The sequence below is a fragment of the Pimephales promelas genome, chromosome 11 (genome assembly GCF_988280905.1).
Source record: "Pimephales promelas chromosome 11, fPimPro1.hap1.1, whole genome shotgun sequence".
Classification (NCBI taxonomy): Eukaryota; Metazoa; Chordata; class Actinopteri; order Cypriniformes; family Leuciscidae; genus Pimephales; species Pimephales promelas.
Genome location: NC_142779.1, coordinates 18840138 through 19993570, shown reverse-complemented (window position 1 = coordinate 19993570; position 1153433 = coordinate 18840138). Strand labels below are relative to the sequence as shown.

Sequence of the window (1153433 nt, the reverse complement as noted above, 5' to 3'; positions counted from 1 at the left end):
AAAATTTCGAATTTTGTATAGCACGTAATGGAAAAACATCATATGGGTTGGAAATTACACAAGGGTTAGTAAATTACAGAATTTTCATTTTTGGGTAAACTAATCCTTTAATGGCCTGACCTACTTTCCAACCCTTCTGTAAGTTGTCTAAAAACTGCATGTCACCAGTTTAACTTCAAAATAAGCTTTTACAGAGAGAAATTATTGCCGGATGCGGATGGGCTGTGATGAATGATGACTCCGCACTTGTTTGATGAGCTTTAGCTCATCAGACACGCCTCACCAATCAGCGAATTAAAACCATCCAAACAGCTGGCTCATCCTGCAGATTAAATCCAGATCATAATTAGGGATGGAGATGGAGGGGATGCATCATAATACATGAAGTATGGATGCATTCCTGATCTTTTTTTTTTTTCTTTTTTTTTTTGCTGGTGTTTTTCTGGATTTTGTAAATCAAGTCTTAGCAAAAGTTCTTCTTCTATTTCAGCTACATTTAGGCCATTTTTGACAGAGAGATTGTTGTTAAAGGAACACTCCGACTTTTTGGGACTTTAGTTTACAATCATGTGTGTTCGTTGTATTGTAAAGAGCTGCGACAATAAACAGGAAAGATCGGGTAATACCATGATTTTTCATAGAATTCCAACCAAAAACGCATCCTGACTAATAAATATCACAGAACATGAATAAAGAATTATTATTACAGTAATCGATATATTTTAAATGCACTTTATTACAGCTGAACCAAATATATTTAACAGCATATAATACAGTAAAGATAATTGCATTAAAATAGGCTAGAATAAGGGGAAAGTAATAGCACAAGGCAAATGGTTTTTGCTCAATGAACCCACAGTAGCCTACCCGTACTGCACTGTTTCTCAAAAAAAAAAAAAAAAAAAAAAAGTCTTTTGGGCTCTCAAGTTCGTTATTTCAAATGTAGGTGCGCGGTATATGCGTGCTCATAATGGAAGCGACACAGTCGTGATGTGATGTGCTCATTTTTTCCAAGCACGTCCACGCCGGATCGAGATAAAAAACATATAAACCTTTTAGGAATCCATGGAGCCTGGGAACAACTGCAATTGTAGTGATCATCCTATTCACATAATTGTGTCACTAATGTTACATTAGATATGGCTAATGGTTCTGTTACAGTAGGCTAGTTATCTAAAAACATATAATGGAACTCTTACCACAGACGCAGGTGATCCACTCTGTCCTGTCTGTGCCATCGATGGGATGGCCGTATCATTCAGCACACATTTCATGGTCCTCAGTGAAATGTACTGCGAAAAATGATGGTCCTTGATGATCTCTTCAGGTGTGTTTGGATGTAATGCAGCTCTTTACAATGCAACGAACACCCATGATTGTAAACTATGCTTTTACTATCTAGTAATTGCTGACTCTATTACTCCAACTCTAAACAAACTCTCTGCTCCTCACTACTGTGCATCTCAAGTTCTGCGGTAATCACTCGGGCCCAAGTAGCAGTGCTTCGCCTTCTATATTTATACGGTTAAAAGATGACTGTCTCATATGACCTTGTTATTTGTACACTCTGTGACTATACAAATTACAACATTTAAATAGGAAAATGTTTGTGTTATTTTGTCACTTATTTGGGATTAGTATGCTAGCTGTAGCCATTTGCATCCAGTCTTTGTGCTAAGCTAGGCTAGCAGCAGGTGCATCAGAAACAATTACAGCACGCACGGAGATGAAAAAGGTACGTATGGACTTATCTAACTCTGGGGGATATGGTGAATAAGCTAAAGTCTAGAAAAGTCGGAGTGTTCCTTTAATAACTACCACAATTTAACCAAATTCACCATATTTATAATCTTATTTTAAAACAGCAAAACCAATTGATTCAATTAATTAACATTTTTTGGGATCGACAAAAGCACTTAATTACAGGTATGAGTCTCTAAATTTCCCGTTCACACAGCAACTTGCAGTAGGCCTAGCGTCTAAAATACTGTATTTCCTTAATAGTAACCATATTGACATTGACTAAAGAAATGTCACAGTGATGTTATATCTGGATGGATAGCAGACCATTTGATTCACACATAGAACACAAAACTCTTGGGAGAACAGTGACTGGATCTAAACCCTTAAGAAGTTACCGAAATGACACTTAAAAGCATGCAACACACACGTTTGTACAGCGCATCTCTCTCGCACTGTATGACGTCACGTGACAGACAACTATAGTTGTCCAGTCCGGTTCCTTTCACAGCACGGGTTTTAAGAGAATGTGGTTATGAGTCATGAAAATTTACGGGAGTGAGTTCGTTTATAGAATGCGGATGTCACTTCTGTAAATAATTGAACTGTGTGTGAACATAATTGTTTGCACTCAAATACACAACTGAAAACCCTTTTTTGCTATAAAGTAGCCTTTATCCAAATAGCCCTTAATATACAGTGTCTACCTTCAGGCATCAATATTTTTACATTGCTATATTGTCACAGGAAAAGCTTATTTGTTTATTATTGTATTACTGAGAACCTGACAGCCCCTTTCCGCCATACAAGTGTTTTGAGAGTTATGAGTTTGCCCACAAAATAAAGTGACGGCCAGTCAACTTATATAAGATTCTTGCAATATTTTCTCTAAAATCACTGGCGAAATAAGAGTGGACAAATTATAATGATGCTGTTAAAGTTTGTTAGCTCAAACTTCATTTAGTAGCCTCAAAGTACACACTAATCCCATTGTGTATCTATCAAGACAGCATTTTAAATGAATCACTTGGCTGAGGAACTTGCTGAAGCTCGTTTAGTGTGTAAAGCCACTTCCTACTGCAACATTTGGAAAGAAATGACTGATGTTTTACAGCAGATCAATCTGACTTTCTCTTTGACTCTTCGGCGCCTCCCCAGTTCGTAGATCCCTCAGGGAGAGAAAAATGGAGTTCACAGATGCAGTATTGCAGAAATATAAATACATTTATGGATTTTTAAAAAAACAACAACCAGTAAGCACTGACATCATTTACAAAAAAAAGGTGGTGTGGTGTGAACAGGTTTTAACAGATATGACGGAGAGAAGCTTCCCTATGATTTTGCAATATAAACAGTTGAATTATTTAAAAGGAAAGAGCAAGCAGCAGTGCCAAAATCATCCCATATATTTCTCATAACAATAAGCAATTAATTCCACCTTCGAGAACAACATAACCCTGAAGATGATGCAATTGCCAGTAAAATGTCCATGCTAAAATTAGGCTTCTATTATTTGTGAAGAGAATAGAGCCCAAATTGAGTTTGGAATATGGAGAACTTCAGAGAGATGCAAATCAAATTCACTCAAAGATGCCTTTCAATTTCATGTGGCCTAATGTCTATGATTACGCATTGTGTGAACATGCTCACACCCTCTGTACAATGTTTCAGCCACTATATTTAACATTACAGATAGACAGAAAAATAGAAAGACACTTAAAGTGAGGTCCAACAACCACATTGGGAATCGGGATTTTTTTTTTCCTAAAACAAAACAAAAAATAAATCTGCAGTATATTTAAAAATTCCACACTTTCAAAATGTCTGTCCAGGTAATATTATTTTGTTTTGAAACTTATATATATGTATATATATATATATATATAAAAAATTCAGAAGGTATACAAGTTTGCACCTCACTGTATGTGGATCCATTATATTAGCTTTTTTTCATTTTTCAAAATGTCTTGTTTTATGCAAAGCATCTGCCAAACTTGGGAGAGTTTGGAGACAAGGTCACGTCATTGGACTGACCCCTCTTGCAGAGCATTGAGCAGTTTCATAACAAGGTGTCTGGATTTTGCATTTTAAACATCCTCTGGACTTGTAACATCTCCTTTGCTAAAGTCTCTCTCATTTTATATGCAGTGTACAAAGACAAGAAGAGAGAAGACTGACTGAAGAGATTGGGTTTTTCTGCATGCAGTACTTATGGTTAGGAAAATAAAGGTTGAAAAGAATAAACAGGTATATTTTCCTTTATGCACCCAATTCTACAGCCCTCTCTGACAGGTAAACATATACATACACAAAAACTATAGACACAGAAAAAAAAATGTCTCGGGTCTCGACTCTAACCCTTGTTCCTCGAGAAGGGAACGAGACACTGCATCATCGTCGTGATGACACTTTGGGGAAACTCTGGAGTGAGCAGCAGGCCTCATCCTCTGAGCCCCACAGAGTAAACGTACAACCAAATGGTGCTTTCCTGCAGTCTCCTGGTGGAAGGAGCCCTGGAGCTGGGTAGGGTCTCAACAACATCTGCTGAGAGGCCAGCCTCTCGGTACCTAGCCCCCTCAGGGGCCAGACCCAGAGGTCCCACAGCTTTGGCCGGGGGTGAAATGTTGTGCCCCCTGCCTGCGACAGCAGATCCCTCCACAGAGAAACCTGCCATGAGAGGCCGTCCAACAGTGCTACAATGTCCGAGAACCATATCCCCAGGTTGGCCAGTGGGGTGCTACTAAAAGTAGGCTGATCCCCTTCCGACGGACTCGCTCCAAGAATCCCGGGAGCAGAGCAATTGGGGGAAATGCCTTGGCCACATCTGCATCATGGTGTCCAGCCCCAGCGGGGCTTGATGCCTGAAAGAGACCCACAGTGGACAGTGGGACGTCTCTTGAGACGCGAACAGATCCACTTCCGAATCTCACGCACATGGGGGTGGAGTCGCCACTCCCCGGGCCTCAGCCCCTGCCTCGACAGAATGTCTGCTCCCTGATTTTGGTCCCCGGGGACATGCATCGCTCTGAGATACAACAGTTTCCCCTGGGATCTGGTGTGCCAGTCTGCATAGAGGAACCAAGGTTTCCTCCATATGACGAGGGAACGAAGGCAACGAAGGCATCTGCATGTTCCCCTGATCAAACTCAGGAACTTCATGGCACATGGAAGGATGGAAATATGGAAGTAAGCGTCCTTCAGATCGATCTTGACGAACCAGTCCTCGAACTGGATCTGACTCACGATGGCTGGAATAGTGAGCATCCTGAACCTGATTCTCCTCAGAGATCGATTCAGGTGCCTGAGATCTATTATAGGACGCAACCCCAGAGGAACATATTCTATGGCCTCCTTGACCAACAGGGACTGGACTTCATGTTCCATGACCCGAACCTGCTCTGGGCCGACCACAGTCCAGACCACCCCATTGAACTTTGGGAGTGGGGAACTGAACTGTAGTCTGTAACCCAGCTCTAAAGTATGCAGGGCCCACGCAGATATATCCGGAAGGCATGACCATGCGTGAGATCTTCTAAGGCAGGGGTTCTCAAACTCGGTCCTAGAGGGCCACTGTCCTGCAGAGTTTAGCTCCAACCCTGATAGGTGTGCTCAGGTGTGTTTAGCTCCAAACACACCTGAGGAAGCTAATTAAGGTCTTCAAGATCACTAGAAAGTCACAGGTAGGTTTGTTTGATCAGGGTTGGAGCTAAACTCTGTAGGACAGTGGCCCTCCAGGGCAGAGTTTGAGAACCCCTGTTCTAAGGGAACCGGCCTCTCGAGGCTGGCCTCGGGTGTTAACCAAGACTCGTTCCCGACCCCCTGAAGCGCCTGACCGGCAGGGAGCAGTCAAGGACGATATTCGGTGTGCGGACACGTTCGCTGCCCAGCCACAGGGCTTATTAGAGGAGGCAGCATGCGAGCGCGGGAAATCAGTCGAGGCCCGAAGCGTGGACGACGGAAACACAGCACTGATTTCCCGAGAGCTTTAGGAGGGAGGCAAAATAATGTATTGTAACCAGTATGTATATCTCACTACCTGAGAAAGACAACGAAAGGTGGAAAACAATCCCTCAATCCAAGATGATTCGGGGTGAGAAAAGTACACTTAAGAGGAAAGCAAGAAATATGAGCAAACCAAAATCCATGAATCTAATGTCAATCAAACTGATCAACAGATGTCAGTTATCCTGCTGTCATGAAAGCACTCTGAAGGGAGAAAGATGCAACAGTTTCAAGTATGCCACTTTATTTTCAAAGCAGAAATAAATTAATATTACAGCTGATAAGATTTTCAATGTAAACAAAGGTAAATCCAGTATTGCTTCTTGAGTTAATTAAAAGTATGTATCTTTGTGTGTTGTTAAAAAAACAAACATGGAAATATGTACATGATCCTGTTGATAGTCCCTGATTAGATAAACAAATAAATTAATTACCCAGTTTTCGCTGCAAAAACAAAAAAACTGCTGCAAAAAGCATTGCAATTTCAAGAAAAAAACATCAACAAAATCCAGTTTGAGAACTGTCAGCATCTAAATATGCTAATAATTGGGGAATGACATTTTTGTTAAGGAAACTGAAAAGTTATTTTTATTCATTTTAACCATATACAATGGTAATTTAGACCAAGAACCTTCTTGAATTGTATTGCAGCAGTGAAAGAACTCACTGTTATTTTAAAACAATAAGATGATAATTTCCACCTCACTGTCTCCATATTATGGCAAATATGGTCCCACTGTGACACTCAAGTTGATGCCAGGTCTCTGTCTCCACCATTTGCTTGTTTTGTCCCTCTTGTCACAGTAAGGCTTTAGTTAGTCAGTCTCTACGGGGTGTTAATACACTAGTCTTTTTGTCCTCTCTGTTATCATGAATACCACCAGAAGCTCACCCTACTGAAAAAAAAAAAAAAAAACAATAGAAACCATTACAGAATTCATAATGGTTTTAATGGTTCTACAGGGAAATGTATTGATTTTAATGGAAACTGTAATGGTCCTATAGGTCTCTATTGGTAATTTGCTTTCTTCTATTGGTGGCATGTTTTGTATTTTTCTCTGTATTGGTTTTAATTGAAACTGTGATGGTCCTAGTAAGTCTCTATTGGTAATTTACTTTCTTCTATTGGTGGTATATGTTTTCTATTGGATACCATTAGGGACCAATAGAACACCTTTGAAAATTATAGGTTACATGTTGGTATCTACTGGACACCATTATAAACCATTAGGACTCCAATAAATTTAGTGTTTCCTTTGGTTTGATAATAATGATTTAATGTAGGCTACACATGATTAATAGGCTAGATACAGTTTTTAAAACTGGTCATAGCCATTGGTCAAAACATTGGTCCCATGTGATTTCAGGTTTAACAGCTCTTGTCGGGAGTGATCAGGTCAAAACCTGACCCACACACAGGTTGTCCTAACCATTAAATATATTCAAATCTTGACCAATACAAATTTGTAATGGAAACCATTAAATATGTTCAAATCATGACCAATACAAATTTGTAATGGAAACCATTAAATATATACAAATCATGACCAATACATGTTTGTAATGGAAACCATTACAAATCAGAACCAATACAAACTGTAATGGAAACCATTAAATATCATTACCAATACAAATTTGTAATGGAAACCTATACAAACCAATACATCCTAATAGAATATGGCCCAAAACACACTACGTAATGGACACCATTTTGTAATGTTTTTAATGGTTAATGGCTGATGGTTTGGAATGGTTTTGTAGTGGAAACCATTACCATTTCTGTAATGGTTTCTATTGTTGTTTTTTTTCAGCAGGGCAGTAAGGTCAGATTTTGAATGTGCATTTGGGTCTAAGATGCAGACATCTGAATCAGCTCTTTAAAATGATGGAAATGTACTCAAATACACTGCGCAGGCACACACACTGAATATATGTCCTTAACACTCGTTTCAATAATATGATCAATTACTTGTCACAATCAATAGTAAATGTGCACAAACATATATTGTAAACGAAATTTAGTTTAATGCCTAATTTGAATAGCATGATGCAAGTTCTGCAAGCTTTTATTTTTAAATGTGTAAATTTATGCATTAAAAAGATGTTTTAATTTCAGTGCTATTTCAGAACTTTTTCAGTGCACAGGAAAATAGCGCAACTGTTTAGGAGAACCATGTCTGAAATACAAAGTCGTGCTTGTGAAAGTAACATTATCAGGAGAGAGTCTCACAGCCCGTACTAAGTTGCTAAACTATTCTCATTGATGCCCTTGCTGAATCTGAATGACGGCTTTCATTTCCCCCAGCATTCGGAGGCACACAGCGCAGAGCTGCGATTGAGTTGTTCACTTCTCCTCCAGTGAATTCTACCTCACGGAACGTAGAGGATCTGTAATGCTGAAGAAAATTTGCATATCAAACATGCCTAGTCACTCAAGGGAGGACATCAAATCCTCCAGTGCTCATTCTCATGTTTGTTTGCGAGTTGATAGTCAAAGCTGTTTGGGTCTAATGCTAAAAGTGAATGCATTATTAGCTGCACTGCTAATGTGGTGTGTATATTATTGACTGGTGCTGATCTTTGGGGTGTTGATTCTAGAATTATTTCCAAAGGAAGATGTCAACAAATATTTTACATCTGTAAAAATCCATCCAAATTGCACTAGTAACTGATAGTGATCAAAATAGTATGGTACTACTGATGGGGATCATAAAACAAATATGGATTCTGATTAAGTATTATGCTTAATTAAGTTCTTATTTTGTAACCCTCTTACCCAGGGACGTGCACAGGGGGGTTGCTGTTATTATTAATTGTCATAAGTATAAGGAGGAAAGGAATGAAAAACTGGTTGAGAAAAGAAAAAATTAGATTTGAAATGAAGGAACTATTAAAAATGAATTCAGGTCGTGTAGGGTATAAAGCCATAATTGTCTTTTTGAGTAAAACAGGTCTTAGTAGAAGGATATAAGTTTAGTTGTCTTAGAAAGTTGTATTTAATGATAATGTATGACTATTAATAATGTTATTAGATATTTCTAAAAGTTATTTATTGGTTTTATTATGGTTTTATGTATGTATATATTTATTTCAAGGGTAGTGAGGAAAGGCTATTTTGATCCACACTCCATATCAGAAGGTGGCGGTAAAGCACACTTAAAAGTTGTTTGCCAACCGCCAATAAAAGAAAATAAGGAGAAGAAGAAGAAGAAGAAGAAGAAGAAGAAGAAGAAGAAGAAGAAGAAGAAGAAGAAGAAGAAGAAGAAGAGGACTGAATAAGAGACATTTATATGATAAATTGTCCTTGGATTTGGTGAGTAGCTACACATTTTAAAATGTGTAAACATTCAAAAATGTGATCGTGTACTGGTGTTAATTTGAGAGAGAGTGATTTCTGTGTCCGTATGAAATGCTGATACTGATAAGCTCTGACGTTAATGAGTAAAATGGTTAATGTGTTTATGAGTTTGTAATGTTCATATTTCATTGTTGATCATATTGATCTAGTGATTTTGTTTAAGTTGCATAATGTTATCTAAGCTGTCGAATTACGATGGAAAAGTTGCTGTTAAATGCTGAACAGGATAACAAGTGTTACTGTTTTTTGTGTGTTAGACTAATAGCCGTGAATGTGTTTTAAACTAAATGCTGCCTGTTGCACATGCAGGTCAGGTCTTTATTCTACACTGGAACTGCGTTCATTTCAGCGTTATGATCTAAGATGGCGACGAGCCTTCCCAGCGAGATGAAGTCGATTGATGTGAGAATCCAACACCTGTGGAATTCGGTAGGAATGTTCTGATTGCCTGTTAGTTTTGACTGAGCTTAATGGGCTATATGCACGCATAAGTTCCGCATTTGACGCAAGGATGCTCAACAGCAGTGTTGTAGTACTCGGGACTCGGACTCGTCTCGGACTCGGTCTCGAGACCATATTTTAATGGTCTTGGTCTTGTCATGGACTCGTGTCCATTTGGACTCGGAATTGACTCGTACTCAAGCATTTTTTTTTTTAGGACTCGGAATTATTCCCGAGTCCACTTGAGTTCAATTAAAAATATTTTTAATGATTATTAATGTATGTTAATAAAATATTTCTTTAAATTGATTGACACGCCCAGTGATTGGTGATTTTCTAGTGCGCAACTGCGCACGACAAATTGTAATAAAATTACTTTTAACACCACCTACTATGTGGCCTTTTTACCCTAAACTGATCATTTTTTTTTAAACTAAGTAAATTCAGTAAAAAAAAAAAAAAGGATTTCTCTAAGTAAATAAAAGTAAATTAGGTAATCAACCCTCACTGGTCTCGGTCTCGACTCGGACTCGACGCTCTATGGACTCGGTCTTGACTCGGACTCGACTCTCTCTGGTCTCGGTGTCGACTCGGACTCGAGTGAGGTGGTCTCGACTACAACACTGCTCAACAGTTTCCGGTTGGGGAGATTAAACCGGAGGAAAACGGGATTATGGCAGAGTCTTCAAAATTTACTGTCCACCCATCTTTGAAACGAATACGTTTAGATGTAATTTTAATATATAGTTATGTTTATTTAATATAATTTTAACAACGAGGGGTGTCTGTTGTATCTGTTTTTGTGACTAACATTTCTTTAGTATAACCATGGAGTATAAAATTCAATATAATTTCTCGGTATTGCATTGGACTCTACAATCGGCGGAAGTTATCGAGCATCCTTAAACCTTCACCGGAAATACCGCCGTGCATAGAGCCCATTTTGGAAAGACTGCTCAGAGTATTTTGTTTTCCTGTACAAAAAGATCTCTGGAACTGTTGAATCACTTTTCCGCGATTCAAAGGATCTGGACTTTCTGAAATGAATCAATGAATCGGATCTTTTGAATCAAATTTGTCTAAACCAATTTGAAGTAAACTTTTCCAACTCAACCTTTTGAACTGAACAGGTCAAACGAGTTTTTTGAACGGATTCATTTGAATCATTTTCTTCTGAACTTTTGTTTTTGCATTTTGTTCATTCTTTTATTTGTTTTTGAATGTGATTTAGTGAATTGTCCAATTTTTTCAATTGCGATCATTTATCAATGTTTATGGGGTTGAATTTATGTAGTATTCAACTGAGTGAACAAACAAACGAGTCAACTGCAAGTGTTCAATAATTGTGAATTGAAGTGAATTCCTATTGCTGGGTTTACATTGAACAAAAACAACAATTTGACAATTTGTTCTTTTTCTTTCTTTTGAACATAAACATTTACTCCAGTCACTCATTTAAATATAAAGATTTTCTTTATTATTTAAACAGTGTTGTCTTTATTATATCTCCATAGTCGAACCTACTGGCCTATAGTTAATACTAGTAACAAGTGCAATATTATTTGACACGTGTGCTACATGTATACATTGTATCTTAATTTTAATCAATCTTTCATCAACTGGAGCCCACCTCTGAACAAACTCAGTGTGTAGGCTACTTGCTTCTATATAAATCTTGAAATGTCTGCTTTTAAACAAAACAATTTAAAAGGAAAATAAATAGTCTAGTTCTCTGCTTATGTAATCATGTGCATTTCACTACTGCGAACTTGCGAAGATCTCGAATCAGCATCGTCAACTTCATCTCTGCTGCCGACCCTGACGCAGAAAACACTAGTTTATTATAAACACTTAAATGTCTCATGCTGTCACGGTTGGTAAATCCTATGTCTGCTTCTTGTCTCGTGTTTCTGTTGTTGTATGTGTGTGCGCTGATTAGAGGGGTGTGGCCGCTCATCAGCGCTCGTCAGCAATCACTCATTCCTCATGACCAGCTGCAGTCTATCAATTCATGTGTATATATATTCTCATCAACTTCTCATCTCCCTTGTCAGATTGTTGTTTGTGGTTTCTGGTGTGTGTTTCAAGTGTCGTTCAGTCTTGTGCTTCTCCTGTTCCGGTTCTTGTCCTGTGGATTATCTGGATTTCTGTTCATTGTTGGATTCACTTCACCACCTCCACGCTTCACTTGTCACATCTGACCATTTATTCCCTGCATCACTAACCTGTTTGTCAGGATTTTGGACTGCCTATTTGTGTCCTCAATTAATAAAGAGTTAAACTGCATTTGCTTCCATCTGATCTATCATGACACATGCATGATCATTACTTTGCTGGTTTTTCGTGGCAAGCTCTGTGTGTGTGTACTTAAAGGGTTAGTTCACCCAAAAATGAAAATTATGTCATTAAAGACCTCCATTCATCCTCGGAACACAGTTTAAGATATTTTAGATTTAGTCCGAGAACTTTCTGAACCTTTGAAAATGTATGTACGATATACTGTCCTTGTCCAGAAAGGAAATACAGACAACATCAGAAGTAGTCCATGTGACATCAATGGGTTAGTTAGAATGTTTTGAAACATTGAAAATACATTTTGGTCCAAAAATAATAAAAACTATGACTATATTCAGCATTGTATTCTCTTCTGGTTTCTGTTGTCAAGCCGCGATCAGTGACGCTAATGGTAGCGAGGGAAAGTGACGGTCGCCCAGCCAATCATTGCATTCATTCCAAATGGAAAGAGTAGCTGTGTTTATTGCAGCCCTGAGAGGACTAGACATTTTAGATGTGTATTGGTATATAAAATCAGTTTAAAGGGGTGGTATAATGCCCTTTTCACAAGATGTAAAATAAGTCTTTGATGTCTCCAGAGTGTTTATGTGAAGTTTCAGCTTAAAATATCCCATAGATATTGTTATATAGCGTGTTAAAATTGTCAAGTTTTGTGACTGTCCCTTTAAATGCAAATGAGTTGCTACTCCCAGCACAGGGGGCGGAGCTACAACAATTTGTGTCCTTTTACCTCATACAGGTATGCACTGAAAATGTCAATGTTTATGTTCAAACTGGAGTCAGGCAATGATGGAGAGACTCAAGAAGAAATGACATAATGTACAATGCAACAGGACATTTCTGAATGGTTAGTTGATGAATTTAGGTAGCTTATGTGTAGTTATCTTCTAGTCATTGATTAGCATATTCTGTCATGATAATCTATAAGTCACATCCCTGAGGAAGGGGTTTATGTAAAATTTAAGGTTGGTGATGTCACTAACCAGTGAGGAATGTCGCATAGTCCCTATACCAGCCGTTTTGTTGTAGTCCTTAAAAATCTATTTCTTTAAAAGCAAATATCTTCTTGTGCTTTGAACTTCCTTAAGCTTTGTAACTTTGCAGATGTTGTTTATGCTCAAACAGCAACATTACACACTAACTAAAATGAAAAAAGTGAAATCATAATCAACCACCCCCTTGAGCATATTTGGGGAAAAGTTTTTTAGAAACAAATTGCCTACCCTCCCTTTAAGTGTATATTTCTAATTTATTTTGATGTGTAGTTGGCATTGTACTCTCCAAGGTTCAGGAAGCTATCCTCTGTAAATGTGCTGTACACAAGCTAACTTTTTTGTCATACTGCTCAGGAACAGTGTTATAATTCAAACTCATTGCTAATTTTATTTGTTTTTTAATGGCCAAACAAATTGTTTTGCTTTCGCATCCACACAATGAGTTTCCTTAACTAATAATTGTGTGGATTATTTGTATCTATACACACAGGAGAACTTCACAAAAGATTTCCACAATTAATTTTTAGTTAGTAATTTGCATAAGAAACCATGTCCAAATTTGAGCTTTCTGCACATATATCATGTGTGTTTAATAATAAAGTGTTTATCAGGTAGGGTAGTAGGAAGGGCTTTATTCTTCCAAAAAGCATTCATTTAATAATTTTAATAAATATAATCATTATCCCTCTATGTTATTATTGCATATTGTTTAATGTACAAAACCTAGGTGCAGATAGTATATACTATTATATATAATTATAAATAGCATCTAAGTACTACTATTTACACTTATTGCAAAGAAATTACTGCTATTTTTATATAGTGTAAATAGAATCTATATCGCTATTTTCACTTATAGCATATCACAAAGAAAATGCTGCTATTTTCACTTTGTGTAAAAGGAATCTATTGCTACTTGTACTACTTGTGCTGCTAACTTCCCTGAGGTTAATATACAGACCAATGGGGTTAACAACCATAATGGACCTATAAAAAGGCGACTGAGATGTTTAACTTGCGGTATCTAAAGTGATTTACATCTGTACATTTTAAAGTACATATTCCACTGATTATGGAATAAACAATTCATCAAATGATGGTCAAATGATAGCATATATAAAGATACGTGGGGATAATGAGCACACATTTGGCATTGTAAAGAGACAATTCAAATGATGGACTCACAGTAGTGGAGTGTTGCAATGCAGTCCAAATAAAAGATCACCCAAACACGACAGTATGCTGAATGTTTCACTTGGAACTTAAACAATCCGAAAATTGTGCCGTTACTTGATTTGAATAATTATTTTAGTGAATCAAACCCTAAAAAAACAACACAGACACCACATGCACAATTTTGACCATGCACTTTTTACCAATGCTTTCACCTCACTAACGTAGCCTTTTCAGTGTACTTTAAGAGCAACCTTCAAGCCTGATCCATTCTGTCCCTCTTAATGCGCCAAAAACACAACCTCATCATGTGTGACAAGCCTGTTTCTGCCTCAACCCAACTTTGCTGCCCTTCATAAATAATTAAAGATCTAATCTGTGATATTTCCAAAGGTCAGCAGCACAACAAAGTGACAAAAAATGCCAGCTCCCCCATTTCTCTCAACGTTTACACTTTCTTTACTACTTCCGGCCTGAACCTTTTAAGATTTCCAGGAGAAAGAAAGAGAATTTTTTTTTGTGAGCCAGCAACTATTGAACTCTCGGGGTTGACCTTCATTCCATTTTAAAGCTTTGTAGATAAAGCCAAAAAAAAAAAAAATAGAAAAAAGAAAAATGCTTACAAATTTTTAGTCTGCTCTGTCACCCCACGACCTCAGTTTAGCTAAATGCTAAAGAACAAAGGTCACTAAAGCTTTCCTGCATGCCAAAATACTTAAATGTATTATTTAAATACATTTGAATATAAATATGAGCTAGCTAACCTTGATTGGTCTCCTTGATGCATTATCTATAAGGTTCCACAAATCTCCAGACACAGGAGGACTATGCTATCTTCCACACAGCTCAGGAAGTTACTTTCAGAATTAAAGATGCCAGCAAAGACATTCCTAATCCGTGAGGTATTAACTGTCCAATACCATTATTCACATCACGGATGCAGCAACACGAAATTTTCAGAGTTATTAAAAGTTAATCCTAATGTATGATTTTAACGTGTGTGTTGTTTCACTAGCGAGATCTACACTGTAATTAGCACAGTTATCAAGTCTGTGTCCGCAGACTGAGTTATATAAATGAGGCTTGCTGAATGAAATGTTTAGTGTCCTAGAGATTTATTCAAATGTTCAAAGCTGACAGTGAGCTTAATCATTACAGCGTGCTCTTGCGGAATGAATTTTCTCTGCAAATAGGGTTTTATCTTGCCTTTTGGACGGAAATGTCAGAGAAACACACAGAAGGTATTCTTTAGCCTGGAAAACATAATCCCTGAGTTCCTTTGTTCCCTGTATCGCGTCGGAACAGGAGAGGAACGCTGGCTAACTGAAAAAGAGTTACATCCTCGCTGTCAAGTAAACAACTGAATTGAGTATCTAGCATGTTTTTGCTACCAATATCATATTGCCTGTCATGTTCTCTGACATTCTTAGAGTTACTGACTTGGAGAATAAGTTTATATTCATGATCAAAGCCAATTCTCCCTTAAAGCTGGTAAGCATGATGCATTTATGAAAAGTGTGGATGTGTCAGGACTTGCATTCCGCGGTCAGCCTGACAGTGCGGGTATAAAGCAGAAGCGAGTGCACACACATATGCTGGATGGTGTCCAGTTTTTCGCAAAGGTACAGCAAGGATGGCGACAGGACAAGACGTCTCCCTTCCATCCTCAGGGAATGAAGGTTACCATACGTAACAGACATTCCCTTTCATTTGGGAACTCCTACATCTTGTTGGAGTAGTTTCCAACGAATTTAGCATCCCGATTTTAGCATCCCTGCACTGGTTGCCGGTTTGTTTTAGGGTTGATTTTAAAATTCTTTTATATGTCTATAAGTGCCTAGACAACCTTGCTCCCCTCTATCTATCTGAGCTCTTAGAGCAATTCAATCCTTCCAGAGATGTTAGGTTAGGTACACAGAAACCTTTATCTATACCACGGTACAGGTTAAAACACAGAGGCCATCGTGCCTTTGCCACTGCGGGCCCGACATTATGGAATAGCTTGCCTATTCATGTTTGTTCCACGAATTACCTGTCAGTTTTCAAATCACGCATGAAAACACACTTCTATTCAATTGCTTTTAATAACGTGCAATCTGTATTTTTTTTATTGTTCCAACATGACATCATGACTTTTGCGTAAACATACACGCCACTTTCGAGTCAGGTGGCGTGTTATCTCTACGCATTTTGCGCCATCCGCGTGTATGTCTACGCCATTAACGTCCGCGTCATTCCGCGTGTCTGTACACGCAGTCAAATCTCCAGTCATAAATGCCATTAACCCCAGTGACGGTTATATTTAGGGACGGGGTTGAGGTAAGTCATATATTTACATAACGTTAATTCAGCGGCGTTCATAAACACGCTGAAAGGCGATTATGCGTCTTGATAGCACGCCAAAAATGGAAATCCGAATTGGCGTGGCATACACACGCTACTTCATGAGATCAGTCTGATTGTTCGGTCTGTTGTGTGATAATATGTTGCTTTGTAAAGCACATTGGTCAGCTTGTCTGTATAAATGGTGCTATATAAATAAATTTTGATTTGACTTGACTTGGGGGGCCAGCGGGCAAACTGAATTGCATAGCCAAGCCGGATGGTACGGATGAGCCAGTGGGACGGCCTCGGAAGAGCTAGCCAGGTTTCGAGAGAACGTGCTAATGAGCCAACCTGGGCCACCGGCGTACCCACGGAGGGGAAGCGAGCTGAAAGGCAGGGGCCGGACTCTGGAGGCATTGCTGCGGCCGAGAGAGGGGTCTGGGTGTGCGGGGTAACACCTACCTGCTTTCACTGAGGGGCAGGGAGTCCTGGCTTCCGCGCCTCCTTGCCCTGCGAAAGATGAGAGTGATGAGGCCGTAGCGGCGTCACTGACATGTGAGTGCTCAGAGAGGGGGAAAGGAGTGGCAAGGCATGGGAGCGTCGCTCACTGCAGTCTGCACCTCTTGTGACCCAGAGATGAAAAAAATTGCATTATTGAAAATGTGGGTACCACTGGACTCCAGGGAGCCAGCGGCGGAACAGAAAATGAACAAAGATTCTGCACCCGGCCCTCCTCTGGGGGGAAGGAAAGGTGGGTACACCATCTCCCGGAGAGCAACTTCCTCCAACTCTGTGTCGCCCGTCTCAAGGCTGTTGAGACAGGTGGCGCCGTCTTCCCCCAAAAGCTCATCACAGTAAGGGCCGGTTCACATATCGCGTCTTTTGCGCGCTCAAGTTCGTTATTTCAAATGTAGGCGCACGGTATGCGCGCTCATAATGGAAGCGGTGCGGTCCGCTCGTTTTTTCCATGCGTCCGCGCCGCGTCGAGATAAAAACATCTCAACTTTTCAGAATACAGCAAGCGCACCATACGCACACAATGGGTCATGTGACAAGAACCAACTGAAGCGCAACCGCCCTGGCGCTTTGCAAAATGGAGAATGTGGCGCGCCCAGCGTTTTATACGAGTTTTTAGGCGCTATATGTGAATCCGGCCTAAAGCTGGCTGTGACATCTATTCCACAGGGGACTTATCCACCCTTGGCAATAAACAGATTGAGGAGAAACCACGAGTGACTCGGTAACACATTGAGTCAAGCTCTTGGTCTCCTCAACCTGCTTCTGAACTGTGGAGAGCCGCTGGGCACAGAGAAAGCGAACTTTGGCAATGTCTTGCACCTCTGCAAGGTTTAGCCATGGGAAGGCTTTTGGATCGCCAGTGTGGACATCGTCTGACCGAGGGCCAGTGCTGTGACTTAAATCATTTTCTCGGTCAGTCACAATGCACAGCTCAACCCCAACTCAGAACTACCCTTGTGTACTGTGTGTTTTGGCCTCACACAGATTTGTAGTGGGGAAGAGGTGGTCTGCCATTAGCAAAGCCACCCTACCACCAAGGGTAGTGAGAGAGGAAAAAACTCTCAGCAGATTTTGGCATGTTTGGCTTTTCACATTGGCATCAATATGCTTCCATACTGTTAAAGTTTATTTCCGGGCAGGGCGAGGCGATTACGCGTCGCACTGCACCCCCAGAGTAGCCCAGGAAGTAAATCTGATTCAGCATGAGTAGACACCCCATTACAGTGGGAACTCAGCATCATCATTTAGAGTGTAACAGCCCTCTCTCTGAAGCAGCGATCGACATCTGACCCTCCCCCGGAGCCCCGAATGACATGGCTGGTCCCTCATGAGAAGGACCCGAAATTCCACCCGAAAGCTGCTAGGCATGCAAAACAGTGAGCATGGCCATAACCTTAATGACACACAGCACGCTCAACCCCTCATGAGAAAGGCAAGACCAACAACGTGCTGACGTGGTCATGCTCTCATAAGAAAGCATAAACCATCCAGGATCACAGCCTCAGCATGTTTGCGATGTGCTAGAGGAGTGAGGGGTCCGAGGAGGTGGTCTCTGTAATCCTCAGATCACTAATGCTATTAACCAAAGTAGCCTTTTTCCTGTGGCCACCAGAAGAGGAACTAGATCGGGGAGTAGGAAAAGGGACTCCACCTCGTTTGAGGCACTTGAGTCTTGACCGTGCATCTAGAGCGTCGAATGAAGCGTGCTGGGTTGCCGTGACAAACCGCGCTGTTAGCCGGCAGCTCAACAGCACACGGCACACTGAGTGGCTCAAGCCTTTACGAGAAAGGGTAGACGAACAACGTGCCGACGTGGTCATGCTCTCATGAGAGAACACGAACCCAGGCTCAACCTACTTAAGCCCAGGCACGTGAAACAGTGATCATGGCCGTCAAATGAGGACACGAATTGACCGTATCCAGAAACACGCAGGTGTAACGTCATCCTGAAAGGATGAAGGACGTGATCTTCACCCGTGTTGCTCTTTTCACAGAAACGCTCTCTTATTGTGCTGAAGCACATGGATAAATGCGGCAACACAGTGGGGAAACTGCAAGACTACTGTGTGCACTCAACCGAATACCAGCTGTGACAACAGCTCTTTGAAAAAAGGCAGATCACGTGAAGCAGCACCTGGTACCTGGTTTCTTGAAATGTACCTGGTACCTTAAATTTGTAATCCTACAGTACCAAATGGGTTGCTGTTTTGTGTTGCTGTTATATGCAGTTTTACAAAAAGTTTTACAGTTTTTCAAAAAGTGGTCACATTAAGTTACATTTATTTATTGACACAAATGAACATAAAAGTCGGATTTTTATTTATAATCGCTAAATGGACTGACCCAGTTCTCGAGCTCATCTCACTGACTCAATCTAGTTGCAACGTTGGCCAGCTCACTGAAAGTAAAAGAGATTAGTGAGTAACATAATTTTAAGTTTGTTCCTTGCACAAAGCTATCGTGTGTCTTCAGAAGACTTGGAATATAAAGCACATCATAATGCTGAGAAGTTACCCACAATCTTAGTTCTGCTCTGCAATTATGATGACAATTCGTCAGAGCACTGGCTAAGGTTAAACTCTGAGATTTAGTTCATGACTCTGAGGTTCAAAGCCAAAGGAGGGAAATATTGCCTGAGAGGATAGAAACATTCATCCTGAATGTTTACTATTTACTTCTCTCCAGTCCAGGATGTGCCTTATCTCTGGCTACAGCAAAGCAATGCGTGTGTAGGTAAATTTAACGTGTGTCTGGGTAAGCGTGTGAATATGCAAACTCATCATCAATGTGTGCTACTAACACCTCTGCTCATGTGTGACGTCCTCTCTCTGCCCTCTCCTTGTGTTCTGCTGGCAGGGTTGATTATGCCGCTTGTCCTTTTAACCCTGCGGCTTTGAGTTAGTGTCATCCTGGGTCTCTCATTAGACTTTTTTTTCCATTAAACATTCATGATCTGCGTTTCCACGTCAACAATGCACAAAGGTCACTGAAGAATCATAACTTGGGATGGTTATGGTTTTTGCATCGCACATAAACTGTAGCACTAGCGTACTTTATTTCTCAAATAAAATCTTTGCCTTCCACCAGCTGCGGCTGCCTCTCTGAGCTTTCATAAACCAGGAAAAATCATTGGGCTGCCACGTAGTAACTGGGCTGAGACTGTCAGAGGTGAACGAAATGCAATTTCTATAGGTAAAATGAAAATTGGATGGTTCTTTCCATCTCCCATATGTGTCAAGGATCCAACTTTAATATATTTTCAGTATCCTTGAATGATTGTTTGCTTCCTGCGACTGCTCACGGTTCTCTGCTGCTGCATGGTTGTAATTATTTATTACTCATTGTATCATCATTATGTCTCTGCATGTTGTTTAAACATTCTATTACATTCACTTGGTACAAGCCAATGCTGCTACAGCCATTCTGCCTGTGTGAAATAAAACTTTTTTTTTTTAAAGCACTTGTTTTGCAAATTACCCTCAATAAAGCGTTTGTTGCCTCCTAAATTTGACTAAATCTACAGAGACTACACTGAGTTACAAAAAAAGCTGAGAAAAGCACTTGGTATGGTCTCAGAATAAACAGATACATTAAAAGAGAAGCGTTCATGACTGCACACATTTTATTAACTATAAGAACTTTAACATCCCAGGGGTTGAGCAAAACATTAAAAAATTAAAAAAGTAACTAATGTTTTATTTATTTATTTATTTATTTTTAGTGTTGTTGTTTTAACATGGCTTGATTAATTTCTGCAAATTATGAAATAGCTTCTAGAGACTTTTTTTAACACTGGTGTAAGACTTTCCACTTGAAACTAGGAAAATCCATTATTTAAAAAAAAAACATTTAAAGAAAATTAATTGGTTGCATTTTTTATAAATTTTTAAGCATTGTCTTAGCTTTATTTTGATTCAGTTTCGGTTTTAAGTTAAAGATGAAGTACTAAATTTAACATTTAACAAGCATTAATTGTTTCTCATGTGGACATTTGTAAAAAAAAAAAATAATAATAATTTGCATGGCACCTGATAAAACTCATGCATTCGGACGGCGAATTATTCGGGGTGGAGGAGTTTTGAGATCCTACAAACGCGGGAACACACAGCTCACGTGGTCAGTCATATGATAAGTAGAATGTGCTTCAAATAATAAGAATAAGTTAAAATATAAGGAAAAAAATAACCTAATATGTGATTATTTAAATCTCCTGTTTAATAAAACGCATTATAATTAAAATGGTTTTCGGTCTTGCCTTTTATCTCAAATTGTGAAAATTAGCGGAAATAATGTATTTTATAAAGTATTTTTGCTGTCATTTTAAATGTTTACAAGCTTTTCTCCTCTTTCATCTTTGAATGGTGATGAAATATTGTTCTTGTAAATATTTTCCAGCATTTCAATTATAAAAGTGTAAGCTAGATCTTTAAAATGCATCCAAATTACAGTGAAGCGCAACGTGGTGCTCGGCAGTGGTCAAAAAGGATTTTAATTGATTTAAGGATTTTAAGGATTTAATTTTTTTTATTGATCTCTTGTAAACTCAGTGATGAGGAATGTCAGACAGTGATTAAATTACCACATGACCTTGGTGTTTCACAAAAAAAAAAACAGTAGTTAATTCAGCCGGTGAATTTTACACGGATGGTGGGAGAAAAAAATTGACATTCTGGATTCTGACAGCAATGAAATCACTGACTAGCCCCTGTAAATGTTGAAAATACCTTTCGACCCCATGAGGAACAATTACCATCCGAATATGGCTTCATTTTCATCTAAAGCCCTATTCAGATGGGAATTAGAGAAATCTTTATTTTTCACAGGCCTACTTGGGGATTTAAATCCTGTCTGAATCTGCAATGTGTTTTTCTCACACAACCCGTGTAAAAATTCCATGGCAAATTAACTACTGTTTTAAAGCAAACTCAACAATCCTGTGAGAAGTCTAATCCCGCCAGAATGCAAATTGCCGATATCGTATTGTACAAATGCTTCTACACAAGTGTTTTTCGACTTAACCTGAGCTACCCTTTGCAGCACATCATTCACATGCCTTAATTTCAATATGGATGGTATTTGACAAAAAAAAATGGAATTATAAAATAAATAGAACCAAATTGTGTAAACTGCAAATACCGCCCATTTTAATACCAGTGTCAGGTAAGATATTTGTCTAGATTTCACTGCTCACTTATGAGGGGTTGTTACAACATCCAAAGGAATTTTATTAAAACTGGGATGGTACATTAGCCCACATCTTCTGTGATGGGTTGAAATATTAACTTTATGGAAAATCAACATAACAGCTTTTCTTGTCTTCTCATCACTGGACATGAAAGATTGCAGAGGGATATTACTGAACTAATGCCCCTTGTCCTGCTTGGATAGTCATCAAAACTCTAAAGGCTAAAGATCTAATTAGCCCGAGCAGCACTAAGGACACTGTTCCTACCAACAATCCAGAGCCGCCACATAACATACAGCCAATTACACACCTGCCGGATAAGGATGGTAATCAGGTTGTCATGGTTGCTGAAGTAGCTAAATTGTTTCTGACTTTTGGTGTTATGGAAATGAGGGTCTCTCAAAGACACTCACTTACTTTAGGCCACTGGACTCAACTGGCACTGTTTCAAGGGCATCAATGACCCCCAGACATTCAGCCGGGAATTTGAATAATCCCAACCGTTGAGTGCTGAATTTGGCCATTATAAAGCCATTAAAATGATAAAAGAAAGGAAAGTGACTTTTTTTGCTTTGTGGCACACACACTTTCAAATGCTTTTGCTAGGTGTAACCGACCAACAAAAACAGTTATCCTGAAACATACATCAGGACCAATGACCTTAAAATGAGAGCTGTTATTTGCTGCATCAAGTACTTCCTGTCTAGCTCATATTCACAGCAGCCGTGAAGAGCAGTTAAGGCTAATAAACCAATACTAGAGCTCTAAAAAGCTTTTAAATCGTATTCATTTGTCGTGTCTGTTACACAACCACTCACAAATGACTGCTTTCAGAGGCAGCCACTGGGTCTTTTGAATCACATAGCGTATTTACTGCTGTGCTTCGCTCTGTTCATTTTCTCTGGGTTATTTCCCACAGGAGCCCACCAAGGGGTTTCAGGGTACTGCAGCAAACAAATAGAGGTCAAAGAAGACCCCACAGTAACTAGTAAAAACTCATCTATTATGACTCATGTCGAGCCTCATGTTAACAGTGTTCTTAGTACCTGAGCTGAATTTCAATTTATACTATATTTGTTTATTTCACAAAACTTTTTTTTCAAATTTAAATTGCGTCTTGCCTTCACAAAAATGCCATTTTTACAGCGACCCAGACTTACATTGTCCAGAAACAATGTTCCAGCAGGAGAATGGTCTCTGCACCCACTGATGGTCCTACTGCTGTGGGAGACATTCGGCAGAGCTCAGGTAGACCTGTTTGCGTCCCAAGAAAACGCTCACTGTCCAAAGTTTTTCTCCAAGAGCAGGGATGTGCTGGGCCACGTCTGGCCCTGCTGCCCGCTCTTTGCTTTTCCCCCTGTCTCACTCCTGCCGCGGGTATTGGAACGAATCAGGGAAGACGGATGCTCAATGCTGCTTGTGGCTCCGCTCTGGAGAAACCAGGCTTGGTTCCCAGTTCTTATGCAGGTGACAAGCACTGCCACATGTACAATTCCGACGAGGAAAGACCTCCTCTCTCAGACTAAGGGCTCGATTTGGCATCCTCATCCGGAGCTGTGGTCCCTGCATGCATGTGCCATCAACGGGTACCCACAAACCTCCTGGAGGGAGTGTGATCATGATCACGCAGGCTATAGCACCGTCTACTAGACAACTCTTTTCCTCAAAATGGTCTGTGTTTTCAGGCTGGTGCAAAGCCCAAGGCTTTTCACCCCTAGACTGCTGGGTAACGGAAGTTCCCATCCACGCTCAAAGTTTATGTGGCGCCCATAGTAGCGTTTACAAATCCTGCAACTGGCCAGTCACTGGGGAAGAACAAACTGGTCATCCGCTTCCTTAAAGGAGCTAAGAGGCTAAATCCTCCCAGACCACTCTCAGTCCCCATGTGGGACCTTTCCACGTTTTTGGAAGCCATGAAAGGTGCCCCGTTCGAGCCAATCCACTTGTCGGACATGAAACATCTGTCATTCAAGACAGTGTTTCTTATGGCTCTTGCTAGTGCTCTCAGTAAGTGCGACGTGTATGGAATTTGGGCCAAATGACTCGAAAGTTATACTCAAACCAATACAAGGATACGTGCCTAAATATCTCAACGCACCATTCGAGGCTCAGTTTATTTCCCTTTCTGCCCTGCCAGTTTACAATGAGGAAAAGGATGCAAGCTTTTCTCACACATGTGTGCTGCGTATCTTTACCGTGCCTGCAACATGGTTTGGTTTGCTTCGGCGGAAAAAATAAATAAATAAATAACGACTTTGTTCAGCTATTTATTTTCTTCTATGTGAGCCTCTGAGTTCACGTTGTGTAACAGCACAGCATTTCGTCAGAACGTAGGCTCACTATTGGCCAGCATCACACTCTTGATAGTGAGCGGCCAATAGTGAGCCTACATTCTGATGTAGCGCTGCACTGTTACACTACGTGAACTCACTTTGAGGCCCACATAAGAAAACGAATAAGTGAATGAATTTGTTATTTCCGTGTGTTTTTTGCACACAAAAAGTATTTTTGTTGCTCGTCAAATTAAATTATTAGTGCTATTATACTTTAAGTCGGATTTAGATGACAGCAAAACTATTTCAAATGTAAAAAAGGTAAATTAGTGAGCACCATTAAACATCAAATATGGGCCAATAAAAGCCACAACAATTTCACCACAACTGGAAACCTCCAGCTTCCAGCCCTGATTCTTAACCACTATACAACCACTCCAAACACGGTGAGAGTAAATGACAATGCTTTAACCGCATGTGTGTTGAAGTTCACTAGAACTGCTTCCATTCTTTTCAAGTGGAGTGCTAACCTTTTCTCCTTTCAAACAACGCCTGTGTGTTGATGGAGCACCTGATTCGAAATGAAAATGATAATGGTGATGGTCAACATCTCTGACACCTCATGCCAATTTAGAAGGCGAGAGTTCGTTGTGTGTTGGAGTTGACACAATGCTGTCGCTCAATCCAGTAACCCCAGGCTTTAAGACTGTCACCCGTCTCCCCACCGCATCTCACCTCTGATGATCTGTCCAAACTGATCCCCATTCAGTCCCCTGTGCCTGAGCTGTCTTGTTATCTGTCACAACCTGCCTTTCCATCAGTGAACTCACAAAGTGCAACACAACACAAACAGGTTTTTGCACTTGGGGTTTTAGCACTTTTTGGTGTTTGAAAAGGCTGACCTTGCTGAAACTATTATTATTTTAAATTTCCTTACAAAACAATAAATCTTTTGTTTAAGCTGACGTTTGAGTATCAATTTGATGTATAGCGACTCAATTTGAATGTCTCTTCTTAGGTGACTGAAAAGAGTCCAGAAGTTGTTAGACTCCACAACTTATCACATTATAATAAAATTTGACATACTGTACTGTACACCATTCAAATGTTTGGGGTCAGTAAGATTATTATTATAATTTTTAAAGAAACCACTTTTTATTAAACAAAGACACATTAAGTTTATCTGAACGTAATAACTTTCACAAAAATATTAAAGAGCCCCTATCATAGCATTTGAAATATTCCTATTTTTGTTTTAGGAGTTCCCAAAAACAGTTAAACGTGCATGCAAGGATAAAAAAAAAACACTTTATTTGTCTTATAATATGCATTTATTTTTAACTGATTTGCTCAACGACTCCCAAATGATTCGTTCAACGATTCATTTTCCCAAACACCCCCTTTGAGTGATGCGAATCCTGCGGCGATTGGTCAAATGACCCAGTTGTTGGTAAACCGTAGGCAGAGACTGTCGGCAACGGAGCGCCCATAACCAGGATTATAGCTCGTCAAGTGTTGAAAATTGTATATAGTGTTTGAACAAACGTGTCAGAAAAAAAGTGCACTTTCCACACGGTTCCTTACTCAAGAGCAAGAGCAAAAGCAAGCTTTCCCGGTGAAACTCACATTGCAGGGGCTTTTGAGGGGCAGTGCTTATTATATAGAGCGAAGTCATATTTGGCTAAGTCGTTTAGGAGGTAATTGCCATTTTTCAATGACTGTCTGGTGAATATCAAAAACAAAACTAACTTTACCCCGCTTAGAAACTGCGCGGAGTGTACACAACACAAAATATAACTATATTGTGCATGCTACAGAAAACATAACAGCAAACATTATTAATATTACTTACAGATTGTGATTCGGAGGAGGACGAACCTGATCCATATACACTGGATACTGAGCCCTCCTTCAGGAACAACTGGCTTGCGAATGATTCGTCATTAAAATGATGAGAACACAAGGTTCGGGCTATACTGTTGTGGTATCATTGCAATTTCAAAGATGAACTCTGACCACAGATTCTTCACATGCTCGTCCCTGGACAATGGAAACAAGTGGCTGAACTGTCTTTGCAATGTAGAACACAGCGTCTTCTCGACATGATGCGATTCAGCTGAAGTATTTGAATGTGTTCTAGACGTCACTTCAAGTCTGCGCGCGCAGTTGTTGGGAGCGGCCAATGACCTATCTACGTCACGATGTAACAGCTAATGAATCGTTTCAAAAACAATTCATTTCATAGACTCAGAGTCGACTCTCACTTTTGAAAGACAATGACTTTATATACGGTGCACTTTCAGATATAAATCTTTGCAGGATGTTTTCATTCCCTTAGAGCTATATTCCACACTACATGAACAGTCCTGAACAAAAATCCATGATAGGTGCTCTTTAAGCAGCACAACTTTTTAACATTGATAAGAAATCAAAATGATTTCTCAAGAACACTGATGGCAAAACTGAATTTTCAGCAGCCATTATACTCTGTTGCACTGTTTAATATAACAGTTGCACTGTAATAATATTTCGCAATATTACAGTTTACTGTATTTTTGATCAAATAAATTGCAGCCCTGGTGAGCATAGGAGACAGTATGCCAGTTATGAATCAGTGAAAAATGTGGTGATGCACAGTGTATTATGAGGAAATTAAAGTGTTCTTTGACCTTTGATCCATGTAAACCTGTTGTACGAGACCTCCAAAAAATAGGTACCTTTAAAATAGAAAAATAAACTCTCCACAAAAGTAAACACATTAATATTTAAACAGCTTAAAGTGGTTATTTTCTATGAGTGTTTGATATGGTGAAAAGTCTTAACTGTACTCATTTGTTATATTGATCATATGTGATGCTGAACAAGACAAGGCCATTAACTTTCCTCAGTTCTGAGAGCTTTTCCTGCATTGATTGTTCTGTGTGGGTCTCTGTGGGACTGACACCACATAAAACACAGCTCTGAAGGAGAGTCTGCTTGTTCAGATGCACACTAGGACAAAGATTAAACGAGATCGGGTACCTCAGGGTGACCTACTGGCACTTCTTTTGGATCAGCATTGTTATGCATGGATAAAGCTCGAATAAATATGAACTACTTCGATTGATCGTAACCATGAATAGACTTGGGTCCATTTTGTGGTCCATTTTTTTCCCTTTGTCAAAAAAATTTAATGCAAAAACCACAAAGACTTGGTGACGGTCTATGCAGTATCTTAGATACAGATTTCCCATTCAAACATCTCTTTAGCTTTGAAAAGGCTATATATGCATTTCTCCAAGATCTCCAGACCAAACAGATCCAAATCAATGCAAATGGCTCATTTCTGCCAAAAAGCAGAAATTCTCAAGGCATCACCTGCTCCCACTCACTCAGTTACATTAATGTGATTATTATTGTATATGTCATTTGGATGCATCGTAAAGGAACACTTCACCCAAAAATCTAAATTGTGTCATTACCAAACCCATATGACTTTCTTTTTTCAGTGGAACTCGAAGGAAGAACCCTTTACGAATGTGTCATACATAGGCCTATAATTTATGTTTGTGGATTCCAGCTACATATTGAGTTACATAATTTTCTTAAGCTCAGCCTCCAAAGGCCTACTCACATGCCACTCACAGTCACAGTCTAAATAGTATACACCAAATGGCAAGAGATGCCTGAAATCGACAGTTTCCGGGATGTATTATTTATTGGATTTTTGGCAAGTAGTCAAATGTCTTTCTACTGTTTCAGACAAAGCCAAGCAGCAAACTAGCTCTATGAAATATTAATAATTATATTCTTGATATAATTGATTATGACTATTTGGATCATTTAATCGGATTAATTTTAATGTACGTAGCTACAACAGATTCCTCGGTTCATCCCGTGAACACTCAATATTGGTTAATAATTAATTAATAGAAATGTACATTTCCAGGACATGGGAAATGTCTTTCTTAAGTACTACTAAGGGCTATGATTAGTGACTCCAGATATGGGCTTGAGACACAGAAATCTTGGCATGTGAAATGAAAAAGATTTTAACTAGATTAAACATTTAAACTACTCTAACATACACATCCATACATTAATACAGTTTACCAAGGGAAGACATTATAGGATTTGTTTGATGTTCAGCAGTTTAGTTCTAACACTCCCTTCTTAAAAAGGGGTAAGGATACTTGCTGTATCAAATAATGAGACTAAGTTTGATAATCGCATGTCTCTTCCATTTGCATTAAACTGTCCTGATGCAATTTGTTGAGGCTCCAGTTGATTTTTGCTGATGTGGTCTTAATGAGAGCAGCAGTAGTCAGAAGATCTTTGGTGAATGGAAAGACAAGGCCGCAGCCTGGTGCAAGTTGGGTTACTTGGGGGACTTCTAGTTCCGCCTCATCTTCATGTTAGGACTTCTAAAGAGAGTCAGAGAGCAAAAGGTCAAGAGGACCAGAGAGGGCAAGCGAAGAGCTAAAAGAAAGCTGATCTTGTAAGAGAGAGATGATCTTGATGATCAGTAATTTTAAAGCGTGAAGACATCGCACTCTCTGGAGGTGTGTGAGCCAATGTGAAGCTGCCCTTTTGGAGGGAGTTTTTCACGACTCATTGTATTCTAGTAGGGCATTTAATTGTTTAATTTCATTGGATGTTTACGGAAACAATCTACAAGCGTCCCCTTCATGCACATACTCAAAGCTTGTGACCCAGTCACAAATTAATAAGTGCAAGTCGCCCCGGTACACACACAGACCGAGAGAGAGAGAGAAGGTGCAATCTCACGAATCTGAGTTTTGCAGACGCATGATTGCGAGTCCATGTTCTTCGAATGGGTGGAGTCAGGGCCAGCGTTGGAGGAAAGAAGGTAGGACCTTTTGAGTTGTGTATTTTCAAAATCTAGTGGCCATTTTGCAAATCCCCATACCCTACCTTTAAATATAATGATTAATTTGTGCGTTTCTGATTGGTCCAGACGCTACATTCACATGGGTTTGCCATAGGTCCATGTTGCCCTATCTGAATAAGCCCCAGTATTTGCCCTAAACAGGTTTGTTCATGCATGGTTTCCAAACCCAGGCCCACACATCAAGCCCATATCATACCTACATTGGCCCACAATTAAATGTTGGCTAGGGATAAATTCAACATTTAAACTGTGATTGTTCAGCATGAATAATCTTGGCATTCTCTTGGCAAGAATAAGCTGCAGAACAGATTATGTCAATAATAGTCAAAATGAAAATTTGCTGACCTGCTTACATGTTCAATTAAATCAGCCATCTCTGTCCATATTTTTTAACATTTGTGAGATTTGTCCATCTTTTCAGTAGCATGACTCCCTAGTTCTATGCTGGTTTCAGAGGAACAGAATGGGCTGTTCAATTTTTTTATTTTTTTATTTTTTTTTTATTTTTTAACATGTGCTCTGGAATTTGTCAACGGTAATCTAATCTTGGTCAGAAAATGTTTCTTCGTGGTTCGGTCTGCCTTATGTGTTTTAAAAGGATTTCCATTAGCTTCAGGTGAAACGCACCCAAAATATTTATGACGGAAACCACACTTTTTCAGAGAAAACAGAAACTAGAGCTTGGATGCAAATGTTCAGTTGAAAGTGGGGGAATATCTAGCTGGATAGGAGACAGATATGATTTTACATCAAGGACAGGTCTCACAGGCAAAGCTTAATCCACTGCCTTTTTGATCTATATTTTTAAACTAGTGAACAAACACAGTTGTTGGAATAACATGATGGTGAAACAGAGCCACTGAGACTTCCATGTCTTACATTCTAATCCAGTATTACACAGTAGGCCTACACCAGACACCAGACTGATGAAATTGTTAGAAAGGGTTGATGTGATGTTCTTTGACACCTCTTTGTTGAGATGATAAATGACAAGATATGCAAATGAGGACTGGCTTTCAGTAAACATCCTTGCTTTCAAAGGCATTTGTGAGAAAGATAAGGAGCAGAACGACATTATCTGATTATTCCACATGATTTGCTATCAAAAAACTGAATCCCATTCATGTTTTTGCTCGTTGCTGCAGAATTTTCAAAGCCAACAGATTCCCTATTAATGCATTCTCATTTCATTCTCATTAATAATCACAATTCTGATTATGATGCTGAATTGAAAAAGAACCACATAATTGAACATGCAAGGACTAAAACTACAAGAACCACAAAGCAAATTAAAAATAAATGTATGCATGAAAACAGTTTCTTCAACAGTTAAACAATTACAACTTGGGTTCAGTTTTGTGCCGATTAGCCTATACCCCACATATTAAGAGACAGAGAAAACAAAAAGCCACCAAATCCAATACAGATATTTTCTCTGTTTATGACCATTTAAAAATATTCCACAATATTCTTTATAGTTAAGTGCCTCATAATGAGTTTTCACAAAAATACAAAATACTGAAAAGCCTGAATGTGAATAAAAAATGACTTATCACAATAAAAAAAGTTATCACAAATTTTGTGTATAATATTTTTGCTAATTATTTTGAGATGCTTATGTATTTTATATTGATCTGAATGTATAGGTACTAGTCAGAATTGTTCATTTAGAATTTAGTGACATAAATGGATGGTGTTTTTTTTGCGAGCAGGACGAGGTTGAGGGCTGTATGCTCATTAGTGATCATGCCACCGGCCTCACGCCGTCCTCCAACGGCCCTCGACCTTGCCCTGCCCGCCACAGTGAGTATAAAATAATAAAAATAAAGAAGCCCTTTTTCAGGGAGAAAATGGTATCCATTTTTAACAAAAGTTGATGACCTTCAGTTCATGACCTTCATACTTATTTCAGCAAAATCTTCTAAATCTCCTCAAACGACTTCTGTCACACTTATGACCGTGCAGCACCTAATCTTCTATTTCTCTATCGCATTTTCCCCCATCTCTTTTAAGACACCTTCCTGGCAGACTGAAACGTTGATCCACCCTGTCTACAGCCCCACTGGCCTCTGCAAACAGCCATCTATCTCCTGAAACCCATGTGTACACTCTGTCTGCCAACAGTAATACATTACTACCAGTCATTGAGGTGAGTTTCCTGGAGTCCATACATCAATACTCTGATGGCAGGCACCATCACAAGACTGTTGTTCCAGAGAAGAGCAGTCTTCCAATCCCAATAGTTAATAGATGGCAGCAGCCTTGGATGGACTACAGGAAGATGCATCAGAGCTCAGCATTACTCACTAGACCCCAGCAAATATGTCGTGTAATGCAGGCCATGAAGGAAGCAGGCAGTCATGACAAATAGTTTCTGTTTTTAGTAAAAAAGGTATTTGGAGAGTGAAAAAAAAAAAACAAACACTGATGAAGAGGGGATTTACTGGGGTAAAATCGGACATGACAAAGATCTTTAGAGTCAAAATATAAGGGTGAAACAAGAATAGATAGAAATTAGCATAAAGTAAAGTTTCAAGTAGTTTCTTTTTTTTAAAACTACATGCTATGTTGAGATTTAAACTCAGTTCACACTAAGCTGTTCCACTAGATTATCCAATCTTACACTTATTAAGGTTTTTTTTTGTCATGGTCACCAAACTGAGACAGTATTGTGAATGGTTTCCCCTCAAAATAAAAATGGCATATGAACTTTCTATGAACTTTCTGTCTACAAATACATGTGTGTATGTTTAAAAATACATTGGCTCCTATACATTGGCGCTCAAACTCAGTAAGGTTTTTTTTTCCCACTGCAACATATGAGATGACTTTAAATCTCATTAACAACCAAATTTCTTATAGACCTATGGATCCTATAAACCTAAAGAGATGATTGATAAAAGTTTTGTACATCTAAAACATGCAATGTTTTACTATATTTTTAAGTTTGTTTACCCAACAGAAAAAAAGTAAAAAAATGTATTGCGACTTTTTTTCTCGCAATTGAGTATACATCTTGCAATTCCAACTTTTTTACCTCAGAATTGCATGATATGAAGTCGCAGTTGCGAGTTATAAAGTCTGAATTGTGAGATATAAACTCAAGAAAAAAGGCAGTCTTTTTTTCCTCAGAATCGAACTTTATAACTTGCAATTTTGAGTTTATATCTTGCAATTCTGAGGAAAAAAGTCAGAATTGGGAGATGTAAACTTGTAATTGTGAGATAAAAAGTCACAATTATCTTTTTAGATGTTTTATTTCGGCAGAAACAATTAAGCTTCCATAGTCTTCTAGATGTATACACTCTACTTAAACACTGTGAATATTAATGAAATCACACTGGGCCAAAAGACAGAAGCAAACCTTAACTATTCTGTGATGTTTAGCTGCACTGCATGGCTTTCATAATCTGGGGTAGGGAATGAAAACTTCGAACTATTTTTATCTATACAGTAACAGACACAGGCATCAAAGCATGGCTGCATGCCTTAACATAGACGTTTAACCAAACTGAGACTGACTTGCCGCAGAAGCAGGTTGGAGGAGATAAAACAGCAATGCAAGGAACAGAGGGATGGAGAAGATGCTGACTGACTGACAGAGAGAGAAGAAAAAGATATAAGAGAGAGACAGAAAGAAAAGAACGAGGCAGCGAGAGAAACAGTGAGAGGAAACGACTCAGGATATTGCCTGAAACTTTCATTAGTCAAGGCAGGTTTTTTCCCCGAATAATAAACGCCTGCTTCATCATAATTGAGTCGTGTGCTTTGGAGATCTTAATTAGAGCTGCTGGGAAGGAAACAGCAGCTAAGAGACTTTTCTGACCCTCTGACCACGTAAAGAGCTGTGAGACGATAAGCCCTCTATTCACTTCCACTCTCGTTTATTTCATTTGTTCCACATTTCCTATCTCATTCTTAACGTCTCGTAATTCTTCCTTCTCCGTCTTTCACAATTTTCAGCTGGTTTTGCTTCAGGAGCTAGATTATATGGTGAACATCAAGGCGATTCAACACTGTAAAAATAAAAATCCTTTAAATTAAAAACTGACCTGTATTCATATATTAATTAGCCTGACTATGTCAGACTTCCTACTTCTGCTAATTTCATTTCGCTTCTGTAGTCAGTCTGAGATAGCAGCCTATCTTTCAGTTTTCCAGCGGCCTTCAGACGGCCGGCCAATCAACGAACAGTGGACGGGCTGAGAGCCGTGACGTAGACGCTAAGCGCCGAGAAATCGAATGGGAAACGAGACACGGAATGCAATTCGCTCTGTTATGGAGAACATTGGGGTTTTTCAAACTGAAGCCAGAAAAAGAAGAGTGTTTGATAAACCTTTTAAATGGAGGTGATGTGGCCCTGCTCCCGACTGGTTTTGGGAAAAGTTTAATTTATCACTTGTTATCGTTAGCTACGTCTGTCTACGAAGCAAAGTTAAGTAGCAGAGTCTGGTATTACCAGGCTATATATTTATACAGGAAACACTTTTGAAAAACTCAAGCAAGTTTGTCTTTATAGGTTAATGTGGTACACTGTAAAAAATGATTTTTTGACCTTGTAAATAAAGGTAGCATGATTTAAGTAAATTTTACAAACAAATCATATTTATTCTTTTTACTTAAAAATGTCACGTTTAATTCAATATGGTACTTGAGGCTTCTTTTTAATTTATTGTGCTTAAATACATAAATAAATTCAACTGGAACTGCCCAAGTAATATTTACTAGTGTTTTGTCATCTAATGAACTAATGCAAAAAAATGACGAACGCAAGTAAAACTTACTCCAAGAAGCCAGGCAATCCAAGCGCATGCGCATTGATTTCTTGGTACAGAATCAGATTCAGAAGTGGCGCGAAGAAGAAAGCAACGGGAACTTTTCTTGAAGACTGATGTGATTTTTACACGGTAAGTTATGAAATATTTGTTTATTTGGTCGATTTAGTTACATTTGCAGAACATCTGCAGCTGGTGGTTAGTAAAGCGTTAAGTTAACTGTTAACATAGCCTAGTTGACAGAGTTGAGTTTTTGCATAACTTAAACATCCGTTATTAGCAAACGCCATCTCTGTGTCGAAAACAATTGTCTTGTATTTTACATATAGGTTGTTAATAAACACGTTAATATACGGAGACGTTTGATGTAGGCTACAGTGAATTTTAAAATGAACTTTGCCCCCGCGTCGAGACAAATGGCGTCCAAGGGTGTGTGTTTATTCATCTGTGTGAATAAATAATCGTGACCTTGCGTGTTATCAGAATTATAAATGAAAGTTTAAATTAAAATTGGACATGATGTAATTTAGGCCTGCAGCCTTGGAAGTCGCGGTTAACGTTACGAGCCTGGAATGATAACTCACCCGTGCCCAGCATGAAATTAACTTTAAATGTGACGGAGAACTGTTAATCCCCCATTAATTCACATCAATAGACTGCTTTGTTTTATCGATAAAATAGATAAGCATATGATGATAATCAAGTTAAAGAAGAGATTATATTGAACCTATAACGTTACAATTAACAATGCTGTCTTGAACATTTATGTTGATGCTTAGGCTAACGTTACTTGAATGCAGTTGTTCCAAAACAAATAACTGTTCATATTTCAAATCGATAAGATCAGTATATTTATTCAAAATTGGTAAAACATATATTTCTTACATTAACATTTCTAATGTTTTCACAGATTGCACTCACTATTCAAGCTCCATGCAAGGTAAGTTGGCAATAAATCTTACACCCTACAACACTGATTAACCTTGCAGTATGACACAGATTTCAATAGATTTTTTGGCTATAGCCACACACATATACATGGTTTGTGTGTGTGTGTGTGTGTGTATATATATATATATACAGTATATCACTTCAAAAGATACAGTAAACACAGGTCTAGCAGCACTACATATTCATATGTTTCATATTTTAAAATTGAAACATATGTTAAAATACATAATTAAATCTTAAAGGGATAGTTCACTTTGAAATTAATTTTTGATATGTTTTAGCTTACCTCAAGGCAGGGCATCCAAGATGTAGGTGTCTTTGTTTACACAGTATTTTCAATTTTGCCATTTTTCGGTCAAACCGGTGTTGTCTGTCAGTCATATAATAGAGGTATAGGGGGTCCACCTCAAAGAGCATGCACAGAGAAGTCCAGATTAAACATGATTTAATGACTCGTAAATGTAAGTACACATTGGACACGAAACGAGCGGTTTGTGTGAGATAACGAACAGTATTTATATAGTTTTTACCTCTTGTAACCACAGCCACAAAGCGCCCGCGCCTTCAGATCACTTGGACGTGGCTGTGGTTACAAGAGGTAAAAAAATTATAGAAATACTGTTCATTTTCTCACACAAACCGCTCGTTTCGTGTCTTAGGCCATCAGTGTGTACTTACATTTACGAGTAATTAAATCATGTTTAATTTGGACTTCTCTGTGCATGCTCTTTGACGTGGTGACTTTAAATCCTCCATTATATGACATAAATATCAAAATTGAAAATACTGTGGAAACAAAGACAGCTACACCTTGGATGCCCTTGAAGTAAGATAAAACATATCAAAAATTAATTTCAAAGTGAACTATCCCTTTAACCTCCACTGTAATGAAGGGTGAATGAAGGGTGGGGATGCTGGCATAAAAATTCGAAGTTTACTAGATTCACTCTGCCAGGTAAATTTATATATTGCACATCTGATATCCTGCTGCTTGCTGATTTTATAGATATGCAGTTGTATGTAGATGGAAGTGTACACTGTTCATGTTTGCTCTTACTTTTGTTTTTAAAAGCAAATTGAAGATAAGAGAGATGCTGTGATTCGCTGCCTTCTTTCCTACCTTGGAGAGTCATCTGAAGAACTCATTGAAGTCTACCAGGTACATTAATGCATAAATTAAAATTGTTTTGATTTTATAGATGTACAGTCCTGCAAAAGTCTAAGGCACATTACTATTTTCATGCCCATAATTTTTTTTTTCTTTTATATCTTTGTGCTGTAGTTTGTCAACTCAAAAGGTTCTACATAGCATGAACATGGTTATTTAGCATGTAATCACAGGAGAAGCACTTTAAGTCCTATATAGCACCAAATCTTGGTGCTTCAGTGGTCATTTTAATACCCCCTTTTCAACAGAATGAACCGGGTATTAGTTCAGAGCTAGTGCTTTTGCCGGTTTGGAGAGGGAACGACTGACAAGCTTTCGATGAACTGGTTTGCCTTTCCACAGGCTAGAGCCACCACAGAGCCAGGTCTTACGTCACCGTCATCATCTTTCCCAACAACGCTAGCACGACAGCGACAAACACACCAAGCTTGTTCAGTTATGAAAGCATTTTAAAGGCTATGCCACTTTAGATTTTTTACACAAGTGCCTTAACCTTGTTACAGTACTGTAGCTTCGTAGGTAGTTTAGGTGTCTTGCAGACAGTTCCTCTGTACTTTGTCTGTCTTGATTTAATGATGGTGAGACCAAATCTGTATGGGGCACTTATCACATAAAATTAAAGAGAACATGCAACTTGGTGTACATTATTGTAATCATTTTGCTCTTATTTGTGTTTTTGACAGGATGTAAGCAGAGACATGATTAAAGATAACATCACCAATCATGTTATGAAGATCATTGTACTGGGCAACACTGCAGGCCAACATCGCTGATGTCATCGTCGTCATTGAGGGAACTGAGGTGCTGTTGGGATGTAAGAATCTCACAAATGCGTGCCTTCTGCTCATGGGCTTCATTTACGCCCTGAACTTAAGCTATCCACCAAAGCTGAGAAACACATTTGAAGTCTTTCAAAAAATCTTTCTTGGGCTGGATGCTTTAAAGTTTTCTCCAAAAGTTAGCTCTTTGCATAGAAAACAGAAGCAGAGTTTTATTTCAATGCTGTATGTGAGATCAGTTAAGCATCTTGCATAAAATGTTTGGTCTGTTATGACCTACACAAAGACATTAAAACATCTGTGATGGTTTAAAGATGCTGAACAATTTTGGTCGTATTTTTTGGCCAATAGCAGATAATCTTGATGTGTCCATTTCTTTTTTGTGCACTTGTTTTTCGAGAATTTAATTAAAATAAAACTGTAAAACAGAAAAAAATGTCTTGTTTTTTTTTTATTATTATTATTGAAAATATAATTTGTATTACTAATGGTAAGTAATGTTTACGTAATATTTAAAGTAAAGGTTACTCAAGATAAATAAAAAAATATATAACTAGGACTCTCATGTAAATTTCACAAAAAAAATCTCAATAGATTTATAAGCTTTACTTAAGTAAAATTTACAGACAAAGAGTCAATAAAACTTATTTGGAAAACCCAAGTAAATTTAACTTAAACATTTCTAATTAAGGCTGCTAGTAAATGTTTGTAAATTTTACTAGCCTTTTCTGAGTGAGATTTGTTAGCAAGGTTTTTTCAAGTAAATTCTACTCCAAATTTTTTACAGTGTATTAGGGTTGAATTTCAATAGTTTCATGCTCTTGGCTGCAATAATTCACACACATATACAATGTTTCGTATATAATGTTACATAAAAAAATAAATAAATAAACTATTTTAAATTTCCAAGTGATTTAGGCATAACAACATTATAATATACAGTATGATACGTAAGATTGGCAAAAAATGACATTTAACAATTTTATAAATTATTGTTTCATATATTAACTTTAAATGAGCATATTACAGAAAAGATAACCTCAAGGAACAATAGGGAGAAATTAGCTAGCAATGTCTACTATTGGCCAATGGAAAGCTGCCATCCGAACCATGGTGTGCACCAAACAAGCGGAATGAGGCCCACCACTTCAGGGGGTCTCGGCCCACTTCCAAACAAACTCTGGTTTAGATCCCAGTAGCGCTGAACTATGTTTACTACGTCAACAGCATCAAAGACTGTCACAGAAGACAACAAAGGGTTGGAAAAAGTAGTTAGTCATTCACAGAAAGCTCTCAAATTTCATCAAAACTATCTTAATTTGTGTCCCAAAGATGAACGAAGGTCTCACGGATTTGGAACGACATGAGGGTGAGTAAATAATGACAGAAATGAACTAACACTTGAAAATTTGACAAGCCTATTTAATTTGCAATCTATGCCTGATTTAATTATTTGAATGTTATTGTTTGCATTTACCGTTGTTTTGTTCCTGCAATCAAAAACAGACCTATGACTCAATTTGGGTCGTGACCCCACTAGTGGCTTTCAGCACCCCTCTCACCATCTGTTTTCCCCTCTCTGACAGACAGAGGGTGCTTTCTTTCCCGCCCCTCCCTCATCGCCACTGACAGCTCTGAGGAATGTTATGTGGCTGCTGCCACCCCCTGGAGCTCACCTGTCCAATTCAAGGTTAGATAAACAGTCATGACCTTACCACACATATCACAACTCCTCAGGGATGGTTCCATATACTACACATGCATTTACTTGCGACCTAAATATCACTGTATTTTAATTATCTATTCTGAAGACCTGTTTATTTAGAACTGTACCATGGTGTCTTGGCCTGCCGCGATTATTTATTATTGATAATCATGGTCATTCGCAATTATTTGAAATAACAGCAATAATTTTTGTCCAATATAAATTTCAACCACATTTTGTCAAAGAGTACAAAAAAAAAAAAACACAAAGAAAGTCAAAGGTCTTCCTTCATATGAAATTAAGGTTTCTGTGTATTATTAGAATCTGCAAATATTACACTATATCATTATATTATATCATTTTCACAGCATTAAAGTCAATCATATGGGCATATTTTATTATATTATTTACTATTATATTCAAGTTCAAGTAAAAACATGACAAAACAAAAACATTAATTTGACAAACAAAACAGAATTAATTAATTGTATGATAATTAAAAGTCATAATTGTGACACACCACCAATAAAACTATTGTACCACAAATGTTGCTAGTTTCAGTCAAATGAGGTCTGGTACAAAAAAAAAAAAAAAAAAAAAAAAAAAAATTCTACGCACAAGCATGAATGGATCAAGCTTTAAAAATTCAATCACTATGTAATTTTCTAAATAAAACACATGGTTTTAAGAGAGATTAAAAGGTAGAAATCTTGCCTAAGTCTAATGTGTTTGACGAAAGATTTACACTAAAATATATATTTGTTCAAATTCAACTATCCTGTAACTGAAAATAATATGCAATAGATCCATGATCAGCCAAATTACTTATAAAAGTACAGTTTTAAAGCTATTTTTTTTCCCTGCAGGGCAAAAAGAAAAATTAAATGCAATATTACACAAATGTATCTACATTTCCGTACCATTTAATTTGCCCCCACATTGCTTGAGGAGGCCGTCTAGAAAATCAGGTCAGATCCAGCTGATGAAAAAATTATGTGATTTAATGGCCCCTGAGGGTCAACACAAATATAGCACTGCATTAACTCTGGCCCCTCCTAGGACAGAGCAGCAAGGACATCACCCATAAACATCAAGAGCAAGACATGACACAGACAATGCAGATAGTGAAATGACAACGAATAAAATTACATTATGCCATTCATTTCAGGCCACATTTTCAATTTCTTTATGCGTATCTTAAATGTTCATTTCATTTTTTGATTAAGTGCAGCTCTCAAATTATTCTGTATAAAAACCCCTATTAATTAAGAGAGTACTTTCATTTCCATGACTGCTTTTATAACTACTTTTTGCTCTTGAACATTCAAGTAAAAAGGTCAGACTTACCTCTTTGATTTGACCACTAGGTGGAGGAGAAACTCTTTGGAGCAGGTGCGCTCACCTTTCTTTTCCTGTGAATTTACTGTAATCTCATTTTACCATCACAACAAAGAAATGCAAAGAATGCACTACAAAATCTGGAAGGAAACACAACATGAATCACAATCAATTGAAATAGAAAATTATATATTCTCATTCAAGATGAAAAGGAATGTATAAGCCATTCTTTCATTTCAACCTTTTCAAGAAGCTTTGTACACATATGTATGTATGTATGGATGTATGGGTGGAGAGGTAAGCAGAACTAGCAGATTTTATTAAATTGTAGGCTACTTAACTTGAAATATTTAAGTGCACCAATTCATACATTTAACTACTGTAATCTCAATGTTAACACTTATTAGTATACACCTAGTTAGCTTTAACAAGCTAGTTTGCTTACATACTAATTTGTTAACTTGTTAATAATAGTATATTACACAGTATCACTTCCTGTATGAGAGCAGCAATATAAAGGTTTTGTATTTTTCCGCTGCGCGTCGGCCGGTTTACGCCTCGCCGTCGTCCATTAAAACCTGACAATGGACACCTCGTCGGGCATTAACCCTTACGTATTTGCTCTCAAATCCACTGCATGCACACCAACATTCACGGAAATTCTTCTAAATTAGCATAACAAAACATTAATGGCTACTAAATCTCCCACTTAATATTAATCTTGCACAAAAAACAACAACATTATTTTACACTTAAATTTAGCATTTACTCTCCCTTTCAAAGCATACTGGGAAATAGACACCATGCCGTTTCAGGTAAACTTAAGTTCGTCTAGATTAAAATAAACAATTTCATAAAACTCAAAACAATGAAACAATTCAGTTTACTTAAAATATATCAGTTCTGTGAACTTGAAAGACAAAGGGGTGCACTAAATACTCATAAAAGTTAATTTGGCTGAACTAATTAGTTTATTTTAAGTTTGTCCTACTCAAACCAATTCATTATTTTGAGCGTTAGGGTTTACAGTAGTGCTCTGTATCTTCCACCGGATGGGAGTCATGTGAAGAATTTTCATTTATTCATCATTTATTATTATGATTATTTATTCATTCATGGCTGATAAACTGAGGAGATTGATCATTTTATAAGCAGTATGTGCGATTTTATTAAGTTTGTTTTTGAAAGGGGTTAAAATTGTGTAGAAACAGATTGAGCAGTACAGTAGGGTGGATTGAATTATGCTTTTGTAAAGTAGTAGCAGAAGATGAGGGGCAACAGAGAGGGCTTTCAGTTTGCTTATTACATGTAGTCTTTATATAAATAAATAAAGCACTACAGGAGTAACTCTCCCACTGTTTTCCATAAAGAACAGATTTTCGGTACATATGTACTGCCTTCTGAACTTTATTTGCATAGTCATTAGCAAAATAAGTGGCTACCACAAACACAAACACACCAAGACATGTAGTCATGTTAAATGAGGTCAAGAGAGTTCTATGCAAGCTTTCCTCAAGCATAAATGTGATAATTTTCTATTATTTTTATCTTTACTGCCAGGAATGGTTTGGTTAGCAGGCAGACTTGTGGCTCAGCCGGTATTCTTGTAAAACTATCAAAAAGATTATATCAATGCATCTGGAGAGAGATAGATCTTTTGTATTCTTTGTTATTTACAGTGGGTCTTAAAAGTAACTGCATTGAAAATCTGGGATTTACAATCGAATGTAGATGTGGAAATAAGCAGCAAGTTTTAGGATTGTGATAAGAATTTGAAATAATATAACATAAAATGAAGAAATACTTAAGATTATGCATTGTTTCAAGGTCACTACTCATCACCAAATTTGTGACTGTCCATTTGAACTATTATGTACATAATGCAAGTGTTCATTATTGTATACGCTTATTAATTGGTTTCCAATTATGCTAGATAACATTATCATCAGGCTTTACATTAACCTGTGAAGTTCATATCTGCTGTTATTAAAGCAAAAGGGGACATACCAAAAATAAATACTTAAATAAATTACTTTCAAATTAATACATTTTTCCAATTCAAAGTATGGCTCAAATTGTTAGTCTAGTTATAGAACTTGTCATTAAAATTTAAAATTTAGCCTAGTTATCTATTTTCCCCTAAACAGTTCATACATTTTTTGTGTGCGTTAGCATCTCTGAAAGATTTATCTTATTAAATAACAGTTAACGTTACCTTCAGAAAAAAAGGACAGTGTGGGTAGTAACATTGCCTGGGTTTGATCTGTGATGATTTCAGACTGAAATTCCATGGTAGGCTACTTTAAATTATAACATATCGCACGATTACTCTGGATATGTATTGTGGTATATTAGCTACCCCAAAGTACTAAAAAAATAAATAAAACAAGTGCTGTCAGTGTTTTAATAGGCTAGTTTTAATGTGTTGTAGGGCTACTTGTTACCATCACATGTTGCACGTGCAGGATCCTCTTAATTACTGACAAAAACGATATACATTTGAAGATTTGGGGCCTTTCTCAATCTGTTTTCTTTGTCTGTAAGTGTCCTTGTGAAACGCCATCTTTTGTGGCCCAAGTACTGTCCCAATACATCGGTTCACTTTTAAAAAAACTTTTGCTGATAAATTAGAATGTTATTCTAATTTAGAATGTTATCCCCATTTTTCTTTTACTTTTTTTTCTTTTTTCTTTTTTTTTAATTTTTCTCCATATAATGCTCAGCTCAAATGGTCGCCTTGCAGCCCGGAACACTACAAAGTCGTGAGTCGTGGTTTGAAGTCGCGATTTACGAGCGTACGTTACGAACGATTCCGACAGTTTTGCCCATAGTATGGTTTTGCCAACCACAAAGGACAAATACGCTAAAAAGCGATTGTGGTGACCATAGACATATATATATATACGACCAGGACGGCCGAGGGACGTGATAGAAAGTCGCGAGGCCGGTGGTGTGCTGAGCAGCACCTGTGGAGCACACCGGTCTCACATCTCTCACAGAGCGGAGGCATAAAAGCGACGGAGTGGATGATCGAGAGTAGCCTGGTTCAACCAGACTCTAGTTCATTTCATTTCCAAATGAAATTGAGCGGAAGTGCGTAGGAGGGCGCAGCCATGCTAGATCGAGAGAGGAACAGGCCTACTTTTTTGTGTTTTATTTTTTTAATTTTTATTTATTTTATTTTTTTTGCGAGGGGCTGCTGGCCAGTATTTATGTTTTATGTGTGTAGCCAGCAGTTCCTTGAGGGACTGGTATTTTGTTATTTGGTATTTTGCAGGTATTTTGTTTGATTATTTCATTTAAATAAAGTTTTATTTTTTGATTGTTATCCGGTTCCTGCCTCCTTCTTCCCTGAACCTTGCTACAACGATTAATTCAAGAATCAGTCATTGGTAACTTAGTTCTGATTAAGAACTGCATAAGTTCTATTTCTACCACAGAAAGAAATGAGAAAAGTAGTACTAGTATGCTGTTTCGACAGACACGAGATTGCTAAAAAAAGAAAAGAAAAAAAGAACCGATTCAAAAGATTGATTCTATGATTCATTCGCGAAACGGCCAGCGTGATTTCTGTTTGTAAACAATCACATGACAGAAACTCATGACTTAATTGATGGAATATCGTCAGGGAAAACATTTCTCAGGTTAGTGTATTGTACGGTCATAAGCCTACGATATTCTCTCTAGGTAAAAACTGATTTATTAGTAACATCACTGTACGCACGAGGAACACTGTTTGATATTGAAAATAGCTTGATAAACCCAGCGTTCACCTAACACTAGCAGTATTTTGAAATGAAATAAAAATAATCCCCTTTAATAAGATATTTAAATACCAAAGATGTTAAATACATGAGGTGATAACAAACGTTATAAAACAACAATCTGATAAGACATTAGAAGGTCTAGAGGGAGAGTACCTGCCATGCAAATATGAGATAAATAATGAGTGCTAATATTAATAAAGCTAATGATGCTTGACAGATCTAGGCTGGCACAGCTCCCTTAGCAAGTCACAGGCAGTGGATTGGGAAGCTCAGTTGATGTGGTGAAATGAGGGATAGAGGTGGACATAGGGGACAGTTCAGGGTTTATTGAGAGGGAGAGCGCAGGACAGGGAATCTGTGGTTAATTAGCAGTGACAGTTCCACGGTTAGTCTTGCATTAGCTCAGACAGCTGCAGGCTGCTACCAGTGCCACATGTCGCCACTCTCATTCTCTCTTCAGTTCCATCTAGATAGATATGTTTTGCCCATTCACTCACTCAGGTGTTTGTTTCTCTTCTCCCCTATGCAAGAACACAACCCCATTGAAAATGCAAGGGAATGAAATTATGGCTTTAGAATTCTTCATTTGTGTAATCACAATGACTTCTTGTTCAGTGGAAGACTTCCCACATTCTGCTGAATGTAGTTGGAGTGATAAATATGCAGAGGGCAGCAAAAATAAATTCAAAGATAGCTAGAGGCCATGAAGAAAAGTGTAGACTTCTGTTTTGAGGCCTAAACTGCAATCTATGAATCTTGTATAAAGAATGTAATGGAACATAAAAAAATACTTTGTGCTTAATATACCATATTGATAAAAATCAAACCACATGCAGACCACCTCAGTGTTGTTATTGTTAACTAAAACTATTTTTCCTTATTTAATATAAATAAACTAAATATAACAATAACTGAAATGATACGTACATTTAATTATTAAAACTCAAATTAAAAAATACATATCAATTAAAGTGCCATCAAATCAAATTATAAACAACTAATGCAAATGTAAAAAAGATCAAAACAAAAATCTAAAAATAAAAGTGAACATTTTGATAAATACAATAATAGTAGCCTATAATACAGTACTAAAATAACACTGCATGGTACACCTTATAAAAATGGACCATATGTTACCCATTGTATCTGAACAAAACAATTGTAGCCTACTATACTAAATATATGAAGGTGGTGGAAAATAAAGTGCATTTTTTCATAGTAGTGTTTTATCACAGTTAGAACGTTTTTTTTTTTGTTTTTTTTTTCAAATACATCTTGTGAGCTATAATTACAATAATGTAGACAAATGTTTGCTTCAGTTTTTAAACACTGTAATACAGTCACATTGATGCAACTATACGATGAGCCGTCTATGACTATGTGGTCAGTATTAAGGATGGCTGGTTATAATTAAAAAAGCACCACAATTTGAATGCATTGATACAATGACATTGCCTCGTTTCTGGGGGGGGGGGTCTTAGTAGTGAAGTTAGTGAAAACTATTTAAAGTAAACTAGTTTCAAGCTGTTAGATAATAGACATCATTTGCATATTGTGTAACATGTTTCACCTTGCAGTGTGTTGTTTAACCACTGACAACTTGGTTTTAGTTACTGCAGCAGTTTTACTTTTGCTTTTAATTTAGCCTACTGTAACTGCCTCTGAGTTTGAATACCATCGTGTCTTCTTCACTGTACAAAGCTGCCGGCTGGAGCTCTTCCATAAGCTGTCAAAGGGAGCGCCCAGTCCCGTCGCGTCGTTCTTCTGATGTTTGTGAATACTTCCTGGTCCAAAGTTGTGTGTACTCAAATCAAAGTCGTTTGAGCATGAAGTCGGATGGTGAACTCACAGCAGGGAATTGCACTTCAACGGACACACACACACTTCTCTAAACTGAGGAACAGAGAAGCTCAATAGTATAGGCTAATTTATTATTCAGCGTTGACGGTTAGCAAACATGATGCGAACAGATGAACATTATCCACGCAACGGAACCCTGAAGTCTCATTGTGATCAGAAACAACAGGAAAACAACAGTTTGAAGAATGGCTATTACAGAAATGAAAAGGTATGTCAAACTGCATCACTCAATTCATCGTAAAAGAAGTTAAAGTGTTCTTTTAAAAAATAAAGTTAAATGGGTACCAGGTATAATATTTAAGAATGTTGATTTTACAGACAACGCTGTTAGTTTTCTAACATGTTCAAGGGTTTAACTTATCATGGAATTTGAATTGGGACTGGCAGCCAGGTCCGATTCATTTCATCGAATCGGTTCGTTTAATTTATTTCAGAAGAACGATTCACCAATTCATTTTAGTCCTCACTAAAATATGCTTAAAGTTCATGGGCGCTTCTGGTAAATGGCAAATAAATGTTTACTCTTATGTAAATTAGAATAGTAACCATATAGTTTAACTGTTAAAATTGTGTAACTAACCTAACCACAGGCAAAAAACTTCTGGTGGCTTCTCTCTTAAAGGGATAGTTCACCAAAAAATTTAAATTATGTCATCATTTAGGCTACTCGCCCTCAAGTTCCTCCACACCTCATTCATATAACGTAGGTGTGACACATGTTTGAATTTCTTTCTTCTGCTAACACAAATGTAGATATTTTGAAGAATATTGGTAACAAAACCTTTATGGGACACCACTGACTGGAGGGAAAAATACTATGCAAGTCAAAGGGCCCCAACAACTGTTTGGTTACAGACATTCTTCAAAATATCTTCCTTTGTGTTCAGAGGAAGAGAAAACCTCATACAGGTTTGGAACTTTAGTGTGAGTAAAGGATGACTGCATTTTCATTTTTGAGTGAACTATCCCTTTTAAGAGAGAAGCCACCATGGTTTTGCCTGTGATTACTAACAATTTTTACTAAAAACAAACTATGGTATTTGTCATTAAAAGTTAATAATTGTGTAAAAGCACACTTAGAAATTACATTTATTATTGACTTAATTTGACTGTTCAGTTATTGTTGTACATCTTTGAATATCATTTGTCTGCTAAATTAAAGTGCCATTAAAACAATAGTAACTATATTATATTGTTTTGTTAACCTGTGATGTTGTAGGTGCATAAAAATGGCACGGCAAACGGTTTTCATCGGCCTCCAGGTAGGGGTGAAGATTCATTCGAGGAGGCCCCCATGTATGTGGCTGTCCTGACATACATGGGCTATGGAATTGTCATCCTGTTTGGCTATTTCAGAGACTTACTAAGAGCTATTGGATTAGAAAAATGCCACCAGGCCCAGGAGAGAGAAGAGCAAAGGGTAGGTTTGCTTGTCTAATACATTTTGCACAGTAACCACAATGTAGAATTTGTTGTCTTGGTCTAGTTTTCATACACAAAGGGAAGAAAATCTTTAATATTATTATTATATTTAGCATAACCTCATTTAGGCTAAACCTTATACTGAGTTGCTAGGACTTATTTTAGGATTAGAATAACATCTTTCTGTGTCTAAAGGGCAAATTTTTTGAGAGTTGCATACATAACATTAAAAAAAATAACTGCTGCACAAAGATGAGTATAGGCAATACAAATTATTCTCAAACATAAAGTGTTTTCTTTCATGTCATTTGATTTACACACTGTTCACTATGGAAAATCTCCATGATATGTGTGAGGTGATGCTGGGGAGGTTAATGACGCATTTAAACCCTGGAGGACAGTGACTTCATTATTTTCGCTCTCAGTCTGTCCGTTGAGAAAAGATGCCTCTTTTGTTGACATTTCTCACTCAAAGCTTGTGGTATTAGATTAGATGTGATTATTAAAGGCATAAATTGAGTTTTTTTTTAAAATTTTGTTGGCAAGATCATGAAAACTGTAAGCTTTCAGAGGGAGTCACACTTTTAGTTAAACAGTGTTATATTGGTATGAGTGAACACATTGGGAATATTTTGTTCTGTGCTTGCCATGTTTTCCATGATCAGCGTGAATCACTCCAGCCAAATTGGCACTGTCTAAATCTTATAAGATAGCTGTAATATTTAAAGTGTACAAATACAAATCAGTAAGGAGTGCAACAGACATTTCCGTGTAGGAATGCTGCAGCACCACCTTTTCCCATCAATATCCACTGAAAATAAATAAATGAACCGGAAAGAACAGCTTTCTGCACATTTCTTAGTGTGCTTGATATGTTGGCCCATACCCCATTAGCATTTAAGAGCAAAATTTACATAATCTCACAGCATTTCCATTCTCCCTTTTCCTGTTTAACAGAGGTTTCTATATTGTCGTTTGAGTCGCACACCTCAAAGCTTCAAACTGTGTGCTTTGTGTTAAATGAGAACAAACAGAAATGGCTCTAAGAATCATTAAGAGTGCAGTTTTTGTTTGAGTTTTCTTGGTGTCTGAACAGAATGCTTTGAATGTGTGATCTAAAACACCGGGCGGAGATCTGACAACCTCCTCAGTGACCAGAAAAACTTGAGTGGCAGTCAAAAGCTTATGCAAACTTGTAAAACTTGTAAAAGTCAGACTGCAGTTTTTTGCGGCTTTGTTATTTTCTGCTGTCTTAACTATATGCTTAGCTAGGATTCTTAACAATTCAAAGTAGGTTTAATAAAGGAAGCACAATGAAGAGTCTGCATAGCCTCTTCTTTGTTCTTTGGCAGAGTTTACTTAATGACAAGATGTGGGTGAGTCTCTCGGGATTCTGATACTCACAGAGCAGATGGTTTTGAAACATTCACTCGGTTGTAACTACCCACATGTAAACAGAGTCTTTTTATGGCTGATCTTGAGTCACCTGTCCCTCTTCTTTTTCAATGAATAGAGCTTATTGTGGAAGGGAGGGAAGCATGAAATACTGATGTTATGTTGTGTTAAAAGTGCTTCTGGTTGTTATGTTGTAATTGATTTCTTGTATTACAGGACTTTGTTCCACTTTACCAAGATTTTGAAAACTTCTACACCCGGAACATGTACATGAGAGTCAGAGACAACTGGAACCGGCCCATATGCAGTTTACCCGGTCCGGTTTTTGATCTCATGGAAAGGGTATCGGATGATTACAATTGGACTTTTAGGTAAATCTATGCCTTGCATAAAAAAAAAGCCTTATAACTGTTGAAAAATGCTGGATGTTCATGGTACAAGGTGTTGATTGTCAAGTCTTAAGCCAAGTTCACACTACAGGATTTTAAGCCCGATTTATGCCCGATTTGCAAATCGTTGAGCTCGCCGGTCAGGGTGTTATCGCGTGCAAATCGCGGGGGATTAGCGGACAATGAACGCTTGCCAATCTGTTAGTATGAAAGAGCCAACAACGTCGCCGAGCCCAAAAAAAATGCTAGATATCCAGAGCCGTCGCGCGACTCAATCTCAGTGATGTCATGATTACAGCCAATCATAGCAAGTAACGCATGGGTTAAGGACACCAGGTAAATCTTAGTTTTTATATCTATTTTTTTGTGCATTTTTTTCTCAGAGCAGATCGTTGCGCAAACAGTGTGCAGCAACAGTGTTTCTGTCTGATGTCCATTTTCACGTGCTGTGTTTTCTTCTTCGCTGGGTATAGGCGCACGTGCTGTTTCGCGTCATTTCTGGTTCGTTTTATTGCTGGTTTTTCATGACAAAACGTGGTTTGTAGACAAGATAGAATCGTTGGGTGACAGAGTTGTTGTCAACTCGTTATTTATTTGATTATTTTCATGATTTAGACCGTACCATAGTACTGAAACAGCTCTCATTAGAGCCAAAAATGATTTGCTCTTATCATCCGATCGTTGTTGTATCTCTATGTAGTGCGTTGTCAACTCGTGTAGTGAGTTACCTCCTGTTGTGGATCAATCACGTTGTGTTGTGTGGTGTGAACAGCTCAACAACTTGAACACTCCTGATTTCACTGAGAGCAAGTCATGTAATGTGATCAGCCCGACGTTTTAAAATCATGTAGTGTGATCTAGGCTTTACTAACTAGCTTAACCAGCAAAACTGGTTTACCAAATTCACCAGAAAGCCGATGAATTATTTGGACCGCACCAGCACTAACCAACATAAACCTGTTTTTTCATTCATACAATATGGTATTTTAATCCAGAAATAAATATATTCAAATATGATATTATAGTCCTACCGTTCAAACGTTTTTTTGTTGTTGTTTTTTTTTAAGAAATTAATGTTTTTATTCAGCAAAAATGCATTAAATTGATGAAAAGGGACAGACAAAAACTTTTAAGCCGTTACAAGAAAAACAAATAAATGGTGTTCTTTTAAACTTTCAGTTTGTCAAAGAATCCTGAAAAAAAAAATGCATCTGTTTTCAACAATGACAATATTAAGAAATGTCTTTTGAGCTGCAAATCAGCATATTAGAATGATTTGTGAAGGATCATGTGACCCTGAAAATGGTAATGGCTGGTGAAAATTCAGCGTTCACATCACATTTAATGTATATTAAAATAGAAAACACTTATTTGAAATTGTAATAATATTTCTAAATATTACTCCTTTTTTACTGTATTTTGGATCAGATAAATGTATTGATGAGTATAAGAGACTTCTTTTAAAAACATCAACATTTTAATAAATTAATAAAATTAAAGAAAAATATTAAGTTACAGTTATATGTTTTTGGACCTTTTTTCTTATTTTGTTCTGTAATTTCAGCTCATGATATTTATTGTTTCTTTCAATGGCCACCCTAACTTGAACTGCTGCTTTTATATTGCACAAAGTTGTTTTATATTATACCCACTGATTAGTTCTACCCTAGAACAAGAATGATTTATGTACAGGCTAGTCAGGATAAATCAATATCAATAACCATTTGGTTGATGTGTTTCTTCTCTGTCAGGTTAACAGGGAAAACCATTGAGAACGTCATAAACATGGGCTCCTACAACTATCTGGGTTTCGCTGAAAACAATGTTGACTTCCTGAAAACTGTAGCAGAGGTGACCAGAGAGTACGGGGTGGGCGTCTGCAGCACAAGACAGGAACTAGGTATTTGTGTGGTTACACTACAAACTAAATGTATCTCAGAAACGACACCTTTCTTTAGGGTCTTTATCTAAAGTTTGTTACATACTTTGTCTAAAATTCCTCAATGGTTGTGAAAAACAACACACTTTTTACCTCCTCAAAAACAGCTTTGTTTATAGCAACCAGTTTCGGTGCATATCTCTTTAAATGATAATGAGCAACTGCTCACTGCACCCCTCTCTTCCATGGGGTGTGTCGACACAAGACACATAAAGTGCTGCCTTTGCAGACGGTATACATGCTAATACGGGACAGTCTGTCAGCGGTCATGGGCAGAGCATGAGCAATATGACATCTAATGCTCAGAAAATCCAAACGGCTTGATTATTGAGACTTTATGAATCCATTATGAATGGATTACCACACAGTGCAAAGACACATTTATATGCAAACACCATATAAAAGGGAATTTTGCATCCTATGACCCCTATGAACAAGCATGGTAGGTTGTTTAGCAACTTTTATGGTTTAGTAAATGCCACTATAAACCCATTAAAAGCATTTTTTTCCATTTGTTATCTGACCTGCTTTGAGCAGTGAGAATTCCTCCTTCACCACTAGATTTATTAAAAGGCCCAACCCGTTTTGAATTTGCAACGTAAGTTGATGATTGACTGACCTGTTTCATATCTCCCTCTACAGGTTTATTACATACAGTATGTTATGATAAATCAAATGACTCATAATGATCTTTCTATATTCCCTCGCTGACATTTTTTACAAATGTCATGTAGATTGTGTAGGTTATAAACGGGCTTGTTTGCACTAAGGCTAAGAGGTGAAATGGTTATCTGTACCACAGTGATGGAAAATACTCTTTATTTTTGGAGGTCTTCTACTATAGGTTTACATTCATCTACACTCAAATAAGGTCAAATAACACTTACATTTTCTCATATTATTCATTATACATCACCTAATTTCTCAAAGACTGCGCCAACTAGAGTTTCACTACAGAACTTTGTATTTGCAATGAACACATTTTTTTTTTTAAATGTTGCAGACATTTTACATTCACAAATTCCTATATTACACACTGCATGAAAGGTAACATTTGAAAAAGCATTTAAAATGGTCATTTCCAGGCTTGAAAAAGTCTGTAGTGAATATAGATTTGTAAATATTTATGCTAAATTCTATTTAATTGGTTGTAAAATTTAGTGATCACAAACTATTCTTTCATGGTAAACCCTTGATGGAGGTTTAGAGTTTAGGCCTGTTCACAATTGTACACGATTGTAAATGCTTTGGTTAAACCGATGTTCTGGCATCTGGTTATTCTGGTTTGTTACATATGTGACATTTTTCTTAGCTTCTTGATGACTGTCGCTACCTGTTCTGACAATCACATGAGCACAGTTGGGTTAAGTACACATTGCAGTTAAACTGGAATTCGTTGTCACTGTTTAATTTCACTTCCTCTGTGTTACTGCTTTTCTGTTTTTCTCCTTTTACATACACTCTTACACAGTATAATGCACATCCCTCTTAATAATATAATTTTTCATCAGATAATTAATATCCGTAGAAGTAGATAAAGTTAGTAATCTGAGATATTTTATCTTTGGGCCTATGCAGTGAATGTACTACTCTGGTGAATCTGAGCCAAATATCAGAAACAGACACGAAAAGAACACGTGATCATGAGTCATTGGAGTATTTGTGTGTAAAGCCCTTTTCGTATCATTCATTATTCATTTGAGGGATTCATTTCATTCTTTCTGCATCTCTCAGAGTCGTTGATTTGGGATATAGTATAAATATATAGTATAAGTATAAATATTCAGAAAACTTGTTTTACTAAGTGTTTAAAGGGATTGACTAATTAAAGAATTAGTAAATTCTTAGTAAAGTAGTAAATCACAGAATTACTACCCTTAAATTTGTACTGGAATGTGGCATTGTATGTATCTCCCAAGTGACATTTTATTACTATTTTACTCATAATTTATGTGATGTTATATAATGTTTGATTTTGTTTCACTATAACGTGGTCACGCTTGACAGGATGTTTTAGTTCTAACTGCAGGATCAATAAGGCCTGTGTTAGTTTTTGCTGACAGGTTTTGAGACTTCTACATCAATCATTTACAGAAATTCTGCCTAGAGTGTCTCTGTGTCTTTAGAATTCAGTATTGTGTGTGTGTGTGTGTGTGTGTGTGTGTGTGTGTGTGTGTGTGTGTGTGTGTGTGTGTGTGTGTGTGTGTGAGAGAGTTTCAGTCACCATGGACTATTTAAATGTAAGAGTTAACATTAAGTTACAGTTGTCAAACACTAATATCACTGAAGAACATTGCACTTATAGAGGAGTCGACAACATAATGGGTTATTTAAGTGTCACATTTATTGTTATGAGAGCTAAATGTTTCACCATGGTGATGCAGTCATTGTACAACCAGTGGGTGGCAAATGTTGTTTGATGCACTAATTTTTTCTTATGAGACAAAAGTTGTCTTTCTCCAGTGCGCTTAAGGGGCTCATAAACCAGAATTTTTCATTGAGCTATATCCTTTTTTGTCTTATTGGAGCTACTTGAAATATCTATTTTCTATTTTATTTTTGAAAATCATTTAGTTTGAATGGAGCCCACAACAGTTCATAGCACCATGTGTTTAAAGGAATTGTTCAAATTTTAAACAAGTTCAGTTTTAGGTGTGCTTTCGATTACTACAGAAATAATTTGTTTTCAAAAACAAGCAAAAATAGCTTTTGCAATAGAAGTCTATGAAAAAAATAATGTGGAGCTTGAAATAACAGCTGTAATCAAAATTATTCAACCCTCATTGCAAATCAGGCTTTTACAGACTTACAGAAAAAATATACAGACTTTCAGCGGTTTGCAATGAACACATCAAACGATTAAAATTGCTCAACACAACAACATTTTCCCCAAATTCAACTGAAAAATACAACTTTTAACCCTTTCACATGTACGATCCCACCAGTTTGATCAGTCTTGGTTGGTCCCTGGAGCATACGATCACACCGGTGTGATTAGAACGGTTAGTGCATCACGTCAGCAACTGCTAAATTCAAACTTGCTCTCGCGCGTTGGCTGGTGTTGAGCCAGAGATGGACACACTCAGTGCTATCAACCACATAATGTTTATTTTTGGTTTCAGACATTTAAATACACATAAGTACTAGCAAAACAATGATTTTGAGTTTGTAAAATACACACTTATGTCTATGGAAGCGGCAATAATAATCCTTTCAATTATAATAAGATGACACGTTTTATTCATATCAGATACACATTGGGTAAGTAGCTTAACATTTGACCCTATTCTTCTCCCAGTTCACCAGTCACTTACTTTCATGTACTTCGTGAGAAGTGGAGGAGTTGACGTTGTAAATCCAACAGATCCGATTGTCTGTTTGTAAAACAAACTAAAATGACGCCGCCCATTGTGCATACAGCTCAAATAACGGGATCATTATAAAGATGTTTAAACAACAAAACCCATCTACTTGCACATATTTGACAATTGTAATATCAGTGTTTCATGATATAGTTAATACATTTGTGAATATTTTTAATAAAAAAGGAAAAATTACATAAAAGCAAATCCTCATTCATTCAGCGCTGTGTTGTGGTTGTGCTGTGTCACGTGACAAGCAATGACGCGTCACCATGGAAACATTAAAGTGGCAAGTTCTAAGTAACGGTCGCCTTGAAAAACTCACGCTGGGGGGTCAGTTAGAATATTTTAAAGTTACATGTGAAAGGGTTAATAAGTTCTGCAGTCTCAAAATTATTAAAATTAACCCCTGAATAGGATCCTCAAAACAGCGCACATCTACAAAACAGGTGTTGTCTCAAGCACACCTGGTCCAACTAATGAAGCCCTTGATTAGTTGCATCAGGTGTGCTTGAGACAACATATGTTTTGTCTGAAGCTTGGGTGTCATTTGGACCTTCCAAAAGGACAATTATCCCAAGCATACCTCAATTTCCAACAAGGCTTGGTTGCAGAAGAAGACCTGGGGCCATCACAGTCATCTGAATTGAACTCCAAAGAAAATCTCTGGTGGGATTTGAATAAGGCTCTTGCAGCAGCACTCAAACCCAAGAATATTACTGAACTGGAAGCCATTGCTCATGAGGAATGTGCTTAGAGAAGGTCTTAACAGCAAAATTCTGTTCCACCAAGTACTAAAGATCCATGCCATGAAGGGGTTAAATAATTTTGAGACTGCAGAAGTCATTAAAAGTTGCATTTTCAGTTGAAGTTTGGAAGACCACTTGAAACATTTGCTGTGTTGAGCTATTTTGTTTGATTTGTTCATTGCAAACTGTTAAAAGTGCAATGGAGAATATGTTATGCTTTGCCCTTCGTGTATGTACAGTATTATTCTGGTGCAGTTCCTTGACCCATAAACGTTCACTGTAAGTTCATTTGTATTTAAGAGCTTCACTTGTATTTAACCCTAAACGTCTTTACTGCTTTCAGAGCTGTTCCCATCCATTTAAATTAAATTAGGTTAAGGTTGAGAACTTGCTGTTTTATGGGCAGTTGCTGCTTGTGTATACACTCCCAGCAGGTGAATGAGATCTATATGGGTCTCGCTCTCATTTCTCACTTGATTAGACTACTACAATACTCCAGTTACAAGTCAAGACCCCTATGTGTTTCTTGTGTATTGAGCGAGCTTCTCAGTTATTACACTGAAGTGCAGTTTAGCCACCCTGGACCTGATTTAGGTTTAATCAAACTCATCACGCTTCAGCTGCTGCTCTGCGAGGGAATGATCAGTGGTCCGGTGTAATCAATTGTGTTTTAGGGTACAAAGCTCTCCAAAGGAATCATGTAAAAGGACGGGTATTTATTCACAGACCAACACTGAGTGTTGTGCATTCACTCTTGACTGCTGTCTTATTTGGTAGGAAATATCTTTAGCCTGAATTTCTTGCTTTAAAGCTGATAAACAGACCTTTATGGTCTTTTTGCCACTTTGGTGTGTGAGAGGGGTCCATGGTAGCAGAAAATAATGGGAGCCAGACTCCAATTGCCCACATGAGTATAGTGGTGTTTTTAAATTCTTTAATGTGTATGTGTACATGGCAGTGCATTTAGATTTGAATGAAAAATGTCATTTACTTTCTAAAAAAATTCCAGAACTTTTAATTAAGTTATTTTAATTGAATTTTAATTAAGGCCGCAAACAGGATGCCTAAAAATCTAGACGCACCCTAGCGGCGGCAAAAATTATTTCACAACTAGTGTGGTCTAACATCTCTCCATAGTCGTTTTAGCTGGAAAAACCAAACTCTGGTCAGGCCAATCACATCGTGTATAGAGTCGGCGGGTGGGCTTAACATAATGAAGACAGAGTTGCGACGGTTCACCGCTACTTGAAAACAAAGAATGGCTGCTGCTGGCGAACAACTGTCTTGATTTGGCTTTGACCGCTACTATGGATGATTTGAACTGAAGCTTTTCTTTGAAACCAGAACAAAAAAAAACAAAAAACGGCACTTGAGTCACTAAAAAAAAAAAAAAAAAAAAACCTGTGTTCAAAGTTTTGCCAAATGCATACGGTAAAAGTTAGGTAAAAATATCAACTTGCTCCGCTGATGGGAAAAAGCATGGGACTCGGCCGTCACCTTCTTCGTTGCTCTGATGTTGATCGGTTGTGAATTTGAAAGACAACCGTTTATCCCGCCCCTCCGATTGAGCCCTGTCAATGATGAGTTCCCAGACCTAACATCTTGATGTAGGTCTGGCATACCAGGCTAGATGCAACCTGTTATTGGAATTTAAATTTAAGGAAGTTCAACTAAATTGCTGTAAGTGTAGTTGTTAGTTAATAATATATTTTGTGTGAAACACACAAGCATAATTATACAGACAACATATGGGGTATTTCCAGAAACATTAGATGGTATTGATATATTAGTCAGTATTCCTCTTCCTTTTACGCCTATTCAGATTCCATTTGGACCACCTGAAAGGTGTGCCCAATTGAATTCAAATTCCAACTAATGAGTTTAAAGGGATAGTTTAAAGTGAGTCAGATTCTGAGTTTTTCCTTGTACTGGTGTAAAACCTTCTAACTAATCAAGGCCTGTTTATTACTTCAAAAGACATTCTGCAGTAGTATGTAATATATATATATATATATATATATATCCAATATGTATATGTATAATACATATGAGGCACATTTTTATTTCATAGTATCAGATATTTTGATTGTTTTTGTCTTAACATCATGATAGTATAGTTGAGTATTTGTTTAGTATGTTTGTTTCCCCTATGCTGGTACTCTCTGAGCCTTTAAAACTAGTAAAACTGAAGAACACATGCTGAAATTTCTGAAATGTTTTCCTCTAAAGTGTTAGAATGCCTAATCTTACTGGGAAAAACTGTGGCCTAATAAATTCTAAAATTGTATGTCTGTGGATTTAATTTTTTTATTATTGATGTAATGTTATATTCAAGGGACATAGATGAGAGCAGACTTCTACTGTTGTTCTTTTGTCCTGTCAGAATGCTTTTAACACTTCTTGTTGTTTGTGGTCCTGAATACCTTCTGTAGTGGACATGGAGAGTTGTTGGCTTGTATTTTATTTGTTCAGATCCTCCAGTTATTGATAATCGCAAGCAGAGTCAGTCTCTCAGTTTTTTCTTCACTTCCTCTGGTCTTGTGGTTAAAGAAAGTGGTCAGCACATGTGTTGCTGACATGTTGAGCTGTGGTGCACTGGCCTGTGACATTTTCTGTTCCCATTTATTGTACAAAGAGACAAGTCACCAAGGAGAATTTTGTGAACTAGTTTTCATAAAAGTGTTTGCTTATACTTTTCATTATCTTTTTTATAGGCAACTTCATCATCCATGAGAAACTGGAGCGACATGTGGCTGAGTTCTTGGGCGTGGAGTCTGCCATGGCGTTTGGAATGGGTTTCGCCACCAATTCCATGAACATTCCAGCTCTAGTCGGAAAGGTCAGCATTTAAAAATTAATCCTTAACGGTGCCTCTTTATTTTTTACATCTGTGTTAAATAACTCAATTTTATCTGCTGAAGTGAGTTCACAAGTGTTGTATATTAATCTATTATCTCTGGGCGCCTGCTATTAATTGCCACAATAAAGAGTTTTTCACGCACTACAGAATAACCCAATGAACCAGCACACTAAACAAACCCTTTGTTAAAAATGACGCTCAATCAGATAAACAAGCACAGTTAGAACTGACACTGTTTGTTTAGGGCATCTCATTAGGGGTTGTTTATACTGGGCCCAATGATGTGGTTGTCATAACCAAATCAGATGAGAAGACTCAGGATCTGGATGTGATCCAGAAGGCTGGGGGACTTTCTTAAGGATTTTGCTGTGGGGGATGTTCTTCCCTTAAGAAAGTCCTCATAATGTATGTTGATGTCTTGAGGTATTAGTAAAGCAGTGAATTCAACAACTTATCCCTTCTGGAGGAGGTGTCAGTTCAAGGCGTCTCAAGTTAAAGAGGAGATGACAGCAACCATTGTTGAATCAGGCCAGGCTCTTGTGGTATTGAGAATTTGTCATCCAGTTCACAACAAAAGATCTGAATGTTAAAAAGTTCAATTCATTTGAACAAAACCATATTTTCCTAAGCTTAATTTCAATGAACTGCTTCTCATAGTTGGTAAAGCTGGCGACAGCTAGCAACACCAAGGCTGGGGTTCGATTCCCAGCAAACACGCTCAGTGATAGAATGCCCTGTAATGGTAGCCTGGTTAAAACCAGACCATTCTCAGTTGTAACTGAGATATGGTCTAGCAAAGCGTCCTCGACAAACCATTTCCAGAGGGGCGTCACCAACGGACATCGCGGGTAGACCTAAAACCAATCAGAGCGATGAATGAGATGACGTTTGCTGAGCGGCGGAGAAACATCTCCGAGTGTTCTGCTTTTCTCAGTTTTTAACAAAAAGGAAACGTTCAAATCGCTTAAAAACAGATGCGATAGCTGATTCGAGCGAGTGATGTTCGACTGCGGCGTCCATCTTTTTAATCTAGGCTACAAAATCTGCTTCAAAATCCCACCGCTGTCATCATCGTGTAAATCACGCCCCAACGTTTCTGATTGGTGCCGCGATTTCTGCGGACTGGAAATGGGCTTGAATGAACTTTTTGCCAGACTAACTTTCAAAGCAAATCTAAATTTGCCGGAAGTTGTCTGGGTTTTCCCAGGCTACTGTAATGGTCCATTCACACACAATGCATGTTTGCATTCTACTGTGCTCTTGATCACCTCTTGGGGATTGTTTCACCTAGTCCTAAAACATAGTTGAAAAAGTGACAAGAATACTTTTGTGTGCAAAAATAGCGACATTATTCAACAATCTCTTCTCCTCCACATCGTTCTCCTACTTTGTTGACGTAGTGTAAACAGTGCATCGATTCTGGGTTCTACGTCAGAACGTAGGCTCACCATTGGCCAACGACACATGCATGTGATGCTGACGTAGGAGCTAGCCAGGAATGAGCCGACATTCTGACGTAGAACCAGTACTTTCTTAGGTAAGTATACATAAGTGAACGTACTGTAAAATAAAGTACAACCCTTTTATTTTTGCTCTTTATATTATTGTATGCTATTTAGTATGACTTTCTGTAAAACAGTGTTTTAACTCTAAACAGAGTTTTAAAAGGTGCTATATAAATAACACTTGACTGTTTGTGATCGCGTTTTGTATGACCTTCACATTATTATTTCACACTACAACATGTTATTGATGGATTCCTGCTTTAGATTCCTGCTTCGTAATGTGTTCAGAGCCATGCAGTAACATATGCCTTGTTTCCAGGGCTGTCTGATCCTGAGCGATGAGCTAAATCACACGTCCCTTATCCTGGGAGCTAGGTTGTCGGCCGCAACCATTCGAGTTTTCAAACATAACAGTAAGTACATATGACATTTAAATATCACGGTCACAGTGTCTTCAGTTATCAACACAAGTTGCTTAAGGTTCAACATTCTGAGTTGATCACCTTCACAGTTTGGGATGGTTAGCCGAATAAGTTTAAGCATTAGCCTGCAGTGAGGCATATTTAGGGTTTTAAAATGGCTGTGCTTTAGGGAATCCATTGTAGTTAATGGTATTCTTGTGTAGCTACTGGATGACTGGTGTCCATCTTTCTCCAGAGGATGGAATACATGATGCATGAAGAACAAAAGCTTGAATGTACTCTCACAGTGCCATGTAATTCTTGGTTGTAGGTCTCCTTAAGGTGAACCTTGGAGACTCTAAATGCCACTGGCTGACCTGAAAATGGTCTTGATAAAAGTGACAGAGGAGACCCGACTGCATCGCACTTTATAAGTGGTTCAGGTTCAGAACTATAGAAGGTCACTTGAGGTCAACTTGGAATCTCAGAGATCTGATTTCATTGAGAGTGTATGATGTAACATGGGCGGATAGACCAACGCTACTTTGTGTTATCGAAGGGTAACGTCCCCTTTTGGAGGAAAACAAACGGATTCCCCTGAGAACAGAACTCGCTGTAGATCTGCAAAGTTTCTTGATAGCAAAAATGGCACAAACTTAAAGAAGCTATACAGGGTTACAGAGGTGTCCTTTTGAAATGGTCGAAAACTGGATTAATGACCCCACGCAGTGGCCAAATATGGACTATTCTTCAGACATCTACCACTATCTCATGGAATCACCAAGTAGCCTTTTTTTCATTAACACACTCACGGTATGACGATGAGGCCATGCCACTTATCATATTTAACTATTTAAGCTATTGACATAGTTTTGTTGTCGACTAGCTATACTAGTTAGAAAGATGAAGCTGCTAGCAGCTAACGTTACGTGATTAGCTCTCACTAGGCTCAGACATGATAAATATATCTATATATAGAAAGCTTTAAATGTCTTTAAACGAAACAATTCAAAACAAAAAGAAATAGGCTACTCTCTGATTACGTAATCGAATGCAATGTGGATTTCTAGGCGTTCACGGAGATCGCTATCAAATATGTTAAATGATGGGGATCACTGTCAAATCTGTCCCTTGGAAAAGTAACGTTGCACTGATTGAAAAAGGAACTACATTACATTACCAAATTTTCAGTAGTAACACGTTACACAACTTTTTAATTGAAAAAGTAGTTATGTTACTGTTACCTGTTACTTCATAATGTGTTACACACAACACTGCTAGGCACGCTAAATTGGCTGTTAACTGATTTTACTGTTGAAATAGTGGCAGGCATGTTATGACTTTTCGACGACAACTGCTCTTGGCTACAGTGCATGTAACAACACGAACGGCAGTAGATCAAGTCTTCTAGGCTAGATAGGATAGCGTAATGTCACAACATCCGTTTTGATTACCCTATACATACATACCTTGGCCCTATACATATTTTGCCGTACATTGTAAACCTTTTTACAACTTCCTAGCACTTTCTAGAGTAGACACAAGCAGAAACAAGCTAAGTCCACTTTAGTCCTAGCCTGCCACTATTTCAACAGCATAGTATAGCTTAGTCACTAGCTTAAATCAAGTTAGATATGATCCAAGTGACATGGCCTCGTCGTCTAGTTTGCTATACTCTGAGTGTTAATGACAAACAAAAAAATAGGCTACCTACTTGAGGATTTCTGCGAAATAGTGGTAACGTTAGATTTCTGAATAGTCCATGTTTTGCCACCGCGTGGGGTCATTATTCCAGTTTTCGATCATTTCAAAGGGACACCTCTAACCCCGTATTCACTAGCTATCAAGCCATTTTTGATATAAAAAAAATGAGCAGATCTAGAGCGAGTTCTCAGGGGAATCCGTTTGTTTTCCCCCAAAAAAGGGCGTTACCCTTCAATGACACAAAAGTAGCGTTGGTTTACATGATGAGTTAATGATAAACATTTACTTTGAAGGAAATGAAATGCATTAATTGTATGATAATCCAAACCTGTTTAGCAAACATTTGCATAGACTGGCGTAAAATGGTATGATTCTCTGTTGATACCTGTACTCCTGCAGAATAAATGTTGTCAATGCAGAACAATGAATGTATCGCGAGCATTTTGACTTTTAGGACATGTTTGTTGACAAATATCTACGACACTAACGCTAGCATTGCCATTTTGATTCTTTATCCGTCATCTTCTGAGGATTGCGCAATGGTTAGAAGTTGGAAAATTCCACATCCAACTTGATGTGAAAAAAACAGCATAAATTCTGCAGGAAGGTAGATATTATTTATCTCTGCTCATTTGCACATTTGAATGCAAACAGACTCAATTTGTTCAAATGCTCAGAATGTGCTTTTGACATTGGAAATACTGTCATTGTCATATTGAATAAACTAGTGATAACTAAACATACAAGTAAACAAAGATTTAGCCAAACATAGTTTGACATTTATCCCTCCATGCCTTGTTTCATCTAGTACTACGTTTCAATTACTACTTGTCAGTTCTTCTTCTTATTGTTGTTCTTAACCTGAAACCTTTGGCAGATCCTTTTATGTGAGTGTAGTGTTTCAGGACTGCATGGATAGTGAAAGCAGGCCGCGTCCACATTGGCCTTCACTGGCCTAAATACGTTCACCTGTTTGAAATGAGGCCACTTTGATAAGAGACATTCTTTTCTTTGGGCTTTGCGTCACTTTTTATTCATAGAGACTGTAGAGAAAGCAGGAAGTTTTTAGAGTAAGAGAGATGATGAAAGAGATCAGTATGAGACACAGGCTAGACTCAAACCTTTGATTTTGCAGTTCAACTCTGCCATCTGTTGGCTAGTTTGTAGTGTAGCCATGTCTGGTTATCTTAACTGGGTTTTTTGTTTGTTTGTTTTTGTGTGTGTGTGTGGGGGGGGGGGGGGGGGCAGTCACACATTTGAACTTATAGATACAGATACAGTCACACATTTAAACTTAAAAATAAAACACACAATAAAATATGACCAGCCAATATGCCGTTAGAGCTTTGTTTTACATAAAATCGTTATTTATTTCCCTTTTCTTTCCATGTTTCAGCCTTTTCCAAGCCCTCCCCTAGGATACAATTATTGGAAAGTCTTTTTTTTTTTTTTTTGTTGCAGTAAGATGCAATTTAGCCTTGGTTAATGTTTATGCCAAAATAAATCAGTTCATTGAACTCAAGCAATTCTCCTTGATCCATAAACACCCTCACACTCCCCAAAGCAAATTAGGCTTATTTTGTTGAGGTTGGTCACTTATTTTGGGTTTTATTTTGCCAGACCCTTGCCTGCTTTTTTTTCTAGCAAGGTCTGGTAACACTGCCAGATTGTGTCTCAGTAATTGGACACATTTTTTTCCTTTCCTTTCTTTATGCCTTACAATAGCTTGAATGTAACTCTACATCCTTACCTCAATTAAGGAGAATGTTAATGTTCTATGAATATGCTAATTAGCCCCACATCCACTCACTCACACCAGCTCAGAGATCCACTCATTGATGGTCACACGTTGACAATGCATTTGTCTACAAGGCAGTTTGTGAGACACCAGCGATTTCAAACCCCGTTTTTAAGACTGTCTTTTGTTTACTTAATACCTGATTGTGTCATAATGTGCCTGCTTTGTGCTTGGTTGCAGACATGCAGAGTCTAGAAAAGCTGCTGAAGGAAGCGATTTGCTCAGGGCAACCCCGAACCCATCGCTCTTGGAAGAAGATTCTCATTATGGTAGAGGGCATCTACAGGTGAATGTTTACAATCAATCATATTCACATATTCATTTACATACAATCATATTCACTCCAGCCTTAATGTAAGCAGCTACATCAAATGAAAGAGGATGCAACTGCAAATTAATAAAATACCTTTCCTACGAAATTATAGCTCAAATTGCTTTACAAAGTAGCAGAAAGTAAATTAAATGATGAAAAAAAAATAAAAATCTGTTGTTGGAAAACAGCTACAATGTTTTGGATTTCTGGCACCTACTTTGGCTGCAGTGGAGATAATGAAATTGTCTATGCCTCTTTAACACCGTTGTGATCTGTAATGTCACGCATTTGGACACTGCCTGTTTGATTGTTGGTTTATTGAGGCCAAAGTCTTTCCAGCCTCGTGAGCATTGATAACCCTTGTTGTAAGGTCATTTATTGCATAAATCTGTGCTCAGTGGGATGTGACGTGAACACTGAACGTTCATAAACTTAATATGAAATTCACACATGATTATAGAAGATTTTAAACGACTCACAAACTTGCAACCAGATCAAAACATTTACAGTGCCTAGTGCCGTATCTGAGACAGGTGTGATTTTTCAGGACATCTATTTCAGTAATATCTGCCAAGTAGTAGAGACGTGTTACTGTATAGTAGTTTTGATGGTAGGTACTAAGTATTTTAAATGTAAGTTAATGGATTATGAAAAAAAAAAAAAAATGTATATGAATTTTTTATGTGTATCTATTTATCAGTTTTAATTATAATATTTAATATTATATGCACTATAATAATACAGTTTAAATATTTTAATAATTAATTATTTCTACATATTTGCCTATTTCAGTGATCTGACTTCTAACTTTTCTTGCACACATTTTAACTGAAATCTTTGTCCTTTTCTTTCAGTATGGAAGGCTCTCTTGTCAGGCTGCCAGAGATCTTAGCACTAAAGAAGAAGTACAAGGCTTATCTGTACCTCGACGAGGCCCATAGCATCGGGGCTGTGGGTCCCACAGGTCGGGGAGTTACAGAACATTTTGGAGTGGACCCCAATGAAGTGGACGTTCTGATGGGCACCTTCACTAAGAGCTTCGGGGCTGCTGGCGGATACATAGCTGGCAAAAAGGTAGGCATTATGTAATACATTACTATCAAGTGCCTTTTAACAAAGCATTTCCTGAGGCACGAAACCAGGCCAATGTTTTACAGAAATTCAGCCCGTTGAGCTACTGTTTGTCATTTGGTGACGCTCGTGGTACAGAAATGCACAATGCACCAGCATGCACACCACCCTCCCTTCCTGTTTTTTTTTCAAGCGCACACACATGTTTTCATTTCATGATGTGAAACTACATATGTTACCCAAATGTCACTGACGCTCCTGCCACAACACCACCTCTCTCATCTCATTACTCCATTAAAAAAGACCACTTCACTTCATAACCACATCACGGACATGGCAGTTGATTATAAAAGACTGAAAATGAAAAAGACTGCAGGTTTTTTAAATTACACATACTTTGGAGAACAGAGTGAGGGGAGAAGAGAGAGAGAGAGAGAGACCCCACAAGTGCTTTAATATTAAGTGTGTTATTAATAAGGTGAGACTGTCGACCAGCTCTATTTTGTGGGTCTAATCAAAATTGCAGGTTTTCATAGAATGCTTCCTAACATCTGTCTATTATGTATACTACCTTTCAAAAGTTTGGGGTTGGTGATATGTTTAAAGTGTCTAATGCTCGCCAAGGCTATATTTATTGGATCAAAAAAACTTTTACATCCTGAAATATAATTGCCATTTTTAAAAACAAGCTGTTCTATTTGAAATTGTTTATATTTTAAAACATTATTATTTAACTGTTTTTTAGCAGCCATTACTCCAGACTTAATTGTCACATGATCCTTCAGAAATCATTTTGATTTAGTGCTCAAGAAACATTTCTATTTACCATCAGTTTTGAAGACATTTGTGTGGCTTAATATTTTTGTGGAAACTGAAATGTGGAAAAAATCAAAAGCTCAAAAGAACAGCATTAATTTGAAATGGCAATTTTCTGTAACATTTTAAATGTATTTACTGTTACTTTTGATTCATTGAATGCATCCTTGCAGAATAAAAGTGTTGATTTATTTTAAAAGAAATACATTTTTGAACGGTATCAATCAAACTTTTGAACGGTAGTGTATAAAGAAGTAGTTTTTCTGATTTTCACATCTGCACACACTGACTAAATGTGTTGTTTATTTTAAAAAAGTAAATACAATTTTGATTAATATTACCTTGGACTATATAAAATATAAAATCGTTCTAAAATTTGAAATTTTTCTACGATTTGTCTCAGTTGTGTTGCTGGTCGACGGACCTTTTTAGTCATGCCTGTCAACTTGTCAAAGAAAACTTCTGTTCCCCTTCACATAGGTTTACTTTTTTGCTTTAATAAGGTAAATCTGCTCTCAGCAGTACTAAGGACACTGTACACAAGCACAGAGGGAGGTACACAAAGAGAGCTGCCAAATGGCTCCAGCCAGTCCCTCGCTCCACAGATGTGGGTGGATTTCGGACACGTTCTCTTAACTGACTTATCTTATGCTGTTACCACAAAGCTCCCAGGACCTAAAGCACTGCAAATTTTGCACTCTAAGTGGAAGCAGATGTTTGCTTCGCAGATATTCCCCCTAAAAACCCCTTCGCCCACGTCCTCAAAGTAGAGGACACATCTGGATGCAGAGACCCGTGTGCACTGCGAGGTGCGTCCCCCTCCCCTCACTCCTCCACAGTGGATAGAGATGTCTGAGGACAGAGATTAAGAGCTCGATACTGGCCCCGGCTTCTGCTCAGAAGCATTTTTATTGGATGCAGGACAGAAGGGGCACAATCTCCAAAGCTGATTGTTTGTGAAAGCTATAAACGTCTTTGTATGCCTCACTGCCTCAAGCAGTTAGTGCTGTATTAGTCACAAACAGACACATTTGAGAATTTTGAGAAGCTGTCATTATCACTGGATGATCAGTGTCTTAGGTGTGTGTTTTCATCTCCCTCTAGTGGTGTAGTTCGGACAGCACAGTGTTTCAGGTCATTTTAAAGGGACAGTTCATCTAAAAATTAACATCAAGTCATCCTCAGGCCATCCAAGATGTAGATGTCTTTTTTTCTTTAGCAGAAGCGTAAAGAAGATTTTTTAGCTGAAACCGTGGTCCTTGGTGACTCATATAATGTAAGTCAATGGCTTCCGTCACTTTAAGAGTCTAAAAACAATTTACAAGCAATATAAAATAATACCTGCTCCTGACGATACATTGTGGTCTTTTGAAGCAGTGGATTACAGGTAATAATGTTTTAAATATTGTTCAGTTTTTTGCACATACCGATCGTTTTGCTGCTAAGACCTCAATGATTTTTTTTTTTTTTTTGCTTGTATTTGTTTGTTTTCTTTTACTCTCAGAGTGATGGTAGCCATTAACTCGCATTATATGAATCAACGAGGACCATGATTTCAGATAAATTATTTGTTCTACTGAAGAAAAAAAGACTTACATCTTGGATGTCCTGAGGGTGAATTAATCTGAGGGTGTACTATCCCTTTAAGGGACATTTAAATTCAAATTTTTTAAAGGTTCGCCTCTTCTGAAGAAATCTGAGGTTAAAAAAATCTTGCACAAGCCCGCAATACATTTCTCACGGATGATCTGCTAGGTGTTCAAGAGTTTGAACTTACAAATCTGTCTTTAACCATACTGCTACTTGTGAAACATTGACACTGAGAGTAGACCATTGAATAGTTCAAATGGAAGCTGATATTTTTATCATAACTTATCACCCTTATGTAAATATGAAATTTCCTTATTCATTTTGATATATTTTATTTTTTAATGAATTTTGATGATTGATAATTCAATTCAATTATGTTTCAGTAATAATTTATTATATTTCTAGCCCAGTATTAAATTAATTCGTCTGTGAACCACAAAAGAGGGTTTTAGGCAAAATGTCTGACATAAATATGAGTAAATGATGAAAATGTTTATTTTGGGCTGAAGTGTTCCTTTAATAATGGACATTTTGTGTTTTTCTGCAGGAGTTGGTGGATTATTTGCGGGCTCATTCTCACAGTGCAGTGTACGCTACAGCCATGTCCCCACCTGTCGTGGAGCAGATCATCAGGGCAATTAAATGCATCATGGGAGTCGATGGCACAACAGAAGGTTAGTAATAAAGCCTTGCAAAGACCCTGAAACAATACTTAGACATTAAATTGTTAAAGAGACTGTCCAGATTTGTGTGTGTGTGTGTGTGTGTGTGTCCAGAAGTCACATTACAGATGCACCACTTTACACTTGATGTGTCAGAGGACATTGAGACCCACAATTCAAACCTGTCAGTCATTGTAATATCAGAAGACACTGAAATTCTCTACCCAACATTCTCCTTAAACATGGGGAATCCAATGGGAAAGAGATTCACATGGATTTAATAACCAAATAAAATGTATTTCACCACAGCGTATAACTCATGTAAAACAGATCTCAATAAAGCAATGGGACCGGCTTAAATAGTCCTGCAGACCTTTAGTCAAGGAAAGTTCACATATTTCCAGGTATTAAGAGTCCGCAGAATGGCACCAGATGTTATAAGGCTTTTTCCCAAGCTGCCTTCTGTTTTTGATATGCGTTAATCCATATATTTATGTTTTTAGAGAAGACATTGTGTTTCATTTTAGTTTCACTGTAGTTCACACCATGAGAGAAAAGACTCAAACCACGATTAAGTACAGTAAACCGTAGTTCAAATACAACAACAAAAAAGCAAAATTGTGAAATATTATTACAAATTAAAATAACTATTTGGGTTACATTTTATTTTAAGGTGACGTAGTTACATTGTACTTACTCAAATAAGCACTGAGTAATATTAATTAACTACATGTGTTTACTATATAGTTACAATTAGGGTTAGGGTTTGGTTTTAATTTGTAATTATGCATACTTTACAGTTATTACTATGGTAAGTAAGTATGTCACCTTAACATAAAGTGGTTCCCTATTTTCTATTTTAAAATGTAAATTATTTAAGCTACAGTACTTTTTCTGCAGCCATTACTCCAGTCTTCAGTGTCACATCTTTTTTTAACTGACCCCAAACTTGTCAAATCATGATGTCATATCACAACCAGTGTCTGTAGAAATTTTGTGTATTCAAAGTCTAGTGTGACCATGGCTTTAGAATCATGCATATGGTTTATTTATAAAAAAATAGTACTCCTCTAAATCAGAGACTTTCTTTTTAAATAGATTACGTTTGAATCCATATAACTATTTTAATTAAAACTCCCCTGCTTCAATTGACCAAGTGGTTCTAGTCCAAACGTGTCCAAAGAGAATCTTTCTAGGCTTTTTTTTTTAATTGTTGAACACTGTGATGTATATATCAGACTTGGACAAGCTGCCCATGGGTGTCATAACTGGCATGATATGCAATTCTGTGGAGGGTGAGTCACACTGTTCGGAAAGTTCGAAAAATGCTCCATATCGCTCTGAATTTACAACACAATAGGCTGCAGCAGACCTGAACGATACCGTGTCCATGACTAAGTGTTTGGTTGGAGCTTCACCTGCTCTTTCTAGCGTCTGCCAGTATTGAGTGTTTCAGCTGAAGAGTTTCTAATGTAATGAATGTTAACAGCGGTTGTATTCGTTCCACTGACATGCGGTCTTTTGAGCTTGGCTTTACAGCACACCTCCTTTTGAAATACCTGCCAGTCGGTTCACAGGTAATTATATGCAAACATGCTGTTGTTTTCCAAAAGCTCAGGCCCTGGTGCCAAAGAAAGCTGGAGGCGGACCTGGCCAGCGCTCAGAACTGCATGATTCACTCCATTAAAGATGGAGGAGAGAAAAAGTTGTAGACTGAACTGAACATGACAGAGAGTGAAAAGTATTGATGTTCATTGAGCTACTGATGTGTCTCAAATCGCATTAAGTTGTTAGAATTATATCTTTGTGGTTCGAACCACCAAAGTTCGGATTACTAGTCCGGAGTGGTAACCGCTAATCTACTGACAACCACATGGTACCATGCGGATCTGAATCTGTGCTTCTTATTTTACCCCAAGTCTCCAATTGTGTGCCAAATCCATTGTATCCTATATACAAGCCAAGAGTGTCTTGGCAAATAATGAAATTTGTCTACCATTCAGCCTAACAAAACAAAACCAGCTGGTACTGTTTTTCAAATCGACTCACTCCACAGTCCACACACACACACATTAAGAGGCGTTTTCAAAAGAATACAGAAATTAGCCTCAAAATGTAATGAAAACTTATAAAGTCCATAAGACAGTTTCACTGTTTTCTTCCTGTTGTTGTTTGTTACTATGTTTTTGGATCATTTTATGAATGGGTCTGCTCTGTCTCAACTAACTACTTAATGGTCTTAATGAGGGGCTATTAAAAGAGCGATCCTGGGATTTGAACGGCAGAGCAGATGATGTCATTTCCTGCCTCCTTCTTTGGGCCCCTTCCATAGTCTTTTAAATACAATCAGTCTATGTCCTAAAGGGAACTAAACTCTTCTTGATTATACCTGCAGAAATAAGGGTGAAATATATATGTTCCAGTAGCCTAAGAAAGAGAAAGTTAAGGTATTGCTAAGACTGTTTTGTAAGAGCCGTAACTGCTGGTGGTATGGCTTTATGCCACTACATTATGTTGCAATTCTTTGGCCATTTTCCCAGTGTTTTCAACTATATTCAAGTAGAAAAACTATGAAACTTTTTTAAGCAAACAGCGAAGTAAAAAAAAAGAAAACTGGAAAAGAAGTTGGCTAATCTTTGTGCCAGCTGTTTTAGGACTAGTTTGTAGACATATTTGTTCTATGGTTTGCAGACTCTGCCTGACATGGTCTGTTTGGTCTGTTCGTGCTACCGCAGAGTGGGCGCAGACTCTCTGAGTGCTACAAATTGCCGTAACAACAATTCAGTGTATTTTCAAACAATTCTCAGTTATACAAAATATCATAAATAAGATCAAATCATAGCCACGGGACAGATAATTAAACATGATATTTTACTGTTTTACTAGTAGTCTATATGTTGTATTTATATGGAGATGAGTGGCCAGTTGCATAAACAGATTTTCTCACTGACATAAAACTGTGAATCTGAAAAGTAATTTGCTAGTTGCTCAGATTAGTTTTTAAGACCCAATTGGCACTTTTACACCAGCATGTCGAATAGTTCTTAGAACGTTACGTAACGGTTCCAGTTATATTTCCATTTGAGCTTAGTCGCCACTCAGGATTGGTCTCTCTCTCTCTGTTGCCTGGCTACCAGTTTCTCTGTAGTTGGCCATGCGGTCAATTTGAGCTGAGTAAACACGTTAATAGTAAAATTAAAAGAAATATCTGGTCATCCTCCATAACGTAAACGTAAGAAAATGAACCTATATCTGTACCAGCTGGGCTGGATTGGCACAGAATGAAATGGTTAAGCAATGAGAATGGTTCAGCACATCTTTACTTAGGATTGTCGAAAGGAGAGAAATCGGTCCAAAAATCGCCCCTAATGTGTGGTGTGTGACGGGTTAGAGTAGAGATTTTGTTGAAATGTAAACATTGGTTAGAAATGTCTAAAAATCATTTACTGTTGAACAATACAATTCTTGATTATGTCAGTATATAATGTTGCTCAGCCACTCGATTATAGTTTAAATAAATATAGTTCATAGTCCTGTGTTGGTTTCATAGTATTTCTTATTTGACCACTGCAATTGTTTTATGTAACACATTACAATAATGTCTCATTCGTTAACATTAGTTAATGTATTAACTTACATAAACTAACAATGAGCAATAGCAATACTACAGTGTTTAATAATATTTAAAGGGACACCAGGCAGGAATGCTGTTTTTGTGAAACAGCGACCCCTAGAGTAACTGTGGAGTACTTGTTTTTAAATTTACTGTCGTAAATACCACTCACGGAGAGCGTGACATGTTACATAGTATACAGCAGTTCATTGTGTTTAATTTGTCGTTTAATAAGATCTAATATATGTTGTTAGTGGTGAGAATTTTCACGTGATTAAATACATGTCCCCATGAACTTTAATGGTCCAGGGGAAGAACTTTTGCCATGTGTGTGTCACAGGTTCTGGGTTCTAATCCCAACTAATAGTATAGTTTATTTTCCTCATCAAAACCGATTGTTTATTAGTGGCTGTATTTCAAACAGGGACATGTTTTTTGTGCATTGGGTTTTGTGATTTCACCGTAATGAGTCTCTCAGTCCACACTACTGCGTTTTCGTTTAAAAACGAAGAATTAAAACGAAAACGATCTCCGTCCACTCTAGCGTTTTACCTGCGTATTAGAATTTATCTCCGTCCACACTAAAACGACTGAAAACGTGGATCACGTGACCATTCACCAACACTGGGCATGCGCGCGCCGGTGTAAACAGTGGTTGGCGAATCAGGGAAAGATACGTCATGACTGATGACACCCAATCATAGAGCCGAGCGTGAGCCTCTGCGTCATCGTTTGTAAACTCCTCCGTTTTGTCTCGTCCACACTAAAACGCCCTCTGAAAATTCAAAACGCAGCTGCAGCGTTTCTAAACTTCTCCGTTTTAGGTCTTCGTTTTTCCCGTTTTAGTCTGGACGGGAGGTGCAAACGTAGCAAAAGGTCTCCGTTTTTAAACGAAAACGCAGTAGTGTGGACGGGGCCTGAGTGCGTGTCCGTTTAAACAGTGCGCGTCACAACAGACCACTGAATCACTGAAACTGATCGTAACGGCAACGAGCACTTTGGTCACTTGATTTTAAAAACAACACATTTCAGATCGCCTCTTATTTAACAAATGAATGAAATGAATGCTCTACTAGAGTTACCTGGAGATGTTTTATTTGTTTGTATTGGTACAACCGTGCTGCGAGATGTTTCAATGGGGATATATCACACCCGCGCGTATGCTCGTTCTGACTCCTGCTCTTTCTCTGTTCCTCCGACAATGCTTTCCTAGCTTTCTATATCTTATATGCCATGACGATAGTGTGACAAACTCCATCCCTCTCGACCTTGTTCCTGGATATGTGCAGTGTTTCCGTAAAGGAATATGTTACATCGCGAGAGCTGATATCACGCGATACTTCCTGATGCTGAGGCCGGCGGCTCGCCGCACTGAAGTTGCAATTGAATTGCAAGCACCAGGGGGGAAAGTTATATAACCATTTCAATAACTCTGAAGCTGTTAAATTAAGCTAAAATAACTGCATAGTGTCCCTTAAACACTGATTTAAACTGTTATTTAATATGAAAAATACAGTCGTAATGTATTAGTAGACATTAAAAAATTAATATGAAATAAGATTAATAAATGTTGTATTGTTCATCATTGGTTCATGTTAACTAATGAGACCTTATTGTAAAGTGTTTTTTTTTTTTTACAAGGACAAACATATTAGTAATCGGTCTATAAATAAATATAGGACATCTACTGTAACCGATACTTTTTATTGCCTCATCCCTCTTATCCGTAGTACACTCCATTCAAATACAGTCCCAGTGGAGAATTAAGATTATTTGCACTTTGAGATTATTTGCACTTTTCCTTTTGACCTACAGTTGCTCTGTTGTAAATCATGACCTTTACTTTATTGTAGACTCCCATTTATGTCTCTCCTTTTCCAATGAAAGCTAACAAATTCTCCTCGATGACGGCTCTGTCTGTATCTCCCCCGCAGGCCAGCGAAGAGTTCGGCAGCTGGCTGAGAACACGCGCTACCTCAGATCTCGACTGAAGGATATGGGCTTCATCGTTTACGGCAACCAGGACTCTCCAGTGGTACCGCTCCTGCTCTATCTACCTGGGAAAGTTGGGTAAGCAGCTCCCCAAGCCAGTAACCTGTTTGGATTACAGATTCTAGCAGCGTTCAATTCACACAATTCACACAGTTTACACAACAGCACCTCCAGGCTCGCATTTACACGAACCCCATTTAGTCCATTTGCGAACTCTCAGCTTTGATCGGCGGACCAGCGAGAAGCGAAACATTACATCTCTTTGTGAGCTTTTTTTCGCGTCTGTGCATCTTCTTTGTGATTTAAGAACAGTTTCCACCGTCTGGACACTACAGTAATCCTCCTTTGAACTTGTGAACCTGCCCACATTTCGGGCTGCCAATAAAACAACAATGCAAGGCTTACATGGGTTACAAAGGTGATAGCTTTGAATGCCATGTGAAAAATGTACTGACTGCTTGAGGACACCCCAACAAAAGCTGCAGTCATCTTCACTGGTCATTCCAAAGAAGGCGATGTGGTCTTTTCAAGAAGACGTTGGATCATAGCCATCTTGGATGGTCTGGTTGATCCATGAATCAGTGGTGAGGAAAAAAAACAAGAGAGGCAGAAAGAAAACATGACATGCGAGAGGCTCATCACCGCACAGGCGTTTCAGACTCCTCCAAAGATAACAGCTTCCTGGCACACCAACAAAGGCCACGGCAGCTGTGAGGCCTTTTAAATCCAGCATTCACTCTCCGTCGCCGCTCTGTTCTCTCGATGCTGTCGTCTCTGCTGACAAAGTGGAGGCTTTTTCCTCCTCCTCTCGCTCTCAATCTTTTCCTCCTCCATTATACCTTTCCCTTTGCCTTTCTCTCCTTGTCAATCCATTTCTTTTTCTCCCTCTTGGCTAATGCAAATGACAGTCCAGCTGTGTGGTTTACAATGGATTTCCCTTCACTCAAAGGGTGAGGAAAGGTAGCAGACAGTGCAAACTCTGAATGAAAATCTCGACAGCTTTACTCTGCATAATGTTTCTACTTTGAGTATTAGATGTGCTAAAAAAAAAATAACTTGTCCATGACCATGACCATGTGATATCTAATCACGGCCTTGGTTTGTAATTGGAAACTTAAGTGCGTAAAAGGTTTTGAGGAAACAAGCGATAGAAATGCATCTTCTTCTTTCAGGGTTAGTGTGAACACCTTCAATACCATTAATCGTGACATTATATTGCACTAAGCTGAAGTTATATATGCAAGATGAAAACCCGTAGTGACAAGCCAAAATGTTGCTCATCTTCTGCTCAAAGGGCGTTCTCACGGGCCATGTTGGAGAGGAAGATTGGTGTTGTAGTTGTAGGCTTCCCGGCTACACCCATTACAGAAGCCAGAGCTCGCTTCTGTGTGTCTGCCGCCCATACCAAAGAAATGCTCGACAAGGTAATAAACTACACCACCCAACATATTACAGACTTATCTATCTCTATTTTGGTATTCTTTATTGATTTTTTTTTTTCTTACTGACACTTAGACTTACTTTACAGTGTTAGTGTTACACAAGACAAGTAAAATGAAAACAGGTGTTCCAAAAAGACGAATCGAAAATTTTCATTTAAAAAGCTAAAACATTTAGTGTATTTCAAATATTTCTATATGAAGATATTGATATACATTTTCTGTGTGATACATTAAAGGAGTAGTTCACTTTAAATTAAATTATCAGCAAAAGTTTTTTTTTTTTTTTTTTACTCACCCCCATGTCATCCGAGATGTCCATGTCATTCTTTCTTCAGTCGAAAAGAAATTAAGGTTTTTGATGAAAACATTCCAGGATTTTTCTCCATATAATGGACTTTACTGGGCACCAAACGGTTCAAGGTCCAAAAGACAGTTTCAGTGCAAACTGCAAACTGTTCAAAGGGCTTTAAACGATTCCAGATAATAAATAAGGGTTTTATCAAGCAAAACAATCGCTCATTTAAAAAAAAAAAAAAAAAGTTTACGTTATATACACTCAAATGGTCGCCTTGCTCTGTTCTGTGATGCGCGTTCGTGCCTCTCCTGTCCGAACTCATTTATCAGAATGAACAAATCTTTTTTCGTGTCGTTTGGTTCATTCAACGAACGAAATGAACAAGTTGACTCTGGAAAAGATTCGTTAATTTTTGATGAACGAGTTCGAATAGGAGAGTTACGAACGCGCATCACAGAACAGAGCAAGACGAACATTTGAGCTTATAATACTTAAACTTCGTTATTATTATTTTTTTAAATGAGCGATCGTTTCGCTTGATAAGACCCTTATTCATCGTCTGAAATCGTTTAAACCCCTTTGAACAGTTTTGCACTGAAACTGTCTTTTGGACCTTGAACCGTTTGATTCCCATTGAAGTCCGTCCATTATATGGAGAAAAATCCTGGAATGTTTTCAACAAAAACCTTAATTTCTTTTCGACTGAAGAAAGAATGACATGGATATCTTGGATGGTAAATGGACTGAAGTTTTTTAAAAGTGAACTACTCCTTTAACGGATAATTATTTTCATGTTATGATTTTTGGATGATATTAAAGTTCTGTACTCTTTTGTTTAAATAACTGAAAGATACAAAACTAAGGCCTGGTTTCACAGACCTAAATAGAGTCGTAAATTGCTTAGCAAATGTTTTAATTCCAAATTCAAAGCACCTTTAATGCCTCAAACATGCCACCTAAAATTACCACAGAAACGAAATAATTATTTTGGGATATGTTCCCGACAAGAAACTTGAACATAGCAATGTCAAAATATCTCACATAGCCTGACTGAATAGCCTAATCTCTATCCAGGTTATCCAGAGCCTTGATGAACTTGGAGACTACATCAGGGTGAAGTTCTCTCGTCATAGACTTTCTCATCGGCCAGTGCTGTACGATGAAACAGACTTTGAGCTAGACAGCTGATCATTCACTCTCATCATTGTGAATGTGTTGGCACCAAGGTCACCTCAGTGTAAAAGAAAAAAAGTCTTTTCGCCCCCAAAAAATGTGCAGTGTTTTCAATAGCTTTTAAAATTCTCCCTCCTGTGAAGCATGGACATTTATGTGTATATACTGTAAAATGATATTTAATTGTTTTTTTAACTGCTGTTGCCCAGTTTTGTGAAATTTGTTAAGGGATTGTTTTTTCTCAGGGGATTGTGGGAAAAAGGGAGGGGCTGCGACGGCTGTGAACATGTATCAAAAGCTGCTCTAAGTATATCAAACAATTAACTCCCTTAACACTGACCTACATCAAAACTCTAGCTGCGGATAAGAAACCCCTTGAAGTGGCCCCATTTTTTTTATCCTGCTGCTAAGATGGACTGATGAAAGACCTTCATTCTGTGTTGGTTTGTGTGTTTGTGTGATCCACAAGTACATTGATTGAAAGAGATTGAACTAGGCTGGGCGTTGTAGACCCAGTGTAGCTCATTCACAGTCATTAAACATTCATGCGTTGCATCTTGCAGGTCCTTCTAATTTAAACTGTTAGGCATTTATTTGTTATGTGCGCGAAACTACTTCTGATTATAAAATAATAATAAAAAAGAAACATTTATGGACTGATTGTACTTGTAAATTAAAAGTTTGCTTGGAAAGTTGGAAAGAATTCAATGTCATTGTTTGTATATTTCAGATACAGGATTTTTTTCACTCACATTGAAACATTTAGTTTGATCATAACTAGGATTCAGAGCCATAGAATCAGTTCTAATTCAGAAATGCTTTCACTTCATAAACACCGCACCCGCGTGCGGTGCAAGAAGTGTAGGCTGATTTCTGAGGTAATGACTCTTATGAATCGGTTCTTTTTAATGAATAATAAACCTACAATCTAACTCTTGATTCTCGAATGAACACCTTTTGAATCAGTAAATCAGTATCAAATATCGCTTCCGATGTAGTCCGATCAATTCCCAAAACTATTCTCCGTCAAATTTGAACCATTAAAGAACCATAATCATTGAGGAATCGGGCTCAGAACATCTCTATAGAAACTGTATTTACCACAGTAAACACCAAAGCATATAGTAATTACCTCTTTGACTTGTTTGCTGCAAAACTAACAAAAAGTACTGTCTGCACATGTTTTAAATGTTTAATTGTTACATTTGAAAGAGACCCAAACGTGCCGTCTGAATGCTGGAGCTCAACATGCCAACTATGTTGCACACAGGCCAATATTCACATAAAACTAGCAATTAGTACAGAGATACACATTCCGCAGGTGTGGGGTAACCGCTTGATTAATGCTGGGAGGAATCAAGACAGATAGTAAATGCTGCAGACAGATGAGGTCTAGTCTGCACTTGTTTTATTCATGTTTGAAACAATGTTTGTTATTTCAAGAATACCAACACCATAGTGATGGAGGTGAGAAATTTGTGGGAACTCATGCACTAGACGCATCAGACAATGCATGTTTTTGTTCTCTTTCAGAGACTCAATTGTAGTTGCACTGGAAAACAATCACAAATAGATGGAAAACAACATTAACAACAAAGTTATGAGTGATGGCTAAGACATCCTCTATTTCTTTAGAAATTAACTTAATTAAGGGACAATTTTAGCCCTGTGGAATTGATTTTTAGAGCCTTTTTTACCTCTTATAAGGGTGTTTTTTTCTCTCTTTGTCTTATAGAAACTAGGGATGTGAAAGCGGATAACCACTTTCTAAATCCAAATTTTTATATCATTTTTGAGAGCCTGATTATAAAAACAAAAGTACATAAATGTTCTCATTACAATTTTATGGAACTTATATGACAGACTTGTGCAGCACATTTTGCACTTAACTGTATTTTGCCTTTTTTTCCCCAATCATATTTCAAACAATTCAAAACCATCACGGCGAACAGTGTGAATCTGAAGTGTCTCAGCTGAAGGAAATAATCCATTATTTATTGGCTTTAATGCCAATGCTTATTCTTTTCAAGCATATAACAATAAAATTTAAAAAAAGAATATATCAGCCGAGACCGATATGGTGGCCAATATATCGAGCATCCCTAAAAACTACCTTTCAAAAGTTGTGAAATATTGAAAATATTTATTATTTTCAATGGTGAAAACTGTTCTGCTTTTATCAGAATTTTTTGATGAATAGAAAGTTCAAATGAAACAGCATTTATTAAAAGTCTTTACTGTCACCTTTGGTCAAATGCATATGATTTAAAGAAGTAGTTCACTTTTTTTTTTTTTAAATGCTGATAATTTACTCACCCCCATGTCGTCTTAGATATCCATGTCTTTCTTTCTTCAGTCGAAAAGAAATTAAGGTTTTTGATGAAAACATTCCAGGATTTTTCTCCATATAATGGACTTCAATGGGAACCAAATGGTTCAAGGTCCAAAAGACACTTTCAGTGCAAACTGCAAACTGTTCAAAGGGCTTTAAATGATTCCAGACGATTCATTTCATAGAATAAAAAACTCAAAATTGTCATATACGTACATATATATATATATATATATATATATATATATATATATATATATATATATTCAGTATATATCACCTTTTGTACCTAATAAACTCAAAATTGCAACAATTGAGATTAACCTTATGTTTTTCCCATTTTATTTACATTAGATAATGCAAATCTATCAGAGGTATATTGTGATGTATTCATTTTTTTCAAGTTTGTGTTTTTACCACATTCAGAGATAGAAATCAATTCATATTAGCTACACATCTAACTAGTCTGGCAGGTAAAAGAAAGCCATGACTATAAGCCTAGATAGAATATTCGGAAATACATCTCCAAAACATTTTGTAACTTGTGAAGAAATCCTTGTTGAGAATTACAGCATCCTGTCTTTAGCATTGTCTTTGAGGTGCCGTGGTGTTAGTGGTAAAAGATCAGGCCAACAACTGAAAAGTTTGAACCTCGCAAAGGACGACCATCACTTCTGCGAGGTACGTAAACCCAGATTAATTTATTACCTTTGATTGCTGACATTAGGGAATTGTAACACCCCAACATTGAAAAAAGTCCTTGTTGTTTATAGGAAAATCAAGGATGGACACACATTTCAACAGAAGAGCACAAATACACATGCACACACAAGAGGACGGGCCTCTCTCCATCAGTTTACCCCCACCCTGTGTGTCAGAGGGTCTAGCCGGTCTGGAGAACAGATGTCAAGTCTCCTTCCATCTCCTTTGCTACCAACACAGCAATGTGCTGCTCCAAGAAAACATCTGTCTAAGTATGGATGGACCATCAGCAAAAGGGGCCCCCGCGAGCTGGCTCATCGGCCCTTTGAAACTGCAAGACTGCGTTCCACTAACTGCAAAGGTATTCCAGTGTGTCCATGACTGTAGATTCCTCTTAGTCCAAATGAGAGCATATGTGTTCTAGACAAACGAAATCAGGTTATTTTGAAATGTTACTGAGATGTGAAGTATAAAATAATTGTTTAGCTCTGCGTACCCTGCAGAGTTCTGGGCTTAATCAGAAGGTTGACAGTCCAAACAAACATCTTTCAAGGTTCAGCTGAAAACCTGATGCCTTGGACCCCTTTGAACCAACCAATACACAAGTTCTGGACAAGAGCTAAAGCATTTGTCGCACTTTTTGATGTGTGCTCTCAGACGACCCATGAAGAACAAACAAATGCAAATCATGGCACACCTCGTCCTCGCATTCCTGAAAGTGTGAAATTTGGAGGAGGGAAATAGACCCTTATATTGTTACATCACCTTTCAGCTTGCCTTAGAATCTATGATAAGATCATTAGCACTATAATCACTCAAACAAAGGAAGGTCTACAAACTATTAATCACTTTTAATTAGTGTTTGAAATCAAATCAATCACTCTGAAGTAAGACTTGAGTCTTGTTTTGTTCCAATTAGCTTGTTCAACATTTTCGCGAAATGATTTATTCGCAAAAAAAAAAAAATCCTAATTTAACTTTGTATTTAGTTTCCATTTTTGTATTTATTTATAAGAAGGTCAAGCTCTCTGATCACCATTTTAAAAGATAGGGATTTTTTTTTCATATATGATATGGTTTCACCAAAAAAAGAGCAAAAAATAATAATAATAATTTCTCATACGATTTTAGCTATATATGTTACATAATCTTAAACATGCTGCAAATATTTCAAATCAATCTATTTTTCCATTACCACTGTATTCACAACATATCAGCATAGGACAGATAAAGGCATTTTGTAAGTGTTCTGCTGAGTGCACTGGTGGGACATGAAGGGTTAATTCGGTGGGGAGGGGAGGTGACAGCAAACCAAAAGAAGAGGGGGATATAAAAACACCAAAGGCTTCGTGGGCACGAGTCTGACTGTGTTTGTGCTGAACTAAAGATTCGAAACGACAGAAGGGAACACACACATACACACACAAACACACTAGTCTTGAACTGTGGTGTCGTGTGTTATTTGACAGCGCGCTTTTACGCAGAAGGTGTGTGTGTGTGGATACTCTTGCGCAAGAGCGGCTCATACACCCTCCGGAGGACAGAGCTCACATGAGTTAGTCAGAGGAGGAACTTTGGATCTTTATCACACTGAAGATGGGCTTATAGTGAACTGCACTTCATCCCTGAGGACACACTGGCGTTTGGAGAGGATGACAGCACGTTGCGCAACGCACCGGAGCGCAACAATGTACCCAAACCACAAGTTTTATATTAGACGGACCACGAGAATTGAAATTTGATAGATTTGTTTGAGCTGGAGACTTTTTTCTCTGTTTAATTATTATTATTTTCAAAGATAAGAATGCTGCGGGGTCTCAGACTTGTTCTTGTGGCAGTGCATCCTGATTTACCTGCTCACAAGTAAAACTCCACTTTTTCCTCAATGAAGAAGTAAAAGGTCTTCTCTCTACACATAATATTCTCCTTTTGCATTTAATGCTAATGTTAAAAGAAGAGTAAATACCTCAATGGAATGGTACACAGCTTTGAAGTTTGTGGGGCTTATTTCTCTGTTTCCTAAAAGTAATTCACGTTCTTTTTGGACATCAGGATTATACCATTAAGGCGAGGAACTATAGATCTCTCGTTGATCTGATCTTTTTTTTTTTTTTCAAACGTGGAGTGGTTGGGATCATTTCTAGCTGGTTACTCTTTTTCCCGTGAGTATTGCTGCTCTGGACCCCGAGGTGGCTCCGCAGTGGTGTGGCGGCTCCTCGTCCGCGGCGGATCCGGAGCTCGGAGTGTCTGCAGCGGCAGGAGGCGGCAGCGGAAGCCCGGCAGCGGTGGCAGCGCAGGGTCTTAAGAGAGCTCGAGTGAAAAGGATGGTGCGGCTGGCGGCGGAGCTGCTGTTGCTGTTGGGACTCCTTCTTCTGACGTTACACATCACGGTGTTGCGGAGCAGCCCGCTGCAGCACGGGAATGACACTGTGAGCTCGGAGCAGGACGCGCGAGTGGCGGAGGTAAATTCTATTTGTGTAACGCGTGACATGCCCAGTTCATTTTTCACTCTAAGATCAAAAGGAATTATATTTTTGGCATTTAGAAAATTAAGTCCATTTGTGGAAGTGGGACCATAAAGCTGTTTTTTTTAATCATCCATAATTTATGTTTGCTCATTTATTTGGTTTAATTTTTATTATTTTGACATTTATTTAATGAGAATTTGTGGTGGAAATTTCATTAAAGTCACAATGCATAAAAATAAATCAATATATATATATATATATATATATATATATATATATATATATATATATATATATATATATACATACACACACATTGTGATAAAACTTCAACCTTAACATTATTATTTGCGATGTTGCACAGATTCATGCATTATTTTGTATATTTTTCAGGTAGCTTTCACATAGCATATTCAGATTGAGCTGGGACACAGCCAGGGTCAGAGATGGTCTCTTTCCTCCAGTTAACAAGCTGCAGGCTATCATTTATCACCACTGGTCCATCAGTGTCACCCAAGCATCCTGTTAATATGTTCTTGCTGTGCATTTGCCAAGATAAAAAAAGAGTATAGTACAATCAGACCAGGAAAGCCAAATACATTCAACACATTGGTGCACGGGGCCATTAAAAGAGAGCAGGGTGACTTTCAGGGCCACGGAAAACATTCTCAGTTTAGACTGTCCTTTAGTGCCGTTAGCCGAGATTAAACCTGGCTTTAATGAGTCTGTGCAGATTTCAGCTAAAAGTGTTCTGCCATCTGTTTACGGAGCAAGTGCAGCGCTCCCAGAGACCAGACCTTGGGGTCAAAAAGGGTTTGAGATCAACGGGGCTTTGTTGGGTGCATTAAAAACCCTGCGGCTTTCTTTTTGATGTATTTTTAGCATGACACCAAGATGCCTTTGTCAGTCTGCAAACGTTGGCATAACACCATGATGAACGTGTGTTTAGGTGGCTCTCTTGTATAGGAACAGCAGCAATGTGATTCAGGTGAACAGTTAAATGATGAAACAGCCAAAAGTTTGTATTTCAACAGTCGGTTCAGTCAGTGGCTAAAGGAAGTGAATGAATCCCGGGTGAGTCTTTACCGTTTAGCCCTGGAGGTCAAGTCTGTGGTTTTGTGTGCAGAGTCTTGGGACACGTTTATGACATACTCGGCTGTTGGAAATATGTCTGGAATGTACATAGAATGTGTCAAACGTAACCAGGTTTGAGAGGGGTTGAGGGCAGTAGAGTTTGGTGATGACAAAAACGCTTTAATGGCAGCTTCTGGTCTCAAATGAACACAGTATGAGAAACACCAGCACCTGCTATTTTTTTTTTTTTTTAACATTCCATAGCCTGAGAGGACAGCATCAATTATTTATAATTTCTTTATGATTTAATCTATATGATTCGCAATGTTATATAGTCAGAAATGTATGAATTTGATAAAGAATGAAGAACATAATTACCAGATATGAATTAAATGAATATCATGCTGTCCCAGTTATAAAACTATAGAAATTTTATAATTAATACATTAATATCTAATATTTCTCACGACTCAGTGAGATCCGGTAAGACCAAGAGTGATTTTTTTTTATTAATTATTTTTTATTATTTTTTTTATTTTATTTTTTTTTAAGAATGTATCTTACATATAAATTAGGGCTGGGCAACGATTAATCGCGATTAATCGCATCCAAAATAAAAGTTTGTGTTTACATAATATATGTGTGTGTACTGTGTATAATTATTTTGTATATAAAAATTCACACACGTACATGTGTATATTTAAGAAAAAAAATGTTAATAATATAAATATTTGATATATTAATATTTAATATAAATTATGTATAAATATATATTCATGCAAATATTTCTTAAATATATACATGCATGTGTGTGTATATTTTTTATACATATCTTTATGTGTCTTTATGTGTATATCTTTTATTTTGGATGCGATTAATTGCGATTAATCGTTTCCCAGCCCTAAATATATATTACCTTATTTCCATTGTTTATCACGCTCAAGCAAGTACAAAAAAAACCCTGCAGGTTCCACAAGACCAATTACTGTCGAAAATATGAAAAGAATTCTTAATATCTTTGCTAACCACACAAATTTATCTTGTTGACTTAAAAAAAGATATCAATTATCTGATTTTTTATGTAGTCTATTGCTAATGAGGAAAATTCCTAATTAGTGGTCCTAATATTCACTGGTCAGTGAAGGTTTTAAAATGGACAATCCTTATTATTTTACATTCTGGTCCCTGCCAAACTTCAATATTTGGTTATGTAATAGTCCAGACTTCAAGAAGTTGTGTATTTTCCTCATAAAGTCGGAAAAGCAAATATAGGTGTTGCATTGAAAGCCTTTTGCACTTTGTGTTTAGCCTTCATTTCCTGTCCAGTCTCTTGGGAAGACCCCCTGAGAGGATCCCAATTGAAATGGTGTCATGCTCCTTAAGCAAAGGGAATGAAGAGGAAGCGGGAGGTGGAAGTAGTCCGAAATGTAATGGGGGCGTCTGTATGTCACCCTTGTGTGTGTTTTCATAGTCAGAGGCCCATACGGTTTGAAGAATGGTAATGTCTTTGTAGGAACTGTAATAATGTTACAGAACATGTATTGAATTATTAGTATTAAAACATTTCAATATCCAGGATTTTGAATTGTAGTCTTTTAAATAGTCTATTTTTCTGCCAAAACATGATGATATTACATCCCTTCAAACCATTAGCACCATGCTATTAGATGCCGCGTATTGTTCATTATTTAGCACTCGCATACCAATGTTGTTTTGGTAAGTTCAACGAATCAGTTCATTTGAGTGAGCCAGTTCAACGAACCAGTTTGGAAAATCTGTTCACTGATTCTCATTATTGAAGTGTTAGCAGTCTGTAGTATTGGCTAGCTAACTACTTTTTTCGAAAGGACGCCACTTAGTAGCTTGGAAAACAACTGTTTTAGAGTAGCTTCCCCAAAACGGTTGGACTTTTTCCCCTTTTTCCTGAAGCGAAATGCATTCTACATAGAGTGCTCTTTGCACTTAGGCAGTCAAACAAAATGGCTTGAGTGAAAGAGGGAGGAGAGAAAAAGACAAAAGATTGATGGTGGCCTTTGATCGTATTGTCTAGCTCAGTATGCATGATTACAAGCTACTTATAGCTGTCCAATTGTGGAGTAATTGCCCCCTCTGTGTGTATGTGACAGCGAACACATGCCTTGGCATTCGAACAGGAAAACAATTACAACCCTCTTTGACAGGGAAAAGCATATTTTTTTCTGTCAGCCAGAAAGGCGCACAACAATTTTGCAATATGGGCTTCGTTTTTATATCTGTTTCAGCTGCTCGAGAGTACAACAGTGCAGGACTGTAGCCAGAAACCCTCTCTTGATCCAAGGAAAGACAGGAGCCAGGCCATCCGCCGTTGGCGTTTCCTTAAAAATTACTAAAGAATATCTTTTTTACATTTCATAAAAACAGATGGTTGAAACATAACAGCAGTTATTAGGTCAATATTATTGATCTGTGCTCACTACAACACTGCTGCCAATTAAAAAAAAATACAGAAAAAAATAAGATTTTGTCTTATTTTGATTTGCTTGTGTTGTTTTAAACATGTAGGGAAACAAAACAGATTTTTTCGGGAATCTCCACATACATTTAAAAGTTTGGAGTCAGTAAGAATCCATGTGATAAAAACAAAATTTTGTAATATATATATATATATATATATGTACTCTAAAAATGCTGGGTTGTTTTAACCCAATTTTGGGTCAAATATGGACAAACATGTAATTTAAAAATGTAACCCAATGGCTGGGTTTGTCCATATTTGAAACCCAGCATTTTTTAGACCACATATATATATATATATATATATATATATATATATATATATATATATATGAAGAGTTCAGATGCAAAAGCCTCTAAATGCCATTTGAAATTTTCTTCTTTAATGATGATTTTTATCAAACTTGTATATTTAAGTTCAGTAATTTCACTTAAATGGCAATTATAATTACCTATTAATTGTTATTTAAGTGAAATTACTGAACTTAAATATACAAGTTTGATAAAAATCATCATTAAAGAAGAAAATTTCAAATGGCATTTAGAGGCTTTTGCATCTGAACTCTTCATATATATATATATATACTTTTATTCAGCAAGGACACATCCAAATGATTCAAATTGACAGTAACAAATAAATTATGTTCTTTTGAACTTCCTGTTCATCAAATAATCCTGAAAGATTTATCGGGGGGTTCACTAAAATATTAAGCAGCACAACTGTTTTCAACACTAATAATAATTCTAATAAATGTTTCTTGACCAGCAAATATTAGAATGTTTTATGAAGGATCATCTGACACTAAAGACTAAAGTAATTCAGTATTGCCATCACGGAAGTAATTACATTTTAAAATAATTAAAATACAGTATTTTTTATAATATTAGTGTTTTATATTTTTATTTTTATCTAGTAAAAATAGTAATATTTTACTCTGCATGTTATCAAATTATTGCAGCATTCATCGCATTTATTTGATAAAACATATCATTAAAAAATCTTTCTAACCCCGAACTATGTATACTTTTTTTTTTTTTTGGTATTCCACTGAAAGAAAAACAACAACCACCGCAACAATATTGGGAACAGCATTAAAAATAGCAAATAATGATAATCAATAATGATAATAATGAAATAATAGATTGTTTTCCCAGCCCATTCAAGTTGGCTAATCTTTTTTATGGCGCTTTTTGTGAACTGTCCCTCCTGTTGCTTTAAGTGATGGGCGGGCCATTGTTATAGTACTCTCATAATATTCACAGAAGTCTCTAGTGTGTGTGTGTGTGTGTTTATGTTATGGGGTGATAAGGAGCAATGTAGCACCTGTGGGTAATTAGGCCATTTAGGTGAGGTGAGATTGAGTGAATTGAGGTCTCTAATCTCTGTCAGTATAAACAAACAGTGCTGGGCTGAGCTGGATGAAACCAGTATTGTTTCCCTTGATCTCAGTCTTCAAGGTCTCTTTCGTGAGCATATGGCTGGCTAAAACGGTGTTAAAAGACGTCTAGGTTGCAATCGCACATTTCAGGTGGGAAGAAAAAGATGTTCATGTTCAGTTTACCATTTTTAAAGCATTTCTGATCTTTTCTGGCATAAAGTCCTCAATTTCCCTGCTTATTAATTTCCTGCTGATCAGATTCATTGAACAAACCATGCTGGAGAAACCATAGCTGGTTTGTGACTAGTCTAAGGTGGTCGACGACCAGCACTAACCAGGTTGATCAGTCCATAAACCAGCTGATAGTTGAGTTTACCAAATATCTAGAGCAGCGAATGATCAAAGATGACCTTGAACACTACTCCATTTATCAACCACTGTCAACACAATCTTGTGGCAATTTGTAATTATTTTAAATTTTGGTGAATTGGTGGCTAATGATCTGCTTATGTCCCAGTGGTGGTTATATTTAGTGGTGGGTTTAGGGCAGGACCATCATACTTACTTAAAAAAAGTGTTTTTTGGTACCATTCACATCATACAAATTTATATGAAATCGCCACTTCATAAAGAGTTGAAGTGTTTTCCCATGAGATTGCCACTGACCACTTCAGCTGGCAGTGACCTCTGATTAAGAAGTGAATTGACCTGTGCCATTTTAACCAGTGAATAATGAATCTAATGATGTTGAGCACTTTTAACCACTCTCATCTGTATTTATACCAGGACGCCCTTCCCTTGATGGGAAGTTACACAATGTAAATATACTTCTACTGCGTCTCCCGAGGTCAGGGCAAAAACAAGCAGATAATTGAGATGAATTTTTGAATGTGTGACAACGAAGAGTCAAGAATTATTTACAGAGGGATGATTCACTCCGAATGGCTTCCTTAAATCATTTTTGGAAAAAAAAAAAAAAGGCAAAAATGTTGAAGTCCTTTAGTGTCTGTGGGCCAACTGATGGGTCATAAAAAATTGGGTCACAGCCGCAGGTTTGTTCTGATAGTGGACCGCAGGAAAAAAAATATGCTAAATATGCAACTAATCATATATAGTTAGCATGATAAAATAAATAGACTTATTAACGTTCAAAAAGGGGTCTTGAAGAAAAAAAAAACCATTGAGAACTATTCATCTCATATTTCAATGTTTCTCTTATTGTTTCATACAGAATAATGTCAATGCAGATAGCAGCTCCTCTGTTCAGAAGGGGCAGGTTGACAGACAGTCCCGAGTGGCTCATATTCCAGCGTCTCAGCCTTGGGCTCAGAGTCATGGGACAGGGGGCAGCCTGCAGAGAGATGGCCCGGGAGCTTTTCTGCTGGACCTGCAGAACTTTCCTGATCTTTCCAAAGCTGATATAAATGGGCAGAACCCCAACATACAGGTAGGAAGATGCTGAAATTCAATGCGTTTTCCTTAGATTTAATGAATCGCTTTGCAATGTTGCAATGACACATTAGTCATCTATAAATGACTTGTGTGAAGTCAATGTGAATGAAAATTGATACGATATATTCTCTTATTTAAAGGAGTAGTTCACTTTTGAAAAAAAAACCTTTTGCTTATAATTTACTCACCCTCATGTCATCTAAGATATCCATGTCTTTCTTGCTTCAGTCGAATAGAAATTAAGGTTTTTGATGAAAATATTCCAGCATTTTTCTCCATATAATGGACTTCAGTGGGAACCAAACAGTTCCAGGTCCAAAAGACACTTTCAGTACACACTGCAAACTGTTCAAAGGGCTTTAAACGATTCCAGACGATGAATAAGGCTCTTATCAAGCGAAACGATTGCTCATTTAATAAATAAATAAATAACAAAGTTTAAGTTTTATAAGCTCAAATGGTCGCCTTGCTCTGTTCTGTGACGCACGTTCGTGACTCGACTGTCCGAACTCGTTCATCAAAATGAATTAATCTTTTTCCGAGTCATTCGGTTCATTCAACGAACGAAACGAACAAATTGACTCAGAAAAAGATTCGTTCATTTTGATGAACGAGTTTGAACAGGAAAGTCACGAACGTGTATTGCAGTTCATGCGCATTTGAGCTTATAAAACTTAAACTTTGTTAATTTTTTTTTTTATCCTTTCGCTTGATAAGACCCTTATTCATCGTCTGGAATCGTTTAAAGCCCTATGAACAGTTTGCAGTTTGTACTGAAAGTGTCGTTTTGAACCTTGAACTGTTTGGTTCCCATTGAAGTCCATTATATGGAGAAAATCCTGGAATGTTTTCATCAAAAACCTTAATTTCTTTTCGACTGAAGAAAGAAAGAAATGGACATCTTGGATGACATGAGGGTGAGTAAATTATCAGCAAAAGTTTTTTGAAAAGTGAACTACTCCTTTAACGCATTTTTGCATCTCAAATAAATTTTTAAGCAAGTAAACATTTTAAGCAAGTTTATTTGTATTAGACAAAATAATGATTAATAAAATGACAGTTTTTTTTTGCTGTGCACAAACACAAAGACTTTTAAAGGAGACAAGGCTGACCAAGCACATAAAGTGAAATCTTGGCAAAGTAACAGAAAGCCCTGATGCACATCAGCACTTCTTTTCAAAAATAGAGCCTTTAGGTCCCCCCCTTTCTCTCTCTCTCTTTCTCACACTAATACACACACACACAACCTCTAACATTCACCTAGCAGATTCTCAGTAACCACATACACCTGCACAGCACCAGCCGCCGACTAATCCACCATGGACTCGATCCACATCAGAAGGAAAAACATGTGAGTCTTGAGCAAGAATGGCAGAAAGGATAAAGTGTATCGATGTCTTAAGATGGCAGTGAATGTGTGTGTGTGAGAGAAAGAGTCTCAAGGGGGGTGTGTGGGCATGGGTATCTTTGATCCAAAGCATCATCTGGCTTTCATGGTCATAAGGAGGCTGAGAGGCCCTTTGAACTTGATGTTTAGGTGGAGAGAGCGAGAGAAAGAGAGGCTAGAGAGGGGAAGCCCACCCCCTACCCCAATCTGGGAGGCACATGTGTTACTTGTGGGGTGTTTGGGTGAAATGAGGGGGGGGGTGTCACTGCAGAATGGCAGCCTCTCAGAGCGAGTCATGGAGCATGACCATGACCTAAGTCAACGTCCATCTGGACCTCCACAACATCACACCACCCCTCACTGTTTGAAGTTCCACAAAGCCTCTCTCCCTACAACAAACACCCTTGATCTGTATGATTATTCTCAACATGTGCAAGTAAACATTAGACTCGCAATAAAAGGGACCGATACAGACTGCAGTGTTTGATTTAGTTTTACAGCACAGCATGAATGTCTCGTACAAAAGGAAACTGTTGGAGTTATGATGGCACTACCATAGTTGATGACAATATATTTAAACAAAAAATCTTTTTAGGTTACCATAGAAGTGGTGGACAGCCTGGAAGGTTCTGAGCCAGAGAAGGGAATACGCAAAGAAAACAAGGCTGGCTGGGTGGCTCCTAACTGGAGGAACTGGTGGCAGCGTTCATCTTCCACGTCCTCAGCTTCCACCCCAAAAGGACCCGACGAACAGGATTATGAGAGCAACACGGAGGACAGCAACTTCCTCAAACCGCTGGGAGACTGGGAGCGAAGAGCGTCTGCAGGCACGGGAAGCAGAACACAGACAGAATACGGTACGTTCCAGGGGAGTGTTATGAGTTATTGTCCTAATGAAAGGCTCTGCGAAGCTTAAATATGGCTCTGCCGTGAGGTGACGGAATCTGTAATTTGCACGTCAGATGATTTACGCCGTCACTATAACAAGGACAGCGCTGCTTATGGGGTTTGTGATTGTGGATTGCTTCCTGTGACAGATGGATTCCTGCAACAGACTGTCTCTGTGACAGAACACACTCCTGAACATCAAAGGAGGAAAGAGAGAATCCAGAGCATCTGTTCCTTCAGTCCAATATAGCTCTCTATCTGTCTTTTTTGGTAAAGTGGAGCTAAATGAGCGAAAGTGTGTTACTGTCGGAGACCTGTCAAATACATTCTTACCCTGTCACCACAGATCAATGGGTTAGGGTAAAATCAATCTGAAGCTAAAAATTGTCCGTATAAATTTTCCTCATGACACACACGGTCTCATTCCTGAGGGTTTGCCATAACTAGCGTTGATTGGCTTATTCGTTTCCATTAGCGGTGTGTGTAGGGAACTGTGGCTCATGTGGGTTTCAGACATGTTGTTGCCTGTGAGTTGGCCCGCAATCAACTGTGACCATGCGGTTTGACGGCGCTGAGAGTAATGTTGTCTTTTTAAGACCAGAGCTCTTTGTTTTTCTCTCATCAGGGGGAGTGGATATAGATTGTGGTTGCTTGGTTGGTTTGTGCATGTGTGTGTGACTGTATACACACTACCAGAAAAGTTCGAATTATGTAATGACCAAAAGAAAACGTTAAACAAATCAAAACGTTCTTAGAATTTAGCTTTTTCAAAGCCACTCTTGGCTTGGCTGTTTTTCCTTCAGTTTAGAGTATAAACTTTGTTCATTATTAAATGATTTTGCATATAAATACAATGCATTTATATACAAAACTAAAATTATTATTTATTAAATAATGAATTTCTCTTTACAAACCTATAATAATAAACTTAAACATACATTAAAAAAATAAATAAATTCCACCTTTGTTTTGACATCCTTTTGACGTATGTTTAGACTGTCAGTCAAAATCCGATTTTGTGCATATCCGATTGAAATCCGATCAGATTTAGCAAGTGTGAACGGCCAAAAATTGCATGAAATGCGATTTTTACAAATACGTTTGAGCTACATTCATCTGTGATTTGAAATCCTATTCAAATCGCATTTCTAGAAATCTGTTCGAGTCTGAACGCTCGGATTTCACGTTTTTTGTGACTTTGTCACGCCATTTAAACTTCAGACTTTGTTATAGGAGACATGCTGAAGTCGCTTCAGCAACAAGGGTTGTGTTGTTGCAAAGACGAGCAGAAAATAACAATACAGTCATTGTCATGTTGTAAATAAGACAACATCTGAATTGTAAACCCGTCCATGTTGAAGTTGTTGTATTTGGTGTATCCCTTCCAACTCAACGTCATTGCAATTGAAACCAATGCAGATATTCCACACATGCCACTGGACACACACATCAGATATGAACAGTTGCGAACTTGCGATACACAATGTGGACTGTCATTCGATCCACAAATCCTCAAATAATCAGATTTGTACTGACAGTGTGCACATAGCCATAGTGTCTGACTGTAAACGCCCATTGTGAGGATATAAAAACTGTATTAAAGGCCATAAAATTGTAATGTCAGAAAAAGACATTAGAATACTCCACCTCGATACTTCAGTAACTGTTTTGGTCGGAATCAGAAATTTAAGAGTAGTTCTTGTACTTTGTTTAAAAAGTATGTCTAAGTATGCAGACTTGGCTCCTTCTTTCACCCACTCCCATGTGTATCAGCCAATTAGAGAGGTATGCTAATGGTATAGGCCAGCAGACCGACTTTAAGCGCCTCAGGTATTTGAAACATACGGTCTGAATCAGATCTGCTCAGTGGGACAGGAGTACAGCACGACCTGTGCTTGAAGTCATAACACTCAAGTGTCAGTGAATTTGACTGTTTTCTTGACTCTATTACAGACTACATAGATGGGGAAGGTGACTGGAGTGGTTGGTCACCATGCAGTGTGTCTTGTGGAAATGGCAACCAGAAGCGAACCAGGTCGTGTGGCTATGCCTGCACGGCCACAGAGTCACGGACGTGCGACATGCCCAGCTGCCCCGGTAAGACGGCCTTACCTTGGACTATCCTTTATTCAAGAAAACTCCTGTACCTAGATTACAGATATGCAGCCAAAGGACAATCTTAAACATTAATGGCACTTTCTTATGTACAGGGATTGAAGACGCTTTCAAGACAGCAGCGACAGAAGTCAGTCTGCTTGCTGGCACTGAAGAATTTAATGCAACAGAGCTCTTCGGTGTTGGTGAGTTATTTTGTAATTTAACATCACCTGGGTAACCGATCGCAAATAAAACCAATGCCCCAAGTGAGCAAAACAAGCTCCTAGCTCTATTATTTTACTTTACTTTTTATTTAAACAGAGAGATGGCATTAGGGAAGACAGAAATACAACTTAGCTTTTTATACATAATTTAAACCTACCAGCTTATTGTCCTAAATGTAGGAAAATATGGAAGCTTGTTTCAGCCACAGAATAAACATTTTAAAAGATAGTTTGCGACTTTTTATCTCAGAATTGTGGTTATAAAGTAAGAATTGCATGATATAAAGTTGCAATTGCATGTTATAAATTCAGAATTGTGAGATGTACACTTGGAATTACGTGTTATAAAGAATTGCGAGAAATAAACTTGCACTTCTGACTTTTTCTTGCAATTGGAAGTTTATATCTCGCAAGTCTGACTTTTTTTTCTCAGAATTGTGAGATATAGTCTCAGTTGCGAGTTATAGGCTAAATCCGATTCTGAGGGGAAAAAAAGACTTTCACAATTCTGACTTTATAACAAGTAATTACGCCTCTATATCATGCAATTCTGACTTTATATGTCCCAATTGGGTGTTATAAAGTCAGAAGTCTTTAATTGAGAAAAAAGTCAGAATTGCATGTTCAATTGTTGCAATTGCGACTTTTATCTCACAATTCAAGACTTTATAACAGAATTGCGAGTTGTAAACAATTGTTATTTTTTATTCTGTGGCAAAAACAATTAACAAATTACAAAATTAACAAAGAAACAATTTCTTGAATTGTTTAATCTAATGATAAAGAACAAACTCATAATACTCAATTTGTTGGGAATCAATCAAAACTATACAGTGCAATTAGTGTGATTTGTTTACAGTAGTTCATAATAGTAGTAGTTAACTTAAAATAAACTCTTAAAGGGATAGTTCACTTTGAAATGAATTTTTGATATGATTTAGCTTACCTCAAGGGTATCCAAGATCTAGGTGTCTTTGTTTCCACAGTATTTTCAATTTTGATATTTTTAGGTCAAACCGTTCTTGTCTATCAGTCATATAATGCAGGTATGGGGGTCCACCTCAAAGAGCATGCACAGAGAAGACCAAATTAAACATGATTTAATGACTCATAAATGTAAGTACACATTGATGGCCTAAGACAAGAAACGAGCGGTTTGTGTAAGAAAACTAACAGTATTTATATCGTTTTTACCTCTTGTAACCACAGCCACGTCCAAGTGATCTGAGGCCGCGGGCGCTTCGGTCTGCGTAAGCGCTGGAAAGCGCCGGAAATGAAATCTTGCGCTGTTGCGGAAAAAAATCAACGCTGTCTGTTGATATATCGAAATCGTCTTCCATTGCGATTTCCGGTAAATATGTTGAGATCTTCACAGTGAAGGGTAACACTTCTGAAATCTCTGTGTAAACAATGAGTGACGCTCATTGAGATATCACTTCTGGCGCTTGCGGAGACCAAAGCGACCACGCCCTCAGAACACTTGGACGTGGCTGTGGTTACATGAGGTAAAAACAGTATAAACACTGTTCATTTTCTCACACAAACCGCTCGTTTCGTGTCTTAGGCCATCAATGTGTACTTACATATACGAGTCATTAAATCATGTTTAATTTGGACTTCTCTGTGCATGCTCTTTGAGGTGGACCCCATATACCTCAGACAAGAATGGTTTGACCTAAAAATATCAAAATTGAAAATACTTTAGAAACAAAGACACCTACATCTTGGATGCCCTTGAAGTAAGCTAAAACATATCAAAAAAGTATTTCGAAGTGAACTATGCCTTTAAGATTGATTCATTTATGAATCGGACCAGTCTCTTGAATTTTTGTCTGTTTAATTAAATAAAACTATACAGTGCAACTGTTGGAGTAAGTTGAAACCCACTATTTACATTTTAAGGTGTATTCAGGCAATTTCTCAAAAAAATAAAATCCTGGCGTCACCACCACAATGAATTTTGGGGTAGGGCAGGCTGTGAAAGATCCATCTGTTTTGTCCTTCATTGCCCGGAAAATGACGGACGCATTTCTAGGCCACATTTAAAAAAGGGCCTTCGAAATTTTTCTTTATCGTGCCGCTGTGATGCAATCGGCCTTCGGCCAAGGATGCATCCATCGTTCTTAGCCATCAATAATAGATATTAGAGATATGAAAAATGTTAGACACACATTTAAACATTACTTTAACTTTGTAATCCTGATTTTAATGTTGGCCCTCAGATACAGACAGTTGCGAGCGTTGGATGAACTGCAGGAGCGAGTTCCTCAAGAAATACATGAGCAAAGTGGCCAACGACCTACCCAGCTGCCCTTGCTTTTACCCAACCGAAGTGGCCTACAGCACCGCAGACGTCCACGACGCCGCAACAAGGCGCAACTTCCGTTGGAAGGACGCCAGCGGGCCGAAAGAGAAGCTGGAGATCTACAAACCCACTGCTCGCTATTGCATCCGCTCCATGCTCACGCTGGAATCCACCACGCTGGCGGCCCAACACTGCTGCTACGACGACAGCATGAAGCTCATCACCCGGGGCAAAGGGGCAGGTACGCCCAACCTCATAAGCACGGAGTTCTCCGCTGACCTGCATTACAAAGTGGACATCCTACCATGGATCATCTGCAAGGGCGACTGGAGCCGCTACAACCAGGCTCGTCCACCCAATAACGGGCAGAAATGTGCAGAGAACCCCCAGGATGAGGACTACTACAAACAGTTTGAGGAGGCCAGGGAGTTTTGAGCAGAGAAGCTGCTATGCTCCTTCTAAAACAGAAGCAGAACTCGTGTTGTGTGTTTGAACAGGACTTGCTATGAGAACAGACAGCACTGTCTACAACAAGCACAGAAGATCTATATACAGTATGTTTGCCCTCAGAACCTCTTTTCATAGTGTTTTCGTGGGAAGAATAATACCAAGTAACTCATCATGGTTCTCTCCAGATTGTTTATCTATATTACTTGGGGTTTCTCAACATATTTGCCATTCTGTCTGAATTTTTATTAGGAGTAAAAGGGAAAAGCTAAACGGAAGTCACATCAGGAATCACCCCACCAATAGGTCGGTTTTGCATGCTTATTTTATGTCCTACATGCAGTTGGAAAGCCTTTCCTCAGGATTCTTGGACATAGTCAAGGATATTGGATACAATATTCAGGTTTCTGTGTAAACATGCATATATTTGTCTAGTTGTATCAGCAGAATTTCTATATCATGTCCTGTTGCATCACTTTTTTTTGCTAAAAAGAAAATCAAAAACCTGCATAATCCTTGCAAAGTATTTATTGAGTCATAGTTATGTGTCAATGGTATGGGTTTGTGCATATAGATGTATGGATACATTTTGAGTGCTAAATAAATAGGCCATGTCACATTAAACATCAGCACCACTAAATGACTCTCAATGTCTTAAATCTGCAGGAGATGATTCCATAGGAATTACTGAGGTCGAAGGGTCTTACAACTTCTGTTACAGTCAAATGAGGTCCGTCCTCGGATATTAAACACTTTAAGCCATTCCACAAGACTCCTATTAGCTCCATCCTGAAACAGGCCTAAGCTCTGCTTTTGATGTCTGATGCTAAAGACTCTTCCCCCTCTTCCACTCTCAAAGTCTTTTTTTGCAAGCTTGCTCTTATTCTCGAATTCCTCAGTAATTTATCTGACTATGATCATGCAATCACATTCTTCGGCCCAATGCTGAAACATCACAGCATCCCTTCACTTTGTTTTTTGCTAGACCAATCCCAGGCCAACATATGACCTCTGCAGTGACATAATGCCAAACATGTAGACACTTTGCTTTAATTCAAATGGTTACTTGTAACTGTCTATATGAGAAAACAGGACTCAATATTTTCACTGGCCAATTTTATATATATATACTTTTTTTTATACACCAAATAATAAAAATGCAATATAGAACAACTTTCAATAGGCTTGGGTCGGTAAGATTTCATGTTTTTGAAAGAAGTCTTTTATAATACGGCTGCTTTTATTTGATCAAAAATACAGTAAAAACAGCAATTTGGAGTAACACTTTACTTCTGTCATGGTGTAGTGTGGAATGAAGACAGGCCAAAGCTGACGCAAAGCTCCAATACAAAACATTTTCTCAAAAACTCCAAACATGTACAAGGAAGACTGGCAGACAAGCACAGACTGAAACAGAGAGAACTAACTACAGATACAAAATGAACACTAACAAGGTGACACAGATGATCAGGACGATGAACAGGTGGATGATTGAGGGAGTGAGTTCAGGTGTGGAGACAAGAGGATGCTGGGAAGTGTAGTGAAGATGACGAAGACAGAATGGTGCAGACGAAGACTGTGACAGAACACCCCCCTTTACAAAGGTGCGACCTCGCGCCGTAGAACATCAATGGGGTGGGGGGTGGGTGCCCTGGAGGCTGATGAGGGCATGGCTGAATTAGAGCAGGAAGGGCGTGAGCAGGCTGAGGGCGTGACCAGGGCGGAGCAGGACGAGGCGGAACAAGCTGAGGGCGTGACCAAGACGGAGCAGGACGTGGGCGTGGTGGAGCAGGCTGAGGGTGTGACCAGGGCGGAGCAGGATGTGGAAGAGCAGGCTGAGGGCGTGGCCAGGGCGGAGCACGACGTGGCGCAGCAGGCTGTGGGCGTGACCAGGGTGGAGCAGGCTGAGAGCGGTGAAGACCCTTCAGGCGGCCACGGCGGTGAAGACCCTTCAGGCGGCCGTGGCTGTGCCATAGTGGGACGAGACTCTGGCGGGGCGGTCTCGGCGGGACGAAACTCTGGCAGGGCGGTCTCGGGCGTTGGAGTGGGGCTGGTGACGTCATCGACAGTGAAAGCGAAATCGACACCCACTCCACAAATTGGGCAAAGCTTCCTTGAGGTGGTTCCCCAGACAACTGCGCTAGAGTGGTGTTGTTCAGTCCCACACGTAGAAATGTGCAGAGGCGGTAGGGTTGGGTACCGAAACTCGGTTCCAATAGGGAACCGGTTCTGACGTAAACGGTATAACCAGACCGAATAAGAATGAAAACTTCGGTGCCTGATTTCGATTCCTGAGTATGGCATGAGGCGCACACACGCAGTCTCTCGCTGTCTCCCTCTCCCTCTTCGACGTTATTGAAGCACTGTCTGATCTGTCTTGCACGCGCGCTCTTGCTCGCTCACTCTAGATTCCGGGAGATTTGAACTAATTTGCGATCATCCGGGAGCCGTTATCAATATGCGGGAGACTCCCGGAACGTCTGCTGGATAGTGAGGAGATTAAACACACGTGAAATGAACACGTGAAAAGTTTGGCTGCATTTCACGTGGAAAATTACGCGTCAGAAAGAATAACGATTGTCTATGGATATAGAATCACCATTCGCGCCGCGTTGACGCTCACGTCGTCATATTGGCGCGCGCATCATCTGCTCCTCAGAGTTCTCGGTCGAAAAAGGAAGCTTGTCGGCAGCGCGAGATATTTGGCAGCGAATGCAGCGTCTCTTTCCCTATTCAGAGAACATGGGTTACACCAGGCGCGTCGTTAGACATGGGCATTCAGGGCTTCAGCCCCGGGTGTTTTTTTTTATAGCCCCGGATCTCAAAAAAAAATAAAAAATAATATTGATCATTGTTATGAAATTTTAATAATTTTGTATTTATTTAAAAAAATTACCCGGTATTTTAATCTATCCTTCGGAATAGTGTATTAAAGACGATTAAAATGTTCAAGCAGATCAAATTTACTATGGTTACTACACAGCAGGCTTGAGTTTAGCGCACCAGAGGAGAGAGAGAGAGAGTGCCTGAAAGAGCAATCGGTTAACTTACAGCTTTAGGGCTTGACTGTCATTGTTGTTTGTGGCTTCATTAGACACTTTTTAAAAAGGAAAATAAGGAGTCATGAACGATACGAGGCCGATGAGAGGCAAGACTTATCTAATTTACTGGCGCCGTTCCCTCATCAAAGCTCAGGTCGGTGAAAAGGCTCTTCAGCAAAGCCTGGTCGTCTAATTTAACGTTACTTAAGTTAGCCCTGTAAGTTACTCATTGTAGTTTTAATGCAGAACATGTACGTGGGACCGTCCTTACTATTTCGCCAAAACAAGCTAATCCATTTTGTGAGTCATCATAATCCGTTTCTCGTTAAGAAGATGAACTAGACAGAATTTATTCATCTGATTTGGCTAAGATTGGATAAGATAGGATTTTCCCCAATTGGTATTATCGAAGAAAATACTAATTATCTTTAGGAATCCTATCTTGCTTCCTCCTATCCAGAGCCGGCCCGAGCCTTTTGGGGGCCCTAAGCAGAATTTGATTTGGGGGCCCCTCCCACGACGCGGAGTCACCTGTGTTTGACGATTATTGACACAAATGTCACGCAATAATGATACATTATAAATGAATACACTTAGGTTATGTATTAGGCTACAACAAAATTAATACTTAATAAAAAGAAGATGCCTACTTAAATAAAAAAAAGTTTTAACAGTCTTAAAACTGTCTCAAAACATATAAAAGAAATTATTTGCTAAAATTATGACAAAACTGAGAAACATAACAACAAGCCTATTGTTAAAAAAAAACTAAAAAATATTTGGCCTACTATCTCAACTGTCTCAATGTAACTGTCCTCAAAAGCTTTATAATTATTATTATCGTAAGAGACTTTGCTAGATATTACATGACATATTCCAACAAAGTCTGTTACTATAATACCGGTAATGATGTTCTGGCGCTCGTTGTATGTGTGTATGCAATGTGTTTTTCCCCTCGGGGCTTGCCGTAGATGGGTCGTGCGCAGGCTGGGCACTTGGTAGGCTACTGGAGTGTTGCGGGTTTTTGGAGGTCTGATGTGTGGTATAATAAAGTGGAGAAGAGTTCAAACTGCTATGTTTATTATTTATTCAAACTGCTGCCCTTACACCTTGAAGGTTAAGTTCCTGCGGGCTGTTTTCTCCAATACCGATACCGTGACTATAAGCGCAGTTGCGCACAAATTGTCTATGCACGCGCGAGGTGGATCTAGACTAGAGGAAGGATTATGCGCATGACTTAAACGCAGGCAGACACAGCAACAGTTGTAACTTGTATAGGCAGGTATATTGATCATTAAATCAGAGTTTTGTTGTCTTGAATGATTCATTCAGTAATTTTCATTCATTCATTGATTTATGTCACTTAAGTAATCTAAAAAAAAAAAAAAATTTAAAATAACCCCGAAAGCGGCCGCTTAGTTGAGAAGTTCGCTTATGCCTCGGGCCGGCTCTGAACTCAACAGACTCAGTGGCTCAGTTGATAAAGCGTTGAGCTTTAATCAAGAAGACCTGAGTTTAATTCCCATTCTTGCTTACGTTAAATTGTTGTGATTATATCAAACAAAGTGGCCAAAACAACATTTCTTCAACCCGGTATCGTGACAAGACGTGAAATAATCACTTTGGTTCACTTTTGAAAACGCGTAGATGTCACGGTTTAAACCCCCTCAAACGTGAAACTTACACTTAAACTGAAACTTACCTATTGGTTTTCATTAAACTGAGAAAAATGGAATTGTGTTTTATTGACGATCACTGAGAAATGGTCTAATATTTAAAGGGTTAGTTCACCCAAAAATGAAAATTAAGTCATTAATTACTCACCCCCATGCTGTACCAACCCCGTAAGACCTTCGTTCGTCTTCGGAACACAAATGAAGATATTTTTGATTAAATTTGAGAGCAGCTGTATAACTACCACATTGGCTGCCTAAGGGACTGCCTCTTGACGGCCCAGAAAGTCAATGAAGAAAATGTTTAAATATCCTAAGTGACTACCGTGGCTCAACTATATGTTTATCAAGCGACGCGAATACTTTTTGTGCGAAAAAACAAACAAAAATAACGAGTTTATTCGACTATTTCTTTTCTTCCTTGTAGGCCAGAAACGAGACTTCCTTAGATTTCCACGACGCATGCGCGAGAATTGCGATCTGAAGTAGTGTTTTGTGAAGTAGTATTCGCGTCGCTTGATAAACATATAGTTGAGCCACGGTAGTCACTTGGGATATTTAAACATTTTCTTCATTGACTTTCTGGGCTGTCAAGAGACAGTCCCTTAGGCAGCCAATGTGGTAGTTATACAGCTCTCAAATTTAATCAAAAATATCTTCATTTGTGTTCCGAAGACGAACGAAGGTCTTACGGGGTTGGTACAGCACGGGGGTGAGTAATTAATGACTTAATTTTCATTTTTGGGTGAACTAACCCTTTAAAATGCAAAAAAACATTTATTATTTTTAAGATGAAAAGGATTCATTTGCCTCGATCCACGCTGAAAAAACGTCTAAATGTCACATTTTTAATGAAGCAGCCTAAATAGTCCACTTTGGAAAATGTGTATGCTATTTTAAAAATCTCAATATCTCAGCTCTGGAAGGGTCTAGAGCCTCCATTTTGCACTCAGGTCTAAGTCTCATGGTCCTCTATCAGAATCCAGAGTTTTGGGAAGATTGGAGAAACTTAATTTTTCACCCGAAAAAAAAAAAACGGAAGGGGTACTGTCGTTTTTTTTTTCTTTTTTTTTTTTTCCGGCCGAATTTTTGATTTTCGATATCTCAGCTCTGGAATGGGCTAGAGCCTCCATTTTTGCACTCAGGTCTAAGTCTCATGGCCCTCTATCAGAATCCAGAGTTTTGGGAAGATTGGAGAAACTTAATTTTTCGCCCGAAAAAAAAACAAAAAACGTAAGGGGTACCACTGTCGTTTTTTTTTTCGGGCTGAATTTTTGAGTTTCGATATCTCAGCTGTGGAAGGGGCTAGAGCCTCAATTTTTGCACTCAGGTTAAGTCTCATGGCCCTCTATCAGAATCCAGAGTTTTGGGAAGATTGGAAAACTTAATTTTTCGCCCGAAAAAAAAACCGGAAGGGGTACTGTCGGTTTTTTTTTTCTTTTTTTTTTTCGGGCCGAATTTTTGAGTTTCGATATCTCAGCTCTGGAATGGGCTAGAGCCTCCATTTTTGCACTCAGGTCTGAGTCTCATGGCCCTCTATCAGAATCCAGAGTTTTGGGAAGATTGGAGAAACTTAATTTTTCGCACGAAAAAAAAAACAAAACGTAAGGGGTACGACTGTCGGTTTTTTTTTTCGGGCCGAATTTTTTAGTTTTGATATCTCAGCTCTGGAAGGGGCTAGAGCCTCCATTTTTGCACTCAGGTCTAAGTCTCATGGCCCTCTATCAGAATCCAGAGTTGTGTGAAGATTGGAGAAACTTAATTTTTCGCCTGAAAAAAAAACGGAAGGGGTACTGTCGTTTTTTTTTTTCTTTTTTCTTTTTTCCGGCCGAATTTTTGATTTTCGATATCTCAGCTCTGGAATGGGCTAGAGCCTCCATTTTTGCACTCAGGTCTAAGTCTCATGGCCCTCTATCAGAATCCAGAGTTTTGGGAAGATTGGAAAAACTTAATTTTTCGCCCGAAAAAAAACAAAAAACGTAAGGGGTACCACTGTCGTTTTTTTTTTCGGGCCGAATTTTTTAGTTTTGATATCTCAGCTATGGAAGGGGCTAGAGCCTCCATTTTTGCACTCAGGTCTAAGTCTCATGGCCCTCTATCAGAATCCAGAGTTTTGGGAAGATTGGAGAAACGTAATTTTTCGCCCGAAAAAAAAAACGTAAGGGGTACCACTGTCGTTTTTTTTTTCGGGCCGAATTTTTTCGTTTCGATATCTCAGCTCTGGAAGGGGCTAGAGCCTCCATGTTTGCACTCACGTCTAAGTCTCATGGCCCCTCTATCAGAATCCAGAGTTTTGGGAAGATTGGAAAAACTTAATTTTTCGCCCGAAAAAAAAAAACGTAAGGGGTACCACTGTCGTTTTTTTTTCGGGCCGAACTTTTGAGTTTCGATATCTCAGCTCTGGAATGGGCTAGAGCCTCCATTTTTGCACTCAGGTCTAAGTCTCGTTGCCCTCTATCAGAATCCAGAGTTTTGGGAAGATTGGAGAAACTTAATTTTTCGCCCGAAAAAAAAAACGTTAGGGGTACCACTGTCGTTTTTTTTTTCGGGCCGAATTTTTGAGTTTCGATATCTCAGCTCTGGAAGGGGCTAGAGCCTCCATGTTTGCACTCAGGTCTAAGTCTCATGGCCCTCTATCAGAATCCAGAGTTTTGGGAAGATTGGAGAAACTTAATTTTTCGCCCGAAAAAAAAACGTAAGGGGTACCACTGTCGTTTTTTTTTCGGGCCGAATTTTTGAGTTTCGATATCTCAGCTCTGGAAGGGGCTAGAGCCTCAATTTTTGCACTCAGGTCTAAGTCTCGTGGCCTTCTATCAGAATCCAAAGTTTTGGGAAGATTGGAGAAACTTAATTTTTCGCCCGAAAAAAAAAACGTAAGGGGTACCACTGTCGTTTTTTTTTTTCGGGCCGAATTTTTGAGTTTCGATATCTCAGCTCTGGAATGGGCTAGAGCCTCCATTTTTGCACTCAGGTCTAAGTCTCATGGCCCTCTATCAGAATCCAGAGTTTTGGGAAGATTGGAGAAACTTAATTTTTCGCCCGAAAAAAAAAAACGGAAGGGGTACTGTCGCTTTTTTTTTCGTTTTTTTTTTTTTTTTGGGCCGAATTTTTGAGTTTCGATATCTCAGCTCTGGAATGGGCTAGAGCCTCCATTTTTGCACTCAGGTCTAAGTCTCATGGCCCTCTATCAGAATCCAGAGTTTTGGGAAGATTGGAGAAACTTAATTTTTCGCCCGAAAAAAAACAAGAACGTAAGGGGTACCACTGTCGTTTTTTTTTCGGGCCGAATTTTTGAGTTTTGATATCTCAGCTCTGGAAGGGGCTAGAGCCTCCATTTTTGCACTCAGGTCTAAGTCTCATGGCCCTCTATCAGAATCCAGAGTTTTGGGAAGATTGGAGAAACTTAATTTTTCGCCCGAAAAAAAAACGTAAGGGGTACCACTGTCGTTTTTTTTTTCGGGCCGCATTTTTTAGTTTTGATATCTCAGCTCTGGAAGGGGCTAGAGCCTCCATTTTTGCACTCAGGTCTAAGTCTCATGGCCCTCTATCAGAATCCAGAGTTTTGGGAAGATTGGAGAAACTTAATTTTTCGCCCGAAAAAACAAACGTAAGGGGTACCACTGTCGTTTTTTTTTCGGGCCGAATTTTTGAGTTTTGATATCTCAGCTCTGGAAGGGGCTAGAGCCTCCATTTTTGCACTCAGGTCTAAGTCTCATGGCCCTCTATCAGAATCCAGAGTTTTGGGAAGATTGGAGAAACTTAATTTTTCGCCCGAAAAAAAAAACGTAAGGGGTACCACTGTCGTTTTTTTTTTCGGGCTGAATTTTTGAGTTTCAATATCTCAGCTCTGGAAGGGGCTAGAGCCTCCATTTTTGCACTCAGGTCTAAGTCTCATGGCCCTCTATCAGAATCCAGAGTTTTGGGAAGATTGGAGAAACTTAATTTTTCGCCCGAAAAAAAAAACGTAAGGGGTACCACTGTCGTTTTTTTTTTCGGGCCGAATTTTTGAGTTTCGATATCTCAGCTCTGGAATGGGCTAGAGCCTCCATTTTTGCACTCAGGTCTAAGTCTCATGGCCCTCTATCAGAATCCAGAGTTTTGGGAAGATTGGAGAAACTTAATTTTTCGCCCGAAAAAAAACTAAAACATAAGGGGTACCACTGTCGTTTTTTTTTTCGGGCCGAATTTTTGAGTTTTGATATCTCAGCTCTGGAAGGGGCTAGAGCCTCCATTTTTGCACTCAGGTCTAAGTCTCATGGCCCTCTATCAGAATCCAGAGTTTTGGGAAGATTGGAGAAACGTAATTTTTCGCCCGAAAAAAAAACGTAAGGGGTACCACTGTCGTTTTTTTTTTCGGGCCGAATTTTTGAGTTTCGATATCTCAGCTCTGGAAGGGGCTAGAGCCTCAATTTTTGCACTCAGGTCTAAGTCTCATGGCCTTCTATCAGAATCCAGAGTTTTGGGAAGATTGGAGAAACTTAATTTTTCGCCCGAAAAAAAAAAACGTAAGGGGTACTGTCGCTTTTTTTTTCGTTTTTTTTTTTTTTTGGGCCGAATTTTTGAGTTTCGATATCTCAGCTCTGGAATGGGCTAGAGCCTCCATTTTTGCACTCAGGTCTAAGTCTCATGGCCCTCTATCAGAATCCGGAGTTTTGGGAAGATTGGAGAAACTTAATTTTTCGCCCGAAAAAAAAAAATGGAAGGGGTACTGTCGTTTTTTTTTTTCGTTTTTTTTTTTTTTTTTTGGGCCGAATTTTTGAGTTTCGATATCTCAGCTCTGGAATGGGCTAGAGCCTCCATTTTTGCACTCAGGTCTAAGTCTTATGGCCCTCTATCAGAATCCAGAGTTTTGGGAAGATTGGAGAAACTTAATTTTTCGCCCGAAAAAAAACTAAAACATAAGGGGTACCACTGTCGTTTTTTTTTTCGGGCCGAATTTTTGAGTTTTGATATCTCAGCTCTGGAAGGGGATAGAGCCTCCATTTTTGCACTCAGGTCTAAGTCTCATGGCCCTCTATCAGAATCCAGAGTTTTGGGAAGATTGGAGAAACTTAATTTTTCGCCCCAAAAAAAAAAAACGTAAGGGGTACCACTGTCGTGTTTTTTTTTCGGGCCGAATTTTTTAGTTTTGATATCTCAGCTTTGGAAGGGGCTAGAGCCTCCATGTTTGCACTCAGGTCTAAGTCTCATGGCCCTCTATCAGAATCCAGAGTTTTGGGAAGATTGGAGAAACTTAATTTTTCGCCCGAAAAAAAAACGTAAGGGGTACCACTGTCGTTTTTTTTTTCGGGCCGAATTTTTGAGTTTCGATATCTCAGCTCTGGAAGGGGCTAGAGCCTCCATTTTTGCACTCAGGTCTAAGTCTCATGGCCCTCTATCAGAATCCAGAGTTTTGGGAAGATTGGAGAAACGTAATTTTTCGCCCGAAAAAAAAAACGTAAGGGGTACCACTGTCGTTTTTTTTTTCGGGCCGAATTTTTTCGTTTCGATATCTCAGCTCTGGAAGGGGCTAGAGCCTCCATGTTTGCACTCACGTCTAAGTCTCATGGCCCCTCTATCAGAATCCAGAGTTTTGGGAAGATTGGAAAAACTTAATTTTTCGCCCGAAAAAAAAAAACGTAAGGGGTACCACTGTCGTTTTTTTTTCGGGCCGAACTTTTGAGTTTCGATATCTCAGCTCTGGAATGGGCTAGAGCCTCCATTTTTGCACTCAGGTCTAAGTCTCGTTGCCCTCTATCAGAATCCAGAGTTTTGGGAAGATTGGAGAAACTTAATTTTTCGCCCGAAAAAAAAAACGTTAGGGGTACCACTGTCGTTTTTTTTTTCGGGCCGAATTTTTGAGTTTCGATATCTCAGCTCTGGAAGGGGCTAGAGCCTCCATGTTTGCACTCAGGTCTAAGTCTCATGGCCCTCTATCAGAATCCAGAGTTTTGGGAAGATTGGAGAAACTTAATTTTTCGCCCGAAAAAAAAACGTAAGGGGTACCACTGTCGTTTTTTTTTCGGGCCGAATTTTTGAGTTTCGATATCTCAGCTCTGGAAGGGGCTAGAGCCTCAATTTTTGCACTCAGGTCTAAGTCTCGTGGCCTTCTATCAGAATCCAGAGTTTTGGGAAGATTGGAGAAACTTAATTTTTCGCCCGAAAAAAAAAACGTAAGGGGTACCACTGTCGTTTTTTTTTTTCGGGCCGAATTTTTGAGTTTCGATATCTCAGCTCTGGAATGGGCTAGAGCCTCCATTTTTGCACTCAGGTCTAAGTCTCATGGCCCTCTATCAGAATCCAGAGTTTTGGGAAGATTGGAGAAACTTAATTTTTCGCCCGAAAAAAAAAAACGGAAGGGGTACTGTCGCTTTTTTTTTCGTTTTTTTTTTTTTTTGGGCCGAATTTTTGAGTTTCGATATCTCAGCTCTGGAATGGGCTAGAGCCTCCATTTTTGCACTCAGGTCTAAGTCTCATGGCCCTCTATCAGAATCCAGAGTTTTGGGAAGATTGGAGAAACTTAATTTTTCGCCCGAAAAAAAACAAGAACGTAAGGGGTACCACTGTCGTTTTTTTTTCGGGCCGAATTTTTGAGTTTTGATATCTCAGCTCTGGAAGGGGCTAGAGCCTCCATTTTTGCACTCAGGTCTAAGTCTCATGGCCCTCTATCAGAATCCAGAGTTTTGGGAAGATTGGAGAAACGTAATTTTTCGCCCGAAAAAAAAACGTAAGGGGTACCACTGTCGTTTTTTTTTTCGGGCCGCATTTTTTAGTTTTGATATCTCAGCTCTGGAAGGGGCTAGAGCCTCCATTTTTGCACTCAGGTCTAAGTCTCATGGCCCTCTATCAGAATCCAGAGTTTTGGGAAGATTGGAGAAACTTAATTTTTCGCCCGAAAAAACAAACGTAAGGGGTACCACTGTCGTTTTTTTTTCGGGCCGAATTTTTGAGTTTTGATATCTCAGCTCTGGAAGGGGCTAGAGCCTCCATTTTTGCACTCAGGTCTAAGTCTCATGGCCCTTTATCAGAATCCAGAGTTTTGGGAAGATTGGAGAAACTTAATTTTTCGCCCGAAAAAAAAAACGTAAGGGGTACCACTGTCGTTTTTTTTTTCGGGCTGAATTTTTGAGTTTCGATATCTCAGCTCTGGAAGGGGCTAGAGCCTCCATTTTTGCACTCAGGTCTAAGTCTCATGGCCCTCTATCAGAATCCAGAGTTTTGGGAAGATTGGAGAAACTTAATTTTTCGCCTGAAAAAAAAAACGTAAGGGGTACCACTGTCGTTTTTTTTTTTCGGGCCGAATTTTTGAGTTTCGATATCTCAGCTCTGGAATGGGCTAGAGCCTCCATTTTTGCACTCAGGTCTAAGTCTCATGGCCCTCTATCAGAATCCAGAGTTTTGGGAAGATTGGAGAAACTTAATTTTTCGCCCGAAAAAAAACTAAAACATAAGGGGTACCACTGTCGTTTTTTTTTTCGGGCCGAATTTTTGAGTTTTGATATCTCAGCTCTGGAAGGGGCTAGAGCCTCCATTTTTGCACTCAGGTCTAAGTCTCATGGCCCTCTATCAGAATCCAGAGTTTTGGGAAGATTGGAGAAACTTAATTTTTCGCCCCAAAAAAAAAAAAACGTAAGGGGTACCACTGTCGTGTTTTTTTTTCGGGCCGAATTTTTTAGTTTTGATATCTCAGCTTTGGAAGGGGCTAGAGCCTCCATGTTTGCACTCAGGTCTAAGTCTCATGGCCCTCTATCAGAATCCAGAGTTTTGGGAAGATTGGAGAAACTTAATTTTTCGCCCGAAAAAAAAACGTAAGGGGTACCACTGTCGTTTTTTTTTTCGGGCCGAATTTTTGAGTTTCGATATCTCAGCTCTGGAAGGGGCTAGAGCCTCCATTTTTGCACTCAGGTCTAAGTCTCATGGCCCTCTATCAGAATCCAGAGTTTTGGGAAGATTGGAGAAACGTAATTTTTCGCCCGAAAAAAAAAACGTAAGGGGTACCACTGTCGTTTTTTTTTTCGGGCCGAATTTTTGAGTTTCGATATCTCAGCTCTGGAAGGGGCTAGAGCCTCAATTTTTGCACTCAGGTCTAAGTCTCATGGCCTTCTATCAGAATCCAGAGTTTTGGGAAGATTGGAGAAACTTAATTTTTCGCCCGAAAAAAAAAAACGTAAGGGGTACTGTCGCTTTTTTTTTCGTTTTTTTTTTTTTTTGGGCCGAATTTTTGAGTTTCGATATCTCAGCTCTGGAATGGGCTAGAGCCTCCATTTTTGCACTCAGGTCTAAGTCTCATGGCCCTCTATCAGAATCCGGAGTTTTGGGAAGATTGGAGAAACTTAATTTTTCGCCCGAAAAAAAAAAATGGAAGGGGTACTGTCGTTTTTTTTTTTCGTTTTTTTTTTTTTTTTGGGCCGAATTTTTGAGTTTCGATATCTCAGCTCTGGAATGGGCTAGAGCCTCCATTTTTGCACTCAGGTCTAAGTCTTATGGCCCTCTATCAGAATCCAGAGTTTTGGGAAGATTGGAGAAACTTAATTTTTCGCCCGAAAAAAAAACGTAAGGGGTACCACTGTCGTTTTTTTTTTCGGGCCGAATTTTTGAGTTTCGATATCTCAGCTCTGGAAGGGGCTAGAGCCTCCATTTTTGCACTCAGGTCTAAGTCTCATGGCCCTCTATCAGAATCCAGAGTTTTGGGAAGATTGGAGAAACGTAATTTTTCGCCCGAAAAAAAAAACCGTAAGGGGTACCACTGTCGTTTTTTTTTCGGGCCGAATTTTTGAGTTTCGATATCTCAGCTCTGGAAGGGGCTAGAGCCTCCATTTTTGCACTCAGGTCTAAGTCTCATGGCCCTCTATCAGAATCCAGAGTTTTGGGAAGATTGGAGAAACTTAATTTTTCGCCCGAAAAAAAAAATGGAAGGGGTACTGTCGTTTTTTTTTTTTTTTTTTTTTTTTTTTTTTGGGCCGAATTTTGAGTTTCGATATCTCAGCTCTGGAATGGGCTAGAGCCTCCATTTTTGCACACAGGTCTAAGTCTCATGGCCCTCTATCAGAATCCAGAGTTTTGGGAAGATTGGAGAAACTTAATTTTTCGCCCAAAAAAAAAACCTAAGGGGTACCACTGTCGTTTTTTTTCGGGCCGAATTTTTGAGTTTCGATATCTCAGCTCTGGAAGGGGCTAGAGCCTCCATTTTTGCACTCATGTCTAAGTCTCATGGCCCCCTATCAGAATCCAGAGTTTTGGGAAGTTTGGAGAAACATAATTTTTCGCTCGGAAAAAAAAACGTAAGGGGTACCACTGTCGTTTTTTTTTTCGGGCCGAATTTTTGAGTTTCGATATCTCAGCTCTGGAAGGGGCTAGAGCCTCAATTTTTGCACTCAGGTCTAAGTCTCATGGCCCTCTATCAGAATCCAGAGTTTTGGGAAGATTGGAGAAGCTTAATTTTTCGCCCGAAAAAAAAAACGTCAGGGGTACCACTGTCGTTTTTTTTTCGGGCCGAATTTTTGAGTTTCGATATCTCAGCTCTGGAAGGGGCTAGAGCCTCCATTTTTGCACTCAGGTCTAAGTCTCATGGCCCTCTATCAGAATCCAGAGTTTTGGGAAGATTGGAGAAACTTAATTTTTCGCCCCCCAAAAAAAAACGAAAGGGGTACCACTGTCGTTTTTTTTACGGGCCGAATTTTTGAGTTTCGATATCTCAGCTCTGGAAGGGGCTAGAGCCTCCATTTTTGCACTCAGGTCTAAGTCTCATGGCCCTCTATCAGAATCCAGAGTTTTGGGAAGATTGGAGAATTTTAATTTTTCGCCCGAAAAAAAAAACGTAAGGGGTACCACTGTCGTTTTTTTTTCGGGCTGAATTTTTGAGTTTCGATATCTCAGCTCTGGAAGGGGCTAGAGCCTCCATTTTTGCACTCAGGTCTAAGTCTCATGGCCCTCTATCAGAATCCAGAGTTTTGGGAAGATTGGAGAAACTTAATTTTTCGCCCGAAAAAAAAAACGTAAGGGGTACCACTGTCGTTTTTTTTTCGGGCTGAATATTTGAGTTTCGATATCTCAGCTCTGGAAGGGGCTAGAGCCTCCATTTTTGCACTCAGGTCTAAGTCTCATCGCCCTCTATCAGAATCCAGAGTTTTGGGAAGATTGGAGAAACTTAATTTTTCGCCCGAAAAAAAAAACGTAAGGGGTACCACTGTCGTTTTTTTTTTCGGGCCGAATTTTTGAGTTTCGATATCTCAGCTCTGGAAGGGGCTAGAGCCTCCATTTTTGCACTCAGGTCTAAGTCTCATGGCCCTCTATCAGAATCCAGAGTTTTGGGAAGATTGGAGAAACTTAATTTTTCACCCGAAAAAAAAAAAACATAAGGGGTACCACTGTCGTTTTTTTTTTCGGGCCGAATTTTTGAGTTTCGATATCTCAGCTCTGGAAGGGGCAAGAGCCTCAATTTTGCAATCAGGTCTAAGTCTCATGGCCCTCTATCAGAATCCAGAGTTTTGGGAAGATTGGAGAAACTTAATTTTTCGCCCGAAAAAAAAAACGTAAGGGGTACCACTGTCGTTTTTTTTTCGGGCCGAATTTTTGAGTTTCGATATCTCAGCTCTGGAAGGGGCTAGAGCCTCCATTTTTGCACTCAGGTCTAAGTCTCATGGCCCTCTATCAGAATCCAGAGTTTTGGGAAGATTGGAGAAACTTAATTTTTCACCCGAAAAAAAAAAAACATAAGGGGTACCACTGTCGTTTTTTTTTTCGGGCCGAATTTTTGAGTTTCGATATCTCAGCTCTGGAAGGGGCAAGAGCCTCAATTTTGCAATCAGGTCTAAGTCTCTTGGCCCTCTATCAGAATCCAGAGTTTTGGGAAGATTGGAGAAACTTAATTTTTTCGCCCAAAAAAAAAACGTAAGGGGTACCACTGTCGTTTTTTTTACGGGCCGAATTTTTGAGTTTCGATATCTCAGCTCTGGAATGGGCTAGAGCCTCCATTTTTGCACTCAGGTCTAAGTCTCATGGCCCTCTATCAGAATCCAGAGTTTTGGGAAGATTGGAGAAACTTAATTTTTCGCCTGAAAAAAAAAAACGTAAGGGGTACCACTTTCGTTTTTTTTTTCGGGCCGAATTTTTGAGTTTCGATATCTCAGCTCTGGAATGGGCTAGAGCCTCCATTTTTGCACTCAGGTCTAAGTCTCATGGCCCTCTATCAGAATCCAGAGTTTTGGGAAGATTGGAGAAACTTAATTTTTCGCCCGAAAAAAAAAAATTGAAGGGGTACTGTCGTTTTTTTTTTTTTTTTTTTTTTTTTTGGGCCGAATTTTTGAGTTTCGATATCTCAGCTCTGGAATGGGCTAGAGCCTCCATTTTTGCACACAGGTCTAAGTCTCATGGCCCTCTATCAGAATCCAGAGTTTTGGGAAGATTGGAGAAACTTAATTTTTCGCCCAAAAAAAAAAACCTAAGGGGTACCACTGTCGTTTTTTTTCGGGCCGAATTTTTGAGTTTCGATATCTCAGCTCTGGAAGGGGCTAGAGCCTCCATTTTTGCACTCATGTCTAAGTCTCATGGCCCCCTATCAGAATCCAGAGTTTTGGGAAGATTGGAGAAACATAATTTTTCGCTCGGAAAAAAAAACGTAAGGGGTACCACTGTCGTTTTTTTTTTCGGGCCGAATTTTTGAGTTTCAATATCTCAGCTCTGGAAGGGGCTAGAGCCTCAATTTTTGCACTCAGGTCTAAGTCTCATAGCCTGGCTGCGCCCGCCTACGCACTTCCGCTCAATTTCATTTTCCTTCAGTACTGCCTCTGGGACCGCTCCATATCCTTAGGTTTCCAGAAATCAATTTTTTGTAGGACCAATCAGCGAATAGAGGGAGTGGCTGAGAACGATGACGTTGATGTAGTGCGTCAGTTTGAGTGCAGTAATGGCAGCGGAGAAAGACGTGAGAAAAGCTATTCGGTCCGTTGTTGGAAAAGAAAGTGCCGAATATACAGAATTTAAAGCCGGATTGTTGTCGTCTCACCTCTTGTTGCACAACGGAGGACCAAGTGAAGGAGGCAGAAAGGTTGGAAGTTTGTGCTGGGCAGCTCGTGCACAATGACCGTGACATTTTGGACTTTAGCCTGGTGTTCGCGGTGTTCGGAAGCCCCGAGTCCTGGCTGCTAAACTATTGTTGAAGATCCGCTCAGGAGTCATGTCAGTCGCTCAGATTCCCAACAGTAAATTTACTGATTCTTGTGATGAATAGAACATTTTGAGCCCCTTTGTGTACTCGTACAGGAGGTTGGTGTGTCAATTTTACATGTTGTAAATCATACAAATTGGTTGTGATTTAAAAAAAAAATTGTCATAAATAAAAATTTGAAAACCCATACTTTGGAGACTATATTTGATTTTCAGTTTTAGATGTCAATGGTTAATTTGTTTTAATAAAAAAAAACAACTAAATGCCATATAAAAATGTACAAACACATACTTTGAAGACCATAATTAAGGTAATTAAGAAACAAAAATACGTAATATGAAAAATTGTTGTTTATTACACATCTGCAGACAGACTGATCATTCACTGTAACTTACAGCATTGACTGAATAATCACTGTCCTTCATGTCAAATATACATTTCGAATTAATAATTGTTCCTAGATTAACAAAACCTGCAGCTCTCGTTGACTGAAATCCTATTGTAAATTTAATCCTCTGATCATTCGGAGTTCGGACTTGTTTATTCTTTTTACTGTCTATGGTTGTATCCAGCCGTTTCGGCGCATGACATACGTCACTCACGACCACACATTAGCGATTGGCTATGGCAGATCGTGAGTGACTCTGGGCAGATCCAATAGATTTGAACTTTAATAGTGAACCCGCCTACAAGGAAGGAAACGTTTCTCAATTGAGGGAGGCCAGACTCTCTGTACAAATGAAATGTATGTACGAGAGTCTGGTAGAACCAGGCTATAAGTCTCATGGCCCTCTATCAGAATCCAGAGTTTTGGGAAGATTGGAGAAGCTTAATTTTTCGCCCGAAAAAAAAAAACGTAAGGGGTACCACTGTCGTTTTTTTTTCGGGCCGAATTTTTGAGTTTCGATATCTCAGCTCTGGAAGGGGCTAGAGCCTCAATTTTTGCACTCAGGTCTAAGTCTCATGGCCCTCTATCAGAATCCAGAGTTTTGGGAAGATTGGAGAAACTTAATTTTTCGCCCGAAAAAAAAAAACGTAAGGGGTACCACTGTCGTTTTTTTTCGGGCTGAATTTTTGAGTTTCGATATCTCAGCTCTGGAAGGGGCTAGAGCCTCCATTTTTGCACTCAGGTCTAAGTCTCATGGCCCTCTATCAGAATCCAGAGTTTTGGGAAGATTGGAGAAACTTAATTTTTCGCCCGAAAAAAAAAACGTAAGGGGTACCACTGTCGTTTTTTTTTCGGGCTGAATTTTTGAGTTTCGATATCTCAGCTCTGGAAGGGGCTAGAGCCTCCATTTTTGCACTCAGGTCTAAGTCTCATCGCCCTCTATCAGAATCCAGAGTTTTGGGAAGATTGGAGAAACTTAATTTTTCGCCCGAAAAAAAAAAACGTAAGGGGTACCACTGTCGTTTTTTTTTTCGGGCCGAATTTTTGAGTTTCGATATCTCAGCTCTGGAAGGGGCTAGAGCCTCCATTTTTGCACTCAGGTCTAAGTCTCATGGCCCTCTATCAGAATCCAGAGTTTTGGGAAGATTGGAGAAACTTAATTTTTCACCCGAAAAAAAAAAAACATAAGGGGTACCACTGTCGTTTTTTTTTTCGGGCTGAATTTTTGAGTTTCGATATCTCAGCTCTGGAAGGGGCTAGAGCCTCCATTTTTGCACTCAGGTCTAAGTCTCATGGCCCTCTATCAGAATCCAGAGTTTTGGGAAGATTGGAGAAACTTAATTTTTCGCCTGAAAAAAAAAAACGTAAGGGGTACCACTGTCGTTTTTTTTTTCAGGCCGCATTTTTGAGTTTCGATATCTCAGCTCTGGAAGGGGCAAGAGCCTCCATTTTTGCACTCAGGTCTAAGTCTCATGGCCCTCTATCGGAATCAAGAGTTTTGGGTAGATTGGAGAAACTGAATTTTTCGCCCGAAAAAAAAAACGTAAGGGGTACCACTGTCGTTTTTTTTTCGGGCTGAATTTTTGAGTTTCGATATCTCAGCTCTGGAAGGGGCTAGAGCCTCCATTTTTGCACTCAGGTCTAAGTCTCATCGCCCTCTATCAGAATCCAGAGTTTTGGGAAGATTGGAGAAACTTAATTTTTCGCCCAAAAAAAAAAAACGTAAGGGGTACCACTGTCGTTTTTTTTTTCGGGCTGAATTTTTGAGTTTCGATATCTCAGCTCTGGAAGGGGCTAGAGCCTCCATTTTTGCACTCAGGTCTAAGTCTCATGGCCCTCTATCAGAATCCAGAGTTTTGGGAAGATTGGAGAAACTTAATTTTTCGCCCAAAAAAAAAACCTAAGGGGTACCACTGTCGTTTTTTTTTTCGGGCCGAATTTTTGAATTTCGATATCTCAGCTCTGGAAGGGGCTAGAGCCTCCATTTTTGCACTCATGTCTAAGTCTCATGGCCCCCTATCAGAATCCAGAGTTTTGGGAAGATTGGAGAAACATAATTTTTCGCTCGGAAAAAAAAAACGTAAGGGGTACCACTGTCGTTTTTTTTTTCGGGCCGAATTTTTGAGTTTCGATATCTCAGCTCTGGAAGGGGCTAGAGCCTCAATTTTTGCACTCAGGTCTAAGTCTCATGGCCCTCTATCAGAATCCAGGGTTTTGGGAAGATAGGAGAAACTTAATTTTTCACCCGAAAAAAAAAACAAACGTAAGGGGTACCACTGTCGTTGTTTTTTTTCGGGCCGAATTTTTGAGTTTCGATATCTCAGCTTTGGAAGGGGCTAGAGCCTCCATTTTTGCACTCATGTCTAAGTCTCATGGCCCCCTATCAGAATCCAGAGTTTTGGGAAGATTGGAGAAACATAATTTTTCGCTCGGAAAAAAAAACGTAAGGGGTACCACTGTCGTTTTTTTTTTTCGGGCCGAATTTTTGAGTTTCGATATCTCAGCTTTGGAAGGGGCTAGAGCCTCCATTTTTGCACTCAGGTCTAAGTCTCATGGCCCTCTATCAGAATCCAGAGTTTTGGGAAGATTGGAGAAATTTAATTTTTCGCCCGAAAAAAAAAAACGTAAGGGGTACCACTGTCGTTTTTTTTTCGGGCCGAATTTTTGAGTTTCGATATCTCAGCTCTGGAAGGGGCTAGAGCCTCCATTTTTGCACTCAGGTCTAAGTCTCATGGCCCTCTATCAGAATCCAGAGTTTTGGGAAGATTGGAGAAACTTAATTTTTCGCCCGAAAAAAAAAACGTAAGGGGTACCACTGTGGGGTTTTTTTTCGGGCCGAATTTTTGAGTTTCGATATCTCAGCTCTGGAAGGGGCTAGAGCCTCAATTTTTGCACTCAGGTCTAAGTCTCATGACCCCCTATCAGAATCCAGAGTTTTGGGAAGATTGGAGAAACATAATTTTTCGCTCGGAAAAAAAAACTTAAGGGGTACCACTGTCGTTTTTTTTTTCGCGCCGAATTTTTGAGTTTCAAAATCTCAGCTCTGGAAGGGGCTAGAGCCTCAATTTTTGCACTCAGGTCTAAGTCTCATGGCCCTCTATCAGAATCTAGAGTTTTGGGAAGATTGGAGAAACTTAATTTTTCGCCCGAAAAAAAAAAACGTAAGGGGTACCACTGTCGTTTTTTTTTTCGGGCTGAATTTTTGAGTTTCGATATCTCAGCTCTGGAAGGGGCTAGAGCCTCCATTTTTGCACTCAGGACTAAGTCTCATCGCCCTCTATCAGAATCCAGAGTTTTGGGAAGATTGGAGAAACTTAATTTTTCGCCCGAAAAAAAAAACGTAAGGGGTACCACTGTCGTTTTTTTTTCGGGCCGAATTTTTGAGTTTCGATATCTCAGCTCTGGAAGGGGCTAGAGCCTCAATTTTTGCACTCAGGTCTAAGTCTCATGACCCCCTATCAGAATCCAGAGTTTTGGGAAGATTGGAGAAACATAATTTTTCGCTCGGAAAAAAAAACTTAAGGGGTACCACTGTCGTTTTTTTTTTCGCGCCGAATTTTTGAGTTTCGATATCTCAGCTCTGGAAGGGGCTAGAGCCTCAATTTTTGCACTCAGGTCTAAGTCTCATGGCCCTCTATCAGAATCTAGAGTTTTGGGAAGATTGGAGAAACTTAATTTTTCGCCCGAAAAAAAAAAACGTAAGGGGTACCACTGTCGTTTTTTTTTTCGGGCTGAATTTTTGAGTTTCGATATCTCAGCTCTGGAAGGGGCTAGAGCCTCCATTTTTGCACTCAGGACTAAGTCTCATCGCCCTCTATCAGAATCCAGAGTTTTGGGAAGATTGGAGAAACTTAATTTTTCGCCCGAAAAAAAAAACGTAAGGGGTACCACTGTCGTTTTTTTTTCGGGCCGAATTTTTGAGTTTCGATATCTCAGCTCTGGAAGGGGCTAGAGCCTCAATTTTTGCACTCAGGTCTAAGTCTCATGACCCCCTATCAGAATCCAGAGTTTTGGGAAGATTGGAGAAACATAATTTTTCGCTCGGAAAAAAAAAACGTAAGGGGTACCACTGTCGTTTTTTTTTTCGGGCCGAATTTTTGAGTTTCGATATCTCAGCTCTGGAAGGGGCTAGAGCCTCAATTTTTGCACTCAGGTCTAAGTCTCTTGGCCCTCTATCAGAATCCAGAGTTTTGGGAAGATTGGAGAAACTTAATTTTTCGCCCAAAAAAAACGTAAGGGGTACCACTGTCGTTTTTTTTACGGGCCGAATTTTTGAGTTTCGATATCTCAGCTCTGGAAGGGGCTAGAGCCTCAATTTTTGCACTCAGGTCTAAGTCTCATGACCCCCTATCAGAATCCAGAGTTTTGGGAAGATTGGAGAAACATAATTTTTCGCTCGAAAAAAAACGTAAGGGGTACCACTGTCGTTTTTTTTTTCGCGCCGAATTTTTGAGTTTCGATATCTCAGCTCTGGAAGGGGCTAGAGCCTCAATTTTTGCACTCAGGTCTAAGTCTCATGGTCCTCTATCAGAATCCAGAGTTTTGGGAAGATTGGAGAAACTTAATTTTTCGCCCGAAAAAAAAAAAACGTAAGGGGTACCACTGTCGTTTTTTTTCGGGCTGAATTTTTGAGTTTCGATATCTCAGCTCTGGAAGGGGCTAGAGCCTCCATTTTTGCACTCAGGACTAAGTCTCATCGCCCTCTATCAGAATCCAGAGTTTTGGGAAGATTGGAGAAACTTAATTTTTCGCCCGAAAAAAAAACGTAAGGGGTACCACTGTCGTTTTTTTTTCGGCCCGAATTTTTGAGTTTCGATATCTCAGCTCTTGAAGGGGCTAGAGCCTCAATTTTTGCACTCAGGTCTAAGTCTCATGACCCCCTATCAGAATCCAGAGTTTTGGGAAGATTGGAGAAACATAATTTTTCGCTCGGAAAAAAAAAACGTAAGGGGTACCACTGTCGTTTTTTTTTTCGGGCCGAATTTTTGAGTTTCGATATCTCAGCTCTGGAAGGGGCTAGAGCCTCAATTTTTGCACTCAGGTCTAAGTCTCATGGCCCTCTATCAGAATCCAGAGTTTTGGGAAGATTGGAGAAACTTAATTTTTCGCCCGAAAAAAAAAAACGTAAGGGGTACCACTGTCGTTTTTTTTACGGGCCGAATTTTTGAGTTTCGATATCTCAGCTCTGGAAGGGGCTAGAGCCTCCATTTTTGCACTCAGGTCTAAGTCTCATGGCCCTCTATCAGAATCCAGAGTTTTGGGAAGATTGGAGAAACTTAATTTTTCGCCCGAAAAAAAAAACGTAAGGGGTACCACTGTCGTTTTTTTTTCGGGCTGAATTTTTGAGTTTCGATATCTCAGCTCTGGAAGGGGCTAGAGCCTCCATTTTTGCACTCAGGACTAAGTCTCATCGCCCTCTATCAGAATCCAGAGTTTTGGGAAGATTGGAGAAACTTAATTTTTCGCCCGAAAAAAAAAACGTAAGGGGTACCACTGTCGTTTTTTTTTCGGGCTGAATTTTTGAGTTTCGATATCTCAGCTCTGGAAGGGGCTAGAGCCTCCATTTTTGCACTCAGGTCTAAGTCTCATCGCCCTCTATCAGAATCCAGAGTTTTGGGAAGATTGGAGAAACGTAATTTTTCGCCCGAAAAAAAAAAAACGTAAGGGGTACCACTGTCGTTTTTTTTTCGGGCTGAATTTTTGAGTTTCGATATCTCAGCTCTGGAAGGGGCTAGAGCCTCCATTTTTGCACTCAGGTCTAAGTCTCATGGCCCTCTATCAGAATCCAGAGTTTTGGGAAGATTGGAGAAACTTAATTTTTCGCCCCGAAAAAAAAAAACGTAAGGGGTACCACTGTCGTTTTTTTTACGGGCCGAATTTTTGAGTTTCGATATCTCAGCTCTGGAAGGGGCTAGAGCCTCCATTTTTGCACTCAGGTCTAAGTCTCATGGCCCTCTATCAGAATCCAGAGTTTTGGGAAGATTGGAGAAACTTAATTTTTCACCCGAAAAAAAAAAACATAAGGGGTACCACTGTCGTTTTTTTTTTCGGGCCGAATTTTTGAGTTTCGATATCTCAGCTCTGGAAGGGGCAAGAGCCTCAGTTTTGCAATCAGGTCTAAGTCTCATGGCCCTCTATCAGAATCCAGAGTTTTGGGAAGATTGGAGAAACTTAATTTTTCGCCTGAAAAAAAAAACGTAAGGGGTACCACTGTCGTTTTTTTTTTTCGGGCCGAATTTTTGAGTTTCGATATCTCAGCTCTGGAAGGGGCTAGAGCCTCAATTTTTGCACTCAGGTCTAAGTCTCATGGCCCTCTATCAGAATCCAGAGTTTTGGGAAGATTGGAGAAACTTAATTTTTCGCCCGAAAAAAAAAAACGTAAGGGGTACCACTGTCGTTTTTTTTACGGGCCGAATTTTTGAGTTTCGATATCTCAGCTCTGGAAGGGGCTAGAGCCTCCATTTTTGCACTCAGGTCTAAGTCTCATGGCCCTCTATCAGAATCCAGAGTTTTGGGAAGATTGGAGAAACTTAATTTTTCGCCCGAAAAAAAAAACGTAAGGGGTACCACTGTCGTTTTTTTTTCGGGCTGAATTTTTGAGTTTCGATATCTCAGCTCTGGAAGGGGCTAGAGCCTCCATTTTTGCACTCAGGACTAAGTCTCATCGCCCTCTATCAGAATCCAGAGTTTTGGGAAGATTGGAGAAACTTAATTTTTCGCCCGAAAAAAAAAAACGTAAGGGGTACCACTGTCGTTTTTTTTTCGGGCTGAATTTTTGAGTTTCGATATCTCAGCTCTGGAAGGGGCTAGAGCCTCCATTTTTGCACTCAGGTCTAAGTCTCATCGCCCTCTATCAGAATCCAGAGTTTTGGGAAGATTGGAGAAACGTAATTTTTCGCCCGAAAAAAAAAAAACGTAAGGGGTACCACTGTCGTTTTTTTTTCGGGCTGAATTTTTGAGTTTCGATATCTCAGCTCTGGAAGGGGCTAGAGCCTCCATTTTTGCACTCAGGTCTAAGTCTCATGGCCCTCTATCAGAATCCAGAGTTTTGGGAAGATTGGAGAAACTTAATTTTTCGCCCCGAAAAAAAAAAACGTAAGGGGTACCACTGTCGTTTTTTTTACGGGCCGAATTTTTGAGTTTCGATATCTCAGCTCTGGAAGGGGCTAGAGCCTCCATTTTTGCACTCAGGTCTAAGTCTCATGGCCCTCTATCAGAATCCAGAGTTTTGGGAAGATTGGAGAAACTTAATTTTTCGCCCCGAAAAAAAAAAAACGTAAGGGGTACCACTGTCGTTTTTTTTACGGGCCGAATTTTTGAGTTTCTATATCTCAGCTCTGGAAGGGGCTAGAGCCTCCATTTTGCACTCAGGTCTAAGTCTCATGGCCCTCTATCAGAATCCAGGGTTTTGGGAAGATAGGAGAAACTTAATTTTTCACCCGAAAAAAAAACAAACATAAGGGGTACCACTGTCGTTGTTTTTTTTCGGGCCGAATTTTTGAGTTTCGATATCTCAGCTTTGGAAGGGGCTAGAGCCTCCATTTTTGCACTCATGTCTAAGTCTCATGCCCCCCTATCAGAATCCAGAGTTTTGGGAAGATTGGAGAAACATAATTTTTCGCTCGGAAAAAAAAAACGTAAGGGGTACCACTGTCGTTTTTTTTTTTCGGGCCGAATTTTTGAGTTTCGATATCTCAGCTCTGGAAGGGGCTAGAGCCTCCATTTTTGCACTCAGGTCTAAGTCTCATGGCCCTCTATCAGAATCCAGAGTTTTGGGAAGATTGGAGAAATTTAATTTTTCGCCCGAAAAAAAACAACGTAAGGGGTACCACTGTCGTTTTTTTTTCGGGCCGAATTTTTGAGTTTCGATATCTCAGCTCTGGAAGGGGCTAGAGCCTCCATTTTTGCACTCAGGTCTAAGTCTCATGGCCCTCTATCAGAATCCAGAGTTTTGGGAAGATTGGAGAAACTTAATTTTTCGCCCGAAAAAAAAAACGTAAGGGGTACCACTGTGGGGTTTTTTTTCGGGCCGAATTTTTGATTTTCGATATCTCAGCTCTGGAAGGGGCTAGAGCCTCCATTTTTGCACTCAGGTCTAAGTCTCTTGGCCCTCTATCAGAATCCAGAGTTTTGGGAAGATTGGAGAAACTTAATTTTTCGCCCAAAAAAAAAAACGTAAGGGGTACCACTGTCGTTTTTTTTACGGGCCGAATTTTTGAGTTTCGATATCTCAGCTCTGGAAGGGGCTAGAGCCTCAATTTTTGCACTCAGGTCTAAGTCTCATGACCCCCTATCAGAATCCAGAGTTTTGGGAAGATTGGAGAAACATAATTTTTCGCTCGGAAAAAAAAACGTAAGGGGTACCACTGTCGTTTTTTTTTTCGCGCCGAATTTTTGAGTTTCGATATCTCCGCTCTGGAAGGGGCTAGAGCCTCAATTTTTGCACTCAGGTCTAAGTCTCATGGCCCTCTATCAGAATCCAGAGTTTTGGGAAGATTGGAGAAACGTAATTTTTCGCCCGAAAAAAAAAAACGTAAGGGGTACCACTGTCGTTTTTTTTTTTCGGGCTGAATTTTTGAGTTTCGATATCTCAGCTCTGGAAGGGGCTAGAGCCTCCATTTTTGCACTCAGGACTAAGTCTCATCGCCCTCTATCAGAATCCAGAGTTTTGGGAAGATTGGAGAAACATAATTTTTCGCTCGGAAAAAAAAAACGTAAGGGGTACCACTGTCGTTTTTTTTTCGGGCCGAATTTTTGAGTTTCGATATCTCAGCTCTGGAAGGGGCTAGAGCCTCAATTTTTGCACTCAGGTCTAAGTCTCATGGCCCTCTATCAGAATCCAGAGTTTTGGGAAGATTGGAGAAACTTAATTTTTCGCCCGAAAAAAAAAAACGTAAGGGGTACCACTGTCGTTTTTTTTACGGGCCGAATTTTTTAGTTTTGATATCTCAGCTCTGGAAGGGGCTAGAGCCTCCATGTTTGCACTCAGGTCTAAGTCTCATGGCCCTCTATCAGAATCCAGAGTTTTGGGAAGATTGGAGAAACTTAATTTTTCGCCCGAAAAAAAAAACGTAAGGGGTACCACTGTCGTTTTTTTTTCGGGCCGAATTTTTGAGTTTCGATATCTCAGCTCTGGAAGGGGCTAGAGCCTAAATTTTTGCACTCAGGTCTAAGTCTCATGGCCCTCTATCAGAATCCAGAGTTTTGGGAAGATTGGAGAAACTTAATTTTTCGCCCGAAAAAAAAAACGTAAGGGGTACCACTGTCGTTTTTTTTTTTGGGCCGAATTTTTAAGTTTTGATATCTCAGCTCTGGAAGGGGCTAGAGCCTCCATTTTTGCACTCAGGTCTAAGTCTCATGGCCCTCTATCAGAATCCAGAGTTTTGGGAAGATTGGAGAAACTTAATTTTTCGCCCGAAAAAAAAAACGTAAGGGGTACCACTGTCGTTTTTTTTTCGGGCCGAATTTTTGAGTTTCGATATCTCAGCTCTGGAAGGGGCTAGAGCCTAAATTTTTGCACTCAGGTCTAAGTCTCATGGCCCTCTATCAGAATCCAGAGTTTTGGGAAGATTGGAGAAACTTAATTTTTCGACCGAAAAAAAAAAACGTAAGGGGTACCACTGTCGTTTTTTTTTCGGGCCGAATTTTTGAGTTTCGATATCTCAGCTCTGGAAGGGGCTAGAGCCTCAATTTTTGCACTCAGGTCTAAGTCTCATGGCCCTCTATCAGAATCCAGAGTTTTGGGAAGATTGGAGAAACTTAATTTTTCGCCCAAAAAAAAACCTAAGGGGTACAACTGTCGTTTTCAAAAATTCGGCCCGAAAAAAAAAACGACAGTGGTACCCCTTACGTTTTTTTTTTTCGGGCGAAAAAATAAGTTTCTCCAGTCTTCCCAAAACTCTGGATTCTGATAGAGGGCCATGAGACTTAGACCTGAGTGCAAAAATGGAGGCTCTAGCCCCTTCCAGAGCTGAGATATCGAAACTCAAAAATTCGGTCCGAAAAAAAAAACGACAGTGGTACCCCTTACGTTTTTTTTTCGGGCGAAAAAATAAGTTTCTCCAATCTTCCCAAAACTCTGGATTCTGATAGAGGGCCATGAGACTTAGACCTGAGTGCAAAAATGGAGGCTCTAGTCCCTTCCAGAGCTGAGATATCGAATCTCAAAAATTCGGTCCGTAAAAAAAAAACGACAGTGGTACCCCTTACGTTTTTTTTTTCGGGCGAAAAAATAAGTTTCTCCAATCTTCCCAAAACTCTGGATTCTGATAGAGGGCCATGAGACTTAGACCTGAGGGCAAAAATGGAGGCTCTAGCCCCTTCCAGAGCTGAGATATCGAAACTCAATAATTCGGCCCGAAAAAAAAACGACAGTGGTACCCCTTAAGTTTTTTTTTTCGGGCGAAAAAATAAGTTTCTGCAATCTTCCCAAAACTCTGGATTCTGATAGAGGGCCATGAGACTTAGACCTGAGTGCAAAAATTGAGGCTCTAGCCCCTTCCAGAGCTTAGATATCGAAACTCAATAATTCGGCCAGTAAAAAAAAACGACAGTGGTACCCCTTACGTTTTTTTTTTTCGGGCGAAAAATTAAGTTTCTCCAATCTTCCCAAAACTCTGGATTCTGATAGAGGGCCATGAGACTTAGACCTGAGTGCAAAAATTGAGGCTCTAGCCCCTTCCAGAGCTGAGATATCGAAACTCAAAAATTCGGCCCGTAAAAAAAACGACAGTGGTACCCCTTAGGTTTTTTTTTTCGGGCGAAAAAATAAGTTTATCCAATCTTCCCAAAACTCTGGATTCTGATAGAGGGCCATGAGACTTAGACCTGAGTGCAAAAATGGAGGCTCTAGCCCCTTCCAGAGCTGAGATATCGAAACTCAATAATTCGGCCCGTAAAAAAAACGACAGTGGTACCCCTTACGTTTTTTTTTTCGGGCGAAAAAATAAGTTCATCCAATCTTCCCAAAACTCTGGATTCTGATAGAGGGCCATGAGACTTAGACCTGAGTGCAAAAATGGAGGCTCTAGCCCCTTCCAGAGCTGAGATATCGAAACTCAATAATTCGGCCCGTTAAAAAAAACGACAGTGGTACCCCTTACGGTTTTTTTTTTTCGGGCGAAAAATTATGTTTCTCCAATCTTCCCAAAACTCTGGATTCTGATAGAGGGCCATGAGACTTAGACCTGAATGCAAAAATGGAGGCTCTAGCCCCTTCCAGAGCTGAGATATCGAAACTCAAAAATTCGGCCCGAAAAAAAAAACGACAGTGTTACCCCTTTTGTTTTTTTTCATTTTTGGGCGAAAAATTAAGTTTCTCCAATCTTCTCAAAACTCTGGATTATGATAGAGGGCTGTGAAACTTTGACCTGAGTGCAAAAATGGAGGCTCTAGACCCTTCCAGAGCTGAGATATCAAAATTCTAAATTTCGACCCGAAAAAAAAACGACAGTGTTACCCCTTTCGTTTTTTTTCATTTTCGGGCGAAAAATTAAGTTTCTCCAATCTTCTCAAAACTCTGGATTATGATAGAGGGCCACGAGACTTTGACCTGAGTGCAAAAATGGAGGCTCTAGACCCTTCCAGAGCTGAGATATCAAAATTCAAAATTTCGACCCGAAAAAAAAAAACGACAGTGTTACCCCTTTTGTTTTTTTTCATTTTTGGGCGAAAAATTAAGTTTCTCCAATCTTCTCAAAACTCTGGATTATGATAGAGGGCCACGAGACTTTGGCCTGAGTGCAAAAATGGAGGCTCTAGACCCTTCCAGAGCTGAGATATCAAAATTCAAAATTTCGACCCGAAAAAAAAACGACAGTGTTACCCCTTTCGTTTTTTTTCATTTTTGGGCGAAAAATTAAGTTTCTCCAATCTTCTCAAAACTCTGGATTATGATAGAGGGCCACGAGACTTTGACCTGAGTGCAAAAATGGAGGCTCTAGACCCTTCCAGAGCTGAGATATCAAAATTCAAAAATTTCGACCCGAAAAAAAAAACGACAGTGTTACCCCTTTTGTTTTTTTCATTTTTGGGCGAAAAATTAAGTTTCTCCAATCTTCTCAAAACTCTGGATTATGATAGAGGGCTGTGAAACTTTGACCTGAGTGCAAAAATGGAGGCTCTAGACCCTTCCAGAGCTGAGATATCAAAATTCTAAATTTCGACCCGAAAAAAAAACGACAGTGTTACCCCTTTTGTTTTTTTTCATTTTTGGGCGAAAAATTAAGTTTCTCCAATCTTCTCAAAACTCTGGATTATGATAGAGGGCTGTGAAACTTTGACCTGAGTGCAAAAATGGAGGCTCTAGACCCTTCCAGAGCTGAGATATCAAAATTCAAAATTTCGACCCGAAAAAAAAACGACAGTGTTACCCCTTTCGTTTTTTTTTCATTTTTGGGCGAAAAATTAAGTTTCTCCAATCTTCTCAAAACTCTGGATTATGATAGAGGGCCACGAGACTTTGACCTGAGTGCAAAAATGGAGGCTCTAGACCCTTCCAGAGCTGAGATATCAAAATTCAAAATTTCGACCCGAAAAAAAAAACGACAGTGTTACCCCTTTTGTTTTTTTTTCATTTTTGGGCGAAAAATTAAGTTTCTCCAATCTTCTCAAAACTCTGGATTATGATAGAGGGCTGTGAGACTTTGACCTGAGTGCAAAAATGGAGGCTCTAGACCCTTCCAGAGCTGAGATATCAAAATTCAAAATTTCGACCCGAAAAAAAAACGACAGTGTTACCCCTTTTGTTTTTTTTCATTTTTGGGCGAAAAATTAAGTTTCTCCAATCTTCTCAAAACTCTGGATTATGATAGAGGGCCACGAGACTTTGACCTGAGTGCAAAAATATGGAGGCTCAAGACCCTTCCAGAGCTGAGATATCAAAATTTAAAATTTCGACCCGAAAAAAAAACGACAGTGTTACCCCTTTTGTTTTTTTTCATTTTTGGGCGAAAAATTAAGTTTCTCCAATCTTCTCAAAACTCTGGATTATGATAGAGGGCTGTGAAACTTTGACCTGAGTGCAAAAATGGAGGCTCTAGACCCTTCCAGAGCTGAGATATCAAAATTCAAAAATTTCGACCCGAAAAAAAAACGACAGTGTTACCCCTTTCGTTTTTTTTTTCATTTTTGGGCGAAAAATTAAGTTTCTCCAATCTTCTCAAAACTCTGGATTATGATAGAGGGCTGTGAAACTTTGACCTGAGTGCAAAAATGGAGGCTCTAGACCCTTCCAGAGCTGAGATATCAAAATTCAAAATTTCGACCCGAAAAAAAAACGACAGTGTTACCCCTTTTGTTTTTTTCATTTTTGGGCGAAAAATTAAGTTTCTCCAATCTTCTCAAAACTCTGGATTATGATAGAGGGCTGTGAAACTTTGACCTGAGTGCAAAAATGGAGGCTCTAGACCCTTCCAGAGCTGAGATATCAAAATTCTAAATTTCGACCCGAAAAAAAAACGACAGTGTTACCCCTTTTGTTTTTTTTCATTTTTGGGCGAAAAATTAAGTTTCTCCAATCTTCTCAAAACTCTGGATTATGATAGAGGGCTGTGAAACTTTGACCTGAGTGCAAAAATGGAGGCTCTAGACCCTTCCAGAGCTGAGATATCAAAATTCAAAATTTCGACCCGAAAAAAAAACGACAGTGTTACCCCTTTCGTTTTTTTTTCATTTTTGGGCGAAAAATTAAGTTTCTCCAATCTTCTCAAAACTCTGGATTATGATAGAGGGCCACGAGACTTTGACCTGAGTGCAAAAATGGAGGCTCTAGACCCTTCCAGAGCTGAGATATCAAAATTCAAAATTTCGACCCGAAAAAAAAACGACAGTGTTACCCCTTTTGTTTTTTTTTCATTTTTGGGCGAAAAATTAAGTTTCTCCAATCTTCTCAAAACTCTGGATTATGATAGAGGGCTGTGAGACTTTGACCTGAGTGCAAAAATGGAGGCTCTAGACCCTTCCAGAGCTGAGATATCAAAATTCAAAATTTCGACCCGAAAAAAAAACGACAGTGTTACCCCTTTTGTTTTTTTTCATTTTTGGGCGAAAAATTAAGTTTCTCCAATCTTCTCAAAACTCTGGATTATGATAGAGGGCCACGAGACTTTGACCTGAGTGCAAAAATGGAGGCTCTAGACCCTTCCAGAGCTGAGATATCAAAATTCAAAATTTCGACCCGAAAAAAAAACGACAGTGTTGCCCCTTTCGTTTTTTTTTCATTTTTGGGCGAAAAATTAAGTTTCTCCAATCTTCTCAAAACTCTGGATTATGATAGAGGGCTGTGAAACTTTGACCTGAGTGCAAAAATGGAGGCTCTAGACCCTTCCAGAGCTGAGATATCAAAATTCAAAATTTCGACCCGAAAAAAAAACGACAGTGTTACCCCTTTCGTTTTTTTTCATTTTCGGGCGAAAAATTAAGTTTCTCCAATCTTCTCAAAACTCTGGATTATGATAGAGGGCCACGAGACTTTGACCTGAGTGCAAAAATGGAGGCTCTAGACCCTTCCAGAGCTGAGATATCAAAATTCAAAATTTCGACCCGAAAAAAAAAAACGACAGTGTTACCCCTTTTGTTTTTTTTCATTTTTGGGCGAAAAATTAAGTTTCTCCAATCTTCTCAAAACTCTGGATTATGATAGAGGGCCACGAGACTTTGGCCTGAGTGCAAAAATGGAGGCTCTAGACCCTTCCAGAGCTGAGATATCAAAATTCAAAATTTCGACCCGAAAAAAAAACGACAGTGTTACCCCTTTCGTTTTTTTTCATTTTTGGGCGAAAAATTAAGTTTCTCCAATCTTCTCAAAACTCTGGATTATGATAGAGGGCCACGAGACTTTGACCTGACTGCAAAAATGGAGGCTCTAGACCCTTCCAGAGCTGAGATATCAAAATTCAAAATTTCGACCCGAAAAAAAAACGACAGTGTTACCCCTTTTGTTTTTTTTCATTTTTGGGCGAAAAATTAAGTTTCTCCAATCTTCTCAAAACTCTGGATTATGATAGAGGGCTGTGAAACTTTGACCTGAGTGCAAAAATGGAGGCTCTAGACCCTTCCAGAGCTGAGATATCAAAATTCAAAAATTTCGACCCGAAAAAAAAACGACAGTGTTACCCCTTTCGTTTTTTTTTTCATTTTTGGGCGAAAAATTAAGTTTCTCCAATCTTCTCAAAACTCTGGATTATGATAGAGGGCTGTGAAACTTTGACCTGAGTGCAAAAATGGAGGCTCTAGACCCTTCCAGAGCTGAGATATCAAAATTCAAAATTTCGACCCGAAAAAAAAAACGACAGTGTTACCCCTTTTGTTTTTTTCATTTTTGGGCGAAAAATTAAGTTTCTCCAATCTTCTCAAAACTCTGGATTATGATAGAGGGCTGTGAAACTTTGACCTGAGTGCAAAAATGGAGGCTCTAGACCCTTCCAGAGCTGAGATATCAAAATTCTAAATTTCGACCCGAAAAAAAAACGACAGTGTTACCCCTTTCGTTTTTTTTTCATTTTTGGGCGAAAAATTAAGTTTCTCCAATCTTCTCAAAACTCTGGATTATGATAGAGGGCCACGAGACTTTGACCTGAGTGCAAAAATGGAGGCTCTAGACCCTTCCAGAGCTGAGATATCAAAATTCAAAATTTCGACCCGAAAAAAAAACGACAGTGTTACCCCTTTTGTTTTTTTTTCATTTTTGGGCGAAAAATTAAGTTTCTCCAATCTTCTCAAAACTCTGGATTATGATAGAGGGCTGTGAGACTTTGACCTGAGTGCAAAAATGGAGGCTCTAGACCCTTCCAGAGCTGAGATATCAAAATTCAAAATTTCGACCCGAAAAAAAAACGACAGTGTTACCCCTTTTGTTTTTTTTCATTTTTGGGCGAAAAATTAAGTTTCTCCAATCTTCTCAAAACTCTGGATTATGATAGAGGGCCACGAGACTTTGACCTGAGTGCAAAAATGGAGGCTCTAGACCCTTCCAGAGCTGAGATATCAAAATTCAAAATTTCGACCCGAAAAAAAAACGACAGTGTTACCCCTTTCGTTTTTTTTTCATTTTTGGGCGAAAAATTAAGTTTCTCCAATCTTCTCAAAACTCTGGATTATGATAGAGGGCCACGAGACTTTGACCTGAGTGCAAAAATGGAGGCTCTAGACCCTTCCAGAGCTGAGATATCAAAATTCAAAATTTCGACCCAAAAAAAAAAACGACAGTGTTACCCCTTTTGTTTTTTTTCATTTTTGGGCGAAAAATTAAGTTTCTCCAATCTTCTCAAAACTCTGGATTATGATAGAGGGCCACGAGACTTTGACCTGAGTGCAAAAATGGAGGCTCTAGACCCTTCCAGAGCTGAGATATCAAAATTCAAAATTTCGACCCGAAAAAAAAACGACATTGTTACCCCTTTTGTTTTTTTTCATTTTTGGGCGAAAAATTAAGTTTCTCCAATCTTCTCAAAACTCTGGATTATGATAGAGGGCCACGAGACTTTGACCTGAGTGCAAAAATGGAGGCTCTAGACCCTTCCAGAGCTGAGATATCAAAATTCAAAATTTCGACCCGAAAAAAAAACGACAGTGTTACCCCTTTTGTTTTTTTTTCATTTTTGGGCGAAAAATTAAGTTTCTCCAATCTTCTCAAAACTCTGGATTATGATAGAGGGCTGTAAAACTTTGACCTGAGTGCAAAAATGGAGAATCTAGACCCTTCCAGAGCTGAGATATCAAAATTCAAAATTTCGACCCGAAAAAAAACGACAGTGTTACCCCTTTTGTTTTATTTCATTTTTGGGCGAAAAATTAAGTTTCTCCAATCTTCTCAAAACTCTGGATTATGATAGAGGGCTGTGAAACTTTGACCTGAGTGCAAAAATGGAGGCTCTAGACCCTTCCAGAGCTGAGATATCAAAATTCAAAATTTCGACCCGAAAAAAAACCGACAGTGTTACCCCTTTTGTTTGTTTTTTCATTTTTGGGCGAAAAATTAAGTTTCTCCAATCTTCTCAAAACTCTGGATTATGATAGAGGGCTGTGAAACTTTGACCTGAGTGCAAAAATGGAGGCTCTAGACCCTTCCAGAGCTGAGATATCAAAATTCAAAATTTCGACCCGAAAAAAAAAAACGACAGTGTTACCCCTTTTGTTTTTTTTCATTTTTGGGCGAAAAATTAAGTTTCTCCAATCTTCTCAAAACTCTGGATTATGATAGAGGGCTGTGAAACTTTGACCTGAGTGCAAAAATGGAGGCTCTAGACCCTTCCAGAGCTGAGATATCAAAATTCAAAATTTCGACCCGAAAAAAAAAAACGACAGTGTTACCCCTTTTGTTTTTTTTTTTCATTTTTGGGCGAAAAATTAAGTTTCTCCAATCTTCTCAAAACTCTGGATTATGATAGAGGGCTGTGAAACTTTGACCTGAGTGCAAAAATGGAGGCTCTAGACCCTTCCAGAGCTGAGATATCAAAATTCAAAATTTCGACCCGAAAAAAAAAACGACAGTGTTACCCCTTTTGTTTTTTTTTTTCATTTTTGGGCGAAAAATTAAGTTTCTCCAATCTTCTCAAAACTCTGGATTATGATAGAGGGCTGTGAAACTTTGACCTGAGTGCAAAAATGGAGGCTCTAGACCCTTCCAGAGCTGAGATATCAAAATTCAAAATTTCGACCCGAAAAAAAAACGACAGTGTTACCCCTTTTGTTTTTTTCATTTTTGGGCGAAAAATTAAGTTTCTCCAATCTTCTCAAAACTCTGGATTATGATAGAGGGCTGTGAAACTTTGACCTGAGTGCAAAAATGGAGGCTCTAGACCCTTCCAGAGCTGAGATATCAAAATTCAAAATTTCGACCCGAAAAAAAAAACGACAGTGTTACCCCTTTTGTTTTTTTTTCATTTTTGGGCGAAAAATTAAGTTTCTCCAATCTTCTCAAAACTCTGGATTATGATAGAGGGCTGTGAAACTTTGACCTGAGTGCAAAAATGGAGGCTCTAGACCCTTCCAGAGCTGAGATATCAAAATTCAAAATTTCGACCCGAAAAAAAAAACGACAGTGTTACCACTTTTGTTTTGTTTTTTCATTTTTGGGCGAAAAATTAAGTTTCTCCAATCTTCTCAAAACTCTGGATTATGATAGAGGGCTGTGAAACTTTGACCTGAGTGCAAAAATGGAGGCTCTAGACCCTTCCAGAGCTGAGATATCAAAATTCAAAATTTCGACCCGAAAAAAAAAAACGACAGTGTTACCCCTTTTGTTTTTTTTCATTTTTGGGCGAAAAATTAAGTTTCTCCAATCTTCTCAAAACTCTGGATTATGATAGAGGGCTGTGAAACTTTGACCTGAGTGCAAAAATGGAGGCTCTAGACCCTTCCAGAGCTGAGATATCAAAATTCAAAATTTCGACCTGAAAAAAAAAACGACAGTGTTACCACTTTTGTTTTTTTTTTTCATTTTTGGGCGAAAAATTAAGTTTCTCCAATCTTCTCAAAACTCTGGATTATGATAGAGGGCTGTGAAACTTTGACCTGAGTGCAAAAATGGAGGCTCTAGACCCTTCCAGAGCTGAGATATCAAAATTCAAAATTTCGACCCGAAAAAAAAAACGACAGTGTTACCCCTTTTGTTTTTTTCATTTTTGGGCGAAAAATTAAGTTTCTCCAATCTTCTCAAAACTCTGGATTATGATAGAGGGCTGTGAAACTTTGACCTGAGTGCAAAAATGGAGGCTCTAGACCCTTCCAGAGCTGAGATATCAAATTTCAAAATTTCGACCCGAAAAAAAAACGACAGTGTTACCCCTTTTGTTTTTTTTTGATTTTTGGGCGAAAAATTAAGTTTCTCCAATCTTCTCAAAACTCTGGATTATGATAGAGGGCTGTGAAACTTTGACCTGAGTGCAAAAATGGAGGCTCTAGACCCTTCCAGAGCTGAGATATCAAAATTCAAAATTTCGACCCGAAAAAAAAAACGACAGTGTTACCCCTTTCGTTTTTTTTTTTCATTTTTGGGCGAAAAATTAAGTTTCTCCAATCTTCTCAAAACTCTGGATTATGATAGAGGGCCACGAGACTTTGACCTGAGTGCAAAAATGGAGGCTCTAGACCCTTCCAGAGCTGAGATATCAAAATTCAAAATTTCGACCCGAAAAAAAAACGACAGTGTTACCCCTTTTGTTTTTTTTTTCATTTTTGGGCGAAAAATTAAGTTTCTCCAATCTTCTCAAAACTCTGGATTATGATAGAGGGCTGTGAGACTTTGACCTGAGTGCAAAAATGGAGGCTCTAGACCCTTCCAGAGCTGAGATATCAAAATTCAAAATTTCGACCCGAAAAAAAAACGACAGTGTTACCCCTTTTGTTTTTTTTTCATTTTTGGGCGAAAAATTAAGTTTCTCCAATCTTCTCAAAACTCTGGATTATGATAGAGGGCCACGAGACTTTGACCTGAGTGCAAAAATGGAGGCTCTAGACCCTTCCAGAGCTGAGATATCAAAATTTAAAATTTCGACCCGAAAAAAAAACGACAGTGTTACCCCTTTTGTTTTTTTTCATTTTTGGGCGAAAAATTAAGTTTCTCCAATCTTCTCAAAACTCTGGATTATGATAGAGGGCTGTGAGACTTTGACCTGAGTGCAAAAATGGAGGCTCTAGACCCTTCCAGAGCTGAGATATCAAAATTCAAAATTTCGACCCGAAAAAAAAACGACAGTGTTACCCCTTTTGTTTTTTTTTTGTTTTTGGGCGAAAAATTAAGTTTCTCCAATCTTCTCAAAACTCTGGATTATGATAGAGGGCCACGAGACTTTGACCTGAGTGCAAAAATGGAGGCTCTAGACCCTTCCAGAGCTGAGATATCAAAATTCAAAATTTCGACCCGAAAAAAAAAACGACAGTGTTACCCCTTTTGTTTTTTTTCATTTTTGGGCGAAAAATTAAGTTTCTCCAATCTTCTCAAAACTCTGGATTATGATAGAGGGCTGTAAAACTTTGACATGAGTGCAAAAATTGAGGCTCTAGACCCTTCCAGAGCTGAGATATCAAAATTCAAAATTTCGACCCGAAAAAAAAACGACAGTGTTACCCCTTTTGTTTTATTTCATTTTTGGGCGAAAAATTAAGTTTCTCCAATCTTCTCAAAACTCTGGATTATGATAGAGGGCTGTGAAACTTTGACCTGAGTGCAAAAATGGAGGCTCTAGACCCTTCCAGAGCTGAGATATCAAAATTCAAAATTTCGACCCGAAAAAAAAACGACAGTGTTACCCCTTTTGTTTTTTTTTTCATTTTTGGGCGAAAAATTAAGTTTCTCCAATCTTCTCAAAACTCTGGATTATGATAGAGGGCTGTGAAACTTTGACCTGAGTGCAAAAATGGAGGCTCTAGACCCTTCCAGAGCTGAGATATCAAAATTCAAAATTTCGACCCGAAAAAAAAACGACAGTGTTACCCCTTTTGTTTTTTTTCATTTTTGGGCGAAAAATTAAGTTTCTCCAATCTTCTCAAAACTCTGGATTATGATAGAGGGCTGTGAAACTTTGACCTGAGTACAAAAATGGAGGCTCTAGACCCTTCCAGAGCTGAGATATCAAAATTCAAAATTTCGACCCGAAAAAAAAACGACAGTGTTACCCCTTTTGTTTTTTTTTCATTTTTGGGCGAAAAATTAAGTTTCTCCAATCTTCTCAAAACGCTGGATTATGATAGAGGGCTGTGAAACTTTGACCTGAGTGCAAAAATGGAGGCTCTAGACCCTTCCAGAGCTGAGATATCAAAATTCAAAATTTCGACCCGAAAAAAAAACGACAGTGTTACCCCTTTTGTTTTTTTCATTTTTGGGCGAAAAATTAAGTTTCTCCAATCTTCTCAAAACTCTGGATTATGATAGAGGGCTGTGAGACTTTGACCTGAGTGCAAAAATGGAGGCTCTAGACCCTTCCAGAGCTGAGATATCAAAATTCAAAATTTCGACCCGAAAAAAAAACGACAGTGTTACCCCTTTTGTTTTTTTTTCATTTTTGGGCGAAAAATTAAGTTTCTCCAATCTTCTCAAAACTCTGGATTATGATAGAGGGCCACGAGACTTTGACCTGAGTGCAAAAATGGAGGCTCTAGACCCTTCCAGAGCTGAGATATCAAAATTCTAAATTTCGACCCGAAAAAAAAACGACAGTGTTACCCCTTTCGTTTTTTTTTCATTTTTGGGCGAAAAATTAAGTTTCTCCAATCTTCTCAAAACTCTGGATTATGATAGAGGGCCACGAGACTTTGACCTGAGTGCAAAAATGGAGGCTCTAGACCCTTCCAGAGCTGAGATATCAAAATTCAAAATTTCGACCCGAAAAAAAAACGACAGTGTTACCCCTTTTGTTTTTTTCATTTTTGGGCGAAAAATTAAGTTTCTCCAATCTTCTCAAAACTCTGGATTATGATAGAGGGCCACGAGACTTTGACCTGAGTGCAAAAATGGAGGCTCTAGACCCTTCCAGAGCTGAGATATCAAAATTCAAAATTTCGACCCGAAAAAAAAACGACAGTGTTACCCCTTTTGTTTTTTTTTCATTTTTGGGCGAAAAATTAAGTTTCTCCAATCTTCTCAAAACTCTGGATTATGATAGAGGGCTGTAAAACTTTGACCTGAGTGCAAAAATGGAGAATCTAGACCCTTCCAGAGCTGAGATATCAAAATTCAAAATTTCGACCCGAAAAAAAACGACAGTATTACTTACCCCTTTTGTTTTATTTCATTTTTGGGCGAAAAATTAAGTTTCTCCAATCTTCTCAAAACTCTGGATTATGATAGAGGGCTGTGAAACTTTGACCTGAGTGCAAAAATGGAGGCTCTAGACCCTTCCAGAGCTGAGATATCAAAATTCAAAATTTCGACCCGAAAAAAAACCGACAGTGTTACCCCTTTTGTTTTTTTTTTCATTTTTGGGCGAAAAATTAAGTTTCTCCAATCTTCTCAAAACTCTGGATTATGATAGAGGGCTGTGAAACTTTGACCTGAGTGCAAAAATGGAGGCTCTAGACCCTTCCAGAGCTGAGATATCAAAATTCAAAATTTCGACCCGAAAAAAAAAACGACAGTGTTACCCCTTTTGTTTTTTTTCATTTTTGGGCGAAAAATTAAGTTTCTCCAATCTTCTCAAAACTCTGGATTATGATAGAGGGCTGTGAAACTTTGACCTGAGTGCAAAAATGGAGGCTCTAGACCCTTCCAGAGCTGAGATATCAAAATTCAAAATTTCGACCCGAAAAAAAAAACGACAGTGTTACCCCTTTCGTTTTTTTTCATTTTCGGGCGAAAAAATTAAGTTTCTCCAATCTTCTCAAAACTCTGGATTATGATAGAGGGCCACGAGACTTTGACCTGAGTGCAAAAATGGAGGCTCTAGACCCTTCCAGAGCTGAGATATCAAAATTCAAAATTTCGACCCGAAAAAAAAACGACAGTGTTACCCCTTTCGTTTTTTTTTCATTTTCGGGCGAAAAATTAAGTTTCTCCAATCTTCTCAAAACTCTGGATTATGATAGAGGGCCACGAGACTTTGGCCTGAGTGCAAAAATGGAGGCTCTAGACCCTTCCAGAGCTGAGATATCAAAATTCAAAATTTCGACCCGAAAAAAAAACGACAGTGTTACCCCTTTTGTTTTTTTTCATTTTTGGGCGAAAAATTAAGTTTCTCCAATCTTCTCAAAACTCTGGATTATGATAGAGGGCTGTAAAACTTTGACATGAGTGCAAAAATTGAGGCTCTAGACCCTTCCAGAGCTGAGATATCAAAATTCAAAATTTCGACCCGAAAAAAAAACGACAGTGTTACCCCTTTTGTTTTATTTCATTTTTGGGCGAAAAATTAAGTTTCTCCAATCTTCTCAAAACTCTGGATTATGATAGAGGGCTGTGAAACTTTGACCTGAGTGCAAAAATGGAGGCTCTAGACCCTTCCAGAGCTGAGATATCAAAATTCAAAATTTCGACCCGAAAAAAAAACGACAGTGTTACCCCTTTTGTTTTTTTTTTCATTTTTGGGCGAAAAATTAAGTTTCTCCAATCTTCTCAAAACTCTGGATTATGATAGAGGGCTGTGAAACTTTGACCTGAGTGCAAAAATGGAGGCTCTAGACCCTTCCAGAGCTGAGATATCAAAATTCAAAATTTCGACCCGAAAAAAAAACGACAGTGTTACCCCTTTTGTTTTTTTTCATTTTTGGGCGAAAAATTAAGTTTCTCCAATCTTCTCAAAACTCTGGATTATGATAGAGGGCTGTGAAACTTTGACCTGAGTACAAAAATGGAGGCTCTAGACCCTTCCAGAGCTGAGATATCAAAATTCAAAATTTCGACCCGAAAAAAAAACGACAGTGTTACCCCTTTTGTTTTTTTTTCATTTTTGGGCGAAAAATTAAGTTTCTCCAATCTTCTCAAAACGCTGGATTATGATAGAGGGCTGTGAAACTTTGACCTGAGTGCAAAAATGGAGGCTCTAGACCCTTCCAGAGCTGAGATATCAAAATTCAAAATTTCGACCCGAAAAAAAAACGACAGTGTTACCCCTTTTGTTTTTTTCATTTTTGGGCGAAAAATTAAGTTTCTCCAATCTTCTCAAAACTCTGGATTATGATAGAGGGCTGTGAGACTTTGACCTGAGTGCAAAAATGGAGGCTCTAGACCCTTCCAGAGCTGAGATATCAAAATTCAAAATTTCGACCCGAAAAAAAAACGACAGTGTTACCCCTTTTGTTTTTTTTTCATTTTTGGGCGAAAAATTAAGTTTCTCCAATCTTCTCAAAACTCTGGATTATGATAGAGGGCCACGAGACTTTGACCTGAGTGCAAAAATGGAGGCTCTAGACCCTTCCAGAGCTGAGATATCAAAATTCTAAATTTCGACCCGAAAAAAAAACGACAGTGTTACCCCTTTCGTTTTTTTTTCATTTTTGGGCGAAAAATTAAGTTTCTCCAATCTTCTCAAAACTCTGGATTATGATAGAGGGCCACGAGACTTTGACCTGAGTGCAAAAATGGAGGCTCTAGACCCTTCCAGAGCTGAGATATCAAAATTCAAAATTTCGACCCGAAAAAAAAAACGACAGTGTTACCCCTTTTGTTTTTTTCATTTTTGGGCGAAAAATTAAGTTTCTCCAATCTTCTCAAAACTCTGGATTATGATAGAGGGCCACGAGACTTTGACCTGAGTGCAAAAATGGAGGCTCTAGACCCTTCCAGAGCTGAGATATCAAAATTCAAAATTTCGACCCGAAAAAAAAACGACAGTGTTACCCCTTTTGTTTTTTTTTCATTTTTGGGCGAAAAATTAAGTTTCTCCAATCTTCTCAAAACTCTGGATTATGATAGAGGGCTGTAAAACTTTGACCTGAGTGCAAAAATGGAGAATCTAGACCCTTCCAGAGCTGAGATATCAAAATTCAAAATTTCGACCCGAAAAAAAACGACAGTATTACTTACCCCTTTTGTTTTATTTCATTTTTGGGCGAAAAATTAAGTTTCTCCAATCTTCTCAAAACTCTGGATTATGATAGAGGGCTGTGAAACTTTGACCTGAGTGCAAAAATGGAGGCTCTAGACCCTTCCAGAGCTGAGATATCAAAATTCAAAATTTCGACCCGAAAAAAAACCGACAGTGTTACCCCTTTTGTTTTTTTTTTCATTTTTGGGCGAAAAATTAAGTTTCTCCAATCTTCTCAAAACTCTGGATTATGATAGAGGGCTGTGAAACTTTGACCTGAGTGCAAAAATGGAGGCTCTAGACCCTTCCAGAGCTGAGATATCAAAATTCAAAATTTCGACCCGAAAAAAAAAACGACAGTGTTACCCCTTTTGTTTTTTTTCATTTTTGGGCGAAAAATTAAGTTTCTCCAATCTTCTCAAAACTCTGGATTATGATAGAGGGCTGTGAAACTTTGACCTGAGTGCAAAAATGGAGGCTCTAGACCCTTCCAGAGCTGAGATATCAAAATTCAAAATTTCGACCCGAAAAAAAAAACGACAGTGTTACCCCTTTCGTTTTTTTTCATTTTCGGGCGAAAAAATTAAGTTTCTCCAATCTTCTCAAAACTCTGGATTATGATAGAGGGCCACGAGACTTTGACCTGAGTGCAAAAATGGAGGCTCTAGACCCTTCCAGAGCTGAGATATCAAAATTCAAAATTTCGACCCGAAAAAAAAACGACAGTGTTACCCCTTTCGTTTTTTTTTCATTTTCGGGCGAAAAATTAAGTTTCTCCAATCTTCTCAAAACTCTGGATTATGATAGAGGGCCACGAGACTTTGGCCTGAGTGCAAAAATGGAGGCTCTAGACCCTTCCAGAGCTGAGATATCAAAATTCAAAATTTCGACCCGAAAAAAAAACGACAGTGTTACCCCTTTTGTTTTTTTTCATTTTTGGGCGAAAAATTAAGTTTCTCCAATCTTCTCAAAACTCTGGATTATGATAGAGGGCTGTAAAACTTTGACCTGAGTGCAAAAATGGAGGCTCTAGACCCTTCCAGAGCTGAGATATCAAAATTCAAAATTTCGACCCGAAAAAAAACGACAGTGTTACCCCTTTTGTTTTATTTCATTTTTGGGCGAAAAATTAAGTTTCTCCAATCTTCTCAAAACTCTGGATTATGATAGAGGGCTGTGAAACTTTGACCTGAGTGCAAAAATGGAGGCTCTAGACCCTTCCAGAGCTGAGATATCAAAATTCAAAATTTCGACCCGAAAAAAAAACGACAGTGTTACCCCTTTTGTTTTTTTTTTCATTTTTGGGCGAAAAATTAAGTTTCTCCAATCTTCTCAAAACTCTGGATTATGATAGAGGGCTGTGAAACTTTGACCTGAGTGCAAAAATGGAGGCTCTAGACCCTTCCAGAGCTGAGATATCAAAATTCAAAATTTCGACCCGAAAAAAAAACGACAGTGTTACCCCTTTTGTTTTTTTTTTGTTTTTGGGCGAAAAATTAAGTTTCTCCAATCTTCTCAAAACTCTGGATTATGATAGAGGGCTGTGAAACTTTGACCTGAGTGCAAAAATGGAGGCTCTAGACCCTTCCAGAGCTGAGATATCAAAATTCAAAATTTCGACCCGAAAAAAAAACGACAGTGTTACCCCTTTTGTTTTTTTTTCATTTTTGGGCGAAAAATTAAGTTTCTCCAATCTTCTCAAAACTCTGGATTATGATAGAGGGCTGTAAAACTTTGACCTGAGTGCAAAAATGGAGAATCTAGACCCTTCCAGAGCTGAGATATCAAAATTCAAAATTTCGACCCGAAAAAAAACGACAGTGTTACTTACCCCTTTTGTTTTATTTCATTTTTGGGCGAAAAATTAAGTTTCTCCAATCTTCTCAAAACTCTGGATTATGATAGAGGGCCACGAGACTTTGACCTGAGTGCAAAAATGGAGGCTCTAGACCCTTCCAGAGCTGAGATATCAAAATTCAAAATTTTGACCCGAAAAAAAAACGACAGTGTTACCCCTTTTGTTTTTTTTTTCATTTTTGGGCGAAAAATTAAGTTTCTCCAATCTTCTCAAAACTCTGGATTATGATAGAGGGCTGTAAAACTTTGACCTGAGTGCAAAAATGGAGAATCTAGACCCTTCCAGAGCTGAGATATCAAAATTCAAAATTTCGACCCGAAAAAAAACGACAGTGTTACTTACCCCTTTTGTTTTATTTCATTTTTGGGCGAAAAATTAAGTTTCTCCAATCTTCTCAAAACTCTGGATTATGATAGAGGGCTGTAAAACTTTGACCTGAGTGCAAAAATGGAGGCTCCAGACCCTTCCAGAGCTGAGATATCAAAATTCAAAATTTCGACCCGAAAAAAAAACGACAGTGTTACCCCTTTTGTTTTTTTTCATTTTTGGGCGAAAAATTAAGTTTCTCCAATCTTCTCAAAACTCTGGATTATGATAGAGGGCTGTGAAACTTTGACCTGAGTGCAAAAATGGAGGCTCTAGACCCTTCCAGAGCTGAGATATCAAAATTCAAAATTTCGACCCGAAAAAAAAAACGACAGTGTTACCCCTTTCGTTTTTTTTCATTTTCGGGCGAAAAAATTAAGTTTCTCCAATCTTCTCAAAACTCTGGATTATGATAGAGGGCCACGAGACTTTGACCTGAGTGCAAAAATGGAGGCTCTAGACCCTTCCAGAGCTGAGATATCAAAATTCAAAATTTCGACCCGAAAAAAAAACGACAGTGTTACCCCTTTCGTTTTTTTTTCATTTTCGGGCGAAAAATTAAGTTTCTCCAATCTTCTCAAAACTCTGGATTATGATAGAGGGCCACGAGACTTTGGCCTGAGTGCAAAAATGGAGGCTCTAGACCCTTCCAGAGCTGAGATATCAAAATTCAAAATTTCGACCCGAAAAAAAACGACAGTGTTACCCCTTTTGTTTTATTTCATTTTTGGGCGAAAAATTAAGTTTCTCCAATCTTCTCAAAACTCTGGATTATGATAGAGGGCTGTGAAACTTTGACCTGAGTGCAAAAATGGAGGCTCTAGACCCTTCCAGAGCTGAGATATCAAAATTCAAAATTTCGACCCGAAAAAAAAAACGACAGTGTTACCCCTTTTGTTTTTTTTCATTTTTGGGCGAAAAATTAAGTTTCTCCAATCTTCTCAAAACTCTGGATTATGATAGAGGGCTGTGAAACTTTGACCTGAGTGCAAAAATGGAGGCTCTAGACCCTTCCAGAGCTGAGATATCAAAATTCAAAATTTCGACCCGAAAAAAAAAACGACAGTGTTACCCCTTTCGTTTTTTTTCATTTTCGGGCGAAAAAATTAAGTTTCTCCAATCTTCTCAAAACTCTGGATTATGATAGAGGGCCACGAGACTTTGACCTGAGTGCAAAAATGGAGGCTCTAGACCCTTCCAGAGCTGAGATATCAAAATTCAAAATTTCGACCCGAAAAAAAAACGACAGTGTTACCCCTTTCGTTTTTTTTTCATTTTCGGGCGAAAAATTAAGTTTCTCCAATCTTCTCAAAACTCTGGATTATGATAGAGGGCCACGAGACTTTGGCCTGAGTGCAAAAATGGAGGCTCTAGACCCTTCCAGAGCTGAGATATCAAAATTCAAAATTTCGACCCGAAAAAAAAACGACAGTGTTACCCCTTTTGTTTTTTTTTCATTTTTGGGCGAAAAATTAAGTTTCTCCAATCTTCTCAAAACTCTGGATTATGATAGAGGGCTGTAAAACTTTGACCTGAGTGCAAAAATGGAGGCTCTAGACCCTTCCAGAGCTGAGATATCAAAATTCAAAATTTCGACCCGAAAAAAAACGACAGTGTTACCCCTTTTGTTTTATTTCATTTTTGGGCGAAAAATTAAGTTTCTCCAATCTTCTCAAAACTCTGGATTATGATAGAGGGCTGTGAAACTTTGACCTGAGTGCAAAAATGGAGGCTCTAGACCCTTCCAGAGCTGAGATATCAAAATTCAAAATTTCGACCCGAAAAAAAAACGACAGTGTTACCCCTTTTGTTTTTTTCATTTTTGGGCGAAAAATTAAGTTTCTCCAATCTTCTCAAAACTCTGGATTATGATAGAGGGCTGTGAAACTTTGACCTGAGTGCAAAAATGGAGGCTCTAGACCCTTCCAGAGCTGAGATATCAAAATTCAAAATTTCGACCCGAAAAAAAAACGACAGTGTTACCCCTTTTGTTTTTTTTTTGTTTTTGGGCGAAAAATTAAGTTTCTCCAATCTTCTCAAAACTCTGGATTATGATAGAGGGCTGTGAAACTTTGACCTGAGTGCAAAAATGGAGGCTCTAGACCCTTCCAGAGCTGAGATATCAAAATTCAAAATTTCGACCCGAAAAAAAAACGACAGTGTTACCCCTTTTGTTTTTTTTTCATTTTTGGGCGAAAAATTAAGTTTCTCCAATCTTCTCAAAACTCTGGATTATGATAGAGGGCTGTAAAACTTTGACCTGAGTGCAAAAATGGAGAATCTAGACCCTTCCAGAGCTGAGATATCAAAATTCAAAATTTCGACCCGAAAAAAAACGACAGTGTTACTTACCCCTTTTGTTTTATTTCATTTTTGGGCGAAAAATTAAGTTTCTCCAATCTTCTCAAAACTCTGGATTATGATAGAGGGCCACGAGACTTTGACCTGAGTGCAAAAATGGAGGCTCTAGACCCTTCCAGAGCTGAGATATCAAAATTCAAAATTTCGACCCGAAAAAAAAACGACAGTGTTACCCCTTTTGTTTTTTTTTCATTTTTGGGCGAAAAATTAAGTTTCTCCAATCTTCTCAAAACTCTGGATTATGATAGAGGGCTGTAAAACTTTGACCTGAGTGCAAAAATGGAGAATCTAGACCCTTCCAGAGCTGAGATATCAAAATTCAAAATTTCGACCCGAAAAAAAACGACAGTGTTACTTACCCCTTTTGTTTTATTTCATTTTTGGGCGAAAAATTAAGTTTCTCCAATCTTCTCAAAACTCTGGATTATGATAGAGGGCTGTGAAACTTTGACCTGAGTGCAAAAATGGAGGCTCTAGACCCTTCCAGAGCTGAGATATCAAAATTCAAAATTTCGACCCGAAAAAAAAACGACAGTGTTACCCCTTTTGTTTTTTTCATTTTTGGGCGAAAAATTAAGTTTCTCCAATCTTCTCAAAACTCTGGATTATGCTAGAGGGCTGTGAAACTTTGACCTGAGTGCAAAAATGGAGGCTCTAGACCCTTCCAGAGCTGAGATATCAAAATTCAAAATTTCGACCCGAAAAAAAAACGACAGTGTTACCCCTTTTGTTTTTTTTTTGTTTTTGGGCGAAAAATTAAGTTTCTCCAATCTTCTCAAAACTCTGGATTATGATAGAGGGCTGTGAAACTTTGACCTGAGTGCAAAAATGGAGGCTCTAGACCCTTCCAGAGCTGAGATATCAAAATTCAAAATTTCGACCCGAAAAAAAAACGACAGTGTTACCCCTTTTGTTTTTTTTTCATTTTTGGGCGAAAAATTAAGTTTCTCCAATCTTCTCAAAACTCTGGATTATGATAGAGGGCTGTAAAACTTTGACCTGAGTGCAAAAATGGAGAATCTAGACCCTTCCAGAGCTGAGATATCAAAATTCAAAATTTCGACCCGAAAAAAAACGACAGTGTTACTTACCCCTTTTGTTTTATTTCATTTTTGGGCGAAAAATTAAGTTTCTCCAATCTTCTCAAAACTCTGGATTATGATAGAGGGCCACGAGACTTTGACCTGAGTGCAAAAATGGAGGCTCTAGACCCTTCCAGAGCTGAGATATCAAAATTCAAAATTTCGACCCGAAAAAAAAACGACAGTGTTACCCCTTTTGTTTTTTTTTCATTTTTGGGCGAAAAATTAAGTTTCTCCAATCTTCTCAAAACTCTGGATTATGATAGAGGGCTGTAAAACTTTGACCTGAGTGCAAAAATGGAGAATCTAGACCCTTCCAGAGCTGAGATATCAAAATTCAAAATTTCGACCCGAAAAAAAACGACAGTGTTACTTACCCCTTTTGTTTTATTTCATTTTTGGGCGAAAAATTAAGTTTCTCCAATCTTCTCAAAACTCTGGATTATGATAGAGGGCTGTGAAACTTTGACCTGAGTGCAAAAATGGAGGCTCTAGACCCTTCCAGAGCTGAGATATCAAAATTCAAAATTTCGACCCGAAAAAAAACCGACAGTGTTACCCCTTTTGTTTTTTTTTTCATTTTTGGGCGAAAAATTAAGTTTCTCCAATCTTCTCAAAACTCTGGATTATGATAGAGGGCTGTGAAACTTTGACCTGAGTGCAAAAATGGAGGCTCTAGACCCTTCCAGAGCTGAGATATCAAAATTCAAAATTTCGACCCGAAAAAAAAAACGACAGTGTTACCCCTTTTGTTTTTTTTTTGTTTTTGGGCGAAAAATTAAGTTTCTCCAATCTTCTCAAAACTCTGGATTATGATAGAGGGCTGTGAAACTTTGACCTGAGTGCAAAAATGGAGGCTCTAGACCCTTCCAGAGCTGAGATATCAAAATTCAAAATTTCGACCCGAAAAAAAAAACGACAGTGTTACCCCTTTTGTTTTTTTTTCATTTTTGGGCGAAAAATTAAGTTTCTCCAATCTTCTCAAAACTCTGGATTATGATAGAGGGCTGTAAAACTTTGACCTGAGTGCAAAAATGGAGAATCTAGACCCTTCCAGAGCTGAGATATCAAAATTCAAAATTTCGACCCGAAAAAAAACGACAGTGTTACTTACCCCTTTTGTTTTATTTCATTTTTGGGCGAAAAATTAAGTTTCTCCAATCTTCTCAAAACTCTGGATTATGATAGAGGGCTGTAAAACTTTGACCTGAGTGCAAAAATGGAGGCTCTAGACCCTTCCAGAGCTGAGATATCAAAATTCAAAATTTCGACCCGAAAAAAAACGACAGTGTTACCCCTTTTGTTTTATTTCATTTTTGGGCGAAAAATTAAGTTTCTCCAATCTTCTCAAAACTCTGGATTATGATAGAGGGCTGTGAAACTTTGACCTGAGTGCAAAAATGGAGGCTCTAGACCCTTCCAGAGCTGAGATATCAAAATTCAAAATTTCGACCCGAAAAAAAAACGACAGTGTTACCCCTTTTGTTTTTTTTTTCATTTTTGGGCGAAAAATTAAGTTTCTCCAATCTTCTCAAAACTCTGGATTATGATAGAGGGCTGTGAAACTTTGACCTGAGTGCAAAAATGGAGGCTCTAGACCCTTCCAGAGCTGAGATATCAAAATTCAAAATTTCGACCCGAAAAAAAAACGACAGTGTTACCCCTTTTGTTTTTTTTTTGTTTTTGGGCGAAAAATTAAGTTTCTCCAATCTTCTCAAAACTCTGGATTATGATAGAGGGCTGTGAAACTTTGACCTGAGTGCAAAAATGGAGGCTCTAGACCCTTCCAGAGCTGAGATATCAAAATTCAAAATTTCGACCCGAAAAAAAAAACGACAGTGTTACCCCTTTTGTTTTTTTTCATTTTTGGGCGAAAAATTAAGTTTCTCCAATCTTCTCAAAACTCTGGATTATGATAGAGGGCTGTGAAACTTTGACCTGAGTGCAAAAATGGAGGCTCTAGACCCTTCCAGAGCTGAGATATCAAAATTCAAAATTTCAACCCGAAAAAAAAACGACAGTGTTACCCCTTTTGTTTTTTTCATTTTTGGGCGAAAAATTAAGTTTCTCCAATCTTCTCAAAACTCTGGATTATGATAGAGGGCTGTGAAACTTTGACCTGAGTGCAAAAATGGAGGCTCTAGACCCTTCCAGAGCTGAGATATCAAAATTCAAAATTTCAACCCGAAAAAAAAAACGACAGTGTTACCCCTTTTGTTTTTTTTCATTTTTGGGCAAAAAATTAAGTTTCTCCAATCTTCTCAAAACTCTGGATTATGATAGAGGGCTGTGAAACTTTGACCTGAGTGCAAAAATGGAGGCTCTAGACCCTTCCAGAGCTGAGATATCAAAATTCAAAATTTCGACCCGAAAAAAAAACGACAGTGTTACCCCTTTTGTTTTTTTCATTTTTGGGCGAAAAATTAAGTTTCTCCAATCTTCTCAAAACTCTGGATTATGATAGAGGGCTGTGAAACTTTGACCTGAGTGCAAAAATGGAGGCTCTAGACCCTTCCAGAGCTGAGATATCAAAATTCAAAATTTCGACCCGAAAAAAAAAACGACAGTGTTACCCCTTTTGTTTTTTTTTCATTTTTGGGCGAAAAATTAAGTTTCTCCAATCTTCTCAAAACTCCGGATTATGATAGAGGGCTGTGAAACTTTGACCTGAGTGCAAAAATGGAGGCTCTAGACCCTTCCAGAGCTGAGATATCAAAATTCAAAATTTCGACCCGAAAAAAAAACGACAGTGTTACCCCTTTTGTTTTATTTCATTTTTGGGCGAAAAATTAAGTTTCTCCAATCTTCTCAAAACTCTGGATTATGATAGAGGGCTGTGAAACTTTGACCTGAGTGCAAAAATGGAGGCTCTAGACCCTTCCAGAGCTGAGATATCAAAATTCAAAATTTCGACCCGAAAAAAAAACGACAGTGTTACCCCTTTTGTTTTTTTCATTTTTGGGCGAAAAATTAAGTTTCTCCAATCTTCTCAAAACTCTGGATTATGATAGAGGGCTGTGAAACTTTGACCTGAGTGCAAAAATGGAGGCTCTAGACCCTTCCAGAGCTGAGATATCAAAATTCAAAATTTCGACCCGAAAAAAAAACGACAGTGTTACCCCTTTTGTTTTTTTTCATTTTTGGGCGAAAAATTAAGTTTCTCCAATCTTCTCAAAACTCTGGATTATGATAGAGGGCTGTGAAACTTTGACCTGAGTGCAAAAATGGAGGCTCTAGACCCTTCCAGAGCTGAGATATCAAAATTCAAAATTTCGACCCGAAAAAAAAAACGACAGTGTTACCCCTTTTGTTTTTTTCATTTTTGGGCAAAGAATTAAGTTTCTCCAATCTTCTCAAAACTCTGGATTATGATAGAGGGCTGTGAAACTTTGACCTGAGTGCAAAAATGGAGGCTCTAGACCCTTCCAGAGCTGAGATATCAAAATTCAAAATTTCGACCCGAAAAAAAAACGACAGTGTTACCCCTTTTGTTTTTTTTCATTTTTGGGCGAAAAATTAAGTTTCTCCAATCTTCTCAAAACTCTGGATTATGATAGAGGGCTGTGAAACTTTGACCTGAGTGCAAAAATGGAGGCTCTAGACCCTTCCAGAGCTGAGATATCAAAATTCAAAATTTCGACCCGAAAAAAAACGACAGTGTTACCCCTTTTGTTCTTTTCATTTTTGGGCGAAAAATTAAGTTTCTCCAATCTTCTCAAAACTCTGGATTATGATAGAGGGCTGTGAAACTTTGACCTGAGTGCAAATATGGAGGCTCTAGACCCTTCCAGAGCTGAGATATCAAAATTCAAAATTTCGACCCGAAAAAAAAAACGACAGTGTTACCCCTTTTGTTTTTTTTCATTTTTGGGCGAAAAATTAAGTTTCTCCAATCTTCTCAAAACTCTGGATTATGATAGAGGGCCACGAGACTTTGACCTGAGTGCAAAAATGGAGGCTCTAGACCCTTCCAGAGCTGAGATATCAAAATTCAAAATTTCGACCCGAAAAAAAAACGACAGTGTTACCCCTTTTGTTTTTTTTTTTCATTTTTGGGCGAAAAATTAAGTTTCTCCAATCTTCTCAAAACTCTGGATTATGATAGAGGGCTGTGAAACTTTGACCTGAGTGCAAAAATGGAGGCTCTAGACCCTTCCAGAGCTGAGATATCAAAATTCAAAATTTCGACCCGAAAAAAAAAACGACAGTGTTACCCCTTTTGTTTTTTTCATTTTTGGGCAAAAATTAAGTTTCTCCAATCTTCTCAAAACTCTGGATTATGATAGAGGGCTGTGAAACTTTGACCTGAGTGCAAAAATGGAGGCTCTAGACCCTTCCAGAGCTGAGATATCAAAATTCAAAATTTCGACCCGAAAAAAAAACGACAGTGTTACCCCTTTTGTTTTTTTTCATTTTTGGGCGAAAAATTAAGTTTCTCCAATCTTCTCAAAACTCTGGATTATGATAGAGGGCTGTGAAACTTTGACCTGAGTGCAAAAATGGAGGCTCTAGACCCTTCCAGAGCTGAGATATCAAAATTCAAAATTTCGACCCGAAAAAAAAAACGACAGTGTTACCCCTTTTGGTTTTTTTTTCATTTTTGGGCGAAAAATTAAGTTTCTCCAATCTTCTCAAAACTCTGGATTATGATAGAGGGCTGTGAAACTTTGACCTGAGTGCAAAAATGGAGGCTCTAGACCCTTCTTTGACCTGAGTGCAAAAATGGAGGCTCTAGACCCTTCCAGAGCTGAGATATCAAAATTCAAAATTTCGACCCGAAAAAAAAAACGACAGTGTTACCCCTTTTGTTTTTTTCATTTTTGGGCAAAAAATTAAGTTTCTCCAATCTTCTCAAAACTCTGGATTATGATAGAGGGCTGTGAAACTTTGACCTGAGTGCAAAAATGGAGGCTCTAGACCCTTCCAGAGCTGAGATATCAAAATTCAAAATTTCGACCCGAAAAAAAAACGACAGTGTTACCCCTTTTGTTTTTTTTCATTTTTGGGCGAAAAATTAAGTTTCTCCAATCTTCTCAAAACTCTGGATTATGATAGAGGGCTGTGAAACTTTGACCTGAGTGCAAAAATGGAGGCTCTAGACCCTTCCAGAGCTGAGATATCAAAATTCAAAATTTCGACCCGAAAAAAAAAACGACAGTGTTACCCCTTTTGTTTTTTTTTTCATTTTTGGGCGAAAAATTAAGTTTCTCCAATCTTCTCAAAACTCTGGATTATGATAGAGGGCTGTGAAACTTTGACCTGAGTGCAAAAATGGAGGCTCTAGACCCTTCCAGAGCTGAGATATCAAAATTCAAAATTTCGACCCGAAAAAAAAACGACAGTGTTACCCCTTTTGTTTTTTTTCATTTTTGGGCGAAAAATTAAGTTTCTCCAATCTTCTCAAAACTCTGCATTATGATAGAGGGCTGTGAAACTTTGACCTGAGTGCAAAAATGGAGGCTCTAGACCCTTCCAGAGCTGAGATATCAAAATTCAAAATTTCGACCCGAAAAAAAAACGACAGTGTTACCCCTTTTGTTTTTTTCATTTTTGGGCGAAAAATTAAGTTTCTCCAATCTTCTCAAAACTCTGGATTATGATAGAGGGCTGTGAAACTTTGACCTGAGTGCAAAAATGGAGGCTCTAGACCCTTCCAGAGCTGAGATATCAAAATTCAAAATTTCGACCCGAAAATAAAACGACAGTGTTACCCCTTTTGTTTTTTTCATTTTTGGGCAAAAAATTAAGTTTCTCCAATCTTCTCAAAACTCTGGAATATGATAGAGGGCTGTGAAACTTTGACCTGAGTGCAAAAATGGAGGCTCTAGACCCTTCCAGAGCTGAGATATCAAAATTCAAAATTTCGACCCGAAAAAAAAAACGACAGTGTTACCCCTTTTGTTTTTTTTCATTTTTGGGCGAAAAATTAAGTTTCTCCAATCTTCTCAAAACTCTGGATTATGATAGAGGGCTGTGAAACTTTGACCTGAGTGCAAAAATGGAGGCTCTAGACCCTTCCAGAGCTGAGATATCAAAATTCAAAATTTCGACCCGAAAAAAAAACGACAGTGTTACCCCTTTTGTTTTTTTTTTCATTTTTGGGCGAAAAATTAAGTTTCTCCAATCTTCTCAAAACTCTGGATTATGATAGAGGGCTGTGAAACTTTGACCTGAGTGCAAAAATGGAGGCTCTAGACCCTTCCAGAGCTGAGATATCAAAATTCAAAATTTCGACCCGAAAAAAAAACGACAGTGTTACCCCTTTTGTTTTTTTTCATTTTTGGGCGAAAAATTAAGTTTCTCCAATCTTCTCAAAACTCTGGATTATGATAGAGGGCTGTGAAACTTTGACCTGAGTGCAAAAATGGAGGCTCTAGACCCTTCCAGAGCTGAGATATCAAAATTCAAAATTTCGACCCGAAAAAAAAACCGACAGTGTTACCCCTTTTGTTTTTTTCATTTTTGGGCAAAAAATTAAGTTTCTCCAATCTTCTCAAAACTCTGGATTATGATAGAGGGCTGTGAAACTTTGACCTGAGTGCAAAAATGGAGGCTCTAGACCCTTCCAGAGCTGAGATATCAAAATTCAAAATTTCGACCCGAAAAAAAAACGACAGTGTTACCCCTTTTGTTTTTTTCATTTTTGGGCGAAAAATTAAGTTTCTCCAATCTTCTCAAAACTCTGGATTATGATAGAGGGCTGTGAAACTTTGACCTGAGTGCAAAAATGGAGGCTCTAGACCCTTCCAGAGCTGAGATATCAAAATTCAAAATTTCGACCCGAAAATAAAACGACAGTGTTACCCCTTTTGTTTTTTTCATTTTTGGGCAAAAAATTAAGTTTCTCCAATCTTCTCAAAACTCTGGATTATGATAGAGGGCTGTGAAACTTTGACCTGAGTGCAAAAATGGAGGCTCTAGACCCTTCCAGAGCTGAGATATCAAAATTCAAAATTTCGACCCGAAAAAAAAAACGACAGTGTTACCCCTTTTGTTTTTTTTCATTTTTGGGCGAAAAATTAAGTTTCTCCAATCTTCTCAAAACTCTGGATTATGATAGAGGGCTGTGAAACTTTGACCTGAGTGCAAAAATGGAGGCTCTAGACCCTTCCAGAGCTGAGATATCAAAATTCAAAATTTCGACCCGAAAAAAAAACGACAGTGTTACCCCTTTTGTTTTTTTTTTCATTTTTGGGCGAAAAATTAAGTTTCTCCAATCTTCTCAAAACTCTGGATTATGATAGAGGGCTGTGAAACTTTGACCTGAGTGCAAAAATGGAGGCTCTAGACCCTTCCAGAGCTGAGATATCAAAATTCAAAATTTCGACCCGAAAAAAAAACGACAGTGTTACCCCTTTTGTTTTTTTTCATTTTTGGGCGAAAAATTAAGTTTCTCCAATCTTCTCAAAACTCTGGATTATGATAGAGGGCTGTGAAACTTTGACCTGAGTGCAAAAATGGAGGCTCTAGACCCTTCCAGAGCTGAGATATCAAAATTCAAAATTTCGACCCGAAAAAAAAACCGACAGTGTTACCCCTTTTGTTTTTTTCATTTTTGGGCAAAAAATTAAGTTTCTCCAATCTTCTCAAAACTCTGGATTATGATAGAGGGCTGTGAAACTTTGACCTGAGTGCAAAAATGGAGGCTCTAGACCCTTCCAGAGCTGAGATATCAAAATTCAAAATTTCGACCCGAAAAAAAAAACGACAGTGTTACCCCTTTTGTTTTTTTTCATTTTTGGGCGAAAAATTAAGTTTCTCCAATCTTCTCAAAACTCTGGATTATGATAGAGGGCTGTGAAACTTTGACCTGAGTGCAAAAATGGAGGCTCTAGACCCTTCCAGAGCTGAGATATCAAAATTCAAAATTTCGACCCGAAAAAAAAAACGACAGTGTTACCCCTTTTGTTTTTTTCATTTTTGGGCAAAAAATTAAGTTTCTCCAATCTTCTCAAAACTCTGGATTATGATAGAGGGCTGTGAAACTTTGACCTGAGTGCAAAAATGGAGGCTCTAGACCCTTCCAGAGCTGAGATATCAAAATTCAAAATTTCGACCCGAAAAAAAAACGACAGTGTTACCCCTTTTGTTTTTTTTTTCATTTTTGGGCGAAAAATTAAGTTTCTCCAATCTTCTCAAAACTCTGGATTATGATAGAGGGCTGTGAAACTTTGACCTGAGTGCAAAAATGGAGGCTCTAGACCCTTCCAGAGCTGAGATATCAAAATTCAAAATTTCGACCCGAAAAAAAAACGACAGTGTTACCCCTTTTGTTTTTTTTTTCATTTTTGGGCGAAAAATTAAGTTTCTCCAATCTTCTCAAAACTCTGGATTATGATAGAGGGCTGTGAAACTTTGACCTGAGTGCAAAAATGGAGGCTCTAGACCCTTCCAGAGCTGAGATATCAAAATTCAAAATTTCGACCCGAAAAAAAAAACGACAGTGTTACCCCTTTTGTTTTTTTCATTTTTGGGCGAAAAATTAAGTTTCTCCAATCTTCTCAAAACTCTGGATTATGATAGAGGGCTGTGAAACTTTGACCTGAGTGCAAAAATGGAGGCTCTAGACCCTTCCAGAGCTGAGATATCAAAATTCAAAATTTCGACCCGAAAAAAAAACGACAGTGTTACCCCTTTTGTTTTTTTTCATTTTTGGGCGAAAAATTAAGTTTCTCCAATCTTCTCAAAACTCTGGATTATGATAGAGGGCTGTGAAACTTTGACCTGAGTGCAAAAATGGAGGCTCTAGACCCTTACAGAGCTGAGATATCAAAATTCAAAATTTCGACGCGAAAAAAAAAACGACAGTGTTACCCCTTTTGTTTTTTTTCATTTTTGGGCAAAAAATTAAGTTTCTCCAATCTTCTCAAAACTCTGGATTATGATAGAGGGCTGTGAAACTTTGACCTGAGTGCAAAAATGGAGGCTCTAGACCCTTCCAGAGCTGAGATATCAAAATTCAAAATTTCGACCCGAAAAAAAAACGACAGTGTTACCCCTTTTGTTTTTTTTTCATTTTTGGGCGAAAAATTAAGTTTCTCCAATCTTGTCAAAACTCTGGATTATGATAGAGGGCTGTGAAACTTTGACCTGAGTGCAAAAATGGAGGCTCTAGACCCTTCCAGAGCTGAGATATCAAAATTCAAAATTTCGACCCGAAAAAAAAAACGACAGTGTTACCCCTTTTGTTTTTTTCATTTTTGGGCAAAAAATTAAGTTTCTCCAATCTTCTCAAAACTCTGGATTATGATAGAGGGCTGTGAAACTTTGACCTGAGTGCAAAAATGGAGGCTCTAGACCCTTCCAGAGCTGAGATATCAAAATTCAAAATTTCGACCCGAAAAAAAAACGACAGTGTTACCCCTTTTGTTTTTTTTCATTTTTGGGCGAAAAATTAAGTTTCTCCAATCTTCTCAAAACTCTGGATTATGATAGAGGGCTGTGAAACTTTGACCTGAGTGCAAAAATGGAGGCTCTAGACCCTTCCAGAGCTGAGATATCAAAATTCAAAATTTCGACCCGAAAAAAAAACGACAGTGTTACCCCTTTTGTTTTTTTTTTTCATTTTTGGGCGAAAAATTAAGTTTCTCCAATCTTCTCAAAACTCTGGATTATGATAGAGGGCTGTGAAACTTTGACCTGAGTGCAAAAATGGAGGCTCTAGACCCTTCCAGAGCTGAGATATCAAAATTCAAAATTTCGACCCGAAAAAAAAACGACAGTGTTACCCCTTTTGTTTTTTTCATTTTTGGGCGAAAAATTAAGTTTCTCCAATCTTCTCAAAACTCTGGATTATGATAGAGGGCTGTGAAACTTTGACCTGAGTGCAAAAATGGAGGCTCTAGACCCTTCCAGAGCTGAGATATCAAAATTCAAAATTTCGACCCGAAAAAAAAACGACAGTGTTACCCCTTTTGTTTTTTTCATTTTTGGGCGAAAAATTAAGTTTCTCCAATCTTCTCAAAACTCTGGATTATGATAGAGGGCTGTGAAACTTTGACCTGAGTGCAAAAATGGAGGCTCTAGACCCTTCCAGAGCTGAGATATCAAAATTCAAAATTTCGACCCGAAAAAAAAAACGACAGTGTTACCCCTTTTGTTTTTTTTCATTTTTGGGCGAAAAATTAAGTTTCTCCAATCTTCTCAAAACTCTGGATTATGATAGAGGGCTGTGAAACTTTGACCTGAGTGCAAAAATGGAGGCTCTAGACCCTTCCAGAGCTGAGATATCAAAATTCAAAATTTCGACCCGAAAAAAAAACGACAGTGTTACCCCTTTTGTTTTTTTTTTCATTTTTGGGCGAAAAATTAAGTTTCTCCAATCTTCTCAAAACTCTGGATTATGATAGAGGGCTGTGAAACTTTGACCTGAGTGCAAAAATGGAGGCTCTAGACCCTTCCAGAGCTGAGATATCAAAATTCAAAATTTCGACCCGAAAAAAAAACGACAGTGTTACCCCTTTTGTTTTTTTTCATTTTTGGGCGAAAAATTAAGTTTCTCCAATCTTCTCAAAACTCTGGATTATGATAGAGGGCTGTGAAACTTTGACCTGAGTGCAAAAATGGAGGCTCTAGACCCTTCCAGAGCTGAGATATCAAAATTCAAAATTTCGACCCGAAAAAAAAACGACAGTGTTACCCCTTTTGTTTTTTTCATTTTTGGGCGAAAAATTAAGTTTCTCCAATCTTCTCAAAACTCTGGATTATGATAGAGGGCTGTGAAACTTTGACCTGAGTGCAAAAATGGAGGCTCTAGACCCTTCCAGAGCTGAGATATCAAAATTCAAAATTTCGACCCGAAAAAAAAAACGACAGTGTTACCCCTTTTGTTTTTTTCATTTTTGGGCGAAAAATTAAGTTTCTCCAATCTTCTCAAAACTCTGGATTATGATAGAGGGCTGTGAAACTTTGACCTGAGTGCAAAAATGGAGGCTCTAGACCCTTCCAGAGCTGAGATATCAAAATTCAAAATTTCGACCCGAAAAAAAAACGACAGTGTTACCCCTTTTGTTTTTTTTCATTTTTGGGCGAAAAATTAAGTTTCTCCAATCTTCTCAAAACTCTGGATTATGATAGAGGGCTGTGAAACTTTGACCTGAGTGCAAAAATGGAGGCTCTAGACCCTTACAGAGCTGAGATATCAAAATTCAAAATTTCGACCCGAAAAAAAAAACGACAGTGTTACCCCTTTTGTTTTTTTCATTTTTGGGCAAAAAATTAAGTTTCTCCAATCTTCTCAAAACTCTGGATTATGATAGAGGGCTGTGAAACTTTGACCTGAGTGCAAAAATGGAGGCTCTAGACCCTTCCAGAGCTGAGATATCAAAATTCAAAATTTCGACCCGAAAAAAAAAACGACAGTGTTACCCCTTTTGTTTTTTTTCATTTTTGGGCGAAAAATTAAGTTTCTCCAATCTTCTCAAAATTCTGGATTATGATAGAGGGCTGTGAAACTTTGACCTGAGTGCAAAAATGGAGGCTCTAGACCCTTCCAGAGCTGAGATATCAAAATTCAAAATTTCGACCCGAAAAAAAAACCGACAGTGTTACCCCTTTTGTTTTTTTCATTTTTGGGCAAAAAATTAAGTTTCTCCAATCTTCTCAAAACTCTGGATTATGATAGAGGGCTGTGAAACTTTGACCTGAGTGCAAAAATGGAGGCTCTAGACCCTTCCAGAGCTGAGATATCAAAATTCAAAATTTCGACCCGAAAAAAAAACGACAGTGTTACCCCTTTTGTTTTTTTTTCATTTTTGGGCGAAAAATTAAGTTTCTCCAATCTTCTCAAAACTCTGGATTATGATAGAGGGCTGTGAAACTTTGACCTGAGTGCAAAAAAGGAGGCTCTAGACCCTTCCAGAGCTGAGATATCAAAATTCAAAATTTCGACCCGAAAAAAAAAACGACAGTGTTACCCCTTTTGTTTTTTTTCATTTTTGGGCGAAAAATTAAGTTTCTCCAATCTTCTCAAAACTCTGGATTATGATAGAGGGCTGTGAAACTTTGACCTGAGTGCAAAAATGGAGGCTCTAGACCCTTCCAGAGCTGAGATATCAAAATTCAAAATTTCGACCCGAAAAAAAAACGACAGTGTTACCCCTTTTGTTTTTTTCATTTTTGGGCGAAAAATTAAGTTTCTCCAATCTTCTCAAAACTCTGGATTATGATAGAGGGCTGTGAAACTTTGACCTGAGTGCAAAAATGGAGGCTCTAGACCCTTCCAGAGCTGAGATATCAAAATTCAAAATTTCGACCCGAAAAAAAAACGACAGTGTTACTTACCCCTTTTGTTTTTTTCATTTTTGGGCGAAAAATTAAGTTTCTCCAATCTTCTCAAAACTCTGGATTATGATAGAGGGCTGTGAAACTTTGACCTGAGTGCAAAAATGGAGGCTCTAGACCCTTCCAGAGCTGAGATATCAAAATTCAAAATTTCGACCCGAAAAAAAAACGACAGTGTTACCCCTTTTGTTTTTTTTTCATTTTTGGGCGAAAAATTAAGTTTCTCCAATCTTCTCAAAACTCTGGATTATGATAGAGGGCTGTGAAACTTTGACCTGAGTGCAAAAATGGAGGCTCTAGACCCTTCCAGAGCTGAGATATCAAAATTCAAAATTTCGACCCGAAAAAAAAACGACAGTGTTACCCCTTTCGTTTTTTTTCATTTTTGGGCGAAAAATTAAGTTTCTCCAATCTTCTCAAAACTCTGGATTATGATAGAGGGCTGTGAAACTTTGACCTGAGTGCAAAAATGGAGGCTCTAGACCCTTCCAGAGCTGAGATATCAAAATTCAAAATTTCGACCCGAAAAAAAAACGACAGTGTTACCCCTTTCGTTTTTTTTCATTTTTGGGCGAAAAATTAAGTTTCTCCAATCTTCTCAAAACTCTGGATTATGATAGAGGGCTGTGAAACTTTGACCTGAGTGCAAAAATGGAGGCTCTAGACCCTTCCAGAGCTGAGATATCAAAATTCAAAATTTCGACCCGAAAAAAAAAACGACAGTGTTACCCCTTTTGTTTTTTTCATTTTTGGGCGAAAAATTAAGTTTCTCCAATCTTCTCAAAACTCTGGATTATGATAGAGGGCTGTGAGACTTTGACCTGAGTGCAAAAATGGAGGCTCTAGACCCTTCCAGAGCTGAGATATCAAAATTCAAAAATTCGACCCGAAAAAAAAACGACAGTGTTACCCCTTTCGTTTTTTTTTTCATTTTTGGGCGAAAAATTAAGTTTCTCCAATCTTCTCAAAACTCTGGATTATGATAGAGGGCCACGAGACTTTGACCTGAGTGCAAAAATGGAGGCTCTAGACCCTTCCAGAGCTGAGATATCAAAATTCAAAATTTCGACCCGAAAAAAAAACGACAGTGTTACCCCTTTTGTTTTTTTTTCATTTTTGGGCGAAAAATTAAGTTTCTCCAATCTTCTCAAAACTCTGGATTATGATAGAGGGCTGTGAAACTTTGACCTGAGTGCAAAAATGGAGGCTCTAGACCCTTCCAGAGCTGAGATATCAAAATTCAAAATTTCGACCCGACAGTGTTAAAAACGACAGTGTTACCCCTTTCGTTTTTTTTCATTTTCGGGCGAAAAAATTAAGTTTCTCCAATCTTCTCAAAACTCTGGATTATGATAGAGGGCCACGAGACTTTGACCTGAGTGCAAAAATGGAGGCTCTAGACCCTTCCAGAGCTGAGATATCAAAATTCAAAATTTCGACCCGAAAAAAAAACGACAGTGTTACCCCTTTCGTTTTTTTTTTCATTTTCGGGCGAAAAATTAAGTTTCTCCAATCTTCTCAAAACTCTGGATTATGATAGAGGGCTGTGAAACTTTGACCTGAGTGCAAAAATGGAGGCTCTAGACCCTTCCAGAGCTGAGATATCAAAATTCAAAATTTCGACCCGAAAAAAAAACGACAGTGTTACCCCTTTTGTTTTTTTTTTCATTTTTGGGCGAAAAATTAAGTTTCTCCAATCTTCTCAAAACTCTGGATTATGATAGAGGGCTGTGAAACTTTGACCTGAGTGCAAAAATGGAGGCTCTAGACCCTTCCAGAGCTGAGATATCAAAATTCAAAATTTCGACCCGAAAAAAAAACGACAGTGTTACCCCTTTTGTTTTTTTTTCATTTTTGGGCGAAAAATTAAGTTTCTCCAATCTTCTCAAAACTCTGGATTATGATAGAGGGCTGTAAAACTTTGACCTGAGTGCAAAAATGGAGGCTCTAGACCCTTCCAGAGCTGAGATATCAAAATTCAAAATTTCGACCCGAAAAAAAAACGACAGTGTTACCCCTTTTGTTTTTTTTTGATTTTTGGGCGAAAAATTAAGTTTCTCCAATCTTCTCAAAACTCTGGATTATGATAGAGGGCTGTGAAACTTTGACCTGAGTGCAAAAATGGAGGCTCTAGACCCTTCCAGAGCTGAGATATCAAAATTCAAAATTTCGACCCGAAAAAAAAACGACAGTGTTACCCCTTTTGTTTTTTTTCATTTTTGGGCGAAAAATTAAGTTTCTCCAATCTTCTCAAAACTCTGGATTATGATAGAGGGCTGTGAGACTTTGACCTGAGTGCAAAAATGGAGGCTCTAGACCCTTCCAGAGCTGAGATATCAAAATTCAAAATTCCGACCCGAAAAAAAAACGACAGTGTTACCCCTTTTGTTTTTTTTTTGTTTTTGGGCGAAAAATTAAGTTTCTCCAATCTTCTCAAAACTCTGGATTATGATAGAGGGCCACGAGACTTTGACCTGAGTGCAAAAATGGAGGCTCTAGACCCTTCCAGAGCTGAGATATCAAAATTCAAAATTTCGACCCGAAAAAAAAACGACAGTGTTACCCCTTTTGTTTTTTTCATTTTTGGGCGAAAAATTAAGTTTCTCCAATCTTCTCAAAACTCTGGATTATGATAGAGGGCCACGAGACTTTGACCTGAGTGCAAAAATGGAGGCTCTAGACCCTTCCAGAGCTGAGATATCAAAATTCAAAATTTCGACCCGAAAAAAAAAAACGACAGTGTTACCCCTTTTGTTTTTTTTCATTTTTGGGCGAAAAATTAAGTTTCTCCAATCTTCTCAAAACTCTGGATTATGATAGAGGGCTGTGAAACTTTGACCTGAGTGCAAAAATGGAGGCTCTAGACCCTTCCAGAGCTGAGATATCAAAATTCAAAATTTCGACCCGAAAAAAAAAACGACAGTGTTACCCCTTTTGTTTTTTTCATTTTTGGGCAAAAAATTAAGTTTCTCCAATCTTCTCAAAACTCTGGATTATGATAGAGGGCTGTGAAACTTTGACCTGAGTGCAAAAATGGAGGCTCTAGACCCTTCCAGAGCTGAGATATCAAAATTCAAAATTTCGACCCGAAAAAAAAACGACAGTGTTACCCCTTTTGTTTTTTTTCATTTTTGGGCGAAAAATTAAGTTTCTCCAATCTTCTCAAAACTCTGGATTATGATAGAGGGCTGTGAAACTTTGACCTGAGTGCAAAAATGGAGGCTCTAGACCCTTCCAGAGCTGAGATATCAAAATTCAAAATTTCGACCCGAAAAAAAAAACGACAGTGTTACCCCTTTTGTTTTTTTTTTCATTTTTGGGCGAAAAATTAAGTTTCTCCAATCTTCTCAAAACTCTGGATTATGATAGAGGGCTGTGAAACTTTGACCTGAGTGCAAAAATGGAGGCTCTAGACCCTTCCAGAGCTGAGATATCAAAATTCAAAATTTCGACCCGAAAAAAAAACGACAGTGTTACCCCTTTTGTTTTTTTTCATTTTTGGGCGAAAAATTAAGTTTCTCCAATCTTCTCAAAACTCTGGATTATGATAGAGGGCTGTGAAACTATGACCTGAGTGCAAAAATGGAGGCTCTAGACCCTTCCAGAGCTGAGATATCAAAATTCAAAATTTCGACCCGAAAAAAAAACGACAGTGTTACCCCTTTTGTTTTTTTCATTTTTGGGCGAAATATTAAGTTTCTCCAATCTTCTCACAACTCTGGATTATGATAGAGGGCTGTGAAACTTTGACCTGAGTGCAAAAATGGAGGCTCTAGACCCTTCCAGAGCTGAGATATCAAAATTCAAAATTTCGACCCGAAAAAAAAAACGAGAGTGTTACCCCTTTTGTTTTTTTCATTTTTGGGCGAAAAATTAAGTTTCTCCAATCTTCTCAAAACTCTGGATTATGATAGAGGGCTGTGAAACTTTGACCTGAGTGCAAAAATGGAGGCTCTAGACCCTTCCAGAGCTGAGATATCAAAATTCAAAATTTCGACCCGAAAAAAAAACGACAGTGTTACCCCTTTCGTTTTTTTTTTCATTTTTGGGCGAAAAATTAAGTTTCTCCAATCTTCTCAAAACTCTGGATTATGATAGAGGGCCACGAGACTTTGACCTGAGTGCAAAAATGGAGGCTCTAGACCCTTCCAGAGCTGAGATATCAAAATTCAAAATTTCGACCCGAAAAAAAACGACAGTGTTACCCCTTTTGTTTTTTTTTTGTTTTTGGGCGAAAAATTAAGTTTCTCCAATCTTCTCAAAACTCTGGATTATGATAGAGGGCTGTGAGACTTTGACCTGAGTGCAAAAATGGAGGCTCTAGACCCTTCCAGAGCTGAGATATCAAAATTCAAAATTTCGACCCGAAAAAAAAACGACAGTGTTACCCCTTTTGTTTTTTTTTCATTTTTGGGCGAAAAATTAAGTTTCTCCAATCTTCTCAAAACTCTGGATTATGATAGAGGGCCACGAGACTTTGACCTGAGTGCAAAAATGGAGGCTCTAGACCCTTCCAGAGCTGAGATATCAAAATTTAAAATTTCGACCCGAAAAAAAAACGACAGTGTTACCCCTTTTGTTTTTTTTTCATTTTTGGGCGAAAAATTAAGTTTCTCCAATCTTCTCAAAACTCTGGATTATGATAGAGGGCTGTGAGACTTTGACCTGAGTGCAAAAATGGAGGCTCTAGACCCTTCCAGAGCTGAGATATCAAAATTCAAAATTTCTACCCGAAAAAAAAACGACAGTGTTACCCCTTTTGTTTTTTTTTTGTTTTTGGGCGAAAAATTAAGTTTCTCCAATCTTCTCAAAACTCTGGATTATGATAGAGGGCTGTGAAACTTTGACCTGAGTGCAAAAATGGAGGCTCTAGACCCTTCCAGAGCTGAGATATCAAAATTCAAAATTTCGACCCGAAAAAAAAACGACAGTGTTACCCCTTTTGTTTTATTTCATTTTTGGGCGAAAAATTACGTTTCTCCAATCTTCTCAAAACTCTGGATTATGATAGAGGGCTGTGAAACTTTGACCTGAGTGCAAAAATGGAGGCTCTAGACCCTTCCAGAGCTGAGATATCAAAATTCAAAATTTCGACCCGAAAAAAAACCGACAGTGTTACCCCTTTTGTTTTTTTTTTCATTTTTGGGCGAAAAATTAAGTTTCTCCAATCTTCTCAAAACTCTGGATTATGATAGAGGGCTGTGAGACTTTGACCTGAGTGCAAAAATGGAGGCTCTAGACCCTTCCAGAGCTGAGATATCAAAATTCAAAATTTCTACCCGAAAAAAAAACGACAGTGTTACCCCTTTTGTTTTTTTTTTGTTTTTGGGCGAAAAATTAAGTTTCTCCAATCTTCTCAAAACTCTGGATTATGATAGAGGGCTGTGAAACTTTGACCTGAGTGCAAAAATGGAGGCTCTAGACCCTTCCAGAGCTGAGATATCAAAATTCAAAATTTCGACCCGAAAAAAAAACGACAGTGTTACCCCTTTTGTTTTATTTCATTTTTGGGCGAAAAATTACGTTTCTCCAATCTTCTCAAAACTCTGGATTATGATAGAGGGCTGTGAAACTTTGACCTGAGTGCAAAAATGGAGGCTCTAGACCCTTCCAGAGCTGAGATATCAAAATTCAAAATTTCGACCCGAAAAAAAAAACGACAGTGTTACCCCTTTTGTTTTTTTTCATTTTTGGGCGAAAAATTAAGTTTCTCCAATCTTCTCAAAACTCTGGATTATGATAGAGGGCTGTGAAACTTTGACCTGAGTGCAAAAATGGAGGCTCTAGACCCTTCCAGAGCTGAGATATCAAAATTCAAAATTTCGACCCGAAAAAAAAAACGACAGTGTTACCCCTTTTGTTTTTTTTCATTTTTGGGCGAAAAATTAAGTTTCTCCAATCTTCTCAAAACTCTGGATTATGATAGAGGGCTGTGAAACTTTGACCTGAGTGCAAAAATGGAGGCTCTAGACCCTTCCAGAGCTGAGATATCAAAATTCAAAATTTCGACCCGAAAAAAAAACGACAGTGTTACCCCTTTTGTTTTTTTCATTTTTGGGCGAAAAATTAAGTTTCTCCAATCTTCTCAAAACTCTGGATTATGATAGAGGGCTGTGAAACTTTGACCTGAGTGCAAAAATGGAGGCTCTAGACCCTTCCAGAGCTGAGATATCAAAATTCAAAATTTCGACCCGAAAAAAAAACCGACAGTGTTACCCCTTTTGTTTTTTTTCATTTTTGGGCGAAAAATTAAGTTTCTCCAATCTTCTCAAAACTCTGGATTATGATAGAGGGCTGTGAAACTTTGACCTGAGTGCAAAAATGGAGGCTCTAGACCCTTCCAGAGCTGAGATATCAAAATTCAAAATTTCGACCCGAAAAAAAAACGACAGTGTTACCCCTTTTGTTTTTTTCATTTTTGGGCGAAAAATTAAGTTTCTCCAATCTTCTCAAAACTCTGGATTATGATAGAGGGCTGTGAAACTTTGACCTGAGTGCAAAAATGGAGGCTCTAGACCCTTCCAGAGCTGAGATATCAAAATTCAAAATTTCGACCCGAAAAAAAAACGACAGTGTTACCCCTTTTGTTTTTTTCATTTTTGGGCGAAAAATTAAGTTTCTCCAATCTTCTCAAAACTCTGGATTATGATAGAGGGCTGTGAAACTTTGACCTGAGTGCAAAAATGGAGGCTCTAGACCCTTCCAGAGCTGAGATATCAAAATTCAAAATTTCGACCCAAAAAAAAAAACGACAGTGTTACCCCTTTCGTTTTTTTTCATTTTTGGGCGAAAAATTAAGTTTCGCCAATCTTCTCAAAACTCTGGATTATGATAGAGGGCTGTGAAACTTTGACCTGAGTGCAAAAATGGAGGCTCTAGACCCTTCCAGAGCTGAGATATCAAAATTCAAAATTTCGACCCGAAAAAAAAAACGACAGTGTTACCCCTTTTGTTTTTTTCATTTTTGGGCAAAAAATTAAGTTTCTCCAATCTTCTCAAAACTCTGGATTATGATAGAGGGCTGTGAAACTTTGACCTGAGTGCAAAAATGGAGGCTCTAGACCCTTCCAGAGCTGAGATATCAAAATTCAAAATTTCGACCCGAAAAAAAAACGACAGTGTTACCCCTTTTGTTTTTTTTCATTTTTGGGCGAAAAATTAAGTTTCTCCAATCTTCTCAAAACTCTGGATTATGATAGAGGGCTGTGAAACTTTGACCTGAGTGCAAAAATGGAGGCTCTAGACCCTTCCAGAGCTGAGATATCAAAATTCAAAATTTCGACCCGAAAAAAAAAACGACAGTGTTACTACCCCTTTTGTTTTTTTCATTTTTGGGCAAAAAATTAAGTTTCTCCAATCTTCTCAAAACTCTGGATTATGATAGAGGGCTGTGAAACTTTGACCTGAGTGCAAAAATGGAGGCTCTAGACCCTTCCAGAGCTGAGATATCAAAATTCAAAATTTCGACCCGAAAAAAAAACGACAGTGTTACCCCTTTTGTTTTTTTTCATTTTTGGGTGAAAAATTAAGTTTCTCCAATTTTCTCAAAACTCTGGATTATGATAGAGGGCTGTGAAACTTTGACCTGAGTGCAAAAATGGAGGCTCTAGACCCTTCCAGAGCTGAGATATCAAAATTCAAAATTTCGACCCGAAAAAAAAACGACAGTGTTACCCCTTTTGTTTTTTTTCATTTTTGGGCGAAAAATTAAGTTTCTCCAATCTTCTCAAAACTCTGGATTATGATAGAGGGCTGTGAAACTTTGACCTGAGTGCAAAAATGGAGGCTCTAGACCCTTCCAGAGCTGAGATATCAAAATTCAAAATTTCGACCCGAAAAAAAAAACGACAGTGTTACCCCTTTTGTTTTTTTTCATTTTTGGGCGAAAAATTAAGTTTCTCCAATCTTCTCAAAACTCTGGATTATGATAGAGGGCTGTGAAACTTTGACCTGAGTGCAAAAATGGAGGCTCTAGACCCTTCCAGAGCTGAGATATCAAAATTCAAAATTTCGACCCGAAAAAAAAAAACGACAGTGTTACCCCTTTTGTTTTTTTTTCATTTTTGGGCGAAAAATTAAGTTTCTCCAATCTTCTCAAAACTCTGGATTATGATAGAGGGCTGTGAAACTTTGACCTGAGTGCAAAAATGGAGGCTCTAGACCCTTCCAGAGCTGAGATATCAAAATTCAAAATTTCGACCCGAAAAAAAAACGACAGTGTTACCCCTTTCGTTTTTTTTTTCATTTTCGGGCGAAAAATTAAGTTTCTCCAATCTTCTCAAAACTCTGGATTATGATAGAGGGCCACGAGACTTTGGCCTGAGTGCAAAAATGGAGGCTCTAGACCCTTCCAGAGCTGAGATATCAAAATTCAAAATTTCGACCCGAAAAAAAAACGACAGTGTTACCCCTTTTGTTTTTTTTCATTTTTGGGCGAAAAATTAAGTTTCTCCAATCTTCTCAAAACTCTGGATTATGATAGAGGGCTGTAAAACTTTGACCTGAGTGCAAAAATGGAGGCTCTAGACCCTTCCAGAGCTGAGATATCAAAATTCAAAATTTCGACCCGAAAAAAAACGACAGTGTTACCCCTTTTGTTTTATTTCATTTTTGGGCGAAAAATTAAGTTTCTCCAATCTTCTCAAAACTCTGGATTATGATAGAGGGCTGTGAAACTTTGACCTGAGTGCAAAAATGGAGGCTCTAGACCCTTCCAGAGCTGAGATATCAAAATTCAAAATTTCGACCCGAAAAAAAAACGACAGTGTTACCCCTTTTGTTTTTTTCATTTTTGGGCGAAAAATTAAGTTTCTCCAATCTTCTCAAAACTCTGGATTATGATAGAGGGCTGTGAAACTTTGACCTGAGTGCAAAAATGGAGGCTCTAGACCCTTCCAGAGCTGAGATATAAAAATTCAAAATTTCGACCCGAAAAAAAAACGACAGTGTTACCCCTTTTGTTTTTTTCATTTTTGGGCGAAAAATTAAGTTTCTCCAATCTTCTCAAAACTCTGGATTATGATAGAGGGCTGTGAAACTTTGACCTGAGTGCAAAAATGGAGGCTCTAGACCCTTCCAGAGCTGAGATATCAAAATTCAAAATTTCGACCCGAAAAAAAAACGACAGTGTTACCCCTTTTGTTTTTTTTCATTTTTGGGCGAAAAATTAAGTTTCTCCAATCTTCTCAAAACTCTGGATTATGATAGAGGGCTGTGAAACTTTGACCTGAGTGCAAAAATGGAGGCTCTAGACCCTTACAGAGCTGAGATATCAAAATTCAAAATTTCGACCCGAAAAAAAAAACGACAGTGTTACCCCTTTTGTTTTTTTCATTTTTGGGCAAAAAATTAAGTTTCTCCAATCTTCTCAAAACTCTGGATTATGACAGAGGGCTGTGAAACTTTGACCTGAGTGCAAAAATTGAGGCTCTAGACCCTTCCAGAGCTGAGATATCAAAATTCAAAATTTCGACCCGAAAAAAAAACGACAGTGTTACCCCTTTTGTTTTTTTTCATTTTTGGGTGAAAAATTAAGTTTCTCCAATCTTCTCAAAACTCTGGATTATGATAGAGGGCTGTGAAACTTTGACCTGAGTGCAAAAATGGAGGCTCTAGACCCTTCCAGAGCTGAGATATCAAAATTCAAAATTTCCACCCGAAAAAAAAAACGACAGTGTTACCCCTTTTGTTTTTTTCATTTTTGGGCAAAAAATTAAGTTTCTCCAATCTTCTCAAAACTCTGGATTATGATAGAGGGCTGTGAAACTTTGACCTGAGTGCAAAAATGGAGGCTCTAGACCCTTCCAGAGCTGAGATATCAAAATTCAAAATTTCGACCCGAAAAAAAAACGACAGTGTTACCCCTTTTGTTTTTTTTTCATTTTTGGGCGAAAAATTAAGTTTCTCCAATCTTCTCAAAACTCTGGATTATGATAGAGGGCTGTGAAACTTTGACCTGAGTGCAAAAATGGAGGCTCTAGACCCTTCCAGAGCTGAGATATCAAAATTCAAAATTTCGACCCGAAAAAAAACGACAGTGTTACCCCTTTTGTTTTATTTCATTTTTGGGCGAAAAATTAAGTTTCTCCAATCTTCTCAAAACTCTGGATTATGATAGAGGGCTGTGAAACTTTGACCTGAGTGCAAAAATGGAGGCTCTAGACCCTTCCAGAGCTGAGATATCAAAATTCAAAATTTCGACCCGAAAAAAAAACGACAGTGTTACCCCTTTTGTTTTTTTCATTTTTGGGCGAAAAATTAAGTTTCTCCAATCTTCTCAAAACTCTGGATTATGATAGAGGGCTGTGAAACTTTGACCTGAGTGCAAAAATGGAGGCTCTAGACCCTTCCAGAGCTGAGATATCAAAATTCAAAATTTCGACCCGAAAAAAAAACGACAGTGTTACCCCTTTTGTTTTTTTCATTTTTGGGCGAAAAATTAAGTTTCTCCAATCTTCTCAAAACTCTGGATTATGATAGAGGGCTGTGAAACTTTGACCTGAGTGCAAAAATGGAGGCTCTAGACCCTTCCAGAGCTGAGATATCAAAATTCAAAATTTCGACCCGAAAAAAAAAACGACAGTGTTACCCCTTTTGTTTTTTTTCATTTTTGGGCGAAAAATTAAGTTTCTCCAATCTTCTCAAAACTCTGGATTATGATAGAGGGCTGTGAAACTTTGACCTGAGTGCAAAAATGGAGGCTCTAGACCCTTCCAGAGCTGAGATATCAAAATTCAAAATTTCGACCCGAAAAAAAAAACGACAGTGTTACCCCTTTTGTTTTTTTTCATTTTTGGGCGAAAAATTAAGTTTCTCCAATCTTCTCAAAACTCTGGATTATGATAGAGGGCTGTGAAACTTTGACCTGAGTGCAAAAATGGAGGCTCTAGACCCTTCCAGAGCTGAGATATCAAAATTCAAAATTTCGACCCGAAAAAAAAAACGACAGTGTTACCCCTTTTGTTTTTTTCATTTTTGGGCAAAAAATTAAGTTTCTCCAATCTTCTCAAAACTCTGGATTATGATAGAGGGCTGTGAAACTTTGACCTGAGTGCAAAAATGGAGGCTCTAGACCCTTCCAGAGCTGAGATATCAAAATTCAAAATTTCGACCCGAAAAAAAAACGACAGTGTTACCCCTTTTGTTTTTTTTTTTCATTTTTGGGCGAAAAATTAAGTTTCTCCAATCTTCTCAAAACTCTGGATTATGATAGAGGGCTGTGAAACTTTGACCTGAGTGCAAAAATGGAGGCTCTAGACCCTTCCAGAGCTGAGATATCAAAATTCAAAATTTCGACCCGAAAAAAAAACGACAGTGTTACCCCTTTTGTTTTTTTTCATTTTTGGGCGAAAAATTAAGTTTCTCCAATCTTCTCAAAACTCTGGATTATGATAGAGGGCTGTGAAACTTTGACCTGAGTGCAAAAATGGAGGCTCTAGACCCTTCCAGAGCTGAGATATCAAAATTCAAAATTTCGACCCGAAAAAAAAACGACAGTGTTACCCCTTTTGTTTTTTTCATTTTTGGGTGAAAAATTAAGTTTCTCCAATCTTCTCAAAACTCTGGATTATGATAGAGGGCTGTGAAACTTTGACCTGAGTGCAAAAATGGAGGCTCTAGACCCTTCCAGAGCTGAGATATCAAAATTCAAAATTTCGACCCGAAAAAAAAACGACAGTGTTACCCCTTTTGTTTTTTTCATTTTTGGGCGAAAAATTAAGTTTCTCCAATCTTCTCAAAACTCTGGATTATGATAGAGGGCTGTGAAACTTTGACCTGAGTGCAAAAATGGAGGCTCTAGACCCTTCCAGAGCTGAGATATCAAAATTCAAAATTTCGACCCGAAAAAAAAACGACAGTGTTACCCCTTTTGTTTTTTTTCATTTTTGGGCGAAAAATTAAGTTTCTCCAATCTTCTCAAAACTCTGGATTATGATAGAGGGCTGTGAAACTTTGACCTGAGTGCAAAAATGGAGGCTCTAGACCCTTCCAGAGCTGAGATATCAAAATTCAAAATTTCGACCCGAAAAAAAACGACAGTGTTACCCCTTTTGTTTTTTTTTCATTTTTGGGCGAAAAATTAAGTTTCTCCAATCTTCTCAAAACTCTGGATTATGATAGAGGGCTGTGAAACTTTGACCTGAGTGCAAAAATGGAGGCTCTAGACCCTTCCAGAGCTGAGATATCAAAATTCAAAATTTCGACCCGAAAAAAAAAACGACAGTGTTACCCCTTTTGTTTTTTTTCATTTTTGGGCGAAAAATTAAGTTTCTCCAATCTTCTCAAAACTCTGGATTATGATAGAGGGCTGTGAAACTTTGACCTGAGTGCAAAAATGGAGGCTCTAGACCCTTCCAGAGCTGAGATATCAAAATTCAAAATTTCGACCCGAAAAAAAAACGACAGTGTTACCCCTTTTGTTTTTTTCATTTTTGGGCGAAAAATTAAGTTTCTCCAATCTTCTCAAAACTCTGGATTATGATAGAGGGCTGTGAAACTTTGACCTGAGTGCAAAAATGGAGGCTCTAGACCCTTCCAGAGCTGAGATATAAAAATTCAAAATTTCGACCCGAAAAAAAAACGACAGTGTTACCCCTTTTGTTTTTTTCATTTTTGGGCGAAAAATTAAGTTTCTCCAATCTTCTCAAAACTCTGGATTATGATAGAGGGCTGTGAAACTTTGACCTGAGTGCAAAAATGGAGGCTCTAGACCCTTCCAGAGCTGAGATATCAAAATTCAAAATTTCGACCCGAAAAAAAAACGACAGTGTTACCCCTTTTGTTTTTTTTCATTTTTGGGCGAAAAATTAAGTTTCTCCAATCTTCTCAAAACTCTGGATTATGATAGAGGGCTGTGAAACTTTGACCTGAGTGCAAAAATGGAGGCTCTAGACCCTTACAGAGCTGAGATATCAAAATTCAAAATTTCGACCCGAAAAAAAAAACGACAGTGTTACCCCTTTTGTTTTTTTCATTTTTGGGCAAAAAATTAAGTTTCTCCAATCTTCTCAAAACTCTGGATTATGATAGAGGGCTGTGAAACTTTGACCTGAGTGCAAAAATTGAGGCTCTAGACCCTTCCAGAGCTGAGATATCAAAATTCAAAATTTCGACCCGAAAAAAAAACGACAGTGTTACCCCTTTTGTTTTTTTTCATTTTTGGGCGAAAAATTAAGTTTCTCCAATCTTCTCAAAACTCTGGATTATGATAGAGGGCTGTGAAACTTTGACCTGAGTGCAAAAATGGAGGCTCTAGACCCTTCCAGAGCTGAGATATCAAAATTCAAAATTTCCACCCGAAAAAAAAACCGACAGTGTTACCCCTTTTGTTTTTTTCATTTTTGGGCAAAAAATTAAGTTTCTCCAATCTTCTCAAAACTCTGGATTATGATAGAGGGCTGTGAAACTTTGACCTGAGTGCAAAAATGGAGGCTCTAGACCCTTCCAGAGCTGAGATATCAAAATTCAAAATTTCGACCCGAAAAAAAAAACGACAGTGTTACCCCTTTTGTTTTTTTTTCATTTTTGGGCGAAAAATTAAGTTTCTCCAATCTTCTCAAAACTCTGGATTATGATAGAGGGCTGTGAAACTTTGACCTGAGTGCAAAAATGGAGGCTCTAGACCCTTCCAGAGCTGAGATATCAAAATTCAAAATTTCGACCCGAAAAAAAAAACGACAGTGTTACCCCTTTTGTTTTTTTTTTCATTTTTGGGCGAAAAATTAAGTTTCTCCAATCTTCTCAAAACTCTGGATTATGATAGAGGGCTGTGAAACTTTGACCTGAGTGCAAAAATGGAGGCTCTAGACCCTTCCAGAGCTGAGATATCAAAATTCAAAATTTCGACCCGAAAAAAAAAACGACAGTGTTACCCCTTTTGTTTTTTTTTTCATTTTTGGGCGAAAAATTAAGTTTCTCCAATCTTCTCAAAACTCTGGATTATGATAGAGGACTGTGAAACTTTGACCTGAGTGCAAAAATGGAGGCTCTAGACCCTTCCAGAGCTGAGATATCAAAATTCAAAATTTCGACCCGAAAAAAAAACGACAGTGTTACCCCTTTTGTTTTTTTCATTTTTGGGCGAAAAATTAAGTTTCTCCAATCTTCTCAAAACTCTGGATTATGATAGAGGGCTGTGAAACTTTGACCTGAGTGCAAAAATCGAGGCTCTAGACCCTTCCAGAGCTGAGATATCAAAATTCAAAATTTCGACCCGAAAAAAAAACGACAGTGTTACCCCTTTCGTTTTTTTTCATTTTTGGGCGAAAAATTAAGTTTCTCCAATCTTCTCAAAACTCTGGATTATGATAGAGGGCTGTGAAACTTTGACCTGAGTGCAAAAATGGAGGCTCTAGACCCTTCCAGAGCTGAGATATCAAAATTCAAAATTTCGACCCGAAAAAAAAACGACAGTGTTACCCCTTTCGTTTTTTTTCATTTTTGGGCGAAAAATTAAGTTTCTCCAATCTTCTCAAAACTCTGGATTATGATAGAGGGCTGTGAAACTTTGACCTGAGTGCAAAAAAGGAGGCTCTAGACCCTTCCAGAGCTGAGATATCAAAATTCAAAATTTCGACCCGAAAAAAAAAACGACAGTGTTACCCCTTTTGTTTTTTTTCATTTTTGGGCGAAAAATTAAGTTTCTCCAATCTTCTCAAAACTCTGGATTATGATAGAGGGCTGTGAAACTTTGACCTGAGTGCAAAAATGGAGGCTCTAGACCCTTCCAGAGCTGAGATATCAAAATTCAAAATTTCGACCCGAAAAAAAAACGACAGTGTTACCCCTTTCGTTTTTTTTCATTTTTGGGCGAAAAATTAAGTTTCTCCAATCTTCTCAAAACTCTGGATTATGATAGAGGGCTGTGAAACTTTGACCTGAGTGCAAAAATGGAGGCTCTAGACCCTTCCAGAGCTGAGATATCAAAATTCAAAATTTCGACCCGAAAAAAAAACGACAGTGTTACCCCTTTTGTTTTTTTCATTTTTGGGTGAAAAATTAAGTTTCTCCAATCTTCTCAAAACTCTGGATTATGATAGAGGGCTGTGAAACTTTGACCTGAGTGCAAAAATGGAGGCTCTAGACCCTTCCAGAGCTGAGATATCAAAATTCAAAATTTCGACCCGAAAAAAAAACGACAGTGTTACCCCTTTTGTTTTTTTCATTTTTGGGCGAAAAATTAAGTTTCTCCAATCTTCTCAAAACTCTGGATTATGATAGAGGGCTGTGAAACTTTGACCTGAGTGCAAAAATGGAGGCTCTAGACCCTTCCAGAGCTGAGATATCAAAATTCAAAATTTCGACCCGAAAAAAAAACGACAGTGTTACCCCTTTTGTTTTTTTTCATTTTTGGGCGAAAAATTAAGTTTCTCCAATCTTCTCAAAACTCTGGATTATGATAGAGGGCTGTGAAACTTTGACCTGAGTGCAAAAATGGAGGCTCTAGACCCTTCCAGAGCTGAGATATCAAAATTCAAAATTTCGACCCGAAAAAAAACGACAGTGTTACCCCTTTTGTTTTTTTTTCATTTTTGGGCGAAAAATTAAGTTTCTCCAATCTTCTCAAAACTCTGGATTATGATAGAGGGCTGTGAAACTTTGACCTGAGTGCAAAAATGGAGGCTCTAGACCCTTCCAGAGCTGAGATATCAAAATTCAAAATTTCGACCCGAAAAAAAAAACGACAGTGTTACCCCTTTTGTTTTTTTTCATTTTTGGGCGAAAAATTAAGTTTCTCCAATCTTCTCAAAACTCTGGATTATGATAGAGGGCTGTGAAACTTTGACCTGAGTGCAAAAATGGAGGCTCTAGACCCTTCCAGAGCTGAGATATCAAAATTCAAAATTTCGACCCGAAAAAAAAACGACAGTGTTACCCCTTTTGTTTTTTTCATTTTTGGGCGAAAAATTAAGTTTCTCCAATCTTCTCAAAACTCTGGATTATGATAGAGGGCTGTGAAACTTTGACCTGAGTGCAAAAATGGAGGCTCTAGACCCTTCCAGAGCTGAGATATAAAAATTCAAAATTTCGACCCGAAAAAAAAACGACAGTGTTACCCCTTTTGTTTTTTTCATTTTTGGGTGAAAAATTAAGTTTCTCCAATCTTCTCAAAACTCTGGATTATGATAGAGGGCTGTGAAACTTTGACCTGAGTGCAAAAATGGAGGCTCTAGACCCTTCCAGAGCTGAGATATCAAAATTCAAAATTTCGACCCGAAAAAAAAACGACAGTGTTACCCCTTTTGTTTTTTTTCATTTTTGGGCGAAAAATTAAGTTTCTCCAATCTTCTCAAAACTCTGGATTATGATAGAGGGCTGTGAAACTTTGACCTGAGTGCAAAAATGGAGGCTCTAGACCCTTACAGAGCTGAGATATCAAAATTCAAAATTTCGACCCGAAAAAAAAAACGACAGTGTTACCCCTTTTGTTTTTTTCATTTTTGGGCAAAAAATTAAGTTTCTCCAATCTTCTCAAAACTCTGGATTATGATAGAGGGCTGTGAAACTTTGACCTGAGTGCAAAAATTGAGGCTCTAGACCCTTCCAGAGCTGAGATATCAAAATTCAAAATTTCGACCCGAAAAAAAAACGACAGTGTTACCCCTTTTGTTTTTTTTCATTTTTGGGCGAAAAATTAAGTTTCTCCAATCTTCTCAAAACTCTGGATTATGATAGAGGGCTGTGAAACTTTGACCTGAGTGCAAAAATGGAGGCTCTAGACCCTTCCAGAGCTGAGATATCAAAATTCAAAATTTCCACCCGAAAAAAAAACCGACAGTGTTACCCCTTTTGTTTTTTTCATTTTTGGGCAAAAAATTAAGTTTCTCCAATCTTCTCAAAACTCTGGATTATGATAGAGGGCTGTGAAACTTTGACCTGAGTGCAAAAATGGAGGCTCTAGACCCTTCCAGAGCTGAGATATCAAAATTCAAAATTTCGACCCGAAAAAAAAAACGACAGTGTTACCCCTTTTGTTTTTTTTTCATTTTTGGGCGAAAAATTAAGTTTCTCCAATCTTCTCAAAACTCTGGATTATGATAGAGGGCTGTGAAACTTTGACCTGAGTGCAAAAATGGAGGCTCTAGACCCTTCCAGAGCTGAGATATCAAAATTCAAAATTTCGACCCGAAAAAAAAAACGACAGTGTTACCCCTTTTGTTTTTTTTTTCATTTTTTGGGCGAAAAATTAAGTTTCTCCAATCTTCTCAAAACTCTGGATTATGATAGAGGGCTGTGAAACTTTGACCTGAGTGCAAAAATGGAGGCTCTAGACCCTTCCAGAGCTGAGATATCAAAATTCAAAATTTCGACCCGAAAAAAAAAACGACAGTGTTACCCCTTTTGTTTTTTTTTTCATTTTTGGGCGAAAAATTAAGTTTCTCCAATCTTCTCAAAACTCTGGATTATGATAGAGGGCTGTGAAACTTTGACCTGAGTGCAAAAATGGAGGCTCTAGACCCTTCCAGAGCTGAGATATCAAAATTCAAAATTTCGACCCGAAAAAAAAACGACAGTGTTACCCCTTTTGTTTTTTTCATTTTTGGGCGAAAAATTAAGTTTCTCCAATCTTCTCAAAACTCTGGATTATGATAGAGGGCTGTGAAACTTTGACCTGAGTGCAAAAATCGAGGCTCTAGACCCTTCCAGAGCTGAGATATCAAAATTCAAAATTTCGACCCGAAAAAAAAACGACAGTGTTACCCCTTTCGTTTTTTTTCATTTTTGGGCGAAAAATTAAGTTTCTCCAATCTTCTCAAAACTCTGGATTATGATAGAGGGCTGTGAAACTTTGACCTGAGTGCAAAAATGGAGGCTCTAGACCCTTCCAGAGCTGAGATATCAAAATTCAAAATTTCGACCCGAAAAAAAAACGACAGTGTTACCCCTTTCGTTTTTTTTCATTTTTGGGCGAAAAATTAAGTTTCTCCAATCTTCTCAAAACTCTGGATTATGATAGAGGGCTGTGAAACTTTGACCTGAGTGCAAAAAAGGAGGCTCTAGACCCTTCCAGAGCTGAGATATCAAAATTCAAAATTTCGACCCGAAAAAAAAAACGACAGTGTTACCCCTTTTGTTTTTTTTCATTTTTGGGCGAAAAATTAAGTTTCTCCAATCTTCTCAAAACTCTGGATTATGATAGAGGGCTGTGAAACTTTGACCTGAGTGCAAAAATGGAGGCTCTAGACCCTTCCAGAGCTGAGATATCAAAATTCAAAATTTCGACCCGAAAAAAAAACGACAGTGTTACCCCTTTCGTTTTTTTTCATTTTTGGGCGAAAAATTAAGTTTCTCCAATCTTCTCAAAACTCTGGATTATGATAGAGGGCTGTGAAACTTTGACCTGAGTGCAAAAATGGAGGCTCTAGACCCTTCCAGAGCTGAGATATCAAAATTCAAAATTTCGACCCGAAAAAAAAACGACAGTGTTACCCCTTTCGTTTTTTTTCATTTTTGGGCGAAAAATTAAGTTTCTCCAATCTTCTCAAAACTCTGGATTATGATAGAGGGCTGTGAAACTTTGACCTGAGTGCAAAAATGGAGGCTCTAGACCCTTCCAGAGCTGAGATATCAAAATTCAAAATTTCGACCCGAAAAAAAAACGACAGTGTTACCCCTTTCGTTTTTTTTCATTTTCGGGCGAAAAATTAAGTTTCTCCAATCTTCTCAAAACTCTGGATTATGATAGAGGGCCATGAGACTTTGACCTGAGTGCAAAAATGGAGGCTCTAGACCCTTCCAGAGCTGAGATATCAAAATTCAAAATTTCGACCCGAAAAAAAAAACGACAGTGTTACCCCTTTTGTTTTTTTTTTTTGTTTTTGGGCGAAAAATTAAGTTTCTCCAATCTTCTCAAAACTCTGGATTATGATAGAGGGCCACGAGACTTTGGCCTGAGTGCAAAAATGGAGGCTCTAGACCCTTCCAGAGCTGAGATATCAAAATTCAAAATTTCGACCCGAAAAAAAAAACGACAGTGTTACCCCTTTCGTTTTTTTTCATTTTTGGGCGAAAAATTAAGTTTCTCCAATCTTCTCAAAACTCTGGATTATGATAGAGGGCCACGAGACTTTGACCTGAGTGCAAAAATGGAGGCTCTAGACCCTTCCAGAGCTGAGATATCAAAATTCAAAATTTCGACCCGAAAAAAAAACGACAGTGTTACCCCTTTTGTTTTTTTTTCATTTTTGGGCGAAAAATTAAGTTTCTCCAATCTTCTCAAAACTCTGGATTATGATAGAGGGCTGTGAAACTTTGACCTGAGTGCAAAAATGGAGGCTCTAGACCCTTCCAGAGCTGAGATATCAAAATTCAAAATTTCGACCCGAAAAAAAAACGACAGTGTTACCCCTTTTGTTTTTTTTTTGTTTTTGGGCGAAAAATTAAGTTTCTCCAATCTTCTCAAAACTCTGGATTATGATAGAGGGCTGTGAAACTTTGACCTGAGTGCAAAAATGGAGGCTCTAGACCCTTCCAGAGCTGAGATATCAAAATTCAAAATTTCGACCCGAAAAAAAAACGACAGTGTTACCCCTTTTGTTTTTTTCATTTTTGGGCGAAAAATTAAGTTTCTCCAATCTTCTCAAAACTCTGGATTGTGATAGAGGGCTGTGAAACTTTGACCTGAGTGCAAAAATGGAGGCTCTAGACCCTTCCAGAGCTGAGATATCAAAATTCAAAATTTCGACCCGAAAAAAAAAACGACAGTGTTACCCCTTTTGTTTTTTTTCATTTTTGGGCAAAAATTTAAGTTTCTCCAATCTTCTCAAAACTCTGGATTATGATAGAGGGCTGTGAAACTTTGACCTGAGTGCAAAAATGGAGGCTCTAGACCCTTCCAGAGCTGAGATATCAAAATTCAAAATTTCGACCCGAAAAAAAAACGACAGTGTTACCCCTTTTGTTTTTTTCATTTTTGGGCGAAAAATTAAGTTTCTCCAATCTTCTCAAAACTCTGGATTATGATAGAGGGCTGTGAAACTTTGACCTGAGTGCAAAAATCGAGGCTCTAGACCCTTCCAGAGCTGAGATATCAAAATTCAAAATTTCGACCCGAAAAAAAAACGACAGTGTTACCCCTTTTGTTTTTTTTTCATTTTTGGGCGAAAAATTAAGTTTCTCCAATCTTCTCAAAACTCTGGATTATGATAGAGGGCTGTGAAACTTTGACCTGAGTGCAAAAATGGAGGCTCTAGACCCTTCCAGAGCTGAGATATCAAAATTCAAAATTTCGACCCGAAAAAAAAACGACAGTGTTACCCCTTTCGTTTTTTTTCATTTTTGGGCGAAAAATTAAGTTTCTCCAATCTTCTCAAAACTCTGGATTATGATAGAGGGCTGTGAAACTTTGACCTGAGTGCAAAAATGGAGGCTCTAGACCCTTCCAGAGCTGAGATATCAAAATTCAAAATTTCGACCCGAAAAAAAAACGACAGTGTTCCCCTTTCGTTTTTTTTCATTTTTGGGCGAAAAATTAAGTTTCTCCAATCTTCTCAAAACTCTGGATTATGATAGAGGGCTGTGAAACTTTGACCTGAGTGCAAAAATGGAGGCTCTAGACCCTTCCAGAGCTGAGATATCAAAATTCAAAATTTCGACCCGAAAAAAAAAACGACAGTGTTACCCCTTTTGTTTTTTTCATTTTTGGGCGAAAAATTAAGTTTCTCCAATCTTCTCAAAACTCTGGATTATGATAGAGGGCTGTGAAACTTTGACCTGAGTGCAAAAATGGAGGCTCTAGACCCTTCCAGAGCTGAGATATCAAAATTCAAAATTTCGACCCGAAAAAAAAACGACAGTGTTACCCCTTTTGTTTTTTTTCATTTTTGGGCGAAAAATTAAGTTTCTCCAATCTTCTCAAAACTCTGGATTATGATAGAGGGCTGTGAAACTTTGACCTGAGTGCAAAAATGGAGGCTCTAGACCCTTCCAGAGCTGAGATATCAAAATTCAAAATTTCGACCCGAAAAAAAACGACAGTGTTACCCCTTTTGTTTTGTTTTTCATTTTTGGGCGAAAAATTAAGTTTCTCCAATCTTCTCAAAACTCTGGATTATGATAGAGGGCTGTGAAACTTTGACCTGAGTGCAAAAATGGAGGCTCTAGACCCTTCCAGAGCTGAGATATCAAAATTCAAAATTTCGACCCGAAAAAAAAAACGACAGTGTTACCCCTTTTGTTTTTTTTCATTTTTGGGCGAAAAATTAAGTTTCTCCAATCTTCTCAAAACTCTGGATTATGATAGAGGGCTGTGAAACTTTGACCTGAGTGCAAAAATGGAGGCTCTAGACCCTTCCAGAGCTGAGATATCAAAATTCAAAATTTCGACCCGAAAAAAAAACGACAGTGTTACCCCTTTTGTTTTTTTCATTTTTGGGCGAAAAATTAAGTTTCTCCAATCTTCTCAAAACTCTGGATTATGATAGAGGGCTGTGAAACTTTGACCTGAGTGCAAAAATGGAGGCTCTAGACCCTTCCAGAGCTGAGATATCAAAATTCAAAATTTCGACCCGAAAAAAAAACGACAGTGTTACCCCTTTTGTTTTTTTCATTTTTGGGCGAAAAATTAAGTTTCTCCAATCTTCTCAAAACTCTGGATTATGATAGAGGGCTGTGAAACTTTGACCTGAGTGCAAAAATGGAGGCTCTAGACCCTTCCAGAGCTGAGATATCAAAATTCAAAATTTCGACCCGAAAAAAAAACGACAGTGTTACCCCTTTTGTTTTTTTTCATTTTTGGGCGAAAAATTAAGTTTCTCCAATCTTCTCAAAACTCTGGATTATGATAGAGGGCTGTGAAACTTTGACCTGAGTGCAAAAATGGAGGCTCTAGACCCTTACAGAGCTGAGATATCAAAATTCAAAATTTCGACCCGAAAAAAAAAACGACAGTGTTACCCCTTTTGTTTTTTTCATTTTTGGGCAAAAAATTAAGTTTCTCCAATCTTCTCAAAACTCTGGATTATGATAGAGGGCTGTGAAACTTTGACCTGAGTGCAAAAATTGAGGCTCTAGACCCTTCCAGAGCTGAGATATCAAAATTCAAAATTTCGACCCGAAAAAAAAACGACAGTGTTACCCCTTTTGTTTTTTTTCATTTTTGGGCGAAAAATTAAGTTTCTCCAATCTTCTCAAAACTCTGGATTATGATAGAGGGCTGTGAAACTTTGACCTGAGTGCAAAAATGGAGGCTCTAGACCCTTCCAGAGCTGAGATATCAAAATTCAAAATTTCCACCCGAAAAAAAAACCGACAGTGTTACCCCTTTTGTTTTTTTCATTTTTGGGCAAAAAATTAAGTTTCTCCAATCTTCTCAAAACTCTGGATTATGATAGAGGGCTGTGAAACTTTGACCTGAGTGCAAAAATGGAGGCTCTAGACCCTTCCAGAGCTGAGATATCAAAATTCAAAATTTCGACCCGAAAAAAAAAACGACAGTGTTACCCCTTTTGTTTTTTTTTCATTTTTGGGCGAAAAATTAAGTTTCTCCAATCTTCTCAAAACTCTGGATTATGATAGAGGGCTGTGAAACTTTGACCTGAGTGCAAAAATGGAGGCTCTAGACCCTTCCAGAGCTGAGATATCAAAATTCAAAATTTCGACCCGAAAAAAAAAACGACAGTGTTACCCCTTTTGTTTTTTTTTTCATTTTTGGGCGAAAAATTAAGTTTCTCCAATCTTCTCAAAACTCTGGATTATGATAGAGGGCTGTGAAACTTTGACCTGAGTGCAAAAATGGAGGCTCTAGACCCTTCCAGAGCTGAGATATCAAAATTCAAAATTTCGACCCGAAAAAAAAACGACAGTGTTACCCCTTTTGTTTTTTTCATTTTTGCGCGAAAAATTAAGTTTCTCCAATCTTCTCAAAACTCTGGATTATGATAGAGGGCTGTGAAACTTTGACCTGAGTGCAAAAATGGAGGCTCTAGACCCTTCCAGAGCTGAGATATCAAAATTCAAAATTTCGACCCGAAAAAAAAACGACAGTGTTACCCCTTTTGTTTTTTTCATTTTTGGGCGAAAAATTAAGTTTCTCCAATCTTCTCAAAACTCTGGATTACGATAGAGGGCTGTGAAACTTTGACCTGAGTGCAAAAATGGAGGCTCTAGACCCTTCCAGAGCTGAGATATCAAAATTCAAAATTTCGACCCGAAAAAAAAACGACAGTGTTACCCCTTTTGTTTTTTTTCATTTTTGGGCGAAAAATTAAGTTTCTCCAATCTTCTCAAAACTCTGGATTATGATAGAGGGCTGTGAAACTTTGACCTGAGTGCAAAAATGGAGGCTCTAGACCCTTCCAGAGCTGAGATATCAAAATTCAAAATTTCGACCCGAAAAAAAAACGACAGTGTTACCCCTTTCGTTTTTTTCATTTTTGGGCGAAAAATTAAGTTTCTCCAATCTTCTCAAAACTCTGGATTATGATAGAGGGCTGTGAAACTTTGACCTGAGTGCAAAAATGGAGGCTCTAGACCCTTCCAGAGCTGAGATATCAAAATTCAAAATTTCGACCCGAAAAAAAAACGACAGTGTTACCCCTTTCGTTTTTTTCATTTTTGGGCGAAAAATTAAGTTTCTCCAATCTTATCAAAACTCTGGATTATGATAGAGGGCTGTGAAACTTTGACCTGAGTGCAAAAATGGAGGCTCTAGACCCTTCCAGAGCTGAGATATCAAAATTCAAAATTTCGACCCGAAAAAAAAAAACGACAGTGTTACCCCTTTTGTTTTTTTTCATTTTTGGGCGAAAAATTAAGTTTCTCCAATCTTCTCAAAACTCTGGATTATGATAGAGGGCTGTGAAACTTTGACCTGAGTGCAAAAATGGAGGCTCTAGACCCTTCCAGAGCTGAGATATCAAAATTCAAAATTTCGACCCGAAAAAAAAACGACAGTGTTACCCCTTTTGTTTTTTTTCATTTTTGGGCGAAAAATTAAGTTTCTCCAATCTTCTCAAAACTCTGGATTATGATAGAGGGCTGTGAAACTTTGACCTGAGTGCAAAAATGGAGGCTCTAGACCCTTCCAGAGCTGAGATATCAAAATTCAAAATTTCGACCCGAAAAAAAAAACAACAGTGTTACCCCTTTTGTTTTTTTCATTTTTGGGCAAAAAATTAAGTTTCTCCAATCTTCTCAAAACTCTGGATTATGATAGAGGGCTGTGAAACTTTGACCTGAGTGCAAAAATTGAGGCTCTAGACCCTTCCAGAGCTGAGATATCAAAATTCAAAATTTCGACCCGAAAAAAAAACGACAGTGTTACCCCTTTTGTTTTTTTTTCATTTTTGGGCGAAAAATTAAGTTTCTCCAATCTTCTCAAAACTCTGGATTATGATAGAGGGCTGTGAAACTTTGACCTGAGTGCAAAAATGGAGGCTCTAGACCCTTCCAGAGCTGAGATATCAAAATTCAAAATTTCCACCCGAAAAAAAAACCGACAGTGTTACCCCTTATGTTTTTTTCATTTTTGGGCAAAAAATTAAGTTTCTCCAATCTTCTCAAAACTCTGGATTATGATAGAGGGCTGTGAAACTTTGACCTGAGTGCAAAAATGGAGGCTCTAGACCCTTCCAGAGCTGAGATATCAAAATTCAAAATTTCGACCCGAAAAAAAAAACGACAGTGTTACCCCTTTTGTTTTTTTTCATTTTTGGGCGAAAAATTAAGTTTCTCCAATCTTCTCAAAACTCTGGATTATGATAGAGGGCTGTGAAACTTTGACCTGAGTGCAAAAATGGAGGCTCTAGACCCTTCCAGAGCTGAGATATCAAAATTCAAAATTTCGACCCGAAAAAAAAAAACGACAGTGTTACCCCTTTTGTTTTTGTTTTTCATTTTTGGGCGAAAAATTAAGTTTCTCCAATCTTCTCAAAACTCTGGATTATGATAGAGGGCTGTGAAACTTTGACCTGAGTGCAAAAATGGAGGCTCTAGACCCTTCCAGAGCTGAGATATCAAAATTCAAAATTTCGACCCGAAAAAAAAACGACAGTGTTACCCCTTTTGTTTTTTTTTCATTTTTGGGCGAAAAATTAAGTTTCTCCAATCTTCTCAAAACTCTGGATTATGATAGAGGGCTGTGAAACTTTGACCTGAGTGCAAAAATGGAGGCTCTAGACCCTTCCAGAGCTGAGATATCAAAATTCAAAATTTCGACCCGAAAAAAAAAACGACAGTGTTACCCCTTTTGTTTTTTTCATTTTTGCGCGAAAAATTAAGTTTCTCCAATCTTCTCAAAACTCTGGTTTATGATAGAGGGCTGTGAAACTTTGACCTGAGTGCAAAAATGGAGGCTCTAGACCCTTCCAGAGCTGAGATATCAAAATTCAAAATTTCGACCCGAAAAAAAAACGACAGTGTTACCCCTTTTGTTTTTTTCATTTTTGGGCGAAAAATTAAGTTTCTCCAATCTTCTCAAAACTCTGGATTATGATAGAGGGCTGTGAAACTTTGACCTGAGTGCAAAAATCGAGGCTCTAGACCCTTCCAGAGCTGAGATATCAAAATTCAAAATTTCGACCCGAAAAAAAAACGACAGTGTTACCCCTTTTGTTTTTTTTCATTTTTGGGCGAAAAATTAAGTTTCTCCAATCTTCTCAAAACTCTGGATTATGATAGAGGGCTGTGAAACTTTGACCTGAGCGCAAAAATGGAGGCTCTAGACCCTTCCAGAGCTGAGATATCAAAATTCAAAATTTCGACCCGAAAAAAAAACGACAGTGTTACCCCTTTCGTTTTTTTTCATTTTTGGGCGAAAAATTAAGTTTCTCCAATCTTCTCAAAACTCTGGATTATGATAGAGGGCTGTGAAACTTTGACCTGAGTGCAAAAATGGAGGCTCTAGACCCTTCCAGAGCTGAGATATCAAAATTCAAAATTTCGACCCGAAAAAAAAACGACAGTGTTACCCCTTTCGTTTTTTTTTCATTTTTGGGCGAAAAATTAAGTTTCTCCAATCTTCTCAAAACTCTGGATTATGATAGAGGGCTGTGAAACTTTGACCTGAGTGCAAAAATGGAGGCTCTAGACCCTTCCAGAGCTGAGATATCAAAATTCAAAATTTCGACCCGAAAAAAAAAACGACAGTGTTACCCCTTTTGTTTTTTTTCATTTTTGGGCGAAACATTAAGTTTCTCCAATCTTCTCAAAACTCTGGATTATGATAGAGGGCTGTGAAACTTTGACCTGAGTGCAAAAATGGAGGCTCTAGACCCTTCCAGAGCTGAGATATCAAAATTCAAAATTTCGACCCGAAAAAAAAAACGACAGTGTTACCCCTTTCGTTTTTTTTCATTTTTGGGCGAAAAATTAAGTTTCTCCAATCTTCTCAAAACTCTGGATTATGATAGAGGGCTGTGAAACTTTGACCTGAGTGCAAAAATGGAGGCTCTAGACCCTTCCAGAGCTGAGATATCAAAATTCAAAATTTCGACCCGAAAAAAAAACGACAGTGTTACCCCTTTCGTTTTTTTTCATTTTTGGGCGAAAAATTAAGTTTCTCCAATCTTCTCAAAACTCTGGATTATGATAGAGGGCTGTGAAATTTTGACCTATGTGCAAAAATGGAGGCTCTAGACCCTTCCAGAGCTGAGATATCAAAATTCAAAATTTCGACCCGAAAAAAAAACGACAGTGTTACCCCTTTCGTTTTTTTTCATTTTCGGGCGAAAAATTAAGTTTCTCCAATCTTCTCAAAACTCTGGATTATGATAGAGGGCCACGAGACTTTGACCTGAGTGCAAAAATGGAGGCTCTAGACCCTTCCAGAGCTGAGATATCAAAATTCAAAATTTCGACCCGAAAAAAAAAACGACAGTGTTACCCCTTTTGTTTTTTTTTTTGTTTTTGGGCGAAAAATTAAGTTTCTCCAATCTTCTCAAAACTCTGGATTATGATAGAGGGCCACGAGACTTTGGCCTGAGTGCAAAAATGGAGGCTCTAGACCCTTCCAGAGCTGAGATATCAAAATTCAAAATTTCGACCCGAAAAAAAAAACGACAGTGTTACCCCTTTCGTTTTTTTTCATTTTTGGGCGAAAAATTAAGTTTCTCCAATCTTCTCAAAACTCTGGATTATGATAGAGGGCCACGAGACTTTGACCTGAGTGCAAAAATGGAGGCTCTAGACCCTTCCAGAGCTGAGATATCAAAATTCAAAATTTCGACCCGAAAAAAAAACCGACAGTGTTACCCCTTTTGTTTTTTTCATTTTTGGGCGAAAAATTAAGTTTCTCCAATCTTCTCAAAACTCTGGATTATGATAGAGGGCTGTGAGACTTCGACCTGAGTGCAAAAATGGAGGCTCTAGACCCTTCCAGAGCTGAGATATCAAAATTCAAAATTTCGACCCGAAAAAAAAAACGACAGTGTTACCCCTTTTGTTTTTTTTTTCATTTTTGGGCGAAAAATTAAGTTTCTCCAATCTTCTCAAAACTCTGGATTATGATAGAGGGCCACGAGACTTTGACCTGAGTGCAAAAATGGAGGCTCTAGACCCTTCCAGAGCTGAGATATCAAAATTCAAAATTTCGACCCGAAAAAAAAAACGACAGTGTTACCCCTTTCGGTTTTTTTTTTTCATTTTTGGGCGAAAAATTAAGTTTCTCCAATCTTCTCAAAACTCTGGATTATGATAGAGGGCCACGAGAATTTGACCTGAGTGCAAAAATGGAGGCTCTAGACCCTTCCAGAGCTGAGATATCAAAATTCAAAATTTCGACCCGAAAAAAAAACGACAGTGTTACCCCTTTTGTTTTTTTTCATTTTTGGGCAAAAAATTAAGTTTCTCCAATCTTCTCAAAACTCTGGATTATGATAGAGGGCTGTGAAACTTTGACCTGAGTGCAAAAATGGAGGCTCTAGACCCTTCCAGAGCTGAGATATCAAAATTCAAAATTTCGACCCGAAAAAAAAACGACAGTGTTACCCCTTTTGTTTTTTTCATTTTTGGGCGAAAAATTAAGTTTCTCCAATCTTCTCAAAACTCTGGATTATGATAGAGGGCTGTGAAACTTTGACCTGAGTGCAAAAATGGAGGCTCTAGACCCTTCCAGAGCTGAGATATCAAAATTCAAAATTTCGACCCGAAAAAAAACGACAGTGTTACCCCTTTTGTTTTATTTCATTTTTGGGCGAAAAATTAAGTTTCTCCAATCTTCTCAAAACTCTGGATTATGATAGAGGGCTGTGAAACTTTGACCTGAGTGCAAAAATGGAGGCTCTAGACCCTTCCAGAGCTGAGATATCAAAATTCAAAATTTCGACCCGAAAAAAAAACGACAGTGTTACCCCTTTTGTTTTTTTCATTTTTGGGCGAAAAATTAAGTTTCTCCAATCTTCTCAAAACTCTGGATTATGATAGAGGGCTGTGAAACTTTGACCTGAGTGCAAAAATGGAGGCTCTAGACCCTTCCAGAGCTGAGATATCAAAATTCAAAATTTCGACCCGAAAAAAAAACGACAGTGTTACCCCTTTTGTTTTTTTCATTTTTGGGCGAAAAATTAAGTTTCTCCAATCTTCTCAAAACTCTGGATTATGATAGAGGGCTGTGAAACTTTGACCTGAGTGCAAAAATGGAGGCTCTAGACCCTTCCAGAGCTGAGATATCAAAATTCAAAATTTCGACCCGAAAAAAAAAACGACAGTGTTACCCCTTTTGTTTTTTTTCATTTTTGGGCGAAAAATTAAGTTTCTCCAATCTTCTCAAAACTCTGGATTATGATAGAGGGCTGTGAAACTTTGACCTGAGTGCAAAAATGGAGGCTCTAGACCCTTCCAGAGCTGAGATATCAAAATTCAAAATTTCGACCCGAAAAAAAAAACGACAGTGTTACCCCTTTTGTTTTTTTTCATTTTTGGGCGAAAAATTAAGTTTCTCCAATCTTCTCAAAACTCTGGATTATGATAGAGGGCTGTGAAACTTTGACCTGAGTGCAAAAATGGAGGCTCTAGACCCTTCCAGAGCTGAGATATCAAAATTCAAAATTTCGACCCGAAAAAAAAAACGACAGTGTTACCCCTTTTGTTTTTTTCATTTTTGGGCAAAAAATTAAGTTTCTCCAATCTTCTCAAAACTCTGGATTATGATAGAGGGCTGTGAAACTTTGACCTGAGTGCAAAAATCGAGGCTCTAGACCCTTCCAGAGCTGAGATATCAAAATTCAAAATTTCGACCCGAAAAAAAAACGACAGTGTTACCCCTTTTGTTTTTTTTCATTTTTGGGCGAAAAATTAAGTTTCTCCAATCTTCTCAAAACTCTGGATTATGATAGAGGGCTGTGAAACTTTGACCTGAGTGCAAAAATGGAGGCTCTAGACCCTTCCAGAGCTGAGATATCAAAATTCAAAATTTCGACCCGAAAAAAAAACGACAGTGTTACCCCTTTCGTTTTTTTTCATTTTTGGGCGAAAAATTAAGTTTCTCCAATCTTCTCAAAACTCTGGATTATGATAGAGGGCTGTGAAACTTTGACCTGAGTGCAAAAATGGAGGCTCTAGACCCTTCCAGAGCTGAGATATCAAAATTCAAAATTTCGACCCGAAAAAAAAACGACAGTGTTACCCCTTTCGTTTTTTTTCATTTTTGGGCGAAAAATTAAGTTTCTCCAATCTTCTCAAAACTCTGGATTATGATAGAGGGCTGTGAAACTTTGACCTGAGTGCAAAAATGGAGGCTCTAGACCCTTCCAGAGCTGAGATATCAAAATTCAAAATTTCGACCCGAAAAAAAAAACGACAGTGTTACCCCTTTTGTTTTTTTTCATTTTTGGGCGAAACATTAAGTTTCTCCAATCTTCTCAAAACTCTGGATTATGATAGAGGGCTGTGAAACTTTGACCTGAGTGCAAAAATGGAGGCTCTAGACCCTTCCAGAGCTGAGATATCAAAATTCAAAATTTCGACCCGAAAAAAAAACGACAGTGTTACCCCTTTCGTTTTTTTTCATTTTTGGGCGAAAAATTAAGTTTCTCCAATCTTCTCAAAACTCTGGATTATGATAGAGGGCTGTGAAACTTTGACCTGAGTGCAAAAATGGAGGCTCTAGACCCTTCCAGAGCTGAGATATCAAAATTCAAAATTTCGACCCGAAAAAAAAACGACAGTGTTACCCCTTTCGTTTTTTTTCATTTTTGGGCGAAAAATTAAGTTTCTCCAATCTTCTCAAAACTCTGGATTATGATAGAGGGCTGTGAAACTTTGACCTGAGTGCAAAAATGGAGGCTCTAGACCCTTCCAGAGCTGAGATATCAAAATTCAAAATTTCGACCCGAAAAAAAAACGACAGTGTTACCCCTTTCGTTTTTTTTCATTTTCGGGCGAAAAATTCAGTTTCTCCAATCTTCTCAAAACTCTGGATTATGATAGAGGGCCACGAGACTTTGACCTGAGTGCAAAAATGGAGGCTCTAGACCCTTCCAGAGCTGAGATATCAAAATTCAAAATTTCGACCCGAAAAAAAAAACGACAGTGTTACCCCTTTTGTTTTTTTTTTTTGTTTTTGGGCGAAAAATTAAGTTTCTCCAATCTTCTCAAAACTCTGGATTATGATAGAGGGCCACGAGACTTTGGCCTGAGTGCAAAAATGGAGGCTCTAGACCCTTCCAGAGCTGAGATATCAAAATTCAAAATTTCGACCCGAAAAAAAAAACGACAGTGTTACCCCTTTCGTTTTTTTTCATTTTTGGGCGAAAAATTAAGTTTCTCCAATCTTCTCAAAACTCTGGATTATGATAGAGGGCTGTGAGACTTTGACCTGAGTGCAAAAATGGAGGCTCTAGACCCTTCCAGAGCTGAGATATCAAAATTCAAAATTTCGACCCGAAAAAAAAAACGACAGTGTTACCCCTTTTGTTTTTTTTTCATTTTTGGGCGAAAAATTAAGTTTCTCCAATCTTCTCAAAACTCTGGATTATGATAGAGGGCCACGAGACTTTGACCTGAGTGCAAAAATGGAGGCTCTAGACCCTTCCAGAGCTGAGATATCAAAATTCAAAATTTCGACCCGAAAAAAAAAACGACAGTGTTACCCCTTTCGTTTTTTTTTTTCATTTTTGGGCGAAAAATTAAGTTTCTCCAATCTTCTCAAAACTCTGGATTATGATAGAGGGCCACGAGAATTTGACCTGAGTGCAAAAATGGAGGCTCTAGACCCTTCCAGAGCTGAGATATCAAAATTCAAAATTTCGACCCGAAAAAAAAACGACAGTGTTACCCCTTTTGTTTTTTTTCATTTTTGGGCAAAAAATTAAGTTTCTCCAATCTTCTCAAAACTCTGGATTATGATAGAGGGCTGTGAAACTTTGACCTGAGTGCAAAAATGGAGGCTCTAGACCCTTCCAGAGCTGAGATATCAAAATTCAAAATTTCGACCCGAAAAAAAAACGACAGTGTTACCCCTTTTGTTTTTTTCATTTTTGGGCGAAAAATTAAGTTTCTCCAATCTTCTCAAAACTCTGGATTATGATAGAGGGCTGTGAAACTTTGACCTGAGTGCAAAAATGGAGGCTCTAGACCCTTCCAGAGCTGAGATATCAAAATTCAAAATTTCGACCCGAAAAAAAACGACAGTGTTACCCCTTTTGTTTTATTTCATTTTTGGGCGAAAAATTAAGTTTCTCCAATCTTCTCAAAACTCTGGATTATGATAGAGGGCTGTGAAACTTTGACCTGAGTGCAAAAATGGAGGCTCTAGACCCTTCCAGAGCTGAGATATCAAAATTCAAAATTTCGACCCGAAAAAAAAACGACAGTGTTACCCCTTTTGTTTTTTTCATTTTTGGGCGAAAAATTAAGTTTCTCCAATCTTCTCAAAACTCTGGATTATGATAGAGGGCTGTGAAACTTTGACCTGAGTGCAAAAATGGAGGCTCTAGACCCTTCCAGAGCTGAGATATCAAAATTCAAAATTTCGACCCGAAAAAAAAACGACAGTGTTACCCCTTTTGTTTTTTTCATTTTTGGGCGAAAAATTAAGTTTCTCCAATCTTCTCAAAACTCTGGATTATGATAGAGGGCTGTGAAACTTTGACCTGAGTGCAAAAATGGAGGCTCTAGACCCTTCCAGAGCTGAGATATCAAAATTCAAAATTTCGACCCGAAAAAAAAAACGACAGTGTTACCCCTTTTGTTTTTTTTCATTTTTGGGCGAAAAATTAAGTTTCTCCAATCTTCTCAAAACTCTGGATTATGATAGAGGGCTGTGAAACTTTGACCTGAGTGCAAAAATGGAGGCTCTAGACCCTTCCAGAGCTGAGATATCAAAATTCAAAATTTCGACCCGAAAAAAAAAACGACAGTGTTACCCCTTTTGTTTTTTTTCATTTTTGGGCGAAAAATTAAGTTTCTCCAATCTTCTCAAAACTCTGGATTATGATAGAGGGCTGTGAAACTTTGACCTGAGTGCAAAAATGGAGGCTCTAGACCCTTCCAGAGCTGAGATATCAAAATTCAAAATTTCGACCCGAAAAAAAAAACGACAGTGTTACCCCTTTTGTTTTTTTCATTTTTGGGCAAAAAATTAAGTTTCTCCAATCTTCTCAAAACTCTGGATTATGATAGAGGGCTGTGAAACTTTGACCTGAGTGCAAAAATGGAGGCTCTAGACCCTTCCAGAGCTGAGATATCAAAATTCAAAATTTCGACCCGAAAAAAAAACGACAGTGTTACCCCTTTTGTTTTTTTTCATTTTTGGGCGAAAAATTAAGTTTCTCCAATCTTCTCAAAACTCTGGATTATGATAGAGGGCTGTGAAACTTTGACCTGAGTGCAAAAATGGAGGCTCTAGACCCTTCCAGAGCTGAGATATCAAAATTCAAAATTTCGACCCGAAAAAAAACGACAGTGTTACCCCTTTTGTTTTTTTCATTTTTGGGCGAAAAATTAAGTTTCTCCAATCTTCTCAAAACTCTGGATTATGATAGAGGGCTGTGAAACTTTGACCTGAGTGCAAAAATGGAGGCTCTAGACCCTTCCAGAGCTGAGATATCAAAATTCAAAATTTCGACCCGAAAAAAAAACGACAGTGTTACCCCTTTTGTTTTTTTCATTTTTGGGCGAAAAATTAAGTTTCTCCAATCTTCTCAAAACTCTGGATTATGATAGAGGGCTGTGAAACTTTGACCTGAGTGCAAAAATGGAGGCTCTAGACCCTTCCAGAGCTGAGATATCAAAATTCAAAATTTCGACCCGAAAAAAAAACGACAGTGTTACTTACCCCTTTTGTTTTTTTTCATTTTTGGGCGAAAAATTAAGTTTCTCCAATCTTCTCAAAACTCTGGATTATGATAGAGGGCTGTGAAACTTTGACCTGAGTGCAAAAATGGAGGCTCTAGACCCTTCCAGAGCTGAGATATCAAAATTCAAAATTTCGACCCGAAAAAAAAACGACAGTGTTACCCCTTTCGTTTTTTTTCATTTTTGGGCGAAAAATTAAGTTTCTCCAATCTTCTCAAAACTCTGGATTATGATAGAGGGCTGTGAAACTTTGACCTGAGTGCAAAAATGGAGGCTCAAGACCCTTCCAGAGCTGAGATATCAAAATTCAAAATTTCGACCCGAAAAAAAAACGACAGTGTTACCCCTTTCGTTTTTTTCATTTTTGGGCGAAAAATTAAGTTTCTCCAATCTTCTCAAAACTCTGGATTATGATAGAGGGCTGTGAAACTTTGACCTGAGTGCAAAAATGGAGGCTCTAGACCCTTCCAGAGCTGAGATATCAAAATTCAAAATTTCGACCCGAAAAAAAAAACGACAGTGTTACCCCTTTTGTTTTTTTTCATTTTTGGGCGAAAAATTAAGTTTCTCCAATCTTCTCAAAACTCTGGATTATGATAGAGGGCTGTGAAACTTTGACCTGAGTGCAAAAATGGAGGCTCTAGACCCTTCCAGAGCTGAGATATCAAAATTCAAAATTTCGACCAGAAAAAAAAAACGACAGTGTTACCCCTTTCGTTTTTTTTCATTTTTGGGCGAAAAATTAAGTTTCTCCAATCTTCTCAAAACTCTGGATTATGATAGAGGGCTGTGAAACTTTGACCTGAGTGCAAAAATGGAGGCTCTAGACCCTTCCAGAGCTGAGATATCAAAATTCAAAATTTCGACCCGAAAAAAAAACGACAGTGTTACCCCTTTCGTTTTTTTTCATTTTTGGGCGAAAAATTAAGTTTCTCCAATCTTCTCAAAACTCTGGATTATGATAGAGGGCTGTGAAACTTTGACCTGAGTGCAAAAATGGAGGCTCTAGACCCTTCCAGAGCTGAGATATCAAAATTCAAAATTTCGACCCGAAAAAAAAACGACAGTGTTACCCCTTTCGTTTTTTTTCATTTTCGGGCGAAAAATTAAGTTTCTCCAATCTTCTCAAAACTCTGGATTATGATAGAGGGCCACGAGACTTTGACCTGAGTGCAAAAATGGAGGCTCTAGACCCTTCCAGAGCTGAGATATCAAAATTCAAAATTTCGACCCGAAAAAAAAAACGACAGTGTTACCCCTTTCGTTTTTTTTTCATTTTTGGGCGAAAAATTACGTTTCTCCAATCTTCTCAAAACTCTGGATTATGATAGAGGGCCACGAGACTTTGACCTGAGTGCAAAAATGGAGGCTCTAGACCCTTCCAGAGCTGAGATATCAAAATTCAAAATTTCGACCCGAAAAAAAAACGACAGTGTTACCCCTTTTGTTTTTTTCATTTTTGGGCGAAAAATTAAGTTTCTCCAATCTTCTCAAAACTCTGGATTATGATAGAGGGCTGTGAGACTTTGACCTGAGTGCAAAAATGGAGGCTCTAGACCCTTCCAGAGCTGAGATATCAAAATTCAAAATTTCGACCCGAAAAAAAAACGACAGTGTTACCCCTTTTGTTTTTTTTCATTTTTGGGCGAAAAATTAAGTTTCTCCAATCTTCTCAAAACTCTGGATTATGATAGAGGGCCACGAGACTTTGACCTGAGTGCAAAAATGGAGGCTCTAGACCCTTCCAGAGCTGAGATATCAAAATTCAAAATTTCGACCCGAAAAAAAAACGACAGTGTTACCCCTTTCGTTTTTTTTTTCATTTTTGGGCGAAAAATTAAGTTTCTCCAATCTTCTCAAAACTCTGGATTATGATAGAGGGCCACGAGACTTTGACCTGAGTGCAAAAATGGAGGCTCTAGACCCTTCCAGAGCTGAGATATCAAAATTCAAAATTTCGACCCGAAAAAAAAACGACAGTGTTACCCCTTTTGTTTTTTTTCATTTTTGGGCGAAAAATTAAGTTTCTCCAATCTTCTCAAAACTCTGGATTATGATAGAGGGCTGTGAAACTTTGACCTGAGTGCAAAAATGGAGGCTCTAGACCCTTCCAGAGCTGAGATATCAAAATTCAAAATTTCGACCCGAAAAAAAAACGACAGTGTTACCCCTTTTGTTTTTTTTCATTTTTGGGCGAAAAATTAAGTTTCTCCAATCTTCTCAAAACTCTGGATTATGATAGAGGGCTGTGAAACTTTGACCTGAGTGCAAAAATGGAGGCTCTAGACCCTTACAGAGCTGAGATATCAAAATTCAAAATTTCGACCCGAAAAAAAAAACGACAGTGTTACCCCTTTTGTTTTTTTCATTTTTGGGCAAAAAATTAAGTTTCTCCAATCTTCTCAAAACTCTGGATTATGATAGAGGGCTGTGAAACTTTGACCTGAGTGCAAAAATTGAGGCTCTAGACCCTTCCAGAGCTGAGATATCAAAATTCAAAATTTCGACCCGAAAAAAAAACGACAGTGTTACCCCTTTTGTTTTTTTTCATTTTTGGGCGAAAAATTAAGTTTCTCCAATCTTCTCAAAACTCTGGATTATGATAGAGGGCTGTGAAACTTTGACCTGAGTGCAAAAATGGAGGCTCTAGACCCTTCCAGAGCTGAGATATCAAAATTCAAAATTTCCACCCGAAAAAAAAACCGACAGTGTTACCCCTTTTGTTTTTTTCATTTTTGGGCAAAAAATTAAGTTTCTCCAATCTTCTCAAAACTCTGGATTATGATAGAGGGCTGTGAAACTTTGACCTGAGTGCAAAAATGGAGGCTCTAGACCCTTCCAGAGCTGAGATATCAAAATTCAAAATTTCGACCCGAAAAAAAAAACGACAGTGTTACCCCTTTTGTTTTTTTTCATTTTTGGGCGAAAAATTAAGTTTCTCCAATCTTCTCAAAACTCTGGATTATGATAGAGGGCTGTGAAACTTTGACCTGAGTGCAAAAATGGAGGCTCTAGACCCTTCCAGAGCTGAGATATCAAAATTCAAAATTTCGACCCGAAAAAAAAAACGACAGTGTTACCCCTTTTGTTTTTTTTTTCATTTTTGGGCGAAAAATTAAGTTTCTCCAATCTTCTCAAAACTCTGGATTATGATAGAGGGCTGTGAAACTTTGACCTGAGTGCAAAAATGGAGGCTCTAGACCCTTCCAGAGCTGAGATATCAAAATTCAAAATTTCGACCCGAAAAAAAAACGACAGTGTTACCCCTTTTGTTTTTTTTTCATTTTTGGGTGAAAATTTAAGTTTCTCCAATCTTCTCAAAACTCTGGATTATGATAGAGGGCTGTGAAACTTTGACCTGAGTGCAAAAATGGAGGCTCTAGACCCTTCCAGAGCTGAGATATCAAAATTCAAAATTTCGACCCGAAAAAAAAAACGACAGTGTTACCCCTTTTGTTTTTTTCATTTTTGCGCGAAAAATTAAGTTTCTCCAATCTTCTCAAAACTCTGGATTATGATAGAGGGCTGTGAAACTTTGACCTGAGTGCAAAAATGGAGGCTCTAGACCCTTCCAGAGCTGAGATATCAAAATTCAAAATTTCGACCCGAAAAAAAAACGACAGTGTTACCCCTTTTGTTTTTTTCATTTTTGGGCGAAAAATTAAGTTTCTCCAATCTTCTCAAAACTCTGGATTATGATAGAGGGCTGTGAAACTTTGACCTGAGTGCAAAAATGGAGGCTCTAGACCCTTCCAGAGCTGAGATATCAAAATTCAAAATTTCGACCCGAAAAAAAAACGACAGTGTTACCCCTTTTGTTTTTTTTTCATTTTTGGGCGAAAAATTAAGTTTCTCCAATCTTCTCAAAACTCTGGATTATGATAGAGGGCTGTGAAACTTTGACCTGAGTGCAAAAATGGAGGCTCTAGACCCTTCCAGAGCTGAGATATCAAAATTCAAAATTTCGACCCGAAAAAAAAACGACAGTGTTACCCCTTTCGTTTTTTTTCATTTTTGGGCGAAAAATTAAGTTTCTCCAATCTTCTCAAAACTCTGGATTATGATAGAGGGCTGTGAAACTTTGACCTGAGTGCAAAAATGGAGGCTCTAGACCCTTCCAGAGCTGAGATATCAAAATTCAAAATTTCGACCCGAAAAAAAAAACGACAGTGTTACCCCTTTTGTTTTTTTTCATTTTTGGGCGAAAAATTAAGTTTCTCCAATCTTCTCAAAACTCTGGATTATGATAGAGGGCTGTGAGACTTTGACCTGAGTGCAAAAATGGAGGCTCTAGACCCTTCCAGAGCTGAGATATCAAAATTCAAAATTTCGACCCGAAAAAAAAACGACAGTGTTACCCCTTTTGTTTTTTTTCATTTTTGGGCGAAAAATTAAGTTTCTCCAATCTTCTCAAAACTCTGGATTATGATAGAGGGCCACGAGACTTTGACCTGAGTGCAAAAATGGAGGCTCTAGACCCTTCCAGAGCTGAGATATCAAAATTCAAAATTTCGACCCGAAAAAAAAACGACAGTGTTACCCCTTTCGTTTTTTTTTTCATTTTTGGGCGAAAAATTAAGTTTCTCCAATCTTCTCAAAACTCTGGATTATGATAGAGGGCTGTGAAACTTTGACCTGAGTGCAAAAATGGAGGCTCTAGACCCTTCCAGAGCTGAGATATCAAAATTCAAAATTTCGACCCGAAAAAAAAACGACAGTGTTACCCCTTTCGTTTTTTTTCATTTTTGGGCGAAAAATTAAGTTTCTCCAATCTTCTCAAAACTCTGGATTATGATAGAGGGCTGTGAAACTTTGACCTGAGTGCAAAAATGGAGGCTCAAGACCCTTCCAGAGCTGAGATATCAAAATTCAAAATTTCGACCCGAAAAAAAAACGACAGTGTTACCCCTTTCGTTTTTTTCATTTTTGGGCGAAAAATTAAGTTTCTCCAATCTTCTCAAAACTCTGGATTATGATAGAGGGCTGTGAAACTTTGACCTGAGTGCAAAAATGGAGGCTCTAGACCCTTCCAGAGCTGAGATATCAAAATTCAAAATTTCGACCCGAAAAAAAAAACGACAGTGTTACCCCTTTTGTTTTTTTTCATTTTTGGGCGAAAAATTAAGTTTCTCCAATCTTCTCAAAACTCTGGATTATGATAGAGGGCTGTGAAACTTTGACCTGAGTGCAAAAATGGAGGCTCTAGACCCTTCCAGAGCTGAGATATCAAAATTCAAAATTTCGACCAGAAAAAAAAAACGACAGTGTTACCCCTTTCGTTTTTTTTCATTTTTGGGCGAAAAATTAAGTTTCTCCAATCTTCTCAAAACTCTGGATTATGATAGAGGGCTGTGAAACTTTGACCTGAGTGCAAAAATGGAGGCTCTAGACCCTTCCAGAGCTGAGATATCAAAATTCAAAATTTCGACCCGAAAAAAAAACGACAGTGTTACCCCTTTCGTTTTTTTTTTCATTTTTGGGCGAAAAATTAAGTTTCTCCAATCTTCTCAAAACTCTGGATTATGATAGAGGGCTGTGAAACTTTGACCTGAGTGCAAAAATGGAGGCTCTAGACCCTTCCAGAGCTGAGATATCAAAATTCAAAATTTCGACCCGAAAAAAAAACGACAGTGTTACCCCTTTCGTTTTTTTTCATTTTCGGGCGAAAAATTAAGTTTCTCCAATCTTCTCAAAACTCTGGATTATGATAGAGGGCCACGAGACTTTGACCTGAGTGCAAAAATGGAGGCTCTAGACCCTTCCAGAGCTGAGATATCAAAATTCAAAATTTCGACCCGAAAAAAAAAACGACAGTGTTACCCCTTTCGTTTTTTTTCATTTTTGGGCGAAAAATTACGTTTCTCCAATCTTCTCAAAACTCTGGATTATGATAGAGGGCCACGAGACTTTGACCTGAGTGCAAAAATGGAGGCTCTAGACCCTTCCAGAGCTGAGATATCAAAATTCAAAATTTCGACCCGAAAAAAAAACGACAGTGTTACCCCTTTTGTTTTTTTCATTTTTGGGCGAAAAATTAAGTTTCTCCAATCTTCTCAAAACTCTGGATTATGATAGAGGGCTGTGAGACTTTGACCTGAGTGCAAAAATGGAGGCTCTAGACCCTTCCAGAGCTGAGATATCAAAATTCAAAATTTCGACCCGAAAAAAAAACGACAGTGTTACCCCTTTTGTTTTTTTTCATTTTTGGGCGAAAAATTAAGTTTCTCCAATCTTCTCAAAACTCTGGATTATGATAGAGGGCCACGAGACTTTGACCTGAGTGCAAAAATGGAGGCTCTAGACCCTTCCAGAGCTGAGATATCAAAATTCAAAATTTCGACCCGAAAAAAAAACGACAGTGTTACCCCTTTCGTTTTTTTTTTCATTTTTGGGCGAAAAATTAAGTTTCTCCAATCTTCTCAAAACTCTGGATTATGATAGAGGGCCACGAGACTTTGACCTGAGTGCAAAAATGGAGGCTCTAGACCCTTCCAGAGCTGAGATATCAAAATTCAAAATTTCGACCCGAAAAAAAAACGACAGTGTTACCCCTTTTGTTTTTTTTCATTTTTGGGCGAAAAATTAAGTTTCTCCAATCTTCTCAAAACTCTGGATTATGATAGAGGGCTGTGAAACTTTGACCTGAGTGCAAAAATGGAGGCTCTAGACCCTTCCAGAGCTGAGATATCAAAATTCAAAATTTCGACCCGAAAAAAAAACGACAGTGTTACCCCTTTTGTTTTTTTTCATTTTTGGGCGAAAAATTAAGTTTCTCCAATCTTCTCAAAACTCTGGATTATGATAGAGGGCTGTGAAACTTTGACCTGAGTGCAAAAATGGAGGCTCTAGACCCTTACAGAGCTGAGATATCAAAATTCAAAATTTCGACCCGAAAAAAAAAACGACAGTGTTACCCCTTTTGTTTTTTTCATTTTTGGGCAAAAAATTAAGTTTCTCCAATCTTCTCAAAACTCTGGATTATGATAGAGGGCTGTGAAACTTTGACCTGAGTGCAAAAATTGAGGCTCTAGACCCTTCCAGAGCTGAGATATCAAAATTCAAAATTTCGACCCGAAAAAAAAACGACAGTGTTACCCCTTTTGTTTTTTTTCATTTTTGGGCGAAAAATTAAGTTTCTCCAATCTTCTCAAAACTCTGGATTATGATAGAGGGCTGTGAAACTTTGACCTGAGTGCAAAAATGGAGGCTCTAGACCCTTCCAGAGCTGAGATATCAAAATTCAAAATTTCCACCCGAAAAAAAAACCGACAGTGTTACCCCTTTTGTTTTTTTCATTTTTGGGCAAAAAATTAAGTTTCTCCAATCTTCTCAAAACTCTGGATTATGATAGAGGGCTGTGAAACTTTGACCTGAGTGCAAAAATGGAGGCTCTAGACCCTTCCAGAGCTGAGATATCAAAATTCAAAATTTCGACCCGAAAAAAAAAACGACAGTGTTACCCCTTTTGTTTTTTTTCATTTTTGGGCGAAAAATTAAGTTTCTCCAATCTTCTCAAAACTCTGGATTATGATAGAGGGCTGTGAAACTTTGACCTGAGTGCAAAAATGGAGGCTCTAGACCCTTCCAGAGCTGAGATATCAAAATTCAAAATTTCGACCCGAAAAAAAAAACGACAGTGTTACCCCTTTTGTTTTTTTTTTCATTTTTGGGCGAAAAATTAAGTTTCTCCAATCTTCTCAAAACTCTGGATTATGATAGAGGGCTGTGAAACTTTGACCTGAGTGCAAAAATGGAGGCTCTAGACCCTTCCAGAGCTGAGATATCAAAATTCAAAATTTCGAACCGAAAAAAAAAACGACAGTGTTACCCCTTTTGTTTTTTTTTTCATTTTTGGGTGAAAATTTAAGTTTCTCCAATCTTCTCAAAACTCTGGATTATGATAGAGGGCTGTGAAACTTTGACCTGAGTGCAAAAATGGAGGCTCTAGACCCTTCCAGAGCTGAGATATCAAAATTCAAAATTTCGACCCGAAAAAAAAAACGACAGTGTTACCCCTTTTGTTTTTTTCATTTTTGCGCGAAAAATTAAGTTTCTCCAATCTTCTCAAAACTCTGGATTATGATAGAGGGCTGTGAAACTTTGACCTGAGTGCAAAAATGGAGGCTCTAGACCCTTCCAGAGCTGAGATATCAAAATTCAAAATTTCGACCCGAAAAAAAAACGACAGTGTTACCCCTTTTGTTTTTTTCATTTTTGGGCGAAAAATTAAGTTTCTCCAATCTTCTCAAAACTCTGGATTATGATAGAGGGCTGTGAAACTTTGACCTGAGTGCAAAAATGGAGGCTCTAGACCCTTCCAGAGCTGAGATATCAAAATTCAAAATTTCGACCCGAAAAAAAAACGACAGTGTTACCCCTTTTGTTTTTTTTTCATTTTTGGGCGAAAAATTAAGTTTCTCCAATCTTCTCAAAACTCTGGATTATGATAGAGGGCTGTGAAACTTTGACCTGAGTGCAAAAATGGAGGCTCTAGACCCTTCCAGAGCTGAGATATCAAAATTCAAAATTTCGACCCGAAAAAAAAACGACAGTGTTACCCCTTTCGTTTTTTTTCATTTTTGGGCGAAAAATTAAGTTTCTCCAATCTTCTCAAAACTCTGGATTATGATAGAGGGCTGTGAAACTTTGACCTGAGTGCAAAAATGGAGGCTCTAGACCCTTCCAGAGCTGAGATATCAAAATTCAAAATTTCGACCCGAAAAAAAAACGACAGTGTTACCCCTTTCGTTTTTTTCATTTTTGGGCGAAAAATTAAGTTTCTCCAATCTTCTCAAAACTCTGGATTATGATAGAGGGCTGTGAAACTTTGACCTGAGTGCAAAAATGGAGGCTCTAGACCCTTCCAGAGCTGAGATATCAAAATTCAAAATTTCGACCCGAAAAAAAAAACGACAGTGTTACCCCTTTTGTTTTTTTTCGTTTTTGGGCGAAAAATTAAGTTTCTCCAATCTTCTCAAAACTCTGGATTATGATAGAGGGCTGTGAAACTTTGACCTGAGTGCAAAAATGGAGGCTCTAGACCCTTCCAGAGCTGAGATATCAAAATTCAAAATTTCGACCCGAAAAAAAAAACGACAGTGTTACCCCTTTCGTTTTTTTTCATTTTTGGGCGAAAAATTAAGTTTCTCCAATCTTCTCAAAACTCTGGATTATGATAGAGGGCTGTGAAACTTTGACCTGAGTGCAAAAATGGAGGCTCTAGACCCTTCCAGAGCTGAGATATCAAAATTCAAAATTTCGACCCGAAAAAAAAACGACAGTGTTACCCCTTTCGTTTTTTTTCATTTTTGGGCGAAAAATTAAGTTTCTCCAATCTTCTCAAAACTCTGGATTATGATAGAGGGCTGTGAAACTTTGACCTGAGTGCAAAAATGGAGGCTCTAGACCCTTCCAGAGCTGAGATATCAAAATTCAAAATTTCGACCCGAAAAAAAAACGACAGTGTTACCCCTTTCGTTTTTTTTCATTTTCGGGCGAAAAATTAAGTTTCTCCAATCTTCTCAAAACTCTGGATTATGATAGAGGGCCACGAGACTTTGACCTGAGTGCAAAAATGGAGGCTCTAGACCCTTCCAGAGCTGAGATATCAAAATTCAAAATTTCGACCCGAAAAAAAAACGACAGTGTTACCCCTTTTGTTTTTTTTCATTTTTGGGCGAAAAATTAAGTTTCTCCAATCTTCTCAAAACTCTGGATTATGATAGAGGGCTGTGAAACTTTGACCTGAGTGCAAAAATGGAGGCTCTAGACCCTTACAGAGCTGAGATATCAAAATTCAAAATTTCGACCCGAAAAAAAAAACGACAGTGTTACCCCTTTTGTTTTTTTCATTTTTGGGCAAAAAATTAAGTTTCTCCAATCTTCTCAAAACTCTGGATTATGATAGAGGGCTGTGAAACTTTGACCTGAGTGCAAAAATTGAGGCTCTAGACCCTTCCAGAGCTGAGATATCAAAATTCAAAATTTCGACCCGAAAAAAAAACGACAGTGTTACCCCTTTTGTTTTTTTTCATTTTTGGGCGAAAAATTAAGTTTCTCCAATCTTCTCAAAACTCTGGATTATGATAGAGGGCTGTGAAACTTTGACCTGAGTGCAAAAATGGAGGCTCTAGACCCTTCCAGAGCTGAGATATCAAAATTCAAAATTTCCACCCGAAAAAAAAACCGACAGTGTTACCCCTTTTGTTTTTTTCATTTTTGGGCAAAAAATTAAGTTTCTCCAATCTTCTCAAAACTCTGGATTATGATAGAGGGCTGTGAAACTTTGACCTGAGTGCAAAAATGGAGGCTCTAGACCCTTCCAGAGCTGAGATATCAAAATTCAAAATTTCGACCCGAAAAAAAAAAACGACAGTGTTACCCCTTTTGTTTTTTTTTCATTTTTGGGCGAAAAATTAAGTTTCTCCAATCTTCTCAAAACTCTGGATTATGATAGAGGGCTGTGAAACTTTGACCTGAGTGCAAAAATGGAGGCTCTAGACCCTTCCAGAGCTGAGATATCAAAATTCAAAATTTCGACCCGAAAAAAAAAACGACAGTGTTACCCCTTTTGTTTTTTTTTTCATTTTTGGGCGAAAAATTAAGTTTCTCCAATCTTCTCAAAACTCTGGATTATGATAGAGGGCTGTGAAACTTTGACCTGAGTGCAAAAATGGAGGCTCTAGACCCTTCCAGAGCTGAGATATCAAAATTCAAAATTTCGACCCGAAAAAAAAAACGACAGTGTTACCCCTTTTGTTTTTTTTTTCATTTTTGGGCGAAAAATTAAGTTTCTCCAATCTTCTCAAAACTCTGGATTATGATAGAGGGCTGTGAAACTTTGACCTGAGTGCAAAAATGGAGGCTCTAGACCCTTCCAGAGCTGAGATATCAAAATTCAAAATTTCGACCCGAAAAAAAAACGACAGTGTTACCCCTTTTGTTTTTTTCATTTTTGGGCGAAAAATTAAGTTTCTCCAATCTTCTCAAAACTCTGGATTATGATAGAGGGCTGTGAAACTTTGACCTGAGTGCAAAAATCGAGGCTCTAGACCCTTCCAGAGCTGAGATATCAAAATTCAAAATTTCGACCCGAAAAAAAAACGACAGTGTTACCCCTTTCGTTTTTTTTCATTTTTGGGCGAAAAATTAAGTTTCTCCAATCTTCTCAAAACTCTGGATTATGATAGAGGGCTGTGAAACTTTGACCTGAGTGCAAAAATGGAGGCTCTAGACCCTTCCAGAGCTGAGATATCAAAATTCAAAATTTCGACCCGAAAAAAAAACGACAGTGTTACCCCTTTCGTTTTTTTTCATTTTTGGGCGAAAAATTAAGTTTCTCCAATCTTCTCAAAACTCTGGATTATGATAGAGGGCTGTGAAACTTTGACCTGAGTGCAAAAAAGGAGGCTCTAGACCCTTCCAGAGCTGAGATATCAAAATTCAAAATTTCGACCCGAAAAAAAAAACGACAGTGTTACCCCTTTTGTTTTTTTTCATTTTTGGGCGAAAAATTAAGTTTCTCCAATCTTCTCAAAACTCTGGATTATGATAGAGGGCTGTGAAACTTTGACCTGAGTGCAAAAATGGAGGCTCTAGACCCTTCCAGAGCTGAGATATCAAAATTCAAAATTTCGACCCGAAAAAAAAACGACAGTGTTACCCCTTTCGTTTTTTTTCATTTTTGGGCGAAAAATTAAGTTTCTCCAATCTTCTCAAAACTCTGGATTATGATAGAGGGCTGTGAAACTTTGACCTGAGTGCAAAAATGGAGGCTCTAGACCCTTCCAGAGCTGAGATATCAAAATTCAAAATTTCGACCCGAAAAAAAAACGACAGTGTTACCCCTTTCGTTTTTTTTCATTTTTGGGCGAAAAATTAAGTTTCTCCAATCTTCTCAAAACTCTGGATTATGATAGAGGGCTGTGAAACTTTGACCTGAGTGCAAAAATGGAGGCTCTAGACCCTTCCAGAGCTGAGATATCAAAATTCAAAATTTCGACCCGAAAAAAAAACGACAGTGTTACCCCTTTCGTTTTTTTTCATTTTCGGGCGAAAAATTAAGTTTCTCCAATCTTCTCAAAACTCTGGATTATGATAGAGGGCCATGAGACTTTGACCTGAGTGCAAAAATGGAGGCTCTAGACCCTTCCAGAGCTGAGATATCAAAATTCAAAATTTCGACCCGAAAAAAAAAAAGACAGTGTTACCCCTTTTGTTTTTTTTTTTTGTTTTTGGGCGAAAAATTAAGTTTCTCCAATCTTCTCAAAACTCTGGATTATGATAGAGGGCCACGAGACTTTGGCCTGAGTGCAAAAATGGAGGCTCTAGACCCTTCCAGAGCTGAGATATCAAAATTCAAAATTTCGACCCGAAAAAAAAAACGACAGTGTTACCCCTTTCGTTTTTTTTCATTTTTGGGCGAAAAATTAAGTTTCTCCAATCTTCTCAAAACTCTGGATTATGATAGAGGGCCACGAGACTTTGACCTGAGTGCAAAAATGGAGGCTCTAGACCCTTCCAGAGCTGAGATATCAAAATTCAAAATTTCGACCCGAAAAAAAAACGACAGTGTTACCCCTTTTGTTTTTTTTTCATTTTTGGGCGAAAAATTAAGTTTCTCCAATCTTCTCAAAACTCTGGATTATGATAGAGGGCTGTGAAACTTTGACCTGAGTGCAAAAATGGAGGCTCTAGACCCTTCCAGAGCTGAGATATCAAAATTCAAAATTTCGACCCGAAAAAAAAACGACAGTGTTACCCCTTTTGTTTTTTTTTTGTTTTTGGGCGAAAAATTAAGTTTCTCCAATCTTCTCAAAACTCTGGATTATGATAGAGGGCTGTGAAACTTTGACCTGAGTGCAAAAATGGAGGCTCTAGACCCTTCCAGAGCTGAGATATCAAAATTCAAAATTTCGACCCGAAAAAAAAACGACAGTGTTACCCCTTTTGTTTTTTTCATTTTTGGGCGAAAAATTAAGTTTCTCCAATCTTCTCAAAACTCTGGATTGTGATAGAGGGCTGTGAAACTTTGACCTGAGTGCAAAAATGGAGGCTCTAGACCCTTCCAGAGCTGAGATATCAAAATTCAAAATTTCGACCCGAAAAAAAAAACGACAGTGTTACCCCTTTTGTTTTTTTTCATTTTTGGGCAAAAATTTAAGTTTCTCCAATCTTCTCAAAACTCTGGATTATGATAGAGGGCTGTGAAACTTTGACCTGAGTGCAAAAATGGAGGCTCTAGACCCTTCCAGAGCTGAGATATCAAAATTCAAAATTTCGACCCGAAAAAAAAACGACAGTGTTACCCCTTTTGTTTTTTTCATTTTTGGGCGAAAAATTAAGTTTCTCCAATCTTCTCAAAACTCTGGATTATGATAGAGGGCTGTGAAACTTTGACCTGAGTGCAAAAATCGAGGCTCTAGACCCTTCCAGAGCTGAGATATCAAAATTCAAAATTTCGACCCGAAAAAAAAACGACAGTGTTACCCCTTTTGTTTTTTTTTCATTTTTGGGCGAAAAATTAAGTTTCTCCAATCTTCTCAAAACTCTGGATTATGATAGAGGGCTGTGAAACTTTGACCTGAGTGCAAAAATGGAGGCTCTAGACCCTTCCAGAGCTGAGATATCAAAATTCAAAATTTCGACCCGAAAAAAAAACGACAGTGTTACCCCTTTCGTTTTTTTTCATTTTTGGGCGAAAAATTAAGTTTCTCCAATCTTCTCAAAACTCTGGATTATGATAGAGGGCTGTGAAACTTTGACCTGAGTGCAAAAATGGAGGCTCTAGACCCTTCCAGAGCTGAGATATCAAAATTCAAAATTTCGACCCGAAAAAAAAACGACAGTGTTCCCCTTTCGTTTTTTTTCATTTTTGGGCGAAAAATTAAGTTTCTCCAATCTTCTCAAAACTCTGGATTATGATAGAGGGCTGTGAAACTTTGACCTGAGTGCAAAAATGGAGGCTCTAGACCCTTCCAGAGCTGAGATATCAAAATTCAAAATTTCGACCCGAAAAAAAAAACGACAGTGTTACCCCTTTTGTTTTTTTCATTTTTGGGCGAAAAATTAAGTTTCTCCAATCTTCTCAAAACTCTGGATTATGATAGAGGGCTGTGAAACTTTGACCTGAGTGCAAAAATGGAGGCTCTAGACCCTTCCAGAGCTGAGATATCAAAATTCAAAATTTCGACCCGAAAAAAAAACGACAGTGTTACCCCTTTTGTTTTTTTTCATTTTTGGGCGAAAAATTAAGTTTCTCCAATCTTCTCAAAACTCTGGATTATGATAGAGGGCTGTGAAACTTTGACCTGAGTGCAAAAATGGAGGCTCTAGACCCTTCCAGAGCTGAGATATCAAAATTCAAAATTTCGACCCGAAAAAAAACGACAGTGTTACCCCTTTTGTTTTGTTTTTCATTTTTGGGCGAAAAATTAAGTTTCTCCAATCTTCTCAAAACTCTGGATTATGATAGAGGGCTGTGAAACTTTGACCTGAGTGCAAAAATGGAGGCTCTAGACCCTTCCAGAGCTGAGATATCAAAATTCAAAATTTCGACCCGAAAAAAAAAACGACAGTGTTACCCCTTTTGTTTTTTTTCATTTTTGGGCGAAAAATTAAGTTTCTCCAATCTTCTCAAAACTCTGGATTATGATAGAGGGCTGTGAAACTTTGACCTGAGTGCAAAAATGGAGGCTCTAGACCCTTCCAGAGCTGAGATATCAAAATTCAAAATTTCGACCCGAAAAAAAAACGACAGTGTTACCCCTTTTGTTTTTTTCATTTTTGGGCGAAAAATTAAGTTTCTCCAATCTTCTCAAAACTCTGGATTATGATAGAGGGCTGTGAAACTTTGACCTGAGTGCAAAAATGGAGGCTCTAGACCCTTCCAGAGCTGAGATATCAAAATTCAAAATTTCGACCCGAAAAAAAAACGACAGTGTTACCCCTTTTGTTTTTTTCATTTTTGGGCGAAAAATTAAGTTTCTCCAATCTTCTCAAAACTCTGGATTATGATAGAGGGCTGTGAAACTTTGACCTGAGTGCAAAAATGGAGGCTCTAGACCCTTCCAGAGCTGAGATATCAAAATTCAAAATTTCGACCCGAAAAAAAAACGACAGTGTTACCCCTTTTGTTTTTTTTCATTTTTGGGCGAAAAATTAAGTTTCTCCAATCTTCTCAAAACTCTGGATTATGATAGAGGGCTGTGAAACTTTGACCTGAGTGCAAAAATGGAGGCTCTAGACCCTTACAGAGCTGAGATATCAAAATTCAAAATTTCGACCCGAAAAAAAAAACGACAGTGTTACCCCTTTTGTTTTTTTCATTTTTGGGCAAAAAATTAAGTTTCTCCAATCTTCTCAAAACTCTGGATTATGATAGAGGGCTGTGAAACTTTGACCTGAGTGCAAAAATTGAGGCTCTAGACCCTTCCAGAGCTGAGATATCAAAATTCAAAATTTCGACCCGAAAAAAAAACGACAGTGTTACCCCTTTTGTTTTTTTTCATTTTTGGGCGAAAAATTAAGTTTCTCCAATCTTCTCAAAACTCTGGATTATGATAGAGGGCTGTGAAACTTTGACCTGAGTGCAAAAATGGAGGCTCTAGACCCTTCCAGAGCTGAGATATCAAAATTCAAAATTTCCACCCGAAAAAAAAACCGACAGTGTTACCCCTTTTGTTTTTTTCATTTTTGGGCAAAAAATTAAGTTTCTCCAATCTTCTCAAAACTCTGGATTATGATAGAGGGCTGTGAAACTTTGACCTGAGTGCAAAAATGGAGGCTCTAGACCCTTCCAGAGCTGAGATATCAAAATTCAAAATTTCGACCCGAAAAAAAAAACGACAGTGTTACCCCTTTTGTTTTTTTTTCATTTTTGGGCGAAAAATTAAGTTTCTCCAATCTTCTCAAAACTCTGGATTATGATAGAGGGCTGTGAAACTTTGACCTGAGTGCAAAAATGGAGGCTCTAGACCCTTCCAGAGCTGAGATATCAAAATTCAAAATTTCGACCCGAAAAAAAAAACGACAGTGTTACCCCTTTTGTTTTTTTTTTCATTTTTGGGCGAAAAATTAAGTTTCTCCAATCTTCTCAAAACTCTGGATTATGATAGAGGGCTGTGAAACTTTGACCTGAGTGCAAAAATGGAGGCTCTAGACCCTTCCAGAGCTGAGATATCAAAATTCAAAATTTCGACCCGAAAAAAAAACGACAGTGTTACCCCTTTTGTTTTTTTCATTTTTGCGCGAAAAATTAAGTTTCTCCAATCTTCTCAAAACTCTGGATTATGATAGAGGGCTGTGAAACTTTGACCTGAGTGCAAAAATGGAGGCTCTAGACCCTTCCAGAGCTGAGATATCAAAATTCAAAATTTCGACCCGAAAAAAAAACGACAGTGTTACCCCTTTTGTTTTTTTCATTTTTGGGCGAAAAATTAAGTTTCTCCAATCTTCTCAAAACTCTGGATTACGATAGAGGGCTGTGAAACTTTGACCTGAGTGCAAAAATGGAGGCTCTAGACCCTTCCAGAGCTGAGATATCAAAATTCAAAATTTCGACCCGAAAAAAAAACGACAGTGTTACCCCTTTTGTTTTTTTTCATTTTTGGGCGAAAAATTAAGTTTCTCCAATCTTCTCAAAACTCTGGATTATGATAGAGGGCTGTGAAACTTTGACCTGAGTGCAAAAATGGAGGCTCTAGACCCTTCCAGAGCTGAGATATCAAAATTCAAAATTTCGACCCGAAAAAAAAACGACAGTGTTACCCCTTTCGTTTTTTTCATTTTTGGGCGAAAAATTAAGTTTCTCCAATCTTCTCAAAACTCTGGATTATGATAGAGGGCTGTGAAACTTTGACCTGAGTGCAAAAATGGAGGCTCTAGACCCTTCCAGAGCTGAGATATCAAAATTCAAAATTTCGACCCGAAAAAAAAACGACAGTGTTACCCCTTTCGTTTTTTTCATTTTTGGGCGAAAAATTAAGTTTCTCCAATCTTATCAAAACTCTGGATTATGATAGAGGGCTGTGAAACTTTGACCTGAGTGCAAAAATGGAGGCTCTAGACCCTTCCAGAGCTGAGATATCAAAATTCAAAATTTCGACCCGAAAAAAAAAAACGACAGTGTTACCCCTTTTGTTTTTTTTCATTTTTGGGCGAAAAATTAAGTTTCTCCAATCTTCTCAAAACTCTGGATTATGATAGAGGGCTGTGAAACTTTGACCTGAGTGCAAAAATGGAGGCTCTAGACCCTTCCAGAGCTGAGATATCAAAATTCAAAATTTCGACCCGAAAAAAAAACGACAGTGTTACCCCTTTTGTTTTTTTTCATTTTTGGGCGAAAAATTAAGTTTCTCCAATCTTCTCAAAACTCTGGATTATGATAGAGGGCTGTGAAACTTTGACCTGAGTGCAAAAATGGAGGCTCTAGACCCTTCCAGAGCTGAGATATCAAAATTCAAAATTTCGACCCGAAAAAAAAAACAACAGTGTTACCCCTTTTGTTTTTTTCATTTTTGGGCAAAAAATTAAGTTTCTCCAATCTTCTCAAAACTCTGGATTATGATAGAGGGCTGTGAAACTTTGACCTGAGTGCAAAAATTGAGGCTCTAGACCCTTCCAGAGCTGAGATATCAAAATTCAAAATTTCGACCCGAAAAAAAAACGACAGTGTTACCCCTTTTGTTTTTTTTTCATTTTTGGGCGAAAAATTAAGTTTCTCCAATCTTCTCAAAACTCTGGATTATGATAGAGGGCTGTGAAACTTTGACCTGAGTGCAAAAATGGAGGCTCTAGACCCTTCCAGAGCTGAGATATCAAAATTCAAAATTTCCACCCGAAAAAAAAACCGACAGTGTTACCCCTTATGTTTTTTTCATTTTTGGGCAAAAAATTAAGTTTCTCCAATCTTCTCAAAACTCTGGATTATGATAGAGGGCTGTGAAACTTTGACCTGAGTGCAAAAATGGAGGCTCTAGACCCTTCCAGAGCTGAGATATCAAAATTCAAAATTTCGACCCGAAAAAAAAAACGACAGTGTTACCCCTTTTGTTTTTTTTCATTTTTGGGCGAAAAATTAAGTTTCTCCAATCTTCTCAAAACTCTGGATTATGATAGAGGGCTGTGAAACTTTGACCTGAGTGCAAAAATGGAGGCTCTAGACCCTTCCAGAGCTGAGATATCAAAATTCAAAATTTCGACCCGAAAAAAAAAAACGACAGTGTTACCCCTTTTGTTTTTGTTTTTCATTTTTGGGCGAAAAATTAAGTTTCTCCAATCTTCTCAAAACTCTGGATTATGATAGAGGGCTGTGAAACTTTGACCTGAGTGCAAAAATGGAGGCTCTAGACCCTTCCAGAGCTGAGATATCAAAATTCAAAATTTCGACCCGAAAAAAAAACGACAGTGTTACCCCTTTTGTTTTTTTTTCATTTTTGGGCGAAAAATTAAGTTTCTCCAATCTTCTCAAAACTCTGGATTATGATAGAGGGCTGTGAAACTTTGACCTGAGTGCAAAAATGGAGGCTCTAGACCCTTCCAGAGCTGAGATATCAAAATTCAAAATTTCGACCCGAAAAAAAAAACGACAGTGTTACCCCTTTTGTTTTTTTCATTTTTGCGCGAAAAATTAAGTTTCTCCAATCTTCTCAAAACTCTGGTTTATGATAGAGGGCTGTGAAACTTTGACCTGAGTGCAAAAATGGAGGCTCTAGACCCTTCCAGAGCTGAGATATCAAAATTCAAAATTTCGACCCGAAAAAAAAACGACAGTGTTACCCCTTTTGTTTTTTTCATTTTTGGGCGAAAAATTAAGTTTCTCCAATCTTCTCAAAACTCTGGATTATGATAGAGGGCTGTGAAACTTTGACCTGAGTGCAAAAATCGAGGCTCTAGACCCTTCCAGAGCTGAGATATCAAAATTCAAAATTTCGACCCGAAAAAAAAACGACAGTGTTACCCCTTTTGTTTTTTTTCATTTTTGGGCGAAAAATTAAGTTTCTCCAATCTTCTCAAAACTCTGGATTATGATAGAGGGCTGTGAAACTTTGACCTGAGCGCAAAAATGGAGGCTCTAGACCCTTCCAGAGCTGAGATATCAAAATTCAAAATTTCGACCCGAAAAAAAAACGACAGTGTTACCCCTTTCGTTTTTTTTCATTTTTGGGCGAAAAATTAAGTTTCTCCAATCTTCTCAAAACTCTGGATTATGATAGAGGGCTGTGAAACTTTGACCTGAGTGCAAAAATGGAGGCTCTAGACCCTTCCAGAGCTGAGATATCAAAATTCAAAATTTCGACCCGAAAAAAAAACGACAGTGTTACCCCTTTCGTTTTTTTTTCATTTTTGGGCGAAAAATTAAGTTTCTCCAATCTTCTCAAAACTCTGGATTATGATAGAGGGCTGTGAAACTTTGACCTGAGTGCAAAAATGGAGGCTCTAGACCCTTCCAGAGCTGAGATATCAAAATTCAAAATTTCGACCCGAAAAAAAAAACGACAGTGTTACCCCTTTTGTTTTTTTTCATTTTTGGGCGAAACATTAAGTTTCTCCAATCTTCTCAAAACTCTGGATTATGATAGAGGGCTGTGAAACTTTGACCTGAGTGCAAAAATGGAGGCTCTAGACCCTTCCAGAGCTGAGATATCAAAATTCAAAATTTCGACCCGAAAAAAAAAACGACAGTGTTACCCCTTTCGTTTTTTTTCATTTTTGGGCGAAAAATTAAGTTTCTCCAATCTTCTCAAAACTCTGGATTATGATAGAGGGCTGTGAAACTTTGACCTGAGTGCAAAAATGGAGGCTCTAGACCCTTCCAGAGCTGAGATATCAAAATTCAAAATTTCGACCCGAAAAAAAAACGACAGTGTTACCCCTTTCGTTTTTTTTCATTTTTGGGCGAAAAATTAAGTTTCTCCAATCTTCTCAAAACTCTGGATTATGATAGAGGGCTGTGAAATTTTGACCTATGTGCAAAAATGGAGGCTCTAGACCCTTCCAGAGCTGAGATATCAAAATTCAAAATTTCGACCCGAAAAAAAAACGACAGTGTTACCCCTTTCGTTTTTTTTCATTTTCGGGCGAAAAATTAAGTTTCTCCAATCTTCTCAAAACTCTGGATTATGATAGAGGGCCACGAGACTTTGACCTGAGTGCAAAAATGGAGGCTCTAGACCCTTCCAGAGCTGAGATATCAAAATTCAAAATTTCGACCCGAAAAAAAAAACGACAGTGTTACCCCTTTTGTTTTTTTTTTTGTTTTTGGGCGAAAAATTAAGTTTCTCCAATCTTCTCAAAACTCTGGATTATGATAGAGGGCCACGAGACTTTGGCCTGAGTGCAAAAATGGAGGCTCTAGACCCTTCCAGAGCTGAGATATCAAAATTCAAAATTTCGACCCGAAAAAAAAAACGACAGTGTTACCCCTTTCGTTTTTTTTCATTTTTGGGCGAAAAATTAAGTTTCTCCAATCTTCTCAAAACTCTGGATTATGATAGAGGGCCACGAGACTTTGACCTGAGTGCAAAAATGGAGGCTCTAGACCCTTCCAGAGCTGAGATATCAAAATTCAAAATTTCGACCCGAAAAAAAAACCGACAGTGTTACCCCTTTTGTTTTTTTCATTTTTGGGCGAAAAATTAAGTTTCTCCAATCTTCTCAAAACTCTGGATTATGATAGAGGGCTGTGAGACTTTGACCTGAGTGCAAAAATGGAGGCTCTAGACCCTTCCAGAGCTGAGATATCAAAATTCAAAATTTCGACCCGAAAAAAAAAACGACAGTGTTACCCCTTTTGTTTTTTTTTTCATTTTTGGGCGAAAAATTAAGTTTCTCCAATCTTCTCAAAACTCTGGATTATGATAGAGGGCCACGAGACTTTGACCTGAGTGCAAAAATGGAGGCTCTAGACCCTTCCAGAGCTGAGATATCAAAATTCAAAATTTCGACCCGAAAAAAAAAACGACAGTGTTACCCCTTTCGGTTTTTTTTTTTCATTTTTGGGCGAAAAATTAAGTTTCTCCAATCTTCTCAAAACTCTGGATTATGATAGAGGGCCACGAGAATTTGACCTGAGTGCAAAAATGGAGGCTCTAGACCCTTCCAGAGCTGAGATATCAAAATTCAAAATTTCGACCCGAAAAAAAAACGACAGTGTTACCCCTTTTGTTTTTTTTCATTTTTGGGCAAAAAATTAAGTTTCTCCAATCTTCTCAAAACTCTGGATTATGATAGAGGGCTGTGAAACTTTGACCTGAGTGCAAAAATGGAGGCTCTAGACCCTTCCAGAGCTGAGATATCAAAATTCAAAATTTCGACCCGAAAAAAAAACGACAGTGTTACCCCTTTTGTTTTTTTCATTTTTGGGCGAAAAATTAAGTTTCTCCAATCTTCTCAAAACTCTGGATTATGATAGAGGGCTGTGAAACTTTGACCTGAGTGCAAAAATGGAGGCTCTAGACCCTTCCAGAGCTGAGATATCAAAATTCAAAATTTCGACCCGAAAAAAAACGACAGTGTTACCCCTTTTGTTTTATTTCATTTTTGGGCGAAAAATTAAGTTTCTCCAATCTTCTCAAAACTCTGGATTATGATAGAGGGCTGTGAAACTTTGACCTGAGTGCAAAAATGGAGGCTCTAGACCCTTCCAGAGCTGAGATATCAAAATTCAAAATTTCGACCCGAAAAAAAAACGACAGTGTTACCCCTTTTGTTTTTTTCATTTTTGGGCGAAAAATTAAGTTTCTCCAATCTTCTCAAAACTCTGGATTATGATAGAGGGCTGTGAAACTTTGACCTGAGTGCAAAAATGGAGGCTCTAGACCCTTCCAGAGCTGAGATATCAAAATTCAAAATTTCGACCCGAAAAAAAAACGACAGTGTTACCCCTTTTGTTTTTTTCATTTTTGGGCGAAAAATTAAGTTTCTCCAATCTTCTCAAAACTCTGGATTATGATAGAGGGCTGTGAAACTTTGACCTGAGTGCAAAAATGGAGGCTCTAGACCCTTCCAGAGCTGAGATATCAAAATTCAAAATTTCGACCCGAAAAAAAAAACGACAGTGTTACCCCTTTTGTTTTTTTTCATTTTTGGGCGAAAAATTAAGTTTCTCCAATCTTCTCAAAACTCTGGATTATGATAGAGGGCTGTGAAACTTTGACCTGAGTGCAAAAATGGAGGCTCTAGACCCTTCCAGAGCTGAGATATCAAAATTCAAAATTTCGACCCGAAAAAAAAAACGACAGTGTTACCCCTTTTGTTTTTTTTCATTTTTGGGCGAAAAATTAAGTTTCTCCAATCTTCTCAAAACTCTGGATTATGATAGAGGGCTGTGAAACTTTGACCTGAGTGCAAAAATGGAGGCTCTAGACCCTTCCAGAGCTGAGATATCAAAATTCAAAATTTCGACCCGAAAAAAAAAACGACAGTGTTACCCCTTTTGTTTTTTTCATTTTTGGGCAAAAAATTAAGTTTCTCCAATCTTCTCAAAACTCTGGATTATGATAGAGGGCTGTGAAACTTTGACCTGAGTGCAAAAATCGAGGCTCTAGACCCTTCCAGAGCTGAGATATCAAAATTCAAAATTTCGACCCGAAAAAAAAACGACAGTGTTACCCCTTTTGTTTTTTTTCATTTTTGGGCGAAAAATTAAGTTTCTCCAATCTTCTCAAAACTCTGGATTATGATAGAGGGCTGTGAAACTTTGACCTGAGTGCAAAAATGGAGGCTCTAGACCCTTCCAGAGCTGAGATATCAAAATTCAAAATTTCGACCCGAAAAAAAAACGACAGTGTTACCCCTTTCGTTTTTTTTCATTTTTGGGCGAAAAATTAAGTTTCTCCAATCTTCTCAAAACTCTGGATTATGATAGAGGGCTGTGAAACTTTGACCTGAGTGCAAAAATGGAGGCTCTAGACCCTTCCAGAGCTGAGATATCAAAATTCAAAATTTCGACCCGAAAAAAAAACGACAGTGTTACCCCTTTCGTTTTTTTTCATTTTTGGGCGAAAAATTAAGTTTCTCCAATCTTCTCAAAACTCTGGATTATGATAGAGGGCTGTGAAACTTTGACCTGAGTGCAAAAATGGAGGCTCTAGACCCTTCCAGAGCTGAGATATCAAAATTCAAAATTTCGACCCGAAAAAAAAAACGACAGTGTTACCCCTTTTGTTTTTTTTCATTTTTGGGCGAAACATTAAGTTTCTCCAATCTTCTCAAAACTCTGGATTATGATAGAGGGCTGTGAAACTTTGACCTGAGTGCAAAAATGGAGGCTCTAGACCCTTCCAGAGCTGAGATATCAAAATTCAAAATTTCGACCCGAAAAAAAAACGACAGTGTTACCCCTTTCGTTTTTTTTCATTTTTGGGCGAAAAATTAAGTTTCTCCAATCTTCTCAAAACTCTGGATTATGATAGAGGGCTGTGAAACTTTGACCTGAGTGCAAAAATGGAGGCTCTAGACCCTTCCAGAGCTGAGATATCAAAATTCAAAATTTCGACCCGAAAAAAAAACGACAGTGTTACCCCTTTCGTTTTTTTTCATTTTTGGGCGAAAAATTAAGTTTCTCCAATCTTCTCAAAACTCTGGATTATGATAGAGGGCTGTGAAACTTTGACCTGAGTGCAAAAATGGAGGCTCTAGACCCTTCCAGAGCTGAGATATCAAAATTCAAAATTTCGACCCGAAAAAAAAACGACAGTGTTACCCCTTTCGTTTTTTTTCATTTTCGGGCGAAAAATTCAGTTTCTCCAATCTTCTCAAAACTCTGGATTATGATAGAGGGCCACGAGACTTTGACCTGAGTGCAAAAATGGAGGCTCTAGACCCTTCCAGAGCTGAGATATCAAAATTCAAAATTTCGACCCGAAAAAAAAAACGACAGTGTTACCCCTTTTGTTTTTTTTTTTTGTTTTTGGGCGAAAAATTAAGTTTCTCCAATCTTCTCAAAACTCTGGATTATGATAGAGGGCCACGAGACTTTGGCCTGAGTGCAAAAATGGAGGCTCTAGACCCTTCCAGAGCTGAGATATCAAAATTCAAAATTTCGACCCGAAAAAAAAAACGACAGTGTTACCCCTTTCGTTTTTTTTCATTTTTGGGCGAAAAATTAAGTTTCTCCAATCTTCTCAAAACTCTGGATTATGATAGAGGGCTGTGAGACTTTGACCTGAGTGCAAAAATGGAGGCTCTAGACCCTTCCAGAGCTGAGATATCAAAATTCAAAATTTCGACCCGAAAAAAAAAACGACAGTGTTACCCCTTTTGTTTTTTTTTCATTTTTGGGCGAAAAATTAAGTTTCTCCAATCTTCTCAAAACTCTGGATTATGATAGAGGGCCACGAGACTTTGACCTGAGTGCAAAAATGGAGGCTCTAGACCCTTCCAGAGCTGAGATATCAAAATTCAAAATTTCGACCCGAAAAAAAAAACGACAGTGTTACCCCTTTCGTTTTTTTTTTTCATTTTTGGGCGAAAAATTAAGTTTCTCCAATCTTCTCAAAACTCTGGATTATGATAGAGGGCCACGAGAATTTGACCTGAGTGCAAAAATGGAGGCTCTAGACCCTTCCAGAGCTGAGATATCAAAATTCAAAATTTCGACCCGAAAAAAAAACGACAGTGTTACCCCTTTTGTTTTTTTTCATTTTTGGGCAAAAAATTAAGTTTCTCCAATCTTCTCAAAACTCTGGATTATGATAGAGGGCTGTGAAACTTTGACCTGAGTGCAAAAATGGAGGCTCTAGACCCTTCCAGAGCTGAGATATCAAAATTCAAAATTTCGACCCGAAAAAAAAACGACAGTGTTACCCCTTTTGTTTTTTTCATTTTTGGGCGAAAAATTAAGTTTCTCCAATCTTCTCAAAACTCTGGATTATGATAGAGGGCTGTGAAACTTTGACCTGAGTGCAAAAATGGAGGCTCTAGACCCTTCCAGAGCTGAGATATCAAAATTCAAAATTTCGACCCGAAAAAAAACGACAGTGTTACCCCTTTTGTTTTATTTCATTTTTGGGCGAAAAATTAAGTTTCTCCAATCTTCTCAAAACTCTGGATTATGATAGAGGGCTGTGAAACTTTGACCTGAGTGCAAAAATGGAGGCTCTAGACCCTTCCAGAGCTGAGATATCAAAATTCAAAATTTCGACCCGAAAAAAAAACGACAGTGTTACCCCTTTTGTTTTTTTCATTTTTGGGCGAAAAATTAAGTTTCTCCAATCTTCTCAAAACTCTGGATTATGATAGAGGGCTGTGAAACTTTGACCTGAGTGCAAAAATGGAGGCTCTAGACCCTTCCAGAGCTGAGATATCAAAATTCAAAATTTCGACCCGAAAAAAAAACGACAGTGTTACCCCTTTTGTTTTTTTCATTTTTGGGCGAAAAATTAAGTTTCTCCAATCTTCTCAAAACTCTGGATTATGATAGAGGGCTGTGAAACTTTGACCTGAGTGCAAAAATGGAGGCTCTAGACCCTTCCAGAGCTGAGATATCAAAATTCAAAATTTCGACCCGAAAAAAAAAACGACAGTGTTACCCCTTTTGTTTTTTTTTCATTTTTGGGCGAAAAATTAAGTTTCTCCAATCTTCTCAAAACTCTGGATTATGATAGAGGGCTGTGAAACTTTGACCTGAGTGCAAAAATGGAGGCTCTAGACCCTTCCAGAGCTGAGATATCAAAATTCAAAATTTCGACCCGAAAAAAAAAACGACAGTGTTACCCCTTTTGTTTTTTTTCATTTTTGGGCGAAAAATTAAGTTTCTCCAATCTTCTCAAAACTCTGGATTATGATAGAGGGCTGTGAAACTTTGACCTGAGTGCAAAAATGGAGGCTCTAGACCCTTCCAGAGCTGAGATATCAAAATTCAAAATTTCGACCCGAAAAAAAAAACGACAGTGTTACCCCTTTTGTTTTTTTCATTTTTGGGCAAAAAATTAAGTTTCTCCAATCTTCTCAAAACTCTGGATTATGATAGAGGGCTGTGAAACTTTGACCTGAGTGCAAAAATGGAGGCTCTAGACCCTTCCAGAGCTGAGATATCAAAATTCAAAATTTCGACCCGAAAAAAAAACGACAGTGTTACCCCTTTTGTTTTTTTTCATTTTTGGGCGAAAAATTAAGTTTCTCCAATCTTCTCAAAACTCTGGATTATGATAGAGGGCTGTGAAACTTTGACCTGAGTGCAAAAATGGAGGCTCTAGACCCTTCCAGAGCTGAGATATCAAAATTCAAAATTTCGACCCGAAAAAAAAACGACAGTGTTACCCCTTTTGTTTTTTTTTTCATTTTTGGGCGAAAAATTAAGTTTCTCCAATCTTCTCAAAACTCTGGATTATGATAGAGGGCTGTGAAACTTTGACCTGAGTGCAAAAATGGAGGCTCTAGACCCTTCCAGAGCTGAGATATCAAAATTCAAAATTTCGACCCGAAAAAAAAACGACAGTGTTACCCCTTTTGTTTTTTTTCATTTTTGGGCGAAAAATTAAGTTTCTCCAATCTTCTCAAAACTCTGGATTATGATAGAGGGCTGTGAAACTTTGACCTGAGTGCAAAAATGGAGGCTCTAGACCCTTCCAGAGCTGAGATATCAAAATTCAAAATTTCGACCCGAAAAAAAACGACAGTGTTACCCCTTTTGTTTTTTTCATTTTTGGGCGAAAAATTAAGTTTCTCCAATCTTCTCAAAACTCTGGATTATGATAGAGGGCTGTGAAACTTTGACCTGAGTGCAAAAATGGAGGCTCTAGACCCTTCCAGAGCTGAGATATCAAAATTCAAAATTTCGACCCGAAAAAAAAACGACAGTGTTACCCCTTTTGTTTTTTTCATTTTTGGGCGAAAAATTAAGTTTCTCCAATCTTCTCAAAACTCTGGATTATGATAGAGGGCTGTGAAACTTTGACCTGAGTGCAAAAATGGAGGCTCTAGACCCTTCCAGAGCTGAGATATCAAAATTCAAAATTTCGACCCGAAAAAAAAACGACAGTGTTACTTACCCCTTTTGTTTTTTTTCATTTTTGGGCAAAAAATTAAGTTTCTCCAATCTTCTCAAAACTCTGGATTATGATAGAGGGCTGTGAAACTTTGACCTGAGTGCAAAAATGGAGGCTCTAGACCCTTCCAGAGCTGAGATATCAAAATTCAAAATTTCGACCCGAAAAAAAACGACAGTGTTACCTTTTGTTTTTTTTTTCATTTTTGGGCGAAAAATTAAGTTTCTCCAATCTTCTCAAAACTCTGGATTATGATAGAGGGCTGTGAAACTTTGACCTGAGTGCAAAAATGGAGGCTCTAGACCCTTCCAGAGCTGAGATATCAAAATTCAAAATTTCGACCCGAAAAAAAAAACGACAGTGTTACCCCTTTTGTTTTTTTTAATTTTTGGGCGAAAAATTAAGTTTCTCCAATCTTCTCAAAACTCTGGATTATGATAGAGGGCTGTGAAACTTTGACCTGAGTACAAAAATGGAGGCTCTAGACCCTTCCAGAGCTGAGATATCAAAATTCAAAATTTCGACCCGAAAAAAAAACGACAGTGTTACCCCTTTTGTTTTTTTCATTTTTGGGCGAAAAATTAAGTTTCTCCAATCTTCTCAAAACTCTGGATTATGATAGAGGGCTGTGAAACTTTGACCTGAGTGCAAAAATGGAGGCTCTAGACCCTTCCAGAGCTGAGATATCAAAATTCAAAATTTCGACCCGAAAAAAAAACGACAGTGTTACCCCTTTTGTTTTTTTCATTTTTGGGCGAAAAATTAAGTTTCTCCAATCTTCTCAAAACTCTGGATTATGATAGAGGGCTGTGAAACTTTGACCTGAGTGCAAAAATGGAGGCTCTAGACCCTTCCAGAGCTGAGATATCAAAATTCAAAATTTCGACCCGAAAAAAAAACGACAGTGTTACCCCTTTTGTTTTTTTTCATTTTTGGGCGAAAAATTAAGTTTCTCCAATCTTCTCAAAACTCTGGATTATGATAGAGGGCTGTGAAACTTTGACCTGAGTGCAAAAATGGAGGCTCTAGACCCTTACAGAGCTGAGATATCAAAATTCAAAATTTCGACCCGAAAAAAAAAACGACAGTGTTACCCCTTTTGTTTTTTTCATTTTTGGGCGAAAAATTAAGTTTCTCCAATCTTCTCAAAACTCTGGATTATGATAGAGGGCTGTGAAACTTTGACCTGAGTGCAAAAATTGAGGCTCTAGACCCTTCCAGAGCTGAGATATCAAAATTCAAAATTTCGACCCGAAAAAAAAACGACAGTGTTACCCCTTTTGTTTTTTTTCATTTTTGGGCGAAAAATTAAGTTTCTCCAATCTTCTCAAAACTCTGGATTATGATAGAGGGCTGTGAAACTTTGACCTGAGTGCAAAAATGGAGGCTCTAGACCCTTCCAGAGCTGAGATATCAAAATTCAAAATTTCCACCCGAAAAAAAAACCGACAGTGTTACCCCTTTTGTTTTTTTCATTTTTGGGCAAAAAATTAAGTTTCTCCAATCTTCTCAAAACTCTGGATTATGATAGAGGGCTGTGAAACTTTGACCTGAGTGCAAAAATGGAGGCTCTAGACCCTTCCAGAGCTGAGATATCAAAATTCAAAATTTCGACCCGAAAAAAAAAACGACAGTGTTACCCCTTTTGTTTTTTTTCATTTTTGGGCGAAAAATTAAGTTTCTCCAATCTTCTCAAAACTCTGGATTATGATAGAGGGCTGTGAAACTTTGACCTGAGTGCAAAAATGGAGGCTCTAGACCCTTCCAGAGCTGAGATATCAAAATTCAAAATTTCGACCCGAAAAAAAAAACGACAGTGTTACCCCTTTTGTTTTTTTTTTCATTTTTGGGCGAAAAATTAAGTTTCTCCAATCTTCTCAAAACTCTGGATTATGATAGAGGGCTGTGAAACTTTGACCTGAGTGCAAAAATGGAGGCTCTAGACCCTTCCAGAGCTGAGATATCAAAATTCAAAATTTCGACCCGAAAAAAAAACGACAGTGTTACCCCTTTTGTTTTTTTTTCATTTTTGGGCGAAAAATTAAGTTTCTCCAATCTTCTCAAAACTCTGGATTATGATAGAGGGCTGTGAAACTTTGACCTGAGTGCAAAAATGGAGGCTCTAGACCCTTCCAGAGCTGAGATATCAAAATTCAAAATTTCGACCCGAAAAAAAAACGACAGTGTTACCCCTTTTGTTTTTTTCATTTTTGGGCGAAAAATTAAGTTTCTCCAATCTTCTCAAAACTCTGGATTATGATAGAGGGCTGTGAAACTTTGACCTGAGTGCAAAAATGGAGGCTCTAGACCCTTCCAGAGCTGAGATATCAAAATTCAAAATTTCGACCCGAAAAAAAAACGACAGTGTTACCCCTTTTGTTTTTTTTCATTTTTGGGCGAAAAATTAAGTTTCTCCAATCTTCTCAAAACTCTGGATTATGATAGAGGGCTGTGAAACTTTGACCTGAGTGCAAAAATGGAGGCTCTAGACCCTTCCAGAGCTGAGATATCAAAATTCAAAATTTCGACCCGAAAAAAAAACGACAGTGTTACCCCTTTCGTTTTTTTTCATTTTTGGGCGAAAAATTAAGTTTCTCCAATCTTCTCAAAACTCTGGATTATGATAGAGGGCTGTGAAACTTTGACCTGAGTGCAAAAATGGAGGCTCAAGACCCTTCCAGAGCTGAGATATCAAAATTCAAAATTTCGACCCGAAAAAAAAACGACAGTGTTACCCCTTTCGTTTTTTTCATTTTTGGGCGAAAAATTAAGTTTCTCCAATCTTCTCAAAACTCTGGATTATGATAGAGGGCTGTGAAACTTTGACCTGAGTGCAAAAATGGAGGCTCTAGACCCTTCCAGAGCTGAGATATCAAAATTCAAAATTTCGACCCGAAAAAAAAAACGACAGTGTTACCCCTTTTGTTTTTTTTCATTTTTGGGCGAAAAATTAAGTTTCTCCAATCTTCTCAAAACTCTGGATTATGATAGAGGGCTGTGAAACTTTGACCTGAGTGCAAAAATGGAGGCTCTAGACCCTTCCAGAGCTGAGATATCAAAATTCAAAATTTCGACCAGAAAAAAAAAACGACAGTGTTACCCCTTTCGTTTTTTTTCATTTTTGGGCGAAAAATTAAGTTTCTCCAATCTTCTCAAAACTCTGGATTATGATAGAGGGCTGTGAAACTTTGACCTGAGTGCAAAAATGGAGGCTCTAGACCCTTCCAGAGCTGAGATATCAAAATTCAAAATTTCGACCCGAAAAAAAAACGACAGTGTTACCCCTTTCGTTTTTTTTCATTTTTGGGCGAAAAATTAAGTTTCTCCAATCTTCTCAAAACTCTGGATTATGATAGAGGGCTGTGAAACTTTGACCTGAGTGCAAAAATGGAGGCTCTAGACCCTTCCAGAGCTGAGATATCAAAATTCAAAATTTCGACCCGAAAAAAAAACGACAGTGTTACCCCTTTCGTTTTTTTTCATTTTCGGGCGAAAAATTAAGTTTCTCCAATCTTCTCAAAACTCTGGATTATGATAGAGGGCCACGAGACTTTGACCTGAGTGCAAAAATGGAGGCTCTAGACCCTTCCAGAGCTGAGATATCAAAATTCAAAATTTCGACCCGAAAAAAAAAACGACAGTGTTACCCCTTTCGTTTTTTTTTCATTTTTGGGCGAAAAATTACGTTTCTCCAATCTTCTCAAAACTCTGGATTATGATAGAGGGCCACGAGACTTTGACCTGAGTGCAAAAATGGAGGCTCTAGACCCTTCCAGAGCTGAGATATCAAAATTCAAAATTTCGACCCGAAAAAAAAACGACAGTGTTACCCCTTTTGTTTTTTTCATTTTTGGGCGAAAAATTAAGTTTCTCCAATCTTCTCAAAACTCTGGATTATGATAGAGGGCTGTGAGACTTTGACCTGAGTGCAAAAATGGAGGCTCTAGACCCTTCCAGAGCTGAGATATCAAAATTCAAAATTTCGACCCGAAAAAAAAACGACAGTGTTACCCCTTTTGTTTTTTTTCATTTTTGGGCGAAAAATTAAGTTTCTCCAATCTTCTCAAAACTCTGGATTATGATAGAGGGCCACGAGACTTTGACCTGAGTGCAAAAATGGAGGCTCTAGACCCTTCCAGAGCTGAGATATCAAAATTCAAAATTTCGACCCGAAAAAAAAACGACAGTGTTACCCCTTTCGTTTTTTTTTTCATTTTTGGGCGAAAAATTAAGTTTCTCCAATCTTCTCAAAACTCTGGATTATGATAGAGGGCCACGAGACTTTGACCTGAGTGCAAAAATGGAGGCTCTAGACCCTTCCAGAGCTGAGATATCAAAATTCAAAATTTCGACCCGAAAAAAAAACGACAGTGTTACCCCTTTTGTTTTTTTTCATTTTTGGGCGAAAAATTAAGTTTCTCCAATCTTCTCAAAACTCTGGATTATGATAGAGGGCTGTGAAACTTTGACCTGAGTGCAAAAATGGAGGCTCTAGACCCTTCCAGAGCTGAGATATCAAAATTCAAAATTTCGACCCGAAAAAAAAACGACAGTGTTACCCCTTTTGTTTTTTTTCATTTTTGGGCGAAAAATTAAGTTTCTCCAATCTTCTCAAAACTCTGGATTATGATAGAGGGCTGTGAAACTTTGACCTGAGTGCAAAAATGGAGGCTCTAGACCCTTACAGAGCTGAGATATCAAAATTCAAAATTTCGACCCGAAAAAAAAAACGACAGTGTTACCCCTTTTGTTTTTTTCATTTTTGGGCAAAAAATTAAGTTTCTCCAATCTTCTCAAAACTCTGGATTATGATAGAGGGCTGTGAAACTTTGACCTGAGTGCAAAAATTGAGGCTCTAGACCCTTCCAGAGCTGAGATATCAAAATTCAAAATTTCGACCCGAAAAAAAAACGACAGTGTTACCCCTTTTGTTTTTTTTCATTTTTGGGCGAAAAATTAAGTTTCTCCAATCTTCTCAAAACTCTGGATTATGATAGAGGGCTGTGAAACTTTGACCTGAGTGCAAAAATGGAGGCTCTAGACCCTTCCAGAGCTGAGATATCAAAATTCAAAATTTCCACCCGAAAAAAAAACCGACAGTGTTACCCCTTTTGTTTTTTTCATTTTTGGGCAAAAAATTAAGTTTCTCCAATCTTCTCAAAACTCTGGATTATGATAGAGGGCTGTGAAACTTTGACCTGAGTGCAAAAATGGAGGCTCTAGACCCTTCCAGAGCTGAGATATCAAAATTCAAAATTTCGACCCGAAAAAAAAAACGACAGTGTTACCCCTTTTGTTTTTTTTCATTTTTGGGCGAAAAATTAAGTTTCTCCAATCTTCTCAAAACTCTGGATTATGATAGAGGGCTGTGAAACTTTGACCTGAGTGCAAAAATGGAGGCTCTAGACCCTTCCAGAGCTGAGATATCAAAATTCAAAATTTCGACCCGAAAAAAAAAACGACAGTGTTACCCCTTTTGTTTTTTTTTTCATTTTTGGGCGAAAAATTAAGTTTCTCCAATCTTCTCAAAACTCTGGATTATGATAGAGGGCTGTGAAACTTTGACCTGAGTGCAAAAATGGAGGCTCTAGACCCTTCCAGAGCTGAGATATCAAAATTCAAAATTTCGACCCGAAAAAAAAACGACAGTGTTACCCCTTTTGTTTTTTTTTCATTTTTGGGTGAAAATTTAAGTTTCTCCAATCTTCTCAAAACTCTGGATTATGATAGAGGGCTGTGAAACTTTGACCTGAGTGCAAAAATGGAGGCTCTAGACCCTTCCAGAGCTGAGATATCAAAATTCAAAATTTCGACCCGAAAAAAAAAACGACAGTGTTACCCCTTTTGTTTTTTTCATTTTTGCGCGAAAAATTAAGTTTCTCCAATCTTCTCAAAACTCTGGATTATGATAGAGGGCTGTGAAACTTTGACCTGAGTGCAAAAATGGAGGCTCTAGACCCTTCCAGAGCTGAGATATCAAAATTCAAAATTTCGACCCGAAAAAAAAACGACAGTGTTACCCCTTTTGTTTTTTTCATTTTTGGGCGAAAAATTAAGTTTCTCCAATCTTCTCAAAACTCTGGATTATGATAGAGGGCTGTGAAACTTTGACCTGAGTGCAAAAATGGAGGCTCTAGACCCTTCCAGAGCTGAGATATCAAAATTCAAAATTTCGACCCGAAAAAAAAACGACAGTGTTACCCCTTTTGTTTTTTTTTCATTTTTGGGCGAAAAATTAAGTTTCTCCAATCTTCTCAAAACTCTGGATTATGATAGAGGGCTGTGAAACTTTGACCTGAGTGCAAAAATGGAGGCTCTAGACCCTTCCAGAGCTGAGATATCAAAATTCAAAATTTCGACCCGAAAAAAAAACGACAGTGTTACCCCTTTCGTTTTTTTTCATTTTTGGGCGAAAAATTAAGTTTCTCCAATCTTCTCAAAACTCTGGATTATGATAGAGGGCTGTGAAACTTTGACCTGAGTGCAAAAATGGAGGCTCTAGACCCTTCCAGAGCTGAGATATCAAAATTCAAAATTTCGACCCGAAAAAAAAAACGACAGTGTTACCCCTTTTGTTTTTTTTCATTTTTGGGCGAAAAATTAAGTTTCTCCAATCTTCTCAAAACTCTGGATTATGATAGAGGGCTGTGAGACTTTGACCTGAGTGCAAAAATGGAGGCTCTAGACCCTTCCAGAGCTGAGATATCAAAATTCAAAATTTCGACCCGAAAAAAAAACGACAGTGTTACCCCTTTTGTTTTTTTTCATTTTTGGGCGAAAAATTAAGTTTCTCCAATCTTCTCAAAACTCTGGATTATGATAGAGGGCCACGAGACTTTGACCTGAGTGCAAAAATGGAGGCTCTAGACCCTTCCAGAGCTGAGATATCAAAATTCAAAATTTCGACCCGAAAAAAAAACGACAGTGTTACCCCTTTCGTTTTTTTTTTCATTTTTGGGCGAAAAATTAAGTTTCTCCAATCTTCTCAAAACTCTGGATTATGATAGAGGGCTGTGAAACTTTGACCTGAGTGCAAAAATGGAGGCTCTAGACCCTTCCAGAGCTGAGATATCAAAATTCAAAATTTCGACCCGAAAAAAAAACGACAGTGTTACCCCTTTCGTTTTTTTTCATTTTTGGGCGAAAAATTAAGTTTCTCCAATCTTCTCAAAACTCTGGATTATGATAGAGGGCTGTGAAACTTTGACCTGAGTGCAAAAATGGAGGCTCAAGACCCTTCCAGAGCTGAGATATCAAAATTCAAAATTTCGACCCGAAAAAAAAACGACAGTGTTACCCCTTTCGTTTTTTTCATTTTTGGGCGAAAAATTAAGTTTCTCCAATCTTCTCAAAACTCTGGATTATGATAGAGGGCTGTGAAACTTTGACCTGAGTGCAAAAATGGAGGCTCTAGACCCTTCCAGAGCTGAGATATCAAAATTCAAAATTTCGACCCGAAAAAAAAAACGACAGTGTTACCCCTTTTGTTTTTTTTCATTTTTGGGCGAAAAATTAAGTTTCTCCAATCTTCTCAAAACTCTGGATTATGATAGAGGGCTGTGAAACTTTGACCTGAGTGCAAAAATGGAGGCTCTAGACCCTTCCAGAGCTGAGATATCAAAATTCAAAATTTCGACCAGAAAAAAAAAACGACAGTGTTACCCCTTTCGTTTTTTTTCATTTTTGGGCGAAAAATTAAGTTTCTCCAATCTTCTCAAAACTCTGGATTATGATAGAGGGCTGTGAAACTTTGACCTGAGTGCAAAAATGGAGGCTCTAGACCCTTCCAGAGCTGAGATATCAAAATTCAAAATTTCGACCCGAAAAAAAAACGACAGTGTTACCCCTTTCGTTTTTTTTTTCATTTTTGGGCGAAAAATTAAGTTTCTCCAATCTTCTCAAAACTCTGGATTATGATAGAGGGCTGTGAAACTTTGACCTGAGTGCAAAAATGGAGGCTCTAGACCCTTCCAGAGCTGAGATATCAAAATTCAAAATTTCGACCCGAAAAAAAAACGACAGTGTTACCCCTTTCGTTTTTTTTCATTTTCGGGCGAAAAATTAAGTTTCTCCAATCTTCTCAAAACTCTGGATTATGATAGAGGGCCACGAGACTTTGACCTGAGTGCAAAAATGGAGGCTCTAGACCCTTCCAGAGCTGAGATATCAAAATTCAAAATTTCGACCCGAAAAAAAAAACGACAGTGTTACCCCTTTCGTTTTTTTTCATTTTTGGGCGAAAAATTACGTTTCTCCAATCTTCTCAAAACTCTGGATTATGATAGAGGGCCACGAGACTTTGACCTGAGTGCAAAAATGGAGGCTCTAGACCCTTCCAGAGCTGAGATATCAAAATTCAAAATTTCGACCCGAAAAAAAAACGACAGTGTTACCCCTTTTGTTTTTTTCATTTTTGGGCGAAAAATTAAGTTTCTCCAATCTTCTCAAAACTCTGGATTATGATAGAGGGCTGTGAGACTTTGACCTGAGTGCAAAAATGGAGGCTCTAGACCCTTCCAGAGCTGAGATATCAAAATTCAAAATTTCGACCCGAAAAAAAAACGACAGTGTTACCCCTTTTGTTTTTTTTCATTTTTGGGCGAAAAATTAAGTTTCTCCAATCTTCTCAAAACTCTGGATTATGATAGAGGGCCACGAGACTTTGACCTGAGTGCAAAAATGGAGGCTCTAGACCCTTCCAGAGCTGAGATATCAAAATTCAAAATTTCGACCCGAAAAAAAAACGACAGTGTTACCCCTTTCGTTTTTTTTTTCATTTTTGGGCGAAAAATTAAGTTTCTCCAATCTTCTCAAAACTCTGGATTATGATAGAGGGCCACGAGACTTTGACCTGAGTGCAAAAATGGAGGCTCTAGACCCTTCCAGAGCTGAGATATCAAAATTCAAAATTTCGACCCGAAAAAAAAACGACAGTGTTACCCCTTTTGTTTTTTTTCATTTTTGGGCGAAAAATTAAGTTTCTCCAATCTTCTCAAAACTCTGGATTATGATAGAGGGCTGTGAAACTTTGACCTGAGTGCAAAAATGGAGGCTCTAGACCCTTCCAGAGCTGAGATATCAAAATTCAAAATTTCGACCCGAAAAAAAAACGACAGTGTTACCCCTTTTGTTTTTTTTCATTTTTGGGCGAAAAATTAAGTTTCTCCAATCTTCTCAAAACTCTGGATTATGATAGAGGGCTGTGAAACTTTGACCTGAGTGCAAAAATGGAGGCTCTAGACCCTTACAGAGCTGAGATATCAAAATTCAAAATTTCGACCCGAAAAAAAAAACGACAGTGTTACCCCTTTTGTTTTTTTCATTTTTGGGCAAAAAATTAAGTTTCTCCAATCTTCTCAAAACTCTGGATTATGATAGAGGGCTGTGAAACTTTGACCTGAGTGCAAAAATTGAGGCTCTAGACCCTTCCAGAGCTGAGATATCAAAATTCAAAATTTCGACCCGAAAAAAAAACGACAGTGTTACCCCTTTTGTTTTTTTTCATTTTTGGGCGAAAAATTAAGTTTCTCCAATCTTCTCAAAACTCTGGATTATGATAGAGGGCTGTGAAACTTTGACCTGAGTGCAAAAATGGAGGCTCTAGACCCTTCCAGAGCTGAGATATCAAAATTCAAAATTTCCACCCGAAAAAAAAACCGACAGTGTTACCCCTTTTGTTTTTTTCATTTTTGGGCAAAAAATTAAGTTTCTCCAATCTTCTCAAAACTCTGGATTATGATAGAGGGCTGTGAAACTTTGACCTGAGTGCAAAAATGGAGGCTCTAGACCCTTCCAGAGCTGAGATATCAAAATTCAAAATTTCGACCCGAAAAAAAAAACGACAGTGTTACCCCTTTTGTTTTTTTTCATTTTTGGGCGAAAAATTAAGTTTCTCCAATCTTCTCAAAACTCTGGATTATGATAGAGGGCTGTGAAACTTTGACCTGAGTGCAAAAATGGAGGCTCTAGACCCTTCCAGAGCTGAGATATCAAAATTCAAAATTTCGACCCGAAAAAAAAAACGACAGTGTTACCCCTTTTGTTTTTTTTTTCATTTTTGGGCGAAAAATTAAGTTTCTCCAATCTTCTCAAAACTCTGGATTATGATAGAGGGCTGTGAAACTTTGACCTGAGTGCAAAAATGGAGGCTCTAGACCCTTCCAGAGCTGAGATATCAAAATTCAAAATTTCGAACCGAAAAAAAAAACGACAGTGTTACCCCTTTTGTTTTTTTTTTCATTTTTGGGTGAAAATTTAAGTTTCTCCAATCTTCTCAAAACTCTGGATTATGATAGAGGGCTGTGAAACTTTGACCTGAGTGCAAAAATGGAGGCTCTAGACCCTTCCAGAGCTGAGATATCAAAATTCAAAATTTCGACCCGAAAAAAAAAACGACAGTGTTACCCCTTTTGTTTTTTTCATTTTTGCGCGAAAAATTAAGTTTCTCCAATCTTCTCAAAACTCTGGATTATGATAGAGGGCTGTGAAACTTTGACCTGAGTGCAAAAATGGAGGCTCTAGACCCTTCCAGAGCTGAGATATCAAAATTCAAAATTTCGACCCGAAAAAAAAACGACAGTGTTACCCCTTTTGTTTTTTTCATTTTTGGGCGAAAAATTAAGTTTCTCCAATCTTCTCAAAACTCTGGATTATGATAGAGGGCTGTGAAACTTTGACCTGAGTGCAAAAATGGAGGCTCTAGACCCTTCCAGAGCTGAGATATCAAAATTCAAAATTTCGACCCGAAAAAAAAACGACAGTGTTACCCCTTTTGTTTTTTTTTCATTTTTGGGCGAAAAATTAAGTTTCTCCAATCTTCTCAAAACTCTGGATTATGATAGAGGGCTGTGAAACTTTGACCTGAGTGCAAAAATGGAGGCTCTAGACCCTTCCAGAGCTGAGATATCAAAATTCAAAATTTCGACCCGAAAAAAAAACGACAGTGTTACCCCTTTCGTTTTTTTTCATTTTTGGGCGAAAAATTAAGTTTCTCCAATCTTCTCAAAACTCTGGATTATGATAGAGGGCTGTGAAACTTTGACCTGAGTGCAAAAATGGAGGCTCTAGACCCTTCCAGAGCTGAGATATCAAAATTCAAAATTTCGACCCGAAAAAAAAACGACAGTGTTACCCCTTTCGTTTTTTTCATTTTTGGGCGAAAAATTAAGTTTCTCCAATCTTCTCAAAACTCTGGATTATGATAGAGGGCTGTGAAACTTTGACCTGAGTGCAAAAATGGAGGCTCTAGACCCTTCCAGAGCTGAGATATCAAAATTCAAAATTTCGACCCGAAAAAAAAAACGACAGTGTTACCCCTTTTGTTTTTTTTCGTTTTTGGGCGAAAAATTAAGTTTCTCCAATCTTCTCAAAACTCTGGATTATGATAGAGGGCTGTGAAACTTTGACCTGAGTGCAAAAATGGAGGCTCTAGACCCTTCCAGAGCTGAGATATCAAAATTCAAAATTTCGACCCGAAAAAAAAAACGACAGTGTTACCCCTTTCGTTTTTTTTCATTTTTGGGCGAAAAATTAAGTTTCTCCAATCTTCTCAAAACTCTGGATTATGATAGAGGGCTGTGAAACTTTGACCTGAGTGCAAAAATGGAGGCTCTAGACCCTTCCAGAGCTGAGATATCAAAATTCAAAATTTCGACCCGAAAAAAAAACGACAGTGTTACCCCTTTCGTTTTTTTTCATTTTTGGGCGAAAAATTAAGTTTCTCCAATCTTCTCAAAACTCTGGATTATGATAGAGGGCTGTGAAACTTTGACCTGAGTGCAAAAATGGAGGCTCTAGACCCTTCCAGAGCTGAGATATCAAAATTCAAAATTTCGACCCGAAAAAAAAACGACAGTGTTACCCCTTTCGTTTTTTTTCATTTTCGGGCGAAAAATTAAGTTTCTCCAATCTTCTCAAAACTCTGGATTATGATAGAGGGCCACGAGACTTTGACCTGAGTGCAAAAATGGAGGCTCTAGACCCTTCCAGAGCTGAGATATCAAAATTCAAAATTTCGACCCGAAAAAAAAAACGACAGTGTTACCCCTTTTGTTTTTTTTTTTTGTTTTTGGGCGAAAAATTAAGTTTCTCCAATCTTCTCAAAACTCTGGATTATGATAGAGGGCCACGAGACTTTGGCCTGAGTGCAAAAATGGAGGCTCTAGACCCTTCCAGAGCTGAGATATCAAAATTCAAAATTTCGACCCGAAAAAAAAAACGACAGTGTTACCCCTTTCGTTTTTTTTCATTTTTGGGCGAAAAATTACGTTTCTCCAATCTTCTCAAAACTCTGGATTATGATAGAGGGCCACGAGACTTTGACCTGAGTGCAAAAATGGAGGCTCTAGACCCTTCCAGAGCTGAGATATCAAAATTCAAAATTTCGACCCGAAAAAAAAACGACAGTGTTACCCCTTTTGTTTTTTTCATTTTTGGGCGAAAAATTAAGTTTCTCCAATCTTCTCAAAACTCTGGATTATGATAGAGGGCTGTGAGACTTTGACCTGAGTGCAAAAATGGAGGCTCTAGACCCTTCCAGAGCTGAGATATCAAAATTCAAAATTTCGACCCGAAAAAAAAACGACAGTGTTACCCCTTTTGTTTTTTTTCATTTTTGGGCGAAAAATTAAGTTTCTCCAATCTTCTCAAAACTCTGGATTATGATAGAGGGCCACGAGACTTTGACCTGAGTGCAAAAATGGAGGCTCTAGACCCTTCCAGAGCTGAGATATCAAAATTCAAAATTTCGACCCGAAAAAAAAACGACAGTGTTACCCCTTTCGTTTTTTTTTTCATTTTTGGGCGAAAAATTAAGTTTCTCCAATCTTCTCAAAACTCTGGATTATGATAGAGGGCCACGAGACTTTGACCTGAGTGCAAAAATGGAGGCTCTAGACCCTTCCAGAGCTGAGATATCAAAATTCAAAATTTCGACCCGAAAAAAAAACGACAGTGTTACCCCTTTTGTTTTTTTTCATTTTTGGGCGAAAAATGAAGTTTCTCCAATCTTCTCAAAACTCTGGATTATGATAGAGGGCTGTAAAACTTTGACCTGAGTGCAAAAATGGAGAATCTAGACCCTTCCAGAGCTGAGATATCAAAATTCAAAATTTCGACCCGAAAAAAAACGACAGTGTTACTTACCCCTTTTGTTTTATTTCATTTTTGGGCGAAAAATTAAGTTTCTCCAATCTTCTCAAAACTCTGGATTATGATAGAGGGCTGTGAAACTTTGACCTGAGTGCAAAAATGGAGGCTCTAGACCCTTCCAGAGCTGAGATATCAAAATTCAAAATTTCGACCCGAAAAAAAACCGACAGTGTTACCCCTTTTGTTTTTTTTTTCATTTTTGGGCGAAAAATTAAGTTTCTCCAATCTTCTCAAAACTCTGGATTATGATAGAGGGCTGTGAAACTTTGACCTGAGTGCAAAAATGGAGGTTCTAGACCCTTCCAGAGCTGAGATATCAAAATTCAAAATTTCGACCCGAAAAAAAAACGACAGTGTTACCCCTTTTGTTTTTTTTCATTTTTGGGCGAAAAATTAAGTTTCTCCAATCTTCTCAAAACTCTGGATTATGATAGAGGGCTGTGAAACTTTGACCTGAGTGCAAAAATGGAGGCTCTAGACCCTTCCAGAGCTGAGATATCAAAATTCAAAATTTCGACCCGAAAAAAAAAACGACAGTGTTACCCCTTTTGTTTTTTTCATTTTTGGGCAAAAAATTAAGTTTCTCCAATCTTCTCAAAACTCTGGATTATGATAGAGGGCCACGAGACTTTGACCTGAGTGCAAAAATGGAGGCTCTAGACCCTTCCAGAGCTGAGATATCAAAATTCAAAATTTCGACCCGAAAAAAAAACGACAGTGTTACCCCTTTTGTTTTTTTTCATTTTTGGGCGAAAAATTAAGTTTCTCCAATCTTCTCAAAACTCTGGATTATGATAGAGGGCTGTAAAACTTTGACCTGAGTGCAAAAATGGAGAATCTAGACCCTTCCAGAGCTGAGATATCAAAATTCAAAATTTCGACCCGAAAAAAAACGACAGTGTTACTTACCCCTTTTGTTTTATTTCATTTTTGGGCGAAAAATTAAGTTTCTCCAATCTTCTCAAAACTCTGGATTATGATAGAGGGCTGTGAAACTTTGACCTGAGTGCAAAAATGGAGGCTCTAGAACCTTCCAGAGCTGAGATATCAAAATTCAAAATTTCGACCCGAAAAAAAACCGACAGTGTTACCCCTTTTGTTTTTTTTTTCATTTTTGGGCGAAAAATTAAGTTTCTCCAATCTTCTCAAAACTCTGGATTATGATAGAGGGCTGTGAAACTTTGACCTGAGTGCAAAAATGGAGGCTCTAGACCCTTCCAGAGCTGAGATATCAAAATTCAAAATTTCGACCCGAAAAAAAAAACGACAGTGTTACCCCTTTTGTTTTTTTTCATTTTTGGGCGAAAAATTAAGTTTCTCCAATCTTCTCAAAACTCTGGATTATGATAGAGGGCTGTGAAACTTTGACCTGAGTGCAAAAATGGAGGCTCTAGACCCTTCCAGAGCTGAGATATCAAAATTCAAAATTTCGACCCGAAAAAAAAACGACAGTGTTACCCCTTTCGTTTTTTTTTTCATTTTCGGGCGAAAAAATTAAGTTTCTCCAATCTTCTCAAAACTCTGGATTATGATAGAGGGCCACGAGACTTTGACCTGAGTGCAAAAATGGAGGCTCTAGACCCTTCCAGAGCTGAGATATCAAAATTCAAAATTTCGACCCGAAAAAAAAACGACAGTGTTACCCCTTTCGTTTTTTTTTTTCATTTTCGGGCGAAAAATTAAGTTTCTCCAATCTTCTCAAAACTCTGGATTATGATAGAGGGCCACGAGACTTTGGCCTGAGTGCAAAAATGGAGGCTCTAGACCCTTCCAGAGCTGAGATATCAAAATTCAAAATTTCGACCCGAAAAAAAAACGACAGTGTTACCCCTTTTGTTTTTTTTCATTTTTGGGCGAAAAATTAAGTTTCTCCAATCTTCTCAAAACTCTGGATTATGATAGAGGGCTGTGAAACTTTGACCTGAGTGCAAAAATGGAGGCTCTAGACCCTTCCAGAGCTGAGATATCAAAATTCAAAATTTCGACCCGAAAAAAAAAACGACAGTGTTACCCCTTTTGTTTTTTTTTTCATTTTTGGGCGAAAAATTAAGTTTCTCCAATCTTCTCAAAACTCTGGATTATGATAGAGGGCTGTGAAACTTTGACCTGAGTGCAAAAATGGAGGCTCTAGACCCTTCCAGAGCTGAGATATCAAAATTCAAAATTTCGACCCGAAAAAAAAACGACAGTGTTACCCCTTTTGTTTTTTTCATTTTTGGGCGAAAAATTAAGTTTCTCCAATCTTCTCAAAACTCTGGATTATGATAGAGGGCTGTGAAACTTTGACCTGAGTGCAAAAATGGAGGCTCTAGACCCTTCCAGAGCTGAGATATCAAAATTAAAAATTTCGACCCGAAAAAAAAAACGACAGTGTTACCCCTTTTGTTTTTTTTCATTTTTGGGCGAAAAATTAAGTTTCTCCAATCTTCTCAAAACTCTGGATTATGATAGAGGGCTGTGAAACTTTGACCTGAGTGCAAAAATGGAGGCTCTAGACCCTTCCAGAGCTGAGATATCAAAATTAAAAATTTCGACCCGAAAAAAAAAACGACAGTGTTACCCCTTTTGTTTTTTTTCATTTTTGGGCGAAAAATTAAGTTTCTCCAATCTTCTCAAAACTCTGGATTATGATAGAGGGCTGTGAAACTTTGACCTGAGTGCAAAAATGGAGGCTCTAGACCCTTCCAGAGCTGAGATATCAAAATTCAAAATTTCGACCCGAAAAAAAAACGACAGTGTTACCCCTTTCGTTTTTTTTCATTTTTGGGCGAAAAATTAAGTTTCTCCAATCTTCTCAAAACTCTGGATTATGATAGAGGGCTGTGAAACTTTGACCTGAGTGCAAAAATGGAGGCTCTAGACCCTTCCAGAGCTGAGATATCAAAATTCAAAATTTCGACCCGAAAAAAAAACGACAGTGTTACCCCTTTCGTTTTTTTTCATTTTCGGGCGAAAAATTAAGTTTCTCCAATCTTCTCAAAACTCTGGATTATGATAGAGGGCCACGAGACTTTGACCTGAGTGCAAAAATGGAGGCTCTAGACCCTTCCAGAGCTGAGATATCAAAATTCAAAATTTCGACCCGAAAAAAAAAACGACAGTGTTACCCCTTTTGTTTTTTTTTTTTTGTTTTTGGGCGAAAAATTAAGTTTCTCCAATCTTCTCAAAACTCTGGATTATGATAGAGGGCCACGAGACTTTGGCCTGAGTGCAAAAATGGAGGCTCTAGACCCTTCCAGAGCTGAGATATCAAAATTCAAAATTTCGACCCGAAAAAAAAAACGACAGTGTTACCCCTTTCGTTTTTTTTCATTTTTGGGCGAAAAATTACGTTTCTCCAATCTTCTCAAAACTCTGGATTATGATAGAGGGCCACGAGACTTTGACCTGAGTGCAAAAATGGAGGCTCTAGACCCTTCCAGAGCTGAGATATCAAAATTCAAAATTTCGACCCGAAAAAAAAACGACAGTGTTACCCCTTTTGTTTTTTTCATTTTTGGGCGAAAAATTAAGTTTCTCCAATCTTCTCAAAACTCTGGATTATGATAGAGGGCTGTGAGACTTTGACCTGAGTGCAAAAATGGAGGCTCTAGACCCTTCCAGAGCTGAGATATCAAAATTCAAAATTTCGACCCGAAAAAAAAACGACAGTGTTACCCCTTTTGTTTTTTTTCATTTTTGGGCGAAAAATTAAGTTTCTCCAATCTTCTCAAAACTCTGGATTATGATAGAGGGCCACGAGACTTTGACCTGAGTGCAAAAATGGAGGCTCTAGACCCTTCCAGAGCTGAGATATCAAAATTCAAAATTTCGACCCGAAAAAAAAACGACAGTGTTACCCCTTTCGTTTTTTTTTTTCATTTTTGGGCGAAAAATTAAGTTTCTCCAATCTTCTCAAAACTCTGGATTATGATAGAGGGCCACGAGACTTTGACCTGAGTGCAAAAATGGAGGCTCTAGACCCTTCCAGAGCTGAGATATCAAAATTCAAAATTTCGACCCGAAAAAAAAACGACAGTGTTACCCCTTTTGTTTTTTTTCATTTTTGGGCGAAAAATTAAGTTTCTCCAATCTTCTCAAAACTCTGGATTATGATAGAGGGCCACGAGACTTTGACCTGAGTGCAAAAATGGAGGCTCTAGACCCTTCCAGAGCTGAGATATCAAAATTCAAAATTTCGACCCGAAAAAAAAAACGACAGTGTTACCCCTTTTGTTTTTTTTCATTTTTGGGCGAAAAATTAAGTTTCTCCAATCTTCTCAAAACTCTGGATTATGATAGAGGGCTGTGAAACTTTGACCTGAGTGCAAAAATGGAGGCTCTAGACCCTTCCAGAGCTGAGATATCAAAATTCAAAATTTCGACCCGAAAAAAAAAACGACAGTGTTACCCCTTTTGTTTTTTTTTTCATTTTTGGGCGAAAAATTAAGTTTCTCCAATCTTCTCAAAACTCTGGATTATGATAGAGGGCTGTGAAACTTTGACCTGAGTGCAAAAATGGAGGCTCTAGACCCTTCCAGAGCTGAGATATCAAAATTCAAAATTTCGACCCGAAAAAAAAACGACAGTGTTACCCCTTTTGTTTTTTTCATTTTTGGGCGAAAAATTAAGTTTCTCCAATCTTCTCAAAACTCTGGATTATGATAGAGGGCTGTGAAACTTTGACCTGAGTGCAAAAATGGAGGCTCTAGACCCTTCCAGAGCTGAGATATCAAAATTAAAAATTTCGACCCGAAAAAAAAAACGACAGTGTTACCCCTTTTGTTTTTTTTCATTTTTGGGCGAAAAATTAAGTTTCTCCAATCTTCTCAAAACTCTGGATTATGATAGAGGGCTGTGAAACTTTGACCTGAGTGCAAAAATGGAGGCTCTAGACCCTTCCAGAGCTGAGATATCAAAATTAAAAATTTCGACCCGAAAAAAAAAACGACAGTGTTACCCCTTTTGTTTTTTTTCATTTTTGGGCGAAAAATTAAGTTTCTCCAATCTTCTCAAAACTCTGGATTATGATAGAGGGCTGTGAAACTTTGACCTGAGTGCAAAAATGGAGGCTCTAGACCCTTCCAGAGCTGAGATATCAAAATTCAAAATTTCGACCCGAAAAAAAAACGACAGTGTTACCCCTTTCGTTTTTTTTCATTTTTGGGCGAAAAATTAAGTTTCTCCAATCTTCTCAAAACTCTGGATTATGATAGAGGGCTGTGAAACTTTGACCTGAGTGCAAAAATGGAGGCTCTAGACCCTTCCAGAGCTGAGATATCAAAATTCAAAATTTCGACCCGAAAAAAAAACGACAGTGTTACCCCTTTCGTTTTTTTTCATTTTCGGGCGAAAAATTAAGTTTCTCCAATCTTCTCAAAACTCTGGATTATGATAGAGGGCCACGAGACTTTGACCTGAGTGCAAAAATGGAGGCTCTAGACCCTTCCAGAGCTGAGATATCAAAATTCAAAATTTCGACCCGAAAAAAAAAACGACAGTGTTACCCCTTTTGTTTTTTTTTTTTGTTTTTGGGCGAAAAATTAAGTTTCTCCAATCTTCTCAAAACTCTGGATTATGATAGAGGGCCACGAGACTTTGGCCTGAGTGCAAAAATGGAGGCTCTAGACCCTTCCAGAGCTGAGATATCAAAATTCAAAATTTCGACCCGAAAAAAAAAACGACAGTGTTACCCCTTTCGTTTTTTTTCATTTTTGGGCGAAAAATTACGTTTCTCCAATCTTCTCAAAACTCTGGATTATGATAGAGGGCCACGAGACTTTGACCTGAGTGCAAAAATGGAGGCTCTAGACCCTTCCAGAGCTGAGATATCAAAATTCAAAATTTCGACCCGAAAAAAAAACGACAGTGTTACCCCTTTTGTTTTTTTCATTTTTGGGCGAAAAATTAAGTTTCTCCAATCTTCTCAAAACTCTGGATTATGATAGAGGGCTGTGAGACTTTGACCTGAGTGCAAAAATGGAGGCTCTAGACCCTTCCAGAGCTGAGATATCAAAATTCAAAATTTCGACCCGAAAAAAAAACGACAGTGTTACCCCTTTTGTTTTTTTTCATTTTTGGGCGAAAAATTAAGTTTCTCCAATCTTCTCAAAACTCTGGATTATGATAGAGGGCCACGAGACTTTGACCTGAGTGCAAAAATGGAGGCTCTAGACCCTTCCAGAGCTGAGATATCAAAATTCAAAATTTCGACCCGAAAAAAAAACGACAGTGTTACCCCTTTCGTTTTTTTTTTTCATTTTTGGGCGAAAAATTAAGTTTCTCCAATCTTCTCAAAACTCTGGATTATGATAGAGGGCCACGAGACTTTGACCTGAGTGCAAAAATGGAGGCTCTAGACCCTTCCAGAGCTGAGATATCAAAATTCAAAATTTCGACCCGAAAAAAAAACGACAGTGTTACCCCTTTTGTTTTTTTTCATTTTTGGGCGAAAAATTAAGTTTCTCCAATCTTCTCAAAACTCTGGATTATGATAGAGGGCCACGAGACTTTGACCTGAGTGCAAAAATGGAGGCTCTAGACCCTTCCAGAGCTGAGATATCAAAATTCAAAATTTCGACCCGAAAAAAAAACGACAGTGTTACCCCTTTTGTTTTTTTCATTTTTGGGCGAAAAATTAAGTTTCTCCAATCTTCTCAAAACTCTGGATTATGATAGAGGGCCACGAGACTTTGACCTGAGTGCAAAAATGGAGGCTCTAGACCCTTCCAGAGCTGAGATATCAAAATTCAAAATTTCGACCCGAAAAAAAAACGACAGTGTTACCCCTTTTGTTTTTTTTCATTTTTGGGCGAAAAATGAAGTTTCTCCAATCTTCTCAAAACTCTGGATTATGATAGAGGGCTGTAAAACTTTGACCTGAGTGCAAAAATGGAGAATCTAGACCCTTCCAGAGCTGAGATATCAAAATTCAAAATTTCGACCCGAAAAAAAACGACAGTGTTACTTACCCCTTTTGTTTTATTTCATTTTTGGGCGAAAAATTAAGTTTCTCCAATCTTCTCAAAACTCTGGATTATGATAGAGGGCTGTGAAACTTTGACCTGAGTGCAAAAATGGAGGCTCTAGACCCTTCCAGAGCTGAGATATCAAAATTCAAAATTTCGACCCGAAAAAAAACCGACAGTGTTACCCCTTTTGTTTTTTTTTTCATTTTTGGGCGAAAAATTAAGTTTCTCCAATCTTCTCAAAACTCTGGATTATGATAGAGGGCTGTGAAACTTTGACCTGAGTGCAAAAATGGAGGTTCTAGACCCTTCCAGAGCTGAGATATCAAAATTCAAAATTTCGACCCGAAAAAAAAACGACAGTGTTACCCCTTTTGTTTTTTTTCATTTTTGGGCGAAAAATTAAGTTTCTCCAATCTTCTCAAAACTCTGGATTATGATAGAGGGCTGTGAAACTTTGACCTGAGTGCAAAAATGGAGGCTCTAGACCCTTCCAGAGCTGAGATATCAAAATTCAAAATTTCGACCCGAAAAAAAAAACGACAGTGTTACCCCTTTTGTTTTTTTCATTTTTGGGCAAAAAATTAAGTTTCTCCAATCTTCTCAAAACTCTGGATTATGATAGAGGGCCACGAGACTTTGACCTGAGTGCAAAAATGGAGGCTCTAGACCCTTCCAGAGCTGAGATATCAAAATTCAAAATTTCGACCCGAAAAAAAAACGACAGTGTTACCCCTTTTGTTTTTTTTTCATTTTTGGGCGAAAAATTAAGTTTCTCCAATCTTCTCAAAACTCTGGATTATGATAGAGGGCTGTAAAACTTTGACCTGAGTGCAAAAATGGAGAATCTAGACCCTTCCAGAGCTGAGATATCAAAATTCAAAATTTCGACCCGAAAAAAAACGACAGTGTTACTTACCCCTTTTGTTTTATTTCATTTTTGGGCGAAAAATTAAGTTTCTCCAATCTTCTCAAAACTCTGGATTATGATAGAGGGCTGTGAAACTTTGACCTGAGTGCAAAAATGGAGGCTCTAGACCCTTCCAGAGCTGAGATATCAAAATTCAAAATTTCGACCCGAAAAAAAACCGACAGTGTTACCCCTTTTGTTTTTTTTTTTCATTTTTGGGCGAAAAATTAAGTTTCTCCAATCTTCTCAAAACTCTGGATTATGATAGAGGGCTGTGAAACTTTGACCTGAGTGCAAAAATGGAGGCTCTAGACCCTTCCAGAGCTGAGATATCAAAATTCAAAATTTCGACCCGAAAAAAAAAACGACAGTGTTACCCCTTTTGTTTTTTTTCATTTTTGGGCGAAAAATTAAGTTTCTCCAATCTTCTCAAAACTCTGGATTATGATAGAGGGCTGTGAAACTTTGACCTGAGTGCAAAAATGGAGGCTCTAGACCCTTCCAGAGCTGAGATATCAAAATTCAAAATTTCGACCCGAAAAAAAAACGACAGTGTTACCCCTTTCGTTTTTTTTTTCATTTTCGGGCGAAAAAATTAAGTTTCTCCAATCTTCTCAAAACTCTGGATTATGATAGAGGGCCACGAGACTTTGACCTGAGTGCAAAAATGGAGGCTCTAGACCCTTCCAGAGCTGAGATATCAAAATTCAAAATTTCGACCCGAAAAAAAAACGACAGTGTTACCCCTTTCGTTTTTTTTTTCATTTTCGGGCGAAAAATTAAGTTTCTCCAATCTTCTCAAAACTCTGGATTATGATAGAGGGCCACGAGACTTTGGCCTGAGTGCAAAAATGGAGGCTCTAGACCCTTCCAGAGCTGAGATATCAAAATTCAAAATTTCGACCCGAAAAAAAAACGACAGTGTTACCCCTTTTGTTTTTTTTCATTTTTGGGCGAAAAATTAAGTTTCTCCAATCTTCTCAAAACTCTGGATTATGATAGAGGGCTGTGAAACTTTGACCTGAGTGCAAAAATGGAGGCTCTAGACCCTTCCAGAGCTGAGATATCAAAATTCAAAATTTCGACCCGAAAAAAAAACGACAGTGTTACCCCTTTTGTTTTTTTTTTCATTTTTGGGCGAAAAATTAAGTTTCTCCAATCTTCTCAAAACTCTGGATTATGATAGAGGGCTGTGAAACTTTGACCTGAGTGCAAAAATGGAGGCTCTAGACCCTTCCAGAGCTGAGATATCAAAATTCAAAATTTCGACCCGAAAAAAAAACGACAGTGTTACCCCTTTTGTTTTTTTCATTTTTGGGCGAAAAATTAAGTTTCTCCAATCTTCTCAAAACTCTGGATTATGATAGAGGGCTGTGAAACTTTGACCTGAGTGCAAAAATGGAGGCTCTAGACCCTTCCAGAGCTGAGATATCAAAATTAAAAATTTCGACCCGAAAAAAAAAACGACAGTGTTACCCCTTTTGTTTTTTTTCATTTTTGGGCGAAAAATTAAGTTTCTCCAATCTTCTCAAAACTCTGGATTATGATAGAGGGCTGTGAAACTTTGACCTGAGTGCAAAAATGGAGGCTCTAGACCCTTCCAGAGCTGAGATATCAAAATTCAAAATTTCGACCCGAAAAAAAAACGACAGTGTTACCCCTTTTGTTTTTTTCATTTTTGGGCGAAAAATTAAGTTTCTCCAATCTTCTCAAAACTCTGGATTATGATAGAGGGCTGTGAAACTTTGACCTGAGTGCAAAAATGGAGGCTCTAGACCCTTCCAGAGCTGAGATATCAAAATTCAAAATTTCGACCCGAAAAAAAAACGACAGTGTTACCCCTTTTGTTTTTTTCATTTTTGGGCGAAAAATTAAGTTTCTCCAATCTTCTCAAAACTCTGGATTATGATAGAGGGCTGTGAAACTTTGACCTGAGTGCAAAAATGGAGGCTCTAGACCCTTCCAGAGCTGAGATATCAAAATTCAAAATTTCGACCCGAAAAAAAAAACGACAGTGTTACCCCTTTTGTTTTTTTTCATTTTTGGGCGAAAAATTAAGTTTCTCCAATCTTCTCAAAACTCTGGATTATGATAGAGGGCTGTAAAACTTTGACCTGAGTGCAAAAATGGAGGCTCTAGACCCTTCCAGAGCTGAGATATCAAAATTCAAAATTTCGACCCGAAAAAAAACGACAGTGTTACCCCTTTTGTTTTATTTCATTTTTGGGCGAAAAATTAAGTTTCTCCAATCTTCTCAAAACTCTGGATTATGATAGAGGGCTGTGAAACTTTGACCTGAGTGCAAAAATGGAGGCTCTAGACCCTTCCAGAGCTGAGATATCAAAATTCAAAATTTCGACCCGAAAAAAAAACGACAGTGTTACCCCTTTTGTTTTTTTTCATTTTTGGGCGAAAAATTAAGTTTCTCCAATCTTCTCAAAACTCTGGATTATGATAGAGGGCTGTGAAACTTTGACCTGAGTGCAAAAATGGAGGCTCTAGACCCTTCCAGAGCTGAGATATCAAAATTCAAAATTTCGACCCGAAAAAAAAACGACAGTGTTACCCCTTTTGTTTTTTTCATTTTTGGGCGAAAAATTAAGTTTCTCCAATCTTCTCAAAACTCTGGATTATGATAGAGGGCTCTGAAACTTTGACCTGAGTGCAAAAATGGAGGCTCTAGACCCTTCCAGAGCTGAGATATCAAAATTCAAAATTTCGACCCGAAAAAAAAACCGACAGTGTTACCCCTTTTGTTTTTTTCATTTTTGGGCAAAAAATTAAGTTTCTCCAATCTTCTCAAAACTCTGGATTATGATAGAGGGCTGTGAAACTTTGACCTGAGTGCAAAAATGGAGGCTCTAGACCCTTCCAGAGCTGAGATATCAAAATTCAAAATTTCGACCCGAAAAAAAACGACAGTGTTACCCCTTTTGTTTTTTTTTGTTTTTGGGCGAAAAATTAAGTTTCTCCAATCTTCTCAAAACTCTGGATTATGATAGAGGGCTGTGAAACTTTGACCTGAGTGCAAAAATGGAGGCTCTAGACCCTTCCAGAGCTGAGATATCAAAATTCAAAATTTCGACCCGAAAAAAAAACGACAGTGTTACCCCTTTTGTTTTTTTCATTTTTGGGCGAAAAATTAAGTTTCTCCAATCTTCTCAAAACTCTGGATTATGATAGAGGGCTGTGAAACTTTGACCTGAGTGCAAAAATGGAGGCTCTAGACCCTTCCAGAGCTGAGATATCAAAATTCAAAATTTCGACCCGAAAAAAAAACGACAGTGTTACCCCTTTTGTTTTTTTTCATTTTTGGGCGAAAAATTAAGTTTCTCCAATCTTCTCAAAACTCTGGATTATGATAGAGGGCTGTGAAACTTTGACCTGAGTGCAAAAATGGAGGCTCTAGACCCTTCCAGAGCTGAGATATCAAAATTCAAAATTTCGACCCGAAAAAAAAACGACAGTGTTACCCCTTTCGTTTTTTTTTCATTTTTGGGCGAAAAATTAAGTTTCTCCAATCTTCTCAAAACTCTGGATTATGATAGAGGGCTGTGAAACTTTGACCTGAGTGCAAAAATGGAGGCTCTAGACCCTTCCAGAGCTGAGATATCAAAATTCAAAATTTCGACCCGAAAAAAAAACGACAGTGTTACCCCTTTCGTTTTTTTTTCATTTTTGGGCGAAAAATTAAGTTTCTCCAATCTTCTCAAAACTCTGGATTATGATAGAGGGCTGTGAAACTTTGACCTGAGTGCAAAAATGGAGGCTCTAGACCCTTCCAGAGCTGAGATATCAAAATTCAAAATTTCGACCCGAAAAAAAAACGACAGTGTTACCCCTTTCGTTTTTTTTCATTTTTGGGCGAAAAATTAAGTTTCTCCAATCTTCTCAAAACTCTGGATTATGATAGAGGGCTGTGAAACTTTGACCTGAGTGCAAAAATGGAGGCTCTAGACCCTTCCAGAGCTGAGATATCAAAATTCAAAATTTCGACCCGAAAAAAAAACGACAGTGTTACCCCTTTCGTTTTTTTTCATTTTCGGGCGAAAAATTAAGTTTCTCCAATCTTCTCAAAACTCTGGATTATGATAGAGGGCCACGAGACTTTGACCTGAGTGCAAAAATGGAGGCTCTAGACCCTTCCAGAGCTGAGATATCAAAATTCAAAATTTCGACCCGAAAAAAAAAACGACAGTGTTACCCCTTTTGTTTTTTTTTTGTTTTTTGGGCGAAAAATTAAGTTTCTCCAATCTTCTCAAAACTCTGGATTATGATAGAGGGCCACGAGACTTTGGCCTGAGTGCAAAAATGGAGGCTCTAGACCCTTCCAGAGCTGAGATATCAAAATTCAAAATTTCGACCCGAAAAAAAAAACCACAGTGTTACCCCTTTCGTTTTTTTTCATTTTTGGGCGAAAAATTAAGTTTCTCCAATCTTCTCAAAACTCTGGATTATGATAGAGGGCCACGACACTTTGACCTGAGTGCAAAAATGGAGGCTCTAGACCCTTCCAGAGCTGAGATATCAAAATTCAAAATTTCGACCCGAAAAAAAAAACGACAGTGTTACCCCTTTTGTTTTTTTTCATTTTTGGGCGAAAAATTAAGTTTCTCCAATCTTCTCAAAACTCTGGATTATGATAGAGGGCTGTGAAACTTTGACCTGAGTGCAAAAATGGAGGCTCTAGACCCTTCCAGAGCTGAGATATCAAAATTCAAAATTTCGACCCGAAAAAAAAACGACAGTGTTACCCCTTTTGTTTTTGTTTTTCATTTTTGGGCGAAAAATTAAGTTTCTCCAATCTTCTCAAAACTCTGGATTATGATAGAGGGCTGTGAAACTTTGACCTGAGTGCAAAAATGGAGGCTCTAGACCCTTCCAGAGCTGTGATATCAAAATTCAAAATTTCGACCCGAAAAAAAAAACGACAGTGTTACCCCTTTTGTTTTTTTTTTCATTTTTGGGCGAAAAATTAAGTTTCTCCAATCTTCTCAAAACTCTGGATTATGACAGAGGGCCACGAGACTTTGACCTGAGTGCAAAAATGGAGGCTCTAGACCCTTCCAGAGCTGAGATATCAAAATTCAAAATTTCGACCCGAAAAAAAAAAACGACAGTGTTACCCCTTTTGTTTTTTTTTCATTTTTGGGCGAAAAATTAAGTTTCTCCAATCTTCTCAAAACTCTGGATTATGATAGAGGGCCACGAGACTTTGACCTGAGTGCAAAAATGGAGGCTCTAGACCCTTCCAGAGCTGAGATATCAAAATTCAAAATTTCGACCCGAAAAAAAAAACGACAGTGTTACCCCTTTTGTTTTTTTTCATTTTTGGGCGAAAAATTAAGTTTCTCCAATCTTCTCAAAACTCTGGATTATGATAGAGGGCTGTGAAACTTTGACCTGAGTGCAAAAATGGAGGCTCTAGACCCTTCCAGAGCTGAGATATCAAAATTCAAAATTTCGACCCGAAAAAAAAACGACAGTGTTACTTACCCCTTTCGTTTTTTTTTTTTCATTTTTGGGCGAAAAATTAAGTTTCTCCAATCTTCTCAAAACTCTGGATTATGATAGAGGGCTGTAAAACTTTGACCTGAGTGCAAAAATGGAGGCTCTAGACCCTTCCAGAGCTGAGATATCAAAATTCAAAATTTCGACCCGAAAAAAAAAAACGACAGTGTTACCCCTTTCGTTTTTTTTTTTTTCATTTTTGGGCGAAAAATTAAGTTTCTCCAATCTTCTCAAAACTCTGGATTATGATAGAGGGCTGTGAAACTTTGACCTGAGTGCAAAAATGGAGGCTCTAGACCCTTCCAGAGCTGAGATATCAAAATTTCGACCCGAAAAAAAAACGACAGTGTTACCCCTTTCGTTTTTTTTCATTTTCGGGCGAAAAATTAAGTTTCTCCAATCTTCTCAAAACTCTGGATTATGATAGAGGGCCACGAGACTTTGACCTGAGTGCAAAAATGGAGGCTCTAGCCCCTTCCAGAGCTGAGATATGGAGGCTCTAGATGGAGGCTCTGAGTGCAAAAATGGAGGCTCTAGACCCTTCCAGAGCTGAGATATCAAAATTCAAAATTTCGACCCGAAAAAAAAACGACAGTGTTACCCCTTTTGTTTTTTTTTTTGTTTTTGGGCGAAAAATTAAGTTTCTCCAATCTTCCCAAAACTATGGATTCTGATAGAGGGCCATGAGACTTAGACTTGAGTGCAAAAATGGAGGCTCTAGCCCCTTCCAGAGCTGAGATATCGAAACTCAAAAATTCAGCCCGAAAAAAAAAACGACAGTGGTACCCCTTACGTTTTTTTTTTTCGGGCGAAAAATTAAGTTTCTCCAATCTTCCCAAAACTCTGGATTCTGATAGAGGGCCATGAGACTTAGACCTGAGTGCAAAAATGGAGGCTCTAGCCCCTTCCAGAGCTGAGATATCGAAACTCAAAAATTCAGCCCGAAAAAAAAACGACAGTGGTACCCCTTACGTTTTTTTTTTTTCGGGCGAAAAATTAAGTTTCTCCAATCTTCCCAAAACTCTGGATTCTGATAGAGGGCGATGAGACTTAGACCTGAGTGCAAAAATGGAGGCTCTAGCCCCTTCCAGAGCGGAGATATCGAAACTCAAAAATTCAGCCCGAAAAAAAAACGACAGTGGTACCCCTTACGTTTTTTTTTTGGGCAAAAAATTAAGTTTCTCCAATCTTCCCAAAACTCTGGATTCTGATAGAGGGCCATGAGACTTAGACCTGAGTGCAAAAATGGAGGCTCTAGCCCCTTCCAGAGCTGAGATATCGAAACTCAAAAATTCGGCCCGAAAAAAATACGACAGTGGTACCCCTTACGTTTTTTTTTTTCGGACGAAAAATTAAGTTTCTCCAATCTTCCCAAAACTCTGGATTCTGATAGAGGGCCATGAGACTTAGACCTGAGTGCAAAAATGGAGGCTCTAGCCCCTTCCAGAGCTGAGATATCGAAACTCAAAAATTCAGCCCGAAAAAAAAAACGACAGTGGTACCCCTTACGTTTTTTTTTTTGGGCGAAAAATTAAGTTTCTCCAATCTTCCCAAAACTCTGGATTCTGATAGAGGGCGATGAGACTTAGACCTGAGTGCAAAAATGGAGGCTCTAGCCCCTTCCAGAGCTGAGATATCGAAACTCAAAAATTCGGCCCGTAAAAAAAACGACAGTGGTACCCCTTACGTTTTTTTTTTTCGGGCGAAAAATTAAGTTTCTCCAATCTTCCCAAAACTCTGGATTCTGATAGAGGGCGATGAGACTTAGTCCTGAGTGCAAAAATGGAGGCTCTAGCCCCTTCCAGAGCTGAGATATCGAAACTCAAAAATTCAGCCCGAAAAAAAAACGACAGTGGTACCCCTTACGTTTTTTTTTTTTCGGGCGAAAAATTAAGTTTCTCCAATCTTCCCAAAACTCTGGATTCTGATAGAGGGCCATGAGACTTAGACCTGAGTGCAAAAATTGAGGCTCTAGCCCCTTCCAGAGCTGAGATATCGAAACTCAAAAATTCGGCCCGAAATAAAAAACGACAGTGGTACCCCTTACGTTTTTTTTTTCGAGCGAAAAATTATGTTTCTCCAATCTTCCCAAAACTCTGGATTCTGATAGGGGGCCATGAGACTTAGACATGAGTGCAAAAATTGAGGCTCTAGCCCCTTCCAGAGCTGAGATATCGAAACTCAAAAATTCGGCCTGAAAAAAAAACGACAGTGGTACCCCTTACGTTTTTTTTTTTTCGGGCGAAAAATTACGTTTCTCCAATCTTCCCAAAACTCTGGATTCTGATAGAGGGCCATGAGACTTAGACCTGAGTGCAAAAATTGAGGCTCTAGCCCCTTCCAGAGCTGAGATATCGAAACTCAAAAATTCGGCCCGAAAAAAAAAACGGCAGTGGTACCCCTTACGTTTTTTTTTTCAGAGCGAAAAATTATGTTTCTCCAATCTTCCCAAAACTCTGGATTCTGATAGGGGGCCATGAGACTTAGACATGAGTGCAAAAATGGAGGCTCTAGCCCCTTCCAGAGCTGAGATATCGAAACTCAAAAATTCGGCCCGAAAAAAAAACGACAGTGGTACCCCTTAGGTTTTTTTTTTGGGCGAAAAATTAAGTTTCTCCAATCTTCCCAAAACTCTGGATTCTGATAGAGGGCCATGAGACTTAGACCTGAGTGCAAAAATGGAGGCTCTAGCCCCTTCCAGAGCTGAGATATCGAAACTCAAAAATTCGGCCTGAAAAAAAAACGACAGTGGTACCCCTTACGTTTTTTTTTTTTGCGGGCGAAAAATTACGTTTCTCCAATCTTCCCAAAACTCTGGATTCTGATAGAGGGCCATGAGACTTAGACCTGAGTGCAAAAATTGAGGCTCTAGCCCCTTCCAGAGCTGAGATATCGAAACTCAAAAATTCGGCCCGAAAAAAAAAAACGGCAGTGGTACCCCTTATGTTTTTTTTTTCAGAGCGAAAAATTATGTTTCTCCAATCTTCCCAAAACTCTGGATTCTGATAGGGGGCCATGAGACTTAGACATGAGTGCAAAAATGGAGGCTCTAGCCCCTTCCAGAGCTGAGATATCGAAACTCAAAAATTCGGCCCGAAAAAAAAACGACAGTGGTACCCCTTAGGTTTTTTTTTTGGGCGAAAAATTAAGTTTCTCCAATCTTCCCAAAACTCTGGATTCTGATAGAGGGCGATGAGACTTAGACCTGAGTGCAAAAATGGAGGCTCTAGCCCCTTCCAGAGCTGAGATATCGAAACTCAAAAATTCGGCCCGTAAAAAAAACGACAGTGGTACCCCTTACGTTTTTTTTTTTCGGGCGAAAAATTAAGTTTCTCCAATCTTCCCAAAACTCTGGATTCTGATAGAGGGCGATGAGACTTAGTCCTGAGTGCAAAAATGGAGGCTCTAGCCCCTTCCAGAGCTGAGATATCGAAACTCAAAAATTCAGCCCGAAAAAAAAACGACAGTGGTACCCCTTACGTTTTTTTTTTTTCGGGCGAAAAATTAAGTTTCTCCAATCTTCCCAAAACTCTGGATTCTGATAGAGGGCCATGAGACTTAGACCTGAGTGCAAAAATTGAGGCTCTAGCCCCTTCCAGAGCTGAGATATCGAAACTCAAAAATTCGGCCCGAAATAAAAAACGACAGTGGTACCCCTTACGTTTTTTTTTTCGAGCGAAAAATTATGTTTCTCCAATCTTCCCAAAACTCTGGATTCTGATAGGGGGCCATGAGACTTAGACATGAGTGCAAAAATTGAGGCTCTAGCCCCTTCCAGAGCTGAGATATCGAAACTCAAAAATTCGGCCTGAAAAAAAAACGACAGTGGTACCCCTTACGTTTTTTTTTTTTCGGGCGAAAAATTACGTTTCTCCAATCTTCCCAAAACTCTGGATTCTGATAGAGGGCCATGAGACTTAGACCTGAGTGCAAAAATTGAGGCTCTAGCCCCTTCCAGAGCTGAGATATCGAAACTCAAAAATTCGGCCCGAAAAAAAAAAACGGCAGTGGTACCCCTTACGTTTTTTTTTTCAGAGCGAAAAATTATGTTTCTCCAATCTTCCCAAAACTCTGGATTCTGATAGGGGGCCATGAGACTTAGACATGAGTGCAAAAATGGAGGCTCTAGCCCCTTCCAGAGCTGAGATATCGAAACTCAAAAATTCGGCCCGAAAAAAAAACGACAGTGGTACCCCTTAGGTTTTTTTTTTGGGCGAAAAATTAAGTTTCTCCAATCTTCCCAAAACTCTGGATTCTGATAGAGGGCCATGAGACTTAGACCTGAGTGCAAAAATGGAGGCTCTAGCCCCTTCCAGAGCTGAGATATCGAAACTCAAAAATTCGGCCTGAAAAAAAAACGACAGTGGTACCCCTTACGTTTTTTTTTTTTGCGGGCGAAAAATTACGTTTCTCCAATCTTCCCAAAACTCTGGATTCTGATAGAGGGCCATGAGACTTAGACCTGAGTGCAAAAATTGAGGCTCTAGCCCCTTCCAGAGCTGAGATATCGAAACTCAAAAATTCGGCCCGAAAAAAAAAAACGGCAGTGGTACCCCTTATGTTTTTTTTTTCAGAGCGAAAAATTATGTTTCTCCAATCTTCCCAAAACTCTGGATTCTGATAGGGGGCCATGAGACTTAGACATGAGTGCAAAAATGGAGGCTCTAGCCCCTTCCAGAGCTGAGATATCGAAACTCAAAAATTCGGCCCGAAAAAAAAACGACAGTGGTACCCCTTAGGTTTTTTTTTTGGGCGAAAAATTAAGTTTCTCCAATCTTCCCAAAACTCTGGATTCTGATAGAGGGCCATGAGACTTAGACCTGAGTGCAAAAATGGAGGCTCTAGCCCCTTCCAGAGCTGAGATATCGAAACTCAAAAATTCGGCCCGAAAAAAAAAACGACAGTGGTACCCCTTACGTTTTGTTTTTTTTTTTCGGGCGAAAAATTAAGTTTCTCCAATCTTCCCAAAACTCTGGATTCTGATAGAGGGCCATGAGACTTAGACTTGAGTGCAAAAATGGAGGCTCTAGCCCCTTCCAGAGCTGAGATATCGAAACTAAAAAATTCGGCCCGAAAAAAAAAACGACAGTGGTACCCCTTACGTTTTTTTTTTTTTTTTCGGGTGAAAAATTAAGTTTCTCCTATCTTCCCAAAACTCTGGATTCTGATAGAGGGCCATGAGACTTAGACCTGAGTGCAAAAATGGAGGCTCTAGCCCCTTCCAGAGCTGAGATATCGAAACTCAAAAATTCGGCCCGAAAAAAAAAAACCACAGTGGTACCCCTTACGTTTTTTTTTTCGGGCGAAAAATTAAGTTTCTCCAATCTTCCCAAAACTCTGGATTCTGATAGAGGGCCATGAGACTTAGACCTGAGTGCAAAAATGGAGGCTCTAGCCCCTTCCAGAGCTGAGATATCGAAACTCAAAAATTCGGCCCGAAAAAAAAAACGACAGTGGTACCCTTTACGTTTTTTTTTTTCGGGCGAAAAATTAAATTTCTCCAATCTTCCCAAAACTCTGGATTCTGATAGAGGGCCATGAGACTTAGACCTGAGTGCAAAAATGGAGGCTCTAGCCCCTTCCAGAGCTGAGATATCGAAACTCAAAAATTCGGCCCGAAAAAAAAAAACGACAGTGGTACCCCTTACGTTGTTTTTTTCCGAGCGAAAAATTATGTTTCTCCAATCTTCCCAAAACTCTGGATTCTGATAGGGGGCCATGAGACTTAGACATGAGTGCAAAAATTGAGGCTCTAGCCCCTTCCAGAGCTGAGATATCGAAACTCAAAAATTCGGCCCGAAAAAAAAAACGACAGTGGTACCCCTTACGTTTTTTTTTTGGGCGAAAAATTAAGTTTCTCCAATCTTCCCAAAACTCTGGATTCTGATAGAGGGCCAAGAGACTTAGACCTGAGTGCAAAAATGGAGGCTCTAGCCCCTTCCAGAGCTGAGATATCGAAACTCAAAAATTCGGCCCGAAAAAAAAACCCACAGTGGTACCCCTTACGTTTTTTTTTTTCGGGCGAAAAATTAAATTTCTCCAATCTTCCCAAAACTCTGGATTCTGATAGAGGGCCATGAGACTTAGACCTGAGTGCAAAAATGGAGGCTCTAGCCCCTTCCAGAGCTGAGATATCGAAACTCAAAAATTCGGCCCGAAAAAAAAACGACAGTGGTACCCCTTACGTTTTTTTTTTTCGGGCGAAAAATTAAATTTCTCCAATCTTCCCAAAATTTTGGATTCTGATAGAGGGCCATGAGACTTAGACCTGAGTGCAAAAATGGAGGCTCTAGCCCCTTCCAGAGCTGAGATATCGAAACTCAAAAATTCGGCCAGAAAAAAAAACGACAGTGGTACCCCTTACGTTGTTTTTTTTTTCGGGCGAAAAATTAAATTTCTCCAATCTTCCCAAAACTCTGGATTCTGATAGAGGGCCATGAGACTTAGACCTGAGTGCAAAAATGGAGGCTCTAGCCCCTTCCAGAGCTGAGATATCGAAACTCAAAAAATCGGCCCGAAAAAAAACAACAACAGTGGTACCCCTTACGTTTTTTTTTTTTTTCGGGTGAAAAATTAAGTTTCTCCTATCTTCCCAAAACCCTGGATTCTGATAGAGGGCCATGAGACTTAGACCTGAGTGCAAAAATGGAGGCTCTAGCCCCTTCCAGAGCTGAGATATCAAAACTCAAAAATTCGGCCCGAAAAAAAAACGACAGTGGTACCCCTTACGTTTTGTTTTTTTTTTTCGGGCGAAAAATTAAAATTCTCCAATCTTCCCAAAACCCTGGATTCTGATAGAGGGCCATGAGACTTAGACCTGAGTGCAAAAATGGAGGCTCTAGCCCCTTCCAGAGCTGAGATATCGAAACTCAAAAATTCGGCCCGAAAAAAAAACGACAGTGGTACCCCTTACGTTTTTTTTTTCGGGCGAAAAATTAAGTTTCTCCAATCCTCCCAAAACTCTGGATTCTGATAGAGGGCCATGAGACTTAGACCTGAGTGCAAAAATTGAGGCTCTAGCCCCTTCCAGAGCTGAGATATCGAAACTCAAAAATTCGGCCCGAAAAAAAAAACGACAGTGGTACCACTTACGTTTTTTTTTTTCGAGCGAAAAATTATGTTTCTCCAATCTTCCCAAAACTCTGGATTCTGATAGGGGGCCATGAGACTTAGACATGAGTGCAAAAATGGAGGCTCTAGCCCCTTCCAGAGCTGAGATATCGAAATTCAAAAATTCGGCCCGAAAAAAAAACGACAGTGGTACCCCTTAGGTTTTTTTTTGGGCGAAAAATTAAGTTTCTCCAATCTTCCCAAAACTCTGGATTCTGATAGAGGGCCATGAGACTTAGACCTGAGTGCAAAAATGGAGGCTCTAGCCCCTTCCAGAGCTGAGATATCGAAACTCAAAAATTCGGCCCGAAAAAAAAACGACAGTGGTACCCCTTACGTTTTTTTTTTTCGGGCGAAAAATTAATTTTCTCCAATCTTCCCAAAACTCTGGATTCTGGTAGAGGGCCATGAGACTTACACCTGAGTGCAAAAATGGACGTTCTAGCCCCTTCCAGAGCTGAGATATCGAAACTCAAAAATTCGGCCCGAAAAAAAAAACGACAGTGGTACCCCTTACGTTTTGTTTTGTTTTTTCGGGCGAAAAATTAAGTTTCTCCAATCTTCCCAAAACTCTGGATTCTGATAGAGGGCCATGAGACTTAGACCTGAGTGCAAAAATTGAGGCTCTAGCCCCTTCCAGAGCTGAGATATCGAAACTCAAAAATTCGGCCCGAAAAAAAAAAACGACAGTGGTACCCCTTACGTTTTTTTTTTTTCCGAGCGAAAAATGATGTTTCTCCAATCTTCCCAAAACTCTGGATTCTGATAGGGGGCCATGAGACTTAGACATGAGTGCAAAAATGGAGGCTCTAGCCCCTTCCAGAGCTGAGATATCGAAACTCAAAAATTCGGCCCGAAAAAAAAACGACAGTGGTACCCCTTAGGTTTTTTTTTTGGGCGAAAAATTACGTTTCTCCAATCTTCCCAAAACTCTGGATTCTGATAGAGGGCCATGAGACTTAGACCTGAGTGCAAAAATGGAGGCTCTAGCCCCTTCCAGAGCTGAGATATCGAAACTCAAAAATTCGGCCCGAAAAAAAAAAACGACAGTGGTACCCCTTACGTTTTTTTTTTTTCGGGCGAAAAATTAATTTTCTCCAATCTTCCCAAAACTCTGGATTCTGATAGAGGGCAATGAGACTTACACCTGAGTGCAAAAATGGACGTTCTAGCCCCTTCCAGAGCTGAGATATCGAAACTCAAAAATTCGGCCCGAAAAAAACAACAACAGTGGTACCCCTTACGTTTTGTTTGTTTTTTTCGGGCGAAAAATTAAGTTTCTCCAATCTTCCCAAAACTCTGGATTCTGATAGAGGGCCATGAGACTTAGACTTGAGTGCAAAAATGGAGGCTCTAGCCCCTTCCAGAGCTGAGATATCGAAACTCAAAAATTCGGCCCGAAAAAAAAAAACGACAGTGGTACCCCTTACGTTTTTTTTTTTTTTCGGGTGAAAAATTAAGTTTCTCCAATCTTCCCAAAACTCTGGATTCTGATAGAGGGCCATGAGACTTAGACCTGAGTGCAAAAATGGAGGCTCTAGCCCCTTCCAGAGCTGAGATATCGAAACTCAAAAATTCAGCCCGAAAAAAAAAAACGACAGTGGTACCCCTTACGTTTTTTTTTTTTTCGGGCGAAAAATTAAGTTTCTCCAATCTTCCCAAAACTCTGGATTCTGATAGAGGGCCATGAGACTTAGACCTGAGTGCAAAAATGGAGGCTCTAGCCCCTTCCAGAGCTGAGATATCGAAACTCAAAAATTCAGCCCGAAAAAAAAACGACAGTGGTACCCCTTACGTTTTTTTTTTTTTCGGGCGAAAAATTAAGTTTCTCCAATCTTCCCAAAACTCTGGATTCTGATAGAGGGCGATGAGACTTAGACCTGAGTGCAAAAATGGAGGCTCTAGCCCCTTCCAGAGCTGAGATATCGAAACTCAAAAATTCAGCCCGAAAAAAAAACGACAGTGGTACCCCTTACGTTTTTTTTTTCGGGCGAAAAATTAAGTTTCTCCAATCTTCCCAAAACTCTGGATTCTGATAGAGGGCCATGAGACTTAGACCTGAGTGCAAAAATGGAGGCTCTAGCCCCTTCCAGAGCTGAGATATCGAAACTCAAAAATTCGGCCCGAAAAAAAAAACGACAGTGGTACCCCTTACGTTTCTTTTTTTTCGGGCGAAAAATTAAGTTTCTCCAATCTTCCCAAAACTCTGGATTCTGATAGAGGGCCATGAGACTTAGACCTGAGTGCAAAAATGGAGGCTCTAGCCGAACAGGATTCATTTGCCTCGATCCACGCTGAAAAAAACGTCTAAATGACACATTTTTAATGAAGCAGCCTAAATAGTCCACTTTGGAAAATGTGTAGATGTCACGGTTTAACCCCCTCAAACGTGAAACTTACACGTTTGCGTTAACACGCTCCATTGGAGAGATATCCGGATGTTTATTTGCCTCTGCCATAACGACCTATTGGTTTTCAATGGTTTTTAATGAAGCAGCCTAATGAGTAAAATGTCTGTATTTTTCCAGCGTCCTCCCAGCTCCTTGTTTAAGCAAAAGGTACGCTAAAAACAACGTATTACATCGACGTTAAACCACGTTAACCGTGTTAACCATAACCTTTTAAATACTCGACCTAGTTCCATTGCTTAGCAACGGGAAGAAACTCCTGTAACTTCAGTGCCCAACCCGTATCACGACAGGACGTGAAATAATCACGTTGGTCCACTTTGGAAAACGTGTAGATGTCACGGTTTAGTTTAAACTCAAAACCATAAATAGGGCTATACTGCTTTATTTTTCCAACAAATAAAACCCTGTCCAAAACACTCTTGAACTCAACAGATGCAATGGCTCAGTTGATAAAGCGTTGAGCTTTAATCAAGAAGACCTGAGTTCAATTCCCAAACTTGCGTTAATTTGTTGTGATTATATCAAACAGAAGAGGCCTAAACAATATTTCTTCAACCCGGTATCGTGACAAGACGTGAAATAATCACTTTGGTTCACTTTTGAAAACGCGTAGATGTCACGGTTTAAACCCCATCAAACGTGAAACTAACACTTAACTGAAACTTACCTATTGGTTTTCATTAAACTGAGAAAAATGGAAAAGATTTAAAAAAAAAAAAAGATTTATACGGCTTTTAATCGGCGTTTTTTTTTTAATAAAACATACACTGAAAATGGAGAATTAACATCGCAGTCATGTGATTTAGTCAGCTTGATTAACATTATTACAATATATTACTATTTAACACAGATTTTATTTGCTAATTACATAAACTATAAGCTCAATTCATTAGTATAAATATATATTTAGTATATATTTATAAATATATATTTAGTATAACATTTTTAAGTATATATATTTGTATGGTCCTCGAATGTGTTCAAATATTTCACCAGTATCAGCCTTTTCACAATTTATCACTCTGCTTGTCTGTGTTTGCCCAACTTGCAGTATTAAGTAAGTCATTGGTGTCTTCATGAGTGAACAATTTAACTTTAATTTAACAGATTAGTGCCAAAAAAATTGATTATCTAACCTTAGAAAGAAACAAGTTGCTGAAACCAATCTTTAATGCTAATATATAAATTGCTCATTTTCGTCTGGACACAAAAAGATTGCACTGGTGTTTGATTGAAATTCATCTAGGCTATGCAAAATAATCCTTGAAAGATTTCTCATTAAGGCAATTCCTGTTAGGAATATGGATTGTGTATTGTCAACAATAAGCAGAAACATTCTGCATTTGCATCCAAGCGTGGATCATTCATTTCAACATTTATCCTCATTCTCATATTTAAGAATCTGTCATCTTTTATGCTACTGCCAGTGCCCACTGACATACTTTTAAAGCTATTGCTATACCATTTTTTACTACCTTGTACGCTAAAATGCACACATGTAGGTCTGAGAAATCCAAATTTTTGAATTTTTGAACTGTGTGGTAATGTGGGCTGGTATGGTTACAGTGCCAGGGATGCCAGTCTGCCGCTGCATATAGGCCTGCAATATGCATTATTCTCTGTATCGAATCATGCTATCTTATTCCCCACCCCAGCCCCTGATGTTTCGGGTTCAGCCCCTGATGTTTTTGAAACCTAGAAATGCCCCTGGGTTACACAGAGGCGTTCTCTTTCATATGTTTACTCAAAGCTGCGGATAATACGCAGTGGGAACGAAATATCAAACTGGCTAAGAGCTTAACTAGTAGGCTAAATGACAAGATAACTTACATGACTAGTTAAAGCAGACAAAATATGGGAACCTGTTGCCATGTCGATATTATATTACCCTGGTAGTAATCTCTATTAATCTCCAGTATAATTACATTGTTTGATATAATATTGTTTTATTTGATATGTAAATATTAACTTTTATTTTATATTGGTTTATTTATTATTACCATATGTTACTTGTATTTATAAGTTCATATTGTGTCCAGTTTGGCCCTGTAAATAAAGGGGTATTATTATTTTTTTTGACAAAGTGTGTGCCGTTTCGTTTTCTTAAGTACCATTTCAAGAACCGTTTAGGCACCGGAACCGTTTAAAAAATACCGAGTAGGTACTGGTATCGGATAAAACCCAACCGATACCCAACCCTAAGAGGCAGTCATCTGGGAAACTGGTTTGAGGTACCAAATCCAGGAAAACCTCAAGAGGTGTTCCTCAAGAGAGCTGTTTCCCTGCTCAAGGCACATTAGTCTTACTGCAGGGAAATCCATGTTTGGCCGGTTCTTCTGTCACGGTGTAGTGTGGAATGAAGACAGGCTGAGGCTGAGGCAAAGCTGCAATACAAAACATTTACTCAAAAACTCCAAACAGGTACAAGGAAGACTGGCAGAAGATTACACTCACTATCCATGAAACATAATCAAGAACCGACAAACACAGACTGAAACAGAGAGAACTAAATACAGATACAAAATGAACACTAACAAGGTGACACAGATGATCAGGACGATGAACAGGTGGATGATTGAGGGAGTGTTCAGGTGTGGAGACAAGAGGATGCTGGGAAGTGTAGTGAAGATGACGAAGACAGAATGGTGCAGACGAAGACTGTGACAACTACAATGTTCATTAGTTAACATGAATGTATTAATTAACCATGAGCAATACATTGTTACAGCATTTATTAATCTTTGTTAATGTTAGGTAATAAAAATACAGCTGTTCATTGTTTGTTCATGTTAGTTCACGTAGTATTAACTAATGTTAATAAATACAACCTTTGATTTTGATAACGTATTAGTAAATGTTGAAATTAATATTAACTAAGATTAATTAATGCTTTAGAAGTTTTGTTCATTCCTAGTTCATGTTGTGAAGAGTTTCCGTAATAGTTATATTTATGTGTAATATATATACGGTAATGTTTTTATATATATTGTTGGAAATCATATGGGTATAGTGAAACTAAATTCATTAACACACATAGAAAATGATGCAGAATGTGTCAATAGTACCTAGCAGGTGTTGTTGAATGTTGATGCATATTTGCAATGAGTCAAATGATTGTACATAACAACCCAAACAGGTCAAACTTCATGACAGCAGCCCACACAGCAGGTGACACTGAGCGCAACCACGTCCTGAGCTCCACAAGATGAGATCAGCAGGATGCAGATCAAGAACGTCTGCTGTTAGTATTAAGTGAATTCTCCTGGTCTTCTCCCATCTCACCTTCAGAGTGAAGGCTAAGCTTACAGCATGGAGCTGGATAAGCAGCAGTGATCTTTATTGAATCAGACCGTCTGCTTCAGAGGCCCCTCGACATCAAAGCAAACAGCCTGCTTTATTTTAAAACATCAGGCCTGTGTTAGAGCAGTGGCAGATCCTGCCCCATACCAACTCTATCTCTCACACACAATCCACATGTCCTCTGAGAACTTCCATTTACAGCTCCACTGTGCTTCTGACTTACAAACAGCTGTAGAGAGTGGCAGACTTCTGCATTCCCAGAAGGTATTTACTGCCATCTCCTTGCTTACAAATTATAGGCATCATTTTAAACACTTAACAACCAAAGACAAGATAATGCACCAGTCATTACTGCTGTATATTGATCTTTAGTCCCAAACAGGGACTAGATCACTTCACAATTGCAAAGAAAAACAAATAGCTTAAAATTCAGGCCTGTGTCCTTCTTGTTTGGAAATTGTCTTTGTAGTTTACCTGAAGCAGAATCCATGTAACACAATATTTTGAGAAATGACAAATGATTGTATCTTAATTTCTCTCAAGAATGTACATTGTACATTGACCATGTTAACACTGAATAAACATATTTTTAAAAATGCAGAGAGTTGGAAACGCACTACAGTAAATAGTACATTAAATACATTAATCTCCTACATTTTGGACGGAAGGACGGACGCTCTATTATGTTCATATTTACAATAATTTGCAATTGATATATTTACAATGAGTCCTAAAGCTTCCTAAAGGTCATAAAGTAATAAAAAGTAAAGAATAATAATACAAATAAATAAAAGTATTTTATTCTACTGTATAAAATCAAATATACTCTATTCAACATTATATAATATTTTCACAGCATACACAGAGCCATGAATAATTCATGAAGTTGCATACATAAAAGCATAATGTTTTAAGTCATTTAAGTCAGTTATGAGTCATTCTTTTGTTTTTGGATCTTTTCAATGAATCGACTTGATCTAGCTCAGAAAGCCAGTCTCAATGATTCATTCACAAATCATCAAACTGATTTAGTCTGATTTAACATTTTGAATAAAGACTATAGAGAACATCAGTCTGTTCATCACACAAAATTATTCCTTCACTTATATATATATATATATATATATATACACACTCACCTAAAGGATTACTAAGAACACCTGTTCAATTTCTCATTAATGCAATTATCTAATCAACCAATCACATAGCAGTTGCTTCAATGCATTTAGGGGTGTGGTTCTGGTCAAGACAATCTCCTGAACTCCAAACTAAACGTCAGAATGGGAAAGAAAGGTGATTTAAGCAATTTTGAGCGTGGCATGGTTGTTGGTGCCAGATGGGCCGGTCTGAGTATTTCACAATCTGCTCACTTACAGAGGAGAATGGGCCGACTGATTCAAGCTGATAGAAGAGCAACTTTGACTGAAATAACCACTCGTAACAACCAAGGTATGCAGCAAAGCATTAGTGAAGCAACAACACGCACAACCTTGAGGTATACCACTAATCTCCACTACAAATACAAAAAGAGGCTACAATTTGCAAGAGCTCACCAAAATTGGACAGTTGAAGACTGGAAGAATGTTGCCTGGTCTGATGAGTTTCGATCTCTGTTGAGACATTCAGATGGTAGAGTCAGAATTTGGCGTAAACAGAATGAGAACATGGATCCATCATGCCTTGTTACCACTGTGCAGGCTGGTGTTGGTGGTGTAATGGTGTGGGGGATGTTTTCTTGGCACACTTTAGGCACCTTAGTGCTAATTGGCCATCATTTAAATGCCATGGCCTACCTGAGCATTGTTCCGGACCACGTCCATCCTCTGATGGCTAATTTTAGCAGGATAATGGAACATGGTTTCTTGAACATGACCATGAGTTCACTGTACTAAAATGGCCCCCACAGTCACCAGATCTCAACCCAATAGAGCATCTTTGAGATGTGGTGGAACGGGAGCTTTGTGTCCTGGATGTGCATCCCACAAATCTCCATCAACTGCAAGATGCTATTCTATCAATATGGGCCAACATTTATAAAGAATGTTTTCAGCACCTTGTTGAATCAATGCCACGTAGAATTAAGGCTGTTCTGAAGGCGAAAGGGGGTCAAACACAGTTTTAGAATGGTGTTCCTAATAATGCATTAGGTGAGTATATATATATATATATATATTTTAAATTATTTGTATATTTTTATTTTATTTTTAAAGCTAAAAAGCCAAAAGTAATTTTATGATTGCAGAGAAAGAAAAAAAACCCAAACAAAAACACACAAGAAAACGGCCCAAAATTTTGCAATGATGCAGAACCACTATTTGGTTTTAAGGATTCCCACAGTGCAGCTGGCCAACCGTCTTCTCATGTTGTTCACCATCCTCCAATGAGAGGTGTAGAGTTGTGGTTTCAAGCGAGGCTGTTTTTAGACCAAATCCTATTCGCTTTTGCACTCTTTTTCTCAGCGCTGGTACTTTATGGGTGGTGTAGCACATTTCAGGAAGTGTCTGGCCCGCAAGGGCTGCGGCTGCTTGGCTGGCTTAATTAGAAGGAAGCCTGTGCTGCGTGGAACCTGGAATAGATGACCTATACTGACAGGTCGCTGTTTGGCGAGCACTAGCTCCATTGCCTGGGCTGCAGTGAATGGCGTATTACCTGGGCCGATCCCTGACCTAGAGAAGGCTTGTTAGCACAGGGTGCAAAAAAACTGGGGGAGGGGTTGGGAATGAGGGGCTCGCAGCTGAACAAACAAGTCAAGTAGCTGACAAACACCATAAAGGGCTCTGGGGGCTCAGATTAACCCTTGCAAGGGTTTGTCCATATAAGAACGAATAAAGGTGGCTGGAAATGCACACATGACCTTATGACCTTAGCTGTGATCTTTGCCTTTCACCTCACAACACCCCACAAGTGTGTGACCTTACAGATAACAGGATAGGAATATGCAAAAACAAGTATATTTTTCATCTTTTGATTTGCTTTTAAAATGATGCTGTTAAAAAAAAAAAAAACCTTTTGGAAGTGTTTTGTCAATCAATCAGTCACACGTTAGTGTGTACAGATAATATATTTGTATAAAAGTTCTGCCAATGTTTTACATTGTCTACCAGCGAACAACTTGACCCGCCCTTCAACGCAGGATTTTACTACTTGGTGGATACGACTGTATCCATGTTTCCCTGAGTAGGGGAACGAAACGCTGCCTGCATGTCTCCTTCAAGCAAATAAAGTTGACAACATGCATCATAGGCACCATCTTATACTCATGGGTGCTCGCTAATGTCATGGACTGTCGTCATCCAATAATATTTGGTGTTTTCACACATGCTTCAGACACCAGTCACGCTGAGGGAGTTTCTCATAGAGTCAATACAAAACACAGTGTCTCGGTCCACTTCTCAGAAAACCATGGCTACAGTCGTAATCTGAGATGGTTTAGAAGTCAATATATCATTAGTTTTCACATGTTTTATGTATAAAATGTAAAATAAAACAGGCAAATGTTACATGAACAGAATCCTCAGTAAAATCCCTCAGAACATAGATAGGAATAAAACTGGAAAGTTTGGTTTATGTACGTGCTACTGACATGGAGATTTCCGGCTCAGTGCGGGAGAATAAAAGTGTAATTATGCAATCAATTGGTTATAGTTATAAAAAAAGAAATGGCCCACAATCTAGAAAATGTGTGTGTCAGAGGGCTTAATTTAGTGGGATGAAAAAAAATTAAGTTAACACATTGAACTGACAGCACTGATTTTGTCTTGTAATATACATACTTCGATTCCTTTTTCACATGTCCACTCTGAAATAAGACACTGTTCCACCATTGCCAAACAAAGAAGTAAACTAGTCAGAGGAGAAAGTTATGCCAAGTTCTCCTTACTTCTGTTCTGCACTGAAAGGGCGTCTGTCTGCTATTTCCAGCACAGAATGACCTTGTGTGACATGATCGGTGGAAGACGACCTGTGAGGATCTGTGTACGTGACTGTGTCTCTGCGCACACATCAGTTCATATACAGTGCAATAAAACAGTTTTCAGTGGCGGTAGAAGTAGCTACCCGTCGTGTGAGCTGGTTTGAGCAGACAGACACAGGCCACATGGCAGAGATTCACTCTGACAGGAGAGCTCAGCATGTGTGGACAGCAGGCCGAGCGGGCCAACGCTAGCAGGCTTTGATCTTCGCTCGCACTGCCGTCTGTTGTGCATTTTAGGGTTGCTGAGCGCGAGGCATCGGATACACCTTGAATGTCCTGTGCCCCTGCCACCTCTTAAAGACCAAGTATCTCTTTTCAAAGCTGAAGGGGCCCTCTGAAACCCCACTGCCACAACCTCACAAATAACATTACGGTGTGCACGGCATAAAAGTGCCACTGAATTGGAGGACTGAAATGAAAGTGACACAGGGAATGTGCTTGTGTCAAGGGTCCAAGGTGAGCTGTATTATTTTGTAATATGTGTCTGCTCATGCTGTGAAGAGCAACAGGTGGAGGACGTCTACTCAAGAGCACAACACGTCTACCAAGCGTGAGTGAGATTTATGTTTGATGAATTATATGCAGTGAACAAAATCAACACCAACTGTCAAAGAAAATCGAATTGCCTTTCAGTTAATTTTAAGAAATCAAATTATTTTTCAATTTGTGTACATTTGACAGTACATGTCAAAAATTAATATATATATTTTTTTTGTGAACACTTGTTTTTACATTGTATACATTAAATTAAATTAAATTAAATATGAACTATTAAATTATACCATGTGTCATAATTACTGGTTGTAGCGATTTTTCTTATTAAACATTACTTACAGTATTGTTGCAAAAAGTCAATATTATACCAAACACTCCATTAAGGACAAATGTAATTATTGTCCTTAATGTAAATCGCATAAAGGACTAAAAGAGTCCAAAAAATGAAAAGAGGGGATGGTGAAAGATGGTGGTGAAAAAGAAAAAGGTGGTGAAAGAAACCAAACGTCACTGTGGCTCTGACCACAAACACATATAAATCCACAGACAACATGTAGGACAAATTTCAGGACAACGGATAGCCACAGAATATGGATCTTAAAGGAAAAGACTATTAACTTAAACCTTCCAAACACTGTCTACAAAACACCATTCTGTAATCTGACATGAAACAAAGACAAATCCCCCCCGTTTCTCCAGCTTCTCTGGAGAGCTTCTATTTTCACCTCTGGGTTATTGTCAAGTGTGTAATTTATTTCTAGACTATAAATCTTTGGCAGGCCACAGTTAAGATTATAAGATATGTAGGGAGTAGGAAAGGCAGGGGGAAGACAAGGATAGAACTTGTGCTGTCTTTTAGAGCCTCAAAAACAAATATGATTCTACAAATAGAGCAGTGTTTTTTGTCTGGAACTCCACAAGCGTTCATGGAGACCAAACAAAAGAGTGAGGACAGTAGGCCTCCAGATAAAGATAAAACAACAGACTGTAGACAATGCATTTCGACACATTGATGCATTTCCTATTAAAACAGGAAGCTTGGGCGGGACCCACAGATGCATGTTACGTTACAGTCCTGAACCATGATTTGAAACTCGCTACTCTGCAGTAGGTGGTGTTAAGGAGACATTTGTATGACACGGCGTATGTATGACACGCCAATTCGTATTTCCATTTTTGGCATGCTATCAATACGCATGATCGCTTTTCAGCGGAGTTTATGAACACCGTTGACTTAACGCTACATTACTGTATACATATATGACCTTCCCCAACCCCGTCCCTAAACCTACCCGTCGCGTTTATGAGTCTTCGCCTACCATCCTAGGAAAAAAAAATATCGCTCCCAAGATGTAGATCTACATTTTGCTTCATTTCGCTTGGACATTTAAAGTCCCTTTGAACCTGAAGTTGCAAACGACTTTTCTCCAGTGCTGTGACGTATTTCCAAGTGAAAGGGAATATTGAACAGAAGGCAGGGTTTTACTCTAGCGCTCCTCCTCTCCATCTCTCGCTCATAGCACCATATGTCAGAGTTCGCATGCCGCTGGAGCAACTAGGGGTTAAGTGTCTTGCTCAGGAACACATTGGTGTCTCACAGTGGATTCAAACCCAGGTCTCTCACACCAAAGGCATGTGTCTTATCCACTGCACCATCACCACCCAAGATTACATTCATAGTACACACACTCATACTATCTAGAACATACAGTACTTTTAGCACTCAAAGTATTTATTTAAAACAAGTAGCGATTTTCTGACGCAGCCCCTGAGTTATATGTACACTTTGTCTTTCTGGCAAAGATGACTCACAAAATTAAGGATTTTTGAGATTTTGCTCTCCAAAACGTCAGTTTGAGGTAAGTGTTCCTGAAGTTTGTTTGATTTTTTTTTTTAACTCAAATTTACTCAAAAGATAAGGCTGGATATGCGATCTCAACATGACAGCTACAATAATAAGGCAGCCCATTTTATGTAGAATAAAACTAGTTTAAAACTAGACTAAAGACGCATTTATTTAGCCTGGCATTCATATAAATTTATCTTACAGTTACTGTAAATTTGGCCTCTAGCTCATAAACGCCAGAGGAGAACTTGCTCCCAACTGAGCCTGGGTTCTCCCAAGGTTTTTTTTTTTTCCATTGGGTCATCTGATGGAGTTTTAGGACACCATCGGGTCACTTGATGGAGTTTTTCGGTTCCTTGCCACTGTTGCCTTTGGCTTGCTCAGTTGGGGATATTCAAATTAAATGACCCATCATACCATTGATAAGCTCTACCAAACTTGATTGTCTTTTTCATGAATAAACGCACACTGTTAAGTTGTCTTGATTGATATTGTGAAGCAGCTTTGATACAATCTGTATTGTGAAAAGGGCTATATAAATATATTTGACTTGACTTTAAACAGTATTTTAGTCTTTATTGATGCATTAATGATTTTAGTACATATAAAAGGAGACAGTCAATGAATGAATGAATGAATCAATCAATCGACACTTTGAAGTGCACTTCATATCTCAGTTTTATTGAGCATTACAATAGCAAGAGGTTACTACAATCTGCTGTTGGAAACGTTCACAGACATTTCATAATAAATGCAGGGTCAAGTAAAACTAAAATAAGCATATATATATGCTCAATCATACATTTTTTTTTATAGTAATGCAAGAATATTAAGTAAAGAAAAGTTCTCAACTGCAGAACTTGAACTAATAGCCCTGCCAAAAAAACCCTCATCAATGTAATAACCATCAACATATTTGATTCAGTGTAATTTATAAATACATTTTAGAGATCCTCTCATTTTTCTGCCATAATAAAATACAGACCTAAAATATACTTTGCATTTTCAAAGATGAACTAACAGTCATTTTTTAGCTTCCTTTTTTGGGGGGTGGTCTCATCTCCTGAGCACTACACATGGCATTAGAAAACACACAAAGCTGTTGACATGTTGATACAGCTTAATCACAGAAGTGCACTATGCAGCTTTCAAATAAGGTCAAGTGAACTCAAAGTACGCAAAAAAATGCATACTTGGATTGTGAAACATGCGCCATGTTCTTAGTACACACGAGCAGTGCAGTTAGTCATAGTGCACGTATTTAGTAAGACGCTGAGCAAAAGTGCGTGTGCATCTAGAAGATCTTTTTGAGATCCTACTGCCATCAACTTTGTGGTGAAAGTGTAACAACCACGATTCAACATATTTTCAACGGTGCATATCACTAGATTTGAGAATAGTCCCACTCTTTAAAGAAATAGTTCACTTGAAAATAAATTTCTGCCATTCACTCGCCCTCGTGTCATTCAGATCGAAAGTTGGATTTCAAAAGAATAGATAGATCGCAATTTTAAGGTAAAATGGAAATACAAAAACCAAAATATCACGTGACGTGTATGAGTTCAGCAAGAGTTCTAAAAACTCAGGTCAAATGGATCATTTTTATGATATTTTGAATCTTTTTCAATATTTTAAAGCTAAAAGGAAAACAATGATGAGGATCCTCTTGTGTTCTGCTAAAGAATGTATATATTTATATATATGTATGTGTGTGTATATATATATATATATATATATATATATATATATATATATGTGTGTATATATATATATATATGTGTGTATATATATTTATATATACACATGTATATATATATATATATATATATATATATATACAATGACGAGGATCCTCTTGTGTTCTGCTTAAGAAAGTAAACTGTACAGGTTTAGAATGACACGAGAGCAAGTAAACGGCAAATTTTATTCTAAACTGCTATTCCTAGCTTTAAAAAAGTCAAACTAAAAGGCAATTTTTGCAAATTTCAAAAAGGATTTTATCCTGCATTCCACGCTGTCTACGCATTTGCGACTTAACCAGACTCACATCAAGCACACGTCAAATATCTCCACTCAGACCGAAAATGTAAAGACCTATAATATGAATTACTAAACTGAACTTTTGCACAAAACAAGCACCTTATCTATATATAAAACATAATAGTAAAAGTAATATCAAACATCAAGTAAGCCGTTTACATTAATGGCCACCCTGTTTCAACAACCCTTAGCTTATTTACAACGAAAAGGACGGTGCATATTGTTTAAGAGAGGAATAGAAATGGAGCATCAAGTCTTGTCCAGCACATATTAGAGGCTGAGTTCCTTGGAAGCCCACTAAAACCAGAGCAGTGCACTAGTCCTGAAGTGCACTTGGCATGTCCTTTTCTTAGCAGACGCCTTAGGCAAATTACCCTGCTAACCCTGTCCCCGTCCCCCCATCTCAAGTGACAGTGACACAGATGACACTGTCTATGCTATGCCCATGAATGGAACGCAAAAGTAGCACGGTATGTTTTAGAAAAGGAAATTGTGAATAAATGTTTTTATATCTGTGCAATAAAGAAAAGATGGAAGAAAAGATATATTGCAACCTTTTTGTCCCTTTATAATGGTGTCCTACGATGACACAACATCAAGCTCTTGCTTATGCTGCAGAAATAGAGGATGATTTCACACCGCTTCAGTCACTCACGGTGCCAAGTCGACAGACTCCACCTTCGATTGCCAGCGACTGTCCGGCCACCGCCCCAGGAGGAAGTCTGGATATGTGAGTCTGGCAAACAGAGAGAGAGAGAAAGATAGAGTGTTAACAGAGTCAAGTATGAGTGTGGCGGAGAAGCACACAGCTGTTGAATAGTGGGAGTGAGGTGTCCTCACTGCAATCAAAGGCATATGCCCCCGTCCCGCTCTCTGTCGGGCAACAATAAGCGGCCCTCGGGGAGCCAGAACCATGTGCGAGGAGAATAGAAGTGAAGATATCATCCCAGAGCGCCCCGGGCCACCTGTTGGAAGCACTGGTTCATGGCGGGACAACACGCATAGGGTGACAAGTCAGTGGAAAACTGTGACCCCTTTCAGCACATCCATGTGTGTCAGTTATGCTATGATAGTGATCCATATCTCACTCACACAGTCTATGTGACCTCCAGCACAAGTGTGGGTAGATTACCCACAAGCTAGAAGACAATAGCTCAAAACTAACTCAAATAACTAAAACTAAACAATAGAACATCACACAAACACAAGCGAACATCTATTCTGTAAAAAGATCAAGGTAATAATAAATCCCTAGAAAAAATAAAGTCAATGAATAATTACAAAATAAATGTAAATATAAGTATGACATAATTAGAATACAGGGCCCTATAACTTCTGTAACGCAGAAAAAACAGATGGAGTGATAGAATCCAGTAATAAAAATTGGATTTACAGTATAACACACAATGTCTTTTTTTAGCGAATTTTGGATGAATAAATCCAGAAAAAATAAAATGGGTTAATAAAATGGAATCCAGATGTTTTTGTTTTTATAAATAAAAACAGGGACACTAAATGTAAATAAATGTAAATTATATAAAAATACAATAAATGACCGAAATAGTACTGAACCCATGCCTCTACATAAGACTGTTGATATATTGTATCATCGGTTTAAAAAAAAATTAACTTGTTTCCAACAATCTAGTGAAAATTGGAGTCCACACAACAACCCCAACTGAAACATTGTGTTTTACAAAAGGCGTAGCTTGTCGGAGCAGCAATAATGCCACACAACTTTGGGTGACGCGAATTTGAGTCCCAGGTCGTGATTCTCCTATAACTTTCTGTCAATCCTCAACTGTTCTATCAAATAAAGTTAAAAAAGCCCCAAAATATCTAGAAAATAAAAAAGCTTAGCTTTAAATCTAGATTAGTAACAGGCATAAAACACCAACTTTTTAATATGTTTCTGCTAATTGCTAACACACCCATGTAACAATCAACGCATTCAGACATTACTGTAAAGGATGAGGACAACTATAATACAGGGGGAATCATAACACAACTCGCATTTCACATTTTTTTGCGACCCCATGGAACGTTATTCCAATGTTCTGTCCATATAGAGATAAAGCCTTTTTTTATACATGACCATTACATTAATTTGTGCAATAACATGGCCCAAATATTCTGGCCATTAGAGTTCTGCAAGATGTTTTTGTGAGATGCTAGGGGTGGTTGTAACAATTAGATGCCAACGTCTTCAGAGTGGGTTTTAGCACTATTCTATGTGGTTACCAGGGGGTTCTGGGTGGTTGCTTATTGGCCTAAGGGTGTATTCACACCAGTAATGTCTGATAGTTCACTTACTTTGGTCCAGACCAATTTTTTTTTTGGTACCATTCGCTTTCTCACTGCTCTTTTTGCAAGTGAACCAAAATTTGTAAACAAAACCACACGTGTGCTAAGGTCGTCCATTCATTGGACAAGGAACCTCAAGTAGGGATAGCAGGAAGTGCAAAAAAGGCTCAGCGTGGAGATATTTCATACTGCAATATTTGTTCTTTTACTAATTTTGTGTTATTCTGTACAAACGCAATATGAAGAAACTAATGAGTATCATATGATACAATCATCTATAAGATGTTGTAATTCGGATTTTGAGAAGACGACGATGTGCAGCAAGACGGTCATAAATTACATTTACTTTGATTTTAAAGGGTTAGTTCACCCAAAAATGAATATTCTGTCAGTATTTACACACCCTAATGTTGTTCCAAACCTCTATGTTTATTTGTTCTGTTGAACACAAAGGAAGATATTTGGAAGAATGTTTTATTCAAACAGATCTCATTCCCCATTGACTACCATAGTATGTATTTTTCCTACTATGATAGTCAATGGGGAATGAGATCTGTTTGATTAAAACATTCTTCCAAATATCTTCCTATGTGTTCAGCAGAACAAATAAACACATAGAGGTTTGGAACAACATGAGGGTGAGTAAATACTGACAGAATTTTCATTTTTTTCAAATTTCCCTTTAAATTGATTCAGTATATTTGTCTTGTGTTCTGTTATTATGGAAGCTTGTTTCCACCACTGAATAAAAAAAATATAAAGGTAATTGCGACTTTTTCTCGCTCACAATTTTGACTTTTTTTCTTCACAATTTTATAACTCGCAATTCTGACTTGGAAATGTTATTCCTCTCCAATCGTCAAGTGTAACTTGGTCTTATTCTTCTTATAAATGACAACAGGGTTTTGAAGTTGAACACATTTGAATCTACTTGATGGTGTTTTATCTGGAATGGTTCACATGTGGTTGGAATTACCACTGCTGGAAATAATCATGAAGTCTTAACGCAACCTAAAGATTAGACTCGATTCTGTGTGGCAAACCAGAGATTCACTGACTGAGATGGACATCTAGATTCAAGCCAAACATTCAAGCAGTTGGATATAATCAGAAAACTGCTTTGTTTGAGACCAAAAGTATGCCATTAAAATTCTTTCTTAATTGCCACGTAAAAATGTGTGTATGATGTGTTAAAGAGCTGAAACCCAGAAAATGTGGTGCCGCAGTGTAAAAAGAGATATATGACAATGGCCGTGCTTCAGCTGTGGTTTTCACATATTTTGTTTTCAGCCACAATGTGCCATCCCTTCTTTCGAGGGGCTAAATGGAAAAAGGGAAGAGTGAGCAGTGTAACCAATTATCAGCAACCACGGATGCGTTTCCCAAAAGCATTGTTGGCCGACTATGGTCGCAAGTTGTGACGTTAACAACAGTTTAACCGATTTGCCGTTTCCTGCAACCATAGTTCTAGCGAACATTCGAAAACAGTATCACAAACTTGCGTTGTTGAAACAGTTTATTGTTCAATGACATGTGTGGACTTAAACAGATCATGCTCTTGGGCACAACAAGCAAGCTAATAACAATAAGTAAATTCTATATATTTCATTCTATTTAAATAGTGTGGTGGAAGGAGCAACGACATACACAATTGTTGTCTAGGCCGCAGGAACTTTCCCCAGGAACTAAGGACTTTGGGATGGTACTCAGTGTGCTAAATATTTCCCCCTCCGAAAGTCTCTGCTTGCGAGGTAGTACTTTTTCAAAGTTTAGGAACTTTCAGGGGTGGAACTTGGGCGCTGAACATGCTGATTGGTTGAGTCCATACCACATTTTGATTGGTTGACTCCACGCAGATTTTTAAAAATATGTTGCAGTTTGCTTTTCGAATCAATTATGGAGTTTAAAAAATACGGCAGATGGACCGACGAAAGGTTCAGGCTTTATGGGGGGCTTGGGGTGTTCCTGGGACAAATTGTCACGGGTAATTTCAGTGGAAACGCGGATTCAACTAAATGAATAAACCCGCCAATAAAGCTAAATGACATCTAACAAAAACAGTGAAATAGTCATTAATGACTACCACCATTTTTTTACAGCAGAATATCGGATATCTCAAATAGATTAATTAGTAGAAAAATATTAATCCAGCTACACGTGACATCAATTACGACAGTCCTATATTGTTGAACCAATGTAGTTCAAAGACAGAGGTGCAAAAGAGTCACTACGGCTTTGGAAAACAATCATGACTAGTTGGTAAGTTTCCTCAACGATGGCATGCATCATACCATGGTGGTTAATCAGAAAGTTACATCACTGCACAAGAAATGCACCCCAGAGCAAGGATGAGAGGACATCAGAAAACCAGCTCTTCTCAAACAGCAATGATGCGTGTGGATTTGGGAATTGAGCTGGAAGGTTTGAAATCTTGCCAGAAAAAAGAAAACATGCAATCCACATTCCAGGCTATACATCGGACTACATGTTTGTTAGTGCACCAAACACAGAGGCCCATCCGTATCCTGTTCCTATACGTGTACAGTTTCATGACCACAAATATCCTGTATACATAGTTATAATTTTATGCTGTGCAAAGTATACAACATGCAATTCTTTTAAATGTATGGCTACAAAAAAAATTAAGCTAAATTAAATATGGCCTAACATTGCAACTGTGCTAACAGATATACAAACTGAACAGGTTGAAAAGATCTGGAGCTAAAGAGGCTTGTTAAATGTAAAAGATTCATCAATGCCAGGCATGAAAGCCAAAGGGCTTGAAGCAACAGAGAGGGTCCGCTTCCAGCCAATCTGCACTGACAATAGACCGGATAAAGAGCACACTGGCTTCTGCAAGAACTGACTAGAGCCCCTGTTCAGAGCACAAACCTAACAAAGGACTATTCTAAAATGGGTCAATGCACACTTCTAGACACGCTCTGAGCTACTAGCGTGAATAGAAACGGTTAAAACGGCACACACTCCTAGAGCTCTGGACTGTGTTCTATCTCGCTGAGCTGCCAATCAGCTCTGGGCTTTCATCTCATCAAACACACACACACATACATACACAGCAGCACAATGCATGAAGGAATGGGAGGAATGTTTCTGGAATGGTACAGAAATGAGTTGGTGTCTTTCTGCAGCAGTCGTCGGTGGAAAGACCTGTCACAATTCAGCAGGATTGTTCATTTTATGAGTACCTGCTGTTAATTACATACCAGAAACTTGTGGACTGATACTAAAAATATAAGAAGTATATTTGTGCATGTTGCCATGCTTTTATCACTTTTCAGACATTAGGACATGACTGCCAAGTCCCAAGTGCCAAAGATAAATCAATGGGAGTTTTGGCAAAACTTTATTAATCATTCTGAATAACACTAACAAACCAAACTTGCAAAATTAAACTAACAAAATTGTGAGAACTGCAAAGACAAGCATCTCTATTAGTGTTGCTCAGACTTGAACAAACCCCACAGATCAATGTAGTGTGACAATGTATGAAGCACAGCTCGCCATGAAGTCACGTTCAAACCAAGCATCTTTCTGTGAGTCAAATCTGTGAATTTACTTGACCATCTTGAACATGATACGCCTGTGTGGTAAAATCTTTCACTACATCACATGGTTCCAAACTGACTTACAATTCAGCCATGGAAATGCAGATTTCACTCATGAAAATTCATAGAATAAAAGTTAAATTGACCGAACCTTAATTATTATATTTTGGTATATAACGCAACACAAACCACTGGTGTTGCAGGCATGCATGATGCCCGAAATATTATTTAAGAAAGATTATTACTATTATAGATTATATTATTACTATCTACTATTGCTATTCCTATTATAACAGATTCAAAAATTCTAATGTTTTTTTCCATGCTAATGACTAAATTGAAGCAGGGACACAAGCCATATCTAGGAATCAGAAAAGCATAAAGACTAACCACCCCAAATGCCCTAGCAACTGCGGAGACTGTGAACAGCCTCTGATGAGGGTGTTCTGATGTGGGAACTTCTTACCCTGGGTTTACTGTCCTGGGCAGACATGTATCCCACACACATGCTCTCTGTAGTATGGCTCCATAGAAACTCCACTGTGAATAAAAGAGAGACAATAACTGTGAGATATAGGTTCAAAAAAATCCTTAGAAGATTACACATCCTATTAACCTCGAAGAAAATTAGCATCTTGAGGAGTTTCAAATGAATTTTTAGAAGTACTTTATTTTATTGATGAATGAAATATTAGAACAGAATAAAATCTTTTTTTATAGAGAGATGGTTAAATGCATCGCAATTCTCTCTTCAAAGATTCTGAATCAATTCTGAGTAAGCATTTGCGATAGAATTGTGTGTGCTCTAGAAACAACCGTATTCTGCTTGCTTTGAATTCTCACACACACACCCCTTCGAATAGCGCTTGCGGCATGTGGCGGTGGGGTGAATCAGTGTTAGTTGTTAAATGCACCTTAAAATGCTTTTATGATGCAAAATTAACATAATTAAAGTCTGTTATGTCTTAAGGGATTACACAGACAAGACAAAGCATCTGTATTGTCAAAATAGATCTGTGCATTAGTGTGAATGCAGTCTATTTTTAGATCTCCTGCTGTCTATGATGCATCTTTGTTTGTGTTTCTTTGTTCTTTTGTTATTATTTGATATTTAAATGTATGTTTTGAAACCATATTTAGTCAGTTAAACTCTTAACATAAAATTGTTTTAAATTTGTAATTATTATAAAAAGTTCTTCGATTTATTTATACATTTGTAATTTTAATATTAAACATGTAAATGTAAATCAAGAATAATTTTGGAATCGGATCGTGACTCCCAGAATTTAAATTGGATCGGATCATGGGGTGCTTAAAGATTCCCACCCCTTATATTTTACTCATTAATGGAAAACCCATTAGAACTTCCAAAATGAAAACATGGCGAATTATCCTTCTGAGTTAACCTTAAATTGAAGTCAAGACTGAACGGTTAATGAACCAAACACACAAAGATATTTCATATCAGTCTGAAATGTGTTCTTCCATTGAGTGTTGTCAGCCCTAATCATAACAATGCCTCTATTATCCCGACCACACTCTCAGACCACACTTTGAGACCTGTTTATTCTGTTATTTGTGAATGTAGGGAGCTGCCATGTTTATCCCTGAATGTTTAAACAAAAACGCCTGGAAAAATAGTCAGCATCTTTAGACAAGAATGTGAGGGAGGCATCAGAAAGAATGAATGGGGGAGAGGGGGGCAAAACAAAACGAATGACTTTGAGGGAATCTTCAGTGACACAGTTGTTCTTCAAAAATCCTCCATAACGGCATCTTTTTATGTAACACTTTCAGGAATGATGCATTAAATTGTTCAAAACTGATACTAGATACATACAGTACATGAGGTTACAAAAGACCCATTTTAAATGAATGATGTTCTTTTGAACTTCTTTTGTGGAAAAAATCGGTTTCCACAAACCGTTTTGAACACTGATAATAAGAAACGTTCCTTGAACATTAAATCAGCATATTAGAATGACTCCAGAAGGATCATGCGTCACTGAAGACTTGAGTAATGATGCTGAAAATTCAGCTTTGACATCAAAAGTTAAAATAATAATAATATTTCTCAATATTGCTGTTTTATGAATGCAGCCTTGATGAGCATAAGAAATTCTTCAAATAAAATAAACAACTTTATGGACCCCAAACATTTGAACGGTAGTAAATAAAATTCACTTTGTAGCAGGTAATAATAATGATAATTCCGCTAATGACTGCATTTGCAGATTTCAAACACAGATGGCGACAGAGAGGAAAAACTGTGAAATGCAGCGTTAAATAACAAAAAAAAAAATATTGAACCATTGACTTTAGACCAGGTTTTTGTTGGTCAATGGCGCAGTCTATTTCAGTTGCCAAAAAAAAGTAATGCGCCAACAATGCGTCAAAACACACCTCAGCACACCCAAGGGCGCATATGCTATTTAAACAACGTGGCACAGGACTACATGGTTGAAACTAGCGAAAAACACTTATCGCATTGCGCCGGGTGTATGATAAGGCCCCTTATGATTAGCTTGCTTGGGTGTGTTTGATTAGGGTTGGAGCTAAACCCTGCTTTGTAGTATTCTTTATAATTATTATTTTTAATGCACTTAAAATATCTAAAAAAATCTTTAAAAAAAAAAAAAAAAAAAAATACAAATCTTGTGATCTCTGGATTCTGTTCTAATCCATTCGGATATTTTTGAAAACACAATCATCACAGTTTTGGACCTCAGGTGTAATGAATTTAAGCTGGAGCAGGACAGAGGAGCACGTACCCAGCAGAGCCTGGATGTCTTCAGATCGTTGGGCTTCTCCACATGTGCAGCACCTCAGAACAATCACCCCACCCAGAACACAGTCCTCGCCAGCCAGGAACGGCGAACCTTAAACACAAACAAGCCAACTGCATTTCAACCGTGACCTTCTTTCCACTACAATCAGTCTATTTAGATGTAAAATCAAAATGAAAGCACATTGGAGACATCTAAGAAAACCCAGCGATTCGGTCAATGATTTATTAGTTATGCTCTGTTCTGAGAAGTTAATGAAATGAGCGGAAAAGCAGTACATTTCCGTACTTTCCCCTGCCAACCTAAACGACTGAAAACAATTATTCTTTCCAAAGCTTTTGTTTTATTAACCAAATGAGAAAAATTGGGAGCAGAGCCACTTTTCGCTCTTTAATAGGTTAATGATGGAATGAGTTATTTCTGTAACCCCTCACGGAGCTCTGATAAAGAGACTGTGTTGAAAAAGCAAGCAAATACAAAAAAACTGAAAGAGTTTGCGCTGCAAAACGGGCTTCAAGCCCATTCAAATGATTACATCTCAAAACCAAAGGAGTGCTGGACACAGACTAGGTTTGAAGCTATCAAGCATAACATCAGTCCACAGGAGGGAAGAGTTTTAAATTTCACCTCAGATAGGTGCTCCGTTTCATTAATGCCATATTGATTTTGCACATCATGTTGTGTTCAGCTTTTTTACACTGAACACGCGTCTTTTTATAACACTTCTTAATTAAAACCTGGACAGCCTTCACACAGAATATATGTCTTAACCACTAGAATGACATTATATAGATCAGTGGTCTTCAAAATACATTAAAAACGCATCTTAATCCAATATTCCATAAAAAAGGCTGTTTCATTCTGTTTCATCTAAGCATCTTCACAGTTTAATCAGTTTACACAGCTTTGAGAAACACTTGATTCATATTGGTTAGTCACAGCATTCCGCAGTCAAATATTTTAGTAGAAATAGTGGCACTCCAGAGACTGTCTTCTCACATTAAATTAGATCAATATTTCAAGTGTGCCTGTTTAATTATTTGGTAAATAATTGTAATCAAAGTGCAGTCATCTGATCATTTTCACAAAAAAAGCCCTTAAAGTAAGGGTAGGCAATTTTCAGAGAGGCTAGCAATAGCAGGCTAGCTTTAAAAGCATGAGATCCCACCCTCCCTTCAGAGCTTCTCCAAATTCACGCAGTCATTTTGTTATTGTTATTGAGTAAAGCATGTAGCACATTTTGCCGTCAAGATGTTTGTTAACAGTATATCGCTTCAAAGGTTTTCCAACTTATTACTTCTAACGAAAATAACTTTGCTGTGAATATATCGGAGCATTGAATCACATTCAGACTCTTGTACATTACGTGTGAAAGCTGCAGTACAGTTAATGGCCTCTGGTGTCGCTAATAACAAGGGTTTCTGAATTTTACATATAGTCCCTTTAAAATGAACACTATGCAAAATTTGTACCTTAATATAACAGCTTCGACGTCATTTTAATGGTAAACGTACGGTGGCCCAGTAGTGCACAACACAACGGAATTTAAAAAGCAAACATAAGTTCACAATACGATAAAATTAAGCCACAACTGAACAATGGCAAGGAAAACTTTACCACGCTCCGAGAGCCCTTTAGTGGTCGGGAGCATTTCCGTTGTGTTGAAGCTTTATTTCGTTGTGTTGTTGCTTATTTCCATTATGTTGTGGCTCATTTCTGTTGTGCTGTACATTTTCCGTTGTGTTGTGACTCATTTACTTTGTGGATTCATTTCGTTGTGTACTTATGTTTGCTTTTAAAATTTCGTTGTGTTGTGCACTACAGGGCCACCATATAAACTAACTCATAGTAGGGCGAATAATCCCAATAGTAAAGCAGGCTGGGACGCTGCTGGCAAAACCCAAGGGGGTTTGCATCAGGGGAAAGTTGTAGCCTCGCGGGAGCCGCCATTGTAGCAGAACCTGCTGTTAGCATCCCATTGACTCCCATTCATTTTGGCATCACTTTGACAGCGAATAACTTTACATCTGAGGCGTTCAAAGACTTCATTTGTCCATTATTTATTTCTAAAGAAACACGACAATGTATAAAATGCTCCATTACTTTGTATCTTACGTTACAGCCCCCGTAGAAGCCGTTTTTCTAAAAATAGGCTAAAGATTGCGTAATAACCATGGGACTTTCTGTCACACAATAGAGACATTGCCGTATAAACAGGAGGAGAAGCTCACAGGCAATCTTTTACTGTCTATGAGGCATGGAGGCACAAAGTCAAGGTAGAAGCCCATAAATAGAGAGTCCATTAAAAGCAACGGGACAAAATATCTCAACAACGTTTTTGAGGAATTGGGTGATTCAGATTTGTCTTGGCACAGCTACTAGAAGATTTTCAACTGTCAGACTGTCATCACGCTGAGTTTGAGCCTGCGCAGTCGCTCAGACGTCAGAGAGAAAGTGCAATAATCAGACTTCAGTCTTCTCCGTTGAAATCAATGGGGTCGCTTTGTCCATTTCTTTTACTGTCTATGGCAAAACCAGCAATGAAGGTTTGAGAGGTGGTGCCCCGCAAATTTCGTGAGAATCAAGGCTTGCTTTACAAGACGACGTCACATACTTTGTACTTCAACCACATATGAAGCAGCCTCTATGGAAGACACCAACACGAATTTCAGACATGAATCATGGGAGAGTCGACGAAGAAAACACGGTCGGAAGGAAGGAAAAGAAAACAAGAAACTGACTGCGTGAGGAACCAGACAAGAGTCCCACTCAGTCAGGATTTCACTCGTTGGCGAGACTCTAGGGGTTGCTGTTTGAAAAAAAAAAAAAAAAAAAAAAAACGGAAACTTCATAGTACACAAAGTCATATCCATGTTAATTAGAGACAATATGCATCAAACGACAAGGGTTCTATTTTCGGCTGACAGCTAAATGATTATCTCACGTGTTTGTACTTAAGTTTTTAATTTGATTTGAGTTTGGATATCATATATACCAACTTAAATATAGCCACGATAAATGTGACAATGGATAATTTGTCTCAGATCTTGAAAACAAAAGAAAGGTATGAGTCACTAAATATTTTAAATAATATTAAAATGGTTTAACTTTCATTAAATCGATTAAATACTTGGTAACATCAATTTTGTTGCAAGTGTGAGACAGCTGTGCACTGCAATTGCAGAGAGAGTCCGACCACACGCTCTTCTGCTTGGCTGCGATTTGTGATTTATTTGGTCGCATTAGGAATCTTATCGCATCACGTTGTGTTTTGGGTATGCATGTTGATTTATGAGGGTCAATATAATGTTGATTAACCAAGCTTTGCAGGAACACATAAAACTCAATTAAATAAATAATAATAACAATCAAGAAAATCTCACATTTGAAGATTTCCGTGCAACAAAACTATAAAGGTCACAGGCCAAAACCAGCAAATATTCCCACATGTACTTTGTGTTACATTCAATATAAAATCCAAGCAGTCACCCGATTTGACAAGCCCAGAATGGGAACCAAGCGAGCAAAGCTTCTGAACATGAAAGAAGGCTACATCTTCAAATGGACTGTCAAAAGAGTATTTATGGCATCTGAAAATAACTGTGGCCACACAAATATGATTTAACCAAAAACTTGTGGAGCCCATTCAAAAGAATGTTATTGATCCACAAATCCAAACATAAAGAAAAAAAAACCATTGCGGCTGCCGAATATTTGTAGCGCTCATTTCCAGTCAAGCAAGTTGTTAATGATTTTGTTGTTCAGTTTTAGCTCAGAGCTGCTCTTACTTACACATACTGTGGTGAAGTTGATGCTAGCCTGCTGAAGGAGAGAGAAACATGAAAACAGGATAACAGGGAGGGAAAGAGAGTCTCTGAGAGTCACTCACTGATGAATTTATTTTGCATAGCCTCCAGTAGGGCCTGGTGTGCGTTTTCAGTCTGCATGGAGGTAGAGCACTCTCTGGCCAACATGGTGCGAATCAGGTGCTCCCCAGAGCCTGTAACAGTACAGACAAGACCCACATTCAATAATTTAATATAAAAATAAAACATAAATTAAAAAAAATAATAAGAAGACATTATGTGTAGTGTACAACTGCGTGTAAATTTACAATTTAATGTTTGGAACAGTTAGTTCCAGTTCTGGTTGTCTGTGTTCATGCCATGGAGTTCATGTTATTTTCATACTGAATTGCAATTTGTCTGTGTATTTGCATAATGAATTTAGGGCTGCCCCCTAATAGTCAAATGAACATTCGTCAACGATAAGAGGCAAACAAGAGGGTAATTATGTCAAGCAAGATATCGAAAAGTTCACCTATCATTCATCGATCTCAAACATGGCTTATCATTTGAAAAATGCTAGTAGCCTAACGTTAGCCACTTTACATGGTCGCTCGCTCTAACAATATAGCTTTATCTGTGCACTTGATTCATAACATTGTAATAACCAATTTCATAACCAATTAGAAATGATTTGAGCTTTGTGACATGATGCTTTATTCTGCTGGAAGTAGCCATTAGAGGATGGGTACATAGTGGCCATAAAGGGATGGACATGGTCAGGAACAATGCTCAGGTAGGCCGTGGCATTTAAACAATGCCCAATTGGCACTAAGGGGCCTAAAGTGTGCCAAAAAAACATCCCCCACACCATTACACCACCACCACCAGCCTGCACAGTGGTAACAAGGCATGATGGATCCATGTTCTCATTCTGTTTACGCCAAATTCTGACTCTACCATCTGAATGTCTCAACAGAGATCGAGACTCATCAGACCAGGCAACATTTTTCCAGTCTTCAACTGACTAATTTTGGTGAGCTCTTGCAAATTGTAGCCTCTTTTTACTAATTGTAGTGGAGATGAGTGGTACCCGGTGGGCTCTTCTGCTGTTGTAGCCCATCCACCTCAAGATTTTTCGTGTCGTGGCTTCACAAATGCTTTGCTGCATACCTCAGTTGTAACGTGGTTATTTCAGTCAAATATGCTCTTCTATCAGCTTGAATCAGTCGGCCCATTCTCCTCTGACCTCTAGCATCAACAAGAAATTTTCGCCCAAAGGACTGACGCATACTGGATGATTTTCCCTTTTCACACCATCTTTGTAAGCCTAGAAATGGTTGTGCGTGAAAATCCCAGTAACTGAGCAGATTGTGAAATACTCAGACCGGCCCGTCTAGCACCAACAACCATGCCACACTCGAAATTGCTTAAATCACCTTTCTTTCCCATTCTGACATTCAGTTTGAAATTCAAGAGATTAACCAGGACCACACCCCTAAATGCATTGAAGCAACTGTCATGTGATTGGTTGATTAGATAATTGCATTAATGAGAAATTGAAAAAGTGTTCTTAATAATCCTTTAGGTTAATGTGTATACACTCACCTAATTTCGGTTCAATTTCTCATGTGTGAAAAGGGAAAAACATCCAATATGCGGCAGTCTTAAGGCGAAAATGCCTTATTGATGCTAGAGGTCAGAGGAGAATGGGCTGACTGATGATTCAAGCTGTGTATGTGTGTGTGTAACTGTGTGCGTGCTTTAATACAATTTTAAATGTATTAAATTTGTTTGGCAAGTCAGGTGTCCACATGGGAATTAAGAACATGTAAAATATAAGAATAGTAAATCTCACTGTCAAGACACTGAAGACACTCACAGTCATTTGCCTTTCAAAGGCACCCGTGTATAGCGGCCAGTTTTCAAAAGGGAGGGAGGGTAAAGAAATGCCTTAAACACAAAATGTCTGGCAGCCTCTGAAACCATAAAGCCTTAAGAAAATAGCCGTGTTGTTTCTGTAAACACAAACGTGGGCCCCGTAAAATATCAGGTAACTACAACAAAACTCTGTGCGGGTTTGTTGCCATGACAATTAGATGCTAATTTCTTTTCTTTTCTTCTTTTTTGTTGTTTTAACAAAAGAATGAATAAACGACTGGCTCCACCATTGGCTCACTATTTCCAAGTTACCGTAAACCCTCTCATTCTCTCTTGAGAAATGAATGTTACTGGCAACAATATCACAAGTTAACAGTTAATTTAACAAGCAAACAGTGCCATGATAGTGCAAACTCAATTTCCAGGGGAAAGTAAATAAAACACAACAAACCAGAGATGGCATAAAAGGGGCAAACGTGGCAAAAGGAATCAACACTGACCCTCAGCGAAACCACAACGAGCGCTGACGAGACTAACATGGTTGACCTGGGAGAAAACGAGCTCTTTGTGTCAGTATGAAGCCAGAATGATTGTTTTTCTCCTCCTTTTGATAGGAACGCCTTTTAAGTTGGGAAATGAAAAGCAGGTGCACCGCTGGAGCGTACACTCGAACGGCCTGTCTTCACCACCATGAGTTTTCAATTTTGAGGAGGATGAAAGAGAAATGCATGCTGAAACAGCCATGGGGGGAGAAGGTGATAAAATGTGTGATTCTGCTTTTGTTTTTAGAATGGCGGACGATCAAAAACAAAGAGGCACAAAACACAAGTAAGTTCCGTGCCTGTTGCACATGAGTTTGTGCGATTATAAAGTAAAAATGTCAAAAGGGAGCACACGTGTAAAACAGTGCTCGTAATATTTCAGACCTGTTGAAGCAAGCAATCGGAGATCTCACAAAACCTATCAAGAACATGTCTGAGTAATATTTCCCATCTAAAATAAAATAAATAAAAAAATCTAATACCATTAAGATTGTTCCATAAAGGTTTCATTTTCTTGACAAAAAAATTCCACTGAATTCTCATTACATCATTACAAAAAAAAGAAAAAAGCAATCTTTATTTATTTTTTCTTTTTAATTTTACTTTATCACTGTGATGAGAACAAATGCCATGCAGAGTAGCAGAAAAAACTAAAACATTTTTTGGACATATTTGCATAAATATATAATGCTCATTTTTGAAATGAAGATACCAATGCTGAAAAAAAACAACACACACACACTAAACTGCAATAGACATAGCAAAATCCCTCAAAAAGCCTGTGTGGCCAACACCATCAACATTTTTTTTTTAAACCAGAGGAAATCATACATGCTGCACCCCTGTGCAACATGCCAAGCTTGAATGAATCCCAGTCTCTCTGCAATGGGCCAGGTGTGTGTTCACTGCAGGGCTCAGGCCAGGCCAAAGGTGCTTTCACACAAGGGTGCCGCAGCACAAAGGATGAAGGAAAAGAAAAGAAATATGGCCTTCATCTTAACTTAACACTCTTTGGAAGTTGTGTAAGTGATTATGGCACGGGGAAGCATATTAACAGAGGTTACAGTTCGACAATTCAAAGCCAAGTAGAGCTTTTTACAAGGTGTCTGGTTGTTAAAGCAATGTCACTGCCTCGTGAAATATTATAATAAAGTTTCAGGTGCAGTTATGCACCATGTCGTGGTTCTTAAAGTATGTGCAAATTTACTGCACTGGATGGGGAGATGGGATAAATTAAATTAATACATGCAACATCAACATAATGCACAATGCACTCACTGTGGACATATCAATTAAAGAAAATCTTCCTTTATCACCCTTAATGTTCACTCCTTCCCAATCAGCAAAGCCATAGCATGTCTGACCGAATCTTGCCATTAGTTGCTAAGAGGATATTCGTACCCAAAAAGTGTTGTGATGAGACATATCCACCCAAACAGAGATTTCATCTTTTCTTTTTATCTTGAGCTGAAGAGAATAGCTCCTATAGCTTCAATTCAAACATAATCGTCTTGTCCTCGTCCATCTACCCATGAATAACAATCTGTCTTTCATCATTACTGCTTTAAGAAATCCAAACATCCTCAATGGACTGCCTTGTGTATGTGTTGTATGGAGATGTGAATCATGTGTGTGGACTATTGACTTGGGCACAGGCAATATAAGGAATAAAACCTGGTTTTATTCATGTGACAGAGAGCATTAGTTTAAAACGTGAAATGTACGGCCTTGGGCCCCGCTCACGGCAGGAATCCCAAGTAAAGCAGACATTTAAAGCAGACACTGGCAAATGACAATAAGATGTTAGAGGGACGGATTGACATTAATATCAAGGCCAAAGAATAAACAGAAAATGAGGTTGGATGACATAGATTTTTTACTACAATTAGAAATTAGATATTTTTTTAACGACTGTAATTCGGCACAAATTTCTTAAACAATGACTCAAGTGACCGACTGAACCCTTGCAAAACCTGTCAAAAAGCAGTGAATATTATATACAGTAATGTCACACTAATATGACTCCGGTGTGTTTGATACCTGAGGTACTCACAGCTGTAGAGTAAAGGCTGACGTCTCGAGCGTTTTCAGCCCAGCAGCCACACCCATAGTGAGCAGCCTAAGAAAGATATGAAGAAAAACATGTTGAAAAGAATGTCTGCTGCAGTTTAATTGAATAAATGAAAACATTTTTGATTACACATCTAACCTGTTTATAAAGCGCGTATAACCTACACTGTGAAAAGATCTAATTTCAGTGCAAATATTTGCAACATAATACTGTTCAAATGTCTGAGGTCAGTAAGATTTTTAAAATCTTTTTTTAAAGAAAAAATACATTTTATTCAGCACAATGCATTAAATTGATCAAAAGTGACTTTAACATTGTAACAAAAAATACTATTTATATAGTATTAATAGTTCGATTAATTCAAAAAATCTGAAAAAAATGATCATGCTTTCCATAAAAATATTAAGACTGTTTTCAAATGTATACAAAAAACATTTCTTAAAGCATGAAATCAGCATATTATGATATGAAGCTTATTTTAAATGTACTATTTCACAATCTTACTCTTTTTACATTATGTTTGAAAAAAAAAAATCCAGCCTTTAAGATAAGATCATTGGCAAACACGATAGAGGATGGATACCCGAACCGAGTCCGAAGGGACCCGAAGGACGTTCGGGTTCGGGTCGGGCTCGGTCTCGTCGGCGCGATAAGGCATTGAACATTTGAAATTTAAAACAGTTTTAAAAAAACAATAATAATATTGTTTAACTGGATGCAAATGTTTGTTTTTGTGATTAAAATAAATTTTAAATATTACCCTAACCTCCATCTCCATGTGTGCAGAAATTTGTTTATGTTGCCGTGACAACGTGCAACACGTGCGTGCATAATATTGCATATTTGGCTACATGTGGCTGGCAGCGCAACAATGGAAGACGTTAAAAAGAAGTTGGCCTCAGGAGATTTTAAAACCACCGAAAATAAAGGAAAGTCGACTGTGTGGAAGTTTTTCTGCATTGTTGTCAAGGCCGATAGTGATGAACATGTTGGTTATGTTCAATGCTTTCACACAAGAAAGCAGGGGAGTTGTGGATTTCTCATGAAATATGACAGCAAGAGGACCGGGAATTCCGCCTTGTGGCGTCATGTGGATAAAAAGTCACCTGGGCTACTGCAGCCGAGTATCACTGCCTTTGCTAGTTCCTCCAAAAAAAAAAAAATCCTCAGCGGGACAAACAAAAACTGACTGAGAAATGCGTTGAGTACTGCTGTAAAGACATAAGGCCATTTCGTTCAATTGAAGGAGAGTGTTTCATTGAGCTGGCCCAGCAGCTTATTAACATCGGTGCTACATATGGTTCAGTGGCAACGCAGGATGTACTGCCTGATCCCACCACTGTGTCAAAACGGTGCCTTGAGCTGGCAATAGAGAAACGCACAAAGCTGGTCGAGCAGCTAAATAACACTCTGACTGAGGTGAATTCGATCGGAATGACAACGGATATCTGGACGGAGGACTACCCCAAATCAAGCTAGAAGCTACTTGACCATCACTTGCCATTTCGTGACACGATCATTTAAAATGATAAGCACCGTATTAACAACAGTCGCATTCCCACTGGAAGAGGCTAAGACGGGAGAATATTAGGAGAGAAATCAACAGACTTCTAACCGAGTATGGCCTGGATATGAGTCTGCTGAATAAAGTGGTATGGATGACAGACCAAGGCTCAAACATCATCAGTGCCCTCAGACCATATCGAAGACTTGACTGCCAAGATCACGTGTATAATAGGGTGATGAGACACGCCTAGACCCCACACATCTGGCCCAAGATGCTCCAACTGTTGCAGACACTCTGCAAGCTACCAAGGCACTTGTCGTCAAATATGTCAAAAAGTCGGGCATGGCAGCTTTGCTGTTCAAATGGCAGACACAAGGTTTAATACGGTATATCTGACCTTGAATTCTGTCCGCTCGGTTTATCAAGAACTACGCGAAAAATTAATGATTGCGCAGAGGGCTGGCAGATCGATGCCATATCTCCAGATGTCCTTGACTTTCTTGTCGAGTTCCGCAACCATTTTACGATGCCCAGCGTGAACTTGAAGGTGACCAGTACCCAACGATAAACCTAGTGTTTTTGTGGTTTATCGGCTGAAGCGTCACTGCACAAAAAAAAAAACAAAAAAAAAAAACTGACAGCCCATCAAGCCATCATCCGCGAGCGGCATCTCTGTTGGATTTTGCATAAAGTGGAGATGCAAGAAGTCCAAAAAAGTGCAACTTTCCTTTGGCCTTAATATAGCCAGCTCCGAATGCTGTCCTCCTCAGAGAGAGACAACCTTCTCCAGGAGGTTCGGAGACAGCTTAGTGACATCCGCACCCAGGAGACTGCCACTGAAGGACCCGCGCCCAAGACAGCTGCAGTTGACTTTGACAACGAGTGGGAAAATGTACCTGTGGCAGATGCCACAGACGAAGTCGAGCTGTACTCGACTCAAAATCATACAATGCAGGATGACAGAGATGTTTTGAGCTGGTGGAACGATCATCAACTCAACTACCCGAAGCTTAGTGTCCTTGCCCGCGGCATCCTTGCTATTCCAGCCAGCAGCAGCAGCAGTGAGCGCAACTTCAGTGCTGCTGGCAGGACCATCGAGACAGCCGTGAAGCCATCCACCGTTGATGCAATCCTTTTTCTGCATAATAACCTGGATTAGCCTAAACCTTGAAGGATAGATTGTGAATAGATCCCATGTTACAGTTTTATTAGCCACACAGTTTCCAAGAAAAATGGTAAGAGTTTTCATTTCATTAAGCTTATAGGCCTACATTTAATAAGTGTTATGTTAATGTTTTGTTCTGTTAGCTTGGGTAATTTAATATAGACCTAGCTTTGTTAATTTAATTTCAATTGGTTATTTGTTTGGGCCTCTTGTGCGCACCTGTGTTAACATGCGCTGTGTTGGCCGTGTTGGCTGATGCGTTGCGCACATCTGTAAACATTTCCGGATGCCTTCCAGTTGCTAAATAAAAGCGGGCCTTCTACACAAATAAACATACGTGTCATTAGTATGACAAAAAAAAGATTTTTAACTGTGTCGGGCTTGGACGTAAATATCGTAATGTCTGTTGGGCTAAGGTCGGGTTCTGGTACTGCCCTGTCGGACGCAGGCCAGGCTCGGACAGAAAAATGCGGCCCGATCTGCACTCTAAAACACGAGCCCCTTTCACACAGCGCGTTGATCCTGGGAAATTGCCGGGAAATTCCCAGAACGCCTTCTGTGTGAACCCAAACACGACCCAGGATTGATAGTGACATCGGTGCCGGGTTGGGGACCTAGTCACATTGCCAGAATCAGTCCCGGAACGGACGCAGTGTGAACAAAACCCAGGACCAATGCCGTAAGGGGTGTGTCATAGTGATGAAACTCGTGCCATCGCGCGACTCTGTTGCTCTTAGAAGAAAGTTGGTGTTCATCAACAAAGAAAGGACGAACAAATGTCTGCAAACTGGAACGAAGCAGAGACCAGGAGCTCCTTCACCAGCTTTGTGGAACGGTATGCGCGTGTACAAGTTTGAAACGTACGTTACACGTCTCATCCTAACGTCATTTGTCTTTACGGGATCTTTACGGGTTGTGTGTGAACACGCTCATAGATCCAGGCAATCACTGGCAGTGTGAATGAACCGAAATCAAACAATCTCGGGAAAAATGCCGGGTCACATTATCCGTGTATTTTCGGGAATCTCTGTGTGAAAGGGGCTACGGAAACACAGAAAAAAACAAAAGGTCACCTGTCCAACCCGACCCGGGTGTTTCATGGCCAGACCTCCACTGGATACTGCAGCTGCCACATTCCCATCCCGATCCACTACGACCGCACCGACTGTATCCAGACAGGCTGAGTTATTCTCCTCACCCTCCACCATGATGTCTCCTACTGGCTCCAAGCAGCCTAAATCGTTCTCCTGCGCACACAATTGCCATTCAATTAGAATTTCCAATCGCACACAGATAATAAACAGCACTATTCTGCAGTCTAATGTCCTGAGTTCATTTAAACGGTGAAATCAGTAATAAAATGTAAGTGTCAATGTATCTTCATGCTAAACCGTGGGCCAAAAAATAGGAACAAAGAGAATGTGGTTACTGGCAACTTAAAAAAAAAAAAACACTCATTTCCAAAGCCCAGAATAATACTAGATTGAAACATACTGAACATTGCTTCTCTTGCAATATTTTTTTTTCTTTCTTGTCTATGAAGTAGACTTTCAGACCCAGCTGGCTACCATAACCAAATGTGAAGTTTGTCAAACTGGGGAACTGAAATACACATAGCTATCTAGCTTGAGCAAACAAAGTCCAATTACATATCAGCATCTGAAAAATGATCCCCATGCTCTCATTTATAATGAGTAAAGTGGTCATTTTAAAGGACTGTTTTCATTTGCTGATTGCTGTGTACTTTGGAAAGAAAGTTGATGTGGACTGCAAGAGTCATGTGGAGCCGCTTGACAAATTGGCCGATCCTGGGAAAATGCGGAAGGGGACGTGATGACTTATAATTTATAATTTCATTTTCCCATGAACAGAGTGTCATTACTAGGCCATGGATCCTCTGAACTTTCTAAAATATGAGTGAACAGGCTAAAAAAGAATGTTATTATTATTGATCTCACAATGAGCGATAAATCTGACAGAATCAACTTCAGAACAACATCTGCTCTCACAGACCTTTCCAAAGAGGAGCTTCATTTTTTTTCTCTCCTTAAAGGGTAGCTGTTTGTATAACCTTCATGTCTTAAAAAATATTCTGTCTCTTTTTCGGTGTGTCATAAAAGCAGTTAGTAAAAATATTCTATCAACTTACTTCAATTAAAGGAGTAGTTCACTTTAAAAAAAACAAAAAACTTTTGCTTATAATTTACTCACCCCCATGTCATCCAAGATGTCCATATCTTTCTTTCTTCAGTCAAAAACAAATTAAGGTTTTTGATGAAAACATTCCAGGATTTTCTCCATATAATGGACTTCAATGGGAACCAAAGGTCCAAAGCCCTTTGAAGCTGCACTGAAACTCTCATTTGGACCTTGAACCGTTGGACCTTGAACCATTATATGGAGAAAATCCTGGAATGTTTTCATCAAAAACCTTAATTTCTTTTTGACTGAAGAAAGAAAGACGTGGACATCTTGGATGACATGGGGTTGAGTAAATTATCAGTGAACTACTCCTTTAAGTTATTGTTTCCGATCTGTTTCTGTAAAAAAACAAAACAAATTTGTCAGGGTTTTTTATACTTTTTGACCAATGAATTCCAAGTCCCTCTATTTTATGGTGACTTTTCAGGCAGATTGCAATGTATACAGCAGGTACCTTTTTTGAAGTGATACATTTAAAAAAAACACATTGTTGATTGTTTAACAATTCTTTTTTTTTTACAGTAGAAATTAAGACCTCACTTAATTCAGATACTTAGATACTTGAAAACCGTAAAGATATAAGATTCCCAAAAATTCCCAAGTTTCCCACAACTGTGGGAAACCTTCAATTCTAAAGTCATATTTCTATTAAGCACAAGTGCACCCACTCACTCACATAAAAGAAGTTACATAAACATCTTAATTCTGAGAAGTATGCATTAAAATTGAGTGAGAACCCCTAGACTCCAGGCCATCCATGCCATAAAAATGCATTACATCCCCAGTAAAACAATAAATATGGCACTTATAAAATCAAACAAACCACATGCCACTTGAGATGAGGCTAGGAAATGTGTTGTTATCTAAAAGACCATTTAATGCATAGCTTTGAAAAAAAATGAACTGAACTGAACTGAAGAAAGACCATGTGGCATCCCAGAGGCACAGATCATTCATGCAGAAAGAGCCAACAGCGATCACTCACTTCAAACTGATGCTATCTTTAAAACAAACCTTACAAGGTTCGAACTCCGAACACAAATACCACATAAACCGAACCAAGTTAGACTGCGACGTATTTGTCTTTCCTGTCAAATAACATTTCGCCCACATTCAGACAGTATAATTTGCAACTAATGACCCAGGAGTGACCCACGTTTCACTTTCTCATTGGGACCACACAAGCGTCACATCACGGATGGATCTGAGCTGGAAGCCATTTTCCCTCGACACCTGCATTCCATGTGTACCTGTCAAATCACTTCCTTGAAAATTCACCAAAAAAGTAGAAGAGATGCTAACATGTTCAAGCACATTACGGGAAATAATTCGGTGAAATAACTTCAAGATGTTGCCGTGGGAAATTGGGCGGCGGGGTGGTGCTGAAACACGAATGCCTCAAACACACAAATACATTGATTTTTGTTCCTTAAAAATAAGGCCTAAATGGTCCACAAAATAAATTAAGGATTTGAAACGGCTCTGACATAAATATGTAAAAAGATAAAAGTTTTCAAGTCTACCAGGTGAACTCATGCTTCTCAGGTCAGTAACAAGAAGCTACAAAAGAGCATCAGAGAACTGTGTCACCCAAGTTAAATTCCTTGCGTGCAGTGCCATGTCAGCAGTGCAGTAAGTATCCGTATGTGTGTTTCCTGTGATTGTGAGTAATTGAGGTCTCCACACCCCCCTTTAAGGTCGTCATTACCCAATGGGTTTCCTCCTCTGGGTATATGTGGTGGTTTTGAATTAGAGGACTGAACAGATGCAGATCCTGTTATCAGTCGAGTAATAATGTCAGAGCAAATGCCTCCGCTGCACTGTGTTTAGGCCTAATTAAATGTGTCGCACTAAATGGGAGGGTGGAAACCTATAGATCATGGAGCATTTATAGGAGAAACTTGCATATTTAGTTCTGTCTTTTTTTTAATCAGAGTTTAAAGAGCACATATGTCAAAAATCAAGAGCATATCCTGAATGTTTGTGTGTTCCCTTTTATTAAAAAAGAAACTCCTAAAATTGTGACTGATCCAGACCGACAAAGGACATGACATTTCGACGGTAGCTTGGTTTCTAATTCTGAAGGCTGGGTAGCCCAGCCCATACTAAAATGTCATTGGTTCTCTCCACATAACAGTATATTAAATATAAAATATGGACTGATTGATTCATGTTATGCAGAGGTTTTGCATTCAGTGAGAAGAGAAGAATGCTACCTGATTAATGAATATATTTAATTTATTATATTAACAAGTAAATGCTATAATCATATTTAATATTTAAATATTGAATTATTTGTATACTATGTTAATTTAATAATTATATTTACCTGGAATAAATAATGCAATTGTTAGATTTTTTTTTTTTTTTTTTTGAGCCTTGAGTTTAACAGTGATATTTAAAAGGTATAATACATTTTGGTTAGTAAGAATTTAATTATGATTTACAGAGGTAATCGAAATTATTCACCCCCCCTTGCTAATCAGGTTCATGGGTAAAATTTACAGACTTTCAGCAATTTGCAATGAACAAATCGAACAAAAGTAACTGAAATAGCTCAATACGACACATATTTCAAGTGGTTTCCCTAAAGTCAACTGAAACTTAAACTTAAGACTTCTGCAGTCTCAAAAATTATTCAACTCCTTCATGGCATGCATCTTCAGTGCTCAGTAGAACATAACTTTGCTGTTATGACCTTCTGCAAACGAGATGTATAATCAGACACCAGCTTCTGGCAGCGTTTCTGAGGAATCTTAGCCCATTCATAATGAGCAATAGTCTTGTGTTCAGTAATATTCGTGGGTTTGCGTGCTGCAACAACTTTTCTTCAAATTCCCACCAGAGATTTTCTATAAGGTTCAATTCAGGTGACTGTGATGGCCACTGTAGAATCGTCAAGGACTTTTTCTGCAAGCAAGCCTTGGCGGAATTTGAGGTATGCTTGGGATCCTTGTCCTGTTGGAAGGTCCAACGACGCCCAAGCTTCAGCTTCCTCAGTGTAGGCACAACATATCTTTCCTGATTTACAGAAATGAATCAATCTTGCCGTCCACATGCTGCAGGTTTCCAGTGCCAGAGGATGCAAAGCAGCCCCAAAGTATCACAGAGCGACAACCACTGAAAGTCTGTAAATATTCCCAATAAACCTGATTTGCAATGGGTGTTGAATAAATGATTACAACTGTAATACTATTTATTATTATTAACTTTATAAATAGTTTGGCGTTGAACATGTATTCATTTTAGACCTTGGTTGGATGGGATGTAATTGTTTGTATAACATGAGCCCAAAAATGAGAGGTGACCCAATAATTTTGCAGGTTCACTCACGTGTCCACACAACTGTCTTCTCCTCTTTGTCTCGACCTGCTCTGCCAGCTCCATCTTCCTCTTGTTCCTCTTGTAGCCTGACAAACTGAACTCTGTAGAGTGTTGAAAAAGGTATGAGTCAATAATAGATTTTACTCCACTGCTTTGACTTCTAATCCAAAAAAACTTTGTCTGTGTTATGAGTCATGAGATAATGACAAATGTTTTGCTCCTGTGCCCTTATTGCTTAGATTATTAGTAGTAGTATTATTCATGATTATATATTACAATAAGGGTGTGTGTTTGGCGGGGGGAGCCTTTCCTCTCACAATAAATAAGTCTATTGGTGGAAATGTGGTTGAAATCCTCAAAGTCTCCCTAAATAATGGGACATGTGTTGGAATGAGGTCATGGTTCTGGCATCAGATCATTTCCAACATTGACAACACACACTCTATTGCTGTCTGACACACACTGGGAGTCGGCATGGGGCCCTCTATTAAAGTATAGAAGCCAGTGTTTACCAAATACTGCATTCCACTCCTGTGAAAATCTCTTAATCAAAGAAAATGAATCAATGAAATGGGCACAATTAAGCCATTTTGCACAATTGGATGGAATGCAATTAGGGCTGGTAAAAATAATCCAATGAGTCAATGGCTTCAAAATACTCCAAAAGATGAGATCACATGTCGTCTTGCCAATCATGACTCAATGAAATGATTACATGCAACTGTCAAGACTTACAACTGAGATAAAAGGCAGTGGTTTTGGTAAAAACATCAACATATAACAGATTACACGTGTAGTATACTGTAACCTGTGGGAATTCACTTAAAAGACAATATAAGAACTGGCCTGAAAGAAATACAAGTGCTTTCAAGGCACTGCTGAAATAAAATGCTGCATCAGAACCCACTTTAGTGAGAGGTGTTTGCGGTCGGTTTCACTCAATAATCAACATGTAGCTAAATGGTTAAATATATACAATGAATATAAACAATCACAATTCAGCATCCAAACTAGAGTCTGAGAGATACAATTTTTACGATTATATTACTGCTGCCAGTAACAATTGTATAATGAACAATTACGTCAATGATAAACATTTTGAAACTTTAATCTTATACCTTAATTATAAGTCTACGAAATTTTTTTTTAGTAGAAGCATAAAATGAAAAACTAAATAAAGAAATGGATGGTATAAAATTAAAAGTTTCAGGTTTAAGTGCAGTATTGTGAAAATTTAGGGGTCTGAAAAACTCAATACAAGGAATTTCAATACAATTCTGCGCCTTCAAAGGTAACTTAAATCACACCTAGTTCCCTAAATGAATATTAAAAAATATATATAAATGCTGGGGATTATAGAACAAAAACGTTCGACATACAACAAATTATTCTACGTTATTGTGCAAGAACAGTTGACTGAAACCGAAAATTTCTGGATGCACTTGGCCGAAAATCAAAACAGCTTTTTAAAAATTATTTATTTTAAAACTAGCTTTTTTGTATAATTGACTTTTTTAAATCAAATTCAATCATTATAATGTCACTGGACTTAAAAATACAAGCCAATAAAATAACCACACTTTTATTTAAAGTAAAACTAAAATTGGACAGAAAATATTTTATGATTAAATATCAATTATTCAGTTTTATGTAACAGAATCAGGTTTAACAGATTCAACGGCCGATAATTAGAAGATTCTGTTCTATGTAATCACTATACAGTTTCAGTCAATATCTGTAAATACATTACAACAATAACATTTTATTTTATAGTTGGCATTTGTATAAAAATAGCAATGTCAAGCACCCTTCACTTTCATGTTTAGCATTATGGAAGTCTCACACACTAGCAAATGTCTCACTAGCATAAAAAAACAAACTCCATGGTATAAACAAATTTCTTGTATTATAATGTATTAATATAATTAATTATTGAGAACAATACTGGTTACAGCAACAGTGAAAGCACAAATAATAGTCATTGTGAATGTTTTGTGTAACGGGTTAAAACTCCACCGCAGGCCTCAAACAAAACCTCACTGCATTATATGAGAGAATAAAACCACAAACACTTCTATTAAAGTTATCTGGATGCCAGTCACACCTTACAGATCCAAAGAGAGAGGAGGTAATCTTGTTGCTTACATAAGACCTTTCATTTCATTTAAAACAACACTACACTGCTTTTCTTTACTGAACATATATGAGCATTTTAACATTTTTACCTCCCTTTTTCCCTTAATTATGTAGAATAACGGTATTTAAAATCACTTTCCAGTTTCTACATGTACTTTTTAGCTTATTTCACTAATAAAAGTGATTAAGTTGTTAATCACAATATTCAGTAATCCAAAGACACGTCCTGATCTGTATTATTATTACATTCAAATCTAATAAAAAGACTGCAGTCAAAGCAGCTGAAAGAAGAGTGTGGGTGGTCTGACACTCACTGGTGGTCATCTTCTCTGTAGGGCATGCTGGGATCCCATGGCTGATGGCCCACTGTTCTGCTCCTTTGCCCACTAAGAAACTAACAAAGCAGAGATGTGATTTACATAAAAGGAGCAATTGCATCACACTACAAAAAGTTATACTTCTGTACTGATCAGCTGCATTTATTTGATCCAAATAACAAAAACAGTAATATTGTGAAATATTTTTACAATTTAAAATAACTTATTTGTTTGAATATATCTTAAAAATGCAATTTATTCCTGTGATGGCAAAGCTGAATTTTCAGCATCATTACTCCAGTCACATGATCATTCTGATATTCTGATTTGGTGCTCAAGAAATGTATTAGACAAGAAAGTTTATTATTATTATTATTATTATCAATGCTGAAAACAATTTATTTGTCAAAACATGGTTTTGTTTCAATGATTCTTTGACGAAGAGAAAATTTAAAAGAACAGCATTTATCTGAAATAGAAAGCTTTTGTAACATATAAAAATGTCTATACTGTCACTTTTGATCAATTTAATGCATCCTTGCTGAATAATATATATATTTATATTTATATATATATATATATATATATATATATATATATACATAGATAGATAGATAGATAGATAGATAGATAGATAGATAGATAGATAGATAGATAGATAGATAGATAGATAGATAGATAGATAGATAGATAGATAGATAGATAGATAGATAGATAGATAGATATAGATAGATAATTTAAAACCTAGTCAATATGAAAATGTTCGTTTGAAAAGTGTTTTTGTGTTATCTTAAAATAAACACAACTTGGTGTGATAGTTATCAAAGGAATCTAGCACAAGTAAATACTTTTAGGGGCCACTGCGATCTACAGAATATGTCTTTATCTATGACTGGCATCCATTTCCTATAGCTAAGAAAATACACTTGCTACATTTGTCACAACAAGACAAATGCATTTAGTCAGAGCATGTTTTGTCTTGCTCAAAGTTAGTACTTCTACTTTAATTCTGTGCATACTGGGATTGACATGCTGCTGTTTCACACCAGAATATTTGCCCTGAGGCATCAATGAAGTATGCCAGTCTATGCATAAGTTGAAAGACAGAAAGCCAACATCTTGGCTCACCAGGGAGGGATCCTGCCAGCTGATAGCTTCCCCTTCTGAGTTTCACTTAATAATCTTCTGGCTACCAGCACTGGGTTCTTGATTCCTGATAGAAAGAGCAGCATTAGTATCACTTTTGCTCAAGACAGCTTTAAATATGGAAGATGAAACCTGCATTTGGCTTCCTCGAGCACTTTTGTTGAAGAATGTTTTGGAGTTCAATGCACCCAGAAAAAAAAAGGAAAAAAAAAAGAAGAAAAATATAAAATATTATTTGAAAATAATAATTAAAAATAACACAATGTTTCACTAATATCAGTGTTAAACTAAATAAATGTCCTTTATATTCTATGTGGATTAGCAGAATATTTCAAGACACAGCATGTCAAATCAAGTTTTTCTAGTTTCAAAGAGTTTGGGGTCAAATCAGTCCTGTTTTGTGCCTCAATTAGTTTTGAGTGAAAAGGGGTAGCATATATAATTATTTATGTATAAAATTGACATTTATTTTTTTTAAAATAAACAAATGAAAACATATTTAAGTCTTGTATTTTATCATTCTTGCACGCACAAAATGCAATTAGCCACTTTCCTATAAAGGGCTAAGGAGGTTACAAGTTGGCCTTAATTTGATTGGCTTGAAATTCCAATGGCACCTTTAATCACATGACAAAAAGCTCAAACCAGCACCCACCACTCAAGGCTCCAACAGCTCCATAGTTTAAGGACTTCCCATCCATGATGCTGGCATCACACTCAATCTCACCCGACAGGTTCAGGTTTGAACCGGTACCCGCATTGGTGAACGGGGAGTCCTAAAAATAAACATCAACCTCAAAGTTAATTTCTTTCTCTTCTAAAATAATAAGAAACAAGCAGTGGTGGACAGTAAACAAAGTATTTCTACTTTATTAACGTACTTAAGTACATTTATTGAGTTTATACTATACTTTGAGTATTTTTATCTAGGGAAACTTTTATGCTACATTCCGATGCATAATATAGTACTTTTTAATACGCTACATGTCATGAAGTTCATTTTATGTATAAACATTCTGTATATTCTGTTAAAAATACATTCTGTTAAAAAAGAAAATTGGTTGTTAACACCCCAGTTTGGTTGACTATGTGGTTTATATAATCATGTGACTTCTTAAGATGGCTCCTGGTTAAGCATTGTCAAATTGGCATTGAGAAAAGTCAGATGTGACCGAAACATTCATCATTAAAAAAGTGGTTTTATCTCACAATTTTTGTCATTCTCTTCATTGATGGAGTATGCAGGCTTTTCCCAAGGATTTATTATTGTAAATGAAAACTATGTTTAGGTCATGACTGTCAGTTGTTTAGGAGCTATATCTGCAATAAAGGGGTGAGCTGTTTAAGCATAAAATACCTGAATGTGGACATGTCCACATTTGTCTATTTTCCATCTGAACGGGGTAGCTTTTAGGTAAAATAAATAAAAATAACGTTAAAATAACGCAAATTAATGGCCATGCATATTCCTCTCTGTAGTAGCAGTTTTGAATGATGAGAAAGTAGCATGTTTCCATACCGTTCTTAAAATGTTAACACATTTTGCCCTATGTGACGTGTTTTTGTACTGTATGTTTATATTTGTCAACAGTTGTCCTCAATTTTATATATAACATATGGTATATTTTGTTATTTTTACTTGTTTGCACACTTGCATTTTCAGTAATTATTGGAGTATGTATCACTGTATGACAAGTTTTGGTAATTAAATACAATGGGTTTTTTTATTATTATTTTTTTTTTGCAGACCAATACATATTGTCAACATAATATTGACCTTATTGACTAGTGCTGGCTGCTTTATAACAATTCATAATAAATGTCAGACTGAGCTGGCATTCACCAATACTTTTAAAGTAAGTACATTACATTACTCCAGTATATTAAAAATAAAGTACTTTTTCTCAAGTAAAATTGAAAAGGAGTACTTAATACTTTTGCTGGAGTAATATTGTATTAGGGTATCTGTATTTTTACTTAAGTACTTGATTAATATACTTCGTCCACCACTGGAAACAATACATAGACAAATTCTTAAATGTGTCACATTTTAGTTTTTAAATATGTTTATGTTTTCCTACCCCAGCTTAATATGCAGATACAACTATAAGTCATTCATTCATAGGTTCCTGTCCCTGAAAACGGTACAGCACTTTCAAAGCATTGTCCTGTTTGAGTGGTCTGCATGTTAGTGCCAAAAAAAACACTGAAGCATTTTTTGGAAATGTGTGTATACTGTCATAGACCTTAGTCAATGTAGGCGGAATATTGAATTTTAGGAAGATGGACACAGGACTATGAGGATACACTTACAGTCTTTACAATAGCATGCATTGGATAAAGGCAATAGATCCCAAGTAATTTTTACAATTCACACCTTTAAAACAATTTATTTTATTTTTTTTGTATACTGAAAGCAGTTTGGAAAGAGATTTCTTCAGCTAAACAAGTGGGATTTTTTTAGGATCCCTTTTGGGTCATTGAAATAAAGCAGAAATAAAATATAAAATCTTAAATAAATTAGAAATGCTGGAATGTCAGCTAACTGGAATTCAGACTAAACCTATTAAAACGAAAATAAATTAAAGCTATAAAGAAATATTTTTTTTTTTTAAATGAGTAATAATTACAAAAGCTAAAAGGAAAATGAAAACTGAAATTGTACAAATAAAAGCTAGTTCATAATATATTTTTTTATGATAATAATTTGACTTGCTTGTCATCCCATTAAAAGGGATAGTTCACTTTGAAATAAATTTTTGATACGTTATAGCTTACTTCAAGGGCATCCAAGTGTCTTTGTTTCCAAAATATTCTCAATTTTGATATTTTTAGGTCAAACCGTTCTTGTCTGTCAGTCAAATAATGCAGGTCTATGGTCACCACTTCAAAGAGCATGTACAGAGAAGTCCAAATTAAACATGATTTAATGACTCGTAAATGTAAGTACACATTGATGGCCTAAGACAGGAAACGAGCGGTTTGTGTGAGAAAATGAACAGTGTTTATAATGTTTTTACCTAAGTGATCTGAGGGTGTGGACGCTTTGGTCTGCGCTTTGGTTTTTCGCAACCGCGCAAGATATCACTTCCGCCACTTGCGGAGACCAAAGCGCCCGCAGCCTCAGATCACTTGGACGTGGCTGTGGTTACAAGAGGTAAAAACGATATGAATACTGTTCGTTTTCTCACACAAACCGCTCGTTTCGTGTCTTAGGCCATCAATGTGTACTTACATTTACGAGTCCTTAAATCATGTTTAATTTGGACTTCTCTGTGCATGCTCTTTAAGGAGAACCCCATATACTGGCATTATATGACTGACAGACAAGAACAGTTAAATATCAAAATTGAAAACACTGTGGAAACAAAGACACCTACATCTTGGATGCCCTTGAGGTAAGCTAAAACATTTCAAAAAAAAAAATTTTCAAAGTGAACTATCCCTTTAATATCTGAAATGTTTACTATATTTTTTTTCTATCCATTTTCTTTGTGAGTTGTTGTGATCCACTATCACCTCTAGCTCTATTAGAGCTGCTGTCACTGCCTCCAGTGCCAGTCCTCCAGCTCTGAGCCTGTCCACAGCCTGAAACACATTAAATCACAACTGATGACAGCAACCTCATGTCTGCCAGTGCCTAAAACCAACCCAGTGAGTGTTCTGCTCTACTTCGGGATTCTAGAGCTTTATGCAGAAAAGATCACACTGAAATAATCTAGACAAAACATTAAAAATGTGATAATCCAATACCAAGAGCTTAAAAAGCAAATAAAGCTGCAGTGTTTTCCACTTGACAAGCTTCAAGCACAGAGCGTGGAATGGTATATTAAGCCGGGCAGCAGTTCGCGGGTCGCTGCTGGTGTCATGTTATCAACACATAACTCAAATTCCCTGGCACAGGTGTTTTACTCAAGCCTGATCCCTTCTTTTCATCCTTTACACGGCACTCTGGACTGGGAAAAGCATTGATTTGCAACTTGCCAACCTATGCATTACTGTTACAACATCTATTGCATCTTTCTCTGCTTTCACATTTTTGTCAGCATATCTTAGATTACGTATATTGACAATGTAATAACATTTTGCAAATGCAAGCAAGAAGGAATTCATCTTTGTGTTTAAAATGCCACACAATACGTATCAGAAATCATGCAAACTGAGCTGGGAATGAAAGTTGACTATATCACTGATCTTGTTGACGTGACCTCTGGCAGAGCTATCCAAAGGTTTCAGGGCACAGCAGAAATGCATAAGTACCTCAAGGCATCAAGTTTTGAATAAAGAATCACATGCTACTCACTCTCTGGCAAGCTCTCTTGCACACATGTTTGTATTCCTTGGCTTTGGATTCTGAATGATACCCTGCCCCTGTAGAGATAAAATCATAAAAAATAAGACAGACATTTCTTACAAGTGAGGTTCTTCAGCTGTTAACATTTTCTATATGACATATGAGATATATTTTTTTTAGAAGTCTTGTGGATAAATTAAGTTTCATACATTAAAAAGTCTATATGATTCTAAATATTAAAGGGATAGCTCACCCAAAAATGTTAATTGTGTCATCATTTACTCTCCCTCATGTTGTTCCAACCCTGTATGAGTTTCTGTCTCTGGTATTTTATGGTATTTTAAAGAATGGTGGTAATCAAACAGTTGATGGGCCCTATTGACTTCCATAGTTGGAAAACAAAATACTATGGAAGTCAGTGTCTACTGTCGACTGTATGGTAACCACCATTCTTAAAAATATCTTGTTTTGTGTTCAACAGAAGAAAAAAACTGGTTTGAAACCACATGAAAGTTGAAAGAAACACACTTTTTATTTTTGGGTGAACTATCTCTTTAAAGAAACTAAAAAGATGTAATGTCATTTAGTCACCTTCATACCGATCCAAACTAATTTGTTATTTTGTTTCCATTCTTTCCACACAATTTTCATTGTGACAATCTGACAAGTTGTCGAAAAGACAAAAAAAAGTAGCATACACATAGTGCTTATATTTCAAGTTTTCAGAAGCTATACTAAATAATAACTTCAAATAATAGCCTGTTTTAGCCAGGCTTTTGTATGTCTTGAGAAGTAGTGGAATACAGTCATACACTGTAAAAAATACAATGAGTTAATACAATGAACGAGTTTGATTTAATCATTAGAAACTCAAAAAAATAAGTTGTCTGAACTAAATCAATTATTTAAATTGATTTGACAAAAGACAAAAATGTTGTGATGACAAATCTTGAAAATATTTTTTTATAGTGTAGTGACTTCTTTCATTGTGCTTATACAGTGTTTTTTGGCTCTTTTTGAAGTTTGACAGACTAACCATTATGAAGTGTTATTAAATGGACATTTCTTTAAACATAGGGTGAGAAAATAATGACAATGTAAAAGATTTCAAGGACCTACTCCTTTTAGGGAATCTTCACAAAACTCATTGCACAAGTAACATCTAAATTTGCACAGAAGGATGTTTATGCAGAAATGTCTTGAATCGCAGTCAAAATTCCCAAAGGAACCCAAATTCACCTGCATGCACCAGCACAAAGCCCATAGCTTCATGACGGCAGACGGTGCTGTTCAGTACAGACCCTGAATTGTTTAGTGGAGACACAGTCTCCTTACAATCTGTCGAGTTTTCTAGTTTTTCCATGACCCGTAATTAATAGAGCTTGCATTTTGACTCATCATTCACTCAGAATTCCAATTCAATTCTTCAAGTCCTGAAAGAAAAGAGAATGAGATATCATACCTTCAGAATTCAACGTGCATATTAAGTAATATTGGCTATTACATTATATTCAATTAAGTTAAGTTAGTAATAATGGCATACACATTGACAATTAAAACATTGACAAATTGAGTGCATCCCTTCAAATGTTCTTCATCTGAAGTATATTACTTTAAGTCATTGTCATATAAGAAACATGCCTTGAGGAACACAAACGAAATAACTTCAGTATGCTCACAAATGTATATTACATTCACTCAGCTAAGAATCTTTTTTATATACAGTAACTGTTAAGTTACATCAACTGCTGCCAATTTCAGTCCTACAAAACAGAATGAAAGAATGAAGACTGCAACACTCACTCGCATGAAGACTTCAGGTGCATGAAGGCAAAACAGCGCCACAGGCATACGCATTGTTCAGCGTCTCTGCTGATAACAACATACACAAACCGATTGCACTAAATTATGAGTGTAGTATGTCTGTCTGCTGCATGATTGTGATGTGATGTGATGTGATGGTGAGCGGCGCATGTGCTCTCGTCACACCAAAATACTTCCTGGTTCAGTGACACATGTCATGTGACCGTATGATTACAGCAGCGCCCCCCTGCGGCACAGTCATCGACTGCGTTGCATCAAACTGAAAATGAAACTTTTTTTGAAAATGAAAGTATTTGTTTAACGTAAAGGTTACTTTAATTACTATAAGTATAATAATGTTTAACAAAAATATATAATATAAAATTATATCTCTGCTTGTGGGTTGTGGCCTAACTATAGGGAGTATAGTCGGCCTTGTCTAAAGGAAATGTACTTTAAAGAGAAAATAGTACTGTACATAACTTTTACGAAGCATAGCCTATGTTTTTTTTACAGAGTGTGTTTAATCAGTGAATTATCTCAAACATTTATGTTGCTACTCACAGTATTTTAAGTGTTGTCACTCAAGCCAGAAGCCATTATAGACTTAAAAATGCCTAATCTATTAATGGTAAATATGTCAATAGATCAATATTGTACAAACAAAATAATGGACTTCAAAACTCTGCAACTAAAATTATACCGTATATTAAATCTACACATAAATGTAATAAATCTTATTGTCTGGTTTCAAATCAGAATGCAAAGAAAGATTGATAGAACACAGAACAGATGACGTGTGAGGATTTATGGGCACAGTTTGGTGTTATTTATTCTAAACAGATGCTCTTCCTGACAAGTCAAGTAACCCAGCATTAGCAGTGGAATTGAAAACACTCCTTTTGGGACTATTAGCTTACATTAACGTCATCTGACTGAAGTCAAGTACGGATGACTCCACAGTTTGAAAAACACACTTTTTAAAAAAAAAAAAAACATCACAAAAATGATGCCAGCAAGAAGTTCATTCTTGATTTAATTAAAGTTTATTGTCGTTACTCCTGTTGGTGCTTTGTGGAGAAGGGACAGCAGTCTATGGGGCACAACATCCAAGATTAGGTTTCAATAGGTTTTCACAATTGACATTAAATTGCTGCTAGAAGAGTGTGTCTCAAAATGTGGATTGCAGTACTGTAATCTTATATCTTTAATTGTCTTTAATTGTATATCTTTAATTTTACAATTAGTATCACATCAATACAGTAAGTTGGTTTCTTCTCTGCTAGAGAGAAAGCTGTTTAATTAAATGATTAACTAATATTACTGTATCCACACTTTTTTTGTAGAATTAATTCTGTGATCAAGTTCTATACATCACATATCTTTTTAAGCTAAACCACTGGCCTGTCAGAGCTAAAGCAAATGTATTCTGTTGTTATTATCTGTAGTGTATTGTGATGGATTTCACTCTTGCTGTTTCTTTGTTTAGTGATATGGCATTTATTGGTGCTGAAATAATTGTCTTTGCTCGGATGATTGTTCTTAATATATCAGCACTATAGACTTGTTTTTCATTAAGCTTCTTTTACAAGGCTGTCAGGAACAATTGTCTAAAATGCTAATTTTACAGACTTAATGAATGACGGTGCTTTACAAGTGATGAAAAAAAAACAAGACTTAATAAATGTGTAACCCTGACAATAATAACATCTAAAATGGTACAAATTAGTTTAAAAGAGCTGTAGGAAATGTATTTCAAATAATCAGAAAATGGCCCTGATATGTTACTACATTAAGAAATCATGTTAATTTCAAATATCACTGACAACAGCCAAGATATTGTCATTTAAAAAAGTGAAGTTGCAGCCCTCAACTGATGTTGGTGTTGTCATGATGGGTTTTGGTCTGATACTCCACCCTCCACCGATCGACCAATCATGAAGTCAGTAGTGTTGCAGCATTCGGGTTGCCAGCTCTGCTAGTTAGTTTGTAGCTGTAGCTGCAGCTAAACCACTCTACAGTAATTTGAAAGTGATTGCAGTACCAGTTTTGGCCACAATCTTACATACGGCTCCTTTAAAATCAACATATTCTTAAGGTAATTCACAACTATTTTACGTTTTTTTGTGTGAATTTGTATCTCATTTGTTTTGTACGATCTGCTTACGCCCCACTGACGGTTAGGTTTAGGGGTTTTAGGGGTTAGGGACTTTATGTTTCACGAGTTCCTTTGCCCGTTTAAGCTATCTTTAAGCTATCGGTAATAAGCTTAAGCGTATTTGGGTTGCTGTCTGCAATGAAAGGGCTCGAGGAAGCAGCTTCAACTCGGGCTTAGATATAGACCATTTAACAAGATGTAAACAACACTGGTCCAGAAGCACTTCCTGTTTCAGTTTTTTAACACTACATAAAAGCTGGGATAAAACACAACCAACAGAAAATTTAAAACTGAATCAAAAAGTTAAACAAACATCTTTAAGATGTTTTCTTTACATGTGAAATAAAGAAAACAGTTACAAACTGAAACAGGAAGTGCTTCTGGACCAGTGTTGTTTACATCTTGTGAAATGGTCTATACCCCCAGTGGACTAATGCTTGGATGATGAGTATGGTAGAAAGGGCTTTATGCACAGCTGCACTACTTCCTGAACTTCAGCCAGCTCCTTGTTTCCTGTCAGCCATTATTGGGCAAAATTGATTAATTGAGGTGTGTCTGATTATTGTTGCCGTGACTACTGAGGTCAAGCACACCTGAATTAATCAATGAGTCCAATAATGGCAGACAGGAAACAAGGAGCAGGCTGAAATTCAGGAAGTAGTGAAGCTGTGCATAAAGCCAATTATGTTGGTGGAGTTGGGGAGGTGGAAGGATGCCAAAACAGCTGATGCCGGAGCAAGGCTTAAATCAGTAGCACCTCATTGCAGTACATGAGATCCAGGGGGCGGAGTTGGACCAACATTGAAAGATTAGATCATCTAGATCTAAAGATTAGATCAGATGGGTTCATTGAAAGATTAGATGGGTTTTCTCCTCCCAAAATTAGGTTGTGAATTTAAAATAATCGCGTTACCATACAAATTTCATACGAAATTGCACCAATTTCACGTTTTCTCATGAGATTGAGTCTCTCTTGTTTCATACAAATGGGTAATATAGGATAATAATTATAAAATAATTTCAACCAAAATCAATATTTCATGTCCATGTATTTATTTCATGAAAGCTGTGCTAACATTTCTAATCAAACATTTTTTAAATGGGTTGAGGTTGACCTTTACATCTGGAAACAATTGAAGAAATAGCACTTAATTTCACCACTCTCTGATGTTCAGTAGACTTTCTGCAAACGTATCAGAACTGTTTGTTTTTTTAAAATAAAAATAATATTTAGAAACACGCATATTAACATACTCTCAATGCTTATAAAGGGAAGGGTTTCTACATTTTCCTACATGTTGCATCCAGATGGTTATACATTTGCCAGCTAACAAGTACTTTCTTTTAATCATCTGTTCTCTAAATGATATTTGAGTTGGCTAACACCATAGTTCAATTAGTGCAGTAGTGTATATAAGGCTGGAGACTTAAACATTATGTTCAACTTATGAAAGAGAGAGAGAAGAAAAAATACACTGCTTAAGTTGCTTGGAGTAAGTGAGTTGATGGTACAAAGCTTGTTTGTTCTGGCAGCACTTGATACAGTAAAAAAAGGAATAGCTGAATGCTTTTTTTTGCCAACCTAATTTACCATGATTAAGTTTAAGATATTTTTATTGTTTTCTTTGTTTGCGTTTTTGGCTTTCATCAGAAAATCCAAGGCACAGTGTCTTCTTAGATTTAATAGATTCAAGTTTTTAACGCTCAAAATGAAAACAAAACCGTTTACAGTTCAGTTCAGATGGAAGTCTTTTGCTTCCAACTTTAGATGAATGAAAAAGAACATAGGTTGCATTTTCAGTTGAGACAATTAACAGACTGGCAATATTGTCTTTCTCGCTAGCTGGGATCTTGTGTGGAAATCTTTCTTTGACATCAGACATTGGTGTCTCAAGTCATCTGTGTCACTACTTGGCTCAAGTCTCCAGTTATTAACTCTACAGACTACTGAATTAGTCCAGACTTTATGTCAATCTCCAATCTCTCATCCAGCTTGAAGTGTTCTAACATTCCAATAATCAGAACAGATATCTGTGTGACTATTCTCAGGCCCCTGGGACCGTCAGGGGAGGACAATCAGGAATGTGTTTTGGGAATTGTGATGAAAGAGGCTTGCAAAACACTTTTTTCCCACAAATGTTTGGGATGGGACCATCCATAAATCAATCGGGCCACATAAATTCAATTGGTGGACTTGTCTCTTGATGTTTTTGTACAAAATCTTTTGGCAATAACACCTTTCAAAAATGAAACCATGCCTATAAAGCAGCAGATACTTCATGGTCTGGAGCTTCTCTGTGGACCTCTTTCCGCTGCGATCTGATGTGGTGGGAAAAGCAGAGGAAATGCTTCATCTGACACTAGGAAGAAGAAGAGTCTGTGCACCATGTGATCAGTGACTGACAACTTCCTTCCCTTTTATTCTTCTGTGACGATTGGAGAAGAAAGAACACAATTATCGCTCAAAGAAAGATCTAAGGATAAACAAAGCATCCCCAACATGGCCTTGCTGCTTATGACTATGACTAGCTCCTCAACATCACTCTTGTTGACAGATTAAAAATTATAAAGAAATTTTGATTGAATTCACCCATCAAAAATACATTTATTAATTAAAATTAATATCTATGTAATAAGAAATGGTTAGCAGCAGTGTGTGACAGTGAAACAGATAGGCCTGTGTGTATATCTCTCATGTGTCAAGCAATCCAAGTAGTTGGTACAGAGGATATTGCAGTTGTCATATGTTGTCTTTTATTATGATTTGTGTGTGTGACTGTGTGTGTGCCTAATAGAAAGTAAGTTCAACTATAGGGCCAGTTCGTTTAGATGTAGCAATTAGCGTTTTTACAGTGCTGTAGTAGATAATATGTTAATGAATATAATAAACAGAAACAGTAAAGAAAATATGACCTAGTGTATAATTAGACCGCAGGTTTCGCTGGTGTGTGTGCAAGTATGTGTCTTCCTCTTATAACTGGAGAAATACTGCCATCTACAGGACATGAACTTCACCTGAAACCACCGAAACTAAAGAGGTAATAATATCGAAGTGTCATTCAATAATAAAAGCTAACAAACTTCACAATAATATATTAACTTAACATCCAACTGTTACCCTAATAAACACAAACTTAACATACAACCGTAACCCTAAAACTGATACACTGAGTACATAGAAGTGAACTGGTGAATGATGGGCCCAGTCCAATTTATTTACTAAATTGTACCTGGAAATGCTGTAGTCATCTGTTATCTCCAGGGCTCAGGTACAGCAGATAAACAGGTATTAATTCACATTGTAGTGGTTCTACAGTGATTATAAATTATGGCATTTGGGGGGGATTCTCTTTTTTGTCCCCAACACACACAGATGTAAAATAGGGATTGAAGCGCTTAATATTCATGAGTTTTCAAAAGTACGTGTCAGAATTCATCCGCCAATCGTTGGACCTTTAGCGCCATAACACAATTCATATTCATTAAGAAAGTTTTGCCACCTAACAATGTTAATATTTGTCAATATATTAATATTCATGAGATAAACTCTCACTGAATTTGTTAGTTTGCCAGCAACAGACCTATTTTGCTCAGAGTTTATTTTCTTATCTCTGGTATATTATTCTACGTTAACGTTACCTTTTGAAGTGGAGATAAATTAGTAGGGGAGAGTGGGGTAAAGTGAGACATTTTTTACATTTGCTCTCCTCTAAGTGAGCTAAAATGATATATTAGTAAGATTTATACATTTCCCATTAATTCAGGATGTTTTCTACCAATGGAAATTATCTGAATGTATTCAGGACGAAGGGCAGTGAAAATATGATTGTTTTTAAAAAAGTGGTCTTGTGTCTCACTTTACCCCAGCCCAGGGGTAAACTGAAACAGACCAGAGAAATCAAGGGGGTAAAGTGAACCAGCTGGGGGTAAACTGATCCACTTACTTTTTATCAGAGCCCTAGCTCCCTGGAAAGTGGACGACTGGTATCAGTCAGGAGTGAGTATGGGTGTGTTTAAAAGGAGAAAAGTGATCTTGACAAATACATCCAGCCTAGGTTGGAGGGCCCTTTACGAGGGCAGGCTCGTCTCATAGTAAAGCCTGGAGAAACGGCTACATATAAACTGTCTAGAGATGAGATCAGTCGCTCTATCGCTGAAAGCCTTTCTCTCGGACTTGAAAGGCCACCATGTCCTGGTCCGGACAGACAGCATGGCAGTGGTGTCCTATATAAATCACCAGGGCATTCTCAGGTCAAGCAACCTGCACGCCATGGCCAAAAAACGAATTTTATGGGCTCAGCACAACCTGTGCTCCCTAAGGGCGGAGCATGTGCCATGCATCCTGAACCAGGGTGCGGATATGTTATCTAGAGACAATGTTCCCCCAGGAGAATGGTCTCTTCACCCAACAGACGGTTCAGCTAATATAGAGCATCTTCGGCGAGGAAGAGGTAGACCTCTTCGCCTCAGAAGAGCAGAGGTGTGCTTGCCCATGATTGGCCGAGCCGCCCGCTGAATGCATTCCTTCCAGTCACGATGTTACCACAGGTCATCGAATGGATCAGGGAGAGCAAGTGTGTAGTGCTACTAATAACCCCTCTCTAGAAGACCCAGTTATGGTTCTCCATGCTGGTACAGCTGCGGTGGTGCTGAGGAGAAACCTCCTCATGCAGGCAAACCGATTAATTTGCCATCCCCATGAGGCAAGAGCGCTGTCAACTAGATGCCTCTACGTTCAGAAATGGGTGGTAATTTCTGGCTGGTGCGCTGCACGGAGCCTGGACCCCTATTTGTGCGAAGTATCGAGTATACTCGCCTTCTTACAAGGGAGTATGGACGTGGGTCGTACCCCCTCCACATTCAAAATGTATGTGGCTTTGATCAGGGGATCGCTTCAGTCGACTTAACCTGACTACCTTTGGCTGAACTGGCCAATAAAAAGGCTTAGGCCACACCCATTCTGGATGGCTCTGATATGCCAAGGCACGAAGCAGCCTGATTGGTTCTTTCGTCTGAGCCGCCTCTCCACAGGTTCATGCAAGTTGCCACAGCACATCCAATGTCCGCACTAGCCGTTCATCTGTGTCTGCTACAGCTGCTCAGCGTTTGAAAGATTTTGGCTTCAATACTCCACATTTTTAAAACAGACCTCCTCTTCTCAATATCTTGTCAGGCTTGTCAATAATTCTGTCCCTTGCAGCTGCTCTTATAGACATATTTCCTTCCTTGACCTCAGCGGCTGCACTCTCCATCTCCTCAAGGGGTGTTTTGCCCCAGGTTGTCTTCCTGGTGTATTATCTTGGCATGATGGCTTTTCTACAATGTCAATGACATTAAAAAATAAAACATATGTAATGTAATATTACATTAAAATATTTTTAAGACTAAACTTAACTTGTGCCTCATGTCTCACTTTACCCCATAGTATTTGTCTCACTTTACCCCACTGCCACATTTTAGCAAAAAACGATCTCTCTTAGTAATTCAGGATACTCTTCAGCTATCATCATCACATGGATTCATATGTTAATAGTTCATCAACATGTATGATATACATTTTTCTACCTGAATCAATTTGCTTTACCACAACAGTTGATTAAGTTGACAGCAAGAAAATTTACTTTTACATGCAAAAAACATATTTTTGTGAAAAAAACATGTTTATAACAGCACCATGAGCTCCTCTCCTTTATGGCCAAGGGGAAATGGAATGGGCTTAAAAACATAATGGTCACACAACCACATGTGTTTGGTTGACTAGATACAGGGGGTGTCTCACATTACCCGATGTCTCACATTGCCCCGCTCTCCCCTACAGTCAAACTCTAGCCTGCGCTACTACCTTATGGTGTCTATGGAAGAGCATGCAATTACTCGTGGTGAAGCAGGTGAAGTCAAGTGTCCTTTCACCGATGACCCATGGCGTCATAACATAAGCTAGTACACATAACGTTACTGTAACAATAAACGTTGGGCAACTGGCAAATATTCATTATCAGTATTATTATACAGTATTATTATACAAAACCGTAGTATTTCCGTGTCTATTTAATAAATCTCTCTCACTAACTGTTTTCCATAAGATAGCATGTCTCACTTTATCATTATTTGATATTATAGAAGTCCGTGGCAGTTTATCACCAACGCATTCATGTTTTGACGAAACTGTTTTCATATTTGTCTCTGTCTGTTTATCTTCCTCTCTCAGGGAGAAGGACCTTTCAGCCAAAGTTATTATACAAGTGAATGGATATAAAACCTCTGTCCTAACACAAAGCTATCTCATTCGGTTGATATTTAATACGTTTGTTAATGTGCATTGGTTACAAAATTGACCATTGTCAAAATCAATCATGACTTTTTATACCTGTTTAAAATGTATAATATTTTTAAAAAATCTCCCACTCTAGGCCTATAATTATGGTTTAGCTATTGTATTGATTATTAGTAATTTAAACTATTTGGCATAATTGAACAACACAATCTTAGAAATGCCGTAATAGGGTCAAATGCATTATGTCCAAATATCACATTTTATTGACACTAGTTGCAGCAGGTCAGCAAGTGTTTTATGCTTTGTAGGAGGCTGGAGAACCGTTTGGAGAGAGAGAAAAGTCTTTCTCATATGATTTCTCTTATGATTCAATGAACAGCACAAGTCCAAACTTTGTGACCCAGGAAAAGGTACAAACTCCACTGCAATTGTCATGTGACCAGTAGTAATAATGATAGAAGTGTTCCAGTGCCCATAGAACATGCTTCCTGTTCTTACGAGTCTTACTGTAGATGTCAAGGTCTGTTTTTCATTGTCATTAATTTCAAGTGGAAGCATGAACAATATGAATGCCTAACTTTGATAATGTTTTTGATAATATCTGATCTGCCATTGTCCATATACTAGGTGAGCTGTAACCATGGGTGAAACCAGTAAGATCTCGTCAGTGAAATCCAACATTATGATTATTATAATATTTTTTTTTACAGCAGATAGAGATTCCATCCAAGAATACGTGCAAAAAATAGCAACTCTAGCTCATTTGTCATTTCAGATATTCAAAGATCTTGGTACCGATGTCCTGCAAGCTGCTTTTGAGGGCTACAATGCGTTTTTGCTTACGGCCAGACAGGCTCAGGAAAGTCCTACACCATGATGGGCAACGCTGTAAGCTTCACATCTCATCACTGTCTCCCTCTCAAGTGTAATTTCAAAGCCTACAAATCACAGCTAATAACACACTCTCACTCTTCAGAAGATGGCAGATGCACACACTACTCCAGTGACTGCAGCAGAGCCTCTATTTCACGGCATGCTTTTCATGAGTAATCCGAAAATGTGAAAAGGGCAGCATATGAAGAACACATAATAATAACGGGTATCGTTCTGTCATTCGAGAGGCTCATTCAGATTTGTACTGACGATAATTATTTTATTCTGTCTCATATACCCTCTTTGTCGTGGGTAGTAATTAAAAGCCGGCTTTGCAGATCAGAGGGGAAAATAGTGTGGAGACTTTGTGGAGTTCTTATTTATTCAGAGTGCTAGTGAAAAGTGCAGATATAGAAATAGCCGAGAAAGAGAGCTGAAATCAAAATGTCTCAAGTGTGTGGACGTCTGAAGGGCAAAAGCATCAATTCTTTGTCTTAAAATTTGTGTTATGCTATAATTTTAGATTTTCTTTTTTATCTTTTAAAGATGATGACGTGGGAATTATTTCACCTATTCTAGCTTAATGTACAAAATTGTAGATAATAAGTACATTAATGCCACATAAATCACATGCTTCACTTTCACATAATGCTTTTTACTCTTTTTTATGCTTTTTTTAAAATTTTTACTACAGTATTTTATTGCACAATGTCACGTCATTGCTTGTCCTTCTTAAATTGTACTAAATGTCTAATGTACGTTCTAACAATACTTCTGCACTTGGTCAAGCTTAGCACTGTGTTTGCAGCTTATTTGGTTTATTGACATTTTAATGACCTTTGTATATGTCTCATGCTGTATGTAATGGACAAAAGCTGTTGAAACATTCTTCAAAATATGTTTTAGTTCCTCAGCCACCTGACTACATTTAACAGCTTCTTCCTTCTTTCAGGGTGATTATGGACTGATTCCACGGATCTGTGAGGGGCTGTTCCACCACATCAGTGGAGTGTTGCAAAGAGATAAGGCATCGTTTCACATGGAGGTCAGGTATTAGCGCAATATTTCTTGGTAATGGCATAACCATTGCTGCTGGAAAAGTTCCAAATAAGTGAGTAACATAAGTAATTGCGACGTGTCGAGAGCTACATCCATGACCACAATTGTCCACGCCCATCATTTGCTCCATGGTGGTTTATTGTAGGATAATGAACCCATCTAAATCCCATGGAGAAGGACAGACATATTACAACGTGTCCATTCTGGCAGCTTGTCCTTTCTTATGGGCATTGTAAGATAGCAGGAGTCTAATTACGAGCAGATGATCAGGAAGGTCAGTGTTCAGCTTTCGTCTGCTTCCGCCTCAAGCAGTTATCATAGTGGCTTCTTGATAACAGCCCATGTGGTAGATTAGATGAGAGAGACAGAAAGTGAGACCTGGGGCCTCATGTATAAACGTTGCGTACGCACAAAATGGGCATAGAAATATGCGTACGCATTTTTCCACGTGCACATCGGGATTTATAAAAAATAAACTTGGCGTAAATAAGTGCGCACCGTAAGGATGCTCTTGACCGTGCGTACGCACTCTTTTAGAAGATTATGGGTTTTGGCGACACCGATGGTGAGCTGGAGTCAAATGTCTTTTTGCTTACTATTAGACAGAGAATCTAAAGAAAATTATACATCTACAGAAAGATAATACAAATATAATTTCACAAACCTATCATCACTTGAAGCAAACATCCATCCCTTCTTAAATGACCGCGCCAGCACGCGCGTTGGGCCGTTTGGTGAAACTGACGCACATATAGCCTATAATCTAACGGCAGATGGAGTAAAACCGTAAATCTTCATTATGAGTCCAAATCATAAATACAGTCCATATTCACAATAATAGTTTAAATAAATAAAAGAATGGTACTATGTTTTACTTCTGATATAAACATTTAGATTAAATATGCCATTCTCATTAAGTTAAACTCTTAAACTACATGAAATCATTACTGAGAAGTTACAATATATATATATATATATATATATATATATATATATATATATTCAATAAATAGAAATAGACCTATTTGTTGTGGATACATTGCTTTTGAACACTTTTCTTCTGGCATGCTGTGTTTTAATGTTTTAACTAGAGATTGTCTGAGAAAACTGTTTCGTGCAAATAATGCACAACCATGTCTATCTCTTCCATTAAAATCTCTTCCATTATCCATTAAAATATAAATCAATTAAAAATACTATTTGGCCAGTGGAAAAGATTGAGAAAAACTTTCTCTGAAATTTATTTAACACTATTTGATTTATTCATTCAAAAACAAGGCAAGGATATAGGCTACAAAAAAAAAAAAATGTTTGTAATAATGTGACGGCACATCCGCATTTCATATTTTCCTAACGTCTTGTACCGTTAAACTTGGTATCACGTGGATGAATAATCATATGCAAATGATATGCAGATGAGGATATGCATAGTAAAACTAGGCGTTGTAATCTCCATATATGGTTATTTCGGGGAGGAGACGCACGTGCGCATAATCTCCCGCTGACTGGGATTTATAAAGTGAATTCTGCGCAGGTTCTGGCGTACGAACGGTTTTATAAATCTGAAAACTTTTGTGCGTACGCAAATTCTGCCTTATGTGCGTACGCACACTTTAAGGATGAAATCTACGCAAAGTTTTATGCATGAGGCCCCAGGGGCCTCATGTATAAACGTTGCGTACGCACAAAATGGGCATAGAAATATGCATACGCATTTTTCCATGCGCACATCGGGATTTATAAAAAATAAACTTGGCGTAAATAAGTGCGCACCGTAAGGATGCTCTTGACCGTGCGTACGCACTCTTTTAAAAGAGTATGGGTTTTGGCGACACCGATGGTGAGCTGAAGTCAAATGTCTTTTTGCTTACTATTAGACAGAGAATCTAAAGAAAACTATACATCTACAGAAAGATAATACAAATATAATTTCACAAACCTATCATCACTTGAAGCAAACATCCATCCCTTCTTAAATGACCGCGCCTGCACGCGCGTTGGGCCGTTTGGTGAAACTGACGCATATAGCCTATAATCTAACGGCAGATGGAGTAAAACCATAAATCTTCATTATGAGTCCAAATCATAAATACAGTCCATATTCACAATAACAGTTTAAATAAATAAGAGAATGGTTTAAACTATGTTTTACTTTTGATATAAACATTTAGATTAAATATGCCATTCTCATTAATGGAGTTAAACTCTTAAACTACATGAAATCATGACTGAGAAGTTACAATATATATATATATATATATATATATATTCAATAAATAGAAATAGACCTATTTGTTGTGGATACATTGCTTTTGAACACTTTTCTTCTGGCATGCTGTGTTTTAATGTTTTAACTAGAGATTGTCTGAGAAAACTGTTTCGTGCAAATAATGCACAACCATGTCTATCTCTTCCATTAAAATCTCTTCCATTATCCATTAAAATATAAATCAATTAAAAATACTATTTGGCCAGTGGAAAAGATTGAGAAAAACTTTCTCTGAAATGTATTTAACACTATTTGATTTATTCATTCAAAAACAAGGCAAGGATATAGGCTACAAAAAAAAAAAATGTTTGTAATAATGTGACGGCACATCCGCATTTCATATTTTCCTAACGTCTTGTACCGTTAAACTTGGTATCACGTGGATGAATAATCATATGCAAATGATATGCAGATGAGGATATGCATAGTAAAACTAGGCGTTGTAATCTCCATATATGGTTATTTCGGGGAGGAGACGCACGTGCGCATAATCTCCCGCTGACTGGGATTTATAAAGTGAATTCTGCGCAGGTTCTGGTGTACGAACGGTTTTATAAATCTGAAAACTTTTGTGCGTACGCAAATTCTGCCTTATGTGCGTACGCACACTTTAAGGATGAAATCTACGCAAAGTTTTATGCATGAGGCCCCAGGGGCCTCATGTATAAACGTTGCGTACGCACAAAATGGGCATAGAAATATGCATACGCATTTTTCCATGCGCACATCGGGATTTATAAAAAATAAACTTGGCGTAAATAAGTGCGCACCGTAAGGATGCTCTTGACCGTGCGTACGCACTCTTTTAGAAGATTATGGGTTTTGGCGACACCGATGGTGAGCTGAAGTCAAATGTCTTTTTGCTTACTATTAGACAGAGAATCTAAAGAAAACTATACATCTACAGAAAGATAATACAAATATAATTTCACAAACCTATCATCACTTGAAGCAAACATCCATCCCTTCTTAAATGACCGCGCCTGCACGCGCGTTGGGCCGTTTGGTGAAACTGACGCATATAGCCTATAATCTAACGGCAGATGGAGTAAAACCATAAATCTTCATTATGAGTCCAAATCATAAATACAGTCCATATTCACAATAACAGTTTAAATAAATAAGAGAATGGTTTAAACTATGTTTTACTTTTGATATAAACATTTAGATTAAATATGCCATTCTCATTAATGGAGTTAAACTCTTAAACTACATGAAATCATGACTGAGAAGTTACAATATATATATATATATATATATTCAATAAATAGAAATAGACCTATTTGTTGTGGATACATTGCTTTTGAACACTTTTCTTCTGGCATGCTGTGTTTTAATGTTTTAACTAGAGATTGTCTGAGAAAACTGTTTCGTGCAAATAATGCACAACCATGTCTATCTCTTCCATTAAAATCTCTTCCATTATCCATTAAAATATAAATCAATTAAAAATACTATTTGGCCAGTGGAAAAGATTGAGAAAAACTTTCTCTGAAATGTATTTAACACTATTTGATTTATTCATTCAAAAACAAGGCAAGGATATAGGCTACAAAAAAAAAAAAATGTTTGTAATAATGTGACGGCACATCCGCATTTCATATTTTCCTAACGTCTTGTACCGTTAAACTTGGTATCACGTGGATGAATAATCATATGCAAATGATATGCAGATGAGGATATGCATAGTAAAACTAGGCGTTGTAATCTCCATATATGGTTATTTCGGGGAGGAGACGCACGTGCGCATAATCTCCCGCTGACTGGGATTTATAAAGTGAATTCTGCGCAGGTTCTGGTGTACGAACGGTTTTATAAATCTGAAAACTTTTGTGCGTACGCAAATTCTGCCTTATGTGCGTACGCACACTTTAAGGATGAAATCTACGCAAAGTTTTATGCATGAGGCCCCAGGGGCCTCATGTATAAACGTTGCGTACGCACAAAATGGGCATAGAAATATGCATACGCATTTTTCCATGCGCACATCGGGATTTATAAAAAATAAACTTGGCGTAAATAAGTGCGCACCGTAAGGATGCTCTTGACCGTGCGTACGCACTCTTTTAGAAGATTATGGGTTTTGGCGACACCGATGGTGAGCTGAAGTCAAATGTCTTTTTGCTTACTATTAGACAGAGAATCTAAAGAAAACTATACATCTACAGAAAGATAATACAAATATAATTTCACAAACCTATCATCACTTGAAGCAAACATCCATCCCTTCTTAAATGACCGCGCCTGCACGCGCGTTGGGCCGTTTGGTGAAACTGACGCATATAGCCTATAATCTAACGGCAGATGGAGTAAAACCATAAATCTTCATTATGAGTCCAAATCATAAATACAGTCCATATTCACAATAACAGTTTAAATAAATAAGAGAATGGTTTAAACTATGTTTTACTTTTGATATAAACATTTAGATTAAATATGCCATTCTCATTAATGGAGTTAAACTCTTAAACTACATGAAATCATGACTGAGAAGTTACAATATATATATATATATATATATATATATATTCAATAAATAGAAATAGACCTATTTGTTGTGGATACATTGCTTTTGAACACTTTTCTTCTGGCATGCTGTGTTTTAATGTTTTAACTAGAGATTGTCTGAGAAAACTGTTTCGTGCAAATAATGCACAACCATGTCTATCTCTTCCATTAAAATCTCTTCCATTATCCATTAAAATATAAATCAATTAAAAATACTATTTGGCCAGTGGAAAAGATTGAGAAAAACTTTCTCTGAAATGTATTTAACACTATTTGATTTATTCATTCAAAAACATGGCAAGGATATAGGCTAGCTACTAAAAAAATGTTTGTAATAATGTGACGGCACATCCGCATTTCATATTTTCCTAACGTCTTGTACCGTTAAACTTGGTATCAAGTGGATGAATAATCATATGCAAATGATATGCAGATGAGGATATGCATAGTAAAACTAGGCGTTGTAATCTCCATATATGGTTATTTCGGGGAGGAGACGCACGTGCGCATAATCTCCCGCTGACTGGGATTTATGAAGTGAATTCTGCGCAGGTTCTGGCGTACGAACGGTTTTATAAATCTGAAAACTTTTGTGCGTACGCAAATTCTGCCTTATGTGCGTACGCACACTTTAAGGATGAAATCTACGCAAAGTTTTATACATGAGGCCCCAGGTGTGTGACTAGACTAGGTTTGCTGTGGGCAAGTGATGTAACCGATGTTGCATCACCTTGTTGTCACACGTCGATTAACTGGTGGTAAAATTTCCTCAAAGTCACTAGACCTATTACATTTTATTTTAAACGGCATAGATATACCGGCTATTTCAGCTCAATTACACCCTGAACATGTTTATTAACTACTGTTAAAAAATTCAGGGTCGGTAAGGTTAATTTAAATGTACAAACAGTAAAAACAGTAATATTGTGAAATATTATAGTACAATATTGGTAACACATTAGTTTAGTGTCCAATTGTCACTATTAACTAGTTTCTCATTAGCATGCATATAACTAGAATATTGGCTGTTTAATAAAAATTATACTTATATAAACATTTATTAAACTTATTAAGCATATTAATGCCTTATTCTGCATGACAATATTCTACACCCTTAATCTATACCCAAAACCTAAACAAATGCCTTACTAAACATTAATAATCAGTAATTAGAAGTTTATTGAGGCAAAGTTGTTGTTAATAGTTTATTAATAGTGAGAATTGGACCCCAATCTAAAATTATATATATATATATATTATATCAAAACCACTTTTCTATTTTAATTCTATTTTAAAATGAAATTTTCAGCAGCCATTACTCCAGTCTTCAGTGTCACATGGTCCATCAGCATAATGATATGCTGATTTGGTGCTCGAGGAATATTTCTTATTATCAATGTTGATTACTTGGTATTTTTGATGAAAACGTGATACTTCTTTTCAGGACTTTTTGGTGAATAAGAAGTTCAAAAGGACAGCATTTATTTGAAAAAGAAATTTCCTTGATGGATAAAAGTGTTGTATTGTAAAATTGTATTGTTTGTGTTGTATTGCGTGTTGTAAAAAATGTATTTTTAAAAAGACAAAATGTACAGACCCCAAACTATTAAACAGCAGTGGTCTGTTAAATTGGCTGTAGGTTAGTATGTTTGACAAAAGAGCTAAGAAAGTCCACAATGAAATGTATTCAGCTATGTAGCATCCCAGAGGCCTTGATTAACAACAATATTGACAAGAAACAATATTGTTCAAAAAATATATAATTTACTGTAAAATATATTTTCTGTTGCATTTTGCAAAATATTGACTGTTTGCATGAACTCTGAACTCTTTGCTCGTGCAGACTTCAATCTGGATGTGTAATAAAGAAAGCTACCGAGTCATGTCTTTTATAAATGAGGTCTTAAATTATAGTTAAATCGATTGTCATTGCATTTAGGATTGCTGCAGTAGAAAAAAAACAAAGACAAACATATTAATGACTGAAACCCAATAGCCCAGTCACACCCCTAAGTGAGACCTGTCTTTATAAATTGAAAAAAAAAAAAAAAAAAAAAACTGGTTTATACTATACCATTGGCTTCTCTTGCATGTGACTGTAGTGTCTAAATGCCTGCAAGTGGTTTTTGTAGTTTAACTACCTGGATTCCATCCTTTAAACAGTGCTCATTCACAGGGGACAGTTCTAGCAGTAGAGGCATTCAAAATGTCTGACTGTCACATTTTAATTAGTTCACTGTTGGTTTGTACTGAGCTCAAACTGATACTGTCTCTCTCTCTCTCTCCCTCTAGCTTCATTAGGAGATGAAGAGGGACCAATCTGTCTTTCATTTCAGGCGCCTGTTTAAACATTCACATTTCTCAGACAGCTCGAAATAGGTTTATCTTGTGGGATTTTATTCCTTTTCTGACTGGCGAGACTTTCTCCTCCTCACCCACACGATTGCTGTAATGTGCAGTATATAACAACAGAGCTTATTCAGATTTAGGGAAAATGTGTAGCCTCTAATTCCTTGTCAAGTCGATGTGATCCATCAAGCCAGCAATTTCGATAATTGCATTCATGTACAATGAGATTCAAACTGTGGCAGGTAATTGATTTGAGTTTTCCAGGCAATTGCTTCACAAGCAAAACAAAGAAAATTTAATAAGCTAGCAAATGAGCTATTAAGCCAAAATATAAACTAAACCAGTGGTATTTAGCAAAATTGCTGGAATGTGGCTCATTTAAAAGCAGACTAATCTAGACTGAGTCACTGTTGAAGTTTTTGTGGCAGCAAAATGTCATCCCATTATATCCTAAAATAGGAGCTAACGTTTCAAGAGCAAACTATCACTGCTTTGTTCTTGTCTTTGCTGCTTTGTGCTTCCAGCTACTTTGAAATCTACAATGAGCGAGTTCGAGACCTCCTTCCCAGCACAGAGACAGAAGGCTGTGAGCTGAGAGTAAGAGAACATCCTAAAGATGGAGCATATGTGGAGGGTAAAATGACTACACAAACAACACCTCACATCATAATGATTGAAAACTTGCACACTTTTTAATGTTACTCTACTGATTGCGTAAACAACGTTATCAGAAATCCAGTAAAAACAGTTTCTCTTATGTCCTGTATATGTCCAGCCCTCTCCAGACACCATGTGCAGAGCTATACTGAGGTTGGCCAGCTATTGCACAAGGGCAACAGGAGGCGTGCCACTGCCAGCACAGGCATGAACCATGTCAGCAGCCGATCCCACGCTATCTTCACTATTCGCTTCATCAAGGTCACAAGTCCATTTACCCTCTGCTGAATGCCATCTGCCTCTTTATTTGTACATTTGTGAAGATAGCCTTCGCAGCTTGAAGTTATCATCTCCCTGTTTGTATTATCCACTGAGCTTACTCCATTTTCTGTGTATGCTGAGGATGTCTGGGTAATGACACACAGATGTTAATGTGTCAATGGCTATGTTTTAGAATACTAGATTACTGCCTTTTGGACAGCATTTCATATATTAAAAAATAGATGGTTATTTATAGTCAGGAAAAAGTGAATCAGTAGGCATCATTCCACAAGAAATGTATTTGATGTTTTGAGTGGCTTCCAAGTGATCTGAAAATAAGATCATTTTGGTTTTTATTCTGTTTTTTTTTTTTTTAAACCGATTGATATTCCTTCTAGTTTATTTGTCTCTCTGGATATATAGTATGATAGTATGGTGCTCCAAACAATATTTTGTCAATATTCTGTGTCTCTTAGTTTTTTCATGTTATGAGACAAATATTTAAAACTGAACAGGGTTCTGTTGGTTATATGTTGGCTCTGTTGGCTATAATCCAGTTCTTTTAATAAATTCATAATCATTTCAGAAACTTCAGGGGATAGGATGTCATGCAGCATTAAGCATTTCCAATCTTACTTTCCTGTGTTTCAATCAAGTATTTTAGCTTGTTTCTTTTCCCTGTCGCATTATGAATTTCAGATTGAGAAATATCTGAATGTATCATCTACCATAATATGTTCTTACAGGCCATGTCTGATGCGGAGTTACCAAGTGAGACGGTGAGTAAGGTACACCTGGTTGACCTAGCTGGAAGAGAAAGAGCTGATGCCACTCAGGCTACTGGCATAAGGTTGAAGGAAGGTGCCAACATCAATAGATCTCTGGTTACTTTGGGCATCGTCATTTCCACTTTAGGTAAACCAACAAACAAAGAATACGGAACAGTTTAAGGTTTTAAGCACTTTGACTGACATGGTTATGAGGTTGAATGCTCTTTGTTATTTGATTTATCTTTGATAGCTGATTTGTCCATTGGTGGTGGAATAAAAAGGAAACAAAACTTTGTTCCATATCGAGACTCTGCACTTACCTGGCTCCTAAAGGACAGTCTTGGTGGGAACGCCAAAACCATCATGATAGCCAGTATGTCAGAGGTCACGCGCATCACTGTGGTCATGCAGAAATGAAGCCAAGCGCAGACAGTCATAAATAAACATATAACTTTAATTAAACAGACAGATATAAAACAAAAACCCATGAGGGGGCAAACGAACGCTGACAAGACTAGACTAATAAACTTGAAACAGACATAAGACTAGAATACAAGCAAAGTACAAACTTTGCTCAACACAGCTCACAGAACAGAATGACATGATACGACAACGAACCAACACTGAGTAACCAACACAAGGACCTTAAATAAGGAACAAACATAAGAGGGTAACAAGGCAGGCAGGTGGGGGAAATTAAACAATAACGAGGTAACAAGATGGGCGGGGTCAGACAATTGACAGGAGAGCACATGGCACACGGAATTAACATGACAGCCATGTGCTCACAACAGACCAGACTAAACAAAGACACATGACAAACCACAGGCCATAAATTAACACACACAACATGACAAATCCTGACACACACACACCCTCAAGATTTTGTTACGCACTTTATTTTGCAAAACGTTCATGCTGCTCTTTTCCATACAACAACTCTAAAAAGCCACGAAAAAGGCCATTAGAAAAAGTGGCAGATTGAAATTAACATTCCATTGCAAGGAGTTTTGACCTAATCTCGCCTTAATTATGTATTAAGGAATAATTTCCTGTTATCCTTTTTGCACTCTAGCCATCTCACCTGCTGACGTGAACTACAGCGAAACTCTGAACACTCTTCGTTATGCCAGCCGTGCCAAGAACATTTTAAACAAGCCCACTGTGAACGAGGATAGCAATGTAAAGATTATCAGAGAGCTGCGAGCTGAGATTGCCCGTCTGAGAGCGCTGCTGTCTGCAGGAAATCAGGTGATCTAAGTTCGACTTCATCCTCCTCAGACATCACAGGCTGAATTTCAATTTGTATATTATCAGTATTAAATGGTATGCCAGGATTAGTTTAAAGAAATGAAAAATCGCAAATGAGATCTCTTCGATATCTCTGTTTCTCTTAGACTGCAACAGGATGTAGTCTCCAGCTTCTCATATCTCTCATAAGACAGAGTAGGGTCTAGTCACTTCTTGAGTTTTTGAATGCTGACTCAAACTTTTCTCAGATTTTGACAAAAGTTTTCAAAGAGATTTCAGTATGAACCATTTGAATTTATCAATGAGCAAAATTGTTTTTGTGTGTATTTTTCTTTATCCTAAGTCATTTTAAGAGATCAGTTTTACCTAATTTACACACAACTAATTCGCTATGATAGCAACCTTTAAGCAATATCTTGTTCCTCTTTAGTGCCTCCCTGAAATTATAATGTCAAAATGGCCCGGACTACATACTGTTACAAATTCTGCATGCTTTTAGGGATAATTGCCCACAGCCTTTTTTATGATATGAAAAGTTGTAAGACAATCAATGCTGGATTAAAATGTAATACTGGCAAATACACAGAAGTTCCTACTTTTGTACAGCCTTTGTTTTGTTTCTCAGTGGTCACATGACTTAAATCCTTACAGATGGTGTCATTTGAGCAGCATTTAGGGTCGAGTGTGGAGGAGAGGCTTCATCAGGATGAAGCCAGAGTAAGTGTCTCCATTTCTCAGACTACTTGAACAGATCTTCTAGTGATTAAATGTTGGGTAAAACCGAGCATAGCAGCCAACCAATCCTTGATTTCCCCACCGCTCATGGCTTTTTAAGTATGACGCATGCTGATTTAGGGAGATAAGCAGCAGCATTATTGATTTTATTTTTATTTTATGTTATGCTGCACTTCAGTCTTCCTCTGAGGTTTGGATGCAAATATGCATGACTTGCAACTGGGATTTTAGAGTGCTGTTTTTATCCTAACACTCAGAATGTTGTTTTCTGCCCCATTTATTGTGATGAAAGAATGTTGCAGCTTTACATTCACAGTCCAGTAGAAGCCTTTTATTTTTTTCCTGTATCTGTATTTTCTTTTATAGAAATAATCCAAAATATCTCTCTTTTCTTTCTCAGGTTCAGGAGCTGACAAAACAGTGGGCTAGTCGTTGGAAAGAAATCCATACTATTCTTAGGGTTGGTAACCTGCATACACTTGTTGTGACTTAATACACCTTTACATTTTCCTTTCAAACATGAATTTCAGGAAATGGTGGTAAAATTAATTGTCATATCCCAGTGAGTGTCTGCGTTATCAGGATTGTTCACCCAAATTATTTTTATCTAAGAAATTGCATTTACGGCATTTTTTTAAAATGTGCATAAACACCATAAAAAATGTAAAATATATAACTACAGTTGAACAGGTGTTATAATTTAATGTTACTCAACTCTCACAGCTTGTTTGCTTCTTACTCAGAATCCCTTGTAGTTGCAAGAGCACAGCATCAATTCTACCTCTATATCTAATTTGTTCATCCACAGTGATTTGAGAAAGATTGCAGTAAATCCAGTGTGCTCTTCTCTGCACCCTTTTGTGTAAATTGTGGCAGTCATTGAAGCAGTCTGCTTGTGAGGAGGGAAAACAATATCACTTTAGCTCTGTTCATCACTCTGGCTCCATGTGCTGCTAAATAGAGAGGAAGACATTGTTGGTTAGTCACCTAAATAACCTCCTACTCTGCCACACGCATAGATTTCTATTTCCTGATAGCAGAGTTTTGATTGTTTACCTTTGTCTTTTCAACTGTGCAGCGAATATGGTCAGTAATTCCTTGGTTTATTTGACATTTAAATATTCTACTGCTGGTTTGAGCTTGTTGCACATTTAAGAGAGGTAGTGCTCTTACAGGGTTGTAGGCTTTCAGTCAGGAAAATGTCATCTCTAGTTCTTAGAACTCAGTCAGGGTAGATGCAGTATTTAATATGACGTGAATGACAATATAGAAGTTTAGCCTATTTAATGTGTTGTATTGTGCAGTCGTATACATTGCTGTCGATCAACTTCACCTTAAGCAATGTTTACCCTGATGTAGGACCATAGTGTCAAAAATACCTTTATATATACTGTATATACTGTGGCAAGAATTAGTTTGTGAACCCTTTCAAAATATTCAGATTTTTGCATTGATTCCTCCATAAAATCTGATATGATCTTTATTCAGCTCACATTTATAGCTAAACATAATCTGACTAAACTAATGACACTTTAATAAACTGAGTAATCATTCACAGTGCGGCCTGGAAATGTAGATTCTCTTTTAGCATGCATGAACTGATCTGTTTTTTTTTTCCTCTTGTAAAATAGTGTTTTGATGATGTGATATTGTGGTTTGGGAAGGTTTGTTTGTTCGATCCCCCAGTGAGAAGTTATTACCACCTTGCCCTTGAACAAAGCACTTAACCCCATGTAGATCCAGGGGATTGTCTTGTAATAGTAGATAAATGGCACTGTATATGTCAAAAGTTGTGGAAACGCAACTGGCCCTGGTTGTGTGGAACAGTTTGATTTTTCTAAAAAATAACACACTTAACGGCAGCTGATAGATTTCCCTCCGACAGGTGGCAGTGTTGCGCTTGAGAAGCGCAGTGGTTTTGCAATGTTTTTGCCTTTGGCCGGTTGTGTTTGATGGTGCACTGCATGGCAGCCTGTGGTGTTGTAAATGGAGGTTTTCAGACTGTAGCTGGAGTCTGGGGTCAATTCCAGGCCACAAGCTGGAACTGTCAGAATGCCACAGCATAGGCTCATTGGCATGAGAGATTATTACCTCTGTCTTGCTCCTGCACATAAATGTATGTGAAAGCGGATAGGGAAATAGTCCATGATGAAGGAGGTGAAATATGCTTTTGGTATTTTTTTTCGTCACATCACCTCCCTCCCTGTCTCATTTACACACATACACACCCAGATCTATGAAGCGGAGAGCAAAACAGAGATGGCAGATGGTCACGCAGACTCTCTGAGCTTTTAGCTGCTCATCTGCTCCAGTCCAGGCAGAAAGACATAAGCCACAAAGGGCCAAATAGCCCAGACCTCTATTTAGCTATTACTCACTTCCTGCCATGCCAGCATGCCCAACTGCCTCTCTGACCATCCTGCTTTTATCCAATCGAATTCAGTGTGCACGTGTTGGGGGCGACAGAAAGTTGAGGAAATATCCAGGGACCAATTTGTCGTCAGCTTCTGTACATTTCTGCTCTGTCCTCGCCAAGCCACCTAACAGCATGGGGATGAGCCGTTGATGCATCAGCTGAATTTAATTGCAGATAATTACTTCAAATAGCACTTTGCCAGGGCTGTTTTCTCAAAACCACACCATAATGAGCGTCTTTGCCTCTCAACTGCTTATTCATCGCCACCTTTTTCAAGTGCCTTGGCATCTTTTTTGATGGGAAAGTGTTGTAGTGAGAAAGAGACAGCCTACAAAGAGAAGAACAAAGGCACAAGTCTCAAAGCTCATTTTTATTTTGGTCCGCCTCTGGGGTTGACTGAGAAACAGAAGATTTAACAAAGCAACGTGGTTTTGCGTGTTTTTTTTTTTATCCCCAAATGGCTGTTTTTATGGCTGTTATTTTTTTCCTGGCGATGGCAAGCGATTGCATATTAAGCATATTTTGTCTTGTGCGAATGTCGTATTAAATTAGTGGCAGACAATAAAACACAAGTAAATCAACAATACATACACTCTAAAAATGCTGGGTTGTTTTAACCCAACTTTGGGTCAAATATGGACAAAACCAAACATTGGGTTAAAAATGTAATTGACCCAAGGTTGGGTTAAAACAACCCAGCCATTTTTAGAGTGTAACAACTGACATGTTATGAGTTATGAGTGTAACATATTTGACGACTTTGGGTCAAATATGGACAAAACCTGACATGACAACTGACATGTTATGTGTTATGAGTGTAACATATTTGACAACTTTGGGTCAAATATGGACAAAACCAAACATTGGGTTAAAAATGTAATTAAAAAATTGAACCCAATGGCCCAAGGTTGGGTTAAAACAACCCAGCCATTTTTAGAGTGTAATATTAAAGTATCTTTATCTAAAGTAAGATTAAAGATCAAGATTTAACATTTAAAAGAATTACGATTTAAATAGAATTTTTGATCAAATGTTAGGTTCCAATTCCACTATTAACTAGTTGCTTATTAGCATGCATATTACTGGGATATATTGGCTGTTTATTGTTATTTTATAAAGCACATATTAATGCCTTATTCTGCATGACGATATTCTACATCCCTTAATCCCAACCAATACCTAAACTCAACAACTACCTTACTAAGTATTAATTGAGTTGATTGAGGGAAAAGTCATAGTTAATAGTGAGTATTGGAAAAGTATTCAAGAAAAGTTTCAAGAAAAAGCTTTGGTGGTCTGATTGTTTTAAACGTGTGGTTACTAGGTTATTGAGACTCTGATATTCTGGTCCCTCCCTTCTGTAAGATTGTCACATGCCACTCTCAAATAAAGTATTGTTAATGTCCTTAGCACAAGGAGGGCAGTACAAGGTACAGTATGTGCCAAAGTTTAGCACTTAGGGAAAAGGATAAAACACATTTTATAAATGTATGTTTTTAAAGTATTAGAAAATATTGTCATATTACATGTCTTTCTTTTGAATCAGTTCAGTGTCTTTTTGAACATGCAAGGTGAAAGGGTTGAACCAAAAGATGGCACTGTAGCACTTTAATGTTTCTTGCTCCTCCACATGGACTTGAAGCAATGAAATAAACAAAAGAAAGTCTACCCGTGGTTTATATTTAATTTTCAAGCTATTTAGATTACTATGTCATCCAGTCAACATAAAAACTGCTTTAATGATGTTGAAGTCAACATGTGGCAGAGTGAAGGGAGGGGGTTTGTGCAGCTGATGATTAAAATGGCTTGTCTTGGTGAAGAAATATTAACAGAGATTATGCATCCACTCTAAAAAACGATTCGTTGGCTGAACAACCATTACTTATAAAAGTAATTGGATCAAACATAAAAAATTAAGTATTCATAACTTTTCAACGTTTACTTAAAATATATAGTGTGTGTAACACAAAAATATAAGTTACTAGGTGCACTTAAATGTATGTATAAATAAAATGAAAAATACATAAGGCATGTCAACTTAAGTCAAAATTAAGTAAATCTAGCATATCATTTTAAGTAACTATATTAGCCACGTGATATGCAATTTCCCGTGATGCCTATCCAGACAAAAATTTTAAGCCATTTTATTTCACAGCACATGTGAAGACGTTGAGAAGAGGTAAGCTTATTTTTTGTACTTAGGCCTACACATGATCATTTATTGCATTTTTGGTCAAGAAATTTACTTTTAGCCTAACTGAATTTCAGAGTTGCTACAAATTGTGCATCAACAATTAGAAACGTGTTACTTACGAATGTAAACGTTTTTAGTCTACATGTTAATGAATGAAATAAGTGTTTTGCACGCGAGTATTTGAAGAGTATATTGTGTTTTTTCAAAATATATGACCATGATGTTGGCTTATGCATTAATGGTGTGTTCACACAGAACGTGAATTTAATTACTTGCGATAGCAGATTACATTCATAGTCAATGCAAAGACGCGAAGACGCATCATTCGCGCCGGGCGTCGCGAATGGGCTATATGCACGCAAAAGTTCCGCATTTGACGTAAGGATGCTCGTCCATTTCCGGTTGTGTAGATTAAAGCGGAGGAAAACCGGAGAAAACGGGATTATGGCAGAGTCTTCAATATTTACTGTCCTCCCGTCTTTGAAACGAAACGTACATACGTTTAGATGTAATTTTATATATAGTTATGTTTATTTAATATAATTTTAAAAAGAAGCATAAACACAACGAGGAGTGTCTGTTTTATCTGTTTTTGTGACGAACGTTTCATTAGTATAACCATGGAGTATAAAATTCAATATAAATTCTCGGTATTGCATTGGACTCTATGATCGGCGGAAGTTATCGAGCATCCCTAATGCTTCACCGGAAATAACGCCGTGCATAGAGCCCATTGGGTGACTCGTTTGCCGCGAAAGTCTTCCTCGGTAGAAAAATTTGAACTTGAGCGGGCTGCGGAAGATTCAAGCATCTAACTAGACGCGACGTGTTTGACGCGTTCGGTTACCAATTCGGACGGCGCTTTCTCCCCCACGGATAGCCTAGATTATAGGCCTACTTTATTAGCGAGTTGTTTTTGGATAAAACAAATGTACCTTGCATATTTACAAATTCCCATATTCTCTATCTATACATGGATTGTGGGGAAGGGGGCTTTGGGCGCGGGTTAACGTTAACATAAATATTACATTCAAAAACACATTGCCTACAGCTCCGTGTGCACAATTTATCATTAAATAATGGCAATCTTGATTCTAGCACAATATTATTCCTAAATGACAGCGACATTCAGTAAATTAAACCTTCAAAATTATTATCAAAATAAGTAAATACCCTTTAAACAAAAGTTTAGCTTCAAATAAAGATTGTAGATCTACTGTTTTGCAGTAGTTACTGAAGAGATTCGTTCAAAACCTCTGGACAAAAGTCATTAATTAACTTCTGTTTTGTTTAAATTAATAGATATTAATAGACACATTTTTATATTTATAGGCATTTAATAATGGACTAATTTGTTACATTTAATTGTTTTTTTATTGATTTTTGAAAAAAATAAATATATAAGCCTATATATCTTCTGCCCACCAAGCCTTCTTTGATCCAAGAAAAAACTGTAATATTGTGACTATTATTATTATTATTTTAACAACTATTTTCTATTTTAATATATTTTAAGATGCAATTTAAAAGTTTTGGGTAAAAAATAAATAATAAAGTGAAATGCTTTATTGTGTGTGATTTGCATGTTTAATTTATTTTAAGACATGTAAGCTGAAGATCTAAAATAAGTTAAAATGGTTGGTTCAACTGATTTAATTGTCTTATTTTTATATATAAATGAGCTTAAATGTTAAGTAAACAGAACTAAGATTTGTTTTGATCTCACATGGCCTGCACTGTGTTGGATTTACTTAAAAGATATATGCACCATTTTTGCGTCATACTTTTTAAGTAATCCGTAATCATTTAATTAAGTAAATTTTTAACTTGGTATAATTTTACATAAAATAAACTTAAATATTTGAGTTCACGTGACATTCTTTACTTAAAAATATATGTAACGTGATGCATACATTTTTAAGTAAAGAATGTTGCGTGAACTCAAATAATTAAGTTCATATAACAAAGATTTTCTTGTTAATTTTAAGTAAAATTATTCCAAGTTGGGATTACTTAAAAAGTATGATGCAAAAATGGTGCATATATATTTTAAGTAAATCCAACACATCATTTTTTAGAGTGGTGCTTTGCGGTTTATCTTCCTCAATCAATGTTAACAGTAATGTTTGCAGTGGCCAGTCTGGCCACCCAGCGTGTGTATATTCACAGTTGGAACAATGGCCGTACGTGATGGTTAAATGTATGTTCTCATAGTGAGACATGGAGATACGTCCATGTAATTGTGAACAAAATGCCTTTTGTGGATTTGTGGGTATTTTCATGTTATTAGGGATAGGGTGGCCACTGACTAAATATATTGTAGTATGCCAAATGTGTATCTAAAAAAAGGACAAGCTTAAATTGAATTCAGTTTAGGCCAGGACTAACTAAAATTATGTACAGTAGATTTAAAAGGTACAGTTTCCACCATATTAAAGTGTTTTTCATAGTATGTACTGTTTTGTTCCACAGTAGAAAAAGTAACATCGACAGAATATTCAATGTTTGATGAACTGTCCCTTTCAGTTGATTGTGTCTCATTGGGGGTGCTATTACAAAAAGTCCAGTTTACACCATATAACTAACTCTGTGTTGAATTTATAAAATTACTCTAATCTCCTAAAGCTCTCAGTCAATCAAATTGTTGTTTTTGTTGATAGTGACCCTGACCAAGGAGGGCTAAGTAGAAAGGAAAGCTGGCGGTCTGTCTTTAGTGAGCGCAAGACCTCTGAACACATGCCAAAGGTTGATGAAGTGTTTCAGAGCATGTTGCCTTATAGTACAAGAAATCAATAGAAAAGGTGGCCGAATTGAGAACTCCTTTGCGTCAGGGTTATTATAGTTATTAGAACTAAAACAATATATATATAAAAAAGTGCTTTTGTTACTGAAGTAAGTAACTGAAATAAAATGGTAAAAAAAAACCTTAAACCTATTTTATTTCACTATAACTGAAAAAAGCTAATAAATGGCAAAAACAATAAACAAAATTACTATAACTTCAACAAAAATAAAAATGTATTAATTTTTTACAATACTAGAGCAAATCAAGGGTATATAACAAGTGAATTCAAGAAGCCCAGACTATTGAGGCTCATTGCGAGACAATGCTACGGTCCTTAATTAAGAGATTTTGATTAGTCACATATGGCGGGATTAATCTCAGAGCATCCAGTGATCTAATTAATATGGCCGTGTTGTAATTCTTATCTTCGCCGTTCGGTTGGGGTTCCAGTTGCTAACTTGCTAACAGCACATGGCGTGGTCTCAGTGGGTGTGATGAACGGAATGAACAGAATGCTAACAGACATGCAAACAAGTGATGTGTGTCCACAAGTTGAATACTTGTCTCTATGTGACAATGAACAGCAAGGACACAAGATGTGCAAGCAGTCTGGACCTCTGAATGTGTTTAATGAACTGGCTTCAGCTATTTCACTTTTGCGCAATTGCTTCTTGAAGATAAAAAGGTATCACATTTCAAAGATATCTTTTTGATATCCCTTCGAAATGAACCATTAAGAGTTATTTGAGAATAAAATGCCAGCTGTTAAGATCCCTTACTTTGCCAGAAGTGAGATTTTCTTCAGAAAGGTCACCACTAAGTTTTACATCAGCTTATATGTCGCAGCTTGGACAGAGAGCAGATGCATACGTTGATCTATTGGTATAGATAGATAGACTATATATTAATCTTGAGATTTTATATATTGTAATAGATGGTAGTTTAATTTGAACTCATAAAATCTCTTTTCTGACTCCTATTTCAGTGTTCACTCTTTCAGCAAGCTCAGGGTTAACTCAGTTGATGTGAGTTGATTCGCTGCTTCGCTGGAGTAAATTGATGCTTTTAGAGAGTGACGGCAATTCTCTGGCTCTGGAACGTAAACAGAATCTTAATTCGCTTTTTGAGGCAGATTTGGAATGCAAAGTTATGCAGCTGCGCCATTGTAGATTGGTTACAGGGGTGGGTGGGGAGGGGACAGCGGTTAATAAGGAGATGTGGTTGAATAGTGGACTTTCTGAGAAAAGTGTGATGGAGTGATTTTTTTTCTTCTGTCCAGTGGCTGTCCCAGTCTTCAGCAGCTGGTGAGGTGATGTGCCCTCGTGCCATTTGTTAATTTAGGAGTGCTCATACAGAACTGAAGGGAATAGGAGGATTGATGACAGATATAGCAGCCTAACCGGAGCAGTTTATCTTCCAGTCGATTGTGCCATTTGTTTTCATTTAGAAAAAAATATGCGTCAAGTCCCTGGAGCCACACACACACACACAATAACACAAGCACCTATTCTCATATAGAGGCTCTGAATTATAAATTTATATTAACATAAATATCTTTATGTCCTCCTCCCACCCTTCCTATTTGTCTGAATTAATGTCTTCTTCCTCTCGCTTCCTTATCACTTTCAGTGTTTATTAAAATCCGCCCTTTAATTATCCATAACAACCATTTAATTGCAGTGTTGTGGTTGCAACACATTTTTTTTTTCAGCCTTGGATAGGTGTGAAATACATTCAGATAATAAAATGGGATGGACAGGTACAACAAATGGCGGTGTTACGGGTGTAGTGCGTGCTGAAGAAGAGTCAAAAAGGCTCCAATTCAAATATTTAATCATAAATCTTCCAAACGGGGACAGACAGGCTGACGGGTAACTCATACAGAACACAAGGTAACATAAATACACCTTACATAAACGAGAACCGACAAGGACTGACTGAACAGAGGGAAATGAAATACAGATACATATGAACACTAACGAGATGAGGGCAGGTGACACAGATGATGACGATGAGCAGGTGGGTAAAGAGGGAGTGATGCTGCGTTCAAGTCCTCCTGGGAAGTTCGTACGTACGAGGTGGGAAGTCGTGTTTACGACATGAGGTGCGTTCAAGTCAGTTTCGTCGGAGCAAAATGGCGGTGTACCTTCTTTTAATGAATTACATGAAAATACAGCAAAGTTTGTTAACTCTTATAAATAAAAAAAGAAGAACAAAGAATGCACATCAGGTGTGTTTTTCTTTTTATGTTTTTTATTAGCTTATGAAGCCAATGTAAACTATCATTAGGTATAATTTTTATATTATAATGATATCATATTTTGTGCAGAGAGCTTGCTTTATGAATGAAAAAGCCTTACAATGTCAATGAGTAAACATTGAAAGGGTAACTAAACCCCTGGTCAGAGCCTGACTCCACCCACTGGCAATATTTGAAAAATGCTGGAAAAGTGGGCAGAGCCCAGTGGAGGGGGGTGTGCACCTTTGTATGGAACTTGCCTATGTCACCAACAACCGCTGTGTCACGTACTACCGCAAACATCCAATAGGAAAATTCAACTGCAGTAGCCACCGTTCAACCTGAAGAGGGCAGCACTAAGATTTTTTTACCCCATATATTGTAGAAATAGAACACTTTATAAACAAATGCCAAAAAAGTTACTTGAGTCAATGACTGGTATTAATAAAGATCCATTCTTACAGATCATTAACTAAAAAAAATTGGTTAAGTGTTTAGTTACTCTTTAAATTCAATTAAAATTTACCGTCAACAGACGTTGAAAGAACGTTTCTCACTGACACGCCCCCAACTTGTACAGATCAGGGCTTAAAGAAAATCCCGAGCTCCCCACTGGTATTTACGACATTGTGGTGGCGTTCAAGTGCGTTCAACTCGTAATTGCGATCTATACAAGATGACTTGAACGCAGCATGAGTTCAGGTGTGGAGACATGAGGGATTCTGGAAAGTGTAGTGAAGATGAAGGCAGGATGGTGCAGACGATGACTGTGACGGAAAGTAATTAAGTGTTTCTTTAATGAGTTCTGCGAATGTCCACCTGATAAAGTGAATATATAATGTAGTGTTTCTTCAGTGGATGTCACATCAATCTGATAACCATATCAAGCCATGAAAAGAAAAAGGAACATAAGCTTTCATTTTTAAATCCGCAGTTGGCCAACATGGACCTCAGTATATATTAGTATCTCAGTCTACAGTATGTGAAGGCAAAGCAAGTGTCAATATGAATATTGCTCATATTCAGAGTCAGGGACTCCTAATGCTGAGTATTAAACTTCAGCTCATAACCCATCTCCTTGTGATGCATACATAAATGATACCGCAGATCATGTAACTTGTTGAACAGAGTTCTGCTGTTACTTTTGCGAACAGATTATATAACAGGTGAGAAAATCTCAGATTTGAAGAAGGGATCTGAGTCATATTTAGGGACCACAATATCATTGTGATTTGGTAAAAGACTTGGCTACTATCTAAATTCCACTTAGAACGTCAATCGCAACAACTTAGCTAAATGCTAAAACTTATTTCGTAGCAACTGCATGGTAATGCACCTCAGTATTTTTCTATGACATCACTGTCGAAGAGTAATTAGCTGGTGAAGTGGATTTACTTATTGTAGTTAACAAAAGATATCATGGGCATTGTAATGTTTGAAGCGGATGTCATAATAATGTCAGTAGTGTTGTCACGATACTGGAATTTCTAGCTTTGATACGATACTTTGTAAAGAATGATACGAAAACTGTGCCTTATTGCAAAAATGCAAACAAATATCAAGCTGCGCTCTCTCTCTGTCGCTATTTCTCTCGGTTTCACTGTCGATTAACCATGACAACGGATAGCTTATCCTTTCAAGATGGCGACGCGTTCCCACAATGCAACGCGGAGTGAAACGCATGACGTCAAATTTTCATTCTCAATAGATTTCATTGTAAAAATGCTTACAATTAAAGTTATAAAAGTTATTCAGTTAAAGGACAAGTTCGGTATTCTACACTCGTAGCCCTGTTTTAAGATTGTTTAGTCATAATATTTAATCATAATTTTCGTTGTCGAAAGCAACACTAGCTTTAAGTGTAAAATACCGAACTTGTCCTTTCTCTTGTGTGCCTTTCTCTTTGACTTTTGACCTCTGATGACAGACAGCCGCAGGTTTATTATAGGCTGCCGTCACTTTGAGCGCTTATGCACGGATCCAATATCCTGTTACACAACATGCATTTTCTTTTAACTATAAATGTTTCAGATATTTTACTATTGATACATAGCGAGATGTCTATATTTTTGATAACACAATTAGACTGGGAAGATTTTTAAAAGAGCAGTTCATGCAAAAATCCGCACAATCTCACCTTCATGTTGTGGAAACACAAACCGGAAGAGAGAACACAATGAGCACAGTGCTGAAAAGGGGCGGGGCTACATCTAAGATATATATACATTTACATTTATTCATTTAGTTGATGCTTTTATCCAAAGCTACTTACAATTGCTATATATTTCAGAGGTCGCACGCCTCTGGAGCAACTAGGGTTTAAGTGTCATGCTCAGGGACACATTGGTGGCTCACAGTGGATTCGAACCCGGGTCTCTCACACCAAAAGCATGTGCCCTATCCACTGGGCCATCACCACCCCTATATACGTATACTGCCCTATATCATTTTACCAAAACATACCACCTCCTGCTTTTTCCTGCCCTCTCTCTCCCTCTCGTTTTTATAGTCGGTGCACCATTTTGCAGCATTCTCTCTTGATCTCTCAACCCATATATTTTAAGAGCTTTTTTTAATCTTCACCCAGTGCATCTGCCTTGTTTTCAGACCACATTGCCTCAAATTGAAGTCTTGGGCACCAAAACCACCTTTAATTTGCCAAGAGAGTGAAATAAATTAGCGGTTTTATGATCTCAGCCAGATCTCATTTGCTGCAGAAGTTTAGAGTGCATGTAATTTTACAACCAACACACACACACACACACACACACGCCATGATTTAAAAAGTTCCTCGGGGGCAGAAGGTACCTCTTTCTCTCTCTCTCTGCCTCCCCCTCCGAAAACTGACATGGTCTCTCTCTCTCTCTCTCCCTCTCTCTCTCTCAATCTAATGAAGTCTTGGAAGAATTCATTTAATTAAGTGTGGAAAGAAGACCCTCCACACAATCGATGCTTCTCCCTCTTCGTTAGGAGAAAAGGATTTCGCTCCATTCGCTGCTGTCAATGAGGTGGAAATAGACGCATTGCTCTCTAGCCTGAAGAGGCAGAGAATGAGAGGAATGGAAGATGAGAGGGAAGAAGGCCACATTTGTTAAAAAAAAAAAAACAGTGCTAAGGTTATTGTCATGCAGGGTGGTTGTATAAACGCAAGAAGAAGATGATGAATGCAATAAGGTAATATTTAATAAATCCAATGGGAAACAGGAGCAGAGCAACATACAACACTTCCACAATAGATGACACCTGACACCGAACTGAACATATATACAGGTGATAATTATAACACAATTAGTGTCCGTGAAAACAAAAATGAGTGAGGAAGGCAGACGACGACGAGTCCAAACTAACGCGATTGTGACAGTTATTTGATCGTTTCAAGGTGTCTAATAGGAACATTTCACCGAAAAATTTCAATTCTGACATTGTTTTTGAGAGAAATGGATCATTAATCTTATTAATAATCTGCCCTTACTCATTCATGAGAGGAGTTGGAAAGTCTTTTAAGTCAGTTTAAAAGCAGTTACTTTTGTGCAATACAGAGGATGAAAGACATTTGAGTCCTCAGGTCAGTGAGCACAGTGAACCAAAGCACATTAACTTTCATTCGAAGAGAAAATCTTCGGTGCTCCAGACTCCAAATCTCTGAATTAATACCAACACTCTGCCCAAGTCCATGACTCCTTTCAAGACGTCCTCTGGCCCTCTCCTATTTTAAATGCGTCCTCATGGACGGATTGGTATGCAAGTGTTTTTCTTTTTGTTGTGCTGCTTCAGTATGCGCAGGGCATCCGAAGGTCTTTTCTCATTGTTTAGTCAGGTGGATTGTTGTCATTATTTCTTTTCTCGTATTGGAAACAGACGCGTGTTCCCCTGGTGAAAGCACACATTATTCAAAGCAGAGTACTTATTTGATGAGGCATGACACTTTCTACCATTTTAGTGATGTGGATGGCATAGAAATGCTTCAAAGACAGACCAAGAGAAAATATAGGAATACTCAAAATCAATGTTTTTAAAGTTACACAATTGCTTGAAGTGTGTATATTCCTAAAATAAACTATAATACATCAATCACCTCCAACCAATTACCACCTTTTTTTTTTTCTAGAAGCTTTGAAAAAAAGCACAAATATATATATATATATTTGTTTGGTATCCTTGCAGAAAAAAACAACAACAACAACATGATGTTCTTGGATGCTGACATGCTGGTCACAAGGATCCTTAACTATAGCCTAACCAGCAAGACTTCACAGTGGACTGATTTTACCCAGTTACTGACGTCAACCAGCTAGACCTAAACCAAACTAGAACTAACCAAAAAAAAAAAAAAAAAACAGCCTGGAAATTCATACTGCTCTAAGCTGGTCTTTTCAGCAAGGATTTTCACGAATGTAGTATGTCTAGGATTTGCATCCTGAAAATGAACATGCTAAATCCTGCATGCCGAATTTATTTATTATGTGCCTCGCCAATGTGATAATCGGTCTCTTGGAAGCAACATTCTCAAAGTAGCAGATGCATTAATCTTTATACACTATCTGCCTGCACTATCACGGATGCCACTTGGCCTTTGAAGAATATGTGTGCTTTGATGGCACTCATGAACATGGAAGTGCCTCCCATCTCTGTGGAGAATGAAATAAGAGTAGCAGCATGGACATGTGCTACCATATTTAGGGGAAAAAAGACGCCCCGCACAGCGTAATAATTTTTCTGCTTCTCATTACCGTTCTGTGAAGGGCTGTTCAAATGCCATTAAATACATATTTATATGTGTCCCCCTCTCTCCAATCCAACTCCAATGGATTTTCCCTGTGAATATTGATTTAACTGTGCCTTTTAAAGTTTATGATAGGGAATGTTGGTGTTGGACTGTAATGATTTTGAATTAAAACATCAACGCTGTGTTATATCACAGTATTAATCATAAGCCATGCATAGAATAGTGACAATTTCAACATATTTCTCATGGATCTATGAAGTGATCATCTTTAGTGGGCAAGGCCTGCATTCAAAACATGTTTTGTAGCCAGATATGTCAAAAAGATGGTCTTTTTTTAATTTATTCTTCATAGCATTATTTGGCTTACTGGATTGTTGTTGCTAAGGATGCACCCCCCTAAGTCTTTCTACATTAGAAGTGTCACAACTCAAATACCAAGCGTGTTTTAGTCTTATTTTCTGAACACGTAATGTATTCGTTGTTGTAATGCGTGCTTGTTTTAACAGTATTCAACAACACGTCTCTGAGATGGGGTTTGGTTGAATTTCCTTTTACAAACTTTGAGAGTTTGAGACGGGCCCATTGTGGTCTAAAAGATTTATGGTGTTTTCTTCTTATTTTCACATCGCTCCCTCTCTCCCAGCATCCCCATTCCCCCAACCTTTCAACATATAGCCAAAGCCAGATATTATTCTGCTTGGCCTTGAGGCATGAAGACAAAGTCATAAACAACACACACAGTGTTTCCTCTGCTCGGATGCTTTACAATTAAATGTCTGTCGTTTCAGTTTTATGCATTGGTCCCGCTTCTTTAAACATATTTTAGAGTTTTTTTTTTTTCTGATGGTTTAGCTCATCATCTTTCTTGCCAACCCCCATCAATCTCCTCTCATCTTGTCTCTGTTTTCTCTGTTGATTCTTATCTAGGAAGATACGTACAGTTGCTCTCAGAAAAGAGGGTATTGGTGTAGTTCTTGATTCCCAAATGCCCTATTTAATCTGCATTGATGAAGATCTACTCAGCACAGGGGTTGTTCTCTATCATTTAAAGGTAGGCAGCACCTCTTCATAACGTAGGGCCATTGATGTGATGTTGCTTGTTAGTTTTGCCCAAGTGACAACATTTTTTATTATCAAAAACCAGAGTAGGCCTATTGATTGAATCGATATTTGGTGTTATGGGGTTTCTAAACATCGCCGGTTCTACGATTTAGAAAGGTAAAACTTCAGCTGGGACTGGAGGAACCGAGCCAGAGCAGGATATAGGTTTGTATTCTGTCTGCATCGATTTTGTTCCAGACAGGAAGCTGTCAGCAATTTCAGACAGCTTTTTTCATTTGAGCTTTCTCTGTTTTGCAGTTCTCCACGGTGAAGCTCTTCAGAGGGAACACTGTGTGTTTGAGAACCAGAGAGGAGCAGTTAGACTCGTGCCTTTACTAGGAGCCAGATGTGCAATCAATGGGGTGGAGGTGACCCAGCCATACCTTCTGACCCATGGTAATAAACGTTTAAATTCGGAAATTTCTCTTATTAGAGTCTCTTATGTCCATGAAGATTTGTTTGAACAAAATATACTGGGAAACTGTAATATTATATATTATTACAATTTTAAATAATAATAACAGCAGTCATTACTCCCGTCTTTAGAGTCACATGATCCTTCAGAAATAAATTTGAATATGCTGCCGATTTGTTGCTCAATAAACATAGTTACCTTTATTTATATACAATGGAAATCGTTTCAAAGCATCTTTTCAGTTATAACAGGAAAATGATGCAAGTCGGTACAGTGAATGATGCAAGTCAGTACACTGTTGATTCAGTTCCATTGTTAAGACCATCAATTATTAAATTAGATCATTTCATACGTATATAAAGCAGTTATTATATCATCGTCCAGCTCAGTTATGTTCTCATTCAACAGCATCAGTTTAGTCAGATCAGTAATATTCAGGGATGAAAACAGGTCAGGGGTGAAAAAGGTGAGAAGGATATTACCCCTCTAGGGGGGTCCGGGGGCATGCTCCCCCGTAAGAAAATTTTAAATATTCCATATTTTTTAAAGCATCGTTCTGATGCATTTTGAGATGCATTTTTTGTCAACCTGGGGAGAGCATGAAAAACTTAACTTCAGCCACGAGTCAAAAATATTATGGCCTCCATAGCATTAGCTAATAATAAAAATTTAAAAAGACCGATACCTATCCGTTACCAACACAGTTTAAAAAAAAAAAAAAGTAAGTACATTTTACAATTCATTCCACGCCCAGGGATCATAAAAAGAAAGAGCATATTTACCAGATTCTGACAATACCCTTGGGATTTTTAGCCGAATATGAGAGCCTGACCTAGTGTGGTAACTATTTGTGTAATAAATTAAAAGATTTGGTATATAAGAGGGTCATTTACCTAGTTGTGCTGGTTAATATTTTGTGGAAACAATGATAAAAAAAAAACGTATTCTTTGATGAATAGCAAGTTTAAAAAAAAACAGCATTTATTTGATATATTTTAAAAAATAAGAGTAACAATGTACATAACGGTATGAGTTTTTACTGTCACTTATGATAATTTTAATGCATTCTTGTTGAAATTTTTATATAACAATAAGTGCTTCTGCCAAGTAATACAGTAGTATACCCTAGCTGTAGGCTGTTTATGTTAAACCATGCGAGTCAAAGACACAACACAGTGGCGTATTAATATAAAATTCAGTACATGCAGTACATGGGTACCGATTTGTCTTTTGGCTATTTATAGCAGCTATGAATTGGAGTCATACTATCAGATTTGTTGTCATACCTTAACTTTACAAGCAAACAAATAGAAAATATGAAGCATGTTAAACTCTGGTTTTAACTGGAATTCAAAGAAGCGCTTTGAGTATGTCTGCGTCTGGCCACTTCAGATCTCCTCTCTTCATTCCAAGGCCCATGGAGTGCAACAGTCCCGCCCTACTGCTTCTATCCTTGTACGTGTCCACCAGCGTGACTCTCATCTCAGAGTGAGACTCGTGGCACTTCCAGAACAGCCTAACATGACTGAGGTTAAGACTCCGGCGGACAAAGCACGCGACCCGCAGTTAATTGGCTGATGAAACAGATAGAGTGCAGAGGGGTTTTGAAGTGCATTTGTGGGATTAACCTTTCGAATAGGGTAAAACCTCCAGAATTCAGACAAAACAGGCTAGATCTATTCTGGGTGTAAGATTTAAAAAAAAAAAGGGAGAGAGAGAGAAGCCAACTAAAAAGGAGGAGAGAGTCACAAGAGAGTGGGATAACCATGCTAGTCTCCTTTTCACAAATTTCAATTTGCCAATGTTCCCCTCTTTAGACACGGTGGCATCTGAAGCCATTTCTTTTGAACAAATGATAGTAATTTCCACAGCAACCATGGCCCAAATCCATCTGATGCAGGCCTTTCAAGGGCTTTGTCACCCCTTGGATGTCATTAATAGAGGCAAGATTAGTTTTTTTCACTCCAGGAAAAGGGAGGAGAGAAAGAGAGAAATGGCCATCTGCTCGGAAACCCATCGTTCTCACAATCCCCGGAGAAAGTTGTGTTTCAGTAACGTAATGCATAAAGTGTTTACTAGAAAAGGAAAGAGACAGGTTGGCCACATGTTCAGGATTGTCTATTTTCCCATCTATCCATCATCATTTGTTCGTACCAGATTGCCTATATGTAGTTTCTATTGTAAATGCACACTGTTATTTACCGTATAAAAACGAAATAGTATTGTTGGGTAAATTGTGTCGGTATATTGTATAACAGATACTGCTTATTGGTGCATTTTTCACCATTAATGTTTCTATTTCTGTTTGTCAGGTGTGAACATACAACTTGGAAAGGCCACCATGTTCCATTTCAACCATCCTCAAGAAGCTGCCCAACTCTGGGAAAAACGCAAGGTGGGGGGGAAATCATTCTCTTTTGAAGCTATTTGTGAAAAAAAAAATGATGTATTAAAACGCTGCTGGATAAAGGGTGAGCACAATTACCAACTTATGTTAAAAAATGCAAGTCATCAGAAACTGCTCTCAGTTGTAATTGCTATGCCAGTTGGCTGTGTACTTCTGCATGCAAGGTAGGCTAGAACAGGAGCTTTTTTCTTCAAAGAGGAACATATACACTTCCCTCAAGCTAAAATTATGACTCCCTCTTGGTATGTTTGCAAAGTACCAGTTCTCCTTTTTTTCTTTTTATCTTTTACACCTTTTTTCTTCATTTCCTCAGAGAGGTAAAGTAATTGTGCACCTCAGTGTCTTCTGATAAGAGCCGAACATGTCTCTGTCGTTGGTTTGCGAGTATGCGCCTTCCTTTCCTCTGTTTTACTTTCTCCTCAGCCTCTGACACTCTCTCTAACTTTCCCTCTCTCTCTGTCTCTCACTGCTGTGACAGGTAATTAAATATTTCCTGACTGTTAAGTCTCTCGTTGTAAAGTTAGACAGCAGCTGTTTCCTCTTCTGTTCACGGAGATTACAGCGCCTTCTCTCTGCGTGAACTATTCTTACGCTCACGAACAACTGTTAACTTGCCTCTCGGAGCTCTCAGCGGCACCATTCAGTCATTTTAGTTGTGCGAAACTTAGTTTTTACTCAAACTGCTCATTGCCATATTACACAATGACACACAATAGTTTGAAGATTGCTTGCATAAACTAAATTCCTCTTGAGTGTTGTTTCCATTGATATTTCGTGCCCAGATGAATCTTATGACTTAAATTTTATGTTAAGATGCTAAGAAAGCTTAAAATTTGTATCAATTTGGAATGTTTATTTACCAGTGTAAATTATTAAATGCCACGGTACAAGTTTTTCTCAATTTTAGAGGAAATAACACCTTACATATTCACTCTTCAGAGAGTGATATTTGCAGCTCACTATATATACACAGTATATACAGTGTATATAGGTGTTTAAGAACATATTAGACTGATTCAGAGATGTCTAAACTTAATCATTTGTAATTTCTGAACCAGTTAGACTTTCTTTCTTGAGTATAACCCAAAAGTAGTTTGAGTTTAGTTATTTACTTCAGACGCTCTTATCCATACAGTGAAAGTGAGCCATAACCACAGAATGATTTTCAAGGAAAGGTTTAGTGAATGTCTTCACGCATGGCTTCTATTTTGCCTTCCATTTTCATTCTATGGAAAAGAGCAGCTCAGTCATTCTACTAAACATCTCCTTTTGTGTTGTTAGTCATAGTCATACAGGTTTGGAACAACACGACGGTGAATAACTGATGACAAGAAAAAAATAGTTTTGTGTGATTTATCTCTTTAAACTTTCATTAGAACAAAGACAGTTTGCTATTAAAGGTGTTTTATTTCCATGCTCATTGAGGCACGTTGCAATCATGTTTACTAGTCTCCTTGCATTCTACTCTCTCATTTCGATCTGAATGATGGTGATTTGTAGTGTTTTCTAATGGCATGTTTGCTTTAATTAGTGTGCGGTAATTGCGGTGTGTTAGAAACAGATGTCTTTCAGTTGTGAGAGTGGTTTTTACCACAGTGCTGTGTGTCTATGGATGCTCAACCATCCATTTGTGTGTGTGTGTGTGTTCTCCCCAGTCTGGGCTCTTCGTGTCGAGTGACTCCACTGCGTTCTCCGTGGACACTTTCAGTCATTTCAGGTGAGTACACCTGCTGTGAGACAGACTGTGCTGTATCCCCATCCATCCTCTGATTCATTATGTTATATAACATTTAGTCAGCGCTTTAGCTTTATCTTCTTCCTAAAGACATTTCGCACACCACTTATCCTGGAAAAAATTAACTTTTATTGCTTCACTTATTACTTTTTATATACCTAAACTTGGACTAGATGGATATAAAATGTCATATTTAGGACACTTAATTTCTTCTAGGATGAGATTTGAGACCTGTTCACATCTAACAACATGGAAGTATAAAATATTTATTTATTTATTTATTTATTTATTTATTTGCAACTTCACATGGAGTTTGTCATTCTCTGAAGATGTGAATTGTTTATCATTCAAGCAAAAATAATTGACCTAGCCTCTGAGGGTAAAAAATTACAAAATACTCTGTTTTGTTCAAGTTTTTCAGTCAATGTTTGGAACATGACTGTGGTATGAAGCAGTGCGCGAATACTAGATGTAACTGTAACACTTTAGAATACGGTTCCTTCGTTAATGAATAACTACACAAGAACTAATGAGTACCACAATATTAACAATCTAGTAACTATTATTAACTAACAAGAAACTCTGATTAACGAACTAGTAAGTAATAGCGCACAGACGAAAGTGGTAGTTCACTATTAAGTAATCAATAACTACTATTTTTTTAATACTTCCCAGAGAACTACTGAAAAAGTTTATTAACAATCTAGCAGTGTTGTAGTACTCGAGACTCGGACTCGTCTCGGACTCGGTCTCGAGACCATATTGTAATGGTCTTGGTCTTGTCATGGACTCGTGTCCATTTGGACTCGGAATTGACTCGTACTCTAACATTTTTTTTTTAGGACTCGGAATTATTCCCGAGTCCACTCGAGTTCAATTAAAAATATTTTTCATGATTATTAATGTATGTGAATAAAATATTTCTTGAAATTGATTGACACGCCCAGTTATTGGTGATTTTCTAGTGCGCAACTGCGCATGACAAATTGTAATAAAATTACTTTTAACACCACCTACTATGTGGCCTTTTTACCCTAAACTGATCATATTTTTTAAACTCTATAAGCAAATTCAGTAAAAAAACAAAAAACAAAACAAAAAGGATTTCTCTAAGTAAATAAAAGTAAATTTGGTAATCAACCCTCACTGGTCTCGGTCTTGACTCGGACTCGACCGTCTCTGGTCTCGGACTCGACTCGGACTCGACTCTCTATGGACTCGGCCTTGACTCGGACTCGACTCTCTCTGGTCTCGGTGTCAACTCGGACTCGAGTGAGGTGGTCTCGACCACAACACTGCAATCTAGTAACTACTATTAACTAAAAGAAATTCTTCTCACAGAAATTCTAAAAGCTCACAGATGAAAGTGTTACTAGATACTTCTGTGGGAATTACTAATTATTTGGATTCGTATTATAAAGTGAAGATCATAGGAAATAACTAGTAATTACTCAAGTGTTACTAAAGACATTTTCTAAAAGTTCACCAAAAAATCTCAAACATTTGCAAAAATCATGACTAGATCATGTAGTAACACTTGAGTAATTACTAGTTAGTTCCAATAATCTTCACTTTATAATACGAATCCAAATAATTAGTAATTCCCACAGAAGTATCTAGTAACACTTTCATCTATGAGCTATCAATTACTAATTATTTGGATCCGTATTATAAAGTGAAGATCATTGGAACTAACTAGTAATTACTCAAGTGTTACTAAAGACATTTTCTAAAAGTTCACCAAAAATCTCAAACATTTGCACAAATCATGACTAGATCATGTAGTAACACTTGAGTAATTACTAGTTAGTTCCTATGATCTTCACTTTATAATACGAATCCAAATAATTAGTAATTCCCACAGAAGTATCTAGTAACACTTTCATCTGTGAGCTATTACTTACTAATTCGTTAATAAGAGTTTCTTTTAGTTAATAGTAGTTACTAGATTATTAATACATTTTTCAGTATTTCTCTGGGAAGTATTAAAAAATAGTAGTTGTTGATCACTTAATAGTGAACTACCACTTTCGTCTGTGCGCTATTACTTACTAGTTCGTTAATCAGCGTTTCTTGTTAGTTAATAATAGTTACTAGATTGTTAATATTGTGTTACTCATTAGTTCTTGTGTAGTTATTCATTAACGAAGGAACCGTATTCTAAAGTGTTACCGATGTAACTTATACCAGCGCCACACGCAATGCGAGTCCAGTGGATATAAAGGAATAAGGACATTTCATTCTACCGAACTACACCCAAGTGCTGAATTAATACTCAAACAGGTCAGTTTATTAGAGGAATTAAACTTGAGGTAACGCAGCACTTCTTCACTTGTTCCAACAGTTAACTTACACTATCACACTAAACGGCATTCGAGTGTGTTGAATACTGTTAGTTAGGTTGTCTGTGGGCTGTATGAGACTAAGCTAGATTAACATTAGAGAATAACATACAGATCATATTTTCATCATGTTGAACTAAATAACATTGATTAGTTTGCTCACTATGCTCAACATGTTTAAGAAAGTAACCTGCAACACTAGCATCTCTAAATCGACGTTAGTCGCGGACGTGGAGCTCATGGCATCTCGAAAGATGTTGATCTTCGTTTTAGTCCTCTTTTTGTCTCAAAGTCTGCTTGCCATGATTCCATAATGTTTGAACAAAACAACAACAGCGTGAGCGTCCTTCTAGGCATAACGGGCATAACCGACCCAGTTTTCAACGTCTGTCGCCATGGTTACTAATTTTCTCACGATTTACAAATAGTTGAAAACATTTGGGATATTGTCAGTAATCAACTAAACAAAATAAATAACATTGCTCTAGTGGTTTTGGATATTTTACTGCAAAAATCCTGCATATTGTACCTTTAAGCGATAGATTGACACACTCGCCTGTGTAAAGACTGAGCACGAGCCAAAAGAGAACGTTCCGCCACTGATAACAACTGTGAAGAAACCTCAGCATAATTTCAAAAACAACACCTGATGGCTCCAGATCGTCTCTTATTTAACACAAATGAATGTCAACTGGATGATTTATTTGAATTAGGTATCCATGCAGCGAGATGTTTCAAAAAAGTGGTAGGGACATGTCCCACCCATCCCATCTGCAAATTACGTCTATGGTAACTGGTCTGTTAGTCCAGGGGTGTCAAGTATTCCTGCAGAGTTTAACTCCATACTCAGTTAAATACACCTGAACCAGTAATCAAAGTTTTCAGGATTGCTGGAAATGTGCAGACAGGTGTATTAGAACAGGTTGAAGCTTAACTCGTCTAGACATTGACCCTCCAGGAGCAGGATTGGACACCCCTGTGTTAGTCTATAAGAATTTACACACACATAAGAAAGTTTAATGAGAAAGAGAATAAGACGTGGACAGCTAGAGAGATTCAGGCTGTTCTGTGTCTTGTTTGTCGACAACTATGACAACAAAGAAAGCTCCCAGTCTCCCAACTCCCAGCTGGGAGAGTTCTTTCTGACGTGCCACTGTTTGCAGCTGGAGCCTGGAGACGTCATGCATCATCTGTGAACCTCCGGGCTCTTCACATGTACACACACAGTCTATGTGTGGCGCTTTAGACGCCTTCGGCAATGTTCTGCACGCGGTTCCCCCTAATTGTTCCTTTGTCGGTGTTTACAAAATGTTTTGTTTGTTTGGTCGTCTTTGGCTTTGTTGTTCAAAGCTTTCTATAGATAATGGATTTGTGTGTTTGAAGTGAGCACTGCAAGCCTAGCTGATTGCTAATTTATTTTGTTCTGGCTTTCATGTTGATTTGGTTTCTGCAAAAGCATCAGAATGGAAATCCAATAGGATTTGATGCATGCATCAAAAATGGCTAAATGACCTGAAGAGCAAAAAAAGAAAACCATTACACTATCCAAAAATGCTTTAATTTATGAGTCAGTTTTGTACTATATATTTATATCCTGCTCTGTACAGATTTGCTGGGCAAGACAAAATAAAAATAAAAATTTTGTTGGTCTCCATTGGCCCTGATTCATGTGTTTGTCATTTTGTAGTTTTACAATTTCCTAAGGAAAGCTTACAAACACTAACAACAAGAACATTACATCTACTTTTATTACAACCGATTCAGGAAAGTTTAAGACAAAAAAAAAATACTTTTATCCATCAACAGACAACCAGATGAGACACAAGGCCCATGACCGATATAAATGATCCCGATTATTGATTATTAATGATTATTGCCCATTTTCAATGGGAAAGTGCCCAAGCAACATTGCTCGAAAAGTTGTACCTTTTGTAAAATCCCTCGAAAGGTTCAAACAGTTATTTCACCCAAAAAAATGAACTGCTGCCATTAATTAGGTGCATAACTCACCCTCATGTCGTTCCAAACCCGTAAGACCTTCGTTCATCTCAGGAATGACAAATTAAGATATTTTTTGATGAAACAGATGCTTTTCATTTGCTTTTAGTGAAACAGATGCTTCTCACCTGTTCTGTCGTTTCTTTCTTTCCGGGGGTTTTTGATTATGTACTTTCACAATTTAATTTAATTTTCTGGATATTATGTGGAATAACAACATATGAAGCATTCAGGAGGCTCTAACTGCTGTTTTATTTTCACCCACAAAAATTCCCAAGGGCTTACAAAGGATTTCCATAGCATATGTCTTGGTAAAATTAGAGAGAAATGTCTGGGCACCTGTTCAGTCACGTGTGCTCGTAGATCACAGAATGGGCCACAGGTCAGGGTTTTGAATGCTGTAAGGGGGGGGGGGGGGGTCGCTTCTCAAAGAGAAGGAAGAACATACAAGGTCTTCTGCAATTTTTACATCTTTTCTCTTTGTGAAATTTGTGCGGAGGGTCATGTCTTACCTTTAGGATTTTGTTTTACAGATTTCCTTCAAAAAAAGTGTTTTATCCCCACTTTATTTATTTAAAGTGTGTGCCCCCAGTGATAGAAGTACTAACAAATTGTACTTAACCCTCAGGTGCTCTTCGGTCATTTCTGACCAAAAAATTTTCTGTTTTGAAATTTTAAAAATCACAGCTTCATCGAAATGTTACGAAACTTGGTGACTTTTATGGCATTGGGTATGTGAACACACACACAAAAAAAATTGAGGTCATGATCCAAGCAGGCTAAGTGGTCGTAAAAAAAATAGTCACACTTGTGCTCTTCGGTCAATAATGACCGACCATATAGGAAATGAATGGGAAACTGACAAAAACACAAAAACTTTGAGAATTTTTGTGTGTACAATCTACAAATCGGCCACGATGCAGAAAAAAAGTGCTCAGCATTGAAGGGGTGACACTCTAAAACATCAAGAGTGCAAAACAGACATACCCACCCCTACACACACACATACACACACACTTTTATACACAAAACACCAATAAATTGTGATTAAAGAAATCTGTTTTGAATATTTAAAAATCACAGCTTCTTCAGAAAATTACGAAACTTGGTGACTTTTATGGCATTGGGTATGTGAACACACCAAAAAATTGAGGTCATGATTCGAGCAATTTAAGTGGTCGTAAAAAAATGAGTCACACTTTTGCTCTAAATAAAATTACCTTTTATTTCTAAATTCAGATTTTTGATGTAAAAATCATACTAACATTTATGACCCCTTTATAGGGGTGGTTTACTGCTTTTTTGCATGATCGTGTTTATGGGGTGCAATATAACATGTGTTCATGGTTTTTCTTTTTTAAAAAGTCTTATCTATCTATAAATTACAGGAACGTCTGTCTGTGTGTGTGTGTGTGTGTGTCTATCTGTCTGTCTGTTAAATCGCATATCTCTCGAACCGTTAGTCCGATGGATCTCAAACTTGACAAGTGTCTTGCTACGTGCATGAGTAAGTGCAGTGCCGAGTTTGACATTGTTTGGATTAGAAATGCAAAAGATATCGCTAAATATATCGCTAAAAGAAGCACACATTGGCTTTTGCCGCTCTAGCCGCAGCACAGGACCAGAGACAGAGGGACGAAGAAAGCAGATTTGCTCTCTGAATCGTCGCGCTTATTCATTTGAGCACTCAAACACATCGAACCAACAATTGCTAAAAACACACGGGCATTATTAGCGCAGGACCAGGGACAGAGGGATGAAGAAAGCAGATTTGCTCCCTGAATCGTCGCGCTTATTCATTTGAGCATTCAAACACACCAAACCAACAATTGCTAAACACACACGGGCATTATTTTGATACTGCCGTATCAGTTTGAGCCAAAATCAGACCCAGAAAGCAACGATGAAGAGTCAAGCAGAACCTCCGCTATCACGGCTCTTACAAAACGTTTCTGAATGGTTTATTTTTTAAAAATTATTATTATTATTCTATTTTATTCTATTCTATTCTACTATTATTATAAGAATTTCGATATGTTGTTACTTGAAAATGCTACTGCAGCTTGTTAGCTTTTGAGATACGTTTTTTCTCCTGATTAAACATTTAATATAACTGAATAAATGTTTTTTAAAGTTGTTGTTTTATCGATATAATGAACAACCGTTTATCTATTCACAAAACTTGGTTTACTCAGTGTATCTGAGTGGTTTACTGGTTTTTTGCATGATCGTGTTTATGGGGTGCAACATAACATGTGTTCATGGTTTTTCTTTTTTAAAAAGTCTTATCTATCTATAAATTACAGGAACGTCTGTGTGTGTGTGTGTGTGTGTGTGTGTGTGTGTGTATCTGTCTGTCTGTCTGTTAAATCGCATATCTCTCGAACCGTTAGTCCGATGGATCTCAAACTTGACAAGTGTCTTGCTATGGGCGTTGTTGTTTTATCGATATAATGAACAACCGTTTATCTATTCACAAAACTTAGTTTACTCAGTGTATCGATTCATTTAGGTGTAGCCTACATGTGTCAACTGTGTTTAAACCATCCTGTACAGTACACTGATAACAGCAGCTGAAGTTTGCTGCGATTGCATAGCCTATCATTTTTTTTTTTTTTACTTTATACACATTTGTCTTACACAAAATAGCATCGAACTAACTGGCTACCATACACAAACAGTGTTGGCATTGGTTTACGTTCTTGAATAAATAGAAAAAATATGCAAAAAAAAATACATTTACAAAATTAGTACATATACAAATTCAGGTCCAAAATGTTTGTACACGTTTGTCGTAGAGATGAAATAGCATAACTAAGTGGCTATAAAGCCAGCCCTGGCATTTGATAAAACTTAATAATTTTAAATGTATTTCAGATGTAATGTTTAAGTCTTACTTACAGGTTGTGGACCGACAACTGCTGCCTCTGGTTTTAAAGTTGGAACTGCTTAATGTTTTAGTAACACTTTCTTGTTGAATCCGGCATTGAATTGGTGGAGATTCTGGAAGCTGTCTTTCCTAAAATGCGTAACACAGAGAGCAAAATTACGATCGTCATTTTCAGGAATGTAATCAAACATAAATTGTATCCATTGTTGACAAACTAAAACGTCCGTGGGAAGCCTGAACACAGAAGACCTGACAGCTGGGTGAAAATAACACACTTTCGATGAGTCGCAAAAATACGGCCATGCCCTTTTTTTGCATATTCCGGAGGGAGGGTTGATGAAAATGTATGGGTTGGTGACGTCAAAAACCCGTTGTAGTCCCATTCGAGTCGTTTCTGTAGGCATTAAATTTCCTGATTTTAAAAAGACGAAATCTTTGCAGATACTATTCATGCACCAACAGGAACATTACACACTATTTAAAATGAAAAAAGTGAAATTGCAATCAACCATCTGGAATGTTAATTGAAAGGTTGGTTAACTGAGGATCTGTTTTCTTGTACAAAAGCAAGGCATCTGGATTATATGGCCAAGTAGTATAATATGAAGTGACTCACAAACCCATTCTTATTTGCCATTTTAGATTAAAAACGCCAACTTATTGGTATTGGTGAGGCTAGGTTAACACAGTATTGTGATTTTCATTCATACTCATAGAAAATAGCATGCTTATTTGTGGAACAACAATCAAACAACAATGTCAAAAACTGCTTGAAGCCAGTCACCAAGAATCTGACTATGTAAACTCAGAGGGTGACAGAAAGACAGCAGAGACCTAGAGAGTGAAACATCACTGACAGGGCATAGTGATGTATAGAGACTAGAGAAGTGAATTTACAAAAGACAGTCCAAAAGAAGCCACACTGCTTGGTTAGAAACCTAGAGGATGTTTCTTTCTGGCACCAGTCAAGGTTCAAAATTTCAATCTCCTATCCAATGGTGTGCATTGTGAGTGTTGTCTGGAGCCTATCAGACCTATACTCACGACAACCACGTTTATTGAATGCACTACTAAATGCTGTAAAATCAGTACTAATTTTGTTCTTACAAATTACGATTCCTTAGTAAAATGATGCATTCCATTTTTGAAAGATCTATGCTTCACCTTTTTACATCCCTAACAAAGAAATTCTCTATGAAATTGCCTTTGTGACCTGCATTGTAAAACATGTTGTATTTACCTTTGTGTCTGAAATGCTCTCAAGCTCGAGTCTAAGATCAGTACTCTGCTGTTGTTTTCTACTGGGGGAGTTTCTGACATTTTACAGGGTTTTGACTTGTACATGCTCTGCTATCCGACAAGTTGTGTACAAGGATCCATACAATTTTTGGCTTTCTGTCCCAAATCCTGTTGAGCTTGACGGAAAGTCGTCTTCGTTTCTCACCAAGCTGCTTTTCCATCCCTGTGTGAACGCCTGAGGAAGAAGTGCTTGCATGTAAATCCTCAAATCTACATGCGCACATTCTATTTAATTTCACAGCTAGCTGAGTGGCCCTAATCACATCCAGACATTTGGGTCCTTTGCTATTCAAATCTAATAGACTCTTTTGGAGATGTGGGACATTGTGCAGTTTAGTCTTTTTGCCATCCCGTCTGTTGGAGGTCTCTTGTGTCATAACCGTTGCAAAAATAATTAAAATCACTCTTCAAAACAAAGACTACAGCGTTGTGATTTGAAATATAAACCTAATTGCTTAGCTCTTTTGTGTCCATGCTTAAGTGTAAGAGGAAATATGCTTTCCTCTCTCTAATCCTTGTTATACATACATACACATACAAATGAAGAAGAATGTTTTCCCTTACAGTTCCAGAAAGGTTCCTGACCAACCTGAAGGTGACTCAGAAGACTGTTGTTTCTCGGGAGAGAATCACATGGTAAGCATGTGTTGTTAGCCTCCACTTATTGCTTTATTACTAGATTTGTTTTACTTCTGGATGATTTGTATGGATTTATTTTCTGCTATACTTTAGGTCTAAGAGAAAAATAAGAGTTGCTAACTTTTGTTTGTGGCTGACTGGGCCTTAGTTTGATTTTTATAACTTTTGTATGGAGACAGGTGATGTAAGAATACACTGTTTTAAAAAACAAGCATAGATGGAGTTGACCATTGCCTGAAGGCAGTGCCGCTGCATCAGGGACCTAGTGGGAGCCAGAGCTGTTTTTGTTTGCACTTGAAAATTAAAAAATGCTGAAATTGTCAATCAGAGGCTTCTGCTTGAGCTGTGAACATACTGTCCTATTCTCGTCAGCATAACGAGGTCATTATTTTGTTCAAGTAACTCAGTGACTGGAGGAATTTAACCACACAGTGTATATATAATTAATTAGACCCTAATTAATACAACTACTGTCTCAGTTTTTAAATAAAACAAGGACATCAAAAGTGTAAAGTCCACTGTAATACCACTGATCGTTTAGGTTAAACTTTTATTAGAGGTATTTTGATTACAGACAGTGCTTATTTGGGTCGTTTCTTATTACCACAGAAATTCTGTTCTTTTTGTTTCAAAAATGGACTGACTGCCTTAAGCATTATTTGCTTTCCATGGAAATAATTAAAAAGAATAAGGGCCCCTTTTCCCAGTCCTAGGTAGCATTGATTTTGATATATACATTTTTACCTATGTTTTACATGGATTTATGGCTACCCCCTGGTAAGAGAGTGCATCAAAGCAATGGCTTGATCATAATCTCCTCTGTGGAAATGTTGCTAATACAAATAGCATGCAGAGCCTTTCTAACAAATATAAAGGTTCATAGAGTAAATGTTTCCAACCAATTACTGTACTTCTCACTGCTTTTACTCCTGGCTCTTCCATTTATATTGGGTGGAGTGTTCAGTCCACTTAAACAGATGCAGGATAAACAGTAGTGAGCAGAAATGAGAAATTATTTCACAGCTTTTAATGCCCAGTTCTGAAAGATGCCGGACAAGGTAACTATAATAAAAGACTCTCAAAAACATTTGCATAAATCATTGATACATTTATTTAAATATATTACAAAATATAGTGACCTGAATAACTAAACTCTATTGACACTATTCATTTTTTTCTCCTTTCAGATATTTTCCTCATATCTCTTACTCCTACAAACATCCTCTTTCCTCAAAACAAGACAGATAGTAGTTTCAGCATCCCTTCCGGGTGTCAGCACGTTCCTGAAACGCACAGGGCACTTACAGAGCACCATGTCACTAACCACGCAGCAGGAGATGCCAGAAGTCTAGGAACATCGCTTCAGACAAGTCTTAACATCCAGTGGGGGAAGCAGCAGTCAGCCCCTCATAAATCAGAAATTGAAGCTCCGTCAGTGGACGTGACACATAAGGACACGAAGTGGGAGGAAAAAGGGGTGAATGGAGGGCTCTGGGATACTAGAATAATTCAAGAGTGCCGTAACAGGACCTCTGGGCTTCTGGATGTCGAGAAGCAGAATCTCTGTCACCCCATCGTGGGCTCAGAAGGGAGCTTGTTAGCTGAGGAATCCCATATACAGAGCATGCACTCCACCACGGGAAGAGAAGCAGCTTTTGTCCCCAGTTTGACTAGCTTGAAGCACTTTTCACAGAGGCATAGCCCACTTACCTTGGAGGGCCAATTTAGGGAGCACATTTTCTCCAGAATGTCTGTTGAGAGTCAAGAAGCCAAAGTCCATCCAGAAGAAAGTGGGCTCAGCTCTAGCCTAGGGAGCATTGCAAGTAGAGTGTCCTGGATGCTGGCGGACGCAGGGCGTGTGCTTACAAACTCTTTGAAGGAACAAACTGGCGGTAGAGAAAGCAGTTGGTACAATCAAATGTGCTCAATGGTAAAGGATCTACCCTTTGTACACCATATCCAGTTAGAATTGACTCTAAGACCACAGGCAAAACCAACTCTGGAGGCAACCCAGTTTCGACCCAATCTGTCTATTGTCTGAAAGAAAACAGAGTGTAGCATTGCCTCCCATGCAAAATCTGTCAAGATCCAAAACGGATGAATGGAAGAGCCCTTTGATGGCTTTAGAGACAACCAACCAAACAAGAAGTTCGGTGACCACCCAGATAAGTGAAGGACTGAAGGTATGCTGCCAAAGACTACATCCTGTACCTGAACCCTTGCTCCATCTCCAGAAACTTCCACCTCAGCAGCTTCTCTCCTGCCTGAACAATGCCATCCCTGCCCACTTTCTAATGGAAGAGCGGGTGTTAGCTTTATACTGGCTCAGTGTCGCCACCTGTTCTCAACCAGATCCACAGCCTGCAGTTATTGTCCTTTTCCAGACTAAGCTTTTGGTGGTCACCTTTGATCCTTTGACCGATTCTTCCAGCCCCACACACTCTTTAAATGTTTTCTATGAATTATCTTTTCAGGAAATGAAGGAGATCCACAATGGTTTTGCTGGGCAGACTGTCAGACTGACGGGCCTCACAGAGAACAGCATACTTACTTTGCACACTTGCAATGCAGTCTTAAGTCAAGAACTGTCCCGAACTTTACTTGAGGCTATTTGCCCTTTCGAGAGTGATGCACTGGACCATCCGCTACTGTCAAGTGACATATCATCTTTGTCCTTAGAATGGGACTCCCATATTAAGGATTTGCTTCTACCCTCTGGTGGGCGCCTTACATGCACTTTCCAGAAAACTCTGGCTAAGTTGGTCTTCCTGTTACATGGTAACATGCAGGGTGAACGTCCGGCACTTGCGCATGTACAAATACTCCTTTACACGACTGTCAGATTTCAGCGATCAAGTCTCGAGCTGCACACTGATCCCATTGTACCCGTTTCACAGCTGGCACCAAGAGAATCTGTGCTTGTCCAGCTTGTCCTGACTGACACACACCTGTGTCTCTTGCATGAGAATGCTGTTTATCATCCACCTCCACGTTCAATAGCTATAGTGGCACCTCATGCTCAGTTCAGGCTAATAGACCTGCGGCAGCGCTTGGACGTCCGTTGCGTGCTGGTCAGAGAGGGATATGGCAGTGTGTGTCTGGATGTGGTTTTGGCTCATGTCTACTGAAAATCTGGTGGTACTGGAGGTCACCCTCAACCTCCAGACGTCTGCAGTGCTGATGAGGCAGCTGCCCAATCTCCTACCAACTCTGATTCATCTCCCCGGAATGAAGTGTGGAAATTAACTTTCAGCAGCTCCGCTGAGGCCACCTTCCTGATTAATAAGTTGTCAAACATTTGATCAAGGACCTTCCAGCAAAATAATTAACAGCCCAGTGAGGAGAATTCGACAGGCGACTACAAATAGGCTGAGTGCACCGAAAACATGACATGAGTCTGCGGCGCTTTAATTTGAGAAATATTTTGTTACTTTTCCATGAAGTTTTATGACTAGCATTGTGATACATTTGTTTGACAAAGGGGTGAGTAAAGGCCACACCAAACAACGATAACTGTAACAATAACTATATTAGTGTCCACACCATTTGCTTGAGCTAGTTAAAGCTGGTTGGATTCTGATTGGCTGTCTATGTTTTCAGCAGAAAAAAAAAAACTTGTGAAAGTGATTCCAGCTATTTTGTGTTAGTTGTGGTGTGGATTGTGCTATTCTTTTAGTTTTAACGATTTTTGGAACTATATTTTTATTGATATAGTTATCATCCTTGGTGTGAATGGGTCTTAGTCATTGGAAGTAGTGCCCATGATTAAGATAAATTCATAAGGCTGGTTGGACCATTGGCATAGTAGTAATGGTGTTTGTTGGGTAATATTATATGGGCAGATCAAAAATGATTGTTGATTCAGAGTACTGTATAATGGATCTATAAAGATGTATAATCTGAGTAAAGAATCAGTACTTGACCTACATTTTTATGTTAATTTTATTCAGTGGCAATTATAGAATCTAAAGTATGAGATTGCGAGATTCAACTTCGCATTTGTCATGTTTACTCCTGTGCATCACCAGTATGCTTTTATAGTGTTGTTCATTATCTCAGATTGCACAGTTAAAGTTACTTATGTACCACCCAAAAAATAAAAACTGCATAAAAACAGCTTCTGTCACTTTTCAAATTTCACACTCTTCCCTACCCTGTCTTTGACTCATATAGCCTTGCTTCACAAAAAATCATGTTGCATGCCTGCAGCTTCCAGCAGCTACCAGTATGCAGCATATCTTGAACTCGTCATGGTGTGGGGAGATTCCAAGGTCAAGGTGAGATTTTTTTTTTTTTTTTTTTTTTAGGGTTCACTTAAGTTTTCTGCATCACGTTGCTAAATAATAGCTTCATGGCCCCTTTTGTTTTAGACCCTGCTACAGTAGCCTATGTAAAATATTAGATTAGATAGCACTTTATTGTCCGTGTACACGGAAATTTGTCTTGCAAGCTCCAACGATTACAACAAACTAAAAAAGCTAAAACCATAAAGTCATTAATACATAAAAACATAAATAGAAACTTAATTAATATAATGGGGGCTCAGCCTGCAAAAGTGTTCTTCGAGACCTGTAATTAGATGTAAGTGAAAGTGGGAGGAACTGTCACTTCTTTACTATCCTGTGTTGGTTCAACAGAGATATTGACAGAGGAACAAATGACTGTGATCTCCAGAGTGTCCCACCAATTTGGAACAGATTCCCAGGAGCCATAGAATCCTGGCCTTCAAATGAGCTGATAGACCCCTTAAACCACACTGCACCTCCATAGTGGATTTGACAAAATTGTTGACAAAAAGAAAAGGAACAGAATTAGTTAAGGTTCTATCGTGCCACCTTTTTGCTAGTCATTCTCCCTGTTGTTGATATAATGCGACTGAAGAAGAGGAGCAGGAAGAAGACATTCTTCCTCCCTACCTTGTCAAAAAAGGGTATACTGTGTAGAAAATGAAGGGCACATGTACAGTGCAATCAACTAGTGCTTTTCTTTGACAATGCCAGCATGAGAGGGAGAGAGTGCCTAAAAGTACATCATGTGCCTTCTCAGAAAATCAGGGCTTTTCAGACTTGAAATACAGTGTAAGTGAAAAGATCCTGTCCTTAGGACAAATTTTTCCAGAATTATTTTTTTTATGGCAGACTGCAAGTAATATCAGCTGAGCTGTTGTGTCATGTTTTATAGCAAAAAAAAAAAAAAAAAAAAAAAAAAAAGAATGTCAAGTGTTTTATGACGGTTTAATTTGCATGCATTGTTCTACTGTGCTTCATGTCTTCATGTGTATATTAAGATATAATGTTAAAGATGCGCTTAAAATGTTTCCCCTAAAGAAATTAGTGGTTTTAATTTTAAAGAACTACTAAAATAATTAGTTTCAAAATTATGTAAACTCATGAGATGAAGAGTCATCATATAAGTTGCTTAATAAAAGTTTTTTATTTTATTTTACATGGAGCAGATCAAATTTAGACAGAAAAAAAAGAACATTCTGTTATCATGAATATTGCTTCTTGATCTTTTTAAGCTAAATTGAATTCTGCAGAGAGAGAAAACCCGCTCCCTATTATCAGCTTTACTGAAAGAGTGTTACCTTCTTGCTTGCTATAATGCATCAGAGACTCCATAATTCCATATAGGCCATATACTAACCAGCACAGACCTCATGAAAGTGGATTGATTAATTCTCCCTTATCCCTGTAATGATTAGTTTTCACTCATTTTGTCTGGTTTTTGGTTTAACAAAGATTTTGGTTCTAACATCTATCTAAGCACTCCTATAAACCTTAATGAGCAATTATCACCAGCTTCTTTAATTGCATATGAAACATCAGTGATCAAGTAAAGACAAGCAGTCAGCAAGCCATTTAGCTCAAGAAGTGGAATTGTGGATTTTTATCATATGCTTGATGAGAACTTTGAGGGATGTAATGATGACATCTGGTTTAATTGAGCTTGTCTAATGAAGTAAAGGTTGTCCTATTCACACACACACCGTTCACATTAGTGCTCTCTTCCAAAATCAAATATTTATTCAATACCAAAATGTATTGATAATCAATTTAATTGTGCTGAACAATCCCTTATTTCACTTAATGTGAAGATTATTTTTATTTATTTATTTAGTTTTTGTGCTACAATATCTATTTTAAATATTTTTCTTGCAACATGGGCTTTTCCACTCACTCACACAGTATGTGACGATACTTTAAACTATAGTTGCCATTGGTATCAGTCCGGAAAACTGTGAGATTTACGCATGCGGTTCGTACAGGGTTTTACTAAACACTTATGAATAAGATAACAATAAACAATAACCGTCCGAACTGTTTTCGACTTTACCCCTTTTGTACAAGTGTTTTACTCCGACAGGATGTTATTCCATCCTCCACGTGGTGCCAACTCACACCAGGAGTATTTCAGAAGCAAAGCGACTGGATGCATGAGACCATGTGATTTGACTGTCCGATGTGTTTTTTTCTGGATTTTGGGGTTTCTGTTACAGTCTATGGTTTCTACCAAGGATATATTGGTGTGCAATACAATTGGGAGTCCTTACAGGGTGTTTATCTAAAAATGTACAGTGTTTTCTTTTTTTAAAAAATGTTTTTGTATTTACAAATAAATATAAAATAGACTTAGCACCTATGATTAGTGAAGCGATGGGGAGAGCCGCTTCTGGGATGCTTCTGAAATGCCATGTTGTGGTTGGTGTAAACACAACCATTGACAAGAGTGGGTGTGATGAACTCCGGTATCCGTGGACACAGGCTCCACTCGGAGATTGTAGAATCTGGCGAATGTGTTGGATGTCGCCCAGCCTGCAGCTCTGCAGATGTCTGTTAGCTAGGACCCAAGAGGACGCCACACTGCGGATGAAGTGGGCAGTCACACCAAGGAGGCATTGTCGACCTTGCTGGTTGTATGCCAAAGCAATGACGTCCACTATCCAGTGTGACAGCCTTTGCTTAGAGAGAGCCTTTCCATTCAGCTTCCCACCATAACAGACAAAGACCAGCTGTCTGAAGTCCTGAAACACTGCATTCTGTCTACATATGCGTGGAGGGCGCATACTGGACAGAGCAGTGCCAAGGCTGGGTCTGCCTTCTCCAGGGGCAGCGCTTGCAGGTTTACCACCTGGTCCCGGAAGGGAGTGGTGGGAACCTTGGTCACATATCCAGGCTGGGGCCTCAGGATCACGTGAGAGTAAGCCGGCCCAAATTCTAGGCACGCTACGTCAACGGAGAATGCGTGCAGGTCCCCTACCCACTTGGAGGCCAGTGCAAGCAGCAGACCTATCTTCAATTTAATCTCCACTGATTGCAGAGGCTCAAAGGAACAGAGGGGGACGAGGGGTACACAGCTAGAGGGTGGAGCACCATGTCGTCCGAGAACTCTGTGGTCAGAGACGGGAGAGTCAATTCTTTCTGTGAAAAGAAGATTCTCCCCTGGCCCTCCACAGGGGGAAGGAATGGGCCTGCTACCACCTCCTGGAAAGAACCGAGTCCCATCTCTGAGGAGCCTGTCTCAGGACCATCACTTAGCCCGGCATTTAGCTGGGGACGGGGCTGGAGAAGAATATATTGTAAAGCCTCAGTCTGCTCCTGGGCAGTTGAGAACTATTGGGCAAAGTCCTCAACCGCACCGCCGAAGAGGCCGACCTGGGATATGGGTTGTCGAGCAGACGAGCCCGGTCAGCACCCCGCACACCAGCCAGGTTCAGACACAGGTGTCATTCCTGGACCACTTTGGTGGACTTCACCTGACCCAGGCAGGGTGCGGCCATTTTCGTCACTCATAAAACAAGTTTAAGTGGCGGTGCGCAGCTCATTAAAGAGTCCTGTGTCAGTCCTGCCCTCGTGCATGTCCCTGAGCGTCTGGGCCGGTGGAACCTCAGTGTACCCATGGGTAACGGCCCCGTTGAGGGGAGGAAAGTTGGATGAGAACAGCGAGCATTCCCAAGAAGACATTGGGGTCTTCCAGGACTTCGAAATCTCATCATGCACGTCCCGGAAGAAAGGTATCGAGTTGGCCACGGACGAGGGTTGGCGGCCACACCCAAAGACCAAGCCAGGCCGCGAACGCTCTGGACAGGGTGAAGGGTTCCACTCTTAACCGATGCTCGCGGCTGCATGGGAAAGCATGGCCATCATCTCTGGATTACACTCGACAAATGCCATATGCACAAATGAAATGGCAGCACCGTCAAATCTTCACTCCCCAAAAATTCTAGCCCACCCTGTGATGGACATCAGATCTGAATATGGAGCATCAAGGGAAACCCGCCGGGCATCCAAAAATAGACCCGGGGGATCCCCTGAACACTCGCGGGTTGTGTCACTGAAGAGGGGGGCGTGGTCCATGGCCAAACAGTCAGCGTTCTGTTCCACACTTTCCCCCTCAGGTCACCTCTTGACACCAGCCAAAGTACCACCTCTCGTGCAGGGTGTAGATCGGGGTGTGGATGAGGGTATCTCTCTAACAAGATCATTGAGTCTCGACAGTAATGACACGATGCTCATGTTCCCGCAAAGAGGGCGTGAGTCATCCACAAACGCTGCTCTAGTGTGATCAATGCCCAAAACACGCAGAGCAGAGAGTCAAGCAGTCTTTAAAAAGATGTGCCGCGTGCGAGCTCTTTTGTGAGAGTAAAAATCTCTGCGGATGCTGAAGCAAGCAGGGAGAAACACACTCAGGCAGATCACTGCACAGATCAGCATGCAGTGTGAACTCGCTGGAGATTGCCGTCACACCAACACCAGAGAGTCGCTCGTCTCGTAGAGTAAATGGCTGTGGAGTGAAGAGAAACTCTTGACTCCGAAGCGAAAACATATCTGTATATTGCCGGCGTTCTCCTCGAGGTGGGCCGGAGGAGTTGTGCCATGCAAGTTCCGCAGACCCATGGCATTTCTTTGCCATTGGCTCGTTTTGTAATACTCGAAGTTGATAGGTTTTCTAAGTGAAACCACATTCGTCATCATCCGACGTAACTTGGAGTGACAACAAAAGGGAACTGTGGGTCACTTTTCTATTACTTTTGCTCGAAATGATGTACGACAAATCGTGTAATTAAAGATTCATATTCAAGCATTACAGCCAATTAATAAATGATACTCTATAAACATTTTTTTTTTTTTGCTACAATTTTACCTTGACAGTTTAACATTTGAGGATCAATTGTGAGGTTGTTTGACAGTGAGGCCATTCACAAAGTTTAGAGCTACAAAAACTCATGCATCATTAAACTAATAAAATACATTACAGTGTGATTATTTCTGCGTGTATTGTGTAGATGAAGAGAATGCATCCGTCTCTGTGATGAGAGAAAAGCTTTTTTATTTGACTGAGATAAAAAGCCTCCCTAACAAATAACTGTTATTGTAGGACGAGAGCTGTGTGATGCCGGATACCACTATTCAGCCTAACAGAGGCCCCAAAATTTGCTAGCTACCATGATAACAATAGTAGACACTGTATTGCTGTCATGCTAGTCAATCAATTGTGCAGGCCAGAGGGCTCTGTGCCACTGTAGTTTCCTTATGCATGTTTTTTGAATGCTTTATCCATCACATTGGAGGCAAGCCTTGAAATAACAAATAAAGGCAAGATGACAGCGCAAATAGCACCGCTGATCAGGTCAAGCGGACAAAAGCCAGGGAATGGTGTGTGGGGCTTTTTCTGAGAAAGTGTGTGCGTAAGAGCGGAGCTTCTCGTCTGGACCAGCGAGACCTCTTATCTCGCCTTTGCAGGCCCTGTGAGGTGGGATGCGTCCTCTTTCATTAATATACTTCACACCTCTGCTTTAATGGCTTTAGGTATGCCCAATGCCTGATGGGAGAAACAGGTGGGGCTTCTTGGTGAGCCTGACAGCTCCAGAGAAAATTTCTCATTTTAGCTACCTCGTTGCTTCGCTCTCTTTTTCTAAGAGAGCCATCAATCATGCATGTATGCCTTTGTTTGTAACCTTAGCTGCTTGATCCCAGAAGATCCATCAAGTTAGAGTACAGTACATTAAGTTAAACAGTAATGACATTGAAATATAGTGCTGCTTCTTTCTAGTAAGGCCTCTTAAAGGAAAGCCCATATTTAGTAAGCACAAATGTAGAGGAAATTATATGAGCGAGAGTTAATACACGTCAAAAAAACAATACCTCAGATGGAGGTTTATAGGTTTGTTTATGGGTAACATTAAATAAACTATAGAGGACCATTTTGATGAGAAACATTAATTCTGTTTCCCTTTTTGTGTGTTCAGTCCAATTTATGTGGAGAATAATGATGTTGTATTTTATTTTAAATGTATTGAATTTGTATTAATTAGTCCCATTTTCCATTTCGTAAAACAGTGTTAAAAAACAAAAACTTGCATCCCCTTAAAAATGTAACTAAACAATAATTTTTTTTTAAATACTAAAAACTTAAATTTACTTTTATTAGTTATGTTTTTGTTGACTTAACGGGCATAAAGTTTTTATTGCAAAAACTTTTTTCCCGGATGTGTTCTTTTGGTTTTCATTGTTTTGTTAATAATGAAAAGTTACTATCTTTGTTCGTATACAAAACAAACTTTTTGCCATTATTGATCATTTTCTGTAAACTTTTTGTTGCAAAAACATATTATTGAAAGTGACTTTTAATGCATTAAAAAATAAATGAAAATGCGACACTGCTATACGCAGGAACGATATTAAAAGCATAGTTCACTCCAAAATTAAAATTCTGTCATCATTTACTCGCCCATGTTTTTTCCCCCATCTGTGAAATGCAAAAAGAGATGGATGAGGGATGTGAGTATGGTGGTTGTAACTGTCAGGCTCCAAAAAGCACATAAAAGTATCATTAAAGTATCATTAGTCCATACAACTCGCGAGCTATAAAACAAGCGTTGAGTGAGAATTAGAACAAATTTTAAGTCGTTATTCACTGTAATGATGCACGTGTAAATGCATTTTTACGTAAGTGTAGAGTGCAAGTGAGGGAAGAAAGAAGCTGTCCACATACATTTTTTGGTCCCGACATGGCCGATTTGAATCTTTGGAAGTGAAGATTCTTTGACTTTAAGGATCATTGTTTTACAAAAAAAAAAGTAGCAAATGTTTTAATATTTTGTATATTTTGGTTAGTCTCGTGGTCTGTGAAGTTCCCCATGTTCTAGCGCTGAGGACACTTTTCTAAGTTCTATAGTGTCTTTCCAGTGAGCAATCGCAGCAAAGCTCCAGTGATTCCTTGTACGTTAATTCATGTTAGTGAAACACTGGTCTTCTCCTTTAACCCCCGGATTCCTCTCCTCATTATTGAGACTCGGTCTGTTGTAGTTAGGCTAGTCTCTGCATCGGGCACTCTGATGGAATTTGGCAAGTAAGGGGGAGCCTCATAGGAGACACACACACACACACACACTTATTATGCCAACCCTGAATGTCATCCGGCTCTTTGAGCCACGGCTCATTTGTGAATGTCTGTCCTCTGGCCAAACGTATTTCTCTGCCCTTTAGAAAGATGATGTTGTCATCTGATGTCATTTTTTAAATTGGAACACTCTATCCCATCACCCCCCTCCACTTGCTTTCCCCCTCCCTGTTTCTGGACTCTGCACGAGTCACATTAGCATTTTGCAAAAACCGTGAGACATTTTGCCACTTCGGCTTTGTGACAGATTTCACAGGCTCAATTTTAACCGTTGCCCTGGGGGGCAGAGGCACAGTTTCCATCTGTTGATAGTGTAGCTGAAGCCAGCAGATCATTTAAGAAAACTTCCTATGGCTGCCAGCTGCACTCCAAACTCTAGATATGGAGTGTTCATTTGAGGCGCTTGTGGTGTTGGGCTATGATTTCACTCACCACTTTGAAAACTCACTTGCTTGAAGATGTGAGAATTGGAGCTTCAGTAAATGCAAATGAAACCAACATATAGATAACAGGCGCAGGTCTGTTCCGCATGTCTTGTTTAGCTGTAATATTTTAAAATTCTGTTAAATAAAAATCAGGCAAATGGAAAGCAAATGTCTGGAAACTAATAAATCCATTTTTTATTGGTTGTGGGAAACATTAAAGTATTTTCTTATATAAAATTGAGTCAACTTAAGTCATTAAGCTGAACAGTTATTTATTTACAGTTATTTTACTGTCAATTAATGAGCACTGTCCCTGTAAAATAAACAAATAAATGAAATGAAATGAAATTACTCACCCCCATGCTGTACCAACCCCGTAAGACCTTCGTTTTAATTTGGAACACAAATGAAGATATTTTTGATTAAAGTAACACAAGGTAACTTTTCAACTTTTTATAATATATTTTCAAGTCTCTTACATCGACTTACAATAGGTTGAATGACACGTCTGGCATAGCCTGATGGGGTCTGCAGCGATTTTAATCGTACTTTTAAACTTCGGGTTTCGGGTAGTAACCCTGCGAACAAATGGCTCGTTTCCACTGAGTGGTACGGTACGGTACAGTTCGGTTCGGTACGCAATTATTTGCGTTTCCACTGTCAAAAGTTGTGAATAGTACCAAAAATCCGAACCGTACCGTACCACTTTTTGGGTACCCTTCCGTTGGGGTACCTTGCACAGTGAAAGGGCACTAAAAGGTGGAGCTAGACTCACTGCGGAACGGTGATTGGTGGACGGAGTATCGTCACTCGCGCATGCTACAAGGGCATTAGAAGCATACAGTTGAAATATAATTCTACTGTTATTGTGTCACGAAATGTAGTTTTAAGACTTTTTCAGGCGAGAAAGTAGTTTTTTAAAGATCAAATTTGTGGTTTATTTATAGAAGATGTTATTTAAGTGAAATTACTGAACTTAAATATACAAGTTTGATAAAAAAAATCATCATTAAAGAAGAAAATTTCAAATGGCATTTAAAGGCTTTTGCATCTGAACTCTTCAAGTGTACTTAAAAAATCTTAAATATTAATTTTAGTAAGGGACTACACTATATGTATATAAAGGGGAAATATATGTAGAAGGTTAATGTTTTATGTAAGCTTTCGGATGTTTTATGCACTCAACTGTGGCAGCTTTAATTATGTAGCAGAGGGGGAGGGGTGATCAAACTTAATATGAATTGAGAATATCTTGTTTTTCAGGGGGTGCTCGGAGGACCGACGCCTGTGGATTAGTGTTTTTTCAATTTCCTGAAAAGTAGCATTTTGTTGGAGATACAAGGTTTCTGCCTGAAAGCGATAATACAGTCCAATATATATTTTACCGCCCGTAACGAACCGTCTTTTTGCTTCCTGCAGCATCAAAGGCATCTGCCACTGTGTATGGTGTAGTGAATCTTAAATCATAAATACTGCTGTGTTTGCCCAGTGAAAATGAACTCTACCTAACTTCTGTCCACTCCCCTCCCTCTGAGCCTTGGCACACTCATACTATTTACTCTGCCCTCGAGCACTCTCACAAATAAGACAAGGTTGTTTTCTGAAACCTGCTATGCTTTCCTTTTTGTGGCCTCTGGGTTTGGAAGGACTCACAATCAGAATGCTGATGTCAGGGATGTTTCTCTCTGTCTCCTAGTCTCTCTCACTGTCATTTCTTTTTGACTATGGTCTGTACCTCCAATGTCAAGTCATTAATCACATTGTAGAAGTTAAGTATGACTGCAGGCAGCTCACTGTTATAAATTGTACAAGCGAGAGAAGACGTAATTAGTTTCCAACAAACTTGATTCATAGGCCATGTTGTGTAACTTATTTATTCAGGTGTTCCTGCACAGATTATTAGCCTAGCATTTTAAAGGACAAGTTCGGTATTTTACACTTAAAGCCCTGTTTTTAGATCGTTTCTGATGAAATAGAACGGTTAAGATTGAAATTTGGGACCACAGAAACCGAAAATACTCCGGCCAGCCGCATGTGTCCAAATTTCAATCTTAACCGTTCTATTTCATCAGAAACGATCTTAAAACAGGGCTTTAAGTGTAAAATACCGAACTTGTCCTTTAAACAAACAATGATGCGGTATAATGTTATTTAGGGAAATTATGTAAGAAATCCATTTTGTCTTTAAAGGGAACCTCAAAGGAAGAACAATCATTTATTTAAATTTTTAATGGGTTAAATTTAACATAGCTTGATGAACTTTATTTACAACTAAATTGGCTTTAACTATTTATTAATAAAAAGCACTCGCCAAACCAAAAATGTGGTGCACTAACTGTACAGCACTGCGTTGCTCTCAGGCAATGAAAAGTTTTCTTAAGCCTCATGTTCAGTACATGTTTCTTTAAATGATTGCAACCAATTAGAATGGGTGAAAAAGTATCAAAGAACAGTCCAATAAGTGTGGGAGTCACTATCAAGCGCAAATGGAATGTGGGACGTCCTTTTCTGACACATGTTAGTCTTATTTAAAATGACATGAACATAAGAAATATGTGTGTGTATGAAGGTGTAGAGAAGCATTTTGGCAGATTTTATGATTTATATATTTTTTTTTAAATTTTGGATGTTCAAAAATTCAGTTTTTTTTGCGATAAGGCCGGGGTACTTTTCAAGGATGTCTTGGACAATACCTCACACTGGCAAATAAAGTGTGAAGGAGGGAAGATGCAGAGTTTCTGGGTGCACAGGAACACCTAAAGTGATGTGCAAAAGTGTAACGTACACCTCTGTTTCACACCAAAAGAACTGTTTTTTTGGAGTTTAACACCGAGTGAAATCTCATTACATGAAGAATGATTAACGATCGCTCATTTAAAAAAAATATAATATAACCAAGTTTAAGTTTTATAAGCTCAAATGGTCGCCTTGCTCTGTTCTGTGATGTGCGTTCGTGACTCTCCTATTCGAACTCGTTCATCAAAATGAGCGATCATTTCACTTGATAAGACCCTTATTCATCGTCTGAAATTGTTTAAAGCCCTTTGGACAGTTTGCAGTTTGCTCTGAAACTGTCTTTTGCACCTTGAACCGTTTGGTTCCCACTGAAGTCCATTATATGGAGAAAAATGTTTTCATCAAAAACCTTAATTTCTTTTCGACTGAAGAAAGAATGACATGGATATCTTGGATGACATGGGGGTGAGTAAATTATCAGCAAAAGTTTTCAAAAGTGAACTATCCAGAACAATTATCCAGTAAATCAATTTCATAGCACAAGGTAAACACAGGACCTTTTTCTTTACAAAAAAAATCTTATTTTGGAGAATTTGTTTTTTCACCAGATCTTCCGCAAGTTACCTTTTTATCTTAGACCTCAACCTTTCGATTTCAAATACAGTGAACTTCAGTCTATAACCTCCAGGCCAGCGTTTGCTCCAGGACGCAACGTTTTACTTTCCCAGATGCACAAGTGCTTCTGTTTATTCCTGACTGCTGAGATATTCAACACCACATGAAGTAGATTAATACCTCCTTTGAGACAAGCAGTTCTTGTCTCAGATGTTGGAGGTTACGGTGTTAAATATGAAAGAGAAGTAGGCCTGTTTGAATGATTGATACATTGCTTGTCATCTGCGTTTGAAGTCAGTGCCCGTGCTGCATATATTGCAAGTGGCATGCATTGAGATATGTGATATTACTGCTGTTAAGAGCTTTATTTTCTCTGTATAAATGCCATGTTAAGGTCAACAGAAGAGGAGACAAAAATAAAGATGGGCCAGGACCAAGTATATTTGAGAGGATTTATATGGCTGCTCATACAGTTATTGGAAAACTGTATATTAAACATAGCACATGCATGTCAGGTTACTTCACTTGTCCTGGTGGATTTGTCAACACTATAATTTCACATAAATTTTAAATAACAACCCCTGCAGCTGATGCAGAAATTTTTAATTATCAGGAGTTGCACAAGCTCACTGAAACAGAGACAAAGAAGAACTTCTTCAGCCAAAAAAACACATTGTATCAACCCAGATGAGAAATGTCCACCGCCGCACTTGACAGCTCTCCAGACGGCAGAATAACACTCACTGCCAAGTTTACACAATGGATAAAAAGTTCCCAGCGTGCACCAAGTTCTCTGTTAAGACTATAAGTGATTACTTTAAGGCTGTAGGGAAAGAGTTCCCCTAAAATGTAATCAAAATTCAGAAATGGCTTAATGTGCAAAGGTTCTATACTTGCCTCACTTCAGTATTGTAGCAAATTAAAGTGCACTTGTCATCATCACCAAGCGCTATCTCTCCGTTCAGTCACTTAACATGGTCCGCTTTGATCGATGTGAATATGCTTAATATAGTGGAAGCAAAGGGTTATCAATTAACAATTTAGTTTGGATGCATTTTATTAAGAAAACCATTATCTCAGACTTCTGCAACCAAAGCTGTGGCAGTACAAGGATGATCAAAATGCACAGATAATCCATCAGTTATACACCTAATGTGCGTCATTTCTCTCCATTTTGTTAGTGCTAAAACGTACTAACAAACGTGTGATCTAAACATGTGATCGGGTTTCAGAGTTTCTTGCTGTTTGCGCATAATAACTATCATTCTACTTTGTTTCTTTATTTGTTTTAAACAGTAGGCTTAAAAGAGAACTCTGGCACAAAATGAACCTTTGGTCTAATAACACATGGTATCTAGTTCGTTCGTATGTAAATACAGTATGTAATGCTCCTCCCTCCCCAGATCTAATAAAGTAAGTTGAGACTTCCCCACTCCCTAGCAGCTCTCAGTGAAAATATGTACTCTAAATAAATAAGTACAAAACAAAGGAAAAAAAAAAACAGAATTTATTTTTCTTTTGATTGGTAATGTCTTCTGTCTAAATAAAGAATAAAATAAAGTAAATTTACAGTCTTTGTGTTGTCTTTTGAATTCACACCAAAAGTTCAAGTTCAAAAATACCCTCAACTTTGTCTCAAACGTTTCACAAATAAATTGTCCCAAAAAGAAAATGAACTTAAGGATGAATCAAACTGAGATGTCACTTAAATGCATACTAGAGCAGAGGCCAAAGCGATCTTTAAGCGAAACTTACACGTGAACAGTCCCATTGAGCCAATAACTCAACGACATTTATCGATTAAAACATGAGAAATGCAAAAAAAAAAAAAAAAAAAAGACGTAACAAGTCTCCGGATGACAAAAATCAAACGGGGTTTGCCCTATTTCGTACTTACAGCTTTCGTAGTCTTCACAATATGTCACTGCCTCATTCCCACAGCCAACACATTCCACTGGAACAAATCTATCATCAGCAAACACAAACGTGGGTCACCGCTCACACTTTCACGTAGTGCTGTCTGCTGTCGCTCTTTACTGTACTTACTTTCATTGAAACAACTTTATCGAGCAAGTTCTTCACAATCGCGACACTGCACTCTCTTCTGTGTCAATCACACACACTCGCCATCTCACGCGCTCTTTAATTCACTCGGTGCACGAGAAAAATGCTAAATTCCGGCTTGAGGGCGGATGTTGGGTACTTCGGTTCCGGTTGCCTTCGTTTACATCAAGGGGGTAATCCATCGAACGGAAGTTGAAGCCTCGCAGGAGCTGCCATCTTGTAGCAGAACTTCACTTGCGTTAGCATTCCCATTGACTCCCATTCATTTTGGCGTCACTTTGACAGCGAAAACTTTACATCTGAGGCGTTTGAAGACCCCGTTTGTCCTTTATTTATTTCTAAAGAAACACGACAATGTATAAAATGCTCCATTACCTTGTAGCTTATGTTATTGCCCCGTAGAAGCAGTTTTAGTGAAAGAAAGCCTACGATTGCGTCATAACCACGCGACTCTCTGTCGCACAGATTACCGTATGGACAGGAGAAGAAGCTCGCGGGCAATCGGGGAAACGTGGAGGCAAAACGACAAAATAATTAATCAGAATACCTAGCAGAATTGTCTCCTTCTTTTAGCTCATGGACAGCTCCTACTCACACTCTCCGCCTCTGCATGTTTGGGAAGGGAATGATTCAGATTTCTCATGCCACAGCACTAGAAGACAGACGGGTTGCTCTCGTCACATTACGTAGTCAAGCTCTGTTTGAGTCTGCGCGTCAGGGACGGAAGTGCTAAATAATCGCAAAAAACGGGCTTCAATCGTCTCAATGGAGTTCCAATGAGATCGCTCTGTCCATTTCTTTTACTGTCTATGGTTTACATCAGTGGACCGGCTATCTAAAGCTAAATAATCTGAATATTTGTATAAAACTATGTTCGTTTGTTCATAGTCAAGTCAATCAACACAGTTTTCACACATTTGGGTGGAGTCAGGTGCTGCTTTTCATTGTGAAAAGTAAAAAATGTTTCACATCTGCTTTTTGTCACCGCACCCAAGCAGTCAAAAATAGGTTAGGTCCAGCCAGTTTACTCCACTTTCTCCAGAACCAGTTCACTTCAGTTTGAATGACACTTAACCTTTTGTAAAGTCAAAATTGTTAGGTTTGGTTCTTCCGAGCAGGAGAGAGTTTGGGCTGATATGGTCCACTTCCCGGCTCTGAGTTCAATGGTCCTTTAACGTATAGAAATGTTTGGAACTCACTTCATGTTATGCAAGGCCTGAGATAGTAACTAAATATCTTCTAAACATTTTGCATTTAATAAGATTTTCCCAAGTAACAAGCAATAATGAAACTATCGGCTTCCATGATTTCTGTTCTCTCTGATAACAAAGCAAGTGCATGCGACAAGCTCATCACTTCAGAGGTGGGGAGTTTCAATTGCACATGAAGGCAAAATTTAGCGTTCAAAAATTCATACCATTTGTTAATATCTAAAGTTCTGAGCTTGGTCAGTTATTTTCTTTTAAAACATCCACTGTATAGCTTGAGATGCGACTTTAAGTTCAATGCTGCTGTTTTCCCATCCTTCAGAGCCAGACTCAACCTTTCTGACCCTGTCAGGGTCACCTAATCGGAATCAGTGATGATCCGCAATCTTTCCACAGAATGTATAGTTGTCACTTCAGTTACCCACAGTTCTCTCCACCTCTCTCTCCAGGTGCCAAGCTTCGTCTCTGAACTGTGTAAATTGAGCCAGTGAGTTCCCCAGGCGCCCTCCCTCTGGTGGAGACCTGCCACAGCGGTGGTGCAATTTGTCCAAGCTGAATGCTCCCGGTGCCTCGGGGGACTTTCTCTAAGTGCTAAATGACCCGGCTGAACCCAATAGTAATCCAACGCTAGAAGTTATTCCAATTGGGATTGCCTGCATTTAGACCGTGTGTATCTCCATCTGAAGATAGTTTATGCTAATTCAAGGTGATCTGATTTCCCCCTCACTGCTTAGTAGAGCCATCTCTCTCAGCCTCCCCAGAGAGGCCTGCTTGCTCACCTTCCTCACACTGACACAGTATAGTTTCTCCTAAATTAAGTGCATGGTTGCAAATGGCGTGTATAAAATGTTTGGTGCAGCCATAGTGTATAATATGATTTCTTACATGTCTTTAAACGTATTTAAATACCCGAATGTTCAAGTCCTCATAGAGTGATAAACTGATATGCACTACGGCGGTCAGATGGGGGCAGTAGCACACTACAGTTCTCCCACCGCTGTCGCTTTCTGTCTTTCTTATAAATGAAATTGTGCCCTGCAGACATCTGGTTGCTGAAAAAGACAGTGAGTATAAATAATAATAAAAAAATGGCACATTGATGCTGGGAGGATATGCTTTTTCATGTGTTTATGGTGATGATTGTCAGCATTAATCTAATAAACTATTGTTTTCATCCGGGGTGTTTTATTACAAAGAGAAGGCAGCCTTGTGATCTTTAACAGTCTTTAAAAAAGAGGAAGTGGTCCGGAGATGAGAGAAAACAAGCAGAGAAGTGGAACAAGAAGAAGAAAAACAGGAAGAGGGTGAGAGGGACTGTGACAGTGGGAGTGAGGAGCATTAATTAATATAGCGCCCAGTGTGAAGGGAATCGATTCCTCTCCTGACACACGCTCGAGTGCGCAGACGGGCGGCTGGGCGCTCGGGTGGAGAGAGAGTCAGGGGTGGGAGCATCTGTGCCAGCAGCTTCACCTCAATTTTTAATCACACTTCTAATTGTGCTTCACCTGGTAAACGGCACATCACCACTGGTCAAAAACAAAATTAGACTTTCGTTATCATCATCCATTATAATTAAACATATATTCAAATGTATATTAGAGTGTATTGATGGATGTGTCTTGAATATGAATATACTGTTAAGATAACTTGATGCCAAATTAAATCGAACCAGACCATTTATGGAAACTTAAAGGCAAAAATGAATAATTCACAAAATAATAATAATAAAAAAAATGTATATATGAAGAGTTCAGATGCAAAAGCCTCTAAATGCCATTTGAAATTTTCTTCTTTAACGACGATTTTTATCAAACTTGTTTATTTAAGTTCAGTAATTTCACTTAAATAACAATTAATAGGTAATTATCATTGCCATTTAAGTGAAATCACTGAACTTAAATATACAAGTTTGATAAAAATCGTCATTAAAGAAGAAAATTTCAAATGGCATTTAGAGGCTTTTGCATCTGAACTCTTCATATGTTATTAAAACATATTTAATTAACTTTAAATACTAGATTTTCTTGTAATATTTATGTATGGAAGTCTGTTTTGCCACAGCTGAGAAAAAAAGATGAATATTTTATATAGTTTATAATAATGAGAAACTCATTCACCATTTTATTGAGAACATTTCTCATAATAATGGCTAACGATATCATAATAACTAGAAACATTCCCTAATCATTTCATGGTATTTTATAATGATGAGAAACTTTCTCATATTTATTAAGATTTTGTAAAATTTAGAAGAAGAAAAAAAAACTTATATTTAAAGGGATAGTTCACTTTGAAATTAAGTTTTGATATGTTTTAGCTTACCTCAAGGGCATCCAAGATGTAGGTGTCTTTGTTTCCACAGTATTTTCAATTTTGATATTTTAGGTCAAACCCTTCTCGTCTGTCAGTCATATAATGGAGGTATATGGTCACCACCTCAAAGAGCATGCACAGAGAAGTCCAAATTAAACATGATTTAATGACTCGTAAATATAAGTACACACTGTTGGCCTAAGACACGAAACGAGCGGATATTCATATCGTTTTTACCTCTTGTAATCACAGTCACGTCCAAGTGATCTGAGGGCGAGGGCGCTTCTGTCTGCACAAGTGCCAGAAACACTCTGAAGTGATCTCTCGCGCGTGTACGTCACCTATTGTTTACACAGAGATTTCAGAAGTATTACCCTTCACTGTGAAGATCTAAACATATTTAGATATACACGAAATTGCAATGGAAGACGATTTCGATATATCAACAGACAACCTTGATTTTTTTTTTTCGCAACTGCACAAGAGATCATTTCTAGTGCTTTCCGGCACTTGCGCAGACCAAAGCGCCCGCGCCCTTAGATCACTTGGACGTGGCTGTGGTTAAAAGAGGTAAAAATTATATAAATAGCCGCTCGTTTCCTGTCTTAGGCCAACAGTGTGTACTTATATTTACAAGTCATTAAATCATGTTTAATTTGGACTTCTCTGTGCATGCTCTTTGAGGTGGACCCCATATACCTGCATTATATGACTAACAGACCAGAACGGTTTGACCTAAAAATATAAAAATTGAAAATACTGTGGAAACAAAGACACCTACATCTTGGATGCCCTTGAGGTAAGCTAAAACATATCAAAAATTCATTTCAAAGTGAACTATCCCTTTAATGCATAAATTATACTTTGTAATGCACGTATAATGCATAATATAGTCTCATGAATAATTAGAATTTTAAATGCAATGGTTAGAATACATTATAATGATTATCTATTCATTGAACAACTTAAAAAAAATAAAAGAATGCAAACAACCAATTTGAGATGTAACAAGGAATCTCCAAATATTATAGTGTAAATAACTTCATTAACAATTGTTTATGAAAAATATAATATATATTAATGCATTAAATAAAACATTACATAAAGGCTTTAAGTAAAGTGTTGCCAAAAATCTAATTATGAAACTTTCTCATGACTAATAAATAATGACTCAATATTATGACTTAAAGATGTATATGTTTACTCAAAGTCAGAAACAGGCTTCCCTTATAAATGAGATGCTTATATATTTTCTACTAAAATAAACTGTAAACAATTTCAGTTAAAAACAGTAATGCGTGTCAATAAGAACACCATTAATGATACTACACTTTTGCAAAAGGGTGAGAGCAGAACAGCATATACCCATAGTGCATTGCACCACAGACAGCCAATCGACCAAGAATGCTGGAACATATACTTTTAAACTGCCACACATTTATGTATAAATGCCTTTTCAGCTGCTTTGTCTGCCACGACAGCTAAAGTTACTTCAGAATTACTTCAAAGGTGTAGTATATACCTTGATCGCTTCTATAATCGCATATCTTGGCTTTGCTGGTTTCCCATCTAGCGTTGTCATGAATAGGCATGACCGGGGCGTCAGGGTCTGTCAGAGGAATGACAGCTGGCCAGCAGCATGAGGTGTTGGGCACCAGCAGCATCATGTGCTGGAGCGTGTCCACCAGCAGGGAGAAGACTTTGGCTCGGATCCCCCACCACCATGCGCTGCATATGGGTCCGACCAGCCGTGGCGGCCCCCCTCCCGACCTCCCCAATTACACCAACAGCCAGCTGAGTCTGAGGCCTCAGTCTCACCCCACTAACAACACATCATCTTCCCAACCATCTCAAGCCACCAAATATCACTTTCTGTCTGAGCCTGACTCCACACTGCAAGCAAAATGCTTTTAAAGGCTGTGAGGAAGAGTCGGAAGCCTAAAATGCTCTTTAAACTTCAAGGACAAATTTGTCTTGATACAGCAATTTTTTTTATTTATTTTTTTACATAGTGTGTCTGGTTCTTTTAACCTCATATTTGCAGGGAGCCAACATGAACTCTGCTAACGTTTCATTTTATTACTTTTATAGCCTACTTTTTTAGTAATTGAAAGAAACTGTTCAAGCATTTTTATATTGTTCTTATGTGTAGCTTGATGTTTTAAATCTCCTAGTTGAGTTCTGCGTTTCCTCTTAAAAAATGATTGACTCAAAACTTAAAATTCTGTCATTATCTACTCACCCTCACAGCGATGTCCTTTCGTTGCAGGCCACTCTCTCTTGTCTGCAGTGCTCACGAACATGGCTGGTCTCTGGATGTGGAGTGGGGCTGGTGTCGTCCTCTGCCGAACCGATGGTGAATGGTGAGGTGTTGTTCACCACCTACTCCACGAATTCTGTGCATTCCAAATGCATGCTTTGGACCGTTCGCTCAGACTGGCGTAGAAAAATTTTCCGGGTAGTGAGTAATGCACGCCAGATGGAGGAAGTCCCATGTGTGCTCTTCCAGTGGACGGCCTCCTTGCTCCAGGCAGAGAAGTTGGATGGCCCGTAGGTCCATAGAGGGGAAAAACTAAAATACACAAAAGGGAAAAACAGAAAAAAATATAAAAAATTTATCACTGTTAGATCTTTTCTTCTGTCAGGGGTTGGTTGTGTTACAAGCACAAAGTAAAAAGAGAATAAATCAAACACTCTTTAATGACAAGCTCTTGGAAATGACCTCCTGCATTAGCCCTTTTCTCTTCTATTGCTTCAGAAAGCATAGTGTACAAGTAATATTGACTACTTTTATGATTAAATAAATATATATATATTTTTTAGCTTTATAGAGTACTTAATACTTATTACTTTCATTACATGAAAAAAAAAAAACTTGCCAGAATGTTCTTTAAATGCAGAAGTCAGTTCATATAGTCACACAGTCTTGGATTGACGTGACGTGACAGCCACATTTGTGACTGTTTCTGCCTTTAACTCAAATGATCACAGGCACTAAATAAACGATCTTTCAGATTCATCTATAGTAATCTCAGGGCCGATTGCATCCTAACAGCTTTTAAGGAACTCATCTGAAGTCTCATTTGGCAAATCTCGAGTCTTTACATTGCATTTTAGCACCAAGTATGAAGATTCAACAGCAAATGAAACCTAATTCAGAGGAAGTGGCTTTCCAGGTGTCCCCAAACCCTCAGCACTAAGCATGACAGGATCCGGGTCGAGTCGTATACCATTGATCATCAATTTTGTTATATAATGGTGCAGGTTCAGGGTTCAGCAGAACGAACGCTGTCTCTAGATAATGAAATGTCGGCATGGTCTCAAAGCCTAGGGCCCGGCAGCCTGTGGTGCATGCAAAAATGCCATTGACTTGGTCCCAAACATCCTGCTTGTGTATGGATTGCATGTAGTCTGTTATTTCTTGGATGCCAGATACTAATATTCCCCTGCAAGAAATTCCCATTAAGAAACCTCTGACCTTTGAGCCCTTGTTTCATTGTCATTTGAGACACGAATTCCATCACCTTTTGGTTTCGATCACCAATTCATGAATCACATGCTTGACATACAATCTCTATTCGATATAATCTCTATTGGATTTGAAGAAGATAATGAGAAAAGTCAAGCACTTTGGGTCTATGTGTGTGATCTAAACTTAAAAAAGTTGTGGACAATGGTTTCATATTCTAGCAAAAAAAAAAAGTTTGCATTAAGATGCAAACTCAACTCAAACATTTTGTGTAGCAGAAACTGAACTGAATTGAGTAAACCCAAATACAAATAGAATACTTCAAATGAATCTCTTGTTAACTTCTAACTAGCCATATCATGTTAAATGTAACTTACCATTCATAGTGATGGACGCTTGAAACACTGAATCGTAAAGCTTTGAAACCTTTCCGAAAGGTTTCAGAGCTTGTATCAAACTAACCAAGCGATAAAAAGTCATAATGTTTTGAAAAGTTTTGAAATGTCAGTGGTTTGTCAGTAGGAGAGTTGATCTCAAGTGAACCAGGCTGAAACTGATCTCAGATATTTCATAGCAGATAAATATAAAGTTTTCTATAAAGTTAAACACATTACAATAAGATGGATACACTATATTTATTTAATGGCATTCACTAATTGTATTGAGAAGACAACACAAACAAAAATCTGTGCAATTCTTAAAATAAATACGTAAAAGTAAAATATTTTCAGTTTCGCTCTAGAAATAGACCCCATCCAGTTTCGCAAACCTACTGAACATTAACACGCACACACACGTTTACTTGTATATACTATTCCCCTACACTAAACAATTTTCTGCATTTTTATATATTTAAAAAAAAAATTTGTCCCAAAATTAAGTAGGTACACATACACACACACACACACACACACTCTCTCTCTCTCTCTGACCAAGGCGTCACCTAACTGACGCCTTGGGAAGCATTTGACCATGCTTCAATATCTGACGCTTTAGGCGCCCTTTAGCGTCAGTTAGATGACGCCGTAGGATAGCGTCATTTAACTGACGCTAAAGGGCGCCTAAAGCGCCAAATATTGAATCATGGTCAAAAGGTGACGCCTTGGGGTGAGAATGTGTTGTATATTTTGCAAATTCAGTTTAATACCATCCCCATCTGTGATTTGTTGGGTCAATATCGAATGGACTAGACAGTTTGCTCCCATCACTCACTCTGCTACTACTAAACACTGACTAATTTCTCAGTTCTTGTGCTCTCCTCCATCTTTAGATGATCAATCATGCCAGCAGCTCCGACTGGACAGGAGGCGGCCCGTCTCTCTTCAGGAGAGTGACAAGTGAATGCTTAGTGTCAGGCAATCTGATGTCCTGTGCTGGGATCCATGGCAGGGGCCCCGGGGACAAACCTGTCTCTGTCTGACACACACCTGGAGATAGGCTGTGTTCTTGAGACTCTTTAGAATGGTGCCAATTGATTTCTCCTTTCGTTTCCTCACTCTGGCACATTCTCTCTGTCACTCTCCCCTTTCTTACTTTATTCTGCGGGATATAGGGGGAATAGACAAATGGAGCATGAAGTTTATAGTGGAGTGACAGCGCCATGAAAGATATTCAAAAGCAGCATTATCAAGGGCTGATGGAAGTCTTGAATATAGTGGTTAGGATCTATATTGGTTTCGGGAGAAATGATGGCCTTGTATCAGAAAAAAAAGGATTTTAAACGAGGTGTGTAAGATGAATGGAGAGCTGGCCAAATGATGTTCGGATAAAAATGAACTGACGGCATAGAAAGACAGATTTTTTTTACTTTTAAAGTTTTACTCTCCTTTTGTTACACCTGTGGTGATGACTATAGCGTCAGTTGTTTTACTATACAGTATATGAAAAAAAAGTCTCAAGTGAGCAAAAGAAAACAGCGAAAAAATAGGACTTATTCATAGAAATTGTTCATGTCTTTTTACAGAGATAGTAATTTAGGAATCAAGCGCACCTCTCACAAAGTAATTGAGTCCTCAAGTAATGACAGAGTGATCCAGCCTGTAATTTGAGACTATTAGAGGGGTGAAGCACTGCTGTTTTGGATGACGGGAATAAAATGGAAAGAAAATCATAATTGTGATCTTGATTCCTTATCAGCTTTATGCCAGAGCCACTGACTTTACCAGAGGTGGGTTTGTTCGTAATGACAGCAGGCTTTTAACTCCAGAAGAGAAAGTGAGGAGACACGGCTGCACTGCTGTCAGCACTCATGCTGTCTCGCTGTCTGTAAACCACACCCCAGATCTACTGTACCTGCCGCTTTAAACACCAATGTCTGAATAATCACAAATGAGCTGGTGCAGTCACAATTACAGTGAGAGGGCAAAAAACTGGGGGAATAACTAACCCCCCAAGTGACTATCATGATTTAACCTGTCGGGATGTATTTTTTTTATTTTTCATTATTACAAACAATTTTCATTATTTTTTTATTTCACTTTCGTTTTAGTGAATTAGTTTCACAGACTTTTCATACTGTAGGAACGGGTGTTCTGTCGAAGTTTCTTTTCTTCTTTGAGACAAATAAAATCGGAGTTATATTGTAAAATATCCTTTTATCGCGCTGACACATAGTACTTAGTACATAGTACCTAAAGGCCAATTTATACTTCTGCGTAGGGTGCGCGCAGTAGGTACGGCGAAGCATACGCACAGACGCGTCCCATGCCGCGTACCCTTCGCCGTCGCCTGACGCGCAAGATCGGTGATTGGTCGGCTTGGTAGCATTGCATTTCCTCCTACGCATTTCCGCACGTACCTTCTCACGCATTTCCTTCACTGGCTATGATTTCCACACGTACCATCTCCTCTGACATCTTCTCTCGTTTCTGCCTTTCAGTTTTAGTAATTTCACTAAAGTGAACTGTTTTTCCACCTCAATAAGCTCCAACTCCAACATGATCAGCTCTCTTTCAATCGCCATTGCTTGTAGTAACCTAGCTGCGAGGAATCTAAACACAGTGGAACATTAAAACCCTCCGCCGCCAACTAGCGTTTCGGAGCAGTACTGCAGAGCAACCAAGACCTGAACGCAGAAGTATAAATGCTCACAACGGCGTCGCCTACGTGCGTAGCCAACGCCGTACACTACGGCGTACCCTCGACGCAGAAGTATAAATTGGCCTTAAGCATTCAGTGATCTTTGCGCACTGCCACTTCCATTGAATCACCGATCACTCTGGTGAACTGATGACGGACTACACTAGGTTTATTTATACAGCATCCTTGGTAAACTAGTCTGATTCACTAAAGTGCCGGTGTCGTGCCGAAAAGTGATGGTCCGGCAAAAACTGTTGGCTGGTTGCGGGAGCGCGCGCAGCGTGTTAAAGATGTATCGCCCATTCTCTTTACGAATACAGTTGCTTTTATGTGGATCAAACAGACATAACGTGCAAATAAACATCACTCACCCAGTACTTTTTACCTATTAAAATACCTGCAAAGGACCAATACAACCATTACACTGCAGCATTTCACCTGCCAAAAAGTGATTGAAGGCTCTTATTGATTGAAAGGTTATTTCTGCCCTGAAATTAGCTGATTATATTCATGAGGGTTAAATCTGACTGATATATAACTCACCTACTACTTTTTACCTATTAAAATACCTGTAAAGAGCCAATACAACCATTATAATACATGTATTTCACCTGCCAAAAAGTGACTAAAGTCTCTACTTATTGATTAAAAGGTTATTTCTGCCCTGAAATTAGTTGATAATATTCATGAGGGTTAAATCTGACTGATAACTCACCTACTACTTTTTACCTATTAAAATACCTGTAAAGGGCCAATACAACCATTATAATGCAGTATTTCACCTGAACAAACAAACGCGCTACCTTGTTTTATTTTAAAGTTTGGACTTTCATCCTGGCGAACCGCTTTAATACACTTCTTCCTTATACTCAATTCAGTCGGGAATCCATGAAAACTTAAGTAGGCTTGGCGTTGTTGGTTAGATTTACAAAGTGGAACAGAGCAGTGACATCTAGCCTTCGTTTCAGTCATTGTTGAACTGCGTTGGAAGTGGACATGCACAAAGTTGACAAATCCTGCCCGTGAAACCCGGAAGTGTGATAATCCCATATGCTGTGTTTGTTTTCAAGTCCATAAAAATGCATCCATCCATCATAAACGAACTCCACACGGCTCCGGGGATTAATAAAGGCCTTCTGAAGCGATGCAATGTAAAGAAAATATCCATATTTAAAACTATAAAGTAAAATAGCTTCCACTTGAACACTAAAGAAAATATTTTGAAGAATATGGGTAACCAAACAGTTGGGACCCCATTGACTTTCATAGTATGAAGAAGAAAAAAAAATACTATGGACGTCAATGGGATCCATCAACTGTTTGGTTACTGACACTCTTTTGCATCCATCTGAATTGCGGACAAATGAATCAAACATATACAGCTTGACATGTAAGATTTGTGAATGCCTTTCTAAACAGTCAAAGGCACATCAAATACATACATTTACTTGGATTTAAAAGTTTAAATTCTCCCATAAAAATTTCAGTTGTTACAATAATAGATATAAAATAGGACAAATTGGTTTACAAAAACGAAAAATGGTTGAAAATGTTAAAGGTCAACTATCTGAATAACAGATCATTTAGATGCTACAGTATATGGCTACCAAGTATGCATGATCTAGAGCAAGACTGTACAAAACAACATTGTTCTGTATTCTAACACCTCCCAGAACTACACCCTGTCAAAACCAATAAAACATCAGATACACTGCTAGGAATCAGAGGCGATATATTATGCACCGGCCAAAGAGACTCACATGAGCTGCATATCTCCTTCTGTTGTTCTTTTTCCCGCTGCATCGCTCTGTTCCTCATCGCATGCAGAACAGCTGAGGTACGGGTCCTGTGCAAATGCCCTGCTGGGCTGTCAGGGTTCTTTTATTCATTCTACCTAGATGGGGAATATGTTATGGAAATATATGGTGTGTTAATGGTAGCAGCAGGGAACCAGGGAGCAAAAGAATGAGTCGTGCTGAGAAGCCACAGATCTGGCCCATTTTTATTTATGAATTGTAATGCATATTCACCACAACCTGGATCTTTTGATTTCTTTCTCACAAACAAATCATTAATGGATTAAATTAAAGTGATGTTTTGTTTTGCTTGTTCAAATCCACCATGTTACATTCTCTAACTTTGCACCTTTCAATTTCTCTCCAGCAAGTGATCATCAAAAGTCCACTGGCCTTGTGGATCCAACCGCATCCTGGTGATTCAGTGTCCTCTCACTGAGGAGAAAAGCAAAGAGACACAAATCATTTACTCTGTGTGTGGGTGTGTAATAATTCATAGTAACAGCCCTGGGGACAAGTTATCAGCAAAGTAATTACCGCACACCACAATGAGAACCTTGTGAAGAGGCTCCATGTCTGTCTGTGCCTGTGGTGGAGGTCGGTCTGCTGAGAGGTATTGATAAGGTAAATGTGTTTACCTGTGACATGCATTTAAGGGCTGTTGTCCTTATTGTACGGAGCAGCACAGGTGAGAGTAAGAAAGACAGACGCCATCAGTTTAATACATCAGAAATGAGCTACTGGGGTTCAAATACAAGAATATAAATAGTGAGTAGATATTAATACTTAAAAAAAAAATGTTTTAAGTTATTTTAAAGGTTTATTTTGGCGATAAACATCGGATGATTTTGTTAGTAACAAAGACATTTTAATTTATTCAGGCTGTCTTGAATACCCTCCAGGCCTCCACAGGTCTCTCTGGAGATGAACACACAGCAGTTCCTAAAGGGATCACATCTCGAGTTTAGTGACACGCATTATACTGTATGTGCAGCACACTGTTGGGAGATTAAGTTTGATATTAGAAACTCTTGGGTTAGGGTTGTAGCACAATAACAAAATGGTTTGGATTTGATTACACTGTAAAAAAATATTTTCAAGATTTGTTATCACAACATATGAAGAGTTCAGATGCAAAAGCCTCTAAATGCCATTTGAAATTTTCTTCTTTAATGATGATTTTTATCAAACTTGTATATTTAAGTTCAGTAATTTCACTTAAATGGCAATGATAATTACCTATTAATTGTTATTTAAGTGAAATTACTGAACTTAAATATACAAGTTTGATAAAAATCATCATTAAAGAAGAAAATTTCAAATGGCATTTAGAGGCTTTTGCATCTGAACTCTTCATATTTTCTTTTGTCAAATCAACTTTATAATAATTTATTTAGTTGAGATAACTTACTATTTCGAGTTTCTGATGATTAAATTAATCTCCTTCATTGTATTAACTCATTTTTTCCAGTTCAATCAACTTAAAATGTTAAGGCAACCCAGATTACTTACTTTTTTAAGTTAAACCAACAATATTTTTTTACGGTGTAGTAATCACAACATTTTTTTCTTTTGTCAAATCAACTTAAATAATTTATTTAGTTCAGATAACATATAATTTTGAGTTTCTGATGATTAAATCATTCTCCTTCATTGTATTAACTCACTTTTTCCAGTTCAATGAACTTAAAATTTTACGGCAACCAGGTTACTTACTTTAAACCATCAATATCTTTTTACAGTGTAGAATTGTTCTTATACTGTAGCTCAGGCCCCTTGCACAAGGATATTTGTCAAACGTGTAAAATTATCACTTCAAGGAAGAAATTTTGGCATCAGTCATTTTAATTGGAAATTGCAAACAAACAAATTTCCATATCTTAAAGTGATAGTTCAACCAAAAATAAAAATGTTGTCATTACTTACTCACCCTGAAGTCGTTCAGTTGAATGCTGAAGGAAAAAAATGATTATTATAGTGTTTTTTGTGCAGGCCCGGAAACAAGTTAGCATTTCAGCACTTCTGGTTCCATTGTCCAGTAGTTTTTTTGGTTAAATGCTTGAATGTCAGTGGTTAACACAAGATATTTTCATGTTTTATTCTACAATACAAATATAACACATCAGTAATGCCCCGTTGTGGTTTTTAAAGCTGCTATTTGTCTTGTAAAAGGCTGTTGCTAAAGAGTCTAAATGGGACTACAGAGGTTTTCGGAGACATTATACTGTACATCATTCGAACAGTCTCTCTCATCTGCTTTCACATTCTCATTGTGTTTATGATCACGCTCTTGCAAACTATTAAAACCCACTTTCAGGGAATTATTTTTTTCTTAAGAGTGAAGAGTTGCTAGAAGTTTAGTGATGGTGATGTTGAAGTCATGCGACAATGGTGTAGTTTAGCTTTTGACTTCTTTATGCTTCAAAAGGTCCCACTTTATATTAAGTGGCTTTAAGTACTATGTACTTACATTGAAAAATAAGTACAATGTATTATTGTGCTCATGTTATATTGTAAAACACTTTTGCTGCTATTGAGGTGTGATACGGGTAAGGTTAGGGACAGGTGTGGTGGTATGGGTCAGTTTAAGGGTAGGTTAAGGTGTGACGGGAGGGTCAACTGTGTAATTACAAATATTGGTAACACTTTAGAATACGGTTCCTTCGTTAATGAATAACTACACAAGAACTAATGAGTAACACAATATTAACAATCTAGTAACTATTATTAACTAACAAGAAACTCTGATTAACGAACTAGTAAGTAATAGCGCACAGACGAAAGTGGTAGTTCACTATTAAGTAATCAATAACTACTATTTTTTTAATACTTCCCAGAGAACTACTGAAAAAGTTTATTAACAATCTAGTAACTACTATTAACTAAAATAAACTCTTATTAACGAATTAGTAAGTAATAGCTCACAGATGAAAGTGTTACTAGATACTTCTGTGGGAATTACTAATTATTTGGATTCGTATTATAAAGTGAAGATCATTGGAACTAACTAGTAATTACTAAAGTATTACTAAAGACATTTTCTAAAAGTTACTAAAGTTCACCAAAAAATCTCAAACGTTTGCACAAATCATGACTAGATCATGTAGTAACACTTGAGTAATTACTAGTTAGTTCCAATGATCTTCACTTTATAATACGGATCCAAATAATTAGTAATTCCCACAGAAGTATCTAGTAACACTTTCATCTATGAGCTATTAATTACTAATTATTTGGATCCGTATTATAAAGTGAAGATCATGGGAACTAACTAGTAATTACTCAATTGTTACTAAAGACATTTTCTAAAAGTATACTAAAGTTCACCAAAAATCTCAAACATTTGCACAAATCATGACTAGATCATGTAGTAACACTTGAGTAATTACTAGTTAGTTCCAATGATCTTCACTTTATAATACGAATCCAAATAATTAGTAATTCCCACAGAAGTATCTAGTAACACTTTCATCTGTGAACTCTTACTTACTAATTCGTTAATAAGAGTTTATTTTAGTTAATAGTAGTTACTAGATTGTTAATAAACTTTTTCAGTAGTTCTCTGGGAAGAATTAAAAAAATAGTAGTTATTGATTACTTAATAGGGAACTACCACTTTCGTCTGTGCGCTATTACTTACTAGTTCGTTAATCAGAGTTTCTTGTTAGTTAATAATAGTTACTAGATTGTTAATATTGTGTTACTCATTAGTTCTTGTGTAGTTATTCATTAACGAAGGAACCGTATTCTAAAGTGTTACCCAAATATTAATTATAGCTGTAATTACATCCTGGAATTTTAAAATGTAAGTACGATGTAAAAACATGTATGTACACCATAAGTCCATTGTATCAAATTATTAATTTCAATGTAATTACATAGTATTTAAAGCCACTTAATATAAAGTGGGACCTTTTCTGCAGTTATCCAAAAGCCACTGGAAAAATCCTTTTGTGTTTTTGTCAAAGGAACACACAGACATCATGCCCAGGGAAACAACTTTATAACTTTATTCATAGTTGTTTTATAGCAAAGCAAACATCAAAGGATGAAGGCATAAGTTCATCTGATATACAGTATGGCACCACTTAAAGGAGTAAATCAACCTTTTGAATACACTTTTTAATCATCATCAACCAAAAGACATAATATGCAAAAAAACCAAACAACCAAATAAAAAACCCAAACAAAAAGACAGAAAACATGTTTGATTTGTTTAAAAGAAATGCATCACTCATCAATTAGCATTTAATTCATTCAAAGCCACACACTTACTATTTGCTTTTTATTTTTTTTATTTTTTTTGCCATCACCATTTTGTGATTATGTACTACCTATCTCATGAAATAAGGCAGATTTTTGAAAATGCAGAGACAATCTGGTAAAAATATTGAGAGCTTGCAAATGATATCTGTTTATGCATGTGACAGGGAGGGAGACCGAGAGAGAGGGACTGTAAATAAAACATTTCAAACAATGCTGGCATGCATCTAGATACACTTGAGGGAATAGATTTGTTAGCGCACTCATCAAAAACAACCACGTCAGTCTGACACAACTGAGGTTTTCCTTTTTTAACAGGCAATCGCAGTAGACAGAGCAGCTTTGAAGATGAAACATGATCAATGCTCGTTTGAGAGATTAAAAGGGAGGCTCTGCGAGCGTCGTGTCGTTTCAACGCCTCTGTTATATAGCGTGCAGAAGGGAGGAATGTCACCACTCCATCGGAGATTACAATCAAGCGATGTTCTCCTCGTTTGACCTGACTTGGTTCTGAAGCTCAAACACGAAGCGAAAGCCTCTTTAAAGTGACATCATCGGTATATATATACACACACTCACTCGCGCGTATGCAAACGGCACATTTACAGCCATTTTAGTGTTTTTCACCTAAAAGAAATCTTAATCGATGGACAGGGCTGTGGAACCGAATCAGATTTGGTCTGAATCTTACATTACTGTGCTCTGCAGGAAGGAAAATTCAAAATCCTTGGCTTTGCACTTCATCTACTGTATAGTATTGCAAATCAGCTTGTAGTTAAAAGTGTCAGGGTGGTTTTTGGATGTGTTTTGACCAATCTACCTAATTCAAACCAGTTCAAATCCAGCACCAGGATGCCATATTTAAAAAACAACAACAACTATTGATCAAGCAGCATGTCAAGTGAGGTATAGCAGCCCCATTCTAGCTCCACAATCCCTGCACTCTGATTCAAACTCTCATTTGTTCCTTTTTATATAGCTATATATTCGATTTATTATCAGTATGAAGAAGTGGAAAGGAAATACAGGTAGAATAGAAGGAAAGATGGTGAATGAAGTGGGGGTCAACTCTTTTCCCAGTGCTTGTGGGCGACTCCCTGGCGTGGGACAAAATTGGTGAGATGTTTGCCTTCACACAGTTTGCCGGCACTCGTTCCTATGAGGCTGATTGTCGTCTCATTCCTGTGCGCTCTCGTCGCCTTGGCCGTCTTGGGGAAAGCAAACGTATAAGAAAATAAACAATTACATGCTAGCAATCAAACAATTAATCTGGACTAATGCACAACACTGACAGAATTGTTTCAACATGAAACAAACATTGAGCCTATTTAATTTTTTCTTTGTCAAACCACCCACTTCCAACCACACACACACACCCCTTTATATTTATACTACGGCTCAAACACAGTGAATTGGAAATGAACACAGTGCTCTGCTTTGGCTTTACTCTGAAACATGCAGCGCGTCAGACTATATATTCATATAACTGCAGTGGCCATTGTGATTTGAGCCATTTCACATTCTTACAACCATGCACTGGCATAAAAAAAGTTACTGGGCAACAGGATATAGTAACACTGTTCCAATGGCAATTTCTCTTGCTAACAGACTAAGGGTGTCCTGGGAGCATGAACTAAATGAATTAGAACATATAACATTTTGCATTTATTTAGTAATTATATGAGGACTTCAATCGTCATAATACGGTGGTGGTGATGGCGCAGTGGATAAGAGCCTTTGGTGTGAGAGACCACTGCGAGACACCAATGTGTCCCTGAGCAAGACACTTAACCTAGTTGCTTCAGAGGCGTGCGACCTCTGACATATATAGCAATTGTGAGTCAGTTTGGATAAAAGCGTCAGCTAAATGAATAAATATAATGTAAATGTAAATAATTCCAACTACATTTTTCTTTTCTCAGAATTTTCAGAATTCACTTGGGACTGTTTAGGTCGGTAAATCACATCCCTGCTTCATGCAAACTTGCTCTAATTTACAGTGTGTTTTGACTTCAATTTCATGTTGGCATCAATATTACTATACAATAATCAAGTACTATACAATAATACTAGCCTGAGTTTCCCCATACTGCCTTTGTGCAGCACAATTTTACTCAAGCTGCAAGGCAGTCTGGATACCATAGACCAAATTTTCACCTCAGCGACGGGACCAATCACAGAATGGGGAGGGAGCCGCAAGACGATGACGACGTCTTGCAACGTCTATGGATCCAACATGGCAGCAGATGCGGCCTTAGATATCGTTCGAAGTAGTTTAGAACGCAAATAAATCTCTGACCCATCGTCTAATTTCTGTCGCTCTACATACGTCATCTAATTGACACAATTGGCTATGAGCTACGTATACATTTGATAGACATTCGTAGCACCCAATAAACGGTTCTGGGCATTCGTAAACCACGCCTCAAATACGAGACAATGAACATCTCAATGAGACGTGGTCTGATGTTAGCCAGGCAACAATAATACATCAATAATACGGTCAATCAATACCTCCATTTGTATAGATACCCACAAAAAGATACTGTACAAAATATTTTCCTCTCAAACTCAAAGGGAATGAATCTAAATGGCATGCTGGGAGTTTGTATGTGCGGCCCTAAGAGGGAAGCTGACCCCAGGGTTCCCGAAATGACAGCACAGCAAAACTCTTATCACACATGATTTATCAGCTTTCTCGCACTGCGTCATCTCTGCGCTCCGATCACACACACTTTGTGTTTGATTTATTAATGTCCGTGAGGTGGGCATGCAGGTAATTCATCAAACTCAATTTAAGGAGGCATGCCAACACGTTTACTCTGAAAAATCAGGGTCACTCCGCAGTTCCAGATCAGCAGAGAGAAAGTGAATGAGAGAGAAAGGAAGTGAAGGAAATGTGGATTAAGCATAACGGGTCAGAAAAAAGTTGCGAGCTTTTAGTCGAATGATGAGGACAATGAAATAGATTGGGACATTTACATGAGTACGTTTCTCACAGCTGCTATTGATTTTTCGCTTTTACCTTGGGAATTTGGTCTGCTGTCTGTTGGAGTTGAGTCGGGCTCTTGTGAGCTCTTGTCCTGGGCTTTCACATCAACTAGAGGAGAGACAGAGAAAACAAGGGAATACGAGGGAAAAAGGGAGAAAGAGAAGGGGAACGAATGACTCGAGATCAGAGAATGAAAATTTAGATGCCACTGGGTGACATCTCATTGGCTACTGTGCTCCTCCTAGCTGAAGTAAATGCAACGGATGCTAAAGGCTATGCCTGAGGCAACAGAGGCTTCAACAGAGCTCAGGGTGATGAGATACACCTGTGCATGCTTCTTCTGAAAATTCATAAAAAAACCCTCTCCTTTCCTCTGTATAAATAAAAAAGCAAGCATTTGAGGAAGTGACACATTTACGACTGTTCCCTCTTATTTTCCCGGTTATCACATGTGCCTCTCAACTGTCACAGAAATAAAAAGAGGAAAAGTCCATTCAAACATTTTAAATCTTTCAAAAATGCATCAGCTCATACTATGCTTTCTAATGAATGAATAATAAACCATAAATTTGCATTGGAATCGTGACCTAGTGGTTAACGCACATGCTCACATCTCTGATCCTGGTACCTGTATTTTCGCGATCAAACTTTCATATAAATAAAGTAACTAAAAGGCCATAAAAATGAATTTACATCTGAAAACACACACACACACAAACACAGCTCTACTTTCATCTGTACAAAATGTATGCATTTGAATTGGAGTCAAACTGAGCTGTGATGCTCATACAAGCGAGGTGAGTTTGAATCTCATTGCCTTTCTCTTTGACATACTTTGTCATGACATGCCCTCTCAAATCTAAAGTGACTAAAATGCCCAAAAATATTCTACATTTTTGATTTTACCTTTAGTGCTGCTGGTGTTGTTCTCCTTGGCTGCTGTTGTGACAGGATCTAAACAAAAGTCACAAATCAAAGTGTTAAGTTCTCTGTGGCTTTGGTTTTTACAATGATACTGGCTCCATATTCTGGATTCCTTAGTATCCTCTTTAGGAAGAACAGCAACTACATTCTTTTATCCCCCAAAACATGATTATATAAATATATATAGTGTAGTGTGTTTAGACAGTCACTTCAATAAGAGATTATAGCTATTGGTTATTTGGTATGAGACCCATGCATAATATTTAAACATGAAAAATATGGTCCAAAAGCCGCTCGCCTTCAAGAGGAACAAAACAAACGCAGACGAAAGGGGAAGCATAGAAAATTAATTAGAAACTGCCTTGAGTCTATATCAGCGTGAGCCTTATTCTCAAACTAATTCAAACTCCTTCTATAACTTTCTCTCTTCTATCTCTCTGCCTAAATACCAAAGCAAACCACAGCATGAAATAATCTCCTTCCTGCGGCACATCCACGGATGATGCAAGCACACAAAACTCAGTGCTGCAGAATGTCTCGCCACTCAAACAATAGCGTTCGTCTGCAGAACAACAATATTTACCTTCATGAGAATCTCACAAACATCTTCTGAACACACTGGCACATCTTACACATACAATACAGAACATGGCCTCTGCTTTCATGCTAATTTCATCACAATTCTTCGGATTACGGTGGCGATGTTTCAACAACTACAGACGGTGGCTTTAATGCAGTCTTTCAGAAGGAGAGCAACCCAGACGCTTCGCTCTCTCTGGTGGCCAGCCAACAAATTCTACTGATTTAACAGAGCAAAGCTACAAGTGATGGATTTTTGTTTCGAACAAGGAAAAAAAAAGGTCTTTCCATTGGAGAAATGGAGCAGCAGCAGAGTGTCTGGATGAGGAAAGGTGAGGGAGTGTATGGGCAAACACCACCGCCATGGTTTCATTTCATTCTTGTCTCGCGGCACTGTAGAGGGAGAAATTGAAACTGAGTGCGATACGATTCAAAAACGCTGTTTCCATTACCGCCTACTTCTGGAAGCAAGTCTCCTCTCTGTTCCTTGCTTCGTGTTTTTTTCTCCATATTCCTGCACAATTGGGGAGCTGGAGTAAACAAAGAATCACACACACTTACAGAGGCAGTGCAGAAATGTACACTGCAGAAAAAAAAAATTCATTGCTTGTCATCAGTACTTTGTTCTTGTTTTTAAGTTAAATATATATCTAAGCATTCTAAAAACAACATACTTTTACTTGAACTGCATTTTTTTTTTTTTATTTTATTTTTTTTTTTATTATCCCATTGCTATTTTTTTCATGCCCTAAGCATGAATGGAAAAATACTGAATGATGTGTTGACGCTTAAACCATGAAAAAAAAAGCAAAAATCATTTGCTTGATAAGAAATTATTATACTTAATTAAATAATACTTATTTTTTGTATATTGTAACATTATAAAATGACTATATATATATATATATATATATAAATACACACATGCTTGTATATATTAAATACACATTTTCATGTATATAATGTATATAGATTTATATATAATTTATATTATACATAAATAATATTTTTTTTCTTAAATATACATGCATGTGTGTGTATTTATATATATATATATATATATATATACAAATAATTATACACAGTGCACCCACATATATTATGTAAACACAAACTTTTATTTTGGATGCGATTAATCTCGATTCATCGTTTGACAGCCCTAATATATATATATATATATATATGCGTATGTGTGTATATTGTTTTAACAATGTTTGGGAAATGACTTTTGCTGGACAGATTCTGACTTTCACATCACTTCTGCAATGCTCTTAGTTATTTTGAGATGAGCACTGCATTTAAAGTATATGGACAAGCACCAAAGTGAGATAGTTAAGGCTGTCACTCGAGTGAACCTGCAAGCTCAAGTGAGACTCGGCTTCCTCCAGACGCTCCGTCTGTCTCTCTTTCCATGTAATAATGTCATGGCTGAGAGGGAGCCCTGCCACTTTGGGATCCTAATAAGCAGTGCTGATCAAAACACAACAAACCAGCCTTTGAAAAGAAGAAGAAGAAGAAGAAAAAAACAAGATACAGGAATTTCAATCAATGCCTGTGCTCGCTTCCAACTGCTGCCATCATCAGGAGATGCTGCAGAAATCAGCCAGCTCTCTAATTTAGCTTTACAGCCGACAACAGTTTGAGTTCGGCCTTTCGGGAGGAGAGTCTGACGTGCTGTGAAACAAATAAAGTAGCCAGAGGCTGTCAAGTAGGAAAAAGTGTGCGAAATGTGACATGGAGTGTAGCCGTGCACTTACTTTCTGCAGAAATGTGAAAGAAAACAACTGAATTTCATTTCCCTACCCAGCAGCCTATTGATTGATTTCAGGTTTCTAAAGTCACAGTATGATGCCATTATGATTTAAAATCCCCACAAATAATTACATATTTGGTGTTAGGCACCCAACTCAGAAGTCTATACAGGTGGCCTGAACTGATGCGTTTTGGTTATTTATACTGGTTATTTATTTATTTATTTATTCATCCTGACAACAGTCCACCAGAGACTCCAGTAATCTCTTCTGCACAACGGTTGAGCGAGCTCAAGATAGTCGGGTCTTTGAGCGCTCTAGCTTAGATAAATTGTCATATTTTCTTTGCTTCATATGCTTCCCTTGAAATTAACTGCACTTAGGCGTAATGAAAGTTTGATGGTGTCTTTATGTGTGTGGTATCTTTACAGTCAGTGCTGGACCACTCACAAAGCTTGGAAGAAGAAACAAGTGAGCGAAGCGAAGGAGATAGAGAAAGGGAGGGAGTGTGTTGGGGGGGGGGGGTGTATTGGGGGCAGATGTAAGTCATATTCATATTCAGACAAGCAGAAAATTAGATCCTCCACCAACCATTCGCTCTAGAGATCACGAGGGGCTTGTGGGTCTATTGTTAGGCTGCATAAATCGACTGTGCCGCACAAATAATGACCGGCCGTGTCAGGCCAAAATCAACATCTTTCCTCGCCCCCTTCAATACATACAATGAAGTTACAGACAAAGGCCAAAGCACGAGTGTAGTAATCGTATAGTAATCCTCAGAACTCAAATGCTGGTGCTGGTTCAAGGGGTTGACCAATGCCTTCACAAAAATGACCAATTTCAATCAGAGTTGTGAGCTATTCCAGCCCGTTCATATAGGGGACGCTATGTGACAAAACGGCGAAATACTACGCACATGGCACCCTTTATCGTTAATATAACATGCGAACCCAAGGCGTCATAAATCCTTTAGCGTGAATATGAGACTACCCTACCCTACCCCACACCTAAACCTACCCATCACATGCACGTGTTATATTAACGATAACGGGTGCCATGTGCGCATTATTTTGCCGTTTTGTCATATAGCGTCACCTATATGACGCTAAATGATGAGAATGCGTTGGCTATTCGGAACTTAACTGAGAGGCCTTTTTAAATTCCTAAATTTGAATTTAAGGTGACAAACAGGAAACAGATTTGTAATTTAAGTTCAAGTAGAATTAAAATAATTAAAAAATATATTATAAAACTTTAAAAAGTGTTACTTTAAATGGAAACGACACAAAAATGTAGTGGTGGAAAAGAATTCACTCAGAAATTGCTAGTAAATTTTCACAATTACCAAGAAATGGCAAGTATCACAGAATTACACTTTAAACATCCATCCATCATCCATCTAGCTATAGGAAAACATTATGAAGCACAATTGTTTTCAACATTGATAATAATAATAAGAAATGTTTCTTGAGCACCAAATCAGCATATTCGACTGGTTTCTAAAGGATCATGTGACACCGAAGACTGAAGTAATGGATGCTGAAAATTCAGCTTTGGTGAGCATAAGAATTCTTTCCAAAACATAAAAAAAAAAAAAAAAAACAACTTCAAAAGTTAACGGTACTGTAATCAAAAAATAATTCTAAAATAACGAAGTTGTACCCGCATACAACAACAGATATGTACATGTAATGAAGCGATCTCAAAATAGGCTCTGGCACCAAAGCTGGCCCAACAGATGTAGTGAAAGCATTTTCTTCTACTCACAAAACATCAGTATACACAAAACAAAAACAGCCGTAACATTATTTACCTCACAGTGATCGGCTTGAAATGAGAAAATCATCTGTACATGAAATGCACCACAGTTTTATTCCACCTTTAGACACCGTTTTTCGAAGACATACAAGGCTGAAAAAGCATGTCTAATGCAATCCTATCAAATGCAACTGGACTTGATTTCAGATTATTTTAGGAAGGCCAATCATCTGAGACGCTTCAACAGAGTTTGAGAGAGTCTTTTTAACAGTCCAGGCACCTGCAATGTACCATCCCCATTGAATGCCTGGATTGTTCAGGTTCTCAAAGCCGTTTGACTCTAACAGCAGCTCAAAGCCGACCACAAACAACCAAACCAATAACCCTGGCCTAACTGGGGCACAAGCCCAATGTAATCGAACCAGTGACTCACAAAAGCACCTCGCCAGACAGTTTTCACATGTCACTCAGAAGGTTAATGGAAAAGATCTCGACTGAAAGGAGAACAAGAGAACAAGCTTACAGCCGTCCGAACAATCACACAAGGCTTGCTGAGTAAAACCACTCGATATCCCACAAGTCGACTGTCCATCACAGTATGTTCACACCGTATGTTTGGTTTCTGGATTTCATATAATTAATCAAGCTCCTCTCATCTGGAAAAGATAAGCAGCACAAGTACCTTATATCTCACTTTAGGTAAAGAAGCTCATGGTGGTCTTCAAGCTGTGCATTCATCATCTAACTTGTAAAATACGGTATTCTTTACGTGAATAGCCACATTTTAGACTAAAGTACGGCTTTTGTAACGTTTTGTTACGAGTTCAGCCCATAATTTAAACATACATCAATGTAATTCCAGGTCTATTCAAGCGCAACAACGGCGGGCAAGCTTTTCAAAGAGCCAGACCATGAGAGCTAATGAAGTGCTAAATGTGGAGAGCAAACTTCATTTTCATATGTAAATATTCAAAGGTTGCGGGGCGAGGGCAGGCATATTTTCTCTGGAACAACACTAAGGAGAGGAAGAGAAAGAGAAAAGCATTCTGGGAGGCACTTGGAGTGTGTGGGGCTTTTTCTTTCTCTGTTGCGTCGCTGTGTGATGGTGAAGCTTCAAACAATTAGAGGCAATTAAAAGGTATTGAGTCGAAACAAACCCGGTAGGGAGGGCTTCGGTTGTAAATACCACAGATCTTTCTCATGCACGTTCCTCTGTGAAAAGCCAAGTGGTTCCTCTCATCTGCATTTCAGCCTCTCAAAGCAAAGAGTGAGAAATACAAGGAAGGGTAAAGTTACAAGATGTGCTTTGACGAGCTGCCATTGTACAAAGAAGAGGTCCTCAATAGGTCTGAAAGGCTTCCAGTTCTCTCGGGCCAAGGCGGCCTTGCTTGGAAAAACAAAAGATGTGAAAAGAGAACATGGGGTCGCTTGGTTTAAGGGTCACATTGAAAGCGCTGAGGCGAATTGAGTAGGGAGGTTTGTGGAAGATAAAAAAAGTTCATTAAGCAGTAAACGGAGGGGAACGGCAGCCTTTTTTAATGCATCACTCAAACCATATGATAAAATCATCATGTAACATGAGTCTAACGTGTGTTTTCAGAGCTGAAAGCAGTAGTTCACCCACAGATTAAAATTCTGTCATAATTAACTCATTTACTTCTTTCATCAATGGAAATGTTGTATAAAGCACTGTTAGCTAAATTCCATGCAAATAAATGGGGACAAGAGATTTCAAGCTTCAACAAGGTGGTGAAAAGTTGGTCTATTACAACTTGGACGCTATTTCAAACCGTTCTCATCCCAAGGCATCATATACTGACAATGTGTATACATCCAACGTACATGGCACCCTTTAGCGTCAATATGAGACATATAGATATATATGGGCCAGAAGGCGCCTCCTAGTGGTCTAACCCTAATCCTACCCCAAACCTAAACTTACCCATAACCGAAGCGTGTTATATTGAAGCTAAAGGGTGCCATGTGTGTTGGATGTACAGTATACACATTGTCAAAAGTGTCACTATATGACGCCCTAGGATGAGAATGCGTTGGCTATTTTCCAAGTCGTCTGAAGCTATATCATAGTTTCGTGGGAAAACATTTTTTGATTTGTTTTTCACTGATAATCTTCCCACACCAATGAGCTATATCTTTAAATCAGTGTGCTGTATAGTCTAGAACATTAGTCTGATAATAAATCAATCATTCAGACATCATCCCATAAACATCCCATAAACTGACTTAAATATCAGTCTGTTCATCACACAAAGCAATCAAATATCTTTAGCATGAACAAAAAATATGTTTGGGGGGAGAGAAGTGTTTAATAAGTTAATGCGCAAGTACAACTTTCTCTTTCTTTTACTCTTCTTTGCCTATAAATTATATGGGAATGACTACAAGTCCAAAAGCTATGATGATTCTAAAACTATAAAACTCACACACACATACTTACAAAAAAAGGAAAAACAACAATAAATGTGAAGGAAGTAAGAAAAAGAGGGCATCCCCTTTGCCATGACCTTAAGAGCAACTGAATGCAGCTGTCAAAGGTAGCAGGGCTTGTTGTGAAAACTTATCGAGTGACTTAGCATAATGTGTGGACTGCTTTTGAACCTGACCCACCGCGTGTTCCTGGGCATGAGGTTATATTCACCACCAGCAAAAGTTACAGCAGCAGAAAATAGGATGCATGAGCACCTTTAGACCTTGCTGGGAGAAGATGTGAGAATATAGATAGCAAACTTCTTCACATCTAAACAATTTGACGATATGCAGATATGCATATTAAATCACTCATGTTTTCAAACAGCTTCTAATGGTCACAAATACTAATCCATATTATATGTAATCCATATTTACCCCATGCAATTCGGTAGTTTGGGGTTGGTAAGAATTTCTAATGGTTTTGAAAGAAGTTTTTTTTTTGCACACAAAGACTGCATTTGCTCTGTCATAAATACAGTAAAAACTGTAAGATTGTGAAATATTACAATTTAAAGGAACCATTCTCTATTTTATTATATTTTAAAAAGTTGTTTTTAGCATCATTACCAGTCTTCAGTGTCACATTCTAATATACTGATTTAGCTCGAGAAACATTATCAAAGTTTAAAATGTAATGAATAAAAAGTTATTAGAAACAGAACAGTCTGTACTGTCACTTATGCTCAATTTAATGCATCCATGCTGAATAAAAGTATTAATTTCCTTCGGCAAAAACAACAAGAACAACAAAAAACCATGCATGTAAACATATGTTTTATATGCTTCTCATTAACATGTAAAAAGTGATGAGTTTTAATCATGGGATTTGACTTATGCGAGTTAACACATTTGAGGTGCTTTGAGGCATAAAATACACACACAAAAAAAAGGTTGGGAAAACCATAGCGTGAACCTCAATGGGATCCACAGCCTCCTGACTGGTGTCTGTCTTTGTTGAGTCTATTGACACAGAGAATATTCTGAACATGACGGTCATTAAAACAAAAGAGGTTAGACCACCTTCCAAAGAAGCAACACTATCAGCAGCACCAGTTTTCAAAGTGACAGTCACATACTTTCTTGTTCCAGCCAAACTGTCAGTGGCTTTACTTCTCTCTCTATTTTCTTTTGTTTAATATGCATTAAAGCCTCTAAATTCAATGTGACTTCTTAATGGATTTTGTACACCTTTGCACAGTCTGAGAGGGACAAAATGAATAGGCATGAGCAAAACAAAACTGCCATTATCAAATGTAAGCTCTGCACCCTGTGCCACAGCATCTCTTCCCTTTCGCTGTGATTTATCCTGCCTCCACATTCTTCGCTCACTCCGTCTGGAGGGCTGTGGGAGGGACGAGCTCGCTGATCAAAAGAAGATCTTCAAAGTCACAGTGTGAGAGCCATGCTCCTTCCAGCTTATTTGAGCAGGACTCCTCTTCTTCCTCATTCGCCCTGCTTTGATGCTAACAGGGTTGTGGGCCATAGGTGACTACATAATGGAGAGCGCACACAATGCATTCTGGGTGCTCTGCTGGGCACAAATGACAGTCAGATCAGGTGTGTTTGAAGTCCAGGTCCATCAGCAGATGGTGGTGCTGGCTGAAGAGGGTTCATGATGGTCATATTTGTGTGTGAATTCAACAGTGGCGCCTCAGCCCGAAAGCTGTTATATGGCTCGGTTTCTATCAAGCCTGTCCTTTAACAACACGCTGAATATATAGCAGAACCGATTCAAAACATTTACACAACAGTTTACACACTGTTGTGCTCATTAACATATCATTTCGAAATGTCAGATTTCCAAAATAAGAACTGTTTTCATGTTTTTGTCAACACTTTGTTCTGGTTCTCAAATCTGATGCCACGCGATATTCTATCAGTACCACCACGGAAACATTAATAATAAATTATTAAATCTGATTTTGAATATAATATTGACCATGTAATGCACTCGGTTAGTCGAATTCCCTCTCATAATACTCCACTCTTCATAATACAATAAGCTTCAATGAAGCGACTTCAAGGAAGCGACTTCAAGGAAGCAATCCCAGGAAGCGATTCCAGGAAGCGACTTCAAGGAAGCAACAGAGCGACTTCAATGGAGCGACTTCAACGGAGCAACTTCAACAGAGCGACTTCAACGACTTCAATGTTCCTTCATTACTAGATCTAAAGTGACGCTTTAGAATTAAAGCGTGGCGGAAGTAGTTCCGCACAAGAGAGAATAAAGAGGAACTTAAACGCAATATAAACACAATATCACATATATCATAGCCGCACAACAAGCCACTAAGCTACACCTCCAGTGAGGCTACAATAGCACTTCAACGGAGCGATTTCAACGGAGCGACTTTAACGGAGCGACTTCAACGGAGCGACTTCAACGGAGCGACTTCAGCAGAGCGACTTCAGCGGAGCGACTTCAACGGAGCGACTTCGAAGAAGCGACTTCAGCGGAGCGACTTCAACGGAGTGACTTCAACGCAGAGACTTCAATGGAGCGACTTCAATGGAGCGACTTCAGCAGAGCGACTTCGAAGAAGCGTCTTCAACGGAGCGACTTCAACGGAGCGACTTCAACGGAGCGTCTTCAACGGAGTGACTTCAACGGAGCGACTTCAATGGAGCGACTTCAATGGAGCGACTTCAACGGAGCGAATTCAATGTTCCTTCAATGTTCAAGTGACGCTTTAGAATTAGTAACAGAGGCTTGGGTTGAGCTGTGAAACTGTCAACTTGAATCCGTGGCGGAAGGAAGAACTTCAACGGAGCGACTTCAGCAGAGCGACTTCAACGGAGCTACTTCAACGGAGCTATTTCAACGGAGCGACTTCAACGGAGCGACTTCAGTGGAGCGACTTCGAAGAAGCGACTTCAACGGAGCGACTTCAATGTTCCTTCAATGTTCAAGTGACACTTTAGAATTTGTAACAGAGGCTTGGGTTGAGCTGTGAAACTGTCAACTTAAGATTTGAATCCATGGCGGAAGGAAGTAGTTCCACACAAGAGGGAATAAAGGGGAACTTATACGCAAAATAAACGCAATATCACACTCATAGCCGCACAACAAGCCACTAAGCTACACCTCCAGTGAGGCTACAATAGCACAAACTAACCCAGATGATGAAAACACATGGCCGCTAAAGTTGTTTTTGTCTTTGTGTTATTTATTCAGCCCTGCTCCAAAGCAAAGTGCGAGGACAGTTTTGGGGCAGGATGAAGACAGTGCAAAAGCATATGTGCATTTATGCAGAAAATTTGGGTAATACCAGGCTCTTTGAAAGGCCGCTGTGATATACAAGCCCAGGGCAATAGCTAATTGTGCTGTGATAAGCCCTAGCCACAGACTGACAGAAACTCTCTGAGCTTTGCCTTCACCTCCACAATCTCCCCTGGCACACAAACAGAACAAGGGAAGTCACATTTAAACAGTCAATTAAAAAGGCAGTTGCCTCCACCTGTCTCTCCACCATGAAAAGCCTCTATGGATGGCGGATCAGAGGAGCTGCTCAGCAGGGGCGCATCCAAAGGAAAGTCACAATGGAGAGAAGAAGTCTGACCTCGCTCAAGTGATTCTAGCGATTCAATTACTCGAGTGGTCAATGTCTCCCATTTCACACAACAGGAAGACCACAACTGGGAGAGTAAGTGCAGGGACTTTGAAACTTGAGCTGTCCATTCAACAAACTACTTATTATTTGCTACATAATAATGCTGAATTTGCAACATAAAACATGAGCTGAAGCTAAAGACACACCACTTTCACAAGCATTTTCACACTCCAAATAATACGCATAGTTTGAAAAAATATATAAAATGTTAAATAATAATAATGTTTTTATTTGTTTCTTCAACTTAAGCTTGAGTGTTAAACTAGCTTACACATAGATACCTGGCATTGAGAACTGCAAATAGTATTGACTTGTATGACAAACTGCATAAACTGCTATTAGGGTATTTATTTTTTTCTTTTTCAATGAAGTGACAAATTCAAGCCAAATTGAAAATAAAAGAAAAATTAGAATAGACAGTGAGACAAAAACAGTATCATCTAACAATCTAATTACCTCATTCTGTTTTTTGTTATCATATAATTTTCATTTATTATTGTAATCATAAACACACTGGTTTTGTAGTAAATCTTACCATTTACTGCATTTGGTTATTCTTCCAATTATTTAGCGGCTAATGAATCGGAAGTGCCCGCACATTCACAGAAAAAAGCTTACTTCCACATCACAACATAAGGTGAATAAAAAAGAAGAACTTTTTAATCGATTCATTTACATGACCTGTCCAAACAAACTGATTCAAAGGAATGAATCTGACATGCAAAAGAATGTAACAAATCCTGCAATGCTTTGTCGCACTACACTGCCACTAAGTGGAAAAGGCAGGTCATTACTGGAAAAAGCTACACTTTCATAAAACAAGCTTTGTCACGCTGCTGAAAAATAAATATACCTGCCGGGGACACGACTGGGGGGAAATTAAAATAGGCCCCTAAACCAAGCAATGTGAATAATAATGAAAAAAAAATGTGTCTCGCGATGACTAAATGTAAGCAGTCGGCAAAAGTGCTTTCCTTTGTTTTCGGTGGGTTTTACTGAACTGAGAAGAATCTAGAAATGTGCTAAAAAGGGCTTCAACACAAGCAACAGATGGCCACAGATACTGTTGGGTTTCTGCCTCAGGGCAACATTCACGAGCGACTAGGATGGCGTCACAATCGCAGTCTCCAAAACTTGGCCGCAATTAATAGTTAATACAAAAGGAACAAAAACCCAGCAGATCCAAAACCCGGGCAACGTTACATGGAGATTCCTGTGGGTGTAGCTTGGAGAAGTAAACAAATAAATAAGTGAGCATAGCACTTAAATAAACAATGACTTCGTTTGATGATTTCCTGAGTGAATAGAAATTCTTTTTGGAGAGGCAAAAGAATGGGTACGAGAGTGGGTGCCGTGTGATCTCACTACGGAGGACGGGAGATAGGAAATTATGAATATTGACTGATATCCAAGAGTTAAGCTGGCAAACAACTTCATTTTAGCCTCACCATGACATCTGACAGAAAACAAAGGGTTGGAGAGAGTAAAAGAACAAGTAAAAAATGTTTACTGTCCAAAATGAAACAAATCTGAACGGTCTTCTTCTCACTGAGAAACACTGATAGCCCACTGTGCTCGAGAACGAGAGACAACGGGAGCGAAAGCACGTTTCATTTTCTTCCCTCTCAAGTTTTTATCCTCTCACAACATTGGCTTCATTGATTCTAAGACGTGAAACAATCTTCACTAACTGTTGGTATATGAAAATCAAACATTAATGCAACTTTACAATGAGCTCCATAAATAATAACTCTTCCACTTATTCAAAAGGAACAGATACATGAAGGTCACTCTATCCAGTGTGATGTGAAGCATTTGCAAGTTTGTGATAGGGATGCCACAGTACAAATTTTGCTTGATATGATAATGTCTCAATTTGAAATGAAAGATTGAGATACAAATTTGTTTTGTATATAACAATAAACGACACGTCTCCAGTTACAAACAGAAAACACTGAAAGAAAAAGCACCAGGCCTGTACAATTATTAAAAGAGTGCCATTGAAGTGCTGATTACAGCATTAGTTGTACTAAGTATATTTCAATTCTGATTATGGTGCTTAATCATCATTATTTTACAACCAAAACTTAAGTACCAAATGCGATAAGCATGGTTGATAATTGGGTACATTAATTTGTACTACAAACTATAATACTATAAATTATACACTTCAAGTGAGCAACAAGACAAAGATGAATTAGAATTTCCTCAATGTAATAAAAAAGAACACATACGTATGCAGATATGAGACTTAGGCAGCGTCCAAAATCACAAACATATCTTAAGTAGGTACTTATTCAATAATTACTTCAGCACTACAAAATGTTCTGTGTAGTATGAATGCAATCTGAATGAACGTCAGTTAGATGACGCTGCAGGTTTAGGTCTGGGGTAGGGTTAGGGTTAGACCCACTGATCTATATAATGACTGGATAGCTCATGACATCATAAACAGTGAAGCCACCGCGCCGCCATATTGTGATTCCCTAGTGAGCTCACATGTTCTATTGAATCAATAGGAAATTGTATGATTTCACTGAGAAAACATTGCATAACAGGACACCGTTTTTAAATCTAAAGTCTCCCTGAACAGTCTTACAACGCAAACATCTTAAACATTTAAATGGTTATTTGTGAACTTAAAATATAGCTCTTTCGGATTGTTTTACATATACAGTAGATCTGTTCAAGTATTTGATTAGTTAGCAAAAACATGTTCAGAAAATGCATACAATGCAATTGTATGGGTTAATGTTTCACCTCGTATTTACCCATACACTGCACACGTCTGCGGCGCGTTCGGCTGCGACACTGCTACCGGAGCTGATCGCGCCCACTCTAGTCAATGCATGTGTGAACCAGCCGCGACGCGGCGCGTTGCTAAAGATAGGCGCCGAGTCTTTTTTCGACGGACACCGCGTCCAAGCCGCACCGTCAAAACACTGTCAGTTTCAAAATAAACATCCTGTGCAGACCTGTATTTCACAACAATATGCTATCCTTTGTAGAAACCCCAAAATCAAGAAAAAAACACGGTTCGTGGTTCTTGGCATGGTTCGTGGTCAAACTGAACATGGATTGACATGAAAATATAGTAAATAAATACATTCAATTAAATTAATAATAAGTAACGCATTGAATAATACGTTTATTGGGTTTAACTTGGGCTTAAATTACAACCTGTGGGCATTTTTTGTAGATCCTTTTGTGAACTTGGTTTTACACTTGTTGATGCACATCGGGTCATCTTAAAAGTGCCGTCGGAGCTACCTATCTCTGTATAACGGCCGTTGGAGCCCTCTGCTGGTAGGGAATCATAAGATAGCCGCTCGAACACTTCTTTCGTCACATACTGTTTTTCGCCAACTATATATATTAGGAAAGTATACAATTTCGGATCCAGCCTTATTGTGTATATTATATTATACTATGGTCTGTCTGAATACTCAATTGTTGGCTTGAAGCTGTGCATTAAAACCATTTAATGCATACGTAGTTCCAAATCCGTTTAATGCCCTGCTTTTATTGAAGCGCACGCACGTCACTCATGCAAAGAGAGCAGAGATCTGAACAGATGCAAATTCACATCTCTCTCTCTCTTTCTTTCTCTCTATCTCTGAGTCTGATTCAAAGCAGGCAGAATGCGAGATCTAACTAGCCATAACTGACGAAAATAACCGTCAATTTTACCCTTCCGGTCAAATATTGAACTGCAAACATTAATTACAGCTTTAAGTTGTCAATGCTGGCAAATGGCCGTATACGAATGATAATCCAAGGCTGGGGTGGTTCTTTGCCTCCACATTTTCAACATGATGTAAATCACAGCTTCTACTCTCTTTATCAACCGATACACCAGCACATATCTTGTTTGTGGCCTTATAGCTTAAACTCAAAACTCTCTTTCTGCCAGTCAGAAAGTCCTAAACAGACCCATGCACCTGACACAGCACAAGGGATTCTTAAGCTTTCCAAAAACGGCATTACACCGATCTAAGATCCACCTGTTCTCCAACCATCATGTGTGATAGTCTGTGGTCGATTCACATTATCACTGCAATATCAGATTTAATCAGGCAAAATAAGTCTTGCGATTTTCAAGATGTAATCAAAAAATGGCATGCAGAAACAGGCCAAACCTCGGAGTGAAAACCCCCACCTTCATCAGGCAGACTCTGAGAGATGAGGAGACAAACTCTGATTGGATTCAGACCCACTGAGGCTCAGCAGCCGTCGCAGTAAATCTCACCTGCATGCAGGCGAAGAGGCGATATCGACTCCCACCGCAGGAGCCCAATACACCACAGCCCCCCAAAAAAACACCCTCCATTAGCAAAGCCAGACTTATTCATAGGTGCCTTTAGGCTAAGAGAAATGTATTTAATTTATGAATATTTCACAAAATCTTCAAATCAATCCTACAGGGCTTGTTCACTGTGAACAAGTTGGACGTGAAAAAGTACACAAGGTACTTCAGTAAACAATTTCATGTTTTTAATATTAATGCAGACTTTCGAAACAAGCCTTTCGAGCTGAGGGCTGCTTATTTGTGGTACTTGTTTTCCATGTAAGTCAATGATTTAGCAGATGCTGAAATATAGAGCCCATGCAAACAAGTGCAACCATTAGACTTTATAAGTTACGCAAGCGACACACCTGCATAAAATTGGCAGGAGTGCCCTAATGACCATATGCCAACAGTGTTCAGAAACACTCGCTGAGGTGTTATGGAGGGCTGTTTTGTGTGTGAACGTGAGCGTATGTTTGTTAAAAGCGTCGTATGGTGAGGTGACAAGCTTGGCTTTATCCTCTTAAATATGTTGTATCGATCTCACCTTCTCCGTGTTTAACATCTGGTACTGGCGTGTTTGTGTATGTGTGTGTATTAGTCTGTCGCTTGTGTCTAAATGGGAATCGTTACCCATTATCTGTGTACTTAACACTTTAATCAAGTTTTGTGTGGACAAATAGTGGGCATAATTGAATAAACGTGTGAACAAGTTGGAGACACACCTCATCTATACATAGTCCAGTTATATACTATAACTGCTTTGTATAAAGACATAATGTTAAACATTCAATTACTCTGAACAGGGTATGGGATGTTTTTTGTTCTTCTTTTTAAACAAATGGTCGGTGAAAGAAATTATTCCAAACTCTTCCAAAATAGGACGTCAGAAATGTTATTTTCCATTCATTTGTCAAAGAGATTTTTTGCAAACCTGTTACCAAAATTTGTATAAATACCATTTAAACCCTGATTTTCTGGAAATAATTATTAAATCAATAATATATTAAATAATTATATATATATATATATATATATATATATATATATATATATATATATATAATGAATAAAATATATAAAGAATAAAATTAGTTTATTACATGAATCTGTCTCAAAGAATGTGGCAGTTTGGGACCAATATACTTACAATTAATCAATTAAATAAATAAGAATAATATTTAAGAACTAATATTACATTTAAACATTATAGTTTATGAAACAAATCTAATAGTTCTTACAAAAAAACAAAAACCAAAAAAAAAAAAACCATGGGTTTTAGCCTCTAAAGCTTTAAAGAATGAAAATGTGCCATGTGCTCTCTCCCTATCTTTAATGAGGTGATGATACTGGTCTTACCTTCCATCAGTTTTCCCGCTTCATCAGTCTGGCCTGTCAGCATCTTCTTTTCTGGGCTATCCTCTTTCTCTTTCTCTTCCCCTTGAGAGAACAGATAGATTAACATTACGGATAAAAAAAAAACAACAACAAACAACAACAATACTAATCCAATAACATTGTCCTTTCCGACTTGCTCACTTCTCAAAAAGCTCCATTCATAATTCATCCAGTTCAGAATTACCGTCCCTTTATTTCCTCATTCAGATCCGGCAGCCGGTGAGATTACAGTTATCATTTTTAATAATGGGTCTCTGAGACAAATTTGAAGCCCTGCCCTCGAGAGTGAGGGGAGGACGGCCTCATCTGAGGCTGAGTAATCGATCAAGGAAATGGCAAAAGGAGAGAGCGGGCCTTGATGATGCTCATCTGTTGCCTAAGGTGGCGCGCGCACACACACACACACACACAGCATATTTACTGCCAAATGCAGGAGAAGTGCATTAGACTACTTGATCTCCTGTAGGAAACTTAGAACATTAAGAACACGGCAGCTGTTTCTTCTGCCCTCTTGTACTGCCTCAAACGACTGACAGCTTTTTGACAGCGTATGCTTGTGAGAAAACACTACTCTGTGTGTTTGTTTTCAGCTTTAAGTTGTCTGCATTTAATAAGGCTGTGTGGTCACAGATAGCAGGCTTGTATTAAGACGTCAGCACTTTGTACGTTTGGCGAGTTAAAACAAAACCGGTTTAACACACAAAATGTCAAATTTGAAAACCTGTAATGGCTTCACTAATAGGATTTTCATGTCAATTTGAGAGATTAGGAAATTATAAACCAGCCATGCCGGCGGACTCTTCTCAGAATATTTGAATTTCACAACGCATATGAACTGCATAGAACAATCAATAAATATACAATCAAAGAAAAACATAGGCTAAATCAAATAAAAACAGGAAGAAAAAATATCTCTCTTTTTGAGGGGGAAAAATTGGCTGTCACATCTTTGATGCCTTGAATAGACCTTTCAAAGCTCTCAAATCCTTTATAGGAAGCCAGTAATGACTTTGGAGAGTTGCTGAATGTCATTATGAATACATTAGATAACAAAAGTTCACAGCAAACTGCATTTAAGAAGGCTTTTTTTTTTAAACAAAATTCGAAATCAAGACGTATTTGAACATTTCCGGATTCCAGGCTTCTTGGAAAATTTTAAAATATTAATGTGATGAACTATATCTGTAATTTCTCTGATTTTCTTTAACTTTTAAAGGGTTAGTAAAGGTTTTTTTTAAAGGGTAACCCAAAAATTAAATTAATGTAACATCATCAGCGTCTTACGTCACCAGTGTCACTGAACGCGGATTGACAACAGAACCGGAAGAGAATACAATGCTGAATAAAGTCATTGTTTTTGTTATTTTTGGACCAAAATGCATTTTTGATGCTTCAAACCATTATGACTAACCCACTGATGTCACATGGACAACTTTGATGATGTTTTGATTTCCTTTCTGGACAAGGACATTATATCGTCCATACATTTTCAATGGAGGGACAGAAAACTCTCGGACTAAATCTAAAATATCTTAAACTGTGTTCCGAAGATGAACGGAGGTCTTACGGGCTTGGGACGACATGAAGTTGAGTCATTAATGACATTCATTTGGGTGAACTAACCCTTTAACTAAAGACCATCAGGTAAAAAAAAAAAGAATTTGTTTGCAGATGCCACAAGATTTAATATTTTGTATCTAACGACATTCATTTTTAAAGGCCTAAGTGTGTAAATAAATTTCCGGTTGTACTGCATTGCTTTTCCCATAAACATAATTCCTTCATAAAGTGAACAAATCACACTCAGTCCATTAGAACTCAGTGATAGACTCTTGTCATTATGAACTAATTTCATTCACCAGCTCCTCAGCTTTCCTTTAATCAGTGGTGTTATGCTTATCAAGTCGCAGATGCCAGAAAACTTTCCGCATCTAATTAAACTTTCACTTTAACTAAACTTCACATTTCACTTGTAGCTATCTGTAAATCATTACTGGCCTTATCAGTGAGAGGAATAACCAGATTCACAATATAAAAACCTTAGGCAATGTGGTAGAAGTGTATCAGATACAATGTTGGAGCCATTATTAAGATGCACAACTATCAGATTTTACTGGTCACGCTAATTATTATATATAGTCATTTCGATTATAAACTTTTAAGTCGTGTTTACACTTTTTGGAGGAATCAACCCACATATGGCTTATTTATAATCATCCTCTGCAATTAAGCTGGATAATATAAAGTATTAGACCATAAAATGTATGCACCACATTTAACTCTCCATAGTTCTTTTTTTGTCTTATAAATCTAAGCGCTTATTTTCTGTAAATGTTCTTTATTCTGTGGGAAAAACAGTATGTAACTGATGTGTAATCTCACCTGCAATTTGTGGATCACCTCCCTTGACTTCTTTCTTCTTCTCTTTTTCTGCCTCGGGTTCAGGTTTCTTCTTTGCTGTTGGACTCAACTCCACTAAAAGATAAACACATAAACAACACGTATCAGGGAAATAAATGCAGACATGTCAATAAAAATGAGAAAGCATAGCAGAGTCTGCAACAAAAGCTTTGAACAATATCACAGAGTATTGAATTATTTATATGAGGTAATGCATCATGGGTTATTACTAACAAACTCAATATGTCCTACACATTCTTGAACAAATATTGTCTGAAGAATTATTGTTTTACCAATTATTATCAACACATTTGCTGGATTTTTGTTATTAGCATTCGGCCATCACACATTTTAAAGGTGGCATGTTGTACTTACTCTAACGATTCTGAACTGTAAAAAGCCTTCACGTGATTGCAGAACTTGTAATTACAACATGTACCATGTGGCCACTGTACCACCTGACCACAGAAGATTTAAAGGAGTAGGTCACTTTTAAAATTTTTTTTGCTGATAATTTACTCACCCCCATGTCATCCAAGATGTCCATGTCATTCTTCAGTCGAAAAGAAATTAAGGTTTTTGATGAAAACATTCCAGGATTTTCTCCATATAATGGACTTCAATGGGAAACAAACAGTTCAAGGTCCAAAAGACAGTTCCAGTGCAAACTGTTCAAAGGGCTTTAAACGATTTCAGACGATGAATAAGGGTCTTATCAAGCGAAACGATCGCTCATTTAATAAATAAATAACAAAGTTTAAGTTTTATAAGCACAAATGGTCGCCTTGCTCTGTTCTGTGATGCGCGTTCGTGACTTTCCTGTTTCGAACTTGTTCATCAAAATGAACAAATCTTTTCCAGAGTCAACTCGTTTATTTCGTTCGCTGAATGAACCACAAAATAGATTTGAATGACACGAAAAAGATTTGTTCATTTTGATAAACGAGTTTGAATAGGAGAGTCACGAACGCGTATCACAGAAGAGAGCAAGGCGACCATTTGAGCTTATAAAACTTAAACTTAAACAAATTTTCCGATTTCGTTTCGCTTGATAAGACCCTTATTCGTCGTCTGGAATCATTTAAAGCCCTTTGAACAGTTTGCAGTTTGTACTGAAAATGTCTTTTGGACCTTGAACCGTTTGGTTCCCATTGAAGTCTGTTATATGGAGAAAAATCCTGGAATGTTTTCATCAAAAACCTTAATTTCTTTTCGACTGAAGAAAGAATGACATGGATATCTTAGATGACATAGGGGTGTTCGGCACTGTGCAGATCGATCGGCAACAGCGATTCGCAATCATACTGAGCTTTATTTACAGAAATTATGATAATAGTGCAGCATTATATTTGATTGACATCTTTACAGCGAGAAACCAAGTCAATGTTGAAAGTGGAATCTGCATCCAACTGTTCAGTCCTCCACCCTCTCTCTCATTCAAGGAATTGCTGTAGGCGTTTAATTGATCAGGGATGGCAGAAAGAAAAAAAAAAACTCCCAGCATCTGGGAGATGAAGACCCTTTCTCTGGCACTCCACTGCATGCAGCATAGCAGATGTTGTTCTGTGTGTGTTTTGTGAATTTGTATGTATGGCATTGAACATGGCTTGAACCTCTGATTAGTCATGTCCTTTAGATGCACTCAGGGTTTGAACATGAGTGTGAGTGTATGATCTGTGTCTGTGTGTGAGTTACTTAAGGAATGAGAATTAAGCCTTGCATTAGAGGTGGTGTCTTAAGGGTGGTTGCTGCGGGGAATCAAACCAGCTTTGGTAGCTTGTTGACATTTGATAAAGATTAAATTGCTTTGAAATTAATTAGAAACTGACCAGAATTTACATCGTTCAATGAACTTTGATCAGGTTAACGGTCGCTTTAGTGGCTTTTAGTGGGCAGGACTCCATTAAGTGAGAGCGATGAAGAAACAGAAAAACCTGTTAGTTATTAAAAGAGCTGCATCTTCTGTGTGTGGACACGGTTCCTATAAAAAATAAATAAAGTATGAGAGGCAAAAATACTCCACATTCAAAAGCAATAAGTGATTTTACCACAATGAAAAGTGTTCTTAGGAACCAATGTGAAATCATTAAAACTTGTATATTAAACCTACTAAAATGACAAGAATCACAATCTGTTACTTTTATTTTTGCTTCTCATATTTATTTTGTTCTTTTGGCATTGTTATTTTAAACCAATTAGAGATCATGCTTTTTATGAGTTAGACTAACATTCAAAAGTTTGAGTTCGGCTAGATTTTCAATGTTTCTGGAAAACGATTCTTATATTCACCAAGGCTGAATTTATGTAATCAGAAATGTATTAAAATATTAATATTATGAAAAATCATTACATTTTAAAATAGTTTTATATTTTAATATACTTTAAAGACTGGAGTAAGGATGCTAAAATTTCCGCTTTGACAATTTTTTGGGTCACCTGATCCTTCAGAAATCATTCCATTCAGAAATATGGATATTTGCTGCCCAAGAAACATTTCTTATTATCAATGTTGAAAAGTTGTTCCAAATATCTTTCTAGTTATCAAAGAATTCTGAAAAAAAAAATATATATAATAATGATACTACTAGTACTACTACTACTATATATATATATATATATATATATATATATTACCATATTAGGTAACACTTTATAATAACTGCACGCTATTAATCATTAGTTAAGCATGAGTAAACAGTTAATTCATCATTTATAAAACATTACTAGACATTAATATGCAGTTTATAAATATAGCTATACATGCTTTTTTCTTGATTCATAAGCATATCTATAATGCGTTTAATAATTGTATTTTCATACTTTGTTAATGATCAATTAATAATTTCTAAATGAAGTATAGCATTATTTACAAACCAGTTTTTTAAGAGTTGTCAGTCATTCATAAGATCACTTAGAACGTGTAAATAAATGTAGTAAATACAAGTAGTTATAAAGCATTTAGTAGTGGTCAGTTAACTATTTTTGTTATCTAAAGTGAGGAGTGTTCATGCTTTGTAAAGCATTTATAAAGGCGATTTAAAGACTCGTCAATCTTCTAAACAGTAAAATGTAACAAACACAACGCAGTGATACAGAACATAGAAATATTTAACAGCCTTTAAAAATGCTTTACAAGGCATGAATAGTCCTCACTTTAGATGAGCTCACGAACATAGTTAACTGACCATTACTAAATGCTTTTAACTACTCAAATTAACCCTTAATTACAGCATTAATACATGTTAATAAAGCATTTATTAACACATTAAGTAACCATCATATGTCTGAATAATAAGATGTATGAATGTACATTTAAATAGTTTATTAATCATTTACTTACTCGCTCTAAGTAATCGTATGAACCACTGAAAACTCTTAAATAACTGGTTCATAAAAAATGCAATTCTTCATTTAGAAATGATAAATTGATCATTAATAAAGGATGAAAATACAGTTATTAAACAAATTATAGATATGCTTTTAAATCAAGAAGAAAGCATTTATAGCTGTATTTATGAACTGCTTATTAATGTTTATTAATGCTTTATGAATTATGAATTAATGGTTTACTCATGCTTAACTAATGATTATTAACATGTAGTTATTATAAAGTGTTACCATATATTATACTATAATACTATTATATTATATATTATTATACTTTTAAAAGTCTTCACTTTTGACCAATTGAATAGATCCTCGATGAATAAAATAATACAAATTTTGAAAAAAAAATAAAAAAATAAAAAAAAACTTACTGTAAAATGTAAGTGTAAAAGTGTAAAATGTAGAGTTTGGGTGTAGCCAATGCTTTCAGCCAATAAAATAATATTCCGCTAAATAATTTTACTTTACTTAAATTTTTATTTGAACAGCCAACATATCAAAAGGAAACAAATGGTTACAGTTCAAGGCTCCTTGGGCTTAGCTTTTTTAAATGTTTTAAACTCAAACATACAACAAATGAAGAGTTCAGATGCAAAAGCCTCTAAATGCCATTTGAAATTTTCTTCTAGAATGATCATTTTTATCAAACTTGTATATTTAAGTTCAGTAATTTCACTTATATGACAATGATAATTACCTATTAATTGTTATTTAAGTGAAATTACTGAACTTAAATATACAAGTTTGATAAAAATCATCATTAAAGAAGAAAATTTCAAATGGCATTTAGAGACTTTTGCATCTGAACTCTTCAAATGTGATGTTAGAGGTAACAAATCACTGTGTACTCATTACAACGGCTAAGAAGTGTGCAATAAGATGTAATAACTGTGTATATTCTGAGATGAAATATGGGTGGACCAGCTCTCAGATTATCTTGATGAGTTCTAAATGATGGTTTTAATGGAGAGGAAATAGGAGACCCATTGCCTAAGACCGAGCGGTATTAAGCCGCCACTTTGGGGTGAACTGGAGCAGCTGTTTCAGCCTAATGCCTTTAATTTGTGTTTAGGTCTCTCTCCCTCCCATCTCACCCCTATCTCTCTCTCTTTTAAAAGGGATGGAGCGTCAAAGTATCCATCTGTGCGGTTCCAGCTAACACCTGTGTCTGCTCTGGAGTGGGATACAAGGCCGCAAAAGACATCAATTTTGCCCTCGCCCACACACAAATACACACTACATCAGATGAAAGAAACAAAACAGGATTTAATGCACACGTGTCCACCCTGACTCCATCTGCGTGGAAAGTGTTTGAAGTCGCAGTTCAGAGGGACACAGACATGCATTCACATAATCAATAGAGGAGTGGGAAGTGTGTGGGGTAGTTTGGCTGTTTGTGTGAGGCTCATATCGCACCACCTGGGCAATATGGAGCCCTGGAGCCCTCTGTCCTTCACTTACAGAAAACGAGACTCATGTAGCATCCTGCAGGAAAGCAGGACTTCTATCACCCACACACACTCTCGTAACTGCCGCTCTAATAACCAGCCGCCCAAGGACTCTTGATCTCACTGCATCCCTAGAGGAGTCCAGATTGCTCAATCTATGGCTAAATTTGTAAGTAAATGTATTTCTGTGGCGTTGGAAAGCAGGTTTTCGTACTTCAAACCCATGATGTCAAGACTGTTTTATCACTTACTGTCAGTAGTGCAGGTTTATTTGAATATGAAAATGGTATTTACCTCATTTTAAACCACAGGAGGTAACAAACATTGTGGGTAAGGCTGCGGAATATATTACAATTACTGAAATATTGCACATGTGTATTGTGAAAATTGTATGCTGGTGGTTATGTCATTTTTTTGTTTTTAAATGCACTTGTCACCTGAAACACACTTTATTATTTGTCTTTATTGCATCACATATTGTATATTTTTCTTTATATTGTGCAGCCTTAGTTGTGAGAACAGATACATTTTAGCTAGCGTCTTACGTCACTGAACGCGGATTGACAACAGAAATGGAAGAGAGTAAATGCTGAATAAAGTCGTAGTTTTTGTTATTTTTTCGATGCTTCAATACATTATGACTAACACACTGATGTCACATGGACTTCTTTGACGTCTTTATTTCCTTTCTGGACAAGGACAGTATATCATACATACACTTTCAATGGAGAGAAAGCTCTCGGACTAAATCTAAAATATCTTAAACTGTGTCTCGAATAACTGAGCCATTAATGACATAATTTTCATTGTTTGGGTGAACTAACCCTTTAATGGTAATCAGACAGCAAATGATCTCCCACTGGTCTGTAAAAGAGCTTCTGTGTCTGTGTATGCAGATGATGTAACACTTTATATCCCTGCACCAGCTTTAGAAAACATTACTGCAGGTCTCAATAATGAGTTGCAGATGGTATTTAATTGGGTCACTGATAATAAACTTGTCTTAAATATAGCCAAGACTAAAAGTATCTTATTTGGAACTAAATGTTAATTAAAAACAAGGCCCATGTTAAATAATGTTGCTGTCGAGCAGGTAAATTAAACAAAGCTTCTTGTTATAACCTTAGACTCTACTTTGTTGTGGTCAAGAAGACATAAGAAGTGGTGAAAAAGATGGGAGTTTTTCACCAGAGTTTTTTTTTTTTACATTTGTAGTTAAAAGGTGTTATTCGTTTTTAACTCCATATTTAACTAAACATGTTTTGTTAAAAAATGCCTGTTCATTGTTAGGTAATGACACCATGGGCCCTATTTTAACGATCTGAAACGGAAGTATCAAGCGCAAAGCGCAAGTAACTTTGTGGGCGGGTCTTGGGCACTGTTGCTATTTTATCCGACAGAATAAATGACTCTTTTGCCCAACGCAAGTTTAAAAGGGGTTGGTCTGAAATAGCTTCATTATTCATAGGTGTGGTTTGGGCGTAACGTGAAATAAACCAATCAGAGCGTCATCCAAACATACCCTTTAAGAGTAGGTGCGCATGTTGCATGACGGATTGTTATTATTATGGAGAATTTACCAGATGTGCGCCAGGAGCGTTTCACAGCCGAGGAGACCGACATTCTCGTCAGGGCAGTGAAAGACAAAGATGTGACGTTGTATGAGGATGGGAGAAACCCACCCAAATCAGCGTTGGTTAAACAGGCGTCGGAGGAAAAAAACTACTTCATAGTTCTACATTTTCATGGAAACCACAATGATTTCCCTCATGTGTTAATATTTTTCCTTGTTATAATGTATGATTTGCAAAAATAAAAACTGCTGCATCTGTGTTGATGAGAGAATCAGTGTATACGCGTTGTGCACCCGCTACATTATGCATGCACGCTTAAAATAGCATTATGAACAACGCGCAATGCGCCACTGACTTTAGACTAGGTTTTTTCTGGTCAGTGGAGCAATTGTTTTCTGGAACTGCAAAATAGCACTGAGGAATGTTTGTGCCGACACACGCCTCCTTTTTGCGCCAACCTGCCCAGGGAGCGCAAGTTCATTTCCTAGTTTACCGACGTGCGTCTGTGGAGGGAAAAGCCCAATTTGCGTGGGAGTAAAATAGGAATGAGAAATGCGTCAGTGTACAAAGTCATTTGCGCTGGAGCCAAGATTAGGCCCCATATGCATTAAGTGTCATTCAAATACAGCTTAATATCAAAATGCTTGAATTGCTTGAATTACAACCAAAGATGGGGTAAGTTCTGAGGAGGCTATTATGTTACCTTTATGGTCTTCCTTTGCAGGTGTTTTGTCATCCTGGACCATAGGTTCGTCATCAAGGCCCTCAGCTTAGAAAACAAAACAGAAAAAAAAAAACATGATATATACAGTACAGTATATATACTCTCTCTCTCTCTCTCTCTCTCTCTCTCTCTCTCTCTCTCTCTCTCTCACACACACACACACAGATGAGTTAAAATATTATGACCATCTGCCTAATATATTGTTGGTCCTCCGCATGCTTTTGATGGTGGACAGGGGTCATCAGTACTCTGTTTGGTTTGTGGCAGTTCCATGTACAGCAAAGTGTGATGTACTGTGTGTTGTGACACATTCCTCCCATAACCATCATCAAAATGAAGTCTGACTTGTGCCACAGTAGACCTTCTGTTGCCTCAGACCAGATGGGATTTGTTGCTCTCGTAGAGGACCGATGAGTCTTGGGCGCCCAACACCCAGTCTCTGGTTTGGGATTTGCCCTCCTCGGATGTCTGTAGGTAAATTCTCACCTTTGCTGACCGAGAGCAACCCACAAGCCTTGCAGTTTCATAAACACTCTGACCAAGTCACCTTACCAGTAACCAGACAGTTTCTGGTCTGACTTCCATAGTAGGAAAAAAAATACTATGGAAGTCAATGAGACCAGAAACTGTCTGGTTACTGATATTCTTCTAAATATAAAAAAAATCTGCTGAATGGATTCGAAAACGGTAAAACCCAACTGATTGACTCTGGGGGAGTGGTAAAATGAGCCTATTTCCAAAAAAAAAAAAAGAAAAAAAAAAGTGGAGAATCCCTTTAACAAAGTTGTTTAGAGCTTCATTATTGCCAATTTCTCCTCCATCTAACATGTTGATTAAGAAAATCTATCGTTTGTTTACCATCTAATCTACCCAGAGCTTAATTGTTAGGAGATAAACAACAGTATTCGCTTTACCTATGACTGGTCATAATGTCTTGGCTCATAAGTGTCTATGTATAATATATGCCATTTTTAATGTATGTAGATATACTGTAAATAGCCAATCATATCCCATCATAGAACAGTGGAGGCATTGCCTCCTCTCATGAGACTTTCCCATGGTTGTGATTTTAATCTCAAGTTTTGTAATATCAGTTATTTTCTCATTCAATTTTTTGAGGAGGCTTTGCCTCATTTGCCTACTCAGAGGAAACGTCCCTGGTACACACACATTACAATAATACACACAAAATACATACAGAAACATTCATGAATGAGTAAACAAAAGTGGAAGAACAATACCAAGGCGTTTTTACATGCTGGTTTGCACTCATAGGGGAATGATTCATGAGTCGCAGGTGCTCAGGTAAATTCAGATTCAGCCTCTGTCTCTGCACAATCTTCAGCTCTGCCTCACCTGGTCTTAAAAATCTCACTGTTTTTCTTTTCCCCAGGGAGCATAATTGCAAGTACCTCTGGCTCTTGGGTTCGGTCCAAGCAGAACATTTTCTTTGCCTCCTCTGCCTGGCGAGACTAGTTATAATAATGCTTATAGCTACTACCGTCAATGTAGGGGAAATCAAAATTATTGTCAATAATGACGTCAAAAGCACTGGTACTACGGTAATAAGTTGATACTCCAAACCAAAAACAAAACAGCAGCTTCTGAGTGATCAAATGCGATTCAGAGCCAAGCTGTGGCTGGTTTTGTCCTCAGGTTTTGAACGCAAAGTTTTCATCACGCTACACGAATACCCAGAGGGAGCCGGGCCAGCGCCTCTGAGAGTATGTGTGTGTGTGTGTACAAGCGATCTGGTGAATCATTTCAGCGTGTGCAGTGGTGTGTGTATGTCGGTGCACATGTTCTGATGTCTGTCTGTGTACGCTCGTGTGGATTGGAGCGAGGTGTCTCGTTAAACAGATGCACCCCCAAACACACACACACGCACATGAGCGTCACGCTAATAACTGTATCTGACAGCCGCTCTCCCTGTCCGTAATGAGACAAGTTCAAGGACAACAGAGCCAATCCAGATCCTTCAGTAAATGGGTACAGCGTGACACATGAAGCGTAAAGACTGTGGAGAGACTGTGAATTTTTTTCGCTCGCTAAAATGTAGACTGGATGTGTTTTGGGACATCTATGTACACTGAACCACACAGCCAGACCTAGTTTGCATATTTACTAATTATTGTTGTCCTTGACTGGATATTATTAAAAATAAGCGAGGGGTCATAGACCTAAATACTCAATGTATGATGTCATAAAAATTAATGAATTTCAAACAAATGGTGCAAGGGCTTGTGGCAGTGTCAAGTAAACCACAAAGTGTCCAAATATTATTTCATAATTTTGAATAATTTTGTTTAATAATTTAAATCCATAGAAACTTATTTTGTTATATGATTTTATCAAAATCATATTTATATATAAATATGATTTTGATAAAATGATATAAAATATGATATAAAATATTTATCAAAATTGTTTAATATTCTATTAAACACACTTTCCCAAATTTGTAAGTGTTCAAGGATAAATGATCACTGTGTGGGTGAGCATCACCCCATTGGTGCTCAGTGGATCTTGTAGTAATCCAGACTAAAATTTAAGAAAAAGAGAATGAAGAAAAACCTTCTGGCTTCTGGCTTTCCATCATCTCATCAACATGGGATTCCTCTGAAATCAAAAAAAGAGAAAAATATTAATGACAAGATTTGTGTCTTTCTTCTAAAATCCCCTTCTTAAAAGCAACAAGCAAGAGAAAAAAAAATCTTTTTTTCTGGTCCTTTCATCAAACTGCAGTGGCTAATCCTATATTAAAGATGAGAGGATGATTGTTATCTAATCACTCCTGCTGCTGGCAAGCAGAAATGAAACCCCAAATTCATCTGTGAAGAGGAACAAGAAAGACTCCAGCTGATGTTTGATTATCAAACAAGTCTTTTTCTTACTGGATAACTGGTGATGAGAAACTTCAGTGTGATTTTGATGTTAAAATGTGATATTACAGCATCACAGATGATTTCATAACAACTTCAATTTCAACTATTTACACTCATGATGCTGTTCCAATTCAGGAGTACATTTTGTTCAGGGGTGCATTGTTGGAAAAATCAGCGCAGTCTCATCCCAAGACGTCATATAACTGACGTCTTGGAAAGTCTTTTGACCATACGTCAATATCCGCCTTTTTAGGGCCCCCTTAAACGTCGGTAGATGAGGTTATGGGATCCTAACTCTACCCCATACCTAAACCTACCCCTAAACCTAACCCGTCACCTAACTGACGTTAAAGGTAAAGCGTCAGTTGTATGACGGCCCGAGATCGTCATCTACCGACGTTTAAGGGGGCCCTAAAAAGGCGGATATTGACGTATGGTCAAAAGACGTCCCAAGACGTCAGTTATATGACTTCTTGGGATGAGACTGTGTTAGAAAAATCAACTAGCTAGTCGCGACTGTTTCCCGAAACCCACTGTCGCAAAGTATCGTTTAACCACGTTGGTTTCGCACGTGGTGGAGTAATAACTAGCTTTAATGAAACTGTTTGAGGTCCAATTAACGCTAGGTTTTATATAAATTACAAACATGTCATCTGAGGACTATTTCTAATTGTTCTCAGTTGTTTTACTTTATTACCAGACTCAATATTTGGCTTGTTCTTACATAGGATGCACATTCGCACATGCGCACTCTTCCAACACGTTACTTCAAATCTTTTGACAAACTAAAAGACGTAAATACCATTTGTATATATTCTAAATAAAAGGCACCGGTTGTACTGAATGTCAGCTTGCTTATTTTGCTCAAGATAAGGATTTATTACGTCCAAATGTCATGCAATATAGAAACGATGCCTCTAACCACAGATCGAGAGCTATCTGCAAACCACCCAACTTTGCGATGCTGTTTGCGAATGAACTTTGGAACGATGCTTTCGGGAAACACCGACTCGTTAAACTATGTAGATAATGACGGAACTTGCGACTTTCGGGAAACGCACCCTGGAACAGCATGTAAAATAAATCATGAAGTTCAGACAAATTGCATTTGCTCCTCAATTGCAGATAAGACACGCAGGAACATTTTAATGTGACATGTCTTTCAGAAGAGACAAGCAGATCTGCTCTTCTTGCTTGTAAACTATAACTACTCAGAAATTATTTTGTGTCTGGGTTTTGTACAAGGGCAAAGAAATTCCTGTAGCTATAAAAGATCATCCATGAAAGGCCTACCTGTCTGGCTCATCATACTTTCATCTTCCTTTTCATCTAAAAAAAAAGAAGAATACAAACAAGAGTCAAAGATAAACACAGATGTATTTAGTGTCAACACAGTGTGACTAACTGACGCTTTTGACCATACGTCAACATCCGACGTTTTAGGGCACCCTTTAACGTCAGTTGGATGACGTTGCCCTAGGGCGTCATCTAACTGATGCTTTACCTTTAGCGTCAGTTAGATGACGCGGTTAGGTTTAGGTCAGGGGTAGGGTTAGGGTTGGATAGCGTCATCTAACTAACGTTAAAGGGTGCCCTAAAACGTCGGATGTTGACGTATGGTCAAAAGCGTCAGTTAGATGACGTCTTGGGATGAGAACGGCCTGTAGACATTGTCACAAACAAAACTAAACAAAAATGAGAAAAACACAAAGAAACATCAAACTAATAAAAATAAAAAATCGGCAACACTTTATAATAACTACACGCTAATAATCATGAGTTAAGCATGAGTAAACAGTTAATTCATCATTCATAAAACATTAATAGACATTCATAGTTTATAAATACAGCAATAAATACTTTCTTGTTGATTTAAAAAGCATATCTGTAATGTTTAATAATTGTATTTTCATCCTTTATTAATGATCAATTTATCATTTCTAAATGAAGAATTGCATTTTTTATAAACCAGTTATTTAAGAGTTGTCAGTGGTTCATACGATTACTTAGAACATGTAAGTAAAGGATTAATAAACTATTTAAATGTACATTCATACATCTTATTATTCAGACATATAGTGATGGTTACTTAATGTGTTAATAAATGCTTTATTATCATGTATTTATGCTGTAATTTAGGGTTAATTTGGGTAGTTATAAAGCATTTAGTAATGGTCAGTTAACTATGTTTGTGAGCTCATCTAAAGTGAGGTTTACTCATGCCTTGTAAAGCATTTATAAAGGAGATTTAAAGGCTGGTAAATATTTCTATGTTCTGTATCACTGTGTTGTGTTTGTTACATTTGACTGTTTAGAAGATCGATGCGCCTTTAAATCTCCTTTATAAATGCTTTACAAGGCATGAACACTCCTCACTTTAGATCACAAAATAGTTATCCGACCACTACTAAATGCTTTATAACTACCTGTATTTACTACATCTACTCACACTTTCTAAGTGATATTATGAATGACTGACAACTCTTAAACAACCTGTTTGTAAATAATGCTATATTCCCCATTTAGAAATTATTAACTGATCATTAACAAAGCATGAAAATACAATTATTAAACGGATTATAGTTATGCTTATAAAACAAGAAAAATAGCATTTATAGCTGCATTTATAAACTGCTTATTAATGTCTATTAATGCTTTATAAATGATGATTTAACTGTTTACTCATGCTTAACTAATGATTAATAGCGTGCAGCTATTATAAAGTGTTACCAAAACGGTAAAACAATGAGAAAACACAACAAAGAAGATAAAATCAACAGAAAGTCTAAATCTAAACAAACACACACACACAAAAATACTAAGGTATCATAACCCCAGTACATATTAAAATGCTGTTTGGCATATTTATATTCCCCCAAGATCCCTAATAAAGTAGTCCACACATTTGTCTTGAGTAACGCTGTACTGCTATGGTCATGTTTTACATCAAATATTTATAATAGTTCTGGCATGCTGGATGTTTCGTCGCTGCACCACTTTTGCACTTTCTGAAAATCTCCAGACTCCACCGAGAGCGGTCACAACGGACAGCTAAATACATCTCCGCAAACCCCACACAGAACTCCCATGAGCCCGCAAGTGCTTCCCATGGGCTTACATTAAAAGCCTCTATCCCAGGTGGGTTTAATTTTGTCACTTTAATTTGAGTCACTTTAGCCCTCTAAACTCAACATCTCCTTCTCCCCTCTCCTCAGTCTCTCCCCGATTCTCTCTTTCTTTAACCCAGATAGGGTCTGGGATGAATTGGACAATGAAGAGCCTGACACAAATAATCCGCTGTGCTTGACAATGACCATTACGCTACTGATATAATTGGCTTTTTTAACAAGCTGGTGTGGGAAGCAATTTCCCAATGTCTGAGCAATTTATTTTCTCACCACACGCTCTTAAAAAAGAAGAAGAAAATAAACACAACGTGCCAAAAGACATGGCGAACCTCCATAAAAGGTAACATGATTTGTTAGCCTTGTGTCTAGTGGTGCTGTCAATCAAATGCAGCGTCACGCTCACTGGACCTTTTAGACTTCATCCTCAATATTGATAAACCAATAACTGCAGATTATGATGTAGTGACATTTTATTCATTTAGAGGGCAAAGGCCTTTTACCCAGAGGCTGGAGCTCAATGTTTTACCCTCTATATGAATTATAATGTGGGATGAGGTCCACAGGGGGACTATACGGGTAATAGTTGAGGACGTAACTTAAAAATGCTGCCAGCACAGGAAGGAAAGAAGAAAGGAAGGAAGGAAGGAAGGGATATTAAGGCCTATTCGGATAAATGTGAACCCACGATCCTGTGCGTGGGGTTAAGACATAGCATCCTCTTCTTGCTAAAAAGGATGACATGCACCACTGACTTTGATGGTATTCTTGTGAGCAACCTGAAGATAAATTGGATTCTGAAATACTAAGATGATAAATCTTCTCAGTTTCACTGCGAGGTCATATGGTCACCAATGAGAGATGTTGTGTATAACCATGGAGACAAAGGCAAATTATTCTGAGAGACGAGAACTAAAATGAGTCATGCATGCTTCCACGATGTCCTCTTCTAAAGTGGAAGTAGCTAAAGCGAAGTTAAAGTAGTAAAAGGTGAAAGGTTTAAAAGTTTCAAAATATGAGTAAGCTATTTTTATGGCTTAAAATTTCTTTAGTAGTTTTATTATGTTAGCCTGCAAGAGAGACATTGAAATAACCCAGAAAGAATTCACATCCATCAAAAATGACGTCTCGTCTATTATACATCGGACCAACAATAACTAAGGAGTACAAACTTCAGAGGGAGATTTGAGGCTGTGAAAAGAAGCATTTGGCGTTGTTAATTTATGAGTTTATGAAGCCAACATGCTGAATAACGATGAACCTCAACGCAGCATCCCAGCAGTGAGTCATTCCACCAGCAGATGGCAGTAGTGTAACAGAGTTCACATGACACTCGTACACACGCATTAATGAATGCACACGTTCGGGAGGAAGACGCCTGCTTGCATACAAGCAGAAACACTTCTGTGAGCTATCTAGAAAATATTTCTAATGCCATACATTTACAGTCACATTACTATGGATCTGTAATCATACAGAATAGTCAGAGCACTTCCACCCTCCACACTGTGGGGAATTCTCCTTCCTGTCAGTCAGGCCCTCTGAACACAGTTCATGGTGAAGAAAACCGGCACCATGAAAAATGTATGAGACTTGAGAGAGAAAGGTGAGTGAGAGAGTCACAATCAACAGATGCTGCTCAGCGGCCTAGAATCTCCCTTCTGTGTGTGTGTGTGTGTTGGCTTCCACTTTAAGAGCTGCACGTAGCTCATGTGGTGCAGAGTCTTTTGATTCAGTGTCTCACTCTCTACCAGGGTCGGACGTGTTTCCAGCTGTGCAAAACTGTGGACTTGGAGCCACTTGAGCCACTATCCACAATATACAATTGTAAAGCCGCCCACCCTCGGTATGAATGCATCATTGCTTTGTCGCTTGAACCCTCCCGCTCTCTATTTCTTCCCATCCTCTTGTTGTGTGTGTGTGTGTGTGTGTGTGTGTTTTTGTGCTATTTCTTTGCCTTTATCTTTCTCTTATACATTCTTCACACACATTCTATCTTTATTTCTGCCAAACACATTTGGTTCATATATATATATATATATACTGTATATATATATATATATATGTGTGTGTGTGTGTGTGTGTGTGTGTGTGAGAGCCTCAAATGGCATGAAAAACATTTGCAACGTGAGTGTGATAAGAAATTATGTAAAATATATTAAAATGCTCTAAAATAGCAGTGCAAACAATGTAAAAAGCAATGAAAATTATATGATAAATACAAGTGAAGCAAAAAAATAAAATAATAATAAAAGTAGTAACACTGAATTTTATATAAAAAAAAAGACAAAATATATATTGCACAAAGTTTTATTTCAGCTTTCTTTATTCTAAAACAAAATTCCAATTAATTTAAAAAATAAATAACATACAAACATTAGGTTAAAAACAAAGCAAAATATATTAAATTAAATTAAATAAATATTAATATGGCAGTCTCCTGTACACTGTAAAAATATTTTTTTTCAAAGATTTTAGTAATCTAAACTTAATTTACTGTGTTTATTCAATTGATTTGTCCAATATATTTAAATTCACCAATATTAATAATAATCAAAAATTTTGCAAGTGAAAGCTAATTTAAAAAACAAAACAAAAAACAAAATGAGAGATTTTTATTAGGCTACTGATATGCTGGATTCTGTATCTCACATGAGTGTACATTATTTTAAAGTACATATAAAAAAAAAATGATATTAATCTCTAAGGGGGTAAGTCTTTTTTTTTTTAAAGGGAACTATACAGAGAGCACCAATAAAGTCTTCATTAATGAGGTTAAGCTAAAAAAGAGAAAAAGACTAAAAGCGATAGCATAAGTTTAGAGATGATGCCATTTATCCCTTTCTTTCCTCCACACACAGACTTGTTTTTTTTCTCTCTCTCTCCAAACATCCCTTCTCCATCTGCTGAGTACACAGTTAACAGCTCGACCTGATGCTCCGCGTCCTGATTCGCCCATCTAACCTGTCACCTCCTAATCTCTGAACTGCAGCACGACACACACGCTAAACATACACTCGCTTCTAGGCCACCCAAAAAGCTATCCAGGGGCGCTAAAATGCTCAGTCCAGTTCTGTGAACAATCCTTCTCATTTTCTCCACACACCCAAGTATGGATTTCACGTGGATTACATCACAAATCACTTTATCCCCAAGAACTCTGTCAAGAAGTCTAGTCTCTTCACCCAAGCAGCTCGCCGGCTCTCTTAGGCCACAACCCGGCGCTGATAGGTCGGATCGAACGGATTCTTCTTTGTGTCTTCACTAACTGAGACTAAGTCCGACCAGCCGCAAGCTAATGCCCTCGGAAAACCCCTTCAGTCTGTCTGTCTCTCAACCAGAAAGAAGAACCTCTGAGATTCGCACATTCCTTCGCTGTGAAGGAAGGCAAGTGGGAGCTTATCTGGAATGAGGTAGTAGCGTTTTCCTTTACACTCGTCACAGGTAACCCATCGAGGAACACGGAGAGAGAGAGAGAGAGAGAGAGAGAGAGAGAGAGAGAGTTCCAGATCAGTGCTTTCGGGGCCAGTTGTCCCCTGAGCATGTGAATGTATGAAGTGCTGCTTTAGGGAGAACAGCACTAATGTTTCTCTGTCATTAACGGCCTGTCTAAAAGGCCCTCTTGCTCTAACCTCAGTTAGAGAGCATCCCCCTCAGGGAGAGTACTGAATGTGTAATACAAAGCAATATCCCACCACGGCTGTATATCAACTTCCTCTGTTCATGAAAAACAAAGTTGCGGCCGGCGGGAATCTGATAGGCGAGCTGGAGCTGCAAGCTCTGGCGCTATGTGCAGGGAAAGCTCATTTTCCATGAATCAAAAAATGATTTCAAAAACATATTTAATGTGCCACTGTATTGTTCTCTGAGTGACACCGCATTAGAGCGAGTGCATTTGATGCTGGCGACAGCACTAGAGGACGACTGTGGCTAACACCTGTGGATAAATCATAGACTCTGCTGCTTTAACACGCTTTGTTCTGCTCTTCACTCCCTTGTAACAAATGCCGTTTGTTGTTTGAGCTTAACTTCTGCAGATAGCTTTAATGTCGCCGCCATCCCGTGAAGGTTAAACAAGCGGGTTTGTGAATGGATTAGCTCCCATAAAGATCAGAGTTCATATATGACAGAAAATACAGCCTGAATTTGTGAACCTTGTTTAGACATTTATAAATACATTTATTTATTGTCCAGCAACAATAAAATACATTTTTTAAATAAACAAATAAAATATTTTAATCATACGTTTAACCTGTTAACATTGGATATAGATGCAAGATTGGTCTTGTTTTAAAGCAGAAATTTGGCATATTTTTGTAGAAGTGAAATAAATTAAGAAAGTGAAACAGAAAAAAAGTTATAGAAGTTTGAGTTTATGGAAATGTACAATGTAAAAAAAAAATAATTATTCATATTTTATGTAAAATATATATTTTCAAAACCTGGTCTATTCTAAAACTGCAGAAAAATCAAAGCCAAAAATCTGAACAAATTTTAGGTTAATATCTCAAAAAATGAGATTTTGTTTGGGCGCAGTACCAAACTTTTTCACTAGGGCACAACCAGACTCCATTACTGCCCATATAAGGGCGCCTCCATTTCCATGTGTTTCTGAGTGATCTGAACCATTATTTCCACAATTTTTATACAATTTATGAAGTAGACATCCTATTCAGAAGTAGTATGGGAAGTTTGGCAGATTTTGATTCAGAATTCAACCTCTAAGAATCACATACAAAGAACATGCATGGGCGTTATAGCTTCCTGCCACATCACAAATGGTGAATTTATTATTTTTTTCTTTATATTTAAAGCATTTTCAGCAGAACTTTTTTTTTTTTTCTAAAATAATTGAATGGATGCAATCTTTTGAACTCCTGGCATGAAAACATGAGGTTTCTATTTTTTTTTTATGAGTTTTCATGTTCATCGCTATTTCAAAATAAAGGTCTGAACACGCCTTATGGGCCTTTCACACAGGACGCGGAATGCGCTGCACTGCGCTATGAAACCCATTCATTTCAATGGCTTGCGCCGCGCGAAGACGTTTTGTTGCTGCGTCGACCATTTCAAAATAGTTTAACTTTTGCCACTGCGCTCTGTGACGATTATCAGCGCGGCCAATAGAAACGGGACATAGAAACAAACACGGAAATCAAAATGGATGAACGGCTAGTACTGTCGGAATTTCCTGAGCTGTACGATACAATTTTGACATCGTCAAAAAAGCTTTGTCATGGAGACATATCTCCATTCAAGTTGGTTTGTCAGGTGTGTTTTAATATATGTATAATTTGTTCCTTTGTTGTCAGATTTAATGTTTGAATAAATGTTTTATTCTGAAAAAGAACTGAGCGCATGATTCGTATGTTGATTTCGATGTTATATGTGTACACGCACACACACACATATAATATCATATGGCATAGCGCAGTGCAAATCACGTTGTATCTGAAGGGCAACGCTCAACCCAGTGGCCAGCGCAGCGCATTCCGCATCCTGTGTGAAAGCCCCTTTAGGAGTATGAAAATATTCTTGTTGCAAATTGATAAATTACACCTCTGTAATTTATTTTGAAAATTACCAAAATATGGAAACTAGAGATAGTCACCAAATATTCAAAATCACCAAATATGAAAACTAGAGATTGTAAACTTTCAAATGATATATAGTTTGTCAATATTACTTATTTTATTACTTACAATATTACTAGTTTTTTTTTTTAATATAATGGCAAGTGTCTCACCTGTGGGACAGTGACAGTTAAGGGGTTCATTTATTTAAAACACAAGTAAATACATAAAAAAACATTTAAAAACAAATAAATAATGTATTAAATAAATAAAAGTAGTATCAAATTTTTGGCAGAAACTATGGTAAATGTTTGTAAGGCTAGTCCTTGAATATGTTTGCTACTTATTAGGACAAAATATGGTAGGTTGTTGTTTGCTAAAGTATCAGTTTACAGAAAAAAATGACTTCAAAAAAATGACAAACAAACAAATAAATATATTATTTAAAAAATAAATAAATGAATAATAGTAGTAATAGTCGTCGTATTAGTATCAGTGTTTTGGCAGAAACTATGGTAAATGTTTGTAGTCCTGGAATTTGTTTGCTATTTAGAAGGACAAAAGTATCAGTTTACTGAAAAAATGACTCCGTTCTTTGTGCTGCATATTGAAGAGAGATATCAGCCTGGGGAAATTTCCCCAAAGACATCAGTGCTGCCTGCTTTAATATTAAAGAAAAAACACACCATCTCCAACCCTCTGGCTCTAAGACAACTGGAGAAATTGTGGTGTTAATAGCCTGCTACTCCCCTTCAGTATACGAATTTAATTATCTTTGGTCCGTTTTATTGAAAAGCAAGTAATTGTTTCAGTGCTACAACCAAAAAGGCTGAAATGGCAGAATTCGAAAGCTAATGGCTCCTTAAACAGGTTTCCACACCCTGACAGAACAACCCGAAGAGTCCTTTTAGTCTGATCTTCCCTCAACAATGGTTGGAAGAAGGGAATGCTGGGTGATACGGACTTTGACAGCTGAACCTACGATCACAAGAATGATGATCGCAATATCACAATGATTTTCTCATACCTTTTTTATCAGCATCATCTTCATCTTCTTCATCTCCTTCCATGGGCTGCGTGTTACCTGTCAAAAATCATCATGCCACTCATGAGAACTTTAATACAAAAACTAGATTTTTCCACACATAAGATAAAAAAAAATCGATTTTACAGTATCAATTGCCTTAACAATACATCTTACCAATAATAATTAGCAAGCACAACAAATATTAAGAAATATAGTTTAGTTCTCTTTTATCTCTTTATAAACTGAAAAAAACCCACACCAAACCTCTATTAATCTCAGAACTGAAAAGGGGCAACGTGCCAACTCACCACAACAACAAAAAAAGCATCTAAGGTTACGAGGCACAGATTGCCTATCCTGAGCTGTGCTGATAAGGGTGAAATGAGTGGAGGAATATCCTGCTATTGTGTCGAGGCCCTGATGGAGAGCATACATGAACCAGGTGATTCTGCATCAACAGGGGCTTTTGTGTGCCTCTGCAAAACCCAGCTGATAAAAAAATGGGGCCTGTAAAAATGTAGTGTGAAGGATTTTGGTGAAAGGCAGCAAGAAAAAGAAGGTGAAACATAGAGGGAGAGAAACGGATTGATTGATAGAGAGTGGAAGAGAGCTGATACAGGGGGATAAATGAAAAAAAAAAAGCTCAATTCCTTGTGAGAATGGCAACCATTTGAGCCTTTGAATTGGTTCCTGAGAAAAAAAGAGAGAATCAGAGCCCCGGCCAAGTGAAGCGCTGCTAAAAGCCAGGGCTTGGCTGCCAGTCACTGAGCGAAACTGAGGCTAAGCTAGCCGAAACTGCTGGAGCAGGAAAAGCAGTGTGCTCGGAGCTACAGTGTGTGTGTAAATGTGATACATGGCATATTTTGAACAAGATAGAATCCTGATAGGTGTTGCCATGCCAGGTCATCCCGGTCCAGTGTTTACAATGAGGTTTAACAGCACCCACAAAAGAGGTGATTGGTCTCCCTGGTTTTGTGCAGTTGTAAACACAACCACACAAAGACACGACACAACCTTAGGAATCACAGTAGTTCCGAGGGCTATTAGACGCTTGTTGGATTGCTTCAGAATACCGTTTTATAACACGGCTGTAAAAAAAGTCAATGCTGAAAAACGCTTGTTCTGGATTGGATCTAGTTTTGATGGCCGTCTTGACTTACAGATACAGTCATGTGAACAGCTTCTCACATTCGTAGTAAAAATCACAGCATGCAGCCCTGTTTTTTTTTTTTTTTGGCTTCATATCGTTGAGGCATGAGCATGTTCTCCTCCTCTAGATGCTTCATTTAGCACTCCTTTCACCCTCTGTATTTTCAATCACCTAACTTTTGTGGAAACGATCAATGCTGGCCTTGTTACCTTGCCAGGAAACTTCCATCTTATAATTCCATGAAGTTTAAGCGACTGTTGGAGATGTTTGACCTGCATGGGTTCAGCCTTCCAGCTCAACAATAAACCTACTGTACTTTGTTAGTTGTTTTAACATTATTATATATTATTAGCATAGTATTTATTACAATTTTGATAGGGTTTTTATTATTATATTTTCACTTTTCATTCTAGTATCAAGTACGTTTTGTGTAAGTTATTTTTTTTATTTCAGTTTCAGTTGTAGTAATTTGTGTTCCTCAATTTAAACTTAGTGCATTTTTTAGGTGAAGTTTTGATTTAATATTTTTAATTTTTAAAATAGTTCTAGCTGCTACTGTAATCTGACTAAAACTCTACTATACCAATCTCAAGGACTGGTATCATCCGATTTGTACTGGTTTTGTAGTCCAGGCTAAACCCAGAGATAAACCCAGATTATATTACCACTGTACGATGCTCAGTTGTCTTTATGACAGACGCTTAAGCAGGTTTGGGAACATTGTGGGTATGTAAGCTGGATTTAAGGGTCTAGCGCTGGGAATTAGCTTAGCACTGAATCATTTGTAAAGCTATACCTGCAGCCTACTATTCAGCTCCTGTAGCAAACACGCATTAGTCACAAAGAAACACCTTTATTTCCTCTCTCTGTTTGCCACTGTTAACGTACAGTCAAGGAGGCGTGCAGATGAAAACCTTGTAATATGTTATGCTTTTCTGAAAGTTAACAAAGAAGGTAAGGTGATTTGCATCTGAATAGACCACCGTTAAAAGAAGCCAATTGGAATCCCATTTGATAATGTTTGATTGTGTCATTGCCAACAAGGTGGCGAGCGAGTCCGATTAGCTTTCAATTTATCTGACTATGGCGCGAAACAATTCAGTCCTGCAAAAGCACAACGCCTGACAACCCTCATCTCAATTAACTCGCCAAAAGACCAAAGGTGTGCATGAGAAAGCCAGCTAAACTATTTCAGAAAATGCAGACTCTTGTTTTTTTTTTGTTTATAGGCAATTGTAGAGCTGCCACCCACAACAAAAGGCTCGATTAATCACGGAGCGAGCTGTTCAGATGCCGTGGATTAAACTTTGTTGGGCTCCAGGATATTGGATGTGATAATTTCCAATCTTGTTTGCACACGTGAAAGCAGCATTAGACAACACTGTCACTCACCCTGCTCCTCTCTGGCATCGTCTTCTTTCTTATGTTCGTCATTATCTGCGAGAGACAGGAGAGAGAAAATGGAGGTCAAAAGCTGCGACGGCAAGCCTGACATGATCAAAAAAGCAGCCCGGAGAGCCTGCATTTCCGTGGGCTCATCCCTATTAGCGGCGTAACGAGAATTTAGCAAAGCACGAATACAATACGTTTATTTACAGAGATGCCCTCTTTGCGAGACCTCAGAACAGAGCTGAAAAGGAAACAGGCAGAACAAGCATTGATTTTTACATTAAATCCAAGGTTTCTCTAAGGATAGAAAATATGTGGTTTGTTGAGTCCCCCAGGCAGTTAGTTGTAATGAAAGCTGAGCAGAGACAAGGCGAGAGCTCGCAGTCTGTTTGATCTGGATTGATGTATTATTTGAGTTCAGGCTGCTATCAAACGCTCATCTGTGGAAAGACAATCGTGCTGTTTGATATGATCCAAGCAGCAATTAAATTCAGCATTTGGTGGAGAGCCGAGATTGTTTCAGTTGAGGTTGAAGGCTCAATGTCTACAGCAGTGGTTCCCAACTGGTTTTGCACAGGACATGACCCATCGCGGTAGTAAAAAAGTTCTATTCTACAAAACTAGAAAACAAAAACCTCCTTAAAGGGACACTTCACTCATTTGCATTAAGCTTTGTATCTTTAGAAACCCAGTCATATTTTTGAATGGTCATGGTTTATTCCCTTATTTCCCCCTGAGATGGGAGAAATAAGGATTTAAGTGTTTTACTTCCTGCTAATTATGACATAAAAATCGTCATTTTGCGTCATAATAAGCAGGAAGTCACATTTCATTGAAAAGTGTAGAGACTACTAACTTAGCTCATTATTATTTAAGGGTGTGGAACCCACTCACCCTACAGGCCTATTACAGGTCATTGGATGGGACTTCACTAGCAGAAACTGAAATCAATATCAGCCATCTTGTTTGGAAGCTAAGCTAACAAGTGCTGTGGAGATAGGAAGTTATGACAATGACGGAAGAAACTAAACATGATATGGAAATTCTGCTGCTCGAATCCAATGTCCGTGGCTATCTTTACGAGTCGCAGTATAGTGAAGAGGGGCTGAGGCTGATGGAGGAACAGGAGGCGGCTGCCTGTCGCGGTCGAGGAGCCCGGACTGGCTCAAGCTGAGGCGGACTGCTGGTGCCCGTGCTCTCGCTGTGAGCTACGGACAGATATAGTCCGTCTGCTGAAGAGAATTTCAACAATGGCAATTTCTCCTGGACGGAATCTCTGAATCAGACGAGCACACGGACGTTTGTGTTGTGATGTGAACATCATAGTTTCGCCTGACTGAACGTCCAGGTATCATGCAGTAATTCACCATATAGAAATAAATACAAACGAGCAGTAATTCACTAATGAGTTTGCCAATGTAACGTTAACAGGGTTTGTTGCTGTGGGAAGTAGGAGGCGGGAATTGGCGAACTTTTAAACATTTTAATAGTTAAATGAACAAAAACAAAACGAAAGTATAAGCCAGCAGTCCCTCATTGTCTACACACAACAGAAACAAAGCACAACATAAAATCAGGCCTGATTCTCTATCTGCCATTTATGCTTCTGCTCCTCCATGAGAGATACGAGACCTGTCGGTGCATCTCTGTCTTTCATTATCACTCGCGCCATCCTCTCGCACTGCTCTCACGTCCCTCGTCCTGCTCGCCACAGCCAACTAACTAGAAATTTTGTGTGAAATGAATTTCAAACTCAGCTAACGTTAGCCTTGTTGACGAAAGAATGATTTCTCTGATGTGTGCGCAGTTCCGGATTTGTGGGAGTGGTTTGCGGAGCTGTGCAATGTCGTGCATTGTGGGAGTTGTTGTCTTACATACAAATGCGCCCCTCGGTTATTTTCTGTCTTTCAAATTTAAAAATTCTTTTATATTTCGAGTCGACTACATATATGATCCACTTTCAATAAAGATTAATGTTGAAATGGGTGAAATGCTCCTTTAATACTACCACAACACTAGAATAATACAGAAAATTGATCATTTTGATCATTTTGTTAATGCAGAAAGAACAGCAGATGTGGGATCTGTTATTAAATTATTATCTATTAAACATCTGCATACTCTTGTGGTCCATAGCTCTTTCAACGACAATGCGAAAAAAGACCAGAGACTCACTTTTGACTCCTGACCAATTCATCGAGAACCACTGATCTGTGTGATTTGACCTGACTGTAGGTACAAATACCTGTATTTCAGCCATATGTCAGCTAAATATGCAGGGATCAGCATTCCTCCAGTGCTCAGCTCTCTTTTATTCTCTCCTCTCTCATTTTCTCCTGTAACAGGTCCACTGTTCTCTTTAACTCTGTTTTTTTTTCTTTTTCTTTGCATCTATTCTTTTTTTACACTCCCACATTAGGGTTCTTGCCAAAAAAAGTCAATACCGGTATGTTCCCTAAATTTTGACTCTCTCTTTTTCAGCATGATTTCCCTTTCTCTTCTCAAATAATGCCAAATCTATTGGACCTGAAGCCTGGTGCCTGCAGCCAAGGCTGTTCCATGCCTGGTTACAGCTTGTTAGCCATCCCTGACGACTGCTAGCCATTACCAGAAACCAAACAGGTTCCAATTCATACACTGGTAACCCATAATTCGATCTATTCTCAGACTCCTTCTAGAAAACTAAATGTTTAAAAGAAACCCTAGTTAAAACAGAAGTTTTTTTTTTTTTTTTTTATAAAGTCACCATAAAATGAAAAATGCGGTGTTGTTACACTGTGGGTGCAACCACAGAATCTGAAAATGTCCAAATTTCAATCTTAACCGTTCTATTTCATCAGAAACGATCTTAAAACAGGGCTTTAAGAGTAAAATACCGAACTTATCCTTTAAATAAGTAGAATGGTTTGTGAATGGCAAATCACTGTGACATCAAAAACAGCTTTTTTTTTTATTTAATTTCCAGGCATCATCAGCATGTCATCTTCAGACAGGCACTTGGTCACACACAGGAAAACACATTCACACACTCACACATCCAGCCTCTAGCAAAAGCTCCTGCTTTGATAAAACACTCCTGTCATTTGTTCACGAGAAAAAAAGACTGTCAAATCTCCCTCAGTGAGGTGGGGCCATGTTTCTCCCTTTGTTAACACAGAGAACAGAAAACAGAAAAAAACAGAAAATGCATTTACTGTATATGTGGAAGAGAGGGGAAAAATAGTGACATCATAACATGCTGAGTCATTCTGGACAGGGAGCAAAACCCTTTGGACAACCTTCAACAAAGAATAACTGCCCTCTGTGCATAAATGCTGCCAGATGATTATTCAGTTTCAGTATGAAAGTGCTGTAAATGTAATGCACTGCTGTGCTTTTCTATGATTTTTTACACATGAATTTATGCTAAATGCGAAAAGCAAGATATCATCAGACAAATATCTTCAAAAATGGAGGTATAAAAGCAGAACGTTTTCATGAAAGTCAGACAGACAGATGAAACAAATGTTGCAGTGATTATGTGAGCTAAAACAATAGATGTCTAAATGATCAGGAAATAAACAAGACACATGTAAGCCAGCTAAGCAGAGACTTGAATTCCACTGACCAGATGGACCGCACACACACACAAACGTACATCCACTGTCTCTGCTCCTTGAGGAGAGCCAGACATGGGCCCCTGGGGGCCAGAGAGTGTGCTGGTACATGCTGCCTTTCAATCTGCTCATGTCTGAAAGCATTTTAATCAGTTGCAGCACCTCCCAAACCAATCAATTACTTTAATCAATCAATTAGAGCACTGGGGTGCGACGAAAACCATTTTTTTTTTTCAATTGGATTAAAATTCCTGGCTGAAAATAATAATAATAATAATAATTGAGAGGATGTAATGCTTCATATCCAGCACAAAATGAAACCTTTTATAAAAAAATAAAAAAAACAACAACCCTAAAGTAATTTAAAATGCTTGTCATATTCATGAAAAGAAGCATGTTAAAGATGTTACGATCAAATTTCCACAAAAACTGAAAATATTCAGCCACTACATCGACATTATATTGCCGTGTGAGAGAAGCTGTGTACTTAATGGTTCCATCTCTTGAAAATAACACACAGCTAAATCACTGCTAGCTCCTCGCCACTGGTGTAATGGCTGTATTCCTAGCTGTGTAAAGCTCCTCACATGGTGGCACTTCAAAAAAAATCCCATGGTGTGTTTGATGATATTAATGCACCGTAACACACTCAACGTTTGTTCCCTGGAGACTGAGGACGTTGCGTGCGCAGCCTTCATTTTCAACTCTTCCGGGGGTCCGGGAGGCCCCGTCGACTTACGGCGGACGAACATCGTCTCGCCGCAAACACCCGGCTTTACAAATGATAGGCGTTCTGAGAGTAACACTGGGAGAGGAAAGCCTCCATTAAAGATAGCAGGGGGGAGCAGTCGTTTGAGAACAGGCCATAGAAACACCATGTAAATATGGATGTGGCTGGTGAACCAAGAGTGAGTGAGAGAATGAGATTGAGAGTGAAAGAGAGAGAGACAGAGCTTCATTTCCTGACTGAATGTAATGATATCTGATTTTTTTTTTTTAAAGTTACATTTCGACAACAAAAATTCTGTCTCTCTTAATCTATCCATCTATTTATCACTTATTTTGCAGTTTATTTTATTTTATAATATTCTATATCTGCTCCATTGACCCACTTCATTGAAACACAATCATATCCCGTCTTGTCATATAATAAAACACAGAGATGGCACACCGTCTCAAAGCTCTTTCACACATCTGATTCATCCTCATTCTATGACAAATTCATTCTTCATGGTCCCTTCACTGACTCAAAGATGACTGAGTAACAGGACAGCAGTCAGTGATTTGCGCTGTACTCGCTTACATAAGTGTTGGATTCTATTTATTATACAACAGTTCGTTCTAGTTCTTAATTCTAATTGGCTGAGAGCCTTTTCCAGTGATTATGTGAGAATGGCCGACGAACAAAACACCATCATTTTTAAATTACTACTGTTGTTGTGGAACAGAATGTAGAGAATTTTAAGAATTTAGGTGAGAATGTAGTTATTTAGACCTCAAATATGCAAACGTATATATAAACATAGTTCCTATTTGATCATTTGTTGAGCTTCAGGCCTCACGTACACACCGAGAACAGTTTCATCTCGACCAGTCCTTCGGGAATTGGCTGCTGGTTCTTATGTAGATAGTGTTTACTGCTTAAACATGAGGTATCACTTCAAATTGCCAATCTTTGATCTATTACTCATTCCAGAGCAAATCTTTTAAGCTAAGGGCAAAGTTAAGTTTCATAATTTTATGTTTTTATTAAACTGAAATCCTCTACTACAACTAACGCTGCTTTTATACTTTTGACTGAACTGTTTTCTTTCTTTATTTCTATAGTACAAATTTCTTATAATTTTATAATGGCTAATGTTGTTTATTTAAAGATTATTTTTCAATAAATACTATTTTATATAAATAACATGCATATTTGGTGTTGATAAGGGCCCGTTAGTGATTGTGATTTCATGAGTCAGTAGCAAATACTTTCATATTGAAAAGGACTGAAACAAGGTTGTAAACAATAAAACGCAACTTACAAATGCATTGACTAGCGCTGTCATGGGATATCCTCTTAAAGGGATAGTTCACCCAAAAATGAAAATAAGCCCATGATTTACCATGAAGCCATCATAGTGATCATCATTGAAACTTTATTGACTAAAATAACTAGCTTCCGGCAGACGACTGTACACAAGTCGAGAAGATGTATGTACAGTATATGACGTAGGATGTAGGAGTAGCCAACACATTCTCATCCTTTAGCATCATATAGAACGCTATATGACAAAACGGCGCTATACTACACACATGGCACCCGTTATCGTTAATATAACACGCGCTGTGATGGTTAGGTTTAGGTGTGGGGTAGGGTAGGGTAGTCTCATATTACGCGAAAGAATTTATGACGCCTTGGGTTCGCGTGAATATTAACTATAAAGGGTGCCATGTGCGTAGTATAGACCATTTTGCAAGATGTAAACAACACTGGTCCAGAAGCACTTCCTGTTTCAGTTTTTTAACACTACATAAAAGCTGGGATAAAATACAACCAACAGAACATATAAAACTGAATCAAAAAGTTAAACAAACATCTTTAAGTTGTTTTCTTTACATGTGAAATAAAGAAAACAGTTACAAACTGAAAGTGTTGTTTACATCTTGTGAAATGGTCTATAGCGCCGTTTTGTCATATAGCGTTCTATGTGACACTAAAGGATGAGAACGGGCTGGAGTAGCATAAGCTTTGACGCCCTCTCGCGGTTCCAACAAACAGGGCTAGGCAACCACTTTCTTCATTACGTTGTGCGTCAAGTTCAAGGGTTACTCTTTTGGCACAAGTCGACGGCCGCCTGCCGGAAGCTAGATATTTTAGTCGATAAAGTTTTAAATATGGATATTTTTCTTCCACGAACACATCACTTCACTTCAGAAGGCCTTTACTAACCTGCCAGAGCCATTTTCAAGCACTTTATCACAGATGGATGCGCTTTGATAGACTTCCATTGACTCCCATTATAAAGCTTGGAAGCCAGGACTTTTTAAAATATGACTCTGATTGTATTTGTCTATATAGAAGTATGTCATACACATCTAGGATGGCTTCAGGGTAAATCATGGGCTAATTTTCCTTTTTGGGTGAACTATCCCTTTAGCTGTTAAAAAGACAAAGATATTACCTCAGTGGACACATCACAAACTGATTTTGTGATTATGAAGATAAGATTGGCCTGAAGAATATCAGCTAGATGCAGGTATCACACTCCCTTAGTAAATCTCTCTCTCTCTCTCTCTCTCTCTCTCTCTCTCTCTCTCTCTCTCTCTCTCTCTCTCTCTCTCTCTCTCTCATAATAATCTACATAATATAATGATGAAGCACCTCAGTTTTCCTTGTTCATTGCAATTTCTAAAGTGACGTTTTAGAATTAGTAACAGGCTTGGGCTCAAATGTTAAACTGTAAACTTGAGATTTTAATCCTTGGCGGAGGGAAGTAGTTCTGCACAAAAGAGTGTTTTTAAAGACACTCCATTGTTGTTTCTTATTTATTTACTCATCTGTGTCGTCAAACTGTTGTAAAAAACACAATATTGCACTCGTAATCATGCATTATGGCTCTATATCAGCACAGATGTGAATGCCTACGGCGGATACTTGAGCGATATTGCACGGCTTTCAGTGTGATATTGCTTATGAATCATCTGACAGGCCTGAACCCACCAAATCCAACATAAAGGACCTCAGACTACTCTTTTGGGCGGTGATGCTCTTGAGGGAGGCGAACAGTGGGATGCTAAGGATGGGATCGCAGCTAAGCGGAGTTGACAAGGCGACTGCGCTGTCTCAGAAAACTGAGGACTTCAAAGACATTTCTCTTCTGAGCAAAAGTCTGTTTTGGAGGAGTGTGTCTGCGGTGGGAGGAGTGTTAGAGGAGTGCAGCTCGCATTGGGGATGCGAGTGTGTATGATGAACCCACCACAAAGATGCATAGAAGAGTAAAGAACACAAGCATTTCATTTTTGACCCCTAAATAGCTTCAGTGCAATTGCTTTTTAAAAAAGAAATGTAGTGAAGCTATAGTTAAACTACTATACATGAGTAGCTTGGGAAGTTATATTTTTAAAGTAACTTCCCCAACAAAACTTGTGATAAACATTAAGACCCAAACTAACTGAAGTATTGCATTATATTTGAAGAGCTCTTTTCCAAAACGCGTTAAACGACATTTTTAAAAAAAATGAGTTTGTCGTGTCATTCTGCTGCGGACAGAACCCTTTCACTGCTCTATCAACGTTTCATGCCGAATCGCTATATTTCCTTGTTTAAAATGTACTGCAAGATACAGTTTCTTCCCAAGCCGCGATAAGCACCAGCCCTGTTTTTAGCCTAAACACGATAAATCCTCAAATTCAATGAGCGCTCTACACAATCCAGCACGGCGGCACTCTGAACAGAGGTTTATTATGTTCATTCATTCCTCAAAATGAGTCCTAGTTTTCTAGTCGACTAGTAGTAGATCATTTAAGCCATTTGTATGATCAGTAATCACATATATTGATTTAATTAAACGGGAGAGAAACCATATGAGCGTTTTTAATTGCATATTCCGCATCTCAACGTATGCATAAAGCTTGCCACAAAGAACCGGCAAAAGTAATGATTATGCATTAAACATTTGAATTGTTTATTAATAAACTAGTGTTTTCTGTCAGTGTCAGCAACAAAGATAAAGTTGATGATGCTTACTCGCCATCTTCGCAGTGAACGCGCATAGAGAAACGCATACTTCAAATTATACGCAGAGAGTTGCCAATTTATTTTAGTTTTTAATTGTTTTGTTTAAAAGTAGATATTTAAAGCTTTCTGTAGCTTAGTTCTCAGGCCTGTGTGAGGCAAGCATCGCGGTGTTTCGGTTCATATTATGAGACGCGCTCCGGTTCACCTGCGCGCCTCTGTGTCCTGATTATATTGTCTGATATTTACTTCTAATGTATTAATCCAGTCAATTTGTCGATGAAACATTTATTAAAATGAAGATACAATTTATACAATTTGATCCTATCTTACTCATCTCATGCGGTTCCCTTTTCATAGCCTACGCAACATAGATGAAATAATAAAAATAAGTAATGTAATATTATTAAAAACAAATGTGAAATGTTTATTTATTTATTTTTTTTTTTAACTTATATTTAAGCGTCATGCTGCTCCGCTTTGCTCACATGTTATGTAGCCTGTGTGTGTGTGTGTGCATGTGCTGGAGGGGTGCCCATCCCTTTTTTGAATATCATTATCATATATTGATCATTTTTAATAATTCATTTTTTTCATGCATATGTTGAAATTGGTATTAATAATTTGTTTTTTTCATGCATGTGTTGAAATTGGTACTATTTGTTTGAGGTTTATTTCGATTTATAGCGTTTTGGGAAAAAATAAAATTAACTTTTAAATTATCATTAACAATATTGTTGTTTGATTTAATAATTATTGTTCAAAATGTTCAGACTGAACCAATAAAACATTTAAACAGGATAATTTGAATATTCACAAAATGTGTGGGTCTAGGTAAAAAATGTAGTTTTCCTGAAAACTATTGAAATGGATTTATAGCGTTTTGGAAAAGAGCTCTTCATTTTACAATTGATGGGACAAGATGGAGAAAATCTAAGAGATAAAATCAAGAGTGAGAATCAGAGGAGGTCGGGCTATAGGAAAGAGGAATGCGAGTTCAGTAATGTCAAGAATGATGAAATTTCATTCAAGTTGATATGTCTAAGATTGTAAAGATAAAAGCACAGAGCCTGATGTCATCAGAAAGAAGCAGTGTGATTGGATGACAGATGTGAGTGATAACCCCCACACAAAAACTGAGCATAGTAACAGAAAGGAAAATGAATAAAGGAATGTAGAAAACATTCAGAGACATCAACAGATGTAGTGCAAGTCTCATTCCGAAAAATACTCTCACATTCGTCTCTTTGTCCGATCATTACTTTAAATACAAACAATTAATACAAGCATGGTAAAGAAATAAGGGGGGGTTCAGAAGCATTATTAGCAGTGATTCTTGCCTAAGCATATTAAAGGCACAGTTTGTACATTTCGTCGCTAGAGGTTACTTATTCAAAACAATGACAAAGGCGTATCTTGATGATGCCGTGAATGAGAGTGGAATCATGGGAGTTGTCATCTTCACCTCCACAGCCGATGAAAAGCAATTTGACAGGACTGTGGGAGCGGAACGAGGCCGGTGGAGTGAATGCTAGTGAGAGACACCTGTGCAACACAACAAACCGGTCTTGAGTCCCATGAGTTCCTTCTTATCTAAACTGGAACTTTGTTATTCTAGTGAAATACCCACACTACTCGTACAGGTCACTTTATTTGACAAATTAAAATTGTGGGTTAACGCAGCACAGTTTTACTTGGTCGAAACAATCACACTAAAAATACATTTGAGAGTGTTGAAAGTTATATTAACGTTACTTTACTTGCAGAACATTGCAGTAATCTAAATCGATATTAGAATATAATACTGTTATTACAAATACTGCACTTTCTAAATATGCCATGTTAGCCACGTGACAAAATAGTGTTGTCTCTGAGGCATGATACAAATATGTTACTCATGGTAAATCAAAAAAGCAATAGATTAAAACAATCAGACTAACCATGTTGAGCTATGTAACATTGATTCATTTTCTGTCGATCCAAACAGTTGTCACCTGTCTAATAAAACACATCATATATTTTATATACAGTTTGAGCGTCTTTGGTGTTGCATGTTTCTATGGAAGTAAAACAGAAAATCGAGGCTATATGACGTGACAGGCAATATTGTTGGAAACATTTGGTACAAGCGCGTTCAAGCCGTGTTCAGTGACACTGGTGACGTGTTATCAGTGCGCCAGAGCTTCGCGAGACGCACGCTGTAAACAAAATTATCTTCGCAAGCATGTCTAAGGATTTCCACACAGAGGAAGACTTGCATATTTTTGCCCATATTTATTTGAACCCGAATACACGGACGCACCAGATACACGTCAGCAGCGTCTTACGTCACTCAACGCGGATTGACAACAGAACCGGAAGACAATAAAATGCTGAATAAAAGTCGTAGTTTTTGTTATTTTTGGACCAAAATGTATTTCCGATGCTTCAAAACATTCTATATCCCACTCATGTCACATGGACTACTTTGATGATGTCTTTATTTGCTTTCTGGAAAAGGACAATATATTGTGAATCCAAAAATCTTACATATTATGCCTTTAAGATCTCTTGATAAGCACAAACCAATAAACAATATCCAGGCTTTTGGTGTAGTATTACTATTTCTTTTGCTTAACATTATATACATATATATATATATATATATATATATATATATATATATATACATTTGGAAGAAGATTTTCAGCAGTTTTTGGCCAAACAATGTAGTCAAAACAACATTGGACTACAAAAACACACAAAAAGTATTTAAAAAAAATGTACTGCACATTACAGTTTCTGTTCTTTGCTATCATCTAGAAAAATTTTCTCATTTCTGTGGCTGCTTTTTTGGGGGGTGAAAATGACAGCTAGTTGGAAGGCATACACTGATGAGACACTGTTCCATATGCAAATGCCCTGTTTGCATGTCCCGACACTATTCCTTTCTATTTGCCAGTTGTCACACACTTGTAAGGCTAAGAAAGAGATTAAAAGAACACACAAATCCTAACAGGTACACACAAACAAAAGTATTAAAAAGAATACTTGGGAAAACTGTCTCGCAAACTGACAGTACAAAATAACTTCTCTTTTGTTAAGCAAACAGAACAAAGACGATTTTCCTTCCCAGTTGTATAGATGCAAAAGCAGACGAGGGGCTTGTGTGAATACATGAGTAAGTGAGTGGGTGAGAAAGAGAGAGGGAGTAAATGTATGCGGCGTGCCAGAGAGTAGCCACAGTGCGAGATGCAAGCTTTAAAGCTCAGTTAAAACGAGCACGTCTCTTCCGCAGCTCTTGGCACATTGGTTCCCATGGTGATGATGATGATGATGATGATGAGGTGTTGGGATCGAGCTGTCAGGCCCTTGTTATTTTCGCACATTTTACAACTGCCGCTATCAGGACACCAGCAGAGCTAATTCAGTCTTATTGTCTCTCTCTCTCTCCATCTAAAAAGCACTTCAATCCTCACTCCTCAACAATTCGCCCCAATACCATCCTCATGATAATTTCGCTCTTCTGGCATGTTCTCTCCGTACCCACTCCTCCTGCGTCAATCAATATCTAATATGCCGTCAGAGAAACATGCTAATGATGTAGCTAAGAAAACACAAATGATGCTGCTTGTTTACGAGTTTACTTTAATATAGATAATAACTCCATATGCCACTCATAATGATTCTCATATTAAACACAGATACTGTCTCGGAACAAGCAATTTAAATGATGTATAAAATACAGATTAAGAGAAAGAACTACTTTGATTACATTAAACTACAATTTATCTGGTGGATTAGAGAGTCTGGTGTCAAAACAAACAAACAAAAAACTATGTTGAAATAAATTCCAGACTCATGACCATAATGACCTCTGACCCTGTAAGACCACTCTCTCTGTTTATTAATCAGTGCGTGTCTGCCTCCTCGACCCAAATTTAAATAATAAAACCAATTTGTGTGACTTTGAAACTATTAACATGACATCTCAAACTCCTTAAAAGCCCAGACTTTGTGAATTACTCTTTACATTGTAACATTACTATTTAGATGTATTTTAAAGATGTCATTTAATGGAAAACAATATGTGACATTTAAAACAGTATGTAGACATATTTTGAAAAAAAAAAATGTTTTAAAGCACTGATTCACAAGGAAAAGCTTTCAAGTAGGAAACCAATCTTTTGTGATGTCACACAAAATAAAACTACCTAAGGCAATTTATCCAAATTAAGATAAGCAATACACAAAGACTACGATTTAATTAAATATATGTACCACATGTTTCAGTTTTCAGCTTGTGTGTGCAGCATTTTTCAAATGTATTCACTTTGGAGAGCGTTTCCAAAAAGCTTTGTTTTTAAATAAATAAACATGTCATAACACCTGTCATGAACATGGAGTCTTTATGAATGTTTATGACTGTTGTCATTTAAGTTTCTTTCGTTAAATTAAACTACTTCCTGAACTTCAGCCAGCTCCTTGTTTCCTGTCTGCCATTATTGGCCAAATTGATTAATTCAGGTGTACCTGACCTCAGTAGTCATGGCAACAATAATCAGACACACCTGAATTAATCAATTTGGCCAATAATGGCAGACAGGAAACAAGGAGCTGGCTGAAGTTCAGGAAGTAGTGCAGCCATGCATAAAGCCAATTAGACCTGTTACATATTTGTGACAGGTTGACAGGTTATGATTTCTTGGTTAATGTCAAGTTGTCATAAGACATTTTTTGTCTTTGTTAATGTCAAGTTGTCATAAAAAAAGCCATTTTAAACAATGTCAACTTTGCATTAAAAGTGTCATAAGAATGACACTTAATGACAACAGCCATAAACATTCATAAAGACTCCTTAATGTTCATGACAGGTGTTGTGACAGTGTCATGTCAGTCTAATCCACACCCCTTCAAATAAAGTGTTACCCTCTAGTTTATTTGACAGTGAAATATTACTTAAGTAATAATTGTCATTTTGTTTAATTTTTTATTTAGTAATAAGAACCTTTGACTACCCATGTTTAAATACTAATTTAATATTTAAGCCATGTGGACATAAATTACAAATTTTGGGGTAAGAAATCTTGATTAACATTATAAAGACTCGCATCAATGTCACATTGTCAAGCAAACCAATAAAAACTTTACATGCATCAGAAGACTCATCCCCTATTTCCTGTACACTTCTAGCTTTCTTGCTACCCAGTAACTTTAAAAAAAAAAAAAAAAAAAAAAAAAAACGCCTGTTTGATGTCTATTCATGGCACAAAGCCATGATGCAAGTCACGTCTTTCACATGACTTGCATCATAGCTTTATCCCATGAAAAGCCATCAAACAGGTGTTTTTAAGTGGATAAATACCCTTAAGCGGGGAAAAACCCCTCATAAACTAAAAATTTATCAAATATGGTCTTTTATAACTTATGATAAATCATTTAGGACCAAAAGTAGTTTATAGTAGAGCTGGATCAAGACTTCATTTAGGTCCAAATCACAAATAAATAGCAAGTGATAGAACAAGAGAGCAAGCTCATCCTGATTGGTTGTAAACTAAAAGACTAGTGCCTCCATCATCTCATTTCTAAACACTAATACAAAGAGACGTGCCTGGGTAACCGGGACCTGGCTGATATAATTACAAATTCTCAGGTGAATTCTATCCTTCAGCAAGACCTGGAACAGGGGAAGCGTGTAAGTGTGTGTGTGTGTGAGAGAGAGACATGACAGAAACAAAACATTCAGCAAGTGGGGAAAAAGTGTTTCTTGACACTTATTATTCCACCCGGTCCACGACTCCTAGTGTGTGTACGATGGGAGGTAATGGTGGATTATATTATTCTCCCGGTGCATTCAGGATTCCTCTGTTTGTTTATGTGTGTGTGTGTGTCCATACAAATGATGAACCTCCCGGCAGCGGCTCATTTGGAAACCTCCAGGGTTTCTTGTCATGGAAGTGCAGCGAGCTTCAGGCAGAGCAAGACAGCAGGACACTTGGGAAGGTCCAAAAGGGCTCCGGTGCGGCCTGCACTCACATTATATGTTTGTTTAGCGCTCAGGGACACTGAAAAGAGGCTTCCTGGGAGAGACTTGGCCTTTAAAGAGAGAGAAACTAGACAAGTTCCCATGGAACTACTTCAGCTAGTGTAAAAAAAAAAATGGAAAGAGAGGCAAAGTGAGGGATAGGGTGAAAGTGAAACAGTCATATTGACATTGACAGAAGGCCAAAGCGTAAGTAAAAGAAAGTGAAAACCGAGGAACTGACTTCTGAAGTCCCATCACACGACACTTCATCTTTACATAAAGCAACGCCAGCACCAGAAACCACACGATCCAACCAGAAACAGGCAAGCAAAAGTGTGAGGTGGAATGTCACCGAGGAGGTGCCATCCTGCGTGACTCTGACATCTGGGGTTCGCTGTTGAGGCTCAGGATCGCTGAGGGTGTTGACAGAAGCAAAGCCTCTGCTCTACATATGGACCTCGGGGCTACAACGTTTGTGCTTCAGAGACAAGCTATCAGTACTGTGAAATACAAGCAGCCGAAGCACTCCACACCTGTTAAACTCATACGCCGGAGTATTTCATGGGACTCTCAGACAGCAGGGGGAAGCAAGATGGTCTAGCGGCCTAAAAGCTTAGTTTTAAATTGAGTTTGTGGAAACACCAAAAATCACTCAAAGGCGTCTGGTTACAAACTGAGAAGCGAATGCAATGAGCCGTGAGATGCAGACAGCAAATACACGTTCCGATGCTTTTCCTATTACTCGCCTTTCCTCTCAGTGTACATATTGTGTCTTTTATACATGTAATATTTTATGTATTCTTTAAATGTGATGCCTGTGTTGCTGTTTATTCTTTCAATTTTAAAACGATTTCTCTTACCCTGGCTTATTGTGCTAAGCCATGATTTTTTTGTTGGCGGTTTAACATTAGCCATTAGTTTGTTTTAGTAATTGACTCAACTAATGGTGAGACTGGAATACCTGTTTGAAAATTATTTAAAGGAGTAGTTCACTTTTCAAAAAAAAAAAACAAAAAAAAAACTTTTGCTGACAATTTACTCACCCCCATGTTATCCAAGATGTCCATATCTTTTTTTTTTCAGTCGAAAAGAAATTAAGGTTTTTGATGAAAACATTCCAGCATTTCTCCATATAATGCACTTCAGTGGGAATTGACTCGGAAAAATATTTGTTCATTTTGATGAATGATTTCGAACAGGAGAGTCACGAACGTGCGTCACAATACAGAGCAAGGCGAGCATTTGAGCTTATAAAACTTTTTTTTTTTTTTTAAATGATTGTTTTGCTTTATAAGAGCCTTATTCATCGTCTGGAATCGTTTAAAGCCCTTTAAACAGTTTGCAGTTTGTACTGAAAGTGTCTTTTGGACCTTGAACCGTTTGGTTCCCATTGAAGTGCATTATATGGAGAAAAATGCTGGAATGTTTTCATCAAAAACCTTAATTTCGTTTCGACTGAAGAAAGAATGACATGGACATCTTGGATGGCATTGGGGCGAGTAAATTATCAGCAAAAGTTTTTTTTTTCAAAAGTGAACTACTCCTTTAAGCAAGACATTACTTATGTCACTCCAAAATTGTAAAACTTGATATTTTTTTTCAGTGGAAACCAAAAGTAGAGATTCTGAGGACTTTGCTGGTCTCCCTTTTCCATTCAATTATAATGAATGAAGCAAATGTGGCATAAAAGCATCATGAAACAATATGTTTCAAGTCTGAAAAACAGTTGGAAATTTAAGTGATGAATTTCCTCCAGTAAGCTGCTAACCAATATAACCGGGGCTGAGTGATGATGAATGTCATGTCACATTCAAGTAGGTTTTCTGAACCAGATTTACTGAAAAGATCCAACTGAAAAGAGCAATTTATGCTTTCGAATTATTTCAAGAATGTCAAAAGCTTAAGAGACTTAACAGGATCTAATGATGTACAACACTTATATGTAAGATCAAAATCAAAAGAGTAATTTGAGTCTCTTTTGCACTGATAAGGAAAAAAGTGAGCTCGTCGCGCCGATGTGATAGCCGACCCCAGAGGGTTAATTTTAGTCTTCTTGGAAAGAGACTATTTTATGTATATGTGCGAGACCCTATATGTATTGACCCTTCGTTAAGCCCCACCCTCCCTAGTTACTGTTGCTATGCCTGTCAAGCTTTCGTGGCTGGCACATCTATTATAGTGTGGATGCACCGGTGTCAGACATTCCCAATGAGATGATTAGTAATTTTTGGCGAACATGTGAAATATCTAAGAGAGCAAGACAAAAGGGACTGCAGTATTTCATTCGAGGGATATATTCACGACATAATATGCAACCGATTAGAGAATAATTTAATAAAAAATTAAGCTAAAGCCTAACTTTATAGTCCCAGCACAATCAGCAGCCCATTCAAATGGGAAACACACAAACTGAGGAACAGCTATGCTCCTGCACAGCAGGGTATGCAAAAATAATCCTAATAATTATAAATCAAACAGCTTATCCATAAATCTTGTGGAATAAAACTAAACACCGGGAGAGCCGCGATCGGATTGGGTTAAAGTTACTTAGGAGTAGAAGGCCGTCGATTAACAAAATGCTAAAATATATATTAAAGTATGTCAGTGAGCCTCCATATTGTCTTTAATCATCTTATTTTACATTAAAATATATGTATTATGACCAAAGAACCGTCAATATTTCCAAGAAATAGGTGTTGAGAATGGGTCTCATTTGCACAATCCATAAGCACAATGCTTCAGCATGTTTGCCTCGCTCGAAAGCTTGCCGGACCTCCCGTAGTTACGGTTGATAAGACACGATTGGCCAGTGGCGGTTTTCGGGCGTGGCTTAGCGAAGGGTCAATTCATTAGTCGTAGAGCACCATCTCATGTTTGACACTTAAAATGTAGTAAACGGTAAAACAATTGAGCTACAAACTAGTGTCTTTATTACTACATTAATAAATTATAATTGCAACAGCACAATAGACCGTTTTAGCATAAAAATAAATAAATAAATTATAATAATCTTGCATTCAAGTTTAAATTGCCTACTCTTATGTTAAAACTATGGTTGAAAGATAATAAAAATGAGTCATTTCTGTGTGTCTAGTCTTTGGATCTACTTGTTTGAAGTTTTAATTCAAGGTCTCATCTGTTGGAGTAGAATTAGCATGTTGCAAAAAAAAAAAAAAAAAAAAAAGAGCTAGAAATGCTGAAACTACAGAATCCGGTATTGCAAGAATTTAATATTGCTATTCACTGCAATTAATAATAATAAAAAAGCCATCAACGTCTTCAGAATTGTAGCTTTTGTTTTGCACAGAAGAAGTGAAATCACACAAGTTTAGATGAATTAGTCCTTTACTCAGAAGAGAGTCTAACTGTGGCTATGCTAAAGGTGGGGTTGGTACATTAGCATAAAAAGATTTTGGTTATGTGGAATCCAATCCTATCCTGCTGTGCTGTATTTGTGTGCTTCTACTACAAACGGTCACGCCAGTCAGACGGCCTGGCACTGTGAATCCTGCCTGATACCCGGGTAACAAGCTTCGAGCTGAGTGAGTGTTACAACCAACAAATAAAATAGTAAAAACTAAGTAAGTAAAAACTCCAATAAGAAGATACAGTACCTGGGGAGAAGAAATCTGACATCTTCCTCTTGTAAATCTCGTAATCTGTCTCCAGAAAGACGCAGAATATGACACGGTCGATCTGCAGAAAGAGTAGAAAAGAGGCATTTAGCATAATGGAAACCTGGATCAATGCCTTTCTGGGTAAAAACATGGCTAAGGGCAACACTATTAATAAATATGAAAGTACTAGTACTCAAAGCTGTCATACATCGAGCTCAGGGGACTCAATTATGACACTGAGACATTTTTAGAGACTTTTCTTAAAGTTAAAATGCGAATGAGTGTTCTAAAACAGTAATACATAGCTTATTTAATAAAGACATTTCGGTACACTATCGATTTACACAAAGCAATGTAGGAATCATCAAAAAAGCCAAAACATTTAAATCAAGTGTAGAAATAAATGATGAATGCTCCAACAACATTTTGTTCACAGTTCTGCAATATCATCAATATATTAATTGCATTTATGCAGTCAAGATGTTGTGACTATGCCTTGCTTAAAAAAATAAATAAAAAAAACATACAGAGAAAACATGCCAACATTGAAGAACTATGAACAATTATTACTGTATGACAATGTTTCGTAACTGAACACTACTGGTGTTTTGTATACTGCACAGTATACAAAAGCATTTTTGCATATGAATTGTGCAATACTAAACTTAGAAGAATGCTATATTGTTATCACGTTGTTGACTTTTAAGTTAGTGAGTGCTGTCAAGTTATTTTGGTATTAAAATAAAGGTATTTTTGCATTTACAACCTAATTTTATGTAAACATTTCTTAAATTGTAGAATCACACTGGCATACTGTGCACAATTGCATAGTGTATACTGGACTGACAATGAATTTTATTGTATTGAATCAAGAGCATGATCAAGATAAGTGGTACAATAAAATATACAAAGGAGGAGATTGAACACATTATCAATCATCTCCACCCTTCGTTTCCTCCACTTAAGCTCAAACTTCTAGTCATCTCTAACCGCAGCTCACTAGAATGCAAGCAATGTCACTTAGGAGCAGAAAATCAAGATTGAAATTAAAACTAAAAACATAAAACCTGCCAGCACTCTCTTATCACTGCAGAGACCGGATCCTCAATTCAGTTCCATCTCTTTCCATTCCGGACCACCCAGACTGACCATCCTGCTTAAGATCTCTATGATTACACTAATACAACAGGGATCTCAATGCAAACCCCTCTTTTGATTCTTCCCATGTTCTCAAAACAAAGACCTCATGTGAACAAGAGTATAAAACAACACACACACACAGAGACACAGACACACAGTGTATTCCCTACAGGTTGATGGCAATCTTTTGTGTATTACCAAAATCATAGATCCACCAACTATTTAAATAAACATTTTCTTTATATTTGCATATTATGTTCAGTGGGGTTCAAAAGGCCACTTTTTAAATCTGAAAATAAACAAAAAGGTTTAGGATCGTGAAAAACGCACACAAAGGAAATAAGATCCTGAACTCTTTCTTCGCTAATCATGACTAAATTTGTGACTTTGACTATGTGAACTCCTACAGATGGTTAGATGACAATAAGAAATTCAAAAATACATGCTTCAATTCAATTCAATCCATCCCAAGTTTTCAGCTTTTTTGATGATTTTCACAAAACTTTTATGGTCCCCAGAATATTTTGTTGTATGTACATGCAATATATCAAAAGAAAGAACAGAGCCTTTGTTCTAGCTTCATGAATTCTTTAACACTAAAACGGCCACAACGGTCATTTTGACCATTTTGAATTTTATATGTACAATAACTTTGTTGAAAAAAATAATAAAATCCTGCTGGTACCTGACTTTTCCTAAAATTGTCTGTATTTTCATTTAAAATGCTTTTCATATAAATTAAGTTACGTAAACATAAGGCAAAAAAAAAAAAAATGAACATATTTACCTATTTCGGCCATAGACGGTCATATTGACCGCACTGAATTTTGCGGTATTTTTTCATTAAATATCCCGCGGTTGATCGTGTTCTCTCTCAACTGTCAACAGAAAGGTCCGTCCGGTCACCTCTGTAGCGGTGTTTGCTATATAATAATTTCTATATTAGTTGTTGATCAGAAATAAGCAAATAAAACCGGACTACAGTTATCTTTAACCTACTTACGTCATCTATAGGCTATATATATACCCTATATATATATATTGCTAGGCTAAAATGTCTAAAAAGAATGAGCGATGAGGAGGAACATGACTCGAACCATGGCTCTGGAGATGCTTCAGAACAAAAATGTGGTTGACGAAAATAATTACAAAAATTATTCATCAACGAAATAAACACTGTTTTGAATCTAACGGTCAAAATGACCGTTTGTGGCCGTTCTAGTAGTTTTGGAATTCTGGCACTTCTAGTGTTAATGTAAGTTTCATAAAAATCAATATTTTGAACAAAAAGCTGAGAAAATGGCATTGTTTGTCAAAGACTACCCCTTGTTTCTGTTTTTTTTAATCCGGAGATTCTGCACTCTTTCAGAAGATGAGCAGTAGCACCCCATAGTATGACAGTGAAAACCTGGAAAATTCAGTCAATGGCTGGGAAGGATTGGACCATAAATGATGGAAGAGTTTAAATAAGTTAGAAAAATTGAAAACAGAAGCATTACATGTTGTTATTAAACACTGTGGCGATCACCTTTAGATTTCGAGTCCCTATATAAATATTCATTCCTCCCCTGAAAGACCTCCTTTAAAATCAAGAAAGGTGATACTTCCTCTCTGTCAACTCTAAGGGTCCTTATCAGCCTCGCTCTCTCTCTCTCTCCGTCCACAGAGGAAACGTGCCTCCCAGGGAGACGTCAGATAATCGCCCTGCTGAATATTGCAGTATTCCCAGACAGCCTTGTAATGGCCTCTCTCGTTTCGTCTGCTGGTGGATGGAGAGGGAGATAAAGCAGGATCCCAACGGGATGGCGAGAAACCGGACCACCGCTTCTCCCCCATACTGGCAAACCACATGAGGATTCAATATAAAATCCTTCTCCCTCACAGGCTCGCACAGACGGACAGCTGTCTATTAATAGTTTATGGCCTGCCCTTTGGAGTAAATGTTAAATCTTGACTCGAGACTAGTAACATTTTTATTTTTGTGCAGGAGAATGTCTCCAGGGGGTGTCGTGGCCATAAAGAGAAAGAGGGGGACAAATGGTCCCGCTCACTTTTTTCACCTCTTCATCTTTTCAAATCTTTAAGATAGCTGTAAAACCAAGGGCCAGGACACAAAAATAGGACAACACGACCACAGGAATCTCTGATTCTCTCTCAAAACCTCAATGGAGAACAAGGCAGAAGAGTCTATAGACTGTCAATTAGCTAATGGGGTTACAGGATCCAGATTTCATGGCCAAAACATTAAAATGTCCTTAAAGGATTAGTTCACTTTTGAAAAAACTTTTGCTGATAAATTACTCACCCCCATGTCATCCAAGATGTCGATGTCTTTCTTTCCTCAGTCGAAAAGAAATTAAGGTTTTTTTTTAGGTGAAAACATTCCAGGATTTTTCTCCTCATAATGGACTTCAATGGGAACCAGGTCCAACCGAGGTCCAAACGACAGTTAATAACAGTTTCAGATGCAGCTTCAAATGTCTTTAAACGACACCAAACGATGAATAAGGGTCTTATCATGCGAAACGATCGGTTATTTCAAAACTTATTCCAAAAATGTAACTTTTCTAAGGACAAATGCTAGCCTTGTAATATATTGTGAGGCGCGTTTGCAACGTCACGTAATACGTAATTACGTTCAAAAGGTCACGGGCGACGTAGCCGGAAGTACAGAATCAAAATCGTCCGACATCGTTGTTTTACCTTTTAATTCCTTTTTTGTAAACGGCGTTTGAGTTAGTTTTCACGTTCAACCTATGCGTTCAACTTGTAAACACTCTGACTCTGTACTTCTGGCTACGTTGCCCGTGACCTTTTGAATGTAATTACATATTACATGACGTTGCAAACGCATCTCACAGAATGGAGAAAGGCTAGCATTTGTCCTTAGAAAAGTTACATTTTTGGAATAAGCTTTAAAATAACCGATCGTTTCGCATGATGAGACTCTTATTCATCGTTTGGTGTCGTTTAAAGACATTTGAAGCTGCATCTGTAACTGTTATAACTGTCGTTTGGACCTCGGTTGGACCTGGTTCCCATTGAAGTCCATTATAAGGAGAAAAATCCAGGAATGTTTTCATCAAAAACCTTAATTTCTTTTCGACTGAAAAAAGAAAGACATGGACATCTTGGATGACATGGGGGTGAGTAAATTATCAGCAAAAGTTTTTTCAAAAGTGAACTAATCCTTTAAAATTAAACACTGAACTGTACACTCTTAGAAGAAAAGGTTTTATATAGAACCTTAAAAGGTTCTATCAGCGCTACGTATTTGGAACCCCTAAATCCCCTTTTTAAGGGTTCAATAATATTTCTTAGTAACCAGGAAAAAGGTTCTATATGGAACCTTTTGGGTTCGTTGATTATCATTTGTTTTGTCCTTTCTGGATTAAATATTTCATATTATTGACAAACATCAATGTATTTGAATGCATGTGAATGATCACAAAATTCAAGATATGGGGGTTAGAAAATGTATATTTATATCATTTTATTTAGTTAATCAATATCAGACGAAGAGTGCCATTTCAGTTTTTCTCCTCCAAAAATCAGCATGATTAAAATGTGATATTAAGTAACTACAACAGTTTAATAAACTATAATTTAATTACAACTACAAAATGTTGCAGAATAATGTAATATATTAATGAATAATAGCCTATAAAGAATCTTTGAGCCAAAAGGGTTCGTTCTAGTCATTATAGGAATTTTTTTAGCATGAAATGTTCTTTGGAGTTGAGTAAAGAATATGCTTCACAGAACCCCAATGAACCCTTTTTTCTAAGAGTGTATTTAATGTTATCTGGGTCACATTTTCTTTTCCATACATTTTCTCATAGATCTGAATGAGGAAATGTTATGTAACCTATAACAAAGCGACATGAATTTGCAGCAAAATAATATGATTTGATTGGACAAATGGTCTAAACCGTTTTACTTTACTATACTAACTATAAACGGCTGCATTGTTGGTTGCAATTAGCATTGTTGTTTTGCTTTTTTGTTTTCAGAACAGACCTGTGACCCATTTTTGTGTTGCATCCCTCTAGTTGAGAACCACCAGCAAACACACGGCAGAAACATTTCCTGCTGGGAACTCTTCTGCATTTATTTAGATCATTACATCTCTCTCATCCCTCAGGCAGAGAGTGAATGGAAAGGTGAGGGGTGCTGTTAGAGGAGGTCATCCGCATCATTTTCAGACGTTATGCTCGGAGAGTAGGGCACCTAGACTTTAGGAGAGCTAGAGGAGAGATGGAGAGAACTTTCTGCTTCTGCCTTATGCTATTTATATCCAAATGGCCCCAGAGTATAGATGTCCAATAGTAAAATAAAGGAGAAATTAACAGAGGGATGACGAAAGGAAGTAAAAGAGAGTGCGCAATCCTAACTATTAATCTTAGATCACAATATATTATATATTTTAATACAACAAATATCAACATATCAAATTTAATTTATTTAGAGGTTTTATTCTAGAGACAGTAAAATAAACTTTAAAGGAGTAGTTCACTTAAAAAAAAAAAATTAAAAAATAAAAACTTTTGCTGATAATTTACTCACCCCCATGTCATCCAAGATGTCCATGTCTTTCTTTCCTTAGTCGAAAAGAAATGAAAATTTTTAATGAAAACATTCCAGGATTTTCTTCATATGGACTTCAATGGGAAACAAACGGTTCAAGGTCATATGAGAGTTTCAGTGCAGCTTCAAAGGGCTTTAAATGACACCAGACGATGAATAAGGGTCTTATCTAGCGAAACGATCGGTCATTTCGAAAATAAATCAAAAAAAGTTTACGTTTTATAAGGACAAATGCTCGCCTTGCTCTGTTCTGTGATGCACGTTCGTGACTCTCCTGTTCAAACTCGTTCATCAAAATTAACAAATCTTTTTTCGAGTCATGACTCGAAGGGTCCTAGATAAGATCCTTCATCGTCTGGTGTCGTTTAAAGCCCTTTGAAGCTGCACTGAAACTCTCATTTGGACCTTGAACCATTTGGTTCCCATTGAAGTCCAATTATATGGAGAAAATCCTGGAATGTTTTCATCAAAAACTTTAATCTTTTTGACTGAAGAAAGAAAGACGTGGACATCTTGGATGACATGGTTTTTTTTTTTTTTTTTTTTTTAAAGTGAACTACTCCTTTAATACATACAGATTACACACACATACATATACACATTAATACACAGTAAAACTGTGGTGGGGGAATTTCGCTGAAATATAGCCCCAATTAACTCTTTAGCATATTAATTCATTTGTTCATTTGGTTATGAGACTCACTGGAGACTGTTTGCTCACATGTTTAATCAAGCCTTCTAAACATTCATTATTTAATGTAAAGCTGTCCTAGGTGAATTAATGCAAGTTTACCACTGCTCCAGTTTTCGGTGGGCATGGACACACACACACATTGTGTTTTCATATTGTAACTTTTCATAGACCTAATGATTTTTATAGTCTACAAACTGAATACTCTATCCCCTTACACTAATCCTACCCATCACACAATTACACCATTTCTGCATTTTTACATTTTCAAAAAACATCACTTAGTATGATTTATAAGCTGTTTGACTCATGGGGTCTAAAAAATGTCCCCACAAGGATAAGGGTTTCAGATATTGCAATCCTTGTCGGGACATTTTGTCCCCATAATGTCAGGTTTAGCAGGTCACACGCACGCACACACTCGCACGCAAGCACGCACCGGGGGACTAACGCTGATCAAATGATCACTTTTATCACATCAGCCTCCCAGAGTCCCAAACTTAATATGGCAGCCACCAACATTCCAGATATGACTTTTAATTTGAGATCTGAGATCAAAAAGTTTTGAAACATTATTACCTCCTTTTTTTTTAAACCTGCTGAGGATATTTCTATATCTATATTACAGATATCCTCAGACGAACACAAGGGCATGAAGGTATATAAGTGGCTGTATTTTTATTGCTTAAGAGTCTCAATTTTAAAGCTATTGAGGCATCACTGAAGGGATATTATTTGTCAAAATGATGACATGCATTTGACGCATTCAAAAGCAGTTTCTCTTCCTGAACGTGTCTGTGCACCGCATTAGGTCAATGTATGTCCCCTGAGCCTTGTATGTCATTTTACAGTAAATGTGCTGAAAGCCTGGCACTGAACAGTTCCCGTACAATGTGCTGAGCAGCGGGGGATTGTGGGAAATGAAGAATGGGCGTCCAAACATATCCACTGGTGGAAGCTCAGCTCGAGAGGGTTAATGAAGGCCTAATGAGGAAGCAGAGATCGCTGTGTGCGGGCCAGGCCGCTCATAACTCAACCCTCACTGAAGCACCACTGCCAGAGGAAGAGAGCGCAACAGAGCAAAATGCTTTACCACCAATCTCTGGGAAAAACAATTGCAAAAAAATAACATGTTTTCAACAACAACAACAACATTTCCTTATCTGCCTGCGTTCGGACAACAGGTAGTCCCATCCATCATTCCATAACTATATGAATACAAGTACATTCTAATAACTCACTGAGAGTCTCACTTTGGTGAAAACCTTGTTGATATTATACAACAGCTAAACAATATTGAGTAACTTTAAGAGAAAAGTGCAACTAAAACTTTTTTTTTTTTGTTTAATTTATAATCATTGGTCATTTATTGCCATTTGATTGGTCATTTTATCATTGTTTTTGCTGTGGTATAATAACACTGAGCACAGTCTGAGCATCGAAATATATGCAACTAAGTTTATTCAATAAATTCTGCTCTTTTTTATTATCATCACTTCATCTCCTGCCTCTGCTCTTCCTGGCTTTCTTATTCAAACGCACAGGCTGATAGAAGACTGTGTACTGGATGACTCACTGAACTTATTATCACCAAAAGCCAGAAGACAGTATCACTGCAGGTTGTTTTTAAATGTGTGCATTACTGTATATAACTATAAGTGTTCCTTCAAAATATCTCTCTTTACTTAATAGCAAGCAAACTGTTGCTGTAAATGTTTTCCTCATGTTTGACTGGACTTTTGTTTTTGATACCCTTTATATATTGGATACATACATACATACTTATTCATGTATGTATGTATGTATGTGTACATATGGGTGTAGGTGTGCGTATACATTAAGTATGAATGTATGTATAGACATATGTGTATGTAAGGGCTAAAGGTTGTTGTGCATCTTGCAATAGGTTTTATATATGGATTATTTTCCAATAAGGAGTTGATGGGACGAGGCGGGATGAAGTAGAGCTTTAGTGTGAGTGAATGTCTATGTGCTGTATTATCTTTGTCTTGAGGACCTCCTCGAAAATGAGATGTTTCTTCTCAAGGTGTTATCCTCAACAATACAATTCAATCCAATTCAAGACTGTTCATAAGACTGTTTTGGATAGCAGACAAAAATGGGATATCTTCCGATAGGGATTCGGTGTCCAGGGTCGGATCTGACGTGAAGATCCATCCAATCTAACATTACAGTTTGGCCACAATATTCCCAGTTAGTTAGTCTATTTTTACTCGGCTCAGCAGCGGTGACGTTTTATTGCTGAATAGTACATTAGCCTTGTTTTTAAAAAATCAAAAATACAGTAAACACAGAAATATGCAATTTAAAGCAACTGTTTATTATTAAAATTAAAAAAAAAATTGAAATGTAATTAACTCCTGCCATTGCAAAGCTGAATTTTCAACAGCCATTACTTCAATGTCACATGATCCTCCAGAAATCATTCTAATATATTGATTTGGTGCTCATGAAACATTTTATTATCATCAATGTTTAATCGTGTAGGTTTTTTTTTGTGAAAAATAAAAAATAAAAAAAAATTAACAAATAGAAAGCCCTGGGTTCATGAGAGAGAAACTTGACAGAACAGCAACCACAAATACTCTACAGTTAACTATTGTCACAGTCCTCCGTCTGCACCAGTCTGTCTTGTCTTCAGCACTACACTTCCCAGGATCCTCTCGTCACCCTATCCCGTGTTCACTCCCTCATCAGCCACCTGTTCCTCGTCATCATCATCTGTTTCACCTGTTCTCACCCCATTATGTTTGATTATTCTGTGTATTTAGTTCCCTCTGTTTTACTCAATGGTTGTCGGTCGATGTCGAATGTTACCCCGTGTTACCTGAATCCTTGCCTGTATCCTGAAATAAATGTTACCTTCCGTGTGAACCTGGACTCCTCCTATTCCTTCCGTCTGCACTCCTGTTCTCCTGCACCATACCCCGTGACAGATCGACCGACCACCTAAAGCAACATGGACGCCGGGAGCTTCCAGGGGATTCTACCCCCGATCCGCCGGCCCCGTTGGATACTTGTCCCCAGAAAGCCTGCGCTCACCGTCAGCCCTGCCGAGCCTGCGCTCACAGTCAGCCCTGCCGAGCCCGAGTCTTCCCCGCTGGTTCCGTCCAGCTCTCCAGAGATTGAATGCTCTTCACCGCTGGTTCCGTCCAGCTCTCCAGAGATTGAATGCTCTTCACCGCTGGTTCCGTCCAGCTCTCCAGAGACTGAATACTCTTCCCCGCTGGTTCCGTCCAGCTCTCCAGAGATTGAATGCTCTTCACCGCTGGTTCCGTCCAGCTCTCCAGAGATTGAATGCTCTTCACCGCTGGTTCCGTCCAGCTCTCCAGAGATTGAATGCTCTTCACCGCTGGTTCCGTCCAGCTCTCCAGAGACTGAATGCTCTTCCCCGCTGGTTCCGTCCAGCTCTCCAGAGATTGAATCCTCTTCACCGCTGGTTCCGTCCAGCTCTCCAGAGATTGAATGCTCTTCACCGCTGGTTCCGTCCAGCTCTCCAGAGATTGAATGCTCTTCACCGCTGGTTCCGTCCAGCTCTCCAGAGATTGAATGCTCTTCACCGCTGGTTCCGTCCAGCTCTCCAGAGACTGAATGCTCTTCCCCGCTGGTTCCGTCCAGCTCTCCAGAGATTGAATCCTCTTCACCGCTGGTTCCGTCCAGCTCTCCAGAGATTGAATGCTCTTCACCGCTGGTTCCGTCCAGCTCTCCAGAGATTGAATGCTCTTCACCGCTGGTTCCGTCCAGCTCTCCAGAGATTGAATGCTCTTCACCGCTGGTTCCGTCCAGCTCTCCAGAGACTGAATACTCTTCCCCGCTGGTTCCGTCCAGCTCTCCAGAGATTGAATGCTCTTCACCGCTGGTTCCGTCCAGCTCTCCAGAGATTGAATGCTCTTCACCGCTGGTTCCGTCCAGCTCTCCAGAGATTGAATGCTCTTCACCGCTGGTTCCGTCCAGCTCTCCAGAGACTGAATGCTCTTCCCCGCTGGTTCCGTCCAGCTCTCCAGAGATGGAATGCTCTTCGCCGCTGGTTCCGTCCAGCTCTCCAGAGTCTGAATGCTCTTCGCCGCTGGTCCCGTCCAGCTCTCCAGAGATTGAATGTTCTTCACCGCTGGTTCCGTCCAGCTCTCCAGAGACTGAATGCTCTTCCCCGCTGGTTCCGTCCAGCTCTCCAGAGATTGAATCCTCTTCACCGCTGGTTCCGTCCAGCTCTCCAGAGATTGAATGCTCTTCACCGCTGGTTCCGTCCAGCTCTCCAGAGATTGAATGCTCTTCACCGCTGGTTCCGTTCAGCTCACCAGAGAATGAATGCTCTTCACTGCTGGATCCGTCCAGATCATCAGAGAATGAATGTTCTTCACTGCTGGTTCCGTCCAGCCCACCAGAGACTGAATGCTCTTCACTGCTGGTTCCGTCCAGCTCACCAGAGACTGAATGCTCTTCACTGCTGGTTCCGTCCAGCTCACCAGAGAATGAATGCTCTTCACTGCTGGTTCCGTCCAGATCATCAGAGAATGAATGCTCTTCACTGCTGGTTCCGTCCAGATCATCAGAGAATGAATGCTCTTCACTGCTGGTTCCGTCCAGCTCACCAGAGACTGAATGCTCTTCACTGCTGGTTCCGTCCAGCTCACCAGAGAATGAATGCTCTTCACTGCTGGTTCCATCCAGTCCTCCAGAGACAGTATGCTCTTCACTGCTGGTTCCGTCCAGTCCTCCAGAGACAAAATGCTCTTCACTGCTGGTTCCGTCCAGATCACCAGAGAATGAATGCTCTTCACTGCTGGTTCCGTCCAGCCCTCTAAAGACTGTATGCTCTTCACTGCTGGTTCCGTCCAGCCCTCCAGAGAATGAATGCTCTTCACTGCTGGCTCCGTCCCACTCACCAGAGAATGAATGCTCTTCACTGCTGGTTCCGTCCCACTCACCAGAGACTGAATGCTCTTCACTGCTGGTTCCGTCCAGCCCTCCAGAGAATGAATGCTCTTCACTGCTGGTTCCGTCCCACTCACCAGAGAATGAATGCTCTTCACTGCTGGTTCCGTCCCACTCACCAGAGAATGAATGTTCTTCACTGCTGGTTCCGTCCCACTCACCAGAGAATGAATGCTCTTCACTGCTGGTTCCGTCCAGCCCTCCAGAGACAGTATGCTCTCCACCGCTGGTTCCGTCCAGCCCTCTAAAGACTGTATGCTCTTCACTGCTGGTTCCGTCCAGCCCTCCAGAGAATGAATGCTCTTCACTGCTGGTTCCGTCCAGCCCTCCAGAGACTAAATGCTCTTCACTGCTGGTTCCGTCCAGCTCTCCAGAGACTGTATGCTCATCACTGCTGGTTCCGTCCAGCCATCCAGAGACTGCACGCTCTTCACTGCTGGTTCCGTCCAGCCATCCAGAGACTGAATGCTCTTCACTGCTGGTTCCGTCCAGCCCTCCAGAGACTGTATGCTCTTCACTACTGGTTCCGTCCAGCCATCCAGAGACTGAATGCTCTTCACTGCTGGTTCCGTCCAGCCCTCCAGAGACTGTATGCTCTTCACTGCTGGTTCCGTCCAGCCATCCAGAGACTGTATGCTCATCACTGCTGGTTCCGTCCAGCCCTCCAGAGACTGAACGCTCTTCACTGCTGGTTCCGTCCAGTCCTCCAGAGACTGAACGCTCTTCACTGCTGGTTCCGTCCAGTTCCTCCGAGCCCGAGCTCTCTTCTTCGCTGGGCCCGACCAGTCCAGCCCCAGAGACCGTCCAGCCAGCGCCAGAGGCCGCTCAGCCTGCTCCGCCCTGGCCACGCCCTCAGCCTGCTCCGCCCTGGCCACGTCCTCAGTCTGCTTCGCCCTGGTCTCACCCTCAGCCTGCTCCGCCCTGGCCACGCCCTCAGCCTGCTTCGCCCTGGTCTCGCCCTCAGCCTGCTCCGCCCTGGCCACGCCATCAGCCTGCTCCGCCCTGGCCACGCCCTCAGCCTGTTCCGCCCTGGCCACGCCCTCAGCCTGCTCCGCCCTGGCCACGCCCTCAGCCTGCTCCGCCCTGGCCACGCCCTCAGCCTGCTCCGCCCTGGCCACGCCCTCAGCCTGCTCCGCCCTGGCCACGCCCTCAGCCTGCTCCGCCCTGGTCTCGCCCTCAGCCTGTTCCGCCCTGGCCACGCCCTCAGCCTGCTCCGCCCTGGCCACGCCCTCAGCCTGCTCCGCCCTGGCCACGCCCTCAGCCTGCTCCGCCCTGGCCACGCCCCTCTCAGGCCCCAGTTCGTCCCCCCTCCTTCCTCTGTTCCGCGGCGTGAGGTCACGCCTCCCGGGAGGGGGGAGTTCTGTCACAGTCCTCCGTCTGCACCAGTCTGTCTTGTCTTCAGCACTACACTTCCCAGGATCCTCTCGTCACCCTATCCCGTGTTCACTCCCTCATCAGCCACCTGTTCCTCGTCATCATCATCTGTTTCACCTGTTCTCACCCCATTATGTTTGATTATTCTGTGTATTTAGTTCCCTCTGTTTTACTCAATGGTTGTCGGTCGATGTCGAATGTTACCCCGTGTTACCTGAATCCTTGCCTGTATCCTGAAATAAATGTTACCTTCCGTGTGAACCTGGACTCCTCCTATTCCTTCCGTCTGCACTCCTGTTCTCCTGCACCATACCCCGTGACAACTATATTAGCTAAAACATTGTTATCATTAAGAACAACTGTAATTATTTATTGACAACTGGCATATTTTATAAGGTATTTAACGACCGTCATAACCGTTTTCTAAAAGCAGCCATTCCAAATTGCCAAAGCTTCTCAGGACAGTATGAATTTATCCATCAAATGAATTTCAAATCAGCAACACAACTGCATTTCTAGGTGAAAAACACCTGGCCAAGTAGGAACAGTTTCAATCCATTGACTTTGCTCTGATACAGTTGCTTGTAATTTGACTGTGTCTGCAGGCAGAAGCAGAGTCTCGGGGAGCCCAGCAGGTGCCACGACATTCAGCTGGCCCTCTTACCAACGATCTGTCACCGCCAGGCACCCAGGCTTGTAATTACATGGGGACTTTGCCAGAAAAACTTTGACGCAATAGCTGTGGCACGTACTCTTCTTGCTGGGATTTTCTTATTGTTTCTGTCAGGCGTACTGAAAGGGACGAGTGGGCCGCTGCCGCTCTCGACCCTCTGATGATATCGGCAGAAAGGTAGGAGGAGATATGAATAAGATACAGAAGTGATGTGTGTTTTAGAATAATTGTAATTACTGGAACACTGCAGTACATTTTTCAATAAATGATGAATATTATCTAGCAAAGAGGTGGCTGTGTAACTCCCTGTAGTGTGTGAGTGGGTTATAAGCGATTTGTCATCATTATGGCAGTGCTGTGCAGCTGAAATTCTATGTTCACCATATTGAGACACATTGCTATTAAAGGTAAAGTGTTACAATGCTGAATTAAATGATAGTAAATAATTTATTTTTACTAAACTCATTAGGTTGCTGTGGACAAGTTTGTCAGCACTTCATTTAAAGCTACAGTCCGCATTTTTCGGCATTTGTTCTACATTTGAGGAGAGTGTGTGGCTGTCAGTCACCGCTCCGGGGTCGATACTGGCATTCAGAATCACAGATTATTCTTTTTGGAAGGATGACTAACATGATAATTTTCACCGGAAAATGTCATCTGAACAAGTAAGTACATCCACTTTTGTTCTGGGTCTGACATTACAGCTGATTAAATCTAAAAATCACTTATCACGCAAAACCATACAAATTAGACTTTGTTCTCAACTTGTTATTGTTAACAATGTCAGCATTGCGTGACTACATGTAATGTCCTTCTGATATTATCCTGGTTTTCGCATGGGGCCGGTTGCAGTCTCTTTTTTTTCTGTAGCCACTCCGAAGTCCAAACGAAGTCTTTTGAATTTTACAGTTGTCACTGGTGATTGTCTTTGTAACCTTTCTGGATCCGCCATCAAATTGATCAGTTTAATTATATCAAGTGCTGTGAGAAAAGGCTATAAATCTCCACCTCCAGCATCCTCACACACATAGTCTACTAGCTGAGACTCCTTCTTTATGCGTACAGATGTGTGTGCACATACAGTATGTGACGTAATGACGCAAAGACATGCTCTAATCTCTCACGAAAATCCACTAATACCACTAGAATTAAAAACATTATTTGAATCGAGCTGAGGCAAGCAGATAGTTTTGAACACCAGCTGGTCTCGTACTTTCTCAAATATGTATTTTGGATCATTTTCAGTTTTTCAAATTCAGTTTTACCATTAGAATTAAATAAAACTTTAGGGCAGAGCAGGGCACAACCTAACACATTTTGGTTTTGGCTCAATTATTAAAAAAAAATATTAAGTTAGATTCAACTTTTTTTTTTTTTTTTTTACACAAGCAACATACACATCTCTGCAACAAATGAACACTTTATTCTGACCTACCATTTTTGTACTGTTGCACTGAAGAGACAGAAGTGCAAATGTTACAACATTACCCCATATGCAGAGGGGTTAGTTGTAACACTTGTGTGTAACACACATAATTCAGCACTATTTTATTTGTATAGTTTGATATTGTTTGTGCACCTATAGATAGATATCCATCCATACATCCATCCCTCATCCAATCATCCTTCTATTATGGATCAATATCATGGATAGAGACATAGTTTTGCAATATATAATAATAAATAAAATATTGTAATTGATTTAGATTTGTGTGTGGCAGCTGCATGTAAAATTATCATTATTAAAAATAATAACAACAACAGGAATAGTAATACAAATGAGCTAAAAATAAAAATTTTAAGGGTTTATTGCATTAAAAACAGGCCATATTTGTAATAAATAAACAAGTGATCAATGCATAGTAAACAAAATTTTAAACATTTTAAATTCCAACATTGTGAAAGTCCAACACAGTTTAATGAATAAATAAATACTCAAAGCTGAAAAGTTGTGTGGCTCCGTTTTTTCATATGATTATCATTGTACACTTGGCGGCTTGTTTGTGACACTGTGCTACAACTAACCCTTCTGTGTATTACATATTTTTACACTAGCTAACAGTCGCTAGGAATTGCTGACATGTTTCAAAACGGTGATATGTTTGAGCCAACAAGACAGTGATTAAGGCAATAGAAAGTTAGATTTGGAAACGTATACACCCAAAAAACCTATGATGAAAAAATGTACTTGCATGGTTTCAAAACACTCTTTGTCCTGTCTCTTCACGAAATATAATCAAAACTTTCCGCAAATTCGCGGGAGAACGTCTTCTGGCAGCGAGAGAAAAAGAGCGGAAAGACAACCTGCTTGATCCTGACTATGTAAAACTATGTAAAAGGTCTGTGTTACATTTAACCCCTCATTATGTTGTGCCCCACGCTCCACCATTTCAATAATAAAACAGCTATTTTAAATATTGTAACAATATTACTGTTTTTAGCGTATTGTGATCAATTGCAGCCTTGGATAGGATAAGAGACTTCTTTCAGAAACATTAAAAAAAAAAAATCAATCTAATATTTTGTTATTGGCCAAAACATGTGTACAGCTCTATATGTAAAATGAGTGGATTCTACTGCAAGCAATAACAAACACATATATTATTTCTCCTACAATACTTGCACACCTAAATCAATATAATATTAATGTGCTTTACTTTGACATAGTCTACTATTATTGTGTACATTTAACAAATGACATGCTCCTTGTTACTTGATAACAGTAATCTGACTAACAGCAACACTGTATGCACAGTCATGACATTGACAATGAGGGAAAAAGACAGGCATCAGCGCTATGCTTTGTTCGAGAAAGCTGCCTCATGACGGCATGATGGGAAATGATGAAGAGAGTCCTGTCTGTCAGCAAAAAGAGAAGGAGAGAGAGGAAAGACAGTGTGTGTGGAGCCAGAGTGCCCAGCGAGAGGCAGGTGGAGACTTTCCAGGCCTTATTACCAGCGTAATTACACACACCTGAGCCAGCCTTGCATGACAGGACAGTAATTAAAGAGTTGAGAAAAGCAGAGAGAAACATGCACGCAGACACACACAGCACACACACATACACATACAAACACTCACATCCGGAGATCTGCCAATGGCTAAAGAAGAGAGGAGAATAAACAGACGAGATTAAACGATGCATGAACAACACACAAATGAACATGCATACATCAGGTGATTTGTAAAACGTTGGAGAAACGGGTGGAAGATGTCACTCTGTGGCAGTCACAAATTAAAAGGCATGTATAATTAGGTTGGCGTAGGCGATGTCGTCGATATATAGAGTATCACTCCTGGGGGTACAGCAGATTAGCAAAGGCTAATGCTAACCTCTGAGTAAATAATTTAACCGTGGTAAAATATTTTGACAACCCTCTGCACGCCAATACCTCTCCCGACTGATGCGAACAGAGATACGGTCTTGAGACCAGCGATGTTAAACAGTTTATACTAAAAATATTTGCACAGACTACACAAAATACGTTTTTTTAGATCGCACCCAAGGCAGTCTATGTTACCTGGAGAGATCTTTCCTTTAACATCTCACTGACATATTCATAGCTGACATAGAACCCTCAGAGTAATTTTTGTACTTTTTTTCAACTTTAAACTAAATCCCTTGTTACTGTTCACTAATCACAGGAATGTAACATTAAAAAAGCTGATGGATCTACACTACATGAATGCACAACCCTTCACTGACTTCTTTTCGTTTATTCAAATATTTTCAAAATAATTAAAAAAAATCTATTATTATACAAAAAATACAAATTAAAATACAATATAAAAAATACAATACAATATGAAAAAAACAGTAATATTGTGAAATATTATTACAATTTAAAACACCAGTTTTCTATGTGAATATACTGTATATATATATATATATATATATATATATATATATATATATATAGTTATTCCTGTGATCAAAGCTGAATTTACACATCTTCAGTGTCACATGATCCTACAGAAATTATTATAATATGATGCTCAAGAAACATTTATGATTATTATCCATGTTGAAAACAGTTTTTTACATTTTCATTTCAGGAATCTTTGATGAATAGAAAGTTCAAAAGAACAGAATTGATCTGAAATGGAAAGCTTTTGAAACATTAATCACTACCAATTTAAAAGTTTGGGGTCAGTAAGAATTTATTTTTTATTTTTGGGGGAAAATAAATAAGAAAATACTTTTATTCATCAAGGATGAGTTAAATTGATCAAAAGTTACAGTAAAGACATTTATAATGTTAGAAAAGATCATATTTTAAATAAATGCGGTTCTTTTGAACTTTCTATTCATCATAGAATTATATGATGTGATGATATGATTCAGGTGATGATATGATTAAGGTCCACCCCATTGGCACTGCAGTGACCAATGTTCAGCAGCAGTCATTTCTCAATATGTTCCAGTACTACTTATCCATATCCTCATTTCATAATGTAAAAATGGCAAACTCTCAGGCCTTGTCCACACGGACATGGGTATTTTTATAACCGTGACATTTTTTTACGTGGTTCGGCCGTTCGTCCACACGGAAACGCAGTATCAGGACGCTGAAACCGGACATTTTTGAAAACCCCTGCCAGGGTGAGGATTTTCAGAAACGCCGGTTACAGTGTTGTCGTGTAAACAATAAAACTACGTTTTTTGCCTTGTGTGTGCCCGAGCTGCGCCGTTAACCACCTACCTGTACCATAACTTTTTGTTAGGGTTCTCATTGGCCAACGTGGCCTTACGGTTAGGGTTATAGTGCCGCCTGCTGGTGTGGCATGCTCTTGATAGCGTGTTTTTGCGTTTTCACGTGGACGGGATTTTTTTTTAAACGCAGGAGGAAAAACTCCGGTTATAAAAATGCCCGTGTCCGTGTGGACAAGGCCTCAGTCCTTCTGGTGCAAATGCATTCACCTGCATTCATCAAAACAAAGACGGGCAGAGAGACCACTTAAGAGGGTCGGACAGTGGTCAGCTAGACATTGTTTTGATCCTGTGTGCAGCAAAGAGAGAGATTGCAGGTTTGGGAGTTTTTAGAATCACAGCTAAAACTGGATTATCATTTCAGAGAAGGGCTTCTGAAAGGTTTGTCTTTGAACAGAACAGCCAGATCTATACATCAAAGAACAAGGGAAGAACTTAAGAAACCAGAGGTCACCAGGTGGACTGTGGGGAAAGTGCTGGGTGAATAACTTTGATTTTTTTGCTCATAACTAGTAATGGTCAAGTGTTTAAACTGCTCTTTGAAAAAAGATACAACATCACCTAAATGGAACTGAATGAAGAAAATATTAGCAAATTTTCAACTGTTATTATCATATATTCATTTTTACTTATCATTCCTGACACTGTGAGCCAACCATAACCCCCAAAAAAGTAATCAGCAATTTACTAAAGGGTGTTCTTAGCACTTTTCTGAAACACTTTGAACATAATAAAATATTAAGGGCACACAATTTCATTAAAATTCTATTTATTAACCAAAATCTTATTTTGAAATGACTGGAATGTCATGGTGACCCATTTACGAGCAGTTATATAATAGACATTTTAACAGGCTAAAAGGTGTTTTGTCTTATTAAAAACCACTTTGCATGACAATTTCTGCATAAAAAAAAAAAAAAAAAACGTATAATGTTCCTAAATTGTGCCCATAAGATGAAAAACTGATAATGAATTAAACACCATACTGTGTAAATCAAGCCTGGGGTTTAAGGCAAGCCAAGATCTTCTTCACAGATGTATATTAAAATAGCAGCCATAAAACTAAACGCAGAGGATGTTACGGAATTATAGAGAGAAAGAATTAAAGTATGTCAGCAAAAATACAATGCTCTTGAAGTCTCTCCTTACAAGAACCCTACAGTTATTCGATGGCGAAACATAAAGACATGCTTTTTTCAGCATTCATTCCCTCTGGAGCACAAAGAAAGCCACGTTTGAAAAGCTTGCATTTATGTACACTAGACTACAGGATATTGTTAAATGTCACAGCACGGGCGTTACTTTCGTGACCACTCTGGGGCTCTTGATCTGATAGATAATACACCAGTAAGTAAATGTCAACTAGCACATGCTGTCCTCCCAATGGATAAAAAATGGAGTCCAAATGCTAACAGCTTATTTGACATAACACCATAGTCACTTTTTTTGGGGGGAAATAGACTGCAGCTGAGGAGACAGGTGTGTTGTGAAAATGAGGGGAAACAGAAGCGTGTGTCAGTGTAACACGAGCAAACAACTAATAGAGCATTGATCAATTAGATCTGGATGGCAGACAGTGATGTTAGTCTGCAATTAAAGGCTATCCACTGTGCATGTCGAAACAAAAGAACAGGGCCCAGTTGCATAAACATAGCCATTATGTGAAGACAGTGTCTTAAGAACTAGTTTGACCAACTAGCAATTAGTTAGGGGTAATCAGTCTTATTGTTCAGTATCAAATTAGAGCAATGTACGTTTTTATGTAACCAACTTTAAAAAGTTATGAAAGGTCTCGAAAATAAAAATTGATGACTAACTTGTAAAACTAGTCTTATCGGTTTATGCAACTCGACCCAGGGGCCATAGAAAAAGTGAAAAATTCACATAAAACACATACAACTATTGAAGTGTATTTCTGTACGTTAGTTCAGAAAAAAAAAATGTATCTTTAAAAAAAAAAGTAAAATAAATAAATAAATAATTACATTTTGAGATTCCAGAAGGTAATGATAGCTATCTATCTTTATAATCATTTGTGCATCAGTTTATCATTGACTCGTTCTGCAAGTTACACTGTTACACCAGTACGCACCAACAAGTATGAGTGAGTTATGAACCACAACAATTCATCCAGAAATAAAACAAGTGACTGCCTCTTTAAAAGAGTCATGAAATCCTTCACTCAACCGATTTGTTCGAAAATCGTAAATTTATTCAGGAACGAAAGAAATGGCTGTCTATAAAATGAATCATTACTGCTTTGTCTAATTAAAAACAACATTGCATTACATTCTCTGCATAAAACGTCGAAATGCAAAGTTTATAAATTGTGGCCATAAGATAAAACAAAAAAAACAAACAAATACTGAATTAAGCATCACACTGTGTAAATCAAGCCTGGGTGTTTTTAGTCTAAAAATATAACAAACAAGCATATATATTATACATATTGTACGTATTTTGTATGCACGCTACACAAATGGATAAAGTATGAGTTAGCGACAGTGACAGCTCTCTTTCTCTACAAGATAATAATGCTAATAGTGCCCCCTGAAGTGGGGTCATGATGAAAAAGATGGCAAATGATCACTAACATGACAGCTGAATGCACAATAGCATTCGCCAACATGCTGACAGCCACACAACCCTCTATTTTCCAACAGAGACAGACAGACAGAGAGTGAGTCTCGGACTTTGCAACTAATGAAGGATGCTCCAAAAATGACAAGTGGAGAGGCCACTGGCTCCATCGTTTTCTCAAGACTAGCTATTGGTGTCCAGCAGAGCCCCCATAACCCTGCATTTTAATCAAAGCGCTCTCCTACTGAATGATAGCATACTGCCTGCACTCGGCATAAATCACCACTTGTTCACGTCCCCTCGGATAACAAATAATTCAAAGCTGCTTTCCAAGGCCTATATTTTGCTCCTGCATCAAGAATGTAAACACATTTCGGTCGCCAGGTTCGCATTATCATTCATAATGGACAAGTAGACAATGTGTATTGGCATTATTATGTAAACAAAAAGAAAATTGTTCTTACTGGTCCTCATTGATAGTTGAATGAAGTTACTTTCATGCATTTATGCCAAACAAAAAAAAAAAAAATAGATTATTGCTAATATTGTTCAAATGTTGTTTTGAATTCCAAATGCACAAATGTAAATAATCAAATCCTTCACTTTGTTTGAAAAAAAAAAATAAATAAATAAATAATACATACAAATTATTTAATATTTGTACCCAGTTGGCCCAGTCCAGATAACAGCTTTATAATTTTAGTACTCAGGATGGAATTTATTTGCACCAGGTTTGCTAAAAAAGAAATTTAAAAAAAAGAGAAAAGAAAGAAGTGTGTGATTGTCTGTATATGCATTTATGCATTTGGAAGACAATTTATCCAAAATATGGCAAGCCGTTTTAGCATTCAATCATTTCCAGGATATGGATTCTTGATATCAACAATGACATTGTTTAATATCAACAATTGAATTCTTGATATCAAACATTAATTGTTGATATCTGTAATTGTATTTTCACTAAAAATGCAATTGTTGATATCTGTAATTGTATTTTCACTAGTGAAATGTCACCAAAGGCTGCCATTCAAAATAAATTGTTGATAACAAGAATTGATTTTTTACTAGTAGAAATATCATTTTTGATATCAATAATTACAATTTTACTAGTAAAATGTAAATTCCTGATATCAATAATTAAATTGTCCCTAGTTGAAATATTCTTGATATCAACAATTCAATTGGTACTAGTAAAAATTATCATTTTTAATATCTGAAAATTTATTTCCGATATCAATATTATTCCAGATATCTAAACTGTAACAATCTGTACAACTGTAACAACTTTCTTACTAGTAACAATCACATTCATGATATCAGAAATTAACATTGTCACTAGTAAAAATCAGTGCAGTCTCATCCCAAGACGTTAACTGACGTCTTGGGACGTACCTTAACCTTAGAGTACCCTTAAACGTCGGTTAGATGACGTTATCGGATCCTAATTATACCCCAGACCTAAACCTACCCCGTCACCTAACCGACGTTAAAGGTATGGCGTCAGTTGTATGACGGCCAGGGATCGTCATGTAACCGACGTTTAAGGGTACCCTAAAAAGGCGGATGTTGACGTATGGTCAAAAGACGTCCCAAGGCGTCAGTTATATGACTTCTTGGGATGAGACTGTGTTATAAAAATGTAAATATTGATATCAAAAATGAACATTGTTACTAGTACCAATTCAATCGTGGATATTAAGAATTCAATTGTTACTATTTGAAATGTCTTCTTGATATCCACATTTAACAATTGAATTCTTGATATCAAAAATAAAGGTTTTTACTTGTAATAATTGTATTTCTGATATGTGAAATTGGAATTTCAACTAGTAAGAAAACAATTGTTCTCAACAATTGGTTTTGAATGGCAGCCAATGGTGACATTTCACTAGTGAAATTACAATTGTTGATATCAATAATTGAATTCTTGATATCAAAAATGTAATTGTTGATATCAAAAATTCATATCCTGGAAATGAATAAAAGCTAAAACGGCTTGATATCCAAAGTCACTTGCACTCAATTTAAGGTAAACCAACCCATGACCTTGGTGTTACTAGCACCACACCGCTTGAGTTATCAATCAGATAATACAAATTTGGAAACACAGTGCCCTCCAAAATCTATGCTGAACAAAATTTGCATTCCACAAATGCCCATATTTCAGGTTAATGAATAAAACACAGGTGGGTGAAACTGGCCTGACGTCAGCCAGTTGTTCCAAAAAAAGACGTTACCTTCATGCAAAGCAATATTCAGCGACGCTTTATGGATAAGACTCAGCTGGCTTCAGATTAAACGACAGTGATGTCTGTGTTCTAAACATAGTTTGCCGTCTGGAATAACTAAGGAGAAAGGTAGTGCGTGAACCTTTGCATCACATCTCTCTTCCTCTTTTCTTTGCTCAGTTATGTGGAGTCGTGCTGGGTTTCCTCTGCAGGAGGTGCATCCTCTTACGGGAAAGGAGAGGAGCTGGAGATGCAAACATGACACAGACAGACATGTGTCTTCTTCTCTGGAGTGCCACCGGCACTTCTCTCATCCATCTTTGTTTATCCTGTCTGTAGTCATTCCGAGTTAGTTCTTCTGACACCATGGGTAGGAGCTCGCAAACAACAATAGTATGTGAGAATGTCTTGTCCTGACAAGAGGTGTCAAAATCAGCGAGCATGTTTCCTTAAACAGCTTGTGAGAAGCAGCGATGACAGCCTGAGGAAATTACTAGCACTGTCTTTTCTGTCAAAGCTGGCTTTTCATTCCCTCATAACTCCATGTAGCAGGTAAATCCACCATCCTGTGACTTTGCCAAGGTATTCTGTCAAATTAGGGATCCAACATGGTGGGATGCATGCAAATACACACTTCGCTGAGGGTCAGAGCCATTTACAATAACCTACTTTAGAGAAAATGGCGGGAATCCCCATTAAAAAAGGTGTCCCCATATTATGATGATTTTTTTTCTGATACTGTTACAAATATATGAATATAATATGCCTGCCCCTAATAAAATAATACACATTTGAAAGAGTTGTTTTCTACAAGTTGTTTGTAGGTAAATATCCACCTCTTTTCGTTGTGAGTGAACTGTCTGAATGAATTAAAGTAAATTGTGAAAACTTTTTTTGCAAACCTGCTTGACTGATTAGATCACTGCTGAAATATTATCAAGGAAAACGATTCTCGGGTTGTTATAATCTCCACCATCAGACAAGGATTTATCAGTAATATTTGATTGGGGCACAGATGTATTTCCTGGGGTTTGTGCCCCAGTAAAGATAGTCTAGCGATGCCCCTGACTATGAGACTGCGTCTGTGAAAAGACTGAACACAAAACAAGTGTTAGTTCACCCAGCAGGGAGATAAGCAATACATTTACCCACATGGATTCCTCTGTGGATATAGATAGAACGGGAGAACCGGACACCCTGGAACCCAGATGGGCCATTGGAATATATAATATACCTCTCTAGCCTCTCCAGGCTTTCTGATACAGGCTGTAGTTCACTATAGTTTTAGCACCTGGTATAGCATTTCAAATCACCTTTCAAAAAACTGGAAATTTATGCAGAGAAAAAGCTATTAAGTGTGTTTACCCCAGTAATTGATTTAATTCTTTCAAATCTTAAAATTGCATTTTTTTTCATTGCATTTTAGTTTTAACATCTCAGAGACAAGCTTCTCCCACAAACCCTATCTCTGGATTATTTATTCATTAAAATTTAAAGATGAGCAACCATAAAACTGCCTTGATATTGGATCTCAATGCCAAAACAGCATGGAACATCTGCAAGGTCATATAAATCACATCTGCACACAATATCAATTTATTTATGAACAGTACAAGTCACCAGCTGGAGTGCCCTTGAGAGCCACCAGAGGGCACTCCACATAAGACTATTGTCATTCTCTAACAAACTACATCTCTCATAACTCACTGCCCGGACTTTAGTTTAGTTCACCCCATATAAGCCTGGTTTTCTCATTCATTATCTTGTCCTTCTTTTGTTATCCTCATTCATTATCTGTCATGTCTGTTTAAACGCATTCTCATCCTAGGGTGTCATATAGTGAAACTCTTGAAATTTCGTCTAAATCCTAACGCACATGGCACCCTTTAGCCAATATAACATGCACAGAGCTTCGTTCGGTTATGGGTAGGCTTAGTTCTGGGGTAGGGTTAGGGTGAGACCACTAGGAGGCGTCTTCGAAGGTGAAAGGCGAAATGTCAAAAGTGTCACTATATGACGCCTTGGGATGAGAACGGGCTGTCTGTTTCATGTCTGGTTTCTGGGATTTCTTGCCTGTTCCGTGGATTCCTCTTTTGCCCGCTGCCTGTGTTCCCTGCCTTTTGTTTGTTTGTATGGACTGCCTGCCTGTGTTTGATCCAGCCTGTCCTTTGGATTATGTCATTGGATTACCCTGTTCAATAAATACTACATTTGGATCCAAAACCTTTGTGTCTCAGAGCAGTTCGTGACAAGGCAAAGGTTTGTCTCGTCAATATTAATTAGATAAGTGACTGGACAGTCTATGAAGATTACCTATCAACAACAGCTAGAGCTAATTAATTTTCATGGGCTCAATAGTGAAATCACAATGCACCCATCTTCTTCTCCACCCCCCCCCCCCCCAACCCCCCTCCCCCCCCCTCACACTTTAAAACTCGTTCCAGCTCCACTGCGTGGAACATCCTTGAGGGCAAAATCACACTCTCCACACATGAATTGACCACACTGCAGTCACAGCAATAAATGTCAAGTGGGTGTTTGTGAGGGAGAGTAGAAGGATGCTCTGTTGTCCTCTCATCTAACACAATCATTTATATGACGAAGCTGTGCACTACCTCTTGGAGGACTGCTATTCTCCCTCTCTAATCTGAATAGATGAGCAGCATCAATACATTCTGATAGGAAAGAGGCTAAATAAATTTCTTAAAGGAGTAGTTTACTTTAAAAAAAAAAAAAAAAAAAAAAAAAAACTTTACTCACCCCCATGTCAATCAGGATGTCCATGTCTTTCTTTATTCAGTCGAACAGAAATTAAGGTTTTTGATGAAAAAACAAAAAAACATTCCAGGATTTTCTCCATAAAATGGACTTCATTGGGAACCAAACGGTTCAAGGTCCAAATGAGAGTTTCAGTGCAGTTTCAAAGGGCTTTAAAAAACAACAGACAATGAATAAGGGTCTTATCTAGCGAACCGATCGGTCATAAAATAAGTAAAAAAGTTTAAGTTTTATAGCACAAATGCTCGCTTTACTCTGTTCTGTGATGCATGTTCGTGACTCTCCTGTTCAAACTCGTTCATCAAAATGAACAAATCTTTTTGGAGTTATGACTCGAAGGGTCCTAGATAAGACCCTTCATCGTCTGGTGTCGTTTTAAGCCCTTTGAAGCTGCACTGAAACTCTCATTTGGACCTTGAACTGTTTGGTTCCCAAAGAAGTCCATTATATGGAGAAAATCCTGGAATGTTTTCATCAAAAACCTTCATTTCTTTTCAACTAAAAGAAAGAAATATGTGGACATCTTGGATGACATAGGGGTGAGTAAATTATCAGCAAAAGTTTTTTTTTTTTTTTTTAAAGTGAACTACTCCTTTAATTTACTTGATCTTAAAGAAAGTCTGTCACTGAAAGATAAAGAGGAAAATTCTCTCTCACTTCCACTAAAACAATAAATATTAGGGCTTGATATGTTTAAAAATAAAATATTTAAAAATATGTCTCAGAGGATTATTATATCTAAAGGAGTCTTTTAAAATTTCTTAAAGGTTTACATCAACAAAAACGAAAACAGAATTAAAAAGGAAGAAAGAAAAACAGGAGCGGTTCGTATTAAAAAAAAAAATCGGATTAAATCAACGTGTAAATGCGTCTCTATAACATGCATCGTGTATTGTCGTGTAATTGATACGCGAAAATGAGTTTATACGTGCATATGAGACACAGTTCATTTGCGTACAATACACACGCACCCCACCCGACACCTAAACCTACCCTAACCAACCAATGCGTATCATATGCACGTAAAAACTCACTTTAGTGTATAAATTACACGGCAATACACATGCGTGCTATAAAGACGCATTTAGTGTGATCGTGTTGGTGTTTGAGTGTGTGTGTGTGTTTGGATTCAGGTTTGGAATGACATGAGTGTGAGAAAATGCTGATAGAAGAAGTAGTCTGAGAATAACATGGCTGTTTTCTGCTTTTTACAGATGCAACCACCAATAATATTTGAGGTTTTTGAAACTTAGTGGGTGTTTATTTCTGCATTCAGTTGAGTCATTAGAAGTTTCCACAAGCCGTTTTGGAGCATCTAAGGAATGCAATTTGATCCATAAAGGTTTTATGGAAAAATAGCTCAAATCTTGCCAGAAATCTGGTGAACGCGATCAAAAGCTCCAGTGTAGTTATAGCTTGTGATCTGTCCAAGGCCAGACCGAAGATCAGAGAAGAGATTTAGGAAGCTGGTTGTTTCAGGAGACGGATCATTCCGCTATAAGCATCAAGGGTTTGTATCAAATCCCTTTTCAACTCAAACAAACTTGTTAATCACTAACCTCGAAATACACGTGTGCATAACTTTGCAAATATTATCTGATGAATAGAACGATAAGCTTCTTTTATCCAACATTACGCTAATCATCACCTCCTCCCACTGAAATGTCCCCTCATGTACCACCAACATTATCACACTTCACCAAACCGACCTGTATTAACAAACTCATTAAAACCGGACCTATTTTTCATGTGTCCTTGGCTAAATCTATTATGCCACTTTTATTGTGGCCCGCTTTACAAGGGTGTATAACTTGAGACTCAAACAATACCGAATCTGAAATAATCATGTGTTCGCAGTGGCTCTACTGACGGCACTGAAATTTTACAAGTAAAATATAATTAGGAACCAGAGCCCTAAAATTTTTGTGCTTCATTAAAGTTGTGTTTGCTTTTAGTGCTGCTGGTAGAAAAAAAAAATCTAAAAAACCTTCCACTCCATCCAAGTGAGGAATGGGTCATGGTCTAACCTTATGAGTCCTGTGAGACACACTCCACCATAAATTTGAAGCTGAAGGTGCCCTCTAGGGAAGCATTTGTTACATAAATGCGAAAATGGGTCTGCTAAAAATCTTGGCTGAATTTGGTTTCAAAAATATTGTGCAATAATGATAATTTCTGAAAAATAATCAAGGTTTCTTATACTTCCAATCAGTGCCATGCCATTGTGGTGGGTGTGCATCTTTGTTGAGGTTCAAGTTCAAAGCAGGATAACCCGCAAAGATGATTTATACCCAAAATACAGAAGCAAAACAAGTTCCTTTTATAACTTTGAAGTGAAATCACGACCACATCCGTCCCCATCATCTCTTTCCTAAAGACATGATTTTCATATTAAAAGATCAAGTTACAGTATACAGCAATATCTCAATTGTTTTGGACTGCTAACCACTGCCGCATGGATGGGATAGGCACGATTGCCTCATGCCAGACTAATACAACTGATCATCTTGCACCATACTGCCAGTTCAAAAACAAAATCTGTAAAACATTTGAGTTCTATTAAAAGGAGATAACATGACACACAACCGGTCAAAAGTTTAGAGACACCTATTCATTCTTCATTATAACTGTTTTCCACATTTTAGAATACTGTTAATATTATTAATTAGTAAAAGTCATCAAAACTACGAAACAACAAATGGAAGGTGAGAATTATGTAATTCCCAGGTTAAACAAATCTAAACTTTATGTATTCGGTAACACTTTACTTGAAGGGGTGTGCATAAGACTAACATGACACCTTCATAATCATGACATGACATATGTTATATAAGTTTTATGCATGACAACTGTCATTGAGTGTCATTCGCTTAGTTATGACATTTTTAATGCAAATATTACATTGTTTGAGATGTCTTTGTTATGACACCTTGACATAAACCAATACATCATAACCTGTCAGTGTCTTTGTCACGACAACTTGACATTACTAAGACGACACAACCCGTCATAAACATGACATAGCAGATTAATGATCAAACTTAAGAAACCACCTAGCTTTATTGGTTAACATTACATTAAACTACCAGGTGGTTGGTTTTTAACAATAGGCTGTCATGAAGCCATTATGACTTTTTAATGACAAATTCAATTAGTACCACTGTAGTTGAGGTCACAAAAAATATTCATGACACAGTTATAATGGCCTCATGACAGCCAATGTCAAAGCCAACCACATGACAGTTTAACTTAATTTTATGTCAAGTTATCAAGACACTGACAGGTTATGATGTTATGGTTTGTCAATATTTCATAACAAAGATATCTTAAACAATGTCATAATTGCATTCAAAATGTCATTATTGCATGTTGTCATAAACATGCATAAACCCTACTTCATATTCAAGACATATGTCATGTCATGGTTATGAAGGTGTCATGTCAGTCTTATGCACACCCTTCAAGTAAAGCCTTATCATATATTCTGATTTAGCCACCCTATTCTGAAGCAGTCACCCTTTAATTAAAATAAAAATGTAATCAAAATAAAAATGAATTAAACTAGAAAAGATGGTAGAAACATGTAAATAATTTTTCTTCTGTCACTGTTTCTGTTGTATGTAATGGTAATCTGAAAATAACTATTTTTATGCTTAGGAACCACAACATGCAGCTTCTGATACTCTAGGGGGCATTCTCTCGACCCCAGCACATTAAATCAAACGATTTGTGTACCGTTATTAACGTGAGCCGTTCACACTGTTTCATGCTCTGATCTGTAGACAAACTGGCTGCTGCTGCCCTGACTAAACCAAACCCTGTCCACTTAAAACCTAAAAAGCATTGCTCGTAGCAGCTCTTAAACCATTCACACCGAGACAGACCTTTATCTCTCTCCTCCCCTCTCCCTCTTTTCTCTTCCCTCACCTTTCCCTCCATGCTGCGAGGCCTCCTGCTGGGCCTCTTTTTCTTTTTGTATGCCACTTGGAAATCAATATGAACAAACACAACCATCTAATAACCATCTAAAGAAACAATGAATTCAGAAAGCGGATCCAATTAGAATTCTAAGTGGTGGGCAGCACTGCTTTCATAGCTCGGCTGAACAAACTAGCATGCCGGCAGTCAAACAGAGGGCTTGAGGACATGGAATGCTTTGATTGGTCAGTTCAGGGTATGTCTGGGTTTGGAGAGCTTCTCTCTGATGTTTTGTTCCTCTTCTGCTTATTCAGATGGGCCTGAGAAAACAGGCTGAATTTGTGGGCTGCTAAACTAACCAAGAATTTGATTACATATGAACCTACACACTAGAAGAAATTTGTTTATGTATACGTCTGAGTGGTGCTTCATTCAGAATTGAACTGAGAATATATTTTAGGAAGAGGTAGCAAACAGAATGTTGAATTGTAACTCAAAAATGGATAAAAGCGACTGCTAAATGAATTAATGAATGTGAAATGTAACTAATTAGATGGATAGACAGAATAGATAGGTATAGTAGGTGGGTGGGTGGGTCGGTTGGTTGGTTGGTAGGTTGGATGGATGGATGGGTTGGTGGGTGGGTGGATGGATGGATGGATGGATGGATGGATGGGTGGGTGGGTGGGTGGGTGGATGGATGGATGGTTTGATGGATGGATGGATGGTTTGATGGATGGATGGATGGATGGATGGATGGATGGATGGATGGATGGATGGATGGATGGATGGATGGATGGATGGATGGATGGATGGATGGATGGATGGATGGATGGATGGATGGATGGATGGATGGATGGATGGATGGATGGATGGATGGATGGATGGATGGATGGATGGATGGATGGATGGATGGATGGATGGATGGATGGATGGATGGATGGATGGATGGATGGATGGATGGATGGATGGATGGATGGATGGATGGATGGATGGATGGATGGATGGATGGATGGATGGATGGATGGATGGATGGATGGATGGATAGATAGATAGATAGATAGATAGATAGATAGATAGATAGATAGATAGATAGATAGATAGATAGATAGATAGATAGATAGATAGATAGATAGATAGATAGATAGATAGATAGCGTAGATAGGTAATGACTGTCCAATGGCAATGCAGCATTGTGCTGGTTAACCCAAAAGAGAGATCCCATCTCAAAATGACCCTCGAGTGCTGCTGCACTGGCGATTTGAGAAAATAGGCTTTAAGCGATACTTTTATGAACGGTAAAGAAAGAGGACCCACACTAAATACTGCGATCAGTTAGTAGCTTTTACCCAGAGACCATTTCGTATTCATAATTTTTTATCTGCATTTGAGGATGTGCACAAAATCCATTTTTGGAATTCAAAAGAGACCCATAAAGTAAATGGAACCGGTGTGGATACATAATGCAGTCAATGGCAGACTGAATCTAATTTCTGATTAATATCCTTTTGAGCTCTTTAATGACAGCTCGTTTAAATAAGGGACCTTTTAACCTTCAGTAACATGCATTTCACTGCTTAACTCGTCGCTAGCTATAGAACAGCTCAGAGAAGAAACATTCAGCTCATTTACTGGTCTGAGCTAGCCTGAGTTCGTCATACTCATTTTCTTGTCAGAATGTGAGTCTGATACTGCTCTGATACTGTGAGTCTGATACTGCTCCACAGGGCTTTGATTATGAGGTGCGTCTTAACCAGGAAAAAAACAAACAAACAAACAAACAAACTCTGCACTCAATTGGATAGACCTACAACCCATCAGAGCAACGCAGTAAGTGACGTACGTTTAGCTACGCATACAGTAGTTGTCAGAACTCAACTACACGGATGCTGGAAGAAGTAGTAAAATAATGAGTGTTGATTCTTTTACTTGGTCCTCCATGAGTGCGAGTGTGCGACCCAAGGAGAAACCACAAGGACCACAAGGGTTTTCATTGCATCCCATCTTCTTAGCCACCATCGAAGTTTAGCCAGCTGATAAATTAAACTTTTGCAGAATCCCATAGGAAGGACGGCAAACCCGTTTCCGATCAACAAATGCCTTGATTGCAGTTCTGTTTGTCTTTTAAAATTGACAATTTCTTTGACAACAGATGTGATAGCGAAATCTATACATCTTAATTCTCCAGCGGCAGTAATCTTTGAGGGAAACCACTTCAACCCAAGCGCTCTTTGATAACGTGATGATTAGGTAACTGCAGATCCTCTGTCCATCATCGTATAAAGCCCACCCTGGCAATTTGATTGGCCCGACGATTTCTGATCTGATCATTATTACTCCTCAATGGATCGAGTCCAGAACGAACTACTTCCCAACCAAAAAATCTTATGGGCGGTGTTTGGGTTGGCATCCAGGCTAGGTCTGAGCACAGTAATGTCATAAAAACAGCAGGATTATGTGACAAACACAGGTGCAGCTCCTTAAAAGTACAGCATCTGAGACCTCAAAGGTCTCGAGACACCATCTGCGGATCTCGATATTTAATTTCGAGTACTACCTCAGACGCCTCGACATGTCAAGCCATTTCCTGTCAGATGGTGACAGAAACAGGCTGTAGTTTTCACAGTGCTTTCAGCGGGTTTGATGGACAGTTTATGCACGCGGGGGAGGAGTAATCCTGGGAGTATCTGAAATGGTGTTATGCCGCGGTGCCGTTTGTGTGCGATTTATGAAGCATCTAGTCTAAGAGCATTTCACTAACGCACCCTGGGCTCGCTGTGACTACCCCATGAACTCCCCAATCAATAGCGAATCTGTCTCAGTCCGGGTCTCGCTGAGAAAATCGATTTCCCTAGACGTCTCCGGCAGAGTTTTCCTTTGGCTGGCCGGTGGAACCATCTTTGTAACCAACTGCTAAGAAAAACACATTTTTTTCAAGCTATGAATGCCAGTTTTGCTAGACACCACAAGTGTGATTCCACACATTGAGATCCTTAATGAATAACACGTACTCTGGGAAGGTGACACTTTGTGACAGCAATACTGAGACAAGCTAAAAGGTAGTACTGCTCATACATATTTATAGAGCAAAAATAGCAATGTGCCAAAATATATATATATATAAAAAGGTGGAAACTAGACATATCAACATATAAATGATTCGCTTTAAAGCCAGATGCACAAATGTAAATCTAAAGGGATAGTTGACCAAAAAAAGTGAACGTCAGTGAGGTGTAATGTTTTGGATCCCATATGGAGTAAATAATGAAAGAATCATATTTTTTTTTGCATGTGAGCTGTCCTTTAAAGAATTTTGTACTTTTAGGGAGTGTACACAATTTAGGTCTGGACCAAAAAAAGGAAAAGGATACATTTAGTCCTGGTTCACTTAGTCATTTTTAACACTGAACCTAAATATATAGAAAAGAAACTCTACTGAACAACCAATGCTGTGTGCTGGGCTAAAAGCGCTGGTTGTATGTTTTTTAATACTGTACAATGGTATTACCAGCTGAGAACTGACAAAGAGCTTATAAAATGTGTAAAGGAGTCAAACCAGTGAGAAATTCCTTCATTGAACACATACGATCTGCTGCATGGCTTTTCCGATGCCTGTACCGAAATGTAATGAGAATAAAGTAAAAACAAAGAAAACAACAACAAAAAAAAACAGGTATGTTTGAGCATCCGTGTCCTTTTTAGAGTCATATTTTGACAACACATTCGTTTATTTGGTTTGTTCAGATGTCTCTGTTCTATGTTGCATTCATATTTCAGTTGAACCGCATTAGAATTTGTTTGGAAGTGGACTGAGATACAACCTTTTCAGGGGTCTCGGTCCGCTTGTTTGGTGCGCACCAAGGTTCGAATGGCAGCGTTCAAACTTATTCAAAAGAATAGCATTAACAGAGCAATTGCACCAAAGTTAATTTTAATCGAACCAAACCTGCCAAGTGTGAAATCCACTATTTTTAAGGTATTACCATATCTTGTGTTTAGCCTAGCTACGCCCTGTTACTTCAGCTTAATTTTCATTTTCATTCGCGGGGTTTTCTCCGGCCACTTTTTACCTGTCCGATCAGCGAACAGAGGGGGTGGCTGAGAACGAGGGTCATGCGCTAGTTTGAGTTGTAGTTCAGTAATGGCGGAGGAGAAAGATGCGAGCAAAGCAATTCGGTTCGTTGTGGCAACGCCGTTGAATATCCAGAAGTTAAAGCCAGAGCTAGAACAAACTTTGCTGAGTTTTGTTGGTGGCTTGATGCTGTGGCCCTCCTCCCCACGGGGTTCGGGAAAAGTTTGATTTTCCAGCTTGCTCTGTTAGTGGTGAATGAGTTGGCTTAGGCGAACGCTAGCGATAGGTTATGGCAGATCAAATAGTTTTAAGCTTCAAGAGAATAACCACTTTCAAGGAAGTTAACGCTGGTCAATGGGGAGTGGCCAGACTCTGTACAAATGAAATGTACGAGAGTCTGGTAGGACCAGGCTAATCTTGCATACCTAGATGCTCTAAATTGAATCTCACATACAGCTGTACTAAATAGGGCAGACAGTATCCAAATAAGGATGTATACAATCTTTCAACCATGCTAAAAAAAAGTAAATAAAAAGTCACTGTTCATAAAGAACTGTTGCACTGGAACAAGCTCAGGAACCCACAGGGATTACATAACTAGAATTCCTCCACCTAGTCGATTTAGACATTTTACAGCTGCAATAACAAACTGAAAAATAACTGAAAGTGCTTTAACAAAAATAAAAGCCTCAAATTTCTGCTTTTAAACCATCTGGCTGTCTTGCCTGTTAGGCTTTTATTGTAAGAGCAAAAATGTAAACACATTTTCTGTTCTTTTTTTTTTATTTTATTTTTTGCAAACCGAGGGATGATTTAAAATATTTTCTGGTAATAGTTCAAGTTCAAGTTCATTTATTTAGCCTGTACTGTTAGAATAGTGTTTTTAGGTATGGCACACAGCAAAATACACTCCTGTTCTGAAGGTTCATGTGACACTGGATCCTGTAACCACAGAAAAATCACACATTTTAAAACATATTCAAAATTCACAATATGTTACTCTGTTTTTGATCAAATAATCAAAATAATAAGAGATTTCCTTCAAAAACATTTACAAATTTTACAGACACCGGACTTTTGAACAGTATTGTGCTGCTTCTAATTCCTACTTTTGTCTAAATGAAATGTTAAGGAGTATAAAGGACAACTTTCTAAAATTCTATTATTAGTATATTTAATTCATATTAAAAGAATATTGAATAAAGTAAAACTTTCCTAAAATAATGAAATACTAATGAAATACTAATGTACCTTACAACCCTGATTTACGTGTATGATTCGAAGGCAGAGAGCGTTTCTGATTGGCTAAGGCACTCAGTTAGTGAGGACATTGTATGTGTGAAAAAGAATGCCAATGCTTAAGACAAACAACACAAATTTAAGTTGCAAGCAGCGATGAGCGGGCCCTCGCACCTGTAGTATTCTGGAGCTCAGCTGGTGCGGCTGTGAATTTGCTACCCAATCACCCAAAAATTGACGTAAAATTCAAACTGGCCGACTTCCTGTTGGGTTTAGGGCATTGCTCCAAGAGGCTTTTTTGTATGTCTGGACATGATCCATGTGCCACAGAAATTCCGTACATATAGGTCAAACGTGCGGCGGGGGCTGCTTCGTTAAAGGTCAATTCCTGTTGCCAGCAGGTGGTGCTATGACTGGGGGCTAATATCGGCATGTACATGTGTTCAGGGCGGGACTGTTGTATAACGTATAAAATTTCGCGCAGGTCTGAGGATGTACACTGAAGTTACAACAACTTCCTGTTTCATGGCGAATCGTCGACGCCTCGGACACACCCATTGACGAAAACGCGCAGATAGCACAACTTTTCAACGTCAATGCCTTGAGAAGGCACAGCAGAAATGTGAAGTCGATCCGACTAATCCCTAGGAGGAGTTTGTTAAAGTACGTAATGAGTAAATCATCCAAAAATGGCGGTAAAATTAGAAATGGCCGACTTCCTGTTGAGTTTAGGGCATCACTCCAAGAGACTTTTCTGTGCGTCTGGACATGGAAGATGAACCACAGAAATTTCGTACATGTCGGTCAAACACGCAGCAGGGGCTGCTTCGTTAAAGGTCACTTCCAGTTACCAGCAGGTGGCGCTATGACTGTGGGTGAATGTCGGCATGTAGATTTGTTTAGGGCGGGACTCTTGTCAAATGTGTAAAATTTCGTGCAGATCTGGGCATTTACCAGCGCAGTCTCATCCCAAGACGTAATATAACTCACGTCTTGGGACGTCTTTTGACCGTACGTCAACATCCGCCTTTTTAGGGTACCCTTAAACGTTGGTTAGATGACGTTATCGGATCCTAACCCTTCCCCAGACCTAAACGTACCCCTAAACCTACCCCGTCACCTAACCAACGTTAAAAGTAAAGCGTCAGTTGTATGACGGCCCGGGATCGTCATGTAACCAACGTTTAAGGGTACCCTAAAAAGACGGATGTTGACGTATGGTCAAAAGACGTCCTAAGACGTCAGTTATATGACTTCTTACTACAACTTCCTCAAAATGGTGGACTTCCTGTCGAGTTTAGGGTATGGGTTCTTGAGGCTTTTTTGTGCATCTTGATATGATACACGTCCCCACCAAATTTCGTGCATGTAGGTTGAACGTGGACGAGGGGCTAATTTTTTCCAATTTTCTAGGTGGCGCTAGTGAGCCATTTTGCCACGCCCATCCGCGAAACCTACAAAATACGAAATTTTTCACTAGTCCTGACATGCGTACCAAATTTGGTGAGTTTTTGAGCAAAAAAAAAAAATGGCGCTTACTTTGCAGAAAAAAGAAAAAAAGAAAAAAAAAATAATCACAACAGTTTCAATAGGGGCCTCGCACCGTTAGTGCTCGGGCCCTAATTAGTCCACTCCTCGTCCCTCCCAACTCCTTTTTTGAAACCTCTAATAAACAGGAACATCAGCTATATCCCTTAGTATTATATATGTACCCAAGACACTAATTAATGTTCTTGATAAATACATAGTGTTAAGCCACATCGGGGGACTAATTAGGCCAGTGGTAGAAGGATCCAGTGGGTGCTGAGGCCCTCATCATGGGGGACGGGGAGAGAGAGAGAGACAGAGGAGCACGTATTCCGTCATGATCCTCTCTCCGGCTCCACTGAGAGTAAACCGCACTAACTTAATACCCCCAGATCTATAAGTAGAACCCCTGTTGATGCATCAGTGGTAAAATAATTAAATGTAATTCATCTTTACCTGGCAAACAGCCACTTTAAACAAAGAGTGTGGCAGAAAGCCAGTATTGGAGGGGGAGGCCGGGAAGAAACAGTGGGCCGGTGTGTGTGCGTTAGTGTGTGTGCAGGGACGAGTCGACTCCACACCCCTTAACTAAATCCAGGTGGACACCCTCAAACCTTCTTCAGTGCCAACTGCCGACAAAGTGGGTCACCGTGTCCAAAGGGGATGAAGAAATGGAAAAAAAACGATATCAAATTTCAGGCAGGGCTTTCATGCATGGCCTGTATTAGGACAAGCACATCCATAATGAATGTCAATTCATATGTACGCACACATACTGAGACAGATAGAACACAGCAGGGAATAACGGAATATCATAAAAGAGCTCAGTGGTGAACGCTGCTGAAATTGATTCAGCTGCACTGACCTTATGACATAGCAACTAGCATGCAGTCTGATAGTGTCTCTTCACATTACCTTATTTCCTTGGAAAATCTCATTACATGTTATTTGTTTACAAGATGTTGTCGAGGGGGCAGATGATATATGTCACTATGTGATGGCACTTATGGGTGTTCCTTCAATATTGGTCACATGTGCCAAGAATTGAGAAAAAAAAAATATTGAATGTATATTTTTTTTTGGTTACAGTTAATGGTCTAATTGAGAAATATTGTATTGAGCTAGACTTTTAATCATGTTCTATGCAAATCCATAATAAAAAAAATATAAATAAGTACATATATTACATATATAATTTAATCATTATTATTATTTTTTTTAAGTTAGAATGCATGTTTACCAAGGAAACAACAGTGAACAGTGTCATGAAAACCATACTTGAGATTAAATATGAGGGAAGAGGTCACCTCTTCTATGTGTGAAAAAAAAAGAGAGAAAAATGAATGTAAATATCACTTGTTCAAATAACATTTTTTGAGTAATCAATTGTAAAATTATACTAAAAGTGTGCAAATATAGACTACACTTGCTGTGCTACAAAATACCAGCTGTGAAATTAGTCTAAGCAAGCAAAGAGTAAATCATAAAAGATAACAATTCTCCTGAGATGTATGCTCTGTATATACACTGTTTGACATTGTTAGTAAATGTAATACATTTGTGAGAGTGTAAAAAGTCCACAGGGCAAAAAATTGCCCATCACTGAAGAAACACCATCATATGAAAACGTTTAGTTGTGGTTTGTCCCTGATAACAGCTGCTTTCGGGAGCAAAGCATTTTTACAGTGATGCTGAAAAAAATGAGCAATCCTGGATTTCTACTCTGACACATCAGCAAAGCACCAAAGATGCATAAAACATAACATCCAGGCAAGTGAACTGTATAAATGCATGTGCAGTCAAACACATATAAACATAAATTTGAGTGGGAAACATTCTGGCTTATTTAATAGCTATTCCTCACACAACCACATTTTACATCTTGGTGAGATGCAGATGACAGCTGCTTTCCAATCCTTGTCTTCTAAACATTCATATAGATGGAGGCACAAGGTTATTAGTCCACAGCAACTGTGTAAGTAAGTGGATGTGGCCATGGAGGCCAGAAATAGATGGCTGCAATCATGTTTTATTTACCCTTAGGATACTTTGCATAAAGACTCCTATTCTTCATTCAAACATCTGACACCTGAACCACATCATACGTCTGGGAAACAATCTGAAAAACGGCATTCATTGCTCTGACAAAGCGCTGACAGCAGTTTAATTCCCTAGCAGAGAGGCAGGTAGAGGTCATCCATTTAGAGAGGAACCTTGAACCTTCTGGTTTTCAGGTTTGGTAATAAGATATAATGCCAAGGGCACAGGCATGTAAGCCATCATAGCGGATTGTGATGGAGAACATCTGATGAGTTTGATTCATAAACCCACGACCTGGGAACCGTATCCGACTCCACCGACTCAGATGGTTTGTGAATCATAAGCAGCCTCCCCAAATTCAAAATAAAGACCAGAACTACAAAAGCAAACACCTCAAATGTATTAAAAGGTGATCATTTGTTAGAAAAAAAGGCGGTGAGATTTGATTCTGGTATTAAGACCCTTTCAATTCAAGATTGAATTTCTTCTCCAAACTGGCCACAAAAGTTTGTTTATTTAAAATGGTGAAATATATGAAATAAATAAATAACAATATCTAGTCAAACTTTAAAAAAAAACTGGTAACACTTTAAAATACGGGTGCACTAGTAAGCATTAATTCATGCTTAACTAATGCACAGATAATAATTAATTAATGTGTAACAAATGATTAACTAAGCTATTCATTAATGATTGTAGTGTAAATTCATGTGCAAATTACTACAATTACTAAATGACTAGTTAATAATGATGTGCCCCAACAAGTAAAGTCATAACATAATGATGCCTTTGCAAATCATTAGCAAATGATTAATTAAAGCAGACAACTGGAAGTTGAAGTCCATAGCTTTGACTAATTGTGGTAATTAACACATTAATTTACACTATTAGTTCGTAAAATATGTTATTAAGGAATTAATAAACAATGACACATTGAATTAATAGCAATTCATGTATTACTTAATCTATTAATAGACTCTTTATTAGTTGCTGATGCAATAATCACTAATTAATGGTTTAGTTCTAGAGTCATGATTACCTGCATTAGTTAAGCGTGAGATAATGCATATTAGTGCACCCGTATTGTAAAGTGTTACCAAAAAAACTTTCAAGAACTTTTTTGTTAAGTAAAAAAAAAAAGAAAAAAAAGTTTGCTTTACTTTTCTAGTTAGATTACATTAATTTGATGTACTATTCTACTTCCTTACATTCAATTTTGAATAGCAGTTCTGCCTCAATTCAAACTAAGTTTGATTTCAAGAATTAAATCGGAAATTTAAAATGCATTCTCAATTTAGTTCTGGCAGGAGGACGGAACCACAAGTTTTTGTAATGCTGGTCTGTTTGTATTGCAACTTCTCTAAAAGTGATATGTCCCTAAGGCAAAAGAAGAGCCAAACCAAGTACACGAGTTTTAGACACAGACACAGAACATTAGGTCTAATTATGTTGTTTTCCTTCCTCAAGAGAAAACAATCGTAACTCAATCCAGGCCGGTGTTTGTTGGGGCGCTCCAACCACAACGTAATTCTTTCCTCCCATAAACCGCATGTGTGCAGGTGAAGGGAACATCCTCGCGGTCATATTCATTAGGTTATCTCTGTAGCCTATGTGCTGTTTTCATTGGGTTTGCTATATCTTTTCCTCTCATCTCCAATTTTGCAACACTAATCATTTGTTAATTCCTTGATTGGCTAACAATGCCATTCCAGTGAGATGAGAGAAAAAAAAAACAAAAAAAAACTCTGAAGCAGGTTAGGTAAACAATGGATAACCATCGGGCATTACACGACAACTGAGGGCATGCTAATTTTCTGGCAACACTCGCACAGCAGATTTTTCACTATAGGCTAGTTTTACTTCAGACACACACACACACACATAAATTCACTTTGAAATCATTGTAAACACAGCGACTCTGCCCAATAGTGGTGCTGATCAGTCTATACATGCTGTCTGCCCTCGGGTTACCATACCAGTCCGCATGGTGCTCATCCGCTGGCATCTGCAGCACATGACACAGACAGATGGCAGGATGTGCCACTGTAAGAGACTTCACTTCCAGATCAGGGGAGTCGGGCAGGTCAGCAGACAGCTTTACCCACTGCAGCCCAAGTCACGCAGGCAGGAAATTACATAGTAACCTTCTTTATCATCCAGATGCCCGGGGCGAGGGAGTAAGTGTAGAATCATAGACTGAAGTCTAGAGGAACAACTCTTTATTTTCTTTGACAGATTTGAAGAGGAAATGACTGCACAATTGATGATGGGATGGAAACACTTCTGAACTCATGTGGCAATAATTTGATTATTGTTAAAGAAACAGTTCCTCCCCAAAAACTAAAGATGACTAGTTCCAAACCTGTATGACTTTCTTCCGATTAACTGAAAAACTTAGCCTGGATGCCAGCCCGAACTCCACCCACAACATTTTTTGGTCGGGAAGTTCGGTCTGGACTCGATCCATTGAGGAGAAATTATGATCAGGCAAAAAACGTGTGGGCCAATCAAATTGCCAGGGCGGGTTTTATACGATGATGGACAGGTGATCTGCAAGGACGTAATCATCACGTTATCAAAGAGCGCTTAACTGGTTTCCCTCAAAGATGACTGCAGCTGGAGAATTGAGATGTATAGATTCCGCTGTCGCATCTAATAAATCGACAGTGCATTCATTTTAATAGACAAACAAAAAACTGCAATCAAGGCATTTGTCGATCGGAAAGATATTTTTGCCGTCCTTCCTACATGATTCGGCATCAGCTGGCTCTGACGGTCGCTAAGAAGATGGGACGTAATGAAAAGCCTGTGGACGTTGTGGTTTCTCCTTTGGTCGCACTCATGGAGGAGTAAGTAAAAGAAGCAACACTTGTTATTTAACTTCTAAAATAAGTAAAGTTAGGCTACGTTCTGTAGTTGACAACTGTATGCAAATAGTTCACTCACTGCGTTGCTCTGATTGGTTGTAGGTTTACCGACTGTCTAATTGAGAGCAGTTTTTTTTTTCCTGGTTCGGTTAGGACACACCTTATAATCAAAGCCCTATGGAGCAGTTTCAGACTCATATTCCGACAAGAATATGAGTATGACGAAGTCAGGCTATGAAAAACTGTCTGTCAAGCACCAAATGCAAAAAAAGAAGTGTCATAAAAATGATTCAAGCTACCTGTGAACAGAGCAAAACTCAAAAACTCAAAACTCTGTATTTTTTGGTCGATTACAAATCCTGGAATTCAGTTCTCAAATTCAGTGACGGCAGTTAAAAGCTCACTGGAAGGATGGAAGGATTATCAGTAAAAAAATGATTAAATTCAGGATGTACTTCTATTATTTTGTGTTACATTACAAGCTGTTGAATGCTTGATTCTGGTTGGTTGACAAATGTTCTAAAGTGTATATTTTCTAAAGTATTTCTGGGCAGGTCTTGACTGTATTACAGTTCCATATACCTTCACCCAATTATTAGTTACTTCAAAACCCACAAAGACATTGACCATGCAAATATATATATATATATATATATATATATATACACTGTATATGCAAAACGTTCCATAATTTTCCCATAAAATCACGTTGAATTATCTATGGAAAGCAAGCTTTCTTTCTCCCGCTTTCTCTCCCGTACAAACAAACACAGAATTAACAACAGAAGCTTGGATGAGAAGCGCAAGAAAACTTTTCAATGGCCCTTATCGTCACTGCTTTCTTACTTGCTTTAATGTCCTTTTTGAAGCTTGAAAGCCCCAGTCTTCATTCGCGTTAATTATACTGGAAAAAGTGCCCAGGATATGCTTTGAAAATGCACCTTTTGTGTTCCATGCAAAAAAAAAAAAAAAAAGAAAGTTGAAACAAGATGAAAGTGAGTAAATAACTTTTCATTAAAAATTTTCCTTTAATTTTTGGGGATCATTCTACGGAAACAAATCACTGTATTAAGAATATTAGACAGGTTGTTATATTTAATAAGGGAAAGTTTCTCAATTCAAAATCTTAACTCAAATTTAGCAAGCTCGTTATATGGATTTACAGCAAAATCAGGACGAGTCTCTTTAAAAAAAAATGACAACTTTGCCAGCTGTTCCTGCTTAAAAGCAAGAAAATGCTGTCCAAAAATCAAGCATTTCACATGTGAAACACCAAAATCTGCCAATCTCTAATCGGAGAGAATCGACTAAATCTGCCAGCTTTTACAGAAGAAAAGCATTTCCAAAGTGTTGGGCTGACGAATTTCAGAAATCATCATTAAAACAAGGTTAAAGACGGTTCAAAAAAAAATCGGCGGCCTGCCCAGCTGTCAAAGGACGTTTACAGACATCCTACGGGTATACGTTCTGTGTGCGTGTGTGTGAAACTTCAGATGCCAAGTCAAAATGCTGATGGAAACCTCTCCACCCCAAGCCATGGGACAGCCTCCAGAAAAAGGATTAAGGGTTCAACTTCCATCTGGGAGGGACAGCAGACAGAGCACTTAGCACACAATTATAATCCGTTAAAAGGTAATAAAAGAGTGACCGCACAGCCATTTGCTCTTGTTCTTTTTTGCCCTCAGAAAGGATCGGTCTTGCATGCACAGCATGATTGGATGTTGCAATGACCGCATTGTCCTCACTTGGATTGCCAACCTCGAACAATAATCGCTGTTTCTACAGAATGCTGTGACTATGACTCAATGCTGTCCACTAGGGATGGTTCACAACGATTGACTAGTCGATTAGTAGGGTTGACTAGTTTATTATGAAATTGCTTTGATAACTTTGGAAATTGGGTTTGGATAAGGAGATCAAATGTTTAAATTAAGAGTTAGTTTATGTGTGTTTTTAGTAATGGGAAAGACCTGTTAGTGTTTAATGTTGTTATGCAATATAAAAATGCTGTGGTTACCATTGTGCTGAAGAGAAGACAACATGAAGGTAAACACTATATTAGCAATGCCAGTGACAAGTAAAATCTTACTTGTTCATAAAAGTTACATTTAGCATGTGCTGTCAGAGCTGTGGTTCCATGCAGGGCTATTTTGTTTATTCAAGTAATAAACTTGAATATTTGTGTTTGTCATAGATTATTAACTAAATATAATTTGTTAGTTGAAAATAATTTCATTCAGAGTTGTCAAAACTTTTTTGAGCCATCATTATTTTTCAGAAGTGTATGAAAACTAACTTATGTGCATCATAATTAGACATAGAGTTTTTAATTGAGTGTAATTGTTATATTTGAAAATAAATATCAGTTATCACATAATAATTTGGGCTGTGTTGTCGATTTTAATCTCTAATATTACAGCAATGTACAAAATGAGAGGGAGTTTAAAAAATTAGTTAGGAGAGTACTGAAAAAAATATTTTCATGATTTGTAATCACAATTTTTTCTTTTGTCAAATCAACTTAAATAATTTATGTAGTTCAGATAACATAATATTTTGAGTTTCTGATGAGTTTAACTATTTTTTTCCAGTTCAACGAACTTAAAATTTTAAGGCAACCAGTTTACTTCATTTTTTTAAGTTAAACCAACAATATATATATATATATATATATATATATTTTACAGTGTGGTATCGGGAGATATCATTCTGTAATATTGGTATCAGCTGAGAAATTTAGTATAGGTGCCACAGAGTTAGCTTTAAAAATATTTTTACATATTTCTACTGTCAATGCCACAGCTTGTCTTTGATAACATTTTGGTCCCACTGTAAAAAAATATTGTTGGTTTAACTTAAAAAAAGTAAGTAACCCAGTTGCCTTAAAATTTTTAGTTGATTTAACTGAAAAAAGTGAGTTCATACAACGAATAATCTAATTTAATCTTCAGAAACTCAAAATAATAAGTTATCTCAACTAAATAAATTATTTAAGTTCATTTGACAAAAGAAAAAATGTTGTGATAACAAATCTTGAATATATATATATATATATATATATATATTTTTTTTTTTTTTTTTTTACAGTGTGCATGTTTTTCCACAGATGGTGTCCCTCCCTTCTTGTAAAGAATTTTTATTTATTTATTCAATTGAATTACATTTCACAGTGCTTTAACCAGAACTGTCCCCACGGGAGTCCAGCTCTCTGGTTATCTGTTCATGTCGCTGGCATCATGATCACAGGTGGCAAGGGGCCACTCGGGGGCCCTGGGCACTAAACACAGCTTGGGCCTCAGACCAAGACGTGAGGGGTTGAACCTCTATCAAAAGGATGTAAGCTTCACCTCTGGACATAACAATGGGAGCCCACATCACAGAGTACTTGAACAAGTGTTTATGCTAAAGAGCTGCAGAAATTATACATTCAGTGTTTTGATTGAATAACCTACTAATTCACAGGCAAAATATAGCCATATGCTATACATGTTTTATGCTATACATTCTCTGCCGCAATAACAAAACACATAAATACAGATAAACATATGGGTCCCTCACATTAACTGAAAAATACAATGTTCACTTCTGCATCTTTCTAAGCCTCTACTCTACAGCACAATAAGTGCATTTACATGAACAAGTTTCCTGTCGTTATTGTTGAACAAATTAGCATGCAAAAATCTTTACAAAGTGGCTTTTAGAGTATGCTAAATGTAATAATTATAAGCACTTTCGTGTACATATAAACACACTTAATTGTTCTAATCATAAAATCGAAGTCCTAAAGCATCAACATTCACGGTTATCATTTCCCATAGAAAAGGCTAAACAAATTGTATGTTGGTTTCCCTGAAAGTACAGTACAAAAACATTTCCATAAAGCAGCCGAAAAGATTACTGACAGGGCAACAGGGCCTCCATTTGGTAGACATTGTCAAAACTGTACAAAAAGAGGCAATACATTCATATACCTCCTTCAAGACTACACATTAAAGTTGGCGTCAACCTTCCTCTTCCTCTATGTACCATAAAGTGAAAGAGGTCTTCATTAAATATGGCCAGGGGCAGAGCCTTTCAAAAGTGTATTGTGGTTAAAATGCAGCAAAATCTACATTGCAGTGCAGCTCATGTGTTTCCATTCATTCCCCGTGGCTCCAGTGCTCATACTGTGGGGAGCGAGTGTAGATTTCAGAGAAAATAACATGGTTGCATTGCTCACCCTTAACCCTTTCTTGAGACTATAGGTTTCCTCTGAATTTCCTGAGCAGACAATGTGGAGTTGGGTTTGTTTTGCTGAACCAGTATGGGTCACATTTATACCAAACAACTGTGTCTTATAACAGAAAAAAAGAGTAGAATAAATAAAGTCATCTCACTGTTCTCTTAACCTTGTCAGTGCATTTATTACATTTGTTTGCAAATAGCGAGAGTAATGGGGCGAAGGGGAAGCCTGCCAAAGGTCCAAAATAGCAGTGGGAGCTGAAGTTGGATTATAAATATGACACTCATGAATATGGGAATAGATAAAGTATTAAACCAAGCTCTATGACTGTAATAGACTTGGGGGGGGGGGGGGGGGGGCATTATGATAGAAATTCCTTAGTTTGTAACATTTTAACATGTTTTAATCACTCCAGAGATCTAACATACCGGTAAGTATATGGCATATTTATTAGGGCTGTCAGTTAAACGCGGTATTAACAGCATTAACACAAACACATTTTAGCGGCATAAATTTTTTATCGCGCGATTAATGGTCTTTTTGGCCTATGTCAGTATAATACACACGCACCACACACCACTACTAAACCTACCCTAACCCATGCGTATCCTATGCACGTAAAAACTCATTTTCGCGTATAAATTGCACGATAAACACACTGCGTGCTGTAGAGACGCATTTAGTGTGATCGGGTTGGTTAATCTATTATAGTGGGTGGTATTGACAAACTTTGTAGTTTTCTTTCACATGCTTTTGCAACAGGACGCGGTGTGCGCGAGCTGCGCTATGAAACCTATTCATTTCAATGGCTTGCACTGTGCGAGGACGTTTTGTTGCTTCGTCGACCAAAGCGCAAGCGGATCTAGCTAGACCGTAAAACAAAACAACAGGCACGCCGCACACACTCGCCGGGCAAATAGTTGGTTAACGTTACGTTTTGAGTCGATGACGAGCGCGAGACACCGAAATGGATGCCAATAAGATTCTGAATGGAGAGTTTACTTTTAAAAAGTTGCCAAATGCATTTCCATCGACAAGTCCAAAGTGATCTGTGTGTTTTGCTATCATCATCACAGCACGTCCAGTCTGAAATACCACTTGATGATGGCCAAGCACACACACACACACACAGCTGATGCGAATTCTCCGCCCCCTCGTCAATATCATTGACCACGTCAATATTTCTTTCACCCTTTTATTGTTGGACAGTGTTACATTGTGTGAAAGATTATTTGCTCCAAGTGAGAATTATAGTGTGTATTTGAACACAGTATATGCCAATGTTGTTTTCAATAAAAAAACAGTAGGACAAAGCAAGCCGATCCACTTTTCCATGTTGATAAGAGCATTAAAATGAGAAAAAAATAATAGGACAATTTAGAATAGATAAAAATGTGTGATTAATTGCGATTAATCATGAGTTAACTATGACATTAAAGCGATTAATCGCGATTAAATATTTTAATCGTTTGACAGCACTAGTATTTATATTTCAATATTGTTCTGCATATTCCTATTCTTGGGTTATCTTGGGGATGCTAATTGCCACGGTTAGCACTGTTAGCACTGTTAGCCTTTAGCTCCAAGGCACGACAAACTTCCATGTTATCGGCTACTGTAATCGACGGCTCCACCACCCTGCCATCCTAATACTGGGTTTCACACCACTTTCACAGTCATAATGTTTGATAAGTGACGAGAGACAAACAAAGAGTCCCTTATGAACGTCTGGGAGTGATTCGCTTTCATGCCTGTGATGTGGCATTAACCTTCTCCGACGCCATTTTCTAGTGTGTACAGGAGCTAGCTGAGAAGACTGTTGCTAATTGTCTGCTTAACAGGGCGCCAATGCGCTGGAAAATGACAGGATTATTTGATAAAGAGGTGCAGAATAATGTGATACTGAGGAGAAATCTCATCCATAACACCTTTAAAAATATACACAACACAAGTAGGTGCTGCAGGCCATTTATCATTCACACAAACATAGCCTACATGGTTGTCATGTTCATGGACAAACACAAGACTCAACGTGTTTTGCATGTAAAACCAAATTGTCGATGGTTATCTCTGAAAGTCTTGCACAGCTTTCAACGGGAATTCTTGCTCAAACCTGAACCGTCAGGGGCCTTTACGCGTCTGCTAACCTAAACATGTTAAATTCAATAAAACCTTGATACTATTTTAATAACAGGAATGGCTGGAGGCTGAAAGAACTTTGTTTTCCTTTCATTGAGCTGATATCACGTTTCTCAATTTCAGACGCTCCTTTTTCCCCTTCTCTTTCTTTCTTTAATATCCTCGTTCCCTGCAGAAAGGCTGGCTGTACCCTGCTTCTTACATTCCCAAGCCTAACTCCAACCATATGTTCCCCAGTCTCTCTCCATGCCATCCTTCAGCGGAGCACACTGCCGCGTCTTATCTTCCCATTCAAATTACAACAATTACACATCAATAAAAGACAGCTTCTGATGTTCCTGACAGACAGCGGACACAAGATGATCCCTGCCCCGAGCGAAAACAAACAACAGTCCAGCCTGACTGACTGCCATGAAAGCGAGGAACAAAGGCGCTCTGCCAAATCAACAGGGGTTTAGCAAAACTACTAAATGAAAGAAGGAGAAGGAAACAGGCTAGAACAGCGGTGATAAAGATGGAGAAACAGATATACTGGACTTTTTCTATGAATGCTTAACTGTGCTTAAGAGAGACTTACGGTACTGTAAAGACGAGCATTACCCTACTCTTCCCATCTAAAACATCCATCATTTTTCACTTCTGTTGTGAATGATGATGTCTTGAATTTGAGAATATACTTACAGTTGGCTAAACGTGTTTTTTTTTAAATTCTAAATATGGTGAAAGAAATGTTATTTAATGCCAACAAACGAAGAAACCAGGTTATAAATATAAATAGATTCATATATACACATACACTAATGTTCAAGGGTTTGGAGACAGATTAAAATATAAATAATAATAATAATAATAATAATATAATGCATGGCTTAGCCTTAAACTGATCAATAAAGACATTTATAATGTTACTAAAGATTTTGTCTAAACGCTGTTCTTTTGAGCTCTTTTTATTTAACAAAAAGCAGTTTCCACAAAAACGTTAAGCAGCACAACCGTTTTCAACATTGATAATAATTTTAAATGTTTCTTGGGCAGCAAATCAGCATATAAGAATGAATGATTTCTAAAGGATCGTGTGACACTGAAGATTTAAGTATAAAGTAGGGCTGTGCAAAAATTAATTGCGATTAATCGCATCCAAAATAAAAGTCTGTGTTTACATAATATATTTGTGTGTGCTGTATATAATTATTTTGTATATATAAATACAAACACATGCATGTATATATTTAAGAAAATGTGTTATTCATATATAAAATATTTATATTTATATAATATAGTTTATGTATGTATATATATATATATATATATATGAAGAGTTCAGATGCAAAAGCCTCTAAATGCCATTTGAAATTTTCTTCTTTAATGATGATTTTTATCAAACTTGTATATTTAAGTTCAGTAATTTCACTTAAATGACAATTAATAGGTAATCTTCATTGCCATTTAAGTGAAATTACTAAACTTAAACATACAAGCTTGATAAAAATGATCATTCTAGAAGAAAATTTCAAATGGCACTTAGAGGCTTTTGCATCTGAACTCTTCATATATATATATATGAGCCCGTTCTCATCCCAAAGCGCCATATGACGCTTTTGCAAAAGCGTAAATATCCAACGCACATGGCACCCTTTAACGTCAAATGAGACGCAGATATATTTGGGCAGAAGGCGCCCCCTAGTGGTCTAACCCTTACCCTACACCATACCTAAACTTAACCATAACCGAAGCGTCTCATTAGACGTTAAAGGGTGCCATGTGCGTTGGATATTTACGCTTTTGCAAAAGCGTCCTATATGGTGCTTTGGAATGAGAATGCGTTGATATACAGTATATATATATATACTGTATATATGTAGAATTCAAGCGCAAATAATTCTTAAATATATACATGCATGCATAGGTATTTATATATACAAAATAATTATATACAGCACACACAAATATATTATGTAAACACAGACTTTTATTTTGTATGCGATTAATCGCAATTAATTTTTGCACAGCCCTAGTATAAACCTAAAAATTCAGTTTTGCCATCACAGCAATAAATACAATTTTACAATATTTTTATTTTGTTTTACTGTATTTTGTATTTTACCTGCTTTAATTATTAAGCTAACTTTCAAAGGAATTTCTCAACAGCTAGATGTGAAAAAATCATTATTATTATTATTATTATTATAATAATTATTATTTGGACTACCATGTCTTTAAATAGATTTCAAAATTTCTGATATCAACACAAGCTTTCTATGCCATTTTACTGGTAACATTGTTTTGCTGGCTGAGTAAAACTGATCTAGCTGATATCACTTCTCCCTTTTGTTTATTTGCACATGTGGCATTTAGGAGAAACTAAACGCAGCCTGATGATGTTACTCATCTTGCGGACTCTCAATCTGGTTACGGATGACAATTTTCCCCCATAAGCGTTTAGACTTTAGTACAGGAATACATTTTTATTGTCTGCCAGCCAGTTGATTACGGAGAACACAAAATCGCACACATGCTTGGTCAGTCAGCTCCCGGACTGGACAGCCACGGTGTGCTAGATGATTGCTTGTGCGTTAGTGTGTGTGAACCAGAGTTTTTTGATGGAAAGCAGCCCACTGAGAGAGACACCCGACTCAGCAGATGGTGTGAGAGATGAACCAACAGCATGAGGCAAGAGGCAGACATGACGAGAAAAAAGACAGAATTCCCTGCGACACAAATCCCAGCAGATTTCACAGCAGTTGGTATAGAGGGAATTGTACATTTTACAAAAAGTCCCATATATAAACATCCTGTATAAAAGCTCTTTATAACCGCTAACGTGTTTTCATTGTGGGTGGTAGAGCTTCGCCAAGACCAATAATTCACTCACACGCGTTTTCGCTCTCGACAAGGCCATGTCTGCATGTACAAAGACAACTTTGTGGAGCCGGAGCACCGCACGCTCAAAAATACCAGGCCTTTGTGTCTTCACAGACGGTGAAATTGTGGTGCCATTTCAAACCATTTATTTAATCCCCTAATTTGTATCAGGTGCAATTAGCTCAGTGACATAAATGTATCACAGATGTGAGGCTGAACAGACTGAGAGTGTATTTAAAAAGCTGCCGTCTGTTAAAAGACAGAGAGATGCTGATTTGTGGAAAATGGAGGGATAGTACTCTCTCTCTCTCTCACACACACTTTCTAAGTCACTTTCTATGAGGGTGTGAAGGTCAGTGCATGTAAGAGTGTGAGTGTGTGTGTGCGCGTGTGTGTGTACGTGTCTAATACAGACGGACCGGAAAAACAGAGAGGGGGAGCGAAAATAAAAGAAATAAATGATGTGTTGTGGGGGGGCAGCCAAGCGAGTTTGATACCATATGTGTGCATTTGACCGCACTTTAGAAAAGTTGCTGATTTTGTGCAAAAGGCCATCTGTACCATTTCCCTGACCTTCAGCAGGGCTGAAATGGACGGTGAGCCCTTAAATGCGTGTGTGTGTGTGTGTGTTCCAGTGCTCTTTAGTTCATCTATTCTGTGTTATTCACACTATTTTCACAGTCTTAACCTTTCAGTTAATCCGGCTTCATCGGGTCTCTGCATGAAAGGAAGAGCGACGTGACTTGTTCTAGTGCAGGTGTTTTCAAACTGAGGTTTAGGAAAAATTTCTATAATATTAATAAAAATAATAACAACTAAATATTTAATAATTGTCAAATAATTGTTTAACAAATAAAATAAGATGCAAGTTATATGTCTCTTTCATTTTATACATCTATCAGTAATGGTGTGTTTCAAATTAAAGTAAAAACTAAGTAAACTTTTTTTCAGATAATATTTTACCCACATTTACTTATTTTTTTACAGTGTGCATGGGCTTTTACAAAAGAAAATAATATGGCTGTCTTTTATAAAGTGGGTACCTTATAAGGAAATCATCATATTTGGGGTTCTCTTGCATCAAAAAGTTGGAAATCTTCTGAAAATTTGCTTTACTTTTTTGACCTTAATCATTCCTATTTGTTTTTCTATCATTTTACATATGTCAAAATATACATGGTGTTACTAGTAATTATTAGTAATCAACTGGAAAGTAGCATCTTAGTCAGTGTTACAGCGTAGTCTCATCCCAAGACGTCATATAACTGACGTCTTGGGACGTCTTTTGACCATACGTCAACATGGTACCCTTAAACGTCGGTTAGATGACGTTATCGGATCCTAACCCTGACCCAGACCTAAACCTACCCCGTCACCTAACCGACGTTAAAGGTAAAGCGTCGGTTGTATGACGGCCCGGGATCGTCATGTAACCGACGTTTAAGCCTAGGGTACCCTAAAAAGGCAGATGTTGACGTATGGTCAAAAGACGTCCCAAGGCGTCATTTATATGACTTCTTGGGATGAGACTGTGTTATCTTAGTGCCTTCTGTAAGAAAAAAAAGTGTATATTCTTTATTGTAGTTGTGTCTGAATGACGTTTTCTCAATTGCTTCTAATTTAAATCAAAAGCATAATCATAATAATCATTACCATCCATTTTCTCTGCTAACATGTGAAGGTAATCACTTCGGAATTTCATGACTGCAGAATTTTGGGAAGTAAAGCACAACAAAATATTATGATTACAGTTTATGTACCTCCAACGCAGATTAGAGGACGATGTTTACAGAATGACATCAAGAGGGTCTCATATCAGCATGGGCTGTGAAACCAGCGCAGCGTGACCGACCATGTAAAGAAGTTAATGGAATGCTGGCTCAGTGCTCGGAGGAATGGCAGAGAGCGTCACCCTGTTAAAGGAGGGAAGGAAGGGAATAAAATACCCCATGTCAAAGTTTAAAACTGTGACTGATGGGTTAAAAAAAAGGAATACAAATTAATATCAGCTATGTATTTTATCAACTATTTTGCATTAATGACATTTTTGTAATGTACTTTTTTTTTTGCCTATCGCTGTCAATTGACTTGCAGCATAATATGCAAACTAGTCTTCAGAGAAAAAAAACAAACAAACAAACAAAAAAACACTGGCCCCAAAACTGTGAAGACATTATTTGACACCAAAAGGAATAAAATTAGCTAATACTAAAAATGGCAAATAAAACTGAGACAATTCTCCTGAACTCCATTTTTGTTTTTTTGCGCACAAAAAGTTCTCTTCACTTCTAATTTTACGGTGAAACCACTTTAGTCACATGGACTATTTTAACAATGTCTTTACAACCTTTCTGGGCCTTGAAAGTGGTAATAACATTGCAGTTTATGTGGGGTCAGAAAGCTCTCAGATTTGTGTTCAAAAGATGAACGAAGGTCTTACGGGTTTGGAACGACATGAGCGTGAGTAATTAATCACAGACATTTTGAGGTGAACTAATCTTTTAATGAGACACTTAGATTAATTCAAGTGGACGTGTTTTTTTGACACCAGCCAATGTTTAAACCAGTTCTTGGATGAAAAAAATGAACAGTTTATCATAAACAAGTCGACACTGAGAAAATAGTTTTTATTGAATAGGGCTCGAGCGTGTGGCGGTCTCTCTCTCTATCTCCTCCCGAGGGCAGGAAGAAAGACTTGACCCTGTGATTTACTTCCTGCTCCTCTGAAGCTGTTGTACTCCATCAGTGCGGTCACACACACACACACACACACACACCTGAGATCTCAAGGACAGAGCAAGAAGACTCTGCATCCACACACTTCACTTCCTGCCGTCTTTGATTCATGGGTTTCATGGCTGAACAACCTAACGGTGACAAGGCCGGCATCAAAATAATTCTCCTTTTTATTGTACGGTCATATGTGAGTTTTTAAATCCATCCATTGAATGTGCTTTGATTAAAATGCACTTTGTTAATGAAAGACCACTTCTTTGTTTCTTTTTTTTTTTTTTGTGAGCGCGGTGTCATTGAAGTATTCTCCTTTAAAAGTGCACTTGGTGGAGTGTATTAGTGAGTCCCACTCGGCAGTGGACAGGCGGTGTCACACTGATGTGGACGAGCTGGCCTACTTTGGAAACACAGTGAAGGGGAGAGAGGAGCTTCTGAAGCCTCGGGTAACTCAAGCACATCTCTCGCTCTGTCGCTGTTCTTTCTCTTTTACTCTATGGGTGAAAAAGGGGGCAGTGCCAGCGGGCACATTTGGGTGTCCAGGGGAAGGCGAGGGGGGCCCAGCTGCAGCGCTAGTTGGTAACACTTTCTCGCTCTGAGCTCTAGAGCTCCAGCAAACCGGCAGCCCAGCAGCCGTAGCCTCTGTGAGAGAGAGGGGCAAGAGGGGCAGACTCAGTGGGGCCCTCCTACTGACTCCACACTGCTGGTGAACTAGGGCAGCAGAGGCAGAGACCCATCATGCCACAAGACAGTCGGTGAACTAGGACAAGGCTAGAAGGAACAGTGGTGCTCAAGAGCCAATGAGGGAGTTATTAGATTTATTCCCAAGGACCAAATGTAACTTTTATCCACAGCTGCCAATACATAGTGAATTGAGAAACTAACAGCCATTAGATTTATTATTATATTTTTCTTTGTCACTAGTGATATACTAATGTTGTTCGCGGAGTGCCTGCAAACCCTTCAGCCCGTGACTTATTCACGATACAGCACTTGTCTCGAGTACCTTATTGCTTTCATAAAACGGTTACCACACAATACAAATATAGGGATAGTTCACACAAAAATGAAAATTCTGTCAGTATTTACTCACCCTCATGTTGTTCCAACCCCGTAAGACCTTCGTTCATCTTTGAAACACGAATTAAGATATTTTTGATGAAATCTGAGAGCTGGATCACTCCTCCAGACTAGTCCATAAGCTTCTTGAGGGATTGAAACTTGCCGGCCTCGAAAAGTTATTAAAGACAAGTGGCTACAGTGGCTCAATCTTAAGTTTATCAAGCGACGAGAATACTTTTTGTGCGCAAAATCAAACATAAATAACGTCTTTACTTCAACTATTCACTTCCTTCTCTTTGCGCCTGTAGTCAGATAAACTAGTGTAATTGCGTATGATCTGTTGTTGTACGTCACACGCATCACATATGACCAGCATCGGCCAATAGTGAGCGTACGTGTGACGTAGCTCTACGTAATTACACTAGTTTAACTATTTTAACGATGTCTAATAACTATTTTAACGATGTCTAATAACTTTTCGAGGACGGCAAGTTTCAATCCCTCAAGAAGCCTATGGACTAGTATGGAGGAGTGATCCAGCTCTCATATTTTAGCAAAAATATCTTAATTCGTGTTCCGAAGATGAACAAAGGTCTTACAAGGTTGGAACAACATGAGGGTGAGTAAATACTGACAGAATTTTTGGGTGAACTATCCATTTAATGCCAAAAATTTGTATCAATGCAACTTTCATGAAGTAAAATCACTAAAAGCAACAGACAGAATTTAGACAGCGACAAAGACTGTCTTTATGAGTGAGTGAGTCAGTCAGTAGAGAAGACTTTTATATAGAAAGGAATGAAACATAGGAGAATTAAGATGCAATTGACAAATGACTAGTGTCAGGGCACGGGAAAACCCCTTTAAAAGGACAAGATATTGCTGCAGATAATCAAACGGATTTTTTATTACGAATATAGGACTGACCTGAAGGAAATGCTATAGGCTATAGTGTAAATGCAGGTACACCCGCTTACTCGATCTCTCACTGTACTATACTCTATAAGCTTCAATGAACAATAATGTAGTGAAACATAGAACCTTTAGGTGAAGATATAATAAATCACAGCTATTGACCAATCAGAATCAGGGACTGGAACTAACCATTTTATAGAACTTATTAAATATTATTATGAATAATGTTTTACATAAAGATAATATAAAATGCATTATCTTTGGTAAATTCTCTCAATCCACTACAAAATAGCAAAGCCAAGTTTACTTGCATTTGGACAAGTGTTCATTTGGTGAAGTTCAACTAGTGAAGTTTCGCTCTTGTGATTATAGCAATAAATGTAAAATTTGGTTAATGTACCCATTCATTGGACAGATTCAATATAACATTTACTAGGCTAATTTCAGAGATACTTTTACACTTTTATAAACGCCTGAATCAATTGACCGACTGCAACGTTGGCGAGAAGAGTGTGTAATTAACCTTTATTTTTTTTTGGATGGGCAAATTAAGGGACATTGTGCTATGAATAATTGCATTTGCACGACTCTCTCAACCTGTCTTCAATTGGTTTTCTAATTTCATATTTATTGATTTTGTTCAGTATTTTGCCCATCTCATACACCTGCTCTCAACGTAATCAAAACCAATCAGAGCCATGGTTTCAGCGGCTGGGTTGTAACGATGCCATCACCAGCCAGTCTCTCAAAGGGCTTCACTCAAATGCTCTTGGATGGATTTCAGGGGCCTTCATTTATTTGTGATTGACGGTGAGCCGCTCTGGCAAGAAGGGTGCTGCAGCAGATTGATCGCTGTTTTCCAAGGGCCTGAACATGTGATCTAATGTTAAGTCAGTGTGCCAAAAGAAAAGAAAAAAGTGGAACGGAGGGAAAAGAAAGAGAAGAGCAGCAACAGAAAAATGTAATTGCTTTCTCCCAGACTCCAAGGACATGCTTTAGTCTTTATAATGACATTGGCAGGTGCACCATTATCTGAACATAAAATAGAAAATAAACTCCCTTAATGGGAATATGCCAAGTTAAAATGAACTTAAACGCTATGGACAGCATCTGAGGCTTGCTGTTGATTACCATAAAAAATAATGTCTTAAAAATAAATGCGTGTACAATGGATGTACAATGGAATAACACTTCGGGATATACCTTAAAATACAATTATCACACATTGGCTATGTTTTAATGGGCACCTTTTGTTTCAATATGAATGAATTCATTCCAATTGATTAATCTGAACTAGTATTCACATCAATGATAAATAAAGTGATCAGACATGTCACAAGCTTCATATCAGAATTGATTTTTTTTTACATGCCCACTACCCGAATATACACTTACCTGCTGTTTGAACATATACTTTCCTCCTTGTTCTAAATAGGATACTTAATATTTATTTCGGGACCTGATTAGGAGATGACAAGCACATGAACCATTGTGCTGTACTAATTGTATTTCAAACAGTTACAACGCCCCTTCCCGTGCCCAAAATAAAGTGGATGAGATAAAGTGAGGACTGATGGGAAGTTGTTCAGATACACTTCACAGACGATGAGTGGCAGGAGAATTTTAGAATAACACAAGTCATTTATTGATGACGGCGGATAAACAGTTATGCACATTCACTAGTAGGGACGGAACATAAAAAATATGCTTTTCATTAACTAAGGCCTGCCTATACTTTGACTACAAACTTGGTCCTCAAATCATTACGTATATTGAAATACATCTAATGTAACTTTATAACATTGCACCCTTTCTATGAGTTAAAAATAGCTAGTAAGATAATTTTACGGTAACTAACATAACAGTATGTAAGTAATTATTCTAGCAATAGGCCTAATGCTAGATAAGGTTGCTAGTCCATTATTTCAGCAACATGACAAGCCAGTGAATTAGCAGGTTTCAATTGTTGCTTTGCACAGTGCGTGACATTTTATCTACATGTTATCCAGCTAGAGTTTTGACACCGTGTCAATGGACTCGGTCGATTCTTTCTTTTTCGTTTGTTTATCGTCATCTGTCTTTTTTCTTTTACCCGTCTTTTGTTTTATGAGCAGGTGCCACTCGAGTTATTGGCAGTTTAGGTTGTTTCTCCGCCATTAGCACAGCCGTGGCACACCGGCAATCTTGAGTTTGGCTTGAACAACGGCACGCACTGTGCAAGAGAGGGGTGTGATCAGCGCATACACGAGTGTGATTGACACTGCTAAGACACTCCTCCTGGCTCTGATTGGTTGTTTCTGACCGGGAGCGGTGTATTTCTACAAAAAAACAATAGGACCACTAGGAGGAGCTTGATTTTTTTTTTTTTTTCCCACAGATTATCTGTCTCATATTCTACTGACAGGACATAATGAAATTTAACAAACATGTAATATATATATATATATATATATATATATATATTTTTTTTTTTTTTACAAAAGTTACCTAAAGCAGCTTTAAACTAGAATAGAAGAAACTTTTTCAACATTTAAAAAAAAAAAAATACACAATTTAGTGTATATCACTTCTGCATTCCCATCCCAAGTCCCATCATGATAATGCACCAGTTATAGGTCCACTAACATCCATCAAGCTTCGTTTCACTTGCAAGTGCTACTACATCAGAAAAGGAGCATGTTTTAGATGGGCAGGTTATCAAGTCGAATTCTTATCAGCCTCAAAAGTAGGATTTCCCTGTTGAGATGAGTCCAATCCTATTTCCAACACAACACAACTCTCAAACCGAGAGCAGCGGCTATCTTACATAATTGACTCCATCTCATTCAGCGGTATGTCTAAGCCCTTCCATAGAGCCGTGGGGCTTTAGTCATCCTCTCATCTGTCCTACCTGTGCCACTATTTAATCCTCTCGTTCCTTATAGCCAGACACAGCAGCTCGTTTAATTAGTGACCCAATTAAACCTTTTGCTGGTGTCAGCTCCCCTTTCTTCATTAAGAGCCAGATAGATAAGATGTCCTGAGCTGGAGGTCTGGGCTTCACTTAGTGACGGATGCGGGCAGCCACACAGGAAATACAGATTCATCAGATTAAATAGCACACACACACACTACTCATTTTCTCTATCAACAGGGCTGTCACAATACCAAACATTTAGCAGTTCAGTGCAATTTCACTACTTCAGTCAATTTTTTGTAATACAATATTATTATATTTATAATATAAGAAAATATTAATAATACACAATTATAATTCATATAATTATTAATAAATACTAATTAGTACATTAAATAATTAATAAGTTATTTATTTCTTCTCAAGTAATTATTCAAGACAAGCAAAATACAGAAATAGAAAAAAAGTAAAAAACAAATTAAGTTAGTGTATCAAATAGCAGTATCAAGAATTCAAGTAAACAAACAGAACACAAAGTTCAAAAGTAATATGAATGAAAATGAAAATGAATAAAATAAAACATTATTATATAACGTAAATGGTGACATCCTTTCAGGTTTTGACTAAGTCGGTCTGCAAAGGCAAGACCTTTCCTACTTTGGTAGTACTTTAATTTTGTATTGTCTAATTAGTACTTTTAACATCTACTTTGTAATATTCCTCAATGTTTTGAGCCATGCTGGTTAAATACTGGTTATACAGGGGTTGGACAATGAAACTGAAACACCTGGTTTTACAACACACTAATTTGTTGGTATGGTGAGGGCCTCATTTTGCATCCAAATACAGCACCAATTCATCTTGGGAATGACAGATAGAAGTCCTTCACAGTGACCAGAGGGATCCTCTTCCAGAACAGTGTCCAGGTCACTATATGATGCTGGTGGACTCGCTCCTCCAAAACACCTCAATAATATTTAGATCTGGTGACTGTGCATGTTCAACGTCACTTTCATCTTCATCAAACCCTTCTGTCACAAGTATTGCTGTGTGTGTTGGTGCGTGATCATGTGGATACACGTTTTGAGCATCAGGTGCTCATGATCCTCCAGAAGGGTTTGGTAGTCCTCGGCAGTGTCGTGTCCATCAAATACAATCAGGATTGTCATGATATTGGAGCTCAAACCATCACAGATCCACCCGTGCTTCACTCTGAAGATTGGCCGCCAGGAATATAGATGTGAAACCTCCGACATTGGCCAGTGTTCAGTTTCATTGTCCAACCCCTGTATTATTCTACACAAAATGATTTTAAGGGAATATACTGGGTTACAACCTGTATATTCAGATTTGCCTGATATGCACATAGCACATTTAGTTATGTGGCACTCGTAACCTGTCCAGCTTTGGACAAATGAGCCGCCTGGCCAGGAAGTGCTGCCTCAGCACTTTTGACTCAGAGGTTGTTTTCCCCCGAACATGTTTTCTTTGATAGAGCAATAGATTATATATATATATATCCGAGGGAGGGCTACAGTGGATGGACTCCAGATCACTGGTGCTAATCAATGTAATTAGCCGAGTCTGAAGCTGGCGACAAATCACTTTCATTTGTGCCAATTGATTCAGACCTTTTGTAATTATGACTATCAACTGAGAGTCAAAGGAGACAAGAGCCTCTTCCATTCCCACTTTCCATCGGTCATGCTGTGAGAGACACATTGAGGCCTGAACAAAAATTATTAATAAAAGAAATGCTGGCACATCGATTTCATCAGAGTGCCAACATTGCAGGGCAGGAGGAGTGTAAATTTAATTTAGCATATGTTCCTGGGGCATTACTTCAATGAACAGGTGGTGGCAGAGATGCAAGGTGGGAATGTGCAGTTCAGACCAGGTAGGAATCCTCTCTCTTCCTGTTTTCATAAAAGCTCCTGGGAAAGGCAATTTAACTGGCTGGTTTTGGGCCAGTTTTTCATTGCACTCTAATTCACTCCAATACTCATTTTAAGCAGAGCAGGTACATAGACATACTAGCTGAAGTCTACCATTGGCGTCAGATAAAACATGCTTAATAATGTAGGTCAACAAAAAGGATTTTTTCTTCAGAACATATAGTGCTCTAGCCAACATTTTCACAGCCCGAACTCTAATACTTGTAATATTTGTTAGAAATGTTTTAATACATTTCATTAAATGATACGTTTTCTTCACAATTTGTTTCATTACTAAATGAAAATGTGCTTTTGAAAGTGAAAAGGCTCCTTTTTTATTATAAATAAATAAAATAAAACACATACTCTTTGTAGATTACATCACTATGCCAGTATTGGCATAGTAGTGTCTTTAGAATGTGTTAAAAAAAATATCCATACAGCAACAAAACACTGGCAAAATTGTCTAAAATGTAATGTATTCATTTTATTCCAGCATTGTATAACAGCAATATCACACAATCCCACAGCTTCTTTCTGAACAAACACAAAGCCCACATATTCTGTAAATGAGATCAGGAAAAAAACGTATACAAACCAAGACCAATAGTTACCAAATCAGCAAAACAGGCTCTTCTACCAAAATTAATCCACAAGTGAACTAATCAGACTGCAGGCCTTCTCACCTGAACCTCCTGTTAACGGCTATGCATGGCTGTCTTCATTAATTCCAGCCAAATGTATCTCTCTCAGGTCATCCTTCATTATGCCTTTCTCCAATAGCATGCTGCAAAACAATGGCCTGCCATATTTCAAGAGCCGGGCAGAAACTGCTGAGGCAAATCGTCTCTAATACAACACCAAAACGAGCACTGGACCTCCGGCGTCCCCATTTACGCATACTGTGCTGAAACATTATACTTTGCGATAATCAATCAAAGGTACATTGCTGAATTGAGAGTATAAAAAGGCATATACTGATGGCTAACAGCATAACCCCTTGATAAAAGTAGGACCATCTGTCACCGGTCACCAAATATAAGCATGGGACTAGAGACCTCCATCCTTCAGCTCCACACTACATCCCACCTGTGATGATGCCAGGAGCCTTTCTGCTAATGCTGCACTTTCAGCAGCGATTCCGGCCAAAGCGGTGACAGACACTTCAGTCAAAACAGCACTAAAGCATTCACATCCATGTGAAGAGAAGAACATCTCATTAGAAGGCAGGAACTGAGAGTGAGAGAGAGAGAGAGGGGGGGGGGGGGTCATTAAACATTACAGCCTTTTTGGCTAATGCCTCCAGATGACACATATAGCCTGGCTTTTCACAGAAGACTTAAGTACTCTGATGTTACCGCCAATGATACCGGTTACTGCCAATGGTCCATTCAGGTAAGAAGGGAGTCTTTAAATGAACGGCTGAGGAAACTCAGAGGATTCATATTCACCAGTGGAATGCAGACTACAGGGGTCTTTGTTTATGGGTAATAAACAAATGCTCTGTGCAATTTGTATGTATATGTTTACGGCAGCACATAATGCAGGCTATTTTGACTGAAAGGGTTCAGAGTAATTTAGTGAGTTGTCAAAACATGCTGTGATAATCAAAGCCTTGCTATTCGCCATTTAGGACTGGATTATATCTGATGAGTGTCCTGGAAAACAACATGTGAACCACGTGGGTGAACGCCAAATGGATGTGGCCACTTCTGAACACATATATAAAACATGATAATACTTCAGTGACGATACTACAAAATGACGATAAAACGTACCTCTCAACACGCTTACCATCCTGTAGCACGAACAGTAGAGCGTTGGCGCTTGCAACACCAAGGTCATGGGTTCGATTCCCAAGGAAAGCAAGAACTGATAAGAATGTACATGTGTACCTTGAAATGCAATGTAAGGATAGCCTGGCAAGCCAGACCTACATCAAGATGTTACAGTAGATCTGGGCACTCACAATTGGCATACCTCAGTCCGAGGGGCGGGATAAATGGTTGTCTTTCCATATCCCTCTGTACACAATAGGTTAGCGTTACAACCAACCAGTGCAATGAACGGCTGTGGCTGAGTGAGTCCCATGCGTTTTCCCGCAGCGGAGCTAGTTGATATATTAAACTTTTTCCGTATCCGGTCATCAAAACTTCGAACACATCTTCCTTTTTTAAGAATGACTTGAATGACATTCTCGGTTACACTTTATTTCGATAGTCACTTTAGACATTCTACTAACTATAAGTTAGTATAATATAACTTTTTCTATTTCGAAAGCCAACAGAGAGTTGCTAGACCACACTGGCTGCAAAATAGTTTTTTCTGCCACTAGGGTGCGTCTAAATTTCTAGGCTAATGTAAGGATAAAAGCGTCTACCAAATGCATAAAAGTAAACAAGCATTGTGCGCAGCTTTGACTTCCACATGAAAAGAGTTGCATGTGAATATGTCATAATAGGCAATTTTAGAACCAAAGTCTCTAAGATCACTTTGATCCATCGTAGAGGGGGGGCAAATAATAATAATAATAATAATAATAAAATACTGTGCAGACACACACTCTTTTAATGTCTTGAATTGATGTTTATGAGTGCACCATCTTATGACAGATGTCGAATAGTTTGGTAATCCTTAGTCAAATCAACTTCAATATTAATATTAATACAATTTACTTCAAGTTTTTCAGTAATAATTCAAGGAAATAGTCAGAATTAAAAAAAGAAATAAATTAAAAGAAATGCTGAGTATCCAGCAATAAATTAAATTATGTCTATAAATAACATATATGTATTAAACTGAATATAAATTCATAATAAGTGGTTTTCTTGTAAATTATATTCCATTAATTTTAGCTGCTATTACTTGCCTTTTTTATTTCATCTTTATTTTATGTAGTCTGAAATGAGCATTATAAATCTAGCGTGTTGTGTTTTTTAATTAAATCTCACCTTCCACCATACCTATCTGAAACAATAAAATAACAGCTTTTCACACTGGTTTTGGCTGTAGGCTGTCATTCATTAAGATCAGAGTAGCTCGCAAGAACTGGAGGTGACTGTGACCCATATGTCCAGTCCCATCATCCTCAGCGGCAGAAATGACATAAACAGGAAGTTCTCAAGGTTAAGCATGTTATTCCTTGAAGCCTCTCCGATCGCATTTCCAACCATTGCGTGTTAGCTGTAAATCTTTTTCACACTTCAGTTCCACTAAATCAAGCATGACAAATAAAAACAGATATAAAAACATGGCACCTTAGTCAGGATGAAGTCAATTGAGAAAATGGGTGGAGAGAGAGAGAGTGTGTGTGTGTTTGGTTAAGCAGTGACATATTCAACCTCTGGATGAAATTGGCGAGAAAGATGACAGCGGCGTGGAGTTTAATAAAGCATGAGAATGGCAGAGTCTAAATCTCGTCATTAAGTTAATGCATTAGATATGATCACACCGTTACCCTCCCCTTCTTTCAATTTCCAGGTTCTCAGCCAAGAGGAAATCACATTCATAATTATCACCACATTAACCTCTAACCGCCCTATTCACACCCTTCATTTGAATTTATTTAGATTTTTTTTTTTTTTTTTTTTTTTTTGCAGTGCCACACGTGGCTGTACACATAACAAAACTAGCTGGCATACCCATAACACTATGCATTCATAAAAGTATCTTGGGATTTCAAAAGTACTGGTACCAAATATATCCTGAAAAAAAAAAAAACAAAAAAACAATACAATATAGTTGTTTGAATTAAACGACATTTAGAAGAAAACCACTCATGATGAATAAATATATATAACAACTAATGATGTCAAAAGTACTGGTATTGACATGTGAAAAAAAATATATTAAAAACGATGGTTGTTAAAAATTAATTAAACATTGTATTATTCATTTATTAATTATTTTAACACATTGAATTATTTATATAAATGATTTAATTTTCATAGTCATTTAACCTAAGGCCTTTATTACTTTATTATTAAGCATTTACTTCAATTAAATATATATATATATATATATATATATATATATATATATATATATATATATAGGCTAATAATATGTTCAATATGATCAATAGGATACTAGTTGCTATTGTGTTGGTTTCACAATAGCAACAATGAGCCAAATTCAGAACACTGACCAGTGACCAGTGAGTTTTAGTCTGGCTTTTTTTAGAGTCTTGCTCTGAACATAATAACCGCTGGTGCCACTAAATGGCAACCCCTCTCACCAGAACGCCCGCATGTCTGTGACAAAACAGAAAAAGGCCTGACTGTTTTTCCAAACTGCCTGTTTAATTAGAATGTGCACAATGAAACTGAAAATGAGGCATTAATTGATTCCCACCTAGCTGGTAATGACTCGTTTCCCTGTGTATTGTGCTGCTTTGGATCCTCCTAATGATGTGTGTGTGTGTGTGTGGTAATTAGATAGGAAGTGATGGGAAGCCAAACACAAACACACACCCAGCCTCTCAATCTCTGCTGGCCGTCCTCTCCCGCTCGCATCTTTCTGCACTCTCTCCGTCTCTCATTTGACACATAGCGCCCAAAACAGCTGCAGCATTGAAATGCTAAATTAAAATGGATTTCCAAATGTAGAGGGAAAACACGTGAGAGGGCTGGGCTAAATCTGGAGATGTTTATTACCTCATAATGATAAAGATTGTAATTATCAATCCCTTGATGCAGACAGACTTGCTTGACTCTTATGGAGCTTCATTTAAAACGTCCAATAATCCCAGTGTTTGTAGCATGCAAAGACAATGCTTATAAAACACACTTCTCCCTTTATCTTTGATGAACCCATTACCCACTTGAAAAGAGTATGTAAAGCATGTAAAGACAAGTTTACATGCATACTGTGTGTGTATACATACAGTATCTCACAACAGTAAGTACACCTCTCACAATTCAGCAAACATTTTACTATATCTTCCCATGGGGCAATACTATAGAAATGAAACTTGGATATATTTTAAAGTAGTCAATGTGCTGCTTGTATAGCCAACGCATTCTCATCCATATAGAACGCTATATGACAAAACGGCGCTATACTACGCACATGGCACCCGTTATCGTTAATATAACACGCGCTGTGAGGGCTAAGTTTAGGTGTGGGGTAGGGTGTGCGTGTCATATTCACGCTAAAGGATTTATAACGTCTTGGGTTCGCGTGTTATATTAACGATAAAGGGTGCCATGTGCGTAGTATAGCGCCGTTTTTGCATATAGCGTTCTATATGACGTGAAAGGATGAGAACGGGCTGGTATAGCTGTATATATTTACTGTCCTCTGAAAATAACTCAACATGCAGCCATTATTGTCAAAATAACTGGTAAAAAAGTAAGTACACCCTAAGAAAACATTTCAAAACTGTGTCCAAAGTGTCAATATTCTGTGTGAGCACCATTGTTATCTCGCACTGCCTCAAGAGCTGCACAGGTTGTTGCTGGGATCCTCTTCTACTCCTCCATATTGACATCACCGAGCTGCTGGGTGTTGGAAACATGACGCTTCTCCAACTTCCACTTGAGGATGTCCCAAAGGTGCTCAATAGGTTTCAGGTCTGGAGACATACTTGGGCACTCCATCACCTTCAGCTTCCTCAGCAAGGCAGTTGTCATCTTGGCGGTGTGTTTGGGGTCGTTGTCATGCCATTCGGACCAGTTTCTGAAGGGAGGGCATCACAGTACATGTTGGAATCCATGTTTTCCTCAATGAAGTGCAGCTTCCCAGTACCAGCGGCACTCAAGCAGCCCCAGACCATGAAGCTACCACCACCAGGCTTGACTGTAGGCAAGACATAATGTTCTTGGTACTCCTCACCAGGGCTTTGCCACACATGCTGGACGTCATCTGAGCCAAGCAAGTTTATCTTGGTCTCATCAGACCACAGGATATGGTTCCAGTAATTCATGCTCTTGTGAGCCAGCTTCAGAAAAGGCCTTCTTCTGGGACAACGGCCATGCAAACCAACTTGTTGCAGGGTGCGGCATATGGTCTGAGCACTAACAAGCTGACCTTTCGCTTCTGCAACCTCTAAAGCAATGCTGGCAGCACTCATGCGTCTGTTTGTTGAATCCAGCTTCTGCACCTGACGCACAACACGAGGAATCAATTTCTTTGATTGACCCTTGTGAGTCCTGTTTCAAGTGGAACATGTCTTGGAAAACCTCTTTGTAACCCCAGCCACTGTACTGTAACTCAGTTTAAGGGTTGCTCTTTGTGGAGAACAACAATTCTAAGTCTCAAATCGCCATGAGGTGCCATGTTAAACATCAAGTGGTCAGTATGAGAGAATTGCACTCATAGCACACATTTTAACTGCTCTATTACAAATTTGTATAGTCCTGTCAAGCAGACAAAAATTTGAAAATGATGAATATGACGTGGCTCTGCATGGTTAAACGACGTACAGCAATTATCACTTAGGGTGTACTCAATTTTGTTGCCAGCTATTTTGACAATAATGGCTGTATGTTGAGTTATTTTCAGAGCACACTAAATATATACAGCACTACACTACAAGTACATTGACTACTCTAAAATATATTCAAGTTTCACTCCTATAGTATAGTCCCTTGAGAAGATATGAAGAGTTCAGATGCAAAAGCATCTAAATGCCATTTGAAATTTTCTTCTTTAATGATGATTTTTATCAAACTTGTATATTTAAGTTCAGTAATTTCACTTAAATAACAATTAATAGGTAATTATCATTGCCATTTAAGTGAAATCACTGAACTTAAATATACAAGCTTGATAAAAATCATCATTAAAGAAGAAAATTTCAAATGGCATTTAGAGGCTTTTGCATCTGAACTCTTCATATACTAAAATGTTTGCTGACATGTGAAGGGTGTACTCACTTTTGTGAGTAGTTTTGATAAAGTTAAGATTGAGCCACTGTAGTCACTTGGACTATTTTAACGATGTCTTTAATAACTCTTCGAGGCCACCAAGTTTCAATTCCTCAAGAAGCCTATGGACTAGTATGCACAGGAGTGATCCAGCTCTCAGATTTCATCAAGAATATCTATATTTGTGTTCCGAAGATGAACGAAGGTCTTACGGGGTTGGAACAACATGAGGGTGAGTAATTACTGACAGAATTTTCATTTTTGGGTGAACTAACCCTTAAAGGGAATACTATGGTTTAATATGAAAAAAACAAACAAACAAAAAAAAAACGGTGGAGTATCGCTTTAAGAAGTAATTGACAAACTAGCAGTTAGATAAGAGGTAATCAGACTTATTTTCCCCATTCAAATAAGACCAATTTAGCTTTTTATGCAAGTTGAGTTATTACCAGTCTTGAAGAGAAAAAAAAGTAGATGACGTTTTCTTCAAAATATTCTCATTTGTTTTCCACAGACGAAAGAAAGCCATGCAGGTTTCGAAAGACACAACGGTGGGTAAATGATGCCAGAATGTCCATCTTTGGGTGATCTATTATTTCAGTTCAGAGAAGACTGAACTGATCTTGAAAAAAAAAAATACTGTCTGAAGTTTCTGAAGACCAAAAGCTGACATGTAACTGTGTGCATGTTCAAACTTATTCAGCTGTCTCACGTTTGACAACTGCAGAGGAACATAACAAGCCATTTTGCAGCTTAGTTCAAACTGTGAAGTTACAGTATGCTTTCTTAGTACAACCAACTCTTTTATCTCAAATGATCAAGGCAAATCTGATTCCTCATGATATGACCCCTAAAACTATCAACTAATGGGGTTGCAAGATCTTAAAAGTTCTGAAAGAATGGTCTAGGGCATATTTCTATGGTGAAGTATAAGAATCCTGAAATTGTACGTCACATAAGAGGGTTGCTGGACTACTGATTTCTGCAAGTCGATTTCTTATCAAAACAATACGAGAGTTAGCCTAATAATATAAGTAAACTCAAATTATGACATTACATATTTTATCATTATCATATTGTATCATTTTCATGAAACAGATTAAAGCCAAATAAATAGCCGTTCGCAATGTTCGCTTTTAGGGGCCGTTCAGTTATGGTATCTTTTGCACGCTCAAGTGTGTTATTTTAAATGTAGGCAAGTGCGCTCATAATGGAAAAGACACGGTCACGCATGTGGTGCGCACCTATGCCGCGATGAGATGAAAACATCTAAACTTTTCATAATGCCACCTGCGGTCATGAGACAAAAAACAACCGACACGCTTATATTTCCATAACAAAATCGAAAGCTCGGCCAAACAGCTAATCATAGATGTACAGGGCGGGTTTTTATTTCTTATTTCCATAAATATATCTAATAGTAAAGCTAATGCAAGGGCTAGAAATCATTAATCCTTTGCTGATACTTCCTCATTATCATGGAGAACGCAGTTCGTGATTGTATAGCAACGATAGACGCCAGGGGAACGCAAGCACTTGTGGAAAGAAGAAGAAAGTTTTTAAATGCGATAAGTGAGCGGCCCCGTAAATACATTATAGCGGCCCCAAATTACGATATTTTTTGCCATCCTTGATGAAATACTTCCACACATCTGATGTGTGGTGTCTGTTGGTTATGTTCGCCATTTTTAATTCATTTATGGTTAATGGGCGCTCGAGTAGTCGATTGTTTCGGGCAGTGCCGACTACTCTCGACTACTCGACTAGTCCAACGTATTCTCATCCCAAGGCGTCATATACGACACTTTTGCCAAAGCGTAGACATCCAACGCACATGGCACCCTTTAGTGTCAAATATAACACGCTTTGGTTATAGTAGGTATGGGGTAGGGTTAGGGTTAGACCACTAGGAGGCGCCTTAAGCCTCATATATATCTGCGTCTCATTTGACGCTAAAGGGTGCCATGAGTGTTGGGTGTCTACACTTTTGCAAAAGCGTCGTATATGACGCCTTGAGATGAGAACGGGCTCACTAGTATGTGAAAGCCTTACATAACACTTGCCAATGATTTGTATTACTTCTATCATTTGGAGACGTCTTATTTTGAGGCTTGTGAAGTCTCTGGAAAGCAGAGAGGACTTGTGGTTTTAAACCCAAGTCTTTAAGCTTCTCAAGAGGAGTGAGAGATGGATAACTCTTGATGGGATAATGGCTTTTAACGGCATCTCCTGACATTAGGATCCAGCTGTAAATGTATGCAGACAGGTTGAGAGTGACAATTACAAGCTTTAAGACTTATGAATGCAACTAATCAAAGGGAGTGCTTCAAAATATCAGTTAAATTTGCGTACATGTGCATAAAAAGGCATGTGGCGTGTTGCGAGGTGAAGGCTGACGTTTATATGCAAGTGTATGTGTGTGTGTGGCATGCCAGATAAGGGTGGCCAGTAATGATACGGCACTCCCAAGAGTATGGCAGGTTTCATAACACAATATGCCATTCGTATTTTGCCCTGATTTGCATCTAGATTGCTTAATTATAAGTAAAAGTCAACTTTCGTCTCTGTGAAAGAACCAGGCTGAATCGATTGGTAGGCGTGAATAATGGCAAAAGTCAAAGCGCGACTCGCTATCAAAACATTGCCTCGTACTAATCAGGATCTCCGACGCGTTTCCTTTCCCGGAAGAGACACAACTTCAGCTGTATGAAATGAGAATGTCTCTCAGAATAGTTCATTAAGGAAACATAGTTTCATTTTCTCCATATTCAAATTCCACAAAAATGAACAGCAAATGAAGAGCGAGGTTCATTACAGCTAGCGAAGCCAGTGATTTTTAAACACACTTTCTTTGTACCCCTCTTATGACTATGCATGCAATTCCGCTCTGTTTAATCATGAAGTTTCTGGGAGGTGATGGAAACTTTTGAGATGAGAGAGAGAAAACAAAAAAGACCAGGACTTAGGAGAACAACTAAATAATTCAGCTTTACGTTGGAGGTGACATCTAGCCATCACTGTCTAAAACTTTCAAATGTAACCCAGCACTTGTTCCTAGTCACAAGGTCAGAGAGAAGTAATGGTGGCTAAACACTATTCCTCACACAGCCACAGACTTCAAGCCTGACCAGTTTAAAGGACATCAATGAGATTTTTCAACTACAGCTCTGTTTGTCAGAGCTAGCAATGACGTGCTGTCGGACTCCAGTGTCTCTCATCATGATGTTTGGGTCGATACAGAGTCATTTGAGTTAGTGTCAAGTGTCCCAGAAACCAAAAATTGCTTTTTTGTTTGACTGCAGGTCAAGTTCATAGTTTTAAAAGCTTAAAAAGTGATGTGATTTATCCATTTCAATGCAAAGAGAGAGAGAAAGACATGTTTAAAAAATGCACACACTCTCAGAATGACCTTAGAGGTTCAGTCTGTGGTCATGCCAAAGTTAAATATATGTCATTAATCCATTTGTATAGATCTATTTTTAACCTATATAAAAATCATCATTAAGGTTGCTATTAAATCACTGTAAAGACTCAGAAAGTAGCCACATATTGCACGTAAAGCTCAAAGCGGGTTTTCATCTTATCCTCTTAAGGGAAACCTCCTTGCTTCCCTTCAGTTTATTAATACATTTCATTTGATGTGATATGATTTATTTATTTATTGATGAATGGAGTCTTTTCATGCATTAATTCTGCTAATTAATGCATGAAATGATAATCGTATTGAACCTATACACTATAATTCTGCAAGCAGACAAGACACCATTAATTTATTAAAATAAAAGCCTATTTTAATCTGTGAGCTTACAGCTCTATTAGTACTAATCATTTATTAATTTCATTGCAAACCACACTGTTTGCGGTTTGCAGGCTGCAGTAGTTTCCAATGACAGTTCATTTTGGTTAAACTGTAATTGAATGTGCTTATCGGGACCGTTATTTACTCTTATCATGTTCAAGAACATCTCATTCTGCCTTTTTCAATATTACTTGTTACGTGGAGGGCTGTTAATGAACCGTGGTTGGGTTTCTACTCTCCAGTTCAATAACCAAAAGACAAAAACCCTCGATAGACTGATGCACGGCCAGACCAGCAACAATATCAAGACCACTTTTATGCAGCAGCTGTGCTCTCTAAGAAAGAAAATATCAATAGCAATTCCACCAATAGTGGTTTTCATTTCACATTCACTCAGGAAATAAACATCTGTTTGATGGTCCAATAACTGTGAAGATCACCGAGAGTAAATAATAGATGAAGACATGTGGAAAAGAAAAGAGAGCAAAGAGAATTTGACCTTTGAAAACCGCTTCCCTTCATGTTGTTAATTTGTTTTGACTGAGTCTCTCTTCTCTCCTGCAGCGGTTGAGCTAGCACTGGCTCCAAATGTGTATCTACAGTCCGCTTCCAGGTAAGCACACAAAACTTTGACTCATTGTCGTCATAAACAACGCTTTCATTAGCCCACTTGGCACTTATGAAGAATGGCACCGCTGATAAGTGGACGAAGACTGAGATAAGACTGAGGGGGAAGAAAGGTGGGCCAGTTAAATTAAAAGCCTGTTCTAAATGTTATTACCAGCAGCCTCCTTGAAAGCCAGCCGAGAGCCGCAATGCACTTACGATTCCTTCATGATCTGTCGATCCAGTATCCCTAAGCTAGTGACTTACAGGGTTACCGCAGAGTTGGATTACTATTAAAAATCTTTAAAGAGGTGATGAACTGAGGAATCAAATTTTCCCTGAGCTTTTGACATCTAAAAGGTCATCATATTATAAGAATATCCTGTAATTTTCAGAACTGAAAACATCCTTGTTAGTCCAATGAAAGCTTTTATTGACACCAGCCTTAGCAAACGACTGGTTTTTCAAAGTGGGGAACTATGACATCAAAGAGGATAAAACACCACCCCCGCAGAAGAAGATCAACGCCTATTTCAACACGGTCGGTTTAGCCCCGCCCACCGATTCGTGCATTACACACATAGCTAAATAACATAGAGCCTACCTCGTGATGACAAACCGGATCGAGTAACCGAGCAATACAAAATATTGTCCAGTGCCTGTGGAAGAAAACGCTGCATAAGCTTCCTCTGGATTCCAATAGGAGCATGGATAAACTTTATTTTTTAATGACGTTCAAGCTGATGAGGATAAAACCGTCTGTTTGCTTCATTTCACTGAGGTTTGTTTTGTAAACAAGACTGGATTTGCAGACCGATTAAGAGTAAAGAACGGTGCTGTGCCGTCTATATTGGATCTGACAGGAATTGTGCAACACACGGATTCTGGGTCGAATCATTCCGGTTGGCATTTTACAATATTGTACGTTTTCAAAGCAATTTTCCCCAAGTGCATCGATGGGTGAGTTGAAACTCATTATACTGTTATCCACTCACAGCAGTGGGCGTTTACTTCAAAGTCTTCAGTGCGAGACGCCCATAAAAACCGAGCGTTTTTCAGCTAGGCTCAAAACTAGGGCCTATTACTTATTCATTTTTATGTTTTTGAATGCAAAAACCAAGCGAACGGCATAAATTGACCTCACACAACAATATAATAAAATTTAAAAAGCCAGTTCATGACTCCTTTAATAATACTTTATTTTGGCTAATAATAAATAAAATAAAAGTGAAACAACATGGGTGCTGTCATGTTTGCTCTTTTACATTTGAGTTTTGTGACATGACATCAGACTGAATTCACCTGAATTAATTTTTCAGAAAATAATCCCAGTGTCATCTTTATGAGTCTCTCAAACAATTAGCTAAAACCCACTGGTTCATTCAGGAACAAAAGAAGTGAAGTCATTTAACCATTTATTCAAGCAAACCCACTGATTTAATGTCAATAATGTTCAGATACGCCAATGATGTGTCTTTCTCTGAGACGTACAACAGCTTTGTTTGAATCTGTTCATTGGCTTGAATCTATGTTCAATCTATGTTCATAGAGCATCCAGCAATGATGCTGACGATTGATTGCATGACAATGTTTTTAAAAACATTGTGTTGAACCAGTGCTCAGTTCCCAGCCCCGATGCAGAGTCATATGCACACATAACACGTCTACAATACTTTTAGCCAGTGTTTTCTAACTGAGAGCTATCTGTGTGATACTTTTCTGTGTTCCTAACTCACTCTATATGGAATAATTTGCAGCTCATTGATTCTAACAACGGGACATAACCCATTCAGGGGGCTGTCTTTGAAGCCATAATGACGGCAGAGCCCACAAAAGCCATGCAACAAAATGATCTATTAGGATCCTAATAACCTATAATGTGTCTGGGATGAGGAGGTTTTCAGTTTGCATAAGAGGTAAATGGAGACGCTGAGGCGATGAGAAGCATAATCTAAATGACTCACAGTGGTTTATGTTCAGCTTTGGGTGGCAAACAAACAATATAACAACCTCAAAATAAAACAAGCTCCAACTCGAATTTAAACTAAAAGAAATCTAAAAAAAAAAGAAAAAAAAAAGAGACACTGGATCTCCTTACTAACATCAAAGGCCTGTGGGAGAGTGAAAGTAAAGACAGGCTCTTGCAAGAACCTGTCAAGCGTCAGTAGTTTCAAAGTGTGCGTTAAGAATCCCCTTAGACCAGGACAAGAGATTCCACAGGTAACTAAGACCTACTTCAATGGCTCTAGAAACGTTCAAACTTCTCAACATTCTCGTACTTTTTAAATAAATAGCCACCTTAGGCATCCCAGAAGCCGTACAAACCACATTTTAAATTAGTTTTACTATAGTGCTGTGGCAAAACTTTGAGTTGACTAAGTCTGACCTTTAATAAAACAGAACCATATGATTCTATTTACATACTTTTCAATTATGATGCTTACAGTATTTCGTAAAATATAAAGCAATGACTTGAAGGCAAAGACATCTTGTTGTTGGAAAATATGTTACATTGCAATAATCGGTCCCATTTAAAGCTATATTCCAGGTTATACTCAAACAGCATTTGAGGCATTATATTAATGTCCCTACTTTTACTAAAAGAAAACAGACAAACAAAAATAATAATCTGTGTTGCATTGAGGTAGTATAGTATAGCCACCAAACATAAACAATATGATTTTTGTGGGAAAACAACAGCGTACTAACCTTTTAAAGTTATGCCAAAAACTTTTTTACCAAATTACTGTAAAAAATGATTTAAACAGCTTTACAGCTTAACTGATACACAAACTTTAAATTAGAATCAATGTAAGCATTGTTATAAAAGGGTAAGCATTTATTTTAAATTATTCATAGATCGGCCCCATCGACTTTTTTTTTTAATTCTAAAAAAAAAAAAATAATAATAATAATATATTAAGATAAATCAAACACAGCACAGGTTTAGAATGACCTGGGGGTAAATATTTTGGGTGAACTATCATTTTACTCATTAATTAATTTTATAACTGAATCATTCATCTCTTTTAATTCCTTTTATAAAAAGTTTTAATTTCCCTTGCTTGTATTGTGTGCTTATTTTCTATGCAAAGCACTTTGAATTGCCATAGTGTGATATTTTAATTCTTTTAAAGCATTTTGAATAACATTTTGAACATTATTTATTCCTTTCTATGTAAAGCATAATGAATTTCCATAGTGTATGAAATGTGCTATATAAATAACCTTGCCGTTAACACTAGCCTAGCAATATCCACCCTTATAATACATAGCTAATACATACATATTAAGAACATTTATTTTTATATGAGATCTGTTTCACACATCCTGTGTCTGTGGTGATTATTTATTTCAGCACCCATATTAAAAGGTTACAAAATACCCACAGTAGGTGGAAGCAGGGCACTGAAACGTCCCAAAAAAGTTCCACTGAAAGTTCAGTTTTGTGATCTCACCAGTGATATGCAGAAAATATGTTGAAAATGCACTTTAAACCTATTTATCAACAAGATTTTCTGCAACATCGACTTTTATGAAGCAACATAGAAAAGATCTAGGCTAATAGAGCAAACGTGTCTGACTCAAAACCCACACACAGTGACGGTCACAAAATAAATAATTTTCTATTAATTTTCTTCTCATACATGACCAGTCCAGTTCTCATACATGACCAGGGCTACACTTTGGGATTTATTTTAAAACATATTTTGTCTGATAATTTATAGTGAATGCATAATATCAAATTATCAAATCTAGCTACATAATCACACAACAGTACACAAACTATGTAATCTCTCGACAAAGATGGTTTATCTAACTGATGTATGGTGTTTTTTTTTCTCCAATTTTAGGCAGTCGATTTTATCCTTGTACTGAATAGATTACAGGGCTATGTGTTGCAATACAAATTTCCAATGGCAAAATAAGTCACAGCTTGTGGATTTAAAGGGTCACAGCACATCTATTCCTGAATGTGTGCTCAGTGGTTGATAATTAACTGACCAACATTTGCATCCCTACTTTAAAACATATGTCCAATTAGTTTTCTGAAGTTGAGCCAGCTACAACATACAAGGACAAAGTGCCTGAGTCAGTTGGTGGTTTCAGCTTTATCTACATATTAAACATGAACTTTAAAAGTCACTTTTTTAAATATACTTTTTTTGTACTTTTGCTCTACAATCTAGGACTTAACCCTGGGGTCGACAGATGCGCCGGTGCATTTTTGGTGCATTATTGAGTGAAACTGCTACATGGAAAAGAGCCATGTGAAGGTTTCGCCTTCACACTTTCAATGGAAGATCAGCATTTGGGTTTGGAGAGATAACTTTATTTTTAGGGTCATCAATCTCTTGGGTTTCTAAGCACGGCAAAATATCTTGTAACTTTCACACAGGACACAGCAACTTTATACTAATACCATGAGTCTTTCAATCTTTTTTAGTGTCCTTCTCTCAGTGGTACAGTTGCACTCCAGGCTAGTTCTTTATATTCCAGTCCTTGTAGTGAATAAGAGTCTAATCCACTCTTCAGATAGATTATATGAATTGGGTGTCCTGCAGTTATGCTTCTTCTTGTCTAATTTATGAGACTCTCAATCTTCCCGCTACAATTTGAGGGCTCCATTACCCTTGATGACCGAAGGAAAGCAGGCAACCTTCCCCTTCAGAAGAAAGATGACTTTGGTTCTCCCTCAATGTGGTAAAAAACAAGACAAGAGCAAGGATTGCAGGGTGTACTTACTGTATGTTCTACAATGCTTTGATTGATTTATTTAGATATGAAGGGGAAGGAAGGTGTTTCTTCAACTATAAGGAGACACGTTTGGCCCTCAGCAAAATTTATTATCTCAAAACACCATTTTTGACCCAGACAGACGATCTAAAAAAAGGAGTAATTTGTTCATTACAAATATTTAAATGGTTTCTATTACTCTTTAAGTCCAGTGATACTTGAATAATAAATCAATTTTCATAGTTTAGGATAAAAATTAGGATTGAAATAAGTAATTTGACAAGTTGAAATGTTTCCAAGACATTTAATGTGACATAAAAATAAAATAAGTTGAAATATGTTTATTTAAAGTTCAACCCATTAAGAAGTGCATGAGAAACTGAAGAAATATCCGTGAGTGAGATCTGGGAGTTAGTTTTGATTCCATCCTGAGGTTTCTCTCAGAGCATCTCATATCTCCGCAATAGTGCATGTGCGTCAGGCAGTAGTGAGCTGTCAAAGATCAGCATATAAATAGTAATTGAGCGCTCCAGGCGTCAAGAGCGGGACAGAGAGACACTGTGGCCTTTCTCCACAGGATCACCCAGCCTCAAACGGCCTCTGCTGAATGACAAACTGAAAGGGAGGAGAACATGTCAAGTCTCCACAATTCCTCCATCTCTCACGCGGACAACAGCATTGAGTGTCAGTCACCAGACATACATAAACCCAAATAAATTACCTAATTGTTTTACCACCTTGCTAAATCAATTCCCACAGTTTTAGTGAATTGATAGTCTATGCAAGTAAACAGACAAATGAATTGCCAATTCATTGCAAGTACACAGTCCTGTTTTCCTTACTTACTGTAATACTTTACATTTTGTGTTTTTGCATTGCTGAAGTGGTAGCAAATCTTAGAACTCAAAATTTACTTAGCGAGTACAAAACAAAATCTTGCCAAAAATTGTATCCAATGCTATAAACTACTCATGGAACCCTGTCAGTTGGCACATTGTTATATTAGTAAAGGTTAAAAATTATGTCCAAACTATTAAATCCAATTGCTATATATATATTAATAAAATAAATGAACATTCAATTAAGAATAGAGTTCTAGGCAGCTATATCAACTTTTCACTGATACAATTGTTTATACTCCAATTCATCATTAAAACAAAAACATTTAAATTTGATTTAATAACAGATTATTCAAACATACGATAATATCTTCAAACAGTAAATGGCCATAGAAGATTGTATTATAAATTGCTTTCTGACATAATTTTAAATGTAACCATGATTACATGCACCCTCATAATGCGATCATAATGGTATTTAGGCAAAATTGCCTCAAGTCGCCACTAACAGAGGGACGGTGACCCAGCACATCGTCCATCAAGTCGAACCATGGCAAGTTCATTTTCTGAGCTCCGCTTTGTCCATTGTGCGTTTTAATTGCCTTGTACAATACTGCGCCCACAACTTTTTATTTTTTTCCTGAACTTAAAGCATTGCTCGCTGAATGCTTAGCTTAGATAATTCAGCATCGATGTATTTTATAACGTCCTCGTTTCTTGCATCAGTGTACAAAGTCATTTGCGCCGGGTGCAAGATCATTGTATGAAAGTGAACTTGCACTGTTAGAAGCATCTGTGTTCAAATAATTACAAAAGTATGTTTTGGGCCAAAGAAGTGAAGAAGTGTCTTGATCAAAGTCCAAAAAAAATCTGTTTGAGGTCAGAGGAGGCAGACATACGGCACTCGTACAAGCATTCAACAAGCTGAAACACACACACACACACACAGGAAGACAATAATAGGAAAGGACTTGTCCTGTCAAAGACCTTCGTAGTGATAGAATGCCATGTGCTCCTATGTGACAGTGTGATATTGGTTCAGGCTGAGTTTGATAAATGCATTGGTCATATGAGTAGCAGAAAACCCAAGGCCTCGTTGAGCAGATGTCCTATACGAGAGAACTGTCGAGCCCAACGGTGCTCCCACAGCGGGCCCATCTCTGCGGCCTCAAACATGCCTCTCTGGAAATGAGATTGCAATCCATTCCTAGCTTTTAAAAGAACATTCACACTGTCCGTTATCGATAACACCTCTTCAGGTTTTAGAGAAAGTTGCTATCCAAAAAAAAATGACTTTGTAGAGTCACTCGAGAGAGATGTGCGTGTTTTGGCAAGAGCCCAAGGTGAACAAGAAGAAAGAAAGATGAACAGAAGAGGGTAACCTCTCTTCAGACAGGTGCGACCCCCCTCTCAAGACCACCTGCCGCTCCTAACAGGGTCAGCGTATTAATTCTGCCCCGTATGGCCACAGCTACAGCTGCTGAAACAAAGAGAAAGATTGCCTAACCTGTTCCAGCACAAGTGAGAACACCCATCGCTCTTTAGTTCAGTGTGCCACAGACCTTTCCACAAAAGTTTCCCGGTACTACCATTGTACAGTGCAGAAAAAAAAAAAACTAAAAATAGAAACACGACTACCTTAACTACATTTTTCAGTAGCGTGGCAGTACCTCAGCTGGTTTCAAAATAGTGCATCTTTTCCAGAAATAAACTACTCATTCCCAACATAGGCAGTGCAGTGTGACAAAAGGCTATATTGCTGTTTTTTGGTCAGATTGTATTGCGCATGCAGCAAACTCTGCAATAATCAAATGCACACTACTACAATGTCTTCTCTCATATTTATCATTGGGAAATCCTGTTCATTTACATGAACCAATTCAAAAAATTATTTTGCACAGAAAGCACTGCACGGCAATTTATAGCTATACTTTTTTTTAGAGGGAAACATTTAGTTAAACGCTGCCATGCATCTCTGTTTTTTGATCAAGTTATACAAATTAAATGGAGTCATTTCTAGATTTTTTAGATGTGTTTAATGTAAAATCATCTGTTCAAGTTAAGTGCTGTCACTTTAGAACTCTTTGTTTATGTCAGATGAAATAAATACCAGGCTGATTTTGGAAATAAATTATATAATCTGACAGTTACATATTTAAAAAATGTACAACCTCAGTAAATAGCCTCAATGTGGTTAGCTGCTTTTTGTTAATTGCTTGTAGACTATTTACTTGATTACAATTAAGTTTGGAGAAGTAGTTTCTGGAGATAATAACGCCATGGTACTTTAATATAAGATTACTATATTCACAAACTTTGGTATGTGGTACCCCAAAGTATTTCAAAGAACACCATCACATTTCCATGGCACATGTCTAAATACCCAGTGGGCAACATCAGATGTACCCGGTCTTCAAAGAGCTGCTCAGAATGTGTGCTGAAATATCTCTCCCTGTATGACACCAAAGGCATCCTCATGCATGTTCTTACTCTCCAAATCTTTTTCATTTTCATACGCAGAAACTAAAGGGTGAAATGTGATAACTGATAAAAGGACAGCCTCTTCGTGCAGGTCAGTGGGAGAACAGAAATGCTCCAGATGTGTTCTTGCCTGTAGGAACATGGGCTGGAGAGGGGGGGTCATGCCGTCTGTATTTACTGAGTTAGGGGATAATTCATGTGCATGGAACCAGAAACATTGGGAAAACTTGCATTGGGAAACCTCACTGACTCAAAATCAGGGTCAAAAAGTCTAAGTAGACTAATGCAAATAGACCTTGTTTTTCTCATCTTAATATATTTTTTGTCCTGAAAAATGAAAGGCTTATTTTCAGAATGTATTGTATGAGACCCTGAACCTGATGAGGTAAAACCTGATGATCATTCTCCGATTTGAGAATGTAAAACATCAGATTTTTACATATGGACAGTGTCGCAAATTTGTCCCCACTTAGGTAAGCATTTCCCATCAGTTTGCCTTTCCTTATACACCCTGTGGCCTTAACACCAAATGAACAGCATGAACTATTTTGAGGCCATTGGAGTTGTTATCAATCATCCATATAAAGGTCAAATAATGTGCTAGAGGTATAGTGACACCACTTTTCTTTAAAGACGGCTAACAAGAAAGAGAGAGAGAGAGAAAGAGAGACCCTTATCCCATAATCTGAAGCTTTAGGTAATGTATTTTACTGTATGTGTATCAATACAATACGAATACACAATACAAAAAAAAATTAAATAAATAAAAATACCGTATGTACTGTACTTAATCTGCACATTTTAAGTTTGTCTTTCAATAAAACAGGGAGTGCGAGACAAACCACTATCTTTATGCCTAAGAAAATAAAACAGAAATACAATATCAGTAAAAATTAAATAAACTAAAGAAAGTATTGACGCTTGACCCAACTGTGGAGACAGGGGTAATTGGGTTCACCCCAGTCAAATTGAAAAATATGTTTACATATCTGCCAATATAACACTCAAACAAATTAGCACTGGGGTTTGTCATCTAATTCGATTCAATGCCCTCAGGATGGCAGGGAGCATATTGATGTGCATAGCATGTTGAAGCTAGCGGTCTAAACACACGTCTGGATAAACCCCCTCGAGCGGACATAATTAATGCACAAACATTGACTTTCAAACTGGCTGTGGCCCTAGGCCATGCTTTGAGGTGGAGGCTGATTCTGATTCCTCGCAATGGAAAGGTAAGAGATGAAGATCATTTGGCTCACCAATGTTGATCTGAGATCTTTACCTGTTAATTCACCTTCACCGCCGTCCCACCAGCGCTCCACCTTTCTAACCTGGATATATCACTCAGTACAGCATCAGACCCCAAGCAGCGATAAAATACAGTTAAAGGAGAACTCTGGTGCAAAATGAACCTTTGGTCTAATAAAACATTGGTACCTAGTCAATCGTTCTCTGAGATTTGTTTTCATGATAATCAAATGTAAAGAGTTTTATCTCTAAAAACTGTTTAGCATATAATGGTAGTACTGGGGGCATTTACTAAGTAAAAAGAAATCGCTAGTACTAGCATTATACGCTAAACAGTTTTTAGAGATAAAACTCTTTCCATTCGATTATCATGAAAACAAATCTCAGAGAACGGTTGACTAGGTACCGATGTTTTATTAGACCAAAGGTTCAATTTGCGCCGGAGTTCTCCTTTAAGCATTCAATACTAGACATATTAATGAATCACAAAAAAATCCAATGAGACACTAGTTCTAGAAGCACAAATTAGTTTAGTCTAGTTTGGGAAAGTTATCCCAAAAGGACAAGTTCAACCCTCAGCTTCCTTCTTAGCAACAATAAAGGTCACACTGTGGACCAAATAGAGAAAGTAATCTATGCTTTGCCACAAAAAGTCCATTCTATATCAATATAACATCAAGCCAGTGAAGGGGAAGAATGATTCCAAATGTAGGCCAGTCAATTGATTGATCTGTCTGTGGCAGTGAACAGGCGTCAGTCTGGATTTTGAATGGGTGCATCGATATACGAAGTGAAATCTAGTCACTGCAGTTTGGGTTAATTTCAGAGTTTATGCAATGTATTTTTTTTTTCAGAAAAATGCTCATTCTGAAAGAAGTAGTGGAAGAAATGAAGGATGGAATGAAGAAAGAGTACAACAATGAAGAGAGGAAGTGAAAAACAGTACAGGAAGGTAGCCATGCAGGAAGGAAAACTGGAAAGAAAGCAAGAAAAAAAGGGAAGACATGATGTACTTTAGCATGATCTATTCTTCTATAATCTCCTGTCAGTCAAGATATGCAACAGATCCTCAATAATAGCAACACCTCTGTCATAAAGCACAGAAAATGCTGACAAGTGTCTTTTCATTCTAAGGCCTGAGGTTTATGGCTTAATCCATATTAATACAATCACCAGGGAGAGAGGCAAAAAAGTGGCCGATACATTTTTCATAATCTTCCATTTCTGTGAGCCACAGATAGGAAGCATAATTAATCCCTGTGATAAACGACTCACTGACGAGGATGTCATCACTTTATTTTGGAGGACGTGCGCCGGCTCTCTGTTGTTTTTGCATTACAATCTCTGAGCTAGGCCTGTTCTATTGAATGCAAATTTAATAAGTAGGGTCTAATGGGATCGATATGCATAAGTGCTGAAATCTTCCTGGATCAGGTGTGAAAGTTTGGAAACAAGTTAACTTACATCTTTATTGAGACATTAAAGCAGCAAAAATCACGAGAGAGGAATATATGTAAATGCAATTAGTAAAGCTCAATCATATCTAATTCTTTTATCAAGAGTGATAAGGGTCAAAAACAGTCTTTTGAATGAGCAGGTTTTTGATGAGCAGGTTTCTCTCACATATTCCCGAACAGTCAAATTGGTCGTTATATATAAACTTTTATCTACATGAGTTCAGAGGCATCATCGAAATTGATTTTCATGCAAGCATATCGTGGAGGGGATATTGACACTGTGAAAGCAATTGGCTGTAACCTTGGGCTATGAATATCTCTCATATGATCCGATGATTAATTATAACCCTCACTGCCTGTTTACAGTTCAGTTCTCACATTATTTCTTTCATTTAGCACTGTTATCAACGAGTAAGACAAAACGATAACACATTTCCAGATTTCATAATATTACTTTTATGAAAAAAAATTCATTTAAGAAAACACACTGACAATGTAATTAGGCCTACACTGTTTTGTGTAAATGTAAGGCTGTCAAACACACCGCATTAGAGACAGAAGGACAATTAATATCAACAAAGTGACTAAGGTGACGCCTTTTTCTTGAAGACTGTAATGAAAAAAAAAAAAAAAACAATCAACACATCTAAACAACTTTAATTATCATTCTCTATGTAGTTAAGACACATAGAGAGCAAAACAAATCATTCCTTCAGAAGATGGCGTGTATGGATGTGCTCAACATTTATAGATACAGATAATGGTTTAGATGGATTTTATTTTTAAACAATATCACACAGACGAGGCAATACGTTATGGCCGTATATTGAAGCAGTTCAGCAGACAAATATGTAAAAAAAAGTAAGGCAGGGTCATTGGAAAAACTTACCCGTGGCAACATTTTCACAAAATACATACCAATACGTATATCATTGCAAGTTCCAACAGAAATAAACACTAGAGGCAGTAAAACAGCAAGCAATCTTTATGATTACAGGGCAGATAAGAAGGCTTGTTTTCACGCGGCTCCTTGCACAATATTACGCTATGACCTTAAAAAACTTTTTGCCATAGTGCATAATTTGTTAACGGATATATTTGAGTTTGCATCACTTAACCAGCTCCATATAATCGGTTTTACTAACACACTAAACTTGCTCGGTAGCTCAGCTAGTACATAATTGTACTTGTAATGCGGAGAGTTCGATTACGAGACCAGTGAAAGACGAGTCACAATTAAAAGCACAAAGACAAGAGTTCAAAACCAAGCCAAAATGACATGGTTAAAATTGCATTTTTATGTCACATTTGCTTTTGTTAACACTATCGGGTAGGTTTAGGTAGGAGCAAGCTGTTTTAAAATGAAGCATTAAGCGCCACTCACCAGACATTTCAATTCAGAACTGCGGTGATACATTCAAACACCAACTTCATTTGTTCCTGCACAAAAACTAAACTCGCTTTTAGTGCCACTCATTGGACATGCATAGCCAGCCCGTTCTCATCCCAAGGCGTCATAAACTGAAGCTTTTGACATTTCGTCTACATCCAACGCACATGGCACCCTTTAGCGTCTATATGAGACACAGATATATATGGGCCAGAAGACGCCTCCTAGTGGTCTAACCCTAACCCTACCCCAGAACTAAAGCTCTGTGCGTGTTATATTGACGCTAAAGGGTGCCATGTGCGTTGGATTTAGACGAAATTTCAAAAGCGTCACTATATGACGCCCTGGGATGAGAATGTGTTGGTATAGCCAAATGTGCACAAAACAACGTTTATTGCAAAATCGTTTTTCTAATGAGACTGGGCTGATATGTTTATACAATGTTACATTCAGACGCCAATATGTCAGACAGCATTCTAATTCGGCAGATGGCTTACATATAGCAGCCTGTAGAAACAAACACTAATGAGGAATACATATGTGTATTTATCTATGAAGTAAGGGACTTTTTCACAATGTGAACAATTCTCCATAAGTAATCTGAAAATATCACGTTAGAACTAGAAACTGCCGTTGTTGGAGTACAAGAAAACAGCACACAACTATGTTATATTGCTTTTGTCCAATAGTTCAATAAACAAGAAAATACTACAGAGCAATTTATTTTAGCCACAATTTTGCCAGTTACTTTTGTCTATTTTTGCTCCACCAACACAAAAAGATTCAAGCAACGCTGTTGTGCGTCTCCGAGCAACGCAAAGTAGTGGCATTGCTGAATGATTCACTGTTTTTAATGAATCGGTTAAATGACTGATTCAATGACTCACTCAAACGGTCTCTTGTTACGTTACGTTGATTGAATCAGTTGGTTCAGTGGGAATCAGTGAACAAATCAGATTAATGAAAGGTTAATTGACTCACTCGTAAAGACGGTCACTTGACGCGCCACCGACTAAACACACACTACCATTCAGTAATTTGGAGTTATTCTCTTATATATATATATATATATATATATATATATATTTGTTCTTGACCTCACTCCTGTAGGTTTCTCTATGGCAACATGGCACAAACTTGAAAAGATAGGCCAGACAACTTATATATATATATATATATATATATATATATAAATACAGTAGTAATTAAAATAATATTTTATTCAGAAAGGACACATTAAATTGACCACTAGTGTCAGTAAAGATTTTCAAAAAATATTGTTTTCAACATTGATAAGAATTTGTTTCTCGAGTACTGTAAGCATGTAATGATTTCTGAAGAATCGTGTGGCTCTTACAACTGGAATAGCGGCCACTAAAAATTAAGTTTTGCAATCACAGGAATAATTTATATATTTATATTTAAAAATAAATTACATTAAATTAACAGAAAAGTTATTTTAAATTTTAATAATACAATATCTCAAAATATAGCTTTTTATTATATCTTTGATCGAACACGTACAGCATTGACCAGCATAATGAACCTCTTTCAAAAGCATGAAAAAAATCTTACCAACCCCATTTTTTTAAAGGCAGTAAACCTGACACTGACACAGTGCAAATATGCATATATGTATTGTATAAACAGTACAGCTTAATACTAGTGGCTGACACCACACAATGCAGCATTAACAAAAGTTTTCCTAAAGCCACAGCTGTTTCCTTTCGGGGCAGTGAATAAGTAATAGAGAGCTGTGTTAGATAAACAGGTTATGACCTTTTCTATGGAGATTGATAGTCCCATGTCAGTAGTGACTAAAATAAAAGTGCACCCTCAGCATTGTGCGCTCTGATTGGACACACAGAGGGAAAGTGAGCAGCGCTTAAAGAGGTCTCAGGTGGCGGTGCCCTGGAGTGACTCCAACTCGGACTACCAGCTACTCCATCATGGTAATGTGTGTAAATGTGTGTGTGCATACGACAACATGAGTTTCTCGCTGTCTTCAGATTGTTCTTGACCTCACTCCTGTAGGTTTCTCTATGGCAGCATGGCACAAACTTGAAAAGATAGGCCAGACAACTTTAAGAAAGATCTGCAGCCCCTCTGAATGAAGTAGGATGTCTCTGCACACCACAAGATTCAGCATAGCGATGTCAGGTGTGACACCAATGTGAGATACAAAAGAGATGCCAGCGTCTCAGTTCGCTGAGCACCTTGAGGAGAAATAGCTGACATTTCTGTGTTTTTCTCAGGGACTTCACCTGAACCGAACCAGGCCGTCTGGCAACTGGTGAACGCCCCCGCCTGGTCTCCAGTGTTCACCTACAGCGATGAAAGACATGCGAACCGTTCCACACGAAAAAGCACTTCACTTTTAAGTTAAAAAACATTTTAGCTCTGTTCCAAAACCTAGTGAGCTGCCATGCTGCCAAAACTGCCTTCTAAGGTAGCATCCAAAGTAAAGAGAACCTCATAAACGACTTACTGAGAACACTCAACATTGAGGCAATGTTGAATTTGCTGACTTAAAAAATGGTTTGAATTTACTTCAGTTATTCTCTCGCCCATAAAAGCATATAGAAAGCACACAAGTTTTTAACATGAATATGGTCCAAGTTGTTCCAAGAATATGGAACAACATTGGCAATACTGTGTTTAATTTTACAGTAAAACATTCTCACTTGGAGCAAATAATCTCTCACATAATGTAACACCATCAATAAACGGGTGAAAGAAATACTGCCAAGGTACTGATATTGACGAGGGGGCGGAGAATCTGCATCAGCTGTGTGTGTGCTTGGCCTTCAAGAGGTAATTCCATATTTCAGACTTGTACTTGTGCTGCGATGATGATGATAGCACTCAGAAACACTCAGATCACTTTGGTCTTGTCAATGGAACCATTTGGCAACTTTTTAAAAATAAACTTTTTTAATTCAGAATCTTGGCATGTATCCATTTTGGCATCTTCTGCTAGACATCCACTCAAAACGTAACGTTAACATAGTATGTGGCCGTCTCGCCACAAGTGTGTTTCTGGTCTAGCTAGATACGGTGCTTTCAGACAGGACGCAGAATGCACAGCGCTACTAGTTTTTTAAAACTTTTTAGATGCCCAAAAGTTTCTATTGGCCGCACTGGTAATCGTCACAGCAGCAAAACTTAAACTATTTAGAATTTTGACCGCGGTGTGCAAACCGTTGCTCTTGCGCTATGGTCGACGAAGCAACAAAACGTCCTCGCGCAGCGCAAGCCATTGAAATGAATGGGTTTCATAGCGCAGTGTCAGCATGTGTGTTTCCGGTCTAGTTACTGTAGATGCTCTTATTAACATGAAAAAGTGGATTGGCTTGTTTTGTGCAACTTTTCCTGTTGCAAAAACATGTGAAAAAAAAACTACAAAGTTTGCTAGGCCAAAAAAAAAAACAACAACCTTGTAATCTTGTTAAAATAGGTTTGCCTTAACGCCGTTAATAACATGTTTAACTGACAGCCCTAATTAAAATATAAACAAATCATTGTTAATATAAAAAAGTGTAACAGATCAATGAGACGAGGTTTTACTTTCCCAGCATTTGACAAAAAAAAAAAAAAGTATTTAAAAAAATTAACTGTATAAAAACAATGCGTTTGAAAATGTGACATATTTTTCATGCCTAAAAGTCAAAGGACGGGTTTGTCACCATATTTTGATAGTAACCCAATACTCTACAAAGAATAAACATATGCGGTACATAATTTTAAATATACAATCAGTTTTTATTATTTAAAATATAATCTATACTGTACTGAATAAATAATATATTCATAAACAACATTTCTCCAGAATTTTCCTAATGTCTTCTGGGATTGGCTGCTGCCTCGGAGGCAACTCTGTCACTCATGCCTCATTTTTATTGTCAAATAAAGGCAAGTGCACTTGAGCTTAAGTCTCATGATAACTTTAGGTCATATATACTTGACTGTTTGTTTGGAATAGCCACAACGGAAAGCCATTCTGCCCTATTCTTCGTTTGACATTCTCAATATATCTTCCCTCCAAAAATGACAATGAATGTCTCCCTGATATCATTTTACAGTCTTACCTGCCACAGTCCCTGCTGTACTTGAAATGATATTTACCGTTCGGATAGCCAATCGCACCATCACGACAGGCATTTGTTTCTATTATCCATTCAGTTTCTATTATCCATTCAATCTCAGTTTTCAGAGCTCCCGTGGGGGATTACATTTATTATCCGCACCCTTAAATGACAGATGACAAAAAAAAATAAAATAAACATCTTTATAAAGTTAAACAAAACAGGAGCAAGGTTTATGCTATTTTTATAAAGGTAGATTTAAAGGACAAGTTTGGTATTTTACACTAAAAGCCCTGTTTAAAGATCGTTTCTGATGAAATACAACGGTTAAGATTGAAGTTTGGACACATGCTGCTGTCCCGAGAATTTTCAATTTCTGTGGTTGCACCTCAACAATGGTTGCATAGGTGAACTGGAACAATCCTTCATAAAACGCATTTAGATTACAAAGATGTGAAACTCACCAAGTGGTCTGGGGTGTTCACTGATATCCTCACACAAAGATCGCTGCAAAAGATGCTTTCCAACAGGTTTTATCGTAGTTTTTGACCAACTTCATTGACTTGGACATAAATTACAATGAAACCTACACTTAAAAACTAAAGTTTAATGCGTTTTAGGAAGGATTGTTCCAGGGAACCTATGTAAACATTGTGGAGGTGAGGGTGAAACCAAAGAAACCGAAAATTTCAGAAAGAGAAACGATCTTAAAACAGGGCTTTAAGTGTAGAATACCGAACTTTAAGACTTTAAAACTTTTTAAAGACTTTTTAAAGGAACGTTTTAAAGGATAAGGAAAAACACATCAATATGTTTTCTACATGTAAATATTTAGGGATGCAACTGATCTCCATTACTTTTTAATTCATTTTACAAAAAACAAAAAACAAAAAAAAAACCTTAACCACTAGAATATGGACATACCTTCAATGTACATGTACCTTCTCATCCTATTGCAAAAAATAAATAAATAAATAAATAATATATATATATAACCTTAAATCAGAATTAAAACCCACATATTTGATTTTATAGTATTTTAAGTGTAAACTCAGATATTTTTCCTGTAAATCTCGATTTAATGGTGTTACGGTGCTTGTACTGGAAAACAAGAAAAAAAAAACCTAGGAAGATATTTATTTTTTGAGTGCAAGCAACATTTAATGTCATGACTTTATGAATTTAAGACTTAAGGCTTTAATTTGTGACCAATTTTGTGAAAGGGCAAATTAAAACATTTTAAGACATTTTTAAGACCCGCAGAAACCCCTTAGTAGGAAAAACAAGATTCCTTAAAAGCCACTAGTGCAGTGACAACTTTCACACTTAGTTTCTCTGAGCACAACATGTATTCCCGGTTCAGTCAAGGTTTTATTAGGAGGGAATCTCCACAATCTGTTTCATGTGTCAGAGCCGCGTGGGTGATGCGGGCCGTCTGGACCAGGGTCCGAAAAACGCTATATTAAACCGTCTGCTGGTTGCAAATTTAGAAGCGACAGCCAAATAAAGTGTCACACTGCATTTTTCACCAGCAGATTTAAGCCGTGTAGGTCTGAATTACTTTGAATTAGTTGTGAAAATGGGAAATAAAGCAAACAGACGACTGGAGCTGCATAGGTGATGTAGCGCACAACTGACATATGAACAATCAGTGGCCGTGATTGGAGCACTTTTATGAAACAAGACAGCTGCAATCATGCTGAGCTTTGTCTGTCTGTCTATCTGTCTGTCTGTCTGATGGCTAATAAAAAGCGGTCCCAAAACTCCATAATAGAATAAACATATCTATTTGAACTGGAATAAAGTACCACTTGATTAGAATGCAAAGCAGCGCAAACAATTGTAGACGGAAAAGAGTGCATTTGGTCTTTGCCATTTCAGTTAACCTTACTAAAGAAATAAGTGCACATATTATTAAAACATGCCGTGACTGAACATTTGCAGGTATGCAACCCAGTTTGGCTTATGGACTGGTGCTTTAAGAAATAGAGCAATACAGATTATTAAAGCTCTGAAAAACAGAGCAGCAAGTGTAATTGATTCATCATGTTGGTTGGGGCAGGGGGCTCATTGACTGTCTGAGGCTGTCATATAGAAGTCATACTGATGAGAAGGAGATCCGATAGAAAGAGGGTGTAGAGATGTCTGGACTTATAAGAGCAGATGAAAGCGTGACTTCCTACTTTGATGCCCTCAAATGTGAGAGATCATGACAGAGCTGAAACATGCAGTGCTGAAGATGATGTGCTGGTCCGTTTCTGCTCAAATTTACCACAATAGGAGACAAAAAAATAACACCCACTGCTTGGCTTTTCAGAATGATTTCACGCAGGTCACAGAAGCTCTGTAAATATACCAGGGCCATGGCGAGCTGGACCAAGAGATAAACACAAAGCTTATCTATCTCATATTAAAAGAAGAACCTCTGGAGTGAGCGTGAACCCGAAGCCTCGACCACCACAGTCCACACAGGTGAGGATGAATTGCTCGGATGTATTTCTATGGTCCCTTTTGTGCTTGAAACACCATTTTGTGTGGGTAGCATTTTCAGGAAGTTAACATTTAAGACGAGATGAGGGAATATAGTTGCTGCAAAGTTGAACCACTATGTCAAATCTACAGAAATCCATCACTCTTTATTTGAGTGTTATGAAAGAGTTCCTTCAATAGTGCCTTCTTAAATAGTAAATTGCATTAAACACTCTGAATCTACACAAGCTAAAACACAAATAAATAATAAATAATGTTCAAAAGTTTAGGGTTGGCAAGCTTTTGAAATAAATCTTTAATGTTTACCAAGGCTGCATTGAGAAATATTATTACAATTTAATTTAACAAGTTTTCTATTTTAACATTTTAAAATAGTGTCACATGATCCTTTAGAAATCATTTTAATATGCAGATTTAGTGCTTAAAAAATAATTTCCTTTTATTTCAGTTGTGGTACTTAATAATTTCCTGGAAATTGTGATGCATTTCATTTTCAGGTTTCTTGGTTCAACAGAAAGTTCAAAGAACAGCATTTATTTAATTTAATTATTTTAATAATAATAATTACATTTCCTTCAGTTATACCATATGTTAAACTGACAAAGACATTTGAAAGTCTGAATCTGAGGGAAAAAAATCATCTATTAAAATAATAATAAAAATATAGCTGTAAGCAGAATTTAACAGGGTTCAAGCATTAAAGGCCTTCGTGCCAACTATGCTGTTGGGCTCTAGGCCGAATCGAACGGTAGGTCTGAAACCATGTTACTCACAATGTAATAGAGGCAATTTACATACGGTTTTCAGAGCTTTTTAACAGTTATAGCGCCACCTATGGTCCAATCTCAATACAATTTTGCATGCTTGAATACTATGTTATGATTACTATATATATGATCACAATTTCTGTGAACTTCTGAGTTTTCCTTTAGGATTTATAGGCTTTTGGGCATATTTTGTCACACCCCTTTTCTAAATGACCTTTTTACAGCCACCCAAATGCAAAAGTTCTGTCCAGAGAATTGTCCTAGACTGGTTTTGTTCCGATCGGGCAAAAAACCTAGGACTAGTTTGCAAAAGTAGGTTTTTAACATATTCATTAATATTTAATGAACAATTTGACTGACAGCAGTGGTTCTGGAGGCAAAGTTGATCAGTATGAGGACATCTATCAAATGATAAGCATATTGTGTGGATGTGTAAAACACCACGCGATTACAGAGGGCGTAAAACTCGTTAGCACAAACTAGTGGGCGATTTCTTTCAAGATTCTTACAGATCTCTAGGGCCATGTGTCGAACATGCCCACTGAGTTTCGTTCCGATCAACCTCTATTAACCTTGTCTAATAGGTGCTCAAACTTCATTGGCCGATGGTGGCCATGTTTTTCGAGATACGCTAGTGATGCACCGATGTGAAAATTTGTGGCCGATACCGATAACCGATATTAACATTGCTGTTATGGCCGATACCGATATTTACCGATGTCGATATCCCTGTATAGAAAACACATAGCGAGGATTAGGGCTGCACGATATTGGTAAAAAATGACATTGTGATATTTTATTTTTCTGCGATATATATTGTGATATAAAAACAATTTCACCAGATTACTTGAATTGCTCTATTTGGAAAGAATGAATCATTCTAGAATGACTGGGGTAGTTTTGTCATGGAGTAAATCTGCATAGAAACTAATATTAAAAGAATGTTAACAAAATTTGTTAACATTCTATTAATCTATTAACCTTACACTTTACAATAAGGTTCCATTTATTAAAGTGTACATTTAATGTACATTTTAATAAACGGAACCTTATTGTAAAGTGTTTCCGATTTATGTCTCTTGAGCTCAGTGTTGGACAGATCAGTTGTTTTAACCATTCATTAAAGTGAATCGGTTCAAAGGAGTCATTAGTTCGCGAATCGGACATGTCATTAACGGAACCACGGCACACGTTGTGATTATCCAGGCAGTTTAGGACATCGCACGAGATTTGTCTCGACCTATTTTTACAGTCTATGGTCTCGACAGTCGACACAGAAAACATTTCATCAACAGATATATTTTTTTGGTTTATTGAAAGTGTGGTTTCACAATTCACAACCAGTAGTTCAGACAAAAAAAACTTCGGTCTTCCGACCTTTTACCGTCGTGTATTCTCAAAGATATTCAGTCAACTCAATTCATAAACATGCGGGAGGGCGGGAGGGAGGGAGGGAGGGAGAGAGAGAGAGAGAGAGAGAGAGAGAGAGAGAGAGAGAGAGAGAGAGAGAGAGAGAGAGAGAGAGAGAGAGAGAGAGAGAGAGAGAGAGAGAGAGAGAGAGAGAGAGAGAGAGAGAGAGAGAGAGAGAGAGAGAGAGAGAGAGAGAGAGAGCAAGACATTTTGAAGACGGCGCGCGACCGGTGCTTTCACTCTCTCTTGTTCCCTCAGTTAAACAAGCGCAGCAGTCACTCATCTACATCATTTACCGGTCAAATATGGCTTTGGCGGGACAAAAATACGCATTAGGAAGGCTGGCAGAAAACAGCTCACCAGTTCCAGTCTTCGTGGCTTGATGTTTAAACGCACTTGCGCTTTTAATACGTGTGCAAAAACAAACATCCCCGCCCCCACACTCACACCTACACGCACGTCAAATACACAGGGATGATCATCGGCCTGTTCACATCGGCCCTATTTTGACATCGGAACGATACCGATGTGTAAAAAATTGACCAAATCGGCCGATATTATATCGGCGGCCGATATATCGTGCACCACTAAGATACGCCAATGTCCTCATATATATATATATATATATATATATATATATATATGTATATATACATACATGTCACCTTGGACCAAGACACTGCATACCAATTTTCAGGTCAATCAAACCAACGACCAGGTGGTTATAGCCATTCTCATGTTTTTTTTTTATAGCGCCACCATGAGGTCAATCGTTGTGATAGTTTTAACGTGACCAAAGTTTGAGCCCAAACACATTTTGCGTACTCAGTGTACTGAGTTTGAGTAACCGTGAATTGAAATTCTATATCTACTGTTTCCGATAATTATTAATTTCAGACTCAGAGAACAATTCGACACTGGTTTGATTCCGATCGGGCAAATAAAATAGGACTAGTTCGCTAGTAGGTTTTGACAAAATTAAAAATGCCGGATGGTTTTCCCAGGAGGAAATGAAATCGGAGATATACGTTTTGTCTGTCTTGAGCCAAGGATGACAGTGATACAATGAGTCTAAGATAAACAATCTAGGAGTTATGCACAATTTCATAGATTTGCTCGCTGTAGTGCTACCTATTGGCCAATCGGGGTCACACTTTGATTGCTGTAGTGCCACCTATTGGCCAATCGGGGTCTGATAGGTTTGATAGGTTCTCCCCAAATTGAGGCTTACCATCTAGCCGAGTTTCAAGTCTCTAGGCGTTACAGTTTGGGCTGCAAAAAGCGTTTTACAGCAGAATAATAATAATAAAAACCCTTACAAATACAAAAGGGTTTCAGAACCCCCAATAAAGCATTGTTTCAGCATTGTAATTTGTCTCTATAATAAGAGAAACTTTCCTTTACTGTATTTCTGTGGAAAGAATCCCCCATCTCCCTTCTCAATGCAGCCCAGCTTCCATCAGAAAACCCCATCTCCATTACTCTTCCCCATTGCGGCATAGTGAACATACACCCTGGCCCGCGAAGGTTAACCTTCAGTCATCAATCACAATTGTCGGAGTGTGAGGTGCTGCAGCACAGCTCTAACATGATATATTACACATATAAGAGGCATCTTAAGGTGTCTAAGAGCCCAGGTCCTAATTTACAAGCCAGGCCTAATGCACCTTATTGTGAAGTTAACAATGTAGTGCATACATGCACTTATGTCCCTGGATGCTCTCAACGATCTAATGCACCTCTCGCATGCCAAGCCCGTAATGGCATTCTCTCTGTTATGGATAGAGATGCTATCAGCACTGCAGATTATCCTTCATGCATGGGATTTCAACTGTATTCTGGGATGCTACCGAGACAATGGAGTCTAGTGAATAGAATAGAATAGAATAGAATAGAATGTGGACCTTGTCATATGTTCAAGTAAAACGCTCATTTTCTCTCAGTTTTTCACTGCTTGGCTCCTGGACTTCTGGAGGTTTGCAAGTCAGACTTTTTTGTCAACTCCTCGATCTTGTCCTGCCTCTTGCACTGACTGAAAAGGACATACAGTAGATGAAGCTGCAAATGCGGACTTGCATATTACATATGAAATGATCTCTCTGGAAGTTAAAGTTTAGGGGACTCCCCTATATAAAGTATGAAACATTTATTTTTCTCTGTTATAAGATGATTCTTCTTCTAAAGAAGCTGTTGTCTTGTTTAGAGGAAGCAAACTATTTTACAGAGGATGAGCTGCATTATTGTATTTTACAATGTAGGTTACTCCATAATATGATTGCGTTTACACACAGTTCAGTTATTTATGGGAGAGGCAACCACATTCTATAACCGAATTCACACCCCTACATTTTTCAGGGCTGACAATCATATTCTCTTAAAACACGTGCTGTGTAAATGAACTGGACTGGACAACTAGTTGTCTGACACGTCATATATTTTGAGAGAGACACTCTGCACTCCACAAATGCTTGTCTGTGTTGTTTCGGTAACTTATACAGTAGCCACAGAGATATGACCTCTAAAGGGTTTAGATCCATTCACTCCTCTCCGCCGGACCTGCATGAATCAAAATCTCTCGTCTCCACTCAGATATAAAATCTGTTGTCGTTTAATGAGAGTTTAACGGATGAACCCACGGCTCGATTGGACTCTTGTCGTTTCATAAGACGTTATGGACTTTGTCATCTTTGATATTTCTTTTGGCTTGACTCCAATTGATACAGACAGTATTTGAGACACTACTGTAAGTTGCTGTGTGAACTAGATATTTCAAAAATCACTTTAAGTAAATGTAATAGCCAATATCAAAAACTAATAGTGTGAATATAGCTTTTGAGAAATGAAGTGGGTTTTTTGTCCATTCACTGGAAGTCAATAGTCACCAAAACTATTTGTCTATTTTTTTTTTTTAACTATTTGAACATTCTTCAAAATCTTTTTTTTTTTTTTGTTTTCTACATAAGAAAGAAAGACATAAAGGTTTGGAAATAAATAAGGGTAGGTAAATGATGACAGAATTTTACATTTTTGGGTGAACAGAAGTAATATTACTGTGATAACATCTTCAACAATCAGCAAGGAACATCATATAAAGAGCTAAAGGCAGTCGTCCTTTTTGAGGAATAATTTAAGATTTTTTTTAATAAGTTCTTACAGCTTCATGAACTTGAAAAACTACCAGAGCCTAGCAGAGTATCTCGTTTCTTAAATTCATTGGTTTTAGAATCATGTTCAACATGCTCATATTTGAGTGAGATGGTTCAAGTCAGGCCCGTGTCATGATTCCATCCCACTCACCCCCTGATTTCCTGTCATATTGTCACTGTCTTTACAAAAAGGCAACAAAATAGCACAAAAAGTGAGATTTATAAAGACACTTCATCATCATTTGTCTTCTGATAAAAAAACATTTGGGAAAAAATAAGGAAAAACAAAACCATATCAACAGGTGCAATTAACTCAAAATACAACACTTTTAAGGCCCGTTCACACCAAGCACGATAACTATAAAGATATCATTCTAGAAATCGTTCTCCATATTAAAGAATAACAGAGTTCACACCACAGCTATAACGATAAAGATATGAGGAACGATATCATTGTGATCACAATTTTTTTCTAGCTGTCCAACGATAAAACACTGACAACCAATCAGAATCCATTCTAATTTAAAAGGTCTCACGCATTTAAAATGGCAGATGACATTGCTGAGAAGTTAATCGTTGAGGTGCAAAAAAATAATAATTCTCCACTGTTTGACAAGTCAAACCAAAATAAAGGTGTTGACTAGGCGATGTTTTTATCCCATCATTGACTTTGTCAGCTAAATCCACTGTTAGATATTATACTAGACTTGCTAGATTCACTGTTTAGATGCGCTCCCAACTCCTCTCGTCTTTTAAGGATATAGACCTTATTCAGAGCAGCGCCATGACAGGAATGAAAGTGAGGCTGTGAGGGACAGACTTACCGTGTTTCCAATGGCATCCGCTGTAAAAAGCCGAATAAAGCGGCTAGATTACTTACAATTTTCCACAGCTTACATTGTCGGGAGTTTTTTGTCAACTGACATTTCTTGGAAAGATATTTTTCCAGTGTTTCATGAGCAGAACAATCCCAAAACACGTTATATAACAGTACAGCCCATTGAAGAGATGCAAGTCTATCCCTCACAGCCTCGCTTTCATTCTCATTAAAAATCAAAGATGGCGCTGCCGTGAATAAGGCGTGTTGTGTACCCAAAAGTTTGTCTTTTGATATTTGTTTGAAACGTAAAGTAGCAGCAGCAGTCATCCATTTTTGCTACTTTGAAACCGCAGCGTGGCCGCTAGCACGCGCTTAGAATAAAAAGACTGTTATCGGTCGTGTGGACGCATATATAGTCATCTTTATAGTTATCGTGCTTAGTGTGAATGGGCCTTTAGCCTCTAATTTTTCTTTTAAAATGTCTAAAAATAAAATGAAATAAAAATAAAACAAATAGAAGCCAGAGGGAAGAAATGTTAGAAGTCTGTAAAAAGATCAGGTAACAGGAAGACACCATTAGAACAGAACAATAAATCCCTCTTACAGCTCTTGCTGTGTTTTGTCCACTCCGGCTAACTACTCGGTAATTAATCCTGTTCACAATCATCCTGGAGGCTTTGCTTTGGCCTAACAATCACAATAAATTAAACTGCCCTCTGCTCCCACAGGTAAAAGCCATTCAATAAAAGCGGCACAGAAAATCTGTTATGCAATCCTGTAGAATGAGAGAGTAGAAAGAAGCCCGTAGGAATGAAAGCTGTACCCACAAAGTTTGATTTGTTTGTTTATTTCTAAGTGAGTGGATGACTACAGGTTTTCTCGTAGAACTACTCCATTCACATTGCTCTTTATAAGCTGCAGAGCACACCATGCTTGATGAAGTAGAACTATCCACCTTCCTTAAAGAAAAGCCAGGAGTCCTTCAAAATCTTCAGCATGATGAGTCATTGCTTCATTTTCTTCCACGAGCAAAGTGTTAGTATTGCAGCTGCAACGTTCACATCATTTAATTCAGTTTAAATATGAGCTTACTTGGACTAAGATAATATGAAAATACTGCTAACAAGGCAAATTCCTACCTGCAGTGTCTTAATGGGGTCAGCAGATAGATTATGGCAGTACATAAACAAAGTCAGTGTCAGCGGTACATGACTGAAAAGCAGAGATTTATAGTGGAAAGGTCTATCACACCAAGTCAGTGAATAATAAAAAATACAAAAAAAAAAAAATGTGCAGATCAATTATTTATAATTCTAGTTCCGCATGAATATTTTAATTTTTACATTTTAACAGAAAAAAATCATAATTTAAGAAATGTCGTTTGACATGCAGTCTGTTTTAACTGTCCTACGACTTGCTCAACAATATCTTATTAATAATCAATGCAATGTTTGTATTCAATGCTAAATGATAATTGTCTATGCTGATATCATGCAAAGTTTAAAAAAAAAATTGGAGGGCACTGTACAACATTTTTCCATTGAGGAAAATAACAAAAAACTGACAAAATTAGTCTGGGTTTTCCCATGCTGCCTTACCGCAGCGCGATTTAATTCACGCTGAAAGGCAGTATGGATACCATGGGCAGATTTTCGCCTCATTTAGGGAACCAATCACAGAATCGCAGCCTTATATATTATTCTAAGTAGTTTAGAATTCAAGTTTATTTTGAAAAAAAGAGCAGCTTTTGGCGTTAAACTTCGCGAGACCCCAGTCGTTATTGTTGTCTCGCCATTAATCGCCCTAATGGAAGACCAGGTATAGGAGGCGGCCAACCTTGGAATGTCTGCCGCTCAGCTGTGTCCCGAGAAAGAAAATGCGATAAAGAATTGTCGATACCAACTTCTGTTCGGCAGTCCCGAAGCCTGGGTGAGCGCAAAGTGGCAAGACATGTTAGCCACGGAGTTGTATAGTACCAACCTGCTAGGCATCGTCGTCGACGAAGTCCATTTAACTTATAAATGGTAAGTGGTATTTATTAATATCATATTGTCATTCTGCCTGCAGACTACCTACTGTAGTTGTCACAGTGCCACTAAGTTGCGTTGCTCTTCAATATCAATATACATCTACCGCTTTAGTAGCATAACTTTCAGCTGTGCACACGTACCCGATTAAAGTTGTTGACACTTTAGTCATTAAGTTAAATTTTTAATTTTTTTAAACTTGTGAAGTTAAAGCGCAAACAATTTCCAATGCAAATAACAACTTCAACATCTATGTTAAATTGTACTTATACTTGTGTTTTTCTAATTTAAACGATCGGCTATGAGCTACGTACAGGCGCATTTGATAAACATTCTGAGCACCCAATAAACGGCGCCGGCATTTGTAAACCACGCCTCAAATACGGAAAAATGAACATGTAGTTCCCAGACCAAAGTCTCAATGAGAATTGGGTCTGGCGATAGCCAAGCTATGACAAAATGGCAACTGTGCTAATTTAGAAATTGCAAAATACTAATTTGATACTTCAAACCCCATGTTGAAAAACACTGTCACAGTACCACTCACTCAACAGTACGCACAATGTTACAGTTTATGATTGCTGAGTTATTGATATTCCTCATTCAAACACCAGGATGATTAGCTGATAGTTCAGCAGCTGTACTTCAGTTAACGTGAAGTTAAGGGGGATTCCATTTATACAATTATGACTGTCAAAACAAATCATGTAATATGCTTCATACAGTCAATTTGGTCTTAACATACTGGAGCAATTGTGAGTAGACAATGACGTAAATAATCACAAATAAACCTGTCAAGTCAAACACTTAATTAGCACATCCACCTGTCAACATCACTTTACACATTCATGCGTTCAGTCTCTCAACAGCACCGCAACGACTTAATTGAAATTACAAAATTCATTTAGCCTTATTTTATTCTCACTTATTCTCCATCTTCCTGCACTGAATAGATGTTTGCAGCACAAAACCCATTTCAAAAGTCAACAGACCATGTAAAGACATTACTCAAGCTGAAATACTTTCTAATTCAATGTGTGTGAAGTAAGTAGCTGCATAGATGATCAAGGCATGCTGGCTTTGGGCTTTCACAAAGAATTTGTTGGCCTATATTTGTTTAGATCTGGTTTCTCAGATATAAGACTAGGCAGGTCATTAATGGTGTGCTGAACATACTCAAACCCCAGAGGTGCTCAAACCTTGCATATTCAATCATAATCATAAGTCTTTAGTAGTGGATAAACAGCAGGGACGTGTCATGAGAGAGGCACAAACAGACAGAGAGAGACAAACATGACATTTGAAGAGAGCAGGTGCCACTTCACATTTTCCTCCTGGAAGAGCTGTGAGTTTTAATTGATTTTCCGTCAGGGAAATGGACTGTGGATCCTGGTTCCAACACTTCCACTTCTTCTTTTTTTTGTAAGCATTTCCTATGATAAAAAAATCTGCCCTACAAACCAGGTGTTCTCCTCTAACTTAAAGCTCGTAGCCGACGACCTGTGAAATAAGTTTACCGCTTCCAGCGGATCCTACCTCATCTTGGTTGCTCACAATCCAGTCATGCACAGTCTTCAGGGCGATTTCTGCAGCCGGCTCATTGGGAAAACCTGTGGATAGAGAGAGAGAGAGAGAGAGAAAATAAATCAGCTTTGAATTTGTGCCATAGAAAAAGACTAGCATATGTACTCACACTTTTACACATACGCAAACATCGCCATATGGCTGTTTGCTGCTCAACTCTCTCCACACTTTCAGCATTTACTACAAACAGTCTGTTTAGTATACACACAAATCCAACACTGAACAATCTCACTACTTCTCCGTCCAAATAAACGCCCACTTTTTAATCATTACAGCAACACCTTTGCTGCAATATAATCCACATGACTGTTTGTACATCCCATCTCACATCCCCAAATGTGGCCTATTAGCTATATTTATCAGGGGTGCTTGCCAATTCCTTGTAGATTTACTGATCCATTAAGTTGCATCGACATAATCATTTAAACTGTTCTGCCATCTGTGGCAGGTGCCGGGGTCATCACGCCACCATCTCGATGAGAAAGTAATGACACATTGACCAGTGAATGTAAGAGATGATGCCACTAACTGCCATATTAATCACCAGAGCCTGAGCTGAGATGGGGAAACCAGTCTTGGTGTTAACACAGCGTATCGATTGAGAATAAATAGACTAGAGGAGATTAATATTTAATATTGCTAGAGGAGGAGGAGGAGTCATCAAACAGGTACTTTTCCATTTTAAAAAGATGCATTTAAAGTACATTTCGGACAGATTCGAAACATTCTAACAGAAACATGTTCAAGTGTTAAGAATTATGTGAGATGAGTTCACAAATGCTAGTATTATATGAAGAGGTCAGATGCAAAAGCCTCTAAGTGCCATTTTAATTTTTCTTCTAGAATGATCATTTTTATCAAGCTTGTATATTTAAGTTCAGTAATTTCACTTAAATTGCAATGAGGATTACCTATTAATTGTCATTTTAGTGAAATTACTGAACATGAATATATAAGCTTGATAAAAATGATCATTTTAGAAGAAAATTTCCAATGGCACTTAGAGGCTTTTGCATCTGAACTCTTCATATATAATTATTTAAAATGTTGACATTATGTATATTCACTTCCTTTTAAAATTTAAGTCATCAGCTTTATAATACTTTATTAATTTCATTAAAGGGATACTCCATTTTTATTTATTTTTTTTTGGAAATAAGCTCATTTTACAACTCCCCCAGAGTTAAACAGTTGTGTTTTACTGTTTTCCAATCCATTCAGCCGATTTTCTGATATTTAGAAGAATATCAGTAACCAGACAGTTTCTGGTCTCATTGACTTCCATAGTATATATTTTTTCCTACTATGGAAGTCCCTGTAAATACTTTAAGAATGAATACTTTTTTTTTTTTTTCAGCAAGGACAGCAAAGACATTTTTAATGTTACAAAAAAAACATTGACAACAATTAAAACATTGATAACAATAAGAAAAGTTTCCTGAACACAAAATTATAATGATTTCTGAAGGACAATGTGACACTGGAGACTGGAGTAATGGCTGTTGAAAATAAAACATTAAACATACATAAAAAAAAAAACAAAAAAGAAAAAAAAAACGGTTATTTTAAATTGTAATAATTTTTCACTACTTAATATCCTTGGTGAACATTAGAGACATCTTTTAAAAAACATGATTTCTTTTTACAGACCAAATTTTTTTTAAAGGTATTGAGTGTGTATATCTAATTTATTTATGTGATATGATGCTATAATACAAAACAAACAAAAAAAGCGCTATATTTTTAAAATTGCATTTTATACAATAAGAAAAATGCTGATAAGAATTTGTGGTAAAACTGAGCAAACAGCACCAGTTTTGTGGAAAATGACTCCTCTATTACCCAGCGAGTGGCAGGCACTGACCCTCAGACGCCAGGGTGATAGGAGACGTAATTAACACTAGCTGAGGAGATGTTTTCCCTGTCTGTTTCACCTCTCTATCTGCTCAGCAGCCTGACACAGAGCTCTCCGTGTCTCCTGGCGTCCTGTCTGGGCCTTTCAACACCAAATAATTTGGGAATCTGTTGGATGAGGGAGTCTCACACCAGCCCTATCCTGTCAGTCTCTGCCCCATCTATTCCCTGTTTATATGCTGCTGTCTTTCAGCTCGCTCTCCTTCTGACAGGAAGAATCACTGAATGATATCTTCTGCTGGCTGGATGCCGTCAGACATGATCTTTGGGTCAAGAATGTGCGTGAGAAACCGATAAACCTATTATCTCTCTTGAGAATAATCCCCATTCAGGAACATAATAGGAACACAAGCACAATTTTGGCTCCTTTTCACAGTAAACAAAATACGGAGAAACAGATGAAATGACTGTCTACAAACAAATGCTTGACTGCAACGCTTCCTGGCTCTTTAGGTGACCCGTAAACTAGCAGTTTTAAAATAGTGCTTTATTCAAATGGATCTAAAAATGACCAGAGCTGTGTGCAAGTGATGATACAATCAGTTTCCAATTGATTACTGGGGATTTTTTTTAGACTTCCATCAGGGTCAGTGGCTCTGGAACAAATACAGAATTTATAAAATTAACAGGCAGTAAACTAACACTACTTAAGTCATTTTTTTCCCATCAAGAACCACCTTACATTTTTCTATAACCATGACGTGCAATTAAAGGTTTTACGGTAATCATTTTACTTACAATGAATCACATTATATAAATTTAAAGTGACCTTATGTTTTTGCGCTGAATAATTTAACTAAAATGATCTATATTATAATACAGTAATACAGTGATGTGAAAAAGTACACACTTTTAAATTTTGTTTTACACATCAGAATATATATATAGTGTCTAGCAGTTCTTAAAATAAGATAAATACAACCTCAGATGAACAACAACACAAGAAATATTATACTGTGACGATTTATTTAACAAAAATAAAGTCAAAATGGAGAAGCAATGTGTGAAAAACTAAGTGCAGCCCATGATTTAATAGCACGAAGATCCATTTGTTTTGGTAGCAATAACTTGGAGAAATAATTTTCTATATGCCTTTATCAGTCTCTCACGTCATTCTGGAGGAATTTTGGCCCATTCTTCTTTACAAAGTTGCTCCAGTTCATTGCGGTTTGCAGGCTCTCTTAACCCTCTGGTGTCTAAAGTGTTTTTGGGGTCCACGAGATGTTTTGACATGCACTGACATTTGTGCTTTTTTCAGTAGCTTATGAACATATTAATGGCACAGGTGAAATTACATTCTATTTAGCACAAACAGGACTACCATAATATGTGAGCAACATGTATGTACATGTTTGTATTTTTGAGAGAATATTGTCTATGCATGGTTATTGAAAAACTAAAAATTAAAGTTTCTGAAATAAGGCCACAAAACACATACTAAATATCTGGGTTAGTTCACCCAAAAATGAAAATCACCCTCATGTTGTTCCAACCCCGTAAGACTTTTGTTCATCTTTGGAACACAAATTAAAATATTTTTGATCAAATCTGAGAGCTGGCTCACTCCTCCATAGGCTTCTAGGTAATTTCATTCTGCCGGCCTAGAAAAGTTATTAAAGACATCATTAAAATAGTCCAAGTGACTACAGTGTCTCAACCTTAAGTTTATCAAGCGACGAGAATTCTTTTTGTGAGCAAACCCCCTCCCCCTCTCTGAAAAAAAAACAACTTTATTGAACTATTTATTTGTTTCCGTGAGTTCACGAGAGAGCCACAACGTATGCGCGAGAACTGAGAAGAAGATGCTTAAGATCATTTGATGGGAAAGTGTGAAAGGTAAGCCATTCTGCGGCATTGAAAAGTCACTTTCACGTTTTCTTGTTGGTTCTCATGATTCGGACATCCAGGAAATGCACACTTTAGAACCGTTTTAAATACTATATTGAGGCCCATTTACGTCATCTTCTTAGTCCTCCCGCATCCATTGTTGCGCTCTTGTGAACTCACGTCCAGTGGTGGAGGAAGTACTGAATCTCAGTACTTAAGTAAAAGTACAAATACCCAGATAAATATTTACTTTAGTAAAAGTAGAAGTAACACAATGACAACCATACTTAAGTAAAAAGTAAAAAGTACTTTATTTTAAATGTACTTTAAGTATTAAAAGTAAAAGTACTTGCATAACAATTTATTCTCTTAATGTCTATTTTCTAATGATTAATAAAACATTTAATTCTAACTCATTCAACCTAATAGCCTACTCCTATAATGATGTTCAATAATGAAAAAAAAATGTCACCATTTCTGAAACAAGCTTGCAATTAGGCAATATCATGCTTATCCTTACTATATGTTAATAACTATGTTTGGCAGTAAACGCGATTCATTTATGGTGTAATTCTGAACCTCTTGGCTTGCCATAATCCTAACCAAACCAAACATATTACACACGGTGTGTTTCCTATGCACGTAAAAACAAATTTTCGCGTATGAGTTGCATGATAAACACACTGCGTGTGAGACGCATTTAGTGTGACCGGGTTGATATACTGTATCTATGGCAACCAAACGTCACTGGTGAGACAAACATGCAACGAACGGACGGTCAGATTACGTTTTGGCAGGGGAAAAACTGATCAGAAAATGTAACGAAAATGTAACAGAAGTTGTAGAAATGTAGTGGAGTAGAAAGTATAATAATTGCTGCAAAATGTAACGAAGTAAAAGTAAAAAGTATGCACTATTTATTGTACTTAAGTAAAGTAAAGATACGTGAAAAATGTACTTAAGTAAAGTAACGAAGTATTTTTACTTCGTTACATTCCAGCACTGCTCACGTCAGAGGCCCGATAATAAACGAAAGCCTTACGGGGTTGGAACAACATGAGTGTGAGTAATTACTGACAAAATAATTTTTGGGTGAACTAGCCCTTTAAGGTCCCGCCCCAGCATTTCAGTGGGGTTGAGGTCTGGACTTTGACTGGGCCATTACAAAACCTTGATTCTTTTATTTTTCAGCCATTCTGTTGTAGATTTGCTGGTGCTTGGGCTGTTCATTGTCCTGTTGCTTGACCCAATTTCGGCCAAGCTTAAACTGTCAGACAGATGGACTCACATTTGACACTATATAAAACTTAGGCTGTTTTTTTTATGTTTATCTGTGTTTTTTTTTTTTTCCATACAGTAAGAATTTGAAATGACATGGTTAATGATTGTTGACATGTCAAAAGAGATAGAGGCAAAAATTCTAAGCTTAAGGCTAAAAAAAAGAGAAAAGTGCTACTCTATTTAAAGTGCTTTGAACTTTAACTGTTTACTGAATAAATACGCACAGACTTGTTACTCGCATGCTACTTAGAGAGAACGCTGATGCATATCACAGTGTCTTAAGGGCAGAAAACATGGCAGAGGACACTAGACTCATGCTCCTATTACATTTTCAGTGTGTTTCTGTTTTTAATGCAAATTGATTTGAGCTTCACAAATAAGATATTAATTATACATAGAGAGGGAAAAAAAAACAATAGAGAGCCAAAGAGGTCATTGAGAGCTGTGCTGTGTCTGTCTATAGAGATATAGGGAGGCTCACTTAGAGGTCAGAGTTGACTAAGTTAACAGTCAGAGCTCATTGAGAGGTCCCTCTGATCACACGTCTCACTTCAGACTGCTTAACATGTTCCATACATGTCTGACAGATGCCCACCCCACACGGACATCACAGATCAATCTAAAACTACCATGAAACTCTCAATGAAAAGGATCTTTTTTTCAGTGGATAATTTGCATCAAATCTTTGGATTCAGGTTTTAGGAGACGAAAATGCATGCAGTAGTGGATGCACAGAAAAAAGAGGCATTTGAGAGATATAAAAAAAGCAATTAAGTACAAACCTTATGCATAGCAATCAAAAAAATGGCAAAAAGCACTGTGAGATTTAAAACATCTCAGCATGTGCAATCAAATAATCATAAAGGAAACCTTACGTGACTTTATAAAAACAAAAAAGCACAGGATGAAACAAAATATGTTTACTAAGCGCTATTCATTTCTTAATGTTTTAAAGTTTTTAATGAAAAAACAAATTACCAAGTCTGCCTTTAGGCCTTAAAAAAAGAGTTTGAATAAAGTACAGATCCTAAATATGATGTTACATACAAACACAAGGAAAGACATCTAAATAATTTGTTGTCATAGGGACAAAAATATATTTTGGCATAAAAATAATGCAAAAAAAAAAAGTTTTAATAGTCAGAATGAAATATTTCTAAAAAAGATCTATTGTCAGCTGATGGATGCCCACCAGTGTATGGGCTGCTGATGAGGACTCCAGGGAGTTCCTTTGCTTCTAATGTGAACAGAGGAGAAGGAGAGAGACTACAGAGCCCTATATAGGGTGTCAGCATTTTATAGTTCTGTCCAAATTCTTAGTGAACAATTTCATTCCATATATAGTTCACTATAATGCATTCTTATATATAGTGCACAACTGATGTACACCAGCTTGTTACCCATAGAGCAATGTGAAGACAACAGCCAAAGGAAGGTTGGGCTCAGGTTGCATATTTGCTGATATCCTTGTGATCACTGTCCTGTTGCATGACCCAATTCGGCCAAGCTTCAGCTGCTGGACAGAAGGCCTCACATTTGACTCTAGATTGCTTCGGTATAAAGATTAGTTCATGGTCACCTCAAAGACTGCAAGGTGCCAGGGTCCTGTGGCTGCAAAACAAGCCCAAATAATCAACACTTTACCACCATGCTTAAGAGTTGGTATGAGGTGTTAGTGCTGATTTCCGCGTTTGGTTTTTGCCAAAAGTGACGCTGTGTATTATGGCCAAACATCTCCACTTTGGTCTCGCCTGTCCAAAGGACACTGAAGTCTTAAGGTTAGTTCAGATTCAACTTTGCAGACCCAAGCTGTGCTGCTCTGTTCTTCTTAGTGAGAAGAAGCTTATTCTTGGCAACGTTTCCAGAAATGCCATACTTGTCTTTTTCTTATTATACTGTCATGAATTTTAACATTAAACATATTAACTTATTTCAACATGCGAGTCTGAGGTTTGGTTCTTGGGTGTTTTGTGATTTCTTTGAGCATTGCACAATTTGACCTTGGAGTAAATTTGCTGGGACGTCCACTCCTGGGAAGATTGGCAACTGTCTTGAATGTTTTCCACTTCCTCACTGTAGAAGGATGGACTTCAAATTGTTTGGAAATGACCTTGTAACCCTTCCTAGATTGATGGGCAGCAATAATTGCTTCTCTAAGATCATTTCTCATGTCTTTCCTGCTTGGCATTGTGTGAACACACAACTGAAGGCTCCAGACCAGCGAACTACCAAAACATCTGCTTTTATAGAGGTGATCACACTGGCAGTGCCTGGCTGTTACCAACCCTCTTAATTCCTATGGAAGCAGTAAGGGTGTACTTTACACTTGAGCTGCGTTTGAACTTGGCATTAACATGCGACCTGTTTCCGGATGTTCCGCTTCTGATCGTAATGTTATCTGATTTTAGCGTGTCCAGGTTCGGAAGTAATCGAAGACGCATTGTGATCGTATCTCAGTTTAATGCAAACGCAATCCAGCCATCTTGCCTGCATTCAAAGGTGGACGTAACACAAAACCACGCCTACTGTCATTATTGCACCTCCTCTCTCTGGAACTGAGAGCTGTGTGGTTTTGCGATACAGTCGAGTGTGAAGTACATCACAAATATATTGAAATGTTTGCCTTTGCACCCCGAACCATTAATTTTCTGTAAAGAACGTGCATTTTTCCAACCACAGCTGGCAACGTTCTTGGACCCATACATTCCTCTGTACCATTTCCATTATGGCATCATGTCATAATATGTAAAACTATAGAATTCCCATTTATTTTAGCCACACATTTCAGAGAGAGAAAATTGTAATGTAGTGGATGATTCAAATTTTCTGTCATTCTCTGTAGGTGACATATTCATCTACATCTAATCAAATTATGCACTTCTCGACTGTATTACTGCTTTATGGAAGGATTATGATATTATGAGGTGCATCATTAAAATAAGATCTGATATTTCTCTGTATTAAAAAAAGTCATAATCAACTAATTAACTACTACAATGTCATTCAATGGTTACTGAATGACAGTATCATGCAATACACATTTAAATGATAATCATTGTGATTTAAGAAAACTGATCTCAGTCCATTTAACCCTCTGGGGTCGGCGGTATCGCCAGTGATATCAACTCACTTTTTTTCTTATAAGTGCAAAAGAGAGTCAAAATACTCTCTTGATTTTGATCTTACATATTAGTGTTATACATCATTTGAACTTGTTAAGTGTCTATTATTTGTGTATACTCACAATAAAAACAAAGTGTTGTGCTTTTTGTCAAATAAAGAAAAATAAACATGATGCGAGTTTTGCCTTCTGTCTGTCAGTGAAGTTCATTCTGAAACACGTCCGAAAATGTTACTATAACTCAGTAAATACTTGTCACAGAGACACAAAAGATTTATCTTTACGAAGCTGAAATTCTCTTCTTTTAAACACAGTTCTTAAATGAACTTCTGAAAAATGACTATTCTTAGTTTATGTAATATGTATGAAAAAAGAGAGATGTCAGTCTTTTTCCTTTCAGCTAATTATATGTGTTAATGTGACCACACCCACAGCGCTATTCAAATGCAAATGAGGAGGCAAGCCATGAAAACACCCACGTCAGCTGGATAAAACATCCAGTTTAATAAGAATCTTGTACTTTAACTTGTCTTGCTGCGCTGTGAGGAATAATACTATCGTAGTAATCCTGGAAAAGTTACCTCAAAAGTGCTGGTAGTTTCATTTCGGGGAGCACGGATTCAGCTGATGTAGTAAGTTATTTATTCTTATGAACAGCACAGATGCGTGTACAATGTTGTTTACTGCAGCTGTACATCGCATATTTGCCGTTCATTCATTCCTGCTCCTACATTAGAAAACGTTATTTTTAAATGAACACACCCAAACTATATTGCTATAGCCTACTGAGATTTGTTCTAATCGTGATATATAAAAGTGTTTGTAATGACAATATTTCGTTGACTAGTTCTGGATAGATTATTACGTTTTTAAGAAACTTTCTGCTCATATGTTAAATATATAGTAGGTTTTGTCAAAATAAAACTGTTTGTTCCGATAAAAGCTATATAAAAATAATGAATTATTAACTTTGAAATATGTATGATGAAATTTATTGGCCTACTTTAAAAAAAAAATACTTTATAAGACATTTATGGAAAAAGACAATTTTCTTTTTAAGATGTTTCCAAATCTAACTTTGAACCAATTCTATAGAATGGCTCATATAACCTATTTGAACAGGATTTGTTTCCAGGTATGTCTAAAAATGTGCTTTTCACTTTCATTTATATTTTGATATATGTTTATACATATAATATTTTGATTATATACCTGTAAAGACTGAGGAACTGAGAAATGGCCATGATTCACCTGGTATGTGAAAAAGTAATGAAGGTTATGTCCAAACAAATCATGTCCAACTGGGCATGTGGGTCCAGAGCTCATAAAAATATAAGAAGCTGAACATGTCAGCTGGTGGATGAAGGTTCAGACAGACACACAAACAGATGTTGTGGGGAACGTTTACAGAAATGAACAGTACTGCAGAAGACAGGCAGCAGAGTTTAATGAATAATGCTGGTGTAGAAAGAGGAAAAAACTTCTTGAGATGTGACCCACATCTAAAATGGATAGACCATATAGATGGCCAAACTAAGCCTGTCAGTGGCTGACCTTGAAAAACCATATGTATTGGTGGTGACATTTTTGTCCTACAAACTTAAATTACAACCTAACATTTAATTTTCACTAAATCATGTCATACACACACACACTGACAGTTATTTTTCTTTAAGAAAAATAATGTAAGATATATTTCTCTCTGTCTCTCTAATATCAACAATCAGCATATATATATAAAAAAAACTTATAAAGAAACAAGTATTCTTATGTAACATAACTGTATGTTATTTACTGTTCCCAAGTAATATAATAACTTTAACATAAATATATGCGCTTCAGAGCTGCATTTTAAAACAGTTTCAAATTATGTTCATCAAATCAGAACTTAGAGTCAGAACTATTAATTTCATAAAACAGTCGAAAATGACCAAACACAGTTAGTCAGTGAGTGAGTGTGACTTTAAAAGCAGAATTTAGATGCTACATCAGTAATAAACTGAGCTGTCAGCCAGTCCAATTCATTCAGCATACAGTATCTCTATGATTCTATGATCTCTATGATTCAGAACGAAAACTAGTGAGTTTATTCAGATTGATTCAGGCAATGCTTTGACCAATTCATAAAAAAAAATACTCAAACTCAACTTGTTTACAAATCAGACATCACTAGCTGAACACTGTCACACTCTGTTTACTGTTGTCAAACGCAATTGAAATTTCTTGCCTATTTACCATCTTACTGCACCCAATCTTTCTCTCATGTCACATTCAATTCAGACAGCGAGTTCACAGCTCCGCTAAAATATAAAAGCTATTTACTGTAGGGTTGTAGGTTTAGACGCCTCTCAAACAACCGTGATCTCTAAAATATGTCCTCAACCCTCAAAACTTCCTAGAGCAGTGTCAGACTTTGCAATGATAAAACCATGAAAGTGTAAAACTCAAAATCTTCATCCATTCCCCTAGATGCCTAATCCCTAAGATTTGTTTTTCCTCACTTGCAGAGATAACCCCACTTCAGTGTGCGATCATATAAAGGCTTCCTCCCTATGCCTGTGTTCACACTTCGCCCAGAATAAACCTCAGGCTTTAAATACAGCATTATCCTGAGCAGTGTTGGGAGTAACGCATTACAAAAGTAATACATTACAGTAACATATTACTTTTTGCTGTAACGCAGTAGTGTAAGGCATTACTAATCAATTTTCAGCAATATTTTACTCGTTACATGTTCAGTGAGGCTTGTATTACAGTTGTATTACAGTGTATTGTCTGCTTTTACTTCTTAAAGGCAACAGACTATGTGAAAGTTTTAAAGCAGTCTTTTAGTGCCAGTTCAGAGCGGTCGCGTCTGTAACATTGTTTTTTCCTCATAAATGCGAACACGAAAACTAAAAGAAAATGAATATTTTAAGTTCTATGGAGACTGGAGAGCCAACCCTTCCTCATCCGATTTGCGCAGTGTAATTAACAGAATTACAAAAAAATTATTTTGCCTCCTATTTTTTTGTCACGCATGAATGTGTGTATTTTCCCTAATATTAAAAATAAAACATAGACTGATATTTGTCTAATATCTGGAGTCCTTTAAGGAAGTAGCCTATGTACGTTTCAATACATGAATTTTCGGAGAATTTTTATTTCAAGTTTTTACTGCAAATGTCATGTCCATAATGCTGGACTTCCCCAATTTTAAATAATTTATCCTCAACTAGTTTTGTGGTGTAGGTCTACGTATTTTATAATGTTAACTTCAAATAATACTAATAGCCTAATTTAAAGATAAGGCAGCATTGGATATGGACGGTAAGGAGAATAACGCTGGAGTTGGAAGAGGTGTGTCGCGATTCTGTAGGTTTGTGGATCTGAGTCGTGTGGCGAATCGCGATTTCGGTTTCATATTGCATATCGTTAGAGCCCAAAAGTTAAGTTCTACTTAGTTACTTTGGTGAAAGTAACTCAAAAGTAATACATGAGTAATGTAACGCATTACAATTCTGGGACAGTAATATTGTAAGGTAATGAATTACTTTTAAATAACAGTAACAAGTAATACCTAATGTATTACAGTTTGGAAGTAACTTGCACAACACTGATCCTGAGAGGGAAACCTATGCGATATCAAGGTAAAGAGATAAGGGGTTCAGCCCTAATACACTACAGAGATGGACAGGGGGAATCACTAAGTGAAGATACTTAGTCGTCTGACCATGGCTGACCTCGAACAGTTGTATGGATGTATTGTCTCGATTACCACTACCTATCTCACACCACCAGAGTCGCGGACTAAATCTAAGTGTCAACACACCTCTTCTCCAGCTAAGAGATGGGGCAACTATTTGTCAAGCAGGGTTGTGCACATTCAGGAATTGAAAAAAAAAGGCTTTTCAACTCTAATTCAACTTCTGAGGTGACAAGTTTGAAAACAATTGTTTAAAATGCCTTCAAGTACTGAATGAGGGTTTATAAGCGTTAGAACGATAGATAGACAGAATGACAGATATGTAAAATATATATGTATGTCTAAAAAAAGTAAAGTTTTTATAAAAATATTTAGCCAGGCATGATTCGCCACACCACAGAACACATTTGCACTGCTTCAGAGTCCAGTGGCGTGCTTTACACCACTCCATCCAACGCTTGCCATTGTACTTGGCGATATGAGGCTTGCAGCTACTCGGCCATGGAAGGAAGTTTTTGTGCTGATATTAATGCAGGTGGAAGGTTGGAACTCTTCATCTATGGAATCAGCAGAACTTTTACGCACCATGCACTGCATGAAAAGTGGGATTTTCGTCAGTAAGCGGCACTGTAGATTGTCGTGGAAGTTCAGGTTTACGACTGCACACGGCAATTTACAGGTAACACTCAAAACTGCCGTGAATTGCCGAAAATTGACGTGGGCCTTGCTTGGCAGTTGTCCCCCCATTGTCCCCCCTTCTCCTAAATCTAGAGGAGGCTTTGACATGTAAATGAAAATGCTGTGAGCTATACACATGCAAATAAGGGTAGGGGAGTTTCACCCCAGGTAACCCCAGGTTCTGAAAGGAACTTCATTCTAAGACAATCTCTGGTAGAAATAGATCAGGCTCAGTATAACCTAATTACCGTGTTTTTTGTTTTTTGTTTTTTGTTTTTTAACATTGCAACATGACATCCAAAAAGATAACAATCAACAAATAATAATTTCACAATAAATAAGAAACAAATAAAAATAGGACAGAATTGAACAAATGAAATAAAAACAGGAAAGGGACTATCTCTATTGTGTATAATATTATGATTTAAGAGAAAGTTAGAAACCAGTAATTTGTACTATTTAAAGAAAGAAAATAGCATACACATAAATTCACTTTTCAATTAGCTTCAATATTCTTTAGCAAATACAATTGTATCACTACATTTTTATCGATACATTTGAGAGACTCAATATACTGAAAACTGAAAATCAGACCCAAAAAAAAAAAACTTCAAACAAGGTTTAGAATTCATTTTACTCTTATGAATATGAAATTTTCCTAATACAATTACATGATTCATCATAACATTTACAGAAGTAGTTTTCAAAATATATGATAACATCTTTGGATGTTAATTCACAGTTATAAACAGATGTTTTTTGTTTTTGTTTTTTTACAAATTTTTTTTACTGGTTAATTTATTTTAAGTAGCCTAATAAAGTTATTTATTTATGCATATATGTATTTTTACATTTCATGGTAGCCTATTTGGGTTTATCCACCTTATTCCTAATTTAAAATGAACAGCAGCAGAAAAATCAAGGACAGCCGACGACAGCCTTTCAACCTGAGTCAAAAACCAGTAAACGTAACTCTGATTGGCTGAGGCAGCATATCATCATAATCCAACCTGTAACGTCAGCCACTCTGATTGGCTGAGGCAACGTGCCAGGCATGTGGCATTCAAGCAGAAATAACGGCACAGATATTCAGCCTGCTTCGCCGTCATGATCGCTGGTGAACCCATCTTTTCCTCTAAATTGAAGGTAAGTTCGTCCAACTTAGTGAATTCTATGTCCATGTGTACTTATAGTGTTTGGTAGTTTAGCGTTATTGTCTTAAACTTCACAAATCTGCTGTGATTACTGCCGCGAATGTCCAAGGGTGTTAACCTAACGGAACAGTTTTTTGTTTTGCGTTAGCTTGCTGCTCTTAATTCTTTTTTAGTTTCGTTTCAATTAGAACAATTTGGGACACTAAACTGTACGTTAGGTTGCACTTTGTTATCTGGCTGCAAGCTAGCTACCATTCTTTGCTAGTAATCAAACTAACTTGTTCTGAGTGTTCAATTGGCTTTTCCCAATGCGTTTACTGTGAATATCGTCAGAAATTATGAAAAAATAATAAGTGCCAGGGTCATAAAACATAAAGCGCGTAATGTGCTTGTATGCTCTAGTGTAGGCTATCCTTGTTTGTAAAATTGCATCACTTTGTGTGATGGAGTGAAATCTTCAGGTGTTTGTGATTTGTTTTGTCTCTCAGGGGCTGTAAGGAGTTGAGGTGTCCTTCGCTGATAGGAGAAAAAACACCTAAACGAGGTAACGTTACGTGTTGTGATCTCATCCTCTTTTCTTTTGAACAGGCCCAAGTCAAATAAAAAGTAAAACTAAACTAATTTGTATTAACGTTTGTGTTTATAGATGACTTTGAGCGTGAGACAGTGGTGAAAACGCCAAAGAGAACTGGAACATGGCATGTTATATTCAGTTATAAATGTTTGACCAAGTTATTAAATATATTATAAATCTGTTCAGTTTCATCATTTGATAATAACTTTATAACACATTTTTTTGTGGTATAGATGCAGTGACTGAGACTGGGAGATGCAGTGACTGAAACCTGGTGGTAAGTATTGATCTATTGGCAGTGGAGAAGACACTTTTAATAGACACCTTCTCCCTTGTGAGCTAGCAAACTTTGTTATTCTAATTAGAGCATTGCAAACATCACCAAATGTGTTTGTTTACTTCAGTGTTCCAGAAAAAGGTCCTGAAACTACTGGTCGACATCCGCCATCGCCTGAAGGAAACCAGGTAGTGGATGCAGAAGAAACATATTTTTGCTTACAAATGTGGGGAATTGGGGCAGATTGCCTTTGCATACATCTAAATCATTGTCTTTTTCAACTTTGCAGAAGGGGTCATGAAATTCGGTTCCACAGCCACTGAGGTGTATGTACATCAAGGTGAACCTCAAGCACGCGTCACAAAGACTTGGATTCACTTCGCCCTGATGAGCCAAGCCTACAGGACTTGAATTAAGAGTTTTAAAGGGATAGTTTACTTGAAATTATTTTTTTGAAATGTTTTGGCTTACATCAAGGGCATCAGTCATATAATGGAAGTCTATGGGGATCTCTTAAAAGAGCATGCACAGAGAAGTACAAATTAAACATGATTTAATGAATCATAACTGTAAGTACACGTTGATGGCTTAAGATGCGAGACGAGCGGTTTGTGTGAGAAAATGAACAGTGTGTGTGTTTGTGTGTATATATATATATATATATATATATATATATATATATATGATCTGTGCATGCGGCGGAAAGTGCCAGAAGCGATCTTGCACTGGTACGTCACTCATTGTTTACACAGATTTCAGAAGTTTTACTGTGAAGATCTAAACATATTAAGATATATTGCATTTTTGTGTATATCTAAATATGTATATATATACACATTTATACAATAACAATATAAATACTGTTTGTTTTCTCTCACAAAACGCTCATTTCGTGTCTTAGTCCATCAATGTGTACTTAATTTATGAGTCATTAAATCATGTTTAATTTGGTCTTCTTTGTGCATGCTCTTTGAGGTGGTGACCATAGACCTGCATTATATGACTGACAGACAACAACGGTTTGACCTAAAAATATCAAAATTGAAAATGCTGTGGAAACAAAGACCCCTGCATCTTGGATGCCCTTGAGGTAAGCTAAAACATATCAAAAATTAATTTCAAAGTGAACAATCCCTTTAAATTACATCCTTATTATTCGTTCATAATTCTGCCTTCTGTGTTTGATATATCTGGTGCCCAATTCTGATGCCATTCAGGGCAATTTATTTTTGAATAAAGATGCAATATATTATTGATTTATTTGTATAACTGTAGTGCTGTATGTATGTTGTCCCATGTTTCCAGAGGGTGGAGGACATGTTTTCTGTGCTTTGAAGATGTTCTCCTATGCTTTGTACATAGTTGTGTGTTTGTTCTAATAAAACTATTTCTTTGAATAAACAGTATGTGGCAAATGTTCCTTTCCTCAATAAATTCATGTCTTTGATGGTAATAATAATTTAGTCCATAGGATAACAATGACATGAATATACAACATAATAGCATATCATATGAATATATATATTATTATTATTATAATTTTATGTCGGCTGACCAATAGTAACAGATCTGCCAACCAATCACGAGTGATTTTCTTGTTTAAATGTAGTGAATTTCAACCAATACTGAGTGAGGAAATTCAAGCCATTCTCTGGCAAGGCGCGCGCAGTGCTGCTATTCATATGCTAATTAGGGCCATTCACACCTCCGCGAGCGCTCCATGCATACGTCATGGTTCGTTTCCGTCAATATGTGGCACAGACGAACGCGACGTTCACAGTCTGTAAATTGTCGTTAACTGCCGAAAATTAGGGAGATTTCCGGCAGTTTACGGGGACGAAAACCCCACTTTTCATGCAGTGATGTGCCTCAGCACTCGATGACCCCACTCTGTGACTATACTATATAAGTCTTCCGCTTCATGTCTGAGTTGCTGCTGTTATTAAACGCTTTCACTTTCCAATAATACAACTTACAGCTGATTAAGGAATATCTTGCAGGGATGAAGTTTCACAAACCGACTAATTGGTGGCATATCCCAGTACTACATTTTAATTCACTGAACAACCCATTTTTTAAACAAATATGTGCAGACTGTAAATGCAGACTATGTGGTTGATTTTATACGCATGCCACCTTCTGAGGTCTGATTGAAAAACCTGAATTGATTATTAAGAGGTGTCTATATATAGAGTATATGCATTTAGTTTTCTATGTAACAATTTCTTTGCAAGTCTAATCACGATATGTCTATATCCTCAGAGAGCCTTTAATCAGTCCTTCCAGAAAAACGCAGAGTTTTTTTGTGATTGTTGCGGGCAAAAATTATTACGTGATTACGTGGCCCGTTTTCTTTAAAAATGAGATGGAACATGCATGATATTTATGCAATTTTATGCGATGAAATTGCGGGAACTTGCAAAAATTGCGGGAACTTGCAAAAACAGCAGTTTGATTAAAAAGAGAAAAAAAAGTGATTCCCCCAACACCCTGTTCTCACTAAGCTACTACCTTAATGTAAAGAGTCTTTTCTTATTACTTCCTTTGATAAGCAAGCATACATCACAGAAAGTGCTGGGAATATTTAATTTCTCATCTTGTTTTATTTCAGACTGTAACGAGTGTAAATAAGGCGTGGCCCCTTTAAGAGCTGTGCGCTCCCTGTTGAACTGTGTGCGCTTCGAACACCCCATGTGTGCGGGTAAATTCTGTTTGATGCAACTTCTTTTATCTGAAATTGTAACAATGTGACGGTAGAACGTGTGACAGAGATTTATACGAGTTCGATTTGTGAGATGTCAATCGCCTCCGTGAGTCTGTCTGGCAATAACTTCAGCTGTGACCTATCCCGTCACGTAATTGCGTCACTTCATAACGTTCCCATGGAAACAGGGGAAATGGCTGCTCTTGTGTCAAGCAAACGCAACATTTTTCAACTTTCTGCTAAGATAGCCTATATGTGACTTTTTTGCAACGAAAATGCGAGGATTATGAAATCATGCAAACCCTGCATATTTTGCATGGAAATCGGCAATTTATGCGGCGAAAGTGCGGCATATTTGAAAAAAATGCGACCCCCGCATAAATATGCGGACTTTGGCTGATTTTGCATTGAATTCAGCGATCGCATAATCAGGTTTTTCTGGAGGGACTGTTTAATAAACCATATTAAACAGCCTATTATTTTTCTCCGTAATGGCTTGGGAAGGTCTTTGGCATGATAAAAAAATAAATAAACCATGCCTTATTACCATGTGCACACAAACCAGAAATAACCAGACATTGATATGGTGATGAACGCGTCAAGTCAATATACCCCATTGAGCTGGATTATTAATAAAGAGCTCTCTTCAGACAGCAATGACAATAATCTAATGAGTGGGACATTTGGATGTCAGACAGCCCCTGTCTTTTCCATTCCCATCCAAGTCGTCAGACCAGACGATTGAAGCTCACGGGCAAGTGTTTCTCATCTAGGCTTCAGTGAAAGATGAACCTGGGTCTAATTCATTTTCTCTTTGATGCTTAACTAAAGGTGGGGCTGGATATGTCATGGCAGATTGTGACAGCACCATGAGAAGGAGGTTGTTAAGATGCCTGGATGGTTCAAATGTAATTGCAGTTTTCTCCTTTTTGACTCTCTCTCTCGCTCTCTCTCTCTCTCTCTCTGAGGGGTAAAATAATAATGGAGGAATTAACCTGTGGGGTTCAAGGCTATTGGATTAGAGCTATCCCTGATATGAATCTTACACACAGAAGTTCTGAACAGCCTCTTTAAGTTGTCAACGTGGAATAACTGTTGGGGAGACAGAGGGCAACTGTAACATTAAATGTCTTCTAAGTGTGAAGACACGTGCTCAGTACAGTTCTCTTTCTGCCAGAAAACAACTGATTTTGAAGAATAAAATAGATTTTTTTTTTCAATAAAGGGATCCAAGCATCCTTTCCTCCAAGTGTATGTTGCTTTTGAAATGTGTAACTTTAGTCTATTGTAGGTTGTTGATTAAATGTTGGCATGTTAGCACTGTAGCTATTATTGTTATTAGCATTTAAACTGTTCGATTTAAATAAATAAAAAATCCCTTTTTCATCATAAACAACACCCGCCAAGCCACATGCAGGTAAAAACCAACTGTGGTGGGTAATGCTGTCAAATCACTAGTCAATTTGGTGTTACTTATTATGTTTACTCTCTTTGCTGGGGAAGTTCATGCAAGCCAAATCCTCAACCCGTGAGTCAACATGATATATCAAATACAGCGCATTGCACAGAATCTGTGCATATCTTGCTTACCGTCAATGCGTATAAAATAACAGCACACTTGTTCATTTGCATAAAAGCAATAAAGCATTTAGTTAACAGAAAATACATTGTTATTTGCCAACATATTACACGTTTTGATGTTCTTTGTACTGTATTGATCTGTCCATCTAAAACACATTTTTGGTGAAAAGGATGTTGATGAAAGAGGAAGGGAGGATATGGCTGGATTACAGGATTTCGTTTGAATAAGAAATTATTTGAGAATAATCTCAAGTGCAACATTACAAGATTAAAACTATAATATTTTGAGAATTAAGTTCAAATTTCAAAAAATACAGTTTTTTTATTATTTACTTCTTCATATATATATATCTAATTTTAATGTGGCACTAAAAAGCTGTTGCTTTTTATGAACCAATTGCATACCCAGGAAAGAGGAAGGTAAAAGTAAATGATCCAGACAAAGTAAAGGATGATGCAACCTCTGTCCACCTCTGTGCTTTGCCTGTGTCCGCACTATGTAAGACACTGATAGATTTGCCAGTTCGTCCCATCCTCTCTAAAAAAGAAATAACCTGTTTTAACCCGTCTCTCGTGGCATTGATTGATAGGCTATGAGCGGCGGACTTAATAACCTCTATCATACTATCCAACCCCTCTGCTGGTGGCAGGCGCCAGTTTGTTTATGGGTGGCATCTCCTCCAATACGCCATGTGTGTGAAAGCTCTACCCGTGCTAATGGTGTGGGCTGAGGGATTGGACTGTCAGCTGGGAGTGAGGCCTCATTTTTCTACCTGCCTGCTGTCCACGTTTCCAACCCCAAAGAACAGCCCCCTTTACGCCTTACCCTCTGTCCCCCGATCATCTGTCAGCCTGGACCTCGGCTCCCATGATGCAGCGAAAAAGAGAGATGGGGTGTCAGCTCTGGTTGGCTGTGAATGACAGCGCTACATGTTCGATCAGGTAGCATGGGGCTGGTTAATCTGGTGATGTAGCCACATCGATTGAGTTTGTCTCGCTTGGTTAGCTTATTCACAGTGAAGAGCAAGCAAAGTTCCCTCAGCTTATTTAGAAATGTTCTCAAAAGCAAACGGTAGCATATGAAAGCTCAAGCGGATGCCAATTTTCCTCCTAAACGAGTGCTTACTTTCTTTTTGACCAAAAGAAACAAGAAAACGTGAGGTTTGTGAAGTATTATTAGCTCTTTGATCAAGATATTGAAGTGCTCTTCTCTACTTTCATAGTAAATTCTCTCTCAGTGACTATCTAAACAATTACACAATCCCAGAGAGGGAAGTTGCAGATTATTTATTGAATCCAACATTATGAAGATTTGAGATCACAAAGGCACTTTCTTGAGTGATACAATCTTATCAATACACACACACACACACACAGACATCATTGTGTTCAATCACTAGTTATCAAAAGCTTTTTGATAAACTCAACCATTCTCGATTATCTTGCAAATGATTTAGAAGAAAGAACACGCCAAATTGGACGTGAGGCAATATCTCCGCAAAGTTTAAGCGCATTCAGCCCAAACTTGATACAAGTCATCACAAGCATGACCTGAGGCTACATGCAGTGTTTCGGCACAGTGCCACCTACTGGACAGGATGTATGATGAATGGCTATGTTTGCTTATAACTCCTGAATGGTATGAGTCAAATTATATCCAATTTTGGATTGTGTATTAAAATGTTGTATTTTATGAATGCATTATCGTTACGAAACTTGGTATGGGTTATTGGCACGATGCCCTGAAGGAGCCTGAGAAATTCTGAGCCAGCACCATCTAGTGGTAAAATCAAATATTCACATGCTTAAAAGTTTGGATTTGGTTGACCTTCTGGATTTTTAAATGAAATTTCAGAAAATTCGAATAATGTTCTATTAAAAATGAAACTGGTCTTGATCGATTCCTTGGGTCCGACTGAGAATAATGATACCTTTCAATGAATCTGTTAGCATGATGCCAAACTGATTCTAAGGCTTTGGCATTTTGACACCAAACATTTTGTGTCATTGTCACCTCACACTGACTACACTATAATAATTTGATATTGGTCAAAAGTGATAAGCAAGTTAATAAAATTACAGTGATTGAATGTTTAGCAATTTTGACTAAAATAATATATATATATATATATATATATATATATATATATATATATATATATATATATATATATATATAGTTACTTATTGTTGCTTCTTCTTCTTTTTTTTCTTTTTTTTTTTTTTGCCATGCCATTTCTGTCCAGTCTTGCTTTCATGTCAACATTGTTCCTTTTTGTGCTTGGCCCTGATAATTGCTGCTTGCAGCTATATATGAAGAGTTCAGATGCAAAAGCCTCTAAATGCCATTTGAAATTTTCTTCTTTAATGATCATTTTTATCAAACTTGTATATTTAAGTTCAGTAATTTCACTTAAATAACAATTAATAGGTAATTATCATTGCAATTCAAGTGAAATTACTGAACTTAAATATACAAGTTTGATAAAAATCATCATTAAAGAAGAAAATTTCAAATGGCATTTAGAGGCTTTTGAATCTGAACTCTTCATATATATACTATTATAATTATTTTACTTTTATTAAGCAATGATGCTTTTTATAATGTTACTAAACATTTCTATTTCACATACATTCTGATCTTTTGATCATAAAAAATTATGAAAAAAAAGAAAAAAATGTGAAAGAAATGTATCAATGCATATTTCCAAAACAAATTATTAAACAGCTGTTATCAGCTGTTTTTAACTTAAGCTGTTTGATACTCCTGATGAAGGTCATGTGACCGAAACATTGTGTGTGAATAAACATTAATTTTAAATTTCAAGTAATGATAGTGTGCGGGAGTTCCTTATCTGCTAAAACGACTAGCTAGTCTGGTCTTATTATCCGACGCACCTATCACCTGCAGGTGTGCGATGGAGTTTGGTTACTAACAGTGATAATAAGAAATCTTTCTGAAGCATTAAATCGGCATATTAGAATGGAGTAATGAAAATTCAGCTTTGTCATCACAGGAATCAAATTACGTTTAAAAAAAAATATATTAAAATCACAAAACTTTTGAAAGATAGAGTACATAATCCCTAACCCTAACACACACGCACACACAAATGCACACTTAAACATATATAAGTGTATATGTGAAAGTAATGCTGGGAGAGTTCAAAGTCATGATAAGATTGTAGAGGTAATTTGTTTATCATCAGCTCTTTTAAACCACACACACACACACACAGTGGACATTCAAATGTGCACATATGCTTCTTCATGCACATGTTCAGAATCACACAAACACATACACTGAAAAGGTTTGGAGTATGAAGAGACATTTTGCTTACCATAAATTCCTGTCGATATGCATGGAAACGCCTGTAATAGAAAAAAAGGCAAAGGGTAAGCCAACTCAGAAAATGAATTAATATAATATCACATAAATTGTGACCCAAACCAGTCGAGAATGAGAAAACCACCTTACAAACTGAAGTTAGTCATTGAATGTACATAATTCAGAGGGGTAGGCAATGAAATGAGCCCAATGCATGTCTCAGCCTTGAGATGTCGTCTTTTTCCAATTCCTGTCTCTTTCCCAATTTTTATTCATTAAAGCCAACTCTATGAAAATCAATTGCATGAATGGTGTGATTTTGAGAAATTTGACGTTTAATGAATGTCAAATGTTTCATTAATAGCTATGGGAATAACTGTAGGCTTAAATCAAACATCAAAAAACGTACTAATGGGTGTCTATGTTTTGATCACCGTTCTGAATCCGATCTGGATGTAGTCTTTGACAAAAACTAGTTTTTCTCAGTGTTTGGCTCAAAATGTATAGCTTTTTTATGAAACTTACCCAAGTGTTGATAAAAAAAAAAAATGCATGAAGCTAGGATAAAACTTTTTGTTTGTTTGTTTGTTTGCTTGCTTGCTTGTTTAAAAGCAGATGATCTGTTCTTTGTTTTGATATATTGCATGTGTACATATTCATAAAACAAAATATTATCGTCCCATGAAACTCATAGGATAAAAAATGCTGGTGAGGAAATAGTTAAGGGGCAGTCATATTTCAGGGTGTCAGGACATATATAATACTGTAGCTGAGGGAGAGATGGCCTTTGGGAAATGTGCATCCAGAAAATGTGCACAACAATTCAATACTCCTGAAAATTATAATAGATCCACTCATGGGTTTTACAATATCCTGGTACTGGATCATTCTGAAGGGTAAATAAATAGGCCTTGGATTGAAGCCACTCAGAGTGTGGGAAATGTTTGGATCTGTTTTGGTGATGGAGCTTCTAGACTGTCACAATCTCTGAGGAAAGTTACAAACTCAACACACCGGGAGGCAGAACGACACACTTTGGCAAGTGAACACACCGATCCCAAAGTGTCTTTTTGGCTCATTTGGCACCTGATTAACTGAATGAAATATTTAAATATACCTGAATTGGACTGGAAATATTATATTGGAAATATTCGGACTGTAGTTTACATCTCCACATTAAATTTCTAAATCTCATGCACTTTATTTATTATGTGAAATGTAGGTTATAATGTGACTCAGGCGCAAAGACAAACTCGATGTACTGAACATATTTAAGCGAAGCAGGATTCAGTTTGCATTAAATGGACATGTTACCCAAACATAAATATGCTGTCTTTATTAACTCAACCCTCTAGAATTTTTAAACAAAATAATATATGTTAAGGAACAATGAAGTCCATACAAGACTCCAATTACCAATCTTCGTTCATGCGTTCAAACAAATACAGCATTTTAGCACGTAATTCAAAATGGCCGACAGCCAAAATGGCCGATCTGGGAAAATTGGATATCAGTCGACTCGGCATGACGCCCTGAATCTAACAAGACCATGTTTATGACTTGGACAAATCGTTAAGTTATGAGCAAAAATAGCCATTTTTCATATCCCCGGACCAGCCGAAACGCAGTATGTAGCCTCAGGTCATGCTTGTGATGACATGGACCAAGTTTGGTCTGAATACGATAAAGCGTTCATCAAATGAATGTCAAACATTTTGTAGTTTTGAAATGACGAGTGTAAGTAAATCGTGACACGGTTTTCATTTATGGGTGAACTATATCTTTAAGAACAATAGCGATAAAATGCAAGTTGTGTAGAACAACATATAAAATGTGTTCAACATTTGTGTCAATGTGTTACTTGGAAAAACATCATTTTGGAACCTAGATATTGGGTCTGGTTCATAAAAAAAAAATGGCCGAGATGAATTAAAAGAAAATGAAACATTTCTTGTCTACTAATGTAGGGTCAAGTTGTGAAATCTGGACATAATTAATGTTTGACAATTAATCCGTCTTGTGTACGTTTATCACAAGCAATGTTAACATACCCATTCTAGTCAAAATGTTATGTGATAATTTGTTTCTCTGAAATTATGCAACAATAAAATGTCGTTTGACAACCTAAATTCTTATTAAAAACAACAACAACAAAAAAATGAATAAAGTGATCAAGGCCTTGTTTATTTGTGTCTCTGCATTCGCTGATAAATTACATTTCATTTTGTGAACAGGTGCGTGAGAGCTTTCTACCGTGGAACAAAAAGACCAGCGCGTCTGAGGGAGAAACAGAGCATCTCTGATATTTATGGCCATATTTTTTAAAAGATTAAAAACTTACCATACTGTAATAGGTCTGGCTCTGCGGCACTTTGCACCAGATGTATTACTCAAGAGCAGGTTTAGAGCCGCAACAAACATCATTTTTCCATACGACCGCGTTCCACGTGCCCCGTTACACATTCATCATTTTTAGTATATTAATAAACAGTAAAGAGGAGATATTTATTCAAAGCTCTCATTTGTCTCCACAAACCAGCTGAATCTGTGCTTTAGCGTGGCATTTATCACAAAAAAAAAGTGTGACCACTGCTTAATGCACCATTATGATAAATGCAAATGTCCCTATCTTTTCCGTTTGTTTGAATCTGGATTAGAAGAGGAGTATCTGTTGGAAAATAAAGTGAGGGTTAAAAAGGTGTGAATGCCAGTGCGATTGGTGTTTGTTGCTGTTAAATGACATTCTAAAGGCTGATAATAAGGCTTTTTTTAATGTTTGAAGTGCTAAAAGTAGGTGTTTTCCATATCAAATAAGCTTTTGTGCTATAGTGAGAGCTTTGGCACAAAACAGACTGCAATTGGAATAATGGTTTGCTAACAGGACATTAGAGACAAAACAACAACACAAAACAATGGCGATATAATTCCAGGTGACAGCTGTACGAATCAAAGGCAGTTGAGCTGTTCAATGAGTAACAGATGAGACTCCCGCCGAGCTGCGTACCTCTGATTATAAACCATAACTTATAATGATGCGGCATTATACAGTATACAAGCATCACCTGATTCCAGAATGTTCGAGCTTATTTTATCTGCTGGTTTGGTACTTTCTTTCAGGGGGGTTTCTCCAGAAAGGAGGATCTTTGTTTAGCTGTTTATTATTTTACAGGGTTGTGTCAAAATACCGCTTGTCAAGATCGATATTTCAGCTGAGTCTTTCACGAAAGCTTTGACCTTTCCAGGTGTACATCTCGCTTGGGCTCAAATTCCCCATGATGAGCAGCAGAGGAGGGCCATTTTTAGAGCTCTGCTCGGCACAACACAATGTAAGCGCACTCCCCGCGGGGTTCAATATGCTCACAAAACATTTATACACAACAGCAGCACAACTGGCCAACATACTGGAATGTCCTACTGGTGATATCATGACTATTTGATGAGGGCTACTAAAAAAACAACAACAAAATGAAATCAAAATTTACTTTAATTAATTCCTTATATAATTAATTTACTCTGAAATGTCCACTTATACCAATGAAATCAAAACAGATGGATATATAATCAAGTCCTATGCTATATTTTTCTATTTAGTTTCATTTAGAACTGTGCCATTATGAAAGTACAAATGTCTACTCTCATAAACATTTTTTTGGGTTGTGTTTTGAATTTATTATTTTTGCAGCATTATATCTGTTGTCCTCTTGATATAATGTGCCAGATTATTCTAAAGGCAAACATCCTCACTCAAAAACATTTATACCATATCTGCAAAATCAATTAAGAATTTTCCAATTAAATACAATTCAATAATTCTCAGTTTGGCCCTTAGCAACAGAAAGGAAAAAAAAAACCCATTAGATGTTATCAAACATGTTTGTTTTTCCAGCTAACTGGCTCAATAGAGCATAAAGTGCAATCAGAAAATACATATAAGAACATGCTCATCTATTGGCTTTACATGACCACGCATTGATCGAATACCCAATAAGGATAATATTCATGGAAGTACAATTTCTAAACCTCTTGCAATTGGGCTATTAAAGAGCAGAAAGTATTATTGAGAAAGTCTCAGTATTGAATTCTGTGAGCAAAAACACACAGCTGGTATGTCCGACTAATCATAGATGGTAGAGGTGATAAAACGCCATTGCAACCATGCCTAGCAACACTTGTGTGTGTGTATATATATATATATATATATATATATATATATATACTTTGATATAAATGCATCAGAGTAAATATAAGTATAAATATGTGTGTATATATATATATATATATTACTCTGGTATATTTATATCAAACCGTTGCCTTAATTAACAAGGCTGACATTATTACACCTCTGCAATGACTTATGGTCCTTTGGCTGGATTATTATTTCTGATCTGTCAGTTCATTAGGACCGAATCAGGCACAAGGCCCTCTTGCTTTTGCCTGCTTATTGTGTTTCGTGTTTTGCTTGCAGTAGCATGTTGGAATTGGTCACAAGGGAAACAATTCCACTGCAATCGCTCTTCTCTAATCAATCATTTCCTCTTGTGCCTCTGGTTGTTTATTAAGATTATTATTCTTATTTATAACAGACGCACATTCTTTGCTGGAACTCCCACTAGGTTTAAGAGTAGCTTTAATTGAATGAATTGCTGTGTGGGTCTGCGTTTACATGCGTCAACAGGGCAGCCCATATGCAACTTCTGCATTTCTATGCTTGTTATGTCACATTATGGAGTGGTATAGACCCATTTATGTTTACGTGGGTGATCGGAGTAGGGATTTTAAAAATTTACTACTTGGTTGGGTGAATAAATGACAAGTCGATCATAAAGAAGTACTGTCTTAAACTTGTTTAGGGATATGCCTTACACTAATTCGGGTGTGTTTTAGGGCTGTGCGATTAATCAAAATCGCGATTTGAGCATGCACGATTTCTAAATTGCTTCATAGCACGATTTTTTTTCCATGCTCCCAGCTCCAACCTCCCAGTATGCTATCTGAACCAATCAGAATGCATCAGCGCCTAAATTGAGCGTGAGAACAGAACAGACCGGGCGAGTACCAGAGATTCAGTGAACAGCGAAGAGGTGCGCGTGTCAGAAGGGAGCGCGAGTGCATGGAAATATTAGCGCAAAGGGGCTTGCCTCACCAGTTTCTTTCTCTGGGAAGGTAAGGGAATATCATTACCTGATTGGTTTACAAGTAGTTTCCTCGGCTGCGGCTGTCAATCATTCTCCATTCAGCGTTCAAACAGCGCGTTGCGTTCGGTTACGACAGTCAACGATGTATCTCTCTCCAAGTCAAAATGATCATCAGAGCCATCGCAAGGGCTGTGCGAACTGTGCAACTGCACAGTTGGTCAATTGGTCAATTTTTGGACATGTTAAGCACTAATTGCTAATGGGGTGTTTTCAGAGCACCCCTGTTTCACAGGTAATAGCCTGTCTTCAGAAATCTAAAATAAAAAATAAATAAATAAATAAAAATCAAGAAATAGTGATTTTTTTTTTGTGTCCATATCGCACAGACCTAGTGTGTTTCCCAAAGCCAAATATGGTTGCAAGTTCTGGTTTTATCTACTAAATACATGTTGACCCATTCCTAAACATAATGAATCGTGACCATGTTTGCCTACATTTTTTAAAGTTTATTTCAAACATCTCTAACCCTAGCATGTCTTACTATTATTTTAAGCGAACCCAAAGACCTTGATTAACTGGTTCAAGTCTGTTTGATTAGAGATGGAACTAAACTGGTACAGATGAACCACTGATACAGCCTTCTGAGAGCCTTCAAAAGTCCCCTTATTTGCACGCACACCTCCAGGTCATCATCTAAAAAAGGAAATATCCACTTTAAGAAAGTGGAATCTCAAAGTAGATCTTAAATCCCTTTATTTAAGTGTATCCACTAAGGAAACAAAGCCATTTGGACAGGACACACCATAACTTGGACTGGGACGCTTGGCATGGACAACTCCACTGTCATGTGTGCATGTAGGGGCTCTGATTGCTCATAATCACAGATCTGTTCTCAAGTCTATCCTCACGCTGAAGGAGAGCATGCAGGTTGCCATAGAAACACACTGCTAAAAGCAGCGGAGCCGAGGAGATGACCCATCGGCCACAGTCTTGTCCTCTGTGTGTGTTTTTTTTAAGGAGCTACTGAGTATAAATCACAATTTCTCACTGACAGTAACACTGCTTCAACTCCTTGGTCACATTCATATAGGACAAAACATGGCTATCTTTGACATCTTCAACAAAAATAAGTTCATATTCATAAATACGTTTTAAAAGAGCAATCTGCTACACAAAATTTAAATTTACATAACCTTTACGTTTTCCATGCATTCGCCCACCCTTGGAATTAAACAGGCAGCATTTGCCTCTGTGCCTTACGTGAACCTGTAAATCCACCTCTCTCTCTCTCTCTCTCTCTCTCTCTCTCTCTTTATATATTCCAATGCAATATTCCATAACATTACAGTCAAAACAGATAATTTCTTTGTCCAATAACAGAAGCAAATTTTAACGATCTGCAAACAATAAAAACATTAATTATTGATGATAAGATAATTATTGCTGTTGTTATTTTAACTCACAAAACAACTTTACATAATTCTTGGTGGGCATTTTTCAGTGGCTCTCAGTCGATTACATCAATGCACCAATAGGGGATTGTCTCAAAGAGTGAGGCATGTATAATTCTCTCAATCAATTCATTCAAAAACATTGATTCAAAGAAATCCAAAACTGACTGGCTGCATCTGAAATCTCCTTAAAAACACAATGTGATAAAGTAGTATGTACAAGTTCACAGTACTCATACAAGAGTAGGCAAAAGGTACCTGGATGACCTACTTTCTTCTGGTGAGATTCTAAAGTGCGCATACGGTGGACACTTTAACATCCCATGAGGCCACGGGAGAGGATTCGTGAATGAAAGTGAGGCAATCCGACTGTCATACACTGGTAGGTAACAACATGTATACGCACATATGATGTGCGTATACATCAGTAAACACATAGCATTCGTACATCTCACTAAGTTATTTTAAAGTTACCCTGCCAGTACACATACAAAGATAGATCAAAGTGACATTGTGTTAACCAACCATTTAGAAATGTTCGAGCCTTAATTGTCGAATTTCTTTGCGAACGTCATCTTGTTCCGGGTGCGACTCTAGTTCAAACATATACGGTTGCACAGATGTTTCCTCAGAGACTCCCATTGCCATTCTTTCTCCAAAATATACCCTCAATTATTGTCGACGCAACACTCCACTTGACCAGGTAAAATTAATGTTTTCTTACAATACTAATGAGAATTTTTAATGAAAGTATATTACAAACTTTTCATTTAGACCCTAAAGAATCAAATTAACTTGTGAAAATGTCTTTATATGACCCCTTTAAGTTCTGTTGAGGCTTCGTCTGGGATCCTATTCTTTACAAAGTAACTGGCAATATTTTCATCTATAATATAAGTTATCCAATATTAATTATTGTGTATTGTATAAAATCTGACACTGTTATACAGTAATATATATATATATATATATATATATATATATATATATATATATATATATATATATATATATATATATATGTATATATGTATATATGTATATATATATATATATATATATATATATATATATATATATATATATATATATATATATATAATTTGTTCAATAAATAAACTGTATTTGCGTGAGTATTTTAATACATAAATAATTTGTATGGTAATTCCAATATAATCCAATATTCCATGACACATGCAGGTCCAGCAAGTGATGCTGATAGACACCGTCATGGTTCATGAGAGTGACAGACAGTCTCAGGGGAACATCAGAGAAACACTGGAGAACAAAGGCCAGTAACTGACAGAGCCACTGGTGCAATGATCTTGATTAACACTCGATCACCACTTTTATGGCTGACCAACTGCTGCAGCTTCAAGCCGTCTAACAGAAGAGTTCGATATCCTCTCAACAACTGCAAGTGCTTGACTAAAAATGAGGAGTGAACGGACCAGTCTATCCAATAATCGATATGCACAACACGCATATATTGTGCTTTTTTGACACAATCTGCAATTTTTGATAACACTTTACAATAAGGTCCCATTTGTTCACATTAGTGAACTTCATTAAAGTTCTGAACAAACTAGCAATGAAAATACATCTAAAGCATTTATTAAAACTAATCTCAGCTAATGTTAATTTCAAAATGTACTAATATCTTATTCAAATCAAAAGTTGTATCTATTTTTAATGGTCCTAACAATAAATAATTACATTTTAATTAACTATCATTCACAAAAATAATTAAATACTGTAAGAAATGTACTGTTCGTTGTTAATGCTATAAGTAATGATAACTAATGAGACCTTTTTATAAGTTACCTTTTTTTTTGCAATTTGCAATTCACATTATAAATGGATCAAATAAAATAAATACTAATAAAAGACAGTGGAAAATATGATGTAAATCTTAACAAAGATCCCCTTTTGACCTTTTAAAAAAGGCAAAAAAAGTGCAAAATAAGAGAAAAGAGAAATGGTATTCCACTTTAAATACAACAGGAATAAAATATAAATCTCTCTAGTTCTCCAGCAATACACAAGAACAAACATCTCGAGTGAGACGTTTCAACAGAAAACAATAAGAGTAGAGAGGGAACAAAGAGACAGTAAGCAGTCCTCGCATGCACACCGACATGTCACTTTAATTCTGTCCACGGCCTGCATTTTACAGTTTAAGCTCCAGTGTGTTGTCAGCACCTGCCCCCTTTAAAAAAAAAGTATCATACTGATTGCATTGTTTGTGGCGGCGGATGAAGGCTGCTGTGCCCAGCTCTCCAGCATGTTTATCAGCAGGGCCCTGGAGACGACGCTTCACCCTGACAGGCAGAATAATAGAAGCCATTCCCCTCTATCTGCCACACAATCTCCCTCTCATTACAAAACGTCCAGATCAATTCTTTAAAGCTCTGAACTTTACATTGATTAAGATCTTTACTCTGACACGTAGCTAATGGTCTTATTAAATGTTTTATTGTATTTATCATGAGAGCTATGACATTATAAATTGAGGATGGCATTCGAATCAGGGGTTTAAAAGGGGAGCAGTTAAAATGGGAAAAGGGATGGAAAGAATGCCGTGAGAAAAGACTATGAATATATGCGTTTCTGCACTCCAGCAGCTACTGTAGTATATAACTGCAGATTATACTCAAAAACTCAAATGCCTCTCTCTGAATTAGATGTAGTTTTGACATAAAATCATATTATAATGCAAACTAGGAGTGCCAATCAGTATAACCCTAAAACCGTATTCTGGAAAAAATGTGAGCTAAATAGTTTTGATTTATTTTGAAAAAAATACTTCCCTTGATCTGAGCGGTACAAAACTTGGCTACTTTTCCTAAGTTTGCCTCCTGAACGCACACAATTTTTTTACTCAATTCTACAATGTTAAAGTGGGTGAAAAAAAACAACAAAAAAACCCTCCTTAATCTTGTATTTGGGTCAAAAATGGGCACCCATAGAAATGTATGGGAAAAACTGTAATTTAGAGCATTCTAAAATAAGCCAAAATAAGACACCAGGTCACAGCAAAGTCACTTCATCTTTAGGTTTTAGCTCTTAAGAACTTATTGGAATGATATTTTAATGTAGTTAAAAAAATAAAACATAAAAATAAGCATGATTTACATAGAAAATATGGTACTTTTTGAAGTAAATAAATTCAAAATACCCCCATAATACCCCCCCCCCTCATTTTTTATTAAATAAAAAAAATTATTTAATTTTTAAATAAAAATTAGGATCACACCTGAGTGCCCACATTTGTCCACAATTACAGGATTAAGGGCTATAAAGTGAATACGGTTTGAGGGCTTCACATGGTTGTTTTGTCTTATTTACATATGAAGAGTTCAGATGCAAAAGCCTCTAAATGCCATTTGAAATTTTCTTCTTTAATGATGATTTTTATCAAACTTTTTATCAAATTTCACTTAAATTACTGAACTTAAAGCGAGTGAAGAAGTAAGTTACTGCCGAGAATATAAGAAGTCCCTGGGCTGGAGGCCCAGTAGCACCGTAAACCAGCTCAATCTCTTCCATCTCAGATAGGGGTATTACTTTATTTTATTTTATCTTTACTCTTAACTGTTTTTATTTATATTGATTGCATTTACTGAATGTGCACTGTGCCACTGTTTGTCCGACTGTTACTGTACATTTTTATTTTCGACACTGTATTTTATTTTTATTATTATGATTTTTTTTTTATTCTAAACTGTTTTAATTATTCTGACTTCTTTAATTTCTTCCATGTAAAGCACTTTGAATTGCCACTGTGTATGAAATGTGCTATATAAATAAACTTGCCTTGCCTTGCCTTGCCTAAATAACAATTAATAGGTAATTATCATTGCCATTTAAGTGAAATTACTGAACTTAAATATACAAGTTTGATAAAAAAATCATCATTAAAGAAGAAAATTTCAAATGGCATTTAGAGGCTTTTGCATCTGAACTCTTCATATCAAGATTCAGTAAAAAAAAAAAAAAAAAAAAAAAAAAGTAATTCCAGTTATGCATTTTCTGCAAAGAATTAAAAAAAAAAAAAAAAAAAAAAAACAGTTGACATCATACAAACGCTTTCAAATCCACATCCCTGAAGAATTATTGGAAGATGAAGAGTGAAGCTTACAGTAACTGCACATTTCAGAACAAGGAACCTCTCATTAAATCTGCAGTATTTTTTTTTTTCAGACGTAACCATTTTAAGCATTAAATAAGAATGAAAGGCCTCTTTTCAACTGGCATTGGGGCCCATTCCATCTATAAATCGACTTTTCCTGCATACATTACCATGTAGAGGACAAGAGGCCATCTTTTCTATGTACCTTGTCGTAGGTTTCTCTCTTGTGCTCTGCCAGTGTGAAACAGCTAATTAAACATTTTCTCCTTTCAAGACATCCTTCAGGAGTTCAAAAGCCACATATCAAAGGACTGTTCAAAGAAAATCCAGAGTCAAAAAAAGCAAAAGGTGCCAAAATGTTCTGCATTTCAGGTGAAAGAAAGAGGTGACTCGGCTGCCATTAGAGCTGTTTCACGAGGAGATATGTTAATGTCCGACAAATAAAGAAGGAATGCTATTTCTATTAATAAAATATTCACTTTTCTATCAGCACAGAAATATTATGAGTGCTGTAAAAATGAGCTTTTCAGTCTGTGGGTTTGTCCAAATGATTTTAAATTATGAAACGACTTGAGGACCGACACGGAGGTAGCTGAACCTCTCCTAACATTTCCTACCTTTTTTTTGAAGCCGCTCTATAATTGATTCTTGCGGTTCCCAGCATTTTAAAAGCATACTAATGACTGTACAAAAAAAAAAAAAAAAAAACAGTTGTCCTTGACTAATGGGGGGAGCCGAGAAATTAAACAGGGTGAAATTTTTCTCTCTCCTTTCTCCACCTTTCACTTTGACTGTATTCATTTTTAACTAATCTGAGCAGCTGATATGAACATGAGGAGGAAAACAAAAACAAAAAAAAACAGTAGATCTATATTCCCAATATCCAAATGTCTGGTTAATTACACTTAAGACATGAGGGGGCATTTCATTACAACGAATCTATAGTCCAGACTATAATATAAATGATAATATGCTAGAACAGATGATGTTTGCTCTGGCGGGTGTAAGACGGCAGCGGGGACTGTGGGAGGTTAGTGGGGTGCTGGGAAGTCAGGAACAGGACACTGGCATAAAGGTCACTGATATTGTGGCGCTCAGGGAGAAATGGCTGGCCGGCATCTGGGGTGTATTTTTAGACGAACGTCCACTGCTAAAGGAGGACAGCGGATTGCTGTCATCGGGGAGTGTTACTCAGGTGCAGAGTCTAAATATGCCGGCTGTATCTCTGTGATGCATGCTGGGAAAGTATGTGAGCCGGGAGGCAAGTAATATTAAGAGTGGATCGAATTCATGAAAGAAAACAAATTAACTGTTTATGTTTTTTTTACTCAATATATTATTTATTACTCCACCACCTACTCACACTGAACAGTATACACAGCAAACAGTGTTTCGTTGGCTACCTACTATAAGCATATTTATTGATATTTGTCTGTGGTCGAGAACCATCTACTCAGCCTTCAGCTGCATGAGACTATTACATATCCAGGAGATGACATTAGCTATTCCGTCTCTGACTTTCCAGCACAAAACTTCACAGATTCTGCTCTTATAATTCCACATCTAATTAATGTATCAGTGCAGTGCGGAGATGTTTTAATATCAGATTTCACTCGGACTCAAAATGTTCTTGAGGGTATTCATTAGACGGTATTCCTTGCACTAAATCAGAGTTATAAAAACCACTTTAATTGATCTTAAAGATCCAGAAAAAAGGGCTTCAAATTCTGGCTTAAGAGTTGCTGTGAATGCTGAGAAATGTACCTTATTAGCACATACAGTAAGCATATGCAACAGTTAACTACGGTGCATTTGTATTCTGTTTCTCAATGTGACCCCAAGACTGTGGTACAAAATGGATTCACTCTATGAATGCTTTAAACAAATATGTGGGGGGAAAAAAATCACAACCCTAATGGAAAGGAAATTATGAGCATTATTTTAACATGTTTTTTACTTAGATAAGGTTAATGGCATCCGAAATTCAGAATGTGACCATGAAATTAAAATTGCATAAAAACAACATGCAATGTTATAATTGATAACATGTATCTACTAACAAACATTGATACATAGTGTGTACCAACATATTTGAATACAAGAAGCAACATGAAATAGCAAAAATGTAATAATGCTACTGAAAATCACTATCACACGTGTCTGTACAGATAAGAACACACAGGAACTTTGTTGTTCAGTAGCTCTTTTCATCAAGTAAAGGAACTTAAAAATAAATATATACTGGTAGTTCACATCAAAGCAGCATCTTTACCTCTGAACAAACAAGCTTTTTTTCAATATGTCAGCCCACCCTGACCGAAAAAGGCGCTGGGAGTGCGGTGTGTTTGAACAGAAGTGCTGCATACACAGTCTGTGGGAAGATCCAGGGTTGTGGTTGGCCCTCTCCCGCTATGTAAGCACATAAATCTGCTTGTGCCCTGGAGGTGGGAACCAGCAGCACTAATTGACTGTAGAAAGATTAGGGGTCAGGGCCCCAGTAATATTAGCATTAATAAACTTGATCCCTCAAATGAAAGCAATCAGCCGAGGGGGTAGTTAGGTCCCTTTCTGCAGCACTGTGACCCGGTCAGATTACTTTTAGATCTCTTAAAACAGATGCATACTGTATGTGTGGATGTCTGTGTTAGATGCTAAACAGAATTAGTATGGAAGAGGATTAGGGCCAAGCAATAATAAAAAAATAACACCATCTTGAGATTAAAGTCAATATAATGCGAAATTAAACTCGTTACATTTTGAGAAAGGAAGTTGAAATACAATCTTGAGAATAGACTCATTAATTTTCGAGAATAAAGTCGTGTTACGAGAAAAAAACTCGAAATGAAATGTAGAGAATAACGCATTTGATCAGTGTTCATTGCAGAGGATATGGCAGAGTTGGATCACTAGTCAAGCTATATTTTAGACTTTATTTCAGTAACAAAGAAATACTATCAACTTTAGCATTAATGCATTGCATTAAAAGTGTCACTGACTTTGCCCGTGCAGAACTTTACTGATAAAAGACACACACACACACACACACACACACACATATATATATATACATGCATACATACACACATATACACACACATATATATATATATATATATATATATATATATATATAGACACATATATTTTATATATATATATATATATATATATATACATACATACAGTTAACCTGTTACAGTGTTAACCTGTTAGAAACTAAATGTAGGTTAGGGTTAGGGTTTGTTGCATGTAATTATGCATCATTTATAATTTAGTTTCTACATAGCTGCATGTATATGCTAAAAAAATGTGTTATCTTTTTCACAAAAAAGAAAATATTTGCTTATTAACACATTAAATTGATACAAAAAAAGTCTCAGTGAAAAAAAATCACAAATATTTCTACTTCAAATAAATGCTGTTCTTTTGAAAAAATTTAAATAAATAAATACAAAATGTATTCTATGCAAATCAACATATTAGAATGAATTCTTAAGGATCAAATGACACTGGAGACTGGAGTAATGATGCTGACAATTCAGCTTTGCTATCACAGGTATAAATAGAAAATAGAAAATGGTTATTTCAATTTGTAATAATATGTCTTACATTTTTTAAAAATGTTTTTACTTTATTTTTGATCAAATAAATGCATCCTTGGTGAGCATAAGAAACTTATTTTTATAAACAAAAATTGTAGCGACCCAAAATCTTTGAACAGTGTAAAACTTTTAAAAAAAATAATAAGACAAATTATGATGAAAAAGAAGAATATGAATTTTTCAAATAATGGTCGAAATGATGCAAATGCACAAGTGAAACAATGTTTCACTGTCTTTCACAGTTTTTCGTCAACAAATATTAGATGAGTAAAACTGACAAAAAAAAAAAAAAAAACATCTATGTATATGGATATGTATATAGCCTACATTTATCTAAATAGAAATTTATGACCAAAAACAAAAACTAAGAGGAGAAAAAAAAGTGAACACATTATTTTTACCTGATTGTCAATATCAGTTCTTGTGAAATGATCTGGGACAGTTGAGAAAGGTAGAGTCCTATGACCGTATCCGATATCTAAATCAGCCTTCAACAAAGCATCATCAATAGAAAGGTCCTTGGCCAGAGGACGAGGCATAAATGAACAGGACGCACATTAGCCCAGCCATGTGGGCAGCCATAGGGCACCTCTACAGATGAAGTGGTGCCACTTTGATCCCAAAGCCCACTGCTGCCAGGCCCAGAAGAGCCAGATTAGGCAGCCAAAGCAACACAAAGCACGACAGCTCACTTTGTTCGACCTGGCTCAGTAAAATGACAGAGAATGCCATGGTGCCCCAAAAAAGTCTCCTCTGAGGTTTCCACATCTTTTGAGGCAACCTCAGCGTTGTAAAAGGGGGAGATCAAAGGGTAGCACAAGTCACTGATAACTAGTATACCGTATAATGACCCACTTTGAGAGCGACTCTTTTGTTGCTACAGCGCATGGATGTTGAGACCCTTCGCTATTAGTCATGCTGATGCCTAATTTTCATACGACCTTTATTTGATTACATTTTTTTCCCTCCAAGATATTAATGATGAAAGAACGATGGTGACGATATTCTATAGAAAAAACTTAACAAGCCAAAAGGTTGCTCATTTGGAGTGATTGCTAAGTGATTACCCTGAACTTTCCATGCAAAATTAGGCTGCATTTGTGGACTACTATGGAAAAACTCTGAGAAATGCAGTTAATTTGTCTGTCAATCACTGAAAAGGAAGGTGGAAAATACTATGTTCGTTCATAAGGAAAGGTACGTCTAACCCTGTGATTGAGACGATTCTAACAGAGGAGATTTCTCCCACAAGTCTCTAGAAGCAACACCTGCCACAGAAAGATCAAAGCTGTTTTCACAGTCTGACTTTTCCCCTTTGACAGTATTATTTTGTGACAAGCTGTGAACGGGAATAAATGTGTGAAAACCATGAACTATCTACCTCTCTTCCACTCTGCCTCCTTCTGCACACAACAAAATCACCATTATGGAAGACTTTTCCTTACGAAAATTCCAATGCTTAAACTCTTAACTTAATAATAATAATAATAATAATAATAATAATAATAATACTGTGAAAAATTATAAATTTAAATGTTTTAATATAATTAAATTTCCAAAATTGAACCATAAACTGCAACAAATAGAAACAAAAGATATCAGTTGTTTTAGAGGATGATTCACTAATAATCAATCCAGTACAGCACTAATAGAATTACAAATTTACCTGTTCAAATTATGAATCCAAAGATCAAACAGATAAACCACGTGCAAATGATATGCTATGTTAGTTATGTTAATCTGGACCCATGTACAGAGCTTTCCAGTGGAAGAGGGACATGGGAAGGAGATGAATGAATCAAAGAAACATGTCATACTTATACAGTGGTGAGACAAATATATGGCAGCATCTATTTGCAAAGTGAAACTAGCATATTTTATTACCAATAGATGCTATTTACACTAAGTGAAAATAACAGCATTTCCTTAGCGATATGCGATTTATACCAAGTGAAAATAGCGATAAATTCTATTTACACTGTAAATATAGCAGTTTTCTAAGTGTAAATAGTAGTTATGCTGTACATAAAGAGTGGAAGATACTATTTGCACCTTAGTGTTGTTATACATCAAACTGTATGCAATAAAAACAGTGTGTAGAGTATTATATTTATCAAATTCTTAAATGGATACCGCCTTATTGGGGCAATAAAAATGTGGGGAAAGGGAGTGGAGCGAGTTCAACAAAAGGCAGAATCAAGCTTAAGTCAAAACTTTCTGTAATGTGCCTTACCACTAAACTATTGCTACTGTTTGCAATCCAGCATCTTGCATCATTTTGTCTGGACTATGGCCCAACCGGATGTCAGTGGGGAGTTAGTGTAAATAGCCTCTGCCAATAAGAAGGCTATTTGTAGATAGACACTTTAAACTTATAATTCATAGCATACAGAAGTATATTTACATTTATTTTTTTTTTACATTTTTATTCATTTAGCTGACGCTTTTATCCAAAGCGACTTACAATTGCTATACATGTCGGAGGTTGCACGTCACTGGAGCAACTAGGGGTTAAGTGTCTTGCTCAGGGACACATTGGTGTCTCAAAGTGAATTCGAACCCGAGTCTCTCACACCAACGGCATGTGTATTATCCACTGCGCCATCACCAAGTTTTTTGAGGAATTGGGGAAAAACAAAGACCAACAATTAACATTAAGCAGTCACATAATAGCAGTGATTTTCTGCTTGCATTTACACCGCCAGAAACTCTGAAGTGACGCAAGCCGTGCTTGTTGTGACTTTTATTTTGACGGTGCTGAGAACGCCAGCCAGAGCTTAAGCAAACAAACAGTGCTCGCATTCTCCGTGTTAATTAGTTTGTGATCTGTCAAACAGTCCTGTCTACACTTTACTTTATCAACTTTATTAATCCCACAAGTGGCAATTAGTTAAGAACAGCATGTATACAACAGTACATAACACAGATCACACACATTTCTCACAACATACAAGCAGTCAATATGTGCACTTTTTTTGAAAACCCCAAAGAACCTTACACAGAGTTAAAAAGCTTGATCGCAGAAGGGATGAGAGATTTGAAATGGCGCACAGGAAGCGCTTAATGACGCCCAGAAGGCAACAGAGAAAATTCACCTGCCAAAGCATGTGCCGGAGAGGCTAAATATGTTATTAGATAGAACTGTTATACATGGAAAGACAGTATATGAAACGTTATTAGCGTATGCCGTGTGGTTGATGTCCAGTGTCGCTAGTTGAGCAGTAATCATGTTTGGATTAGTCCCCTTAAAAGTTGCGCTGGATTTTCTCTTCAGCGTTTTCTCCATTTTTTTAAAAAATGACAGGTGCTGGTGTTTCGCGTGGGTTCAGCCAATCAGCGAACACTAACTTCACGGATAGTTCCTATAGTGCTGGTTTAGACCCTATTCTGAAGTAGGAGCTAAATTAGTTCCTCCAAAAGAGTCCCTAGAACTAAAATCATCCCTAGTTCCTGTGCTACAAGTAAACATCAGGGTACTTTCACCAATAGTTCTAGGAACACTGAAAAAGTTGCTCCGGCGCAAAAGATCCTTTTGTTCATGTTCATTAGTTAAGGTTCAAGCCAATGTTGTTTTCAACAAAAATTTATCAGTGAACAAATCTGAACAAATCTTTGGGGTGAACTGATCAAAAGATTTGACTTACTGAGATCAAATCAAAAATCCATCCTTATGCAATGTTTGACATGACTAATGTAGTGTGTAATTTGCTCATGATTGATCAATTCTCATCAGCTTGAGCTTTTGATTCATAAATTGAACAGGCAGCTTAACCTTTTAAATCACAATCCGAGTCATTCATTTGATTCATAGTTTGAGATGGCAATGCTGTACTAGATTTTTTTTTGTATTTAAAAGTGTATTTAATTCCTTGCTGTTACGATTCATGCTACCCCATTACGAGGAAATAAAACTGCAGTTCAGTATTTGATTTATCACCTCCATTTTGTCAGGGAAAACATCTATATTTCATATACATCCTGTACTGAAAATCAAAACACAACAACATGTGTTTGTTCACAACAACATCGACACACATATGGGGTGCGAATCAGAGGAGGGAGAAAAGGAGGAGGGATTTCTCCAGTTGCTCCGGCCCCTGGCAGTGGTCATCATTAAAGTGCTTAATAGACCGTGGCAGGTCCACAACAGTTGGCAGCCGACTTGTCCAACGCTGAGTTTCCAGGGACTGAGGGTCACCTTCAGGGGAGGAAGTGCTTTATCAGACCGTAAGGCTTGCCGGGCATCACGCGCGCCCTCACCCTGCCCAGGTGCTCGGGATGGATGTCCACCGCCATTCGGGTAGAACCACAGAGCCCACCTCCACACCATCAAAAACATTAGGCAGGGAAGTGATGCAATTTCCCTTTCAAAGGACTCCACAAGAATTGTTTCTTTCATATGTTCTTTCTTTCACTTGCTCTCCAGATGAAAAGTAGCTTGCCTCTTGAGGAAGCATTGATTTGAAATGATAGCTGATATTTGTAGAAAGCTGAAAAGAAGTTACTGTATTTAACTTACAAACATATTTAAAGGTCATTGAAGCAAACCATTTTACAACGGTCACAATCACATATTACTGACTGAACCTGAAACGTGGTGCATTTGAGCTTTTGCACTTCAGCAGCCATCACTCTGTGTGTGAAGTATCCATTTTCAGTGTGAATTGTGTGAATTAAATGCCTTGTAGCGATGTGAGAGACAGGTATTCCATAACCGCTCAGAAACCGGCGCTCTACTGCCAAAACAAATTTCGCTTCAGATGACTTATGCCTGAAGCACAGATTATGCCTTTGTCAACATCTGTGAAATATCCATGAACATTACATTTCCATGAATGAAGACAAATAAAAACAGTAGCTTCAAGAATGTGAACCCTGCCTTCACAGCCTGACTCTTACGACAACACTGACTGTCTTATAGCTGGTTATTAAGCCAATCCCCCACTGAGAAACATAATTATATATCTTCCTTCCTCCAATGCATTTTAAATCACCTTGCATGGCCAATCCATGATTGGCTGGGGCTCCCAGAGTACTGCCTTGTTGCACTTCCAGAAAGGCAGAGAAGTGCCCCGAGCAGTCTCAGAGGACACGGTTTATCTGGGTCTGGACACAGGTGCGTCTCCAAATGAGAAACACTGAGGAGGGAATAAGCTCCCGGACGAGACCCCAAAACGCAGAAGCAGGGGAATGCGATTCAAGGTCGGCTGTGGTAAGCAGCAGCTCGGCACCGCTGATTGATTGGGTGTGCAAGAAGCATCTGGCACACAGGAAACAGGAAGGTGACTGGGGGAATCACCAGGTGGTTCCGATGAATTATAGCCACTTTGCCCAGCGCCTTCCCCGTCTCCCAGCCTACATACATGTCGTTACGGAGCGACATTGTCAAGCCGCTGATACCTTGTGGATAAAGAGAGATTTGCGTGAGGAGGCCAAATGCATGTGTGGCACACTTATGAACAATTTTCAGACAAACTTCTCTTTTTCATTCATTGCAACACCGGTACCCAAGAATCGTGTCTTTAAAAAGTCAAATCAGAAAACACTAGGACCTTTTTAAATGTGATCATCATGAATATTGATGACACATTAATTAACATCCAAATTTAGCCATTTAATTTTAAATTACATCTCGGACGTAGCGAGTGTGCGAAACGTACTTCAGGGATTTAATTGCATTTCACAAGAATGAACATGATGGATTGTGTCAAATCAAGGCTGATAAATTCATCTGACATTTACAATTTATAAAACTACAGAAAGCCAATGAGACTGGGTCATAAGAACTTGAAAAAGGTCTATCATCAGGGAAACATAATCAGACCACCATCTGAGAGTGGCACAGTTCGGGGCCATTTTAAGACAATAAGAGGGGACTTTCGGCCAGGCACCCACTCGCTTCCCACTGAGTCCCTAATCAGCTCTGCACTGCTGGAGAGAGACCTCAGAGAGAACAGCATACGGAAGGGGACAGGAAAAGCATCACCCCTATCGCTTTATATATCATGCCTCACTAGTCCGTAATCAGTTTTGTATAATGATGGTTGGCAAAACACATCAATATAGAAAACTAAATAAAGACAGTGTGGGTTAACTAAAAAAAAACTAAAATATAGAAAGTAAACACATAGAGGACTGTTACTAGCAATCGAGAAGGTTGTAATTCCTATCGGAATAAATATAGAATATCTTCATTCTTTCAACTATAAACAGTTTATCCAAAAATGTAAAAAAAAAAAAATGTAAATGTAAAAATCATTTTTTTACAGGTTTGTCATTTCAAACCTGTATGTCTTTTTGATGAATTTTGTAGAATGTCTCTTGTGTTTTTCTCCATACAATAAAAGTCAAATGTGGTCCAAAACAAACTTTCACACAGATTTTTGAAACAACATAAGGGTGAGCAAATCTAAATGATGACTGAATTTATTGTTTGGGTGAACTAGTGCCCAGAGTTGAATTTCTCAGTGTTTCGCAAAACAAAGAAAGTCATACACATTTATATTATATTAAGTCATAGACAATGGAACAACACAAAATTGTCATTCTGGGCAAATGAATAACAAATAACATAACAAACATTTCACACGTTTACTAATTTATTACTAATTACACATTTATTTTGTCTAAAACGGGCATTTTATGTTGACCAGATTCAGACCAGATTCAATGTGACCTTTAAATAACTAAAAATAAATAAACTGCATTTGAAGAAACACCCATATCTGTGTAATGTGTCTTGCTATTTTGTTCGTTGGGTGTGACAGTACTCCAATCAAATGCCTAAATATCTAGTACACAAGCAATACATTTTTAAAATAGAGGGCTATCAACATTTCTCCTTGCACTTTATACAGTACATTAGCTTCAGCACCAAGGCGACAACTTTTTAAAATACAAATAAATACATCAAATAAAAGCAGCAAAACAGAGGGCAAATCATCACCTCGCTGTCTGAATTCACTTGCCTCATTAGGTAAGGACAGCAGAAATGCTGTATCCCCACAGGCCATAAGACACCTCAGACAATGACTCTGGTCAACGGATGGCAGTGAAGGACCTGGAACGTTCAGCTCATTTATTACAAGCGGTACGATGCCCATGTCTCTCTCCACAAGACTTTCTGGCCACAATTATAAGCTAATATAATCAGTGTCACATTTGATGGTTTTACACTTCACAGATCACAGGCTTTACTTGAGAAATGTGCCACAGACATCTCTATTCTCTGACCTCCACGTAGTGCAAACTTAAAATGGGAAAGACATTCCCTTTAAAGAAGGAACACCGTGCATTTGTTTTATATACACTTGTCTTGCTACAATTAAACCCAATTACACAACAAATTGATTCTGTATGAATAGAAAGAGAACTGAATCTACACTAATGATCTGGTTAAAAAGGACCAAACAATGTACCGGAGACATTTACATTTACAATTTCAGGTCAATGTCTGACAGAGAGACGAATGGTTAACCTGTCAAACTACACCAAGAACTCATCAGCAGGGCACTAGATGACAGATTAATGGAAATGTGCCATATCATTTTTAATTACCTCTAAAGAGCAGGAGCACAGATTCACTTCAAGGGCTGTCAGTCTGTTAACGAGCAGAGAGCCAAAAAAGACCAATAACTATAATCTAGGATCTATTTTGAGCTCAATGTCACATATTATAATCTCATTATATGCTAAATAACTGGTATGGCTCACCATTTTATGAGGGAGCTATGGCGACACAGGATATAAATATAACATTACAACCATCTTGGAGTCCAGATCAATCCAGAAAATAAATAATGGACACTCTCATGTAGTCACAGATGATTCGATTTTTACAAATGATTTCATCTCTGATTTGCGCACAAATTGAAGGGCATATTCCCTCTGCTACTTTCTTTCAATGAAAATCTTGACCTCTGCTGTAGCTTTCAAGTAAAATATAATGCAATATGATGCATCAAGAGGGCTTTGACGTCAATGACATTTTGTCATGAGACACGCAAGTCTGTGACGTTTCATGTCATTGATGTCAAACCTAAATGTTTCATATTTGATTTGAGAGTTAAAAATGAAAAGAGAAGCAGATTTTCAGTAAATAAGCTGTTTTCATAGTGTAGTCAACTGGTTCCTACAAATAACAGGGAACAGTGGCAAAATAGGGATTATTTCTCACATTAAAATGTGAACTCAGACTTGCAATAGCAAATCTCTTTGTTTGGAATCTTTAAATAATCAAAATCATGACTTGCTGGAACTCACTATGTTTATCACAATGTTTCCAATAGAATTATGCATTTAAATTAGTGTGGTGTTATTTATTAATGAATGTCCCTAAAGTGGCGTGGTGAAGAAAATAAATATGAGGAAAAAAATATTTGTCAATTCTTTTGCATTCTCTTACAAATGTTTTGAGTTCTTTCAAGAAAGTTTGTATTTGATCGTGAAATTTGTGCGTTCCCCCGATAAACCTTACGCTAACTCGCAAAGAACACAAACGTTTTTCAACCAAACTCAAAAGTTATTATGAGAAAATGCAACGGTTTGCGAGTGTGTGGGGGGTGGGGTGGGGGAACAAAACTATTTTCCTGTCATCTCCGATTTTTCCCATCACCATGTCCCTTTAGGGGCTCCGTAAAATTGACCCTTTTCACATTTCCGGGTTTCTCAAAAGGAAAAGTCATTATAGTCGGATTGATAACGGCAGTTAGAAGAGAGAAAGATGTCAACTTTATTATCACTCCCACAGCCGCTGTATTAGAAACACCAAACAGCAGTTAACTATTTTGTTTTTGTTTGTTTTTTTGTTTTTTTTGTAATTTGATGCAAAAGTAATATAATAGTGTTATAAATGCATACATAAAAAATATATATTAAAAAAAAAAAAAAACTTTGCAGGATTTACGATGCTGATGACCGTTAAAACACATCATCACAGTCTGTGAAAATGGTCCATTAAAAACACAACTGTTCAAATAATTATTTTTATTAATATTTTATTTATCAAAGATGCATTAAACTGATCAACACAAAACACATTTATAATTTTTAATAAATGCTGTTTGTTGAACTTTCTATTTTAAATCCTTTCTATATCAAATAATCTTGATTTTTTTAGCAAGGTTTTCACAAAAATATTAAACTGCACAACAGAACAAATAAATAAATTCTCAAACACCAAATCAGCGTATTAAAATAATTTCTGAAGGATCATGTAACACTGAAGTAATGATGCTAAAAATTAAACTTTGACCACAGGAATAAATCACATTTGAAAATATATTAAATAAGAAAAAAGATTATTTAAAATTGTAATACAAATTACCAATTTAACTATTATTTGTAATATAAAAATTCACAATATTGCTGTTTTATTGTATTTTTTTTTTATCAAATAATTAAAGCCTTGGTGCATGAGAGACTTCTTACAAAACACTTTACCAAACCCAAATTTGATATTTTTAGGAGGACATGCTTGACTGTACTTGGCATGGCACGTTTCAAAGCAGCTTCCCTAACACTGAATGAGCCATTTGGAGCACTTTTATGGTGCTTTTTGGAGCTTGACAACCTATTCTTCAAAAATTTCCCTTTTGTGTCCCATAGAGGAAAGAAAGTCATACAGGTTTGGAACGACATGAGAGTGAGCAAATGACAACAAAACTTTCCTTTTAACGCAACTTATTCCTTTACCACACTGAACTTGAAGAAAACTTTTGTGTCTAATCCCTATGCATGACGAGAGAAAAACAAGTTAAAGCTATGAAACCTACTCTATGAATACACAAGCGATTTATGAGGATGGATCGTGGTGCCTCTTCTTGGTATTCATTCTTGTATATAGGGCTGATCTACCTTCATCTTCTGTATTAGGGTTCACCGCGTCTCTCATAAACACTGCCGAGATGTGACTAGGCTCCCTCATGAATGTGAGAGCAGACCTTGTTTTTGTGCCCGACTGAAGCTGAAAGCCAATCAATGGTTTGCAGGCGTAGTGAAGACCTTCTTCGTTAGAAGTGACCTTGGGAGATGGTAATGCCACTAAACCTGGTGATATGCTGGGATGACGGTTGTGATTAAAGAATTACGGCAAAGGCGTAAACATCACTTGCTTTAAAACGAAAGCGTTCAGTCTCCCTGCCTGGAGCAAAAAAAAAGTAAACACAAGAGTAGCACTAGTGCCTATAGGAGACATTACATTCATGATCAAAGTCGTGTTTACAGAATTGATGTACAGCATACATGTATGATTTGCCTAAAGTCTGTATATATATGAATGTGCAAATCCAATTTAAATGTCAAAGGATTTCAGTTAGTTCCAAAGGTCTTTGTTTTCAACAAGAAAGCTTCGTGCACCAAAACGTAAGAGATATTTCACACTCTAAATCCCCTCGCTGCTTGCATACAAAAAGCACTATTTAAAAATAGATATAAAATATTGACATTATTTTTGGAAATGTGTTGAACATGCTGCAAATGGAAAAGAAGTGTCAATCCTGAGTAATCTAGCCATATGGCAAATGCCTGTTTTTATTTTATCGTTTTTCCTCTATGCAATGCTAAAATGTGTCGAGATCAATGGAAAACTGTTGAAGAGTAAATGTCAGTTACATGATAAAAACCTTGTAATGTGATTAAACTTAATTTGGTACATCATTGCTCAACCCCAAAAAAAGCTGAGGTACTTTATCGCTCCAGTGTCTCAGGCACTGAACAAAGACCGGGTTATTTCTCCCCTCAACAAAACTCCCCAAGACTCCATACCTATGTCCACATTTCTGTCATCACAACCGAAAAATGGCAGCCAGCCATAGAAATCACTCAGCACACCTGTCAGCATTACCCTCCAGAAAATAATTTGCTCAAAACTATAACAAGCTGTTATAATTAGCTGAGGGTTATTAAATATGTCCAAAACTGGATATCTGGACTACAAAGGTAATCTAATAAGATGTGCCTGGTGCATTTTTTTTCTCCTTTCTCTGAGTCAGCGGCTGTGGTAGGCATAAATTAATGTGCATATGGAGAGCGATGTCACAGGATGTGAGGCAACCACTGAGGCCTTTAGCAGCTCTGCGGGAAAGCAATCTGTGTCTGGGTCTGAGTCTGGAGGTGCAAATATACCACGGACACCTGTTTTCATACGCATAGTGTTAGCATGGATGACACTCACCTCTGGTAAAAGGTTCACAGGCATGTCTTAGTTTAAATGGCTATATATATAATTTACAATGAGATTCAATACTCCCACACTGTAAAAAAATGATTAAAATGATTTTAATGGTAAAAGACACTTCAGTGCAAAACTGTTAATAGGTTAACAGAAAGTTTCCTTAATGTATGCGGTTAATAACTGATTGATCTAACGTACATTTAATGTAATTTTACTGTAAAATACCGTTAAATTTAACACCTATTGAAGAATTAACATCTGTTTTGTACCATTGTAATACACTGACAACCAACAATCATCACAACTATGAGAGTCACATGATCAATCAAAGCTCATCTCAAGCAGTCTTCCACATGAAAGTTAATACTACTGTATAGAAGCTGCAGAGTGTTAATTACAAAATTAAACTCCATCATGGTAACACACATGACATTTTGAAAATGCAATATCATTAAGTTAACAACAATAAATGTAACATAAAACCCTAATGTACATAACTGATAAGAAAATAACCAAGAAGAAACAAGTTATTTCGACAAAAATAAATCAAATGTGATGTTGCAGTGAGTTCACCTTTGGCTAAGCCCCGCCCCCCTTAGTTACTCTTGCTACTTCCGTCAAACTTCATCTGGGCTCTGGTTTGGTATCAACATGGCTTATGCTGTGATAGTTCTTCCTGCTGAAATGTTATCAAACTTTTATAAAGCAGCAAATAAAGTGTCCGATAGAAGTAGGCAAAAGGGGCTGCAATATGCGTTCAAAGGCTATATTCAAGACATATACAGGTGAAATGCAAGAAACAACAAGGCATCCAAATAGAGGCAAAAGCATAAGGTTTACTGGTCACAATCAAAAAATGAACCACTACTAATCGAGACGGAGGCTGGGACTAACAATATCAGAGAGCAACACTGTTCATGCAAAGCTGGGTAGGTCTCTATTCACTTTTATAATCGTTATTACAAAGCAAACGGACTACACGAGTATAGCGTTGTATTTATTAGCAGCGTGTGCTAGCGTATCAACAACCGGTATGAGAACCGAAATCATAACCTAAAACATTATAAAACGGTGTAACTAGTATAACTTCACAGTAAGGTTAGAAGCTGATCTTTGAGGGGTTTAGCTGACTGAGGACGTCCACACAGTTTAATCCAAAGACGACACTTCGGTTTTGGGAAGGGAAAAAACAGACACCCCCAACCCCTCTGGGAAACGTGAATCCGTGTTACAAATGCCCCAGGCACAACGTTTAACCATATTTTTGATAAAACTACAACGGTAATAGCCTGCCGAGACCAAAAATATGAGACGCCCGTGTTGAAAGTCAATGGAGCGCTGTGAAAAAGTGTCGGACCTCTGTGGGAGCTCGTTCTTGGCTGCCCTGTGATTGGTCAATCTACATTCTAGGGCGTGGCTTACCCAAAGGCGAATTGTGGGAATGTCAATTTAGTTTTTTTCCACAGTAAAATATACAATGAGTTGTTCTTTCACTTTCAAAAACTGTAAATTTAACAGTATTTTACAGTAACATTACATTAAATCTACCACAGTTATTTACCGTATATAGTAACTTTCTGTTAACCAATTAACAGTTTTGCACTTGTCTTTTGCACTTGTCTTTTAATGTTAAAATCACAATCATTTTTACAGTGAGGCCTACAAGATACCAGCTGCACTTTCTTGCTCTCTCTCATCTCGCTGACAGCGAGTTGACACATAAACCCGCCTGCCTTCACTCGTTTAATTTATTCCGGATGGATATTGTTGCTGTTAGAGGGCTTGATTTTCAGCGTCATATTGCATGTACACTGCATTTTACTCTTCAAAAAGCTGCCTCTCAGTGCTAAACTAAGTTGTTTAATTGCACTTAAAAAGTGAAATACACAAAATAAAGTCAAAATACCGGTCTTGGCGAGTATTCACGTAAATAGTGAGAAAGAGTGAGAAAACGGATATGTACTGTAACAGTATAAAGGATCTTAAAGGGTCTTAAAGGGACAGCAGCCTAATTTCCCTGCTGCCAAATTATGAGATAATATTAAAAGTATCTACAAAGTATATGACAGTTTTTCCTCATGGCATCAATATCAAAATTGTGGCCAATACAAATGCTCAGTGGCTTGTAGCTTAAGAAAACCATTGGCCACAGTTTCTGGGCATGAAGCAGATTTCTGTACTAAAATACTAACAGACTAACAGACTTCTGTATTAAAATACAGCCACGGATAAAACATACAGGGGGGGTGGGGGGGTTGGAAGAATGAAAAACATTAAGTCATTAATTCCTTGTCCAGAAACAAGCAAGTACTAAACCTTTTATTTGTTGGTGTGAGATAATTGGCTAGTTTTTCCTTCATTACTTGTCGAGCAGTTGTCTGATGCAGTGGCGGTGTCGTGTTCCACGTCATGCCCTGCAACTTTAATTAAATGTGTTATAAAGAATGCACAGATTCGTAGACCCCATTACGGTTGATTCAATGATAATTAAAATATCCATCTGCGAGCATTAAATTGAAAATGCCCCCATGCGTAGCTGTGTTGAAGTGTAATGATGAGAATGTATACTGGGAGGGAAGAATTAGAAGACGGGTATGAGACAAAGACGTGCTTTCGCATGCTTGACGGCACTTTGATTATCTAATCAAATCATTCACATCTAGACAGGCTCTCTGCAGCTGATCTGGACTCATGACTTGTGGAGGTGAGCAACTCTGACGGCCACCACTGCGGAAAAATGTGACATCCTTACCGATGTTGTGCACGCATATACATACTGTACAGTACGTGTCAGTTGGGTTCAGCCCCACCGGCGCCTGCTCCCCGCTGCTCTACTTCAGCCTGTTAATTAACTGTAATGATGTAAACAAGAACTCATTCTGACCACCTCGCCACTGACACAGGAAAAGCAATCTGTTAAAACAATCATCAGGGACAGACCACCTCACACTAGTCTCTAACACTGCAATCAACACTGACGGCCATGATAACGACGGCAAGATGGAACTCCGGCTGCATGAACTGATTAGGCGATTTCTTGCACTTTTTCGCAGCTGGGTGAATCTTCCTCGCCCATGGGATGAAAGCTGTCAGAAGGTGTTAGCGGCGGTTCACGCATTGACAGACCTTCATATATCCCACGTCTAAATGTCTCTAATGAATGAAACATGCTCCTCTCTCACAAGGGCTCTGGCAAATAACAATCCTCCCCTTTTTAAGAAAGAGTTCCTCAGGGTTTTAGACTCTGTATTTTTAAAGAGCCCCTCTCATAGCATTTGAAATGTTCCTATTTTTGTTTTAGGAGTTCCCGAAAACAGTTAAACGTGCATGCAAGGATAAAAACACTTTATTTGTCTTATCATATGCATTCATTTTTAACTGATTTGCTCAACGACTCCCAAATGATTCGTTCGACGATTCATTTTCCCATACACCTCCTTTGAGTGATGCGAATCTGCGGCGATTGGTCAAATGACCCAGTTGTTGGTAAACCGTAGGCAGAGACTGTCGGCAACGGAACGCCCATAACCAGGATTATAGCTTGTCAAGTGTTGAAAATTGTATATAGTGTTTGAACAAACGTGTCAGAAAAAGTGCACTTTCCACACGGTTCCTTACTCGCGTCTCCGTCAAGAGCGAGCTTTCCCGGCGAAACTGACATTGCGGCGGCTTTTGAGGGGCAATGCTTATTATATAGAGCGAAGTCATATTTGGCTAAGTCGTTTAGGAGGTAATTGCCATTTTTCAATGAATGTCTGGTGAATATCAAAAACAAAACTTTACCCCGCTTGGAAGCTGCGCGGAGTGTACACAACACACACAACACAATATAACTATATTGTGCACGCTACAGAAAATATAACAGCAAACATTATTAATATTACTTACAGATTGTGATTCGGAGGAGGACGAAGCTGATCCATATACACTGGAGACTGAGCCCTCCTTCAGGAACAACCGGCTTGCGCATCAATACATTTGAATTCATTCAGAATGATTCGTCATTAAAATGATGAGAACACAAGGTTCGGGCGTTGCAAATATGAACTCTGACCACTGATTCTTCACATGCTCGTCCCTGGACAATGGAAACAAGTAGCTGAACTGTCTTTGCAATGTAGAACACAGCGTCTTCTCGACATGATGTGATTCAGCTGAAGTATTTGAATGTGTTCTAGACGTCACTTCAAGTCTGCACGCGCAGTTGTTGGGAGCGGCCAATGACCTATCTACGTCACGATGTAACAGCTAATGACTCGTTTCAAAAACAATTCATTTCATAGACTCAGAGACAGAGTCGACTCTCACTTTTGAAAGACAATAACTTTATATATACGGTGCACTTTCAGGTATAAATCTTTGCAGGATGTTTTCATTCCCTTAGAGCTATATTCCACACTACATGAACAGGCATGATAGGTGCTCTTTAATGGCAATTGGTTTTACATCAAAAGACCACATTGTCTGATCTTGGCCAGCTAAATACAAGATTACTTTCAACTAAATTAGTTTTCTTCTAAGACGAAACTTCCGATTACATCGCTTTGTTTTGATATGCTCACAGTCAATTATTTGCATTACGATGAATCTTGACCTTGTATGAATACTTTGAACCCATTTTGGGTTGCATACCCAGCTAAAAATTGGAACTCATACGCAACAAATATCTCCCCTTCACGTTACGTTCAGACAATACAAATCTGCACGTCAATGAGGATGTCAGAACACGACATGATTGATTGTCAAGTAAGCGCTGTCAGATTAAACTATAATTCAAAGATTATGACATTCAAACATTTATAAGTGTGAACTGAGTGTCCACTGCTTTACTCCCAAACAAACTTCAAAAGTAATGATTAATTGTTTAATTATGTTTTGTTTAAATTATGTTTAATAAAAAAAAAAGCCTTATTGCATTAAACAACACAACCACAGATTCTCAAGCGGTACCTCAGTGTCTATACGGGCCGTAGGGAATCGCTTTGGCACACAGAATTCTTCCACCTGCCATGTGTCATTGTGAAACTCAAAGGAGATGAAGTCTCTTGGTTAGCTTCAGAATGTGAAACCCACCCTTGGTAATGTCTAATTAATATCCACTCATTGCGAAATCCTCATCTCCCACAGAGCCACTGAGACCAACATCTGTTTAATCAACATTTTCCACTGACAACCTCTTGGCTGTCGATCCTATTGTGGTGAGGCAGAGGAATACAAACAATTGAAATTCACTGGATGATCCCAAAAGTTTCCTCCTTTGAGACTTCACTTGACAAGTTGACAGACAGCACAGTCAAAGCCTAGCACAGTGCATTTAGGTGAATAAAGTCCGCTGGTGTAAACTTTTCCAATTCAAACTTCTGCTGCACATAGCCGAGTGCCATTTTTCCCCCCACACGTACTCTAAAATTACCTCCAAAAGGAAGAAAGATAAGGGTACACAGTCACAGATGGCTCCCCGAGGCTCGTAATCAGTTAGCCACACCCCGTATGCCTGCTACATGCTTTATTTCTCCCACTATGCCCCTTCATCAGCCTTGATTAGAACGCAGGAGTAAAATGTCATATTTTACATACTTCCATATTTCAGGCCAACACCAAACCTGGCTACGGTTCCTGGATGGTCGGGGTGAAATGTCAAGGGATGCACCAATTCCTGCAATGCCCCATTTTGCAATCTCACAAATTCGTCACTTTCAGAGCGAGGGCGACTGTGGAAATTACAGATGACCTCTTTGGTAATACGTGCTAGGCAACCCGAGCGCCACAGTCCTAATTGGAGCTAATTGGCTTAGTGTCGGCTGTGTTTCTGGATCAGATAAATAGCAAAGACAACACTAAGTGACACTGTGACCTTTTTAAAGCTTCACTCTAATTAACCTTTTAGATGAATGCAGGTGTTTTTATGTAGGGCAGAGGAAACAAACTTGACTACAGAAGTCTGGAAGGGAATCGTGTTTTGCGCTCTGCCACAAACTCCGGCGGAGACTGTGTCACCATTACAGCTGCTCAGGAAAGCACGGATATTAAAACCATAAACACGAGAGTGTTCCGAGATAAAAAGGTCCCGCAGCCGAGTAATTTTACATCATCACTCAAATCTGCTGCTCATTACCAAAGCTCTCATCTCCACGCATATGGCTTATGGAAAACAAAGCGGCAGACTGAGCCTCAAGCTTTCCTGATTAAGTTTACCGCAATGTAGTGCGCAGTATGAGCAAAATAATGAAATTAAAAAAAAGTTATAATTTCCCTCATTATAGCTCATCGCACGGTTCAATATCCCACTGTAGCACTGGCGTGTTCCAGTAAAGGAACATTAAAAGTCGATCAGTGGACAGAGAATAAAAAAAGAGAGTTTATATGGATCTACCCATAAACCCTTCAATACCGTGTCAAGCTTTTATTGCGGTTTGCTTAGCGGTCTTGGGGGCTGCCCGCGCACACCCACAATAAAAGCTTTATGCCACTCACAGCTATTCCAGAAACGAAGCCGGTAACACTTACGTACGGTGACAATAATTTATGAGCGGAAGGGCGGAGAGGGCTGGAGAGAAAGTTGGTGTGTGATCCTGTACATTAATTAATCACTCTGGGAGCTGAATCCCTGAAAGAGAGAGCGGATGGGGTGGCGGTTTAACATGCAAACATTTAAATGCATAAGTAATGAAGCACCACAAAGGTTTTAAAATGGTCCATTCCTGCATTTGGAGTGTTTATAATATCTTTTTTCACACAATTTCTGTTGTTGTTTGTTACACTAAGCTGGAACATGATTGGACATGTTCATGCAATAAAACATCACCAAAGGCGCTTAGGTACAATGCTGAGTAAAGTCATTCAGTTCAATTATTAATTACCTCATGCATCGCACAAGGTTATTAATTATGCATGTCCCTCAGAATGCATCGATTAAGCACCATGTAAATGAGATGGTAATAATACTGCAATTGATTTTCTATCGTTAGACGAATGCATCAACAAATTAGCTCTCTTATCTCTGTTCACTCGTTGAAGAGTAAAACTTAAATTCTGCCATCATTTACTCACCCTCATGTCCTTCTAAACCTGTATGACTTTAAGTGGAACATAAAAGATGATTTTTTTTTTTAAAGATGCCACTGAGGTTTAAATAGTTCACTTTGAAATTAATTTTTGATATGTTTTAGCTTACCTCAAGGGCATCCAAGATGTTGCTGTCTTTGTTTCCACAGTATTTTCAATGTTGACATTTTCCAGTCAAACCGGTGTTGTCTGTCAGTCATATAATGCAGTTTTAGGGGGTCCACCTCAAAGAGCATGCACAGAGAAGTCAAAATTAAACATGATTTAATAACTCGTAAATGTAAGTACACATTGATGGCCTAAGACACGAAACAAGCGGTTTGTGTGAGAAAACGAACAGTATTTATATCGTTTTACCTCGTGTAATTACAGTCAATTCTAAGTGATCTGAATCAATTGTCCAATGTTCAAACTGAACCATGCCCAACGTTTCGCCGGAGGCGTAGACGTCTCTTATTTTTTACACAGAGATTTCGGAAGTTTTACCTTTTACTGTGAAGATCTAAACATATATAGATATACAGGAAATCGCAATGGAAGACGATTTCGGTATATCTAAATATGTTTAGTGAAAGGTAAAACTTCCGAAATCTCCGAATGACGTACACACGGAAGCGATCATTGAACATGATTCAGTTCGGTACAGTTGGACATTGCACAACTGATTCAAATTACTTGGACGTGTCTGTTATTACACGAGGTAAAAACAATATAAATACTGTCCGTTTTCTCACACAAACTGCTCGTTTCGTGTCTTAGGCCATCAATGTGTACTTACATTTACGAGTTATTAAATCATGTTTAATTTTGACTTCTCTGTGCATGCTTTTTGACGTGGACCCCCTAAACCTGCATTATATGACTGATAGACAACAACGGTTTGTCAAAAAATGTCAAAATTGAAAATACTGTGGAAACAAAGACACCGACATCTTGGATGCCCTTGAGGTAAGCTAAAACATATCAAAGAAAAATTCAAAGTGAACTATCCCTTTATTGTTTGGGACTGCACAGACTTTCATTGTATGAAAAAAAAGGGGGGTTTGAACAACATGATGGTGAGTAAAATGATGGCAGAGTTTTTATGTTTGTGCAAATTATCCCTTTTCTGGTTGTGCTGTATAAAGTCTCTCTATTGACCTAGAATACATAAAAGGATGAGCTAAGGGCTTCCTATCTTCCAAATATGTTCTCTTTGCATGCACAAAACGAATGCAATGGTATGTTTAATGAAATGGTAGCACTAGGAGCACCTCCAAGTGGGTTTGTAGGCCAAAAAATAATCCCAACTTCCAACACAGAGCCAATGGAAACTCTGAAACTCTAAAACTGGACATTCAATCTCACCGCACAACACCATCAATCACTCATTCTGCTGGCCTTTCAGTATTTCAATCAACAATTTGTGGTTCTAAAAGCAAGCTAGTGCTATGATTACACATCTGTCTGGGAAAAGAGAGGCCACTAAATGCTGCCCAAGTCTTTGTTACTGTCCAAAATGATAGTAGACCGCCCAGGAGTTTGTTTAATGCGTATTTACCAAAATATCTCAATGATGTAGCACTGCGGAAAGCACCTACTCGTGGTTCCTTGAGGGCTTTGAGAACCTGGAGGAGGTCTGTTACTCATGGGACTATTAGTGGTCCAACAAAGCCATTCGAGGTATATCAAATTTTCTTAATAAGGCCAAAAATAAGGGGAAAAAAACCCTCATTGTTTTGAATCTCAATTGTTTCCCAGAAACTTTCAGAAATGTTCTGTTCTTTAAAGACAAATAAGAGGTTTGACAATTTAATAACACACATAAATGTCATATAATGAGCAAAAACTCACAAAAGAAATCAAGGCAAAATGAGACGATGATGGTGTTTTGGGTAAACATGGTTATTTCTCTTTGTAAAAGGTCAGGACCAGAGGGTATGTTATGAGTTTGGGGGAAAATGAATCGCTTTGGAGTGGGGAATGGCTACCAGATGGCGTTGTGCTCACGCAGGAGTGACTGGCTGTTTTTACGGGATGAGAATGAGAACAGGCTGGCATGACTAATGAAGACAAGAGACATATCCACCTAAAGTTGCTTTAGGCATTCAATAAGTACTTATGGAGATGATCTGCTCTCTGAGGGGTCGACTGTTGAGACTATGGTTACAAACACATGCCCAATGGCAGAACTTCTGCTACGATTCAATGTACGTTAAAAAAGAGGAAAAAAAAAATATCACTAGGTTTATTATAACCGGTTTTCTATTACGTTTGTAATCCTCATATACATTCTAAAAATTGCTGGGTTGTTGTAACCCAATTTTGGGCCAAATATGGACAAACTCAAACATTGGGTTAAAGATGTAATTTAAAAAGGTAACCCAATGGCTGGGTTTGTCCATATTTGGCCCAAAATTGGGTTACAACAACCCAGCAATTTTTAGATTGTAGACATTTATTTGGTAAATGTTTTTTTTTTTTTTTTTTTACCAAATAAATTCATGTATTAAAAATGTATTAACAAATTCGCTAGAGCATTTTGTCTCTTTAAATGCAAATAATGAATTACATTTATTTTAAGAACCAGTGGATAAACTTCTATTTCAATTTCTATTTTGTGACAAGGGAAGCACTTCCTAAATGTTTCTGTACATTTGTATGATGTATACAAATACATATTAATGACAACAAAGGCTTTCTATTTTATTGTATTCTATTCTAGAATTGTTTCTTGAACAGCAAATCAGAATATTAGAATGATTTCTAAAGGATTATGTGACGCTGAAGACTGGAATAATGGATGCGGAAAAGTCAGCTTTGCCATTACAGCAAAAAAAAAAAAAAGAAAAAAAAAAGAGAAAATAAATTTAACTATATTAAAAATAAAACTTGTTGTTTTAGACTGTAAAACTCAAGGGGGTAATCCATCGACCGGAAGTTGAAGCCTCGCAGGAGCTGCCATCTTGTAGCAGAACTTCACTTGCGTTAGCATTCCCATTGACTCCCATTCATTTTGGCGTCACTTTGACAGCGAATAACTTTACATCTGAGGCGTTTGAAGACCCCATTTGACCTTTATTTATTTCTAAAGAAACACGACAATGTATAAAATGCTCCATTATCTTGTAGCTTATGTTATTGCCCCGTAGAAGCAGTTTTAGTGAAAGTAAGCTAACGATTGCGTCATACCCACGCGACTCTCTGTCGCACAGTAAAGAGATTACCGTATGGACAGGAGAAGAAGCTCGCGGGCAATCGGGGAAACGTGGAGGCAAAATGACAAAATAATTAATCAGAATACCTAGCAAAAGTGTCTCCTTCTTTTAGCTCATGGACAGCTCCTACTCACACTCTCCGCCTCTGCATGTTTGGGAAGGGAATGATTCAGATTTCTCATGCCACAGCACTAGAAGACAAACAGGTTGCTCACCTCACATCTATGTCGTCAAGCTCTGTTTCAGTCTGCGCGTCAGGGACGGAAGTGCTAAAAAATAAAAATAAAATAAAAAAATCGCCAAAAACGGGCTTCAATCGTCTCAATGGAGTTCCAATGAGATCGCTCTGTCCATTTCTCATACTGTCTATGGTACTACTATTTCACAATACAACTGTTTTCCCTGTATTTTTTAATTATATAAAACCCTAAATTCTGAAATATAGTTAACTAGCTAAATGTTTTTTTTTTTTTTTTTCTAGAGTAAGTTCTTCCACCAGTGATTTAGGCGCTTCAGGCTTATAATAAGAATAAAAAAAGAGACAATTAACACCCTGGCTAATCACAAAGTGTAAATGCTTTATCAGCAACACTGTCTGCAATGAGTTTCTATTCTCTTCCTGTTTTCCAACTGATATCAAGTCTTCTCCCATTAAAAATGTTACTAAAAACCTCTTCTGCCTCCCCAAGCTCCCACTGTCCCAAAATACCCCGGGAAGTGTGGTGCATTTAATGTCTCTTTGCTCTCATACATATTGACAGAGCACTAGAGCAAGACTCCTCCCACCCAGGCCGGTCAGACAGTTTTATTATCTTGACTGATTTTGCGATCTGTCCTCACCCGTCCCTTTCATTTTACCGCAGCAGCGCCCATATGAGCAACCACCGCTAACACTGCACATAAGCAGAGGCCTTTGTGGCAACAACTTTTTTTAATCTAGCCATCCGTTCGAGACATGGGCCACCGTAAATTATTAGTTCTCAGCGCCGTAGAGTATTTTGTGGCTTCATGGGTGCATGGTAAATGTACTTTGCCAGAGCCACAGTTCCCACTATTCCCCATGCTGGCGTACTGGAGTGCAGTTAGCTCTGCTGATGTCCTCAGACCAGACCGCGGTCACACGTGGCTCCAACGGGCCTCCAGGGGAACGTGACAGATTGCTCGTTCTGTCGCAGAAACGAGCAGAGCACAGGGGTGGGAGTGTGTATTTGGGGTTCACATGGGAGTGGTGTGACCAGATATGCTGGGTTCAAATCACATTCTTTCACATACACACAGAAGCACACTTCCTTTAAAACACAATTGCACAAAAGTAGAATAATAACAACTCTGCATTACATGAATGTATGGTTTGAGGCAACTGGGACATAATTTAGATATCTGGGTTGTGTGTCATTCCGAAGTGAATTGAGAAAGAGAACAAAATGCCTATTTGTAAGAAAGTATTATAGAGTGTATATATATATATATATATATATATATATATATATACACTCATAATATATATATATATATATACACTTATAATTTTATATATACACTTATAATATATATATATATATACACTTTTATATACACTTATAATATATATATATATATATATATATACACTTATAATTTTTTTTAAGGAAAGCTAAAAACGTTTAAAGCCTTGAAGATTGGTCGTTTAGACTTTACAGACAGATAGAATAATAGACAGACAGAAAAAAAACAATCAAGACAGATTGATACATGGATAGCAGTGTTGTAATTGTCAAGACAGACAGACAGACAAACAGATAGAAGATTGATCGATCAATCGATAGATCAATAGATGGATAGACAGACAGACAGACAGACAGATAGACAGATAGATAGATAGATAGATAGCATCACAACGTACAAGTTATAATCAAACTAGCTCTCAAACCCTCACACTAAGTTTACTCCCAACCTTAATGTGGAAAAGAGCAGAACGCCAAGACCCGACAGAGACGAAGAGTGAGAGTCCTCCATCTCTTGCCTCTGGTCCAAGAAGCATTAAACCACATTCTGGAGGTTAAACATCTTGGCTGCGAGAGCTTGTCATTTCTGAAGATGAAGCTCATCCCTTATTCAGCTTCACGGAGCACACACAGGTGTCATGCTAAACTAATGTGCCCTAAGCTATCTCTTCCAGTAAAACATTACTCATCCCAATCTGTGGGAGCATTTGTTGGCAAGCGACAAGCGCATCGATGCTTACCTTCTAACCTTTCCTGTAGATAACACGTGTCTAAAGATTTCCATGGTGATATAAATGCTATACAATCAATAAAAAAGGAATTCCAAAAGTTCAGCATTTGGACCCAAATAATAATAATAATACAGTACACTGTATTACAGTTTTAACTAATTCACAAACATAATCAATATTCTTTTTTTACAGTTAACTTTCAGTCATGTAACCAGGAACAGCAAGGGTCCTCATACTAACATTTCAGCACTGGATTCCTCCTGTCGAAAAATATGTCCACGGGTACCTATCTCTTGAGATAATCAAGGGGATTTGTCTGCGCAGCACATGTGGGCCGCAGCACATCTCTCTCTGCCTCAGGGGCTGTCTTTGGGCACTCAAGAACAAGGATTAGCTCAAGAGCTCATCCAATTCCCATCTTTTGTTGCACATGTTTATTTATTTATCTTTTTTACATTTTTTTCTCAAGTCTCAAATCTCATTGCAATACTCCGGCATCCCACTAGGGCAACTGTTCCTACTTTCTTTTCACTCTGAACTTTCTAAGTGATAGATTCACCAACGAGTTTAGCACTAATCTACAAGGCAAGTGTTCTGGAACCTCGGCTATAAAATCAGTCGCTGACACAGACCATAAAAATAGGGGAATTTTTTTATTTATTTATAATTTCACTGTATGCAACTAATGGTAAATGTGCATAAACTAAAACACTCGAGCATAACAGCTATCAAAACTCAACGGACAGACATTAGTCAATCAAAATGGGCAGCAGCGTTTTCTCTGAATATCCATATAATCTGTAGCAGCTGTCTAAACAAGTCCCACCAAACCGGACCTGCCTTAGAATAAATACATAAAGAAAGGGAAGCTAAATGCATGTGTGGAATGTGCATGTAAGAGAGCCGGAACAAAACTACTGCTTAGGGAAAGAAATATAGAGCGAAGGATGCACGACCCCTTTCCTGTCTTCTCTGTTTCTACATAAAGATTCCTTTAAGAATCTCTGGCATATGCTTTGGGAGTAAACATATATATATATATATATATATATATATATATATATATATATATATATATATATATCCCAAACCCCAGACTCATTCATGACCTTCTATGTAGGCTGCAGTAGTGAAGGTCTGTTTACGCCATAAGATAACACAGTGTAAACAGAGTTGCTAATTAGCATTTAACTCCCAGTCACTCGTGGCAGCCATGTGCATTTCTCGCAGCCAAAAGTGATTTCGTGCAACCTTAACTGCCCGATTCCACCCTTGTAATGATGAGGACAGCAGACCTCTCCATCTTCACAGTCTGATTAAAGTGGTCCATCAAGTGCCGAAGTTAGCGATTTGTCCCGCAAAGACTGTCTCATCATGGCTAATTGTGAGAGATCCTCTCAGGGGCCTCTGCTGGTCTGGATGGAAGATCTGATTGGTCTGCCTTGTGCACGGCCCCTCTGCTTGTGGCCACCATGGATTAAAACAGATCCATAACTCATGCGCACCAGATGGTGGAGATAGGGTCAGCAGCTGGAGCAGTGAACGATCAGACTCTACATCTTCCTGGTCCAAAGCTGCTGGTTTTTGGCCAGCTTCATTAAAGCCTGAGGTTTTCTGGTAATTTACAGTGCGGAGAAACTATCTGAATATAATTGTCATACGGAAAATATGAGCCTTATCCATTCAAGCTGTTTCTATGGCTATATGACATACATGGTTCTTTAAAAGCCAGCACGCAAACCAAAGCCTTACACATATCAACACACTAGCCAATTTGGCGGTGCCCAACTATGACTCCGGCTGTTCAAAATCATGCAGCACCACAGAGTCACTCACATAGTTGTCCATTGCAATTAGGACAAATATATGTTCGTAAGGACTTCACCTAAGGAGATTGTGAATTATGTTTTTTTTTTTTTTTTTTTTTGTGACAGGTTTGTTTCGTGGCTTGAATAAATATTGTAGATGGAGTTTTCTCTTTCTGTTTGTGCTTAATTTATATACCTTAATTCAAACTTATTGACACCACTTTGTTCATTCTTGAAGTTCATTCTTCATCCCCCTTGAACTTGAGAACGTATTGCACTGAATGACACGACAGTTGTACGATAGGCCTGCCTTTAAGATACTGTATCTGCTGCACTTTGACGTCTGCTGTGCACCCAGTTAATGCCGTTTTGAAAATATCCAATGACAGTTAAATTAAATAAATTAAATACATTGGCTATTAATCTTAATTCCTTACAATTAAAGCTATATTTTGTCATTTTATCAACATTAATGGCAGACACAAATTAGGCTGCTGTCTCTTTAAGAACTAGCACATGAATCCGTTTTACAGTCACATGTTTTTTTTTTCTTTCTCAACTGTTTAAGTATACAGTATGTAAGACAAAACCAACTGTGTTTACCAGGATACTCCCCAAGACAGAATTTCTACATTATTTTGCGTGTTCATGACCATTAAAACACTATAATCCGCGAAAAAGAACTTAGATTTGTTAGTCGTGAGCTGTTTGTGATGCAGCTTTACTCTACGTATGTGCGAATAGAAAAAACAATTTCTCAGAGAACACATCTATTTAATGTTTTGTTCATTCTATTATTGATCAACATGTCATTTTCAATACGATTAGATGCATTTTCCAGTTTTGAGTAAAACTGGCTAAAATTAAACGTAGCAACAGATATTTTCTTCTGTATTGTGGCATACAGTGTAACGGACAATCAAAAAGAAAAAAAGAAATGAAATGTAGGGCAGGGACTTATATGGATGCTGATGGGAAAAAAAAGTGGTTTATGAAGATTAAGGTTAAATTATTTTGGATTCAAAATTTGATTTAAAATTTCAAATAAAAAATAAACATGTAAGGATGAATAGTTCACAATAAGATAATAAAATGCATTTAGAAAATAGATAGGGTGAATTTTCATTTCATGCAGATTTGAATGATAACTTCAGAAATATTTTCATCAAAAGACAAATACTTTGACTAAAACAAAACAAAAAGCATGTAAAAAATTGCCCAAGTGTGAAATAGGTTCATAATCTGGATTTATCTAATTCATGATGCAAAATGTGAAAATTAATGCTGGTGCAACAACAAGAGCAAGTGTATTCACTGAGGGTGTCAGAGCATCCACTAGAGCCCATGAGGAAACCAACAGAAAAAAAAAAAAAAAAAAAAAAATGCGTGTTTGTCTCTTTATCTGATTTTTTCCCCCTTGTGCCCTACTGAAAAAAAGAGCAGCATAGGTTGTTGCATCCATCCATCCATCAAAAAACAAATGTGCAAACAATGGAGTATCTCGAACAGCAACACCATCATTGCACAGTCATCTTGAAAACTATTATTTGTTCATTTCAACATTTCAAAACACTGTCTTAAGAAATGTCAACTCTGTCACATTGGACTGTTTTTGTAAAATCTGTCTCAAAGGCTCAACTCACCACAGATCTCAAGTTATTGTCCTTCATCAGTTTGAGGGAGGATGTGTAGCATGATTCAAGGTCATCTTTTTGGGACTGGCCCAGATTTCCTCTGGCGATCGGACCGACAGTATGGATCACATCTGGGAGAAGAAAAAAAAAAGTAGAGCGGTTTATGTCTATACACTGTCAAAATGCAAAGCTCTGTGTATAATTCATAATGTAAATACATGCCACCGTAGATAACATGAATTTCCAATTAAAACTGTGACACTGCTTAACACCAGGACAAATCCCATATGACAAACAAAACAAAACAAAGCTTCTTGTCAGATCTTCAAAGGCAAGCCGTACAAGAGTATGACAAATAGAACTGTTTCAGAACTGCTGAGGATCATGGGAACGCATCTTGAAATTCCCACAGTCCTACTGGGTACAAAACAGCTTATTTTTCTGCAACGTTATCATGCTACATAAATAAGAGTCAACCAACAATGACAATGAACAAACAATAGAACAATGGGACTGATTTGAACAAGCCAAAAAAAAACAACAAAAAAAAAACCCTTCCCAAAATCGAGTACATTTATTAATTTAATGAAATGGAAGAGCAGATAGAAAATCAATTACTCCATCCTTTTATCCTATCTATTCATACATTCATATCTGCCGGTAGCCGCCCTCCTGCTGCCTGTGCATAGTAATGTGTTGGGTTGTCAGTCAGTGGCGAGGCTGATCTGAGGCGAGAAGGCTGAAGGAAGCGGGCAGGTTTAATTAAATCATTGCAACGATGACAGGGGAGTTAAGGAAGCTGCGAAATAATGTAGCCCTTATTGCCTGACTTCTCCAGGCCCTGTAAGGTGGGCGGCAGAGGGCAATTCATAACAATAAATAGGTCACTTTGCTGGCCTGTTCACATTTCTTTGTAGCCCTCACATCCTTTACAGTCAGCATTTTCCAGCATACAATCAACACTCCATTTTTACAGAGTGCTCTACATCATTCAGAGATTGTTTTTCTTTTCTCTTATTCTATTAATATGCATTTGAGTTATAATAATGTGAAAAAATGGTCAATTTGAACTTTTGTTAAAGGGTTAGTTCACCCAAAAATGAAAATGAAGTCATTAATAACTCACCCCCATGCTGTATCACTGGATCACTGCTACATAGGCTGCCTAAGGGATCGAAACTTGCCGGCCCAGAAAGTCATTGAAGAAAATGTTTAAATATTCCATGTGACAATAGTGGCTCAAGTATAAGTTTATCAAGCGACGAGAATACTTTTTGTGCGAATAGACAAACAAAAGAAACAACTTTATTCGACTACTCCATTTCCTCCTTGTAGGCCTGAGACGAGAGTTCAAGAGATTTCCGCAACGCATGCGCAAGAATTGCAATCTTCATTAGTTGGAAAACTCTCATGAAGAAATGGAGTAGTCGAATAAAGTCGTTATTTTTGTTTGTTTTTTTGCACAAAAAGTATTTTCGTCGCTTGATAAACTTATAGTTCAGCCACTGTTGTCACATGGAATATTTAAACATTTTCTTCAATGACTTTATTGGCCGTCAAGTTTCAATCCCTCAGGAAGCCTATGTAGCAGTGATCCACCACTCAAATTTAATCAAAAATATCTTCATTTGTGTTTCCGAAGATGAACAAAGGTCTTACAGGGTTGGTACAGCATGGGGGTGAGTAATTAATGACTTAATTTTCATTTTTGGGTGAACTATCCCTTTAAGGAGCAACTGAAAGCGATAGGATGTTTTGTTGTATGAGTTGCTAGGCATCAATTCCTGATGCATCATGCCGAGTAGTCCTGGCAATCCAGAAATCTCATTGGTCCAAACCATGCTGGCCATAACTGTATATTCAACATCAAATATGTTCTGATTGCCGGCTATTGTGTGATGTTAAACATCACTTTAGCTTCCAGTGTGAACAGACAATTTAATCTGGGATTCAGAATTCTGGGCTCTCTATCAGCATCAATAGTTGAAATTACATTATATATATATATATATATATATATATATATATATATATATATATATATATACTATATATATATATATATATATATATATGTTGTCTGAGCATGTAGAACACTTGAAGGCCTTCTTTTTTAGCTTACAGACATTTTGTAAATGTGCAAGGATAAATGACTAATTTGATCTAAATATAAATGTACTGGCTAATGACAAATTAGAAAAACAGAAACAGAGAAGTTCACCCTAAAAGTAGCTTTAAATACATCTAAATTTAAGATTTTTTTTTTTTAATCTTAAATTTAGCCAGGCAGCCAGATAGTACAAAAGACAGACGGACAGACAGATAGAAAGTGTGAAGAGTAGTATACAGAAAGGATCGAGAACGAGGAGCGTGTTTGCATTATTCAGTCAAAGATTTCCATCTTTAGTGGTTTGGCAAATGAGAGCTGGGAGTGTGAGGGGGAGCCTGAGAGCTTTTCTCATTACATAATCCTGTTCTTTCTGAATAAAAGCTCAGTCAATTATTGATGTGTTCTCACCGGTTTTCATTTCAGTTCACCAATGACAAGCTGCCTTTCAGGGTTTACACAGACAGAGACATTTCAATAGTTTCTCTCTCTCTCTTAAAATGTGACCATTCTAAGGAAGACATGCAGACAGTGTTAAGGGGGACACAAATAATGCTGCTGCCAATTAGAAAACAACCATCACACTATTCATTCGGTCATCTTAAAGCACAAAATTCGCAAACCTCCCTTGATGGCGTATTAAAGATTAATAAGGTATGCGCCTTTAATTTGACAACCATAGCGATGCAATATTTGTGTGTTGATTACCTACAAAAAAAAAAAAAAAAAAAAATGCTGGGTCGTTGGGAATCTCTCCTGAGACAAAATTCAGCCATATTTATTTCCCTTCAATCAGAACAGTGTTTCGAGGCTTGCAGCACTTACAGTATATCACATAGTGACAATAAGACAAGACAATACTGTGGTGATATCTAGGGTCAGGGCTACATCAGCAGTGTTGCTGAAAAAGCATGCTGCCCTGGGTGTGTGTGTGTGTGTGTTCTGGACATAAGTGTGGCTCTTTAATGAGGCTGTAACTATATGAAATATCATCACTCCCCATACCAACAGAACCCTGCTAGCATGATGGGACCATAATGTAGCCTGCACCCAGTTGTTTTCTATGCATAATACATAAACCTCTGGACCACTTGAGCAACAACCCATCAATTAGAGGATATAGAGCCAGCCTAGCACAGACCATTTATAAATTGATGAAACTAAAGCTCTGGCTATACTCTGGACAAAAACTACGATAAAACCGGTTGGAAAGCATCTTTTGGAGCGATTTTTGTGTGAAGATGTCAGTGAACACCCCAGACCACTCGGTGAGTTTTTACGTCTTTGTTTGCTTCAATCTTAACCGTTCTGTTTCATCAGAAACAATCTTAAAACAGGGTTTTAAGTGTAAAATACCGAACTTGTCCTTTAAGTGTTGATTAGGCATTAGCATTCATCTACTGGGGTGTAAAACAACACGACTGATGCAAAGGTAAAAATGGCCTAAGAAAATATCGTCTTGACTATGAGATTACACAATACCAAGATGAAAACGATCATTAAATTTCCTTATGCATGAATAAGGGCATGTTGACAAAAGATTATCATTATTCTTGCTTGGCTAGCTCCAGAATGAAAAAAAAATGCAGATGTACACAAAGAAGATGCTTTTATGATGGTCTATTTTTATTCTTTGCATTCACCTGGCAAACAAACAACCCCCAGGAGAATATGTATGTTTGGAGGAGACATTAAAAACAACAACAACAACAATGATTGACAAGTGATTTTTCCCTTCATCTCCATGTAGATTTTCACTCTCAACCATCTCAGCTCTCTCAGTTGAGATGGTGATTCACTGGTTCTCATAACTTTGAGATTATATGTGTGAATATAATTACAATTGGAGGAACGTGGGACAAATTACATCCTTTCAGTCAAGTATCCAACCTTGGTTAGAAAAGCGAGATTATTGCTCAAACCTGTGTGAAATATTTGCAAAAGGAACCGTACAAATGGGCAAAAATCGTGGACAGATCAACCTTTGAATTCACAGAAAAGTGTGTTTATGTGTGTGTTCAGGGTTACTGACAGGTCATAGACTGTGCTTTAGTAAGGAAGTCCATATGCCCTGGAGATAAACTGGCAATCATAACCCGTAGCTGATGAGCTACCCTGGCTGCCTTTATTTCCCAACCATTTCCATTTGACTTATCTACTGTAATTTCCCACTTGAGGCACCGAGGTGGTCGTATAATTCACCTCATAAAGATATTTAGCCAGTTAGACTGACCAGCATTCTCTAGTGAGGATGGGGTAAAAGAGCCATTATTCTGACTGAACGATAGTGGGATTGTTTTTTTTTCCACTTCTGTTTGTGGGGAGTGTTTCTCTCTATTGTTGCGTTTCGAGTGCTGACCGCTGAATGAACCCTCTGAAGGTATATGTTCAAAAGCAATTATAGAATTTCTGTCCGGTAACAATTACCATGTTTACATGAAATGCAGTAATCTGGTGCTTAGTTTACGAATAAATACACCACATACATTTTCAGTCTAAAACTCTATTGATGTTTCTATTTGTAACAGGGTGTAAGTTCAGGGTAGGAGGCGGACATAAATTAATAACTGAATTATTGACTCATAATGAAAAGTGTTACAATACGGTCACCATGAGGACGGAGGTGCTGTTATACTGTATACTGTAAACACACTAACACACAGTATCTGTACAAAAGAATGGTTTAGAAAACAGCTCCTTAATAATATATATATACATATACAGTATACATAATATATATATATATACACACACACACACACACACATACACACACACATACACATTTGTGTCTTCACAAATGCTTTGCTGCTCGGTTGTAACAAGTGGTTATTTCAGTCAAAGTTGCTCTTCTATCAGCTTGAATCAGTCAGCCCATTCTCCTCTGACCTCTAGCATCAACAAGGCATTTTTGCCCACAGGATTGCCGCATACTGGATGTTTTTCCCATTTAACACCATTCTTTGTAAACACTAAAAATGGTTGTGCCTGAAAATCCCAAATAATAGATAATTGCATTAATGAGAAATTGAACAGGTGTTCCTAAAAATCCTTTAGGTGAGTGTGTATACATATTTTTGTTTCGTCGACCAAAGCACAAGCGGATCTAGCTAGACCGGAAACAAAACAACAGGCACGCCACATACATTTGTTTAGGCTTGCGAGACGGCCAAATAGTTGGTTAACGTTACATTTTGAGTGGATAACTAGCGCGAGATGCCGAAATGGATGCCAATAAGAATCTGAATGGAAATTTTACTTTTAAAAGTTGCCAAATTCCATTGACAAGACCAAAGTGATCTGTGTGTTTTGTCGCTGTGAATGAGCTATGATCATCACAGCACATCCAGTCTGAAATACCGCTTGATGATGATGGCCAAGCACACACACACAAACACACAGCTGATGCGACTTCTCCGCCCCCTCGTCAATATCAGGACCTCGTCAGTGTTTCTTTCACTCTTTTATTGATGGACAGTGTGACATTGTGTGAGAAATTATTTGCACCAAGTGAGAATGTTAGTATGAAATTGAACGCTGTATATGCCAAAAATAAATAAATAAATAAATAAATTGCAAAAAGCAAGCCAATCCACTTTTCCATATTGATAAGAGCATTAAATTGAGAAAAAATAATGGGACAAAAAGAAATCAAGAGACATTTAGAACAGATTAAAATGTGTGATTAATCGCGAGTTAACTATGACATTAATGTGATTAATTGTGAGTAAATATTTTAAACGTTTGACAGCACTAATATATATATATATATATATATATATATATATGAAGAGTTCAGATGCAAAAGCCTCTAAATGCCATTTGAAATTTTCTTCTTTAATGATAATTTTTATCAAACTTGTATATTTAAGTTAAATAATTTCACTTAAATAACAATTAATAGGTAATTATCATTGCCATTTAAGTGAAATTACTGAACTTAAATATACAAGTTTGATAAAAATCATCATTAAAGAAGAAAATTTCAAATGGCATTTAGAGGCTTTTGCATCTGAACTCTTCATATATATATATATATATATTAAGCTGTTTTCCACAAAACTGACCACAAAATATTGAATGGAAATAATATTAAATTAATAATTAAATTGAATGTTAAATGAAACATTCAACAAAATTAATATTAAATGAAATTAATTAATTGAAAAAAGTAAAATTTAAACAAGGCATTAATGTAAAACAGTTATTGTTTGGGGTGATACATAAAATAAAATAAAGTGTTGAACGTTTGCATTCTTACCTACTGATTATTGACGTCCATTTAACCATAACGATTGTTATTGTCATCTTGCCCATCTCTAGTCTACATACTTATTATTTTATTCATGTGCCTGCCACAAATCGATGCACACAGATAATGCAACTTGTAACATGGAACCATGCATATTAATACTGAATAATACCAAGGTGCATACAACTATTGTTCAGGCTCCCTCTCCGAGCATTACTGTAGCGTAAAATAGATAGCGTTGTTTGGATCTGAACTAAAGCATTCAAATAATCATGCAAATGAACACAGCTTCGCTTATAACATCTTTTGTGTAAAAATGGCATACCTCCTTTTTCTCAGCTCTGTTATTATTTAGCAGTGTGGAATATAATTTGCATAGATTTCAACCACCAAATAGCTGGCAATAAATAAATGAACCAGGAAAAAAAAACAAAAAAAAAAGACAGACATATAGAGCAAGACAGAAACTCGCTGTCATCTCAAACTTGTCAATGCTGAAAGAAGTAAGAATGGAAAGGAGGGGAAAAAAAAACTCTTCGTTCAGCACTCAAGGCTTCTTTTTACGGCAAGAACAGATAAGAACATTGAAAAAAAGGAAAGGCTCACTAGGTGTGGTGAGCAATCACCCTCAGGAAGATGTGTCTGCCCCGCACCTCAACTCAATCAACGGGAATAATGCATACAATCACTTCACAATGAGTCTGTCAAGGGCACTTACATAAGAGAATGGGCCAAGGGAGAGCGTACGGCAAGGGCTCTGAATATGGATGCCTTTTTGCTCACTTTACTTGACTGACCTCTCAAGCATTTCTTCTTTTCAATGCCTCGTTCTAATCAAGCGAGCCGCGAGACTCGACTGTTTTATATGCGTCGGCCGCCATGAGGACAGAGGTGCGGGCAGCGGGGACTTATCTTATTCCAACGGACACAAGCACCGCCCATGGGCTACCGTCAACAGCCATTAATAATGGAAAGCAGGGTCTCCCGGTGCTACGCTCAGAGGGCCGACTTCCTCTCCTTTTCTTGTTGTAAACTCTGTGGGGAGGATGGAGACCAAAAAAGATATATAGTTTCAACATCCTAACAATGCGCCCGGTTGATCTCGATGCATTATATCTGCTTTTAACATATATGTTAACAGCACAGTTCAGCCGAAACCTGAACCACGTGTTTTGTTAATACTCACAAAGATAATGCGAGCCATCCGGGCTCTCTGAAAACATCGTCTGAGATCGATTTAACATTTGAGTATTTGATCCTTTGATGTGTGAATTTAACGTAAATGAAAACCAAAGCAAACTGAGAGGTTTTGGAAGAAAAAAAAAAGAAAGTGAGGTAGGTGAAAACATGGGTGAGAACTTCGGCAGGAGGGCCTCCTGTCCGTCGCTTTGATGCATTTTTTTAAAGTTCTACGGGGGCAGGACAGATCTTTCTTTCGGCACAGCCCCATTCCCACGTTTCCTGCCATACCGCCACAGCGTGCGACAGGTATGGCAGCTGGCTTCGGTGAGGTACATCAAACGTCACCTTCAAACAGCCGGCTTGGGGGAGACTAGCACGGCTTCTGTTCTTACAGCCCCTTTGTAGCAAAAGATGCACCACCAAAGGGACGTGCGCACATCAAAGAGACGAGATACCTTATTTAGATGTGCGAGCTGCTTTGGCAGAACTTGCACAGTCTATGATTGCTATTTCTAGACTTTCTCACGCAAATATTATTGTCTGTGCTGAAAACACAGCCAACAAAGGAAGATTACAGGAATCACTCTCCTGAAAATTAACATTCTGTCATTAATTATATAAATACTCATTAATAAATATATATGTATATATCTGTATAGGTGTATGGATGTATAGAACAACATGGTAATAATAATATAAAATTGTAAATGTAAGACTGTAAGAATTTAAGTATATAAGTTTTACTTCTTCCTACTCCTTTTCACACATATATTAGAAGTATGTCAACAGCAAAGAATTATATATATATATATATATATATATATATATATTTATTTATTTTTATTTATTTTTTTTAATTAAGTTTTTTAAACATTGTTTTATTTTATATACTTTCTTTTTATGTTCGAAATAAAGATTTCAATTACTTTTTAAAACGTGGTCTTTTTTAATTCTAAGTCTTGTAAGTCTTAAGTATAACAACAACAGTGCATATTGAACATGTGCTTTAAAGCTTTTTACTATTACCATTATTAATTTATTTATGTGCGATCTACCTGCTCATTTTGATGTCAACAGGATCAAATACTGTTTCTTTAAGTGTCTGGTGACCAAAGATCATGAAGTCAAGCAAATGTGTGTAATATTTAATTTGGGATTTGAACTTTGATAAAGATTTATGACACAGTATGTAAGTTTCACCACTATAGGTCACTTTTTCAAAAACAATAACAAAGGCATATCTTGATAACACCATGAAAGAGAGTGGAATCATGGGAGTTAATGTCTTCACCTCCACAGTCGACGGAAAGAGATTTGACGGGACTCATCATGTTCATGGGTGAGCTAAAGTTTTAAAGTTTTATTAACGTTACACTGGTATGAAGCAGGGCGAGGCCGAAAGCTTAGGGATATTTTTAGTTTATTATTATGATTATATGCCACAGTTGGCCGCTGCCACTCCTTTCATTTTGTTTCTTGTTTATTTTACAATTTAAGTTACATTTAATGTCCGCCTCCTTCCCTGAACTGTGTTACAGTTACGTTTGATCACTTAAATTCACATTATTTTTAGGGGTGTGATGGTTATTATATAACCGTGAGAACAACGGTTATAGTTGAACACCGTCATCAGAACTCTATAACTGTCAAAACTGTGCTATTAAAATATTTTTTTACAAACCATTTTTGTCTTAGAGAATGTTCAAATATTAATATTAGCTTACGAGGGAAACGGGGGCGGAGTTAGTGATGCTTTGGAGGCTGTTACTGCTGGGGATGATTCGGGAGAGGTCTGTGATCCCCGACCAATCAGAGCATGAGCTGACACAGAGTAAAGCCTTGTTTATACTCAACATGTCCGCATGAGCGAGAAGGTGTGTGCGACAAAAATGACGTGTTGGGTGCGCAAGACCCCATTTCGCTCATAGACTGTAAAAAATATGGAAAAAGTGTCTGTGACGTCACCCATAGACTCTCTGAAGAACGGGTTTGAGGCTGTTTATTGGGGGGTATGGACGGCGCCATACTTGAAAATCTTGGCAAATACAAAATACAAAAGTTTCAGAAAGGATACAGAGGTGGTATGATGTGTTGTAGCAGATCATGGCCGAGACGTCAAATTCACTCGGCGCAGCCCGTTATCAGCTGTCAATCAAAGTTAACCGCCCCTATTTGTCATACGTTTTATATCGAAATCGAAATATGATCTAAACTAATGAGTTAGAAAAAAAATCACCCCCCTCACAGTTGTCAGGCACGCGGAACATATTGAAGATTACAATAAAAGTCCATGGGACCAAACTGTAAACATATGGATTTATGCTGTGAAAACGGACATTATAACATGACGTCTATGGATATTTGCTCCCTTTTGGGACCGGCCTCTAGCGGATTTGAAATGTATTGCAGTTTATCGCACTTCCGGGTAGGCTTCATCTTTCAGATTAGAATGTTGCCGCTTGATTTCACTTGGCTTTGTGCACGGCTTTTTTTGTAACAGTGCGAATGACGCCGCATCCGAGGATGAACGACTTAAAGCCGAATCTGCCGGTTTTGTTCACGGTGTGTGATTCATTTAATGGAAAGCACATTCACTTCTAGTTGTCTTGCTGTTCATTTTAAATAAACGTAGAGCGAGTAGCTAATCTGTGTCTGGTTGTTTATTCAAACTATAAGTTGTCCTATAACAAAGTTATTCAACCAAACGTCCTATAACGGAATAATAAAAAATGATATATTAAATTAATATTTAATTAATATATTTCTTTATTATACAACATACCTTAAGATATTCTGAACACCTTTTTGATTGCTCTTAGGTGGGCATAGTAAATAATTAAGCTATGTGCTTGTTTTGATGACCTCCATTGTCTTTTTTGATGACAGTTGTGTTTAGGGACTGTGCCAACTCTGGGGCCCAGGTCCCAGATGAACTAGAGCGCACATCTGAGAGAATGAGAGTCAAGACTAATTAAGATATCGCAACAGCAGATTAAACAAATGACAGGGGAGGCAGGCACTTCCAATGAAACCTCAATCCAAACTCTGCCTACAACCTTGTGCTTGAGAGCAGCCAGATAAACACTCAGGAGAAAGGCAAGATCTTGTGGCAGGTGATGTAGCAATGAGAAACAACAAATAGACTGAAAAACACAAAGGGTTTTCAGAGCTAACGCTTCTTTGGCACGTTAACACAACTTATTACATTTTACACTATCATTACTTTTAAGGGGGCACCTGCTCATTCATCGTGGTGCATTTAAAGCTTAGTTAATTTGGGAGAGAAATGAGGCTCAGATGATGGATTGGGAAGGCAAAATTAGATCTATTAGAATTCAGAGGAACCGCCAGACAATAATCAAAGTACTTTCATCCTACTTGGTGCAATTATCTTTGCACTTAAGAATCAACAAAGCACGTAATGACTTTCGATGCAAGTTGTGAGATGAATTCAGACGTCACAACGCGTAATGGGTTAACAGAGACTGCTAACTTGCTGACTGGATTGCTCACGCACACACACACACACACACACACGCACACACACACTCTGTTTGATAATATTTGACTGTGTATATATACACACTGTACTGTATGTGTGTGTATATATATATATATATATATATATATATATATATATATATATATATACATATATATATATAATGTTCATATACACACACTCACCTAAAGGATTATTAGGAACACCTACTACTCAATTTGCCATAAATGCAATTATCTAATCAACCAATCACATGGCAGTTGCTTCAACGCATTTAGGTGTGGTATGTTCTGGTCAAGACAATCTCCTGAACTCCAAACTTAATGTCTGTCTGTCTGTCTGTCTGTCTGTCTGTCTGTCTGTCTGTCTGTCTGTCTGTCTGTCTGTCTGTCTGTCTGTCTGTCTGTCTGTCTGTCTGTCTGTCTGTCTGTCTGTCTGTCTGTCTGTCTGTCTGTCTGTCAGTCAGTCAGTCAGTCAGTCAGTCAGTCAGTCAGTCTGTCAGAAAGAAAGAAAGAAAGAAAGAAAGAAAGAAAGAACGAAAGAAAGAAAGAACAAAAGAAAGAAAGAAAGAACGAAAGAAAGAACGAAAGAAAGAAAGAAAGAAAGAAAGAAAGAAAGAAAGAAAGAAAGAAAGAAAGAAAGAAAGAAAGAACGAAAGAAAGAAAGAACAAAAGAAAGAAAGAACGAAAGAAAGAACGAAAGAAAGAACGAAAGAAAGAAAGAACGAAAGAAAGAAAGAATGAAAGAAATATATATATATATACACACACACACACACATATATATATATGAAGAGTTCAGATGCAAAAGCCTCTAAATGCCATTTGAAATTTTCTTCTTTAATGATGATTTTTATCAAACTTGTATATTTAAGTTCAGTAATTTCACTTAAATGGCGATGATAATTACCTATTAATTGCTATTTAAGTGAAATTACTGAACTTAAATATACAAGTTTGATAAAAATCATCATTAAAGAAGAAAATTTCAAATGGCATTTAGAGGCTTTTGCATCTGAACTCTTCATATATATATATATATATATATATATATATACACAACACTGACTCTGTTCAACCATTTCAGTGACCATAAAGAATAATTATACAGCAGAAAACCGTTTTAATGTGTTTACATCTACACCAAGACATTTCTGAGTCAACAAAAAGCTTTTCTCACAGCACGAAACCATTTCATTTTTTCAGCATTTATTTTTTCTGTTAACTCTCAAAGAGGACAGCCAATCCAAGCCACATGCAGAATTTGATATGTAAAACCTGACTGTGAAGCTAAGACAACTGCAGCACTGCATGTGGTTAACAAGAGCTAATCCGATTAATAGCTAAGAAATAAGAGTGTATGTATTGTAGCATGACACAAAAGCAAGTTTTTAGTTACCAAAGGCATTGTAGAAATGAGCTAGAGTCCCATAATGGTTAAATCACACAAATGAGTACAAAATGGTCATGTGATCTCAAAAATCTGCAAAACATATAAAATAAAATAAATACATAAAATATAAAATAAAGTAACGAGCGGTATTGGCTGATACATTTATTACTTTAGATCTCAGTTCTTTAGGAATGCACATATTGTGGCCATGACATCAGATAGTTGATCCCTTAAAGGAAGATGAGATGCTTTTGTTTTTCCTAAATAGCCTGGCTTTAATGGCAGATTTCTTCAGCAGAATGGATTAGGTATGACAGCTCATGTAAGGCTTTCCATGTCAAACCAAAGAATGGCTGACCTGAATCTAGGGAGAGGTTAAATGTTGCCATGTGTTGTACGAGCACACCGCCAACTACTCAGTGCTCAGTGTCCTCTAAAACAGACACAGCATTTCCTTTGCATTTAACATCCTGATTGTGATTTGTGAAGCGGAAACCAATGAACTAGCAAAAGTAGCTTTTAATAATGCCAATAACCATGTTCTTAATAGGCCTAAATTCAAAAGGCATTGCTAAATCAGTTTAAGTCCCAGAATTCCATGGATTCCATGGATTTTAAGTCCCAGAATTCCAGGGATCTTTTTTAAACAAATCACTTACCACAACAGAAATGTGGCTGTTTGTATAAGCTGAAGCCAGACTGCAATTAGCACCTTCAAAAAAAGACCAACCCCCCAGAGAATTAAGGCTATTTTAAAAATCAGAATTGCAAAATGACTCGAACAGTAACACTGCGTGAAGAGACGTGCACACAAGCATGGCAGACGCATACACAGAAATAAGTGTATTGATTCAATGTAGAAGGGAAGATGAGTGTGCAGAATAGTCTGAAACATGAAATAACGCCATGCATGAGCAGATGTGACAGCCAGTCCCATATTTCACACTTAAAATAGACAGCCGGCTCAACACTGACGAGACGAGTTATTATTGATAGCCAGTCAATCATCATAACATGAAAAATACACATCTGGCATGTGACATTCATGAATACTTCTTTGAGTGGTTAATGCTGGTTAACATATATAGTGTAACATTTACACAACATCCAAGATATTATTACATAAATATACACTCACCGGCCACATTATTAGGTACACCTGTCCAACTGCTCGTTAACACTTAATTTCTAAGCAGCCAATCACATGGCGGCAACTCAGTGCATTTAGGCATGTAGACATGGTCAAGACAATCTCCTGCAGTTCAAACCGAGCATCAGTATGGGGAAGAAAGGTGATTTGAGTGACTTTGAACGTGGCATGATTGTTGGTGCCAGAAGGGCTGGTCTGAGTATTTCAGAAACTGCTAATCTACTGGGATTTGGACGCACAACCATCTCTAGGGTTTACAGAGAATGGTCCGAAAAAGAAAAAAACATCCAGTGAGCGGCAGTTCTGTGGGCGGAAATGCCTTGTTGATGCCAGAGGTCAGAGGAGAATAGCCAGACTGGTTCGAGCTGATAGAAGGGCAACAGTGACTCAAATAACCACCCGTTACAACCAAGGTGGGCAGAAGAGCATCTCTGAACGCACAGTACGTCGAACTTTGAGGCAGATGGGCTACAGCAGCAGAAGACCACACCGGGTGCCACTCCTTTCAGCTAAGAACAGGAAACTGAGGCTACAATTTGCACAAGCTCATCGAAATTGGACAATAGAAGATTGGAAAAACGTTGCCTGGTCTGATGAGTCTCGATTTCTGCTGCGACATTCGGATGGTAGGGTCAGAATTTGGCGTCTACAACATGAAAGCATGAATCCATCCTGCCTTGTATCAACGGTTCAGGCTGGTGGTGGTGGTGTCATGGTGTGGGGAATATTTTCTTGGCACTCTTTGGGCCCCTTGGTACCAATTGAGCATCGTTGCAACGCCACAGCCTACCTGAGTATTGTTGCTGACCATGTCCATCCCTTTATGACCACAATGTACCCAACTTCTGATGGCTACTTTCAGCAGGATAATGCGCCATGTCATAAAGCTGGAATCATCTCAGACTGGTTTCTTGAACATGACAATGAGTTCGCTGTACTCAAATGGCCTCCACAGTCACCAGATCTCAATCCAATAGAGCATCTTTGGGATGTGGTGGAACGGGAGATTCACATCATGGATGTGCAGCCGACAAATCTGCGGCAACTGTGTGATGCCATCATGTCAAAATGGACCAAACTCCCTGAGGAATGCTTCCAGCACCTTGTTGAATCTATGCCACGAAGAATTGAGGCAGTTCTGAAGGCAAAAGGGGGTCCAACCCGTTACTAACATGGGGTACCTAATAAAGTGGCCGGTGAGTGTACAGGTAGAAATAAATATATAAAAATGTCTACATTTATTTATTTTATATATGTAATATATGGTATACAAACATATACACTTTAAAATCCAGGTAAACGTCCTATTGCCAAAAAAAAAAAAAAAAAAAAAAAAAAAAGTGGAAAAAGCTTCTTTAGAGTAATATGTTCTATATATTAGTTTAAATCAAGCCGGTAGGCAAGAGATGTCAGTGGTGCGCGCAGGACCGGTGGGTTGTCCTTATAATTTGCTTCATGGATGAGTGGTAATAGAATTCAGTGTAATCAGCCATGAGCTTGGACTCCTCTACCTACCTCTATCAGGGAGGCTGGTTTCACACAGCTGTGAGTGAATAAAACTACCAGGAGGGAGGACAGAGTCCTGTGGGGCTCAAGCGGTTAAAGCAAGCCCTGCTTCTGCCCTGTCCACAGGGGCGGCACTGTACCCACTCACCGGAAAGAGAGTCTCTCTCTCCACCATCACACATGTTTGTTATCAAAGATTACAAAACGAAAACGAACACACCCACTCAAGCCAAACCTGATCAAAACCTTGTTGTCATGGTGACAGAGTTCTGTCACAGTTCCCTTGTTGATTGAGGCTCTCGTAAGAAATCATCCCTTTTCATCCTTATTGGTGCAGGGGCAATTTGTTAAGTAAATGGCAATTACTTTAATATGGACACAGTTGTTAGTGCATTCATTTATGCTTCTTTCAAAAGGGATTATGGTTTTCTTAATGATAATTCATGGACCTGGATTAGGAGCAAGAAAAAAAAAAGGTGTGGGGGATTTTCAAAGGAGCTGGAACACTCAAAAGAAAATCTATTATGTTTATGACTATTTAGCATCGTGCAAAATGTAGGCCTAATAAATATAATCAGAACAGAGGCTGTTTAGATCCTTATCAGGTATAACAATATGATACAAGAGACTATTTATGTAGAGACAGGCCACTTCCTCAATCCTTAATACAACTATATAGGGAAAGCCCCTCACACCAAATATGGCGGTTGTATGCACATGCCCCGCCCCTCCCGCTGGAAAGCCAATCGTCTGCTTTTAACAGTCAAGCCGGGAAACATTTAAGCCTATCGTCTGGTTCCACCGACGCATGCGCACAGTTGAGGTTTGCGACAGCGGAAAATATGTTACTGTTTGAAAAGGCGGCAGATTTGATATGTGTTAGTTGTGTAAATATCAGTCTCCTGGAAGGTCCGGGAGTCTCCCGCAGATTGATAGCTCCCTGAAATCTCAAATCTCCTGGAATCCAGAGCGTGCGAGCAGTAGCGCGTGCATGACAGAAAGCGAGAGAACCCTTGCGAATGCGCAGTAAAAGTATAACCAGTGAGGGAAAAGGAGTTTTAAACCTTATTTGGGGGCAAAGTCATCAAACTTTTTCAGCGATTTTTATCATATTTTACTTCTAAGCAGTTTTTTTGTTCCGGTGACCAGTTAAAGTGCAGTTCTGACTCTCTGCCCATTCATTTAGATAGGAGCCTGGTCTTGTTAGTCCAAAATAGCTGCCCGGAAGCGTTGCCAAGATGGCGGCCGAGTGGCAGGACTTGCCTAAAAGGACTTTGATGAGACTGTAACTACAAGCTTTAGGTGTAAATAAGTAATAATCTCTTGTGAGTATAATCACATGACAAAATATACTGTGTTTGAACAGAGAGTAACACAAAATAAGATGTTTAGTGGAATGTCCAAGCTTCTCTTTTCCATACAATGAAAGTGAACAGATACCAGAGACAGTGGTGGTCAACATTCACTTTCATTGTTCAGAGAGCATTCACTTATTGATTTCACTTATCTGTCCCCAAACATCACAACAAAAAGCAAAATAGTCACCTAAACCGTTATAGCCACTTTCTATTTGAGAGGGCACTTGTTGCCCTGTAAAAGATTAAAATAATGAGCTTAAATGTGAAGTCTAAATGCAAAAGTCTATGCATTATAACTATTATTTGTTAACCTACTATATTTGGTTTCAGTCAGTTTTTTGCTACTGCTGTTTAGCTGATATTTTTAATCTCATAGTTGTTTGTTATACTGACTGACTGGTGCCTGGTTACATTAAAATATCCAATATTAATGTTTTGAGCCTTGTGTCCCGCAATGTCAAGTTCATTCTATTTAACCACTCTATTTAACAACATCGCCTGTCTTTCTCGTTCTTTCCCATATCTCCTTTGAATATCAAAATCAATACTATCCAGAGCGAGAAGTGAATCAGGGAGTGAGAGAGAGAGAGAAAAAGATAGAGAGAGGAGTGAAGATCAAGGCCACTAATAGAAGAGCAACTTCTCTCACAGACTGTCTGTGCATATTCACATCATAACTCTTCACTGAGGTCCCCCAACACTTCACATAAGCCAGACAGTTTGCCTTCCAGCCATATCACTGAAGTCCCAGTGATACTTGCCAAGAGTACCGTATTACAAGATATATTCATTCTTGAGGGGACAGTGAATTCAATTCCATACTGTCTTTGGGTGTGTGTCTCGGTTCAGCAGGTCTAGAAACAGAAATGTATCAATTGCAGTGAGAGTCAGGATGCTTGATTGCGGCATCTGGCTTGTGTTACACATGGAAAGACATTGTGTCACACCATTTTAGACAAACACCTTTATTGCAATATTACAGGTATTTACGGAATGAATAACACAGACCATTCGAAAAAATGAGGTTGGTGAGATTTTTGTGTGTTTATATATATATATATATATATAAAATAACAGTTTTCTATATTAATCAATTTTAAAAGATGTATTCCTTTGATGGTGAGACTACATTTTCAGCATCATTACTCCAGTCTTCAGTGTCACATGATCCTTCAGAAATCATTCTAATATGCTGATTTGGTGGCTCAAGAAACATTTATTATTATTCTTAATGTTGAATGTGTGCTGCTGAATATAATTTTGGTTGAACCCGTAGAGTAATTTTTGGATTTCAGGATTATTTGATAAAAAAGTTAGAAAGTTATATAGAAAGTTCAATAGAACAACATTTAATTAAAAAATATTCGACTTTTCGAATAAAAATAAAAATATAAATTACTTTACTCTCACTTTTGATTAATTTCATGCACCCTAGCTAAATGAATGCAATAACTTCTTAAAAAAAAAAAAAAAAAAAATCAACACGCATTTTTTAAAAATCAGATCAGACATGCTTACCCTAAAAGCCCAGATCCAAATGTTTTCCCAAGCCACCTATTAATTAGTAGCAGGGTGAAACACGTTGAAGTTAACGTTGAGTAATTGCGGGACGCGACTGCCAAAACACTAATCTGCATAGATGAAGAAAAAAAAAAAAACTTTGCAGTCCTGTTGAGACACAGGGGCATTATCATAAATAAACAGGCAAAGACGAGGGCCGTCTGTATTTGAGATTAGTACAGGAAGAGGACCCTGCTACAACAAGCTGTTCAGGAAAAAGCACTCCCAACGGCCCACGAGGCTAATGAGGGAACACAACGACGCAAGACTATGACTTTAAGCCAACCATACCATTCGAAAGACAGAGGACGAGGCGCTTGTATAAAGAAAATGAAAAATGTTACACATTTACAACGCATTCTCACCCCAAGGCGTCACCTTTGACCATGCTTCAATATTTGACGTTTTAGGCGCCCTTTAGCGTCACGTACATGACGCGATCCTACGGCGTCATCTAACTGACGCTAAAGGAAAGCGTCTGTTAGAGGACGCGGTTAGGTTTAGGTGTGGGGTGGGGGTAGGGTACACGCGATCCTAGGGCGTCATCTAACTGACGCTAAAGGGTGCCTAAAGCGTCAGATATTGAAGCATGTCCAAATGCTTCCCAAGGCGTCAGTTAGGTGACGCCTTGGGGGTGAGAATGGGCTGACATTTATTATGCGGACTGCAGACCAGCAGTAATGAGCTGTCTGGATATGCCAAAGTATTAACGGTAACACTGTAAGGTTGCATTTGTTAACATTCGTTAACACAAACTAAGAATGAACAATACACATGAACAGCATTTATTCATCTTAGTCAAAGTTATTTTCAACAAAATCAAAAGTTGTATTTGTTAACATTAATGCACTGTGAATATGAACAAAGTAATTTCAGTAACATTAAAAAAGGTTAAAAAATGCTTTTAAAAAATATTCTGTTCATTGTTAGTTTATTTTAGCTAATGTTTACTGATAAGACCTTATATTGTGAAGTGTTATGTTAACAATTGTGTGTGTGTGTGTTAATATACATATACATATGCATAGTGTGTGGTAACACTTTACAATAAGGTTCATTAGTTAATGTATTAACTAACACAAACTAACAATGAGCAATACATTTGTTACAGCATTTATTCATCATTGTTAGTGTTAGTTAATAATAATACAGCTGTTCATTGTTTGTTAATGTTAGTTCACAGAGCATTAATTGATGTTAACAAATACAACCTTTGATTGTAATAACGTCTTAGTAAATGCTGAAATTAACATTAACTAAGATTAATATATGCCATAGAAGTATTGTTTATTCTTAGATCATGTTGACTAAGGTAGTTAACTAATGATGAACCATACATTTTCTGGAGAAAACACTCCCAAGTGTCTATAATATTCTCTGATACACAGCAGCTGTTGGAGTGGCACTGATCAGACTGTCCACAGGGAGACACTGCCTACACAGAAACACCCCCAGCACAGCACATCAAATATTTACCATTACTAAACACTGACTGCTCTTCAACAGCCCTGAGACTAAAAGTAGTACTAAACACTAACATCAGTGATCTAATAAATAACTTAACCTGGATTAAGAAACGTTACTAGAGCAATACTTCATTTTGTGAACAGGACAAGTTCTGTGAGAATATAATCATCGTTTTTTTATGTGTAGTGCATCCTGGGGGACATGACTTTGATAACTTTTTGATAGAACATTATTCAATAGACCGGTCTAAATGTAGAAAAGTGATAATTGTTCAATTAACAAAAGAAGTGAATTGTGAAGTTGCCTTTTAATTTTCATAGCCTTTAATGGGTTTAAGATGGCGGAGTGGATCCCGTTTTAACAGGAAGGTGCCGTATAAATGCCAGGGAGTGTGAAACTGTCACCCTGCTAATGGTTTTATTTTTTCGTCTTTCCAACCCCCTGTAGCCTCAACAAACAAGAGTTTAACAATGCAAGTGACGTCAACATTGCAGTTAGGATGAATGACGCCAATTGTGCAGTGATCGATTATGAACATGCCTAATAATACCTAGATAAAATTAGTCGCCAGCGTTAATGGTGGACTGTAGCCGTAATCAGGAGAACAAAAGAGAAGATTGAGTTAACTGCTTGAGCAAATCAAGAAGGAATCCACCTAGAGAAACATGATCCCATCTGAGAAAGATCAGCATTCCTCACACACAACCTCCATTGTTTCACCAAACCCTTTAATCAAAGAAAATGATCATCAATTTTAAGTAATGAAAGCGAGGGATAGAAAGAGCTTGGCAAGGTAAATGTCCAACTTAGGAGTTATTTGCCTAAAATTAATTCAACGAGAATAAAAGAATGAATAAAAGCAAGCTTTATGATTTAAACATAAAACCAAGCCTCGATCCACCCCAAATATGAAAGGTTTCCCATCCTTTGATTTCAGTGGAGTGGTACACGCCTGAAATGAATAGTGCTGAAAAGCATTGTGAATCTCAGAAATAGGTGGCTTGAACCTTGAATAAAACATGCGTCCATGCTTACATGCTTATTCCATTATCCTGCTCATCAGCAGCAAGCTGAGCGTGAGCTGTGACGGCTCTGGACACGGCCCAGATGCCTCATAAAACTGTAAAGCATTCTAGAAAAAGTATAATCGTAGGGTAAATTTCAATTATTTTCAATAGTTATGAGATGAAGACAGCAGACAGGCATTTTAACAACCATATTGATTATCTTATGAACGTCATTTACTGTAGAATAGGCCAGCGGTCCAAATCTCAATACTTCTCCGACTTTTGAGGATATTCTATTGATAGTTATGCATTTACTCTAAAATGAAATCATTTTAATCAAAGGAACCAAACAACCTTTTTTGTCAAAAAAAACAAAAAACCATCTAGTCAAAACACGTCTCCACTTCCATTGCTTGCATGTCCACCAATATAACAATAAATAATAAGCAGACTAAAAACATTTTTACTAAAGCATCTCAATATAGAAAATGTTATGCATATTACACTAGATTAGATTAGATTAGATTAGATTTATTTGACCACTTAAATATAAAAATATGAAGAACAGTAAGAAAAACTGTTGCATACATTAAAAAAAACATTTTGATTGAATGTTGGCACAAACAGATTCATTCAAGATTTCAATCAATTCACTAAAACCGACTTATTCACTTAGTAGCTCTAAATTATTTTTCTACTAGCTGTTTAAACCAGAGAATAATCCTAAACATATTGTGAATAAACCACAAACCACGCAGCTGTATTCCACACATTCAGAAACTTCCATGCTAGAGTATTGTTTATCTTGACTTGTTTTCTATTCATCCCAATTTTATAGCATCACTTGGCTTCATATTTTTTAAAACAAATATTTGATACACTGCCAGTTTTGCAGGTTTTTCCACTTACAAAGCATGTAGAAGTCAGTCATTTTTATTATTAGTACTCTTCAACTGTGAGTGATTGAATCTAAAACAAAAATCCAGAAAATCACATTGTATGATTTTAAAGGGTACATGTCATGCTTTTAAATCATTCATTTTCACTTATAAATCATACATGTGTGGTCTATATAAAGCATAACTGCAATGCTTGGGTCTGAATTTCTCATTATTATCGCTCCATAGGCCCCTTTTCTACCCTTTTCTAATGTGCGTCTGTGAGCGACCTGTTTCAAAGCGGCCCCTTTAAATAAAATGGAGTTGCATCTTTCCCCGCCCGCTCTCCAGGTCGACGAGTTCACACTCGGTTCAACTTCCCGCGTTTGGCCATTATTGTAGTTTGATAAGAGATATACAATTATATACTATAGCTTCAAAGAACATTTTTAGTCACTCGTTAACAAAATGTCAACAACGGAAGACTTGTCCATCAAGCCTTACATATTCGAGCCAGAGCGAGCGATTTGAAAAAGACGACGACGAACCTGCAGAACAACGTCTTCATATGGATGCAGGGGTATGTAACGTTAAGTTAACTATGTTGTGTTATTAGTGAAAGTCGACTATTTCAGTTGTTAAAACAAGCACACTGACAAAATAAATGACTACGGTCCAATCTCACCACTAAAAATCTGTATTAATAGTAATATAATAACTTACGCGTATAAAAGCATCAGAAAACACAGCAGCTAAATGAAAGAAGGAATTTACCCCTCATTCAGACGAAGTCGATCGGCAAACCCTTCTTTATACTGGCGGAGTTTGTTGAAGTGGGGATCCTTGAAGTGCTTCGGGTCAGTACATCCAAGAACTGAACATTTTGACTTGCCCTCTTGTAACTTCTGCATCGTTGAGCTCGGACTACAAAATCAGAGCGAGAAATAATAATGGCGGATTGCTCGAAGTGTTGGGCCGGTAGTCAATGTCCTTATTTGTCAGTTCCGCTGCAAATACGGTGACGTGATAGTTCAAAAAACGTCATAGAGAACAGAAAAATCTGAACAGGTTGAAAAATATGACCAAAACACAACATACAGATATAAACAAAGCACCTGAAGGGAATAATTTTATCTTTTCTGTACTTATAAACACTCCAAATATACAACAAAATGCATTTAAGGGCTAAAAAGTGGATTTTGCATGATATGTCCCCTTTAAATAGTTAATTTGCATTTTATTGCATGACATCGGTATCACCTACCAACCAGTAAGAATCTGGCTCTCACAGACCTGTTAGTTTATCTCCTGTTCTCCACTCATTGCCTGTATTAACTGGACCTGTTTGAACCCGTTACCCGTATAAAAGACACCTGTCCACACACTCAATCAAACAGACTCCAACCTCTCCACAATGGCCAAGACCAGAGAGCTGTGTAAGGAAGTCAGATAAAATTGTAGACCTGCACAAGGCTGGGATGGGCTACATGAAAATAAGCAAGCAGCTTAGTGAGAAGGGAACAACAGTTGGCACAATTATTACAAAATGGAAGAAATTCAAGATGACGGTTAATCTCCCTCGATCTGGGGCTCCATGCAAGATCTCACCTCGTGGGACATCAATGATCATGAGGAAGGTGAGGGATCAGCCCAAAACTACATGGCAGGACCTGGTCAATGACCTGAAGAGGTCATTGACCAGGTCCTGAAGAGGTCAGGGACCAGTCTATATATATATATATATATCAGATTGGCCTATTTTGATATCAAAAAGTAAGACTAAATGCCCCTTGACTAACTACTACTGGGTCATACTAGATTTTAAGACTTCTAGATAATGGATCTTTACACAACTGGTCCCTGTTCGCTCTCGCTTCTTTCAGAAATACAGGGTCTTTCTCTGACATCAGCCACAGCAGCTGATCTCACTCCTTCTCTCATTTTTTAAACTTCCATTCGTATTTTTTGTGTTTCATTTCCAGAGCAGTGTGGGTTTCTCCACTCGGTGTGTCGGTTTCAGCCGGTAAAACTCGCCACGTTGTAAATGATCACGCTGTGATGCCATGGCCACTTCTGATCACGCACAGGGATGGCAAGACAGAAATCTGCTCTGGCCTGTGGCACTCTGAGAATGAGATTTTGACGGGGGTTTCGCAGTGCCTTGTTAATATTCTCTGTTGTGAATTCAATTGGCTGAACTCACGAGTTTTCAGAGACAGACGTATACACATATTGGTCTTTTGTTTTGGAATGGTGCTATAAGGCTTCGCAAAACTATTTATTTGGCTCATATAGCACTCTTATGTTATATTAAACATTCAAAATATTCAGGGAGTATAAAGCTAATATGAAGCGAATTCAGGTTGTCACTCAGTAAACATGGTTCCTCGTTCATGTAAGAAACAGCTGTGGAAAGCAGATGAGAGAGAAGAGGCTCTTTTCACTCAATAAATTAGCAGCCATTTCAATTAAGATGCTCTAAATGCTGAATTGATGGAGGAAGATGCGGCTGGTCCAAAGATTAACTCGAGCAGTTACTCAACAAAACGTGCCATGCGCCTGAAACGTTTAGTTATCGCCAGCAATTAAAGGATGTGCAAATCACTTTCAGGCTGAGAACGGAGAACCTTACTGTAAATCTTCTCAATATAGTCTACAGAAAATAATACATTTGATTGTTTTGACTAGAATTAGAGGGATAGCTCCCCCCAAAATGAAAAGAGTCATAATACATCTTTCTAAAACCATAAAGCTTTGTTCTGTGGAACATGAAAGGAGATGTTTTGTACAATGTTCATGATGGTTTTTTTTGCCAAACAATGAAAGTAGATAGTTGGCATGGGCTTTCATGCTTTAAAATGACACACAAACATATTAAAATAACCTTAAACATATAGTGAATACAATATACTTAACTTTTTGAGCAAAAAGCTGAGATTTTTTGTTTTTTGTTCAAAGACTACATATGGAGCAGATTCAGAATTATAATCAAAACATAGATGGAGTACGTAACTTAAGTCCGTCAACACCCCCAAAGCTTCACAGTCCTATAGCTCATCCTGAGTCGACATTTCATCCGCTAATGTTAGGCGGTTTTTGATTTATATGTACTGTATATATGTTGCAATGCATTCTCATCCCAAGGCATCATATACGACGCGTTTGCCAATGCGTAGACATCCAACGCACATGGCACCCTTTAGCATCAATATAACATGCACAGAGTATGGGTAGGTTTAGGTCTAGGGTAGTGATAGAGGGTTAGACCACTAGGAGGCGCCTACTGCCCCATATATATCTGCGTCTCATATTGACGCCAAAGGGTGCCATGTGCGTTGGATGTCTAAGCATTGGCAAAAGCGTCAGTATATGACGCCTTGGGATGAGAATGGGCCGATCTAGTTATTTTTAGGGCTGTCAGTTAAATGCGTTATTAACGGCATTAACACAAACCCGTTTTAACGCGTCAATTTTTGTTATCGTAACATTCTTTTTGGCCTAGCAACCGTTGTAATTTTTCACATGCTTTTGCAACAGCATTATGAAACCCATTGATTTCAATCATGATTTCAATGGCTCGCGCTGCGCGAGGACGTTTTGTTGCTTTGTCAACAAAAGCAAGCACAGTGGCGTGCACGCCACGGTCAAAGTTCAACTTTTGCCACTGCGTTCTGTGACGATTATGAGCGCGACCAATAGAAACGGGGGCATCCAAAAAGTGTTGAAAACTCGCCTACTTTGCTCTGGCATAGCGCAGCACAAATCAAGTTGTATCTGAAGGGCAATTCTGAACCCAGCGGCCAGCGCTACGCATTCCGCGTCCTGTCTGAAAATAAAACTACAATACCACAGTGGATATACCTAGACCGAAAACAGCAGGCACGCCACACAAACTTGTTTGCACCTACCAGCTGGCCAAAGTGTAGGTTGGGTTAACGTCACGTTTTGAGTGGATGACGAGCGCGAGACGCCGAAATGGATGCCAATAAGATTCTGAATGGAAAGTTTACTTTTAAAAAGTTTCCAAATGGTTCCATTGACAAGACCAAAGTGGTCTGTGTTTTTTGTCGTTGTGAACTGAGCTATCATCGCAGCACGTCTAGTCTGAAATACCACTTGATGATGGCCAGGCACACACGGATGACGCAAATTCTCCGGCCCCTCTGCAATATTTCTTTCACCCTTTTATTGTTGGACAGTGTTACATTGTGTGAGAGATTATTTGCTCCAAGTGAGATTGTTAGTGTAAAATTGAACACAGTATATGCCAATGTTGTTTAAAAAAAAAAAAAAAAAAAAAAAAAAAATTGCACAAAGCAAGCCATTTTCCATGTTGATAAGAGCATTAAAATGTGAAAAAATAACGAGACAAAAACAAATCAAGAGATATTTAGAACAGATAAAAATGTGGGATTAATCGCAATTAATCACGCTTAACTTTATTTTATTTTTAGTTATTTATGCATGTGATTACATATATTGCTTGATTCTGCATCATCTTCGCATGTGTTTTGATCTGGAGATTCAATATTTTTTTTAAAAGATGCGTAATAGCACCCCCTATCATATAACAGTGAAAACATGGAAAGCTAGGAAACTCTGTCAATGGCTGGGAAAGAGTTAATATATACAATATATTAACATAGAATTGTAATGCAATAGTATTTCACAATTTAGCCGGTTTTACTGTATTCAATTCAAAAAATTAAATCAATAAATCCAAGCTTGCTGAGCATAGGATTTCTTTCAGAATGTAAATAAAATGTAGAGACACCAAACTTTTCAACAGTAGTGTAAAACAGCAGCATCAATATTCTTCAAATCAGATTGTTTACACCCATAAAGTCATATGTGAAAACCTTTCAGGATCAATGCAAAAACACATATAAATGTATGACAAGAGTCAAAACAAAATATACGTAACATGATGTGAGACAGCAATCATAAAGTCCAGAAATGGTAAATAGACATTAAATCAAAAATCTCATCTCCATGAGCGGAGTGAAAATCATTACCGTGAGGGAAGGACTAGAACTCCCTTCTCCTCAGAGGACACGGAATGTCATTCCCATCATCATCATCATCATCATCATCATCATCATCCACTCCCTCCAACCCACAGCAGCATTTATCAGACACTGCATAAAATAACTCATTACACTTTATGATGTTAGGATTGCATATCATCATGCAGCTTCAATCCTGCAGTGAGAATTGGATGAACTCAACAGATCCTAGTCTGGATTCGATCAAACGATTAGTTTGCTCATAAAGGGAAGCACCCAATACAAGTGGATCTTCTTTCATTCTGTTCCATCTAAAGCACTTTATATTTCGAACATTTAATTCATTCCACATTAAATTCCAACACCATTTGACCAAGTTTCCATGATGTTTAAGGATTTTTATAAATCAGTTATATTCTGACTGAATCACTAATTAATCATTTAAACCAATTTCGAATGGTTTCATTGAGCCATTAAGATAACTCAATAGAGCAATTCTTTCACAGTTAGAGCAAAAAAGAACATACAGTAGGTATATTAAAACATAAGAACATGCATATTATGGTGCGAGAAAAGGGATGGAATGCGAGAGTGAGAGATGAGCATCAGGAAAGTAAACTGTCTTGCATAATGAGAGCAGAAATTAGTCAATTAAGACAAGGGAGAAAAAAAGATCCCAGGCTCCCCCCCACCATCAACCTGGACAATGATACCATCAGTGTCACGCGTGAGGAAACGGGAGCCCCACGGCAGTTCCTGAATCTAGAAAATTCTCTTAGCGTCATCAACGCTCCAGAGACTCAGTCAACTTGTCATCTACAATCACCACAAGACTATCATTCAATTTGCTTCTTCATCGACTGTCATTCCACTTTAATTATGTGGCTAATCAAAACAAACTACCGCGCCCCTCCACCGTGAGCCACGTGATGAATGAGACCGCTCATCAGCCGGACTCGGACCATAGTCGATGTCTTGTATTCATCATCATTACCCAGCACTCAAGCACTCGACGAACACATTTACTGCATTTCCTGTACTTTATCCTTCCATCAAGAGAAACCTCGATACTCTTTTTTTTCTCTCAATTTTCTCTGCTCTTTTTCTTTCTAAAATTTGATTAAGGTAAATTAAGAGTTGGTTATCTCCTTTTCCTCTCAAGGTTAAATTTTAAAGTGTAAAAAGTATTAATGTATTTAAAAAAATAAATAAATAAACTTTTGAACAGTAGTGTATGATCATACAGTCTGCATTCCTATTGTTCTAGACCTTTATGCCTTAAATTAGACGGACACCACTTGCTCAGATTTCTCACAAAGCTCGCCTTTAAACCACCGTCTCTTGCCACCAATCATAAATCTGCCTCATAGAAATTAAGGAATGTTTAGTATATTAAAGGGCAGAGTAGATACAAATAAACACGTCATTTGGATGCTAGATGGAGCTATAGATGATCTATGATCTTGCTCTCCAAGAGAACACATATAGACCATTTCACAAGATGTAAACAACACTGGTCCAGAAGCACTTCCTGTTTCAGTTTTTTAACACTACATAAAAGCCGGGATAAAATACAACCAACAGAACATTTAAAACTGAATCAAAAAGTTAAACAAACATCTTTAAGATGTTTTCTTTTCATGTGAAATAAAGAAAACAGTTACAAACTGAAACAGGAAGTGTTTCTGGACCAGTGTTGTTTACATCTTGTGAAATGGTCTATAAAATGACCCCCTTAAAAAAAAATGTCATGCTTCAGAAAAAAACATAAAGATGTGTTTGGGATGGGAAAGCCGTCATTAGTAACAAAGAGAATATTCATGCACTCGGCGGCTCAAGAGGCTGAGCCAGCAACAACCCTGCGTTGAAACAATGGTCTTTCCAGTCTTGGAGGACAGTCGACCCTATCTCAGGTCTATATCAGCCAATCAGGAGTGAGTCCTTAAGAATCACCCATCAATCATGAGTGCTCATGGTGACAGGGCTCAGGAGTGGGCAACTTCCAAATAAATGGAGGTTGCGCCACACCTCCATGACAGGCCCATTAAGTGCTGTCAGTCGCATGAGTGGATCCCTGCCAATTATAATTCATATTTAGAGAAGATATCATAACTATAATAAAATATATTTATAGAAAAAAAAATATGGCATGCTCATGGCATCTGTACCTCAGATATAAACACAATTCTATTTCATGGTCTAAAAAGAGAGCCGTAAAAGGAATACTGAATAAAAACACAATGAGAAATATCACACGAGTAGGAGTGTGATATGACTTTATATCAGCATGGCTGTGATTCGGCCGTAGATAGTGTAATGTTCCTCTGCGTGTGAAAATACCACAACGGATTCAAATCTGACAACAGTTAAGTCCAATCCTCCGTTACTAATTCTAAAATGTCACTTTAGACCTAGCAACGAAGGAACGTTGAGTCGCTTCATTGAAGCTTATTGTATATAGTAGAGTAAATAATTATGAGAGAGAGATTGACTAATTGAGTGCATTACCTGCATCCGATATAGCATTCATTCTTCAGGTCTATCTTATATTCATAATACTTTGGACATCCCATCACTAATCAACTGTATGAATTGTAAGATGAACTACGTAAATAATTTGAATGCATTGTTTTTCTGTAAATAATACATTTTGGACTTTTGGGGCCCTATCTTGCACCCAGCGCAAATGACAAATGACACTGACACATTGACACATGTATCATTCCTATTTTACACCCACGCAAAGTGGGCTTTTCCCTCCACAGACGCACGTTGTTAAACTCTAAAATGAACTTGCGCTCCCTAGGCGGGTCGGCGCAAAAAGGAGGCGTGTTTCGGCGCAAACATTCCCTAGTGCTCTTGTGCAGTTCCAGAAAACAATTCTTGTCTAAAATCAGTGGTGCGTTGCGCGTTATTTTTTTGAAAAGGTTCTCTATGCATTTTTTAGCGGCCTCTAGCGATGATGTTTCAGAATGCAACAAGAGTGCCCGTGCTCGTGTGCGTGTTCGATCTTACCGGCCACACAGACTCACAGAGACTTTCAACGCAACGGCGAAAGCATCACACAACATTCTGGTTACTAATGTAAACTCCCACTGCAGTTACAATAATAGGCTACTTTTATCAGCTTGACGTTGAACTAATGATCTGTGCTCGTACCATGATAATGTTACAATAAACTGCATTTAGCCGACATGTGATGTTATAAGCCATTTCACTAACTATTCTTGTATCTTTCACAATCAGCAATGTCAACATAGGTGAATGTATAATATGATAACGAAAACGATTAGTGAACTAAACTGAACAAATTCAGTGTAACAGTAAGATCGTAGGAAGTAACATTACTGTACTGAACGTGTCTGCAAATGTGTATAAACAATATGGTAGTAGTGGGATGAGCGACGTTAGTCAGTAGATCTAGTAAATAAAATAAGTTACATCCTAAAGCACCTACTTTCTGTTATCCTGGAACATTATTTTGTATTCATTTCATGTTTCATGCTAGAGTTTACTAATATGTTGTACTAATATGTTGCCGATGTTGATCCGCGTTTTCGTCCGGAGTCGATCAGATTCACGTTTTGCCTGATGAGCTTCAGCAGATAAAACTCTTTTTTTTTGTTTTTTTTACATTTTTTTTTTGGAGTTTGTGTTGGAGTCTGTGTTGTGCTGGAGGCAGGAAGTTTTGGGGGGTTATCAGACTCCATGTCGTCAGCTGAAGTGCCGTTGGTCGCATAAACTGTATATAAGGATAGAGAGGCTCGGGAGCGCGCATGCACGTCACATCCGATGGATTTCGCAGGAAATCCGACCCAGAGACCTCACATATAAATATGAATATTGGCCTTCAGAGGTAATAGCAAAACCAGAAAAGTGCATCATTGCAATATTTGATTACAACCCCTTCAAACACAGGCAATAAAAAAAGGATTCATTTTATTAAAAAAAAGTTACATATAGAACATTTAAGCGTGCATGCTTGGCCATAATGTAGCGGGTGCACAATGCACATATACTTTGATTCTCTCATCAACACAGATGCAGCAGTTTTTATTTTTGGAAATCATACATTATAACAAGGAAAAATATTAACACATGCGGGAAATCATTGTGATGTCCATGAAAAATTTTGTTTTTTTAACACTGATTTGGGAGGGTTTCTCCCATACAACGTCACTTCTCTGTCTTTCAATGCCCTGACAAGAACGTCAGTCTCCTCGGCTGTGAACGCTCCTGGCACACATCTGGTAAATCCGACAAAATAATAACAATCGGCCATGCAACATGAGCACCTGCTCTTAAAGGGATGACGCTCTGATTGGTTTATTTCACGTTATGCCCAAACCACACCTAAGAATAATGAAGCTATTTCAGACCAACCCCTTTTAAACTTGCATTGGGCGCAAGAGTCATTTATCCCGCCGGTAAAATAGCAACAGCGCCCAAGACCCGCCCACAAAGTGACTTGGGCTTCGCGCTTGATACTTACATTTCAGATCGTTTTAAATTATAAATTAGGTGTATTTAAGTAAAGATCTTTTTTATGACAATCCATGTGGCTGATATATCCTCTAGAATAATGCTTGCTTTTTTTTAGGCTAATGTGCCGTGAAGTTTTATTTGGTACGTTTTTCCCGAAAGGTCTAAAATGGGAAACAGGCACAACCAGACTTCAATGAACAACTGATAAGATCTAATCAGAAAAAGCTGTCAGAAGTCGTGGCCTGAGGCCTGTCTCCATTACAGCTGCAGAGCGTGCTCGCATCAGATAAGCAAAGCAAACACCATCGTCACTGGCAGCTCTATCTTTCCACTGACCAATATTAATAGCGTGAAATAACATATGGTGGTTTGGCACGTGTGAAAGATCTTGGCAACGGATGCTGACTTCAGCCATTTTCCCAGGTTAAACAAACACAGATGGTGGCATGGGGCGGGATGATGCTCGCAAGCGAAAGGTCTGGGGTTTTTAAGCGACGTTCACGAGCAAAGAAGAACCTGGCGGAGTGACCACTCTCCCAAGACTCTATGGGTGAACATCACCCGGACAACGGCCTCTTGTTTGAAGAGTAATTTGGAAATAGGAGCCAGATGCTTCTTCCTCATTCCTTACTGCTACACAAATATGTAGGCTTGATTGGATAATTTGGTGAGTGTTTGTGTGTGAGAGTGGGAGAGAATGAGAGATGGTGGTTATTCAACTACAGATGAAACTCCGCTCTCATCTCATTGTGTGTGGTCTGTAAAAAGTGTCTCAACACTTAAACTGTTATTTAGTATGGAGGTTAAAGTTGAATACCCTTTCGGCTTGAGAACTCAAGTTCCTTTCATTCACACACAATTATTCAAGAAAGAAGGTATTGTAGAACCGAATAAAAGAAACATTTATCTTTATCTGTCAAAGGATCATTGTTTGCTCTAAGGGCCAAAACTATATAGACCAATATCATTCCTAAGCATTATGATGAAAAGTGTGGTGTAATGGTTGGCAAATGAAATATTGAAGGTTTGAATTCTCTGGTAGCAAGCTACATAATATATAGTATTGATACTGTTTTTGTTTTTTTTATCTTCTTCTTCCAAGAAATCCATTTGTTCAGCAAGAAACATTTTAGAAATTTCTATTAATCTATTCACAAAAATATTAAGCAGCAACTGTTTTCAACATTGACAACATGACATCACGACTTTTTTGCGTAAACATACACGCCACTTTCAAGTCAAGTGGCGTGTTATCTATACGCATTTTGAGCTATCCGCATGCATGCGTGTATGTCTACGCCGTTAAATGTCCAAGTGATTCCACGTGTATGTACACGCCGTTAAATGTCTGAGCGAAACAAGGCAAAATGATCTGAATCTGGGAGCAATATGTTTTTTTTCCTAGGATGGTAGGGGAAGACTCATAAATGGTATTAACCCCAGTGACGGGTAGGTTTAGGGACGGGGTTGGGGTAGCAATAACGTTAACTCAATGGGGTTCATAAACACGCTGAAAAGTGATTGTGTGTTGATAGCATGCCAAAAAATGGAAATAAGAATTATGCCATTTCATGAGATAAGTCTGACATTGATGTTTCCTGAGCACCTATAATCAGCATAGTATAATGATTTCTGAAGGATCATGTGACACTGAAAACTGGAGTAGCGATGCTGAAAATTCAGCTTTGACATCACAATAAATTACATTTTATGTTAAAATAGAAAATAGCTATTTAAAACTGTAGCATTTCACAAATTTCAAGCATAAAAACATAATCAAAGCAAATCTTCCTGAACCAAAACCTTTGTAAGGTATTGTAGTCAAATAATACCAAGATGACCTACTTCCACTGAGGTGTGTAGCAGCAGACACTATGCTATTACATAAAGACAAAGAGCTAAGCTTTACCATTCAAAAAAAAAAAAAAAAACTGTACAAATAAATGTGTGAATGTGGTCAAAGCAAATCAATAAATAAAATTAAATAAAAAAAGCTAAAGAAAACAGGTTAAAAAGAGAATGATAATTTATTTAATTTGGATTATTTATTTTTACCAAATTACACCTTTAAATAGCATTATCATACTGTATGCTATCTGGGTTAACAGTTTAGAACAAACCCTAACCAGAATGCTTTGAAGAATATTAATACTGTACTGTCTTGGAAAATGCCGTTCAATCTTGAAAACCCACCCATCACATCGTATCAGAAGGCAAAGTTTTGGAGGTTATGAGTCTTCCAGCATCACATGGACATCAGCGAGCAGGACTCTGCCAGCACATTCCCCTCGGCACTCACTGGAATGATTTACACTCAAGCAGAGCGTCTAAAGAGCTTCTCCAGCAGCCATCAGATTCAGCTCTGACCTTTAGATCTGCCTCGCTGTCTGATTCATATTACACCAGCACTAATAGAGTACTTGAGCACTTCTCTGCTAATGCTCTGCGTCTGATCTGAGGGGACTGATGGGGGGTTAAGCATGAAATAAGTGGTCTGAAATAAACCTTGAAATCGTTTTACAATTGCAAGTTTAGCTGACAGAGGTTTTTTTTTTCATTTTTTTTTCTTTCACAGATTCTTCCATTTGTGTGATGTTTTACAACACAAACGTGAAAACGCATTGAAAGAAAGAAAAAAAAAATCTTTTGTTCAGAGTGTCGGCGATGCATCCGACATAGACATCAGTGATTTGGGTCGGGGTTTGAAGCAGCCGTGCACACAGGAAATGAAATGAAATGATGAATAGCTCAGGAAACAATGCATACATCAGAGCTGTCACTCAGACAGAGCGTTTAGCAGCATCGAAAATCTCTATTCCCTGTGTCTATCTATCTTTTCCATTCTTTCTTGTCTGTACAGTGCACACATAGGCTCAGATATTCAAAACACACAATGAAGAAGCATCATGTATATATATATATATATATAGTTTCACATATCAAAAGTCTCGCCTTTGTGAGATACAATAGTAAGTTCATTAACTCAATTTTTTTTTATTTAAATTGTAATTTTTACATTTTTACATTTTTATTTTTATTACGATTAAACCATACTAATTGAAATATAAAATATTCTCTGACAACACATCTTGCACATTTTTACTTCTCGAGTTAAATGCTGTTAAAGCTACACTGTGTGATTTTTACCCCCATCTAGCAGTGAAAAGGTATATGACCATCCAGAGAATATTAGATTCTGTTCCTCTCAATTCCGATTTCGCTTTAACTCCTACGGTGGCCAGTGTAGTCCAAGATTAACATGGCTTCCAGTCCGACCTCGTCAAAGAGTGTTAACTGAGACGTAAACGCGAAAGGCGAAGCTTGAATTAACGGGTATGTCCCTCTTTGGCTAATGTACTTTCAAGATGGAGGGGCAACATGGCGACCGACATCAGAACCCCTTACCCGTATGTATTTTCAATGGCATATTATACACTCACGAGAATACTTTATTACTTGAACAAAGTAAATATACATTCAATAAGAGATCTAGGGGGTGTTTATGGGTAGGCCTACTATGATATCAGACTAAATAACCTTTAATAAAAAGATAATGAATTTCATTATCTTGCCTAGATATAGTTACTGAGAAAACAAGACAAAAAACACTGGATAGGAAATTTTCTTTCAAATGAATAATTTGTTCAAGTGAAGATATTTTAAACAAAATTAAACATGTAAAATAAATATATTTATTTCCAAGAAGATCAATCAATGTCTCTAACATTCAAAGTAATGAGGTCATGTGATGATGTCTTATGCAGTGGGCAGTACACAGTATAGCATTATTATGTTACACTGTGTTATCGGTATAACAGAAGAGACTGATAATCACTCTAATTCATTATACAAGTCTGACTCAATAACAGAGGGCGAAAGTAGCAGTGACTTGAAATTGAACCGGTGTCACAATATGTTTGCACAGCCTTAGCTTTCTTCATTAATTAAAATACCGTATGCTAAATGACTCCAGTTTCCCCTCAGATTAATTTGAGGAGGGTTGAGATTGGTCCGAAGATTAATGAGTGTCCACTCAAACCTTCCTCACGTCCTTGAATCACCTGGTAGCTTTTTTTCCAAATGTGAGCCTTGTATAAATGCCAAAAAAAAACAACATTCAACATAGGCAACATAGGCAACATGTGCCTACTAAACAACATTCACTCCATGATCACACTGCTCTTAAAAATGACATTAAAAAAAGCAACTTTTGTGCCTCAAAATCAACGTGTTACATTTTCTGTACAAAGTACTACGGTCAAAGTTTCAAAAGACACATTTTTCCTACCACACAAGAGTTTGTGAACATTGGGCATGTGTTCAATTTTAGAAGCACATGTCACAATGCAGAACAGGACTGTTGTATGAAATGTGTGGAATAAAAAATGTTGACCCTGTGCACTAAACGATGAGAAAGGAACTTGGAATCCTGCATAATGTTACAACAAGGGAAGGCACAGTTAAATCTTTTCAAGATAATAGTTTGGTTAGAGGTATTTGAGTTCTGTTATCTTTCTGTATCTCTGACACATTTATGCCACTGCAGGTGTTACACATTTGTATTTCACTTTGCTCATCAGCACAATGACTGAAGCCATGACTCAACATTGGAAGGTCAGAACAGTGAGTCAACAACAACAGCCCTCTTACTCCACTATAGATGACTTTAATCCGTTTAGTAGAGCTATGACATGAATCTCTGGGATGTGAAATCTGAGAACACATGACCTCAGCCTTAATGTCGACATATTGCTATTATTTTAACACCTGAGATGTTAAAAGACATAGAAGATAGTCACATCTTTGAAAAAAACATAACCTTGATTCAGACACAAAGGCCCAAAATGAGGGCAGAAGTACACCATTAAAACACCCTTATTGAATTTACCATACATCATCAGTCTTTTTTAGAGTACAAGCAGGAAATTTAAAATAATTCAAGGAAAGTACAGGCTAATCATAGATCGAATTTCCAAAGTGAAAGTTTCAAACTTTAAATGGCTCCTTCACCTTTGGTTTTCATTTCTCAGATGCTTCTCACACCTTCTAATCCTGTTTACCTGAGCTAATGTTGTTTGTCTAATATGAGAATGAATCTCCACATTATAGTGGATAATAGCCCAGAGAACTCCGTTGAGAGACAAGTTACTAAGGCAATGGTCAATATAAGCCTGCTAACACCAGGCTATCAATGTGTTTTGAAGGATGCAAAGTTAGAATTAATTGTCATTCCTGATAAATGGTTTACTTAATTTTACTATATTCAAAACAAACTACTTTTTTACGAAGAAGATTGATGCAGATCGTCTTTTCTGTATCATCGTACGGGCTGCAAAATTACTTGAGGGAAGGAAAATAAAAGCTAAAATCTGCCACCATTTCAAAAAACTTTGAATCTATTCTGCTCCATGCCCTGAATCCGCTAACTCTGTCTCAGTGGAGCGGAGAGCTAGTCACCACTTCCCATCGGAGTGGGTTAACAGAGAGAGAAAGAGAGGGAAATTTCTCCCTCCGCTGGTTCTTGGCGAGGACAGTAATTTGAGGCTGGCGGCCCTCTCCCATGTTGCGACTTGGATGGAGATTTTCTGCGCATCTAGCAGAACGGCTTTGACAGGGCGCTTCATTATGTGGGGCTCTGCAGCGAAGGGGTCCGCCTCAGACGCCCGCCGCTGCCTGAATGAGCTCTGGTGCCAGGCTCTCCGGAGGAGCACAGCGCAACGCTAGAGCGGCACCCTGGTTTGTGGGGAGTTTGAGTGTGTGCGGGTGACCTCCTTAGAATTCACCTCAGCTCTGTCATGCATAAGTAACTTTGAGAATAATTTGTCTACAAAATGGAGAGAAAGAAAACTGCCATTTTGAGGGACATAAAAACAAGTTTTGGACAGACAAAGCCAGAAATGCCCTGACTGTACCATATAGGTATGGAGGGCACCTGCAACAATCTGAAACTACAAAATGTCAAATAGAAGAAGAAAATGGCCCATGGGGCAAAAATACGTATACTATTAGACTTTTATATTATTATTAATATTATCAAGCATTGTAAAGCAAATGCGCTGCAAAATAATTGTAAATGAAAATGAAGTATATTACTTTACACTAAATAAGGATACAATATTTAAAAAGTTAATTTATTCACTTGCAAGAGATAAACCCTTGCACTTTTATTTTGGCGGGAAACTGGAGTTGAGATTTTAATTTGTTCAAAAAACTGCAGTTTCTGTGAAAACAGGTTTACAAACGAGTCTCATTACCAATCTACTGCAATACTGTAATCTTCTGTCCACAAAAAAAAATTAAATGTGGAAATTATGCAAATGTGAAAATAATGCAGAACTGGTACCCAAAGCACTCCCACATGAACATTAAAATCAGAGCACATGCAGAGATGGAGTCCACTGCATTCACTGTGACCAGAGACACGGACAAAACTCAATCATGTGCTGATCCCGTGGGCAAAATGTGTTACAAATTGAAACAAGCAGTGCAACAGACTATAGACATTTTTTTTATATATACCTGACCACCTCTAATGAGGTTTCCATAATCACAATACATCTTGGGAGTAGTTACACTGGCCTTCATAGTGGCCGAGTGCTATTTGCTCACTGAAAATCCATTTACGTAAATAGCAGATATAAAGGGGGGCATATTTGTTCCCCCTTAGTACTAAAAGTAGTCTGTTACATGAAAACATAAATCAGATCATCTCTATGTCCTTTTTATTAAGCTGTGGTAATGTGTTAGTGCACAACGTTTATTTGGTTACCACTGAGCAACTCAAAAAAAAAAAAAATGAAAATAGAAAATGGACTACATTATAGTGTTTTCAACACATTCACCCATTCATTCACTCATTGACACAGCCAGGCAAGGCGCCATCCAGCTCGTCAGGAGTCTTGCTTATGGACACCTCAACACTTGATCAGATGGAACCAAGAAGTTAGTTGAAGCACTATCATTCAATTACGGATCATCTCCATCTACTCTATCCTCAGGTGGATTAATGTCCAGCAAATAGCTCTCTACAATACAAGTCCCTTAACCTCTTAGCAGACTAAAAGCAATACAGATCATCTCTCTATTAATCCAGGGTTCTGCTGGTGGTCACGGCAGGCGGGAGACAGTTTCCAACTGGCAGCGCAGGAAATGAGGTCGCTGACAGGTGGTGAGGGTGGAGGAACAGAGTTAGCAGCCTGGCTTCCTGTTATCACAGTAAGGACGAGCTGTTTGAATGAGTGTTAATTAGAGCTCTTCTTTCAAGCCTCGTTCCTCCTGCCCTTGGCCAAAGCCTTCACCCCATGGTGTCAAATACAACATTTATATGGGAGTTTCATGAACACAGTGCTTGTGATCGCCCAGAAGAGATCTCAAGTTGTTGGCTGGCCTGTGAATATGATGTAGGCCGTGCACGTTTGACCTTTGACCACTGTTGATGCAGATGTATTTTGGATGTTCACTGAATGAGGGATGCACAATAGACCTGTACAGGGCTGAAGCGATTATTCGACATTATCGACAAATATCTTTGTTGTCGAGTAGTCGTTTGATCTCACGTGACCTAATGTGAGGGAGTGCAATATAACGATTTGACGGCTACGCCGCTGTAGCGTTAGAGTGTAATGCAGCCCTTTACAAATACTACTGCGGTAAAATAAAAATAAAAAAATAAAAAAAACAGCGTGAATTATGACGAAGTGCAAACAAATCCAACCTAGCAAGGTTTGGGAAAGTTTCACAAAACTTCAAACCAAGAATGCTGTCGTGTACAATACATGCAAGGCGGAACTTGCTTTTCACGGGAGCACAACATGCACGTTGGAGCACTTAAAGAGGAAACATCCCGGCCGGTGAGAATTGAGTGTTCTCCAGCTGGAGCTAACTAGCGGTAAATCTCTTTATTAGAGAATACAATACTACTAATAATAGTAATTATATTATCAATAATAATATAATTACAGTAAAGTGATGATTTATTTTGCATAGAATAAAGCTTGATCGAGCTTAGAAATTTGGGCTGTTTTTATTATTGTAACACTTTTAGGTGTTATAGTCTTATCACTTGCCTGTATTTTGTTCCATAATCATGAAGACTTACAAAAGGAGATGTTAGGAAAAATATCATGGCAGCTACATTTTCTTTTTCATACTGTACATTAAAATGTGAATGAGAACCTCCGTCTGCTCAATTTTTATCTAAAAAAAGATTGTAATTTTATACTTAATGGTTTGCAGATTAATATTTTACAATTCTTTGTGTCCTGAAGTAAATGTCTCTTTTTCTGTTTCAGTTCTAAGAATTTCTAAGCATTTGTGTGTGATTTTATGTTGGACCGAAATCTGAAAACTGTTTAGTTGGCTAAAAGTTCATTTAAACAACTATTTAAAAAGCTGAACTGATTTTCTTTTTTATATTATAGTAAGAATATGTACAACTCAATGTTTTAACTAATTGAAAAATCTGAATAATCATTGCAAACCTACTGATTAGTCGGCGAAATAATTGACGATTAGCCGATTAATCGCTCTAATATTCACTAGATTAATCGATTATCAAAATAACCATTTGTTACAGGTCTAGACCTGTACCATATTTGGTTCATATTACACATAGATATACACACATACATTTAATAATCTATATTTATAATGAATAATAAACAATTTTTAATAACAATAAACACTGCTAAAATAATCTTTAGCCAAGGTCAAAATTAATATTGATATTTGTAGTAATATTAATTATAAGAGCAATATTAAAGGGTTAGTTCACCCCAAAATGATGTCATTAATGACTTACCCTCATGTCATTCCAAGCTTGTAAGGCCTCCATTCATCTTCGAAACATAGTTTAAGATATTTCAGATTTAGTCTGAGAGTTTTCTGTCCTTCCATTGAAAATGTATTTATGATGTACTGTCCTTGTCCAGAAGGGAAATAAAGACTTCATCAAAGTAGTCCAAGTGACATCAGTGGGTTAGTTAGAATTTTTTGAAGCATCGAAAATACATTTTGGTCCAAAAATAACAAAAACTACGACTTTATTCAGCATTGTATTCTCTTCCGGTTCTGTGGTCAATCCACGTTCAGTGACGTTGGTGATTTAAGACGCCGCTATAGCAGTGTAGCTATTCCGCCAAGACCAAATACATTAACATTGCCATATCCATTACCATGCCAATCTATATTCCCATTCAATTTTCCCGAGAGCTGTCATGACAAAAATAATGTTTGCGATTCTTAATGTAATCAACTGGGGATGTATGGCTGTATCTGTTAGTTTATTTAATTCACCCGAGATGCCTTGCCTTACCACTGAGAAAAGATATATAATTTTCAAAGTGGCCATTTATCACTTAGACATAACAATAACGGTTACACTTTATTTGAAGGTGTCTTTGTTACAGTGTAAGTTTACATTGAAGTATTGAGTAATATTAATTAGTGCACGTAAAATGCACGTAACTACGCATAATTTTAAAGTTATTAATATAGTAACAATATATAATGTGTAACAAGGACACTGTAAAATAAAGTGTCACCGATTAAACTATCTATATCGACCAGACATTTAACGCCGGTGCATCTGAACTTTTGAGCAAAGATAAAATAAAGAGACGTGTATGTCTGTAACTAAAAAACGGTAGACAATTGAACACGGACGTAGATGTCCATCATAGTGCCTGAAATCAACCATCACGAGTCTGAACGGCAATCAAATGTGCGGTTGTGTCTAAGCTTGCGTATCTAGGCAACAGAGGGATACAGTGAAAACGGGAACACGGCTTTCAGCTGTTGCTAGGAAACCACTGGAGAGTTTTAGAGCTTGTAAACGGAGAGCTGGCTGGATCAGACTCTAATAGTCTGGGTTTGATGGAGCCGCACATACAGGGAGATGAGGGATTGTGAAGAGGCAGCGTGCTTCATCCCCCCAACACGCAATGTGTCAAATCCAACCAGGCTGGAGGTTGTCTGGTGTGTAAGCACATATAACAGCCTGGAGAGAGAGGGAGAAGAGGAATAAGGATATCCTATATAGCACATCATTTGCATAAGAAGCGGCATCTAAATAATTGAGCGGTGAGGGACAGAACTGGGTGATTTGATGTCTGGCACCTAAATCTATTAGTGTGAAGCAGGAGTGCATTGGTAGAGGAGAGATGAGGAACGCTGGAGACTTTCTGTCTTGGAGAAGAAAGCTGCTGGAAGTAAGGCGAGTCATATACCCTCAAACTGAGAGAGAGAGAGAGAGAGACTGCAAGAAAGAAAGAGAAAAGAGTAGAGACATTATCTAAAGTGAAAGACAGACACAAACTCGAGGGGCCAAGGCCCAAAGCAAAAGCAGAATCGTTGAGGGAGAACATTTCATATCATTTTACCTATTCACATGCAAACATCCACAGTATAACAGCTCTGAGTGAATCACTCAGATGGTTTCACAATAGTACCACAAGAGCAATGAGACACCGAAAGAGTCTGTGCAACAAAAACAGCCTCAAAGTAGATAGAAAGGCCATTCGGAAGGGCAAACGGCTCAGATCCGGTATTGAGCGCAATTCACAGAGGACGCGTAGAATCTTTGCCGTTCATTAACAAGTCATCTGTTGTGGAGAGATAATTCGGTACTAATAGAATCAAGTGTGCAAGCGCGAGACAGTCAAAGGCTCATGTCAAGGACGCACGAGAGAAGCAGTTCAGAAGACAAAATTGACCAGAGATGTTCGTATACCGCATTCACTACTCACAATGCCACAGACAGCAATAACTTGAAGTTTCTTACCCAAAAACAATTACACTGGAATGAATCAACTGTATTTAAGTGGAGCTTAGACCTTAAAAAAAAAGGGGGGGGGGGGGGTTATCGATTCAGTTTGCTTGAGAGTGCATAAAGCAAGGAAAGGAACAGAAGGAATATTGAATATAGCATCTGCCATTGGTGACCTTGGAAGTTGAACACAGGAGAATGAAAAGACATATGAAGGAAGTGAAACCCAAAGTATTGTAAGGCCTCTTAAGTGGTTATATTTACCACTGTCGAATAAACTGCAGCTCAAGGTTATACGCCAAAACACACACAATTCCTTAGAAATCTTCAGACAGTTTTTACAAAGAGCTGAAGGAAAAGGAAAAAAAAAGTGGCACATTTCAGTTCTCTTACGAGAGGTTCTCTCGTACTGTGTAATATTTTACGCTAGAGGAAAACCTCCTTTCCATGAGATATTGAAGACAAAAATGATCCTTAATTTTGAATTCGGCACCTGCCCTTGGGACTTTGGTGTTAGTTCCCAGCACGCACAGCGTTTTACACTGTGTTCCCCTAGCGTTATTACGCAGTACGAGAGAACCTCTCGTAAGAGAACATACTTCATTACTAACGTAACCTCGGTTCACTGTAGAAGAGGAACGAGTACAGCATATCTTTGCCGTGCCTGGAACACGCTCTGGTTTGCTTCGGCGATGAAAAAACAGACAAACAGATAATGGGTTACAGATTATATCAGCCAATCGTGCTATATTCATAGGCCCAGGCTACGTCCGCTCTGGCGGGAGGTGACGTCGTGGGCGTGAAGTGCCCCCATTGGATCTGATGTCACCAAGAGCGTCTCTCGATAGGCTGCTGCAGTTGCCGCGAGCCAGCTTGCCTATGTCTGCATAGTGCCACAACGCGTTTTACATTAATTCAAAATTAAGGATAATTTTTGGCTTCAATATCTCATGGAAAAGAGGTTTTCCCCTAGCGTGTATATATACTGTATATATATATATATATATATATATATATATATATATACTGTATATATATATATATATATATATGCTTTTTTGGGTGTATATTCACACGCATCCGTTTCACTACACAGCTGGTTGATTTCCTATGGTCGCTTAACAGAATATACCATTGTAATATTTATATAATAAAATACATTACAACAACGCTGTGTGAGTGCATATATTTAAAAATAATAAAATACCAATATACATTTTATATCAATCACAATGTTGTTTCAGGCCTGAAAAAGGCAAAGAGGCCTAGTAGCTGTATTCTGTTGAGAAGCCAGAAGTAAGCAACCAACTGTGTATGTGAAAGAGAGAGAAAGATAATCTATAACTAGGAGGCCAACATTTCATAAAAGCGTGTCACTGAAACCTGACAACATCAACACCTAGAATGTGTGATGCTCAAGAGCTCCACTCACACAATGCCACCCATCTGTCCTTAATACATCATCTTTAAAAGGGTTGGTAGCGGGGGAAAAAGTGTTTCATCAGCTTCACAGACAGCATTCAGCATGCAAGGGTCACCGTGCAAATAGAAACAGTGCAGCAATTAAAGAAGAGACTGAACACGGGTAATTTGTCTCTCGGAGTTTTGACACTTCTCTGTGTAAACTTTGGGGCGTCTTTAAAAAGCTTCGTCTGAAAACTCGCTCACCTCCCAGCATACACGTGTAGCTCAGCGTCAATCACGGCAACAGAATTAAAGAGATCACTTCTGTTGAGGAAGCATAGTCAAATATTAATCATAATCACACTCAAGTCAAAGTGCAAAGAGGTCTTTCTGCCTCATTGTCTCCATGAGTCTTAAAGCGCGGTGATATGAATATACATAACAATGGCCCTGCTTTGAATCATAACAAGTCTGTTAGCGGCATGCCCTAGGAAGCCTTCCTAAGAGCTCAGAGAGGGGCTTATTTGCATATATTCATATTTAATTTTTCATAGAGGAGACAGGAGCTTGATGTGGCCTAATACAGCTCCTGACACTTTCGCAGCCCTGTAATTACGCCCCTGCCCCCCTTCCACCCCAACCTCCTCCTCATCAGATTCTCCCCCAATTAATTGCTTACGCAAATATATCCTCCAGTGAGCAGAGGGTCACCCGGAACGCCGTGCATACACAACAACTGTCTCTTTTCAAAGTTTCCGATTAGACATGCAAACTTTCCAAAAAGACACTTCCACTTAATGGCATCAAATATGAATTAATGTTTTTGAATGTTAAGAGAATGGCTGACTAGTCGTTGCTAAGGTGTTCTGGGCATTCCAACGTGTGGTTTCTAGTTCGTTGAGAGTGTTTACTAAGGTATTCTGAGTGTTGCTGGTTGCTGAAGCGTTCAAAACATTGAAGATGGTTTCGCTAAGAGTTATGCTACAGTTCTGGGGACTATATGTCAACATATGGTACGTGAAACAGCTTATTAAGGACAGTACTTAAAGGGTTATTTCACCCCAAAATGAAAAATATGACAGTATTTACTCACCCTCATGTTGTTCCAACCCGACTTTCGTTCATCTTCGGAACACAAATAAAAGGAGAACTCCGGCGCAAAATGAACCTTTGGTCTAATTACACATTGGTACCTACTTAGTCGACTGTTCTCTGAAGGCGGGCGTACACGGTGCGATTTTTTGCTGTTTTACGAGCTCGCAGATGATTTTTTTCACTCGGGGGAAATCGCGTGTAAATCGGTTATGCTCGCATGTCGCGGCTCGTATCGTGTACGAGGAAGATACGAGCCGAGCCGAGCACCTCTCGACCTCCCGATAATTTTTAAGCATGTCGAAAAAGTTCGGGAGCTGTCGGCTTGCATTCGCGAGGTGTATGCGGTTGAATGAGCCGATTTGTCGATCTATCTGAATTTGACCAATCGGGAGCTGAGGAAATCCACAGAAGAAATACGAAAATGGTGTGGACTACTAGAAACACTGCTTCAATTAATGTTTTTATGATGACTTTGTGAAAGGTTAACTAAACAGCATCTGCCGTGTTCCTACTGGCCAGCATTTGGCATATTTCATTCTGAAACAACTGTAGGCTATGCTATTGTTTTTGATAGTGTTATACATTTCTTACAGATTCTTACACATCACGATGATCATTAGGCTATGTTTGTATCCTCCTAAAAGCAATAACAGTTTGTCTACAGCCTAAGCTTTTTTTTATTAATGCCGACAGAACAATGTTGCCAGATATTGCTACGAAAAACAAGCAAAAACTAACAAAAACAAAGAAATTATATAAAAATCCAAAATAAGTTCAAAGCTTGTGTTTTGAAAATAAGAGAAATATATTACGAACCACTTTAATAACTTCCTAAAGCGTGACATTAATCCAAAAAACAAGTCCAGATACTGGCACCTTTCCATTATGTGGATCTTGCAACACGGGATCTGGCACCCGCGCCCTCACTCTCACAACGCGCTCAAGCTCACTCAAGCCCCGTTCACGGCGATAGCTTCTCGGAGCAAAATGAATTGCAAACGCTCACATGAGGTGGTTTAAACGGCTAATTAATCATTCAGAGAGCTTGAAATTTATTTTTGAATGTGTAGCCTACCGTAACTATGTCCGTCCGGACGTCCGTTTCGCGGTGCTGAAAACGAGCCTATAGCAAAATAACCACGGCTTGTATCAATGTTTTATATGCAGTTATGAGAGTTTTTAGTGCGGAACTTTGTGCGATTTCTTCGGAATTCAGCAGGTCGTAAAATCGTGTCGTATATCACTGCCTCCATACGATTTTTGTATAAACGCACTCATAAAGTGTGCCTGGGCATACGATCTTCCGACCGTCAGAATTCGTACCGTGTACGCCCGCCTTGAGGTTTGTTTTCATGATAATCGAATGTAAAGAGTTTTATCTCTAAAAAACTGTTTAGCGTATACACTAGTATATGTAGGGACCCTCATTATGTTACTGTGTTAGTGTGGGGCTATTTTAAGCCTTGTTAGTGGTATTAACTAGCGATTTCTATTTACTTATTATATGCCCCCATATCCTAGTGTATACGCTAAACAGTTTTTAGAGATAAAACTCTTCATATTAAATTATCATGAAAACAAATCTCAGAGAACGGTCGACTAGGTACCAATGTGTAATTAGACCAAAGGTTCATTTTGCGCCGGAGCTCTCCTTTAAGATATTTTTTTTTATTAAATCTGGGAGCTGAATCACTCCTTCATAGGCTTCTTAAGAGATCAAAACTTCCCGGTTTAGAAAAGTTAAAGATATCGTTAAAATAGTCCGAGTGACTACAGTGGCACAATCTTAAGTTTATTAAGTGACGAAAATACTTTTTGTGTGCAAAAACAAACAAAAAGGATTGTGCGACAGAATTTTCATTTTGGGGTGAACTATCCCTTTAACATGCAATTTTTATTATCCCTCTCATTTTCTTAATAATATTAACATATTGCATATTCTGCAAGGGTTTGGTAAACGTAAGCAGAACTGTATGTGGCTGCGCGGTGGTATCTTATTGCACACTGTTAATTGTAAAACTTACAGTACTTTTTGGGACCAAAAGCAAATCCAATCACTGACTGAGGAAAAACATGTAGCCATATTTACTAATTTCAAATATATTTTTGAGTGAAATCTGAGGTATAGTTTTATGTTCTGCCAGGTGAAAGGGTGCAAATTAAAGTATCATACATTTCTGTAGTACATACCACTGTGGATCAGTGCTTAAATCGCAGACTAACAAAACCTTCCTATCAAAAGGAATGCTGGGTGTTTGTGTTTAGTCTCTCGAAGGAGAATGTTGTAGGCAGAGATTTTAAATATGATGAGAGAGAGATAGAGAGAGAGAGAGAATACAATACCATCTGTTCAAAATCAATACAGGGGGCTTGCATTGAAGCTGAAACCATGGGTCCATGTCTCACACTTGAGGCAGAGAGGTTAAGTGACAGCTGAGAGCAGACGTGTGAATCCAGTGTGTGGCAACATTAATCCTTCAATTCACCCTCTGAGTACGTACACACAAACCCGTGCAGGGCGCTTTCTCATATGACAGGCTCTGAGTCACAGCTTGTGCCATCAGCTCAAACTGCTGTTATTTTCACCTGAGCACTACAACTGTTTCTTGTTAAACAGAGCTGTTGAAGTTGGCTGAAAAATGAGGGAATTATGTTAAAAACAAGATGTACAGAATGTTAATATACCATGCACTATGCTCCAAACCCATTTGACGTGATATGTTTACCCTGAAAATTTCACACCGCATTTTTGCTACAAACAAATATTAAATAATCCTTCACTATTAAATTTAAAAGCACCTTCAGTTTCACCATATAGCACAAACACATTTTGACCGAAAAATTGACTTTTGCAGGGGCCATGATTACTGGTTGAGCATTGTTAGCAATCATTTTATAGAGATACACTCACAAAAAAAATGCATTACCCAGCTGATTAAATAATTTAGTAAATAACTGCAGGCAAAGATAGCATTAACCACAAAATTGAATTGACATATGTGCATTTAGCAGACACTTACAACAGCATTGATTAACTATATTAAGCCAAGACCTTGTTGTTGCTAGTGGCATGCTCAACTGTTGGGAGTTAGAGAAAGGCTTTCTATAACAAGATTTTACATTTCTAAGATATCCATGACTTTTCCAGGTCTGTCAATCCCCATTTTAAAATTCCTCGATACTTCCAGGCTATGTCCGAGTCATGCACCCATTGCCCAATAAACCAAAACGGCTTTGGGATAATACAGTGATTTTCTGCCCCCATTTCCAGGTTTTCCCCTGACCGTGGGAACTCTAAAACCCCTTTCAACATATCTCTACCTTTTCCGGCTTCAACTCAACCAAAAAGGCTGATGCCCCAAACAGATGCCAGCTAATGTGTCTGAGACAGGGGCCTCGTTCGCCACAGCAGATGGAGAGAGAGCAGCAGAGTTATCTTCCCTAGCCCCTAAAGGCAGCAAACATCTCTAATGGGGAAAATAAGGTTGTTTAATTGAAGTTTATTTTGTAGTGCGACTGGTTTTATTGAGTACCATTTTTCTTGTTAATGAGTCTGTAACGTGAATGCTGATATCGTAAAGAGTAGCCTCGCAGAGTTAAAGTTTCTGCTTTTAAAAGCTTCCAACACTCCGTACCTTTGTGTATTTCAGGGACGGTAAATAGTCAATTTTGCAAAAAAATATAACATGTGTTCTGTACTGGGATGTGACAATTATCATAACCAGTGCTGCGCACAGACTGATGGGAAACTAATGTCACACATTTCAGAGGCAAGCCGTGGGCACGGCGCTGCCAAGGCATTACTAGAGACTAATGCGTCCCGCTACCAGTCTGGACATGCAGTAAAGTGAATGTCAAACCCGATTTTAATACACATTCCTCAGCTGATGCACACCACCTATTATAAACTAACAACTGTTCCTTTCCTTTTCCCAGGCATTCAACCATCCATGGTTATAAGCACAGGCAGAGCATGACGGCTGTGAGCACAACTTTGCTTAATACTGTCTGATGGATTCTGCATGCAAAACTGTAAAGAAAAAAAAAATCTATATTGTGAAGGTAGCCATATTTAGGAAATGGTTTCCTTCGGGGTTTTTTGGCTGAAGCTTACACGGTTTGTGATACGTTACATTACGCGGCATCGCAGGGGTGTGGAATTTCAAGGTGGAACGCAGCTGGTCCCTCATTTCACCTTTTGAAACCTTTTAAAAGACTTTCTCCAGAGAGCTTCAACCTGATAATGATTCCATTATGGGATTACAGTGCTATCAACTCTGAAAATGTGGCCTCCACCACAAAGACACTGTATCTGGTTTCATCTCCGACATCCAATAATCAGACTCTGACACAGGCCTTGAACTGTCAGTATCCATCACATCTAAAGCTGCAGAATTATAGTTATCAAACTGTCTTAATAAAAACTGCTAGACACACAGAACAATGATAATATTATGCCAATGTCTCATTACACATTAAGAGATCATCCAGTCTAGCGTAAAAAAAACTGCTTATTTATTTCATTTCATTGCAAAATATGTTTTTTTTTCTTCTTGTCTATCACTTACTACATCAAATACAAAAGTAATGTCAAACATGTATTATAAATATTGACAAATCTCACTTTGACTTCAATGACTTTTCACTGAATCTTAACCACAGTCAGACAAAACAAAAATTGGTTGTGTTGACAAAATTAGCTATACCTATAATAACCTTATAATAATCCCAATATTTTGGTGTTGCTATATATACTACACATGAACAAAACAAAATGAAGCTTCTGCCATGACCGTCCCAGACCCTGACCTGGAACATATAGAAAATGAGTTGGCTGAACTGGAGAGAAGAAGCACCAACATGGATCTAGGAATCTGAAGGATCTGGAAAGATTCTGTATGGAGGAATGGTCTCTGATCTCTTGTCAGGTGTTCTCCAAACTCATCAGGCATTATAGCAGAAAACTCAGAGCAGTTATCTTGGCAAAAGGAGATTGCAAAAAGGTATTTAATAAAAGGGTATGATTAATTGTGGCCAATGTGTTTTGCAGAAAAACATTTATTTTATAATGTGATTTCCCCCACACTTTCAATTATTTTACTTAAACGAAAGATTAAGGATTTTGCCAATTTTTTGAATAAAAGATTAAAATGATAAACAATGCAGATTTATTTTTTACAGCCTTTTTTAATCATATTTACCAGGGGTATGATTAATTCTGGGCACAACTGTATATATGATTCAGTGACTCGTGAATAATATATATATATATATATATATATATATATATACAGTATATATATATATATATATATATATATATATATATATATATATATATATATATATATATATATATATGAAGAGTTCAGATGCAAAAGCCTCTAAATGCCATTTGAAATTTTCTTCTAAAATGACCATTTTTATCAAGCTTGTACATTTAAGTTCAGTAATTTCACTTAAATTACAATTAATAGGTAATCTTCATTGCCATTTAAGTGAAATTACTGAACTTAAATATACAAGGTTGATATAAAAAAAAAATATCATTTTAGAAGAAAATTTCAAATGGCACTTAGAGGCTTTTGCATCTGAACTCTTCATATATATATATATATATATATATATATATATATATATATATATATATGTATGAAGAGTTCAGATGCAAAAGCCTCTAAATGCCATTTGAAATTTTCTTCTTTAATGATGATTTTTGTCAAGCTTGTATATTTAAGTTCAGTGATTTCACTTAAATGGCAATGATAATTACCTATTAATTGTTATTTAAGTGAAATTACTGAACTTAAATATACAAGTTCGGCAAAAATCATCATTAAATAAGAAAATTTCAAATGGCATTTAGAGGCTTTTGCATCTGAACTCTTCATATATATATATATATATATATATATATATATATATATATATATATAATTGTATTCAAAAATATATTTATATATCACACCCTAAATTACAGAAAGTTTCAAAGCTTTTTTTCCCCCTGTGATTTTGACCTGTGAGAAGTGTCTAGTTGATATATCATGTGACTCAGTAGAAAGAGGAACAAGGTCACCCTCATCAAACAAAACTAGGAGCTCTCATGACTGAGGCGTGTGCTCTGCACAGCTGCTGATTGCTTTTGCATTTTATCAGACACAAAGTAAACAGGCCCCTCATTTTCCCTCTTTCAAAAGCTCTTTGCTACTCTATTATATGGGATTATTTTATTATTATTATTATTATTATTATTATTATTATTATTATTATTATTATTATTATTATTATTATTAATTATTTGTTGTCTGGTCCTTCTTGATGCTCTAGACACACATCTTTGACCACTGCAATACATACCGCTGACTTTTCATTATCTTTATGAGAAAAATACATAAAGCACATGGATATGGTTTTAAGGGATGTTTAATCTACTATGGTAATGGGATGGAATTTGAAAAGAATCAATGTACTTTAATGGTATTGAACGGTCATAAGTCAGCTCTTGGAACCAGTGCAGTACACAATGTGATAATTGGATTGTTTCATTGTATAATTCTTGTCAATAATTCTTAGTAGCATAGGCTGAGATAGTGGGATGTTGCTTGTAATTAGTATAAAAGATTAAAATCAGACAAAAAAAAAAAGGAAAAAAAAAATCTAATTTAGAGGTGCACTCCTCCTGTGCAGAAATCTTTCTAATGCCCAGGAATAGCAGCAGCACTTACAGATGTGAGGAATAGTTTCTATCTCTCATTAATCTCTAACCTTGCTATTCACTTCCACACAATTCACAAAATATATGAGGCAAGCAAAAAAAAAAAAAAAAAAAACCCTTATTAAAAGATATAACAATAGGCCAAAGAAAAGCCCCAAGAGCCCTGCAAGTCTTGGAGCATGGAGCACGACGGAACATGTATAACAATTATCGGAGTAGACCACAGATTATACTTTACAATTGAAGCACAAAATAGGCTAAAACAAAATTGATCACAATGGTTATACCATAAAATGTGAACCGGAATTCTTTGTGCAGAGATATAATGAAAATGATGAAGGTGAGGGACTAGTATTTAGAGCATGAAATAACTTTGAAAAATGATGTCCGACTGATTAGTTTACCCTTCTCTTCAAAATGTCTCCCCAAAATTTAGAAACTGATGATTCTGGATAAAGATGATTGGGAACATGGGAGGGTAAACAGTTGGATTTTTCAATGGACGTTTCTGGATGTAGTCCACAGGACCAAAATATTTAAGTCACCTAAAATCTGACACTAATATCTAACAAATAATGACTTTCTTCCCACCTTGAAACACAAAAAGTGAAGTTAAGCAGAATTTCAGATGCTCTCTTTTCCAAAAGTGACCAATGATGACCTCAATAATCCAAAAAAAAAAATAACACAACACAACAATATAATATAAGATAATATAATAAATGGCAAAGACTATTATTCTGCTACTTTATTTTCTGATCCATGGGAGAAAGAAAACCATTTACATAAGTGACCATTTTTCTTATCTAAATAGCCCTACTGAAAGTGTTAACAAACAAATATCACATATCCAGTGTTGTAGAACTGGGCATATTCCTGAAGGTCTCTCTCTCTCTCCAATTGCACATGGTATACATCAGATAGCGTGAGTCCTTTACAAACAGCACACTCGGAGGCTGCTTTGTCAACCAACCTTGCTGACCTCAAGCCCCTAATGGCTACTGTTCATCGGGGGCTGTGGGAGTGAGCAATGGGCCTTTATCATCCTTCAAGTCTTGCCCACACCTGTTTAATCCAGCTCATTTCTCCCAGGAGCATCATAACAACCCTGTCTACCTCTTCCAACGGATGCAGCTGACCAGCTAAGCTCTGTGTTTTTCCAATGTTTACCCTACTCTGGACTTGAACCGCATCGGCGAGTGAGGAACGGTGGAAAGAGTGGCGAGAGTAAGCATCTTTGGGGAGATGGAGAGAGCAAGAGAGATGATTTATCTCTTCGGCTGGAGATGGGAACAGAGGAGGGAGCCAAGAAGGTTTCACCAGGGCCCATAAAACGCCTGGAGGGGTAATTTATGGGTCCGGTTGTGGCCGTGTTAACGCAGTGGGTCTGGTGAAGAGGATTCATCTCTATATATGGGACAGTCCTCTCCATGGAAACTCACCCCTTTCCCCATTCTATTTCTTTCCTCCAATTTGTCATAAGCATATAGGAGCACTCGACTCCATCGCCTGCCAGACAGCTAAACAAAATCAACAGAAAAGATGAAAGGGGCTAAACACTCATGAAAGTCCATAAATTGAACCCGAACAAATACTGTAATACTTTCTCAAATTTCAAACACTTTCTAATCATCATAGAATTTTTTTGGGGAAAAAATGATACACGACTGTTTTCAACATTGAAAATAATAATTTATGTTTTTTTGAACATAACATCAGCATATTAGAATGATTTCTGAAGGATCATGTGACAATGAAAACTGATGTGTAATCAGCAACAGTAATGACGTTGAAAATTCAGCTTTCAAATTACATTTTAAAATATTTTTTTTAAAACAGTCATTTTAAATTGTCATAATATTTCACAATATTATTGTCTCTTTTTTTTTTCATTAAATAAAGCAGCCTTGGTGAGCAGAAGAGACTTCATTTAAAAACATAAAACATCTTACTGATCTAAAACTTTTTGAGCGGTAGTGTGTGTGTGTGTATATACAGTTGTAGAAGATAGACCATTACTGAAATGTCACATTTTCACCATAAATAATACTAATAATAATAAAAATTACCATTACTTATAAGAAGCAGCTTAGGTTCATTTAAATGTTAAATGTTTTTTGTATGTTATAGGACCACAATAAGCTGATTCAGACGTATCCAAAACACTTTAAGGGTTGATGTTTAGCGTTAACATCCATAATGGTTTCTATATTATTTTATAACAAGTTGCAATATGTTTTGACAAGGTAATTCCATATCCTTTTATTATGACTCTCATCACAATTCTACCTATATTTTTAGTCCTTGAAGTAATTCCTAGGTTGTGCTCTCATGAATTACTGATTATATGTTGAATTAAAGTAGGGAGTTTGCTAAAGAAACCACCCTGCTACTGTAATTTTTCCCTCAGACATTTCTAGCCATGCACATTATTGCCTGGCGCTATGGTTGCATAACGAAAGGAATTTAGATACACCCATTTTCTTTATGGCACACTTATTAGCGAGGGTATAATTAATATCAGGTTGAACAGATTAACGTTTCCATACTCCACCTACACTCCTGAAAATTTCATTAAACCTTAAAATGTCTCAGAGATTATGAACAGTCCCAGTTCTTTACCCTTTACACAGTATTTAACACACCTTGAGTTTAACAAGCACATAAGGTACCTAAATTAAGCATTAACAATATGCCATAAAAGTAACTTTGATTATGAAGCTAGTACCTAATAGTACACTTTCAAGCGAACCAAAAATAACCGATAAAAATCCAAGACAACAAAGCATATTAGCATTAGCAATGCATCCTATTTGGAAAAAGCAATATTAATTGCAGTATAATAGGGTGACCAACTGTCCTGTTTTCCCAGGACAAGTCCTGTTTTCAAATAACTATATAACAATTTTCTATCCATACAGAGGAGGCATAACCTAATTTAAATGTATTGAAATTAATAAGGTATCTTTGAGTAAAGTTCGAGTATCATTTGAGTAGGCCCATCTGTTTGCCGGGCCGAGTGTCCTGGTTTTTCGTAATCAAAAAATATGGTCACCCCTACAGTATAATGGCAATAATTCATCAAAGACGCTGAATTCTGGTTTGGGAAGGAGGAGACAGTTCTCATTAACATTACAAAACTTAGACATTGGAGGTTTCCTTTTCACAAAAATGGTAAACATTATTTTACTGCAAGTAAAACACATATAAACTAAGCTGCCAATTTTCTAGGCTTCATCAAGGCTACAACCACAACTTTAGTACCATTAATACAAGGAAACGGGCTCATTGGTGAAATAAGACAAACACGACAACAACTGAACCTGAAGAGAGAGAGAGAGAGAGAGAGAGAGAGAGAGAGAGAGAGAGAGAGAGAGAGAGAGAGAGAGAGAGAGAGAGAGAGAGAGAGAGAGAGAGAGAGAGAGAGAGAGAGAGAGGAAAAGGTGAAGTTGATGAAGATGTTAGTGTGAGAGAAACACTGTCATGTGTCAATGTTTAAGAGGAAGACGGTTATGGCTGGTGTGAGTGTTTGGAGATTTTACTAGTTGTGGCTGACATCCAGACGATTCTTGGCTATGTTTGAGAGAAGTGTCTATTTAGCAGTAAAAGACGGTGTTGTGTTCCCTGTAAGGTTACCACCCTGTTATGCTGCTTGTATTTCCAGTAAAATAACACAAGAGGCCAGCCAGAAAGATGGGACAAGTGTTTTGTAGACCCTGGAGATAAAACAACACGGGAACACAGCAAATGATAGATGGATTTATATAGAGATGGATTAACCACAGAGATACAGGAATAGATACATGTTGGATAAAATGGCAGACGGATAAATAAAATTATAGACCGAACGACAGGCAGGCAGACGTAAAGATAGATAGTGATGGTGCGTTCTACTATAGCCAACGAACCGACTCGGACCTCGGATTTGACGTCACGTCCACACTTCAAGCGTTCTATTATGTTTTGCGTGTCTGAGTCGGAGAAAAAAAATGGACGCCACCCGGAAAGCTGAGTACCAGGCACTTACATTAAAAAAATATTATGACTACACCTTATCAAAACGCAGCCATTTGAACTTGAAAATGGGTAACGCTTTCTTTTACAGTACAGTACTTACAGTGTACTTACCTAGAAAGTACTGGCTAATATAAGGTAAGTACATGGAACAGGGGTAGGTTTAGGGGTAGGTTCAGGGTTAGTACTAGTTATTACCCAGTAGTATGTAGTATTTACATGGGTAACTGGACTGTAAAAGGAAGCGTTACCTGAAAATGTTCACTTTATTTAATGTTTTTCATGTTAATCTTCTGTTAGCAACACTAGCAATGTTAGTAATTGCACTCACAACAACCGATTCCCATAGCTACAGGGGACGCAGCAATACGAGTGATTATAATCGTCATTTAAAATACCAAAGCAGTTCAAAAACAATGAAATCAATTCATTCTTACAAGTCACACAGGGCGCAGCCATCTTGAATTCCGAAACGGAATTCTTGCTCGGTGTCCTCACGGTTGTCCGACGTCCGAGAGGAGAAATCCGAGGAAAGGGGGCGTGTTGCTAGGCCGATTCGGATCTCCGAGACGGACGAATAATAGAACGCACCATTAGATGGATAGATGGACGGATGGACAATAAACTGTAAAGATTCAGCAAAAAGCGCAACTGGACAATACATGCCTGATTCTTAAAATGAATGAAGAGAGACAGATGGACAAACAAGGAATTAAACAGACAATGTGTAAATGAGTAAATAACACAAAAAAATCAGTTATATTTAGGTGCAGACATTCATCATTGTCACCAGACACCGAACTATAGCATGCCCCAACATGTCCCATTTCTCTCCCACCATCTTTGTCCTGTTGGTTGATAGGCCACGCTTCTTCCGAGTTCATTTATAGCACATTCTGTCACTTTTGAGCTATTTACTTATGGAAATGTCCCCTGGATTAAGCCGCTCTCTGACTCGTTCCCTAGCTGACAAGTACCCTTCGGAAATAGGCACAGCCTGCCTCATGCTTTGAATGGGATGTTCTCGCGACTTGCGTTGTTGGCGATTTGAATAGCAGGACAGGACTGTTGAACTTGTTTGAAGGTGACCTTCTTCCATACATGACACTTAACTTATTCTAATAAAAGAGAATTGCTCTGCTCCATTATCAAACAAGCTGCCTATGGAGCCATCACAGATGTGCTCTCGATGTGAAGACTGTTCTAAAAGGAGAGTTATTCATGCCGCAATCTAACATCCCTTCTTTAAGCTAAATTCTATGGCAGAATCAATTGATTCACAAAGAAGACATCCCAGAATGATGAGCTCAGTGAGATAGAAAAAGAAAGACTAAAGGTGAAATAAATGATGGTTAATTAGTGTCATGATTTGCACAACTGTTTCCAACATTGATCATAATAATAATAAATGTTTCTTGAGCTTTAAATCAGCATAATAGAATGCGACACAAAAGACTGGAGTAATGATGCTGAAAATTCAGCTTTATCATCACAGGAATAAATTACATTTGAAAATATATTCAAACAGAAAACAGTTATTCTAAATCATAACCATTACAAACCATATTTGTAATCAATGCAGTCTTGGTGAGCTTGGCGACCCCTAACTTTTGAATGGTAGTAATATACAGTGCTTTTCAAAAAATAGTAAGTGTGTGTTCTGTTTTCCTTTAGAGTTTACTTAAAAATATTTGTTTGAATTGAAATTTTCACTGAAGAGTTTAAATGGCTACACAGAAGGTCAGACCCCAGTTTGGAAGCACCATTGTGTACAGAAGCAGAAACCTAATTTGAACTCCTTCCCCTAAAGTAATCTATAAAGAACATGGGGAAGCACTTATTTTAACGTTGTGTATTTAGGATGGGAACGAGTATAATGCCTTCTCCAAACACAGAAAAAAGAGGAAATGGAATAGCGCTTTAGAAAGCAGGTTTTACCCGAGCCAGACTGAGACCAGCAGTCGCCCGTGTGTTTACAAAGACGGTTCTCTAAAATCTATACGCCCCGTGTCTCATAATTCTCTTCATGCATTCCTGTACAAGCACAGAATGCCAAACAGAGTATATGAAGGTAAACCTAGACCTGAGAGAACATTGCATCAGACTTCACATGAGGTAAAAATAACATTTCGAAGGATAATTTAAGGCCTTTTATTTGACATACTAAGTAACCAAGCAAGTGAGAAACTACTGAAAGGACAAGGCGAATACGAGATTCGACGAGCAAAGTCATTCTTTAAACAAACAAATGAACAATAATAAAAATATAAATCCGACTGGTGGAATCGCACAAGATATTAAAGCTAAAAGCCAAAACTACAGTTAATTTGTGTGAGAGGTTTTCATACTTTCATACTGAAAGCCTGCTTTTGTGTTGATGAATGAAAACCGAAAATTATTTTGAGAATTTGTAAACTGAGGCAAGCATCTGGTGATTTTATATTTTATCTTCTCTCTCACTCTCACTCACTGACATGATTTGCTAAACACACTCTCGTCCTTTCCAAAAGTAATAAGGGGGGGAGGCGGAAAAGAAGAGTGAAATACTGAAAAACAGAGCAACGGGCCCACAGGGTTTTCAGATTGGCACCGAAATGTCTTTAGTAGTATGATTGACATAGCAGGCAGCTGTTTCCTCAGGGGCCGGGAGGACCTCCTCTGTTTGTAATGAAATGTTGAAATGTTTAGCAGCAGTCTCTGTTTATATGAGCAATGCAACTGGATCAGCAAATCCTCTTGTCAATCAAAGCCCCTGGCTAGTAGTGAGACTTATTTACACATGGTATAAAGTGCAAAAGTCTGAGACCTCTAGTTAAAACAAATTTATCTTTTAATTTAATTATTTTATCCCAACAGAGTAAGAAGTTAAACATTTTATGTATTTATTTTTATATGTAATTATTTTATTGTTTATTGACTATGATTTTATGAACATAACATATTAAATTAACATTTGAATAAAAACTAATTAATTCATTACAAAAAAAAAATAATCGTGGATTTCATCACTGTATTTCTCTATGATCTTAGCAGACATTGCTCTTGCTACTGCTAATGCAAGAAACATTCTATCTCTCTGTGTGAATGAACTGTTGTGGCAAAGAGCAGACAGCCTAATGGAGTGTTTACTCTGTCAATACATGCAGTTCGGAGTGTCATATCACAGTTTTTGCCATTTGTTTGCCTTTGTGCATTGCGTCAGATCATCTCCCTGACGTGAGGCACTTAGGAGAGCCATCATCAATATTCCCTGAGTATCATAAGCATGACTATAATTACAGAACAAGAGGTAGTGAGGAGAAACAAAGAGAGGGGGGAGGAGGGTGTGTGTGTTGGGGGGGTTGGTGGTGTTATGAAATGCCGCACCATGCATCTGACACAACAGAGACGAAGAATGAGCGGGACTGCTGAGCAGAGTTCACCGAGCTCCGTGCTGGATTTACTAACAGCAGAAGGAGGCTGTCATATCAGGTTAGCGCTAAATGTCTCTCCTCCACACAGGCCCCTGAGAGGCTGCGGAGAAGACCGGCCGAGCCCACGCACACAACATTACCCATGGAGAAGCGAAGAGGCCCGAGCCCTGGGGGCCAACTACCCACCACCCTGCCATCAAAGACTTGCTGTCAGCTTCAAAAACCATCAGCGCAGGAGATGTAGGCTAAATAGATCAGGGGCAAGAATGCTGAGGATACAAATAGACTGAGATGGTATAATGAGCAACTAATATTAAATGGTAAAGAAAACTATAGAAAAGTCCAAAAGTTATGATGAGTTTGAAGCAGATATGAAAACATGTCTGATGGCCTCTATCAAACTTTCTCTACTTGTACTAAGCTTCCTTGACCCTAATTAAGAAAGTAACATAACATCCACATGATTTGCAAAACCGCATCAGTGTGGGTTTTCCACCAAAGCAAAGCAATTCTCAATGGGTTCTAAATAGAACCTTAAGGTTTTCGACTCAACTTTTAAAGGGATACTCCACTTTTTTGGAAATAGGCTCATTTTATCACTCCGTATTACCGTTTTTGAATCCATTCAGCCGATTTTCTGATATTTAAAAGTATATCAGTAACCAGACACTTTCTGGTCTCATTGACTTCCATAGTAGGAAAAAAATATATATACTATGGAAGTCAGTGAGACCAGAAACTGTCTGGTTACTGATGTTCTTCTAAATATCAGAAAATCGTCTGAATACGTTCGAAAATGGTAAAACCCAACTGTTTAACTCTGGGGAACTGATAAAATGAGCCTATTTCCCAAAAAAGTGTAGTATCCTTTTTAAAACGCTTTATGCAAGAAAGGTTCAGGAGAAATATCTTAAAACAGAGGTGTTTAACCCTGCTCCTATAGGGACCCATTGTCCTGCAACATTTATTTTCCAACCTGCTTCAGCAAACCTGTCTGTGTATTTTCAAGCTATCCTGGAGAGCTTGATGAACCCTTCTCACAGACTGTGATGATACATTTCTAGTTATCAACATATACACTCACCAAAAGGATTATTAGGAAAACCATACTAATTTGGTGCATTATCTTGCTGGAAGTAGCCATCAGAGGATGGGTACATGGTGGCCATAAAGGGATGGACATATCAGAAACAATGCTCAGTTAGGCTGTGGCATTTAGAGAGCTTAAAGTGTGCCAAGAAAACCACGTTCTGAAATGTGAAATGGGTCCAGTTTATGTGTTTGATTTGAGGTGAATCTAAACTCTGCAGGAAAGTGTGTCCCCCAGGAGCAGTGTCGAAGACCATGGTCTTAAATGGTTATCTGTTATTTCAATTTACGTTTACGAGCAGTTCAATTCATAAAATTTAATAACAAACAACCTAAATTAAATAATTCAAATCAAGTCCATAAATGATCCCATGCGGGGAATCCCTAAAAGGTACTATATATGAATTACCTGACAGAACCTTTAAGGTATATAGAAGAGTGAATGATGGATGGGAAATTCTGAAACAGAGCAGAGGTTTCTTTTTTCTTTTTCTTTTTTTTTTCTTTTACTGAGCAGACCTTCTTCTGTGGAACACAAAAGCTGCTATCCTTTATTTTGAGGAACATATTTTTACTTTTATTGTATTTGAAACAACAGAAGAAAGTAAAACCAGGTTTGGAACGACCTAGAGGGTGAGTAAATGCTGACAGAATGTTATTTTTTTTCTTTTTCCTCTTTTATTTGGGGGGAACTGCTCCTAAGGTAACTGACTGTATTACATCTAAACAGTACACAGATCGTCCTGGATTTTAACACTTACAATTTTAACACCTTCAGAACTGTAACACCTTATACTCAAAAAACTGAAAAGGCTAACACTAAACATTAGGGGTGTGACGAGATCTCATAAGATCTCGCAATATTAAAACGTGTTGAGTTTGTGGCAAAACCTTTTACAGTGCTTGCATTATACCGTTTAATATTGTACTGCATATGATAATTCATACTCAAAAGTAGAACTAAAGTGACAAACATTACAAGATGATTCAGTGGAGAATAAAATGATCTGTAGTCCATGAGTATACAGTACATATTTATGCATAATAATAGATTCACAACTTACATTTAAAAAACAAGTTAAAAAAAATATAATTTAATGTGGTATTTTTTTTTTATTCACAAATTAAAAGTGTTATGATTTGCTGCGGTAGAAGAAAACTAATTACACTAGTTTGATATTAGGATGTACCTCTTCTTGTTATTATTGTTAATATGATTATATTTCAAGTGCATTTTAGAACTTAACTTTGTCTTATTATCCACATAACCAGATGCAGACAACCAATGACTGAAACATTTTGTTTACTTAAAACTGGCAAACATTTCATAAAAAAAAACAAAGAGTTTTGCTTATTGTCCTAAAAATAAGCTGAGCAAAGTTGGCAACCATCCCCTTAGTAGTATGCAAGTATACGCTTCAGTCACCTACACGAGTCTAACGTAATAAACTATACCCTTAATAAATCTGAGTTTGTCCTAACCACATGTGAAAACAAGCAACAAAGCATTATAGAAATTATTTGGGTCTCTTTCTAAATCTTTAACAACTTTATCCGACAACAACCTTAAATGTCATGCAGAACTTCCACTGCTTTGTTCCATTCTTCCATTTAAAGCGAGCTTCTCTTACATGAACCACATTTTGTTACATGCCAAGTATTTTATACAACAAGCTCTGCTGTCGACACCAAATGGTAAAAAAGAAACCCAAAAAAGCTATACGGGGCAGTCTGTCTGAGCTCTGGAGCACTTACAGCCACTTAAAACAGATCAACAACACTGAAGGCAAAGCTCCATCCTGGCACTCTTCCCCTCTTTAAACTCAGACCTATGAGGCTGTGAGAGCTGTTAAATATATTCAATACAAATAAAAGGGTAACTGCAATATGCACTTATTACAAATAGCAGGTTATCACAAGCTTGAAAAAGGAGAGTTCATAAATAAACTAATGAATGAAAGAATTCATTGAATGGGTATATAAAAAAAAAACATACTTTTATTACTTTTAATCTTTTAGACATGGTTAAATTCAAGGTCGGGCCTGTAAACACCCTCTCTGCTGAGGCAATATGAAATCCACCTATTGTGTTTCTGTGTGTTAACTGCAGGACTGGGATCGGGATTGAAGCTCTTGCGCCGCTGGAGATATTTCCAGTCTAAACACGTTTGGAGTGATGCAACTGCAAGACATAACACGAGGAAAGTGGCAAGGTTATTTGTTTGTATCCAAAAGCTTTATAGAGTAAGCAAGTAATGGGGAGGTCTTGGTTACTTTTATCTGACTTTGGGGACGACAGCATCAGCACAGCGTAGAGTTATCATGAAAAACTATTGCATTAAATCCGTCAAGCCAAGCCAAGGAACCTCAAGAAAAACACAGCCACACCCAGTCACCACTAACTACAGGCATGGGCCACCTAATGAGGAGTCTGGCAAAGTGTGGCAGGCAAATTGCAGATCTCCACAAATTTATGAACATATGCATGTGTGTGTTTACTGCAGCAAAAATACATCTAACCTTTATTTCATAATATAGTATATAAGAGCAGGGGTGTCCACCCCATTTTAGGTCCTTAACTGAACTGTGTCAGTGGGTATCGTAATTTTACGATAATCATTATTTTACAAATATGGAATTTGCTTTGATTGCATTGGGAAACATGAGGGTGAGTAGATGATGACTGAATTTCCATTATTTGGTGACAAAGGCCTATTTCTCAGTCAAACTTAAATACATTTTAACAGCTAATATTGTTCTTTGAACCTTCTAAAAATGGATTGGACTGGATTAGACTCATCCACAGGTTGTATTCGACCCACAGGCTGTGTTTTTGATACCCCTGGTATAGAGAAACGAGGGTAAAAAAGAAGGAAAATAAGCTACATTGTTGGTTATCACATTAGTTTGCTTCAAAGCCCGAGGAAAAACCCTCATGGCAGAGAAAATTGAAGAACACACTGTTCTGGGTCATCTGAAATTGTGCTTTATACCTTTGACTGTATCTCCAACTAGCTTCTGAACATCACTTCTGAGAATGTATTTTGGATAACTGACACTAACGCCACTCCAGACCATGTTATGGCCCTGGATCAGATAAGGGGATTGAAGAGGATTAATCTGTTTGCTCTTAAACTCGGGTCTATGTGCTCAGGAACACCTTGTGACAAACAAAGAGATTAACAATAATTTGTCATTACATTGAAGTATGTTTTAGCTCAGAACAAAAAATATAGTCATGCACATGATGCTTTCAAAATAATGTAAACCAGAATTTTATATCATTAAACTAATACAAATTGCCATAGTAATTACTATGATAATCAAAGTGACCTTAAATTCTATTCTGATGACTTGCCGTCATAAATATTAAAGCAAAAAACACCTAATCCATAATGAAAATCAAGCATGTCTCTCATTTCTGTTTGTTATGAAAATGGATGACAAAAGGTGCTTTGGATCTACCGTTGTAATCCATGCGGCTGCGAGCTGTGAGCTGTGTTTCAAAAACAACCGAAACTAATTTTGTGAACGGCTTTTGCGAAAATGATAAAAAGGCAAACTCAAATGAAATAAATTAAAACAAATAAATAAATAAGTCCCAATCAGTGGAAAGCTTATGAGCAGAGGGGAATGAATAAAGACATGGGGCTCACAGTAAGCGGGTGCTCTCACAAGGGCAAATTTACATTTATAAAGGGATTCTCAACAGGAGCGCACACACATTGAGGTGCTTGCAAGCTATGTGCTTCCGTCTGATTAATAAAATGAAGAATAAGTCTATGTTCCAGCTTCTTTAACAAGCTTCACATCTAAAGTGGAATGAAAGAGAAATGAACCCTATTACCAATCCATAATGCCAAACTATAATCAGAGTGAATGTGAGTCATAGTATCAGGAACGATAACTTCAAAAGTCAGAGGAAAAATAAACCACCCTCTTATTACAATTAAGCATAAATTAATTAAGGTAAACACAACTTAACATTCAAAATTGAAATAAGGTGATATTTTTGTTCCTAGAAAGTAATAATGAATAATTGCTCATTTCATAATAGCTTTTAAAGAAACTAAGTGGTGCATAAATTTCTCTCAATGGTATCGTGCACAAGGAAAAAAAAAATATTAGTAAATAGTTGATATTGCAAAGAAAGAAAGAAAGAAAGAAAGAAAGAAAGAAAGAAAGAAAGAAAGAAAGAAAACAATCAATCAACCAATCAAATCAATCCTTGACTCTTAGAAGAAAAGGTTCTATATAGAACCTTAAAAGGTTCGTATTTGGAACCCCTAAAAGGTTCTATTACAGAACCAGGAATTTTATTGTATTGTAACCAGGAAAAAGGTTCTAAATGGAACCTATTGGGTTAATTTTCATTTGTTTTGTCCTTTCCGGATTAAATATTTCATATTATTGACAAACATCAAGACTAGGGTTGGGTATCGAGAATCGAGTATCGATTGGAACCGGGACTAACTTTCGTTTTTCCCGGAATCGTTCAAAAGTTCAAATTTCGATTCCTAGTTTCGATATTCACAGTCCGCCGAGCTGAAGAAGAAACCGCTGAACAACACCAACAAAGAAGCGTCTACCGGAAGTGTTGGTATAACCGCGCGAGTCGAACATGAGTAGCTTACGTCAGCGGTCCAAAGTGTGGCTTCACTTTTCTAAAAATAACGAAATCTCTGCAAAATGCAAAATTTGTGACAAAAGGAATATTTGTGACAGAAGGAGTATTTCCTTCAGAAAGGATTATTTCCTTCAGAAAGACCGTTGGTTAGCATGGTTAGCTAAACTTTTTTGACCCTGCCTCTTAAAAGAATCGGAATCGAGAATCGTTAGGAACCGGAATCGAAACAAGGAATCGGAATTAGAATCGTTCAAATTCAAACGATACCCAACCCTAATCAAGACCCTAAAATGTATTTATGAATGCATGTGAATCATCACAAAAATTCAAGAAATGGGGGTAATAAAATGTATATTTGTATCATTTTATGTAGTTAATCAATATCAAGAGTGTCCACTGGGGTTCTATATATGAAGCATACAGTTCTTTACTCAATTCCAAAGAACCTTTCATACAAAAAAAGGTTATATAAATGACAAGAATGAACCTGTTTGGCACAAAGGTTCTTTATAGGCTATTATTCATTCATATATTACATTATTCTGCAACATTTTGTAGTTGTAATTAAATTATAGTTTATTAAACTGTTGTAGTAACTTAATAACACATTTTAATCATGCTGATTTTTGGAGGACAACAACTGAAATGGCACTCTTTGTGTGATATTGATTAAGTTTATTAAATGATATAAATATATACATTTTCTAACCCCCATATCTTGAATTTTGTGATCATTCACATTTATTCATAAATACATTTTAGGGTCTTGATGTTTGTCAATAATATGAAATATTTAATCCGGAAAGGACAAAATAAATGATAATGAATGAACCCAAAATGTTCCATATTAAACCTTGTTTCCTGGTTACAAAGAACCCTAAAGTGTTCTTATTATTGAACCCTTAAAAATAGTTCTGTATAGAACCTTTTAGGGGTTCCAAATACGTAGCGCTGAAAGAACCGTTTAAGCTTCTATATAGAACATTTTCTTCTAAGAGTGTTGGTTCCATTCTGAATGACACGTGGCCCCAGTTTGAATAAGCATGACACCTCTGGTTGCAATCTATGTGAAGTTGCCCTGAGGGATGATAGATAATAAAAACTATAATAAAAACGAAGATAGAAAACAAAACAAACAAAGCTGGGCTTGTTTCATCAGAAAAAAAGGGGGGAAATGGAAAGATTAAAGCCATCACCTATATCATGTGGCTTGCATAAGAATAACACTGGGAACCAGATGAAAAAGCAAGCCCCACCAGGAAAAAAAAAATAAAATAAAATATCCCTGGGATTCCAAACTTCCCACAAACATCCCTAATTAGTGACAAGCCTGCATCCCATGAGCCTAAAGGGATATTTGTGTTTGATTATTTTGGCATGATATGACAACAAATGGCGATGGAAGTGGGGACTGGAAGGTTAGGAGAGGAGAGACAGGAAAGACCGAGTTGAAAACAAGGCCGTCGGGGCGGCGCAGAGCAGCTTTAGGCTCTCTTCCGAAAGTCATTCTCTCTCCTGCAGATTTACACCCTGCAGAGAAGCACAAGGCCAGAGCAGTCGAACACCTATCTGCACAGCAGATAAACATGGCATGACTGATTTAGCAGTTTGACTGGATCCATCACACCTCGTTTTCTTCCCCTGGCTCTAATATTCCCCACGGTCACAAGCAGCAGAACCGATGATGCATTTCTCCCGTCTACCTCTCGGAGCCTTAGAGTGATTTAAGATCATTAAACGCTTCCTTTCCTATTTTTCTGTTTTTCCTGGTTCTATTCCCCTTAGCAAGTTGTGCCGGATCCAAGTGGAGAGAACCGACACGTTGATATGAAGAATATGGCAATCATCTTTCCTGATTAAAACCCTAATGGATTTTGCTCAGTAGAGGCTAGGTGAGAGCTTTTTAATGCATTGCATGCGTGATAAGGGAATCACAAAAGCACTGCTGTATCAGAGTGCTAAACTGGATACATTTACATTCAAGCATTTGATATGCACTTCTATCCAAGTGCATTCACTAGGAAGAAACCCATGAAATTGGCATTGCTAGCACCATGCGTTATAATGAATTATCTCTGATCATGTTTAGTCTTTATGGATAAACGCAGTACTTTTTTTTTGCTTGTTTAACTGGGCAATATGAAGTTGGACTTTATACTGACAACTACTGGCATGGATGCAGAATTACATATAATTTCAGTTACTGAATGCTCTATTCATGAGTGTTTTTTGTCATCCATGATAAATGTTGTTCTGCAACCGAAAATGTTTGATAATAGAGGGGCTATCATGTAGCCAGGCCTTCAGACTGACGGCAGAAGGTCTGGACTCCAACGCCATTTTTGTTGGTCAAGGACCACCCAAGAGAAAAAACAAAACAAAAACAATCACAGTTTTGTTCCACGTCATGTTTAGGGTCGTGAAAATGTAAAGTCAATGTCCCTACAATAACAGACCGGCGTGCATCTAATACATTATTCATTTAAGAATGTTTACTGCAACAATGGAAAATCCGACATTCAGTTGATCCTGATAAGCGCTCATTTTCACAGTTGTTTCGACAGCTTTCTACCGCCATGAGGATGTTTAGCAGCATGGCAACTTTGTTTTCAGGTGGACACACACACACATCTCCAGGAAATCGTGTAGAATTCAACCAATCAGATAATGACTCTGAAACTCCCTAAGTGTTTCCTATTTTGTGTGCCTTATGCATCAGCCAATGGTCCGTGGGTAACACATACAAGCACAGCTCCAATTCACGCTGGAAAATACCAAAATTGCCAGTTTTGTTTCCATAATATATTTCACAACAGAAATGTTTTAGTTCTAATCATGCCATTTTCACGACATTTGGCTCTTTCATTGGAAGGCGGGACTTCCATTTCAGTGTTAAGTTATAATAAGAGATATCCAATGGTGAAACATACAAGTATAAACTAGTACATTTGTGGATGTGCTAAAATCAAATAAAAAAGCACATTATCTTGAGCAAAGTTCACTGTACTTAACATGTGGCTTTTTGGCAGTCACACTAGTGACACTAAAGACAAAGTTCTCAGTGCGGTAAACCACCAGGCCATGACAGTCCATTGGAGATGTTGTGTTTTTTTTTTTCCCAGGGACTGGCTGCCAAACAGTCAGTGTGCTCTGGCCCAGTGCCGCACATAGGAAAAACTCTAAAGCGCCACTTTCTTTGCTCATCCCATCTGTTGGTTTTGGCTCTAGCATCACAAGCAGCCAAACAGATCTAAAGTCAGCCTCAGCAAACAAGACAGTAAGCCTGCCAACCCTGTTCCTCACATCGGCGTTCTTACATCGGCCACTGTTTCTAACCCTGAAAAATAAAAGATTTTAAAAGAAGAAGGGCTGCATGCTGCACGTTATTCTGTGTATTCATTTATCACTCTAGAGAACACTCTTTTGAAAAGATGGATTCAAGGCAAGAAAATTCCTGAGAAATATATACCCACAATGCTTTTCACTGTCAACAACTATATGTGAATTGAATCATTTATTGAATTTTGGTATTTAAACTATAAAAAAGTTATAAACAAACAACTAACTAAACAAACTATTTTCGATACACACACACACACACACACACACACACACACACACACACACACACACACACACATATATATATATATATATATATATATATATATACACACACATGTTTATTCAGCACAAAATCAGCAGGATGGAGTAATGATGGTGAAAATTCAGCTTTGCCATTATAGGAAAAGATTTAATTAAAAAAAAATATTAATATAGAAAACAGATATTTTAAATAGTAATAATAATAATAATAATTCCCAATATTACAGTTTTTACTATATTAATGATCAAAGAAATTCACCCTCAGTGACCATGAGAACTAATATATATATATATATATATATATATACATATATATATATATATACATACAGGTTTGTCATCTGTAAGATTTTGAATGTTTTTGAAAGAAGTATATATAAATATATAAACAGCATCTGTGTTTTTGTTGCTAATTAACTACAAAGAGAGACACATAAAGGCGTACATAGTGACTCTGCAACATTATGCGCTGAAGAAGTCAACACTCTCGTCAATAGTGCAAATTCAAATCACACAAAGCTGCATTAATGAATCTAAAGGGGGCAAATTTCTCAGTATCGTTGATTCACTTATCACGTCTATAACAATGCCATACTGTGACAATCTGCAGTGCTATTGTATCTTATTCAGAGACACAGGAGCCCAAAAGAACCTCGCAGATATTCATTAGATGCTCTGCCCTGAGATACAAAGATATCTAATTATTCACTGTCAACAGTGGACCCCCCGGGCTCCACTCTACATTGCCGTATCGAGCAGTCAAAGTCAAATGAACACAAACAATGAAATTAAAGCGCTGGTCATGAAACAAATGATTGTTTTTAGTCATCCGCATGCACAACAGTCGTGAACAATGAGAGCAGGGCGTAACAGGCTAATTTAATTAACCAATGCCAGTGAGGCGGAATTGCTCTGAGGGAATAAGTACAAATTTGGGCTGCCAAGAAGCTCTATTTGCTCAGTTTGAACTTGGCAAAAGTTCTATATTGATTCTAATAAACTGAAGGGGAAAAAAAGAAAAAAAAAAAACAGGCCGACGTGATTAGCGAATGACTGACAAATCGCAAGAGTTACGTAGAGCCGTGCCAGCTACTAAGTGGTAAACAAACAGACTAGAAAAAATAAATAATAAATTAAGCAAATAGCCAAGCATCACCACAAGCTAAAATGTGCTGGCACAGGAAACGCCGCCTTGTTGTTCTAATCCGTCGCAGATGACACGTGTTTTCGCTACCGCAAGGGGCCTCTTATGAAAACACAGATGAGTTTTAGTAGCACATGCCCCAAACCACAGCAGGCGGCGGGGAACCATCACACACACGACAATCAGATCAGATCAAATCAGATCGGACAGAAGCAATATAGGTGTGACTTACCTTTGAGATGATGTTCAACAGAGTGAGGTAGATCCATCAGGCCCAGGCAGGCAGAACATGAGGGAGAACAAAATGAGAAGAAAATGTGGTTAGCAATACTGAAGACAGAAATGACAAGTTTGTTTTCATCGTGCTGTTGACGTGACATTTCCCTCCATTTTTTTTGCAACCCGCGGAGACGGCAAAATAAAACTAACATGCGCAAATTGACAGTTGAGATATTTGCGTTAGCGAGGGGGATTTTTCTTCTTAAACATGTTGATGTTCATCATTATAACTCTAGTAGATAAATTTCAACAGTAGGCTGACTGCCCAAGGCCCCTCTGAAGCAATATCTACACTGCGAAACGGAGACAAAGAGAGACAAGCAAACTAGTTGACCAAGTTATATTTTGGCAATCCATTTCGATTGCGCACTCCTCTGGTGATATGTTACCTGCCACAGCTGTGCTATAGCATGTCTTTAATGTTTACTCTGATTTATTGAGCTGTATTAGTGTTTTGACATTTTGACTAGTTTGGCTCACAGATACTAGTTCAAACAGTTACAGACCATCAACAGCACTGGAGAAGAAGCTTAATCACACGATACTCAGCCACTGACAGACTGAGAGTTGCCATAGCAGCTGGCTCACACTGCGACAGTGCCGGGGACGGGCCAAGGGGTGATTGGAAGGAGAGAGAGGGGGGGTGGGAGAGATGAGTCAAAAACCCAATGGGTGAGTTTGTAGACCATCAACATTCCTGCCACATTTCTCTACATCCCTGACAATTGACAACAGATGCTGCAGGCAGCGAGAACGCAATCCCAAAATTGGGAGCCCATCTGACTGAGTGCAACGTCTGGCCGTCGCTACGCAGTCCATAAAGAGCCAGCCAGATAAGCATTTAACAGGACGCAGATGGAGGAATAATATGCAGTTTTGCTCTTAATTTCCAACCATTTCCTGCTGCTTTTGCGCTCTGGCATAAGAGCTGCTTTTCCTTTCCCTCTTGATTCACTCTTGAAAATCCATCCCAAAAAAAGGGCCAATTAACTTAACCCACATTATTTCTTTCAAGGGCAATGATCGTGTTTTGTGTTAAAGTTTTTATATTTTTATTTATTTATTTATTTTTTGACTGAACTGAGCAAGGGCACCTGATTGATTATAGTCATATTGATGACTGGCTTACGCCGCCTTCAAACTGGCTGTTGAAATTAGCTCCGTAATACGCGATACGTTCCCAACTACACTTAAAAGCATCGGACGCGGGTAGAAGAAAAATGGCGGAGAGATTAGAAAAGTTGATTCTGTTGATTCAGTTCTGTATGAGCACTCTGATGAGGGTTTTAGAGATATTAATAGAAAGGCTGCTGCGTGAGGAAAGTTGCTGAGGACGTTGACATGTCAGGTCAACTAAAAAAATGTGATATGGTGGTCAATAGTTCAATGTCTGCCTACAATTTTATTTGTATTAACTTAACCCTAATAACTTAAGAAAGTCATGAAAATAAAAATAAAAAATGACATGACAACGTTATCGTTATAAAATGATTATTTATTTTAATAAACCTTAAGAATTCAGGTTTGTTTATCAGTACCATATGGTACTGATATGGTGCTATAGCAACGCGCAACTTCCGCTGGAATTGTCAGATAGGAACCGTCCATATATTTTCGCAGTTTCGCAATTTTTTGAACGCATCCGGATGACCAACGGACACAATTTTCTTCGCACCGCACTTGGTCGGACCCGTTTCGGACCTATTTGCATGCGGTCTGCGAATCTCCACAGGGAATGAATGACTTCCGCTAGTTTCGGAGTCGTATCGGAGAGGATTTCAACTGCCAGTGTGAAGGCGGCGTTAGAGTTCAATTGATATTTGTCACTGTTTTAGAGCTGCCAAAGTGCTTGTCCCTAATTAAAGGCATGTACAGTGTGTGCATGTGCAGGAGCAGGCGTGGATGCTCATTTTCTGGCAAAATAAACATGTCTGTCAATTCACACACACACACATCCCTGTATCTCTCTCCACACTCTGCCTGGTTTCAGTGAACCCTTCACTCTTGGACAAACGCACAATAAAGAAGACAGCTTTGCTTTTTCCAGCCTCTTATTCCCCCGAGACAGGAAGTGACATCAGAGACACGTTCTGTGATCTCTGTCTCAGGCAGGGTCACCGAGGGAATATAATGATAGAAAGAATGACAGACAGATAAAACAATAGATAAAATGATAGATAGATAGATAGATAGATAGATAGATAGATAGATAGATAGATAGATAGATAGATAGATAGATAGATAGATAGATAGATAGATAGATAGATAGATAGATAGATAGATAGATAGATAGATAGATAGATAGATAGAACAACAGACAGGCAGGAATAAGGACATAAGTATGCAAGGATGTATAGGTGGATATAGACAGATATCATGGCTCTCTCATCAGATGTGTTTCTGGCTGTGGCTTTGAGGTGGAGTGTGTGCAGATGTCCATGTGCAGTGAGTTCATTATTACAGCACTTACTCTAACAGCTTCTGAACTGTGACCAGTGCCTAGCCATTAAACATCCCATCTCACACCATCTGCTTACACAAACCAGCAAATAGCCAAACACACCAGCCAAATATCCCTCCAAGGTTTGGCTCGATTTTTAAGGGTGAATGATATCTACAGAACCGTTACGCCAAAACAGATCGTATCATATTCTGATAATAGCAGGGAATCTGAACAAGTCTTTATCTCCTAAACATTCCTACTCTTGAAAGAAAGATGAGACACTTACTGTATTATCAATGGAATGTTCTAAAAAGCCCCATGCTGTCTATGCGTCATCCTCTACTATATCCTCAGTCAAGCCTTCATTCAGCAAAAGGCAACAGTTGGTTTTACATTGTAAAATTTACATTCAATTACTCCGACTGTTGGTCCTAATGACCAGCTGCAGCAGCAGTAACTCATGGGTCTCAACTACCCACGGTCATTAGAGGATCCAGTGGAGGCTGCGTGGTAATTAGCACAGAGAGGAAGACACCGACAGCCCTCGTGACACAACACTGCAACTGCACCGCAGACGCATCCCTCTTTTTAATTAGCTACATTAGCAAGTTAATCCCGTTTCTTTCCCTCACAAGTAGCACTGTGGGTATTTGCCACATGCAGTGAGTAAAATGTGCCAAGACTCAGATCAGTAGCATCCAAACAAATTCTCTTGTGTGAAAAATCGAATTTCACATGATTTGATTCCAAATGTTATCCAAAAGGCTGAATCTCAATTTATGCATACCTCAAATGAAAACCTAAAATACGTACTGAACTGGGGATGATACAGTTGAAGTAAGCAAGAATAAGGTATGAGCACATCATCATGAAATTGCATCTTTCACTCTCAGGAAAAAAGGTACAAAAGCTGTCACTTGGACAGTACCCTTCAAAAGGGTTCTAATATGTACCATTTCGGTACTAATATGTACACTTTTGGTACCAATATGTACCTTTTAGGGACTAAAATGCACACTTTAGGTACAAAGGTGTACCTTTTGAAAAGGTACCGCCACAGTGACAGCTTTTGTACCTTTTTTCCCTGAGAGTAGGTTGCTTTAACCTGTTAAAAACGGACGCCCCCGGTACATACTTTTACATAACATTTTCTAGTGACAGACCAACTTTAATGGGGTGATTTTGGGCCATTTTAAGATTATCGTATCAGCTCATAATTTCCCTTGTGTCAGTTAATAAATATATTAACAACCCAGCCTTGCATAATGTATATGTCTCTATGTATCTCGTGTGTGTGTGTGTGTGTCAGATATTATATTAGCCACTGACCAGGCTCCGCCCAAAAGGTATCACAACCAGACATTGACGAACCCATAAACCGACTATTAAAAATGTATCATGTATGTAAATCCTAATCTGGTATAGATCCTTGCTCTAGTTTATGGCCTTTTTTCTTTCTCTTTAACCATTACGTTTAAATAAACTACTTTACTTTAGCATGGTTGCATTAAACTGATAAAAAAATGACCGTAAAGAAATGTTTAATGTCACAAAACAGTTAACTAAATTTGTTTTTCAGCTTTTTTATTTCAAGAAAATTAATCAGTTTTAAGATACTAACTAACTGTTTTTAACTTCACAACTGTTCAGCAGCAAATCAGCATATTATAATGATTTCTGAAGGACCATGTGACACTGAAGACTGGAGTAATGATGTTGAAAATACCACGTTTGCCACATGATTAATTTACATTTGAAAATACAGAAAACCATTATCTTAAATTCTAATAATAGTTAACATAATACTCTTTTTATTGTATTTTTGATCAAATAAATGCAGCCCTGCTGAGCGTAAAATATTTTTTCCTCCAAAACATTGTACAAACTTTTGAATGGTATTGTACAGTATATAGAATGAACAGTATAAGGATTCAGTCTAAATGTGAACGTCACCAGATCCGCAGCACATGTGGAACCTCCGAATGCAGCTTTGTTCAATGTTTTGTTTTTTATTGAATGTCAACTTAGCAAAAAATAATTACTGTACGATGAAATATACACATTATCCCTATTTTAAACCGAACATACCGTGCCCATAACCCACCCTTCCATCCAATTACAAACAAGCCTGCAAGAATGCAGCCTTGAATCCCCTCACAACTTAATGACTCCCTTCACCGGCTTCATTGAACACTGTTGCTCCAGATTGGCTGTGTTGTGCAAGTGCAGGATATATATGACCAACATACTTCACATCCATCACTGCCATTGTTAATGCTCCACTCCACTTAATCTCATTGTAAATGTAATACTGAAGCTCACATTTTCACATGTTCATTATTTAGAAGGAGCATTCTTAGCATGGAGAAGCTAGCTTTTCTGAGTTTTCTGGGGGTTTTTTTAACTACTATTAATTATGATGATGATGATGATGATTCATACATTTGGTGTTGATGGAGTCTTATAATATTATTTAAAACGATAAGCATGAAAACAAAAGACATTATAGTTTATTACTGTAACTGTGTACAGTCATTTACAACAACTTCAAGTTGATTCTAACAAAAGGCATACATATAGAGTGTGTTGGATGCAGGTGAGCTAGCACAATCTTTGTAATCCAGACAACAGAGACTATAAAGCTTAGGGACTGAAACAAGGGAGTGAAATCAAACTGATATCAGTCCTATAAACTGACTGTCTGCTTTTGATATTTCCTTCAAAGCCACCGAGGCTGAGAGCTGCTGGTGCTTTGTGGGTGATTGGCTCATGCCTTTATTCTTTTACTTAAAAAAATATATTAAATAAATAATACAAACAACAATAAATAAAAAGCACCATATCCATCTGTTATAGGAAAGGGTTGACTAATTGGCCCATTGCTCCATGTAAGATACCCAACTATTACAAATGATACTTTCAGATTCAGACTCTAAATATGTAAAAATCCTGAATGAATCATCAGATATTGGATGAATGAAAGACTTTATGCCAAACTGATGAATTATCCCACAGAGAATCACCGCTCAGTGATCTTTTACAATCTTTCAGGTTTTCCAAGAGCAAATTGTTTCATGCTTTGACATATTGTCAGGTGAAATCTAATCAGGGTGCAGGTGAAATATACTGTAATAAAGTCTTTCCTGTCAAATCTTAATTTTACACGTTAAAAAAAAGAGTTAAATGAGAGTGTGGAGCATACAAATGTGATGCTGAGCTCTAGAATACGTGTCATACGCGTGTCACTTCCCTTTGATCTGTGTTCCTTATCCTTTGTGAGTTCCTTGACTGTTGTGTACAAAAGCTGAATGTTGAGGCAGAAAACAAAACAAATAATGTTAAAGCAAAGTAGGAAATTTTCTGTCTCTGGGGGTGGGATGACTGTTTTGTTCGACGCTGAGCTGTCAGAGGAGCATTGAAGGATGGGCCAAGTGAGCATGAGGGAAGGGGAAAATGAAGCAGTTTGGATTGAGAGAGTGACTGAGGATTGAGGAAGAAAGAGAAAATATAAGGAATTAATAAAGGTAACCATGGGAGAAACACAAAAGAAATGGATAAGACAGACTTAGAGAGGAGATAGAGAGGGGAAAGGAAAACGAGAAGTTGATGAAGATGTTAGTGTGAGAGAAACACTGTCATGTGTCGATGTTTAAGAGGAAGACGGTTATGGCTGGTGTGAGTGTTTGGAGATTTTACAAGTTGTGGCTGACATCCAGACGATTCTTGGCTATGTTTGAGAGAAGTGTCTATTTAGCAGTAAAAGACGGTGTTGTGTTCCCTGTAAGGTTACCACCCTGTTATGCTGCTTGTATTTCCAGAAGAACAACATAAAGTAAGACTTTTATTAAGCATGGATCCATAAGATTGATCAAAAGTGACTGATAAGACTATTGCTCAAAGACTTCTTAAAAAAATATCATGTTTACAAAAAAAAATATTAAAACAACAAAATAGGACAACTGTTTTCAACATTGATAATAAAAAATAATTAAAAAAAGGAGCACCAAATCAAATAATTTTCAAATTATTTCTGAAAGATCTTGTAACCCTGGAGACTACAGTAATGATGCTAAAATTCAGTTTACAGCAATAAATAAGATTTTCAAATATTAAGATATTACAATATAAAAAAAGTCATTTTAAATTGTAATTTTTCAATAAATAATTTTCAATTAAATGAAAGTTACATTGGTGAGAAATAATTATATATTTATATATATATTACCAACCCAAAACAACCACAAGCAATATGTGCATTTTGAAGAGAGAGAAAAAAAATCAATATTGATACATTTATCCAAGCAGCAACAAACAAACAAAAAAAAAAAAAGAAAGAAAGAAAAAACACAATATGATAAAGCCCTTGTTGGGCTGATACATAGAATTACAAAACCACTGCTGTGTTTGACACTGTAAAAAATATTGTAATTTTAACTGTAAAATAATGCAAAAATGTTACAGCAAAAACCTGTTAATTAGTTAACAGCAAGTTAACTAGACATACAATTTTTAATAGAACTAATCTTACATTCCGTCTAATTTTACAGTAAAATACTGTTAATACTGGTTATTTTTTAAAGTAAATTAAAGCCTTTAAATTGTCAGATTTATAAGTTACTCTGTAAATATGTTTACATGTTACTGTATTTTGAACAGAATTACTTGCATCCACAGCTGTTAGTTTCACTCAGTACAAATTTTTTCACAGTGTGTTTTGAGGTTTGAGTATGATACTGTTTGCAGGTTTTCTCAACATCCAGTGGAGTAAAAGAATTGCCTTTTGTCGTTTTCTATACTCCACATGCACACAATGTCTTCACCATACCTGCTCTTAAAGGGATACTCCATCGTTTTTTTTTCATATTAACTCTATGTTATTCCCTTAACTAAGACGAGTTGATACATACCTCTCTTGTCTCAGTGCATGCACTTAATCACTCTGGCGCGCGAGACACTTTGATCGCACTTAGCTTAGCCCAGTTCATTCATTTGGATCCAAGCAGAGAAGCGACCAAACACCTCTACTTTTCCCTATTTAAATACAGTTACACGAGTTGTGTAACTCGACCAAGAATGGTAACACAAAATAAAATGTTGCGCCTTTCTAAGCATGTAAAGTGGATGACTATAATGTATGGCGGAATACCTAACGCATTTTCATCCCAAGGTGTCATATTCGACACTTTTGCCAAAGCGTAGACATCCAAGGCACATGGCACCCTTTAGCGTCAATATAACACGCACAGAGTAAGGGTAGGTTTAGGTCTGGGGTAGTGTTAGGGTTAGACCACTAGGAGGCACCTTCTGCTCCATATATATCTGCATCTCATATTGACACTAAAGAGTGCCATGTGCGTTGGATGTATACGCTTTGGCAAAAGCGTCGTATATGACGCCTTGGGATGAGAACGGGCTCGAATACCACAGCAAGTGCTTGGACTCGGCGCATATATATCTATGGACTCGGTGCAGTAATATCATCACTCCGGAGAGGGAAAAGATTTTTCACAAGTGATGATATTACTGTGCCAAGTTAAGGGAATTAACTCATCTTAGTTAAAGGAATAACATAGTTTAATATGAAAAAAAAAGTATCCCTTTAATAGCACAGTCTAAAAACATCATGCTGTTGATGACTAGCAAGTGAAATCTACACTGCATATCGCTGACTATGTAGCACTATTGGTTTCCTTTATTCTCTTTGGCATCAGTGGCCCTGCGCAGTTTAATTTAGATTTAAGCCATATGGACCTGAGATTACATAATTGCAGAACGTACAAACACATTTCTAAACATAAGTCGTGGAAAGAAAGCCTTAAATAAGCCGATTTAATCCAGGAACTCGATGAGTCCCATTGGCACTGACACCTCAGCTCCAAAATCCTCACACACTGTTAACATTATGATTTGAAAGTTTTCATCCACTGAGAGGAAGAGTTTAACGTCATCTCACTGTCTCTCCTGTCCTCTGAACACAGCTCTAATATAAATTTGCTAAAAATTCTACATGCTTCTATACATCCCACATACCACTAAAAATCAAATAATCCTAATTTGATATGTCCTGAGACAGTTTTACATTAGCTTAGAGCTTTAACAGCGTTGTGATTTTCTGGTTTACATTGCCACAACCAGAGTTGCCCTCAAAAGCACAGGTAAGAATGCTGTTGTTTGAGAGGCAGGCCATTTTCAAAGCTGTTTACATCCTCAAACTTCTTTTCACCTTCCTATGTCTCAAAGAACAAAAGCAACTATCAGAAGGTGCATGGGACCCACACGGCAAGAAGCCTGACCTCTCTTAATCACTCATCAATCATCATTGCCAGACTAAATAAGCAGGACATTCATTAAAGGTAACGTGCCAACCTAATTAAACAAGCTTAAAATGGACAGGAACCTCAATTACATGTTGCACTTTAATTATGTAATCTACCATGTAGAAAAAGACGCACTAATAAATGTATCAAAAATATACTTGCAGTTCAAGTATATTTATAGTATATTTATATCCTCAAAATGCTTTTATCGAAAAATTTATTGAACTGCATAGTATATTTCTAAAAAGTATACTGGAAGTACTTTGGTAATAAGTTAAGCTTTTAAAGGGACACTCCACCATTTTGCAGTAAGCTCAGCTCTCTCCCTTTATGCCAGTGATACAACTTCCAAAGTAATTAATAAAACCTTTCTGGACTTTATTTGAAAAAAACAAAAACAAAAAAACAACAACAACAACTTGCAAGTTAAAAAAGGACATTATATCAGGCAAAATAATTGATGGTTGCTTAGAGATGTTATATATAATGTGTATATATACTGTATATATATATATATATTTATTAACAATACCTGTAAACTTAATTGGTTCAGAAACTGTCAAAAAAAATGAAAATTCATTATGGTTCTTTATTCCTCAGTCCATTTTCAAAAAGCGGAGGCTTATCTTTTCTATTAAGATGTAACTATTCCTGGGAAATTACCAATTAAACTATCCAAATTTTACCACCAAGTGTTATTAGCTTGAAAAATTGCTTTCCATCAATGCTTCTCTGGAATAATTGTCTTATTACTTCTAGGGAAAAAAAAAAAAAAAAAAAATCTTACCTTAAATCTTAACTCTAATACTTTGTCACGGATTTGTTTGATGAAAATGGAAATGTTTTGTCTTATGAAGCTTTTATGTTTACCAGCTAAAGAGTTTCAGCAAGTTGTAAAAGCTATTCAGATGGGTTGAAACATTTGATGAAAAGTCACCTTACTTTTGGAAGTAACAAAAGGAAACTTCCTGAGTTAACAATTGATGTTATCAAACTATTCTTTCATTCCTGTATTAATAAAAATCACTAAGGAACTCATTCAAATTAATTAAAAAAAAAAAATGTTGTTAAACTTTATCAGGGGAATTCTTTCTATTGTAATTAATGCCCCCACGATGTTTACAAAATTCTATGAACATTGAGTGTGTCAAAAGGAAAAAGGAAGAAATATGTAGCTTTTTTCGCTCTCTCTTTTTCCTTTTCTCTTCTATTTTTGTTGTTCCTTTTTGTTTTGTTTTACTTGTTTAAGGACATGTGATATTAGTCATGTGAAGCATTGTTGTTGTAAGCTGAATTATATAATTGGAATTAATATTATTTAAAAAATATGATAAAAATGGACACTAGTTGATGACGATATAGTCAAAGCTTTGACTACATCTATGTCAAGTTGATGAGGATATACAGTAGTCAAAGCGTTGAAAGGTAAACTGAGAATTCAACTTAAGTCTAATACAAATTACATTACATTAAAAAATACATACATTCAAACATGAATGCAATCATTGGTTGATTTTATATAAATATTTTTGTTTTCCCGTTTACACATCCGATCTTCAATTGTCTTCAAATACTAGTATCTGAATTGCAAGCCCCTAGTGAGTCACTTATTTGACACTTGATGATTTAAACTGTTCTGTTTCTTTGTTTGGTTCAGCCATTTGCAGGCTTAAGCTAAAAGAAAAAAAATGCATTGTCTGCACTCTGTTTTCCAGTAATTTAGGTATAACTAAAATGTTCTAAAAATGGGTAAAATAGCTCTGCAGTTGCATTTCACTGATCTTTCATTTATTATATGTATTATTATATTATATTATAAGTATTGTCAAACGATTATGTATGCTGCTGTAATTTTTTTAATGCACTAGGAATTTATTCTGTAGCGTACACAATGATATAGTACAGTACATTAACATTTTAGATTTCAAAGTGTGTGTATGTGTGTGTCTTAACATTTATATTTTACGATTTTTGCACTTTTTATACAATTTTGAATACTGAAAAATAAACTAGTACTGTAATGCGAATGAACTGAAATGCTATTGAAATGATCTTGAAGCACATTAAAATTAATTATTAATGTTTGAATGAATTTACACTTAAATTGCACTAAATGGACTTGAACTGGTTCCAATTTAATATATTAAAATCTATTGCAAATAGATTAAAATTGATCTTGATAATATCTTGATATACACTCAATAACAGAGTTGTTTCAAAATAATAAATGTAATATGCATTTAGTATAGTATCATTTAAATATATAAAGTATGTCCAAAAAAAGTACAATTTAAATACATTTCCTTTTCACCAGGATATCTGTCCATCCATCCCTCCATCCATTCATAGTGAATTCATTAAAAGATGCAGCAAAATAGATTCTGTTTGCATAAATAACTGGGTACCTGTGGTGTATCTATGCACTCTTTAGCTATTGCATAAGACATTATTGTACAACAATGCCCAAATGGCCCTTCCCTTATGTAAATTAAACATTGTAACCATAGCCACGGACAAAAATACCACATTTCTACAGATTTATTGCATTATTTTTGGCGGAAACTGTACCATCGTGAATCACAAAGGTCCCACTTTGTATTTGATATATCATGATCTTGCGGGGCTGCTCTAAAATCATTATGAATAATAAGAGTCGCAGCGGCATAAAAATGCTAGCACGCCTGTTTATGAAGATACATTCATTAGAACCCAATAGGGAGTAGCATGAAAAAACCTGAGGAATATTACATCATACAACACATGAGAATAAATTCTAATCCACTGTGCTTTGCATACCTCAACCTCAGAATGCTAAAAGTATCATCTCCTCATTACAACTCTAAAAGCATTTAGGAGGCACGAAACAGAGATCCAGACACAAACAGAGACCAATGTTTACCATTGCCCAAGGTTATACCGGGGCTAAAGCTTCAGCTGGAACCTGGCAGCACCATTCTTCAGTCATATTCCCAGAATGCTCATTCAAAAGGTCACTCATTTACCATGCTCACACGAATAGAGCTCTCAGCACTGTGCCTAAGCCATTTTATTGACGACTGGAGAACCACTGCCATCTCCTCTCAGGGTTAAACATTAAAAAGAACGCTTTGCTGACACTTAAAGAGCCTTTGTTACTGAGGGAAGCTTATGGGGCTAATTTAACAGTGCTCAGGTAGCTTTGCGGTGTCACTTGCCATGGTATATAATTCATGACCTCTGCTGGAGTTGAGTCCAAACGCTAATTAGCCTCTTATCACTGTTACAACACTGGGACAATGGCAGCCATTTTAGTTCCACTCAGAGAAGTGCTTCTTGTGTATCGAGCCAGGATTCTCTCTGAATAGAAGGCCATTAGCAGTGTAGCTGACTGTAGACATAAGACACAAATCAACTATGCTGACATCCCGACATGCATCTCTGGATAGTAACGAATAAATGCCGGACCTGCAGGCAGACCTTGTTAATGACAAGATGTCGGAGAAACACTGTAGGGTTTGACTGCATGCAACAAAGCCTGGTTGGACAGTGAAAGACAATGTGCTGGTAGGTTTTTTTAGTGCGGGTATTTACAGTGGTCCCAAATAAGTATTTGGACACTTTAGGATGCTTACAGTAAGTAACACTTAAAGGGCCCTATCTTGCACCCGGTGCAAATAACTTCACCCAAAAATGAAAATTCTATCAGAAATTACTCACCCTCACGTTGTCCCAAACCCGTAAGACATTTGTTTATCCTCAGAACACATATTAAGATACGTTTGATTAAATCTAAAAGCGGTCTCCCTCATCCATAGGCTTCTATTGTAATTGACCTATGGCTAAGCCACACCCCCTCTACTCACTCGGACAAACATTCGGGCACAGCTGACATAGTAGGAGACATTTCACAAGAGGTATTTAGTGATTTTTGGAGACAGAAAGATTATATATCATCTTGAAGTCACCTAAAGGGCCTTAACTATGCATTGGAGGGTTATATTAATAATTTTATTGTTGAGAAGGTCAATGAAAAGCTTTAGCTCCAGGTAAAAACGCACAGGTCACAGTGTAAACGTGATGAACCGCTTATCATTGCCATCACCGTTTGGTGCTACAGTATTTACATTAATCATTCAGCACAACATTGTTAACATTTTGTTATCTCGGTTATTTACAGATACGTTAATGAAGCTGACATGATGTAAAACGCAGATAGAAGTTAATGTTAATGTTTTCTAATGCACGTCTAACGTTAGACTAACGTTACGTTAGATATTTTAAAGATAATGTTCAAATACGTTGTTGACTTAACTTAGAACAGATGTAGACATCCTTGCTTGATTTATGCACGTTTAGTTGGTGCTGTGATCTACCGCATAACTTAATTCAGAGCAGACACGACTTATCTTGGTTGAGATGTGGCTTGGGACAGGGTAAAAGAAATACACACCGTCACCCAGCCTCTTGGGAACCTAGTGTCAGAGTTGCATGTACCCCATGCACACCGTTTGACCATTTTAAACTTAAAATAACAAGAAAAAACAAATGAAAACTGACTAACTCCAATGCATTTCAATGGAAGTGAAAGCAGAGAATGTCCAAGTGTATTGGGTTAGCTGCGCACTGTGATTGGCTCATCGCGTTTGAGGGCGTGGCTTAGCCAGAGGCCAATTGAAACTGACCGGGCCGGGAAAGTAAAATAGTCCAAGTGACTACAGTGGCTCAACCGTAAGTTTATCAAGCGACGAGAATACTTTTTTTGTGTGCTTTATTCAACTATTCATTTTCTTCTGAGGGCCACTGAGTGAGTTCACGTAGTGTAACAGTGCATCAAAACGTAGGCTCACTATTTACGCTCACTACCAAACGTTGGCCAATAGTGAGCCTACTTTGTGACTTTGAAATGTTACATATTTTTAAAGTAATAAATTACTGTATTAATTATAATAAGACAATTTAAATAATTCTACTTTATGTTAGTACATTTTATATAATTATTTGTAATTATTATTTTAAGTCTGCTAAGTGTATTTAAATCTCACTGAAAATCAACTGCTTCGTCACTGCAAATGGACATCAGTGGGAAAGGAATGGGTAAGCTCATGTTTTGGAGTCTTGCATCTAACACTCCGACGTACGATTTTATATTCTAAAGATACATCTTTTAAATTAACACAAACACTCTCCTGCAGGGTAAGATATGTCATCTTGAAAGAACATTACTTTTGTAAGGACAGCAAGAACATCTTCCCTGCAGCTTCTCTATTATCAGCCGTGGCAGTATGAACCTGAACACCATCCTCTCTGTGACAGGGACAAAATAGAAACTTGAAAATTAGAGGAATATGTGACTCAGCAAATCTGTTGACATGATGCTTCTCCAATGTATATCATCTCTGTACAGAATCAATTTTGCCGCAGATCAGGATTGGAGCAGCTTTGTGCGAGGAGTAGAAGAAGGGCCGGTGGGCCCCGGAACATTCCGCCTGTCACCCGCCAGACGATTTAAGCCTTAAAAAGTGGTGGTATTGTCAGCAATGACGGCTATGCGCCAAATGCTTACTTAATCCTGACAGTAAGATGCTGCCATGCTGTCTAAGAGAATACAGAACGCTCGCCACTGATTTGAAGCAGTTGGTATACGATTGAGGACATCATCTCAAGAATAACTCTAAATTAGTGCGTGCAATCTGTTGCTTTTCAACATGAACAAAAACTGATATAATATAATCCAACTTGATTAACATTCTAGATGTGGAAATTATAAAGCCTGGTAAACTAAGAAGAACTAAGCACCAACTGGCTGAATGACTAACTACACAAGTCTCATCAAGAATCGAATCAACACATTGGCAACCAAAATAAGTTCCATTCTTGTTATTTGGGCGACTTGTTTGTTTTTTTGTTTTTTTAGTGTGGCCATATTTCACATTCTGACTACAAAAACAAAATACTTTTCCTTCACTTGTTTTACCCCTTTTCAATCAATGTAACAGATCAATAATTAAATGTGTTGTTCCATCTGAGGAACAAAATGAAACACATTATGATAAGGTTTATGTTAAACTGTGAAATATTGTTTAACGGACAGCAAATCTTGGTTTAATGCATACAACAATATTAACATCATGCTTCATTGAAGCCTGAAATAAGATATATTGCTTTCAAAATTGAGTCATTCGATAAAGGTACTCAAACCTTATGTCACACTACTAGTGAACAGAAAAAAGACACTGAAAGCAAAAACAAATCATATGATATCCAAAACACGGTTAGCTACTGTCAAAACATAAGATAACAGCTCCTGGTTTGAATTCTCTGGATTTTTCGGACACAATGGACAAGGCTCCAAAAATTGTGTCTACAAATTTTATGCATGTGAATCTAAAAGACAAACAGATGGTGTCTTCCCAGTGAATCGATCGCAGCGCCGTCTCAGAAAAACGTGAATGTGTTTACCATGCATCTTCATTTTACTGTGAAAAACGATTTTATTACCAGTAAAATCATTTGCAGAGAGCAAACCAAACAGCTTTCTTTTGCAGATATATGCAGTTTCATCTTAATCTTCCACTTCTGACAGTATCACTGAAAGGAAAAAGCAAAAAAAAAAAAAAAAAAAAAAAAGCTTCCAGTTATTATTGTGAGCTCAACTTGTTGTGTTCAAGGGCACTGAACAAATATATTTCCTCAGCTTCCTTTAAGGCATATGTAGTATACAGCATCAGTTACAGCCATTTTGTGACCCTTAAGCTACTATCCCTGTATAGGGCTCAGATCTGAACTTTAAAAGAGCAAGCGACTGGATCTGTTATAAAACTAGCCATATAACTGGAAATACTACAGAGACTGTTGATGTTTGAGTAGGTGACTGAGCCTCATTTGAACTTTAATCACATCGTTCTATCTGTGACTACGTTTACATGCAGCCAATAACCCGTTCAAAACCGAGATATTAGTAATAACCCGGTCGCAAAAACCCAAATATACGGATTTTAACAACCGGGATGTTATACCTGGGGTACTCGTTTTCTAACCCGAATTTTTGGTCATGTAAATGTGTATTGGCATATCCCCATAGTGTTATGTGTTCTGCGCATGTTCTATTCGCAAGGAATCTTGGTCTTTTGAGTAGAGAAACTTTCCGGCTCATACAAAAATCCGCGTGCAGTATATCGGAAATAAACATGGCGAGACACAGCAGAGCATACTTTTGGACCGAAGCCAGTAACGTTACCAGCATCAAAGCGCAAACAAAGGCGATCGCTATCTGCCCCGAACTTCATTATCCGAGTGTTGCTGTTGAGGCATTTCACTTATTATTATCACAATAATAAATGTTTCTTGAGCAGCAAATCAGCATATTAGAATGATTTTTAAAGGATTGTTTGACACTGAAGACTGGAGTAAATTCAGCTTTTCATCACAGGAATAAATTACATTTTAAAACATATTCAAATAGAAAACTTATTTTAAATTGTAATACCGGTAATATTTCATAATATAGCTGTTTTTTTTGTTTTGTTTGTTTTGTTTTTTGCTGCGTGAACATAATAGACTAAACATTAAAAAAAATCTCACCGATCCCAAACTTTTGAATGGCGGTGTATATATTAAAAGTCCTCCTGCACTGCAAAAAGCACACAAGCCTCTCCTTTCCAGTACACCTAATAAAAATAGCACAAAAAGACAGACAAATACTAGGTTGTTCTCTGTGGGAAGCAATTACCAAAACAAAGAATATGAGCACAGCGGGAACGTAAGGATCACTGTTGCTTAGAAACAAGCTTTTGCAAAACAGATATCAGATTAAGAGGCAGCTGGGTAAGTCCTGCTTAAAACGCTCTTGGCGGCGTCCTCCTCGTACTCGCGTTGAATCTGGGAATTAGGCGGCTGAGGCTGCTCGGTGCAGATGTGCCAAACGCGGTTTCTTTCTTCTTCTAACTGCCCAGCATGAATCCTCTTAAACCCGGTGCTCGGTGCACATCCCTTTCCATCCAGGGGTCTCATTGCAGCGCAATCCTATTGACATCGCAATTACGGACTCTCCCGGGCTAGGTGGGGCCCTTTTCACGGCATGCCTGAAGCATATGCTCGTCTTGTGAGAGCGAGAGAAAGAAACTAGCTCTTAACATGAGAAGACCTCACGGTCCAATGAAGTGGATGACCCGCGGGGCACTGGAGTATGTATTTATCCTTAATCAGCACACAATGGAAAATAATCCTCATTTGTATCACTCCTCATAAGCCCAAGTCAAAAATGGCATTCAAGTTTATACCGCAGGAACAGGCTGCCGACAAGCCAAAAGCTAAGCATTTCAAATGAAAGGTCATGTTTTCTAAAGTAGAAGCACAATGGCAAAATCCATTTCCCTACAAATGAGTCATTAACATTTGCCTGGTTTTACACTCCACTTCCCCTGGGCCGCACCGCGCTTACGACCACGAAATTGATCTTAATACATCTCTGAATGGAGAATCTCCATCAGTATGGCAGATTGCATTAGTTAAATGTATTCTAATATCACAAGAAATCCAGACAATAACCCAGAGAACTGACCATGCAATGAACTACGAGGTGGGGACATTTATCACCGGTAATTACTAATGACCCTGAGATTAACCTTTCTTACACTACACAAGATCCAGGTAATGATCATTTTACAAGGTTTTCTGGTCAAGGTGTTACGATGTAAAACATTGTATGATCAATCATAATACGCTACCTTTTAAGCATCGCTGTCATGTAGAGCGGATCGTTTTTCCACTTGAATAAGCATAATGAAGATTTACTCTTTTGAATTCAAATGTTTTCAATGAGCAGTTTCTCATCTAAGCATCATCAATGGGAAAATACCAGTGACATTCCAATTAATCAGTACATTTTCATGTCCTCGTCTTACTGTATAGTGTGTCTCAATTGGAGAAAATATTAAACTCCCAATCATATAAGTTGTCTTTTTTTCACAATATCTATTGCCTCATGTTCCCAGGTGCTCTGAAATTCTAACATACTTTTAAAGGGGAAATGAAGCAGTGAATCAAGTGTACATGATTTACAAGATTGATTTCCAATATAATCAACAATAATATAAGAATAATCACAAATGTAAACATTTAGAAGAAAAAACTTTGTATCTTTCGCCGCCAGGGCGCCGCCATTGTGCAGTTGACATCACAGGGTTGGTTGGCTAAGGTTTAACAGGCTCTAGGCATTGAAAATCGCGACATCAAACTGTGTTTACACCAGTGTTTTGACCGCGAACGACTAATGTTAGGTACAGTTATTAGACAAAAAGACGACGTCTAATGTTATATGTTGACAAACTGCACATAGAAACATTGTTCGCGATGTCTGCCGTGCCGTCATATTTCCGTCTCGTCAACACCATGTAAGTTACGTTGCTATGTAGAACAGCCGGTGGTGGTTTGGGGCGAAGAGCGGGTTTGCAACGCTAACTTACCAGGTGTCAGTGTGGCTGTTGTAGCGTTACTGCGATGCCCTCCATGTCAGAGTCCATCTGTTGTCAAGAGGTTGATCTTGAGCATGTATTGCGTGGTCAATTCTGCATCACCTGCGCGCACGTTTACCATGCTGTGCAGGGAGTTAGACGTGTGGAAGCGGCGATGCTTTCCCTGAAGGATGTCAGAGCGGAGGCACTTTTTCCTAGTATGTAGGCTGTAGCTAGCACTACCAGTGCGAAAATATGGACGTCTCATTTCCCCTTTAACAAATAACGTTACATGATAACTTACATGTTGTTGACGAGACGGGAATATCTGACGGCAGACATCCCAAACAATGTTTCTATGTGCAGTTTGTCAACATATAACATAGATGTCGTCTTTTTGAGTAATAACTGTACCTAACATTAGTCGTTCGCGGTCAAAACACTAGTGTAAACATAGTTTGATGTCGGGATTTTCAATGCCCAGAGCCTGTTAAACTTGAGCCAACCAACCCCGTGACGTCAACTGCATAATGGCGGCGCCCTGGCCGAAGTTTTTTTTCTTTTTTTCTTCTAAATGTTTACATTTGTAATGTTTCTTATATAATTGTTGATTATATTGGAAATCCATCTTTTAAATCATGTAAAAATGATTCACTGCTTCATTTCCCCTTTAAGAAATACATAATTAACAATAAATATATTTATATACATTTACTGTATATAATGACAGAGCTTTTAAGAGTGGCTGAGCTTGAACACATTTTATTTCTGGAAGTCTGGATTATCTTTTACAGAAACAGTTCTTTAAAAAAAAAAAACACAAGCAATGCATATTCATTTTTAAAAGTAAAAGTTCAAAAGGTACTGCCAAACAGGAATGACCCACCATAATCTCACATTGAGTGTTAAAGGAGCATGGCTACACAGCGTAAATAGTAGAAGCCTCCTGTTACCGATGTCAGCTGATGAATTTGACATTACCAGTATGGTGAGCGAGCCCAGCAGAGCATTTATCGATCAGGGGTTAGAGAAACGGAGCAGAGCAATACATGCACTTTGCTAATAGGCCTTTACTTATTCATGTTGAAAAGCAGGAGGGCGGAGGCAGTGAATCTGACAAGCACAGCACAACAGAGGTAAACATGAAGTAAAATGCCTAAGGAGGCTACTGTGGCCATTATTCAAGTCTACAGAAAAGGAAATGTGGTTTAACTGCTTTAATACAATCATGCACTTCAAATGAATGCTGCAGTTATAATAGCAGTGAAGTATATAAACCTTATGCACCAGAGAAACGTGGGCGCCGTCATCTTTAGAATATTGTCTTTGAACTTCCGGTTTCGCGGTCGCTCTGTATTTCTATGGCATCGCAGTCGAGGAGTAATTAGCTGGTGAAGTGGATTTACTTATTGTAGAGTTAACAAAAGTTATCCTGAGCATTGTAATGTTTATCATAAGCATTGTAAAGCAGATGTCTTAACAAATGTCGACCGGGACATTTTTTTTTACGAGCAGTTCATTCATACCTACGCAAGATCGCTGTCAAAATACAGATCGGAAGTCAAAAGACAACGAGCGCAGCACTGAAAAGGGGCGGAGCTGAATATCAATATCAGCAGCATTTGCCGGTTGGTTTTAAAAATCCAAATAGAAGTAAACAGGGCAGCACAACCAATAGTGAGATACTCACAACTTTATCCACAAAACCTACACGTAAATGTTACACATAATTATTGTTATTTCCAGTATTAAATGAGCCTATATATATATATATATATATATATATATATATATATATTATGCTGGGGTTATGTATGAGTTATGCTAGGGATAAATAACTTGAAGATCATCAAATTAATATAGGCGATTCAACAAAAACGCAAACGCTTTGATAATAACGGCCCTTTAATGTGCAAGTGTCTTTTTTGTAACCAGGATTCTTTTTCATAAAAATGTAAATACATAAACAAAAAAGATTGATGGAGGTTAAATTGTAGTGAACTCGAAACATTCCATTACAGGACAGTAAGCAGTGTTTTTTTTTTATGTAAAACTCCCCTTTAAGCACAAGATATGTAACACACCTGGCCTCACCCCTTACGGATTCTGACTAATATTACCCTATTTGGATCACTTTTAATAAGTTTAGGTATTTCCTGTGAGTGTACTGGCTGTGGGGTGAAATATAAGACCGAATGTTGAGCAGGAAAGTCAAGACAGCGGACCTACTCCCTGAAATCATTACAACAATCCCAGATGTATACAGAAACACATCTGAGAAAGACTGCAGGATTAACTTCTGAGAACTCATTTAAACTAACCATAACATCCTCTGGCACTTTTGCCTCAGTCATTTGGTGAGAGGGATTTCTTCTTTAGACAACTTCATCCATAAACGGACATGTTCTCATCCACAGCTTTCAAACAGATGCACTCATTTTTTCCCTCATTAAGAAGTTTTGTCTCTAAAGAAATGGATAGCATTTTTTTAAATAAGTTTTTACTCACAGAAGATTAAGACTCCAGCAACCTAATAAAGCTGCCTAATTTAACATGGAGCAGATATTTGATGGTAAAGAACACAAATGCATTAATAGATACTGTTCAACAGCAAAAAAAAATAAAATAAATAAATAAAAAATAAAAAAAACCACCACTACCAACAACTGGCTGGTGAAAGTGAAAAGGCTATTAAGGCTTTAAAATAAAAAAGGCCACAGGCTCTTTTAACTAAAAGGCGGGACTTCCAATCCCACATGTGGCAAACTAAGCATCACAATATAACCAAGTGGTTCGCCTCCTCCCTGCCAACGGCAAGGAATCTGCCAACGAAAGTACCACAGCTGCTGTGAGGATTGTACCGAGCAAAGCGAAAATTATGCAACAATGAGAGGAAAGCAATCCTTCCTAACATGGTGACATATGTTAGACTGGTAAAATGACTAGACAATTTGCCCATGAATGGAGTCATGCAGACCAGTACATCCTCATCGGATCAAAAGCAAAGACCAAGCAACAGGATACACTCCTCTGACTCCTGACATGGCCAGAGAAAGGATGACTTCCCCAGTCCATACCACCCCTATTGTCCTGCTCCATGAGGTCAATGAGGAACAACTGAACGGCAGGGATGAGTAATCAATAACCTCTCACTTCTCCTGCAGCCATGCGCTGCTTCCACCACGAGGCTCCCATCTCGTCTCTCAATAATGACCTCTTAGGAGACCATTGTTATTGTAAATGTATAACCGCTGAACCCACCTCCTCGGTCCACTGGGACGATCGGTAATGTAGATTTGTCCGTAGAGGAACATTTGCTGCTGACATCCTTCATTGCTTCCAGTAGATTTAACAGTCAGCAAGAGGAAGATAATGATCTGTTCTCATGTTATTAAACCCATCTGTTTATTTCAAACAACGTGCTCCTATACATCGACCTCTCTCGTGCAGGAACAGACAGGACATCGAGAAGAGGAATTAGGATGTACTATTATGACCTCATACGGTAGTAGGCAAAGAGGTAGAAAATGTGTATAGATCTTCACTCATCTACGGGTTAATAAAGCCCACATTGAGGGATCAATTATGTCAGTGTAATAGTTTTAGACCAATCTCTTCCATGTGGCTGAGCACAGGAAACTGCCTGGAGATTCCCCTGCAGAGTGACTGATAGGTCGAAGACTCGTGATTGAGTGACCCATGGGAGAGAGCAGCTGAGAACATGGTCTGACATAAGCTCCACTAGATTTTGATCCTCTTCATTGTGGAGGGTAAAAACAACAGTTTAAATTCAGGCAAATCCACTTGTAAAGCTCTAGAAAATCCCCCGCTCACTAAAAAACCTTCATTTATCCATGCATCTCACAAGGCACCGTTAAAAACTCAGAACTGACAGAATTTTATCTTTTATTTTTTCTCTTCTCAAGCCGAGAGTCATTTTTTTGTTCTCAATTGAGAGCTACTAACAACTACCAGTCTCCACAGGAGTCACTGCTTCATATTTATTTGAAAGTCAAATATGCAACTGAAAATCAAAAACAAGGTGCTTTCCCCCTTTCACTCCTTCCATTATTCTGCTGGGAATAATATTGGAGATTTAAATTGTGTTGGGAGTATTTGTCTGTATGTATTGCAGCCTCATAATTAGAAGAGGACACTTCATATATTCATAACTAAAATAATAAGTTAGACTTTTTATCATATTACATTAGCTGTAATACATTTTACTTGTGTGAGAGAGTAAAGGAACCACATTCTGCTTCTCTGCTCTCATCTTTGATGGAGATGTCATATCCAGATCTCTCCATCTGTCTCTCACACTGGGCACCTTCAGCAGCATGTGATCTCAATGAACTCCAAGCCTGCAGGCATTTCATTAACCACCCGGCAATATCCCCAAATGAGCACTGAAAATGAGGAAGCTAATCAAACAGAAAATATACAGTGGGGTTCAGAACTCTTAGACTACATTGAAAATCTATCTTTATTCTTTAATTTAAACTTGATAAATTATATTGAAAAAAAAAACATTTTAGAACAATATATATATATAAGAAATGTATACATTTTACTATAAATTTAAATCCTACTGAAGAAAATACATTTTCAACGAGATGCCTATTGAAACATAACAAATACTGAAAAAGTCTAACTGTACGTTCACACCGCCACCGACTTGAGCTTCCAAATTGGCCGGAAGTCATTCATTTTCAATGGAAGTCATTCATTTTCAACGCGTCGCGTTTTGGGCATTTTTAGCGTTTTGGGCATTTTTAGCGTTTTGAGCATCAATCAGAAAGTTGAAAGAAGCTCAACTTTATGGTAATGAACTGTGACGCGGTTCAGCGGCAAGCAGCGGCAAAATGCCAGCAACCAATCGGAATCTAGACGTCCTTTGCGCTGGCTGATTCCTGAGAAACATGAATGTGAACTTTCGTTCCTACCAAACCATTAGCTCCGAGAAAATGGAAGAAAGCTAATCAACACCGTTACTGTGTTTCTTACGGGTTTCATCATTTATGACAAGACATTGTTTGCTTATGGACCGCATGAGCGCAACTTTTATTTTAAATATTTACAAACGCTCGTTTTAAAGCGGGAATGCAATTAATTTGCTCACGGTGACACCGATTTGACTGATTTTTCCCGACCAAATGTGACCAACACGGTCATAAAAATGCTGTCATAAAAAAAGGTTTCTTCAATGTATTGCTTGTTTTTTTTGTTTTTTTTTTCTGTTTATTACATTTCACAAACTTTTTGACAAGCGACCTTGACAGGGCGGCCAGAGCTTCTTCGACGCTCAAGTCGGCGGCGGTGTGAAAGTACAGTCAGGCCATGTGTCCACCAAAGCATTTTTAGCCAGCTGAAAACGCCAGACGCTCTGCTGAAGACGCCGTACTTTGGTTTTTGTTCGGTTAGCTCTGCTGGTTGATGTCCTTGTACAGAAAGATTGTTGTGACAGTTGGTCGGTGTGGTATTAGTCCCGCCCCTCCTCCACTGTGATTGGATGGCTGGGTAAAAAGTGACAGTGATGAGCGCTGCGTTTTATCCAAAGTTGAACATTTTTCAACTCCCGGCGACCAGTAAAAAACGTTGGGCGCTCGGTGCTTCAGCGTGAAAAAAAAAAAAAAAAAAAAAAAAACGCTCAGTTACGCTCATGCCGTTTACAAAACGCGGCGCTTCCATTAAAAACAACTGAAAATGTATGCTAGGCGCGTGGAAAAACACTTTAGTGGACACAAGGCTTTAGGGACTGTTTACACAAAACCATTTTCAGCTAAAAACATAAAAAGTTTTACAGTTTGCCCATTCATTTACATGATAAATTTGTTTTGGGTGCCTGAAAACACTTTGAAAACGGGTTTAAAGTGCAAGTTTTTACTGTGTAAAATTATACTGTTATCATCTCCGTGTAAAATACAAAAAAGGGAAAACGGGTGGTCAGTCTAGGTGTTCGGTGTTCAGTTAGGTGTTCAGTCTGTAAGGTTTCTTTACAAAGTGACATAGCCAACTACTGTGTTACTGTTTCCGTGATCTGTGTGAACGAGGATCATTTTGACAACGTTCCCGTCTGTATCACTGTACATCTAAATACAGTACATGACTGGATTACTTATTCGGGCAGGATAAACGATACATATAATTTGTTAAGATGGATTTTTCTAACCAGAGTGAATAAATGTACATGACCTAATAAGTTGTATGTGCATGCATTTCAAAGCATAAATCTATATTCAGATTTCAGAAGAATCATTATGACTTAAGTAATATAAATGCTGAGGTGTCTTGTCCGTCAGCTGATCTGACATTCGCTATTATAATGAACGTAACTTTTAATAAGGGGGTAAATTTCTGACATTAATTTTAATAACAATTTAAATGTTTAGGACACCTGCGTGAATGAACAGGGACACTTCAGATATAAAAGACTGAGGTTTTCTCATTAAAATCATTTTAATTTCATATTAATTGGATATAATGTTAGGGAATACTAGGAAATACCAATATAGCGATGCAGTGGCTTCACTTTGCATGACGTCATGTCCAATCCAGTCATCTATACTCAAAAAACGCAGTTTTTAGTGCATCATTGAGATGTAAACAACCCCTTAAATTCATGCTAATTTTGTATTAAATTAGACAATTCAAATAGCAACAGTTTCACTAGAGGTGTTTAAAGTATTTGAACGGCATCATATATAAAAGGAAGGATGGAATCAGTTTCGTTTAAAAAACGATAATAATGAGGTGGAAGGGTCGATCACTGATCTCAAAAAATGCTGGAAATGTGGTACACTGATGTCCTCTTTTTTATGCGGCTCTGAGACTTTGGTGGCTTAAAACACTTGCCCTTTGAAAATGGACAAAGGAAATGATCTCGAGGGGTGATAAGTCGAGAGGTACTGAAACTGAGCCACCTTGAACTTCAGTAGCTGAACTATTGATCGGTCTGCCTTGGCATGGTTACAGAAAGTAATTTTGAGGAGAATAAAGCAGGGAGGAAAGAAATTATCAAAGCACTTTGGCCCTATACCCAATGGTGCAACACTTACCAATTAAAGGGCAAAAGGCGTTTATATCTGCTAGGCCCATGGATGAGCCTTTCCCAACAAGACTGAAAACGTACTGAAAGTATGGAAGATGCTGGTCTAATTGGAGGTTGTTTTGAGACAGAAGAAGTGGTGAGAACACACTGAACTCTACATTCGTCTCCAACAAGCTGATTCAAAATCTATACTTGCTACCCTCATGCACTGTAGTCATATCAAGAGTAAGCTGTTTTGCTCCACTAAGTCATTGATGTACTGTATGTGTTTGATTTGTTTAAAAAAAAAAAAAAAACACACAGTTTAGATATTTTATAAAATTAAAGATTCTCATTGAGTGCTCATATGGAAACCAGATTCATGCGAGTTAGTCAATAGCCTAAAGTCGGATTCCAACCTTCTAATAGGATAACAACTTAATGGAAATTCACACTGGAACATCTACTTGTTCTACTCGCAAGACTGATTCCTGGGACTGACAGACCGGAGCAAGAAGAAACGAGAAAAGAACGCCAGCTGATACCCAGGAGAAGACTGGAGCCGTACAATTGATTTATTGACTCGGTGTTGTCAATATGTGACGTGGGACTCATCTCTCTGGATCAAGAACTCTGGCTTATCCTGCCGCTGCTATAGTCCAGTTGATGAGAAAGACAGCTTGAGGGCATTGTGACCATTTTATAGAATATTTCTAATCCCCAACATTTTTTGTATTATAAAGGAAGACAGACTAAAGTGTAACATAGTATTTATAATTCCTTTCAACAAGTAACACATGAAACAACTGTAGATTTCACTATATAATTTGCATGAAGTAGCAGATTATTGCATATATATGTATACCCTGAACTTCATATCATGCTATCAGCTCAATACAAGAGATATTTCTAAATTCTTTGCTCCACCAGTAATATCATGATTGGCTAATAGGAGCTTGTGTTTTCGGTCCAAGGTCCGGGTTTGTATTAGTTTCAGCAACAGATGGTCAGATTTTAGCAAGTAAAGCTTTCACACTAACAATCATGGGCAGAACAACTAAATTAATTCATCATGGTGCTATGTTTTGTTCCCTATTTTTTTTTTTTTTCTGAAGGGAATATACTAATTAAGGTAAAGAAAACTGTAACAATGTTCGTCAACTGTTTATTTTTTTTCCTTCAAGACTGGTCTTAAAGTCAGTTATATAAAACGGTAGATCAGACTAATTTGAATGAGTAAAGTAAGTCTGACAACTTCATATCTAACTGCTAGTTGTTCAAATTAGTTCTTAATACAGTCTTAACAGTGGCAACGTTTATGCATCCGACCCCAGGAGCAGTTCACACACATATATATATATATATATATATATATATATATATATATATATATATATATATATGAAGAGTTCAGATGCAAAAGCCTCTGTGCCATTTGAAATTTTCTTCTAGAATGATCATTTTTATCAAGCTTGTATATTTAAGTTCAGTGATATTACTTAAATGGCAATGAAGATGACCTATTAATAGTTATTTAAGTGAAATTACTGAACTTAAATATACAAGTTTGATAAAAATCATCATTCAAGAAGTAAATTTCAAATGGCATTTAGAGGCTTTTGCATCTGAACTCTTCATAGATAGATAGATAGATAATTATTTTTTAACATAACTTATGGGAGGTGGGCTACAAAGTTTTGTTTATTCATTAACTGAAAAAAAGAATAGACTAAAATATCAGTTCTTGGGATTTAAGAATCAAAATTGGTTCATCAAAATGAGAATCAATATTGAGCAACAACAATTGAGAAATCAATATTTTCAACCCAGCCCTAGTCAGGTACTGTCTCCAAATATACTTAAAAGTCTTTTTAGATCTATGGTTTATATTTACTATTGCTTACTTAAGTACTAGGATAAGGCCCAGATGACAAAAATAAGTTACAACATCAGACACAAATACACCATGAACTTAACTGCAAAACCAACATTCCAGATCTCTAACTCTCGTCACTGAAGTGACCCAAAAGACAAACAACACAATTCCCACCACTACAGCCTAAAAAAAAGAGGTCTTTCCTGAATTTCAAAAAGATTTTCCCAAGAACTGATCCATACCTTAGTAAATATGTCATGCCCTTTGCTTTCCTGAGCCTGGAAAGGTCACAAGAAAAGGCATCAAAACGCAAGCACAGTTTCAGATTGAATCAATAATATTGTGATGTAAGTTTTTGCTGCTTAAAAAAAAAAAATCATTAGTCTTGGCACAATATTTCAAATTCAGATTCATAATACTGTGAAAATGTAGCTTGTTAGACCAAATTTGCTCATATTTGATTCCAATTGGCCCTTTGCAACCCCCCAACTGTTGCTACGTTATACAAGCCAAAGCGATCTCATGTTCTCACGCAGTGAAAAATACATCATAAAGCAAAGAGGACACTGAAAATGCGAATGCAGAAATTAGAAATTGCAGGTTACTTTTGATATAAAACAAAGTCAATTTCAAAAAAAAAATGAAGAAAATCAAACAATAAATACAGTTCTTGTGGCTTTTTAATGTGTGGTCAAAGATCGCTGTACCACCTCAATTCAAGCGGCACATGAGCTGATCATCTGTTCCTACGAGTAAATAAACATGAATGAACATCAAAAGGTATGTTGTTTCAACTGCGAAAGAACATCAATACACAATTTTCATTTCAAAACCAAGTCCACGATGTTAACCTACTAACTCTCTTGTCTGGTTTGTTTATCGGACAAAATGGCGTATTGAGCGTTATGATTGGTCACATCACCTGTCAATCAAACTCCAGGCGAAGGGTGAATTATGTAGCTAAATCCAAAGCTAATGGCTACAGGAACTTACATACAGTGTCTGGAATTGTAAAATGCATTGTACACCGTTATTCTTTGAAACGATTTGTTGTTGTGCTATTACTCCATGCCTGACTTGGCAATTATAGATCACCCCTTTTCCACTTTACCCAAGCATCAGCTAGTTCAACTAGTCTTTTAGTTTTTTTATTGAGAAGTTGCATTAATTAATATAAGTGTACAGTCATTTTCCAGCAGAGTTGTGTCCTTTTCTAAGTCCAGAGTCTGTTTTGAGCATGGAATAATCCAGGTTCCCAGCGCCCAAACCCCCTTCAATTTAGTAGTATTACTTTGCATAAATTTTACATATGATGTGCTTGCTGCATTTAAACCTCCACTTAGGGAAGTAAAATGAAAAAAAGAAAAAAAAGAAAGAACCGAAACCTTGTCAACAGAATTCTCTAGCAGGCAGCATTAAGACTGAGACTGTCTTTGTACTGTAAAACAGGCCTGGGGGGTGATATCAGCACACTCGAGCCCGACATTAGCATCTCGCTGCTAAACCTTCTGGAGTTCCTGCTCCACTAGGGGCAGATCAAAGAACAATTCAGTCACAAACTCTTATCGACGCACAAAAGCGCTGTCGCGCCGCTGAAGGAGGAATACGGCCATAAAAAGGGATTGCCGCTTTTCAAAGGAATAATGTTTTCTAGAAGAGAAAAACAGAAAAATGCAAGCATGTGGCGGCTGTAGATATCAGAGAGAGAGAGAGAGGGAGAGAAAGAGAGAGACTACTATGCTTCATACTCGGGTCTCTATGCAGTTAAAAGGATGTTTGTGTTTTCTTGCATGCTCCATGACAGCCTCTGACTTCTAAAAGGATGAAAACAGAGTGCTGCTGTTTGCATATACAAAGTGTTAATGTAACTCTACTGTACAGAGGAGATACAGAGGATGCACACAATGTAATTATTTGAAGACATTTGAAGATGCTCATAGATTTGTAATATTTACATAAGCTGCAAACACTAACACCTGACTCTCAAAGTCACTCGGGTTAACAACACATGATTCTGGATTATGTAGTTCATCAAACTGTGTTATACAACTTAGATACTAAAGAATGACATCCACAATTAAAAACACAAAAAGACAAGCTTTCTCTGTATTAAGAATAATCACAGAAGATTCCATAATTAATGTTTTGCTGTTTAAAAGTGCTGTAACCATTCCTTTTGATTATCATATTAACCCCCCCCCCCTACTTTTTTGAGGTGGTAAGTTCAATGTTAATTATATATATATATATATATATATATATATATATATATATATATATATATATATATATAATGTGTGTGTGTGTGTGATTTTTTTTAATGTTCAGCAATTTGCTATTTGATCAAAAATAAAGTAAAAAACTAATAATGATCAAATTTAAAATAGCTGTTTTCTTGTTTTTCATATTTATTTAAAATGTAATTAAATCATCTGATGGCAAAGTTGAATTCTCAGCACTAAATGTTAAATGATAATCCTGATGACACAGTTTACTCTATTGCTTTAGAGCTGCAAGTGAACAAGGGCACGGAAAACTGTCAGGAGGGATGGAGTGGAACAATATGTGCCCGACAGAATCAAACAGAAGCTCACCTTGCATAATTGTCTAATTGCATGCAAGCACATCTGGTTGTTGTAATTGCATTTGTTCATGTAGTCAATTTATTTCATTATGGCCTCATGTGAGTTGACTTTAAACTCTATTATTTTGGGCTGACTGCCCATATTTCCACACACAACATGCTACATAGTCTAAGCCACAGATGTTCTGTTCTCTGTCTACTTACTGGTCATCTTATACACACCTTATAAAAAAAAAATGGAATGCAATTTTTCACTCTAGCATGATTTAATATTAGTTTTAATCTGACAACTTTTGAGTGTAAGGTATGCAAACTATGCAAAACAATGGTGCGATGGTAATATTTTCCTTTTATAACCACTTTACTTTGCATGATAAAACAGAGAAATCTTGTCAGTATGATACCTTATACAAAACATGAATAAAAAGCAAGCGTTTCAGATTGCTTGACTGACATATCAATCATTTTTATATCACAGTTTTGCTTTTAATTGACTGTACAGCTTACAAGGAAAAGACACTTTTTTTTACACAACTCAATTTTCATGACAACAAATCGATAATTGAGTGACGGTGCAGTTGGACAGGATTTCCAGTCATTAGCTCATCCTGTCAGTGTCTCGCTGGCTCAAATGTCAAAGTATTTGCCTGAGCCCTTACTCCTTTCCTGACCATTACACTTAACTACAGACACAGAGCTTAATACAAAATAAGCACCTCTCTACAGCTCAACACCACCAATTGAGATGTTGGACACACCACCTTCTGTATTATACTTTTTCCATTAAAAATAAAATAAAAAAATACAGTCATTATTATTACATTATACAAATGGAAGTAAACAATTTGACCATAAATTCATGAGGATAAAACTTCCATTTTAATTAGCTCGTTTTAAAGCACTAATTGTATGTCGTTCTGAATAAAGTGGTGATTCTGAAGTGTAAAATGTTCAAAGAGTCCTGAATAAAACACAATAGCTGGGTTCTAGTCACATGATTATGATGACGCGCAGAATTCAGATCGAGGGCAGGGAGTGAAGAGCGCAATGCACGAGATGGAGGAAAGTACGTACTGTACTACTTTACACGCTATTACAAGAGAAAGAAATAAACAAAAAATCAAACATATGTTGGACGTGATCCTTACGTTATGAAGAGGAGTGATTTTTCAACTGAATTGAAAGATTTTCCTGCCATCGAGGCAGTAGATATCAGCAACTAACTCGTCTTACAGACATAATTTGACTTTACAAAGTTCGTAAACGTTACACAAACATCACTTAAGTTCTATTAACTCACCTTTGACGAAGTGATCACTAACGTTACACACACTCGCGCATCTTTCTGCTCGACTCCTCCCAACCGCAAGCCGTTTTTCCAGAGTTTTTCGATCAATTTCTTGCATTCCGTGAATAGCTGCAATTGCAGATTTCCAACACAGATGGCTAAAGCATTGATGTGGGTGAGAAACTACACCCTCAGTTATTAGACAGAATGGTAAAATCATTCACTTCTCTTTTCTGCTGCAAACAACCAATGTCGACCTCTCTGATGATCAAATAATCAGCCTTTGGGCTATTTTCCCCAAGCTTCCTAATGACAATGCTAGCTAATTAGCTGGCTTACAACTTCCCATGCCAAGGAGCTGTATAGTTCCTTGAATGGCTGTGAATCGCCTCGTCTGAGCCACACTAAAGGCCTTCGTTTCGTCTTCATAACAGCCTAAGAAAGAGTGGGATCTATAATAGTGCATATTAATTTATGTTATCCGCCATGTGTCTGTCTTTGAGAAATCGACAAATGAACAGTGTGTATGAATTATGAACAAGGAAGTGGGCTGTTTTCAAATTTCATGTAGTTGAAATCTAGTTGATACTATGTTTAACATGAGATAGACTATGAAGCCGGAAAGCAGCAAGTAAAATGGTTCATTTCTCACCAATAGAGGTAAAAGCATAAAGGATGAACTTCTCCTGGTGGCCGAGTTCCCCCTGCTGCTTTTAAATGACAGCCATATATCTTTGTCCCTTTAATTATTAACATGACTCATGTTAAATATGATTACAAACTATGATCAATGATGGAATTTTAATTACCACTAATAAGTGACCATCTGCTTGGCAGCCAAGGGGCAAGAAAGGGGTGGAGGTCCCTAAACTGGCATTAGAGAGTCTGGCTTGCTCATGGAATCCATATGACTGAATAAAGTGTCTTGGTCACATATATGTCTTTTTTTTTTTTTTTAATTCTGTGTATAACACCAGAGATTATTTTCAATTTTGTAGCTAATTGTGAGTATTATATGAATATAACCTTTACTCTGAATTTAAGAACAACATTGAGAGACGTAATGGTAAAAACAAGACTACAATAATGAGCACAAATGCTTATCACAGCTTGACAAATAAAACCAGCATATGAATATTTCATGAATTTCGCAAAATGAGGGTTACAACACAATATTTTAGTAGTCTCTCCCATACAAAGAATCTGTGCAAATGTGTTTAAATATGTGTACTGCATAAGAAAAAATAAGAGTTCATTAAAACAAAAACAAAAAAGTATATAGGGCATTTGTGTGCATAAGACTTCCCTTGATAATCTGTAAAGAATCAGAACAGAATGTAAAACTGAAATGGATGACCAGCAGCCTCCCACTTCATATCTCTCTATACTGTATGATCTCTCAGACTCTCTCTCACAGTTGAGAAAGAAAGCATGTGCACATCACAGCATGCAACACAACATTGCTCTACACCAGGGACTACCATATACGCCCTGGAGCTCAAAGTCAAAATAAATGCCCTATGCTCTGTCATTTCAAACGGAATCTCTCTCTAACTTTCCTCTGCTACTGTATCTCAGTGGATATCTTGTTAACATTGATGAGTTCAAATGTAGTTCCTTTCTCTCTGAACAGCATTCTAGTCTCACTTCACTCGTAGATGCTTTATTTGCTAGTAAACAAGTGATTGGCTGCCGTATCAATGTGAGCGAGAGAATGTCAGAGTGAAACGGAAGGAGTTGACAGAGTCTCTTTAATTGTTTCAGGTTTAATGTGCTCTCAGGATCTTCACTGCTCTTACTCTGCATGCAAATAAATCATTGTGCATGCGCATGTCAAAAGCGGCCTGAAATTAACAAGAAGCTATTTTCTCTATGCTTGTCTTTCATTAGCAAATAAAATGGACAGTATTTGGATGAACACAGGGTTTAGACCTCAGTGTGTGAGACAGCTCCTCTTTATCACATGTGACACCAATCATTCGGATGCTGTTAATGATGTAAACACGTAACATGACATATTAAACAGACATCTGCTACAGTGAGGGGAGACAATGTATGGGCCAGAACATATTGTCTATTCAATTTGATCCAGCTTATTAAAGACAAAAATGAGAACACTGACTTAAAAAAAAATTAAGCCATTCATACTTTTTCAAGAACAAAGAAAGTTTAAAAGCCTAAAAAATGTGCAACACACGTTTCTATTTTTTTTCACCACAAATCCAAAACTGCAAGTTAATCATAATAAAGTGCATTGTTAAAGCAATATTTAAAAAAAAAAAGTATATAGAAATGGTATATCTTCCTTTAACTTAGATCAAAAATAGGTTCAGTATGACACTCAAAAGCAGGGGTAAGCTGGGTAATTAAATAAAAATCTGATTAAAATAAAAGTAGTTATAAGTAGTAATAAATACAATTAGATAATAATTAAACAAATAAAAATACATACAACCGTATATATATATATATATATATATATATATATGCAGAAAATACCACGAGCCAAGTTTTACGTTTAGCATGAAAATAGTATAACACAATGAAATGTGATATTTATTCAATTAAATAATCAACACAATCACCCACACATCTAACATAAATGACCTCAAAACCATCAACTTGCAGACCTGATCAACCAGGCAAGCTCTCAGAACACCCTAGCAACTGCATAGCAATGCCCTTGAAACCACTCAAAACACCCTGGTATCATAAAAGAAAATGTTGCACAAGGAAGTGCCACTTACATTTGAAAAAATGCAACAATCTATTTCTGAATACTATTATACAGGAAACATCACCCCTTAATCACACCGTTACTGGATTTAATAGACACACTCTTAAAAGTACTAAGAAATGGCATCTGTTTCTGCAATGACAACACAGACACTTGCTGGGAAAAAAAAATATACAACATGCGTTGGCAGGTTTCATTGCAATAAACCGTGTTAGGAACATTTGTTGAACTGCAACACTTTGTTTTGGATTGTTTACACAAGAGAGCGTACATACTCATTTTTTTTAATGAGACAGTAATACTGCAAATAATGAGAAACAGTGTGTCCTTATAAACGCTTCACATAAACAGTCAGCATAAGGAACGGAAATTGACTAGTGCGATATCAATGTCCAACAACAGCAGTGTATAAACTCCAATCTGAGAAGCACACAAATAACAATAAAACAACACAAAAGACTCTCAACGTTTGCGTAAAGGGAGGTGAGTTCCCGTTCCGCTCTCGCATAACTCTTCTCTGTTCATCCAATCAGTGCTAACCATCTCAGGTTGGTGTCTCATGTGGTCTCCACACAAAGTACACCAATGCTGGCAATTGAACACCTGTGTGGTTGCTCCGTCATCAAACGAATGCAGATTTATTCCACGCCTCAGCATCCATCCATCTCCACGGCAACAATGCCACCAAGAAAGAGGGCCGCGTGCTGGAGAGAGCGAGTGAGAGATGAATAACCACACCTGGAGGTTTCATTACATGGACGTTGAGTACAGTAGCAGGGCCCTAACTGATATTTTTAGCCTGGTACGCCCTGGAACGTCTAAACACAGTGGAATTTCTGAGCGATTGCCTATCTAAATAATGCAAGGCTGCTCTCTCCGCTGAGCTCTCAAGCCAAGATGCAGGAAACATCAGAAGATGACAGAAAACTGGAGGAGGAGGTGTAGCTTTCTCTCTGGCCTTCTGCAAAAGTCTGGCAATGTTCATTTCAAAACACTCCAGTGTAGTGGTCTCAAAGTGAGCCATTGGCAGGGTGAACTTTCTTGAAAGGGGAAAAAAAACTATTTTCCTACATTATAATCTTGAGATGTTATTCTGTATTTTCAGAGACATGGCTGGCCGTTGGCCTGTGGGCATTTCGATTACTATGCATTAACGGCTATCTAGGATTTAAAAGGAAACACAATCCTTTAAGAGCGAACGGTAGGTCAGTGTGAAGGGTTTATATAGTGACATCAGGAACCCCTGGGGTCCTCGGTACAAACAAACAAACAAACAAACAAACAAACAAAGAAAGAAAGAAAGAAAGAAAGAAAGAAAGAAAGAAAGAAAGAAAGAAAGAAAGAAAGAAAGAAAGAAAGAAAGAAAGAAAGAAAGAAAGAAAGAAAGAAAGAAAGAAAGAAAGAAAGAAAGAAAGAAAGAAAGAAAGAAAGAAAGAAAGAAAGAAAGAAAGAAAGAAAGAAAGAAAGAAAGAAAGAAAGAAAGAAAGAGTCATGATAAGTCTAGAGTTAAACAAAACCCCTTTCACATGTCGCGTTGATCCCGGAAAATTGCCAGAACGTCTTCTGTGTGAATGCAAACATGACCCGGGATTGATACCGGCATCGATGCCGGGTTGGGGACCTAGTAACATTGCCGGAATAAGTCCCGGAACGCGCGCTGTGTGAACAAAAACCCAGGACCAATCCCATAAGGGGTGTGTCATAGTGATGTGTGTGCCATCGCATGACTCTGTTGCTCTTAGAAGAAAGTTTGTGTTCGTCATCAACAAAGAAAGGACGAACAAATGTCTGCAAACTGGAACGAAGCAGAGACCAGGAGCTCCTCACTATCCACGCTGAAGCTGAGATCGTTCACCAGCTTTGTAGAACGGTATGCACCTGTACATGTTTTTGACGCGTACGTTAAACGTCTCATCCTGACGTCATGTGTCTTTCCAGGATTTTTACGGGGTGTGTGAGAACGCACTCATAGATCCCGGCAAATCACTGGCAGTGTGAATGAACCGAAATCAGACAATCCCGGGACAAATGCCGGGTCACATTATCCATGTTTTTTTTCCAGAATCTCTGTGTGAAATGGGCTAAAATCAGCTGATGGAAACAATTTCTGCCAAACTATATCAGTGGAGAAAGTCTTTGAACACTGAAACTGTCATTATGTGTAACTGATATCTGTGCCAGAATAAAGTGTCTTTGTCTACTTATAAAGATCCACCAAAACAGTTGTTAAGAACAGAAACACTGAGTTAAACTCAAAAGACCCACAAAGGGAGAGGGGGGGAGAGAGAGAGGGAGAGAGAGAGATCCATCATTATCAGTAGGAAGCATAGAAGCTCTCACAAGGACACTGGATGACTTTGAAACAGCGGATCAAACGACTTCATCAAACGTGGCAGAATAAACAGAATCAAGACTGGTTACCACTCCACTATCATGTGCACTCTGTCCATCAAAGACACTCACTCACATGATGTTCTTGAGACCGGATAACACAGAGCAAGGACAAAGGTAGAGAGAACTGAGAGAGAGCCTGAAATTATACTTTGTGGTTAAAGCAAAGATAAAAACAAATAGAAAGAAATACACCAATCAGCTTTCTGCCTTTGCTGGGGAAAAAAAAAAAAAGTCAATTTCAAGCAACTCAATAATGAGATTTGAGACAACGGCTGATTCATGTCATTTTACAAATCACTGCTGTTCAATTGCTTTTAAATTTGCAATCGCACGCAGCATGCAGATGCTAGGTTGGGCTGTGCCATGCCGTACTAAGCACTGCGATCGCTCCTTGCTAGAAGAGAAACGCAATATCTCTTGATTTCACAAGGATTGGCTAGTCAAAGTTCATTCCTCATTCTTCCGACTTCCCGCAGAGCTATCCACATCCGCAAATCTGACAAATACACAGAAGACGGGACTGAAATTTTCTTCTGAGGTGAGTGGAGGGGGGTAAAGGGAGGAAGAAAGAGACATGAATTTATAAAAAGAAAGGGAGAAAGATGGGCCATAACAACGAGAGTTGAGATGGGAAGTTTTGTGTTCCCAGCATGCCGTGCCGTACGTCAAGCAAAGAGGAATGGCATAATAAGTTTTAGTACTCCCGTGGGCAGCCTCTGGCCTGTCTGTAATATTGCTAGCAGCTCGCACACGAGTTCCGCGGCAGCAGAGGTGCCATAACAGAGCCCAGGACAACCCTAACCGAGTCCCTGTGCCACTCTGCCAGAACATAACTGCTGTAAATTCACAGAGGTCCCGGCAGACTCGCCGGCAATGCCAGAACCGCAGCCCGAAAGAGAGAGTCGTAATCAGGATGGTCTGGAACATAGCCCTGCTACAACTGGAACAGCCATTAATCACGCTCAATGGAGAAGTTAAGAACAAAACCTGAGGAGGGAGGGAGGGAGGGAGAGAGGGGGAGGAACTCAACAGTCAAGAGTCACGCAGTCAACCAGCGTTGAGAGTGTGATCTGAATACTTTTGGACCAGTGTCTTACCGTTTGTTTTTTTTCCTACTAACTAAAGGGGTGTTTCCCAAGCCAAATACCTTATTCAGAAAGGCACAAATAATGGCTTGAAAATGAATAACGAATTATACAAAATAATAGGACAAATATTTTGCAGATACAGTCACTCTATAGTGTTTTCTGGATAACAGGTGAGCCAGGGGACAGTACTATATTATACCCTAAATAAATCACTACTCTATAATGGCTGTGGAGTCAAACTTTCTAAATTAAATGAGCAGTGTGCAATCGAAAATACTGAGAGAGAGTGAGAGAGAGAGAGAGAGAGAGAGAGAGAGAGAGAGAGAGAGAGAGAGAGAGAGAGAGAGTGTGTGTGTCCTCCGAGGCAAGGGAGGCAGTTCCCTCCTGTTACGTCTGTGTCGTATTTTGGTTGCATTTTCTTCTCCCCCTCCCTTTCTTTTGTTCTCTACTGTCCTTATTCTTAGGTTTCATGATTGGTTAGTCCGTGTCTATCATGATTAATCAACGTGATGACATCCTCCTAAAGAACCAATCCAAACTCACCTTCTCCATATAAAGACCTGGAAGTGACGAGCGAACAGGAGGGGCGTGTTTTCTCTCGTGGCAGTGTGTTGTTGTTTGCTAAGCCTCCTCGATTTTTTTTGTTTCTTTTTTTTCTCTAAGTTTGTATTGTTTGATTATTTTGGGGTGTGTGGCTTTGCTGTACCATATTGATCTCCCAAGATTCACTGAGAAGGGACAGTTAGTCTGTCACGTGATCTACACAATGCAACACGTTAGGATTTGAGGTTGTTTATATACATCAAGTAAGGAGCAGGTGCTACTTCATGTATTTATGTTTGTTATTTAGTGTAGATGGCGATTCATTGCCGAAGAATTGTTAATTTTCGTGTATTTCTTTGATAGTTTAGGAATATGAAAGGGGTTAAGGTTAGTGTGTTTTGTTATGTTTATTTCTTTGCTTTAGCACCGCTCATTGTCTCTTTCTCCTGTGTTCTGCTTTTTTGTATCATCATTAGTGTATATTTTGTAAATCATTATTTATTCACTTAGAAACTGTAAAACCATCAGGTTATCATTATGTCCTACTAAAAACCATTCACTAAATCTGTCTGTCTGATTCATCCCAACACAAGTTATCAGAAACTGAACCAATTTTCTTTTATTTTATTGATTTAACTAAATGTAATACTTATGTTACTTTCCCTATTAATTTTAGACCTATTAAGGGGGGAGACGTAAAATAATTGGGGGCTCGTCCGGGATATGAACCTGGGACCTCTCGCATATCTACCTCCAGTAGTAAAATAATCTATTTTGAGAGAGAGGAGGCAATCCCTCTATCGTGCTATGATTGGATATGATTGGTTATGGGAAGATAGTATTGGTTTGTGGCATTAATCCCTCCTCTTGTTTTTGTAAGCCTTCAGGAATCGGTTTGAATGAAAAAAGTGATGCCATTAATGGGAAGACTACTTAAAAAGTATGTAAACAACTTTAAGCATATCACAGTTTTATGTCACATCAAAATCAAACTTAAATTGGCTTGAAAACATGATGATTGTGCAATCAGATTGGTGAAATGAAAGGTACGTCTTCGTGTCTGTGACTGATAATGTTGACTGATGATCCGAAAATAATAAGCTGACTATTTCTCCAATTGGTATACTTGTTTTTTAATAAATAGAAAATGACTTGCATTGTAAATATAAAAATGTTATGTAAAGTAGTTTATTTATCCAGAAAAAAAAATGTGACAACATTAGTGTTACTGGTACATATATTATATTTTTATATAGACTTTGCCTCATTTCAGAACACCACTGCATAAAATAAATGATGGAATGATCATTTTTTTTCAATGTTTCATTGGGACTTTCACTTAACAAAACGTAGATGTTAAAATCCACCCCTCAGGCATAAACATGTACAAAGCTGAAAAAACCAGCCATTCATGGGCGAGAGAAGTTGATTTGTGATTTCAGTACCTTCACAGGTCACATCTAAAATAAACAGCGACAAAGGAAGCCAAACTCAGTAAAACAAGTAACACAATGAGGGAAAGGGACGATCAGCTTTCAGAAATCACAGCAGGAACTCTAAGTGAGGGAATTCTCCTGAAAGATTTCCTGTGATGGAAAGGAAAGACTTGCAGACACAACGGCACACAAGGGGGTGATGGGAGACTCTGATTTGACACAAAGCAGCTCTTGGGGCACTCTACATAACTGCCACATACAATCAATATTACAACTCACACCTAATACAACAACATTTCCCAGCAGCTATGGCCCATATTGTGTCATCTATAATATAGAAATGCTAACATTCTGTGTGCATCGGAAAAAATAAAATAAAAAAAATAAAGCAGGTTTCCCTGAAATGCAGACACCAGAAGATCAAAACTATTGATGGTAACACTATGTCCATCATCCACTTAAGACATTCAACTATAACTAGCATGTCAACTAACTCTCATTAGCGTATTAGTAGACTGTCTGCTTAAAGGGTACATATCATGCTTTTAAATCATTCATTTTTACATACAGTATAAATCATACATTTGTGTCTATATAAAACATAACTGCAATGCTTGGGTCTGAATTCCTCATTATTATAGCTCCACAGGCCCCTTTTCTTCCCCTTTTCTGATGTGCGTTTGTGAGCAACTCGTTTTAAAGTGGCCCCATTCAAATAAAAGGAGATGTGTCACACCCCGCCTGCTCTCCAGGTTGCTGAGTTAACGGTCGGTTCAACTCAACCCCGTTCGGCCATTTTTGTAGTTTGATTAGAGATATACGATTATATACTATAGCTTCAAAGAACATTTTTATTCACACGTTAACAAAATCTCAACAACGGAAGACTTGTCCATCAAGCCTTACATGTTCGAGCCAGAGCGAGCGATTTGAAAATGACGTCTTCATATGGATGCAGTGGTATGTAACTGTGTTATAAGTGAAAGTTGGTCAGTTCCGCAACAAATACTGCGACGCAATTGTTCAAAAAATTTCATAGAGAACAGAAAAATCTGAACAGGTTGAAAAATATGACCAAAACACAACATAAAGATATAAACGAAGCACCTGAAGAGAATAATTTCATCTTTTCTGTACTTATAAACACTCCAAATATACAACAAAATGCATTTAAGGGCTAAAAAAGTGGATATTGCATGATAATATCTGCTAACACTTTATTGTGATGCTCCCCCAACAGACATTCTACCGCTTATTTTACTAAACTGAATTTTAACACACACTGAACCCTAACCTAATGGTCCACTACAGTCTACCAACACTCTAATGAGAGTAACAGTACTTGTAGTTGCAAAGTTGCTTATAGTAGAATGTCTAAAGTGGACCATCGAAATAAAGGGTAACCCTTAAACAGTTCTAGTCCTGGATGTTGACTACAGTGTTCTAGCCATGCTAAAATAAAAGATAAAGTAACATCAAAAACACCTGCTCATGCATGGTCGAATGTGCATTTCACTGAGTATGCACTGAATTTATATTATGTTACTGTTTGCACGGTGTCCACCGATGTAACACTTAATGAGTTGAAATAATGTTTTGATCAATTTTTATCAAAAAATATCATCTTACTATATTGCACAGTAACTCTTTTATTAGACCAATAAGGCAGTGCTATATTGGGAATGTATAAGGTTACAGGCACAGCACTGCATCTAGTACCTGAGTGCTTAAATAAGACCGCTACATCAATGTACTTTCATTAAAACTGCATTAAACCTGCTTGGTGTAAATCAAACGCCAATGTGCATGAATAACAGCAGTGCGACTATGTCAAACCAGCAAAGCTGAATTGGAAAAAGTTAGTTTCATATTCATCACATTGTTGTAAATGAGATTTAAATCAATGATGAAATGACTTGTCAAATCATGGCTTTGTGATACAGCAGATTGTCCATCAGAAATGACAAAACGCTCAATTACAATGCATTAAGAGACTTCTATACAGCAACAGCTAATGACAGTTTATGAACAGGATGCCAAATTGCCGTTAACAACTAGTTTTGAGTAATGAAGAAAAGATTAGAGCATCACCAGTTAAATGTATCTTTCACCGTCTGGTGCTTTGCACGGCCATGGTGATCGATGCATGTTTAGGTACACACAAATCAAGTGACCCTCGACAAGCACTTAATGACGACAAATGAGCATCTCTCCTCGTTCTTCACCGATCCCTATGTTTCTCTCTCTGTTTCTCATTGCCCATACTAGACTGTCATCAGACCCAATATCACACTCTTATTAAAACAAATGAGTTGATCTCACAACAGTCTGCTCTAGATCCCTGTGATGTAATTTGGTCATCTGACTAGGTTAGGCTTAGAGGAAACAAAGCGATGACTGGAATTCGATAGTAGTTTCGTCAAATTTATGAGCATGGCTTCTTACAGTAAGTGACACTAAGCTGCTGATGAATCTTTTTTGTTATTTCCAGCATTGTTAGCACAAGAATGGGATTGAATTTTTCATTTTTGAAAGCATGGAATGAGCAAATAATGACCATATCATTCTGGAGATGTATTAAGCTACAAAATATGATGGATAAAATAGACCTAACTGTACAGGCCAAAAGCCTAAGACCACACTGACAATTTGGGAATTTAAACAAAAAAAAAAAATATAGAGAGTTTTAGGATATAAAAGAAAAGTACTCTGTAAAAAATGAATGTGCTATATCTAATCAATAGAATTGTGGCAACAGATTACAAGCAATATTATTAATTAAATTTAGCAAATTAGAATTGAGTAATAATTAATTAAATTTAAAATGAACCATTTAAAATGAGTAAAGTTTGCACCAAAAAATTTAACAAAAATATTTCACTTCAGACAGACGTCAAAGATTAATTAAGAACTCTTTATATTACATTGAAGACATCTGATGTTAAAAAGCAGAATCGCTGAAAGAGAAAACCATCATTTTAAAACAAACCTAAAACACACACCGATCACCATAATGGTGACATCAATTTATGTTTTTTTGGTAGTTGTTGTAAGTTTTACTCATTTTAAATGGTTAACTTTTAAGGAATTAATTTGATTAATTATTACTCAATTCTAATTTGTTACATTCAATTAATAATATTACTTGTAATCTGTTGCCACCATTTTTTTCTGATTATATAAAGCTTTTACAGTGTATATAAATATAAGGTTTTTGTTTTTACATCCAATTTATTTTTAGATTTAAAATAAATAAATAGGATATTATATTTTAGCATATTTGTTTCACTTTTAATATACAAGGCAGACAAAATATTTGTATTTTGTAGCTTACTAATCAAGAAAATGTTGTACATTGTTATACTGATAGTATTTTTTTTATTACAAACATAAATTCGAAACATGCTCACTATTTTATTTTTTTTTTGCCTATGTCATGATGAATGAAAACTGAACCTGAAAAAGGTTCAATATGCATTACTCTCTCTTAGAACCTTTCACTGCAATTTCACATCGCCCACCACCTTCCTGCGTCTTAAACAAGGACCTTTCAGAGATGGAGACAGCAAAAGCTGGAGCGCAAGTGAAAGACTGAGAGAAAAGGAGGAACATTAGCTCAGACAGACCCTGCTACTCTGACACACAGGGAAGAGAGTTGGAGGGAGAGGAAGAAGAACGTGAGCGAAGACTGGAGCCTCTGCGTTTGACATGTGCAGACATCAAAGCCATGGAGGTGGAGAGAGAGGCAGAGGAGAGCTCATTAACATCGACATGCCAGTCTCTGACACGGTACCATGACATCATAATTACTGCCACGCTCGACAGTGCTTCAGCTCCACCTTCTCACTGCTCCAGACAGACAGAGACCCGGAAAACACCCATGCAAAATGCTTATTTATAATACTGTAAAAAGGATAGGGCTCTGGGCCTAGCAGTTTGTACATACAGACATGCCGTGGAGCTCTTTTAGCAAATACAGTTTCGAATCTGGTCTAATTGTGTATTCAAGTTTTTACATAAAGATCGCATGTTTTTTTTTTTTTTTTTTTTCTATTTTTCTTCTTATTTTTACATTTTTTTAACTAGGTTGTCTTAAGTATGTGTACTGTTTGATACATTTCAGGGTTTTGTTCTTCAATATCCTGCCTTGTCATACTCTTAAATAAATGAAAGAACATTTAAGAGCTCAATGTAAATGGACACCATCAAAAGTTGTAATTATAAGTAGGAAACTTTTTTATGCCCTAATTTACGGCAGACACAATGGGGGTGATGCACAACAAACTTAAAACGGGTCACTTCGATTCCGGTTCAGGTCTTTTGTATGTACTTTACTAAATATAGAGCCATTTTACTTAAGTTACCAAAAGATCCTATTTCAGATAAATGCTGTTTTTTGAACGTTCTATTCATCAAAGAATCCTGAAAAAAAAGTGCGATACTGTTTTCAATATTGATATTAATAATAAGAAGAAATGTTTCTTGAGCATGAAATCAGCAGATTAGAATAATATCTGACGGATCATATGACACAGAAGAATGGAGTAACGATGCTGGAAATTCAGCTTTGATCATAAATAACATTTTAAAATATATCAACGCATTCTCATCCTAGGGCGTCTAACTGACGCTTTTGACAATGCGTCTAAATTCGACGCACATGGCAACCTTCAGCGTCAATTAGATGACGCGAGTAGGTTTAGGTCTGGAGTAGGGTTAGACCACTAGGAGGCGTGTCTCATATTGACATATTGGATGTTGACGCATGGTCAAAAGCATCAGTTAGATGACACCTTAGGATGAGAACGGGCTGAATATATTTAAAAAGAAAACAGTTATTTTAAATTTGAAAAATATTTCACAATATTACAGCTTTTTTTCTATTTTTAATTAAATAGATGCAGCCTTGGTGGGCAGAAGAGATTAAAAATCTTACCCCGAATCCCAAACTTTTGAACAGCAGTGTGTGTGCATGTTTTGCCCATTTTCATATTCTTAAGTCTGATTTCATACCTCTCCTAAATAAACTGTATGCTATGAGGTAGCATTCATGTAGCCGGTACAGTTAAATATTGTCCATATAATAGAATAAGTCTTTATTTCGCCGTTATGGCACTTGCACTGTAAACGTTCTCCTTGGGACCTGTCAACGGAACAGCATTATTCATTTCCCTTCCATTGTCCCTACATGACAGCACTCTCCAAAATTGAATGCAGGCCAGAAACCTGACCACATCATGCCTGAGGAACCTTGGAAAACAGCTCTCTGCACACTTGACTACAATGCTGACATTTTGAATGGAGCGTCAATAGGCAGGAGTGTGCCGCCGTTGCATGCATGGTAAAGCAGACACAAAAGAGAGGCATGGCAATATAATTAACATTTAGAAGAGAAAAATGCAGTGAGAGACATTGAGAGCACAAACACGCACAAAGACGACAGCCGGTGCAATAAAAGGCCATGTTGACAATACATTTCAACCTGGAAGAAGGAAAAAAAAAAAAAGAAACGAACAAGTGTTTTGTTTTTGTTTTTTTAAATAAGACTGAGCCGCTACGGCTTGTACTATAAACTATAAACACGTACATGTCAAAGCATATGTTGTATAAGCTGTAGCAATTACAGCAGAAAACACGTCCGCTTTAGAACAACGGCACGCGCTGTTATTGCCATAGTAAGATCAATCACTACACTCTCTATTGATCTACGAGCTGATGGCTGCATTAATTAGGACAGTTGGGAACAATTACTCGATTAAATCAAAACATCCACAAACGCTCCCAAAACGTCATGCAAACCCCCCAGGGGAGGTTCATTAATGTGATCAGTTTGATTCAAAGAATGAAGGAGACCTTCACTCACCTTGAACCTTGACCTCTCAATTAAGTTATAGTCACAAAAGAAATGATTAATGACCATAGTCAAAAATCCTGTCATGGGTAAATGGAGGACTAGCAAATGAAGGAATTAAAGAGAAAGAGGAGAGCCGGAGTCAAAGGAAATCTCCACAGTTCCTCAAATCATTATCAGCCTTGGTGTCACCGGCATCAGTGTCTTATATTGGATGTTTTCTGTCTTCTAGCAGTATTTTTTTTTTTTTCAGTGAAACGAAGAGCTAGAGTTTGTTGTGATTGACAGGCCAATTAATTTGCCACTCTTAGTCTGGAGTCGGAGTCACAGGGCTGTAATCAGACGAGTGCGGATGTGATGCTAACAAAACCATGGGTTACCTTGCACTGGCCTGCAGCTCCTTCCTTTGCTAAAGTTTGGAAGTGTGCATGTCTAAAATGGAAAGTATTATTTGACACAATGATATGTTCACAATAATAAATTTTTGAACACAATGGACATTTTTAAACAAATAGCTAGTGTATTAATGTATTTCATAATAATGAAGTATTAATAATAAATGTAATTCTATATCAGACTGATCTCATGAAGTAGCGTGTGTATGACACGCCAATTCGTATTTCCATTTTTTGGCGTGCTATCAAGACGCATAATCGCCTTTCAGCGTGTTTATGAACGCCGTTGACTTAACGTTATATAAATATATGACTTACCTCAACCCCATCCCTAAACTTAACCGTCACTGGGGTTAATGGCATTTATGACTGTTCCTTTACCATCCTAGGTAAAAAAAGATATGACTTACCTCAACCCCATCCCTAAACTTAACCGTCACTGGGGTTAATGGCATTTATGACTGGAGATCTGAGTGCGTGTACGGACACGCGGAATGACGCGGACGTTAATGGCGTAGACATACACGCATACACGCGGATAGCTCAAAATGCGTAGAGATAACACGCCACCTGACACGAAAGTGGCGTGTATGTTTACGCAAAAGTCATGATGTCATGTTGTCTATATAGTACTGCTACATATAGCAAGACCGTGATGCTGATGAAGTCATGCTATGACTGATATGCTGTAACTTAAAAGATGAAATTATCATAAAAACATCATAAAAAACTTGGAATGGGAAAAAAGTGTAATAAAATGGCATACTAACAAAGCCTCATGCATTTTAATTAAGTAATGTGCAACTGCTGGAAACACTAAACAGTTTTTTTTTTTTCTTTTGTTTTTTCATTAGAGACAAAAGCTCATCAATGAAAATGCTGATCCACAAAACAAATGCATTTCTTGGCATGTTTCCTCCACGCGTCAGAAGCATGCACCTGTCTTTCAATTCTTCCGTCCGCCTTCCTCCCTGCTGTACTCGCAACCTGTTCAAAAGTAACTTCTTGCTTCTTTAGCGTTCTCATCTCCATATTGCATGTCTTTGAGTGGAGCCATGTTCTATGCTGTGTGTGAATTGTGAACAAATGAAAGGGGATCCCTCAGGCACTGCTGCTCGGTCTTATTCTTGGCACTTCACCATCATGAATTCTCACAGAAGACGGATTCCAAAAGCAGAAACGGAGAAAAAGAAGGAAGAAGGGGAAAAAAAGAGGGCAAAGGGAATGTAATTGAACTGCCATGAAAAATTAGCATCACCTAGCTGCTAAACCAGCTCTATGAGGTACTTAGTGAAAAAAGGCCATTTGGACTTCAAACCATGGTATCAACTGCCAGATTTCATGCCACCTTTGTTTACGAGCCTGAAATTGATTTATTGAGGAGGGAAAAAAGGATGAAATGAAGGATCTGTGTAGTAATTGACCCTATGACGGTTCTAGTCCGGATACACACGATTGGTCAGATGTGGAATCCTTATTATCTCATTTAATCAAGATGGATGAGGAGATGCTTCAATATCATCTGAGCCCAAGAGGCCACATGGAACACAATGAAAGCAAAGAGCCATACCTGAAATCCCATTAGGTTCAAGACAACATGACCAACCTTTGAAAAGACATCTTGTACATCCGTGGACCCTTAGAACCAATTTGGACAGCTAGTTTTTGGATGGTGCTTCATCTAAAGCAGCTCTGGCAGATGATTTCATTAGCCGCAATGGGTCAACAGATCCTCCTAATGCTTCCATCAGATGTTAGTGTGCTATTAACATATGACCCTTTTTTGAACAAAGAAGTTCTCCTACGCCTACATGCACCTGGATGCAGATGAAGTGGATGCTCAAAGCACTACAAACACCCACATGTTTCCAGAATCTGTGGAAATATTCATAGTGCATCCAGACCGAACAGACGGGGAGAGACTTTCTTTGTTTTGGCTATTAAAGCAGTCAACACTGCTGCAAAGCCGACAGCAGCTTTTTATTCACTCACCACCTAATTTCAGAGAACAATGAGGATCATGAAAATTGCAGGGACCTCTAATTGACTGGCTTAGATGACTGGCGTGTGGCGCTAGCACCGCTTGTTTCATATCTGCTAACGTGCGTGCGCACACACACACACGCACATACGTTCTGTCTCGCTCTGTCAATGGTAACACTAAGGGCCCTCTGATGACAAAAACTTCCCATAGACAGCAATGACGGAAGCTCAATTAGTACCATAGCAGCCATAGTTTCAAAGATGCGAGGACCTATCTGTTCACTCTGGGCATTTGAGCTACAGACAATGCTGCTGACAGGTTAAAGCAATTACTCTGAGGGGATCAGATAATTGGATATTTTGTAAACCAAAGCAGGGAAGAGGGTATTAATATTGTGCATGCTGATTTACGCATGATGAGAGAGTTTCAGTTTTCTCTTTTTGATCATGGACAATAGTATTGTTTTAAAGTGGTATTTGTTTTTGATTTAAGCATGAATCAGCATTTTAACATGAAAGACATTTCTATACAAAAGATAGTCTGAAGTGGCAGTCCAAATAAATAAACTACCGGTAATTCAACAATAAAGCCGTGTTTAGACCTGGTATTAAAGGTGGAATACCTAAGATTTATGCATTAAAATATACCAAAATAACAAGGCCAGTGTTATATATTTAGTTAAGATGATAACTTACAATATTCCAAATGTTTCAAACAATGTTTAAATCGCGAGAAAATTGCGATTTTAACCAAGGAAACGGGGCGAGGGGGGAGCAGGGGGGAGCTGGGAGTCGCGAGTCAATCGCGTCATATCCACTTACCTCGGTTTCCGCTTGTACTACGTGTAGTCCTGGACAAATGCGGTAGTTGTACTTGTGTGTTAGCGTCTATCAAGCAACAAACGTAAGCTTGTTTCGCGCATTTGTTATGGAATGGAGCACAATTATTCTTTTCATTTATATTCGGAATGTGAACTGTTGGCTGTAAAGGGGTCGCACACCGGACGAGAAGCGCCGCGCCACGTTTAGGACAATCCCACAGTAACGTTATCGAACACCGGACACGCACTTTCTCATCAATGACAGGAAATGAAGATAATGTCTGTTCTATGTTATGATTGTACTGTACAATTAAATACAATCGTTGCTGAGTCTGCATTCTGAAAACTTTACCTCAGATCATACGTTAACTGAATGAATTGAGAATCTCACCTGAAAAATCTAATAACATCAGCAGTTGTCATTCAAGCAGCTGATTTCTGTAAATGAATGAAAAACTAAATGCATATTGAAGCATAGGGCGAAGTCAGGATCCATTAGCAACGATTTGAGACAAAAATAATGAAAATTGTATACAAAACTATGGAAATGGCGCTCTGTGGCGCAGCAGGAGTTTGAACACGGTCCTGAGGCGTTGTTGCTGGGCGCCGCGGACAGACGCCGAATGGCGCCGCCGGTATGTGTACACTTATAGATAATAATGTGTTCGAATTTTAAAGATGTGGCGCGACGCGGCGCTGAGCTTCTCGTCCGGTGTGCGACCCCCTTAACGTTAATTTTGTGAAAATAGTTGTGGTTGAATACTCACACAACATGAAAAGATGTGTCAAATGTACATGATTTTTTATTTTTATAAAGTTACCAAAAAGGAGGACCAGCCACGTCAACTCCTTGCAAGAGACCTGCCCCTTCAAACCCTCTCCACCATAGCTTCGTCTAGTGACTCGTACAGTAACATCTGTGATAACTAATTTACTTTTGAACCTGACTTCTCTTGCGGTTATTTCAGTTTTAAGGATAAACAAGCATGTAAACGCAACATTTATAGAAATCGAACTTTACCTCATCCATGACAACTAATTTTCGATTCATGTCTGACTGATTTATCCATGGTGGAGTTGAAAACAACAGTTCCCATCATTCCGCGTTTCTCCACGTCGTCATCAAGCAAAGCCGTTGTTGTTGTTTTGAATGTAGCGCCCTCTAGCGGCATCTAAATATTAGGTATTGTAGCTTTAGGATAAGTTTTGGTTGATCGGATCACAAGTAGATGAGGAAACATTCCCCTTTTTTGGTTTAATCTGTCTGTTTTGTCCACTTTCAACCACTTCTGTACTGATTTCTTTGAGAAGTGTGGGTAAAAGTGTGGGTAAATCTATGGGATTTTTCAGATTTTTAGATCTAATGTACGAAATATGGAGTGAATTATGTGCCAGAATTATTTTGCAAACAAACTCGATCTGCTTTGCAATGGAAAACTCGACTCACAAACAAACAGAAAGCAATGTGCAAATCCAAAGGTCAATTTGAGCAAAAACGCAGTAGAGGAACAAATGTTGTGTTTTACAATTATAAATAAATGAGCCTAAATAATACAGTATTTCTCAAATAAATACAAACCTTTGAACAAAAAACAAATCTAGTGCATACAAATGCATATCAGTCTGTTACGATTGTGAGACACTTGGCTTTTTATGAGGTCTCTCAGGCTCGATTTTCTCACAAATGTGTCGGGCAGATGCAGTTGAGCAACTTCCTCTTCTAAAAGAGAAGATGGCACTAAAATATGCGGATTAATTTAGCGCTAGTCTCCCGGGAAAAGCACTGATTTAAAACGCGTGAGTTTCTGTCTTTATCATGAGGTTTTCTTTTGCAAGATGTTTATTACAAGGCCACTGGGTCTGTTTGTTTAACATTGTTGAGGACAAAATGCCATATTAAAAAAAGGGGTAATTAGATCTGTGATATGAGACAACATACAAGAACGACATAAATAGACTTGTTCAGTGTAGACAACCACTATTTTAGTCATTTTGCACGTGGCCAATATAAAAAAAAATGTAAAAAGCAACATATGATGGGAGAGCTTTCAGCTTATAGATTCACCTATCTTAGAGAGAGTGAAGTGCTACTAAGTGCTAATGTGAATTTCTGTCTAGATATGTAATAAACATTTTGCAAAGGAAAACCTCAAGATATAGAAAAAGTAAGATAGAAACTCACCAGTTCATCGCTCATTTTTCTCAGCTATAGGCAAAGGCAAGCGTGCTTAAATCAGTGCTTCTCCTGGGAGACTAGCGCTAAATTAATCTGCATATCTAAGTGACATCTACTGTTTTAGAAGAGGAAGATGCTCAACTGCATTTGCGAGAAAATCTGCCAGGACACGCGTGAGAAAATCGAGAGAGAGAGAGAGAGATCTCATAAAAAGCCAAGTGTCTCACAATCGTAACAGATATGCATTCGTATGCACTAGATTTGGTATTTGTTCAAAGGCTACATGCAATTTATAGAATGGTTTGTAATTATTTGTGAAATATTATCTAGGATCATTTATTTATAATTGTAAAAGACAATGTTGTGTTTCTCCACAGCGTTTTGCGCTCAAATTGACCTTTGGATTTGCACATTGCTTTCTGTTTGTTTGCGAGTCAAGTTTTCCTTTGTAAAGCAGATTGAGTTTGTTTGCGAATCGAGTTTGCAAAATGCTTGATTTGATTGTTTATTTATGGCATAGAAATCACTCCACAATGAAATAAGCTTGTGCAATTCACAAAGGCTGTGAGTGTGTTAGAAATGGTGATAAAATTAATGCTTAGTAAGTTTTTTATCTTCAAACCAAACTTGGGACTTCAGTTGACAAAATTTAAATCCCCTCTGGCTACCACGCTTCCCATAATGTTTACATGTTAGGTCAGTAGGTGGAGAGTAGGTGGTCTTTTCGCTATCCTCTGAAAGTATCTCAAAACTTTTTAGACCCTATTTACACCAACATTTAGCACCGTTGTGATTTGATCAACCAAATACACATCTTAATAATGGTGTAAACAGGGCCTAAATGGAACAAATATGTTTCTAATACAATGTTTTCCTAAAGATCTCATTTATAGCTGTGTGTGTATATATATATATATATATATATATATATATATAATACCAATAATATTATATAATTATATTAGATAATATAATTGGAATATTATATTATATAATTGAAATAGCTACAAAATTGAATGAGATCAGGCTTTTTTAAAAAATCAAGTTGTTTAAAAATAATCAAAATGCTCTAAATCTGTGGAAAATAATTAAATAATTATGGTGGGTTGGAACAACATGAGGTTGAGTAAATACTACTCTTTATAAACTATTATTTTAACAGGCTAATCAAAATAACCACTGGAGAATACTCACTCACTGAGACAGATGTGTCAATCAGTGCAAATCAAAAAACAGCCAGCGCATATTAACAAATGCAGGCAACAGAAAAGAAATGCTTTGAAACCACACCACACACACAGATGCTAAAGCTCAAAAGCCTAGCCTCAGGTGACTTAAGTCTTTAATAATACAATTCAATTTTAAACAATTTTTTTCAACTACTTCAGTCATAAATCCTCCATTATCCTTTTCTGTTTGTCTCTCTCACCCCCATAAATTGTAATTTATGTCAGTCGATCGGCTGCGAGAAAAGCTAGTTTGTTTAAATAACACATCATCACATACACTCACATATGATGTGAGCCATCCCAGTAGACTGAACATAAATAGAAACAGCTAGCAATATAAAGATTATTCAAAGGATAAAATATTCTTTTATGTTCTGCAACAAAATATAACAGCATATGGGGTTTGGAATGACATCAGATGAGTAAATAATGACGAAATTTACATTTTAAGGTGAACGACTCCTTCAAAGAAGTTGACAGATAAAGTAGATGGAAAGTTTTGGATTTTTAGAGCTTCTGCATATTTGCAATTTAGTTCAAAGTTACAGACCTTTTTCATTTAGCGTTTCATTATTTCCATGCCTTTTGTTCTTGCGTATATACATTTAAAATTCTGAAAGAAAAGGAAACAGAGAAAACAACAAAAGCGACCCTTATGACTTGTCCTCTTTCTTTACCTGAAAATGACATATTCAGCATCGGGCAGAGTGGAAAAAGAAAAAAACTTAGCAAGGTTTTTCTTCATCTCGTTCTGAAGATGTATGACTGGCGTAGCATGAGAAAAATGAATTCCCAATTGAGCGGGTTATCAATATTCAACAAGTGTACGGTAACTGTCCTCCCACTATGCCCACCAGATCCGCCTGTCGATGACTCTAAAGAAGTCGAACGTGTTGCACATAAGCAATGAAGGAAGGTGGCGAAAGAAAAAATGAGGTGAAAATATGTCCCAAGAGCATCTACCATGTCTCATTACACCACTCGGTCGTTTCATTTTCTCCTCTGTTTTTCATTTTCCCTTTAAGCTGTTTGTTGTGAGATTTCTGAAGCCATCAGAGGTTGAGAAAAAAAAAAAAAAAAAAAAACTTCACAATAGCACAGAAACACAAGCCACTTTTTCTGTCAAGATCCAATGTATTTATAACAGTTAACTACAAAGCAAGCACTTTACAGAGCACATCTTTCTCTCTGATCTCAAACGGAGACGCACCAATTTAGCATACCGAGGGCAGGAAGAGGTCAAGCTTGACCATCTGCCTCACATGATTCAGCTGTCATTCACAACGAGATCAATTTCCTGTTACCTGCAGACATTTATTATGAAGTTATTACAATCAACATCACCATGAATGATCTGGCAATGATTCTGTGTTACAAAAAAACTAAAAACAATAGCAATGTTTCTGAAAACAAAAAGGCTAAGCTATCCCTTTAATATACATTTATCATACTATCCTTACTAATAGTGATAGTAAAACACATTTTAGGCTTAAAGGTGCATTGTGCAAGTCTCTGAGTTTTTGCAGAACTATGCCCCCTCTGGCAACAAGCGAAACTGCAACCAGAGGTGCACGCTTGCACAAGCTGTTCATAACCAAAGGAGCATCAGCCGCACAAATCTTTTTTTTTTTTTTTTACAGTCATAATGACTTCAGAGGTAATAAAATTATAAATCTGCAATTCATTTTAAATATATGAAAGGAAAGTCATTTGAGTAAATTACACACTTATGTGTGTGTGTGAGGGGGAAACAGGGATAGTAGAAATCTTCGGTTTTTGTTTCCATCTATCTCCATGTTGATCTTTTTTATGTGCTTACTGTATCCACTTATGATTGTATTATTATGGAAACACGTTCATGAACAATATAAGTTATTACTTTGTATAGGATCCCGTTTGAGCCTAGAGCAGACCGGAGATCTCTCCATTTGTTGAAAGTCTTCCCAATGTTGACTCTCGTTTTATTCCGACTCCACTAGACAAAAGTTGTATTTTCTTTGTCTTACGTGGAGTTTGCGTTGGGGTTAGGAATGAACTACAAGCCGGTCTATTTGAATCCATATTCTACTTTTGTTGAAAGTTGACTAAAGTTTTGTCGCTCGACTGTCTTCACTGATACGGAGAATGGCGGCGAATACACAAACCTGCCAGATATAGCCAGGTGAACGTGAACGCAAATCGCAGTGATCAGAGAAGGGCTCATTCAGCCCATCAGGCAATTGTTTTAGCATGTATGGGTTAGAAAAATTGGTATTTTTAACATAAAAATGTTGTGCAATGCACCTTTAATATTAAGAAATACACATTGTGTAATAAAGAAGTAATCCAAATAGTTTCATCACAATATTTTTTTACCAGCAAGTCTCAAGCAATATGTCAGTAAATATGATATGTAGTATACTCAGTATTAAATAAATGTATTTAAAATAAATAAATAATAATTTGTTGTTGTTTGTTTGGGTTTTTTTCACAATAGGGCACAAATTGCAGAATAACAAAACACATAACTGTCTGAAAACAGACTAGGGGTAATACGATCCGGGTCAAGACTAAAAAGATAAAATAAATAAATAATAAAAAAATAAAAATACCAAGTGTGAAAATAACACAAGTGCAGAACAAGAACGATATTTATACAAATTTCACAATATTCTCTAATGGTTATAGATTTTGGAATCACGCAGGGTAACAAAGTCCCTCAGTTGTTCTGACCAGCTATTATATTCTGATTCAGAGGCTCCTTAAATCATTTGAAGGCCTGTTAGAGAAAGCCAAACAGTATTTTGGATGACTGTTTCCTGTGAATGAAATTTTCTGTCTTTCAGCCTCCGACCTCTACATGGACCTCATTACTGAAGTTGGCAGGCCTGATCTTTGACCCCAGTTCCTCTGAGTCACTACCAACTTTAAATGAGGCTTATTCATACATCTCATACATTTTCTCTCTGTGAATGGACGTTCAGTATGGAGGACCACCCTAAAGGCCAACAATAATGGTAACCACACAAACGGACGATACTGTTCTGTTTATTTAATAAGTGTGCATTGAGGTTATGTCATCTGCCACCTTAAACGATTGAGCTTGCTAAAGTTTTGTGGATTCTGATCGGCTCTCATTATTTATATTGTTCATCAGCTGGACAAAAAAAAGGAAAAAAAAAACTTTTGTGGTTCCAACAAGACATGTAGCATCCTGTCCACACAAGCAGTGCGCAGTATCATTGTTAAAAGCTCCTCAAATTAAATCTCTTTGCATGAAACTTGCCCTTACCAGCACATATATTCAACACTTATAAACAAAAAACTCAAACTAATTCTTGATATTTGAGTCTAAAAAGAAAGTAATGCTTTCTACAAACATCGTGCCTTTCCATGTTTCGGCCTTAAACGAGCATTGCTGACACATCGATTAATCAGGCCACTTGTTTACCACATTAAAAAGCTTTCGCACAGGCATTTCTCTTGTGTGAGACGAGTCATGCGGGGCAGTGAAAGAGAATGTGGAAAAGAAAAAAAGACAGGCAGAGGAGTGGAGATTCATCTCTTCGCGGCGGGTAACGGAGCAAGATTTACGATCCACACAACGCTCGCCACATTTCCTTGTCCCTGCCAGATGACAACTGCTTCATTATCATTTTAAATTGGGCTTTTTGTTTCCGGCGACATGAAAACAGCGGCAAGGTAATTGAAAAGTAAACTGCCGTTCGCCAACGACCTCTACACAGCATCCTAATCTTCACACAGCAGAGAGAGAGAGAGAGAGAGAGATGGTACAATATTCAGCCTTTTTTTAAGTTTAGTTTTTTTAACATTCAGAAAATATTGATTATTTTCAACCTCACACAAGGTGAAACTAAATGTAATGTTTAGTTTGACCTCCTGAAGTCGATCATCAACACTTGTCACCCTTTTATATGCTTTATACTCTATTTATATTCTTTGATATTTGCAATTTTTGCAACCTTGTTTCCCAAATGTCTAAATATGTTTGATATACAGTATATTCCTGAATGAATTTTAGGTATGAACCCTACACCTATAAACATCCCATTTAAACAGAATGTAAAAAAAAAAAAACTCCTTAGAATGGATAACAGGGTTAATAAACAAATACATACATATAAGTATACAGTATATGAATAAATATTTTATTAATATGACACTATAATATAAAAACATTTAAAACCTTTAGAATTGAGAAAGGTTGAATAAATATGTATATTTTAAGTCAGTCAGTGGGCATTTATGTAAATGAATGCAAAAGCTGTGCCAATGAATTATTGTAGAAACCTGGTGAAAGAGAGAGAGAAAAAAAATCAGAGAGAAAAAAAAACAACAAACAACACCACCACCACCAACACAGAGGACTAAGTAGTGACAGCGAGAGGGACGCGCCAGTGTGCCTGGAGGTGGCAGTGTGCATTAGTAAAAGTGTCTTGTCTGCAGGCCAGGTGTATTCATGACCATTTTACACAGCCCATTTCCTCCTTAGTCACTCCTCACAGCACAAAGCTGCGGAAGAAGTCCTGTTATTACAGGAGCTGTTAGCCAACACATCCGCAGCGCCAGGACTCGCATAACTGTTCGCATCAGTCCCACCGCAGCCCGACTGTCAGTCGAGGTGAACTGTACGAGGAGGTCCGAAATGAATAATTGACACAGTCGGATTTCAGATGGGGCAGGGCATCTGAGACAGACTAAGATTAGCCACTGTTGCTCCAGACAGATGGGAGGCAGTTGTCAGAGGAAGGAGATGAGCAAAGGAGGATCAGATGTCAGCTCATTACAAATACACATTGCTCTTTTTGCACCTAACATCCATTTAACCTTTCACCTCATGCCTCATACATACAGACACCAGTGGCTCCTTTACAGAATAAAGGAATCCATTTACTTCTGTGTTCTGAATAAGACAACACAACCGCATACTAACACCTAACACAAAACACTAGCTTCTAGCATGGCCATTAACAAAAGTAGCTTCCTCTTAGACTGCGGCCCCGTCCACACTACTGCGTTTTCGTTTAAAAACGGAGAATTAATACGAATACGATCTCCGTCCACACCAGCGTTTTATCTGCGTATTAGAAATGATCTCCGTCCACATTAAAACGTCTGAAAACGCGGATCACGTGACCATTCACCAACACTGAGCATGTGCGTGCCTGTGTAAACAGTGATTGACGAATCAGGGAAGGATACGTCATGACTGATGACACCCAATCATAGAGCTGAGCGTGAGCCCCTGCGTCAGCGTTTCTGAAGTCATCCGTTTTGTCTCGTCTACACTAAAACGCCCTCCGGACATTCAAAACGCAAAACGGAGCTGCAGCGTTTCTAAACTTCTCCGTTTAAGGTCTTCGTTTTTCCCGTTTTAGTCTGGATGGGAGGTGCAAACATAGCAAAAAGTCTCAGTTTTTAAATGAAAACGCAGTAGTGTGGACGGGGCCAGTATGTCTATCTATATTCCTCTCAATCTAAATAGTAAAAAAGATCATGGACCATTTGCCACTACCAGTAGTAGTCAAATTTATTTCTATAGCGCTTTTCACAATACACATTGTTTCAAAGCAACTTTACAAAAAGTTATACGGTTCTGTTTATAAAGTCTTAGACTCATTTCTTACTGTGGTTTCAGTGCTTTAAAAGCCCTGAAACATCACAATGTCCGCTAGAATTTTAAATAAAGCATGAAGCAAGACTTATCCAACATGACCAACATCTTTATTCAACATAGTATATTTGTCTTTATAAAACGGTTAGTTCCAATCCTTGATTCTGATTGGTCAATAGCTGTGCTGTATTCATGATATGACTGCTTCACACAACGGTTCTATTTATCACTGCGCAACACTGCAGTTCCCATGTTGTTTATGCATATTACACATTGGAACATTGTTGCTGTTCATGGTCAGGGACTATTTTTTTCTAGCGGAAGGAAGGCTTGTTTTTTTTTACTTTAATATTTTTATTGTGTCGTTTTATAAAAGCGAGCCATACTGTATCATGTGGTAGAAAAGCGCCGCAAGTTTGCCGTACCAAGCCGAGCCATACTGAACCATGCAGTGGAAAAGTGCCAATGCGTGACGTACCGAACCGTGCCATACTGTACCATGCAATCAAAAAGCGCCATAAGCAATAAGGTACTCGAGGCAAGTGCTGTATCGTGAATAAGAAACGGCTGAAGGGGTTGCAGGTACTCCGCTTCGCATCACGCCTAACAACGCCCTTCAGCCATTACTTATTCATGATACAGCACAGTATCTCGTACCTTATTGCTTATGGCACTTTTCGAATGAATGGTACAGCATGGTACAGTACGGCTCGCTTCAGCTCGGTTTAAATGGTACCGCCTCTACTGAGGTTCCAAGCGAACTGTACCAATACTAAAATGTGACGTGAACACACTGCAGATCACTGATTGGTCAGACAGAATCGTCACTACCAGCGTTATTGTAATCGCGAGACATCAAACCCGTTAGATTTAAATAGCCACTTTAGCCAGTAACAGCCACCGCTGTAGCACCAGTTTTAAAACTACTTGCTTGAAGAAAAAAGAAAACTTCCAAAAATTAAATGGCTGAATCGTGGTCAGTGGACGAAGTGCAGAGGTTCCTCTCGTTGGTTGCCGAGGAGCAGATAAACAATAACGGTCAGACTATAATCTGACTTTGAAGCAGTACTTACTGCAGTGGGAAAAAAAGCAAACCGAGCTGTGCCCTGCCGAGCCGACTCGTACCGCGCAGTGGAAAAAACGAAGCGAGCCGAACTGAGCCGTACCAGCAGTGGAAAAGCGGCATTACATAGTTACCAAATATACTAATAAAAATAATTAGATTGAATTAATAAATTTTGTTTTTATTAAATATTTGTGTGCTGTGTGCTGTTTATTACAAGTTGTGTTAGCTTAGTAACATGCTAATAGCGACCACATGAAACCAATTGAGATAAAAATGCCCTGTGCTATTTGCAAGTTGTTGTCAATGAACAGCAAAGAAATAAACATTAGCATCATAGCTGCTGCTAGAGACCAGTGCAGTTTTAAAATTGTATGCGAGTTGAATATAAATTACGACAGACATATACTCAAAGTAATTGAGTTTAATGAATGCAAAAAGATCGAAAGATCTACCTGCTGTTAATTGAAGGTCTGAGATTATTCCTAAAGAGAGCAGCGTTCATTAGGACAGTAGATTCGTTTGAGCTGGAGGCAAACTCATTCATTTCTGAGGACATGTGCTACGAACATATAAAACAGCTTCTGGCAAGTAAACAATGGACTGCATGTCTCGCATGACAACAAACACAATCCCAGGTCTCCAACTAAACCCAAACCTGACATGCTGGCTGTTAATTCTTTTGATTAGCTGCTATCCTATACATATCTGTGTGTATCTGTACACACAATAAAGTGCAAGAAGTCAAGCCTCTGCACTTCTTTCCCAACTAAATCACAATCATTACACTACTACAATAACTAAAAAAAACTTGTAAGAACAGAAAATGTGAAATTTTTACTATAAATACTAAATAGTCCTAAAATTAATAAAAAAAAAACATTCATAATTGCAAATTTAAAAAATATCCTTTAAAAAAGTGAAGGTCACTCCAAAACTTCTGGTTTGTACGGTACACGTGATAAAAATTATTTGTCATTGGAAAATAAAGTATATACAGATTCATTCTTCCAAGAAAACGTTTTAAAATGGCCCATGTACAGAACATTTTATTATCAAATATCAAACCAATTTAAAACCAATTTTGCTAGAGATGTGCACAGGCCTAGATATCAACCTCAAATATAGTTTAGCTCAAACCCTGATCAAAGCTTTCTCATGTGTCTTTGATTCTGATAGGAGCTAAACTCTGCAGGACATGAGCCCCCCAGGGCCAGATTTGAGGTGCCATGACACAAGCTATTTGTAGATGGCATTATTTCACTTCAGTCAAATGAACAGCTGTGCCTCAGTTTAGCCTCTTATTGAATGTGCACTGTATGTGTTAATTATAATAATACTAATATAAAAAGGTCTTCAGTTTGATTGGAACCAATTATGGGTCCAAATCTGGAATGTGGACTAATCAGTCTCCTCTAATGGCGCTTTTCCATTACCAGTACCAGCTCGACTCGACTCGGCTCGGCTCGCTTTTCGCTCCGTTTTCCATTGCAGACAGTACCACCACAAATAGTACCCGGTCGTCATTGCGACGCCTTTTGTTCTTCGCTGCCTTATCAAGCTCTCGTAGGATCCTCTCTTCGGCAACCAAACAAAGGAAAGTGTACACCTCTTCGTTTGACCAAGGCATATTCTTCCGAGTTGCCTTAATAATAGTAGTAAGTTTAGCAACTACAGTATCTCTGGCCAAACTATTTAAAAATGGCGGGGATATTCTGGATACTCCATCTGGCGTGCGCAATGATGACGCAGTGACGATTCTCTCTGACCAATCAGCTGTCGGCTGACTCAGAACCTCGCTGGAGGTGATACAAAAAAAAAAGTACCCAAAAGTAGGTACAGGTACAACTTTTACACAGTGGAAAACCAAACAAAGACGAGCCAAGCCGAGTCGAGTCGAGCTGGTACTGTGTTGTGGAAAAGCGCCATAATAGTCCTACTACTCTTATTCTTTCTCTATTTAGTTCAACTTTAATGCAATATGCTGATTTGGTGATGTTGAAAACAGTTGTGCTGCTTTATGTTTTTGTGGAAACTGTGTTTTTTTCTTCCCCCCCCCCCCCCCCCCCCCCCCCAAGATTCTTTAATGAATCGAAAGTTCAAAACAACAGCACTCCTTCGAAATAGAAATCTTTTGCAACATTATTCATGTTTGCTTTCAGTCCCTGCTGAACAAAGTATCATTTCTACCTTCAAAAAAGAAAATACGTAAATCTTTAAATAGGTATGTTTAATCAAAACAATTTATTTTGAAATATGACTCAAGGCTTAAGGAAATGATATTATTAATACCTTTATCTTTGTACTTTATATGATTACACTTAACATTGCAAATAAACAGCTTGCTTTTTGTTTTCAAGGTTCCTTCGGGCAGGTTAGATTATAGAGCAAATTACCACGGAGTTAAACCAGTTACAGACTGACACAGCCCAGAGCAAAAGCATGTCATTGCTTGATCATGACTTGATCAATTCACCTTTTAACAGACCAAAAACATCCTATGACACTATGCCAAGAAATCGAACTGATGTTCTGTACCTGATTCTAAAAGTTTAGTTCAAATTCCATAATATTTCTCTTCTTCTGATTAACTTCACGGATCAGAACATCGAGATTAGCAAAGAATTCTATTTCATGTCTCCATCAAACGTCAGCGTAGGATCAGAGGTCTCTTCGGGATTACGAGCTCGGCTTCAAACATGACAAACAAGTACCAGCTAGAGCAGTCCAAATGGGCATCGGCAAACCAGATCTTTTCATCCGCCAAGGCGCAATAAAATAACAACCTGACGTGGGTTTGGAGGGTGTTTTTTGTCGCTTTTGTCCTTCTTAAAAATACCCTCAGTGTTTTGATGCTTCCTTTATTTATGACTACAAAGAACAGCATTGTGGGAGTGAGGAAAAAAATAATACTTGGCAGACCTTCCTAAAGCAGGCTTTTGTATTTTTTCCTTAATAAAACCCTATTCAGCACAGGGGTGACAGATAACATGCTGTTTGTGTACGCAATTCTACATCTGCCAGTCTTTGATTCTGTGGCGCTGATAACTTGCATGCAAGAGCTTTCAACTGAAACTTGAAAAAACAGTCTTTACAGTCCCCTAATGAGCGTGTAGCTGGGCTCAATCTCAGGGTGTGATGTGAATCGCAGCGCTAACCATGCGGGAGAGCCATCTCTAAAGAGATGCAACAGTAGCGAGTTTAGAAAAAGAGGAAGAAGTTAAAAAAAGGGACAGAATTCATCATCAGCCACTCTACACCAGTGCTGAACTGTGAGCGACCTCAGAGGGCTGACCACAGGAAAAGAAAGAACAATATGCTTGCTGGCTTTTTCTTTATGCTTTGCCTGGTGTCTATCTGTGTTGTTCTTTTCTGCCGGCTCATGCCGGGTGAAATGACGGACGCAGTGCAGACGGTTGGGGTGTCAAATCCATCACAGTTGGCTAAAAGAGGGGGGCTGATGATGAGGAAGGTGGTCAGCAGTTTTCACTAGATCCATCACGCAGTCGGTCGCACTCAGAAAAAGCCATTACAAATGAGAATGCATGGAGGAGGCCAGAAGGATCTAATCATAGGGAGTTAAATCAAAGATTATTGACACATTGGAGCCAATATGGCAGCTCTCTTCTAGAGCATTCAAAAAAAGAAGACAGTATGTTTGGAGGTTAAGGGATTTTGGAGAACTGCAAAATCGGGTGTGATATAAAAGAAAGAAAAAAATACAAAACAAAATAAGTTTTTAAAAAAATGCAAAGGAAAAATAATATTAAATAAGAAATAAAATAAAAATGATACAAATGTAAAATACAAAATAAAAAGTTTTCATTGTATACAGTGCAACTTCAACTAAAAGCTAAACTGGTGCACATTTAATTGTAGTTTATGTATTGTCTGATTTCACTTTTTTTTTATCAATTAGAGGTGAATATGGCAGCTCTACTAGGTTCTGCCACAGACAATGTTTAATGTGATGAACTTTGAAAATGTTTTTGAGTAAGTTTACTTTCAAAATTAAAACAGTACAGAACAAACTGGACTGGAGTCTAAAGGAAATATAGAGACAAACAAACTGCCTGCCATTTTGGGGGATTTTTTCTGTTTTTTTTTTTTTTTTTGTTTTTTTTTTTACTGAAGGTTTCACAATGTCATTCCAGATCATTCAGTTCCAATTCAACCCTTGGTTTGAAGACACAAGAAATAGAGTATAAAACAGTACTGGAGCCTTTATGTAAAATAGATAGTCTTTATGTAAAGAGAATGAAGCAAAACTCCACAGGAATCCAACCCCCTACAGATGATCCAAATTGGAATTGTATACAAGTTCTGGGGGATGTGTTTTGGCTGTATGTGGTATTGTAGGCCTGTAGAACAGTACTATTCTTGGAGGGTATACTAGGAATAAAACAGTGCTTCAATTGTACTGTCTTTTTTTTTTCCTTTTTTTTTTCTTTATTGCGCTTATGCAACAAATCTAAAAACAACTGACACACATGCATGACAGAGATGAGATTTCCCTGCAGAAACAGCAATAGGAAAGCACAGACACTGCTTTTCGTCCCGATTAGCTGTGTTTAACGCAGCAAATTGCAGCCTGCATTTTCCAAAGATAAAACACCTGCCTATGGAGCTCTGACTGCTAGTTCATATACTGTTAACCAGAGCAGTTCACAGATACATCATTGTTTCACTGGCTTTATGCTACAGTAAGCCACAAGATAATTTATCAAAGGGGACATTTGCTTGATTATGATTTCACTTTTCTAACTTTAGTTTGAGTGTACAACATCTGCAAAAGTTACAACGCGGCAAAGGGAGATATTTGCTTTTAAAGAAATCATTTTTAAGAACTACAACAAACGGCTGGTAGGAACTACAGAAGCTTCCTCCTGGGTGAGTGACATCACTAACCCTAACATTTACATAAACCCTGCCCCCGGGAACATGCAGTCCATGTTGAGAAGAGAAGGAGTCAAGCACATTTGTGAGTCAGCTCAAACTTTAGCATCCATCTTTTCACGTGCAATAGAAAGTCACTCTGTGTGCATCTCACAACAGTTCCTATACGAGCGGTTTATAGATTATCATGACAGAATATGCTAATTGAAGATAGTTAACTCCACATCAGCAACATAAACTCATCAAATAACCATTCAGAGATGTCCTGTTGCATTTTACATGTTGTCATTTCTTTGTCTCTCCAACTTTGTCTGACTCCGATTTAAACATAAAAGGCAGAACAGTTTCTGATATTTTTGCGTGTCTGCGTGAGGTAATCGGAGCTGCTAACACACACATACTCTTGAAGCTCTGCCCACTATGTCAGGAGCTGCAGCTCATTTGCTTTTAAAGGGCCAAACACAAAACGGTGCGTTTTTGCAAACCTTTAAAAAGTGACAACTTTAATATGTTATATAAAACTATCTGTGGGGTATTTTGAGCAAAAACTTCACATACACACTCTGGGGACATCAGAGATTCATTTTACATCTTGTGAAAAGGGCATTATACCACTCATTTAAGCAATCCAGCCAAGAAGACTGGGGCAAGAAGCCAAGGAGCCAGCATGTCTTTGACCTTTCACACTGGCAAGGCATGACTATATACCCCACAATATACTAACAAGATGAGAATTTGAAATTACAAAGTCACTCAGTGGTGATTGATAACATAAACATTCATAATTAAGTGCTGTCTGCATGAGGTGTGTACTGTACTTATAATATTGATGTACAATTTCTGAACTTATGGATACTATACTGCTGACTGATGTTCATATAAAATGTTCTTGTACTAATTTCATATTTTCTGGATTTCTAGGATTTCAGCAACAACCTTACTTTCCTTCTGAACCAACAACAAGTGTCACTGTCAACAAGGACCTATAATCTATATATATTAATCAGAGCCAATCAGACTCTCATTGTGGAAACCCTGTCATGCAAGAAATATCATTACACACTTACAAGTTTTGCCATCTAAACAAACCGAAAACTTGCTGCATCTAATTCCGTTTTTTTTTTATTTTTTTTTTTATTTTTTTATTTATCTATTTTTACTTCAGTTTCATCTGGGGGAATAAAAACTGAACTATAAAAATAAAATAAAAATAAAAATAAAAAAACTTTTTTTTAAAAAGAAAATCTGGAGGGGAAATAGACCTGCTTATACAACAGAATGCATATATATATATATATATATATATATATATATATATACACACACACACACACTATCGCCAACTTGGTAATGCAATTATATTGAAATGCGATTATAATGCAATTATATTATATTGAAACAACAGCAACATTGAGAAGCTCTGACTGAGGTAATTACTGTGTATTCATTGTATTCATTGACAGATAATCAAACTAACAATTATAAAATGATAAATATACATTGAATTTACTTGGTTTGAGAGGCATATGTCATGTGCAGGTTTAAAAAACCTAAAAAGTGGTACGTATAATACTTTCCTTTTAATCATGGAAACAATTAATCATACAGACAAAACATATCCCAGCATTGCTAAGTGGACATCAAAACCTATTCATAATCAAACTAAAAATGCTTAACAAAATGCAAACTAAATCAAACCTCAATCCTCAAAAACTCAAGTCAACCTTAAAATTAGGTGTTCTTATAGTCACAAATATTCATGTCTAAACTGGATGTGCATATTGTATATTTTTATAATCATATTCATATCATAATCATATTCCAACACTTTACAATAAAAAAGTGTACTCATGAAAATATAAGATCAGGAACATTAAATAAAGTTAATGGGGTCCATTCTGATATCGCTTGTCTTCAGAAATAAATAAGCAAATGTCATGTATTGGGAAAAAAATATTTATATATCTCAAAATGTAACAGATGAACAGCTTTATCTACATAAAAGGTTTAGAATGGTTTGAAAGCTTCATTTACATAAGGCTCATTAAGGAGTGCTCAAGCAGCAGAAAACAAACAGGTATGTGCCACGTATGCTTTCATGTAAGAAGAAAGTGGAAAGAAAAAGGAAAGCGGAAGAGTTGTTCTTAATTGCACTTCAAAATGGCAACAGCTCAGACTGCAAAAAAAAAAAAAAAAAAGTAGCCTGCAGTTATAATGCATATCATAGTCAGACAGAGAGAGACATTGACAGGCACCAAAAAAAGAGTGAAAGGAAGACCACTTTCCATCCTGATCTATGTATGCCCTCCTTTATATATAGAAAAAAGACTATTAACAGCAATAAGCTTTCATGTCCCGGTGCCTCGGGTGTGTGTTTTGACAGGGGAGATGAGTCCCAGACACAAACATGTTGCCTGCTGTGAGCTCAGAGACTAGCACATCTCAGAACTGCACCCTCGAGCTTGATGACTTCTACCGCAAAGGCCCTGGCAGCTGGCCAGACACAAACCCTCAAACCGACCCTCCTATAAAGTATCACCTCTACAATACCAAACACATAAGCGTCTTATCTGAAATAAAGAAAACAGACGGATGAAACTGTATAATTGTTCAACAAAAAACAGTCACTAATCTTATCCCATTCTAAACGCCTTGATCTGGCAGGCAGGTTTTATCCAATATAGTGTGGGAGCGTTGTCATTTATTACGTGTTTGAGATGTTCGGAACGCAAATACCTCTTGTGAGCGTCTCCGACACCGTGCCAGACGTTGCAGTGGTGCATGGTTCAGGATTTGTGCTGCACCATCTCAAATCAAACCTTTCTTTAGGCAGCTTTGAGAAACCCCAGTGTTTGTTTTTAATATGTCTCAGTCACATCGTTACATATCTGAACCGAACATCAATTATGTGCAGTTAGGTAATATCCTGCCACAGCTAATGCCTCTGGGAGCCATTTTACTTTCCCCCCAAAAAAATCTCTTTACTTATAACTTAAGTAGACGTGGATCAATTCTACATTTAAAGGAAATTGGATAATCTAAGAATTACCAAAATTTTCTTTGTGATTTTAATTATGTTTGAAATTTAGAAATTTCTATAAAATGCCCTCAAAGATTAACTACAGGTTATAGCACTCCCATCTGAATTGTCATGTTGGTAAAATGCATGGTTGTGTAACTGTCATTGTACATCAATGACACTCAGAGTGTCTCAAGTGGGTGTCGGCTAGTGAGAAGACACAAGAAAACAAAAAGTTGCACTTTACAACAGCATTTAATTGTTATTATTAATATTATTGGAGAAATGTAGGTTTAATATTATGAAATATGAGGCATGTAGTCCAAAAGACTTGAAAACAAAGAAACAATCTTATTATTAGAAAATATTAACAAATTAAAAAAAAAAAAATTCAATGTTTTATTAATATATGTATGTGCATCTCAAATCAAATAACAAAGTTTGTGACATTGACCATTGGCACAAAGTTAAAATGCCCAAAAGCAAGTTTAAATGGCCAAATGGTGAGTTTGGAAAAGAAAATCTCTCAAAACAAGAGAGAAAAATTGACTACGGAAAAATAGCTTGTTGTCCAAAATAGGAATCAATCGCTCCAAATCTCACTGCATGAAAAGACTCAAATCCGGCAATATCCGGGCATGGTAAACTCCTGTGCAATTTGATGTTTGCTGGATGTATGTGGGAAAAAGCGGATCAGAGTAACACGGAACAGTATATTTCCAGACAAACCCGGAAACCTCACCTAAGCGGGCATATACAGGAATCCGTGAAATTTCACGGACATATACAGCTGAAACACTGCTGGGTGTGAGAGGTGTGAAGAAGACCTTTCATATGTTAATGACTGACACTAAGGGTGCTGGCTGTTCTCAGATGGAGGAGTGGCAGGGGACTTCAGGATTGAAAATTATCTCTGGTCTACAGCAAACAAGTTTTTTGTACAGAAAAATAAATAAATTCTTAAGGCCCTGAAACAGAAAACCGACGTCAAAGAACTAGCAATGACTAAAGCCAACTCTAGGGTTGGCTTATGTCGCCTGTGTCAGGGCCTTAAAACCACTGTATGAAAAAAAGTATCCTAATCAAATATTCTTTTATAAAAACAGGACAAAATAAACACCATGAATATACGTTCACAAAAACATCTGAATATTTAATGAAATAAAAAATACAGGGAAACATTTCAGAATATCTAAATTTTTATTGTGAAGTTTTACAAATTGCAGACAACATTTGTCGCCATTGGCTTTGCTTAGTTGGGGACATTTTTATTTAATATTCAACAATGTTATTGAACTGCCTGCATTGACACCATTATATGAGATCTGAACTGAGATGGACAATGACATCACGGTTTTGGCAGAGTTAATCCATGCTTCTTTGGGCATGCATGATGTGAAACGAGTGGTCGCAAAACCACCGGGCTTTCCCGTGTTATTGTCAGCAGCTGGTTATCCTTCCATGTTGAAAGGTAAGTCCAGCTGCATCATATTTATTCACAAAATTAAATAGATTCACTTGCAACGCGTTATACCGAGGTTTGTGGTTTGAGTGAATAAGTTCTTCCGCAAACAAACAAGCTGCAAGAAAAGGGGGCGTTTTGAGGTTTGAAATTCACCACTCACAACCATAAACACAACAATGTGGTGACGTAATGGAGGTGCAACCAATAACGTTAGTGTATTGCTTCAAGCGCGAGAAAAATACTTTAAAATTACAGCATTCTTTCCCGAAGCAAAGAGAACAGTTCGAGGTTTGGAAACAGTTTTCTTCTATTCACCTTATTTTGCACGACAACAAGGGTGACGCCATTGCGTTCGTTTTGTCATCTTACTCCCGTCTGAGAAAGACTTCAACTTCCGGCTCATGAGAGGGATGAGATTCTGCGCTAGTTGAAACGAACGGTAAAATATGTCAAGTATTAAATGTTTAGTTAGGTGCTGCCATAACAGTTGGATTAAGAGGAGAGAACAATTGGACCAACGGTGTAACGAACATAATGTGAGGCGGTCAGATTGTTGTTGTGGTGCACTTTACGATTTAGCTACACCCACCACCTAAAGACGAGGAGCACCGGAGGCAATGGCGGAAGGCACTAACGTTACATTTGGAAGCATAGGCTTGAAAGTGCCCAACTGAGGCTAAACACGGAAACGATTCTGATGAGAAAACGCAAAAGTGGCGTTGCGTCATCTTTTTTTTATTCTGCGTTTAGACGAGCGTTTTGTGTGAGAAATCCGCGTGCAAATGGAGACGCAAAAGTGTGTGAAATTCAATGTAGTATGCACTTCAGGCGGCTAGGAGTGCATACTACAACAACACCAAGTCCACGCGCCTGCGTACAACTTTCACCGTCAAGCAAACTTTTGCGTTTATATCGTTTACACGGGTAAGATTTAAGATTTCCACTCTGGGGGGTGGTTTCACTTTTTTTGCGTTTTTGAGCCTCAAAAACGCCATCGCCGTGTAAACGAAAGGCACATCCGATAAAATATTTTTACGTTTTCACCCGCGAGCGTTCTCGTGTTAACAGGGCCTAAGGACGGGAATCCGATTGAGGAACACCCCAGAAATGGCTCGGCTACGATGTTCCGATAAAGAAGTCACGCCGGGTGTTGAATATTGTCAGATTCAGGTAAGCTAACTTGCCTAACTGTTATGTGCTTGTTTGCCTAACTTTAGATTGAAGTCCGTTCTATGAATGCTTTTAAGATCAGTAACAAGCCGTAAACAAAATACAATGAATCTTGCATGATTACCATTGCCCACATACATGTTATTTATTTAACTTTGTGATATTGACCTAAGAGTCTGAAAGAATGAATGAATGAATATTCACGGTAGTACAAGATAGTATGGTAACTTACATTAGTCTTACAATAGCTCACATTACTGCTATTGCACATTACGAGATGTAAACAACACTGGTCCAGATGCACTTCCTGTTTCAGTTTGTAAAAGGCTTCTTAATTTCAAATGTAAAGAAAATATCTTGAATATGTTTGTTTAACTTTTTGATTCAGTTGTTCTGTTGGTTGTACTTTAACCCAACGTTTATACAGTGTTAAAACTGAAACAGGAAGTGCTTGTGAAATCTTGTGAAATGGTCTATACAGAGATTGCTGATGCTAGCAGGCCAGCTAGCTACATCTCTCATTCAGATATTGATATTGACTTATGGCGAGTTAGGAGATTGTGTATTGTTTCGTTTTTAATTAATGTATCTTTCTCACACACTGTTCTGTGTAACTATGGGTGCCATCATCAATGAATTCTCCATGATCTATTTTAAGTAGCTACTAATGTAAAAAAAATGTTTATGGTTATAATATTTCCATAGATGCATCAATGAGAGTCAGTAATGCAGTGGATAACTATGAGGATGATCACATCCACATGCCCCACAGCTGTGATGCAGAATCACAATGGGAGGATCAATCTGTCTTTGGCCACAACCTGATCTTCTCAGAGAGACTCTCCAGCGTCTTGATGCTCTTTAGCGAAAGTATGAGCAGCACAGACTAACGTTACATGAAGAATCTTACAACGCTTCGAATAGAATAAAAAAGGCACATGACGTGAACATTGCGGTAAGTCCAATTATTGTTCTATAACGTGGCTGTAAGCCATAGTTCGGTTACAATTATTGTTTTGTCTCTTGCGGTTACTGTGATGGTCAGCTTATTCCAACTGAAAATTCAGTTTTGTGGTTCTTGAAGATTGTGAATCAATTTAATTGCTTTTTAATTTCAAACTTTACAGGAATCTGTAAGGCGCCTCCATAATTCAGAGAACAACCCACACAAATACGTTCCACAAACCAGGTAAGACTGTTTCTTATATACTATAGCCTAAATGTTAGTTTAATCTACTACTCTATGGATTTGGAATGCCAAAAGTGAATTTCAGTAATGATACCTGCAACTTTCCCCCCCAGAATAAATTCATCACATAACCTGGCTGTGACCACTTACCTCTTCGAAGAATTAAGGTCAACTTTTACAGACGTTGACCCTGAATGTGTAAAAGGTAATCTTAAAGATGTTGTAATCATTTTATTGTCCTCTGTTTTACTTATTTTTATTGCCATTACATTTATTTATGATATATTTAGCAGGTTGGAAGATGTATTTTGAGACTTTGCGGAGGAAGTATTCTTTGGCTCAGCCTGAAAAGGCCCAGAAAAGAAAAACTATGACGAGCATTGCAAAGAACCTTCAAAGAAAGCGACTGGTAAGTTAAGAAACTGGTTAAGCACTTTTTTTTCTCTTCAGAATGTAACTATCCTCCTCTCTGTGTTTTAGTGGTTAAGTTACTGTCATGTTTTTCAGTTGCTGGAGACCAGGTCCGGGGTTGTACAAACCAACACAGAAAAGGAACTTTGGAAGACCGCAACAATAGAACTGATGTCTGATGAAGATGATGCTATTGTTGATGGAAGGCCAGTGTGAATGGTGAGGTCTCCACCAATCTGCTCTCTGCTAGGTACTATAAAACAGACTAGAGGCTGACCCACACTATGCGTCACACCACCAGCGTATCATGGCAGTTTGAAAAATGTTAACTCGTATATAAAAAAAAAATATATATATATATATAACCGTTCAAAAGTTTGGGGGTCGGTAAGATATTTTTTTTTTTTGGTTTGGGGGGGATAGCTCAAATTAACTCAATACTTTTATTCAGCAAGGATGCATTAAATGAATCAAACGTGACAGTAAAGACATTTATAATGTTACAAAACATCATATTTCAAATAAATGAAATATAACTTTCTATTGATCAAATAATCCTAAAAAGTCTACAACTGTTTTCAACTTTGGTAATAATAATGAATATTTATTGAGCATCAAATCATCACATTAGAATGATTTCTGAAGGATCATGTGACACTGAAGACTGGAGTAATGATGCTAAAAATTCATCTTTGATCACAAGAATAATGTATTCCAATAGAAACGTTTATTTTAAATTGTCATAATATTTAACAATATTACTCTTACTTTTTTTGTATTTTTTATATATATAAAAAAAAGCAGCCTTGGCGAACATATGAGACTTCTTACCGATCCCAAACTTATAAACGGCAGTGTACACCTTGAATATTTTATATACACTTTAATTTCTTATTTACTTTTCTCGTATTATTTCATATATTTGTTCCTTTTTTTGTTGTCCATGTTGCTTATCTCCATTTTGTTTACTTGTTTGCATTTTAATGTATGTTTATAATGCACTCTCTGTAATGTTCTATTTATTTATATTGTTTACTTGGAATATCTACGTATATTTTATATATATATATATATATATATATATATATATATATGAAGAGTTCAGATGCAAAAGCCTCTAAATGCCATTTGAAATTTTCTCCTTTAATGATGATTTTTATCAAACTTGTATATTTAAGTTTAGTAATTTCACTTAAATAACAATTAATAGGCAATTATCATTGCCATTTAAGAGAAATTACTGAACTTAAATACACAAGTTTGATAAAAATCATCATTAAAGGAGAAAATTTCAAATGGAACTCTTCATATATTTTATATATATATGTAACTTTTTATATACACTGTGTACTTTATTCCTTTACATCTGTCCTTTAAAATGATTGGGTAAAAAAAAATTAACGAAAATAAAAAGTTAACAAATTATTTAATGTATGTTTATAATTTTCTTTGGAATGTCCATGATTTTTTTTTCTTCCTTTGAGATGTTATTACTTCATACTTTTTTTTCTAGTTTTTGTTCCCAATTCCTCTGTAATGCTTGTTTATAATGCTATTTGGAATGTGTTATATACCTTAATAAAAATTTCAGACTTTCCCATTGTTCTTTGTGTGTTTAAATATAAATATAAATATAAATATATATATATATATATATATATATATATATATATATATATATATATATATATCAAATTTCTTTTAATGAATATATTAAAATTGGGGGAGGGAGGTTTGGTATATATTTGAGCAATATCTGCATAGCTGGTATATAACCAATCAAATCAGTATGCTACAAGGCCTAGGGTGGGCCATGTTTAAAAGTAACCAATAAACTCCGTTTACTGGGTTTTCAATGTGTCCTGCCCTCCAATAGTGGTCTGGGTGTTGGGAGTGGCTTTAAAAGAACAACCAATCCAGTTTGGTTGGAAGGCAAAAAGGTGTGAATGTTTCCTGCAAAAAGGTGTGATTTTTTTCCTGCTTTAATGGGATTACTTGCCATGGCAACAAATGGCTCTAGCACGGAAGTATACGTCCACAACATACATCCGATTTGGTATCATTCCGGATGTATGCGGATATATACAAACCCATGGAATTTGACATATCCGGCCACTATACTCCTGGATTCTTCCGAATTTCAGCAGTGTATACAGGAGTATACTGGTCCGGATACACCTATTTTCATGCAGTGTCTGTTATGATTGTTTAATAATTCTTACATAACTAATTAGCAAAGCTAGTGAAATCTGTACAGTAGCATGTGACAGAAATGCATAGAGGCATTAGACAAGCTCATCACTGTACTTTCTACAGACAATGCTTATCCCTCCCATGTGAATTGGCAATAAAAAGACATCAGTTAGAGAGAAATTTCATCAAAATGTACCCTGTCCAAATAGAGGTTTAAGCAAGCAATATTTCCCCATATTTAGTCTTCTTGAAGCACACTTAGATAGTAATATTTTCATTTGAATTTAAAGAACATGTATGTTAAAACAGCAGTTCTCAAAGTGTGGTCTCGTGATCAATAGTCATGGGGGTCAGCAAAATCATTTGCTAGGCAACAACATTTCCTGGACTATATGGACTTTTTTTTTTTTATCATCTAAAATGTGCTGCAACTTATTCCAAATAAGTACAGTTTATTTGTCGGCCGTATACATCATAAAGGATGTCTTATTTCAGAAAAGTAATCATTATAAAATAGGCTTTATGCCGTGCGTCACGTGACCAAACCGGAAAACGGGTCTCATCGCATCCGCTTGTCAGAGAAAGTGTTAACGGCCTTAAGAACGGACTACGATATCTATGGATATTTAAGGTAATCAGCTAACCTACCTAGTTCACTTTGTTATTGGCGTTTTATTCCATTTAAATATCTAAACGTTACTGTGAAGAATAAAAAATATAAAACGTTTAAATATCAATCTGCACATGTGAGGGATATTGGTTATGCTAATCTTTGCTCGCTCCTTTTAAGTTATCTTGAGTAAAACCGCAAAAAATGTCATGAAGCACATACAAAAGACCTGGACCGGAAGCGATGCGACCTGTTTACAGAGAATGCGGAAGTAATTGTGCATAAAGCCTATTGACCGTTAATCCTAAAGTGTACATTTCTTTTTGACTTTGGAATGCAGTGGTCAGTTTACCGAAATGAAGCAAACTTACTTACCCCTAAAGGACGCCACCTTTGAAATGAGACGGAGCTTATAGACATCTTATCAGTTCCAGCATTGCTGAAATGACTTCATAGCCTATTCATCGTCATCAAACTAAAAATGCAGTCAACCAAACATAGAAAAGGTCATGTGGCTAAATTTAAATTGTTGTGTAATATGTACTGTAGGTTTTGCCGATTAGCGTGACCACTGCCTTACAGTCGCACTGGCGTTATTACAAAACCATTTATGATATTTGAAGGATCCTGTTTTACATGCATATTAGGGAACAAGTGAAAGTACAAAGCCTTGTCCATATAATAAATAATAGTTTAGCATCAAACAATGGAAACATCTGGATTTGTGCCGAATGAGATAGGAGCTCATTCGGGCTGGCATCCAGGCTAGTGAATGCTAGAATTTTAGCATACATATTTCTAATCAACATTGTGCGAATGTGACTTCTGTAGGCCTGCAATCTTTTCTACTGTGAACCAAGCTGACCTATGAAGAGAAATAAAATAGTGTGACATGAAATGGACCGGGCCACAGGCAAAATATCGTGCCACTCTCAGATAAGAAAATGATCAAGTGCAAAGTCAGTCACACACAAATCAATGCATTTTGTCTACAGTATAGGTCACAGAGTTGGTCTGTCCTTGGAATAGCAAAGCTACAGTCACGCCTGTGTGCATATGTATATGTAATCATGCTGCCTTAATTGCGCGAGAGGGAAGTGTGTACTATAGAGCACAAATCTCACCAAAATTGGCATGACAATATAATTAATCTCAGCAGGAGTTTTAATAAATGCCCTAAACTGACGGTTGAACGGTCTACTGAGAGCTTATGTATTACATTTTAATTTGATTTCAACATACAGTACAGTATAATCATGCTAAAGCTTATAAACTAACCCCTTTCACAAAGCCACATTTCCCGCTTTGGGTCAGACCACTTAAAAGAGCAGAAGAAAGGTTTCCTATACGTCAGAAGAGTCTGTTTTTGTTTTGTTTTTTTTGCATTCTAGAATATTATTTGTGTTTTAACAAGAAAATGTGGCATTTTCAAATTGTAAATTGCAAATTAAAGCAAGATATTTCATACCTAATAGATGCCATTTGGAAGTGGCCATTCGGTTAAGCTCAAACATGAATCATGAGTGTGTGAATGAAGCATCAGTCTTTTTGGCATGTGAGTAAAAGCCAACACAGTTCAATACAGGATCATGCAGAATTCATTATGCAAAAGAATGGAGTAAAGAAACACACAGAGACTCTCCTAATGACTGAACCTTCTCGACGCAAGCAGTACGTTTTCATCAATGACTAAAGCTGAGCACCTGGCTGCTTTTTTCCCCCCTTTAAGCTCTTCAATTATGAAAAATATCATGCAAATGAGAGTAAAGGTTACAAGCATACAATGTGACAAAGGCCCCATTTCAGGTCTCCAGCTCATCTTCCTGTAAAAGCTTGAACAAGGTAATCAGATCAGCCATTTAGAGGCATGATTCCACTGCTTGAGTCTGAAAGAAGCTACGGTCCTCCATAGGTGCATAATGAGAGCTGTCTTGAAGAACTCATCACACACACAGACGTCTCATGGAGCAAACACACACACACATTTAGATTCCTCACAATCCACTCTGACTAGTGCTAATGAAAGCTGCTCATGAGCAATGCAATCAAAGGCTCATCAATCCAGACAGAGCGATAGACATTGACTCTTCACCCCATTTCCCAGAGGTCTATGCAGCAATCTCTATCAGCAATTTCTGTGCTTTGAACTTCACAGCTTACTCTTTGTTGTTCATCTGTACTGAAGACTTGTTCTTAAATTACGCATGTAGATTAATTAGCATTATCTGCCCTATGGGTACCAATAAAATAATATAGGTTGGTTTTCAGTGTGTAAAACTGAAAAATAGGCTACACGGAATGTTCACAATTTTCAACTAAAACCATTACAGTTTACCATAGTTCTAATTACAGGTTTTGTCGAAACAGTCAAATTGAGGTATTAGTCCTAATAAATAATGCATAAACAGGATGGATGGATCCACTAAAGTAAAAGACCTGGTTGTTATACTAGAAGGCAACTTGTCTTTCGAACATCATATTTCATATGTTACAAGAACAGCCTTTTTCCACCTTAGAAACATTGCTAAGCTACATAACATGCTATCTGTTTCTGATGCAGAAAAGTTAGTTCATGCATTCAGCTGCTAGAGTTCTTAGTCTAGCTCCCAAAAAAAAAAAAACACCAATGTTTTCATCTCTACACTGGTTACCTATTAAGTTCTGTATCAAAACTACTACTACTGACCTATAAAGCCCTAAATGGTTTAGCTCCTGTGTATTTCATGGACCTTCTATCGCCCTACAATCCATTGCATTCTTTAAGATCACTAAATTCGAGGATTCCTAGGATATCTAAGTCCACTAAAGGAGGGAGGGCGTTCTAACATTTACGTAGCTCCTAAACTTTGGAATAGCCTTACTGATATTGTTCGAGGTTCAGACTCGCTGTCCCAGTTTAAAACTAGATTAAAGATGCATCTCTTTAGCCAAGCATTCACATAATGCTTACCTTTTATTCCTCTGTTGAATCAGATTGAATGCATTTAATATTATGAACAGCAGCTATGCTAATTATTTCCCATTTGCTTTTCTGCTGATATCTCAGGACGCTAGTCCCCAGGAAAATGGCGTTCGTCAGTTTCAGTTTGTATCTAGCCTCTCATGGAGACTTCAGATTTCCAACACCTGCGATGAGACGACTCAACGCCGGCAATATGTTATGCCCCAAATTAATGTAATAATGTAATAATTAACTAAATGATTTTTTCCACGTACATTTCTGAAATGCACTTTCTGTAAAGCTGTTTTGAAACTATGTATTTTAAAAAGTGCTATACAAATAAATTTGGATGGATGGATGGATGGATGGATGGATGGATGGATGGATTGGATGGATGGGATGGATGGATACAGGGTTCCTTGAGGAGCCATCAAACTTCAGAAATCTATTAAAACTTGCTTTGATTTTATTTCACATGCAGTGCTGCATTGTGAGTTCCAGCTTTGGCCACCTCCCTTTTGTGTTTATTATTGCTACACTGATTAATTAGTTATTTCAGCTTTCCCTGATAATACTGCAAGTCTGGAGAACTAAGCTCTCCATCTCGCCTCAGATCCCCCCGTAGAGATGAATAAGCAGTTTGAAACTAACAGAAACAGAGAGAGAGAGAGAGAAAGAAAGAGAAAGAACACCATTTTCTATCAAGCAAATATCTACGAGATGTTGATTTGCTGAAACGGCAAAGATTATGTTGCCGGGACTGTACTCAACACTTCCACCAAGATTGTTCAATAACAAAATAATTTTGTGTATGAACAAAATAAACTCTGACTCACTGAAAATATTGAACAAATTCTGCAAAGCCTGAGAACCACAGCCGGATTATTCAGTAGGCTATATGAATTTGAACTATGAAATTTGTATTGTGGCTTTACAAAGTATTCAAATTAAATAATAATAATAATAAAGGAGATTCGTATCAGGACTGCATAGGCTTCCAGGGAGAAGAGCAGCCTCAGTCCCACTTTATCATGAGAGCTTCAGTAAATAAGCGAATCCACTTGTGTTTACACAGGAGTGAGACGCTTTGGCTTCTCTCGGAGCAGCTCTGCTCTCATATGGATAATTAATGATTGAACACACACAGCACAAGATTACCCAGTCCTGTTCTGTGCTCACATCAGAACATCCTCTCTCTTACGTTGGCTTTATAGTGTGGAAAATCCCTTCCTTTAGTAACCGTACTCCTCTGTACTAGTGAAAAGACTTCCTCAAAACCATTTTTTTTGTGTGTGTGTGTGTGTGTGTGTGTGTGTGTGTGTGTGTGTGGAGGGGGCTCTCTGATGTAGTGATACAACACAACACCTCAGCAAGCTAGCACTGTTTAAGGACAATTTGATTTGTCTGGATTGGACAGAGTGCCACAAGACCGAATCAGAGAGAGAGAGAATAGAGAGAGGGCGAGAAAGAGAGAAAAAAGTTGCTGTGAAGTCACCTTCAAAGACATGCCCCCGTGCCACCGTATTACTGGGCTGAAATGGCTTCTTGGGGAGGAGGCAGCGATTCTATTATTCTTTAAAATGCAGTCCAATGGCTTTTGGGTGCGTGTGGAAAAACCATTTCAGCACGAGGTCAGGGGAGGCGGGAGGCAGTGCCTTGAGCTTATTGTCTTCTATGCCTCTCCATTTCCACTGTGCAACTGCTGCATAATGGTGAGACCTCAAGCGTGCCCTCACAGGCCCGAACATCATCCACACTCAAAAAGCATCACACTGTTTTAGGGAAACGAGGACAAATTATGCTAAGAACAAGCAATTTCAATTCACAGTACTTGTGACAGTGCATAAGGAAATACTACAGCTCCGTCCAAAACCAAGTGAGCTGATAACTTAGGCAGCATTTTAAGGTATCATAGAAGCACTAAAGGTGCTCCAAAAGTTACCTAAACTGCCAAACTCTAAGCAATATTGCATGTTACCTTCACAAGAAGGTAATCACATGATACATTACACTTATACATATAACTGAACTTTAAATAAATAAACAAAAATTACAAATAAACTTAAATTAAATTATAAATAAAAGAAAATACAATCTAAATACATTACAATATTCGAAAAACAGAGAAAACTAGGAATAAATTATTATATTATCGACATGAATCATAACATAAATCGTCCACAATTTAGGAATGATAAAAATTAAAACATACTTAAATCTACAAATACAGTTTGATAACGTTTTTGCATTATCAACAAACCGTCATGCTTTAATTAATTCTTGTTTACTTAATGGAAGTTAATATAGCTAAGTGTTAGCCTAATACCATATGATCACTGACTTGATCAACAGAGTCGAACGTAGCAGTTGCCAGCAATCTCTAGTCATCTGCCCACGATCGACAAGACGCTACGACTCAGTAGGGTGCCGCTGGAAGGGCTACTTGGTTCAGCGTAGTAGCACATTTATTAAAACACTTCACAAACATAGTGAAAACTCAGTCAGAGCCTGAGCGACTGCAATACCCGTCCACTCCGTGTATAAAACTCCAGTTGTCTAGACGAGAGAGCCAGAGGCGGCATATTTAGTGCTCAAATCTCAGGCCGAAGCCATGATTTAGGCCACCTTTACACCTTTGCCTGAACCACTCCAGGCCACGACTCCTGACGTTATTTGTCACGTGCTCATAAACCTGTATTACATGAGTGCCATAAAAAATGATAAATCAAGTTATGAACCCCTTCAGAAAGTTGTAACCATTTTATGATCACAAATGCACACTGACAAGTGAACAAGTAAAGGAGAAGGCTATACTTATAGTTCTTATCATACCTAATAGTGTTAAAATAAAGACTACACTGGTCTATGAGGCAAAGACCAAAAATGCATTAACCTTATAGCCCATGCACGTACTGTAGCTAAAAGCAAGGTGAGAGAGCATTTCCAGTTAGGTTGTCTAAAAACCAATTAGGCCAATTCCAAGACTAAAAGGATTTGCAGAGTAGATCAATGCAACTGTAATGGAAACCAGTATTAAATTAGACCCATGTCTTCAATGACCTTCTGCTTACTGATATAACCAGTTGAAGACCATTATCATATAGTAACACAACTGTATAGCTCATAAAACAAACATGCTGTGTTTGATATCTGTAATATCTAGGCATAAGGCAACAATCAATCAAAAAATCTTGTCTTTATGGTTATTCATTTGGGTTGGCTGAAGTGGGGCTAAAGTCGTGTCTCATTACTTATAAGTCGATCTGCTCAGTGCTTGACAATGCTTAAAGCGCGAGAGAACTTTACGAAGATAAATGGGATGTCACGCAAGGCGTGGAAATGTAGCGCATTGAAATGCTACCTCATAATGAAGGAAAGAGCAATGGGCAGGGGTTTGCTGATTACATTACATCGGGTGAGGATTAACCTCTCAAGATAGCTGAGGTGACATTTTCCTTCTATTTCTCCATGTCTTTAGCATCAGCGCTCATTTCATTCGACGCATTACTCCTAAACAATGTCATTCAAATGCATGAAGGACTATACAGGCTGGTTTCCCAATTCAGACCCAAACTAATGTTTCCGTAGCAGCCACAATACCCACATTAACAGCATCCTCAGACTAACTTTATCATAATGGCTTCTTAAACTTCACTGACTTAATGGCTGAAAGGGACCACAATCACACAAGGCTATATTATCAAAATATCACCAATGTTATTATGTGAAATGATATTGCAAGTGTATACATCCAAAAGAATTGAGCCCTTTTTGTTGTTGAGCCTCACAAGGTGACTTCGGAAAATGCCACACCATCTCTTAGCGTTCATCACAATGAATATGACGGCAGTATAATATCATATCATATACACAGGGGGTTAAAAGGAAAGTGGCCTCTTCTGGATATTCTTTATTGTGAACATAAATCTATGGCCTAAAATGTTGCCTAACCAACTCTTGTGAATATCAATCGCTATCATGTTTCAATGAAAAGTTTCTCATCCTTTGAAAAAGGAAATTTGAAAGAGGAAGGAAAGTCTGTGCAATAACCTTCAAGCTTAGAAATACTTTCCATTTAAGAGTGACTGTGTTTTTCTAAAGTACAATGAAAATACTACCGCTGAAAAGGATTTGACTATAGATCCTTCCTGGCTGATGTAGAATGAGTGTTCTCAAAGCAAAACTTCTCCAGCTGGTACAAAATTGATCTCACTCGCTATTGATAAGCAAATGGAAACTGAATAAAGAACTCTATGATTGGACTGATGTGGCTCAACCTGATAAACAAACACTTTGTAGGGGCAGAAGGGGAAAGTAAGTAAACAAATCGTGGCACTTTAAATGAGACACATTGATTGCTTTAATCAGCCTCAAAGCTGGGTTAAAGCTGGCCTGTTCGACTAAAGTGGCCTGGTCTCGCATCACACGATATTCCTATAATCCCTTTTAGATGGGGGTTCAAATGGCCGATCAAACACCACTACATGTATCCAGTGAGATGGATTGTACACACATACAATTGACCAAAAAGGTGGATTTGAGACACATTTTTTGAATAAGAGTTTATTGTACCAATGAAGGCTGACAAAAAAAAAAAGGATGCCAAAGTTTGTACCCAAAGTATTTTTACCTGAAACTTTTTACAAAAGTTTCAAACTTTTTTTGAGAACCAAGCATAATGCACAGACAAGAGTACATAGAACTAAACAAAGACATGCTAACTAGTTACTAACCTGAAGTACAGTACACCAACATACACACAGATGAAGCAAATTAATAGCATCTTGGTCTTGAGTGAGGTTTACATAGGGCAATGTGAAAATAAGTAAGGCAGTCTCAAATCTACCCCAAATGCTCTCAATTAGACCAAGCTGAATTTCATTTTCCACCACAGATTTACATTTGCAAAACACACAGATCACTTTGGTCTTGTCAATGGAACCATTTGGCAACTTTTTAAAAGTAAACTTTCCATTCAGAATCTTATTGGCATCCATTTCGGCGTCTCGTGCTCATCATCCACTCAAAATGTAACGTTAACCAACTATTTGTCCGGTTCGCAAGCCCAAACAAGTGCGTGTGGCATGTCTGTTTTTTTTCCGGTATAGTTAGATCTGCTTGTGCTTTGGTCAACGAAGCAACAAAACGTCCTTGTGCGCATTTCATGAAACACGTTTTATAGTGCAGCGCCGCGCATGCTGCATCGTGTTGCAAAATACTGAAAGTTTGCTTGGCCAAAAAGGCCGTTAATCAAACAATAAAAAAATTGACGCCGTTAAAATGGGTTTGTGTTAACGCCGTTAATAACGTGTTTAACTGACAGCCCCATAAAATATTAAAACATTTCATGTCTAATCATTTACTTATGTGGCAAGTAGCCATGTAATATGCGTGATAAGCCACAATAAACCCCTTCATGGTGATTCAAGACCAGATCACCCTGTCAGAGTTTATTATATGTGATAAAAACCGCCTGGGTATACGACTTGACCTGCTAACGTTCTAGTCTAGACATTTTAAAAAAAAAGTATTTGTTGCAGAATGCTGAACACTTTTACAATTTACTATTGATTCATTTTATGGGGTCTATGTTTTGGATTAATATTTTGGTGGAGAACTGCCCCAACCTGCCATTATAGGCGAGCTGCGGATGCACCAGTATCTCGTTCCCTATTTGTAGAGCCACAATTTGCTCATTCCTCCTTGATTCAGTCCTCTGAGATGGGCCACTAGAGTCAGTTTAAACCCACACACTTCCCCTATTTTAAAATGCTTGACTCTTCCAGGCCGAAGAAGTGTCATCACTCGTAGCACACTCTCAGGAAGCGAAGAAGAGAGCATAAAGGGTGTGTTGCTGCCCACACAATATGCAATCATCACTGCATCTAGAAGTCTGCCTTGCTCACTCAAAGTTTGACGCTCTCACAAAGAGCAAACCGCACAGATTAATGTGGGTGGCCGGAGCCACACTACCGTGAAATTCAAGTTAACCCTGCTGAAGCGAACATTAATTTCACACCTTCAGGTCACAGAATCATGCCCATAGATATGTGCTTACACACGTACACAAATACACTAACACACTTGGATATATCTGAGGGGCCTCCACAAATGTCTTTAGTTTATGGTTTTAGACAATTAGGAAAAAACGTTTTGACATTTTCCATGAATATAGTACATGTTGGTGTCATGTGAGTTATTATTATTTAGTTTTTAATTACTATTATTATTATTTAGTTTTTTGATGTTTGATGATGCTGCGTTTAATTATCGATCAAATATCATCATAAACTCAAACAAAAGAGAGTTTATGATGATAAGAATTACATTTTGATAGTGACGTTAAAGCCGATCCACTTAGGATTCTTCATACGGCTGTTTGCTACTGGAATGGGCCACTGGCTGATAAATATTTCATTTCGGTTTAAGTGGTTGTACAGAATGCACAGTAGGCCACAATTGTCAGGTAGCACAGATACGTAAACAAGCAAGTCTGTTTTAGCATTGTTAGTGGTTTCCGTCTGGTGTATCGACGTCTTTTCAGGGTGATGGCAAAAGCGAACAAAGCATTCTACAGAAGCTTCTGTGCTAGGTAAATAATGCATACAATCATTTATTCATCTCAGAGTGATGAATACTCAGGGACGTTCAAGTGAGAGGAAAGAAAGGCAGAGACAAAGAAAAGGGAATAGAAGAGAAATAAACAAGGACATTGTGCGTGTTTATGTCAACACTTCAGATTGGTAATTCTGATAGCCATTGCTGAGATCCAGCACAAGGCTTTCTAGCCTTGAGTGGAATCATATTGAAAGAAATGAAGCTGATTTGCCTAAAAAGCAAGACAATTCCCTAAATGCAGGCAGAATCCTTGAACGTTTTATGTTTTAACATGCTGGCATGTTTAATGCTGGAACAGAATTATTAAAATAGTCCCAAACGTTCACATTTTTCATGCTGATTGGATTTCAATGCCACAAATCGTGTGTTTAGAGATGTTGCAGAAGTACCTTTGGGCCCTTTTTCTGCACTATCACGCAAAATGCAGGATCCAATTTGAAACAGATTATTTTGGGAGGAAGGAATACAATGGCCTCTGGCTTTGTGTGTAATTGTATGTCATGTAGGAGTCTTCCCGACACAAATCAAACAGCGGAAGTAAACAAAGTTAGTGAGAGAAAGAAAAGAGGAAAAACAAAAAAAAAGCGCATGAGAAACAGGCCAAAGATCAGTACCGTCCTAATCACGGTGCCTCGGAAATTCCTTACAAGGACTAGTGAGCAGAACATTCCTCCAACATCCTGACTCATTTTTCTCCACAGTAAGGAACCTCCAGAGATGCTTCCTTTCAGACTGACCCTCTAAGGACGACTGCTGGAGGGTGTTCAAACACATCTGACAAATCAATTAAAATGGAAATTGTTATCTTTGGATTCCAGGGAATGGATGATGGCAACAATTTCACCCTAAGGGAAAGCCAATTTGTGAGACAGGAGTCACTAAAATGTATTACTGTAAATTTTAGCATTTGCACTGTACGTTACCAATGTTGTTCATGCACTGACATACACATTGGATGTTCACAACGACATATATAATGATAAACACGTCATGTGTGAATGACCCCTAAGAAAGGAAGATTAATATAGAAGCAATAGGATATTATTTCACTGGTACAGATGGTATAGCATTTACTTTTATGCCGCTAAATCACTGAGAACCAAAATAGACAGGCAGTGGCAGGACATTAGTTTTGGCAGTGGCAGGACATTAGTTTAGGGGTCAATAACCACAGAGCAGCCAAAAAATGAAAGAGGAAACCCTTGCTTTACTGATGACTGAGAGTTCAGGCCTGATGAAGAAGGTGATGACATTAGCCTATTATCAAACTCCCTCCTCTACAAAGACATGATCAATGAGCTGTTGACACCAGAACATCCTCTGAAAGATGAAACGCCCAATATGGAGCCTCCCTGTCGTGGTCTGAGCAAGGACAGGGCAAATGAAGAGTATTTTGGAAATTAAAGTCTATCTGATTGCAAAAGTTAACTTGCACCTACAACAAAATGCAACACACAACCATTTGAATAAAAATTATTTAAACAATTAATTGAATTCATCTCATATTTAAATATATAACTTCAGTGATCTCATTCATGAGGATGTCAAAATGTAATGCTAATTTGAAGAGTAATTAAAAAACGTTCTGAATATAGTTTGATTAGCATGCTGATTGGACTTGATGCGCAACGTGCTAAATTGCTATGATGGTTTCTTTGTCACTGTTATCTATCTTTCCTGTTTCCAGTTTAAAAATTTTCTTTCACATTAAGTTAAATCTAGAAATTTTATATTTTGATGGCTTACCAAAGCTTTCAATAAGCTATGGCTGATGGCTTTTATTTAAACCAAGCTCCCAAAACGTCTTGCAACAGATTTTTTTCTCAGTATGGTGTAATAGTACGACAAAAGACAGATCAATGCCTACATCAACAGTACATCATTGCCTCTTTTGCCCCACCAACTGATTCACGCATGACATGCAGTGATAAATACGCAAGAGACGCAAACACAGGATCACTCGAGCAAAAAAAAAAAAAATGTTTAGACGTAAAAAAGAACATTATATTTTTTTTTTTCAACTTTAAACAGCCTGTTCTCATCCCAAGGCGTCATCTAACTGATTCTTTTGACAATGCATCAACATCCGACACACATGGCACCCTTTAGCGTCAATATGAGAAGCGCCTCCTAGTGGTCTAAGCCTAACCCTACCCCAGACCTAAAGCTACCCGCGTAATCTAATTGATGCTAAAGCTTGCTATGTGTGTCGGATTTAGGCCCCGTTTACACGAAGGGAAAACGCAGATATTTCCCTGTGGATTGGCCTCTCGTTTACATGAAAACCCCGTTTTTATCACAGAAAACGATTATTTCTAAAAACTCTGGCCAAAGTGGAGATTTCTGAAAACGTCGGTTATGTGTTGTCGTGTGAACTGGGGGAAACGGCGTTTTAGGTTCTTTCTTGTCGATTCTGAGGATTCTGATTGGCTTGCATGGCTTTTCCTTAACCCCTACACTGCCGCCAATAGGTTTGGCATAGTTATGATGGCGCTCGATGGCGTATTTATGCGGGTGTGTGAACGATGTTATTTTTGAAAATGGAGAGGGGGGAAATATTGGTTTCGCTAAATACCCGGCTTTGTGTAAACGTGGCCTTAGACGCATGGTCAAAAGTGTCAGTTAAATGATGCTGTAGGTTAAAAATGCGTTGCTTTAAACTAAAGTTGAACTCCTATCATTAGGATTATATTGTAACTTAAAAAGCAGTAGTTTCAAAGTTAGTGTTGTATCACTATTGTAATCAGTAAATCACATAGGATAAGGATATAAGGATACAGTTGTGAAAGGATAGCAAAGGTATAACATTTTAAAACAATGTATCTTTGTCAAGAAGAAAAGGAATTGACTTGAAAACGGAACTGGTCCTGAACATCCTCCATGACAAGACCTTGCAGTTGTTTGTAGCTTTGGGACCGCTTCAAAGAACTTAAATAAGAATGAAAACTTTAATTAAAAAGCGAATGAAAATGATATGCAGAGAGGAGAGAGTGGACGGCTAGTTCATTCAAAAAACCAACCCGAAAAAAACAAAAAAAAAACATGAACGAACCAAGAGAGAGAAGATATGCTCATGGAGTAAAGGATTCATTAAAATGAGAAAAGCGGAATAAGGAAAGAATGGAAAAGGTGAGAGGGTGAAGGAGAGAGAGACAGAGATATCTAGGCAGTGGTGAAGGTGTCTCCAGGCCCGTGGATCGTGGCCGCTCTGTTCTGAAGCCCTATTACCCATTCCAGGACCATCTTCAACCAAGCCTGCTTGGCTAGGGGCCACAGCGAGGTGACGAATCACGGAGGAAATTCAGAAAAATAATTGGAAGGTCAGGTTTGATAATGGCCACTCCAGTGAAAAACAAGCTCTTAATTGGCGCGAGGGCCGTTTGGTCAGTTTTCAAGGTAAAGTGTGAAAGCATTCATTATCTCCCTCGCTCTCACATGGAGGGGGGTGCTGTTTGCAATCTAAGAGCGATGACACCTACACCTGCACACTGTTAAGCCTTAACACAGCTCATGTGTTCGCACTGTCTTAATGAGCCGTTGAGAAACCATTACAGGAGACTGCTAATGCTATATTGCTTTTCCATATAGGTGAGCTCTGTAGATGTATTAACGTGCGTACATGACTAACGTGGCTAATCTACTCTAACGAAGAATTGTTAGGCAGGCCGTCTTTAAATGGCAAAACGGTTTGTTCACGCCCTGCAGGCTGAAATGGCACAACAAATTTATTTTGTAGAAAAATGTATGGAGCAGTATAATGGCAATATTACAACAACATTCATGTTAGGGATGTCCGATTAATCGTAATTGATTTTAAGGTAAAACGATTATTGTTCCGCTGCCGCATTCCATCCAGTGCACCTTCCTTTCCATCACAGCGATGCGCTTTTGTTCCTCTCTAAAAAGCCCAAACTCAACACATCCACATCAGACAAATAAGTGAGTGTTGTAAAACGCAGTCAACTGGTTTAACCCATATAGTAGGTTATGTCTTAAGTAAAGGTACACAGTCGAGAAAGAAAATGTGTGTAACAGTATACTAGATCCGTGCATTAGCATTTAAAGTGACAACAGCCTAATTTATGGTAATCAAACAACATGACAAATCAGTCACTGGTTTAGACTCAATAACTTATATTAGCTTTATTAAGGATTAATCTAGATTCAATGTGTACAGTAAAACTATGCAGTGTTATTTTACATTCAATTGTGCTATGTTTTTGTAGGCTATTACTAATCTGAACAGCAATGCTAGTTCATCTTCGTGAAAAAACCAACCCGATCTCACGGGAATTCGTACGACTTTTACGAGGTGGCTAATTCGTAACAATTCGTACGACCTCATTTTTACGAATTAGTACGATTAGCCAATTCGTATGAATTCATACGAATGACCTACCCCTGAACCCGCCCCTAAACATAACTGTCACGTGGGTTTAGTCAAATCGTACAAATTTGTACAAGTGAGGTCGTATGAATTAGTACGAATTAGCCACTTTTGAATCATTTGTACGAATTGGTCGTGAGATAGCGTAGGAAAAAACTTAAAACACTACTAATTTGCATTTTCGTTCCGTTGTTTTTATTTGTCCTTTTTGTTTGCAGTTAGTTTCTTTGTTCGTATTGTATCGCTGACTATTGAGGAAATTTTTCTTACATTAGTTAACCTAGTTTTAGTTTTTGCTAGGTATCGATAATTGTGAAATTTCACTGATATTTAAAATGATTCATATGGTGAAATAAGACTTTGATTATATCGTTTGTGTAAATAATCGTGAATTGAATATTGCCCAAAATAACCACGATTATGATTTTTGCCATAATCGAGCAGCCCTAATTCATGTTTTTACATGTCATATTTTTTCTTACCAAAGCATCTTATTATACAGTGTACAATTAATATTACTGAGAATGCATTTTCTAGCTTTGCTATATGAACAGCAATTATTAAATATGGGACTCTGTGTAAAAATCTGTAAAAAGAAGATAGAAGAATGAACGTCTGAAGTGCTTAAAGAAAACACAGAAGCACCTCTAACAGAGCACTTGAGTTGTGATTTTTAATGTGAACACAACAAGATGATCAAGCAGTATTAATTCAACAGTGTCAAATCTAAAACGGTGAAGAGGGGAAAATAACACAGCAACATGGTTCATTTAAAAGTCAGTACCTTATTATTCACCAAATGATGCAAATAGATGACAAAAATCAAAGACAGGAAGGAACATGCATTATGCATAACACTAGCACATTTAAATGGCATTAGCATCTCTAACTTAGCATGGTTAAAGGTTCCTCATTTTCATTTTAAAAATCAGGAAAAAAAGTGAGCAGCACATCTTTTATAAATATTTTAAATACATTATTGTATTAATAAAACGTTAATATGTATTGTATTTATAAAAGTTGAATACATATTTTTGCAAAACCCTCATGTTTTACATTATTTCATTTTAGTTTGATATTATTTTGTCTTTATAACATTCTTGAAATGTATTGGCACATGTACACTACCTGCCAGGTCAACAACACCAAGAACAACACCATTACAGTACAGTCAAAACAAACTAGGCCTAGCGGGCCCCATAGGTTGACATTGCATACCTTTAATAACTGTGCAGAATATGAAAGCCTTATCATCCATTTCAAAGTAAGGCAAAACCATGACTCGGGGCTACTTCTATGTCTTCACAGGCTTTCCCTACAAAAACACACCAGATGGCATCAGTGGTTCTGAAACACCTCTGCATGCTCGCATGTCACAGAACAGAGAAATAACCACAAACTCACACAACCTGATCCTTTTAATTCCCATGATGCCATCTGGGACAACAGGTGATGCTAATGAGGGATAGCCTCAAATCCCCCACAGCTTTGAAAGACACACTACCGTCTTTGTTTAGAGGGGTCAGTTTGACACTGCAGACACACACGGCGCTCCATCAATGTCTTGGTGGTCTTGGCCTTTCTCTCTTGCATTAGCTGTGAACGTTTAATGGAGTGAGTGAAGAAAGGCTTGTGTTGGGGCAGTTGGGAATTGAAGGGGAAAGGGCTGTCATATTGATCAGCATTATTAAAAAAACACATGTGGGCCACACAGCTAGTGAAATGGAGATAATAGCCCTAGCCTTGACCAGCAATACAAGCGGACTGAAGACTCTACTGAGCATTCATAACGAAGTTAGAGACATTAATAATAACAACAATATACCAACCAATAATAAATGATTATACCTATTCTTATTATTGTAGATTTATTACACACAAAAATAACATCTAACAAGAGTATTTGCAAATCAAAAATCAAATACAAAATTAAATAAGAAATAATTCCAAATAAACCAAAAATAAAATGTAACATGTAATTTCCAATCCATCAATAACAAGAGTTAAATAAAAAGTACTTCAATTAAATTTTAAACCATACCAGGCAATGCCTAACGGTCTTATCTTGCGAAACGATCGGTCATTTCAAAAATAAATAATTTTAGGTGAGCATTTGTGCTTATAAAACTTAAACTTTTTAATTTATTTTTTAAATGACTGATCATTTCGCTAAATAAGACCCTTACTCATCGTCTGGCGTCGTTTAAAGCCCTGTGAAGCTGCACTGAAACTCTCATTTGGACCTTGAACCGTTTGGTTCCCATTGAAGTCCATTATATGGAGAAAAATCCTGGAATGTTTTCATCAAAAACCTTCATTTCTTTTCGAATGAAGAAAGAAAGACACTGACATTTTGAATGACATGGGGGTGAGCATTAAAAAGTTAGACTAAATTAAAAGTTTGTTGCTGTTGTCACTTTAAATGTTAATGCATGGATCCAGTATTAAAATGTAATTGTTTATTTTTTAAATGACAATTATTTCTTATTTTGTATTTATTTTATTTTATTAAAGGTAACACAGAATTACCAATCTAGCAGTGTTTAAGAAAAATAAATTAAAATCCTCAAAGTATATTTTTTTCAGCATACACTATAATTATGAAAATAACAGGATGAAGAATGTTAAGAAACCAAACTGAGTGGGTTGTCGAGGGAGAGAAAAAAATGGATTTGATTTGATTTGATTTGCATGACTCATTGAAGATGTGGGTCAGAAAAGGTTAATGAAAGTGCTTCCTAATATCTTACCCATGGAGATTTCACCCCAATTCTCACCTTCAGGAGGCCCTTCCACAATCCATTGTGAGAAAGTTTAAATGCTGACAATTCATCAAAATAAGACGACTCATAAAGGCTTGGTGAGCATCAAAACGTCTTGACCAAATCAATAACCAAGTGCCTTTGCTTTTAAATGAATTTCACTTGGCATTCCATAAAGATGTGTATGACTGAAACCCCTCAAAGACCTAATGAGCTCTCTCCTTATCTTCCACAGGCTATTAACAAAGTGATGGAGAGAGTGATGACAATTAAAGCAGAAGAGAGATGGACATAAAAACAGAGAGACACATCGATTAGTCTATCCACTCTCACCCATTATCTGAAAAGACAGGATGCATTTCTAAGCTTACTATTGCACATTTGGCTTTGATTTGACTATGATCACAAACAATAGTGGCAAAGTGTCTTCAACAAGCCTAGTCTAAAAAAAAAAAAAGAAAAAAAAAGACATTTAAAGTTCTTCCACCCACATCTTTACAGAATGGACTAGCCTACAGCCAAAACTAGCCTACTTGTTCCTCATGAGACATCAGTCAAAGCTCTTGCTGTTCAGCAATAAAACACAGTTTATCAATGCAACCTTTTCGGGAGTTTTTTGCACAGCAGCCCAAAGCCAAGGTCCTTGAGGGTGACTGCTCATTTTACTCTTAACACATCTTGCCTACAGCTCTCAGTGTTTTAGCAAATTACTGGAAAAGTGTTTTAAAGCTTTTGAGAATCCATTCAGTGTCCAAATAGACTTCCGAGGTCCAAATAAGGAAGAAAACCAAATCAATTAGCAAGCACAAAGGGATAATATTTGTAAAATGTCAGAGAATGCCAAATGGAAATAATTTTAAACTCTGCACTATTTTAAAAGCCTAAAACCTCAGGGTGCCACCCTCCCTTCCTGTCATGATTGTCTGGTGTTCTATACTGTCTGGTAGAGATGTGCCGAAACCCGAATACCTTATTTGGAAAAGCATGGATAATGGCTTAAAAACGAATAATGAAGTTAGTAGGCTATAGAGTAAGAGAGTAGGCTCTCAGAAAACAATTTTTGAAAGGCTGAATCTTGGCTTGAAAGGCTGATGTGCAATGTATTATGAGAAAATGTATTTCTTTTTAACCTTTAATGCATGTTAACCTATTATAACAGTTCTTATACAATTAAATTACCTTAAAAATAGCATAATACTGGCACTTTAAAAATGTAACAAAAAAAACTTATCAGATTATGCAATTCAAAAAAAAATCTATTTAAGTTAATAGACCATTTTGAAAAAAATGATTATTTTATTCAATGTGTGGTTAAATCTAACAAAGTTATTATAAATATTATTTTTTTTTAATAATTTCTTTAAACAGTACCCCTAGTCCTCCATAAAAAAACACTTAGACCAATTAATTTTGACCAACCAGTAGCCAAATATGTCAATTGGACGTAGTACTGGTCAATTACTAATGGCTACATCATAAAAATAAATAGTAATAATAATAATTTGTATCATATTTAGCATTTGAATACATTAAGATGCATTCAAATAGAGACTTTAAGTTTGGTTGTGTCTGTACTAGTCTATTGTATAACCTTGTTGATCATTAAATTTATCTTGGAAAGCTTTCATCCTCATCTCAGTGCCTTCATCGACAAAGCAACCGTTACAGAAGAATGGACCACTCATGCATGAACGGGTAAAGTTCATCACCTGAGCTACGATCTTCTTGATTTTTCAGGCTTGCCCTAACCAACTCCTTCGACGACAAAACTCTGTCCACCTTGTTCCAGATCGGGGCAACTTTCAACCACACCTTCGACCTCCCAGACACCACAGGACTGGAATGGAAGGACACCTTAATTCAGTGTCTGGAGAGCATTGCGTCCCGAACCACAACTAAGCCAGAGCCCAGCCTTTCATCCCCATCAACGCTTGAGGTTCTTCACGTCCTGCCTGACCAGCCTGATGTTCTCATCATGCCTGCCGAGCCAGAGACTGTTCACTGCATGTCCGCCCACCTGCCCCTCTATGAGAGTGAGTGTCTGGACTATAATTTAGAGATAACCCTTCATTTGCCTGCCTACTTTATATTGGACTCATTGGCCCCACCCAGCCTCCCTCTCTCACCTCCTCTTCTAAATGTCCTTGTCAATCCATCATCCAAACAATCTTCCCAGACCTCAGCCAAATCTGCTGCCCTGTACAAGTAGCCTCCCACCAGTCCCGATGTTTCTCTGTTCTTAAAGATGTGGTTAGACCAAGGCCCCACTGTGAGCCTCCTCCCCCAGGGTATGGGGAGCCTGTGGCACCACCTCCTGCTCCAGTTCATGTAATTCCACCTCGAACCATCACCCTGACTCCTCCACCTGCACTCCTACCTCCCTCAATGTCAGCTGTGACTGTCAAGCAATCGGTTTTGCCAAGCTCCCTCAAACCGTCGACTTCACCTGAGTCTGACGTCACCTTCGCCACGGACCTGCGGGCCCTCCGCCCCTACGGCTCAGGCTAGCTCCGCCCTCGGTCGCTGCTACTCAACCTCAGCCGTTCAGATCCCTGCATCCACCTCGGGGGGGGTCATCACTGCGGCTCCGTCATGGTCACCTGTCTTCTGTGTCATTCCACTTCTTCAGCCATCTGTCTGTGCCATGGGCTCCACCACCCTCATCGCGACACCTTCGTTCCTCCCCAAGGAGGCATCGAGGCCACCGAGGCCACCACCACCATGACACCACCAGCGCCCCCGCCATGGTCCACTATCTTGGCTGTTGTATGGGTCACCATCTGCCGCTTCCGGCTCAAAGCTTCACCCTGGTTCCCATCACCATCCTCATCACCCTTGGTTTTTCTGTCCTACCTCCTTCCAATCAGCCGTCAACCTCCAGAACCACCTTCAGTATCCTCTGCCTATTTCATCATCATCTCATCCTCTACAGCGCGAGGGCGCACCTTCCGGGAGGGGGCATTCTGTCACAGTTCCGTACCTACACTACATGTCCCATCATCCTCTCAGCCTCACACCTGCACTCACTACATTATTATCCACACCTGCCAGTGATCATTATTATCACAGTTGTTTGTCATCGTCTGGCCATTATCTGTGTACTTAAGTTCCTGCTTGTCTGTTGTTCTTAGGCCACGTTTACACAAAGCCGGGTATTTAGCAAAACGAATATTTCCCCCCTCTCCGTTTTCAAAACTAACATTGTTCACACACCCGCATAAATACGCCGTCGAGCACCATCATAACTATGCCAAACCTATTGGCGGCAGTGTAGGGGTTAAGGATAAAGCCATGCAAGCCAATCAGAATCATCAGAATCGACAAGAAAGAACTTAAAACGCCGTTTCTCCCAGTTCACACGACAACACATAACCAGCGTTTTCAGAAATCTCCACTTTGGCCGGAGTTTTTAGAAATAATCGTTTTCTGTGATAAAAACTGGGTTTTCGTGTAAAGGGGAGGCCAAAATATCTGCGTTTTCCCTTCGTGTAAACGAGGCCTTAGTCAAGTCTCGTATGCGTTTGGTTGTGTCTGCACCTTGTTGATCATAAAATTTATCTTGGAAACCTTTCATCCTCTCTTCGTGCCTTCATCGACAGAACAACCGTAACACAGACATCCTGATCAAGATGAATAACAAGGAACAGACTTATGCAGTGCACTTCTTGTATCTGATGGACATGCTTCTTGCACATAATACATACTTAAAAGTGTTTTTATTGTTGGTTAAGATAAATTATACGCCTTGGAAATACATAGTATATTTCTAGAAAATGTATCATTGCTTGATTCTCAAATCTGCACAGAATGATACAAAGACAAAACTGTTCAAAAGGCATTGTGTGTGTGCGTGTGTCGGGCATCCACCCCAATTCGTCTTTTTACCATCATTAGGGTCCATCATTCCTTGCTAAAATGAGGCTTAGCAGAAAGGTACACCTCTCTTCTCCTTTGATCATAGCCAGCGCTCCCTCTCTTTCGCTCCCTGCCCGATCCCCGGTAAACAAAGTGCCTGCAGTGGCAGTGCTCGCTAATGAAGCATTTTACAGACGTGGCGTTCTGTTCCGCTCAGAGAACCTCAACTACAACAGCATTACACCCGGTCACATAAAGCTCTCTTGACTTTCATCTTCAAATCTCCTAATGAACACCTGCTCTCATATCCTTTCACAAACTTTCCCATTATCTCACTTGAATTCCCTCTATTGAGCTGCCTGCAGGAAGTTGGGTCGACCCACGGATGGCGCTGTCCCCCCTGGGGTGGGGTGGGGTGGGGGAGGTGTGATCCTGGAGCAGATCTTGGTTCAGGCGGCTGGTGCTCATTGTTAATTTAACACTATTGATTCGGGGTCTGGGGTGACAATTGGACCTGAGATCAGATAACTGTAAACATAAACCACGGCGACATGCGAAGGGACACTCACTGTGCTCCGGGGGTCTGCGTGAACTGTGAGTGATGATAAGTGTCTAGCAGCGTCCTTCTGTCTGTTGTATGTTCTGGAAACAAAATGGATGCTACTTGTGATGAAGAGGTGACAGTGAAAACAGCAAACGATTTTGTTCTATGATTCCACTAAATGCAAGAAGCTCCTAAAGGCCCGTACACACCGGGACGAATATCAGCGCGTGTTTTTCGTTCACACCCAAGCGTTTTTCGCTGACGATGAGCCGAGTGAACATGCAAATTCTTTCCCTGACATTAGATGGCTCTTAATGTAAAACAGAAATAATAATAGAATACTATACTAGGGTGATCATATTCATGTCTCAATGTTTTGTCTCAATGTTTTATTATGACAGATTAAAAAAAACGAATGAAATAATGATAGAAATAATGCCTTCTGTACTAGAAAAAAATATATATATATAAATAATAAATAACTAAAAGAAATTTAGTTACAAACTTACAAAAACGAACTAACAAAATCTATTTACAGTATATCTTAAGTTTTCATCCTCTTTATCCTGTTTTTCTTCCTCATCCACCTTGTTTGCCCATCTATATTTTGCTGTAGAACTGATCTTTCCAAGCAGTTTCGTTTTTTGAAAACCAGGACATTTTTATCACTTAAAAACAGCCAGGACAGGACGTGGAAACAGGACATGTGTAACGCAAAGTTGAGATGTTGCCCAGAGATAAAAAACATAGCACTAGTTGTCGGATGAACAGACGCACGAGAGACGAGAGTTGTCGTATTTCCCCGCGTTTAATAAAACCACTCAAACGTTACACTCGTCCTCATGTATACATGGGGGTCGAGCAAGAAAAAAAAAACAGAAACAAACATCTGGTCACAATAGAAAAATAAAATAAAAGAAAGAATACAATGAGTCGGCAGAGCGGTCATCTCCTCTCCTCACTTGTCAAAATCTGACTACGCACACTATGCGCAGTTCCCATCTCAGCTCAGATTTCTATAAAGCACAAAGTGACCGTTTTACACATGTCCCGGGAAAACAGGACTGTTGGTCACCCTATTCTATACTATTATTACATAAATATTAATATAAATATTATCATATAGCTCTTTATGCTCCGAGACCAGCAGCTCAACATTCATCTTGCCCATAGTTATCTTGCCTTGTTGATAGCCTATCTCTTCTTGTTCTCAGCAAGACCGTTTTGTGTTTGAGCGCCCCCAAGTTGTGTTTTACTGTAACTTCAGAAGTACTAGACACGTGAGCAAACCTGCCAATCTCGTTGGTCGGATAGTTTTGACACGGCGCGTCAAACCAAAAAAATGAACCTGAGGCCTTTTTTTTTTTTTTAAATGACGCTTTTACACGTGGCGTTTTTCGCGTCGGTGTGTACACTCACATTGGCGCCCATTGTTTAGTCACGAGGCGTTAAACGACAACGAATATTGCGCGCGAAATTCGTCCCGGTGTGAACAGGCCTTAAGAGTTCGGGGAAACTGCATGTTTTAACAGTGCTATGAGTTTCCAGAATTTAGTAACTTATCTATCCACACTTGAAGCAAAACTGCTGTGCAATGTGAAAAATTCACAGCCAAAGAAGGTATTAAGAAGATTATGTTTATGGTTTATGTTTAGGGATTGGGATCAATGGGATGGGCAGTTGGAAGGGTAGACTTAAAGAATAGACCAATAGACAGATCAAAAGGATAGTCAAATAGAAAAAAGGGTAGAAAAAGTAAAAAGTATTAATGCCTTAGAAAGTACTGGTTAATATAAGGTAACTACATTGGTTAAGATTAGGTAGATGGGTATGTTCAGGGTTTGTAGTTATTACACTGTTATTGTAATTGTAAATAAACTATTATAACAGGAATAAAATGTTACCTAAAATTCCCTGAAACATATCACGTGTTAGTTTAGCAAAATCTCAAAAAAAAAAAAAAAAAAAAAAAATCCACTTTGTCTCTGTCTTTGTCAGTCTCTCTCGCTCTCTCTCTCCATGTTCAGAGGCCATTGAAAGCTGAATTTGCCTCCCCTACACCCCCATCCTACAGTATTGACATTCTCCTCATTTTCCCCAGTGCTGAGTGGAGTCCGGGGTGTTGCACATGAATTATGCAGGCTGGGACACCACAGAGCAGAGAAACACCAGTGCCATCATAATTGAGACAATTGAAAAGACAATACTAGTTGGTCAATAATTAGGCTGCAGGAGGGAGAATCAGATCCGTTCCTACTCCTCCATCCTTTTCTCTCCTTGCTGTGTGCTGAACGTGCCGCCCACAGCAGCGACACCATTTGTTGTCCACACTCTGTGTCTTGGGTAACTGTTTTGTTTTTCATCTTACAAGTCAACTCTAACTACAACTAGACTCTTTTGTAAGCATTATTTTTCCCCCATTACTTTCTTGTGTAACTAATTGCAAATATGTCGATCAAAACCAGCACTGAAAAATGTAAACACCAATTAGTGTGTAAATGTTTTATTAAAATACAGGTTTTAATAGTAGTTTGTTTCATTTTCTTTTTCTCCATGGAAAAAAAAATAAAAAGCATTTTCTGACAAAATCAAGTGCAAACTGAAAAAAGTCACATAGGTGAAAGGAGGGCTGTTCTTCTCTTATTGATTTGTGCACTGAGGGTAGAGGGTAACAGGAAGGAAGGACCCAATGACAGGACATAACTCCAACTATAGCTCCATACTTAATGTCACTGTTCAAACCAGCACTGGGCAGGCTCTGTATTTTTCTAGAAGTCCGTCAATTTGTGTAAACTATGTGGCATTATTCATGATAGGGGTCTGCAGAAGAGGAGGGCTATTGATTTCTAGTACAGGTCCGGCTCTGATTCATAAATCCACTCAGCCACTCGAGACTCCCAGAGGATCTATTATCCACACTGGTCTCCATCCCAAAACAACGGCTCAAGGTGATCACCATAAAAGTGCCAGCCGTCGTCGTTTTTCACCAACGCCAGGTCAAATACAAAAGCCTCAGGTTTTCCAGGAACTACGTGATCCGGCCCTAAAACTCCTGATATTGTTGATTATACATGACAAGAGACTTAAAAACAAGGGATGTGCCAAATCAGTTGTTTTTAGGTGATAAAAATGTTTATCACCTAATGTTTATCATTTAAGTTCTCTGTTAACAAAGTTAGATTAAAGTACATATTGAAGAAAAAAAAACATATATACAAACACACTTACCTAAAGGATTATCAGGAACACCATAGTAATATTCTGTTTGACCCCCTTTCGCCTTCAGAACTGCCTTAATTTTGCAATTGATTGATTATGTTGAATACATTGATTCAACAAGGTGCTGAAAGCATTCTTTATAAATGTTGGCCCATATTGATAGCATCTTGCAGTTGATGGAGATTTGTGAGATGCACATCCAGGGCACAAAGCTCACATTCCACCACATCTCAAAGATGCTCTATTGGGTTGAGATCTGCGACTGTGAGGGCCATTTTAGTACAGTGAACTCATTGCCATGTTCAAGAAACCAATTTGAAATGATTCAAGCTTTGTGACATGGTGCATTATCCTGCTGGAAGTAGCAATCAGAGGATGGGTACATGGTGGCCATTAAGGGATGGACATGGTCAGAAACAATGCTCAGGTAGGCCATGGCATTTAAATGATGCCCAATTGGCACTAATGGGGCCTAAAGTGTGCCAAGAAAACATCCCCCACACCATTACACCACCAGCCTGCACAGTGGTAAGAAGGCATGATGAATCTATGTTCTCATTCTGTTTACGCCAAAATCTGACTCTACCGTATGAATGTCTCAACAGAAATCGAGACTCTTCAGACCAGCCAACATTTTTCCAGTCTGGTGAGCTCTTGCAAATTGTAGCCTCTTTTTCCTATTTGTGATGGAGATGAGTGGTACCCGGTGGGGTCCTCTGCTGTTGTAGCCCATCCGCCTCAAGGTTGTGCGTGTTGTGGCTTCACAAATATTTTGCTGCATACCTCGGTTGTAACGAGTGGTTATTTCAGTCAAAGTTGCTCTTCTATCAGCTTGAATCAGTCGGCCCATTCTCCTCTGACCTCTAGCATCAACAAGGCATTTTCGCCTACAGGACTGCTGCATACTGGATGTTTTTTTTTTTCCCCCTTTTCACACCATTCTTTGTAAACCCTAGAAATGGTTGTGGGTGAAAATCTCAGTAACTGAGCAGATTGTGAAATACTCAGACCGGACCGTCTGGCACCAACAACCATGCCACACTCAAAATTGCTTAAATCACCTTTCTTTCCCATTCTGACATTCAGTTTGGAGTTCAGGAGATTGTCTTGACCAGTACCACACCCCTAAATGCATTAATGAAACTGCCATGTGATTAGTTGATTAGATTTTTATATGATAAAAAATGTATAGATTTGTGTACGTTTTTTGAAAGAAATCTGTTAAGCCGTGTGTCCACCAAAGCGCCACATTTTTAACGTCTGTATATATACATATATATATATATATATATATATATATATATATTGTGTGTATGTGTGTGTGTGTATGGCTGTGTAATTCACTCATTCTGTGAATTACACAGCCACAATTATCGTGTAAATGAATAAATGGGCTCTCTAAACCTTTAATGTACTACATTCTGCAGGGGGTTTCTAATGTTGTTTCATGCAAGCTGTTTCAGGGTCAGCAGGACATTATTTGCATTTCACAGGCACTGTTTGCATTATTTGCATTCTGCAGCATTTACAGTGCAACACAGAAAAATATAGAGACATTAACCCACATGCTGTGCAAGTCTAACATAAACATAATGCAACACCTTCAGAGCAAGTGTTTTATATGGGAGTGTACCTCTAGCAACAATTCAGAATAGAGGGCAGACTATTTCATAGATGTCTGATCATTTACAGGTTTTGACAGTGAATTTTAAGGGGACTTTACTTTGTTTTATTGAGTCTCATTTCTGAGTATTTGTCAAGGTTTTCCCTCCTGATTCCACACACAAAGGGCTCAGTGTACATCTTGGCTCGCCCATTAGGCTTTATGGACAGCTGTATGCACTTTTATTAGCGGGTTAATGGCATTTAAAGGAGCAAGTGCTGAGCTAAACCCACAACATTAAAAACCAGAAAATGGCACTGTGGGATTCCGTCGAGGTCAAACGAAACGGCTGCTGGAAGCAGCATCGAACACAGCTCAGCTTCGACCCTTGACATCTCTTCTCGGCCTAGACGTCACATAAAAACCACCTCCGCTGCTAATGCTACATTGCGTCAAGCTGAGAATTTCATGAGTGAGAGGAGAGAGAGGAAAACAGGCAGGCATTGAGCATGCAGCCTGAGCCTTAAAACATAATGAGCGGAAGTAACGCAAGAACCAACTGCAATTTAGAGAAAGGAACATCAAGGATTGAGGAAAAACTATTTAGCAGCCTGTGTTCAGACATAATTAGCAAGAAAACGGCGCAACAGGACTTTCCTACTTGCTAGTTTTAATTAGCTCTGCTGCTAAATGTTTGCTAAGAAGTAAACAAAGGCGATAAGCTTGGGAAACATCATATTCAGGTGCCTTTTCTTCTGTGTTTCCGTTGATGAACATGAAAAAATGAGATGCTGAAGCAGTACAGTAACAGTCTCAATGCTGCCCCAGTGATTTTCATTACTTGGCTGCTTCCAATTTGCCCATCTGTCTCCTAATTATTGACTGCATTGGCGACACTGCTTTTGGCTCTGGTAAGCTGCAGGACCGCGTTCACACTCACTCTCCCGTGTCTGTTTTTATTAAACACGGGGCTCACGGTATGCGCAACGGCTGCTTATTTTTACGGTTGCAGGCTGCTTAATGAAGGATTGCACAACATTGCAAACACTGTTTGACAAATGCGATATATTAGTCTTAAATCAGTACCGGAAAGTCACTTCCACTGACAAAGTCATGAGGATGATTTCTGGATGGTTGTAAACCCGTCTCCGCGAGGACGAGATGTCTTAAATTGAATTTTTCTGTGGAGGAAAAGTCATGCCACGTGCCTTTCTGCTGTGCTTTCCGTGAAATCACGACCTATTCAGACCTGCACATTCCCAACAAAACCCAGACTCCCCAAGCGGGGAGAGACAGATAAGAGATGGAAGAAGGATGGAGTGATGATGGTGCAATGAGTAATGGAGGATGGCTAAATGGACAGATCGAGCCCTGTGCGAGCATGTGGGCTGAACAGACAGACCTGTAGTACTCCACCGCCCTCTCTGCATTCCTCTTTTGAAAGCTGACCTTCCCAGAATCCCTTTCACCACTGATGCATCCCTTTTATTAAAAAGCACTAGTGCCTCTCTGCTGGCCAAACTGTGACCCTTAGACACTCACAGGTACCCCATTACACCCCCAATCCAACCTGCCCTCTGTTGCATTTTCCCTCCTACACTGCAGTCTATCGAAGTGCTTTTTTTCCCCGGTAACACGTTTGTGGTGATGGATGAGCATTGAACGTCTTTCTGACAGGCCTGCAGCTGATGCCACATAATCACTGTATCACCGTTTAGGCAAAATTACCAAATTATACCAACCCCCCGGAGGCATTGGTGCGACTGACAGGTCCAGCCAACAAAAGAAACACAAATATTCCGAAGTGGCAGTGGACGAAGAGGGGGAGGGAAGAGAGAAGTCTAGAAAATTACAGCTAAACAATTAACAGAGCATTCTGGCAGTTTTGGTGACTGCTCTGTAATTACATTCAATAAGGCAATAGAGCAGCTTTTGACTAGAAATGTTGGAACTGAAAAAATGTTTCTCTCTTGATACAGCAGATTGTTTGAGCACATTAATAAATATATTTCTTTAAAGATCCATTTAGACTTCCCATAATGACAAAATCAAGCCTTCAATGATCTAACTATCTGAATTGATGTTAACAATTCAAATTCAGGAAATAAATTGCAATTAATAGAACACTGACAATTCGCCTTTGGCTAAGCCACGCCCTAGAATGTAGATTGACCAATCACAGCGCAGCCAAGAACGAGCTCCCACAGTGGTTGAACAATTTTTCACAGCGCTCCATTGACTTTCAACACAGGGTGTCTCATATTTTTGGTCTCGGCAGGCTATTACCGTCGTAGTTTTATCAAAAATATGGTTAAACGTTGTGCCTGGGGCATTTGTAACACAGATACGCATTTCCCAGAGAGGTTGGAGGAGGGTGTCCGTTTTGTCCCTTCCCAAAACCGAAGTCAAATCCTGACAAGTGTCGTATTTGGATTAAACTGTGTGGACGTCCACAGTCAGCTAAACCCCTCAAAGATCAGCTTCTAACCTTACTGTGAAGTTAAGTCCAACGTTATACTCGTGTAGTCCGTTTGCTTTGTAATGACGATTATAGAAGTGAGTAGAGACCTTCTCAGCTTTGAATGAACAGTGTTGCTCTCTGATATTGTTAGTCCCAGCCTCCATCTCGATTAGTAGGAAATGTGGTGGTTCATTTTTTGACTGTGACCGGTAACGTTATGCTTTTGCCTCTATTTGAATGCCTTATTGTTTCTTGCGTTTCACCTGTATGTCTTGAATATAGCATTCGAACGCATATTGCAGCCCCTTTTGCCTACTTCTATCGGACACTTTATTTGCTGCTTTATAAAAGTTTGATAACATTTCAGCAGCAAGAACTATCACAGCATAAGCCATGTTGATACCAAACCAGAGCCCAGATGAAGTTTGAAGTAGCAACAGTAACTAAGGGGGGCGGGGCTTAGCCAAAGGTGAATTCAATTTAGACTTGCACACCTTGGCTCTGATAACAGGATATGATGGTTGCAAGGCTCTGAACCGCTGGACTCTTGTTTTCCAATAAAGTTTGAAACAACTTTGTGTATATAGGTGACATTTACGATGTGCCCACTTGCTGCTTCCAGAGCCACCAGCCTACATGTTCTTTTCTGTTCTGCAAGTGGCTGTTGAATTATGGGGGGCCCACATCGCCATTTCATAAAGTCGCCTGAAAAACATATGAGCACTAAAAAAGGAAAAAAAAAAAAGAAAAAGAATTAAAGAAAAGTGTACCTCCTCATTTTACACTATGAGATTCAGGGTTTAAAAAAAAGAGAAACATGTATTTGAATTCCATTGTTCTCTTTAAGTAGCATCATGAAACGAACTTGCGTCGTGAAACAAACCTTGTTTCTGGTAACTTCTCAGAGGACAAAAAATTGTCTAATACCTGTGCTTTTTGAGATTAAAAAAAATAAATAAATAAAACAATTTGTTATAACCAAAAAAACATTGATAATAACATCTACATCATAAAAAATTTAAACTTGTCTGTTCAGAACTAGCAGAGGAATATTATTTTACATTTTTCAGCAACAAAGAATTTTTCCACAGTTGCATAATGCAAATATACGCATTCAGCGCTGAGCTATCAAATAATTCTAAACCGTGAGTAGCTGAGAAAAAAAAAAAAAAGAACCTGAGGCGAAACTCTGACTAAAGCATGAAGTGAGAAATTTTGATTCAGGAAGATCACACAATGCACCTTGGGCCACTTCAACAAATGGAGAAATTGCTCTCTGAATTCTAACATCCACATGAAGGGATTCCCTCTGTTTTTCTTCAACCAATAGAGCTCATTTACAAACTTAGTCCACATAAAATACACCAATATACACTAAAGAGTAAATAACAATGCATAAAGAGAGGGTCAGTGCAGAAAGTTTCGGTCCAAAATAAACTGTTGTGCTAAGAGGATGTCAAAAAAGAAAGGCCAGTGTAACAAATTCACAGAGGAGAGAGCCGTAGGCAGACCACCAATAACCAAATTAAAGTGGACAATCATCTCTGCAGGAGTGTCAAAGGCGTCCAATCAGGGGAAAGGATGGAGCTGCCAGTGACAAATGCAACCCAGTGAACCGATAATGATTCGGAGGGATAATTTAATCTAAATGAACTATGTGTCACTTATCAATAGTGGGTACTTTGGTGTAATTAATTTTCATTTTCAGGGTAAAGAGAGGCGAACAGACGGTCCTTGGATGAAACGGGGCATAAGAGTGATTTCTCATTGCTAACTCACCTGGAATTCATCACACTCGCTAAGACATGTGCTAATGATTAGGATTATTGCTCCAGGTGTGTTTACAGTAAATATTGAGAGTCCTGGCATCTGGTTTGGGGTGAGAGTTTGACGCTGATGGAGATGATGATTAGATGACCTTCAAAACTAGCAAATAAACTCTGTGGTGCGCCTGATGCAACGTAATTTACCTTTCTTCTGTAATTATCGAATTTTGTGTGCAGCGAGTTAAATGTTAATTGATATTTAAGACAGCAAACTGAGATGGTAGTCATTTTACAAACAGCAACCCGAACTGGTAGTCTAGTCTAAAAATATACGAAGCTCAATTTAACAAAAATGTAGAATGAATCATGTATATTAGACAGCTTACATGTGGAGAGAAAGAAAGAGTTCATGAGTCACTGAGAATTTCTCATCGTAGAGAAAGAACAACCAGTTCAGTCAAGACTCAAGACCGCCCATATTTGAGATAATTACCCATTAACTTGTTGAGGCCATGACATTACTGAAACACCGGGCCTACTCACAATCAAGGTCTTTTTTCTGTCTGCGCTGTTTACACAGGGAGAGAGAAAAAAACCTGCAAAATGTACATGTAACATTGTTGTCACATGAATATACATTTCGACTGACCTCATCACATGAATTAGATGAGAAAAGTAATGTTGTTTTTGTTTGTATCAGTAAATTTGACTAATTTTACACATCTGATCAATACATAACCAACAAATCCAAGTCTGAAAATATACATCAAACATCAAACTATTGTTTAACAGAACTACTGCGGTTTTCCAAAGTTAATAGCCACTCAGAATTTTCACTGGCCATAATTTTGACATTGAGGCCATGACTAAAATCTGCCATATATATATATATATATATATATACATATATATATATATATATATATATATATATATATATATATATACATATATATAAGGCTGCTGTTCCTTTAAGACCTGGTGCAACAATCACTTCACTTCAAACATAACTGACTGTTTACATTAATACTCGCCAAGATCATTTTGTGTGTAATTGACAGTTTACGCACAACAAGCAGTGAAAAAGAACTCAATTCGGAACTAAGAGGTAGTACTTAAATGTGCACACAATTTGGGTGTGAGGACAAAATACCCACAATCCCATGCTGAAATGTAAGTCCTGTAAAACAAAAACAATATTCATCTAGAGCAAATTAAGCCATTGAGTGAGGGAAGGTGGGTTTGTGTGACAACTGGCTGTCGGAGAGATGAGAGAGCAAGAAATTGCAGCTGCTATTGTGTATCTATCCTGCGGAAAATGAGTATTGGAAGAGTTTCAGATATTTCGGTAACGATATGTATCGAAATTTTTGCAACATTACATGTACTTTTTTTCAGATGCCTTTTTAAAAGTCTACAACTTAAAAAAAGTATTATTCAAGTGGCTAGTAGGAGTGACACAATTGCTGAAATCCACCAGCATTGGGCACTTTATATACATACAGTTGTACATACAGTATTTGCATATACTGTATAGTATATATATATATATATATATATATATATGTGTGTGTGTGTGTGTGTGTGTGTGTGTGTGTGTGTGTGTGTGTGTGTGTGTGTGTGTGTGTATCCACAAATACGTATATAGATCTATGTTATAATTCTATGGCTCTATGTTCTACATCAATTCTTTTTCCTTGCCTAAAGGACAACTTAAGTAAAAACTATAGAATAGAGTACTCCCCCCTAATCTATTTTAACTTTTTGTTTCTTTCAAGTTCGCTCTCAGATATCAGGCTGAAAGCTATAAAACTTTTACTGCCTTAATTTCAAAGGCATTCAGTGTGCATTTGAAAGATAATAAAACATTTGCCCCATGAGCAGCCTGTCTGAAACTGCATGAGCTAATCGTTGAGCCAGTGAACCTTGCGTGTTTGTGGTCAAAGTTGAGACAGACCAAACAGGCTGTGTTCCTCACTCCAACTCTGAGGCTTGTTTTAGCCTTGGTCAACACTCACTTAAATCATTTCTGTCCATCCATCACACTGTGCCTCTGACACCCACTAATAGTCGGGTGTTTGAAACACAACATCTGCAGGGACGTCTTTTGCCCCCTCTGAAACCCCAGATTTGTTAAATAGGGCCCCCCATGGTCCTGCAATAGGGTATTTATTTTAACTTATTTTAAACAAACATATTAAATACCTTGTATAAATGGTATATAAAATGAAAACATTTGTTTTGGAAGATTGGAAATCTTATTTATTTGATTTCAACATTGTCCAATGCCCACTTGCTTCAAAAGGTTGCCAAATTGAATACTTGTATTTAAAAAAAAAAAAAAAACACTGATATGCATCAAGTATATCAAGATATTTAATCACTCATTCTGTTCCCCAACATCTTAGGTTTTCTACATTCTAAATAATGAAATTTGTCAATTATTTCCATCATTAATGATCATCGATTACATTTTTGACCACAGCAGACTCGGATCCACAATTATCGTACGATCCAGCACGAATTAAAACAGAAAACACATGTGACCCTGAATCCTTTGATTATGTGTACTTAAGTTTCAGTGAATTTCAACAATAGCAAAGAATGCATTATTAAAAGCGTACATTTAGGTTTTTACTTAAAGAAAATGAGAATGAAAGCGAGAACCGTAAATGACATGGAAAGGATTTTGAACTGTCAATCTGTGGCCGCCTCAGGGAGAAAAACAAAAAAGCAAAGAGAGAGTGGGTGATTTCAGACGAGATCAGCCTCACTCTTCCTCCTCCGTTCTCCTCCATCCGTTCTTTTTCTCATCTGTTTTAAACGTTCCTCAGGGACGTTAACTTTTCCCAGGCAGTCTTCTTTGGCTTTAACAATTAATGTGCAGAGGCTCCACAGTGACAGCTGATGCTAAATACTGCACAGTTCTGTTTACGTACAAGCGCATTAATAAAGATGAGATCCTGCTGGTTTTGAGGAGAACAGACAGAGAAGAAAAAGAAGAGGAGGAGGATAAAATCGGCTTCCTCCTCCATTCCTTCAAGTAGCCCACACCATATTGGGATGCTGAAATCAGCCCCTGCAGTGAATAAATGAAGAGCACTGGATAGTGTGCATTCATTTTCAAGACACATGTATGCATATTTCCAACTGATCATAGTAGATGTGATGCAGAAAAGCGTATAATCGGTCATATATCCAAACGTGTTTTTTTTTCTCTCACTAGTTAAGAGTGTGTGCCATATATTGTCGCTATATATGTGCCATATATATATATATAGCTAACAAAGCACACTGCAGACTGTGCTTTTGTTTCTTCAAAATGAAAAAGAGAGAACACACAAAAAATAATGATTCAATAATTCATAACAATGCTTCATCTAATGGTTCCGTTCTGTTGATTAGCCGGTGTATTTATAACCACACTGCTAAAGTGTTTTGAAGTGATATTCAAGCACCATCAACGGTTGCATTAATATTTGATATTTTTGCAAATAATCTTTGTCCTTTTTGTTGAGAGACAAAAGGGTTGCTTTAGGGATATGATGAATATAAAAGTAGAAAAGGGTTTTGTTTAAATGGAAATGTATGCAGAAACTCTAGCCAATACATACAAACTCACACTGTATAAACTTTTACTCTGTGTTTAACTTTTAAAGGAATATTCCAGGCTGAATACAAGTTTTGTGGCATAATGTTGATTCTGGAAGTGAATGGGACCAATCGATAACTGTTTCAAAACTACAGCCACAACAAATGAAAAAGTAATGTCCAATTTTACATCTTCATTGATTACAAAATGCCATAAACACCAAATTTATAAGACAACTATACTAGGTGATAGAATGAAAAAGGAATAATACAAAGGAATTAATATAAAGCTAATATTTGAGTTGCATAATCGTAAACTCGATGTTAGCTTTAATAAACATGAAGGAGAGGTTTAGAGGTTTATTTAGTAACTTACTGTTCTGTATATTATTCATAGGCAGCTGTATAAAAACATATGTGGAATTTATATAATTAACTTAGTTTAACTTAAAGGGATAGTACAAGTTAATCTTAATCAATTAACAACCTCATGTAATTAAAGCGAATATCGAGCTCACGTTTATGCAACTTAAATGAAAATAAATTGGTCCCTTTTTCATATGGTTTATATAATTGTTAACTTGTGTTAATTATTTCTTTTTCATTCTATCATCTACTATAGTTGTCTTTATAATTTGGTGTTTATGGAATTTTGTTATCAATGAAGATGTAAAATTGGACATGACTTTTTCATTTGTTGTAGCTATAGTTTTGAAACAGTGAGTATTTATTGATCTGCCCCCAAATGTATACCTTTTCGTAAGACATGATTTACAGAAACGGGATCAAACCACAAGAAGAAAAAAAAAATAGCTATTGTCCTAAATAAATCACTGGTTTCATTGTCAGATTGAGGTAACACCTAGTTTTATTTAGTGCCCTTTTCCGCTCTGGTGGGAAGATAATTACTGTCATTTATTAATAATCCCAGGGCCAGTCTTCAGTAATGTGTGCCACATGTGACAGCCTGATCCTACAAGTGTCCCATTTGCCTCTGAGATACACAAGTCTTAGTTTTATCTAAGCAAAAAAAAAAAAAGTGAGAACACATGAAAAATAGAAGAAAGAGGTCTGCTGATCACTAATGGCACCCAATTTTCTTGTCTATGGCAAGAGAGAATCAAATGATGAGAACATGAATCCAAAAGGGCACTTTTTGAGATGTCATGTCCCCATTGGCTTCAAATAAAGTATGCATATAAGAAAAAAGAGGCGAGCTAGTCTGTATTCAGCTCATTATTTACACACACTTTCCAGAGGCCAATGGTGGGTTGTTCATCACGGCGTTCAGCGTCTCAGTCCAAACACAAGGAAGCATTTTATCCAAGCTTTGTTTTTCTCCCTTCTCTTTTATGTTTAATTTCAACATTAGCTAAGGCAATATAATTTGCCTTCCGGTGACCTTGACGGATTGTAGCGCGCACCAATGCCTTTGAGAAATGAGTACTTGATGTGGAGTAGTTTAGCTCACTAGGTACTTTAACTGATCTCCTCTTCCAGAACTTCTAGGTCCATCTTGACCAAACAAATCCTGCCATTTATTTGTCCAATTTTACTTTTAATCGACAATGAAAGACTTTGAAATGCAAACAGGTATTTATATATATATATATATATATATATATATATATATATATAAAACATGCTGAAGAGGAACAGATCTAATTTAATCTGTTATCTTTTCATCATCTGGGACAGGGACAATGGCCTTCTACTCATATTTGCAAATTGAATTTATTCATGAATAAATGAATGAATCTAGCTAAACAGAAAAAGGGCACCCTCAAAAGTTCCTTACAAAACGTACCATGGTTTTACTACAGTTACACTAACTGCAAACAGCTAAAAGATTTTGTGAAAGAACGAAGCCTACAAACTAGAGCTAGGAGTTATACCTTTATATTATTAACAACTATTAATGGCGCCACCAGGGACAAAAAAAGAAAAAAAGAAAAAAAAGAAAAAAAAAGTGTTGTCCATGCATTTCTCAAGAAAAACAAATATTAACAGTACACTTAAATAAATTTTAAACTAAACTACTAACAAAAATACACATATATTTAAATAAATAATATATAGCACACTTAAAAGCAAAGTAAAATATAGACCTATGTTAATATAGTTATTACTAAATAATAGTGTTGGGCGATATGCTCCATTTTCATATCGTCCTATCGTCAGCCTGTGAGATCGGCGATACACGATATTATCGTGAGGGGGCGGGGCTAACTTATTTGATTATTAACTTGATTATTGAGCCTACTCATTAATTTGCTTGTTTTATTAGCCTACTTCGTTTTATATACGAGAATCTTTTTTCTATTTTGCTAGCAAAGGTGGAGTGTTTATTAATAGGATCAGGTTATTTCCTAGTGAGGTAAAAAAAAGAGATCCTAATCCTTGTTTGTCAACGGGAAATTTACGGACACATTAGCCTATCCTCATGCCGTTACATGCAGCATTTTGACTAGGGTCTATTTCTGCACGAGATGAAAACACGTTTTAATAATTTCTTGGGTCAGAAAAAGTCGGAGTTTGCGATATGTGCCCCCCTACCAGTGCGCTCTCTGCGCACTTCACATGCGCACAGTAAGCACGAAGTACGCGGGTTAATGTGTTTTAAATGCCGATAGAAGAGCAAGGGCCAAACGTCTAGCTGAGTCGATCGGTTTATACTTATACTTATGACTTGACTCTGATAAAGGAAACGTTTACATGACCACATGCATTGTCAAGTTTATTCAACATAATCAGGTTAAGAACGTCGTCGCATGTAAACGCGCTCAATCTCTGAAAGTGAAAGTAAAAAACGGACTGCTTTCGGCATCTGCATTAACGCCGCGTTCCCTCAGAGACGACGATGATAACGGTAACTATAATACTATTTTAGTGATATTATTATTAATACTATTTAGTAATTGTATTGTTTTTAGTGTTAGTGTCATTAAACGTTTTGTTAATGCTTTACGGAAACAAATACTGACGAACAACGATGCCGTTTTCATCTTGGATCTGTAGGAAATTGAATTTTGCGTCTGTTAAAACGAGCACACTTGATAATTTGTGAATGGATCGCCTTGCAATTAAATTTTGATGTGGGATGTTTTTTAGTCTGTTTTAAAAACATTCTCTTAGAGGAGTCCTCATTAGTGCGTGTGTTGTTGCAATTGTTATGAGATGATGTCGTTGTAAATTTAGGCAAGGCAAATTAATTGTAGTTCCTAATATTCATTTAATAACAATACTAGCTTTATAATAATAATAATAATAGGCCTAATAATAATAATTTAATACATTATGGTAAAACGAGCCAATTATCGTATTGATATCGTCAAAGGCATCTGCCATCGGCGATATGTCAGACTATCGTCGATACACGATACTATCGTCTATCGGCACAACCCTACTAAATAATAATAATAATAATTATTATTATTATAGTTATTATTATTATTATTATGTAATAATTGCATATCATTGATAATAATGTATATTTCTGACTATTCACTATTAAAATGTATTTTAAAAAGATAAAAAATAAAATGAAGAAAGAGGTCTGCTGATCACAAATAGCACCCACATTTCTTTTCACATTATTTGAGATGTCATGTCCCATAGGCTTCAAGTAAAGTATGCTTTTAAGTTAAAAAATGTATATTAAAAAATTCAAAAATGTTGTTGATATATATATTTCTAGCAATATTATACACACATATATATATATATATATATATATATATATATGAAGAGTTCAGATGCAAAAGCCTCGGTCCCACTTTATATTAAGTGGCTTTAAGTACTATGTACTTACATCGAAAAATAAGTACAATGTACTTAATTTGTTCAGGTTGTATTGTAAAACAATTTTGTTGCTATTGAGGAGTGATATGGGTAGGGTTAGGGTTAGGTGTGGTTGTATAGGTCGGTTTAAGGGTGGGTTAAGGTGTAAGGGAAGGGTCAACTGTGTAATTACAAATGTAATTACATTTATTAATTACAGCTGTAATTACATGCAGGTATTTTCAAAATATAAGTACAATGTAAAAGCATGTATGTACACAATAAGTCCATTGTATCAAATTATTAATTTCAATGTAAGTACATAGTACTTAAAGCCACTTAATATAAAGTGGGACCAAAATTTCAAATGGCATTTAGAGGCTTTTGCATCTGAACTCTTCATATATATATATATATATATATATATATATATATATATATATATATATATATATATATATATATATATATATATATTATATTATATTTACATATATATATATATATATATATATATATATATATACACACACACACCTATCCATCTATCATGTTGTCAGTAGATGTAAAAATCTCGTCTACACTCTAAAAAATGCTGGGTTGTTTTAACCCAATTTTGGGTCAAATATGGACAAACCCGAAATGTTGGGTTAAAAATGTAATGTAAAAATTTAACCCAATGGTTGGGTTAGTCCATATTTGACCCAAAGTTGGGTTAAAACAACCCAGCATTTTTTAGAGTGTAATTCAACCAGAAAAACTAAATCAGGCAGGGAGACCTGTCACTTGTAACCTTTTTTTTTTTTTTTTTTTTTTGGAAAAGCAAAAATAATAGCAAAAAAGATGCTAATAAACTAGGACATATTTCTTTCTGTGACGTCTGCTCTACATCGCCAGAGACTTTAGTGCCTCAGTCTATAAGGCAGTCTCGGGTCAACTGAAACTAGAGAAAGGAACGCAGGAAGGAAGCAAAGAAATGGAAAAGAGCGAGATAAAGTTTACACTGTAAAATCTCTGTTCTCATCCATTCCAGAGGGAAGTGAGAAGCCCGCAGGTAAGACCTTAGAAAAGGTCGAGCTAGTAGAGCTCCCTTTCTCTGCCTTTCCACCAAAAGAGAGGGATACACGTTCCTGCGAGCAGAATGGAAGGAAAAGAGCCTGTGTTCTGCCAAATTATGGAAGCATAAAAAGCCCATGCTGGAAAAATTTGACTACGCCAAGATATAAAAGGTAAAAGGACCATCTGTGCCATTTGCATCCCGCTCCCTGGTTGTCTCTTTGGTGCAGTAGAGTAAACCATCTTGCAGCAGATGCCGATGGAACGCAAACATACAAGTTAGTGATGCTGAAAGAGCTTGTGTGTCCAATCAGACGGAGCCTTAGAGATGATAAATATGCATTATAATGTGCAGCAAGTTGCAAGTATAACCATGGCAACTGTCCCAGCCTGTTTTGCCTACACAGTGTTGTTTGTGGTGACCTTCCTTACTTCGCTATCGCTTTTCCAAGTCTAGAATGAACTAGTGAACTCATCTGAAGCATAAGGGCTAGAGGTGGGGAGGGGGAAAGGAAGAAATTAATTCACCAATGCATTGCGATTCTCTCTTAGCCTGGGAAAACTCAGACAACTTCCGGCAAATTTAGATTTGCTCTGAAAGTTAGTCTGGCAAAGAGCTCATTCAAGCCTATTTTCAATCTGTCGAAATCGCGGAACCAATCAGAAGTGTTGGGACGGACTTTACACGATGACGACAGCGCTGGGATTTTGAAGCAGATTTTGTAGTCTACATTACAAAGATGGATGCCGCCGTCAAACATCACTCGTTTGAATCAGCTATCGCATCTGTTTTAAGCGATTTGAACGTTTCCTTTTTGTTAAAAACCGAGCAAAGAATAACACTCGGAGATGTTTCTCCGCCGCTCTGCATACATCATCTCCTTCATCGCTCTGATTGGTCCGTTTTGGCGTTTGTGACGCCCCTCTGGAAATGATTTTTCTACGATGTTTTGCCAGACCATAAGTAACATCTGAGAATGGTCTGGTTTTACCAGGCTAATTATCTCTCCAATTATTGTAGATTGATTTTTAAATTATGTATAAATATATATTTTTTTTTTTTTTTTTACGCCTTGGGATGAAACTGCGTTGGTTATACATGCTTCATTCAAGACTAGAGGTTGTTCTCAAATGGTGTGGCACAACCCAAAAATGGTTGTCTGGTTGCTATGACAAATACAAATATTAAAATTAAACTCAAAATGATCATGCAAAATTAAATATAGGCTTATTAACTTTTTAAATGGAGGAGAAATCTTCTCAGACCTTTTATTGTTGACATCAAAAGCAAACCATGAGTATTTTACTGCAAATTTAATTTTTACTACTAATAAAATATCGAGCACAGTGTTTTGTTTTGTTTTTCAAAGTGTTTTTAATTAATAATATAATTAAATTAAAAATATTAAAGACAAATATTGTAAAAAGTAGAAGTAGTCAATTTTTGGTAAATTTAACTACTAGTACAATTTGGCTGCTTTTTTGGAGCGAATTTTGTTCATCGTAATATTTAATGTATGCTTCTAGGGAAATTTTTGTTTGTTTTGAAGAATAAGCAATTTTAGTATTGTGTTGAGCCACCACTTGACATCCAATATAAAAACTTTGTCTTGGAGCAAAACCAGCTGAGAACCAATGGACTACAATTAATTATGCTAATCTGGTAGTAACTTCACTAGCAACTTCACTTGGCGACACAGTATGACTTATTTGTAAAGCATGATTTCTATAAACTGCAAACAAAGCTGTGAGAAATATTGCAAGAACTGAATAAAGAAGCTCAACAACATATTCTGACATGAAAAAAGTAACAACACAGACCGTCTCAGAATGGGTGTGTGGGTGGAAATTAGTCACAAAAGAGTAAACGCTTAAGACAAGAAAACTGAACCATGGGTAGAGTACAAAGACAGAGAGAGGAAGAGAGAAGCGAGAGCACAAACACTTCCAGTAGATGTCGGCTTTGACAGAGAAATAATGAAGTGACATGATGTTGATGCAGAAAGAGACTAAATGCAGTTTACTCATCTGATGCTTTTAGGACTGATGAATCTAAGGGCTGAAGAGGAGACGTACAGTATGTTCCTCTCGCCGAGATTCTGCCTTTGCACTAATTAATCACATCATCCAGCCATCCAGGATTCGATAAGCCTATAAAAAGCTTTAGCTCAGGCATCACTGTCTGAAAGATTGCTTCAAGGTTGCTGGATGCTGTTGCATCCAATTCAATTGTTTTAGCTCAGAAGTGACATAACATTAAATCAAGGACAGTAGAGAAAGCCACAGAGCTTCTCATTTAGTCAATATCGGTGCCTTGTTAGAATAGACAGGTGGCAGAACACAAAACATTTAACAATGTTTGCAAGATATTTGAGCTGTCCCAATGGCAGAAATATAAGATATAGAATAGGAAAGAAAAAAAAGCAGTTATGACTGGAAGGTTATCATACCTTACAGAAAAAAAAGAGCAAGCACAATTCAATTAAACACGCCACAGTTGTCTCTGAATGCATTTTTAAAAGTAAAAATATTTAGCAATGGATAAATCATCAGACTAAAGCATGTTTAAAAAAAACAGATAAAAGTGCATATAAAGACAGCAGGCAAACACAGAATTAACTTCTCATTCTCACCCTTTTTTTTTGCTTGAATGCAAAATTGTGTCAAAATGCCCATCTTTGTGAGTACCCTCATAAACACGGTCCGTTAGATCATAAGTGAATGTAAACAATTCAGAAAGAAAATGGACGTCTATATATTTATATTTTGGATTTACATCAGGTCTTAAAGTGACAACAGCCTAATACACTGCAGTGTCAATGAAAATCAAACGACAAAGAGAAGATCACGTTTGTAGCTTTAACAAAGATTAATTATATTTAATGTATACAGTGATGATGTACGCAGTGTTATTTTACATTTGATTATTCCATTTCTGTTCCTGAATACTATTAGACTTACCTGAAAAACATAAAACACTGTTTATTTAAATAGTATCTTTGTTTGTGTTTATTATGTTCTATGCAGATGCACTCCCTATAAAAAAATACTCCAATGATTAATCCCTTCCAAACTGAGCTATTCAAGTCATCTGATTAAATTGTTTTCATTCAGCAATATAACAAAACAGTTGACTTCAATAGCATTTTCCCCCCATACTATGAAAGTTAATGGGGCCTACCAACTGGTTGGTTACCCATGATCTTCAAAATATATATTTTTGTGCTTAGTTGAAGAAATAAATTCATACAGGTTTGGAACAACTTGAGGGTGAGTAAATGATGCCAGAATTTCAATTTTTTAGGTGAACTAACCCTTTAAAGGGATACTCCTTTTTTTGGAAATAGGCTCATTTTATCACTCCCTCAGAGTTAAACAGTTGAGTTTTACCGTTTTCCAATGTATTCAGCCGATTTTTTGATATTTAGAAGAATATCAGTAAACAGACCGTTTTTGGTCTCATTGACTTCCATAGTATATTTTTTTACTGCTATGGAAGTCAATGAGACCAGAAACTGTCTGGTTACTGATATTCTTCTAAATGTCAGAAAATCGGCTGAATGGATTCGAAAATGGTAAAACTCAACTGCTTAACTCTGGGGGAGTGATAAAATGAGCCTATTTCAAAAAAAAAGTGGAGTATCCCTTTAAGACCACTAGTCAGCTGGTAAGTCAGACCAGCTGGTTGACCAACTAAACCAGCTTAATCAAGCTGGGAGAAAAGTTAAATTAGCCAAGACCATCAAAACCACATAATTAAAAAATACCTGTCAGCTGGTAAGGCTGGGAGACTAGCTGGCCAACCAGCTAAACCAATTGACCGATCAACTAGATGACGGAGCACCATCGTAACCAGGCACGGAGACCAGCTAAACCGTATCAAACCAACTTAAAGGAGAACTCCGACTCAAAATGAACCTTTGGTCTAATAACACATTGGTACCTAATAGACCGTTCTCTGAGATTTGTTTTCATGATAATCGAATGTAAAGAGTTCTGTCTCTTTTTAGGTTATAACGCTAGTATATGGGGCATTTAATAAGTAAAAAGAAATCGCTAGTTAATACCACTAACAAGGCTCAAAATAGCCCCACACTAACACAGTAACATAATGAGGGTCCCTACATGCAAAACAAAGCATTGAGAAATTAGTAAGTGTACAGACTGTTTAATTAGAAGATATTTTATAAAGACAGTCCAGAGACAGAAGCCATCTTTGTAAAACAGTCTCGACAAGTCAAACCACGACTAGAGATAAAACTCTTTACATTCGATTATCATGAAAACAAATCTCAGAGAACGGTTGACTAGGTACCATTGTGCTATTAGACCAAAGGTTCATTTTGCGCCGGAGTTCTCCTTCTGCATCTGATGGTGTTTATCAGAGTAATGACCTTGTATATCTACATCAGACCACCTCAGGAGAAGTCCATAGTTTAGTGTCTGTTAATGCTTTAAGCACATCTTCACCACAGCAGGCAAACGACACGACACAAGACACCCTCCTGCATTCTAAATCCCGTGACGTCGCCTCGTAGCAACGCCGTCTTCCAGCCGCTACCAGCGTGACGCTCATCATCTCTCACATGAGTCAGAGAATGCCATAAGCTAATGGAATAAATCAAGGATGAAATATCAATCAAATTACAAACTAATAGTTCCCTTAATGTCTTTGTTGGAGTACAGATGGCCCCTTCAGCCAACCAAGCACACCACAGCAAGTCATCATAATAATCAGCGCACTAATAATACCCCTCCATTAATCACATATACGCGCTCAAAGTGCATCGCTGCAAACAACGGGTGCCCTGCAGCAGAAACATCACAAAGTTGAAGCGTGCTAACACTCACTCATTAGACTCTTATCTAGAATTCATGCGTATTGTTTAAAGAAACGACAAGGTAAGACATCCATTGAGAGGCTTCCCTTGGCTTCTGAACATAGTGGTCTTCAGTTACCAGAAAAAAATAAATAAGGGTAACATGCAGACACTTACATTTAGCAGGGAGGTCGTAGCCGCAGGTGATCTTGGCTTTTCCAGTGTCACAGCCATTTAACGAGTGGCACTCTTCATACAGGAGATGACCCGCGGCTCTGTGTATGCAGCCATCCACTGAAAGAGAGAAACAACACCAGTGTGAGAACTAGAGGTGTAAGATAATATCGTGATACATATTTAGCAGCTGTATCAATATATCTATCTGTTTGCATCAAAGACTCGTGGATTTGTCCCCAATTGCTAGATGGAAGTCTTTTTATCTCTGAATGTGAATTGACATAAGCGCAAGAGTGAACCACTAGTATTAGCATTGGCAAACCGAGCTCACTAGTACCATCAATGGAAGACCAATTAATGATACAAGCTCCTGGCGCTGTATAGAGGTGAAGTGTTGACTCATTTTGGCTTTCACTATAAATAAAGCACTTAAGGAAATCGACAAGAGTCATGTTGTTTGCAAAATAAGCCGTGCCAAAATCCAATATTCAGGGAACACATTGAATCTAAAGAACTCAAACAAATATCCAAACAGCCATCCACACTGCTGAGAACGGCGATTAGATGAATACTAAAGAATTCTCCAAGCACTTTATTATTTTTCCTTTACTCAGACTGCTTAAACATTAGTCCTGATGATGTATCTTACAGGGACTGATAAATATAATATGCAGATATTACTGTTCTGATTAAATAAAACTTTTTGGCTCAGGTTTTATGCATATGGTGGCGTGTTCTTTATAACAGTTTTTTTTTCTCAAATTAGATCCTTTTCCTAAACAAACACGCAATAATGCGAAATAGCGCTTTTCTTACAGTATCACAATAGATCATATCGTAACCCCTGCATCATATCGCCAGGTTCTTGGCATTACAAACCCAAGTGGAACAGTTATGTTTGCTGAAATATTAAAAGCTTTTTTTTTCCTCTATTTTTTATGATGCTATGATTTATGATATAGTTAGTTGATGTTTCATGGTGTTAGTTTAAACTGTTTTGTGATTATGGGGTGTTTGAATTTCTTCAACATTTCTCCCTTTGTGCTCCAAGAAATATAGGTTTTAAACGTCAGAGAAATTATGACCATTTAAATTCTGAGGTGAATGAATGTATTAAACATTTTATGAATTAATGTATTAAAATAGGAAATAATACATACAGACATCAATAAAATAAAAAAATAAAAAATATGAGACAGAAGTTATCAACCCTCAAGGTATGACCCTTGGACTAATACTAAAAAATTGGGGCTGTCAAACGATTAATCACGATTAATCGCATCCAAAATAAAGGTTTGTGTTTACATATATGTGGGTGCACTGTGTATATATATATATATATATATATATATTTATATATATATTTATAAATATATATGTATATATTTATAAATACACACACACGCTAGTATATATTTAAGAAATATTTTCATGTATATACTGTATATAGGATTATAGATAATTTATATTATATATAAATATAAATATTTTATATATACATTTTTTTTTTCTTAAATATACATGCATGTGTGTGTGTGTATATATATATATATATGTATATAATTATACATAGTGCACCCTATTATGTAAACACAAACTTTTATTTTGGTGTGATTAATCGCGAAATTTGCCAGCCCTATAAAAAATGCTAAACCACCTCATGTCCCCGACCACTGTTGATTTGTATAAAATTAATGTCTTGAAGAAGCTTTTGTCTCCCGTGTTATTTTGCTCTCCCTTGGTTGTCCCCACCTCCCGATGTTTTAATTTCACATGGTTAAGCTCAGGATGCCTTTGACTGATGGTACAGCTTACATGAGTAGGCAGAGAAATGGAAATCCTAATGGTCTCCCTCCCTCAAAAGCTCATGACACACCTCCAGCAGCCCATTATCAATCACAAAGAAACATCATAAAGGTACAGTCATAAGGGAAACAAATAAATCTGATAAAGAGCTTGTAAGCAGAAATGAAGGACTTATACCAATAGACGCAGAGCTCCTGGCCTCTATTCTCAAAGAAGATTATTATAAAGAGAGTATTGAATTAAAACCGACTATACACATCATTCTTAAGAAAGAAAAAAAAAAGATTTCATAATCTTTAAATCAACATTCTTCCACATCTGAAACGTTTGTTCTGCTAGCATAACCAAGGCTGTGATATTGGGGAAATATTTTAACCTAATTTTAATCACACTCAGCCTTTCGTGAACCATTCAGACCCTATCCAGCCCAATCCTACATTGTTATAGCTACATATTAGAGGTTTAATATTTTGTTTTAGAGGAAAGAAACTCTGACACATAACTTTCCTGCACCATACCCAGTTTGGATGACTGATCTGCATAATCACATGGAATTTTGAGAATAGGTGAGTTATTATCTTTCTAAGGAATCCGACTTTTCATTTTTGGCATGGCAGACAAAATATCAGGCAAAAAAGTAAACACTTGAAGCCCCCTTAAATAATCATGAAAAACATCTACAGTACATACATACACAATAAAAATCTAGTTACAGAATTAATATTTTACACTGAAATGTCACATTATTGTCGTTAAATGCATTAAATTCATGTTGATTTTAAACAAATGAAAACAAATCACCTCTGCATTAAAAACAGCTTCAGAATCTGTGATTGATTCAATGACCCAGCCAACAGGTCGTGATACATGTGACCTAAATGTACGGTTTAGCTGCTGCCACTGATCTGGTTTGCACGGTGATGAACAGCATGTCATAAAGGGGATCAGTCTCAGTATGCTAATGACACAAGCAGATGAGAGGCAATAAAGATGACAGACAGCCCGCTGTTACAGAAGAGAGGCTGCTCGCGTTAAATTTCATGATCGACCTGATCCACTCGCTCATTCGTTGTACAATGACGTAAATGAGTGCGAACAGCTTTGGCAAAAAAAAACTACATTTTTTTCCCCTTTCTTCCTTATCAAACACTACCTAAGTTGACAAAACCTACATACAGGTTTTTTTTTTGTTTTTGTTTTTTTCCGTCCCATTTTCTGAAGGAGACACCAGCTGGTGAGAAGATTTTTCCACCACAATCAATCATCTTTAATGGTCTGAGCGACAGCAAGTCGACAGATACAGATTCCGATGGCTTTTGAGAAAGCACTCAGTTCGAATAGATGAAGACAGTGACAGAGCTTGCAATGAGAGAATCGTTCTTTAGACAGAATGACAATTACCACATCAAATGCCATCAGACTACATTGGACGTTGACAGAGCCGTGTAGGCGTTTTGTGAAGTTGTGTATTTTTTTCAATACATATACAGTTCCTGAGAATCTCAGCATGGACCACATGTAGATTCATTATTAAATTTCAACAATATCCATATTCATTACAGCTGTATAAAAAAAGAAGTTAATATTGAGAAACTTACATTTTTGAGACAAAATGACATTGTTGACTTCTGTTTAGTCAAGGAAATTAGTTACAAATGATGGCCAAAAAAACACCATTTCCAAATTAACCATTTCGTCTCCAACCAGCAGTATTTTGTGATTGATTCGAGTCACTTGTTCACTTCCTGAATGAATCAGTGTTTTTAAAGGGGTGATGAACTGAGAAATCAAATTTTCCTTGAGCTTTTGGCATCTAAGAGGTCATCATATTATAAGAATATCCTGTAAGTTTCAGAACTGAAAACGTCCTTGTTAGTCCAATGAAAGCTTTTATTGACACCAGCCTTAGCAAAAGACTCGTTTTTCAAAGTGGGGAACTATGACGTTAAAGAGGATAAAACACCACCCCCGCAGAAGAAGATCAACGCCTACTTCAACACAGCCGGTTTAGCCCCGCCCACCGATTTGCGAATTACACGCATAGCTAAATAACATAGACCTACCGGATCGAGCTACCGAGCAATACAAAATATTGTCCAGTGCCTGGTTGTGTAAGAAGACAGTCTCTGCATATGCTTCCTCCATTTTTAATGACATTCCAGCTGATGAGGTAAAACATTGTCGGTCTGTTCGCTTCATTTCACTGAGGATTGTTTTGCAAACAAGACTGGATTTGCAGTACGATTAAGAGTAAAGAACGGTGCTGTGCCGTCTATATTGGATCTGACAGGAATTGTGCAACACACGGACTCTAGGTCGAAAATGTATGGGCAAATCATTCCGGTTGCCATTTTACAACATTGGACGTTTTCAAAACAATTGTCCCCAAGTGCATCGACGGGTGAGTTGAAACTCATTATAATATGCAAAACTGTTATCCACTCACAGCAGTGGGCGTTTACTTCCAAGTCTTCAGTGCGAGACGCCCATAAAAACCGAGCGTTTCTGAGCTGGGCTTAAAACTAGAGTAGAAAATAGCCTATTACTTATTCATTTTGATGTTTTTGAATGCAAAAACCAAGCACACATCATAAATTGACCTCAGACAACAACATAATAAAATTTAAAAAGCCAGTTCATGACTTTAACAAATTGATTCAGTGAATGATTAAATTGCTTTACTCATATAGAGTCACTTGTTAAGTTCATGAATGAATCAACAATAGTTTTTATATGAATCTGTTCAGATTTAATTATACACATAACACACTTATAACAAGTCACATTTTTTGTTCACGAATGAACCACTTGGTGCCACCTACTAACAATGTAACCTACAGAAAGATAAAAAAAATCCCTTATTAATCGTCGCAGAAAGTCCCAGTGCTACTGTCAGACAATCCAATTCTAGAACTAACTATTCTATCATTTTGAACACAGAATTACTCTAAACACTGTCTATTGTATATTGCAGGCCTCTGTAAACAAAGTTCATTACACATAAAGTCTCTAGCTCAGCAAACAGCATCACCATAAAAACAGCACATTTTTCTGGATGTAAAGTACATTATTACAGCTCTTATATGTTAGCATTTAAAGTAATTTGGCTGTGAATCACGGCTCTCGTGAATATGCCTGGTCAAACACCACAGCCTTTGAGAGATGAGTGTTACAGGAAGTGGAGCACGTTATTGCAGATTATGAGCACAGTTTAAAGGCAATAAAATTCATGTGGTATGTTGAACAGGTAATCAACACGTATGTGAGATTGTTTGGGCTCAAGCAGATGGGAAGCATGGATATAAACCCTCAGTAATGGCAGCCTGTTTGCAAAAGCTTGTGAAGATGTGTTTACTCAAAAGTAATAATTAATAACGCTTTACAAAAGGTTTATTTTTATTAACCCTTAAAGACCTAGAGCATTTTTGGAGCACCTGCATCACCTGTTCTTTTCTTTGTTTTTCTAACCCATTATAGCAGTCAGCATCAAGTGTCATACATCATTTTAAACAGGAGAACTTACTTGAAGTTTCTATCTACCTATTTAAATAACCAATTTTACATTTACTTTGTCTTAGAATGGATGAATTTACCAGATTTAAGAAAACCAGCAGCAGATATTTTTTTTTTTACTCAACTCCTGAAGTTTTGATTATTTGGATTATTTGTACTTGGATATTATTTTTTTTAGGCTATCTATTTTTTTGTTTTTTTATTTATACATAACTTCACTGTATTAATTTATAATGTATCATTATTGCGTGATATTTGTGTCAATAATTGTCAAGCACAGGTGACTGCGTAGTGGGAGGGGCCCCCAAATCCAATTCTGCATAGGGCCCCCAAGAGGCTCGGGCCGGCTCTGCATGCACGGACGCACTCACGCAACTACTTTCACTTTACCTCAGTTCAAATTTCCAAAGAAAGATGCTAATTAGTCGTTCAAAAGACCAAAACCTGTTTATTGGTTGAGTAGATGATAGTTTTAACCAATCTGGGCATGGCGGTGGGACTAAGCATAAACAATCATTCATGAGGAACAAACCGCATGGTTTGGGTTTCTTTGACGAATCAAAACTTAATGACGCAACTACGGAGTGTCCTGAATACATCTAAATGTCCAAACGCCATAAACCCGATATCACAGAAAAGCCAGTTAAAAGAGAACCTCATGATGCTATGGATCATCCCACTTCAGTCTGTTTACTGAGCCTTGTTTGCAACCCACTAGTCTTCGTATCCAGACCTTCAGACTGGAGAGTGGAATGCCAACGCTTGTTTCTTGTGACAAACATGCCGAGAAGCAAGAACAAGATCTGCTGTATGCCATCTATTGTTGTTTACTATGTTGCTTTCTTCACGCGGAAATGACGACAATCGCTTCTTTCTGGCAAACAACACGCCAATCAAGTAAGGGTACTGTTGGCGGTGGAAACGCAAGCCGGATCATGGTTTACCAAACCGACCCGTACTGTACTGTACCGTACCGTACCGCTCAGTGGAAACGAGCCATTATATTACCTACAAGTACAAGGCACAACGTCTCCCTCTAATCGTGTCAGAATTCAAAGCCTGGACTTCCACAGTTCCTGTTTGTACAGAGTTGTTGAGCAAAATCTGGAGCAGGAGGCCTAGGAGCGGATCAGGTGATACAAGTCAATCAGTACATATTCCTCACAGCCTGTCCAAGCCCATTATTATCTAACCTGATGCTGCTGGTGAACACATCAAATGTGCTTCAGCATATGTTGAGCTTTCTGATTATTTGATGCTTATGCAGCTCTCGTATCTTTGCCCCCTGCATGTCTCAAGCTAGTCAAAGAAACATCACAAATGCTGATAGTTTCCTCACAATCCCACGCCAAGAATACCATACTGGCTTTCATCTTCACTCGGATCAGCCTAAAACACTGGGGTTTTTTTGCCGCTTGACTTGTGACTTGGTTGAATCTTGACATCAGTGACTTGGTTGAATGTTTTTTTGTTTTGTTTTTTTGGAAATGATTATAGACCACAAACAGCAATTTGAATAATGCAAAAAAAAAAAAACATATACTGTAAAATGAGCAGCTCTGTTTTAAAAGTTCGGTATTTTACACTTAAAGACCTGTTTTAAGATCGTTTCGGATTAAATGAATTGGAGAGGTTATGGAGAGAGTGCAGATTTAGTTCTGTAAGGAGCTCCATATCACCTCCAGCAGGTGCAAGGTGAACTCTAGGTGAACACCAGCTGCTGCAGAACCCTCCTCCTCCTCATCACCATCATCATCATCATCTTCTCACTGGGCTCAAGTCCCTGGACTTTTTGTCTTTTGTCTGCCTGCATGGGCAGATTATCTATCACCCACATGCACAACGACATTCACATTAGCAGCATTTTTAGACTCTCATCAATATTCTAGGCAAGAGGCTGCTGGACTGCAGGGTTTAAAACGAGTTCCCGATTACAAAATATCTGCAATACAAGAGCTTCAGAGCAACATATCTTTGCGTCTATCGCCTCGCAACCAAACGTCTGTTTGGCACCAACCCCCTACGTGACTTTCCGAGGATACTGAACTGTTTGTATTGTTGTACGATGCAAAAAAAAATGATTTTCACAAGTAATCTGGGAGTTCGGCTCACTGTGACAGCAAATCCTGTTAGACGCGATGAGAGGCTTCAGCTGATTTCTGTGGCCTTGCATCATAGTAGCTCAGGTTTAATTTCACTCCATTAGTTTGGAGACGAGTTCAGCAGGCTGGGTGCAGCAGATGCCATATCAGGTAATGCCAGCGCCAGTGTGAGTGGCAGCCCATGCTCCCTGTTTCACAGCTAAGCGAAGGTATCAAAATGCACCGGCATTCATACATCTCTAAAGACAGGCAATCTGAAATCGCTTTGGGCACTAAAACTGAAATCGTCTGCCGGCTCAATACCGTAATCTCAATAACCCCCCACCTCCACCACTGCAGGTATATTTAGAGATGAATTCCGATAAAAAAATGGCTTTTGAGATGAGAAAGCAGAGCAGAGAGCCTATTCTCCCACCCAGCCCGAGCAATGAGCCCACGGGGCCAGGCCCGGATCCCGGGCGCAATCATGTCCAGTCAGCCGATTCCTTGACTTTCTAGTCAGACACAACAACTCGTGGCACAAAACAATGTAATTCTTTGCAAGAATCAATAAACATTTCTTTCTAACCAGGGGAATTTGTGTAGGGCTCCAAATGCAGGACTTACTGTTCCCAATCGTTCCCTAGCGACTCCGATGATTTCTGTTCATGACAAATGAATTAACAACACCGAAAGCAGGTCTCAGCCGAGCCGCAGCAGAAGCGTGACCCAGATGCAAACCGGGGTGTCAATTTATTTTCTAATCTGGGGAGGATTTAAGGAGAATTCCCTGCTGATTGCGACGCTGGCGAACTTACAAAGGCTGCCTCCTTTCGTCATTAGTGTGGTGTTATTGTCACCTTTGAATGGAGAATGTGTCATTAAGAGATATAGTGTGTTATTTGTGTCTTTCTAGTGCAAAACTAACAATTAATGGTCTTACCAATAGATTTAAGCAACATACATTTCTTTATTTGGCTGCTTGGTGTTACTTAAGACACGTTAAGTCCAGATTAAGGTGGCTAGCTTCTGCTAGTTGCCTAGCCTGGCTAACGCCGGACCACGTATCACTGAGAATGAAACGTGGTCTGGAAACCACATGTTCCTTTTCTCGAATTTGAGGCGTGGTTTACGAATGCCCAGAGCAGTATTGTTGGGTGCTACGAATGTCTATCAAATGTGCTTGTACGTCTATCAAATGCGCCTGTGCTTCCTTCCCGTTCTGTGATTGGTTCGCTATTTCGGGGGAAAATTTGGTTCATGGTGTCCAGACTGCCTAAATAAAATCCAGCGTGAATGAAACCCAGGCTACTAGTTGCCATCATCTGCTCTGTGACTTAGTATGTAAATTAAAGTAGCATCACAACCGGGTCATCAAATAAAAGCCCAACGAAAGCAAATTCGTGTAGTCTCCTTAAGTTGATGTTTCAGTATAAACACTGATCGCTTGGCTATAAAAGAAATTTGCAGTCCCTGGCTTCCCGTGCTTTCAAGACAGCTGCCAAAGCTCTAAAAACAGCACTTTCAGCCTGTAGTAATCCTGCAACTATGCCACCCGGTGTAATATTTCACTCCTCTTCAAAAGCCACAATGCCCCTGCTGGACCTTTCAACATCGGATCTGTCGTTTATCCGCTCCCCTACTATGCAGCATTGCATTTGGTGTTGTCCACCAATGCCATTCCAAATCTTCTCCACCATTACCGCTAATGTTGCATCGATCCACTCAAGACGTGTGTGTGGCTGTAGGATGTGTGGCTCAGCGCCAGTTGAGTTATTCATTTTGAAGGTGTTCTGCATTGATTTTGTCAACAATAATGAAGACTAGATGAAAAAAATTACTCGTGACAATAATTAACCGATTTTAAGAATGAAATTATGGAGGAAAAAAAACACCACTGCAACATGTTTTGAAGAGAAATGTAAAAAGAATATGATTTACAGCTGCATACTCAATCACATATGTAGACACAAACATATATAAATATATGAAGAGTTCAGATGCAAAAGCCTCTAAGTGCCATTGGAAATTTTCTTCTAAAATGATCATTTTTATCAAGCTTATATATTCAAGTTCAGTAATTTCACTTAAATGACAATGAATAGGTAATCATCATTGCAATTTAAGTGAAATTACTTAACTTAAATATACAAGCTTGATAAAAATTATCATTCTAGAAGAAAATTTCAAATGGCACTTACAGGCTTTTGCATCTGAACTCTTCATACGTTTCATTTATATGGACTAAAATAAATGTCATTGTAGTTTAAGGAAACTGACTAAAATGAATGAAACGATGATAAAAAATGTTATCAAAAACAATGACTAAAAACAAAACCGCACAGTGTGTAGGGGCTTGGAACCTCAATATCCTTCCCTTTCTCCTGCAAAAGTGCAGGTGTGCCTGGAGAAAAGTCAGGTACCTGTTGGACACATGAGTTTTAACGTTTTCCCACAAGTGCTGCAGCGAGACAGTAATGCCTCGCTAACCTCCCAAAGGCCTTTCTCACAAAGTCTTTCTCTCTCTGACTCCTTTCCTTTCAATTTTTCCCTCTGACACAAAGATCCTTGCTCTGCTTTCATTATAATACCCTGCTTTTCAGAAATGGTGTCAGTCGCAATTTTCCCTCCCTAATTATTTTCCGTCCCTGGTGAGGTTTGGAGTTCAGGCCTGGGGGAGCAGCTGCCATTAAGTGCACACTGGGGTGGGTTAGGGTGGGTTGGGTGAAAAACAGAAAGTCTGGAGGTGGAAAGCAAGAGGAAGAACTCTGTAAATTGTCCTAAATTAACTACACTGATTGGAACAGCTCATAGCCAAATAAGTTGGCAAACACTTGGAGGTCCCATGCCATTCTGTTGGGCCGCAAGTCAACTTTATGATTGGGTAAGTGAGGTGTTGATTCTGACTCTCTGCTTTATTTCCTGGCTCCTCCCCACCCCTCCTGTTTCCAGCCCTTGTGATTTACCACACAATTTTCTACCCAGCTAATTCTACTGGAGGAGATAATGGCATGAATTAGGCCCTAATCAAGTGCCAATCAGAGATCCTTAGAACTCTAAATGTCAGATATTAGACGTCTCGTCACCCATCGCTAGTTTCAGAGCTCCAACGAATTGTTATATTAGCTAATCACACTTACTGTTCAGGCAATGGGAATAAAGAGATTGACATTATTCAAGTTCCCTTCAAAACGCTGATGGAAATGGAAAAAATCTTACCTGCCTCAATGTTAATATCAGATTTGACTGGGAAGCTACAGATAAGAATTGTGGCTTTATTTTTTTTAAGCTTAGGCCCCGTATACACCGATATGTCTGTGTTTTGGCCTCCTATAGACTACCTTTTACACTGCCTTTTCCAGTAAAGATTAAAACAAAAATTCTGTGATACATGTGAACAGGTCATTTCTGTTATAGTTTTTGTAATTTGATGAAAATATCCTTTAAATTTAGTCAGTATTTTGCCATGTCATGTTATTTATTTAAGTCAGTTTTACTATGAATTTAAAGCTGCAGTCCGTAACTTTTAGCGCTCTAGTGGTTAATAAACAGAACTGCATGCATCTTGCGGAAGAACATTGTAACCGGAGTTACTTCTATATGTTTCTGTGACTAGTCGCACGACCCATACCAGCCTAAAATAGTCCAAATATAAATATTTTTGATCATTATGCTCATTATATAATTTTTGTACATTTTGAACACAACAAAAGTTGCATATTATATCTTTAATTGCAATTAGTCAACAAAAAAAGCAAGTGTAAAATTAAATCAATATTCAAATTGTGGTCAGCAAGATTTTAGGAATTAAGACTTTTATTAGGCAAGGAAGCATTCAATTGATCAAAAGTGGCAGTACAAACATTTAGAATGTTACAAAAGTTTTATATTTCAAATAAATATATCTTATCTTTTGAACTTTATTTTAAATTTGAAAAAAAAATCTAAAAGAACATACGTTTCCACAAATATATTAAACATGACAACTGTTTAGCATTGATAATAATGTGAAATTTTGCACCAAACCTGCATTTTAGAATTTGAATTTCTAAACGATCATGTGACATTGAAGATCACTTTCATTTTCAAACATTAAAATAGAATACCTCCTCTTAAAGTGCATTAATATTTCCAAATTGTATTGTTTAATGTATTTTTTATTCAATAAATAAAAATGTCTCCTTAATGAGCAAAAAAGATTTTATGATGTTAAAAATGTTAAAACATCTCACAAAATCCTCTTGAAAACACATTCAGTATCATACTGTAATATTGTGTATTAAATATTGTGAATTATTTTTTTAATTGGTTATTTATTGATCAGTTTCAGATCTTTTTAAACATTTTTTTTTTAAATGTATAGACAAATGTGTAGACAAAGCCTTAACGCTCTTGCACACAAATTTGCGTCCGAAAGTTCTGCACGTAAAAAAATAAATGTGACCTCACGTTATGTCATTCACGCTTGCACAATGCCTCCAAAACTTTCGTCCATCATAAAAATAATCGAATCGGGTCGATTTCCTTCGATTTTCGCATTCGTAGCAAGCAGTTCGAATGGTGTTTGAATGGTGTTTTGACAATTCAGAGCCACTGAATCACGAATACAAAAAAAAAAAACGCATAGGAAAATTTCGGACTCCGTGTGCAATGGCCTTTAGACTGTCATGTTGGCTATGATGTATATCACAGGGTGGAGTAGATTTTGGACATATTTCATGAAAGAGGAGTGCAAAGTAGATGCTCTAAAGGGTCAAATATGACATAGATCAACCCAGTGTGTTTTCACTCTCAATATTTTTTTTAACATAAAAAAGCGCTAAAATACAGTACTCTTATATTTACACATAAAAACGCAAAATAAGTAAGTCCATTCTTTCAAAGGTCTAAATAAAGTATCCACTCCTGACTATTCTTTGAAAACATTTTTTTTTTCTGTCTTTGTTGTGACTATATTCTTTCAGTGAAGCAAGGAGCTCATAAAAGGTTTAAAATGATGGGACAGAAACTGACATTTATGTTTATTTTGTCCTTAGAAACTGCTTTTCTGTGCACTCACATATCACTGTCATTAGACCGGACTTGTGAAAACACAGCCAAAACACCTCTTAAAGCAACTCTGAGAAAGACAAAAAAAGACAGGAACCTCATTCCGTGCATTCTTATTGGATAAGAAGATCCGCAGACAAAATGCATTTTCTAAAATGTTTTGGCCACAGTTGTTAAAAAAAGAAAAAAGAGGGGTGAAAGAAAAAAATAAAGTCATTGGGGTAGCACTGGAATAACACTAGTGTCTAGCACTCAGGGGGTAGGGTCAGGCATTTCAAAGAAAACACAGGATTGTTCCCAGGCTCATAAAGCGTCCTGGGCCAGGTTAGGTTACCAAAGCTCATCTGGTGCTGGCGTTTTGCTGCACAAGACTCTGACAGCTGCGGACGACTCGGTGCCAGACCCCGGCGGAGCCGGATTCCTGGGGACACCATAGCCCTGACACTTGCTGGTCATTCTGAATGTTTTGTGCTGTTTTGTTAGACTTGTATTTCTGGTGTGGGCTCTAGAGGAAGCAGAGACCATCAAATAAGGGCAAGACACAGTCAACATTCTCAACAAATTATAGCCACACTTCAAGGCTGAAGAAAAGAGGGATATGGACTCTTATGTGTACACACACACACACACAAACTCACTCCTTTTCCTCTCCAAACAATATAACAGTGATTTTTCACCTTTGACTTCTCATACAGTGTTATTACAAAGAAAACTCTCTGCTGATATGACCATTATCATCTGCACCATCAGGTCAGATTGCCTTTGGCACCTCTTCAAAAAGACACAATAACACATTTCCAGCAAGGTCAGAGCAAAGCATAACATAACAGCCTCATTCACTCATTCATTCACTCTTACATACATGTAAAAGAAAACTACAGGTAGACTCAAATGTATTATTCAAACATATGAATTGTGAAAGAGAATCTTGTCATTTCAAAAGATATATATATATATATATATCATTTTCGGAAGCATTATGTAAATTAATGTGTATGCCAGCACTCGTTCAGTATTCAAGTCAAAAACTATGATTCTATTACAATTAATAAGACTTCATAAAATCCACAAACATCCATTAGTTAATAAACAACAGGCTAATAAACGAGTAGTACAGGCTCTACATGCCCAGCTGTCAAGCAGTGTCAATGAATAAAAATACACATCAAATCCTCAGTGATCACAGTGTGACATAAAGAGTATTCCCTTGTACTTCCATTTGAGGCAGTAAAGCAGCTGTGTCTCAACCATCACAAGGACACCAGTGAAGTCAATTTCATCCTAAGTTCAGCCCGGTGCTGTGAAGGTAAATACACGGCCAGTCAGAGGTGAGTCCTGGGACAGAGGGCCTCTGTTCACTTGTTATTTCTGGAGAAATGGCAAAAATGGTGCTGGCCGCAAAACCCAAGTAATTACAGGCAAAAAGTGAAATGGAGTCTGTCCATCAGAAAGAAAAGAGTGAGAAAGGGGGAGAGAAACACCATTCCTGGCTCTCAGATGGACTTTTCCACAGAAGCAGTAATTACGGAAATGAAGAGAGATGGAGCCAGACAAACAAAAGCCACAATTTCAGATTAAAATGCATGAACATCTGCTTCTGTTGTGGTGCCGTTCACCTAAGTGTACAGGCCAGAGTGTACAGAGACGCCACTGTGAGAATGATGGAGCCTGACTCTCCAGTGACAAAATAAAACAAGCTTAAACGAAAACGGAAGAATGCAATCATACGAAAGGGGTTAGAGATCATGGGCCTGAAGTGAGGGGAAAACGGGAGAAAGAGGCACCTGTAGAGCAGCTCTATGTTTGAAGGTCAGAGAAAATGCGATGGCCTGAAAATGTAAGTTGCCAAGGCAGCTGAGTGTTGAAAATAAAGTCAATACATAGCAGACAGCAAGAAAAGAAAAATACTAAACAAAGATGGCAGGAAGTAAAGATCTGAGTGTCTATTTGAAATTTCTATTAAAAAAAAAAGCATTTCTCCAAATCTAGTGATAATATTAATGGAAGACTAGGAGTGCAATTTAAAAATATTGTACACTTATGCTTTAAACATGTATATATATGATATATATATATATATATATATAGTTAATTTAAATATTTGTTTTCAATAAATATAATTTGATATAAATAATATGCCGTATTTGGTCTTGAGAAATGGGCCGCTATACTGATCGTGATATTTGGACTTCGGTGAAAGTTACATTATTATACCTTTAAATGGGAGCAAAGACTGTCTTTATGAGTGAGTCAGAACAAGGAAGTTGTTTTAGCGTTGTCAAAGGACAAAGAGAAATATATTGATATCCTCAGCGGACATTCAAACAGATTTTTTTTTATAATGCAATATTATGGTCATCGACCTGAAGAATGAATTCCTTTGTTACTAGTTGAAGTTAGAGCCAGACCAATATATCGGCAGGCCGATATCATCGGCTGATATTAAGCATTTTCCAAACTATCGGTATCGGCAGTTATAATGGTCAATAAATGAATATTTCAATATTTCAAAAATAAAATAAAAATGGGCACTCTACACTGTCCCTGTTGGCAAAACTCGTGTATAACACGCCACACATCCTGCAAAACTGCTGATCCAGCCAGTCGGGCAGAGAGAAACAGTTATCCGCAAGTGAGATTATCGGTGAGGTGTGTTCATGGTGAGTTGGTCACCAGACATACGTTGCTTGAATAACAATTAAAAGAACATCCCCATCAGTTCTCTTAACTCAAATAAGCATGACACAATTTGTGACTATCATGTCCAGTTTTGCTGCTGTTAAAATAAGCCGAGAGTGAAGCGGAATTAGCTAGTAATAGTTACGTTACGTTGTTACAGTGTAGTTGACTGACTGTCCTTTTAACTTTTGACAATGTGACTGAAGTATTTCTTTATAGCGTGTGACAGTTATAGCAATGAGACATATCATCTCTCATTGGCCGTTTATATTGAAAATGTTTTACAATTTGCAGTATGACGTCATCCATTGCTAAATTATAGCTCATCACCACAAAGCTAGCTAATGCCACTATCATCAGTCTGTTCTGTTGTGACAATAAAAGAAACAAGTTTCTTTTTAAAATGCATTATCATATTATTTTTGTTAAAACTCATAAATACCTACAAATAACTAATGTTAGGGAAATCTGTTAATGTTTTGTTGCGCGTTTCTGAAAGAAAAAAAATATATCGGCAGATATATCGGAATATCGGATTTTAAAACCAACAAATATTTGTTTCGGTATCGGCCTTCAAAATCCTTTATCCGTCGGGCTCTAGTTGAAGTGATGTTGTAGAATTAGTAATGAAGGCTTGTGCTCAACTATTAAATTGTAAACTTGAGTTTTGAATCTGTGGTGGAAGTAAGTAATTGCACACAAAAGAGGGTTTTTAAAGACACTCCGATGTTGTTTCTTTTTTATTTACTCACTTGTGCCGTTGACCTGTTGTATAAATGCAATATCACACTCGTAGCTGCAGTGATATGGCTGTATATCAGCAGGCTCACAGGCAAATTGCACTGCTACTTGTGTGATATTGCTCATAAATATATATATATAAAAAAAATTAACATTTACTTAAAAAAATGTATTATTTTGTACAGTATATTTACATGCATTTATTAATGCAGCACAGTGGAGGAAAAAATGTGTAATGAAAATAAGCAATAATCACAGCTGCCTACATTTGACATTTCTCAGCGGTTTAAATGATGCAGGTTAACAAGCCAACATCAGACTCAGAGTATTTGTACTTTAAGAAGTGTTACCTGTCAGGCCAAGCATTTGAAACGTGTCAGCATGCTGATGTCTAAAATTACAACTGCTTAAAAGAACCGTAAAAAACTAAAAACCCTGACATTGATCGGGATTAAGCTATTGCTGCCTGGCATCACCACTTAAGCAAGAAAACAGGATGAAGTGGCATTGCGTAGGCTGATCTAGCAGAGAATGTGTGTGTGGAAATTGGATGGCATTCGGAAGTCAACGTGATTGCGGAGCGCTCGAATCGGTTGCAACATCGCATAACATTAGGAGCCAAATGTGACAGTGAAACAATATCCCCGCAGTACACGCTTGCTTTGGTTTAAACACCATTCCTAGTGAAAGTTTAATTGATTTTTACGTGTTAATCTCATTAAGCATACGTCAATAAGGCTCACGCCAAAAACAAGCAGTGGTAGACATTAAGACTGAATCAATGCATCACATAGCATATTTGTGAGAGAATAATGCAGAAGGAGTTTGTTTTCCACTTTTTACTGAAAAAGAACAACACAACTGTTCAAATAAATTACTAGAAAGAAAATTACACTCGCCAAACCATTTCGTGTCATCTTTAAAATAACTACGCCGATATCAACTCCTCACCAAAGTGTCCTCTGTGAGCTCTAGAAATAATGGATGTGTGCATAAGCCAGAGCTAGGAGAGCCTTTTTAGTAGTGACTATACAAATTAATCTACATTCCTGCTGTTTATACATTAGCTACTATTAGTATAATCCTTCTATTTTTCTTCCCTATCGTCCTAATCTTCTAGGCTGCTCTCCATCATAATTAGTAAAGGCTAAGTATATTATGCTACAGAATCCCGGTCAAGTATCAGTCACTATGGGGAATGAATACAAGGTCAGGAATATTCCTGTTAAACAGGAAGTCATACATAATGTTTAGTTCATGTCTTAACTGTAAAAAATTGGTTAAAGATGCACCCTTGTCTCCCTCCTTTATAAAATATACCTTCAGTTAACTTTCTTAAAAAGTAGACATTACCAGGATCAAAATGCACATGTTATCCATACCAGTTACACCCATAATTTCACAAAAAGGAAATAAAAAAATGTCAAGTGATTTCAGTACAATTGGCCACACATTTTAGTTTCTCACTGGGTAGGAAAACAAGAGACAATCCAGCGAACACAAGCAAACGAAAACACTCGTTTGACTGGGCTTTATTTATCTTTCATTCTAACCCCCCTTCTTGTCACCGGCCACATGAACACACAAAGACGGAGGCGGCTGAGGCCAGAGTCAGTAAACGACAGAGAGGAATCCCGTCCAGTGATTTATCTGACGGGCCCTGACAACTTTCCAGCAGACTTCCAGAGAACACTATCAATTAATTCAGCTTGTGTCAGCATGGGAGAGATTAAGCATTAGCAGCTGCCCACTAAAACACCCAGCGCTCCCCTACACACCTCCTCCACACCTCCTCCCGCCCACTGCAGGCCCAGCTGTATGGCACAAATCACTGGCCTCGCGTTGACCGGCACCGGCCCGGAGCTAAAACACCAGTGCCACACGAGTAGAGTAAACATTCAAAGGAAGAAGTCTGATCTAGATTCTGGTTAACTGGTTCTTCAGATGAGCCTGACGACTAGTCTTCAATACTGTGGTCTGATGGTCTACCCTTTTGAAAACAAAACATACCAACACATTCTCATCCCAAGACATCATTAAACTCACGCTTTTGACCATACTTCAACATCCAACGTTCAGTGTTGGGGTAGTTACTCAAAAAAAGTAATTAGTTACTAGTTACTTCTGTAAATTGTAATGAGATTACTTTATTAGTTACTGCATTGGAAAAGTAACTTCACTACTTATTACTTTACTTTCCCGTTTCTTAATTTACCGTGTAGATACATGGACCTAGCTTATCATCACTTTTTTGCCCTATAATCACTTTATTGTACAAATTTATACAAAATGGTATGAAAGAACAATATCCTTGTTTGCACAAATAAATATGTCTCACTGTAAAATTCACAAACAACAGGATAAAGGAGGCTATGGTGGGGTCATTTTAAAATGGGGTTCAACACACAAGTGTCAAAACACAGGCTTTGGGAGAATAAAACTCTTCTCCTGAGAACAAAACCAGCTTTTTATTTGACTCATGGCAATAAAAAACAAAAAAGAAGAGGTCAATGAAAAATAACAAAATATCCTTTAATACATCCTTTAATAATAAAAAGTATGCATTGCTTTAAAACAAATCTTCCTGACCCTTTTAATCGTAGTATAAACGATTTTTATGTATGTATGTATGTATGTATATATATATATATATATATATATATATATATATTTATAAGTCTGTGAAACAAAATGAAACATACCCAAAAAGGTTTGTCATTTAAGTGTGTATTAGCCACTGTTTGCATTTTTAAAAAGCAAAATTAAAATAAAATAATAATAATAATAATCAAAATGTTTTGTTAAGATGCCCAGCTTATGAAACAGAGGAGCAGCCTGTGTCTCTCTTGAGGAAGAGAACTGGCTTGTATAAATTACAGACGTCTATGGAGGTAAGATCTTGGGTTCCCAGGGTTCTGCTAAAGTGCCGTGCATTAGCACAAGCAAGCCTTTAATAATTATACCATCTTGATTCCAGTCTGTTCCTGCTGGTCTTCTTAATTAACACCATTATTTTGCTGTGGTGGAAGGGGGAGCGCTAATATATTTGCAGGACTTTCACACCAAATCCTGAGATCTCTATTTAAACCATTTAAAGTAGCAGCCTGTTTCCAAGAGTCGGGAGTCGAAACGGAACTACTTTGATCCTACCTAATCCACACGCTGTGTCAAGTGAGAATAAAATAAATGTTGCACATCCAAGAAAATGTTTTTTGATATCATGATCAATGCAGAAAGGTTGAGGGTCTTCTCCCTGGCGATCATCTGTTAAAGCAATTGTGTGAACTGTCAGTCTGGCTTATGATTGACAGGAAGGAAACACATAATGGCCAGCACGCTTGGTCGCCTTCTCATTCAGTCGTGTTCCTCCACGCCTGACTCATCACTTTTTCCTTTACCCTCTCGCTCTCAGCACAAGCATTCATGCAGGACTTCCTGTTATAAAAAAAACTGCCTTTAGTGTAAAAAGCGCCACTGAAGAGTGACTGAAGTGAAACAGCAACCATTATCCCGAAACCCTGTGGCAGTCGCTCTCTGAATTCCAATTAACACGGGTTGTATCTTAAAACACTATATCACAATTCAACAAGTTAATTGCTCACAGCACCAAAAGCTGATATGAAACCATTAGGAAAACACAGAAACTTATCTCAGCTGGGTAAATACATTTTGAGCCAAAAACAGAAACGGGGATGCAAACTACAGACCAGGACAATTAAAACTCGTTTAATATGCTTCAAAACTTATAATTTTTCTCTTTTGATTTATTTGATTGATTTATTTTGATTTATGCACCAACAGCCCTGCAGCAAATCAAAAACACAGTGTGAATTTAAAAGGCCCGAACAGAATTTGTGTTCTCGGGCTGAGCGCGTACGACTTTTAAATGCCCTTTAAGCACAGAGAAAGCTTTACTTTGTGGCAGTATTTCAATGAGAGGGATAATCAGCTGTGTTAAAGGTTATGACATTTAAATGAGGTAATGAGGTGAAATCAGATGAGGCATTCATAATCTAGTTGGATCATCTTGCACATATTCATAACAACACTCTCTGGTGACTAATGAAATCTTAACGAATTATTCCCCTGATTTTTATATTGGATTTTTGTTTAACCCAAAATATGAAGCCAAATATCATCTTACTGTAAAATGGTTCAGTTCATTCTATTGATTGAAACAAATAAATAATCTCCTGGCGTGTGCACACATACCGAAATGGCAGCATTCCTACCCATGCTTATCAAGGATCGACTAAGTTGGCAGACCAAGACAGCCGGTTTGGCTGAGGTAGAGACATGTGTCTTTACCGGTGCCAGATTTGTCCATGAGCACCGAGGGCAGCTCTAGTGCTTCCTGTCAGACGAATATTCAGCAGCGAATTCCCTAAGGTTCATTTAAGAGACAGAACATGTCCAACATGTCGGTTGGAAAAGACATGTGGTGGATTCTGACACTTTTTTCCATGAATAAGTCTGTGTGTTTTGGTGATGTGTGTGCACTGAGTGCAAAATTCAAGGACTCACACCACAGTCACATTTCGGCTGTCCCCCAAGTAGAACTCACGTAAAGGAAACAGCCAATTGAAATATTGCTTCCAACAAGAAACCGTATCACGAAGGTCACTTGAGGGGATAAGCATCCGTCGGAGGACCACAAATGTTTAAAACAAACATGCTGACTGAGACAACTTGACCTTTAAGGGCCAAGGTTGTTGTGCTTCCTGTCATTGGGCCAGGGCTACTGGAAAGAAAAACTCTACTCAATACCTCAAGTGAACAGTAGTGCAAGAAACTTTGGCACTGTTATTTTTTGCACAATGTCCCGTTCAAGAATGCACGTGAAAGAGACGCAAATGAAATCGAATATCAAGTCTGAAAAAAAAATGGTTGTTTCCCAAACTCTAATACTAATATGAATTGTGCATAAAGTAAGGTTTAAACTGCTAAAATAAATGATCACTGTCTGTTGCAAATCAAGTTTAAAACAAAATGGCTTTTTTCCTCTCCTCTCTGCTCATTAAACGTTGCTTTAAATCTTACTTTCGCATATCAAACACAGTTCTGTTTACCCAGTCGTCTCATAAACGCATCTTTTAGACCGCACTGCATGCACAGGGCTTTAAATAAACGGTTTCCTCTTGCTCGATCTATTTGAAAGCGTCAATTTGGCATCAGACTGAGCACACACACACACACACAGACTGGACTAGGAGCTTCAGAGCTGTTCCAGCAGTCAGTCGAAGCTCCAGCACCAGTAGCTCAGTCTCACCTCATTGTCTGGGTTATCTGCAATTCTAATCAGGGAGGCACAACCTGGCAGTCCGGCAGGGCTCGTTTTCAGCCGACTCTAAGATTATCTCACCTCACAGTCTACCTCTCTTTCTCTATCGTTCTCACTCTCTCTCTCAAGCCATTTGTCTCTGTCAGAACATATAAACCTCTTTGTCCTCAGCTAAGAGGTCTTGGATGAACCTGCATAGACAAGGGACAGCCAATCAGCGCCCTCGTTGGACAGCGGAGCCCCATCGCTATTAGCCAAATGGACTTGAGACTGGATGAATTATGGTGAGTGTGGTGATGAGGAAAGCCTGCGGAGAAATTGATTTATTTAGCACAGTCATAGCCACACCTGGGGTCTAATGGGTTTGCGCCTTTCATTGACTGATCAGATCTGGATGGAGCCCACCTACCGACTGCATGAGGAATCAAAGTCCCAGAGAAGTATCCATATAGCATTTGGATTTACACATTCCTGTATGAGCCAGCTGCCTTGTTTACGTGCTTAGTTACAAAACAAAGGCAACACAATACCAGCTAGTGTGCAGCCGTGTTAGTTGGTAAACACATGGTTAAAGGTCTGTACTGTTGCCATGGCAGCAGAGAGAAGTCTCTGTTTGCAGCCGGCCTTTGATCAATAGGTTTAAACTTTCATCAGATAGAATAGGGAAGGTGGATTAGTTTATCGAATTGTTATGCTCAGGTCAAATTTGATAAAAACTATTGAAAATGTTCCCTGAGGTCAGAATTAATTATTTGAATGTGGTGAGACTCATAAGCACATTTATTCTGGGCTTAAGCATGAAGTCTCATGTCCAGTAGCCACATTACTCTAATGATGTGACAAAAAACAACCCAACTCTCCAGGGTTCAGACGCAGCATATTTCTCAACAACACTTAAGCCATTTAATAACCTATTTAATTGATAAATATAATGTTTGAGTGTATTTCTAACAGGACTGGAGGGCAGACATAATGAATGGGTTTTTCTAAAGTCATTTAGAACGGGTTGGAAACTAGTTTAGTTTAATTAGATCCTCCAGAGATGGGGGAGGAGGTGTCCCAGTTCTATTAGAAACTATCCTTTCATAACATGTTTGCTAAACGCCAGGCCATTTCATTAAAAGAATGATAATTGTGTCTAAGAAAGAGCACAGGCACTGGGGGCCACGCTGGAGCCTCAAGATTTATATACTAGCACGGATAACACCTGAAAGATCATTCAGACTAGACTACCTTAATATCATCTCAAAGAAAGAGAAGAAAAGAGACTGTGGTGCAGCCTAAGGGCCTGCTCACATATCACGTCTTTTGCGCGCTCAAATTCATCATTTAAAATGTAGGCACGCGGTCGTGGTGCGACACACTAGTTTTTTTTCCAAACGCGTCCAAATGCCACAAATGCACCGTAGGTCACGCAACAAGAACCAACCACAGCAACCATGACAGCAACGACAGACGCCTCCAGACCGCAATGCTTTGCAAAAAGGAGAAAGAGGCGTGCATAGCATTTTCTACGCGTTTTAGGTGCTATATGTGAATGGCGCCTAAAACACAGTGAATTGCCAAAGCTGGCAGAAAGATTTGTTGTCAAAAAAATGATGTCATCCATTTGTGAGTGGTGACTGTGCAAAGCATGCTGAAGTAAAAGTTGGTGGTTGCAAGGATAAAATCATGATCCCTTAGAAAAGTACTTGGCGATGCGACAAAGTTGAGATCTGTTTAACTTTATGCGAATGATGAGCGATTTTAGGGAACGAAAACCAATAGGAGTGAAGTCAGTGGAGCGGGTCACTCTTCAGTGCGGAGTCTGACCGAGGCAAGTTGACCGAGAAGCTGATTTTAGCAGTCAGAAACCGTCTGATAATTTATGATATATCTCTGTGCACATACAGTGGTGTTCACCGTACTGGCTAGTGACTTCGTGCCTGAATGGTTTCAGGAACCAGATAGACCAGTATTTGCCCGTTTGCTGCAGTTAAATAGCCGCGATGGCAAAGAGCACTCACTGTTTCTGGTTCATCTTTAATATTATGCATTTTATGTACCGATTCCATTTTATTTAGACTTTTCCTTCCAAAATATTTGTTTGTAGCGGCAAGAAAAGCTATTTGTTGTCTATCATAGAGTAACATCTGTGATGACACTCACAAACATTAGTAGGAAACCAGTAGTGGGAATGCCCTCCAGCACAGCCACTGGCGACCTGCAGCGACAAAGTCGCTTGTAGTGTGAACGGGGCTTAAGTGAGGCACAACCACACCATAAGGGGTGGAGATGGGTAGGATTAGGGGTGGGGTTAGGGATCAGTGGGCAGAGATGGGTATGTAAGGTGGGAGTAGTTGGATCCAGATCCAACTCCTCCCCCTGGATTTTGTGTTCTGCAGTGAGGACCATCTCCTGAGAGGTGCAATAAAACATGCTATTTCAGCATTATCTTGTCAAAAACACAGACCCCCTCCAAACACTCACATGCGTTACACAGTTCTCACACCGTAAGTGACAGTCATGCCTCTTTTATGATCTCTAATATAAGACCGGTGGTGTCTAGACGGGAGCTCACATGTACCTGTGAGATGCCAACAATTACCAGAAAATCATCACCGATAGGAAGTGTGAGGAAAAGTGTGAGCAACGCAAGCTTACCAAGGGTGATGGCATGCTGACGGTAACAATTTTCAAGGTGAGAAAAAGAGAGGCTAGAGCACTTGCAAGACATACTCAAACTGCATGATTAAGCCCCCCTTGTACACATGATAACCCTAATGCATGACCCCCAATATCTACAAGACTAAATAAAAAGACAAGTATTAGATTCCTGTATCCAGATGGTTTCTAGAAAGGTATTCAATTTTATCTTTTTTTTTTTATTTTATTTTTTTATGTAATCAAATCTGGAAGAATGTGATTATACACCACCATAAAAATGTTCCTTTGTTAACTTGAGTACATACTATTTACAGTACGATAATACAATCAAATTCAATAATAAATTCAATTCAAATAATTCTAACCATTGTTGTTATTGTTAACTAAAATTATTATTATCATGTATATTAAAATCATGCTAGTTAATTGAAAACAGCTGAAAAAATATTTCACAAAAAAACCCTATAATAAACATAACATAAGGCCACAGAAACAAAAAAAAAACGAATTACAATTTCCGACATATTAAAATAAAAAATAACAATATAAAAGTAAAAGCTAATTCAAAATATGAATAAATACTATATTATAGTAATACTTTAGTATTAATAAATATATAGTACAATGATACAAAAATAACACTGATTATAACAATGTGAGGGGCTTTTTTATTCTCCCTTTTCTTTTCTGGCAACTTTTGCACATTATGGGCAAAACCCTGCAGTAAATATTGACTGATTTAAATATAAAATTGCCTTTTAAAGCTGCAGTCCGCTGTTTTTCCTCGTTGTCGCCATCTCCGTTTGAAATCTGCAATTGCAGTCATTCGCAGAATTATGAACTTTACGCGAATTGTACTTTGACACCCTCGACACGGCACAGCATGGATGAACACAATGTTTGAAGAGAGTGTGCGACTGTCAGTCAATGCGTCGGTGTGGATACTGGCATTCAGAATCACAGATTATTATTTTTGGAAGTATGACTAACAATGATTTTCACCAGGAAATGTCATCTGAACTGGTAAGAAACATCCACTTTTGTTCTGGTTCTGACATTGCAGTAATTCACGCTGATTAAATATAATGATTGCTTATCACGCAAAACCGTGAAAATTTTACTTTGTTCTCAAATTGTTAATGTTAACAACGTCAGCATTGTATTGAGGTTACGTTGACATTACATGTAATGTCCTTCCGATAGTATCCTTGTTTTCTAAGTCCAAACGAAGAGTTTTGCATTTTACAGAGGATGAATCTGTTGTCAATGGTGATTGTCGTTTGAACTTTTCTGGATCCGCCATCAAATTGATCAGTTTAATTAGATCAAGTGTTGTGAGAAAAGGCAATGAATCTCCACCTCCAGCATCCTCACACTTAATATGGCATTCAGACTCCTCCTTTATGTGTACAGATGTGTGTGTACAGATGTGAGTGTACAGATGTGACATAATGACGCAAAGACATGCTCGAATCTCCCGCGGAAATCCACCAATACCACTGGAATTAATTAATTAATTAAAATTATTACAAGCTTACCACTTTGAATCGAGCTAAGGCAAACAGATAGTTTTCAACACTGGCTGGTTATTTATTTTCTCAAATATGTATTTTGGATCATTTTTAACCCCAAAAAAGCTACGGACTGCAGCTTTAACAGCAGGGCATTTTAGATTTTTAACAGGAATGAAAGAGAGGCTGTGAGACACCCATCTCTTCAGTGGGTTGTACTGTTATATAATGTGTTTTTGGATTTTTTTTTTTTTTTTTTAGGAATTGTTCTGAAAAATTATAAATAAAACCATATTGGTCAATTTAACCCCTGTTATGCATCAAATAACCTTAGATCTCAGGGTTTAAGATGGAAAAATAATCCAGATGGCAATTATCTGCTGACTTGGGATTTTTTAGTTTTTGTTCTTTCATCATCCAAATGCACCAATTACCCATCTCGATTGTGAACTGTATAACTGGGCCTGGGGTTCCACCTGACCTTGGAGTCAGAGGTTGACAAATACCGCCCTGATTAACCCCTTGACAAATGACCCGGTTGGAACATTTAACATGATTAATAATCTCTAGTCAAGCAGAACTATTCAGGAAGACGCTTTAGGGAGGTCACGTCCTGTATTGAGGGGGAAAAAACGGGGTTCATTAAAAATAACACAAGAAACACCTGTGATCAATCAACCCAAAGTAGCTTAAGACATTTAGAAGTAGTTTCACCTGCTATTTCATTTTTGATAATGTTTAATCTTCCGGCAGACCGGCATCGATAGGTATAAAATGACTTCAAAGATTCTCGTCCTGGCAGAGGAATAAACGCCTCCAACTTTATCATCGCCAACATGTGCAACAAACCAGAAACATAAGGGGTCAACCGATGCAGGGCATGCAAGCTCCTTTCATACTGTGACCTCGCTGTTAGGATGATGTGCACCGTCAATGAGTGAGCTGCTGTCAGAACGCTTGCTTTTCTCATTTAGAAAGGAAGCTAAACTTATCCTATCCTTTAGCAGTGATATTCAGGCCCTTATAAATGTTTTAACAATGGTTAGCTATATATATATATATATATATATATATATATATATTTTTAATTCCTCCATCTATTCAGCTTGGTCAAGGTCAGTTACATTCCAGAATTAAAGAGAGAGATTAAATTTCACTTTTCATCAAAATGAGTCTACCATCCGATAACCTTGTAGTGAGACACTTAGTCAGTGACAGTTCTGACCAAGGAAACACCTAATTATGTCTGTGACTGAGGAATCACAATTTTTAATGTGACCACTAAAAATATAAGTTAGTAAAACTGTAGGTCAAAACATGTCTGTTCCAAAGAGTATCTGCTGATGGGCGTGATGTGCAAGCAAAACAGAAAATAATAGTCATCTATAGACATTTCTCTTTCATTGATTCCTTGCTTGTTTAGAGCACACACGCTGTTGCGAGTTTTATCCCATATCCTTTTGATTCAATCTGCAAAGTACTGATTGGATAAAAGATATGCAATCTGACATGTTTTCCACTAAAACACTTCAATATGTTCTCATTTGATATAAAGGCCAAAGCCCTCTTGATTTACAAGAACTGATGCATGCTAATATGCACAAGTTTCATGAGCTGACCTCTTGAGAATGGTGGAATCGTTTATTTTATAGATTTTCTGTTTCTACTATAAGGCTAGCATTTTAACCCAGCCTTCTTTCCTTCTATCCTGGCTTAATTATTGACTGCTTGTTTTTCTTTGCATCCTCGCGAGTTAAAAAATGTCCGGTAACATGAATTGACCAGAGAGTAGATTTTCTAAAAACCTCATGTCATTTAATGGAACGACAATGAATTGGACTAGTGCTTAAAAGCTTTAAATAAGGTGCAAAAGCAGTTTTATAGTGCATTTCTTGATCTTTCATGTTCCGCGTACAAAAGTGGGAGCAAATATGGACAAAATCTCTTAAAAAAAACCCACAACAAATCATTCTGTTTCCTATAACTATTTCACCGACATGACGACTGAGTAGAAGAAGTCCAAAAAAGGCACATAAAGAGGGTTTCTCAAGGGTCAGGTTGGGGATTTTCACTGGGCCATGTCTAATATCATTATCGTTCATGGTGCTTAGCCAGAGATGTGCCAGAGGTATTGTTTCTGTCACACCGCCACGGTTTGGCCATTTTTAACATCAGTCAGTCGGTACTTTGATGCTGTTCTCCTATCTGTTTTTCCTTTTTTAAACAAACTATTTTTTTCAAGAGGGTCTCTCTGAGAAGGCTGATGAAGAGGCAACATCTGCTTTCAAAGGGTTTGTCCATTATTCACCAAAGAGAGGGAGAGAGAGAATGAGTGAGCAAGAGAGAAGATGAAGAGGAAGGAGAGGCACCTGAGTAAACAGAGTGCCATTGAGCACATCAATTAAAGGAATAGTTCATCCAATCATGAAAATTCGGTGATCATTTCATCATCCTGTATGTATTTATTTTGTGAAACAAGATCTAAGAATGTCTAAGAATAAATAAAACACTGTAGACATGCCATAAAAGTGGCCTACATTCCAGGTCTTCTTGTGAACATAACTTCTTAATATACAGTAAATAACAAAAATCTTAATATAAGCCCATGAGAGTCCTTAAAAGATATCTGATTTGCGAATCGATCTGAACTGGATCATTTCATTGAATAAGTTGATTCCGTCCCCAAAACCAGTCTGAATGATTCCATTCAATAAACCAGTCAAAACAGTAACACCTTCCTGGATTAGAAGATTATCAGTGGAATTTCAAAATTGTCAATTTACATTTTCTCCATTAGGTCTATTCTACGTTTATGACACTTTCATGGTGTTATAGCGTACTTTTGAAGCTTGGCAGCCCCCATCATCGTTTACTGCGACATTTACTCTGTGTTCAATGAAAAAGTCATATACTGTACGTTTGGAATATATTTATATATAAGCGTAAATAATAATGCAAATGTATAAAAAATGAGTAAATAATTACTTCTTTTTTAATTTGGATAAACTATTACTTTATATATCATGCTTGATCATTATTTATTTTATTTTATTTTCTACAATGAAATCCAGAAGATTTTTTTTTTTTAAATCACTGCTTGCTCTTGAAATTCAAGAAACCAATGATTCCAACAAAATAGACCTACAAATACACAGTAAACAAACAACCTAACGGGAAAAATAGCATATCAGAGCTTTTTATTGTGTGAAGGATCAAAGTGCAGTGCAGCAAGGAAAAAGTTTTCTTTTTTTTGTTTTTGTTCATTTTTGTGCAGCAGTGTCCTTCCCAGGGTAATGGTATTTTGTATAATGCTATTAGTAAGCTGAAAGCATGAAATCGCAGCACTGAGACCCACTTTTGTGGAGGCTGATAAAGAAGAGCGGGGGAATAATGCCCTTGTAGGCGAGGTTTTTTTTGAGTCTGCACTCTAAATTCTGGTGAGAGGAGCTTAACGCGCAGAACGGCCGGCACATCTCCCGTTAGCTATGCATTCTAAATGAGAAAGCAAAAAATAACCCCCCCCCCCCCCAAAAAAAAAAAAAAACAGAGGGTTGGCGTCTGCCAAAAAGACACTGACTGGTGTCCGTTGACAAGTTGAAAATGACCTCCATCATGGACTGTCACTTTTTCTGACAACTCACTTATCTGGAGGTGATGTAGAGAGCTCACCTCCATATATATATATAAGAGAGACACTTAAATGATGGGCCATTTCTAATGCATGATGTTAAAAAATGTAAAGATTCAGTAAAGGGGTTACAAGCTAGTGTCTCTAAAGCCGGTGCTCATAAAAGACATAAAAGTCAGGACTCCAGACTCAGAGCATCCTGTATAGCCCTAAATTCTCACCAGGGTGCGGGGCCAAAGTCTGACCTCTTCCCCTTTCCCTAACATGAGACACACGGGCCAGCTGCAACACTGATCTTCTAGGGTAAAATTTCAAGGGCTGGAAAACAATCTTTACGTTGGCAAACAGATCGTGGATCAGGCCACCTTCGAGGTGCTTGGGACAAGAAGAAAAGGCCAGGAATGTGGAAGTAGAAAAAGGAAGACGGGATGATTTAATGTGTTGAGCAGCTCCGGGATGGCACCAGATTGTCTGTCTCTGTGGCCAGGTGGAGAGAGCATCAAAAAAAATGTGACCAATATGGTGAACAGACATACAACCCCCATTCTTCCTACGTTGTTACTGTGTAAGACTGAGCAGTTTTTTTATTATTATTTACATAATATTAATAAATAGTAGGGCTGTCAAGTTAAACACGTTATTAACGGCGTTAATGCAAACCCATTTTAACGGCGTCAAATTTTTTATCCTGCGATTAATGGTCTTTTTGGCCTAGGAAACTTTGTAGTTTTCTTTCACACGTTTAATGACATCATACAAGTGCCAAAACGGTATTTATTGTTTGAATTGCGTAGTAAAATTGACCAAATCTGAGAGCTGAGATTTTATTTATATCATAACTAACCTGCTCTGTCTAGTCTGTCGGTCTCTGTGTCCTCTTTGTATTAGATTTGCCGATTAAAAACATCTGATGCATTACAGCGAATAAAACGTGATTCCCGCACATGACCATATACTGCAGGTACTGCCAAATGTGATAAAGTAACTTTACACAGAACATCACCAGAGAAGGATTCAGTCGCTTTAGTTTTTTTTTCTCTCCTGTCGCATTTCCTTTGTCACCTCCCGCTTTACGGCCCATTAGTAATGCAGCTTTAGCATGCGGCTTTAAGAGCCTGTGGAATAATGAAGGTGCAGTCATACACTGGCTAAAGTCTTTCATATTATGCATGCACTATTATCAGTAATCAGAAAGCACACACTTATGGAGAGAGAAAGAATCTCAAATCAAGTCCAAGCCAAGGCCATTTAACATTACACAAATACGAAGCCCAGTGACACTTACAACCATGAATGTCCAAATAATGAGTTTCTACTCTGTTGTTTAAAGTTTTATGTCATGCAATATGACCATACAGAAATAACAGCTAGAACCATGGCAGCATTGAACTGTGTGATGTAAAAGACATTCTCAGCAGCTAAAACAAACTTACATTACTCACACATGTTGGGTTGTGCAATACAACACATTTTAAAAAATTGACTAGTTGGTGGAATACCAACTATTATTATAAGGGATAATTCAGGATTTAGCATTAAGCTTTGAATTAGTAGAGCACCTGTAGTATTTTCAAATTACCATGCTTTCCACCCTCATATCCCCCTGAGACGAAAGATTTTTTTTTTTTGTCCGAAAAATGTTGTCCCGCATGTTTTCAACCCGCCCATAGAGGGTGGGATCTCACTCACAGAATGTACACATAGTGTCAGCCATCTTTTTTTCTTTTTTTTTTTTTTAAGCTAAGCTAGCAGGCTCTTGTTATGTGCATGGAGAAAGCTGAGTAGTAGGGGTTACCATCCTCTATTTCCCGGACATGTCCAGCCATCAATGTCTGATGTTTCTTTTGCTTTCTGCAGTCGCCATTCATTGTTTACAGCTTTTAATCTGAATATAGTGTTTACATGAACGCTAAACAAGTGGTCGGTTGATGTGCGTTTTAACGTTGCTAAGAAAATTGCCAATACGAGAGATATGAGACCGGTGCGTCTCACAGGTGTCGCTCATCGGTAATCACGCCACCGGCCTCGTCCCGTTCTCCCACGGCCATCGGTCTCGTTCTGCTCGCCACAGTAAACATAATGAATGACGACTGTAGAATGCAAAAGCCGAATCCCGGACATTTTGGGCGATCTCGAAACATGTTTTCGGGCAGACTCATCATGAAGACTCACTAGTAGCCTAGACTTGTTGTTTAATACTGCACTCGGTAGGTGTAGCCTCCTAGGCCAGCGAAGCAAGTGCATTCTGGGAGTTGTTGTCTTTCATCCACATAAGCCAAAAATCAATTTTCTGGCTTTTCTCAGTCTAGAAAGCTCCAAATACAAAAATAATTTCACATTTCTTCTACCTAAATGACCCATTTTAAATACACACTAATCTTTCCAGAGGTGAAGTACCCCTTTAAATAGATTTTTCTATTCGAATGACCCCTATGAGAGACATTTATATACCAGCTAGACAGAGCGCAACCAATATCATTATCAAAATTGACTGGTTAATAATCAACAGGTTGCTTGTTTACACATATAACCAGTGACATCCTATTTTCCTACAGATGTTTTGACTCAATTTCCTGTAAAAACCTCAAATTAGTAACTATGTCATTGACGCTGTGGCATCTTGTCGATCATTAACTCCAGAGTCTCATTAATCAAACCCTTCCATTCGTGTCCGCTGGAAGAACCGATACAGACAGTTGTGCCACACACTTCCCAGCATTTCAACGACAGAATAAAGCGGTGGGAAGAGAGAGATGCATTCAGATCTGTCAACCAAGAGAGCCATAGTTAAGAAGATTCAATTTCAGATCATTCTTTCTAAAAACAGATCCTTTTTCGCCATCACCAGACGCACGGGAAGCAAAGAGAAATCTCAGAGCTGAAGGCTATCTCTGCACTGTTGTGACAGCGCAAGAATTACAGAATTTTCTTTAGAAAAAGCCCTCATTCAATGCCTCTGGAAATTCCTCCCCATTCTTCACAGGTTGAATATAAAGTGCAGTGGCATTGTGTAACCGGTGGGAGTGTCTGATCCATGACAGTGTGTCCTCACCTGGTACGTCTGAGAGCAGATCTCATCCACCTCTGTTGTCGATAAGGCCTATCTGCATAGACCAGACCAACCTTCTATCAATAGCTAACAAAATAAAGGCTACAACACAGTTCATCTCAAATTCAAACTGCAACATTACGCAATTTCAGAATTAAACTACATTTAAATTTATTTTATACTGCAGGGCTGTGTAATGCTTTAATCTGACTGGTTAATCTGAATTGTTTTCAGGGAAACACACAGCTACAGTAGTTCCAAGTCTTGACCACATTACATAGTATGATTTCAGTTATTACAAAAGGTCGTTACAGTGTAACGAAACAGTGTTTTATTGGTAAAAGTTTTACGCAATATTCCAATTTTCCACATAAGTAAATTTGCAAATTTGGATAGAAACATGCTATTCAGTTGCTAAGATGTTTTGAGAGGTTCTTTGTGTGTAGGTATTTGTTTAGCGTGTTTAAATGTGTTATTAGTGTATTGCATGTTTTTTGCTCTCCACAAGGAAAATTGTCAATCTAATCATTTTGAAAAAAGTAATCGCACACCGACTCTCAACAAGCCGCTCGATGTGACAAATCATGTCTGCAGCACAAACAGTGAGGGACCATTTACCTGCCAAAGCACCCCACCCCACCCCTCACACACACACCCACACACACTCAAAACAGTCAATCTGCTTGTAAAAGACATCTAATAGGACCTTTAATGATCCGTCGCTTATGTGAATTATAGCGTTACTAATTGCAGTGGGTTTTACAGCAGCATACAGACTATGATGAGAGTGGCTTAGTTTTCGGAATTGTGGTTTTGGAAGGTTGCTGTGAAAGGCGATTGCGTGTACAGAATCTTTGTTTGTTTATGGCTCTCACCTCCAACTTTAACAGCTTGTGACAGGCTAGCTTTATTAAAGTGGGCTTTGAGCATGCGCTGAGAGCCAGTAAACCTTCTCTTACTGCCGGTCAGGGATCAATTCTGACTGCTGCTCCTCAAATTAACAAAACTCAATAGCCAAGAGAGAACACCCCGCAAGGCTGTGTAAGAGGGTTAAATGGACGGGTTTAATACTTTAATCAACTTTAATACTTCACACTTTATTCAAATTTAATCATTTGTTTGGAAAAATACCTCTTCTTGTCCCTGTATTTGCATATTATAATGGGAATAATGCCAACTACTAAAATCCCATGGCCTTCCCATCCCATGGATCTGGTGATATGCAACATCCCCTCTTATTTTATTTTGCAATTTTTTCATTCTCTCATTTGCCACTTGACTGATGTCTGATGAGGTTTACAGGAGGTCCCCTATTGATCTCGCCAACAAATATGCTTAAGGCTTCAAAGAGAACCAACATGGTAGCTACACATGTCTCTGTAATTGTGTAAATCTGAGTTTCTTGACTCTTTTATCTCTTTCATTTTACCCAGGAATCCTTCTGTGCAGTGAAAGCATCAAAAGCTTGTCTTTTGGTTTTTAAGTCTCCGGTATAGGGTAGCTGTATAGGGTAGCCACACACACACACACACACACACACACACACACACATATATATATATATATATATATATATATATATATACACACACACACACACACACACATTAAAAAATGTTCCCGCTCAAAGCATATTAAGCTTGACAATAAGTCTTAAGAAAGATGTCAGATTTGAATTTGGCCACATGATATAATCCCAAGTCAACAGTTTTATTTTACAAAAGATACAATGACTAGCTTGCCAAGGTGTCTGCAGCGAATCCTTAATCTTTTACCAGTAAAACTGAGGCCTCTTTCATTTTTCGCCATAATGAGAATTTTCAGCTTCTCTGTTTCCACCTGAGGAACATCCTTATAATTAGAATTTAATAACCTCCTCCCAGGATGTCAGTTAAACTCCTTGTTCCTTTGAGCCCATCTTATTTACGGTATCATAAGAAAAAAGGCTGCTAAGCTGCTCTCAGTTTTCATTTTTAATTCATTTTTGTTTTGTTTTTCGGAATCCAACAATAATTGATTGGAATTTCAGTGCTAGTCTAAGACTCTCTAATCTAATTATTCCAGGGAATTAGCATAATTGAAGTATTACTTTAGATTTCACTTAACAACACCTTGAAAGAAAGGAAGCCTATACTGTATTGCTTTTAGCCATACATTATGATTGCAATTATTTGCCATGATATCGCTAATAAAGAAATAACGTCACGCAGAAACATTTTGAACACCAAATGAACAATGCAATATGACCATGATATGTATACAATTTTAAAACACAAGCAAAAATGAAATCGGACAAGTCCTGGTTGTATTACAGTAATGATTTTCGCTTTATAACCAGGTGAAATAGACTCTGATCAATTTAGCTGTCTAGCCACTGAATTAACAGAATGGAGAACAAAGAAAGACTGAGACGGATACAGGTGAGTATGCAGATATACGTATAATAAAGGGCCAGGTTACATTAAACCCCTCTTAAGGATGTTGCACACACATTAACATATGAATCTTAACTATTTATAAATGCACCCCATGGTGACATAATGTAGTCCTTTACACCTCTCTTAATTGCATTTGGTGGATGCAGGTCAGGTGTGAATGGCACCAGTGAGTACTGATTAATACTCATTAGACTAACTAAGCCTCACTCTCTGGTTCATGGGACACTATTGTGAGGACTTAACCCCTCACAGAATGAACCTCAAATTGCCCAGTCAGGATCTTTAGCCTTTTTTGCCCCATAATGTAATGCCCTTTGACCCAAAATGGCCACCTATTGTTAAATAGCGGAGGGTAAAAGGTGAGGGACACCATCCCAAACAACAAATGTGCTGATGCTGGTGAACGTGTGTGCACGTTGCTGAAGATTCATTCTGGGTGATGGATTCCAATCCACAACATTTATCGACAACAGATGCATCTGAGAAAGGAAAGCAAGTACAATAGACCACTGACTCTAACTGATGATGTATTAGATTGTATTCCGCTGTGGCGTCAGACAAGGGGAAGAAAGGGACAAACTCCACAGGGTATTTTCACAGATAATACAGCCATGCAGAAATCTGGTTGACATGGAATTGTGGCTGCAATCCCGGCGCTGGGCACGATCCAAAATAGTTCTATTCGTTCTGCGTAATAAAGCTTCGTAATATTCCAATGCCAACTGTTAAGTAAACCACAGATGTGGTCTCTTTCTATCACAAAAGATGGTCTGCTAATATTCTGTTTGGAATAAGAGGATAAACTACAAAATAAAAGTTAAAAGTAGGTCAGGCTATGGTTTGTGCTTTGTTATGCTTACTTTTTTTGCTGTTCGGTCACTCAATTGTTTGTGCAAAACAGAAAAAAGAGTGGGGTTTAAATGTATTTTTCCCTTTATCCCTACTCCCAGGTGGTCAGTTAGCGCTAAGGAAAGCACAGGGCAGACATTATTAAAGTGATTTTTTTTTCCTTTCCACGTTGCGACTAATCAAGTTGGGGTAATTAGACCCGGACGCCTGTGTAGATTGACATGAAGATTAACGAGTATTTGTGCCATGCTTGAATGGAGGTGTGACATTCGCCGCTTGTTGTCTGAGCAGACCTGCGGAAGCGGGGTGTTATAATCCTGCGAAACTGTGAGCTACAGTAACTAAACACGGCTATAAACATGTTTATTCTCTTTCGTGAAGTGCTCTTAAACACACTAGCCATGACCCCCTGCACAAAATAACCAAAGACTCGCATTATTCTCCAATAAACTATTGCGGCTTAGATCAAGCAGAGATTATAGGCAATGTTATACAGTACATTTCCCCTCTAGTTCAAAGCCCAGACAATCAGGCTTAATCAGATTCACACGGCCAGTTTATTGCGGGACTTTGTTTTGTCAGACTTGGGACTCAAAACAGGGAAGGGGGGGGGGGGTTAAAGTGTAGAGGGAATTAGAGCCAAGATGAATGATTCTGATAAGCATCTATGAAACATTTCTCTATGTTTCTAATCAGCGTGCTCAGCCTCTTAAATGACGCCGATAAAAGGACTTGTAAATCTTCAAGCCACGTTTAAGTTAAAAAAAAAAGCTGTAAAAAATATAAAACGGTAAATTTAATGGCCATCTGCTCTCTGCTGGAGCAGACTTGGGTGTAATGTGCTTTTTGTGCGATCAAAGGAACCTTCCGCATCATGGTGGTTTACCTTCAGAGATCTCAGCCACCTCCTACTGAGAGTTCACAACCCTGCATATTAAAAAACACTTTTACAACAGACATAACAGACGTAACATAAGCCCAGAGTCATTTCACAACAATACAAACAAGAAAAATAAAGCTTTTTTTAAGAGCTGAATGTATAACTGTGTCCTTGGCCATTGAAGGTGTTAAATTACAAAACGAGGGGAGGTGACCAGCCAATGACAAAGATAGGGAAATATTTTACTCAGTCATTGCTCTTATCTCATCTGGCCTCAAGGTAATAAAATATTAACAACTGCAATGCAGTCAGGGTCCGTCAGCCCCCTTGCCTGAATCGATTTCAACAAATAGCCTAACACAAGTAAGACAGCTTCATTAACACAAAACCAAAGGTTTGACATGCATGGGGTATACAGTGCAAAATGAACAAAAACACACATTGAGAACAAATAAAGTTATTTATAAAGTGTAATAAAGTGTGAAAGTGTTTGTTAATGTTACTTATTTACTCCATTTGCACTATTTTTTTTTATTCTCATTGCATGCATCTAAAAAGCACTTTATAGCATTAAAGGAGAACTCCAGTCAATTTCAACATTGAGCTCATTTTTTTTTTTTTTTGGTACATTTGGAGTGCTTTCAGTACAGACAAAAACAACAAAAATCGGTGTTGCCTACACCGTGTTATCCTCTTTTTAAAATTTGCACCCTGTTGACTTCAATGGGGCAAGTTCTAAACCTGCTTTTTTAGCCTCTTAACATCCTTGATTTGTCATTACGAGTGCACAGCCATGTGAGTGGTGTTATTAAGAGTGACCACGGTCAATCTGACTGCAGTAGAAATGAAAGATATTAATAAAAATGATGTTAATTCAGCCAGCGCATATACCTCTATTTGCTTCCTGTTTTCAGTCGAAGCCCACAGTAGTCGATTGTCGAGGTCACGCGCGCGATCATTGGTGAATATCTTCTCAAACCTCCTCCGTGTGTTCAACATCTGATTCAGATGAACTATCCATTTGAGCTGATATTCTCAGAACACCACACAGTGTTGGGTTTGAGATGATATTCACCAATGATCACGCATGTGTCGTGAACTCGACAATCGACTACTGTGGGCTTCGACCGAAAACAGGAAGCAAATAGAGGGATGTGAGCTGGCTGAATTAACATATTTTTTTTTTCATATCTTTCACATCTACTGCAGTCAGATTGACCGTGGTCACTCTTAATAACACGGCTGTGCACTCGTGATGACAAATCAAGGATGTTAAGAGGCTAAAAGCAGGTTTAGAACTTGCCCCATTGAAGTCAACAGGGTGCGAATTTTAACGACGATAACACTGTGTAGGCAACACAGATTTTTATCGTTTTTGTCTGTACTGACAGCACTCCAAATGTACAAAAAAATGAGCTCAAAGTTAAAATTGACCGGAGTTCTCCTTTAACGTTAGCGAAATCTATAGTTTGTGTCATGCCAATGTAAACTGATAAATCAAGTGCAGACCAACAATAAAAGCAGCACTACAAATCAATACAAAGCATAGATACAGACACATTCACACAAACATTCATTCAAGGACATCATTTTTGAAGTGAGTTGTTGAACAAAATGCTTTTGAAGTCAATAAAGGAAATAAACCCACACTTGTGACCGGAAATTTAATATGATGTTTATATATATATATATATATATATAAATGATAATAATAAAAAATCAATATGCATTCATGTACAACATATAATTGAAGAATCTAACGTTTTAGATAGATCGATAGCTGGAAGCATTTTATATTTTCTTTTAATTAAAAAAAACTATACTTCTTAAAAAATATCAAATATACAAGTTTGTGCTAAATTAAAATATAACATTCAATGCATTATAAAGCTTGACTATTGCATTAAAAAGCACTGTATGTATTTAATCAAATATATAATTTAATTGCATATGTATATTATTCATTTTATTATGTACATTATATTTATTTCAGACAGACAGAAAGGTTTATCTCTACTCTCACTGGTCAGTTCCTTTCCAGGGCCCTACAGGATCACCTGAGAGCAAACAAACAATCGCTCACACAGACTCTCGGAGACTTCAAACTCTGTGCAGTGTAAATAGCTTCTCTGCAGTCTATCAGGGGGCACAGCTAAAGCCCTTTGAAGAGTGTTTCAGGGCCAAAAAAAAAAACAACATACCAGGGCACTTCAAACAACACTGAAGGGACAGCGGCAGTTGATCTCGCGCTTTCAAGGTTACAGAGCTGTGTAAACGTATACAAGTCCACACTACAAATACAGGGAGACACTTCGGTCACAGGAGTAGGACCACCGTGGCCGTACCGCCCACCTCATAAACACTGATCTACTCTTAAGCCTAAATTCTCCAGCTGGGTCTCTTGTCCACAGGGGCTCGCCGAGGACCCAGGTGTAAGTGCAGATTTCACACAGGCATGGTGGCCCACCTCTGGAGTTCATTTAACCACATGCTAGGGATAAAAGCGAGATGCGGGGCCAAACCTGGCACAGCCCACCTCCTATTCACACAACAGCTTCCCTGTGCAATTCTGTTCACAATACTCAACTAGTATAATAGTCACACAATTCTTGTTTAATTTTACATTGTAGCTAAAGACTAAATTGGCATTTTATGCAGAAAATGTCAATGCTTGAAAGGCAGCAAAATAACAGTGTCAAAGTATTAAGAAACTTTGACCTGGTTTCACAAACTAGGTCTATGATTAGGCCTTAGTTATTTTTTGTAGTATTTAAGTAGCTTTTGCAAACATGCCTTGGAAGAAAACATTACTGGTGTGCATCTTGAGACAAATAATAGCACTGACATATTTTAAGATATGTCATGATTTGTAATCACAACATTTTTTCTTTTGTCAAATCTACTTAGATAATTTATGTAGTTCAGATAACATAATATTTTGAGTTTCTGATGATTAAATCAATATCCTTCATTGTATTAACTAGATTTTTCCATTTCATTGAACTTAAAATTTTAAGGCAACCAGGTTACTTTTTTTTTTTTTTTTAAGTTAAAACAACAATATGTTTTTACAGTGTATAGCATAAACGTTGTCTGTAAAACCAGGAGTGGATATTATGGCCTAAACTGTGAATAAATTAAGGATTACATCAAAGCCCATTGATGCATAGCGGGCATCTTGTTTACGATACTGTGTATAAGAATATGTGCAGTAAAGGAGCCAGAAAAGGTTAAATAGATGTAATAAAGAAGGCCAACCAAAATTCAACATGCAAATATTGTGATTATTATCGCATCCTTAAATATTGTGCCAGATCACATCAATACAAATCAATGGAAGCGTTTCACATAGCTTATGGGAGCAATCGTATGCCACATAATCTTACATTTCATGCATATAAACCAGCTACCTCAAGCTCATTTCAGTCATTCATGATTACCAGATAAGATTTCTCATTACCATTTATCATAATACGACCATGATATGTTTTTGTTACCATTATGTTACTTTATATAGTCTACACTCACAAATAAGCAATCTACCCAATGAAATATTACAGAGCTGAGCCTAACTTAATAATAGTCTGAAAGTTACAAGTCGCAAAGTGAAATTTTAACCAGTCTGATCAATAAAGTACTGCCCAGGAAGTACTATAATTAGTTACATGCCAAAGGCATTTATCATTTCATAAACTGATTAAAAATAAGTATATTGAAGGGGACAGATGCACAGAAATTAACCAGGGGTTTGCCTGTTCATAGCTAAAAAAAACTGAATGAAGTTTATTTTTCTTAGATATTACTCTTAATATTCCATTAGAAAAATAAAAATGTACCTTTTTTAAAAAAATATTTAATTTATATGTTGTACAATGCAGTATCACCTGAAACACGTTAAAAGTTTTAAAAAGTTACAGCAGTGCAGTCAACAATAAAAAAAAAAATAATAAGATGGCTCAATCTAAACTCCATTATATAATTAAGACTTCTCAATGGTCTTGTAAAAAGCATGCAAAAATAAAATAAAACTCATATTATCTGGCATTAGAAGCGTCATTATCATTCACCCCATTAAGTATTTGCTCTACAAACAAAAACTGCAGCAGTTGAAGGAACTTAGAACCTTGTCTTAATTAGCTCATATCTCATTCTTCCCCTTTAAAACTGCTTTTTATTTCATTTTTTTTCTACTGAGAGAATCAAATAAATGGTCAGAAACTATTTTATTTTCTTAGCTACAGTTTGAGAAACATGAAGAGAAATTGTCTGTTGTTTTCTTTGGCCATTGGGATCCAGACACCATTTGAAGGCCTTTAATGGTCTGAACGATAAGGTTCATGGTGACTGACAAATTAAAACAGCCACTCTGGAAATGTAATGAATATAAATCTAATTTATGGAGAATATTTCAGTAAGCGTTCTCCCCATTTCGTTCTCCATTTCGCAGTTCACAGAGCGGACTGTTTACAGATACTGAGAGATAAGAGCCAATTAGGACTAAGAGGTGCAGATAGTATTGTTGAAGAAAATTTATCTACTGCTAATATCTCTTCTTTGGCTCATAAATCCCATCACCTCCCAAAAATCCCTGCTTCCTCATCCCGACTGGCCATCGCCGCTTCATTCCTCAGTTTCTCAGGCCTACTTTTCCACCCTGCCTAAGATAACATCTGACACTGTTAGCTTCCCACTTCGCAATGTTATAATAGCGAGCTTCCTTAGTGCTTCTTTCCTGTGTATCTTGCTTTTCCTGCCTACTCTTCTCACTTCCTCTTTACTCCCTTATCATACCGCTCTCTTTCTAAACACCTGAATCTTTCATACTAGAGCTTCCAGGGTGTCTCAGAGTCCTCCAAATACTCACAGAACAATAAATGATATTTTATTTTCATTTATTTTTGAATAAACTGTTCTATTAGGTACGCACTGGCTTTTTCTACTAGTTTGTACAGACTAAATCAGCATAATTACTGACTTATTGACTATATGAAAGTGTCATTTAAATAAATTTTATTTTGATTAAAACATTTCATTATTTGGTCAGTAATTATACTGCTTTTAGACACAATCCAGAAGTACACATGCTTAATTTTCAAGAGGAAAATCACTAAGTCAATTATAATTTGCAGTTCAGGGAGTTTATTCAGGTACAGAATTGTGAAAAAATATCTCCAATAAATGGACCTTGACTTGTAAAACGAATTATTAAAAGAACCAGAAACTATACTAGTGTATATGATCCGCTAAAAAGAACCAGATAATAAGAATAATTTCTTCTAGGATTGTACATTAGTTTCACTGTATACTTTTGATTCACTATAAAGTAATCCGTTCATAAGAGACATTTATTCGTGAATTGGTCTACACAGCTTGCATTGTACACTGTAAAAAAAAAAAAATTTATAGTGAAGTAAATAAAACAGGAAAAATGATGCATCTTTTGCTAAGAATCATTTGGTAAAAAATAAAACTTCTATTATATACTCAGTTTTTACATGTAAATATTAGACATCCAACAGACAAGTAAATTTGACTTCTGGCTCTCTGCATATTTACACGCATTAATCAAGTACTTGAAGCAAATATTTAAAAAATCAAGTCAAATTTACGTCCTTGAAGAAAGGAATCTGCGTGTGCGCGGAAAGAAGAAAACCAGGGATCATTGAGGGATTTCCAATCTCCACTCTATCAGCTCTCGACATGTAAGCAACAGTAAAAACTGCATTATTACGGATTTTATTCGGTAAATGTAACTTAATTCAAGGATTCTGTTGTCATCACTTAATTATATACATTTGAAAAGTTTAATGTTCTTTATGACGAGTTAGCTTCGTAAGATGTGTTAGCCATATTTTCTTCCTCAGTTTTAAACTTTACATTTTACACACAAGTAAGTTACGCCTAAAAACCATGAATACCTAAATCATGATCTTTTTGTTTAAGGGTTAATGTCCGACGAGGTGTCCATTGACAGGTATTAATGTGTATTAACGTGCCATTCTTCTTATGATGTAAGGAGTACATCAGGTGGTATAGGAAGTATTCCTGGGTTCAGGCTGACCAAGTTTATGTAGAATAACAATCATTTAACTGCTTTGAATAATACTAGTAATGTATAATTTATATCGTGATTCACATTCTTTTTTTTTCTCTTCACAACTTAAAATATGCTTAAAATATGCTTTATTATGCTGTGATGCTATACAGTTAGCCAGGGAGGTTTAGATTCGGCAAAAGAGTTGAGATTCAGTAATATTACATACACAAAACACAGGAGTCCAGTCTCACTGTTTCTTCCTGTCACCTATTATCCCTTGGAGACCCACACAGACACGGGTGTATGCGCACGTGTGTAAAATGTCGGCCCCAGACAGGAGGGCTGGCAGTATCGTGGGGTTAACGGCATGAATGAATTCATTCTGCCCTCTGGGAGCTGTCTCTAATTTCCTTGAGTGACATTCTCTAGACAGATGCGGCATTCTCCAGGACAGCCTTCACCAGCTGAATATCCAGAAGGAAAGATGCTCTCTCTTGCTTCGGTAACAGAGGAAAGAGAGAGAGAGAGGGGGGAAGGAAAAAAGATGACAGCCTCTCTCTGGAGCTCCTCTTTTCTCCTCAGCTCCATCTCAAGGCAGAAACATGGCATTTGTTGGCGAGAGCACAACCTGACAGATAGCACTAACTAGCACAGCCTCTTGAGACACACCGCAAGGCTGACAGTCAGTTACGGTTTGTCTAAAGGGCACGACTCCTGGTCTGCGTGTGCTTATTGGAGGTGCCAAGAGCGTCACCCACAACCCCCTTTCATTGTCCAGCACCCCCAGATTTAACTACTGTGACTTTAAAAAATATTCTTATAAAGTCTTTTCAATTAATGATATATGCATTCTTTATAACTACTTGCATACATCATTCTTTATTCTTTCAAGCAGACATATTTATTTGTATGAATTAAACACAATTAATCCTTATTTAAGCTATTAACAAACAGTGAATGTTTTTTTTTTTCTTTTTCTTTTGTTGCTTGAATACACAGAACACATTAGGTTTAAGACAACAGATCATGTCCAATGACATGCGGATCCAATTGCTCTGATGCACATCCGATACGCTCTCAAATGTTTAAGACATAACCGACATAGTTTACATGAATACTCTCTAAAAAGGACATTTAGACATAATGTTGTGTGTATTTGTCCATTCAAACAGGAAAGAGCGCTCAATTCAGTACTCACACGCTGTCTATTGTGCGTGGCTGCTCGCTTCAGGTCGGATGTGTGCGCACAGAAAACCATCCCGAAAACAGCTCTTTTTTGTATCATCACTCTTATTCATATCTATATGTCTGCTCTACTCATTCTCCCAGACGTTTATTTATTTATTTATTTTTTTTACGTTTTATGAGACCGCAGGGAGGATCAGCACGTTATAGTACAAATGTGTACATCTACCACAAACGCAACACATCAGTTCTAACTGGATAACTTCCCAGATCGTCACTATCTAACATTTTCGTCTGGTTTTTATTCGTTGACGAAAGTGTCAATAGATTTGTCATAGTTTTTGTCATTCAAATCTAGGTTTTATTTAGTTATCTCTTTTTTGTCTGTGAAAAAAATGTTGTTGAAGAATAATTTGTCATTATTTTCGTCAACGAAATGAACAGTGTAATGAACGACACCTGTGAGACGCACTGGTCTCGCATCTCTCACGGAGGAGCGACGGCAGTGAAGATCGAGAGAGGAAAAGGCCTGATTTTACGTTGTGATTTTATGTTCTGTTTTGTGTGCCAGCAGTCGTTCATGAGGGGCTGCTGGCTTATACTTTCATTTTGTATTTGTCTATTTATTATTAAACTTGTTGAATGTTCACCGGTTCCCACTTCCTCCTTCCCATAACAACTGAACCCCATTACAAATGTAATAGCAAACCTTATCTACCATTAGGCCTACATCGCTAGAATAATTACTTGCATACTGTTACGTTAGTTACCATTATATTATCTTACTAGCTACTTATAACTTATAGAAAGGGTGCAACGTTATAAAGTTACATTACATGTATTGCAAAATACGTAATGATTTGAGGACCAAGTTTGTAGTCAAAGTATAGACAGGCCTTAGTCAATGAACGTGCATAAGACCATGTGTCCACCAAAGCGTTTTTAGCCAGGTGAAAACGCTAGATGCTCTGCTGAAGACGTTTTTTTTTTTTTTTTCGTTGAGACGTTTTGTTTCTATGATACAGAATATCCACAGCACAATTTACTTGAAACTGATTTCGCAGATAATTTGTTTCATACTAAAAATTTATTTTTCATCCATTTTGTTCGGTTAGCTCAGCTGGTTGATGTTGTACAGAAATAATGTTGTGACAGTTGGTCAGTTAGGTTTAGTCCCGCCCCTCCTCCACTGTGATTGGACGGCTGGGTAAAAAGCGACAGTGATGAGCACTGCGTTTTACCCAAACTTGAACATTTTTCAACTCTCGGCGACCAGTAAAACACGCCGGGCGCTCGGCGCTTCAGCATGAAAAAAAAAACGCTCAGCGCCTCGTTACGCTCATGGCATTTAAAAAACGCGGCGCTCCCATTGAAAACTATTGAAAACATAAGCCAGGCGTGTGGAAAAACGCTTTAGTGGATACACGGCCTAACTGTTTTTCCGCGTCATCGTGGCCCTGCTTACTAGCCTGCGCGTTCACGGCTGAGTGCAAGCGGCTGGGACCTGTAAGTTGTGCTTGTTCAAACTTTTAGGCTAAGTCAACGTTTTCTCAAAACTCCCTACTGCAGCTTTTAGAGCATACAAATACATCCCTTCAGTGATCCCAACCTCCCTCCTATGTGGATAATGTGGTCTGCTTCACACTTCACTTGAGAATTGTCTTTAGTGAATTCCATTTAAAATTGAATTAATTTGTAGTAATTACTAAAAACCTTGTCTGTTGACTTCAGAGAAAGCATCCCGCGTCATACTCCATAGCTCTATGGCGAACTCTAGCCCATTAAAAGCTAAAAGTAGTGAACATAATTGTTTTCGTCCCAAATCTATTTAATCCCATGCTTGAGTTAATGCTTTGTGCACCAGAAGAGCTAATGCTAATCTTGGTGATAAAGATCACATAAATGATCTGTGAGTATATGGCCACCTCAGTTTGGCCTTATCTATTAGACACCAGCAGGTGATTATCTTCTAATTATAGTGTTAAATTCATTCCAGGTGAACATGCATTCAAATAAATAATATTGATAACGAATTGGTCTGTAGAAAAGGGTTTAATTGCAAATAAACCTCTATGGCCAGGCAAACATACTGAAAGTGAAAGTTCAAATTTTAAAAAAAGTGCACCCAAAATGCTATTATGTAGGTTATATTGATGGGCTTTTACTCAATGTACTATCTGGTAATTGTTTGATAAATTAAATTAGGAATAGTTTTCTTCTCATCATTTTGTATAGTTGACAATTTTAATTGTCACCTTGACTTTCTTAAAAAGAAATTAATTAGTATGAGATCTTGAATCCACATTTAAAGAACCACATCAAAGTCATATTAAATTTACCCCTTCCCACACATATAGACCCTTCTATCGTACCCCTCTTTAAAAAAAAAACACACAATAATTAATTGGCTAAAACTCTTTTTCTCATACAATATTACTAAAACATCACTGAAATGTGCCTCCCTTGTGAAAAACAATGAATGAAAAAGGCACAATCAAATTGAATTATTTCTACTTTTACTTTTTCCATTTACTGTGTTAAAAGCAGCCACTGATTTGAAAGATCAATCCAGCGTTAAAGGGATCGTGGGTGACTTGAATGCTAGGCCTGTAAAGTGGCCTGTTGGTGAGACTATGGTGCTCATGTGGGGACTGTTCCTCGTTGCTCCTAAAACTGTCAGGATAAATTTTGTCCACAGCCAAGGACTAAAGGATGCAAAAACTGACCAATGAGTAACCTGACAGGACGACTCATCCTCCAACCAAGTATGACTCCCAGTGGGCAAAGCCAGCGAGGCTCAACGACCGCAGCACCAAACACGAGGGGTTTCCAGACCCAAATGCAAAGTGACATTCAGAAAGGGAATGTTCGGCTTTGTCTGAAATCTCAGCGAATGACCCAGAATAATGTGTAAGGGGAGGGAGGACGTCCTCACTCCGGCGCTTGACTTTCCTGATGCGTCACGCCATTTTTCAACCAGTATCTCAAAACATATTTGATGACATGGTAAAAAGCCCATCTATGAGTCACACTTTGAAAGGCTTTGAACCCTGTTACCTGGAGTCATGAGGATCTCTTCCTCAAATAGTGTTTGCATGGGTCACAGAGAAGGTAGATACTCCCTCAAGGATATTTTCTCCACAAGCATAGAGATAAAATTATAGATATGACTTTTTTTTTCCTCTAGTGTGCATTTGAAACACAAACACACATCAGCACTGAAAGGGTGTGTAACAAAAATGCAAACATAAGACAAACAAACAAACAAAAAAAACGTGTATATACTTTTGGTGCATATCAAACAAATGACTCAGGCTTTCCAAAAACATCATTACTTGGATCCTGATTTCCTGGGATCACGACTGTTTACTGCGAATGTGTGAAGGGAAAACCATTGACAAGCCCCAACAGGGTTATTCCCATGGGAATGAAGGGCTCCGGTGAAGTAGTTTGTTCAGGTGTTTACTGGAAGATGTAAGCTGCAAAGGAATGTCAGAGTGTCTGTATACATTTACTCTAAAAAGCTAAATACTGCACATCCAACAACTGTTGGATTGTGCAATCCAAAAGAAAACTGCACCTGTAACCAGTAAATACTGAGAATTTCAATAATTTATTCTTATTTTGTTCTCCACTAAATGAAAGGGTCCAGGGGTAATGCATTCAGATGTGCAGACAGTAATTTGCTGGTAAAAGTTAAAACACTTTCCTGGCATTGTGCACACAGACAGAGCCCAAGCGATGCCATTGACTAACTAATGGCATGGTTGCCGACGGGGATGGGATGACAGTGGGGAGATTTATGTGTGGAGACATAGATGAATGATTCATCATTTCTAGGGAACAGTGATTCGAACACTGAGCCCAGCATGGACGGCACAATCCACACACTTTTACCGAGATGTGACAGTAGACCTGCCACCTTGTCCTGACACCTGCATTAATGTCCTTTATGAAGCTTTTGCTGGGGTGGGGAGTAACTGCCTTGGAATATTTTGCTAATACTCTCATTTATTCGTGTGCAGTGACATTTACTGTACATGGACAAGCACATAGATGTTTTCATCAAATGTAAAATAGTAATACTGGTAATTATAGTAATAATATACAGTATATGAAGAGTTCAGATGCAAAAGCCTCTAAATGCCATTTGAAATTTTCTTCTAAAATTACCATTTTTATCAAGCTTGTATATTTAAGTTCAGTAATTTCACTTAAATGACAATTAATAGGTAATCTTCATTGCCATTTAAGTGAAATTACTGAACTTAAATACACAAGCTTGATAAAAATGATCATTTTAGAAGAAAATTTCAAATAGCACTTATAGGCTTTTGCATCTGAACACTTCATATATAGCCTGGGTTTCCCAATACTGCCTTGCCGCAGCACGATTTTATTCACGCTGCTAGATAGTCTGGATACCACGATTCAGATTTTCGCCTCATCTAAGGAACCAATCACAGAACGGGAAGGGAGCAGCAAGACGATGATGACGTCTATGCGACACACTGAAGCAGTTTGTTTATACCTATGGATTCAACATGGCAGCATACGCGAAGTTACCTTTCAGCCTTACGGCCGTCCGTTTCGCACCGCAAGCGTGAGCGGTACTTGAGCAGCGCATCAGCTGAGTTGAGCGACATACAGGCGCATTTGATAGACATTCTTAGCACCCAATAAACGGCTCTGGACATTCGTAAACCACGCCTCAAATACGAGAAAATGAACATGTGGTTAACACGTTAGCCAGGCTACTGCATATGTGTTTTATTTAGAATTTTTAACATTTATTTTTGGACCAAATTAATATGAAGAGTTCAGATGCAAAAGCCTCTAAGTGCCATTTGAAATTTTGTTCTAGAATGACCATTTTTATCAAGCTTGTGTATTTAAGTTCAGTAATTTCACTTAAATGACCATTAATAGGTAATCTTCATTGCCATTTAAGTGAAATTACTGAACTTAAATATACAAGCTTGACAAAAATGATAATTTTAGAAGAAAATTTCAAATGGCACTTAGAGGCTTTTGCATCTGAACTCTTCATATATACTAATATATATTAATTTTAATACTAATATTATATTAATACTAGTACCACATACCATTTTATTACATTCTTAGAGATCTCCAAGACACAATAACACATCAGCACATCTAAATATAGAGCTCAAAGTAGCCCAAAAACTAATGGTGTGATAACTTCCTATCAATTAGTCCATCCATCACTGCTGATTGGGCCAGAGTGCGAGAGCAGAGTCTATTTCAGGATCGCTCTTACAAAAACAAGCATGCAGTAAGGGATTATGGGTGAAACTCCACCATCCAAAATAATACACATTCATGTGCTTGTGTAACAAGCATCTTTATCAAAGAGTAAAATGACCTTGTTGAGATCCATTAGATCGACATGCTGCCGTTCGCCTTTTGTCCAAAACTCTTACCAAAACATCCTCCACATGCGGCTGTCAAAAGGACGGGTTTTGCATTTTTTCAGGCTTTAATTCAAAAATGGATGTGGTTGTAGATAAAGTGGCAGGTGTGATGCTTTTGTTCCAGTGGCTGTGAGCTCAACATGGATGAGAGCAGGTGCACGAATGAACCCGTTTTAAGGACTGATGATGTATTAGCTACCAAGCAATGCTGAGGTAACCTGAAGATGAAGTCTGATTCATGACGTTCTGTATTAAAAGCAAAGATGGAAGGATGGGTGAAACGTGCAAGGAGAGAGACATTCGGCCTCATCCCACAGACTGAAAAACCCAAAGCTGATTGCATTTAGCACCAGATCAAAACATTTAAGGGACAGTTTTTTTTTTTAAAGTGTACAATATAAACTGCCCATTGAAAACGAGATTCATGCTGAGAGAGACAAAGAAATGGTTGGAAGGATGGAGGACTCTCCCTTCAACGTTACTTGAAGCATTCTCAAATCACTAGGTCCATATCCACAGCGGATCTTCTATTTTATACTTAGGTGAGAAGTAATCTTGAACAAAAATGTATCATTAACATATGGAAAAATGTATCATTATCCATTTTTAGATATTTCCGTATGCAAAAAGGACACATCCTCAGCTTTTCTGAATAGATTGCACAACTGGGGTTGACCAAACAATTATTTTGAAATCCAACTAAAGCAAACCCAAAATGTGATCATATTGTAAAAACATAATCTTTAAAATGACTGACTGTACAGCTGGTATAGGCTCCGTAGAGATATGTAATGAAACAATGACAACATGTGTTGAATGCGACCAAAATAGAAGCTCTATACAGTATGTGTCTTGCAGCCAATTTGCAAAACCAACTGTACACTTCCAATCCACACACACAAATTCGCATACTAAAAGAATATGCAAATCCAAACATGGCACTTGTGCAAACCGTCAGGTATCAATAGGCTGCTTTAAGTGTGAAAAAGCAATTTAAAAAGCTATCCAATGGTTGTGTTCTGTCAATGGAGTCACTTTCACCCCCTCAAAAAAATAAAACCCATAATGCCTGCAGGCTAACGGATGTTGCTGGCAACACACACGGTCTTAATTGCTTTTTGCAAGGTCAAGCAACCTACTGCTCCACAGCTCAGAATAAGGAGACATAATTCAAGTATGGAACATGACATGTTCAAATTCCAGCAAGGAGAATCTGGAACTTCACTGAACCACAATACGGTCATACGCACATTTGGTCTTAATGAGATTTTAAAATGATATAATGCAGTGTTTCATTCATATATGGAAATTGTGTGTTCAATATGATTTACTTTTAAAGTTTCCTGTGCAAAAGCATATTTGATGCTTTTTAAACAGTGCTAATTTTGGAAAACTCTGAGTGGAATTATAGTATGGTGATTAAAGAAGGCTTTGAACAGGAAGGGTAACCGCTCTCACTTCTACTCCACTCACATACTCTGGTCTCGCACAAACTTACTAAGAGGAAACATCACCTAAAATGCTGTGATTTGTCGGGGTGGTCTAATTTAAACTTCAGTGCTAAACGGGCAAAATCATTTTAATCAGAATGTAAACGAGCCAATATCCCCTCTGAATGAAGATATCAAAGTTCTCTCAGCTACAGAAGATTAGTAGCAAAGTAAAAAGCAAAATTATCATAGACATCAGGACTCAGCCCATCAGGACTACATCAACATCCAGCAAACTAAACAACCCCAAACAGTTTATATAATCAGTTGCATCTCTAAACTGCCTCATTTACTAGAGAGCAAATATCAAAATATTGCGATTAGTTATGAAGTTGAACAAATTTATTGAATTTTAAGAAATTATAGTAGTTATAAAGTATCATTACATTCAGCCTGATAATTGTTCTTATTGAGATTAAGGAGAAATACAAGATTTAAACATGTCTATTCAAAACGAAGTGTAGCTAAAGTGGCAACTAAAGAACGTGCCTTGCCGACCACACCGATTTTATTTTTGATTGGGTTTGTTGTGTGTTGCGTTTGTGGTTTAAGAACAGGAAATTACTCGACCACAGCAATGAAACCCTGTGAGACTCAAAAACTGGGTGGAATGCTAGTACGCTAAAGCCTAAACCGGCAAAACTGTTTACAAGAACAATTAATTGCCCCTCCCAGAGTTCAAAGCCCAATGCAGTAGAAACTTTCCCTTCTATTTACATTAAAGAGTCAGATTTTCTGCCAGATCTTAGGTCATTAGAAAGCTAAACAAGAAAACATTCAAGAGATAAAATTAAGCCTGTGTCTTTCTTTCTTAAGAGTAGCAAGTAAGATGAACTTGTCACAGATGGAGGTCCTCACCTCGATAAACGATAAGCGGTAGAAAAGGGGGAGAAAAGAAAACACGTTTGTGTATCTGCCGCCCCACTGCTGATATTGTGGGGTCAAGAGATAAAGCCACCCAGGACATTCACGAGTGAGAAAGAAATCAAGAGCTTCGTCTCGAGTGAGATAGGAGAGACTGTTAAAAAGAGAGGGAGGGGAGAGGGAGAAAAGTCACCTTAGACTGAAGTCTCAGTATGTATGGATGTATGGATGAAGTCTCAAAGTATCCTCGATGCATCAATTACAAATCCTGACGATGCATATTGATCAGGATCGATGCAGATCTTGTAACATTTATTTTGAATTGTAGATTTCGGTCAATAATCGATTTAAAATGCTAAGAATCTAATTTATTGTGATTCTATAGTGATTCAGTGCTTTAGAATATATAAATATTATACTACTACATGTGGGAACGAATGGAGACGTTGTGCGCCGTCATTCGAGCCCTCACAGCTCTCCTTCACTTTACCACCTTTCACTGGATTGAGCACTGGATTAGCTCTTGTTGACATTTTTGAGCAGCCCATGTTTAAGTTCTCCTCAGGACGTCCACTGCTATTCAGATGAGCAGATGACAGGACTATTGCTGTCTCTGGATTGAGCACATTCATTCCTGCATGTAGAGTCAAACCACTCAAGCCATTGATAAAGCTGCCAGGTCACTGTGTGGTCACTACTGTTGAAATAAAATGCTTTCATTGGGTGGAAACCCCACCGTTATTTTCTAGAAGATAAAATAATGACAATGCGCACAGTTCCGATAAATGAAAAATAAAATTGAACTTAATGTCGTTAAACTAAATGTGTGAAGGAAACTGCTGTAAATAAGTACAACATTAGCAACACTGAAATAATAGCTCGGTTTATCTATAAATCAGATGCACATTGCAGTTGCGTTCATTATTATAGCGACAGTAGACAACACCAGGTGCATTTTCTTTCAGAATAATCATACGGAAAATGTTCTGTATAAAGAGAACAAAGAGGGCCTTTCTTACTATTCCATGAAGAAAAGTTAGTTTAGGATTAGTTGGGAAAGTGAATGATATCTCCACAGAATCATTGTATAGCTGGTACACTTTATTAAGGTTGTGTAGCAATTAACACTATCCTACACACTAATTAACATGAACTAACATTACTTTGAAAGCCTTTTAAAATGTTGGCTTATGCAAATTTCTTTACATAAGAGTTTACATTAATTTCATCTGGAATGTGGTCCAGACCTCCTCCTGAAGTGATTTAAGGGATCGGTTTCAAATCCTACTGGGGGCGTATTCACAAACAATTTTAAGACTAAATGTAACTCCTAACTGGTGAATTTAGGAGCAACTCCTAAAAATAGTGGGCATGTCACTCCTTTAGGACTCCTATTTTTTTTTTTTTTTTTTTTTTACTAAGAGTAATTCACGAAGCATTTTAGCCCTAAAAGTAGCACCTAAGTCTGGGACCAGCTTAAAAAGTCGAGAGGACTCCTTACTCACTAAGACCTATTCACAAAGGATTGCTAGGGCCCTATGAAATCCGTTTTATTTTTTCCCAAATTCCGTTTTATTTTTTTCATCGCCTCTCACAGTCATCAGAGGTCCGCAACACAAGCGGGAATGCTGCACTGATCTACGAACAAATCCTCTCCCATGTCTCACGCTTAGTTTTGCTTGATTTCCAAGTGCCGAATTTGCCTTTTATGTTTTTTTTTTGTTTTTTTGTTTGTTTGTTTTTTCGGCACCAACTGGGCCAGCAGCAGCAACCTATGTCCTAGATCCTACGTCCATATGGGCTTATTTTTCCGTTTTGGCGAGTTCATAATCCACCATCATTCAACTATTACATTACTTCAATAGGAGCAACATTTCCTTGATTTAAGTAGTCTATTTAGGCTAATAGGATGTCAATTAACCAAGCAAGTGTTAATGCAAGTGTCGTTTTTTCATTATTAGGCAAGTGGAGGTTTTCATTAGGGTATTGGGCTAGCTTGATTTAATTTACTCTCTCTGCCTTTTTAGAATTACACTTCACCGGGGCCTGCATAAACATGTCATTATATATGCATTTCGATGACCATTACAATTATTTTGTGTAGGACACAGACATTAGATGTCGTAATTCCATGATTTGTTGTGTCTGTGTTATGTTCCGCATGATGGCCCTGTCATCTAAAAACCAATCACCGTGATCATTGTGAGGAAGCTCATGCATGAGAATTGACGTCATCCATAGCAACGGAGACTCACTCTTAGTTTAGGAGTTGTCATTTTTCCTTACTAAGGCCCCGTCCACACTACTGCGTTTTCGTTTAAAAACGGAGACCTTTTACTACGTTTGCACCTCCCGTCCACACTAAAACGGGAAAAACGAAGACCTAAAACGGAGAAGTTTAGAAACGCTGCAGCTGCGTTTTGCGTTTTGAATCTCCGGAGTGCGTTTTAGTGTGGACGAGAACCATACAAAACCATACAAAACGGAGAACTTTAGAAACGCTGACGCAGAGGCTGACGCTTGGCTCTATGAATGGGTGTTATCAGTCATGACGCATCCTTCCCTGATTCGTCATTCACTGTTTACACCGGCACGCGCATGCCCAGTGTTGGTGAATGGTCACGTAATCTGCGTTTTCAGTCGTTTTAATGTGGACGGAGATCGTTTCTAATACGCAGATAAAACGCTGGTGTGGACGGAGATCGTATTCGTTTTAATTCTCCGTTTTTAAACGAAAACGCAGTAGTGTGGACGGGGCCTAAGAGTCTAGGTCTGAAAGGCGTTGTGAATAACTTTCAAGAGAAAACTCCTAGCTAAAATATTTTAGTGTGATTTAAGAGTACTCCTAGTGGTAAGATCAAATTCTTTGTGATAACGGCACCTGGTCTTTTCACAATCGGATAGCTATCTGATCACAGAAAATGCATGAAGTGACCAGGTGTAAACGTTAAATCATTAATTGAATTGCATAGAAGTTTAAGATGAATCATCTTGAATCGAATCGTTCTGAATTTGCAAAAATTGTTCTTGAATCAAAAACCTAAAAATCGTAAATGGAATCGATTCGCTGCCTAACCAAAGATTCACAGCCCTATCTCAAAGATAAAGGCCAAAGATCGCTTTTCAGAAAGCAAATACATTGGCATATGTCCACCTCTACAGCAAAACATTGATGAATGGTTTAACATTATCGCGATAGGCCCATCTGAACGGCTGACACCTGACCTGTCTACACAAATAGAACCCATAATAATCACAGATGCTGTCCATACTGGATACAATATACAGATGCCAGTTCAGATTCTGACAAGCATGAGACTTGAGTACCAACAGCATGACAAATGGAAGAGTAAAAGAACGTGTCCTGTTTAAACAACTCGTTTGCATCTCAATGCAGACTTTAAAAGGACCCCAGTGTCAGGAAGAAGAGGATAGTTTATTTTTAATGGCATCCCATATCGCATTAGAGATTTGGAATATTTGACTCCAGATTGCTTTGTAAACGAAACACAGTAATGGGGAGTTCGCTAAGAAACTTTTGTTGAAAGATAAAGTGGCCAACTGCACTGGATCTGACAGCAGCTACATTGCAAATCATAAGTAAACAATTTCTCAGTAGTCTGTCTGTAAATGACAGTTTAATATGGATAATATTTTCAAAACACTTGAGCAATAGCAAATATATGTAGATACTTTATCCTATGCAATTATATTAGCCAATCATAACAGTGGCAATCCCAAACTAGTGTAACTGCTTCCCAGTTTTCAGAGTTGAACATGTGTTATGCTGCCAGTCTTGGATTAGCATCTTCGTTTTCTTCTTTGACACTAAACCAAATGTTTTATAGTTACGGGTTAATTGGTTTTCTAGCACTCGCATCTGGAGATGGCAATTAGGGGAGACAATACTCTTGATATGGGCTTTGATTAAACTCCCTTCTGTGCTGAACATGACAATGAGCTCTTTTTTTTATCAGGGATGCAAGTTTTGTTTGCATGCTGACATATTTGGCGAAAAAACAACTCCAGATGCAATGCTAACAGGCATGTTTCCTTTCACAGATCCTTTTCAGGTACAAACATATTCCCACAGTGTTACATCAGCCTTCGTTCACCTGCCGCTGCTGATGAACATCCCCTAATAGTCTCCCTGACACACACGCGCGCACACCAATATCAAAAGCCAATTACGGCAAAATAATGAAGAAACCAAATTGCCCTCAAGACGTTTCGCATCGTGACAAATCAATAAAAGGACCATGATGACATACAACGAGGTGCCAATAAAGCAAAGAACCGCAGAAGCGTTTGACTCCCAGACGCGGGGGTCACACTGATTCACTGACAAGTGCTATGGTAAGTAGTTTTGTCACAGACGTGTGACCTCTAGCCTTAATCAGGCTTCGTTTTTTATATGTTCGCCACTTCTCCAATCAGGAAAATCAGTCACAGTGGCTGATAAGGGTCTATTCTGGAGCTATGTTGAAGAAAGACGGGCTATGTTGTGGGCTTTTAGTACACATCAGATAACAAGAACCACAATAAGTAGAATGTGATGTGAGACGGATAGTGTATCACGAGTGTTAATCGCTTCCTCACGAGGGACCCAATCAAGAGCGGTTGGGTCCCGAGATGTGACAGGGGAGGGGGACCCTCCCTGACACAGTGGCACAGATGGATAAACAATGGATAGTGCGAATGGGGGCACACGACTGACCTACACTCATTATCTGGGGACTAAGCGGATTCCTCCGTAAAAGTGAGGTGTATCAAAATTCCAGTTGTAATTGGGTTGATTCATGACCCCACAACCCTGACACTTCTCTACGCCTTCTGCCATGTCTCGTGCTTTGTGTGTAATTACTTCAATCATGTCAAAATGTGTGCAGAAATGTTTCCAAAATGAAAGCCTGGGTAGTGTTCCGCCATCAACCGCCCACAAGGGAAACCCCAGATATGGTTGGACACCACAGACTCCATCTGCCAGTGGAAGGCGATATATTTTCTGCTGTAGAATCCATGGAGAAACCACCTAACATCTCAAAATTGTGTCACATTGAAAACGTAGTAAGATAAGACACTTACCTCCTCCACCACCGAGCAGAGAAGAGTTTGCTGTAGAGGAAACAAAAGAGAGAAAAACAACATGAGTGTCTGAACTGAATTAAAGAATACATTCAAAAGAGGCACTTTAGCTCACAGCAGAGCACACTATCATTCAGATGAGAGCCAACAGAAATGTAGAACCTGAAGGTCAAGAACACTCCAAAGCCAGAAGTTTGCAATGAATAGAGGTTGGAGGCACTAGTAAGCTGGCAGCCGTACTGCAGAATGCTATGATTACACTTCTAAATGAACGTCATTGAGCGCTAAACGGCTATGCTGCGTGTTTTCTGTCAGAGCAGTGTGTGCTACACGTAGAGCTGCTTTGGTGAGTTTAAGCAGAAGCGGCGGGGGCCCGGGTGTTTCTTTGATGCTATGTTTCTGATCTCAGATAGTCCAGTGGGCGGCCCGGGGTCGAGGCCTGTCTAAGAAACTCTCCTGCCGCCCGGATAAGAGTGCTAAAAACAGACAGAGTAAAAAAAAATATTCCACTCCTCTTTACTTTAATGTGTGGCTGATTGTTCTATTTGAGTGTGGCACCACAACTAGTTATACCCTTTTCTCTGCTATTCTACAAGTGGTAAGCGAACAAGTGGTTTCCTTAGAGAGAAAAAAAAAACTGTAGCTGAAACTGTAACTGAAATAATACAAAATCTAATAATGATAAAAGTAGTCCAAATATTATATATATATATATATATATATATATATATACAAAGTGTATATATATATATATATATATATATATATATACACACGCACACACACACACACAGTCATGGTTAAAATTGATGCCACCCCTGATAAAAATGGTTGTATTCAATGATCTAACCTTCAATGATCTAACCTTTCATTGATGTAAAAGAATTGAAAGTGGGGGGGTATATCACATTATGAAATAAATGTTTTTCTCCAAAACACGCTGGCCATAATTGTTGGCAACCTGTTATTAAATACTTTTTTGCATACATAACAGATGTAGAGTCTTCTGCTATAATGCCTGATAAGTTTGGAGAACACCTGACAAGAGATCAGAGACCATTCCTCCATACAGAATCTCTCCAGATCCTTCAGATTCACAATTTCATGTTGGTGCTTCTTCTCTTCAGTTCACTCAGTCCACTCAATGTCCTGACTGTCCTGGAATTTTGTGATTTTTTTTTTTTTTTTGAAGGAAAGATCAAAAGGATAAACAATGCAGATTTATTTTTTTACAGCCATTTATACATCATATTTACCAGGGGTGCCATCAATTTTGACCATGACTGTGTATATATATATATATATATATATATATATATATTTAATGAAAACTCATGTTCATTATACATAAAATATCAGCACTGTTCAGAAAGAACGCAAAGATATAAATCAGCATTTTAACAGCATAGAAAGGTCCCAACAGTGTGACTGTGTGCTTCTGAGCTTTCCCAACAACGACAGCAGGGCATTTCATATCCCAGTGGGGTATGCTGAGAAAGTTAAGAATAATGACCCACAAGGGCCATTTTATTTTTACTTTCTTAAATGTATCTTTCCCTTTGTGAAACAAGTCTCTCTGTGGGATTCTTTTGATCTCTCTTCCCCTCGCTCCTGCTCTTTTTCTTAGAAAACACATGTCTAGGTGAGCATGAAAAAAAAAACCCTGCTACCTCCAATAAGATCGACAACAAGACTAACCCCTCAGCACCTGTTATCAAGGGAGACATTAAAACCTTCAAAATGGATGGGGATTTTTCCTTAACAATCTCTTATCATAATACAACGAGCAGGAGAACAAATGGAGAACAGCTGCTGTGTAGAAGTAAAAGAGAAAACATGTGCACTTTCAGAAGAATATCCCAGTGCTGCTGTGCTGTGGAACTGGCTAATCGCAGTATGATCCAAAAAGTGACAGGAAGACCAAACAGGCCACAGTCAAAATCTAAAAAGAAATCCACACCAGAGGAAAAATCATGCCACATTGCAGTTTGATAAAGGTATTTATCATAAAAAAAAACATTAGCTCACTGTCTTTTTGCTCTACATTTAATCAATCAGAGACAATAAGAAAATAGTCATGGCTAAAAGCAGTGATCAACCGATATGGTCTAAATCAAAATGTGAATAAATCTACATACAATACAGGTTAGTACTGGTTAGAATATTTTTTAAAGAAATTAATACTTTTATTCAGCAAGTAAACATAACATTGATCAATAGTGACAGTTAAGACATTTATAAGGTCACAAAAGATTTATATTTCAAATGAATCCTGTTTCTTTCTATTCCTCCAAAAAAAAACTGAAAAAATTGTTTCCACAAAATAATAAGCAGCACAAATGTTTTTAACAATAATAATATTAAAAAGTACTATTAAAAATCGGCATATTAGAATGATTTCTGAAACATCATGTGACGCTGAAAACTGGGGTAATGATGCTGAAAATTCAGCTTTGTCATCACAGGAATAATTAATAATAACTAAGAGTTTTTAAAAAATCATTTGAAAATAGGCAAAATGTATTTTAGAATGTAATGCTATTTCACAATATTAATATTTTACTGTATTTTTGATCAAATAAATTTAGCCTTATATACATACTATATACAGATTATACACTATACTACACTATACAGATTTGGTTAAAACCTATGGCTGTCAAAAAATATTATCATAATTAATCTCTAGTCTTTAGAATGCAAAATGAAAAAATAAACCATAATAGTCGAATATTAAACTTAGAAAACACATTACATTAATAATTGTACATTAATACAACTGACTTTCCAAAAATTATTTTCTTTTCTTATAGCTTCACAAAAGTTGTCTGAATTTGAAAAAAAAGAAGAAGAGAAAAACACAAGCAAACCACCAACACAGCCATCTCAATGCCAGAAAGCAGAAAGGAAAACAACACATGCTACTTCCGGTGTCATCCTAGACCTTTGCTCCGCTTGGTGTCCACCCTTGATAAGACCACAACGAAAAAGACAAAGCTCCGTCTGTACATGCTTTTTTTTCCCCCCTGTCCTGTTCAGGTCATAAATCCCAGTCAAAGCTTCCTGCTCTCTCTTAGAGAACGGAGGAGGTCCAGTAGGACTCACAGCAGTGGGCGTCCCGCTAAGCTCGTAAATCTAACAATACAGAAACACCAAGATTGTGCTGCTCATTAGTTAGTGTCAGAAAACAACACTGACGCCGGCCTCCATGATGACGACATCCTCACACATTCCCACACAATCGCATCTTTCCTGTGTGTTTTTACTTTTGCACTCAGGGTTCATGAAAAGCAGTTTAAAGATGCTCACACTTTCCAGTCAGGTCCATAGGGAAATAGTTCAAGCCCCCCAGAAAAGAAAAAAAACACCAGAGAAAAAGAGAAACATTCTGTATTAATACATCAAAGAAAAGACTGGAACATGTATCTCTACAGCGGGCAAACAATGTAGTATTCATCTGTATATTAATTAAATCAGATATCTTAAAGTATACAGATAATACAGGACAGAACATTTATTGTAGGATATTCGCCTCTGGAATGATTAGGACAACACATTTTCAAAATCACATTTTGAAAAATAGTATTAAATCCTGTGTCTTGCAATATAAGTAAATCTCTCTTAAGTAAAGGAAAAAAAAAACATCTCAATGGGAACTTCAGATTAAATAAAAATAAAAATAAAAATAAAATGTTTGAACGATAATCACAACCCTTAGCAAATAAAAGCAAATAAACAATTAACTAAAAGCCATAATGCTATCATTTTCTCTTTCCCATTTTGCACTATTCTCCACCATTTTGTTGCGTAATTGATGCAATTAATGTAGTGTTCATACTGAAAATGATACAAGAAGTATTATACTGCAATTAACAAGATGATAATGATGATGAACCAAAAAAAAAAGAGAGAGAGAGAAAAAAAAGGTTTTAAATGCTGGATACTTTAGCCACTCAAAATACATACAATCTAGGTTTCAGAAGACGTGGAAACTCAGGGAACTTATAAATGTAAGCAGAAAACTGTACTTTACCATCACTCCACATTGTCTGCCTTATTAAAGGTATGGCCATGAGTGTGGAAATACAATTTTGTATACGATTATATAATTGTATACAAATACGAAATAAAATCATGCGCACTATCTAGTGGACTTTGTTTACTTACACACAGGGTTGCCAACTCTCACACATCTGGCGTGACACGCTGTCACGCGCATGCAAGAAATGTAACGCCAAAATCCATTTTTCTGTTATCTGTTAATTTTCTGTTGATGACTAGACTACCACAGCGTATTAATTACAGGCAGTTGCGGAGTGGCATTCGGGAGAGTCGGGACTTTTCCCGGTGGGCTGGTAGTGTTTTGAGGCTGCGAGGGCCGGTCTCATAATAGTTCTACATTGCAAATCCCTTAGCAACACCATCCGACAGCCAAAGTCCCAAAGTTGGTAACCCTGCGCACATGTAATGTTGTATCATCCGCACATACACAAAAATGTATGTAAATTATGTCACACGGACAGTGCGTGAACCAAAGTATACTTTGGGCTTTATGTTTCAGTATTTGTTTGTATAATATCTCATTTTTGAGCATTCGGACTAGGTTGGCTAATCTGCTAAAGACAGCAGTAACTAAACCAGACGGTCCATGTTTAAAGCTACATTTCCCTCAAATCTTAAACAATAAACACATATTAGTAAAAGGTGTGGTCAACATCTACTGTTTTGCTAATGAAATCAATCAAGTCAAGTCAATCGGGAATTTTGCGTGAATTTTGCGTTCCCCATGCAGATTTCAAAATGGGTTCAAATTGGTAACGCAGATTCACAAAATTGACCAACAGAAAGCTGTTTGGTTTGCAAGTAACTTCTTTGTGTGCTTTGCTCAACACATCAACATCACTATTGACCATTTTTGCCCACAAAACGTCGCATGCTTGTACAGCCTGACCTCATGACTAAATGTTTGAATTAGTATGATGTGATTGATTCATATGGAAATATAACATTTTTAGGAAAAATAAAGAAAAAAAACAAAAACAAAGATCCACCCCTAAACCTCAAAAGGGTCAGTAGGGTGTGAGCACGAGCAGATTGTATGAAAACGTATTAATGATAATGATGTACATTAGACACCAACTCTCCAAAACATTATGGATGTTTTGGATTTCCATGAGAGTTTGTTACAATAGTGTAATTGAACAGTACATTTTTAAAATTCAGAAACATTATGTACACCCTTTGCATGCTTAAGAAGAGAAATTGCATTTCTTAATTAATCTATTTTTTAGCTTCCAGAACTTTTCGCATTATCATCCATATTGCACAATATCCGAATATGTGATTAACTGACTAACTCCATTTGGCATACAGAATGAAGATGCAAGAGTAAAGCAAATACACAGTTTGTATTAACCTGAGGCTAAACGAAAAATGATCTGCCAAGACCTCAAATGAACCAAGCTAAAACGCTTTACTTGAAAACAACTTGATTTTCTTCTCTGGCTTCATACCCCTTTTTTCCTGTAGTTTGCTTCTAAATGAACACCAAATCTTCAGCTTTTTCAAATTCATGATGCCAAGTTCAAAACACCAATATCATTTTCCTCAGATTTGAAATCTTCCAATAAAACTGAAGTGAGCATAAACAGAAGCATGTTGACGAAAGAAACGGAGCCGCTATATTTAGCGGCCAGACATACTAAACATGCCAGTATCTAGCTGAAATTATTTGCTTATTTATAATAAAGAAGGCTAAAAACAGGATTACACAGAGTACATTCCCATTTCAAAAATCTGAGCATCGATAAAAGTGTTGGAACTTGTAACAGTATTTGGGAATGCAGTACTTCAAATGTCCAAGCTTGGAAACCTCAAAATAAAGGATAATAGGTGAATCACCCTTCAGTTTACACACATCGGACTTTCCACTCCACAAGACAGCTTAACTAGGTCTGCCAGTAAGCCCAAAATGTTAGGGTGAAGTCATTACTACAGTAAGCAGTGTTGTAGACCATCACACACACACACACTCACAAAGCGCCCTGCGAAATCGCTGAAGACAGAAAATATCAGGGAGATATCTCATGTCAGCAAAGCTCTGCGTTAAATTGAACCAAGTCTTGTGGGTAATGATAAGACTCTTTATTAGCCACTGAGACAGAGAGAAAGAGAGAGAAAGAAACTAGGCTGTATTTCTTATTTGCAGCACATTAAAAATACATGCGGTTTTGCCTGGCCCAGAGACGCAGCGTAGTGTGATAACTCTACTCGGCTCTTTGGTTTTTTATTGCGCCGAGCATTCCCGGAGGAACCCGTCTGCAACTGCTGAGCACCAGAGCAGGACAAAGCTGAATCAGAGAGTGTGGGACCAGAACAGCTCTCATCTCATCTCACTCTCTCTGTACGCACACAGTTATATAGCAGTCAAGGGAAGAAAGGGCCGAAAGCACTCAGTGTTGTACCACTCTTGATCAAAGTCCCTCTTCTCCACATCAGTAAGGGTCCGTTCACCAGCCGCACCAATACAGTCCCGCATCTGTAACAACTGTTCGAGGAGGAATACTCAATCATCCGGAAGTCCTGGTATATAATCAAGGGATCATCAATCATAACTCCCAAGGCCAGCTTGAACCAGTTTTGAAAAGTCTTGAGGTTTTGAAATGATGGAATCAAATGAGCATTGTTCTTGTTAATAAAAATGACTTTTAACACGAAAACTTTTGTTGATGAAAAAATTGATAAAACAATAATACCACAAGATACTAGTGTTGCACGGTGCACCGATACTTCAAAAGTATCGCGATACTCAAAAACTTAATACATCATGATACCTAAATTTATTAGTATCGATACTTTATGAATGGCCACGTTCCAGATTTGTAAGAGACTTATACCACGGGCTGTTTAAATACTCGATTCTGATTGGCTGGAAGGTGTGCAGTAAAACCGTTTAATGCACAGGTAGTTCCAGTCAGTTTGATTACAGTTCGAAATGAATCCGCTACTATCCACAAGTTTCCGAGGGGCGCTCCTGTAAAAAATACAGTGGGTGAAACTGTGGAAGTAGCATTCCAATGGTATTTTGTGTGTTAGTTAGCGAAGAGGCTAGCTGTTTTTCGGAGAATTATTTTACTATTTAAAGACGCAAATCTCAGGGACAACATGTGCTGTTTGCGGTTGTATGTAAACTAATTCAGTGGCTTAAACGTGATTGTTTTGAACATAAGACGAAAACGAAATCAGAGTGTTCCTGCCAACGACTGTAGTTTTCATCACCTCCCAAAAGACGACGAATCTTCCTGTGTACATTTGTTTAAATTCTTAATATTCTATAAACTCTCTCAGCATGTGTTTGGCTGTTCGCTACTGATGTTAAAGCTAAACTCTGGGTCAACGCCTGACTTGACAGAATACCAAATGTGTCAGTTAATGTATTCAAGCAGCACATTCATTTATAATTTTGAATAAACTCCAAAGCACAATGACTAAGTGCGTATTTTTTATTTTAATTGTTTGTCAGCTCGCACAACTGTCTGTCACCATGCCTTGATGAGTATTGATTATTAATAATGTTATTACAATACTCCTAACCAACTACTGCAGAGGGTAAAGGTACTGTTATTTCACCCTTTTTAATTTTGTTGAGGTTTTGTTCCCACATCGTTAGCTAGTTTGGATCGCTATAACTTAAAATGACTGTCAACTGTTGAATGAACGAGTGTGAAGTATGTCAAGTCGCGCTTTGTTTACTTCGAACCGAAAGACGCGCCCACTTTTGACGCAAGGCCTCATGGGCCGTAGGAAACTTGTGGATAAACCATAGACTGTAAAAAACATTGGCAACCATAGTAACAGTTACACTTGCAAACAGAGTGAGAAACACATATGAAGAAAAAAAAAATGTTTATTTAGGTAGGCTAAATGGATGATTTTTGCATATCTTTTAATTTGTATGGTGAATATGGCAATTTTGAGAAATGGGCCCAGGCACAATTTGGAACAGAAGACTTGAAAAAGCGGCACAAAGAATTAACACCGACAGAGCTAGATAAGATCGAAGATGACAAAGATGAGGTCAATACGAAAGAGACAACTAAATGGGCAGTTAACACTTTCAGTGAGTTTTTGCGCCAAAGACAGAACAATTCTGATTTCGAGACCTATTCTGCTTCTCTTTTAAATGAGATATTGCGGGAGTTTTATGCCTCTGTTCAGTCTACCGCTGGACGCGAATACAGTGTAGCAAGTTTGATGCGTCTCCGAGCAGGAATAAACCGTCACATTACAAAATACAACATCATAAGTGATAAAGACTTCAAGTCAAGCAATGCCGTCTTTAAATCAGTTTTAAAGCGCTACAGGAAAAATGGAAAAGACACCATTGTTCATCATCCGCGAATTACTGAGTCTGACTTGGAGAAAATTAGAAATGCACCTGCATTCTCCCCTTTCACACCCACAGGACTTGTAAGAAAAGTTTGGTTTGACATACAGCTGTGTTTTGCACGGAGGGGAAGAGAAGGAAACCGTAACCTATCAAAAAAGTCTTTCGTTCTCCGGCAAGACGAGAATGGGAAAGAGTACCTGACCCTGGCGGAGACAAAAAACCACAAGGATCCCACTGCATCGGATAGGGAAAAATTATGAGGATTTATGTTTGCGAGACCCGGCGACCCACTTTGTCCCGTGGACAGCTTTAAAAAATATCTCTCAAAGTGTCCAGAAAATGCCGGAGCGTTTTATTCGCATCCGAGACGCATCCCTCTGTGCAAACTCGAGAGCACCGAATTGTGGTTCACCAAGGAGCCGATGGGGCTCAATTACCTTGGCAATATGCTAAAAAGTATTTGTGAAGAGGTTGGTAATAGATATTTTGTTTTTGCCCATGAATTTAAACTGTGTTTATATTATTTTCCAAATTTAAATTGTATACTTTGAATTTTTGTTGTTCAGGTGGAAGGTATCTCACAACAAACCATAGTTTGCGGAGCACTGACGTTGGACGACTCTCTGATGCAGGACTAGAAAATCGCCAGATCATGTCAGTGACAGGCCACCGATGCGAGGCGAGTTTGCGGTCATATTGGGCCCCATCTTTGTCAGAGAGGAGTGCATGGAGTGACATACTGACATCTAGAAACTCAACAAGCAAAGCGAAACATAATTTCACCTCCAAGCCTAAAACTGAAATAACCCTACCCTTTTCCATGTCTAACTTTAACATCAATTAGTAATTAGTATTAGTACCTATCGAAATTTCCAACTATTTGATTTTTTTTTTTTTCATTTAATTTACAGCATTTCAATAAATGTAATGTGTCTTTATGGTAATCGTGGCAAGAGACGACGGTTTTATTTCTCACTCTATAGAATTAATTTAAATTGTCAGTGTTGCCTGTCATTCATAAATAATTTTAATAAATCCATTAAAGAATCATTCTCTGTCTCTCTCTCTCTCTCTGTGATAATTCATTCAAATAAAAGCAATCCGATGGCTCTAAGTGGACGGAGTAGAACTAACGAGCCGTAACTTAAGAAAATAACCGTCATTTTTACAGTAAGACGAGTTAGTTGCTGATATCTATAGCGAGTTAGTTGCTGATATCTATGGCAGGCAAATCTCTCTCAATTCAATTGAAAATCGGTCCTCTTCATAACATAAGGATCACGTCCAACATATGTTTCGATTTTCTGTTTATATATTTCTCTTGTAATAGCGTCTAAAGTAGTACAGTAGGAATTTTCCTCCATCTCGTCCATTGCGCCCTCCATCTGCATTCCGCGCGTCAACACAATCCCGTGACTGCAAACCACCTATTCTTGACTTGGTATCGTATCGAAACAATAATTTTGGCATCGTGAGTGAAAACACTACAAGATACTGAAAAAAACTTTCTTTATATTTTTTCAAATTATCCAGTCATAGTCAAACTGATGCAAATGCAAGCAATGTTTTAGTCATGTTGTAAATACGTCCTTGCCATAACGCAATACAACACTAACAATGAATATCTAAAGAATAAACACTTGCACTTTCAACTGAACCATTCTTCAAAGACTAAAATAAGATATCATTTAAGAAAAAACTGTCTAAAATGAATGAAAATGACTCAGTAGTTCAAAATAAAATATATATATTTTTAAAAATACTAAAACAAATACTGTAGTATTTAAAACGAGTCTGAATCTGGCAAGGAGACAAACATCTAAAAATGACCCTGATGTGCTGATGGCCTGCAAGTAACCCACAGATTCAGACTGGGTCACATGGCTCAATGAAAAGCTTCAAGGCACTCATTTATAAACAATATAAATCACGAAAATAGCCCATAACAAGCCAAACTACAGCTCAATTCTTACCTGACCTTCAAGTTCAAACTTCTATTAATGAGCACAAAATACACATTGTTGTTCTGGTATTAAACCTCTTCTATATACATAAGGGTCAACGCATGTTTTCAAACTTATGAAATAATATTATATTCCATTTTTTCAAAAATAAATGGCCCACAGCATCTGTTCATCTTAAGATTTACCAAGAGATCTGATCAACATACTGTATTACCATTTAAGCTTATGTTGCGAACCATTAACAAATGCAACACTGAGCTACGGTGTCACAAATGATGATGGCGGCATCATGAGACCTGTTGAGAACATTAGGCACACCCCTGGAACGCCCCTTTTGCTTCATGTGTCAGAAGCGTTACGGGTGGCCCCGCCATGCCTGGTGAAGAAACGATTCTCTGTGCTCCTCATCAAACGCAAAGAGAGAAAACTAGGCTACATAATTCATCAAGCTGCACAATTTTCATGCCACTCTTAACTTGGAGTTTTCCTCTGAACGACACGAAAAAGCGCTTTTATAAAGGAGAGCAGCTTTTACTTTTTCTTTAAAGACCAGAGTGGATTTCTCTTTTTTTTAAAAATTGTGGATCCAATATAATCCTGTGAAACTGCATGCATTTAGAAATGTGCAGCTACTGTATGTCTAGATTAGTCTTCATGTCAGTCATGCTGTTCTTGTTGATATGCATCTTATGGAAACAGAAAACTGATATTGAAGATGTCATTTAATAAATAAATAAAACATAAAAAGGGTCTTATAGAGTATAATTTTGACAACTATTAGCAACTATAGCAGACAGAGTAAAAACTAACATGCAGGAAATAAAAGCTTTTTAATTTCATAATGTCTTTAACTATTATTATTATTAAAAATATCAGTTGCAATAATATAAAATTAAAGCCAACCTGCATTAATGTTACAAAGAACATGGACCAAAATATTCATCCCTACATTTGTTTCTGTACATAATCTCTTTTTCACCTCCATAGTCTTCTAATCACAATAGATTTTCATTATCAACCTCCATCTTTCCTGCGTCCCTTTTCCGATCCTTGTATTTGATGTGCAGAAGGGAAAGCAATAACAAACAATAATGGTGAAAAATAATGATGCTCCCGCTTTTGAATGCAAAGATGGACTAATGCATTCTGCAAGGTGTTATGATTCATCGCCTGAGACCAAATAAATAAATAAATAAATCGGATAAAATAACAGGGACAAGAAAAAAAACAGTCAGACAGTCTCTTTCGGTTAGTCTGGCCTAAATGACTTCTATCCTTGTACCCTGAAACATTATAGTTGATTCAAAAAGAGGTAATGTAGAATACTTACATAAGAGGCAGGAAATGGGTCAAGACTGCAAGAGAACAGACTCATCAAAAAATAATTTGTTCAGTATCATGCAGGCCGGCGTACGAGAAAATATCTACTGCTAATATATTGCTGAGACAGATTGTGAAACTTGTAGAAAAAAAATATATTGATAAAAAAGCATGAGGTATTGTATTGGCTTTACAATGAGTCGGATTAAAAGGACCTCACGAGGACCTTCAGAAATAAGAGAAACAATGCAAAAATGCAACTTGAATCAAGGCAAATGCTTTTATGTGAGCCACATACATTCACAAGCACCATAAATGTCAAACTATCTGATGATAGATTTAGTCAGTTTGTGGTTTAATGAGATCAACATTGCTTCCATACTGCATTGGATGCATTGTATAAATAAGTTTTTAATAATAATTGGTCATTTTGCTGCAATGTACACAAATTTTACCCAAGTAATTAGGCCGTCAGTATCAACATGCAGATGATTTGTACATCATTAAATACTTGAGCTAATTTATTTGTTTATTTTTAACAACATTATTATTTAAAATTATTTGTTTAACTGTTTGTGACTGTTTTCATTGTACAAATGAACAAGAACCTTGACTTGCCAGACTAATCCACACAGTTGTAAGAATATTAAAAGGATAAATTATACAAAAATGTAATTATTGTATCATTTACTTACTTTCTATCTACTGAGGAAAAGGAGATATTAAGCTTTATGTCCAATATGCTCTGTTCCAACTGTGTATGGAAGTGTATGGAAAACAGCAGCTTTGCATTTTTGAGTGAACAATCTCTTAATAAGCAAATATCATATGTAGGATTCTGGCATTTCAAATTTATGCAACATAAATTCCAGCTGCCCTGTTCAAAACATCCAATAGCGGGTCCAACAGAGGACTTTGAACTCAGGATGAAAGCCGAACTAAAGGGTAATGCAGTTTGCTTTGTACTCTTTTTTGGGATTAATAGTCATTTCGGGTCATTAAAAAAAAGAGAGAGAGAGACAATTGTAGGGAGTTCAATGAAACTGGTTTTCATTTCAAAACATTCTTATTTGTTCCTGCCACTTGAAGTTACAACTAAGGCTGGTTTTTACACCTCAAAGGGAAAAGCATTACGCTTGGGTTAAAAATGCACACCGACGGCACCCACTGTTACTCGCTGAGCCATAAAGAGGAGATAAACAAGGTTATTACCTAAACCTGCATGCTATCATTAGTGCCCAGGGCCACACACAAATAAAGGTGATATCAGAGCATCATGGCCACTGAACGCTTATAGCAGCATTCACCTGAATGTAAAACCATCAAAGGAAAAGTAGTGCCTGTTTATGTCTGCATCTATTACCAGTCCGCTATTCAGAAACCTCGTTGAACTTACAAAGCACATGCAGCTCATAGTTGTACCTTTAGAAACATAATGAGCACCATGCAACTTTTTTAAAACACAAGCTACCAACCGTTTTAAGTAGATTATGACCGGAAAAACTTTTTTTTTTAAGGAAAAACAAACATGAAGATGTCTTTAATTAAAGTTAAAAAAAATAAAAATAAATAAATAATAAAAAAAAAAAACATTGTGAGGGGGAAGACATAAAAGCATTAACCGAACCCAGCTCTTGCATCTGGAAACAAAAGATCGGATTTCTTTCTTTAGATCTTCACAGATGTTTTGACTGAACCAAATGACATTTCATCAAAGAATTAAACACGGAAAAAATACTTCAGCTCGTTGATGACATCTGTTTATAGTTCAGAAATGCAAGTTTTAAGTTGAGTGTAGCTAAGAAAGTATTTGAGGGAAGCATGTTACGCCTGAGATAAGTGGCAAAGGGAAGGTTTGAAGGCCAAGAAAAAGGCAATCAGTCTGAATATTAACGGCAGAGATTTGCATAAGCTTCTATTTAAATTTGAATGATGGCATTTAAATGGAAGTAGGAGAGGTTATGTTTTTGACAGCCCAAATCACATGCACATAAAAAATAAATAAAAAGAAAGCCTTCATACATTTCAGGTACAGACTCTTTTTTTTCCTTCTTAACATCCAATAAGAGAACTACACAAAACAACAGAATATTATGGGTTTGCAACACTGTAGAGTCAAATACATTGTTTACACTACAAAGCATAAGTAAAAATATTTGTTAAAAAAAAAACATTAAAGGCAGAAATCCCATGCTTTTTGTAAGAGGTCATGGCCTTTTCAACTGTATACAGGAAAAAAATGATTGGTTTTCTATTAAATAGATATTTAAATGTACAGTAGTGATCAAAAGTATAATGTCTAAAGGACATATTTGTTTTTATTGACCCTACAAGTTTGATTAAACCATCAAAATATGACGAAAATATTTCATTTTTATAAAATATTTCAAAAAGGAGGGAAAACCTAAACTCTCCATTTTGGCATGTGTCATTGCGTTATCACAAATAGAACTCCAAGCACAACTATCCAATATACTTACAAAATGTTTAACAAATGTGTAATAATATTTGAATAAAGGGTGAAGATGTCAAATTTCCATGGCCGGACCTCACTTTTGGTTTTGTACTTACTATTTTACCCTAATATTACTACAAATAGGGTTTTTTAATGTTCGCCATTTAGGGTTGCAAAAAAGGTAATCAAACTGAAAATAAAACAAACTAGTTTGATATATGTATAAAAAACCATATTTTGTGTGACCATTTAAGATCAACAATATACATTTTCTGAATGTTAAGCATCTCCTTTTACAAAAATTCACTTCACATTACATTGTTTTCTACATCTAAACATTACTACAATGGAGAGCTGTCTTGGTTTGCTAGTCAGCCCAAATCTAGAGATCCTGATGAAATCGTTTAGGGCTATATTTTTCTCTAAAATAATGCAAATATTAAACTAGAAAGGGTTCAAGCATACATGAGAGTGTGTGCATATGAGCGTGTTACATAAACGATAGTTTGCATTCGGCGGTGGAATTCCCACAGTGTGGATAATTGGCTTACGTCTCATGAGCCTTTTATTCCTCTTAGAACTCCACATATTCGACGCAGGCCAAATAACGACTAACGTCTTTGCATCACGCTGCCACAGCATCTGGCAGAATTCATTTTCAGAAGCCTCTGACAGGAAACAGTAAATTGTTATTGGAGAATAAGTGATAACGAGCTTGAATATGCTTGGGGGTTAAGTAAGACACAAGAATCGACTCCCTCCTGCTCTCCAGGAAGAGCGCAAGCACTAATCCTGATGTTGTTCACTCTAGCAGCTAAACATGGGAGCCAGATATTTTTTGGACTGCTTCAGCATCTATAGAATAAAAAGATCCAATATTACATTGAAACAGTAGCATTAAGCTCAATTATGGAAAGTCTACATCATTGGCAATTGATGTGTTGCCTAGTATATTTTACATATAGGAAGCAGATTAAAAATCATCATTGACAGAAAAGACAAACCCCAAATGTATTTTTATTCAATCAGATCCTTTTAGGATGGCAGGCATGTTTCACAAGTAGGCTACCTGCTGATTAGCTCATGGAATTAGGATGGGAGATTTTTTTTTTTTTTTTACAAATTATTTAATAAAACATGAAATAATTAATCATACATATTAATTAGGTGTGATTTGACATGTTCAGGAATATTACCAAATTAAATTTGTCACATTGATTATACTGTAAAACAAATTATATGATCAATAAGTTATGACAACATTTTTTTTTACATTGAATTGAATTGAATTGCTTAACTTATTTTGAAGGTTTTTTTAAGTCAGTTAAATGTCATTTAGGTTGAAATGACTTAAACATCCAAGTTGATGGTACTTGTAAATTTAAAGCATTTATAATTATTTTTTCACAGGTCCTGTATTACTGCAAATAAACCCTAATGTCTAGATCACACCTCAGTTAAAATGTAAATATAAATGTCTGGCTGGCAGAAAATGAAAGTCTGATGAAAAACAAAGCAAGGCACAAAGGAGAAACACTTTCCGACAGGATAGATGGATGAGAATAGTGAGATAAAAGACAAGTCAAAACTAGCTGCTTCCTTCTGATGAAAAACACCTTCAATCTTCACTGGAGACAGTGAAATGCTCTACAGATAAATTCTCTAAAAGATGTTCGATTTCCCTACATTTCTACAAGGTAAACATTACAGCTCAAGGAAACTGTGTTTAGACTGGCCAACAAGAATCGCCTCAGTCTTTAACCAGTACACCTCCATGACCTTGCATCTCAAGGACACTCCATTTAAAATGCATTGAATGTCACAGCATTCATTTCAGCACACGCTTAACTCGACTTGGCTCTTCTGTCAGTGGCCAATCAGTTTAGACGTGCCGAGACAGGCCCCTTGTTCTAAAATCCCAGCCTGCTTGTTTGCTGTCTTGTTTGATTTTCTTTTCCTTAACCAGATGAGGGTGAATAAAGTGCATTTTGAAAGATTCCATTTGCCCCCCCCCAAAAAAAATCCCCGTTTATTAATTGGGGATTTTGGAATAGGGGCCGTAAATATTAGTGTCACTTCCTGCCAAGCACCAAGCTCAGACACGTCAGGACCCTACAGTGCACCTGTCACCTGCTTGCAAAGGTGACTCTCCACCTTTGTTTGTGTCCACACATGGCGGTTACCACAAAGTTGCATGCATTTAGTCAACAAGGCTGAGGTCAAATTAAAGTGAAGCAACAGATGGGTTGAATGCATATGTGATTAAAGCTAAATGCAATTAGGGCTTCTGGAGAGTAGGAAAAGTATGCATGAATACAGGTAGACAAAACTTTCCAGAGATATATGATATATTTCTGGTGTCAGAAATCTCTCTCTCTCTCTCTCTCTCTCTCTCTCTCTCTCTCTCTCTCTCTCTCTCTCTCTCTCTCTCTCTCTCTCTCTCTCTCTCTCTCTCTCTCTCTCTCTCTCTCTCTCTCTCTCTCTCTCTCTACGCAAGATAAAAATGTCATGGAAAGTCTCCATCTGTTCAATATTTTATTCAATCATCATTACTTCAATTATCATTACTTCTGGATGCTTTACTTGCAGCTGAGTGAAAAATGGCCTCCAAATTGAATCGATAAACAGCTTCCTCAGGGGGTTTGGGGGGGGTGTGACCTTAACTTTCTGCACTACTATTGCCTTAATTTGTGTATAGTTGAACACTAAAGTCTGTAACCTAAAATAAATAACTCCCCTAAATTAATGAACTCAATTGTTTTAAATCGGGCTTTCAAATTTATATATAGACACACGTAGAGTATACATTATATACACATGGTATACACACACATACTGTAGATATATAAAAATTAATCACAGTTAACAGGTTTTAAATATATATATATATATTTTTACATTACATTTACATTTCACATTTACTCTATAATGTAATGAAAAAACAACATAAAGACAGTGGTCTATATTTTAAATATTTGTTTAATTCTATCTTTTTTATGAAAGAAGGCATCACCAATATCAATACAGCTACTGACGTTTCTATGAAATGTATTTTTTTGTTTTTTTGTTTTCTAAATGTTAGCCATCACTAATTATAGTCATTTAGCATTACAGTACTGTATATTTGAAATTAATCGATTTTAACATTTATTGGGCTTTAAAAAAAATAAAAAATAAACTTTTATTTTAAGTAAATTTAAAACAATCTTGACATAAACCAAGTATAATAAATGTCACATTTGTCTGTGCCTTACAATATATCAAGGCTTATATTGTTTTTATTGGCCCAGTCAGACCAGATAGCACCTTGCAAACAGTGCGATAAGATTTTTATGTATAGGTCTATAAAGATAGGATACACACAGAAATCGAATCAACTTAATATAGAGTAATCCTTATTAAAGCTACAGAAGTTATTCAGTCAAAAGCAGTAAATGATTTATTTGTTTTTTTTGTTCTTTGATTATGCTTATAATGACCGAGAGCAGCAGGTTTATTAGGCTGTTGTCACTTCAAGACCTGCCGCACATGACACAGATCTGACACACATTGCACTTTATCAGAACTCAAGGTTAATTTAAGACTTAATTTAACTAATTTAAGACTGTGCTTTCGAGGATACTCAACAAAGGTGCTTCCTGGAGCGGCTTTCTGTGCGCGTGAGTCATGTGTGTGTCACACAAGACAGGAGAAATCAAATCAATAAAATAAAAAAATAAGTCACAGACTCACATAATGAATGACATTCAACAAAACTATCAACTATCCATGTATGTAAAACCATGAATGCCATTTTCATTCAAGTATTCACAAAATTGCTGTAGCAGAGTCTTAGCCGAATATAAGCTGCTGCTGCAAGCCGCTTAAACCCAGGACTAGATATGCTGCTCTCGTCCCACCAATCTCAGTATTCAATTTAAAAGGCCCAGTGAGAGCCTACGGCTTGACATAATAGATGCACTACTGCTAAATTGGGATTTGGCATCAGATTAAGCTCTTTATGATATTTCTCCCTGAACACACTAAAAGAATGTGACATTGGTAGGATTAGAAGAGAACTTCAAAGCAGTTGGAATTTGTGATCATTAATGGACATCCTAATTACCAAGGATGCACCAGAGCGCTCACCATTCTCAATTTACAATTCACATCTTGAAAACGTGCCTCGTTGGCATCTCTCAGATGAATTCTGCCACAACGCTGCACCTATAGATGATAAAGACTCTTCAAGAAAGTCATTTATCATACATAAGTGTGCACTGCTCACTCAGAAAAGATGATCTAACACTATTTAATGCTAAAAAACATTGCTCAATCTCTTCTACTTCAACTCTGAGTGTACTGTAGGCTCACACTCCCACACACAAACAGAAACAAAGACATTTTCTCTAACTAAGACACTCAGATATGTACCCTACAGCTCATCTCTTCAGCTTTCATCTCAATTTCTGTCTTCCTGTAATGTGGGCATGCCACACAAGGCTAGGAATTCAACATGAAGTAGTTTACAGATATCTAAAGCTCTGGAGCAGGCGGCACACCCTGTTTGTACTTGAGGTAGATCCATCAAACTGGTGTATTGAACTCCCAGAGCGCCTCTCTTCCTCAAATCTCCTGACACACTTTCATGTGAAGTCCTATCAGCCGGTGCCAGACCTGAAGGAGGAAATCAGTCTGGGCTCTGCTAAGGTTCTTGTCAGGATGACAGGAAAACCCCAAAGGTATTGTTGTTCAACATGATCGTCCAATCAGATGGCTGGCATGTTATACAGGTGCCTGATGATAGGCTGCAAGTAAATTTAAATAAAAGAATGAAGTCAAAAACAAAATCACAAAATAACCTAAACCTAAATAACAAAAACTAAAGAATAAAAATATATATTAAAAAAAAAATGGAAAATTGGAAACATTAAGAAAATGAAAATTATATAGAAAAAATAAAATGCAGTTTCCAATAAAGTAAAAGCTATTCAATACAGCTACCACCTAACATATTGAAGTGTGACGATGGCAATATTACATTTTCTTGAAACGGGTCGTGGAAGCAGAGCAAAATCTGGCCGCTGGGAGAGGCACTCAGGGGAACATAATGACAAAATGAAAGTTAAAAAACTTTCCAGAAGACTAAAGCAATAGGTCATGCTCTGGATTCCCAGTCGCTTGGGTACCTTACAAAATGCTAACAGTATTTCAGATTCCAAAAGAATAAAAAGATGGGTGCATTTAATAAAAACTAACAGCTAAACATTCTATGCCTTTCAGAATGTGGAATATAATGCACTTCCATCATTAATTAAAAAAGGCAGTGAAAAGTAGCCTAGAAATCTAGAGCAAAGTGTGGTCTAGCAACTCTCCGGTGGCTTTCGAAGTGGAAAAACCAAACTCTGGTCAGGCCAATCACATCGTGTATAGAGTTGGTGGGCTTAACACAATGAGGGCAGAGTTGTGACGGTTCTGCACCGTGATTTTCCATAGGTGATTTCCCGCCTACTTGAAAACAAACAAGATGCAGCTGGCGAACAGCGGTCTTTCGATTCGACTTTGGCTGCGACTCGGATGACTTGGAGTTAAGAGAATGTTGCCTAAGTTATTCTTACAAAAGGAAGATGTGTTCAGAGTTTTGACGACCGGATATGGCAAAAGTTTAATACGTCAACTTGCTCCGCTGGAGGAAAAACCATGGGGAAAGTGCATGGGACTCACTCAGCCACAGCGATTCATTGCTCTGGTTGGTTAGCGCTATCCTATGGCGTGCAGAGGGATATTGAAAGACAACCTTTTATCCCGCCCCCCGGATTGAGGTATGCCAATTGTGAGTTCCCAGACCTAACATCTTGATAGGTCTGGCTTGCCAGGCTAAGTGAAAAGCATTTTGAGGACAGACTTTGATATCTGCCCTGACTTTTAAAGCATTGGCCTAGCACTTTAGCTTGATGTCTCTGTAAAACATAACCCATTAAAACATGCCCTCGATTAGATCTGTGGTTACAGCTAACTGCATGGATCATAGAAGATCAGGATGTTTTGAGGTTTGGCTAAATAAAGAAAGGGGAAAAAAAAACAGCAATATTGCATAAATGACAAAGCGTGCAATGCTCCACATGTACTGGCCTGGAAACCCGAGCATGCCGCTGCTAGTCTTGGATTAACCTTCCCAAGCCCTTCGCGCTTAAGTGAAATGGATCGCCCTCCAAATTCAAGGACCCCCCTGCGGTCACCTGTGCTCCCGCGGTTATGCGAGCCCTTCAGTTGGACGGGGGGCAGACGCAGATGTGACGGGCAGCGTGAAAGGGGAGCAGTTTAAGTCAAGCCTTGAGTGACTGGATCAAATGTCACCTCACTATTTTATCCAGATGGGAATAAAAGGCATAGTCTAGTTCTCTACTGGACAAATGTTCCCTCAAGTGCCTCTCCCAGCAGCCAGGTTTTTCCTCTGCTTCCAGGGCCTGTTTCAAGGAAATGTAATGTCGCCGTCGTCGCGCTCTCCCCTCCATCCCCGTCCTGAGTGGAACCCATTCATTCTTCAATTGGACTTAATCAAGTTTGAATCGAGTAACAGGCCTCTGTCAATCTTGGCAAGCACTCGGGTTGCAGATATGCAATCTCAGATTGGGTCCCTGAGGCATATTTAACTCATATATAAATAAGGGGATTGTCTCCTGCAAATATATGATATGTCACTGCTGGCCAGACGGCAAGGATATGTTACCATCAAGCAGTCTAGACAGCTAGCATTGAGATCTCTAGGAAAATCAAGGAGGGGGGGTGAATATCTTTCAATCTTTGTGTTCAATCAATCTCGTTTTGCAGTTAGCATCCATTTTGGATGAAAAATAGGTTACAAAAGAAAAAAAAAAGAAAAGAACACTTCACTTTCCAGAAGACTAAAACAATATTTCTTGCTCTGGATTCCAGTCACTAGGGTATGAGACCCCTAACAAAATAAAAGCAGTGTTTCCTATATCCAACCAACATAACCTAGATACAATTACACAAATTCAGTTAGGTGAAAGTTTTACTTGGGATTGATACAGAGGATTGGCTGCTGGAATAAAAAAGAAACACTAAAACAATCGTTCATGCTCTGCACACCTTAACAAAATGCAATACAACCCAAACACATAACATTTAGGAGAACAGATAGTTTTTATGGGGAATAATAAAGCAGGAGTCTGTTTACACGCTCGCTGCTTGGACGACAAGCCAAGAGAGACGACTGATGGTACTGCACTGATCTCATCTATGATCTCTCCCATCCCAATTAAAGAGAGAAATAGCCCCTAAACAGCTGGAGGAGAAAGGCCTCTAAGGAAAGGACAAACAGATTTTAATGTCAGAAGTCTCATTTAAGCGGAGCATCTGCTTTTCGGGAAGTTTTATAGGGAGCACGGTCGTGGCTAATGCACACATAGACCCAACCATCTGGAGTGATGGTAAAATTGTGTCTGTGAAGCAAAGACGTAGGACAGCAGTGCAAAAGCCCACTCACAGTTGAGTCAGCAACGACCCCGATCTCTCCTCTCACTCCGTCTCTATTATTTGAAATCAGGTTACTCCTTCCTGTCTGCTACAAATTACAATGGCATGCTGTCTTTAGTCTGATTACGGTGTGTGCTGTGCTGGAAATCTTTTTGTACTGTGATGATGAAATATAATTTTGCTTCCCTCGCACAGTTGCTCCGTTTTCTCCATTCGTCTTTCAGTATTCTATTGCGAGATATAGCTGACATTCTATAATATGTTATTAAATGTTAATAAAAACCCACAATTTCAAAATAATAGATCTCTCGTTTAATTTAAACATGAAAATATGATTTCCTTGAGGACTCTATCAGCATCACAACCTCCCGCAGTAAGCTGGCAGTCCATCTTAACTAATGGAGAAACATTGCTACGTCAGCGAAAAACCGTAGCCTGTATTTAACTCTGTGGAAGCACTGCTTGTATTTCTATTTAATATTCTTTGATGGAGACTTATATGCTTGAAATAGCTCTGCTATTTGTAAAAGTGCACAGCTAACATTTGCAGCAATTAGAGTTAAAACACCTTACTGATAAATGAGCTCAAGATCTATTTCTCATTACTCAGTCGATTACTGTTTACTGATTAATTAACTGCTAGATTTGATTTTCACTGGACAGCATCAGTTATGAGTTAATAAACGCCAGCTTGCTTTTGAACGGACTCTGAAAATCTGAACCAAAACAACCCACCACCACATAATTAACTAAATTCACAAAATTACTTCAAAATTACAAGATTCATAAGGAACAGGATTTTATTCACGCTGAAAGGCAGTATGGATACCATGGTCCAGATTTTCTCCTCATTTAGGGAACCAATCACAGAACGGAAGGGAGCAGCAATGACACATTGAAGCAGTTTGTTTATTTGTATGGATTAAACATGGCAGCAGACGTGAAGTTACCTTTTGATGCAGCCTTAGAAATAGTTTAAAATGCAAGTTTATTTTGAAAAAAGAGCAGCTTTTTCCGTTAAACTTCACGAGACCCCAGTCGTTATTGTTGTCTCGCCATTTAATCGCCCTAATGGAGGACCAGGTACAGGAGGCGGTCAACCTTGGAATATCTGCCGCTCAGCTGTGTCCCGAGAAAAAAAATGCGATAAAGAATTGTCGATACCAACTTCTGTTCGGCAGTCCCGAGGCCTGGATAAGCACAAAGTGGCAAGACATGTTAGCCACGGAGTTGTATAGTACCAACCTGCTAGGCATCGTCGTCGACGAAGTCCATTTGACTAAACCATTTAACTAAATGGTAAGTGGTATTTATTAATATAATATTGTCATTCTGCCTGCTGTAGTCGTCACAGTGCCACTAAGTTGTGTTGCTTTTCAATATCAATATACATCTACCGCTTTAGTTGTTGACACTTTAGTCATTAAATTAAATTTTTTTAATTTTTAAAGACAAGCGCAAACAATTTCCAATGCAAATAACAACTTCAACATCTATGTTGTACTTCAACATCTATGTTAATCTGTGCTTAATACTTGTGTTTTTCTAATTGAAACGATTGGCTATGAGCTACTTGCATGCGCATTTCATAGACATTCTTAGCACCCAATAAACAGCACCATGCATTCGTAAACCACGCCACAAATATGAGAAAATGTATATGTGGTTTCCAGACCCAAGTCTCAACGAGAATTGGGTCTGACGTTAGCCAGAACAGGATATAATTAATTATAATACTAACTTTCATGCCCTTAAATGTATACTTTGAAAAAACTTTTATGTCATGTACATGAAAACCATTCTTTTTTTATTGTTTTATTAAGATACAAAATAGTCATTTTAAATTGTAATATTTCATAATATTACCGTTTTACTGCATTTTCCATTAAATAAATACAGTCTTAGCAAGTACAGTATGAAAAGTCTTTCAAAAACAAACAAAAAGAAAATCTTACCAATCCCAAAAACTTCACCACGAATAAAAATGCATCAAAAATTAACTTCCCCCTTCCCACATTACCATAACATTATAACTAACATAAGATTAAAAAACGTCAAGTAGCCTAGTTCCAGTAGGCGCACACATCCATTCAGGAGCTGTGGTATTATGAATAAAAGAACAGAAGTGTTTTCAAAGCACTTAAGGCTTTGGAACATTAAAAAGAAGGAACTGGTTACTTGACTGTGTAGATTGAGATGAGAATAAAGATCTGTATGTAGAACGGGATGAAACGAAACAAGCCATAAATTAATAAATAAAAAATGATTTATCAGAAAACCGATGTTTATGAACTAATAAATACATTTAATGAATGCTACATGTTACCAGGCAAACAAACAGCTAACACAAAAATGCAAAGTATGCCTGTATGAATGAACAAAAAGCTCAATATGAAAAGATATTGAGTAGGAGAGGGACATGCTAAAGCAGACTAGTCTTTAATTAATAAGAGAGGGATTTGTCAGTAACAACACTGACTGCATCTGTCTCCTCTTTCATTTTTAATTTTAACAGTGCTTATGTACTTTCAGGGGGGGAAAACAAAGAATCAAGCAAAGCTGGAGTGAAAATGAAATTCTCATTCAAACTGACACATCTACTCTCTCCATTGCATTGTGCACAAGAACACAAAAGACTGCAGGTTTAATATATACATGAGAGAAAACAGAGCCAACACACTACACACAAAGCTCTAATGTGTTTTTCCGCTCTTATTTGCATTGCATCTCTGATTTGCATGCATTATTTGTAGGTCACATGACCCCTCTTCATTTCTCTTCCTTTCATCAGGTCATTTAAATACTCACAATAAAAGCTGCATTTGTATGCAGAGAATTGATGCCATCTTTCACTGTACAAACCATTATAAGAAAACTTGTCTAAATGGGTATTAAATGCCAAAATCTTCTCAGGAATATGTCAGTAATGTGTTAACAAAATGATTATGAAATCCAGAGCAGTTTACATCACACGTGTCTGAACGAAATATTCCTGAACACAACATTTCATGACAGACAATTACAGTAAAAAAAAAAAAAAAAAAACGGCTGCTAAAATATATATGTGCCACAAAGACATGTTGCGTCATCTCCATGAAATGATGATGCAAGCTGATATGACATGAGAAACTATAAATGGTTAATATGAAAAGCATTTTTATCTGACTCAGAAGGGTACACTGTAACAACACCTACATGCTTTGCTTTCTTATCTCCCAAATGGCTGTGTTACATAAACAGCCTCCTTTCACTCACTCCAGGCAATGTGCCATTCCTTTCAGAAACAAAAAGTGCACTCTCAGCTTGAGATCCCCACAATAAAAAAGCTTGGTATTGAGCTAAAGTGGCGCTAGGCTAACACCGATGCAAGCATGACCGTAACGATCATTGTTATGAACGTTCAAGTCAATATCGGGGTTCATATTTACCTTTTATGAAGGCCCATGACATTTTATAACTCCTTGCTTGTGTACTGTGCGTCAACATGGATGGAATCAAAGATTAGCATGGATGACTTTTATATAAGCAATATTTTCCAAACGCCCATTCGTAGAATTAAATGTACTAACTCAATTGTAGAGTGAGGTGTAGTCCATTACTCCAGGGTGGTGGTATGAAGAGTTACAATTCCATTTAGCTTAGCATAAGCATTAGATGATGAGGTAAGCCTATTGTAAAGCAATGAGGGTAACTTGTAGGCTCTTTAGAATAAGCAAAATGGCTCTTCCACAGGAACAGTGAGTGGTTTAAACGGACTCTAAATGATCAAGGAGGAAATGTTGCTTGGCTGTTGTCCTAATAGCCCAGAGAGAACATCATTGCATCTCTCTAAAATCTAATTGCTATTAGCAATTTAACTTTGGCTAGAGAAAATGAATAAAGGTGTTGTGATGCTACATGCTAGTCATATATCTACTTTAAAGCTATAAACACACATAGGCTAAACACAATATATATATCTTAAAATACAATAAATGAAAAATAGCATGCATGAAATAAAATACATATAATACACTACATCACATTTTTATTAAATATTATGCATTTAATAGGGCATTCTATCTTTACCATTCATCATTAAGCATTCACTTAAAGTTAATATTTAAATCTTGAATCTTTCACAAATTAAAACAGCTTATAATGCTGTCATCCTAAATTTACTTGTAGCAATTACATAGATTGAATTTAGTTGTCAGTGTTTAATTAACTTAAATAGTACAGAATTTAAATATAAGCCATAACATGAAAATAATAATCAGTTTATTGGTAACCAAATGTATGAAAACACATCCCAAATTTAGACTGTACGGGAAGCTTTAAAAACCATTAAGTGGTGAAACAATGTTTCAGAATTTACTTTTTAAATGATCTCAAGACAACTTGTCAGCTATTTCTTATCTCCACTGAATTTTGTGAAGATTTCAGATGCTTTTATTCCTACGATGTAATGAAGCAGAATTAGCTGATGAAATAACCCATAACTAACTCGCCAGTGATGTGGAATCTTTGGAACTGATCCTTCTGACCCTCCAAATACAGCTAATCTTCTCCATCTAACTCCACATAGGGACAATGCGCCATGCAGTGGCCATCAGAATGCCATTCACACTTTTTGCCTGAGGGTTTAAGACATGAAACCGGTGATTATATTGTAGAGAACACAAAGAAAACCTCTTGGACATTGAGAACTACATGAGCAGACATACAGTAGAAAGCAATGATCCATGTTTCACTGTACTGGACTAGACAAGCAAATACATTTATTTGAATGCAGTTTGACTAAAAACCTTGCTTAGAGACTATGCAAGTTATATAGTTTGCAAATCGAAGCAGCATCGTTGGAACACAAAGTTGGATGGTTAAGAGTTTGGTCAAGAAAATCTGATTTATGTGATTTAAGGGTGACTGGTGTAGCCATTAGTGCTGTCAAACGATTCAAATATTTTTAACGCGATTAATCGCATTAATGTCATCGTTAACTCGCGATTAATCACAATTAATCACATATTTTTAGCTATTCTAAATGTCTGATTTCTTTTTGTCCCATTATTTTTCTAATTTTAATGCTCAAGTTAACTATGAAATTAATGTGATTAAATATTTTAATTATTTGACAGCACTAATTTAAATTTCAGACGAGCTGCAAATCTTAACCATAACTATAACTGTTTAGGAAGCTCTTACCACTCCGCATGCGCTTCCAGGCACACTAGGGTGTGCATCCCCATCTGCAAATCCAACCTCTGCTTCTTTTCAGATGAGGATTAAAGCTTTCCCTAAAACGGAGGTATTAGGATGTGGCCCAGTAGCTGCGGAGACTAATGCATGTGGAAATGGTGGTCGCCCTGGAAAAGAGCAATCCAGGCCTGACTAACTTCATGGCGGAGGAAGGAGGGATGAGAAGAGCTAAAGATGACATACAGCATTTTTTCTCTGTGGAGAAATGGCAGGAGTCATTTCCCTTGCTACTTCCCAGTGAGCCCGTTAGCTCTGGAGAACAGGGATTAGACCCTGGATCAGGAGAGCTGAACTTACTGGCACTGAGTAAAAGAGCTCAAACAGTCACCAGTGTTGCCCTCTAATCCTGTTCTTTGTCATTCGAGACAATAAGCTTTTAACTCCACAAAATCCTCCTCTTTCCTTCCATATTATGACAACTGGTCACCAACACAAGATCATGGCTCTAGAACAGGCCATTAAGTAATTGGTAGATAAGCAGCAGACAAAGGATCTTTACGAAAAATGCCTTGGAGAAGTTGTGGGAACAGCGGTTGGATCTTATAGATTTCTGGCATAAATGCGGATCAGACTAAATGCTAAGAACACAAGGTGCTGAAAGGGATCATGCATTAAATGTGGAACAAATTAAAGTGTACAGTGAGAGGCAGCAGCAAATGGGTGACCTCTGCATTTGCTGGGGGTGTTCTTAAAAGTGCACCTTCAAAACGGAGGCCATTTACATAAACAACTCTCTTATACCATGAAATTCCCATCAATGGCCTCTTATCTGCTGACTGCGGAAGATCAAATCCCACCCTGGATGCCAATTAGAAATGCTCTCATCATCTCCCTATTTGACTCGTCATAGCTGAGGGAACTGAACGCTAGCGCTGTAAATGCAGCTCTGCATGTAAACACGAAGGCCTAATAAATCAGCATGCCACTCATAGTGGAGATCCAATTACAGTTCAGCATTGAGCTTTTGATTATGTCCTCATTTAATAAGTGGGTGTTACATCCTCAACAGTTGCTATCACGGACCAGCTAAAAGTCAGGTTTCCTGCTCAACTCAACAAGTCGTGATAGTCCGATCTATGAAGTAGCATTGTAATTAAGACCGACTAGGTCTGGTGCTTTAGAAGGGCTAATGGAAAAGTTTACTTAAATGAAAATTGATGACATTTACTCACTCTGAAATGATGGCATTTACTCACTCTCATGGTATATGTTATCATATTTTAATAGAATGACAAACTAAATACAGATTTCTCCTGCGCCATTTATGTCTTTCTGTCTACAGCAATATAGTTATATCTGTATGTAAGGGAAATAAACTAAGTTTATTGTTTCAAACCTGTATGACTTCTAAAAAATATATATTAATATATTTTTTTTGAAAAATTATAAATTATTATTTTGAAAAGTGTGTGTTTTTGTTCACGAAATGAAAGTCAAAGGAGTTTAAACATTTCTCCAAAATATCTCGTATTTCAACTCATTCTCATCTAACTGACGCTTTTGACCATGCGTCTAAATCCGACACACATGCCAACCTTTAGCATCAGTTAGATGACGCGGGTAGGGTTAGGGTTAGACCACTAGGAGGCGCATCTCATATTGACACTAATGGGTGCCATGTGTGTCGAATGTTGATGCATGGTCAAACGCCTTGGGATGAGAACGGGCTGCGTATTTTGCTGAATAATGCAAGTCATGGAATGACATTAGGGTGAGAAAATGACAGATTTTTCATTTTTGGATGAACTACTCTTTTCAAAATAAACAAATACCAAAAAACGATGTAATATAGTAACCACACAAGCTGTTGAATACGCATTTAGACATCTTTCAAAGACTCGGCTAAGGTATCAAAGAAGTTAAAAGGTGCATGGGGGAGGTAATTGTGATGGGAACGTAAAAGGGCTTGAAAGTGAGATTACAGGCGACACCTCGTCAGTAATATCCTCCCGCACACTTCTGATTCTCAGAGGAAGCGGCACGATAGGTGAGTGTGTGCTAATGAGCTAGCATTGTTTCACACGACAGTGGAGGGTATGCGGATGCACACTACGGTATCAAGTTCCACTATAAAGATTAAGTAGAACAGAGGTTTCCTAAACAAGACATTGTAGTTGTTAAAGAGAATACAGAGGACATATAACAAAGCCTTTTCTGCTTTCTACCTTGAGTGTCAGTCAGTGACTAACAGCCAGAAAGAAGATGATTATCAGTTTGTTAACCACTAAATGGAATTGAATTTCAATTGAAGCACTAAAAAAGGATGCAAAATTGCAGTTTAAATTTGACTGCAAGGAAGAATCAAAATATAATGAGATGGATTAGATAGACGCTTCACGTTAGAGGATAACAACAAAATGCATAACAAACGAAGCGCATTAAAGCTTAGCTTCATACTCTTCAGCTACGGTTTTCATATGTTTGATTGACCATGGATTGTAGGTCATGTTTAAAGACATGGAACAAATTCCGTGTCTGAAGTGTTGGAGCCAGTACCGCTGAAAAGCTTTATCGCTCCTGACCACTGATGCATAAACATGAGGGAGCTGCTAGCCTCAGAGAGGTGTAAAATTTGGCAGACACTTTGCATTCTAATAAAGGATGCAGAAGCGGTGATAAAATCAGTCATCTTCCACGTATAATCCAGGACATTCTGTGAAACACGTAAGCACATGTAATGCAGTGAAGATGTTGGTCTTAAAATGATAAAAGGACCACACAAATGGATACAGGAAAGGCACACAAGTGCTGGCAAACTCAAAGGGTTTGTGACAACAGCACTAATGCAAAATCTAAACATTTCAGGAGAAACGTGGAAAGTCGGCTGATATGAGTGATTATGTCCGTCAGTCAAGACGCGGAATTGGTTTAAGTTCAGAAGGTGAAGTTGTGACTGAACATTAAAAACATGATTACTGCTATATATTGAGAGAGCACCCTCTTAAATCTAAAATATGGCAAAAGAAAATAGAGGCAAGACATCACCCTCGGGCAGATGTCATTTTTAAGAGAGCAGCAGATCAACAATCAGCTGAGTGCGCAGAGAGGGGCCGTTGTTTCCAGGCGCATTGAAATTCAATCGTCTGAGCTGATTCGATGGCTTTGAAAGGAATTACCTGTGCAGAACTGGAGCTGAAGGCAGCTGGGGAAAGCCGTCTTCCCTCTCTAACCTTCAATCAAGCGGCGTTTTCTTCCTCCGTCGCTGTTTGTTTTCGCCGCACTTTCCCTAAATTAGTAATTACAGTCACACAAACCAATCTTGCCATTGCGGCTTGTGAACCCAGAGACACACCTGCTGAAGCTACATAAACAAATAGCTTGTTAAGCACTGCATAACACCCCAAAAACCTAATGAGGAACATGGCGTGCAACCACAATTTAAGAGTGTAAAAATAAAAGTCCCAACTGGCGGTTCACATAAACAGCATCTGAGGCCATGAGCAAAAAACACAACCACCACAGGATTTAGTAGCCAGTTTGATATACAAGAAATACTTAATGATGACAAAAATGCAATATTCAACGCATTCTCATCCTTTAGCGTCATATAGGCGACGCTATATGACAAAACGTCGAAATACTACGCACATGGCACCCGTTATCGTTAATATAATGCGCTGTGATGGTTAGGTTTAGGTGTGGGGTAGGGTAAGGTAGTCTGATATCCAAGCTTAAGGATTTATGACGCCTTGGGTTCGCGCGTTATATTAACGATAAAGGGTGCCATGTGCGTAGTATAGCGCCGTTTTGTCATGTCACCTATATGACGCTAAAGGATAAGAACCGGCTGGCAATATTATATGATATATGATATAAGAGATATGATATATAATCCCTAATATTCACAAACTTCTAATCATCTTCCTTTAGAACTTCGCAGAAATCATAGAAACTCATTTGAGAGTCAAGCCAAATCTCATATTAATCTTCCACTGGGTTAATGCGTTCATTCAAAAGGTGATTTATGATTTAGTACATAAAATAAGGAAAATGAGAATGGACCTGCTCCAAAAATCCCTCCAAAAAAGCCACTGGGATAACTGGACCACCATCTTTGTCCTTTTTGTTTGTTTGGTTTGATTTTGTTGTCAGAGGCCTTTACAGCAGGAGACCAAGAAAGAGCACCATGAGGCCGTGGCTGACTGCTGTGTCTGGCTACAGTCTTACACAACAAGCAGATGGACTCCCAACCCCAAAGTCAAAAGACGTAGCGATGTTACCCAAAGCACCATGTACCATGTGATACCATTCTAGATGTGTTGGCATTGTAGCACAATATTCAAAGGGACAAACTTTCAAAAGATTAGAATTATTAGTGAGCGGTGTTGTTCGTAAAACGCCAAGCACACTACATATGAAATGTGTTTGGCACCATTACAGCTCTGTAAACCACGATGCTTTGATCTCTCGTATGACTGCGACACAAAGGACACATCAACACAAGCTATTTCTCTACTCTGGGTTCACTCTAAAGTTCTCCAGGGAAACCCTGGGTGAATAAAGGGACACGGTCGTTTACTAAACACAGAGGCTAAAGACTCTACTCGCAGACAGGAAGTGTCATGAATGAGAGCGACTACAACACAGTTCAGGTACAATGATGCCAAGACTGTAATGTCCACATTATGGAAACAAATTATAATAATAATAAAATATAGTTAGTAAAGTAAGTAAATCACTTTTTGATTTTCTCTCTCAATAATGATGTAGACAATTTTATCATTTCAAAATTTTCCCACAATGTTACATCGTATAATTGTGTTTCTCACTGTTGTAATTTTATATCTCACAGTGTCACTTTATATCTTTCATAAGTGAACAGGTCTTTTTTAAAAACCTTTTCCGCACAATTACCTTTCTATTTTTTATTTATTTTAATTTTTTTTTTCTAAATCTGAGGTGGACTCTGTTTAAATCAACACACAGACAAACTAAACAGTTTCACACATTCATACAGCAATAAAAGTTAACTTTATTGTAGCTCCGCCCACAACAAAATCTTATTTTGCTCAAAGTATGTTCAATCAAAAGTTTTTTCTTGACAAACTAAAAAAAATACACTTAAAGCATTTATATATACACAGATCAAAATATTTTTGAAAAAACGTTGTTTTTAATTACAGTAATAAAAATTGGTGAAAACAAAAATGGCTGTTTTCTATTTTAATATATTTTAAAATGTACATTATTCCTGTGATGGAAAAGCTGAATTTTCCACATCCATTCTGCAATCATTCTAAAATTCTAATTTGGTAATGTATAAATATTTCTTTATATCAATGTTGAAAATTGTGGCTTTTTTTCAGGATTCTTAAATGAACAAAATTCAAAAGAACAGCATTTATTTGAAATAGTATTTATTTGTAATAGAATTTATTAATAGAATTTATTTTTATATTTTATGGTCACTTTTGATCAATTTAGTAGACAAAAAAAGGTTTTAAACTTGTACAGTATTTTGAATTTTTAATTCATTTTAATTTTACTTTCTTTAAATTGAAATTCTTTATCCTGTTTGTTACTTCACATTAAAATTAATTCAATTAAAACTCATGAATTGAAAAAGCACTCTCAAATCTGTTCTGAAAGGTGAACATTGCACATGATACCCACATGTACATACATACTCCTAACAAGTAAAAGAAGTTTTGACTTTACAAAACTTTGCAGTGTATACATTGTTATATAGATACACACACACCCCAGCAATAACCGACATGTTCTGACAGGGCATTTCAGGGTCATGTAAAAGACAGTGAGTAGATAAGGATTAGGTGGACCACCCTGAACATTTGTTCACTTTACTTTAAGCCCCATTACTGCATTGTTGATGCGATACTTCATACGAGCACTAACATCTCAACCTCCGAAACGTCCCGCTACACGCAAAATTCCCATGCGTACCCTAAAGACAGGAAATCAAAAGAAAGAGAGCATTTTTCATGAGGCTTTCATGTGTGTTGTCACCATATGAGGGGAAAGTGAGGAAATTCTCTCCCAGAATTCCCCCTGGCCTTATCACAATCACAAATCCTTCCTTACACACTGTACTGCAGCAATTTATTATGACAGTTCTCAGAAAGCACATTTTAAACTCCACAGTAACGAACGTTTGCGCTTTCACAAGCGACTCAGACACAATTTCACACGGCTCGGAGAAATTGTTAGCAGGCTCTTTTGTGATAATGTGGTCAAGAAGGATCGAGTGAGCGCTTGAAGGACTAAAAGCGGCTCCAACTCTCAGGGGGCCACACCAGGATTGTGCTAATTCCCAGACGAGCCTCTCCTCTCCCACCCACATTGAGGTGAGGAGAGAATATTCATTAGTGAAGATAGCGCACTCCAATTAAGAGAGGTGGAAAGCACACACACACACACATAACTTTTGCAGGTGTACTGCACCTGGTCTGGTACAGAAAAAAAATAAATCAGTCTTCCAAGCTTCGGCTGTGTTTTAGCGGATTAAATTCTCGCCTACAACGACACGTCACTTCTGTTTTCTCGTACACCACTCCCCCCACCACCCTCTTTTCTCGAGAGTGACACTACAGGTGTGAAATTTCACAACATGGCGTCTCTGGGCAGACATCCACATTGTTAAAAGAGAGAGAAAAAGTGAGAGGGAGAGACACTGCACTCGTGGCAGCTTGACTGGGGTCTGATTAATGGTTCGGAGGATTGTGATTTGGAGGGCAATGATGAGATGGATATGAATGAATACACAAGCGCAGCTGTTCCGGTTGCCCCTTCCTTGGGTGATGCGAATCCATAAACCCCATTCTGCTGTCACATCAGTGCCACAACACCTGAAATAAACATTAACTACAAACAACAAGCCACATCCATCCACAACACTGTGGAAAGACTGCGCACGGGGAGGGAGATCCAGACTAAACATTGTTATAGAGTACAGCATGCACGCACTCTAAATGTGAATGACAGCATTATGAGCCGAGGGGCTTAGAGAGTAAGCGCACACACACACACAAAGTCTTCCGACTGGCTTAATGGGGCCTCACCTGTTGGCGTCCCGCACGAGTGTGTGTTTTAGCAGTTGCTGGCATAGGTTTAAAAAGAAGAAGGTTTGAAGCCAAGCCAAACACGGTGGGGGAATGTCAACGATCGTCTTGAGTCAACACGACTCAACTACGGACGTCTCCGTAGTTCGACCCGCATGCCTTCAGGGGTCAAATGCTATGGTTGGGAATGGCAGACGTACAAACACACACACTCAATCTGAAGCTATTTCTTAAATCCTGACTGGAATTGTAACAGCAGGTTTAGTGGCGCATCTATCGGTTAGAGGCGTGGCAACTCTTTTTGGCAAGTTGAGGCCAGCTTGATGTCTAAAGTTGGGTTTATGTTGATCTCAGTAGGCTGAGAGTAGCCCATATAGACTGGGTGTGTTGAGACATTTCCCTCTTAGCCTTGCTAAAGCAGGCATGAGGACTAATCCTGCAGAGGTTAAGTGGAATCCCCTCCACTCTTTCTGTTCCTGTGCATTTCTTTATAGGAGTCAAAAACGGAGACCCGGGACTCTACAACTCTGAATCCAGAGTTCCACTGCAGTTCACAGCGCTAAAAGCAGACTTCCATGGATGTGAACTCAAATAGTTGAAGAAAATGGGGTTGAAATAAAGAATTATAGAGATGAGTGTGCATGTGCAAGGGGTAGTCCACTCAAAAATTTAAGTTTGGTCATCATTTATTCACCTTAATTTTGTTCTAAACCTAAATGTGGAACAAGATAGAAGGTATTTTGAAGAATGTTGGTTACCAAACTTGGTTTCTGCACACATTCACTTTCATTGTGTGTATGTATTATGGCAGGCTAAAAAAAATATTGATTTCTCGATATTAATCGATTCTCATTTTTACGAACCGATATCGATTCTTAAATCTCAAGAATCGATTAGTCATCCTGTTTTCGTTCGATGAATGAAATGGAACATTGTAGCGTCATCCCATCCATTAAATCGTAATAATATTTGTGCTTTGTGACTATTATTATGAATTAAAGTCTAAAATTTCGAATTACATCCGATTTTCTTGCGAAATTTAACGCTGTGGCGTGAGATCACTCTGGCTCAGCTCAAGAGAAGCAGCAGCGCGAAGCACAAAATCTCCTCTTCCGCCTTATAATATTAAATAATATAATAATAAATAATACCAGTTACAGCGTGAAATAAACATGAATGAGCATCTGAAAGTGTGTTAAAAGATAGAGTTCAACTTATTGAAATCCGTATCATGTAACATGGTATACCTCAGAAAAACCATGTGACCATAAACTTAGTCAGAAAAAAATAACTCTAGAGAGGAGAATTTTGCTAAATATATGCACCATATTACATATGCATTATAATTTTTAATGTTCTTCAATATTTAATGCATGTTTGAATAAATCTTGTTTTATTGAGTTTTTATGACAGCCACCATTTAAATGTTTATATTTCATTTAACTTTCTTATTATAAAATAAATGAGTGTAATTTAAGTGCGTCTGTGTGTATATATATATATATATATATATATATATATATATATACACACACACACACACACACACACACACACACACACACACACACACACACACACACACACACACACACACACACACACACACACACACACACAGGAATGAAGGAATAAGGAATTTTCAACTGTTTTAAACTAAAACAACTGATTTATGGTAATTTTACAGTATAAAAAACAACATATTTAAAATTACCAAATATTTATATGTACTACAGTTCAAAAGTTTGAGGTCAGATTTATTTAAAAATGAATGAATGATTCTATTTAGCAAAGATGCATTAAATTGATTTAAAAAGTATACGTTACAAAACATTTCTATTTCAAATTAACTATTCTTTTTTGAACTTTTTCTATAATTTAAAGGAACCAAGGGAAAAAAGATCGGTTCCCACAAATATATTATGCATTATGCATCACCGCTTTTATTATCTCAAAATTAATAATAATATAATTTTTGAGCACCAAATCAGAAATTTAGAATGATTTCTGAAGGATTATGTGACATTGAAGACTGGAGTAATGATTACTGAGCTTTGCCATCACAGGAATTAACAATATTTTAAAACATTACAAGAGAAAAATGTAATTTTAAATAGTAATATTTCACAAAATGTAAGCTTTTGTGGGCAGAAAATCAAAAAACAAAAAGTGTATGACTTATACAAAAGTGTATGAATCCTCTGTAGGGATATTTGCTTACATCATTCACACGTTTCATGAGAGTGGGTGGTCACTGTGGATGACTTTTATCCCGATTTGTTTGCCAATCTCTGATTGGTAGATCTTTCTTATTCATAGGGGACTTCGTTCTTCACATGCAAACGTTTTAACTTAAAGTTACCCTAACTGATGCCTTCAACAGAAACATAAAATATTAGGTCTGACATTCAAAGGTTTATACAGAATCATTAAATTAGTTTCTCTGTGGAAAACATTATGGGACTTTTACATCCGGAATCTTACTGGTTGTGCTCAGTTCTGACTCTATATATGACTTTAGGTAGCATTCACATCGGTAACTCAAATGGTGTAGGATGAAGTTAAAATCCTTCACCCTAAATGAACAATCATAGTGATGTTTGCCTAGGGATGAACAACTAAGTTGAGTTTTTTTGTAAGTTTCTCGCGTCTGATTAACATATCAGTCTGTGGACTTGTTTAAAAATGAGAAAAGTCTAATTTAGCTCAGCAGTGAGTCACATAAGGTGACAGGATGTGAGAAAAGCATTAACACGTGATTGTTTTCAGCACTGTGAGGTTATACCGTACAATACAATTTAGTTGCTAAAAGCTTCCAAAAACACAAAGCTGACATTTTTTGCATGGAGAGTTGACCTTTACACAGCTGAGAAAAGCTGTGTGGAGCTTTTGCCAGGCCACGATAAAAACACACCTTTACCCACCTACACACACAAAGCCAGCAGCCAGACATTAGCTTGCAAATGGCCCACTGTATGTCCCAAGCTAAAAATTTGCAATCAGCCTTCCAGAGGTTGTAATGTCCCAAGACAGACTGATGTGTATAGCGTATGGCTCTTTCTTGCCTCCATTAAAGCAAACATAAAAGATAAACATAATGACATTTAAACAATTCTAAATTATAAAAAATATTTCAGTAATATCATATCATAGATCATATCATATAATAAAATAGCACGAGCTGCACCAATAAAAAGGGATGGAAATACTATTGCTTGCTGTTATTTGCTAAAAAGTTCAGCGGTTGGCAGACTTACCGCTTTTAATTCCATTACGGTGCAAATAATAGAAAAATACACTGCTCTGTACACCACAGCCATTATTTTTATGCAGGCACCCTTATGAAACTATTTAACACATACCCACCTACTTCTGCAGTTTAATTTGGTTAAGTCTCTGTTAAGACTTTATTTGACTATATACTCTACTACTGTATAATTTTTGGGCTATTGTATCTGACGGTTCCAAGACTATAGGAGCAGTCTGCACAAAAATAAGAGTTTCAAAAGGTTTTTTTTTTTTTTGTAGTGATGCCACAGAAGAACCATTTTTGGTTCCCCAAATAACCATCCAGTGAGCGGTTCTTAAAAGAACCATAATTTGCTTATGAAGAACATTTGAATAATCTGAAGAAACTTTTTCTACAATAAAGAACCTTTTTGTGGAATGTAAAGGTAGCATGGATGTTAAAGGTTCTTCATGAAACCATTGAAACTAATAAAGAACCTTTGTTTTTTAAGAGTGTATATAGTCACACACACAGAGACTAGGTTGTGGCCACAGGGGATGATGGGGGCCCAGACAGCACTGAGTCAGCAGCTGAAAGGAAACGATCAGAGCCCTAGAGGAGAATACATCAACACTGCAGAGGCGCCTCCATCCTCCTCTCCTCCCATCAACACCAGCACCACCACCATCCGTCTTTCCTCTTCACCTCAAAGGGGCTCTGCATGCCAGCTCATCCATCTCTCACTGACCAGGTTTCGGCAGCACAAGCTCAGCGCTGTGGGTCTGATGCAAATGGGTCCTTTTTAGACGAGGCTAAGACATGTAAAACAGCGTGAGCAATATGTAAAAACAACACACTGACAGAACCAGACATTGTTCCTGCTAAGACTGGTGGGCGCCTCACATTGTCACTCATTCACACACACACAGACCGACATCCTCGCACAAAGAAGAGTGATTTTACTTCCTTCATCACAGCTGATCTCAGCAGGATAGTAATTCACATACTGTAGGAGAGGGGCTGAAATGTCATCCTCGCATTATTAGACTGACCTTCAATTTGGAGCCAAAGCTAGCGGGAATTTCTGCTTTACAGTGCAAGTGAAGGTAAAGAAAAAAAAATAGTATCTTGTTCAAGTTTGAAAAAAGTTGAATAAAAAAAGCTGGGCGAATCAGAGCATTTCAGACTAAAATACGCAGAACATGACGGACACGGGTGACGAGATATGGTGTCACGCTCTAGGGTTTCTGCTTGTAATTTAAAAAAATAATAATAATAATTTCAGGATTTATTTGATAAAAAAATACAGTACAAACTGAAATCTTTCTAATATACTGATTTGGTGCCCAGGAAACATTCCTTATTAATATTGCAGTTAGAGTTTATGCTGCTTAATATTTTGATGGAAACCACAAAATTTTTCGAGATATTTTATTTCAGGATTCTTTAAAAAAACAACATTTATTTGAAATGGAAATCTTCTGTGACATTATAAATGTCTTTACTGCCAACATTCAACAAACGCATAGGTCAGACAATCACATATGGTCTCAAAGCAATGGCAAACAACACCAAAAAAAAAAAAAAAAAAAAATTCGCTCCTCACTTAAGGACAAAGAGCAAAGCAGAGGAACCTTCTCCAGTTTCTTTAATCCTCAGCTTTCATCGTTTCAGCCGGCAGCGACAAATTGCCAGTTCACTTTGGGAACAACGGTCGCTAATGGAGGGGGGAAGCTCAAGTAAGACGTGACCACAAACCATTCCCCTCATTTACCTGTCATCATTCCATTCCTATCGGCTCTTGAGCCGCTCTTCACAAAGACATGAGGTACATCTGATACATCACTCACACAAGTGCCCGAGAACGCTGGGACTGTTTCTGGGGTGTTAAGAAAAAACACCTCTAGATCTGACAGAAGGACTCAAGTTTCATTGTGAGAAGGTTCAAAGCCAAGGTCTTACACACTTGAGTTAGAAGAGAGAGACACTAGTCTGTAATGTCCTACTTCCTTTTCACAAGTATTACAACAACAAGTGATGGGCAATGAAGTCAGGGTTTTCCTTCAATGATTTGAAGGATGAAAGTGTTCGTTAAAAGAGAGTTTATGAGTTCGGCTAACATCATGTGTCCTTGTTCAGCGAATTGTCAAAGAAAATTTCAACTTAATGCAAATTAACAACTTTATATAAACAGTACAGTGGCCTGATGACCTGAATTCACTGTGCCTGCATCTCAAGAGTTAAGGTTCTAGTGAAGTCACACAGCATTCAGTCGCTCAATGTTCATTACAAATAATGATTTTCCTCCATTACAAATACAAACACTGCTGAATTATTTAAAAGGGGGGAAAAGGCAACTGGAACTTAACACAAACATGTAACCCTCCCGTAGTTGCAACACAAATTAATTTGAGGTGAGATGTTGTAAAAACACACAGCTCACATACAGTATTGTTCAAGCTTTGTTTGGAGAACATGAAAACAGTGATTCACAGCACATGCGGTTCTTTAAAATGCTGTAAAGTTCGTTGTAACGGTATATGTTGCTCATAATGGCAGCAAGTTTTTACGAGCAGCTGTAAATGATGGTTTCTATCATATCTCACATTTAAAAAAAATGGGGTGATAGAGAAAAATTACATTGGGAGGATTTAGCAGAAATGAAGAGCAACACTGATTAAAAATTGATTCAAGCGAAGCCTATTTGCATTCTTCTTGCTCTATAAAAATTCATGAAGGCCGCAAATGAACAAAGGCATGAACTGTTGTTTAGCACCTAGAATACTGAATAATAAACTTCGTTCCAACAGCTTTAATCATTGTGTAACTCTGTTTGTGCACTCTGCCAAATTAAACTTCCTGAAATCTAGACAAATCAGCGGGAGTTGACAGGTCTGTAATGATTAAGAATTCTGCTTTATCAAGCTTATCTACAATTTGTTGTACTGTTTGTGTCAGCGAACCTTTAAATGTCATTAAGCATTGCTTCCTCTCTGAGGGCCGAAACTAACAAAAACCACTGGCGAGATTCCTTTGGTAACAGCGAATAAAGATTGTGTGTAAACACATAACAATATCTATTTCTCGTTTATAATCGATTCAGATAATTCAGATAACGCAGTGATCTCAAACTCGTGGCCTGTGATATTTTGTGGCCCCCTATGTGACATTAAATGGTTAGTTCACCCAAAAATGAAAATTCTGTCAGTATTTACTCACCCTCATGTTGTTCCAACCAGTAGGACCTTCGTTCATCTTCGGAACACAAATAAAGATATTTTTGATGAAATCTGAGAGCTGGATCACTCCTGCATACTAGTCCATAGGCTTCTTGAGGGATTGAAACATGCCAGCCTCGAAAAGTTATTAAAGACATGGTTAAAATAGTCCAAGTGACTACAGTGGCTCAATCTCAAGTTTATCAAGCGACGAGAACACTTTTTGTGCGCAAAAACAAACAAAAAAACGACTTTATTTCAACTATTCACTTCCTTCTCTATGCGCCTCTAGTCAGTTAGCGTAGTGTGATAGCATAGAGCTACGTCACACGTAGGCTCACTATTGGCCGATGCTGGTCATGTGTGTGATGCGTGATGTACAATAACAGAATACAATAACTGTAGTCACTTGGACTATTTTAACGAAGTCTTCAATAACTTTGAGGCCAGCAAGTTTCAATCCCTCAAGAAGCCTATGGACTAGTATGCAAGAATGACCCAGCTCTCAGATTTTATCAAAAATATCTTAATTTGCGTTTTGAAGATGAAAGAAGGTCTTACGGGGTTGGAACAACATGAGGGTGAGTACATATACTGACAGAATTTTTATTTTTGGGTGAACTAACCCTTTAAAGTTTAATGCTAGTGCGGCCCGTCGTTGCGTGTGCTGCTTTTTTTTTTTAATCACTTATGGGCAACCATAGATAGTCTCGTGACAGCTTACTGTGGGTTTGTTGTCAATAGAGTCTTAGACAACCGGCAAGTACAAACATACTGCGCCTGGAAAAAATGAGCACGGCACTTCAATTACAAGTGCGCTTGCCACATGCCTACATTCGAAATAACGAACTTGAGCTCGCAAAATATGTGAGCGCGATATGTGAACAGGCCCCTTGGCGAGCTACCACCAATCAGGCCACAAGCTACTGTTCGCTCACGAGTGACGTGTTGGAGACCCCTGCTCTAAAACAATGTGAGAATAATCATTTTGAGCTTGTAATGTGTCCAACAGGTTGATAAGAAGGTTTGCTTTGATTTGTGCAAAGTCAGTAATTTTCCTGAGACACTATACATGTTTTGTTTATTGTTTATTTATTTATTTATCCTCGCGGAAAATTGTTCTGCACCTACAGTACGCCTGATACATATATGTGTAGAAAAAATGTAATAAGACGGGAAGACATGACTGCAAATATTTGTATTTTAAAAGCAACAATTGTTTTTCTATGTATAATAAAAGCAAATGTGCCTTCCAAAAAACATTCAATATCATATTAATGTTATGTATAACGAAAATAAAAAGGACATCACAAAGATGTTGTGGTAAGGAAAAAAAAAAAAAAGAAAGTTTGTAAAACTAACTTCATCTGTCAGAATGACAGCTCATGAAGAAGCAATCATGTACAAAAAGGAATATAAAATTTAAAAGAATAGAACAGAAGAAACATTAATAATAAAGATTGAAAAGATTGTTTGAAGATTGAAGATCAGTTGTGCTCCTTTTTTGGAATACTTCAATACTATTTTTTTGTGGAATACTTGATGCGCCTGACCCAGACTCTACGTGTAGTTTGAGAGCCCTGGTTTAATCACCCATTTTTTTCTGTCATCCTTTGGTTAGCGTTACATTATATGGTCACGCTTTTATTCATGCAAATTATTTTAAACCATTCAAATGCCACAAGACAAAAGATAATGCGTTGTGAATGTCCTGAAATACACGATACACAGAAAGACACGTGCCAGAATAGAGTTCTCTTTGGCGCTTGAACAAGGCAAAATGGCAAAACGCCCATGTTGTAGAGTATCCTCGTAAAATGAACGTAAAGAGTGAGAGATCTGCATCATGTGCAGCAGTGACAGATCTTAAAGTGACAGCAGCCAGCCACTAATTCTGTCCGTCAGTTAAGTTAACCAAAGAATAAAAGTAACAGAAAAAAAAACCCTCACTGCTTTTGACTAAATAACTTTTTCAGCTTTAATAAGGATTAATTTATATTTTATTTAATTTAGGCAGTGCAGACTATGATAACTTAATACAATTTCTTTTTTTTTATTAGTAAATTCAATTTTTAGTAAATTTTTATTTCCTACCAGTTAGAAAGGAATGCCACTTGTAAATATGACATGTATTATATGTTTTTTGGGAGGCTTATTTTAATTTGACCTAAATAAAAAAAATATATATTTTTTTTTTTTGAAGCCTATAAAATGTTAAAACATGTATAGCTTTCAACTACACTGTAATGTTGAATGACTATATTTAATGTTTATAAAAACATTGAGACAGTCAGTTATTCTGGCCTTCATTAATAAAGAGATGCCATTAAATAAGTATTTAAAACTTACTCTCTTTATGTTGTTTCCATATTACTAACTTTATATACACAGTATAAACAAGTATACACACATACATACATAGTATAACATAAAATATAATATAAAAGTATTGGGCTTAAATGTAAAACATGTAAGTACACGAAATAATTAACAGATTATCCGGTTACCAAAAATAGTTGTTTGCTGCTGGCCTATTGGAAACTTTTTGAAAACAAAGTTTCAAACAAAAGAGAAAGTCCTCAAGAGACTTTCAATTGCACAGTTAAATTCCTACTGTGAAGACGGGAGGCTTCTATATTTGAAAAGGAGTGAGAAGATTGTTATTTGGCTAATTACAGATTTAGGGCTGAAACAGTAAACTGTTGGAGAGGAAGAGAGCGGAGTGCTTGAGTGAGCTACATTAGAGTGCTGGAGTCACATGACTGTGGATTCATTGTGTGCTGATGGCATCTTTTATCTTGCAATACTGATAGGCCTAACGGAGTAGTTTGGGCTGGGAGGTGGTTAAAGCGGTGGGCTATCTAATCTGATCAGAGACCATTGTTTTGAAGCTCATTTACCACTGGGGGGTCCAGAAGTTTCCACACAGTTGACAAGTCAACCCAAACCCACCCCCATCCCTGTGACCAACACAAGAAGGTCCTTGAAAAAACAAGCGACGGACACAAAGGGGAAAGCGGAGAAGACAACCCAGAGGGCTATTTGTGAGGATTTGCTCATTCCTCACAAATACACAAGAGTGCTGACCGCTGACTCAGACCTTTGGTTCGAGTTTGAACAGCAGGAAGTCGGCTTGGTGAGATTATTTTTGCTGTTTAGGAGATTCCTAGTCTCTAGAGAGCAAGGAAGTTAATGCGACACATCTGGGATCTGCATTTGAAAAAAAGAAATGAAAGAAAGCTTAAGATGTGTTAGGAGGAGACAGTATGACTTGTCATGTAAAGCAACATCCCATGTCAGAATGGGGTTGTTGGACTGATCATACAGAACAGAAAAGGGCAGGAAATAATTCATCTCCACTCTATCATGCTGCCCTGAGCATTAACAAATGTATATGAAGACCCCATCCTACCATATTGCAGAGGTCTCTCCTGAAGTCGCAGGGAGGATGAAAAGTCAGCAGCACAGAGATCACTGCTAATTGCCCATGGTGAAAGATTATGGAAATGAACCAGAAGGATATAGCAAAAATAAGACAAAGCAGATATTTGGCACAAGCTTTAACTAGGCATGAGTTCAAAATTTACAGAAAGCCCTGCAACTATGTATTTGCGTGCATGTATGCGTGCGTTCCCCAAACATTATCTAAATCTAAAAGAAAGATCTCTGCGTGATCAAAAAATAAATTACAGGCCAGTTGTGCATTGATATTTTCATTGGTAGTACATCTTGTACGTCATTTTTTTATGCCTTGCAAATGTAAACCTTTGGATTTGATGAATTGATATCTATTGTATTTATTTGTGCTATCCCCTGTAAATGTTTATTTTCTTATTCTTCAAATTCCTATGTATTAATGACCGTTTACTTGTCATGTTTGAAATTTATGTTGGTTAGGCTAAAAGTAAAATTCTGGTGTCATAACCGTATTAAAATATAAGGTTGTCAATACAAGTGTAAAAAGAATGAAAACAATAACTTGTTTGATGGGGGGGGGGGATCCTTACAGTGTTGAAACCTGCTATTTTTAAGACACAGTTAAATGTGATATTTATTATAATAGGTTTACATGAAGATTGTATTAAGTTCACTTAAATGTAAAAGTTATTATTTCTTTTAAAGCCCATTAATATGTTAAAAATTGTGCCTTTCAATTAATCTTGAACAATTGTTCAGTTCTATATGGTCGGGTTTGTTTGTATTATTGATAATTAGCTTATTTAAAACAAATTAAGTCTATGGTATGTCCCCAATCTAGGTAAACAGGAGTATGTGTGTAAGTGGAGTTGCAGGAGACAATAGAAAAATACGCCACAAATCTCCTGGAACTGGACACCACAGCGCTGAGCTCAGGACTGTTTGTTTGAGAATGGGCCAGGGGGATGAAATATACACTTGAGGTGTACAGATCAGTTTGACAAACCCTTCAACAAGTCTTTGAAAAGAGCAACTTTAGGTATGGCTTTGATTTTGTCACACTCTTGCTGTAAATTCCATTCAAGTGAAGAGTACCATAAAAGAAAAGCACGTCAGTGAATAAAAGCCGGATTTAATGCGACTTATTTTGCTTGTCACACAAAGAATGTACCGTGAAAATCCCTGAAAGCAGAGGTCAGACATTCTTCAAGCATAAAGGCTGAGCTTAAAAAAAAAAAATGCTCGTTAGCACTTAACCGCATCAAGCTACATCTTTAATAAACTTAGCTATGCTCGTCTCCACCCCCTAACTACAACGAACGAGAGGAGGGCAGCAGGACGAGAAGGGCTTGAGCTCCATCAAAGTCATGTCTGTTGTCAAAACACATTGAGATGGAGGCGATAAAATCAATGGCATCTTTTGGAAAGATGAGGAACACTCATCCTTCCAAACAACAGATGACCCCAGCCATAGACTCCCCCAACTGAATTGAAATAGTGGTAATCGGACCCTCTTGGGTCCCTCTACTGGGGCCCTTTGTACGCCTAAGAGTCAATCAAGGGCCGATGACAGACAAAGCCTAGTCAGATTTAGGAGAGAAAAAGTGCCGGAAGGGTCGATGCAGAGGCCGGAGTCGTGATCCATCCCGAGGCAGGGGGACAGACGGGCCTCTGCCCATGATGCCCTGCACTGACCTCTTGTCACCTACGACTTTGCCCTGCAACTTCACCTCTGACCCTAAATCACGACACCTAGACCTGCTGTAAAAGCTGTGGATAGGACATTATTCAGATGTTTAATTACGATTAATCGTTTCACGGCCCTAAAAATTATTATACATTTTATAATATATACATTTACAATACATTATAAAAATTTGAGCAATAAAAAAGGTCCAGAAGAGTAGAAGTATTAATCAGTTTTCAAATGAAAAAGCCATCCATGAAGGGGATATTCATCTAAAAATTAAATTTCATTATCACTCACTAAAATGTCATTCCAAACCTGTAGTCTTTCTTCTGTGGAACAGATTTATTTTAAAGAATTTACTGGCCACTCTTTTCATTAGAAATGGCAACTTAATGACAAATGCACCATGGTGTGGAGTATGGACAGCCTTATATTTATGTTGCATTTTGAGCTATTTGTAGCTTGACAACCCCAATCCTCATTCAATTTCATTATATAAGAAAAGACTGGCCAAAAATTGCCTAATAAAACGTTTACTGTGACACGAGGGTTAGCAAACTACATTTTTGGGTGAACTTTACCATTAACAATAAGGGGAGAAGAACCGCATCTGCTTGCAAAAAGTTTAGGCACAAGCTCATCCAAAGAGGTCTGCTCAGGTCAGGAACAGACCCGACTGTACAAAAGTCTTCAAAAGCCCTTCGGAGATGATGACAGACACACACACACACGTGCAACTGGTTTATGACGGAGCAAATTTGCCATTTGGAGCCACTTTAATACTTAATAAGCATAATGAGGCTGAACATAACGCCTGACTTCAGAGCTTAAGAAAATCATAATGTGCTGTGATGGCCCTAACAGCACACTCTCTCTCAGACACACACACACACACACACACCACTAAAATAAAGATTTAAATAATGCACCAGGGCTGATCAATTGCTTTGCCTTTTCTCAGCATCTCTAACATATAAACTCCATTACTTAATTCTTAGACACGCACAGAAAGCTCATCTAAATAAGGCCTTCAACGAACACATGAAATGCCCATTCAAGCTGCCATTCAAGGCTGCTCAATAATCATCTTTCTTTCTCCTGCTCCCCCTAGCGTCCACAGTAAGTACAGCATGATGGAAGCTGAGAGAGAGAGAGAGAGAGAGAGAGAGAGAGAGAGAGAGAGAGAGAGAGAGAGAGAGAGAGAGAGAGAGAGAGAGAGAGAAGCTCCGCCCCTAGATGACATCAGTGCTGTGTTGAAGCAGAGCTGGAGGCAGATGCAACCCCACACTTGTAGTGAGCTCCAGGCAGCTGACCAGCTCTGCCAACTTCTCTATCTTGTCTCTCTCTCTCTGAGTGTGTGTGTAGCCTATGTATATGTGAACAAGTTTGTGTGGAAATAAAAACACACCCAGCTATTGGCACCATTGCTGCTACTGAGCCTTTTTGGGATTGAAATCATCTTCCATCGTATTGGATTTACCATACGGACTGACTTTATTCTTTGAGGATATTCTTTTTGATTTTCCTTTTTGAATTATTGCTTTGTCAGGTAAGTGTATTTTGTCATGCGTTTCCCCCTTATTTTTGTTTTATTTAAATTGCAGTCAGACCCTTTGGGATTTGAGGGGGGTGCAATAGCAGTTTAAAATCACAACAGTAGTCACGAAATTCAGCAGTAGTCTATACCCCTCCATTTGCCATTTTGGATTTCACATACATCTCCAAAAATATTTTAAAACAATAGTTCGTTTAAAAAAAATACCGGCATAATTTATTAACCTTTATGTTGTTTCAAATTTCTATGACTTTCTTAGACTCAAAACGACAGCCTAAAAGAGAAATGTAGGCTCAGTCACTATTCACTTTCAATGCATATTTTTTCCATATAATGAATGTGAATGAGGCTGTCGTTCTGTTTAACATCACATTTTACTAAGGATTTTGTTAAGTCCTATAGATTTGGAACAACTTGGAAGCGAGAAAACGAACGAATTTTAATTTTTATTTGTGGGTGAACTATCCCTTTAAGTCTCCTTTCCGCTGCCGCGAATAAACGCACTAAGGACCTAAAACTTACATTTTATTCTCATCAGTACTCTATATCAGTTAACCTGCTATAAAAGATCTTTAAAACACCATTTACGAAGAAAAAAGCGCAATGCAGATTACATTTTTACTGGCTGCAGTCAACAGGAACGTTTAAACTTCACGCGTTACGTCTTAAATCTGTTCTTGTGTGAGAGGCTTATCGCTAATAGCCTATAACGAACAGACGTCGATTACAAATGAGAAAATATGTATTATAGAGGCAAACCTGTGCTCTAAGAGCGAGATGAGAGAGTGACTGGAATAAAGAATGGGTAAATCGGGGATGCGGCGCGTGACACGCCAATCCACTGCGCGCGAGGCGACAAAACTAGAACTCTCCCATTATAGAAGCCGCTTGCAGCGCTAACAGTTTCGCTAATTATGAGGGTCGCGTTCTAATTTTGAACACAAACGAAAACTCAAAAGATTGAGATTGGAGCGCAATAAATTTGCTTCTTGTGCTTTTCCGTGAGAGTGTGGCGCTGGCGCAGTAAAGAGATGCGAGGCTGTCAGCTGCTTCAGGATTTTCCCATCAAACGAATTTCCCTTCTTTTAAGTGGTCTTCCAAGATATCTGATAGCTACGCTTTCAAATCAGATTGAAATAATAGTTTTGTGTAGATACAGAGAGAGGGACTCTGAGATAATGATAAGAGCCAAGCCTTCAGTCAGAGCTGATTAAATCAGTTTATACGACTACTAGCCTATAGCAGATGATTCACATTGGACAAGTTTGCAAGAAAATGCAATATGAATCCCTACTGTAGCCTACTTTTAAGTGCAAGTTGCTTTTTCCCTATAGCTTCATCTGTGATAATGCAATAAAAAACTGTGTATTCAAAAAGATTAGTTTCTTAGCATGATAATAGCAGAGAACCACAAATGGTCTGTTTTGACTATGTAAGGGGGGTGATAAAATTAACAAACCCATTGTTCTTTGTTGGACGTGTCAAAGCACTCTGTGGCAGTCTTTTTCGCTTGCATAAACAATTTGTATCAGTGATTCACAAATACCACACCTCCAAGCTTTAAAAGACACAAATCTTGGTCTCCCTTAAGATACTAATAAACAGCAATGCAAATTAACCAACTTTCTAGATTTTAATACTAAAATCTAAGCGTCCGGTGTATGTTTACCAGCAGCCAGGCAGATAGCACTCTTTGTTTCAAGCCATGAATGCCGGAGGCTAAACCCAGTGGTCCGTGGCATTCACTCAGAGTCAACATGAAATGGTCATGTCTTTCAGGCCTTCAGAAAAAGTCTGTCACCCTTTTGTGCAGACGACTAAAACAAATCATCCAGTAGAATCACCCTCATGTCGGCAGCCAACCTCTGACCTCGGTGAGAATATTCTATAGAATGCACCTTCTAAAAACAAGCCTATTTTCTGAAGCATTTAAGAAAACGACTTAGTTTTATTGCTTAAGTGGAAATAAACTTTTCTGAGGACGAATTATGTAACAAACGGAAATCTAGGACTGAATTTTAGCTTCATTACGGATACAATTTACCCCCTTTGGAGTGGAAACAAAAAAGGTACAGTGCTGTAAATCAACCCATCCCTGTTTGCCCTTGTCCAGCAACTGCTGCCCCCTGTACCCTGGCAGGGGGTACATATGTGGTAATTAAAGCGCCAGTTCAGCCTCCAACTGTCTGTGTGTATCTGCATACACAGGCCTGATACAGAAGCACTTACCACCCCCAAGTGGGGAAAACAGTGCAGCTGCCACAGACCACTCTCTTTTCAGTGCAGTACAAAAGAAAAAGACCCCGTCTCCCCTAGAATCCACTCTCACTGACTGAACGCCAGCCAGGGACAAACCTGTGGATCATCTGCCCCAAAACCGCACAGGGAGTGGAACCACTAACACAATAGCCTGCTCTTAAATTAACGTTAAAGCCATGACGGTTTGTTCTTCTCGATTCCAAATATGTAGTTAGAAATGTTTCATCTCTCAGCCCACTAGACTCAGAGAGGCATGATATGGCTTCATGGACACAAGATACATGACAAAGAGAGGCATTTAGTTAAAATCCTGCCTGGGGTTTAGAATTGTATTGAAAACAAGAGAGCTGTTTTTCATAATCATAGCCCAGGACCAACCAATAAAGACTCTAGTGCAAATTTAATTTCAGCCTAAATGCCTCTGTTCTGTTCATGCATGGGTACTGATCAAATGTGACAGCATTTTTGGAAACTAATAGAAAACAAATTCTGAATTTAAAAATGATGCATAATACAATGTTTACCATCTTAAGGTTTAGCCTAATTTCTCTAAAAACGTTAATATTTGTTTTTAATATCCCAGTTTTCATGTATTAAAATTATAAAATTATTCAATATTCTTGAAAACTTTTCAAAAAAACTTTCTCTGCACTTAAATGTTGCATAATCACATTTAAATGCTTTTTCCCCTTAAATACTGTTTTTACCCATTTCTCAGTGCCTCAACTCAAGTGTTCTAAACTCAAGACACTAAACGAGCAAAAGGTAGTTGGCTGAGACCATTTTAACCAGGATGCTCGATTGAACATCACTTCGAGCAGAGCAATGAAGCAGAAGCAGTCCTAGCCATTAGAACGATCTTCTAACGGAAAATGTGGCCTATTAGAACGATAGTGAGAGGTGCCCATCACATTCAGTGGCCTTTCTTCTCTGGCTATGAGCAGTGGGTGGGATAGGGGCTGGAAGATTTAACCAAATGTGAAAAAGCTAATAATTCTAAGTGAAAGAAGTTCAGTAAAGCAGAAAAGCGAAGGCCGGGGCCCTTATGCTTAACTTGAAATGAACAATGGACCACTGCCACTTCAGTGAAATCTGAGAAGCCAAGGAGAAAAAAAAGAAAAGAAATGATAATGCAGCCAATCATCCAGCCAGATCAAGGTTTGCATGACCCATTGAGACAGCTGGCATGACAAGCTTAGGTGAAGCGTATAAGGTAGATGCCCTCCCTTCTTTTCTGTTTGACCTTTATGACCATAACATAATACTGGCCCACATATATTTCCCAAAACACCTGTGCTTTTTATCAGTCTCCTGAGTAAGATCTCAGCTGAAATATCATGAAATAAATAGCCACCGGTGAGTGAACCCTTCAATTTTCTGGGAAGTATTTTGGCAGAGAAAAAAAACCCAATGGGGCTTGCATTTCGCCAACTTCTCTTTGTCTGCACCTGTGCCAGGAAGTGATTTACATTGGGTACAGTACATTAAAAAAAAAGAGCAATTCCATTTCCGCATAATTTCACAGTCTGTTAAATGTAAGACTTCTAGAAAAATGGCAGGCTACTTCACACACCAAATCAATACATTTCCTCAGAACAGTTGAAAAATTGCATGCCGATCTTTAACCAACTACCGGTATTCACCATTCCTGCAAGTACTTATTTTCCTCTTCAATAAATATGGCAATAATGAGGCAAATGTTTCAGCATCCAACAAAAAGGAAGCAACTAAGTCTCTGTCAGCATACTGAAAGCTCACCGTCAAACATCACCTGCCCTTAAAGAAGTCACAGCTGCTGTTTCTAAGCCCTCGTTAATCACAAATACAATAGTAGGCACATGGAGCACTTAGGCTCAACAGAAGGATGGGATGTACTATTAGACCTTGTTGGTGAAACCTGTTATCAAGTTAAAGGGCCTTCAATTCCCTAATCTCTCCTCGTCACTCCCTACAACTGTTTCAAATTTGCCTGACATACCCCAGCATGTTTTACAGAAAGGTTACCATCCACAGGTCAGCAGAAGGGTTTCAGGCAAGGGCACAAACCACGGTGATGGCTGTCAGTTGGAGAAATGTATATTGTCGGTCTATGTAACAGAAAAGGTGTACCGTGGGAAATTACAGTATGGAAGTTGTAGCACGGGCATCTCTTTGGGGCCACCCGAGGTGCCTTGCATGAAGAGCCCATTTGGGTATTCATGAGTCTGCAAGACATAAAACTTGTTCATCTCACATGTACATTTTTGAGCAGTGCGAGGGCGTTGTGTTCAGGTGCTGTCGGGGTAGCCCGAGGGACCTTTGGTGGCTGCTCGACACCTCAGCAGAAATATGCTTCACCATTACTCTTTTTCCCCTTCACGTTCTCCTTCCAGAGTGTCTTCAGCCACTTTGAAACCACAGCTCAGTGGAGAACGTTGCCAGGCAGGAGGGAGCAGTCTTTGGCCATTGTAGCAGGGCCCAAACCGTGGTCGCTTTTCTTATGCAAAGGAATTCTTTTCAGCCATCACCATAGAGAACACTAGAGGGGGGATGTTCGGGTTAGTGGCAGACAGAACAACGCACATGGTTATCCTGGCAGTACAGGCTTAAGGTCGAGGAAAAAGAAAGGTTTTTTTTATAAAAATCCACACAATATCTCCACTAATCTAGGTTTCACAAACAGTGTCCACTATCAAAGGACTGCAGCCCAGGGGCTTTTCTCTGTGGTCATTTACCCAGAGGCAAAAAAACAAATCCCTTGATATACAGAAACCCAATAAGCTTAAGGGACTTTCAAATTCTCATCTCAACCACACACTCTTCTTTTTCCTTCACTTTAATCTGATAAGTCTCAAATGCAGTGAAGTGATCTACAGGCCATAAAAATCCATAAAAATCCAATCCATTGTGGTGTACGTTTTATGTTAGATCCAAACCTTGAAAACACAAGCTAAAAAGCTATAGGTTTTCGCCAATGTATTGTCGATGGCAATGTGAAACTGCTCTGTTTGAAGGACAGTGGCCAATTGCAGCTGGCTGCTTCGCCGTCTGACTCAATCTCAGCCTTGGCACTATCATCTCAGAATTAAATAAACGCTGCCTAACAGCATATTACGCAAAGTCAATAACTCATTCTCAACAAGGCCACGTTCCTTTTCCGGTGTCTTGACGTATTCGGATGTCACATGCTGTCAATAACCAAAGAATCTGCTTTTGACATTTTCTTTTTTCTCTATCCTTGTTGGTAGGAAGTTCAGCATGTGAGAGGGAGTGGGTGTCTGCACGTCAGGCACAGGTTTGTGAATCAAGAGCCAGAGTGCTACAGCAGCACAGGAGATTCTCCTTTCGAGCCACGAGGCTGGATACTTTATTCATGCTCCTGCCGGGAGTGCGACTACAGAATTCGGGGCTGACTTTGGAGCCTGACTTCAGAACCGAACCACCCTGGATTTGAGCCCAACGTACTGCAGACGGACAGAGGTCTTAAAGCCATGACCGGTCTGCTTTGGGAGAGACGGGAGCAGTTCAATTCTCAAAGAGGACTCTCTGTTACACACAAAAGGGTCTGATTAGGAACCGTAACTTAAGATAAAAGGATTCTGCTCTCTTTTTTATTTCCTTTTTTTGTCTTTTTTTGTAATTAAAAATTACTGAAATTGCATGCCTGCGCAGGAAAAGCCTGCCTGAGGTCTGTCTGGAAGTGGAGCTGCTTGCTTTATAGGTTTATCTACCATGGCAAAGCCTTTGATTGCATGAACTGTGGACGCTGCAACACAAGAAAGGAGGTCGGCGGTACAAACAAGGATCAGTTCAGCAAATACCAGCCTGGTCAGGATATAACCAAAGAGGCCCATTCGACAAGACGGACAAACATCTCTGGAAAGGATAGAAAGGAAGGTTTAAAGCCTCATTGGATTTGAGGTGGCAGTAGAGGATTAACTGGCATTTCTAAATCAGGTATGACAAATAAGGATGTTCTGTGCCTTTTCTTCTAAATTGCATGTGCACAAACATAGGGAATGAGAAAAAAAATGTGAAATGAAAGTAATAAATCAAAAAAGATTATTAAAAAAAGTTTACACATTAATTAGCAATTGAAATAATCTAATAAAATTACATAGTATCTAAATAATATAAATAGAGAAAAATAAAATATGTACTATATAATGTATTAATATTATACATACATAAAACAACATATAATATTTATATATAAACAATGTAAAACATTATTATATATTATCTTATATAAAAATAATTTGCTTTTCATTTTATTCCAAGTTACGGGCCTTACACCTTTTGAAAACTATGATTCTCTGAAATATCCTACAGGGAACCCAAATCTTGCACACAAAAGCGAAAAAAGCTGATTTTACAATGTTTAATCAACAAGGCCTGAATTTGTTCAACCACCAGTTTTCAGCAATGAAATGGAATCTTGAAATGCACTGGCTAACAGCAGAAATGTGTAAAACAACAAGAGCCAGAGATTACATTACACACGGCAAACGATAAAACCTCACACACAGGCTTCTCATTCAAGGATTTGTTATCTACATGAACAGCTGATTGGGAATATCCTTCCACTTGAATTAAACTTGCTTCTAGACCTCTCCTTTTCCTCTTATTTTTCCCCTTTAATCCCCTTTTCTTTTTTCAGTACTTTTATTTTTTTTAGATAAAAATTATTTCAATCAAGATAAACACCCAAGGCATGTTTCGTTACCATGGCTTTTTCATTTGTTCATGTCATTGGAAATGTTAATAGCCTCTTTTCATTAATTCAAAAGCAGAAATATAGTATTATTTTTCTTAAATTGAATCTTTACAATGAAAGCGGCGCTGCAGGCACTGTACATAAAACAGCAATTAGAGCAGGACATTGCCTTTTCTTCAGACTGCATGGATTTGACTTTCTCTTTTTTTTTTCTCCAAGGGCAACAACCTCAGAGAGGACATTAGCGATGGCAAGCAATTACAAGTCCTCCTTCGTCATCTTCATCAGAGCTGGGCTTTTGCTTGGACTGGCCAATCCCTTGGTGATCTCAGCCTCCTGTCCCTCGCAGTGCCGTTGCGATGGGACTTTCATATATTGCAATGACCGGGATTTGACTTCCATCCCTTCGGGCATCCCAGAGGACGCTACAGTACTTTTTCTCCAGAACAACCGCATCAAAAGTGCAGGGATCCCTACGGATCTACAACGGCTAAACAATGTCGAAAAAATATATCTGTACTGCAACAATCTTGATGAGTTCCCCACCAACCTGCCACTGAATGTCAAGGAACTTCATTTGCAGGAGAACAACATACGGACTATCACCCATGCCTCCCTGGCGCAGATTCCCATTATTGAGGAATTACACCTTGATGATAATTCCGTGTCAGCCGTCAGCATTGAAGAGGGAGCATTCCGGGACAGCAACCATTTGAGGCTGCTCTTCCTGTCCCGGAACCACCTCAGCACCATACCTTCCGGTCTGCCAATGACTATTGAGGAGCTTCGCTTCGACGACAACCGCATCTCGTCCATCTCAGAGGTCTCCCTGCAGGATCTTATAAACCTGAAGCGACTAGTTCTGGATGGCAACCTATTGAACAACAGGGGCATTGGGGAGACGGCTTTGATGAACTTAGTCAATCTGACCGAGCTCTCGTTGGTACGAAACTCCCTGACATCCCCACCCTCCAACCTGCCTGGCACAAGCCTGGAGAAGCTAAATCTTCAAGACAACCACATCAATCACGTACCACCAGGTGCCTTTGCTTTTCTGCGACAGCTGTACCGCTTGGATCTGTCAGGCAACAACTTGAGCAGTTTGCCCATGGGTGTATTCGACGACCTGGATAACCTTACCCAGCTGCTCTTGCGTAACAACCCATGGTACTGCAACTGCAGGATGAAGTGGGTACGTGATTGGCTGCGCACTCTTCCATCTAAGGTCAATGTGCGTGGCTTCATGTGCCAGGGTCCCGACAAGGTCAAAGGGATGGCCATAAAGGACTTATCCACAGAGCTGTTTGGCTGCTCGGACACCGAGATTCCACCCACTTTTGAAACCAGCACAGTCTCGAACACTTTGCCACCCTCTCGACCCCAATGGCCGTCCTATGTAACGAAAAGACCTGTGGTTAAGGGTCCAGACCTTGGAAGAAACTATCGTAGCACAACACCATCCAGTCGTAAGATCATCACAATAAGTGTTAAATCCAGTAGCGCTGAGACGGTGCACATATCTTGGAGGGTATCTCAGCCCATGACAGCCCTGAGGCTCAGTTGGCTAAAGCTGGGCCACAGTCCTGCATTCGGATCCATAACTGAGACCATTGTCCAAGGGGAGAGAACAGAGTACCTGCTCACAGCTCTGGAACCCGAATCCTCTTATCGGATATGCATGGTTCCCATGGAAACTAGTAACATTTACCTGTCAGACGAGACGCCTGTTTGCATAGAGACAGAAACTGGCTCCCTGAAAGCATACAATCCCACCACAACCTTGAACAGAGAGCAGGAGAAAGAGCCTTATAAAAATTCCAATTTGCCTTTAGCTGCTATCATCGGAGGAGCAGTGGCCCTTTTGGCCATCATCATGCTAGCCCTGGTGTGCTGGTACATCCATAGGAACGGCTCCTTATTTTCCAGGAACTGCACATACAACAAAGGGCGCAGGCGTAAGGACGATTACGCTGAAGCTGGAACAAAAAAGGACAACTCCATCTTGGAGATTAGAGAGACCTCTTTTCAAATGATTCCCATAAATCACATGCCTGTTTCAAAAGAGGAGTTTGTTATACACACAATTTTTCCTCCCAATGGCTTAAGTCTTTACAAGAGTCCACACAGTGAAAACAGCATCAATAACAGAAGCTACAGAGACAGTGGAATACCAGATTCAGACTACTCTCATTCATGATAGTGTCCGCGGATTACAAAGACATTTTATTGCTAATGAAAGACTTGGAGGCTGCTTGGTCTTTTGCAAAACACTGGATTGAAAAGACTGAGAAGCATTGTTATGTACATTTGCCATATAATTTATATTTAAGGACGATTTATTAAGAGGAAAAAGGTTCCGATTGCAGGCCATCACTGAACCGTCGGTGTATGCTGCCACAAACTGCAATTCTATATTTTAGATATTTGTAGTCATTTGTACTGTACTTCCTTTACTTATGGTTTTAGACCAATTAAAAAAACTTTGTGCTCTACTGAGATATGATGACTTGTCAACTGTGAAAGTGGGTTTTCATTGCTGTGTTGAACAATCAGATATTAGAAAACCATGTAGTATAAGCACAGGTCAAAACTATTGCTATGTTGCTGTCAGTGAAAACAAAAACAAAACAAAACAAAAAAAACAAAAAAACAAGGCTGCGGGAATATAGGGCATAGTTGATCAAAGGAAATAAAGACACAAGTGTTTTGTTCATTTTAAGGAGGGCGGGGACAGACTTCCTCCGGTGTCACAGAAACCTCTGGGTTTCTTTAAGAATACTGGTTGCCTGTTTCAGAACGCTGCTAGGCTTTACATCACTCCAACGTTTAAAAAGCAGATATCTATTTCTTCCTCTCTTCCCTGGAAGAGGAAGCAACACAGCACAGAATCCTAAATCCTTTGCAAATGAAGCACACAGATCAAATCAGAGGTTACTTTGCAGTTAAATCAAAGCAGATGTGCTAAAACACAGGAACAAATATCGCTCGTTCGGCAAAGGGAAACAGCATTTACCATATCCCTCAGTACAGATAACCACATGTCACGTAAACGTTGCCCTCCAAAAGGAATATATTGTGGGCAGAAAAAGTATGGCAAGAAACACATTTGGGCTCTTTTCTATTTGGAATATAAAGTGTCAACTATTTTTTTGTTCATATAATTCTTATTTGTATTTTTGTTTTCTAATTCAAGCCACTTTTATGTTGCCACAGTTAAATTGTTCTTTACAACTGAAGACCAAAGTGCATTGAATGCCCTTTGGCCAGTCTTGTATGTGCCTTGATCCAATGCTTATTGTATTTAGCTTTTTCAAAAAAATAAATAAATCAGTGACTTAACTTTTCATACACACTTGAATATGATAGGATATTGATCATATTGCAAAATAAAAGTGGATAAAACCCCAACTTGATGGTCTCCTTTTCCCCAAAAGAATGCTTTCCATTTATTTTGAATCCCTCTAAACTTTGTATACACCATTCCGGTCCTCAAAAGTCTTCATCTAAAGCAGTAGTGCCTAAACTGGGGTATGAGTCCCCCTGGGGGTACGCGAGATGACAGAGTGGGTATGCGAACAAAATGCTGAGTTGTTTTTAATTGATGCGACATTAACAAGTGCATTACATGGTGACAGTGTGTGCGTGTAAGAGCACAGATTTATGCAGATATTTTTAGAGGTTATGTTCTCCTATTTGGTCTTCGGTACATATGCTTTTGAACACTCAGCTTTTTTTTAAATTCAAAATCCCTCTCATTGTTTGGAGCTTACTGCTAATTGTTTTGCACACAGTAAAGCAAAGTTTGGAGAGCAGCATAAAGTTTAGAGAGAGTATATATCCCTGATGATGATTCTAATAAATTTAAGGTAATGTCGTCAAAAAGACAGTCAAGAATATCTTCATTTTCCATATCCATGAGTGAAGATAATGGTCACTGGAACTACCAATACTAATCAGGATAGCGTGAGACACAAGCAGCGGGAGTTGAATCAGTCAGAAACGGAAATTGATGTAATGGAAAAGGGCAACGACTTCAAAGATGAGAGAGAATATCACTGATCAACTGAATAATATTTGGTCTAAATGTAGCTACATGCATGTTAGGGCCGTGCAGAAACCTACAGAATGATGACCTTATAGCTGTGCCATCACCGTTTAGTGACGTCATTGTACTGTATGTTCTGGGAAAACTGAAGTTATATGGCCACAGTTCCTTTTAAATGCTGGTTTTGATCTGACAAGTATTAATTTAGTACTTGCATAGCACATAAAACCTTTTAAAGTGGGGTTTTAGCACTTACTAGCATGAAGAACAAATATAGACACAGACTATGGACTAAATTTAAGACTCAAACTATCTTTGGATACAAAAACACCTTTTGTGAGTTTTTAAGAGGGCAAATAATGGAAAAGGTGTCCCTTAATGGAAAAGGTGTGACTGCAGTCTAAATGGAAGAGGAAGGATGTTAAATGCCTCGGTATGCCACTGTAAAAAGTTTGGGAACCACTGATCTAAAGCCTACTGAGGCTTCTTACTAGTGCAGCATGCGCTTGGGACTCCAGGTGCTCTTTTGTGTGGTTAAGCCACGTATGACTTATCTGATTGGCCCAAGTGGGAAATATACTGAGAACAGAACGGAAGCTAAATGAGGCCGTTGGAGAGATGCTGTGCTGGATTTTGATGCATCCCGCGTCGCGACCACAGGGGGAAATGTACAGTATGCATGTAATGACTATATACCATTAGGTTGATGGCACAGCTCAAATCACATAAAATCGCACAGGTGGCTCGTATGTGCACATGTGTACGCATCAACCATATATGTGGGGCATGAGTGTGCAAATGCACACAGATGAATACACATCGATGCACACACCCCGAGGTGTAATTACAGTTCAGGGGAGCCTCTAAAAACAGCAAGTCTGATCCAAACCTTAAGTATACTTCAACAGTCTCCAGTACTAAATATACCGCATCAGCTAGAAATTAAAGTAAACACTCTCTGTGAGCATATGGTACTGCAAGGGTCCACTCCACATATGTGAATGTTGATGATGTTCCACAACTTGCCTTGTCATTTGTTTATGTGGTTTCATGACAGACAGTATTAGCGATTTTTCAAATGCTGAGATGGTTTTGAAGTTTTACTCACTCAGAAGGCTTTTTCTTTGAGCTATTTTATTTATAAAAAAACCTTTATCTGATCAAGGATGCATTTGTACAATTGTTTTACCTCTGAAAAGAATGAAAGAATCCAGACATCAGAAAGTAAACTGTGTTTGCTATAAAAAAACACTAACCATAACCAAAATATTCTATTACAGTACGTCTAATCCATAGCATTCAATCGACTCCAAATTACAGATTTAGCATTTATTATATCTTCTCACTTAAATCCCAGAGGAAAAAGGTTATTTAAGTTTGTAATACTCTTCTGCATATTTACTCAATACTCGAACCAGCTGCTGTAACTTACAAATCATTCGTTCTGAAGATAAGATGTCAGGCAGAACTGAAGGTATAAAGCAGCATCAAGCAGTTTTAATTATCAAAACGCACAGGTGAGCGAGTGTTTTTGAGCGTACACATCCCCTTTATGGATGTTCTGCATGCAGTAAATCAATCTCCAGTTTCCTAACACCATCAGAATTTTTTACTGCTTGAGCTAGGAGGAAAACGGCTTGAAATATTAATATCATGTGCTGCATGGTGAAAGCAAATCAGATGGACGAGAGTGCACACAGCAATTTGTATTCTCCAGTTAAAATGATTAAGTACTGGGGGAGGGCGAGTTGAGAGGTTGCTACTGGGGGTGACCTGTGGTGACCCTTTTAACACAATGACCTCACCTCTGGCATCTTTGTCAGCACATTGTTGGAGCTTACAGATGACCTCATTCACCCTGGGAAAACCATTGATCAGGTCTGATGTCCATGAGGCCGGTGCACACTTGAAATTCTACCTTGAATAGGGCACTTCACTTGAGATACAAGACAAAAGTATCTTTTAAACAAAGTCTCTAAGAAAACATACACTATCAACATAATGATGTGGAGCTAAAAACTATCAGAGTCTAAAAATATATATACTCTATTGTGCGGTCATCTCTTTTGCAGTGGTCAAAGAAAGCGATGACTGATCAGAGGTCAGATATAGAAGCCAGGTGAAACAAGGGTCACAAGCCAAAGATGAAAAACTGGTGGACAATCTGGATGTTGAGCCCCCTTTTCAAAAGAAATTAGTAAACATTTTTCATCTTTTTGGACATCTGGCCCTTTTTTAAGCAAATGGTTCACATTTTTCATCTTTTTAGACCTTTGACTCCCCCTTTTTTACAATTGGTAGACCTTTTTCATCTTTTCAACTTTTGACCTACTTGTAAAGCAGCTAATGAACATTTTTCATCATGTTGGACTTCTGACCTCCATTTTTTAAGCAAAGGAAAAGTAGAGATCAGGTCATGCATTGTTATCATGGACAGTGACAGATCCCTGGCTCTTTAAAACAATGAATTGTGTGAAAAATAACGCAACTGCTCTTTTTATCACCATAAAACCTTTATAAGAGCAACTAAAATAAGGTAAAGAGAGTTGCTTTTGACAAGAAAGGCAATTACTGGCAAATGCAGAAGCCACATGTCATTCAATTATTTTTAGAGTTTAATTTACCAAAAGAGCCATAAGGGAGCTGACTTTAAAAGCACCATCTTATTCTGATCTCATTTTGTTTCACCTTGCAGGGAGATGTAGCCATCAACTTCAAGCAAATCTATTCCCAAGTGTGTAACGTGTTTGCTCCCATTCTGCCTGGCCTCGCGTACACTGCAATAACTTTTCCCTCAGCTCAGCGCAACATTTTCTTAAATAAAATAGCAAAAATTCCTCCTAATGAGCCATTTTCTTTTGCTCAGTCCAAGACGTCATGCACATCAAAGCTATGACCCCTCATTGTGTGTCTTTTTAAAAAAAGAGAAGAGAAATTAAGGTCAAAATGTCAGGCTTAGGGCACCAATGTGGCCTCCCACACGGACTCCAAACAAAGCACCTTTATACATCATATCAACACGATATGATACAGACTAATGTCATTTTTTAGAACGTGCAAAACTAAGTGTGCGCATTTGCTTGTACTTCTGTCTGTATGGGGTTGAGCCACTATTAATCATCACAGATAACTGTGACCTTTCAGTGTTTACATCCATTCATACACTTCTTATTACAAGCATTGCAACCCAAAGGAGGACAGATCAGTTTTTAAAGGGATACTCCACTTTTTTTGGAAATAGGCTCATTTTACCACTCTCCCAGAGTTAAACAGTCGAGTTTTACCGTTTTCAAATCCATTCAGCCGATTTTCTGATATTTAGAAGAATATCAGTAACCAGATAGTTTCTGGTCTCATTGACTTCCATTGTAGGAAAAAAAAAATATACTATGAAAGTCAATGACACCAGAAACTGTCTGGTTACTTATATTCTTCTAAACAGCACAAAAAAAATCGTCTGAATGGATTGGAAAACGGTAAAACCCAACTATTTAACTCTGGGGGAGTGGTAAAATGAGCCTATTTCCAAAAAAAAAGTGGAGTACCCCTTTAAAAACAGATGCATTCCCTTTTTCCGAAAGTTCCAATATAGATGGAAACCACAACATAACTTATGCATGTCTTAAACAGACAGCTGCGGACTGGGCATGTAGCCACGGCCGCATGTGCTCTGCTGTCACCACGGTCATGTGGTGAAACAAATACAAGGAGTCAAAGCAAATGTTTAAAGAGCCAGAAACAAGATTAAGTCCACCGATACTTTTGCTTTAGGGCTGGTTAAAAATATATGAAAGTGTTACATACTGTATTAAAAGTTGTGTTACTGACTTTATTTTTGGTCTCTAGCTAAATGAACAGCTAAGATCTATCGACAACCAGCCCTATATGCTTCTCATGTTTTATGGCCTTCCAAGCTGTCCTGAGTAGATACAGCAACAAGTGAACAGAGGAGATGCATTTGAGACATTACTACCAGGTGCAAAAAGCAATGTGTCCGTCTCAGCTAACCACTTCTGATCGGATCACCTGAGACAGATCTTAATGTGGAGTGTAAGTGGGGCATATCATTTTCCCCACCCTTAATGTACCTCTCAGACTCTCAATCCATTTTCTTCCCTATCTTCTAAAGTCCTCCCTACCTCCCCTTAAATTCTCAAACAAGACTTAGTATTTCTCCTCATTATGACCAACGACCTGAAACTCTAAGGCTGAAACAACTACAATCTCCCATCATCTAAATGAATCCAATTTTTTGCTCGACAGCACACAGCGTGCACACATCTATCTCCCCTTAAAATCTGACATTAATACAAGTTAACAAAGGCTCGTCTGTTCAGGTGGCAACTGCAGCGACACTTTGCCGGTGGAGCAAGTTGAATTATTGAACAGGGAAAATGACTTACAACTGCAGTGAAGTGGATTCCTACCTCCAGCCAGCATCTGTTAACGCAATAACAAGCGACAACGACCTATTACTGCAGGCGAGTGCTGGGTGTGATAATTTGATGTAGAGCATCATATGTTTTGAGAACGTCCATTAAATTGACTTTACTAGATGAGAGACATTAATTCACGTCATCCATTAACTAGTTTAAATTATCTTTTAAAAGGTGATATATCTTCCTGTGCCCTTTAGCAGATTCGTGCAGCACATTCTCCACCGCTGCATCGACCCATCTGGGTATTTGTCCAGAATGGCTGCTCGTTGGGAATAATCATTGCATTCCCTCGAAAAGTTCCTGTGTGGTACAATCGTACTTTAGCCCTCCAAGGGCCGTGTCGCGCCCAGCTTCGATCTGGTTAGCATTCCCGTTTGCGCGAGGGCCAAGGTTTAAATGTCAATGGCGTATCTGCATGCCGGTAAGGCGACCCGCCAGATATACGCAAATGACAGATGGTGAAGACATGCTGTAATGCCAACTGGTGCATTGGTGTTATGTATGCTGATTTGGTGTAGCCTTCTGATATGACGGGAGATGCAATCTGATTATTTCAACACCAATAAGGTTTAGTTTAAATGTCAATGTGTAATTGGTATGGAAATGGAAAAGTCTTTTTATTACAGCAAATAACAACAGAGCATTCACTTAAAATCTACAGCCTGATAAAAGTGAAACACCATCAGACAGCCTGGCGACTGCCAGCGGGAGATTTTCTGAAAAGGACTAATCAATACGAGTTCTCTTTAGATTTTAAGACAACCCTCATATACAAGACCTGCTAAAGGTCACTTGGTCTTCAACCTCAAGCACTGATAACATCAGAAAGGTGACGGCCATTATTCAGCATCGAAATAGTGAGAGAAGGTGCAAATACCTTCCAGAAGCTTATTTTAAACTTCTAAATGTTAGTTAGAAAAAACAAATTCCTTTTAGTCAAGTCATGCCACTCGGCCGCCATCTTAGTTGGCAACGCCTCCAGGCAGCTATTTCGGACTTAACAAGACCAGGCTCTATCTAAATGAATGGGCAGAGAGTCAGAACTGCACTTTCACTGGTCACCGGGACATAAAAACTGCATGTATAGAAACAGCTGTAAAATATAATAAAAATCGCTGAAAAAGTTTGATAACTTTGCCCCAAAATAAGGTTTAAAACGCTGTTTTTTCCCACAGGTTATACTTTTACTACACATGCGCAAGGGTTCTCTCGCTCTCTGTCACGCGAGCGCTGCACCTTTTCAAACAGTAACGTATTTAAATGTTTCCCGGCTTGACCGTTAAAAGCAGACGATTGGTTGTCCAGCGGGAGGGGCGGGGGATTTGCATACAACCTCCATCTTTGGTGTTACGGGTTTTCCCTATACATTTGTTTTAAGGATTGAGGAAGTGGCATGTCTCTATATAAATAGTCACTGGTAAAACATATTTCACTGGATTGAGCTAATAATACTAATATTAAGTCAAGAAACAGGGGGTGGTGATGGCGCAGTGGATAAGACGCATGTCTTTGGTGTGAGAGACCCAGGTTCGAATCCACTGTGAGACACCAATGTGTCCCTGAGCAAGACACTTAACCCCTAGTTGCTCCAGAGGTGTGCGACCTCTGACATAAATAGCAATTGTAAGTCGCTTTGGATAAAGGCGTCAGCTAAATGAATAAATATAATGTAAATGTAAATGTAAACAACTAACTTTAAGAGAGAAACCAGCCTCAATTAAAATTTCACATCCAAGTTAAGGCAATGTGAAATCATACACCTTTCAGAAAATAAAACCCTTTGCAGTTGTCTTCAAATCATACTAGCAGCAGTCTGTCAAGTTCAGTTGCAGTTTTGCTTGGTTTATTTATGAAAAAAATGAAAAAAGGAGATCAACAACTGAACAATTGAAATCTGGTACATTTGCATATTAATTATAATTTGTTACATTTATATAGTGCTTTTCTGTGAACTCAAAGCGCTTTACATTGAAAGGGTAAATCTCCTCAACAACCACCAATGTGCTGCATCCACCAGCCATTTTGTGCCAGAATGCCCACCACACATCAGCTAATTTGGCCAAGATGATTAAGTCAAAACTGTACCACTAAACTAAGATGTATAAAACTACTGTTGTTGAAAAGGTTTTGCACACCTTTCTTTCATTTCAGCTGAAATTACTACACTCTTATTGGTAGCTTAAAAATGTGCAAAACTTATAAATGTATTGATTAAACTTTACATTAAGTTTCAGTTAGCTAATGCATTTGATATCATGAACAATGAACAATTATTTTACAGATTTAAGATTAATGTTAATTTATACATTTAAAAAAACATATTACTATTTCAATATTAAGATCATATTATGTGATATGACAATATTAAACATTATGAACAAACAAGAATAAACTAACAATTGTATATTGATAAATTAACATCAACCAATTATTGAATGGTGTAAAATGTTGTAAATTCTTAGTTCATGATACCCAACTATTAATTAAACATCAAAGAATATTGTACAGCATTACAAATTAATTTAATATGAATTACTTCTAAACAAATTTTGCTGAAATCTGCTTAGATTTTGTCTGCGTTCTGCGGACTAACAGATTTCGTTCTGCGGGCGTAGATTCTGTGTTGGCCTGCTTATGTCTTCTCTTGCCTAGGGCACCAATCGAGTCAAGAACGCCACTGGTGCCCCCTCAAAAAAGATGCATGTTGCCCCTGAGTTCTGGAATGACTCAGTTCTCAATGTTACTGAGTCATTCCACTCTTAAAAAGAAACAGCCTTTTCATGCATGACCACTTATGTCATATTAACCTCTTTAATCCAGTTCTGTCCTTTCATAAATGAGAACTTTTTGAGTGCTTTTTGAAACAAAAACCCGGTTCCGAGGGAAATGCACTGCTGACAGAAAAGATGACATACGGCCTGTGACCGCCTGACCTTCTGCAGGAACTGTGAGACTAACACCACCTCCCTACTGCCCTCCTTACACAACACTTCAGTCCACATCAATACACTTAACAACAACACAGGCCTGACTCCCCCCAAGGCCTCTGCGTCTCTCTTTGGGGCAATCTGGAAGTAGGTCTGGCTGCCTCAACTACGACTCCTGGACAATCAGTGGTGTCAGCAGGCTCTAAATACTGGCTGTCACCATTCATCTGAACATCGGCGATGTCACATCGATGCCTCAAGGTCTCTATATCACTACCCATGCGCTAGGTGAGGAGAGATGGGTGGTTGTGTACTGCATTAGCTCTGAAGAGTTTGCTAAAGGTCAGTGTGAAGAGTTACAGCATTAGGGCAGCACAATATTGGAAAACACTGACATTTCAATATTTAGGTTTTTTTTAGGGATGCACCGATATGAAAATTTCGGCCGATACCGATAACCGATAACTCTTTATATTTGAAAGCCGATAACCGATAAACTTAAATCCAAATTTTTATCAAATTTTGAGAGCCTGATTACAAAAACAAAAGTCTCACAATTAAATTTAAATTAAAAATTTAATGATGTTCTCATTATAGTGTTGTATAGCCGATATGACAGATTTGCGTTGCACATGTTGTCCCTAACCAGATTTTCATTTTTTGAAGAGATTTCAATCATATTTCAAGAAATTCAAAAACAAACAGTTCTCAACAAGTGTCTCAGCTGAAGGGAATAATACATTATTTATCGGTTTTAATATATCAGTCACATTTTCTTACCAGTCCGATAACGATAACATAAAAAATGAACAAATATCGGCCAATATATCGTGCATCCCTAGTTTTTTTTTTTGCGATATATACTTCTGTTAAAAAAATTGTATAGCTTTATTTGCAAAGAATTGATCATTCTAGAATGAATGGGGTGATTGTGCATCCGCATAAAAAATAAACAAATTCAAAACAGATAAATAGAATAGAGCAAAGGTACAAATGAAATAAACATTTCATTCCCGACCCTTGCTTTTTTGGACAGTAGTTTATGTATCCATCAATAAATTGTATATTATTACACTGTACACACCGGATTGCATGCTTATGCACTTTAGGTCGCCACTTGTAAATGCAGGAAATTTTCCCATGAGCATCGTCTGGTCAAGCAGATGCTACTGTATGTCACTAATCTGCAGAAAGGTTTAAGTGCTATTGTATCACACCAAACAACAAACCAATTATTTCCCACCAGGCGATTCTTAAATATTACGAGAACGAGATTAATCTGTGCGTTAGCAAAGTAATACTGCAGAAATTTAATTTTCAGTTTTTCAAATAAAAAAAATCTAGCAAAGCTACTGCAATCCAATGATCCACTAGAAGAGTCTAAGGAAATAAGCTGGTCTAATCCACGTCTCTCAGCTGCTAAAGACCTTCCTATGACTGCCTATCCCAGATGACAAGCCTCAGAGAACCAGGACAGTCCCTAAATGGACACACACATGGCTTAAAAAGTGACAGATGACTATTTACCATGGCATTCTTGTGGTCTGTCCAACCATTCTTTAACACACACGCACATACGCTCGCTCAGAAGGTCACTGTCAAATGAACCTGAGGAGATGACAGGAAATGAGACGCCGCTAACCGGCGAACTTGGCGAAGAAAAGAACTCCATTACAAATCTCTTTGGGATAACTTGGCCATGGACAAAGCTGGTGGTGTGCAATTTGACTCTTTGATGTCGACAGTCAAACACTTTCTCCGACCCTCAATGAAGACACAGTACGAGTAGAATAGCCGTAAAGATACCAATGATGATGAAAGCTAAATGATTTGTGATTTACTACAACAAGGACTTGTAATCTCTGAATAGCCAGTATAATGACCACAAGGCCATTTCCATCTATGGCATTAACCCTCCCCCAAACACACACTCACATGAACAAAAGTTCTTGGACACTACTAGAACGGGTGGTGAGATAAAAGGATGGGCCTGCTGAGATTCTGGATGCATTAAAAATGAGACAAATGCCTCTGTTTCTAGACAAAAATCTTTCCATTGCCAACTTGCACTGTTAGACCTATATATTTCAAATATCAATCACTGCAGGCAAATCACACAAGCAAGGGTGTATTCTAGTGCTTCCTGCACAAATGTGATGAATGTCAAATATAGTATAGGTATCAAAGAGACCATAAATAGACAGCATTAGGGATGCACCAATATTAATAAGTTCAGGATGATACAATTAACTGACAATAGTTATCATATTGTTGCTGATAATACACAAAATAAAATATCCATATTAATTTGCAGACTAAACATTAAAAAATAAAATAATTTAAATACTCCAAATGAATTTCAACAACACAACATAATAAATGTAGAGTACAATATGAAAAAGTGGATATTCATTTTTAGATTTGCTACATTTAACAGTGTTTACAATATATATATATATATATATATATATATATATATATATATATACACAGTTAATATTTAGTAAGATTGCATTTATGTGACCATTAGATGATGGCAAGTGTAAAAATAAGGAAAATTAGCATGCAAAATTAATTATCCAATAATAACGGATACGGATACATTTAAAAAAAAAAAAAATTTTGGACAATAATCAATGTTGCAGATACATAGTGCATCTCCGAGACAATGTCTTTAGTGTGCCTTCACCAGCTGCAAGTAAAACCAAGAATAAATTACTCTTGAAACTCTAATCTCTCTAATCTATTAAAAAAACATACAAAAACACGTTCACAAAAGAGTTATCTTCCAATAAATGGTATTATCATTCAAATAAAACATAAAAAAACATATGATGAACAATTCTGTTGCAAACACTAGTGTAACCAAATAAAACATGAAAATGTTGTCAGTGTGTGACATGCAGTGAGAGGAAGAAGTGAAGGTTTTGAGTGTCACAGTTGTAAATGAGTTCAGGAGCCCAACTTCATTTAGGGGCTGACAGCTGTGCCGATAAGAACAGGATTATGGAACGACAGGAAGTGGCGAAGCATTCAGTCTACAACTCTCTGCTCTCATCCTGCACAAGAGAAATTCCTTCTTTTAAGGGTATTTCTCTCTAGGGACACTGGGACCTAAGAGAGCCTTCATGCATGCGTCATGTTACGATAATAAGTGTTCTAATATGCAGAATTATAATAATATATTATTGGTATCATGTAATATTGATAATATGTACACACAAAAGCAAGATCTGCACAAGCAAATACCTCTCAAATTTTCTTCCTGGAAAAAAAAAAAAAAAAAAAAAATCTCCTTACTGTTCAACTCACATTAGCATTTTTCTCAACAGCCCACACTCTTTTCTCAACCAGTGAGAACATGACAACAATACAAATCATGTCTAGGGATTAGAATGAACATTTCCCCCAGTGTTTTTGTTTTTTAGTTGCTAATTATTTCCCAGACTTTTCATTTAAACCCAAACGAAGATGAAGTTCTGCTCTCCTCAGTTTTGGAAAACTCTGCCGGGTTGCCTAGCAGGCCCGTTCTTCATTTTCAATTAATAAGCACTACTATTATTAGCAGGAAGGAAAACTGGCTTTGTATTAATGGCGTCTGCGTTGTAATGAAACATTAAATATCTGCTCGCAAGATGAAGCTCTAAATGGAAACGACCGTGATTTGTGTGGAACGGAATTTGAAGGCACAGGTTTGATCTATGAGGTGATCCAAAACTTGAGTAAGGTTCTATAAATGTTTGCCTGAACTGCCTAAGGAGAGATCGGCGGTGTTACAAATCTGGTGTCAGACTAACAATAGATCATCTACATTTTTTTCTTGCCCTAAAAAGACAAAGCCCTCACCCTGTGTCCCTGCCCTTCCATGTTCCTGTACGGAAACATCTTCCATCTCTAATAAAACCCATTTTATATTTTTCCTGTCTGCAAGCGTCATCTATAAACTTCAGTTTCCTGTGAGGCACCTCGACACAATACATTGTGTCCCTCCACCCAGCCGACCGCTTCTGGAGCGAGAGGTTAACGTGACAGGGTGTCTATTTTGTCCTCATCACCAGTGGCTGACAATGTCTCCGTGATCTCGGTCATTAATCATGCCTTTCCTATGTGTGGCGACACAACAACAGTGGGGGAACTGAGGGGGCGGTGGGTGGTGTCTACCGTGGCACGGCCCATCCCACAAAAGCCCTATGAACCTGTATGAAGAGGTCCGTTCACAATAATGCTTACCAGGTCACTAATCGAATTATGTCAAAAAGGCAAGAGAGCGAGGCACCAAATTCGTTTAGCCATTGTATTGAGGCCAAGACCTCCAGAGGTCCCCGTAAAAAAAAAAAAACAAGGAGATGGAAATTATCCCCGATTATGTGTGGGTAGTCTGTAACTTTTTGTTGTGGACATTGGTGCCAAACAAAAAGAAAGAACTATGCAAATTGATCATGTAAATCTAGTTTCTAACTCCTGCACTTCTCCCTCCCTCTTTGCTCATTTTCATAAGCCAGATGGCCGTGGTTTTGGGCTAATTCACTTAGCCAAGCATAAGTAATTCCTCACATATATGCATGGCCAATCCATTATTAGATAACGCACAAAAAGAGCAAATACGCAGTTCCATTCAAGACGGATTCATCCATCTATCATCGGGGCCGGAGGTGGGGAAATAAGTCTCCTAGGTCAGCAGGCATCGTGCTTTGGCACACGGTCGGTCCTGCGGGGCCCTCTGGACCCTAACTGGGGATCGACTTAATTATCCCTTCGATGACAGAGGACGATGGCAGGTGAGAGGAGGTGGGTGGGGGGAACACTGATGAGGGTGGAATGCCAGAGTGTCCAACAGGGTCCAGAAGCCGCACAGACGAAAGAGATTTTTGGATTTATGAAGGCACCTCGCGCATGCATTTCTCCACTTTCAAATAAAAGGACAGCTGGAAGAATAGAGTAACGCATCAATCAAATCTCATAAAACATTATTGATTTGGATAGCTTTGAATACAGTCTATTTGATAGATTGAAAATGATTACACAGCTCCAGATTAAAATGTAACAAAAATAAAATTCTGCAACAATTGTTGTAAAAATCTAGTCACTAAATCTAATTAAAAAAAATCAGTTTGAATTTTCCATTGATGTACTTAAAGCCACTTAATATAAAGTGGGACCACTTTTTTTATTGTCTTCAGTTAATAACAGTATTCCACAAAAACACTTTTATATATCACAAATAATGCTGGTCATTGTTTAGGATGTAATGTATTTCTGTCTGTATGATTGTCTGTGTCTGTGTGTTACAGTCCGTCTGTATATATGTATGCGTTTATGCATGTATAAAATTATATACACATTGTAAAAATTACATGCACATTTTTTTTTCAATGTACATACTGTGTGTGCTGTATATACAGACACACACGCACATATGAATGTCTTGTAACGACAACAGTCACAGTTAAGCATTGAACAAATAACCACTTTTATCAACAGATTCAGTAATTTGTCATCTAAAGAAGTAATTTTCCTCCTCAACGTTTCCTTTTAATAGCTAATTACACCTCTTTTTTTTTCGTCTGGATCCCTGAATTATCAGAGATAAAAAAAAATAAAATTAATTCTGTGTGGCTGTGTGTTTTTAATTTGAAACTTAAGTAAGCTCAAATTAAAATAAATTCACAGAAATGGTTCATATTGTTCACAGAGTGATTAAATTAAAGGGGTCATATAATACAATTTTTGCCATTCAAGTTAATAAGAACCTTTAGGGTCTAAATGAAAACTTTGTAATATACTTTTCTCAGTAGTATTGTAAGAAAACATTCATTTTACCTGGTCAAAAACAGCTCTGTTTTCAGCACGCCGTTTCAGTGGCTTTATATGATAATAAGCTTCAGTAACCCCGCCCCTCTGTTCTTTGGTGCGTTTTGACACAGCGCGTGGAGTGTTGCCTTGACAACAGTTGAGGGTATACTTTGGAGAAAGAATGGCAACGAGAGTCTCTGAGGACACATCTGTGCATCCGTATCAGTTTGAACCGGAGTCGCCCCCGGAACAAGATGACGGCCCGAAGAAGTTCGACAATTAAGGCCTCGAACAGGACATTTCTGAATGGTTGGTTAAAACAATGTCACTTGGATCTATTTTTGTATGCACTGGCAGGGTAGAGTAGTAAGAAACAATGCTATGTGTTTACTGATGTATAGGTTCGTTGACAGATTGATGTTAAAGTCAACGGTCATGAAAAACTTTTTTTTCGCGATTTAAAAAGATTATTATAAAGGTTAATAAAACTTTACACTCACTTCTTCTGGAGGTGCAGCAGAAACACAAATAATTGGTACCGATTATTTTTTCAATAGCAGCTTCTTAGTAGGGAAGGGCAAAAAAATAGAATTTACGATTAATAGGTTTTTTTTTTTTAATGGGGTTGATTCAAAATCGATTCTCAACGGCCATGAATCAACTTTTTCCATATTCAGGGCTGGCAGTGCTGCGTCTCTCTCTGCACAGTGCACAAGACAAGCGTCAATACATCTATTCATTATAGTCGAATCAAAATCAAATCGAGAATCAAAATCGAAACTCGAATCGAATTTTAACATCTGAATCGATACCCAGCCCTACTTCTTAGCAAACCCAGCTTTATACTGACCCTCATTTATAAAGCAGTCTGGTGAAAAATTATTTGCGCAAACATGAAAGCATTGACGTTACTCGTGGGGAATATTCCCTTCGAAAACAAAACTCAACCACTATAGCTTCAGTGGTTCAAATTTAGGAACATCAAAATAACTGTGTTCATTATTACACCCAAGAACAGACCACAATCGCTTGAACGCCATTCTGCTCGAGTGTATCAACAGTGACAAACTATCATGACAGCTCGCTCAGGGCGGGTTTGTGCTGAAATGCTGCTGTCAATCAACAATCAGTGACGTCACAAAATCGGGGAAAACATATTTAATCAAGGAGATTAAAACAAAAACACTGGATGGATTTTTATCATTATATGATGGTTGTGTACAGGCACTGCCAACACACATTTCTTGTAAAAGTGCTTGTACCATTATATGACCCCTTTAAAGCCTTGTCCAGTCACCTCGGTTTTACAGCTACGCCTAGTTTCATGAGGCAAACTGTACAACCTGGTAAGAAAACAGGAGCTGACCAGCTCCACATTCACCTGTATGTCTTTGGCATACAAAACAGGTTGAAGGTGAACACTAGCGAGACTTCAGATGAGAAAAGGCTACATCTCACTCTTTTCTCCTTTGAAGCTGACTGACACTGACCTCTAATCTGTGCGTGTGCAGCCATGAGTAAAATAAAAAAATTCAGTTGTCAGTGTTGCATACAATTGTTGTTGGCCAGATTGACAAGAGACACTCGATCCGTTCATCAATGCGGCAAAAATCGATTGTGTCAAAATCAGCAGCAGAGCTTGCAAGACGTCTAGGCTTTCCCATCACTTTAATTAACAGCTTTAGAATTGATCAAACAGTGAGGAAGCAAATAGAACAGATGCGTTTCATTAGAATGTGCCCATTAGCTTGTTTTGAACAAGATAACGTACATTGAGGAAGCTGAACAGACTACACAGACAAATGAAAATGATCAAAAGGAGTCATTTGTGTAAAATGATCACAAAAAATTATCATAAATTCTCTTTTGACCACTGGCAGGCCAGAACCATCTCCATTCTAGAAGATATTCAATCTTGACTGGTCGACATTTCCGTGCCTTTCCGGAGTCACTTCGTGAATGAGCGGCTTCCAACAAGCAAGCACCCATAGGGCGTTACCTGACAGCGAAAGCCAATGGGAGTGTGAGGACTCTTTAAAAACACTTCGTTCCACACAAACAGGAGTGTGAGGTCACACTTTGCTAGGGGTGAGAGAATGACAACAGATGTAGCGAGTTGGGAACAGACACTGGAGCCAACAACAGCAACAGAGGGCAGGAAATAACAAAGTGTGCAGATGGGAGAGATGACAAGGTGCCTGATGTGTTTAAAGCACGTTAGAGTTGTTGAAAGAAAGAGCCAGCGGTGGGACTGCGAGACAGAATTAACGAAAAAAAGGTTGAGGCAAATCTGCTAACTTGATTTCAGAACGTTTTTTCTTTCCCCCTGAATCCACTGGATTGTTTCAGACAGTCGGTAATATTTACTATTTACAGTAAACAAAGTTTACAAATGAAAAATCACCATAGAGAATAACAGAACTCCCTCAAAAACTCATAAATCTTCTGGTAAACCAGTTAATGCTACAACATCAGACCCAACACCTTCACTAACACACTTTCTAACTCCATTAAAAGGTTTTGTTAAAAGGTGGTGGTAAATCTGTGGCGTCTGTGAGGCTCAGGCGCCAACTGTGGCCTCCTCACAAGGATGTTTTCCATCAAAAGGTCTCCTAGGGAGGTTCGCACAGAGCCATATTCAAGGGCTTCGTGATCCATTAGGCTGCCAGAGATGCGCAAAAGCACAGAAGGAGTGCAAGTGTCTCCTAGCCTTGTGCGTCCCCCACCCTAACGAAAAGCTGTGAGATCAGTTACTGCAACATCCATCCGAAATCCGTTTCTGCAAATACCGTCATCACTAATTTATGGCTGGGGAGGCTCGCGGAAACTCATACAATTACTACTGAACAAAGAGCTTTACTTCAATCTGCAATGATGATTTAGGCCAGATACACCCTCAGAGCAGATATTTCCCATTAAAAGCCCATTCCAAAGGCTTCCAGAGGACATAAGTCAATAGCTTAATGTTTGCCGGTGCAGTCATTATTAAAGCCCTTGAAAGAAAAGGTACAGCCTGTGAGATGCTAATAGAATTGATTAAAACATAATTCAATGGAAAAGTATTTTTAAAAGCAGATCTGGCTTTGTTGATAAAAGTACCGCCATAAGTTTTAAAGCTCTGCCTTCTTCTATCACAATACTTTGATCGTGAATATTTATGCATTAGGAAAATCATTAATTGCACTCGTTTCAAAAGTACATTACTGAGAGGAAAACTAGATCTCAAAATCTTTTCCTTTGAGAGGAAAGGGATCAAAACATGACCTCATGATACTCTCACTGCCAGTCAATAAAAGTGTGCGGTTGAAAATCAGTCAAACACCCTTTTGCAAATGGGAACGCTACTGAAAATAATTATATTTAGTATTTGCCTAACATTATTTTTAAAAATGACTAAATCACAAATACGCATTACAATTTGAGTGAAAGCAGAATTCCCTTTATTTCCAGTCTTCAACGGAAAAAAAAAAAATGTGAATGACCATAATATTAGAAATAAATGAATAATAAATAAACGTATTATCGTTAACCATTTTATGAATGTATTCTTATTCCATCATATGCCGTTTCAGAAATGAACATCGACTCTCTAAATGTACAGTACATTTACCCCTTGCACCCTTGTTTTTACTTTTATAATGTGTCTATAAAAGAAAGGTTGACATTTTGACAAGTTAATGTGATCCAGCTTGTGAAACGGACAATACCTGAAAAACAAGTAACAGATTCAAGACAACTTAAAACAGACGAAAGAGGCTAAGGCTTCACAGTTTATGAGAACAAATAAAGTAAAATAGGGCTAATAAACACTATTCAGGTGAACAAACTCAATTTCAGTTCATAATAGATAAACACCGAGTAGAAGTGCCGAACGGTTGCTACCGAACAGATCTCACAATCTCTCCCAGGGTAATCTCTATCGATTTGAAAATGGGACAAGAAAGGGGTTCGTCCTCTAACAGGGCAAAACACTCGAGACAGGTTATTTAGAAGTTTCACTGCTCCTAAGATTCCCTGGACAAGATGGAATGAGGATTCTGTAGATTTGTATTGATCAATTAAATCAAAACAACAACCTTATCATCACATACACAATTCCCACATGAAAAATGCAAATTTTTCCCACACAAAGCCCAGTCTTTAGGAGAATATACTTTCAAAGGCAATTTATTTACACAGCCTGGAGATGTGCATTTCAAATAGCAACCTTGAGCTGGTTTTCCGAGGCAGAGAGAAATAGGACAAATGGACTGCCTCCACGACCTCCTTGCGTTATTAAAAAAGATGAGGCAACTCGACAGTGAGCTGCACTTAATCTTTGAGCGAGTTTCGCAACTTAAATATTCCATAGTGACTGACAAAAAGAAACAAGAGGGGTGAAAAGACAGGCAAGGTTTCTAGGTAATTGCGTTAGTACAGGCGGTTGACTACAGCTGTCAGTCTGCAGAGGTCCTGGAGCTTCCATTTGCATCAAAAGCACTCTTACTCCAGACCTAAATTACCACAACATCAGATAAGTGTGACTCCACATTTGAAATCAGAGAACATGAGTAAACCAGGAAAAGTTTCATGAAAGCCTCATTTAAATTTTGGGTTGCGGCAAGAGGTTATTGTTTATCCTGCAATGCCACAAGACTGGAGCGTTTACAGCTCTATTACAAAAAAATTGCAGAACAACCTACAGCGGCAGTGATTTAATTAACATCCCCTCCCATTCTAGAGGATGCCAGATCCTCCTTGTGGAAACAACAAAAGTAGTATTGCACAGAATTTAATCATGATTTACAATTTGGCGAAGAAAAAAAAACAACAACAAAAAACACACACACACACACACAACAAGATAGTCAGTAAAACGGACAAAAACAAATCGAGGGAGGATAAATTGCAACAAAGTACCATTGATTAAGCTGTCCTGAAATAAAAGCCTGCAAATATTGTCAATGAAGCAGGTCATAATGTAACCTCTAATGAGTCATTTGGAAAACGAAAGACTCTAAATACTGAGCTAAACATATTAACGAAGGGAAATGAAATTCCCTTTAAAATGTTCCTCGGCACCGGACGTATAAACGCACTCATTGTGTTAAGATAATGTACCCCTCAGGCCCATTTCCTTACGGGCTCCATTTCAAGGGACAAGGCTCGTTAGCCCCGGTCAGTAGATCGGTGCTTACCGTATGACGCTAAATGGCCGAAGGGTATCGTGAGCCACAAAGGACCAGTATCACACATCATAAAGCATGAATATTAATTAACATCAGTCACACTCAAGTTTTTTATTTGCCGATACCTTTTAAAATGGCACTTGCAGTGACACGGAGATTCAGTCCATAATTAAGAAGGGAAGAAAAGGCAAATTAAAGTCAATTAGTTTGAAAAGAAGTGAAACTGCAAGTTTGGTGAGGTGTGGAGGGGAAAAGATCTGGCTAAGATAAAATGAGGCAGAGAACATGCCAGTGAGCATTTGCTGCAAACAAAACAGGATTGAAGTGAAGAAAAGTACTTTGTTTACTTTTGTTGTGCGAGTGTAAATTATGAATAAGTCGCTTTTGTTCCCGATTTTCATTCTTGCAAGCTTTGGAAAGACGAAGCAGCTCTGCATCCTTTCTGCAACAGAACTTAGCTGATGATTTAATATGCTCTACAGAACTAGAAGTACACAGGAAACTCGACATACTCCAATTGAGCTGAATGATAGTATGTTTCTAAGCTAACACCACAATACTGTAATGAACATAAAAACACAAAGTGCACACAAATCACTTTTCACTGATTGTTAACTGTGTTGACTGTAATCTTACGCTGCAAAATGATACAAAGGATTAAATTCATTACAATTTATTAATGAAACACAAAAAAATGTATGACAAAGTACTAAAAGAGACAATTAATCATCAAAGCCTTAAAACAGACAAAAAAAAATCTACCAAATTTTATAATCGTGACAAGCGACACTGTGAGCTTCTTCAGACACGAGCCTACACGGTCAAATAGCCTACGCACAAATGCGTCAAAATTACGTTTTGGTAAGTATCCTCATAAACGCAGTCGGTTTTAAGATGTCTTACATGAACGTAAACAGCTGAGAAAGAAAACGCACGTGTACAAGTACAGTGTATTGGATCCATGCAGCTCTAAAGTGACAGCAGCCTAATAAATATGCTCCTTATTGTTAATCAAACAACAAGACAGATAAATCTAGTCTATACAATAGATTTGTCTATATTTAATGTATGCAGCAGCATTATTTTATATTTGATTAATTTATTCAATTTTTGTTGTAGGTTATTACTTATCTGAACACCACTGTATATCTTCCTGAAAAACCTAAAGCACTGTGTATTTAATTTGTATTTTTTGTCAGTTTTGATTGTAAATAATTTCTTTGTTCTTATTTTACTTGTCTTCTATAACTGTCTTTTACTTACATTAGTTAACCTAGTATTAGTTTTTGCTGAAGTATCAATGTTTGTGAAATTTCACAGACATTTAAAATTACTCATATCATGATATAAGACTTTGAAGATAGCACCTACCAATAATCATGTTAAATAACAATGATTTCAATATTGACCAAAATAATCATGATTATGATTTTTGCTATAATCGAGAAGCCTTTGTATGAGAGCTTTACAGTGGAAACCACCAAAAATGGCTAACACCAATCATTCAGCGTAGATTAAGGATTGAGACGGATAAAGACTGAGATGGGAATGATGGGAATGCAAGATAGGTTGTATATTAAGATCACAGTGGGAAGTTGCATTCGATGGATGTATGCTAACATTCATATTACTTGCACAGATCTAACATAGGTAAAAAAAAAAAGTAATGATATAAAATCAAGCAACACCATAAACAACTGTGAAGTCTTGGCAGCTTTGATTCGTCAAAACTCTACAATTGTCAAATCTGTCAAAACATCATCCTGGCCTGTGTATAATTCACAGACTAACCTTGACAGAATTGGGGCTGGTCACAGCTGGCAAATACTGTTCATTTAATATTGCATCACCCTCATCAAGCATTCATATTTTACAGAAAACAAGCATGTGAACCGTGGAATATTTAAAAACAATAATGAGGTAAAAATCTGTGGACACAAACTGTCCCGCTTTATTTACAAATTAAAACACTTTGTTGTGGCTGGAGATTATGTAAGTGAAGTCAATTTATTATAAATCATCTAAGATTCACCATCTGACATGAAACGCTGAAATAATGTGCCGTCCTGGGAATAATGGGCCGGGCTGAGACACATACTAAAGAACGAGGGTTTTAAAAGGGAGCATTAATCACATTCCCCCATCAGCAGTAAATCAGAGAAAGCTCTGTTTGAACACTAGCTTGTTAAGTGATGCATAGCAACATTCTTCCCCTGACGATGAATCGAGGCCTGTATTTGTGTGACTTTGCTGCTGCAAAAACATTGCTTTGTATAGAAGGAAAAAAAACAAATTTTGTTTTTTGCAGCAATTTTCTTGTGCTGTCAATTTATGCAGACACCTCGAAATCCCTGCAGGGTAAAGAGCAGACTGGCAACTTCCACAGTCAGAACCCATGAAGACACATTTGCCATAAACCAAGCATCGCAGTCATATCCTGGCTGCAGGGCCTCAAGACCGAGATGGATAAATGCTAAAATGATCCCCAGTTAACACGACTAAAAACTTCCTTGTGCCCCTCCAAAAACATTTAATAATTTGAATTTTAACTTTGTTTCTCCTTTATTTTCTTCCCATCTCCAAAACTAGAGAAGAGTAAATAATTTGAATTCATTTGTTATACAAAATTCTGATTTTATTTTACATGTTTATACACTACATTCTTTACCAATAAAAATGGATTTGACCACTAAAGTGAGACCATTTAACTATTAATGTTACATATTATATTCAAATCAAATTGCATTGCAAATTAGAAATCTTGTTACGTAAATGTTACATTTTATGTATTTGTTATTTCATATTAATTTGTTCTAGTTCTCTAATTATTACAACATCAGATAAAAAATAAAGGTATTTATTTATAATAAATATAATATAATTATTATAAATAATAAATAAACATTTATAAATATAATAATTATTTTATTTATATATTTAGTGTAAAAGCAGCTCTGGGAATGTTGAGAAGGATGTGAAAGCAGAGGTTTTTTTGCTCGTTTGAGTCATAGTTCATATGTTTTCCCTTGCTGCAGGATTGGCTGTGATTACATGTGATCGAACAGCACTCTTGCTTTGAGTGATATTTCTTAAATGGCACACTTAATGTCTGGATAGTTAAAACTATAAAGATATTTGGCAAAACTACTGAACGCCTGTGACAGTGAATTTTGTAGTTGTAAAGACACTGTTGTGTTGTGTTTGTGGAAGATTAAAAAAAAGTCTACAAGTTTGCAACTCTAAAAAAACATTTCTATCAGTGACTAAATTTACTGTTACAGATGTGGCTATTTTCTACAACTACAAACTGTCACAGGCGTTCAGTAGTTTTGCACCAAAAATATCTTCATAGAAACATTCTCCAATATTTTTTCAACCATTTCATCCCTCACTGTAAAGCTTAAGTGTTTATATCCTTTTCTCTGTGCAAAGGTGCAGCTGACGAGCGTGACGAGAGGGCCGCAAGTGAAACTGTGATAGCAGAAGTGTGGCTATGCAGGCCTGCAAAAGGTCAGGATCTGCTTTAGGAGGGGGAAAAAAAAGAAGGTAATGGCTGGATTCCCTCATTGAGTCATTAACCTTTCCCCAGATTGCCATGAGCTCTGCTCTTATTGTTCTACTCAAAAGCAGAATCCTATAAATATTTGCTGCATATTCATGAGCGCTGATGAGCAACTTCTGTTTATGATGCTCTTTGACAATTATGTGTGCTTAATCAAGCTGTGTCTGCGTCTCGCTTCATTGGCACTACGTTGGAATCTCCAGAGAAGAGGGTTAGGGAGCGTTCAAAAGTGTGAAAATTATCTTGAACGTGCACAGAACATTCTGGAAGAATAAACAGCAATGCAAAAAAAAAAAAAAAATCCATCCATAAACTGTGTTTGTTAAATTTCAGACTCGAGGATCTTTTTAACAGTTCTTAATAAGTCTTTATTTTCACGCTGGAGCAAAACTGCGGACGTGAGCAGCGTTTAGAGCCAAAGACGGATGATTTGCCCTGAGACTAGCTCGGATTAAATTAACCCTGCCTGGCCTGCCATTTGCATTCTCTTAACTAAGCAGGCTAGCCCCATCACGCAGAGAAACACTAAAACTTTATTTGCGCTAGGCTGAAAGCCGATTAACGGGAAGGGAGACTGTGATAACGCAGCTGGGTTGGGCCCGTTATCGCAACACAGCAACTTGCATCCCACGGCATTACTGCAGGAAGCCCACGGCTCAATGAGACGGACACTGGACAACAAACGAGAGACTGAGGCTAAATGCATGACATCGCTCTGTGTGACTGGGTAAAAAGCCTCAATGTGCTAAGCCAGATGTACGAACCCATAGTCCGTGTCCACTGCTTAAGCAGGGATTGGATTTATGCCGTAGTGAAAACACAATCACACAGACATCCACTGAGATGCATACGACCATGTTGTGTACTGTTGGCTTTTGGTATTATTATTATTATTAGAGGATTTTTAAGGCAAGACACTACAAGCAAAACCATTGTTTTTCATGTTCACGAGTTGCTGTATCCATAACATGTCTTCACAGTGAAAATTTTATTTTTTTTGGCTTGCTGTTGACAGTATTTTCTGATTTATGGAGTGATAAAGAAATCCAAAATCCCTTCTAAGGGATGTAGCAGGTCTCCCAGCCTGGCCAAGACCAATGGAAAAGTGCAAACAAAAAAAAACAAAAATCGGCAAAACAGACCAGTCTAACCAGTTTGGCCAGGGGGGAGAACAGAAAACTACCGTAGGCTGGATTAAGTTGTTTTTTCTTCAACAGAAATGTTTATATGTAGTTAAATCATGTGGTGATGTCTCCAGGGTTGCAGTCAGTCAAGATGAGATCACATGACTGGTGGGCAACAGTTAAGGAGTGTCATTAATCTTCAGGTGTTAATACCAGTGGGGTTCTTATAACCAATAAGACATCTCTCTGCTTCTCAGAGCAGAAATGTTTGCAATGTCAGCACACACACATACACACCCCCACCAAGGAGATGCTGACTCCAGCCTTGTCTCTGTCCATTAACTGGCAGTTTAGGGGGGGGGGGGGTTGCCATATCCTTGAGAACATACAGCAATGACTTTGAAAATGCAAACATTAACAAGGACTTAGCAACAGGGAATTCGTGTCTCGCCCCCCTCTAATTACTAAGCTGTAATTAAACAAGACAATTAATATCCAACAGGAACAAATCCTGTTTCGCAACAACCTCAGGTCAAAGTGTCATGCAGCATTGCTGCTGGGAAAGCATATTTCACTCAAAAACAGTTCAATGTTCAATGTCACGGTCACTTTCTATATGAGTGCGAGAGTGTGAGTGTGTGTATACAGTAAAATCCATTGATTCATAAAATCTAATATGCTAGTAAATAAACTGACTTTGTTACTCACTGCCAGCTTTTACACATTAAAGAGTGATTAAGCTCACCTGGCTCTGCTATTTAAAAATATAAATCAAGCTGCCCACCTACAGCTAGATTCTTATAAGATACCTGTTTTCTGACAAATACTGATGCAATATCACAAAACAGTTCTACCCAAGACAGCTAAACTATAGAATTAATTTTTTTAAAAGTATTCTGCACTAAAAAGTACATGTTGATTTTAAATGTATTAAAAATACATTGATAGTAAAAAGAAATATTGTAAAAAATTCTGTACTAAAAAGCCTGATTGATGGCAAACAAAATAATTTTTTTAACCATATTTAAAAATATGAAAAATATTCTGTACTAAAATTCACAAATTAAAATATTTCCATTTAAGTTCCACTATTTCAAACAATATTTGTGTGTGCCAAGTATTTCTGTGCTTAAAGCATCGGATCATTTGCTTACCAGAATGCTTAGGTACTGAAAATCATGTATAACCTTAGGTATATAGTATAAATACATTTCTGGACAATGCAACGATATACAGTCCTTTGACCAGTATGTTTTTGATCTATGACATTATTTAAAATCAATGAGTTATGAGGTTCAACTTTCTGTGAAATACTGCCTTTTACTCCATATGCGGACAGTAGACACAGAAGACATCTCACTAGATTTCTGTGGTGCAGAATGTTAACTTTTCAAACATGAATTTCTCACATTGTGTCAGTAGGTCACATGTTCAGACAGAAAAAACTATTGGCTATTGAGTGGTTAGTCTCAAGGTTTGCTTACTGTTATTTAAATACTATGCCTAACACATACGGACCAAAATATGCGAGTTGTGCGAGGGCTCGCCTGTCAGAAATCAGACTAAACACTCTTTAAGCTGCAGGGAGGAACAGTGAAAGATTTTCCGAAGAACGATCTGTAATCTCACAGATGCACTAAGCCAGTTGGGGGTTTTTTTAGCATGCCAACTGTCCCAGAAACGCAATGTGATAAAACATTTAAATTTGTTTAAAAAAAAAAAAAAAAACCTGACTGACCTGCGGGATGTTGTGGATTTAGAAAACGACAGCACAGCTACGACAAAGAAACCACTGTAGCTCTGTTCCAAGCATAGCTATCTCACTGCCTACAAAAGGCAGCAGCCTACTATGGCAGCATCCTAAGCTCCTAAGCATCATGGAACCACGCAAGTGGCCAGTTTGAAATTCTCTACATTGGCAGTAAAAATTACTTTGCATGGTTGACTTTCAACATAGTTAAATAGGATATGACATAAGCATGTTGCTAAAAAAGGCAAGAAGTCATTAGCTATTATCTCCATCCACCTAATTGTATGCACATTTTGGGCCATCCCATAAAAAAGTGCATCATTTCTAAAAATGTGCATTAAAAAATGTATGCGCTCAATTCACCCTTCGCAGGAAGTTTGATTGGCAGGCGATCTGACCAATCATAATCCACCATCCGCCGAATCCACCATTTTTGTCCGACAAAGCAGTCAGTTAGTATAAATACAGTAGATTTACGTCGGTGCACTTGAACTTGAAAAACTGTGTGTACCGACATCTTTCCGCAGTTGAAACAGCATTCCTTATGATGTTCATTCATGTTTATTTGATTCTATAAATGAACTAGGAATAAATGATCAGTTCACAAGCAGCTTTAATTGAGGCTAAACTGTGATCTGTCGTGACACATTAAAGAGCTTCAAAACGGTATTTATTGTTTACATTTATTTATTTATTTATTTTTAAAATGACAAATACTTTGTTTCATATCAAAAGTAACCTGGTCTGTCCTGTCTTTCAGTGTGTTGTCAGTGTCCTTTCAGCTCAACGATGTACTTTTCACTGCGTGAGAAGAGAACATGGTGTGAGAGCGGCATGGCTATTTGGACATAGCAACAGTAACTAAAGGGGGTGGGTCTTTACGAACGGTAAACTGAGTCAGATTTTCATCCGATGACAAAACATATATTGCAACATTTATTCTCCCACTTCGTCTTTCTCCAAATTTTCTCTTCTGCTAAAGAAACACTTAAGCCTCTTAAAAGTCCTTGTCCATACTCCTAACAATTTTGACCTTAAGACCTCTTTTAAGGGTTAAGATGCTTTCTGAATTACTTTTTTCTTTACTAGGATTTGTTTTATTGAATTTTAAGAGTAAACGCACAAATTTCTAAGATTTTTCTTAGAATTTTGTCACAGGGAGCTACACTTTGCATTAATATTCTTTATGAATATGGGCCCAGATCTCTGCATAAAGACTTAGTGTAAAAGTAGCCTTAGGTAGCACAATGGTACAAACTTTGTCAGAAGTGAGCCTATAATGCCTTAAAATGCTCCCTTTGCAGGCATCTCACAGTTTTTGGAACAGAACTGGTCTCTCTTGTTTATGTGCATGCGTTTTTTTACGTGTTGCGTGTTGTAGTAATAATGACCCGATTCATCTCGCACTACAGAAGTATCACTCTGCATGTTTAACTGCTTACTAATTAGCAATATGATGTTCGCAAATAACATGGGTCACTTTAAACACAACTCAGAGTAAATGACTCAAATATGATGAGAAGCGTCAGTGATGAGTTAATTCACAGCGCACATGTTCACACAGAGATGCGCTCACAACACCCGGAGTCTGAAAGCCATTAGCAACCTTCAGCACATCATCACAAGCCGAGTGAATGCGAACAGACTAACCTCGAGAGCGTAATAAACAGCTATCCTCAAGGACATTACTCACTGGAAGAGCGTGTGTGCATACAGTCACACACAAGTACGAGCACGCCTCGTCTACGACATTAAGACATCTACAGTAAGTGGACAGCCAGACAAACATTTCCCGATTAGTCGTCCACACGAGCCTTTCATTAAGTGCTTCCTCGTAACGGCCGAGGAGGGCCAATCTCCGTCTCCATGGCCGTCTGGGGCTAATCAAATCTCACCGACTGTGAGGGAGAGCCATCCCGGACCCACCATTATCATTAATCAGTATCGCTATCTCTTCGGCACTGTGGTTAACGAACAATGTTAGGGCTCAAAATTCAATTTACTGCAGTTAGCAATTGGATCGGTGATCAATTGAGGCAGCACGAACATGAGGAATTGTCAGGTCCGGCTCCTGCACCCTTCCATTATAGGAATGTTCAGATGAGCTTCAAAATCCCATTTGTAAAAACTGGGTCACCACAAATGCATGGCATGATGGAAAAAAATCCCACTCTTTTTATCTACGAACTCTGGTGACAATTGCACATGAGGTTGTATGTCCGTGGTCGATATTAATTTACTGATGGTAAACAGTACCGAAAAACAAAACTCCTGAGTCACCCGCAGTGACTCACAGCACCAGGTTTGATTGCAAAATATTGAAAAAGCAGACTTTCATAAGGCAGAAATGTAATGCTACTATAAGACTTATGTATGTTTGTTCAAGTGTGTGTGTGTGGTAAATCATAGAGGATTGTTGCATTCATTCTGATTTACTCATACAGCAGTCAGCCTTGCTATTTCTGACCTGGAGGACACAAACACACACACTCTTCATCATCATCATCATCATGCCCCGGCTGCAGATGTTTCTCTACACCTGCTTTAATTTAAGAGACAAACAAATTACGTAGGCATTTATTCTGAAATAAAAGGATCACGTGTACATAGTAAAAAAAATTGAACAAATTAATCAAGATTCAATTTCACCATTAAACCAATTTGACAATTTTTGCTTTTTTTACTGCATATTATTGGGCACAATTCATCAATTTATCTTCTAGCAAAATGTAATATCTTTCTATGCCTCTCAAACAACATTCTTTTTGGCTGACGTCATGATGAATAACACTTACTTTTTATAACCCTAAGTTACTTTAAAGAAACAATTAATGTTCTGTCTGTCTGATAATAATGATGATGATGAGGATGAAGATAGGCACAAAGGATAAAATGGTAGCATATTTATTAAAATAATCATAATGGTTAACATTTTTAACATTATCGTTATTGATCCGATGAAAAAATTTGATCGGTGTATTAAAGCCAATAGATAATTTCCTTCAAATGTGCGCTGTTCACCATGATGGATTTTAATCGCTTGAAATATGATTGGAATCACTTCGAAAAGGAAAATACAGTTAAGAGTCAACATGTGCAGAGCAAGTCATACAGGCTACATAACATTAATGAGAACGCTACTGTAAAATAATGTTCTATAGAAATATTATATATATAATAAATATTCTTTGTGGGCCCGCTTTGTTGCAGAAAGAGCATGACCACTGAGTTGGGCTACACAGTCAAGTTCGCTTGTGCATTCACAGCCTTTAGTGCCATTGCAAGTTCTTATATTATGTTTATTTTGTGTATGTGTTATCATTAGTTAATAAAATGGTAACGCTTCCTTTTACAGTCCAGTTACCCATGTAAATACTATGTACTTATTTACTACAATTACAGGATAATAACCCTGAACCTACCCCTGTTCCATGTACTTACCTTATATTAGCCAGTACTTGCAAGTACACTGTAAGTACTGTACTGTAAAAGGAAGCGTTACCAATAAAATTTGTTTGTGTTTGCTCACAGTGCATTAACTAAAGCTAACACATCTTTTTCTATGTTGACAATTTTAAAATTAACATGAACTAGATTAATAAATCTTGTAGAAGTATTGTTCATTCTTTGTTAGCTCGTGTTAACCAACTAATAAATTAATTATAACAAATTAAACATTGTAAATTGTAGAAGAAAAGAAAAGAAAAGAAAGTCAGCCATAGGAGTGTCAAATTATTTTCTTCAGAATCTTACACTAGTACAAACTAGGGTACTGATTGTATGTTTGATTTGTTGAAGTGTTTGGGACATTTCACAAAGGAACTAAAAGGCTTATAGAATATATACACAAGATAACAAACTGGATACTAACAGATGTGATCTAATTAAACTGCTACACTGTCAACTAAATATGTTTGATTTGTTGAAGTGTTTGGGACATTTCACAAAGGAACTAAAAGGCTTTTACAATATATACACAAGATAACAAACTGGATACTAACAGATGTGATCTAACTAAACTGCTACACTGTCAATATTTACTCACCCTCATGGAACAAAAGAAAAATTATAATTCAGAATCTATTTATTATTATTTTTAATTACAGAATCTATTTATTTATTAATATTACTATTTATTTATTTATTATTACTATTATTGGAATCTATACACAGCTTTCCCCCTCCAAAAAGGTCTTAAAAGCTCTAAAAGTAGTAATGTGATCTCAGAAGACATAAGCACAGTATACATTCAAAACTTTAACAATAATGAACATGTAAGACAACATCTAACTGGACTTTACTGGTGCTATTGAAAGCATAAGTGCAGGTCAGCACAACACCTAAAGGTGGAATAGAAAACATGTAAAACGATGAATGGGGAATGTGAAATTATGATTCAGCCCTATTCATGGATACAATGATATTAGATTGTCTGAAAAGATATACATCCTACACAATGCAGAGACCTTTAGGAGAGGAGAAACGTCCATTACACACCCAAGGTGTTTACACCAGTTGATTGGTGTTGCCAGCTCTGGCAGGTTTAGACCATCATCATCCTGTATTGTCCAAAGAAAAGCCTGCAGAACTAATTTCCATGTGTTTCTCCGGGTTTTGTCCTGTTAGTATAATAGACATCAAGGGAATGAGAAGAACAGATGTGGCTCATTCAGCTTGGCATCTGCCTTTGCCAGCCTTACAGTAATCTCATTCTTGAGAAAGTCAAGGTGACCACACCAGCCAGGAAGAGAGGGAACAATTCATACAGGATATACAATTCTATTTGAAGGCAAATGAGGGCCTCTGGTTTTCTCGTTACGATCAGTAAAGTTCAAGAATAAATTAACCTGGCTTTAGGTAGCAATCACTTTAAATTCATAGAACATCTAAACACAACCCTTTAAGCATGCATAGATCATAAAAAATACTGCTCAAGGTTCTAGACAACAACAACATTTGACCATTTTTCCTGCCAATGCAACTAAATGACCCCCTTCTTCTTGGTTACGTGCTACCATCATCTGTTACGCATGGAAAACCTGAAAAGTGACCTTTTCAATACACACCACCATCCTTTCAAAAATTGCCTATGGATTGACTAACATTAACTGTAACAACTATGGTGTTTTAGCATTATGCAATATATTCGAAAAAAATCGCATGAAACAATGAGGGAAATGAGAGCTTAAAATTCAATTATGACAGCTGTGATTACAGTTTCTAAATGCTTTTATACAATATAAATGCTTCTAACCAGGAGGAGAAGCAAACACATAATTATAGAAAATTTCTAACAAAATGCTTTTATTGAGGCCAAAAAGGGTTTCTCTCGATCCCCAGAAAAAATACAAAACATGTTGTCAATCCATCATCTTCAAATCAAAAGCTGTTCAAAGAGAGGGTTGTTATGCCATATAAACTTGTATTCCAGATAAGATAACCCATAAAAAGACAGCCATAATCAGGAGAGAATTTGGAACCCATTCCAGCTCCCTGTTTTTAGAGATAGAAACTATTCTCAAATATGAAGTAGTTCTGGAAGAAAAATAGTACTAGACTTTTCTGTAAAATTATGGAACCTGTTCTTCTTTAGAAAAAAAATCTAGATATTTCATTTGATTTAGATTTGTATATTATGTTGATAAATATTATGTAATGTAGTACAGTATTTGAAAGTCATTTTTTTATTAAATGCTTTTTCTATTACATCGGTTTATATGACGTGTGTATAAAGAATAATAGCTTTGACTAATCATTTTCCAACAGATATGTGATGACTACCATTTTATGTAAAAAAAAGTTTGATATTCTTCCTAAAGTCGTCTTTGAATGTTAACACACATTTTAATGCTTTATGCCACTGAGTAGGCAATGGCATCAATTTCATTAGATAAAATAGCCCAAATTCTTCTCTATTGTATAAATATAATCCGGTGTGAAATTGTTTTTTGTGATACTAGATAGTGATGTAGATCAAAAATCTTTTGTCTTTGAGCACACTACACTTTTTCTCTGAATGAGACTATCATTTTTCTTTCTGTTAAAAATCAGTTTTGTTCAAATGCTCTCTGATTGTAGAAAAACAACCTTGTTTGTTAAGGAATATCAGATCATTCCCACTGTCAGAATATTTTAACTCTACATTAATTATTTCTATAAAAAGCACTAAATAAGATAAGTGATTATTGTTTTTTTGTTTTTTTCAGATGCATATTTATGAGAACATTTATTTTGTCTCCCAACTAAAAATAAATGATTTATTGTAAAATCTGTGTTTCTATTCGGACAAAATATGCAATATTGTTAACTGCCATTGCTCATAATTATTATTTTTCATGTTAAAAACTCAGTATCATTTTTACAGTATCAGTTTACACAGGTCTAAATCTCTCTCAACAACAAATCCCTCAAAAGCAAACATTCAGATTAAAAAACCATATTTGGATTAAACGCTCAACAGATTGGTAACAGTGAATTGGGGATTAGAACACTAGATCTATTGTACCAGCCAATTACTGCCAACAGAAACCAGATTACAAAAGCTTCAGGCTTTGGTATTCAAATGAAAAAAATGCATAATGGCCAACACAAAGAAACGTTCCCTAAATCACACATGGGGTAGATTTAATAACAGGTTGAAGTTTTTACATATCTAAAAAGAGTCTTTTAAATATTTTTTGTAGTTTATTTAAAGTGGATAACATGTCATTTGAAGTAAATATTCCATGTACTGTCTAATATAACATGAGTTATGAAAACTGAATGTATAATAATAATGTTCAATTATAACAAGGGCTGTCAAACGATTAACTACGATTAATTGCATCCAAAATAAAAGTTTGTGTTTACATAATATATGTGGGAGCACTGTATATAATTATTATATATATATATATATATATATATATATATATATATACACACACAATCATGCTTGTATAAGAAATATTTATGTATATACTGTATATAGATTTATATATAATTTATATTATATATATAAATATTTTATATTTAAATTCTATCTTTTTTCTTAAATATACATGCATGTGTGTGTATTTATATATACACACACAAAATAATTATACGCATCCACATATATCATGTCAACACAAACTTTTATTTTGGATGCGATTAATCGCGATTGATCGTTTGACAGCCCTAATTATAATACAAGAATTACACATTAAACCTGTAACTAACTGTAAAGTAACTAGCATGTACAGCATTTCTCACTGCCTGTTTAGAAATCTTGCTTAATCTAACCAGTTATCAATTCTTCAAATTTGAAATCAACTAAATTGGTATAATATTACTCTTTATAAAAGAACTGCAAGTCACATCTGCAGGTACGTCACAGTCACATCACAACCTCCCTCTCTTTCTCTCAGGATTGTCTACGCATTCAGTGCGGCCCCCTCCTGAGCAGTATGAACTGATCCTGTGATTATTCTCTGAGAGACTAATCCTCTGAGGCCCCTGCCATCCTCCTCCCCTCTTCAGACGCACTCCACTGGACACACAATTCTCAACTACTCAGCCTCAAAACTGTGAAAACTTTGCCTCAACAAAAGATACAGAGGAATCCTCCCAAAAACTCCCACCCCCACCCCCCCAAAAAAACAGAAAAATCACCCATCCTCGGCCTCCCCTAGCATCTCCCGTCACACCTCGAGAAGCAAAGGAGCGGAAAGCAGTCGCGTCCCAGGAATCCCGCTCAATATCCGCGGATTAGGGGCCAGGCCCCTCTCTGTGCCCTTCTCCTGGAGTCCCAACAGTCGCCGAAACCCACAAGGAAGAGACAATCAAATAAACTAAAGTTGAATCCTTTATGAGCTCATCGTCTTTAACCCCCCCTGCCAAGCCTGGCCAAAGTAGCCAAAAAGAGAAAAGAAAGCGCAAAGATGTGCTTAAAAAGACACACTGCTAAATACGGAACTGTCTCTGTTAGCATGAGTAGCAAGATCCAAAGAGACTTTGCTAGCGCATCTCTAAATCTGGTGCAACAATGGCTTTTATGACAAAAAATGTCTCTCCCAAAAGACACGTTTACCTTGTCTGAACTCATGCAGTATGCCTACGGCTAGTTCATTTGCACATTTAAACGTAATCGCATGCCATTCAAAGCACTCAGGTTGTTTTTGCCACTGTTTGTTTCGCACTGCTTTTACAAAACAATAAGCTAAATCATCTCACCTGGAAGTTATTCTTAGAGAAAACAAATATGCAAATGAAAAGTCAAGATACGTAGATGATCGATGTTTCAAGGAAGTTTGAAATAAATCCTGTAATTTTGTATGGGCAAATCCTAAAAGGTGAATGCTATACTGTCTTGAGAATGCACTCCAACAATGGCCACCGTTATTGTCAATCTTTTTGTCTGGTTCCTATTTTTACCTCTCTCGAGGGAATTGTACTTAGACTGCCGAATGCAGAAAAACCAGCATGGTTGGAGCTGTTTATCTAGCGGAGGGGCAGATGAACAGACTGTGAAGGGCTTGTTTGGTAGTCCCAGAGGGATGTTGGGTAACGGCAGGCTCTCCTGTGGGAGAGAGTATTTCTGTGTGCGTGGCCTGGTGAAGGTTACAAGCTCTCCCTTGTTAGCCCTGCTGGGTTTTGAAGGCCTTGTCTTCAGCTTCAGGGCTCTTCCATCGTATGGCTGATTCCAGCATGTACAGCCAGCTGTGAAAATACAAGCGCCACCCATGTTGAGCAGAGAGAGCTGATTCTTCCCCTACTGACACCCTCCCGTGTGACTGAAATGTTTTAGAAGCCATCTGTGGAAGCTGTGGACATACAATCGAAGGCTCTGACTAATATGGAGTTTATGGTCATGACCTCACACAACACATTTTTTGGTCATGCCACGTGAACAAAATATTTGTGAGGAGCCTCAAATGCCTTACTTACACTTCTTAAAACATCTTAAAAGTCAATATGAATGGCTGTTCAAAACTGATTTTACTTTCATAATTTTATGTACTGTACTTGAGTAACAAAATATACAAGGCGAAAAAAAATTGATTCAATGTTTAAAAGTGGGCACTTTTTGGAAGAGGTTTTTAGTTCAGTTACATTTTTTTTTAAATGTACGATTTTTTGTACGAACAATTCTAAAAAGAAGTCTGTTAAACTAATCAAGGCTACATTTGTATAAAAACATATACAGTAAAACAACTTATATTATTATAATTTAAAATAACAGTTTACATTTTAATATACTTTCAACACAATTTATTCTTGTGATGGCAAAGATAAACTTTCAGCAGCAACAGTCTTCAGTGTCACATGATCCTTCAGAAATCATTCGAATATGTTAAATTACAGTTCAAGAAACAACATTTATTATTATTATTATTATCAATAAAAAAGTGGTACATTTTCCCAGGATTCTTTGATGAATAAAAAGTTCAAAAAGAACCATTTATTTTAAATTAAAGAATAAAAATTAAAGGTTTTTGTAACATTACACATGCCTTTACAGTTGTTGTTCAAATTAATGTGTACTTAAAGTAATGAGTATGTACAGTGGCCATTTAAAAAGTCATAATTAGTTTTTTGTTGATTTTACTTGGATACAATGAATCTAAATTCACAAGTGTCACAAATGTGACTTCAGTTTTCAAAAGGGTCTGAATACTTTTAGAGTTACTGCAAGTTATATAAGCTCAACCTGCTCACATTTAGGAAGTCTGTGCAATCTTCCGTCATTTTGTCTGGAACAAGGCTTTTGCTATATTCAAATCCCACCTTAATTAAAGCTCTTTTGTTATAGTAACCCTCTAATCTCCATTTAGCCACATCACCTGCACATATTGTTTAGACTTACAGGCCAGTATCCTGTTTGTGAACACTGGTTATCTACATCCTGGTGCAGAGGATTTGTGGGATACAACAAACAATAAGCTGAAGGCATAATTTTCTGAAGACCATTGCAAATGGTGCTTTTCAGTGCAAAAGCCACCACCACAATATTTTGGTTCTGTGGGTGGTTGCCCGGGAATTGCTATGAGGTTGTGAAGGTGTTCTAAGTGGAATCATCAAGTGGTTATATTGTTTCTATGGTTTTCTGTGTGGTTGCTTATTGGCCCAAGTCAAATATGTCCGCCTACAATGATATTCTGATTCCTAGATATGGCTCTGTTCCCTCTTTCAAATGTAGAATTTTGCCTGTTTTATATACCACCAGGCAAAAAATAAAATAAATAAAGGGTACAAGACACATGATTTGAGGTATCAATAGCACAAACAGTCCAAGACAAGATATATGCTGAAGTTTCATATTTTGGGTGAGAGGTTTTGAACAACTACCAATGCTAAGTATGAGTAATAGTAGTGCTGCTTGCCTTAGCAAAAAGCACAACTAATGAAATGCGTTTGAGGGAATGTATTTCACAAAGTAAAATGGCAAGACTCATGAAGTCATTAAATTGACTCATGCAAGATTATTATTGGAGTCATGTATGTAAATCTGACCACAGGGAAGAGAAACTGAGGGAGCAGTGTGGTTCATATCAGGCCTGGAGGAGATGAGACCTGTACGAGATCTGAGCATCAGCAGCCGTGAGTTTTATTGGAGTGATGTCAACGCCCCTCTTCAATTGATTGGCTAGAGGAGGATCTAGAACTAGTGGTCCAATTTACAACCAATGGTGATGCTAAAGCCTGCCCTGATTTACAATAAACTTGAACTACAAACTTTGAAAAAGCAAGAAACGTTAAAAGTCAGGCAACACAAACTTGTTTCATCATTTGAAACACTATCACCCTTCAGCACATGCAGAGACAAACAAATTCATTTTTGTATTAATATATTTATTTTGCTAAAAGAAAATGACAGGCAAGATGTAAAGAATTCAAAAAGGTGAAGTGTTTTTCATTTTCTGACAACAAAGTTAAAACTTTCTAATTACAATTAATGGTCTTGTTTCTACAACTTTCACTTAGGAGCAAAAATCTGCCTATAAACTTGAAAGAAAAAAGATTTGACATTTATCATGATAATTATAGATACTGACTGATATGATTTTTTTTTTTTTTTTTGGCCATATCGCCAAGCCCTAACAGTGAGTGTCAGATCATATGTCTGTTTTGTGGATTGTCAGTTTTGTGACATCAATTAATTGATCACTTTAATTTGTTTTGTTTATTTCAGTTAACAGTACAAAGGCAATGCTACGGGCTGCTTTTTGAGAGGCTCTTTCCATGACATGGCATGATATTGATTAGTTCACACACAGGTTTCAATCGGCTTTGTAATCCGCTGCACCAAAGCTAAAAAAAAAAATTGGTTCCCAGAACTCTTCCTTTAACCGAGTAGCCAAGGAAAAAATTCTCAACTTTACCTAAAGAAGTCTGTCCATCCACAGAAGTCTTTATCTGCAGAAGGAGGGTTTAATAGCTGCTAAAGGTGGGCTGCCAGTCTTTCTTGACCCAAATTCACAAACTCACTAAGCTATGGAGAACGAAAAAGAGAAAAAAGAGAGAGAGAGAAAAAGAGAGGGAGGGATGAAAGCATGCATGCTGGAAAGAAGGAGCGGGTTAGAGGAAAAAGAAAAGACGTGATCTTTCATGGCAGACGGCTGAACCTTCTCCCTAGGCAGAGTTTAGCAGAGGACCTGGCACTCTGAGATAGGCTGTATTCAGTCCTGGTTCTTTTCTCGTCCACCCATTCGATTCATTATTACGCCACCTTGACACATTGGCAAGAGCCCGGTGCAGACTGAAACAGAGCTGCACTAATGGGAAGGAGGGCCATCTCCATTTACAGAAAACCTACCCAGACAAAAACCAGCTTGAGCATTCAGGATTCTTTACACAAGCCTTCATCGAATATCTTAAATTGTATGATATGAATAGAAAAGACGTTTTCTTGCAGAAAATTGCATATTAAAAGCATTACATTTACATCTATTTACTTACCAGATGTTTTTATCCAAAGCAACTGACAAATGATCAATAGTATAACACGAGTGATTCATCACAAATCAGGATGATCGGTTTAGGTTAAATTTCAAGTAAGAATGTGTGTGTGTTCTCAATTCTTCATTCAGCATCTAAAAGGCCACTGCAGGAAAGATTCAAACACAGTGCCTGTCATTTTCTGTATTTCAAAACCTTCAGCTGAAGCCTTCATTTCTCAAGACATGACATCAAAAAAAGTGTTCTTCTGAGAGCAGAGCACATTGAGCAGGGCAGAGCGCCTATCAAAGCTGTTCCATCATGCATGGCAGACTCTGCTCTAATCCTATTCGCATCTCATTGGTTGGCCGGCCATAGAGAGGACAAGATAGGAGCTTTGTAGGACCCCAGGCTAATGCGCTGGCTGAAGATATTGCCAGCAAGGCTGGTGGACTGGGAGAACTTTGTAATGCTCGCCACACTCACTATATGTTGAGAAGTGACCACAAACTATGATCTTAAAAGTTTTGACTACTGGCGACAAAGCTATCGATGCTATCGCCATACCTTAGACAGCAGCCAGCTGTTGTAACTTGGCTAGAAAGAACATTAAAGAAATAAAAAAAAAGTAATGAAACCTACTGTATATCATATTAGATTATACTTATATTCAACAAGAACATTAAAATTGATAAAAAAAAGTGACTTAGTAAATTAATTATTTATTTGAAATCGGTTTCAAATAAATGCTGTTGGTTTGAACTTTATTCATCAAATGTATCACATTTTCATGTTTTATGTAAATATTTAATATTTTTATATATTGTAATGCTATTCTAAAATATTACTGTTTTTACCATATTTTTGAAAAAAAAAATGCAGCCCTAGTGAGCATTAGACTTTTATTTTTAAATACATAAAACAAATTATAAAAACTGTGGCGTATCCTATAGGTGTAAAGATACACTCGATACAAATCGTGACACTGAACACACGATTCAAAACTATCGCAATATAATATATACATTTTATTCAATGTTATATATACAGTAGTAGTGTAATGTAGTAATGTCACTGAAACTCCATAAACTTAAATTTTTTCCTTACGTAGTACTCTCGCTTTTAATGCAGATTGTCTCTCTTACACAGACATGTCACACATGCATAGACTCTCCCAGTGTTCGCTATGTCCCGCCTCTCCTGCTATTAATCCACTATACATAAGAATAAACAATATAAAATGCTTTGAGTAATCATACTATATTTTGTGATTAAAAAAATTAAATAAAAATCACAACATCCTTTGGATGAGACGTTAAACTGAGGTCCTGATCTCTGTGGTCACAAAAAAAATCCCTAATTTGCTCAGAGGCCTCTGTCCATAATGGCCTCCTAATCCTCAACCATATACATATGGATAAAAGTGTAATCGCAAATCATATCGTTTACATTAAAGATATCACCACTTTTATATCTTAATATAACATTATATTTTTACACCCCTACTAGTATATCCTATGCGTAGTGAGTGTACTGACAAAACTGTTTTTGTTTAATGTCATGGATGTCTGACATGTGCTTGACACATCTGCTGGCTACAAATGTCTTATCGCTGAACTTGTAGATAAGAAGGTGAACACATGCCCTTGTGATTATGGTAAACCCCCATCTTAAATCAAACAGCCACAAGGAGCTCTTGTCCATTTTGATATTGTGTCTGGTTACATCCAAGCTGCATTACTTTGAAACGTGATGGTTATTTCCTGCCTCTGTTAGGTACAGTGTACCAGTCAAGAGCCATCATGCAAATGGAACCGTGAAAGATACCAGATCTTCCACTCTGAGAAGTGAGATGTGTCCAGGGCACTCATGTTTGATCTTTTCAGCTCTTTGATTCAGGTGGTGCGAAACCTTTGCCATCATATATGCGGGTACTTTTACGGGCCCATATCCATTAGTGGTTATTTACATTCCAGCAGGGCTGCTGTAGGTGTAACTTAAGTCGTTGTGTAGAAGACCCATTAAAAGCATCCCTGGGATACGTCACCATCAAGATCTCTCCTCACAGAGCAAGGTGACGGCTTGAAAATGCAGTACTTTGTCTGTAAACAAAGACCAATTTAGTCTGGAACAAAGTTCTCTATTTTTTTCCATTCTTTTCTACACTATTGAGGGGGCAGGTTTGCTCTGACAATGGGCGGAGAGGCATATAGTTAGCCAAATTAAGCACTTCCAGTACCATGGAGTATTATATGGCAGACTCGTGCAGCACAATATCATTATTGATTCTTCTTTAGCTCTCAAACTCCCCGTTCCCGCTTGCTGGAAAATAACTTAGTTACGGTTCTGATGAAGCTCTCCCTGTATACAGACAGACACCTCATGCAAGGGAAAACCATTTCCATGACAACCTACCTGAAAAATGCTGTCTTTCATAAGAGAGATTAAAACCTTTGTCAGAGTTAAGTATTCCATCTCTCAGATCCAATAGAATTAGTACGTGAAGTGTAATAAAATGGGTGGGGAGGGAGACTGAGCTATCAGATGAGGTAAATCGAGCTCCTTGCTTTCTCCTGCACCTTAGACTTGAGAAGAAAACACAAGGAACACTGCCAAGAGCTGCTAAATCTATTAATAAACTGATATGATTACTTTGGAAACTGGTGACCTAAACCTAGGTCATTTGAAATGAACATCCAAGTTGTGAAAAGCGAATAATCACACTGCCCTGAACCAGCCAGGAAAATGTCGCATCTGAAACTGTGCAATATCAGGGTATGAATATTATTTAAAGTTAGACTGTGGGGGAGTGGGGTGGAATAAGACTCCCTTCCTGCCATTGTTCGGACTGACTGCGGATTAATCCTCCCATCAGAGCAAGTCAAATGCAATTACGGCCCACTCTTTCAGAATAGAGTTGGTGGCTGATCGCACACTTAGTTTTCCAGCGGGTCAATTTGTCTAAACCCTTCTTAAGTGCTTGTGCTCAGTAAGCTCTCTCAATACAGGTGCTGAGGACTTTCTTTAACCTCCAAGCAAACTGATAGACCAAAACTTTGTTTTCTTAAAACATGATTTCACGTTATTTGAAGTCAAGGATTTAATGCTATGGAAGCTTGTTTCCGCCATTGAATAAAAAATATAATAAAGAATTGTGACTTTTTATCTTACAATTCTGACTTTTTTTCTCACAATTCTGACTTTTTTTCTCACAATTGCGAGTTTATATCTCACAATTCTGACTTTATTTCTCAGAATTGCGTGATATAAAGTCGCAATTGCGAGTTATAAAGTCAGAATTGTGTGTTATAAAGTCAGAATTGCGAGATATAAAGTCAGAATTGCGAGATATAAAGTCGCAATTCTGAGAAAAAAAGACAGAAGTGTGACTTTTTTTCTCACAATTGCGAGTTTACATCTCGCAATTCTGACTTTATAACACATAATTGCGAGTTTATATGTCGAAATTCTGACATCTTTTCTCAGAATTGTGAGATATAAACTCGCAATTGCGACTTATTAGGCCAATTTTTTTTCCCCCATCAGAATAGTTTAAATCTCACAATTCTGACTTTATATCATGCAATTCTGACTTTATATCTCGCAATTGCGACTTTATATCACGCAATTCTGACTTTATGTCTCGCAATTCTGACTTTATAACTCGCAATTGCGACTTTATATCACGCAATTCTGACTTTTTATCTCGCAATTCTGACTTTATAACTCGCAATTGCGACTTTATATCTCGCAATTCTGACTTTTTATCTCGCAATTGCGACTTTATATCACGCAATTCTGACTTTATATCTCGCAATTCTGACTTTATATCTCGCAATTCTGACTTTATAACTCGCAATTGCGACTTTATATCACGCAATTCGGACTTTTTATCTCGCAATTGTGAGAAAAAAAGTCCGAATTGTGAGATAAAAAGTCGCAATTATTTATTTTATTTTTTTATTCAGTGGCGGAAACAAGCTTCCATATAATGCTGCTTGTTGTAACAGCAGAAGTCAATCAATAATTTGATGGGGTTTTTTAAACACATAATTGTTTGTTTATTTTTTGACTCGTAAAACAACGTATTTGAGATTTCAGTTGTTTTGTTTTGGTTTTTTGTTTTTGTTTTTCAATTTCATTAGCATTTATTTTAATTAACACAAATACCTAAAATACCCAAGCATACCTAAAATGTTGCCTGGTCTGATGAGTCTCGATTTCTGTTGAGACATTAAGATGGTAGAGTAAATAAACAGAATGAGAACATGGAGCCTTCATGCCCTGTTACCACTGTGCAGGCTGGTGATGGTGGTGTAATGGTGTGGGGGATGTTTTCTTGGCACACTTTAGGCACCTTAGTGCCAATTGGGCATTGTTTAAATGCCACAGCTTACCTGAGCATTGTTTCTGACCATGTCCATCCCTTTATGGCCACCATGTACCCATCCTCTGATGGCTACTTCCAGCAGGATAATGGACCATGTCACAAAGCTCGAAACATTTCAAATTGGTTTCTTGAACATGACAATGAGTTCACTGTACTAAAATGGCCCTCACAGTCACCAGATCTCAACCCAATAGAGCATCTTTGGGATGTGGTGGAACAGGAGCTTCGTGTCCTGGATGTTCATCCCACAAATCTCCATCAACTGTAAGATGCTATCCTATCAATATGGGCCAACGTTTCTAAAGAATGCTTTCAGCACCTTGTTAAATCAATAATTTTGTGTGAATGTGTCAGTCAAATCGATGTTGTCCGCTATCTGAATCGCGTCTCTCTTTGTGCACGTCCTTCGGGTGTGTTCGGCTGGGCACAGATAATAGCATGCAAGTTGTACCAAAATTAATTAATATGCAGGAAACTTATCAATTTGATGGCAAATCCACTTACCAGGAAACTTATCAATTTGCTAGAGAATCCAGAAAACTTCAAACTACAATCAACTAATCACTAGTGGCTACAAAAAAAGAGACTGCAACCGGACCCAAGCAAAAACAAGGATAATATTGGAAGGACATTACATGTACGCAATGCTTGCTTACGTTGTTAACATTTACAATTTTTGAACAAAGTATAATTTGCACGGTTTTGCGTGATAAGATAACTTACAAGCAATTGTTAGATTTAATCAGCACGATTTACTTCAATGTCAGAACCAGAATAAAAGTGGATGTTTCTTACTAGTTCAGATGACATTTTCCAGTGAAAATCCTTATGTATGTCATACTCTGTGATTCTGAATGCCAGTATCCACACCAGCGTGGTAACTGACAGTCACACAGCACACTCTCCTACTCTCATCAAACATTGTGTTCATCCGCACAACTCGCGTAAACTTTATAATTCCACGAATGACTGCAATTGCAGATTTCGAACAGAGATGGCGACAAAGTGGAAAACGTCGGACTGCAGGTTTAAAACAAGAAATAAATAATGTTTTAAAAAGCATTTTCTGTTTTCAACCAAAAAAGCATCCAGAAATTGTTGGTTTCAGCCCTAGAATTTTTATTTTGGTGCATACCTACTTTTTGTTCGTTTTAAAACTTTTCCAATTATGGTGTCGTAGTTGTTGCATAGTTATCACTTGTAGTGTCCTCGTAGAGGTAACAACAAAAGCCTTAACAATTTGATTACCAAAAAAAATACTAAACTGTGCCATAACAAACTAGGTTAATCAGTCAAGAAATATTTAGTTTCTTTAATTGACAGCTATTCGAAAAGTTTGCGTAGGAATATGATTTATCTGGCAATTATTTACTCATTAGCAGGCACTGAAAAAAACGTGTTTAATCAGTATGCACTTTAGTTTTACAAAGTGCAATTATATCAACCTTCTCAGGCAAAATTTGCTCATTATAATCTGACAAAACATTCCCGAGAATGTTCTTTAAGTAAGTGAAGGGACAGAGGCTGTACACCACAGACAAAGAGAACTTGCTTCATTTTGAGATTGCCAACACCACCCGAGCGACAAAAAAAAGTGACTTTTCTTCAGGAGACTATAAGGAAAAAAGAAAGATGAAAGAAAAGGAGACAAATGGAAAGGTGGAAGGCACAGTGTCTCACTAAACGTAGTGATTGAAGCAGCTTTAGAGTACTGTCAGATAATAGGATCAGATTGCAGAGGCGTGTGAGGTGCTTGCAATTTCGCCCCCTCCCTCCCTCAGGACCACATACAGAGGCTCCCTACAATTACTTTAAACAGCCTCTGATGAGAGGGAAAAAAGCAACATTTAGTTTCATTAACATCGCTACCATCCTCCTTTTCTACGATTATTGAATGTCGCCACAGACCAGAGGATAAGTGGGGAGAGAATAAAAGAAAATCATCACAATTAAAGAAAATGACAAGTCTATGTCTGAATAATGGCATTAATTTTCTGAACAGTCTCAAAAAAAATGATGAAATAGATCTTTTTGTTTCATTTCTATTTAATTTTTTACACTAGAGGTAATTTAGACCAGGTTTTCATGTTATCATGGGGAGGATACTTTTTCTATAGAAAATGGCATCTAGACCTGTAGCGATTTCAGTGAAAAAAAGAACAGGCAGTCGATTCATAGATAAATATATATATATATACTACCTGAGAATGATTTTATCTATGAATTGACTGCCTGTTCTTATATATATATATATATATATATTTATTTATTTCATATATATACAGTATATATACTGTATATACACACACACGTATATGTGTATCTCTCTCTCTCTGTATGTATATATGCGTGACGCGTCTATATGTGTATGTGTGCATGTATGTGTGTGTTACGGGTGTAATATATACGGTAGGTTTTATATATAAATTAGGGGTGTAACAATATATCGTGCCACAATATATCGCAATAAAAAAATGCAACAATACATATCGTTGATAGTGACAATATGTATCGTGGATAGTCCCCCCAAAATAAAAATTACTGTGTAAGTTTTAGTGACAGTACTACATTGAACTACTATATATAAATGTTGATTATAATGTATAATAATGCAATGTGGTAATATTTGTGGGTGCTGATAATGCCAAATGTCTGATGTTATCAGTAAAAAGTGGCTGACACCATTTCAAATACGTATCTAGTCAGTGGAAGCGTGCAAGCATATTCATCTACAAGAACTCAGTAATTTTAGCTTCAGAATCATGAATATGTTTATTCTGGTGTCACCATTGTCCTTGGGTTACAAGCACCAAGTCCAAGCCTATTCATTTAAACCTACAATGTAATACCAAATTTGGCATTTTAATCAAAAGTACATTTTTTGTTAACCTTTTACCATATGTCTTAGAGTATCGCAATAAAAATTGTATCGTGAGTTCAGTATTGTGATATGTATCGAATGATATGTATTGTGTATATACACACATACATAAAATAGGAAAGTCAACTGTGCATGAGATGCAATGACAGACTGAAAAACAATGCACACCACAGGTGAAACTCTAGCATTACTACTTAAATTCTGGACTCTGAGTGGTGGTGTGGAGGCTGAATATCTCCTTGGGAATAAAAGATTTCTTCCATTGCATCTGTTGATGAGTTCTCTTGTGTAGATCCACAGGCATTGATAGCTATTCTTCAATGAACAATAATCAGAGAGGAGTTAGGATACAATTTAGAACAGAGAGAACAAAGAATCTGTGTGGGTGACGTTAGCGTCTTTTCCAGCGTGGCTACAAGCACTAGACCTTTATATAGTCATAGAAAGTTTGAGTCTGCGAGGGTATTATCTATCCAGACAGATCATAAGCAAGCACAGTTCTGGAAAATGTCTGTAATTTAACGCTCATTTGAAAATGCATGCAAATGTATGCAGATTTTTCCACCAACTCGCTCCTTTTGTTTTTAAACCTTTGGTCTACAAATACTGCAGGGAAGCATTGGCACGGAGCTTAAAAATCACAGAACGTCATTTAAGTGGTTCTGATTTGGCCTTTCCAGGAAACCCTTCACTTTTGCTTCGGCAGCTTCATGGTTGCAGTTAGGATGGTTTGATATTTGTCACCCAGTTGTGAATTTTACATGAGATTCTTCCTCTGTTCTGCCATAATCCGCTGCTGTGAGTTGACAGACATCAACATTATTCGACTGTTATTGGTTGCATGATCGCATGCAAATATTGCATGACTGATTATGTAAGAAGTAGGATTGCTGGGGCTCTGATGTCTCTTCAACAAAGAATGAAAGGCTTCTTGTCCTGTGATCCCTCAGGGATGATCTCAAAGGTCGACCCCTCACCGACCTTTGGGCTAAAGGGTCAAGAAAGTAATCATGATTATTGATGACAAATTACTAGTTTCGTTAAAACTGATGCCTCCAAGCTCATCTCCTAATGTCCATCAATGTCTGCTCCAATCGCTTCATCGGTTTCTCTCTTGCTCCCACCACCAGACTTGCAGCTGTTCTACCCTGTGATTGACAAGGAGCCACAGAGCGAGGGGGAGTGACTGAAAAAAATAAAAGAAATGTGTGAGCACTAGTCCGTGCATATGAAACCCACTCACAAGCCTTTGGGTTTTTCCATTGAGAGTAGGCAGCATGAAAGCTCACCCACACCTACAGTCTGAACCCACAGCTAATAAGCAGCTCTTCTTAGGAAGGCTCGGCTGAGGAAATCGATCGTGAAATGGCCCTTCTTCTACCAGGCAAGTGATGGTCTGGCATTTACATAGAGAGAAGGAGCCTTGTTCTTCTTCTTTTGTCCCATACTTAAGAAAGACTTGCTCTCAAACATATGGCCCAAACCCCAAAAATTCAGCCAAACTAAGTCACGAAAAAAAACTGGGACACTCCCTCACATGCTGCTCAGAGCAATTACAAAAGTGGGCAAGGGAAAAAAAAAAGAATATACCTGTGAAAGTAAATAAGATGCTTAAATCCTGAAGTTAAACAGGAGATTTATAAAAATCTGCAGCACACGTGATTCCAAACCCCTGCAACAAAGGACAATTTGTGTAGAAGACGATTCAGCCCAGGGATCAAGATACCCAGACTGAACCACAAACATTAAGGAGGAGAAACAAAAGAATGGATGAGATAAGAGACTATAGTTCTTCAAGTTAGTCAACTGTGTAAGTAGAAGGCAACTGGACTCCATATTAAAGCCTTGGCCAAGAAGAGTGACTGCCATTTGCAAATACCATGTTAGGCACCGAAGAGTGTACAAACAGTCAATATAGTTAGTCAATAATAGTCAATCCTCAAAATAGTCAATAAGTGCGTTTACTTTAAAAGTTTGATTTCAGTTGGACTGAAGCAATAATTCATATTTATAGGCCATATAAAAACTGTGTGTGAAGTTACAATAATGCAATTGTAATTCAGCTTAAAGCTTAAAACCATCCCATCCTGGTTCAATGTAGTGCTCTCCTGACCTGGCATATCATTGACAAGTTGTTGTATGTTGCACCATTAATTCTATTCTCTAAATCAAACTTTTAAAGTAAACACAATTATTGACAATATAGGTATTCTAAAAAGAATTAAATAATTTGTATTCAATTCAAATGCCTAACAGGAAGTTGGAATATAATTTGAACTAAGTGGAATTGACTGAATTCAGAAAGTTCTACAGGTGGCAAATGACTAAGTCGGAATTGTGCACAACTGTCATTTAAAAAAGACAAATCATTGTATTAGTCCAACTAAAAATTAAACCTTTAAAGAGGATGTAAACACACCAAAAGATGAGACTGTCATTTCTCATGCAAACACAAATCATCAACCAGACTGCAAATTCACCAGTCTCATTTGTGACAACAGGGAGGCTGACAGGTTTTTACGTTTTCACTGATCACGTACAAGCAAAAAAAAAAAAAAAAAAAAAAAAAAAAAAAAAAAAAACTCGGTGAAGACATTACATCATATTATGTCCTAAAATTACTTTATGGAGGCTTTCTAGTGGGAGGGCTAGGTGACCTGAAGAGGGGGAGGAAGAGGAATATTGTTTGTGGGGCAGGGGCGTAATCATTGGCTCCCAGACCCCATCTGGACGAACGGCAGCTTTAGTTCCACAAACTTCAGACCATGACTGTCAAAAAAAAAAAAGTTAGCCCTCCATGTCACGCTTGATCAGAGCCCTGAAATTTGCCCATTCTCCTCAGCTAATGAAACCAGCTCTCGTCCCCACCCCTCCCCTCCCCGCATCCGACCCTCTCAGACTGAGTAGAGCAGGCATGCGGGCTGCCGTGTTCATTACCAGAACACAGGAGTCGCCACAAAGACCGCCATGCTGAGGACACAATGGGATGGGGAGGAAGCCAGGCTTGCCCAGAGTCAGGACTGTGTGCAATTTTACTCTATTATCCCTGCGCCCGTAGCCACAGGGGCGATGCAGTCCTCTCTTTGATTCCTTTCCCTCCCCCTCCACCTTTCCATCTCCTTCATTCCGCAAGAAAGAGACACAGCTGTCCCTTCTTTCTCTACTCTCAGATGTATTAACACCTACAGAGATAAGGCGGATGAGGGACAGGGGGTGACAGCTCGGTGATGATCCAGACATGCAGTGCACTGCACGGGAACAACAAGCTGTTACCATGGTGAAATTTCTGACTGACACTGGCTGTGCGAAGAGCGAATTAACCTGGCCATTCAGGATAGATTGTCTGATCTGAAGTGCACTAAGTAGTTGGATAGGGATTGACTTAATTGATTAGATGGTCTTGAGACAATAGCCTGTACTGATCTTTCTATTGCAGAGGAGTCTCATTCTAAGCACTTTTGATAGATCTGTCATTGATTTGACTGATCAGAATTGACAGGGGAGAGAGGTCAATTGAGTGTTCAATGAATATTTAATCATGCACCTGAAGTGTTTTGGCCAAAAGGACAGAGAGAGAGATCGATGATTCTTTAAAAGATAGCTGAGGGCTTAGTTGAGTCTCAAACAAAAGATGTTGTACTACAAATTTATGACCTTCAATATTTGGAAGCTGAAAACTTAAAGTTTCAAACACTTCTATTAATCTCTTCATTTAAATATTTCAGTTTCGTCTTAACATCGGCACCCAGAAACATCTCAGTAGCATGAGCAGCTCCCCTGCTTTGAACTGGGGATGATGATGATTGCAGACGGCACTGTTGTATTCACTTTGGCTCTCTGAACACTATCAGTGAGAAATGAGGTAGTAGTAGTAATATAGAAGTACATTATTATTAATATAATGAAGACTACAAGGGCTGAGTGCACTTATATATAGCTATGATTTATAAAAAATTAAAATTAAAAAGTTAAGGACCAATCACATCCTAATACCTGGTTCAGACCACACAATATTTTTGCCTGTTACGATAGTCAAACATGTCAGACTACACTCAGAGGCTTAGTAAATATCAGAGGCTTAGTAAAAAAAAAAAAATATTCAGAGGGTTAGTAAATATCACAGTAATACTTAACTTTATTAACTTAATAAATTCTCTGAATATCATTTACTTGATGGTTTGAGTTGAACATACCAAAATAATTGACTAAACATCCAACAGTTAAGTGTGTCAAATTTACAGTTATATAAATATTTTTTTTTCACAAAAATAATTTAATATTTGACTAACCAATTAGTTTTTTAATATACTTGGTATATTTGTGAAATTTCTAGCAAAATATTTGAGAATGAATGGAGATATAAACTGATCTGTTTCAAGGACCACAAAATGGTAAATGGACTGCATTTATATAGCGCTTTCACACACCCAAAGGCCACCAAAGCGCTTTTTATTCAGCTGGGGTTAGGAGTCTTGCCTATGGAAACCTCGACACTTGATCAGGTGGAACCAGAAATTAAACCACCAACCTTCTGGTTTGTAGACAACCTACATGAACCACTGAGCCACTGCCGCCCCACCACAAATATTACTTAATTAAGAAATTGAGTAAGTTTGCAATGCACCCCTTCCCCACCCACAGAAGTGCCGACAACTCAACACTGGTTCGGTTCGGTTGAGTGAGTACAGGCTGTTTGAAATCTCTTCAGTCTCCAGAACAGTTCTCTATTCCCAGCATCGCAGAATTGGTGCATTTCCTCTGTGAAATTCAGGATTGTGTAGGTTTTATTTTATCTATAAAATCATTACTGTGCTTTAAATCCTTTTATTTAATGTAAAGCAACATTGAAACGGCTGATGCCTTGCATAAAACACACAACTTTATTCCCAAAAGATAATTAATATAATTAATTTGGATGATAAAATGTCCTCTGTTTGTTAATTGGCAGGCGCAGCATCTTTCGCCTATGAGCGAAATGAAGGATGGATGGCGATCTGAAGTTAGAAGTACACCCACTATGATTCTTCCGTCCCAAAGCAGAGTTGTTTGTGAATCATCATGACACTTTACATTAAACAGATCAGCCATGTATTTGGACCATAAACTCTAATCCAACCAAATTCCTCAAGAGAACATATGAGACAATTCCTGAATTAGACATAGGAATAAAAAAGGGGCCCAGAGGCTGAATGTCTGAGGCGGCAAGAGACGCTCCACTCAAAGACCGTTACGAGGCATCACCTAGATTATATCACAGATATCAATTTTCAGAGGGGGCCATCGTTCAGTCTACAGGGACAGTGAGACGGCGGTGAGTGGGGCAGGACTGCAGAGATAAGAATCGTTTTTGTCTCTGAGTGGTGACCTTAGTTTGTGGGTCAGCTTGGAGGGGAAAGAATAGAGCGAGAGATCTCTCAAGTGAGAAACGTGTTGTGAAGAGAGCCATGCTGTTCTGGGGAGGGGTTCCAGGTTACCACCAGGGGTAGAGAGAACTGGTGTTAATTGGAAACTTGAAGGTCCTTTGTAAAGCATTTCTTCAGCCAATGCCTCTTCCCCAGGTTCATCCACCCTTAACGACAGGAGGGCAACACCTGGCCCCCATAAAAGCTGCCTGAGAGATTAATCGAGAGACTTGAGCTCTCAACACGCAATCTGTATGCCCTTGCACCCAAGTATTGTGTCGCATATAGGCTTCACATTAAAGAAAGACCAGGAAATGGCTCTCCAGGTCCTTAGAGAGCTGTCACGGTTATGGAATTTCTGTGAAATGTAGAGTGGCTCAATAGCACGATATGCGGTATTACCATTTATTTATTTAATTTGTATGCATTTGTTTCTATATAAATAAAGTTTACGATGTGGGCAGCATGGACAAAAACGAGGACATTTTCAGTCAGCTTTCACTCAGCGCGCACAATGTTACGACAACGGATTTGAGTGAGTCATTAAACCGTTCATTCAACGAACACGTTCAAAAAACTGATTCATTAAATGAGATGTAATGAAACAAGGTGTTAATTAATAAATACATCATGCGAAATGCGCGACTCGAATGCAAAATACGAATGCGCGACTCACTGATTTTATCTCTCCGCGGCTTCCTCGCACTGTGGGATGCTGACCTGCGCTGCTGCTGACGCGCATTAATGGTAAATACCGTGACATGAACGGTAAAAGAATGATAAGACAAATATTTTGCTTTTCTTTGACACAGCAGCCTTTTCATGAATATATATGACTTCAAAGACAAACGCAGGTAATCGCATGCGCTCTGCCGATTTCTCTCATTCACGGTCTGTGCAAAGCCTCTGTAGGCTACAAATCACCATGATAAACAGTCTTGTTATCAATATAAACTTGATGCATGCATGCATGAAGTTCAAAACAAGAAGGGTATAGCCGTGAATATCGCGGTTGCTGCGGTTACTTGCAATCCTCTGCAGTTGACTTGTCAGTAGCGCGGTACTACAATATTGTGGTTATCGCGACAGCCCTACCTAAGAGAGGTATTGAGGAAAATGCTAAGAGAGAAGTCAATGGAGAAACACATTCTATGAAGTCAAAATAAAATAAAGTAAAGTAAAATAAAATGGCTAACAGTGTTAAAATGGTTAAAAGCTGGCAAGGACCCATCGCATCCACAATAGGTGACAAGCAGCTAGCGGATAGTGAGGAGATGTTTGCTGTATGTGACAAAAAATGATTTGGCCTTAAAAAATGTGGGACATCGCTTACAACACCTTTTAATTTACAAAAAGTATCTTTTACTAGTCTACATTTACAGGGCACTGTAAAAAAACGTCTCTATAGACAGCCCAGGCTCCACAAGTGGCAACAAAAACAAACTGGTCCAACCTGGACCAACCTGGACCAACCTGGACCACGAAACACAACAAACAGTGTTCCAGCCAATAACCGACAAGAATGATTTGAGGGTGGGGGTTGGGCGGTTAGTGCGCGTGCAACGGAAGGGAGGGAACGGGATGAGGAGGAGGGAGGGTTGAGCTAGCCTTCGTTTTGTTTGACAATACTTTGAACATCAACAAGAAATTACGTCACCCAACATCGCTTAGGAGCACCTTTAATAAAAAGACACACAGACCATTCACATGCCTCCACACCAGTGCTCATTCAAAGCCATAATTGAGGTTGGAGTGAAAGTGAAGGTCATGAAAGCAGTGCTGGCATTGAAATAGTTATTACTGCTCGGCAATCTCCTTTTCTTATGCCATTTAGGAGTGCAGGAGTGAAAGAAACGCTCATTTTTACTCTCCATCTCTACAAAACAGCCACGCAGGTGGCCGGTGAAATAAAAAGTCATGACATTTAAATGACACATTGCTGTGTTTAAGACTTCATATAATCTTTTGCATCTTTCGTAATGGACGTTTTTGAAGAAACAGAAGCAAATGCAGAGAAAACGTGAGTAATAAGACCCCATAAGTAGCTGTTAAAAATCAAATAAGCAGGATGGTGCTCTATTTTGAGGGAGACAGGATATTCCTCTATGCCTGGGAAAGCTCATTTATAAAATATGCAGGTTTGGCCGTGGCAGCCCTGTAAACTGCACGTTTGCGCGTTTAACAATGTCTGTGGAGAGAAGCTATCAGGTATTCATCTTCTGCCTCATGCTCTTTTTCACATGGCCCGGGCTCCAAAGACAAGCCTTAGCAGTCATAAATGCATATATGAATGAATAAAATCTCCAGACAGTCAACACCTCTTCCTGCAAATAGCAATTTATCCACGAGAAATGTCTTTTGAAGTCAGTGCTGCCTCTGTAAGGCAGACACACTCTGTGGCAGTGAGCGGTGGTATAAATCAGCTCAACTTCAGCCACAGTGGAACGTATGCCATTCTGGTTCAGAAATGAAAACTTTCTCAGACTTCGGTGGACAGCCAAATCTTATTTTGTTTGTCTACAGAGTAATAAAATGCAGAAGTTGTGTGCCTTTGAATTTGTGTGCCTATTTTTTATGCAACATACACACATATGAATAACAATATTGAACTTTAACATATAGGACTAAGGTCATTAAAAAAAATAATGTACCACTGTTAGCTGGTTAGCCAAGATCCTTGGAACAAAAAAACAAACTTGATTACAATCAAGAGAGCTAAATGAATACTTCGAACATACATTATATTTTTTATATGCTCAGTCACACAGTAAAATCCCTCAAGTACAGTATTTTCAACAATGATTTGCACCCATAAACTCAGCCAACAGCCCAAACTAAATAAAAAAAACAAGGCATGAAATGGAACCATCCATCTTGCTTTTTTGAAAAAAAAACACCAACGTAATCAGAAGGTAACATTCAGGGTAATCTGTTAACCGCCAATTATAATCAGAGCATTTACATAATGAAAATCAGACATAACCGCTTATGCCAAAAAGTAAAGCCTCCTGGAATGTGTTCAAATGGTCCGTGAGCACGTATGTTAGGGGTAAAAGGTGAGGGAATGACTGAGAAGAAGCCTAAAAGAAAATTACACCAAGTTGAATAGTCAAATTACTGCTTTCCGCTGACGGTCCCTGTTGGTCAAAGAACCAGAACAATATCGCATTCAATTACTCATCCATACATGGTCAAGTGAGGAGAACGTGTGGTGCCATTAAGAAATAACCTTGTGGTTGTTTGGCAGCAAGTGGGGCACTTGAAGGATGAGGATCAAATCTTGGACCACTCCATTAAACCTCAAAACATTTCATTAACAGCCACTCAGGCTCCTGCTCAGATTGTCACTGTGCACTTAGGCTCTCATCCTGAATCAAGGCCTCTAACTTCATTTTTCAATTTGATTCATAAACATATCAGACATTTGGAAGAGTCCCTGAGCAATCGTTCTTCGAGTTGAGGTTTCTGGTAGAGAAGTGGGTGCAATCAGATGCAGTTGATAAGGAGACTTGGAGGACACTGTATCATCTCAACCATTTTGATCATCTCACTCGGATGTGTTCTTTATCTCCCATTTTTAGATCAATGAATGACACACACACACACACACACACAGTGCTGTTGGCTTTATATAATGATTAATACTATTACGTCTTTGCTTTTTTTCTTGTCCCTATTGTCTCTTTGAAAACTCATTACCGAAGAGCACAGCTAAAAGTAGAGAGTTTCCGATACCCTTTTTCCCTTCTCGATACCTGGACCCGACACAGAGTACTGTTCCAATACCCAGGTGTACAGTATCCATACAGCTGCAATTCATACTAGCACTTGTGAATTGATAGTTATTTTATGGTGTGCTTCAGACTTATCCCTTAATTAAACATGAACAAATACACACAGTGAACTAGAGTATTTTTATTATCTGACATACATTTCACAGCAACATCTTTATCTTTCTTAAGTGAAAAGGAACTTAAAATGCAGCAACACATCTAATACTTTAAAATGAAAAAGTTATTTTAGTTTTACAATATAACGGTGTAAAAAATAAATCTAGGAATCTAAAAACAAAAAATTATTTATGAATAATACAAGAAAATAATCTCTTTATAATTTAAGGTCCATAAACAATTTTGTTAAATAAACGGCATTTCAGTTGACAGCGGCTGGCTGGTCATCCAAAATAATAAACTCAATACATGTTGTCGGTTATATTTATCGCTCGTTGGATGTCGTTTGAAAACATTTCTCTTCGTTTGAATGAAGCTTTCAGAGATTGTTGATTCTGGCGCGGCTCATTCTTCTCTGCCCTTGCCTTTGTGTAAGCATGTTCTGCGGGGTGACACGTCTTAAAAAGCTTAAGTTACACATGTTGACGTTACTAATACTTGTTCCACCTCCCGAAATTGCAGCCTGGCATATGAGACATGTCACCATTTTACTGGCTGGTTGGTCCAGTCTGAAATACTGCCAAACAGCGGACATAACGGCTGTGTCCGAAATCTCCCACTACTCACTGTATAGTGAGCTCGCCATTTTGTAGTGCTGTCCGAATGTATAGTGATTATTATACCCTATATAGTCCACTCAATGTATCCCAGAATGCATTTTGAAAAGTAGTGTACAACCAATGGTCACGAACCAAAGCCCTACATACCATCATGAATCACGCTGATCATAAAAAATGGCGGACGGACTACAAGGGGAGCTGCGTGACAGTGAAATGACTTTTAGTTTTTATAATTTGGGAGAAATAAGCTAAACATAATATAATGTTATTAAAAAAAATCTATTTAACCCAGAGCTGGCTCGGCACCAGCTGACAGATGATGGCGCGTTTAAATAGTGCGACAGCAATGGCGTAATCAAAGGAGCCGAGAGACGATCGAGTAGTGTCCCGAAAGTGGTGTTTCTATTATGCTGGTGAGCTCACCATTTCGGACACAGCCAACGTTACTGCTAGAGCAAACGTTTTCTTCTTTGCTGCTCTAAACAGTGGTTGCTTGTGGCAACAGCATAACTTCCTGTGTTGCCACAAGCAAACACTGTTTAGAGCAGCGAAGAAGAATTGATCTCAGATTTGCATCGTTAAGCAAAGCTAGCATGCATAACTAGCCAACGCATTCTCATCCTTTAACGGCATATAGAACGCTATATGACAAAACGGCGCTATACTACGCACATGGCACCCGTTATCGTTAATATAACACGTGCTGTGAGGGCTAAGTTTAGGTGTGGGGTAGGGTGTGCGTGTCATTCACGCTAAAGGATTTATAACGTCTTGGGTTCGTGTGTTATATTAACGATAAAGGGTGCCATGTGCGTAGTATAGCGCCGTTTTGTCATATAGCGTTCTATATGACGTTAAAGGATGAGAACGGGCTGAACTAGCTATTGTTTAAGAAAATGGTATCGGATCGGTATGCGGGTAGAAGTACTCACCGATACTGATGTCAGAATTTTTATTGGTATCGGCGGCATTTCCGATACTAGTATCGGAATTGGAACAACTCTAGCTAAAAGGCCATCCTTCATGTCCCCTACCAACTCCAGGGCTCTAGAATGGTTGCATTTTGTAATCTTTTTCTGACAGTGAGACAAAAATTTGTTAGAGGTTGCACTAGGGCCACCACTACGTTGCCCAACTGATGAGAGCTGCCATTTCGGTTATATATTTGAGAAACATCAAACCGCAAGCAAAAAGAAAGTGAAAGAAAACCAAACTAACGGTTTAAGCCATGGACAAAGTTATAGAATGCATTTCAGTTCACAAATCAACAACATTATCCATGGATTTACTGTAATAACATTAACAGTAACCATGGTATTGTGGCAGAAATAGCCAAATGTTTTGGGTTTTTTTAGTGAATTCTAGTGAATTGTCACTGGTCACAAATTTTTCAATTGGCCCCAGGTGAAATTCTACAAATTGATCAAATTCAATTTACATAATTTTGCGTTGGGAAGGTTCGAATTTTTTTACAGTGAAAACTAAAACTTTGTGGCAACTGGCAAACAAGCACTTTTATAAAAAAAAAAAAAAGTAAATAAATAAAGCCATGAACTCTCCCCAAATGGGAGACAGACAACATTATTGGGAGAAAAAAATATGGAGAGAAAGGCTGCATTTATTAAGAACCGACAAGGAATACATGAATAGATAAGTGGAAACCAGGTCTTCATCTTTAGAAATGGGAGCTCAAATGGGGGCATGTTGATTTTCCTGCATTACCTGTCCCAGATGTCTGTGTGATGAATCATTTGGCTAATGTTAAAGTTAAATTGAGTAAACTGAAAGCATAAGCATAAAGTGATGTGACCTGGTCTTAGTCTAGCTATGGATGATGGCTCTCACATATGATATTAGATAAAGTTATGCAGCAAAGGTTGTGGTTAAAAGCAATTAAGTCATTACATCAATGTGAACCAAATAGGGATGCCAAAAAAGGGATATTCCAAAATCTGTCTAATTACCAATAGATTTATTGAAAAACAAAATTATTTTGAGGCAGTCTCTCAGTAAAAGTTCCTTATATTTTTGTTTTGTTGGCTTAATTCAAGGACAATAAACAGCCACACAGATCTGAAGACAATGTTAGCTAGACTAGCAATGCCAACTGCTGCCATCACAGAGTTTGGAAAGCATGAGACCAAAAAAAAAAATTCTAAACGTAAAAAGGAATTCACTTCGCACTGCATCCAAAAATCACTTGGCAAACAGAAACAGCAGTCTGTTGATCCATGTAAAAATTGCACAGCAGAACACTGTAATTGAAACAGCAGCTGGTGTTTGTGGGTTTGTGAGGTTTGACTCTCGTAACTGAAAGACTGATAGTCAATAGGGAGCAGTCCTGTCTTCTTCTGACCTACAGCCATCCTCCATTTTGTTTAGTTTGTGCTTTTTTAACACCTCCGTAGGGCCAACCGCCAGCCCAGGCCAAGTGCTCGATTTACAGCAAATGACAGCTTTTATATCAGGGATGACAGGCAGGTCTGCTGCTGTGCCTGACATTGATGAGACTCAGGAGACAAGGCAGTGTGACGGTGTCAGTCAATTCCATTCAGAAGTCCTCTCTGCAATGCGCTAGGCATTACAAACCCCTTGGAGATAGCTGACGCTCCTATCCTCCAGAGTGAAAAGACTGCTTCTCCTCAAAATCTGATTCTGGCAAGTTTAGGAGAACGTTATTTTTCTGAAATTTTATACAGTGTTTTGTTTTGGGGGTCTTTTTATGTGTTTTGGAGCAGAGAAACTGCACAAAACGTAAAAATAATAGCCTATATCGTCAAAGAGTTTATTGTGGTTGGAAGTTAGAGTTGGCCCACTCTTGAAGGGATGAAGTGTAAAAATAATTAATGACCGGATTTTAACTTAATTAAGAGATGTACCAGGATGCTCTGAGTGAATTGAAAAAAAAAATAGCTTATAAAGCGTTAAACAAATGCGTGAAAACAGAAAATATCTGCAGTGTCTTTCCTGGAAAATGTCTGTTTTCTGAATCCAAGGGGTCAACGTTAGCTGCTGTTGGTAGATGCTGTGACTTTAAAATTATGAGACCATTGATAGCTAGTCAAATGCAACGTAAAAGAGTAAACAAAAAACAAGACTTGTATTTTTCAGCACCTGCCGTAATGATTTTCAATATAGAGTAAATAAATCACATGTCATTTACAGAATTTACTCAAATGTTTCCACCGAGTGGCCATGAAACAAAGATAGTAAACTCCAGGCGGTGTGCCTGCGGGGCTACCATTGAGATAAATTGCCAATAATGAATAGTTTTCGCCAGGTTTTATAGACCTCCATACCTGCACTGACTCTGATGAATCTGCCACAGCAAAGAACAGGTAAATTAATCAAAATGCAAATGTGTAAGGTTGCTCAGACAAAAAGCACAATTTTTAATAGCACAGATTCACAGTGTATATACATTTTTCAGGGAACCTACATAGCCTGTGACGTCTTCTAAACCTCAACGAATCCATCCGCGAAATCTTTGACAGATGATCCAAGAGGCCAGCTGGGGAGATGGGCACGTCGAGGAACGCGGCATCTCAGATAACGTCAGCCATAGGTATCTCTCAGCAACAGTGAGAGAAGCCATGTTCCCGCCCAATGGCCTGTGCAGCGGATTTTACGGTGCGAAGAGCATAGCGGAAGTAGTGTGGCAAGCTTTAGAATGTACCGCCCTCTTAGCTCGCCGTGAAGATGGACCACTACAGCTTTTTCTACTGTAGGAAGAGAGTTTTATCCTCTGTCTTTGAAAAATCGTATTATATCAGCCCATCAAGCTATATTTATAGGCCCAGGCCACGCCCACTTTGGAGGAAGGTGATGTAGTGGGTGCGAAGCCCACCCATTGGATCTGACGTCACCAAGGGCCTCTCTCGATAGGCTGCTGCAGTTGAGCCACCTTGCCTATGTCTGCATGTTCCAACAACGCATTTACATTAATTCAAAATTAAGGATAATTTTTGGCTTCAATATCTCTTGGAAAGCAGGTTTTCCCCTAGCGCAAGATATGCAAGTAATAAGGTACGAGAGACTCCGCTTCGCATGGTGCCTAACAACGCCCTTCAGCCGTTACTTATTCACAATACAGCACTTGCCTCGATGTACCTTATTGCTTTTATAAAACGGTTGCCACACAATAAAAATATTAAAGTAAAAAAATATGTATTAGAGTAACTTTCATGAAGTACAATCACAAAAAGCCTCCCTTCCGCTAGAAAAAAATAGTCCCTGACCATGAACAGCAACAACGTTCCAATGTGTAATATGCATTAAAGCTCAAATAAAAACAACATAGGAACCGCAGTGTTGCGCAGTGATAAATAGAACCGTTGGGTGAAGCGGTCATAGCCGTGTTTTATCGTGAATAAAGCACAGCTATTGACCAATCAGAATCAAGGATTGGAACGTTTTATAATACGCAGTAGAGAACCTCTCGTAAGAGAACTACCTTTAAAACACTTGCCTGGTGATAATCATAATACATTTAATATTATTATTTTTAAAATATACATAAAATAATATATTTCATATTATTATCATCGTAATTATTATTATTTTTTTAAATCGAATTATTTTAATAATATTTATTAATAATAACCACTATATATAATATGTATATTATAATAATAATAATAGTTGTTGCTGCTGAAACCAGGACCATTACCACCACCACCACTACTACTACTACTACATATACTGTAATAACAACATCTCTTGAGGAAAAATTTTATTGTTTTAAATCAAAATTTAAGGTCTAATTTCAGATATCCCCCATAGGGGAACTGAGCTATGAGGTAAAAAGTATGAGCTATGGCCCTCTTACTCCCTTCGAGCGTCCCCTTCTATCTGTCGGTGTGCCCGCACAGTCCTCAGAGCCTCGCACTCATGGTAGGTAAAGGCATATTGTGCCCATTAAATTCAGAAGTGACCTTGAGCAATTATTCCACATCTTCCCCTCGCTGCTAACTGACACAGCAAAAAAGCCGACGTGACATAGGCTTTCCACAATAGGGCCCGCTCTTAGCCGGTGTAAATTACTCTGAGGATTTTTTCCCCTGCTTCTTGATCTCGTGTTGCGGTCTATTCACTACCAATGCATCACAGCTTCGCTTTCAATTAAACTGTCCATTCGGAAGCCCTTTGGCCACTGTCATCACTCAGATGCTCACATTCAGGGCTTGTTCTATCAGAGTTGTTACCGTACGAATGTGAACAGCGAGTGCTCTGAGCAAGGTTCCTTGTAAAGAGCAATGTGGAGGCGTAGGCAGAAATGGGGTGAGAGTGGCAAACAGAAATAAGAAGAGACAAGTAATGCTCATACATGTGTCAAGATGACGGCAGCAGTTAGGAGCCTTGTCACTTCCTGTTAAACCATCCACCTGTGCCAACTTAACACTGTGTTAATTAATCATTCAAGTAGCGCTTCATTCAGAATGCACACCAAAGAGTGTCTTACAAACGATATTAAACTCTGGTCTGCTCCACCAACTGGAAGTGGACACAGCAAACATGCAATTAAGTTCTCATGACTGGAAAGAGCATCTCTCCATTTGCTGTTCTTGCTTCTATTTGCTGTGACTGCTGGTGCAGTTCTGAGAATAGCACTATAAATACATTTTCCCTATGAGGCAAAGACACCTTGTCTTCCTGTTTGTCAGAGTAACAGAATCCATGATGAAGAAGGAAAAAAAACAACAAAAAAAACACCACCAAACGACAAAAACGCCAGAGACATTTATTCAGTCTATTTCTTCCCCCTCCTTTTTTCGCTCTCACATTAAAACGGCGAATTACATTCTTTCAACTCAATCAACACCTGCTTGCCGGAAGGATTGAGAAAGCAACAGAGACAGAGAATAGGAGAGAGAGAGAGAGAGAGAGAAAGATAGAGAGGGAGTTAAGGAATGTGCAAGTCTGCTTGATGTTTCATTAGAGTTGAGACATTTGAGAGTATCTGTTGGGTTGTTAAGAATGGAGCCTCCGATATTTCATGGCATGTTTAACTCAGGAGATGACTTGAGATAATTAACACTGTGACATTCAGTCTTAGCTATGGAGATAAAAGGCTTCGAGCTAAAAAATCCCAGAAAGTTGGCAACTTCAATAGTGAAATAAATTGTTCATTATGTGATCACTGAGTCTGGTATTATGATGAGACGTTATTCAACACGTCCACTTGATGCTCCTCAGGGTTCAGATTAAATTATCAGGGGGTTCGTTCTGCGATAATGAGGGTCCGACTGTTGACATTTGCCATCTTTAAACTTCAAAAGCAGCAGTGAGACAGCATCTGAAGTGGCATATATGGCACAAAAGGAATTTACACTGTTTAATGCTATACAAAGGCTGCATGAATGTATGTCCTCAGAAATTACAATTAAAGGAATAAAATCAGGTTAAAACAAGGATCTCAATATTAAATTAAATTATAAATTATAGCTGCAGTGCAGCGTTTTTCCTCTTTGTCGCCATCTCTGTTTGAAATCTGCAAATGCAGTCATTCGCGGAATTATCAACTTTTTGTGAATTGTACTTCGACACCCTCGGCACGGCACAGCGTGGATGAACACAATGTTTGAGGAGAGTGTGCCGCTGTCAGTCACCGCGTCGGTGTGGATACTGGCATTCAGAATATCAGATTTTTCTTTTTAGAAGTATGACCAACATAATAATTTTCACCAAAAAATGTCATCTGAACTAGTAACATCCACTTTTGTTCTAATTCTGACATTGCAGTAAATCACGCTGATTAAATCTAAAAATCGCTTGGCAAATTATACTTTGTTCTCAAATTGTTAATGTTAACAATGTCAGCATTGCGTGACTACATGTAATGTCCAAACAAAGTGTTTTCCATTTTACAGCGGGTAAATCAGTAGTCACTGGAGATTGTGGTTTGAACCTTTCTGGATCCGCCATCAAATTGTTAATGTTTAATTATATCAAGTGCTGTGAGAAAAGGCTATAAATCTCCACCCCCAACATCCTTACACGCAATAAAGCATACTAGCCGATACTCCTAATTTATGTGTACAGATGTGACGTAATGACATGCTCAAATCTCCCGCGGATATTCACCAGTACCACTGGAATTAAAAACATTATTACAAGCGTACCACTTTGAATCAAGCTATGGCAAGCAGATCATTTAGAACACTGGCTGGTTAGACATTTTCTCAAATATGGGTTTTGGATCATTTTTAACCCCCCAAAAAAATGGACTGCAGCTTTAATGTTTAGTGTGACAAAATGATACATCTCTTTTCCTAAAGACAGTATCATTAGACTTGTTTCACAGTTCTTTCTTATTTCACAATTCGCAAAAACTTTAAGAGATATTTAAACAACATCTTTAAACTTGAACAGAAAAACAGTGTTAGAGTCGGTAAAATTCAGGTTCATGAATCAGTTCATTTCAAAGAAAGCATTAGTTTGCAATTTGCATCATCACTCAAATAGCACCTGAACATTTTTTAACTAGAAAGTTCCTGTATTTCATGCATTAAACATTTTCAAACTATTTGGTTAAAATGGCTTTGTGATTCATAATTTTAAAGGATAGTTTGTTCAAATAAGTATAATAATGCTATTTAATTACCCTCATGTCATTCCAAACCTGAATAACTTTGTTGAACCCAAAATAAATTTTACTCCATACTTAGAGATGAGGAATACTGGGGTCCAAACAACACTGGACTGGAGCCCATTGACTTTCATTCCGATGGTGATTAAATCTTGACAGAATTTTTCATTTTTTGGGTGAACTGCTCTCTTTAGTCCTTCCAGAGCAAATACATAAAGACATACACTGAATATCAACTATTTTTACTTTTTAATCATCACCTGATTCATATCTTAGTGAAAAACATCACCAAGTTGTCCCTTATTTTTTACATCTAATTTGGAGGATAAACTTAATCCGCTCTGATTAAAAGCACTTTTCCCTCTGTCAAACTAATTGTTTGCCCTACTGCCAGACATTTTCTCAAAACAAACAAGGCTATTATTTTTGACTACTGCTACTTACAGCGAGCTGACAGGAAACCTGCATGTGATGAGTTTGCATCTTTACATAGAGAATTTGCATGTTCATTTGCATTAATCTTGAATAATTATCTAACATGTAGAATTTATCCTTTATAATTTTCCAAGAAGTTTTATGTCAGTGTTTCTCGATCTTTTTTTGTCTTGCGTACCCCCATTTGATGCCATTGTTCATTTAAGAAAGCTGCATTAAGCCAAAGTACAAAAAAGCCAATTAATGTACAGTAGTCTTATCAGGTTTCCAGTTCTTTAATCGTTGTTTTTTTTTTCTTTATGTGAACTCTCAGATCACCAAATAAACTTTCAGATCATGATGTAAAAAAATATTCTATACAAATTCTGGCAGACATGTTCCCCTCTCACTTCTCATTTCCATCATAAAGTATTGGGTGGAAAAATGGTTTAGGAATTTTAATGTAAAATGCTTGGCTTGATGGTAATGATAGTGGTACCATGGACACTAATTCTTTGTTATAAATAAAATCCAAATACTGTCATTAAAAGTTACCTTCAAGTCAAAATTTAATTTGCTTGGCTTTTAGTATGAATATATTAGCCTTAAGGTTATCTATAAGCATTCTGAGGTACTTAAAAGACGTGTTCCTGTCACATTGGCAACCTTGATCGGCAGCCTTAAAGACGGGTGGACTTGCCAACTATGCCATCAAAGGGCAACAAAACAGCATGCTGACAAGCTATGCCACCTAATAGGCTACACTTAAGTCACTTATTTGGCCATTTCATCAAGGTAATGGCTGCAGCTGCAGTGCCGAAAAGCCAGAGAAGGTTAAACAAATGCAGTTTGCGTAAGGTCACAACTTCTGAATAGTGCTGCAAATCAACAATTTCTGCATCTCCTCTGCATGGACCTGTGATCTAGGAGACTTAACACAGGTCTCTTTTACCATCGATCACCGTCACTCACATGTACTTCAATCAGACCGTTCAGCCATTGTCTCCATTGGCTTATTTTAAATAATCAAGCCTGTTTACAAAGAACCTAGGATTAACATTCATTTAAAAATACCCAAATCAACACAGGTGATAAAAATAAGAACCTGAAACAACTTAAAGGGATTTCAATTATTGGATCTTACCCCTTCCAAAACCTTGCAATTACCACATGGAGAAGATATTAAGACGTGTTATCGTTGGTTCAATGAAGGGCCAGTTGAGAAAACCAATAAACAGAAGAATAGTGCTACCAGAACACAAAACAGACTTCACCAATTGTATACAAGGCAGCCAATGCTTTCTCTCTTTGCTGCACAATATATAGCCAACAAAAGTGTGTGCGCGTGCGTGTGAGTGCATGTGGGTCTGTCATTAATAGAAGTTTGAGAGCGAAGGTCAGTAAGGCATTATCAAAAATCACAAACTTGTGAAAGTGTCATGCTCCATAAAAAAAAAAAAGTGTTGTAAATTATCTTAGAAAATGGCTATGTTTTTAATACCTGGTTTAATGAACTTAAAAATTGCCGGAGTTGCATCAACACCACATTGATGCATTTTGAACAACTAATAAAAAGTAAGTAAAACAATATCTATGTTTTACACATAGGCCTATGTGTGTTTTTTCATGCTAAATGGGGATTTTTCAATCACTTTTGCCTTCAAACTTGAAGTGTTTTGACTATTTTTAAATGAAAACAGTCCCGACAAGTCGAACCACGAATGACGTGCCAAGTGAGCTGAACTGTATGAAGTTCAGCGAACTTCTGAACTGTATGAACGGCGTTCGTGGTTCGACTTATCGAGTCTGTTTTCCAAAGATGGCTCCTATCTGTATACATGAAGTGAAACTTCTTTATAACGCATCTTCTTATTAAACAGTCTGTACACTTACAAAGTTCTCAATGCTTCGTTTTGCATGTAGGCACCCTCATTATGTTACTGTGTTAGTGTGTGTGGCTATTTTGAGCCTTGTTAGTGGTATAAACTTGCAATTTCTTTTTAATTAGTAAATGCCCCCATTACTAGCATTATACGCTAAACAGTTTTTAAACATAAAACTCTTTACATTCGATTATCATGAAAACAAATCTCAGAGAACGGTTGACTAGGTACCGATGTTTTATTAGACCAAAGGTTCATTTTGCGACAGAGTTCTTCTTTAACTGAAGAACAACCCAGAGTTAAGCAGATAAGAAAAAAAAACTTCAAGGTTTGCATTCTAAGCTACTAATACTTTAAAATCATTATTACACCAACTACATCAAACACTCAAACAGCACCTCTGTAGTTAGCTAAAGCAGAGATCCCTTCATCTAGTGTAAAAAGCCTGTCATCATGTGCTTTCCGACCTGCTTTCATGCAATACTTCCTGGATTTGATTACAAAGAATTATTAGTCAGAAAACACATGAAGGCTTTTGAAATGTTATCTGCCCATAACAGCATTAAACTTCAGTTTGCTAAGCCGAAAAGTGTGGTTGGCTTATGTGGTTGTGCAATGAGAACAATAATATAACTCCTGTCAAGTCAATTGAAACTCATTTCCTAACAATCGCCATTTGTCTGGCATTAGCATACAGATGAAGGAGAACGAGAGAACAGCCATGAAGCACAGATCCATTCAATTCCATCTGTTAAAGTGCAGGACAGCTACACCACCATCAAAATCAATTTCCTCATACAACCATTTGATCTGCAATAGCGCACAGAAGCGCAGATGAAGTTACGTACGGAAAGTGCAGCCGCCTTTCAATTTAAACATCAAGTCTAAATTCCACCCATTAAGGCTGTTTAATGCTGAGTGCTTTATAATTATGGGCTGTTAATTAAAGTTTCCAGAATTCAATACAGGCCCTTGAAGGAGCTTTAGTGTAAAACAGCTCACTTTGCAAAGGTTTTACGTGTAACTATAGAAAAGATGAGGGAATGGGCAACAGATAAAATATTCTCAGGCAGATTACAAAGTGGAGTGAGCAGAGGAAATGACTGACTGTTATGAAATGAGCGACAAACATTGGGAGAGGTCCTTTATGGAGAAGGGGAGGAAGAAAATCCAATTGTATCCCAGGCTTAGGGGTAATACTGGAAGGCGAATTTTGATAAGCCCATTGGTGGTCTACATTAAACGACATGCCTTTTTCAAAGAGAAGAAGAAGAAAACCCTCCACTCTGCAAACAACCTCCTTCAAAAACAGCACATGCTTTCTGAAATCTGTATTTGTGGAGCGCTGAACGGCCCATTATGAAAATGTTCAGAGGGGTCATTACTGCAAATATTCCCACCGTGGGCATGTAACCAAGTACCTAATAAGCATTTCTGCTTAGGCACACAGATTACCATATAGTGTTGTACTGTAGCTCGGAAGACAGACTTCAATTTAAATCTGAAATTCCAGTGTTTAGTCATAAAATTTTACAAAATGGCAGGAAAAAATGAGGATGACATGGAGGCATCTGGGGAAATTAGCAGCAAAGCAGTAGCAAAGACAACGGTAGCCAGCATGTGACTGAGCTGGGCTAACTTTTGGGAAAATTAGTTATCACGAGAAGGAACGGGATGCTGTCAGCAAGCAATGAATGCAGAATCACTCTTTGCTTCTTTTGCCATGTTTATCTCTTTGCTTGTGCATGTTTCCACTCACCAAACCACAATTGAGGTTACATGTTTTGATTTAGGATTTTGATTGATCACCTTTTTCCCTTTTTTTCAAACTGCTTTAAATTTTATTTTAGCCAAAAACCAACCGTATGTCTACAACTGCCCACGTGTACAAACATACACGTAAGCTACATCCCCTCATCTCGGTAACCTGAGACTAAAGTAAGACGAGAGCCATCCGTCACAACCGCGACATCCCAGGAATACAAGCAGCTATCCAAACATGCGCTGTGGACTTGGTCAAAACAACAGAGATGAGCACTGGCAGTTTGCAGGTCTGAGCTGTTTTCTCAGTTTACAGTCAGCGTCAGGTTTCTCGTGGATGCACAGTGCCCTCTTTAGGCCAAAGTGTCAAACTGCCCAGCAGTTCCACTGAAGACAGCGGTGAAGCTGGAAATACAGTGGGATCCAAACGTCTAAGACCACAAGTGATATTTACACTTAGCACTTTACAAACTACATTATACTACATATATACCAGTATGCCTGAGGATTTGGTATGTTCCACTTTCACGTCTCACGACATTAGGTTGAGCCAACACGTTCCTCTTGCACATTATGACAATCAAATCTTCAACAATAAACAAAAGTCTCCTAAAGGATCCTGGAAATAACTGAGACAATCCCTGCACTTTGACTTTCAAGAGTTAAACGTCAAGCCACGGACGTGTTCAAGTTTTAAAACTGAGGTCAGTTTCATTTCCATTTGCAATCAGCAATACAATTTTTTTTGGGGGGGGAAGGCAAGTGAGAGAATATGTGCATGTAGTATTACAGAAGGCCCTGAGCCTGAATCCCATCATGCTGACAATCTTAACAGGGCTTTTTAAAAGGGAATTCGGTTCTGCGCTCACACACACACACACAGTTATTTCACTGTTCATTAGAGCAGCACCTGCCATGGGCAGCGGCCATCGATTTTCATTCCTGATGCAACATTGCAACAATGACAACTTTGCACATCAACTCACTTTCTACTGTCCAGACTGAACTGAGGACTTCGATTTGAACTATCAGTGTGTCCGTGTGCATGTGCGTGTTTTTAGAGGGTCTGCAATCAATACAAGTTTAAAGAGCGAAGAGCAGTAAGGCATTATATCACAAACTGATTTTAAGTGCTAAAGCCTTGAACAGAAATACCCAACCAAACCAAAATGTCCATCTCATTTCCCTTCTTCATCCAGTCAAACACATAAACACAAACAGCAGCACTCCACACTCTTTCTCTTGCTCACATCACTGCAGAATCGATACTGCTGAAAATGACTTGGACTTGAAGTCTTCAAATTGCCCATGCTCTCTTGCCCTGAAATCACAGACATCAAAGAAAAACATCCTTGAAACAAGGACTGCTGTTACTGAACTTCTGCAGGACATGTTTTATTGTGACTTAAAAAGACTTCAAGCCTGACCAAAGTTTTCCATCTTGGCTTGGAGGACAAACATTGTTGTCGTCATTACTTATAGGACTATTTTTCACATAGTGGCATTAGTGATAGCAGCCTTCACTGATTTATACATGGTAATAAAGATTAAACATGTTAAATTAAACCTAATCACAACACTACTTCTGGTACTGGGTGACCAATGCATTCTCATCCTAGGGCATAGTATAGTGACACTTTTGACAATGCGTATACATCCAACACACATGGCACCCTTTAGCTTCAATAGAACACGCTTCGGCTACGTAGGATTAGGCCATCCTTAAAAATATTTTGGTTTGCAGTAACAGCAATTTTTTTTAAAAAAAAGGGTCGGTAGGTAGGTCTATATTTTTTTTTTTCAAGATTCAGTGTAAAAAAAAAAAAGTACAATTTTGGTCATGGTGATCATGAATTTTTTTTAAAAATGCATATTGTGACGTCACTGACTGTCTTCAAACTGTGCATGCACCGCTAGGTGTTAATGCAACCTACAACCGGTTACATTTTAGGCCAGTCACAAAATGAATAAAATATCTATTTGTTATGCATATACATGAGATAAGCAAAAACAAGTACAAAACACATGGTCAAACAAAGAATACAATTACAAATTAGATACAAATTAGCCTATATATACAGTGCTTTAATTTCAGGAAGGTCTAAAATTAGCTACTTTTCAGTTAAGTGTGTTGCTCTGTCTGAAAAGAAATTTAATTAGTAATCAAATGTAAAATGACACTGCATAGTTTATCATAGTTAGATTAATGCTTATTAAAGTTTAAGTTATTCATTCAAGAGCTGTGAGTGATTTTTATCTGCCTTTTGTTGTTTGATTCGCATTGGCTTAATCGTCACATGTTTATTAGACTACTGCCCCTTTAATACCGAATGCAGAACTCTACTGTAATAGATGACTGATGCACCATCATTTTCTCCCAACTATTTACGTCCAATTAAGACAAACTGTGTTTAAATGAATCTCAGAGCAGATCATTTTTATATTTTATGTATATTTGATAGTTTAGATGCGCACAAGAAGCCCAAAATGAGGCTATAGCCTAGTTTTCTTGTCTCGTTTTAGTGCATTTCGGAGCTCGCGTCGCTTTGTTAACAGCGTCTCTTGCGCAGACTTTTGTGCTTTTAACAGCTCTTTTAATGATTGAACGCGTCCGCAGTTTAGCAACAGACTGCATTTTACAACAATCACCGATCGTGCTGATTCTGACGGTACGTTTGGGCTTTAGGAAGAAATGACAGCGCAACGCTGTGAAGGGAAAGTTGCGCTAGACAGAATGCGTCTGTAATGGCTTCGTCTCAAATATCTTCTTTTTATAATCTTTGAAAGCGGAAATCTATACAATTAGAATAATATCCCAGATCTAAAGTGTAGGTAACCACGTTCTGTCCTCATTGTCACTCATTAAGCAGGGCTGTCGTGCTGTGCGCGCTGTGGCTCCGGGTGAGAGATCGCTCTCTCTTCTGGACTGCGAATAGCAAAATTGCATCACAGACAAATTGTTTAATATTATTATTATTATTATTATATAGAAATGGTTGATATTCAGCCCCTTTGCCCGTTTAAAACCGGGTTTACCAAGCGGGAACACTGAATGAAACGAGCGAACAAGCCATATGATATAGGCTATGACACGCGTAACGTTAAACCAAGGTAAACATAATCGGATGACTGTATGACGCCACGGGTTTTTATTTAAAAGAAAGAACGTAGTTCTTTCACAATACTAACTAAAATATAATTAATTATTTTATTGAATTTGAATTAGTCGTTTGAAGAGTAAAAAAAAAAAAAAAAAAAAAAAAAAAAAAAAAAATCGGTCGGTCGGTCTGAACGCAAGTTACAACCGGCAAGTCGGTCGGACTAAAAGGAAAAAAAAAATAAAAAATTGGGTCGGCCCTAAATTGACAGGGTCGGTCGGGTTACGGCAAACAAGAATATTTTTAAGGGTGGCCTTAGGTGTGGGGTTGGGTTAAGGTTAGACCACTAGGAGGCACCTTCTGGCCCATATATGCCTGTGTCTCATATTGACGCTAAAGGGTGGATGTATACGCATTGTCAATAGGCGTCAGAATATGACGCCTTTGGATGAGAACGGGCTGAGGTGACGTATTGAATATTGTCAGGATGATCGCAATAATTTTCTTGCCAATTTAAAATAAGCAATATTGTGAACATCAGAATGGTTAATGCAGGTGTTCTCTGGCCATTAAATTTCCTAAACAGCATGTCCTCTAGAACACAGATAATTATGAGATCCCTCATTGTGAAAAATCAGGTGCTTTCATTTTCATTACAGTAGCAAATCAGTTAATTGGTGCAAAATTAAAAGAAATGAATTTATACATCTTTATGATAACAAAACATAAAAAAATGTATGTTGTTAAGTGACAGTGAAGACAAGTTTCAAAAGATTTAAAATAATTTATTTTCTTTTAGAGTAAAATATCAAGTAGCACAACTGTTTTTAACATTGATAATAATAATAATAAATGTTTCTTGAGCACCAAATCAGCATATTAGAATGATTTCTGAAGGATCATGCGACACTGAAGGCTAAAGAAATGATGCTGAAAATTCAGCTTTGCCATCACAGGAATAATTAACATTTCAAAATTTACTAAAACAGAAAAAGTCATTTTAAATTATAAAAATATTTCGGTAACACTTTACAATAAGGTTCATTAGTTAACATTAGTTAATGTATTTACTAACATGCACTAACCATGAGCAATACATTTGTTACTGCATTTGTTCATCTTTGTTACTGTTAGTTCATGAAAATACAGCTGTTCATTGTTTGTTCATGTTAGTTCACGGTGCATTAACTAATGTTAGCAAGATTTTAATCAAGTATTAGTAAATGTTGAAAATAACATTAACAAAGATTAACAAATGCTGTATATGTGCTATTCATTATTAGTTCATATTAACTAATGTAGTTAACTAATGTTAACTAACGAACCTTATTGTAAAGTGTTACCAATATTTCATAATATTATTGTTTTAATAAAAAAAAACTTGTAAACCTCAGACTTTTCAATGGTAATATACATATAGTCCTATAGAAAAAAAAAAGTATTTTAAACTAACATGCATGGAGAGGGGTGTGTGTAGAACTTTTGTGTATGTTAGGAGTTCAACTGGTACCTGGTCATTAGAGGTTTTCAAACTGTGGGTCGGGGTGGGAGGAGCAGTCACTTGGCTCCAGCTAAATTTATGTTTCAGTGAATGTTAAATAGAAATGGTTATATTGCTTAGTGTGGTTTTCGAATCGCAAAGGCTGCGTTTGAATTCTATAAATATCAGCATTGTGTTTCATGAAGCATGTGTTATCAGCGTCTCAGAGTGACTCGGTTTATTAAGCTGCTCAGTGCGCATTGTTAACGAGAAGAAACACATTTACTCAAATCACTGCGCTGTATTCTGCATTACACCGGAGAATTCAAACGTCACGAATGGCTGATTTAGGTATATGGGCTGTGTTTCCCAAAAACATCCTGAGTTGATCGTAGAGACTATATGGTTCTAGATTCAATTATGCTTATGATGCTTTTGGGAAACACATTCATCTCTGTCATCTGTTCAACTCAGCGCTGTTGTCTTTCAGAGATATGGTCGCAAGAATGTGTTGTTTGTGCTTCCCCACCTGCATTTGGCTACCAACACATAAGGAAAAAAAGAATTCACAAAGGATCACACACACATATACAAACGAGTACAAAAGCGCTGAACACTGCTTTTCTGCGCTGAACACCATGATGAGTTTAACCACACTCGCTGATCACAGTTCATATGTGGACAAGCGTTTGATAAATAAAAGCTTGATAGTTTAACATCGGTATCAATTACACCGCAAATTTTAGTAATACTTTCAAATAAATAAATAAAATTCAGATTTTTTGTAAAACTTCTGATTAAGATTAAGCTTACAGTAGGCTACGGTACTTCATTTTCTACCGAATTCATTATATATACACACTACATAATTAATTTCTGTAAATTTGTTCAGCCAGGTCTGTGTAAATCAGTTGAGGCAGCAGAGCAGACTGAAACTACTCCGTTATTCTTCATATTTCAACATTGCCATTAGGCTGCTATTTTAATCATTAGAAAATTTTCTGATAATGTTCCAATTAAGCTAGTTGAGTCCTGGTCTGGAATGAAAAGGTTCAGGAACACCTGCTCTAAAAGATACATCACGGTATGTACATTAAACGAAGAGAAAGAAAATGAATGTGAATTTACTTTAGCGAATCAAAAGACACCTCTTGTGCTTTTATCAACATAAGCTCTGCTTTACATCTTTTTTTGATGATGACAGACTAAAAAACTGGCTCTTCCTCCTCCCCTTTTGCAAGTCGTGCTGATAAGGAGTGCTCTTTTCCCACTTTCAAATGTCAATTACAAAAGAGCCGAGGCCCATCTTCGGTTAAACATGCAAGTGCTCTCCATTAAGCTTTGTGACTCATAGAACATTTAATGTTTAGAGTGCATTAGACTCCATTACTGCATTCGTCTGTGGCTACGTCTCACCACGCTACAGGGCAAAAGACACAGTTTTCTGTTTCTTTCTGAACAGCTCTCATAATTACAAACCGACACTCTCACCCCCTGAGCACAAAGCCTGCACGACATCTTTAAATGGTGAAGTGCTCAACCATATGCTTCACACAACTCAAGTTTAGTCGTAGGTTTGTTTTTTTACATTTTTATTTTTAGTTTAAGTTTTAATGTTGACTGTTTGTCCTCATTTTTTGCCAGACAGATATTTTTGGCATAAGTTTCAATGCTACATTTAGACACTTCACCATCTGACCGCTCTGTCAGACAGAATTTTTTTTTTAACCAGTGTTTGTTTTGCTTGCTTTGCGAACCGACACCTTGTGTGAAAACAAGAAAGAGAGCAATTAAAATTTCTGCACCTATCACGACCCTGATGTCAGTTGCTATTTCAATTAGCAGCTCTGACAAGAAATTTATTTCTATGAAAAAATAATTGGCCATCCAGAGAGTGATTTAAAAACCCATTTAACATGCTTACAGCCTCACCTCTCTCAGCATGCAGCATGAAGCCGCCCAGAATTAATTACTGTTGCCATTTAATTTCATGCTGCCTGACATTTCCAATGCAAACTCTACAGGGCATGGTGTAATACCAGCACACTTTATTCACTTGCATTGCTGTATTAAAACATTTTTTTTCAGTGACTCAAATAGATGTGAAGGCAACAAGGAGAAGATCTCCAGAATTAGAAGCTAGATTGGTAGACCTAATCTTTACAGCACAATTCTGTTAAAAAGAAAACCAAACAATATTATCGTCGCAGCATTTAGTACTTAAAAGAAAGAGCACACCCCAAAATAAATCAAATACCTTAATTTGTTTAAATGAAAGTAAATCATTCATTTAGTTCCCGAACTATTTCAAAGATTTCAAGCAATTCAGCAGGATAAATGATTACTCCAAGACACCTCAGACAATGAATTCAAAAGAGTTGCCAAAAGAGAATTATGCTCCCTCCAGATAACTATTTCATTGGAAGGTTGTGCACTCTACTTAATATTTATAGTTAGCTAGCTTACTTATATTAATTGTGTTTTTTGACTTTTCTATTAAGGTCTATGTAATTATGTCTCAACAGTACAAAATCCTAACGCGTTGACTAAACAGAAACCATTTACGTTAGGTTAAAAAAAAGTCGTACATTCAGAGGGTGGCAGCATAGTGCGATCCAACTGCCATTTTGCCCGAACATAATTTGATTTTGTTCAATCTGCTTAAATATATAACCAATTTAAGTTTACTTGATCCTTTTGTGTTGGATTATATGATTGATTTGTGTTGTATTAACTGAAACTGGGCAGTACAGTACTTAGTTCCCAGCATGCCTTGGCTTGCATATGGTTGAATTAAGAGAGAATACAATGTTAAAATTAAGTGTTATTTTATGTTTTTTGAGAAATTTAGTAAAGAGGAAGACTAGTGTGTAATTTTGTTTAATGTTAAATTACACTGGAATTATTAGAACCATTTAAATTACAATGTGGAGAAGAGTGGAGCATTTTGTTTGGCTGTCGATTGATTTCATTATTTTCTATTGTTTTGGATGTAAATCTTAGCATTTAAGATGCTAATATGTGCTACTACTAGCAAATAGGTAGCTATAGTCTATCAATTTAATTAAGTGTCACTAAAGTAAATGAAATATGAATGGATGAATGAATCTAAAAAAATACCTGAATCATGTCAGGAAGCCTTTAAAAATTCACATTGAGACTACTTAAATCGGGCAGCTTAAAATGACTTAATTCCATGATGTTGACGTTACATTAACAAACTATGTTTGTTTGACGTTAACCAGTTTTGTGGAACCTGTTGACAATAAAAATAATTAAAGCCAATATGTTTTTGAGTGTACTTGCATGTACTTGCATGTAAATATTGTAATTAAAAAAAAATGACTATTGAATTATTGAACTTAAATGCTTTTTAAACTTGGTCTAAGTAGCCTATATTTGAGGTTGAGCCAATGCGCGAGGTACCATGTGCATATTGCAGGACACCGACTGTTTCTATGGGAATCAAAGCTTCTAACAAAAGCTTCAGTGACAGGATTACTTTACCAATTGGCCATTGGCATTTTTTATTTAGAAGGTGGGAATTACAATGCATTGTAGTTTCTCTCATTCACAGTAATGCAAGTAAACTGTCTAGTTTATACACAGACTTTGCAATCCCCTCTTGGTCTCATTTTTGTGATATTTTAAGTTTTACAGGAAACATTCCCCCCAAAAGTCTATCATTCTGAAGCCAAAAAATAGTTAACTTTTCAGTGAACACAAAATATTAGCCTGTAAAAAAAAACTATAACATGCCTTCAGACGTTGTACCAATTTTATGGTGCTTTTTGGTCTTTTCATGCTTTTCTAGTCATTATTGGAAAAGACAAAGCATTAAACAAAAAATATATGCATGTCAGCAGCCACACCTTTCTAATACAGAAAGAATATAAAGTCCTCAAACTCAAGCTATTGAATATAATATTTTTTTATGATCTGAAGTAGACCTTTTGAGCAAGGGCCTCAAGAGGATTTTTTATTGCAGTAATATTCCTCAACGCCAAACGCAATAAAAGAGCTGGAGAGGAGTAAAAACTATTATAATCGTAAGAGAAAAAAAAGAGTTTATGATGACCAGGCGGTCCATGCGCCAACCTCTCTGCATAATTAGGAGAATAACCATGATAATCAGTCAGTTTCATTCCTTTCTTAAGTATTTTATGAAGTTGTTTGTCTTTGTGAGGGCCAGAAGAGACGACTGTCAGATGTGCAAGGGCAGCGGAAATCAGGCTTATCAAGTCAATCATAAGTGCAGGAAAATAACTGATTACAAATACCAACAACACCAAGGGGAAAAAAGTGCACATTTTGAATGCACAGAAATACTGTGACGAGATCCTGCCATTCATCCACGACCATCACCTCATGTTGCACCTGTGCAATAATCATGCCGTCTAATCAGCATCTTGATATGCAAGGTGGATGGATTATATTGGCAAAGGAGAAGTGCTCACAAACATAGATTTAGACAGATTTGTGAACAATATTTGAGAGAAATAGGCCTTTTGTGTCCTTAGATACATACATTGAGTTCTGCTCATGAAAAATAGAGGCAAAAACAAAAGGTGGTGTTGCGTTTTTAATTTTGGTCAATGTTTTTTATCTTTATAGTTATTGGTGTGAAAGGGTCTCTCAAGTCATCTGGGATTCTTATGGGGAGGGTGGTTGTCTTTCTTCTAAAATCTAAGATGTTAAAAAAGAAGCCAAATCCATTCAATGATTCATTTCACAATTCACTTCCTCAAGTACGAAATTGGCAATCAGTGCTACTGCCTGATAGACTTATCAAATTTTAGAGGGATTGAAAGAAACTTTCCTTCATTCACCTGCTTCTAGACTAGAGAAAGGCTCCTTCCGAAATATGTGAGAAATAACATGGTACATCACATGACAAAGACAACATGGTGAAAATAAGACAATCTGTCCAGATTACATTTATAGACCTTATGCACCAGAGAAACGTGGGCACAGTCATCTTTACAATATTGTCATTGAACTTCCGGTTTCGCGGTCGCTCTGTATATTTCTATGGCATCGCTGTCGAGGAGTAATTAGCTGGTGAAGTGGATTTACTTATTGTAGAGCAGTTCATTCAGACCTATGCAAGATCACTGTCAAAATACAGACCGGAAGCAGCACTGCACTGAAAAGGGGCGGGGCTACATAATAAGGTCTATACTATAGACATTCTTTTTCAAACTGTCAATTCAAAATCAGAGGGAAGAAAGACAACTTGCAGCTGGTATCAGTTTATTAATACAGCAGAATATTGGAATCCTTAGACATTTTAATATCGATACGCATCGAAATATTGCTATTTGACAACACTACTGTCCGATACAATAGTTTGATTAAATTGACTTGTTTAGTGTTTACAAGCCATTTTGCAATGTAATCTGACATATTTCAGAGTAAAAAAAAAATAACAGAACTTTTAAACGGGGGGTTGATTCGCTAGTTGCACCACAACGGAAATGGAATTAGGCTGGAACACTTCCGGTCACTGTCCGTCAATGGCACTCGCTTACTTAACCGACCGTTCAGCGTAGTGTAAAAGAAAAACACGAGTCTTTTCGGTATTAAAACAGCAGGTGTTGTACCGAATTCCGACTCGCGGACAAATCGCACGCCCCTTCGCGTGCGCGCGTCTCTCATTACCTAATACAAGCTGAATCGAGTTTGAATGCACAAGATTTGCCATATGCGTTTATCGATTGATTTTTTTCTCACAGCAAGCACCCACATCCTGCATGAAAGCTTTGTCTACGCTTACAAAAATTGACAGACACTAGTGTGGATAAAAAATTCAAACAAACAAAAACGCATGGGAGATCGATTCAGACTATAAACTTCCACGGGTAAAGCAACCATATAAAGCTACCAGCTGTCAAAACATTACTGTTAATTTCAAATAATTTAATTGAACGTACATTTTGCGTTTAAACACGATGTGGTTCATAGTAAAATATTGTATTACTCTCCCCATTGCACAAGAATGTCATTAAAAATAATAATAACCTTTTTCATGAAGATATTATAAACAAATTATTATGCATGCATTTTTGTAATATTGCAGCAGGTTTTCTTCAAAAAAGGGCACCTGAACACAAAACAATGTATTTCCATAAGCAATCCCAGCTGGAATTTTTCTTAAAATTTTGTTCTGTTCTAATGTTGCAGCGGGTAGTTTTGTTTTGTTTGTTTTTTTTCCCAAAAAGAACATTGTATAATGTGTTATCAAAATATTACAGTTAAAACATCTTTAAAACATTATTTCAACATTACATTCAAATGTTTTCTTTAAAACAGTACCTTATGGCTTTACAAGTTTAAACCAAACTTGTAGGGAATGTTAGCCAGAGTTCTGAGAACGTTCTCAGCTAGGATGCAAAATGTGAAATTGAAAGAATGAATTAAATAAATCATGTTTTTGTGGTCCTAATGTGCCAGAAAATAACTGTATTAAAAAAGTCTAAGGTTTCTTTACATCCTTAGCTTTAATCAACGATCACATTATTATAATTATCAATTATAATTTGTTTTATTTCTATTTTTGAGATGCAGTTAAGCAAAAACAAAACAAACATAAAAACTGGTATTTGCCTCATATAGGCTATAGTCTATATTAGCCAATATACAATACAGACATGTGTTTTATAAACTAAGCCTATCTTCATTAAAAAGGTTATTATTTTTAATGACATGTGTAATGGGGAGAATAATACACTATTTTCCTATGAACCACAGCGTGTTTTGCACACAAAAGTTACGTTCTGTTAAATTAACAGTAATGTTGTGTTTTGACAGGCGGTAGCTTTATTATGGCTTGCCTTTACCCGTCGAAGTTTATAGTTTGAATCGATCTCCCATGCGTTTTTTATTGTTTGCATTTTTTATCCAAACTAGTTCACTGTCTGTTAATTTTTGTAAGTGCAAAGCTTTCATGCAGGATCTGGGTGCTTGCTGTGAGAAAAAAAAAAATCAATCGATAAACGCATATGGCAAATGAAGTGCATTCAACTCGCTTCAGCGCGTATTAATGAGAAGCGCGCGCACGCGAATGGGGCGTGCGATTTGTCCGCGAGTCGAATTCGGTACAACACCTGCTGTTTTAATACCGAAAAGACTCGTGTTTTTCTTTTACACTACGCTGAACGGTCGGTTAAGTAAGCGAGTGTCATTGACGGACAGTGACCGGAAGTGTTCCAGCCTACCACAGACAAACCGGAAATTACATTTCCGTTGTGGTGCAACTAGTCCATTGCAGTTTCACTTTCATTTTCAAAAGTGTGGTGCATGAAAAGTATCTGCAAAATTGCTGCCTTGAAAGTTCAAAGTAAGCAGAGATATCAGTCTTTTAAAAATCAGGAAGTTTAATGCCTACAAAAACGATTCGAATGGGACTACAACGAGATACCTCCCGTGTTTTATACGTAACTAACCCATAAATTTACATCAACCCTCCCTCCGGAATATGCAAAAAAGGGGGCATGGCCATATTTCTGTGGCTTTGTCGATGAGGAAGAGTTATAGTGGAGAGCTAGCCATGCCGTCGTAAGTGTGTTATTTTCACCCAGCTGTCAGGTCTTCTGTGCTCAGGGTTCCCACAGACGCTGTAGTTCGTCAACAATGGATAGAATTTATGTTTGATTATGTTCCTGAAAATTACAATCATAATATAGCTCTCTGTGCAAACTGATACGGCAGTATCGACACCATTATTTACATTTGACCGGAACACATGTAATTTTCGCCCGTAAAGGTAATGGCCGTGAAGTTTCCGGAAAACGTGCACCATGCAGTTTAGACAATCACAACACACCGGCCCAACTAACCAATCTGAGCCCACTGCCTGTTTCTCAGGGAGTGGTTTCATACAATCAGGAAGTCAACCGGTCGTTCAGAGGAGAGTGCGGCTTACAATAAAGATGAAATTAATGGAAAATAAGAGTTTTTAAAAAACCAAAAACACGAAGACATGTTATATTGCACCCCATAAACGCAATCATGCAAAGAAAAAAAAATTAGTCAAACCACCCTTTCAAAAAAATAAAATAAATTTAAAAAAAACACCCCAGCAACTGCTTTTTCTCAAGAGCACAATGCTGTATCCATTTCCAGCATAACTGCTGGAAACAAAAAGACAATTCCCCGCAATCACAGATATTCTTTCTGGTTGTTCTTATCATATTATAGCTTTGAGATGGAAACATCATTCCAGGAATCTAAACTCAAAAACACTGGAGCAAATGGGGCTTTAAGAATCATTTCAAAGCATGGTTGCAATAATGTGATTACTTTCCTGGCCTGAGCTACTGGCCTTTGATGGATGAACAGCCACCCGTCTGCATGATAAGTCGTCTCCCTCATACTCTGAAGCCTTTAAACCTATTACTTTCCTAATTCAATGCCACAAACACTACAAAACAGTTTCACATTATTTTATGCAACCACAGATGTGAAGAATGCGCAACAAAAACTTGTTGAAATACGGACAGAGAGCAGCTCAACCACGGTGCAACTGAACGCATTATTCTTATAGCTTACTATTGCAGTTTCACATCGCTATGATTGCGTCAGACCGCGAGATTAGACAAGCATCCCACACAGCCCGTTCTCTCATTTCCTGTTTTCTATGCTGACTGACCTTACTGAAACCTTGCAGGAAGTAGGGGAAAGTGGTCTTAAAAGCAAGGGATAACCACAAAAACTCACAGGGTCTTTTAGAATTCAAACTGAGGTAAAGCCTTCCCACTGGGTCCACGATTCTGTCCCAGACCTCTGAAAACAATAGCCCTTTGTTCCAAACACCTAAAATACTGAATTATTCATATATTTTTAGACAAATGTTTACAACATAATGTAACACTTACCTTGCAAAGTGTCAGATAGTAAATAAAACTGTGTGTGTAATATATATATATATATATATATATATATATATATATATATATATATATATAATGTGTGTGTGTGTGTGTCACATTAAGCATACAATTAATATTATTGCTTTATATTTAAAAACAGGTTCATATTTAGCTATGTCAGCCTGTTGTCCTACATCACACTATGAAGACTGTATATCCTAGGATAGTAGTATCAATAGACATAAAAGAAGAGGCAAAACTCATAGGCGATAATCCAGTAATAATCGATCTACTGTAAAAGGTTCCTCTGCTCCCATGAACAGCAGTAAACTCAACAGAAGGTTTAGATTGGTTTAAATATGCCAAAGCTCACATGTATCGTTACTTCAATTAGGCTACATAATGCCTGAACTACATTGAGAGAAACAAAAAAACTCAATCATTCACAAACACATGTTTGTACATGTTATAGCACAATACAACTGTGAAGAATATCATTTTCTTGTTAAGATTCAATGGTCTAGCAAAACAAAACAAAAAAAACAACATTTCACAGATGCTCTTGTCAAACAGACAGCGGTTTCAGACAAACCGCAACACTATTTCCAACCACTCTCTATGACGGAAATGTTAAACTATTCCTCTCAATGACTGATGCTGAGATAAGCATCTTGAGTGAACACATCTAATCAATGATAATCTCCCACAAAATGCATACTAAATAATCTCTAAAGGCCTGTAAGCACTTACATTGTCATTTAGGTTTACATTAACCAAGGAAACCTGGGAAATAGGAAGTGTCATCTATGTGCTCCCTCACAGCAGCATAATAACCCAATTAACACACATATTTCTGAAGAACATCTACTAAAAGACTGCTCCTTTCTATTCAGAACAAACTGATAGATTTTTAATAAAGAGGCAATAATGGGCACAAAGTAGATTTTTGCAAAATGACAAGACAATTAAGAAGCCAGAGGGACAGATAATACTGTCTAACCCTGCAAATAAAGTTTATTTCTTGGTTTCCCGTTTCATCCTGAAAAGGAAACGTGACATTCCAGTGAAAGAGCATTTACGGCAAATCAATACAGAACTGTTATAAACCAGAGCGTCCACTGTGGAGAAAAAGTGCCTGTACCACTTATAGACACTAGAGGTCAGTCGAGGACAACAAATGCAAAGTGCATCAAAGACTATGCAGACCACTCAACTAAAGCAAACACTGAAATAAAAATCAGTGCAATAATTATGCACTAATAGCCTTGCTAATGTTATAAAACTGTGAGAATTGATCAGAATCAGCAAACTCACCAGCATTCACTATGGCATCAACCTCCAGGATGGTGATGTCACCTTTGTAGAGAGTCACTTTGTCAGCCAAGGAGAAAGACTGATGTTCTTCTTCCTCAGTAGCTGTAAGGGAACAATAGAGTAAAGTTAACTTACAAAAGAGCTGCCATTTCAACTGCATGTTGACTCTCGATATTGATCAGAACAAGGTCTTACCAACACTTTACTGACTAATATTCAATCTGTAATCACTCAAACTAAAGTTATGAAAGATGGACTACATGATATAAACTAAGAAGTGGTAGAGACCCTTCTGGCCACTGGTCAAAAACAAATAGACTTGGTCAGAGACATGGCCTGGTGGGTGAATGTACTCTGACATGTGGGGTTGCACTTTCTGCAGACAGGAAAATAAAAACCTCTCCTTTTAGGAACAGGTATCTTCAGTGCAAAACTTTCTAACTACAGAACATTTGGACAAATTTTACTGATTTGTTTAATATCAATTGTGCCCATCTACTGCATAAGTTTCCTCAATAATATTAAGCATCACAAATGTTTTCATATGCTGAAATGGTTCTTTGTGTTAGAGTTTAGGGTTCTTTATTCCTGCTTTTTTGTTTTTCAAATCCGTAACCGTCAAAGCCATTCATTGGCATTCATTCACAGCCTTCATTACTGATTTTCAGGAGCTCAGCTATTCAACTAAAATTACTACACAGACTGTCAACATACTCTCAACAGTCAAATCATTTCTTTCTTAAAATGTCTAAAGAAAGAAAAAGGCATGCAAGTGTGAACAGGTCGCCTTCCCTTCTCCACAAAGCAAGTAACTGAGATATGGAATTTTATGATCCATATTGTTTGATTTTTTTTTTTTTTTTTTTTTTAATGATGACTTTATGCCTAAACATACCCAGTCACAAAAAAAAACATTAATGCTATACCATGACTTTATATCACTTTTTCTTTTTAACTTGGTAATGGGCTCATACCGTCCATTTTTTCTAAAATTTGGCCTTCATGAACATAATTGTTTTTACATAATCAAATGAAAGCGACACAATGGAACTCTAAACTCAATTGCATATTTCAGATGATGTTACACATCATTAATTCATCATCAACAGAGAAATTGGTACTCAGAAAACACGCATAATGAAGGATGTAAAGACATCATAGGGGATTGTAAAGATATTTCACTGGAATTTGGTTCATTAAATCTGTATGAAGGAGATTAATTTAATCATCAGAAACTCAAAGTTATATGTTATCTGAACTAAATAAATGATTTAAGTTGATTTGACAAAAGAAAAAAAGGTTGTGATTACTACACTGTAAAAAAATATTGTTGGTTTAACTTAAAGTAAGTAACCTGGGTTGTCTTTTAAGTTGATTGAACTGGAAAAAGTGAGTTAATACAATGAAGGCGATTAATTTAATCATCAGAAACTCAAAATAATAAGTTCAACTAAATAAATTATTATAAAGTTGATTTGACAAAAGAAAATATGTTGTGATAACAAATCTTGAAAATATTTTTTTACAGTGGGGCTTTTGGGGGCTGCACTCTTTGACTCCCACGGACATGGGAAAGACAGTGATGGATAGTCTTTCTGATAATGTTCGGGGCTCAAACTCACTCTCCCAGATTAAATATAGACTAAAGACACATCTCTTCAGCCAAGCATTCGCATAATAAATCTCATAACCTTTAGATCAGTTAGATCAGATCAAATGCATATGATTATATTTGCTTAATGTTATGAACCACCGCTATACTAATTACTCTTCATTTGCTTTTCTGTTTTATCTCGGAATGCCCGTCCTGAGGTAACTAGAGGGTACGTCAGCTCCAGTTTGGATCCAGCATCTCATGAAGATTTCAGATGGCCAACACTTGTGAAGAGACAGCGCCAACTGCTGCGAGGACTTCAGATCAGACACCAAATCAACATGCACCAATGCTACATTTTCTATGTATTGTAATTATTATGTTCACAACTTGTATTTATTACTTTAATGAGGCTCATTGTTTCTTCTGTAAATTAACACATTGATAACAGATCACTATAATCTGTATTGTAATAGACATGGATTTTCTGTAAAGCTGCTTTGAAAGGATATGTATTGTGAATACAGCAATATACGCTATATACAACAACAAATGTAAATTGAATTGAATTGAAGGTGGACTCATCAATTATGTTTCACAGCCCAAGATTTCTACTGTTGGCACCAGTGAAAATGACATTTGGCATTGGCACTGTGGCATCTGGACCAATCAGACACACACAAATTATTCATTATATTTAATGAATAATCCAGCAAACTCACTCTCCCAACAAAGGTCTATGATGACAGGACATCCGTAAACCAGGCCTCGAATACGAGAAAATTAACATGTGGTTCCCAGGGTCTGACATTAGCCAGGCTAATAACTTCTTGCTTTCCTGTATTCTGCTTCAGCTCTCTTTCCCTAAACTGTATGCATGTGTATGTTAAAGTAGTTTAAGCGTTTAGTCTAGTTAATAAAATCGTCACACGTAAAGTTGTCCGTGTTTCAAGCTCATTAAATACTAGAGTCCCTAATCATGCAGATTTTGACTACTTGCTCTTAAAAGTACTGAAAAGGGGAATTGAGGTGCATATTTAATTCAGCGGTGAGTTGGGCAGCTGTGTTTTTTTGGATACAATCTGGGTTAGTACTTGGACATCCCTTCGAGACAGCTTCCTCTTTCATCAACATTTACTCCTGCTGGATGCGGTTCATCCTTCTTGGTGGTATGCCGAAATTACCCATGGACACCACAGCTTTTGACACACCTGGGCACAGATGAACCAGAGACGCGCACCAACAATTTGTCCTCTTTTGAATTTTGATGTCTCCCATTATATTGTGTGGATTCTTGCAATATACAGCTGTGCTATTGCTCAGTTAGTTTAATCTTCACACTCTCACTGATGGAATATATAATCAGTGAAGATTGACAACCAGGCCACACATAGGTGAACATTGCTAATTGAACATTGCAAATGTGATGAGATTCTCATATGAGAGGCCTGACACAAACTTGAGGCGACAAAAAAAGAAACCAAACATTAGGCGGTCAAAACGGAGTGGACTACCAGCTATATACAGCGTGCTTCTTGCATACTGGCTAACTTTTTTTAAAGATGGATCAACATTACCAGCGGCGCTGTGTTGGACAGATTTGTGCCGTGGTGTTCCATGAGGGAGAGAGAAAGCGAGCGAGCGAGGGGTAAGTTGCCTGAACTACGGCGCTCTGCAATCAAATATGATTTTAGCCTACCCATATTGACTTTTATTTAAAACGTATTTTATGTTGCTTAATGTTTCACATGAAAGAGGTGACCCAGTGCACAATTATTTTTTTATGCATTTAAATTTTCTGTGCATAATTTATTTTGTTAAACTACATAAATGCCATTATCTGTACCATATCCCAAGTGTTACAATAAAACATCAATTGAGCAATATAACATGCATTTTTATTCAGTATATAAGCAATTTTTATGTTTTTAAAATTTTTATTTAAAGCTTTTTATGTTAAAGCCACTATTGATACCGTGAGGCATTTACATTCTCAGGAAAATAGCCACTTATCAGTTAATCATTAATTGATCGATAAGGTCGATCAACAAACGATTAATGAATTTATCGATAATTTGCATCCCAAAATCAGAAAAAATTCAAGATTTGTTATTACAACATTTTTTCTTTTGTCAAATCAACTTAAATAATTTATTTAGTTCAGATTAGGGTTGTCAAACGATTAATCGCGATTAATCGAATCACAAAAGTTTGTGTTTACGTAATATATGTGTGTGCACTGTGTATAATTATTTTGTGTGTGTATATATATATATTATTTTAAGTTTCTGATGATTAAATCAATCTCCTTCATTGTATTAACTCCAGTTCAATCAACTCAATTTCCAGTTCAATCAACTTAAAATTTTAAGGCAACCGGGTTACTTAATTTTTTAAGTTAAACCAACAATATTTTTTTACATTGTAGTTGGTTAAAGCGCTGGCATAACACTATTAACAGAACAAATAATAATCAAACGAATAGAGCGTCCAACCCATCAGGTCTCAGGCCCCGTCCACACTACTGCGTTATTTAAAAACGAAGAAGTAAAACGAATACGATCTCCGTCCACACCAGCATTTTGTCTGCGTATTAGAATTGATCTCAGTCCACATTAAAACGACTGAAAAAGCAGATAACATGACCATTTACCAACACTGGGCATGCACGTGCCGGTGTAAGCGGTGGCTGACGAATCATGGAAGGACACGTCATGACTGATGACACCCAATCATAGAGCCGTGCGTGAGCCTCTGCGTCATCGTTTCTAAAGTCCTCCGTTTTGTCCCGTCTACACTAAAACGCCCTCCGGAGATTCAAAACGCAAAACGGAGCTGCAGTGTTTCTAAACTTCTCCGTTTAAGGTCTTCGTTTTTCCTGTTGGAGGTGCAAACATAGCAAAAAGTCTCCGTTTTTAAACGAAAATACTGTAGTGTGGACGGGGCCTCAAACTGCTGGCATTGGCCAGTCCGTCAGCTCCATTGGCTGCAGACCAATGACATACAAAAAAGACATTAACATCTGCAAGCTAAAAGAAGTATTCATTACGCTTATTTGAAAAATTACCTATAGCACATCCTACAGACTGTCCATTTAGATCAGTAGAGCCAGGGAAAATATCCGGCTCTAATATGAAAGGGCCAGATCTGCTCCTGTCAGTTCCCCTCCAGGTCTGCTGGCACAGGGCATAGCTAGCCATTTGGTGGAGCACACACCGGATGTGTGAGGAACAAACCTCCTCCAAGTCAACAGAAGTGTTAAATTTAGTATTTTCTGACATCACTACAGAACTAAAGATGAAAATGGCCAGAGGACTATTGTATGTACTACAGCTGACGACATGGAGTCTGATAACACCCAAAAACGCCCTGCGTTTACTCCAACACATACTCCAACACAAACTCCACATAAATATATAAAAAACAAAACAAAAATGTATCTGCTGAAGCTCGTCAGGCCAAACGTGAATCAATCGGATGAAAACAAGGATCAACATCGGCAGAGTGTTTGAATTATGTTTTGAAAGATATAAAAACAAGCATTGGAGGGTTTCAAAATTATACACAATTTGATAACTGATTAGACCTCTGTGATATTTTATGTTCTATTTATATATTTATTGCGTTTATAAAAAATTTAAATTGTTTTGATATTGAAGATATGTATTTGTAATATGATTTTGATTGTTTAATAAAAAAATAAATAAATAAACGTATGGGCATTTTTATATAAAATATACTTTATTTCACAAGAACATGTGCAGCATACATTTTTCTTTGTGTAAAATAATAATGTCAAAATCTAAAAGAGAGAGAAAACTCGGCATTGTTTTAAAAGAAACAATAAAAATGTATACAACAAATGACCAATTCAAACCTGGGTCCATTTTATCACAACAATCCTGTATAAATTTAACTTACAATGTATCAAATGAGGAACTCACTCTCAGGCCCAGATCAAACCCAGGATCTCTGAGCTGTCCCTTACACTGGATTGGCTGGAATCATGATCTATTCTGGATCACATTCATACAGGTACTGTGCCTACATGTGTCCCTGTCTCATTAAATTAATTAGCAAGCACTTTCTGTGTCAATTCTAGAACATTACGTGAGAAAACAAATAACATTACATTTCAAGAATGAGTATATTCAAGTCTTTGAACACTGGCCATATTCAAGTACTAAATAAGTACTAACTTTTATAAATATGTGTAAGTACTAAAAATACTGTGTTTGCGCTGCACTTTGTCTGACTTTGTATGAATCTGGTTTCCCACTGTGCCTCAGCAAAAACAAGCAATTCATACTCTCCTGTTTTATGATTAATTGCGATTAATCGCATCCAAAATAAAAGTTTGTGTTTACATAATATATTTGTGTGTGCTGTGTATAATCATTTTGTATATATAAATATAAATACACACACATGCATTTATACATTTAAGAAAATGTGTTATTCATATATAAAATATTTACATATAATAAGTCTTCTGAAGTCAACGGTATCTTGTGTGTGAAACAAAAATGTAAGTCACCATTCACTGAAACCCATGTTGCATTTATGAGACGTACAATATCAAATTTGTGAAAAAATCACTTTTGAGACTGGTGAATCTGTTGGTTGATAAAACTAGTTAGGTTTAGAAGTGAGGGTAAGTAATTACAATGTTTTTTTCAATCCCTTTTAAAACTATTTCTGATCTTCTGGGGCCAGTTGCATAAACACAGCCATTATGCTAAAGGGATAGTTTACCCTAAAATGAAAATTAAGTTTGCGTGAACTCTAAAGCCCAACAGCCAAGGTCAAGAACTCCATTAAGACATTATATTTCACTTTGCTTTTCACCAAACCCCATTGTATACCACCAGAACACTTGGAACATACAGTATGGGATCATTTTGTGATAGTTTTGTGTCTTTTTTCAAAAGTTTGATGCTAGCCACTATTCACTGCCATTATATGGACAAGCGTGAGCAGCTGACATTTTTTCTCCTTTTTGTGGCGCATTAAAGAAAGGGCATACGGCATTAGAACACCAAGATGAGTAAATGATGACAATTTTAATTTTAGGGTGGACTGTCCCTTTAAGTCTCTTTAAGTCGTTTTATGCAACAGAACTCTGGTCTTAAAACAGAAAACTATAGCCTCAGATGTTTGATATTCTAAGACTTCTGTAAGTAGTTTTAGTGATCAAATAAATGGGGGACAGGGGACATAACAGCATTTAAACTACATTGAAAAACTTTAACACAATCATGTCTTTCTGTTCAGTTTGGTAAACCATCAAATAAATCTATGGGAAAAAAATAAGCTTAGGTCAGGGTAGCTCAACTATCTTAGCACTAGAAATCCTGCACAAACAAAGGATATGAAAGGGACGGCGGCTGACACCTTTCCAAACTTTTGGAAGGTTCGTCCATAAATAAGCCATGATATCGGAGCTGTCAGGGTCACACTGATCCATGTGTCCTTTTCTTTTTAAAATGGCAGCAAGTCACTTGCATGCAGAAAGACTATGATGTCTGCTGGCAAAGACAGACATGAAACAACCAGTACCTTCTTCCAGAATGACTGCGTACCTTCAATACTATAAAAGAGCTTTAAAGTTAGTCACCAAGACATACACTATCATTCAAAAGATTTGTTTTAATGTTTTTGAAACAAGTCCCTTATGTTAACCAATAAGGCTGCACATGGTTGACCAAAACACAAAAACATTAATATTGTGAAATAATATAATTTGAAATAACATTTTTCTACTTTAAACCTGCATTTTTCCTCTTTGTCACCATCACTGTTCGAAATCTGCAATTGCAGTCATTTGCAGAATTATCAACTTTACGCGAGTTGTACTTTGACACCCTCGACACGGCACAGCGTGGATGAACACAATATTTGAGGAGAGTGTGCGGCTGTCAGTCACCACGCCGGAGTGGATACTGGCATTCAGAATATCAGATTATTTTTTTGGAAGTATGACCAACATAATAATTTTCAGGATTCTGGCATTAGTCTAAAAAATTTTTAAAAAATGTAAAAAAACAAAACAAAAAAAAACACTCAACTGATCCCAAACATTAATGGTATACAATTCACTATTGTAAAAGCTTGTGGGCTACTTGAGGGTAAAGAGTGTAATCCACGAGCATCAAACAGACCTGCAAATCATTTTTAAACAACTTTTCAAAGCACTCCACCTGTCTGCTATTGGTCGAAAAACAGGAAATCGGAAAGGCTTTGGTATTTACCTGTATTATTGTCATGATTTGCCCAGGTGGGTATCTTGTCCAACGTCACATAGTTTCCCCGATATTCTTTGCGCCTGTCCTCTAGTCCAAGATTAAGTAAGCGCTCTGTGGAACAGAAGAAACAATAGAGTCACAGTATACAGACAAGAGCATGTCTTGTGAAGCAAAGCTAATCAGTTTGAATCAGAGGGATTAATAAAGGAACATCTGCAACTAGCTCTGTGCATTGTGTCAGAGTGGTACTCTGGTGTGGTAATTGTGGCAGCCATGTAAGTATGTGTGAGAAAGCAGAGACAGGCTAATGAGGGTACACTGCTCAGCATACAGCTGCAGGCCTGACATGCAACCAGACCGTGTGTGATCAGTTCTATTTAGCATTCATGGACAACGTGATTAAAAAAAATATTTATGTGCCTTTCATTGTAATAAAGTCATGTTTCATTAACTAGTTTAGCATTAGACTAAAGCTTAAACAGTTGGTTCCTACAATTTCAGTTTCACTTTTGTTTCTCCAGTTAAACCTGCAGTCTGGCGTTTTTCCTTTTTGTTGCCATCTCTGTTCGAAATCTGCAGTTGCAGTCATTCACGGAATTATCAACTTAACGCGAGTTGTATTTCGACACGGCACAGCGTGGATGAACACAATGTTTGAGGAGAGTGTGCAGCTGTCAGTCACCGTGTCGGTGTGGATACAGATTATTCTTTTTGGAAGTATGACCAACACAAGAATTTTCACCAGAAAATGTCATCTGAACTAGTAAGAAACATCCACTTTTGTTCTGGTTCTGACACTGCAGTAAATCGTGCTGATTAAATCTAACAATCGTTAGAAAGTTATCATATCACGCAAAACCGTGCAAATTATACTTTGTTCTCAAATCGTTAATGTTAACAATGTCAGCATTGTGTGACCACATGTCATGTTCTTCCGATATTATCCTCGTTTCCACATGGGCCAGTTGCAGTCTCTTTTTTTATGTAGCCTCTTTTACAGCGGGTGAATCTGTTGTCACTGGTGATTGTCGTTTGAAACTTTCTGGATTCACCATCAAATTGATAAGTTTAATTATACCAAGTGCTGTGAGAAAAGGCTATAAATCTTCACCTCAAACATCCTCACACTCATGGTTTACTAGCCGAGACTACTCGTGTACAGATGGGACGTAATGGCATGCTCGATTCTTCCGCGGAAATCTACCAGTACCACTGGAATTAAAAACAGAATTACAACCATTTTGAATCAAGCTAAGGCAAGCAGATCGTTTAGAACACAGGCTGGTTATGAATTTTCTCAAAAATGTATTTTGGATCATTTTTAACCTAAGAAACAAACAAACAAAAAAAAACTACGGACTGCAGCTTTAATGCGACCTTTCCTTGTACAAAATAACACATTTTGTAAAGGGTTTTTTCGTAGAATGGACAGAAAAAAAATTGCAGCGGCAAATATACTTTCCATAATTCTGTATTTCATATAAATTAAAATAAAAATAAAAACATAGTTTTTAATATATAATATATATAAAATATAACAAGCTCTAAAACCCTCCCAGAATAAAAATGTCTCGCTTTCAAGACACAATGAAACTTTAGCTTGGTATTCCAGTTATAAACCAGCTCCAAAGTGCCCCTGCCGACACTACTGATTTTTCATGCTCACTGCCCCCTACATCTGCCTTTTCAACCATCTTTATTAATTTATTTATTTTTTCTGTTTTTATCTTTCTGCACTCCCTATTGCTACACGAATGAGATCACTTTCTCAAGGGCTCCTTTATGAGCACAATGTGTATACACAATGTAATATTTTAAAATACTACAAAAGACAACAGCGCTGATTCATTAAATCAAATCACTAAAAAAAAAAGCTATTATAAAGAAAACATTTGATGTCCATTCACTGCACACTTTATTACACTAGGCCACAAGTCAACAGCTCTTATCATAAATAATTGATCTTATTATTAAGCATTTGATTCACGATAACAGACCGATAATGTGTGTAAAGTAATTCCAGGGTCAACCTAATGTTTTACACGCCTTCATAGGACATAACACTGTTGTCATGAACATTAGGTTCAACTGTGGGTGATTTTTATGTCAACATAGGAGTGATTATGCACTTAAGATGTCATTATCTAATGATAATGATAAAGTGTCTCTGATAACAAAAACATTAAGGTTTTCACATCAAATCAAGCTAAAATATCATTGTTTTAAAATGGCATAGAACCATACAGAACAGCAGACAACCTCCAAGTATAGTTCAGCTCCAATATTGGTTTATCATAACTGAACCAACTAATGTTTGTTTATTTATTTATTTGTTCATGCCGTTTTACAAAATATTACTTTATTTCCATGAACGAAAAAAAGGAACAGGAAGAAGAAAAAAATCTTGTAATACCTGTCCCTATTTGTGCACAGTAAAAGAAACACAGAAGACAAAAAACAGCTGCTTTATAAATGAATGAATCAACCCCAATCCTCACCTCTCAATCACCAAACATTTTCAGTAATACCTGACTGTTTATACACGTAATTATCTTCATTTTCCTTGTAACATTCCTGTATTTTTTTTCTTATACAAATTCTTAAATTTGCACACATTTATGCAACACTTCAGTTTGTAGTCCAAGGTGTTCCAAAGTTTAACTCCGTAAATAGACAAACACATCTGTTTTTGTGTAGTAGCTACGTGCAGGAGTTTTGAAATGATATTGCCTTCTATGGCTATCCTCGTCTCATACGACAGCGAATACATTTTGTAAATCCATAGCCAGATGTCTCTGCTTTGCTTTCCACATTCAAATCAAAATCTTCAAATCCACCAAATCTTTGAATTTAAGAAGTCCAGAATTTAAAAATAAACAGTTGGTGTGTTCTCTGTAGCCCATCTTATTGTTTATCCTTAATGCTTTTTCTGTAACAAAAACAGAGGTTTTGTTTGGAAAGTTTGGAGTGTTTGGAAAGTAAACTATCAAAACAAAGGCACTAAACAAAACCAGGACTGAGCCACTGCAGAATGCAAGATATTCATCTTACTGAACTTTTAATCCATTAACAGCCCTTCTAATTTGTAATTTAGCTAGTGCAAATATACAAACTGATTTACAGTAAACAGGGATTTACTGGTTACAGGTTCACACCACACAGAGTAAGTCATATGATACAAAGGTTCATGGAAATGTTTTATCATTCGGTGTTTCACTGGCTGCACCAAACAAATACACGTGTCAGCTCATTTTAAAATGACTGAGCACTAATTCATATATTTTGTTTGCATGTAAACATAATGTAACGTTGAATATATCAGGGCCTTGATCACAGCATCGTGTACTGATGCTCCACCTGCACCTAAAGGTGTGCGTCTGTACCCATGCTGTTGATTCAAGAGGCAGAGCGTCTAAATGAAGACATTTCTCCCGCCACGTACGTGACGTAACCGCATGTTGAACCCGGTGGATGTCAAACCCCAGACTGACACTACCGTATCTTATCCTGTCTTTAAACGGAAGAGACACGACCAGAGTCCAAAAGAGCCTTACCTTTCTCCGCTCTCCACTCCTTTTTCTTTTTGCTCATGGTGCCGTGGTGTGAGGGCTTCTGGTAAAAGCTTTTTGAGTTAAACAACCCCAGGCTCACAGTGATTTGCGCGCTGAAACTCAAGAGAAAGTGAAAGAGCTCCGGTGGCGTGACTCCTCACCTGAGAAACTGTCAAATTGTACTTGGTGGGGAGACTGTGTGCGGTGAAGCAACCTATCTTAACGCTGCCCGTGGAGGCTGCGTACAAAACGGCGCTCGGTGATTGGTCGAGTCGTACGCGGAAGTGGTGTGTTGGTTGGATTGTTTCATGCGGCAGTCAGATAAAATGCGCATACGCTTGACGTGCGCTAGGTTGAGCGTCAAAGCGTTGTAGGGCTGGTAGGGTAGCAACCGTGGGGAGCGAGTAAAAGAGCTTTAAAAGAGCGCCGTACGTGGTAGTAATGCGGGATCTTGCACTTGCACATATTTAATACAGTGGTATAGTGATGTGCAACTTTATTGACTGACTTTTTCCTCAAATTTGACATAAAATATTCTATCATCCATCTATCCAAAATGACACAAATTGCAATGGAATATACTGTTGCTATGGTTACCTCTGGCGAACGCAATTTCTGTTTAGCGACTAGTAAGTTACACTCTCTAACTTAGGCTACTTGCAATCTAACTTTAATTATAACTTTTGAAATCCATGCTAACATATTTTGTAACATTTGTACAGAGGTTCAATTGTTCTTGCTTCCACTGCACACGATGAAATATTATTTTGGATCTATCTAATTTAGGTTCTAGCTCTATTTAGTAATGCAAATGATGGATCAAATGATATTTGTGATTTACTTTTTGTGAAAGTGACGTTCTACAGCAATCGGTTTGTGGTTTTGGTACAAATGCCTTTAACCTACATACAATGAGACACATTGATCTGTTCTCATAAGGAGGATGACTTTAGATTTAATTATTATTTTGGAAACATTCAGAATCTGTTGCTTTGATGAATTAATGAACGATGTGCACACTTGGAAATGAGTTCCTAAAATTTAGAAAATATGTAAAAAAAAATAATAATAAAAAAAATGACATTAGCGCCTTATTCCAAAAATACACACAACAAACATATTTTCTGTAAATATTTAATTGATAAAAGCATTTATTCGACAAGACATTAGGCACTTAAAACAGTAAAAGTCTATAAAGTCCCGAATGTTCTCCATGTCTCTACAGAAGTCTCCGTGCCTCCTGGCTAGTGTACAGAATGTTTCTAGATGCACAAAGACCTCCAATGCTGTCAAATAACCATCAATCCTGCAATAACATAATAGCAATTAGAAAAGAATGGCCAAGAACCGAATGGTGCTGACGGTGCTGACCTTTTTATAGCCTACTAGTCCTGACAGTGAAAAAGTCAACCTGCAGATGGCGTCAATTAACCGCTTCTTTAAAACCCGCAAGGAAAACAAAAAAAAGGTACAGGTAAAAAATAAAAAATAAAATGAATTGATCTGATTTTGATTTGCTACGAATATTTTAACCGCTCACTTTTTTAATATAAAAACGTGAAATAAAAATTGTGATAAAAAGGAATGAGACTCTTATCTGCTTTCTCGTGATTTCCGGTTTCCGTGTTTCCCATGATGCCGTGCCCAGTGGGTAAATTCAAATTTTCAAAAATGGAAGAGGGGTCGAGGACGAGAGAGGTTGAGTGTGCAAACATGACTGTCACCAAACAGAGCAGCACCAACGAAACTTCTAACTACAGCTACAATGAGAAACTTATTCACACCAATCAATGCACATCTCTCGAAGAACAAACAAAGGTTTCATCTGACGAAGAAACGGAAAGGAACATTTTGTGCCATGTCGATGATCCTGAATCCTCACCTCATTCTCAGGTGGAAAATGTGTGCCTCCTGGACAACATTGGTGAGATTGAGAGAGACAGGGTTTGTGTGGAGCCCTTTAAACCATCAGAGGACAAAGAGAACAGAAATATCTCCACACATGCAAAAACTAAGCATAGAGGTGACGATCATGATGTAACGTTAGGTAAGTGGTGATAAACGGTTCCATTCCTGTCTATGCTTCACAAAACTAACTGTGATAGAAAATCAAACACCAGTTATTTAAATATCTGTAAATATGAGGGAGTTATAAATAATAAGATGATTACAAATAATTTTAAAAAACGCACAAAAACACATTACACATTTTATTGATATGTTATATTATGTTTTTTTATATCAAATTATTTGATTTTGACAAAAATAAAATGTGTCACATCATTGACCCATATATCTGTCTATTCTAGTCTTCGCCTCAGACTAAACAGATCAAATCTCAGAATTTTTTTTTTTTATTCTGCTAATTTTCTTTTCAGTTATCAAGTTAATAGTGTCATGTAAATGTCTTATTTCAAGGTTGCCAGCAGACCAATGCTTTGGCCAGTTCTTCTGGCAGTCAGGGGGAATCTAGTGAAATATCTGCACACCATATTGATGATGAGGAAATATTCAGGAGAGCGAGAGAGGAAGGACGAGTGAATGTCGTCTTCCCCGGGCACATCACCCAGGACGGTTGCTGTAGATTAGTTTGCGAGCTTCTGAAGTGTGTCCTTTACCAGCGGCAACAAATGCCAATGACATATGACCAAATGGTGTTCCTACAGAAACAGCAGCATAATACCACTCAGGTATTACAGAAGGCTTAATGTGTATTTGAATTGAATTGTAGTTTGTATCTGGGATGATAACTGCTTTCTTTTTCACAGACGGAGGACACGGTGAACCGACGGTCCGCAAAGACATCAGGGGGCTTGGACTGGCGTCGTTGCCAGCGGATGTTGCAGGAGTTGGATGAGGTGCTGGCTCACCTTGAGGCCCTATTTTCTCTTAGCCATGTTCCCTGTGTGCTTTTTCTTCTGGGTGGATCTACCATCCTTCCCACTGAGCTGTATGAGGTCAACATGGAAGCATTGGCTGTTGAAGCCGGTGAAAAAAGCTTAAGGACCTCAAGCTGTCTAAGACAGCTTTTCCGGACGCTATTTGTGGCCGACCTGTTGTCGGATGCCAAGTCTGTGCGTCTCATGACCACCACAGTCATGGCTCTGGGGCACCGGGATTGTGGCGTGACTGGGTTTAAACCCAAAGTAGATTTTAAATTTCCCACAAAAGTGAAAAGGCAAGTCATCTCTATAGCCAGTGATTTGTCACTTGCCGGGGAACTACAAAAAAGTAAGAGAGACATGGAGGACTATATATGGTTTCAGGTCCCTGTCACTGTGAAAGGATTCTGTAAATGATGAGGGAATAAACAGTAACAGATTTCAGGGGATGTTGGAATACAATTCACTCCATTCTCAGGGATCATTGTATGACTGGCCAAAAAAAAATAATGAGCTTTTGTTTTTTTTTTTAAATATGCTTTATTCAGAAATTCTGTTTGAACTTGAATGTTTTATAACTGCAGATTATTTATGCCATGTTTACATTATTTTACTATTGTTTTATAATCTGAGCTGCTAATCTAAGACCATTTGTATCATTTTCTTTAAGTCACAATGAATTAAAACCATCTGCTAAGTAGCTTTTGTAAACTGAGTAATGTAAACAATTTTAGTTCACTTAAAAATGAATTGTGTTTAAGGGCTCTTCAAGTCTGCCATTATATATTTTAATGAAAATAATGCAATTTTAACATTTTACTTTACTGCTTTTATTTGCATTTATTAGCATTTCCATTCACTTAAAAAGAACATTCAATCTTAAGGTCAGAGTTCATTAAACTAATTGAAATGATACTGTAATGATTGTAGTGTATATTGTAATATTCCATGAAACTAGGTTTCTCTTTAACAAGCAGAGGTGAGCTTTTGAAACTTTGCAGACTTTAATATAGCACAAAGTAAAAAATAAAAAAAAAGAGTACATAGTTTTATGCACAAGACATCAGGCAAAAAAAAAAAAAAGTCTAAATTATATTGAACAGAACATCATTATATAACCTCATTTGGTACATTGAAAAACCTTGTATTTCTAACACTAAATGGAAACAATCAGTGCTGCTTTTTCCCCAAAGCATAGTAAGCCTATGTTGATCGTAGATACCATTGGTGGCAAATTGTTCTACTATCAGCTTAAGCATGCACTGCTTTTTGTAAACTGAGCCCAGAGCAGTGCATTTTCTTAAGATATTGGAATAAAGCTGTTATTTGTGGATTTTTTTCTCCACTTTCTCCACAAACTGAATGATGTCATTAGCCAGAAGCTGGGGTTCTTCGAAGGCAGCGAAGTGTCCCCCTCGGCTCATGTAGGTGAAAGAAAGCACATCTGCAAACCGTGAGCTGGCCCAGGCTCTAGGACAGTGGAGTAACTCATCGGGAAAGGCAGCCAGGCCAGTGGGCACAAACACGCTTGTCCTTTCAGAGAAAGGGAGGAAAACAGTTTAGCCATTCAAATCTTTTTTTTTTTTTTTTTTTTTTGGATATGCTGCAAAGAATTATTTTTTTAAAATATATTTTGAAAAATCATGTTAATTTTGACAATCCTTTTATGATGAGTATTCACTTCAGATCACTACAAATTTTTTGAAACTTACACTCTGTCCACCCTTGTCTTGAAGTCTTTCTTCAGGTTCTCTTTGTAGAAACGCATTGAGGGAATGATGGAACATGTGGTCCAGTAGATCATGACATTTGTAAGGAGATCGTCTAGACTGAACTTCCTACAATGGAACAAAAAAAATTAATTCAAATCAAACTAGACCCTTTGATTTTTTTAGAATGTATTCATCCGTGTTCAAAAATGAATAGATATCTTAAATTTATCAAAATGTATTATTTATCATACATGTATTATAAATGTATCTATTATTGATATGATTTATTATAATTGATATTAAAATTATTAGACATGTTACAAAAGCAGTTGTATCTCAAAAGAATGCTTTTCTTTTAACTTTCTTTTAATCAAAGAATCCTAAAAAATATTATAGATTTTTACAAAAATATATTCAACTACAACCACCATTATCAACGATACAATAAGAGAAAAAAAATCTTGAGCACCAAACCAGCATATACGAATGATATCTTAAGGATCATCTGACAATGAAGACTGCCGTATTCATGCTGAAAATTCAGCTTTTCCATCACAGGAATAAATCATTTAAATGGAAAACAGTTATTTTAAATTATAATCTTTCATAATATTATTGTTTTTCTACTGTACTTCAAATAAATAAAATCAAATTAATGCAGCCTTTATGAACATAAAAGATTTCTTTCAAAAACATTAAAAAAATGGTAGTGTTTATTTATATCTGTGCAAAAATAATTGCACCTGTATGTGATTAAACTCTCTTTACCTCTCCAAACCTCCATCCTCCAAGTCTCTGTTTCCCAAGTCTGTCCAGGAGGAGAATTTCTCCAAGATATATGCAGCCAATCCGACTGGAGAGTCATTCAGTCCACAACCTGCAGGAATGACAAAATGCACAAAAAAGATATATTTTTAGATAAATGAAGTGCTCAATTAAGTGTTAATTTGACATGACACATCAGCATTTTATAATATGTGCCAAGCTGCTGTGTCAAGCCTACCTGCTGTGTCCGGTTTAGTGGCTTGAATGTGTAAATAGCCGGTTTCTCTCAGTATATCATATACATTCTTCTCCATGTAGGGATAGAGTCGTCTGACATCTTCCTTTGTAAAGCCCACCAGGAATGGCAGGTAGCGACCAATGACTAAGGAGAGGAGCTGTCCAAGGCTGTCTGTCCTGGCAATGATCATGTTCAAGTGTAGACCACGAACACACCTTATTTTACAGAGAGCAATAGGCAACGTTTTAATTGACTATTCTAAAATGTATTGCTCTGTCTTAATTAAACATGGAAAAAAGTAACAAATAATACATTGACAGAGAATTTGTGTCATAAAAAGGACGGTGATTTGGATAGTAAAGGGTGTGAAACTCCTACTCTGGCTTCATCTGGGCCATGTTGCTGGTAATGAAAGCTCCCCAGTCTCCTCCCTGCACATAAAACTCAGTGAACCCCAGTCTTTCCATCAGCTTATGGAAGATGCGGGCAGCTTCCATTGTATTAAAACCTTCACATGAAATAATAGAAAGAATAGCAGGTTTATTTTCCATCTATTTACAGATGTTAAGATTGTATATTATTATCAATATGCCATTATGCCATTTGTTTGTCAGTAACAAGTTATTCAGGTCTGAGTGCAACAGTCTGGTTCTGGAAGTAAAAACTACATTAATTTTCTCCATAGGGAAATTGATTTTTATACAATACTTTATAAACCTTTAAAGACAGACCTACTGTGAGCTACGAGGTTGTTAATTCATGGTATTTGCTATGAATGGAAAAATTACATTGTGAAAGGCACTGGTGAAAGGCACTGATGTACCTTGTAGCTGATTGTCTATAGAATTAGTTCTTGCAACCCGTTGCATGTTGGTAGACTTACCTTTTTTATGTGGTGCTTCAGAGTAGCCGTAGCCTGGAATGGAGGGACAGATGACCTCAAAGACCACATTTGAATCCGTCTCAGTAAGCAAGGGCAGAATCCCGTAAAACTCATAAAAGGTACCAGGCCAGCCATGAACCATCATGAGAGGGAGAACTGTCTTTCCAGACTTCTGAACAGGCTTCACATGAACGAAATGCACATCTATACCTGAAAAGCAGTACAGAATTTCACAAAAATGTTGCCAACTTTATGGGACTTTAGCTTATTCACCGTATCCCCCAGAGTCAGATGAGTCCATACATACCTTTTTAATCTCTATGCGTGCTGTAACGCTGTCTGACACACCCACCGCTAGCCTAGCTTAGCACAAAAACTGGATGTAAATGGCTCCAGCTAGCATACTAATCCCAAAAGAGTCACAGAGTGTACAAATAACAAGGTCACTTGAGACACAGCCATCTTTTAATCATACAAATATTGGGAACTATATTCTCAGAAGGCGAAGCACTGCTACTTGGCGGAGTGATTACCGCAGCACCTGAGACGCATTCGTGATGAGGAGCAGAGAGTTGATTCGGGGTTGGATTAATAGAGTCAGCAATTACTAGATGGTAAAAGCATAGTTTACAATCATGGGTGTTCGCTATATTGTAAAGAGCTGTAACAATAAACAGGGGAGACCAGGTAATGTGTCACAGAGTTCCAAACAAAAACGCATCCTGATTAATAAATATCACAGAAGACAAATAAAGAGGTATTATTACAGGAATCGATATTTTGAGAATAGTAGCAAGTAGCTGTGCTTCGCCTTCTGAGAATACACTCACCTAAAGGATTATTAGGAACACCCATTCAATTTCTCATTAATGCAATTACCAATTCAACCAATCACATGGCAGTTGCTTCAATGCATTTAGGGGTGTGGTAGTTCAGTTTAACTGAATGTCAGAATGGGAAAGAAAGGTGATTTAAGCAATTTTGAGAGTGGGCGTGTCATGGTTTTTGGTGCCAGACAGGCTGGTCTGAGTATTTCACAATCGGCTCAGTTACTGGGATTTTCACGGACAACCATTTCTAGCGTTTACAAAGAATGGTCTGAAAAGCCTTGTTACCACTGTGCAGGCTGGTGGTGGTGTAATGGTGTGGGGGATGTTTTCTTGGCACACTTTAGGCCCCTTAGTGCCAATTGGGCATTGTTTAAATGCCACGGCCTACCTGAGCATTGTTTCTGACCATGTCCATCCCTTTATGGCCACCATGTACCCATCCTCTGATGGCTACATCCAGAAGGTAATGCACTATGTCACAAAGCTCTAATCATTTCAAATTGGTTTCTTGAACATGGCAATGAGTTCACTGTACTAAAATGGCCCTCACAGTCACCAGATCTCAACCCAATAGAGCATCTTTGGGATGTGGTGGAATGGGAGCTTCATGCCCTGGATGTGCATCTCACAAATCTCCATCAACTGCAAGATGCTACCCTATTGATATGGGCCAACATTTCTAAAGAACGCTTTCAGTACCTTGTTGAATCAATGCCTCATAGAATTAAGGCAGCTCTGAAGGTGAAAGGTGGTCAAACACAGTATTAGTATGGTGTTCCTAATGATCCTTTAGGGTGAGTGTATAGTTCCCAGTATTTATACGGTTAAAATATGGCTGCGTCTCATATGACCTTGTTTTTTGTACACTCTGTGACCATACAAATCACATATAAATTGGAAAATGTTTGCATTATTTTGTCACTTATTGGGATAAGTATGCTAGCTGGAGCCATTTACATCCAGTCTTTGTGCTAAGCTAGGCTAGCAGTACGTGTGTCAGATAGAGTTACAGCACGCACAGAGATTAAAAAGCATGTATAGACTTATCTAACTCTGGGAGTGAATAAGCTAAAGTCCCAAAAGGTCGACGTGTTCCTTTAAAAGATAATGTAAAATTGCATACTTTGTTACAACAGGTTTTTATCTAGTCAGGTAAATTATATCCTTTAAAAGTATTTTGTTCTTACCCTCAATTTTGGTTTTGAAGTGAGGATACTGGTTAATCACCTTCACCTGCTTCTCCCAGTCAAACTCCTGTCTCCAATAAGAGACCACCCGTTTAAGGTAAGACGAGTTAAATCCATAATGAAAGCAGGAATCCTCCAGTGGATCCGTGAAGCGTGTTTGATCAATGCGTCTGTGCAGATCCTGAAGAAAACAGTGCAGTTAATGATGACATAAATATATTGTGGTTGAGTAAATGTATGCTAAGCACATGAAATATGAAAGCCGAGAAGAATGATCTTGTGGGGATTTATGTGAAAAACCTATTATTTGATTCTTTACCTGTTGATCTACATGTAATTCTTCACCCAAAATATGCTCCCCTTGCATTACACAACATTATAACTGTTCAGGTGGTTGTGTGCCCACCTCTATCTCTTCCACCGAAGTCTTCACTACAAATCTGTGAATAGTTTTGTCCTCAGTTAAAGGCTTCTCCCCAGCTCCCCACCAGCCATCTCCCATTGGTATCGTTTTGGGGCTTTGCTTCCATGCCAAGTAGCACAAAAGAGCTCCAACTCCAGCCGAAGAAAGTGCTAAGAGCTGTAGTTTAGACCGATCAAGGTTGCCAAGGGTCTCTCTAAAAGTAAAGGAAGTTAGTTGACCATTAATGTTGAAAAAATAACCAGTCTGAACAGATTTTAAAACACTAGGGCCTTGTTTCACATGCAGGGCTTATATTAGATTAAGTTCATGTTTTGATATATTTTATACATTTGGTAAGTTTTGGTTTGGTTACAGCTACAATGTCTGTGGGAAGCCCGATCACAGAAGACCTGACAGCTGGATGAACATAACAGAACACACTTTTGACGAGCCGCAGAAATATGGCCATTCAAGTCGTTTTTGTAGGCATTAAACTTCTGCAACTTTGCAGATACTATTCATGCACCAACAGCAAAATTACACACTATTTAAAATGAAAAAAGTGAAATCGCAATCAACCACCCCTTTAATAATTTATGACACCCACTGTCAAGTTGTCCAGTTTTTCAAGTCTCTTTTCTGGCTACGCTACTGCTTCAATGTAGTGGGTTTTTATATATATATCCACTCATGGACTGCAGGTGAAATGCTCCAGAAGTTAAAAAAGGGGGCTGACATGTGATGTCCATTGTAATAGAGTACCGAAGTTACTAGGTCAAAACGCGGAAGTGAGTTAGCATTTTAACACTCCCGGTTCCCTCGCTCTAAAGTCTATGGGATTTTTGAATGGGTTTTTGCTAAATCGCCTGAAATAAGGTCAGTGGTTAACAAAGCCTCTAAATATTTTCACGTTTTAATCTATGACGTAAAACAGACCAATTATAACCTGCTAGTTTTTTTTTGTTTGTTTGTTTGTTTTTACTTTATTGTGTCTGATTGTGTTTTTTAAAAACTTTAAAATAATGGCTGTAAAAGCTTGACTCGCTCAGAGAAGGCAGTACCAGTTCTATAGCCCCTTTGCACAGGAGCTTCGCTATTTCTACGCAGAGTAGATGTGCTACTTCCGCATTCACAGCAGTCACGGTCAGTGCTCAAAAGCGCGGAGGACGGCGAAGAAAACTGTAGCGAATAGCCCTGACTTATTGTGCTTAGCACCAAATAGGCTTCAAAATGTATAAATTTTGGATTAACTTGTAAAGATTATCTTGAAAGACGTGTTCGGGTCACAACTCTTTGTCTAACACAGATCTTATTTTTTGTGATTTTCCAAAAGTCTATGGGGAAAAAGCATATCTTTTTTTTTTTTCGATCGAGGGAACCCATGTGCCGCTAACTTCTGCTGAGGTGCCCTAAAAAGTGACGTCATCACTTCGGCACTCCCGCCCACCCGTAAAACTCCGAGTGGACCTCTAGATTGAAAAAGCGTCAATGCAAGTGAATGAGAGAAAATAATTATTTTCTGATCCCGTTTGAATTGTGCCATGAATGTAACATATGTTGTCTGTGAATTTTTTATAGAATTTCTCATGTAACGAGTTTGACAGTATATTGTAGGATTCTTTGGCTAGCAGTTGTGGAATAGACATAACGAGAAGGACTACACGTCGCATATGTGACGTCGCCGCATAACACATTTTCCCTCCACAAATCACGGTTTTCACCACGCTCAACTAGTTTGTCCTTTCCCTGAAAGAAGGCGGTGAAGTGCACTAAAGACACAGGCATGTTTAGCGCGATCCGTGTGCTAGTGGTGGTGATGTATATCAAACACGTCGAAAGAGTTGTAACGTTAGTCCACAAAGTGCTCTCACACAAAGTCTAACCGTATGAAAATTCTACCCGCTAAATTGTAGCATTCTTTACACGAAACATTATATTTAAAAAAATCACAGACAAACATATGTTACGTTCATTGCAAAATTCAAACGGAATTAGAAAATAATTATTTTCTCTCATTCACTTGCATTGACGATTTTTCAACCTAGAGGTCCAGCGGGGTTAGCTGAAGGGGCGGGACTTACCAGCTCTATCATGAACGCAGGGTCCGAATGGGTTAAATCGGTCAACTCCGACTGCCCAAAAATCTGCAGACTGGTTCGTACTTTCAACTCGCCCAGACTGCAAAAACGCAACTCAAAATAGCCATGCAAAGATTGGTTTTTACATACAACAAAAACTCAACTGAATGATTACACAGAAGAATGTGGAAGAGTTGCAGGAATCTGTTGAAGTGTATGAAATGACCTCGAAAGCTCGAATCGAAATGACTAGGCAAGTTGCACATCGACGGAAATGGTTTAACCGCACCTAAAACAGGAGACTGAGTTAGCATTTCTGAACCATAAACATAACGTCTTCCACAGTTTTACTCACTTGATGCATTCAACTGTCTGCATAATGGAGTCCTCAAAACCCATCGTAAGTTAGTTAGACGTGTCTTTTCCAGACAAGCTGTAACGTTATACTTGACAAATAATCGTGCTTATGTTATGTAACGTTCAAAGTGCAAAGGCATTCAAGGAGCGAAGGAGGCGGAGGGTTTTTGTTGTTTTTTTTTTTTTACCCCAAAAGACCCTAAAGTTTGAGTACAGCTCTTCTACGGAAACTAAAAGGGGGCGTTTCCAAATTTTAGGGTGTTTTCAAACCGGGAGAGGTGTTTTGGTATGGAAGCCTAAAACAAGGCCATCATTATTATTATTTTTTCTTGTTTTCTCGTGATCCTATCTAAGATCACGAGAAACGAACTTATGTCAATATCATGAGAAATAAAGATATATATAAATGACTCCGTATTTTTTTAGCCTTTAATTTACATAGATTTGTCATTTATAATCGTAATAGCCTAATAATTATAATAATGAACATTTATTTGTATAGCACTTTTCATTAATGGAATGCAACTCAAAGTGCTTCACAAGCATAAAAACAAATAATTAGAATACAATTTCACAAAATATCAATATAAAATATTCAAAAACAACTATAGGCTATAAGCGGTTCACATTCACAATGTAAAATAAAAAAAGACATTGGCACAACCAAAACAAAAACAACTATAAGAGACTCAGAAATTAAAATAAAAACCTAAAATAGACATACACACACCTTCAGACAATATCGTTATTTTTAAAAAGATATATCTCATCCCGCCTTTTTAAAATATTTGTCCAAATATTTGTCATTTGTCTGTATATTAACTGAAATCATTAGTAGGCTACATACGTAATTTGAGATTGGACTGGGCTAAAAGAACTATCAGCAGTCAAAAAGTGAATGCTATATCTAAACCATCTACTATTTGATTTATTTCATGATTTACATTTTTTTTAAGATAACTTACAACACATTTAATATAATATTATAATTTAAACTATAGCTTGGTACTGTTGAAGTGTGTGTGTGTGTGTGTGTCCATATTGTGATTCACTCTTATGATATGGCCTGTTAAAAATAAAATTGTTTTTTTTTTTTTCATTTTGTTAATTTGACGTTGTTGTTTTTTCCTCAAAGGAAACTTGTTTTTCTAACCTGCTCTGAGAGGGAGACCATAAAATGCCCTGAGCTGGAATGTGGAAGGAGGGGATGATGCTGTACAGGTTGTACAGACCCAACCTGATATCAGAGTTCAAAAATGACCCTCAGGCCTTCAAATATGTGGTCTACATCTTCAAAATGGATAAACAAAAGGTCATATTATCCCCTGGAGGACACAGAAGGTCATATAGGGCAAATATGCACTGGTCATTTGTCATATTGAGCCGGGTCAAAGGAGGGGCCATGTGGGGCAGGTCAAAGTTCACCGTCAATAATTTTGACACAAGGTATTGTCATTTTTAAATCGTATTTGGTGAGGTGATACTATATCACCTCAATCATCAAGTTACCGCTAAACTCTCCAGTGGGTCTCCAGGATCAGGGTTTAAGGAGATTTGGCGCTCCAGGGCAAAGTTTTTGGAAACACTGGTCTAAAATCTACTTACAGTAATCTTTCAGACAAATCCTACAACCAGTTGCAAAAACCCCTTTAACAATCCACCTGAACAATAGCTAACGTAAGCGTTTTCTTTTTTTAGGCTTTCTTAATTTAAGTGGTTTGCTCATGTAGATTCCACTGAATGCAGCCTTAGTTTGACGCTTTATCCACTCCCTTCATCCACATCCACTTCAATAAATCCACAGAACAACTCGGGATGAGTATCTTCGTTTACTTGGTAATCAACAAAAAACATCAGCATAGGAAAATTACAAAATAATAAAAAAGATTACTTAAAGAGAAAGAAAGATAAAGGTCAAAAAACTGTGTGGCTCCACATATGTATGCCCGACTGTTTCCGTAGAAAACTTCCTCCTGACTAACGTCATCATGAATTCGCGACAGAGTATTCCCAGCGCGTATAGGTGAATCCACTAAAGTAATATAAAATACACTCTATATTATCCACACACATTTTAGATAATTACACAATTAACTCTGTAAATATCTGTAAATATTCACTTAAATTTTCTCCACATGAAATAAATCCCACAAATTACTGTTTAACACATAATTAAACTATTTATCAAATAACTGAATTTAGGCTCCTACAGCTCATTTTCCATATTCACAGTGTTTCAAAAAATGATGTGCAGACTTATTCGGTAATGATAGAAAATCTGTGGAAGGAAACTGCAGGCACATTCACTCTTTCATAGGCCTACTTTCTGTAAATAACAGTGATTATCATAGTTAGACCAACAAAAGTTTTCTTACTATGTGGTAAAAAAAATCCCAGGCCACAGACTTACTGTAATAACCATTACTCACTGTGTCTTTGCATGAGGTTAAACCCTGCTTACTCTAAGAATTATTCTGTATGAGATTCCTATACGAGTTACAGTGAATGAAACAACGGTCCAACTATAATGACTTCCTTGGCACTTCCTTCTGCTCTGCTGCTTTGTGTATTCGTAGAAGTGCGATAAAATAAGTTATTGAGAAAGTTTCTCATTATTATGAAATTTTAAGTCATTATTACGAGAACGTTTCACATTATCACGAGATGTTAAGTCATTATCATAAAAAAGGTTCTCATTATTTTGACGAGGACTTAAGAGGCTTAAGAGTTTCTTTAGCAGAGGACAAAATGGCAGAAAGACGAGGGAGAAGAAATGTGTTGCAGACAATGGATGGCAGTTAAAAGAGTTAATAAGATGCTATAGATTGAGACCTGAATTTTCCTTTAATGATGGCCTTGTGTTCATCCACTAACTGGGCTAACTGTAAACACTGTTCCTCTGTCCAGTCGGGCTTTCTCATCCTTTTTTTGATTCCATGTTTGTTACATTAAAACCAACATTCACCACCACTTAATGCCAGCAATCAGTGTAATTGGAAAGAGTTGAACATATATATTTTTTTATCATTCTAAGCAAATGCAACCCTACCAAGGAGACTTGGTTGTATATTCATCAGGATTATTGAGAACATTATTGTCTAACTAATTAAATGATACATAGTTTATATTGATTTAAGTGGGAATTGACTTAGAAATGGAGAAAAACCTGACTGATGACTTTAACAAAGAATGCAGTTGAAGTATAGGAACCCGCCCATGACTACCAGTCCAGATCTGTCCAGATTAAATTAACTATTCCAAGAATGCATGGGACAGGGGCTCCAAGAGTCATTAAAGACAAAAGATGACAATAAAGAGAACAGGACTGGCAGGATTCTCTTGCTAAAATCTTAGCACCCAGTTTGAATATAGAGATTATTCAATTAGAGTTAATATTAATTATCTGAAAAAGTATATATAGCCTACAAGTTTTTGTACTTTTATAAAGATGATTTATTGCAAGCGCTGTAATTGAAATAAAGAAAAAAATGTGTTTCTTTCAAACCCGTTGTCCCTCCCTACAACTGCGATTGGTGGGTGCGCGAGGCCCCGCCCTACTTAGCAGCGATTTAATGAGTGACATTTGTATAAATTCTCAGACAGCATCGGTTTGACCAAAGAAGGGAGAATCAAGACTTCAAAATAGCACGAGTTCATTTATACAGTGCAAACATGTATTTTAAGATGATTGTGTCGTTTCTGGCGGTGATGTTGGCCGTGGCGAGCGCTGGGCTGATTGGAGGTCCTGTAGATGCAGACATGAACGACGACGGTGTTCAGAGTGCGCTACAGTTTGCAAAAGCCCAGTTCAACAATCATTGCTTTAATGATTCGTTTGAGCTTCAGATTCGCAAAGTCGTCAAGGTTCAAACTCAAGTAAGTACTTTAAACGTTTGTTTTCCCATTAATGTGGCTAAATCACAGTGAAAAAGGCAGGTCGCTCTGGCCTGGTGGCACGTCTTGGGTTTTTTTCGAGATGCTGGTCCCACCAGACTCTCGTACATTTCAACATAGATGTTGATCCAGGAACATGTTAAGGTCCTTGCACACTGAGTCCGACATTTTCTTATGCTTTTTTTTCGTATTTGTGATTCGAATCGTCAAAACACTATACAAAACAGCTAAAACGCAGAAAATCAAACCCGATTATTTTTATTTTTATTTTACGGACTAAAGTTTAAGGCAGTGTGGTGCAAGCATGATTTTGTGAATTTCGTACGCGAATATCGGTCTCAGGTGACGTCACACTCGCGATTCACGAAGTACATTATGGGTGTAGCCGCCATTTGTAAGGTATCGATGCTGAGGTATTCTGTTGTTGGAGAATAGTTTTTTTCATTCTTTTTTTTCAAAATAAACCATCCTTAACATGACACTATCATCATCATCAATACAGCAAACCTATCTTTGCTGTTACTAACTTTACAGGATTTATTTACATTCCTACAGAAGGATAAAGTAACTTGGTGAAATGTCCGCGGGCTTTAAGAGATGTATAGTTTTTAAATTGTTCACTGGTAACGTTATATGCTCTTATACCATAAACAAGATAGATGACAGTGCCCAAGTATGAGGATGAGAAAGGGTGAGAAAGCAATGCGGGATCAGCACTCCAGCTTACTGCAGTCAGCTGAGCTCATAGATGGATCTATGTTCTGAATGGATGACAATTTCTCCAAAAAACGGTAACTTACCTGCCATATTTATTGAGTTTATTGCAGTACGGCTTTTTCTCAGTTTTCTTGTGCTTCTGCAGAGTTGCGAGTTATTTACTTGTTATCTCTACTCTCGTAATCTCTTCAATGCTCACAGTCAGTATAGACAAGTTTCCCGGGCACTTCCGGTTTACTTCCTGTTTCTGCCAAGAACATCCGGCGCAGGCTGAGTAGTGGTGTAAACACGGCTTTGGAATGGCAACATTCGACCGAAAATCTTGTTTAAAAATGGTGTTTTGACCATTCCGAATCCGAGTAAGGTAACATTATGGGCGGACAACATGTCGATATGGCCCAGCATCACAACATCTAAGATCTTTTCTTATTTTATTGATTCCATGGCGGTGGACGGGAATGCATTTAATAACCTGAACGGCTCAGAGGCGTTTCAGTACCTCCATTCCGTCAAAGTGGGCTGTGTACTTTTACACTTGGACAGTTTAATTTACCTAAAGGCCGATGTTCAATCAAGCCAGTCCGTTAACAATTCAGCGCCTAACGCCTGGGTTTTGGTTACCAAGACGGGAGATGTGTACCTGTATCGCCGATTCGCCGGATCTGGACGTTCCTGTACCCATGCAGCCGTTGTGCTTTGGAAGGTACGTTAGCCCATTATATGCTTGTATTAAGATGTTTGTATGTATCAGTGTGTTTATCTATAACAGAACACGAAGAGTAAAAAGTTATCCTCTAGCCTGCCTGCACGAAAAGCATGCTTTAACCCTTAAGTCGACTGACGCTCTAGATCGCGCACCCCTTACATATCTATTAATAGCTTCAGAATGCATAAAGGTATTAACTTACTTTTTTTCTATGAAAAAGCTGACATTCATATGCGTAATAATGAGTAGACTGTGTTGACTTCCGCGAATGATATTTGATTGCAAATTTATAGCATTTTACCGCAAAACAGAGAAATGTTACTTCAGCCTATGTAATGATATATAATGCGGTTGGTGTGTGAACCAATCACAAACCAAAATAAAACAAACACTAGGAACGATTCTTTTAAACAGACCAACAACAACAAAAAAAAAAAGAAAACTGTGTAATCCGCCTATGAAATGGGCAAATTTGCAACAAACCCTTTCTGGCTTTTGTTTATTTTATTTATTTTTATCAAACTGATTTATTTTATTATCTATATTATTTGCTTTTACTCATTTTTATATTACTCACTTATCACTTTATTAAATGTTATCTATTTATTTAATATTTAATTGTATTAAACATACAATTGATGTTAAACATTTGTAAAACATTGATGTTGATGGCTGCAGGCCCAGATCATTAATTGATTTGAAAAGTAACAAAAACGCTCTACCTTCATCATACCCTTGTTATTTTGATTTACAAAATGTTGTTTCTAAAAGAAGTCAATTGTGCTGTGATGCTCAACCCATTATTTTAAAAACCATTAACCATTATTTGAAAACCATTTTATTTTATCTGTCTGCAGGTAGAAAATGCTGTCAAGGGAAGACTGATGTGCAGAATTGCTGAATGCCGGGACAAAAAGCAATACTGGGCAGCAAAAAAATCAGAGATGTGTCTATCCGAAGACACAGCAGAAATAATCTACTCAAATTGTCCATTTGTTATGGAAAAGGATTAATAAAAATTAATTTATTTCTTCTCAAAAAACAAATTGTTTATTGTCATGTGTCAATATTTACAATGCAAGAAAAAGAATAGCACTCACACACGTTTTTCTTAGTTAAAACTCTGTTTTGGCTTATCAATAATCATAACACCAGAAAGGGTACAATAACAATACATTTAAAGTGAGCAATCACCTTACTTGCTACACCTTTAGACACTTTAAAGTGCTTTGCCACATCCCCTACAAGGTTCAGTTTCACTATGGGAACAGGAATACTTGTTGCGAAAACGAATGGCAACATCGTTTTCACTAAAGTAAAAAAATATTATAGACGCAGTCCTGTGTACAGCCGTGAGGCATCATCATCCAGGAGCATAGCCACAGTCTGACCCAGAGCCTGCGTCGATTTGTTCATATGGTCCAACTTTGCCGCATAGCTGTGGTCAGTTTTTGTTAGGTCCTCCCATTGTGTTGCAGCATCTTTAAACTTCGGCTCGATGCACACTTCTAAAAGACAAACAGCATAAACTATAAATGTCACGTATATACCCCACTGACACAGGACAGAGACACATATCAACAGTCGAACTTATGCTGCAAACTTTTGCTAACCATAAAATATCAAGATACACTTACCATCCGATTGCGTGTCACTTGTGTTTCTGTTCTGTTTTGCTGGGGAGGTTTGCTCGTATATCCCAACTAAAGAACCAATGAAGTGATAAGAACAAACAAACAGTCTTTTGAGCGGATTCTTCACCTTCAAAGCCGCTAGCCACTTCCGAGATAATGATTAAACATTTGTTTTTGGTTTCTCATACAACGTATACGGGGGAGCACATCCACATTGGCGTCTTGTATGGTTGATTCATTCTCCTTCCGACCAAACATTCAGCAATCGCCACGAGTTGTTACAACCACGAACAGCACAATATGTCCCAAAGCCGTGTCGACGTGTAACACAATCCATAGTTTACTTTTTCTGCACGCTAACCAAAAAAAACAAGACGCTAACTCGCTAAGCGGAAGTGCTTGGCAGATACAACCGGAAGTCGTTGGCAGAGTGAGGGGCTAATGGCGGCCCGCCTATTTCACTCAGGAAACTTGTCTATAGAGATACCTCAAAAATGGCGCCGCTGTGACGTCACACACAACAAACCCACGTGTCTGACAAAGGCCGATTGGACCATGGATTGGATTTATGCTGCGTTCAAGCCCTGCTGGGAAGTTCGTACGTACGAGGTGGGAAGTCGTGTTTACGACGTGAGGTGCGTTCAAGTCAGTTTCGTCGGAGCAAAATGGCGGTGTACCTTTTAATGAATTACACGAAAATACAGCAAAGTTTGTTAACTCTGCTAATAAAAAAAAATGAAGAACAAAGAATGCGCATCAGGTGTGTTTCTTTTTATGTTTTTTTATTAGCTTATGAAGCCAATGTAAACTCTATTATTAGGTATAATTTTTATATTATTTTGATATCATATTTTGTGCGGAGAGCTTGCTTTATAAATGAAAAAGCCTTACAATGTCAATGAGTAAACATTGAAATTCAATTAAAATGTACCGTCAACAGACGTTGAATGAACGTTTCTCACTGACACGCCCCCAACTCGTACAGATCGGGGCTTAAAGAAAATCCCGAGCTCCCCACTGGTATTTACGACATTGTGGTGGCGTTCAAGTGCGTTCAAATCGTAATTACGATCTATTGAAATGAGGAGTTGCCGTCATTTTACAGTGTCCCTCCCCTTTCCGCCATGTTGGTAGGTTTCCCACGACAAAACTGTATTGATTACGTGTGTTTTTAGTTCGGTAGTAGAGGAGTTTCTCGCAATACCGCACTGTTTTACCATGCCTGAAAGTAACCGCTGCGTTAAAAACCCTGGTAACCGATAGCGTCACCTACCATCATGGCCGAATGGCTCAGACCCCGCCCAAATAGGCACGTGACTCCTCATTCTCAATACGAGATGACTTGAACGCAGCATCATTGTGCAACGGCCTTTACATTTGTTCTGGTTCTGCTTCATGGTGACCGACGACTGTGTCATCAAACCTTTATTTAATTTGACATAAGCCTGTTTAGACCAATAACTAAACAAAAGTTCTGTAATAACTAAACAAAAACAACTGTATGGATATTTATAGTTATACTTTTTTAATTATATATATATATATATATATATACATTTTTCAGCTTAAGTAGTAATTCCATGTCTTTTGAGTTTAATGTTAACAATGGAATAAGTTATTATCAAAATTGAAGCGATTTGAGAGCAAAGAAGTTAACACTGGTATAAGGAAGTGCTAAACATCTCTCGAATAGATGCAAAGCAATATACAGTATAAGTAAGTATTGTTAGCCCCATCAAACTATTTATATTATAGGACAATTCTTTTTAAAGGTAAGACGAAGGATTTTAGATGTCGTGTTTTGTTTGTTTGAAGTATGACATGTATGGATATGTCATATGTTTTTTTTTTTGTTGTTGTTGTTTTTTTTAATTGACCTTGTGCAAAAACATTACAGCTTAAAGTCCTCTTTGCTCACATCATATGAATATTTTAAGCATCAGTTAATGTAGGTTGCTTTAATTTGTGACGCATTACATCAGGGTTTACTCAACAATGCTCGAACGTGTTTTCGGTTGCTCTAGGTAGTGTCCGGCCTGAAATACATCTTCACTGTGAAAGTGGCCAGAACACCTTGCAGGAAGGATGGAGTTAACGACAGCGTTAAGACCCTGTGTGTCGTTCCTGCTGTTGCTGACGTAAGTCTCATTTACAGTATTACAGTTACCTGTTTGCATTTATCAATTTCCTTATGATAAGAAACTTTTTTTGCTTTTAGGTCACTCAGTGCAAAATAGCGGTCTGGAGCCAGCCATGGTTAAACTCAATTATAGTAGTTGAAAACACCTGCATTTAGAGCATGTTTCTTGTGCAGTTTGAGGCTTTTTAACATCTTTTCGGCTTTTTCATCTTTCCTATTGATGAACTTGGAATTTGATTTGTCATAACCTTTGTCAACAATAAATCATGATGTAAGAATTCCTCACTAAAGTCTTGTTTGAATCAATTTCTCAAAGTCTACAATTTGTAAGAATTTTTAAAACCACATTTTCTGATATTTGTGCATCCTTTACTTGATGTCTGCACCTTTTTTTTGGTTCTATACATTTTGGGAGTCATACTGATTTGTAGGATTGAGAACACCGTATTTTGTCAGTGTATACATGACCAAAGACAACAACCCAGTATTTGTGATAAGTTGTAGATGTGAAGTTGTAAATGTCAGAATGGACATTTGTGTATGATTTTTAAATTGTTTGGTTATAAATGCTTAATCTTGCACACACACCTTTCCTCTGAATATGAAATAAATTGTTCAGAAACATTCACCTCATTGCTAGAAAAAATGAGAAACGGACAAATCAAACAAAATCGACTCAAAATAAATAGAAAATTGAAGTATCCATCATACACTTCACTATTTAAAGCTGCAGTTTGTCAGGGTTTCTACAGATTTCAGTTAGTCAAATTTAAGACCATAAACATTGAAATTTAAGACCTAAATAACACATTTCCAAAAAATAAAATAAATATTTGGAAAATTTATTTCAATGAATTCAGTAATTGAAAAAGCTTTATTTTACAGGTAAAGCAATCACATTAGTGTTTTCCACACCCAACAATATGCCAGATGTCCAAAACCTTAAAATGAACCTAAAATGAAAAAAGTTCAAACAAACTTGCCCTCAAATAGAATAGTGTTCATTTCATACTTATTTATATTACAAAACAGCATATTAATACCCTAACATAGATTGTGTGTGTAAAAGAGCGTCAAAGAAAATAACATTTACAGAAAGTATAGAAATTTGTACTTTGCATTTTATACTGTAAACACAATTACAGTTGATTTTAGTTGATCATACCTAGAGATGAAATGGCACAAACATTTAATTTCATGATTATTATGAAATCAATTTGCCAAATGTCGAAAGGAAATAAATAAAATTAGCATCGATGTGCACTTTTTGACAAATAAATAGATTAAGATCAACAAATAAATGTAAAGAGTTTCACAAAAAAATATAAATCTCACAAAAAAATATATATATCTCACAAATAAATATAAATCTCACAAATAAATAAAATGGGCCAAGTATTTGGAAACACTGGTCTAAAATCTACTTAGTGTTTCAGACTATGCTAAATCCTGCAGCCAGTGGCATAAACCCCTTTAACAATCCGTAATGATTATACCTGAACAATATAGCTAGAGAAACGGTTTCTTAATTTGAGGGGGTCGTTCCATATTCCATATTCACAGTGTTTCAAAAAATGATGTGCAGACTATTTATTCGGTAATGATAGAAAATCTGCGGAAGGAAACTGCAGGCACATTCACTCTTTCATAGGCCTACTTTCTGTAAATAACAGTGATTATCATAGTTGTAAGAATCAACCATTAGGCTATTCCACACAATGCACTAATTAAGCAGAGACAAAATATTTAACACATGTGACTTAACCATATACAATTACAGTACAAAGTTAGAGCAGCAGTTTTTTAAATACTTCTTTTAGAACATAAACTGTGGTTAAAAAAAAATCCAAGGCCACAGCAGACTTACTACAATAATCATTATAGACTCACTGTGTCTTTGCATGAGGTTATACCTGAATGATTCTGAGATTCCTTGAGTTACAGTGTAGGAAACAACTGTCAGACTCAGACTTCTCTGAGATGGCAATGTTGGTACCACTTAAATAAAGGGACTCAAAAGTGGTTATTTTTATACCATATAGTTGTTCAAGGAGTTCTGGATTTTGTTTTATAGAGGGAACCAGAGAATGGCATTTTGTGTTTCTTTGCACCTACTTTGGTTGAGAGCACGATAGCAGAGACAGATATATAAAACCAGAACATAAGCCGTAAAGACCTGTAAATCACGCTGACTCAAGCTGCTTATACAATTAAGGACAAAATAAATGAAATTGTTAATAGAAACAAAGAACAAGGGTTTTTATAAAAATTAAAACCCAGTTGACAGTGGCTGAAGTAGGCCAGTTTGGTAGATAATTCAGATAGTTAATATTAATTATCTTAAAGTATATGCTTTATAAAAGTACAAGAATACATTCAAATGTAAAAAACAAAACAAAAAACATTAACATTTAGCCTATACAACCCCGATAGCACATTAGCACACATACATAAGAGACGTATATTTTCTATTTGATGTGTGTTTTTTTAACATCTGGAGGAGTGTTTGCTCATCTGCATACGTCTATAGGACGTTTCCTGTCAGATGTCAAATAGACATTTAGAAGATGTCTTTAAGATGTAATGAATTAGAATGCATGTTAAACTGACATTTTAAAGATGTCTATCAGATGTTTGTAAACAGCAGCTGCTATCCAAAATAAAGTGATCTTTAACAGACATCTTGCAGACATATAGGTTATGTGTGCTATCTGGGAACCAAAAAACCATCAAAACATTGTCAAACATCTGAATAAATAGCAACAACACATGACAAAACAAGCATAAATAATTCAAATGCAATATTTATAAACCGACATAAAGTAATTGTGATGGTTTTTTTTAAATATAGCTATATTATAAATAATTACAAATAATTGCATATTTGTGTAATGCAGACAGAAAGGTATTCCAAATACAGTTGTCGCCTTGCAACTTGCAAGCACTGTAATTAAATTAAATTAAAAAGAGAAAAAAAGTTTGTTTGTTTCTTTCAAACCCATTGTCCCTCCCTACAACTGCGATTGGTGGGTGCGTGAGGCCCCGCCCTAATTCGCGCACTATAGAGGGTGCTTGTTTATAATCTCAGACAGCATATTTGGTTCCATTCAGTTTCGATTTGGCGACATAACGGAGAAAGACAGTCCGAGTTCATTACTACAGCTTAAACATGTATTTTAAGATGATTGTGGTGCCGTTTCTGGCGGTGATGTTGGCCGTGGCGAGCGCTGGGTTGATTGGAGGTCCTATAGATGCAGACATGAACGACGACGGAGCTCAGAATGCGTTACAGTTTGCAATGGTCCAGTACAACAAGCAAAGCAATGATGTATTTGTGCGTCAGGTTTCCGAAGTCGTCAATGTTCAAAAACAAGTAAGTATGCCTACTTTAAACGTTTGTTTACGAAACGTTTGTTGTCGAAACGACACTAAATAACACCCAGTGAGAAACATCATGGTGGAACGTCCTGATTTTGCCGAGATGCGTCACATAGGCTAGTCTATGTCAACATATTTTGTTGATTTTGGAACAACAATCCTGTCCTGTTTTTTTTTTTTTTTCTTCTAGCCTTAACCATATCCTAACCGAACACTTATTAGTTAGACTATCCCTAAAATCAGAGGGAAATGATAGTTGAATAAGAATAGTGAAGCATCTAACCCTGGTTGTAAGTACGTTAACTTGACATGTAACTGTAAACCTATCAGTCAAATCTGATTGTTTGATTAGAATGTTAATCCAGGAACATGTTACACTTGGTGAAATAAGGTTCTGCGTCATGGTGTGTGTCAAATGGGAGTGTGTCTGTGTCAACAAACCTGATTTAATTGACAAAAGCCTGTTTAAAACAAGGCAGTGACAGTTACAAAGGTGTGCAATATGTGACTGCATACAAATAAGTGAATAACAAATAACTGTCTAAATAGATTTTCAAACTTACTATTTTTTAATAGTAAGTAGGCCTAATCCAGTAGCAACTAGTATTCAGCTATAATTCCTAATGCCTATAGGATTTAATGGCAAACAATGGAATAGGGTAATTATTGTTAAAGTGATTTGTAGCAAAGAAGTTAACATGGGTATGAGGAAGTACTAAGTATCTAATTAATATGTATTGGAGATGTTGGAAAATATTCTAGGAATAAATAAATAATATATGTTAAAACAAATAAATATTTTCAGAACTCTTGAAATTATTGCCAGTTGTATCCAAATCAATATAGAAAGAGAATTGTTGCCCCAACATGGAAATTATTTATATTATAGGGGAAAGATTTTGTTAAAGGTAAGTATTACCTTAGTTCAAATACGTCACTCAGTATTTGAAGTATGACCAATGTTTTTTGAAAATTGACAACTTTTTATTGCTTAAAATGTTCTCTTTGCTCACATCATGAAATGTTCATGGTAAGAAAGATATTTTAAACATCAGTTAATGTAGGTTGCTTTTGTGAAATTGTGACACATTACATCAGGGTTTACTCAACAATGCTTGAACATGTTTTTGGTTGCTCTAGGTAGTCTCCGGCCTGAAGTACATCTTCACTGTGAAAGTGGCCAGAACATCTTGCAGGAAGGGTGGAGTTGAGACCCTGTGTGTCGTTCATGAGGACCCTGCTGTTGCAGACGTAAGACACACTGTCTCATTAACAGTACTACAGTTACCTGTTTGTATTTATCAATTTCTATATTAAAAAAGATTTACTTTTTTTTCCTTTTAGGTCACTCAGTGCAAAATAGTGGTCTGGAGCCAGCCATGGTTAAAGTCAATCAAAGTGCTTGAAAACACCTGCATGTAGAGCATGTTTCTAGTGCAGTTTGAGTCTTTTTAACAATCATGCAGCAATAAAATTGACTTATTCCTAATTCTGGTAAGCTAGTCTTTACTATTCATATAATAGGAATTTGATTTGTTGTGATAACCTTTGATGTCAACAACAAATCATGATATAAGAATGCTTCGCTAACACAATAATCATGCAATCTCATTAGACTCAATTGCTTTGAAAAAATCTACGATTTGTAAGAATTTCTGAATAATAAACTGCATTTCCAACATTTGTTCATCCTTTATTTAATAAAAGATGGTTGAATGAGATATGTCTGTGCACTGTTTTTTGGTTAAATACATTTTGGGAGAGTCATACTGATTTGGAGGATTGAGAACACTGTATATTATTTTGTGAATGTATACTTAAACAAAGAAAACAACCCAATAGTATTTGTTGTGATAACAACAGTTATAGGAGTGTAAATACCAGAACTGATATATTTGAATGTGATTTAAATTTAAAATTCATAAAGTTAATAAATTGAACTTCTCCTTTTATGCTTCCACTCCTCTGTGAGAGATACGAGACTGGTGCGTTGCACAGTTCATAAGTCTGTTTTTTATATCAGTAAAGGCATTTTTCATGAAATCACGATGTTATAGTGTGTCATGTTTATCATAGGTATGCATATTAACTAGTGAACTCAGACATGAAGGAAAACAGAAAGGACAGAAAACATTCAACATAACTGTTGCCTAACTGTGAAACCATGAAAATAGTCCATACCAAATGTTGGTATGGCGATAAAACACACTTCAAATAAAACAAATTCGAATAAAGCCTAAATAAAACTGTATGTAAAAAATATTTTGTAATTTTTCTAATCTTATTTTAGTAGTTACTTTTTAACCTATCAAATGTTATTTTATGTTTATATGTAGGCATACAAACAGCTAGAGCTATTACTTTAACCACGCGAATAGTTAGAGACTTGCTTGAAACCATAAACTGTATAAACCTTGAAACCTATAATGGTGTGTATATTGATAACTTATGATGAAACTGCGATCTGCTCTGCTCTTGGACAAAGACAGTGGCGCGCGACCAAGTCATCAGTGTAGCTTGCAGCGCCCTCTGTTGGAGATAATAAATAAGCTCTGATTGCTCTTAGTCGGGAATTTTTGCAGTGTATTTGCCCGGTGTTCTGTACATGTTGTCGAAGTACGTGGACATAATGTCCAGGAAATTTCCGGGAACAAGTCTAGTCGGGGACAGCACAAAAAACCCCGGCATTGTCCCGAGATATTGGAGATAACGTCTGGTCACCCTACATTTCCTGTGTTTGACTTTGTTCTGGATAAATCTGCCACCTCTGGCAAAATCAGTTTCACTTTAATGAATTGTCTGATTTTACTGTGAAACATGAAATGTTTAAATTCAGATGAGTTAAAAATAGCAGAGACTACTTTATATGCGCATCTGCCTAAATCCATTAAGGTAAGGCTATGTTTATTTTATGTCACAGTAATCCGCGAATGATTTTACTGTCGCATTTAATCAAATACTTTATTTTTTTAGGTGTATGGGTTTGTTTTTGCTATAAACAGGGGGAAACCACACACGTTGGAAGTATTGGTGGATAAGTGGCCCGCTTTTACCACTATCATTGTTCGACCAGATCCAAATGTGAGATTTCCTTGATTATATTAACTATCCAACACTTTGTCTAACTAAACCACTTTACAGTCAACATCACTAATGTTCGTCTGAAATCATTAGAATAATCGAGCAAAGGACTTTATGAAGAAGGTGACTCTGTACAGTACAGATGAAGAAGTCATGAGAAGAATGTTGACTGTGGAAAATGCAATTGACTGGAGCACATACTTCTTAATAGGAGGTAGGCATGTCTTTTCCCCCAATTTTATATTATATTATTAATGTGACTTCTTGTTATTTTAATTACCCTACATTAATGCTAGGATGTGATGTACGTCATTCACCAATGCTGGAGGAAATTGCTGCTTCTCAAGGTGTCAAAATGAAAGGTTTCTCCTTAGTGCACCTAATGATATCTGATCCCAGTAATATACCTGAGCTCATTTCCAGGTAATACAGCTCCTATATTTATTCTGTTTCAAAAGGTTATTTCATGAACCCATAAATATCGATTTGTGTTGCATAATATGCATTTAAATAAAAGATTGATGATGCATAAAATATATCCATTATAGCTTCGCTTCCTTCCTCAGTGACCTTGAGACCAGAGTGTCTGTCCTGAATGAGTCACATGCCGATGTAGTTAACAAGACTTGGAAATTTGGTGGGGATGACAAAGGTTACAGGAACATCCTGAATCTCATCAACCATTTCCCCACATGCTGCATTACAGATGAGAACAACCAGCCTGTGTCCTGGTTACTGTTGTATGATTACTGTGCCATTGGAATGTTATACACTCTACCAGAGCACCGTGGGAAAGGATATGCCAAAACCCTGGTCACTACAATGGCAAAGAAGCTCCATTCTCAGGGCTATCCTGTTTACTGTTTCATCGAAGAATGCAATCAGCTTTCCTACAAACTTTTTACAAACCTTGGTTTTACTGAGGACGGCTCTTATAGGGCTGCCTGGTACGAATTCATTTGTTAAAATGAATACACACTTACTCCTATATGCGACTAAAAAACCCCTCCTTGAATGTCACCTGTCAACATGAAATCAAAATTGACAATTCTCTTTTTTTTGTTATAAAAATGGCAGTGTTATTATAAATGATTTATTCATGCACGTCATTATTTAAAAATCATATACACTTGTAATCTTTAATCAAAAACATTATCTTTCCCTCCCTTTGCAACTCTGATTACATAAAGGTTCTGTCACGTACAAAAAAACAGTTGTAACATTTTCTATACATTTTGTTGATGACATTGTGTTCTAGAACTTTCACTAAAAATGTTTTATGAATGAAGAAAGACACCAAACTTATGTTTGAACATCAGAAATGACGAATAATGATTATGCATTATGCCTCATGTTAGGGGAGATCTGTCATTTCAAGTATTAAGTTGAGTTAATGGAGAATGCATCTGCAATTTCCATTTTAAATTAAAAAAATTAATTTAATATGGCCTATTTACACAAATATCCCATTCAGAGTTGTATTTTGCTGGAAATTACTTAGTTTCTCAAATGTATTTATTAACCAGCCTCAAAAAATTATCTGATGCCAAACTTGTGGCTGCAGTAGCAATACATATTTTTGTGGGGGAAATCCTTTTGAATTTTATTTTATTTTTAAATGGGATTCTCAATGTTAGGGGACCGTAAGATTACTCATTTATCTCCATCCCCCCCCCCCCCCCCCCCCCCCCCCCCCCCCGCCGGAAGTACAAAAAGATAACTGTTCCCATATGCATCACTCAATTACAGGCATTTTAATCATATATATAGGTATATTTCATAAAACTATTCTAATTAAATATTGTACAAAAAGGAAATAAATAAAGGTCCCGATCCGGAAACAATTCCACGCAGGGAGCTGTAGATGTAACGCGTTGCATGCATAGACTGTAGGTTGCATGCATAGGTTGCATGAACATTTGTGAACTTTAAACTTTAACGTTTACCAGAGCCATGGCTCTGACGTTTACTAACCCTTAAAAAGCAACCCCTTCCTGTCTACCTAGTTACGTATGTACTGGGTAGGGTTGCCAGCTCTGCGTTAAAATAATTCACCAAAAATCAAAATAGGCCTATGCCATACTTAAAATATACATTTTATGGTCAGTGGCCGACCGGTATATAAAATGAACAAAGCTCAAAGGCTATACCAGTGACCCTACTTTACAAAAATTAAAATCTAGCAGTTTTAACAATGGTAGAATATCAAGTATTTCAATACAAGCATTTCAATTAAACATAATTTATGCAATATGACAAAAACTTTGTTCCTCGTGGAACAAAAAACAACCCGCGGCAACCGTTCAAACGTAGTCCACTCCGCGGGAAAACAGCGGATTTGGCAACCCTGGAACGTGGTCTGTTCTATGGTTCAGACCCTATGGCTGAGCCAGACGGGTTCGGACTCGGAGGCTTTAAAAGCGCTCAGTAGACACGCTCACGCCGAAAGAAGGGACCCCTCACAATGCGTCAGCTGACTACAGAGGATCTGAAGACCCTGGAAGTAGACCTTAAAAACTACTTTCCACAGTCGCTGCAGGTTTTAAAAAAATACTAAAATTAATAGAATGCTTTACTTTAGCCAGACCTACATGCGACTCAACCGTCAGCGTTAGCAATAAACGTTAAACATTGTGTGTGTGTGTGTGTGTGTGTGTGTGTGTGTGTGTGTGTGTGTGTCTGTCCTGGATACATACAGGTATATGGATGTATTGTTCAACTCAACAGAAGGAGGAGAGCTGATCCTGTTAGTGTGTTTGTTGACCTGTGGCCGGACTTCAGAGTTTTACTCATTAAACCAGAAATTCGTGAGGTATAAGGAATTTGCAAAATTTAAGTGATTGGTTGGATATTTCACAATACTTCGGATAGGTTCAACAACCCATTTTTTTCTACAGACAGGAGACCATTTCAAAGACTTGACAGTGTTTTCAAAAAACGATGTCTGCCTCAGAGACCTGCTGCTGGCACAAACAGATGTCATTGACTGGAAAATGTATATTTGCTTAGGTACTTGTATCTCTTTTGCAAGTTTTTTTTTTACATTAGTATAAATCACTAAAAAGGTCTCAAACTCTTTTTTTATTTAAATCTTTGTCTCAAGCCACTGAGCTTCATCATGAAAAGATGCTGGAATTCGTGGCTATAAACAGAGGTGTACCCATGAAGAAAGAAGCAGTGTGCCTGGAAATGGTTCTTCGAGAGCCATCAAAATGTTCACAAATTGATAGGTGAAGTATACACTGTAATCAGTAACACCACACTTCAGACACAATTTTAGGGCAGTTCATAGTTCAAGCTATATTGCAGTAATTTGTCACTGAGTACAAGCACTGTAAGTGAAACAACCTTTTAATGGCTCTTCGGTTGTTGTCATCATCATTGTATCTCACTCTTAGCAACTCTCATAAATAAATGCCATTGGATATGAATGGGAAAATGGGAAATTTAAAAATACAAAGCAATTCTGTCTAAAATGAGCCACAATGAAGTAGTCTTCTTTGATCATGTCTAAAATGTATATCCAAACCTTTTTATAAGTAACTAGGGATTACACATCCCAATTATATATTAGGCTATATTGGCATCTAGTGCACTATAGTATTGCATTTGATTTTCTTTATGTTTCCCACCAGATGACACCAACCTGCCGTCCATGCATTGGATTAATACATACCCTTTTAACACACTATAACTACTTGAAACTTAAAGCTTTTTAACCTACAAACTTTCTGGATGGCCTACAAAGTTTGTCTCGAACATTTTAATCTAATTTTTCCTCATATTTCTATTATTTTAGTGTTATTTTCCTATTATTTCATATTTCTAACATTTTTTTTATCACTTAGAGGTTATGTTGTCTAGTACCATGAAATCCCCTCAAAATTCATCATCCTGCATAATACTGCAATCATTTATTTAAAAAAAAATGTTGACCCTTATTTTCTTTGATCTGTAATTTACCACCAAGGATTGCAAGTGTGACCCCTGAAGGCAGGCTCACACTCACACTACAGGACTTTTGGCTGGATTTTGATGTCGCAGACAGATTTCCGATGTCTGTGACAAAACCCCTGTCGCTGAAGCTCGTCAAATATGAGCATGTCAGCGGCGTGATCTGAGTCTGTCTCACACACTGCCCAATTTTCAAACCTGTTGGATATTATCGAAACGTGATCTTGTAGTGTGAGTGATGAAACAACATGGTAAACTGCTCTTATGATATCATGCACCTAAACATACATGAATACAAGGTGACAATTTGACCATAATTGTTTTATACTAAGAATCTAACAAAAAAAAATATATCTAAAAAATGTAAATAAGTGGTCTTTGCTCTATACTTAACATTATGATATATTTGATTTACCATCAAGTTTTGCTGAATTCACATGGACAGCCAACCTGCGTGCATTTCTGACCAATCTTTTTTTCTGTACAAAAATTGTTGTGTCATGTGAGCACTGTGACAATTCACATAGCCTCATAGTTCTGTAGTGTGAGCCTGCCTTTAGTGAGAAATATCAGGTTAAACTAAAATTTGTTTTCTTTTTCCTGCAGTGTATCACTGAAGCTGTCTTCTCTCAATGAGTCTCATCTTGCACTAGTCAACAGTAGCTGGAAGTTTGGCTGTGAACACAGCAAAGTAATGATTAAGAATATGATTTTGAACTTTCCCTCTTGTTGTGTCTTGGACGCAGATGATCAACCAGTAGCATGGATATTAACGTATCCCTCCTGTGCTCTGGGAATGTTGTACACTGTTCCAGAACACAGAGGAAAAGGCTATGCAAAAGCACTGGTCACCATTATGTCAAAAAGACTCCACTCTCAAGGCTGTCCAGTGTACTGTTTTATAGAGGAGAAGAACCAGTTATCCTACAGGCTCTTTACAAGCCTGGGTTTCACAGAGGAACCGGATTACAGGGCAGCCTGGTTTGGATTTAATGATTTTTAATTGGGCCATATCAGAACAACCAAACAGAATGGTTTAGCTTCTGTCTGAAATGCTATGTATTATGTAAAAGCTGTTTTCTGATTTAATGTAGTACAACTTCCACAAGGCACCATCAACAACCAAACAATTGATTTATTTAAATAAGGATTCATTCCATCAATAAAATGTGTACAACACAACTATTTATTCTTTGTATCACATGTAAAACAAACATTGACAGTTAAAGTACATTTGTAAGCCGTTTCATTTTTCTGCATACTCTTCTAGTCGAAGCAGCCATTTCTCCCAGAATGGCCTAATCTGCTTTGAGTTCAAGAAGTGAGCATGTGCGGGTGATCCATCTTTGTAGGCCACCACAATTAAACCGTTTTTTACCTATGTGTAAACAACAGAACATGATGAAAGACTCCAATGGAAAACTTCAACAAGCCATTTAAAGAGAGTAAATACCTTTAGGCCCTGTATATACCTGGCAATAAGATGTTCATTAGTGGTCAGACAAGACCGTTTACACAGTAACATGTGACCACTTTCAAATAGATTTTGAGGGGAGCGATTTTATGACTACATAGTCTGTTCAAAGGTTTAGTGTGCAAGTAAGATTTTTTAAATGCTTCAGGAAGTCTCTTATGCTCATCAAAGCAGTATTTATTTGATCAAAATTAGGAAAGGGGCTAGAGTGATTAAGCTAATCAGTATTTATATGGGATGATTAGAATGCTGTGATTGACAGAGGCCAATGGGAAAATTAGGCCAGGATTGCAGGGTTAAACCCCTACTCCTTTTTGAAGGACATCCTGGAATTTTTTACAACCACAGGCACAGAGAGTCAGGACCTCGATTTAACGTCTCATTGACGATATAGTGTAGTATAGTGTATAGTGTCCACATCATTATACTGGGGCTTTAGGATCCCCTGCTGGCCTAACTAACACACATATGTTTCCGATCTCAAGTCATTGTAATGTTTACCTGGTAGCTGTAGTTGTTGTCACTGTTTAAGGCTCCAATGTAGGCAGCTACTTGTAATGGATTGTCATAAGTATGGTGAAGCAAGGGCTTAGGCTTTTCAGAGGTCTTCCAGTCAATGACACACAATGAACCTCTGTATGAAAGCAAATGAACTTTAGTTTTAGGGGACAATTCAGCATGATCAACATATAAAAAAAGGAACAATGTCAATATGTGTAAGAAAGCATCAAGAATACATGATTCTATTAAAAACTAAATAAAAAAGGTGTATGATAAATCTGATTAAGAATTCTTACATGACTTTTTGATTCAAAGGAATTCATCTCACCTGTACTGAGCGACACAATCTACAATCCCCAGGTACTGTAAAGTAGAATGATGGACAGCACTCTCAATAGCTCTCACTCCTGTTATATCATTCAGCACATGAGACGCACTTTCTAAAAACCCGGACACCTCCAATGGGCGATCAGGGTCCTCTTTAGATGGGGTTTTTGGGGTGAAATGGTCCTCAATGGCAGAATGGAACAGCTGTCCTTGTCTGAAAATTTCTAAAAACAACACATTAATTAGGAGTAGTCCTTTTAATATTCAATTAAAGAAAATAAATATGCTTACTCAAGCTGTATTCTTTAAATCCTTCCTCTCCGAGTTCAGCAATCATCATTCTCTTCCACCTCTCCAGGTAAAAGGCTTGATCAGGTGGCATGGTCTTCTGTAGGATTCGGGTCACACTAGGTGATGTCGTATTAGAGTCCCTCTGTAATGGTATACGAGCCAAAGGTCCCGGAACATATTCCGACTGACCTTTGGCCTCATTTAACAGTGGATGCAGGTTTTTAGGTACTTTGGGCTGTTGTGAAGGCGGTCTGGATCTTATTACAGGTCCGTACAGCTGACAGTCCTCATCCTCGATGCTCACAGGAGTCTGGGAGCTGGTTTTTGAGGTCAACACCGCGCGCACCAGAGACTTGTAGCGCTCTGTGTCCACTGTGCTGTATTGACTGACCTTTTTGCGCGCTCGCCATTGACAGCTGGTTGAAAAGTGGTCCACACGCGAGAACTGACCAGAGGGCAAGCCCATTGATCTCGCACACTTGCATTGTATCAATACCTTCAATACTTGCATTGTAATCGCCATATGTAATGTTCTTATCCGGTTTATATGGTGATGTTTACATCTACTTTCCCATGCTTTGGAAAATGGAGATAAATTAAAATAAATAAACAAACAAAAAATAAAGTAAGCGATCACGATTGTTACTACATTTCAGATTCAAATGGAGCGCAGTTTGAACTGGATCTACTGGGGAATTATTGTAATTGTAGTTTGAACGTAATCAAACGCACGTTGAATGTGTTCAAATAAAACAGCATTTCCCACAATGCAACTTTTATGAAAAGGATTTAAAAGTAGTTTTTTGTATTTAATCGACAGCAAACGCATAAGTTCTATATGTATACAGGCTCGACGTTCTAAAGTAGAAATTCAATAAACAATTGTATTGAAATTACTCGAAGCTTTTTAACACGTTACTACGGTTACACGTCCACTTTACATCTTCTACAGCAGCTTTTCACAAGTCACATCTGTGACATCACATGCTGTGTTAATGAAGTTATTTAATATTATTATTGCTCTATAAATTGGGTATGTAATATGTTTTTTCTCACTTTCTTGTGCGAAGCAGCTGTAGTCAAAACATAACAGTGTTTTAAAGACTTTTATTTTGACGTGTTGCCAGAAAAAATTCGATCCCCCCGGATATCCACAGTGACAGGCTAAGGAAAGTGAGGAGCACGAGCAGCAGCAGTTGGAAAGTTAAAAGTACTGTTTAATGTACAACTCAGAGACGTTACAATAAGTGAAATATCTTCTGAACATGACATCTATATCACAGGACAGTGATAAGGATAAGGTAAGTGTCGCCATATCTCTCTATTATTGAGTCCAAGTTTGTTAATGAATACTGTTTAAGCACTCGTCTTTCTCGGTTGCTTAATAACCGCCCATCACTGTTTTTAACTGTAATCGCACGTTTGTGATAGCTTTGACTCTTTATTAGCTGTGTTCCCCAATAATAACAAAGGCAAACCAGTTTTAAAGCCGTCTTAGTGCCATAGTCTATCTGTATATCGTCCGTCCATCTGTCTGTTTGTTAATAATGATAATATTTCAGCTGGCAGTGTAATTATATTGCTGTGATATTGGCCAATGCGTCATTAGTTGTTTGTTTTGTCAATAGGTAACTTAACATTTAAAAACGAATCGTCGAAATTTATAAATAATTATTTTTAAGTCTCTTTTCTGTAGACATCATATGAGGAAGTTTCTCTAACTGCTTTTTCCGCACTCTATGACCGTTCACTGAGTTACGCCGTTTTTGTAGTAAACGACTGCATGTTTTGTTGAATAGGTGACTGAATGACATTTTTCCTTTTTAGACAGATGAGTAAAATGTATACATTTTCATTTATTTTCCACCCGCAAAATCCATTCAGGACTCATGGAGACAAGTCATAACTAACGTTACAGTTCTCAGTCTTTATTTAAAGCGCTCTTCTTGATTTCTCAGATTGAGTTTTTAACAAATCTTTTTTTTTTTATCTTGGTACAGGTGCGTTCGGTATCAGTCGACTTGAACCACGATGCATCTCTCCTTATCGATATTCCTGATGCCCTCTGTGAGCGTGACAAAGTCAAATTTACCGTCCACACCAAGGTGAGCCAACAGATCAAATTTGCTGCCATTCAAATGCTCGAATAGCTTGCGTGCGTTATGTATTATTAAGTGTAACTTACCATGATCTATAACATTTTGACTATCAATGTAGTTTCTGCAGTTTTAAATACTTATACTGTCAATTTGCTCTTCACATCCTCTCAGACCACACTTAGTTCCTTTCAGAAGCCAGAATTTTCTGTGCCACGACAGCACGAAGATTTCATCTGGCTCCATGATACAATTGTGGAGACTGAGGATTATGCTGGCCTCATTGTAAGTTTAAAACCCATATCCATATTGTCCAGATTTATGAATACTCATCACCAGCAACAGAAGGCAACTTTTGGCCAACATGCAAACTATGGACTCTATTGACCATCTGTTTGCATTGTACATGGCTTGCTTTTACAGTGTACTTTCCTCTTTGCTCCCTTGTCGATATTCCTCAGATTCCTCCCGTCCCGCCAAAACCAGACTTTGAGGGTCCCCGGGAGAAGATGCATAAATTGGGAGAGGGGGAATCGAGCATGACAAAAGAAGAATATGCCAAAATGAAGCAGGAACTTGAGGCGTGAGTCAAATTCTACATTATAAATGTTTTTTTTCTGCACACAGGTTGTGGCATTGCTGACATTTAAATGTGTATATTTAAATCAGTGTATCGTTTCAGAGAATATCTTGCTGTTTTTAAGAAGACCGTGCAGGTTCATGAAGTTTTTCTTCAGCGACTCTCCTCCCACCCCGTCTTCAGCAAGGACAGAAACTTCCAGATATTCCTGGAATACGACCAGGATGTGAGTCTTCCGCTTTGTCTAAGCCAGTCCTGTTCTTCCCTGACCAGGAAACAGAGAGACAGTGAGAGGGACTGTTGGCATTGTTAATTTCCTGAGAAGCTGCAATGCTGGCAATTTACACAGACATGGAGATAGGTTGGAGTATGAGTGCAGAAGATAAAGTGGGAGGGGAGAGGAGAGGGGCCACTTCCTGCATGGTTAAGCACAAAAACGGTCTCTGATTGGACAGCTGTTTTTTTGCTGATTCAGATATAGAAAGAGAGAGAGAACAAAAGTGTCTTAAAACTCTAACTAAGTCTTGTATTACACTGATAAGTGTCAGTTATACTGATAACAAAGACACGGATGACCTTCTTGGATCTCAGCCAGTCAACCAGTGGCGATAAAGAGTGCACATTATGGTTCTGCCTTCTGATTGGTTCATATCGTGCTTGACTTTGGAATTCTCTTTTCATTTGCGTTTAGCTCACCGTAAGGAGGAAAAATGCCAAGGAAATGTTTGGTGGGTTCTTTAAGAACATGGTAAAGACCGCTGATGAGGTCCTCATCTCAGGGGTCAAGGTCAGTGTGTCAATCACAACAGGCAGCAGTGTTCCGTCTTATGTCATTATATGTCAATTAAATTATTTTCTTTTTGCAGGAGGTTGATGAGTTTTTTGAACAGGAGAAGACTTTTCTGTTGGATTATTCCGTTAAGATCAAAGACTCCGCTGCTAAGGCTGAGAAAATGACCCGTTCACACAAAAGTGAGTCCATTTTATCCAAACGAATCATCTGGCTGCAAACGTTTTGGCTATTTGTTGATACTGAAATATATTCATATTCATAAAAAGATTGTCTTTCTTTTCTTTTCATTTTTTAGATGTTGCTGATGATTATAACCACATTTCTGGGGCTCTAAACAGCACTGCTGCAGACAATAACTCTGCCTTTAAAAAGTGAGAAGTGCATTTCATCTTGCTTGCCATAAAAAAAGCATCATCAAAGAACAGCAATAACTGTTTCCTACATTAAGCAGCATAGCATAATTAATTGATATGCAAGTGAAACTAATAAAGTGTAAAGTTAGTAGTAGCATTTTCACTTCCCCTACCAAAATTTTCACTAGCAATATTGTAAAAAAATTCAATGTTATTTTTATATTATTTACATTTAAAGCGGCAAAATTGACAACAAATACATTCCACAAAAACAAGTTGAAGCTTGATGATGTTAGATTTTTCATTTTTACTTCATCTTTCTCCATCCAGGCACTTAGAAAAATGTGCTGATGTGTTTGAAAAGCTTCGTGTGAGTATCTCTGTAGGATTTATCTTACCAACTTACAAACCGACTGTTGCCATGTTCAGAAGATCAAGTGACTTGTCATGTCATGTATGTGTTTTGCAGAAAGTGGAGGACAGGGTGGCATCAGATCAAGAGCTCAAGCTGACAGAATTGTTAAGATACTACACAAGGGACATCCAGGCTGCTAAGGTGAAACCTTCCCTTTGTTTTTGTTACATCAGTTGTGTATTATATGGATTGTATAATTCAACCAAGTATATTAGATTGTATGTTTTATAGTTGTTTCCAGAATGTGTTCATTGTTGGGTGGAAACTCACATGTTTGCCCACCAGACTTGCCTTAGTTTTTTTTGCCAGTCTGGCAGACATGCACGTCGTTGTGTTCCTCAAGTGCACGTCATTTGTTGTAACAGCAACAGAATTTCTTTTTAATCTCATAAATCTTACACTGTAGCTCGTCTGGATGCCATCGTGTAAAGAGAACCCACACTTGACTGAGCATCCTGGGCCATTGTTCACTAACACTCAAATAAGTTGATTTATCCGAATTATAAGTTTATCAATAATGTATGCCATTGCTTCCTTAAGGACCTTTTGTATAGACGAGCACGGGCACTTGCCGATTACGAAAATTCCAATAAAGCTCTTGACAAGGCTCGTCTGAAAGGTAAAGACATCGCGCAGGCTGAGGAGAACCAGAAGCAGTGTCTGCAAAAGTTTGACAAGCTCTCTGATTCTGGCAGGAAAGGTGTGTTTTACAATTAAAACCTATTTTTATTTATTACTTTTATTACTCTGATTGTCTGAGTTTATAATACATGAAGAGTTAATGTAGTGTTTATAGATCCAGGCAGGTAATTGAATCTAGGTTTGAATTTTGCAAGGAGTGATCTCTATGAACTATTAAAATTGTGCCTGGTTAGCTGGTTAGTTGCAGAGAAAGTTGAAAGAATATTGTTGGGAAACTAGAAAGTATCTAAAAAAGTTGTCATGCAAGAGGTTCGGTTTTAGGCGAACTTCCTTTAAGCGAGTAATTACCTACTAACATTGGTTTCATGTGTTTGTAGAGCTCACCAGCTTCAAGGCAAGGCGTGTTATAGCCTTTCGTAAGAACTTGATCGAGATGACTGAGCTGGAAATAAAACATGCCAAGGTGAGGATGATGAAGTGTCATGTGTCCAGGTGGTACATTGATTCCTACAATCTTGGAAGACCTGGTAAATCAGAGAATTTTAAAGTTGTAATTATACACTACAGGGTTTCTCAAACATTTTAGAGACAGGTACCCCTTACAGGGACCCCCTCATATTTATAACAGTGATTGAGCCCAAAGTTAATGTGGGAGCGGCTAATGAAATATTTTTGCATAAAGTGTCTCCACCCAGGGTCCTATGCAGTCCCATTTGAGGCCTATTGAGGTCCCAAAAGTGATCTTGCTAGGGGGGTTGGGGGGCATCACTTTTGACTCAAATTTTTTTTTAAATTCCCCCCACCTGAGGAATTTTTGATGTTCTTGATCTACACATGTGCATTTTAAGGTGTTTTAAGTACCTACAATTTCATAACTAGCTTTAAAAGCATGTCAGTGGGTTTCTAAGTTTCTAATTTGTATTATTTGACATTGAATTAATTATATAAGTCACTTTGAAATAAATAGCATGTTTTCAGATGATAAAGAAAACACGACTTAAACGTAGGCGACTAAAACACGGAATAAAACATAGGCTTCTAAATTATTTTGCGGACCCCCTGGTTAAAGTTCATGGACCACTGGTCCACGGACCCCACTTTGAGAACCACTAAAAGAAATAAATACTTTTATTCAGCAAGGAATATTCTTACTGACCCCAAACATTTGAACAGTACTCCATAAAACAAAAGTTTTATATTTCAAATAAATGCTATTCTTTTGATCTTTCTTTTCATCATAGTCCTGAAAAAAATATATTAAGCAGCACAGCTGTTTTCAACAATAATTAATATTATTAAAAATAAGAAGTCTTCATGTGAAACTAAAGATTATGATAATGATGCAAACTTCAGCTTTGCCAACACAGGAAAAAAATACATTTTAAATAATATTAATATAGAAATTAATATATATTTCTAATTTATCTAATATTTCCGTTATTAAAAATATTAAAATATTTGAAATATTTAAACAACTATGAATGTTTATCATTTAAAAAAAGAAAATAGAGTAATGTGAATAGCAAATATAGTAATATGATCGACTAGGAAACTCATGGGGATCTGTTAATCAATAGGTGTGAGAACCTTGATTTTTAACATGGTTTGGCCCAACATGTTGACTTTCTTCCATCTGTTCTCTCTCCCACTTGTACTCTGTCATGTTCTCTGTTCTCTACACTCACTACAGAACAGTGTGTCCCTTCTGCAAGGCAGCATTGAGATGCTCAAAGGCAACTGACCCACACGATGAGGTCACTGGACCATCTTGAGCTCCTAGCATTGTTACCAACCCAATAGAGGGGAACCTGGATGCACCTACTTCAAATGTCCTTAATGTGGTTCAACTCTAAAACGTAAAAAAGAGCCACCACCAGCAATGTCTCTTCCATGTTTACACTATTTTTTTTCTCATGGCCATTTTTGTTATTACTGCTTGAATCTTGCCACCAAACTGAGGGCAGTGAACATGACATCACCCGACGCTCTCAGTTCAATAACACAATTGCTGTGTTAACTATTCCAGGTCTTGTAAGCATTAGCTGAGATGTTTTAGCTCAGACTTTGCAGACAGTTATAAACCACCACAATGACAGAAGAAACAAAAGCACACAACGTGATTTTCTTAAGTTTTCGACTGCAATTTTGTACCTTTAAATGTGTTTTTTGCAGTCACACTGGAAAGCTTATGCATGATGACAGAGCAGTATATATCTTTGAAGTGTGAATTTCACATTTTTCTCTTCAATTGAGACTCATTTAAAGACATGACCCAATTTGTCATAGATTACTAGAAAAAAATATAAGCGCCATGGGAATGTTGACATTAATTTACATTCATATTCTGCCAAATTACAATGTCAGGGTCAAAAACAGCACTTTTTATATTGCATTTGGTTATTTTTATGTTAAACGTAAAGGACTGTGAAATTGCAGACTGACTCTAATGTCCCCTTTTGGTTTGTGTGGGTGAATCTCACAACTTTCTTTGTTTTGTTACTATTAGTAGTTTGTGGAAGCCAGAGTTTATGGTAAAGTTATGCAGCCATGAATAAGATGGTGCTTCCATATATGTTTTCCTCAAGCTGCATGTTTTCAATGAACTCATTCTTTTTTGATGACTAAAGTCAGATACTATATGTGTCATATGTGAGTCATATGTGAAAAAATGCTTCTGATTTAAGATTATATTAGTTAATTTAGTTTAATAGCTTTCATCCACACACTTTCTCCATCCAATATAAATCAGCATTCTTTATTCAAATGTATTTTTTTACTTGACTAAATGTTTCTCTTGATGTTGTTACTAACAGTTTAAGATTTGCTACATTTAAATTCAGTGGACCAATATATGTGTAAAGTTTGGTTTTATGTAAAGCCACAAAAATATGTAACTGCTTTTCTTATAATAATGGAGATTGATTTGTAAAAGCACTATTATAATGATGTGCAAACTCAGATGATAAATTTTATAAATGATTGTAGAGATGAAACAAATGTTTTCATATGGAGTATCATCATTTTTATGAAAACTTGCAATAATGAAAATGAATATGCCCTGCTTACCCATTTTGTGTCTTTTCATTCCTCCTTTTATGTGATGTTGATGTTTAGTGGTCTAAATTTCAATGTGAATATTTACCTTAAAGTTATGTGATTACAAACCTACATATTCTCACATTTAGTCTCATTGTTCACTGAATGACGTTTGGTCTTTTAACAAGTTATTAATGTTTTAAATTAGCCTTTTTTTCCACCAGAGGGTGTCAGTGCTTATGTATTTCAATGACATGTCACTTTACTGTTGCTTGCTGTGAGAAATACTAAATATCAGACATCAGAGCTGAGATAAAAAAAAAAAAAAAAGTTAGGACACACTCTAACAGCTTTAAAAAAAATGCCTTTGGAGAAGGCTTTATTATTTTTACAGCTGGAGATCAATTGATGGGATTAGATTAGACACAATTATTGTATTGTCCTCCTTCTCATTCCCTTTTGCCGAAAGCACACTGACTGAAATTTCTCCCCCAGTGTCCTTTTCTCCCTCATTCCTTGCATTTTGATTGGAGTTGCTGTCCACTTTTGAGCTGTAGGGCTCATTACATTATCCACTGATTCATATTTTTCTGTCGATGAGAAGAGGAACTGGTTACTTCTCTATTATGCTATTGTTTCAATGTCATTGGCCTCTGAACTGTAGGTCTGCATGCCTTAATTTAGACTTCTTGGCTCACTATTTTTGGATATTTGGATAGTCTCATGATGAAAGTATTTAGCTCATTCATTTTATATAAGGGGAGGGGCAAAAAACAAATAGCTTAATTTGTTAAATCCACAAAGAAGGAAGCTGGACTTTTAAACAAAGATGTTTTAATGTCAGTCAGGATGTGGGTCAGCTCTTCCAAAACACACAATAGATATGGTTAATGTCAGCAGTTGAGGTTGAAATTTGATGGTTTTGCATTTGAATTGTTTTAGCCTACATAAGTGTAGAGTTCCTCATCTTCTGAAGCCATCCAGTAACAATTAGATCAGATGTGAAATTCAATGATAAACAACCTAGTTGCCCAGTAGTTTTTATGGTCTTTTTTACAATCCACTATGTTGTGCTTTGACCCTAAAGCACAATTGAAACTTTGAACAATGAAAGACCAAACCTTTACTCCCACCCTTATACACTGCTCAAAAAATAAATAAATAAAGGGAACACTAAAATAACACATCATAGATCTGAATGAATGAAATAATCTTATTAAATACATTATTCTTGTTTTACTTTTTAAGTGTTGTTTAAGTGTTCCCTTTATTTTTTAGCAGTATATATATATATATATATATATATATATATATGAAGTTTGAATCTTAAAATAATATGCTAGCTAAAAGCCTGTCTGGAGTGCTTTTTTCTATCATGTCCCTAAACTAACTTATGTGGTAGTTTAATGTTTTTCATGTCATTTAGGTGTCAACACTAAAATTAATAAAGTAATTTCAGCAATAAAATAACAGAATTTGAATATCTATTTATTTGTTTATTTGATAGCCTAAAAATGAAATAATGTCAATCTGTTGATCATAATAACTGTAAACCGTTGAGTGAGATATGCAATGAATCACTTAAAAATAGCGTCAGGTAAAGTTTATGTTAGGCACTTCTTGGTCAGTGTTGGGAGTAACGCATTGCAAAAGTAATACATTACAGTAACATATTACTTTTTGCTGTAACGCAGTAGTGTAAGGCATTACTAATCAATTTTCAGTAATATTTTACTCGTTACATGTTCAGTGAGGCTTGTATTACAGTTGTATTACAGTGTATTGTCTGCTTTTACTTCTTAAAGGCAACAGACTATGTGAAAGTTTTAAAGCAGTCTTTTAGTGCCGGTTCAGAGCGGTCGCGTCTGTAACATTGTTTTTTCCTCATAAACGAACACAAAAACTGAAATAAAATGAATATTTTAAGTTCTATGGAGACTGGAGAGCCACCCTTCCTTATCCGATTTGCGCAGTGTAATTAACAGAATTACAAAAAATATATTTTACCTCCTATTTTTTTGTTACGCATGAATGTGTGTCTTTTCCCTAATATTAAAAATAAAACATAGACTGATATTTGTCTAATGTCTGGAGTCCTTTAAGGAAGTAGCCGATATACGTTTCAATACATGTATTTTCTGAGAATTTTTATTTCAAGTTTTGACTGCAAATGTCATGTCCATAATTCTGGACTTCCCCAATTTTAAATAATTTATCCTCAACTAGTTTTGTGGTGTAGGTCTACGTATTTTATAATGTTAACTTCAAATAATACTAATAGCCTAATTTAAAGATAAGGCAGCATTGGATCTGGACGGTAAGGAGAATAATGCTGGGAGTTGGAAGAGGTTTGTCGCGATTCTGTAGGTTCGTTGATCTGAGTCGTGTGGCAAATCGCGATTTCGGTTTCATATTGCATATCGTTACAGCCCAAAAGTTAAGTTTTACTTAGTTATTTTGGTGAAAGTAACTCAAAAGTAATACATGAGTAATGTAACGCATTACAATTCTGGGACAGTAATATTGTAAGGTAATGAATTACTTTTAAATAACAGTAACAAGTAATACCTAATGTATTACAGTTTGGAAGTAACTTGCACAACACTGTTCTTGGTATAGGCTATATGCAAAGTCTAAAGTGATGGTTGATCAGTTTTATATTTAAAGTTGATAGTGACATAAACTGCTGATGCGTTTCACAATCACAACCAAAAATAAGATATTTATGAGTATACATTTTCAATGCCTATTTCCTGAACAAGGAACACACTTAAGGAGTGTGTTTTTAGACCAATGAGATTTCATAATGTGTGGGTTTACCCAGCGAGACACTACAAACCAACTTATAAGAGCATTCACACTGACATACAAAATATGCCGTAAACCTGACAGCATGGATAGTTTGAAATTCAGTTGCTTAAAGTGCATTGAAGTATTCCATGATGTTCTCTAGTGTCAATGGAGGGCATCTGTTCTGGACTCTCAGTCTATTAAAGTTGTGGTAAGGTACGAGTGCTCTCTTGGAAGGAAGCGGGCCTTCCAAGAAACAGCAGCAACAATAAATATACAGTATTTGACTTTTCTATATCTTCAATAAGCAGACCAGTTTATCCACTCACTTCTCTTGATAAAGATATAGCCTAGAAGAAGCAGTTTTGTTTACTTTGAAAAGACATCAAACACAGTAACAGCTGAATACTGCCATGCAGTCATTTATAGGTGACGCCTTGGGGGTGAGAATGGGCTGTAATATAATGTCCTGGGCTCCATCTGGTCTCTAGACTAGAGAAAAATGCACAACACGTTTAAATTGCAGACTGTTTCTATACTGTATGTTTTGTTTAAATGCAAAAATGTCTATATTACATTTTGATTTCTTCCAATTTGATTTCTGAATTGAAAACATTTCTGTAAAATAATTGTAACATTTAATGTTAATATTCTTTCATGTTTATTCGCATACCATTAAGGTTAGGGTTAGGCATTATTAAACAAGCAATGAACAAAAATACTCCTATGATAGGCTATATACTTTTATAGACCATGTGCTGCAGCTCTGACTTTCTCAGTCACTAAGCAAACAGACCACGTTGACATGACCTCGAATGGCTGACCGATAAATCTGTGAGTCAAGTTCCATGCCAGATATTTCTAACATTTGCATGCATATGGGACCTGTTGTAAAACTTAAGACGATTATGAACCAATTTTGAAGCATTTTGTGGGCACAGTTTAAAGGGTGAAGAAAGATTTGGAAATATTAGGGTATTTCGGTTCATTTGATTTTTAAGGGTAATGTGTTTATCTTGTAGATCTCGCTGTATAAATATTTCGAGCATTGTCCCTATATTGAGAATATGCTTATAGAAGTAGTATGCAGACAGTGCAAAGAGAGAGAGAGAGAAAAAAAGACATTTGATCTATTACATAATAAAATATAAAGCATGTTGGAAATTACTTGAGAGGTCTTTCTTAGGCATGAAAAGGTTTGGACTTACATTCAGGTTAATCTGCTCTATACTCTGTTTTGTTCTTTCAATTCCCTCTTGTTCAATTTGATGTTGTGATGTTACACAATAAAGAAATTAATGTGGAATGTGCATCCACTCCTTAAAATTTTTCAGTGCATATGAATCTCCTAGTATTTTTTTTTGCTGTGAATTGTCCAAAATGTCTTAATGAAGTAGGCTAATACCGTGCTTTTAATGTAAAATAACACCTAAAATTTGAAATCTTTAAAAAAAGTTTCTACTAATTTTATATGCCACATTCTTGCAGATGGAAACCACACCCGCTGCTAAACAAATGAATGTGACACACAAACAACCACACCAAAGACTAACTTTTCAAAAGTAAATTAAGATTTTGTGTCTCCGTTCAGTAAACCGCTCCATAACTGAGTGTCTTGGTAAGCTTAAGGCAAAGATAAATAAAGACTGATCCTATATTGATCTGTAAAGACATTCACTTTTTGCAATAAATAATTGCTTTAAACATTTATTTTACAACAGTTAATATTAAGAGTAAACAGTTAACAGTTAATATTAATGTTAATATTAATATTAAGCTATATATATATATATATATATATATATATATATATATATATATATATATATATATATATATATATATATATATATATATATATATATATAAACAAACAAATCAAAGGAATGGTTAAAATGCATACAGGCAAGCAACCAGACTGGAGACGTAAATTGTTATTAAAAGTAATAGTTTGGCAAAGTCTATGACGGTAATTAAACTCTTTTTGAAAAACTAGTTTAGAAAACTACAACTCCCATTCGAGTCAAAAAGACCATCCTTCTATTACGATACCCAAATTCTATTGGTTCGCAACCGTTTGACTGACTCTACTCTAGCCAATCAGCTGTCACCTGAATGGATGGAATGTGGGCCACTGCCGGCGTAATGCCAGCGCGAGAAAGTGCCACGACTCCACACAGACATCGACTGACTCCTCAAGCTGGGAATAAGATTTTTTTTTGTTTTTTTGTTTTGTTTGTTTTTTTGCTGGCGTGGTAAGGCACGAGATAATCATTTTTGTTTAAACTCTTCCTGAAGTTATTCATCCAACGGAAATCTGCCGCGAGAGGAGGTGAGATTTAAAGCTTTTGTTATGGCGTTATTCATTAAAAGCTTAAACGATTTTCAGTAGCAAGCAATTAGACGTAAACTTTGATCTCTCCCATTTATTTACCCTCCTCTTTAACTATCTCGTAACTCAGGTGGGTTAAAGGCATCTTATAGTAATCACGAAGCGAATAACATGACTATAATAAGTGGTTTCACATTTTGATTTTGGGTGATGCTCCGTTGTAGGCAGACAGTTAATATCAGCTTTTCCTTTGTGACCTAGCAAATGAAAACTGTCTATTAAATACACATTTCAGCTCCTATAACAAGAATTATCCGAAAACTGTTTCAACATAATTCTGGTTCATTCTCGTTTCAGGGAGTAATAAGGTTGCTAACGTTACAGCTGTTTAGTTGTCTCACTCTTCATTTCTTATTGTAGATTCATTCAACAGCTAGCGTTACATTTTGAATAGGTGTCAAAAGCGAGCATGGAGTACAAACAAACACTTTTCCAACTAATAATTCTCTGTCTTTTTATTCAGTTTCGAAGCAAAATATTGTGAGTCTCCCCCTCAGTTTAATTTCTTATAGCACTAACGGTTTTAAATACTGTATAATATGTACGAAACAACAGAAATCAACTTAAAGGGATAACGTTACTCATTTTACAACTCCCCCAGAGTTAAACAGTTGATTTTTACCGTTTTCGAATCAATTCAGCCGATTTTCTGATATTTAGAAGAATTTAACTCTGGGGGAGTGGTAAAATGAGCCTTTTTCCAAAAAAAGTGGAGTATCCCTATAAAGGTGGTCCTCATCTCCTATTGGCCCATTTTACTTTTAATAATCAGATTTATTATAAATGGATGTCATGGTATTCGCATTATACGTGTTTGTTTAATCTAATATTGATTTGGCTTATTTAAGTCAAGTCAATAATTTAAGTTATTTAAGAATTTAATTTAGGTCAATTCAAGTCTCTGTGTGTGTATAGCCTAGTCAAGGGCCATGCGAATTTTCCCCCATAAATGTAGCATTCCTACCTACAAGTTACAGATTGCCACCAAACCTCATTATTGTATACATGGTGTGCTGAAGGCCGTCTAGATTGTTCTTGCTTCCATAATTTGAAGACTTTTTTTTCTGCCACCATGCATTCATGCTTTGGTGCACATTTGAAGTGTGAGATTGGTATGGCAAGAATCCCATGGAAGCACCAGAGGACTGAAATTTGCTTTGGCAGAAAGCAGCGCATGGTGGAATGGAAAACTCTGTTGCATGCACAATGTTTGCATACTGTATAGATGTAACTTTTACCCCCAAATTTTGGAATAGAAGTTGAGGGTAGCATGCTTGGGCATATTTTTTTCTTCTAGCAAGTTTCTATAGAAACTTGTTTTTTGTTTTAACGGACCTCCTTTCCAAATTAATAAACTAGATGCTTCTGGAACATGGAATGTCTTATGCAGTGAATTTGAGACTTTCTTCAAAAGTCAACTTGTATGTCCTTAGAATAAATTGTTATATAGTAAAGCGATAAATATGTGTTTGATAAAGGAAATCGAAGAAATCCAATAAGGTAAGATGGCCTCACCTTACTTGGACATTGTTAACGCTTAAGGTGCCACTCTGGTGTTTAAAAAGCCCTTTCTGGAATTGATTGACTATATTAAACATGATAATATTGACATACGAATGCCACAAACCTTACCTCACCATTTTTTCCTTCCATTTATTTTTATCTTTTAGAAAGGACACTAGCAGTCATGGACATCTATGATCCTCAGACCCTTGGAATAGTGGTGTTTGGTGGCTTCATGGTGTTCTCAGCTATTGGGATTGCATTGGTCTCAACACTTTCCATGAAGGAGACATCCTATGAAGAAGCTATAGCCAAGCAGCGGAAGGAACAAGGGAAGACCCAATCCAATCAACGATCAGACAAAAAGAAAAAGGACAAGGCAGCAGAGAAGAAAATTCGTGGTAAGAAAAAGGATGATAAGCCCAATGGAAAGCTCCTGGTGTCAGAGGCCACCCCTGAGGTCACAGAAGTACCAGCTGAGCCTAGTCCTCTAATTCTTCCAGCCCCTGAACAAGTTGCTGATCCAGAACCAAAACAAGACTCCTCAGCTCTGTCCCCCCAACTCAACTTTTCTCAAAAGCCTGCTCCAGCGGCCCAAAAGTCTTCTCCAGCTCCTCCTTCTCAGAAACCCTCTCAAGCTAATCCTCCTCCTCAGAAATCCTCTCAATCTCCTCCTGCCCAGAAATCCTCTCCAGCTCCTCCTGCTCAGAAACCCTCTCAAGCTCCTCCTCAGAAATCCTCTCAATCTCCTCCTGCCCAGAAATCCTCTCCAGCTCCTCCTGCTCAGAAACCCTCTCAAGCTCCTCCTCAGAAACCCTCTCAATCTCCTCCTGGCCAGAAATCCTCTTCAGCTCCTCATCAGAAACCCACTCAGGCTCCTCCTGCCCAGAAACCCTCTCAAGTTCCTCCTGCCCAGAAATCCTCACAATCTCCTCCTGCCCAGATATCCGCTTCACCTGCCCCAGCCCAAAAGTCCGTTCCAGCTGTCCCTTCACAGAAGTCTGCTTCAAATGCTCCAACCCAGAAAGCTGCCCCACCTGCCCCTGCACAAGCCCAAAAAGCTAATGCTCCAGCTCAGAAACCCTCTCTACCTGCACCATCCCAGAAGTCTGCTTCAAATTCTCCAGCCCTGAAATCTTCTCCACCGGCCCAGAATGCTGCTCCACCCACCCAAGCCCAGAAATCCACTCCACCTGAACAAAAATCCAGTACACCTGCCCCAGCCCCTTCCCAAAAGGCTGCTACAGGTGTTGCTGCATCCCATCCTACTCCTGAAGATGCCCAACCTGCCCCATCTCCTAAGGAGAAGAGAAAAAAGAAAGTCAAAGCAGAGTCTGCTTCTGCTGAGGTTCAGCCCAAATCAGTGGCTCCATTGGAGATGGTTACCAAAAAGGTTCCTGTTATGGCAGTGCCTCCAGTGGGCACTCCAAAAGGTGCTGCAGTGACTGTTTTGCCGGCCAAAGCAGAAGAGCCCAAACAGGATGCTCCACCCAAGAAGAAAGCAGGATCCAAGAAAAAGGCAGAGCCAGGTATTCTGTTGTCTCCACAAAAACAAACAAACATGTTAAGTATTCACATAGTTACTAGGCAGGATGCACAGACCTGATTATGTAAAGGAGGCTTCCCCCTCCTGGTTCTTGTTAACTCAAATTTGTTAACATAAGACATTTCTCTTTATTAGCAATAGGGATGCTAATTATTAATCAGTGATCGATTAATTGTCGTTTTAGTTGGTAAAAACATATCGATGGTCGATTACGCAAGGTCATCATTTCATTGTGTAAATTTGAGGTGCATGACGGCTCATAAGCAAAGCAAGTGCATCAGACACAAGGAAAAATTAAGCAACCATGCTGTAGTTAATTAAGTTAAGCAAGGCTATAACACTATGGGATATCACGGGGATGGTTATAGGCTGTGTTCATGAAGAATCCAATCTGTTTTGTCATTGACCAAATTTATCATTATATTATTGTGAAGAATTACTAAAATATCTAAAAGTATTATATTTTAAGGCTTTTATAAGCCTTTGATATAATTCAAGCAAAACCAAATTGTATGGAGAACTCTTTTTCATATATAACAAAACATTTTCTGTAATATATGCACGCACAATATCCTATGCACATTTGGAAAGAAAATAACACTTATAATAGCAGAACAACCCATTTGCTCACATGTACCTCCCATTCAAATGCACATACATATTACAGTACAGACATGCACATGGGACTTTTACTTAACTATGATTCCAAAGCATAATCCCACTGCATTATATAATATGTTGTTACAAGCTGATTATTTTCATATAACATGTTTAATCAGCTTGTAAATCACACTGAACAATTCTCTGAATTCACAAGTCTGACTTGCCAGATGCACCAAATGAGCTAAGCATGCAAGATCCATGGAGCTTAAATTACTAATTGCTAATGCATAATTATTGTTGTAAATGAAAATCCTATTGAGGACTCGCGACTGTCAGTTGTTTGTGAACTAAATCTGCTGGAAAACGGAAAGCTGTTTTAAGTCCATTAAATGAAATGCTTGAATGTAGACAATTAAAGACCTCATATTATGCATCTTCATGTGCAGCATCTCTTCAACGCTTTAACCTTGGGACCATATTAGGTTAAAATTCATTTGAAATAATCTTCATTGTCTTTAATATCTTATTTTCTTCCTATATATATATATATATATATATATATTTATATATATATATATATATATATATTTGTTATTATTATTATTGCAAGTAAATTAAAGTAACTTTTTATTTTATTTTAAAAAATTTAATTATCAGTATCATTATTGTTTTTATCAGGTTGATGTAGTAGACACTAATATTAGACCCGGAAAATGAAAAAAGCCAGTCCAAATATTTGTGTAGGACCAAGGTATGTCTTAAAGGAAGTTTGGCTTCAGTATGCAATAACAGGATACTTCTGATTGGTTTGTCAGACTATAAAATGCAAAGAGATAAAACTGTTTTGGCTAGACTGAACTGATGACATTTACATGTAATAAACCTCCAAGCTGAGCCTGGAAAATCTGAAAATATGGTGTATGTGAAGTAGCTGACTCAGGATTTTATATGCGTGTTACTTCCTGGTGTCATTCATCTAATTATGAGTACCGTCTGGATTGTCTCTTCTGACAAATAGCGCTGATGTGCTCTATTTCCTTTGTGGGTGGTGTGTTGGAATAACACTAGTCCTTATTTGCTTATGTTGGCTCTGAGTGGTTGCAGAGAACTCAGAGTAGGTTTATGTCTGAAGTGCTACTCACGGGGGAGTTGAGGCAGTGAGCTGCATTCTTCTGCTCATGTGCTGGATTTAATGCATGTGTGTGCTAGTACACTTGAGGTAGTTTGAGTTTAATTTAATTATGGTTTCATAGTATTTTGACTTTTAAAGTTTGCAGTTAATCTATTTTTAGTTAATCTATTTTTTGAAGAGTAAACAATCCAGTGTTATCAGTAACTAAAACTATATATATATATATATATATATATATATATATATATATATATGCATTTATTTAAGTTATTTGCAAGGCAATATATCTATTTTTTTCTCTATAATATGAAGTACTAAAAATATTAAAACTAAATTATTTATAAATAAACCTAAACACAAAAATAAGTAAAACTATGTATAATTCAAACAAATAAAAAATTTAATAAATACTATAATATTATATTAATGAAATAATAGTCATATATATTTAATACCACTCACTTGTATTGCACTTGTTTAATACCGCTCACCGCTGCTTTGACCATGGGAAAATGCAGAGTTTTTGCACCAGCGTGCAGGTGGATTTCTAAATGCACTCAGAATTCCTCTCCTCTCTACGAAGTTCAGCCCTCTTGGCCCTGTTCAAACAATACATTTGCCGCAGCTGCTCCATTAGGGGAGCACACAAAGGCCTTTAGTGACCGGACAATAGGAGTTTATTGCCAGTCCTGGGTGCCATCTCACCCTGGTGCCACACTGGTGCCTTGCTGGGACTGTCTAAATAACAAAGTGAGTCAATAAATGACATGATAGCAGCACAAGCACCAATGTACGAGTCTAGTTAACAGTATCGTACACGTCATTCCCTTGAAGCTGCACTTTTTTTTTTTTTACTGAGCTGATCTGAATTGGATGCTGATTATGCTGCGTGTTAGGAGTGTAAGAAATGGGTTAGAAAATTCCCTCTTAAACACAGAGTTTTAGTATATCACTGTGCTGGGCTAGAGACTGATCTGCTGCAATGGAGATCAAGGAGGCAACTGTATCTTCTCTGTGGATGGCAGTTATCTCTGTGATTTTTGTGATTTGTGTCCCTTTTACTTGTGCATAACCTCAATAATTGATCTGTTTTTTTTTGTCTTTTTTTTTCTCCCTCTCTAGCGATAGCTGCAGACCCCGCAGACAGCCCACTGTTCCTGCCCTATAAGGCTCTGCTTTCCATGGTGAGGAGTATGGAGTTCACTGAAGTAGAGGCCCAGAAGCTCATTGAGATTCTGTCTGATAAGACTGGCATTATTCAAGACACATGGCACAAGGTATTGCCAACTTCCTAAAGTTATGTTTTTTTCTTGTTTTATATTTTTAAGTGAGTATTATTATACCCATCACTTTATTAAAACTCATGCAAAAGTTTGTCTAAACAGTGTTTCGTGGATGTTTATAGGCTACACAGAAGGGTGATCCTGTGGTTGTGCTGAAGAAACAGCTGGAGGAACGAGAAAAGCAGCTGGCAGCTGAGCAGGAGGATTCAGCAGCTGCTAAAAGCAGACTGAGAGATTTGACTAAAGTAAGGCCTGAAACACTCAAGCTAGTATAAAAAAAATGCACAAAATTAAGAAAAGTTTATGTGAATATATATGCATCAAGCATACAAGCACTACAACCACTCTATCGTTATGGACTCTATTAGGTGAAAATTTGACAGTCCTTTTATTAAATTTTTTTCTTTAGTCTGATATTGATAGTTGCAAGGTTTGAACCTATGATGCCATTAGAATGTTTGGGGTCGATAAGATTTTGTAATGGTTTAAAAGAAGTGTCTTATTCTCACTCATTTATGTGATCAAAAATACAGTAAAAATCAGTAATATTGTGAAATTTACAGCCATTTTTGATTTTAAAATGTAATTTATTCCAGTGATGCTAATACTGAATTTGAGAGGCCATTACTGCAGGTTTAAGTGTCATTTGATCCTTCAGAAAACATTCTAATATGCTCAAGAAACATGCTTAAAAATAATATTGTTTACAAATGTGCTACTGAATATCTGAAACCATGATACATTTCTTAGGATTCTTTTAAAGGGTTAGTTCACCCAAAAATGAAAATTAAGTCATTAATTACTCACCCCCATGCTGTACCAACCCCGTAAGACATTCGTTCATCTTCGGAACACAAATAAAGATATTTTTGATTGAATCTGAGGGCTGGATCAGTCTTCCATAGACAGCCTGAGGGACTGCCTCTTGACGGCCCAGAAAGTCATTAAAAGAAAAGGTTTAAATATTCCATGTGCCTACAGTGGCTCAACTATAACTTTATCAAGCGACGAGACTACTTTTTGTGCGAAAAAAAAACGTAAATAACGACTTTATTCGACTTTCCATTACTTCCTTATGGGCGCATGTGCGAGAACTGAGACGAGACCGTTCTTCTTCGACTACTGTTTGTTACCGGCTGCTCACCGCTTAGGAGTTTTACCGCCCCCTACCGTATAAGATGACGTACTGATATAGCCGGAGGCGCAAAACGTTCTGTTTACAAGCAGTACGTCATCTTATACGGTAGGGGGCGGTAAAACTCCTAAGCGGTGAGCAGCCGGTAACAAAAAGTAGTCGAAGAAGAACGGTCTCGTCTCAGTTCTCGCGCATGCGCCCATAAGGAAGTAATGGAAAGTCGAATAAAGTCGTTATTTACGTTTTTTTTTCGCACAAAAAGTAGTCTCGTCGCTTGATAAAGTTATAGTTGAGCCACTGTAGGCACATGGAATATTTAAACCTTTTCTTTTAATGACTTTCTGGGCCGTCAAGAGCCAGTCCCTCAGGCTGTCTATGGAAGACTGATCCAGCCCTCAGATTCAATCAAAAATATCTTTATTTGTGTTCCGAAGATGAACGAAGGTCTTACGGGGTTGGTACAGCATGGGGGTGAGTAATTAATGACTTAATTTTCATTTTTGGGTGAACTAACCCTTTAAGGAGATTTTTGTTACATTTATTTTTGTACTATTATAAAATGATTTATTTTTTTTAATAAAATTAAATATGTTATAACTGAAAAAAGTATTAATTTGGTAATTTGCAGCTAAGATGTTTTAAGCACCACACTGCATTGAACAAGAAACCACTAGTATTGTGATGGCCTATTTTCTGGCCCGATTATGACCTGTGTTTGTGTGCAGGAGCTGTCTGTGGAGAAGTCAAAGGTGGCATCTGTCGAGACCAGGTTGAGCTCTCAGCTGAGCAAGCGAGAGCAGGACATCATCGCCCTGCAAGCACGCATGCAGGCCAGTTATCAAGACCACCTCGCTGAGTCTCAGCAGCTAAATGCCAAAGTGAGAATTTAGCAAATTCTCTGCTGTTAACCTGCATGGTAGCATGATAATGAAAAGTTATGAAATTGCAAGGACAGCAAGCAAAAAAAATTGTTTAGTAGGACCGTAAATTAAAATAATAACTGCATGGTAATTTGGGTTATTAATATGATTATCCTCAAATTATGATTTGGCTGAAATTATTAACTGTTTTTTGTGAACATTTGTAGTAGATTGTACCAGTGATGGTTTTGTCATTATAATATTAGTTGTAATGTCAAAATTAGGCAAATGTATTCAATTTAACAGGATTAGATGGTTTTAATCAATCACATTAGTGAGCTTTGGCAGCCCTAATATTTACGTGACATGCCTAAGCCCTTTCTGTTCGTTCTCAGATCTCGGCTCTTCAGGACCAGTTGGAGAAAGGCCCTAATGCTCAGCTGGCCCGTCTACAGCAAGAGAACTCCATCCTCAGAGATGCGCTTAACCAAGCCACCAGTCAGACGGAGAGCAAGTATGAACCTACAGCTCCTGCCAAACCCCAAAAATGTCTTGCTTGTTTAATTTATCTTTTTCAGAGACCACACCATGATGTTCAAAACCTTTGACCAATATTGCAACTGACTACCTAGCATGACCTATAATATATATAGGAACCAAGCAGTCGTGGTTGCCTACAATAAAATTGAGTTCTATTTATTTTAAACTTGCACTTTCCTGATATTTGTGTGCACGATTCTTCATGTCTCATTCAAAAAAAAAATTTATTGTCTTCATAATTTAGCAAATATAATGACATTCTGCCTCCATTAATTTATTATTATTTGCTTCTTTATTGGTTCAGACAAAATGCTGAATTTGATTTTTTTATTTATTTGCTTCTTTATTGGTTCAGACAAAATGCTGAATTGGCCAAGTTGTTGTTTTTGCTAAATATATACTACTACTACTACTTTTTTTTTTTTTTTTTTTTACATCTCTTTAAGTCCCTGGCACCATTCTTATACATAACATACATTTTGATGGAAACCAGATAGAATTTCACTTGGATGCTTATCAATTACATTAGCAAAATGTGTTGCGAATGGTTTCATGTTGACTTTAATACCACACTGGTGTGTTCAGAATGTTGTTGGTTTTTTTTTTCTCTCCATTTAATTGTTGTTATTATTATTATAGACAAAATGCTGAATTGGCCAAACTGCATCAGGACATCATTCGGCTCAATAAGGAACTGGTAGAGAAGAATGATTCCTTGCAGGCTGAAGAACAACTCAGGAAAAATCTGGAGTCTAAAGCTGCCACAGCTGAGAAACAACTGACACAGCTGCAGGTAAGAGGTCCATCCTCCTTTAACCATTCTGTGCGCCACAGATGCATATATATATATACTGTATATATATGCTGTTTAATTTTCATAATCAGCATAGATGTAAAAAATAATAATAATAGCATTATAACATTTTAACAAAATTGAAACTAAATGCGGTTTTGTAATGGCTACAACACATACAGTGGGCCACTGGGCCTATACAAACTCTCTAAATATTGACATTAACTATGCTGTAGAAATGCAGTTTGTTAGTAGTAAATTGTTACAAAACACCAGAACAGCTCTCTATCTCCGCTCGTTGCGCTCCCAGTGAAGCGCAGCAGTCATTCTATTGTACATCACTCACCGATCAAAAAAGACTTTGGCGGGACAAAAATTTGCTTTGGTGACCGCCAAAAAAAATTAAATGCTGGAAAACCCCTTTTATGTCGAAATAATGAGATATTATATTGAAATAACGACTTAATGTGTCTCGAAATATATAATTAATAAATAAACATATATTTTTTTTTTCTTCACTTTTTCCTCACAGCCTGAATATAATTGGTTCCAGATATTATTTTTGGGGGTGCTATCGGGGTGCTTTGGTCTTTCTTGGGGGTGCTGAAGCACATGCTAGCCTCTCCCTACTAGCGCCACCCATGTTGTTTAGTTTGCTGAATTGTAGCTAGTTTTGTACCGAGGAGCTGAACAACAATAGCCTAAGCAGTGCCTCTTATGAAAGAGTTCAAAATGCCACTCTAATTCTCATAAAACCTCTCCCAGCATGAACACCAGCCTCATTAGAGCATTCTGCCACCACTTGCTGGGCTATTTAGCCTTGCACATCAGCAGGTATGAAGCATAGTTTCTTGCAATCTGTGTGTGTATTAAATAAGCTTGATAAGGCTTGCTGGTAAAGCTCAGCTTAGACTTTGAGCCCCCGGTGCTGGTGCCTCTACTAATGGGATTGTTCACATGCTGGCAGAACATTTGATTGCCAATTTGATCGCTCAGCAGTCCTCCTTGAGTTGGAACATGGGGAGAGCTACAAGAAAGTGCTGTCTTCGAGCGATTTGGAATGTGAGCCTGCCTAAGTAGTACAGCTTCAGACAGAAGTATTTGATTATTCATATTGGAAGCACAGATAAAATGTCTTTAGCTCTAAGAACAAACTGCGTTTTTTCGCAAATCCACTGCCACAAATCAAAGGCCACTGCTAAAAAGCTGCATTTTGTTGAAGTGTTTACTGAGCTCATTTTCAGCATCTAGATGGTGTACTGCATGTGCGAGACGTTTTTAAAAAGATGTATATAATCTTTTTTTTTTTTAGAAGAAGAAATTTTTTTAGCATCTTCTGTTTGCAGACGAGTCATTGCATGTCAAATCAACCAAATTTTGGAAATTTATCCTGGTCAAATTTTACTCTTTGTTAATATTTTTTTTCCAGAAGAAAGACATAAATGATGAAAGTCAATATACATGCATAACATTTTATATTTTGCCTGAGTAATCCACTATTTTGTAGAAGGGGGTCAAAATGACATTGGTAAAAATGGCTTATGACTTCAATTTTAATGGCTTAGCAGGGCAGCATCATTATTTTACTTTTACACAGAGATTGGTAGGTATATTAGTACAATCTGTTGTCTTTAGCAATCTTTATTGCGTTATATATTTTTGCCCCAAGTTTGCATGCCTGTAATTCAAGAAGCATTAAAGGTCTCTTAATATCCTTTTAGATTCTGATTCTTAACAAATATTTCTTTTGATATCTTAATGTTTGTAGCCCTCAATCGGGTCACGGGGTCCATACGACCCCAATCGACATTTACTTAATAAAAAAAAGGTTCTCTTCATCTCAGTGGAATAACTTTTCCACTAATTACTAGTTATGACTTTTCATACATTATCTATCTATACACACAAAAAACTGAGCTTGATTCGGTTGTTCTGAAGGTATGTAAAAAAAAAAAAAATTTTACACTTTGGTCTTCTGGGTCAATATGACCCCACATTGAAATGAATGGGAAATGTTAAACTAAATATTTTCTTCATGTGTCAAAAAAAAAAAAAAGAAAAAAAAATCCAGCATAAATCTGAAAATTTTTAGATGAGAAGTAAACATTAATTGTATGATTTAAAATATGTATATTTTTTGTACAATTACTCAATCAATTGTTGGGGTCGTATAGACCCTGAAGCCCAGAAGTGTAAACAGGAAACGAAGACCATTTGAAGTTTAAGACCCAATATGGTTCAATCCCAGAGATTTTTTGTTTGTTTGTTTGTTTTTTTAAGTCAAGTCAAGTCAAGTCACATTTATTTATATAGCGCTTTTCACAATACAGATTGTATCAAAGCAGCTTCACAGTGATAACATGTAAGTAGCACAACACAGATCAACAACATTGCTAAACACTAAATAAATAACCCCAACTGAGCAAGCTCAAAGCAAGCCAAAAGCAAGGCGACAGTGGCAAGGAACCAAACTCCATCAGATTGGATGGAGAAAAAACCTTGGGAGAACCCAGGCTCAGTCGGGGGCCAGTTCTCCTCTGGCTTACATTCATATTGTTTAAATATAAATATTAAATATAAATATTGTTTATGAATCAAACGGCGCCATAACATATCGCAGGCGTTGAGTCGTCTCATCACAGGCGTTGAGTCGTCTCATCACAGGCGTTGGGGCATCCGAAATCCCCGTGAGAGGCTGGACACAAAACTGGACCTGACGAACGCCATTTTTCTCGGGACAAGCGTCCCGAGATAACAGCAGAAAGGCAGATGGGAAATAATTAGCATAGCTGATGTTCATAATAATTTCCGTTATAACTCACAAACTCTCCGTAACCCGAACTCTCCGCAACCCAACCATACGCGCCGACCCGTTTGTCTAAGAGGCTGTCGAGCCCCACTGGTGCGTTAAGCAGTTTCAGTGGCAAACGGTTCCGTATGGCATAACAGAGGACTAGAAGGTAAGCATTATGTGAATGCTTGACTAAAGAGATGCGTCTTTAATCTAGTTTTAAACTGTGTCAGTGAGTCAGAGGCTCGGACCGTATCGGGAAGGCCATTCCAGAGTTTTGGAGCTAAATGCGAGAACGCCCTCCCTCCTTTACTGGACTTCGATATCCTAGGAATGACCAGAAGCCTTGAATTTAGTGATCTTAAGGAACGCGGTGGATTGTAGGGCGAAAGAAGGTCCGTTAAGTACATAGGTGCTAAACCATTTAGGGCTTTATAGGTCAGTAGTAGTATTTTGTAGTTGATGCGGAACTTAATAGGTAACCAGTGTAGAGATGATAAAATCGGTGTTATATGATCATATTTTCTTGACCTAGAAAGAACTCTAGCAGCTGCATTTTGTACTGTAGCTTGTTTATTGAGGATGCAGGACAACCGGCTAATAAAGCATTACAGTAATCTAGTCTCGAGGTCATGAATGCGTGAACTAATTTTTCTGCATCAGAAATAGATAGCATGTTGAAATATGATTTTCGAACGACAAGTTGCGGTCTAGTATAACACCCAGGTCTTTTACTGTTGTGGATAAAGTAACAGGACATCCGTCTATATTAAAGTTGTATTGTGAGAGGTTTTGTGAGTAGTTTTTTGGACCAATAAGTAATACCTCCGTTTTATCTGAATTTAATAGCAGGAAATTACGCGTCATCCAGCATTTTATATCTTTGAGACACTCTGTCATTTTAGATGAGTTGGTGTTTTCATCTGGTCGTGATGAAATATATAATTGAGTGTCGTCAGCGTAACAGTGGAAATTAATTCCATGTTTTCTTATAATATTACCAAGTGGCAGCATATATATTGAGAAAAGCAGAGGGCCTAAAACTGATCCTTGCGGTACTCCATAGTCTACTGACGTTATCTTTGATTTTTTCCCATTTAAACAGACAAAATGAGAACGGTCCGATAAGTACGATCTAAACCAGCTTAATGCCTGTCCCTGGACACCGGTGAAGTTTTGTAGTCGATCCAAGAGTATTATATGATCTATAGTGTCGAACGCAGCGCTAAGATCAAGTAGGACTAGTATTGAGATACAGCCTTGGTCAGAAGCTAAAAGTAAATCATTTGTAATTCATTTTTTTCAATCATTTTTTTTCCATTTTTTTAGGGAGCTGAAAACGCTAGATGCTCTGCTGAAGACGCCTATAGTCCTGTCCTTTTAAGCCAAAATGGGGGTCAACCTTGAACAAATTGCAACAGAATCTAATTACATATGTGCTAATTTGCATAAATACCCAAACAGATCTAAACATTGGGTATATTAGCAGGTGAAAATATCTTGTAGAAATTTGTTGACATAACAGTAAACTATTTAATATTTAAGATCTGAATGGAACTCATTTAGGCTACCCATGAACATTAATACAGGAGAAGTACTTTAGAAACCAGCCTTTATTAATTATTATGGCAGAGATGATATCTAAAGGTTAATTTCTACCCTTTTCACCTGAGAAAAAGAATGAATAGGCGAATAAATGGGATATATATATTTTTTTTTTTTCGAAACGTTCCCCTAATGGGATTCTTCTGGGCTTTTTTTTCCTTACTCAGGACATTGAGGATACAAAATCAGTTGAGTTTGCTTCTGTTGCAATTTGTTCAACCTTTTTTCATAAAATGACTGGACTATTGGGCGCTAGAGAGCATTCTGGCAGTGCAGCATTTTTTTATGTTGAGACGTTCCGTTGCTATGATACAGAATATCCACAGCACAGTTTACTTGTTACTGATTTCGCAGATAATTTGTTTCATACTTAATTTATTTTTCATCCATTTTTTTTCGTTTAGTTCTGCTGGTTGATGTCATTGTACAGAAAGAATTTTGTGACAGTTGGTTGGTGTGGTATTAGTCCCGCCCCTCCTCCACTGTGATTGGACGGCTTGGTAAAAAGTGACTGAGCGCTGCATTTTACCCAAAACATTTTTCAACTCTCTGTGACCAGTAAAAATGCTGAGCGCTCAGGCCTTCAGCGTTATAAAAACGTTCAGTGCCTCGTTACGCTCATGCTGCTAAAAACTCCAATTGAAAACATTAGCCAGGCACGTGGAAAAAATGCTTTGGTGGACACACGGCCTTAAAGAAGAAAGTCTGAGGAACAAATAATATTAGTCTCATTTTTTTTTTTTCTAACACCACAAATTAGTGGATTACTCAGTAAATATACATCCATTACATTTAATATTTGGCTTTTTTCTTAATTTTTTTTTTTTTTTTACCAGAAATAAATCAACATTTTTAGCTGGGTTGAGTTGACACGGAATGACCCAGATTTCACATCTTGGTTTGATGTTTTGTTATTAGATGTAATGTAAATGTAATAACATTTTTGTGGATGCACTTAGTGGGATTTTAACATGTTCAAACCTGCTTTGTTCAATAAAACTTTGAATTCAGCAGAGTTGCGCGCTTAAACTTGACATGTGCTTTCTGTGTTATGGTTTGTCCCCTGTAGGCGAACTGGATAAGCAGCGAACAGGCCCTGCAGAAGCGTCTGGAGGAAGTGAGTGAGGAGCTCAGACAGACCCAGAGCAGCAGAAACAGCTTACAGACACAGCTTGAGCAGAAAGACACCACCGCTCACGCAGGTAAGCACCAACTTTGTTCTTAAGCAAGGAAGCACATTGTTGAATCACAAGATGGATCCAGATTGCTTCAAATCATTTCTGTGTAATTAGAAAAGCACGATAATGGTTCTATTTGGGCTTTAAATCCTGCAAGTTGTTACAGCTGCAGTATCACCAAAGTGCCTTTTAGCAAAACACTTAATCACCAAAGTGCCCTTGAGCAAAACACTCCTCAGGTTGCTTGTGTTGCTTTGGACAAAAACATCAAATATGTGATGAATTAATAATGAGAAATAAGTGTTCTCTTCCTATCCACTGTTTCAGAGGCTCAAGCTCATGTGGCTAGTGTGGAGGCGGAATTGAAAGAGCGGAGTGAACAGTTGGAGAGTCTGCAAAGCCAGCTGAAACGTATACAGGCAGAGAGAGAGCAGCAACTGGAGGCGAGCCAAAACAAAGAACAAAACCACAATTCAGAGGTGACACTCCACTTTCCATGTCCCAATACATTTATCCGTGTCGCATAATAATAGTTATTTATTATATGTTGTGTGTCAACTATTCAATTTCACCTTATATGAAAGTCTCATAAAATAATTTGTAGATGTCAAATTGAATAAATCCCTTCTTCTGGAGGGCCACTGTCCTGCAAAGTTTACCTCCAACCCTAATTAAACGCATCAGAATAGCTAATCAAGGTATTACTAGGCATACTAGAAACATTTAAGGCAAGTTGGAGATAAATTCTGCAGGAGAGTTGCTCCCAGGACCAAGTTTGGACACCCCTGATCCTAAAGCAACTTACAATTGGGGTATACAAGTGAGATACATATTTATGAATATATAATATACGGTGGAGGAGTAATTTCATAAGAATTTGCATTTATCGTCATTACAGGCTTTCATGGCTGAACTGGAGCAAGCAAAGAGCAGGTAAGATTTACCGTTTGTGTATGATGTTTTTTTTAGGATTGTTTTTGCCTTGTATTCCAATGAAAGCATCTATATATATATCCTTAAAACATGGCTTTAACTTGAAATAGGACATTTACTTGAGATGCAGAATTGTGCAAGATAAAACTTTTCAGATGACTGAGTTTTTTTTTCATTGATATTTTCTTGTATTTAGCATTAACTTTTCCAAAATTTTAAAGAGCTTTGTACATTTATTGATCATGAATTCAAATGAACTGTTTAATCTCTAGCCTGAAAGAGAAAGAAAATAGAGTTTCAACTCTTGAAGAAGAGCTGGCCCAACTCAAAAACACCATCGCCAATCAGGTGCCAGTTTCATTAGTAAATTTAACTTGTAGTGTATACCATGTTTTTTTTTATTGTACTACCTTATTTGAACTAATCACATGTCCCCTTCAGATGGATAACACAAACGAGATGCTGGAACTGCAGCACAGGTACAATGATGTTTTTTGCTGCTTTACAAGTATATTTCAGTAGTGCTTAGATGATTTGAATGATTTTAAATTGTTTATTTTATTACTTCTTTTGAATTAAAGCATAAAAGAAAAGGATGTGCAAATAGAAACTCTTCAGGGAGAACTCCAACAGGTTAAAGAAAAAAGTTCTGACCTCAACACAGTAAGTTTATCATATGCAAACTTGCAAACCTCAAACAATTAAATTCAGTATTAACCATTCATGCGTTTTTTTTAATATTATTAATTATAGCTTGAAAACACAGAAATGCTGGAAAAGTTACAAAACAGGTATGTGTCATTTGTGATCGAAGTAACAGCTTCACATTAATGTTTTTTTTGTTTCACATTCTGTTAAGATTTAATGCCATGTGTTCTCTCTTTCCTGTTCTTGTAGTTTGAAAGAAAAAGACTCTCAGGTGGTTTCGTTTCAAGAAGAGATAAGGCAGTGTAAAGAACAGTACAACACTAAAGTAAGTGAGACTGCTGTTATTATCCAGCTAAAGTGTATAATTTGTTTGTTTAAAGGGGTCCTATTATGCTTTTTTAATATTTTTTACAGATACAGATAGCTTTATTAATACCCAAAGGGCAGTTCAGTTTCTACAGTACACCGTCTATATATACAACCATTCACACAGACACACAGACATAGCATGTAGTGTAAAACCAGGGTAAACGTGATAGTGACCGAGTCTAAGTACAGTATAAAAAAGAAAAGTTCAAACTCCATTGCTCCTAGTGCATAGTGCCAAAAAAAAAAACCCAGTTCAGTCCATAATTATTACCTCAGCTCCATATTTAACAGCCTGATTCCTGAGGGAATAAATGATCTTCCATAACGGTTAGTTTTTGCTGGGGGCTGCAAGTAACACCGACCTGATGGCATAAGAACAAATTCATCCCCCAGAATATGATGTTGATTTTCAACTTTCTTTAGTGTAATGTTTCTGATTGGACAAGAAAAATCTCTGCAAAGTTACAAAGCAAAAAGTCCAATTCAAAGAGAGTTATCCCCTATACCAGTAAGCTCTGTTTCTGAACTCCCTGAAACATTTCCGAAACACGCTCGAAGCGGTGGTCCAATCACATCACACTGGTCCAGCTGACCAATCAGAGCACATTTTGCTTTCGGAAGGAGGGGCTTCATGGAGACTGAAACTAAGTGAAAGCTACATCCTAAGTCACACACTTCCCTACTATATAGAAGGCAAAAAACAATATGTGATTGAAGTATGTATGAATTCACAGTACTCATAAAAGAGTAGTCAAAGTACCCAGATGACTACTGCTTCTGGCGAGTTTCTGAAGTGCAATATGATATATATCCCATGAGGCCACTGGGGAGGATTTGTGAATGGCAGTAAAGCAACGTAACTGACCCTCGTAGGTCACATTGCTTAGTCAACATGGTGAATGCTGTGTGTCAAGATTACATTCATAATACACCCATTCATACTATATATAACATATTTTTTTAGCGGTCGCAAAGTAAGAACTTGCTCAAGAGAATATGATTTCAGATGCAGCCTAGACAGACTGGGAAGTGAGGTGCTGTAACAATGTAAATTATTTTTTGACTGTTCAAGCATAAAAAGCTATTCTAGTAGACCCCAAAAACTAAATCAAGACTTAGGGGCATAATAGGTCCCCTTTTGTTTTGGACATAATAATATAAATGCACTATAAATGGTTCTATAAATGCACTCTTCATTTACAGCTGGAAGACGGTGCAGCCAAACTGGAATCACTACATAAAAGGTACATATTCAGTACTACTGAAGGCCACTCCATCTTTGTTCCTGTCAGCCACCCACATTAAGATCATTCTTTGTTGAGTTGTTTGTCGTGATGTTTTTCAGTTTATCTGAAAAAGAGAGCCTTGTGACATCACTACAACAGGAAATGCAGGAGCTCAAGGAACTAAATCAGTCACAAGGCCAGAGTTATGTAAGTAACCGAGACAATTGTGGACGTGTCATTATCTTGTATTTACATAGTGAGTCATAAAAATATGCGTAGGTAGCCTACATCATCATGTCAGCTGGGTATATGATGGTGCTGTATAAAGCAGATTGTTGCAGAGCTCTTTTATTTCCATTTAAGGAGTGTTGACACAAAGGTACCATATACTGTAGGTCTTTCTGTGTGTGTAAAATGTGACCTGTACGACTGGTATTGAAAATGGTGTCACCATATCAAGGAAGTGTTATTTTACGCTGCAGTTCTCAAATCTTACTCAAATATTTTTTTCACAATGTTTCACTGAAAGTTTCTTTTGGATTAGTCGGTGTTTAGTTGTGCTCAGCTATTACCTAAGACAGGATATAGAAAGTCAAGTTTAATAGGTTTTGTGCTGTTGATTTAAATTGTAATGTAAAGTGTGTTGTCTCTGAGCATATAATGTCATTACAGGAGAGTTTGGAGGGCATGCTGAAATCTTTTCAGGCCGAGACCAAAGAAGTTCTTCACTCTCTTTTTCCACACGTCAACATAGATGCAGCACAGGTGTCTTGGATTTCAGTTTTCTTGTTTCATTTCTCAGTTTTGTTTTTGGATTCACTTGTAATGTTGGGTTGTTTTTGAAATGCAAATGGATGTATCATAAGTCCCTCTATACGTACACTATAAAAAGTTGGAGGTTGGAAAGATTTTTTAAATGTTTTTGAAAGAAGTCGCTTATGCTCATCATTATGTCTCTTAAGGCACATTTTTTTGGGATCAAAATACAGAAAAAAGTCATATGTGAAATATTACCATTTAAAACAACGCTTTTCTGTTGTAATATCTTTTAAAATGTCTATTCCTGTGGTGACAAATGAATTTTAAGTATAATTCCTCCAGTCTGTAGTGTCACATGATCTTTCAGAAATAATTCCAATATTCTGATTTGGATCTCAAGAAGCATTTGTTATGTTGAAATGTTGAAAACAGCCTGCTGGTTAATATAATTTGTGGAAACCATGATAGATTTTAATTATTTTTTTGCATTAGAAATATTTTGTAATGTCAAACGCTTGAGCAATTAAATACATCGGTGCTTAAAGTATTTCTTTCTAACAAAAAATCTTAGTTACCCCAAATGGTAGTGTACTTAATCTTGTTATTGACAAGATGTACATATCTTCCATCACTTCCTCTATTCACATCCTTAAATGGTGCCTAATCTGGAGTCTCTCTTTCTTTTCCTTCAGACCAAATGGCTTCAGAATTTTGCTGTGAATGTACAAGAGGTGCTAAACCAGAAGCAACAGAGCCAAGAATCCCAGCTAAGCACAGAGATGGAGGTGAACATGCTGCAGTTTCTGCCCTTGTGCCATTTTTATCTTTGTGGCCCTTCATCACTCCCTAGTGTTCATGTAAGGGCATTTCTGTAGTTATTACAATGTTGTTTTATTATATAGGAGTTAACGGGCAAACTACAGGCAGCCCAGGAGAGTCAGTGCACACTACAGTCTGAGTGTGAACAGTACAGGAGCGTACTGGCTGAGACGGTGAGATTATACACTATTAATCTGTTACATTTGAATGGGAATGACATTGAGCCATATTGGTTTAATCTTATTCTGTAGGAGGGGATGCTGAAAACACTTCAGAAGAGTGTAGAGGAAGAGGAGATGGTGTGGAGGACCCAGATATTGGAGTCAGAGGACAAACGGAAGATGGTGGGTCTATACACAGTTAAAACACATACTCATACACACACACACATAGAAAAATAGTTTTCTTTGATTATAGAAAATATCGTTTAGATTTGGTTATGGTTTTGCTATTCAAGTTTACTTGGACAAGCTGTGTTTATGGATAACTTTTTAGGGGAAGTTTGGAAGACCACTTCCATCAAGGGACAAGTGAAAGTTTCAACCTGTCATGTTGTGTTTTCATAGGCACTCAAAAAGGTGCAGGAATTAAAAGAGACAACAGAGATTTTGAGAGCGGAAAATCAGAGCATACAACAGTTATAGATTTCATCAGTGGAAATTAGTTTTGTACTGTAGGACACCGTAAGAATACAAAAGATTAGTATCTTAATTATATTAGGAAATCTAGGTGCGAGACAGCCTTTTAAATGTAAAAAGTGATAGTCTTATATAATCTTCTAAATTTTATGATTTAGTTAAATTTGAACACTGCACTTGGCAAAATAACATTGCGTCGCTGTTGCACATTCTACAGGCTCGTGGCTTCAGAGCAAATCACAATCGGTGAACACACATTAATGCAAAGTGATTTCTTATGATCTACTGTTGATGACTTATGACATTGTTTACATTGTAATATGTTGAAGATTGTTGTAAGAGTGCATATTTTATCTCCTTCATCTGTTTGAATGAACAGTAAATGAGTAGTAAAGCTTAGACATTTAAAAAAAAATTCACAGCCTCTGTGAATTTCAGGCTTGTTTCTAATTAAAAGTCCAACATCATGCATACAATCTTCTTTTTCCTGGTTATTATTGGTATTTTGGTTACACACAAACTAAATTTGTAGTTTATTTCAGCAAACTCTTGTAGCTTCCGGGCCACCCCATTTGATATAAAACGTTAACACATTTAGCATTTAGATTTAAAGGAGAACTCTGGCGCAAAATGAACCTTTGGTCTAATAACACATTGGTACCTAGTCAACCGTTCTCCGAGATTTATTTTCATGCTAATCGAATGTAAAGAGTTTTATCTCTAAAAACTGTTTAGCGTATAACGCTAGTAATAGGGGCATTTACTAAGTAAAAAGTCGCTAGTTAATACCACTAACAAGGCTCAAAATAGCCCCACACTAATACAGTAACATAATGCCTGCATGCAAAACGAAGCATTGAGAACTTTGTAAGTGTACAGACCGTTTAATAAGAAGATATTTTCCAAAGACAGTCCACTTCGTATATACAGACAGAAGCCATCTTTGAAAATTTTTTTTTTTTTTTTATTAATTAATTAATTAATTAATTAATTATTTTTTTACTTATTAAATGCCCCCATTACTAGCGTTATACGTAACATTGACTGGGTACCAATGATTTGTTAGACCAAAGGTTCATTTTGTGCCGGTATTATGCTTTAACTAGTATTAGCACAAAAATGTTTGGTGTCTTTTTAAAAAAATAAAATAAAATAAATAAATAATCACTTTTTTATCAGCAAAAACTAATATCACTAATTTAAATGTATTATTTTATTGGACAAACCAATTTCAATACAAATTAAATTGTGAGTATTTTACAACTTAAGTTACCCTTTGTAGTTTCTAGTTAGTCCTTATAGGATTACAGGATCCAGAATCTGACATGCATGATTTATTTTGAGATGTATCTTTTTTTTCTGGATAGACATAAGGTATTATTTTATTTGAAAAACACTGCAGATACCCTGCATTTATACACAAGAAAAGCTAATATTTAGTTGTATGCTACTTCAGTAGTTTGAACCAAGTTTATAACAAAGAATGACCTTTATAACAGCTCTCAATATTTCTCATTGAATCTGTTCCCTTATCTTTTCATGTTTTTTCCCTGAGTGCAGCTTGAGGAGAAAGTGTTGCTGCTTGAGGCCCAGGTGGAGAAACAGCTGCAGTCAGCTTCCACTGACGGCCAGAGCCAATCTGAAGAGATGACGCACGTGAGCGCACACTCCTGCCTAAAGGCCTATTCACTAAAACACAGTATGAGTTAAAAAAGCAAAACCAAGTCATCTTAGTCATTCAATCCATTATTAAATGTCTTCTAAATAAGAGTTTGAGTTGATATACATGCAGTTTTTTTTTCATCTGACGTGGTGAATAGGTCTTAAACTTCTGATACATAAAACACATGATTTTTGCTCGTTCTGCTCTGCCATTGAACAGGTGGTTTGTTTGTTTTCAGCTGAAGCAGGTTTTAGCAGAATCTGAAAGACAGCTGAGTGTGGCCATGATGGAGGCACAAAAACAGAGGGAGGAACTTTCACAGGTTGGTTTCCCTTTGAAATCCAAACATTTGCAAAGGGCTTACACCCATTATCCTTTTATTCACAATCCTGTGCCAGACATGAGGCTTTGCCAAAAAAAAAAGCTGTTGGTTTTTTTTGAGTGACAGCTTCCTTTTCCAGGTCAGGCAGCAACTGAGTGACGTGACAAAGCGAGCTCAGGGAGTGGCGGAGAATGGGCAGCCTGAAGCAGAGGAGTGTCAGGTTAGGGTGCGACGCAGAAAGGCACCCTGCATCTCACTTGGCAGCATTAGATAGATTAATTAGCACTATGGCTGACTGTCTCAAAGCAAAGCAATGCTTACAGAAGTAGTCTTTCAAAAAAAAAAAAATGGTTGCTGACAAAAAATGATTTGCAGACTACGTCTGTATTAATTGTCTTCAGTGTCACATGATCCTTTAGAAATCACACATGATTGTATGATGCTTATTTGATACTCGGTTATTATCAGTGTTGGAAACAGTTGTGCTGCTTAATATTTTTAGAAACCTGTGGTTCTTTTTTCAGTATTTATTGATACAAAAGTTAAAAAGAATTGCATTTATTCAAAATGTAAATATTTTACAATATTAAATCTTTACTGTACATTTTTATCAATTTAAGTTTCTTTAAAAAAACAAAACTATTAGTTGTCAAATATGTCAAATAGAATATGGTTAATCAAATATTATTGTCAAATATTTCTATTTTGAATAAATGTTTTCTTTTTAACTTATGTATCAATAAATCCTGAAAAAAGTACCACGGGTTCTAAAAATATTAAGCAGCACAACTGTTTCCAACTGATAACTGAGTATCAAATAAGCATATAAGCATTATCATATGTGTGATTTCTGAAGGATTTATTGATACAAAAGTTAAAAAGAATAGCATTTATTCAAAATAGAAATATTTTACAATACTACAATATACATTTTTACTATACCTTTTTATCAATTTAGGTTTCTTTAAAAAAGAAATACTGTATATTGTAATAAAAGATTTCTATTTTAAATAAATGCTTTTCTTTTTTATAATAAAACTAATTATTCTTTAAAGAATCCTACAAAAAGTATCACAGGTTGTAAAAAAAAAATATTAAGAAGCACAACTGTTTCAAACGATAATAAATTATAGATAATAAATAAGCATAATAGAATGATTTCTGAAGGATCATGTGACACTGAAGACTGGAGCAATGATGCTGAAAATTCAGCTTTGCATCTGAGGAATAAATTACATTTTAAAGTATATTAAAATAGAAAACCATTATTTTAAATTGTAATAATATATTCACAATAATACTGTTTTTTTTTTTATGTAAGCCCGTTTCCACCATAGTTGAGTAAAAAAATAAAAAAAGATTATCTAAGTCATTATAATGAGAAAATTTCAGATATTAATAAGATACTGTAGCCTTTTGTAATCTTCCACCTGCACATCAAAAATCCTAGACACTACCGCCAAATACGTGTTAACATATATAACAACCATATGTTTTATGAAGATGTTGCACTTAAACTTAATGAATAAATGTAATATTTCAACTTTAATCTGATAGTTGTGTAAGGTCATGTAACACAAGTTCCATCGTGTGCACAAGCAGGCGTCCTTCGTTACCATGGTAACCGTCCTGCACATTTTTTTTTATTTTTAATTGATGTTATTTATATTGCAGATATAATTATACTACAATTTGTAATTCTACTACAGACTGCACTCCGTAGATCTCACTGACTGTTTTGCTGAGCAGGCCATGTTTGCTGTGATGCTTTGACCAGCGGCTGTCGCTAGCGTGGCACTTCCTTCTGCTCTGCTGCTCTGTGCATGTGTAGAAGTGGGAGAAAATAAGTCATTATTACGAGAAATTTATTCATTATTATGACTTGGGTAATCTTTTTTTTTTTTTTTTTTTTTTAATTCGACTATGGCAGAAACAGGCTTCCATACATAAGAGACTTCTTTCAAAACAATAAACAATAGTAATGTTTCCAAACTTGTGGCCGAAAACACCATTGTTATTATTTACCAAAAAGTCAGTGTTGCAATACGTCTCAAATTTGGTCATATTTTTTTTTTAAATTACTGGACCATATACTATTTTTATTTTTGAGGATAATTTTCCCCTATACTAGAGGCTATAATTATGTACCATACTCATCTTTTTTTCCCTATCCAGTGCTGCCAATGAGGAGACGTTTTTCTCATAATTCTAACCGGTCATATTTCAGCATTTTTGTTTCAGCGGCTTCTGTTAACCTAGGTGCCTGTTTTCACCTCTGAATATCTCATACACTCTTGGATTTTCTTTCACACTCACCTTTTTAACCACTAACATGTGTCTTTTGTATTTGAAACTCTTACTTCTTTTTTATGCTTGTATTTGAATGCAGTGTGCACTAATGCAGCTCTTGTGTTGGATGGCATGGAAAGGTTTTTCAGTAGCTCTCATAGCTCATGTGGTACTGTATTGTTGGCTTGGTCAGGTCCAGGCTCAGCTGGAGCAGACATTGGAAAAACTACAGGGTGAACAGACTCTAAACCAGCAGCTCTCTGCAGAAGTGGAGCAGGTACAGCAGTGTCCATGACCTTGTTTCTTCTTGATTTTTAAAGCCCATTATTCATTTGACTCTTTAATTCCATCCTTTTTAGGCCCAGGAGGCCCTCAAAAGACAGCTTCAGAGTCATCTAGAACAGATGAAGGCAGCTGAAGACACTGCAGTCATGGGTGATGTTCAGCTGAAGGTACATTTTGACTAGATGATAAACGGTATGATCAGTTTTTGTGCCTTTTTTATGTTCACAAGTTCTAGAGTTTGATGTTGCATGTGAAATCACTCTCAAAGGGTGGAACGATTTAGTGCTTTGTACATTTTGATTGTAGCTTTTAATGCTGACATGACAATGCTTGTGACTTGGTGTTTTAGGAGTGTCTCGAGAAGGAGCGAAAGATGACCAAAGATTTGGGTCAGGCAGCCACTAAACTCCAGCAGCTGCTGAGAAACAGTCAGGACCAACTTGCCAAAGAGAAAGAGAAAGTCAGAACCCTGCAGGATCAATTGCAAGACAAGGTAAAAACATTATACTGTACGTAAGTTTATATAGTAGGATGAATAGCTGCATGTCTATGTTAATGTTGTTTATGTGCTTCGATTTTCAGGAGGGTGATGGAGAGCTGAAGCAAGGCACTTCTGTTTGAGGTGGAAAACAAAAAGTTTCGCCAAAAATTGCTGTAGCACCTCATTGCAGTACACGAGATCAAGGGGGCAGAGTTGGATCCAGATCCAAGGGGTGGAGATGGGTAAGATTAGTGGTGGTTTTAGGGATTGGGGATGGAGATGATTAGGATTAGGGATCAGGTTTAGGTTTATGTAAGGTGGGAGGAGTTGGATCTGGATCCAACTTCTCTCCCTGAATTTTGTGTTCTGCAGTGAGGACCATCTCAAAAATTGCCTTATGACCAAAATGAAGCATTCCTGAAATTTTTGTTTGTTTTCCCTTGGTCTATAGTCTTGATTGAAATTGAATGAAGACTTTCAAGAAATCTAACTAGTGCACAAAATTGTATTTAGGAGGTATGCTGGAACTATTGTCACTTTACATTCCAGCTTAAACCTTCTGACTATGTCAGAAATGATTCCTCAACTGCCTTATATAGTCTTAGTGTTCTCGCATCTCCTCCTGATGTCAGTGTTAAAAGGGAAACTGTATGTACATTTTTCGTACATCAACTATAGTGCAATTAATTACTTGTAAGTGAATGAGTATGCATAATTGTATGGTACATGGGAACAGAATTTGGAATGTCCTCTCTGTAGCTGGCTTCAACACCACTGTATAACTTTGATAATTAATAAATAAACAGCAATATGGATTTCAGTGTTTCAAAAAGGCTGTTCATTTCAGCATAATACATCTGGATTTAGAATTCAAAAATACTTTGGATAAACATTTTATAATGTCGAACATGACACACACTTTTGTAAAACATGAGACGTGCATTCAAAATTTTTGAAAATCATTTGATTTTATTTTTCCAAGTACTCATTGCAGCTTTAAGTAACAGTCCTATTGTAATTTACAGCATGGGATTTTGGATGTCACTATACTATATTTGATGGTTTGTCGTTTTATTATTTTTTGAATAATGATCATTAATGTAAATGGATAAATATGGGATTTTCTCACTTGATCAAATGACATACAAACACTGGTTCCAATGAAATACAAAGTTTATTATTAATTGTTCCCCAAAAACACATACAAATCTTTCGTTTTGACCAAAAGGCTGATAGTGGGGTGTTGGGTTAGTGGTCTTATTGGTGTAATTTTACACACTTTTCCCTTCCAAAGACTTTACAACATCCCGCCCACCAAGTTTCTCCACAAGACTTGATGCTTCTTTGTCTGCGTGATCATTAATTTGCCACTCAAATTTCAAACCTGTGGGGTGAAACAAAGAACCATACATGTTATTTTTAACTTTTCAGATTTCCTTTTTCTGTAAAACTGCTTTGGCACCATGTGTACAGTAAGAAACGCTTTAAAAATAAATTGAAATATTCATTATAACATTAAAAGGACAATAACCAACCTGGCATTTTAGACTTGAGAGCAGACTTTGAACTTGCATAGACCATTTTATTCCTCATGGGGGCATCCTCAGGGGCACTGTACAATAAAGAAAAAACAAAAGCAAGATGGTGAAAAATTGTGCTGTCCTTATGGCTGCTTCACATCAACTGCATTGTGATCCAACGTGTTGCTTTTATATATATAAAAAAAAAACATGCTAGTTGAACGTCTCTGACCGTTGCACCAGTTCTACATTTTATATATTTAAATACCAAGCCTTATTTTCATATAATTTTAGCAGTTTAATACAACTGAATACTTGTTAAAAGCAAAAAAACACACTCTATCATTCTGTGTAAACAGCAACAATGAGCTGATGGTATATTTCTGCTGGGTGCTCTCAAGTTCCCACCAAAACTCACTTTCAGATGTCAACAATAAGAGACATTCTTGATTGATAAAATTACAGCTAAAATATGTGCACATATTGTAGCTTATTGAATTGGTATGATTTACTAATCTTACTAATATCAGTAATATACTTAGCACAAGCGTACAGAACACAAGCCTGCAAAAGTAGATTAATCAGAGAGTTACAAGGGGCGCTTACGAAAAGATGAAGACCAGGTCCTCCTTCACACTCTCCTTGTTCATATAGGTGCAGTCGTACAGGGCGTAGCGGCACTCTTTGCTAGGAAGCTTATTGATGACCGTCTTAAAGACGTCCCCCGTGTTCTCCACATCTTTGACTCTCAGGCAGTTTTCGTGGTCCACTATGATTTTCTTTTGGTCTTCACTCAAACGCATGATTACTAATTTAAATCTTTCTTTCTCGTTGGCACCTTGGAAGCGCACCTTGATTGCTTCATAGTGGCTTACCACCTCATCACTGATGGCTACACCTGAGGCCTGGGTAAAATAAGGCAAAGAATAATGAGAAAACGTGGAAATGATAACTATACAACTGAACTATTAAGTAATATGGCATTTACTTTCAGATGACTTTGAGGAAGACACAATTGAAACACATAGCAGATCATTGTATAAACCTCATAAAATTATCTATATTATGTTAGGTAGACACGTCTACAACTTAACAGTTTTAATCTTCATTCCATAGGTATTACCCATCTTAATATATGCTTTAGTTTAAGATATGAGATCTGAACCAGTTTGCGGCCTTCGCATTCCATTCCTTTACAAACAAGTTGAAACATGAAGCAGAGTTACACACCTCAAGATGCTGTGGGTTAAGTTAACTTAGGAATGTATCTGAATAATATTTAGGTAACACTTTCCATTAAAGTGTCTATGTCTATAATTTTATATACAACAATAGTATGAGTTTTGCACCTTACTAGACACAGTCAGACTTTCAGCTCACCCATGAACTACTAGTTTAAAAATATATTCAACTTTCTTTAACTACCATTAATACAGAAAGGTCAACTAATTTAAAGTCTATTTAAAGTTAGAAAGTCATGATATCTTAATATCCGTACACTACATCTTATCCACAGGCCCTGTGGAGTAGCTTGGTGGACACCCAAGGGACCACAGACAGACCCCTTGTTGAAAACTAGTAATAGCAATGATATGTAATTCTAATCTGCTCAAATCACAAAATAATAAGACATTAACTAGGTCTTACAAATAATTCATAAGCATAACTCAGACTTTATGACATGAACACCTTGATGTAAGGTGTGGCCCAATAATTTCTGTCCTCTCCAAATTATTCTCTATATAATCATTACAATCAATAAATAAATAAGAAAAATCAGCCTATAGCCAGTTTCACCAACATGCCAAAACTTATTATTATTATTATAGTTCTTAACTAAAAATACATTTAATACAGTATCAGTTTTCCTTCAGATTAGGTTTTTCAGTAAATAAATAAATATTCCACGTAGTTTGGTTAATCAATGTGAGACCATGAAAAATCACAAGCAGGAATTAGCAGAATGCAGTTTCAATAGTTATAGATTGAGTTAAGCAGGCTATCACACGTAGCTTACGATTTTGAAAATTTGCAATTCAAATAACGGCATTGCATTAACGAGAATCATTATTTTACCAAATGATTTAACGGCATGCAAAACGCACACTGAAAGTAAACTGTCCCATTGTGAGGACTTACCATTCCTGCCGCTTGTTCTGAAACGGAAGAGAAGAAGTGCGTAGTTGTCTAAACATTAAGGAAGCGACTCGGATATGAACACGCCCTCTTCAGAGTACTGTAACAGCAACAGATCAGTCCTGAATGACCTGCTGAGTCTGACTTTCCACCTGTTGTCCGCAAACGCAAACACCTTTAATTACAAACTGATTGTGTTGTGATATATCCTGTTGACGTCCTGTTATTTATATTGTGTACGTGTGATAACAAAGTCAGATAAAAGTGATCTATTCTGTTTATGACACATGATAGATTTCAGGTGAGTCAGACGCAGTTTGGAGGTGGAGACTAAACAAAACGCCCTTATAAGGAAGACAGAATATTTCAGAAAGCCTGACAAAACAACTATTTGGCAAAAGGGGCACACATATTATTTTGCATTAATGGGAGGATCCAGGTGTAAAAATGCACACTTGACTTAGGATAATCACAATGATTGTTTGAAAGTTGTGATGAAAGTTTTAAAAAAATGAAAGTTTATTTCTGCTTAGTTACTCGGGGGCAGTGAAGTGTTTTATTGTTGTTGTTGTTTTTACCATATATGGGCCATTCCAGAATTGTCAAGATTTTATTGAACTATTTATACATCAAAACTAATAAAACACTTTAAATTTACAGTATTTGCTGATCTTAAAACTGTACGATTTAAAATGTTTATTCAGAAAATGTATTTTCTAGAAAAAAAGAAATAGAAAACTGTTATAGACAAATTAGGCCACAAATGTAATTTTCTCTGAATATTGCTTTAAAAATAAATGAACTGCTTTGAAATGGCATGTGGTAAGAATGTTGACACAAGAATGTCTATGACACAACTATGACACAAGAGTTGACATTGAGTTATGTATAACATTGGGAGTGTAACACCCATAGTCAAAAGACCAAAAACAACATTTGAAACCATTTTTGAATGTATACAACTGTCTACAGAAAAAAGAGACTTGGTTTGATGTGATAAATGATCGTTAAAGCTGCAGTCCATAGCTTTTTTTTTTTTTTGGCCCTTTCTCACTGCACTTGATATAATTAAACTTTCAAAAGACAATCACCAGTGACAACAGATTTACCCGCTGTAAATTGCAAAAGACTTAGTTCGGACTTCGGAGCGGCTACAGAAAAAAGAGTCTGCAACCGGCCCATGCAAAAACAAGGATATACGTATATACGAATGATCATATTACATGTAGCCACGTAAAGCTTGCTCACGTTGTTAACATTAACAATTTGAGAACAAAGTTTAATTTGCACGGTTTTGTGTGATATAACTTATAAGCGATTGTTAGATTTAATCAGTGCGATTTACTGCAATGTCAGAACCAGAACAAAAGTGGGTGTTTCTTACTAGTTCAGATGACATTTTCTGGTGAAAATTATTATGCTGGTTATACTCTGAGAAAAATCTGTGATTCTGAATGGCAGTATCCACACTGGCGGTGACTCACAGCAGCACACTCTACTCAAACATTGTGTTCATCCGCGCTGTGTCGTGTTGAAGTACAAGTCACAAGTACAAAAACGCAACAAAAAGGAAAAACGCCGGACTGCAGCTTTAAGATTTAATCAGTGCAATTTACCGCAATGTTTGTTTGCCTTTAGTTGGTCAGAACAAAACAAAAGTGGATGTTACTTACTTGTTCAGGTGACCTTTTATTCATTGAAAATTCTTATGTCATACTTCCAAAAAGTAGAATCTGAATGACAGTATCCACATCGTTGCGGTGACTGACAGCCGCACATTCTCCTCAAAACATTTATAAATCTGCACTGTGCCGTGCCGAGGCACAACCCACATAAAGTTGATAATTCCACAAATAACTGCAATTGCAGATTTCAAACAAAGATGGCAACAGAGAGGAAAAACTACGGACTGCAGCCTTAAACAATAAAAATAAATAAATTCTAATTTAAAGGTAGGGTATAGGGTATAACTAGCCCTTTTTGTTATTCTTGTAGAAACATCCTGATAGAAATCAGTCACTGAAGAGGTCTATTTACTGTATTAAACAATAATTTTTTTTACAGTTATTGTGAAGGTTTCAGGACAAAAAACTGTTCGCACAATCATTGCATTCGGTCATGTCCTGCCTGTCAGCGTATGTATTTCCATACCTCCACGCACCTGCTCGCACAGGTATCACACGCCATGAGCACGTTCCATAAGTTCCATGTAGACAGTCACCGAGCACCACAAAAAACAGCAGCCACCTATTTTTCGTTTCTGAAAACATTGCTAACTCATGAATCCTTAACAAACAAAAGTTATATTTTTCAAATGGGCCAAATAAAAATAACATGGCAGTTTGCAAAAGTATTTTTGCATGTTCTTTACAGACATGAGGGTCCCTACATGCAAAATGAAGCATTGAGAACTTTGTAAGTGTACAGACAGTTTAATAAGAAGATAGTTTATGAAGACAGTTCACTTCGTGTATACAGGCAGGAGCCATCTTTAGAAACCATCTTTGGTCTCGATAAGTCGAACCACGAACGGCGTGCCAAGTGAGCTGAACTGTATGAAGTTCAGCAAACTTCTGAACTGTATGAACAGCGTTCGTGGTTCGACTTGTCGAGACAGTTTTCCAAAGATGGCTCCTGTCTGTCTGTATACATGAAGTGGACTGTCTTTATAAAATATCTTCTTATTAAACTGTCTGTACACTTACAAAAGTTCTTAATGCTTTTTGTAGGGACCCTCATTATTTTACTGTGTTAGTGTGGGGCTATTTTAAGCCAGGACTACTTCGGCTCTGATCGGTCACGTGCTGCATTCCATGGCTGTTCTGCAAATTTATCAGTTCCTCGACAGGTCGCTCAAAACAACAGCTGCCTGCACGGAGCTCAGCACCACTGCCTCCTCAGCAGCCAGCCCCACAGCGCCGTCGTCCAACAGACTTCCGATGGTGCTCGCGCTGCCGCCACGGGCCGCCTCCCCCCCGGAGACCCCGACCCAAGATTCCGCTAAAGTCTGAGCCCTCAAAGTCTTCCTGACCACGCTGGGAAGACGAAGATGGGTAGGTCCCGCCGCAACCTGACTGCCATCGAAAATCGCTTGCATTGCTCTCACAGCTCCCTCAGCAGAGGCGGCTGGAGCAGTCTATTTTACAGCCGACGAGCCCGTCACAGGACCCGCTCGCCTGTACCCAAAATTTACCCAGATAACTCTCAAAAAGAGCATCATGTTTGTGTTTCCGGCTCACACCGAAGGTGTCTTAAATGTAGGAAAAGTATCCACTTCCCAGTGTGCCCACCCTTACACATAAGCACGGCCTGTTCAGGCCCGCGTTTCACTACCAGGGTCGAAGATACGGTGCAGAACGATGTAGCATATCTGCTTCACGCCGGTATTTCCTCGTACCCAAAAAGGATGGAGGTCTCAGACCCGTCCTAGATCTCAGGTACTTGAACAGCGCACTGATGAGGAGATCATTCAAAATGCTCACGACCAGACAAATTCGGGACAGGGGATGCGCATACTGAACTATTTGGACGACTGGCTTATTCTAGCCCAGTCAGAAACAGAACTGTCCTATGCCTTACTGCTCGACCATTTGCGAGATCTAGGTCTCCAAGTCAACTGGACCAAGAGTTCGCTGTCTCCCAGCCAGAAAATCTCTTTTCTGGGGACAGACTAGTCTAAGTCCATGACAGCACGGCTGACGTCACAGCGTACGCTCTGGATTCAGCGCTCAGTGGAGTAATTCAAAGCTGGTAGTATCTTCCCTCTCAAAGGTTTTCAAAGGCTGCCAGGCCTTATGGCCTCTCTATGAGGGCAGACCAGCTTTTTGCCGTTGGACGGCCCAACAGAGGCATTTACACATAAACTGTCTGGAAATGATAGTGGCCGTAAACCCCCTTGAGTGCTTTCTCCCTTTCTTAAAGGGCCACGATGTCCTAGTCCAAACACACAACATGGCGGTAATGTCTTACATAAATCGCCAAGGCAGTCTCAGATCAAATCGCCTTCTTGCTATGGCAGAATGCCTCCTGGAATGGACCCAGGCCCATCTGCACTCGCTCACAGCGACGCACGTGCTGGGCCACCAGAACGTGGGCCCAGACAGACTGCCCTGGGACAACGTCCCCACAGGGGAATGGTCCCTGCACCCACAGACAGTCCAGCTACTGTGGGACATGTTTGGCAGAGCGGACATAGATCTCTTTCCATCAGCAGAGAACGTTCTTTGGTAAACGTCCAATATTCTTCACAAAGAACAGGGACGCGCTGGCCCTCAACTGGACCAGCCACCCGCTTTATGCGTTTCCCCCGAACGCACTGTTACCACAGGTGATCAAGCGAATCAGGGAAAGCAAGCCATCCTTGCTCCTAGTACCACCGTACTGGAGGAACTGTGCATGGTGACCGGAACTGATGCAGCTCATGAGCACAGCTCTGTGACCGATCCCATTGAGACAGGACCTCCTCTCTCAGGCCGAGGCGCGATTTCGCGCCCCGACTTAAGGGCATTGCATGTGTGGCCTGTCAATGGATACCTGCTAACCTCCCAGTCGGAGTGCTGAGTACAATTATGCAAGCGAGAGCGCCCTCTACTAGACGGCTCTATGCTCCTAAGTGGTCAGTGTTTTCTGTCTGGTAGCCTAGACCCTCAACACAGTGGTGTTGCGGAAATTCTCTCTTACCTTCAAGAGATTTTGGATGTGGGCAGGACCTTTCCACGGTCCTAGAGGCTATGAAGACTGACTCCTTAGAGCCACAGCAATCAGTGGACTTACAGTGTGTCTCTCTTTCAAATCAATTTTTCTCATGGCTCTCGCTTCAGTCAAGCGAGTGGGTGACTTACACGCACTCTCTGTGAGCGTGTTGTGCATGGAGGTACAACCTGGAGGTTCCTGCCCTGAAACTATTTTCAGTTTAGACCACTGTTGTTTTATGAACTGATTAAGTCGTTTCTACAGCTCAGCCTGATTTTCATCCGTGCTGACTGTTATATTGTGTTAAGCACTCATTTTATGCAATATGAGGTGTCACACTCCCTTATATGGTCATCCTGGACTGTCGAGCCAGTTCTCTCTAGTAGAGGGAAAGAGTGTTGCGTAACCCTGCTGTGCTAGTGCTGCGTTCTGGTTTGCTTCGAGATGAAAACCAAAACACCCTATCTGGACTCGGTTTATATAGGGATAAGCCTATTTCGGCGGGACATGAAGCATAAGGGTGCCTGCCCCCTCACTGGTGCTTACGTCATGGCCAGTCCATCAATAGGTTGCAGCATTTGCCACAGAGCGACCAATAGGCGCGCAAGCTGCCTCGCCTAGCTCTGCTCTGTAAAACAATGCGTTTTACATAAAAGAAAAATTAAAGGATTTTTTTGGCTTTAGTGTTCTCGAGAAAATGGATTTTCCCGTAGCGTAAGCTGGCTTAAGCAACACTCATTCCCTCTACTAGAGAAAACCGAGGTTACATTAGTGACAGAGTGTCGTTACATTAGTTCCCCCCCTCCCCTCCCCAGGGACAGAAGCCCAAAGGGACAGAACCCCAAGTTTACCCAATTGTAGAATAATATGCCTATCATAGGAAAATTGGACTCAGTGCTGTTTTGGTTTTCTTTGGTTTTCCGTTTTGTAATAATCCATGATGAGAAAAGGCTTGGACTAGTCATTCCCTTTAACCTTTTAAGAAAACTTGTCTGTTTTGTTGCATTATTTATCTGTTGTTGCATCTTGGTGAAGTGTCATCCATTTTTTACTCATTGGTTATAGCCAGTTTTTCATTTGTTGACACTTTTGCTTTGTAAGTTTAACTTACAGCACACCTTTAATTGTTTTAAAATCTGAAGCTCTGTAGGTCCAGCTGAGCATGATGGGACAGGTCTCTGCTCATGGAGGAATGTGTTTGCGTGTGCAGTCCTGAAAAAGACATATCCTCTACACTCTTGCTGTAAAGGTGCACATTAACTAATATAACATTTATTATAATATTTTAAATTCATTTATCTAATTTGATTGGAGAAACAGTATGGCTGATATAGAATTACTGCCCTGAGACTTTCACTTCTTGTATTGCTCCTCTCGGCAGGCTCTTGTTTACTGGTGATTCACATCCATTCTGCTTTTTATTAGGCCTATACAGCACTCTTGCTCTTGAATAGTCTGATTAAATTACAATCAGTAAATTGTGATACTTCATGCTGTATATACAAAATACAGATGTCAGTAGCTGGTTGAAAATATCTAGGCCTATGTTACAGTAGCTGTTTCTGATTTGTTAATTCATGTTACTACTGAGATTTGATAACATTTTCTTTGGTAAACTTTTCAGAGGATACACACAGCGATGATGTTAACCATATTTGGCAATAGGTACATGGAAAGTCACTCTAATTAATAACAATGGTCAATAATAACGTTTTATTCACTAGATGGCGCTATACACCACCATAAAAACTGCAATGAACTGGTTTCTCTTCAATTACCTAACAATTATCTATCACACAGACCATCTACTGTGTCCAGGTCACCTATGCTGCATGTCTTTTGAATGTGGGGGGAAATTAAGAGGAAAATGATGACACTTAGAGGTGTCATAGAGGTGTCAATAGAGGTGCTCTATTCTAACAGTGTCACAATTTTATCATTATTATTATTATTTTGAGTGACTTTCCATGTACCTATTGACAAATATGGTTAATGTCATTGCTGTCTGTATCCCCTGAAAAGTTTCTCAAAGAAAATGTTGATATCAAATAATTGTTCACTCATTGGTTAGGCCTATAGCCTGTATTTTATTTGTAGACACTTTTGCTTTGTAAGTATAGAGGGACTTATAGCACACCTATAATTGTTTTAAAGCTAAACTGTGTGATTTTTACCCCCATCTAGTGGTGAAAAGGTATATGACCATCCAGTGAATATTAGTTTCTGTTCCTCTCAATTCCGAGTTCGTTTTAACTCCTACGGTGGCCAATGTAGTCCAAGATTAACATGGCTCCCAGTTCGACCTCGTCCATGAGTGTTAACTCAGACGTAAACGCGAAAGTCGAAGCTTGAATTAACGGGTATGTCCCTCTTTGGCTAATGTACTTTCAAGATGGAGGGGCAACATGGCGACCGACATTAGAACCCCTTACCTGTATGTATTTTCAATGGCATATTATACACTCACGAGAATACTTTATTACTTGAACGAAGTAAATATACATTAATGAGCACATATATTTTTGAAAGAACTAAGTGTTTTTAGCTAAGAATAAACTAAAAGAGTTACACATTGTAGCTTTAAAGTCTGAAGCTCTGTTGGTCCAGCTGACCATAATGGGAAAGGACAGGTCTCTGCTCATGGAGGAATGTGTATGCATGTGCAGGGGTGCTTCTCAAACTCCCTCCTCGTCTCCTCGCTCCTCCTATTGAGAAGCACCGGAAGCACAGCTGATACCTCACTTGTCGCCTGTCAATGACGCAATATCCACGTTATGCTTGGCTTCCAGTAACCATTGGTGACAGACGTAGACAACTGCGTTACGTTCATGGTTGCGTTACATCTAGCGGCACGCTCACACTGTTTTTTCGTTCAAACATAATGGACCATGGCAAGCAGACTTTGGGACAAAAAGAGACCTAAAACGAGTATCAATATCGGCGTGGCATTTCGAGATGCCAGCTCCACATCCGCGACAAACTTCGACTTAACAGAGAAGCTGCTCTTGCATGTAACTTATGGGGCTTTTCCATTTTCAGTACTAGCTCGACTCGACTCGCTCCGTATTCCATTGCAGACAGTAACGTCGTTACCGCAACTAATGGGCTGCACGCATAAGTTCCGCATTTGACGTAAGGATGCTCGTCCATTTCCGGTTGTGTAGATTAAAGCGGAGGAAAACCGGAGAAAACGGGATTATGGCAGAGTCTTCAATATTTACTGTCCTCCCGTCTTTGAAACGAAACGTACATACGTTTAGATGTAATTTTATATATAGTTATGTTTATTTAATATCATTTAAAAAAAAAGCATAAACACAACGAGGGGTGTCTGTTTTATCTGTTTTTGTGACTAACGTTTCATTATATAACCATGGAGTATAAAATTCAATATAAATTCTCTGTATTGCATTGGACTATATGATCGGCAGAAGTTATCGAGCATCCTTAATCCTTCACCGGAAATAACGCCGTGCATAGAGCCCATTGTAGGCTACCCGGTTGTCATAGCGATGCCTTTCGTTCCTCGTTGCCCCATCAAGCTCTCGCTGGATCCTCTCTTCGGTAACCAAACAAAGTATGCACCTCCTCGTTTGACCACGGCGTATTCTTCCGAGTTGCCATAATAATAGTAGTCAATTTAGTAACTATCTCTGTCCAAACTATTTTAAATTGGCGGGGTTATTGGATACTCCATCTGGCGCGTGCAATGTTGACCCAGTGAGTAGTAACGATTCTCTCTGACCAATCCCCAGTCGGCATTGTTTTCACTTCATATTTTAGTATCGCCTCAGCTCCAGATCCTTGCCAGAGGTAATACAAAAAAGTACCCGGAAGCAGTTACAGGTAAAACTTTTACACAGTGTTTTTGCTCCACAACAATGACAAAATTCACATTTGAAAGATATACGCATTTAAAATTAACAGTTTCTCTCTGCCACCAATAGAGATACTGTAAATGATTTTGATTATCATTCTACTTCTACACCTCAGCTTCTCATCAGATTTTCTGTACAATCAAATACTCTATTGAATTTAAAGCATCCAACCCCCTACATTATTTACTGTTTTCTATTTTGTGAATGGCAGTGCATTAGGCAAGAGTGAATGATTGAAGCAGTGTAAATATGCTTTCAGTTTGGGTGAACAAAGCCAAATTTTGCAGTAGTGCCACACGAATCTCAGCAGAGACAGAAGCACAGAAACTGGATCATATATGGCACAGAGCACAACATGAAGCAGACTCATTCAAAATCTACTCTGAATAATCTTATTTAAAGCGCTATGCAGGAGACCAAACATAAGAGATAATGCACCGACATAAATGACAAGCTTTTCAAATGACACATCGCCTTTACTAAAAGGATAATTGTTTTATATACAGTTTCATATTAAATCTAAAGGTGGAATAGTATCTATTAGACTGTATTTTTAAAACAACTATGGCTTTCGACAAACTGTCAAATGCAGCTTTGCCGGGCTGTGGCTTGAACGAACCGCTGTGCTTTTCAAGGCACTTCACTGGGAATTTAATTCAGAATTACTGACCTATAATATAAGATTCACTGTATAAAAAAAATATTGTTGGTTTAACTTAAAAAAGTAAGTTGCCTGGTTGCCTTAAAATTTTAAGTTCATTGAAATAGAAAAAGTGAGTTAATACAATGAAGGAGAATGATTTAATCATCAGAAACTCAAAATTATTTGTTATTTGAACTAAATAAATTATTTAAGTTGATTTGACAAAAGAAAAAATGTTGTGATAACTAATCATAAAAAGATTTTTTTACAGTGTGGACCTCTTTGAAAATATGTACTGTATAGGTAAATCAGTTAACACAATTAACTTGCATAAAATAATATTATATATATACACTTTTAAATTAAAACTGGCTGAACAGCTTGATTATCTACTGATACTGGTTCAGAAGCCCACCCACACTGACAATTGACTGGTTGACTAACTGAAATCAGGATGCTCTCTGTCTTACATGCGCTTCATGAGGCACACACACACACACACACACACACACACACACACACACACACACACACACACACACACACACACACAAGGTCTTTCGCTCTCTCCATCTCCGCCGTGTGTGCACCATACGGTTTGGAGCACAGTCTCTTTTGTCTCGCATACGTGCTCTTGCTTGCTCGCTCTAGATTCCGGGAGATTTTAACTAATATGTGTGCATCAGGGAGCAACTAATTACGCTATCAATATGCGGGAGACTCCAGGAACTTCGGGGAGACTTTGGATGTCTGGTAGTGTTGCCCCATGTAGTAGCTGTAACAAGGCAGGTTTCGCACAATACATGACGCCATGGGCAATTTGATCTTTTTTAAAGCCAAAATAGTCCCACACGACGGATGTACTGTTCCTCTTTGACACTAACATTCCTTCAGTTTCTGATTCTGTCTCGTTTGTTCATATCGCGTGATTTACTCTCGCATGTCAAGGGCATGTCTAATCGCAGCCTTTGCAATTAGAAAACTGCATTTTATCATATTGCGATATTATCGGAAATGCGATTAATCGTTCAGCCCAATCCAAAACACACAAACAACTGTTCAGAATTCTTCCACAGGGCAATTCTTTCCACAGCTTTTACCATGCCGGGCGCAAATTCCAAGCACGAGGGAGAAACCAAGAGAGCTTGAATGTCCCAAATTCTTTTTAGGGAAGAAATAGCAAGCAGAAAGATAGTTTTGAGAGTAATACATTTCTCAAAAACCTCTTCAATGGGCTTGAAAGGAGCAAGGGAGAGACCTTCTAAGACAATGGCCAGGTCCCAAGAAGGCACCCTCGTGTGAGCTGCTGGCCTCAGCCTCAAAGTGCCACGAAGGAAATGAAATACTGTATAAGTGGGTGTCTCCGAGACTCCACTTAAAGGGACATGGTAAGCAGATAAGGCCGCCACGTACACCTTTAGTGTGGAGGGGATAACCCTGTGGAGAAGCGTTCCTATGGGAATTCCAGCACTGCACCCACCAGGCAGTTAACTGGGTCCAACCGGTGTTCTCCACAACAAGAGGTGAAAAGTTTCCACCTCAAGGCATATCATTTCCTAGTGGCTGGATCCCAGGAGTGGATGATGGTCTCCACAACCTCATTCGAAAGACCAGATTCAATGAACGTCGCCCATGACCTTTTGAATGTAATTACGTAATACGTGACGTTGCAAACGCGCCTCACAGAATAGAGCAAGGCTAGCATTTGTCCTTAGAAAAGTTACATTTTTGGAATAAGTTTTGAAATAACCGATCGTTTCGCATGATAAGACCCTTATTCATCGTCTGATATCGTTTAAAGACATTTGAAGCTGCATCTGAAACAGTTATTAACTGTCTTTTGGACCTTGAACCATCCGGTTCCCATTGAAGTCCATTATATGGAGAAAAATCCTGGAATGTTTTCATCAAAAACCTTAATTTCTTTTCGACTGAGGAAAGAAAGACATGGACATCTTGGATGACATGGGGGTGAGTAAATTATCAGCAAAAGTTTTTTCAAAAGTGAACTAATCCTTTAAATGTAATTTTAAGTATATTTCTGAGAAGTACATAAAGTATATTTTTGAGAAGTATATAAAATGTAGACTGAAAATATGCTTTCTTATTTTTAGGTGAAAAGAATACTAATAGAACACATGAATTAACTTATTTTTCATAAGGGTTGTTGAAAGGCTAAACTTAAGACATTGTCCCTTAAATCTGTTTGGTTGATTGGAGCAAGGATGTTGATCCAGGAAAATGTTCTTCTTGGTGAAATCTGGATCACCGTAAGCTAAATAATTTGTTTTTGTGGGTTGTTGTCAGAGTCAGAAATGATCTGCTGTGCAGAATCACTGAAATGAATAAATAAATGGCAAGAGCAGTCACTACTTCTTCTGCAACAGGATAGCAAGAAAAGACATGTTTTTTTCTTTGGATTATAGTAGTAGTAGTATATTTTGGGCATGTACTTACTATTTTTCATAGTGATTTAACCAGAATATGAACCTTAATCATAAAATTATATGCATATAAAAATGGACAGAGAAACTTATTTCAGAGAAGACTGTTGTGAACTGTTCTTGAGTTTATTATCGAGCAATACTTCTTTGCTGTGTATCATGCCAAAGTTTCAGCACAGTAATTGTTCTCTAGTTGTGCACTTATGTAAGTCTGTGGTTATGCAGTTTTGCAATACTAATTTAAAATGTCTTTATGTTACGGAACCGTTGCTCTGTAGATCTGTGCCGAAGTGACTGTTAAAATAGAATTACACACAGGGTGCTGATGAAGCAAGCGTGGCGATTGCTCAAAAGACTAGAAGCGTTTGGATCGTTGGTATAAAAGAGATAGTCGATGTCTGATTGGCTGCTGAGAAGGGGGCGGTTACTCATCTGGAGCAGAAAGAGATGTTCTCTTTGAACCCTGTTAGTTCAGAGGTCTCTTGTGAGCTTACACAACAGGCTTAATATCCACTGGGTCCTACTGGATGTGACCACCACATTTTACAAATCAAAAGTTTTTGTGTGTACTTGTGTGTGCATGTGTGAGTTAATCTGCCAGCAAAATCGACCTCAGCTCTGTGCATTCATTGCTCTCTCTCTCTGTGTGTGTGTTTGTGTGTGTGCACAAATGTTAATGGACAGATCTGCAACAATGAACTCCATAACCTGAGATAGGGGGGAAGAGGTTAAAGGTTATTTCAACACAACTGTTTTTGCCCCTCCTAAATCATTTCCAACACATGCAACAACTAAAGATGATGACAAATATCCAGGCCCATTTGTGAACCTTTCTGGCTTCTGATGCCTTTGGAAACATCTCCCCCCTACAGTGTGTAACTGTATTATGATATGGTATTATTCTGAAAATGGCAGTGCTTACACATTATTTGGTGGTTGTGGTTATACGAAGTCGGTCTTGTGGCTGAAAATCCCTAAATGAAATGGCAGTGTTGTTTAACTATGCCAGTTTTGAAGATGAAGATTACACAGAATGAGTGTGCATGAGTAACTTTAGGTTGTTAAAAGGAAAGGCAGCCTTACTTTTAAAGCTGTGAGATGAGTGAATCTCAAGTTACCATGATGAATTCACACACACCACATACACAGTGTTTTTAAGTTGCAGTTTATTGACCAGCTGCTATGGTTACAAAGCAGAAAAGCCGTGAAATAATTTCACTGCAGTCAGATAATGATTTATGGCTTCATAAAAGGAGAACAGAGGAGTGATTAAAGAGTGTCATGGAAAACAACATGAAGGGACGCTGGTGCCACCAATGAACCCCAAGTAATTCCACTTCTCTCTTTCTCGTTCTTTTCTTTTTTCTCTTCTAATTCTTATTAAAAAAGCCCTGTGAGAGTAAAATCAGTCGTCCTTTTAGATGTTGTTATAAAGGTCTGTAATAATGTTGGAGTTCACCAGTCAGCTCTTTTCATCTGAGAGGTGAAAACATCCTAGTTGCCAATGAAAGCAGTTCACAAAGCTTTAAATCAAATCGCTTGATGCAAAGTGACATAAAAATATACAAAAAGTCATCAAAGAGATGAACAGCCTGGATTGGGGAAATCACATGGGTGAATTAATCAATTTGGTTGAACCAATCAGATATTGATTCAATGATTCCCTCATGAGTTGTTTAGTTCCAGGATGGGATAGTGTCTTTGAAAGAATCCGTTAAATTAATGAAATTAAGAAGATCATTTGTTGCCATCTACTGGTCTAATTCTGTTATCTAACAAAACTTGAGGAGGACTGGAACTATTAAAAGTTACCCTAATCGTGTACCTAAATAAACCATTTTAATTTTTAATTTATTTTAAAATAACTTATTTTATTTATATTTATTTTTCAGATTGAAATAATCCCTGAAAATAACACATTCTCCTTTATTTCATGCAAATGTGCTCACACACACTCTTCTCCCCTACAGAACAGCAACTGATAAGAAACTGTTGAGAGCAGTTGAGGGCACAAAAATATCAGTTTACATCCCACCTGTCTGGCTTCAAAATCAAACCTCATCTGTCCATCTGCTCTGTTTTACCCCTCCTTTAGTCTTCCACAAGCAGATTATTGAACAAATAGAGTAATAAAACACATTGAGCCTAATAAAGCCACTGTAGCTAAAGGGATTACAGAACTGTTGGTCGGACATGAGTGATAAAGGACTATTAGGCAAGATATGATGCACTGAGAAATAAAGAGATACAAAAGGGAAGTGTTTTCTCACCACACCTGTCCATGTGGAGGATATCCGCTCTGGGTCCATTGTTCCTGAACCTTGATGTGGTAACAAGCCCCCAGGATATACACACACATATATACACACAGAAAGGATGAGGGCAAAGCAAAGGGATATTTACATGCATCCTGTACAGCTTCAGAGATCTGAGTGCTGTGCTGAGATTCATAGATCTTCATAAAATAACCTGACGCTTTTTATGGCTACATGTCTGTCACATCTCTTTCCTCTTTTTCCGGTTCGGTCAATTTTCCAGTGATGGCATAATAATATCATTTACCTTCTGAAGCTCTTTTAAAGCTCCTTTTTTTTTTCAGTTGAATGCATAGCGATTCAACACAGCAAGGCATTAATATTTCATGCAATTGTGCCACAAACACAACATAGTTTGGTTTTGAGGGCTATGTATAAAGTTTTCAATATGATATTAGTAAAATGATTTAAATCACAAAAAAAACATAAAACATTTATCATATAAAAAAATAGGATAGTTGATAGTTTATATAATACAGTGCATCCAATAATGCATCAATCCTTTTGAAAAGTACTGTAAACTGTTTATCAAACACCTTCGCTCACTGGCAGTGCAAACAAAACACTGAAATTGTGCATCTTTACTCTTATTTTGATAGCAGGTGATCATCTCCATGCATCGTGGAGATTCTTGTGAGTATCACAGTTCCCCTTCTGAGGTTTTGTTCCTCCTGTACATGTCGGTCTGAATTTTGCATCCCCACCCTGTTACTCTGCGTTCTGTGTTCTTCTGTCTATTATGGGTTTGCTATAGAGACCACACCAAACCATTCAGCTTTTATTGAAGACAAAAGACTCCTTGTGAGTTCTGAGTGAACAATGTTGAGGAACATGAAACCTTCAGAAGAGTAGTTTAACACCAAACAAAACCCCTTCACCATATGATATAAAGGTGTCTAAATATGTTATCATACCTTTTTACTGGCAAATTTTCCATGGAGTCACTTTAATATTTTATCCCAGCACATAAAAAGAACCGAAGGGGGGAAAAAACGTACATACACATGTTGTAAACAACCTCAACGACAGTCACTCAAAAACTGAATTTACTGGAGAGCAGCAAATACAAAAGTGACAAAATACAGCAGATAAATCTTATCCCCTACAGGACCCCCAATGTGCATTAGAAGTTGATAATGAATTCTTGAGATTTTAGAGCCGTCTTTAGACAGCTGTGTGGAACGGAAATGAGTTCGGAACAGAGAGCACTTGTGTATGGACACAGGCACACGTGTGCGACACTCGTTCTTCTGGCCATGAGGAAAATGAATAAACCAAGCCAAATTCTCCATGGGACCATACAACAGGTGTATAAGATGTCTGTGTCTTTTAACGTGCCAGTGTTGTGAGGCTCAGGGTCTAATGAGAAAAGTAATCTCATTAAGCAAAGGCTGTTCAAACCCCTCCTGTCCAGCAGGAGGCAGTGTTGCCAGAGAAATTGTGCAGGTGCAGATGCAGGGAATAGCAAGAAGACGCCACACTGGGATTAAAAAGACAAAAAAGCATAGCCTGAAGGCACCCAAAGTCAGAGTTTATGACTGGGCGTGACACACACACACACACACACACACACACACACATGCCGATACACATTTGTACACACTGCCCATTCAATAAGTATAGCCTCTGGCTAAGTAATACGTGTTTATGACAGTGTCTGAGACTCAGATTAATGGCCAAGCTTCCATTACACACAATACACCTTAACAGAGTGCAGACATGTAGACAGGTATGAACACACACAGACTGAAGAGTTCCAAGAGACAGAGATCATGCATGGATTCACACTGATCCAGTCCTGTACATCACATTTAGAGATAAAGACAAACAGATGAAACAATGCAACCTAATGCAGTGACCAATGCAAGAGAAAACACATTTCTAAAACTTCACGCAGGCTCTGTGTTCTCCACTCAGATGTGCTTGATGGGATTTGGCTGATGTTTTATATTAACATAAATCCACATACATTTTCCTGATGTTTTATATTCACATAAATTTCATGGAATGAGACAAGTCCATATAGACTAATTGGTCACCTGCAGGGTTCATGTGCAGGAAACCAGCAAAGGACACAGGTACTTCTTTTTTTATGGGTGCTTTTAGTGTAAGTGCATACATGTGTGTGCGCTTGTGTGATCTGAGAAGAAGTGCATGTCCAGACTTGCTGGCTGACCCAGGTCAGAAATCTCAAGGAATGCATGAAACACAAAGCGGATATGTCTTTTGATTCACTAGAAAGTTGTTTCAACCTTGCGGCATTATTAGAGCAGAAATGTGATTCATCAGAACAATTCAGGACAAGCAAAGCTGATTTGGTGAAAGCAAATGGAGTGATTTTGCAAAAATTCTCCATTTTGTATCTGCTCTATTATTATTTTTTGTCCCAATTGTATTAAAACACATAAACAAATATAATTTAATAATAATAGTAATGATAATTAGATATAAAATAAAATATAAAGCAATCCATCATTATTGACAGGAATGTACTGGTCAAGACTCGTTTGAACCATAAAATTTCCAGTGTGGAGAGGGTCAGCTGCATCAATGCCATATGAAAAAAAGCCACACTGGTAACCAAAAATGGTCAAATTATCACTGAATCAGTCAAATATATTAATTTCAACCAATGAAACAAATTTTATGGGCTAAATCAGGTAGAAATAGCTTGTTATAGGTTACCACTCTTGAACATGACTATGGTGAGTGTGAGTGATGTGATATATATATATATATATATATATATATATATATATATATATATATATATATGAAGTTTTATTAACTAAGTTCGGGAGGAGCACGTTCAGATAATTAACACGAGTGGACAGCAATCAGCAATCAATGATGAGAGGGTACAAATAGACTCAGCAGTCTTACCTCGATTCATTGACAGTTTGCAGCATCCCTCCTCCACCCCTTCTCCACACTCCTAGTTCTCCACACTCCTCTTTCTAAAAAATCACTTTCATATGGGGGGAGTACTCTGGGTTCCTGGCTGGATTCGAGCTCGGAGCCCTCCCTCCGGACAGCACGCCAAATACGCATTAAACCTTATTCCTCAATTATATGTAAGTGTGAACTCGTGAAATATATATATATATATATATATATAAAGGATAGGCTAAACATGAGTAGTGTGAGTCTGTGAGTCGTTATCTGTGTTTCTGTTTCATTAGATTATTTTTTACAGAGGAATTGCTAAACAGGCACTTCAGCTCAGTTTATATATGCTGTACTCACACAAGCAGTTAGTGTTTTTATAGTTGTGTGTTGAGTGACGTTCTGTGTTATATTCATGGTCACGGTCCTGAGAGAAAATCACTATGAAAAACAAAACAAAGACAAAGTGACAAGCAACTGCTGAAAACAGCTGTTGATACACACACACACACACTTACTCGGTTTCGCTAACTTTGTGGGGACTCTCCATAGGCGTAATAATTTTGATACTGTACAAACTGTATATTCTATCCCCTACCTAACCCTACCCGTGTGTGTGTGTGTGTGTGTGTGTGTGTCAAGTTCAACAGCTGTTTTCAGCAGTTGTAACAAAGATGGCAATATTCGAAATCCTTATCCTTGTGGGTAAGGATTTTTTTTGGTCCCTATGAGGAAAACAGCTTATATATCTAAGTGATGTTTTTTGAAATGGTACAGGGGTGTTAATATGGAGATAGAATATACAGTTTGTAAAAATAAAAAAATCATTATGTCTATGGAAACTTCCCATAAAACTTCTCATAAAAAATGTGTGTGCGCGTGTGAGTGAGTGAGTGTTGGCAAATAGATCCAATAGTTGGCAAAAAGATCCAACAATATTTGTGACATTTATATTAAAAACGGCTAAACATTTTCATTTACAAATAATTGCACTCTTACTAATTCATACAGAGATTCACATATTTTTTTTGTATTAACTGAAGATTGGAGAAACTTCATTTTTCACCCGAAGAAAAAAAACGAAAGGGGTACCACTGTGGTTTCTTTTCGGGTCGAAATTTTGAGTTTCGATATCTCAGCTCTAGAAGGGTCTAGAGCCTTCATTTTTGCACTCAGGTTTAAGTCTCATGGCCCTCTATTAGAATCCAGAGTTTTGAGAAGATTGGAAAAACTTCATTTTTCACCCGAAAAAAAAAAAAACGAAAGGGGTTTTTTTTGGGTCGAATTTTTGAGTTTCAATATTTCAGCTCTGCAAGGGGCTAGAGCCTCCATTTTTGCACTCAGGTCTAAGTCTCATGGCCCTCTATCAGAATCCAGAGTTTTGAGAAGATTGGAGAAAATTAATTTTTCGCCCGAAAAAAAAAAAGTAAGGGGTACCACTGTCGTTTTTTTTTCGGGCCGAATTTTTGAGTTTCGATATCTCAGCTCTGGAAGGGGCTAGAGCCTCCATTTTTGCACTCAGGTCTAAGTCTAATGGCCCTCTATCAGAATCCAGAGTTTTGAGAAGATTGAAGAAAATTAATTTTTCGCCCGAAAAAAAAACGTAAGGGGTACCACTGTGTTTTTTTTTTCGGGCCGAATTTTTGAGTTTCGATATCTCAGCTCTGGAAGGGGCTAGAGCCTCCATTTTTGCACTCAGGTCTAAGTCTCATGGCCCTCTATCAGAATCCAGAGTTTTGAGAAGATTGGAGAAACTTAATTTTTCGCCCGAAAAAAAAAAACGTAAGGGGTACCACTGTCGTTTTTTTTTCAGGCCGAATTTTTGAGTTTCGATATCTCAGCTCAGGAAGGGGCTAGAGCCTCCATTTTTGCACTCAGGTCTAAGTCTCATGGCCCTCTATCAGAATCCAGAGTTTTGAGAAGATTGGAGAAAATAAATTTTTCGCCCGAAAAAAAAAACATAAGGGGTACCACTGTCGTTTTTTTTTTCGGGCCGAATTTTTGAGTTTCGATATCTCAGCTCTGGAAGGGGCTAGAGCCTCCATTTTTGCACTCAGGTCTAAGTCTCATGGCCCTCTATCAGAATCCAGTGTTTTGAGAAGATTGGAGAAAATTAATTTTTCGCCCGAAAAAAACAACGTAAGGGGTACCACTGTCGTTTTTTTTTCGGGCCGAATTTTTGAGTTTCGATATCTCAGCTCTGGAAGGGGGTAGAGCCTCCATTTTTGCACTCAGGTCTAAGTCTCATGGCCCTCTACCAGAATCCAGAGTTTTGAGAAGATTGGAGAAAATAAATTTTTCGCCCGAAAAAAAAAAACGTAAGGGGTACCACTGTCGTTTTTTTTTTTCGGGCCGAATTTTTGAGTTTCAATATCTCAGCTCTGGAAGGGGCTAGAGCCTCCATTTTTGCACTCAGGTCTAAGTCTCATGGCCCTCTATCAGAATCCAGAGTTTTGAGAAGATTGGAGAAAATTAATTTTTCGCCCAAAAAAAAAAAACGTAAGGGGTACCACTGTCGTTTTTTTTTCGGGCCGAATTTTTGAGTTTCGATATCTCAGCTCTGGAAGGGGGTAGAGCCTCCATTTTGCACTCAGGTCTAAGTCTCATGGCCCTCTATCAGAATCCAGAGTTTTGAGAAGATTGGAGAAACTTAATTTTTCGCCCAAAAAAAAAAAACGTAAGGGGTACCACTGTCGTTTTTTTTTCGGGCCGAATTTTTGAGTTTCGATATCTCAGCTCTGGAAGGGGCTAGAGCCTCCATTTTTGCACTCAGGTCTAAGTCTCATGGCCCTCTATCAGAATCCAGAGTTTTGAGAAGATTGGAGAAAATTAATTTTTCGCCCAAAAAAAAAAAACGTAAGGGGTACCACTGTGTTTTTTTTTTCGGGCCGAATTTTTGAGTTTCGATATCTCAGCTCTGGAAGGGGCTAGAGCCTCCATTTTTGCACTCAGGTCTAAGTCTCATGGCCCTCTATCAGAATCCAGAGTTTTGAGAAGATTGGAGAAAATTAATTTTTCGCCCGAAAAAAACAACGTAAGGGGTACCACTGTCGTTTTTTTTTTTCGGGCCGAATTTTTGAGTTTCAATATCTCAGCTCTGGAAGGGGCTAGAGCCTCCATTTTTGCACTCAGGTCTAAGTCTCATGGCCCTCTATCAGAATCCAGAGTTTTGAGAAGATTGGAGAAAATTAATTTTTCGCCCAAAAAAAAAAACGTAAGGGGTACCACTGTCGTTTTTTTTTCGGGCCGAATTTTTGAGTTTCGATATCTCAGCTCTGGAAGGGGGTAGAGCCTCCATTTTTGCACTCAGGTCTAAGTCTCATGGCCCTCTATCAGAATCCAGAGTTTTGAGAAGATTGGAAAAACTTAATTTTTCGCCCAAAAAAAAAAAAACGTAAGGGGTACCACTGTCGTTTTTTTTTCGGGCCGAATTTTTGAGTTTCGATATCTCAGCTCTGGAAGGGGCTAGAGCCTCCATTTTTGCACTCAGGTCTAAGTCTCATGGCCCTCTATCAGAATCCAGAGTTTTGAGAAGATTGGAGAAAATTAATTTTTCGCCCGAAAAAAAACGTAAGGGGTACCACTGTCGTTTTTTTTTTCGGGCCGAATTTTTGAGTTTCGATATCTCAGCTCTGGAAGGGGCTAGAGCCTCCATTTTTGCACTCAGGTCTAAGTCTCATGGCCCTCTATCAGAATCCAGAGTTTTGAGAAGATTGGAGAAAATTAATTTTTCGCCTGAAAAAAAAAAACGTAAGGGGTACCACTGTGTTTTTTTTTTTCGGGCCGAATTTTTGAGTTTCGATATCTCAGCTCTGGAAGGGGCTAGAGCCTCCATTTTTGCACTCAGGTCTAAGTCTCATGGCCCTCTATCAGAATCCAGAGTTTTGAGAAGATTGGAGAAAATTAATTTTTTGCCCGAAAAAAAAAAAAACGTAAGGGGTACCACTGTAGTTTTTTTTTTCGGGCAGAACTTTTGAGTTTCGATATCTCAGCTCTGGAAGGGGCTAGAGCCTCCATTTTTGCACTCAGGTCTAAGTCTCATGGCCCTCTATCAGAATCCAGAGTTTTGAGAAGATTGGAGAAAATTAATTTTTTGCCCGAAAAAAAAAAAAACGTAAGGGGTACCACTGTAGTTTTTTTTTTCGGGCAGAACTTTTGAGTTTCGATATCTCAGCTCTGGAAGGGGCTAGAGCCTCCATTTTTGCACTCAGGTCTAAGTCTCATGGCCCTCTATCAGAATCCAGAGTTTTGAGAAGATTGGAGAAAATTAATTTTTTGCCCGAAAAAAAAACAAAAACGTAAGGGGTACCACTGTAGTTTTTTTTTTCGGGCAGAACTTTTGAGTTTCGATATCTCAGCTCTGGAAGGGGCTAGAGCCTCCATTTTTGCACTCAGGTCTAAGTCTCATGGCCCTCTATCAGAATCCAGAGTTTTGAGAAGATTGGAGAAAATTAATTTTTTGCCCGAAAAAAAAAAAAACGTAAGGGGTACCACTGTAGTTTTTTTTTTTCGGGCAGAACTTTTGAGTTTCGATATCTCAGCTCTGGAAGGGGCTAGAGCCTCCATTTTTGCACTCAGGTCTAAGTCTCATGGCCCTCTATCAGAATCCAGAGTTTTGAGAAGATTGGAGAAAATTAATTTTTCGCCCGAAAAAAAAAACGTAAGGGGTACCACTGTCGTTTTTTTTTTCGGGCCGAATTTTTGAGTTTCGATATCTCAGCTCTGGAAGGGGCTAGAGCCTCCATTTTTGCACTCAGGTCTAAGTCTCATGGCCCTCTATCAGAATCCAGAGTTTTGAGAAGATTGGAGAAAATTAATTTTTCGCCCGAAAAAAAAAAACGTAAGGGGTACCACTGTCGTTTTTTTTTCGGGCTGAATTTTTGAGTTTTGATATCTCACCTCTGGAAGGGGCTAGAGCCTCCATTTTTGCACTCAGGTCTAAGTCTCATGGCCCTCTATCAGAATCCAATGTTTTGAGAAGATTGGAGAAAAATAAATTTTTCGCCTGAAAAAAAAAACGTAAGGGGTACCACTGTCGTTTTTTTTTCGGGCTGAATTTTTGAGTTTCGATATCTCAGCTCTGGAAGGGGCTAGAGCGTCCATGTTTGCACTCAGGTTTAAGTCTCATGGCCCTCTATCAGAATCCAGAGTTTTGAGAAGATTGGAGAAACGTAATTTTTCGCCCGAAAAAAAAAAAACGTAAGGGGTACCACTGTCGTTTTTTTTTCGGGCTGAATTTTTGAGTTTTGATATCTCACCTCTGGAAGGGGCTAGAGCCTCCATTTTTGCACTCAGGTCTAAGTCTCGAGGCCCTCTATCAGAATCCAATGTTTTGAGAAGATTGGAGAAAAATAAATTTTTCGCCTGAAAAAAAAAACGTAAGGGGTACCACTGTCGTTTTTTTTTCGGGCTGAATTTTTGAGTTTCGATATCTCAGCTCTGGAAGGGGCTAGAGCGTCCATGTTTGCACTCAGGTTTAAGTCTCATGGCCCTCTATCAGAATCCAGAGTTTTGAGAAGATTGGAGAAACTTAATTTTTCGCCCGAAAAAAAAAAACGTAAGGGGTACCACTGTCGTTTTTTTTTCGGGCTGAATTTTTGAGTTTTGATATCTCACCTCTGGAAGGGGCTAGAGCCTCCATTTTTGCACTCAGGTCTAAGTCTCATGGACCTCTATCAGAATCCAGAGTTTTGAGAAGATTGGAGAAACTTAATTTCTCGCCCGAAAAAAAAAAAACGAAAGGGGTACCACTGTCGTTTTTTTTTTCGGGTCGAAATTTTGAGTTTCGATATCTCAGCTCTGGAAGTGTCTAGAGCCTCCATTTTTGCACTCAGATCTAAGTCTCATGGCCCTCTATCAGAATCCAGAGTTTTGAGAAGATTGGAGAAAATAAATTTTTCGCCCGAAAAAAAAAAACGTAAGGGGTACCACTGTCGTTTTTTTTTCGGGCCGAATTTTTGAGTTTCGATATCTCAGCTCTGGAAGGGGCTAGAGCCTCCATTTTTGCACTCAGGTCTAAGTCTCATGGCCCTCTATCAGAATCCAGAGTTTTGAGAAGATTGGAGAAACTTAATTTTTCGCCCGAAAAAAAAAAACGTAAGGGGTACCACTGTCGTTTTTTTTTCGGGCCGAATTTTTGAGTTTCGATATCTCAGCTCTGGAAGGGGCTAGAGCCTCCATTTTTGCACTCAGGTCTAAGTCTCATGGCCCTCTATCAGAATCCAGAGTTTTGAGAAGATTGGAGAAACTTAATTTTTCGCCCGAAAAAAAAAAACGTAAGGGATACCACTGTCGTTTTTTTTTTCGGGCCGAATTTTTGAGTTTCGATATCTCAGCTCTGGAAGGGGCTAGAGCCTCCATTTTTGCACTCAGGTCTAAGTCTCATGGCCCTCTATCAGAATCCAGAGTTTTGAGAAGATTGGAGAAAATTAATTTTTCGCCCAAAAAAAAAAAACCGTAAGGGGTACCACTGTGTTTTTTTTTTCGGGCCGAATTTTTGAGTTTCGATATCTCAGATCTGGAAGGGGCTAGAGCCTCCATTTTTGCACTCAGGTCTAAGTCTCATGGCCCTCTATCAGAATCCAGAGTTTTGAGAAGATTGGAGAAAATTAATTTTTCGCCCAAAAAAAAAAAACGTAAGGGGTACCACTGTCGTTTTTTTTTTCGGGCAGAACTTTTGAGTTTCGATATCTCAGCTCTGGAAGGGGCTAGAGCCTCCATTTTTGCACTCAAGTCTAAGTCTCATGGCCCTCTATCAGAATCCAGAGTTTTAAGAAGATTGGAGAAACTTAATTTTTCGCCCGAAAAAAAAAAACGTAAGGGGTACCACTGTCGGTTTTTTTTCGGGCCGAATTTTTGAGTTTCGATATCTCAGCTCTGGAAGGGGCTAGAGCCTCCATTTTTGCACTCAGGTCTAAGTCTCATGGCCCTCTATCAGAATCCAGAGTTTTGAGAAGATTGGAGAAAATTAATTTTTCGCCCGAAAAAAAAAAACGTAAGGGGTACCACTGTGTTTTTTTTTTCGGGCCGAATTTTTGAGTTTCGATATCTCAGCTCTGGAAGGGGCTAGAGCCTCCATTTTTGCACTCAGGTCTAAGTCTCATGGCCCTCTATCAGAATCCAGAGTTTTAAGAAGATTGGAGAAACTTAATTTTTCGCCCGAAAAAAAAAAACGTAAGGGGTACCACTGTCGGTTTTTTTTCGGGCCGAATTTTTGAGTTTCGATATCTCAGCTCTGGAAGGGGCTAGAGCCTCCATTTTTGCACTCAGGTCTAAGTCTCATGGCCCTCTATCAGAATCCAGAGTTTTGAGAAGATTGGAGAAAATTAATTTTTCGCCCGAAAAAAAAAAACGAAAGGGGTACCACTGTCGTTTTTTTTTCGGGCCGAATTTTTGAGTTTCGATATCTCAGCTCTGGAAGGGTCTAGAGCCTCCATTTTTGCACTCAGGTCTAAGTCTCATGGCCCTCTATCAGAATCCAGAGTTTTGAGAAGATTGGAGAAAATTAATTTTTCGCCCGAAAAAAAAAAACGTAAGGGGTACCACTGTGTTTTTTTTTTCGGGCCGAATTTTTGAGTTTCGATATCTCAGCTCTGGAAGGGGCTAGAGCCTCCATTTTTGCACTCAGGTCTAAGTCTCATGGCCCTCTATCAGAATCCAGAGTTTTGAGAAGATTGGAGAAAATTAATTTTTCGCCCAAAAAAAAAAACGTAAGGGGTACCACTGTGTTTTTTTTTTCGGGCCGAATTTTTGAGTTTCGATATCTCAGCTCTGGAAGGGGCTAGAGCCTCCATTTTTGCACTCAGGTCTAAGTCTCATGGCCCTCTATCAGAATCCAGAGTTTTGAGAAGATTGGAGAAAATTAATTTTTCGCCCGAAAAAAACAACGTAAGGGGTACCACTGTCGTTTTTTTTTCGGGCCGAATTTTTGAGTTTCGATATCTCAGCTCTGGAAGGGGGTAGAGCCTCCATTTTTGCACTCAGGTCTAAGTCTCATGGCCCTCTACCAGAATCCAGAGTTTTGAGAAGATTGGAGAAAATAAATTTTTCGCCCGAAAAAAAAAAACGTAAGGGGTACCACTGTCATTTTTTTTTTCGGGCCGAATTTTTGAGTTTCAATATCTCAGCTCTGGAAGGGGCTAGAGCCTCCATTTTTGCACTCAGGTCTAAGTCTCATGGCCCTCTATCAGAATCCAGAGTTTTGAGAAGATTGGAGAAAATTAATTTTTCGCCCAAAAAAAAAAAACGTAAGGGGTACCACTGTCGTTTTTTTTTTCGGGCCGAATTTTTGAGTTTCGATATCTCAGCTCTGGAAGGGGCTAGAGCCTCCATTTTTGCACTCAGGTCTAAGTCTCATGGCCCTCTATCAGAATCCAGAGTTTTGAGAAGATTGGAGAAACTTAATTTTTCTCCCGAAAAAAAAAAACGTAAGGGGTACCACTGTCGTTTTTTTTTCGGGCCGAATTTTTGAGCTTCGATATCTCAGCTCTGGAAGGGGCTAGAGCCTCCATTTTTGCACTCAGGTCTAAGTCTCATGGCCCTCTATCAGAATCCAGAGTTTTGAGAAGATTGGAGAAAATTAATTTTTCGCCCAAAAAAAAAAACGTAAGGGGTACCACTGTGTTTTTTTTTTCGGGCCGAATTTTTGAGTTTCGATATCTCAGCTCTGGAAGGGTCTAGAGCCTCCATTTTTGCACTCAGGTCTAAGTCTCATGGCCCTCTATCAGAATCCAGAGTTTTGAGAAGATTGGAGAAAATTAATTTTTCGCCCGAAAAAAAAAAACGTAAGGGGTACCACTGTGTTTTTTTTTTCGGGCCGAATTTTTGAGTTTCGATATCTCAGCTCTGGAAGGGGCTAGAGCCTCCATTTTTGCACTCAGGTCTAAGTCTCATGGCCCTCTATCAGAATCCAGAGTTTTGAGAAGATTGGAGAAAATTAATTTTTCGCCCAAAAAAAAAAACGTAAGGGGTACCACTGTGTTTTTTTTTTCGGGCCGAATTTTTGAGTTTCGATATCTCAGCTCTGGAAGGGGCTAGAGCCTCCATTTTTGCACTCAGGTCTAAGTCTCATGGCCCTCTATCAGAATCCAGAGTTTTGAGAAGATTGGAGAAAATTAATTTTTCGCCCGAAAAAAACAACGTAAGGGGTACCACTGTCGTTTTTTTTTTCGGGCCGAATTTTTGAGTTTCGATATCTCAGCTCTGGAAGGGGGTAGAGCCTCCATTTTTGCACTCAGGTCTAAGTCTCATGGCCCTCTACCAGAATCCAGAGTTTTGAGAAGATTGGAGAAAATAAATTTTTCGCCCGAAAAAAAAAAACGTAAGGGGTACCACTGTCATTTTTTTTTTCGGGCCGAATTTTTGAGTTTCAATATCTCAGCTCTGGAAGGGGCTAGAGCCTCCATTTTTGCACTCAGGTCTAAGTCTCATGGCCCTCTATCAGAATCCAGAGTTTTGAGAAGATTGGAGAAAATTAATTTTTCGCCCAAAAAAAAAAAACGTAAGGGGTACCACTGTCGTTTTTTTTTTCGGGCCGAATTTTTGAGTTTCGATATCTCAGCTCTGGAAGGGGGTAGAGCCTCCATTTTTGCACTCAGGTCTAAGTCTCATGGCCCTCTATCAGAATCCAGAGTTTTGAGAAGATTGGAGAAACTTAATTTTTCTCCCGAAAAAAAAAAACGTAAGGGGTACCACTGTCGTTTTTTTTTCGGGCCGAATTTTTGAGCTTCGATATCTCAGCTCTGGAAGGGGCTAGAGCCTCCATTTTTGCACTCAGGTCTAAGTCTCATGGCCCTCTATCAGAATCCAGAGTTTTGAGAAGATTGGAGAAAATTAATTTTTCGCCCAAAAAAAAAAAACGTAAGGGGTACCACTGTGTTTTTTTTTTCGGGCCGAATTTTTGAGTTTCGATATCTCAGCTCTGGAAGGGGCTAGAGCCTCCATTTTTGCACTCAGGTCTAAGTCTCATGGCCCTCTATCAGAATCCAGAGTTTTGAGAAGATTGGAGAAAATTAATTTTTCGCCCGAAAAAAAAAAAAAACGTAAGGGGTACCACTGTAGTTTTTTTTTTCGGGCAGAACTTTTGAGTTTCGATATCTCAGCTCTGGAAGGGGCTAGAGCCTCCATTTTTGCACTCAGGTCTAAGTCTCATGGCCCTCTACCAGAATCCAGAGTTTTGAGAAGATTGGAGAAAATAAATTTTTCGCCCGAAAAAAAAAAAACGTAAGGGGTACCACTGTCATTTTTTTTTTCGGGCCGAATTTTTGAGTTTCAATATCTCAGCTCTGGAAGGGGCTAGAGCCTCCATTTTTGCACTCAGGTCTAAGTCTCATGGCCCTCTATCAGAATCCAGAGTTTTCAGAAGATTGGAGAAAATTAATTTTTCGCCCAAAAAAAAAAAACGTAAGGGGTACCACTGTTGTTTTTTTTTCGGGCCGAATTTTTGAGTTTCGATATCTCAGCTCTGGAAGGGGGTAGAGCCTCCATTTTTGCACTCAGGTCTAAGTCTCATGGCCCTCTATCAGAATCCAGAGTTTTGAGAAGATTGGAGAAACTTAATTTTTCTCCCGAAAAAAAAAAACGTAAGGGGTACCACTGTCGTTTTTTTTTCGGGCCGAATTTTTGAGTTTCGATATCTCAGCTCTGGAAGGGGCTAGAGCCTCCATTTTTGCACTCAGGTCTAAGTCTCATGGCCCTCTATCAGAATCCAGAGTTTTGAGAAGATTGGAGAAAATTAATTTTTCGCCCAAAAAAAAAAAAACGTAAGGGGTACCACTGTGTTTTTTTTTTCGGGCCGAATTTTTGAGTTTCGATATCTCAGCTCTGGAAGGGGCTAGAGCCTCCATTTTTGCACTCAGGTCTAAGTCTCATGGCCCTCTATCAGAATCCAGAGTTTTGAGAAGATTGGAGAAAATTAATTTTTCGCCCGAAAAAAAAAACGTAAGGGGTACCACTGTCGTTTTTTTTTTCGGGCCGAATTTTTGAGTTTCGATATCTCAGCTCTGGAAGGGGCTAGAGCCTCCATTTTTGCACTCAGGTCTAAGTCTCATGGCCCTCTATCAGAATCCAGAGTTTTGAGAAGATTGGAGAAAATTAATTTTTCGCCCGAAAAAAACAACGTAAGGGGTACCACTGTCGTTTTTTTTTTCGGGCAGAACTTTTGAGTTTCGATATCTCAGCTCTGGAAGGGGCTAGAGCCTCCATTTTTGCACTCAGGTCTAAGTCTCATGGCCCTCTACCAGAATCCAGAGTTTTGAGAAGATTGGAGAAAATAAATTTTTTGCCCGAAAAAAAAAAAACGTAAGGGGTACCACTGTCATTTTTTTTTTCGGGCCGAATTTTTGAGTTTCAATATCTCAGCTCTGGAAGGGGCTAGAGCCTCCATTTTTGCACTCAGGTCTAAGTCTCATGGCCCTCTATCAGAATCCAGAGTTTTGAGAAGATTGGAGAAAATTAATTTTTCGCCCAAAAAAAAAAAACGTAAGGGGTACCACTGTCGTTTTTTTTTCGGGCCGAATTTTTGAGTTTCGATATCTCAGCTCTGGAAGGGGGTAGAGCCTCCATTTTTGCACTCAGGTCTAAGTCTCATGGCCCTCTATCAGAATCCAGAGTTTTGAGAAGATTGGAGAAACTTAATTTTTCGCCCGAAAAAAAAAAACGTAAGGGGTACCACTGTCGTTTTTTTCGGGCCGAATTTTTGAGTTTCGATATCTCAGCTCTGGAAGGGGCTAGAGCCTCCATTTTTGCACTCAGGTCTAAGTCTCATGGCCCTCTATCAGAATCCAGAGTTTTGAGAAGATTGGAGAAAATTAATTTTTCGCCCAAAAAAAAAAAACCGTAAGGGGTACCACTGTGTTTTTTTTTTTCGGGCCGAATTTTTGAGTTTCGATATCTCAGATCTGGAAGGGGCTAGAGCCTCCATTTTTGCACTCAGGTCTAAGTCTCATGGCCCTCTATCAGAATCCAGAGTTTTGAGAAGATTGGAGAAAATTAATTTTTCGCCCAAAAAAAAAAAAACGTAAGGGGTACCACTGTCGTTTTTTTTTTCGGGCAGAACTTTTGAGTTTCGATATCTCAGCTCTGGAAGGGGCTAGAGCCTCCATTTTTGCACTCAGGTCTAAGTCTCATGGCCCTCTATCAGAATCCAGAGTTTTGAGAAGATTGGAGAAAATTAATTTTTCGCCCGAAAAAAAAAAACGTAAGGGGTACCACTGTAGTTTTTTTTTTTCGGGCAGAACTTTTGAGTTTCGATATCTCAGCTCTGGAAGGGGCTAGAGCCTCCATTTTTGCACTCAGGTCTAAGTCTCATGGCCCTCTACCAGAATCCAGAGTTTTGAGAAGATTGGAGAAAATAAATTTTTTGCCCGAAAAAAAAAAACGTAAGGGGTACCACTGTCATTTTTTTTTTCGGGCCGAATTTTTGAGTTTCAATATCTCAGCTCTGGAAGGGGCTAGAGCCTCCATTTTTGCACTCAGGTCTAAGTCTCATGGCCCTCTATCAGAATCCAGAGTTTTGAGAAGATTGGAGAAAATTAATTTTTCGCCCAAAAAAAAAAAAACGTAAGGGGTACCACTGTCGTTTTTTTTTTCGGGCCGAATTTTTGAGTTTCGATATCTCAGCTCTGGAAGGGGGTAGAGCCTCCATTTTTGCACTCAGGTCTAAGTCTCATGGCCCTCTATCAGAATCCAGAGTTTTGAGAAGATTGGAGAAACTTAATTTTTCTCCCGAAAAAAAAAAACGTAAGGGGTACCACTGTCGTTTTTTTTTCGGGCCGAATTTTTGAGTTTCGATATCTCAGCTCTGGAAGGGGCTAGAGCCTCCATTTTTGCACTCAGGTCTAAGTCTCATGGCCCTCTATCAGAATCCAGAGTTTTGAGAAGATTGGAGAAAATTAATTTTTCGCCCGAAAAAAAAAAACGTAAGGGGTACCACTGTCGTTTTTTTTTTCGGGCCGAATTTTTGAGTTTCGATATCTCAGCTCTGGAAGGGGCTAGAGCCTCCATTTTTGCACTCAGGTCTAAGTCTCATGGCCCTCTATCAGAATCCAGAGTTTTGAGAAGATTGGAGAAAATTAATTTTTCGCCCGAAAAAAACAACGTAAGGGGTACCACTGTCGTTTTTTTTTTCGGGCAGAACTTTTGAGTTTCGATATCTCAGCTCTGGAAGGGGCTAGAGCCTCCATTTTTGCACTCAGGTCTAAGTCTCATGGCCCTCTACCAGAATCCAGAGTTTTGAGAAGATTGGAGAAAATAAATTTTTCGCCCGAAAAAAAAAAACGTAAGGGGTACCACTGTCATTTTTTTTTTCGGGCCGAATTTTTGAGTTTCAATATCTCAGCTCTGGAAGGGGCTAGAGCCTCCATTTTTGCACTCAGGTCTAAGTCTCATGGCCCTCTATCAGAATCCAGAGTTTTGAGAAGATTGGAGAAAATTAATTTTTCGCCCAAAAAAAAAAAACGTAAGGGGTACCACTGTCGTTTTTTTTTCGGGCCGAATTTTTGAGTTTCGATATCTCAGCTCTGGAAGGGGGTAGAGCCTCCATTTTTGCACTCAGGTCTAAGTCTCATGGCCCTCTATCAGAATCCAGAGTTTTGAGAAGATTGGAGAAACTTAATTTTTCTCCCGAAAAAAAAAAAACGTAAGGGGTACCACTGTCGTTTTTTTTTCGGGCCGAATTTTTGAGCTTCGATATCTCAGCTCTGGAAGGGGCTAGAGCCTCCATTTTTGCACTCAGGTCTAAGTCTCATGGCCCTCTATCAGAATCCAGAGTTTTGAGAAGATTGGAGAAAATTAATTTTTCGCCCAAAAAAAAAAACGTAAGGGGTACCACTGTGTTTTTTTTTTCGGGCCGAATTTTTGAGTTTCGATATCTCAGCTCTGGAAGGGGCTAGAGCCTCCATTTTTGCACTCAGGTCTAAGTCTCATGGCCCTCTATCAGAATCCAGAGTTTTGAGAAGATTGGAGAAAATTAATTTTTCGCCCGAAAAAAAAAAAACGAAAGGGGTACCACTGTCGTTTTTTTTTCGGGCCGAATTTTTGAGTTTCGATATCTCAGCTCTGGAAGGGTCTAGAGCCTCCATTTTTGCACTCAGGTCTAAGTCTCATGGCCCTCTATCAGAATCCAGAGTTTTGAGAAGATTGGAGAAAATTAATTTTTCGCCCGAAAAAAAAAACGTAAGGGGTACCACTGTGTTTTTTTTTTCGGGCCGAATTTTTGAGTTTCGATATCTCAGCTCTGGAAGGGGCTAGAGCCTCCATTTTTGCACTCAGGTCTAAGTCTCATGGCCCTCTATCAGAATCCAGAGTTTTGAGAAGATTGGAGAAAATTAATTTTTCGCCCAAAAAAAAAAAACGTAAGGGGTACCACTGTGTTTTTTTTTTCGGGCCGAATTTTTGAGTTTCGATATCTCAGCTCTGGAAGGGGCTAGAGCCTCCATTTTTGCACTCAGGTCTAAGTCTCATGGCCCTCTATCAGAATCCAGAGTTTTGAGAAGATTGGAGAAAATTAATTTTTCGCCCGAAAAAAAAAACGTAAGGGGTACCACTGTCGTTTTTTTTTTCGGGCCGAATTTTTGAGTTTCGATATCTCAGCTCTGGAAGGGGCTAGAGCCTCCATTTTTGCACTCAGGTCTAAGTCTCATGGCCCTCTATCAGAATCCAGAGTTTTGAGAAGATTGGAGAAAATTAATTTTTCGCCCGAAAAAAACAACGTAAGGGGTACCACTGTCGTTTTTTTTTCGGGCCGAATTTTTGAGTTTCGATATCTCAGCTCTGGAAGGGGGTAGAGCCTCCATTTTTGCACTCAGGTCTAAGTCTCATGGCCCTCTATCAGAATCCAGAGTTTTGAGAAGATTGGAGAAAATTAATTTTTCGCCCAAAAAAAAAAAACGTAAGGGGTACCACTGTCGTTTTTTTTTCGGGCCGAATTTTTGAGTTTCGATATCTCAGCTCTGGAAGGGGGTAGAGCCTCCATTTTTGCACTCAGGTCTAAGTCTCATGGCCCTCTATCAGAATCCAGAGTTTTGAGAAGATTGGAGAAACTTAATTTTTCTCCCGAAAAAAAAAAACTTAAGGGGTACCACTGTCGTTTTTTTTTTCGGGCCGAATTTTTGAGCTTCGATATCTCAGCTCTGGAAGGGGCTAGAGCCTCCATTTTTGCACTCAGGTCTAAGTCTCATGGCCCTCTATCAGAATCCAGAGTTTTGAGAAGATTGGAGAAAATTAATTTTTCGCCCAAAAAAAAAAACGTAAGGGGTACCACTGTGTTTTTTTTTTCGGGCCGAATTTTTGAGTTTCGATATCTCAGCTCTGGAAGGGGCTAGAGCCTCCATTTTTGCACTCAGGTCTAAGTCTCATGGCCCTCTATCAGAATCCAGAGTTTTGAGAAGATTGGAGAAAATTAATTTTTCGCCCGAAAAAAAAAACGTAAGGGGTACCACTGTCGTTTTTTTTTTTGGGCCGAATTTTTGAGTTTCGATATCTCAGCTCTGGAAGGGGCTAGAGCCTCCATTTTTGCACTCAGGTCTAAGTCTCATGGCCCTCTATCAGAATCCAGAGTTTTGAGAAGATTGGAGAAAATTAATTTTTCGCCCGAAAAAAACAACGTAAGGGGTACCACTGTCGTTTTTTTTTCGGGCCGAATTTTTGAGTTTCGATATCTCAGCTCTGGAAGGGGGTAGAGCCTCCATTTTTGCACTCAGGTCTAAGTCTCATGGCCCTCTACCAGAATCCAGAGTTTTGAGAAGATTGGAGAAAATAAATTTTTCGCCCGAAAAAAAAAAACGTAAGGGGTACCACTGTCATTTTTTTTTTCGGGCCGAATTTTTGAGTTTCAATATCTCAGCTCTGGAAGGGGCTAGAGCCTCCATTTTTGCACTCAGGTCTAAGTCTCATGGCCCTCTATCAGAATCCAGAGTTTTGAGAAGATTGGAGAAAATTAATTTTTCGCCCAAAAAAAAAAAACGTAAGGGGTACCACTGTCGTTTTTTTTTCGGGCCGAATTTTTGAGTTTCGATATCTCAGCTCTGGAAGGGGGTAGAGCCTCCATTTTTGCACTCAGGTCTAAGTCTCATGGCCCTCTATCAGAATCCAGAGTTTTGAGAAGATTGGAAAAACTTAATTTTTCTCCCGAAAAAAAAAAAACGTAAGGGGTACCACTGTCGTTTTTTTTTCGGGCCGAATTTTTGAGCTTCGATATCTCAGCTCTGGAAGGGGCTAGAGCCTCCATTTTTGCACTCAGGTCTAAGTCTCATGGCCCTCTATCAGAATCCAGAGTTTTGAGAAGATTGGAGAAAATTAATTTTTCGCCCAAAAAAAAAAACGTAAGGGGTACCACTGTGTTTTTTTTTTCGGGCCGAATTTTTGAGTTTCGATATCTCAGCTCTGGAAGGGGCTAGAGCCTCCATTTTTGCACTCAGGTCTAAGTCTCATGGCCCTCTATCAGAATCCAGAGTTTTGAGAAGATTGGAGAAAATCAATTTTTCGCCCGAAAAAAAAAAAACGAAAGGGGTACCACTGTCGTTTTTTTTTCGGGCCGAATTTTTGAGTTTCGATATCTCAGCTCTGGAAGGGGCTAGAGCCTCCATTTTTGCACTCAGGTCTAAGTCTCATGGCCCTCTATCAGAATCCAGAGTTTTGAGAAGATTGGAGAAAATTAATTTTTCGCCCGAAAAAAAAAACGTAAGGGGTACCACTGTGTTTTTTTTTTCGGGCCGAATTTTTGAGTTTCGATATCTCAGCTCTGGAAGGGGCTAGAGCCTCCATTTTTGCACTCAGGTCTAAGTCTCATGGCCCTCTATCAGAATCCAGAGTTTTGAGAAGATTGGAGAAAATTAATTTTTCGCCCAAAAAAAAAAAACGTAAGGGGTACCACTGTGTTTTTTTTTTCGGGCCGAATTTTTGAGTTTCGATATCTCAGCTCTGGAAGGGGCTAGAGCCTCCATTTTTGCACTCAGGTCTAAGTCTCATGGCCCTCTATCAGAATCCAGAGTTTTGAGAAGATTGGAGAAAATTAATTTTTCGCCCGAAAAAAAAAACGTAAGGGGTACCACTGTCGTTTTTTTTTTCGGGCCGAATTTTTGAGTTTCGATATCTCAGCTCTGGAAGGGGCTAGAGCCTCCATTTTTGCACTCAGGTCTAAGTCTCATGGCCCTCTATCAGAATCCAGAGTTTTGAGAAGATTGGAGAAACTTAATTTTTCTCCCGAAAAAAAAAAAACGTAAGGGGTACCACTGTCGTTTTTTTTTTCGGGCCGAATTTTTGAGCTTCGATATCTCAGCTCTGGAAGGGGCTAGAGCCTCCATTTTTGCACTCAGGTCTAAGTCTCATGGCCCTCTATCAGAATCCAGAGTTTTGAGAAGATTGGAGAAAATTAATTTTTCGCCCAAAAAAAAAAAACGTAAGGGGTACCACTGTGTTTTTTTTTTCGGGCCGAATTTTTGAGTTTCGATATCTCAGCTCTGGAAGGGGCTAGAGCCTCCATTTTTGCACTCAGGTCTAAGTCTCATGGCCCTCTATCAGAATCCAGAGTTTTGAGAAGATTGGAGAAAATTAATTTTTCGCCCGAAAAAAAAAACGTAAGGGGTACCACTGTCGTTTTTTTTTTCGGGCCGAATTTTTGAGTTTCGATATCTCAGCTCCGGAAGGGGCTAGAGCCTCCATTTTTGCACTCAGGTCTAAGTCTCATGGCCCTCTATCAGAATCCAGAGTTTTGAGAAGATTGGAGAAAATTAATTTTTCGCCCGAAAAAAACAACGTAAGGGGTACCACTGTCGTTTTTTTTTCGGGCCGAATTTTTGAGTTTCGATATCTCAGCTCTGGAAGGGGGTAGAGCCTCCATTTTTGCACTCAGGTCTAAGTCTCATGGCCCTCTACCAGAATCCAGAGTTTTGAGAAGATTGGAGAAAATAAATTTTTCGCCCGAAAAAAAAAAACGTAAGGGGTACCACTGTCATTTTTTTTTTCGGGCCGAATTTTTGAGTTTCAATATCTCAGCTCTGGAAGGGGCTAGAGCCTCCATTTTTGCACTCAGGTCTAAGTCTCATGGCCCTCTATCAGAATCCAGAGTTTTGAGAAGATTGGAGAAAATTAATTTTTCGCCCAAAAAAAAAAAACGTAAGGGGTACCACTGTCGTTTTTTTTTCGGGCCGAATTTTTGAGTTTCGATATCTCAGCTCTGGAAGGGGGTAGAGCCTCCATTTTTGCACTCAGGTCTAAGTCTCATGGCCCTCTATCAGAATCCAGAGTTTTGAGAAGATTGGAGAAACTTAATTTTTCTCCCGAAAAAAAAAAACGTAAGGGGTACCACTGTCGTTTTTTTTTCGGGCCGAATTTTTGAGCTTCGATATCTCAGCTCTGGAAGGGGCTAGAGCCTCCATTTTTGCACTCAGGTCTAAGTCTCATGGCCCTCTATCAGAATCCAGAGTTTTGAGAAGATTGGAGAAAATTAATTTTTCGCCCAAAAAAAAAAAACGTAAGGGGTACCACTGTGTTTTTTTTTTCGGGCCGAATTTTTGAGTTTCGATATCTCAGCTCTGGAAGGGGCTAGAGCCTCCATTTTTGCACTCAGGTCTAAGTCTCATGGCCCTCTATCAGAATCCAGAGTTTTGAGAAGATTGGAGAAAATTAATTTTTCGCCCGAAAAAAAAAAAAACGTAAGGGGTACCACTGTAGTTTTTTTTTTCGGGCAGAACTTTTGAGTTTCGATATCTCAGCTCTGGAAGGGGCTAGAGCCTCCATTTTTGCACTCAGGTCTAAGTCTCATGGCCCTCTACCAGAATCCAGAGTTTTGAGAAGATTGGAGAAAATAAATTTTTCGCCCGAAAAAAAAAAAACGTAAGGGGTACCACTGTCATTTTTTTTTTCGGGCCGAATTTTTGAGTTTCAATATCTCAGCTCTGGAAGGGGCTAGAGCCTCCATTTTTGCACTCAGGTCTAAGTCTCATGGCCCTCTATCAGAATCCAGAGTTTTGAGAAGATTGGAGAAAATTAATTTTTCGCCCAAAAAAAAAAACGTAAGGGGTACCACTGTCGTTTTTTTTTCGGGCCGAATTTTTGAGTTTCGATATCTCAGCTCTGGAAGGGGGTAGAGCCTCCATTTTTGCACTCAGGTCTAAGTCTCATGGCCCTCTATCAGAATCCAGAGTTTTGAGAAGATTGGAGAAACTTAATTTTTCTCCCGAAAAAAAAAAAACGTAAGGGGTACCACTGTCGTTTTTTTTTCGGGCCGAATTTTTGAGTTTCGATATCTCAGCTCTGGAAGGGGCTAGAGCCTCCATTTTTGCACTCAGGTCTAAGTCTCATGGCCCTCTATCAGAATCCAGAGTTTTGAGAAGATTGGAGAAAATTAATTTTTCGCCCAAAAAAAAAAAACGTAAGGGGTACCACTGTGTTTTTTTTTTTCGGGCCGAATTTTTGAGTTTCGATATCTCAGCTCTGGAAGGGGCTAGAGCCTCCATTTTTGCACTCAGGTCTAAGTCTCATGGCCCTCTATCAGAATCCAGAGTTTTGAGAAGATTGGAGAAAATTAATTTTTCGCCCGAAAAAAAAAACGTAAGGGGTACCACTGTCGTTTTTTTTTTCGGGCCGAATTTTTGAGTTTCGATATCTCAGCTCTGGAAGGGGCTAGAGCCTCCATTTTTGCACTCAGGTCTAAGTCTCATGGCCCTCTATCAGAATCCAGAGTTTTGAGAAGATTGGAGAAAATTAATTTTTCGCCCGAAAAAAACAACGTAAGGGGTACCACTGTCGTTTTTTTTTCGGGCCGAATTTTTGAGTTTCGATATCTCAGCTCTGGAAGGGGGTAGAGCCTCCATTTTTGCACTCAGGTCTAAGTCTCATGGCCCTCTATCAGAATCCAGAGTTTTGAGAAGATTGGAGAAACTTAATTTTTCTCCCGAAAAAAAAAAAACGTAAGGGGTACCACTGTCGTTTTTTTTTTCGGGCCGAATTTTTGAGTTTCGATATCTCAGCTCTGGAAGGGGCTAGAGCCTCCATTTTTGCACTCAGGTCTAAGTCTCATGGCCCTCTATCAGAATCCAGAGTTTTGAGAAGATTGGAGAAAATTAATTTTTCGCCCAAAAAAAAAAAACGTAAGGGGTACCACTGTGTTTTTTTTTTTCGGGCCGAATTTTTGAGTTTCGATATCTCAGCTCTGGAAGGGGCTAGAGCCTCCATTTTTGCACTCAGGTCTAAGTCTCATGGCCCTCTATCAGAATCCAGAGTTTTGAGAAGATTGGAGAAAATTAATTTTTCGCCCGAAAAAAAAAACGTAAGGGGTACCACTGTCGTTTTTTTTTTCGGGCCGAATTTTTGAGTTTCGATATCTCAGCTCTGGAAGGGGCTAGAGCCTCCATTTTTGCACTCAGGTCTAAGTCTCATGGCCCTCTATCAGAATCCAGAGTTTTGAGAAGATTGGAGAAAATTAATTTTTCGCCCGAAAAAAACAACGTAAGGGGTACCACTGTCGTTTTTTTTTCGGGCCGAATTTTTGCGTTTCGATATCTCAGCTCTGGAAGGGGGTAGAGCCTCCATTTTTGCACTCAGGTCTAAGTCTCATGGCCCTCTACCAGAATCCAGAGTTTTGAGAAGATTGGAGAAAATTAATTTTTCGCCCAAAAAAAAAAACGTAAGGGGTACCACTGTCGTTTTTTTTTCGGGCCGAATTTTTGAGTTTCGATATCTCAGCTCTGGAAGGGGGTAGAGCCTCCATTTTTGCACTCAGGTCTAAGTCTCATGGCCCTCTATCAGAATCCAGAGTTTTGAGAAGATTGGAGAAACTTAATTTTTCTCCCGAAAAAAAAAAAACGTAAGGGGTACCACTGTCGTTTTTTTTTCGGGCCGAATTTTTGAGCTTCGATATCTCAGCTCTGGAAGGGGCTAGAGCCTCCATTTTTGCACTCAGGTCTAAGTCTCATGGCCCTCTATCAGAATCCAGAGTTTTGAGAAGATTGGAGAAAATTAATTTTTCGCCCAAAAAAAAAAACGTAAGGGGTACCACTGTGTTTTTTTTTTCGGGCCGAATTTTTGAGTTTCGATATCTCAGCTCTGGAAGGGGCTAGAGCCTCCATTTTTGCACTCAGGTCTAAGTCTCATGGCCCTCTATCAGAATCCAGAGTTTTGAGAAGATTGGAGAAAATTAATTTTTCGCCCGAAAAAAAAAAAACGTAAGGGGTACCACTGTAGTTTTTTTTTTCGGGCAGAACTTTTGAGTTTCGATATCTCAGCTCTGGAAGGGGCTAGAGCCTCCATTTTTGCACTCAGGTCTAAGTCTCATGGCCCTCTACCAGAATCCAGAGTTTTGAGAAGATTGGAGAAAATAAATTTTTCGCCCGAAAAAAAAAAACGTAAGGGGTACCACTGTCATTTTTTTTTTCGGGCCGAATTTTTGAGTTTCAATATCTCAGCTCTGGAAGGGGCTAGAGCCTCCATTTTTGCACTCAGGTCTAAGTCTCATGGCCCTCTATCAGAATCCAGAGTTTTGAGAAGATTGGAGAAAATTAATTTTTCGCCCAAAAAAAAAAACGTAAGGGGTACCACTGTCGTTTTTTTTTCGGGCCGAATTTTTGAGTTTCGATATCTCAGCTCTGGAAGGGGGTAGAGCCTCCATTTTTGCACTCAGGTCTAAGTCTCATGGCCCTCTATCAGAATCCAGAGTTTTGAGAAGATTGGAGAAACTTAATTTTTCTCCCGAAAAAAAAAAAACGTAAGGGGTACCACTGTCGTTTTTTTTTCGGGCCGAATTTTTTAGTTTCGATATCTCAGCTCTGGAAGGGGCTAGAGCCTCCATTTTTGCACTCAGGTCTAAGTCTCATGGCCCTCTATCAGAATCCAGAGTTTTGAGAAGATTGGAGAAAATTAATTTTTCGCCCAAAAAAAAAAAACGTAAGGGGTACCACTGTGTTTTTTTTTTCGGGCCGAATTTTTGAGTTTCGATATCTCAGCTCTGGAAGGGGCTAGAGCCTCCATTTTTGCACTCAGGTCTAAGTCTCATGTCCCTCTATCAGAATCCAGAGTTTTGAGAAGATTGGAGAAAATTAATTTTTCGCCCGAAAAAAAAAAACGTAAGGGGTACCACTGTAGTTTTTTTTTTCGGGCAGAACTTTTGAGTTTCGATATCTCAGCTCTGGAAGGGGCTAGAGCCTCCATTTTTGCACTCAGGTCTAAGTCTCATGGCCCTCTATCAGAATCCAGAGTTTTGAGAAGATTGGAGAAACTTAATTTTTCGCCCGAAAAAAAAAACGTAAGGGGTACCACTGTCGTTTTTTTTTCGGGCCGAATTTTTGAGTTTCGATATCTCAGCTCTGGAAGGGGCTAGAGCCTCCATTTTTGCACTCAGGTCTAAGTCTCATGGCCCTCTATCAGAATCCAGAGTTTTGAGAAGATTGGAGAAAATTAATTTTTCGCCCGAAAAAAAAAAACGTAAGGGGTACCACTGTCGTTTTTTTTTTCGGGCCGAATTTTTGAGTTTCGATATCTCAGCTCTGGAAGGGGCTAGAGCCTCCATTTTTGCACTCAGGTCTAAGTCTCATGGCCCTCTATCAGAATCCAGAGTTTTGAGAAGATTGGAGAAAATTAATTTTTCGCCCGAAAAAAACAACGTAAGGGGTACCACTGTCGTTTTTTTTTCGGGCCGAATTTTTGAGTTTCGATATCTCAGCTCTGGAAGGGGCTAGAGCGTCCATGTTTGCACTCAGGTTTAAGTCTCATGGCCCTCTATCAGAATCCAGAGTTTTGAGAAGATTGGAGAAAATTAATTTTTCGCCCGAAAAAAAAAACGTAAGGGGTACCACTGTCGTTTTTTTTTCGGGCCGAATTTTTGAGTTTCGATATCTCAGCTCTGGAAGGGGCTAGAGCCTCCATTTTTGCACTCAGGTCTAAGTCTCATGGCCCTCTATCAGAATCCAGAGTTTTGAGAAGATTGGAGAAAATTAATTTTTCGCCCGAAAAAAAACGTAAGGGGTACCACTGTCGTTTTTTTTTCGGGCCGAATTTTTGAGTTTCGATATCTCAGCTCTGGAAGGGGCTAGAGCCTCCATTTTTGCACTCAGGTCTAAGTCTCATGGCCCTCTATCAGAATCCAGAGTTTTGAGAAGATTGGAGAAAATTAATTTTTCGCCCGAAAAAAACAACGTAAGGGGTACCACTGTCGTTTTTTTTTCGGGCCGAATTTTTGAGTTTCGATATCTCAGCTCTGGAAGGGGCTAGAGCGTCCATGTTTGCACTCAGGTTTAAGTCTCATGGCCCTCTATCAGAATCCAGAGTTTTGAGAAGATTGGAGAAAATTAATTTTTCGCCCGAAAAAAAAAAAACGTAAGGGGTACCACTGTGTTTTTTTTTTCGGGCCGAATTTTTGAGTTTCGATATCTCAGCTCTGGAAGGGGCTAGAGCCTCCATTTTTGCACTCAGGTCTAAGTCTCATGGCCCTCTATCAGAATCCAGAGTTTTGAGAAGATTGGAGAAAATTAATTTTTCGCCCGAAAAAAACAACGTAAGGGGTACCACTGTCGTTTTTTTTTCGGGCCGAATTTTTGAGTTTCGATATCTCAGCTCTGGAAGGGGGTAGAGCCTCCATTTTTGCACTCAGGTCTAAGTCTCATGGCCCTCTACCAGAATCCAGAGTTTTGAGAAGATTGGAGAAAATAAATTTTTCGCCCGAAAAAAAAAAACGTAAGGGGTACCACTGTCATTTTTTTTTTCGGGCCGAATTTTTGAGTTTCAATATCTCAGCTCTGGAAGGGGCTAGAGCCTCCATTTTTGCACTCAGGTCTAAGTCTCATGGCCCTCTATCAGAATCCAGAGTTTTGAGAAGATTGGAGAAAATTAATTTTTCGCCCAAAAAAAAAAAACGTAAGGGGTACCACTGTCGTTTTTTTTTCGGGCCGAATTTTTGAGTTTCAATATCTCAGCTCTGGAAGGGGCTAGAGCCTCCATTTTTGCACTCAGGTCTAAGTCTCATGGCCCTCTATCAGAATCCAGAGTTTTGAGAAGATTGGAGAAAATTAATTTTTCGCCCAAAAAAAAAAAACGTAAGGGGTACCACTGTCGTTTTTTTTTCGGGCCGAATTTTTGAGTTTCGATATCTCAGCTCTGGAAGGGGGTAGAGCCTCCATTTTTGCACTCAGGTCTAAGTCTCATGGCCCTCTATCAGAATCCAGAGTTTTGAGAAGATTGGAGAAACTTAATTTTTCTCCCGAAAAAAAAAAAACGTAAGGGGTACCACTGTCGTTTTTTTTTTCGGGCCGAATTTTTGAGTTTCGATATCTCAGCTCTGGAAGGGGGTAGAGCCTCCATTTTTGCACTCAGGTCTAAGTCTCATGGCCCTCTATCAGAATCCAGAGTTTTGAGAAGATTGGAGAAAATTAATTTTTCGCCCAAAAAAAAAAACGTAAGGGGTACCACTGTGTTTTTTTTTTCGGGCCGAATTTTTGAGTTTCGATATCTCAGCTCTGGAAGGGGCTAGAGCCTCCATTTTTGCACTCAGGTCTAAGTCTCATGGCCCTCTATCAGAATCCAGAGTTTTGAGAAGATTGGAGAAAATTAATTTTTCGCCCGAAAAAAAAAACGTAAGGGGTACCACTGTCGTTTTTTTTTTCGGGCCGAATTTTTGAGTTTCGATATCTCAGCTCTGGAAGGGGCTAGAGCCTCCATTTTTGCACTCAGGTCTAAGTCTCATGGCCCTCTATCAGAATCCAGAGTTTTGAGAAGATTGGAGAAAATTAATTTTTCGCCCGAAAAAAACAACGTAAGGGGTACCACTGTCGTTTTTTTTTCGGGCCGAATTTTTGAGTTTCGATATCTCAGCTCTGGAAGGGGGTAGAGCCTCCATTTTTGCACTCAGGTCTAAGTCTCATGGCCCTCTACCAGAATCCAGAGTTTTGAGAAGATTGGAGAAAATAAATTTTTCGCCCGAAAAAAAAAAACGTAAGGGGTACCACTGTCATTTTTTTTTTCGGGCCGAATTTTTGAGTTTCAATATCTCAGCTCTGGAAGGGGTTAGAGCCTCCATTTTTGCACTCAGGTCTAAGTCTCATGGCCCTCTATCAGAATCCAGAGTTTTGAGAAGATTGGAGAAAATTAATTTTTTGCCCAAAAAAAAAAAACGTAAGGGGTACCACTGTCGTTTTTTTTTCGGGCCGAATTTTTGAGTTTCGATATCTCAGCTCTGGAAGGGGGTAGAGCCTCCATTTTTGCACTCAGGTCTAAGTCTCATGGCCCTCTATCAGAATCCAGAGTTTTGAGAAGATTGGAGAAACTTAATTTTTCTCCCGAAAAAAAAAAACGTAAGGGGTACCACTGTCGTTTTTTTTTCGGGCCGAATTTTTGAGCTTCGATATCTCAGCTCTGGAAGGGGCTAGAGCCTCCATTTTTGCACTCAGGTCTAAGTCTCATGGCCCTCTATCAGAATCCAGAGTTTTGAGAAGATTGGAGAAAATTAATTTTTCGCCCAAAAAAAAAAAACGTAAGGGGTACCACTGTGTTTTTTTTTTCGGGCCGAATTTTTGAGTTTCGATATCTCAGCTCTGGAAGGGGCTAGAGCCTCCATTTTTGCACTCAGGTCTAAGTCTCATGGCCCTCTATCAGAATCCAGAGTTTTGAGAAGATTGGAGAAAATTAATTTTTCGCCCGAAAAAAAAAAAACGTAAGGGGTACCACTGTAGTTTTTTTTTTCGGGCAGAACTTTTGAGTTTCGATATCTCAGCTCTGGAAGGGGCTAGAGCCTCCATTTTTGCACTCAGGTCTAAGTCTCATGGCCCTCTACCAGAATCCAGAGGTTTGAGAAGATTGGAGAAAATAAATTTTTCGCCCGAAAAAAAAAAAACGTAAGGGGTACCACTGTCATTTTTTTTTTCGGGCCGAATTTTTGAGTTTCAATATCTCAGCTCTGGAAGGGGCTAGAGCCTCCATTTTTGCACTCAGGTCTAAGTCTCATGGCCCTCTATCAGAATCCAGAGTTTTGAGAAGATTGGAGAAAATTAATTTTTCGCCCAAAAAAAAAAACGTAAGGGGTACCACTGTCGTTTTTTTTTCGGGCCGAATTTTTGAGTTTCGATATCTCAGCTCTGGAAGGGGGTAGAGCCTCCATTTTTGCACTCAGGTCTAAGTCTCATGGCCCTCTATCAGAATCCAGAGTTTTGAGAAGATTGGAGAAACTTAATTTTTCTCCCGAAAAAAAAAAAACGTAAGGGGTACCACTGTCGTTTTTTTTTCGGGCCGAATTTTTGAGTTTCGATATCTCAGCTCTGGAAGGGGCTAGAGCCTCCATTTTTGCACTCAGGTCTAAGTCTCATGGCCCTCTATCAGAATCCAGAGTTTTGAGAAGATTGGAGAAAATTAATTTTTCGCCCAAAAAAAAAAAACGTAAGGGGTACCACTGTGTTTTTTTTTTCGGGCCGAATTTTTGAGTTTCGATATCTCAGCTCTGGAAGGGGCTAGAGCCTCCATTTTTGCACTCAGGTCTAAGTCTCATGGCCCTCTACCAGAATCCAGAGTTTTGAGAAGATTGGAGAAACTTAATTTTTCTCCCGAAAAAAAAAAAACGTAAGGGGTACCACTGTCGTTTTTTTTTCGGGCCGAATTTTTGAGTTTCGATATCTCAGCTCTGGAAGGGGCTAGAGCCTCCATTTTTGCACTCAGGTCTAAGTCTCATGGCCCTCTATCAGAATCCAGAGTTTTGAGAAGATTGGAGAAAATTAATTTTTCGCCCAAAAAAAAAAACGTAAGGGGTACCACTGTGTTTTTTTTTTCGGGCCGAATTTTTGAGTTTCGATATCTCAGCTCTGGAAGGGGCTAGAGCCTCCATTTTTGCACTCAGGTCTAAGTCTCATGGCCCTCTACCAGAATCCAGAGGTTTGAGAAGATTGGAGAAAATAAATTTTTCGCCCGAAAAAAAAAAAACGTAAGGGGTACCACTGTCATTTTTTTTTTCGGGCCGAATTTTTGAGTTTCAATATCTCAGCTCTGGAAGGGGCTAGAGCCTCCATTTTTGCACTCAGGTCTAAGTCTCATGGCCCTCTATCAGAATCCAGAGTTTTGAGAAGATTGGAGAAAATTAATTTTTCGCCCAAAAAAAAAAAACGTAAGGGGTACCACTGTCGTTTTTTTTTCGGGCCGAATTTTTGAGTTTCGATATCTCAGCTCTGGAAGGGGGTAGAGCCTCCATTTTTGCACTCAGGTCTAAGTCTCATGGCCCTCTATCAGAATCCAGAGTTTTGAGAAGATTGGAGAAACTTTTTTTTTCTCCCGAAAAAAAAAAACGTAAGGGGTACCACTGTCGTTTTTTTTTCGGGCCGAATTTTTGAGTTTCGATATCTCAGCTCTGGAAGGGGCTAGAGCCTCCATTTTTGCACTCAGGTCTAAGTCTCATGGCCCTCTATCAGAATCCAGAGTTTTGAGAAGATTGGAGAAAATTAATTTTTCGCCCAAAAAAAAAAAACGTAAGGGGTACCACTGTGTTTTTTTTTTCGGGCCGAATTTTTGAGTTTCGATATCTCAGCTCTGGAAGGGGCTAGAGCCTCCATTTTTGCACTCAGGTCTAAGTCTCATGGCCCTCTATCAGAATCCAGAGTTTTGAGAAGATTGGAGAAAATTAATTTTTCGCCCGAAAAAAAAAAACGTAAGGGGTACCACTGTCGTTTTTTTTTTCGGGCCGAATTTTTGAGTTTCGATATCTCAGCTCTGGAAGGGGCTAGAGCCTCCATTTTTGCACTCAGGTCTAAGTCTCATGGCCCTCTATCAGAATCCAGAGTTTTGAGAAGATTGGAGAAAATTAATTTTTCGCCCGAAAAAAACAACGTAAGGGGTACCACTGTCGTTTTTTTTTCGGGCCGAATTTTTGCGTTTTGATATCTCAGCTCTGGAAGGGGGTAGAGCCTCCATTTTTGCACTCAGGTCTAAGTCTCATGGCCCTCTACCAGAATCCAGAGTTTTGAGAAGATTGGAGAAAATAAATTTTTCGCCCGAAAAAAAAAAACGTAAGGGGTACCACTGTCATTTTTTTTTTCGGGCCGAATTTTTGAGTTTCAATATCTCAGCTCTGGAAGGGGCTAGAGCCTCCATTTTTGCACTCAGGTCTAAGTCTCATGGCCCTCTATCAGAATCCAGAGTTTTGAGAAGATTGGAGAAAATTAATTTTTCGCCCAAAAAAAAAAAACGTAAGGGGTACCACTGTCGTTTTTTTTTTCGGGCCGAATTTTTGAGTTTCGATATCTCAGCTCTGGAAGGGGGTAGAGCCTCCATTTTTGCACTCAGGTCTAAGTCTCATGGCCCTCTATCAGAATCCAGAGTTTTGAGAAGATTGGAGAAACTTAATTTTTCTCCCGAAAAAAAAAAACGTAAGGGGTACCACTGTCGTTTTTTTTTCGGGCCGAATTTTTGAGCTTCGATATCTCAGCTCTGGAAGGGGCTAGAGCCTCCATTTTTGCACTCAGGTCTAAGTCTCATGGCCCTCTATCAGAATCCAGAGTTTTGAGAAGATTGGAGAAAATTAATTTTTCGCCCAAAAAAAAAAACGTAAGGGGTACCACTGTGTTTTTTTTTTCGGGCCGAATTTTTGAGTTTCGATATCTCAGCTCTGGAAGGGGCTAGAGCCTCCATTTTTGCACTCAGGTCTAAGTCTCATGGCCCTCTATCAGAATCCAGAGTTTTGAGAAGATTGGAGAAAATTAATTTTTCGCCCGAAAAAAAAAAAACGTAAGGGGTACCACTGTAGTTTTTTTTTTCGGGCAGAACTTTTGAGTTTCGATATCTCAGCTCTGGAAGAGGCTAGAGCCTCCATTTTTGCACTCAGGTCTAAGTCTCATGGCCCTCTACCAGAATCCAGAGTTTTGAGAAGATTGGAGAAAATAAATTTTTCGCCCGAAAAAAAAAAAACGTAAGGGGTACCACTGTCATTTTTTTTTTCGGGCCGAATTTTTGAGTTTCAATATCTCAGCTCTGAAAGGGGCTAGAGCCTCCATTTTTGCACTCAGGTCTAAGTCTCATGGCCCTCTATCAGAATCCAGAGTTTTGAGAAGATTGGAGAAAATTAATTTTTCGCCCAAAAAAAAAAACGTAAGGGGTACCACTGTCGTTTTTTTTTCGGGCCGAATTTTTGAGTTTCGATATCTCAGCTCTGGAAGGGGGTAGAGCCTCCATTTTTGCACTCAGGTCTAAGTCTCATGGCCCTCTATCAGAATCCAGAGTTTTGAGAAGATTGGAGAAACTTAATTTTTCTCCCGAAAAAAAAAAAACGTAAGGGGTACCACTGTCGTTTTTTTTTCGGGCCGAATTTTTGAGTTTCGATATCTCAGCTCTGGAAGGGGCTAGAGCCTCCATTTTTGCACTCAGGTCTAAGTCTCATGGCCCTCTATCAGAATCCAGAGTTTTGAGAAGATTGGAGAAAATAAATTTTTCGCCCAAAAAAAAAAAACGTAAGGGGTACCACTGTGTTTTTTTTTTCGGGCCGAATTTTTGAGTTTCGATATCTCAGCTCTGGAAGGGGCTAGAGCCTCCATTTTTGCACTCAGGTCTAAGTCTCATGTCCCTCTATCAGAATCCAGAGTTTTGAGAAGATTGGAGAAAATTAATTTTTCGCCCGAAAAAAAAAAAACGTAAGGGGTACCACTGTAGTTTTTTTTTTCGGGCAGAACTTTTGAGTTTCGATATCTCAGCTCTGGAAGAGGCTAGAGCCTCCATTTTTGCACTCAGGTCTAAGTCTCATGGCCCTCTATCAGAATCCAGAGTTTTGAGAAGATTGGAGAAACTTAATTTTTCGCCCGAAAAAAAAAACGTAAGGGGTACCACTGTCGTTTTTTTTTCGGGCCGAATTTTTGAGTTTCGATATCTCAGCTCTGGAAGGGGCTAGAGCCTCCATTTTTGCACTCAGGTCTAAGTCTCATGGCCCTCTATCAGAATCCAGAGTTTTGAGAAGATTGGAGAAAATTAATTTTTCGCCCGAAAAAAAAAACGTAAGGGGTACCACTGTCGTTTTTTTTTTCGGGCCGAATTTTTGAGTTTCGATATCTCAGCTCTGGAAGGGGCTAGAGCCTCCATTTTTGCACTCAGGTCTAAGTCTCATGGCCCTCTATCAGAATCCAGAGTTTTGAGAAGATTGGAGAAAATTAATTTTTCGCCCGAAAAAAACAACGTAAGGGGTACCACTGTCGTTTTTTTTTCGGGCCGAATTTTTGAGTTTCGATATCTCAGCTCTGGAAGGGGCTAGAGCGTCCATGTTTGCACTCAGGTTGAAGTCTCATGGCCCTCTATCAGAATCCAGAGTTTTGAGAAGATTGGAGAAAATTAATTTTTCGCCCGAAAAAAAAAACGTAAGGGGTACCACTGTCGTTTTTTTTTCGGGCCGAATTTTTGAGTTTCGATATCTCAGCTCTGGAAGGGGCTAGAGCCTCCATTTTTGCACTCAGGTCTAAGTCTCATGGCCCTCTATCAGAATCCAGAGTTTTGAGAAGATTGGAGAAAATTAATTTTTCGCCCGAAAAAAAACGTAAGGGGTACCACTGTCGTTTTTTTTTCGGGCCGAATTTTTGAGTTTCGATATCTCAGCTCTGGAAGGGGCTAGAGCCTCCATTTTTGCACTCAGGTCTAAGTCTCATGGCCCTCTATCAGAATCCAGAGTTTTGAGAAGATTGGAGAAAATTAATTTTTCGCCCGAAAAAAACAACGTAAGGGGTACCACTGTCGTTTTTTTTTCGGGCCGAATTTTTGAGTTTCGATATCTCAGCTCTGGAAGGGGCTAGAGCGTCCATGTTTGCACTCAGGTTTAAGTCTCATGGCCCTCTATCAGAATCCAGAGTTTTGAGAAGATTGGAGAAAATTAATTTTTCGCCCGAAAAAAAAAAAACGTAAGGGGTACCACTGTGTTTTTTTTTTCGGGCCGAATTTTTGAGTTTCGATATCTCAGCTCTGGAAGGGGCTAGAGCCTCCATTTTTGCACTCAGGTCTAAGTCTCATGGCCCTCTATCAGAATCCAGAGTTTTGAGAAGATTGGAGAAAATTAATTTTTCGCCCGAAAAAAAAAAAACGTAAGGGGTACCACTGTAGTTTTTTTTTTCTGGCAGAACTTTTGAGTTTCGATATCTCAGCTCTGGAAGGGGCTAGAGCCTCCATTTTTGCACTCAGGTCTAAGTCTCATGGCCCTCTATCAGAATCCAGAGTTTTGAGAAGATTGGAGAAACTTAATTTCTCGCCCGAAAAAAAACAAAAACGAAAGGGGTACCAATGTCGTTTTTTTTTTTCGGGTCGAAATTTTGAGTTTCGATATCTCAGCTCTGGAAGTGTCTAGAGCCTCCATTTTTGCACTCAGATCTAAGTCTCATGGCCCTCTATCAGAATCCAGAGTTTTGAGAAGATTGGAGAAAATAAATTTTTCGCCCAAAAAAAAAAAACCGTAAGGGGTACCACTGTCGTTTTTTTTTCGGGCCAAATTTTTGAGTTTCGATATCTCAGCTCTGGAAGGGGCTAGAGCCTCCATTTTTGCACTCAGGTCTAAGTCTCATGGCCCTCTATCAGAATCCAGAGTTTTGAGAAGATTGGAGAAAATTAATTTTTTGCCCGAAAAAAAAAAAACGTAAGGGGTACCACTGTAGTTTTTTTTTTCGGGCAGAACTTTTGAGTTTCGATATCTCAGCTCTGGAAGGGGCTAGAGCCTCCATTTTTGCACTCAGGTCTAAGTCTCATGGCCCTCTATCAGAATCCAGAGTTTTGAGAAGATTGGAGAAAATTAATTTTTCGCCCGAAAAAAAAAAAAACGTAAGGGGTACCACTGTAGTTTTTTTTTTCGGGCAGAACTTTTGAGTTTCGATATCTCAGCTCTGGAAGGGGCTAGAGCCTCCATTTTTGCACTCAGGTCTAAGTCTCATGGCCCTCTATCAGAATCCAGAGTTTTGAGAAGATTGGAGAAACTTAATTTTTCGCCCAAAAAAAAAAAACGTAAGGGGTACCACTGTCGTTTTTTTTTTCGGGCCGAATTTTTGAGTTTCGATATCTCAGCTCTGGAAGGGGCTAGGGCCTCAATTTTTGCACTCAGGTCTAAGTCTCATGGCCCTCTATCAGAATCCAGAGTTTTGAGAAGATTGGAGAAAATTAATTTTTCGCCCGAAAAAAAAAAACGAAAGGGGTACCACTGTCGTTTTTTTTTCGGGCCGAATTTTTGAGTTTCGATATCTCAGCTCTGGAAGGGTCTAGAGCCTCCATTTTTGCACTCAGGTCTAAGTCTCATGGCCCTCTATCAGAATCCAGAGTTTTGAGAAGATTGGAGAAAATTAATTTTTCGCCCGAAAAAAAAAACGTAAGGGGTACCACTGTGTTTTTTTTTTCGGGCCGAATTTTTGAGTTTCGATATCTCAGCTCTGGAAGGGGCTAGAGCCTCCATTTTTGCACTCAGGTTTAAGTCTCATGGCCCTCTATCAGAATCAAGAGTTTTGAGAAGATTGGAAAAACTTCATTTTTCACCCGAAAAAAAAACAAAAAACGAAAGGGGTACCACTGTCGTTTTTTTTTTTGGGTCGAATTTTTGAGTTTCAATATCTCAGCTCTGGAAGGGTCTAGAGCCTCCATTTTTGCACTCAGGTTTAAGTCTCATGGCCCTCTATCAGAATCAAGAGTTTTGAGAAGATTGGAAAAACTTCATTTTTCACCCGAAAAAAAAAACCCCGAAAGGGGTACCACTGTCATTTTTTTTGGGGGTCGAATTTTTGAGTTTCGATATCTCAGCTCTGGTAGGGTCTAGAGCCTCCATTTTTGCACTCAGGTTTAAGTCTTATGGCCCTCTATTAGAATCCAGAGTTTTGAGAAGATTGGAGAAACTTCATTTTTCACCCGGAAAAAAAAAAACGAAAGGGGTACCACTGTCGTTTTTTTTTCGGGCCGAATATTTGAGTTTCGATATCTCAGCTCTGGAAGGGGCTAGAGCCTCCATTTTTGCACTCAGGTCTAAGTCTCATGGCCCTCTATCAGAATCCAGAGTTTTGAGAAGATTGGAGAAAATTAATTTTTCGCCCAAAAAAAAAAAAACCTAAGGGGTACCACTGTGTTTTTTTTTTCGGGCCGAATTTTTGAGTTTCGATATCTCAGCTCTGGAAGGGGCTAGAGCCTCCATTTTTGCACTCAGGTTTAAGTCTCATGGCCCTCTATCAGAATCAAGAGTTTTGAGAAGATTGGAAAAACTTCATTTTTCACCCGAAAAAAAAAAAAAAACGAAAGGGGTACCACTGTCGTTTTTTTTTTTGGGTCGAATTTTTGAGTTTCAATATCTCAGCTCTGGAAGGGTCTAGAGCCTCCATTTTTGCACTCAGGTTTAAGTCTCATGGCCCTCTATCAGAATCAAGAGTTTTGAGAAGATTGGAAAAACTTCATTTTTCACCCGAAAAAAAAAAACCCGAAAGGGGTACCACTGTCATTTTTTTTTGGGGTCGAATTTTTGAGTTTCGATATCTCAGCTCTGGTAGGGTCTAGAGCCTCCATTTTTGCACTCAGGTTTAAGTCTCATGGCCCTCTATCAGAATCCAGAGTTTTGAGAAGATTTTTCACCCTAAGAAAAAAAACGAAAGGGGTACCACTGTCGTTTTTTTGGGGGGGGTCAAATTTTTGAGTTTCGATATCTCAGCTCTGGAAGGGTCTAGAGCCTTCATTTTTGCACTCAGGTTTAAGTGTCATGGCCCTCTATTAGAATCCAGAGTTTTGAGATAATTGGAGAAACTTCATTTTTCGCCCCAAAAAATAACCCGAAAGGGGTACCACTGTCGTTTTTTTTGGGGTCGAATTTTTGAGTTTCGATATCTCAGCTCTGGAAGGGTCTAGAGCCTCCATTTTTGCACTCAGGTTTAAGTCTCATGGCCCTCTATTAGAATCCAGAGTTTTGAGAAGATTGGAGAAACTTAATTTTTCGCCTAAAAAGAAAAAACGAAAGGGGTACCACTGTCGTTTTTTTTTTTTTTCGGGTCGAAATTTTGAGTTTCGATATCTCAGCTCTGGAAGGGTCTTTAGAGCCTCCATTTTTGCACTAAGGTTTAAGTCTCATGGTCCTCTATCAGAATCCAGAGTTTTGAGAAGATTGGGTAGATACATTTTGGTCAGATTGATGCAATATGAAGGTTAAACCTGAGTTTAATGCTGAAGTTTGCCTACAAACATGGGCCTACAAAAATCAAATGTGGGCAATTGTATGTAAAAAGAAAAATGTAAAATGTGAAAATAGAGAAGAAAAAAAAGGATGTACTGCCACATTCTGCCCTTACTCTATTTTCCCGCGGCTAATAACGATCTAGCCGCTCTCGCTTTCTACTCTCTATGTAAAGCGCTTTGAGTGCCGAGAAAAGCGCTATATAAAATGTAATGAATTATTATCTACCGAACCTTGAGCACTGAGAAACAATGCATTCTAAAAAAAATGCTGGGTTGTTTTAACCCAATTTTGGGTCAAATATGGACAAACCCAGCCGTTGGGTTAAATTAATAAATTGCATTTTTTTAATCCAACAATTGGGTTTGTCCAAATTTAACCCAATGGCTGGAATTGTCCATATTTTACCAAAAGCATTTTTAGAGTCTGCCTGAAAAATATTACTGGCCAGGGAGTGGATGTTGAGGACTAAATATGGAAATCCAAATGGCAAAAGGTCAGTGTTCGTGTCACAGTCTTTCAGTGATGTCCCACCAACTGTCACCTGCTTTTCTAGATTTATCCAATAGACTAGTGTTGAATGAAGCATCATCACAGCTGCATTCCAGATGTGCCCTAGATACAAACAGATATTTTGAGGGCTCTAAAGAAACCCTCAGTCATATTGAATGGATTTGAGATGAGAATGCATAGCTCTTTAAAAGACTCCAGGTGTTTTGTGCTTGGGTCAATCTCAAAGAAAACGATCCAGCAGTTGCTATTGTAAAAAAGCTTTATGCAGTGGTAAGACTCACAGTGGGTGGGAATTAACAGGAATGTTTATGCATATGGATTATGGTATGACTAGATTCATCATATTGTGATATAATACAGCCATTTAAGTCACATCACACTAACATTTTTCTTACTTTAAAATGCGAAGCAGTCCAACACACATAATCTGAATGCTGGTGCATGATAGATCCCTCTGCTTTTAAATATAAAAAGATCCCTCAAAAAAGCCACATTGACTTTGAAGCAGTTTCACCAAAAACTCACCTTCACTGTAAAGGATGCACAATGTGAGCCTTCCAACCAACTAAACATTTCTACTTAAATTGCAAATATATCTCCAAGCATGTTCTCAAGTTGCATAGTTCTCTGAAAAACTGGAAGGAGGTAAGAATGGAAGAATCAACGGATTCTTTGATAATATATCAAGTGCTGATTTGAAAACCTAAGCAGTGAAATTTTGAGAGACACAATGTCATGTTTAAGAGTCTTGATAATCGGCTGATTGCCAAAGACTGCATTATTCTGAAGGGATGATCCTTGCCCTGCCTCTTGGCAAAAGGAACAAATCAGAAAACAAAGTATTGCTAGGTCCAGATTTATGTTGCTCACTTCACTGCTGCTTGAAGGAGCTTGAGTTTAATCTTTATATATTGGGCTAATTGTAAATGCTCTTTGAATTAAGTATTTAAGTAAGTATTTTCCCACAGCCAGAGAAAACATGCTTTGTAATTAACTTTTGATTCAAATACAATTTTCTTTTTCATTTTTGTTTGGTGAACATATTTAATAAACTCCTCTATTTTATATATATATATATATATATATATATATATATATATATATATATGTAACGGGCGTGTCTTGTCCTTAACAGTTCTATGTTAATTTGGATGCACGTCCGTTAACTCTTTTATATTCTGCGTTGTGTTCTTATTGTGCTGAATAAAGAAAAGACCTGAACCACGACCGTCTGCTGGTTGCTCTTTTTAATGAAGGCAGAAGAGTGGATTTGCCTGTACAAATCAACAAAAAAAAAAACACATAAGGCTGTCGTCACATGCAGTCTTTCCCACACAGCATACAGTTCTCAAGCTCCTTCTCTCAGACAGCCTGGCGCGAACTGAGAGAAGCGCATAACTGATAAAACTTTTAGTATTATCAGCAAAAATACTTTTAAATAAAAAATGTGAAAATGAACTAAATTTTCAATGTAATTGACAACATGAATTTCCTTCACATGCTTAATACAACCAGTAATGAATTATAATGAACATTAAACACATACCTGTACAAATCATCAAAAAAAAAAAAACACATAAGGCTGTCGTCACATGCAGTCTTTCCCACACAGCATACAGTTCTCAAGCTCCTGTTAGCAGATAATACAGAAAACTCTGTATACTAGCACGTGGAAAGATATCTACTTTAAAGCTTGCAAAAAGTCAGTTTACAAGGTTTAAGTTCGATTGACATTAACTGCATGTTTAGAACCTTGAAACTAACATTTATACATGCATAAAACAAAGTTTGCATCATCCAAAACCCGAAATGAGTGTTTAAAACTGACGCGCAAAATATTACATTACCTTCTCTCAGACAGCCTGGCGCGAACTGAGAGAAGCGCATAAATTACGTCACAAAACCTGCGACCTCTTAAAGTGAAAGTACAGGTATTAACACCATGGCCTGAATACAACATACAGGCATGAATATTGACAATAAAACATATATTAAACACACAGAAGACAATGTAAATCAGGATTTGGTGACATTTCAACGCAAAAGTAAAGATAATTTCAACCTGGTTACATTCACCCCTCCTGAAATTCACCAACATCCTGATATAGTGGAATCTCGAGAATGTTAAGAACACATAATACGTCTGCTACGGACACAATCTGGACCAAATGAGAAAAAAATAATAGACCTAGTCCACAGTCAACTTAGAAGTCACCTCACATATAAGGTTCAGGGAAGAAAGAGGTTGATCAGGTCTCTGAATCCCCTTAGCTCAATGTGACGCCTGATATGCCACACAACACTTGGCCCCAAAAAAACTTGTCCCATAGACATTTCCAAGTATCAATGCTCATAACACAATCACAAAAAAATTATATAACATACTACAATAACAATCACCAATATATATCAAGACTCATCTCTACAAGAAAAAAAAGATTAGGAACTGCTCCCAAACAAAATGTTGGAACCCCTCAGAAATTGTTTCTGAACCATGGATTCTATCAGTCTGTTCACTGATTTCACTACTCTCCCTGCACGTGTTCTAATATGACCATCAGCTGCGGTCTGTGGGTGCGAGTCAGTGTGAACTAATGCGTCAGCCTGTGGTGAGTGTGAAATATCTGATCTTGGTGCAGGTGAAATGGATGGGTAATCAGCAATGGCACCAACAGGACTGTTCACTGGACTAGACTGGTCCAACTCTACTGAATCAGCTGACTCCGATTCAAGTGGGACTTCAGGTGACAAAACTGCAAGACCCTCACCATCTCCGGAATTTGACAAGTTCGGTGCACTGTCATCTTGAGCCAATAACCCAGACACTGAGGCTGTATCATCACCAGAGTCACAGTCTTCCTGAGCAGACCCCTCACTGATCAAAGACTGATCATTTGCATGAGTATCCTGGCTCTCATCCATCGCAGAAAATGGCAAGAAGTTGACCTCCAACAAAAGATTCCTGTGTACAACTCTCGTGTGTCCCTCTGCATCCTGTATTTTATAGACATGGATATTGGGATTCGCACCAACAACTGTGTACACTCCATCCTCCCATTTGTCGACCAACTTCCTCTTCCCTCGTTCTCCTTTATTTGCTACCAAAACACGATCTCCCGCAGAAAGGTAGGCACCCCTGGCACGTTTGTTGTACTGCCGGGCCTGATGCTGTTGCTGAGTGGAAGAATGTTTCTGGGCGATTTCCATAGCACTTCTGAGGCAAGAAAGTAGGGACTTGGCATATGAGTCATAGTCAATAATCCCTGGGTCGTTCAAAACCCGCTTAAACAGAATATCCACCGGCAATCTAGGTACACGCCCAAACATCAAGAAGAAGGGAGCGTAACCCGTAGTCTCGTGAATGGTAGCGTTATAAGCAAACGTGAGGGTTTGAATTTGTTGTGGCCACAGATGTTTTTCTTTAAGGGGAAGGGTACGGAGCATGTTACCCAAAGTGCGATTAAATCGCTCTGTTCCTCCATTGCCCATGGGGTGGTAGGCTGTAGTATGAGATTTGGCAACACCGGCCAGGCGAAGGAGCTCTGCAATCAAGTTGCTCTCGAAATTGGTGCCCTGATCAGAATGCATTCTCTCAGGGAAACCGTAAACACAGAACACATTGTTCCAGAGCTTCTTGGCGACCTGCTTCGCCGTCTGATTGGTACAAGGGAATGCATGGGCCAGTTTGGTGAAATGGTCGGTGACCACTAGGACATCCACAGAACGCTGCTTACTGTCTTCCGCCGACCAAAAATCCATGCACACTAACTCCATCGGGGCAGAGCTCTTGATGCTTTCTAGGGGCGCACGAGCAGCAGGTTCTGGCGACTTCCCAAACACACACCTCTGACAGCATCTGACATGTGCTCTCACATCCCTCTCCATATCAGGCCAGTAGAATCGCTGCCTTGCCAGTGAGAGAGTACGATCCTGCCCCTGATGACCCGCCAGATTGTGTATGCCCGACAATGCCCTTCCCTTTAGACTCAGAGGCAACACATATTGAGATCTTCTCTGCTTGGACATGGGATCTTTCGTCACTCGATACAACATACCGTCATGGACTTCCAACTTGTCCCATTGCTTAAACAATCTGAGGACCTTCGAATCAGCGCCATGCCTTTCCCGCCTAGATGGTCGCTTCCTGGCTGCAACAAAAGGTAACACCTTAGAAATGCAGGAGTCTTGCTCTTGACTCAGCTGAAGCTCCTGAGCGGTGAACATGGGCGTAACATCCAGACCACTCGACAGCTGTTGGACATGTTGGGCTAAGTAGAGTGCCCTGGATTCCGCCGCATCATTCCAGTCACAGTGTGCCTGACAAAGAGCTCTGATCTCGGCTGAATCACAAGCCACCTTGAATGTTGGATGGTCCCCTGATCTGTAGCTTTGAGACAGACAGCTGGCCCTGAAAACATCCTGCACAGAATCCTCCTCTATCTCATCAGCTTCCTGAATCAGGGTAGGATATGGTTCCTTCAGCAGCCTCTGACAAATGGGTTTCGCGAAGAGGTCGCGACTCAAGGCATCAGCCACCACATTCTTTTTCCCGGGCAGGTGTTTGAGATCAAACGAGTAAGACGCAAGCTTAGAGACCAAACGGATTTCACACGCATCAAGCTTTGGCTTTGTCAGAAGGTAAGTGAGTGGATTATTATCCGTCCAAACTGTGAAGCTAAGGCCTTTTAGCCAGTGGCTGAACTTTTCACAGACACTCCACTTCAAAGCCATGAACTCCAATCTGTGAGCTGGATACTTCCGTTGCGATGTACTGAGGGTCTTGCTCGCGAAAGCAACGGGTCTGGCCTTGGTCTCGCCTCGTGGCACTTGAGAGAGCACTGCTCCAAGTCCGTCCAATGAAGCATCGACTGATAGAATAAATGGCTCGTCAAAGTCCGGATGAGCCAGCACAACACATCCTAAGCACTGCTCCAAGTCCGTCCAATGAAGCATTGACTGATAGAATAAATGGCTCGTCAAAGTCCGGATGAGCCAGCACAACACATCCTAACAGCATGGTCTTCAATTGATCAAACGCGATCCCACATTCCATTGACCAGTCTGCAGGAGTAAGCTTGCGATAGGCACTGAGAGGCTTCTTGTCTTTAGCTGACCGCCCCCGTCTCTTCTGTCCAGCCGTAAGTGCAAACAAGGGCTTCGCAATAGAGGAACAGTTTGAGATGAAATGCTGGTAGTAGAAGATCATGCCAAGGAAAGATTTTATTCTCCGGACAGAAGGCGTGCACTCATCGTCCTCCATGAGGTCTCGTACCGTCATCCTGTTGATGACCTCCACTTTGGCAGGATCGACTGCCACACCCTCGCCATTAATGACATGTCCAAGGAATCCGACTTGTTCTTGAAGCAGATGGCACTTCTTCGGGGCCAGTTTCAAGTTATTCTCCCGCAACCTCTGGAACACTGTGCCGAGTCTGGACAAGGCCTCATCTTCTGACAATGCAAAGACAAGAAGATCATCAAGATAACAGAGGAGTTTTGTGAAGTTCATGTCCCCAAAAATCCCAATCATCATCCTCATGAAGGATGCTGGGCTGTTACACAGTCCCTGTGGCATGCGATTATATTCGTACAGTCCAAGGGGGGTTGTAAAAGCTGTGTACCTCTTGTCGTCCTCGTGTATTGGGATGTTGAAGAAGCCAGAAGTGAGGTCCATCGTGCTAAAGAGGCAATTGCCGCCAAGAGCAGCCAAACAGTCAGACTGGTGCGGCAAAGGATGGGCGTCCTTTAAGGTTCGGGCATTCAGCCACCTGAAATCAGTGCAAATCCGCAACCCACCGTCTTTCTTCCACACCATCACCAGTGGCGAAGCATACTCGCTTGAGGACTTCCTGATAATTCCCTTTTCCTCCATATTGGTGAGAACCTGCCTCAATTTCTGATAGTGGGCAAGAGGGACTCTCCCGTACGGCAAGCGAAAAGGCCGATCGTCGATGAGATGGATTCGGTGTGTGTATCCCTTGACCTCACCACAGTCCAATGAGTGCTTGGAAAATACATCTTGATACTCAATTAATAGCTGTGTGAGCCTGGACTTACATTCTTTACTGACCCGACATGCCTCTATGTCAATATCACCTAAGCCCAACTCTGACAGGCTTTTGGCCGGATGACCAGCACTGGGTGATGTGTCAAGTTGCTGTTGCGGTATGTCATGCACTTGTTTCTCCGTACGAGATTGCTGTATCACAATGTCTGGCTGTTTGTTGTCTACGTCTGGTTGTTTCTCTGAAGCCACAAGTAGACCCTGAGAAGCAGCTAAATCCTCTATCGCCAAGCATGGAATCACATCAGCCAATTTGCAATTTCTCTTCAGTGTTACAGCTTTGTCAGATGGGTTAACAACTGTCATTGGCACTCATCTATCACCCCAGAGAGGTGTGACAAGACGGCCCACTAGAACACCTCAAGGCATGGCTTTGGAGTTGGTTGGCTCTACGACAACAGTGCTTCCAGGAGACATCTGCACACTAGTAGGGAGTCTACCCCAAACCAAGTGTTCATGCCTGGGTAGAAGTAACACTGCTTGGGTGAGCTTGACAGTGCCTATTTTATCAGGAACCTCACTCCCACTCCATCGCTCAACATTGGTGAACATCGACAAGAACTGTTCAACATCGGGATCAGACTGATGCTCAGGTCTGGAAGCCATACTCCAATAGTCATTATCTCCCTTCAGAACACGAATCACGTGTTTGATGACATTTGAGCCCAGAATGAGATCATCATGCTGACCAGGCACAACCAGTGTAGGTACAACACAGCGAGCTCCGTAAAGCTGTATCTCCAGGTCGTAAAAACCCTCAGGCCGAGTCTGCAGACCATCACAGCCGATCAAAACGATATTTTCTTTAGGGTGCTGCTTCTCGGGCAAAACACCAGCAGTGCTGAGTTTCTTTATCGCATGTTCGCTGATGCTGCATGCCATAGAGCCAGAGTCCAACATGCCTTTAAGCTGCACACTGTGATTGACAAGAACAGTAGCATAAAACAACTCACTGAATGCTTCGATTCTCTGTGTGGCTTGAATGACTATTCGGGTCCCCTTAGGTGCTTTGGCACAGCAGTCCTCATATAAGCGAGCTGGGTCATGTCCATCAAAGAGGGATTCATCCACGATACCCACACCGCCCCTCCCAAGGTGTGGGTTCTCTAGTTTAACCGCTGTCCCTGTCCACCAGCGCTGTAGGCAGGTTGAGAGCGGCGCTGGTTGGTCTGATCAGGGCAGTCCCTTTTCCAGTGGCCAGGCGATAAGCACTTCAAACACCTGTTCTCTCGCCTGCAGTGAGACAGTGTGGAATGATCAGAAGCCTTACAAACCCTGCACACCTTTTGAGAAGAGTGAGGCACTGCAGCTTGGACTCTGGGGCTAGCTGGCACTTGTGTATGCTGTGTAACCAACCGGTCTAACAAGTTCACCAAACTCCTCATGCAGACATTGTCAACACTCGCAGCAGTCATGGGCACCGGAGATGGCACAGACGGTGCAGTGGTGTCTGGGGCAGGTGTACTGTCAGCTATAGGCACATGACACTGGGAATGGACTCTGTGCTCCACTGTGCTCAAATTAAATGGCCTAACCGTTGCAGCCTGAGTTTTCTGTCCCTGCATGTGCTCATCAAGCCTCTCTTGGATCTCACCTGCTGACCATTTCTCCGCAGACTTGAACTTGAACACACCTCTCAGAGACTGGTCTGGGCAGTATTTGATGAACATCATGCTGACTTCATGACCTGGGTCATCAATGCTTCGGCCCTGCCTTTTCAGGTACTCGTCCGCTACATCAACTGTTTTGTTTAGCCGTATCCAGTATTCCATAGCATCTTCACCTGGCATGGGCAATGTATTGTAGAAATCTGCTAACGGCATGTTTGAGTAAGTCAGTTAGCTGAAGTGTTGTTTCAAAATATCAAAAATCACATGGGGATTTGCAGTATGATTAATAGATGCATTGTTACGCAGCTATATCCTCACCACATCCCCTGCTTTGCCCATAAGCTTTGCCAGGACTTCTTGTGAATGCTCACTCACTGGAATAGCTCGTTTCTTTAAATACAGAGTCATAAGATTTTCCCACTCATGAACTGTGAATTTGTCTGAGCTATCACCCCTGAATATAGGGGGCTCTCTTACACCTGACTGCATGACAAACTTGACGTTAGGCAATGTCGACTCTGAGGGCTGCACAGGAGCAGTGGTGTTGTGAGTGCACCTGTCAGAGTTTAGCTTAGCTGTAATGGACTCACCTATCTTATCAGCTAACTGTGTGATGAGAGAGCCCATGTCTGGATTCTGCTCGACTTGGCTTGGCATGGCACGATCTACATAACGTGTAGAGGTAAGCTGTGGGGTGTGTAACGCTGTGACACTAGGTCCTGGTGTTCTGGACTCTAAGGGTCTAAAGAACAAACCCCTCCCCACACCAAACTGATCTACGATAGAGTCACGCTCATCATTGTCAACTTCACCCTCAAAAGAATATGTGTAACCCTCTGCCATATTTCAGTTCACTCGATACACAAAAAAAAGGTATGAGAGTAGAAAAACAATAAAATAAAATCTTAATGGAAGAGCACCAATAAAAAAAATCAAAAAATCTAGATAATCATATAAATCAGCAATGAATTGCACACCAATAAAGTACTCTCTTAAATGCTGTTATAATGAAAAAAGAGTCAAAGAAATAAACATCAGGATGCAGTCCAAAGTGATACCTGACCACGGTAAAAGGCGAGTGAATGCAGCTTCCCACGGTGAACGAGCTGACGTCGATCTTCAGACCAATCCTTGAAAGGTCACGGCACCATTGTAACGGGCGTGTCTTGTCCTTAACAGTTCTATGTTAATTTGGATGCACGTCCGTTAACTCTTTTATATTCTGCGTTGTGTTCTTATTGTGCTGAATAAAGAAAAGACCCGAACCACGACCATCTGCTGGTTGCTCTTTTTAATGAAGGCAGAAGAGTGGATTTGCCTGTACAAATAAACAAAAAAAAAAACACATAAGGCTGTCGTCACATGCAGTCTTTCCCACACAGCATACAGTTCTCAAGCTCCTTCTCTCAGACAGCCTGGCGCGAACTGAGAGAAGCGCATAACTGATAAAATTTTTAGTATTATCAGCAAAAATACTTTTAAATAAAAAATGTGAAAATGAACTAAATTTATAAAAATGCTCAATGTAATTGACAACATGAATTTCCTTCACATGCTTAATACAACCAGTAATGAATTATAATGAACATTAAACACATACCTGTACAAATCAACAACAAAAAAACACATAAGGCTGTCGTCACATGCAGTCTTTCCCACACAGCATACAGTTCTCAAGCTCCTGTTAGCAGATAATACAGAAAACTCTGTATACTAGCACGTGGAAAGATGTCTACTTTAAAGCTTGCAAAAAGTCCGTTTACAAGGTTTAAGTTCGATTGACATTAACTGCATGTTTAGAACCTTGAAACTAACATTTATACATGCATAAAACAAAGTTTGCATCATCCAAAACCCGAAATGAGTGTTTAAAACTGACGCGCAAAATATTACATTACCTTCTCTCAGACAGCCTGGCGCGAACTGAGAGAAGCGCATAAATTACGTCACAAAACCTGCGACCTCTTAAAGTGAAAGTACAGGTATTAACACCATGGCCTGAATACAACATACAGGCGTAGACCATTTCACAAGATGTAAACAACACTGGTCCAGAAGCACTTCCTGTTTCAGATTTTTAACACTACATAAAAGCTGGGATAAAATACAACCAACAGAACATTTAAAACTGAATCAAAAAGTTAAACAAACATCTTTAAGATGTTTTCTTTACATGTGAAATAAAAAAAACAGTTACAAACTGAAACAGGAAGTGCTTCTGGACCAGTGTTGTTTACATCTTGGCATGAATATTGACAATAAAACATATATTAAACACACAGAAGACAATGTAAATCAGGATTTGGTGACATTTCAACGCAAAAGTAAAGATAATTTCAACCTGGTTACATATAGATGGATTCATAACCCCTGTTTATTTTGTCATTAATGCAGTTCAGATGGAACGTCAAGCGCTTGAGTACCCGTCATCTTAAGGTAAAGTTCCTCTCATGACGTACTATAAATAAAAACACGCTTGTTCTCTGTCTCATACACTCCGCACTTGCAAGCAAAGTGTTTACAAAAGGACAAATGAACAGTCTTTTGTTATTTTTGTATTAGTCTGAGATAGACAATGAGTCACAAATGAACAGCTTTACTTTAAATTAAGATAAACATGTTTAATATACATTTTCAGTCATTAGTATCGTTTACCTAATCCTTTTGAAAAACGGGTGGTGATGGTGTGTGCTATCACGTCTGTCAGTTGTTGACCGCCAGCTCAACTCCCTGCTGAGTTAATGGCCTTACCAACTTTCTTCGCACCCTCTGGGAACAACGAATAGTCCTGGTGACTGTTGTTGAGTGGGGTTAGTTTATGTCCTTGGCAGTGACTAAAGATCTCCTCACCTATATGTGCTGAAAATGTATTGTCCATGACCCCAAAACTTTTGCTTGGGCACATATTGCATGCAATGTTTACATGATGCTTTCTTATTTTAGTTACCTAAATGTTAATTGGATGGCATTTGTGGCATTGTAAAACGTAACGGACACAAGTGAAGAGTGGCAACATTTCAGATTGAACAGTCACTGTGACACTATATTAGTGTCACAGTGGCCAACCATTATTGGTCACTTTAATGGGTCAGTTTCCTTTGAACTGATCTGTGTACTCTGATCCAGTCTCAGGTGACGCATTCTGCAGTTACTAGTAATAATGAACGCTGCAGTGTGCGTTTATCTGTGTGTGTTGGATGGTTTATTTTAGGACTGGCTCCATTACCAAGGCTGGGAAAAGTCTGCGTCTCATTGAGGGAGACAGTAGTCTGCCACACCCATTAACACACACACACACACACAATCCCAGGCTACACCCCACAGCCTCGGGCCAGTTCCCAGACTCTGTCAGTGTGTTTCCATCTTACAGAAGTTGGTTAATGACAGACCCTAATAAAGACTTGACTAACTGAAGACTCACAATAAATCAATAACCCACTATAATACTCTAATCTAAGATGCACAATCACATGCCTCACACACACTTCCACGACTGTAGGGAAAAAAATATATTGTGTAAACTATGACATCACTGAAGTGGATTCAGTATCACACGTGTGTGTGTGTGTGTGTGTGTGTGAATATACCTGCATGGGTTGGTATTTGATATGATTCTACTACCTTCAATGTGGGTTCATTGAACTGTACATTTTTGCAGATTTGTTTTTTAGTTTTTGAAAATCTGTTATGTATTTTTGTATTATTATTACTATTATTAATCCTTCCATTTGCTTCCATTTAACTTTCATTTTCAAATAATTAAAATTAAATAATAAAATTAATATTTCCATTGGCATTAATTTTTACTTCCGTTTTAGTAATTTTAGTACTTCAACTTATTTGGTTTCAGTTTGGCAACATTTCTAATTAAATATGTTTTAGTAATTCATTCTAATCACAATGCATGACACGTACAGACACATACAGTCAAACATACCCCTTTCCCCCCAGAAAAATCTATTTCATATAATGGGCAATCAGCTTGACTGATGATGAGTTATTGCATCTCTTTGAAGTCTTTCCCATGTAACATTTCCACAGTTTTTCCCAAAGGTGTTTAGGTAAAGAGAGTGGGTGGAACGCTTTGCATCTCAAGAACGAAGCTGTCACAGTGAAACTAGTCACTGAAACGTGAAATTTATGGAAACTTGGTCAATGCAACTGTCTTTGCTGCCATTATTAATTGGTGTGTGTGTGTGTGTGTGTGTGTGTGTGTGTGTGTGTGTGTGTGTGTGTGTGTGTGTGTGTGTGTGTGTGTGTGTGTGTGTGTGTGTGTGTGTGTGTGTGTAGAATAAACATGTTTCTGTAATATCAGTTAATGTAACTTTACCTACATTTCAGTGGTTTAGTGAGGTTAGCGAGTTTCCTTTGAAGAAACAGACACATGCACATGTTCAGTGATCTGAAGTGGGACAGCTGAGGAATGACTGGACTCATCTGAGAGTAACAGCTGCAACTTAACTATTGCCAGAGATACGAGAGAACACTAACACTAACTTGCAGACACACACTTACATGATACTGTGAGGTTATAGATCTACAACATGCAAACTTATTTCCAAATATATTTACTTAATTTCAAATATCTTATTAGAACAGCATAGTTATGGCTTCAAGGCCACAGCAAAATGTTCAGGGTTGGTGGGGTTACTGCACTCACACTATCTGATTTCAGTTTCAGAGAGACCTCCTACCACAGATGCTTGTGTGTGCACAGTAGGTGCACATGTCTGTTCAGAGGCAAAGCTGCTAGTGTGGAATGAGATGCACCATTGATTAAATCACTGGTCTGTCTCTTTTCTGGTGAATTCGGCAAGTGCAACGGGTTCTCGAGCACCTTGTATCTGCGAGAAACCATCCACCCTGCTTCACACTTGACACTAAAAGGAAAGTAGCCTGGAGCATTCAGTAGTTCAGTACTTCTCAAAAAGGCAATTGAGATGCAGGATAGCTTCTCAAACTAATTTTTTACACTGACCCTGCATGCATCCCACACAAAGTTACATAACAATGCATCCATCATCATCATCAGATATGTTCAAGTAACTCGCATACACACACATAGACCAAAGGAAGGAGAACAGACAATCTTAACATTTGCTGTAACACAATACTTGTATTTGAAAAAGCACACACTCTCATGGTTTGTTTATGTAAAGGAGTAATGATTCATTGATAGGTTGACGGTGGCAGCTGCCTGTATGACAACAGACAGCTGCGTTAGGAAAGACAGCTGAACGATCGCTCAGACACATGTATGTGCTCATTGGACACACGCTGCTTTTTGCTGCATTGGGTTTACAAAAACAAACATCCACTTTATCATACAATAAGGCATTTGGATAGTAAATGTCAAAATTAAGTGTTTTAAATGGGTGGTTTACTGCTTTTTTCTTTGCATGATTGTGTTTATGGGGTGCAATATAACATGTATTCGTGGTTTTTCTTTTTTAAAAAGTCTTATTTTTCATAAATTTCTCCTTTATTGTAAGCCGCGCTCTCCTCTGTCATTTGAACGACCGGTTGACTTCCTAATTCTATGAAACCACTCCCTCAGAAACAGGCAGTGGGCTCAGATTGGTTAGTTTGGGCCGGTGTGTTGTGATTGGCTAAACAGTGGACGTTGTCCGGAAACTTCACTCCATTACCTTTTACGGGCGAAGTATGTGTTCCTGTCAAATGTACATAATAGTGTCGAACTGCAGTATCAGTATGAGCCAGAATCAGACCCAGAAAGCGGTGTTGAAGAGAGTTAAGCAGAACCTCACAATACACGGCTCTTACTAAACGGTTCTGAATGGTAATTTGCCTATATTTTTTAAACTTTATACATGTTTGTTTAACACAATAGCATCGAACTAACTGGCTACTATATACACAAACAGCATTGGAATTGGTTTACGTTCTTGATCAAATATACATGAAAAATACATTTACAAAATGAGTACATATACAAATTCAGGTCCAAAATGTTTGCACGCGTTTGTCGTAGACACGAAATAGCATAACTAAGTGGCTATAAAGCCAGCGCTGGCATTTGATAAAACTAAAACATTACGTCTGAAATACATTTAAAAGTCTTTGCCTACTTACAGGTTGTGGCCCAACAACTGCTGCCTCTGGTTTAAAGTTGGAACTGCTTCATGTTTTAGCAACAGTTTCTTGTTGAATCCGACATTGAATTCGTGGAGATTCTGGAAGCTGTCTTTCGTAAATGCGCAGCACAGAGAGCTAAAATACGATTGTAATTTTCAGAAACATAATCAAAAATAAATTGTATCCATTGTTGACGAACTACAACGTCCGTGGGCTCGAACACAGAAGACCTGACAGCTGGGTGAAATAACACACTTACGATGAGTCGCAGAAATATGGCCATGCCCTTTTTTGCATATTCCGGAGGGAAGGTTGATACAAATGTGTGGGTTAGTTACGTATAAAACCCGTTGTAGTCCCATTCGAGTCATTTTTGTAGGCATTAAACTTCCTGATTTTTAAAAGACGATATCTCTGCTTATACTGAACTTTCAGCGCTGCAACTTTGCAGATAATAGCAACGCACACTATTTAATATTTAAAAAGTGAAATCGCAATCAATTTGGTAGAGTTTACTGTATGTTGGATTTATTTATTTGTTTAGTTACCATTGTGCTGAAGTGTGCAACTTGTGTTTAAGTGGCTATGATTGACAACTGTGGTGATGTTGCTTGACCTAATGAGCCATAGCTGTGCTAATGCAAATATTGACACTATTCTCTTCTTACTTGCTTATCTCAGTCATGCATTATTCATAGATATAAAAAGAACTTATCAATTTAGTTCAGCAAAACTTTGTTTAAATGAACTACTTCTAGCCAAGAAGTTGTACAAAGCTAATTGCGTGGAAACATTTTCCTCAATATTATTGCATTGAACAGTATTTTTAGGTGCACTGTAAAAAAAAATATATTTCATGGTTTGTAATCACAACATTTTTTCTTTTGTCAAATCAACTATGTACTTCATTTATGTACTTCAGATAACATAATATTTTGAGTTTCTGATGCTTAAATCAATCTCCTTCATTGTATTAACTTTTCCAGTTCAATGAACTTAAAATTTTAAGGCAACCAGGTTACTTCATTTTTTAAGTTAAATCAACAATTTTTTTTTACAGTGTACTGAATATAGGCTTTTTCTGAAAGTTTGAATTGTGTTCTGTGAGTGTTACCCACTAGCACTACACAACATCATCTGTGAGTAACTTCTACACCTGGCCTTGAATCACACAGATTCAGACACAGATCACTGAGAGTGAAGATACAGTGGTATATGTCAAAAAATCTGTTATGAGTAGATCTTCAATTAAGAGCTGATCTTGGATCAGTTTTTCCCTTTATGTTGCTAATCTTCTCCATTACACAAATGGCAACTGTGCAGGCCTCATTTAGTAGTGACCTTTCATGTAAATGACCTGTGTTGGAGACACTGTGTTGTAGTTGTGCTATCAGCACTTAGAGTAATTATGTGGAGACAAGTGGAGATAAGCAGGGCCAGAGATGGTACACAAATGATGGTTGTTCAATTTACTTTTAATATCATTCGTCACGTTTCATTTAATTGTTTTCAATCAACTTAATTATGGGACTACATTAATAATGTTTGTGGCTGAAACTAGATCAGATTCCAGCATGCTTTGCATGGGACTTCTTAAAAGGGAGTGCAAATGTTTATCATGTGTTATTTTATGTTTTTGAGCAAGAGTAGTGTTTAATGTCCAATTATGAAAGAATGTTTGTCCGATAGAGGCTCAAAGTATCGCAGGTTGCGTCTACAAAGAATACAGAGCTGCATGTTTGGTCTTGCAAGAAAATGGATTAGACATTACTTTAAAAATATTTCATTATTCATTATTTATAATTTAATATTAATTAAAGACAGAAACCCTAGAATGTGACATCATATCCTGTTTCCAAATTTGGTTGCAGGTTCAGAAAAATGTCTCCTGGAAAAAGACTTAGCCAGGTCTGTAAAAGTGTGTGCTTGCGCGGATGAGTGTCGAATAGCATACTGTTTACCTTGCTTTTCTTTTCTTCATTACCGTAAACATGGTTCCACCCTAAAATGGTGAAAGGGAAAGGAAGAATTGCTTAGCTCATATTTATTATCTGGGATAACACTGGACATGAGATCTTAATCGCGTCAGTAGAGCATTGAACGTAACACCCTCTGTGTCAGGGCCTGGAATAACACAGGTCTTTTCTTGTCCTAACATCAAATGAAAATCACTCCAGCAGCCTTTTTTCCCAAATAGAGATTTAATTTTGGGTGGGGTGTGTATGTGTGTGCGTGTGTAAAATGTGATCCATGCTGCTACATGACTTTTGCAAGCAGAGCTCATCTGAACACACACATTCTCAGATGTGTTTGCTAAGTTTAAGCTCATATCTCAACCTATGAGGTTTGAATGATTTCATTCACAGATGATGTTATTCAGTTTTAAGATATCTATATATTTGAGTGTGAGAGATATGTGCACCCATTCTGTAAATCTAAAAATGTCTTGCTTTGTGCCAGCAGCTTGGGCCACTTGTACAGTAAATCTCTGAACTCTGTGACATGATAAAGTGGTGAGATAGGGTAAAAATAGTGTGTGCTCTAATAGTCCTAAAGAATGTTTAATGTAGACCCGCACAGCTCTTCATATATGGTACAAGTTAAGAGGGCAGATCAAAACATGCCCAAGAATGCAGAGCAGGAATTTAATGATTAATCAGCATAATAATACAATCATTGTCCATTCAATTTCTCAGAAACTCACGCCTTAAAATGCCCAACTATTTGTGCTTGAAGCAAATAGTGTTTTGTTTTTTTGGGGGGATGATATTCAACCTTTTTGCTGTATTTCATCATGTGGTTTTAAAACTTTAAGTTTTAAGGACAAGAAGAGTTTCGATTGGCAGCTGCTGTAGTTTTTTTGCCAGCACTAAATGAATGAAGCTCAGTTGAGGAATTCTGGGATGTGTTCAATGCCAGCATGAAGTCTTAAACCCGCAGAGGGTCTTCAGCAGCTGTTCCCACAAACAATTATGGTATTGAGACAAGTGAAATACTGGCTTTGACATCTTTAGCCTGGCATTGCAAATCTAAGGATGGATTCCTCATGAACTCGTCTGCATGTAAAATGTCCAACAGCCTCAGTTGGTAAAAGTACACTGTAAAAAGTGATTGGTTTTACGAGAGGTTTGTGATATCTTACACTAGGGGAAACCTTTTTTCCACAAGAAAAGATACTGAAGCCAAAATTTATCCTTAATTTTGAATTAATGTAAAACGTGTTGCGGCAGAATGCAGTCAACAAGACGGCTTAGGTAAGACGGCTCGCGTGCCTATTGGCTGTCTTGCGGCAACTGCAGGGGTTATCGAGAGAGGCCCTTGGTGACGTCAGATCCAATGGGGGTGCTTCGTACCCATTATGTCACGTCCCGCCGAGACAGCCGTGGCCTGGGCCAATAAATATAGCTTGATGGGCTGAATCTGATTTTTCAAACTGTGCAATGCAAAGGAGTTGACTTACTGCGTTGCTCTGATTGGTTGTAGGCAGTGTTGTGCAAGTTACTTCCAAACTGTAATACATTAGGTATTACTTGTTACTGTTATTTAAAAGTAATTCATTACCTTACAATATTACTGTCCCAGAATTGTAATGCGTTACATTACTCATGTATTACTTTTGAGTTACTTTCACCAAAATAACTAAGTAGAACTTAACTTTTGGGCTGTAACGATATGCAATATGAAACCGAAATCGCGATTCGCCACACGACTCAGATCCACGAACCTACAGAATCGCGACACACCTCTTCCAACTCCAGCGTTATTCTCCTTACCGTCCAGATCCAATGCTGCCTTATTTTTAAATTAGGCTATTAGTATTATTTGAAGTTAACATTATAAAATACGTAGACCTACACCACAAAACTAGTTGAGGATAAATTATTTAAAATTGGGGAAGTCCAGCATTATGGACATGACATTTGCAGTCAAAACTTGAAATAAAAATTCTCAGAAAATACATGTATTGAAACATATATAGGCTACTTCCTTAAAGGACTCCAGACATTAGACAAATATCAGTCTATGTTTTATTTTTATTATTAGGAAAAAGACACACATTCATGCGTAACAAAAAAATAGGAGGTAAAATATATTTTTTGTAATTCTGTTAATTACACTGCGCAAATCGGATGAGGAAGGGTTGGCTCTCCAGTCTCCATAGAACTTAAAATATTCATTTTATTTCAGTTTTCGTGTTCGTTTATGAGGAAAAAACAATGTTACAGACGCGACCGCTCTGAACTGGCACTAAAAGACTGCTTTAAAACTTTCACATAGTCTGTTGCCTTTAAGAAGTAAAAGCAGACAATACACTGTAATACAACTGTAATACAAGCCTGACTGAACATGTAACGAGTAAAATATTACTGAAAATTGATTAGTAATGCCTTACACTACTGCGTTACAGCAAAAAGTAATATGTTACTGTAATGTATTACTTTTGTAATGCGTTACTCCCAACACTGGTTGTAGGTCTACCGACTATCCAAATGAGTGCAGAGGTTTTTTTTTTTCCTGGTTCGGTTATGACACGCCTCACAATCAGAGCCCAACTGAGGAGTTTCAGACTCATATTCTGTCTTGAATATGAGTATGATGAAGTCAGGCTAGTAAATAAGTTAAATGTGTAGTGTTTCTCCTCCTTTGTAGGCTTTTAGATCCGTTGACTCAAAAGCTTACAATTCATGTCCTCTCAACAACTTCAGTTACTGACTGTTTAATATTGAAGTTATCAAGATCAAGAAGAGCAAGATCACTTTTTACAGCTTAGTTTCTGATTTAGTTTTTCTCTCTTTGTCATTCTCTCTGCTTATAAAATCGGAATGTGAGGTTTACCTCAGGTTTCAGGTACTGAGGTCCGAGCTGCCAGATGCCTGTTGGCAGCTTCCTCTATTGGCAGAACAAATGTGTTCACTAAATTCTTTTCTTTATGTCTGTGCATGCAGCTTGGATTGTGAATCTGATACCACTGCTGACTCCGCAATAATACGACAGCTTAGTATAGGAGCAAACATCCAACAAATCAAAACTCGCTCAACTAATGCACATGTAATGCCGAAGTACATGTAAACCTACTACTGTTGACATTAGAAGTCAAGTACAATTACTGTCCCACCATACATTAAGCTTACCAGCACCTGCTCTCCCAATAAAGTATATATTACAGTAGAGAAAAACACTCCCAGAGTTCAGACCAAGGGCACCAGGCCACCTAACTGGACCTGAGGGTGAAAAACCAAAGATAGTGTTTATCACAAGACAATCTTTATGTTAAGCGAATCCTATTTTTTTTCTACAAAGGAAACATAGTTTTTTGAAACCCAGTCTTTTGATTATGTACTGAATGATTGATTGTAGACACATTTGTGTTGTTTGATATCAGAGATGTAAGGCTCTGCAACTCGTCCTGCAAACTTTAGTATCTCAATTTAACCCACCTGTCGGTAATTTATCCATTCTGAACACCTTGATAAACTTTTTTGGCTGTATTTGGTTAGGGTCCGAGGGCTTAAGGTTTAAAAACCTTGAGGTTGAGGATTATTGGTAAATAGGTAATAAAAATAAGAATGAGATTTTCAAGGGTTTGAGGGTCTACTTTTTAAGTGGGTAGAATACAAACACTCTGACTGCCCATTAAGAGTTCGAGGAAAATAAAATGTGATAAATAAAAACAAACAAATGTCTGAGCTGATTCATGCTGTTTCCCAATACAGGCTCCAAAATTGAAATAGCTCTCAAATGTATTATTCTCACCCACCCCAGTCACTTTCATTATATAAACTAGCATAAACAGCTTCTTTTTTCCCATGGAAGAGATTATATGATAACATGAAACAACATGAGGGTGAGTAAATGGCAAAATATACATTTTTGGATGAACTACCATTCAAAAGTTGGTCATTAAAATTGGTAATATTTTTTGAAAGAAAGTATCTGCTCACAAAGGCTGCATATTTATTTGAGAAATATACAGTAAAAAAAAAAAAAACCTTTTTTGTTAATATGTCATTTAGAAAGTCGAAATGAACAATATTTATTTAAAATAGAATTGTTTTAAAATAGAATATTTTAAGTAAATAAGTATTTACTGTCACTTTGGATTGTTTTAATACATCCTGTAGCAGCCCCGTTGAATAAAGAGAAAAGTCGCTCTCTCACTGATGATGTCTGTTTATTGTCCGTAACACCTTCACATTGCCTTCACAACACCTTCACAACACCGTAAGAGCTAGAACAGATAAATTAACATTATTGGAGTTTGAAAATAATTCACATACATGAAACAAAACAGTAAAATATAGCAATAAATCACTAAATGATTACTAGCATTAATATAAATGCCATAAATTACTCAAACATATATAAAACAATCATAAGGACAAGATATGCTATGTAGCATTGATTATACAAATGCATAAATATACATGAACTATACCTTGTACTCCTTTCCAACCAGGTGCTAAAAAACAAACAAAAAATACTACCAAAATAAAAATAAACAGCGACTAGATGCCTAAATTCACTTTTAGATGACCTTAACACACTATTATTCGGATGTGTGAATCCGTGACCGCATGGTTCCGTGTCTGTGTGCAATCTCCGTATATGCGCGTTTCCTGCGCGCGAGCGATCTGTTCGCATTTCCGGCAAGTCGCCTTTCAAAATAAAGGTCTCTATAGGTTAAATAACTAAAATTTACAAAGCAAACCTCCAAATATATAATAAACTAATAAACAAATTAAGAATATAACATATATATTAAGATTATATTAAGAAATATAGAATTACGATAATGTCAGAATGATATATTAATGCCCAAAACTAAATAGAATAACTGAGGGTTATTTATACTCCCACCAAATCATTAGTGACTATGAATCTTAAACTTTAATCACAAATGATTTCTAAAATAAATTACCCATGTTTAAGGCTAGATGTAAAGGGAAAACTGAAACGTTTCACTATGAACTGCCTAAATCAAAGGATATGTCAGGAAGTTCAGGCTGCCTCCAGCAGCAGGACCAGCTTCTGTACTGGGCGATCAACTATTGAAGGTTTGTTCAGACGTTTACCATCCTTCCCCAGTTTTCTGTCTCCAAACCGTATCTTGGCTCTTCTCACCAAGCCATCCTTGTCAACCACTGTCTCAATAACTTCTGCCAAGCGCCACTCATTCCTGGGCAGATCATCTTTTCCCTTATCCAAGACTATATCTCCAACTTGCATGTTCCTTCTTGGTGTAAGCCAGCGTTGCCTTGTTGCAATGTTAGACACATACTCCTTCTGCCAACGGCCCCAAAATTGCTCTGCCAAGTATTGAACATGGCGCCATCTTTTGCGAGCATATACATCTTCTCTCACAAACTTTCCAGGGGACGGTAGAGCTTGGGTAGTCTTCAAAGTGAGCAGGTGATTTGGGGTAAGGGGCTCAGGACTCTTAGGATCAGTGTTGTAGTACTCGAGACTCGGACTCGTCTCGGTCTCGAGACCATATTTTAATGGTCTTGGTCTTGTCATGGACTCGTGTCCATTTGGACTCGGAATTGACTCGTACTCGAACATTTTTTTTTTTAGGACTCGGACTTATTCCCGAGTCCACTCGTGTTCAATTCAAAATATTTTTCATGATTATTAATGTATGTTAATAAAATATTTCTTTAAATTGATTGACACGCCCAGTGATTGGTGATTTTCTAGTGCGCAACTGCGCATGACAAATTGTAATAAAATTGCTTTCAACACCACCTACTATGTGGCCTTTTTACCCTAAACTGATCATATTTCTTAAACTCTAAGTAAATTCAGTAAAAAAAAAAAAAAAAGTATTTCTCTAAGTAACTTAAAGTAAATTACGTAATCAACCCTCACTGGTCTCGGTCTCGACTTGGACTCGACCGTCTCTGGTCTCGGACTCGACTCTCTATGGACTCGGTCTAGACTCGGACTCGACTCTCTCTGGTCTCGGTCTAGACTCGGACTCGAGTGAGGTGGTCTCGACTACAACACTGCTTAGGATCATTCAGATTGTCTACTGTGAGCGGTCGGCTATTTACAATCGCCACAGCCTCGTAGAAGAAGGTCCGCAGGGAAGAATCATCAAGCCTTCCAGAAGATAAGGACAGAGTGGAATTAAGGACACTTCTCACAGTTCTAATCTGTCTCTCCCAAACTCCTCCTGTGTGACTTGAGTGGGGTGCGTTGAAGACAAAGTCACACTGCTTTCCTGCTAAGTATGTTACGAGACGATTTGTGTCAATCTCTGTCATGGCCTTAGCAAACTCATTTTTGGCTCCAATGAAATTACTGCCTTGGTCGCACCTTATTAGACGAACTGCTCCTCTAATAACGATGAAACAGCGCAGTCCGTTGATAAAGGCGTCCGTGGACATGTCATCCAACATCTCAATATGGATGCCTCTGCAACAGAAACAGGTAAAGAGAAGTCCACACCTCTTGTACAATTTACGGCTTTGTTTGGTAATGAAAGGACCAAAGACATCCATTCCACAGTAAGTGAAAGGAGGGGATGGATCTAAACGCTCTGAGGGCAGGTTGGCCATTTTTTGCTCTTCTGTGGGCCTGCGAAGTTTGCGACATCCCACACACCGTCGTACAAAGGAGGCTACCGCCCTATTTACTCCTGTTATCCAATATCCTCTTGATCTGATCTCATTTATAGTCAATCCCTTTCCTTGATGTTCAGTTCTCTCATGACAATCGGCGATCAGAAGTTTTGTAAGATGGTGTTCCTTTGGAAGAATGACAGGATATTTAATGGAGTAAGGTACAGAAGAATTACAAAGCCTCCCTCCCACCTTAAGCAATCCGTCATGGTCGACAAAGGCATCTAGATTGTATAACCTGTTGTTGCGTGAGAGTTGCTTGCCCTTACGGAGTAAGGCTATCTCTTCTGCATACGCCTGACTTTGTAAGTCCTTCATGATGATGGACTTAGCATCCTCTCGTTCTGCCACTGTACTGTGGTCACTTGACTTGTCCTTCCTGACTCTACGAAGCAGACGCGCAACTGCTTGAATGACCTTGGACCATGAAGACAACCTTGTGAGACGGTTGGATAAGCAGGAATTTTGTACCGTTTGCGTGTTCAGTGACTGAGCCTTCTTGACCTCTGGGTCACCAATTGGAAGTTGTGTGTTAACATCCACAGGGGGAGCTATTTGCCTTTTCCACAAGACGTTCGGTCCTCTGAACCAGCTGGAAGCAACAAGATCATCAACACTCATACCTCGTGATGCATAGTCGGCTGGATTTTCATTTGAGGGAATGTATCGCCACTGTTGAGGACTTGTACTGTGATGAATTCTCCGAACTCGATTTGCGACGAACGTGTGGAAGCGGCGAGCTTCGTTGTTTATATAGCCTAACACCACTTGAGAGTCAGTCCAGAAATATGCCTCTGCATCTGCAAGGTTCATTTCTTCCTTCAACATATCGTTCACTGCCACTGACACTACTGCAGCAGTCAACTCTAACCGAGGGATTGTCGTGACCTTAAGTGGTGCTACTCTAGATTTTGCCTTGAGCAAAGAACAATGGACATCACCTTGTTCGTTCTCCAGCCTAAGGTATGAGCACTGGCCATATCCTTTCGTGCTAGCGTCTGAGAAGTGATGGATTTCTCTCCTTGTGATTCTCTGAAATCCAGCAGGCACAATACAACGAGGCACCTTAATCTTCTCTAAGTTTGCAAGATCTGCCTTCCAATGCTCCCACCTTGGCCGCAAACTATCAGGTAAAGGATCATCCCAGCCCATGCCATTTACGCACATTTCTTGCAGAATGGCCTTCCCTTTAAGCAAGAATGGCGCAAGAAACCCTAGGGGGTCGAACAATGAGGCCACTACAGACAGTATGCCTCTACGAGTCGCTGGTTGGTCCTTTAGGTTGACACGAAATCTGAAGTTGTCATCTTCCAGATGCCAATAAATGTGTAAAAGTGAGGGACAGATCGACAGCTGTAACGTCCACAGCACATTCAGAAGGTGGTATACTCTCCAAAACTGCCTTGTTGTGGGACACAAACTTATGCAATCTTAAACCTCCCAGTGCGCAAACCTGGCGAGCTTCTCGCGCAGACTGGATGGCCTTCTCTGCACATTCAACACTGGAGACGCCATCATCCATGTAGAAATCTCGCATTATAAATTGTGAACCCAGGGGGTACAGATGTTCACCTTCTCTTGCAAGATGTTTCAGTCCGTAGTTAGCGCATCCAGGAGACGACGAGGCACCAAAAAGATGTACTCTCATGCGGAACGTTTGAGGCTGAGAGTCCAAATCTCCATTTCTCCACCATAGAAATCGTAAGTAATCTCGATCTGCCTTGTCAACGTGGAACTGGTGAAACATCCTCTCAATATCACACGTCAATGCCACTGGATACTGCCTGAACCGCAAAAGAATGCCAGTAAGGCTGTTCATTAGGTCGGGGCCTGGAAGCAGATGGTCGTTCAAACTGGACCCCTTGTACCTGGCCGAGCAGTCGAAGACTACGCGCAATTTCCCTGGCTTCTTTGAGTGATACACCCCGTGATGAGGGATGTACCATTTTTCTCCTTTCTTTCCTTCATCCATGATTCTTTCTGCGTCACCATTCTCGATTACGTCTTCCATGAATTTCACATAATGATCTCTGTACTCTTGGTCCTTAATTAATCTCCGCTTTAGATGTTGAAGTCTCATGACAGCAAGAACCTCATTATCTGGAAGATAGGGTCTTTTCTTGAATGGAAGGGGCATTTCCAAATGTCCATCCTCATTCGTTTTGATGTTTTCTTCCAGTTTATTCAAGAACATAATGTCCTCTTGAGACACCACTTTTGTGTTTTCTTTAGTATCCCTTAAATCTGACTCCAGAACCTTGATGACATCAGCTGGTGTTACAGAAGGAATCTCCTTAATAGATACTCTATGACACATACTAACACCGCTTTGCGACTCATAATGTGTCAAGGAAGGGCCCACGATGCTCCAATGGAGATCCGTGCGAACACCATATGGCCCATTGTCTGCTCCAAGAATCCCTTCTCTGGGTGCTAAAGCTCTAGGACAATTATATCCTAATAATAGACCAACCTCACAGTCTTGAAGCAGGGGAATCCTGTCTGCCAGAGGAGCAAGATGTTTCCAACACCTGGCAGTCTCACTGGTGGGGATGTGAGCGCGATCCACAGGGATACATTCTTTAGTGTATGCAGGGGGGAGGTCTAGAATTACCGTAGAATTGAAACCTCTGACTCGAAGACCAGAAACTCTTTCACTTGATATCAACGAATCTCTTCCAACCATGGTAGTGAGCCTTAGTGTCACTGGGCATGAGTCAACCTTTAGACTTTGACTTACTGCATATTCGACGAAGACAGTGTCGCTTTGTGTGTCTAACAGAGCATAGACGAGTCTCTCTGAGGTGGGGTCATTTTGTGAGGACAACCACACTGGCACGATTATTGAGGTGTTAGCAGATGCACATCCAGATTCTACACTTAAAGACGTTGTCACTACCCTTTCATGCGTGTTCTCTGGGCTTTGAGCAGGGGGAAACTTCACCCTCCTAATGAAGCTGTCATCATGTAGGCAGGTAGGATGTCTTCCCTTGCAGATAACACAGCTATGTCTGGAACGACAGTCTCTGGCACTGTGACTGAGCTTCAAACATCCGTAGCACAGCTTACTATCTTTTACGAACTGTCTCCGTTCTTCAAGAGACCTTGCAGAGAATTTAGAGCAATCATGAATTTGATGTTCACTGCTTCGACAGAACAGACATGGTTTAAATACTTTACCAGTGTGCTTCGGATCCTCATTTTGTGTGATTATCTTTGTGTGGAAGACATTGGCTTTGTTCTTACTAACATTGAGGTTCTGTTTATCCTCATTAGCTTCAGAAGCGTGAAGAGCATAGAAGGAAGTGACTGGGTTGCAAGCTACCTCGGCCTCAAGTGACATGAATTTAGCAAAATCATGGAAAGGTGGGAACTCTTGAGTCTCACTCAGTGTTTGCGTAGCTTGGCGATTCCAGCGGGCAGCCGCCCAATCAGGAAGTTTACTGACGAGTTTTCTATTTTCCTCACAGTCATTCAGTATTTCCAGTCCCTTAACATGAGGCATAGCGTCTTTACATGCATTCAGGAAATCTGAGAAATTTCTGAGTCCTTCAGCATCCTTGGGCTGGATTCTGGGCCAGCATGCAAGTTTCTCACGGAATGCTCTTTGTACAATGAACGGCTGTCCATAGCGATCTTGAAGTCTTTTCCATGCATCCTTGTAGGCTTCCTAATCATTTCTGTAAAACATGCCTTCAAGAGTTTTCCGAGCGGAACCAGTGACATACTTCTTCAAGTAGTATAACTTATCTGCTGAGGAGATGTGTCTTTTGTCGATGAGTGATTGAAATGAAGCCTTCCATTCAATAAAGTGAATGGGGTCACCACTGAATACAATAGGCTCTGGCATAGAAAGTCTGTTCAGCGTTATACTGTCTTGAACAGCCTGTGCAAGGTAAGACACATCCACATTGGTAGTTGGCGATGATGCTTTGGCATTGAGTGTTGGCTCAATGGAGGATGAATACACTTGTGTGGGAATGCTCACAGGTTGCTGCAGCACGTCATTCTGATCAGCAGACGAAACTTCTTCCTTGTCATACACCTTTAGTCTGGCTCTAGCTGCTCTTACCTCCTTTACCACTAGTAATCTTTCATACTCACTCTTTTGAGCATCAAGTTCTCTTTTTTGCCTTTCTTCTAGAAGTTGTATTCTTTCCCTTTGTTCCCTTTCCTCCATTATTGCTGCATACTCTGCTTCCTTTGCTGCAAGCTCTGCTTCTGCCTCTATTCGTTTAGCCATCAGTATTGAATTTAGTGAAGGTTGACTTTCGAGCCTCAGTCTTCCAGTGCTCATATGAGTGCATGAGCCCTTTCTCTGCCTTTTGTGACTCCTCTCTTTGATACGCAACCATCTTTTCTGTAGGATTTCGTTTACGACGAGAGCGACGTACTTCATCTGTCTTTACACCATCAGAATGATCTTCTATCTCATCGTCTGTATCACTGCTTTGAGAAGGTTTTGATGCATCCATTTTTTTCACAGGAGTGCATGATTTAGATGCCTTGTCTGTCATCATTTACATCAGCAAATGGAATAAATAGGAAAAGCTCTTACTGTAGCAGCCCGGTTGAATAAAGAAAAGTCGCTCTCTCATTGATGTTGTCTGTTTATTGTCCGTAACACCTTCACATTGCCTTCACAACACCTTCACAACACCGTAAGAGCAGATAAATTAACATTATTGGAGTTTGAAAATAATTCACATACATGAAACAAAACAGTAAAATATAGCAATAAATCACTAAATGATTACTAGCATTAATATAAATGCCATAAATTACTCAAACATATATAAAACAATCATAAGGACAATATATGCTATGTAGCATTGATTATACAAATGCATAAATATACATGAACTATACCTTGTACTCCTTTCCAACCAGGTGCTAAAAAACAAACAAAAAATACTACCAAAATAAAAATAAACAGCGACTAGATGCCTAAATTCACTTTTAGATGACCTTAACACACTATTATTCGGATGTGTGAATCCGTGACCGCATGGTTCCGTGTCTGTGTGCAATCTCCGTATA

General features: G+C 37.9%; 16 protein-coding genes, 6 long non-coding RNA genes and 1 other non-coding gene across 39 annotated transcripts; 16 read left to right on the top strand and 7 right to left on the bottom strand.

Moving 5' to 3' along the window:
• The first annotated feature begins 8944 nt into the window (after positions 1 to 8944).
• On the top strand, positions 8945 to 32177 carry LOC148977169 (uncharacterized). Of its 2 annotated transcripts, none has more exons than XR_016145551.1 (3): positions 8945 to 9055; positions 9410 to 9529; positions 11596 to 11671. It is a non-coding gene; the product is annotated as an uncharacterized LOC148977169 (long non-coding RNA). The 2 variants fall into 2 exon arrangements; XR_016145550.1 differs by lacking the exon at positions 11596 to 11671 and adding an exon at positions 31211 to 32177 and having other exon boundaries at positions 8947 to 9055.
• On the bottom strand, positions 24745 to 24858 carry LOC120464054 (U6atac minor spliceosomal RNA). The gene has a single exon (XR_005618596.2). It is a non-coding gene; the product is annotated as a U6atac minor spliceosomal RNA (small nuclear RNA).
• Positions 32178 to 33721: 1544 nt separating the features above from the next.
• Positions 33722 to 37305, top strand: LOC120485898 (uncharacterized). The gene is made up of 4 exons (XR_005624073.2): positions 33722 to 34104; positions 34883 to 34912; positions 35996 to 36082; positions 36775 to 37305. It is a non-coding gene; the product is annotated as an uncharacterized LOC120485898 (long non-coding RNA).
• Positions 37306 to 45158: 7853 nt separating this feature from the next.
• Positions 45159 to 76687, top strand: sptlc3 (serine palmitoyltransferase, long chain base subunit 3). The gene is made up of 12 exons (XM_039653259.2): positions 45159 to 45748; positions 46760 to 46960; positions 48574 to 48728; positions 50498 to 50646; positions 57511 to 57635; positions 59481 to 59574; positions 63245 to 63350; positions 64232 to 64451; positions 67402 to 67528; positions 73064 to 73199; positions 74416 to 74545; positions 75933 to 76687. Exons 1-12 carry the CDS (start codon positions 45638 to 45640, stop codon positions 76044 to 76046), a joined length of 1668 nt encoding a protein of 555 aa, XP_039509193.2. The 5' UTR covers positions 45159 to 45637; the 3' UTR covers positions 76047 to 76687.
• Positions 76688 to 80375: 3688 nt separating this feature from the next.
• ism1 (isthmin 1) lies at positions 80376 to 95908 on the top strand. The gene is made up of 6 exons (XM_039653258.2): positions 80376 to 81527; positions 87711 to 87926; positions 89914 to 90175; positions 92160 to 92303; positions 92417 to 92506; positions 94750 to 95908. The coding sequence occupies exons 1-6, from the start codon at positions 81390 to 81392 to the stop codon at positions 95265 to 95267; spliced, it is 1368 nt and encodes a 455-aa protein (XP_039509192.1). The 5' UTR covers positions 80376 to 81389; the 3' UTR covers positions 95268 to 95908.
• Positions 95909 to 262621: 166713 nt separating this feature from the next.
• tasp1 (taspase, threonine aspartase, 1) lies at positions 262622 to 297865 on the bottom strand. Of its 3 annotated transcripts, XM_039694100.2 has the most exons (14): positions 297676 to 297863; positions 297112 to 297305; positions 295882 to 295949; positions 295098 to 295166; positions 292234 to 292354; positions 291561 to 291645; positions 290430 to 290509; positions 287989 to 288080; positions 283527 to 283700; positions 279751 to 279829; positions 275392 to 275502; positions 271488 to 271595; positions 269183 to 269256; positions 262624 to 263582 (listed from the first exon to the last, which is right to left on the bottom strand). In XM_039694100.2, the coding sequence occupies exons 2-14, from the start codon at positions 297233 to 297235 to the stop codon at positions 263490 to 263492; spliced, it is 1278 nt and encodes a 425-aa protein (XP_039550034.1). In that variant the 5' UTR covers positions 297236 to 297305; positions 297676 to 297863; the 3' UTR covers positions 262624 to 263489. The 3 variants fall into 3 exon arrangements, with proteins under 3 accessions (XP_088973278.1, XP_039550034.1, XP_088973277.1); XM_089117152.1 differs by lacking the exon at positions 283527 to 283700 and having other exon boundaries at positions 262622 to 263582; positions 297676 to 297865; XM_089117151.1 differs by lacking the exon at positions 295098 to 295166 and having other exon boundaries at positions 297676 to 297864.
• Positions 297866 to 303965: 6100 nt separating this feature from the next.
• kif16bb (kinesin family member 16Bb) lies at positions 303966 to 352184 on the top strand. Its single transcript, XM_089117409.1, is given in 22 exon segments — positions 303966 to 304313; positions 305652 to 305731; positions 306042 to 306141; positions 306419 to 306517; positions 306883 to 306931; positions 306934 to 306995; positions 307933 to 308030; positions 315690 to 315799; positions 315941 to 316083; positions 316830 to 316998; positions 317104 to 317226; positions 317929 to 318104; positions 318756 to 318821; positions 319240 to 319299; positions 334131 to 334250; positions 334414 to 334465; positions 334559 to 334696; positions 337028 to 337110; positions 338778 to 338839; positions 347953 to 348032; positions 349213 to 350056; positions 350058 to 352184. Coding segments are annotated over 22 exon segments (4332 nt in total). The 3' UTR covers positions 351328 to 352184.
• A 28934-nt stretch (positions 352185 to 381118) lies between these two features.
• macrod2 (mono-ADP ribosylhydrolase 2) lies at positions 381119 to 999161 on the bottom strand. 4 transcript variants are annotated; one of them, XM_039653234.2, is made up of 19 exons: positions 998935 to 999158; positions 995387 to 995491; positions 987542 to 987643; positions 849317 to 849346; positions 793067 to 793183; positions 607244 to 607365; positions 565836 to 565866; positions 543651 to 543724; positions 443803 to 443884; positions 425872 to 425916; positions 423330 to 423386; positions 414898 to 414933; positions 413294 to 413338; positions 410699 to 410764; positions 403569 to 403661; positions 401148 to 401228; positions 385294 to 385341; positions 384421 to 384495; positions 381119 to 382603 (listed from the first exon to the last, which is right to left on the bottom strand). In XM_039653234.2, the coding sequence occupies exons 1-19, from the start codon at positions 998969 to 998971 to the stop codon at positions 382572 to 382574; spliced, it is 1278 nt and encodes a 425-aa protein (XP_039509168.2). In that variant the 5' UTR covers positions 998972 to 999158; the 3' UTR covers positions 381119 to 382571. The 4 variants fall into 4 exon arrangements, with proteins under 4 accessions (XP_039509168.2, XP_088973276.1, XP_039509170.2 ...); XM_089117150.1 differs by lacking the exon at positions 793067 to 793183 and having other exon boundaries at positions 998935 to 999160; XM_039653236.2 differs by lacking the exons at positions 384421 to 384495; positions 385294 to 385341 and having other exon boundaries at positions 998935 to 999161.
• On the top strand, positions 557862 to 558795 carry LOC148977168 (uncharacterized). The gene is made up of 5 exons (XR_016145651.1): positions 557862 to 557902; positions 558005 to 558056; positions 558166 to 558209; positions 558337 to 558397; positions 558499 to 558795. It is a non-coding gene; the product is annotated as an uncharacterized LOC148977168 (long non-coding RNA).
• LOC120466728 (uncharacterized) lies at positions 744190 to 747462 on the top strand. Of its 4 annotated transcripts, none has more exons than XR_016145548.1 (7): positions 744190 to 744352; positions 744982 to 745083; positions 745789 to 746038; positions 746211 to 746272; positions 746386 to 746477; positions 746563 to 746681; positions 746780 to 747462. It is a non-coding gene; the product is annotated as an uncharacterized LOC120466728 (long non-coding RNA). The 4 variants fall into 4 exon arrangements; XR_016145549.1 differs by lacking the exon at positions 744190 to 744352 and adding an exon at positions 744390 to 744837; XR_005620026.2 differs by lacking the exon at positions 744190 to 744352 and having other exon boundaries at positions 744389 to 745083; positions 746566 to 746681.
• On the top strand, positions 896001 to 906061 carry flrt3 (fibronectin leucine rich transmembrane 3). The gene is made up of 3 exons (XM_039653231.2): positions 896001 to 896283; positions 901776 to 902484; positions 903464 to 906061. The coding sequence occupies exon 3, from the start codon at positions 903492 to 903494 to the stop codon at positions 905439 to 905441; it is 1950 nt and encodes a 649-aa protein (XP_039509165.1). The 5' UTR covers positions 896001 to 896283; positions 901776 to 902484; positions 903464 to 903491; the 3' UTR covers positions 905442 to 906061.
• Positions 999162 to 1000542: 1381 nt separating the features above from the next.
• mad2l1bp (MAD2L1 binding protein) lies at positions 1000543 to 1002513 on the top strand. Its single transcript, XM_039653238.2, has 3 exons — positions 1000543 to 1000978; positions 1001350 to 1001621; positions 1001700 to 1002513. The coding sequence occupies exons 1-3, from the start codon at positions 1000564 to 1000566 to the stop codon at positions 1002228 to 1002230; spliced, it is 1218 nt and encodes a 405-aa protein (XP_039509172.2). The 5' UTR covers positions 1000543 to 1000563; the 3' UTR covers positions 1002231 to 1002513.
• Positions 1002514 to 1003008: 495 nt separating this feature from the next.
• Positions 1003009 to 1010479, bottom strand: ephx5 (epoxide hydrolase 5). The gene is made up of 9 exons (XM_039653232.2): positions 1010265 to 1010479; positions 1007835 to 1008045; positions 1007429 to 1007609; positions 1005412 to 1005621; positions 1004907 to 1005036; positions 1004529 to 1004743; positions 1004294 to 1004402; positions 1003526 to 1003651; positions 1003009 to 1003346 (listed from the first exon to the last, which is right to left on the bottom strand). The coding sequence occupies exons 1-9, from the start codon at positions 1010306 to 1010308 to the stop codon at positions 1003136 to 1003138; spliced, it is 1437 nt and encodes a 478-aa protein (XP_039509166.2). The 5' UTR covers positions 1010309 to 1010479; the 3' UTR covers positions 1003009 to 1003135.
• A 3366-nt stretch (positions 1010480 to 1013845) lies between these two features.
• LOC120463939 (cystatin) lies at positions 1013846 to 1019985 on the top strand. Its single transcript, XM_039653206.2, has 3 exons — positions 1013846 to 1014142; positions 1019242 to 1019355; positions 1019436 to 1019985. The coding sequence occupies exons 1-3, from the start codon at positions 1013939 to 1013941 to the stop codon at positions 1019511 to 1019513; spliced, it is 396 nt and encodes a 131-aa protein (XP_039509140.1). The 5' UTR covers positions 1013846 to 1013938; the 3' UTR covers positions 1019514 to 1019985.
• LOC148977167 (uncharacterized) lies at positions 1014149 to 1016629 on the top strand. Its single transcript, XR_016145546.1, has 2 exons — positions 1014149 to 1015580; positions 1016441 to 1016629. It is a non-coding gene; the product is annotated as an uncharacterized LOC148977167 (long non-coding RNA).
• On the bottom strand, positions 1016607 to 1017696 carry LOC148977166 (uncharacterized). The gene is made up of 2 exons (XR_016145547.1): positions 1017221 to 1017696; positions 1016607 to 1017091 (listed from the first exon to the last, which is right to left on the bottom strand). It is a non-coding gene; the product is annotated as an uncharacterized LOC148977166 (long non-coding RNA).
• Positions 1019986 to 1022428: 2443 nt separating the features above from the next.
• Positions 1022429 to 1024456, top strand: LOC120464038 (cystatin). Its single transcript, XM_039653342.2, has 3 exons — positions 1022429 to 1022730; positions 1023876 to 1023986; positions 1024080 to 1024456. The coding sequence occupies exons 1-3, from the start codon at positions 1022527 to 1022529 to the stop codon at positions 1024155 to 1024157; spliced, it is 393 nt and encodes a 130-aa protein (XP_039509276.2). The 5' UTR covers positions 1022429 to 1022526; the 3' UTR covers positions 1024158 to 1024456.
• Positions 1024457 to 1025295: 839 nt separating this feature from the next.
• Positions 1025296 to 1027008, top strand: LOC120463948 (glycine N-acyltransferase-like protein 3). 3 transcript variants are annotated; one of them, XM_089117149.1, is made up of 5 exons: positions 1025296 to 1025627; positions 1025738 to 1025816; positions 1025910 to 1026030; positions 1026113 to 1026239; positions 1026365 to 1027008. In XM_089117149.1, exons 1-5 carry the CDS (start codon positions 1025602 to 1025604, stop codon positions 1026780 to 1026782), a joined length of 771 nt encoding a protein of 256 aa, XP_088973275.1. In that variant the 5' UTR covers positions 1025296 to 1025601; the 3' UTR covers positions 1026783 to 1027008. The 3 variants fall into 3 exon arrangements, with proteins under 3 accessions (XP_088973275.1, XP_088973274.1, XP_039509157.2); XM_089117148.1 differs by having other exon boundaries at positions 1025297 to 1025627; positions 1025709 to 1025816; XM_039653223.2 differs by having other exon boundaries at positions 1025299 to 1025627; positions 1025709 to 1025816; positions 1026383 to 1027008.
• Positions 1027009 to 1027548: 540 nt separating this feature from the next.
• On the top strand, positions 1027549 to 1030957 carry LOC120463947 (glycine N-acyltransferase). 3 transcript variants are annotated; one of them, XR_005618584.2, is made up of 6 exons: positions 1027549 to 1028355; positions 1028515 to 1028628; positions 1028714 to 1028825; positions 1028920 to 1029046; positions 1029787 to 1030021; positions 1030377 to 1030498. XR_005618584.2 is itself a non-coding variant. In XM_039653221.2 (6 exons), the coding sequence occupies exons 1-6, from the start codon at positions 1028281 to 1028283 to the stop codon at positions 1030771 to 1030773; spliced, it is 912 nt and encodes a 303-aa protein (XP_039509155.2). In that variant the 5' UTR covers positions 1027556 to 1028280; the 3' UTR covers positions 1030774 to 1030957. The 3 variants fall into 3 exon arrangements, 2 of the variants coding, with proteins under 2 accessions (XP_039509155.2, XP_039509156.2); XM_039653221.2 differs by having other exon boundaries at positions 1027556 to 1028355; positions 1029787 to 1029873; positions 1030377 to 1030957; XM_039653222.2 differs by lacking the exon at positions 1029787 to 1030021 and having other exon boundaries at positions 1027570 to 1028355; positions 1030377 to 1030957.
• mgme1 (mitochondrial genome maintenance exonuclease 1) lies at positions 1030939 to 1033059 on the bottom strand. The gene is made up of 4 exons (XM_039653220.2): positions 1032364 to 1033059; positions 1032074 to 1032296; positions 1031746 to 1031878; positions 1030939 to 1031148 (listed from the first exon to the last, which is right to left on the bottom strand). The coding sequence occupies exons 1-4, from the start codon at positions 1032884 to 1032886 to the stop codon at positions 1031017 to 1031019; spliced, it is 1011 nt and encodes a 336-aa protein (XP_039509154.2). The 5' UTR covers positions 1032887 to 1033059; the 3' UTR covers positions 1030939 to 1031016.
• Positions 1033060 to 1033504: 445 nt separating this feature from the next.
• On the top strand, positions 1033505 to 1039895 carry snx5 (sorting nexin 5). The gene is made up of 13 exons (XM_039653219.2): positions 1033505 to 1033664; positions 1034364 to 1034468; positions 1034634 to 1034744; positions 1034921 to 1035042; positions 1035142 to 1035265; positions 1035731 to 1035826; positions 1035906 to 1036011; positions 1036128 to 1036203; positions 1036516 to 1036555; positions 1036655 to 1036741; positions 1037141 to 1037300; positions 1037620 to 1037705; positions 1038933 to 1039895. The coding sequence occupies exons 1-13, from the start codon at positions 1033629 to 1033631 to the stop codon at positions 1038981 to 1038983; spliced, it is 1200 nt and encodes a 399-aa protein (XP_039509153.1). The 5' UTR covers positions 1033505 to 1033628; the 3' UTR covers positions 1038984 to 1039895.
• Positions 1039896 to 1045197: 5302 nt separating this feature from the next.
• rrbp1a (ribosome binding protein 1a) lies at positions 1045198 to 1071676 on the top strand. 4 transcript variants are annotated; one of them, XM_089117147.1, is made up of 29 exons: positions 1045198 to 1045400; positions 1047131 to 1047600; positions 1047838 to 1048492; positions 1051367 to 1051521; positions 1051650 to 1051772; positions 1053388 to 1053540; positions 1053918 to 1054036; positions 1054702 to 1054855; positions 1060321 to 1060453; positions 1060757 to 1060908; positions 1061328 to 1061362; positions 1061635 to 1061710; positions 1061804 to 1061841; positions 1061944 to 1062025; positions 1062116 to 1062153; positions 1062260 to 1062335; positions 1063583 to 1063623; positions 1063725 to 1063812; positions 1064278 to 1064370; positions 1065057 to 1065149; positions 1065267 to 1065356; positions 1065435 to 1065527; positions 1067382 to 1067477; positions 1067723 to 1067806; positions 1067946 to 1068026; positions 1070289 to 1070372; positions 1070455 to 1070547; positions 1070730 to 1070873; positions 1070963 to 1071676. In XM_089117147.1, the coding sequence occupies exons 2-29, from the start codon at positions 1047148 to 1047150 to the stop codon at positions 1070999 to 1071001; spliced, it is 3561 nt and encodes a 1186-aa protein (XP_088973273.1). In that variant the 5' UTR covers positions 1045198 to 1045400; positions 1047131 to 1047147; the 3' UTR covers positions 1071002 to 1071676. The 4 variants fall into 4 exon arrangements, with proteins under 4 accessions (XP_088973273.1, XP_088973272.1, XP_039509160.2 ...); XM_089117146.1 differs by having other exon boundaries at positions 1047131 to 1047762; XM_039653226.2 differs by having other exon boundaries at positions 1047131 to 1048492.
• A 340-nt stretch (positions 1071677 to 1072016) lies between these two features.
• Positions 1072017 to 1074707, bottom strand: cfl1l (cofilin 1 (non-muscle), like). The gene is made up of 4 exons (XM_039653225.2): positions 1074521 to 1074707; positions 1072988 to 1073286; positions 1072397 to 1072473; positions 1072017 to 1072245 (listed from the first exon to the last, which is right to left on the bottom strand). Exons 1-4 carry the CDS (start codon positions 1074521 to 1074523, stop codon positions 1072133 to 1072135), a joined length of 492 nt encoding a protein of 163 aa, XP_039509159.2. The 5' UTR covers positions 1074524 to 1074707; the 3' UTR covers positions 1072017 to 1072132.
• Positions 1074708 to 1153433: the final 78726 nt, after the last annotated feature.

Bases quoted from the DNA above. Each gene is read 5' to 3' on its own strand.
- sptlc3 (XM_039653259.2), top strand. From the start codon at position 45,638: ATGATGCGAACAGATGAACATTATCCACGCAACGGAACCCTGAAGTCT. The intron at 59,575-63,244 runs GTAAGTACATAT...GCTTGGTTGCAG, and splicing joins TCGAGTTTTCAAACATAACA to ACATGCAGAGTCTAGAAAAG. The intron at 63,351-64,231 runs GTGAATGTTTAC...CTTTTCTTTCAG, and splicing joins ATGGTAGAGGGCATCTACAG to TATGGAAGGCTCTCTTGTCA.
- ism1 (XM_039653258.2), top strand. From the start codon at position 81,390: ATGGTGCGGCTGGCGGCGGAGCTGCTGTTGCTGTTGGGACTCCTTCTT. The intron at 87,927-89,913 runs GTAGGAAGATGC...AAATCTTTTTAG, and splicing joins GGCAGAACCCCAACATACAG to GTTACCATAGAAGTGGTGGA. The intron at 90,176-92,159 runs GTACGTTCCAGG...ACTCTATTACAG, and splicing joins CAGAACACAGACAGAATACG to ACTACATAGATGGGGAAGGT.
- tasp1 (XM_039694100.2), bottom strand. From the start codon at position 297,235: ATGGAAAAACTAGAAAACTCGACAGATTGTAAGGAGACTGTGTCTCCA. The intron at 291,646-292,233 runs GTGGGTGCTGGT...TCTTTCTATCAG, and splicing joins AGCTGTTGGAGCCTTGAGTG to GAATCAAGAACCCAGTGCTG. The intron at 275,503-279,750 runs GTATCAAACACA...GTACTGTTACAG, and splicing joins TACAGCTGTGAGTACCTCAG to GCTCTGGGGAGCACCTGATT.
- flrt3 (XM_039653231.2), top strand. From the start codon at position 903,492: ATGGCAAGCAATTACAAGTCCTCCTTCGTCATCTTCATCAGAGCTGGG.
- macrod2 (XM_039653234.2), bottom strand. From the start codon at position 998,971: ATGAGCAAAAAGAAAAAGGAGTGGAGAGCGGAGAAAG. The intron at 987,644-995,386 runs GTAAATACCAAA...GTTCCCTTACAG, and splicing joins AAATCATGACAATAATACAG to CTACTGAGGAAGAAGAACAT. The intron at 425,917-443,802 runs GTACTGTATCTT...TGTCTCTCGCAG, and splicing joins GTCAGATTTCTTCTCCCCAG to ATAATGACGAACATAAGAAA.
- mad2l1bp (XM_039653238.2), top strand. From the start codon at position 1,000,564: ATGATGCCGTGCCCAGTGGGTAAATTCAAATTTTCAAAAATGGAAGAG. The intron at 1,000,979-1,001,349 runs GTAAGTGGTGAT...TCTTATTTCAAG, and splicing joins CGATCATGATGTAACGTTAG to GTTGCCAGCAGACCAATGCT. The intron at 1,001,622-1,001,699 runs GTATTACAGAAG...TCTTTTTCACAG, and splicing joins AGCAGCATAATACCACTCAG to ACGGAGGACACGGTGAACCG.
- ephx5 (XM_039653232.2), bottom strand. From the start codon at position 1,010,308: ATGGGTTTTGAGGACTCCATTATGCAGACAGTTGAATGCATCAA. The intron at 1,004,744-1,004,906 runs GTAGGAGTTTCA...CTGTAAAATAAG, and splicing joins ATGGCCCAGATGAAGCCAGA to GTGTGTTCGTGGTCTACACT. The intron at 1,003,652-1,004,293 runs GTAAAGAGAGTT...GTTCCATTGTAG, and splicing joins GAGGATGGAGGTTTGGAGAG to GAAGTTCAGTCTAGACGATC.
- LOC120463939 (XM_039653206.2), top strand. From the start codon at position 1,013,939: ATGTATTTTAAGATGATTGTGTCGTTTCTGGCGGTGATGTTGGCCGTG. The intron at 1,014,143-1,019,241 runs GTAAGTACTTTA...CGGTTGCTCTAG, and splicing joins TCGTCAAGGTTCAAACTCAA to GTAGTGTCCGGCCTGAAATA. The intron at 1,019,356-1,019,435 runs GTAAGTCTCATT...TTTTGCTTTTAG, and splicing joins TCGTTCCTGCTGTTGCTGAC to GTCACTCAGTGCAAAATAGC.
- LOC120464038 (XM_039653342.2), top strand. From the start codon at position 1,022,527: ATGTATTTTAAGATGATTGTGGTGCCGTTTCTGGCGGTGATGTTGGCC. The intron at 1,022,731-1,023,875 runs GTAAGTATGCCT...TGGTTGCTCTAG, and splicing joins TCGTCAATGTTCAAAAACAA to GTAGTCTCCGGCCTGAAGTA. The intron at 1,023,987-1,024,079 runs GTAAGACACACT...TTTTCCTTTTAG, and splicing joins AGGACCCTGCTGTTGCAGAC to GTCACTCAGTGCAAAATAGT.
- LOC120463948 (XM_089117148.1), top strand. From the start codon at position 1,025,553: ATGAAATGTTTAAATTCAGATGAGTTAAAAATAGCAGAGACTACTTTA. The intron at 1,025,817-1,025,909 runs GTGAGATTTCCT...TGAAATCATTAG, and splicing joins TTGTTCGACCAGATCCAAAT to AATAATCGAGCAAAGGACTT. The intron at 1,026,031-1,026,112 runs GTAGGCATGTCT...CATTAATGCTAG, and splicing joins CACATACTTCTTAATAGGAG to GATGTGATGTACGTCATTCA.
- LOC120463947 (XM_039653221.2), top strand. From the start codon at position 1,028,281: ATGCGTCAGCTGACTACAGAGGATCTGAAGACCCTGGAAGTAGACCTT. The intron at 1,028,356-1,028,514 runs GTTTTAAAAAAA...GGATACATACAG, and splicing joins ACTTTCCACAGTCGCTGCAG to GTATATGGATGTATTGTTCA. The intron at 1,028,826-1,028,919 runs GTACTTGTATCT...CTTTGTCTCAAG, and splicing joins GAAAATGTATATTTGCTTAG to CCACTGAGCTTCATCATGAA.
- mgme1 (XM_039653220.2), bottom strand. From the start codon at position 1,032,886: ATGGCGATTACAATGCAAGTATTGAAGGTATTGATACAATGCAAGTGT. The intron at 1,031,879-1,032,073 runs GTGAGATGAATT...GCTTTCATACAG, and splicing joins GATTGTGTCGCTCAGTACAG to AGGTTCATTGTGTGTCATTG. The intron at 1,031,149-1,031,745 runs GTAAACATTACA...GTTTACACATAG, and splicing joins ACAACAACTACAGCTACCAG to GTAAAAAACGGTTTAATTGT.
- snx5 (XM_039653219.2), top strand. From the start codon at position 1,033,629: ATGACATCTATATCACAGGACAGTGATAAGGATAAG. The intron at 1,034,745-1,034,920 runs GTAAGTTTAAAA...GATATTCCTCAG, and splicing joins AGGATTATGCTGGCCTCATT to ATTCCTCCCGTCCCGCCAAA. The intron at 1,037,301-1,037,619 runs GTGTGTTTTACA...ATGTGTTTGTAG, and splicing joins CTCTGATTCTGGCAGGAAAG to AGCTCACCAGCTTCAAGGCA.
- rrbp1a (XM_039653226.2), top strand. From the start codon at position 1,047,148: ATGGACATCTATGATCCTCAGACCCTTGGAATAGTGGTGTTTGGTGGC. The intron at 1,060,454-1,060,756 runs GTAAGCACCAAC...CCACTGTTTCAG, and splicing joins AGACACCACCGCTCACGCAG to AGGCTCAAGCTCATGTGGCT. The intron at 1,070,373-1,070,454 runs GTACAGCAGTGT...CATCCTTTTTAG, and splicing joins TCTCTGCAGAAGTGGAGCAG to GCCCAGGAGGCCCTCAAAAG.
- cfl1l (XM_039653225.2), bottom strand. The intron at 1,072,474-1,072,987 runs GTAAGCGCCCCT...TTTATTGTACAG, and splicing joins GACCTGGTCTTCATCTTTTC to TGCCCCTGAGGATGCCCCCA. The intron at 1,072,246-1,072,396 runs GTTGGTTATTGT...TTCACCCCACAG, and splicing joins TCTCAAGTCTAAAATGCCAG to GTTTGAAATTTGAGTGGCAA.